This window comes from Rhinatrema bivittatum, chromosome 2 (assembly GCF_901001135.1).
Source record: "Rhinatrema bivittatum chromosome 2, aRhiBiv1.1, whole genome shotgun sequence".
Classification (NCBI taxonomy): Eukaryota; Metazoa; Chordata; class Amphibia; order Gymnophiona; family Rhinatrematidae; genus Rhinatrema; species Rhinatrema bivittatum.
In genome coordinates this window covers 748094859-749248291 of record NC_042616.1, presented here as the reverse complement: position 1 = coordinate 749248291, position 1153433 = coordinate 748094859, and the positions used below count along the sequence as shown (strand labels likewise).

The 1153433-nt window shown below is 42.7% G+C and overlaps 1 protein-coding gene across 3 annotated transcripts; it reads left to right on the top strand.

Annotated features, from left to right (window-relative positions):
- Positions 1-623087: 623087 nt before the first annotated feature.
- Positions 623088-1127404, top strand: TRPS1 (transcriptional repressor GATA binding 1). Of its 3 annotated transcripts, XM_029591917.1 has the most exons (7): positions 623881-624298; positions 681174-682102; positions 760864-761993; positions 779475-780075; positions 1095227-1095349; positions 1121784-1122147; positions 1122463-1127404. In XM_029591917.1, exons 1-7 carry the CDS (start codon positions 624289-624291, stop codon positions 1122843-1122845), a joined length of 3540 nt encoding a protein of 1179 aa, XP_029447777.1. In that variant the 5' UTR covers positions 623881-624288; the 3' UTR covers positions 1122846-1127404. The 3 variants fall into 3 exon arrangements, with proteins under 3 accessions (XP_029447776.1, XP_029447777.1, XP_029447775.1); XM_029591916.1 differs by lacking the exon at positions 623881-624298 and adding an exon at positions 623088-623558 and having other exon boundaries at positions 1121784-1127404; XM_029591915.1 differs by having other exon boundaries at positions 1121784-1127404.
- The last annotated feature ends 26029 nt before the right edge of the window (positions 1127405-1153433 follow it).

The following is a 1153433-nucleotide window of genomic DNA, read 5'->3' as shown; positions in this document are numbered from 1 at the left end:
TTTGGTTTTCAGCAAGGCTTTTGATATGGGCCCACATAGGAGGCTCATATGGGCCCACATAGGAGGCTCATAAATAAAATTTGTCGTTTTGTGGGTGACACTAAGATCTGCAACAGAGTGGGCAAACTTGAAGAAGTGGAAAAAAGCTCAAAAAGTGGTCAAATGTTTGTCAGCTGGGATTCAATGCAAAGAGTCCAGTGTCATGCATTTGGTAATGGCAATCCAAAGGAGTTGTAAATATTGGGGGATGAAAGACTGATATGCACATACTGAAAGATGATATGAAGGCGATGAAGCAATGTAACAAGGCCAGAGGGATGCTGGATTGAATCAAAAGAAGCACAACCAGCAGGAAGAAGGTGGTGAGAATGCCACTGTCAGATACTTGATGAGGCCTCACCTGGAAAAATGTTTTGAGCATTTTAGCTCATTTCTAAAAGCTTTTGATGCAAAAGACAAGGGCTACAGAAGTGCAGCACCCACATCCAAAACCATATTCTTCCATAATTACTGCTTCTGAAGTAATGGAGGCAGAATTTGTTAAAATTGATTCAGAAGAAGAATCTTTTCCTGGGTTCCCTGAATCACAGGATATTAAACAGCTAGTGGCTACAGAGCATTTGTTGCCTCTACTCAATAGCATTTTAGACTCCAGAAAAGACCAAACTTCAAACACGAACAGTCAGCTTTCGCCTAATGATATCATATTAAAATAAGATCAGGCCTCCTCCAGGGATTTACTCTGGCTTTTCCCTGCTTAGGCCTTTTACCAATTTTGTTGGTGCCCTTTGCCCCTCATTTGTTGACCTAGGGTGTTCTTGCCACACTGGGTGGCTGCTTTGCATCTCTTATAATGCCATTCTTTCACTTGCTTTTGCCCTCTGTCACTGCCTCGAGGATTTTTCCACCTTTTGTAGCTTTGTTCCCCATTTATAGTGCCTAGAGCTATTCATGCCATACTTGGTACTGTTTTGTGCTTTTCATATAGCCTTGGGGTGACCTGACCAGCCTTGCTGCTGTTTTGCTGCTCTGAAGTTGCCTTAGAGAACTCCTGCCACTGTAACATTTTACACCTTTGCAGGTCCATGGGCTCTTCATGCCACCTTTGGTGCCACATTGACTTAGTCGTGATGCTTTTGCATGCCTTCACTTTTCTGAAGATGTATGTCTTGTCTACCAGTTTCATTAGAAATAATTAGAATATCCCAATTTGGGAGTACAACATAGGTTGCATTGCTTTCCTCATTAACTATAATGTTAAACAAATGAATAAATAAAACAAACAAATGACATTTTTTCTATTGAAACAAATGGAGATGCCCTTCAAAAGAAATGAATGAACCAAAAATGAACATTTTTCTTCTGCACATCCCTATCAAGGATTACCATAGAGTTTAAACTGCCTTGCTCTCTTTTTGCATATCCACAGTACCTCTGTCTTTTATGACTTTATTTTCAATTTATTTTGGCACAGCCCATTGGAGATCTTCCACAGGCATTCATTTAGGTTGGCATTTGATCTGTCTGGGTCTGGATTACGTGGAACTAGTAGCTATATATCATTAGCATAATGTAGAAAATAACATGAAAACTAGACCTGTTTTCAGAACCTGCAATATAAATATTATTCTAAATAATCATCTGTGATAACAGAGTGATATTTATAATCAAAGTTTTGTAGCATCCATGAATTAAACATAATCCATGCAAAATATGCATTAAAAAAAATGTTGGGAGAAGGCATAGTGGTGGTAAGAAACTTGTCTGCTTTTCCCATACTTTGGTGACATGGCTTACTATGTGATTTTGATATTTTTGACAAGATACTAGAATAGTTTATGTATTGACTTCTACAGCCCACAAAAACTGATTTTTCTTTGTGGTGGCCAGCTCCTGTTCTGCAGTTTCCCCAAACTGATAGGTTCTCACTCAACTAGACTGAGTACTTCCAAAAAAAAAAAAGAAAATGTTTGTGTATCATTTACCATACTGTATGCTCCTATGAAAAGAATTAGAGCTCAACCCAGCATTGCTATCCAGATCTTTCTGTGGCTTATTACCACAATTTATTTCAAAGCCCAAATATTATCTGTGACTTACACTGAATCCTAGAAATCTCACTGTGATGATTCACTAATAGTTGCCTTAGTCTCTGCGCAGAAATTGGTACCCCAGAACTGAATGTCAAGGTCTGGTTTGGATCTGGGTAGGCTAAAAGGGGGGGGGGGGGGGGAAGGAAGATCGCTGCACTAGAGAACTACATTTCCCAGTGGCTCTTGCTCTCTAACCTGTGGAGAGTTTCATCTGGGAGGAACCTGCATTGAGTGGAAGCACTAAGCCCACATAGATTGACTATTAACTGTATAAAGGCAGAGACTTTTGGCAGACAGACAGAGGGAGAGACAGAGGAGGAGGAACCCAGCTGGACACAGCCAACCCTGTGAAAGAAAGCAGCTTTCTCACCATGGAAGAAGACTCAGATGAGAAGTTCCCAGAGACTGGACTTTCCACACAGTGTGGCTTTTGAATTAAGTGAAGTTTTTCTTTTGTCATACAGCCTAAGAAGGACACTGATATAAACTACTAACTTGAAAATGAAATGAAAAGTTTTGAAGAGTTGTATGAAGTAAGCCACACAAGTGTGAAGAACAAGACAGAGCTTAGTAAGTCTGTATCCTGTTCTGACGTGTGCTGTGCTGATCACTATCCAAACTGTGCTTCTGCACCAGGGGACTCTAATGTTTTCAAAAGAAGTAAAGAGAATGCATGTAGTAACAGCTTACTCTTTGTGACATGCCAAGAGTAAGCCGTTCCTCAGTTTATAGACTGCAGTTGTGAATTGCACAGAAGTAGTATGTTTTAGGGATGTGAATCGGGCTTCAGACGATTGAAAATATCGTCGATATTTTCAAAATCGTCAGAAATTGGGGGCTCCCCCAGAACTATAGGAAAACCCCCACGATATTGATCGTGGGGGTTCCCTTATTGTTTTTGGGGAGGGCGGGAAAAACGGCACACAAAAATAACCCCTAAACCCACCCCGACCTTTTAAAACTAACCCCTTAGCTTCCCCCACCCTCCCGACGCCACCAAAAACTTTTTACAGGTACCTGGTGGTCCAGTGGGGGTCCCGGGAGTGATCTCCTGTTCCTGGGAGCGATCTCCCGCTCCAGGCCATCCTCTCGCTCCCGGGCCGTCGGCTGCCACTAATCAAAATGGCGCCGATGGCCCTTTGTCCTTACCATGTGACAGGGTATCCGTGCCATTGGCCGGAACCTGTCACATGGTAGGAGCACTGTATGGCCAGTGCCATTTTGTACTCCTACCATGTGACAGGGGCTGAATAATGGCACCGGTAGCCCCTGTGACATAGTAAGGGCAAAGGCTATCGGCGCCATTTTGATTACTGGCAGCCGATGGCCCGAGTGCAGGAGATCGCTCCTGGACGCCCGCTGGACCACCAGGGGCTTTTGGCAAGTCTTGGGGGACCCTCCTGACCCCCACAAGACTTGTCAAAAGTCCAGCAGGGGTACGGGAGCGACCTCCTGCACTCGGACCGTCGGCTGCCAGTAATCAAAATGGCACCGATAGCCTTTGCCCTTACTATGTCACAGGTGCTACCGGTGCCATTGGTCAGCCCCTATCACATGGTAGGAGCACAAGATGGCGCCGGCCATCCAGTGCTCCTACCATGTGACAGGGTCCGGCCAATGGCACGGGTACCCTGTCACATGGTAAGGGCAAAGGGCCATCGGCACCATTTTGATTAGTGGCAGCTGACGGCCCGGGAGCGGGAGGACAGCCCGGAGTGGGAGATCACTCCTGGGACCCCCACTGGACCACCAGGTACCTGTAAAAGGTTTTTGGGGGTGGTCGGGAGGGTGGGGGAAGCTAAGGGGTTAGTTTTAAAGGGTCGGGGTGGGTTTTTTGTTTATCAGCTCGGGCGCAGCCGATAAAACCATGATCGGGCCCGATGCCAAAAAAACCACATGTGAATCGGAACCGGAATCCGAACCGATTCCGGTTCCGATTCACATCTCTAGAATGTTTTATGTCTAAATTTACAAAGCTGAATTTGTGATATATGCATAGCATGGGGAAGAAAGACATTGAGCTCAGGTGCTGCCCTGTATCCCCCCCCCCCCCCAATAAATATTCAACAACCTGTTGGCTTTAAAATAGGCCGCAGTTTAATAATCAACTAACCTGAGCCCTTACATCAACTTTAACAATAAACTCCCCTCCCCAAAATGCCCTCCTTCCCCCACCCTTTCCTTGACCTCCACCACCTTAAACCCCAAAGGTGGAGTTACCCTCCCCCCTTTCCACCTGCTCCACCTCGTACCAGCGAGAGCAAGCTCTACCGTGGACCTTAGCCCCACAGTTCTCCGGTCCTCCCATGTAGCAGCCCCTCCAACTACACAGGGTACTCCCCCTCCTCCACCAAGCAACTCCCCCACCCCATCATTACAACATAACATCATTACAACATTACAACATAACAAGAAAGGGATCTAGGTGTCATAGTGGATAACACATTGAAATCGTCGGTTCAGTGTGCTGCGGCAATCAAAAAAGCAAACAGAATGTTGGGAATTATTAGAAAAGGAATGATGAATAAAACGGAAAATGTCATAATGCCTCTGTATCGCTCCATGGTGAGACCGCACCTTGAATACTGTGTACAATTCTGGTCGCCGCATCTCAAAAAAGATATAATTGCGATGGAGAAGGTACAGAGAAGGGCTACCAAAATGATAAGGGGAATGGAACAACTCCCCTATGAGGAAAGACTAAAGAGGTTAGGACTTTTCAGCTTGGAGAAGAGACGACTGAGGGGGGATATGATAGAGGTGTTTAAAATCATGAGAGGTCTAGAATGGGTAGATGTGAATCGGTTATTTACTCTTTGGGATAGTAGAAGGACTAGGGGACACTCCATGAAGTTAGCATGGGGCACATTTAAAACTAATCGGAGAAAGTTCTTTTTTACTCAACGCACAATTAAACTCTGGAATTTGTTGCCAGAGAATGTGGTTCGTGCAGTTAGTATAGCTGTGTTTAAAAAAGGATTGGATAAGTTCTTGGAGGAGAAGTCCATTACCTGCTATTAAGTTCACTTAGAGAATAGCCACTGCCATTAGCAATGGTTACATGGAATAGACTTAGTTTTTGGGTACTTGCCAGGTTCTTATGGCCTGGATTGGCCACTGTTGGAAACAGGATGCTGGGCTTGATGGACCCTTGGTCTGACCCAGTATGGCATTTTCTTATGTTCTTATGTTCTTATGGCTCGGGTTGACCGCCACAAACAAGCCGAGTATCGGCTTGTTACCCCATTGCGGCCTTTAATGCCTGCTACCTATCTCCTTCTCCAAGTCTTCCTGTAGCGTGTTGTTGAAAAGATCCATCCCTATCTCCAAGAGATGGACTCCATCCCCACTAAATAAGCCCGCTTCCACTTCCCAAGCCCATGGATGCTGTACCCAAAAATCTCCCTCCCAACCCATCCACTTCCTCATCTGTCTGTTTAGTTTCTTGACACCTGTGTTCCAAATTGTGTCCACTTTGTTCTTCAACCGGACAATAATGTCCGACCACCCTATCTTCACCTGGGGCCACCTGACCATGATCTACGCCAAATCCTTCTTTATGCATGTCAACAGGGTTCGACACGTTTTGTATCCGACATCATTACCCCTTAAGTGAATCAAAAGAATATCTGGAATACCCTACATTTCAATCCTTTCGGTTAGAAATGGCAGCAGCTCGTCCCACTGCATGCCTCGTTGGCAAAACCAGGCCAACTGCCATCCCAATTGCTCCAGTTCCAAGTCCTCCCCATATGGACGTTTTAAGGCTCTTCTTTGGGCTCTGTGAATAAACAAATGGCCCACGATCCAGGCACATCCGTTCCCGCACCTCCGCCCCAAATGTTCTGAAATGAAAAACATACGCATTAGTGAAACCATTCTTTCTTACCCACCCCCCGCCCCTACTTACCCCCCCCCATTCGAATGTACTCCCGAAACGCCCTGGATTTCCATCTCCCAATGCTTTGAATTCCTTCATCTGGCAGCCCTGCCTCCGCCGCTGACATCGCTACTCCAATCCTGAAGGAATGTGAATTATACTGTTGAGCATCCCTGCCATCCAAACTAACAACCCTATGTAACACCTGCGCAAACTGATAACTTGTCAGCGCCAAATAATCTGCATATACTAGGAAAGAACCATTGATGGCCGGCCGGATCCGTGAATATAATAATGCTGTGTATACCGGGCAGGCCACTGCATTCGCAGCTGGTACCAGGGTAATAAAAATACCTTTCCCTAATTGATCTGTTTTTGATTTCGGAATAAACAGCGTTACCATCTGCTCCTTAATCTGAACACAATGCAGCATAATTCCCTTGTCTTTTGTACTCCTACTGGACTGAGCTATTAGCTCGCTGACTCTCATGGCACCAATAAAGGCCCACAAAAAAGCCACTTGAAATAGCACCACTTCAAACCATGACCAGCAAACCTGCGTTAACAGTGCGGAAAATCAATTCAAGGCATGATATCTAATAGGCAGCCTTTGATCCCTATGTCTGCCTACCCTTTTTTGCCAACCCCCCCAAAACCTTACGCAATCGAAAGCTGTGCATGGGATTGCCTCTTCCCTTCATTTTTTTGAAAAAATGTGAAGCCCGCCAATTGCACTCTTACAGTGGCCACGGAATAACCGGCTTGCTTTTCTACAGTGTAAAACCCATCAACCAATTGTCCAGCACTGCTCCCCCAGCCCACCCCCAAAACTGCAGATAGTTCACTAATGCTGCGTTTCCTTTTAAGTACGTATTCCATGTGTTTGGGCCAACTGAGTCCTGTATTAACTCCCATTCATCTTCGTAATTTATATCCTGAAACTGATCACCGTCCGTCCTGTGCCTGTAAACCCTGTAATCTTGCATAAAAGAAATCATCAAATGCGTACATGTTCACTTGCTCACCTACCTCCTTGCTAATTTAATTTTTTTTTTAACTTATGTGCTGCACCCCTTCCCCTTACGGTGCTCTGCATCTTGGCCCTTGTTACTTACTCCCCTCCCTTGTCTTTTATTGTCCTTGTTGCTGCCACCCTGTTCCTCCTGCTATCCCTCCTTCCCCTGCCCCATTCCACATCCCTGTGATCATGCTAAGGTTTCAGGCCCCTTGTGATTAATTTAGCGTTAACCTGTGAGCACTTTGTGCTAGGATGGGCGCCGTTACACGCTGCGCAAGCATGCCTAAACTTACACTCAGGAAACAGGCAAGTGGCACTATTGAATCTCCAACAATCATCACTGTTTGCCCGCTTTTGAATCTCTGACTATCGGGCTACCGCTCCCTGTCCCTTTGTCAACCCAGGAGCTACCTGCCGTCCCTCCCGTTGGTCCCGCTGATCCTCCCGCTGATCCTCCCGATGTCCCCACCCCTAACTTTCCTTGCCTAGCACTCTTATTAGTCATCTGTGTGAGCCAAAGGTTAATGTCCTGCATGCCCCAGGACATGAATCTATTGCCTGCCATTTTTTCCCTGAATCTTTCATCATAGTTGAGCCAAGCCCAACCTTCGTAATCCTTAAACGTTCCCAAGATACTATTGCAGTATGCTAATAAAGCCCCATGTTGTTCTGGCCTGTAATGCCCTACTACACTAGCTAAACGAAGGAAGCCCCTCATCCATTTTAGTATGTTCTTAGGTACTTTGGCCACTGGCTCCCTCTCACTCTTGCATTTGCTGCCTTTTCTGTGTCACCTCTTGCTATCCCTCCTACCATCCAGTAACTGAAAAATGTTAACGTATCTACGCTGTTTGATTCTGCTTTGTAGTTTCCCTGGCACCCCTTCCCACAATTCTGTTAGAGATGCCAAAGCTGGGTGACCCATATCCTGATCTGGTCCTAAACTACTCGCGCTCTCTAATCTGGCTTTTGAACTGGAGTCCATAAAGGACTCTGCCGAGGAACTGCTACCCGTGGAACTTGATGAAGTATCCCTCTTGCGTTTAGCCTTGCCTTTATTTCTTATCATCTGATCTCCTTTCCTCTCTTTTCCTTCTTCCGCTCCAAGAATCCTGCTCCCGGCCGCTTCTCCTCCAGCTCTCTTGACATCCTGGCAGCGGCCTTTCAATTCCGGTGTATCCCATTTGCCTCCCCCGCCATTCATCACCTCTTGACGTACCAGGATACTCTTCAGCCATGGAACCTGAAACAACAAAGACACTGGCCGCAGTGTCCGTCCCTGAGACCCTTTGCTGCTCTTCTCCATACTGCTCTGAGCTCTGCCTCCTTTCACCTTCAGGTATTCCATAAAATTCCCTGCCCGCTTTGCTTCTAGTCTCCTCCAGCCTCTGCCCTACTGCCATGGAAGACCCTCTTCCACTCATGGACCATGCAGGCCACCCCTTCAAAATCCCGAGCTCCTGAAATGTGACTGGATGACTGAACCTGGATACCCTGAGAAAAGCTCCTGGACGCTCTACCCACCTCCCTTTCCCTTTGCATCCGGCCACACTCACCGCACACATGTTCTATCTCAGCTCCCAGTCAGGTGTCTCCTCTGCTGGACCTCTTCTCTGCTCCTTCCCTGCCTCTGCTCTGTCCTCTTCCTTCCTCTCGGGTCTCTGAGCTCTCGTCGCCTCCCTTCTGCCACTCTCTCCTCCCTCCGCTACACTGGCAAGACGTCTCGCAGCCGCTCCTGTTCCTCACTGCTCGGCCCTCTTCCTCACAGCTCCTCCGCTCTTGACCAGACCCCCTATCTGTTGCGCCCGCTCCATAAGCACTTTGTGAGGCAGATCGCTGCTCCCAGCCGATTCCCTGCTGCGCCTCATCCCGCTGGGCCTGGAAATGACTGGATTGGGCCCTGCCGGCGACTCACTTTCGGACCCTGGGGCATGGATGGACAGATCTAGGGGGAGGATGGCCCTATCTTCCGGTGCCTGGTTGATATCCAGACCCACTCCTGTACCAGCTTCCGGGCCACTTCCCCCCGAGCTGGCCACGTACCTTCCTTCCTTTGATGCTCCGGGTGCGGGGGGGGGGGGGGGCGGACTGTCTCTTACCCCAGTTGGCCTAACAAATCTCGCTGCCACCGCGCCCCGACTGACCCGTTTCCTGATTGCCCTCCCGGTGGTTCCTGACCTGCCCTCTGGCACCGCTCCTCCTCATGATCGCCGCCGCTATACTTAAATCATCCCTTGTTTCACCGGCTCCTGAAGGACACAAAATTCAAGCGCTCCTTTCTCCATTCACTCTCTCTGCAACTGCTGCCTGCTGGCCCTGACGTCACATAACTACAACCAGTCAGTGCTTCTTATTTGAATTTCCTGCAACTTCTTGCTCCTACTCCCCACTCCCTTTCCTTTCCTCTGTTCGCTCTTCCCACCTTGCCTTACTTAAACTTCCCTTCCCCCATTCCTCCTAGCAGTCATTACTTCACACGCTTTTCCCATGTTATGGCCACCGCGCTGTAAACCCAGCATGGCTTGCTTGAAGTAAAAAGACCTTTCTTAATTAGTAAGCTGTATGTGTGCGCTGCACAAGCGTAAACTCTCTCCTCCTAATTAGCCAGCAAGTATGTTAAGCCTCAGAGAAGGAAAGTCTCTCTCTAAATAACTAACTATAGGGTCATTTAGTAAGCATTTTTCCCATAGAGAGAAAATGGGAGAAAAGCCTTAGTAAATCCAGCCCTATGTCTGGAAATTACAGAGGGGTAAGCTGGCCCCTGATGAATAAACCAAAGGATTAAAATGGATTGAAGTTAACTCATTCCAGTAATCATGAATTTGGCATTACAATCCAGTACTAGATATGCAGAGTGGGCACTGCTTCTAGTTAATTGTTATTAGTTATTTCAATGAAATTGTTTGCTCTCAGAGGAGCAAATAACATACTGTATTAGATAGTTTCCCAGTACTGCCTATATTAGAGAAAGCAGCTAGGAGCAAGACCAGGAGATTTAAGGCTGCTGTTTGTGAAGAAAGCCTGATCAATCTGGCCTGTTTGGGCAGAAATGGCAACTGCTTTATTTGAACCTAAGAGCTTTGACTGTGATTTGTTATGGAAGAATTGTAATTCTACAGGTGCCTGAATGGAGATGGTACCAGTGAAGTTTAATAATAAAAGTAACTAAAGGAATGCCTCTGTTTCGTGGATTTTTTTCTTTTGGGACATTTAGAGATAGTCTTAGTCCTGAGAGCCTGAACATCTAGTTGGGAAGATGAACTAAGGAAGTGTTACAGTGAACCCAGTTGGAAGAGAGGCTCAGAAGTGACATCTCCAGGATTCCTGTGGAAGAAGGGATCATCAGTGATATCTCAAGGAGCCTTGTCCCAGCTCAGTGCACCTAGGAGCCTTAATCCTGGGATGCAGGAAAGATGGGACACACATAAGTCACCATTGCAATGCCTTGATTTTATTGACTTGTACTGTGCCCAGGGTTAATCTGCATCCAAGCCCAAAATAGTTGCAGCTTCAGTCCAAGATACCAGTATGCCACAAGGCTCATGCCTCATTACATTCACACACACACCCATCCTAAATGACCTGAGACCTACTTACACGATGAGGTTTCTCTATTGTTTGGCACTGTTTTCCCTATAGATATGCAACATAAGCTTGATCTTTACGTTGTGATTTTCATTCTGTTGATGCTGTTGTGTTTATCCCATTGCTACTCTTTCTTAGGGCATTATTTTATGAATATACTTGCACTGTATTTGTTATTATTGTTTGAAAACATTCAATACAAAATTCAAGCATTCATAGAAAAGTTAATATTGCTTCTTACAAGGAAACATCATAATGCAATCGACCATCATACCACTTGTACATGTGGAGCTAAATTTCTGCTTTCGAAATATATAATGGATCATATGTAATCATCAGCCCCTGATTCTTTTTTAATCATTTTTAAATTTACTATGCACGTATAAAAGCAAAACGATTACTTTTCTTATGTTTCCTTGTAACTCAACTAAGTCCAGCAGTAGTTCTTGAATCACAGAACCTCCAGAAGCAGAAATTTAGCTCCATACGCATAACAAGCAATATTAACCTTTCTATGAATGCTTGAATTTAGTATTGCATACTGGGTGCATTCATACGTCTGTTAATCTGATAATTTTCAAAACATTCAATGACAACAGCTGACTTTAAAGGCTTCATTAAGTATAGGCCATATCTCAGGAAGGATAAATAGGTGGGCCTGAGCCGACTGGCCCAGAGCCCACCCATAAGCGAAGCACCACCCCCACCCCACCGAAGGACGGCGGCCCGAGAGAAAACGGGGGAGGTGAGGCACGCGGCGACACAGGCGACGGCACATGAATGGACTCCCCCCCCCCTGCACATGAGCGTGAAGACGTGGTGCTAGGCTGCACCCCCCCTCCCCCCGATGTTGGCGCACGGAGGGAGCATCGAAGATGCGGGCTGATGATGTCATCGACCCTTTAAAGGGCCACGACGTAGGCCAGGAACCCCCCTTTTTTTGACCAGCACCCGCTGACAAAATCCCACCCACCCACCCCCAAAAAATAAGTCCACGAATAAGTGGAGAATTTTAAAGAGCGAACGCGCAAAGAAAAGAATAACACTGTGTATTATGTTAAGCAGGCAATAGGATGAGGTGTACATTCTTATAAAAAGTTAATATATACAGCAGATAGCATACTTATGTTAGTTAGTACAATTCAAATGCTATTCTTTGCTGGGGGCTAATGTCGCAGCTGAGAGGGAGAGGGCGGTTACCCGGGCCGGTTGGGCATATTGCAAGTGGTGCCGGTGACATCACAGGATGGCGTGGTAGCCGATCAGTGCCTTGGGCGACGCAAAAGGCTGGGGGCGCAGAATGCGCTGATGGTCGGGGCCCCCTTGCTTGAGGACACGGCAGGGGGCCCATGGAGTAAAAGCTGTCTTGCTTGGTCCCTACGGCGGGCAGCAGTGGAGACATCATACCGGCTCGGGTACACCAGGGATGTTTTTGCTGATGTGTTAAATAAAAGCTGCGGCCTTATTATATCAATGACAGTTTCTGAGTTTTCCATGTGTACAAAGTGAATGCTTAATTGTATAAGGGGCAGTAAAGGGCCAGAAGGTAGGGACGACGGCCAGGTGGGTAAGGTGGCAGCTGCTAGTGTTAAGAAAGGGTAGAGGTGGGCTAGAGAACAGCAACCAAAATGGTGTGGTGTCTGCTCCATAAGCCATATGAGCTGAGACTTAAGAATATGTTTGAGACATTTAAGGGGGTTATTTTCTAAAGCTGGCTACTATGCAGGCTGAAACTCTTAAGGAGTTGCCTAGAGCAATTTATACATCAGTAGGTGAACAGTTGGTGGTGGATATGATAACAATTGTTCATATGCAATATAATCAACTGAGCAGTATCTTCATTTGAGCTAGGTAAGGAGTACATTAGATAATAATCCCAAATCCTAACGGTTATTTGAAAGCTGTCTGTATTTACCATCGGAAAGAAATCAAATGGGTATGGCATGCCTTCATTTGGTGCCCTAGCTAGAAAGATATGCAATGACAGTCCTGTTATTCATATTATTTAACAAGTACATTTATGCAGAGAAGTAAACACAGAGCAAATATTGGAAATATGGAAGTTCAAAAAAAGTTATGTTTCTAAACATTATTGCAATCATCAAGACTTGAACACTTCTAACTGTCCATGCATTCACCTGTTATAAGAATTCAGTCCCTCAAATTCTTGCATACTATAATGAAACTGATCATGTGCTATGTAATTCTCAATAGAGGCTAGCCTGAAAGCTTGCATAAATGAGTTGTATTTAATTTTCCTGAGATACATAGGGCCTGTGAGCTGCATATTTTTAAAATAGGATGCTGTTTAGTTTTTATTTTTATTGAAGTTACAAACTTGGGTGGATTGAGCCCACACTCCTTACATCTAGAATATCAAAATTTATAGCAAACAAGCAACTATTTTTTCATTTATATATTTATTATATAATTTCAAAGAATACATTATTGTTTAGAAAAGTGACCATATCGAGAAATAATACACTGAACCATAATCATTTCTATGGAAACAATATATATCCCCTTGCCTCAAATGTCTTTAAAATTGTTTAAGGGACAGAACAATCATTTGAAATTAAGAAGAAAAAATGTTAATGAACTACATGAAGGAAAAAAGAGTAGCATATACTCTTACAACACAATATCTAACTATTATTGCGGAGAGAAAATGGTGGTTACCTCTTAGGAAATTTTAAAAAAAGCTTCCATCAGTAGTACCTAGGGGTGTGCATTCGTTTCCTACTTATTTGTAATCCACAACGTATAGGGCCATATTGGTTGTATTTGTGGGGAAGCGAAACGTATCACGATTCCCCATGAATACAACGAATCTTTGCCGAATTATTCGGCCATCTAAAGGAGACAATTTAAACAAACCCCCCCCCCCCTCCTGACCCCCAAATTTGCCAAAAGTCCCTTGTGGTCCAGTGGCGGTCCGGGAGTGATCTCCTGCACTCTGGCTGTCGGCTGCCACTAATCAAAATGGTGCCGATAGCCTTTGCCCTCACTATGTCACAGGGGCTAGCGGTGTCTTTGGTCAGCCCCTGTCACATGGTAGGAGCACAAGATGGCGCCGGGAAATGAATAAGAATTAACGCATGTACGTATCGGGGGCCCCCCTTGCCGAATGCAATGTAAGTAGTATAATGGGTACACGATCAATCAAACTGATTGACAGGTGAGATAAGGATGACAGCAGCCAATCAGCGTTCACTTCCGGTCTAAGCCCCGCCCACGCCCCGCCCACTCCCCATAGAAGTGAATGGGGGCGTAGCCACCCCCCTCCCGCCCTCTACCACGCCCCCAACCACACCCCTTCCGCCACAGGCCCCACCCCTTCCGCAGCCAATCAGCGTTCACTTCCGGTCTAAGCCCCGCCCACTCCCCATAGAAGTGAATGGGGGCGTAGCCACGCCCCCTCCCGCCTCATCCCGCCCCTCCCACGCCCCCAGGCCCCACCCCTTCTGCCACAGGCCCCACCCCTTCTGCCCCGGCCCCACCCCTTCCGCCCCTGGTCCCCGCCCCAGACCCCGCCCAGACCCCATCGATGCTCCTCCACTCCCAATAGAAGTGAATGGGGAGCCCCTCCCACCCCCAAACCGCCCCCCCATGATGTCACGGATGACCCCGCCCACACCCCAACCCCAAGCCACACCCCCCTGTGACGTAGCGGATATGACATCACCGGAAGTCCACCCCACACCGCCCCCCAAAAACACACCCCCTAAAACGTCATCAGAAAGGGTCCTGTCGCTTTTTTAATGATGTCAGTATTAATGGACTCTGGCTGTTTTTGATGATTTCACCGGAAGTACAATACAAAAGTCCCGTAATATGCGCTCCTAGAACCTCCTGATGCCTTTTTAATGATGTCGGAGCCGGTAGTATGCTTTTAGGAGGCAGGAAAACTGCAGGAAATATGCTTTTTTTCTAGCCACTCTGTTTTTAAAAAAACACATAATACAAGCTGTTAGGAGGCAGAAAAACAGTGGCTCGTTCTGTTGACAAGGATTTGGTTTTTTTAAAACAAGTGATTGAAGCTACCGGTGGTGAATTGCATGAACTGCAGGATCAAACTTTGCAAAAGACAGGTTTTTTTTTTTTTTTTCCAAAAGACTAGGGACCGGGTAGTATTATGGGTACGCTGTCACTCAAACCCCCAAGCCAAACCCCCAGTGATGTCACCAGAAGCCCAAGCCCACCCCTCCAAGCCCTTGCTGTAGCTAGGCATGCCCCAATAAAAAAAAGTTACCAGAGAGCAGGCAGGAAGCCGTGACTCATTCTGTACACAGAGACAGGGAGAATCCAACAACACCCCTTCCCTCCGCCCCTCTCTCTAGATAGCATGCCTCAACCGCCCTTCCCCCAGACCTAAATCTGAGCAGAGGATAATTGAAAGCAGTGGGGGGTGTAGGTTTGCAATGGTGAAACACAAGGCTTTAGTTTTGTTTTAAAAAAAACAGACTTCTGTATTTTACAGCCATATAAAAAAACAAGAATGCACCAGCGGATCTTAAAGAAAATTTATAATGAGCCAGGAAATACCGGCAGTTTTGGCGGTATAACACCTCTTTTGCAGGCAGCTAAAGCATGTATGCCGTCTGTGACCAAGAAACAAGTGATTGATTGGCTTACAGAACAAGATGCTTATTCTTTACACAAACCTGCTAGGGTACGATTTAAAAGAAATAAAACCATAGTGTCTGATGTGGATGCGCAATGGCAATCAGATTTGGTTGATATGACAGCCTTGTCTGGTTATAACAGAGGCTACAAATACATTTTGACGGTGATAGATGTTTTGTCAAAATACGCATGGGCTGTGACCCTAAAAACAAAAACAGGTCGTGAAGTGGCAGAGGCCTTTGAAAATATATTTAAAGGTGGTCGTGTTCCCAACAAAATACAAACAGACAGAGGTAAAGAGTTTTTAAACAGATCTGTGAAGAGTTTGTTAAAATACAGGGGCATTCAGCATTTTGTGACCAACAACGATGTTAAGGCAGCAGTTGTGGAGAGATTTAACAGGACTTTAAAATCCAAAATGTGGCGATACTTTACAGCACGCAACACTTTTCGCTATGAAGATGTGCTTCCGGCTTTTATGAACAGTTACAATCGCAGTTTTCACAGAACAATACAGGCCCGCCCCATCGATGTAACAACCTCAAACTCACTGCGGTTCTGGAAAGTAATCTACGGCAATAACAACAAACATGAAACTGCTAAGCCTTTTTTAAAAAAGGGGGATCATGTTAGACTGTCAAAAACTAAAGGGAAATTTGAAAAAGGTTATGAACAAACATGGACAGATGAGATATTTATAATAACTGACGTCCTAAGCAGGGGACAGAAAACAGTGTACAAGATACAAGATTATGGTGAGGAAACCATTCAAGGTTCTTTTTATCCTGAAGAATTACAGAAAGTCAGCCCTCAACAGGACAGAATATACCGCGTTGATAAGGTTCTAAAGGTAAAAGGGAGAGGTAAGAACAAGCAGTGCTTTGTGAAATGGCGAGGATGGCCTGAAAAATTTAACAGCTGGATAAAAGCATCAGAGATTCAAAACATTTGATTTGAAAAGGCCTTGTCTCATAAAAAGAAAAAAAATGAATGAAGGGGGATTTTACGTAACGCTGCCTAGTAACGCCTCTGTGAGAATATTTCCACAAAACAACAGCTCTAATTTCACCACACAATTAGCTAGACCTTTGGACCTACAGGGCCCGTGGGAAGTGGGTCTGGTGGAAATACAGTATCCGAACACATGGGATAATATTAAAGAAGACCATAAATATGTTGTCACCACGAGTGAAGGAAGCACGGAGCATCACTTTGTTGTACGAAGAGGGTATTATGCAACCGTTCAAAACCTGACGGATCAAATGAACCACGACATGAACAGTCTCCTCAAACCCATGGCACCACGAATCATCTATGACCCCAATATCCGAAGAATCAAATTAAAGTCAGAGGACAAAGCAGTAATTTCCGCAGGGGGTGACTTAGCGACCATTTTGGGGCTAGAAGCTAAAACGAATACGAACCGCTCGCTATTTCCAACGGATATCACAGGAGGGTTTAATACCCTATACCTGTATACGGATATCGTAGAGCACCAGTTGGTGGGAGATCATTTTGTGCAGCTACTTCGCTGTGTCCCCGCTAAAGGAGGTAAGGACGAGTTTATCACCTTCACTTATGATAAACCGCATTATGTTCCTGTGAACAAGCAGCACATAGACACCATAACATTTGAAATAAAGACGGACCAGAACCAACACGTCTCATTTCGCTATGGGAAAGTGATCCTTAAGCTACACCTGCGACCCCGGAAAACTATTTTTTAAAATGGTTGTGGTTAAAGACTATGGGGACCCTGGCGCATACAGAAATTACTATGCAGCACAGGCCGGTGAAGGCCTTTCGGGGTTTTACGGCGCTCCGGTCATGTACGGGGCTGGGATAGGCGGAATGTTTCGTAGTCTCTTTAGAAAAGCAATGCCTCTTTTGAGAAGGGGTTTTGAGATTGTTAAACCTCATGTGAAAAGTGCAGCAAAAAACATCGCCAAAGATGTTATGGGCCGTGTCACAACGGCGGTTCTGCATAAAATGAACAATAACACAGAGCAGGAGGGGTCAGGATTAGTGGTTATTAGAAGAGCTGTTAAAAAAAAGAGAACCAATCATCAGGGGCCTCCTGAACCTTTTAAAACAAAGAAGACCAAGCGTGTCAAGTCTCAAAAGACTAAACGCAAGGGTAAGAAGAGAAACCTCTCCGCCAAGAAGCAAGATATATTCTAAAAACTATGGCTTTTGTACATCAGGGGTCTGAAGAATGTTTGAAATCAGAACTGGATCTGTTTCAACTGGCCCCCACACAAACCAGCATAGAAAAAAAGTGTTTATGTGGAGATTCCGCCATTATCTGCCTTGTCAGAAACAGCCCCTTTAGATTTTTATATAGCCGGACATGGCGAGGATTACCTGGATTTGAACAACACGTTGCTGTACCTGACCTGCAAAATCGTGAACGAAGATGGGTCCGATCTTGATGTAGGGGCCAAAGTAGCTCTCGTGAACTATCCAATAGCCTCTATTTTTAGCCAGCTGGATGTCACTCTCGGAGACAGACTCATTAGTCAGAGCAACAACTGTTACCCTTACAGAGCCCTCATAGAGCTGCTTCTCAATTACGGCGAGGGTCCTCTCAAAACACAGTTTACAAGCGGCCTATTTTATAAAGACACAGCCGGAAACCATGAAGTGAGAGACGTGGGATCCCGTAATAAAGGTTTTACCGAAAGAGCTGTTTTTACAGCCAGCCATAAAGTAGAGCTTCTGGGACATTTACATAGCGATCTGTTTTTTCAAGAAAAGCTGCTCATAAATGGCGTGGATGTGAAAATTAAACTAACGCGGAACAAAGATATGTTCTGCTTAATGAGCGGAGATGCCAACGAGAGGTACAAACTCCTTATTTTATCTGCAGCCCTCTTTGTAAGGAGAGTGAAAGTGTCCCCGGGAGTGCGTTTGGGGCATGCAGAAGCGCTGCTGAGAGCTAATGTCAAGTACGCCGTGGACCGTGTAAGTCTGAAAGTCTTTAGCATACCGGCTGGCGCCCGTGTGACTAACCAGGAAAACCTCTTTTTGGGACAATTACCCAAAATTATCGTATTGGGCTTTGTGGATAATGACGCTTTCAGCGGTAATTACTCTAAAAACCCCTTCAATTTTAAGCATTACGATATTAACTTTGCTGCGCTGTATGTGGATGGTGAGCAAGTCCCAGGGAAACCTCTCCAGCCGGATTTCGATAATGGCTGTTGTATCAGAGAATACATGCAGCTGGTTCAAGCAACGGGTAAACATTTGAAAGACAGTGCTCTCTTGATTGATCGTCAAGAGTTTTACCAAGGTTATACCTTGCTGGCCTTTGACCTATCACCCGACCAAGAGTGCACGGACCACTACTCTTTGATTAAAACCGGTAATCTGCGGGCTGAAATCCGTTTTGCCATCGCTTTGCCACACACGGTGAATATGATTGTGTATGGTGTCTTTGACAACGTGATAGAAATTAACCACAGAAGGAACGTCCTTTTTGATTATCTATGATGATGAACACCGTACAGATCTACCGTATTTTAAAGAAGGATCCGTATGTTACAAAATCTTTTGTAGACGTCCTACCCAGTGACTGGCTGTCTGATGTACAAATAGAAAGGAAACCTGCAAGCTTGGTGGTAAATACCCACCCCCACGACCTTCCTGGAGAACACTGGCTAGCAATATACGTGACTGAAAACGGCACAGGAGAATTTTTTGATTCCTAACAGTATTATGAACTTTTTCAATAAACATTGTGAGGATGTTTTATACAGCAGCAAACAACTGCAACACCCTGTATCTACAACCTGCGGTAACCACTGTGTGTTTTTCCTACATCAACGCTGTAAAGGGCTGTCTTTTGAAAATATTTTAAAACTGTATTCCGAAGAACCATTGCAAAATGACAAAATGGTTTTACAATTTGTAAAAAACAACAAACAGAGAACATGTTGTATGTCTAAATCTTTTCGCTGTCTGTTTCATACCCCCCAGGTGTGTGTACTGTACCAAGAATATTGTACTAATCCTAAATAAAAACAATCTCTCTTGAGAGTTTTTGAAAAACAAACCAAACGTCTATAGTCTATATTTTTAAAAAGCCTTTTTTTTAATTTGAAAGATATAATTACACCTTCAACCATCTGTTTGTGTCAAGTACTTTACGTCTTTTACGGGGTAGGGGGTCTTTGCACTTTACAGTCTTTGTGTACATTTCAGCAGTTGTCGCTGAAGGATTTTCCTTGAGCTGTACCAGCAGATCCCTGTTGGCCGGATTACCCATGACGGTGGAGGGCATGTTTAATTCTGCCAGGGTTTGCATGAACTCTCCCCAACCTTTGGGTATCCTCCGATGTGAAAGAGCACGGGTCTGCGTAGCTCCACGAATCAGGTCTAATAGGTTAGAGCCACTTACAGGTCTTCCCTTGTATACAAAAGTCCCATTACTCTCCCAGGATGCAATGTCCTTATTCTTTGACAGTTTATTGAGCAGTATTTCTGCATTTTTTCTACGGTGCATGCTGATGCTGTTTAACACTTCCTGCAGGATGGGGTCTGGGGGGCTTTTGTGCTCTAGAAATGCAGAGGTTGCTGTATCATCCTGTGGGGGTAGATACAGATTTATTCTTTCTTTTTCCATTTCTCCGTGTCTGTTAAGCACCAGATAGCGCTGTAGCACTTCTGAATAGCGTTTGGCTTTCTCATATTCAGACATACCAGAAGTTTGAAGTATACCTTTCATTTCTTCATCGAGTCTTTGAACAGCTGTGGTTCTAATATTTTCCTCATGAACTGAAGGGCTTCTCAAACGGTCAAGTTGTTGACTAGACACTAAATACATTTTTTCTGTGTGCTGCATTAGTATTTTAGCTCAAAAGCCCCGTGATGAGTGGTAGCGCGAATCCTAGCAGAGGCCCGATAAACCCCCCTGACTGTTTGACCAGCTTCTTTTTTTTCTTAAGTGTTATTCTTTTATCACCCAAAATCCTTATGGTTTGACGTTTCCTTTTCAAGATGTTTATCTGCTGTTGTGATAAAGGAACATTACCTCTCAGAGTGTTTAGTGCGATCTCCGCTATGGCCCCCACTAAATCGTTAGAAGCGGCCTTTAGGATAGCTTTTCTCTGTTGCGGAGAGGCTTGAACTAAAAGTTTTAAAAGGGCTAGGTTCCGCTTTAAGCGAGCAGACATGATCTCTGGGACACACACAAAACAAATATGTGGGGGAGAATATATATTCACTTCTTTTTATGGAGGGGTTGTGTTTTTTCACAATATACCGTGGTCCATTCTGGTGGAAAGATGTTTGTCCTCAATCTGTAACGCTCAGGGGTCGTAGCATTTAAATCCACGATGAGATATCCATATGGCTTTCTGGTGGCATCCTCAAAGGCTTCTAAAAAGAAGCGTGACTTACCGGGGTACATCTGTCTGGCTAAAATAGCGATTTGCAACTTGTCTCTAGGATTCTTAAAGAGCACCATATATTTGGTATTTAAGGCTATAGTTCTGCTTGTTTTGCCTTGACAGAAGACATTTTGTACAATATATATAATACTCAGATTTCTGTGATGCACGTATTGTGTGAAGGCTTTCTCGATTTCATCACTTTTACAAGCAGAAGCCATCAAATCGTCTATAATAACCATATTTATTTTATTGGTTGGAAACAGTTGATCATCATTAAAAGTATCAGGCAAAGAATCCATAAAGGTAATAAAAGGATATTTACACAGCATTTCTTTATACAAAGGTTGCCAGCAACTATAACACCATACAATATTATCAGGCATGTCAGTCAACACACGTCCAGCGTGATCTAGCAGGTTTTTAACAAAGAAGCTTTTGCCGCTATTTGACGGTCCGGCTAAAATACACGAAAATGGGTGCCTCCAGCGCACATCCACAAATTCAGTATCCATAAGGCAGCGTGTTAAAACCCTCTTTTATCACCCTTTTATCGTATACGACCCTTTGTGTTTTCTTAAGTAGGCCGGTCTCTATCGCCCAGGTCTTTTTGTTTCTAATGATCCCAGATTGTTGTACCTGTATCTTTTTAGGACTCTTGTCCACGGCGTCAGTTTTATAGTCAAAGACGAGGTCTTTCAAATTAGTGAAATTGATCTTTTTACAATTTTCTACATTTAACGTAAACCCCTTCACTTTCATACAGGTCTTTCCGCTGGATAGTTTGTAGCCATATGTTTTGGGGCCAGCCGATACAAACTCTGTGATATGCTCGTCTGCGGGTATCTCGCTTGTCAACTGTCCTAAATAATCTCCCAAAGGGGGATCGCTGGCACCCTCACGACTCACAAAAATCACAGAGTCTGTATCGTGGTACAGACAACGTTCTTGCAAACTGTCAAGCAGTTTGTACAGTTCTAAACGAGCATAAGCAGTTGTGAAACAGGCAATGAAGATGTTTGTATTACCTGACAATATGCTGCGGTCTTTTGAATGCTTCCATGTCACACAGGCTGTTTCATCATCAATAAAATCGCATGATGAAACATCATATTCGGGTGAAAACAAATACTTATACAGATCGTCAGGATCTCTCACAATACTTGTAACAGGTAGGTTTGTTCTTTGGCCAAACTTCCCCCACAAAGAGTTTAAGAAAAGCTTGGCAATTTGACGCTTTGCGGGGTTTATACTAACCTGTTCAGGCCTTAAAACTACACCTTCTTTTTTGTAAAAATCAGATATATACATGTTTTGTTTTTCTACATCGGTACACCACTGAGGGTAACCAGAGGCCTCCTGTTTTTGACGGAGATGCATTTTTATGTATTCAGAAAACAGGCTGACAGATTTACATTCAAAGTGCCATATTTCACATATTTCAGCAACCACATACCCTTTTGCAACAGCCTCATTCATCTCCACAGTGCACCAAGTCCCTACGAGGGCTCTCTCCTCATCCGTGTGGTTGCACATATCCTGCAGACTGTTGTCAGCGCATGTGCGGCACAGTGGGAACATGAGCTTACCACTCACACGGACCGGTAATACTGGGAAAAAGATCTTTCGTGGTGGATACACTTTGGCTTTAACAAGACCAAAATAGTCTGAGAGGGGACCAAAGCTGTCATAAATGATTTGCGGGTGGCCAACAGGGTATTCCTTGGTTTTATTGACAAAGGGGTAGAGGCTGGTAAAATCATAGTAATGTATTTTTTCATCAGCCCTGGCTTTATAGTACAAACATGTAGCATTGGTTCTACCACCAAAGAGGGCATCTCTGGGTACTAGCTGCTGCGGCAGGCCTGATTTAACCAGAAAGTCTGCACAACCCCTGATATTTTCTTTCACCATTCTCTTCCATTCGTGTTCCCACAAGCTTATGACCTTAAACCCTCTTCTTTTCAGGAAATCTGCTTTGATTTGTGTTTTGTAATTGAGAAAACCAAAGGTTGTAGCCGTTAAGGGGTTCTGGTCTTTATCGTTATAACAGCTCGGACAACCGTGGAAAAAACAGCCGTTAAATTCAAAAGCTGTTTGTACCCCATCAATAAGTGCATAACCGTCAAGAAAATAGGGACCCACCTGCTTTTCACCCCCCTTTAGAGCATGGGTGATCTGTATTTGCTCTGTGGCCTCTGTATACATCAGCCACTGTATAGAGGGTGTTGAATATCTCTTTGTGTGTCTGTGATAGTTGTCTGGAGGGACGAGTGCCACGGTCTTGGGTTCTAAGAACATAAACCTGTACATAGCCATGCACACAGATGCCAGTGTTATATATTGGAAGGGGTCTATACACCTTTTCACAGTTTTAGATCCACCATCCTGCTCTACAACCACATCTCTCTCTGTCAAAGCCATGATTTCATTTCTGTATAAGACACAAGCTTGCCTCAGAATGTTCACATCCTGTTGGCAATAATAGACCAGCTCCTTTTGTAAATCAAAGGTGTTATTTTGATTGTCCCTGTACCATTTTAAAAACTCCTCTCTTTCTCCAGACATCATATACCCATCTCCATAATACTCAACACCCTGGTGTTAAAAAAATGCGGGAAATAACCCTTACAGCCTTGAAACCCCAGGGCTTGCGGAAGCTTGCTAAGCTTCATGGGCAGGAAATTTAAAGAGTCTTTAAACCGTATACCCAGGGGTTCTATCGTGATTTCTAAGAGCTTAGCACCCTGAGCTAACAAGCGCACATCCATCTTTTCCTTTAGCAGCTCTCTAACTACAAAATAACCATCATAGCCTTTAGAATTATGCGCTATGAAGGTGTATCCTTTGAACTTTTTGTCACAAAAAATCTTAACAAACTTAGAAATACTCTCAAGACCTTTGAACTCCCAGTTTCTTGTGTTGTTTAAATCTGTTGCATATATATAATTTGGAACATGAAAGCCTGTTTCCTGAACACATTCACAATCATAAAATATATATTTTTCAGATATTTGTGCATGATCAATAGGGGGCATAAAACACAAATGCTTGTCGCCAGCGATCAAGGGCTCAGAACAAAGCTTACATTGTCTGACCCGACATTTATGTTTTTTATCAACATACGATTCACATTTTTCACACAGTATTTTAAGCAAACACTCAACTTCTTTTTTTAAAGCCAGAACCGTATGCCTTTCTAAACACTCTTGAGAACGACAATACAGCCTGCATTTCGGACATCTCTGTTGTACCCCAATATTGTCTACACACATTGCTGTTAAACAGAGACGGCACCATAATGTACAATTATGATCGTGACTATATGGTTTCTGGCAAAAATGACAGAAGTTTCGCTCCCCATAGAGCTTTTTTACATCTAAGATTCCATAAAAATGGTCATCATGTAGCAATATAAATACAGTTTTCTGGAATTCAGGTCTGTCCTTTGTCTTAAAACACCCCCATTCTTTTGTATAAAGCACAACTCTTATGTTTATACCCAAATGTTGTTCAAATGTTGAGACATCATCTAGCATGACCTTTTTATGTTCTGACCACCCTAGCTCTGTGTGCAGTTTTTTAGCACGGTCTAATAGCTCTGCATCTGTAAGCTTTGTTGGTGACATGAGTGCTGTAACGCTCCCTGCAAAACATAGTTTATTATCTGTGTTATTCAAGTCTATTAAATGCCTTCTCTTTTTATGTATGATTTGACTGTACAGAATAGACCTTAAAACCCTTCGTGACCCGCCCCCCCTGTTCCTTATAACAAGAATGACTATGCGGAATGTCTCACCAAACTGTATCTCTCTATAACTCTGCAGGAGTTTACTAACTTGATCTAAGAAATCATCAGCGTTCAAATCCTGAGGGTTTAACTTTCCCGAATACAAAGAATTATGAAAACCTGTAGAATGTAAATGAATCTGTATATAATCATGGGGGGACACGTTATGGCTTATTTCATTTAGAACATGCTGTATGCCTTGTCTCACAACATTTTGCGCATCTATGAAAGAATCTATTCTATCTAAATTAATAAAACGAAATTCCTCTGAATAAAGCACGCCATTAAATTTTTCTAAATCACGGTTCCACCTTCTCACAAATTGCACAAAATTAACCGGTTCATTTTCTACAGCTGCATTTTCAGAGGTCTCTGGTATACAATTATTTACCAACCCCCCTGAAACATTGTCATCGTTACAATTATCTAAGAACATGCTTTCACATTCTTTCTCTACTTCCACCCTGTGCACAGGTCTGTTGCTGTCTCTCTCATCTTTTCTTTCGGAAATAGGCTTTTTTGCAGTCTTTTCACGGTCTAAAATTAAAAATAATAATAATAATTAACATGGGTGGGCTCATACTTTTTTTTTTGCAATATTTTAAGAAGAATTTTTCTTAAACTATAACAGTATAGATTCTTACTTTTTTGTTTATCTCTCGGTTTTTTGTACGGTCTTTCGTCAGATTTCTTTGGCATATGCTGCTCATGGTCTGTTATGTAAAAAAAACAAAAAATGGTAATACCTTTTCTTTTACACAGTTGTGAACTAATTGTTGTTTTACCCGTACAGATATAAAAAAATACTTCTTACCTTCAACTGCATCTTCAGACTCCTTTCTCTTTCTTTTGGAAATAGTTTTGTTTGCACTATTTTCACATTCTAAAAATTACAAAATAAAATAAAAAACACAGGGTCACACACACTTTTGATGTCTTTGTAAATAGATCTCTGCTTCGTTGACTGTTATGAAGGAAAAAAAGAGAGACATTTGGGGGGTCATAGACATTAAGGAAAACCTATTTCTCACCATTATTTGTATTGCTGTCAGAAATGCCTTGTTGGTCTTTTTTCTCTAAGGCATTACTGCAGCCAGGCTGTTCTTCTTCTATGTTCAAATGTGTGTCTGATTTTGCAATATTTTCCTGTTCTAATGATAAAACAGACAAACACTGTTTTTACTACTGTTTTTTTAAAAATCATATCTAAAAATATACATTAAAACTATTAACTCACCTTTTAATTTTCTTTGTTTTCTACGTTTAGTAAGTGACATTTTATTAATAAACACAGGCTTCTGCCTTTCTTTGTTTGAAGAATCCATTTCTGTTTCAAACTCCAGACTGCTGAATCTTTTCTGGTCACCGGCTATACCCTTTTATCACCAGCATTAGGTGGGCGTAACCACCAACAAACCTCAAAACCTGTGTATTGAAACAAAAAAAAAAAAAAGCTACCTGGCCTCTCTGTCATGTGATGGACATCTTATAGAATAAGATTGTTCTCTTGCTTGGGTTATCATTTACAGGGCTTTTTGTATGTATTATCAACATCTCTTTAGATCTGAAGCCCATTCACAAAACTATAGTATGTTGAACCTTTTTTTTTTTTTTTTTTTTTGTGATTTAATGTTTGCTGACCATTGTTTTTCCCTGATTAGATTATGTGTCCCAGACAACTATCCACACCTACCTCATTACAATATACATCCCCCCTTTTGTTCATGAAAGGTAGTGTGTTACCAGCGCCCTCTTAGGTCTTGGGGCACTTTACAAAAAAAAATTGGTCTCTCTTGAATGTCTTGTCATTCTGGTCTTTTTTTTTCCCTTCCAAATATTGTCTCATTCTGATTAGATTAACCATTTACAGATCTTGGATCCAGACAACTTCCCCCCCCCACACATACACACATAGCTCATAGCAATATACATTCCTTAGTTAATGAAATAGTTGCTGTATCAAACATTTTACAGCCTGTGCATTGATATCAAAGAGACTTAATAAAACCATAAGATATCCCCCCTAAAAACTTCCATATCACCTTAAAGCACAATTGACACATTTTGTTAATTCTGATATATTTATTAGTTGTTTTTATTAACTAATTTATACACATGGCAAAATTTGTTAAAATATTACAAAGTATTTCATTGTCAATACATACTTCTGAAATACAGACAAGAAAAAAACAAAGACTGCTTTATTATACATTTTTAAAAAAGGACTGGTGTTTTCTACCATAGATGATGGCATTTATATATTTTATCATTAAAATCTCATCTGTAGGTTTAAGCAAACTGTTTAGTTTTTGAACAGGATTTTCAGCAGTTTTCACACTGTGTATAAGATATATGATCAGATTCATATCGTCATTATTTAGGCTTAATACACCTCGTTTATATGCAGCTAATACCACAAGATTCAAAACACGTTCTAGGCACAACCTGTTACAAGCGGTCCTTAATTGTTCCTGTGTGTCAGAGGCAGTCCAATAAACGCAACTATGATCATCCTGACTCGGATCGTCGAGAACACAGCCTTCGCAATTTTCATACCGTATGCCAGACAGACATTTTTTAAGAATACTATAGACAGCCACCCTTACGATTGATCTAAATGTTGTTTTTCGAAAAACTCCATGCACCGGCGGTGGTTTTGGGAATCCTATATAGCTCCACCAGCTGAAATCGTGCACATCTTCAGGATTGTTGTTTTTTTTTTGATCACATGTATCTGGTTCTTTGATACTTGGACAGAAGCAGCAAATACAGTTCATTTTGATACCTGTTGTGTCTCCATATTCTTCTGTTTGTAAAGATCCTTCATTTTCCTATAAAACATAATGTAAAACATTAAATTAAAACCTCTTCTAAACAAACTCTCTATTATAGATAGCTCCCAAACACGCCACCCCTAAAATGCATCATTAGAAGGAAAGAGATTTTTTCTTACCTTACACTCAAGCTTTTCCAACAAATAATCTGCTTCGGCATCCAGAGCAGCTTTGTGCAGCTCTAAATCTTCAGAATCTAAAGCATTTTCATTGATCAAGTTTGGATCCTGCGAATCAAAAAGCTTTTGCCCCAACGGAAGTTCATCAAATCTGGGTCAGTGCTTCCTCCTTCTTCTTCTGCCCTCCGCTTTCGTTTATGGCTCCTCTTTAGTTTTGGCTGTTGAACGATTTTCATTTCAAGACGCTTAGGTGTTTCATATACGGCCATTTTCAGGAACAATTACAACAACTCTGCTTGAAGATTGTTCTCACGTGATCACTATCACATGCTTACTTCTATATCCGGTCTTGCAAGTTTGGGCGTGTCTAACAGAGAGGGGAGGAGGGAAGGGTTGTGGGGGAGAATACAGAAGTCTGTTTTTTTTAAAACAAAACTCCACATCAGACACTATGGTTTTATTTCTTTTAAATCGTACCCTAGCAGGTTTGTGTAAAGAATAAGCATCTTGTTCTGTAAGCCAATCAATCACTTGTTTCTTGGTCACAGACGGCATACATGCTTTAGCTGCCTGCAAAAGAGGTGTTATACCGCCAAAACTGCCGGTATTTCCTGGCTCATTATAAATTTCTTTAAGATCCGCTGGTGCATTCTTGTTTTTTTATATGGCTGTAACCCCTCCGCAATATCGCTTACAAAGATATTGAACCAAATCAGTCCCAAGCTTAAGGGTAGTAGCAACTGCTGCTCCATGCAGACTACTCCCAAGCATAAATGTAAACTTTAGATATAATAGAAAAGTTACCCTATTTCGTCATTTCCATTCTCTAGCCAGCAGGGAGCTTCTGTATCATTCACTACCCTTTCCATGATGGCATATTTCCTGACATTGTTCATGAATCTTCATCTTCAGTCATGAAAACTCTTTTTCCATTTTCGGTCTAACCCTTTGGAACACTCTTTCACTGCCTCTAAGTCTTCTGCATGACGCTAAATTGTTTAGAAAGCAATTACAAAAAGTTCTTGCTTGCATAGTCATTTCAGTAACCCTTTATCTGCTCTCTTTTTCTATGTTACTATGTTATGTTATTGAATTCAATGCTCTTTTTTTATTCTTTAATGTATGTTTATATATACTCTGCCCCAGACTCCTTTGGAGGGGCGGGTAAGAAATGTTATTAAATAAATAAAATAAAATAAATGCCTCTGACTTATTATTTCATCCTACATGGTAATACTCCAGACAATATAATATATATGGCCATTGAGAAAGGGTAGATTTTAAAATATTGTGCACGTGCATCCATGAGCGCGCGCTACCTGGCATGCTCACATGGACACGTGATTTTATAATATGTGCGTGCTGCAAATTTGCACAGCGAAGCATTGGGGCCTTCCCCAGTTCCCTCCCAGTCCGCTTCAATTAAGGAATGGACTGGGAGGGAACTTTCCAAACACTAGCCTAATCTCCCGTCCCCTATTCTGCCCTCCCCCATCCCTATCCTAAATCTCCCCAAATTCTTTATCCTACCTTTTTGCTCCTGCTTCTGAGCAGGAGCAAGTTGTGCACGCCGGCGCGTGATCCTTTGGCACAGTGGCAAATGAACACTGTTCCGAATGCCTCTAGCCCTGCCCCGCCCCCAGACCACCCTGCCGCACCTTTCGGACCACCCCTTTCGCTAACCCCAATACATGCGTCCCAGGGGTTTACGCACGTGGCCGGGCCCTTTGAAAATTGGCCCCGTGTGTGTAAGGCCCGGCCACGTGCGTAAACCCCCGGGTTTTATGCATGTGATATAAAATCTGGCCCTTAATGTATATTTGATGCATGCAGAAATTGATAACCAATGCAAATCTTTCAGAATAGGTGTGAAATATTTTTGCATAGCAGTTTCAGGGATTAGACAGGCAATAGAGTTTTGGATAAAAAAACAATTTTCAGCAATATTTGGCTAACAAAGCTGGAAAACGTTTGGACAGCGAAAGAGCTGAGGTAAATTTATCTGGATAAGCTTATCTCTGTGTGAGATCAACGTTAGCTAAAAGGTATGTACAGATCAGCAACTCAAGGCAGTGGAGGGGTGGGAGTCAATCTGTTTAAGTCTGCCTGCTCCCAAGCAACAGCAGGCCTCATCACTGTCTGCTCTTGAGCAGTGGGGAATCTCAATCCTCCACACCTCCATGCCATCTCCACAGTTGTTACACAGCAGCTGACAAGGTGTTTTAGCAGGCTGAAAGTAGACAGAGGTGCATAATCATTAGGCTGGCTAGTGAACAAGTGATGCGGCTCCAGTTAGCAGCAGAATCTCCTCCCTATAATCAGCAGGATTAAAGTACCACCTAATCTATGCCCCCAAAACATATGCAGCTACATAAAGCGGTTTCTCTGTAGGCCTAATCCGCCTGTGTGACCTTATGGTAGAGTAAGTCTCAAGTGATGCAGCTTTATGTGGCAGGCTCATTGTCTAGTTTCCAGGATATCTTCTACAGATAAGTGAGTAAATAGGCCTCAGTGTAGAAAAAAAGAACATCAAATATGGGACCCCCAACCAATTAATCTGATGAACATGAAAGTACCTAGCATGATGGCGCCATTTGCCCTCCCCCTTCCGAACATCCCTGTTTTCTCAAAAAAGGTTTACATCATCTAAATCCCCATCCTCCCCACCCCCCCACCCCCAAACACCACAGCCTCCATGGCAGTGAAACTCTTCCAACCAGGCATACTTCCCAATACCAAAACAAATAGGCCCACTCTAGATACTGGGTGGGAGAGCCTCAGATGCCAGAGAGGGGGGAAGTTGTACACTACTGGCAAATATCTACTCATGCAGAAAATTAGCACAGTATATCTGAGTTCTCATGCTGCCAGTTTATTACCCCTCCCCCCCCCCCCCCACACACACACCCCACCCTCGACTGAATGAATAAAGAGTATCAAGCTACAATAGAATGTTTGGTTACAAGCTTTTGGGTGCTTGCCAGGTTCTTGTGGCCTGGATTGGCCACTGTTGGAAACAGGATGATGGGCTTGATGGACCCTTGGTCTGACCCAGTATGGCATGTTCTTATGTTCTTATGTTCTTATGTGTGAGGCCACACTCTCCCCGCCTACACATTAGCAATAGCTGAGCATCCATCATAAAGAGTGGATGCACAGGTTTGCTTGTGTCAAAAGCCAGTGATTATTAATTGGGTGCACACACAATGCATGCTCTGGGGTATGCATTGGTGTGATGATAAAAATAACTATGAGCCCAACATCACCCTCAGACACAGATATAGACAGAGGCTAACACAGCACGTCACTTACCCAGACACACACATCGGTTAGGGCATTGTTGTTTACAGACCACTTCCAGCACTTTGGTTACCTATTGAGGCCCAAATTTGCTGTTCCTGGCCTGTTCATCATCAAACATCAAGGATGTCTATGCCAAGCTTGACCCTACCTGGTCAGAATCATTACTCCTCACAAAAGATTATGTTCATCTGGATGCCTGACAGACATCTGTCAGAAGCACATAGGCTCACAGATTTGTTCTTCTTAAAGACATGCCCCAAAATGCCAGTCTTTCTATATAACAACACAGAACTGATGAGTGACGGTTTATCAGCACATCTGCTTTGGTCTCAGTATCTACTAAGTAAAAAATGATCAAACACCACAGGGCATCACAGCCTATAGGACAGCAGCTCCATTATGTTGGCCACAAGACATGACAGCCATATGCACAAGTAAGGGCCTCAAACCTGAAAAGCCATGAAAGGTCCCTAGTCTGCTTGGAAAATGATCATTTTGCAAGCTTGTCTTCCCTGGAGTCGTCAGCCTATGTGCTTTAAGGGTGGCCACAGATAGAATAAGGACTGTAACTGCTACTAGCAATCATAACAAACTATTCTGCAAAATTTCTATTTATGTACATAAATCAGGACAACATGACTAGCCCTGGACTTGACAGGCAAAGAGCCTTGCTGCACCCTGACATCTCCATATTTCCCAATCGCTACCTGCGACATACCAGGCTAGGTTAATAGTTTCTAACACAGCTTTGCCTTGGGATCAATAGGGTGAATCTTTTGTTATATGACATGTGGATGATGTTATTATCATCACTAAATTAACTCTGATCTATGCATGTCATAAGAGACTTTCAACAACATGTGAAGGCATGGCACCTTATATAGAAACATAGAAACATAGAAATGACGGCAGAAGAAGACCAAACGGCCCATCCAGTCTGCCCAGCAAGCTACGCACTTTATCCATTTTTTTATTTCCCTTTTTCTCTCTCCCACCTGTTACTATTGGCTTCCAGTACCCCCCAGCCCTAATTCCCCTCCACCCCACCACCAATGTAGAGAGCAGTGCCATATCTGCATCCAAGTGAACATCCAGCTCAATTAGGGGTAGCAACCGCTGTAACGAGCAGGCCACACCCCTGCCCCATACTCTTACCCACCCCTGTTTTTTTTTGTTGTTTATTTATGTATTTATTTTTTTGGAGATGGCAGCCCTCCATCCTTCCGCTCCGTGAAGGTGGAACACCAACCACCGGCATCCCGCTCCGTGAATGCCTCTGTGGCTACTGCCGCTCCGTGCAGTGTTTTGCTGCCTCCTCTTTATTCACGCCCTCTAGACTTGATGGATCCACAGTGTTTATCCCACGCCCCTTTGAAGTCCTTCACAGTTTTAGACTTCACCACTTCCTCCAGAAGGGCATTCCAGGCATCCACCACCCTTTCCGTGAAGAAATACTTCCTGACATTGGTTCTTAGTCTTCCTCCCTGGAGCCTCAGCTCGTGACCTCTGGTTCTGCTGATTTTTTTCTAATGGAAAAGGTTTGTCGTTGTCTTTGGATCATTAAAGTTTTTCAAGTATCTGAAAGTCTGAATCATATCACCCCTGCTCCTCCTTTCCTCCAGGGAGTACATATTTAGATTCTTCAATCTCTCCTCGTATGTCATCCGATGAAGACCCTCTACCTTCCTGGTCGCCCTTCTCTGTACCGCTTCCATCTTGTCCTTGTCTCTTTGTAGATACGGTCTCCAGAACTGAACATAGTACTCCAGGTGAGGCCTCACCAAGGACCTGTACAAGGGGATAATCACTTCCCTTTTCTTACTCAATATTCCTCTCTCTATGCAGCCCAGCATTCTTCTGGCTTTTGCTATCGCCTTGTCGCATTGTTTCGCAGACTTCATATCATTAGACACTACCACCCCAAGGTCTCTCTCCTGCTCCGTGCACATCAGCCTTCCCCCCCCCATCAAATACAGTTCATTCGGATTTCCACTCCCCAAATGCATGACTTTGCACTTCTTGGCATTGAATCTCAGCTGCCATATCTTCGAACACTCTTCCAGTTTCCTTAAATCCCATCTCATTCTCTCCACTCCTTCCGGCATGTCCACTCTGTTACAGATCTTAGTGTCATCCACAAAAAGACAAACCTTACCTTCTATTCCATCCGCAATGTCGCTCACAAAGATATTGAACAGGACCGGTCCCAACACCGATCCTTGCGGTACAAGCCTTCAGATAGTCAGACCAGCATCCTTGTTTAGCCTCTCTGAGCAGCTAACATAACCAACTAGCAGTCCAAAGGCCAAGGACCCCACCATCTGTACATGAGAGTTGACTGTTTGCTTATCTAGGTGTAACAGGGCTCAGCTTTGCATGGTCATGTGTAACACCTATGAGATATGCTAGCTTGCAATGACCTGTGAGAAGTTTGGGATTGCCATGATATTTGACATGTGCTTCTAAAAAGGCTGAAATGAAGGCCTGCTATTTAAGCACTCCGATATCAGCACTGCCTCAGAAACTGCTGAGGTGGTGCTGTGTTTTTACAGTCCCATGTGACACTATGCCTTTGAAGTACATGTGGATATATTCATATGCACATGAATGTCAGCTAGGGAATATTAGGGATGTGAATCGTGTCCTCGATCGTCTTAACGATCGATTTCGGCTGGGAGGGGGAGGGAATCGTATTGTTGCCGTTTGGGGGGGTAAAATATCGTGAAAAATCGTTAAAAATCGTGAAAAATCGAAAAATCGAAAAATCGAAAAACCGGCACATTAAAACCCCCTAAAACCCACCCCCGACCCTTTAAATTAAATCCCCCACCCTCCCGAACCCCCCCCCAAATAACTTAAATAACCTGCGGGTCCAGCGGCGGTCCGGAACGGCAGCGGTCCGGAACGGGCTCCTGCTCTGAATCTTGTCGTCTTCAGCCGGCGCCATTTTCCAAAATGGCGCCGAAAAATGGCGGCGGCCATAGACGAAAAAGATTGGACGGCAGGAGGTCCTTCCGGACCCCCGCTGGACTTTTGGCAAGTCTCGTGGGGGTCAGGAGGCCCCCCACAAGCTGGCCAAAAGTTCCTGGAGGTCCAGCGGGGGTCAGGGAGCGATTTCCCGCCGCGAATCGTTTTCGTACGGAAAATGGCGCCGGCAGGAGATCGACTGCAGGAGGTCGTTCAGCGAGGCGCCGGAACCCTCGCTGAACGACCTCCTGCAGTCGATCTCCTGCCGGCGCCATTTTCCGTACGAAAACGATTCGCGGCGGGAAATCGCTCCCTGACCCCCGCTGGACCTCCAGGAACTTTTGGCCAGCTTGTGGGGGGCCTCCTGACCCCCACGAGACTTGCCAAAAGTCCAGCGGGGGTCCGGAAGGACCTCCTGCCGTCCAATCTTTTTCGTCTATGGCCGCCGCCATTTTTCGGCGCCATTTTGGAAAATGGCGCCGGCTGAAGACGACAAGATTCAGAGCAGGAGCCCGTTCCGGACCGCTGCCGTTCCGGACCGCCGCTGGACCCGCAGGTTATTTAAGTTATTTGGGGGGGGGTTCGGGAGGGTGGGGGATTTAATTTAAAGGGTCGGGGGTGGGTTTTAGGGGGTTTTAGTGTGCCGGCTCACGATTCTAACGATTTATAACGATAAATCGTTAGAATCTGTATTGTATTGTGTTCCATAACGGTTTAAGACGATATTAAAATTATCGGACGATAATTTTAATCGTCCTAAAACGATTCACATCCCTAGGGAATATGGCTGTAATATGTCAAGCCTGTGACTGATGATTGTAACTGTCAACTTGTAGCTTCAGGCTGTGCCTTTAAGCAGCTGAAGCACTTGTGATTTATATGAATTCTAGAGAACTTGCCTCTATGTCTTAGCCCTGCTGGAGTTCCATCATACCTACCAACAATCTCACCAACATATGAGGACTAAGACATGGTCAAAGGTTTAGCTGAGGCAAGCAGAAGGTGCAAGCTAGGGCAAGCTATGTACATTGTGTACATAGCTTGCCCTAGCTACCTCTCTTTGATGTAAAGTTTATTTTGTATCTACTTTGACTACTACTGTCTATTGCACCTATTGTTCCATTATCATGATAACTAGGTCTAAGTGGTTTCTGTTATATACTGAACCAGACAGAGGACCTGTAAGTAAAAGAAATACAGAGATGAGACCAGCTTAAAACACTCAGATGGGCTGTCTTCCATGGAAGGGAAAGGACTAGATGATGACTAACAGGCAAAGTAGCATTGATTGAGACTTTGCCAAAGCTGGTTGCCAGTCCATGTGGTCACCCCAGCATCTACAAGGAAACATGGAGGATCCTCAGGTAGATATGTAGCATCAGTCTACTGGGATGCCATACCATAGAGCCAGATTATGGAATACACAGCAGAACAGAATAATCTCAGCGACTCTGGGTGGGGCATACATTAAAGCTCCCCACATTTTCTCCAAACAATGAAATTCACTTTTAAGAACTCTGAAGATGCGTTCTATGATACAGCAGGTAGAATATAAGGCCTCATTGAACATAGTCTCTGCTGGCATGTCCAGAAGCCAGATCCTTTAACCATAGCCAGAATCTCTTGTGTCAGAGAGAGAACGACAGCATCACTCACATCCCTGTGACTTAGTTATCTTGTACCCAATCCACCTCATGCTATAGACACTAGAAGCAAAGTTCTAGCTTGATGTGAGGCATATCAAACTATTTACAAACTCTTAGGCCATGCTGCCTTTTATGGGAACACTATAATTATGATATACACTTTGTTATTCTGTGTCAGGTCTTCATGAATGGAAACATGCAACTGGGGTACATACAAAATATGTGCATGTGATTCACATGAAAGCAATTTCTACCCGGTTCAAGCACTCCTGTAACACTGAAGCTGTATATAACAGCTGCCACACGTGTCATTGCAAAAAGACATCAACCTTGTGGTATGATTGTTTATGTCCCTGGCTATCTGCAGTATGTCCTCCAGAGATTTACACATTTGAGAACTTAAGAACATAACAAGTTGCCATACTGGGTCAGACCAAGGTCCATCAAGCCCAACATCCTGTTTCCAACAGTGGCCAATCCAGGTTACAATTATCTGGCAAGTACCCAAACACTAAGTAGATCCCATGCTACTAATGCCAGAAATAGCAGTGGCTATTCCCTAAATCAACTTGATTAATAGCAGTTAATTGACCCATTGAATAGGATTGTCTCAAAAGGCTACTCCAACAGCTTCCATTGAACTTGTCTACCTCTGTGATGGTGAATACAAACCATGGCTGACACCCTAGCTGTCAGAGCCAAAGCGCTGCAGACAGGATACTGACATTGGCATGCCTGACCTGGGAGTCCCTGCACTGTGAGCCTAAAAATGTTTGGGTAGACAAGTGACTTTTCAACAGCTCCTAGAGAGAGGATTTGAACTGCCATTTGTTTTAAGCTGACTAGTTGAAAGTATTTAGTGTTAGGTCATATAAACTGACCTTTGTAGGAACACATAACATTAGTAAGCCTCTACAGCATGAAGAGAGAAAGCTGGGCCCTGACACTATGACTGGTTCACTAACCATGCAAGCCACTTGTCATGTAACTAATGCAGTCATATCCCTGACAGCCCCCCCCCCCCATGTCAGTGCCATTTGCTATAAGCTCATAGCCGGAGAAGGACTATAGAAAGAAGCATCACTCTTACCTATCATCACTTTAGAGGTTGTCTTCAAATTTTTCAAATAGGCCAGATTGCCTAAGCATAAAGGAATTGTGTGCAGCTCCCGTATACCTGGTGACCATGTCGAGGATGGAGAGTTGAGCATCACAGACCACTTGCACATTGATAAAGAGGAAGAGTTTTCTGTTGTGGTAGATCTCCTCCCTGCCATGGGGTGGGATGATGGCTATGTGAGTGAATTCAATAGCTCCCAGAACATTTTGAATAGCATAAAAACCTCTCTTCAAGTCCAGGAAGTCTCGTCTTTCATGAAGGAATGTGACTATGTACAGCTGCTTTGACCTGCCCCAGACAACAGGAAAGAAATGTTTGGGTCATTCCCCTGATGACCCTGACTGTTGTTTGGAAGGAGCCAGATGCCATAAATTGCAGGATGCACAATAGTTTGGTAAGGCCTGGTATACTGCAGCACCTTTTTGTGAATGGATACAGATCCACTCTGAGTTCTTGATATAATTCCATGATAAACTAAGATCACAGGCAATACCTCATAACCATATGTTCCTCTGGCATCTCCAGCAATGTGGTTCATGAATGAAAGTTTTACTCCCTGTACTGCCTGCATGCCCTCCTATGTGGCAAGCCTTGCCATGGGCCAAGGTACTCCACAATAGGGCTTACAGCTCTGGATCCAGTGTAGATACTTCTCTGGATGGTGTTTGAACCTCCCTTGCCAGTTGTAGTTGTACTTATTGTAGTTGAGCAGCCTGAAGCAGCCAGTATCCCACTACTAATATGCTTCCCCCTAGCAATGTAGCTTTCAGAAGCCAAGGCAGGTAAAAAAAAGCTGGTTTTATTGGGCCTCATTTTATCCTGCATGAAAATAGCTGCAATAGTAGCCACGATCCGTGATAACGGCCGCTGTGGCTCAATAAAAAAAATTTTTTCACTCTACCACAAATGTTTTATTTCCCTCTTTAAATCCCGCATTATTATGCATTTTTAAATGCAAAAATGCAGTAGGAGTCCCTCATTTGCATAATTTTCTATCTTTTGCATATTCATTATCCTAGTTACATGCTAATGTGTGGCGCAATAAACATTGCATGTCTGTCACGTTTTAGACCCCATTCATCATGCCATAAGTCCCTAATGCGGCTTGATGAATGATCCTATTAGCTTGTATTTCTTTTCTGAACTATAAAATCAATATATTTTCTGACATATGAACTACAGCGAGGAAGAAAATGCAATTTTTGTTAATGTAACCTAAGTTCTTGCCGCGTGGAGCCCATTTTTGTTACTTTTTCCTAATAAGTTTATTGTAATCTATCAATTTTTGATATATCTTTTATGATCCACCTCATTTGTCAACACTTCTGAGCAATAAGATCTTTTCAACTGCTATGTCTGCCCTATTTCCAAAGGGCCTGTGGTTGATGCTCCATAATATCCTGCATAATGATTAGTTTCCAAAACTTGATGCCATTTATCTCTACTTAATTCCCTATGTTTATTAGTTTTGATCTCCTATCCTATAAACTAGACCTCCCTCCAAAGTTGTGAGCTAATAGTATAGGACTTATACTGGGTTTCTTTTTTCATTTATGATAACTCATTTCATCTTGTTATGTTGTATAACAATGCCTTTGCAGAAATAACGGATGAGCAGTGTATTGCATGGATATAATTTTGAAATGAATAAATATAACATAAAAAAACTGACATTCATTTTTAACTGCGAGCAGATGGTAAACTGAAGTCCTACTATTGAAATACCATCTTAGCATTCATGCCTTTTAAAAAGTTTGGAGTTTACATCAGACTTTCTCTGGGAAATAATGGGAGATTAGTAAGTCTGAAGATAGATCATCGACTCTTCTCTCCCTTTTCCTCAAATGACTTCCTTTTTTCTCTTCTGATTCTTGTTATGGAAACCATTATGATAGTCTTCACTGCCTGGCTGAACAAAACCACTCAAAAATAAAGCCTACACCAGAATCTACATTGATTTTTTTCTGATTTACATCAATTAATTTTGATTTATAATGTTTTTTTTATTATGTTATTAAAATCAAAACACACATAGAATCCCATTTAATGTCTGCTCTGATTCAAAAGAAATGAAAGCACAGCCTTTATGGAATGATGGAGCAGTGCTTTAATGTCCAGCCATGTGGTTTCTTCAAGGAAAACTAATGAGTTAAAGATGAAATTCCTCTTCATGTTTCCATCTCATTGCAAGCAATTCTGCCCAAGAAAGGGGGTTCTTTGCAAGTAAATCTCCTAATTTTTTATCCTAATATTATAAGCCACAGAATACTTTGCATCCTTTGTGTACAGATGTTTTTAGTTCTTGGCCATGTCAGTCAAGGAAAATGTAAACAACACACCTAAAGAACACAAAACCCATCTACTGAGATTTATTAAATACTGTGGAAACCAGGCAGGCTGCAGATTTGGAAAACAGTCCCGGAAAACAAACATTTTACCCACGCAGTTTGGCCTGTAGAGCTACTCAGTTTTGGCTCCCTTTGCTGGTATGAAACCACAGTGATCTGCTTCAAGCAAGCAGCAGTTTAACGTCGCATATATTTTCAGTTATCAAAGTTGCAAGATGTAAGGAATTCATTCTTGAAAGGAGATTTGCCATAGAAGTTTTTTTGTACAATGCAGCTTTCGGTCAGAAACTAGGAAGTTGGTTGTGTAAACATAAGTTTCAAGAAATGTGTTTTAATTGTAAAACCCCGATGGAGGTATATTGAAAACCATATAAGTCTTTTCTGGACCCTGGGATTTTAATTTTTTGCATTTCAGGTTCAAAACTTTCTACAGAATTGCTGATGTCAAGAAGAGAAATTTGCTGAAGGGTTACGCCTTAGGTTTGTCTATCTTCATGTCAGACTGCCATTTGAAATAAAAGAGCATGAAACGCATCATTACTAAAGGAAGAGTTGGAAAATAATGCTATAATAGGTCTGACTTAATATTACTTAAAGTCCTTGTAAAAATGTTCTATGCAAGAAAAGGTTTTGTGTAAGAGGCAGGCTAAATATCTGCTTAAAGTGAAATCCTATTTCTCTTCCACTTGCTGAGTGACTCATGAAATTACTTTATGTGCTGATAAGGAACCCCTGATCCTTAAGGGCCACACATCAGTTATTTATTTATTAGGATGTGCATTCGTTTGCGACAAAATAGGAAATAGAGACGATATTTTGTATTTCGTCGTGGTTCGGGAGGGCGCCAAAATGATAAGAAAACCCATGAAATTTCATGTGGTTTACTTATCGTATTTCAGGGGGAGAAAGGGCACATTAAAAGAAAAAACCCAAACCCTCCCCAACCCTTCAAATTTAATTAATTGCAACCCCCACCCTCCTGACCCCCCAAGACTTGCCAGCCCCCCCCCCCCCCAAGACTTACCAAAAGTCCCTGGTGGTCCAGCAGGGTCCCATGAGTGATCTCCCCCTCTCGGGCCATCAGCTGCCACTAATCAAAATGGCACCAATGGCCCTCTGCCCTTACCATGTGACAGGGGCAATCGGTGCCATTGGTCGGCCCCTGTCACATGGTAGGAGCAATGGATGGCCCACGCCATTTTTTAAGATGGTGCCAGCCATTCATTGCTCCTACCATGACAGAGGCTGGCCAATGGGATTGATAGCCCCTGTCACATGGTAAGGGCAAAGGGCCATCGGCGCCATTTTGATTACTGGCGGCCGATGGCCTGAGAGTGAGAGATCACTCCCGGGACCCCCGCTGGAGCACCAGGGACTTTCGGTAAATCTTGGGGGGTCAGTCGGGCAAGTCTTGGGGGGTCAGGAGGGTGGGGGGGTTTGCAATTAATTAAATTTGAAGGGTTGGGGTGGGTTTAGGATTTTGGGTTTTTTTTAAACCCCCATCTGCCCCCCTGGGTTTTGGGCTTTGTTTCAGGGGCCAGATGAAATAAAATCAGCCTGAATCACAGGAAAATAAAATTTCCTGCGGCGGGCTGATAACGAAGGCCAAACCAAAAGGTTCGGCCAAATCACATCTCTATTATTTATATACATGTACAAAATGTAAATACCACTAGGGATGTGAATCGTGTGATCGATCGTCTTAACGATTGATTTTGGCTGGGGGAGGAGAGAAATCTGATCGTCATGGGTTTTTTTGTAAAAAAAATCGTAAAACATCATAAATCGGGGGAGGGCGGGAAAACCGGCACACCAAAACAACCCTAAAACCCACCCCGACCCTTTAAAACAAATCCCTCACCCTCCCTCACCCCCCCCAAAATGTTTTAAATTACCTGGGGTCCAGTAGGGGGTCCCGGCGCAATCTCCCGCTCTTGGGCCACGGCTGCGTTAATAGAAATGGCACCGGTGGCCCTTTGCCCTTACCATATGACAGGGCAAAGGTAGTGCCGGCACCATTTTGGTTCCTGTCACCCGACGTCACGAGTGCAGGAGGTCTCTCCCGGACCCCCGCTGGACCCTCAGGGACTTTTGGCCAGCTTGGGGGGGCCTCCTGACCCCACAAGACTTGCCAAAAGTCCAGCGGGGGTCCGGGAGAGACCTCCTGCACTCGCGCCGTATTGCCAATATTCAAAATGGCGCCGGCGCTACTTTTGCCCTCACTATGTCATATGGGTCGTATGACATAGTGAGGGCAAGCTGGCCAAAAGTCCCTGGGGATCCAGCGGGGGTCTGGGAGCGATCTCCTGCACTCGTGACGTCGGGTGACAGGAACCAAAATGGCGCCGGCACGACCTTTGCCCTGTCATATGGTAAGGGCAAAGGGCCACCGGTGCCATTTCTATTAACGCAGCCGTGGCCCGAGAGCGGGAGATCGTGCCGGGACCCCCTACTGGACCCCAGGTAATTTAAAACATTTTGGGGGGGTGAGGGAGGGTGAGGGATTTGTTTTAAAGGGTCGGGGTGGGTTTTAGGGTTGTTTTGGTGTGCAGGTTTTCCCGCCCTCCCCCTCCCCCGATTTACAATTTTTTGACGATAAATCGGGGGAATTGCTATTGTATCGCGGCTCTAACGATTTTTGACGATTTAAAATATATCTGACGATTGTTTTAAATCATCAAAAAACGATTCACATCCCTATATACCACAGATCGAAATTGCTATGCGGTACACAGTTGGGTTTTTAGGACATCCTTAAGGAATATGCATGAGATAGCTTTGCTTACAATTGAGATATTGTGTATACACAACTCTATCACATTTATATTCATCAGGCAAAATTTGACTGGTGTGCAACCCTGAATGATTGGAGGTTTCTTAAACATATAGAAACATAGAAATGACGGCAGAAGAAGACCAAACGGCCCATCCAGTCTGCCCAGCAAGCTTCACATTTTTTTCTCATACTTATCTGTTTCTCTTAGCTCTTTGGTTCTATTTCCCTTCCACCCCCACCATTAATGTAGAGAGCAGTGATGGAGCTGCAACCAAGTGAAATATCAAGCTTGATTAGTTATGGGTAGTAGGGGAAGTAACCGCCGCAATAAGCAAGCTACACCCATCCTTATTTGTTTTACCCAGACTGTGTTATTCAGCCCTTATTGGTTGTTTTTCTTCTCCCCTGCCGTTGAAGCAGGGAGCTATGCTGGATATGCGTGTAGTATCAGTTTTTCTTCTCCCCTGCCGTTGAAGCAGAGAGCTATGCTGGATATGCGTGAAGTATCAGTTTTTCTTCTCCCCTGCCGTTGAAGCAGGATATGCATTGAAAGTGAAGTATCAGGCTTATTTGGTTTGGGGTAGTAACCGCCGTAAAAAGCCAGCTACTCCCCGCTTTGTGAGTGCGAATCCTTTTTTCTTCTCCCCTGCTGTTGAAGCAGAGAGCTATGCTGGATATGAGTGAAGTATCAGTTTTTCTTCTCCCCTGCCGTTGAAGCAGAGAGCTATGCTGGATATGCGTGAAGTATCAGTTTTTCTTCTCCCCTGCTGTTGAAGCAGGGAGCTATGCTGGATATGCGTGAAGTATCAGTTTTTCTTCTCCCCTGCTGTTGAAGCAGAGAGCTATGCTGGATATGCGTGAAGTATCAGTTTTTCTTCTCCCCTGCCGTTGAAGCAGAGAGCTATGCTGGATATGCGTGAAGTATCAGTTTTTCTTCTCCCCTGCCGTTGAAGCAGAGAGCTATGCTGGATATGCATTGAAAGTGAAGTATCAGGCTTATTTGGTTTGGGGTATATATACCAGAACTAAGCATTTTTCCTCAGAAAACTTTTAGCAGAATGTTCCTGAACCTGTCCTGGTGACCCCATATTCCCCATAGGTTTTCAGGATGCCAATAATACATATGCATGAGATCAATTTTTATGTACTTGATCTCCAATGCATGAAAAGTTATCTCCTGAATTCTTAGTTTGGATATCCTGAAAAAAACTCACAGGCTGCAGGGTCCCAAGGACAAGTTTGGAAAATCCTGCTTTAGTACACTGACCATAGAGATAGAGCATTAGAGGAATGGACCTGATAATACTACTTTCAGAAACTGTAGAGAGAAACAATGAGTTTTCTTATGAGTTAGCCAATGATTTCCTGTCATCATAGATAAGCTGATCCAGTTCTGATTTTGACCTACTGTGTGCATGGAAATATAGAGTAAGAATATGACTTGATGCATGTAGTGAGGTAAAAATAAGTACAGGCTATTTATTGAATTACTTTTAGGAATTGCTACTTCAATACTCTTGCACATATTATAAATACACTATAACATTTATCACATCAAAAACTCCAATTAACCAATGTGTATTTACACAAATTCCATAACAGACATAAAAACAAAAATGATAACAAACCAAAGCCAACTGAAATGGAGTTTAACCAGGGCAGCTGTGATTAGCCCAGCATGTGTGGAGAAAAGGGGAATACACCTTATATTCAAATGGAGCACACACTCAAAGAAGACACCCAACATTGAAAATGAGTGGAATATTATATGATCACTACTTCATTAGGAACTAATAACCAACTAACCATGTGCCCAAACTTTAGTAATATGTATAACCCAATTCCAGTCCCCACCTCCAGATCTATAAAAAGGGTAAATATTGGAAGAAGAGCTGTCTTATCAGGAAACAGACCCCTTTCTGTCTAACTGACCCCTGGGAGCAAGAAAGGCCATTTTTTTTTTATGAGGAACCAATAAGCATATATTACCGGGTAGACTGCCCCAAGCAAGGAGGGCTTCCAGCCCTCTTAGCCATCATACAACCATACTGTGGGTTGCCAGTCTGCTGGTTAACCAGGGATAGGCCAGCTCAGACACAAGAAAACCCCCAGCTCTACCTAGACATTTCTAGATCCATGTAGGTCATTCTCAGCCTTGAATAACTCCCCTTCCATTGCTTGGGTATCCTACCTGTGTGGTCTGCAGTTTGTTTGCTCAGGCCAGCAATACCTAGAATCCGCAACTAAGCTGCCTGCTGAATATTCTACTTAAGATGTGGAGATACAAATCTTTACCATATCGAACATGTGAACTCTGTCTGGTCGAAACAGCTCCACATACGAAGAGGTCAATATTCAAATGTATTTAACTAGACAACTTTCAAGATATCCAAATAAATGCTAAGTTTTGAATATAATCAACTCTTAGCCAATAATTGTTTTCTGAATAAGTCATTATCCAAATAAAATTTATCTGGATAAGTGAGAATAGTTTTAGGGGTATACCTGAGGAGATGTGTTAGCTGAATAATTTATTTGGCTAACCCTGATATATGGAGTTGGCTAAATAAGTGATTCGCTTACTCAAGGCATGGCCAACAAAACATAAGAACATAAAATTTGCAATCCTGGGTCAGACCAAAGGTCCATCAAGACCAGTATCCTGTTTTCAAATAGTACCTGGTAAGATACCAAAAAGTCAATAGTTTTTATGCTGCTTATTCCAGGAATAAACAATGCAGTTCTCCAAATTCACCTTTATAATGGTTTTTGGACTTTTCCTCCAGGAACTTGTCCAAGCCATTTTTAAACCCTGCTACACTAACAGCTTTTACCATCCTCTGGCAATGAATTCAAGAGCTTAATTATGCAATGAGTAACAAAATATTTTCTCGTCTTTATTTTAAATCTAGTACTTAATAACTTCATTGCAAGCTTCTAATCTTTGTACTTTTTGAAAGACTAAACAATCAATTTGATTTCTCCTATTCCAGTCAGCTCATTATTTTATAGACCTCTATCATATCTTCCCTCAGCCATCTCTTCTCCAAGCTGAAGAGCCCTAACCTCTTTAGCCTTTCCTCATAGAGGAATCATTCCATCCCTGTTATCATTTTGGTCTTCCTTCTCTGTACTTTTTCTAATTCTGCTATATCTTTTTTTTATTTTTGAGATATAGTGACCAAAATTGCATACAATACTCTAGATGTGGTCATACCATGGAGTGATACAGATGCAATATGAAATTCTCTGTTTTATTCTCCATTCCTTTCCTAATAATTTCTAGCATTCTATTTGCTTTCATGGCTGCTATAGCACACGGAGCAGAAGATTGCAACATATTTTGCATGATGATGCCTAGATGCTTTTCCTGAGTGATGACTCCTAATGTGGAACCTTGCATCATGTACCTATATTTTAAATTGTTTTTCACTATGTGCCTCACTTTGCATTTATCAACATTAAATGTCGTCTGTCATTTATGTGTTCAATCTCCTAGCCTTGCAAGGTCCTTTGCAATTTCTTACAATTCTCTTGTTAATTAATCATTTTGAATAATTTTGTGTCAGCTGCAAATTGTATTCCCCCCATTCATTGTTCCCATTTCCAGATCATTTATAAACATTGTTTAAAAAAAAGTATGGTTCCAGAACAGATTCCTGGAGTATTACACTATTCACCTTTCTCCATTGAGAAAATTGACCATTTAGCTCTGTTTTCTATCTTTCAACAAGTTCCCAAACCACAATGGGACATTTTCTCCTATTCCATGACTTTTTAACTTCATCAGAAGTCTCTCATTAGGGACTTTGTCAAACATTTTGTGGAAAACCAGATATACTACATTAATTGGCTCACCTTCATTCACATTTTTATCTATAGCATCAAAAAATTGTAGCAATTAGTAAGGCAAGACTTCCCTTGGCTAAATCCATACTGGTTTTGTCCCGTTAAACTATGATAATCTACATGTTTAGTCATTTTTGTTCTTTATGATAGTTTCTACCATTTTGCCCAGCACTGACATCAGACTCACTGGTCTGCAATTTCCTGGATCTCCTCTTGAACTCTTTTAAAAAAATAGGCAATATGTTTGCAACACTCCAATCTTCAGGTATCATAGATGATTCTAAAAATAGTTAACAAATTACTAATAGTATATCTGAAATTTCATTTTCAGTTCTTTCAATACTCTGGTATGTATAACATCTGGTCCAGGTGATTTATTACTCTTTAGATTGTCAAGTTGCCTTAGTATATCTTCCAGGTTTATTGAGATTTGTTTCATTTCCTCTGAATCGCCACCTTTAAATATCCTTTTTGGCATGGGTATTTTCCTTATATCTTCCTCAGTAAAGACTGAAGCAAATAATTAATTTAGTCTTCCATAAGTGCCCCTTTTATCCCTTGCTCACCTAATGGTCCAACAAACTATTGCATGCCCCGTCCGTGCCCGGCCCGTGCACAGGCCTGCTCACCTCTCTGGCTCCTCTGCAGGTCACGGGTCGGCCACCCCAGCGGCAGCTGCGAGCTCCTCCAGGCCTCGGAGTTCCACGGCGGGGGTCCCCAGGCCTTCTACTGCGCACCAGGCCTCACGCCAGAGTTCAGTGTCCCCAGTGGCCTCTTATAGGGCCAGGGGCGGGTCCAAGCTTCACAGCGTGCCCTGATTGAATGCAGTACAAGAGGAAGTGCTTGCCTGCACTTCTTTGCCTTGGCATCGGGTCGGCACTGTATGAGTACTAGTTTGCCTCCACGTTCACAGTCTTGTTCCAGTCTTGTTGCAGCCTTGTTCCAGCCTTGTTCCAGTGTTCTACTGTTCCAGCCTTGTCCCACGTCCTTCTGTGCCAGTGTCTGTCTGTCCTGTCTCCCCAGGTAGTACCCTTGGAATGTCTCTCTGGTACTGACCTCGGCCTGCTCCTTGACCTTTCTGTTTGCTGCCTGGATCCTGACCTCTCCCTGGCTTGTGACCTCATCTGACCTCTGGAACCTGACCCCTGCTTCGTTGACTACTCCTCGGACTGATCCTCGGCTTCTGTCCCCAGCTGCCATTGACCACGTCTCCTGATTCTGGCTTGTCCATTGCTTTGTCATCGCTTATGCTGTACTGGCCTTCCTTACTCCTCCAGACCTACAGCCTAGAGTCCGACCATGCTCCCTTGCTGCTCATGGGCATGTCTCTGTAATACCTCTCTGGGAGACCCTGCGAGGCCCACCTAAGTCCAAGTGGCCTGGGTCCCTACGGGCTCCACCCGGGGGGAGGGGGGGAGACCACAGGTTCCAGTGGTGAAGCTTATCCTAGCCTCTGTCTCCTCCTGTGCTCTGCCCCCTGGGGGCAGGTCCTTCCTGGTCCCTATCAGGGAGCGATTCTCCACTGCTCCAGGACTAGGGTCCACCTTCAAGTGCAACAGGTTGACAAGGCCATGGACTCGGCGGAGTCTCCCGCCTCCAGGACCCTACTGGGTTTGGCCGCCACAGTTCAAGAATATCGCAGAGCTTTGGAATCGCTAGACTCTTCAGTGGAAGAGCTTCATTCCCAGCTGCGAGATATAGCTCTGGCCAATCCCGTGGGCTTATCGGCCTCTATGCTACCCAAAGCATCATTGTTGCTCCCTGCACCTCCTCGATACAACAGGGACCCACGCTCCTGTCGTGGATTCCTCAATCAGTGCTTCATGCAATTTGCACTGCAACCCTCCTTGTTCCTGAAGGAAACCACTAAAGTGACCTTCATCCTTTCCCGTCTGGAAGGGAAAGCTCTTGCATGGGCCTCTCCATTATGGGAATGCTCTAATCCCATGCTTTCCAAGCTATCCGAGTTTGTTGCTCTCTTCAAGCAGACCTTCGGAGACCCAGGCCACCAAGCTGTAGCCGGCCATATACTCCACCTCTGTCAAGGGTCACGGACCCTCTCTCAGTATACGGTGGAGTTCAGGACCCTGGCTACTGAGCTCGGGTGGCAAGAAGATTGTCTGCAAGCCATCTTCCTAGATGGACTCTCCAGCGCTCTCAATCTCTAGAGGACCTGATTTTCCTTACCGAGAAGATTGACCATTGTCTCCGGCAAAGGCGCCTAGAAGTAAAGGCTTCCAGCTCTCCTACACCGCATCCCATGTGTGTCCAGAGTCCTCCAGCCAAGACTCCATCAGCACCACCTCCTCCCGTGGTGGAACCTATGGAGGTAAACCGTTGGTGACTGTCTCAGACCGAACGTCTCCGTCGGTGGAAGGAGGGTCTTTGCCTTTACTGTGGCACTTCTAGACATCTTCGGCAGTCCTGTCTGGTCCATCCAGAAAACTGCAATGCCTGAGCCTGGCAGGGGTCCCGAGCTTAGGCGCTACTGTCACTGGCCCCCAACTCCTGCCTCCAGTCTCTCTGGGCATCGAGGCCCACTCCTTCGCCACCACTGCTCTTGACGATACTGGAGCAAGTGGCAACTTCATCATGGATGATCGTTATTTCATTTAGACCTTGGTAATCGATACAGGGATGTAGGGTACTGTCCTTCTTCCCCACGAAGAAAAAGCCTGCGCCAGCTAGCGACTTTGATGGTTGGATAAAGCCCTTCTGGAGATTTTCTTCAATGTATTCCGACATTGCCTTATTCTCAAGAGCTGAGAGAGGGTACACCCTACCCTTCGGAGGCTCAGAGTTGGGCTTCAGTCTTATGGCACAGTTATAGGGCCTATGTAGAGTAAGAATATCAGCTGCTTCTTTGGAGAATACATCCCCGAAAGATGCGTATTGGGGTGGCAGTCCTGGCATCGCTGGAGTCGTAGGCTTGCATATGATAGGCAAAATCTCCTTAAGGCACCTCCCATGACATTCTGGGCTCCATCATGAGAGATCCAGAGATGCCCAGTCAAATTGGGTTTGGTGTATTTGCAGCCAGGGTAACCCCAGGACGATAGGGTATATAGCCTTTTCCAGTACAAAGAAAGAGATTGTTTCCATATGGAGCATTCTGGTACGAAGTGTAACTGGTTCAGTTTCTCAAGCTACGTTGCCCGGTAAGGGCTCCCCGTGAATGGATGATAACAGTAGTGGATCTTTTAATTTGATGAGAGGGATCCTCAAGTATTCCACTAAACTTCTGAGAATGAAATTACCTCCAGCCCCTGAGTCCACCAGGGCATGAGTCTGAACCGTGAATGGTCCATAGGTCAAGGAGACTGGGAGAGAGAGTGGAGGATAGGACGTGGTAAGGCCCAAGAATAGTCCTTCATCATGGCCGGGCTGACCACAGTACATGCACAGGCCACGTTTCTTCTGAAATCTTCTCTCCTTGGAGGTCAAGTGCCACGACCAAGTTGCATTGGTTCATCTTTATTGGCAGCAGCAGTTACAGGAACCATCCAAGGTGCAGTGGTAGTACTAGCCTGTTTTAACCCAGGTAACACCCTAGGCCGGAGTTCCTTCACCTTGTCTCGGAGCTGGTGATCAATCCGAGTAGCCATGGCTATTAATTCATCCAGCAAGTCAGGTGTCTGGCGAGCGGCCAGCTCATCCTTTAAGCAGGTACCCAGGCCTCTGCAGAAGAGAGTCTTGAGACAATTGGGGTCCCAGCTAGTTCTGCTGCAAGAGTCTACAAGATTGCTGACTCCTCCGTCTCCAGGAGCCCGCTATACAGAGCTTTCTCTACAGATTGCTCGGCGCGCTCAAGGGCATATTTTCTCAGATTACGCACGTAGCCTTTGAAAATCTGACCCTATATGTTTCCATGATTTCTCCTATCTCTGAAATCAGGCTCATCTATCAATAGTTTTCTGGATTACTCACTGAGCCCTTTTTAAATATCACAGTTACATTTACTGCCCTCCAGTCTTCAGGTATGATTTTAATGATAGGTTGCAAATTATTTATTTATTTATTTATTTGTTGGTTTTTATATACCAACATTCATCGGAACATCATGCCGGTTTACATTGTAACAAATTAACAAGAGAGTGAAATACAATAAACAGGGATGGGGAAGGGGGGAGCAGCAATGAAGGAGGAGAGAGGACAGCAGTAGGAAGGATAGGGAAAGAGAGAAATTTGATAGGAACATTTGAAGAATATAAATTAACAATAGACTATATATGTACAGGTGGGCTGGTAGGTACTAGACCATTGATGGCAGTGAAAGGGAGAGGTGGGGGGGGAGGGAGGGACAGGGTAGGATAAGCTTAGAGTGGAGGAGGGGAACTTATAACACAGTATTTAGGAGTCTTTGCTTGGGGGAAGAAACACTGTATTTTTGAGTCTTTGCTTGGGGGGAAGAATAGGGGAGAAAGAGGAGAGGCAGATAGGAGGAGGGGAGAGTGAGTGGGCTAAAGGGTTAGAGTGCAAGCTAAGTTTGGTCAACATCTGGATACGCTAATGTAAAGAGCCAGGTTTTGAGCCCTTTTTTAAATTTACTCAGGTTAGGTTCTAGACGGAGGGCCATGGGTAGGGTGTTCCATAGGGAAGGGCCGGCAATGGAGAAAGCCCTTTCTCTGGTTGAGGTGTGGTCAGCAGTTTTTAGGGAGGGGGTGTATAGAGTTCCAGCAAGGTTGGATCTGGAGGGGCGGGTTGATGATCGGAAAAGTGGTGCATTCTCGAGCCAAGTGTGATTTTGATTGTACAATAGATTGTGGAGAATGGTGAGTGTTTTGTATTTTATGCGGGAGGCTATGGGTAACCATAGTGGAGGTTTTTTTGGATAGGGGTAATGTGAACAGATTTACTTGTGTTTGTGAGGATTCTGGCCATGGCATTCTGTAATAGTTGGAGGGGTTTGATAGTGGAGAGAGGGAGGCCCAGAAATAAAGAATTGCAATAATCCAGTTTAGTTAAGATAGTTGCCTGTAGGACTGTGCGGAGGTCTTGGGTATATAGCAGGGGTTTAAGTTTCTTTAGGATGTGCAAGTTGAAAAAACCTGTTTTTATGGTATTGTGGATGTGGGATTTGAAATTTAAATGTTGGTCAAGATAGACACCGAGATCTCTCACATTGCAGGTGAATGCGTCGGGTGGAGGGTTGGTGTTGCTTAAGGCAGGGAGTGAGCGAGCTGGGGGATTGGAGATTGTGAGGAGCTCCGTTTTTGTTTCATTTAAAGCGAGATGTAGGTTTGAGAGGAGGGTGCTGATTGAAGTAAGGCAATAATCCCAAAACTGTAATGTTTTGGGGAGGGATTCTTGAAGCGGGATGAGGATTTGAACGTCATCAGCATACATGAGCATACATGAAGAACTTTAGGCCGAGATCAGAGAGGAGATAGCAGTTTGTCAATCTGCCCTATTGCAATCTGCCCTATTGCATCTTCCAGGTTCACCATGATTTAGTTACATTCCTCTAAATCATCACTCTTGAAAACCTTTTCCAGAATGGGTATCTCCTCAACATCTTCATTAGTAAACTCTAAGGCAAATAATTCATTTAGAGGTCAATGTAATAAGACCTGTAGTGAAATCAGTGCTAGTTGTCTAAGCAAAAACAAGTGCCTCCAAGGGATGTAGTAAGGAACATGTATGCAAATGAAATGCGTGCAGAAAATCTGTGTAAAAGTGAATCCCATGCAAAAATGCATGCTCATGGCCCTATGTAATAAACTGCACAGAACAAAATGCAGTTGAGCCTTCTGATCCTCTACTACTGCAAGGGGTACTGGTTTCTACAACCTGGGTTGTGGAGTTTGAAGCCTGGATTACTCACTGTGACCTCTAGAGTCCTCTCCCATGGGATGCTGGGAGCAGTATGCAGATACGCCTTCTGGCTATCCTCTTCTACTGGTTAAAGTTCTCATCTGCTTTTTTCTTTTTCTGCTAAGACTGGGACTTGTCAGAAAGATACCTGAAGTGTTCACTTTTTGCAACCTCCATCTTTGGAGCTTCCAGTGGTAAAATATTGGGAATCTCAATGCCTCCTGAAGTATTCAATGACCAAACTGGATTCTAGTGTTAGAAGCCACAGAGCTACCCCATTGATACTGACCAAAAAAGTCTCTTAGTCTGCCAGGTGCTCATGAATATACATGGTTACCCTCATCCAATGATGGTTTGTCCTGACACTCACCATTACTAGGGTTAGCCTGCACAAAAATGTTTTCTCCATAGGGATAACTCAACATATGAATGCTAAACTCCCATAGAGTGACTACATGTGTTTCAAGGTTCCTTTGCTATCCAGACGTATCTCCCAGACTAAAGAGGATAACTTGTCCAGCTTGCCAGAAGAAAGTATTAAGATCATCTGCATTAAGTTGTGTTCTATACCCAGGATGTTAGGGCAGTAACAGGGCCCTCTAATTTGTCAAAGGCAAAAGGCACACCAAATTGGCAAACCAGTATCTGGAATATTAGTAAGAGTACTTGAGAGATTGAAAGAACATTATCCAGACCAATGAACAGGATGTTGTACAAAAAATGAATAATATTTTGCATTCCCATACAGTTTCCAAATAACTTACAATTTATTCAATCAAAGCAACATTGTTTTAAATCTCAAAAAATCTTAATATTAAAAAATAAATCACACTTATAGAAACATAGAAACATAGAAACATAGAAATGACGGCAGAAGAAGACCGAATGGCCCATCCAGTCTGCCCAGCAAGCCTCACACATTTTTTCTCTCATTCTTATCTGTTACTCTTAGCTCCTTGTTCTATTCCCCTTCCACCCCCACCATTAATGTAGAGAGCAGTGATGGAGCTGCATGCAAGTGAAATATCTAGCTTGATTAGTTAGGGGTAGTAGGGGCAGTAACCGCCGCGATAAGCAAGCTACACCCATGCTTATTTGTTTTACCTAGACTATGTTGTACAGCTCTTGTTGGTTTTTTTTTTTTTTTTTTCTTCTCCCCTGCTGTAGAAGCAGAGAGCCATGCTGGATATGCATTGAAAGTGAAGTATCAGGCACATTTGGTTGGGGTAGTAACCGCCGTAACAAGCCAGCTACTCCTCGCTTTGTGATTGCGAATCCTTTTTTTTCTTCACCCCTGTCGTTGAAGCTATGCAGGATATGCGTGAAGCATCAGGTTTTTTGTTTGTTTTTTTCCCCCTGCCCTTGAAGCAGAGAGCTATGCTGGAAATGCGTGATGTATCAGTCTTTCTCCCATGCCGATGCAGGAGAGAACCATGCTGGATATGCATGGAAAGTGAAGTATCAGGCACATTTGGTTTGGGGTAGTAACCGCCGTAACAAGCCAGCTACTCCCCGCGTTTTGAGTGCGAACCCTTTTTCTTCTCCTTTGCCGTTGTAGCAGAGAGCTCTGCTGGATGTGTGAAGTATCAGTTATTCTTCTCCCCTGTCATTGAAGCAGAGAGCTATGCTGTATATGCATTGAAAGTGAAGTATCAGGCATATTTGGTTTGGGGTCTAATTACTAGGGATGTGCAGAAGGATGTGCAGAAGGAAAAAATGTGTTGCTATTCGGTATTCATTTCACTGGGACCCAAATTCATTGCATTCGTTTCATAGGGGAGAAAACCAATTCGTTGATATGTTTTATTCGTTTTCCGATTTCACATTAAAGTCAATGGGGGAAGTATTTGCAGCCCATTTTTGGCTGCAGAATTGGAGTTTTCTTATCAGTTCTGATGAAACTTCTGGGGAGCTATCATCAGAATGAGAAAAGAGATCCAAGGTATTTATACTGTGGCAAAGTGGCACCAAAGTGGCATGAATAGCCTAAGGCACTTTAAAGGGGCAAAGGGGTACCAGGAGGAGTGGCAAGAGTATTTTAAAAGAGGTGCAAAGCAACAGCAACAGTGTCAAAAACACACCATAGCTTCAAAAGATAGCACCGATAACAGATGCATGAACCCTTGAAGGCAGCATGTCAGGCAAAGTGGCAAGACAAGTGGCATCAACAACCTACAGCACAATGAAGGGGGAACATAGCAAGCAGAAAGACCAGCACCAACACACTGAGGAACCATGATAGTGGCAAGAACACCTCAGGGAGTTGAGTGAGTCATCTGGTGTATGGCAGCAAGGCAGACTGGCAGAAAGCTGATAGGGGCAAGACAGGCTGGCAGAGCAGAGATAGTCTGGTCCCTGTGATTTTGATAGGGGCAAGACAGGCTGGCCCCGGGGAGAGTTCCCTTTCCTTTGAGCAGGAAAGGGCTCCCTAGAATGGGTTCGCCCCTAGAGTGGAGCATGAGCCTTCAAAGAATAGAGACATGGAGGAGGTCTTACTGTGAACAGTGGTTTAACATGGGTCAACAGATACTAAGAGATAGGCTGGCCAGCTACCTCATGGGAGAGTTCCTTTTCCTTTGAGAAGGAAAGGGCTCCAGGGTGGTCAGGTACAGCATTAGAGGTCAAACCCTTTTAGGGACGTAAGGCCTGGGCGGACAGGCACAGTATTTGAGCATAGAGGTCAAACCCACGTAGGGACAAAATTCCTGGACGGACAGGCACAGCATTTGAGAATAGAGGTCAAGTCCACATAGGGACATAAGGCCTGGATGGACAGGTACAGCAATCAAGGATAGAGGTCAAGCCCACGTGGGGACATAAGGCTTGTATGGACAGGCACAGAAATTGAGGAAAGAGGTCAAGCCCAAGTAGCTACCTTTGCCCTCACTATGTGACATATGAGGGCAAACGCTAGCGCCGGCGCCATTTTGAATACTGGCAATACGGCCCGCATGCAGGAGGTCACTCCCGGACTCCCGCTGGACTTTTGGAAAGTCTTGTGGGGGTCAAGAGTCGTCCCCCCCCAAGCTGGCCAAAAGTCCCTGGGGGTCCAGCGGGTGTCCGGGAGCGATCTCCTGCACTCGTGCCGTTGGGTGCCAGGAACCAAAATGGCGCCGATAGCCTTGCCCATACTATGTCACAGGGGCTACTGGTGCCATTGGTCAGCCCCTGTCACATGGTAGGAGCACAAGATGGCTCCGGCCATCCAGTGCTCCTACCATGCGACAGGATCCGGCCAATGGCACGGATATCCTGTCACAAGGTAAGGGCAACGGACGGCCTGGTAGCCGGAGGACGGCCCGAAGCGGGAGATCGCTCCTGGGACCCCCACTGGACCGCCAGGTACCTGTAAAAAGGTTTTGGGGGGGTCGGGAGAGTGGGGGAAGCTAAGGGGGTTACTTTTAAAGAGTCGGAGTGGGTTTTTTGTTTATCGGCTGGGCAGCCGATAAACAAAACACAAACGGGCCCGATGGGAAAAAACCCACATGTGAATCTGAACCGGAATCCGAACCGATTCCGGTTCCGATTCACATCTCTAGCCATTAATGGACTTCTCCTCCAAGAACTTATCCAAGAACTTATCCAAGAACTTATCCAAACTTATCCAAACCTAACAAAAAAATAAGTCAAGTGCTGCCTGTGTTATAGCATGCATGTGAAGTAATAATAATCCATTATTGAATGGGATAACTGCAGAAGCATTCACCCTAATCTTAGAGTGCGAAAAAAAGTTTGACGCCTAGTATTGATTTTTAGGGTTGGGACCCTAAGGGCCTTATTTTCTAAGGACTTATCACACGCGATACGGCTATATCACGCACAATAATATTGCACACAGTGCTAACAGCTGTTATCGTGGTCTGCGAATGCAAATTTTAAATTTAGTATTCAGGGGGTGGAGCTGGGGCGGGACAAATGTAAAGTAGGGTGGACTTACCGCAAACTGCGAAATGGCTGCGCTGTTAGCGCGGCTCCTAATGCGGCCAATAACCACACCTTTTTCAATTGTGATAGGCTGTATCGCTGCACGTAGCGCACACCGCGATATTATCGCAGTGAGCGAAAATGAATATAACCAATCCCCACACACCTACAAAGCTATTCCTACCCAATAAAAGTATTGCAGCAAAGTTAACTATTTGGGAATATTATTTAGTATGTTTGTGTGTTTGTGCTTTTAATAGTCAGAAAGGCAATGAATAAACAAGTTAGACTGCATTTTTAAATAGTCAGTCAATAAGGTAGCTAGTAAGCAGTAGGTAGTGTGTTTATTTTTAAAAGTCTGCAGAACTGATTGCTCTGCAGACTTTTAAAGAACTGAGTGTTTGTATTAAAAAAAAACAACACAACCCCCCCCCCCCCCAAAAAAAAAAAAAAGTAGCCAGAAGCTAGAAATACTAGGAGCAGTGTATACCTAAGTAAAAAGGTTGAAAAGTTCAGCTCAGTTACTCACCTTGGAAAGGTGTTGAGGTAGTGTGATTGGGTTTGAATAGGTACCAACATTTGTTAATCAAGAGGGCAGTGAGTCACTCTGGCTGACTAACTGAAGTTAGACTGTTTGTATTTCCCACCCCTAGCTTATCCTTTAATTTATAGGCAGGTGCCACTTCCACAAAAAAAACAAAAACAAAAAAACATCAACAAAAACTTTATTGAGAATTCGATAAGACCCCGGTAGGCCACTACCAGGCATATAGTGAATTCACTAATACATTTAAAGGACATTAGACACATTCCTACTCCCACAGCAACCTAAAACTTAACTAGGAACTGATCAAAATTGAGATGAAGGCAGCAGTCCAGCAGCAAGAGGGGGCTTCCCAGTCTTTTGCATCGAGTATCACATGTATAACTTTTTACCCACCGGTGAGAAGTTGTACATGTGCATGCGATGTAAAGAGCTCCTGGCTCTCAGAGCATGAGTCTGATCTCTGGAGGCTAGAGTGGCAAACCTGTAGGAGCTGAGGCAGACAGAGAAGTATATAGATGAGACCTTCAGGGACATAGTAGCCATGTCCCAACTTCAGACTGGCAGCCCTGGTGCTGCCTTGGAGGAAGAAGGTCTCATGATGGCAGAGCATCAACTGGGTGCAGCAGGAAAGGATCCTGTAGCAAGGACCTGCTCTACAGGTGATGCATTGTCCTTTCGCACTGAGGATATCTCCCCAAGGCCTTCTGCCCAGGAGGAAAGGGTTAGGTTGGCCATCATAGTTGGTGATTCGATTATTAGGAATGTAGATAGCTGGGTGGCTGGTGGGCGTGAGGATCGCCTGGTAACATACCTACCTGGTGCGAAGGTGGCGGACCTCGCGCATCACCTAGATAGGATTTTAGACAGTGCTGGGGAGGAGCCGATTGTCGTGGTACATGTGGGCACCAACGACATAGGAAAATGTGGGAGGGAGGTTCTGGAAGCCAAATTTAGACTCTTAGGTAGAAGGCTTAAATCCAGACCCTCCAGGGTCGCATTCTCTGAAATGCTCCCAGTTCCACACGCAGGTCACCAGAGGCAGGCAGAGCTCCGGAGTCTCAATGCATGGATGAGATGATGGTGCAAAGAAGAGGGATTCAGTTTTGTTAGGAACTGGGGAACCTTTTGGGGAAGGGGGAGTCTCTTCCGAAGGGATGGGCTCCACCTTTACCAGGGTGGAAGCATACTGCTGGCGCTAACCTTTAAAAAGGAGATAGAGCAGCTTTTAAACTAGAAAAAAGGGGAAAGCCAACAGTCGCTCAGCAGCGCATGGTTCGGAGAGAGGTTTATTCAAAGGATACTAATGATGCATTAGAATTAGGGCATCCTGACAGTGAGGTTCCAATAATAAGAAAAGTAGTCAAGTGCCTGTAACTAAAAACTCACCTGAGCTAAAAAATTCTAACTTATCCCTATCAAATAAAAAGCAGAATGAAAATACAAACAAAAACAAACTTTGAAATGTTTGTATGCTAATGCCAGAAGTCTAAGAAGTAAGATGGGAGAATTAGAATGTATAGCAGTGAATGATGACCTAGACTTAATTGGCATCTCAGAGACATGGTAGAAAGAGGATAACCAATGGGACAGTGCTATACCGGGGTACAAATTATATCACAATGACAGAGAGGAGCACCCGGGAGGCGGTGTGGTGCTTTATGTCCGGGATGGCATAGAGTCCAACAGGATAAACATTAGAGATGTGAATCGTGTCCTCGATCGTCTTAACGATCGATTTCGGCTGGGAGGGGGAGGGAATCGTATTGTTGCCGTTTGGGTGTGTAAACTATCGTGAAAATCGTTAAAATCGTGAGCCGACACACTAAAACCCCCTAAAACCTACCCCTGACCCTTTAAATTAAATCCCCCACCCTCCCGAACCCCCCCCCAAATGCTTTAAATTACCTGGGGATCCAGCGGTGGTCCAGAACGGCGGCGGTCCGGAACGGCCCCCTCAATTGAATCCTGTTGTCTTCAGCCGGCGCCATTTTGCAAAATGGCCGCCGGAGAATGGCGGTGGCCATAGACAAAAATGATTCGACGCAGGAGGTCGTTCCGGACCCCCGCTGGACTTTTGGCAAGTCTTATGGGGGTCAGGAGGCCCCCCCAAGCTGGCCAAAAGTTTCTGGGAGTCCAGCGGGGTTCAGGAAGCGATTTCTTGCCACGAATTGTTTTCCGTACGGAAAATGGCGCCGGCAGGAGATCGACTGCAGGAGGTCGTTCAGCGACATTTTGCAAAATGGCGCCGGCTGAAGACAACAGGATTCAATTGAGGGGGCCGTTCCGGACCGCCGCCGTTCTGGACCACCGCTGGATCCCCAGGTAATTTAAAGCATTTGGGGGGGGGGGGGGGTTCGGGAGGGTGGGGGATTTAATTTAATGGGTCGGGGTGGGTTTTAGGGGGTTTTAGTGTGCCGGTTTTCCTGCCCTCCCCCTTCCCCCGATTTACGATTTTTTAACGATAAATCGGGGGAATTGGTATTGTATCGTGGCCCTAACGATTTTTGACGATTTAAAATATATCGGACGATATTTTAAATCGTCAAAAAACGATTCACATCCCTAATAAACATCCTGCATGAGACTAAATACAAAATTGAATCTTTATGGGTAGAAATCCCTTGTGTGTCAGGGAAGACAATGGCGCTATTTTCCGTACGGAAAACGATTCGCGGCAAGAAATCGCTTCCTGAACCTCGCTGGACTCCCAGAAACTTTTGGCCAGCTTGGGGGGGCCTCCTGACCCCCACAAGACTTGCCAAAAGTCCAGCGGGGGTCCGGAACGACCTCCTGCGTCGAATCGTTTTTGTCTATGGCCACCGCCATTTTGCGGCGGCCATTTTGCAAAATGGCGCCGGCTGAAGACAACAGGATTCAATTGAGGGGGCCGTTCCGGACCGCCGCCGTTCTGGACCACCGCTGGATCCCCAGGTAATTTAAAGCATTTGGGGGGGGGGGGGTTCGGGAGGGTGGAGGATTTAATTTAAAGGGTCGGGGGTGGGTTTTAGGGGGTTTTAGTGTGCCGGTTTTCCTGCCCTCCCCCTTCCCCCGATTTACGATTTTTTAACGATAAATCGGGGGAATTGGTATTGTATCGTGGCCCTAACGATTTTTGACGATTTAAAATATATCGGACGATATTTTAAATCGTCAAAAAACGATTCACATCCCTAATAAACATCCTGCATGAGACTAAATACAAAATTGAATCTTTATGGGTAGAAATCCCTTGTGTGTCAGGGAAGACAATAGTGATAGGAGTATACTACCATCCACCAGGTCAAGATGCTGAGACGGACAGTGAAATGCTAAGAGAAATTAGGGAAGCTAACCAAATTGCTAGTGCGGTAATAATGGGAGACTTCAACTACCCCAATATTGACTGGGTAAATGTATCATCGGGACACGCTAGAGAGATAACATTCCTGGATAGAATAAATGATAGCTTTATGGAGCAATTGGTTCAGGAACCGACGAGAGAGGGAGCAATTTTAGATCTAATTCTCAGTGGAACACAGGACTTGGTGAGAGGGGTAACGGTGGAGGGGCCACTTGGCAATAGTGATCATAATATGATCAAATTTGTTTTAATGACTGGAAGAGGAACACTGTGCAAATCCATGGCTCTCGTGCTAATCTTTCAAAAGGGAAACTTTGATAAAATGAGAGAAATTGTTAGAAAAAAACTGAAAGGAGCAGCTACAAGAGTAAAAAATGTCCAAGAGGCGTGGTCATTGTTAAAAAATACCATTCTAGAAGCACAGTCCAGATGTATTCCACACATTAAGAAAGATGGAAAGAAGGCAAAACGATTACCGGCATTGTTAAAAGGGGAGGTGAAAGAAGCTATTTTAGCCAAAAGATCTTCATTCAAAAATTGGAAGAAGGATCCAACAGAAGAAAATAGGATAAAACTTAAACATTGGCAAGTTAAATGTAAGACATTGATAAGACAAGCTAAGAGAGAATTTGAAAAGAAATTGGCCGTAGAGGCAAAAACTCACAGTAAAAACTTTTTAAAATATATCCGAAGCAGAAAGCCTGTGAGGGAGTCAGTTGGACCGTTAGATGATCGAGGGGTTTAAGGGGCACTTATAGAAGATAAGGCCATTGAGGAAAGATTAAATGATTTCCTTGCTTCGGTGTTTACTGAAGAGGATGTTGGGGAGGTACCCGTACTGGAGAAGGTTTTCATGGGTAATGTTTCAGATGGACTGAATTAAATCACAGTGAACCTAGAAGAAGTGGTAGACCTGATTGACAAACTGAAGAGTAGTAAATCACCTGGACCGGATGGTATACACCCCAGAGTTTTGAAGGAACTAAAAAATGAAATTTCAGACCTATTAGTAAAAATTTGTAACCTATCATTGAAATCATCCATTGTACCTGAAGACTGGAGGATAGCAAATGTAACCCCTATATTTAAAAAGGGCTCCAGGGGCCATCCGGGAAACTACAGAACGGTTAGCCTGACTTCAGTGCCAGGAAAAATAGGGGAAAGTGTTCTAAACATCAAAATCACAGAACATATGGAAAGACATGGTTTAATGGAACAAAGTCAGCATGGCTTTACCCAAGGCAAGTCTTGCCTCACAAATCTGCTTCACTTTTTTGAAGGAGTTAATAAACATGTGGATAAAGGTGAATCAGTAGATGTAGTATACTTGGATTTTCAGAAGGCATTTGACAAAGTTCCTCATGAGAGGCTTCTCGGAAAAGTAAAAAGTCATGCGATAGGTGGCGATGTCCTTTCGTGGATTGCAAACTGGCTAAAAGACAGGAAACAGAGAATAGGATTAAATGGACAATTTTCTCAGTGGAAGGGAGTGGGCAGTGGAGTGCCTCAGGGATGTGTATTGGGACCCTTACTTTTCAATATATTTATAAATGATCTGGAAAGAAATACGACGAGTTAGATAATCAGATTTGCAGATGACACAAAATTGTTCAGAGTAGTTAAATCACAAGCAGATTGTGATAAATTGCAGGAAGACCTTGTGAGACTGGAAAATTGGGCATCCCAATGGCAGATGAAATTTAATGTAGATAAGTGCAAGGTGATGCATATAGGGAAAAATAACCCATGCTATAGTTAAACAATGTTGGGTTCCATATTAGGTGCTACAACCCAAGAAAGAGATCTAGGCGTCATAGGGGGTAATTTTCAAAGGGAATTGCATGCATAAGTGTATCTATTGTAGCAATTTTCAAAAGCCATTTACTTGAATAAAGTGCACTTACGTGAGCAAATCCTATGGACAATTCATGGCATATATTGTAGCAATTTTCAAAAGCCCACTTACACGAGTAAAGTGCATTTACTTGAGTAAAATCCAGTTTTAAGTGAGTAAATGCTTTTTAAAATCAGGCCCATAGTGGATAACACATTGAAATCTTCAGTTCAGTGTGCTGCAGCAGTCAAAAAAGCAAACAGAATGTTGGGAATTATTAGAAAGGGAATGGTGAATAAAACGGAAAATATCATAATGCCTCTCAATCGCTCCTTGGTGAGACCGCACCTTGAATACTGTGTACAATTCTGGTCGCCGCATCTCAAAAAAGATATAATTGTGATGGAGTAGGTACAGAGAAGGGCTACCAAAATGATAAGGGGAATGGAACAGCTCCTCTATGAGGAAAGACTAAAGAGGTTAGGACTTTTCAGCTTGGAGAAGAGACGGCTGAGGGGGGATATGATAGAGGTGTTTAAAATCATGAGAGGTCTAGAACGGGTAGATGTGAATCAGTTATTAACTCTTTCGGATAATAGAAAGACTAGGGGGCATTCCATGAAGTTAGCATGTGGCACATTTAAAACTAATCGGAGAAAGTTCTTTTTTACTCAACGCACAATTAAATTCTGGAATTTGTTGCCAGAGGATGTGGTTAGTGCAGTTAGTATAGCTGTGTTTAAAAAAGGATTGGATAAGTTCTTGGAGGAGAAGTCCATTACCTGCTATTAAGTTCACTTAGAGAATAGCTACTGCCATTAGCAACGGTAACATGGAATAGACTTAGTTTTTGGGTACTTGCCAGGTTCTTATGGCCTGGATTGGCCACTGTTGGAAACAGGATGCTGGGCTTGATGGACCCTTGGTTTGACCCAGTATGGCATGTTCTTATGTTCTTAATAAAAAGGCTTGTTCTTAGTGGGTCTATGTTCCCAACACCATCTACACATTCCCAGTGTATAGGGCAGGCTCACTCCATGGCTAAGGAGGCCCAAGGCAGACGCCAGGACGTGGGTCAACGTCGCCGCAAGTACAGGTAGCGGATCTATCTTCCATGAACCTCAATGCTGGGTATGCCAGTGGACGTTGTGATCACCAGGTATCTCCTCAGCTCTCATACCATCCTGCAAATTTATGAAGACATACGATGTGCTCTTGACCCTCGAACCAGAAAAAGCCGTGCTGTCCCCGGCCTCACCAAACTCTTGGCCTCCCTGCACTTCATAGCAAGTGGCTCCTTCCAATTCACAGTAGCTGTTGTGGGTGGAATGTCACAGAGCACCTTTTAACAGTGTCTGGACCAGGTCATTGAAGCATTTATAGCCCACATGCCTCGATACATAGGTTTTCCACACAACAGACAGGACCTGATGGACCTCAAGCATGGTTTCTATGCCATTTCCCGCTTTCCGAATGTCATTGGAGCTATTGACTGCACTCATGTGGCCATCATTCCACCCCGTCAGATTGAGGCAGCCTACCGCAACAGAAAGCAGTTCCACTCCGTCAACGTGCAAGTGGTGTGTGATACTGGAATGTGGATCATCTCAGTGATGTCCAGGTTTCCGGGATCAGCGCACGATTCCTTCATACTCAGGCAATCATCTCTGTTTCGCAAATTCGAAGCTGGCCTGTACAGTAATGGTTGGCTTGTAAGTAAGAAAAATGTTTCCATACATCGACCATATTTGCAATGTTTATCTCTGGAATGGCACACAAATGTGATGTATTCGCCTGTCCGGATGGAGTGATATGTCCGCATCACAACAGGCCTCAGTGGTTCATAGTGTAACCTTAAGTGGCGGAATGGCTCTTGCACCCAACCAGTTGCTATGGGCTGCCAAGCACCAGGTTCACACCAGCCACAGTATGGCCTGTATGTGGCATGGCTTGCTCACTTCACTTCACTAGTGGACATATATATAGTGGACCTATACATATTAGGTATAGCCATGGTTAATGGCATTGTCAAAGGTGATTCTACAACAGTGATGTAAGGGCAGCTCACTTCCACAGGTGTTTCTGAGGTCATGACGTTCATGATATTTCTCATGATCACTTCTAGTCAGCTGTGCACATTCAGGGGCAGGCAGATTACACCATGTATGTTATTGGGAATGCGTACCTCATAAAAGGTTAAGTTGAGCAGATATATCCGTACACAATGACTAGAGTGCATGATGCATGCGATCCAAACACAGGTATCGTATTTTCTGGCGTATAAGACGAGTTTTTAACCCCTGAAAATCTTCTCAAAAATCGGGGGTCGTCTTATATGCCGGGGGTCGTCTTATAGGGCAAATAATTACCGTATATTTTGCTCCATAAGACGCACTTTTTTCCCCCAATCAGTGGCAGTCAGTGGCAGCCAGCTTCGCCACCACCTTATACAGACACACTTTTAAGGAAGGCATGGGACAGAACCTTGCCCCAGCAGGGCAGTTCAGGCACAGACGGGTTAGGACATAGTTTAATGTGCAGACCTATTTTTGAGTCTGCTACTTGCATGACTTGCTAAGTCTGTCCACCCAACAACTGTTTGGGGGTGGTGCTCTAAATCTGAGGGTATAGCCCATAACAGGGTGCCTAAGGGCTGGCTCTAGGCACTGCTGAGGTGCTCTATGTGTGTTACTTAAGAACATAAGAACATAAGAAATTGTCATGCGGGGTCAGACCAAGGGTCCATCAAGCCCAGCATCCTGTTTCCAACAGAGGCCAAAACCAGGCCACAAGAACCTGGCAATTACCCAAACATTAAGAAGATCCCATGCTACTGATGCAATTAATAGCAGTGGCTATTCCCTAAGTAAAATTGATTAATAGCCATTAATGGACTTCTCCTCCAAGAACTTATCCAAACCTTTTTTGAACCCAGCTACACCAGCTACACCAACTGCACTAACCACATCCTCTGGCAACAAATTCCAGAGCTTTATTGTGCGTTGAGTGAAAAAGAATTTTCTCCGATTAGTCTTAAATGTGCTACTTGCTAATTTCATGGAATGCCCCCTAGTCCTTCTATTATTCGAAAGTGAAAATAACCAAGTCACATCTACTCGTTCAAGATCTCTCATGATCTTAAAGACCTCTATCATATCCCCCCTCAGCCGTCTCTTCTCCAAGCTGAACAGCCCTAATCTCTTCAGCCTATCCTCATAGGGAAGCTGTTCCATCCCCTTTATCATTTTGGTTACCCTTCTCTGTACCTTCTCCATCGCAACTATATCTTTTTTGAGATGCGGCGACCAGAATTGTACACAGTATTCAAGGTGTGGTCTCACCATGGAGCGATATAGAGGCATTATGAAATTTTCCGTTCTATTAACCATTCCCTTCTTAATAATTCCTAACATTCTATTTGCTTTTTTGACTGCTGCAGCACACTGAGCTGACGATTTTAAAGTATTATCCACTATGATGCCTAGATCTTTTTCCTGGGTGGTAGCTCCTAATATAGAACCTAACATCGTGTAACTACAGCAACGGTTATTTTTCCCTATATGCAACACCTTGCACTTGTCCACATTAAATTTCATCTGCCATTTGGATGCCCAATCTTCAAGTCTTGCAAGGTCCTCCTGCAATGTATCACAGTCTGCTTGTGATTTAAGTACTCTAAATAATTTTGTATCATCTGCAAATTTGATAACCTCACTCGTCGTATTCCTTTCCAGATCATTTATATATATATTGAAAAGCACCGGTCCAAGTACAGATCCCTGAGGCACTCCACTGTTTATCCTTTTCCACTGAGAAAATTGACCATTTAATCCTACTCTCTGTTTCCTGTCTTTTAACCAGCTTGTAATCCACGAAAGGACATCGCCTCCTATCCCATGACTTTTTAGTTTACGTAGAAGCCTCTCATGAGGGACTTTGTCAAATGCCTTCTGAAAATCCAAATACACTACATCTACCGGTTCACCTTTATCCACATGTTTATTAACCCCTTCAAAAAAATGAAGCAGATTTGTTAGGCATTAATTAATTCAGTGGCATTGGATTAAGCACGTGCTACATACTGACATCCCACCAAGGATGAAAGTACTGTATACACTTGTCCTCATGAGACACAACACACTCACAGGCCTCACCAGATTTGCTAACACCTTACAACATTTTTACCTGTAATGGGCCTTATCTCTGTCAGTCCCTAATGCCATCACTGTCACATGCATATAGGTGCTTCATTTACGGCCATTAGGACTAATGAACCCTACATACTTCACTCATTCCTTATTTGTGACCCATCAATATCATTGTCATGTGCATCTTGCAGCAACACTAATGACCCTTCGGTCTGAAAGTGGTATCAGTGAGGGTCTAGGCAGCACAGCCTCAATACACAGCAGGGAACACATACCAGCCCTACAACATCCTGATGCCTCATGATTGGGTGCGTGAGAAAAAAAAGCATCTGGTGCTGCACAAACTTATCTGAAGGTCCCTAATCACTGTAGCATCCCACATCCACACAACTCTCGGGTCATTGCAGCTGGCCAAAAGGAGAGCCATCTATGTTGTTGCATGCACATGGTTATGCTGGCTGTATGCTGCTAAAAGGAATCTTTGTGAAGGAAAGGAGATGCATGTACAGTTAGCTCTCCCACACTGCTATAGCAGTACGTAGCCCTCAGTGCTGTCATGGGGACAATAATACTGTGTATCAGCCTCCATAACCACATGTAGTACAGACATGAAACATCAGTGACAGTTTGTACAGTGCCTGCTCCCATGACTCGGTGGTTGTGTTTCACACACACCCTTCACTGGCCTCCCTCTAACTGAATATGCATGTACATGTATTCAGACCTACATATTCATGGATTACCACTTGAAAATAATCGCTGCTTACATCATGTATTTGGATGTGACTGTGAATGTGAAACCAGTGATGTGGAGGTCAATGGGCAGCCTGGCATAGCTGTCAAACAGGGCAGTTGGGGCTTCAAAGGCTGCAGCCACCATTTATCCTGTTTATGAATGCCAATCCCGAGGTGCTCATGTGCACATTGTGATATTGTACATGTCTATGGTATGTGAATATTAGTACAGTATGTTACGCCTTGGCCATCATGTCCCCACTAACAGTATGAACTGTTTAGTGAGAGTACAACTACTGATGGAACAGCAGCAGAGCTCAGGCTTGGTGTCCACACCTTGCATCCCAGGCGTACCAGACACCGGTTTCATGCCAGATATGGGACACATTATCTGATGGAGTTAGTGAACAACACAGTGCACATGTGAAGCAAGAAAATAGCCACCTGGCCATGCATGCTCATGGTACGATCACAGACATAGGCCGTTTGACTGTTCATGATATAGATGTCCCCTGTTGGGACACCCAGCCACCATTTAATGGAGGCCTTACACGCTCCTGTCATAACATGTCACTTGTTGAAACTATCAGCAGTGTTGTCTTCACTGAGCTGCCACATGGGAGTACACACCCACATGTCACTTTTTCCGGCCAAAAGGTGATGGGCTGACTGTTAGCAGCCACCTTGCAGAAAGACTTTCACCAGCAGCACAACTGATCTGCCAGGCTGCCAAAGGGAGGTTGCATGCATGTGTACAGTGCTCTATTGAGTGATTGATGGCCATTACTGAGGAGTGAGCCCTCACAAGTGGACTGACAGGTGGATGTGACAGTGATGCAGTCCCCATCAATGTGGTGTCAGCTGCCCTTCAAATGTCTATAAGGGGCAGAAAGTAGCAGCCTGCAATCTAGACAAACATGGAGATGTGTGCACATTGGGGCGGATTTTAAGAGCCCTGCTCGCGTAAATCCGCCCGGATTTACGCGAGCAGGGCCCTGCGCGCCGGTAAACCTATTTTACATAGGCCTACCGGCGCGCGCAGACCCCGGGACTCGCGTACGTCCCGGGGTTTTCGGAGGGGGGCGTGTCGGGGGGCGGGCCCGGTCGTCGCGGCGTTTCGGGGGCGTGTCGGAAGCGTTTTGGGGGCGGGTACGGGGGCGTGGCTACGGCCCGGGGCGGTCCGGGGGCGTGGCCGCGCCCTCCGTACCCGCCCCCAGGCCGCGGCCCGGCGCGCAGGAGGCCCGCTGGCGCGCGGGGATTTACGTCTCCCTCCGGGAGGCGTAAATCCCCCGACAAAGGTAAAGGGGGGGTGTAGACAGGGCCGGGTGGGTGGGTTAGGTAGGGGAAGGGAGGGTAAGGTGAGGGGAGGGCAAAGGAAAGTTCCCTCCGAGGCCGCTCCGATTTCGGAGCAGCCTTGGAGGGAACGGGGGGAGGCAGCGCGGCTCGGCGCGCGCAGGCTATACAAAATCGATAGCCTTGCGCGCGCCGATCCAGGATTTTAGTGGCTACGCGCGGCTCCGCGCGTATCTACTAAAATCCAGCGTACTTTTGCTTGAGTCTGATGCGCAAGCAAAAGTAGGCTGATCGCGCTTCTTTTAAAATCTACCCCATTGCCAATGAGGCTGTCAGGACTGTAACAGAGTGCCTGCTCACCCAGGCCCTCAGCAGATGGCCTGTGCAACCGCCCACAAAAGGGTCAGAGTGCCACAAGCCACAGATCTGGGTGTGGCTGGTGGCACGTAACCCACTGCAGTTGGTTCAATAGGACAGAAAGCATGCTGTGTAATGTGGAAGCTTCCAGTGAGCCAACACACAGTCATTCACGCTCCTCCAAAGTCCATTATAACCGTGTTGGCTCTACCAACCCCATCATCATAGCTGCCTTACTGCAGAGTATGATGACAAACTAATGTCCACGGATAATCCACCAAGAATCACAGATAATCACACAGCCTTCTAGCACAGGTCCTGATGTCCAAATAAAGGACTTCCATACTCATATGTGAATGTGTCCCTGGAGCATAAGGCTTTGCCTGATCGCGCATTACCCATGTGTCATCCATATGGAGGTGGCATAACACAAGAGGAGGCTGCACAGGGTGGAATGTATGGATGAAGGGAGCCAGCTATTCGGCTATGCAGGTGAAGAGGTACATTGTTGTACAGCCCACTCCCTGTTCCTAAAAATGTGTAGTACTCCTGTGTGGCAGCAAACAAGTGGTGGTATAGGATGAATAGGTGATCAATGAGCGGGAACGATGAATGTGTGCTAGGTGTCTGGATAGAGGGGTACCAGCCTCTCAGCACACACCATGTGGACAACATATTCCAAAGCTCTTTGGAACACCTGCACGTGGATGGGTGTCAGTGATCATCCAGTAGCTGACACACATAACTGTACAGCAACAGCTGCTTCCACGCTTGCCACTTGCAGTGATGAGGATGACAGGGGTTCAGACAGGGTGCCAAACTAATGTCTTGCACAATATTGGACCCATTTATGGGTGAAAAGGTATGTTGGATTAACTGCACTGTCACCCTCATACTGTACAGTACAATGGTAGGCTGGCCTGGAAGGTGAACAGTTGGGATGATGTTAGCTCTGCACTGTGACCAGACCCCAATCTCCACCTAGTCCGCCCACAATATATCGGAGGCCATCCCACCCAGCTTCTGTAAATGCCACAGGTCGGTGTGTGTCTCAGCTATTATAACAACTATGTTGCTGGCCACAGCACCAGCCAATACAAAGATGGCATATTGGGGTACAGGTGGTACCTAGCCTCTGCCTAACACACCCTTTCTCTGCACCTACCGCTCTCAGGTTAGCTCCTCAACTATGATACCATGCCGATTTACACATAGAGCCTTTATGTACTATACCATATAAGGGTGCACCCTACTGCTAGCAGGCCACATGCCTGCACCCAGAGATGGCCTCCACAAGGGGATATCAGGAAGGCCAAACTAGGCATGAGCCCTTGGCATTCTAGGCTACAGTGTGATAATAACTGCCACTTAGCCAAGCACATGTGCATCCTTAATTGTGCACCATGCAGCGACACAGTTATGTGGTCCAGGAGCTCCATTAGCTGGATGCGCATACGTTAAAGAGGCAGAACGATACATGCTGTATTCTTGGACATCAAAAATGCAAGAGATTCAGCTCGAAAAGACAAAGCAAGGGAATGCTTCTTAAATCTCTAGGGAAACCTCATATAGTGCCACTAAGGGCTACAACCTGTTATGCACAGCTCTAGAAGCGCTAGGGCTTTTTAATCATTGGAATCCCAGAGAAAATGATTCTTTGAAAAGCTATCATATGCATAGGTGCAAAAATCCCACTTGGGACCTTGTAATTTTTGAGTTACCTGTCCTGTAGAATTACAGTGAGACCATGCCGGGTTATTTCACAGAATATCTCATGCAATCTGCACACAGTCCACTTGGGACCTTGTAATTTTTGTGTTACCAGTCCTGTAGAATTACAGTGAGACCATGCCAGGTTATTTCACAGAATATCTCATGCAATCTGCACGCAGTCCGACATTGCAATGTTTCGGGAGATCCTTCTTCAGGGAAACAAGAACTGCTAGATGCCGGCAGATGCGACTGATATGTGACCTATGGTAGAAGTGACAAACAACCCTTTCAAAAGATGGACCACATCTTTATCACTTACAGGCAAACAAAGATGTCAGGACACCTACTTGATTTAATGCAGGACGGTCAATGTGTTGGCTTGGCCATGAATTGAAACATGCTAAAGTGAAAAGTAACCAATTAATAGATTAACACCGAGAGAGTTGCAAAGTTCTATACATAAGGCTTAAAATTCAAAGAGTCCAGGGCTTACGTGCGCAATGAAAATCTGCTGCATCCGATGTGTTTATCATTGACAGAGTACTGCTGCTGAACCCAGCATGGTCTCACTGGTAACTCAAAAATTACAAGGTCCCAAGTGGGCTTTTTGCACCTATGCATATGATAGCTTTTCAAAGAATCATTTTCTCTGGGATTCCAATGATTAAAAAGCCCTAGCACTTCTAGAGCTGTGCATAACAGGTTGTAGCCCTTAGTGGCACTATATGAGGTTTCCCTAGAGATTTAACAAACATTCCCTTGCTTTGTCTTTTCGAGCTGAATCTCTTGTATTTTTTATATTTAAATATTTTCAGCGATACTGGATTTCTTATTTTTTGGTATTCTTGGACATGGCAACCTGTCCTTCCTGAGGTGGAATGTGTCAGGGTACCAAGCTGTGTCTATGGGGCCGACAAACAGCAATCCAGTGTTCAGTGTTGCACCTGGACTGTGAAGTACTACATACACAGGCCACACAGTGGGCTGGACATCTAGGCAACACTTACAGCATGTATTTATTTATTTATTTATTTATTTATTTATTTATTTAAATAATTTATATACCGGAGGTTCCTGTATAATATACATATCACCCCGGTTCACAAAGAACAGTAACAATCGCTACAAATAGCGGTTTACATAGAACAGAATAAAAAAGAAGTTTTACATTGAACAAAAACTAAGTAAACAAGTTTTTACATTGAAGTCAGCATGTGTAAATTTCTGATTGAAAAAAAGGAAGAAAATAATAGATCTGAATAACTCGTTGTGGGCTTGAAAAGACTTTTCTTCGAGTTCTTGGCTCTAGGGGAAAGCTTATTTGAAAAGCCAAGTCTTAAGTTTCCCTTTAAATGTAGAGTGGCATGGTTCCAAACGAAGGTCTGGAGGGAGCGAGTTCCAAAGTGAAGGGCCCGCTGTGGATAATGCACGTTTCCTCAGAACGGATTTCGCCGGTTGTGTGATTAGTCTGTTCTTTTTTTTTTTTTTTTAATTTTTATTTATGCAGTTTAAAAAGATTTTGACAGCAAATAAACATGTCAATTACAAGGCAATTTATGTATATAATTGATCAAATTGATCAGTACGCAAGACAAATAATTTAAAGGAAAATTCTTTATACATTGCCAGTTATAAGGAAAAGGAAGGCCCCAATTCAATTAATCTGGAGCATAAGTAAGCAAAATTACTTAAGGAATAGGTGCGTTTAAATGCAATTACAAATATATAAACCAATGACCAACCTGGTGAAAGTTCATTTTTTAACTCTTGAGTCTATAAATTTTTTGAGTTCCAATGGTTCTAAAAATACGTATCGCTCATTTAGATGTTTAACGATGCATTTACAGGGGAAATAAACTGTCATCTGGGCTCCCAGTTGCTTAACATCTGGACCCATCTGAAGAAAGTTTTTCCTCCTTATCTGTGTATTTTTTGTAATGTCTGGGTACATCCAAATTTTCCCATTAAGATATAGCTTTTCCCGGTTTCTTAGGAATAATTTTAACACATTATCCCTATCTTCTATCTTTTGAAACTTCACACATAAGGTACTTCTTGACTCAATTTGATTTTCCATTGATTCTTCAATAAAGTCTGTAAGATTTACTAAAGGATGGGTCTGATTTAACACATCACAGTTTTCTTGTTTTTTTGAAACAATATAAAAGATTTTTTCTAAAGAGGGCATATTCTCAGAGGTAATTAATAAATTTTCAATCAAAAATCTCTTAAATTGTTCCAAAGGAGATATTAGTTTAACTGAGGGGAAATTTAATATTCTCAGATTTTTATAACGAGAATTATTTTCAAGTACCTCTAACCTTCTAGAGTTAGAGGTTTCTCCTTTTATCAGCCCTAGTTGTACTTCCTGAATCTGAACTAATTGTTTCTCTAAAATCTCACATTTCTCAGCATTTTTCTTAACTTTTTCTTCTACAATTTTCCCTTGTGTTTGTACTTCAGATTTTTTCACTTCTAGATTTTTCATAGATGATTTTAAATCCATTAAAACCTCCCATATATTTTCAAGTGTAACACCACAATTTTCCTTAAATTGAGGATTTCTTTTCTTAATGACACTTTCACCAGGTTGTGAGTAGTTACCAAGCCCTACCCCTCCTTTAGCGCCTTTAGTTGTTGATGTAGAGGGATCTAAAGATATAGATCTTCCTTCGTTGCTCTCCTCTACTACTACCAACGAAGTATCTTTGGAATTTCCTCCTATATTCACTCCATTTCCAAGTCCCTCCCCGAGAATGGGCATTGAGTCCACATCTTTGGTAGGACTCAACCCCTCTGAACCTGGATTGAGTGAAAACTTAGGCGGTTCTGGAGTCAAAGGTGCTCCGGGGCTTAAAGAAGTCTGAAATTGTTCCTGAGATAATGGTAGCTGCTCCTGCTCCATATCTAGTTCGGATGCACCCGGAGTATCTGCATTTAATGTTCTGAGAAAGTTTTCAATTAGCGGTTGGGAGGAAGCTAGATTGGGAACAGTCGGGGTCTCTGAACGCAATCTTCCCTTCCTCTTAGTATGAGGCATACTTTAATAAGGCTATATCCTTCTCAGACGTCACCTTAATTTAATAATATAGAGACCTTCAGTGAGGGACAGAGAGTGTTAGAACTTTTGAAGGGGAAATTAAATATTACAACTTACTTAATATTCATTACTTCTTCTTCATTTACTTTCACTCTCCGATTTCAGTCTTTAAAGTAACCCGGAAAAGTGGCTTCGACCGCGCGCCGAGGGGGGGTCCGGTTTTAGCACTACCGGCCCCTCCCCTTGATGACGTCAGGCACAGGAACCAGGAAGTAGCTGACAAACCTCCACGGAGAGAAAAGTAAGCAGAAATCAGCAGGAATCTTTCAGCTGCGAAGGGCAAAGCTCTTTCAGCCCTTCACACTCTGTTCACACTCTCCGTCCCCGAATACTTGCCGAGGGGGGGTCCGGTTTAGCACTACCGGCCCCTCCCCTTGATGACGTCAGGCACAGGAACCAGGAAGTAGCTGACAAACCTCCACGGAGAGAAAAGTAAGCAGAAATCAGCAGGAATCTTTCAGCTGCGAAGGGCAAAGCTCTTTCAGCCCTTCACACTCTGTTCACACTCTCCGTCCCCGAATACTTGCCAAGGGGGGGTCCGGTTTAGCACTACTGGCCCCTCCCCTTGATGACGTCAGGCACAGGAACCAGGAAGTAGCTGACAAACCTCCACGGAGAGAAAAGTAAGCAGAAATCAGCAGGAATCTTTCAGCTGCGAAGGGCAAAGCTCTTTCAGCTGCGAAGGGCAAAGCTCTTTCAGCCCTTCACACTCTGTTCACACTCTCCGTCCCCCGTGTGATTAGTCTGTTCTGATAGGCGCTTCTGGTTGGTTTCACAGATGTGTGTAATTGAATTTGAAATGTTAGGTTGAGAGGTGCGATGTTGTGTAAGGCCTTATGTATCATCATTAAAGACTTGAACTGGATCCTGTATTTAATCGGAAGCCAATGGAGATGGTGGAGAATTGGAGTGATATGATCTCTCTTTTTGGCATTTGATAGAATTCTTGCAGAGGCGTTCAGGACCATCTGAAGTGGTTTGATGGTGCATGCTGGTAGGCCTAGGAGGAGAGAGTTATAGTAATCCAGTTTTGGGAGTATGATGGCTTGTAAAACCATGCGGAAGTCTCTGTATAGGAGGAGAGGTTTGAGTTTCTTTAATGTTTGAAGTTTAAAGAAACATTCTTTTGTTGTGGTGTTGACGAATTTGTTGAGACTGAGTCTGTTGTCTATGATGACTCCCAGGTCTCTAACTTGTTGCGTGGTGGAGAGCCCTGCGGTGTCAGGATGTTGATTAGTGTTAGAATGTGAGGAGGGGGTATAGTTTTCCGGTGTTATAATGAGGATTTCAGTTTTGTTTTTGTTTAGAACCAAGTTGAGGCTGGTGAGTAGATTGTTGATAGCTGACAGACATTTATTCCAGAATGATATGGCTTTGTGTATGGAATCTTCTATAGGGATGAGGATTTGAATATCATCTGCATATAGGTAATGTCTTAGCTTAAGGTTAGTGAGAAGTTGACAGAGTGGGAGTAGATAAATATTGAAGAGAGTCGGGGAGAGGGATGATCCTTGTGGTACCCCCCTTTTGGATTCGATGGTGTGGGACTCTTTGTTATTTATCTTGACCTTGTATGTTCTGTTCTCCAAAAACGATTTGAACCAGTTAAAAGCTACTCCTGTAATGCCGATGTCTATTAGGCGTTGCAGGAGGCATGAGTGGTTAACGGTATCAAACGCTGATGAAAGATCCAGGAGAGCGAGGAGGCAAGGTTGGCCCTTTTCTAGGTTGAAAATGATAGTGTCTGATAGTGATGTTAATAATGATTCGGTATTCATAGACTTACGAAAGCCAAATTGGTTTGAGGTGAGGATATTGTTTTCGTCAAGATATTCTGTAAGTTGTTTGTTTACAACTTTCTCCATAACTTTGGCAATCAACGGGAGGTTTGCTATGGGTCTAAAGTTAGCTGGGTCTGAGGTGGGTAAGTTGGGTTTTTTGAGGAGCGGCTTGAGCATGGCTAACTTGAGTTGGTTCGGGACATGACCTTGAGTGAAGGAGCAGTTAATAATGTCTGCTAAAGGTTTGGCTATGGTGTTGGTGATCAGACTCAGTTTGTTGGTTGGAATATGGTCTGATGGATGGGAGGATGGTTTTATCTTCTTGAGAATATTCTCAATTTCTAGAGTGGATGTGAGCTCAAAAGTGTTGAGCACTGTTAGTGAAGTGTTGGGTTGTTTGACATTTGGGTGCGATGGTTGTTGATCTGTTGGGAGTGGTGGTTGTTGAGCGGTTGAGTGAGGTGTTTGAGTGGGTGATCGCGAAGATTGGGGGGTGAGGTTGATTACGTGTTTTGGATGTGTAGATGGTCCCTTGAGGGGGGCTAGGAGTGAAGTGATTTTGTTGTCGAAGAAGTCTGCCAGTTCGTTCGCTTTATTGAGTGCTTGATTGTCTGGAATGGTAGGTGCCGGGGGTTTTGTGAGGGTTGATACATAGGAGAAAAGAGCTCTTGAATAAAAAATGAGGTGGTGGATTTTTTTGGAGAAGAATATTCTCTTTGTTGTGTTGATGTTGTTTCTGTATGAGTTAAGGCATGATTTGTAGATGAGGAGGGTGATTGAAGATGGGTTTTTTCGCCAATTTTGTTCCTTGCATCTCAACTCGTGTTTGTGATTTTTTAGCTCCGGTGTGAACCAGGGTCTCCTGTTGTCTTTGTTTGGATTGATAGATTTAGTTGTCATGGGGCAAATTTGATCTGCAACCTTTTTAGTGATGTTGGTCCATGATGAAGTTGCTGAGTTTACGTCGGATAGGTCTAGGTGCTCAAGTTCCTTGGCTAGGTGTTCACCGAGTTGGTCTCCTGAGCACTGTTTCCTAAGCGATATAGTTATTGGTTGTATGCCAAGAGGTATGCCAAGAGGTAGAAGGCTCTGAGATGCTGGATGTCCAATTGCCAGGTTCTTATGGCCTAGATTGGCCACTGTTGGAAACAGGATGCTGGGCTTGATGGACCCTTGGTCTGACCCAGTATGGCATTTTCTTATGTTCTTATGTTCTTAATTATAGTGGCAGACTATCTGTCAAGGACTGTGTCCTCCATGGCCGCACAAACCTACTCATAAAGGAGTATAGAAGTGTGGGCCACACGGTGATACATATAGCTTCAGACGTTGCGACTATGGCAATGCGTGAGAGCCTATATGTGGCCATGACCCCTTTAGCTTGCTGCCCAACTATGTATTCCACAGGAGCTGCAGGACAGTGGTTATCCCAGTCAGTGCTAACTGAGCTGTGTGCAACAATAGAGGGAATATGGACTAGATATGGCCCTACATCTCCTTCCAACTCAGATAGATGCACCCATATCCCTCACTTGGGAGGGTATGCATCCCATTCACATGATGTCCCTCAAGAAAGTCTTGCAGGAACAGGAGCTTCAAGATGGAGCATGTAGAAGAACAGGGGTGAAGTGGGTATATTATGTGATAGTGTCATAGGTCATACAGTGTGTGCAAACACTAATATTCCGCTGATAATGATGTGTGAGCAACATTCGTTACCTGTAACCTTTTGAACAGCAGACCTGTAGGGAGGAAAGTCCACTGGGGTTCTGCAGCATGTAACTGTATGTTGTTGTGTTAATAGTAATTAATGTATACCTAATATTTAACAACACAGATACTTGTCAGTGGACTGTACTGGATTTCCAAACAACATGCACTATCAACAATGTTATTAACCATGGATAGTGGCTTGTATATCAATGTCTGGCGATGTAATATTTTTGAAGAGAATGTAGGACTGTGTACTATACATTGTTGCCCTTCAGACAGTGTTCACATGTTGGACATTATAAAGGGTACATGCACACACCACAGCTGGGAGACGCCACCGGAGGGATGCGTGTCACAACGGATGGTGACCAAATCTTGCAACATTTGGCCTTTTCTGGAGGAATGGCTGTGTGTCTGATAACATAATATTATGTATGGTCTGGCCATCCCATTAATATACTGGTAGTTAACACTGACTGCACACCAGCAGTCACCACTTCTATGTGCACATGGACACCAGATAGACACTCTTAAGGCCTGTTGAACATTCCTTACACAGGTTGCACCATGTAAACGGGTATGACACATTAGCATTATTATATTAACCTCTCCTTACGACTAGCAACAGCCTTGTAACCTGTCCGCTGACAGTCTGTGCAACTGTGTTAATAAACGGCATGCAGATAGCTACATAACCATTCCCATGCATCACCTTTCAGTGGCCCACAACCTTAAGGCTAAGACAGTAACTATATGAATCCTTCCCTGCCACACAAGGAATCCATGTACAAGCTGGCATGTGGTGTATGTACAGTGATATGTCAGTATGCACAGGGTACATGCTTAGCTTGTGTAGATGAGAATGGCTACACACTATTGTATGCCTATAGCACAAGGACATTGAGTGTATGCATGATCCACCACTATAATGGATGACCTGCATGGCACCAGAAGTTGGTAATCTGCCTGTCAGTCACCCAGAGTTGGTGGAAGGCATCTTCCGTTTACCAGCACATGTGAGAGACCAATATAGGAAGCAAACTCGGTTTGTACCCTAGCATAGGTTTGGCTCACATACGTGGCTTTTGTCAGGCTGAGATAGCTGTAATACTGAACACTGTTTCTGTATCTGTTTAGAGTCCTCACCACCAACAGTGGCTGAAATGAGCACTGCAATTAGAATAGACTGCTGCCCACCCCTTCCCCTTTCCTCACAGATCTTAACAACATGCATACATCAGAACGCTCCCTGACTGTGCATTGATTGTACTGAGGGACAGTACCTTTTCTACTGTGAGGAACATGTCATGTACTCCCATTATGTTTATACTGCAGGGTCCTCCTTAGCACCCTCCTTGTACAGGAACCTAACTGTAAGGTATGTCAATGGCAGGTGCAGACATTGCTGTACTGAATCTCAGACAGGGGGCCTTTAGGAAGCTCTGCATTGGTCCAACGTGCTACCTAAGGGGTGTGATGCAGCATGCTAGGTGTGGTGGGTGTAAACCAAGGGCACAACAGGAACATAAAAAGGACACAAAAGGTGGTAGGTTAAACAGGATATTTATTCCTGACAAGATTGTGCAGGGTATTGTGATTTATTAGATCAGCAGTTTAACCATACATTAGAAGTTCATAGGTAGTCATTATCTGCAAGTACTAGATAACTGATTGCTCCCAAATGGGCTAATTCTGTGCAACATCACATATCGTTGGATGTAACTCCCACATAAAGAGTATACTGCACACACATATGCAGGTAGTGGGTGTTATCTGTATTGGCAAAGCATGATTAGCTAGGAACAGAGAAACAGGAAGTGGCACCCCAATAGCTCAGATACTGCAAAATAAAGATTACTGCTGGACAGTATACAATGTGTAGATATGCATAGGGCCCAGGCGGTCCATGTTGAAAGATTGCACTGAAAGGGGAGAGCCTGAGAGGCCTGCCAGCAGAATGAAAGTCCAGGCAGCAGACAAGGTAGTATACAGTTCAGCATGTAGGCAGCAGGGGAACACATCAAGGGTGTGGCAACTGTGGTGAAGGACCAGGACGAGACAGCAGCAGCATGGCAACAGCGGTGAAGGACCAGGATGAGTCAGCAGCAGCATGGCAACAGCGGTGAAGGACCAGGATGAGACAGCAGCAGCATGGCAGCAGGAGGAGAACCAGGACGAGACAGCAGCGGCATGGCAACAGCAGTGAAGAACCAGGACGAGACAGCAGGAGGAGGCCCAGGACGAGACAGCAGCGGCATGGCAACAGCAGTGAAGAACCAGGACGAGACAGCAGCAGCATGGCAGCAGGAGGAGGCCCAGGATGAGACAGCAGCAGCATGGCAGTAGGAGGAGGCCCAGGACGAGTCAACAGCGGCATTGCAACAGCAATAAAGGCCCAGGATGAGACAGCAGCGGCATGGCAGCAGGAGGAGGCCCAGGACGAGACAGCAGCGGCATGGCAACAGCAGTGAAGGCCCAGGACGAGAAAGCAGCAGCATGGCAGCAGAAGGAGGCCCAAGACGAGACATCCCAAGTGGCAGTTAGAGCCTTGGCGCACAGAAGGCACCCCACAGCACACAGCAGAGTAGTGCAGCAGATGCAGATTTATTTTATTTATTTATTTATTTATTTATTTATTTATTTATGTAAAGCTTTTTTATACTGAGTTTCGTGAAACAAATCAAATCAAATCGGTTTACAGGGAACAAAGACCTTAACAATAACAATACATATTAAACCATAACTAGAAGGAGTAAAAGTTACAATAAAACAGGGGAATACAACTGGGAGGTGGAAAAGTAGAGGGGACGAATGCGATAACTAATTACAGATATGTATGTGGTGGGAACTTGGGAGGCCTAAGTTTAATCTGTGTCATGGCTATGCTATAGCAATGTTAGTCTAGGATCAGGGGAAGGCAGAGTGGCGCAGCGGATGAAGATGGCCCAGCGAATGCAGATGGCCCAGCTCACCAGAAGAGTGGGAGGTGGCACCTCATCTGCTTTGGATCATGCATCGTCTTCCATCTCGATGGCACAGCAACTCTGAGTGGAGCAGGCGATGATGCTGTTACTTCCATCTCGATGGCACAGCAACTCTGCGTGGAGCAGGCGATGATGTTGTTACTTCCATCTCAACGGCACAACAACTCTACGGGATGGCCATCCCAATGGTGGTTATGAGATTCTGACCTGGCCAGTTTAGGCTTTCTTGTATTCCCCTCAGGGCCCTTTGCCATGTCATGCGGGTCCTGTGGGAGGTGGCATCGTCTTGGGGGGATACCCCCTGCGGTCTCGGGACCTTGAGGGACTGCTTTGGGGTGTAGATGTTGTTGAGGAAATTGACTGCTGGTCTGGCATCCGCTGCAAGATTTGTAGCATTATGGTGTTAAGTGTGCCAATCACTGCAGTCATGCTGGTGGATGTCTGGGTGGATGCTGCCGTGTGGAGCTGGAGGTGGTGGGTTAGCTGTGTTAGGGATCTCCTTATGCCATGCAGTTCCATCCGCAATTGCTCTGCCTGCGTGCCAGTCATAGGTTCCTGGGGCGGTAGGGAGGGTGGGGCTGGTGTTGCTGGTTCTGGTGCTGGTGGTGGTGGGGGGGGGGTTCTGGTGCTGGTAGATGTGGATGTAGTATTGGTATTGGTACCACAAGTGGAGGGCTGTGTGGTGACATTACTGGGGTTAGCTGGGTGAGCGTCATGGGAGGACCTATTTCCAGACTGAGTGGGCTGCTTGCCTGCGGAGCAGTGGTGGAGCCCTCCCACTCCAGACTGCCGAGGGCAGCTGACAAGTTGAGGGGGCTGCCTTCAAGTGCTGTCATGGGGCCCACCTCTTCCTCGTCATCTGACCACTGCATCATGGCATCCATTTAGAAGGGCCTGGTGAACATTGGTGGCTGCCTTGTCCCAGGTGGATCACGACTGGCGCCTGGGCCTTCCCACCTGTCTCCTGGACTCTACTGCTTGGGACCAGCGTGCTCTGTGGAAACAGGGGGGAAAAAGGATAGAAAGCATCATTACCATAGCATTTTGTTGCATTCCAGTAGCATGACACAGGGACACATTTTCATTGACCAACATGTCAGGCTGCTTATAAAGTTATGTTGTTTCTCTGTACCTAATGGCCTGTGGCCTGAGAGGTGGGTGGGGGGGGGGGGGGGGGGGGGGGGGGGGGAGGAGGGCAAGACTGGTCAGGAGAGCACATGGGGAACTTAAACACAAAGCAGTTCTAAGCATTTGGGTTACACCCACACTGCTAGTCTCAGTCTGTGGCCTGGGGGATGGGGGATTGGGGGAGGGTCAAGACTGGTCAGGAGAGCACATGGGGAACTTAAACACAAAACAGTTCTAAGCATTGTGTATGAGCCTTGAACAGGACAGCTAAGGACTTGTGGGGGGTACAGGCCAACTTACCATCTTCGAGGTAGGATGTGTCAAGGCGTGGATCCAACCCCTCAAACATGTCTGGTCCCAGCCGCTGCATTAGGCGCCTCTCCATGTCAGTGAACCTTATTGGGCAAGGGGCCCTTCCTCCAGTCTCACGCAGATACTCATTTCTCTCTGCTATCTTGCCCTTCAGCTGGGCCTTGATGTCCGATAATGGTGGGCCACTTGCTCCCGGTGCGCTGGATCCCACTCTGATGCCTGATGTCCACTGCAATGCTGGCCCATAGCTGTGCCTTGGCTGCCTTAGAGGTCTTCACTGAGAGGTTGCCAACCAGATGGACATAATGGTGGAGGACTCCTTCAATGAGCCGATTGTTGTCCTCCGGGCTGAAGGGATAGCATGCTGCCTCACCCCTACCTGGCTGCTTGATTGGGGTGCCACTTCCGGAGGGGTCTCCTCCCTACTCTCACTCTACAACCTACATGATTCCCCACTCCTTTCCTCCCCCCCACCTCACCCTGCGCTTCCGGCTCCCTTCCCCTCTGGCCTGGCTGCCTAACCCTACCTCCTTCCACCATTCTTTCCTGCCTCACCCTTTCCCCCACCCCCACCCTCCTATCACTTCCCTCCTGCCTATCTCTCCCACTAGCCCTGTCCCTGCTCCTACTCCTCATACCCCTACCACTAGGTCCCTCTTCCTCCCTCCCCCTCTCCCTCTTCCTCCCTCTACTCTCAACTCCCCTCTTCTGTCCTCTCCTCCCACTCCTGTCACGCTCCATCCTCTACCACACTCCTCCACACCACTACCACACTCCTCCTCATCACCACAACCACCACCACACTTCTCCTCCTCCTCCACACCACCACCACCACACTTCTCCTCCTCCTCCTCCTCACCACCACCACCACACTCCTCCTCCTCCACACAGATAAGAACAAACAAGTAACAAACCACCTTTCACTCCAACAGATATGACAAACGACACAGGTTAAGGGAAACAGATGAAAACACAGAAGATACGACTCCGCACTCAGTAATCAATATATCTAAACCACCAACACCTCCTAAGCCACAAACCTACCTCCACTACAAAACTCCTTCCAAACCCTCAAAGGAGGAGGGGCAGGAAATGACCTTTTATACATGTCACATTATCGCGGTATGCGGTATTTTTAAAAAAAAATTTCGCTTACTGCGAAAACATCGCGAATCACAGTGTTTTCTTTTCGCAAAGTGCGATTGCAGTGCGAATTGCGAAAACATCGCAGATCACGAAAAATTCGCAGCTATGCGGAAAGTACTTCATTTGCATGGAAACGCCCCTTTTACTAACGCATGTGTTAGCCATGCGTTAACCATGCGATATTGGTAAATCCAGGCCTAAATTTGGGGAATATGCTGCTAAAGACTTTAAAGACTCCTAATTTTGACTGAAAAGGTTTTAGGTTAGGTTTTTAGGCTTAGACACCTAGGTGAAGCATTGAGCATTTTTTCAAATGAACCCCTAGGTAAATTGAGTCCTGAGTGAGCATACCATCTATGAATACAGATTTTCTTGCTTTTAAGTATGGGATCATGAAAAAAATGTTACTTATTAATTATAGAAGCATAGATTTTAAAGAGTTGGAATTCACAGCCTGATGCAGAAACATGATGCTGCAAATCAAATGGACAGATAGTATTGCATGATTTCAAGAAAGATGCACCCCCAAGCAGTGATCTCTCAGAAGGCAACCTGACCTCAATAATTTGAAGCCTTTGAAAGATCATTCCCCTCTAGCAAAGTAGAATCTCTGTGGTGATTTGAAACATGCATTTTTAATTACAGGAAGATAGAGTGTACAGTACACATGAAATAAAAGCGTAACCATGGCTAAATGTCTACACAGATGCATTGATGTGGAATGCCCCACTGGTTTAGGTTGCTTCAAGTCACAGTAACTTAAGCAGCTTACCAAATATATGATAATTCATCGTCTTCTTAGGTTTTTCAAGTAGTTGTAGAAGTGTATTACTGTAGGCCCAGTAATAATGTATAGTAAGCATACTAAATTCATAAAGAAATGAGAAATGAATGAATGCTATACTATAGGTCTACATTGTGAAAGGTTAGGCTGTTTTTCCTTTTTTTTTTTTTTCTGTCATACTTTTTAAGCTACCTTAATGAGGCACTCTTCTAGAACTAATTGTATGATATTATCATAGCAATTATACTATGTATGGGGATTTATAGTACAGTGCTGCTTATAAATGACTCTGGTGTATTCTCATAATGTAGAGTCAAATACTTTTCGTCACCAAGACATTCCAAGTATATCCATAGAAGCATGGACACACAGCATGACTGCATTTATGAAACAAGCATGATTGATGTCTTCTTTCAATATGCCTTTGTTTGTTGGTTTAGTTTAGGCATTTTACCAGGGCCAGCATTTCCATTAGACAAACTAGGTGGCCACCTAAAGCACCGGGTGGCAAAATCCTGCCAGTGTCATGTCTAGAGGGGGATCGTACCACAGCCAATACCATCAAAGAAGCCACTGCCACCAATAGTTAAGTTGGGGTAGAGAGGATGAATGACCAAATGTTTGCCTAGAGCACTGAATTATTACAGCCAAACACTAGGGAAGTGAGAATTTGGGAATGGTAGTGATCCCATATACACAACTGAGCATTTTCTGATGGCTGGACATTAATTACAAATGATGCATTCAATGAAAGATTATGTCATTTGAAGTGTTTTTTAATTTAATTTAGAATTCATTAAAGACAGAAAATTCACAGCACATTGACTAGACGTTTGTCATTTACCTAGAGAAGAAGTAAACATCAGGCAGTAATAGTGCAGGCTTTCTCACACTACTTTGCTAATGTTCTTCAACTCTGCTCCGAAGGCTAAGTCAGTTTCCCTGATGATTTACACTTTGACCTCACTGCTTAAAATATCAGTAGATACAATTTGTGATGATGGTCTTAATTATGTAAATACTGCTCAAGAATGGACATAGACTATTATAAGAAGTCTAGACTAACAGCTATTTCTATTTTTCCCTAACTGGAAGCCAAGGGAGATTTTAAAAACCTATGCTTCGGTACTGATTTATGAAGCACAGTGGAAACAATTTCCTTTCAAACCCAAAATATGGCAATAAACTTAAATTTCTGTTTCAACACTTTCACCTAAGTCCAATTTTCTTTTAAATGATTTGGTGTTGTAGCTATGACTGTCTCTACCGGCAAAATGTTCCATAATTTTACCACTGTGAATATAGAGCAATGGTTCTCAAGACACAAACAGCCATTCGGGGTTTCAGAATATCCACAATGATTATGAATGAGATAGATTTGCATGCATGGCCTCCATTGTATGTAAATCTGTCTCATACATATTAATTGTGCATATCCAGAAAACCAAACTGATTAGGTGTATCTCAAGGACGGGGTTGAGAATCACAGGAATAGAATACTTTTCTGTGAAGGTAGTAAAATCTCATGTCCCTTTGCCTTAGCCAGAGGTTGCTAATCAATATCTCATGAGCCACATGTGGCTCTTTGGAGCACAAACTGAATTAAGAACATAAGAACATAAGAATATGCCATACTGGGTCAGACCAAGGGTCCATCAAGCCCAGCATCCTGTTTCCAACAGTGGCCAATCCAGGCCATAAGAACCTGGCAAATACCCAAAAACTAAGCCTATTCCATGTTACCATTGCTAGTAATAGCAGTGGCTATTTTCAAAGTCAACTTAATTAATTTTATTGCCAGTTCTAAGTCAACTTAATTAATTTTATTGCCAGTTGTGTTATCTGTTTATGAGGGATGTGCATTCATTTTAAATGAATTTGGGAAACACAACGATTAATGTCCAATAGATAGAGGGACCCTTGAATTAAACAAATTATATTAGTTTAATTTGATTCAAATCTCCCATTGGTCCTTCTCCTAGGCTCAAGGCAGGGGCATCTCCTAGGTCATAGGCCAAGGCCCAAAGAAGGGCTACAGCCTATGCCTATCACACCAGTGCCTCTGCCTAGGATTAGGCCTAGGCCATGCTGGATGCACGAGTGAAATACCTGGGTCTTGACCAAGACTTAAGCATAGGCTCAAGCCCCCCAGAAATATTTTGCCAGGAGAAATTTCCCGCCCCTCACTTATCTGATCTGTTGGAGATCCGATACCATAACCAGGCCAGGTCCCAACACTGGACCTCACACTAGACCAAGGCCTGGGCCCAGCCTAGAAGACAGGGTCCAGTTCAGAGGCTGTGTCACAATGCCTGAACCTCAGCCCAAGATACGATTCAATGGCAGGGCCTGGTCCAGAGGCCAGGTCTTGATGCCTGGGTCTCAGCCTCGGCCTTGGCCAAGGCCTGCGTCCAGGCCTGATATCAGGGCCTGGTTCAAAGGCAGGGTCCCAATGCTTAGGCCTTGGCCTAAACCCAGGCATGATGTCAGGGCCCAGTCCAGAGGCCACATCCCAATGCCTAAGCCTTGGCCTTGGTCTGGAAGCAAGATTCCAATGGCTGGGCCTTAGCATAGGCCAGAGCCTGGACCCAGGCCTGACCCCAGGGCCCAACTCAAAGATTGGGTCTTGATGCCTGGGCCTCAACCTAGGCCAGAGCCAGGGTCCAGGTCTGCCGCCAGGACCTGGTCCAGAGGCTGGATTCTGATACCTGGCCCTCAGCCCAGGCCCAGGCCTGATGCCAGTGCCTGGCCTTGTGTCCAGGTCTCGATGCCTGGCCTCAGCCCAGGGTCAGAACAAGGCATAGAGGCCGGAGTACTGGCCTCTTTTTTCACACCAGAGTAAATTAACTCTGGTGCATCCTCCTCAGTGGAGGGTGTCATTTTGATGTACAGTAAATTAATTAACTTGATTAATTAAATTAATGTCAAGTCTCTGCCTCCAATATGGGAAAAAAAACACTCCCAGGTCCACTCCAGCAACCCATACCCTGAGCCTTCTTATCTAATTTTCTCCACTAGCACTGCAAATACAAGTGGTGCTTGTAGACTGAGGCAGGCATCATTTTAAATTTCTTCTGTGCAAAATGGTACTGGCCTAGGCCTGGCTCAGACCAGGGCTCTGTCTGTTTGGAGAAGAAATTAATAATGGTGTTGGTTGCATTCTGCCAGCACCATTTATAATAGCTGCACAGGCAGGGAAGAAGCAACCAGGGATCACACAAAACCCATGAAGACTTAGGACTAAGCAATAGGGTCTGCTTGGCTAGATGGAGCAGAAGAAGGTCCAGGAATTTAACTTTTGTTTTCATTTTATTGCAGTGCCAGGGTTTGGCCTAAGATTTTGAAATGAAACAAAGGGAAAAAAAAGAAAGTTAATTCATTTTTTTCTTCCATTTCATTTTTAAAATAAAATGAGAAATTGTTAAAATCTCCCATTTTGTTTCAAATGAATGCACATCTTTATTTAAAGAGAAAAAAATATAACTTTTAGCATACCATATTGAAATTTAACAAAAAAAAGTCAAAGTTATAGAACTGGTTCTAAGAAAATGTTAAAATTGATGTCTGCTATGTTCATGCTTTGGCACAAATATCTGCTTCACTGAAATTTCTTAATTAAAAAAATCAGATTGGTAGTCAAAAGACTTTATGACATAAGATTCCATTTTTGGGAGCAAGAGAAACAGTGAGATACTGGATTTTATTATATAGGATTTATAGATAATAATTCATTTAGTACTGCATGAATGTGATACGTTTTTCATTTTTGGGAGAGAAGGGGCCTAGGATATACGTGGCACATGGATATTTCAATACTACTTCTCTTTCATGGTAACATCATTTGCCTTAAACAGTTGACATCATCATACACTACATTTAAAGATAGTACATTCTTGGCTATGAGCTGTTCTTTCTAACTTTCTCTGTATAGCTTTATCTCTCATACAAACCATAATTCCTTAATTTACTTGTGACACCTTCTTCTTTCAATCTTTTTTCTTAATTAAGCAACCATTTTAGGTAAATCTATCTCAGTTCCCAACCCTCTTTCAATTTTGCCTATTCTTTTTTAATTCCTATAACAATCCCTGTTCCAATAATCTCATTTCAGATTTCCATTCCACCTCAGTTCTTGTTTAATCAGTTCATGAGGTATTACAGGTGGATTCTGTTATGAGGGGAAGCAGATAGTCATAAAAACAATTCAACACTGATTTAGAAAATAAAAATATTTTTGACTTACAGAATTAGATTTACTACATGATTGTGTTTTTTTAAAAATATATAGTTTAATATTAATATACAGTTCTAAGAATGCAGTATATTACTTGATAAACAAAGTAGTCAAGTTAGAGAAAACACAAATACAAGAAAAACTGTTAAAGGGAGAACATAAGAAAAGAAAAAAAATAACAAAAGAAAGCTCTGCTCAAAATTCCAAAATTTAAAGAAAGCAGAGAAATCATTTAAACTGAGGAAAATAGGTTTCACAAATACTCAAGAAAAAGAGGACACAAAATCTGGAATAAAAAACAATGCGCCTTAAAATACATCAGAAGAAGATGTAGGTTACCCTTCTTGTCCTGCGTCTATCTCACAGACAGCTACTGGAGGGAATTCCTGAATCAGGGTATTACTTAAGAAGCATGCCAATAGTGAGAGATCAACATAGATATACGACGGCAGAAAAAGGCCATACCACTTATCAAGTATGTCCATCTACAGCAACTGCTCAGCTCTATAATCCCTACTTTGCCCTCGGAGATCCCTTGTGCTTATCCTCTGCTGTTTTGAATAAAGTTACTCTTTTTATCTCCACCACCACTACTGGAAGGCTGTTCCATACATCCATTACCTTTTAGGTAAATATATATTTCCTTAGATTACTTCAGAGTCTTTTCACCCTCATCTCAAGACCCCTTTCCAGAGCCTCCTTTCTGTTGAAATAGGCCTGCCTCCTGTGCATTCATACCTTAGATGTACTGAAATGTCTCTATCATATTTCCCATTTCCTGCATTCTCTCTAGGGTGTTTATTTTTAGATCTTTAAGTCTGTCTCCATATGCTTTAAATAAAAAAATCACTGACCATTTTAGTAGCTGCCCTCTGGACAGACTCCATCTAGTTTATATCATTTTGAAGGTGCACCCTCTAGAATTGCACATGGTATTCAAAATGAGGTCCCACCAGGGACTTATATGGATCAATATTTGGCATTACGTTGTTTTATGTAACCCCCTCTCTGGTGGAGGGTCCCTGATACAGGGGCTACATCAATGTCCCAGGGCTGTGAGATCCTCGGACGATCTTCTGGACCTTCTTCATTCTCAAACAACAGAAGTCATCCCTGGGGGATGGAGTTCTCTGGTGGGGAGGATACCTGAGCCTCTGGGGCCTTAGGTGCTGTGGAGGGGAAACCAGGCTACACAGTTACTCTTACTCTGTTCAATACCTACAGTGAGGGGGAGTGCTGATCCAAAAGAGCACACTTGAATAACTTCTTAAGGTCCAAGGTTGGTATTCATATAAAAAAAAGTTTACTTAAGCTTGAAAAATAATATCCAGACACTGATTTAAAAAATAATGAATAAAATGAGGAAAATACAAATCAAGAAAAAATAGGTTTCTCAGTCCATAATGCCTAATTTGATGACACTCCTGCTCTTAAGTGTGTCCTGATCCAAAATGCCTTCCTCAATAAGGGTAAGCTCTCCTCCAGTTCCAACATTCACCAGGGATGATGGAAAAACTTTCCAGAGCTTCAAAAACAGATTGCATCTCCAAATAACATGCCAAAACTCTCAAAAACCTGAATCTATCTTCTCACTTGCTCTTAAATAGGCACAAGATGCAAAAACAGAGATACAGCTCTTCCTTCAAAAGAATTCCTTCCTCTCAGATAGGAGCTAATTCAAAATATCAAAAATCCTCTCTTTCAAAATCCTCAGAATAATCTTACTTCCAAAAACTGTTCAGATGATTAGACATTGGGGACCTGTTCAAAAATCTCCTCTTATCTGGGAGATCCTGGGATGATCTAACCTTCTCACTTCTGCAGCTTCGCCCTCCCTCTCAGTGTCTCCTTCCCTCTGACTACTACATGTGTTCAGTGGTAGTTTATACCCCTAAGATCTATCCCAAAAAATGATGGCCCAAAATCTGGAGAGGTGCAGAATATGCAAAAGGCCTACATACCAAAATCCCAAGATGACCATTGGGAAAATATTTTTGTGGGTTCCAAACCCTGCTACATTTACAAGACATTTACAAGAACATTTCAAAAATAATATTGCCCTATTCCGAATAACTTTTGGACACAAAAGTAGACATTGATGTCTTTTTCCTTTGTGTGGCTCTCACCACATCAGGATAAAGCCAAACTTTAGACTGGCAAGCAAAAAGAATAACATCAATAGCAAGTCTCTTTCTGACTCTGATACAAAATTCACTATCAAGGTCTCAGGATTAGCCTGGAATTCAGTAGAACTTTCCATAAACAAACTGTTAAATCCTCACTATCAGATGAGATTTGAGATTTTCCAGCTATTCTCCAATTTTTAACTCTTTCTTAAGTGGATGCAGATAGAAAACCATGCATAATGACTGCATAGCTTCAAGTTTTATCTTCAAAACTTTAAAAGATATCTTATTAACATTTCAGAAGAGGAATTATCTTCAGACTTAGAAAAGCTTAATAATCATAAATTCATCAACTTAGTTATATTTTTACAACTTTCCAGCTTATTATGAAGTTAAATGTTATATTTAATTTAAAAAAAAAAAAAAAAAGATTTCTTCTACTGAAATTTGTTAATGTTGGCCTCCAAAATGTCCACCCTTTTGTTGAAGCCTGAAATTCCCACTACCTGATCTGAAACCTTAGAAGTAAGTGACAGCAACTGAATTCTAAAAGCTGGGAATATTTCCCTGTCAGGACCTCAATAGTCAACCAGATGGACTGTCAGCTAAATACCTTTTACTTCTTCAGATGAAATACTAAGGGTCCTAACTCTTATATTCTTCTGCTGCAAAATGAAAACATATCTATTCTGCTGTATCAGACTCCTACATCTTGCCAAATCCACCTGTCACTGCTCAGTTAGATTCAACAATTGATTTTCACACGCCAATGGCATTATCAGAGAATGACTGTTCATGTGTGACAACAATGAAAGCTATCATAGCAGGGCCTGTTGGCATCATCCATGCTCAATGATGTCTCTATGGCAAGAGAGATCTGCAGCTCTTCTTCCCCTACTTCAGTTGCCAATGGCCCTACTTCAGAGGGTTGAAGCAATGCAGCCCCACAAAGGACAACAAGATCAATGGGAACAAATACCTGTCAGATCCAGGGCTGGCTGCAAAAATCGTCATCATTGGTTCAGGTAAGAACTAAAACTGATTTGGAAGACATTTTAGGTCAAACAGTAAGCATTCTCTGCCTGCTAGAACATGAGCTTTGATTGTGATTTTTGTATATTCAGCAAGTAACTTCAAAATAGAAAAGTGTAAGGGCTGTTTGGATTGTCTATCCTTATGGGAACAGTTAATGCATGTCTCTGTTGTACCAGAAACTAGTTTACTTTTTCTATTTCTTTTTATTTTGTTTTTAAAGGCAACTAAAATCTTTTTGAGATAATTAATAGTCTTGGGTTCAGGTGGCTTTTCGCTAGCTGTGTCAATTGCTTGAATGATTTTTTTTCAGCAGACTTAGCTGTAGCCATTAGGGCTCTAATCAGAACATAGATTTTCACACCAAAAGCTGCAAGCAGCACGGAACAGTATTTTTTCATGCAATCTCAACCACAAATAGTAATATAATATTGTGCTAATCTCTCCATATGATGATAGAAGCCTCTGTCTACCTGGAATTTAGGACCCACAGAAGTCACTGCTTCTCTAATTATTAGTCAATACTGTTGCATTATATCCTAAGCATGACTTTCCATGTGTTCTGTGCTTCAAGAACAAAACAAAATAAAATATAATGACAAAGAAAAGACAATCAGGACATGTAACTGCTTCAGTACAAATTATTATTGTAGTGTTTACTTCTAAAATATTGATTTTTTTTTTTTTTTTTTTAAATAAAGGTGAACTATTTCTTATAATCCAAGAAGGAGTTCAGAAATGAATTAAAAGAAACTTCTCTTAAGAATACATATTGGCATTATATGAATGAATAATTTGTCAACTTACATAGCAGACAAACTGTATCCTTCAGCCTAGATAGCTTACAAGTGAGGCGGGTCCTAGAGTACATGGGCATTTATTATAGTTGCTAGGATTTGCATCCAGACCTAGATCTCAGGGTCACCATGCATATTAACCTGATAGAAAAAAAAAATCTATGCAGATTTATCTGATGAATAGTTATTGTTAATATTCTGAAAACCATACTGATTTTTAGCATAAAGTTACCTGTTTGGGACCTTCTAGCGACCACAAAAATAATTCTATTTAAAAACAGAAATCTGAAGACAATTATGAAAGGAGATCTTCTTTCTAGAAGCCAATTCAACAGGAGATTTGTTTCCTGTTCAGGCTGCTTGATAGGCAAACTGTTCCAGAAATGGATCTACTATATGCCATATGGAAAACTAAGTAGTATAGCATTAGTGGATACTTTTTTATATTGATCTAATAAGAGATGTCACAAATGCAAAGAATGCTGCTCAGGAACCAGAATATTGGAGCAATTTTCCAACCATCCTCATTGGGACAAAGTCAATGCAAAATGACTCATGAAATTTGCATTGAAGCTCGCCAAAGATAAAAAAAAACCCCCACCCATGGTCTTTTGCACCTGCTTATTCTGCAGGTAATGTTTTCATAGAAAATAATGCACGTAACATTGATACACCTAAAAACGCCCCCAGGAATTCCAAAACACAACTCCAGGACCTAAACAAATTCTCAGGAATGTCACCTCTAAATATGGCTAAAATTATACTTGTTGAACGACAATATGCAGAGTTTTAGCCCATCAATCTTAGTTTACATTCATAAATCACTCTGAAAATTGTCCTCCCCATGCTCATGAAAAGAACCAGAGTTGCCAACCTTCACATTGAAGAGAAATCATGAGTCCCATGCTCCTGGTGCATAGAGTTGACCACATAACATGGAATCCATGCACCAGTGACTCCCTCCCCCTTCCTTTCTCATCTGATGTTCCATCAGTGCAAAGTATTCCAACTTATTTGGAGCAGTGGTGAAATCATAAGAAAGGGACACGGGGCCTATACAGCTGCATAAATGGCAGCCCATCCCTCAGTTTGGCCTCTTCTATGAGCAACAAAGAAAGCAAACACAGCACAGCAGCTTACCTACAAATCTTTCTTGCAATCTCCCTGCCATGCTATCAGACCACTGAAGAATATAAAATGAAAAACTAGTCACTTTGATGTCAGGGTCAAATAAGCCAATAACACAAATGGCAACATCCTTGATCATCACAAAAATAATGGCTCCCTTCCTCAAATTCACATGAAATAACTAGCAAAAAGAACTTGAGGAAGAACTGCAAATTTGCAGAATTTTATATTCATAAGTCTCTATGCAAAGAGATTTCAAAAACCAACAGGGAATAGTATCAGAGTAATTAGTGCTTCCAGTCTCATGGGCTCTTGCCCTTATAGGGCTACAACCCCTCTCTTGTATTAGCACTATCTGGTCACGTCACTTACCACTTCCCATATGGTATTTTTTAATTTTTTATTATATGTATTAACCCTATTTTGCCCTCTTTTTATGTGCAAAAAGCCTCCCGTTAAAATTTTTTCCCATTTAAAACACACACTTCACCTTACCATTAAAGTCATATACTAACTTGTCTTATCTCTTGTGGTATAATCACCTTTCTTATTGTTATATCACCGTTTAATGTAACTAAGAACTTATCTCTAATGTCAGATCATAATCGCCTTTCTCGCTGTTATTTTCCAATTCGCCCGCCCGACATTGACAATGTTTTGGCGCTCTCCCTGCGCCTGCTTCAGGGGCACTGAACTACATTCCTACAAGAAGAAAACAATTTTGATTATACTTTTCTTAATTTTGCTCAATTTTTTATATAACTAACACAGCGGGACTTATGATTTAGCTCGACCTGACCTCTCGACTTCATCATTCATTCAAATATGGAGCTCAGACGCTTCCTTTCTCCTTCTACCGGACGTCTGCTATATATAACTCCGTAAGGGATGTTGGGTTGTCCTATCAGCCTCTCCCTACAGGTATACCGACCAATCCACTTCCTTATTGAGCCCTGCTGGGGCTACTGTGTTCAACTTAAAAATCCATCTCTGTTCACGCTGCAATAGACAGAGATTTAAATCCCCTCCATGCTCATATCGCTCCACACTCTCCAAAACTGTGCACCGCAAGCTGTCAAAATTATGAGCTTTATCCACACGGGGCGGATTTTAAAAGGCCTGCGCGCGTAAATCCGGAAGGATTTACGCGCACAGGGCCCTCGTGCGCCGGCGTGCCTATTTTGCATAGGCCGCCGGCGCGCGTAAAGCCCTGGGATGCGCGTAAGTCCCGGGGCTTTCGAAAAGGGGCGGGAGGGGGCGTGTCCGGGGGCGTTCCCGAAACGACGCGGCATTTCGGGGGCGTGCCGTGGCGTTTCGGGGCGGGCTCGAGGGCGTGGTTGAGGCCTCCAGACTAGCCCCCGGGACCGGAGGACGGAGCGGGGCTGCCAGCCGGTGCGCGCAAAGTTACGCCTGCTTTCAGCAGGCGTAACTTTGCCGACAAAGGTAGGGGGGTTTAGATAGGGCCAGGGGGGTGGGTTAGGTAGGGGAAGGGAGGGCGAAGGAAAGTTCCCTCCACGGCCGCTCCGAAATCGGAGCAGCCTCGGATGGAACAGGCAGCACGCGCTGGGCTCGGCGCGTGCAGGTTGCACAAATGTGCACCCCCTTGCGCGCGCCGACCCCGGATTTTATAAGTTACGCGCGGCTACGCGTGTATCTTATAAAATCCAGCATACTTTTGTTCGCGCCTGGTGCGCGAACAAAAGTACGCGATCGCGTATTTTTTAAAGATCTACCCCACAATGTTGTACTAATGGAGCTTCTAATTTGTTACGTTTCAGTGCACTTTTGTGTTCTATTAAACAGGTCTTTAATAATCTTGTCAACGGCACCAAATTACATAGACAACATTGCTGGAAATACAAGATGCCTTTACAACTGGTTTAAACCTTTTCAATTTTTCCAATGGTAAATTGATGTTTGAATGGGCTAATGGACACATAGCACATGACCCACATGGAGAATGTCCCTCTCCTCCCATGATTCTCTTAACTGATGCCTTAAAATGTGATTTAACCACTTGATCTTTAATGTTGGTGCCTCTTTTAAAAGCTATCAGGGGCTGTGCCTCAAAAACCGCATGAACTTGTAAAACATTCCAGTGGCACCTGATGCTGCGTACCACCTTATTCACTCCCAGAGAATATGGTAAGACACATGTCAAACGCTTTGCAGACTCTTTCTGTTTGGGTATGAGTAATTGTTCCCTATGATTCCATCTTGCACGCTTATACGCTTTTCTTACAACAGCTACTGGGTAACCTTTATCTACAAATCTCTGGCTCATCTCTCTTGCTCTCTCTTTATATTCTATAGAAATTTTTATGTCTAGAAATGAGACGGAGGTTTTATCAAAGATATATGTAAACTGCAAAGCTTGTTCACGGGTATTCAACCACTCTACAAACTCCTTAAAGAGGACCTCAGTCCCTCGCCACACTATGAAGATGTCGTCAATGAATCGGCGCCACACCAAGATATTGTTTTTATATGGAGAGGTCTCTATCCATCATGACTCAAAATGCCCTACATAGAGGCTAGCGACACTCGGGGCCATCGTGACCCCCATCGCCGTTCCTCCTACCTGTTGATAATAGGTATTGTCAAATAGAAAAAATTTTTTCTTTAAAACTAACCTTGCTAGCTCTACAACAAAAGTACCTGGTGGTCGGATCAATGCTGCTTGCGTTGTTAATCATGTTTGAATCACCTCTAGAGCGGCATCTTGAGGTATATTCGTATATAAAGACACAATGTCAATTGTATCGGCTGCGTATCCCGCAATTGTATCCCGCTCTCAGGCCATCGGCTGTGTTAATAAAAATGGCGCCGATGGCCCTTTGCCCTTACTCTGTGACAGGGAAAAGGTAGCGCCGGCGCCATTTTGAATACTGGCAATATGGCCCGAGTGCAGGAGGTCACTCCCGGACCCCCGCTGGACTTTTGGCAAGTCTTTTGGGGGTCAGGAGGCCCCCCAAGCTGGCCAAAAGTCCCTGGGGGTCCAGCGGGGGTCCGGGAGCGATCTCCTGCACTCAGGCCGTATTGCCAATATTCAAAATGGCACCAGCACTACCTTTGCCCTGTCACAGGGTAAGGGCAAAGAGCCATCGGCGCCATTTTTATTAACGTAGCCGATGGCCTGAGAGCGGGAGATCACTCCCCACGCTCCCGCTGGACCACCAGGTAATTTTAAAACCTTTTTTGGGGGTTCGGGAGGGTGTTTTGATTACAAGGGGCGTACAATCTCGTACACATCTAGCCTGAAGACATTTGGAAGACCACTTTAAACACCAGGGATGGCCACTACAAGTACAGAATGATGCCTTTTGACCTTTGTAATGCCCCTGCGGTCTTTCAATGCTTGTTGAATGAGATCCTCCGAGATCTACTTTATTCATTTGTAGTCGTATATTTAGATGACATCCTGATCTTCTCAAAAGACCTGAAGTCTCATCGCACTCACGTCAGGACAGTTCTTCAACGCCTCAGAGAGAATAATTTCTATGCAAAACTGGAAATGTGAATTTTGGAAAAAAACCATCTGCCCTTCCTAGGACATATCATTTCCGATCGAGGACTTACTATTGATCCTGAAAAACTTCAAGGGATTTGCAACTGGCCCCAGCCAGTAGGCCTCCGCGCCTTACAAAGATTCCTCAGATTCACAAATAACTATAGAAGTTTTATCACTAACTATTCCACATTAGCAGCCCCACTCACAGCTATGACTAGAAAAGGAACCAATCTCCGGGTATGGAGTCCCAAGGCTCAAGCTGCATTTCATGCATTAAAAGAGGCTTTCTGTTCCGGTCCCTGTCTGCGACATCCAGACCCAAACCGCCCATTCGTCATTGAGGTCAATGCATATGCCATCGGAGCCAGGGCGGTGTTGAGTCAGTACTTCTCCAAGGTTACATTGGTACCATGCTCCTTGTATTCCCACAAATTTTCACCAGTGGAGCAAAATTACACAATTGGAGATCATGAATTTCTCGCTGTCAAGCTAGCCCTCCAAGGTGGCGTCCATGGTTGGAAAGAGCACAACACAGGTTTACCATATTCACAGATCATAAAAATCTTGAACATCTAAAAGAAGCACAATTATTGAACCCAAGACAAGCCCGATGGGCATTGTTCTTCAAACGATTCAATTTTGAGCTAGAACCCTCAAGATGCTGAGGAGGTTCTACTGGTGGCTCAGTATGGTAAAAGATTCATGCAACTATGTTGATTCTTGTCCTATATGTGCTCAACATAAGCCCCCAACTGATTGACCATGGGGACTTCTCCAACCACTTCCAGCACCCACCAAACCCTGGTCTAGTATATCAACTGATTTCATTACTGACCTACCTCCATCTCAAGATAACACCGTCATCTGGGACATCATTAACCACTTCTCTAAGATGGGTCATTTTATTCCTCTCTGCAGCCTTCCATCAGCTCCAGAACTCACCAAGTTGTTCCTGAAATACATCTTTTGCTTGCATGGTCTACCCAAGGAAATCATTTCAGACCAAGGGCCGCAATTTGCTGCTAAGTATTGGTGATCATTATGCTAAAAATTCAACATCACCCTGAACTTCACTTTGGCCTACCACCCTCAGGCAAACAGCCAAGCAGAGAGAAACAACCGGATGCTGAAGACCTTCCTAGGGTCGTATGCAAATGACCAGCAGGATAACTGGGCAGACCTGTTACCCTGGGCCAAGTTATCATACAACACACACATTGCTGCTGCCACCGATGTCTCTATTTTTTCCGTGGTGTTTGGCAGCCAACTACACTTGCCTCTGCCTGTGCCTCTCTCCATGCCTTCACCAGCAGCTCAGTTCACGGCACATACCATTCAACTCGAATGGAACCAAGTCAAAGAGCGACTAGCTCAGGCCACTGAACAGTCCAAGAGAGTAGCAGATACTCACCGACAGTCGCCCCACTCTTCTGACCAGGGCAGAAGCTATGGTTGAGCCCCAAACATATCAGGTTGCGATTACCCTCTCAGCACCTGGCACATAAATTCATTGGGCCATTCTCAATTCTTCGCTGTGTCAGAGCAGTAATGTACCAACTTCAGCTACCAAGATCCATGGGTATCCACAATACCTTTCATGTTTCCTTATTGAAGCCTCTCGTACTGTCATGGCCAATTCGCAGGACTCCTTCTCCTCCTCAAGTCTCCACAGAACCAGAAGAAACCTTACAGATATGAGAGGTCCTAGATGTCCGCAAGAGACATGGCCATTGGGAATATCTCTTGGCGTGGGAAGGCTTTGGGCCTGAGGAGAACTCGTGTGAGCCCTCCCACCACATCTATGACAAACAACTCCTCCAGGACGTCCATCGAGACCACCCTGACAAACCAAGGCTGGTAAGGTGGAGGCCTAGAAGGGAGGGTACTGTTGCGCTTCCCAGCTACGTACCCTCCGCAGCCGGGCCTGCTCACCTTGCTACACCTTCTACCAGCTCTGTGCATGTCCCCTCCACAGCCACTCCCAGCTCGCAGTGTCCCCGGTTCCCCTGTGCTCCCACTCCGGACCAGGCCTCACGGTGGGGCTTGGCATCCTCCGTGGCATTGGCCCCAACCCTAGGCACGTGCAACGGATCGCCCAGCCTCTTAAAGGGCCAGGGGCGGAACCCAGCTCTGCGGCGCACCCTGATTGATCACTGCTTAAAAGGAAGTGGTCTGACCCCACTTCCTTGCATTGGCAGTTGGGTCGATCACGTTGTGATAGATAGTTTGCCTTCCTGTTCCAGTGTCTTGTTCCAGTCTTCTGTTCCAGTGTCTTGTTCCAGTCTTCTGTCCCAGCGTCTTGTTCCAGTCTCCTGTTCCAGTGTCCTCCTGTTCCAGCGTCCTCCTGTTCCAGCGTCCTTCTGTTCCTACGTCTACACAGGTAGTACCATTCAGAGTGTCTTCTCAGTACTGACCTCTGCCTGTTACTTTGACTACATTGATCGCCACCTGGATTTGACCTTTGCCTGTTTCCTTGACCACATCTGAATGCTGACTGGAACTGACCTTTGCCTTTCCATTGACCATGTCTACATGCTGTCTGGAACCGACCTCTGCCTGGTCACTGACCATGTCTGACTACTGCCTGGAACCTGACCTTTGCCTGACTGACCATCCTCAGACTGACCACTGGTATTGACCCATCCTTTGGCTGACCACGCTATCCTTGACTCTGGCCTTGATCCTTGCTCTTCATTCAGAGACTCTGTTCTGGCCTTCTCTGGCTCCTGAACCCCCCTGACCTGAACATCGACCATGCACCCTTGTTCGTGGTGGGCACACTTTTGAACTTTACCTCTCAGAGATCCTGTGAGGTCAACCTAAGACCAGGCGGCCCAGGTAACCAAGGGCTCAACCTGAGGGAACCCCGGGTTGCTATTGGTGAAGCTCCAGCTAGCTTCTGTCTCCTCCTGTGCTCCACCTCCTGGTGGCAGACGCTCTCTGGGTCCGACCAGGGAGGCTACCAATCCTGCACCAGGCCAATGGTCCACCTCCCGGTGCATCAATATCCACAGCTGGATTCCTGTGAGGGAGTCAGTTGAACCGTTAGGTGATTGAGGGGTTAAAGGGACATAGTGGAAAGATTAAAATAATTCTTTGTTTTGGTATTTACTGTAAAGGATGTTGGAGAAATAGCTGTACTAGAAATGATATTTAATGGTGATGATTTGGAAGAACTGAAACAAATCACAGTGAACATGGATGATGTAATAGAGCAGATTGACAAACTAAACAATAGTAAATCACCATGACCAGATGGTTTACACTCCAGTACCCTGAAAAAAAATAAAAATGAAATTGAATATCTATTACTAGTAAGTTGTAACATATTATTAAAAATGTTTATTGAACCTGAAGAATGGAGGGTGGCCAATATGATTATTATCTTTAAAAAGGGCTCCAGTGGTGATCTAGAAAACTATAGACTGATGAGCCTAAAAATCCCAGAAACTATTCTAAAGAATAAAATCACAGAACATATAAAAAGGCATGGTTTAAAGTGACACAGTCAACATGGATTTAACCAAGTAAGTCTTGCCTTACCAATCTGCTACATTTTTTTAAGGGCATCAATAAACATATAGATAATGGTGATCCAGTGGATATAATGTATTTGGATTTTCAGAAGGCATTTGACAAAGTTCCCCATGAGAGATTCCTGTGAAAAATAAAAGGTCATGGGATAGGAGGAAATGTCCTATTATGGATTGTAAACTGGTTAAAAGATAGGAAATAGAGAGTAGAACTAAATGGTAATTTTTCTCAGTGAAGAAAGGTAAGCAGTGGAGCGTCTCAGGGTTCTGTACTAGGGCCAGTGCTTTTTTAATATATTTATAAATGACACAAAAAAGGGAATGATGAATGGGGTGATATAATCTGCAGATGGCACAAAAGTATTCCAAGTAGTGAAATCACAAATACATTGTGAGAAATTGCAGGAAGACCTTGTGAGATTGGGAAATTGGTCATCCAAAGGCAGATGAAATTTAATTTGAACAAAGAGCAAAGTGATGCACATAGGGAGAAGTAACCCATACTGTAGTTACTTGCTCTGTTAGTTTCCATATTAGGAGTTACAATCCAGAAAAGGATCTGGGCACCATTGTGGACAATACCTTTTAAACTATTGGCTCAATGTGTGCTAGTAGTCAAAAAAGTAAACAGAATGTTAAGAATTATTAAGAAAGGAATGGAGAATAAAAGTGAGAATATCTTAATACTCTGTAATTCTCCATGGCAAGATCACACCTAGAGTTCAGTATGCAATTCTGGTCTCTGTGACAAGATCACACCTAGAGTTCAGTATGCAATTCTGGTCTCTGCATCTCAAAAAAGATATATCTGAACTGGAAAAGGTCAAGAGAATGGCAAACAAAATGATAAAGGGGATGGAACAGCTACCCTATGAAGAAAGGTTAAGGAGGTTAGGGCTGTTCAGCTTGCTGGTGGGACAGCTGAGGGGAGATATGATAGAGGTCAATAAAAACATGAGTGGAATAGAACAGGAAAATATGAATTATTTATTCCTTTAAATAATATGAAAACTAGGGGACACTCCATGAAGTTAGTGTGAAGCACATTTAAAACAAATCAGAGAAAATTCTTTTTAATTCAGTGCACAATTAAGCTCTGGAATTTATTGCCAGAGCTTAAGATAAAGGCAGCTAGCTTAGCTGGGTTTAAAAAAATGTTTTGACAAATGGAATGATATTGCTTCTTGAAATCCTGTTTTGAGACAGCAAAGCAGAAACTAAAATCTGGTACAGAAAAAATTCTAGCACATGGAGCTTTTAGATTTCTTAGGAATTGGGGAATATTTTGGAGGGAAGAAGGAGCCTATTTCAAAAGTATGGGCTCCAATTTGACCAGAAGGAATCCAACTGTTAGCCTTAACAATTAAAAGTAATAATCAAAGAGTTAGCAGGATAAGTTGTGCTACCCTGATCCGCCCACTATCTTCCTTATCTGGCTAATTGGCAGCCACTTAAGTATTCAGATTTTCAGCAACTGCCATTTAGCCAGATAAGTTGTTACTTATCCAGCTAAATAGCATTGAATATCGGCTTCAAAGCAACTATCTGCAGCCTTTACATGTTTTGAGACTGGCTTGCAGATGTTCTAATCATGTTTGAGTCTAAAAGCAAACGGAAATAAATGATATGCTCAACTATTATAGGGAGCTGTATGGGAGAAGAAATGTTAAAAGACGTTGTGTTTGGTGTATTTCTTGCTATAGATAGCAGGCCAATGAAATTTCTAGAAGAAAAACAAGGATAAAAGAGGATAACACCATAGATGAGATAATGGTGATCCACAGAAAGAGGCAGATGAAAAGAAGGATGACATGATAGAAGATGTAAGATCATCACAGCTTAGGAACTGGTATATTTACAAAAGAAAAATATATATATTTGTTTTAGATACTGCTTACCTGGTTTTTTTCTATGGGACGACATCTCCTAGTTTATAATAGATGTCAATGGAAAACAGGTTTCCACAAGTTTTTAATAAATCAAAATTCTACATATTGAAACCCATCTCTTACATCTATTGAAAAATTGCTGTACTTTAGACTTCTGGCATTTATATATAGTAGAGATGTGAATCGGAACCGGAATCGGTTTGGATTCCGGTTCCGATTCACATGTGGGGGTTTATTCATCGGGCCCGATCGCGGTTTTATCGGCTGCGCCCGAGCCGATAAACAAAAAACCCACCCCGACCCTTTAAAACTAATCCCTTTGCTTCCCCCACCCTCCCGACCCCCCCAAAAACATTTTACAGGTACCTGGTGGTCCAGTGGGGGTCCCGGGAGCGATTTCCTGCTCTCTGGCCATCGGCTGCCACTAATAAAAATGGCGCCGATGGCCTTTGCCCTTACCATGTGACAGGGTATCCGTGCCATTGGCCGGCCCCTGTCACATGGAGGGAGCACTGGATGGCCGGCGCCATCTTTAAAAATGGCATGGGCCATCCAGTGCTCCTACCATGTGACAGGGGCCGGCCAATGGCACGGATACCCTGTCACATGGTAAGGGCAAAGGGCCATCGGCGCCATTTTGATTAGTGGCAGCCGACGGCCTGGGAGCGGGAGATCTCTCCCGGGACCCCCACTGGACCACCAGGTACCTGTAAAATGTTTTGGAGGGGAGGATGGGAGGGTGGGGGAAGCAAAGAGATTAGTTTTAAAGGGTCGGTGTGGGTTTAGGGGTTATTTTTATGTGCCGTTTTTCCTGCCCTCCCCCAAAACGATAAGAGAACCCCCACGATCAATATCGTGGGGTTTTCCTATCGTTTCGGGGGAGCTCCCGATTTCTGACGATTTTGAAAATATCGACGATATTTTCAATCGTCCGAAGCCTGATTCACATCCCTAATATATACACATCTAAATGTATTCTTTTTATTCCTATTCACTGCCTACTTATTGGCGCTAGGTTCAGGTAATTTGGAATCATGTATACATGTATATTTTTCTGATCTTTATTTAAATCCAAAACATCCTCTAAACAGGCATATTCCAATTGGAAAATACCATACTCGAAAGCATGTTCCCCAGAGCAAATGTCCACTTTCCCCCAAAGTCTAGTTTAAAAGTGCTCCATCAACATTTAAGAGATCAATGATGCTACTGCCTCTGGGGCTTGCAGCATGTTGCACGTTATACCTGCAGTACTGCAAGCTAATTTATGAAGGGGAGGTACTCGCAGAGTTGCTCTTTGGAATTGAGGGCCAGTGTGCACAATGCAAGTATAAAGTATCTGTATAGGGGAGCCGCAAAATACGTGCCATAAAGTATGCACGGAGACCAGAATATGCAATCTTTTTGTATACTTTGCCTTCCTTAGTCTGTTCCTTTTTCTTTTCTATGGAAGTAAAGGTATATATATTGTTCACAGCATGTGTTGTTTTTTTTTTTATCCACACTTGGTGAGGTGGGGGTGGGGTGGAAATTACCAAAAAGTAATTTTACATTGGTAAACACATTTACTTTTAATTGTTAAGGCTAACAGTTGGATTCCATTCTGGTTAAAGTGGAGCCCAAACGTTTGGAATAGGCTCCTCCTTTCCCCCCCCCCAAAAGTGTTCCCCAGTTCTTAACAAATCTAAAAGCTCTGTGTGCCAGACTTTTTTCTGTACCAGATTTTAGTCTCTGCTTTGTTGTATGAGAACAGGATTTCAAGAAGCAATATCATTCCATTTGTTTACTTAAAGTGATGCTACTGAATAGTTAGTGCCAAAACTGCTCAACTGACCTGTTTCTAAGATCCTGATGAAACAAACATAATCATATAATGATAAAACGCTTTGTTTGCATAGGGAAAGATGTTTGCCTTCATCTAAGTTTCCTTTCATATTGTAAATGATCTTACTGCTTTCTCAGCAGTTAATTTTAATTAGATATAACAGTAAATCTTTGCACGGCACTACAAAGTAGAGCAAAACATTTCAAAGCACATGGGGGCAATTTTCAAACTCTCTGTGCTGGTACAAAGTCTGTGGGTATTTTTTTTACTTTTCAAAGACAAAGTAAGCATTTAGTTTTCACTTAGAAACTTGTTGCAGGCAGGAAGTCCCTGCAGATATTTGCACCTGCTTTTTTGTGCAGGTAAATTTTCATTGGAAAAATTACACACAGAGAGGTTTCTCTAACAGTTTGAGTTTCACTTCCCCACGTGGAAGATTCAGATGGTGCACGCTGCCTAGGGCCTTTAGTACAAGCTGCATATATATCAAGGATACTTTAAAGCAGGGGCAGCAAATTCCGGTCCTCGGGGGCCACAAACAGGCCAGGTTTTCAGGATAACCACATTGAATATGCATGAGATAGTTCTGCATACATTGGAGGCAGAGCACGCAGATCTATCACATGAATATTCATTGTTGATATCCCGAAAACCTGGCCTGTTTGTAGCTCTCCAGGACTGGAGTTCGCCACCCCTGCTTTACATGGAGCCCATGAGTGGCAGAGCTTGTCACTTGGCTATGAATGCGCCAGGAAGGAATACTTTTAATGGCTGAGGGTCTTACTACGCGTGTCATTGAACTGTACTGCATAATACACTATGTAGTTACTTTTGCAGCCTGAATGTAAAGTGGAGAAATATACACTTTAGATAGATTTTCTTTTTATAGTTGATTGAAATATGAATATATATGGAAGCTGAATGAATGGACAGTAGCTAAGGTTGAAACCTGATCGGCACTGCTGCTCTCAAGTTTCTAACTGGTGCTAATTCATCCTCTGTTTGTGTCTGTTAGTATATGTCCAAAATATCCAGGAGTTTAATATAAAAATGGAGTCAGTTTTCAGCTGCAGGAGAATTCATCTGGAGAAGCTTCATGGAAGGAAATGTTCTATACTCTGATCAGCAGAAAATCAAAATCTCAAAGCACTCGCAAGTCAAGTTACATTAAAATGAACCCACAATGACACATAAAATGCAGAACTCAAAATGGTGAAACCTTCAAACATCTGAAGGCACTCAAATGTCTTTATATAAACATCACCCATCACCGGTTCCTGAACTCACCACTGTGGATACAGAAACTTAACAGACTGGTAATTTCATCGAGCATCATGGGGGCACACATGTGAGGCACAACTGGCTATGCTTGGATTGTGTGGAATTGTTTTGCAAAGATGGGGTGCATCTCTAGGATATGGGACAGGACCTTTTCTTGAATGCCTTAAGGTGTGGCCATTCACAGTGGGGTAGATTTTATAAATTTGTGCGAGCGCATACTTTTGTTCGCGCACCAGGCGCGAACAAAAGTACGCTGGATTTTATAAGATACCTGCGTAGCCACGCGTATCTTATAAAATCCGGGGTCGGTGCGCGCAAGGGGGTGCACATTTGTGCAACTTGCGAGCCAGGCTTGAGGGGGTCATCATTTGGAGGCAGCAGTCCACTACCCTTTGATATGCTAGGGGGCTGTCCGCCACCAGGGCCTTTAGCCCCAGAGTGGCAGCAGATCGGATACCCCCTTCGATTAGGCAGTCATCTTGCTTGGATGAGGTGGGTGACTGGGAACACCCAGGGCTAATATCTCTAGGTAAGACACTGCTTTGCTTGGCTGTGGCAGGCTCATAAGGAGTGCTAGATAGACCAATGTTAGGGCGCGAGTACATATATTGTTATATGCTTATTATTCAATAAAGCTGAGGTCAATTTTTCCCAGAATTGCTCTTTAGTGATTTTTGGAAGTGTGTGAATGAAGACTACAGTCAGAACCCCCTCATTTTGTGATAACTGATTGCAGCTACCCGGGTTAAGGCGCTAGACCTGTGCTGGATGCTGCCAATAACCTGGCACCATGCCTAGAGTGAGTGGGGGGGAGTGATGCTGGAACATAGGCCAGGAAGCATTGCAAGGCATGCCACACTCTGGCAGTGGCATCATTCTAGTGCACACATTTCGGTGGTGGCATGTGGTGATGACATCAACAACACAATGATGTCACCTGCTGGCATGAGCATTCTCCATTGAGTGCTGGGACCTCATTGATGGTAGCGGCCAGGAGTGAAGGGGAGGGTCCAGGCACTTTGGGGGGCATTTCTGACTATATTTTAATGGCCCATTGGGCAAGTTGAAGCTGGGGAACCTTCCTGGCGGTGGAGGCAGCAGTGCGGGCAGGTAACTAGGTGGCATGGGCTGGGTCAGACTCTTTCTGCTCCTGTTCCCTACCTTGCTGCCTTCTCTGTGAATCCACCCATCCACTCTAAGGGGTAGATTTTAAAAGAAGCGCGATCAGCCTACTTTTGCTTGCGCATCAGACTCAAGCAAAAGTACGCTGGATTTTAGTAGATACGCGCGGAGCCGCGCGTATCCACTAAAATCCTGGATCGGCGCACGCAAGGCTATCGATTTTGTATAGCCTGCGCGCGCCGAGCCGCGCTGCCTCCCCCCGTTCCCTCCAAGGCCGCTCCGAAATCGGAGCGGCCTTGGAGGGAACTTTCCTTTGCCCTCCCCTCACCTTCCCCTCCCTTCCCCTACCTAACCCACCCGCCCGGCCCTGTCTACACCCCCCCGGCCCTGTCTACCCCCCCCCCCTTACCTTTGTCGGGGGATTTACGCCTCCCGGAGGGAGACGTAAATCCCCGTGCGCCAGCGGGCCTGCTGCGCGCCGGGCCGCGACCTGGGGGCGGGTACGGAGGGCACGGCCATGCCCCCGGGCCATAGCCACGCCCCGTACCCGCCCCCAAAACGCTGCCGACACGCCCCCGGAACGCCGCGACGACCGGGCCCGCCCCCCGACACGCCCCCCTCCGAGAACCCCGGGACTTACGCGAGTCCCGGGGCTCTGCGCGCGCCGGGAGGCCTATGTAAAATAGGCTTCCCGGCGCGCAGGGCCCTGCTCGCCTAAATCCGCCCGGTTTTGGGCGGATTTAGGCGAGCAGGGCTCTGAAAATCTACCCCTAAATGTTAGTGGTTCCAACTGTTAGTCAGACTTTGCTGTTAGTATGAGTTGGGTTTTTATACTGTACCTAATTCACAGTCAGTGGGAGTTCACAAGCCAGGAGTGAGAGTCACCATTTGGAAGCATGTTGTCCACCACTAGAGTGGCAGCAGAATGGAATCCCCCTTCGGTTGGGCAGTCACCTTGTTTGGGTGAGGCGGGTGACTGGGAACGCCCAGGAGTAATACCTCCCAGTAAGACAGGGCCTTGCTTGGCTGTGGCAAGTCCCAGGTGTGGAGGTGACAGACTGCCTGCCACAAGGGGTGCTAGATAGACCCCTGTTGGGGCTTGGGTACATAGGTATTGTTGTATGTTTATCATTCAATAAACAGCAGTCAATTTTGCCCACATTTGGTCTTTGTGGTTTTTGAACTGTGTGACTGCCATCATCCCCTCACTTTTCACGACAACTGGTCATGGCTACCCGGGTTAAGGATCTTCACTATCATTTGCATTTTTCCAAAGAACATACAACACACATTAATTTCATTTCATTATTATACTTCTTAAATGTCCGTTCCCTACATTAGGCAATGAACAACAAAACTTCAAAATTATAACAATGATAACAAGCATATTGAAAACTCCCAACTCTCTTCTAATTGTTTTCTATTGTTCCAAATTTTATAGTGGGATAAAAGCTGGCTTTCCCCAGCAAAACTATGGGAGAGGCTTTCCTTTTGCCTTCCACTTAAGGCCTCATTTTCAAAAGCATTTACATGCTTAAAACTGGGTTTTACATGTGTAAATGCACATTACCCATTTAAGTGGGCTTTTGAAAATTGCTACAATATAAGCCACTGAATTGTCAATAGGTTTTACCTATTAAGTGCACTTAATGCATGTAAATGGCTTTTGAAAAGTGCTGCAATATTAGGTTACATTTACATGCTTAACTCCTTTGGAAATTCACTTGATACTGTGTTACAAATCAAAGCTAGCAGTTACTGATCAGCATACGTTTAGGAACCAATTACAACGTCATTATCCTATGATACCCCACAGGAAGTCATATGCAAACATAGGCTAGGCATTTTATTCTGAGTCGCAACAACTTCCATAAATGTATATGATAGAACATGTCATATATCAATTTGGCAGGCTATCACCTATGATATAACTTCAAATTTGTCAAAAGGATTCTGGTTTGCCTTATAGCACTAACATACTGTAAGTAACTTTGGGAAAATTGCAATAAGCATCAAGTGGTAAAGAAATCTTTAGAAAATTCAAGACATAAACTTCTGTTCTTTTTTTCATGAAATCTAATCAAACAAAACATTGCAAATTACATCCAATTACTAAGTCAAGTGGAAAGGTTTTAAAAAATATTTAGTTCAACAAAATGTTATAGATATTTGCATGGTATATGTGACCCCATCAATTATTGTTTTCTACTTTTCCTTTTCAGCCCTCCTCTAGTTTCATACTTCCATGATCATCCTTGGTATCCTCTCTTCCTCTATCTCAAGAGAAGAATGCATGTTGCAGTGAGGCTCTATGAATTAAAGGGCAAGGTATAGATATCTTTGATGATGCATGTGGCACTGCCACTGCAATAGCACATTTAATTTATATATTGACATAGCTGAGTGACATTCAAGCCAAGTGGCTATTGGTCATGTTAATGTTACATCTATTGTACTTACACAAACATCTCTTAAAAGGAGGCCATTATCTTGGTACAATCAATTTTGAAGAGTCAATCATATACTGCTGCACAAGTGCAGTTTTTGACCAATTTAATACGTGTAGCTTTAACAACATTTTTGTTTTACATTTAATGGACAATATTTTCAGCAAATAAAAGGGAAGCAATGGGTGCTATAATGGCCCTTCCCATAGCTTTATTACTTTTTGTCCAATTTGGAAAATCAGTATGCATATATCAAAATTGTGGCCAGTTATTAGATTGTGAAAATAAATCATAGATGACAATTTTTTTATCCAGATGGATTCTTTTGAGCAATTATATTTGTTTGTTGATTGGTTGAATGCACGGGATCAAAGTTTGCCATCTAATTTGCAAGTAGATTCAGAGAAATACAGTTTCTGAATATTTCCATAGAGAAAACATTGTGTGGCATTACAAAGTCAATTTACAGAAAAGCTACAGATGGAATTAATTTATTTTGATATGATAGTTATCCCTTTAAGCCAGTCCAGAAAATATTATAGTAGGCCAGTTTTTACATTTAAGAAGATTCATTCTATAATGCATTGGATGAATATAAAAAAAAACAGTCTCAAGGATATGTCTTGTAGGTTCTGCAGAGAGGTTACCCTTTCCAAACAGGAAGGAAAGCTTTTAAGCATGCATTATACGCCGAGGGGCGGATTTTCAGAGCCCTGCTCGCGTAAATCCGCCCAAAACCGGGCGGATTTACGCGAGCAGGGCCCTGCGCGCCGGGAAGCCTATTTTACATAGGCCTCCCGGCGCGCGCAGAGCCCCGGGACTCGCGTAAGTCCCGGGGTTCTCGGAGGGGGGCATGTCGGGGGCCGGGCCCGGTCGTCGCGGCGTTCCGGGGGCGTGTCGGCAGCGTTTTGGGGGCGGGTACGGGGGCGTGGCTACGGCCCGGGGGCGTGGCCGCGCCCTCCGTACCCGCCCCCAGGTCGCGGCCCGGCGCGCAGCAGGCCCGCTGGCGCGCGGGGATTTACGTCTCCCTCCGGGAGGCGTAAATCCCCCGACAAAGGTAAGGGGGGGGGGGTGTAGACAGGGCCGGGTGGGTGGATTAGGTAGGGGAAGGGAGGGTAAGGTGAGAGGAGGGCAAAGGAAAGTTCCCTCCGAGGCTGCTCCGATTTCGGAGCGGCCTTGGAGGGAACGGGGGGAGGCAGCGCGGCTCGGCGCGCGCAGGCTATACAAAATCGATAGCCTTGCGCGCGCCGATCCAGGATTTTAGTGGATACGCGCGGCTCCGCGCGTATCTACTAAAATCCAGCGTACTTTTGCTTGAGTCTGATGCGCAAGCAAAAGTAGGCTGATCGCGCTTCTTTTAAAATCTACCCCAGATTGTATTTGTTCCATTTGGCACCTAAAGAGTAATCAGTGAGGTTCAAATGTATATAACATTTTTCCACACAAGCAAACATGGTACATAACATTTTTTATATTAGCTCCAAAAACCACCAACATTTATTTATTTATTTACTTATTTATTTATTTATTTATTTAGAGTCTTTTTTATACCGAAGTATAGCTGAGTGCCTTCACCCTGGTTTACAGATAAAACAACATCATACATGCAAGTACAACTAAGTGGTAGTTAACATCTCGGCAAAGGCAGAGTATAACATATTTGCAGAAAAACAATTTACAAATCATTTTAGGTGATTCTTAGTAAGGAAGGTATGAGATATAAAATAAAGGTTAAGGTTATTCAGATTAGTCTGTGAATATCTTCAAAATATCACATATACTCATAATGATAATTAAAGAGACCTTCATAGAATCGAGATTCAACGCAAATTAAATTGATAACTGTGCTCATAGTTTTAACGGTTTGTCTCAAAGTTCAGTTCAGTCAATTCAATATGGTTTTTAGAAAATGTCTTTATATGTAAAAATGAAGTATTTATCAAGCAAATCTTCCAAGGCACTGTCCAAATATCCTAACCTGACCCAGGTGCCTTGTTTCATGGATGGACTGCTTCAGGGGTGTGCTCTTTGGCATGCTCTCATAACTGTTCGTGTGCTTTTCTCTTAAACAGGATTCATGTAGAGAAAAAGAGAGATGCACACGCAAGTTGGGCTAGCGTGCGCTGAGCAGATTTTAAATGCCTCCAGGTAATAATGATATACTTGTACTTGCTGTCACATGCATAAAAGAAAAGTTTAAAAAGGGGATGGGGCTTCAAGTGTGGTCTGGGTGGGGCACGGGTGTTCCTGCATTCAAACTTGAAATTTGCACATAAATGACATGCACTGGCATGCGCCTGGGTCCCCTGCTACATAACTACTTCTGCTGTAGGTGACGTGTAAATTGTAAAACAAAACATTTTAGAAAGATCAGCGTGGCTAACAGGGGAGAAGGTAGGCTATTAAATTGGGGGGGGGTGGGGGGTTGGAAGTCCTATTCCTTAGCTGGATGAACTGGGAATGAACTGGGAAAACTGGTAATGTGTCGGTGCGTGTGTCTTTTAAAATCCTCCACTTTCGCATTAGAAGTAGCATTTGTGTGCAATAGGCGCGCGTCCACTTAAAATTACATGCACATGTGTGCACAGGCTATTTTATAAAGTGTGCATATATGCGTGTGTTATAAAATTACCATGTCCCTGGGTATGGGCTGATGAACGCAAACACATGTGATGCTGCCCTGAATCTGGGGGAAGCTGTCCGCACACCAGTTTAAAAGTTAGCAATAACGAAATCTTATGTGCGAGACACAGCGCACATGTTGGGCAAATTACACCAGGTGACGGAGGTCACAGATCATAGGATATTGGTTTCAATGGATGTAGACCTCATATCAGTTCTGTAGTCAAGGGGGGTCTTTTTAAAGTTAGATCTACTTCGGAAACTGAAACCTGGTTTTTCTGTCACTCATACTGACTGGCCTTGACTGTTGTATCTTGAACTGCCTGCATTTTCTTTGAAGGCATTGCAAACTGTCCAAAATGCCACAACCAGGATTTTAAATGGCTCCTACTTGAGAGATTATATTACTCCAGTTTGGCTGCTTTGTGCAACTTCCAAGTTAAGTTGAAGGGCTTAACATTGGTTCATAAAGTGTTAAGTTGTAATACCCCTCTCTGTTTAAATGCTTTCCTAAACATCTATAAACCTGCTCATAATTTGAGGTCTGCAGGACATTATTTGCTTGATGTACCGTCTATGCATAAAGCTCACCTAGGAGAGACGTGACAGACTTTTTTCTGTTGCTGGTCCATTATTTTGGAATTTTCTACCTGACAATTTGACAGCCTGAACAAAGTCTTTAAAATTTTCACAAGAAATTGAAGGCATTACTGTTTACACAGGCGTATGGTAATATCTCAATGTAAATTATGATCTCTGATGCTTCCTGCTGAGCAAAATGTTGTAGGTTTTTTTTCCCTTTTTGGTGTCAGGCTAGTGTTAGTAATTACTTTGTTTGATCTGCACACTCCTGACTGAATAATTTTATGTACCGTGTAGTATTTTCCCTCGTCTTTTGATTTTATTCTGAACGTGTATTTGTAAACTGCCTAGAACAGTTGAGATAGATGATTTTTTTTTAAATAAATGCATATAACAAATGTAGTACTGTAAAATAACCGTCAATCACCATTCACCACAATCTCACATACAGCATGATCCTATGTTCAGAAATGCTTAAAATATGCTAGATATTATTTCCATACTAATGAGACAGAGAATATTATTTTACAGGATATAAGATTATAAATAATAATAATGGGAATGGTAAAGAACTATCAGTGTTCACATTGTCAAATAGGCTAAAATGTCCTTTCCTTAAAAAAGATATAATCCAGCATGATCATAGGGAAAGTGACACTTTGCAGGTCATAGACTGAGGGATGAACAGGGCCACCGATCCAGGATTTCTTAGGTTTATTGCTCTGTAACAATTATGTCGATTGTCAGTCTCTTGTTTATATATCCAATGGACTATTATTGACATACATGAAAATTTCATAGGCTGCAATTTTTTATTTTTAAAGCTTGCATGAAACAAATTATCAGTAGACTTATAGAAGAGATATTCAAATCTTTGTCATTTCCTACTGAGTGGAATAATGGGTGTGCACACAAAGGCTGGGTTTAAGAAGCTTTGTTTTGGGTGCTTGTCAGCAGTCTCTCTTGATACAGTTCTCGGAGAGCGCTTGTTAACTGACTCAAACTTACATGCATATATGTAGGCCCTAGAAGAAACTGAAGGATTTATCCAGTCTAGAAAATGCGGCTGGTTCACTGAAAAAATGTTTTCATGTCTTTGCAGTCTGAATTTGATAAATGTGAATAATGATATCTTCACCTATTATTTTTAATTGTTTCCTTTTGACATTTTTATGGTAAATTCTATCCCATTTCAATTATTCAAAAAAAAAAAAAAAAAAAGAACTGAATAAATATTTTGACTTACCTCAGGCAATTGTTCTAATTCACAGGCAATTTTCTAAATTGTTTGAAAAATATTGCTGTCGTTCTAACGTGAAAGAAAGCAAGATCTGCACATGTAGCTTGATACCGTTCAGACTTCTTTGAAAATTCATGCTGATGTATTAATATGCAATACTTATAATAGACAGGACATAATACCTTTCTGGTGAAACTGAAAACCAGAAAGAAATTGATTTATTTTTTTCCTTCGTTTGTTTTTGCTTTTAGAATTAAAGGAAAAAGTTATGTAAAATGCTGGTTAGTTAGCAGAATGCTACCTTTCAGGGTATTCCTGAATAATGGCTGGGTTAGTAGATGATGATGGTACTTTTCAGAACTTTGTCGCATTGGATTACAATGGGTTGAAGAAGGAGATGGTTTGTGGTGGCCACCTTTAAAAGACTACAGTAGTACATGGCAGCTACAAAAACAAACCATGTTTTTGACCAAAGTGAAGTGATCCTGTGACTGAAATCTTACAAAAGAAATGATGACTTATGGCACGCTATCAGTGCCATAAGTCACATTTGCCATATGGTACCTCAGTACCATATAGCATGACATAATGCCAGAAAATCAAAATCATTTTCTTTTATATTGCCATAGATATGACATACAGTACGTAATGTCTGAAGAGAACTCAGTGAAAAATGTTTAAGCAATTCATGCATAGTTCTCTTTATAGTGAAATATTATTTATATTTTGTTGATCTTTGTATAATTATGTGATGTAGTTAGATGGAGGGCTTATTAATGTTTTGCTTTACGCTGTATATGATATACTTTGGTTAACTTATTTTGATCTCCATTTTGAGGCCTTTTTGATTTAATGTAGGTTAGCAAAAATACATAAATAAATTACAATAAACATCCATACATTCCTGTGATATTAATTTCATGCTATAAATCAGACATTTTGTGCATATACAATTATTTGATAGCTTTATGTGAATAATTTATTAATAATGCACATCAGCCTTTTTCCTTGCACACATATAAAACAAAATTTCCTGCACCGAAAAAAAATCAATGTTCAACCTATCATATATGTATCAAAGTGTGTGGGGAAAAAAGTCATCCTGAAAATAAAAATATCAGAAATGTAGCAAGTTTTTTTTATGTTTTTCTTGTATTTGATTTTATTTCAGGCATTTCAAAGTGGATTACACACAAATTTTTTGCAAAAATCCTGTTTTATTTATTTCTTGAATAAATCTCAAAGAATTGTATTGTAACTTTGGAGCATTTTTCATAAGAATTTATTAGTATTCTTCAGAATTCACTGTTTTTCTAGACATTATAGAGATGAGACTTTGTTATTGTGGCAGTTTTATCATGGATACAGCTGATAATGACACCAACAAATGATTGAACTAGCAGATTTCAAAATTGTAAGCAATAAGACCATCTTCAAGGCTCCAACATTTGTAACTGTTCAGTCCATCAGAAGCATTAATTTTCTCATCTTGATTGAAAATACAAGCACTTAAAGAACGATTCAGTAAGACGAGACTATTCCAGAGGTGCAAACAGTAGGAATGCACATTTGTTTGAAATAAATATGGTTTTTATAACAAAATTATTTTTGTTTCAATGGAGCAAACCCAACCCATAGATTCATCAAAATGCTATAAATTCTGCATTGTTAGGCGAATTGTGCTACAATAGTGCTTCACATAGGTATTTTATTGCAATGTGTGATAAATTTATTGTACCTGTGATGGATTGGGGGGAGAGAGAGAGAGAGAGAGAGAGAGAGAGAACCTCTTTATGAGGCTCTCATATGTCAACTACTTGTATCACTATAGGAGGGCCATCTAGTAACTCGTGCTGAGGTTTTGGTTGTGGTCTAGGGTTTGGGGGCCATATTTACATTCACAGTGAGACACACGAACAGCACAGTACTGATCAGTGAATATTTGATGTGTTTTGGCATGAGGAAAGGTACGCAAAGATGAGATTTCTACAATGTTCTCTTACCCTAGCTTGATGGTACCCAGGTAGAGAGAGCATCAAGCTAGAGTGAGAGAACATTTTGGAAATCTCATCTTTGTGTACCTTTCCTTCTTCCAAAACACATCAGATCTTCACGGATCTGTACTGTGCTGTTTGTACGTCTCACTGTGAATGTAAACCTGGCACCAAAACTCTAGACCACCACCAAAACCTCACCTCAAGTTACTAACTGGCCTTCATACAGTGATTTAAATAGTTGAGCACTATGTATACCACCCCAGAGGCAACAGAGCTTTAACACCAGGAAAAAAAGGTGTAGTTATTTCCAGCATGATAATATACATTTATGCTATTGCACACAGTATTAAAGGCCCCTCATTTTCATAAACTCTTCCCCTTTGACTAAAATTTAAAAATTTGCATTTGCATTACGCAATGCAATGAATAATGCAGGCATTATGGCATTATCGTGAGTGTTAGGGCACTAACCCCAGCGATAACAGCCTAACACATTTTGATGCAAATCAGCAGTGCCTCCTAAAAAAACAAAAATTTTCATTTGCATTTGTTTTCAGTGGTTTGTGCACATTTCATAGTGCATGCAGTAAAAGCACTTTGTGCATTCACATTGGAACTTGTACATGCAAAGAGCCCAAATTTGAAACCACTGGTGCACAATTTGTATGTGTAAGTGGATGCGTGGCGATGCAAGTATTTTATAAACTGTATGGCAAGCACTGTACTATTATTTTGCATGTAAAATAAGTGTGCCTAGGAATAAAAACTGGTTAGAGAAAGTGAGTGTTTACTTGGTTTGGAAGTATATATACTGCATAGATGCTGCTAGCAGAGGAGTCACAATGCTGTTGTCTTTAAATGTCTAGATTTACATCTAGTTAAATTTCATAGTCATCATGGTTTATTGCAAAATGTCCAGGAGTCTGGTAATGCAGTGCCGTATTTATTATTTGACACTGTTTGATGTTTGGAATGTTCAGAAGTGACCGGTTTGTAAACTCACATAGCATTTTTTAATGTTTTCCAAAATTGTTCTTCCACTGTGTCCTTTCAGAGACTCAGGCAAATAGCTCACTTTTTTATATTTTTATTGTTAGGAACACGGAGGATATTGAATTGCATTTTTGTGCAAAACCATGGTTGTTTAAGTATCTATATATCTATAAATAAGGATCTTTCATTGTGTTGATGCAACGTAATATGTTCAAACTATTTATAACACTCCTGAAGCAGAAATGATCCATTTCAAAACACTGAGCCTGTGTCAGGGATTTTACACCACCAACAGTGCAGTGCATCACTAAATCTTCATGGTTAGTTTGTGAAACAGCACAATGTCTCTGCAAATAAGTACATAAGAACATAAGAAATTGCCATGCTGGGTCAGACCAAGGGTCCATCAAGTCCAGCATCCTGTTTCCAACAGAGGCCAAAACCAGGCCACAAGAATCTGGCAATTACCCAAACACTAAGAAGATCCCATGCTACTGATGCCAGAAATAGCAGGGGCCATTCCTTAAGTCAACTTGATTAATAGCCATTAATGGACTTCTCCTCCAAGAACTTATCCAAACCTTTTTTGAACCCAGATACACTAACTGCACTAACCACATCCTCTGGCAACAAATTCCAGAGCTTTATTGTGCGTTGAGTGAAAAAGAATTTTCTCCGATTAGTCTTAAACGTGCTACTTGCTAATTTCATGGAATGCCCCCTAGTCCTTCTATTATTCGAAAGTGAAAATAACCAAGTCACATCTACTCGTTCAAGACCTCTCATGATCTTAAAGACCTCTATCATATCCCCCCTCAGCCATCTCTTCTCCAAGCTGAACAGCCCTAACCTCTTCAGCCTTTCCTCATAGGGAAGCTGTTCCATCCCCTTTATCGTTTTGGTTGCCCTTCTTTGTACCTTCTCCATCGCAACTATATCTTTTTTGAGATGCGGCGACCAGAATTGTACACAGCATTCAAGGTGTGGTCTCACCATGGAGCGATATAGAGGCATTATGTCATTTTCCGTTCTATTAACCATTCCCTTCTTAATAATTCCTAACATTCTATTTGCTTTTTTGACTGCTGCAGCACACTGAGCCGAGGATTTTAAAGTATTATCCACTATGATGCCTAGATCTTTTTCTTGGGTGGTAGCTCCTAATATGGAACCTAACATTGTGTAACTACAGCAAGGGTTATTTTTCCCTATATGCAACACATTGCACTTGTCCACATTAAATTTCATCTGCCATTTGGATGCCCAATCTTCAAGTCTTGCAAGGTCATCCTGTAATGTATCACAGTCTGCTTGTGATTTAACTACTCTGAATAATTTTGTATCATCTGCAAATTTGATAACCTCACTCGTCGTATTCCTTTCCAGATCATTTATATATATATATATTGAAAAGCACCGGTCCAAGTACAGATCCCTGAGGCACTCCACTGTTTACCCTTTTCCACTGAGAAAATTGACCATTTAATCCTACTCTCTGTTTCCTGTCTTTTAACCAGCTTTAATCCACGAAAGGACATCGCCTCCTATCCTATAACTTTTTAGTTTTTGTAGAAGCCGCTCATGAGGGACTTTGTCAAATGCCTTCTGAAAATCCAAATACACTACATCTACCGGTTCACCTTTATCCACATGTTTATTAACCCCTTCAAAAAAATGAAGCAGATTTGTTAGGCAAGACTTCCCTTGGGTAAATCCATGTTGACTATGTTCCATTAAATCATGTCTTTCTATATGCTCTACGATTTTTAACTTTATATATAATTGAAAAACAAAAGACACTTTATTCTTCCACCAATAGTGATTTTATTTGCATCAAAAAGTATATGCAAAAAACAAAAGACTTATGGCCTATGATTATAATTACATGCCACTGGCACAAGACATAGGACACATTGAATGTGTGCAGTCCATGGCATAAATGTTGATGGTCTATGACACAAATAGTGTGTATACATTGAATGATTCTTTTAGTTTAGTACACACATACTTCCAATGCAAGTAAACACACACTTTATCTAACCATTTTTTAAACATATGCAGGCATATTTTAAGCACAAAATAATTGTAACACTGCACAAACTTACTTGGAGACAGGACTGCTTGGAGACAGGACCCAGGTATTTTATAAAGTATGTGCGAATACTTGGAATCACTAGTTCACCTAATCCTTCTTCAGCTTTTCCTAGACTTTCTAGACTTCATCCTGAATCCCTACCAGATCTCCCACTCAAAAACTGCAGATAACAGACAAGTCCAACTTCTCTTACATGGAAACATAGAAATGGTCCATCCAGTCTGCCCAGCAAGCTTCCCATGGTAGCTTGCTGTCACGCAGTGCAGGTTACCCCATGTATCCGTCAGTGCTGCTTGACATAATTTGCTTATGGAGTTGGCCGTAGAAGCAGTCCTGTGTTTTCTCCTCAGTGTCTGTGTATTGGACCTCAGACTGTATAGAAGTCATGGCTCATGTTGGTTGTCTCTGAATCCAAAATTCCTCTTTCCCTCCACCCCCCATCCCCCTCCGTCAAAGCACAAAGCGATGTTGCAAGTTGCATCAAAAGCATCAAGGCTTATTGGTTAAGGGTAGTAATCCCATGCCTTCTGATAAGGGTAGTATCTGCTGCTCTGTGCAGGTTACCTCCATGCTTATCAGTTCCCCAGACCATAAAAGTCAGGGCCCTCGTTGGTTGCTTTCTGAATCCAATTCTGCTTTTCCCCCAGCCATTGAAACAAAGAGCAATGTTGGAGTTGCATCAAAAGTATCAAGGCTTATTGGTTAAGGGTAGTAACTGCCGCACCAGCAAGTTACCCCCATGCATGCTTTCTTCCTTTCCTTTAGAACTTTCTGTAGAAGCAGTCAGTTAGCAAATGCAAACATGTATGAACATGTTTCGTAAGAATACATGTATATCTTTACAAATTAGCAATTACTACATTTAGTTTTAAAACCCACTCTGGAATGCAACTGGACTGCCCTTTTTTTTTCCCCCAGAAACTCGTACATGTGAAACCAAAAATATGCACATACTCTTAACATTAAAAAAACAGCATATATGCACATGTATGTCACTTAAGCCCATATATGCTATTTTTACATCAGAAACCCCCTTTGAAAATTACCTCCAAATTAGCAATTTATGTACACAGCTTCCAATATGCATGTGTAAAGTGCTTTTTTTGTGTGCAAAATTGTATAGACCCTAAAAATTTAAAAAGAAAAAAGAAAGCAAAATGAAAATAAACAAAAATCTCCACTGAACCAAAACAAAACAAAATATTTTGGTCTACACTTGTCTGCACGTCCCTAAAGATTAGCAACACAAGGTTCTACTACTCTCCGAGACTTTGTGAAGTAACACACAACCTTGCATATACCACAGTAGGCAGATATGCAGCAAACCTACCAAATAGTTCTAACTTCCAGAACTCAAGCAACAACACCCTTATTTACATAAAGGCAGCACTACAAATATTAGGCAAGTGCTAAAACACCAATATTCTCCCTATTGGGAGGTACAGATTGGAAAACAAAACAAGCTATACTGAATAGATCCCTACACAGAAACCGCATGCTAGCAGAATACCTTACTTTGTTCATCCATAAACTCTAATTAAATATTACAACAATTACTACAAATGTGAAATAGAAACAAGCAGACAGAAAAACAGAAATAAAAATTCCAAGAAGCCAGACTGTATATAGTGCAGCAGTGGGGAAAATAGAAACAGAAATGCATTTCCTTCTATACTGCACAAAATACTCTGATATGAGATACCCAGTTCTAAAGCTGATAAAGGAAACAGAGACTTTCTTAAAATAAAATGAGCAGGAAAAAATGTATGAACCTGGGGAAACAAAATAAACAGAAGCTATAGTAGCAAGGTGTGCTGTAGCCTGTCTCCAAGTGAGCAATATTGTGAGACCAATTTTCAGAGGTTTTTATACAGGTAAACTCCTGTGTTTCTGCATAAAACAGCCTTTCAAAAATTAATCTTTCCCCTCAGTACAAGTAAAAGCACTCAAGTTTGTTTCCAGAGAGAAGCAAGGCCTCCCAACCAACACTGTGCTGTAAAAGGCTGCTTACATATCTCTGGGAACCTTACCACCCCCTATAGCACATGGTGTCCTACTGATAGGAGCACTTCCCATTGCTGCCACCTCTTCCAGAAACTGAAAACCCTCTAACATTTTCTATTGTGCTGTACATCACATCCTGGAGCACACCAGCTTATAGCTTGACACTTTTTGCTTTGTTCACACATACTAGTAGATTGGATGAGGAAGAAGAGGATGAGGAAGAGCACCTGGCCCCCTCCTGCTGGAGCAGCAGCCACCACTACCACTACCTGATGACCCTATAGTGGCAGAGCAGCCACTGCCCCCTCTCCCCCCCCCCCCCCCCACATGGGAGGCTTCAGGCCTATACCGCCATCCATCCCTTTTCCCTTCCTAGTAGGCCCTCTTCTCTATTTGGCCCCAGGACCTCTGGGAATAGGGCCTGTGGCTGTTCAGCCTTTACTAGCTGATGGAAGCAAGCAGCTCACTGGACAGCTTCCCCCAAATTCAGGGCAGCACCCCATGGCTGAAGAGACAGGCTTTGTGGAAGTGACACCCATTCCTAACCTATAATTATAAGCTCAAGCAGTTATAGAGGTAGCTGTCCAGAGGGTGGCTTGCGTGCTGGCATTGGGAGGCTGGTGGAGGCAGAGCCGTAGCTAGCCTATGGCCAGTATGGCCATGGCCATAGGTGCAAATCACCATGAAGTGCCACTCAATGTGGCTTACAAGTTGCCTTTCCTTCTCCTGATAAAACATTGGTTTTCAAGAGCTCTGCCATTTCAGTAGAGAAAGTAGCAGACAAAATTGCAGGTCTACAGCAGGACAACCACAACCTGAAGGAAGTGTTGCAGGAGGAAACACAGAGTATTCATCAGGAGATCCAGGGCCTCGGCAGAATACTACATGAGGAACAGTAGTACATGAACACAGTCTGCTGCAGTGGATACCACCCTGCCAACCATAGCCTGTATGGAATGCTCCATGGCAGACACTGGACCCCTGTATGCTGCCTCCCCTAGCATTTGCAGAACCACCACCCTAGATTGCTCCATTGCCTGCTGCTGTTCCACCAGTCAAATAGGAGGCTTCTCTAGTGGATCCACCATCATCAATGATGGAGCCTTACCCTCCTGCACCAATGCTGCCTCCAGCCACAACTCTACCATCACACAGGAAGTCTCCTCCCTCTTCTTGTGATACTGCTGCTGCTAAAGAGTAGAGGTATACCACAGCTGGAGGGCCTTCATCCTCTGTGTCCCTCCCCCCGCCCCCCATGAAATCTCTCAGGAGCTACTCAACAATCCATAACTCTCTTGCAGTTTTGACCCCCTGCCACTGCTCTCAATGCCTGTGCCCTCCAAAGGCACTGTGAGTAGTGACTGGATACCATTGCAAAGGAGCACCAAATTAGGCTAGTTCAAAGCATTGGAGGCTCTCCCAAAAAGAGATGACAGCTGTAGGAAGCATTCATTTATTGTTTTCTATGTACAAATTTCACTTAGCATTGTAAATAAATGCATCTTCTCAGTTGAAAATGTCTTTGAATCATTGTTCCTTTCCTCTACAGCCTTCTGTGAGCCTGGTGATGTATATCCTGCAAATCCTCAGTGCTCAGACCCTATGCCTCGTCCTTCTTCTCCTCAAGAGGATCATCTAGTCCCTCAAGAGGAGGCAGTCCTCTGGTTTTGGTGATGTTATAAAGCATACAGCAAGCTAGAAAGATCTCATAGACCTTGATGGGGTTGTAGAGAATATATCTCTGAGATCTGTCCAGAAGGTGGAAATGTGATTTCAGTAGGCCAAAGCTTTTCTTGATGACTTCCCTGGTCTGCTGGTGGATCATGTTTTAGTGCACATCTGCTCAGTATGAGGTATGCCATGTGATCTTGAGTCTCATTTTGAGTAGATATCCTTTATCGCCTGTAAATAAGAAAGAGAAGAGCTGAGTGAGATATCCTATGGTGGTTGACAGCAGGCTTGTTTCCAGGTAGAGGCGGATGTGGGCCTCCTGGGCCTAAGTGATAAGTCCATCTAGATATCAGGTAGAGAAAAAGAACAGAGGTGTCTTGCTAATTGTGGTCGTAGCAAGAGTAGGATACCTACCTAGAAGCCATTCCTGGTGTGACCTTCCTAGAAGCGGTCATGAATTCCTGAATGTGAAAGGATTCAAACATTGTGATGGTACTACATCCATGATGATCTCCATGTCATTGCAGAGTTCCTGAAAATTCAGGAAGTGGAAGCAGTAGGACGTCTCGTTGGTCACTGGTACTCTTATGGGAGTACAATTGGCAACCCCCAAAACCAAGGGGATGCATGCAATTTGGTAGAAATCAGTCAAAATGTTCTATTGTTGCTGACTTTTCCAGTCAAAAGATATATAGTAATGTTTTTTCCTAAGAAAAGCAGCCAGAAAATGGCTTATTCCAGCTTTGACCCCTAGAGATATTTGAAACATTCCAAAGCCAAAAAGATCTTGGCTGTAGTGACCTTGAGATGTATTGGAAAGGCATGGCCTCTCTGAATGGAAGGGCACAGAGAAAGTTTGATACTCATGCATAGCTCTCTGCTTCAATGGCAGGGTAGAAAGTCTGATACTACGTGCATATCCAGCATAGCTCTCTGCTTCAACGGTAGGGGAGAAAGTCTGATACTACGTGCATATCCAGCATAGCTCTCTGCTTCAATGGCAGGGGAGAAAGTCTGATACTACATGCATATCCAGCATAGCTCTCTGCTTCAACGGCAGGGGAGAAAGTCTGATACTACATGCATATCCAGCATAGCTCTCTGCTTCAACGGCAGGGGAGAAAGTCTGATACTACGTGCATATCCAGCATAGCTCTCTGCTTCAACGGCAGGGGGAATGAAGAAAAGTGGATCTATATACAGACAACAACCAACAGGGACTGAGTCGCATGGTCTGGGTAGACAAATGGGCAAGGGTGTAGCTTGCTTATTGCGGCAGTTATTACCCCTAACTAATTAAGCTAGATATTACACTTAGATGCAGCTCCAACACTGCTCTTTGCATTAATGGTGGGGGTGGAAGGGAAACAGAACCAAAGGGTTACTAAGAGCCAAGAGTAACAGATAAGTATGAGAAAAAAGAAAATAAGAGTGTGAAGCTTGCTGGGCAGACTAAATGGGCCATTTGGTCTTCTTCTGCCGTCATTTCTATGTTTCTATGTTTCTATGACTATTCATCAGGAGATCCAGGGCCTCGGCAGAATACTACATGAGGAACAGTAGTTCCTCATGTAGTATTCTGCATGGTTTTCTTGTTAAACCTGAAACGGTACAAGACTGCCTCCTCAGAGAGATCCAAAAACTGTTTCCTGGTCCTGCATACTCTCTGTATGGGCTACCTTTTCCTCCTCCTCCTCCTCCTCTATTCTTTCTCTCTTCTCAACCATTGTCTATCCATAAGTATCCATTAGTTAATTGTCATTTTGGAATTTATTTCTCCTGCCATCCCCCCTGCAGTATAGTAACAGAGTAACAAAGCAATGTCAGCAGAAAAAGATCAAAAAGGCTCATCCAGTCTGCCCAGCAAGCTTCTTTGGTAGTATTGCTGCGCTGTGCAGGTTACCCTCATGTATGCCCCAGTCACATTCACTCACTCCCCCCATATTCCCAGTGGCACTCATTCACCCCCCCCCCCAAGTGGGACACCCACACACCCACAAACACACAAACACACACCTACACAAACAGCAACCCTCTCTAGAATGCGGTGCCATTCACTGACAGGTTCCCTTAAAGAAAACCAATGAACCTTTATCTGGCTGACAGCAATGTAGACAAAATTAAAGGTTACAGGCCAAAGCACTCTTCTGGGAAAGGACAATGATTTCCCTTAGTGCCCCACAACCCTACCTCCTGTGCCTCTCCTTCTAGCCTGCTGCAATGCCCACTCCCTGGGAGAAGCCAGCTGCCAAACACCAAGCTGAGAAAGAGAATGCGAGTTTGAAACTGGCTCATAAAACAGCTTTAAGAAAAGTACACGCTGGCGTGTACATTCTTTGTGAAACAGCAAAGTATGCACAAAGTAGCGAGCTGCACCCTGACACAACTCAAGCATGCCCACGTTTTTTGTGTGTACATTTGCCAACAAATTATAAAATTGGTTATGAGCGCCAACACTGCACATATGCATGTTTATGCCGAGTTCACATTTGTTAGCCATTTGAAAATGTACTCAATTTTGTATAAATATTTATCCTATGAAAAATTATTTGTCTGCACAGAAAGAGAATAATTATCACAGAAAGGGCTATTATGCAGAATGAGGGCACTTTCTTATATGGTAAGTGCTGCTTCTACTAATCATGAGCATCCACCACCCCAAAGAAAAACGAAATCAGTTGTCATGGGGCTGCAGGCTGTGCTCCAGGTGCACCCCCGCAGAGCACTGCAGGACCACAGGGCTGGACTGATGCCAGTGTTTTGCCTTTCCAGCCCCCTCCCTCACAGGTTGAGCCCTTGGGTTCTGGGAGCCAGTAGGGCTTGTCTCTGAACATCATGATATGGGCTAGAGTCCCGGACACGGCCAGGATTAGAGGCATGCTGGGATTAGAACAGGTACTAGGTGAGTTAGACTGGAATTGGTGCAGGGCAGACTGGTCTGGGGTTGGTGCAGGGCAGGCTGGACTGGAGCTGGTGCATTACAGACTGGACTGAAACTGGTGCAATGTAGGCTGGGCTTCAAGTGATGCAAGGCTGGCTGGGCTGAAGAGGGACAGTAAACTGGGCTGGGCAGGGAGTTGACAAGGGCTGAGTAGGACTAACGCAGGACAAAACATGGATGGGTGGACAAGACAGGACAAAGAACACAGAAGGCCTGAAGACCATGAGTCAGAAGCCCGGAGGCTGCAAAACAGAAAGCCTGGAGGCTGCTAAGCAAGACAGAGACCCGAAGGCCTTAAGGTAAGGTAAGGCAGAAAGCCTGGAGGCCGCAAAGCAAGGCACAGATACAAGGTAAAGCTGCCCAGGTCAGACAGCAGAGGTGACTCAATGAAGAGGCACTGCGGTATTGGACAGGCTAGGTTAGAGAGGGCTGGGGCTGAGACATCGGGTAAAGAAAGAGGAGGTAACAGGCAAGGTAGAATGCAGGGCCTGCTAAAAACTGAACCCCTTGGCACAAAGAGTCTGCACAGCAGGCAAAACCGTGACATCAGTTTTCTTAGTGTTTTTGTTCAGTTTTCAGGACTTCGGCAGACTTTTAGCAACATTCAAAAATTTCCAGAAATTGAATGCCTCCAGTTTATCCAGCTAAATAGTTAGATGGATAAAACTTAGATAGGTAACCCAGAAGCATTCTGTGGGTATTCCAGGGGCATAGATAAGTTAACTGGCTAAGTATTCAACATTATCCGGCTAACATAGCCTAGATTTACTAAGCCGCGTTATGTGTTAAGCGCTGTTTATCCTGCGATATCACTATAATCACAGCTATATTGCGAGATATCATATTGCGTAGGTTTTTTTTTTTTACAAACATATCATTATCCTATGGAAATTAGCTACTTTGTATGCCTTTCATTCATAACATTTCCTAATGCAGATAAATTCAACAGCAATTCAAAGCCAATAAAATAATGTGGCTGACTTTGAAAAGAGGTGTAATTATTTGTCCCAGGAGGCCTGTTAGAGAGACAGACCTCCAAATAACAATACTCCCCCAAAATACACAAATGTCATCTGGGGGTTTTAATGGACCCTGCTCAACCTGGGGCCTCCTATCAAGGCAGCCCTTCAGTTAAAAAAAAAAGTTGTAGAAATTGAATGGTGATGCCTGGCCTCCCCCACCCAAACTCCTTTCATTAACATAAACCTTTCTGCCCCAACCAAAGACCCATCTCCCACTGTAGAATGTCCCTCTGGTTTCCCCCAAATTCCCCTCCCCTGGACCTCTCCTTCCAAAAAAAAAAAAAAGAAATTGCTGGTGTTAAGGACAGGCCTCCCTCCCCTTCTCTTGCCTTAAAATAATTCCCTGGTGGTCTAAGGGCCCCCGTGGACACTGTCCCCCACCCCCTGAACCCCCCGCATACCTTAAAATGAATTATTGCTAGTGCAGCGGGGACTCACACAATTTCTAAATCTTTTTTATTGCAGGGGCCACTTCAACAGGCATTCCAGGTTGGGTGAGGTCTACCAAAAGCCCTAAGTGAAAATTTGTGCATCTTTGGCCTCGGGACCTTTAATGCGATTGTGGCCTAGCCACCTGTATAGGCACCATTTTGCTGCACAATTTTTTGTTGTTTTTCCCATAGTAAAAAATCATGCGGTGAGACTGGTGAAATGTTTGTCCAGGAAGGGCAAACTATCATGGGATCAACCCTCCCCCCCCCTCCCCCCAATGACATGATAAAATATCATGGCTTAGTAAATCTCCCCCTTAGCTGGATAACTTCCAGATAGCTGGGTATATTTAGAAGTGGGCCTGTGTCTCTGAAAATCTGATGTAATTTTGCTGAATACGTTTATCCGGCTAATTTATCCACTCTATATTCAGCTGCTTAATGACTTCAGTACATTCATATGTTTACAAGTATTTGTAAACATTCAAAGATGCAAATCCTCCCCTATCCAAACAATCAAAACAATATCAGCATGAGAAGTTTCAGTCTTGATCTTTACCTTATTAATTATTTCCTAATCCATCAATTACTAAGGTCTACAAAAACATGTCCTCAAGTTTTGTTATGTTCACCCCAAAATTGCTTCATTGTTCCCAGTTCATATGCAGCTTCACTTTCAGTAAGTCACAGCTTCAATTGTCTCTTAGTTTTGCTCACATACAATAATTCAGGGAAAATGAAATATAGCACAGATAATGTTAGACACCAGTGATCTTCCATAAGATAGGTTTTTCAAACTGGAATAAAAATACTAATGTGAAATGTGTTACTTTTTCTAGCTTAACCATGTGTATAAGGCTGTTAGTGGTAAACTTAGCATACTGTAAAAGTGAAACTTGAGAAGATCTAGTGACATTTTCAAAAGCATTTCTGCCCATAAATGTGCATAAAATTTGAAAATTGTCCCAGGATTTGTAAGAATAAAAGTATGTGCAAACCTAATTTTGCACATACTTTTATGCATACATGACAGTGGCATTCTTGGGGGCAAAGCTGGGGCATTTACACAGATATATTTAATTTTAAAAAGTATGGGGCAGATTTTAAAAGCCCTGTGTGCGTAAATCCGGCTGGATTTACGCGCGCAGGGGGGTTACGCACGCCGAGCCTATTTTGCATTGGCCCGGTGACGTGCGCAAGCCCCTGGACGTGCGTATGTCCCAGGGCTTTGAAAAAAGGGGTGGGACCGAGGCCTCCGGCACAGCGGTCGTGCCGGGGGATCACGCACCGGCAGCTGGCCGGTGTGCACAAGTTACAAGTTATACAAATTACAAAATAAAGGTGTGTGGGGGGGGGGATTTAGGTAGGGCTGGGGGGCAGGTTAGATAAGGGAAGGGAGGGGAAGGTGGGGGGGAACGGAAGGAAAGTTCCCTCGGAGGCCGCTCCGATTTCCCCGTTCGGCTTTCCCCGTCCCTTGGAGGGAATGGGGAAAGCCGTCGGGGCTCCCCTAGGGCTTGGCGCACGCAAGGTGCACAAGTGTGCATCCCCTTGCACGCGCCAACCCTGGATTTTATAACATGTGCGCGGCTGCACCGCATGTTATAAAATCGGGCTTATATTTTTGAGTGCCAGGTGGCGCACACAAATCTACGCCCGTACGTAGCTATTAAAATCCGGCCCTATATGCATAAATGTATGTATTCATATTTATACTTGCTTCCAAGCCGGCATGCTGCACAGGTTTGCACTTAATACCTGCTTTTTTCAAAGTGGACTTATACACAGAAGTCTGCTCTGAAAATTCAGACTAATGTCTACATGCATAAGCTACATGTGGACATCAGCCCTGAATGGTTTGTTATAAAAGTATTCTCTTTGATTAATAATTGAAGTACAGAAGAATTAATATATATGTTATATACTTTGTCTGCTATTTGCATAATCTGCATGATTAACATTTTTATAAAGACTGATTTTAATAAGTTGTCCCCATCCTCCAAATGCAGAAAATAACAGGAAAACTTTCAGAAATCATCCTGATGTTCTTTTAAAAAGGATCCAGGCCGCCATGTGATCCCATCTTCAAGGAAAAACTGTACTGTAAATCACATTTTTTTTTCTGCAGATTTCTACTATCACTGCAAGAGAAGTCATTTTAGGGATCTTCATCATGATTATCAAAGGAATATATTTTAGTGCAATACAGATGGAAAGCTATTATTACCTTATAATTTGGTAAAAAAATCAAATACAAAGCAAGGTAAGTCAGAAGCACATTTACTCTACTATGATAAGAAAAGGAGCCAGCTGCCACTATTCAAGGGAAAACCTACCACACAACAAAACAGAGCAGCAACCTAATATCATGTGAATTAGTACAAGTGAGCTAATGTGTTAGGATGCTAGAGATAACCTGTATAATGAAGAGGGGAATCTAATACACTTGGAAGTGGAATAGAATGCAATGTCCCTCGGTATCTCTGGGATTTAATCACTTATTAAGTGAAAAGAATTCTTGCTATGCTTATGGAGTACTCAACACCACAACAAGTTAACATGTGATTAAATGTTAATATACTGATAATATAAAAGCAATCTGATATGATGTGAAGAGAAAACACACAGCTGCTATTAGTCCAAGCACAAAATACCATTATCCTTCTACAAGAATAGGCTCAAAAATATTTATTTGCACTTCAAAAAATAAAAGAAAGAAAGACAAAGAAAACAATTAATTTGCACCATTTTGGGGGTGGGGAGATATTTATAATGATATTTAACTGTACCCCTTAAAAAAATACCCCTGAAAATATTCTTACGGAGAACAAAGCTTACTACACATCAAATATAAAAAACTCGGACATCAACCAAGTAGGTATGAAATTACTACCTGATGCTGGGGTAAACAGTAATTAGAGGCTCTTTTCATCAGTGCATTACATAATTTGAAACCATTTTACTAGTATTTTCTGTGTTAGACTGACCACATAATAAGCAAGTAGATGAATAAATCCTTTAATAACGAATAGACAATATCCTACCATGACTGATGAAAAATAAGACGCAGACTTCTAAGGATATACAGTCATTTGAAATAAAAATGGAAAAAGAGATGAATGAGACCATTTTTGTTTTGCATCAAACAAAACAAATTCAACTGCCAAAACCCCAAAAAATGTTGTTACGATTTCTTTTTGGCCAATAGTGCAGACAGGTGGCAAACAGGGACAGGAGCTTTCAAACCGGCGCGCAGGTGCACATGTGCACACATTCATTGGTACGCACCCAGGGACGCAAAGACCCGTGTGCCGGTGTCATTGCCACTTTTCTCAGTTCATTTCCAGTTTACTGAGGAATAGAATAGGATTTACAACCCCCACTAATTTAATAGCCTCTCTTCTCTCCTATTAGTCCCAACCCTTAAAATCCCACTGATCTGTGTTTCTTGATTTTATAGCTTGAACATCATCCATAGCAAAAGTAAAGTTACGCAGCTGGGGACCCCGGTGCACGTCTAGGCGCATAAGTATTTACCTGCTAATTTCAAGATAAAATCCAGGAACACCCTCGTCCCACCCCTTTTTTTGAACATTTTATTTGTGCACACAGCAGCAGGTACACGTGTATCCACCAGGTGGCTTTTAAAATTCGCTCAGTGTGTGCCGGCCTGACTTGTGCACATATCTCCCTTATTTCGTGTGCACCAGGCTTTTAAAATGTACCTTCATGTGCACAATTTGCAAACTGTACCACAGTTTTCAGACTTGTGTACTATTTCAAATTGTGTGAACTATAACAGTAACTTTAAAAATGGTGCACAGGCAAATATGTGCTGACAGACAGACGATTTTATGTTATAAAATAGCTGCATCCATGGGCACGAGCCAACGCTCAATTTTCAGTGGATGTGTGCCTGAGCGTGCAAATGCCACTTCTACAGTGGAAGGGGGAGAATTTTAAAAGATACGCATACTGACACCATTGCCAGTTTTCCCAATTCATTCCTAGTTCGCCTAGATGAGGGATAGGACTTCCACCCTCCACCTAGTTTATTAGCCTCCCTTCCCCCCTGTTAACCCTGACCTTTAAAATCCCACTGATCAGTCTACATTTTTTTGTTCTCTAACTTACACATCATCCAAAGCAGAAGTAAAGTTACAGAGCAGTTTCACTCATAAATGGTAAACATTCAAAGTGGCTCATGGACGCACATGTGCGCGCGTTCGTCGACCATTGCCCAGGGACACGGTCATTTTATAGCATGTGCATGTATATGCATGCATGTTATAAAATAGCCTTACCGCACGCACATGTGAGTGCAATTTTAAGTGGACGCACACTTATACGTGCAAATGCTGCTTCTACTGCATAAGTAGGGGGGGGGGGGGATTTTAAAAGGCACGTGCGCTGACACCATTATCAGTTTTCTGAGTTCATTCCCAGTTCACCCAGGTAAGGAGTAGGAATTCCATATCCCCCTAGTTTAATAGCCTCCCTTCTCCCCTGTTAGACCCAACCTTTAAAACCCTGCTGATCTGCCTAGAATGTTTTATTTTACAGCTTACGCGTCATCCAGAGCAGAAGTAAAGATTCACGGCAGGAGACCCAGGCTCATACCATTTACATGTTTACATGCAAATTTCAAGTTTGAATCCAGGACAGCCCATGCCCCACCCCTTTTTGAGCTTTTTAAATTTAGGCACAAGGCAGCAAGTTCGCACATATCTGGGCAGCTTTTAAAACCCGCTCGCTGCGTGCCAGCCCAACTTGTACACATATCTCCTGGTTTTGGCACACACCAGGCTTTTAAAATTCACCTTATAGAGAATCTAGATAGGTTTGAGGCTTATACATATGTTTTATTTAACAAGTATGCATGTTAATGTTCTGCTGAGAGCAGCAGAGGATTCCCGATGAAGAACGGCCCGGGGATTCGCTGCCCAGGCCGGCCCAGGAGATACCACATGGTCTGCCAAGCGTGGCTCTGTCAAGGCCGCGCTCGGCAGACCACGTGACTAGTGTGGCCGGCCCACCGGGGGATGCCCGATCCCCCGATAGGCCAATCCGCCCCTGGCTGAGAGAAGGAAGAAGGATAATGCTTGTTGGGGAAGGGCTAAGTGCAGAGTGCAGAGGTCAGCCTGGAGGGGGCAGAGAATGCTGGAAGTCAAAAGAGTGCTGAGGTTGGCTTTTGGGTGAAGAATGCTGCAACTGGGCTGAAGAGGGCAGAGAGTTCTGGGGTTGGGCTGAGATTGCTTGAGAGGGAGAAAAGTATGGAGAGAGCACATATCCATGACACATGTTTCAGCTCCTGCAAATTCTTGGTATGATTGATATGATCAGCCTGAGAGAGAATTTTGCTCAGGTTTTTACCTCCCGCTCTGGACTCATCCAGGACTTTGATGGCATTTTTATCATCTTGCTTGCTCATGGGGAGAAAATGCAAGGGGAGGACCAATTCCTTCTCAATCATAATCTATTTAAAATAATTAATTTCCACGCTGATCAATGTTAATAAACCCGTTATTCGAGCCGATACAGTAAAAGTCACGGGAGAGCGGGTGAATGCCCGCTCTTCCGGCGCACGCACAGGCCACTCTCCTGTGCGCGCGATTCACTAAATTAATTTATTTAAATTAGGGCCCATGGCAAAAAGAGGCGCTAGGGACACTAGCGCGTCCCTAGCGCCTCTTTTCAGACAGGAGCGGCGGCTGTCAGCGGGTTTGACAGCCACCGCTCAATTTTGCCGGCGTCGGTTTTCGAGCCCGCTGACAGCCAAGGGTTCGGAAACCGAACACCGGCAAAATTGAGTGTCCGGTTTTCAACCCGTGAGCCGCGGGCCTATTTCAATTTTTTTTTCTTTTTTTTTTTACTTTTTTAAACATTCGGGACCTCAGACTTAATATCGCCATGATATTAAGTTGGAGGGTGCACAGAAAAGCAGTTTTTACTGTTTTTCTGTGCAGTTTCCCGGTGCCCGGAGAAATTAGCGCCTACCTTTGCATGTTGCGGGCGCTATTAGGTTTGGGGGGGGGGGGTTGGATGTGCTATTACCCCTTACTGAATAAAGGGTAAAGCTAGCACGTCGAAAACACACGTCCATATGCTGGCTAACAGTGCGCTCCGTTGGAGCGCACTGTACTGTATCAGCCTGATTGTACTGTATCAGCCTGATTGTGATAAAGGTGAAAAAAACACAAGAATGTCATTGCTGATAGAGAGGTTAATACTACACCCAGTAACTGTTCTGTTGATCATATGAAGGAAGTGAAGATCCTGAAGAACCAAGAGATAAATCAGATAAAATGTGAAATAAAGATACAGAAACAGTCCCAATTATATTGGACATCATGAGCTTGATTAAGAAGACTTTCCAAGCATACCTTAATATGAATTCCAGAATGAGGCTCTTTTAGGCAGAATATAAGGATTAAGAATTGAGTGTCCGGTTTTCAACCCGTGAGCCACCTGCCTATTTCGATTTTTTTTTCTTTTTTTTTTTACTGTTACTGAATTATTGTTTATTGTAAACCGAGGTGATGTTTTTAACGTGCCGCGGTATATATAAAAAAAAAAAAATCACTAAATAAATAAATAAATAAGAAGGCATCAGCAGTAAATTTGAGATATTAAAATCATTTTCAACATATCCTAAATTAAAATGAGGTTCATTCCTGACAAGTTTTGTACAAACCCTAACCCTAACCCAAACCCATTTGTAGATGCTGCCCCAGGAGAAAGCATTTAATTGCCATGGTGGGCAGCTCCTTGATTTGGGGCAGTAGATCATCCATGTTGTACTAATCCTCCATCTATATGTTGCCCAAGTAAACAAAGTACACTTTCACCAGCTTATTAAGGATGGCTACCATCACTGAGTTTCATGCCATGATGTCTTTTTCTAGAACATTCTTTCCTCTGAAAAAGGTTTGTTGTTCGTGTATTCATACATACTTTTGAGGTATTTAAATGTCTCTATCATAATTGATGTCTCCCCTCTCCACTAGATTATACATACCACATTTGGCAGCTTCCTTCATGTTTACAAACTCTCACCTTTCTTACAAAGAAAATTTGATTTTCATAATATGTACAGTTTTTGAGGGACTCCGCCACTGTCAGCAGACTGGGAATTCTATAAATATGCTGAAAGAAATAACAAGAAACACATGTTGACTACCGCAGTCAGCATGTTCATGCAGATGTTACAAAAAAAATGACAGCAGGAGGATTCCACAGTTTATTTATTTAAAATAATCTATATTCTACCCTACTCAGACAAATAATTCAGAGTGGATTACAATTTAAAACACAAAAAGCTAAATTCCTCATATACATAGCAAACAGGAACATAAATCATAAACTAAAGTTGATAAACCTGAAATCAATATAACTAAAGGCTTAGGTAAAATAAAATGACTTCCTAAAAGCACAGTAATCATCAATTTCACACATAGCAGTGGGTACAGCATTCCACAAAATAGAACCAATTATAGACAAAGTTCACTGCTGGGTTGAAATGAAATGAACATCAGCAGGGAAAGGAGCTACTAGGAACTTCTTATCTGCAGTCCTCAGTATGTGAACAGGATTGTAGGGCAACAAAATATCTTTTAAATACCGAGGCCCCTCACCCCTCAAAGCCTTGTAAATGAATGAGGCCACATTGAAATTGTCCCTATACATCAAGGGTAGCCAGTGAAGCTCAACTAATTGTGGGGTGATGTGCTCCTTTCCTTATAAGGCTTCCCAGTCATTAATCTGGCAGCAGCATTTTGCATCAGCTGAAGGGCATGGAGGCAATTTTTGGTAGACCGACATTAAGCACATTACAGTACTCCATTACACTCAGGGCAATGGCCTATATGATAGTTTGAAAGTCAGGAACAGAAAAATGTATTTCAGTCTACGTATTATGTAGGCATATTCAGGGTTAAAAAATGTGTTTAGGTTCATTCACTCATGTCATAGGTAGCAGTTGTTTGCTGGGTTCATTTCAAACAACAGAAATTTTGTTTCATCATTATATTCATTTATTTGTTTCTTTGACATTGAAGTCAATGGGAGAAACAATGTAGCCTATTTTGGGCTCCCAAATTGTGATTTTCTAATAATTTCTTGTTAGGGAGTTTGCAATCTGTTAGGAGTTAGCAGTCTGATAGGGAGTTAGCAATCTGTAGTTATTTAGGAGAGTTGTGGGTGGATCCTTGGACCAGTGGCAGATATCCACGCCCCCAGGGGAAGATCGGGAGAGGGATCACCGGTCAGGCTCAGAGTTAGGAGACAGACACACACTAGTTCTTTTATTAGACAATATACTGAACCACCAGAGGTGGCAGTAGTGAGCTGGAATGCCTGGCTGGGTTGTAGTCCCTCAGATACTGGAACAGCGATCCCTGGAGGCTGAGCTGGAGAGAAACTGAAATATAGTGAGTAGGCAGGTTATGCAGAGTTCATGTACCGAAGCTGATGGAACTCTTACACAATGTCTCATAGAAGCCCAGGAGCTGGAATGTATAGGCCCTCAAGGAGTGAGTACCTGGTTCCAGGGAAAGCTCTGAGAGAGCGATGGTAACTCACTGATGTAGTGGGCAGTGATGACTTCCAGGCAGAAGAGAATACGGAGCAAGTCTGGGAATGAGGACCCTCAAGGAGCGAGTACCGGTTCCAGACTGTCACCTGAAAAACAAAGGAGAGAGCGAGGCCTCCGAGGAGCGGGTACCCCTGGTAAGTACGAGGAGGCAGAGTAGCTTAGGTAGAGTAACCCGAACCCTTGCTAATAGGGATGTGAATCGTTTTAGGACGATTAAAATTATCGTCCGATAATTTTAATATCGTCTTAAACCGTTATGGAACACAATACAATACAGATTCTAACGATTTATCGTTATAAATCGTTAGAATCGTGAGCCGGCACACTAAAACCCCCTAAAACCCCACCCCCGACCCTTTAAATTAAATCCCCCCCCCCCCCGAACCCCCCCCCCCCCAATAACTTAAATAACCTGCGGGTCCAGCAGCGGTCCGGAACGGCAGCGGTCCGGAACGGGCTCCTGCTCCTGAATCTTGTCGTCTTCAGCCGGCGCCATTTTCCAAAATGGCACCGAAAAATGGCGGCGGCCATAGACGAAAAAGATTGGACGGCAGGAGGTCCTTCCGGACCCCCGCTGGACTTTTGGCAAGTCTCGTGGGGGTCAGGAGGCCCCCCACAAGCTGGCCAAAAGTTCCTGGAGGTCCAGCGGGGGTCAGGGAGCGATTTCCCGCCGCGAATCGTTTTCGTACGGAAAATGGCGCCGGCAGGAGATCGACTGCAGGAGGTCGTTCAGCGAGGGTTCCGGCGCCTCGCTGAACGACCTCCTGCAGTCGATCTCCTGCCGGCGCCATTTTCCGTACGAAAACGATTCGCGGCGGGAAATCGCTCCCTGACCCCCGCTGGACCTCCAGGAACTTTTGGCCAGCTTGTGGGGGGCCTCCTGACCCCCACGAGACTTGCCAAAAGTCCAGCGGGGGTCCGGAAGGACCTCCTGCCGTCCAATCTTTTTCGTCTATGGCTGCCGCCATTTTTCGGCGCCATTTTGGAAAATGGCGCCGGCTGAAGACGACAAGATTCAGGAGCAGGAGCCCGTTCCGGACCGCCGCTGGACCCGCAGGTTATTTAAGTTATTTGGGGGGGGTTCGGGAGGGTGGGGGATTTAATTTAAAGGGTCGGGGGTGGGTTTTAGGGGGTTTTAATGTGCCGGTTTTTTGATTTTTCGATTTTTCGATTTTTAACGATTTTTAACGATTTTTCACGATATTTTACCCCCCCCAAACGGCAACAATACGATTCCCTCCCCCTCCCAGCCGAAATCGATCGTTAAGACGATCGAGGACACGATTCACATCCCTACTTGCTAACACAATCTGTTAGCAAACTCTAAGACCTTATATATCCGTCGTGGGTGACTTCATCTCAGGGGAACGCCCCTGAGGTTCGCGCCATCACCGGTACTTCAGTCAGGGCCGTGCTGCGCGTGCACCCCTAGGCCTCCAGGAAACATGGTGGGTTGCAGAGTCAATCCAGTCCGGGGATGCCGGAGGACTTCGGCAGAAGGACCTTGCGGCAGCCAATCTTCCTGCAGGCGAAGAGGGAGGCGCCAAAGGTAAGGAGAGCGGAAAGAGGGCATCGGATACTGACGGACACAACTGTCGGCTTTCCCCCATGTTCTAGTTTAACATCTGTTCTATCTCCTTTTTAAAGGTTAGTGCCAGAAGCCTGGCTTCACTCCAATTAAGATGGAGCCCATCCTTTTGGAATAAGTTTCCCCTTCCCCAAAATGCTGTCCAGTTCCTAAGAAAGCTAAAGTCCTCATTCCTCCACCATTCTTTCATCCACGCATTGAGAATCTGGAGCTCTGCATGTCTCTGGGATCCTATACATGGAAGAGAAAGCAGTGTCAAGGAATACTACTTTGGAGGTTCTGGATCTCAAATTTCTACCTAAAAGCCTAAATTTGTCTTCTAGAACCTCCTTTCCACACCTTCCTATGTCATTTGTACTCACCTATACAATGACAACCAGCTCCTCTTCGGTATTGTCTAAAATCCTATCTAGGTGTGTAAGGAGGTTTAGGGGTGCAGGGATTTGTCTGCTACCAGACACTGCCAGCTGCCCTCCCACCTTACTTGTCGGGGAAAAGACAACATGTATTCTCCTCAGAAATAGACTTTTATTTATCAGATTTCACAGGACTTAGAATTTAGAAAATAACAATTCCTATCTCTAACACCCTGGCCACTAAACACTAAGTTTCCCTAAAGAAAGTTCTGTATGATGGGTGGTAACAAAACATCATCATAAATGTGAAGGAATCATAAAATACATTGTGTATATTACAAGTCTCTTTAATGAATGTTTACAAAAACTTTAAAAATAGCTAGTTCAAAATCACTCAAGATACAATGAAATACATAGGGTGTATCTACAATACTCAGACATGTACATTCTTAAAATCACATATTCACACACAAGAGGTTTCCAAACTGGCTAAGTAACAAGTGTATCACCCAAACAGACACAATTACCATATACATCTATGCATTACAATATATCATTCATATTGAAACCACATGTTATTTATTCACTGTTACAATGTTGTTAATAACTAATCAACACAGGTCCTAGAGAGTAAAAAGTGTGGTTGAGATTTTTAGTATCTTGAATAAATGCCTAAACAATGTCCATTCAAAACCAAAAAGGAAATGTGTGAATCTTTGATGAATGTTCTTGTTCATAAAAATAAATATGCTCAATATAATTCTAATAAAGTTACTGATGCAAATGCTGTGTTCTTGTTTAATTTTTTTGTTTTGTGAACAAATCTCTATATCTGTTGTGCTTCCCCCCACGGTCGGAGCCATGGGAGGCCGCTTACCTCTGCAGCTGGGACTGCCACCATTCCCATGTGGTCTGGGCCACTGCTGCTCTCCCTTCATCTTCCTGCCTCCGCGGCAGGAGCCACCGATGTCCTCGGCATTCCGCGGCCCAGGAGGGCCCCATCCCTGGCCTCCAGCTCTTTTCAGCAGCCGGACTCTGCTACTCCATGATGGGGCCTGCCCTGAGGCCCAACTTCCTCCTGCTTCGACTCAGCCTCGTTAGCGGCAGGGACACCACTGTCCAGGGTCCTGCCCAGCTTCCTCTAGGGGTGGGCCCGCCGCGCCTCACCAGATTTAAAGGGCCAGCCAGGTGTGGTCCACCCAAACTCCTCCCAGGGAGTTGCCTTCTTCCAGACCTACAAAAGGGCCCTTCAGTCATTTAGTCCTTTCTTTGGCAAGAGGCTTAGTCCTCCCTAGGACTCCTCGTTTCCACTTCCTGGCATCTCTGATCTTCATCTATGTATCTTTCTGATGTTCCATTCTAGTCCTGATGTTCCATTCCAGTCCTGATATACCGCCCCGGTCCTGATGCTCCAGGTCTTGAACAACCCGTGCCTCTGGAGATTCCTTTTTTTTAATCCAAGTTCCAAGATCCACATTTTATCTGCTCCTGAATCCAGTCCTGACTCCAGAGGATCCGAAGGGTTACTTCTCTCCTATGATCTGAAATTTCCTGAGCCTGTCCCGTTCCTCACGTGGTCTGCAACCAGTGTTCCGGTTGTGTAGGGTGTGCCAGGGACAGTGTGGTCCGCGACCAGCCTCTGGGCTGTGTAGGATGCCTGAGGGCCTTGCTCGCCCCCTATGTGTCTATGCCCAAGTCTTCACGTCTGTTCCAAGTCTTGAAGGACTTTCCATGCCTACTCCAAGTCTTCAAGGACTTTCCCCGTCTGCTTCAAGTCTTCAAGGGTTTTCCTGACTTTCCTCATCTGTTCCAGTCTCCCAGACTTGGACTGGTTTCACCTCAAGGGCATACACTCTCCTCATCCTGCGCTGGAGAGCTCCCAGTTGCACTCCGTCCCATCGCAGTGCAACAATATCAACATGAATCAGATGAATCTTCACAGTCTACGTCAAAAGGATCCTAGAAATATATTGGATGAGTCCCAACAAAGAAAATTCTCTTTGTTTCACTTTATCCAGATTTTCTCAGGGGATGTATTCAAAGGGCTTTATCCATTTAAAATTGCTTGCACATGTGTGCATGATCAGGCTATTTTATAATATGCGTGCATATATGCACAAATTGTTGCAGTCTGGGAAGCTGCGGTCCAGGTGTGAACACTTGAGCCGAACTACCCTGGTGTAGAGTAGGTCGGGAGGCGGAGCCACAGGCACAGGTCTTCACCCAGGAACCAGGAACCCCCCAGGAGGAGCCCATAGGGTCCTAGAACCTTGGGACTTAGGAGCACAGTAACAGTCTCTATAGAGAAGGCCTGGGCAAGCGTAACCCACAGAGTCCAGCAGCAAGGAGCAGGAAGGCCCAGCGAGAGCGGGGCAGCCAGATAGAGTCCGTAGCCTATTGAACAAAGCAGTTAGTGAGCAGGCCCGGGGTCTGTAGTAAGCCGTGGAGCGGAGCAGACAGATAACAGGAACAGAGTCTGTAGTGTACCGTAGACTGTGACCAGCTGAAGGCAGGGCTGGAGTCAGTGGCGTGCAATAGGGCCGGACCGGGCAGTGAGTAGAATGGAGACGAACCCGAGTCAGGCTGGCAGCCAGTAGTAGCAGTCTCAGGTGCAGGCAAAGGTCGGAGGCTGGCGGCAAGCAGGAGCGGAGTCGGGCATAAGCTGAAGTCAATGGCGGGCTGCAGGCAGAAGCGGAGTCAGGAATAGGGATGTGCAGAGCAAAATTTTATGTTCATATTTTTTATGTCCGAAAGGGGGTCCCACTTGCGGCCAATATGGACATAAAAAAAATCCAATGAGTTGGGTATATGTACATATGTGCAAAAAAAAAAATTTAAACCCCCTCACACTCCTTAATCCCCCCCCCCAGACTTACCCACAACTCCCTGGTGATCGAGCGAGGAGTGAGGACATCATTCTGCAATCCTTGGCGAGAAGCATGTGACGTCGGTGGCACGTCGAGTGACGCGGCGTCACGTGATTCCCGGCTCGTTCGCGCCGGACGGCTCGTTCGGCCCAAAAAGAACTTTTGGCCAGCTTGGGGGGGCCTCCTGACCCCCCCAAGCTGGCCAAAAGTTCTTTTTGGGCCGAACGAGCCGTCCGGCGCGAACTCGCCGGGAATCACGTGGCGCCGCGTCACTCAGACGCGACGTCACGTGATTCCCGGCAAGTTCGCGCCGGACGGCTCGTTCGGCCCAAAAAGAACTTTTGGCCAGCTTGGGGGGGGCCTCCTGACCCCCTCAAGCTGGCCAAAAGTTCTTTTTGGGCCGAACGAGCCGTCCGGCGCGAACGAGCCGGGAATCACGTGACGCCGGCGTCACTCGACGTGCCGCCGACGTCACATGCTTCTCGCCAAGGATTGCAGAAATGGCGTCCTCACTCCTCGCTCCATCACCAGGGAGTTGTGGTAAGTCGGGGGGGGGATTAAGGAGGGTGAGGGGGTTATATTTTTATTTTGGCTCAACAATCGCGATTTCCCACATATCGAACATATCTATGTTCGATATGTGGGAAATCCGATCGTTTATGTCGAATCAATTTTTTAAGTAAAAAAAAAATATGAGTTGCGTTTTACTAATGCGGTCAATCCGAATGCACACCCCTAGTCAGGAACAAGCTGAGGTCACTGGCAGGCGGCAGGCAGAAACGGAGTCAGGAACAAGCTGAGGTCAATGGCAGGTGGCAGGCAGAAGTGGAATCAGGAACAAGCTGAGGTCAATGGCAGGCGGCAGGCAGAAGCGGAGTCAGGAACAAACTGAGGTCAACCGGAATGTAGAACAGCAGAAGCGCAACTAAGAACTACTAACAGTAGCGACCCTCGTTGCAAGGCAATGAGAAGGCAGACGAACGCCGGTTAAATCGGGCTTGGGGCGTGGCGTAGTTAACCCAGGCGGGGCCAGACTTCCGGTGACCGTGCGTCCATAATGCGCGTCCTCGCGCGCACGCGTGGCAGCAGCGAGATGACCCAGCAATGGCGGACGCCCCGAAGACCCAGCGGAGCCGCGGGAGCGGCGTTCCCCCCATCGGAGGTGAGCCCTGAGCACAGCAGATAGCGGGGAAGCGGTGGAGACCGCAACACAAATGTTATAAAATGGCCACATCCCTGGGCATGGGCCAACGAATGCATGCACATGTGTGCCTGTGAGCCAGTATGAAAGTTACCATCATAGTACAGGAAACCTGAGTAGTACTCTGTCAGCTTCCACTTTCTCCCTACCTTTTATTCCCCCATTAATGGCACAGGCCATAGCTTCAGCCCATCAAAATAGACCTCATTATAAATTTAAGTCACATAATATCTTGCAGAGCCCATAGACCACATGGCCACAGATCCATTGGCATAATGGGTACAAAAGGCTACATTCTGTCCATACCTTGCCAGGGTGACCTCTACTGTCTACCAACCAGTGGGCCTACTGAAAAGGTATTCTCAATGGCATGGCACATTGTGAGTCCACATTGTTCAAGGCTAGTGCCAGAGTTGATAAAAAAAATTGGTCTTCCTTAAATGTCAGACTTTCTCAAAAGTCCCCTGAATCTGGAGCCCCAAAAAAATCAATGTTGAAGCCCAGGGATTACAACTGTGAACCCTTTCTAGAGCCTGCATAAAGCAAGCTAAGTATAAATTTGATGGCCCTGTTTGGCTCCTTTCATTTTCTGCTTCTGTGAGCTCTGTTGAAGTTACAAGTTTCATGTTATGGATTAAATTGTTTACCTTTTGTACATTTTGGAACTGTCATGTAACAAGTTCATGTGCAAATCTGAAAATTCTAAAATAAAATCTACAATCTCTTAAATTGCTATTTTGAAAAATCTACAAATGATTGGCAGCTGATGAAATGTAGTGAATTGCTCAGGCCTGTAAGTTATGTACATAATTTCTGTACACAGGGACAGGGCAACAAGAACACTTCGATTCAGCAAAAGATTTTAAAATATAATTTATTCAGCTGTTTATAAGAAAGTCCAAGACAAGTGTTCTGGGAGATGCAATATAAATGCCCTCTATTAGTAATAACTTGCATCTCAGTGAATCTCTGACATGCCCTGACTTATATAATCAAAATACAACATTCCCGAAGCTTCCAGAATGAATGACGTGACTGCCCAAAGACTTCTTTACAAAGATACCTTATGCTGTTGTCATGACAATCTAGCATGTATAGGAAATGCTTGTGATGACACCCCCCATTCAATTGTAAAAATCATTCTATACTAGTCTTCCCTGAAACCACCCTTCCATGATAAAAGTTCCTGTATCACCTTGGCTTTGATGCACTGTATTCTCTTCTGTTCTTCTTTTGTTATTCTTTGTTGTATAAACAAATCGCAGTCTGGGTCTTAAATAGGAGTTAGGCCTGAATTCCATTTCTTGGCACCAGGATTTAATTAAAACTGTCACCTCACAGGATCTTCTTTTCAACTGGTTTCCATCCGTTGAAACCATGCATCTGCAAGACAAAAGCTTGCATCCTGGCTTCATGCAAACTAAGTTTTCCTGTATTGTGGTGCAAACAGTCATTAATGCCTTTCTGTGCAGAGCTTACAAGTTTCCCAAATCTTCTATATCCTTCGAATCTGTGATAGTCAGAAAGTCTCTCAGAGTTCATTCACCTCTGACAGGCCACAGTACAGCAGAGGCATCTGGGAATTTTTGGTTGTCTGCTCGGCCTATTCTTCAGTTAGCTAAGGCTTCACTTTTATGATAGCAACTTTAGAATCAATTTTTTATTTCTATTGTTGAGAAATGTCTATAAAATGTCTCTCCATTGCTTGGTTTGTGGGAGAGGTTGCACTTCTATTAATATTATTTCTTCCTTAAATTAAACCTTTCATTCTTAGGTTTGCCAGAACTTCCATGCGAGTAGCATAGGACTGGTGGAAGCACTAGGTGAATGATGCAGTCCCCTAGAGCGGTACAGTTTTGGAGGTGGCAGTGGTAGGACTGGACCAGGCCAGCAGTGATTAGGGTCCAAACCTTGCCGTAGAAACAAAAGCTTGCCAATGTGCTCCTTGTTGCTTCCTCTATCTTCCTTGCTCTGCCAGCTCTCTCCCATGGTGGCGGTGGCTTTCAGTGGCTTCTGCAACCCAGCTTCTCTTCACAATTGTTATGGTTTTGTAAGAATGTGAATCCTGGACTAAGATGAGAGATGTCTCCACCCACAGGGAGGAACCCTGTGAACCTCACCGTTGGTGGGTGTGGTCTTCAGCGATGTAGGACACCAGGAATGTGCAGCAGGGATGGATACGTTCGATTCAGTATTCGTATTCGTCAGGACCCAAATCTGTTTCATCCATTTTCAGGGGTCCCCGATTCATCCATTAGTTACGTATGGTATTCGTTTCCCATTAAAGTAAAAAAAAAAACCCCATCCCAACCCTTTAAATTTAATTAACTACAACCCCCCACCCTCATGACCCCCCCCCCCCCCAAGAGTTGCCAAAAGTCCATGGTGGTCCAGCGGGGGTCCTGAAGCGATCTCCTGTACTCGGGCCACCAGTATTCAAAATGGCGCCAAAAGCCTTTTTCCTTACTAGGTCACAGGGGCTACCAGTGCCATTGGTCAGCTCCTGTCACATGGTAGGAGCACAAGATGGCACCGGCTGTCCATTGCTCCTACCATGTGACAGGGGCTGACCAATGGCACCGGTAGCTCCTGTGACATAGTAAGGGCAAAGGCTATTGGCGCCAATTTGAATACCGGCAGCCAACGGCCCGAGTGCAGGAGATCACTCCAGGTACCCCGCTGGACCACCAGGGACTTTTGGCAAGTCTTGGGGGGGTCAGGAGGGTGGGGGTTTTATTTGTTAGTAATACGTTGCATTCGTGGGAGTTCGCCATACGTTTCAGAACCCCACAAATGCAATGAATAGGGACTTTTATGTTGTGGATTGTGCATTTATTAAAAAAAAAAAAAGCACATCCCTATAGGACACAGCTGTGATAGAGACTTTATTAAGAAAAAAGACAAGGCATAGCCCGCGGAGCGGGAGATGCAAATAAATACAGTTCTTGAGCAATAGGGTATACCCAGGGTGATACTGCTGATGTAAAGATCTCGTAGTGGCCCGCAGTGTGGGGTACACCAGGAGATTCCTTCAGACAGGTGGAGATTACCTCAGAAGTGCAGATCTGGTAGTGGCCTGCAGTGCGCAGTACGTAGAGAATGACTGTACTGGAGTTGAAGATGTTGATATAGTTTGAGATGCAGGAACCCGGAAGTGGATCTTGTAGTAGATGTGTAAATACCCTGCAGCTCAGGATATGCTGGAACAATAACTACTGAAGAGGAACGGTAGTGGCCTGAGGCACAGGGTACACTATAGGGAACTTCAGTAAGACTGGTATTGTAGAAGACTTGTAGAAGGTACGCACGAGAGGAAGTTCCAGGAGAGAGTCCCGAGAAGTGGGTCAGATTAGTCCAAGGCAGGAAGGCCCTCCGAGGAGTGGATAGCCAGGAACATGGAAGGGCCCCTGAGGAGTGGGTACCCAGAGTGTCTGAACACCAGGAGAGGACACTAGAACTGGAGATCCAAGAATGGAGTGGATTCAGCAACAAGAGAACTCCTTGCTAACTTGTAGAAGCACAGGGCCAGTCAGCTTAAGTACAGCAGCGAGTTGATGTCATTCGGAGGGGATGCCCCCAAGGTTTCCTCCATGACATGTACAAAGGAGGCCCTAGAGCGCACGCACCTTAGGTGATTCCGGAAACAAGATGGTAGTCGGCAGCACCCACGCCGTCCTGGGAATGCCGGGGAGGTCAGCGGTGGTTGGCGGAGGCTGCCATTCGTCCTAGGATTGACAGTGCAAGGAAAAAAGAGGAGAGCATGAGAGGTCGCAGCCGTCTGCGACTGACGGGCATAACAACAATTTCCAAGGAGCACGTTTGGTTGGAATCATAGAATAATAACATAAGTTTTATTTCCAAATCTATGTGCATTATTTTCCAGAGAGATTTTACCTGCCAAAAAAGTGGGACAAAAAAAACTGAGGATACTGTGTACCCATGGCAATCTTCTATTAGAAAGAACATGCATACCTTTGTAAATTAGCTACAAGGTTCATGAGTACAAAATATACATGGACTTTGTACTGAGGAAGAAAAGTTTTGAAAATTTCCCCCCTTATGACCGAGCTTCTCAAACCTGCCCTGGTGACTCTTCATTCATGAGATAAATTTGAATACACTAGGTTTCCAGTGTATTCAGATTTAACTCATACATATTCAGTGTGGATTTTCTGAAAACCCAAATGGCTGTGGATCATCAGGGCAGTCTTGGAATACATGTGGACAAAGCCAACCAGAGAAAACAGAATAAAGCTTCTCCAGAAAAAAACAGAATGAATTTCTTAAGGCTGCTGAAAGGCAAGTGATTAAAGTAGGAGTTTCCCCATTCCCCCTCCCACTCTTTTGTAAACCAGAAAACCAGCTGAACTGGGGCCTTAGGCTATAAACTGAATGTTTGTTTAGAACAGTGTCTACACTGAAAAAAAGAGTCAAAAACAGTTTATGTTTGTTTTCGCTCTAGTTGGAGTTAGTATTTTGTTTCTCAATTTTGAACTTGGTTTTTAAAAAAAAAAAATTCATATGTGCTTGTCCTCCAAACCACTTGTAAATAGATTTGTAAACAATTAAACTATGCATCATCACCTGCACTTTTCACTAAAAGTAAGCTATTCTCCTGTCTTTCTACTGGCTCAAGTGACCTAATCAAAGAGGTTCTATAGAGAACACAAGAAGCTTTTACCAAAACGTCTAAACAGATTCTCCCCAAGCTCACATGATTGAAAAAGAAAACTAATCAAATCCAAGTAGTCAGGCATGCAAGTAGTACTTTACTTTTTAAAATGAATATAATCCACCAATCACATGGAACAATTCAAAGTTCCTATCAAAGCATCAGTGGAGTAGACTCTTTGACTATGGAGCCTATTATCTCAGTTGCTTAACTAGATGGGCTAGACTACTGCATTTGCTATTTTGGACTATCCCCCCAGGATTTGAAAATCCTGCATCCATGTTATGACTAGCTCTTGGTTACTATAGCTTTAAAACAGGGTATTCAGATGCTAGTCCCCTGTACTTCAGTTGAAGGATGTCACCAAGAAGCCACCTCTTTTGTTTCATATTCAAAACAATTGACTCTGAAAGAATCTTCTAATAGTGGGGTGAACTAAAATTAATATCAAAACAACTATTCTTAATGCCAAACAAAAACAGATGCTTGAATTCTCAATAAAATAAAACATTTTTCACTACCAAGTAAGATAGTTTCACTGATCTGAATCAGTTCTGCTTCAACTAATCTGGAATGATAATTGTTTGATAACTGCTTGACATATTACTGTTCAATCTGCCAAACTGTGTTTTATTAGAATAATTCTGCACTTATATGTCTGTCTACACATAATTAACAGAAGAGTTGTAGATGTATTGTGACAGTTATGACAAGTCACAAGGCATCACCAACACATTTCAGTCAAGCTGCAGAATATCCTAGCTGTCTCACAGTGAAATATTATAGTCTTTTAAAAATCTACAATACTTTGTATGCCCTTTATAGTTTCTTTGTATCATTTCCTGCTTTTATAATAGAGAGATCTGTATGAAATATGTGTTATTGAGCAAGGATATGATGGCAAGATTTGGATTTTGTTATGAATATTTTAAATAACATCTTGGTCAATTAGACATTCGTATGAAGTGTATATTTTGTCACAGTCCATTGACGAAGGGAAACCATTTATAGCTTTTGTCTATCTACTTGCATATACACATGACATTTCATTTAATTTAAATCTGAGCTAACTGCTTTCTGGGGTGGGGATGGGGGTATCATCTGATGCCTTAAAGACGTGAGAAGGAGCTTTACTTAGCTCAGGCTGTTGCCTCATGCAAAAGCCTTCTTTTGGTTTCTTGGACTGCTTGGTTTGGGGAACAAAATATCAAGAGAAGCAGCTGAATGTTCAATATCAGCATCAATGGTTAATCAGGATAAATGATCAAAGCAGGCAAAAAAGCTGTGTAAGAGAAACCAGTTACATGCAAATACTATAGTAATCTTTGGATGAGGGGGAAGTAATGGCGGACTCAACATTATGTCCAGTAATGATATATGTGATAAGGAATGTGTTAAGCAACTTGGCAACAAAAATCCAAATTAGATTAGACATTGAATTAGAAACAATGGTAGACAAAGTCACTCAATTTTTCTCCACTCTTGGCAAAGCAGTGGCAAGAGCTGTCAAAATTGGAAGAGCGGGCTGGTGAATTTGAACATGCCTTAATGATGGTGAGTCAGAAGATTGAAGTTCTTGAGTGGTACTAAAAACATCTCATGGAAAAAAACAATGACCTTGAAAACTAATATATAATTTAAGAACTGTAAACTTACCAGAAAAAAAATGAAAGTTCAAATCTGGTACAATTCTTTTCTGAATGATCATCACCGGCTCTCTACGACGATAGAGCTCACAGAGTCCTTGTCTTTACTCCTATGTTTAATGGAAGACGGAGCACAATAATAATCTGTGTTCACAATTTCAGATTGAAATTTCAGATTGAAGTTCTTGAGTGGTACTAAAAACATCTCGTGGAAAAAAAACAATGACCTTGAAAACTAATATATAATTTAAGAACTGTAAACTTACCAGAAAAAAAATGAAAGTTCAAATCTAGTACAATTGTTTTCTGAATGATCATCACCGGCTCTCTACGACGATAGAGCTCAGAGTCCTTGTCTTTACTCCTATGTTTAATGGAAGACTGAGCACAATAATAATCTGTGTTCACAATTTCAGTGAAATAATATGAATAATGGAGGCCACCAGCAAGCAGGGAGAGTTGAAACAAAAAAAAATTCTAGATTGTATATCTTCCAAGATTTTGGCAAATATAAAGATTCAAAAATGCTGAAAAGAACCGAGGAAGTTAATGACAGCAACATACAGATGACAGATAAAGACCAAAATGGACCATCCAGTTTGACAAGTTCAGGGAACTTCCTTACTCCCCTGCCTAACCTTCCTTCCCTTTCCCCTCTCCACTCTGACCCCTAAATCTAGCCTAGCTAACCCTTTTTTTTTTTTTTTGTAACTTACCAGTAAGTTACACATGCTGGCTGGCTGCGAGCACATGCTTCCCCAGGGCATGCTTCCCCAGGGCGGAGGCTGGCCATGGTCCTGGCCAGCCTCCGCCCCGCCCTGCCCCTCCCCATCCAGACCATGCCTCCCTGCCCGCCCCTTTTTCAAGTCCCGGCACTTGTGCGCATATCAGCACTTATGCGCGTGGTTGGGCCCTTTTGAAAATGCGCACGGCACACTCTGGGCCTGACCACATGCGCAAATGTCGATTTTTATGCAGACGGCCATTTTAAAATGTGGTCTTAAATTTCCATATGCAACTCTACTCCCTTCTCCCTCATGTCATTTCTACCACTGTCCTCCACATCCATCCCAAGGAAACCAAAAATTAAATCCAAGTTTGTCCAAGCATGCTATCCTGTAGCCCACAAAACTAAGGATTTTCCAGGAAGGGAGGACACAGATATTCAACACACTTCATGAGGCAAACAATATGCTAAAATTCTCAGGTCTTCTGAAAAAGACTGCTACAGATGACTCTGGATCCTGGTTAAGTCTAAATGGTGCTGAGCATCTTGCTTGATTGTGAATTGTTTTTTATTGCTCTTTCCTCCAATAATTCTCCAATAATTCCTCCAATAATTCCTCCAATAATTCTTTTGTTAATATGTGAACCGGTATGATGTCCCCACTAATACCGGTATATAAAAGTTTCTAAATAAATAAATAAATAATTTAAATGCTGTATTTTGTTTATATATAACACATGGTAACTAGAAATAGCCAATGGCAGATAGCAGTTGTCTCTTTTATTCAATATAATGAGACCCCTTTATTCAGTAAAATGAGATCAGTTTTTATGTTTTCATTTTTTTATTTTATAGACCGTGATGTGATTTTATTCTAGGAGTTTATCTTTTCTTTTTATTTCTCTTTTTGTGGTTTAATTCCTATCAATATTTTCTATAATTGGAGTTGTGTTGTACATATAATGACTGATTGAAGATCTGGCATTGGCTAGAATGGGTGTTTTTTGTGTTAACAATGGTACTACTATGCCACAAAACTATAAACGGAGAAATGTTGGTCTCTTAATTAATATGTAATGGGCAGCTGCAATAAGAAAAGCAAGCTAAAAATCCATTACAGAAATCATCTGTGGAATAAAGCTATGGTGAATCTATTTTTGCAAGTAATTTGAGTGCTTTTGCTGTACAAATAGCTATGGTTGGGGGTGTATTTGTTCACTGTGAGATAATTGGCCATAGTCTCATGTGAGCTTGTGGATATTATTATTATTTATTAATGTTGATGAATCACATTTCTTACATATGTCTATCAATGTAATGTACATAATCAAAACACACATACCACACATTAAAGCTAATTATGATTTAAAACAAATTAAAATTCAGGATCATAAAACTAAAATTAAAATTAAAAGTTGAGATCTTAAAACAATGAGAAGATAAAATTTAAAAAAAATCAGAAACAAACAATAATAATTATAATCCTCTCTCCATCTGCTGGTAGGACCTAAGTGCCTCATCAGAGGATTGGATTAATATCTTCAACTGCCGATTTTCTATTCTGGATGCGGGCCTCGGCCCCCGGAGAGACCCGCAGTACCCTTCCCCCCTTGGCTGATGAAGCGGCCATAATCACATCATCAGCAATACTAAGGGGCCTGACCCTTAGTTTTGCCCCTAAGTGTTGCTCCTGTTTTAGCAATTATTGCATAAATTTCTAAAACTTCATTATCTTCTGACTTTTAAATATCTTGATTCCGTATAATCATTTCTTTTCACAGCCTGGGATAATCTACTCATACGTTAGCATCATGAATAACAATCAAATAAACCCTATTATTAGCCTTTCTAGACCAGCTCCTAAATTTAAAAATGTGCAATGGAAATCAACCTACAGACCGAGATTGCTTACTATTGTTCCTCTGATCATTAACTTAACGATTATAGGACTATCAGTGTTGTCATTGTTATTAATTAATGCTCAATCACTAGTAAAAAAAAATGCCAGTTTTTACCAATATCCTACTGGATAACAAACCAGATATTTGTGGTGTTAGAGAGACTTGGTTCAAGAAATCAGATACTGTTTTGATAAATCAACTGCCAAAAAATCTATATGACATTTATTCCATCCCCAGAACTAATAAAAGAGGAGGATTATTGCTTATGATTAAAAAAGAACTTAACCTCACCCTACAAACAGTTGATATCCCATTCCATTTTGAGATTGGTTTACTAAAATCAAAATGCTTACAAATTTGTAGGGGTGTACATTTGTTTGCAACATACTGGCAATCCGCAACGTATATGCCATATTTGTTGTATTCGTGGGGGTCACAAAATGTATGGTGAACCCCCATGAATACAACGTATCACTAATGAATAAACCCCCACCCTCCTGACCCCCACAAGACTTGCCAAAAGTCCCTGGTGGTCCAGCGGGAGTCCTGGAGCAATTTCCTGCACTCGGGCCGTCGGCTGCCGGTATTCAAAATGGTGCCGATAGCCTTTGCCCTTACTATGTCACAGGGGCTACCGGTGCCATTGATTAGCCCCTATCACATGGTAGGAGCAATGGATGGCTGGTGCCATCTTGTGCTCCTACCATGTGACAGGGGCTGACCGATGGCATAGTATTATCCTGTAGGGGTGTGCATTCGGATTGACCGCATTAGTAAAACGCAACTCATATTTTTTTTTTACTTAAAAAATTGATTCGACATAAACGATCGGATTTCCCACATATCGAACATAGATATGTTCGATATGTGGGAAATCGCGATTGTTGAGCCAAAATAAAAATATAAACCCCCTCACCCTCCTTAATCCCCCCCCCCCCGACTTACCACAACTCCCTGGTGATGGAGCGAGGAGTGAGGACGCCATTTCTGCAATCCTTGGCGAGAAGCATGTGACGTCGGCGGCACGTCGAGTGACGCCGGCGTCACGTGATTCCCGGCTCGTTCGCGCCGGACGGCTCGTTCGGCCCAAAAAGAACTTTTGGCCAGCTTGGGGGGGCCTCCTGACCCCCCCAAGCTGGCCAAAAGTTCTTTTTGGGCCGAACGAGCCGTCCGGCGCGAACGAGCCGGGAATCACGTGGCGCCGCGTCACTCAGACGCGACGTCACGTGATTCCCGGCAAGTTCGCGCCGGACGGCTCGTTCGGCGCGAACAAGCCGGGAATCACGTGACGCCGACGTCACGTGATTCCCGGCAAGTTCGCGCCGGACGGGCTCGTTCGGCCCAAAAAGAACTTTTGGCCAGCTTGAGGGGGTCAGGAGGCCCCCCCCAAGCTGGCCAAAAGTTCTTTTTGGGCCGAACGAGCCGTCCGGCGCGAACTTGCCGGGAATCACGTGACGTCGCGTCTGAGTGACGCGGCGCCACGTGATTCCCGGCTCGTTCGCGCCGGACGGCTCGTTCGGCCCAAAAAGAACTTTTGGCCAGCTTGGGGGGGTCAGGAGGCCCCCCCAAGCTGGCCAAAAGTTCTTTTTGGGCCGAACGAGCCGTCCGGCGCGAACGAGCCGGGAATCACGTGACGCCGCGTCACTCGACGTGCCACCGACGTCACATGCTTCTCGCCAAGGATTGCAGAAATGACGTCCTCACTCCTCGCTCGATCACCAGGGAGTTGTGGTAAGTCTGGGGGGGGGATTAAGGAGGGTGAGGGGGTTTAATTTTTTTTTTTGCACATATGTACATATACCCAACTCATTGGATTTTTTTTATGTCCATATTGGCCGCAAGTGGGACCCCCTTTCGGACATAAAAAATATGAACATAAAATTTTGCTCTGCACATCCCTATTATCCTGGACTGGTCCCAGTACAGGAACCCAAGCACCAAGGAATGAGGATTGACTGAAGGTGCTTGAGCAGAGAAAAGTTGGAGACTTAGGAGTCCAAGTCCAAAGGATAGGGACAGAGGTGTCACTGTCAAACTTATATGAAAGCTGACAGCAATTGGAAGGTGTAGCAAGCAATGTGGAACTCTGGACACAAAGGGGTCTATAGCATAGTCATTTGTAGCAATGGTCAAGGCACAGAGAAGGCAGGCGTGATCAGACGAAGCAGTGGGCAAGGCACGGAGAAGGCATGCATGGTCAGGCATAGCAGTGGTCAAGGCATAGAGAAGGCAGGTATGGTTGGACGTAGTAGTGGTCAAGGCATGGAGAAGGCAGGCAAGGTCAGACGTAGCAGTGGTCAAAGCACAGAGAAGGCAGGTAAGATCAGATGTAGCAGTGGTCAAGGCACGGAGAAGGCAGGCAAGGTCAGATGTAGCAGAGGTCAGGCTTGGAGAAGGCAGGCAAGGTCGTATGTAGCAGAAGTCGGCACCAGGAGGTCAGTCTATGTACAGACGAGACGAACGAGGATACACGAACTTGGAGACACTCAGGAACACAGATTAAGGAACACGGATGCAACGAGTACTCAGAACCAAACAGGAACCGAGGAGACCTGTTGCAAAGGCAAAGCTTAAGTGCGAGGCCTGAGCGCTTATACGCTGAAGGATCTGACTTACGCATCTGGTTCCGCGGCCAGTTCCCGCTGCGAGCCCATTAAAAGGTTTACTGATGTGCGCGTGAGTGCCTAGGGAGGGTTGCAGCGCTGCTGGTGGCGTCTCTCCGCGAACCCTGCAGAGAGGGCCGACGGATGGAGGTATCCTGGCTGAAAGACCCGGGAAGTGGAGCAGGGCTGGAGGCGCTGGCGGGAGCCCGAGGACAGAGCAGGCGACCTACTGCCCCAAGCGACAGGGAGCTGGAGCTTGGGAGTTGTTTAGAAAGGTGAGAGAGCCACACCGCGGGGCTGCCGCAAGTGGCAAGTGTAACATAGGCAATGGTGAAACGTATCTATTAGTAATGTTTGATATATCCCCAGCATTTGACACAGTTAATCATGACACCCTTCTTGACAGATTAAGAGAAATCGGTTTAACAGACATCACAATTTGGAGTTTGAATCATCTTTGGCAAACAGATCATACAAAGTTAAAATAAATGATAATGAATCAGAACAAATAACTATTGTGTATGGCGTATCCCAGGGATCTTCATTATCCTCAGCACTGTTTAATATATATATATGTTTCCATTATGTAAGCTTTTAGCAGGTCTTGGATTAACTCATTTTATCTATGCAGACGATGTGCAAATTTTAATTCCAATCACAAGCTCCATCGATTCTGCCCTAAGACACTGGGAAATTTAGCATACCACAATAACCCGATTATTAGCACAAATGAGCTTATCTCTTAACTCATACAAAATAGAGCTTCTGATAATATGCCACAAATTAAATAAACAAATGAAAGTAGAAGTAAATAAAGTATCTAATAGGTATGCCATCTCACACAAAGTTAAAGATCTTGGCATCCTGCTTGATAGCGAACTAAATTTAAAATGTGATTAAATAATATAATTAAAGATGGCTATTTTAAATGAAATGTTTTAAAAAGATTATGACCCCTGCTTCATAAACAAGAATTTAGAACCGTTCTTCAAGCACTCATTTTTTCAAAAATCGACTACTTCAATGTATTACTATTAGTCCTACATGCTTCATCCACCAGACCGCTCCAACTTCTTCAGATGTCAGCTGACAGAATTCTAACCTACACTAGGAAATCTGAACATATAACTCCTATTCTAAAAGAATTACATTGGCTTCCAATCACACATTGTATCCAGTTTAAAACCTTATCTTTATTCCATAAGACCCTGTACAAGGACAAAGTTGAATTGCTCATGGCTGCCTTACATTTTCATATCCCTCAAAGAACCTCAAGATCAGCAAGTAATGGGACATTACCGATTCCATCTCCTAAATCAGCACATCTTAACTCTGTTAGAGAAAGAGCTCTATCCATCGCTGGGCCCCAGTTGTGGAACTCTTTACCTCAAAACTTAAGACTTGAACCTAACACTAGAACATTTAAGAAGGGAGTCAAAACTTGGCTCTTTCAACCAGCATTCTCTTAAACTCTATAGTTCAAGTTTCTGGATTTAGTAATTTATTTTATTGTTTTAAATGTTCTTTTATAGAATTGTATTTATTTTTATAATTTTCAGATGTCTGTGGCATCTCTATGTATTTTATGAATCTCTATGTATTTTATGATTTTAAGATGATAATTTTGTAATTTATTGTATTTAAATGTGATTTGATATTTACTGTAAACCGACGTGATGTTTCCTATGAACATCGGTATATAAAAATGAATAAATTAATTAATTAATGTTGAGAGGAATGTAGAGTGCATGTAGGCAAGTATGGGATAAGAAGATTGGCTATTGTGGGATCAAAATTTTCTTACCAAAAATTATTTTTGCTGCTAATTTCTGTACTATTTGAAGTCTGTAAATTTTATTAGAACATAAGCCGTGTAATATGGAATACCAAACATTAAAATAGTCTAATCAGCATTTATGAGAGAGATGGATCAATAAGATGCAAAGTCATTGGGGGTCCTTCCCTTTTTTGTGAATCAAAGTAATAAGCACATCCCTCAAAGATCCGGTAAAGCCACCAGTTATACTCATACCATCAAATAAAACCTTGAGCAAACCCACTAGCCTAATATACATTGTAAAAGTTGACATTGAAAACCATATGGGCCTGGACTCTTCTCAAAGGTAAGGCAGAAATGGTGGCATGGATTTCAGAAGTAGCAATAGGGCCTGATAGCTGAGAGGCCTCCTCTGGAGATAAAGTAGGAAGAGATAAATTATTAAAAAAATAATCGATGGAGACCTCAGTGGCTGTTTCCGTCACCAAGTAAAAACTCAAAAAATGGTCTTGAAAGACTCTATTAATTAGGGATGTGAATCGTTTTCCATATCGTCTTAACGATAGAAATCGTGTGGCAGGGCAAGAAAATCGTCTTAGGCACGATTTTTTAGTTAAAAAATCGTTAAAAATCGTTTTTTCCGATTAGTGCGCACTAACTCGAGTTAGTGCGCACTAACTGGGAGTTAGTGCGCACTAACTGAAAATGATACAATTTGACACTTTTCAGGTCAGTTAAGGTCAGTTTAGGAATGAATATGTATTCCTATTGGCTGCCCTCTTATTTATTCATGTTACCAAGTTTCCTACTGACAGTATATGGGGGATGGGAAATGGAAACAGTTGGTAGCTTGACAAAACAAGTAATGTGATCAGTCAATGTGACTAGAACTTGTGCCCTAACCCTGATACCAGGGGTATTGTGATCTTCCTGCACACAGTGCCCTATCCCTATTAATACCAGGAGTGTTGTGATCTTCCTGCACACAGTGCCCTATCCCTAATACCAGGGGTGTTGTGATCTTCCTGCACACAGTGCCCTATTCCTGATACTGGGGGTGTTGTGATCTTTCCTGCACACAGTGCCCTATTCCTGATACCGGGGGTGTTGTGATCTTCTTGCACACATCCCGATATCAGGGAATAGGGCACTGCATGCAGGAAGATTCACAACACTCCTGGTATTAATAGGGATAGGGCACTGCATGCAGGAAGATCACAACACTCCTGGTATTAATAGGGATAGGGCACTGCATGCAGGAAGATCACAACACCCCTGGTATCAGGGATAAGGCACTGTGTGCAGGAAGATCACAATACCCCGGAGGAGTGAGGGTCAGGCAGCTCCCCCCTGTCTGTGAAGCCAGCCTCTCACTAGTAATGCAGGGAGGGAGCTGTCTCAGACTTCACCATCCTCCCCCCCCCCCTTACCCACACACCATTCACTAGCTGGGACATGGGGGAAGTCAGGAGTGAGGTCAGGCAGCTCCCCCCTGTCTGTGAAGCCAGCCTCTCACTAGTAATGCAGGGAGGGAGCTGTCTCAGACTTCACCATCCACCCCCCCCCCCTCACCCACACACCATTCACTAGCTGGGACATGGGGGAAGTCAGGAGTGAGGGACAGGCAGCTCCCCCTGTCTGTGAAGCCAGCCTCTCACTAGTAATGCAGGGAGGGAGCTGTCTCAGACTTCACCATCCTCCCCCCCCCCCTCACCACACACCATTCACTAGCTGGGACATGGGGGAAGTCAGGAGTGAGGGTCAGGCAGCTCCCCCCTGTCTGTGAAGCCAGCCTCTCACTAGTAATGCAGGGAGGGAGCTGTCTCAGACTTCACCATCCTCCCCCCCCCCCCTCACCCACACACCATTCAACTAGCTGGGACATGGGGGAAGTCAGGAGTGAGGGTCAAGCAGCTCCCCCCTGTCTGTGAAGCCAGCCTCTCACTAGTAATGCAGGGAGGGAGCTGTCTCAGACTTCACCATCCACCCCCCCCCCTCACCCACACACCATTCACTAGCTGGGACATGGGGGAAGTCAGGAGTGAGGGACAGGCAGCTCCCCCCTGTCTGTGAAGCAGCCTCTCACTAGTAATGCAGGGAGGGAGCTGTCTCAGACTTCACCATCCTCCCCCCCCCCCCCTCACCCCACACACCATTCACTAGCTGGGACATGGGGGAAGTCAGGAGTGAGGGTCAGGCAGCTGCCCCCCTGTCTGTGAAGCCAGCCTCTCACTAGTAATGCAGGGAGGGAGCTGTCTCAGACTTCACCATCCTCCCCCCCCCCTCACCCACACACCATTCACTAGCTGGGACATGGGGGAAGTCAGGAGTGAGGGTCAGGCAGCTCCCCCCTGTCTGTGAAGCCAGCCTCTCACTAGTAATGCAGGGAGGGAGCTGTCTCAGACGTTCACCATCCTCCCCCCCCCCCCTCCCCCACACACCATTCACTAGCTGGGACATGGGGGAAGTCAGGAGTGAGGGTCAGGCAGCTCCCCCCTGTCTGTGAAGCCAGCCTCTCACTAGTAATGCAGGGAGGGAGCTGTCTCAGACTTCACCATCCTCCCCCCCCCCCCTCACCCACACACCATTCACTAGCTGGGACATGGGGGGAAGTCAGGAGTGAGGGTCAGGCAGCTCCCCCCTGTCTGTGAAGCCAGCCTCTCACTAGTAATGCAGGGAGGGAGCTGTCTCAGACTTCACCATCCTCCCCCCCCCCCCTCACCCACACACCATTCACTAGCTGGGACATGGGGGAAGTCAGGAGTGAGGGTCAGGCAGCTCCCCCCTGTCTGTGAAGCCAGCCTCTCACTAGTAATGCAGGGAGGGAGCTGTCTCAGACTTCACCATCCTCCCCCCCCCCCTCACCCACACACCATTCACTAGCTGGGACATGGGGGAAGTCAGGAGTGAGGGTCAGGCAGCTCCCCCCTGTCTGCAAAGCCAGCCTCTCACTAGTAATGCAGGGAGGGAGCTGTCTCAGACTTCACCATCCCCCCCCCCCCCCCCTCACCCACACACCATTCACTAGCTGGGACATGGGGGAAGTCAGGAGTGAGGGTCAGGCAGCTCCCCCCTGTCTGTGAAGCCAGCCTCTCACTAGTAATGCAGGGAGGGAGCTGTCTCAGACTTCACCATCCTCCCCCCCCCCCCTCACCCACACACCATTCACTAGCTGGGACATGGGGGAAGTCAGGAGTGAGGGTCAGGCAGCTCCCCCTGTCTGTGAAGCCAGCCTCTCACTAGTAATGCAGGGAGGGAGCTGTCTCAGACTGGTATCAGGGTTAGGGCACTGTGTGCAGGAAGATCCACAACACTCCTGGTATTAATAGGGATAGGGCCACTGTAAGAGATGACTGTAGTAGATTGAATAAAGATCTGATGTTTCTGCTCTCCTCACACCAAACAAAAACAACACACAAGCAGAGAAGCCCTTCTTACAAAGCTGAGCTAGTGAGTTAAGTAGGAGGAAAAGTAAACATACTGGTGCCAGTGTGGCTACTTAAAAAATACACTTACCAACAATCAATTACATATATTTGAACTGTGTACAGTTCCAGCCAGGACCCCCTTTCTAAAATGCACAGTGATTGGCAAATTCAACATGCACTAGCATTTCAGGTGCCTGCTAACAAAAATAATAAACAAACAAGTTCTAGTCACGTGAGTGCTGATCATTACATTACTTTTTTTGTCAAGCTTCCAACTGTTTCCATTTCACATCCCCCCAACCATATTGGTAACATCAATAGATAAGAGCACAGCCAGCCAATAGGAATACATACATACATATTCATTCCTAAGTGACCTTTACTGACCTGGGAAGTGTGAACACTTTGTTTCATTTTCTGTTGGTGTTCGTTAGTTTCCAGTTCCATTTCCCATCCCCCCAACCATCACCTCAGTGGTAACCTTGGTAACATCAATAGATAAGAGGGCAGCCAGCCAATAGGAACACATATTCATTCCTAACTGACCTTCAGTGACCTGGAAAGTGTTTATTTGTATCATTTTCAGTTAGTGCGCACTAAATCGAGTTAGTGCGCACTAACGGGGAGTTAGTGCGCACTAACTCGAGTTAGTGCGCACTAACACGATTTAACGATTTTTAACGATAAATCGTTAGAATTTCTATTGTATCGTGTTCTATAACGATTTAAGACGATATAAACATTATCGGACGATAATTTTAATCGTTGAAAAACGATTCACATCCCTACTATTAATATCCCCAGGAGTATGATTTAGGTTCCCCAATCTGTCTCTCGCACTACATATTACCATTGCCTGCTAGAGATGTGCAATCGTTTATCACGAATTAGGCAATTACAAAGAAATTGTCTAATTCGTCCTGGTTCGGGGACCCCGAAACCCGAAAAGGATTTTCCCCGAACTTCGGGGAAACTTCGTTTTTCCGGTTTGTGCGGGGGAGAGGGGCACTTTTTTTTTTTTTTTTTTTTTAAATTAAAACCACCCCAAACATTAAATATAATAACACCCCCTCCCCCATCCGATCCCTCCCCCTCCCCAAGACTTACCAACATCCCTGGTGGTCCAGCGGGGTCCCCCTGGGTGCCATTTGACCCTCCGTGGTGTGCCCAGTGTGCTAGTGCCTGCTAGCCATGCTCAAAATGGTGCCGAATAGCCTCTGAACTACTATGTCACAGGGGCTACCGGCGCCATTGGTCAGCCCCTGTCACATGGTAGGAGAACCGACCAATGGCGCCGAAAGCCCCTGTGACATAGTATGGGCAAAGGCTATCGGCGCCATTTTGATTATTGGCAGCCGACGACGACATCACTCCCAGACCCCCGCCGGACCCCCAGGGATTATTGGCAAGCCTTGGGGGGGTCAGGAGGCCCCCCCAAGCTGGCCAAAAAGCTTGCCATAATCCCTGGGGGTCCGGCGGGGGTCCGGGAGCGATGTCGTCGTCGGCTGCCAATAATCAAAATGGCGCCGATAGCCTTTGCCCATACTATGTCACAGGGGCTTTCGGCGCCATTGGTCGGTTCTCCTACCATGTGACAGGGGCTGACCAATGGCGTCGGTAGCCCCTGTGACATAGTAGTTCAGAGGCTATTCGGCACCATTTTGAGCATGGCTAGCACTAGCACACTGGGCACACCACGGAGGGTCAAATGGCACCCGGGGGGGACCCCGCTGGACCACCAGGGATGTTGGTAAGTCTGGGGGAGGGGGAGGGATCGGGATGGGGAGGGGGTGTATGTAATGTACTAAATTAATTTAAATGCGTGGGGTGGGTTTTTTTTTTTAGCTTTGTTTTCCCGCGTTGTTTTTTGGCCCGGTTTCGGTTTTCCCCGTTTAGTTTTTTTTTTTTTTTTCAAAAAAACTAAACGGGGAAAACCGAACTTTACCATGAAGTATCCGAGTCAAAAACGACCCGGTAGCAAAACACGAAGCACATCTCTATGCCTGCATAAATTTCTTCACTAATCTCACCAACACCTTTCCAGTTTTATTACCAAATTCTTATAGTTTTGTCTCCCATACCTAAACATTTTATCTGATAAACTTGTAAGCTTTGAAGTTGGCTTGAGCCAGATTAAGGGCCCTATATGTTTTACTAGTCCTGTGCAAATTATGCTGGCCTTCTAATACATTAATTTCCTAATCAGATCAGATTGTTTTTTGCTCCCTCAACTGTTTGTGGTAGCTGGTGAATGTAATAATTTCCCCCTGTAATACCACTTTAATGGCTTCCCATCTCAAACCCAGATCATAGAAATCTGCAGGGTGAAACATTTTCATCTGCCACCATTACTTCCTATGGCAGACCCTCCCACCACCAATCTGATAGGGTTATGATCTGACAAGCATCCTGGTAGGATATCACAATATAGAAAGGCTCGTGTTGCCCCAAAAATAATTCTGCTATACGAATTATGTCTAGGTGAATAATAAGTGAAATTTCTACCACTGGGATTATGTTCCCTCCCAAAATCCTTAAGATAAAAAAAGTCAGGATATCACAAACTTCTGAAACCAGTAGGGAAGTACCCACTGCACTAGATCTATCCAGTTCTGGTGTATTTATATGCTTTTTTAAATCACAGATAATGGGTACCCCCCTCTTCAAAAACTGTTGTGTGAGAATATTAGCTGGTCTATTAAATTTCTGTAAATTTGTGCAAGCGTAGCAAATGCAAAAAAATTGACTAACTGAATGTCCTGTTTTTAAAGATCTCTGATGATGGCTTTGAAATTTTAGTAAATTGTTTCTATCTGTATCTTTTCTAAAGACAATAGAATAAAAGATTCCCTGTATTATCTGAACTTGCACATCCACGTCAAGCAAGAGAGGTGGGGGAATGTGTCTGGTTGGGCAGGAGGGAGGGGTATCATGGGTAGAAGCTTAGAAAAAATACACATACTGTATATTTGCAAGGGATGTGCATTTGTTTGTAACAAATGTGAAAAATGCAATGTATGTGTTATGCTCAGGCTTGTGAACCCTTGGCCGATGGGAGGATGGAACCTTTCGGAGGATCCGTAGGTTCTCTCGTCAGGTGGCGAGGCAGAGCAGAAGACGGGACCAGTTGACCCTTGGCACTGAGGACTGAGACGACTGCGGAGGCCGACGAAGAGACAGGAAGAGGAGCTGTGTCTTCACCACTGGAAGTCTGTGATCCCCTCAGGAGGAGCCCATTGGGACCCAGACCGCTGGGACTTAGGTGGACCTTTGAGAGGTCAGGGTGTCGGTGCAAGGGCTGACTGAAGCTTTGCCCTGGAAGCCCGCGGTCCCCCGGGAGGAGCCCATAGGGACCCGGGCCGTTGGGACTTAGGCGGGCCCTTGGAGACGGTAGTCCAGAAGGAGTCCTGGGTCGAGTGCCAGAGGGTCGTCGCTCACCAGTCCGAGGTCACACACCAAAGGATCACCACTTGCCAGTCAGAAGTCACACACCAGAGAATCACCGCTTGCCAATCCGAAGTCGAGCACCAGAGAATCACCGTAAGCCAATCCAAAGTCAGGAACCGGGAACACCAAGACGAAACAGGAACAGGATCCAAAGCTCAAGGAACTCACCGATGCAAGCAGACTAGACAGCGCTGGAGGACGTTGCCAAGTCACTGAATGAGCAGAGGAAGCTTCCCTTTATACTTCCCCTGCCTAGGCTGATCAGGAACAGGTGAAGCCAGTTAAAGGGATTAAGTCCCTTTAAAACTGTAGAGGAGGCGCGGCCTCGCGCCTAAGGATGGCGGCGGCCATCTTGGATTCCCTCCCGCGGAGGAGAGATGTCGCTGGACGCCGCGAGGGGGGAGCAGGACGGCTCCCCCTGCAGTGAGCAGCCCCAGAGGCCTCGCGGGAGTGACGGCCTGAATCAGAGCCATCCCTCGGGGCTCCCGCGGTGAGGGTATGCTGCGGGCACGGTAGAGGACCGTGGCCGTGGCGCGCCACGGCCACGGAACACAACAGTATGAGGCCATTTTTAGTTCATTCAAAATGAAATGAATCAAAAAAGTTTCCTACTAAAATTTCCCAAAATTTTCAGGTTATTTTGTATTTGTTGCATTGTAAAAAAGAGCCTCCCACAGAGCCAGGCCTCAGCATTGATACCCAGTCTAGTTCTATTACCAAAGTCTAGGTCTTGGCCCAAAGCCAGAGTCTTTTTCCCAAGCCCATTGCTGAGACCTTGGCCTAGGCCCAATGTCGGGGCCTGACATAGAGGCTTAGTCCTTTTGCCAAGGCTTAAATCTAGGTACAATGCTGAGACATGGCTCTGAGGCTCGGTCCTATTTCCTAGTCTGACCAGAAGGCCTGTTCTTATCGCCAAAGCCTAGCCCTTTACCAGGGCCCAGTCTTATCCTGTCATCTAGGCCTGGGCCTGACAGGCCTGGCATGGAACTCTGTCCCGTTGCTAAGGCCTAGGTCTATATCCAATGCTGGGGCCAGGCATTGAGGCCTGGACTCATTGATGAAGTCTAGAACTGGTGTCAGAGCCTGACCCGGATGCCTGGTGCCATTGCAAAGGCCTAGGCCCAATGCCATTGTCTCCAAAGGCTAGCCTAGGTTTATGCCTGGACCAGAGACCGTGTCCTATCACTGATGCCTAGGCATAGGACTGATGCTGGAGCCTGGCCTAGAGGCCTCATCTCATCACTAATGCCTAGGCCTCCTAATATTTTCTTTTGTCCACGAATTTCAAAAAATTATGCTATCCTCTTGAGAGAAGCACCACAGTGATGTCACTCTGGTATGTCCTCCAAGTGGACAATGTCATTTTTTGAAGATCACAGACAGAAAAGACATCAGGAGGCATGGACCTGGGCTTCTGGGCAGGACCCAAACATTGGGCCTAGGCCTCATGATGGGGCCAGGCATTGGCATTACAACTGGGCCTCTGCATTTGGAACAGGTCTGAGGTGTGGCGCCAAGGCCTGGTCTCAGCCCTGAGGCTCAGCATCAAATATAGGGCCTCAGAGCAGGGATATGGCCTTGGAGATACACCTTGCCACTAGGGCCAGGCATCAGGACTGGGTCTCAATACTGGGGCCTGGTCTGGACCATTTTTTGACCTGGGTCTACCCAGTCATGGCCACTGCATACCTGTTTTTTTGTTTGTTTGTGTTTTAATGGTCATGTGGTTTTTTTCTTTTAGGGTTTTTTTTAACTGATCCATTTTTTTTTCAGATTCACAAAAAATTAAACAAAAAAAAAACATTAAATGAACTAAACTTAGATGAAAAAAAAATAGAAACTAAAAACCAAACAACCTGTTGCGCGCCCCGTCCACGCCCAGCCCGCGCACTGGCCTGCTTATCTCACTAGCTCCTCTGCAGGTCACAGGTCGGCCTCCCCAGCAGCAACCACGAGCTCCTCCAGGCCTCGGCGTCCTGCGGTGGCGGTCGCCAGGCATTCCACTGCACACCAGGTCTCACGCTGGAGTTCGGCGTCTCCAGTGCCATTGGCCATGACCCTACGTGTGTGTGCGCGCGGACCACCCAGTCTTTTTTAGGGCTAGGGGCGGGTCCTATCTCTGCGGTGCGCCCTGATTGAACGTACAATATAAGGAAGTCCCTGCCTGCAGTTCCTTACCTTGGCAATCGGGTCGGCACTGTAAGTGTACTAGTTTGCCTCCGCGTTCACAGTCTTGTTCCAGTCTTGTTCCAGTCTTGTTCTAGCCTTGTTCCAGCATCCTACTGTTCCAGCATCCTACTGTTCCAGCCTTGTCCAGCGTCCTTCTGTTTCAGCATCTATCTGTCCTGTCTCCCCAGGTAGTACCCTCAGACTGTCTCTCTGGTACTGACAATTGACAATTCTGCTTGATTCCTGGATCCTGACCTCTGCCTGCCTTGTGACCTTGTCTGACCTCTGGAACCTGACCCCTGCTTCGTTGACTACTCCTCGGACTGATCCTCAAATTCTGACCCCAGCTGTCATTGACCATGTCTCCTGATTCTGGCTTTGTCCCTTGCGTTCACCTACGCTGTACTGGTCTTCTTTGCTCCTCCAGACCTACAGTCTAGTGTCCGACCTCGCTCCCTTGCTGCCTACAGCCTAGTGTCCGACTGCACTCCTTGCTGCCAGGTCCTTAAGGCCTGGATTGGCCACTGTTGGAAACAGGATGCTGGGCTTGATGGACCCTTGGTCTGACCCAGTATGGCATGTTCTTATGTTCTTATGTTCTTATGCTCATGGGTACGCCTCTCTACAACCTCTACAGGACACCCAGCGAGGCCCACCTAAGTCCAAATGGCCCGGGTCCCTATGGGCTCCACCCGGGGGGGGGGGGGGGGGCGTGGGCTTCCAGTGGTGAAGGTCATCCTAGCCTCTGTCTCCTTCTGTGCTCTGCCCTTTGGGGGCAGGTGCTTCCTGGTCCCTACCAGGGAGCCGTTCTCCACTGCTCCAGGACAAAGGTCCACCTCCAAGCGCAACAAGTTGCCAAGGCCATGGACTTGGCGGAGTCTCCCGCCTCCAGGGCCCTATCAGGTTTGGCTGCCATGGTCCAAGAACATCACAGGGCTTTGGAATCACTGGTGAAAGAGCTTCATTCCCAGCTGCGAGATATAGCTCTGGCCAATCCCGTGGACCTATCCACCTTTATGCTATCCAAAGCATCGTTGACGCTCCCTGAACCTCCTCGATACAACGGGGACCCACACTCCTTTTGTGGCTTCCTCAATCAGTGCTTCATGCAATTTGCACTGCAACCCTCTTTGTTTTTGAAGGAAACCACTAAAGTGACCATCATCCTTTCCCGCCTAGAAGGGAAGGCTCTGGCAAGGGCCTCTCCATTATGGGAACATTCTGATCTCATGCTTTCCAAGCTATCTGAGTTTGTTGCTCTCTTCAAGCGGACTTTTGGAGACCCAGGCCACCAAGCTGTAGCCAGCCATAATCTACTTCACCTCCGTCAAGGGTCATGGACCCTCTCTGAGTATATGGTGGAGTTCAGGACCCTGGCTACTGAGCTCCGGTGGCACCTTGAATACTGTGTACAATTCTGGTCGCCGCATCACAAAAAAGATATAATTGCGATGGAGAAGGTACCGAGAAGGGTGACCAAAATGATAAGGGGAATGGAACAGCTCCCCTATGAGGAAAGGCTAAAGAGGTTAGGACTTTTCAGCTTTGAAAAGAGACGGCTGAGGAGGGATATGATAGAGGTGTTTAAAATCATGAGAGGTCAAGAACGGGTAGATGTGAATCGGTTATTTACTCTTTCGGATAATGGAAAGACTAGGGGGCACTCCATGAAGTTAGCATGTGGTACATTTAAAACTAATCTGAGAAAGTTCATTTTTACTCAACGCACAATTAAACTCTGGAATTTGTTGCCAGAGGATGTGGTTAGTGCAGTTAGTATAGCTGTGTTTAAAAAAGGATTGGATAAGTTCTTGGAGGAAAAGTCCATTACCTGCTATTAATTAAGTTGACTTAGAAAATAGCAAATGCTATTACTAGCAACGGTAACATGGAATAGACTTAGTTTTTGGGTACAATCCAGGTTCTTATGGCCTGGATTGGCCACTGTTGGAAACAGGATGCTGGGCTTGATGGACCCTTGGTCTGACCCAGTATGGCATGTTCTTATGTTCTTCTTATGTTCCTAAGAAGATTGTCTGCAAGCCATCTTCCTAGATGGACTCTCCAGCACTCTCAAAGATGAGATCTCCATCCGTGAGACTCCCATGTATCTAGAGGACCTGATTTCCCTCACCGGGAAGATTGACCATTGTCTCCACCAAAGGCACCTAAAGATAAAGGCTTCCCACTCTGCTACACCACATCCCACATGTGTCCAGAGTCCTCCAGCCAAGACTCCATCACCTCCACCTCCTCCCGTGGTGGAACCTATGGAGGTGAACTGTGGGCAACTGTCTCCAACTGAATATCTCCGTTGGAGGGACGAGGGTCTTTGCCTTTACTGTGGTGCTTCCGAACATCTTCGGCAGTCCTGTCCTGTCCGTCCAGAAAACTGGAGCCCGGGGGTCCGTCCAGAAAACTGAGCCCGGCAAGAATCCCAAGCTTAGACACTACTGTCACTGGCCCCCACTCCTAATTTCAGTCTCTCTCTGGGCATCGAGGCCCACTCCTTCGCCACCACTGCTCTTGTCGATACAGGAGCAAATGGCAGCTTCATCATGGATGACATTGTCAAGCTTCTGAACATTCCTCTTCAGCCATTAGTTGTTAGCCTCCGCATCGCCTCCATTCAAGAAGAAAATCTTCCAGGGCTCATCACCCATTGTACAGTGGCTGTCCTTCTTACCATGGGCACTCTCCACAAGGAGGAGATGTCCTTCTATGTGTTAAAATTTTCTACACATCCAGTCATCCTGTGGCTGCCCTGGCTCCAGGTCCATGAACCCCAGTTCGATTGGCATTCCCTGAAGTTGGTGCAATAGGATTCCAAATGCCAGAAGACATGTCTACATCAAGTATCTCCAGCAGTCTCTGTCTTGAAATCTACCACCCTATCTGGTTTGCCTACCCAGTATGTTGAGTTTGAAGACGTCTTCTCAAAGCAGAAGGTGGACACTGCCTCTGCTATGCAGGTTGAATTTCTCCATAGAGCTTCTTCCGGGCACAATGCCTCCCAAGGACAGAACTTATCCATTGTCTCATCCAGAAACCCTAGCCATGTCTGAGTATGTCAAAGAGAACTTAGAAAAAGGGTTCATCCGTTCTTCTGATTCTCCCGCTGGAGCGGGCTTTTTCTTCGTCAAGAAAAATGACGGCAGTTTACGCCCTTGTATTGACTACAGAGGGCTCAACGCCATAACCCGCAAAGACCAGTACCCCCTGCCCCATATCAGTGAGCTGTTTGACCTCCTTCAAGGGGCACGGATCTTCACCAAATTGGATCTGAGGGGTGCGTACAATCTGGTATGCATCCAACCTGAAGATATCTGGAAAACTGCATTCAACATGAGGGATGGTCACTAAGAATATACTGTGATGCCCTTTGGGCTATGCAATGCCTCAGCGGTCTTTCAACGCCTTATGAACGAAATCCTCCGAGACCTCTTGTACTCATTTGTAGTCGTATATCTTGACGACATCCTGATCTTTTCCAAAGACCTTGAATCCCATCGAGATCATGTTTGGATCATCCTCCAATGTCTAAGAGAAAATCACCTTTATGCCAAGTTAGAAAAGTGCCTCTTTGAGCAAAATCGCTTAACCTTCCTAGGTTACATCATATCTGATCGCGGTTTCTCCATGGATCCAAATAAAGTCCAGGGGATCCGAGAGTGGCCCCAGCCAGTAGGCCTACGGGCCTTACAACATTTCCTTGGCTTTACTAATTATTACAGGAGCTTCATTGCCAATTATTCTACCCTAGCTGCTCTGCTCACCGCCATGACCAAGAAAGGGGATAACACTCCTGTGTGGACACCCAAAGCACAAGCCGCCTTTCAGATGCTAAAAGAAGCATTCTGTTCTGGTCCTTGTTTTCAGCATCCAGACCCAAGATGCCCATTCATTGTTGAAGTTGATGCCTCTGCCATTGGAGCAGGAGCCGACTTAAGTCAGTTTTCTCCAAAGGGTAAATTGATACCTTGTTCATTCTACTCACGCAAGTTTTCTCCTACAGAGCAGCACTACACCGTTGGTGACCGAGAACTTCTAGCTGTCAAGTTGGCACTCCAAGAGTGGCGCCCCTGGTTGGAAGGGGTGCAACATAAATTTACCATTTTCACCGACCATAAGAATCTTGAGCACCTTAAAGAAGCTCAACTCTTGAATCCTAGACAAGTCCAATGGGTGCTCTTCTTTGAACGGTTCAATTTTGTTCTATGTTATTGCCCAGCTTCCAAGAACCTCTGTGCTGATGCACTATCAAGATCCTTCAAACCAGAGGATGTTCCTGATGTTCCCAGACACATCATAGATCCTGCCTGCATATCCTTTGCCGTGACCACTTAGTTCCAGTTGGGAAAACTGTCATTCCACGTAGATTACGTGGACGAGTTCTGAAATGGGCCCATTATTCCAAGTTGGCAGGACACCCGGGTCGTACCAGGACCCTAGAGATGTTGCGGACATATTACTGGTGGCCCAACATGGTGCAAGACTCTTGTAACTATGTAGATTCATGTCCCATCTGCGCCCATCCGAAGCCACCTGCCGGACGGCCTTGGGGCCTACTCCAACCACTTCCAACACCTTCCGAGCCATGGTCCAGCATCTCAACGGACTTCATCACGGACCTGCCTCCGTCCTATAGCAATATCATAATCTGGGTCATCATCGAAAATGGGTCACTTCATTCCCTTGCTGGGCCTCTCATCGGCCCCAGAACTAGCCAAGTTGTTCCTGAAACACATTTTCTGTCTCCATGGACTCCCAAAGGAAATCATATCCGATCGAGGACCACAGTTTGCTGCCAGGTATTGGCGCTTTCTATGCAAAAAATTTTAACATTGCCTTGAATTTCACATCGGCCTATCACCCACAGGCCAATGGTCAAGCTGAAAGGACCAACCGGACCTTGAAAATATTCATTCATTCCTACGTGAATGACCAGCAGGACAACTGGTCTGATCTGTTACCCTGGGATGAGCTGTTGCATAATACCCACGTTGCTGCTGCCACCGAAGTATCTCTGTCCTCCGTGGTATTCGGACGATAACCTCGGCTGCCACTTCCAGTTCCTCTGACTGTTCCTTCTCCAGTTGCACAATTCATGGCCCACATCATTCGCCAGGTGTGGAATCAAGTCAAAGAATGCCTTACCTAGGCTGCTGAGTACTCCAAATGCACTTCTGATGCCCATAGATGTCCTGCTCCACTCTTCTGTCCTGGTCAGAATGTGTGATTAAGCACCCGACACATAAGGTTGAGGCTCCCTTTCTCATCGCCTGGCTCCCAAGTACATTAGCCTGTTTCCAGTGCTTTGATGAGTGGGATCAGTGTCTTATCAACTTCAGCTACCTCGTGCCATGGGCATCCACAACATATTCCATGGCTCTCTGTTGAAGCCTTTGGTCTTCTCCTGGCCCTCTCGTAGAGATCATTCACCTCTGCGGATCTCTACCGAATCAGATTCATCACTCCAGGTAAGAGAGGTCCTCGACGTCCATCGGCGTAGAGGCAGATGGGAATACCTCTTAGCCTGGGAGGGTTATGGGGCCGATGAGAACACATGGGAACCATCCCACAATATTCTTGATAAAGAGCTCCTCAGGACTTTCCACAGGACCTATACTGAAAATCCACTGCGGCATAGAGGGAGGCCTAGACGGGGGGGGGGGGGTACTGTTGAGCGCTCCATCCATGCCCAGCCCGAGCACGGGCCTGCTCACCTCTCTAGCTCCTCTGCAGGTCATGGGTCGGCCTCCCCAGCGGTAGCTACGAGCTCCTCCAGGCCTCGGCGTTCCACGACAGCAGTCGCCGGGCCTTCCACTGCACACCAGGCCTCATGCCGGAGTTCGGCATCCCCAGTGGCATTGGCCACACCCCTACACACGAGCACAGACCGCCCGGCCTCTTGTAGAGCCAAAGGTGGGTCCTCGCTCTGCGGCACACCCTGATTGAACGTACGATATAAGTAAGTCCCTGCCTGCACTTCCTTACCTTGGCAATCGGGTTGGCACTGTAAGTGTACTAGTTTGCCTCTGTGTTCACAGTCTTGTTCCTGTCTTGTTCCAGTCTTGTTCCAGTGTCCTACTGTTCCAGCCTTGTCCAGCGTCCTTCTGTTCCAGCGTCCTTCTGTTCCAGCGACTGTCTGTCCTGCCTCCCCAGGTAGTATTCTCGAACTGTCTCTCTGGTACTGACCTCAGCCTGCTCTTTGACCATTCTGTTCGCTGCCTGAATCCTGACCTCTCCAGGAGACCCTGCGAGGCCCACCAAAGTCCAAGTGGCCCGGGTCCCTACGGGCTCCACCCGGGGGGACCATGGGATTCCAGTGGTGAAGCTCATCCTAGCCTCTGTCTCCTCCTGTGCTCCACCCCCTGGGGGCAGGTGCTTCCTGGTCCCTACCAGGGAGCAGTTCTCCACTGCTCCAGGATAAGTGTCCACCTCCAAGCACAACACACCCCAAAATTTGGGGGCTGCACGTCCTTAATATTTGCAACAGCTGAAAAGATGGTACAAATCTACATGAATAAATTAAGTACATACATTTTGAAAATGATATGTATGAACATAGTTATGTCCCTTGCCCTTCCCCTATACCATAATACCCATTTTTTAACAGGGCAAGATATAGCTTTCTTGTGTAAGTATAGAACAATGCTTGCCATTCAAAGAAATCTAGATGGCTAACTTGATAACTGGGTAGATTCTTTTGACAATTGTCTTCTCTATGTAAAATTAAAAAACTACATCAGAAATAATTGTAACAATGTTATCCTTTAAAATACACTGGATTCTATTTTTCAAAGTAAGCAAAACAGATACATTGCCAAGTAAATTGACTGAGATGCCCACTTATTTCACCATTCGAGACATCTGATCCTGGAGGCAAATTCTTCAGGCTATGCTCCTCCATTGATTGGGAGAGGTTGAGGGAGACATTTAGTTGGCTGGGAGATCCTAGGGGTTCCAACATAACTAATGCGCGAGCAGCCTATGGCTGCTCCTGCTGCTGCTCCTCCTCCTCCTCAACACTGACCTGCATCTGGGTATCCATGGCATAAGGCTTTTCAAAACCTGGTGGTGGCTGGCTGGCCCATGGCCCTTGCTGGCTGGTCCCTGGGGCATCCTGTCTGGGACCGGTTGTTTGCTGGGTGAGAGCTGTAGAATTAAAACAAGCACAAAAGGAGGGCAGAGTAGACAGCGCACACATATAGATAAACAGCAGAAAAATAATTGTGGCAAAAATTATACTGAGCAATAACAGTTAACAATCAGATTTTTTATTTTGCATATGCACACATCAATTGTGTACAATATTCAATTCCACAGTAAATAATAATGTATAAGCGAAGGACCCCAACACGGCCGAGTTTCACATCAGGGCTGTGTCAGGGGGACCAGAATATTGTTAAATCTATAATGACAAAACCATTATTCAGTTATTGTGCAGGTAGGCGAACACAAAAGTACAAATATAAATATAACTTCAACTGAAAAAGAGAGGGGAACCAGGACAAAATATATGGATTATGAAAGAAGCAAACCATACAAAACAATAGAGAACAAGAGACAAGAAGTGACAAAGCAGGTAGAAAAGGTTTGAAAGAAAAAATGAAAATTAAAAGAAAAATGAAAAGAAAAGAAAACATTCAATTTAAATTAAAAAAATGTAGAAAGAAAACTCAAATTTAGGCCTGGATTTATCAAAATGCACTAAATATTGCATGTGATAGGAAAAGGGAGGAGGGAGGGAAGGGGAGAGAGAGAGAGAGAGAGCGCACCTAGCCATAATGCCCTCACACTAGATAGGTATTTATATCCCTATGGGAGGCCCACCTAGTAATGCGAGCTGAGGTTTAGGTATTAGTGTAGGGGTTATGGGTCACTTTGACATTCAAAGTGAGACGTACGAACAGAACAGTGCTCTCTTGTGAAGATTTGATGACCTTCGGAGTGAGAAAAGGTTATCAAATCTTCACAAGCGAGCACTGTTCTGTTCATACGTCTCACTTTGAATGTCAAAATGGCCCCAAACCCCTACACTAATACCTAAACCCTAAACCTCACCTCGAGTTATTAGGTGGTTCTCTTATAGAGATATAAATACCTATCTAGTATGAGTGCATCATGGCTAGTCTCTCTCTCTCTTTCTCTCTCTCTCTCTCAGAGTGTCAGCAGCCATGCCTTTTTCTTTCAGCATCAGAGGTGTACTTTACTTCTTTGCATTGTGAGCATCTGATGACAAATGATTTGTACACCTGTTGCTGCCTGCCCTTTTAGAGGTGAGATGAATTTACTGGCTGGCATTGCGGCTCTTGTGGTGTCCAGCCGCTCATCCATTCTCTTGAATACATTCGGCCCCAGCCTAACGGGAGTTAGCACGCACTAATCCGAAAAACGATTTTCACAAAAATTCGGGGGAAAAAGTGTTCATTTTTTGTTTTAACCAATATATAACGAATTAAGAAATATCGTACGATATTTCAATTCGTTATAAAAACGATTCACATCCCTAGTGATGACTATAGGACATGGGGCTCTTCCTCATGTCATTCGTCGGTGGTTGTTTTGGGCCACCACCTTGGCTTTAAGCTGTGCCTTTATATCTCTGTACAGGTGGGTGACCTGCTCCCCACTTTTTGGTATGCTGCTGCTCCTAGTGATGGCCTGGGCTAGGTTTTGCCAGATCTGGGCCTTGACTGCCTTTGATTTTGCCACCCGGTTGCCTAACAGTGTAGTTTTCCAGGATTCCTGCAATGATCATTTCATTCTCCATGATGCTGAACTTAATGGCATGGAAACGAACTCGTCTTGCTGCTTGGCTGCCAAATGGGGGGCCACTTTCTCTTTCAGAGAGGTATCCTCCCTGTCCTCACTATCCGTCCTGCTTAAATTGTCCCCTCCCTTCCTCCTTCCCCCTCCTGGCCCTGCCTTGCCAAGTCCCTTCCCCTTCCCCTCTGCCTATCTGTAGCCTGGCTTACTCCTCCTTCCATGCTTGCCTGCCTATCCCCTTCCCCCACCCACCTCCTCCTATCCCTTCCATGCTTCCTTCTATCCCTTCCATGCCTCTCTTTGCTCCTGTCCCTACTCTTTCTCTTCCATCCCCTAACACTCCTGTCCTTGGCCTCCTGCCTCATATCCTCCCTCCTCCCTCTCATGCCTCTCCTCTCCTCTCTACCTATGCCTCTAACACTCCATCTTCTCTACCTTCTTCATGCCTCCGCACACCTCCACAAGCCACTCTTCCAACACTACTGCCTTCACACACCACTCCTCTACACAACATCTCCTTCACACATTACCTCCTCCACACACCTCCTCCTCCACACACCTCCTCCTCCACACACTACTCCTCCACACACCGCCTTCGCCACTCCTTCACATACCTCCTCACTCCATTACAGAAAAAGACAATTGGACAAACTTCACAAACAAACCCAAACTTTCACACACACACACACACACACACACACACACACACACACACACACACACACACACACAGACTAAAGACAAAAGTAAAGGTTATTGAACGGAGGCACAGAAAATCACAGGCAGCACATTCAGCAATCACAATTATCAACTATATCCTATCACCACAACAACTAACCTCCTCTCCTCTAAACTATGTCTTCAGACACCTTCAAAGAGACAGCTGCAGAAGGCTGTATATATATAACCTACACGCAAAAATAATTGAGAGCAGAAAATTAATCAGTCCAAATCTTCATAAGTTGTACGTGTTCAATATTTATTTATAAAGTAATTCAAGGAGCTCTAGTGAAAAATACAAGTTTTCCATCAGATCCCCTAACACGGACCGTGTTTCGCTGGAAACTGCGTCAGGAGGGAATGAGTACAGTGTGTAATTTCAACCACTTCACTTAGGTCCAATTTGATTTAAATGGAGAGCCTCTCCATTAAATCAAATTGGACCTAAGTGAAGTGGTTGAAATTATATACTGTACTCAGTCCCTCCCGACGCAAACTTCCAGCGAAACACGGGTCCTGATGGAAAACTTGTATTTTTTCACTAGAGCTTATGGAGTAGCCGCCTTGAATTACTTTATAAATAAATATTGAACACGTACAACTTATGAAGATTTGAAACTGATTAATTTTCTGCTCTCAATTATTTTTGCGTGTTGATCAACATTTGATGAGCAGACATCCTCCTCTTTTGTATTGGATATATTATAACCTGCCAAAAATAACACGCTGCATGATGATGTAATGCACAATGCGGTGTGTGTTGATGCAACACCGCATGCGACAACATTTTGCTTCATGCAAAATGTGTTCCCTCTGGCAGCTATTTGTTCCCTCTGGCAGCACATGCCCCGTTATTATCATGGGGTACTATTTTTGCTATGCTTATACCAAAATGATGAATCTAGCTGTTAGATTTATTAGTTGTGGGGCAAATGTCAAATGTCTGCAGGTAGCTGCAAAGTCATTGGTATTTTTCCCCATGGACTTTCTACTCATTTTCAAAGGGAAAATATGTGCCTAGGGAAAACTTGTCTGCAGAGATCTGCACTTGCTGTTTCTGCAGGTACGTTTTCTCTTCAAAGTAATGCGAGTAGCTTTGAAAATGCCAAACCTGCACAAGTCAATACATTCCTCACCCTATCCCACCCCGGGAATGCCTCCTCTCAGTGCAGCTAATAGAAATGTAATGTGCAGCGACATATGTACTTTTACCTGCAGGGAGGGTGGGAATTTTTTGAAAAGTCCTTTTACTTGGGTATATAACTATTTCCCTACTGGGGAATAATTTTGTATCAGTCTGCATAAACTGTAATCAAATGCACACGAAAGTTACACAAGTTTCCCAAGGGGAAAGTATGGACATACTTTCCCTTTGAAAATTATTCTGCTGAAATTACCCCCCCACACAATTGCACCTGCTAATTTGTGTGCCAATTTTTCCTTTTTCAGGAAAATGCACACACTTTTGAAAATCTCAAAAATCCTCCCCAACTCTGCAGCCGGGAATGCCACTCTGCTCACTGCAGGGAAAACTCATTTGTACACAGCTATACTGGCATAATTATGTACACATATTGGGTAGGTTAGCTTTACAACAGACCTTTTCCATAGATAAAACAATGTTTACCCACACAGGTTTTCTTTGAAAAATTACCTTCCACTGTTTAACAAATCTCATATCCAAACACTGATTACAAGGCATATTTGATGTGCAAAAGGAAACTCTTCGACTGTTTTAAAAGGGAAGTCCTCCATTTCCAGCAGTGACAGGACCATTGGATAAAGGCCAATCTCAGAACCTGCTGAAGCAGTTAAGAATTAGGTCATGGCAAACAATATCATCAGACAAACTCACAAAAACAAACCAGTATTGTCTAACGTCAATCAAAGTACCTAAACTGGAAGAAGAAGCGATGGCCTTTGCCCTATAATCTTTTAGAAAGTGACTTGATCTTCAAGCTGTTTATTTGTACAGAGCCTAGATACCCATCTGCCACATCAAAAATGCTGTTTACTGGTGCAATTCACAGGGTCTGCCATGTCAGGTAGTGAAAAGTCCTTTGTATACCAATGGGAGTTTTAGAAAAGTCAATCCATTAGACAACTGGCATGTGGACAAGATGATTGATTATATAACTGCCACAACCCAGTATCTCATTTTCTCTAGTAACTTCAGCAGAAATACCATAGCTGAAAAAAACAGCAGAGGTACTTTATTGTTGATACTATTTTATTTTTCTAAATTTCTAACAGTATACTTAACCTTCTCAAGTACAAATATAAATGTCAATACAGGAATTCACCACATGCTTCGCGTAAATCTTTCACTAGTTGAGATGGCTGTATCATGCTTGTCCAGCAGTGGAAGAGAGATGAGTAATCAAGCAACTTGTGAGCGCAAAAAAATGAAATCTGGGGTCTAGGGTAGAAAGAAAATAGACCTTTTTGGGCCTCATGCTTTATAAGAGCTGCAGATGAGTGTCAGCATTAGCTAAACTATAACTATAAAATTTGAGCTTGAGCTTAAAAGTTAGGGTTGTTCAGCCAAAACATTTTTATTTGTCTCCCTTCTTTTTTATTTCATTTTGATTGCTTTGAGTGAACATACAGGGCCTGATTAATCAAGGTATTTTCGCATAGACAATAGCATGGGAGAAAAGCCTGCTACTGCCTATTTACATGAGGTAGTGCAAATGTTCATTTTTGCTCATGTGCTTTCCTTGGCTGGGCTGGCCTCTCTAGGTGAGTGGAGACAGACATGTCAGGGGACAGACTGGGACCTACTGGGAGAGGCAGGGAGAGGTATATAGCGACATAACACCTGGCTTGCAGATATTGACTCATGGATTAAAAGGGTAATGCTGATGTAATCAGATATTCAGGTGTAGACTGCTGCTTAATGAAATGATAGGGATGAGACAGGAATAAGGAGGTTTACCAAGGAGGCTAGGAGAATGAGTTGCACCTACAGTTAGTGAAGAGGATACTCATTTTTGAGAGTCCCTTTTCAAGATTATGATTATAATAGCTGCATGGGTATTCAGATCAATACGGCTGAGAAGAGAAAGAGAGAGGAGGAGAAGAATGTGCAGGAGGAGAAGGTATCCCTTACAAAGAGTTTACAGGATTAGGACACAATTTCTGGATCTCTCAGAGAAGGAAGTCATGCACAGGCCCAGATTCAACAAGGCTTACAGTACCTATGCCAACTGTTAGAGCCATAACTATAACCTACCACCCAAAGGGGCCTTGCCTTGCCAGTACACATCAAGGTCATGTTACGATCCCGGGCTGTGCTCCGGTCCCCCTTCCTACCTCTGAGCCACTCCGAACAGCTGCGGCGTCTTTGAGGCCTGCTCAGGCCTGGCTGGCTCCTGCTCGAGGCATTCCCTTTGCGAGGGAGATGCCGCCGACATTCTCCAGCGGGCTCCACCCCTATAGGCGCGCTCATGCGCAGAGGCTTCAAGTTTAAAGGGACCAGCGTGGGAAACATGACTCCGCCCCCTGGGAGCATGTCAGACGCCAGCAGAGATTTAAACCCTGCAGCCAAGCTTACACCTTGCCTTGCAATGAGGTTCCCTCTTAGAGGTTAGTAGTTGCTGTCTTCATTCTTGATCCTGCGTATCCCTGGTCCCTGCTCTACCCTTGTTCCTGCTCCAGCCCATCCTTGCTTGCTCCTGTTCCTGGCTCCTGACTTTGGTTCATCTCCTGGCTCTGGCTTTGGCTCGTCTTCCTGGCTCCTGACTTTGGTTTGTCCTCTGGTATCCTGCTTGCTGCCTGTCTTGACCCCTGGTTCGTCTTCGGTCTCTGCTGTCTGTCGCCTGCCCTGACTCCTGGTTTGTTCCACGTCCTGCTTCTCTGCTGCCCATCTTGATCCAGACTGCTCCACGTTCACTCCATCTGGGAGACCTTGCCTAAGTCCAAGCGGCTCAGGTCCTCATGGGCTCCTCCTGAGGGGACCTTGGGCTTCCAGTGGTGAAGTTCCTGTTGGTCTCCTGGCTCCAACCATTCCTCCGCTTCACAACTTCAGGACAACTCTTCGAATACTCATCTTCAGGAGACCACACATAAGTCCAAGCAGCTCAGATCCTCAAGGGCTCCTCCCGGGAGAATCTCGGGCTTCCAGTGGTGAAGATTCGGTGGGTCTCCTGACTTGATCCGCATCTCGGCTACGACCTCCGGGGTGGGCCTGCTCACAGAGCACTTTCATCATTCCTAGCCGGCTCAAGGGTCCATGAAAGCAACAGTTTGCAAGGCCATGGACACGGTGAACCTTGCCCGCCTTCAGGCCATTCCTGGTGTCATTCAGCGGTTACAACAGCAGCAACGCTGCTTAGATGTTCTGACGGTGACAGTAGAGAGACCTGCAAAACATTTGGATTCTACGCCCTGGTAGCACCCCCTGCTTCCATTCCGATGCCAAGCCCTGGACCTGCGGCTTCCACACAGCTGCCAGCTCCGCCCAGGTACTCGGGTGAAGCCAAACAGTGCCGTGGGTTCCTTAACCAATGTTACGTACGGTTTACAATACTGCCAACCCAGTTTCCATCGGATCTGGTGAAGACCAGCTATATCATTTCCTTGTTGGAAGGGAAGACTCTGGCCTGGGCCTCGCCATTATGGGAACATAATGATCCTATGCTGGGAAACTTGCAACAATTTGTGTCTACATTTAGACAAATCTTTGATGAGCCAGCTCGCAAATCTACGGCGGTTGCTGAGTTGTTGCGGCTACGCCAGGGCTGTTGTTCGCTTGCCAAGTACGAGGTCGAATTCCGCACATTGGCAACCAAGCTAGGCTAGAGGCAGGACAGTCTCCATGGTATATTCTTGGAAGGATTGTCCTCACGTCTTAAGGATGAGCTAGCGGCAAGAGACCTTCCTGATGACTTAGACAGCATGATAGACCTGGCAGGAAGGGTCGACCGCTGACTCCAACAACGCTTCCGAGAAGGGAGATCGGTTCAAAGACCAGTTAACCTAGCACCCACATTCTTTTGACCTATGTATTTTTCCTCTACTTCTTTGGGCAGCCAAGGGGTGGAGCCTAATCAGTTGGGGCGAAGCCCTCTTTCTCAGGAGGAACAGAGATGTCGATGCTCGCTAGGCCTCTGTTTATACTGTGGGAATAAGGGGTACTTCCTAGCCCAATGTGGTGAACAGCCGGAAAATGCCAGGACCTAGTTGTCATCAGGGAGCTGACCCTAGGTAGTACCAATCCCGCTCCTCAATGTACCGTACTGGTTACCCTCGAATACCCCGGTGGTTCCTTCACCACATTGGTTTTCCTTGACTCTGGAGCCGGAAGAAACTTCATTCTCGCTGACCTCGTTCGGCAATTAAAGCTTGCCATACTACCTCATTTCCCACCACTCCGAATCTCTTCAATTCACGGAACTCCCCTCCCAGGGAACATCTCTATCAGCACTAAGCCTCTAACTCTCTGTACTGGCCTCCTGCACACTGAAGAAATGTCATTCCTTGTACTAGAGAAGGCTATGCATCCTATTGTCCTGGGTTTACCTTGGTTCCAGAAACACTCTCCAGTTATCTACTGGGACACCCTCCAAATTGCATCCTGGAGCCCATCCTGTTTTGCCTCCTGCTTGGCCACTGTTAAGCGCCCCCGTGTTCCACTTCTGACCACATCCCTGTATATACCCAAACCCTATCTGGACTACATGGATGTCTTCTCTAAAGAAAAGGCCAAACTCCTCCCAGAACATCGGGCCTTTGATTGCGCCATAGACTTGCTGCCGGGAACCACACCTCCCAGGGGACATGTATACCCCTTATCGCTTCCGGAAACCCGAGCTATGTCCAGCTACATCCAAGAAAACCTAGATCATGGCTTCATCCGACCTTCCACATCTCCCGCTGGAGCCGGATTCTTTTTCGTGGCGAAGAAAGATGGGTCACTCAGACCCTGTATCAACTAACGTGGCCTCAACGCCATCACACAATGTGACAGATATCCATTGCCACTGATTCCAGAACTCTTGGATCGGCTACAGGGAGCCAAGATTTTCACCAAACTTGACCTCCGGGGTGCATACAACCTCGTAAGAATATGTTCTGGTGATGAATGGAAAACTGCATTCAATACTCGAGACGGGCACTATGAGTACCTGGTCATGCCATTTGGCTTATGCAATGCCCTGCGATTTCCAAACCTAATGAATGAAGTCTTAAGAGATATGCTACATACTTCCGTCATCGTATATTTAGATGATGTATTGATTTACTCTAAAGACCTCGCTATGCATCGCTTACACGTGCGAGGAATGTTACAAAAACTTTGAGACAACCGTCTCTTTGCCAAGTTGGAAAAATGCCAGTTTGAAAAGGAATCCCTGCCCTTCCTTGGCTACATTATGTCTTCTACAGGTTTCCACATAGATCCAGACAAAGTGGCAGCCATCAACGATTGGCCTCGGCCAGTGGGGGTTAAAGCTCTTCAACGCTTCCTTGGGTTCACCAGCTTTTACCGTCAGTTTATTCCACACTACTCTCAGATGGTGGCTCCACTCACCGCTCTTACCAAGAAGGGAGCAGATGCCAGGAACTGGTCCCCGGCAGCACTACTAGCCTTCCAGGAGTTGAATGGAGCCTTCCTTCAAGATACATGTTTACACCATCCAGATCCACAGTTCATTGTGGAAGTAGACACGTCTGACCTTGTGGTAGGGCTGTCCTTAGCCAAAATCTAATAAAGGTAAATCCTTACCATGTTCCTATTTCTCTCGGAAGTTCTCACCAGCTGAGAAGAATTACGGTATAGGGGACAAGGAGCTATTAGCCATTACGTTGGCATTCGAAGAATGGTGCCAGTGGCTGGAAGGGGCCCAACACACTACTACTGTCTATATGGACCACAAGAATCTAGAGTTTTTGTGTTGAGCTCAACGCCTCAATCCACGGCAAGCTCGATGGTCCCTATTATTCAGTCACTTCGACTTTTCTCTCCACTACAGACCAGCTTCTAAGAACATATGGGCAGATGATTTATCCCGCACTACTGAGACAGAGGATGCTCTCAGCCCCCCTCAATACATCCTAGACCCAGCTAAAGTCCTCATTGCGGCTTCTGAGCCTGTTCCTCTGGGGAAAACCGTGGTGCCAGTTTACCTCAGGAGGAAAGTTTTGTCATGGGCTCATGATGTTACGGCTATGGCTGCTGTGCAACCGCCTCACCACCAGGAGTCCCTCTAGAGCTGGATCTCCTGACAGGCCCAGTCCATCTCCCTTCTCCTCTCTATGTTCTGGGCTGTCCCTTATAACCCTGCCTGACAGTTCCCTCAGTGCTTCGGCATCGAGCTCGCCTGGGCTCCCTGCTCTAGCCTTCCTTGCTTGCTGTGCATTTGGTCCCTGGACCTTCCCTTGCCTTGCGCGGCCTTCGGGCCTTATTCCTTGCCTTGCCTTGCCTTGCGCGGCCTTCGGGCCTTATTCCTTGCCTTGCCTTGCCTTGCCTTGCGCGGCCTTCGGGCCTTATTCCTTGCCTTGCCTTGCCTTGTGTGGCCTACAGGCCTTCTGTGTGTGTGTGGCCTATGGGCCTTCTGACCTGCCTTGCTCTGCTTACGGTGTGTGGCCTACGGGCCTTCGGTGTGTGTGTGTGGCCTATGGGCCTTCTCTGCCTTGCCTTGCTTACGGTGTGTGGCCTACGGGCCTTCTGTGTGTGTGTGTGGCCTACGGGCCTTCTCTGCCTTGCCCTGCTTACGGTGTGTGGCCTACGGGCCTTCTGTGTGTGTGTGGCCTACGGGCCTTCTCTGCCTTGCCTTGCTTACGGTGTGTGGCCTACGGGCCTTCTGTGTGTGTGTGTGTGTGTGGCCTACGTGCCTTCTCTGCCTTGCCCTGCTTACGGTGTGTGGCCTACGGGCCTTCTGTGTGTGTGTGGCCTACGGGCCTTCTGACCTGCCTTGCCCTGCTTACTGTGTGTGGCCTACGGGCCTTCTGTGTGTGTGTGGCCTACGGGCCTTCTGACCTGCCTTGCCCTGCTTATTGTGTGTGGCCTACGAGCCTTCTGTGTGTGTGTGGCCTACGGGCCTTCTGACCTGCCTTGCCCTGACCCAGCCTGAACCCAGACACTGCTACTTGCTGCCTGCCCTGACCCAGCCTGGAACCAGACACTGTTTCTAGCCATTCCTGTCTCTCTCCACCTGGAGCCACCCTGCTGGGTGGTGTTCACGACTCCTGACCGGAGCCCAAGCGTAACACATGACTCCTTGACTGCAGGACATCCTGGAACAGCCCGTACGCTGGAACTTCTAACCAGATGTGCAACTGTATTTCAGTTCTTGTCCTACTTGCGCTAGACAAAAACCCTTTCCTGGTAACCCCTGGGGGCTTCTCCGACCATTACCCATTCCAACGGAACCATGGACCCACCTGTTTACTGACTTCATAGTAGAGATCTATCACCTTTGGAAGGGAAGACCGTAATATGGGTTACAGTTGTTAGATTTTCCAAGATGGCCCACTTCGTGCCTCTATCCAAATTGCCCATGGCCCTTGAACTGGCTGGACTGTCACTCCATATTGCCTCTGACTGAGGGGCACAGTTCACGGCCAAGTACTGGAGGGCATTGTGTAAAATGTTTGGGGTCCAATTGGACTTTACTACGGCCTTTCACCCACAAGGCAACGACCAAGCGGAATGCACTAATCGAACCCTGAAAGCGTTTCTCCGAGCTTTTGTACGAGACAAGCAAGACAACTGGGTGACCTCACTGCCCTGGGCCTAATTCTCATATAAAAAACATCGCCATTCAGCCACCAGTCTGCCCCCTTCCAATTGGTTTACGGGAAACAACTCATGCCTCCTCTGCCTCTGACTCTGACTGTACCATCTCTGGTGGCGCATCTAACAGCCCGACAGTTACGCAATCTTTAGCGATCCACTCAGAAGAAGTTACGACAGACTGCTGGTACCACAAAGAAATATGCAGACAGACTGCGACGCCCTCTCCTGAATTTGTCCCTGGCAATAAGGTATGGTTGAGCATCAAGAACATTCGATTGCAGATTCCCTCCATGCACCTGGCCCCTAGGTACATCGACCCGTTTGTCGTAACGGAGCGAGTAGGCACTGTTTCATACCGTCTATATCTTCCGTCCACACTAAAGATTCATAACGTTTTCCATGTGTCCTTACTCAAGCCTTTGGTCTTGTCAGTCTTCCAGTACAAGTCTACTGAACCCACCAAACCGGCAGCTGAACAGGACATCATCTATCAAGTAAAGGATGTATTAGATGTACGTTTCCATTATAGAAGATGGGAGTACCTTCTCTCCTGGGAAGGGTATGGTACTGAGGAGAATATTTGGGAACTAGCCTCCAACATTCTAAATAAGACCCTTCTTCGCCAGTTCCACTTAGACCATCCTGCAAAGCCAAAGCCCCCAGGAAGAGGGCATAAGAGGGGGGGTACTGATACGATCCCGGGCCACGCTCCGGTCCCTCTTCCTATCTCTGAGCCGCTCCAAACAGCCACGGTGTCTTTGAGGCCTGCTCAAGCCTGGCTCCTGCTCACAGTGTTCCCTCTGCGAGAGAGACTCCACCGACGTTCTTCGGCGGGCCCCACCCCTCTAGGTGCGTGCGCGCACAGGGGCTTCAAGTTTAAAGGGACCAGTGCGGGAAACATCGCTCCTCCCCCGAGAAGCACGTCAGACATCGGCAGAGATTTAAACCCTGCAGCCAAGCTTACACCTCTCTCACTCTCTACCCAGCACACCCAACCCTCTCAGTTGCATGCATTGGGTTGGGGATCTGCCCTTTCACTCCACTCCCTGGCTGGCAGGGTTTCTATCTGGTTTATTTGGGGATTCCAGAGATTTCTCATTGTCAGAAGCCTCTGAGGCCCCTGGGTGTTGCTTGGGGAGAGGGCATGGTGACCCACTCCCTAGAGGGATCAGCAGAGGGAAGACCTGCCCCACTGCGAGCTTTCTAGGAAGCAGAGGAATGGTGGGGAGCCACTGCAGCATCTTCTCGTTATTCAAACATGTTTTTGGTAATACAGTTTGATTAGAAGACCTGAGAGTAAGACTTTGGATATTCCTTCTTCCTTTCCCGACAGAGAAACATTGACAGCTGTGTGCTCCAGTGTATCCTTTGCCAGCTTGTGATAATAGAGAGAGAGAGATTGTGAGACACATTGGAGAACTGTCAGTAAGATCTATATTTATTTACACTTACAGGCCTATGCGGAAAGGTGCATTCAGCTAAACACACTTTTCTGCATGCACTTCAACACACATTCTCTGTGGGCGAAAGTTAATGGCAATGCAGCAAGGATTTTTACACACAGAAAACGGATTTCCAAACTGCAGTACTGCTTAGCACTCTCACAGGGAAATCTCATATCAATGAGGGAATTACCCCATGTTGCAGAGAGACTACATCTGGGCAGTGGATCTTATTTTGCACTTGGAAGTTAACCCCTGGTTACAGCTGACGTTAAGTTTGCAGCGCTGTTCTAAAAAGAGTAATAAATGTAACAGAAACATGAAAAATAGTCTAACACAGTGCAGGCAGCTGCCCCCCATTTCCCCAGATAATAACTGACTTCTCCGAGTAACTTCCAGCAGCCACCACTTACACCAGCAGTTCTCAACCGGTGTGTCGCGACACACCAGTGTGTCACCAAGCACCGGCAGGTGTGTCGCTGCTCTCAGTGTTCCACTGCCCCGCTTGTGCTTCCCTTCTCCCTAGGGGCGGGGCTGAAGAACGAAGAGATGCTGTGCGCCGCTGCCGGTGGGGCCGAGGAACGAAGAGACGCTGTGCGCTGCTGCTTGCGGCTGAAGAGCGGAGAGACCCTGTGCACCGTGGGAGGCAGATGGAGAGACGTTGCACGCTGTCGGAGGTCAGGCCAGAGGCGGCTGAGAAGCAGAGGCCAGGCTTATTGGGCCAAACAATGAGAAGAGGCCCCATGTGAGCTTGTGTATGTGTGGTAGAATGGGTGCCTGAGTGCGTGAGTGGCAGCTTTGTGTGTGTGTGTTGGAATGCATGCCTGGGTGCGTGAGAGGCAGCTTTGTGTGCCTGTGGTAGAATGGGTGCCTGGGTGCATGAGTGAGAGCTTGTGTGTGTGCCTGTGGTAGAATGGGTGCCTCGGTGTATGAGTGGGAGCTTTGTGTGCCTGTGGTAGAATGGGTGCCTGGGTGCATGAGTGAGAGCTTGTGTGCCTGTGGTAGAATGGGTGCCTGGGTGCATGAGTGAGAGTTTGTGTGTGTGTGTGTATTAGAATGCATGCCTGGGTGCGTGACAGGCAGCTTTGTGTGTGTGTGGTAGAATGGGTGCCTGGGTGCTTGAGTGAGAGCTTGTGTGCTTGTGGTAGAATGGGTGCCTGGGTGCATGAGTCAGAGCTTATGCGTGTGTGGTACAATGGGTGCATGAGTGGCAGTGTGTGTGGTTGTAAGTGACAGAGTATGTGTGAGCTTGTATGTAAGTGACAGAGCACTGTGTGACTGAGAGAGACTGGTCAGGGAGGTGACTGGTGGGTGTGTGAGAGACAGAGACTGGGCAGGGAGGTGAATGGTGAGTGTATGAGGAAGAGATACTAGTTAGGGAAGTTACTGGTCTGTGTGAGACAGAGACTGGTTGTGACAGGTTGTGGGCCCTAAGGAAGAGGACTGTGAGGACAGAGCTTCAGCAGCCACTGCTGCTTCTGGTGAGTGCTATTGGCCTGCAAGGGAAAGGAGTAGGAGAGTTGCTGGAGAGGGAAAGTAAAGGCAGCTGTTTAAGTTTATTTTTCTTGATTGACTGCCATTTTAATTATTGGATATTATGTGATGTGTCTGCTGTTTTGAAATATTTTATTGATATTTAGACAATTTTTAATAATTTTTATAAGTTTTGAATTGTTGGATGTTATTCTGATCATCATCTGTTTTGTAACATTTATTAGTATAGTTTTACAATTATTTCTAAGTGGGTATCTATAGCAGCTTGGCTTGCTCTGTTTTCCCAATAGGAGGTGTTTAGGGCCTGGTTAAATATATTCAGAAGGAGGGGTATTGTGCTTGCCAGTAAAGAGAGTTTGTTTTGCTTTTACTGAGATATCATCAGATCCAGAATATCTTTTTTTGTATGGTGAGCTGTACGGGTATTGCCTTAGTTCTGCTCTGCACCCATTTTTGGGGGTCGATGGGGTTCCTGAGGATGCAAAATGTATATTAACATTTAGCTCCATGACGGTCACATGTTCAGTGTGTCATGCATGTGAGAACCCTCTGTCAGGTGTGTCCCAGCTGAAAAAAGCTTGAGAACCACTGACTTACATAGATACCTGTCAGTGATGGCTCCACCCTCTTCCCTAGCGAAAATGGCCATTGCACCTTTGCCAAATGCACAGTGTACGATTTCTTACCATTTATAAACTCTGGATGCATTAGCATATCATTAGCTTACTGCTTCAGGAGTTTACCCTAAATAATCTTGGTGTTACAAAATGTGCAGTGAAACCTGTGCTCTTTTTATTAGCGTCAAAAGTATTGCATCAGCCTGTTGGGAGTATTAACCTCTGGGAAATACCAAGGAATTGAGACTCTCAGTGCAGAGGTACTGTTAGCATTGGAGGGTTTTTCTGTGCAAACAAGTTAAACCCTGGCAACCTGTGAAACACGATTAACAAAGGCCTGCCAAAGAAAGGAGACACACTCACAGTTGCCAAAATAAAACATATTTTAAAAAGCGTGTATTTTGTAAAACTGTTTAAAAACTATTTACAGCAGAAAAATAGAAAATAAAATAAATATGACAGGGATGGGAAAAAAACTAGGGACCAAAACTATTTACAAAAACAGAAAAAGGGGCTAGGGCAATAGGGAAGCCAGTGACCACAGATTTAGGGGCCTCGGTGAAAAAAGCCCGTGCCATATTGCCACTAGGCCTCGGCTAGACACCGGACGCTTTTGGGAGAGACCCCCCGCCCCCAAAGGCAGCTTCCAACACCCTCAGCCGCTTGTCCATTAGCCGTGTGGCCTGAGCAAACTGCTGGTGAGAAACAGGCTCAGCGCCTGGAACGGGTACTCCACACTCTGAGCCTGATTCTCCAGCCAGGCCAGCAGCTGAATGGAGGAAGAAGCTGAGAGTGAGGGGGTCCTCCCTCAGCCAGCAAAGGTTGGCCAGTCTGGGTCTCAGCATCCCTGCTACCCTGGTGCAAAAGGGGAGGAGGCCCTACTTGAAGGGGGAGTGTGCTGTGCCCCGGGGTGCAAGGGGTTGGACCCCATCGCTGGCGCCTCTCCTGCTGGCAGTAGGGGTGGGGAGGAGCAGCCTGCTCTTCCCCAGGAATGCAGATGCATCAGCAGGGCTGGGTCATCACTAGTGGCCTGCTCCATGACTATTCCTTCTCGACAACGTGCTCCTCCTTCTCCTTCTCCTCCTCCATTTCCTCCGGCGACGTGTTGTCATCGGTGAAGAAAACAGCAATAGTGTGTCGTGTGCTTTCATTCTGTTAGAGGGCATTGCTTTAGTTGGGGACGTGCACAGCAAGGGTAAATCTAATAAGTATGAGGCTATGACATCCCATATGTGGTGTCTAACTTCAGAGATACATCTTTGGACATTGAAACATTGAGAATACCTATTTCAGTTGGCTGCTGTTTGATGCTGCCTTGCGTGTGCAATGGTCTGTGTGTTAGACTCTGTGACAGGGTTTGAACTGATGGGTAGTGGTCTAAATAGCAAGGCTTCTAGGCCATCAGGCTGTGCATACCAGTTGTGTTGGATAAGGTCCAAATCATTTGCATGCAATGAAATGTCTGTGTGTTTTTGAAGAACCAGAAGGTATTCCAGCTACTCCAGATATGAACACCTCATGACAGCACTGCTTTTGACCCTGAAAGCATTTTTGATGTTTGTGTGTGTATGTGTGTGAATGTGGATTTTGGTAAGCTGAAAACAGAGGCAGAGTCAAGCAGAGCAGTAGATCCCTGCGTGTGTGCTGACAGAAACAGAACCTATACAGACTATGTGGATATGCCTAGAGAGGAACTTACGTCCAGCCCGCTGAGCACCCAGTGGGTACAACCACCTCTTCTTGTGTAGGTGCAGCCACCAGGCCTTCGGTCTTCAGGTCCTCGATCTATAGGAAGGAACAGGATGAAAAAGATGAGTGTTTACTATAGCTGTAACAAGGACTTCCGTAATGGTATGTCATCATGTATCCTACTGATGTCTGAAGTTGGTAGCATGTTGTTTGGCACTCCATTACAGTGAAATTATATAGAGAGTCCAATAGACGTTAATGCAAGCAATAATATGTCAAAGCAAAGGAGCATTCAAAGCAAAGTATAAACAGTAAAGGTAGTGATGATGACACTTCAAACACAGACTGCTACAGGTCATATTTAATCATTGGTCCTGGATGAGCATACATTTTTTTTAGAGCTTTTCTTTTATGCAAGAAAAAAAATTGCTTCCCTTTAGAAGTTAGATGCAGCAGCAGTAGTGAATGTTATGTTGTGTTGCACACAACCGTTTGCAAAGGTTGAGGGAAATTGTTCTTCATGGGTCCCTCCCAATGCAGCCCCTACAGCAAAGCACGGCCATGTTGCGGGACTGTACCTTTGATACTCCTTTGAAGTTTAATATATTAAACTGTTGTTCTGAGAAACCCTTTGGATCACAGTTACTCCATTTCACTTGCATTAGTATTACTGACTAGCTTAACACCCTGCTCTCTACTATATGCTCTTTTATGTGATCTATATTTACTCCATATTTTAGACAATTCTTGCACCCTTGTACATTCCCCACATGCAAAACTTATTCAACTCCTGCCGCTACTGCCCCCCCCCCCCCACAGGTACTCCCTACTTACCTCCTGCCCCTACTGGCCCCCCCATGCACCACTTACCCCAATTACCCCACATAATTAAAATTCATCTGCAGCTCCTTCCAGGCCTGCCTGCTTCTCTGCAGGTTGTGCCTCGCACCAGCATGCATGCAGAAAAAGCCTTTTTTTTCATTGGCTACCACCAGGGACGCCAAGCGGGCGACATCCTTGGTGGTAAAATTAGGCTGGCGTGCTGGTGGAGGCATGTTTTGTTGCAGGAGACCCAGAAAGAACAGGAAGTTCTGCCCTCACAGAAGTGTGCATAGGTGAGCATCTACACATATATGCACAGATCTATGCACATACTTGTGTGCACAGCTGTATATGTGCACCCACATGGACATGCATATTTTAAAGTTACCATCTTAATGAATCAGGCAGTAAATTTTTAGTGCATATTAAAACCCATTTAGTGAACGTTAACATGATTTAATGAGCACTAAATGGATTTAGTGCATTTTGATTGTTTTAGCATAACAAAAAAAAGGCAAATTTTAAAAGCCCTATACATGCAAATGCTTGGAAGTATACACAGAAATCAGACTGACATACCTGAATAAGTTTTTTAAAAGCATGTGAGTAGGGGAGAGGAGAGAGTAAGAACTGTGCAGTGGCTATTACCTGGATCTGAGATTTCTCCAACTGCATTGCTTAACCCAAGGGTCAGGACTTGGTCCCGGCACCGAAGGAGAAGTCACCGCCCATTCTAACATCACTAGCAAGCGACCAGAAGCTATTTAAACGGCCCTCTTTGTGGCACGCAGCAGCCGCTGGCGCACCGCCCAAGCCGCGTGTGCCTAAGTGGTGCACGGCTTTGTTGGAACTTTTTGGGTTTAAGCATACAATTTGAGAAGAAAGTGCCAATAAGTGAGTACAGTTTATTTTCTCTCTACCCTCTTCCCCCATCTTCAGGAGAATTAAGCTAATCTTTCATGATAAGAGAGATAAAAAGTCATATCTTGGTGGACTTTCTTATTATCTGAGATATCAATCTCAATGCCGCACACTAAAATGGCTTCGACCCCCCCTTCCAACCACTTCGCAACCCCAGATATCATCTTTTTTTCCAACATCGGCCAATATAGTGTTGCGTTCGTGCCTGTTCTCACCCTCGCTTCTGTTCCTGAATATACTCAAGACTCTCTGTTGCATAGAAGCCATTACAGATATCTACAATTGTGAGTGTATCATCTACTACTGGTTATGTATCCAGCATACCCTGTCTACTCACTACCTATAGTCTCTCTCTACAGCTCAGCAACCCAGAGACCACACTTCCAGTATCTGAGGGACTTCAGCCCTGCTGGGCACATCGGCTCACTACTGCCACCTCTGGTGGTTCTACTTTCTGTCAAATAAAGAACTATCTTTTTTTTTTTCTAATTTTATTTTTATTGATTTCAAACAAATAACATTGAACCAATGTATACAGAAAAAATCAGAAAAGAATATTTCTCAAAAATTCAACGAAATATATAGTTGTTACAAAGAATAAACATATTTATCTGAATATTATAGGCATACTTCGGAGGACATTAGATTAGAGCAGATAACGTTAACAAAGAAATAAGAAAGTAACTGCATAATCGTTTACATCTTACTTAATGTCCAACTCCTTCTTGAGGATTCTCAGGAGTATGAGTCTAAATACTGTCTCAGCTGGCCCTATTCAGTAAAGATATATCTATTATTTTGAAAAACAATTATATACCTACAAGGGAATCTCAAATAGAACTTAGCACCTCTAGTGATAACTTCATTTTTCATCTGTTGGAAAACTCTCCTTTTTTCCTGCATTTTTCTAGTAATGTCAGAGAATATCCTGATTTGCTTCCCATAAAATAGATATTGCTGTTTGCGAAAATATAATTGAAGGATCATATCCCTATCTGCTTGCTGCACAAATGTTACCAGAAGTGTAACTCGCCTTTCAATTATTGTTTCAAAAGACTTCTCAATTATATCCGAAAGATTATCCGAGGATTTCTCCTCCTATTCCCTTGTATCCTGTTTAAAGGGAAGATATATCATTTTAGAGATCACAGGTAATGATGTTTCTGTAAAGCCAAGTATATTTATCAGGAAACTCTTAAAAAGATCTTTAAGCTGGTATCTATCTTGTCTTGGGAAAGTTAAGAATTCTTAGGTTAGTTTTTCTCAGTTCATTTTCAAAAAGATCTATTTTCTTTGCCATGCTCATATCTGATTTAATCAGATTACTCTGAACTTCTTTGACTTCTTTTACTTCGGATTCAATCGAGTTTACTTTGAACTATCTGTGTTTGTCTCCATACTCCAGCCTAGCCGGTGGTCCCTCTCAGGATATCCTCTTGGGGGTGCTGTCATCTGCCATTGGCCTAGGGATTCACCAATTTACCTCAAGTGTTCATTCCTTACACTACTAGAGTGGTAGGACTGCCACTCTGTGGGAAGCCAACCCACCACAGATCATTAACTCCGCCTACGGAGTATTACAATTGTTAGCTCTTCCCCTTGGCAGGGTGATCCATAACAAATTGCTAACTCCCTGGCGGACTTATAACAGATTGCCAATGCCTCCCTGTGGCGGGATGATTTATTACAGATTCTAACTCCGCCCCTGGGGAGCCGTTTCTATAGATTGCTACTCCGAGCAGCAAGGATTGACAACAAATTGTTAACTCCTCCCTCTTCAGGAGGAGCTCAATAAAACATTGCTAATTCCGAGCAGCAGAGATATAACATATAGGTCCTGAGGAAAGTGCTGCTGTGGTAATCACTCCTGAGCGAGAAGTGGATCCACTAGCCGAAACCATCTCATTAAGCCCCGGGGCACCTTGCACTAGGGGTGTGCATTCATTCCTTATGAATTGGGAATCCACAACGTATAGGGCCTTATTCGTTGTATTCGTGGGGAAGCGAAATATATCGCGATTCCCCACGAATACAACAAATCTTGACGAATAATTTGGCCACCTAAAGGACCCAATTTAAACAAACCCCCCCCCCCACCCTCCTGACCCCCCCCAAGACTTACCAAAACTCCCTGGTGGTCCAGCGGGGGGTCTGGGTGGCCATCGGCACCATCTTATGCTCTACCATGTGACAGGGGCTGACCAATGGCACCGGTAGCCCCTGTGACATAGTAAGGGCAAAGGCTATCGGCACCATTTTGATTACTGGCTGCCGATGGCCCGAGTGCAGGAGATCACTCCCGGACCCCCACTGGACCACCAGGGACTTTTGGCAAGTCTTGGGGTCCCTACTGACCCCCACAAGACTTGCCAAAAGTCCAGCAGGGGTCCGGGAGCGACCTCCTGCACTTCATAGCCTTTGCCAGTATTCAAAATGGCTATCGATAGCCTTTGCCAGTATTCAAAATGGTGCCAATAGCCTTTGCCCTCACTATGTCACAGGGAGCCGACTGTTGCCATTGGTCAGCCCCTGCCACATGGTAGGAGCACAAGATGGCGCTGATGGCCATGTGACAAGATGGCCATGTGACAAGATGGCGCCATTGCCCCTATGACATAGTGAGGGCAAAGGCTATTGGTGCCATGTTGAATACTGGCAAAGGCTATCGATAGCCATTTTGAATACTGGGAAAGGCTATGGAGTCCAGGAGGTCGCTCCCGGACCCACGCTGGACTTTTGGCAAGTCTTGTGGGGGTCAGGAGGGTCCCCCAAGACTTGCCAAAAGTCCCTGGTGGTCCAGCAGGAGTCTGGGAGCGATCTCCTGCACGCGGGCCATTGGCTGCCACTAATCAAAATGGCACTGATAGCCTTTGCCCTTACTATGTCTCAGGTGCTACCGGTGCCATTGGTCAGCCCTTGTCACATGGTAGGAGCACAAGATGGCACCAATGGCCATGTGACAGGGGCTGACCAATGGCACCAGTAGCCCCTGTGACATAGTAGGTCAAAGGCTATTGGCGCCATTTTGAAACCGGCATCGAGGGTGTGAGTTCAGGGGATGGCTCCCGTACCCCCGCTGGACCAGCAGGGAGTTTTGCTATGTCTTGGGGGGGGGGGTCAGGAGGGTGGGGGGTTGTAGTTAATTTAATTTTAGCAGGGAAACAAAGAGGAATCAACGTATCAACATATTAGGGCGCCATATGGCCGAATGCAATGTATCTGCCCCCCCCACCGACAAATCTGAATCCCGAATGCAATGTATGGCATCCCTCTGCACATCCCTACCTTGCACTCCCTCCCCACCTGCTATAACAAAGAATGAAATGATGTTTGAAGAGGTCCCAGATGAAAGGAATCCCCTATCTCAACAAGGAATGGAGAGTGGTGCTCATGCTGTGGGGGGATTGGAGGACAGTAGACCTGAGCTGCAGGTTATTTTACCCTCTAAACCAAGTGAAATCACAATGGAGACTTTGTGGTCTGTAATCAAATTTCTAGAACTTGCAATAATGAATTTAACATTACAGTCTTCTAATTTTCAGCAGAAAGCATTAGATATGGAAAATGCTACCTCCTTATGGAATGGTAAAATCTTAAAACATGAAGAGAGGCTAGGTGGAAAACTTCAGAAATATTTTATTAAATCTGATGTAATCCATACAAAAAAGTTGGAATATATATAAAATAATTTGAGATATTTAAATCTGAGTGTCTTAAATGTTCCCTCTCAGAAAATAACATCTGCAAAGGATATGTTCACAGAATATTTAAAAGATGTTTTGAAAATGTCTAGTCAAGCGATACCTATATTTGCAAAAATCTATTATATTCCATTAAAAGAAGTGAAAGAAAACCAATTAGGCAAGATACAGCCACAAACTTCTTTAAATTTGACTGACATCTTAGAAACTTCGATACATACTGAAATATTAATGAGAACTACATTACATGTATCATTTGTATTTCAAACTGAAAGGGATGTCGTGTTAAGACTATTCATAAGACATCGCACTGAGAAATTCCATGGGCAACAGATCTGGATTTATCCAGGTCTGGTGAGAGCAACCCAATTAAGAAGAAAAGAATTTCTGAGGTTGAAACCTGAAATTTTAGTAAAGGGAGCAAGATTTTTTCTAAGGTATCCTTGCAAATATGAGATAAATTATAAGAATCACAAATATGTCTTTTTTGAGACACCCTCGCTACAGACCTTTCTGGATTCTCACCCCATTGACACAGCTACTGGTTAGGAGCAAACAAAAGTTTTTGGCTGATATCTCTCTTTAGTGAAAATTTGTCTTTCAATTTTATTTTTTCTTTAAATGGATATCGCTCAATTTATTTAATAGCTTAATTCACCTGAATTGCCTTGAGACTATACAAAAAGAAAATTTAGTATATTTCTTGAACAATTATTCCCCCAAATTTTTTATGTTCTTATCTGTATTTGTATACAAACAAACTTGAAGGTATTGTAGTTTGAAATGCATAAATACAATTTTAAAAAAAAAGCATGTGAGTATACTCTTATCTCCTGGTACATGTAAAAAGGTCGTTTGCAAAAATGGGCGTGGCATAGGCATGGTCTGGGCATGGGATGAATGTTCCTAGATTTCCCAATGAAATCTACACATAAGTATTTACACACACAAGTACATGCCGGGGGTCCCCTACCACATAAATTTACTTCTGCTATTGATGGCATGTAAGTAATGAAACAAAAAAAACTAAAAGGGTTAGTGGGGTTTAAAGAATTGGAGGTAACGAGATAAAATGTGGGCTAGTTAACTAGGGGGGTTAGGATGACCTATCTTTTACCTGGGTAAACTGGAGATGAACTGGCGACAAACTGGTAAATGCATCAGAGAATGTGTCTACTAAAATCCCCCCCCCCCCCCACTAAAACAGTAAAGGCGGCATTTGCATGCACATGCAAGCATCCATATAAAATTGTGTGCACATGTACATACATCCAGCCTAATTTAAACCATGTGTGCATATACTCGTGTATGTTACAAAATGTCCACGTCCATTGGCGCGAGCCGGCATATTCGCATACATGTATGCCCTGACGGCTGTTAAGAAGTTATTGTCTCCGCATGCAAGAAAAGAATTAAATGAAACAAATGAGAGCACATCTCTATTGAAAGGTTAGAACTTGTTTGCAGGTGTCTGCAAGTTTGTTAAAAAGAGTAACAAGAAGTAGATTCAGGATCCATCAATGGGAAAAAATACAGCAACTGCAGTAATTAAAAGTTGATTCTGGAAGCATTTTTACATTTATTTATGTATTTATTTGTTCAGTTTTATATACCATCATTCGGTGCAGCCATCATAACGGTTTACAGAAATCAAACAAAGAATATACAATGAAAACATAGTTGCATAAATTAACAGTGAGCGAGATGAAGGGAAGGGGGAGAGGTTGGTGGTGAAAAAGGGAGGACAAGGAAATAAAGGGAAAAGGAGGAAGGTAATAGTCTTGGTATTTATTCATCTTTGGAATGGACTTCTAGCGTTGTTAATTATAAGTTCATATTGCTGCTACAATGGCTGATGCCAGATGTTAATTCAGTATCTCTCTTGCATGGGTCTGGTTGGTAGTATTGATTGAAGTTATATTGTTGAATTAAATCATTAATGTAGACTTTGTGAAAAAGGAAAGTCTTAAGATCCTTCTTGAATGTTTTTATATTAGTTTGAGTTCTTAAATAAGGTGGTAATGAGTTCCATTTTTTAGGACAGGCAATGGAGAATGCTCTATTTCTTGTTGTTGATAGATGGGCATCTTTGATGGGAGGAATTAATAGACGAGAGGTGTTATTTGATCGAAGATTCCTATTGTTATTCTGTGGAGTGATTTTCAAGCTTGTGTGCTGCAGCAGTAAAAAAAGCAGACAGAATGTTGGGAATTATTAGAAAGGGAATGGCGAATAAAATGGAAAATGTCATAATGCCTCTGTTTCGCTCCATGGTGAGACCACACATTGAATACTGTGTACAATTCTGGTTGCTGCATCTGAAAAAAGATATAGTTGCGATGGAGAGGTACAGAGAAGGGCAACCAAAATGATAAAGGGAATGGAATGGCTCCCTTATGAGGAAAGACTAAAGAGGTTAGGACTTTTCAGCTAGGAAAAGAGACGGCTGAGGGGGGATACGATAGAGATGTTTAAAATCACAAGAGGTCTAGAACAGGTAAATGTGAATCGGTTATTTACTCTTTTGGATACTAGAAAGACTAGGGGGCATTCCATGAAGTTAGCATGGGGCACATTTATAGATGGGCCTGGGCCGCACGGCACTGAGCGCATCCTTAACGGATGCGTGGCCAATGCGGAGGATTGGGTGGGGGGGGGGCAAAAAAGAGAGACATTGCCAGAAAACCCCCAGAACCCCTCCTACCTGTGTCAGCGATCGCGCAAAGGGAGAAGCGGTGTCAAAGCCCAGACTCGGGGCTCGGACATCATCGATGTGCACCGGCAGATGACGCAAGTGGCCTTTTAAAGGGCCACGGCAAACACAAAGCAATCCTTTAGGATCCCACTTCAGCACATGTTCCTTTCACCATTAGTCATCATCCCTAAAAAAGAAAAAGACTAATATAGACTAATACAGAATATATCATACCCTCCAGGGCACTCGGTGAATGATCAAATACCACAGGAGGAATGCACAGTCCAATATGCATCCTTTCATAGAGCACTAGTGCTAGTATGCAACTGTGGAAAGGTGCCCTAATTGCAAAAGCCAATATCGAATCTGCTTTCCGCTTACTTCCGGTGCACCCTGAAAGTTTTCCTTTGTTGGGTTTCAAATTCAAAGATCAATACTTCTTCGATAAATGCATGCCCATGGGATGTGGAGTCTCATGTGAATACTTTGAACTATTTAGCTCATTCTTACATTGGGTTACGGTAAAGCATACAGAATCTGACAACATCATTTATTACTTGGACGACCAGAGAATCAAACTCCTGCTTAGAAAGAATGTAGTGTGGACACCAGAGAAGCTAACGATAAGCATACAAAAATCCAAGACATACCAAGAAGGAAGAGGGACTATGTTGTCACTTAACAGAGTTCCAGGGTGTTTCACCTGTCCCTTACGCAACATGAGGGAGTGTCTGGTGATATGACCACAGGTGGGAGGGTACCTGCTGATACACGTGGATTATACTCCGCTTATCAGATCCCAATTCTCTGCCGTACTTAAAGCATCAGTAACAGCAATAAAATGCGACGTGACGAAATTCACCACCCACTCATTCAGAATCGGGGCAGCCACAAGTGCGGCTCAGGCGGGGCTCAAAACGGCTACAATAAAGAAAATTGGCTGTTGGCGGTCTAAGGCGGTTAATACTTATGTACGACTAGACAGAACGAACACGGCTAACAAGAATTCTTAATTTTATCTTACAGATGCCAACAAGTACAGAATATAGCATGGATCATTGGGCACTCCTACATAAGATAGACGGCTAAGAGAGTACACCGATGGCCATATCGACAACATTTGGGTATGGCACCAAAAGGTTGGGCTGTCACATGGATTGGAAAGCCCGGCATGCAGTGGGAAGAATTATTGCCCTTTTTATGGTGCCTAAGGCATGAAAGGGCAGCTCCAGATGTGATAATCCCTTTACAGATGTAATTATCCTTTACAAATCTTTACTCCCCACCGTTCCTCTTTTTTCTTTCTCCCAGTTATTTTACCCCTGTTTTTTGTAACTGCTTCCCCTTGCACAAGTTTAGTTCTATTGTTCTATGCACCCCTTGTTTCTATGTAAACCAGCATGATATGACTTGTTCATGAATGCCGGTATATAAAAAACCTAAATAAATAAATAATAAATAATAAATAAATATTGCATCTGGGGGGCAATGACTTATGTTCATGGACATGTAAGTGCTTGATAAAGAACGTGAAAAGTGATTTGGCCCAGATAATAGAGCTATACCCGAAGGCCGTGGTATGCTGGTTCGATATCATACAGAGGCCAAAGTGGTTAGGTTCAAATTTATTGGGTCATGGGAGAAAGAAAGTTAATTGCCAAATTGGAATATGGATACAAAAGATGGGTGGACAACAAATTAGGCACCGATGGATGGACGATATGTCCTCTGGGTTGTTCAGGCATGACAGTATTCACTTGTCAGAGATAGGATATGACATATTAAAATTAAAATAAAATTAAAATTTTATTTTAATTAAAATTAAATTAAAATTAAAATAAATAAATTTTATTTTAATAACAAATGAAAATAAAAATAAAAATAAATAAATATTCAATAATTCCCTACAAGATGCCATTGAGGCACAAGACCTTAAGATTAAAAGGCCGCAGCTTAGATGTTAATGGGGGGGACATGAGGCAAGGGTCCTCCCTACCTCAAGTCTTGGCAGGTACCTGGGCCGGTTGGGCTGTATTACAAGTGGTGCTGGTGACATCACATGATGGCGGGGTAGCCGTCAGCCCTGGGAGGCATAAGGCAAAGGTGCCTAAGGGCATGGCCTCCTTGCTCGGGAACACGGCAGGGGGTTCCACTGCGTAGGACTGCCTTGCTTGGTTCCTGTGGCGGGCAGCAGCGAGGAACATACCACCGGCTCGGGTAACCAGAGAATTATTATGTTTGTGTTTTAAATAAAAGCTGCGGCCACTTTTTACCAAAACAGAATACATGTGGGCTCTTATTAGCAGCGAGGAAAAATTGGATTGTTAGGATAAGAAAAGGATAAAGTGAAAGGGACGACAAATGAAGTGGCATCTGCTATCGTTAATAGATGGGCCTGGGCCGCATGGCACTGAGCGCATCCTTAATGGACACGTGCCTGATGCAGTGGCCCGAGGGGGGGGGGGCAAAGGGGGAAGGAGGGGGTTGGGGGGGCAAAAAAGAGAGATGTTGCAAAAAAAACCCCAGACTCCCTCTTACCTGTGTCGGCGATCGCGCAAAGGGAGAAGTGGCAGATGACGCAAGCGGTCCTTTAAAGGGCCGTGGCAAACACAAAGCGATCCTTTAGGATCGCGCTGCAACCAAAGAAGCCCACCTACCCACCCTAGGAACAGTCAAAAATGTGGTAATACTATGATACTTGCACGATAAGCGATACTATTGAAACAGTGCGACTATGTTAGCACAGTTGAATGTATAACAATGCTTAGGGGTTTTTGTCGCAGCTGAGAGGGGGGCAGGTACTCGGGCTGGTTGGACCATATTACAAGTGGTGCTGGTGACATCACATGACGGCGGGGTAGCCATCAGCGCCGGGAGGTGTAAGGCGAAAGTGCCTAAGGGCATGGCCTCCTTGCTCGGGAACACGGTGGGGGGTTCCACTGCGTAGGACTGCCTTGATTGGTTCCTGCGGCGGGCAGCAGCAAGGAACATACCACCGGCTCGGGTATCCAGAGAATTATTATGTTTGTATTTTAAATAAAAGCTGTGGCCACTTTTTACCAAAACAGAATACGTGCGGGCTCTTATTAGCGGTGGCTAAAAATTGGATTGTTAGAATAAGAAAAGGATAAAGCGAAAGGGACGACAAATGAAGTGGCATCTGTTATCGGTAAAAACTAATCGGAGAAAGTCTTTTTCACTCAATGCACAATTAAACTCTGGAAATTGTTGCCAGAGGATGTGGTTAGTGCAGTTAGTGTAGCTGTGTTTAAAAAAGGATTGGATAAGTTCTTAGAGGAGAAATCCATTACCTGCTATTAATTAAGTTGACTTAGAAAATAGCCACTGCTAGCCTATTACTAGCGACAGTAACATGGAACAGACTTAGTTTTTGGGTACTTGCCAGGTTCTTATGGCCTGGATTGGCCACTGTTGGAAACAGGATGCTGGGCTTGATGGACGCTTGATCTGAGCCAATATGGTATGTTCTTATGTTCTTAACATTTTTGCTCTCTACAATTTTCTCAGGGTTGTGATCCCAATGCTTTTTAATGTTATAATGTTTACACAATCTCTAGTGGATGAGCTGTGCCACATTATTGTGCCATTTCTGTACACAGGCCTTCTCACATCAACACTTGACATCCAGCAACAAGGTATGTAACCATTTCTAGTTATGTTTTATAGAATATGCATATGCTGGTTATGAACCATCTTGCTTCAATTATTAATCCCATCTCCAGATCTATGCTCACCTCTCATTAACCATTCCTGGCTCAGATTTTGATCCACACTGGGTTTCTGAAGAAATTCTCTTTATTTTCCACCATTTATTTATTTATTTATTAAGTTTTCTGCACCATCACTAAGACGTACCATCATAACAGTTTATAATGCATAAAAGTGAGAAAATTACAAATATAATTCAGATACAAATTTTTAAATAAATTACATTTTAAAATAGCTACAATTTAGATCAGATATTAGGACCTAAAATATATCAATATAATCAAGTAAAACTGCTAAAACAAAATATCTGTAACTTAAAATACTAAAGTAGATATTAATATTGCACATAAAAAGGCCTTAAAAGCATAAAATAAGTAATAAAAGGACATAAAATAGATAATAAAAAGATCTCTTCTTTACTCCTTATATGCCATACCGAATAGCCAGGTTTTAAGATCATGTTTAAACCTTTTAAAATGTGTTTCTAGCCTCAACTCCTGTGTTTCAGAGTTTTGGTCTTGCTAGAGATACCGCTCTTTCCTGCTCTTTATACTTTTGTCAATTGATTTTTCTGCTGGTCAGATTCTTTAAAGAGAATTTGCCCTTTCTCTTTTTGCAAATTCTGTTGCTTTTTATCCACCATGAGCTGATAAATTCTCATTTATTCCTTCTACTCACTGAAACAGTCATCCAAGCTCTATTTAAAAATGTATATACTAATAAATTATAAATTTAAAAAAAATGTATATACTGTACCATAAGCAAAACTATCAGAGTGGTTTACAATAAAAACATCCGTAAAAATATAAAAGCAAACAAATAAAAAACAATCATCCTCTTTATTTATTTTATTTATCCAAGCGTATATTCCACATCTCCAAATATTTGTTCAAGGTGGATTCATTGCTAAACCCTTTAAGCTTAAGGATAGAGACTGATTTTAGCTGTTTACTTGCATACCTCAGCAGTTGCTGAATATTAAGTTCTGTTAATGTTGTTAGATATGCTCGAAGGCCTATAATAGCAGTTCTAAATGTATAATCTATTTCTCTAAGACCCATACTACCTTCAGCTCTTGGAATGTACAATCTCTGCATTTACAGATTCTTATAAATTGCTTAATGTGCACCCAACTGTTTAAGACCTTTATTGGGCCAGAAACGTTCCAAAACTATAGGAGAGAGCAGAAATTGTAAGTTGAATGATAACTTGCATCTTAATTCATGTTGTTGAAACACTTTTCATAATTAATTTCAGTTTTTTTTCTCAGATATTTGTATATGCCTTCTTGTTCAAGTTCTTTTATGCTGCACTCCTCAGTCCGAAAGTTATTTTCAGTTTTACTTCATTACATTTTCTGAAAGTCACCTTAACACACCTTAACATACCAAAAAACAGTTAAAGCAAAATAGTAGTTGCTTCATAATGGTAAATGATTATATCTAAATGGTAAACAGCTGATATAATGGCGATTATCATGTTATATGATACCAGAGGCTGCAATTAGGTTTGAAAGCCCTTTGATAGTTTATTGGATGTTTTGCTCAATAGGGGAGAATTTGCAAGGCTTGTATTTGTTTCTAGTCTATATAAATAAAAATGTAAGTGTTCGTTTGTGCAAAATCTTAAATCTCCGAAAGTTCTTCACTGATTGCTTTGAAAGTTTGATACAGTATTGCATTCGAATACACATGTGTTTTTATATACCTATATTATATAGATGTCACACCTGTGACAGGTAAAAACATGATTTTTTGGAAAAACAGCGCCATCTGTTGGACGTACAAGCAACACACGCTGTCTACAATATAAATGGGTTCTGACCAACGGCCTGCAAATGCACAGTAGAGAGCAGCTCTACCGCACATGTGCGGACCATTGAGCTCTGCGCTACATGCTGGGTGTCACAGAGGGGAGGAGGAAAGGGCAGACGAGTCGCCACTCCAAGAAATGGCTCATCCAGTTCCTCCCCTACTGGGGAAGGGGGGAGGGAGTAGGGACTGCCGGACAGTTACACACAGGAGGAGGAAAGGGTAGAAGAGTCGCTGAGTCAGTCCGTTCACTGCCGGGGAAGGGGGGGAGGGAGTTGGGACGGCCGGAGCAGAGCAAATGCAGTAGAAAGCGGCTGTGAAGAGATCACTAGCAGCTGCAGCCTGCAGCAGCCAAAGCGCAAAGAGCTGAATAGAGAACAGCTCGTCCTCTTCCCCCACCCCCTGAGTCCTGCAGATAAGGAGAAGCCAAGTAAATATCCCACAACTGCGGGGGGGGGGGGGGGGGAGGGGGAAGGCAGTGCTATCGACCCGCCCATGGGTCTCAGCTGCCACAGGAAGAGTTTACATGGGCATCGCTCCACCCCCACTCCCAGGAAAGCACTGTGATGTAAGTGAAAACCAGAGCCCTGCTCCCTCCTCCCTCTCAAGCCCCTGATCAGATTTCTTAAAGGCACAGGTCTCCCAGAAAGAGCAAAGTAAGCTAGGCAATGTGTCCCAAATCTGTTGCAGTGCCTGCTGCCTGCCCTTTGTGAAGGGGGGGCAGGAGTGTTTTCCTCACTATCCCAGACACAACTGGCATGGGAACTTTTCAAGCTCTTGCGAGTGCAGAGCAAAGACTTAGGTGGGGAGGGGACAAAAATCCCGCCCGTTTTAACTGTGTGAGAGAGAAGTGTGGTAATGTGCGCTGAAGGTGAGTGTGAGTGCCAGAGAGAGAGGAAGCTATGTGAAGGATTGTGTATGTTTGTGAGAGGGATTGGGCATGCGTGTGTGAGGGACAGAGGGAGAGTATATGTGCAAGAGAGAGAGAGAGAGACAAAGCCTATGTAGGAGGCTGTATGAGACAGAGATTCTCTACCCCCCCCCCCCAGCTCTCCACTTATAGGTTACAGTGGAAGGGGTTCAGTGTAGAGGGGAACTGGAGAGCAAAGGAGTTGGGGCCTGTAAGGATAGAGTGAAAGGGGTCTGAGCCTGTCCCTCCACCACCGGGGAAGGGGGGAGGGAGTTGGGATGGCAGGACCATTACGCCTCGCGAGATCCCTCTCGGCCACCGCTGCAGCTCCTACCACCGCCGCCGCCTCTGGCTCTTCGTAGTACTGGGGGAAGGGAGGAGTGGAGCAGAGCAAAGACATAGGAGGAGAGGGGACAAAAATCTCGCCCATTTTAACGGGCTTAACGGCTTGGTCTACATATTTTACAATTCCATTTCAATGTTTCCGATTGCATTGTTAAATTGAATTTTCATAGATTTCGATTTATTTTCATTGTGATTTAATTATTTCATGTGACATTGCGTTGGAATTGAGCTGTGTCGTTTACCATACCGTTCATTTAGTGAGCATAGTTTATGTTTTTTCTTTTTTCATTGTTTTTCATTTCTAGAATTATGCGGTTTACATCTAGACATGGATTGCTTCTCACATGGACAATTATATGTTGCGTGTTCTAGAGTCGGCAAACCAGACAATCTCTATATCTGCACAGACAATGGAACAACAAAAAATATTGTATACCCACAAGCATTGTGAAATTAACCATATTCGAAACGTGCACCTTCTCTTTTCTTTCTTTTCCATTTAACCAGACTGAGCCACAGCAACGCGTGGCCGGGTACAGCTAGTTTAAAATAAGAATGATGACAAGGAATCTCCCTGAAATATTGCTTGATCTTGATATTATCAATGACATATTGTCCATCTTCATAATTCAGGTGCAAAATAGTCTTCCACAATTTCATAATAAGCTTGATGCATTCAATACATTTCAAAGCAACATTATCCAAGTGGGTTACTTTACTATCAAACACTTTTTTTTTTAATAGTCTATCCATGCTACACTGAAGTTTGGAGCTGTCATACAGTTGGCCATGAAGGCTTTATTCAGCATCAATTGGTCCTTGGTCCCATATGCCCCTCTGATTTTGCCCTTTTTTTCCTCCTACCATGATGTTATAAAAATGTATATGATCATGTATTCTATCTGAATCTAGTGCAGGGAAAAGCTTGTGCACTGTAGGTAAGCATGGTGTTATTTTGGTTATCTGGTAACTGATTTTTGCAGTATGCCAGATCTTGATATAAAGATATTAATTGCTTGAACCAAAAATTGGGCATTCCATGGGGGCCAGGGTGGTTTTAATTTAAGGCTTTTTTTTTTTTTTTTACCAAGAATTCCACTCTCTCATTGTTACTTCAGGCCATGCCATAGTTTTGATATCTATCTATTCCATATTCTCTGCTATACTGAGTAATCATGCTGCTTCTCTATTATACTCTACAGGATCCTCATATAAAGTTCTCTAAAACATTCTGATTCAGCTTTAGTCTGTGTTTTTTAACTGCACTAATGGTCTTCCCCATTTCCCTATAGAATTACTTTGGGTTCTAAATCTTTTATTTGTATATCTTCCTTTTCTGTTGTCCTCGTGTCTCCTCAGCTTTGGTGCTTCTGCAGCTATATCAGTTTATTATTGGAACATATACATTGAAGATCTTCCTCTGTTTATGCAGCATATTTTAGCTTGAGGTTTTGAACTTTTCACATTATATTTTTATGTCCTCACCCTTTTAGGGTACCAGTCTTTCAATGACATCTCCACACACAATCATTTTATATATTCATATACACATTTTTATCCAAGGAGGGTTGTTATTCTCTTTAGCCTCTAGCTTTGTATTATTATTGATGGGACTCGTTCATTCTATGTGAATGGTTCAGTGTTCAGAAAAGCTGAGAAGGTGGCCCCCTTCCCCCATGGGAGGGGTTACAAATTCAATAATATAGTACCAGCCCTTAGGCAATTCTGGCAATCTGTGGTCATGCTGCAGATTTATAAATCAAGAGGCAAAAGATTTTTAGATTTTCCTTAGAATTCATAGAAGTTTGCATCATGATACAACAGTTTCATTGCATATTTCAAACTGTCAAAATTCAGTAAAATCTGCATTGTTTAACCCATAGACACTATAATTCATCTTTTGTTATTTTGAATGTAAAATTCTAATTGACATGCAATTTAATTTGTGTAAGTGGGATAAAAGCTACCATAGCAGGAGGAAGTGATGTCACCACCTCTGATGGCTGCCTAAAAAGGTTGGTTTAAAGAAACCAGTATAATCTCAGTCTCCATCATACCAGACACAGAGATATCTAGGAAAAAGTCCACTAAAGATAGCACTTTGACACCTGCCCAAAATAAAAAAATACCCCTGAAGGATTGTTTTGGCTCTGGATGAATTAGGCCCTTGAACAAGCTGTTCGGTCAGCAAGCATGGTGGAGACCAAATCTGAAGGGGCATCCAGAGAAGAAAATGACCCCACAGAAGCAAGTGAAGCTTTAATTAGAGAAGATATGAAACAAGGCTATAAGAAATTAAAGCTGACCTATGTTCAGTTAGAAGAAACATCTTAGCACCTTCCCAGAGATGAGGGGACACATGGCAGAGCTGGGAAATAAGATGAAAGATGCTGAAGTGAAAATGGATGAGCAGCATTCAGTAAAGTTTTCAGCTCTACAATAAAAACTAAATGAACTGGAAAATCTGAGCGAGGAACTGCAGCTGAAAGATGTCCTCAAAGGCAGCCACAAAGAAATAACCTCCAAATCAAATGAGTGCCTGAAACCTTGGAATATTCCTGTGCCTTGCAAACTATACAAAAGATCATTCTTCAGATTTTGTATGCAGATGACTCAGAAATAAAAGATATTGCTATACAAACTGAAAGCACACACAAAACCTTTGCAGCACCACTGTATAAGAAACCAAGATGTTTAATTGTTTGCCTACCCACATTTGTGTACAAAGCAATGTGACAAAGTACTGACTAAAAGCCAGAAGGATTTTGAACTGCATAGAGAGAGGCATAACCAGCAGGAAAAAGGAGGTGATAATGCTCCTGTACAGGGCTTTGAAGAGACCTCACCTTCAGTTCTGGAGACCGTATCTCAAAAAGGATAGGCACAGGATGGAAGCAGTCCAAAGAAAGATGACCACAATTGTATAGGGGCTGTCTGATTGAAAACCATATAAGATGAAATTGAAAGACCTGAATATGTATACCCTGGATGAGAGAAGAGACAAGACAGGGGAGATATGATACAGAATTTTAAATACCTTAAATGTATAAATGATGCACAAGAATCAAACCTTTACTGATGCAAAGGCAACTGTAGAGCTGGAGGTCAGGATTTGAAATTCCAATGGGATAGACTCAGGAACAATATCAGGAAATATTTCTTCACAGAAAGGGTTTACATGGAATGCCCTCCTGGAAGAGGTGGTGAAGACAAAAACAGTAATGGAATTCAAAAGGGCATAGGATAAACACAGAGGATCCCAAATGGCTAAAGGATTGAAATGAAGAAACGGGGTAACATGTTGCTAACTTTAGATATAACATTTCTGAATGGAGATACCCTGTAGGAATGTGCATTCATTTGAAATGAATGGGTAAAATACAAATGAATGAGTCCATTTTTTGTTTCATTTGCAGTCCCCTGAAATGAATGGAGAGTTGCCAATGAATTTAAATTAAAATACGTGTCTCTTTTGTTTATGTTTCCTAAACAACTGTAATCTGTCTGACATCATAGCCTTCTGGGTGCCAAGTTAGGACAAGATGTCAAGGAGAGCAAATGAGGGACAAATCAGCTTATAGCTGCCTTCTGAATCAAGTAACGCTGTCGTCTTCCCACCGAAAGGTCTGAGCATCTGCAAGAAACTCTCTGTTTGTTCTCTGGAAGTTGGAAGAGAAGTATCTTCTCCAGAAGCTCTCTCGGAGATGGAAAAAAAAGCTTTAACACAGGCTTTATCACGATAAAGGGATTTTTCTGATCTTATCTGCTGCAGTAGTCTATCATTCACTGTGAGAGAAACATAGAGGCAGTAGCTCTACTTTCTCTGTTCACTAAAAGTAGGGTAGGAGTGGAGTGGACATTGAAGCAGTGCTAGTGATTTTATTCTCTCTGTCATAGCACAGTACAGTGCAATGAGAGACAGATTGAAGTGAAGAAGAGCTTTGCCAGGATGCCAGCCTTCTAGGAGATGTGTTTAACATTTTGTTTGTGTGTGTGTGGAAAAGGAGTCATCAGCAGTGCGCACACCTACCCTGTATAAATGCCTGTGTGTGTGTATGAGAGATGTTTTTGCACACACTAGACTGGTACTATGAGTGGTAGTACAGTATTAATAAATGTCCTTGTGTTATCAAATCTCTCCATAGTATTTTCTGCACAGCTAGCTTAACCTAGCAGTAGCAAAAAGAAAAAAAGACAGTCCTGCCTCTAACGAAAAAGAAACTCTTTTACCCACAGAATGCCAGCAATGAAAACCAGCTCAAGCTAGAAGAAATTTTAAATTGGAGAGCATGTGCCACAGCCTCCTATTTCTACAAAAGTGGGAGAGCCATCCAAGACTATCATTAGAAGGGCAGGAGCATGTACAAGGCAAACGAAGTGCAACAGCCAAAACCTGTAGCACAGTCCTCTGTGGTTGGTCAGGTCCAGCCAGCTTTTCTGCTGCTCTGTGCAAATAATTACTGTGCACTTCACACCCCTACCTCTTGCACACCCACACGATTCATTCACTCTCTTTCCTGGGCCCACCAAGAAATGGCCCAGCTCTCTCCAGCTATTTAAACTTTAAAAAATACCCCACCTTGATGCCCCTCATGTGATCTAGGCAAACCTTATAGCCTTGCCCCCCCCCCCCCCCCACCCTTCTCCAAACACACAATAAATAATTATGCATTTATAATAACAGATTTTACATGAAAAAGAGCATTCAAAGTACAGTCTTCTGAAGTAAACAATATCACAACTTGCACATCAGTGTTTCCCAACCTTTTCAGGCACAAGGTGTACTTACATTAACAAAAATATTGTGGCACACCAGCCTCCATATAGCAGGCTGTGCCGACAAAGACAGAACTCATATGGCCAAAAGAAGAGCTAGGGAAGTATTGAAAGCACCACCAGCCTCTCTTCCAAATTTTTAAACAAAGGAAGAGCGGGGGTGAAGACACACATGAATCCATCACAATGCACCAGCTGCTGCAGAAGGGAGAAGTTGGTATGGTGTGGGCAGCCGGCTCTATTAATTATCTTGGCTGCCATGTGTGGCTGCCAAAGCTCCTTCGCCATTACTACCACTCACAACACTCATAGTAAGTCAAATACAGTGCTCAGTGCATGTTCTCTCAGGCTCACTCAGCCTCGGGATGAGACAGAGGATTGAATAATTCAAAGATGGGGAAAATGAAGAGGGGCTGTGTGCACTGTGCAAGGTCCAACTATCTAAGTTTTGCATGCTACCCATTAATTGCCACACTCTAGGGTTCATGCTGCAGCTAGGAAGAAGAGGTAAGCAGGATTTCACATGTTCTCAGAAAGGAGTTCCAAAAGTTTAAAAGCCACTGCTGTTGTTTCGTATTGCTGAAAGATACAAAGAGCAAAGCACAAGTGCTGGCCTGGATCTGAGCATCAGGCAGTGGTGACTTTCCTCCAGAAAGACATATGGAGCCCATATGATATTAGGCCTATTGCAACCCATGCTCATGTGGGCTTGACCCTTAGAAAGCCATAAATAAACTGAATTACAAATATGATACAGTAAATCTCCCATTCAAAAACAGCCTTAATCGCCAGCACTCAAACAGTAACAACCCTACCTATGAAAAAGCAGCACTGCAAATATTATACCAGGCCCTAAAACACCAATGCACCTCCTATTAGGAAAACAGAAGATACCAGGCTGCTATAGATCCTTACAAGGAAGCTACATACTTGAAGAATACCTCACTTCAGTCACACTTGCAGAAAACAGACCCTCACCAAATACCGAATAAAGTGACCTTAAAGTATAACCAGAAACATGCAGAGAAACTGACTGGAAATTGCAACAAGTCAGATTCTATTTGCAGTGCAACAATGGAAAAACAGAAATATTATTATTCTTCATAAATCATCAAACAATAAAATCAAGCAATACAAAACTTCAATCATAACAGGAAAATTATACTCATTAAAAGAATAAATATTTCAAAACAATGGATGAACAGAATAGCAAAATATTCCAAACGCCAATAAAATATTTCAAAATAGCAGAGAAAAACACCATGCATAATTTAAACAAATCAGGATAAAAAGACATTCTTCTCCAAAACTGGGAATATTTGATTTCCAGATGCCGTAAGATTGTTGAGGATTGGGAATGAGGGAGAGGAGGGGGGAGAAGGGCATACAAACTTTATCCACTCTCTTAGATACCCTCTCCCTCTTCTTCATCTCTCTTTCACACACACATACACACACACACACACACACACATATACACACATTCTCTTTCTACGTACTCCCAACCACTCTCCCTTTCTCCTCCCATACCCTTTCCCCCACCCTCTCCTCCCATCCTCACCCACCCACTTTCTCCCCACCTTCTCTCTATCACCCACTCACTCTCTCTCCTCCACATCCAATCCCCTATCTACCCAATCTCTCCCCATACCCTCTTCCCAAACATCCACTCTATCTCCCCCACCCCACCACCCCACCACCCCATCCCTCCATGCACACTACACATTTTTCTCCCTCACACCCTCTACCACAATCTTTCTCTACCAATATACCACCTACCCTCTTTCCATCCCACACATCTCCCTCCTCCTACCCCACTCTCTCCATCCCATACCATCTCCCTACTCCTACTCCCCTCTTCTCTCTTATACACTATCTTTCTATTACTCCTTTCAGGGTCTCCACCTTGACCATCACAAGGGTGCTTTGTTTGCTTCTGATACCAGCTTGATGGGCTTTGCTGGTGACCATGGGGCCTTTTTGTTTTCTTCAGCTGATCAGTGGGATGGTTTGTTTGGAGGCCACTGGGATTCTGTTTTCTTCAGCCACCAGTGGGATGTGCTCCACTGGTGGCCACCAGACCATTGCCTTCAACCGCCAGCAATATGGGCTCAGCTTGTGGACTGTCAGGCTTCTTCTGTTTCCTCAGACACCAGCAGAATAGGCCCCAATGGCAGTCACCAAGCCTTTCCATTTCCTTGGCCACCAGCAACATGGGCTCAATGGTAGCCTGTTAGGTCTTCTTGTTTGAATGGGGGGGGGGGGGTGTCAATGAATTCCCCCCGCATTCAAACTCCTTCCTTATTCATAGCATGGGTGGTGGTAGCAGGAGTTGCATTTAAGAATCATCATTGTGACCATGGAGTGACTCTCATGGTAAAATTAGCCAGATTGTCTCTAATGCAGCAGGAGATAAAATGATCTTAAACATGACTCCTGCTGCTGGCTGCTGGGGTAGAGAAAGAAGTAAATTTTTTAAAAAGATTATGGAGCTCTCCCTCTCTGGCTCTACCCCAGGGGTGTGCCACAACATGCAATTACACGGGTTGCACACTGTTAGTGCCCGGCCTGTGGTTACTGCTTCTCAGGCAATGGAGGCAGTATTTTCAACAACTGTTTCTGAGAAATAATCTTCTTTGGGATTATCTGAATCAGAAATTAAGTTGCTAGTAGATGAAAATTTTAGTCAGTAGTGTCTTAACCTCCAGTGAGTTGATGAGGGAGATAGATGATACTGATGGTGTTGAAACTGATCCCTATGAAGAACAGGCAATGCAAGTAGAGAGTGTGATTGATATACCTGGCCTCTCACAGTCCATCTTCAACCTAAACTAAAGTGCCAGCATCAGCCCCCAAGAATGCAGAGAAGAGATCGTGCAAGACATCTCTAATCTATGGTCACTTTAAAGTGATCAAAGACCCATGTTTTGCTCAGTGTATTTACTTCAGGCAGGCCATCAGTCAAAGGTAGATACTGGGCATCTGAAAAATGCAGATATGCACCAACAGCTGAGAAGTTGAATCCACTAGTAATGGCCTCAGGTGAGGATGGCAGTACTAGCCTGGGATCCCTTCTACCATTCAATACAAAATTCAGAGGAAAGGGATTAAAAAGGAGATCCCACAGCCCCTTTCACCAATCACATGGCAGGCCATCAGCCCCCTGCCATGCATCTGCAGCAGCATCCCACCATGTCATTGTTACAGAGCAGGAGGCAGGTAGGATTGAAAGTAGTAATGAGTTGCATTAGGAAAATGATTGCCCTGGATGGCCAGCCTCTGCAGGTAGTGGAGAATGTGGGCTTTAAGCATCTGCTGCATGTGTTAGCCCCCAAGTACAGGACCGCATTCAACAGGAAGGTTATCCCCACCATATAGAACCAGTGCTGTTGTTGAATACAGGTACAGCTATCTAAGGAAGAAGGGAATAGTATGCATTTTACCAGCAATATCTGGACAAATGTGAATGCAACACATGCTTACCTCTCCCTGATTGCACACTGCTGGGACCTGGATGAGGCAGAGGTGGGCAGCAACTCTAACAGAGACTGAGCAGCAGGATGCAGGTGAGCTGTGTGTTGCACACCTAGGCCATAGATACCACGTATCTTGCACAATAAGAAAGATGCTGGAGAACTGGTAGTTAGACAGGAAAGGCAGGAGTTTTCAGGCAGGTTTCTTTGTGAACCACAGTGGTGAAAATATGACAAAAGCAATGGAAGATGGGGGCTTTTGGAGAATGCATTGTTTTGCACACTTGCTGCACCAGGGCAGTGAGGGAGCTAGGGCTGAGGCCCAAAGCCTACAGGAATGATGTACTTTTATTTTTAATGATATCAACAACATTGCTTATTTCATTTTATTATGAGGTCCATATTCAGCTAACTTTAGGATAGGTCAGCGGCACAAGCAGATACGCTGGATAAGTTATCCAGCTAATTCAGAATATAGAAAGTCAGATAACTTATCCCTGCTAATTCTACACTTCACTGGATCACCTCCTGCCAACCCACCAGAATGCCCCTGAATAATCTGCTAAATTCTAACCAGATAACTAGTTAGTTGGATAAGTGGCTAAAAATGCCAGTTTTGCCATTTAGATGGATAATTTTTAAGTTATCCAACTAAATGGCTTTTGAATAAGGACCTCCCATGAAACAATAAAAAAAAATCATGAACATTTCTTTTTTTTTATTTTTCATTTATTACACACTATTTTAATTTAGTGCACACTATTTGAGTTAGTGTACACTATTGCAACTCAAATAGCACTTACTAACTCAAATAGTCTACATTAAATAAAAAATAGTGAACAGAAAATGAAAAAATAAAAAAAAACATAAGAAAACTTGAAACAAAAGGGGAAAGACTAAACAAAACAAAATGAACTGAAAAATTATCCATGCATACCCCTATAGGAATCAATACCTAAAGGATCTGATATAGAGGTTCAGGAAAATAGTGGAGCATTTCCATCAAAGCTTAAAGTGGGACATTTTATCTATGTAGGTTTAAAATTGGACATAGTAGGGAAATGTTGTTAGTCTCAGTTTCAGATTTTCTCTTTTGCTAGATGCCAAAAAGGCAGTAAGAGCTTTGTTTTAAGATATGTCCCCAGTTTTTGATATGGTGAATTATGAGCTTTTAGTTTGTCACTAAGCTGAGCCGGGAGTTAGTGGGCAAATATATTCTTGTTTCTGTTCTTATTTATCAGAGAGAATATTCATTCAAAAATTGGAAGAAGGATCCCTCAGAAGAAAATAGGATAAATCATAAGCAGGCAAGTTAAATGAAAGACATTGATAAGACAGGCTAAGACAGAATTTGAAAAGAAGTTGGCCGTAGAGGCAAAAACTCATAATAAAAGTTTTTTTAAATGTATCTGAAGCATAAAGACTGTGAGGGAGTCAGTTGGACTGTAAAGATGATCAAGGGGTTAAAGGGGCACTTAGAAAAGAAAAGATAAGGCCATCATGGAAAGACTAAAAAAATTCTTTGCTTCGTTTACTGAAGAGGATGTTGTGGAGATGTCTGTTCTGGAGATGTTTTTTGGGTGATGATTCTGATGAAATGAATCAAATCTAAGTGATCTTGAAGATGTGGTAGGCCAGATTGACAAACTGAAGAGTAGGGATGTGCGAAGCCCGAACCTATCGAACCTATCGAACCTATCGGTTCGGGCTTCATTTTCAGACCGCCGCAGGAAATTTCATATTTCTCTTGGTTCGGGCCTTTAAAATTTTGGGAGTCCCAAATTTTGTTTTAGTGCGCACTAACAGGGTTAGTGTGTGCTAACATTTTTTTGTTGGCACGCACTAAACCTGAAAACAAATTTTTCCAGAAATTTTGGGAAAAATTCCTTCGGGTTTCGGGCTCCCTGAACCAGGACAAATGCACATCCCTACTGAAGAGTAGTTAATCACCTGGACTGGATGGCAAACACCTAATTCTGAAAGAACTAAAAAAATGAAATTTCAGACCTATTTCAATTAATTTGTAACCTATCATTAAAATCATCCATTGTATCTGAAGGCTAGGAGGAGGCCAATGTAACCCCCAAATTTAAACAAGGCTCCATAGGTGATCCAGGAAATTATAGCCTGGTCATCTTCACTTCAGTACCAGGAAAAATTGTGGAAATTGTTATAAAGAATAAAATCATAAAACATTTAGATAGATATGGTTTACTGGACACAGCCAGCATAGATTTACCAAGGGAAGTCTTGCCTTTCAAATCTCCTACCTTTTCTTGAAGGGCTGAATAAAAATGTGGATAAAGGTGTATTGGTAGATGTGGAGTATTTGGATTTCCAGAAGGTGTTAGATGAAGTCCCCCATGAGAGGCTTCTCAAAAAACTAAAAAGTCATGGGATAGGAGTCGATATCCTTTTTTGGACTGCAAACTGGTTGAAAGACAGGAAACAGAGAGAAGGATTAAATGGTTTGTTTTCACAGTGGAAAAAGGTAAACAGTGGAGTGCCTCAGGGATCTGTACTTGGACCGGTGCTGTTTAATATATTTATTAATGACCTGGAAAGGGGTACAATGAGTGAGGTAATCAAACTTGTGGATGACACAAAATTATGCAGAGTAGTTACATCTCAAGCAGATTTTCATAAATTGCAGGAGGACCTCGTGAGACTGGAAGATTGGGCTTCCAAATGCAGATGAAATTTAATGTGGACAAATGCAAAGTGATGCATATTAGGGATGTGAATCGGGCTTCGGATGATTGAAAATATCGTCAATATTTTCAAAATCGTCAGAAATCAGGGGCTCCCCCAAAACGATAGGAAAACCCCACGATATTGATCATGGGGGTTCCCTTATCATTTTGGGGGAGGGCAGGAAAAACGGCACACAAAAATAACCCCTAAACCCACCCCGACCCTTTAAAAGTAACCCCTTAGCTTCACCCACCCTCCCGACCCCCCAAAAAACATTTTACAGGTACCTGGTGGTCCAGTGCTCCTACCATGTGACAGGGGCTGACCAATGGCACCGGTAGCCCCTGTGACATAGTAAGGGCAAAGGCCATCGGCGCTATTTTGATTACTGGCAGCCGATGGCCCGAGTGCAGGAGATCACTCCCGGACCCCCACTGGACCACCAGGGCTTTTGGCAAGCCTTGGGGGACCCTCCTGACCCCAACAAGACTTGCCAAAAGTCCAGCGGGTGTCCGGGAGCAATCCTCTGCACTCGGACCGTCGGCTGCCAGTATTCAAAATGGTGCCGATAGCCTTTGCCCTTACTATGTCACAGGGGCTACTGATGCCATTGGTCAGCCCCTGTCACATGGTAGGAGCACAACATGGAGCCAGCCATCCAGTGCTCCTACCATGTGACAGGATCCGGCCAATGGCATGGATACCCTGTCACATGGTAAGGGCAAAGGGCCATTGGCGCCATTTTGATTAGTGGCAGCCGACGGCCCAGGAGCGGGAGGACAGCTCGGAGCGGGAGATCACGGGAGATCGCTCCCTGGACCCCCACTGGACCACCAGATACCTGTAAAATGTTTTTGGGGGGATCGGGAGGGTGGGGAAGCTAAGGGGTTACTTTTAAAGGGTCGGGTGGGTTTTTTGTTTATCGGCTCGGGCGCAACCGATAAACAAAACCACAATCGGGCCCGATTGAAAAATACCCACATGTGAATCGGAACCGGAATCCGAACCGATTCCGGTTCCGATTCACATCTCTAATGCATATAGGGAAAAATAACCCTTGCTGTAGTTACACAATGTTAGTTTCCATCCTAGGGGTTACCACCCAGGAAAGAGTGGTATGACTAGGCATCATAATGGATAATACATTGAAATTGTCAGCTCAGTGTGCTGTGGGGGGCAAAAAAGCAACAGAATGTTAGGAATTGTTGGAAACAGGATGCTGGGCTTGATAGACCCTTGGTCTGATCCAGTATGGCATATTTTATATTCTTTATGTTCTTATGTTCTAAGTGGAGAATGCGCAGGATAGCTTAAGTTGGTAACAGCTGACAGCTGATGTTCCAAAAGAAAGTACACTCTCAGCGTCACTTTTTAATATATATTTGTCTCTTTCATATCGAATATTGGATCAGATGGTACCAAGATATATGCTGATGATATTCAGCTGTTTTTTCATCTAGTAGTGGATTTTAGTACTAAAACACAGAAGTAATTGTTGAATATACCGACTCAGATTACAGCTAGTCAGTATTTAATGTAAAGAAGACTGAGGCCAAATTAATTACCAAAACTCTGGGTGCTAGTTCCCATCCCAGAAAAATTTTGATGGCACACTGATTCCTTTTGCAAATAAAATATGCAATCTAGGTTTTATAATGGAATGAACTTTGGCATTTGTAGCACACTTGAATAAAGTTTTAAGGACAAGTTTTTATAAATTATGGCTTTTACTACATATCAGTTTTGTTTTTTGTTTTTTTACTGATTACTGATTTTAGAATAATTGTGCAAGCATTTCAATTGAGAACAGTGGACTACTGTAATACCCTCTTAAAAGGTTTGCCTAAGTACCAGTTATGGGCATTTCAAGTACTGCTGCAGCAGCCCAAATGCTTTTGCGAGTCAAATTAAAGGATCATGTGACACCTTTGTTACAAAGATTGCATTGGTTAGTGGCATAGCAGGGAATTAGATTTAAAATTGTATTATTAGTTTAAGAAAATAAAGGAAGTTGGTCCATCATACTTGAATGCTCTACTGTGTAGCTATGAGCCTAAATGTTCATTTTACTCTGAGGCTGATTGTTTACTACCTCTAACCATGCCAAAAGATACAAATCATTTTGACACATGTAGACAAGCATTCTCTATTATTGGTCCTTAGCAATGGAATGTACTTCCATGGTATTTGAGATTAATAGCTGATGTGAAAACCTTTTGCAAACCATTGAAGGTATATTTGTTTACAGAGGCATTCCCTGATAAATGATATACTGTACTTCCCCCTGTTTAAATTTTATGGATGAATAATGTGTCTTTATGTTTACTGTTTTACATATTATGTGTTTTGATATTTATGTTCATTTATGTAACGCTTAGTTCAATGTATTTAGAATTAGTGGTTTATAAATTGTATCAAATAAATAAGAATGCAGGATGCCACTTAAGCTTCTGATTCAAGATGTTGGCACCCACTGCAATTCCACCTATCTGATGCTGCAGAAGTTAATGGAGCAGTAGACAATACTTAATGATCTGTCACTGGAAACAGCAATTTATTTATTTATTTATTTATTTAACATTTTTCTATACCGACCTTCATGGTTAAATACCATATCAGGACGGTTTACATCGAACAGGGGTAAAATAACTAGATAAAGGAAGAAAAACAAAGTTACATTACAACGAGGACTGTGAACTTGGAAGCTTAGGAAGCTAGAAGAGAAATATAAAGTTAAGTTAAAGGGAGAGAAACAAATTCCGGACTAGAGGTAGTCCAGACTAGAGATAGTCCACATGTTAGAGTCGGTATCCATGCTGTCAAGGTATTCAGAGGAGGGGAGGATCCATTAATCATGGGTAGATAACGCCTAATGTGTATCCCAGGGTTCTGGGAAGGCTTGGCGGAACAGCCACGTTTTGAGTTTTTTCTTAAAAGTTAGCAGGCAAGGTTCCAGCCTAAGTTCTGCAGGGAGGTTGTTCCAGATGGCTGGGCCTGCTGTCGAAAATGCTCGGTCCCTGGATGCGATGAGTCGTGTGGCTTTGGTTGGAGGGGCTTGTAGCGTTCCTTTGGATATTTCTCTCATTGGCCTGTTAGAAGTATGGAGTTTTAATGGAATTTCAAGGTCGAGATAAAGGAGATTATAGATGAATTTGTGTATTAATGTTAAAGATTTGTGAAGGACTCTGTAATTGACTGGTAACCAGTGTAGATTTCGGAGGATGGGTGTAATATGATCATTCCGGTTGGTGCTTGTCAGGATTCTAGCTGCAGCATTCTGTATCATCTGGAGAGGCCTGATGGATGAGTTGGGTAATCCTGTGAAGAGCGCGCTGCAGTAGTCTATTTTGGCAAAAATCAATGATTGAAGAACTGTCCTAAAGTCGTGGAAATATAAAAGGGGTTTGAGTCTTTTTAATACCTGTAGTCTGAAGAAGCAATCTTTGGTTATAGTGTTAATCATACTCTTTAGGTTAAGACGGTTATCAAGTATAACCCCAAGGTCTCTAACTTGAGTATGAGAGAGGGCGTGGTTATGTTGGGCCTGTGACTGATAGTTATCTTGGAAGGCGGAAATGAGGAGGAGTTCGGTCTTTTTAGCATTGAGGACCAAATTTAAACTGTTGAGGAGATTAGTGATAGAATGTAGGCAGTTGTTCCAGATCGAGAGTGATTTGGTGATGGATTCCGTTATGGGGATCAGGATCTGCACATCATCCGCGTAAATGTAGTGAATAAGGTTGAGGCTTGTTAATAGTTGGCATAGGGGGAGGAGGTAGATATTAAAAAGGGTGGGGGACAGGGAGGATCCTTGAGGTACTCCAAGTGATGAATTTGTTGGTGGTGATTCTTTATTATTTATTCTGACCTTGAAACTTCTATCGCTAAGGAAAGACTTGAACCAGTTGTAGACTTGTCCTGAGATGCCTATATCTAATAGACGATTCAGGAGGATGGCGTGGTTGACGGTATCGAACGCCGCTGATATGTCTAAAAGGATTAGAAGAAAAGAATGTCCTTTGTCTAGTCCCATAATAATATGGTCAGTTAGGGAGATGAGCAAGGTTTCTGTGCTGCGTGATTTGCGGAAACCATATTGTGAAGGATATAGAATATTGTAATCTTCTAAATATTCTGATAGCTGGGTGTTAACCACCTTTTCTGTGAGTTTGGCTAAGAATGGAAGATTCGATATAGGGCGGAAATTAGCTAGTTCACTAGGGTCTAAGTTGTGTTTCTTAAGGAGGGGTTTGAGAGAGGCGTTTTTTAGGATGTTTGGGTACAGTCCTTGGGTTAAGCAGCAGTTTATGATGTTGGCCAGTGGTCCGGATATAGTGTTTGGTATGAGTAGAAGTAGCTTGGTTGGTAGGTTGTCTGTGGGATGGCTGGATGGTTTCTGCTTCTTGAGAATGGATTCGATCTCTTTAGATGAAGTTAATTCGAAGTTTTCTAATTTGGCTTCCTTAAGCATATGGGTATTGGTAAATGAAACGAGGGTGTTGGTATTGGGTGGGAGGAGGGAGATCGTGTTTGATATCTTCTGCTGAAAGAATATGGCTAGCTCATTTGCCTTGGATTGAGCTTGTTTGTCTGGGATCGGTGGTGGTAGTGACTTTGTAATTTGAGACACATATGAGAAGAGAGCCTTTGCATCATATTGGAAGTCATGGATTTTATTTGCGTAAAAAACTTTTTTAGCTTTTAAAATTGATGACCTGTAATAATGTAAGGTTCCTCTGTATGATGAAAGCGTGGAGGGGGAAGGGGCTTTACGCCATATGTTTTCTTTGTGACGTAGTTCTTGTTTTAACTGTTTGAGTTCCTGGGTGAACCAAGGTTGATTTCCTTTTTTTGTGGGGTTAATTCTTTTCGAGATAGATGGGCAGAGCTTATTTGCTACATCTTCTGTGATCTTGTGCCAGGAGAGCACTGCTGTGTTGGGGTTGGATAGATCTATATTTTTGAGATCCTTAGTGAGCTGTTCATTGAGTGTCTCGGAAGCACATGATTTCCTAAAGTGAATGGAGGAGAGGTGTTGGGTGTTGGGTGTCTGTTTATTTGAAGTGAGGGTGGTTGTTATCAGATAGTGGTCTGACCAGGGGATGGGGGTACAAGCCGGATCCTTGGTGATGGAGAAATTAGAGTTGATAAAGATAAGGTCCAAGGTATGTCCTGCGTTATGTGTGGTTCTCCCCCTGGGACATCATGATTGGGTAGTAAGGATACAAATCCTGAAGACCTTCAAAGATACCATGAAGGATCTGAGTTCCAAATGCACCACTCTCGGTTGGGCCATCCCTATAATAAATATTTTGGGTTTCTATGAGCAAGAGAAAATGGAAGCAGAGGCATTGCAACTTGTGTAATTCTCACAATAGCAGGATTCCACAAGCAGGTGCAAATGAGACTGAAACCTCTAATGCAATAGAATATATAAATGCTAGCCACACCTTGAAATTCATAGGTGAAAGGGTATCTCACCTTCCAGTCCTAGTGTATCACCTACATGAAGGAGATTCTAGTAGGTAGGGCATATAATCAAGATCACCAGAAACAGAGGCACAGTAGGTATGTAAAGCAGGAAATACTGGCCACACCATACAGTTGAGCAGGCATGAGCATCACCCTGTCAGCTGCCACTTTCTTACCCACTTCATAACACCAAATCTACATTGTACCCCCAGAACCATCTCTTATGACACAGGCCTTAGCTAAAGCTACTGGCAAGAGACACTTGGCCTAAGGAGATCCCATGATAAATTTCTGTGACATGCTATATAAAAGAGCCATAGAAGACACAGTCACAGATGCACTGACATATTTGGTACACAAATCCATCATCTGGCTTGACTTGACCAAAATGACTTAGCATTATCATTCCTGCCCATGAGGCAACATGCCTAATAACTATGTCTTCTCAATGGCAGGGTACATTGTGAGTCCTCATCTTTCAAGGGTGGCATAAGACTTGGTGTACAAGTTGGTCTTTTTGAAAATCAATATGCCTTTACTGGACTTTCCAGATTTTCCATATGAGTGGCTGCCACACTTCCTTTCTGCCATGTCCTTTACACTATACCATGGAGTCTTACTGCAAAGCTATCTATCTGCCATGCCCTAGATGTATCACCTTAGGGATCTTGCTACCAATATGCCTAACTGCCATGCCCTTGATATAACTCCTTGAGGGTTTTGGTAACACTGTGTTGCTTGCTATTTGGATCTCATCCTAGTTCTCCCCACCCTTGTTTCTTTCTTGGTTATACTGGACTGTTTTGTCCCCAAAATAGAAATGAGAAAAAATAAAAAATATATATGTTTCTTCTCCCATTCTACCTCTTTTCTGCTTCTCCATCTTAGTATTCTGTTCTATCCCTTTACAATTCCAGCATACTTCACCTACCCTGCTTTTTTCTTGGTTATTCTGAGATGTTTTGTTCCCAAAAAAAATGTGAAAAAAGAAAAAAAATATATATATTTCTGAATATATTCTACATCTTAGGAGTTTTGACACCTTTATAATGCTTGCAATTACCCACACACTACACCTTTCATTCATTTTATTTATTAAAACTTAATATCCAGCTTGATCAAACATGTTACCCACATGGTAGTATAATAAAAATACAATCATAATTACCAAAAGTATCAGATATAAAACAACATAACAACAATGCAAAAAAAATCATAAAGCATTAAAACAGAAAAACAAAAGCATATTTAGACTACCAAAGGCAACAGATGCCTGCTGAGAGTCTAATAATGCTTTATTAAAGAGTCAGGACTTCATAGTGTTTCTGAATTTCAAATAGTCCAGAACTGAATGAATATTAGATGCTAAAGCATTCCATAATGATAGAGCCTAAAATCTAAATGAAGATTCCGTTGTGGAGTCTAACTGAATAACAGATGCAGAAGAAATATGAAGCAAACCAACTTGAGTGGAAAGTAATATCCATAAAGGAGTATAAGGAATTAACAATTTAGAAAAATAAGCAAGTAAATCAGAAGAGAGAGAAGGAGAAACAATACAATGCACTTTGAATCAAATTCTGTAAATAACAGGCAGCCAATGTAACAGTTTTAAAGCTGGGGATATATGATCATGTTTATGCAGGCCTAAAATCAACCTGGCATCAGTATTCTACACCAACTGCAGGTACTTTTACTGAATATTAGAGACTCCTAACAACAGAGAATTACAGTAATCAATCTTAAAGATCACAAAAACATGAACTATTGATTTCAAATCTTTTATTTCCAAGAAAGGATAAAGTTTTCTAATTTATCTGAATGAGAGAAAAGATTTCTGAACTGCAGAGGAAATACAATCGGTCATGGCAAGAGAAGAATCTAAGTGTACCCCAAAGATATTACTGTAGACCTCAAAGGAATGTGTTCCTAGCACGAAAGGTGCCTAAGTAAGAGGAAAAGACTTAGAGCCAAACCACAGCACCTCAGATTTTGAAGGACTGACTTGCAATCTATGAGCTATAGGCCAAGTAACAACCCTATATTAACAAGTATTAAAGGAAGATAAATCAATGACATTTTTCTAATTAAAAAAGGCTATAATCTATAGTCCACATAAAATGAAGGACAAAAACCCATGTCCTGAATCAAAATCACCAGAGGAGAGACAAAAATATTAAACAGTAATGGAGGCAAAATGGATCCCTGTGGGACTCCAAATGGAAGTTTAATCTCACTAGAAATTCAATCATCCCAATCCACCTGAAAAGAACACTCTGAGAGAAAAGCTTGTTGCTGAATTATTGTTTATTGTAAACCGAGGTGATGTTTTCAACGTGCCGCGGTATATAAAAATTTATAAATACATAAATAAATAAATAAAAAGAAGAAATCCAGTTCAGGACCTTGTCTGCAATGCCAATTTCACACAGTCTTAAAGAAAATAACTGATGGTTGACGATATCAAAAACAGCACTCATATTCTGAAAAACACTGTTAACACAATTTTTGATGTTTCAAAATTGACTCTAAAATCATTAATCAAGGAAAGAAGAATGTTTCCATACTATGTGCCCACTGAAAACTTGACTGACAGGGATGAAGAGCATTTGACTTGCAGACCAAGTCACTCAACTGATTGAAAAGTACCTTCTCAACTAATCTTCAGAAAATGGGAAGCTAAGACACTAGCCTATAATTTGACACTTCTGTAGGATCTGATGTTCTTTTTTTAATAATAGGAAAACCATTGCCTTTTTCAACTGATGAGGGAAAATACCTGTAGTTAATGATGAGTTTATAATGGCTGCTAATGGAGCTTCCAAATCCAAAACTGGGGTTTAAATCAGTTTGGAAGGAAAAAAATTTAATGTAGAAGTGGTTAAACAAATCAGTTTTAAAAGAAAATTCATCCCAACTATAGAGCAGCAGAGTCAGAAACTTGTTGTACTTCTGAAGTCTGGTCTATCCCACAAGATCACTCTTGAAATTTATTATCAATTTTTCCAATTTATCAAAAAAGTACATTGCAAATTTCTCAGCAGTGCAAGAAATAAAATTTGGAGGGCAGGGAGAGAATTGATAAGCCATGCTAGAAACTAACTGGAATAATTGTCTTGAATGACAATCAGCAGATGCCAATCTTTTATAAATACACTTTTTTTTTTTTTTTGCTATTAAGATGGTCTGTTGATAAGCCTTATTTGCTTCTTCCACTTTTTTTTTAAATTTAAGATTGATTGACCCTTCCTTCATAGGTGAACCGGTCTTTTCAACAATCTAAGACCAGAGTGATACCATGGTTGACTGAACTGAGAACCATGCTTAGTGATCAATGGGACAATTTTGTCAATTGCCTCAAGTATCGTCATGTTCCACCAATCCACTTATTCAATAAGACAAATAGAATCAAAATCATCATGTAATGGCTCGAATTCCATAGCTAGAGACTCCATATATTATAAAACTATTTATTACTAAACAAAGAAGATTTTTAAAAGGCAAATGATAGACGTCTATAAAATCAAAATTGTAATAGAACAAGTAAATATAAATTGGTTATTTTTTTTAAATAGAAAGACTAGGGGACACTCCATGAAATTAGTAAGTAGCACATTGAAAACAAATCAAAGAAAAATCTTTTTCACTCTACCAAAATTACGCTCTGGAATTCATTGCTGGAAGATGTGGTTAAGGAAGATAGTGGAGCAGGGTTTAAAAAAGGTTTGTCCAAGTTCTTGAAGGAGAAGTCCATAAACTGTTATTAGTCAAATTGACTTAGGAAATAGCCACTTCTTATTATCAATGTAATTCCCCCTTAACTGCTTACCTCGTGAAGCATTCCTGGGTACAGAACTGACCTGGCGGGAGCCTCCTCAATGGCAGATTCCATCAGTCCCAACATTCTTGGTGCCTGGTGCCTCCACCTGGGGAAGAAGGTGTTAGTGTGTGGGATTTCCCTCCCTTCACCCCAGGAAAACAAATGGGATTGTGAACAAGGCTGGCTATACAGGTTTATTAAACTATATAAGTATGTACATTTCTACATGACTATGTACAACACTAATATGATATCAAACAGTACAGTTATCTACTCATGGTTAGCAATCTCAAGATAGCAAGAACATTTAATTGTCGTTTGGGTTATTGGCCCCACAGTATACTACCATATAGAATAGATGGGACCTCTTGCATTCCTGTTTAATCAAGTATTATTATTATCATCTTCCTGTTTATCCCAAGTCTCACACATGAAGAAAAATGCAACTGGGCCAGTGGGCAGTTGGGGGGGGTTCATTGTAGCTAAACTGCTTCCCTCTCCCCATGCTGCTTCCACTCTGCTGAAAGGTCTGTGTCAACACTGGGGTCCACACCCTCCTGGGGACCAGACTCCACCTCCTGGTATTTCACTGGGGTCCATGCCCTCCTGGGGGACCCAACTCTGTCTCCTGGAATGCTGCTTGGCTCCATATCCTCCTGGGAGACCACTCGATCTGCCACTGGGGTCCATGCCTCCTGGAGTACCACTTGACCTGCTGTTGGGATCCATACCTTCTTTGGGACTGTTAGATCTCTTGCTGGGGTCCATGCCTTCTTGGAGATTGCTTGATCTTCCACTGGCATCCCTTGCTCAAGGGGGGACCCAAAGTCATCTCCTAATCTGCTGCTGTGGTCTCTGCCCTCTTGGGCGACTGCTCCACCTCCTGCTGGCATCCACACATTCCTGGGAGACCACTTGATCTACCACTGGGGCCCATGCCCTCTTGGAGGACATGACTCCACTTCCTGGAATACTGCTTGGGTCCACACCCTCCTGGGGACCACTGAATCTCCTTTTGGGGTCCATACCTTCTTACTCAAGGGGACCCAAAGTCACCTCTTAATCTGCCACTGGGGTCCCCCCACCTCCAGATCTTCTGCTGTCCATCTCCACTAGGCACATGGTTTGTTTAACATTTAGTGACTCAGGCCTTCCAGTCTCAGCTTTTAGTGATTTTAGCTCTGCTAAGCTCATGGCCAGTCATTCACTGTTAGCCAGCCTGAATGGGTTACTTTCTCTCAGCCAAAAAGGCCAAGTCCCAGGAAGGACCATGGGAAGAGAATGTATGCAAACCCTTCAATCCTGTCTTGCTCTTCTTTCTCTGGTGTCTGACCCTGAATGGATCACGTTCTCTCAACCAAAAGGCCAAGAACCAGGCAGGACCATGAGAAGATAATGTTTGCATCCTCTTTCATCCTGTCTGGCTTTTTCTTTTTTTTGCTGTCCGAGAACTGGGCACCCAAGGGTCTGACTCTCCTTGTTAGTCAGAGTGAGAATCTGTTTGCTTCCTACTGTTTTTTAGTACATTTTCCTCACAAATCTCTCTCTCATTTGGAATTCTCCAATGTAGAACTTTTCCAGTCATAATTACAAATGATTTTAAAGTTATATTTCACTACAAGGTACCAACAGTAGTCCAGGGGGCTGTGACATGCAAATTTCCTACCTGAGTCTCTGACTCATCTATTCAATAGTCATTTAAGCAGCTTCACATTAAGAGGTCTGGCAACCTTTTCAACCTCATTCTGTGTTCCCAGGCTGATAGCTCATGTTACATAGCTGCAGTGTCCTCTTTTTTTTTATCTGCTATAGTTCACTTAAATGGTAGCATGCTCTTTACCCCTCTCTCCCTTTGGAGTGGGGGTTTCACCATCATTTGTAGCATGGGATTTATTTAATGTTTGGGTACTTACCTGGATTGTCCACATTTGGAAAGAGGATACTGGGCTTGATGGACCCTCTTCTGATCCAGTATGATCAGAAGAGGGTCTATCAAGTATGGCAAGTCTTATGTTCTTAATTAAGTTATTTTCCAGCTAAAATCTGCTTCAGAGCAGGTCTAAAGTTATCCAGCCTTGTATGGCTGGATAACCTGTGACTTAAATTTATTTATTTATTTATTTTGCATTTTTATATACCGACATTCTTGTATCAGATACAAATCATACCAGTTTACATTAAAAACAGAGTATGCAGGAAAATAGGTTTCCTAAGTCAAATACATTGAACATATTTAATAAACAAGGGATTACTAAACACTATGAAAAAGGTTAATTAACAAAGGAAAACTTAAGGGAATTAAAATAAGCGTAGCACAAAGGATTGCACGAAGGGGTGCACAAAGGGGAGTGCCCCTTTGGCGCACCCCTTCGGCGCGCGACGCACGGCGCGCAACGCCTGGTGGAATGTGGCCGTTTACCGGCTCGCAGCTGAGCGTGATGACGTCAGGGGGGGCGGGTCTCTTCATCCCTGAGTTCACAGCATTCTCAGTTTCAGTGCGAAGTGTTTTTTCAATTTTTTTGGTCTTTTTGGTCTCTTTTTCTCTCAGCGATTGCCCCTAAATGTGCCCGGTACTGGTGGAATGTGGCCGTTTACAAGATATCCGGTTATGTGGTGCTCCTATATTAAGCGCTCCCTAAAAAAAAACAGGCCTCCTGGCCCAATTCCTACCCCCCACCATTAATTTTTAAAATCCATGCTGCCAGATCTTTTCCCAACTCCTTCTAAAATGAAAAGACCTGTAATAATGCTGCCAGCTTTCCCCTAAGAAAAAAAAAATTGGTTCCTCACTCACCTATGTTACCCACCTATTACTCCCCACACATGACCTCAATCACCATCCCATTTGCAGGTCCTGCACTGTAGTAGGATGTGATACCCGTTGCTTCCAGCATCATTTTGAACAGGAACTTGTATTTATTTTTTTTATTCTCTGGAGAGGACTGGTGCATTATTATGGGTCCTTTAATTTTAGAGGGGTTTTTTTTTAGGGGGGGGCCTGGCCGCAGAGATTTTAAAGATTAATGCTGGTAGGGAGTGGGAATCAGGCCAGGAAGCCCACATTTTTTAAACTATAGGAGCACCATTTAACTGAATATCTTTTGAAGATATCCAGTAAATGCAAATTTATCTATATTCAAAAAAGACTGTTTTTTTATTTTATCTGACTGGACATATTCAAAATCTGTCTGATTAGGTTTAAAGTTATCCAGCTATAGTTAGCCAGATAATTTTAATCAGGGATACTCAGTGTGACATTTATCCCACTGAATATCCAAGACAAGTCATCCGGCTAACTGTAGTTGGATAACTTGTCTACTTGCTGGCTTATTGAATATTGGCCTCATAGTAAATGATGGCAGATAAAGACCCAAATAGTCCACCCAGTCTTCCCAGCAATGCTTGGGTGATAACTACCATTCTGTGCAGGTTATCCCCAATGCCTTCTGTTAAGGTTGGTAATGCTATAATGGCCCGCTCTTCTAGGAACAGGAGAGTAGATGTGGTGTCTAGGGTGGAACGGAGCTTGGAGAGGCAAGGTGGATGGGAGCCACTGTCCTCTGCCTGAAGTAGCCGTCATTCCCTGTGGATTGAGCCCTTAGGTACAGAGGCTGCCAGGACTTTGCCAGAACTAGGAAGGACCAAAGACCAGGAAAAGGGAAAGAGGCAGGAGTGTAGCCAAGGACCAGGATTGGAGAAGGAACCAGGAATTACAGGAACATGGGCAGGCAACAATATATCATGGAAAAATTCTGTTGGACCAGCAAAAGTGAAACACTTTTTATCACGATCAGAGAGAGATAGTTTGCCGCTTTTAGACTGTATTTTTCTCATCACATCGAATTCCTTGGAGAGCGTTTTTAAAAAAATACCACTGCGGTGCAGGATATTACAATCAGTCAGAGACCATTTGATGCATAATCAGATTTTTCAACCCGGATACTCAGAAATCCCAAAATGATAAAGCTGAGCCCCTGATGCAGCCCTAATATAAAAGGGCGAAACTCGGCCTGAATCGGGTTTGTTTAAAGTTTGTTGTCTCTGTCCAATAAAGAATCCAGATCGGACATTTGACTTCTAATTCCATATTGTTGCCTCCACGGCTTGGTTAGATAGCCTTCCTTGCTGTTTCATCATGGTCAAGAGTCAGGTAATGGTCTAAGACAGGCTGAATTCAATCATAAATGAGAATCAGGCAGTGGTCAGTGGCAGGTGGAGTTCAGTTGTAGTCAAGGGTCAAGCAGGCCGAAGTCATAACCAGCGATCCGTCTGAGGGAAGGAGGGATGGATAGGCAGGCTGGGAACTGAGGAACTATACAGGCAAGCATGAGGAGACACTGAAGGTGAAATTCTTCTAAGCACAAAAGAAGTCTGGGATCTGAAGATGATTATATTCGATGACTTTAATGTGGCCAAAAAGATGGATAAAGCGATGTCAAAATCAAGAAACATTTTTGGCTACATAGGGAGAGAAATGGGTAGCAGAAAAAAGGAGGTGATATTGCCCCTGACTAGGTCCCTGTTGAGACCTCATTTGAAATATTGTGTACAATTTTGGAAACCATACCTTCAAAAGGATATAAACCAGTTTGAGTCAGTCCAGAGGGTGTCTACTAAAATAGTCAGTGGTCTTTGTTCTAAAGGATATGGGGATAGACATAAAGATCTAAACATGTATATCCTAGAGAAAAGGATAGGGGAGATATGATAAAGACATTTAAATACCTCCAAGGTTTCCAGGCACTGGAGGCAGGCCACTTTCAAAGCAATGAAGGCTCTAAAACGAGGAGTCATGGGATAAGGATGAAAAGGGGTATATATGTAGGAAATATTTCTTTACAGAGAAGATAGTGGATACACAGATCGGCCTACCAGTGGAGATGGTGGAAACAAAATTCAAGAAAGTATGGGATGAACACACAGGATCTCCAAGGGAGTGATGGTAATTGTAAAGCTAAAATAGTTGCATGGATGGGCAGACTAGATAAACCATACCTTATTTTGCTGTCATCATATTTCTATGTTTCTGTAAGGTATCTGGATAAATTGTTTAGGAAGAAGGCAAATGCATGGTATTTTAGAAAGGCTTATGGGTAACATTTTTATTTTGTTGTTTTTTTAATGTTTTTATGTTATTTATGTTTATATTAATATTTTAATTTTTATATATTTTATGAATGAAGTTCTGGAATCTGCACTGGAGATATTTTAATGGAATATGCAGAATATAACATTGTATAAATAAATAACTGCCTACTTTTTAATATCACCAGCACTTATCTGTCTATATGTATATCTATATTAGTCATTATCCAGCTAAAATTTAGATGGATAATGTAGGGATGTTTGTACTGCGGAGGAGCGGGGCATCTGCTCGCTCATTGCCCAGTGTAGAAAATCCTGGGCCTAGGTCAAGTCGGGGGACTTTCCCTAGGCCTAACTTCTCCTGCTCCCTTGCTTACATTACCAGTCACCATTGTTGGCGAAAGGCACGACTTCCACACTCTGGCTCTAGTCGACTCCAGCTCGGGAAATAACTTCATTGTCAAATGACTGGTCCAGCACCTGAAGATTCCTACAGGTCTCGCTCTTATGCCACTTGTACTTTCCTCCATCTCGGGCAAACCCCTGCCGGGGAGGGTCACCCATACCACTGTATCCATCACCTTGTGCACCAGTGCTCTGCATGAGGAAAACATCACCTTTCACATCTTGGATCGTGCCATCCACTCCATAGTCCTCGGTTTGCCCTGGCTCCGGAAACACTCCCCTCAGTTTGACTCGACCTCCATGCAGCTGTCACAGTGGGGACCCTCATGCCACAACTCTTGCCTGAAGACACCGTACACTCAGCCTTGTTTCTCCATGGCCCTGGCTCCAGCCAGTCTACCAGCCCACTACGCCTCCTATGCGGATGTCTTTTCTAAACAAGGGGCGGATGTCTTTCCACCCCATCCTCCATATGACTGCACCATCAATCTCCTGCCCAAGCAGAATCTCCTCATGGGCACATATATCCTCTCTCACTTATGGAGACCAAAGCCATGATGGACTCCATGCAGGAGAATTTAGCTAAAGGATTCATCAGCCGGTCTACATCCTCTACTGGAGCAGGCTTCTTTTTTGTGGCTAAAAAGGTTGGGTCTCTGTGACCCTGCATAGACTACAGGGGAGAGAATGCCATCACTATAAGGGATCGCTATCCCTTGCCGCTCATCTCGGAATTGTTTGACTGCTTGAAAGGAGCCAGAATCTTCTCGAAACTTGACCTCCGCGGGGCCTACAACCTGATTCGTATCCGGGAGGGCGACAAGTGGAAGACAACATTCAACACTCGTGATGGGCACTATGAGTACCTTGTAATGCCGTTTGACTTGTGCAATGCCCCCACCATTTTTCAAAACATGATGTACAAGATCTTCTGCAATCTTTTATTTAGTTGTGTGGTGATCTACTTAGATGATATCCTCGTTTTCTCCAAGGATCTACAAACCCACCACCAAGATGTCATTCGAGTACTTCAACATCTCCGAGACAACCGGCTGTTTGTCAAACTTGAAAAATGTACCTTTGAGGTGGAGAGTTTGCCTTGGCTACATTGTCTCCCGACGTGGTTTCCAGTTGGACCCAGAGAAACTCAAAAGCATCCTGAACTGGCATCAATCTGTCAGCCTGTGGGCCCTGCAGTGCTTCCTAGGTTTTGCAAATTATTACCGTACTTTTGTCTATAACTGCAAAACTAGTAACTCCTCTCACCGCCCTGACTCGTAAGGCAGCGAACCCGAAACTGTGGCCCGCCTCGGCCATGTCGGCCTTCCAGTGTCTAAAATCCAGCTTTCCTCAAGAACCTTGTCTTTGGCATCCCAATCCATCATGGCCTTTCGTAATCGAAGTAGATGCCTCTTCAATAGGTAGTAGGGGCAGTATTGAGTCAGCATTCTTCGACATACACTCTTCACACATGTTCCTTCTATTCCAAACAATTTTCTTCTGCGGAACGCAATTACGGGCTTGGCGTCAAGGAGCTCCTGGTGGTAAAACTCACTTTCGAGTAATGGCGGCCTTGGCTCGTGGGGGCACAACATCCCATCACTGTATACATGGACCATAAAAACTTAGAGTATCTACATCAAGCTCAGCGATTGAATCCCTGTCAGGCCTGCTGGGCCCTCTTTTTTGCCCGCTTCAACTTCTGTCTGCGGTACCGGCCCACTGCCAAAATTCTCAAGGCAAATGCCCTCTCTCATTCCTTTGACCCAGAGGATGTGGAGGCGCCTCCTCGCCATATAATCGACCCAGCTCAGGTTATGCTCTCCACGACAACCACTGTTCCTTTGGGGAAGACGGTCCTGCAATAGGCCCATGACATCCGCACCGTAGGCCATCCTGGGAGAGCTCGTACCCTGGCTTCCGTACAACGCTTCTACTGGTGGCCCACGATCAGACGCAACATCAGCAACTATGGGGATTCTTGCCTGGTCTGCACTCAGCAAAAACCTCTCGCAGGCTGACCCTGGGGTCTACTACAACCCCTACCACTGCCCACGGATCCCTGGTTGCACATCACCATGGATTTTGTAGTAGGCCTTCCACCCTCTGATGGCAAAACAGTCATCTGGACGATAGTGGACCAGTTTTCTAAAATGGCACACATTGTCGCCTTGCCTACTCTTTTCTCCGCTCCGCAGTTGGCGCGGCTTTTTGTCCAGCATGTCCACAGCCTTTCACCCGCAAGCTAATGGGCAAACGGAGAGGACCCATCGAACCCTTAAACATTTCCTTCGCAGTTAGGTCAATGCCCGACAGAACGATTGTGCATCCTTCCTGCTCTGGGCGGAATTCACCTTGAATTCTCACATCTCCTCAGCCCCCAAGACGTCCCTTTTTCACCTTGTATATGTCAACAGCCTCTTCCTCTGCTGCCAGTACCATTGACGGTACCATCCCCAGCGGCTCAGCTAAAAGCCCAGGAGCTACACCTTCTTTGGAAAGATACCCAATGGCTTCTACAAGAGGCCAGTTGCAGAGCCAAGAAGGTGATGGATGCCCAATGAAGACCAGCCCCTCAATTCAGGCCAGATGAAAAGGTCTGGCTCAGCACTCAACATATCCGCTTTAAACATCTGTCCATGTGCCTAGTTCCATGATATATTGGACCATTCCCAGTCCTGCGACGCTTGGGACATGCCTCCATCACTCAAATCCATAACTCCTTTCACGTCTCATTCCTAAAACCCTTAGTGCTTTCCTGGCTCACCAGTAAACAAACTGAACCACGACCTGTAGCCTCAGATGATGACGCCACCTACCAAGTTCGTGATGTACTGGATATAAGGAAGTGAGGTCGAAGGTGGGAATAACTTCTCACTTAGGAGGGTTTTGGCCCAGAGAACTCCTGGGAACCTGCCAGCAACATCCTAGATAAGAGTCTACTTCTACAATTCTATGCTTCTCATCCCAAGAAGCCAAAACCCCCTGGAGGGGGGCCTAGGAGGAGGTACTGTTGTACTCATGGACTGGGCCGGACCCTCCTCCAGCGCCGTTCTCTGAGGTCGGAGAGGCTCCGTCGCTGCTGGCACCGGCGCAGGGCCTCTGGAATGCAGGATGCCGCCGGCGCCACCCCCAGCTGATCTCTGCCTTAAGTGCGCGCATGTGCCTTCAGCAAAAATGTAAAGGGCCCGCGGCAGGAAGACGCCGCTAACCCTTCCCACTGATATCAGGGCTCTGCCCTTTAAAAACCCGCAGCCGATGTCCCTCTGGCGACTTGACAACAAGTCTGCTCTTGGTGTCCTTTGTGGTGCCGTGCTTGTTCCAGCATTCCTGTTCCTATCTTCCCTGTGCCAGTTCCTGTCTTCCTAGTGCCTGTTCCTGCCTTCCAGCCTTGTTCCAGCTCCTGCTACTTCTCCCTCAGATGGATTCCCCTGGCTTTGACTGCAGATTGGACCTCACACTTCTTGCTCACCGCCTGCCCTGGACTCCGGATTGGATCTCACGCTTCTTGCTTGCTGCCTGCCCTGGATTTTTGGACCGGACCTCACGCCTCTTGCTTGCTGCCTGCCCAGGATTCGGATCATCACTCATCGAAACTTCATCACAGGGGCCTACCTAAGTCCTGCTGGCCCCCGGAACCCAAGGGCTCAACCTGCGGGGATTGGAGTTGGTAGTGGTGAAGCCTCAACCAGCTGGCCCCGGTTGTCTGCCAGCCTCGCCTCCTGACATTGGAAACCTGTGGTTGGTCTTCCTCCCAGGTGGCATCAATCCCAACTCAGACCAAGGGTCCACAACCTAGGTTGAGGTTACAACAGTGGGAGGGAAGGTGGAGGGTTCAAACTGCAGCTGCCTGTTCAATAGATTTTTCTTACTGTGATGGAGAGAGGGCAGAACAGTTATCATAATGGAGGATGCAGTGGGAAGAGTTCAGGGGTCTTTGGGGTGGGGGAGGAGCATATGATTGGGCATAAGGTCCTCATGAGATCTTTGTTATTTATGGTAACCACTGATTAACAGGCAATATTCTTTGACTATCACCAATTAAGTTAAAGTTATCTGAGCAAACCTATCCAGATGTTTGCAACTAGCTGCTGATAGTCAAATCTAACTGGTTAGATTGCAAAGTTATCCAGATAGGCTTAACATAGAAATGATGGCAGAAGAAGACCAAACGGCCCATCCAGTCTGCCCAGCAAGCTTCACACTTTTTTTTTCTCTCTCTCATACTTATCTGTTACTCTTGGCTCTTAGTAACCTTTTGGTTCTTCCACCCCCACCATTAATGCAGAGAGCAGTGGAGCTGCATCTAAGTGAAATATCTAGCTTAATTAGTTAGGGGTAGTAACAGCTGCAATAAGAAAGCTACACCCATGCTTATTTGTTAACCCAGAGTATGTGATAACATTATTCCTGGATATTCAGCAGGATTTTTATCCTATTGATTATCCGGGTTAACTTATTTAGCCATTGGAGGCTTCTTTGAATATTGGCCTCTGAGTGTTTGGAGCAACAGAGTGGATGAGTTCTATCAGTCACATGCAACAACCAAGCTAAATAAGTAATCCAGTTGCCTGCAACATGCTGATTTCTCCCTTTTTCTGCCCTTATCTATAGTGGGGATCTGGGCCATTGTGATGAGTTCATGAGTGTCTCCACCCCTTCTTGCCCTTTGTTTTAAAATCTGGAAGAGAAACAGGTGGATCCTTTAGTGCTTCTTAGCTTTTCTTTTGGCCATATGAGTCCTCTCCCATGTCTTTACTGCTTGCTCCATGGAGGCTGGTGTGTCACACAACATTTTTGTTAGAATAGGGGGTGCCTTGGGCTTGAAAGTGTTGGGAAGCAAAGATTTAGACCACACTAATGTGAATAGCAGTTGCATGTTGAAATCCATTACTAGGCAACCTACAATGACTCTTCCCATTAATATTTCTTGCTTTTCTGTTGATTTTGTGGCCATTCATTGTCAGTGCCCCTTCTCCCTGTAGACGCTGTCATTTCTGAATAGGTATGGCGTATGGCGATGAGAAAATACATTAAGCTTTTTGCTAGTTAATACATTATGTATGCCTTGATGGAGCACTTTCACAGATTTCAATGTCCTCCCTCTCTTTTCCATGGCATACACATTCATAAAAATTACAGGCTTCCACAGGAACATATTCAGGACATGACCAGTTCAGTTTATTCAAACAGCCTGTATAATTTGAAGCAGAAAGAAACAGTTGATTTTTCTATAATACAAATCCCTCTTGTCAGCAAAGGCAGAGTTTCACAGAAGAATTACGCAGAGGGGAACATTATTAATTCAGCTCAAACACAGCAGGTTTGAATTGTTTGGTGTTGACAGTCAATGCTTGCACTTCATTATGCATCACCTGTGCTCTATGAGTTCCATTTTCAAAAAGTTTAACTGACAAACTTAAAGTGATAGCTTGTTAAACCCCTGTTTTTATAGATTTGCTGCCCACAGACTAGCTAAATTTAATTGCATAAATGCACAATGCAAGCTAATTTAGCTGGTCAAAAAAAAGAGGCAGCTCCAGGGGTTATTGATGATTTTCACTGCTAACTGGCCAAATTCAGGTGGGCAACCACAGTCGCATGAATAGCTGCCCTAAATCTTTTCCTTGATTAAATTTAGTCAAATTTTCAGCCGAAAATCTAGTCGGTTAGGTTCAGTGGAAAATTCACCTAAAGATAAATGGCTAAAATTAGCCAATTATCTTATCAGCTCAGTGGTTCTTTGAAAATTAGCCCCTTTGTGACTGAACATTAACTTTTTAAACTGGGCTTTAAGAATTGCTTCATGCAGACATGAACACAAGTTTAAAAAAGTCCTATGGCTATCCATCTACTCTCTGGCATAAAATCTCCTTTTGTTTCTCCTTCAAAACCTTCATATAATGAGATCTGGAAGTTATAAAAAGGGCATAGTCACTGTAGATAGCATTCACTGGTGATGGTAAGGTTACATGTGGTTGGATTTTCCTTTTTACAGAAAGTGCAGGTTTCAGAAATCCAGTTGTTTGTTTTCCAGTTCAACATATTATAAGCTGTTGGGAGCAGGCTGGGGCCACAGCATTGGACATGGCATACCATATTGTTCAAGGATTTGGAAGCGATTGTAAGGAGTTTGTGTAGAGTATGTTGGTCACAGTTTGAGGTTACGCTGTTTGGGACAGTATTCATTCTCACATTTTTTGGAGGATTGTGAGTTGGTAAGTTGGTTGTGATATTGGCCTCTAGACCTGGGCTATTGGGTTTACTATGGGAGATTTTTTAGATGCACGATGGGTTATAATTTTATGTATTCATCATTTTGAGGTGGGCCAGAGGGGTATGGGTCAGGTGATTATGCAATATTTATTTATTTATTTATTTTAAAATGTTTATATACCGCTTTTACAAACAAAGTTTAGTCAAAACGGTGTATAATATATCAGTAAAAAAACCCTCAAAATATAAAGTAAAACTCAATTAAAAATTATAAAAAATATAATAATATAAATAAACAAACTTAAAACAAAACCATAATTATTAAAAAATGAATAATAATAATACTAATCTGGTGCCATATGATTAATGTATGGAGAGTAACTGGTTGATTATTATATTATATTGATTATTATATAGAATGGCAGATAGAATGGTATATCTGGGGGACCAAGTTCAGTCATTTGAAGATATATGTCCAGCAGGTGGCAAGTTGATAATGAGTCTCTGTTTATTCATTATCAGTTTATCAGGGTCCTTAAGAAGGTGATTCAGATTTTAGGTGGGAATGAGAGTGACTACAGAACACACTCATTCAGAACTGGAGCTGCTACCAGTGACGCTCAGACTAGGTTATCTGAAACTGTGATTCAGCACATTGGGCAGTGGCATTCAGAGACTTTCATAGGGTATGTGCAGCCTGAGGATGGGATATAATTGCAAGCTGACAAATTACATATGCTGATTTTGTTTTATTTCTGGTTTCTGGGAAGAACTAGTTGAGAAAGGGTGTGTCTAGGTCATGGGTCACTCATGTATCAACTGGGCTTTTCAATGATATTTGAATCACCCTTATGCTAAGCATCTGGGCTTGGCAGCCTATAATATGTGAGTGATGTTCAGTGACCCCCTAGCTGAGATGAGGTTGAAGCTACCAACCAAGGAGACCTCCTGTAGGTCCTTGTCATCGAAGATGGGTATGCTCAGTGTGGAGACCCAACTGGACCTTCACCAATACCAGCCCTAGGTCCCCACAGGTTGAGCCCAGGTACCGGGGCCAGTTGGACTTAGGTGCGGTCCTCCAGAAGACAATGAATCCCATGACATCAGCAGGTGGAGTCAGGCATTCCATAGGGCAGGGGCAGGTGGCAAGCAGAAGAACCGGAGAACAGGCAGATGGTCAAGGCAGGCAGCAAGCAGGAAGAACCAAAGAACAGTTGGATGGTCAGGGCAGATGGCAGTCAAGACAGAATCCAGAAATGTACCTGTTGCTCCTGTCATTCGCAGGTGGCTGTGACCTCTCATGCTCACCCCTTTTTTCCACTGCATCGTCAATCATTGGGAGAATGGCAGCCTCCGCCAAGCAACGCCAACTTCCCTGGTGTCCCGGGGACAGCATGGGCGCTACTGACCACAATCTTACTTCTGGCATCACTTAGACACACACGCACAGGGCCTGCTTATGAATACGTCATGGTGGGAACCTCAGGGGCATCCCCTCCTGATGATGTCAACACTGCTAGTGTACTTATACTGACTGGCCCATTGCTAAGAAGAGTTAGCAAGGTATTCTCTTGCTTGTTAAATCCATTCTAACTTGGATCTTCTGTTCCAGACTCTCCTCCTGGCTCTGAGTACCCACTCCTCAGGGGCTCTTCCGCATCGTGGCTATCCACTCCTCGGGGGACCTCCTGCCTGGGACTTCCTGACCTGCTCCTCAGGTATTTCTGCTGGGATTTCCTTGTGTGAGTACATTTTCCAACTTCTAACAACTGAACTGAAGATTTCAAGGCGTACCCCGTTCCTCGGGCCACTACAGTTCTTCAGTAGAGATGTGAATCATTTTCCATATCGTCTTAACGATAGAAATCGTGTGGCAGGAGAAGAAAATCGTGTTTGGCACGATTATTTCGTTGAAAAATCGTTAAAAATCGTTTTTTCCGATTAGTGCGCACTAACTCCCCGTTAGTGCGCACTAACTCGAGTTAGTGCGCACTAACTCAAAATGATACAAATAGACACTTTCCAGGTCACTGAAGGTCAGTTAGGAATGAATATGTGTTCCTATTGGCTGGCAGCCCTCTTATCTATTGATGTTACCAAGGTTACCACTGAGGTGATGGTTGGGGGGATGGGAAATGGAACTGGAAACTCATGAACATCAGCAGAAAATGAAACAAAGTGTTCACACTTCCCAGGTCAGTAAAGGTCACTTAGGAATGAATATGTATTCCTATTGGCTGGCTGTGCTCTTATCTATTGATGTTACCAAGGTTACCACTGAGGTAATGGTTGGGGGGACGTGAAATGGAAACAGTTGGAAGCTTGACATGTGATGATCAGCACTCACGTGACTAGAACTTCTTTGTTTATTATTTTTGTTAGCAGACACGTGCATGTTGAATTTGCCAATCACTGTGCATTTTAGAAAGGTGGTCCTGGCTGGAACTGTACACAGTTCAAATATATGTAATTCATTGTTGGTAAGTGTATTTCTTAAGTAGCCACACTGGCACAAGTATGTTTACTTTTCCTCCTACTTAACTCACTAGCTCAGCTTTGTAAGAAGGGCTTCTCTGCTTGAGTGAGGATCAGGCAGCTCCCCCCTGTCTGTGAAGCCAGCCTCTCACTAGTAATGCAGGGAGGGAGCTGTCTCAGACTTCACCATCTTCCCCCCCCCCCCCTCACCCACACACCATTCACTAGCTGGGACATGGGGGAAGTCAGGAGTGAGGGTCAGGCAGCTCCCCCCTGTCTGTGAAGCCAGCCTCTCACTAGTAATGCAGGGAGGGAGCTGTCTCAGACTTCACCATCCTCCCCCCCCCTCACCCACACACCATTCACTAGCTGGGACATGGGGGAAGTCAGGAGTGAGGGTCAGGCAGCTCCCCCCTGTCTGTGAAGCCAGCCTCTCACTAGTAATGCAGGGAGGGAGCTGTCTCAGACTTCACCATCCTCCCCCCCCCCCCTCACCCACACACCATTCACTAGCTGGGACATGGGGGAAGTCAGGACTGAGGGTCAGGCAGCTCCCCCCTGTCTGTGAAGCCAGCCTCTCACTAGTAATGCAGGGAGGGAGCTGTCTCAGACTTCACCATCCTCCTCCCCCCCCCCCCTCACCCACACACCATTCACTAGCTGGGACATGGGGGAAGTCAGGAGTGAGGGTCAGGCAGCTCCCCCCTGTCTGTGAAGCCAGCCTCTCACTAGTAATGCAGGGAGGGAGCTGTCTCAGACTTCACCATCCTCCCCCCCCCCCCCTCACCCACACACCATTCACTAGCTGGGACATGGGGGAAGTCAGGACTGAGGGTCAGGCAGCTCCCCCCTGTCTGTGAAGCCAGCCTCTCACTAGTAATGCAGGGAGGGAGCTGTCTCAGACTTCACCATCCTCCCCCCCCCCCCTCACCCACACACAATTCACTAGCTGGGACATGGGGGAAGTCAGGAGTGAGGGTCAGGCAGCTCCCCCCTGTCTGTGAAGCCAGCCTCTCACTAGTAATGCAGGGAGGGAGCTGTCTCAGACTTCACCATCCTCCCCCCCCCCCTCACCCACACACCATTCACTAGCTGGGACATGGGGGAAGTCAGGAGTGAGGGTCAGGCAGGCCCCCCCCTGTCTGTGAAGCCAGCCTCTCACTAGTAATGCAGGGAGGGAGCTGTCTCAGACTTCACCATCCTCCTCCCCCCCCTCACCCACACACCATTCACTAGCTGGGACATGGGGGAAGTCAGGAGTGAGGGTCAGGCAGCTCCCCCCTGTCTGTGAAGCCAGCCTCTCACTAGTAATGCAGGGAGGGAGATGTCTCAGACTTCACCATCCTCCCCCCCCCCCCTCACCCACACACCATTCACTAGCTGGGACATGGGGGAAGTCAGGAGTGAGGGTCAGGCAGCTCCCCCCTGTCTGTGAAGCCAGCCTCTCACTAGTAATGCAGGGAGGGAGCTGTCTCAGACTTCACCATCCTCCCCCCCCCCCTCACCCACACACCATTCACTAGCTGGGACATGGGGGAAGTCAGGAGTGAGGGTCAGGCAGCTCCCCACTGTCTGTGAAGCCAGCCTCTCACTAGTAATGCAGGGAGGGAGCTGTCTCAGACTAGTATCAGGGTTAGGGCACTGTGTGCAGGAAGATCACAACACTCCTGGTATTAATAGGGATAGGGCACTGTAAGAGATGACTGTAGTAGATTGAATAAAGATCTGATGTTTCTGCTCTCCTCACACCAAACAAAAACAACACACAAGCAGAGAAGCCCTTCTTACAAAGCTGAGCTAGTGAGTTAAGTAGGAGGAAAAGTAAACATACTTGTGCCAGTGTGGCTACTTAAAAAATACACTTACCAACAATCAATTACATATATTTGAACTGTGTACAGTTCCAGCCAGGACCACCTTTCTAAAATGCACAGTGATTGGCAAATTCAACATGCACTAGCATTTCAGGTGCCTGCTAACAAAAATAATAAACAAACAAGTTCTAGTCACGTGAGTGCTGATCATTACATTACTTTTTTTGTCAAGCTTCCAACTGTTTCCATTTCACATCCCCCCAACCATTACCTCAGTGTTAGCCTTGGTAACATCAATAGATAAGAGCACAGCCAGCCAATAGGAATACATACATACATATTCATTCCTAAGTGACCTTTACTGACCTGGGAAGTGTGAACACTTTGTTTCATTTTCTGTTGGTGTTCGTTAGTTTCCAGTTCCATTTCCCATCCCCCCAACCATCACCTCAGTGGTAACCTTGGTAACATCAATAGATAAGAGGGCAGCCAGCCAATAGGAACACATATTCATTCCTAACTGACCTTCAGTAACCTGGAAAGTGTTTATTTGTATCATTTTCAGTTAGTGCGCACTAAATCGAGTTAGTGCGCACTAACTCCCGTTAGTGCGCACTAACACGATTTAACGATTTTTAACGATAAATCATTAGAATTTCTATTGTATCGTGTTCTATAACGATTTAAGACGATATTAACATTATCGGACGATAATTTTAATCGTTGAAAAACGATTCACATCCCTATTCTTCAGTGTGTCTAAGCTACTCTATCTGTGCCTCAGGATACTTCACCATCTATACAAGGTCTACGGCCTGGTTCCTGTATCTCCAACCTCTGCTTCCTTGGCATCTATAGAACAGCTTGCTCGGCATATCCCGCGCTGCGGGCCACTACCAGATCTGCACACAGAGGTATTTCATCAGCCTGCAGGTATCCATGGGGATACCCTGCAGTGCGGACCACCACCAGACCTTGGTATCTACATCATCATCCTGACCACTGTATTTGCTCAAAGACTGTGTTTATTACATTTCTCTCTCCTCGGGTTATGTACAATGTTGTCTCCATAATAAAGTCTCTCTCACAGCTGTGTCCTATGTCGCTGAGACCACACCCACTGACGGTGAGGCCCATGGGGCTCCTCCCTGTGGAAGGAAACACATCTCACCTCGGCCCGGGGTTCACCAATTCATCAAAACCATAACAGTACCGAGGTCAGAATCCAAGTGAGCAGTCACGGAGGAGCAGAGTGGGGAACAGGAACAGGAGGCAAGGCAGGAACTGGAGCACATGGAGCAGGACCAAGAACATATGGGGCAGGAGCAGGAACAGGCAGGACCAAGAACACATGGAGCAGGAACAGGAACAGGCAGGACCAGAAACACGCAGAGCAACCAGGAACTCTTATCCAGAGTGGGACCTGTTGCTGAGGAAAAGAATTGATGATCAGGCAGGGTTTAAATAGCCTCTAGCCTGACGTCATCAGTCGGGACCACAGGAAGTTTTCACGCTGCTGGCCCTTTAAATAGCAGTGTGCCTAGCGCAGTGATGGCTAACCTATGACATGCGTGTCAGAGGTGACACGCCGAGCCGTTTTTGCTGACACGCGTAGTGTTTCGGGACTATCGAATTTTTTTTTTTTTAATTGGCTGCGCCGAGCCTTTTTTTTTTTTATCGGCTGCGCCAACCCTTTAAAATTAGTTTTTATAGTATCCCCCCAATGCCCCGGGCGCATGCGGCGCAGCGACAGGCCCACATCACCACAGCCCAAAGAAAAAGATCTCGTTTAAACGCGCTGATGCTCCTCCTCCTTCCTGTGCGGCCCCGGAAGTAAACGTTGCGGAGCCGCGTGGGCAGGAAGAAGAGAAGCATCAGCGCGTGCAGACGAGGAGCATCGCTTGCGCTTACGGGCCGCCGCGAATCCCAAGTCGCAGCGGCCCGAGAAGAGGAAGAAGCCCGGTAGCAGGGCCGCTGCAGAGCCCATCCTGCAGCGACCCGCGAAGAGGAGGCCGAGAGGTGAGAGACAGGCTGAGGGTCTGTAGAGGGTGGGTGGGTGGGTGTGTGTGTGTGCGTGCGCGCGTGTATGAGATGAGTTGAGAGATTGTGTGTGAGGACCTGAATGTTTGCAGAGACTGCATGTGCTTGAGTAAGACAGCATGTGGGAGTGAGAGAGAGCCTTTGTGTGTGTGAGTCAGACAGCATGTGCCAGTGAGAGCCTGTGTGTATGAATGATTGTATGAGAGAGAGCATGTGCCAGTGAGAGCCTGTGTGCATGAATGATTGTATGAGAGAGAGCATGTGCCAGTGAGAGCCTGTGTGCATGAATGATTGTATGAGAGAGAGCATGTGCCAGTGAGAGCCTGTGTGTATGAATGATTGTATGAGAGAGAGCGTGTGCCAGTGAGAGCCTGTGTGTATGAATGATTGTATGAGAGAGAGCGTGTGCCAGTGAGAGACTGTGTGTATGAATGATTGTATGAGAGAGAGCGTGTGCCAGTGAGAGCCTGTGTGTATGAATGATTGTATGAGAGAGAGCGTGTGCCAGTGAGAGCCTGTGTGTATGAATGATTGTATGAGAGAGAGCGTGTGCCAGTGAGAGCCTGTGTGTATGAATGATTGTATGAGAGAGAGCATGTGCATTGAGAGCCTGTGTGTATGAATGATTGTATGAGAGAGAGCAAGTGCATTGAGAGCCTGTGTGTATGAATGATTGTATGAGAGAGAGCATGTGACAGTGAGAGCCTGTGTGTGAGAGAGAGAAATGCATGTGAGAATGAGAACCTGACTGTGTGTTTGAGGGAAGAAGATGAAGAGAAAAGAAACAGAAAAAAAGACAATATAAAAGGAATTGGCAAAAAAAAAAAAAAAGAAAGAAAGGGAAGGTGGAAAAAAAAAAGCCTGTGACCAACCAATTAGAAAACACAGATCAGACAGCAAAGGTAAAAAAAAAAATTCTTTTTAGTGATTGGCACATGTAATCTTTGGGAATGTGCAAGAATAGCAACATCCCCAGTAGTCATGTGGCAGCAGTGACAGTGGCAGCAGAGGAATGAGAGAGGTTCTGAGGTTGCTGGCAAAAGAGAGGGGGGTCTGCCTTCAGTGTGTGCATGTGTATGAATGGGACTCTGCCTGGGGGTGTATGTGTGTGAATGCATGGGTGCCTGCCTGGGGTCTGTGTGTGTGAGAATGAATTGGTGCCTGCCTGGAGGATGGAGCGGGAGTGGTGTGAAAATGACTGGGAGCCTGCTTGTGTGTGTGTGTGTATGTGAGGGAGCCAGTGAGTGTGAGAGCATGAGTGTGTATGAGAAAATCCAGGGGAGTAAGAGTTTGGGTGGAGGGGGAGAGAGTGCTTTAATTGAAGATTTAGCCGATGAAATTCAGCAACAAAAAAGTCACTAAGCAGGTAAGGTAAAGAATTATTTGTTTTTGCTTTATTAATAAATACAGTACATATTAAAATTATAACTTTGTTATTAATTAGAGCTACAAATATCACAATTATGGATTTTTCTAGAAGTGACACACCACCCGAGTTATGCTCGGTTTTTTTATGAATTTTGACACACTGAGCTCAAAAGGTTGGCCATCACTGGCCTAGAGGGACTTGTGGCAGGGCTGGCGTCAGCAGAGCCACATGAGGCCGGAGACATGAAGAACGGAGTGAGGTGGCGCGGGAACGACTGTGGAGCAATGCGGCCAGAGTCAGGGCAGGAGTGGGCATCCTGCTGCCTAAGGTGAAGGACACCAACCATGGACCTCTGAGGGCGGCAACCACTACACTACCGCCTCCTCAATGCTCCCTCCCCAGGGGTTCTGTTTTTTTGTGGTGAGTCAAGTGGAATTGCCTGAGAAGGCTCTTTTCCAAGACATTGGAAGCCGGCTCCCATGAGTTTTCTTCTGGGCCAAAACCCTCCCAGGAAAGTAAGTATTCCCACTTCCCATTTCACCTGGTAGATCTGATCATCCTTGGAGCACAGGTTTTGTGACTCTGGATATTTCTGGTGGGGCATGACAGGACTAGAAGTTTCATTAGAGAGACATGAAAAGAATTGTGGATTCTTAAAGAGGAGGCAGCAAAGCCGGCGCTACCTTTGCCCTCACTATGTCATACGACCCGTATGACATAGTGAGGGCAAAAGTAGGGCCGGCGCCATTTTAAATATTGGCAATACGGCGCGAGTGCAGGAGGTCGCTCCCGGACCCGCACTGGACTTTTGGCAAGTCTTGTAGGGGTCAGGAGGCCCCCCCAAGCTGGTCAAAAGTCCCTGGGGGTCCAGCGGGGGTCCGGGAGCAATCTCCTGCATTCGTGACATCGGGTGACAGGAACCAAAATGGCGCCAGTGCTACCTTTTCCCTGTCATATGGTAAGGGCAAAGGGCCACCGGCACCATTTCTATTAACGCAGCCGTGGCCCGAGAGCGGGAGATCGCAGGAGATCGCGCCGGGACCCCCCCCCCCACTGGACCCCAGGTAATTTAAAACATTTTGGGGGGGTTCGGGAGGGTGGGGGATTTGTTTTAAAGGGTCTGGGTTGGTTTTAGGGTTGTTTTGGTGTGCCGGTTTTCCCGCCCTCCCCCGATTTACGATTTTTACGATTTAAAAAAAACAAAACAAAAACATGACGATCAGATTTCCCTCACCCCCCCAGCCAAAATTGATCGTTAAGACGATCGATCACACGATTCACATCCCTACTACTTGCTAACTTCATGGAATGCCCCCTAGTCCTTCTATTATTCGAAAGTATAAATAACCAATTCACATCTACTCATTCAAGATCTCTCATGATCTTAAACACCTCTATCATATCCCCCCTCAGCCATCTCTTCTCCAAGCTGAACAGCCTTAACCTCTTCAGCCTTTCCTCATAAGGGAGCTGTTCCATTCCCTTTATCATTTTGGTTACCCTTCTCTGTACCTTCTCCATCGCAACTATATTTTTTTTGAGATGCGGCGAACAGAATTGTACACAGAATTCAAGGTGCAGTCTCACCATGGAGTGATATAGAAGCATTATGACATTTTCCGTTTTATTAACCATTTCCTTCCTAATAATTTCTAACATTCTGTTTGCTTTTTTGACTGCTGCAGCACACTGAGCCACCAATTTTAAAGTATTATCCACTATGATGCCTAGATCTTTTTCCTGGGTGGTAGCTCCTAATATGGAACCTAACATTGTGTAACTACAGCAAGGGTTATTTTTCCCTATATGCAACACCTTGCACTTGTCCACATTAAATTTCATCTGCCATTTGGATGCCCAATCTTTCAGTCTTGCAAGAGCCTCATTAATGTATCACAATCTGCTTGTGATTTAACTACTATGAAAAATCTTGTATCATCCACAAATTTGATAACCTCACGCATCGTATTCCTTTCCAGATCATTTATATATATATATATTGAAAAGCACCTGTCCAAGTACAGATCCCTGAAGCACTCCACTGTTTACCCTTTTCCACTGAGAAAATTGACCATTTAATCCTACTCTGTTTCCTGACTTTTAACCAGTTTGTAATCCACGAAAGGACATCACTTCCTTTCCCATGACTTTTTCGTTTTCTTAGAAGTCTCTCATGAGGGACTTTGTCAAATGCCTTCTGAAAATCCAAATATACTGCATCTACCGGTTCACCTTTATCCACATTTTTATTAACCCCTTCAAAAAAATAAGCAGATTTGTTAGACAAGAATTCCCTTGGGTAAATCCATGTTGACTTTGTTCCATTAAACCATGTCCTTCTATATGCTCTACGATTTTGATCTTGAGAATAGTTTCCACTATTTTTCCGGCACTGAAGTCAGGATCTCTGGTCTATAGTTACCCGGATTGCCCCTGGAGCCTTTTTTTAAATATTGGGGTTACATTGGCCACCCTCCAGTCTTCAGGTACAATGGATGATTTTAATGATAGGTTACATATTTTAACTAATAGATCAGAAATTTCATTTTTGAGTTCCTTAAGTACCCTAGGATGCATACCATCTGGTCCAGGTGATTTGCTACTCTTTAGTTTGTCAATCTGGCCTACTACATCTTCCAGGTTCACAGTGATTTCGTTCAGATCGTCTGACTCATCACCCCTGAAAACCAACTCCGGAACTGATATCTCCCCAACATCCTCATTAGTAAACACGGAAGCAAAGAATTCATTTAGTATTTCTGCAGGGCCTTATCTTCCCTAAGAGCCCCTTTAAACCCTCGGTCATCTAATGGTCCAACCGACTCCCTCACAGGTTTCTTGCTTCGGATATATTTAAAATCCAGTGTTCCGGAGGAGACCGAAGGAGATATTGCCTTGGGGAAGGAGAGGGTGAGACTTGCTGGCCCTTCCAGCTATCAATTTACCTGCAGTTGTTTTTCGCTTTGACGAGGAGGGTGAGGTTTGCCTGGACTGCCCGGCCCCCCCCCCAACCCCCCCACCCCCGAGAGATCCGAAGTTCCCACCCTGCATGCTGACGTCATCCAGGGGAGACTGGCCCGAGCATAAAGGCCAGCCCCCTGCGGCGCATCGATGCCACCGGCTCATCGCCGAAGCCGCATGTGCCAAAGGGGTGCGCGCGGCTTTGTTGGAGGACTTCAAGTAATTTCTCATTTAAGTTATATTATAACTTCATTCTGAAATGCGAATTGTGAGTAATATAATTTTCTTTTCTCCTTTGTTAATCTCCTTCATTCTAGAGGTGAAAATTAAATAAATAAGGATAAGAGAAGAAGAGAAGAAGAAGCAGTGATTGAATTTGTGATAACACAGTTCCAAAATAATGCCTCATACAAAAAGAAAGGCCAGGATTAGGGAGGTAACAACCTCCTCTCCAAATCCTGTGCGTACTCAATCACAAATTCCATACTTCTTCTCACCAGCATCTTTAATGGAACCAGTGGAGATGGCCGCTGAGGAAAATGTCACAGAGCGGGTGACAGATCCTCTGGCCGAGGCATCCTTTACTCCCGGAGCCCCTAAGACTCCTCCCCCACCACAATTAAATTCTTCTGACCATTCTATTAATGACTAGAGATGTGAATCGTGTCATCGATCATCTTAACGATCAATTTTGGCTGGGGGGGGGGGAGAGAATCAGATCGTTGCGGTTTTAGGTTTGTAAATATCGTTTAAATCATGTTTTAGTGTGCCGGGAAAACCGGCACACTAAAACAACCCTAAAACCCACCCCGACCCTTTAAAATAAATAAATCCCCCACCCTCCCGAACCCCCCCAAAATGTCTTAAATTAATTGGGGTCCAGGGGGGGGGGGGTCCCGGTGTGATCTTTTACTCTCGGGCCTCCGGTGCATTGTAGAAATGGCGCCGGCGCTACCTTTGCCCTGTCATATGACAGGATACAATACTTCTGGCAATTAATCTAATATATCACACAACAATAGTATTCAACAATAAATAGTGACATATAAATATATATTTTTCTCAATCTTTATTGGTAACAAAAAAATATATATAAAAACCCTTAAACAACTTTATTCTAAATATACCCCGGATCACCACATTTACCCCGGATCACCACATTTAAAAATACACCAATACCATGTTCTCACATACCATCCATTCAACACACTCACACAACAACCTATATAAAAAAATTTTTTAAACAAACAATTCCTTAGAATTCACATGAGCTGGTTCATATCTTCTATAAGCAGAAAGAGTCCAATTCCACCAAAATTTTTCTTCTTCGTTCCCAAAAACGTCAGATACTTCAATATATCCTTTTATCCTCTCTCTTATCCTCTCGACATGTTTCGCCTCTTGTCAGGCTTCTTCAGGAGAGCTTGTGTAAAGTCTCCTGCTGCTTATATTTTAATCTTCAATCGGTATCCAAAGGAATCAATTTTCTACAAACATTTCACAAATTTAATTAATATGTTATAAAGAATTTCTTTAAATATAACATTTTACAAAATATACTAAAATATTTCATCATTAGCTATATTACCTGAACGTCCTAGCTAATCTCTCCTGGACGTACAGCAGATATCCCCGACTCTTTTTTCACCATTTAAATACATCTTACTTCACCTAGAGACAAGTAATTTAAGAGACTTTAACCTTTCCAAACCCCAAAGAGAAAATTCCACACATACTTAGACTATATAAGAGGATCCTACCTTTTCTTAATTTCAGCAAAAACACCATGACCAAGCCTTCAGAAAACGTCCAAACCGAGTGAGTCAGCGGAAGTGTGACTTACCACATCCTCCAAACTTTTAAAGTCCATCGAACCAATCACAACAGAGAATGTCTCCACACTCCACCCCTCAAACACCCGCGAAAATCAAACCTATCAACACAATGGTTTGTTTCCACACAACAATTCTCAAAATTCAGAGACACGCCACCCAATCAATTTTATCATTTAATCCCTTTGGCCACATAGTTCCCAAAGAGAAGATCCAACGCTGCTCCGTTTGTAATAATTTCTTATTCAAATTACCTCCACGTCTACTACAGATCTCCTGCAAAACAAAAAAACGAAGCTCTTCTACCAAATGCTGTTGTTCCCGCCAATGTTTTACCAAAGGTGCCGTCTCCACTCCATTTCTAATCCTGCTACAGTGTTCGAGTATACGAAGTCTAATTACTCTTGATGTCTTTCCGACATAAAAAAGCCCACAAGGGCACTGTATTATGTAAACCACTGACCGTGTCTGACATGTTGTAAAATCTCGTAAAAAATACGGTTTTCCCGAAACCGGGTGAATGAAGGATTGAAGTGATAAAGATAATTTACATACACTACATCTTGAACAAGGAAAGTGACCAGCTTCACACCTATCTTCTTTCTTTTCAACACCAATATCCGAGTGTACCAATATATCTTTAAGATTCCTCGATCTTCTAAACGAAAAAAGCGGAGGATCCATCATTCCTGTAAACCCACTTACAAGATGCCAGTGATCTTTAATCACTTGTATCAAATCCCCTACTCTATTTGAATAGGGTAACACACAAACTAACGAAGGTGTCTTATGTTCTCTTTTAGGGTCCAGTAACAAATCCCTATTCATGTATCGGGCTCTTTTGTATGCCCGATGAATTATACGTTTAGGATACCCCCTTTTATCAAACCTTTCCTGTAAATCTTTCGCATGAGTCTTGAATGTAGTAATATCGGAACAAATCCTCCTAATCCTAAAGAATTGCCCAACTGGGATATTTTCCCTAATATGCCTCGGATGAAAACTACTAAAATGTAATAACCCATTCCTGTCTATTTCCTTCCGATACAGCTCAGTTACTAATATCCCATCCTTTTTACCCACTTTCATATCTAAAAAGGAAACCCATTGTGTCTGAATGTCACAGGTAAATTTAAGATTGATATCTTGAGTATTCAAATATTGAAAAAAATTATTAAATTCACTCTCAGTTCCAGACCAAACAATAAAGATATCATCGATGTATCGACACCATAACCTTACCTGTTTGTACCATTGTGAAGAGTAAACAAATTGTTCCTCAAAAGATGTCACGTACAAACAAGCAAGGTCAGGCGCCATTGTGGCACCCATAGCGGTTCCATGGACCTGTTGATAAAAATCATCCTGAAACAAAAAATAATTCTGAGTAAGTGCAATGGTAGCTAACTCAACCAAAAAATGCGTCGGAACCCGCTTATCAATCCTTGTATCCAAAACCTTCTCTATTAACTGAATTGTCGCCCTCTGGGGAATATTTGAATACAAAGATTCAACATCCATCGATATTAACAAAGTGGACTCCGATATATCAGGAAGACTTCTCAATACCGTTATCAAATGAGAAGAATCTCTTATATATGATCTAGCCATAGAGACAAAAGGTCTTAAAAAATGATCTACATAGATCGATAAAGGTTCCAACACAGAGCCGATTCCGGCCACTATAGGTCTTCCTGGGGGGGATTGCAAAGATTTGTGCACCTTTGGCAATATATAAAAGACAGGAATTTGGGGGTTCCGATTAACCAAAAACGCTGCTTCTTTTATTGTTACCCATCCCACACTAAGTGCTTCTGTAATCACCTCAGCGATCTGAGAGGCCAATGTTACAGTCGGATCAATTTCCAATCGTCTATAGAATTTTTTATCCCCCAATTGTCGATGTACTTCTTGAATATACTGTTGTCTATCTAAAATTACCAAAGAGCCCCCTTTGTCAGCAGGTTTAAACACCAAATTTGAATCTTGACTCAATTTAACCAATGCCTCATACTCTTTTTTCTGCAAATTCCAAAAAGGAAATCGTTGTTCCGCCTCTTTTTGTTTCAAGTCTCGCTCTACTACCTCCTCAAACGCTACCATCAATGGGTGAACTGGACCTGGCGGTATCCAAACCGATGGATTTTTAACAATTGAACTATCAATATTTAAATTCTCTTGTCCCTGGAAAAATATCTTTAATTTCATCAATCTAAAAAATTTTTGTAAAGCCAATCGGGTTTCAAAAAAATCATATCTCGGAGTCGGTGAGAAAGACAACCCTCGATTCAAAACTTGTAATTCCAATGGGATATTAGTAACTGAGCTGTATCGGAAGGAAATAGACAGGAATGGGTTATTACATTTTAGTAGTTTTCATCCGAGGCATATTAGGGAAAATATCCCAGTTGGGCAATTCTTTAGGATTAGGAGGATTTGTTCCGATATTACTACATTCAAGACTCATGCGAAAGATTTACAGGAAAGGTTTGATAAAAGGGGGTATCCTAAACGTATAATTCATCGGGCATACAAAAGAGCCCAATACATGAATAGGGATTTGTTACTGGACCCTAAAAGAGAACATAAGACACCTTCGTTAGTTTGTGTGTTACCCTATTCAAATAGAGTAGGGGATTTGATACAAGTGATTAAAGATCACTGGCATCTTGTAAGTGGGTTTACAGGAATGATGGATCCTCCGCTTTTTTCGTTTAGAAGATCGAGGAATCTTAAAGATATATTGGTACACTCGGATATTGGTGTTGAAAAGAAAGAAGATAGGTGTGAAGCTGGTCACTTTCCTTGTTCAAGATGTAGTGTATGTAAATTATCTTTATCACTTCAATCCTTCATTCACCCGGTTTCGGGAAAACCGTATTTTTTACGAAATTTTACAACATGTCAGACACGGTCAGTGGTTTACATAATACAGTGCCCTTGTGGGCTTTTTTATGTCGGAAAGACATCAAGAGTAATTAGACTTCGTATACTCGAACACTGTAGCAGGATTAGAAATGGAGTGGAGACGGCACCTTTGGTAAAACATTGGCGGGAACAACAGCATTTGGTAGAAGAGCTTCGTTTTTTTGTTTTGCAGGAGATCTGTAGTAGACGTGGAGGTAATTTGAATAAGAAATTATTACAAACGGAGCAGCGTTGGATCTTCTCTTTGGGAACTATGTGGCCAAAGGGATTAAATGATAAATTGATTGGGTGGCGTGTCTCTGAATTTGAGAATTGTTGTGTGGAAACAAACCATTGTGTTGATAGGTTTGATTTTCGCGGGTGTTTGAGGGGTGGAGTGTGGAGACATTCTCTGTTGTGATTGGTTCGATGGACTTTAAAAGTTTGGAGGATGTGGTAAGTCACACTTCCGCTGACTCACTCGGTTTGGACGTTTTCTGAAGGCTTGGTCATGGCGTTTTTGCTGAAATTAAGAAAAGGTAGGATCCTCTTATATAGTCTAAGTATGTGTGGAATTTTCTCTTTGGGGTTTGGAAAGGTTAAAGTCTCTTAAATTACTTGTCTCTAGGTGAAGTAAGATGTATTTAAATGGTGAAAAAAAGAGTCGGGGATATCTGCTGTACGTCCAGGAGAGATTAGCTAGGACGTTCAGGTAATATAGCTAATGATGAAATATTTTAGTATATTTTGTAAAATGTTATATTTAAAGAAATTCTTTATAACATATTAATTAAATTTGTGAAATGTTTGTAGAAAATTGATTCCTTTGGATACCGATTGAAGATTAAAATATAAGCAGCAGGAGACTTTACACAAGCTCTCCTGAAGAAGCCTGACAAGAGGCGAAACATGTCGAGAGGATAAGAGAGAGGATAAAAGGATATATTGAAGTATCTGACGTTTTTGGGAACGAAGAAGAAAAATTTTGGTGGAATTGGACTCTTTCTGCTTATAGAAGATATGAACCAGCTCATGTGAATTCTAAGGAATTGTTTGTTTAAAATTTTTTTTTATATAGGTTGTTGTGTGAGTGTGTTGAATGGATGGTATGTGAGAACATGGTATTGGTGTATTTTTAAATGTGGTGATCCGGGGTAAATGTGGTGATCCGGGGTATATTTAGAATAAAGTTGTTTAAGGGTTTTTATATATATATTTTTTGTTACCAATAAAGATTGAGAAAAATATATATTTATATGTCACTATTTATTGTTGAATACTATTGTTGTGTGATATATTAGATTAATTGCCAGAAGTATTGTATCTTGTAGATAGAAGATGGCATTTCAGGTTGATTCAGTATTTAGCTATTCAGATGCGATCCTTGACTCTATATTACAAAGTACTCCTCTATTTGATCAAAAAGCAGATGCAATTAGTGAGGCTCAATGGTCGGATCTCTCTCAGTTGAAAAAACGTTTTGTTCGATCTCATATGCACTCTTCCACCTTGGTGGAATATTTAAGAATTAAGAGAATTCCACGAGGGTTACGGTTATATAAAGAGCCTCATTTATTTTCGGATGACAAAGAATTTGTGGCGAAGTGAAACTCTATTTTGAATAAGTGTGCAATGGATCTTATGATTTTGATAGTGGAAACTACTCAGAAATTATTAGTTGAAACTCAGAGAGAGATCGATACATTGAGCGTCGCTTTAAAGGAAAATGTGCCTCAGGAGAGGTTTGAGGAGAAACTGAGTGAATTAAATCAGGAGATTAGTAATATGCGTGAGAAAATAAAGGAGACTAAACTTACCAAATTCCAAAGAGATGAAAACGATTACACCCAGGGTTATGTATACCCATGGTGTAATAAGAATCGGATTAGATATAAGAGATCCTCCAACTTTGAGCATTCATCTTCATCGAGTGAGTCTTCAGGAGAAGAAGGTAAACGTGTGACTTTTTTAGATCAAAGTTCAAAGCCAAAACAGGGGGCGGATCGGCGGGGGGGACGAGGGGGTCGCCCTCCGCGGAATCGCAGTCCTGTAGGTCTACGGGAACGCAATCAACAGAGTTGAATAATTTAGTTATTAATTTGTCTTCTAGAGAACTTACCACATTGGAATTACAAGTTTTGAATCGAGGGTTGTCTTTCTCACCGACTCCGAGATATGATTTTTTTGAAACCCGATTGGCTTTACAAAAATTTTTTAGATTGATGAAATTAAAGATATTTTTCCAGGGACAAGAGAATTTAAATATTGATAGTTCAATTGTTAAAAATCCATCGGTTTGGATACCGCCGGGTCCAGTTCACCCATTGATGGTAGCGTTTGAGGAGGTAGTAGAGCGAGCCTTGAAACAAAAAGAGGCGGAACAACGATTTCCTTTTTGGAATTTGCAGAAAAAAGAGTATGAGGCATTGGTTAAATTGAGTCAAGATTCAAATTTGGTGTTTAAACCTGCTGACAAAGGGGGCTCTTTGGTAATTTTAGATAGACAACAGACACCTCAGGATTCACCACCTCACCGCAAGTCAGAGATCTGGGTGTTATACTAGACGACAGATTCAGCCTCAATAAATTCATCAACAATACCACTAAAGAATGCTTCTTTAAATTACAAGTCTTAAAGAAACTAAAGCCACTTCTTCGCTACAGAGATTTCCGCACAGTGCTCCAAGCCATCATTCTCCCGAAACTAGACTATTGTAATTCGCTTCTGCTGGGACTTCCCGCCTGCTCCACCAAACCCCTCCAGATGGTACTAAATGCCACAGCAAGAATTCTCACCAACGCCAAAAAAAAAGACCACATCACCCCGATCCTCCAGCACCTTCATTGGCTTCCCATTAAATACAGGATACAGTTCAAAAGCAGCATGATGATGCATAAGGCCCTTCATAGCATATCCCCACTCAACTTAACCTTCAAGCTGCAACTACATACTTCCGATAAACCAACTAGAAGAGCATACCAAAACAGATTGATTACCCAACCCGCAAAATCCTCCCTGAGAAAACGCGCTCTATCAACGGCGGGCCCGTCCCTCTGGAATTCCCTTCCACCAGACCTCCGCCTTGAGCCGTGCCATTCTACTTTTAAGGCAAAACTAAAGACTTGGCTCTTCCTGCAAGCATTCCCAGAGAGCTAAGATCCAAAACTAAACAATCCCTGTCCTTTTGTTCTAATGTATTTATCCTTATGCTTTATTTATCCAAGATTATAAATTGCCTTATTTATATGTTTATAGTTGAACCAGCTAGTTTGTTTTTTTTCTTTTTACTTAGACCAAATTTTTCTGTTTTCTGTTCCAAGATTTGTTCCATGTAAACTGCCACCCGGCAGTAGTTATTACTGTTAATTGTGAACCGGAGTGATATGTATTGTATACAGGAACTCCGGTATACAAAAACCATAAATAAATAAATAAATAAATATATTCAAGAAGTACATCGACAATTGGGGGATAAAAAATTCTATAGACGATTGGAAATTGATCCGACTGTAACATTGGCCTCTCAGATCGCTGAGGTGATTACAGAAGCACTTAGTGTGGGATGGGTAACAATAAAAGAAGCAGCGTTTTTGGCTAATCGGAACCCCCAAATTCCTGTCTTTTATATATTGCCAAAGGTGCACAAATCTTTGCAATCCCCCCCAGGAAGACCTATAGTGGCCGGAATCGGCTCTGTGTTGGAACCTTTATCGATCTATGTAGATCATTTTTTAAGACCTTTTGTCTCTATGGCTAGATCATATATAAGAGATTCTTCTCATTTGATAACGGTATTGAGAAGTCTTCCTGATATATCGGAGTCCACTTTGTTAATATCGATGGATGTTGAATCTTTGTATTCAAATATTCCCCAGAGGGCGACAATTCAGTTAATAGAGAAGGTTTTGGATACAAGGATTGATAAGCGGGTTCCGACGCATTTTTTGGTTGAGTTAGCTACCATTGCACTTACTCAGAATTATTTTTTGTTTCAGGATGATTTTTATCAACAGGTCCATGGAACCATTATGGGTGCCACAATGGCGCCTGACCTTGCTTGTTTGTACGTGACATCTTTTGAGGAACAGTTTGTTTACTCTTCACAATGGTTCAAACAGGTAAGGTTATGGTGTCGATACATCGATGATATCTTTATTGTTTGGTCTGGAACTGAGAGTGAATTTAATAATTTTTTTCAATATTTGAATACTCAAGATATCAATCTTAAATTTACCTGTGACATTCAGACACAATGGGTTTCCTTTTTAGATATGAAAGTGGGTAAAAAGGATGGGATATTAGTAACTGAGCTCTATTGGAAGGAAATAGACAGGAATGGGTTATTACATTTTAGTAGTTTTCATCCGAGGCATATTAGGGAAAATATCCCAGTTGGGCAATTCTTTAGGATTAGGAGGATTTGTTCCGATATTACTACATTCAAGACTCATGCGAAAGATTTACAGGAAAGGTTTGATAAAAGGGGGTATCCTAAACGTATAATTCATCGGGCATACAAAAGAGCCCGATACATGAATAGGGATTTGTTACTGGACCCTAAAAGAGAACATAAGACACCTTCGTTAGTTTGTGTGTTACCCTATTCAAATAGAGTAGGGGATTTGATACAAGTGATTAAAGATCACTGGCATCTTGTAAGTGGGTTTACAGGAATGATGGATCCTCCGCTTTTTTCGTTTAGAAGATCGAGGAATCTTAAAGATATATTGGTACACTCGGATATTGGTGTTGAAAAGAAAGAAGATAGGTGTGAAGCTGGTCACTTTCCTTGTTCAAGATGTAGTGTATGTAAATTATCTTTATCACTTCAATCCTTCATTCACCCGGTTTCGGGAAAACCGTATTTTTTACGAGATTTTACAACATGTCAGACACGGTCAGTGGTTTACATAATACAGTGCCCTTGTGGGCTTTTTTATGTCGGAAAGACATCAAGAGTAATTAGACTTCGTATACTCGAACACTGTAGCAGGATTAGAAATGGAGTGGAGACGGCACCTTTGGTAAAACATTGGCGGGAACAACAGCATTTGGTAGAAGAGCTTCGTTTTTTTGTTTTGCAGGAGATCTGTAGTAGACGTGGAGGTAATTTGAATAAGAAATTATTACAAACGGAGCAGCGTTGGATCTTCTCTTTGGGAACTATGTGGCCAAAGGGATTAAATGATAAAATTGATTGGGTGGCGTGTCTCTGAATTTTGAGAATTGTTGTGTGGAAACAAACCATTGTGTTGATAGGTTTGATTTTCGCGGGTGTTTGAGGGGTGGAGTGTGGAGACATTCTCTGTTGTGATTGGTTCGATGGACTTTAAAAGTTTGGAGGATGTGGTAAGTCACACTTCCGCTGACTCACTCGGTTTGGACGTTTTCTGAAGGCTTGGTCATGGCGTTTTTGCTGAAATTAAGAAAAGGTAGGATCCTCTTATATAGTCTAAGTATGTGTGGAATTTTCTCTTTGGGGTTTGGAAAGGTTAAAGTCTCTTAAATTACTTGTCTCTAGGTGAAGTAAGATGTATTTAAATGGTGAAAAAAGAGTCGGGGATATCTGCTGTACGTCCAGGAGAGATTAGCTAGGACGTTCAGGTAATATAGCTAATGATGAAATATTTTAGTATATTTTGTAAAATGTTATATTTAAAGAAATTCTTTATAACATATTAATTAAATTTGTGAAATGTTTGTAGAAAATTGATTCCTTTGGATACCGATTGAAGATTAAAATATAAGCAGCAGGAGACTTTACACAAGCTCTCCTGAAGAAGCCTGACAAGAGGCGAAACATGTCGAGAGGATAAGAGAGAGGATAAAAGGATATATTGAAGTATCTGACGTTTTTGGGAACGAAGAAGAAAAATTTTGGTGGAATTGGACTCCTTCTGCTTATAGAAGATATGAACCAGCTCATGTGAATTCTAAGGAATTGTTTGTTTAAAAAAATTTTTTATATAGGTTGTTGTGTGAGTGTGTTGAATGGATGGTATGTGAGAACATGGTATTGGTGTATTTTTAAATGTGGTGATCCGGGGTAAATGTGGTGATCCGGGGTATATTTAGAATAAAGTTGTTTAAGGGTTTTTATATATATTTTTTTGTTACCAATAAAGATTGAGAAAAATATATATTTATATGTCACTATTTATTGTTGAATACTGTCATATGACAGGGCAAAGGTAGCGCCGGGCCATTTTGTTTTTTGTCCCCCGACGTCAGGAGCTTAGGAGGACGCTCCCGGACCCCCGATAGACCCCCAGGGACTTTTGGCCAGCTTGGGGGGGCCTCCTGACCCCCACAAGACTTGCCAAAAGTCCAGCGGGGGTCCGGAGCGACCTCCTGCAGTCGAATCATGTTGCCGTACGGCCAGTGCCATTTTGCACAACACCAAGTGAGGCCTCACCATGGACCTATACAAAAGCATTATCACCTCCTTTATCTTACTGGTTATTCCTCTCTCTATGCAACTCACATCCTTCTGGCTTTAGCATAGGAGGCTCATGAATAAAATGAGAAGCTTGGGAGAGGGCACCAAGGTGGTGGAGTGGATTATAAACTGGTTGATTGACAGGAAAGAGCAAGTGATGGTAAATGGAACCTACACTAAAGAAAGAACAGTGTTAACTGGACTGGTACAAGGATTGGTTTTGGGAATGGTTCTTTTCAATATCTTTGTGAGCAACAGTGAAGGGATAGAAGGTAAGGTTTGTCTATTTGTGAATGATAATAAGATTTGCAACAGAGTTGACATGGCTGAAGGAGTAGAGAGAATGAAAAGTGATTTAAGAAAGCTTGAAGAGTGGTCAAAGATTTGGCAGCTGTGATTCAGGGTCAAGAAGTGTTGCATTTGTGCCTGTTCTTCGCCCTCGCTCCACCCTCTCTACCTCTGTGGCGACTCCCTCTGGGTCTGATGGACGTCGTCACGGCTGCCACGGCGTCTCCATGCTGCTTCTCCCCAGTGTCCCCGGACCGGCTCAACGCTGCGGATCCTCCATGTTCCTGATGATGTAGAGCGTGAGCGTGTGCTCCGAAGTATGTACCAGCAAGGGTGTGAACCTCAGGGGCGTCCCCCTGTATTGATGTCATCCGCTTCCAAGATAAAAGGTCTTCACTTGCGCTTACGAGTTGAGTTAGCAAGGATTGATTGAGGGGATTCATCTGGACCTGCTTCTCTCTACGCTGCTCTGCCTCCTCGGACTTACCAGGGGTACCCGCTCCTTGGGGCCTTGCTCTCCTTTCTTGATTTCAGATTGCAGACAGGAACTGGTACTCGCTCCTCGAGGGCCTATGTTCCTGAACACTCAGAAGATTCTCTATTGCCTGGAAGCGATCGCAGATACAGACATTGTGAGTTACTATTTCAGATTACAGATAGGAACCAGTACTCTCTCCTCAAAGGTCCAAGTTCCTAAACATTCTGAAGAGTCTCTACTGTCTAGAAGCTATCGCAGACACAGACATTTGTGAATTACTATTTCAGATTGCATATAGGAACCGGTACTCACCTCGAGGGCTCATGTTCCTGAATACACTGAAGATTCTCTACTGCCTGGAAGCCATTACTGAAACAGACAATTGTGAGTTGCCATCTCTCTCTCAGAGCTTTCCTGGGAACCAGGTACTCACTCCTCGAGGGCCTAACTCTTTCCAGCTACTGAGCCTTCTTAAGAATTTATGTGAGTGTGTCATCTACTATTGGCTATGTCTACTCACTATCTATAGTGTCTCTACAGCTCAGCAACCCTGGGATCGCAGTTCCAGCATCTGAGGGACTTCAACCCTGCCAGCCCAAGGATTCACCAATTTACATTAGAGTGCTCAATCCTCCCACTTCAGGAGCTGAGCACAACAGACTGCTACTCTCATTTGCTTGCTCCTCTCATCAGCATAGCAGATCCATACAGATTGCTAACTCCTCCCCTCTGGAGGAACATATTATAACAGATTGCTAACTCCGCAATCTAACTAACATCAGATTCTAACAAGAAGTGGACAGTCATGTATTTTGGGGTGCAGAAATCCAAAAAAGCTGTATATAATGGAGGGTGAAACACTATTGTGTATGGACCAGGAGAGGGACCTTGGGGTAATAGTGTCTGGTGATCTGAAGGTGTTGCGCACGGGGGTGGACCCTTGTCCTGGGAGAGTGGCGACACACCTCCGGATAGGGATCAGAAGCCAACTGCCCCCAGAGGGCGGAGCACTGGAGGAGACAGAGGCTAGGATGATCTTCACCATTAGAAGCCTGAGGTCCCCTCGGGAGGAGCCCGTAGGGACCTGGGCCACTTGGACTTAGGTAGGCCTCGCAGGGTCTTCTGGGAGAGTGGAAGAGCGTCATGCCCACAGACACAGGGCGAGCGTGATTGGGTTCAAGACTGGAGGTCTGATGGAGCAAGGAGAACCAGAATAGCATAGGCGATGATAAGGCAAGAAACAGAGCCAGAATCTAGGAATGAAGTCAGGCGAGCAAGGTCAAAGTCCAAAGGTCAGTCTGAGGGATGGTCAATGAATTAGAGGTCAGATACTGGAGGTCAGACGAGGTCACTGGCAGGCCAAAGTCAAAAGGCAGGCGGCAGGCATGTGGGCAGGTGAAGGAACAAGCTGAGGTCTTGAGGTAGGCAGCAGGCAGACAAGTAGGTCAAGGAGCAGGCTGAGGTCTTGATGCAGGTGACAGGCAGGCAGACAGACAGGTCAAGGAACAAGCTGAGGTCTTGAGACAGGCGGCAGGCAGGCGAGCAGGTCTAGGGACAGGCTGAGGTCTTGAGGCAGGCGGCAGGCAGGCAGGTCAAGGAACAGGCTGAGGTCTTAAGGTAGGCGGCAGGCAGGCCGACAGGTCAAGGAACAGGCTTGAGTTCAGTACCAGAAAGTCAGTTGGAGATACTACCTGGGAAGACGTACAGACGAACACAGGAACAAGACGAGTAGGAACTAGGATGCAAGAATAAGGCAGGAACAGGACTGGAGCAGGACTGTTCCCAGACTCGTTCCCCTGGAACGAGTCTGGGACCAAGACAAGAGCAGGAACAAACGCAGAGGCAATCTAGCAAACACACCGGCCCGATTGCCAAGGCAAGGAAGTACAGACATGAGCTTCCTTATATCAGGGAATCAATCAGGGTGCGCCACGGAGCTAAGACCCGCCCTTGGCCCTACAAAAGCCTGAACAGTATGCGCGCGCGTGCAGGGGCGTGGCCAACATTGCTGAGGGTGTCGGATCTCGGCGTGAGGCCTAGGACACAGTGGAAGGCCCGGTGACCGCCACCGCGGGATGCCGGGGCCTAGAGGAGCTAGCAACTACCGCCAGGGAGGTCGGCCTGGGACCTGCCGTGGAACCTTGAAGGTGAGCAAGCCAATGAGCGGGACAGCCACGGACAGGGTGCATAACAGAAGGCAGAGATTAATTGGTTAAAACCTTCATTTATGGTGGTTGTCCCAAGCACAGGTTAATTCTCATGTATAAACTTGTGTGTCCTTAAGTTGAACAAGTCAGTTTCCTTCCTGTGTTAACAGAGGTTGTATGTACTGTTATCCTGTAGCAGTGGTAGTACTGTGCGGTTGCTGATCATGCTGCTAGACCCCCACCTGTTGGGATGTGATAGGAGAGGTCTTGTGTGTTGCAGTGATATGCTGGTGCAGCTTCGGAAACCAGAGTTGACTGTTGGCAGTTTGCTGCTGGGACATGTTTGGAGCTGCCTAGAGGCTTTGGGTAGGTGAGAGGGTTCATTGGCTTTTTGGACATTAACGTTAACATTGTGCTCTGAGCTTGTGTTCTGTTCAAGTTTGTAGCTAAATAAATTGTGGCCTTATGTAAATCCATATGCTGTGTATTGAATGCTTGTTGAGGGCTTAGAGAGTAGGTGAGAAGCTGAGTGCCTTGTATGTCCATGTTATCTTTCATGAAGCAATTTTCAAACTGTCTTTGGATGCTTTTACCCATGGACTATGCACCAGTTTTCAAGGTATGCACATACTTTTGCTTTGAGACTTGCCATGGGTACAAACTATCTGCAGACATTTGCATATGTTATTTGTATGGGCACTTTTTCAAGGAAAATGATGCACATAGAATTGAAAGTGCAATCTATGCATGTTATTTTCCAACCAAATCCTAAACAAGTGCTTGGACATGCCTCCTCTAAATGTGGATTAAAGTAAGAGCATTATCTCTAACATGCATATTTTCTGCCACATTATAATAGAGCATTTTTCAGACAGCCAGTTTACATACATAAATTACTATTTACCTATATAAATGGCTTTGAAAATTGCTTTCTTAAACTTCTGATTCCCTCAAATAGAATAGAAAACAATCCTTATTTTTGCCTTGACATAACAGAGCTTTGTGTAACGAAAGAGTTGAATGAAGAAAATGATTGCATGATCAGCAAAAATCCAAACAATTCATTTCAGCTTTCAACACATAACCCACTAAATGCACAAATACATTGAAAACTTTGATGAGGTTACAGCATACTGCTAGCTGCAGTCCTTTACCCAGCAAAATGTCCTTTTATAAAATTGCCCACTTGATATGTAGGCAAATAAGACTTGATAACACTCTTTGTTACCTACATTAATGAGTAGTGTTCTGGAGGGATGGAGTCTGGGCAGGGTTTTTATTAATGCTTATTCTTTTTATTTTGAATGTTAAATTTTCAAAGTAGTTTCGAGCATAAAAATAGCATGTACGAAAGTGTCTATCTTTCCCTCCCTCCCACCACAATCCCACTCATTCCTAGCTCATACTTCGATTTATAGGCAAGAGACACTTACTTTTACATTAAAAATCAATCAGGCTTTTATCTAAAACATAGGATTGCCCCAGCCCTTATCAAGAGTTTAATTATCCCCTTACAGGTTACTACCAAATTAATAGTAACTATATCAATAAATTCAAAGGACTCTAATTTACAGATTCCTACTCGCATAGTAACCTAAACATAAGTAAGAACGCAACAAAATTAGGTTGAAGGTAGCAATTCAACAGTAAGAGGGGGGCCTTCCAGTCTTTTGCCCTGAGTGTTACATGAATCATATTTTACTTGCCAGTGAGAGGATGTATACACCCGGTGCAAAGAGATCCTGGCTGTCAGAGAATGAGTCCAATCTCTGAAGACTTGAGTGACAGAACTGGATGAATTGAGGCAAACAGAGAGGTATATAGAGAAGATCCTCAGGGAATTAGTAGACAAGTCCTAACTCCAGTCAAGCAGCTTCCTAAGATGAGGAAGATATCCTGGTCAGAGAGCATCGCACCTGATAAAGCAGGAAGTGATTCTGTAAAAAGGAACTGCTCTCCAGGTGATGCATTATCCTCTCGCATTGAGGATGAGTTTCCCAGGGCTACTGCCCAGGAGGAAAGGGCTTGGTTTGGCCATCATAGTTGGTGATTGTATTATTATATATGTAGATAGCTGGGTAGCTGATGGCCATGAGGATCCCCTAGATAGGATTTTAAACAGTACTGGGGAGGAACCATCTGTCGTGGTACATGTGGGCACCAACGACATAGGAAAATGTGGGAGAGAGATTCTGGAAGCAAAATTTAGACTTTTAGGTTCAAAGCTGAAATCCAGAACCTCCAGGGTAGCCTTCTCTGAAATGCTCCCTGTTCTATGTGCAGCCCCCAGAAGCAGGCACTGGAGTCTCCATACATGGATAAGATGATGGTGCAGGGAAGAGTAATTCCATTTTATAAGGAACTAGGCAACCTTTTGGGGAAGAGGGAAGTCTTTTCCAAAAGAACAGACTCCACCTTAATCAGGATGGAACTAGGCTGCTGATGCTAACCTTTAAAAAAGGAGATAGAGCAGCTTTAAAACTAAAACAAGGGAGAAAACCAACAGTTATTCAGCAGCACATGGTTTGAAAGGAGGTATCTTTGAAGGATACTAATGAAACTAGAGAATTAGGGCATCCCAATAGAGAGGATCCAAAAAAAGCAAAAGTACTCCATGTGCCTATAAGTAAAGAAACACCTGAGGTAAAAGATTGCAAATTGTCCCTGTCAACTGAAAAGCCTATAAGAATCACCTGCGCTAAAAGATTCCAAATTATCCCTGTCAACTGAAAAGTAGGTTGTTAATACAAACAAAAAATAAATTTTGTAATGTCTGTATGCCAATAACAAAGTCTAAGAAGTAAGATAAGAGAGTTAGAGTGAATAGCAGCGAATGATGAGATAAACATAATTGGCATCTCAAAGACCTGATGGAAGGAGAATAATCCATGAGACAGTGCTATCCAGGTTACAAAGTGGAAAAAAAGAGTCTAAAGGTGTCCCAGGACGGGGTTCAGGAATACGCTCGGTAGTTGCTCTTTTGTAAGAGATATACACATATGTATTACTGAACGTATTCATATTTTTTACTCCTGCTAATTGACTGGCAGAAAGTGGGCTTGTCTGCTGCTTGCAGATTTGGAGTGGAAGGTCTAGGTGGGGGTTCTGGGTTTGCTTTGGGTTCAGTGTAAAGTGCTAGAGGGTAATAAGTGAATTGGAAATGGACTGAGTGAAGTGGCAGATATGTTAACAATATCAAAATGATATATTTGGATACTTTATAAAACCCTCTGAGGAGAGCATATTTGGGCTGCACGCAAGCAACACAAATTTTAAAAGCCGTGAAGTATGCCATACATAGATTTGCACATATCAAGAATAAGGGGGTGTAAAAGGGGTGGGGGATGAATGGAGAATGGGTGTTCCAAGGTGGAGCCAAGACTTATGGTCACAACTCCAAATTTAAAAAAGCTGACTATAGCTTCCATCCACGTGTTATCCACGTAGCTTTACTGCTGGTCCTGATGAGGAGCAAGTCTAGAGATCTCAAGTGTTAGGGCTTTCAGCACAGCATGAAGATTCGGGGTCAAATGGGGCCTTACAGGATGAAGAACTAGAGGGATCTTGAAGACCTCAATGTCAACTGGACAACTGGAAGACTAATTGGAAAAACTGTTTTTTTCCCTTACGCGAGCATGTTTTAAAATTTGCCTCTATACGCCCATAAAAGCCTCTAAAGCTCTAGAGTGAAATATGTGTGGGACATTTACTCGAGCTGCCTCTTAAGATTATGCACATACATACACATGGCAAGGGGATTTTAAATGATACACTTGTACTTGTACGCATGATAAAAGATTGCAACATATTTCCGTTCACACACTGATTTGCCCATTTATGGGCGCACGTGCGTTCCTTTTAAAATTTGCCAGTCTGTTATTATGCTATGTGTTATATTTTTTACTCACCTAGGATATAGCCCATTTGTTTAGATAATAGGTAGAGAAAGTATGTATTTTCTTGCATTGGAAGTATTTGTGTGTACTGAAACATATATGCACACTTTTAGAGCAGAACTACGTGTTTTTTTTAATAAACTGTACAGATCCCACTACAGTTTAGAAAATATTAGCATAAATCTCTGTGTGTCCACTCACACATGAAAATGTATCATAGATAGGTTTAAAAGTTAAGCTCCCTGTGCATATATTTTCATGGCAAAACTATCCACACCAAATAGTAGGTATAATTGTGTGCAGGTACTTTTGCAGGGATAATTCTCAAAGGAAACTTATGTATGATCACCCACAGCAACCCCAAAACCACAGCCTCATTCAAGCCAAGTTCCAGCTTCAAATCACTCCACGGAAATCAAACAACCACATCATCGAATTCACCAAACCATGCTCCAGCGACGACCTTGCTGATCTACTACCTGAAGCCTTAAAGACCCTCAAGAAAAATGACGACAACTCTGCTACAAACTCCTGGATCTCCATCAACGCGGGTATAGCCAAATCACTATGCCCCTCAGTAAGAAAAGTAATCAAAACCTCCACGATGCAAAAATCTCCTTGGTACACCCCAGAGCTAAAAAACTCTAAGCGAACCCTAGGACAAACAGAAAAACTGTGGAGAAGAACCCCAATGCCAGATCTGAAAGACAAATACAGAATGCTACTTCATAAATACACAGCAGATCTCAACACAGCAAAGCGCAACTTCTATACAACAAAAATACATGAATACCAATTCACCCCCAGGACACTTTTCTCCTACGTCAAAGACCTAACCAAACCAACCCAGAATGATTCAACCCTGAACACCGCCACCATCTCCAGCGAAAAGCTAGCCCACGTCTTCAAAGACAAGGTCAACAACATCATCGCCAAGATCCCCCCCCAATCCACACTGACACAACAGAAATTCTCCTGCTCAACTCCAAGTGGTCACAATTCATCCCTGTCGCATCAACAGAAATAGAACCCATCATCAAAAACAACCTGCACATAACATCCTACAAACTTTTCAGCACTGAAACCCTCCTTCTTACACTCACCGATAAAATCCTCAGAGGGCACGACCAAGGCCAATCATACGTCCTGATACTCCTTGACATATCCGCCGCCTTCGACACCATCAACCACCGAACACTCCTCACCAGACTTAAAGAAATTGGACTATGAGACACTACAATTAAATGGTTTGAATCATATCTCACAAACAGATCCTACAACAAAAAGATAAACACATCAGAATCCTCCCAAATACCACTTACACACAGTGTCCCACAAGGATCTTCCCTATCCTCAACCCTATTCAACATATACCCCCTCCCACTCTGCAGATTCCTCTCAGAATCGGACCTCATTTATTTTGTATACGCAGACAACATACAAATATTACTCCCCATAAACAGATCCATCGAATACATCCTAGACAGATGGAACCAACTCAGCACAAATATAACTCAACTGCTATCACAATTATCACTCTGCCTCAACCAAAACAAGACTGAAATCCTACATATCTCCAATGATTGCCCCTCTACACCCCTCAGCAACAACACCCCTAAAAACATAGGGGTACAACTTACACCATCTACAAAAAACCTGGGAGTGACTATCAACAACGAACTCAACCTCAAGCACCACATCTCCAATATGATCAAAGATGGATTCTTCAAACTGCAAACACTAAAAAGCTCAAACCCCTTCTTCACGCTCAAGATTTTTGAACAGTTCTACAATCAATAATCTTTTCAAAACTCGACTACTGCAATACAATACTCCTTGGCCTCCCCGAAACCACCATCAGACCTCTTCAGGTACTACAAAACGCCGCTGCCAGGACCATCACAAACATAAAAAAATGCAACCACATCACACCCACACTAAAAGAACTTCACTGGCTTCCCATCAGCCAAAGAATTCAATACAAAACCCTCACCCTCATCCACAAAAAAAACAACAACAACGAGATGAACTGGTTAAACACTGCCATACTCCCATACTCCACATAAAGAAACCTCAGGTCCTCAGACACTGGCCTCCTCTCCATTCCCAAATCCAAAATAGCGCACCTCACCTCCACCCGCAAACGAGCCATATCCGTGGTGGGCCCCACACTTTGGAACTCCCTCCCGCCCCTTCTCAGAAATGAACCTTCCATCCAAGTATTCAAAAAACAACTCAAAACATGGCTATTCAGAAAAGCCTTCCCGCCAGATACTTAGCCCCCCTCCCGGGTTCAAGCTGACTCTAAAATGAAACCCCCTAACCCCCTAACCCCTAACCCCCCTCCCAGTGAAACCCCCCTACAGCCCCCATATTTATTTGTTCCTCCCCACCCTCATCATCCCCCCTCCCCCTTCACCCCTCACCCCCTCTCCCCCTCCCCCTAGCCACTTATCATAAGCTTCCCCTAATACTCCTACCCCCAGTTAACCTCCCTAAGACTCTATCTAAATCCTTATCTAAAACTTATCTTCCCAAGCAATGTTGTTATGTTACAATAGAAATGTTTCTCTCTAGCTCTTATACAAGATACCTCGTTACAATGTAAAATGTTATTATATAAATATATTATAAATGTTACAATATATATGCAGCTCTTATACAAGTTAGCATGTTACAATGTAAAATAAGCAGATCTTGCCTTATTCGTTCAGTTATATGTGAACCGATGTGATATCTTGATTGAATGTTGGTATATAAAAGCAAATAAATAAATAAATAAATAAAATGTAAGATCACTTTGAAAATTGCTGAAACTTATCATGTAAAAGCCCGTAAATTTATGCAGGCTGTTACATAATTCCCTCTTAATGTTTAGTAGTACTACAGGAATGATAAGTAGTAATAGAAGTAGTTGTAAATAAAGTAGTAGTAGTAGTAGTAATAGCAGTGGTAGTAATAGGAATAAAGAAGTAATAGTAGTATATTTTGTACAGCACTTTGAATGTTAATATCAACTCATTATTTATATCAAAATAAATGCATAAATAAAATAGCTGCAACATATCAACCATATTTACTTGTGAAAAGCACAGAAGCTGAAATAGCACATAGTCCAGGAAGGATCAATGAACCATTGCAAATAGGGGAAATCAGTCCTCTTAAATCACATTATTTATTTATTTAATTCTTTTTATCCTTATCATTTTTATCATTATCCTGATTTCTTAGACTTCTCATCAATCTGAAAATCCCAAGGATGCAAAGATAAGACAATACTATGTCACACACATTCAATTAAAGAATGAGCTTTGTCCCCACTTGCAGTCAGACATCAGGTCTGGATAGACAATCTCTATATTTCACTACCAAATAATGCTGAATTCTGACTTCTGTTACTACAGTGGGCCCTTGGGTTACGAACTTAATTGGTTCCAGAGGGCTGGTTGAAACCCAAGTTGGTTGTAAGTCAAGACTATTTTTTCCATAGGAAACAATGGGAAAACCAATAATGTGTTCTGAACCTTCGAAATGCACCTTTGCCTAAACATTTCTATCATAAAAAATGGTTGTATAAGGTCGTTAATTACCAGAAACACCAATACTTCCCTAGTGCACTCACCAAAAGGTTATAAAATGTGCTTAGCCTACCAGAAACAACAATTCAAGTTCATTTTCCTATTTATTTATTTATTTATTTATTCATTTATTTATTTATTTAAACGTTGACATCTTTGGTTTTCAGGAAGGGAAGAAGGGGAAGCAAACAGCATCGGGGGACGAAATGGAAGGTGGTTATTGTTCAGAAGGAGAATCCCATTCCATAAGAACATCTGGAATCTGGCTCTCTGGTGTCCTTTCTTTCCTTGGGGGAGTCTGTAGCTCACTAAGACCTGCTTCTGGCTCACTTGGTCTCAACCTTTTCTCAATTAAAAATTAGTCTAAGGTTGTCTGTTTCTGTCTTTTTTTCAACACTGTCCTGTAGTATGACATGACATTATCATTAAGCAAGTGAATGCAATGATTGGCTTTTCCTCTGTCTGGGTGGCCTCCAGAAACTGTTCTGTACCTTGCCAGCTGAGTGCTGTCCCCCACTGCTGTTCACCGATGCTGCCCCCGATGCTGTTCATCGATGCTGTCCCCGATGCTGTTCACCGATGCTGCCCCCGCTGCTGTTCACCGATGCTGCCTCTGATGCTGTTGTTTGCATTTCCGTGCTGGTTCTGCCCACGTGCAACACTAGCCATCCAATCTCTGTTTAAATCCCACCTTCCAAGACCAAAAAAATGAAATAGGCAGCAACAACCAATCCGGAAAAAAAATCAAAACTGCTCGCACGTGGCACATGGGTCGTAACCCGAAATCTGGTCTTAATTCAAAACCGAAAATTGTGTTCATAACTCAAAATTTGTTCGCAACCCAAAACCTTGAATGTTGGTCGTAACCCAATTTGATTGTAACCCGAGCTGTTCGTAACCCAAGGGCCCAATGTAGTTTGTAATTTGGATTTTCTGTCATGGGTTAAATAAAAATTAGCAACTTAGCACTCATTCATTGTCTTTTGATCACATGTGAAGCTTTCATTTTTCCCCCCTGACTGCCTACACAAATTTGTAATGCAAAAATACATTTTAGAAAATTAATATTTTAAAAGTGGAATTTGTAGAAGAAATAAAGGATTTGAAGGCAATTTTGCTTCATTGGTCTTAATGAACTGAAAGCTGCAATTTTTCCTGTTATGCTAATTACAAATGCCTCTAGCTACGCCTCTTTACTATAACCATTATATATGAACTGACACATGCAAAACAAGTACGGAAAGTATGCAGCAACATGGCTTCAGGAATACTTTCCAACATAGAAATGTATTAAGGGTCGGGATGGAGTTTAAAATGTGACTGTGGACTTGTTTATGGCATTTGGGGGGAATGGATTGTGTAGGGAAGGAGTATGTGGCATGGGGTATATATGGGGATGGATGGGATGGTGTGCGGGGATGTCTAAGAATGTGCATGGATAGGTAGGTTTGCGTGGTAGACGTGTGTGTTCAGGGATATGGAGAAGTGAGGAATTTAGGGCTGTGTGTAATATGTGTGTATGGGGAGGGTATCTGAGAGACTAGTTGCATGGGTATGTGTGTGTGTGTGCTTGGGTAGGTAAGAGGTTGTGTGGGTGTTTGTTAGGGGTGTGCATTCGGATTGACCGCATTAGTAAAACGCAACTCATATTTTTTTTTTACTTAAAAAATTGATTCGACATAAACGATCGGATTTCCCACATATCGAACATAGATATGTTCGATATGTGGGAAATCGCGATTGTTGAGCCAAAATAAAAATATAAACCCCCTCACCCTCCTTAATCCCCCCCCCCCCCCGACTTACCACAACTCCCTGGTGATGGAGCGAGGAGTGAGGACGCCATTTCTGCAATCCTTGGCGAGAAGCATGTGACGTCGGCGGCACGTCGAGTGACGCCGGCGTCACGTGATTCCCGGCTCGTTCGCGCCGGACGGCTCGTTCGGCCCAAAAAGAACTTTTGGCCAGCTTGAGGGGGTCAGGAGGCCCCCCCAAGCTGGCCAAAAGTTCTTTTTGGGCCGAACGAGCCGTCCGGCGCGAACTCGCCGGGAATCACATGACGTCGCGTCTGAGTGACGCGGCGCCACGTGATTCCCGGCGAGTTCGCGCCGGACGGCTCGTTCGGCCCAAAAAGAACTTTTGGCCAGCTTGGGGGGGCCTCCTGACCCCCTCAAGCTGGCCAAAAGTTCTTTTTGGGCCGAACGAGCCGTCCGGCGCGAACGAGCCGGGAATCACGTGACGCCGGCGTCACTCGACGTGCCGCCGACGTCACATGCTTCTCGCCAAGGATTGCAGAAATGGCGTCCTCACTCCTCGCTCCATCACCAGGGAGTTGTGGTAAGTCGGGTGAGGGGGTTTATATTTTTATTTTGGCTCAACAATCGCGATTTCCCACATGACGCCGCGTCACTCGACGTGCCACCGACGTCACATGCTTCTCGCCAAGGATTGCAGAAATGACGTCCTCACTCCTCGCTCGATCACCAGGGAGTTGTGGTAAGTCTGGGGGGGGGATTAAGGAGGGTGAGGGGGTTTAAATTTTTTTTTTGCACATATGTACATATACCCAACTCATTGGATTTTTTTTATGTCCATATTGGCCGCAAGTGGGACCCCCTTTCGGACATAAAAAATATGAACATAAAATTTTGCTCTGCACATCCCTAGTGTTTGTGGAGGGGTTGTGTGTGGATGTATTTTTTGAAGGGTATGCCTATGTATCTATAGGTTGTGAGAGATTATGTTTGGGTGTTTGTGGGTTGGAGGTGGGAACTGTGTGTAAGCTGGATGTGTATGGAGGGTTTGTGTCTGGATGTCCGAGGCATATGGATATGTAAGTAAATGTGAGGGGAATAAGTGGGTATCTGTAGGTATCAGGGTTGGAGATGGAAGTGTGTGTTTGAGTAGGCTTGTGTCAGGGGTTCTGTGGGGGCTTAATGTGTGCCAGTGTTGTGTGTGCAAGGGAGTTGGGTTTTGAGGGATATGGCTGTATTTGTATAGGTGTGGGAGTGTGGTTGTTGGTAAGTGTTGGTGTGGATGTGGATGTGGGCATGAATATGTGTGTACTTGGATGTGTGGGGAGGAGAATTGAGAAGCTGTGTTAATTATTTTCTCTGTCTCTGTAGGGAGAGTGTAAGTGTGAGGGTGTAGGTTAGGGATGTGCAGACAAAAAGTTTATGTTCATAAGTCCATAAGTCGAAGATGAGGGTCAATTTCGGTCAATATGGACATATGTAGAATTCCATAAGTTGAGGCTATGTCCATACGTGCACCGGTTCCCTAAATAAAAATTTAAACCCCTCACCCTCCTTAATCCCCCCCCAAGACTTACCAAAACTCCCTGGTGGTCCAGCGGGGAGTTAGGAAGCCATTCCTGTATTCCTTTGCGAGGAGGCTTTGTTGGTTTATTTGCGAGGATCATTGTTGGTTTATTTGCACTGCAAATAAAGTGCACCAAGAGAAAAAAGCAGGTACCCAAAGATTCCGTAGGAGCAAGATACCCAGAGGGTAGTGAGGAATCCAAGCGAACAGCTTAGAAGCGGTCAGAGTAGCAAAACCGAAGTCCTTGCTAACTCGTTGAATTGGAGCGGCGCAGAGGTTTAAATACCCAGAGGTACTGACATCATGCGGTGGGGCCGCCTCCGAGGTTCCCGCCATGACGTATTCAAAAACATAGGCAGCGTGCGCGCGCGTGCCCTAGGAGTCCTCAGGAAGAAGCATGGCAGACGGGTCGCCCATGCTGGCTCGGAGACACCAAGGGTTTTGGCAAACAGCAGCGGAGGCAGCCATCCTTCCAAGGGAGGAGGAAAAGGGTAGAAGAGAGGTGAGGCAGAGCGGTTGCAGCCATCTGCGACCGACGGACATAACAGTTTTTAGCTCACATTTAAATCTCTTTCTATCTGGTATCAAATGTAATATCTCAGGTAGTGAATTTCAGAGTTTTGGCCATTTTATAGAAAACATACAATCTATTACTTCTGAAAGATGTGTGCTGCATATTGTGGGAAAAGTCAATAGTACTTTATTTTGATATCTTAGAGTTTGCTAAGGTGTGCATGGTTGTAAAGTCACTCCTAACATACAGGTGTTACTGGAGTGGATGATTTTGAATATTAGTGTTAATACTTTAAAATAGATTTGAGACTGTACTGGTAGCCAGTGCAGTGAAATCAGCAAGGGTGTGATGTGATTAAATTTCCTAGTTCCTAACAAGAGTTGTGCTGATGCGTTTTGTAGTAATTGTAATGGTTTTAGGGAAGACTGAGTAATAAGGAGTTACAGTATTCCAGGTTTGAGAAAATTATTGTTTGCTGGACTGTATGGAAGTCCTTGAAAGTCAGTAAAGGTTTTAACTGATATAATATATGTAGTTTGGCATATCCTGTATTCATTAGTTTATTGACGTGCTTTTCCATGGTAATATTCTCATCTAGCTGGATACCTAAATCTTGTACTTGATTTGAGGGAGTAATTTGAAAATTACCCAGGTCTAGAGCTGGTGATTTAACTATCGTAGCATTTCTACTTAACCAAACGATTTCAGTCTTTTTGGGGTTTAATGTTAGTTTAGGTTGTGATAGTTCCTGCTGTATTGCTTTCATATATGTTGAAAGTCTTGATACTGTATTTTCAAATGATTTCAAGAATGGGAATGTCATCAGCATAAAAGAAGAAAGTAATTCCTAAATCCGCTAGTAGTTTACACAGTGGGAACATATAAATCTTGAAAAGTCTTGTTGAGAGGGCTGAATCTTTTTTTTTTTTTTTAATTTAAATTTTTATTGAATTATTACTTCGAATACATCAAAAATAACATAAGAAATCCAGGGAAACATCACAACATAAATTGCATACATTGCATAAATTACAAATAGTTAAGATTATCTAGCCCACATCAAGGAGGAGAAAGAGAAGCAGGTTAATCGTGCTCATTTATCTATTCTGCAACCTAACTTAGAAACAGCACATTTCAATTATGAATCAGAGTTTTATCCCTTAAGAAACGTTCCAAATGTAAAGGATCCATGAATATAAACTTATTATTTTGAAACATTATCTGGCATTTACATGGGAACTTCAAGAAAAAATTTGCCCCTATATCCAGAGCACGTTGCTTATATACCAAAAATTGTTTTCTTCGAGCCTGAGTAGCTCGTGACACGTCTGGAAAGACCTGGATCTTTTGACCACAAAAGTTTATATCTTTCACATGAAAATATTTAGAGAAAAATTGATCCTTCTCCTGTTTTAGGGAGAATTGTATATGTATAAGCAAAATTGCTCTGGATAAAATATTGTCCATAGAGTCCTCCAAAAAGGTCGAGACCCCAGGGCTTTCCAAAGTATCTGTACCACCTGGTTGACCTGTCAGTATTTTCCTCTTAGGTATATAATATATTTTAGAAATCGTTGGGATTTTCTCTGTTTCATATGATAATATCTCTACAGCATATTTTTTGTATAATTCATAAGAAGACATTAACCTTGAAATAGGAAAATTAAGTAACCTAAGATTAAAAGAACGCACTTCATTTTCAAGTATTTCTATCCTATTATGCTGTATAATATTATCTTTTATAAATGATAAATTTGAAGCCTGCAAATTAGAGACCAATGGATTCAAGTTCCCCACTGCTAGTTCAATTTTACTTGTTCTACTTTCCAAATCTACAAACTTCTCTCTCGTCTCTATGGAGAAAGTATGTATCCTGGAAATGGAACTAGATAATTTCTTATCGATTTTAACATTTAATCTCCATATGTCTAATAATGAGACATTCACTGGCTCTATTTCTGTGTTTTCTTCTTCATTAACTGATTCAAAAATCACAGCTGGGCATTCGATTTTCTTAATACTAGCAGTGATCCCATTATCCATATTACTCGCTATTACATCTATAGAAGCCCCTGGTGCATTTTCCCCCAAAGGAATAATAGGGGGAATACTTACAGAGGGTTCTATAATAACATTGACTTCATTTATACATTCTCTTGGCTGGTCTGGGGGTTGCGAGGACCGGGGACTTAAAGTAACTCCCAACTGGGAGCTACCTTCCAAATTGTCCCTAACCATGGACTCACCAATATGAATCAAATGGGAGTCCATGGGTCCTATCCTTCTTTGTGTAGGAGTCACTGGGGATGAGGTATAATTCTTTGATTTTCGCTTTCTTCCCATACTAATAAGGAAAAGAAAAAAATACCTAGGGGCGCGCCCCTTTGGCGCGCGGCTTTGGCTGCGCGCCAGCGGCTGCGCGCTGCAGGGGCCTTGATTTTATACAGTCCGTCGGGGCGCCTCCCAATGACGTCACGGAGTCTCCACCCACTAGGTCCGAGCCTCTTACCCCACGCTTTCAGGAGTAGTTGTTCACCTCTTAAGCTAAACAGCACTGAAACGGGGCTCTCCAGGCATTGTAACCGCTTCCTCCTCTCCTCCGAGAGGGCTGAATCTTGAGTGACATCTGTATCATTGTGGAAAATATCAGATGTATGAGTGCCCAGTTTGACTTGGAATGTTCTCCTAGATAGAAAGGAGGAGAATCATCTATGAACACTAACATTGATCCCAATGTTGCTCAGTTGATGGTCTACTGTGTCAAAGGCAACTGTTAAGTCGATTAGTACTAGGAAATATGATTGGACAGTATCAAATACTCGTAAAACTGAATCTGTTAAGGATATCAGTAAAGTTTTAGTTGATCGATGTTTCCTAAATCCAAAAGAATATCATGTTCTTCCAAATGATTCACAAGTTGCAATAACACAGCTTTTTCCAGTACTTTTGACATAAAAGATAAGTTGGATTTGGGCCTAAAGTTGTTCCAGTCATCAATTCTGCCGGTTTGTTTTTCAGAATTGGCTTTATTACAGCTTGCTTTAACCAATTTGGTACAATTCCTTCTGAGAGGAAGAGATTAATTAAGGTTGTGATTGTTGGAGTGATAACACTGAGTACATATTTCAAGGAACTGGTTGGAATTGGATCATGAGGATGAATAGCAGGATTAATTCTGGTTATGATTTGACTAACTTCAAATTTAGATACTATGTCGAACATGGACCATTTAGCCAGGTGATGTGTATCTTCAGATGCTTTTGTTAGTGCAGTTAGTGTAGCTGGGTTTAAAAAAGATTTGATAAGCTCTTGGAGGAGAAGACCATTAACTGCTTTTAATTAAGTTGTCTTAGAGAGAATAGCCACTGCTATTACTTGCATCAGTAGCATGGAATCTACTTGGGGGTAGATTTTAAGATGTGTGAGCACACATCCATGTGCGTATGCTACCCGGCGCGCATACATGGACGCCTGATTTTATAACATGCACGCGCAGGTGCACTCATGTTATAAAATTGTGGGTCAGCGCATGCAAGGGGGTACATATTAGTGCAAATTGCACGCGCCAACGCCTGCAGCCTTACCCTGTTCCCTCCCAGGCCGCTCCAATTTAGGTTTGGCATGGAAGGGAACTTCCCTACCCCCTAATCTATCCTTCCTACCCCTTCCCTAACCTTTCCATCCCTTAGCCCTAACCTAGGCCCCCCCAAAATGTTTTCTTACCTCTTGCACCTGCCTCGGAGCAGATGCAGGTTGCATGCACCGGCACCCTGCTGGCACACAGTCCCCTGGCACAGCAGCAAATAGCCACTGTGCCAGGGGCCTCTAGCCTCGCCCGCACCCGGACCACCCTGCCCCGCCCCCGCCCTGGCCCCTCCCTGCCCCTTTCTCAAAGCCCCAGGACTTACACGTGTCCTGGGGCTTTACATGCATGGTTTGGCCTTTTAAAATAGGCCCAGCACGCGTAAAGCCTCCTACGGGCGTAAATCCCATGGATTTATGTGCGTAGGCCTTTTAAAATCCAGGCCTTAGTATTTTGGCACTTGCCAGGTACTTGTAGCCTGGATTAGCCACTGTTGGGAAACAGCATGCTGGGCTTGATGAACCCTTGGTCTGACTCAGTATGGCAATTTCTTATGTTATGTTGGGGAACAGGTAGGTAGTTGATTTTTTAACCTATTGATTTTGTCTAGAAAGGATATGGCATATTCATTACAGGCAGTCTTTGAGAAGTTACAGTTTCTCAGGATGGATGAAGTTGGATCTCTAATTAAGTTTTTAAAATATGAAAGAGCAATTTAAAATTGAATCTTGCCCCGTGAATCTGTTTAGCACAGTAGTCTTTTTTGCTTTATTGGTTAGTGTTAGGTATTTTGTAAGGAGGGATTTATTTTTTATTTATTTTTATTTATTTAGCATTTTTATATACCGATATTCAAGTAACATAGTTACCAATCACGTCGGTTTACATTCCAACAATAACCATGACATAAGGATGTCTTACATTAAACCAGGGTAATCAAACTTGGATACAAAAGAATTTTTTCCTAGGGATTCAGAGGATGGGCCTTTCCACCATTGTTTCTCTAGTTTTCTAAGGTTCTGTTTTGTGCATCGTAATTCTTCAATGTACCACAGCTTCATGTGTTTAGAGGTATTCCTTTCTTTGTTAATAATTTTCATCTGTACAGAGCTGAGGTTTTCAGCTATGTCATTCACAATCTGATCCCAGGATTCAAATGCCGTGGCAGCATTTTCTTGATTTAGTTCACAAAGCTTATTTTCTTTTGATTCAGCAAGTACCTTAGGGGCGGATTTTCAGAGCCCTGCTCGCCGGTGAGCCTATTTTACATAGGCTCACCGGCGCGCGCAGACCCCGGGACTCGCGTAAGTCCCGGGGTTCTCCGAGGGGGGCGTGTCGGGGCGTGTCGGGGGGCGGGCCCAAACCGCACGGCGTTTAGGGGGCGTGCCGGGAGCGTTTCGGGGGCGGACCCGGAGGCGTGGTTACGGCCCGGGGCGGCCCGGGGGCGTGTCCACGCCCTCCGGACCCGCCCCCAGGTCGCGTCCCGGCGTACAGGAGGCCCGCTGACGCGCGGGGATTTACGCCTCCCGGAGGGAGGCGTAAATCCCCCGACAAAGGTAAGGGGGGGGCTTAGACAGGGCCGGGTGGGTGGGTTAGGTAGGGGAAGGGAGGGGAAGGTGAGGGGAGGGCAAAAGGAAGTTCCCTCCGAGGCCGCTCCGATTTCGGAGCGGCCTCGGAGGGAACGGGGGAAGGCTGTGTGGCTCGGCGCACGCCGGCTATACAGAATTGATAGCCTTGCGCGCGCCGATCCAGGATTTTAGTGGATACGCGCGGCTCCGCGCGTATCTACTAAAATCCAGCGTACTTTTGCTTGCGCCTGATGCGCCAGCAAAAGTAGGCCTATTCGCATAGTTTGAAAATCTACCCCTTAGTGTCTATCATTTTCCTGAAGGTAAAGGTATGGTAATCAGACCAGGGCAATATAGTGGGAGAAGTATTTATTAGGCAATTACTGTTATTAGCAAAAATTAGGTCTTGAATATGTCCCACTATATGAGTGGCTTTAGAAACAAATTGAGACCATCCCAAGGCTTCCATTGTCTCTAGAAATATTTTTACAAACTCCAGTTCTTAGAGCTTTATCTACATGGATATTAAAGTCTCCTACAATTAAGGTAGAATCTGGAGATAGAAACACTTTAGTGAATAGTTCAATGATTGGGGAGCAGTCTTTTGTAGAGTACCTAGAGGGCAATAGGCCAGATGTAAGTTTAGTTGTGGAGATTTTAGAATTGACACTTCATATAGAGGATTAATCTCTGTACTAGAGTACTAGCTTAAGCAATTTTTTTTTACTATTTATTACTAAGCTCCCACCTTTTCGTTTAGGTCTAGGAAAATGAAATATCTCATAATCAGGATGGGAAATTTGGTTTAAGAGTACATTGTCTTTGTCATTCAGTCATGTTTCAGATATGCAAAAAATGGTGGGATTTAAATCCTCTAGCCTTTTTTTTGCCAGAGACTTAATGTTTAAAAGGAATAGAATAAACATTAGGTAGGAAGAGGTAGCAGAAGAGTTATTACTTATCATAGGGAAAATCAAATTTGTGTTCCTTCTTTGCTTCTTTCTTTGGACACTCCTTAACTTTCATATAGACCCTGTCCTAGCACAGTCTCAGTGATGGATAATAGGGATGTGAATCGTTTTTTGACGATTTAAAATATCGTCCGATATATTTTAAATCGTCAAAAATCGTTAGGGCCACGATACAATACCAATTCCCCCGATTTATCATCAAAAAATCGTAAATCGGGGGAAGGGGGAGGGCAGGAAAACCGGTACACTAAAACACCCTAAAACCCACCCCCGACCCTTTAAATTAAATCCCCCACCCTCCCGAACCCCCCCCCCCAAATGCCTTAAATTACCTGGGGGTCCAGCGGCGGTCTGGAACGGTCTCCTGCAATTGAATCGTGTTGTCTTCAGCCGGCGCCATTCTGCGCCGCCATTTTGCAAAATGGCGGCGCAAAATGGCGGTGGCCATAGACCAACACGATTCGACTGCAGGAGGTCGTTCCGGACCCCCGCTGGACTTTTGGCAAGTCTTGTGGGGGTCAGGAGGCCCCCCCAAGCTGGCCAAAAGTCCCTGGGGGTCCAGCGGGGGTCCGGGAGCGATTTCCTGCCGCGAATTGTTTTCCGTACGGAAAATGGCGCAGAATGACGGCGCAGAATGGCGCCGGCTGAAGACAACATGATTCAATTGCAGGAGACCATTCCGGACCGCCGCTGGACCCCCAGGTAATTTAAGGCATTTGGGGGGGGTTCGGGAGGGTGGGGGATTTAATTTAAAGGGTCGGGGTGGGTTTTAGGGTGTTTTAGTGTGCCGGTTTTCCTGCCCTCCCCCTTCCCCCAATTTAGCTACGGACCGCCGCTGGACCCCCAGGTAATTTAAGGCATTTGGGGGGGGGTTCGGGAGGGTGGGGGATTTAATTTAAAGGGTCGGGGGTGGGTTTTAGGGGGTTTTAGTGTGCCGGTTCACGATTTTAACGATTTTCACGATACTCTAAACACCCAAATGGCGACGATACGATTCCCTCCCCCTCCCAGCCGAAATCGATCATTAAGACGATCGAGGACACGATTCACATCTCTAATATCTGATCCATCATTTTGTCAATTACACACAGGGTGTGTAATGTGTAGGCACTTTGGGACAGTACAAAGGGGTGCACAAAAGGGCAAGCTCCTTTGTTGTGCTCCTTCGTGCACGCACCAAGGGCGCACACCTCACGGCGCAGGCACTTTTGGCATCACCACCAGTCTTTATTGGGCCCTGCGGCTTCCCTGCACCCTCTGTTGGAGTTGGTGGGAGGGAGGTGGGTGGGCTTCAAGTGGAGATAGTCTTCCCAATGCCAGCTTCTCCCTGCTAGTGTCGTGGGGAGGGCTCACCTGCTGCAACGTCGGGGTCATCGCCATTCCAAGATGCCTGGCTGGTGAAGGAGCCCATCCTTCTAGGGCTCGGTCAGAGGAGGGGGCTTCAGCATCACTGCCGGTCTTTACTGGGCCCTGCAGCTTCCCTGCACTCTCTGCTGGAGTCAGTGGGTGGGTGATGGGAGGGCTGTGGATGGAGGTAGTCTTCCCGGAGCCGGCTTCTTACAGCTAGTGCCGGGGGCGTGCTCACCTGCCACGATGTCAGTACCGTCGCTTTTCCCTGTTGCCCGGGAGGTGAAGGAGGCCATCTGTCTGGGGCTCGGTCAGAGGAGGGGGGCCTTTGGCATCGCCGTAGCTCTTTATCGGGCCCTGCAGCTTCCCTGTACCTTCTGCTAGATTTCTATCAGTTGCCTCATCATTACTCAATCATGATGCCCCAGGAGGCTGACAGAATATTTTGTGCAGTTTTGGTCATCATATCTCAAAAAACATATAGCAGAATTAGAAAAAGTTTAGAGGAGAATTAACAAAATGATAAAATGGATGGAACAATTCCCCTATGAGGAAAGGATAAATAGATTAGGGCTTTTCAGTTTGGAGAAGGACAGCTGAGGGGAGATATGACAGAGGTCTATAAAATAATGAGTGAAATGGAACGGGTGAATACAAATCAGTTGTTTACTTTTTCAAAAAGTACAAAGGCTAGGGGACATGAAATTAAGTTACTAAGCAGTACATTTAAAAAAAGTTGGAGAAAATATTCTTTTACTTAAAGCATAAATAATGTGTTGCCAGTGTAACTGGATTTAAAAAAGGTTTGGTTAAGTTCTTGGAGGAAATGTCTATAAACCATTATTAAGATGGAATTGGGAAAATCTGCTTATCTCTGGAACCGGCTGCATGGAATCTATTTACCTATTGGGATCCTGACGGTTACTTGTGATTTAGATTGGCCACTATTAAAAATGGAATACGGGGCTTGATGGATCTATGGTTTGACCCAGTTTAGCAAATCTTATATTCTTATGTTATGTTCTAAGCTACACTGTACACATTGTTACATATTATAAAATTTTAATTTGTGGTTCCAAAAATAACTTGTTTTCAGTTTTAGTTTTTTACATTTTCTATTTACCAGTGATTCCCATGGAGTTATATGAAGAATTAGAAAACTATGTTTAATTTAATTTAATTTGGGATTTCTATTCCACTTTTCATGGCTTGACAGTCACTTCAAAGCAGATTACAGTATAATTAAATTCTGTTACAAAACATTAGAATACAGTTACATACATTTCATGTTAAGTCAAGTTGCATATCATTAAATCCAGCTTCAAGCAATATATGTAGGTTTATGGTGTGATAGCTGGTTAAGGTGGATAGCATAAGGCACAGTTTTATGTTGATTATTATGGAATACAGAATTTCATCATATTAGACTCTAATTTTCACAGTGTACGGAGGTAATTTTCTCATTTATTAGATGATAAAGTCCAGATAATACTCTGGTTAACAAAGATTCAGATCTTGCTCTAGTTGTCAGAAAATTCAGACTTTACACTAGTTGTCATGGCTTTAAGCAGTATAAGTCTGTTGATTAAAGAGCCATGTTTTAATTGGCATCAAAAGTGTGCAAATATGGGGTAGCAAGTTCCATAGGTCTGGTGCTGCACCTTTGAATGTGCTGGATCTTGTTTGCTGTTTGTTTTGGGTTTTTTGGTTGTTTTTTTTTCAATTGTAGTGTTTAAGGAGCTGCATGGACAGTTGCTGGTTTTGACTTGAGCACAGATTTTTATGAGTGTGGTATTCCTTTACATTTATTGGTCAGATGAAAGGGGCCAGTGTTCTTCAGTGCCTTGAGTGTTAGGGATAGGATTTTAAATTTGACACAAAGGGCTATTAGAAGCCAGTATAGGGTGTTTAAGATGGGCGATGCTTTTATAGATGTCATTGCACTAATCCAAGCAGTATAAGTCTATTGATTAAAGAGCCATGCTTTTAATTGGGTGTTTGTTTTGGGGTTTTTAGGACAGTGTCGTTTTTAGGACAGTTGGTTGTTGGAAGGGTCATTATTGCTTTCTTATTCAGAAATGCCAGAATATTTTCTTTGGTTCAGCTGACATTTAATTGTCCTTGTTCAGTGCAGAATCAAGGATGATTCCTAGGCTTTTCATTTAATGTTATGGGATTAAAGTCAGATCATCTATGATATGGTTTCAGTGATTTTCTTATCCAAAGGACTTCTAAATTATCTCTGTTATTCTCAGTCAGTTGTTGATTATTCATTTTTTTTATGACTCCAGGCTTGGTTGAGGTGTCCTGCTGCTCTTTCCCAGAAGTCCAATGTTTGAGAAGCTGGAGACATTATTGCTGCCTTTGCTGCTGCTATCTTGCTGCTCAGCACTGCCTGCCTGTTTGCCTGTCTGCTTTGCTATTGCTCCACTCGCTCTGACAAGCCTCTGGTTCAAGTTGCCCTGTTCTCTCCCTTCAGGTTGGTTGCCTGGATCGCCCTGCTGCTGCTGCCCCATGACAACGGGTTGCCCACCCCCTTGTTGACGTTGTGAAGGGGTCCTTTTAAAACACAAGCTGCTCTCAAGAAATTTCTTGTATTAACCGCAGACCTAATCTGTTTTACAGAATCTTGGCCATCAGATATGGTTCTTTTGAACTATCTTTAGCTCCCTGATTATGAGGTTTTTTCCAGGCTTTGTATGAATAAAAGAGGAGAGGATTAATAATTGTTGCCAAAACATCATTGCAATTAGCTTTGATGCCGGCAAAGGATATTTCCTCCTTGGAAACATTCTTCCTGATGTTGGCTGTGAATTGGGGTGTGTTTCTAGTAAACTGCCCTCCAAATAGTCTAGGATCTAATCCTTTAATGTGCATCGATAGGCTGTTGGCCTGTAAAGCAGATTTAAAAAATGTTATCAGGAGATTTTAACCTCCATGTGGATATCCAACTGTTGTCCACAAATGTATAGACTTCCTCAGTTCCCCAAATTGTGAACTGACTGACACATAAGCAAGGTTACACTCTGGACTTAATGCTGTGCTTAATTCTTGGGTATCAGTTGATGCTAGTACATGTGCATGGGTTGATGTCCCCAGGTCTGATCATCTCTTAGTAATCTGCGCTATTAGACAACCCTAACTACTTTTCCACAGCCATGTCTAGTCAAAATTCTAAGGTGACCCCCAATTGACATCGACCAGTTACACAGCTGGTGGGTACCGGGCCTTCAAAAGTTACCATCATTTATTTATTTATTTATTTAATATCTTTTATATACCGACGAACGTTGGGAACATCTCATCCAACTAGTAAACATCTCATTCCAACTAGTAAACAATTTAACTAAACCTTGCACTCCATCCATACCAGACATAGACAACCAGACAAAATGTGAAGAACTAGCCCTATTCTTCCACAATAAAATCAGCAATATCATGTCACGCTTCCCCCCCAAGCAAACATCCATAGATACTACACAACACCAATCTAATACTAATCTTTCATCATTTGACACCACCTCATCCCTAGAAATAGAATCTATCCTTAATAAAATCAGACCCTCTACACACCCTACAGATACCATTCCCACAAAACACCTCCTCACCATCCCCGGCATCATCGCCAAACCTATCTCAAACATTATAAACAAGTCTATTGAACTTGGCAGTATCCCTAAAAACCTCAAGCATGCTATTGTGAAACCTATACTGAAGAAGCCATCCCTTGACCCCTCTGATCTCACCAATTTCCGTCCTATTTCCAACCTCCCACTTATCACAAAAGTTCTTCAGAAAGCTATAAACAAACAGCTATCAGACTACTTGGATGAAAACAATATTCTCGCCCCCTCACAGTTTGGCTTTCGCAAACATCATAGCACAGAGACCTTACTCATTTCACTCTCCGACCAAATATTGAAAGGTCTTGACAAAGGTCATTCACACATACTCATTCTCCTAGACATATCCGCTGCATTTGACACCATAAAGCATCAAATCCTATTAGAACGTCTCAGCAGCATTGGTATCTCAGGCCTGGCTCTACAATGGTTCCACTCATATCTAGCTGAAAGACAATTTAGCGTACAAATGGGAAACTCCACCTCCAAGCCCCACAACCTCTCTCAAGGAGTACCACAAGGTTCATCGCTATCGTCCACACTGTTCAATATATATCTCCTTACCCCAAAACACATCACATACACCACAGAAACCTCATCCCTATCATGGCCACACCACTCACCCAAATACTAGGCCTCACCACATTTACCATACTCCTAATCAATGCCCAATCCATCATCAAAAAAACCCCCCTCATCAATGACATTCTACTAGACGATAACCCCGACATCCTAGCCATCACAGAAACTTGGCTAAAGGACACAGACACAACACTACTTAACCAACTCCCACTCGAAAAATATGACATTTTCTCCATACCACGACTTAAGAAACGAGGAGGAGGCCTCCTCCTCGCATCCAAAAAGAGTTTTAAACTCACCAGGAAACCCATCCCCACACCCCCCAGACTCGAAATCAGCACCTTTCTCTCGCACAACCTACAAATCTGCCTAGTGTATGCCCCACCAGGCCTCCTCGAGGCTAACCCCTCCCCCCTAATTGAATACATTTCCAAAAACATAAACATACAAATGCCAGCAATCATCCTTGGAGACTTCAATCTCCATGTAGATAATGTCCCCACATCTCCTGCCTGCGACTCCCTACTAACAGCATTAGACGCCCTCGGTTTCTCACAAACTATCACCCAACCTACTCACAAAGCAGGCCACACCCTCGATCTCTTATTCACCAACTCACAGATCCAAACCAACACCCCCTCTTGTACACCCATCCCCTGGTCCGACCACTATCGCATCGATGTGACATGCTCTGTTATTAAAACCCATCAGCCCACTCAAGGTAAAAAAGTCATACAGTTCAGACGTAACTGTAAACATGACTGGCCTTGAGGAAATATGGCACTCCTCTTTGCTGAGTGCTTTGGACACCCTAGGCCCAATCAGAGCCACCACCATAAGACATGGTAATTGCACCCTATGGTTCTCAGCAGATTTGAATACCAAAAAATGTGAAACATGGAAAGTGGAATGCTCCTGATAAAAACATAAATCAGTTGCCACACTATCATTGTACCAGGACAAACTGATTGCTTATAGGATTGGCTGCGTACATGGTTTTCAACTCACATCTGTAGTGCAGCCTCATGCTCCCATGTTTTTCAGAATTGTGCATTCCCTGACCCACTCCCCAACTCAGTTTTTTGGGCTCCACAAATGAGTCATGTGAAGAAATTGCTGCCTTCTTCCTTTGGAAGACCACTAAAATAGTGGATGCCATACCGGCCTCTATACCCCAGCAATTAACAATGTAGTCATTGCTCCAGCCATAACTAACAGGGTCTAGTATAATTTTTCCCTTATGATGGCCTCCGAAATATGTTACATATTATCCCCAGTAAAGGATACCTACTGTGCTTTTGACACATGTTCTACAACTTTAATCTTACAGCCTGAGCTAAGTGCATTTATCGCCAGGCTTGTAAATGCTTCACTTGCTGAGGGCAATGTCCCTGCTGTCCTGAAAGGGGCCTCAATTTGACCCATTAAAAAAAAATACTAATTTAAACCCTTCAAAACTCATGAGCTATCACCTGATTTCTATTCAGCCGCTCCTAACTAAGCTAATGAAAAATGTTGTGCTTGACCAGTTACAAGAATATATTAAGGACAATATTCTTCTAGATGATGGCCAATTTGGTTTTAGACCACTGTACAATACTGAATCACTGTTACTGTCATCCTTTGATGCAATTCTCAGAGGATATGACAGAGGTATAAAAGTTTCTTTTGGATCTTTTAGGTATTTCCTCTGCATTCAATACTTCAGATCACTCTATTCTGTTGGGTTGCCTTAAGACACTGGGAATCTCTTTTGTATTACTTGCCTGGTTTGCTTCTTTCCTTGCTGGTCAATCCTTTTGTGTTAGGATAGGCAATGCAGTCTTTAGTGCTCATGCTCTTTTACTGAGGGTCTTCAGGGTTCTGCACTGTCTGTCAATCTCCTTAATATTTATTTGTCTCCACTCTGTGCTGTGTTCAGCCAATGACAGTTTCTCGACTGTGTCCTAATGAGTTTGCAGTTTACTTTTGGTTGCCATATAATGTTTTAAAGATACTCTATTGGGTGAGCACCATTTAGAAGGTCCAGCAGAGTAAAGTATGTCTTGTGTGCTAGGTGAAATCTTTAATACCCGTGATATTAGACAAAGAAACAAAGGGTCATTTCCCATTGGGAGCAGAATTTGAGACTTATAGGAAAACTTGCCCATAGATTATCCCTCCTTATTAATGTTTAAACTGGATAAAAAGAAGGAAAATGCAATAAAACGTCCTTCACATCAACAAACAGGTGCCATTAATCCTGCTGAATTTCTTAAAGAAGTGTTAGGTGAAATGTTCCTGAACATATACTATCGAGATTCTCTTGAAAATAATACCATTTTAAGATTATCATTTCATTTTCTGTTTACATAAAAAAAAACCCTTGAAGAAGCTGTTTAACAGTGAAACTGTGGCCTTTATAATATTAACATGATTGTATTTCTAGTAACAAATATGTTTTTAATTGTTGCATGGAGAGGTATGTGTGTAGTTTGATGGTTAGGTTTGTATGGTTTATGATTGTGGAAGAGTTTTTATGTTGTGTAAATTCATAGATTCCCAATAGAAAAGGTGTAAGGCACATGTGTAGGGATTATTTACAGAATTGTAATTGTGTCTGTAAAAATTGTAGGTATGTAAAACAATGATAGTTTTTTGAAAAAATAATAATAAAAGTGTTTTCTACTTGCTCAGGTTTGTGTCCCCTTAAACTATCTCAAGATACAGTTTGTAATCCCATTTTCTACAACCAATGAAATTGCCTTTGACAAGATGACTTTCTGTCTGACTAAGGTGAGGAGCTGGCTATCGCTCAACAAATGGGCACTAAATGTTAAAAAATCAGCGATTGCATTTATGGCATGGAATGAGATGTCTGACTTGCCACCGCTTATTGGTTTGAAGGCATATCCATCCCCATATCTCAATAGGCTAGGAACTTGGGCGTCCTTGTTGACTCCTCACTCTCATTACATTCTCATTTTAATTCCTTAATTCAATCCTCAAATTACAAATTGTGAATGGTATTCTCAATTAAACCTTTTCCAATCCTGTTGAGTTTAGTACTATAACTCAAGCATTAATCATCTCCCCATTATATAGAAACATAGAAACATAGAAATGACGGCAGAAGAAGACCAAACGGACCATCCAGTCTGCCCAGCAAGCTTTCACACTTTTTTTTTCTCATACTTATCTAATACTCTTGGCCCTTAGTAGTAACCTTTTGGTTCTAGTTACTTGCTGGAGCTGCATCTAAGTGAAGTGTCTAGCTTAATTGGTTAGGGGTAGTAACTGCTGCAATAAGCAAGCTACAATACTGCAATAGCTTGTTTTTGGATTACAGCCTGTTCAGTTACAGATAAATTTTAAAATGCCATCGCACATAAAAAAATGGGAGATATGTGTGTGGCATTTTGAAAGGGCTGCAGTCATGTGTGTATCTCCTGGTACACACATGGTCCAGTGGAGGCTAGGTGTAGGGTTTGGGCAGGGCATGGGTAGGCCTTGAGCTGGTGGGGGCAGCAACATTAGGTACTGACCAGGTGAAGCGCACACCGGCAGCCGGCCAGCCTGCCCAAATTACTGCTGCTTGGGACAGTAGGCAAGTAAAGAAACAAAAAGAAAAAAAATAGCATAATTAGAGAAGTTTTAGGGGTTGGGGAGGATAGGGGAAAAGTTAGGCAGGGTAGGTAGGGGGCTAAGGAAGTTCCCTTCCAGTCCACTTGTTTATTGGAGTGGATTGGGAGGGAACTGAGAAAAGGCCCTATTACGTTCTGCACACATTTAGTAAAATCCTCACCCTCCTTCTGCAAGAGAGTTAGCACTTGCGTGCGTCAATATAAAATCATGTGTGCGCGGGTAACAGACTTTATAACATTGGTGTGTCAGCACGCGCATGTTATAAAATCAGCACATTTATGTGCATATGGGTTTGAAAATTCACCTTTTAGGTCTTTACAACTAATCCAAAACTCGGCTGCTCATCAAGTATCTGGTATGGGGCTGCATGAGCATATATCCCTAGTTTTGTTTAAGCTGCATTGGGTTCCTATCACTTTTTGAGTGAGGTTTAAAATTATCCACCTGGTTTTCAAAGCAATTAACAAATTGATCCCTTGCTTCTGCTGTTCAGAGGTACCAACTGATATGCCAGCTACATTCAGCGTCTCAAAACTTTCTGGAGGTGCCACCACCACTCAGATTAACTAAACTTTTGACAATTCTGGGGAAGAATGTTTAACACAGCAGCTCCAGTGCTTTGGAAAGAGCTACCTGAGGGGTTAACAGCAGAAACTGATTTATTCCAGTTCAGGAACTTTTAAAGTTGTTCCCCTGCTCTTCCTTGCCTTCCAAATTCTGGCCCACTAACTTATGTAATATTTACAACAAGGTTGTAGAGAAATGGAAGAAATGATAATGTTTTTAATGCTTGGCTCTGTTTATGGTAGTTTTAAAATTCAGTTTCTTTTTCTATGTAACCATCTCATTATAATCCACTAAGACTTGTAGAATAGCTGAAGCAAAAAGACTGCGTGGAATAGTAGCCTAGTGGCTGAAGCAATGGGCTCTCAACCAGAGAAACCAGCATTCAATCCCTACTCAGGGACTACTAAAGGCACACTTACCTGCTGGCAAAAATAAATGTGGTGAATAACCTTTGAACCCACAATCTAGTGGGAGCATGGAGTGGTTCACATGTCTGAAAGGAATCAGTAAGTTTTGCTTGGGAAATTTTGTTTTTAACATATTGGGGTGAAGATAACTATTGGGGAATATTATTTAGTGTGTTTGTGTGTTTGTGCTTTTAATAGTCAGTAAGGCAAAGAATAAACAGAAGTTAGACTGTATTTTTAAATAGTCAGTCAGTAACACAGCCAATAAGCAGAAGTTAGTGTGTTTGTATATTAAAAAAAAAAAAAAGGTAGCCAGAAGCTAGAAATAAGCTAGGAGCAGTGTATACCTAAGTAAAAAGGTTGAAAAGTTCAGTTACCAACCTTGGAAAAGTGTTAAGGTAGTCTGATTTGGTTTGATTACTTACCAACATTTGTTAATCAAGAAAGCAGTGAGTCACTCTGGCTGACTAACTGAAGTGTTAAGGTTGTGTGATTGATTTGATTAAGTACTATCATTTGTTAATCAGAACAGCAGTGAGTCACTCAGGACAACTAACTGTAGTGTAAATCTCCAAAGGGATTGTTTTGCACTAATTTACCTTAGAACTACAATATATATTGCAGGGGAAGAGCTCAGTAACACACAATCCAGTGGGATCACTCAGAGGAAAAGATCACCTTGCTGGTGGCTGAGAGGAATCAGTAAGTTTTGCTTGGGAATTTTTTTTTAAGTATTGGGGTGACGTTAACTATTGGGGAATATTATTTTGTGTGGTTGTGCTTTTAGTAGTCAGTAAGGCAGTGAATAAACAGAAGTTAGACTGTTTGTATTAGAAGAAGGATCCAACAGAAGAAAATAGGATAATGCATAAGCATTGGCAAGTTAAATGTAAGACATTGATAAGACAGGCTAAGAGAGAATTTGAAAATAAGTTGGCCATAGAGGTAAAAACTCACAGTAAAAACTTTTAAAAATATATCTGAAGCAGAAAACCTGTGAGGGAGTCAGTTGGACCATTTATGATCGAGGGGTTAAAGTGGCACTTAGAAAAGATAAGGCCATCATGGAAAGATTAAACAATTTCTTTGCTTTAGTGTTTACTAAAGTGGATGTTGGGGAGATACTCGTTCCGGAGAAGTTTTTCATGGGTAATGATTCAGATGGACTGAACCGAATCACGGTGAACCTAGAAGATGTGGTAGGCCTGATTGACAAACTGAAGAGTAGTAAATCACCTGCACTGGATGGTATATACCCCAGGGTTCTAAAGGAACACATGGACGCACACACACATGTCTTAAAATCCACCCCATATAGCCTGTCACTGACGGGTAAAAAATCATGCAGAAGACCCTCTCTTGCTGTTGGATTGCTACCTTCATCTTAATTTTATTGAGATCTTAGTTAAGTTTAGGTTGATAAAGGAGCAGGAATGTGTAATTAAGAGACCTTTAAATTTATTGGTATATTCACTATTAATCTGATAATGACCTGCAATGGGATAATTAAATTCTTGATAAGACCAGGGTCAATCCTGTGTTTTGGATAAAAGGCTGATTGCTTTTTGATATGAAACACTCTCCTGCCTATAAATCAAAGGATGAGCTAGTGTTGGTGGAAAGGGATGGGAAGTAGGGAAAAACAAACACACACAAAATAAGGGCCAGATTTATTAAGGCTTTTCTCCCATTTTGTGTCTATGGGAAAAACCCTTAGTGAATCTGTTACGCCGAGGATGGAAGGGACCACTAGGGGATGCTCCCCAGCATGGGACAAGATATGTGTGCCCCTGCGGCGAGATGATCTATGTCTGGGAACTGGAGAACCGGGGTTCTCTTACCGAACCAGCATGCCCAGGTGAGACCATCAACACATTGATGGTCTCTGAATGCTCCTCCGACTGTCCAAACCCTTTCGGACTGCCGCTGGGTAACAGCAAGAGCGGAAGGCTGGACAGAGGTCAAAGGTGGATGGAGACATCTGGCACAAGACAAGACTTAGACGTAGGAAGACGAAGACTCAGGCATTGAGGTAGACGAAGACTCAGGCGTTGAGGTAGACAAAGACATATCAGGGAGTCAGATGAGATGATGACTGGCACAAAAGACAAGTCTAAAACTGAAAGAGCATTGCCACGCCAGGTGCCCTACACAGTGAAGCCTGGCTGGTCAAGTGTTGAGGAAGAACTTGGAAGGAGTGCTGCTACGCCACGCGCCCTACACACCCCAGCTGAGATGGTGATGGGCCACGTTAGAGGTGAAGCAGACAAGCTGACATCGACTCAAATATAAGAGTTCAAGATGGCAAAAGGTACTAACGAAGACAAGTGCAGAAGGTGAAGATCCATCTTGGACTGGGCACTGGCACCCAGCGTGACAATGCCTCTGACTGATCCGGGGTTGGACGGAGGACGGACTGGTCACCCAAGATAGAGAAATTGGAACATCCACAACAAGACATCAGGACAGGCTAAAGCATCAGGCCTCCAGGCACTGACAACGGACACAAGGGATCCTTGGCCCTGATGAGAAGATATCTGTCTGAGCGCTCTACACACCTCTGCTGGGGTGGTCGCGGACCACACAGGAGGACAACAGGCCTTGGAAGACTCAGGATGAGATGACAGGCAGGTAAGTCCCACAGGTGCCCTACACAGCCCAGCCAGGCTGGTCGCAGACCACACTGGAAGGACTTCAGCAACAGGACGATGAGGAATCTTTGAGTCCGATGGATGAAATCTCTCACCAGCATCCTACACACCCCAGCTGGGGTGGTCGTAGACCACTGGACCGCTTCGCGCCCTACCAACCAAGCCGGGCTGGTCGCAGACCACGCAGGGATGGGAACCGGAGCCTCAAGAGACCTCAGGAAGAAGACCTCAGATGGATCAGGGAGACAGGAACACAGCACAGCAGGATAGATCAGGAACATGGTGAAGACATGAAGGTGAAGACATTACGAGAATGGATTGGAGAACAAGAGGAGACGAGACAAGAGACCAGGAACAATGATGAAGACACGGGATCCCACATGGAACAGAGTGCCTAGGAGGAGATGCAGACATGGAGTCCAAAGGAGGACTAACTCCTTGCAAAGGCAACTTGGGAATGAAGCCAGGCCCTTTTTATAGGGCTGAAGAGGTGGATCCAGGAAGTGATATCATCTGAATGGATCAGGGTCCATTCCCTCACTGGCCCTTTAAATCAAGGAGGGAGGCATGACCCCACACCTAAGGAAGGGAAGTAGAGAGCTTGCAGGACCCTGGACAATGGCCCTGCAGACACTAATGCTGAGAAGCAGAAGCTGGGCCTCTGCACAGGCCCCAATGTCAGTGGCATCGTCCCTGCCGCCCGAGAAGGAACAAGGGCGGCTTCTTTCCAGAGGAGAGCAGGGATTGCAGCCTCCAGGCTGTGAAGAAAATGGCAGTATCCTGCCATGGAAGGCAGGCCTCCAGGCCTGCTAGGGACGGCATGGGCAGCAGCTCCATGCCGCGCAGAAGGGCCCTGAAGTCCGCGGCTCCTGACGCGGTGAAGGAGAAGTCGGCAGCGGCCTCCTGTCTCCTAGGAGGACCCCGATGCGGCTGCAGCCGCGCGGCCCGCTGGCAGCCCGGGCTGTGAGGTAAGAGGCTTCCCGGGGCTCCAGCCATGGGAGGATTTGCAGCAGCACACCCCACCTCAAAGGGAGTCCGCTCTCTTCTGTCGGGAGGTCAAGAACAAGGCACAGGACTTCTTAGGACAAAGATGGTGCAGGCGCCTCATGCAGGTTGTGGAAGAAAAAACCCTGGTAAAAAAAATTCTTGAGGCCAAGGAAGGAAAGTCCAGAAACAAGACCCAGGACAAGGTTGTACCACCGGGCACATGGCCTTGCAACCTGTTGTACTGAGGATGGAAGGGAGCGCTAGGGGGCACTCCCCAGCACAGGACAAGATGTGTGTGCCCCTGCAGCGAGACAGTCCATGTCTGGGAACTGGAGAACCGGGGTCCTCTTACCGAACCTGCACACCCAGGTTAGACCATAAATGCAATGATGGTCTCTGAATGGTCCTCCAATGGTTCCAAGCCCTTTCGGACTGCCGCTGGGTAATGGCAAGGGTGGCAGGGTGGACAGTGGTCAATGGCGGATGGAGACATCTGACACAGGATAAGACTGAGACGTAGGAAGATGAAGACTCAGGCGTTGAGGTAGACGAAGACATATCAGGGAGTCAGACGAGATGATGACTAGGCACAAAAGACAAGGCTAAAACTGAAATAGCGTTGCCATACCATGCAACCTACATAGCCAATCCTGGCTGGTCAGGCATTGAGGAAGAACTTGAAAGGAGTGCTGCTACGCCACGCACCCTACATACCCCAGTGGGGATGGTAGCGGACCACATTAGAGGCGAAGCAGACAAGCTAACATCGACTCAAATACAAGAGTTCAAGATGACAAAAAGTACTGATGAAGACAAGTGCAGAAGGTGAAGATCCATCTTGGACTGGGTCCCAGCACCCGGTGTGACGACACCTCTGACAGGTCCGGGGTTGGACAGAGGATGGACTGGTCACCCAAGACAGAGACATTGGAACATCCACAACAAGACATCAGGACAGGCTAAAACGTCAGGCCTCCAGGCACTGATGATGGACACGAGTGATCCTTGGCCCTGATGAGAAGATATCCACCTGAGCGCCCTACACACCCCAGCTGGGGTGGTTGCGGACCACACAGGAGGACAACAGACCTTGGAAGACTCAGGATGAGACGACAGGCAGGCAAGCCCCACAGGCGTCCTACACAGCCCAGCCGGGCTGGTCGCGGATCACACTGGAAGGACTTCAGACAACAGGGCACACTGGAAGGACTTCAGACAACAGGACGATGAGGAATCTTTGAGTCTGATGGATGGAATCTCCCACCAGCGCCCTACACCACCCAGCCGGGGCGGTCGCGGACCACTGGACCACTGTGCGCCCTACCAACCCAGACGGACTAGTCACGGACTATGCTGGGATGGGAACCAGAGCCTCAGGAGACTTCAGGACGAAGACTTCAAAAGAATCAGGGAGACAGGAACACGGCACAGCAGGACAGATCAGGAACACGGTGAAGACATGAAGGCAAAGACATCACGAGAATGGATTGGAGAACAAGAGGAGATGAGACGAGAGACCAGGAACAATGACGAAGACACGGGATCCCACATGGAACAGAGTGCCTAGAAGGAGAAGCAGACATGGAGTCCAAAGGAGGACTAACTCCTTGCAAAGGCAACTTGGGAATGAAGCCAGGCCCGTTTTATAGGGCTGAAGAGGTGGATCCAGGAAGTGATGTCATCTGGATGGATCAGGGGCCACTCCCTCACTGGCCCTTTAAATCATGGAGGGAGGCACGGCCCCATGCCTAAGGAAGGGAAGTAGAGAGTCTGCAGGACCCTGGACAGCAGTCCTGCAGACGATCATGCTGAGAAGCAGAAACTGGGCCTCTGCGCAGGCCCCGACGTCAGCAACGGCATCCCTGCTGTCCAAGAAGGAACAAGGGTGGCTTCCTGCTGGAGGAGAGTGGGGATTGCGGCCTCCAAGACGCGAGGAAGATGGCAGTGTCCTGCTGTGGAGGGCAGGCCTCCAGGCTTGCTAGGGACGACGTGGGCAATGGATCCATGCCGCGCGAAAGGGCCCTGAAGTCTGCGGCTCCTGCCGCGGTGAAGGAGAAGTCAGCAGCAGCCTCCTGCCTCATAGGAGGACCCCAACGCGGCTCCAGCCATGCCAGCCCACTGTCGGCCCACCGGAGGATTCGCAACAGAATCAGGTTCTAAGCTTTTTCCTACCTTTTGACTAGCTTTTTAAAACAAGCACATAAACTAAGCTTTTTCCTATCCTTTGACTAGTTTGTTTTTTTTAAACAAACCCTAACACACACTAAAGAATATACCTCAATAGTTCACCTCTTCCCAAAACTTTTTAAGTTAATAAATTTACCAAATTAATACTTTACCAATCTTCTTCAGCCACCAGCAAGATTATCCTCTCCTCTCAGTGCTCCCACTGGTCACGTGGTATGTACTCTGGACAGAATCACTGTAACTTAACCCAGGATGTGTTTACACTTTCCATTGTTTTGGTAAAATAGAAGAATGGTCTTGCACACAGGAGCTATAGACAGTTCTTAGCTATTTCTCCAAATATGTTGATCTTGGTTTTTACAATAGAATCAAGATTTTGTAGTATTCCATCTTGGTTATTTATTTATTTATTTATTTTTTATATACCAACATTCAAACATGGGTATCACATCGGTTTACATGAGAACTTGAGTGATAATGTGACAGCGGTCATATTATCTTTACATTGTAACATTGTAACATTTTGAAAATTACATTTGTGAAAAGTTTAACAATATTATCATTTTACCATGACTTGTCATTAACATGGTTAGCATGATTTGACACAGAAGATAACAGTAGCTGTTTTCAACCTGTAAAATTGTCTGAAATCTTGTACTTGTTTTACATGCAATACATAATTTCAGCAGAACCGACTAACTGCAACAACTTTTCTTTTCTTCATAGGGCAAAATCAATGAACCAAACTGAAACAACCAGTGCTATTTCAATCTGTAACAAGCTATGAGAAAGAAAGGTAACAAAACCATCTGCTCTCAAAAAATCACTGGCTACACATTCTTATGAAGAATGCCATTTTTAAAGGGATAGTATCACTTTGTCCACAAAAGATCAATGCATTTGTTCTTTTACATTAGATTTTCTAGACTTTCTTCCTGTATGTGTATGCTGTTTATGTTTTAATTTGTTTTATTTTAAACCCGTGAACAATGTAAGTAGTTGGGTATGTATTTAATGTTGAAATTTTATGATTGTAATCATGTAATCTGCATTGTACAGTTCTTGGAAATATAGGAACATATAATATTTTACAATTAAATAAATAAATAAATAAATAAATAAATAAATATGTCTCTTTCCTTCTTCATCATCCTTTTTTTTCATATATAGAGTAGGTAAATTTCTAAAAACTCTTTTACCTGTGTAAATGGCTATTTACTGTGATAAAATGACTTTTTGAAAATCAACTATCCTGTTTGAGAGTAAAAGTATGTGTTGTGCTACAATGTGTGTACTTTTCCCAGCATTACATTGACGATGTTCCTGGGGTGATATTAGGTCAGGAGAGAAAAAAGCATGTGTAGTTTTGATATTCAAAAGTATGTATGCTATTTTGGTTGGAAAGCACAGCAAAAGGAGGTACAAATCTTTGGGAGTAATTTTTCCTTCAGCAATTTTTAACGAGAAAATACATATCTTATTTATCTTTGAAATCCAATGCAAAATCCACATTGAAAAGTATTAGCAGTCTTTCAATTGCCTGCACAGTTTTGAAAACTACCCCCACAGTGTACAAATGCATACATATTCTTATGCTCATAGCTATCATTCCTATTTGCACACGGCAAGTCTCAAAGGAATCTCTGGATGTGTTGCACAGTAAATCATACATTTATAACAAACACATAGAAAGCAATAATAAAAGCCCGTTGCATTCGTGGGGGTTCGCCATACGTTTTGGAACCCCACAAATGCATCGAATACAGACCTATACATTGCGGATTGCGCATATGTTCAAAACAAATGCACATCCCTAGAGAGCAAGAAGGCTGGGAGCAGGAACGCTGAAAACAGGAATGCTAGAAACAGAAATGCTGGAAACAGGAATGCAGCTTGAAGAGAGCAAAGAGACTTGTTGCCAAGGCAAGCTCTGACTGTCAGAGCTCGCCTTATATAAGGAGGAGCTGGAAATGTCATCAGGAGGGGTCGCAGGAGGATTTCCCGCCACGGGCACTTTAAATCTGTATAGATGCCACGCGCATGCATGCCTAGGAGGGCACTCAGCCCGAAGGGAAGGCAGCATCCCTGGGAGAGCCGCTTGCAGCATGGCAGTGAGTTGGAGGCTACTCAGTCCAGAAGGGCCCAATGTACCGGCGAGGGAGCAGGAAGACAGCTGAGGGGTGTAAGAATGGTGGCAGCTAGGCGGCGCAATTAGAGAACCCAGGGCCGCTAGACTGGCCCAGGGTCAGGAGGTGAGAGCAGCCAACCACTGGCTCCTGCAGTTGGCAATCATAACAGGTTTTTTGTCTACATGTGTTGGGAATGAAGTGAATGGGGTATTTGCCCTTACCAATGACTTTGTTTGGGAGTTTGTGCTGATGAGTGGCACATTTTGTTGGGTGAAGGGCTGAGATGTAGGGGAATGGAAGCGATAGGAAACTCATGTAAAATCAAAAGGGAGCATTGGGAGCTAGCTTATGGGTCGTCTCCGGTACTGGCATGTGGTGAGTGATAGGAAGAAGCTGGTAGATCCTAGTGTGTGGTACTGATGAAGATATTTCTGGTGACGAGTGGTCACAGTGGATTTGTGGTGGAGAAAGGTGTTGAGTTGATCATTTGGAAATCTTGACTCACTTCTCATGGTCTCTTGTTCTGTAGTGGTTCTTTCATGGGTGTTGAGAAGAGGACTGGAAGTTTAACTTTTCTTCTAGGCAAATTGGTAGAGTTGATAATATTAATAATAAATACAATTGCAGTAAGTATACAGGCAAATATGTTATGCTTGTGAAAGTTCAGCATTGTTTCTATAAAGGTAAGTCTTATCTCATTATCCTGTTAGAGTTATTTGAGGTTCTCAACAAACAAATGGGTAAGGAGAATGCTTAATTCTAAAGCTTTTGAAATTCTTAGTGTATTATGGCTTTCATCAAAGGCTCTTAATTAAACAAAGCTATCATATCTGAATTTTTTGCTCTTCTGAAATTTCAGAAAATTAAACCCTTAGACCCAAAATGTGCTATTTCAAAACTATTCAATCAGACTAACAGGCTTTTGGATTTCTTTGCATTATTTTTTACTGAAATCCTAAGTTTAATCTATATATGTAATTCACTTAGTAGTGACTGCAGAAGAGGACTAGAAGGCTCATCTACATACTTCTCCCCAACAGCCCCAGCAGAGGACTCCAGAGAACACTGTAAGCTGTCTAGGCTTCAGCTTCCATAGCCCCGTACTGTTTTAGCAGCAGTTAACTAAAAGGCTCATTTGCATACTTTTCCTGTAGAGGACTCCAGGGGACATTGAGAGTCCTAGGTTCCAGCTTTTACAGTCTCTACTCTCTTTCTAGCAGCAGAGGACCAGAAGGTGCATTTGTATACTTCTCCAAGCAACCCCATCATAGGACTCCAGAGGACACCACAAGCTGTCTAAGCTTCAAATTTTACAGCCCCCACAATCTTTCTAGCAGCAGAAGATCAAAAGGCTCAAACTATATGCTTCTCCCAGCAGCCCCAGCAGATAACTCTAGAGGACACTGTGAGCCACCTAGGCTTCATCTCCCACAGCCCAGCTTCCAAATACCCACTTTTTTCCAGCAGCAGAGGATTTGGAGACATGCACCAATATATCCCTTCCTATAAACTTTCAACAGATTTATTTATTTGATACAATAACAGGGAATTAGTTTTAAGCAAGAGTCAATGAGGTATGTAACCATATAGTTATAAGTAGATTAATTGTAGTTTTTGGGGTATCACTGACATACAAATATAAAATAAACCAACAGTCAAAAGTACTTTAGAATATTTTGAATATCCCTTCTCCCTTAGAAATTTTAAATTGCTAATAGCAGTAGTCCAGCAATGAGATGGGGGCTATCCAGTCTCTTGCACTGAGAGCCACATGTTTGATTATCTACCAGTTGGTGAGATGTTGTATGTGTGAACTCAGTACAAAGAGCTCTTAGCCCTCAGAAAATGAGCCCAATATCTGAAGACTAGAGGGCTGACAATTGGATGGTGATGGGCAGGCTGTGCTGGAGCTGGAGGGAGGGGCTTGTACTGGTGGCAGGTTGTTGTTGTGAATCAACTGGCAGGACAGGCCCGTGAGCAGCTCACTCATCGTCTGACTTCCAAGACACTGCCAGCTCTCAATGCTGGTGGGTGCCACTTCTCTCTTCTTGTGCAGCCTTGGGCCACTGCCACCACCACCGGGCCCCTTCAGGCCCTTCTGCGGCAAGAGAGATGCCACTGGTCCATGTGGTGGAGAGACACTTCTGCCATTGGTCTTCTTGTGGCCTGGCTTGCCATCAACCTCAGCGCACCCCAGTGTCTCCTTAGGCACACATATGCACCTCAGGTCCAGCTTTAAAGGGACCATGGAGGGAAAAGCCCAACAGCCCCTTATGATATCCTTCCTGCAGCCCTATAAAAGGGCTCTTCAATCTTTGCTCCTGGCCTTCACAAGGATCTTGTGATCCAGAGGTCTTCTGTGTCCTGTCTTCATCGTTGGAAATTCTCAATGCCTTCATTACAGTGATGTTCACGGTCTCTTGTCATGTTCCTGGTTCCTATGTCTTCTGAGTTCTGGTCAGGTCTTCACCTTGTTCCAGAATCCAAGACTTCATCTTATTCCTGGTTTCAGCCTTCATCCTGTCTAGAGTCTTCAGAGTCTTCATTGCTGGTTCAAGTTTTCGGAAGTCCTTTCTTGGTTTTAAAATATGAGTCTGAGTCCAAGTTCCTGTCCCTTGTCTTCAGAGTTTTTGTTCCAGCTTTCATTGGTCCAAGTTTGAGACCAGTGCCTATGCCATTGCTGTCATGGTCTGCGACCAGCCCACAGGCTGGGTAGGGCAAGTAGCAGCGCCAGACTCCCTTCATCTTGTTCCAAGACCAGATCCTTCATCTTGTTTCCAAGTCCTTGTCTTTTTTCCGTCCAGAGTCTTTGTCTTTCTTCCAAGTCTTCAGATTCAATCCAAGCCTTCGGCACACCTTGTCTTGAGTCCTCAGCCTTTGTCAGTCCTTATGCACAAACTGCTTCCATGCGGCAGTCTGAAAAGACTTTTGAGTGGCCAGAGGTATACCCCAGAAACCAGCATAGTATTGCTAGGTCTTAGTTCCTGGTACATGTTGGATGTCCGGATGTTCCTACATCAAGCCAAGTGTGTTCCTGTTTCCAAGCCAAGAGTATTCCTGTTTCAGCCAGCCCATGCCTGGATGTATTCATTCACCAGCGGCGTGGACCATGGCTAGCCGCTGGGTTCTGCAGGTCGCATCGTCGGCACAGGGGTTCACACTCTCAAGTGCCACTCGCACTCACAACAACTGTGCTGGGGCTGGGGGAGTGCAGGCTATACAGAGTCTGCTGGAGGGAAAGGCAGGCTATGCTGGGGCTGGAAGGGAAAGGGAAGGCTGCTGGGGTTGGAGGGGGGTGGACCTCTGGGGAATCCCATGGGTGGTTTTGCTCTAGCTAGGGCTAGGAAGGGTAGCCTGGGCTGGTGCTAAGGTAGGAGGATGGCAGGCTGTCTGCACGTAGGGCTGCAAATGGGGGGGGGGGGAGGGGGTGTAGGGCAGGCTGTGATGCAACTAAGTAGGCTATACCAGGGTTCAAAGTTATAAAGCAGATTGTGCTGGGGTTGGGGGAGGGCAATTCATAGGGCTTCCAGGAAATTTCCATGGGTGTCAGTTAGTCCTAATGATATACAATCTGTAACTATTCTGTTTGCATGTAAAATTGCATACACATATAATAACCTGATGGTGTTCTATTCCAAAATCTCTGAAGCTTAAAATCAAATTATTTTTCTATATATGCATCTGAAGGAGAAGAGCTTGAATACATTTGAGGCAGAAAATTCTCCTTAACATAAATAAAACAAAATGTACAGAGTTGTTGTGCCATCTAGGCACAAAAGATTTTTAGAACTCAGAATTATCTTTGACACTTACCTGTTTTATTTTTATAATCTGATTTACTTTGTTGACAAAATTTCATGCATTGTAAAATACTATAAAACTCTACATCTAAATGAGCTTGCAGGTGTTTTCTCGCATAAAATGAACAGTAGCATATATTATGGATGCCTAAGTTCATAAAACTTCAAGGCAACCATGGTAATAAAGGAAGATTTTGCAAGGTCAGAACTATTATTTGCTAAGATTTATTTACAACTTGAAACATTTCTCTCTTCTTGGTAAACTTGACTTCTTTAAAAGATTCAAGAACAAACACCCGCTACCTTTTCAAAGGGACATTTTTCTCAAATACTATGATTTTCTTGATTTTTCTAGTACAACTGTTGCGCTTCCCGGCTACGTACGCTCCGCGGCCGGGCCTGCTCACTTCTTTCGGTCATCCATGAGCACAGGCCTCCCTTCCGCTGTCGGTCCCGGCCGTCCCCGTCGCTCTCCTCTGCCCACTGCGGCTCCGGCAGCATCGCAGGCCTCACAGTGGAACTCCCACCAGGGCTCCGTGTCCAGAATCTCCTCGGCCACGCGCGGCCAGCATCACGACATTTAAAGGGCCAAGCACGGGAAACCAGGGCCTGACTCTCCCCGATGACGAATCCAACCCTCTGTATAGAAAGCAGGGCTCTGACCCATGATCCCTGCCTTGGCAATCGGGTCGATCACGTTGTGATAGATAGTTTGCCTTCCTGTTCCAGTGTCTTGTTCTGTTCCAATGTCCTGTTCCAGTCTCCTGTTCCAGCGTCCTCCTGTTCCAGTGTCCTTCTGTTCCAGCGTCCTCCTGTTCCTTCGTCTCCCCAGGTAGTACCATTCAGACTGTCTTCTCGGTACTGACCTCTGCCTGTTACGTTGACTACGTTTGATCGCCGCCTGGATTTGACCTTTGCCTGTTTCCTCGATCACGTCTGAACACTGCCTGGAACTGACCTCTGCTTGTCCATTGACTACGTCTGCATGCTGCCTGGAACTGACCTCTGCCTGTCCACTGACCACTTCTGCATGCTGCCTGGAACCTGACCTTTGCCTGACTGACCATCCACGGACTGACAACTGGTATTCACCCCTGCTTTGGCTGACCACACTATCCTTGACTCTGGCCTTGATCCTCGCTCTTCATTCAGAGACTCTGTTCTGGCCTTCTCTGGCTCCTGGACTTCCTGTCCTGAACATCGACTGTGCACCCTTTTCTCAAATCTGATCGTGGTGGGAACACCCCTGAAATTTATCTCTCAGAGATTCTGCAAGGCCCACCTAAGACCAGGCGGCCCGGGTAACCAAGGGCTCAACCTGAGGGAACCCCGGGTTGTTATTGGTGAAGCTCCAGCTAGCCTCTGTCTCCTCCTGGTGGCAGGTGCTTTCTGGTTCCGACCAGGGAGCCTAAAAATCCTGCACCAGGCCAAGGGTCCACCTCCCGGCGCAACAAGTTGTCAAGGCCATGGACTCGGTGGAGTCTCCCATCATATGGACCATCCAGGGTCTGGCCTATCCAAGAGCAACGTCGAGCCCTAGAGACTCTAGCATCTTCAGTAGAAGAGCTCCGCTCTCAATTGCAGGATGCAGTAATGGCTTATCCCGTGGGCCTAACTTCTACCCTGCTACCGAGGGCATCACTGGCTCTGCCAGCGCCTCCTTATTTCAATGGGGATCCACACTTCTGCCAAGGCTTCCTCAACCAGTGCTTTATGCAGTTCTCCCTTCAGCCTTCACTGTTCCTGAAGGAATCCACCAAGATCACCTTCATCCTCTCATGCCTTGAGGGGAAGGCCCTGGCATGGGCTTCTCCACTGTGGGAATGTTCTGATCCTATCCTCACCCAACTGTCCCAGTTCATTGCCGCCTTTAAATGAACCTTCAAAGACCCTGGTCGTCAGGCGGTTGCGGGCCATCATCTTCTCCACCTCCGTCAAGGCTCATGATCCCACTCTGAGTTTACGGTGGAATTCCGCACGTTGGCCACAGAACTGGGCTGGCCAGAGGACTGTCCTCAGGCATTCTATCTAGAAGGCCTGTCTCCCGCTCTCAAAGATGAGCTCGCTGTCCTTGAGATTCCCATATCTCTAGAGGACCTGATTTCCCTCGCTGGGAGAATCAACCATCGCCTCCGGCAATGGCACCAAGAAGTGAAAGCACCCCGACCTCCTGCTCAAGCCCAGCATGTGCCCTAAGCCCTCAGTTGAAGGCTCTACTGGCACCACCTCCATCCACAGAAGAACCTGTGCAAGTTAACCATGGGCATTTGTCTCCCAAAGAGCATCTTCAGCACAAGAAGCAAGGTCTCTGCTTATACTGCGGTGCCTCTGAACACCTGCGACAGTCTTGTCCGGCTTGCCTGGAAAAATTCAAAGCCTAAGCCTGGCGGGGGTCCCGAGCTTGGGCGCTACAGTCTCTGGCCCCCAATTTTTTACTTCCAATCTCCCTCTCCATGGAATCCCGTTCTTTCATCATCACTGCTCTTATTGACACTGGAGCAAGTGGAAGTTTCATCATGGATGACATCGTCAACTTCCTGAAGATTCCCCTGCAACCACTAGAGGTGCCTCTAGGGGTCCTCAATGCCAGAAACACTGCCTGAAGCAAGTGCCCCAGCAGTTACCATCTTGAAGACTACAACTCTCACCGGTCTATCTGCCCAGTACACTGACTCTGAGGACGTCTTCTCGAAGCAAAAAGCTGATACACTGCCTCCATTCTGAAAGTTTAATTGCCCTATCAAACTTCTGCCGGGCACCACACTTCCCAAAGGCAGGATATATCCACTCTCACTTCCTGAGACTCAAGCCATGTCCGAGTATATCAAAGAGAATCTAGAGAAAGGGTTCATCAGACCTTCTGACTCTCCTGCAGGAGCGGGCTTCTTCGTCATCAAAAAAAAGGATGGAGGATTACACCCATGTATCGACCTTCGTGGGCTTAATGCCATCACATGCAAGGATCACTATCCGTTGCCCCTAATCAGTGAATTGTTTGATCGCCTGCAAGGGGCCCAGATCTTCATGAAGCTGGATCTACGAGGGGCATACAATCTCATAAGCATCCAGCCTGAGGACATTTGGAAGACCACTTTCAACACCAGGGATGGCCACTACAAGTACATAGTGATGCCTTTTGGCCTGTGTAATGCCCCTGTGGTCTTTCAACGCTTGATGAATAAGATCCTCTGAGACCTACTTTATTCATTTGTAGTTGTATATTAAGATGACATCCTGATCTTCTCAAAGGACCTGAAGTCCCATCACACTCACATTAGGACAGTTCTTCAATGCCTCAGAGAGAATCATCTCTATGCGAAACTGGAGAAGTGCATCTTTGAACAAAACCATCTGCCCTTCCTGGGATATATCATCTCCGACTGAGGATTTACTATGGATCCTGAAAAGCTTCAAGGGATTCGCGAATGGCCCCAGCCAGTAGGCCTCTGTGCCTTACAAAGTTTCCTCAGATTCACAAATTACTATAGAAGTTTCATAGCTAACTATTCCACCTTAGCTGCCCCACTCATGGCTATAACTAGAAAATGAACCAATCTCCGGGTTTGGGGTCCCAAGGCTCAAGCTGCATTCCATGCATTAAAAGAGGCTTTCTGTTCCGGTCCCTGTCTGCGACATCCAGACCCAAACCGACCAATCGTCATTGAGGTCGATGCATCCGCCATTGGAGCTGGGGCAGTGTTGAGTCAGTACTCCTCCAAAGGTACATTGGAACCATGCTCCTTCTATTCCCACAAATTTTCACCAGCGGAGCAAAATTACACGATTAGAGATTGTGAACTTGTTGTCAAGCTAGCACTCCAAGAGTGGCATCCATGGTTGGAAGGAGCACAACACAAGTTTACCATATTCACAGATCATAAAAATTTTGAACATCTAAAAGAAGCACAAATATTGAACCCAAGACAAGCCCGATGGGCGTTGTTCTTTGAACAATTCAATTTCGAGCTGCGCTACCAGCCTGCATCGAAGAACCTCCGTGCAGATGCGCTCTCTCGTTCCCTCGAACCAGAGGACACACCAAACTCCTCAAGACACATAATCGATCCAGCCTGTGTGTCTCTCATGGTTACCACCATGGTGCCCGCCAGAAATACAGTCGTCCCACACCGACTACGTGAGGGTGTACTCCGCTGCGCCCATGACTCAAAGCTAGCCGGACATCCTGGCCGAGCTAGAACCCTCGAGATGCTGAGGAGGTTCTTCTGGGGGCCCAGCATGGTAAAAGATTCACGCAACTATGTTGATTCATGTCCTATTTGTGCTCAACAGAAGCCCCCAACTGGTCGACCATGGGGACTTCTCCAACTGCTTCCAGCACCCACCGAACCCTGGTCAAATATATCAACTGATTTCATTACTGATCTACCTCCATCTCAATATAACACCGTCACTTGGGTCATCATTGACTGCTTCTCTAAGGTGGGTCATTTTATCCCTCTGCGGAGCCTTCCATCAGCTCCAGAACTATCCATGTTATTCCTGAAACACGTCTTCCGCTTGCATGGCCTACCGAAAGAAATAATTTCAGACCAAGGTCCACAATTTGCCGCTAAGTATTGGTGATCCCTATGTAAAAAGTTAAACATCACCCTGAAATTTACATCAGCCTACCACCCTCAGGCAAATGGCCAAGCGAAAGAACCAACCGTATGCTGAAGATGTTCCTACGGTCATATGTGAATGACTAGCAGGATAACTGGGCTGACCTGTTACCGTGGGCCAAGTTGTCACACAACACGCACATTGCCGCTGCCACCGATGTCTCTCCATTCTCCATGGTGTTTGGCCACCAACCACGCTTGCCTCTGCCAGTGCCTCTCCTTCACCAGTGGTTCAGTTCTCAGCACAAACCATCCAAAGCGTATGGAACCAAGTTAAAGAGTATCTAGCTCAGGCTGAAAACGGTCCAAGAATTTAAGCGGGGTCCCCCGACAATGTCAGCACAGCGACTAAAAGTTGAAGAACCCCCGTTTCTAATTGCCTGTCCCTCCTGACGCAGCTGGGTTTGGCGAAACACGGGTCTATGTCGAGGGACTCCGCTTAAATTCTGTGTCTGTCTAAGCAATGGAGTAGCCGATGTAAAAATAAAAATAAATCTTTGATGAAATGAATCTGAAGTTGAGGGGACTTATTGAATTACCTGCACTTCCCTCTGCTGGTGTTGAATAATTGAAGTGCAGGCTCCTGCTCCTGCATTGTGTTGTGGAGTTCCACAGTCTCACCAGGCCCGCAGTGCAGGGTGATCTAGAGTCTATGGAGAGAGAGATGAGACAAAGCAAAGACAGAACTGGCGCGGCAGTACTCACTCTGATGCTGGTAGTTGCAGTAGGAGAGAGCCCCGAGGAGCAGAGATCTTGGACGTGCAAGGCCCCGAGGACCGGGTACTTTAGGTGTCCTTGTTGGTAGCAGATACCCCGAAGGGTAGAGAGGAGCGAGGCAAGGCCCCCGAGGAGTGGGTGCCTTAGGCATCCTTGTTGGTAGCAGATTATCCTGGAGGGAAGAGAGGAGCGGGTACCTAAGTCGCCCTGGAGCAAGCGTACACAGAGCAGGAGCATCTAGTAGCGAGGAGAGATCAGCATGGAGGATTCCTTGCTAACTCATAGCTGGATTTGTGAATTGGTTTTAAATGTCCTGAGCTAGTGACGTCATGCGGTGAGGACACCCCCGAGGTTCCTGCCATGACACATGTAAAGGACGAGACAGTGCGCGTGCACGTGCCCTAGGTAATCCCAGGAGAAAGATGGAAAACGCAATTACCCATGCCAGACTGGGGATGCCGGAGGGGTCATCGTAGAAAGGCGAAGGCAGCCATCTTCCCAAGATGAACTGAGTTAGGCAGAAAAAAGGTAAGCAACAGAGGGCGCAGCCATCTGCGACTGAAGGGCGCAATAGTACCCCCTTCCAAGGGCCACCCCCAGAGGGCTTCGGCTTACAAGGATGAGACTGATGGAAGCGACGGAGCATGTCTTTATCCAGGATATTGGCCATGGCCTCCCAGGAATTCTACTCCGGTCCGTATCCTTTCCATGAGATAAGGTACTCCCATCACTTACTCTCTTGTGTACATCCAGGATGTCATCAACCGTATATGCAATATCTTCTTCTGCATCAAGCAGCGTGGGTTCCGAAGCTTTGCTGGATAATTCAGACAGTACGAGAGGTTTCAATAGGGCCACATGAAAGGCATTATGAATTTTCATGGATGGTGGTAGCTTCAGATTGTAATTCAAGTTCCAAAGGTATCGGAGAACCGCAAAAAGTCCGATGTACCGCGGAGCAAAACGTGCTGATGGCAGCTTTTAGCACAGGTACTTTGTACTAAGCCATACTTTATCCCCAGGTTGAAATTGAGGAGCCTTCCTGTGGTGAGCATCGTAAGTCTTCTTGGCTCTTTCCCCCACCTTGAGGAGTAGTTATTTAGTCTGTTTCCACAATTGTTGTAATTCCATTGCAGTGGCTTGTGCTGCTGGAGATGTCACGGAGAGTGGTAGAGGTAATGGAGGTAATGGTTGGTGGCCATATACCACTTGAAAGGATGTTGTTCCCGTGGCTGCAGCTGGATGTGAGTTTAGGGCGAATTCAGCCCAAGGAAGTAATTCTGCCCAGTCACTTTGTCTGGTATTCACATATGAGCGTAAGAATTGTTTGAGCATCTGATTCATTCGCTCTGTTTGGCAAGTGGACTGCGGGTGATAGGCCGAGGTCAGATCCAACGCAATAAGAAGAACATAAGAACATGCCATACTGGGTCAGACCAAGGGTCCATCAAACCCAGCATCCTGTTTCCAACAGTGGCCAATCCAGGCCATAAGAACCTGGCAAGTACCCAAAAACTAAGTTTATTCCATGTTACCATTGCTAGTAATAGCGGTGGTTATTATCTAAGTCAACTTAATTAATAGCAGGTAATGGACTTCTCCTCCAAGAACTTATCCAATCCTTTTTTAAACACAGCTATACTAACTGCACGAACCACATCTTCTGGCAACAAATTCCAGAGTTTAATTCTGCGTTGAGTGAAAAAGAACTTTCTCCAATTAGTTTTAAATGTGCCACATGCCACCTAGTCCTTCTATTATCCGAAAGAGTAAATAACCGATTCAGCTTTACCCGTTCTAGACCTCTCATGATTTTAAGTGCCTCTATCATATCCCCCATCAGCCATCTCTTCTCCAAGCTGAAAAGGCCTAACCTCTTTAGTCTTTCCTCATAGGGGAGCTGTTCCATTCCCTTTATCATTTTGGTCACCCTTCTCTTACCTTCTCCATCGCAATTATATATTTTTTGAGATGTGGCGACCAGAATTGTACACAGCATGCAAGGTACGATCTCACCTTGGAGCGATACAGAGGCATTATGACATTTTCCGTTTTATTCACCATTCCATTTCTAATAATTCCCAACATTCTGCTTGATTTTTTGACTGCTGCAGCACACTGAACTGATGATTTCAATGTGCTATCCACTATGACGCCTAGATCTCCTTCTTGGGTAGTAGCACCTAATATGGAACCTAACATTGTGTAACTATAGCAGGGGTTATTTTTCCCTATATGCATCACCTTGCACTTGTCCACATTAAATTTCATCTGCCATTTTGATGCCCAATTTTCCAGCCTCACAAGGTCTTCCTGCAATTTATCACAATCTGCTTGTGATTTAACTACTCTGAACAATTTTGTATCAACTGCAAATTTGATTACCTCACTCGAAGTATTTCTTTCCAGATCATTTATAAATATATTGAAAAGTAAGGGTCCCAATACAGATCCCTGAGGCAATCCACTGCCCACTCCCTTCCACTGAGAAAATTATCCATTTAATCCTACTCTCTGTTTCCTGTCTTTTAGCCAGTTTGTAATCCACGAAAGGACATCGCCACCTATCCCATGACTTTTTATTTTTCCTAGAAGCCTCTCATGAGGAACTTTGTCAAATGCCTTCTGAAAATCCAAGTACACTACATCTACAGGTTCACCTTTATCCACATGATTACTAACTCCTTCAAAATGTCAAACTTCCAACACAGAGCTCTCCAGAAGTTTGCGGTAAACTGGACATCTCTATCAGGCAGAATGTGTTTGGGCATGCCGTGGAGGCGAAAGATGTGCTTCACAAATAATTTATCCAGTTCTGCAGCAGATGGAAGTCCTGGCAGGGCCACAAAATGTGCCATTTTTGAAAACCGATCAATGGTCATCCAGATCGTATTGTTTTCGGCAGAAGGGGGTAAGTCCATTACAAAGTCGGTCGCGATGTGTGTCCAAGGTTCCTCTGGTACAGGCAGAGGTTGGAGAAGACCCCAGGACGTCCGGCAGGAGGTTTTTGTCTAGCGTAGGAAGCCACATAGGATTGGACATCAGTTTTCATGGTAGGCCACAAATAGAAACGTTGGAGCATGGCCAATGTATGTTCTTGCCTGGGATGGCCGGCCAGACGGGAATCATGTGCTCACTTTAGTAATTTCTTCCTCATTCCTAGTAGCACCACTGTTTTCCCAGCAGGGATGGTGTGCGAGGCCGCTAAGACCACCTTCTCCGGACTGATGATGTGACTAGGTTCATCGGGTTCGGACACCATAGAGAAGGAGCGTGAAAGAGCGTCTGCTCTGACATTCTTCTCAGCAGGACGGTATTTCAGTAAAAAGTCAAAGCGATTGAAAAACAATGACCATCTCGCTTGCTGGTGATTAAGGCATTGAGCATATTGTAGATATTCCAAATTTTTATGATTGGTATACACCGTTATTTGGTGCTGTGCACCCTCCAGCCATGGACGCCATTCTTCAAAAGCCAATTTTATAGCTAGTAATTCTTTGTCTCCAATTCTATAATTTTTCTCAGTGGGCGAGAATCATCGTGAGAAGAAAGAGCAGGGATGGAGGACATGGGTATCACTATATTGGCTTAGTACTTCTCCCACGCCAACATCGGAGGCGTTGACTTCGACGACGAAAGGATGCTAAGGATTGAGATGGCAAAGACAAGGCTTAGTTTGGAAGGCTTCTTTGAGAGTTTGGAAGGATGCAACACAGCAGACCATCGAGATAGATCAGCTCCTTTTCTGGTCATGGCCATGAGTGGTGCTGTTAGAGTAGAGTAGTGCTTGATGAAGGTATGGCAATAGTTTGTGAAGCCGAGGAAATGGTGTAAGGCTTTTAAGCCAGTGGGTTGAGGCAGCTTTTGAGGGTCCATCTGGAAACCATTCTTGGAAATGACGTACCCCAGAAATGGCACTGACTCCTGATGAAAAGCACACTTCTTGAGTTTCGCATAAAGGCGATTGTCACATAGCCTTTGTAGTACCTTTATCACATCAGCTTGGTAAGTCTGGAGGTCCTGAGAGAAAATCAGGATGTAATCTAAATATACCACCACACACTGGTACAGTAAGTCTCGCAGAATATCATACCTCTGTAATAGATACTGGGGCAAAGAGATCCATCTTTCTTTCCAACAAAAAAGAACCCTGTGCCAGCTGTGGACTTAGAAGGTCTAATAAACCCCTTTTGCAGGTTGTCTTGGATATAGGCCGACATGGCTGCAGTCTCTGTTATTGAGAGAGGGTATATTTTATTTATTTATTTATTATTTGTATATACTGACATTCAATCTCAATTGAGATATCACACCGGTTTACATTCAGGTACTGTAGGTATTTTTCTATCCCCAGAGGGCTTACAATCTAACTTTTGTACCTGAGACAAAGGAGGGTAAAGTGACTTGCCCAAGGTCACAAGGAGTGACAGCAGGACTTGAACCCTGGTCTCCTGGTTCATAGTCCACTGCTCTAACCACTAGGCTATTCCTCCTCCTTCCCTTGGGAAGCTCCAAATTAGGCTTGAGATTTATCACACAATCAAAGGTCCTTTGCGGAAGTAACACATCTGCTGCTTGTTTGGAGAAGATGTCCATGAAAGGACGCATATTGTGGAGGTAGACCAGGTAAGGAGGGTGTTGTCGTCATGCAGGGCAGCGGTGAAACTTTTGCCAGACAGTGATCATGACAGCCAGGACCCCACTCAGAGAGCTCCATGGTGGTCCAATTGAACTGAGGTGTGTGTTCCTGTAGCCATGGTAGGCCAAGTACCACGGGGTGAATAGCCTTCTCTAGGAGCAAGAAAGAAATGTTCTCAATGTGCAAGGCACCAGTGTGAAGGCATATGGGCTGCATAGTAAGCAATACCTCCCCTGGAAGTGGTTCTCCATGTATAGAAGACAGCAGTAGAGGGGTAGCTATGGGTGTCGTAGGAATTCGTAGATGGTCTCCAATTCTTTTTAGCATAAAGTTCCCTCCTGCACCTGAGTCTACGAGTGCGAGTGTAGAGAATTCAAGGCCTCTGAAGATGAGAGAGACAGGGAGAGATAATGGAGGAGAAGGTGCAGTTAGACCTAGGAGGAGTCCTCTAGCAGATCCTAGGTCTGGCCTTTTCCTGGACAGATAGGGCAGGTCTGGACAGCATGGCCGGATTGGCCGCAGTACATACAGAGACCTGAGCGTCTGCAAAAATGTCTCTCTTTAGAAGTCAGGTGACTGTGTCCTAGTGCATAGGTTCCTCTTCTTCTTCACTGGGCACAGAAGATTTGGCTGAAGTCATGTGCATGGCTCGAGGGCGATTACCTCCCGTAGGGTGCTTCTTGTGACACTTGACTTCTTTAGTCCGGTCACGTATCCGGTGATCAATTCTCCCAGCTAGATCAATGAGAGAATCCAGAGTGACAGGCAAGTCACGAGCTGCTAGTTCATGTTTTCTACAAGTGTTGAGGCCCTCTAAAAATATAGCATGTAGACATCCCAAATCCCAATGAAGTTCAGAAGCTAGTGTCTTGAATTCAATAACGTAGTCTGGTAAAGGCTTGCTTCCTTGTTGAAGGCGAAGAAGAGTAGACCATGCGATGGTCTGACATGCTGGATCATAAAAGATGAATTTGAACAAACTCAAGAAGTCAGTCAGATCATTCAAAACAGGGTCGCTGCATTCCCAGAGAGGTGAAGCCTAGGCCAGGGCTCTTCCATCGAGTAGCGATAGGATATACATAGTCTTGGAAACCGCATTGGGAAGTAGTTCGGTTGTAATGAAAAGTGCATACAACACTGGTTAATAAAACCCCTGCACATCTGGGCATCACCAGAGAAGTGTGTAGGAGCTGTAGTGGTACAGTGGTGTGAACTGCAACCACCTGAGGAGAAGAATCTTTCTCCGAGGCCGTCAGCATATTCAGTCGGGCATTCAACTGGTTGAAAGCAACAGCTAGTATCTCCAGAGATTTCTGTTGCTCTGTAATCCACTGGACCAGGCCGGGAATGGCCTTGCCCGGCTGCGAGGTGTGCCAGGTCCATGGAGTTAGCAATCTGTTGTACTTTGACATTGAAGCGTGGGCCCTTGGTCGATGTAAGAGATGACACCTCCCATAGGACGGGGCCCTGTGGGGACTAGCAGCGATAGGCTAGCTCTAGGCAGAGATGGACACAGAGATATATCTTTATTGTACTGCAGCATAGATGGTAACCTGAGGATCGGGTGAGGATTCCAGCTAGGAGATGAAAACCAGATGATACTGTTCCTTCTGTATGTAACAGAGTGGAATGGCAGTTCCACAGTCTCACCAGGCCCACGGTGCAAGGTGATATGGAGTCTATGGAGAGAGAGATGCAAAGCAAAGACAGAACTGGTGCGGCAGTACTCACTCTGATGCTGGTAGTTGCAGTAGGAGAGAGCCCCGAGGAGAGGAGGTCTTGGACGTGCAAGGCCTCGAGAACCAGGTACTTTAGGCGTCCTTGTTGGTAGCAAATACTCCGAAGGGTAGAGAGAATCGAGGCAAGGCCCTGAGGAGCATGTGCCTTAGGCATCCTTGTTGGTAGCAGATTACCCCGGAGGGAAAAGAGGAGCGGGTACCTAAGTCACCCTGGAGCAAGCGTACACAGAGTGGAAGTGTCTAGTAGTGAGGAGAGATCAGCATGGAGGATTCCTTGCTAATTCGTAGCTGGATTTGTGAATTGGGTTTAAATGTCCTGAGCTTGTGACGTCATGCGGTGGGGACACACCCGAGGTTCCCGCTATGACGCACGTAAAGGACGGGGCTGCGCGTGCGTGCCCTAGGTAATCCCAGGAGAAAGATAGCAAACGCAGTCACCCGTGCTGGACTAGGGATGCCAGAGGGGTTGGCATAGAGAGACGGAGGCAACCATCTTCCCAAGATGACCGGAGTTAGGCAGGAAAAAGGTAAGCTACAGAGGCCGCAGCTGTCTGTGACCGACGGGTGCAACACCAGCTTCCTTCTGTTCCAGCATCCTCCTGTTCCTTCGACTCCCTAGGTAGTACTATTCGAACTGTCTTCTCGGTACTGACCTCTGCCTGTTACTTTGACTACGTTTGATCGCCGCCTGATTTGACCTTTGCCTGTTTCCTTGATCACATCCTAATGCTGCCTGGAACTGACCTCTGCTTGTCCATTGACCACATCTGCACGCTGCCTAGAACTGACCTCTGCCTGTCCACTGACCACTTCTGCACGCTGTCTGGAATTGACCTCTGCCTGACCACCAACCACATCTGGCCACCGCCTGGAACCTGACCTTTGCCTGACTGACCATCCATGGACTGACCACTGGTATTGACCCCGGCTTTGGCTGACTACGTTATCCTTGACTCTGGCCTTGATCCTCGCTCTTCATTCAGAGACTCTGTTTTATTTATTTCTTTATTTATTTGTCGTGTTTTGTATACTGTCATTCTGTTTTGCCATCTCTGGCTCCTGGACTTCCTGACCTGAACATCGACCATGCACCCTTGTTCATAGTGGGCACACCCTGAACTTTATCTCTCAGAGATCCTTTGAGGCCCACTTAAGACCAGGCTGCCCGGGTAACCAAGGGCTCAACCTGAGGGAACCCTGAGTTGCTATTGGTGAAGCACCAGCTAGCCTCTGTCTCCTCCTGTGCTCTGCCTCCTGGTGACAGACGCTCTCTGCTTCCGACCAGGGAGCCTACCAATCCTGCACCAGGCCAAGGATCCACCTCCCAGCGCAACACAACACATCACACAGTGCTAAATAATAGGTGTTGTCATATGCTCTGTGCTCTGAACATAGATGCCATTCTGTAGGCATTTTTGCTTATGCTTTTAGTATCATTACTCTGAAAATAATTTTGCCTCAAACTCAAAATTGTTGCAATGTGGTATTTTTGCCTGTCTAAGAACTTACAATGATTTTACACAGAGGGTTAATTTCTTTTGTCAGCTTTGTGTTTCACCAAGTTTTGCAAATTATTAATTAACATAAGGGACCATAGGAAAGGAAAATATTTAAAAGCATAATTCCTTAACTGGGGCAGCTGAGACCACCCTGGATATAATATAACACAAATAACCATAGCACTCAAGAATAGATGTAATGGCCACAGCCATTTATTAGATTCCCTAACAATGCGATCTAATTGAGTGCTGAGTACTGCTAGCTAGGGGTGTGCATTCGTTTTGAACTTAAATGTAAAACGCAACTTATTTTTTTTTTAACTTAAAAAAGTGATGAGGCGTAAACGATCGGATTTCCAACTTATTCAACATAGCTATGTTGAATACGTTGGAAATCGCGATTGTTGATCTAAATAAAAATTTAAACCCCTCACCCTCCTTAATCCCTGCCCCCCCAAGACTTACCAAAACTCCCCAAGCTGGCCAAAAGTTCCGTGAGAGTCCGGGAGCGGACGCGCGGGGAATCATGTGACGTCCGCGTCACTCCAATGTGACGCCGACGTCACGTGGTCCATCGCGGTTCCGCTCCCGGACCCCTCGTTGGACCCAAACGGCACTTTTGGCCAGCTTGGGGGGGGTCAGGAGGCCAGCTTGGGGGGGTCAGGAGGCCCCCCCAAGCTGGCCAAAAGTTCCTTTTGGGCCCAACGAGGGTCCGGGAGCAGACCCGAGGGGAATCACGTGACGCCGACCTCACGTGCTCCTTGCAAAGGAGTTCAGAAATGGCGTCCTGACCCCGCTGGACCACCAGGGAGTTTTGGTAAGTCTTGGGGGGGGGGGGGGATTAAGGCGGGTGAGGGGTTTAAATTTTTATTTGCACATATGGACATAGACTCAACTTATGGAATTCTCCATATGTCCATATTGACCGCAAATGACCCCCCCTTTCGACTTATGGACTTATGAACTTAAACTTTTGGTCTGCACATCCCTACTGCTAGCCTGCCTATGTCCCTTGCAGGGTAGAAGCCAACCACCATGTGCCTTCACCTCCGCCCTAGCAGATCTCTCCAAGGTCTAGCATCCCCACGAGCCATACTTGATGTCAATGTCTAGGAAAGGCCCTTGCTAAGCTGCCACACAGCAAGCCTACTGGGACCTTCCCACTATTCAATCATCTGTGGACAGTGGCCCAAGCCACCATTTGGTAGGCACCCTCCCTGCTAACTGCCTCCACCTAGAGCTCTGGACTCAGCCAGCCATGGTGCAACGAGGATAACAAATTCAGTGTAACATTGCTAACTAACAAAACTCCACCTACCTAGCAGCTAGGCAGGATGGGTGGGTAAGATCAAATTGGGGCCACTGGGGAAGAGGAAGTAAAGCAGTCACCAGCAGGACTTTAAACCTCCTGCCAGCCTCCCCCCACCTGACATCACTGTGTATGCAATGTCCTCTGGCCGATCGGATGACCCGGCACTAAGTTGTGTCCCGATGATGACATCATACTTGGTGCCCTGCCAACCAGGAGACAAAGCGTCACTGCAGCACCTGGACATTGCCAGCAAATAGACCCAATCCTGATGGCCTACATGCATTTGATGACATGTTTGCCTCCCCCATGCTCCCCAATTGCCCTCACCCTCTGGTCCGGTAAGTATCCTACAGTGGAGAGGCCTCTCAGCCTGGTGCCTCAGGTGCCTGTAATCAACAGCACCCGCTCATTCGTGCTGGGGCCCGCTCCTTAATGCAGAAATACTATCAAATGATAATAAAGAAACATCTGCTAGCAATTTGGAAAAATGAAGTTATTAGTATTTCTTCTTTTCATAGTTACTCATGCTATTTTGGATGCAAGGAATCTGATGTTGCTATGTTGGTTGTCCTCAGCAAGAAATACAGGCACCGCCCTGATCTGAAATCTGAATGCACAAAGAACAGCTGAAGTGTTGCCTCAAAAAGGGAGGTGTGGTCAAAAATATGGTCAAAGGTAGGTATATATTCCAAACAAATATAAAACTTCAAGAAAGAAAGTATTTTTTGAATGTAAAATTAAATAAGCTAGTATTAAACTTTATAGACAGTAGGTTAAAGTCAATAAACAGCCTTTTTGGATATTTTGTACATCCTAGGTGGTACTGCTTGCTAAAAATATAATGCCAAGATTTGCAGAGTATTATAAAGAGAATTTTATATAGTACACAATGCCTGAAATCCAAACATGCTACCAATCCCTTTATAATTTAATATGTGAATGCAATATGTAAGAAAACTACATGGAGCTACCTTTGAAGTGGAATGCCTGACAGCATGCTTCTAATGCCTATAGAAGGCAAATGGGAACGATGTTATTATAATAATTATCTAATTACAGATGGGTAAAGTGAGTCACCAGGAGATAAAAGGGTTTGCACAAAGTTGTACAGAAAAGCCAGTGGCAAAGGGGGTATAAGTTCATGTGCCAGGATTTATCTGACTCATAGCTCAATTCTTCTGTAGACCACACCTCATCCATATATAAAAACAAAGATTTAAAAAAATCATGATGTTCACAAACATTTTGAACTGGTTAGAATCTGGAGATTATCTGAGACAAACTGAAGAACGTACAGAGCTCTTAATCTGTGAAACTACCGGCAAATCACAAACAGGTTTATTTTCACAGTCCAGTGATTGGAATCGCAACTACAAAACAAAAATGGAGAAGGAAGAGAAAGTCAGCTGGAGTGGTATGTATAGAGAAGAGGGGAAGAAGAGGACAACATATTTGCCATATCTTTCATACATGGGGGTATGGGGGGGCAAAAGGCCACTATAGTCCGAGCAGTTGTAGAAGGAGAGTAAAGGTTTGAGGATTATGTTTCTGTAAAAGCAAGAAGCACACAGATTTATATTCCATATTTTATAGGTACCAGATCACTATATCCTAAAATTTCCAAATATTGTCTATTAAAGCATTAAAAACTCCATCTGAAAAATACAAAATCAAAATGACAAAAATAGAACCCCCCCCCCCTCCCCACCACCACACACACACACACACACACACACATATCCACCATAAAAATCAAAATGCATTTCATAGGAATTTGATACTAACCATCAAACTCCTGTGAAGTGGTCAGAGTTGTTGGATTTTCATAAACTTCTAACTCAACCTGAATTGCATCACATGACCTTGACAGAATATTGAAAACACTGTATACCTCATGGTTTGAGAATTTATAATGGCCCTAGACTATATTTTGATTAATCTGAAGGAGTTTCTATATGGAACACAATTCTAAATGTGTTCCTTAGATTTAATGGTGTTATTATTAAGATCATAAGTTAACACATTGTTGAATTAAAGGATCAGATAAAAGAACATCTTTGGGGTAGATATTCAAACATTACTTAGCCAGATAAATTAGATTTATCCAGCTAAGTGGCTACCGCTGAATATCTTGCTGTACCACATAGCTGGATAAGTGATTTATCCGACTAAATAGTTAGCCATATAGTCAGTGGGTGGACAATAGGCTTAACTGGGTGGCACTACTTATCCAGCTAACTTACCCTAGATTTCTCAAAATAATATAAATAAAGCGGAAATATCGCATAGGTAATTTCCGCTAGGCACGATCATGTCTGCACTATTTTTTGCTTCATGCACTGACTAATACACTGCAGGTGCATTATCAGGAAAAAGTTTTTATCACATATGCCATTTGTGAGAGAGAAAGAGAGAGAGAGAGAGAGAGAGAGAGCACCTTTACAAATATGTTACTATGGAACTCTATTTATATTATAAATAGAGGTCGGGAACCTATGGCTCGCGAGCCAGATGTGGCTCTTTTGATGGCTGCATCTGGCTCGCAGACAAATCTTTAATAAAAAAGTAAAAATCTTAACAAAACCCCCCACCCTCCAGATGCCCCCCAAGACTCCAAAATTAATTTACTACAACCCCCCACCCTCCTGACCCCCCCAAGACCTGCCAAAAGTCCCTGGACGTCCAGCGGGGGTCCAGGAGCAGTCCGGAAGTGATTTCCTGGACTTGGGCTGTCGGCTGCCAGTAGTCAAAATGGCGCCGATGGCCCTTTGCCCTCACTATGTCACTGGGGTCGACCAATGGCGGCGGTACCCCCTGTGACATAGTAAGGGCAAAGGGCCGTTGGCTGCCAGTAATCAAAATGGCATTATAACTTTTATAACACTGTAAGAAGGGGCACTTTCAACTCAGGTTTGGGGGGTGATTTTACATACACAGTAGGAGGTACAACAGAAAAGTACATATCACTGAAGATTTTCTGCCATTTCAATTGATGAAAGTTACAAGAAGATTTGATTTGTACAATGCACTCTGCATAGCATCAAACAAGCTAGGTAGAGGGTGCAACAAGCTAGGAGGAGAGTGCAACAAGTTAGGTAGAGAGTGTAAATTATAAATCAACTCCTCTTGTAACTTTCATCAATTGAAATGGCAGAAAATCTTCAGTGGTATGTACTTTTCTGTTGTACCTCCTTCTGTGTATATAAAATCACCCCCAAAACTACCTCCCCAAACTCCACCCCAAGGTAAAAGTGCCCCCTCTTACAGTGGTATAAATATAGAGTGCCATATTGACCCCTCTGCAAAATTTCTCTCTCTCTCTCTCATGCTAAAAACCTTTTCTTGGTAGTAAGACACAGCTATCAAGATCACACTGCACAGAAAAAAGGTGTAGTTATTTTTGGCACTAAAACCCACGATTATGTGCATTATTCTATCATATTTGATGTTAAGAGTTGCTCATTACCATTAACTCTGCCCAAACTCCTCCCACTTGCATAGCAAATGTCACATTTGCATACTAATGCGTGTTGTAATATTTATCGTGTGCGTTAGGACCTTAATACTAGTGTTAAGGCCCTAATGCGATATGATAAATGACCCTGTTAGTTGGATAAGTAGTGATATTGAGCCTTATGTGGTTAAGATAACTGGATAAGTTAGATGTGGCCCATAATAGGTCTAAACTTAAGTGGTTAAAACTTAACCAACTAAGCAGCGATTTATTTGGGGATATTCAACTATATCCCATGTCCATATCCATAGATGAATATCCCATGTAAGTTAGCTGGATAAGTCTATCCGATGAACTTAGATCTCTGGCTATTCTTTGACTATGTATCATCTTAATGTTTTAGAACAACAATGAGGTCAATATTCAAAAGCCATTTAGACAAATACCTGAAAAGGTATTTGTCTAAATGACTAAACAGTCATATTTAAAGACTTATCCAACTAATTGTTAGCCAGATAATGAGTTATCCAGTTAGAATTTAGCTGGATAAGTCGGGGGCATGCTGGGGGTAGACTGGTGGCATTTTGGGGAAGAGTTAACCAGCTAACTCTGATATTTGGAGTTAGCCGGTTAACTTATGCAGCTAACTCCACTCCTCCCCAAAATGTTTGATATTCAGAGTTAGCCAGTTAACCTATGCAGCTAACTCTAGTCCTGCTGCTGACCTGTCCTAAAGTTATCTGGATAAACATATCCGGCTAACTTTAAGAAAGCCAGGTAATTTCAGTGGCGCAACCATGCCACTGAATATGCTCTGATATTTAGCTGGATAAGTTTATCCAACTAACTATCCAAGCCTCTCAGCAGCTAAACATTGCTCCCAATATGAACCTTCACTTTATTCTGCTTAATATGAATTCATTAAGATTTATTCAGATATGAATTAAAACAGCTGAAAATTAAAAAACGTCAAAGGGATGAATCTAATTATCAGCAGGGCTTCATCTCCCTTTGGTTACATAAGAAAGCTAAAAACTCTAATAAGCATGTCTCCTGTGAGCTGTCTTCAGAGCATTCATCAATTGAGGAAGATGTACCTAAGATTTCTACTGATCAGGCACCCATTGAAAAGTTTTCAGTAGAGCCACCTTTTTTAGGCTGAGGCAGTTGTGCTCAGCCTTGTTATCAAGGTTGGGACCGTGTTAGGTCAACATCATTTATTAAAGAGAAGTCTTCCTATTGACCCTTCAATTAAATATGACCCCTTTAATTTATGAGTTACTTTATACCATTTTTTTCAGGCTTTATGTTTAAAAATCTTTTTTTCAGATTCCAGTGGAAATATCGATCCCTCAATTGTGAAGACTCCTGGGTTGAAGACCCGCATGTTTGTATCTTTCATAAACTGGTCTTTAATGATTTACAATTATTGGAACAGAAACATCATAAGAAATGTTATAATTTGCCAAAAAGATGAATTTGAGGTGACTCATATAATCTGTAGGAATTTTCACTGTGTGGCAAAACTCACAGATAAGAGGGCACTGTAGTTGTTATTCCTACATCTCAATATACATGGGAGGCACTAAGACAATTTTGTGATAATACTTATTAAAAATCCTTGGGTAAGGATCTCCCTACCTCTTTTGTAAGTGATATTGAGCACACATTAGATGATGGCAGGGATCAAGGATATCTTACTTCTCATGAATATACATTTTTTAAAAATTAGAACACCCAAAGATTCACAAATTGCTGAGTGATGCACTTGGTCACCCTATACTTGTTGCGCACTTGTTGCGCACTTCAAGCCGGGGCCTTGCCTGGGGCTGCGGATGCCGGGTGCTCTCGCGACCCGGCCACCATCTTGCCGGCATGGCAGGAGTCATGCTGGGCCTTCTCGATGCGGCAGGAATCCACCGACACTGCTGTCTGGCTCCGCGGCCTGGAGGCCACATCCCCAGACTGTTCTTCACGGTTGGAGCCGCTCTCCCTTCTCCTTCAACCGGCAGGAGAGCCACCTTGTGCGTCAGGGCCTGTTTCCTCAGTTCAGCCCTGCTCCGTCTCCTCAGCGGCAGCATGGCTGCTGTCCAGGGTCCTGCCCCTTTCTCCTTAGGGGTGGGCCCACGGCTTCTCCTCTGATTTAAAGGGCCAGCTCAGGTGCGGCCCTGATGGAGCTCCTCCCAGGGTGTTGCCTCTTCTGCCTACTTAAGGACTCTTTGTTCATTCACTCGCCTTGGCAAGGGATCAGTCTCCCTAGGACCTCTCTGTCTTGTTCCTGCTTGGCTTCCTTGATGTCCTTGTATCTTGATCCTGTTGATATCTGCAGTATCCTGATGTTCTGCTCCTGATGTTCCAGTTCTGATGTTCCGGTCCTGATGTTCTAGTCCTGATGTTCCAGTCCTGATGTTCCAGTCTGATGACCCAGGTTCCGAGAAACCCATGCCTCTGGAGGTTCCTGTTTTTATTGTTGGGTTCCGGCTCTCAAGTTCTCCTGTTCCGACCTCAGAAGATCCAAGGGGTTGCTCAGTCTTCCTTGTGTCTTGTCCTGAGCATGCCCACTGCCCTCGTGGTCCACGACCAGCCTTCTGGCAGTGTATGGCACTTGGAGGACAGTGTGGTCCGTGACCAGCCTACGGGCTGTGTAGGGTGCCTGAGGGTCTATGCTCGCTCGGCTCATCTCGTCTGTTCCAAGTTCCAAGACCTCGTCTTGTCTGTTTCAAGTTCCAAGACCTTGTCTCGTCTGTTCAAAGACCCAAGACCTTGTCTCTCTGTTCCAAGTTCCAAGGTCTCGCCTCGTCTGTTCCAAGGCCTTCAGCTATCCTGACTTCTATCCTGCCTGCCGCTAGGGGTGTGCATTCGTTTTGAACTTATATGTAAAAGGCTACTTTTTTTTTTTTTAACTTAAAAAAGTGATGAGGCGAAAACGATCGGATTTCCAACTTATTCAACATAGCTATGTTGAATACGTTGGAAATCACGATCGTTGATCCTAAATAAAAATTTAAACCCCTCACCCTCCTTAATCCCCCCTAAGACTTACCAAAACTCCCTGGTGGTCCAGCGGGGAGTCAGGAAGCCATTCCTCTATTCCTTTGCGAGGAGCACGTGACATCCGCGTCACGTCGGAGTGACACGGCCATCACGTGGTCCACCGCGGTTCCGCTCCCGGACCCCTCATTGGACACAAACGGAACTTTTGGCCAGCTTGGGGGGGCCTCCTGACCTCCCCAAGCTGGCCAAAAGTTCCGTTTGTGTCCAACGAGGGGTCCGGGAGCGGAACCGCGGTGGACCACGTGACGGCCGCTTCACTCCGACGTGACGCGGATGTCACGTGCTCCATTCCCTTTATCATTTGTGTCACCCTTCTCTGTACCTTTTCTAATTCTGCTATATCTTTTTTGAAATGTGGTGACCTGAACTTCACACAATTCTCAAGATGAGGTCACACCATGGAGCGATACAGAGGCTTTATCATATTCTCTGTTCCTTTCCTAATAATCCCTAGCATTCTATTTGCTATCTTGGCTTCTGCTGCATACTGAGCAGAAGATTTCAACATAATTTTAACAATGATATCTAGATCCTTTTCCTGAGTGGTGACTCCTAATGTGGAACTTTGCATTGTGTAGCCATAATTTGGGTTACTCTTCCCTAAGTGAACTTGTCCACATTAAGTTTCATTTGCCATTTGCATGCCCATTCTCCCAGTTTTGCAATGATTGCTGATAAAGTCCAAAGGTCCATCCAGCTGCCCATCAAGTTGCTTTTGCTAGTAACTGCTGCTCCATGCAGGTAACCTCCATGCCTACTGTTAAGGTTAGTAACTGCTGCTCTATGCAGGTTACCCCCATGCAGATGAGTTACTCCTAAAGTTAATATAGGTTAACTCATTTTTTCATTTCCCTCCTCTAGCCTGTAAGGATCCACAGTGCTTATCCCATGCCCTTTTTAATTCCATTATCAATTTGTCTTTACCACCTCCTCTGGGAGGCCATTCCAGGATTCCACCCCCTCTCTGTGAAGAAATATGTTCTCATGGTTCTCAGTTGATCCCCTTGGAGATTCATATTTTGATCCCTAGCTCTTCAGTTTTCTTTCCAACAGAATACATTTGATGTCTGTGCATTATTAAAGCCTTTCAGGTACCTAAAGATCTTTAGCATATCTCCCCTGTATCTCCTCTCCTCCAAGGTATACATATTGAGATCCTTAAGTCTTTCCTCATAGGTCTTCCAATACAAACCCCAAAACATTTTGGTTGTCCTTGTCTGGACCACCTCCATCCTGTCTCTATCCTTTTGTAGATAGGGTATCCAGAACTGAACATAGTACTCCAAGTGAGGCATCACCAAAGTCCTGTACATAGGTATTATCTCCTCTTTTTTTTTTTTTCCTGCTGGTTGTTCCTCTCTATCTGTGCAGCTCACTATCACTCTGGCTTTAATCTCACTGCCTTGTCACATTGCTTTGATGCCTTCAGCTCTCCAGACACTATTGTTGTGAATGCCACCACAGGCCAGGCCCACAAATGCTTCACTCACCACAATGCCCCCATTCCCTGCTCTTGGCTTGGCCTTGGAGATCAGCAGACATCAAAACTATCTCTTCTTCCTGTGCGACCTCTCCATTTGGGTCGACGCCACTGTCTCCATGTGGTCTTGAAGTGCCACTGACATGTCGCTCCTGAACAGCACCACCTTAGGCGTGCACGCGTGCTTCAGCCAGAGATTTAAAGGGATTGCAGAGGGAAAAGCCCTGCAGTCCCTCCTAATGATGTCATCCTGCCAGGCCTTAAAAGGGGACCTTCTTCAGTCTAGTGTTGCCTTCCAAGGAGTTGCTTCATCCCTGGAGTTCCATTTCCAGCTCTTCATGCCAGGAGTTGTCGGAGTTTCTGTTCTTTATCTTTGCTTCTTCAAGGTCTTCATGTTATTTGTTTGGAGCTCCACCATGTTCCATGTTCCTGGTTTTTTGTCATTCCCATGTCTTCGTTCCTGGTCTCATCTTGTTGGTTTCTGAGTCCTGGTTCACGTCCTGTCTAGAGTCTTCATTGCTGGTTCAAGCCTTCAGAAGTCCTTCGTAGTTTTTAAAGCCTGAGTCTGAGTTCCTGAATCTGAGTTCCTGAGTCCAGTCCCTGGTCTTCAGAATCTTATTCCAGCTTCTGACTTGTTCCTGAGCCCAGTGCCTGCACTGCTATTGTCGTGGTCTGTGGCCAACCTTCAGGTTGTGTAGAGCAAGCAGCAGTTCAGGGCTCTCCCAGAGCTTCTTCATGTTTCCAAGTCTTCAATGCCTTCGTATCATCCAAGTCTTCAGAGTCATCTTCACTCTTCACCTTTATCTGTCCTGATGCACAAGATGTTCCCAAGTGGAAAGTCTGAAAGGCCTTTCAGAGTGGCCAGAGGGCTATCCCAGAGACCAGCATTGCATTGCTGGGTCTCACTCCTGGTGCTTACAGGTTCAGCAAGGCCCTTGAGTGTTCCAGATTCCAAGTCTTCACCTTGTCCTGATTCCTAGTCCTCAGTCATGCTTCAGCCCAGATTGTGCCCGGATATGCTTGCCTGCCAGCAGTATGGACCATGGCCAGCCCTCGGGTTGTGCAGGTCACGCCACGGCACAGAGGCTGGCAAGTACGTTCCATGCTCTGACCACAACAATTATCACCCCAAGGTCCTTTTCACTGTCCATGCACATATTTCGCCCCTAGTTCATATGTTTCAATTGGATTACTGCACCTCAAGTGCATGATTATGCACTTCTGTTCCTTGAAACCTAGTTTCCAAAACTTTGACCGCTCTTCAAGCTTTGTTAAATCATTTTTTCATTCTCTCTTCTCCTTCAGACATGTCCATTCTGTTTCAGATCTTAGTATCATCTGTAAAAAGACAATCATTTCCCTATAACCCCTCTGCAATATCACTCATGAATGCATTGAACAGAACCGGTTCTAAAATCAATCCTTGATGGGCTCCATTTAACACTGTTCTCTTTTCAGATTAGGTTCCATTTACCATTACCTGATGTCTCCTGTCAGTCAATCAGTTTGTAATTCATTCCACTGTATGGGCACCCATTCCTAAGCTTCTCATTGTATTTACGAGACTCCTATGTGGGACTGTACCAAAACCTTTGCTAAAATACAAATAAACCACTTTGAGTGCTCTTCCTTAATGTAATTCTCTAGTAACCCAATCAAAATAATCAATCAGATTTGTTTGACAGGACCTTCCTCTGGTACAACCATGTTGTCAATCAGTTCCCTAGAATGTAGATAGTTCACTATTCTATCTTTCAGAAGAATCCCAGTTAATTTTTCCACAACTGTGATAAGGATAACTGACCCATAGTTTCCAGCCTCCTCCCTGCTCCCACCTTTGTGAAACAGGACCATAATTGATCTTCTCCAATCTTGTGGCACTACTCCTTTTTCCAGGGGTCTATTGAACAGGTGTTTCAGTGAACCCACCAGCACATCTCTGAGCTTCCTTAGTATCTGGGATGTACTTCATCCAGCCCTATAGTCTTGTCCACTTTCAGTTTTCCTAGATCTTCCCATACATTCTCTTCTATAAACGGAATTGCATCGACCCCACTCTCCAGGATTTCTTTTAGAATTTGTTTAATAGTTCTGCTATTTCTTTCTCTCCCTCCACTCATTGCTCCTTGTCTCCTTTCCTCTCGCATTGATATATCTGAAAACGTTTTGTCTCCTTGCTTGACCTCTTTGGCAATCCTTTTTTCTGCTTGATTTTTTGCTTTCCTGATTTCTTTCCTCATCTCCTTCAACATCACCAGATATTCTTCCAGTTCTCCTCTTTTAGGGATCTCTTGTATTTCTTAAACGCTGATCCTGTCTACCCATCCACAAAAGTGTCCAGCTCTACAATCCCTACTATTCCCTCAGAGATCCCATGTACTTGTACCATGCTTTCTGAAATTCCTAATCTGTCCTTGTCTCAATCATCTCTACTGGGAAGCTGTTCCATGAATTCACCACCTTTTCCAAAAAGAAATACTTCCAAAGATTATGCCTCAGTCTACCCCTTCTCACCCTCATCCTATGACTCCTCTTTCCAGAGTCTCTATTCCATTGAAAGAGACCTGCCTTCTGTGCATTGATACCTTGAAGGTATTTAAATATCTCTATCCTATATCCCCTATCCCACCTTTCCTCTAATGTATACATATTCCAATCTTTAAGATTGTCCCCATATCCTGTTGTGGGAGTCTCAGTTTAGTGGACCCTTGGGCCGACCTGCTGGAGACTGGGAATAGATGGTCAATGTCTCTAAAGAATAGCAGGCCGGGAGGCAGATGTACAGGCGGGACGTAGATGCTCTTCACCCTGGAAGCTGGTACTCCCCTGGGAGGAGCCCGTAGGAGCCCAACCGCTGGGACTTAGGTGGCTTCACCCTTGGAAGCCGAAGCCCCCCTGGGAGGAGCCCATAGGGACCCGGCCGCTGGGACTTAGGTGGGTCGTGGATAAGGACAGGTAACTGGAACCAGAGTAAGACAGTTGTAATACTGTAACTGGGTTCGGGTTCTGGAACCAGGCAGGAACTGTAGCAGGACTCAGGTACTGGAACCAGGCACGAACTGTAGCAAGACTCGGGTCCTGGAACCAGGCAGGAACAGTAGCAAGACTCAGGTACTGGAACCAGGCAGGAACAGTAGCAAGACTCGGGTACTGGAACCAGGCAGGAACTGTAGCAAGACTCGGGTACTGGAACCAGGCAGGAACTGAAGCAGGTACACAGGAACCTAGCAGGTACTGTAGCAGGCAGGCAGGAACCAAGCAGGTACTGTAGCAGGAACAGAGCGACGATGCCAAGCGAGTCACTCCAGGGCACAGTGCAACAGGAAACCGGGAAGCTAACCCGTTGCAAGGCAAGGACTGGATGGCTGCGGCCGGTTTATCAAGGCCACGGCGTCTGACGTCAGGAACTGGGCGGAGTCACCACTGGCGGGAAACGGGCTAGAAAGGCGCCCAAGTGGCGCGCGCGCGCACCTAGGAGCAGGGCATCCTCAGGCACCTTCTTGGCGGTGCAGCCCCAGCGGGGACGCTGCCAAACAGGCCGCAAGCCAGGGCTCTGGAGGCGGGAGCATGTCCAGGAACAAGGAGGTAAGGGCCTGGTCGCGGGGCTCGCGGCCAGGACCGCAACATATGCTTGCTTTACAACAAAGACCACTTTCCATTTTAGTAGCCATTGATAGACTGATTCCATCCTGTGTATATCCTTTTGAATGTGTGCTCTCCAGAACTGTACACAGTATTCCAAATGAAGTCTCACCCATAGCCTGTACCAGTCCCTTGAGCTTTTGAAGCCAAAATGAATGAATTTGCATTTTTTTAGCATTAAATCATAGCTGTCTGACTCTAAACCATTCTTCAAGCATTGCTGGATCCCTTCTTATGTTTTCCACACCAAGTTCCTTTAAAGCCCTTGGATATAACCCATCTGATTATTATGTGTAGCTGTGCATGTCTAATAGAACTACTGAAATAAATAACTCTGTAATGAGACTACTAAAATGATATAGGGCTTGCAAAACAAACTTTGCAAAGAAAAGTTTAATGTCATCAAAATGTTCATGCTAGAGTAAAAAAAGGAAAAGAGCCTTTGATAATCAGTTAAAACTGATAAACCTTGATGCAATACCATTCCCTCAACCCACCCCTCCTCCCACCTGTGATGTGAACATCACAGCTTTTAGTTTTAACTGATGAACATTCCCAGGAGGTAAGGTTACCAACCTACTTCTCGTCCCCCCCCCCCCCCCGCACACCCATGCACACACCTCTGAATCCCACAACCTCCCTTGCTCTGCAGATACTTTCTGTTGCAGGTGAACCAGTTTGAGGCTTGATCATGATGAGAGCAGTAGCAACAGTAGAAAAATGCTCTGAAGGTATATGAACTGGATACTGAGCTAGTGTGTGCCCTGTTTCCAGGCCCCACCTCCTATACAGAAACCAGTAGGGAGCAAGGGCACTTCTGGGCACACTGACTCGATCCCTAGCGGATGTCTTCAGAAATTGCTATATTGCTGCTGTCACCACTGCCACAATCAGGTCTTGGACTGGCCCCAGCTGCAATAGAAAAGTTCTCCTAGGTGTTGGGGCTATGCTTGGGAAAAGAAGAGGAGGAGTTTGGGGACCATTCTGGGGGAAAGAATAATGGGGCCTTTGTGGGGGAGGGGATGAAAGTGTGTGGGGACTGTGTAGAAACAGAAGAGGTACAGGGGCAGCCCTGAGAGTTGACGTGCTGGATCTGTGAGAGAGAGTGTTTAACTGAGAGGAAAAGACAGCTGGGACTGTAGGGGGATGAATTAGTGGGGGCTATTCAAAGATGATCACTAAAATGGATAATGGCCTACATTACAAGTCATACATTGAAGGAGCCAAATTTGTGATCTCTAAAAGAGAGAAAGGGAATGGCCAGTCTGAACAGACCAATCGGTCCTTGAAACATTTCCTCTGGGCTTATGTCAACAACCGACAGGATGATTGGGTGACTTTACTTCCCTGGGCAGAGTTCTCCCACGGTTCTCATCCCTGCATTGCTACGAGGGCCTCTCTATTCCAATTAGTCTATGGCAGTGAGCCACTTTCTCCTCTACCGCTTCTGTTAATGGTCCCTTCTCTGGCAGCTCAAATGACAGCGGAAGAGATGCTTCAGAAAGTGTGTCTAAAAGCCAAAAGATTTGCTGACCTCCATCGCAGACCTGCTCCCCAGTTTAAACGAGGAAAGAAAGCATGGCTCAACACCCATCATATCCAGCTCAGAGTTCCAATGGTGCGGCTTGCTCCCCATTATGGGCCAGATCTTAAAATCTATGCCTGATTTTATAACATTCGCACGCTGCCAAGCGCATGTTATAAAATCCGGGCTCGGCGTGTGCAAGGGGGTACACACATGTGCACCTTGCACACGCCGAGCCCGAGGGGAGCCCCAATGGCTTTCCCTGTTCCCTCCAAGGCCGCTCAGAAATCGGAACGGCCTCGGAGGGAACTTTTTTTTTGGCCACCCCCAACCTTCCCCTCCCTTCCCCTGTCTAACCCACCCCCCAGCCATAACTAAATCATCCCCCCTAACTTTATTTCAAAAGTTACACCTGCCCGAAGCAGGCATAACTTGCGTGTGCCGGCTCGCCATCCCATAATCCCCGCTGTGCCAGGTGATTCGGCCCTGCCCAGGACCGCCCCCGAACCGCCACCATGCCCCTGGACCCGCCCCCGGACCGCCCCTGACTCCCTGGACCACCGCCAAGCCCCGGACCCGCCCCCTTCCCACCCCTTTTTCGAAGCCCCAGAACATACGCATGTCCCGGGGCTTGCGTGCGCTGCCGAGCCTATGCCCGTGCCATCCATTGCTCCTACCATCTGACAGGGGCCTGCCAATGGCATGGATACCCTGTCAAATGCTAAGGGCAAAGGGCCATCGGCGCCATTTTGATTAGTGGCAGTCGATGGCCCGAGATCGGGAGATCGCTCCCGGGACCCCCGCTGGACCACCAGGTACTTTAAAAATTTGGGGGGGGGGGAGTCGGGAGGGTGGGGGATGTGAAAGAATTAAATTTAAAGGGTCAGGGTGGTTTTTTTTTCATCACGACACAGCCGATTAAAACGGGTAAGAATCATGGGAACGAAGATTTCCTGCAGTTTTTACCCGAACTCGATACCGGAAACAAGTCCGGTACCGATTCACATCCCTAATATTGGACCATTTTCTGTGCTCTGTCAACTGGGACAGTAATATATCAACTCCAACTGCCCACTTCTTTAAAGATTCATAACTCGTTCAACATCTCTCTTCTGAAATCCTGGTACTCTCCTGGCCCTCTCGGAAGACTCCGGAACCACAGAAAATAACCTCGGAGAGTGATACCACATACCAGGTGCATGACGTTTTGGTTGTGAGAAGACGTGGCTGAAGATGGAAGTACATACTCTCTTAGGAAGGATGTGGCCCAGAGGAGAATACCTGGGAGCCAGCCTCCAACATTTTAGATAAGAACCTGATCAAGCAGTTGAATGCCTCTCCCCCCAGGAAGCCAAAACCCTCAGGAGGGGGGGCTTAGAGGAGGGGGTACTGTTATGCTTTCCAGTTCCGGCCTCGCTCACCCAATGCCATACCAGGGTGATCAGGCCAGCCCCTGGCCTCCTAATTACAGCAGGGAGGCGTCACCATTACCACCACTGACTCTGCGGCCCTGAGCCACCAGACGTGGCCACAGGATCCCGCCTCTTCTCAATTGGAACACCAGTGACACTGCCACACCTTCTCATGGCTTGTGCCACCAGTCCAACACCACTGACTTCCTCCACCAAGTATCCTCCTAGGCATGCGTGCACCTCTTCTCATCATTTAAAGGGCCCGCGATGGGAAAGTACCCGTGGCCTTCCCTGATGACATCACCACCGGAAGACTATTTAAGGCTGGAAGCAGGATCCAGTCTTTGCCTTGGAAATAGGTATCCTCCTCACTCCTGTAAAGTGGATTGCTATCCTGAGTTCCTGAGTTCCTTCCTTCGTTCCTTGGACTGATCTTGGCCATGACCCTTGCCTGAAAACTTGACCACTAGTTACGCTGCTTTTCATGACCATTGCCTGGAATCTTGACCATGAGCTACACCGCCTGCCACATCCCATGCCTAGATCCTGAATTTTGGACCTACACAATGGAATTCTCTTCCACCAGACCTCCGGCTTGAACACTGCCCTGTCACATTTAAGAAAAGACTCAAAACCTGGCTGTTCAAGCAGGCCTTTGCTTAAATCAGATGAATTAAATCAGTTCATTCACTAGTAGGCCATTGTCTCTTACCTGCCCTCTCTCTATATTGTCGAACGCTATATGTCCATCCAAAGTCCCATCCCCAAGATTCCTTTGCCAATTTCCTCTGTCTCAAACCTAAGCTTCACCCTACTAGCATTTTTACATAGTTTTATGAGTTATACCCTCTGTTTGTTCATCAGTTTTCATGATCCGAGTTCTGTATTCCTTTGTTCAATGTAATTTGCACTCTAAGAGGCACTGTTTTCTGTTACAATGTAAACCGCATTGATTTGTAACTTCTTACAAGAAATTCGGTATATAAAACTGTTAATTAATTAAATAAATAAATAAATAAATAAATAAATAAATACATTTGAGCATCACTGCCTTATTTGACCAGTACCTGCACCATGGTGTCTTCTCTTCCTTCTGGACATCCATCTCCTCAGAGGCCCCACATGAGTCCAGCTGGCCCTGGCACCCGAGGGCTCAACCTAAGGGGAACATGGGCTGGTAGTGGTGAAGCTCCAGCAGAGTCTCTGCTTTCCATCAACCTCGCCTACCTACAGTGAGTACCCTGGTGCTCTGCGCAACCACTAGAGCACCAGGGAAGATTTAGTAATTTGGGGGGTCAGGAGGATAGGCAATGGTGGGATGTCTCCTGGAAGGTATATTTTAACAAGGGGGGGGGCGCTGGTATTTGGGCTGGGCCTGTGACTGGGATATTTAAATAAATTTTACTTTCATTGGGGAAACAGCCATCTCCAAGTTTGGGGCTCCTTAATTGGAGCTGACTGGGAGGGAACTGGGGAAGGCCCCGATGCATTGTCATGCGTAATTGCAAAAGTAGATTCCCCCCACCCCCTTGCACACTATTCCAGCATTTTATATCATGCTGGGTAGCTCGCGAACATAGACACACACGCGTAGGTTTTGAAAATCTACCCCTTAATGCCTACTGTTGCTAATTTGTATGTAGATCAGTTTGAGAGATTATTCTTGTACTCATCATGTTGAAGGAAACAGCCTTATGGAGGAAATTCATTGATGATGTGTTATTATTTTGGTTGGGAACTGAATAACTGCAAGGGTTTCATTTCTGATTGAATCTTCTGGATTATAATTTGAAGTTCATCATTTTCTGGGATGATAAGCAGATTTCCTTTCTGGATATGACCATATTTAAAAGTGAGCATAATGTTAAAAGAAGAGTTTTGTAAAACCTATTGATAAAATAATGTCTTGTAATATCAAAGTTGCTGTTCATGGGCCTTATATAACAAGGGTCTTCCTATTGACCAATTTTTAAGGATTAGATGGATATGTACTGATCTGACAGAATTTACAGGCCGATACTAGAGATGTGAATCGTGTCCTCGATCGTCTTAACGATCGATTTCGGCTGGGAGGGGGAGGGAATCGTATTGTTGCCGTTTGGGGGGGTAAAATATCGTGATATATCGTTAAAATCGTTAAAACCCGCTAAAACCCACCCCCGACCCTTTAAATTAAATCCCCCCCCCTCCCGACCCCCCCCCCCAAATGACTTAAATTACCTGGTGGTCCAGCGGCGGTCCGGAACGGCAGCGGTCCAGAACGGGCTCCTGCTACTGAATCTTGTTGTCTTCGGCCGGCGCCATTTTCCAAAATGGCGCCGAAAAATGGCGGCGGCCATAGACCAACAGGATTCGACGGCAGGAGGTCCTTCCGGACCCCCGCTGGACTTTTGGCAAGTCTTGTGGGGGTCAGGAGGCCCCCCCCAAGCTGGCCAAAAGTTCCTGGAGGTCCAGCGGGGGTCAGGGAGCGATTTCCCGCCGCGAATCGTTTTCCGTACGGAAAATGGCGCCGGCAGGAGATCGACTGCAGGAGGTCGTTCAGCGAGGGTTCCGGCGCCTCGCTGAACGACCTCCTGCAGTCGATCTCCTGCCGGCGCCATTTTCCATACGGAAAATGGCGCCGGCCATACGCTTATGGCCGGCGCCATTTTCCGTACGGAAAACGATTTGCGGCGGGAAATCGCTCCCTGACCCCCGCTGGACCTCCAGGAACTTTTGGCCAGCTTGGGGGGGCCTCCTGACCCCCACAAGACTTGCCAAAAGTCCAGCGGGGGTCCGGAAGGACCTCCTGCCGTCGAATCCTGTTGGTCTATGGCCGCTGCCATTTTTCGGCGCCATTTTGGAAAATGGCGCCGGCCGAAGACAACAAGATTCAGTAGCAGGAGCCCGTTCCGGACCGCTGCCGTTCCGGACCCCCAGGTAATTTAAGACATTTGGGGGGGGGGGTTCGGGAGGGTGGGGGATTGAAGGAGGTAGGATTTGGCAAGGAAATGTTTAAGTTATTTAGGGGGGGTTCGGGAGGGTGGGGGATTTAATTTAAAGGGTCGGGGATGGGTTTTAGCGGGTTTTAGTGTGCCGGCTCACGATTCTAACGATTTATAACGATAAATCGTTAGAATCTCTATTGTATTGTGTTCCATAACGGTTTAAGACGATATTAAAATTATCGGACGATAATTTTAATCGTCCTAAAACGATTCACATCCCTAGCCGATACAGTAAAGTCCGCGGGAGAGCGGACGAACGCCTGCTCTCCCGGCGCGCGCACCGGCAAAAGGCCGGTGCGCGCGATTCTGTATTTAAATTAGGTGACGCGGTAAAAACAGGGAAAAGGAGGCGCTAGGGACACTAGCGCGTCCCTAGTGCCTCCTTTTTGACAGGAGCGGCGGCTGTCAGCAGTTTTGATAGCCAACGCTCAATTTTGCCGGCGTCGGTTCTCGAGCCCGCTGACAGCCACGGGCTCGGAAACCGGATGCCGGCAAAATTGAGCGTCCGGTTTTCGGCCCGACAGCCGCGGGCCGAATTCAAATTTTATTTATTTATTTATTTTACTTTTTTTACTTTTCGGGACCTCCGACTTAATATCGCTATGATATTAAGTCGGAGGGTGTACAGAAAAGCAGTTTTTACTGCTTTTCTGTGCACTTTTCTCGGCGCCAGAAGAAATTAGCTCCGACCTTTGGGTCGGCGCTAAATTCTGAAAGTAAAATGTGCTGCTTGGCTGCACATTTTATTTTCTGTATCCTGCGTGCATACCTAATAGGGCCCTCAACATGCATTTGCATGTTGAGGGCACTATTAGGTGTCGCGGGTTGGACGCGCGTTTTCCTCCCCTTACTGAATAAGGGGTAAGGGAAAACGCACATCCAAGAGCAGGCTAACAGTGCGCTCCGTCAGAGCGCACTGTACTGTATCGGCCTGTCTAGTAGCAGTCTAAGATTTTAAAGTGTAAATTAATAGAGTGTGGTTACCCAGCGCATGTCCTAAAGCTATGTGCTATTTGAATAGAGGGTTGCTTTTACAATATCAAACAAAGAAGGTTTATAGAACAATTAACATACATTTTTCAATTTTCCTACAAAACACATGAAATACAGTGCATCATATACAAGCACTGGCATGTTTTGAAATTGAACTCAGTGTTTACAAAGATTTGCCATGTATAGCGTTTACACAAGCCAAAAACTTGAGAGATTAATTCGTGAATTCAACCTTGCCTATTCAACAAAGTCAAGTTTATCCTCAATCTATGGGGCAGTATGCTTGTGGCAAGTGTTCGTTTTGCACCCAGAACATAAAAGGGACTGAATGGGAACACCCAATCACTGGAGAACTGTTTTGCTTATCTCATTTAACTACGTGCACATCTAAGAATGTTGTGTATGTGAATGTTTGTCCTTATCTACTGTTGTATGTGGGATGGATTAAAAGATCAATAAAAGTAAGTCTAACAGAACATCAAAACTGACAAAAAAATCTGTGGCTAGAAGTTCCATTAGCCTCTCACAGGCCGATACAGTATGGATGCGTAAAAAAAAGTGCGGCAGTGCCGGGCGCCTGCGCATTTGATGCGCGCACATTTTGGTTCACGCTCGATTCAGTATTCAAATTGAACGCAAATCCAAGCAGCGGCAAACGAGCGTCCAAAGCATGCCTATGAAGTGGTAGGCATTCGCAATCCATTTTACTGTATAGTGCGGTATACAGCACCTATACAGTATCCATGGTGCGCTGGTACCTGTCATTTCAAATGTCATTTCAAATGTCATTCCACCAGGTAAGTGGATGGTTCTTTTCTTCAGACCCCGCATGGACACCGGGGCCGCTGCCCTGAGCATCCAGATGTCCTCTTGCTCGGAGGCCACCCCCAACCTTCCAAGTCCGGGCGCCTGGACATCCAAGATCAGGGCTTACATTCATGGACGTTCCCGCCTCTAGCCGGGCGTCCATGATTGGATGGATGTGGATTCTCTGGTGTACATAGTTTTACTAGCAGCACATATAAATTGTTTAACAGTACATACATGGATCTGCAACACTGTGGATTCTCAAGTTTGTATTCTTAAATGAGCCCTGCGTTCTTAGTTAAGCTTTTACTATTCATACATTTTTATTTATTTATTTAGTTATTATTTTGCTATACCGGCTTTCATGACAGGAATCACATCAAACCGGTTTACATTTAACAATGTGTGTAAGGTAGAGAGAACTTGAACCACAGTAACAAGCGTATGGTTAGGAGAGTGAAACAGTTACAATAAAACAGGGAAGTAAATAACTGGGATCTGGAAAAGAAAAAAGGGGGGAGATAACTGAACAGCAAAATCGCTACCCTGTAAATAAATGAGTTATGCGTTCTTATTTAAGCGTTTGTCTCCGCTGGATGCCTAGCAGACACCGGAAGGCGTCCGTAGAGGTGTCCATGTCTCCGCTGGACCCCTGGAGCTTCAGGACGCCTAGAAGATGCCGGAGGAAGGCCTGGTGCGGCTCCCATCTGTCCGGCATCCGTAGAGGCGTCCATGTCCGGAGCCTCAGAGAAGCCCAGAGATGGATGGTACAGTTGAACACATACCTCCTCCAGTCTTGCTGCTGGGTTCTCTGGTCTTGCTGCTGGGTTCTCCGGTTGGCTAGGTTCTCCTTGCTGCTGGGCTCTCCTGTTGGCCTCTCCAATCTGCCTTGTAGAATTCACTTGCCGAGCATTTCGAGCATTTCTCATTCTGCTTCTCAACCGAATGAAAAAGATCGCCAGAGCCATATGCGTGTTATCCATGACGCTGTCCAGTCCGAAGTTGACTGAACACTACACTAACGCCAGGGTCAGGGTAGGCGGTAAATATTGAGATTAAAGACGCGGTAAATAAGCTGGATAAAACACGATAATTTGGGCGCACGTTACTGTATCGGGGGAATAGCTAATCCGATCATTAACATATATACATGCGGTGGGCGGAAATGGATACGCGTCTTTTTCGGCAAGCGCTAAGGACGCGTAAAAGCCAATACTGAATCGCGGGTCCATCTTACGTGCTCAAAACGCGCGTCCAAAGCGGGTTAAAAAATGGGCAACCACGGCCGCGCTTTACTGTATCGGCCTGTCAATGTGTACAATGCTTGCATTCATTTGAGTAATTGCAGTGGTCTGTGATAGAACATATGCAAAAACATTGGCAGGGAGGTGATATTCAGAAGATTTTGAATTTTAGAGAAAAATATTGGATTTTTGTTTAATTGTTTATTATATGTTGAATAGTATTTTGAATTATGTAAGGTCACCTGTAAATCGCCTAGTGCTAAAGCGCAAGTAATGAATACATTTTAATAAAGATAAAGAAAACTGAACAGCCCTTTGGGATTAATAGAGAATTGGAATGGAATTCTTTGCTCTGCTGATGTGAGCTGCAAGAATGCAATGGCAGGCAGTTCAGTCAAAAGGTATTCGTTTAGAAATGCATGAGTAGACAAGAGGTGCCTCTTTTTTAAGCTGGAATTAGGTTTCTACCACAGGAGACCTGTACTCCTGAAGCAGAAATCTGAAACATGGAACCGTGTCAAGTGCTGTCTTGGATCCTTTTAAATAAGGGCAGAGACTTTCTAAGAGTGTGTTATAAATTTCATTAGATTTAACTTTATATAAGAATTTTATCCTACGTTGTGGGATAAAATATTTTAAAAAACAAGGGACTATGATTAAAAAGTGAAGCGGTTTTCTCAGAATGGTGTGTTCTCAGAGTTTTTCCAAGAATGATATCCCTCTTAAATTGATCCAAATTTAAAAAATTAGGTCTAGTTATTTTTTGGTTGATTTTATATCTTTGTAAATAGCAAGAGGAAATATATTTCTATTTCTTTTTCACCTGTTGTGCACTGCATATAGAGTTTGGCTTTTCAGAATATCTATGTATAATTTCTGTTCCCTTATTCTGTGTGTAGTAAGGGATCTGTCTGTTTGTTACTTGTGTGACAGAGATTAGATATTTTGCTAGAATTTCTTTTCTATGTAAGGATCTACAGCAGTTGAACTTGTCTGTTTTCCAAATAGAACATGCACAGGGTAGTCTAATGCAGTGCTTTTAAACCCAGTCCTTCGGACACACCTTTCTACCCAGGTTTTCAGGATATCCACAATGAATATGCATGAGATAAATTTGCAAACAATGGACTGGTTAGGTGTGTCTCAAGGACTGGGTTGAGAACCACTGTTCTAATGGCCTGTGTAATATTAGCAATCCTGCTTTTCATTCACTTTTTGCTGTGGCACTCCTAGGAGTTAGAGCTGATGAAGTATAGCAGGTTTCCTGTATAGGTTTTAAAAGTGTTTTTTACAGGTTTTGTGTTATTTTCAAAGTTTTTGTTGCAGTTATTGAGGTGACTTCAGAATTTGTATTTGATGTACATTGTACTTCATCTGTGAAGACATAATTGTGTAATTCTGTCTTTGTACATGTTTTATAGAGCAATAAAAAGAAAGTTTAAAAATCTCTGTTGGATTGTTTATCTGACTTCCATGTTAATATAAATTGATCTAGTTCTGTTATGTTTGAGAAATAATAGTCTGTGAAACAGTAAAATTGTAGGGGGGACAGTGATGTTTTGGTGATAAAAGAACATGTCAATTTTAACTATGTTGTTGCCAGCCAAGAGCAAACACTTAGAATTGGTGGGCTATATATTCAGTAACATAAAAAATAAAAATACATGTACATATCGCAGGTGTTTTTTACCCTCAAGAGTTGGGAACCCTAGGCACATCTTTGCGCAGAAGGGATGTGCATTCATTTAAAATTAATGGGTAATCTGAACCAAAATGGTTCATTTTAGGTACATTTTCAAAGGAATTATGCATATAAAATTAGCATATACATGCGTAAGTAGCTTGTATTCACGTACATGCTACTTTATAAACATCAAAAGTATGTGTGTATTTTTTATTTCCTGCACACATTTGACTGTGCAAAAAAGGGGTGTTCTATGGGCATTTCAGGGCAGAGTAAAGAGTACAAGAGGAGCAGCCTAATGGTTAGAGCAGTAAGCTATGACTCAGGGAAGCCAACGTTCAATTCCCACTGCTTCTCCTTGAGACTTTGCATCTTGAGCCTTCAACCCTTATTATCTCAGGTACAAGCTCAGATTGGGGGCTCTCTGGGGACAGGGAAATAGCCACAGTACCTCACTATAATCCACTTTGAAGTGTCTGAAAGGCAGAATTTAACTACATGCTTAAAGGTGAATTTTCAAAATGCTCCACAGGTAAAAATTAGCACGTACTCACATATTCCATATTTTATAAAAGCACACTTGTATTTTTACTTTCGCATGCACATACACGCATGTAAAACAGGGGCAGTCTAGTGGTGTTCCAGGGTGGGGGCCAACGCTTAGGCACATAAGTTGCTATTTTAGAAGACATTCAAATACATTTTCCAATTTATTTGTGTATTTTTACAACTGCTAATTATCTGGCATAAGTCATATTGTGTTTATTGTATAGTATTGACTGGATGGGTCTGGGTTTACTGTGTGAGAGTTCAGGCTAAAGAACCAAGAAGTTCCAATGACTTGGGGAAGGATTATGCAAACTCCTGGACTAATTGGTAAAACAGGTAATTTTCTTAATGTGCATATGTTTTAAAATTGGCTAACGTACGCTCATAAATCAGGACCCACTCGAGTAAGTCCTATTTACTTTCATGCGTAAAATATTTGCATATATATCTTTTTTAAAAAGATAGAAAAATGATGCTTACTCAATCCATTGATAGATATGCTTCAATGCATTGTATGTATTTATGAATAAGCCTACATACATGCATATATTGTAGGGTACAGATAACCAGGACATCTGAAATTGGTCCACACCACCCCCCACCCCACAAACTAGAGATATCCAACACTCAAAAATCATCAATAACCATTGTTTTAATTTGGAATAATATGGCTGCAGCTTTATTACAAATTACAAAATAACAATAAACTTGGTGCTGAGCCACAAGTCACAAACCCCCTCCTCTCCTATCTTCCCATGGGTCCTGCATCTGCCCGGATTCCGGGGTAGCAATCCAGGTAGACAATCGCTGTGCATGATCAGGGCCATTCCTATGGCCGATTTCTGGCCCAGCATGAGCATTCCTGCAGAGGCAGCTCTCTCCCAAGTCCTGCCATGCATTGCAAGTCCTCGTCCTCTGCTGCCCAAACCGAAAACCTCCTAGGCCTCTCATGCTGAATGAGACTTATTACGTAGTGGCCACCAGGGTCATCCCCCCTTTTCTTTTCACCAGAGGCTCAGACACCCGCCACGACAATTTTTAAATACAAAAATATCAGTCCAATTATAATTCAACTAACTTAACATCACAAACCTCATACTAAACAACAAGAACACCGAGAGGAGAGGATCACCTTGCTGGTGGCTGAAAGGAATCAGTAAGTTTTTGCTTGGGACATTGTCTTTTTTAAAAGTATTGGGGCAAAGTTAACTATTTGGGAATATTATTTAATGTGTTTGTGCTTTTAATAGTCAGAAAGGCAGTGAATAAACAACTTAGACTGTTTGTATTTTTAAATAGTCAGTCAAAAAGTTAGCTAGTAAGCAGTAGGTATTGTGTTTATTTTTAAAAGTCTGCAGAACTGAGAGTTCTGCAGACTTTTAAAGAACTGAGTGTTTGTATTTAATACAAACTGAGTGTTTGTATTGAAAAAAAAAACGACACACAAAAATAAACCCAAAAAGTAGCCAGAAGCTAGAAATAATCTAGGAGCAGTGTATACCTAAGTAAAAAGGTTGAATAGTTCAGCTCAGTTACTCTCCTTGGAAAGGTGTTGAGGTAGTGTGATTGGGTTTGACTAGGTACCAACATTTGTTAATCAAGAGAGCAGTGAGTCACTCTGGCTGACTAACTGAAGTTAGACTGTTTGGATTTCCCAACCCTCCCACCCCTTGCCCTCCCACCCCTAGCTCATCCCTTAATACAGGAACACCGGTATATAAAAATCTATAAATAAATAAATAAATAAATAAATAAATAGTGAATTCACTAATACATTTAAAGGACGTTAGACACATTCCTACTCCCATAGCAACATAAAACTTAACTAGGAACTGATCAAAATTGAGTTGAAGGCAGCAGTCCAGCAGCAAGAGGGGGTTTCCCAGTCTTTTGCATAGAGTGTCACATGTATGATTTTTTACCCACCGGTGAGAAGTTGTACATGTGCATGCGATGCAAAGAGATCCTGGCTCTCAGAGAACGAGTTTGATCTCTGGAGGCTAGAGTGGCAGACCTGGAGGAGCTGAGGCAAACAGAGAGCTATATAGATGAGACCTTCAGGGACATAGTAGTCAAGTCCCAACTTCAGACTGGCAGCCCTGGTGCTGCCTTGGAGGAAGAAGGTCTCATGATGGGAGAGCATCAGCCAGGTGCAGCAGGAAAGGATCCTGAGCAAGGACCTGCTCTCCAGGTGATGCATTGTCCTTTCACACTGAGGATATCTCCCCAAGGCCTACTGCCCAGGAGGGAAGGGTTAGGTCGGCCGTCATAGTTGGTGATTCGATTATTAGAAATGTAGATAGCTGGGTGGCTGGTGGGCATGAGGATCGCCTGGTAACATGCCTACCTGGTGCGAAGGTGGCGGACCTCATGCATCACCTAGATAGGATTTTAGGCAGTGCTGGGGAGGAGCCGGCTGTTTTGGTACATGTGGGCACCAACGACATAGGAAAATGTGGGAGGGAGGTTCTGGAAGCCAAATTTAGGCTCTTAGGTAGAAAGCTTAAATCCAGAACCTCCATGGTGGCATTCTCTGAAATGCTCCCTGTTCCACGCGCAGGTCACCAGAGGCAGGCAGAGCTCCGGAGTCTCAATGCGTGGATGAGACGATGGTGCAAGGAAGAGGAATTCAGTTTTGTTAGGAACTGGGGAAACTTTTGGGGAAGGTTTGGAGAGAGGTATCTTCAAAGGATACTAATGATGCATTAGAATTAGGGAATCCCAACAGTGAGGTTCCAATAATTAGAAAAATAGTCCAAGTGCCTGTAACTAAAAACTCACCCGAGCTAAAAAAAATTCTAACTTATCCCTATCAATTAAAAAGCAGAATGAAAATACAAACAAAAAACAAACTTTGAAATGTTTGTATGATAATGCCAGAAGTCTAAGAAGTAAGATGGGAGAATTAGAATGTATAGCAGTGAATGATGACATAGACTTAATTGGCATCTCAGAGACATGGTGGAAAGAAGATAACCAATGGGACAGTGCTATACAGGGGTACAAATTATATCGCAATGACAGAGAGGAGCACCCAGGAGGAGGTGTGGCGCTTTATGTCCGGGATGGCATAGAGTCCAACAGGATAAACATCCTGCATGAGACTAAATACAAAATTGAATCTTTATGGGTCGAAAAATCCCTTGTATGTCAGGGAAGACTATAGTGATAGGAGTATACTACCGTCCACCTGGTCAAGATGGTGAGACGGACAGTGAAATGCTAAGTGAAATTAGGGAATCTAACCAAATTGGTAGTGCAGTAATAATGGGAGACTTCAATTACCAGAAAATACACAGAAGCAAGCCTTGCACTAAGCAAGTATCCAAATATAACGTGCAAGGAAAAAGTTTCAGTTCCACCACAAGATATAATAGAAATTTTTCAGTTTTAAAACTGAAAAATTTCTATTATATCTTGTGGTGGAACTGAAACTTTTTCCTTGCACGTTATATTTGGAGACTTCAATTACCCCAATATTGACTGGGTAAATGTATCATCGGGACATGCTAGAGAGATAATGTTCCTGGATGGAATAAATGATAGCTTTATGGAGCAATTGGTTCATGAACCAAAGAGAGAGGGAGTGATTTTAGATCTAATTCTCAGTGGAGCACAGGACTTAGTGAGAGAGGTAACGGTGGTGGGGCCCCTTGGCAATAGTGATCATAATATGATCAAATTTGATTTAATGACTAGAAGAGGAACAGTGTGCAAATCCAAGGCTCTCGTGCTAAACTTTCAAAAGGTAAACTTTGATAAAATGAGAAAAATTGTTAGAAAAAAACTGAAAGGAGTAACTACAAAAGTAAAAAATGTCCAAGCGGCGTGGTCATTGTTAAAAAATACCATTCTAGAAGCACAGTATAGGTTTTATTCCACACATTAAGAAAGGTGGAAAGAAGGCAAAACGATTACCGGCATGGTTAAAAGGGGAGGTGAAAGAAGCTATTTTAGCCAAAAGATCTTCATTCAAAAATTGGAAGAAGGATCCAACAGAAGAAAATGGGATAAAGCATAAACATTGGCAAGTTAAATATAAGACATTGATAAGACAGGCTAAGAGAGAATTTGAAAAGAAGTTGGCTTTGAAAGGCAAAAAATCACAGTAAAAACTTTTTTAAATATATCTGAAGCAGAAAGCCTGTGAGGGAGTCAGTTGGACCATTAGATGATCGAGGGGTTAAAGGGGCACTTAGGGAAGATAAGGCCATCATGGAAAGATTAAATGATTTCTTTGCTTCGGTGTTTACTGAAGAGGATGTTGGGGAGGTACCCGTAATGGAGGTTTTTATGGGTAATGATTCAGATGGACTGAATCAAATCACGGTGAACCTAGAAGATGTGGTAGACCTGATTGACAAATTGAAGAGTAGTAAATCACCTGGACTGGATGGTATACACCCCAGAGTTCTGAAGGAACTAAAAAATGATATTTCAGAACTATTAGTAAAAATTAGTAACCAATCATTAAAATCATCCATTGTACCTGAAGACTGGAGGATAGCAAATGTAACCCCAATATTTAAAAGGGCTCCAGGGGCGATCCGGGAAACTACAGACTGGTTAGCCTCACTTCAGTGCCAGGAAAAATAGTGGAAAGTGTTCTAAACATCAAAATCACAGAACATATAGAAAGGCATGGTTTAATGGAACAAAGTCAGCATGGCTTTACCCAAGGCAAGTCTTGCCTCACAAGTCTGCTTCACTTTTTTGAAGGAGTTAATAAACATGTGGATAAAGGTGAGCCGGTAGATGTAGTATATTTGGATTTTCAGAAGGCGTTTGACAAAGTTCCTCATGAGATGCTTCTAGGAAAAGTAAAAAGTCATGGGATAGGTGGCGTTGTCCTTTTGTGGATTGCAAACTGACTAAAAGACAGGAAACAGAGAGTAGGATTAAATGGACAATTTTCTCAATGGAAGGGAGTGAACAGTGGAGTGCCTCAGGGATCTGTATTGGGACCCTTACTTTTCAATATATTTATAAATGATCTGGAAAGAAATACGACGAGTGAGATAATCAAATTTGCAGATGACACAAAATTGTTCAGAGTAGTTAAATCACAAACAGATAAATTGCAGGAAGACCTTGTGAGACTGGAAAATTGGGCATCCAATTGGCAGATGAAATTTAATGTGGATAAGTACAAGGTGATACATATAGGGAAAAATAACCCATGCTATAATTACACAATGTTGGGTTCCATATTAGGTGCTACAACCCAAGAAAGAGATCTAGGCGTCATAGTGGATAACACATTGAAATCGTTGGTTGAGTGTGCTGCGGCAGTCAAAAAATCAAACAGAATGTTGGGAATTATTGGAAAGGGAATGGTGAATAAAACGGAAAATATCATATTGCCTCTGTATCGCTCCATGGTGAGACCGCACCTTGAATACTGTGTACAATTCTGGTCGCAGCATCTCAAAAAAATATCATTGCGATGGAGAAGGTACAGAGAAGGGCTACCAAAATGGTAAGGGGGTTGGAACAGCTCCCCTATGAGGAAAGGCTAAAGAGGTTAGGACTTTTCAGCTTGGAGAAGAGACGGCTGAGGGGGGATATGATAGAGATGTTTAAAATCATGATAGGTCTAGAACAGGTAGATGTGAATCGGTTATTTACTGTTTCGTATAGTAGAAAGACTAGGGGGCACTCCATGAAGTTAGCATGGGGCAAATTTAAAACTAATCGGAGAAAGTTCTTTTTTACTCAACACACAATTAAACTCTGGAATTTGTTGTCAGAGGATGTGGTTAGTGCAGTTAGTATAGCTGGGTTTAAAAAAGGATTGGATAAGTTCTTGGAGGAAAAGTCCATTATCTGCTATTAATATGATAATTATGGCCTCTGGTTTCTTAACTTTCTTAAATTTCTGACTTTTCTTGTTTTGTTATAAACTTTTAGTTAAGTTATGTAAAGAATTAGGGATTATAATTACATGATGTATTTTTTTTTCAACCTTTTACTATATTTTATTTAATAATTATGTTTTTATTTTATTATCATTATTTTTGTCTTCTTATACTTTGAAGTTGTGAACCGTTTTGGTCAGACGCCTTCTGTGAAAATCGGTATATAAAATGTTTTAAATAAATAAATTAAATAAATAAATAAATAAGTTCACTTAGAGAATAGCCACTGCCATTAGCAATGGTAACATGGAATAGACTTAGTTTTTGGGTACTTGCCAGGTTCTTATGGCCTGGATTGGCCACTGTTAGAAACAGGATGCTGGGCTTGATGGACCCTTGGTCTGACCCAGTATGGCATTTTCTTATGTTCTTATGTTCTTAAGATGGACTTGGAAGTAGGTTGAGAGAGCAGCAGTTATTGGCAGGTTGGCGATCCAAAGGGGAGAGGACCGGAAAGCCTCACTCCTTTAAGAGTGGCAGAGCCTCCCCTCTCCCCCCCAAGGTCGCCAGCCAATCCCAGCAGACACAGGAGACAGCCAGCCCCACACATAAGCAGGCAGACGCGCGATGTTGGGCAGGATGAAACTTCTGTACAGCCATGTAGCATGATGAGACACCCTCCAAAAAGCAGCAACGCTGCCACATGGCTGAGAGGCAATGAGCACTGGGAGTTGGGCAGTAGGACCGCCATCCTCCCACCAACGAGACCCAGTCTGATCGCACCTCCAGCTGGGATCTGGACCATGAAGGTGGTGAGTATGCGCCAGCCAGGGAGTGGGAGGGGGTAAGTTGCTGACAGCTGGGCATGGATGGGGGGTGGAGCAACCTGGACTCCAGTTATCAGAAACATCCAGGCATTATGGGTACCGTGGCTGCTTCTTAACTGGGACATCTGTGATTGATCCACCTCCCAACCTGCAAATCATTTGACACTCAAAAATCACTAATAATCATTGTTTCAGTTTGGAATAATGTAACCGCAGCTTTATTACAAATAGCAAAATAACAATAAACATGGTGTTGAGCCTGAAGTCACAAATACCCTCCTCCCCCTTCCCCTCATGTGTCCTGTATCTGCCTGGATTCCACGGGTAGCTATCTGGGCCGACAGTTGCCGTGCCCAACCATGGCCACTCCCATGGCCATTTTCTCACCCAGTGTCAGCATTCCTGCAAAGGCAGCTCTCTCCCAAGGCTTGCAATGCATCACAAGGCCTTGTTCTCTACTGCCCTATCAGGGAACCACTCAGGCCTGCCATTCTGAATGAGATTCATCATGTAGTGGCTACCAGGACCAACCCCCCTTTTCGTTCCCCCAAGATAAGGTTCTTCCCCAGGTGGGCATGAACCAACTTGGGGAAGAGACAAGCCCCCAAATTAACTTAATGCAGCCAAACCTAACAGATTCCCAAAAAAACCTTGCAAATAGCATTAAGGATTAAAACCATTCCCATCTTTTTCGAACAGCTCCACCCAGGACACTATAGCCCATTTGTGGTACACCCATAGCCCACAAAAGTCACTGCTTTATCCACTTGGTTGTTGATCCTGGCAACTCCCCTCATCCACAATCTGGAGTGCCTGAACTTGAAACTGGATATAACTTCAGACCATACCAACTTGGTGTGCGGGATCCAGGACAATAAGAATGCCAGGTCGCATATCATTGTTTTCAGCAGGTAATGGCATGTGGAGACATGGCCCACATCATTTCCTCCAAGATGTATCACTATGATGTCTGAGTAATCTAATGAGTACATCACTTCCGCTAACCTCTTCCAGAGATAGGGTACCAGCTAGAGCCAATTCATGCCAGGCCTGCTCAACCACCTCACTTTCTGATGGGCCTTGCTATTCACTCCATGTCCTTGGAACCTTCAACACAGATCCATCCCCTCCACTCCACAAATGAAAGAATGCCCCAAAAGCCATACCATACCTAGCTACCCAAGTACACCTGCAATGGAATAAACACAAACAATTATTGGGGAGTATAGGAAACGTCCGGTGAATTGTCCTCATGCCTAATGTATGAAATATAGGCAGCTGAAGGCCAATGCCCGTCACTGAGTCATCCTGACCGGTATCCCCAAGGTACCGCTCTGCTGGCCGCACTGATTTGGAAGGAATGGTTTCCATACAAATTAGCTTGCTGACCAAACGCCTCCAGTGCCCACTTAAAAACAGCCATGAACTAGAAGCGGCTAAGAGGATACAAGACCTAACGTACGAGAAAATGATGACCTCAGTGATATTAGCCACAGTACATGCTGACAGTCCAGGCACCCCAGTGAGGGAAAGGCACTAACCCCTCCCATTCTAGTCAGTCTTGGAATGCTAGATTACCAGGCTCAATGAATAACCAGCAATTGATACCGCTGAAAGGGCCATACCACTAGCCTCACCAATTTTAGAGGTGCACACCACTAGTTCCCTAATCTCAAGGCTGTAAAGAAGGCAACAATAAATGCAGACCCTAAAAAGGTAGTTTCATGAGGCAAAGCCGCTATACTTAGAAGTGCCTGCCACAGCTGGGCTAGAAGGGTATGAGTAATTGGATGGCATTCATCTATGCGGGAAGCCTCTTCCCGCAGCCATTATCCTTTTCAACAGGAAGAATGTTGCTGGGTTAGGCCAATTCCTGGCCTTGGCATATAAAACTAGGTCAGCTAAGTTGGATTTGACACTACCTCTAGGCATACCGGCCTTCTTAGCTGCAAGGATGTACTATACCAACAAGGGGTCAGATATGAAACCCCTGTTCCAACCTCTACCAGTTAAGAAGGAGGTCACCACTTCAAATCCTCATGTATACGTTCTCCAGGTAGCAGAGGCAATGGACCATCACAGCATGTCCCATGCCTCCTCAATCCAAAATTCCACAGATGCTCTGGTACAGGCTACCCTCTCTGACTGGCCTCTGGCACCAATTCCCAAAACTGGGACCACAAAATGAGAGAGAATCAGCAATCTCGTTATTCACCTCGGGTATGTGACGTGCTCTAGCAGAAATGTTTAGATGTAAACAAATAAAACAAATTCTTAGAGCAACTCTGCCCCAAATGGACATCTTTCTGACTGGCCATTGATAGCCTCAGTGACCGCAGCATTGTCAATAGAACGTAAACTGCCGCCCCAAATGTGTAAGGCTAATATGATGGGGAAAAATTCCAGGAAAGAGATGCCCCATGTGATCCCATGTTTGGCCCAATCAGGGGGCCACTTGGCAGCACACCAGGCCTCATGAAAATATACCCCAAACCCAATTGCCCCAGCTGCATCTGAAAAAAAGCTTCAAGGCATCACTGGAGACCAGAGGAGGCAGCCATACTACCGTACCATTAAAACCCTCAAGGAAATGTGACCAAATGACCAGATCCTCTCCAACTGCCCTACTAACTTTATGCAGTATGGTCCCTCTGCACACTGCTGGTGGACAGGATGAGGTGCCTAAGAAAAATGTGCCCCATGGGAATAACTTTGGTGGCGAACGCCAAACTGTCAATAAGCAATCATAACTCTTTGAGGGTGACTTTAGGCCTCTGAATGACATTCTCTAGCAAAGCGGACAGAGTCACCACCTTGTCCTGAGGTACACAAGACACCATCAGCTTGGAGTCCATCTTGATGCCCAGAAAGGTAATGATTGCAAATGGAGGCTAGGATTTATCCACAGCAAGCAGAATCCTGAACTTGCCAGCAACCTCTTGGAAGAGCTTGAAAAGCTGGGAACTGAGTGGGGATCCACCTCGGCCAACAAAGAGGAAACCATCAAGATTGTGAATGATGTTGTCCACTCCAGTGCGCTGCACAACCATCCAATTCAGGAGCTTGCTAAACATTTCAAAGTAGGAGCCCGAGATGAAGCTGCCCATTGACATATACATGTTGAAATAATAACCACCTTCAAAGTGAAACCCCAGTAGTGGAATGCAGTCTGGGTGAACTAGCAAAAGACAAAGCACAGACTCTATATACCCCTTCACCAAAAGTGTGCCACAGTTGCAACTCCTCAACAGTTCCAAGGCGCTTTTGAGCGAGGCATAGTGAACAGTGTATTCATCCTGAGGGTTGAATGAATTCAATGAGTTATCCTCTGGGTAAGATAGGTTGTTTGTCAACCTACACTTGCCTAGCTCCTTCTGAAGGACAATTGCCTGCAGAGAAACTGCCATGGAAGGGAAGGGTCTAGATTGAAACAGACCATTAGCTCATCCCACCAGCACATCCCTCTGCAATTTGTCTCTCACAATGGTTGCCAGATGGCAAGTCAACCTGGAGTTAGGTGGATCTGGGCCATTACCAAGGCCACTATAGAGATTCTGAAGTCATCCTGGAAACCTCCTAACAAGAGTTCAGCAGCTCGGGCCTATGGATATCTGGAAAGCCATGCTTCCATGACCTCCCAGCAAACCTGGATTGGGACCCTCAAGACGAGTAGCAAGCTACTTTCCAGCTCAGTTACCTCCATTCCTCAGGCACTTGACAAATGGGTAGGGGGCTGTGCCCCTGTGTTTGAAGTAGCAGTCAGTGAAGAAGCAGTTATTACAGTAGTTTAGCCAATAGACATTCCCTCTGCCTGCTGAATGCCACTGACCTATCCTTGAAAAAGGCGCATATCCTGCTTTCCTTCATGGGCCTTGAAATCATATACCTGCCTGTACAGATGCATGAGTGTTGGTGTCCTGTGTCCTCCATGTGACCTTGGGATTAAGGGCCATTTTTTTCTCTGGGTGCTTCATTGTAGTTCAACCATGGAAACCTTCATATTGTTTGTTAGCACCCAGGATTGCATCCATGTATTTATTTATCTTTTATTTTGAACTTTTTTATACCGACATTCATGTAAAAAATACATATCACATCGGTTTACAATGAAACAACTTATTGGAGAAAAACATTACATAGAACAAGGGTTACATCGAACTGGGACCCAGGAAGTTAAATACAAACTGGTAACATATAATTTAAATAATGTACAAGCGTTAAATGACACCACCTTCTGTGATGAACTCAGAATTACTTAGCGGTAGGGGAAGGATTAGGATCTAGTGTGCGAGGGGAAGGGGAATTTATTATGGTAGATTAGCAAAAAAAAAAGATTACATCAGGTGAGGAAGAACTAGTAGGTTAACAAGATGATTACAACAGGAGACTAAGAGACTGCTGGTTCTCTAATAAGATGTCCTAAAATTATTAACGTGAATATTGTATATCACTTTAAATTGATGTTCAATATCACCTTAAATTAATAAATGTTGATATATTTTATTATTCCATATCAAACCACATAGATATTATTATATCATTTTTAACATCACTAATAGACAGCAATTTAATACATAATTTCAAACAGCACCATATTCAACAGTACATGTACATTAATACATATCACCCCTCAACATAGACATATATCATCACACTATAAATTATAATGACTTTAATAATGAATTTTAGTAATGATTTTAACATATACCTAGTCCGGACATGTACTGGAACTGAGCACCATAGCCACTACCCTAACCCCCTAATCACACATACTCACATTCACTCATCATTCATTCACTTAAAAACTGCCTACCCCATTAAAATATCCCTATACCCTTTAAATAATTTTATTCAGTATCATCTAATGATTTACTTCAATTTGTTTCAATTACTGGGCAATACTCTCCATATATTCCATAGGGATTTATCTAATCAGAACCAAATAGTTTGTTCAATGCAACAGTGCTTCCAAATGATCACCCATTTCAATACTGCTCAGTTTTTCACAAACAAAGTTTCTTACACTGTTCACCCGAATCTTCATCCAAGTACCGTACTTTTCAGACTATAAGGCGCACATAAAATCCTACGATTTTCTCAGAAATCGGAAGTGCGCCTTTTAATCCGGTGCGCCTTATATATGAATTCTTCTGCTGCCACTCCTTTTATATTGTCTTTTTTTCTGTTTATTTTCTCTCCATCTTCTTCCCTCAAACACACAGGTTCTCATTCTCACATGCATTTCTCTCACACACACACACACTGGCTCTCACTGTCACATGCTGTGTCTCATACAATCATTCATACACTCAGTCTCTCACTCCCACATGCTGTCTTGCTCAAGCACAGGCTCTCGCTCACCTCTAGGCCTCCTCTTTGCGGGTCGCTGCAGGATGGGCTCTGCAGTGGCCCTGCTACCGGGCCTCTTCTTCTTCTCGGGCCGCTGCCACTTGAGATTCGCGGCGGGCCGTAAACGCAAGTGCTGCTCCACTTCTGCACGCGCTGATGCTTCCCCTCCTTCCTGCCCACGCGGCTCCGGCAACGTTTACTTCCGGGGACGCACAGGCAGGAAGGAGGAGGAGCATCAGCGCGTTTAAACGCGATCTTTTTCTTGGCCTTGCCGATCTGCCTGTCGCTGCGCCCGAGGGCATTGGGGGGATAATAAAAAAGTACCATAGTTTTAAAGGGCGCAACCGATTAAAAAAAGGCTCTGAGCCATGCAGGCAGAGCCTTAGACCCGGCGCCCGGGGCGGCCGCCCACCCCTGTATTTATTTGCAGTTACAACTTAACAAGTTGAGAGTTATTGTGAAAGAGTTGAATAAAGTTTGCCCTACGGTCTGAGCTTTGTTTCATTTAATGCGCTGCGCCTTATAATCCGGTGCGCCTTACAGTCCGAAAAATACGGTACTTGTAAATTATTTAAAGAGTATAGGGATATTTTAATGGGGTAGGCAGTTTTTAAGTGAATGAGTGATGAGTGAATGTGAGTATGTGATTTTCATAATAAAGAAAATAAAAAATAAATGTTTCCTCCTATCTAAAATAAAGAGGAAAGTTGCTCATCTCCTGCACTGCCAGTATGCAAAATGAGCTGCACCCCTCTCCCTCCATGTACTCTGCAGCTCTGCCCCCTCCCCCCACCCCTCTCTCTCTCTGTATGGAAATTGAGCTCTGCCTATTGCCCAATCCACTATCTTCTACCACATATGGAAATTGATCTCTTATCGTCATTCTGGCTATACTCTCCAGCTCTGCCCCATCTCCCTTTCAATTGTCCAATTGCCTTTCTACTACCACACAATACACCCGAACTCAGGATGCACTCTCAATTTACAGTATGTACAATATTTCCCCATCCTTGGATGAGCTTTTAATACTACTGGTAGTAAGACATAAATGGGAATTACAGGGGCAAATGGGAGACCGACTGGACCTCTGAACAGAAATAAATAAATTCAGAGTAGGCTTCAGGGAGATTATTAAAGACTACATATTTAGGAAGGTAAATAGCCATTTGTGGCAAGACTGGATGCCCAATAATGGACTGATACTAGGCAGACTCTGCCTTTGGTGTGCTTCCAATATCTTTTATAAGCCCATCTGAGTAACTTTTAGAGAGCTTGAAAACATAGGGGCGGATTTTAAAAGGCGCGCGAATAGCCTACTTTTGTTTGCGCTCCAGGCGCAAACAAAAGTACGCTGGATTTTAGTAGATACACGCGGAGCCGCGCGTATCTGCTAAAAACCTGGATCGGCGCGCGCAAGGCTATCGATTTTGTATAGCCGGCGCGCGCCGAGCCGCGCAGCCTACCCCCGTTCCCTCCAAGGCCGCTCCGAAATCGGAGCGGCCTTGGAGGGAATCCTCTAACGCCCTCCCCTCACCTTCCCCTCCCTTCCTCTACCTAACCCACCCCCCCGGCCCTGTCTACACCCCCCCCTTACCTTTCTCCGGGGATTTACGCCTCCCGGAGGAAGAAGTAAATCCCCGCGCGCGAGCGGGCCTCCTGCGCGCCGGGCCGCGACCTGGGGGCGGGTACGGAGGGCGTGGCCACGCCCCCGGACCGCCCCGGGCCGTAGCCACGCCCCTGTACCTGCCCCCAAAACGCTGCCGACACGCCCCCGAAACACCGCGACGGCCGGGCCCGCCCCCGACACGCCCCCCGACACGCCCCCCTCGGCGAACCCCGGGACTTACGCGAGTCCCGGGGCTCTGCGCGCGCCGGGAGGCCTATGTAAAATAGGCTTCCCGGCGCGCAGGGCCCTGCTCGCGTAAATCCGCCCGGTTTTGGGCGGATTTACGCGAGCAGGGCTCTGAAAATCCGCCCCAAACTGAATAGCTTCTGAATATCTCTTTTTAGAGCACATATACATTTTTAGAGCACATATTATTGGATGTTTTTAACTTGTTTCCTCAGTCTTCTTGATGGAAAGCCTTGAAGAATAGAATTTGATCATTTTTGTGCAGCATGCCACAATTAGCTTTTTAAAAAGAAAACTTTTCTTTTGAGAATAGAAACATCTCTCTGGAATGTGTCATACAATCAAAAATCCAATAGTCATGTTGACGTAGTCTTTAGCCTGAATGCTGCACTGTCATAAAACAAACAAATAAACAAAATCTATCAAAGCACCTCTTAGTCTTCCAAAAGTCAATAAACAATTATACTGTGCTGTCAAGTCAATGAAGTCACAGAGATTACCATTGCAAACCCTGGCAAATCTGCAGGACCATTGACAACTTCTGGCAGTTGGCAGTGGTCCTGCAGATTTGCCAGGGCTTTTATTGGTGACCCTCTGTGACTTCATTGACTTGACATTTCTCCTGCCAATTGCCACCATAAGCAACGTCACAATCACTGTTTAATGCTATGCAGCCTGGGAATACTATCCTGGCTATTATTCTGGAGAAAGATTGGAGGGACAAGTCTCAAAATGAAGTATGAGTCAATTCAAATGAAGCGGTAATTTTCAAAATGATTTATAGACATAAATCCTGGTTTTATGCACATAAATCACCTTTCGAAAAGTGCTCAGGGGGTTGCATGCATAAAAGTGCATGCATGAGCAATTTTGAATGGCTTTTATGCCCCCTACAAAGAGGCATACTGGGAGGATGGAGTTGGAGCAGGGACAGGACTTGCAGGCACACTTTTGATTTTTGAAAGTATACAAATAAATGTGCATGCCCAAATTTATGCCTGCTCCAGAGCAGTGAAGTGTAGGAAGTGCATACCATATAATGTATGTTGGCTCTGGTTAATCGCACACCACAGATTTTCAAAGCATATTTATGTGCATAAATCCGCTCTGAAAATTATGGCTAAAGTCAACCATTAAAAAGAACCCGTAGACTTTAGCCTATGTGGGCCGTTTGAAAATGACCCTCTAAACGATCTGTGACCCTCTTGCCTATTCATACATGATATAATCTATTTGTCTGCAGTCCCACCCAAGTGATTTGCATACTTCATGAATTGCAATTCCTGGATTGCTTAGGGAAATTCATATGGCTACATTTTTCTGTACTGCTGATTTACGGCTGGTCACTGGGGGAATCTTTTGCATATTCAGAAGTTGCTGCAGATAGTGCTAATGCTTCTGCAGAGCTTTTGGTTGCATCACGGTGAATGGGCAAACTCAGTGCCCATAGTTTGGTTTAGTAATTTTGCTCTTGATATTCCTCATATCTTTCTTGTTTCTTTTTAGTATCTTTAGTCTGAGAGATGGTAATTTCTTCTACTTCCACTGCGCCTTTTGCCAATCTACTACTAGTAATGTTGTTCTGTCAGTGCTGCATCCTGCTGGTTATTGTCATTGTCTGCTCTTGAAGCTGCAGACATTGTACATCTTCTGCAGTCACAAATAAATCAAATGTATGTTATTAATGGTGTTTGCAGGGATTAAGACAAGTTTAATGACAGTACACTTAAAAAGAGAAGAGAATTATAAAAAAAATATATAGCTAAAAGTATTGGTTTGCAAATATCTGACAGGGATGAGTTGCATCACTAGCTCCTTAAAAATGGTGAAAAAGTGATTGGATGACTCATTTTCATGACATTGGCATCATCTGGTACATTTGTGTCACTAATAACTGTCCTGCCTGATTAATATACAGTGTCTGTGTGGCTACACCCATTTCCTAATGATGTTGATAAAAGTTTAATTACAAAGTTTGGGTATAATGGTATTGATTGGTATATTCATACCACTGCTGGATGACCTGCTAGGTTATATGTTCACCTTCAATGAGTAACTGGCTCATTGATAATAAATAAAACACCTGCATTCATACATTTTGACCCATAAGAGTAACAGCCACATGGGAAAGACATTTAACACAGAGGATTCACGCTCATGCTCCTCCTTGAATTTAGTATATAGGTAACCTGATGTAAAAAAAAATGCAAAAGAGGGATGCCACATTGTCAAAAAGAACTACAAAATGAATGTGACATGTAGCCCATCAGGAAGCCTTCTCCATCACAGGAGAGATCCTGAAATCATTCTAGGTGGGGAGACTGCCTGGGTTGCTTCTCTAGAGCAGGGGTTCTCAAACCAGTCCTAAGCAAGCAATGGAAGTAGTGAATGCAAATCTATCTTGTACATATTCATTATGGGTATCCTGAAAACCTGACTGGCTAGGTGTGTCCCAAGGACTGCTTTGAGAACAACTGCTCTAGGTGTGTGACACCACTACAGAAAAAAACATTGGGGTCCATTCAGCTGCTGAGCAGCTAGTTAAGTTAGCTGTATACACCTATCTGGATAAATTAACCAGGAAATTCAGTGGTGCAGCAGCACCGCTGAATATACATAGCCATATAGGTGTATCTGGCTAACTTTAGACCAGCCCTACAGCACAGCTGGAGTTAGCTGGTTAGGTTAACTGATAACTGCACTCCTTCCATGAACATTATCTGGCTAGAATATAGCCGATTAAACTTTTAAAATAGCAGCTTAGCCATTTAGATGGATAATTTTTCAGTTATCCGTCTAAATGGCTATTAAATATCTACCCCTTTGTCTTTTCAGGTTAATTGAAATTTTAATGTATCATATTCATAATAACCACTAGATTGCAGTCTCCCTTGATTATACAGCTGCAGTAAGGCTTGCATAATTTGGCCTTTACTTTCTAATTGGCCAATTGTAGCCAAATTGTCGGGGAAGACTGCAAACCCTTTCTAAAACAGGGGTAGCAGTAAACAGCACATTTCCCTACTTCTTCCCGCCTGCCCACCCCAGAAGAAAAACATTTGTGGCAATGGACAGTGCAATCTACTCTCTCCTCCATCCCCTCCATATCCCCTCACTCACTGGCTCCTTTCATTTCCAACAAGAGGAGGTCAGCAGCCTTGAAATCCTCTGGCACCTCCTCCCTGCTTCCCTCTCTGGCCTGAATGGCCCACTTTGAACAACATGATTCAAAGCATGATGCTGAAATCCCAGCAGGGGAGGAAGGAGGATACGACGGAGAAGGAACAAGGTTGCTATCCTCCTCCTGTTTGGAAATAATAGGAGCTGGTGAGTGAGAGGATACGGAAGGGGCACTGAGGGAGTGAACATGGAATTGCTGGAGCGGTGGGGTAAATGACAAGAATGAGGATCGCTGTGGGGGTAGGGAGTTAATGAACTGGGGAAAGTGAAGGATTCATGGGGTGGGGAAGGGTGTAAACCAGAGTGAGGGGTTTGTTAGGGGGAAGCAGGTGAGTTAAGGGTTTGAAGGCGGAATGAACTGGGATAAGTGAGGAGTTGATGGAGTTGACAGAGAGGATGAACCTATGTGAGTGGCTTGTGGGGGATGAGGGAGTGAACCCATTGAGTAAAGGGTTTGTGGGAAGGAGGAAGGGAGCCAGGGTGAGTGAGGGACTTGTGGAGAGGGAATAAACCAGAATGAATGAGGTGGAGGGAAGAACTAGGGTGACTGAGGGGTTTTGGGGAAGAGGGAGAAAGTGAAAGAGGGAGTGTGAGGATATTAAGTGGGTTTGGAAGGGGGCATGAGGGAAAAAAGATGGAGTGTGAATGGGGAAAATTCTGTGGATTCCTTCAATCACTCCCACCCCAATCTTCTCTCCTTCTCTCCTTCACTCCCATCTCTATTCTTGTCTCTTTCTTCCTTTTCTTCTTCATCCTAATCTTCCCTCCTTCTCTTTCACTCCTGATCCCTATTCCCACCCCTCCCTCCTGTCCTCTCCTCACATCCCTTATTCTCCCTGAATCTCCCATCCTTTTGTCCCTTTCTTTCTGTCCTCCTCCATCCCTTACCTCTCTACTCCTTCTGCCTAAGTTTCCTTTTTCATTATCCTCCTCTGCAATTGCCTTTCTTCCCATTTCCAGACCCTTTCACTTCCTTCCTCCCCAGTCACAATCACTAGAAACCCCTTTTCTGTAATAAAACACCAAATAAATTAACTGGGCACAAAAATGTCAGAAAAGAACATTTTTTAAATGAAGTAAAAACGTACATTGTTTAAATTGCAAATATATGCAAATTTGATTCATAATTGCCACAGGTTTTTGAAACATTTGCCAAAGAATTTGACAACTCTTGCTGTAGAATCTTGAAAAATCTGCCACAGGAAACTGGGGGCTGTGGTTATGGTGAACTTGGGGAGAGGTAAGTACTAGGGATGTGCAGAGCAAAATTTTATGTTCATATTTTTTATGTCCGAAAGGGGGTCCCACTTGCGGCCAATATGGACATAAAAAAAATCCAATGAGTTGGGTATATGTACATATGTGCAAAAAAAAAATTTAAACCCCCTCACCCTCCTTAATCCCCCCCCCCCAGACTTACCACAACTCCCTGGTGATCGAGCGAGGAGTGAGGACGTCATTTCTGCAATCCTTGGCGAGAAGCATGTGACGTCGGTGGCACGTCGAGTGACGCGGCGTCACGTGATTCCCGGCTCGTTCGCGCCGGACGGCTCATTCGGCCCAAAAAGAACTTTTGGCCAGCTTGGGGGGGCCTCCTGACCCCCTCAAGCTGGCCAAAAGTTCTTTTTGGGCCGAACGAGCCGTCCGGCGCGAACTTGCCGGGAATCACGTGACGTCGCGTCTGAGTGACGCGGCGCCACGTGATTCCCGGCGAGTTCGCGCCGGACGGCTCGTTCGGCCCAAAAAGAACTTTTGGCCAGCTTGGGGGGGTCAGGAGGCCCCCCCAAGCTGGCCAAAAGTTCTTTTTGGGCCGAACGAGCCGTCCGGCGCGAACGAGCCGGGAATCACGTGACGCCGGCGTCACTCGATGTGCCGCCGACGTCACATACTTCTCGCCAAGGATTGCAGAAATGGCGTCCTCACTCCTCGCTCCATCACCAGGGAGTTGTGGTAAGTCGGGGGGGGGGATTAAGGAGGGTGAGGGGGTTTATATTTTTATTTTGGCTCAACAATCACGATTTCCCACATATCGAACATATCTATGTTCGATATGTGGGAAATCCGATCGTTTATGTCGAATCAATTTTTTAAGTAAAAAAAAAATATGAGTTGCGTTTTACTAATGCGGTCAATCCGAATGCACACCCCTAGTAAGTACCCTGTGCCATAGTGAATAAGTATTTCAAGGTTAAAGATATGTAGTCCTTTAGGAAGGTTAGAAAACTAGATCATGTAGAGGGAGTGTTGTCTCTCATTATAAAAAGGGAAACTTAAGATTTTGGTGGGGATTTGAGAGGAGTAGTCATCATGGATTAGGAGACATTGGAGGGAACTCCAGGGAGAGGGTTCAGTATGAGGCTGCCTCTAGTGAGAGGGTCCTGCAGGGATTTTCCCCTTCTAGGGGAAAACCTGAGGCAATAGACAGTCCTCCCTGGGAAAGCAGCCAAGGAGTAGTGTGTCTTCTAAAAGTGAGAAAACAGGGACATGACCTGAGTCTCAAAGATGGAAGTGGAGTTCTGGAAAGAAGCCTTGGATGAGAGAAGAGAGCTGGAGTAAAGAAACTCTTGTGAGAGACGGGACACTAGAAGTTCATGACTTTTGACTGGATGACATCTGGGAGAAAAAAAGATTTGTGATCCTTGGAGAAGAGTTACTAATCTAACAAGTAGTGAGTACATAAGAACATAAGATTTGCCATATTGGGTCAGACCAAAGATCCTTCAGCCCAGTGCTTGCAACAGTGGCCAATCCTGGTCACAAGTATCTGGCAGGATGCCAAAAGATCAATAGATTCCATGCTGCTTATCCAAGAGATAAGCAGTGGATTTTCCAAAGTTCACCTTGAAATGTTTGGTGCTGTGTATGTGGATGATGAGATCCATGGTCTCTCATAGAGAATGGACACTATTGGATGGCAAAAAAAATTATTAGAATGTGAAAATTCTATGTTACTGATAGTTTTATGAGCTGTTGGTTGGAGGAGGAAAGAGAAGATGAATGTGAATTATTCTTCTTTTTATAAGGGGACAACTGTTTTCATGGGTAATGATTCAGGTGGACTGAACCAAATCACAGTGAACCTAGAAGATGTGGTAGGCCTGATTGACAAACTGAAGAGTAGTATATCACCTGGACCAGATGGTATACACCCCAGGATTCTGAAGGAACTCAAAAATGAAATTTCAGACCACATTAAAATCATCCACTATACATGAAGACTGGAGGGTGGCTAATATAACCCCAATATTTCAAAAGGGCTCCAGGGGCAATCCGGAAACTACAGACCAGTTAGTCTGACATCAATGCCAGGAAAAATAGTGGAAAGTGTTCTAAATATCAAAATCACAGAACATATAGAAAGACATGATTTAATGAAACAAAGTCATCTCGGCTTTACCCAAGGCAAGACTTGCCTCACAAATCTGCTTCACTTTTTTGAAGGAGTTAACAAACATGTAGATAAAGGTAAACCTGTAGATGTAGTGTATTTGGATTTTCAGAAGACGTTTGTAAAAGTTCCTCATGAGAGTCTTCTAGGAAAAGTAAAAAGTCATGGAATAGGTGGTGATGTCCTTTTGTGGATTACAAACTGGCTAAAAGACAGGAAACAGAGAGTAGGATTAAATGGACAATTTTCTCAGTGGAAGGGAGTGAGCAGTGGAGTGCCTCAGGGATCTGTATTTGGACCCATACTTTTCAATACATTTATAAATGATCTGGAAAGAAATACAATGAGTGAGGTAATCAAATTTGCAGATGATACAAAATTGTTCAGAGTAGTTAAATCACAAGCAGATTGTGATAAACTGCAGGAAGACATTGTGAGACTAGAAAATTGGGCATCCAAATGGCAGATGAAATTTAATATGGATAAGTGCAAGGTGATGCATATAGGGAAAAATAACCCAAGCTATAGTTACTCAATATTAGGTTCCATTTGTGCGTGCAACCCGGTGCACACAAATGTTCGCCCGATGCATATAGGGAAAAATAACCCATGTTATAGTTACACAGTGTTAGGTTCCATATTAGGAGCTACCACCCAAGAAAGAGATCTAGGTGTCATAGTGGATAACACATTGAAATCATCGGTTCAGTGTGCTGCGGCAGTCAAAAAAACAAACAGAATGTTGGGAATTATTAGAAAGGGAATGGTGAATAAAACGGAAAATGTCATAATTCCTCTGTTTCGCTCCATGGTGAGACCGCACCTTGAATAGTGTGTATAATTCTGGTCGCCACATCTCAAAAAAGATATAGTTGTGTTGGAGAAGGTACAGAGAAGGGCGACCAAAATGATAAAGGGAGTGGAACAGCTCCCTTATGAGGAAAGACTAAAGAGGTTAGGACTTTTCAGCTTGGAAAAGAGACGGCTGAAGGGGGATATGATAGAGATGTTTAAAATCATGAGAGGTCTAGAATGGGATAATGTGAATCAGTTATTTACTCTTTCAGATAATAGAAAGACTAAGGGGCACTCCTTGAAATTAGCACGTGGCACATTTAAAACTAATTGGAGAAAGTTCTTTTTCACTTAACGCACAATTAAATTCTGGAATTTGTTTCCAGAGGATGTGGTTAGTGCAGATACAGGCCGATACAGTACAGTGCGCTCCAGTAGAGCGCACTGTTAACCAGCATTTGGACACACGTTTTCGATATGCTAGCTTTACCCCTTATTCCGTAAGGGGTAATAGCGTGTCGAAAACGCGCATCCAACGCCCCCGAGACTAATAGCGCCCGCAACATGCAAATGCATGTTGATGGCCCTGTTAGTCATTCCTGCGCGATACAGTAAGTAAAATGTGCAGCCAAGCTTCATATTTTACTTTAAGAAATTAGTGCCTACCCAAAGGTAAAAGTAAAAACTGTTTTTCTGTGCACCCTCCGACTTAATATCATGGTGATATTAAGTTGTAGGCCCCAAAAGTTAAAAAAAGTTAAAAATTTTAAAAAGAAAAATGTAAAATGGGCCCGCGGCTTGAAAACCGGACGCTCAATTTTGCCGGTGTCCGGTTTCCGAACCCGTGGCTGTCAGCGGGTTTGAGAACCCTCGCCGGCAAAATTGAGCGTTGGCTGTCAAACTCGCTGACAGCTGCCGCTTCCGTCAAAACAGAGGCGCTAGGGATGCGCTAGTGTCCCTAGCACCTGTTTTTACCGCGGGCCCTAATTTAAGTAAATTAAGTTACTGAATCGCGCGCACACTGCTATTACTAGCAACAGTAGCATGGAATAGACTTAGTTTTTGGGTACTTGCCAGGTTCTTATGGCCTGGATTGGCCACTGTTGGAAACAGGATGCTGGGCTTGATGGACCCTTGGTCTGACCCAGTATGGCATGTTCTTATGTTCTTAAATGCATGTAAAACCGTGCGTTCAGCTGAGCACGTTACATTGCATCGGCCTTTTTGTCTGTCATGCTTAAAGGTAATGGAATACTATTAATGCTCTTTTAGATGAAGTCTGGAAAACAGTCCAAATAATAATAAAAGCCAGTTTCCCCTGCCTTCCCCTCAAAAGAAGCCTGCCTGTAACCTTGGGCAGCCTGCACCTAAAGAGGAGCAGGGCACTTACAACAGGGGCATGTGGTTGTCCAAAGGGCTGTTATAATGGCCCAATCCCCCTTAGTGGGAGGTTGCCAGAAGGCCTGTTATAATTGCCCCAATGGTCTGTTATAGCTACCCCACAGGCAGCTTTACTCTAAGGGGTAAAGAATGGGGAAGTCAGCCGCCTCTCTGCGACAGTGTTATTGGAAAGCAACAGCTACAAGAAGCCCAGTGCTGGGATGTTGCTGGATGTCTTCTTATCTGTAATTCTCAATACACTTTTGCATCAAGCATGTCTTGTAATAATGCTGCACTGAGGCTCTCCTTAACAATATTTAAAATATTTTTTCTTTTTAATTAATTTATTTATCTCATTCCATTCAGAGAGATCCACTTTTAATATAGACAGAGGCATCATTCCCACATCTTTCTTGATTTCTCTGTATCTATTTTTGCTTTTTAGAGTGTTTGTGTCTAAATCAGCATATAATAAGTAGATGGTGAATAGCAAAAGGGTGGTATCCCTGTCTACAGTTTGATTTCTGTTTGGACCAAACCCTTTAAATCAACCCAGCCCACAGAAGCAAGAGGCCAAGCCCTTGACATGGTGCATATTAAACTAGGGAGAAGTCGTGAGATTCTGATGGGGGCCTCATTTTCAACTGTAAAAAAAAAAAAAAAGCATCAGTCAATGCAATAATTCTAGACCTGCTACTGGCACTAGCACTGGCAATGGAAATAGAGCACGCTTTCTGTTTCTGATCTACTACAAATGTTATTTCATCTGTAATGAATTTATCTTTTTCGACCCTTTCCTCGCACAATCCCTCTAAACAGGGCCGGATCACCATAACTAGACTGAGAGGAAGATCATCATTTTGGAATGACTAGTTCTTTCACGTGCTATGTCAAAAGTTCCAGCGATAAGTAATTAATATGCACAGCAACTTTTGGCAGACTCTATAACATTATCTAATGGCAATAAGAAATAAAACATAGATGCAAATAGCCTTCATGTTCTATTGTAGAACAATGACATGCTCACTTTCATGCATTTAACCTAACAGAGATCATGGGGAAAAAATGCACAGTTTAACTAATATATACTTATACATTTCTCAAAAAATTGCTTAACATATTTTAAAAGAACAATATACCTTTGTGTAGCTTAACTTGGTTGGGATATGTATTTTTATCAAACAATCCTGGATGCACAGATTTGCAGCCACTAAAATGTTTTTACCATGTTTGAAAGGAGCCGCTAGTCTGCATTAAACACAAAAGATTGTTCCAAGACCTGGCATGCCTTCAAAACTTCAAAGCACTTCAGATCAAATCAGTCACAAACTTAATTTCATGCCCAACATTAAAAGATCAGAAACAGGATAGTGAGGCCTGCCCAATAAACTTAAGCATGCATATTAAGGACCTCTTGTGCACACTAAAAATAGCAAACACATTAAAAGGATAGTAGAAAACAGTGCAAGCAAACAAAACTTAGCATGCTCATCCATCACATTATTTATTCAATTTCTATTGTGAGTATATGCCAAAACTTGGGGGTTATTTTTGATTCGTCATTGTCACTATATGTTCATATTCAGAGAGTTGTAAATAATTCATTCTTTTGATCCTCTTTTGATCCCCCTGATTTGAGAGCAGTAGTACAGGCTGTGGTGCTGACTCCTTTGACTACTGCAAAGTTGTGTTGTTGGGTTTTCCAAAATCAACAGTAATGTCATTGCAGTTAGTCCAGAATGCAGTAGCTCACTTGATTATAGGGATTTCAATTACAGACTATGTGTCACCAACCTTGATGCATTTGCACTGGTTACCAATCCAGTGGAGAATTAAATTTAAGAAGCTGATATTAATCTATAAAGCACTGAATGGGTTGGTACCAGAATGCTTTTCTGCATTATTCAGATATATCATTAATCTAGAGTGTTGTACTCTTCGTATAAAATTTTTTTGAAAGAGCCATCTGTTAAAGATATTTGTCGCAAATCAGACAGGGTATACCGTATGCTTAGACTCTCAGGACCAATACTGTAGAATGCTTAACCAGAGAAGTTTAAGAATGAAGTAGTATTTTTGTGATTTAGGCAGCAGCTAAAAGCACATTTGCTTATACAAGCAGATAATTAATATGATATGACAATCTGCTTACACCACTCAGTGGATCTTTGGTTTCGTGATTTTTTTTTCTTTAACAAGAGGAAGATTTTCCATACATTGCAATTGTGCCATTTTGTTTTTGGATTTTAATATATTTTGGATATTGTATTAATTGTATTTATGGTATGTTATATGATTTTATATCTGTTGTGTTTATGTATGTTTAATTTGTAAACAATCAAGAGTATTGGTTGTATGGGTATAAATTGTTTTACAATAAATAAATAATGAAAGCTCACTAATTAGATGCTATTTAATATGTGATAGAACCTGGTATTAATGTTACATGAGGCTGTTATTTACAGGCTTCCTCATCTTTGGAGTAAGCTTCCTCATTTTTTGAATCGATTGGGATAGTACAATCCTAGCCAAAACTGTTGCGCCTGGAGGTGGACCCTTGTCCTGAGGCAGTGAGGAGCTGCTCCCTGGTCGGGTTCAGGAAGCACCTGCCACCAGGAGGCGGCGCACAGGAGGAGACAGAGGCTAGCTGGAGCTTCACCACTGGAAGCCCGAGGTCCCCCCCAGTGGAGCCCTTGGGGACCTGGGTGGCTTGGACTTAGGTGGGCCTCGCAGGGTCTCCTGGATAAGAAGTGCCCACCAGGATCAAGGGTGCACAGTCGATGTCAAGACTGGAGACTTGTGGTATCAAGGAAGACCACAACAGTGTCTACAATGATAAGGCTAGGAACAGGGCCAGGCTCAAGGAAGCGTGGACAGTGATAGCAGGGGTCAAGTTCCAAAGGTCAGTCCGAGAGTAGTCAGCCAAAGCAGGGCTCAGGTTCTAGAGAACAGACGTGGTCAAGGAGGCAGCAAGGTAAGAATCAGGGCAGCGATCAGCATAGTCAAGAGCAGGCAGAGGTCAGTACCAGAGAGTCATTCCAAGAGGTACTACCTGAGGGAAGACAGGAACAGACAGATGCTGGAACAGGAGGGCGCTGGAACAGGAAGGTGCTGGAATAGATGGACGCTGGAACAGAAGGGCGCTGGAACAAGACTGGAACAAGCGATGAGATACTGAGGCAAACTAGAACATACACTGTGTTGACCCAATTGCCAAGGCAAGGAAGTGAGGCAGGAACTTCCTGATATACTGTGCTCAACCAGGGCGCACCAGGGAGCCTGGATCCGCCCATGGCCCTTTAAGGGGCCAGGCGTTCCATGAGCGTGCGCCTAGGGGCGGGGCCAATGCCATGGAGGATGCCAAGCCCCTCGTGAGGCCTAGTGCATTGAGGAAGGCCCGGCAACCACCGCCTCGAGGCCTTGAGGAGCTAGCTGCAGCAGCGGGAGAGGCCGACCCAGGACCTGCCGAGGAGTTGGGAAGGTGAGTAGGCCCGTGCGCGGGCTGAGCGCGGATGGGGCGTGCAACAGTACCGCCCTTCGAGGCCTCCCTCTACACAGGCGAGGTTTCTCAGGGTGAGCCCTGTGGAAGGCCCTGAGGAGCTCCTTGTCGAGGATATTGTGCAGGGTTCCCAGGAGTTCTCCTCAGCCCCATACCCCTCCCAAGCAAGAAGGTACTCCTAGTGTCCTCGACGCTGACAGACGTCAAGGACCTCCCTTACCTGGAGTGTGTTGTCAGGTTCTGTAGAGACCTGTGGAAGTGGAGGATCTCTGTGGGAAGGCCAGGAGAGCATGAGTGGTTTTAACAAGACGTGGAACGTGTTATGGATGCCCATCGCACAAGGTAATTGTAGCTGGTATCAAACAACTCCCACTCTTTGGAGGACCAGAAATAGGCCAATATATTTTGGTGCCAGGCGATGTGAGGGAAGTCGCAACCTTATATGTCGGGTGCTTAGCCACACCTTCTGGCCTGGATGGAAGAGTGGAGCGGGACGTCTGTGGGCATCGGAAGTACGTTTGGAACGTTCAGCGGCTTGGTTGAGGCATTCTTTGACTTGGTTCCACACCTGACGAATGGTGTGAGCCATAAACTGAGTGGCTGGTGATGGGTCGGAGAGAGGTACTGGTAGTGGTAAACATGGTTGTCGACCAAACACCACGGTAAATGGTGATACATCGGTGGCAGCAGTGACGTGCGTGTTATGTGACAACTCTGCCCACGGAAGTAGGTCAAACCACTTGTCCTGCTGTTTGTTTACATAGGAGAGAAGGAAAGTCTAGAGTCCAATTGGTTCTCTCTGCTTGGCCGTTGGCCTGGGGGTGATAGGCCGATGTGAAATTCAAAGTTATGTTGAACTTTTTACGCAAGGAGCGCCAGTACTTCCAGCAAATTGTGGTCTTCGGTCCGAGATGATCTCTTTGGGAAGGCCATGGAGACGAAAAACGTGCTTGAGGAACAATTTGGCCAACTCTGGAGCTGAAGGAAGGCCATGCAGGGGAATGAAGTGACCCATTTTGGAAAAACAATTAATGATGACCTAGATCATGGTATTATTATGTGATGATGGAAGATCCGTGATGAAATCCATCGATATGCTTGACCAAGGTTCTGTGGGAGCTGGAAGTGGTTGGACAAGACCCCATGGTCATCCTGTTGGAGGTTTATGTTGGGCACAGATGGGACATGAGTCAACATAATTGCGGGAGTCTTGTACCATATTGGGCCACCAATAATGTCTCCTCAACATCTCAAGGGTTCTTGTGCAGCCCAGATGCTTAGCCAACTTAGAGTCGTGGGCCCACTTAAGAACCCACTCACATAGTCTTCGTGGAACAACAGTATTTCCAGCAGGGACCGTAGTGGTCACTGCAAGAGTTACATATGCAGGTTCAATGATATGTCTTGGGACATCGGGAACGTCTTCTGGTTCGAATGATCTGGAGAGCGTATCTGCGTGGAGATTCTTCAAAGCCGGACGGTAGCGCAGTTCAAAGTTGAATCTCTCAAAAAACAGCACCCATCAGGCTTGTCTTGGGTTCAGGAGTTGTGCTTCTTTTAGATGCTCAAGGTTTTTGTGGTTGGTAAAGAAAGTACATTTCTGTTGCGCCCCTTTCAACCAGGGGTGCCACTCTTGGAGGGCCAACTTGACCGCTAGGAGTTCTCGGTCCCCAACTGTATAATTCTGTTCAGTGGGTGAGAACTTGTATGAATAGAATGAACATGGTACCAATGTACCCTTGGGAGGAAATTGGCTTAAGACCTCAAGCACTCTGATAGCGGATGCGTTGACTTCTACGACGAAGGGACGTCTTGGGTCTGGGTGTTGCAGGCATGGGCTGGAACAGAGGTTTCTTTTAATGTATGGAAGGTGGCTTGGGCTTTGAGAGTCCAGACATGGGTGATGGCTCCTTTCTTTGTCATGGAGGTGAGCAGAGCGCTAGGGTAGAGTAGTTCGCAATAAAGTTTCTATAATAAGAACATAAGAACATAAGAAATTGCCATGCTGGGTCAGACCAAGGGTCCATCAAGCCCAGCATCCTGTTTCCATCAGAGGCCAAACCAGGCCACAAGAACCTGGCAATTACCCAAACACTAAGAAAATCCCATGCCACTGATGCAATTAATAGCAGTGGCTATTCCCTAAGTAAATTTGATTAATAGCCGTTAATGGACTTCTCCTCCAAGAACGTATCCAAACCTTTTTTGAACCCAGCTATACTAACTGCACTAACCACATCCTCTGGCAACAAATTCCAGAGCTTTATTGTGCATTGAGTGAAAAAGAATTTTCTCCGATTAGTCTTAAATGTGCTACTTGCTAACTTAATGGAATGCCCCCTAGTCCTTCTATTATAAAAAAGTGTAAATAACGGATTAACATCTACTCGTTCAAGACCTCTCATGATCATTTTGGTTGCCCTTCTCTGTACCTTCTCCATCGTGACTATATGTTTTTTGAGATATGGCGACCAGAATTGTACACAATATTCCAGATGTGGTCTCACCATGGAGCGATATAGAGGCATTATGACATTTTCTGTTTTATTAACCATTCCCTTCTGTTGCGTTCGTGCCTGCTCTTGCCCTCACTCCACCCTCTCTACCTCTGAGGCGACTCCCTTCGGGTCTGATGGATAGTTGCTGCCACAGCTTCTCCTCGCCATTCTTCCCGGAGTCCCCGGGCTGGCCTGAGGCAGAGGATTTGCGATGTTCATGATGACCTAGGGTGCGCGTGCGCTATGAAGTTTGTACCAGCAAGGGCGTGAACCTTGGGGGCATCCCCCCATAGTGACGTCATCCACTTCCAACATAAAAGGACTTTGCTTACGCTTACGAATCGAGTTAGCAAGGGATTGATTGCGGGGATCATCTCGACCCGCTTCATTCTCCACTGCTCTACCTCTTCGAACTGACCAGGGGTACTCGCTCCTCGGGGTCCCCACTCTCTCTTCTTGTTTTCAGATTGCTAGGACGGGATCCGGTACTCGCGCCTTGAGGGCCTATGTCCCTGAAAGCTCAGAAGACTCCCTATTGCATGGAAGCGATTGCAGACGTGAACATTGAGTTTCTATTCCAGTTACAGATAGGAACCGGTACTCGCTCCTTGAGGGCCCATGTTCCTAGAACTCTGAAGATTCTCTTCTGTCTAAGACGCTATCGCAGGTACCAAGATCGTGAGTTATTATTACAGATTACAGATAGGAATTGATACTCGCTCCTTAAGGGCCCTTGTTCCTAAAACCCTCCGTATACTCTCTTTTATTTCAGAAGCTATTTCATATACAGAGATTGTGAGTTCTTATTTCAGTTTGCATACAGGAACCAGTATTCGCCTAGAGGCTTCTATTCCTGAATATACTAACTATTCTCTATTGCCTAAGAAACCATTACAGAGATAGATAACTGTGAATTACCATCGATCTCAGAGCTGTCTCTGGAACCAGGTACTCGCTCCTCGAGGGCCTAACTCTCTCCAGCTACTGAGCCTTCTTATTAATCTATGTGAGTGTATCATCTACTTCTGGTTATGTATCCAGCATACCCTGTCTACTCACTATCTATTATTTATTTATTTATTTATTTAAATTCTTTTAATATACCGATGCTCAAGACCAGGTCTTATCGTACCGGTTTACAATGAACTAGGGGGAAAAAACCAGTTAACAATGGAAGCAAGAAATTACATTATAACAGGGAATGTGGAACTTGGTTGTTAGAGAAAAGGATAGGTTAAACAATTTCTAACTGGAGAAACATTATTAGAGGTGTGAATCGTGTAATCGATCGTCTTAACGATCGATTTTGGCTGGGGGGAGGGAAATCTGATCGTCGAGGGTTTTTTTTTCTAAAAATCGTTAAAAATCGTAAATCGGGGGAGGGCGGGAAAACCGGCACACCAAAAAAACCCTAAAACCCACCCGAACCTTTAAAACAAATCCCCCACCCTCCCGAACCCCCCCCCCCCAAATGTTTTAAATTACCTGGGGTCCAGTGGGGGGGTCCCAACGCGATCTCCTCCCGCTCCCTGGCCACCGCTGTGTTGAGAAATGACGCCGGTGGCCCTTTGCCCTTATCATGTTTCCTGGCTCCCAACATCACGCGTGCGGGAGATCGCCCCCGGACCCCCACTGGACCCCCAGGGACTTTTGGCCAGCTTGGGGGGGGGGCTCCTGACCCCCACAAGACTTGCCAAAAGTCCAGCGGGGGTCCGGGAGCGACCTCCTGCACGCGGGCCGTATTGCCAATCTTCAAAATGGAGCCGGCGCTACCTTTGCCCTCACTATGTCATACGGGCGACCCTTCCTCAGGAACTGTATCATAACCAATTGCTACTTCTTAGCAGAAACCATACATATGGCCAACACTTCCCTTCAGGGGAGCTCTCGGTATATCAGGTTGCCACTCTGTGCAGAGACCAATAACAGGTACTAACTCCTCCCCTCTGGAAGAACAGATCTTATATGGTTGCTGACCTCTCCCCTCTGGGGAGCAACTCTATAACAGTTGCCAACAGACTGCTAACCCTAGCAGAGTCGCTAACAGATTGCTAGCTCCTCCCCTTTGGGGGAGCAAAGCTCAACAGGATTGCTAACTCCTCACAGAGATTCCTAATAGACTGCTAACTCCTCCCCTAGGGAGGAGCAGCCCTAACAGTTTGCTAACTCCACAGTCTAACTCTTAACAGATTGCTAACTCTGAGCAGCAAACCATAACACCTTCCTAATAATTCCTAACATTATGTTTGCTTTTTTGACTGCTGCAGCACACTGAACCGATGATTTTAAAATATTATCCACTATGATGCCTAGATCTTTTTCCTGGGTGGTAGTTCCTAATATGGAACCTAACATCGTGTAACTACAGCAAGGGTTACTTTTCCCTATATGCAGCACCTTGCACTTGTCCACATTAAATTTCATCTGCCATTTGGATGCCCAATCTTCCAGTCTTGCAAGGTCCTCCTGTAATGTATCACAATCCGCTTGTGATTTAACTACTCTGAATAATTTTGTATCATCCGCAAATTTGATAACCTCACTCATCGTATTCCTTTGCAGATCATTTATATATATATTGAAAATCACCGGTCCATGTACAGATCCCTGAGGCATTCCACTGATCCCTGAGGTACTCCACTGTTCGTGAAACCAAGGAAGTGTTGCAATGTGCGGAGGCCAACTGATTGAGGCCAGTCTCAAATGCCTTGAAGTTTCTCTGGGTCCATGGAGAATCCTCGATCGGAGATGATATACCCTAGGAAGGGTAAGCAGTTTTGTTTGAAGATACATTTCTCCAATTTGTCATAGAGATGGTTCTCTCTCAGGTGTTGAAGTACGTTCTTGACATGATCACGATGTGATTCCGGGTCCTTAGAGAATATCAAGATGTTGGCCAGGTATACAACTATAAAGAAGTAGAGGAGATCTTGGAGAATCTCGTTCATGAGACGTTGAAAGACAGCAGGGGCATTACATAGGCCGAAGGGCATCACGATGTATTCGTAGTGAACATCCCTAGTGTTGAATGCGGTCTTCCAAATATCTTCCGGTTGGATACGTACAAGATTGTATGCACCCCTCAGATCCAACTTGGTAAATATTCGAGCCCCTTGGAGCAGTCAAATAGCTCGCTGATAAGGGGCAATGAGTATCTGTCTTTGCAGTTTAAGGTGTTAAGCCCTTCATAGTCAATACAAGGTCGTAGCCCTCCGTCCTTTTTTTGATGAAGAAAAACCCCACTCCGGTGGGAGAGTCAGAGGGTCTAATGAACCCTGTTTCTAGGTTTTCTTTAATATACATGGCTAGGGTTTCTGGACGAGACAAAGGATATGTTCTGCCCTTTGGAGGCATTGTGCCCGGCAGAAGCTCTATAGGGTAATTCATTTTGCAAAGTGGAGGTAATGTGTCGGCCTTTTGCTTCGAGAAGACGTCCTCGAACTCGGGGTACTGGGCTGGCAGCCCGGTAAGGGTGGTGGTCTTTAGGACGGTTACCATTGGAGATACTTGGCGTAGACAGGTCTTCTGGCATTTAGGATAACATTGTACTAATTGCAATGAATGCCAATCAAATTGAGGTCCGTGGCTCTGGAGCCAGGGCAGCCCCAGGACAACTGGATGGGTAGAACACTTTAATACATAAAAGGACATCTCCTCTTCGTGTAGAGTGCCCATGATGAGGCGGATGGCCACCGTTTGGTGGGTGATGAGTCCAAGAAGGTGTTCTCCTTGGATGGATGAAATACAAAGGGCTATCTCTAGGAGTTGTAGAGGAATGTTCAGGAGCTTGATGATGTCGTCCATAATGAAGCTGCCACTCGCCCCTGTATTGACAAGGGCAGTGGTGGTGAAGGAGTTAGACTCAATGCTAAGCGAGACTGGAAGTAGAAGTTGGGGGCCGGTGTCAGTAGCGCCCAAGCTCGGGACCACTGCCGGGCTCAGGCGTTGCAGTTTCCTGGTTGGACCGGGCAAGACTGCAAAAGATGTCCAGAAGCACCACAGTAAAGGCAGAGACCCTCCTTTCTCCGACGAAGATGCTTGGTTGGAGACAGTCACCCACGGTTAACCTGCATAGGTTCCTCAACAGGAGGTGGTGGAGCCGATGAATCCTTAGAGGGAGGGCTTTTGGCACGCGTTGGTCGTGGAGTAGGAGTTCGAGAGGCCTTTACTTCTAGGCGCTTCTGCCGGAGTCTGTGGTCGATCCTCCCGGTGAGGGAGATCAGGTCTTCTAGAGACTTGGGAGTCTCACGGACGGCGAGTTCATCTTTGACAGCACTGGAGAGACCATCTAGGAAGATGGCTTGCAGACATTCCTCTTGCCACCCGAGCTTGGTAGCCAGGGTCCTGAATTCCAGCGTGTACTCGGAGAGAGTTTTCTACCCTTGATGGAGGTGGAGGAGGTTATGACTGGCTATGGCTTGACGGCTCTGGTCTCCGAAGGTCTGCTTGAAGACAGTGACAAACTCTGATAACTGGGAGAGCATGGGATCAGAGCGTTCCCACAATGGAGAAGCCCATGCTAGAGCTTTCCCTCCAAGCAGGAAAGGATGAAGGTTACCTTTGTAGTTTCCTTCAGGAACAAAGAGGGTTGCAGTGCGAATTGCATGAAGCACTGATTAAGGAAGCCTCGACAGAAACGTGGGTCCCTGTTGAACTGAGGAGGTGCTGGAAGAGCCTATGATGCTCTGGGAAGCAGAGAAGCCGACAGGCCCACGGGGTTGGCCAGAGCTGTATCTTGCAGCTGGGAATGAAGCTCTTCAACTGAAGAGGCCAGTGATACCAAGGCTTGTTGATGTTCTTGGACAGTTGCTGCCAAACCTGGTAGGGCCTGGGAAGTGGTGGACTCCGCCGAGTCCATGGCCTTGGCAACCTGTTGCGCCTCGAGGTGGACCCTTGTCCTCAGGCAGTGAGAAGCGGCTCCTGGGTCGGGCCCAGGAAACACCTGCCACCAGGAGGCGGAGCACAGGAGGAGACAGAGGCTAGCTGGAGCTTCACCACTGGAAGCCTGAGGTCCTCCCGGGTGGAGCCTTTTGGGACCCGGACCGCTTGGACTTAGGTGGGCCTTGCAGGGTCTCCCCGATAGGAAGTAGAGAGGTGTGCCCACCAGGATCAAGGGTGCATGGTCGATGTCAAGACTGGAGACTTGTGGAATCAAGGAAGGCCAGAACAGTGTCTGCGATGGCAAGGCTAGGAGCAGGGCCAGGCTCAAGGAAGTGTGGTCAGTGATAGCAGAGGTCAAGTTCCAAAGGTCAGTCCGCGAGTAGTCAGCCAAAGCAGAGGTCAAGTTCCAAAGGTCAGTCCGAGAGTAGTCAGCCAAAGCAGCGGTCAGGTTCCAGAGATCACATGTTGTCAAGGAGGCAAGCAAGGTCAGAATATGGGCAGCAGTCAGTGTAGTCAAGAACAGGCAGAGGTCAGTACCAGAGAGTCAGTCCAAGAGGTACTACCTGAGGGAAGACAGGAACAGACATATACTGGAATAGGAGGATGCTGGAACAGAAGGACACTGGAACAAAAGGACACTGGAACAAGACTGGAACAAACGATGAGACAATGAGGCAAACTAGAACACACACGGTGTTGACCCAATTGCCAAGGCAAGGAAGTGCAAGGGCACGCCACGGAGCCTGGATCCGCCCCTGGCCCTTTAAGGGGCCAGGCGGTCCGCGTGCACGCACCTAGGGAGGACACCGAGCCCCATCGTGAGACCTGGTGCGTTGAGAAAGGCCCGGTGACCGCCACCGAGGGACTCCGAGGCCTCAAGGAGCTAGCTGCAGCCACGAGAGAGGCCAACCCAGGACCTGCTGAGGAGTTGGGAAGGTGAGCAGGCCCATGCTCAGGCCGAGCATGGATGGGGCCCACAACAGAAACTTGAGGTCTAGATAGTCCTTCAATAAAGGCATTGCACCAACTGTGCTTAAAGATTAGAGCATTTTTAATGGCAGTGCCACAATTATGGAATAACTTTCCATTGAAAATAAGACCTGAATCTGATTTATTTTCATTCAGGAAAAATGTGAAGGTCTGTTTCAGGATCTTGGGCTTTTATTAAGGTGATAGAAGGGAAGTGTGATAGATAGGTTGGGTGGGAAACTTTTATTTTACCTTCTTTGGAAAAGGCTCAGTATTATGCAGGTTATGTAGATTTTATAACTTTATGCTATTTATTTTGTGATGATGTAATTTTATTATTTTAATTATTTCTGTTTTATCATTTTATTGTTAGTTGTTTATTTGTTATATATTGCTTTGCACAATCTTTAATCTGGAAGGTAGTTTATAAATAATTGTAAATAAACAAAATAAAAAATAATATAACATGATCAATCCAAACTGAGCATACTGAGTCCTCTTTTTCTCTTGATTCCTGCTGCTGGCTTTCCAGGGATATACAAGGAAAAATTTCTGGGCAGATTCAGAGCAATTATAGCATTGACAAAAGCAAACAGGGTCAAAACTAATAAAAAAGTGACAGCAAACATGGCAGTTTGCAATGCCTCTGGATCTGAGGAGGAGAATGTCCTAGTTCCTAGAAAGAAGTGAATTTTAATCTTTGTGTTTCTATTATTCCTGGCTGCCTTTTCTTAGGAAGGGAATGAATATGAATTTTTGTCTCTTGTTCTGGGTGTTGGTGACTGTGCTCCATTGAATGCTCTGAGTGTTGTAGGGAGAATTCTTGCAAGTGCCTTAATGTGGGGCATGGTGACATAGCCCAAAAAAGCATAATTGCCAGTTCCTTAGCAACCAATTTATGAACAGGGGATAATAAACAGAGCAGTTTGGAAGGCATTTGGTCTGAGGAATGAGCAGGCCCTTGTTCCTAGAAAGAAGTGAGTTAATTTGAATCTTGGCTTTGATTCTGTTGTTTTTTATCCTTTTTCCAGGGAAGTGAGTGCTTTCGTCTAAAAATGATATTTTATTTGTTGATTGAACATCCATCCATTTTACAGCATTCAATAAATATAATGACATGACATCATAAAATATTACAATAAATTTGTATTTCTATTTGTATTCTTTGAATACTACAAGTTACATTGTGAGGCAGTTTTCAGTCCTGTGTAACAAAATAAATCTCAGCCATATTAGGACTATTGGTTAATACTTGGGTGCATCATATACTGTATAATGGCCTATTTATTAAACTATGGTAGCCTCACACATTAATCTCATATTAGAATGTGTTTAAAAGCACTATGCACGTTCTAATTAATGATAATGAGGAAAATGCACACAGATCACAGATGCCTGCATTCTTATTCTAATTAACTCATTAAAAATGTACAATTGGGCAAATATGATTTCAAAATAATGTGGACTATTTTAATGCACAAATATTCATTAATGCAGCTGTATGACTTTAGAGATGAAGCTATCATTTTTTTTCTTACTGCCCATGTAAATTTACATTTTAATACATGTACTTAAGTTATGAACTTCATTAAAATGCAGTATTCAACTATTTCAGTTTAGTGCAGTGATTCCCAAACTTGTCTTGCAGGAATCCCTGCCAGTCAGGTTTCCAGGATTTGCACAATAAATATGCATGAGGTAAATTTGCATGCAATGAAGGCAGTGCATGCAGATGTCTCTCATGAGTATTCATTGTGAATATCCTGAAGATCCAACTAACTGGGGGATCCCCCTGGACAGATTTGGAAACCACTGGTTTAGTGAATATCACATTAAAATATGCATGGTCAACAAACTCATTGGATGGGCAGCATCCATACTGCAGTCCCTCCACACAGATATTACTGAGACAATCTTGCAGAATTATTTGCAAACAAATTTGTTAAGCTCAGAGCAGAACTCAACATTATCAGCAAGATCCTCCCAGCTAAGCCTAATCACTCATGCCCTCTCCTCCTTTTTCTCCTTGTCTCTTGATGAAATGGACTCCATCCTGACAGACCGCAAGCCTACTACTTCTCCCAAAGACCCTTGTCTTGCCTTGCTCATCCAACAGGCCAAAGCTGGACTGCTGTCTCACATTCAGACCATCATGAACACTTCACTGATGGAAGGTCACGTACCCAAACCTCTTAAGCAGGCAGTAGTTAGACTCACTCTGAAAAAACTAAACCTGGACCCAGGAGAACTCAGTAACTACAGACTGATCTTCAATCTCCTTTTCCTCAGTAAACTCATCAAAAAATCAGTCCAATGAGAAGAAATGGAGCTCCTTCACACCACTAACAAATTGGACACACTTGAGTCAGGCTTTAGACCTTAAGACAGCACTGATACAGCCATAATCTGCCTGGTAGATGACTTGCTTCTATACCTAGACTGAGATAAACGAACAGTCCTAGTGTTACTGGATCTCTCGGCAGCATTCGACATTGTTGACCATGAGATCCTCATATTCCAGCTGTCAGAACTAGGAATCTCTGGTACAGTCCTTGCCAGGTTCAAATCCTTCCTCCAGAACTGTACTCAAACTATGTTCTTAGGCCAGGCCTCCTCCCACCCCCACCCCCTTCCATGTGGAGTACCTCAAGGCTATAAGCTGTCACCCACTCTGTTCAATATTTACTTGGCCCCACTGGGCAAGCTAATCAGGGCTTGCAATATCCCTTTCCACATCTATGCAGACAACATTCAAAAAACTCTGTCCCTGAATGATGGCTCTTATCAAACCATCCAAAACCTGAATACCTGCCAAATGAGGATCTCAGTCTGGCTACACATCAACAAGTTAAAACTTAATTCTAAAACAACAAATGTACACAGATGTGGGTTTCAACCTAGACTTCAAGCTTATTATGGAACTAAGATATGTTCAGTTACCAAAGCCACCTTCTTCCACCTATGCCAGCTTCAGTATTTCCACCTATCTTTGATGCCTCTGCTTACACCACCATCATAGCGGCTTATGTCCTAACTAGACTATTGCAATTCCCTATAAAATGGTCTCCCCCAAAAATTAAGCCACTGCTAGCAGCTCATCCAGAACGCTGTAGCATGGACCCTGCTTAATAGGGGTGTGAATTCTGTGGCGACCGCCCGTATGACATAGTGAGGGCAAAGGTAGCGCCGGCGCCATTTTGAAGATTGGTAATACGGCCCGCGTGCAGGAGGTCGCTCCCGGACCCCTGCTGGACTTTTGGCAAGTCTTGTGGGGGTCAGGAGGCCCCCCCTCAAGCTGGCCAAAAGTCCCTGGGGGTCCAGCGGGGGTCCGGGGGTGATCTCCTGCACGCATGACGTCGGGAGCCAGGAACCAAAATGGTGCCGGCGCTACCTTTGCCCTGTCACATGATAAGGGCAAAGGGCCGTCGGCGCCATTTCTCTTAACGCAGTCGTGGCCAGAGAGCGGGAGATCGCGCCGGGACACCCCCCCCCCCCCCCCCCCACTGGACCCCAGGTAATTTAAAACATTTTGGGGGGGTTCGGGAGGGTGGGAGATTTGTTTTATAGGTTCGGGGTGGGTTTTAGGGTTTTTTTGGTGCGCCGGTTTTCCCACGCCCTATTTAACGATACAATACAAATGCCCCTGACGATAAATCGGGGGCATTTGTATTGTATCATGCACTCTAACGATTTTGGATGATTTTAAAATTATCTGACGATAATTTTAATCGTTCAAAAACGATTCACATCCCTGCTGCTTAATGCCAGTAAGTTTGATCCATGGTTGCCGATTGCTCACCACTCCAACTTTAAAGTTCTGGTCCTAGCCTATAAAGCATTCAAAGATCTGGTTCCAACCTGTGTGACCAATCAAATCTTTATTGTTTCAGTCCTAGCCCTTTGGAATTCCCTATCATTGCACATTAGATGATCCCCAGACCTCCTGACCTACAGAAAAGAATTGAAAACCTGGCTGTTCATTGAAGCTGTCAGCCCCCGAATATGGTATGTTATCCCAACCATTCCTGACCCAGGCCCCTATTCTTATGAGGCTGTTGCCCTGTTCTCATATTGCTGTTCTGTTGCAAGAATGCTCACTTCTGTCATAGAACTAAATATACAAATCATTATACCAAATCACGAGACCTATGAAATATTATTATAGTTTTACTGATCATTCAATTTGTTGTGGGAGTCTCAGTTTAGTGGACCCTTGGGCTGACCTGCTAGAGACTAGGACGAGATAGACAATGTCTCTGATGAACAGCGGGCCGGGAGGCAGATGATCAGGCGGGACGTAGACGCTCTTCATCCTGGAAGCTGGTACTCCCCCAGGAGGAGCCCATAGGGGCCCAGCAGCTGGGACTTAGGCGGGCTGTGGATCAGGACAGGTAACTGGAACCAGACTAGGACAGTAGCAATACTGTAACTGGGTACGGGTTCTGGAACCAGGCAGGAACTGTGGCAAGACTCGGGTACTGGAACCAGGCAGGAACTGTAGCAGGACTCGGGTACTGGAACCAGGCAGGAACTGTAGCAGGCAGGCAGGAACCAAGCAGGTACTGTAGCAAGCAAGCAGGAACCAAGCAGGTACTGTAGCGAGCAGGCAGGAACCAAGCAGGTACTGTAGCAGGAACGGAGCGATGTAGCCAAGTGGGTCACTCCGGGACACAACGCAACAGGAAACCAGAATGCTAACCCTTTGCAAGGCAAGGGCTGGATGGCCACGGCTGGCTTATCAAGGCCACGGCGTCTGACGTCAAGAATTGGGCGGAGTCTGTACTGGTGGGAAACAGGCTACAAAGGCGCCCAAGTGGCTCGCGTGTGCGCCTAAGAACAGGGCATCCATCGGAACCTTCACGGCAGCGCTGCCCCAGCAGGGACGCCGCCAAACATGCCACAAGCCAGGACTCTGGAGGAGGGAGCAGGTCCAGGAATCAAGAGGTAAGGTCCTGGCCACGGTGCTCACGGCCAGGACCGCAACAGTACTTCCCCTCTTACGCCCCCTCTTAGCCGGTCCGGGTTTACTGGGGTGGTCCAAATGTAACTGCCGCAATAAGTCCTTGTCGAGGATATTATGGGCCGGCTCCCAAGAGTTGTCCTCGGGTCCGCAACCCTCCCAGGCAAGCAAGTATTCCCATCAGCGTTGATAAAACTGGACATCCAATACTTCACGTACTTGATACGTAACCTCGTCTGGTACTGAAGGGTCCGAGGATTCAGGAGCCCTGGAGTGGTATCTGGACAACACAAGAGGCTTCAACAATGACACGTGGAACACATCATGTATGCACATGGAGGAGGGTAGGCATAGACGGTATGAGACCGCTCCCACTCGTTCGGCGATTCGGAAAGGCCCACAGAATTTTGGGGCTAATCTTCGAGAGGGAATACGTATCTGTAGATTTCTGGAGCTAAGCTAGACACGGTCTCCTGGGAGGAAGATAGGTGCTGGTTGATGATGCCTATCCATCCACTTCTTGGCAGACAGGGCGGCTTTACGGATCTTTTCCTGAGTAGATTTCCATAAGGTACGGAGCTGGCGAGCTGAGAGTTGCACTGCCGGGAGTGCACTGGGTTCAGGCGAAAGTAGGGGCGGACGAAGTTGCTTTCCATAAACAATGAGGAACGGGGAGCTTCCCGTAGCAGCATGCGTGTGATTATTATATGAGAACTCTGCCCAAGGGAATAGCTTGGCCCAATTATCTTGTCGTTCGTTCACAAAGGCATGGAGAAATGCCTTCAGGGTTCAATTGGTTTGTTCCGTTTGTCCATTGCTCTGAGAATGGAATGCAGACGAAAGACTAAGTTGCACATTAAAGCACTTACATAGGGCTTTCCAATAGCGGGCTGTAAACTGTGGTCCTCGATCGGAGACGATATCCTGCGGAAGGCCGTGAAGTCTAAATATGTGCTGAGCGAACAGACCAGCTAGGTCAGGGGCAGAAGGAAGTTTTGGCAAGGGAACGAAGTGTGCCATCTTGGAAAATCAGTCCACGGTTACCCAGATGACCGAATTACCTCCTGAGACAGGAAGATCCATGACAAAATCAGTGGAGATATGTGTCCAAGGCTCCACCGGGATGGGCAATGGTTGCAACAAGCCCCTAGGCTTCCCGAGGAGCGGTTTTTGAACAGCACAAATAGGGCATGAGCCCACAAAAGCTTGGACGTCTTGTCTCACCGTTGGCCACCAGTAGAAACGGTTTAAGAAATCTAACTTCCCTTTCCAACCAGCATGGCCCCCAGTGAGGGAGTCATGGGCCCAAGCGAGGACTGCTCTCCTGGAGCGTCACGGAACGACAGTCTTCTCTTGGGAGGACACCAAGGTTGCAGCAAGGCTGACTTTTTCAGGGTCTAAGACATGCTGAGGTGTATCCGGGGTTTCTTTGACCTCAGAAGAGCGTGAGAGCGCGTCAGCTCGAACATTCTTAGAGCCGGGTCGGTAACGTAAGGTAAAGTCAAACCGATCAAAAAACAGTGACCATCAAGCTTGTCTTGGATTCAGGCATTGGGCTTGCTTCAAGAATGCTAGGTTTTTGTGATCGGTGTAAATCGTGACCGGGTGGTTGGCTCCCTCCAACCACTGTCTCCATTCTTCCAGGGCAAGTTTCACGGCTAGCAACTCTTTGTCACCTACACAATAGTTGCTCTCAGCCAGGGAGAATTTCTTTGAGAAATAAGAACAGGGCAACAGCTGTCCAGAATCAGAGTACTGGCTCCGTACGGCCCCCACGGCCACATTGGAGGCATCAACCTCCACCACGAAGGGCTTGCTGGGATCCGGATGATGAAGGCAGGTATCCAGTAAAAAGGCTTCCTTGACGGCCTCAAAAGCTTGGCAGGCAGAGGGAGGCCAATCCACCGCGTTAGCCCCCTTTCGGGTGAGGGCAGTTAACGGAGCCACAATATGAGAGTACTTGGGGATAAAGTGACGGTAGAAATTAGCAAAGCTGAGGAAGCGTTGCAATGCTTTAAGACCCCTGGGCCAATTCTTAATAGCCGCCACTTTCTCAGGATCCACTAGAAAGCCTGCTGCAGAGACTATGTAGCCTAGGAATGGCAGGGAGGTCTTCTCAAAACTGCACTTTTCCAGTTTTGCGTATAGGCCATGCTCCCTAAGTATCTGGAGCACTTGGCGGACATGTTGATGATGTGATGGCAGGTCCTGGGAGTAGATTAACACGTCATTGAGGTAAACAATTACACAGGTGTTCAGAAGGACCCGCAACACCTCATTCATCAGGTGCTGGAACACCGCCGGGGTATTACATAAGCCAAAAGGCATCATGAGGTACTCGTAATGCCCGTCTCAGGTATTAAACGCGGTTTTCCACACATCTCTGGGACGGATTCTGACCACATTATAGGCTCCTCGTAAGTCCAACTTTGTGAAAATTTTCGCTCCTTGACGCCGATCAAGGACTCTGGGATTAACGGGAGTGGGTAGCGGTCTCGCTTGGTAATCGAATTTAGGCCTCGATAGTCTATACACGGCCTCAGTGAGCCGTCTTTCATGCTGACAAAAAAGAAGCCCGCCCCTGCAGGCGACTTGGACGGACGGATAAACCCCTTGGCCAAATTCTCTGCAACGTACTCGGACATGGCCCGGGTCTCAGGTATGGATAAGGGATAAACCCTTCCTCGAGGGGGCATGGTACCAGGTAGCAAGTCAATAGCACAGTCATACAGACGATGCTGCGGAAGGATCTCTGCCTTGGTCTTGGAGAATACATTGGTGAAGTCCTCATAAGGTGCAGGAGGACCCATAGCCGAGTGCAACAATGGACGTGAGGGGGTCCTAGGCACCTTCATACAATTAGCTAGGCAAAAGGGACTCCATTTAACAATCTGTAGCGTATCCCACTGAATCGTGGGTGAGTGTTTCTGTAACCACGGCAACCCTAGCACCACAGGGTGGACAGCCTTATCCAACACTAGGAAGGTTATCTCCTCCGAATGGATCGCCCCGGTGCGGACCGTAATGGGTGCCATGGACAGCTGGACAGGACCAGGAAGGAGCGTCCCCTGGATCGAGGTAATTCATAATGGGACCTCCCGTCTATGCATAGGGATTTGCAACTGGGAGACTAAGTTGTGCAGGATGAAATTACCTCCGGCTCCAGAGTCCAGGAATGCCATCGTCTCAAAAGAGCCTCCGGGGTATTCCAGAGTAACAGGAACAGTGCATTGAGGAGCTGTAGCACAGCCTAGGAGGAGTTCCTCCCGACCTCCTAGGTGTTGGCATTTTCCGCACGCTCTTGGCAGCGTGCCAGGAAGTGACCCTTCTGGCTACAATATAAACACAACTTCAAGGAACGGCGACGTTGTCTTTCTTCAAGAGAAAGCGGGGCCCGTCCCAGCTGCATGGGTTCGCTGGTGGGGACGTCTGGGCAAGAGCTCTTAGGAGAGGGCGCAGATCTCGGCCCACAAGCCAGACTATGACGAGAAGAGCGCTGCTCCTTGGCCCATTGTTGTAGGCGGCGGTCGATGCGAGCAGCCATCTCGATCAAGGCATGGAGGTCTTCCAGCAAATCTCGAGCCACAATCTCATACTTAATGCGACTGGAGAGGCCTTCGAGGAAGATGGCCTTAAGACTACCATCCTGCCAACCTACTTCCTGGGCTAAAGTCCGAAACTCTATTGCATAGTCTGCCAAGGAGCGAGTCCCCTGACGAAGTTGCAGCAGATCAGACGTAGCCATGGCTACTCGGGCGGGCTCATCAAAGGCCTGGCGAAAGTTCGTGATGAACAATTGTAAATCCGTTAGTGAAAACTCATTGTTTTCCCAAAGGGGAGAAGCCCATATCAAGGCTTTCCCATCGAGCAAGGACAAGATGTATGCCACTTTCACCGCATCCGAGGGAAACTGCCGAGGCAACAGGGAGAACCGTACAAAACACTGGTTCAGGAAGCCGCAGCAGGTCCTTAAATCACCAGTGTAGCGGGAGGGTGCTGGCAACTGAGTCACAGAAGAGCTGTGACCCTCGGGGGTCCTGCCAGAGGAAGGCAAGGACTCCAGGCACGAGGATAGCCGTTCCACTGTGGCTGCCAAATTGCAATGCAGCTCTGGTGCTGTAGCATCTGCCGGGCCATCCCGGACAGATCCGAGGGAGCGGGCGCATCCGCCGAGTCCATGGCCTTGCAATCTGTTGTGGGAGTCTCAGTTTAGTGGACCCTTGGGCCGACCTGCTGGAGACTAGGACGAGATGGACAATGTCTCTGATGAACAGCGGGCCGGGAGGCAGATAGTCAGGCGGGATGTAGACGCTCTTCACCCTGGAAGCTGGTACTCCTCCGGGAGGAGCCTGTAGGAGCCCAACACTGGGACTTAGGTGGCTTCACCCTTGGAAGCCGAAGTACCCCCGGGAGGAGCCCGTAGGGGCCTGGCCGCTGGGACTTAGGCGGGCTGTGGATCAGGACAGGTAACTGGAACCAGACTAGGACAGTAGCAATACTGTAACTGGGTACAGGGTCTGGAACCAGGCAGGAACTGTAGCAAGACTCGATTACTGGAACCAGGCAGGAACTGTAGCAGGACTCAGGTACTGGGACCAGGCAGGAAACAAGCAGATACTGTAGCAAGCAGGCAGGAACCAAGTGGGTACTGTAGTGAGCAAGCAGGAACCAAGCAGGTACTGTAGCGAGCAGGCAGGAACCAAGCAGGTACTGTAGCAGGAACGGAGCGACGTAGCCAAGTGGGTCACTCCGGGGCACAACGCAACAGGAAACCAGAATGCTAACCAGTTGCAAGACAAGGGCTGAATGGCCACGGCCGGCTTATCAAGGCCACGGCGTCTGATGTCAAGAATTGGGCGGAGTCTGTACTTGGCGGGAAACGGGCTACAAAGGCGCCTAAGTGGCACGCGCGTGCGCCTAGGAACAGGGCGTCCACCGGAACCTTCACGGCGGTGCTGCCCCAGCGGGGACGCCGCCAAACAGGCCACAAGCCAGGACTCCGGAGGCAGAAGCAGGTCCAGGAATCAAGAGGTAAGGGCCTGGCCGCGGTGCTTCTGGCCAGGACCACAACAAAATTGCTATATTTATTTATAAACACAGCATCAGAAAAAAAGATGTGTAAATAAAGTGTACATCCACCGACTCTCCCCACGAATGGGCCTCAAGCAATATCAGCACTCAACACCTTAAGAATTGTCACTCATTTGCCAGTTCATTCACCTCCATAAATACCATATATTGCTTAAATTTAAACATAAATCTCTTTCCCTTACATACTAAACATTTTCATTATTATTTATCTTAAAGTTTGATCCCAAAGGTCCCACTATGCTGAACAATCCACATGATCATATATTTTACTATTTCCCTTTGATTTCCTGACATGAGCTCACGTTTCGGCGGGTAAATGCTGCCTGCTTCAGAGGTTAATGATCTACAGAAAAAACAAATTCAGACATAATACACGACTAACCTCCAAAATCCTAAAATAAACCGGGATACTATCTTTCATCAAGCTCACACAAAAACCAAAAAACCCACCTAAATCACTGCAGAAACCTATCTCAATCCATTCATCTCTCAAATGGCAAAACGCTCAAACTGCACCATATACACAAATCCTTCTTTTAAACACAGACACTGCCAATCAAACTCAGAATGTCAAACAATATGACCCTATGTCAGACCTATGTCATTGTCACCCCTCCAACCATTGGTCAATAACATGTCTCCCACACTATTTCTAGCTTTGTTCTTTGTGGATTAATACCTTGTCTATATCACCTCCATATGCACCAACTTCAATCACTTCCAATACCGCAAAGATAAAGACAGCAAAAATATGGCCCATCTCGAGACAATGTCCAACTAACAGTGCCTCCATTCTACCATTTTTTTAACTACTTTATCATTTTCATTTCACATATAAAAGGAAACAATTCAGATCCATTAATATACTGTTAAAAAACCAAAAAAAGGAAAAATAGAGTATTTAAGAAATCTTCTTAAATATGTATATCTGAAAACAAGAAAACCTTGACAAATCATTCAATTAGAAAAACTGAGGCTGAGTTAAGGAGATACAAATTGTAAATCATCATAGAAAGCTTTACATAATCAACTGGCAGTATTCTATACGCCCAACTTTAGCTACTCACTAATTGGTGAACATTTAGAAGAGATGGTTCTGCAATAGGCAGTGTTGACGAGGCAATAGGCTTCCACAAACTGTTGCATCTGATCTATTTGATAGAAACATAAGTATGTTCTCCCTTCTTAATCTCACATCTACATGGATAACGCAGAAAGAAAGTGAATCCTAGTGAAATAATCTGTTGCCTCAAGGCCAAAAATTCTCTTCGTCTTGTTCTAGTAATTGGCGCTAAATCTGGGTACATTTTAACCGCTTGCCCATGAAACATCATTGGAAACTTCTTAAAGTATGTTTTCATTATACTGTTTATATCTTGAGTTGTTATAAACAATACAATCAATGTATTCCTGTGTATGACATCTAAATTTGTATCTTCTAAAAAGTTAGTTAAATTTGCAGGAACTGAGGATTTTTGAGATAAGAAATAACAAGTATTAATTGGAAGAATTTATTCCTCTGAATATAATAATATTTCTCTAAAATATCTTTTTAGAGAAATATAAGGAATTTCTCCCAGGACCTGCGGAAAATTAGTTATCCTGATATTTAGATGTTGTACATGGTTCTCTAATAATTCTAAACATCGTGCGTTAGCAATCTGATCCTTGATTACACAAACATTAACTTTCTGCAAAGACTGTATATTCCTTTCATTCTCGTTTACTTTACGTAAAGTCTCATTATTTTTATTTTGAACAGTTAATAATTTCCCTTGAAATTCTGATGATACAACATCGATCTTCCCTTCCAATCTAGCCACAGCTGTACTCAAACCATTCACTGCTTCCCATATCACTTCAAGTGTTACCTTTCCAGCCAAAGGTGGAGTATGCAGAAGGTCTTCTACTTTATGGAATGACGATCCCTCCTGTCCTGTTACCACTTCCCCTTCCTTGGGTGGTAACAGGGCCACGCCATTATCCATACTGCATTGAGCTGGAGGTGGGCGGCTATCTGGGCTGAGGGACGCTTCGTCTTGGGAGCCACCCAATTCTCCATTTTTTGTGGCTCCAACAGATTCCTCAGCTCCCCGATTTTTCAGTTGTGTCAAGAACTTATTTATTTCAAGCTGAGTTAGTAGAAGATGTAGGCGCTGAGGGAAACACCCTAATCTTCCCCTTCCTCTTCGCAGGCATATTCAAATGAAATTCTTTCAAAGTTCTTGAACTACTATCTCGCTGCTCCTTATTTCGGGGAAAGTTTAAAAAAATAAAGAGAAATTCTGACAACTAATAAAGACTAATTCAGATTAAGTCAGACAAAGTCACGCACGACTTGGCGACGCGCCGGTGGCAGCGCCACGCCACAGGAGCACGCCTTTTATCCAGTTCTTCCGGTGACTCCCTCTGACATCAGGACCAGCATTTCCCAGGGTGAATTTCTCAGGTAAATCACTTTTAATCCCTTGCGCAAGAACAAATGAAATGTCTCTCATCGACAGCCTCTAAGGGATCGCCGCAGGAGTGCACCTTTTATCCAGTTCTTATGGCGCCTCCCTCTGACGTCAAGACCAGCGTTTCCCAGGGCGAATTTCTCAGGTAAATCACTTTTAATCCCTTGCGCAAGAACAAATGAAATGTCTCTCACTGACAGCCTCTCCATTCTACCATTTTTAATAGTGCTCTGATGCTCTACCATCCTCATCTGCACTGAAGACATAGTCTTACCAAGGTAATTCAAAGAGCAAGTACACCATATAATATGTCCAAATCCCTTTGTAGGTCATATTGTAAACCTCTTCAATCTATAACTACATAATTTTGCAAGCGGTAAAGCATTCCCACTAAATAATTGAGCACATACTGAACAGCTCATGCAATAGTAATTAACTATCTGTTCCCCTTTGGACAAATAATAAGAACATTAGAACATAAGACATTTCCATGCTGGGTCAGACCAAGGGTCCATCAAGCCCAGCATCCTGTTTCCAGCAGAGGCCAAACTAGGCCACAAGAACCTGGCAATTACCCAAACACTAAGAAGATACCATGCTACTGATGCAATTAATTAATGATACCCCACCTTCCTGAAATTCAGACTGGACAACCACGTCCCTGATATTATGCACTCTCATGAATGCAAATATTGTTGCTTCCAGAAAATGGGAATACAGACCAAAGGTTCTCCAATGCTGTTTTATAATGCAATGAACTCTGTAAACATGCGGGGAATACGCAGAACACATACTGTCCATGAAGAAACATCACGAGGTCTTGGTGTCAACAAGAGGTCCAGGTTTATCCACCGGGCTCTCTTGTATGCATGTTTCACCACTGTTAAAGGGTAACCTTTATTCCCCATTTTCAGGAAACACCCCTATTTCCAGATTGTGATGCGGGTTTTATCGATGACATTCTGGTTTTGTGGAGAGGCACATATGAAACTTTCAGTATGTTTATGGAGTAGTTAAACCAATGCAATAAAATTTGAAATTTATTTACATATTTAGGGATAGATTTTCAAAATGTACACATGCGTGTCCATGTGCGCACGCTACCCAGCACACACACATGGATGCACAATTTTATAACAGGTGCGCGTGGCGCGCACATATGTTATAAAATGCCAGGGGGGATCTAATTTTCCAAACTCGCATGGCGACACATCAGGGCTTTTCCCATTTCCCTCCCAGTCTGCTCTAATTAAAGAAAGGACTGGGAGGGAAATTCCCAACCCCCTACCCTAACCTCCCTTCCCCTTCCCCTATCCTACCCTATCCCTATCCTTATCCTAGCTACCTCAAATTGTTAAATTTTACCTTTGGCTCCTGGCCGCTGTGGCGAGCGCCTCTAGCCCTGCCCCACCCCGACCCCCAGACCACCCCACCCCGCCCAGAAAACACCCCCCAGCCTGCCCCTTTCAGGAAGGCCCACGCTTATGCGCGTACCGGCCTTTACATGTGTGGCCAGGCCAGGCTTTTTTGAAAATAGGTTTGGCGCGCACTAGGCACAGTCACGCATGTAAAGGCCGGATTTTATGCGTGTGGCCTTCTGAAAATCTGGCCTTTAGTATCATAAGTGTTTCTTACCTTGACATACAAATTACATTGGAGCAGGATGGATTCCACTTCTTGATTTTTAAGATTCTGACAGATTGAAACACATTATTCCACTATCAAAGTTATCATTTACAGTATTTACTAGACAATCTGCCAGTGAGTCAATTCTTTCAATTAAGGAGGTTGTGCTCAACTTTAAGAGAATTTAAAAGATGGGCAAAAGAAATGTGGGTTTCTTTTATGAATAGAGGTTACAAAATTATTCAGAGTAGTTAAATCACAAGTGGATTGTGATAAATTGCAGGAGGACCTTGTGAGACTAGAAAATCGGGCATCCAAATGGCAGAAGAAATTTAATGTGGATAAGTGCAAGGTGATGCATATAGGGAAAAATAACCCATGCTATAGCTACACGATGTTAGGTTCCATATTAGGAGCTACCATCCAGGAAAGAGATCTTGTTATGCTCCGTGGCCGCAGGCATCTGCGGCCTCTGTTGCTCATCTCTTTTCTTGCTACTCTGGCTCCGTTGGGCGAACTCGCGGCCTCTGCCACCTTTGGCCGGCCTTCTGACCTCCGTTCCTGGGCCCATCTGTGCAGCATGGATGCCACCAACCACCATCTTACCCTCGGGATTCCCTAGGCATGCGCGCTCACCAACCTGCCTTAACCAAGTCATGGCGGGAACCTCGGGGGCGTCCCCATCAGATGACATCACTCATCTTCAGTATTTAAACTCGCCAGCCCAGACAGCCGATGACTTGGCAACGAGTTCATCTTGCTGAAGCCACCTACTCTCGCTTCAGTGCTTGTTCTGGTTCCTGCGTCTGTGGTGTGAGACTATCGTGTACCCACTCCTCAGGGGCCCCCTTCTTCTCTCGGCTATCCGCTCCTCGGAGGGCCTTCATCCGGACTCCTGTCTGCCTCACTCCCCAAGGCTTTCTACGGAAGTACCTCCTTCTCTTCAGTCTCTGTGAGTAAGCATGATGTGATATCTGCATGGGAATCCTCTCCGGTGTACCCCGTTCTGCGGACCATTGCCGTGATATCGCTAGAGGAGCCTCTCTGGGTCTACCCAGCTCTGCGGACCCAAGCCATGATATCACTAGAGGAACCCTCGCGGGTGTACCTCACTCTGCAGACCACTGCCATGACCTCCCATCAAGGAACCCTCCTGTGTACCATCTCTAGGACCCCGTGTAACTTCAGTGACTGTAACTACCGCTCGGCACTCCCACCCCTCGGGTAGTGCTGCATCTATTGCCTGACTACAGTATCCAAGCTGAGTCTGTAGAAGTATCCGAGATGAGTCTCTCATCCCACAGCTGAGACTCTGCCTCCCGATGGTGAGGCTCAGTGGGCCTGTTCCCCTGCGCGATACCACCTCTCACATTGGCTAAAGGGCCCACACACTTACATATCCCAACAGATCTAGGTGTCATAGTGGATAATACATTGAAATCGTCGGCTCAGTGTGCTACAGCAGTCAAAAAAGCAAACAGAATGCTAGGAATTATTAGGAAGGGAATGGTGAATAAAACGGAAAATGTCAAAATGCCTCTGTATCGCTCCATGGTGAGACTGCACCTTGAATACTGTGTACAATTCTGGTCGCCACAACTCAAAAAAGATATAGTTATAATGGAGAAGGTACAGAGAAGGTTGACCAAAATTATAAATGGGATGCAACAGCTCCCCTATGAGGAAAGACTAAAGAGGTTAGGACTGTTCAGCTTGAAGAAGAGATGGCTAAGGGGGGATATGTTAGAATGTTTAAAATCATGAGAGGTCTAGAATGGGTAAATGTGAATCAGTTATTTACTCTTTCGGATAATAGAAGGACTAGGGGGCACTCCATGAAGTTAGCATGTAGCACATTTAAAACTATTTAGAGAAAGTTCTTTTTTACTCAACGCACAATTAAACTCTGGAATTTGTTGCCAGGGGATATGGTTAGTGCAGTTAATGTAGCTGGGTTTAAAAAAGGTTTGGATAAGTTCTTGGAGGAGAAGTCCATTACCTGCTATTAATCAAGTTGACTTAGAAAATAGCCACTGCTATTATTAACATCAGTAGCATGGGATAGACTTAGTTTTTGGGTACTTGCCAGGTACTTATAGCCTGGATTGGCCACTGTTGGAAACAGGATGGTAGGCTTGATGGATCCTTGGTCTGACCCAGTATGGCATGTTCTTATGTTCTTATCCGGTGGATAAATCAGGACCTCTTGTGGACACCAAGACCTCGTGAAGTTTCCTCACAGACAATATGTGTCCTGCCAAATTCCCCACATAATTACAAAAGTAGGATGTATGTATATGGTGCAGTTTGAGCATTTTACCATTTGGGAGATGAATGTTTTGAGATAGGCTTCTGTAGTGCATTAAGTGGGTTTTTAGTTTTGGGTGAGAGTGTGTGCTTGATAAAAGATAGTGTTGCAGTGAATTTAAGGATTTTGGAGGTTAGTCAAGTATTATGTTTGTATTTTTTTTTCTGCATATCATTAACCTCTGAAGCAGGTGGCATTTGTCCGCCGAAACTTGAGCTCATGTTGTAAATGAAATGAAATTTAAAAATATATTATCATGTGGATTGTTCACACATAGTGGGACCTTTGGAATTGAACTTTAAGATAAGTAATGAAAATGTTTAGTCTATAGGGGAAAGGGATTCATGTTTAAATTTAAGTAATAAATGGTATTTAGGGAGGTGATTGAACTGGCAAATGAGTGACAATTCTTAAGGTGTTGGGAGTTGGGTGCTGATACTGCTTGAGGCCCATTGTGTGGCGAGAGGCTGTGGATGTAAATTTTATTCACATACCTTTTTTCTGATGCCATGCTCATAAATAAAAATAGCAATTGAGTGATCAGTAAAATTATAACGTTTTATAGACCTCATGATTTGGTATAATGATTTGTGTGTGAAGAGGTCGCTGTTGGATTACAGATAAAATGGAAATAAACATAAAATTAATTGAAAGAAAGCCAACATAGTGGGCCATAGATCTGTGTACTGTAGTACAGGAGGCTCAAAAGTGAAGCTCCTGTCTAACAGAGCTGTGAGAACCCAATAATTTGCAGTAAGGCCTTGTATATGAGCATCGGATGATGGCGACATGTCAGTAGCACAAGAGTGACTTTGAGGGAATAGTCTCAAAGGAAACTTTCCTTCCAACCATCATCTGATGAGGCAAACCACAGCTGCTGGGGTAGACTATCATGTGGTGGGCAAGAAAGGGGAAAAACAAACAATAAAGTAATTGTATATATATATATATATATATATATATATATATATATTTACATATTTATATTCTGCTTGTTCAGGCATTTCAAAGTAGATTATTTTCAGGTACTGTAGGTATTTCTGTACCTGTTGCTGTTTTCCCTGTTCAATTGTGTTGTGCTGTAAATACTCAATCGAGCCTCTTCAATGTAGTCTTTATTGATGATAAGTAAAGATATATCTTATATTGCTCTTTGGACTTTGGCATAGCTCACTGTTATTGTTACTATTTGACTCTTTTGTAACAGGTGAAAGAGCATGTAACAAATAAATGACGATGATGATGACGACGACATTAAAATAGTACATCAATGCATGGTTTCAGCACTGTTTAGTAAATAGACCTGATAGTTTGATAAGATCATTTAAAGATTCTTCTCTGGGCTCTATTCTCTTTTCTCTCTTTCCTCGGCATTTTTATCTCTCCCCCCCCCCCCCCCCTCATAGTTTTCAGTACCATTTTAATGCTGATGACTCACAGATCGTGGTGCAATTTTTCTTAACCAGAAATTTCACCACAAATCCAGTCCCAAATTTCAGGCTTCTTCTCTGACATCCCTAACTGCATGTCCTTCCCCAGCTTTATACTTAACATAGCCAACACAGAACTTCTTGTTTTTCCACCGAAATCCTCTTCCTCTCTTCTGTCTCTGTATATCATACACAATAAATTAATTGGGTAGAGATAATATATATATATTCATATTCTTCTTTTTCAGGTACATCAAAATAGATTGCATTCAAATACAGTAGGTATTTCCCTATGCCCACAGTGCTTATAATCTAAACTTGTACCGAAGGCAACGTAGAATGAAATAACTCACCCAAGATTACAAGAAGTGGTAGTAAGATTTGAATCTCTGGCTTCCTTGGTTCATAACCTCTAGGCTACTCCTCCATGAAAGCGTTATGTTTGAACTTTAAAGATGAATGTCTCTGCACATTGAGTTAAAACTGCGATTTGGTTTATAAAATGTGACATTGGATTAAGATGGCCACCATTTACAGTCATAGAGTCATAGTGAAGACAAAGTAAGTGAATCCAGCATAGAAGAATGAGTTATTGTGCATGTCATGCTGCTCTCATGAAACATCAGTGTTCATCATCCAATGTAAAGAAAGATAGTGGGGAAGTTGCATCATCACATTTCCCATATAAGTAACATTGGATGTCATGTGAAAAGCACAAAGCTAGGATGTGGTGCTAAGAGACACAAAGGTCTCTTAGCACCACTGAAGAATTAAGAGATGCATTTATTTCAGCTAAAACTGGACTTTGCCACTGGTAACCTTGTATTTGCTATTCCATTCTTGGACTGCAAACCATTTACACAGATCATAGTGATTTGAGATGTGAGGTAACAACAGGTGTCACATCTCAAATCAAAAACAAGCTCTGGTGCTGCAAAACATCTACAAAATATGGTGAACCAGCAGGATAACCCTACTCTGTACCATATTCATGGGTAACTTTGGTTAGGAATACACAATATGAGTGCTGGAACTGCCATATGCATCAGCAATGGCTCCCCACTATGCTACAATATGAGGTATGTTAGAGAAAATTGTGAAGAATTACCAGAGGAAGTTGTACCACCAAGCACTTACAGATCCCTGTTTGAGCATATCACTCTAGCTGGAGATATAATAGCAGCTAGAGAGTACTTCCTATGTAAAGCCTCTGTATCATTGGGAAGCAGGAGTTTGTACAGCAAACATGAAAGAGAGCGAGTTAGTCCCAAGGAGTGCCAGCAAAGCCATTCCCCAGTGTGTATGAACCAGCTGTTTCCATGACAGGGGAAACTGATAGAATGTCACTGTGACTGTTCAGTGTTGTACCATCAGAAGAAACTTCAGTTGCGGAAATGTGCAAGTTTGGGCCCTGACCTGAGCCTCATGGCAAGGCTAGGTCACTGTCCTCTCTTTATCAATATGACCAACCTCTGTAGAACCCCATGAGGCTGGCAGCAAATTTGCAGATAATACAAAATTATTCAGATCAGAGTTGTTAAATCACAAGCAGATTGTAATAATTTGCAGGAGAACCTTGTGAGACTAGAAGACTGGACATTCAAATGGCAGATTAAATGTAATGTGGACAAGGTCAAAGTGAAAAGTGAAAAATAACCTATGTTGTTGTTACACGATATTAGATTCTATATTAAGAGTTATCAACCAGTATAAAGAAGTAGGAATTATAGTGCACAACACATTCAAATTGTCAACTCAGTGTACTGCAGAGATCAGTTCTGGTTGCCTCATCTCAAAAAAGATATAGTTGCGTTGGAGAAGGTAAAGAGAAGGGCAACCAAAATGATAAAGGGGATGGAACAGCTCCCCTATGAGGAAAGACTGAAGAGGTTAGGGCTATTCAGCTTGGAGAAGAAACGGCTGAGGGGGGATATGATAGAGGTCTTTAAGATCATGAGAGGTCTTGAATGAGTAGTTGTGAATCAGTTATTTACACTTTCAAATAATAGAAAGACTAGGGGGCATCCCATGCAATTAGCAAGTAACACATTTAAGACTAATCAGAGAAAATTCTTTTTCACTCAACGCACAATTAAGCTCTGGAATTTGTTGCCAGAGGATGTGGTTAGTGCAGTTAGTGTAGCTGGGTTCAAAAAAGGTTTGGATAAGTTCTTGAAGGAGAAGTCCATTAACTGCTATTAATCAAGTTTACTAAGGGAATAGCCACTGCTATTAATTGCTAGAGATGTGAATCGTGTCCTCGATCGTCTTAACGATCGATTTCGGCAGGGAGGGGGAGGGAATCGTATTGTCGCCGTTTGGGTTTTTAAAATATCGTTAAAATTGTTAAAATCGTGAACCGGCACACTAAAACACCCTAAAACCCACCCCGACCCTTTAAAATAAATCCCCCACCCTCCCGAACCCCCCCAAAATGCCTTAAATTACCTGGGGGTCCAGCGGGGGTCCGGAACGACCTCCTGCAATCGAATCGTGTTGTCTTCAGCCGGCGCCATTTTGCGCCGCCATTTTGCAAAATGGCGGCGCAAAATGGCGGCCGTAGACAACACGATTTGACTGCAAAATGGCCAGCACCAAAATGGCCAGCGCCAAAATGGCCAGCGCCATTTTGCGCCGCCATTTTGCAAAATGGCGGCGCAAAATGGCGCCAGCTGAAGACAACACGATTCGATTGCAGGAGGTTGTTCCGGACCCCCGCTGGACCCCCAGGTAATTTAAGGCATTTTGGGGGGGTTCGGGAAGGTGGGGGATTTATTTTAAAGGGTAGGGGTGGGTTTTAGGGTGTTTTAGTTTGCCGGTTTTCCCGCCCTCCCCCTTCCCCTCCCCCTTCCCCCAATTTACGATTTTTTGACGATAAATCGGGGGAATTGTTATTGTATCGTGGCTCTAATGATTTTTGACGATTTAAAATATATCGGACGATATTTTAAATCGTCAAAAAACGATTCACATCCCTATTAATTGCATCAGTAGCATGGGATCTTCTTAGTGTTTGGGTAATTGTCAGGTTCTTGTTGCCTGGTTTGGCCTCTGTTGGAAACAGGATGCTGGGCTTGATGGACCCTTGGTCTGACCCAGCATGGCAATTTCTTATGTTCTTATGTTCTTAAAAAGGAAACAGAATGTTTTAAATTATTAGGAAAGGAATGGTGAATAAAATAGAGAATGTCATAATGCCTCTGTATTACTCTATGGTGAGACAGCACTTTGAGTACAATATGCAGTTATGGCCATTGCATCTCAAAAAAGATATAGTTGTACTGGAAAAGGTATAGAGAAGGGCGATGAAAATGATAAAGGGGATGAAATGGCTCTCCTATGAGAAAAGGCTAAAGAGGTTAGGGCTGTTCAGCTTGGAGAAGAGATGGCTGAGGGGGGATATGATAGAGGTGTTTAAAATCATGAGAGGATTAGAAACGGGTAAATGTGAATTGGTTATTTACTCTTTCAGAAAATAGAAGGACTAGGGGGTACTCCATGAAGTTAGCAGTAGCATATTTAAAACAAATCAGAGAAAATTATTTTTCACTCAATACACAATTAAGCTCTGTAACTTATTGCCAAAGGATATGGTAATGGCAATTAGTATAGCTGGTTTAAAAACAGTGTGGACAAGTTATTGGAGAAGAAGACCATAAACGATAATAATCAAGTTGACTTGGAAAATAGCCACTGCTTATTACCGGAATTAGTAGCATGGGATTTATTTAATGTTTGGGTACTTGCAGGTACTTGTATCCTAGATTGGCCACTGTTGGAAACAGGTTGCTTGGGTTGATGGACCCTCGGTTAGACCCAATGTGACAACTTCTTATGTTCTTACTTTTGCAGCTACCATGATCACTGGGAAGGGGCTGAACTCAGATGGAGAAGCTAGGAGCATCAGCTCTTGTAATTTAACCTGGGACAGTATACAGTGGATATTTGAACTACAGAGATGGAAACAAGTGACTCGATCCCTGGAGTCTGTCATCAATAAAAGCAACCTGAGTCCTCGGAAGGATTCACTTATGCTGGCTCCAACTTTGAAAATTTCCAGGATTGTTTGTACCTCACTAAGGAGCCAGACTATGAGGCCTTATCATCTGGTTTTAGTGAGGGAAGCCATGGTATGGTTGTGGACCCTGGATCGTAGTGAGAGTTATCTCCACCCACAAGGAGGAGCCCTGTGGGGACTCACCACAATAGACGTGGCCTCAGCTGAGACGGACACAGATAGTAACGAGACTTTATTAGACTGGAACGTAGGTAAAGTATCCACTGAGTGGGAAGGAAGACACATTCCAGAGTAGTAAGGTTGCTCAAAGATGATATCCCTGGTAGTGGCCCACGGAGCGGGGTATGCCAGGGAACTTCTCTTCCAGAAGATACACTTCTCAGGGTAGATACGGTAGTGGCCTGCAGCGCGGGGTATGCCGAGAATCAGCACTGGCTTTGTTAAGAGAAGTGCAGGAGGACAGCAGAGCTGGGTAGATGAAGGTACTCACTCTGAAGTGTAGAAGATGGCTTGCTGAGGCGAGCACGGTAGTGGCCTGAGACACAGGGTACACCGGAGGTTCCATCAGCAAGATAGATGGTAGCAAACATGAAGGGTACTCACAAGGCTGAATGAGGCTGGGTCCCAATCAAGAGTAGATGGATTCTCCAGGTAGGAAGGCCCTCCGAGTGGCGGATAGCCGGAAAGTGACAAGGTCCCTGAGGAAAGGGTACCTATAGTATCCAAGTCCCAGAGTTCAGGAACAGTTCAGAGTAGCGAATAACGAAGCGTCTCCAAGTGGAGTGGAATTCAGCAGGAAGGAAGTCCTTGCTAACTCATAGGAAGCATAGGCCGGATAGCTTAAATACACTGTCGGGTGACGTCATGCTGAGGGGACACCCCTGAGGTTCCCGCCATGACGTGTATAAAAGAGGGCCTGGTGTGCGCGTATGTGCCCTAGGTAATCCCCGATTCAAGATGGCAGATGGGATCGCCCACTCCGAACCGGGGATGCCGGGGAAGGTGGCGTTTGCAAGCAGAGGCTACCATTCTTCCAAGACTCGCTGCTGCAGGGAAAAGAGAGGTGAGCAGCAGAGGTCACAGCCATCTACGACCGACGGGCGCAACACAGATTTTCCAGAAGTTCCTGACATGGATACTCCCTATATCAAAAAATGGGAAAAGTAAGCTGTTATGCTCACCAGCTGTGGCCGCCCGCAGCCGGCTCAAATCACATCATGTCATGTTTGGCTCTCCACTCCCGGTGCGCTCACGGCGGTGGCCAGCCACTGCCGCCGCGTTCCTCCTGACTCCCTGTGCTCCACGTGGTGGCTGGGATGCTGCTGACTAGAGTTCCAACTTTGGGCCTCCCTAGGTGCGCACTCATGCCATCTGTCCTCCCTTTAAAGGGCCAATGGCAGGATATGTGATGACATCACAGGCCCAGGATATTTAAGGATCACCTCCAGTCAGCACTAACTGACTTGGTAAGGAGTTCCCTGGTTCCGTCCTGGTGCTTGCTCCAGTACTTTGGACCTGTTTTTCCTGCTCTATGGATCCCCGTGCCTCACGTCAGTATCCTGCCTCTGCGTTTCCTGCTCCTCAGTGCCTGGCTCAGTGCTACCTCAGCTGGGACTCTGTCTCCACGCTTCCTGCTCCTCGGGGCCTGGCTCAGCGCTACCTCACCTGGGACTCTGTCTCCGTGCTTCCCACTCCTCAGGGTCTGGCTCAGCGCTACCACACCTGGACCCTGTCTCGCGCTTCCTGCTCCTCGAGGCCTGGCGCAGCACTTCTACATCAGAGATCCTATTCCAGTGCTTTCACTCATCAAGACCTGGCTCAGCACTGCAACATTACTGGACTGTGTCTCTGTGTCCCCGCTCCTCGGGGCACCTCTCAGCACTTCTACATTGCAAGGGCCTGCTATTGTGCTGCCATGTCTCAGGCATCTCTTCTGCGTTACTTCTCTACTCATACCTGCTACAGATGATCCTCCGCTCTAGCCCTGCTTCAGCCTATCAGAGCACAAGCCTCTACTCCTGCACCTCCTCTCCTCAGGGTCACTCCCACATGGTCCTGCTCCATTATCCTCGGAACTGCAGTGGCCTGTCACCCCTTGAGGCCTTCTCTCCCTCTCCCTCCAAGAGTATCTAGGTCTTGGACTATACCTAACCTTACTGACACTCTCTGCCTCCAGCTGCTTACTCTCTCTGGGACCAGCCACACAGAGGTGCACCTAAGAACAGCCAGCCCCAGCATCCAAGGGCTCAACCTGTGGGGAACTAGGGCCAGTACTGGTGAAGCTCCTGTTTGCCTCTGTTGCCAACCAGCCTCGCCTCCGAACGGTGGGGACCTGCAGGGCCCAACCCCTCAGGTAGCATTAACCCCACCTCGGGCCAAGGGTCTACAAATCTTAATGTAAGCCCTAGAATTTCCAGTGGAAAGTGGATCAAGATGGCCTCTTTACCAGAAGTAGATCTATCCTCTATGCTACTTCTAGAATCATGGAAAACCAGACATTAAGTGAGTCTAGATAATCTTCCAGAGGGCAGAGCTCTGACCCTTTTGTCCCAAGCAGACTACCTTGTAGTAAAGAAGGTCCTGCAATTTTTTGGTGTACAGTATCACTATGTGCTTTTGAACATTTTGAACTTTGTGGAGAAATGGAAAGATGACTGCTTTGTGAGCATATCGAGGAAAAGCTGATAAAAAAAAACCAGCCTAAGCAAACTATACTAAAAACCATCCAATGTTCCAGAAGAAATGAAAGAGAACAAAAATATTCATAAGCACTATGTCATGTATGTGTTGCCCATATGTTACTGAAGGGAGTTATGGAGAGAGCCAATGAGTGAACTATACCCAGAAGAGTTATAGTGCTGATTGACTTTAAGGGGTGGTATTTATTTATACTCTGCCTTTTGGCATTTCAAAGTGTGTTACATTGAAGTACTGAAGGTATTTCCCTATCCCCAGATGGCTTATAATCTAAGTTTATATCTGCGGCACTAAAAGGTAAAGTGACTTATCCAAGGTCACAAGGAGTTGCTGAGGGATTTGAACTGCATTTTCCCTAGTGCACAGACAGCTGATCTAATCACTGAACTACTCCTCCATGCTTAACTATTTAACATCCTTTCTGTTCCCCATATAGGACATTGCATGGGATGCAGTGTGAGGTTGTTGCAGATGTGGACCATTAGGCCAAGGGGGAGTTGACGCAACCCACAGGGAGGAGCTCTGCAGGCGGAGCTGACTGCAGGCGGAGCTGACTGAAGCAGAAGCCCAACTGGAGCTTCATCAATACCAGCCCACGTTCCCCTTAGGTTGAGCCCTTAGGTGCCAGGGCTGTCTGTTCTTAGGTATGGACCTCTGTGGAGGTAAAGATCTGTCAAAATGAAATCATTCTAGGCCAGCACGAAGAAAGAAGCAAAGTTGGACAAGTAGTGGTTGTGTCAGGCAGCAATTGCCAGGGTCAGTTTAGGCTGTGGTCAGAGGCTGGCAGCGTTCTGGCAGTGTTGTGGTCTAGGCAATGGTTGGGGGAAATGGAGTACAAACAGAAGTGGAAACATGCTGTGGTCAGAGGCAAGAAGAAGTCAAGCAGTGTTTAGGTCCAAACCAAAGTCAAAGCCAAGAGTCCAATCTGGAACCACAGGAGAAGGACAAGACACTGAAGATAGGTGAAGAGGAGACTGACCACGAAGATAAGAAGACAGAAGATAAAGCAGGCTGCCAGGGGCCAGGACTGGAATATAGGAGCTCAGGAAGACACACAGTGAAGACAGGAACCAGGAAGGCAGGATAAGGAACCAAGAATCAGGGACAGAAAGGCAAAGCACTATTCCAATGGAGTTGACATATTGCCGAGGCATTGAGAGGTGTCCTGGCCAGCTTTAAATAGTGGAGTCCCTATGACGTCGTCAGGCAGTGCCAGCCATGGCTTCCCTCCACTTTTGCTTTAAAGGGAACAGGATCAGTGCACATACATGCCTAGGAGGGCCCGGAACAGAAGCGATGGAGGTTAGCTGAGCACAGAGGTCTGCTGCACCGATGAGGAAGAGCCACTTTAGAGGTCCCTGGAGTGGGAAAGTCTTGCAGCTCATGGCAGGCTGAAGCCAGTGAATTGGAGGTCTCCCCCGGCATCTGCAGGAACTGGCTTAGGTCCAGGGCTCGAGGTAAGAGAGGCGGTCTGTGGGTCGGGCCCAAGTCTACTGAATACAACAGTACTCCCTCCCTTAAACTCCCCCAAGGCTTTATGTTTCTTGGGGTGAGTGGTATGGAATTCTCTCAGGAGGCTTTTATCCTAGTTATTGGAGGCAAGTTCCCATGTGTTTTCTCCAGACCATATCCTTCCCAAGAGATGGGATACTCCCAATGTTTGCCGCATCATCTGACATTCAAGATCTCTTTGACCTGATAAGTAGTGTTCTCTTCAGAGTAGATCTCTTGAGGCTCTGGAGGTCTCCAGGAGGGTCAGGAGGGAACTAGGGGTTTCAGCAGTGAAACGTCAAAAAATGTTATGGGCTCTCAACGAAGCGGGCAACCGTAGCTAGTATGTTATTGGACCCAGTTGTCGGATAACAGGGAATGGCCCAATGTACCAAGGAGGAAGCCTCATGGGGGGCACTTGGAGGCTGATATGGCATGTATTCAACCATACCTTTTTGCCTGGTTTAAATTGAGGAGTGGACCTCCGATGAACATCAGTGAACCTCTTAGCCTTTAGGGTCACTCTTTAGAGCATCTCATGAGTGCGAGTCCAAAGGTCTTGGAGCTCTTAGGTAGTCAGCTGGACCACCGGTGATGGGATGGTTAAAGGAAGAGGTATAGGGGGTAGGGGGTTGCCTTCCAAAGACTATTTGGAAGAATGAGGAGTCTGTGACCATGCAGGAGTGTGAGTTGTTAGAAAACTCTGCCCAGGGCAGGAGAGGCACCCAGTTATTCTGTCATTCATTTGTGTTCATTCTCAAAAATGTCTTAAGGGTACAGTTGGTCCACTTGGATTGTCCATTTCTCTGGGAGTGGTATGCTGTTGTGAAGTCCAGAGAAACACCGAGCTTCCTACACAACAAGCACCAATATCTGGCTGTGAATTGAGTTCCTCGATCAGAAATGATGTGTTTAGGTATACCATGCAGACGGAACATGTGGTGCATGAACAGGTGGGCCAATTCAGGTGCTAAGGGAAGTTTGGGAAGTAGAATGAAGTGAGATATCTTAGAGAAATGGTCAACCATGACCCAAATAGTGTAGCCATTAGAGAGAGGGAGGTCCACTATGAAATCAGTGGACAAATAGGTCCTGGGTTCCTTGGGGGCTGGCAATGAATATAACAGCCCCCAGGGTCATTCTGACAAGATTTTCTGCTGCGTGCAGGTGGATCAGGAGTCCATGTAAGCTCAGATATCTTGTAACATCTGTGGCTACCAATAATACTGTTGAAGAAGGGAGAGAATTTGAGACCAGCTAGGGTGATCTAGGACATGGGAGTCATGGGTCCATCTTAGTACTTTTTCTGTGAGTCTTTGTGGAATGGCTATCTTTCCTGGTGGGACAGTCATGGTGGTGGCCAGGAAGATCCTAGCCAGGTCAGTAATGTGCCTGAGATGTTCCTCGGTGTCCTCCATCTAAAAGGAGTGGAAAAATGCATCTGCCTAGGCATTCTTGAGTGCAGGCCAAAATCTCAGCTTGAAATAGAAACGGGCAAAAAAGATGGACCAATGGGCCTGTCTAGGTTTAAATGTTGTAGTCTGATAGAGATACTCCAAATTTTTATGATCACTGTATATAGTTATACAGTGTTGTGCATCCTCTAACCATTGGCACCATTCCTCCAGCGCTAGCTTGATCGTGATGAGCTCTCTAACACTGATCCCATAATTGTGTTCAGCCAGAGAGAATTTCTTCGAAATAAAGGAGCATGGGTAGTGAATACCCTTGGAGGAGTGCTGGCTGAAGACAGCCCCTACTCCCATGGAGGAGGCTCACACCTCAATGATGTGGCATGTAGGGTCTGGGTGTTGGAAGCATGGTTTCCACAGAAAGGCATATTTCAGGTTTCAGAAAACCGTTACGGCTTCAGATGGTCAGAGCATGGCATTAGCCTATTTCATGTGAGGAGCGGTGATCTTGGAGTAGTTAGTGATGAAATGTCTGTAGTAGTTGACAAAGCCAAGGAACCTTTGTTAGGTTGGGACCACTCTTTAATACTTTTGAGCTTGTTCGGGTCAATGCTGAAGCTGTTACTGGAGACAATTTACCTTAAGAAGATAAGACTCTCTTTTTCAAAAATACACTTTTCCAGTTTGGCATATAACTGGCTGTGACAGAGAAACTGGACAAATGTCTTGGCAATGCAAAGCAAGATCCTTGGAAAAGATGAGGTTGTCATCAAGGTACACCACAACACAGACATAAAGAACATTTCTGAAGATTTCATTCATCATTTTCTGGAATACTACCTGGACATTAGATAGTCCAAAGGGCATCACGAGATATTTATAATGCCCATCTTGCGTATTGAACGCTGTTATCCATTCATCATCAGTGTCAATTCAGATTAGGTTGTATTCCCCATGGAGGTCCAGATTGGTGAATATCTTTGCTCCTTGCAGATGATCAAATAGTTCTGCAATTAAAGGCAGAGATTAACAGACTTTTTTGGTAATTGTATTTAAGCCCCGGTAGTCAATACAGGGGCAAAGTGACCCATCCTTCTTGGGAATGAAGAAGAAGCCCGCACTGGCAGATGAATCCCCTTTCGATGTTTTCTCAGATGAACTCAGACATCACATTTGTTTCTAGGAGTGACAGTGAGTATACCCTACTGTGAGGGAGATTAACACCGTGCAACAGCTCAATTTCACAATCGTACTTCCTGTGAGGAGGTAGAGACGCGACCTTTTTCTTACAGAAAACATCTGCAAATTCAGCATATTGTGGAGGGACACCCAGTGAGGAGAATGCCACAGGAAGACATTGGGAATTCCCCACTCTCTTTAAGCATGAAGTGTGACAGTTGGGGCCCTACATGGAGAGCTGCATGGAAGCACAATCAAACTGAGGTGAATGTTTTGGAGCCAGGTTAGCCCTAGGACCATGGGGTGAATGGATTTGTCGAGAATATGGAATATGATGCGTTCTATGTGAAGGGTACCTGTCCATAATGTTACGGAGATGTAGTGAGGGTGATCCTACTGGGTATCAGGTTTCCATGGATGGAGAAAATCACTAGTGGAACATCCCGAGTGGCAGTTGGTATCTAGAGGTGGTCCACTAGGCCTTCATTAGCAAGATCCTGCCGGCACCAGAGTCCACAAGAACCAGAGTGGAGAAACTCTGATCGCCTATGGAGATTGTTAAAGAGAGGGTCAGTTGGGAGCCAGAGCCGTGAAGCTTAGGGTCAGCCCCCCACTGGACTCTAGGTTCAGAAGTTTCCCGGTCTGATTGGACACTGGGCTATACAATGCCCTGAGCCACCACAATAGAGCCATAGCCCAGACTGATGATGTGAAAAGCATTCATTCAAGGAGAGAGGCATCCTTGTCCCAGCTGCATAGGTTTCTTGGTGTGAACCACAGGAAGTGGGTGCGAGCTAGGTGCATATGGTGGCCATGGGAAGTGGGGAGATGATGTAATGACCCTTTTGGGAGGCATTAGCTCCTTGGCTCGCTCCTGGAGATGGTGATTGATTCTGCCAGTCAACTCAATGAGACCTTCCAAAGACCCTGGGAGGTCATGAGCTGCCAGCTCGTCTTCTATACAGTATAAGAGTCCTTTGAGGAAGATGGGGTTTAGACAATCCTCACTCCAACTGAGTTCAATAGCCAGAGTTTGGAACTCTATTGTATGTATAGTCCATTAGGGGCCATTTCCCCTGGCATAGGTAAGGGAGATCTGTGCTCGATGTAGCCTGGGATTTGAAGACTGCGACCAATTGCTGAAGATCTCCAAGGATCGGGTCAGCTAGTTCCCAGAGTGGTGATGCCCATGCCAGGGCCTTGCCATTGAGGTGGGAGAGAATGAAATCATTGCAGGCCAGCACAAAGAAGAAAGTGGACAAGCAGAGATTGGGGCAGGCAGCAATTGCCAGAGTCAGATTCAGGCTGTGGTCAGAGGCAGGCAGTGTTTTGGCAGTGTTATGATCCAGGCAATGGTTGGGGCAGGTGGAGTGCAATCAGAAGCAGAAGCAAGCCATGGTCAGAGGCAGATGGAGGTCCAAACCAAAATCAAAGCCCGGAGTCCAATCCAAAGAGACAAAGAAGGAGGGACAAGGAACCACAGGAGAAGGATGAGACACTGAAGACAGATGAAGAGGGGACTGACCACGAAGGTGAGAAGGCAGAAGACAAACCAGACTGCCAAGGGCCAGGACTGGGACACAGGAGCTCAAAAAGACACACAGCAGAGACAGGAACCAAGAAGCGAGGATCAAGGCCCAGGAATCAGGAATCAGGAATGCAGAGGCAAATCAGTACTCTAACAGAATCAACCTATTGAGGAGATGTCCTGGCAGGCTTTAAATAGCGGAGTCCTTGTGACATCATCAGACAATAATGGCCATGACTGCCTGTCACTGGCCCTTTAAGGGCAAAAGGATTGGTGCACCATCACACCTAGGAGGGTCCAGAACAGAGCAGGCAGAGGTTGGCTGAATGCAGCAGTCTTCCACGTCTCGAGGAAGAGCTACTTCAGAGGTCTCTGGAGCAGAAAAGGCCAGCAGTTCGCAGCAGGTTGAAGCCAGTGAGTTGGGGGGGCTCTCCCCCAGTGTTTGTGGTAATTGGCTTGGGTCCTGGCTGGAGGTAAGAGCATCAGTCCATGGGATGGACCTGTGGAGCACCAAACACAACAGAGGTTATTCATTCATTAGGGATGTATGGAAAATAATTGGGTTTCTATTATTTCAGGAATGGTGAGAGAATTCCACCAATTTTGCTCTAAGATAGTTTTTCAATAACTGTGCAGTGAGAGTACACTGGGAGTAGATATTGATAACAGCTGAGCATTGTCTGGTGCATTCCACCAATGGAGGCCTAGCAACAGGAGTTATGGAGTTATTCCTCTGCTCCATTTTTCATTTGTTTGGAGTCCCACTTGGGAGATAGTTGGCACAGAACAGAAGGTATTGAAGCCTACATTACTTCACATGTTATGTATTGCAAGTGATAGCAATTCCTTAGTGAGATCAGGAAAGAAGGCTTGCTAGAAGGGATTTTTGCAAGTTCTCATTAAAACGGACTATAATTTTTTTTAATTTTTCACAGATGCTTGCCTTATGTATGGTCTTATGTGATTTGTTTATTAAAAACTTTGCTTTTATTTAGGATGTATTTTAACGACCATCATGATGTGGGTTACCATTTATTACAGAAATGGGTTTTCTTGTGCTATCCATATGTGCCACTTGTTTGGTTTTTTTTTTTAGTTATATAATTTTGTAGACTTTGTAAAGTAAAATTAGGACTGTTTCTCAAATTTATAAAAACCTGTGGTAGAGTGTAGAGACCTCTCTGAGTCTCTACTAAGAGAATTGTCCTATTGTTAGTAAGGGGAGACAGAAGTAGAACCTTGCTTGTTTTAGCTCCCATATGTGGGAGTTTGAAATTGTGGCATACAGGGAGTAGAAAATCTAGAGCCACCATTTTAGTATATGGATTTTGAGTTAGCCACTGCAGGAAGCAAGATGTCACTAGGCCTGCTCTTGCTTTTGTTGTGTTCTTAGAGAAAGAATCTTTGGGCTTCAAGGAATGAATTCTAGGTATGGACTGGAGTAAATGGTGCTTTTTTCCCTTTTTGAAGAATGTCAATCTTGCCCTTTTGATTTGGGGCAAAGGAAATTTTGTCCACATCCTCCTGTTTAAATGTTATTTTTGCCATCTGTCTGGGTCCCTTAGGTACCAAGAACTCAGGGAAATGACATCATAAGGAGTTGTAGCTAACTTTGCCCAGGACCATTAGAATACTAATGCACATTTTGATACCCTCAAGGCCATGCCTTAAGAGCCCTAGTGTTATGAGTAACACCTCTTCCAATATAAGCAATCTCCCTGGGATGTGTCAAGACCCCCCACTGGCACCCCATGAGGCAGTCAAATTAAGTAATAAAAGTTTTTAAGTGAATGAATGCCCTGGTTGGAGACTCTGCTCACCAAATCCCTCCCCTTTTGTAAGACACTTCCCTTCCAGATCACCCCCTAATGTAACAGGGGCTATAGTAGATAGAGATGTGAATCGGAACCGGAATCTGATCGGTTCCGGTTCCGATCCAAATCTTAAAATTTTTATCGCCCAGCCAGATTTGAGTTCTGATTATCGGCTGCGCCCGATCCGATAATCAAAACACCCTCCCGAACCCCCAAAAAAGGTTTTAAAATTACCTGGTGGTCCAGCGGGAGCGCGGGGAGCGATCAACGGCTCTCAGGCCATCGGCTGCGTTAATAAAATGGCGCTGATGGCAGTTTGCCCTTACCCTGTGACAGGGCAAAGGTAGCACCGGCGCCATTTTGAATATTGGCAATACGGCCTGAGTGCAGGAAATCACTCCCGGACCCCCGCTGGACCCCCAGGGACTTTTGGCCAGCTTGGCGGGGCCTCCTGACCCCTACAAGACTCGGCCCCTATGACAGTGAGGGCAAAGGTAGCGCCGGCGCCATTTTGAATACTGGCAATACGGCCCGAGTGCAGGAGGTCGCTCCCAGACCCCCGCTGGACTTTTGGCAAGTCTTGTGGGGGTCAGGAGGCCCCCTCAAGCTGGCCAAAAGTCCCTGGGGGTCCAGCAGGGGTCCGGGAGCGATCTCCTGCACTCAGGCCGTATTGCCAATATTCAAAATGGCGCCGGCGCTACCTTTGCCCTGTCACAGGGTAAGGGCAAAGGGCCATCAGCGCCATTTTTATTAACGCAACCGATGGCCCGAGAGCTGGAGATCGCGCCCCCGCTGGACCACCAGGTAATTTTAAAAGGTTTTGGGGGGGGTCAAGGGGGTCATTTTAAAGGGTCGGGTGGTTTTTTTTTTTATCGGGCCATCGGCGCCATTTATATTAGTGGAAGTCAAAATGGCGCCGATGGCCCGAGAGCGGGAGATCTCGCCGGGACCCCCCCACTGGATCACCAGGTAATTTAAAACATTTGGGGGGGGGGGGTTCGGGAGGGTGGGGGATTTGTTTTAAAGGGTCGGGGTGGGTTTAGGGGTTGTTTTGGTGTGCCGGTTTTCCCGCCCTCCCCTCTCCCCGATTTACGATTTTTCACGATAAATCGGGAGAATTTCTATTGTATCGCGACTCTAACAATTTTTGACGATTTAAAAAATATCTGACGATTTTTTTAAATCGTCAAAAAACGATTCACATCCCTAATAGTAGGTCCTTGGCCAGCTGGTACTATTTATAAAAATGGTGGCACAGAGTCTGGAGCTGAAGGATATGCTTAAAGCCTCCACTGGGCCACAAATGATGTTATTGTAAGGATTAGGAAGGTTTGTTACAAATGAGGAAGGGTTTGGGAAGGGGGGGAGTGACTCCACCTGAGGTCTTCATTCAATTAAAACCTTTTATTGCCTACTTCACTCAACTCATGAAGCAGTGGTGGGTTTTGACAAGGGGTCTTTAGACACTGTGAGGGCTACTAGGGAAGGATTATTCAGGCTGCTATGGATCTTTAAGAAGATAGTGGCCCTGGGCTGTGGGTTTGCCAATGGCAGCATTCTTTGAAGATACTAAACTGCAATATTTTTCCCTGCAGTATTTTACCACAGGGTCTACTAAGCTGTTGTATGTGGAAAATGCCCCCCCCCCCCCCCCCCCCTTAGATTGTAAGCTTTCTGGAAATAGAAAAATACCGACTGCACCAAATAACTACCAAATTTTGCTATTTGTTAAACTTCATGATAACCCTTCGTTAGACTTTGTACATTATCTTTATGATAATGTGGATAAAGGTGAACCAGTAGATGTAGTATACTTGGATTTTCAGAAGGCGTTTGACAAAGTTCCTCATGAGATGCTTCTAGGAAAAGTAAAAAGTCATGGGACAGGTGGCGATGTCCTTTTGTGGATTGCAAACTGGCTAAAAGACAGGAAACAGAGAGTAGGATGAAATGGACAATTTTCTCAGTGAAAGGGAGTGGGCAGTGGAGTGCCTCAGGGATCTGTATTGGGACCCTTACTTTTCAATATATTTATAAATGATCTGGAAAGAAATACGACGAGTGAGATAATCAAATTTGCAGATGATACAAAATTGTTCAGAGTAGTTAAATCACAAGCAGATTGTGATAAATTGTAGGAAGACCTTGTGAGACTGGAAAATTGGGCATCAAAATGGCAGATGAAATTTAATGTGGATAAGTGCAAGGTGATGCATATAGGGAAAAATAACCCATGCTATAATTGCACAATGTTGGGTTCCATATTAGGTGCTACAACCCAAGAAAGAGATCTAGGCGTCATAGTGGATAACACATTGAAATCATCAGTTCAGTGTGCTGCGGCAGTCAAAAAAGAAAACAGAATGTTGGGAATTATTAGAAAGTGAATGGTGAATAAAACGGAAAATGTCATAATGCCTCTGTATCACTCCATGGTGAGACCGCACCTTCAATACTGTGTACAATTCTGGTCGCCGCATCTCAAAAAAGATGTAATTGCAATGGAGAAGGTACAGAGAAGGGCTACCAAAATGATAAGGGGAATGGAACAGCTCCCTTATAAGGAAAGACTAAAGAGGTTAGGACTTTTCAGCTTGGAGAAGAGACGGCTGAGGGGGGATATGATAAAGGTGTTTAAAATCATGAGAGGTCTAGAACGGGTAGATGTGAATCGGATATTTACTCTTTCGGATAATAGAAAGACTAGAGGGGCACTTCATGAAGTTAGCATGTGGCACATTTAAAACTAATCGGAGAAGTTCTTTTTTACTCAACACACAATTAAACTCTGGAATTTGTTGGCAGAGGATGTGGTTAGTTCAGTTAGTATAGCTGTGTTTAAAAAAGGATTGGATAAGTTCTTGGAGGAGAAGTCCATTACCTGCTATTAATTAAGTTGACTTAGAAAATAGCCACTGCTATTATTAGCATCGGTAACATGGAATAGACTTAGTTTTTGGGTACTTGCCAGGTTCTTATGGCCTGGTTTGGCCACTGTAGGAAACAGGATGCTGGGCTTGATGGACCCTTGGTCTGACCCAGTATGGCATGTTCTTATGTTCTTATGATAAGATAATCACAGATTTAAGAATAGTGAATGTATAGCTTTCTATTTCTATTTTCTTTTTAATCTTCTAAAGATTTGTTTCATTAGTATATATTCAAGAAATGTCTTTAATTGCAAGAATCATAATTTACATATTCCTTTTATAATGATTCAGAGGAACTGAAACAGATCTCAGTGAAACTAAAGGATGCACAAGGACAAATTGTGATTGTTCTAGGAGATTTCAACATGCACGTTGATGCATTTCCCTTCTCTTTTCAATCTACTCTTTTGGTAGAAATTTTTTCATCGCTGGGATGGTTTCAATTGATTCAATCAGCCAATCATATATGCTTGATCATAATTTATATTTAGTATTTGTCAATGTATTCCTTCATGTCTAGTTCATACTCAGTTTCTATGTTGGATGTTCCCTCTTTTGATCATTCTTTGATCAGTTTCATTATTAATAGTAAATTTTTACATTTATCCTCGAGTGATTCTCAGCTGTCTTTACCTCATTATGATAATAGGTATCATTGTGTGGTGATATACAGCCATTGTCACTCTGCCTTATATTTAATCATAGGTCAGTCCATGATTTGATAACCAAATTCTTTTTTGATTTTTTTGTGCTTCTGTGCTTCTCTCACCCGTGTAATTAAAATGATATTTATTTATGTTATTTATTTAAATAATTTATATACCGGAGGTTCCTGTATAATATACATATCACCCCGGTTCACAAAGAACAGTAACTATCGCTACATATAGCGGTTTACATAGAACAGAATAAAAAAAGAAGTTTTTACATTGAACAAAACTAAGTAAGCAAGTTTTTACATTGAACAAATTAATCGAAGTAAGCAAATAGTGTATGATATTTAACCGTTAATAAACATGCAGTTAATAAATCAATGAATAACATGGAAAATATGAAGTCAATATGAGTATATGTATGTAGTATGTATGAAGTCAGCATGTGTAAATTTCTGATTGAAAAAAGGAAGAAAATAATAGATCTGAATAAATCATTGTGGGCTTGCAAAGACTTTTCTTCGTGTTCTTGGCTCTAGGGGAAAGCTTGTTTGAACAGCCAAGTCTTAAGTTTCTTTTTAAATGTAGAGTGGCATGGTTCCAAACGAAGGTTTGGAGGGAGCGAGTTCCAAAGTGAAGGGCCTGCTGTGGATAATGCACATTTCCTCAGAACGGATTTCGCCGGTTGTGTGATTAGTCTGTTCTGATAGGCGCTTCTGGTTGGTTTCACGGATGTGTGTAATTGAATTTGAAATGTTAGGTTGAGAGGTGCGATGTTGTGTAAGGCCTTATGTATCATCATTAAAGACTTGAACTGGATCCTGTATTTAATCGGAAGCCAGTGGAGATGGTGGAGAATTGGGGTGATATGATCTCTTTTTTTGGCATTTGATAGAATTCTTGCAAAGGCGTTCAGGACCATCTGAAGTGGTTTGATGGTGCATGCTGGTAGGCCTAGGAGGAGAGAGTTACAGTAATCCAGCTTTGGGAGTATGATGGCTTGTAAAACCATGCGGAAGTCTCTGTATAGGAGGAGAGGTTTGAGTTTCTTTAATGTTTGAAGTTTAAAGAAACATTCTTTTGTTGTGTTGTTGACGAATTTGTTGAGACTGAGTCTGCTGTCTAAGATGACTCCCAGGTCTCTAACTTGTTGCGTGGTGGAGAGCCCTGCGGTGTCCGGATGTTGGTTAGTGTTAGAATGTGGGGAGGGGGTATAGTTTTCCGGTGCTATAATGAGGATTTCAGTTTTGTTTTTGTTTAGAACCAAGTTGAGGCTGGTGAGTAGATTGTTGATAGCTGACAGACATTTATTCCAGTATGATATGGCTTTGTGTAGGGAATCTTCTATAGGGATGAGGATTTGAATATCATCCGCGTATAGGTAATGTCTTAGCTTAAGGTTAGTAAGAAGTTGACAGAGTGGGAGCAGATAAATATTGAAAAGAGTCGGGGAGAGGGATGATCCTTGTGGTACCCCCCTTTTGGATTTGATGGTGTGGGATTCTTTGTTATCATGTTATACACTATATATTTCTCCAGATATCAGTATACATAATTAAATACACTTATCTTCATATCGCCATTCATCATCATTGTACGTTTTTTCCTTTGCTGTCAACCAACCATGATCTTCATGCCCCAACTTTCAAGCAATGTGGAGATTTAGCAGATTGCTTCTTCATGCCCGACACTGTACAATGTTTCGGACTCTCACATGTCCTTCCTCAAGGGCGTTATCTGCGTTATTCAAGCGGCATGGCATTTCTCAGCATCTTCTCCTATCTTTCTCTCCAGAGTCGGGCATAAAGAAGCAATGTGCTAAATCTCCACATTGCTTGAAAGTTGGGCATGAAGATCATGGTTGGTTGACAGCAAAGGAAAAACATACAATGATGATGAATGGCGACATGAAGATAAGTGTATTTAATTATGTATACTGATATCTGGAGAAATAATATATAGTGTATAACATGATATCATTTTAATTACACGGGTGAGAGAAGCACAGAAGCACAAAAAATCAAAAAAGAATTTGGTTATCAAATCATGGACTGACCTATGATTAAATATAAGGCAGATTGACAATGGCTGTATATCACCACACAATGATGCCTATTATGATGGTCAATAACAATAGCGTCTAAGGATTTGTGAAGATAAGGAAGGGGGTCGTTGTTAGTTGAATTAATTATTGCTAGACCTTTTCCACCATATAACTTGGTTGTTCTGAGCGCAGTAATAGTGATTTTACCTCATCATGGCCATACTGACAGCACAGTTCATAAGTCTTATTTCTCCATTACTTTCTAATTTCTCCATGGATAGTCTTCACATAGCTGTATCTCTTTGGGATGCCACTCAGCTTTCTGGCTCCTCTCAAAATATCCAGTGCAAAGAAATTTCAAACCTTAACCCTGGCTGACTCCAGCTCAGTCATCTAGGCTATCTTTATGGAAATGTGAGCATAGCTGGTGTAAACATTGATCCCCAGAACTCATATTTACTTATTTACTTTTAGATCTTTATTGGCCACATATCAACCACAAATCTTGGAGGCTAAAAAGAATTTTTATGCCAAACAGATATGAGACATTCACTATAATCTCAAGGCATTATTCTCTCTAGCACAAAAACTAGTTCTTCTGCTATTAATTCTAGCAAACCTTTCTTATGCTCTTTAATCTCAAAATAGAAAATAATAGAATAGAATATTTTCCACATTCCCATGTGGCATACTGAACCTCCCATTGCCATGATTCCATCTTGGAGCTCTTTTTCCAACCTTTCAAGTTGCAAAGTTAATTAAATCATTGCCAATATGAACAATGTTGTGTGTCCATCTAGTAATTGATCTATTGACCTTTTCAAAGTAGCAAGGGATTCTCTTTCTCCTATAATTGCCACCATTATTAATGTGTCCTTAGAGAAAGGATCTCTTTCTGTCTGCTTTAAAAAAGTTGCGTCCTGTATTGAAAAAAGCCACAGATAGCACAGATCTGAATAATTATGTTGGAGTGGAGGAGTAGCCTAGTGGTTAGAGCAGTGGGCTATGAACCAGGAGACCAGGGTCAAGTCCCACTGTCGTGCCTTGTGATCCTGGGCAAGCCACTTTACCATCTATTGCCTCAGGTACAAACTTAGATTCTGAGCCCTCTGGGCATAGGGAAATACCTACAGTACCTGAATATAATCCACTTTGAAGCGCTGCAAAAAGTGGACTATAAATAAATCTCTAATTATAGACCCATTTCATCTTTGTCTTTTGTTTCCAAAGTCCTTGAGTCTGTCATTCTGCAACAACTTAACTGATCACATAGAGAAATATAAGCTGCTTGACCTTTACCAATTTGGATTTAGGCATGCAATGAGTACTGAACTTTCATTGCTTTCACTTACTGACACCTTAAGAAGAGATATAGACAGTGGCCATCAATACATTCTTGTTCCCCTTGATCTCGCTTCAGCTTTTGACACTGTCGATCATGCCATACTCTTGTACTGATTATAAGAGTGTGATATGACTGGCGTAGTCTTAAACTGGTTCATTTCTTACCTTCGAAATCGTTCTCAGAAGATCAAAATTAAAAATGAATTTTCATCATCTTCATCTATCAAAACTGAAGTCCCACAGGGCTCATCCCTTTCCTCAGTATTATTTAACTTGTACCTTGCTCCCATTTGTAAAATCCTTGTCAGTCTCGGTGATTACTATGAAATCTACACTGATCATATTCAGTTTGTAATTCATCTACTTACTTCTTGGCAAAACACTCTTGAACACTTAAAAATTTACATGTCAACCATTAAAACATGGCTTCACTACAATAAATTATCTCTCAATATGGCAAAAATGGAACTTCTTTCAATTCACAGTGCCCACTCTGCCTTTCCGTATTCATCAGTTAGCATAGATAATCATGTTTTTTCCATCCAAAAGTGTGGGAAAAGTCTAAGGGTGATGTTAGATAGTAATCTTTCATTTCGTCTCCATATGAAAACAGTCATTAGGTTTGAGTTCTTTAAACTATGAGTTGTCTCCGATCTAAAGAAAATTCTACATTAATCTGATTTCCACACCATTGTATGGGCATCTATTTTTTCCACTTATTGATTATTGTAATAGCCTCTACCTAGGGATAACATATGTTTCTTCACAGCCATTACAGCTTCTGCTTAATTCTTCATCGTGCCTTATTTCCGGAATTAAATAACATGATCACATTACTCCCATCCTAATGTATCTTCACTGGCTTCCTATATGGCAGTGAATCAAATATAAATTTGGGATGATTGTGCTCAAATTGATTAATACTGAATCATGTCCATGGTCTAATGCCCTCGTTAAACTATATCAGCCATTTTGACAGTTGAGATTCTCGCAGACAGGCTTGCTTGATGTCCTCTCAGAAAAGTCTGCTCAGCTCTATGTAACCAGAGAATGTGCCTGTACTGTGGTGGCCTCAGTTTTGTGGAACTCTTTTTTTATCAGATTTACAGTTGTGCAATTGCCTTAAGACTTTGAGAGGGCTGCTAAAGACCTTTTAATATAGTTAGGCTTACTTGTAAACACAAATTCTTCAGCTTACAAATGCTCTCCAAGAACTGTTTATACATTAGAGATACTCAATAGTTGCAGGACTCCTTCTTACTGGTTAATTAAGTGTCAGGAACTCAATTAGCCAGTATTTGTTTTAACTAATCTTTGTGTATTTGTTAAATCTGAATTTGAATGTTTTTATTGTACATCACTTAGGCCATCTTATGTTAAGAAGTTAACAAATTTTAATAAATGTAAATTGAGTACTGAAAGAAATGTAAAATGAAATTCAGACCTAGCATTAAACTATCATTAAAATCAGCTACGGTACCTGAAATTGGAGGGTGGCTGATATAACCCCATTTTTTAAAAAGAGTTCTGGGGTGATCTGGAATCTACAGACTGGTGGATCTGATGTCAATGCCAGGAAAATTGGTTGAAACTATTCTAAACAACAAAATTACTGAACATATAGATATTAGATAGACATATTTTAATAGGACAAAGTCAACATTATTTAGCCAAGGAAAGTCTTGGCTCACCAATTTTTTGAAGGCGTGAATAATCGTGGATAAAAGTAAGCCAATTAATGTAGTATATCTGAATTTTCAGAAAGCATTTGACAAAGTATCTCATGAGAAATTCTTGAGGAAATTAAAAAGTCATGGGAGGCAATGTTCTATTGTGGATTGATAACTGGTTAAAAGATAGAAAACAGAGATTACTGCTAAATGGTCAATTTTCTCAATGGAGAAAAGTGAATAGTGGCATGCTACATAGCTCTGTACTAGGACTGCCTGCTTTTTAAAATATTCATAAAAAACCTAGAGATGGGAACAACAAATGAGGTGATCAAATTTGCTGATGATACAAAATTATTGAATGTTGTTAAATCACAAGAGGATTGTGAAATATTGAAAGAGGACCTCACAAGACTGAGAGACTGGGCATCCAAATGACAGATGATATTTAATGTGGACAAGTGCAAAGTGATGCATGTAGGGAAGAACAACACAAATTATAGCTACACAATGCAAGGTTCCACATTGGGAGTTACCACCCAGGAAAGGGATTTAGGTGACATTGTGGATAATATGTTGAAATCCTTTGCTCAGTGTGTGGCAGCAGCCAAGAAAGCAAATAGAATGTTAGGAATTATTAGGAAAGGAAGAGATAATAAAACAGAGAGTATCATAAGGCCTCTGTATCATTCCATGATGCAACCACATTTTGAATACTATGTGCAGTTCTGGTCACCACATCTCAAAAAAGATATAGCAGAATAACAAAAAGTATAGAGAAGACAACCAAAATGATAAGGGGAATGGAATGACTTCCCCTGTGAGGAAAGGCTAAAAAGGTTCTTCAGTTTCTAGAAGAGACAACTGAGAGGCGATTTGATAGACGTCTATAAAATAATGAGTGGAGTGGAACAGGTAAAGGCGAATCAGTTGTTTATTCTTTCAAAAAGTACAAGGAGAAATTTAATGAAGTACTAGGTGATATATTTAAGACAAATAGGAAAAAATGTTCTTTTATTCAATGCATAATTACATTTTGGAATCTGTTGCTGGGGGATATTGTGAAAGCAGTTAGTCGGCCCGGTTTAAAAAAGGGTTAGACAAGTTACTGAAAGAAAAGTCCATAAACCATTATTAAGATGGATTTGGTGAAATTGACTGCTTATCCTGGGATCAGCGGCTTGGAATCTATTGACTTTTTGGGATCATGCCAGATACTTGCCTCTGTCAGAAAAGGTAGGGATGTGCATTCTTTTAAAATGAATGGCCTATCTATGATGAATATACCATATTTGTTTGATTCGTATGAGCAAGTCCCATGAATGAAACATATGTCATTCGTTTCATTTGTTTATGTTTCCCCTTGAAAAGCATTGGCTGCATTAAAACAATAGTCTCTAAGGCTGGTCAGATCATGTGGGAGTTTCCATAGCAACCAGCCCTCATGCTTATGACTCATGTGTGAGGTCAGAGGAGAACTGGAATCTGTTGTCAAGGAAACCAGACTGATAAAACAAGGGATCATATCAGAAGAAAGGATTTTTCTAAATCAGTGAATCACTGAATTTTCCATCCTTTGTGTTGCAATCCCTGACTGTTTCAGCTTGCAGTTAGATTCTATCTCTCACTAGTAGAGGATATATCCTGCTTTGCTGTTGTCTTAGCATTCTGTATTACTACAATCTTCTGTATCAACAGTGCTTTGGTTCAAGATTAGAAACATTCAATCTTGTTCTAATCCTGTTAGCTGTTAGCTGCTGTCACACTGTGTTAACCTTTTAGGTACCAACATTCCACAAGTGGAACATTTTTTCATACACTTTTAATTACTTGCAAATTTTTTATACCATATTTATACCATATTTGGGTCTAGTTAACTAAAGGAGCATCAGAAAATAATTCCTTCAATGAGCAGGATCTAAAAGGTTAATTTATACCAGTTTATATATATATATATATTTTTTTATTTTTTTTTTTACATCTCACTGCTGTCACTGCCACTGACTTAGAGGAAGGTTAGTGTTCTCTAGCATTCCCTGCTGTAGCTGTAAGAGGCCTCAATGGTTAGGATTGGCATAAACCAGGCTGATAAAAGATAAATTATTCTTAAGTGTTGGTTTTGGTAGAAGAGGCAGAGGATCTCAGTGGAGTCATGCCCCAGTGGTGTTTACCACTGAAGCATTATTTTATTTATTTATTTGCAGTTTTTATATACCGACATTTGTTTAGTAACCTCACATCGGTTCACAGTTAACAGAAACATTGCAGCTGTGCCAACTAGAACGAACATGTGCAACAGTGCTTTACAATAAACAATAAACATTTACAATAAACAATAAACTTTACAATAAACTTGCTAATGAACATATGCAATAGTGCTTTACAATAAACTTGATAAGCGGGGGGAGGAGAGGGGAGAGAACAGTGGAACAAAGAAAGGGAAAAATAAAATAGTGGTACAAAGCAAATTGTTATCTCACTGAATTTATAAGTCTATAAATAAATAGAATGAATTTTATAAAACACAATTGGAAAAGAGAAAAGCTGGGTATGAGAGAAAGAAATAGGATGGAAGTCTTATATACAATTGATATACAATCGATACGAATAATTGCCAACAAAAAGTTAGGTGTGGTGAGAAAGAAAAAGGGGATGTACATTTAAGTAAATTAGTGGGCAAGGCTGTAGGAGTAAGGGAGAGAGGAGAGCATAAGGGTTAAGTAGAAGCCTGTAGGAAAAGCCATGTTTTCAGTTTTTGCTTAAATTTTATTGGGCATGTTTCTTGCCGTAACTCCGGTGTCATATTGTTCCAACAGTTCGGTCCAGCTATGGTTATCGCACGCATGACTCCCCTGTCTCCACCTGCCTGCTTTGCCTCAACAGCTGTTTGGGGTGAAGCAGGCAGGGGAAGGCAGGAGAGTCATCCTCTTCCTAAACTTTGAGGTGTTCTTCCTCATCTTACTGCTTCTTTGCTTCACTTACCTTGCATTAGAGAACTCCTGCCAATCGCGTAATCCTCGTACCCCTTTGCAAAGCCTTAGGCTACTTTATGCCACTTTTTTGATGCCACTACCATTTTTCTAAAGTACTGCATGACTCTTTCACCCTTTTGATGATTTCTTCTCCCAAGTTACATTACAATGGATATAAAATTCACTATTCTAGAGCCTATTATAGACTGTAATAATTCTCCCATATGTTTTAATGGAAAACAAATGAAACGAATAAACTAATTTTTTTTTGTTTTGAAACTAATGAAACAAATATGGGTCCCAACGAAATGAATGAATGAACTGAAACACATTTCTTTGGTTTGCACATCCCTAGAAAAAGGATACTGGGCTTGATGGACATTTGGTCTGACCCAGTTTGGCAAATCTTATGTTCTTATGTGATTCTAAGGTTAGATGAATTGTATTTTTTCTTTAGGTATGCTGATAGTCTATTATTTTACCAATAATTTAATCAGTTATTTAAGTAACATTTTTCACTATATTCCATTGCATATTATTGATTGATAAACCAAAAGCATGTCTAACAACTGTTAATTTACAGTAAGTGGACTTTATTAAAGTATGCAAGTGTTATAGTACTCTTTTGACTGAAATACAGTTTGTCTAGACAGAAGGATTTACCCAAGAATCCCTGCACAGTCACTCTAGTGAGAATTGAAAGATACTTTGAATGACACCTGTTTTTAACTAGACAGAATTTATTAGAGCTTTGATTATAGTTGCAAGTAACTGGATGCACCTTTAGGAATAAGAAGGATAAGAAAGAAATTCTGCCTGTAGAATAAATAAAAAGAAAGTAGCAATGTTGAAACCATAAACCAAAGGGATTATAAAGTCTCTGATTGCTAAAGGCTATTGACACAATATTCAAAGAATATTAAATCAAAACTTATTGACTACATTTATAGTGTTAGTTCCTTGCCAATCATCAGATTATAATTCAAATGTAAACAAATGTATGCAAACCTGAGTAGAGGTGGAAGATTATTGTTGCCTATAGGATAGCAAACCAAATGATGAGGGCTTTAAATTAGAAACATCAGGGAATAATGGCAAAAGACAAAGAAAGAGACTCAGCAAACAATGAAATCACATAAATAAGGAGATACACAAAAATCTATGTGGAAATACTGAAGCAGTAGGGAAGTGAAAGTCATCAAAATTACTGGATGGGATTTGGAAGATTGGAAATTTTGATAGTAGGATGCAGGTCAGGTAATGGTGATAGATTGGTCCAGTTCTTGCATCAGCAAGATAGAAAAAATGAATAGATTAATTCATTGTTGGAGAATAAAAACCTAAAAGTCATCTGCATAATAATGAAAGACATGAAACAGAAGGTTGTATGATAATGAATCAGTTAAAGTGAAAAGGAAGGAATAAATAAGAAACAAGTGAGGGAGTTAGAAAAAATGAACTTAGAAAGTCTGTCTAACAAAATCATTGCTCTAGAAGCCACTATGGTGGAAAAACATTTTAAGTGGGTGCATGCATGTGCATGCAAATCCCACTTCTACTGCACAAATTGAGGAATTTTAAGAGGCATGTGCCCACACATTCCTAGTTTACCAGTTCATCCACCAGTTTACCCACTTAGCAGATAACCCTCCCTGGTTTGATAGTCTACACTTCCCTCAGTTACCTTAGATTCTTTAAACCCCTCAGAAATGACTCGATCCTTCTAGTTTTTAACTTACACCTCATCCAGAGCAGAAGTAAAGTTACACGTAGGGGACCTCAGTGTGTGCCGGAAGGCACAAGTATTTACGCACACATCTCTGATTCGTGCCCCAAAACATCCACACCATGCCCAGACTATGCCCATGCCCCATCCCATCCTGAAAACTTTGGAGATGTACGTATTATGGGAGAAGTGCGTGTATCTGGATAGCTTTTACAATCTGCTCAGCGCATCAAGTCCTACTTATTCACTTTATATAGATGTGATTCTACCACCAGGATTGAGTTTATGGTGCTAGGTGTGTGTTTGGACTAGAGTGTACTGGGGGAGCGTGGCACTGACTAATTAAGTTCCTGCGGCAATAGACATTCCAATTTTACAACCTCTTCAGTTGGCTCATCACAGAGATGGCTGTGGAATCTGATGTCCACATTTTTGTCTACCAGTCCCCCACACAGATTTTCGGTGGAATCGTCCTCTTGGATATGCTGGACCTCAACTTGGTTGACAACATATCCATTAAAATTTCCAATCAAGTCCAGCCATATCAAATCCACCATCAAATTTTCATTTTATAAACTTCGATTACTCAAACACATCAAGCCATTACTTGATCCAACTCTTTTACACACAGTACATCAATCCCTGATTCTAATTGGGCTAGACTACTGCAATGCTCTCTATTTAGGTCTATCTCAATCTGCTCTATGACTTCTTCAACTCACACAAATTGCTGCAGCACGGCTTCTTTCTAACTACAATCTACATGGTCACATATCCCCAGTTCTCTTTCACTTACACTGGCTCCCAATTAAATGGTTCATTCAATACAAAACCCTAACAATATTACACAACCTTATCTATAACAACAATATCTCATGGCTATCTGCAACCTTACATCTATACACCGCCCCCCCCCCCCCCCACCTCAAACCTCAGATCAGAAAATCAACTTCTAATACAAGTCCCATTACCTAAATCAACCAGACTGAGTATGACATGGGAATATGCTTTATTTATTTATTTATTTATTTAAAGTTTTTACTATACCGACATTCGTTGGATACATCACATCAGTTTACATTGAAACATAACAATAGCAGCATTGCTTTATAGTGGAACCCAGATTGAAAACAATGAACAATAGATAAAGTTCAAAGGGGGGGGGAAGACCAGGGGGAACTGGGAGGGCAATTATAGATGTTGGAATTAAATTAACTATAAATAGAGATCATAACTTATTTACAAAATTTATACTTATTAATATGTCAGGGAGGTTGCTATGTGGGGTTGAAGTGGTGGGCTAGGGGGGGATCGGAAGGGATGGAGGAGGGGGGCTTTCTCAGTTGCAGGCCCAATCTTATAGAACACTCGACCTCCTGACCTCAGATTACTCTCCAACACTAAAGACTTCAAAAAAGCACTAAAACACTACCTTTTCAGATTAGCTTTCCCAAATCTATGTGAGATGTCTGTTTCCTAATTTAGTTTTATTCATTTTATATGTTTTATTATCTTGAGTTTATGTTGTATTGTATTTAATTTATTCCTATAATTTATTTTACATTCTTTTATCAATGCCCCTTTGTAACCCGCCCTGAACATCAGAGGGGACAGAAAACAAATACTTTTAAATAACTAACTAACTAACTAACTAACTAACCTAACATTGTGTAGCTACAGCATGGGTTATTTTTCCCTATGTGCATCCCCTTGCACTTGTCCACATTAAATTTCATCTGCCATTTGTATGCCCAATCTTCCAGTCTTGCAAGGACCTCCTGCAATTTCTCACAATGTGCTTGTGATTAACTACTCTGAATAATTTTGTATCATCTGCAAATTTGATTACCTCACTCATCGTTTTCTTTTCCAGATCATGTATAAATATATTGAAAAGCACTGGTCCAAATACAGATCCCCGAGGCACTCCACTGTTTACCCTTTTCTACTGTTCTCCCTGTCTTAACAGTTAAGTGAGAAGGAGTACAGATCCAGCAAGTACAGATCCCTGAGGCACTCTACGGTTTACACTTTTCCACTGTTCTCCCTGTCTTAACAATTAAGTGAGAAGGAGAATTGCATTGTAGTGGGCTGTCTCCATCAGGTCAACTTCACCATCTGCATGATCAACTGAGAGGAGCCCACACAAAAGATGGAAAGGATGTCTCTAAATCAATAGGACATTCTCCCCATCATTTTATGTGCCCAGTTATGGAGTTACAAACCTAATAATCAAAACAATGAATGAAACTAACCCATTAAACATCATTCATAAAAAATCATTCACAGACTATAAGGCTGGCTTTCAACTTTGTTCTAAAATGTAAAAGATTCTCATTGTCTCTGAATTGGAGCTCCAATGCCATTCCACATTAGGGATGTGAATCGTTTTAGGACGATTAAAATTATCGTCCGATAATTTTAATATCGTCTTAAACCGTTATGGAACACAATACAATACAGATTCTAACGATTTATCGTTATAAATCGTTAGAATCGTGAGCCGGCACATTAAAACCCCCTAAAACCCACCCCCGACCCTTTAAATTAAATCCCCCACCCTCCCGAACCCCCCCCCAAATAACTTAAATAACCTGCGGGTCCAGCAGCGGTCCGGAACGGCAGCGGTCCGGAACGGGCTCCTGCTCCTGCATCTTGTCGTCTTCAGCCGGCGCCATTTTCCAAAATGGCGCCGAAAAATGGCGGCGGCCATAGACGAAAAAGATTGGACGGCAGGAGGTCCTTCCGGACCCCCGCTGGACTTTTGGCAAGTCTCGTGGGGGTCAGGAGGCCCCCCACAAGCTGGCCAAAAGTTCCTGGAGGTCCAGCGGGGGTCAGGGAGCGATTTCCCGCCGCGAATCGTTTTCGTACGGAAAATGGCGCCGGCAGGAGATCGACTGCAGGAGGTCATTCAGCGAGGCGCCGGAACCCTCGCTGAACGACCTCCTGCAGTCGATCTCCTGCCGGCGCCATTTTCCGTACGGAAAACGATTCGCGGCGGGAAATCGCTCCCTGACCCCCGCTGGACCTCCAGGAACTTTTGGCCAGCTTGTGGGGGGCCTCCTGACCCCCACGAGACTTGCCAAAAGTCCAGCGGGGGTCCGGAAGGACCTCCTGCCGTCCAATCTTTTTCGTCTATGGCCGCCGCCATTTTCGGCGCCATTTTGGAAAATGGCGCCGGCTGAAGACGACAAGATGCAGGAGCAGGAGCCCGTTCCGGACCGCTGCCGTTCCGGACCGCCGTTGGACCCGCAGGTTATTTAAGTTATTTGGGGGGGGGTTCGGGAGGGTGGGGGATTTAATTTAAAGGGTCGGGGGTGGGTTTTAGGGGGTTTTAGTGTGCCGGTTTTTCGATTTTTCGATTTTTAACGATTTTTAACGATTTTTCACGATATTTTACCCCCCCAAACGGCAACAATACGATTCCCTCCCCCTCCCAGCCGAAATCGATCGTTAAGACGATCGAGGACACGATTCACATCCCTATTCCACATGCCTGGATCAGCTATGGAGAATGATCTGTTCCTTGTCCTCTGCAATCTAAAATGTTTATAATAAGGTATTGCTAATAATTTCTGATTCATGAAATAAAGAGAATGGTGATTTGTGATTAATTCAATGTGCTCAGTAATAATTTTCTGCACCTTCTAGGTAGGACAGTGTCAAAAGGTTTACATAAATGCAAGTATAATATTTCCTGCACATACCCTGATATCACTCCTTGGTCAAATAAATTGATCAGATTTGTTTGACATTGATCTCTCCATGGCAAAATCAACTGCTTACAACTGTACAAGTTAAAAATATAAAGAAATTAAAAAAATATGCTCCATTAAATCTTGCAACTGCTGGATTCAAGGTGCTTTGATATTCTTTCCTTTATTAATGATTCCATTAATTTACTCATTTCTGAGATCAGGCTAAGTAATTTGTAGTTATCAACCCCCCTTTTTATATCCACTTTTCTGAAGAAAGATAACATCTGCCTATAGTGTTTCAGAAATCAGGACCAAGGCTCAAAACTGAACTAAACACATATATTAAGACACGTCATGGAACTTACAATTAGTGATGTTGCTCTTATGCTTTCTTTTTTTTTTAAATTTATTCTTTATTGAATTTTTACATAATTTACAAAGAGAAGTTTGCTCAGAAATTTTGTAACATATTTCTCATCACATAAGCTTTAACAGAGGCAACTTCCATTTTTAGACCACAACTTATTTCAGGTAAAAAGAGGGGAGGATAAACAGAAATCATGGGAGTATAATGAAGAAAAATATAAAGATTCTTATCTCAATGAAATAGCTTAACATGCTACCTAACATTTAACCTCTTTTCCATCAGCCTGAGTAAAATTTTAACCCGGTTCCTCATTAGGAGAGGAGGTTATAAAGGCCCTCTTTCTAGAGTCAATAAATACCCTAAGCTGTTCCGGGGCATAAAATATATACACAACACGATTCAAGGTAACAACCCCTTTGCATGGGTATCTTAGAAGAAACTTAGCCCCTATTGTATTTAATTCCTGTCTCATAGATAGAAAGGCTTTCCTCCTCTCTTGTGTTATCTTCGATTAGTCTGGGAATATTTAGATCTTTTGACCCATGAAACTTTCACTCATATGTTGAAAATAGAATTTCATAAACAAGCTAATATCAGTTTCAGTAATTAAAGAAACCAGTAAAGTCGCTCTCTCGTAAATTTCTGTGGATGATTCCAGAATCTCAGTCAAATTACTTAAATCAAATTGTGGTTGGTTACCTTCCCTATTTCTATTAAATGGGAGGAAATAGACTTTATTTAAAGATGGAATCTGATCCGATGGTATTCTTAATATTTCTATTATATATCTCCTCAAAGTCATTTGGGGTTGTTCCCCAATTACTTTTGGGAAATTCAAGAGTCTTAAGTTCAGTCTCCTCAGTCTATTTTCAATAAGTTCCACTCTTCTGTTGGTTGCTTGCTTATCCAGAATTAAAGCTTGGCAAACATTCTGTGTCAATTTTACTGTTGTTTGTAATTCTATAATCTTGCTTGTGTTTTCATCAATCTTATCGTGTTCCTGGGACACTTTGTCCAACTTCTCAGACATCAAATTTAACTGCCTCACCAGCCCTTGAAATCGTGGGCCATATGAGGCTACCAACTCCCATAGGGATTCTAGAGTCACTGAGCCCGGTCTAACAACGTCTATTACCACCGGTCTGCCCTGGGCCCCCAAAGGATCTCCTTCTGCCACAGTTTCTCCAGATTCCACTCGAGACCATTCACCGCCTCCACCGAGGCCTGGCAGATTCAGGGACCCTGCGCTCAGCGATTCTGACCTTCCCCGTTCCTCTGGTGTTCCCACATCTCTCCTCACCACTTCCGCTCCCTCTGGTTTGTTCACTGGACTCACCGGCTCTGTGTTCAAATCCGCGGTCGGTGGTGATGAAAATGAACCTGGAGCAGTCGGTGTCCTCAGGTCGGGGGGCTCAAAGTTGTTTCCCCAGGCGCCAGCAATGCTCCCAACGCCGCCTCATCAGCGGGGAATTTAGCCACCCCTCCAGGGTAAATGGCAGTAAGTTCGGGGATCGTTGTTTGCCCGGGAAGTGTGGGAGGTAAAGAAGGAAAGACCCACACACATCCTTTTCTCTTCAAAGGCATTATTTGGAAGCAAAACCAAAGTCTATCCGAGGAAACTCACAGGCACTCCGAGCCACCACGTCTAGCGTGCTGCCATCTTGACTCCTCCCTCTTCTTATGCTTTCTTAGTCTGCCTGTTTGTAGTTTCTGGCAGCTTACACAGAAACATAGAAATGACGGTAGAAGAAGACCAATAGGCCCTTCCAGACTGCCCAGCAAGCTTTCACACTTATTTTCTCATACTTATCTGTTACTCCGACCACTGATTTCAAGGCCCTTATTGGTAGCTTTTTAATTCTAATTTCCTTCCACCCCCGCCATTGATACAGAGAGCAGTGTTGGAGCTGTATCAAAGTGAAGTATAAGGCTTAATGATGAAGGTAATAACAATCATAGCGAGCAAGTTAGCCTGATGTTTATATGCTCATATGGCTCAGATCAATGCCTTGTTAGATGTTGGCTGGATGTAAATCCTATTTCTTCATTCCCCCTGCCGTTGAAGCAGTGAGCTGAGCTGGATATGTATTCAAAGTGAAGTATCAGGTTTAATTTGTTAGGGGTAGTAACCGCCACAATAAGCAAGCTACTCCGATGCTTCTTTGTTTACCCAGACTGTGCAATGCAGTCCTTTGTTGTTGTTTGAATATAAATCCTCTTTTCTTCATTCTCCTGCCTTTGAAGCAGTGAGCTGTGCTGGATATGCTTTCCAAGTAAAGTAACAGGCTTAAATTGGTTCGGGGTAGTAACCACCGCAACAAGCAAGCTACTTCTTTTGTTTTTTGTTGTCTGAATGTAAATCCTCTTTTCTTCATTTTCCCTGCCATTGAAGCAGAGATTTATGCTGGATATGCATTGAAAGTGAAGTACTCTTCCCAAAACCTGGTGTGGTGGAACTCTTCCCAAAACCTGGTGTGGAACATAAGCAGTACTGAACTAATGGGAAGCATAAACAAATTTTGGTCAGAACTTGTTGCAGTTCTGGCCACGAGCACTGCGGCCAAGCCCTTACCTCCGGGCTCCCGGACCTGCTTGGTTCCTGCCTGCCTGCTACAGTGCCTGCTTGGTTCCTGAATCCTGCTACAGTTCTTGCCTGGTTCCAGTACCCGAATCCTGATACATTTCCTGCCTGGTTCCATTACCCGAATCCTGCTACAGTTCCTGCCTGGTTCCAGAACCCGAGCCCAGTTACAGTATTGCTACTCTCCTAGTCTGGTTCCAGTTACCTGTCCTGATCCACAACCTGCCTAAGTCCCAGCAGCCGGGCCCCTACGGGCTCCTCCCGGCGGGGCTTCGGCTTCCAAGGGTGAAGCCACCTAAGAACCAGCAGTTGGGCTCCTACGGGCTCCTTCCGGGGGAGTACCAGCTTCCAGGGTAAAGAGCATCTACATCCTGCCTGAACATCTGCCTCCCGGCCTGCTAATCATTAGAGACATTGACCACCTTTCCCAGTCTCCAGCAGGTCAGCCCAAGGGTCCACTAAACAGAGACTCCCATAACAAGAACTATTGGGTAAAGCCAAGGCAAGTCTTGCCTAAGAAATCTGCTTCACTTTTTTGAAGGAGTTAATAAACATGTAGATAAAGGTGAACCGGTATATGTAGTATTTTTGGATTTTCAGAAGGCGTTTGACAAAGTTCCTCATGAGAGGCTTCTAGGAAAAGTAAAAAATCATGGTATAGGTGGCGATGTCCTTTTGTGGATTACAAACTGGCTAATAGACAGGAAATAGAGAGTAGGATTAATTGGACACTTTTCTCAGTGGAAGGGAGTGGGCAGTGGAGTGCCTCAGGGATCTGTATTGGGACCTGTACTTTTCAATATATTTATAAATGATCTGGAAAGAAATACGACAAGTGAGGTAATCAGATTTGCAGATGATACAAAATTGTTCAGAGTAGTTAAATCACAAGCAGATTGTGATAAATGCAGGAAGGCCTTCTGAGACTGGAAAATTGGGCATCCAAATGGCAGATGAAATTTAATGTGGATAAGTGCAAGGTGATGCATATAGGGAAAATTAACCCATTATAGTTACACAATATCAGGTTCCATATTAGGAGCTACCACCCAAGAAAGAGATCTAGACATCATAGTGGATAACACATTGAAATCATCGGTTCAGTGTGTTGTGGCAGTCAAAAAAGCAAACAGAATGTTGGGAATTATTAGAAAGAGAATGGTGAATAAAACGGAAAATGTCATAATGCCTCTGTATCGCTCCATGGTGAGACTGCACCTTGAATACTGTGTAAATTCTGATCGCCACATCTCAAAAAATATATAGTTGCAATGGAGAAGGTACAGAGAAGGGCAACCAAAATGATAAAGGGAATGGAACAGCTCCCCTATGAGAAAAGACTAAAGAGGTTAGGACTTTTCAGCTTGGAGAAGAGATGGCTGAGGGGGGATATGATAGAGGTGTTTAAAATCATGATAGGTCTAGAATGGGTTAATGTGAATTAGTTATTTATTCTTTTGGATAATAGAAAGACTCCATAAAGTTAGCATAACTCCATAAAGTTAGCATGTGGCACATTTAAAATTAATCGGAGAAAGTTCTTTTTCACTCAACGCACAAACTCAGGAATTTGTTACCAGAGAATGTGGTTAGTGCAGTTAGTATAGCTGTGTTTAAAAAAGGATTGGATAAGTTCTTGGAGGTCCATTACCTGCAATTAATTAAGTTGACTTAGAAAATAGCCACTGCTATTACTAGCAATGGTAGCATGGAACAGACTTAGTTTTTGGGAACTTGCCGTGTTCTTATGGCCTGGATTGGCCACTGTTGGAAACAGGTTGCTGAGCTTGATGGACCCTTGGTCTGACCGAGTATGGCATTTTTTATGTTCTTATGTCTCTCAAAGGCATTATATCCTTTCTAGACCTTCAGTTAGTACTATATGGACTCACTCTGGTCTGCTCTCAAGGTTTGGAAAACTCTATTTCTTCTCTAGTTCAAGTTGCCTCTATTTTTGCTTGCCGATTTCAAGTCCTTGAAGTTGAATCTGTTTCTCATTCTTAGAAAATATTAACTTTGGATCAGCAAGTTTCTTTCTTACAGCAAGTCCAAGATTTACTGGTTAAATCAGATTTCTAATTCCAGGAAATTGGAAAATATTGAAAATTCTATCCGCTATTTAAATATGCAGATTTTGAACATTTCTCAGTCAAATTTGATTTCACCTATTGATATGGTTAAAAGATGTATTACTGAGGTTCTTAAATATTCTTGAAGTTGTAATGCCTACCTTTGCTAAGATATATATGACAAAATCATTGGACTTAAATCCATCTGAGTCTGCTCGAGAGCCGGACTTGGACTTGTCTCAATTTTTGGAATCATCTATGGATACAGAGACTTCTAAACATGGAACTCTTTTTCTATCTTTTGTTTTTTCATCAGATCATGATTTGGTCTTAAAATCTTTTTTCTGACATGGCCAATCTCTTTGTTTTGGGCAGCATGTATGGATCTTCCCTGATATCCCTAGATCCAATCAAGAACACCGGAAAAACATTTCTTATTAAGCAACCTGACGTTTTGGCTCTAGGTGCTAAGTTTACCTTACGGTTTCCCTGTCAATGTGTTACTACTCACTTAGGAGCCAAACATATATTTTTTGATCCTGAACATTAACGTTCGTATTTAGAGGTCCATCCCTTGGCTATTTCTACATGACACCTGGTTAACGGCAATTATATTGTGATCCAGATGCAGCCTCTCTTTCCTTGATCTTTTCTTTCTTCTTTATGTTTTACTCTTTTAATTTTATTTTATCTTGGACTCTCCCCCCTCCCCCCCCCCCATATTGCCTTAATATTACATTTGAAGTGAATTGTTTTAATACATTTCTTTTTCTTCTTCTTCTTCTTTTTTCTGTTATGCATAGCACTGCAATTTATTGCCTCTCATGTATATTACTGCAAGTTTGTATACTTGTCTTGTTTTTTTACATTTTCAGTAAATATAAAGTTTAAAAAAAAAAAAGACATTATATCCATCCTTTTCTTTAAATAAAATGAAATGATACAACCAGCATATATCTTAAACAGATAGGAATAGCCTAAGAAATGAAAACATGGGTAAATGAGGTTTAATAACATTTGATGTATCACCCAATATCAGAAGCATTGGAGCGGCTTACAATAAATAACACAGTCTGTCCTGGGGACCCCACAATCAAATGGATTTTCAGAATAGCTATATATAGTACTGGATCTCCAAAATATGCTCATTTATCTCAACCATAGTCGTTGTGGATATCCTATTGTAACTACATCTACAGGTGACGACTTAACACTGATGGGGGCTACAAAAGAATTTGTATCCTTTGGGTCACTTCTATTCCAAACTTTCTCACAAAGGTCTCGAGCCCCAGAGCTGGGTTCTTTTACTGAGGGCAGGGGAGGGAAAAGGAGATTTCTCCTTCATGACTCTGAGTGGCAGAGGTGACACTGTTGCTTGCACCTCTGAGAAATATGCCTTCTCTTCTCTCAGATGGATGTGAGTGCCAACAAACAATGCAAGAGACTCAGATGGAGAATCCAAAATTAACTTTCCTGATAGGGATTTGTTGAAAAATCAGTAGCTCAGTTCTCAGTTTTCAAATGGCTTTTACAGTTTTTCGTTTCAATCTGTGCATGGATCTATTTCTGTACCAGGACAAGGGACACACTCACCCTTCAGGGCTTGGATATCTGAGATTCCCCAGTGAAGAGGGGATTCTATTTTGGGCAGAAAACCCCACCCTCCGAATTGGCAAGAAAAATGACAACACAGTCTTACACAAATGTTCTCTTGACCTAACCAAACAAGGAATGGACTGGGAAAGCAGCTTCAAGAACTGCAGGCTAGAGTGCCTACGCCCCAAAGGAAGGTCCAAAATCAAACGAGGCAAAACTCCTGACTCCTCCTAACACAAAATGTAAGCTGCACTGCCCCACTCTCTAAGGGAGAGAGTTGCCATTATTCCCTCACAAGGGGGTGGCCATCCTAGAACCCTCAAAAAGGAGGGGTTGTAATGAATGGTACTTCCTCTAATCATTAGCATGCACTCTTCCTCTTCCTAGCTAAAAAAGTTAAACTTGGGCCTTAATGGTAAAGAACCCCAAAGGGTTATTACACTACAAACCTGACTATATGTGAGGTCCCCAGAACAGATTCAGGAAGCCATGATTTAGCAGCTTATGCACTAAAACTGAGAACATAAGAACATAAGAAAATGCCATACTGGGTCAGACCAAGGGTCCATCAAGCCCAGCATCCTGTTTCCAACAGTGGCCAATCCAGGCCATAAGAACCTGGCAAGTACCCAAAAACTAAGTCTATTTCATGTTACCATTGCTAATGACAGTGGCTATTCTCTAAGGGGCGGATTTTCAGAGCCCTGCTCGCGTAAATCCGCCCAAAACCGGGCGGATTCACGCGAGCAGGGCCCTGCGCGCCGGGAAGCCTATTTTACATAGGCCTCCCGGCGCGCGCAGAGCCCCGGGACTCGCGTAAGTCCCGGGGTTCTCCGAGGGGGGCGTGTCGGGGGCGTGTCGGGGAGCGGGCCCGGTCGTCGCGGCGTTTCGGGGGCGTGTCGGCAGCGTTTTGGGGGCGGGTACGGGGGCGTGGCTATGGCCCGGGGCGGTCTGGGGGCGTGGCCGCGCCCTCCGTACCCGCCCCCAGGTCGCGGCCCGGCGCACAGTAAGCCCGCTGGCGCGCGGGGATTTACGCCTCCTTCTGGGAGGCGTAAATCCCCCGACAAAGGTAAGGGGGGGGTTTAGACAGGGCCGGGCGGGTGGGTTAGGTAGGGGAAGGGAGGGGAAGGTGAGGGGAGGGCAAAGGAAAGTTCCCTCCGAGGCCGCTCCGATTTCGGAGCAGCCTTGGAGGGAACGGGGGTAGGCTGCGCGGCTCGGCGCACGCCGGCTATACAAAATCCATAGCCTTGCGTGCGCCGATCCAGGATTTTAGCAGATACGCGCGGCTCCGCACGTATCTACTAAAATCCAGCGTACTTTTGTTTGCGCCTGGAGCGCAAACAAAAGTAGGCTATTCGCGCGCCTTTTAAAATCCGCCCCCATGTGAACTTAATAGCAGGTAATGGTCTTCTCCTCCAAGAACTTATCCAATCCTTTTTTAAACACAGCTATACTAACTGAACTAACCACATCCTCTGGCAACAAATTCCAGAGTTTAATTGTGCGTTGAGTAAAAAAGAACTTTCTCAGATTAGTTTTAAATGTGTCCCATGCTAACTTCATGGAGTGCCCCCTAGTCTTTCTACTATCCGAAAGAGTAAATAACCGATTCACATCTACCTGTTCTAGACCTCTCATGATTTTATTCAAGGTGCGGTCTCACCATGGAGCAATACAGAGGCATTATGACATTTTCCGTTTTATTCACCATTCCCTTTCTAATAATTCCCAACATTCTGTTTGCTTTTTTGACTGCCGCAGCACACTGTACCGACGATTTCAATGTGTTATCCACTATGACACCTAGATCTCTTTCTTGGGTTGTAGCACCTAATATGGAACCCAACATTGTGTAATTATAGCATGGGTTATTTTTCCCTATATGCATCACCTTGCACTTATCCACATTAAATTTCATCTGCCATTTGGATGCCCAATTTTCCAGTCTCACAATGTCTTCCTGCAATACAGGACAGAGTCAAGCCCACTTAGGGACATAAGGCCTGGACGAACAGGCACAGCAGTCGAGAACAGAGGTCAAGCCCATCTAGGGACATAAGGCCTAGGTGAACAGGCACAACAGTCGAGGTCCAACCCTTGAAGGGACATAAGGCCTGGACAGACAGGCACAGCAATTTTTTTTAATTTATTTATATTCCGCATTTCACACTTTTCTAGCACTTCATAGTGGATTACACTCAGGTACTGTAGGTATTTCCCTATCCCCAGAGGGCTTACAATCTAACTCAAACCCTTGTAGGGACATAAGGCCTCGACAGACAGGCACAGAATTCGAGGACAGAGGTGAATCCTACCTAGGGTCATAAGTCCTGGATAAACAGGCACAGCAGTCGAGGACAGAGGTAAATCCCACCTAGGGACATAAGGCCTGGATGAACAGGCACAACAGTCGAAAACAGAGGTCAAGCCCACCTAGGGGAATAAGGCCTGGATGAACAGACACAGCAATCGAGGACAGAGTCAATCCCACCTAGGGACATAAATCCTGGACGGACAGGCACAGCAATTAAGATCAAACCCTTGTAGGAACATAAGGCCTGGACGAACAGGCACAGAAATACAGGACAGAGTCAATCCCACCTATGGACATAAGGCCTGGATGGAGAGGCACAGCAGTCGAGGACATAGGTCAAGCTCATGTATGGACATAAGGCCTGGATGAACAGGCACAGCAATACAGGACAGAGTCATTCCACCTAGGGACATAAGGCCTGGACGGACAGGCACAGCAGTCTAGGACAGAGGTCAAGCCTACCTAGAGACATAAGGCCTGGACGAACAGGCACAGCAATCGAGGTCAAACCCTAGTAGGGACATAAGGCCTGGACGAACAGACACAGCAATCGAGGACAGAGTCGATCCCACCTAGGGACATAAGGGCTGGATGAACAGGCACAGCAGTCGTGGACACAGGCCAAGCCCACGTATGGATATAACGCCTGGACGGACAGGCACAGCAATAGAGGATTTCCTTTGTGCAGGTATGTTGTGGTTTGACCTGTCACTTCTTCCTAAACTGGTTCACTGCCAGAAGAAAATGGCATCTTTTTCATTTCTGAAAGATGATTCAACAGAGGATGCTTTTATAGCAATGGAGTCTGCCATTTGTGAAGCAAGAACTGAGCTGGAGATTATTTTTGAATACCCAGAAGCTATTGACTGTACTTATACACTTTAGCTGATGACAAAGGAACATGAAGAGCTCTCAGAAATAAGAAAAGCGCTACTCAAGTCAAAATCTACAATATCAACCTAAGTTGACTTTGTGGTTTACACAGTGCCTCTGTAAACAATGGGAACACAGAGGTTGAACTAGAGTGCAACTACCACCAGTTTTCAATAGTACTTGAAAAATTACTGTTGGGAAGGTCATGAAAAATATTAAGCATATGAAATATGCAAGGTCCAAACATCTTAAGTCAGCTTATGTTCTTACATTCCAAATGTGGACGGTCAGGCACAGCGTTAGAGGTCAGGCCCTTGAAGGGACATACAGCCTGGACAGTGGACGGTCAGGCACAGCGTTTCAGGTCAGGCTCTTGTAGGGACATACGGCCTGGACAGTGGACAGTCAGGCACAGTGTTTCAAGTCAGGTACATGTGCTGCAGTGCTTATATTATCTGGAGCATAGGAGGCAATTAGAGCTGCTACAAGGCTTTCTATTGCTTTTATTCATCTTGCCATTCACAGGGAAAATTTGGAAACCCAAGCAAAGGCAGGTTTACTTTCAAAAACACTAGCATTTCCGTCAACTCTGGTGCCAGCCTTGAGCAGTGAGGGCTCATGATATCCCCTGTCTTTGAAAAGACACGTTCACTGGGCACACTGGTTGGTGGACATGACAGATATCGCTGAACCACTTTGGCTAGGTGTGGCCAGACAATGGACTTATGTGCCCAATATGCCAGCAGATCTGTCTGCATGTTCTCTGTCAGCTCTGAGAGATACCGTGTCACTGACAGCTGTGCTGGTGTCTTCTTTGCTTGGGTGGACTGAGAGTCACTCATGCCAGCTGCTTCCTCTCTCGCCCGTCGCACAACAGATGAATCTTTATGGGCAACATGCCTTTGGCGTTCTGAAGTGGAGGAGGAGGTACTATCTGTTGCTGACAGAGTGCTGCATCTGCTTGGGCTAGCACAACTCTCTGAAGTGCCCGCTGTTTCCACCTCTGCTTCACACCTAATCTGTCTCTGCCTATGGCGCTCCTGTTCACGGACTTTTGCTAACAGCAGGTCCTTCACCAATAAAAGACCATCGTACTGTAGGGCGAGTTTCCCTTTTACACAGGGATCACAGACTGTGGCGAGCATGTATGTGTTCAGTTCTGTAAAAGACCTTAATCTCTCTTCCACATGCTGCTGCAAAACATCCAGACAATGCAGTACCTCAACTGTCATTCCCTCTTCCTGTTTAAAGGCCTCCAAATGTTCATCCAGGAAATTAACTATAGGGATGATGTCATCCAAGGTGGCACTTCTGGAACTTAGCTCCTCCGTGACATCCTTGAAGGGCTGCAGGATTTTTACCAACTGACTCATGACTAACCAATCATGATGCCCTAGGGGATTCTGCACACCTATGTCCATTGTACCAGAAAGTTCATGAAGGGGTGTCTGCAGCTCCACTAACCTCTCGAGCATCATAATAGTGGAATTCCACCGGGTGGCAATGTCTTGAATGAGATACTTGTGAGGCATCTCTAAATCAGTCTGCTTTTGTCGGAGAACCTGCCCCGCCTTCACACTTCTGTGGAAGTGCGCTGCTATGTTCCTGCACTTCTGTATTAACCTATGCAGGTATTCATTCTCTTTGTCATTGGAATCCAACCCCAGAGCTGACTTCACTACCAGGTGCAGAGTGTGGGCAAAACATCGGATGTTCTTAAAGTGCCCGTCGATTATTGCCTTAACCATGTTTTCACCATTGTCTGTGACAAAGAACCCTGCCTGAGGATTCCTGTCTCGCTGATATAATTGCCAGCCCTCCAGCATCTGTCTGATGCATGCTAGAATATTGGCTGCGGTATGGGCCTGGTCCGTCAGGTGGGTGTGCAGTAAAGCCCACCTCCACCCTGATACTTGTTCAGTAATAGAGCTGCTGCCTGCCCCTGCCTCAGCCATGTCCCACCAGTGTGCTGTCAGGGAGAGGTAAGAGTGTGCAGCATTCATGGAGGTCCAGATATCGCAGGTAAAATGCACTCTCCCTCTGCCTTAGATAGCAACGCTTGCATGTGACTGCGACACTGCTTGTACAGGCTGGGGATGACCTTTCTGCTAAATGTGGTTCTAGAGGGGACTTTGTAATTTTGAACTACGCCCTTCAGAAAAGGCTTGAAACCCACATTCTGCATTAACTGCAAGAGATGATCATCAAAGGCAATCATTTCCCCAGTGCTCCTAGTTACAGCTATTGAGGCTGCCTGCCTCCTACCCCTGGATAGCATTACTGCACTCCACCCCATTTCCTCCACGGAACGTTGTCGCTTCTGTCACATGTCAGGGGGGGTGCTGGCTTGCCACCTGACTGCTAGAAGGGGATGAGGGCGTGGGCTGACTCTGCTGCTTTTGAACCACTTTACGCTGCTTGGAAGGGGTCCCCTGACTGGTACTGCCAACATACTTAGATGGCAGTACTCTTGTTGGGTGTTGCCTCTTCATATGATGTGTCATGACAAAATTAGATAGATGTCCCATTTGCTTGCCTCTGCTAATATCCCTGCCACAGTAATTACACAGAGCAAAACGCGGGTCATCCGTCACTTTAAAATGGCTCCAGATCGCAGATGTCTTTCGTGATCCTCCTTTCTCTAAAGCCTTGGGGGTGGATGCTGGCACTGGAGCTGAAGTAGTGGGTGCACCCTGAGAAGCAATGCCAGGGGCCTTAGTCACCCTCTGTGTCTGTGCTGACTGCTCTTCCTCCTCCTCATTAGTTTCATCTCTCCCCTGCTGCAATGAAGTGGAGGCTAAGACAGGACTAACTGATCCTCCTAAAGCTTCGTCAGCTATTACTTCTTCCGTTTCTGATGAGAATCCCACACAAGATGATTCTTCATCTGAATCAGAAGCAAACAGTGACTGCTGCTTTTGGGTGTCACCATTTTGTCTGGCATGACTCATCCTCCCCTTCCCTCACCTCCAAAACTACAGGGTCAGAAACAGGTGGTGGCGATGGCAATGCATCATGGTCAGATTTCATTTTGTTCTGGATGGAACTGCCTGCCCCTCCAAAGAGTTTAGATTGCGACAGGTCCCTTTTTAACTTTAATGGGGGAGTGGCACTAGTGCCTTTTGAAGTGCCTCCTCTGCCAGTCCCAATCACTCGACTACATCTAGCTTTCCTTAACATTATGGATTTAATCAGGGCCGGTGCAAGGGGATTTGGCGCCCTAGGCGAGCCTTCTTCCTTGCGCCCCCCCCCCCCGGTCTCGGCCCCCGACTCCTACCTCATTCTCAATCACGCCCGCTGACTGGGGTTTTCTGGGTCGCGAGCAGATTGGGCACTGCTTGCGGCCCGCCAAATCTCCACTCCTCTTTGCCACCACTTGCGGCCCCATATGGCTCGCACCCAGTGGCGCACCAAGGGTCTCCAGCGCCCAGGGGCCAATGCATTTGTGTGCCACAGAAAATCAGTGGCATCTCTAGACAGAAGAATTTGTTTTGGGTGGGTGGGGAGCCAAAATGACATTTCTTCATCACACCCACCTCTATAGCATGGATCCTGCTTTAAAATTGGTTATAAAAAAAAGTGTTGTTAAAAAAAGTCCAAAGGGTCCTCTGCATTATTTTAAAAAGCTGGCCAGTTTCACACTTCTAGTAAAACTACTATAAAATTATTTGATAGCCTCATTCAACTAATTCTATATGATTATGAGAATGAAGTCTGGAATATATAGGAAGGGACAGAATGTCAGTACAAATCCTGCACCTCCAGTTCTGTATCTCTGTGCATCCACTGAAATTCCCCCAAACAATGGAGCTTGGATGTTTCCCTTACAGCTCATCATACTAAAAGATATTTTCAAATTCTGGTGTCACCTCACAGTAACAGCAGCACAAACACCTTCCACTGCCAGACACATTGTGAACTAACATAAAGCACCGCAAAAGAGACACCCAAAATCTATACTGCAATCCCATCATAACATAACAGTAATAACACCAAGGATTCAAACAATAATAACCCTACCTGTGAAAAAGCAAGGGTAAATATTACACTGGGTCCTGGGATAACAATACACCACCTACTGAGGAAACAAAACAAACCCGATTGCTATAGATCCCTATACAGACACTACATGCTAGCAGAATCTCTCATCGTGGTCACACACACAGAGCAGAGACAGACCCTCACCAAATACAGAATACAAAATAAAGGAGCACAAATTAGACAAAAACTGGAATGGAAACCCCAAGAAGCCAGACTCTGTGTATTAATAATGGAAAAACAGAACCACCATTCCTCATAAAACAAATAAAATCAAGAAACAAAGCATCAGTTATAATAGTAAAACCATACTAATAAAATATTTTAAAACTACTGATAAATAGAATTTCTATTAATTAAAATCATATGCATTTTTTACAATTTCCCAAACACCAATAAAATATTTCAAAACAGTACATATATCAAATAACACACAATAATTAAAATTAATAAGGATTTTAAAAAGCCCCTGCTGTCCATACATGGGAGCTCTTGATTTCCAGTCACCCTGATATTGTCGAGGATTAGGAGGTTATCCTCTCTCTCTCACACATACTCACATGTCCATTCTCTCTCACACATACACTGTCACATACATACACATTCATGCTCTTATACCCAACCATAACCTCTCGCTCTCACAGACACTGACACACTCAGGCTCTAAGGCACTCTCTCCCCCTCCACACACACCCCCACACAAACTCTTACTCCCCTGGATTTTCTCATACACACTCATGCTCTCACTCTCACTGGCTCCCTCACATACACACAAACACACACTCCCAGGCAAGCTCCCACTCGTTCTCATACACACACACACACACAGGCAAGCTCCTAGTCATTCTCACACTGAACCCCAGGCAGGCTCCCATTCATTTTCACACCACTCCCTCCCCATCCCCCAGGCATGCACACATTCATTCTCACACACACAGACCCCCAGGCAGGCACCAATTTATTCTCACACACACCCATACACCACAAACAGGCAGGCACCTATTCTCACACATACAAACCCCAGGAAGACACCCATACATTCTCATTCACAGACACACCCTCAGGCAGGCACCCATGCATTCACACACATACACCCCCAGGCAGACTCCCATTCATACACATGCACACACTAAAGGCAGAGACCCCCTCTCTTTCTTTTGCCAGCAACCTCAGAGCCTCTCTCATTCTTCTGCTGCCACTGTCACTGCCGCTGTATGGCTATTGCGGAGGTGCTGATTGCTGCTATTGGCACTGAAGCCCATTCTGCTGCCTCCTCTGTGCAGGCCCCATGGGCTTCCAGTTCCTCTATGCTGATCTCGTACATTGTGAGAGCCGCATAGAGAAAGTGCTACTCTTGCACATTCCCAAAGATTACATGTTCCAATCAGTAAAAAGTAATTTATTTCTTTTTACATTTGCTGTCTGATCTTAGTTTTCTAATCGGTTGGTCACAGGCTTTTTTTTTCCACCTTCCCTTTCTTATTTTTTTGCCAATTCCTTTTATAACATATTTATTTTCTCTCCATCTGTCTGCTTCCCTCAAACACACAGTCAGGTTCTCATTCTCACATGCTTTCTCTCTCTCACATACACAGGCACTCATTCTCACATGCTGTCCCTCATACAATCATTTATACACAGTCTCTCTCTTGCACATGCTGTCTAACTCTCACTCCCACATGCTGTCTTGCTCAAGCACAGGTTCTCACTGTCACATGCTCTCTCTCATACAATCATTCCTACACACAGGCTCTCACTGTCACATGCTGACTCACACACACAGGCTCTCTCTCACTCCCACATGCTGTCCTGCTCAAGCACAGGCTCTCACTTTCACATGCTCTCTCTCATACAATCATTCCTACACACGGGCTCTCACTGTCACATGCTGACTCACACACACACACACACACACACACACAGGCTCTCTCTCACTCCCACATGCTGTCTTGCTCAAGCACAGGCTCTCACTACCACATGCTGTCTCTCACACACACAAAGGCTCTCCCATGCTGTCTCTGCAAACATTCAGGTCTTCACTCCCACACACACACACAGTCTCTCAACTCATCTCATACACGCACACATACACACTGTACAAACCCTCAGTCTCTCTCTCTCACCTCTGGGCCTCCTCTTCACGGGCCACTGCAGGATGGGCTCTGCAGTGGCCCCGGTCTTCTCGAGCCGCGCTGATCCTCTTCTGAACGTGGCAGATGCTCCTCCTCCTTCCGGCACGCGGCTGATGCTCCTCCTCTTTCCTGCCCGCGTGGCTCCGGCAACATTTTTCTTCCGGGGCCGCGCGGGCAGGAAGGAGGAGAAGTTCCTGCATTGGCTGATGCTCCTCCTCCTCCTTCCTGCCCGCGCGGCTCCGGCAACATTTTTCTTCCGGGGCCGCGCGGGCAGGAAGGAGGAGAAGTTCCTGCATTGGCTGATGCTCCTCCTCCTTGCTTCTCCTCCTTCCTGCCCGCGCGGCTCTGGCAACATTTTTCTTCCGGGGCCGCGCGGGCAGGAAGGAGGAGGAGCACCAGCATGTTTAGATGCGACTGTACCACGGCCCTGCGATCTTCTTGCTGTGTATATCTGCCATTGGGATGACGTCCACCGGCGGCCATTGGCCATCAGCGGCTCGGCGCCCCCTAATGCTCAGCGCCCTAGGTGATCGCCTAGTTCGCCTAGTGCTTCCGCCGGCCCTGGATTTAATGTCACTTAGAGATGTGAATCGTGTGCCCGATCGTCTTAACGATCGGGTTCGGCTGGAGGGAGAAAAAAATCTGATCGCTGGAGATGTGAATCGGAATCGGTTCCGATTCACATCGTTAATTTTTTTTTAGTGAGGCCCGACCCTTTAAAATTGACCCCTTACCTTCCCCCCCCCCGAACCCCCTCCCCCCAAAACTTTTTACGAGTACCTGGTGGTCCAGTGGGGGTGTGGGGACCGATCTACCGCTCTTGGGCCATCGGCGCCATTTTGACTGCCACTCAAAAATGGCGCCGATGGCCTGATTAAAAAAAAAAAACAGCCGACCCTTTAAAGATGACCCCTTAACTTCTCCCACCCTCCCGATCCCCCCAAAACATTTTTAAATTACCTGGTGCTCTAGCGGTGGTCCCGGGAGTGATCTCCCAGTCTCGGGCCGTCAGCTGCCACTCTTAAAGATGGCGCCGATGGCCCTTTGCCCTTACCATGTGACAGGAAATCCGTGCCATTGGCCGGCCCCTGTCACATGGTAGGAGCACTGGCTGGACCACCAGGTACTCTTAAAAAGTTTTGGGGGGGTTCGGGGGGTGGGGGAAGGTAAGGGATTAGTTTTATAGGATCGGGGTGGGTTTAGGGGTTGTTTTGGTGTGCCGGTTTTCCCGCCCTCCCCCCAAATAACTCCCGTTAGTGGACACTAACGGGAGTAACGATTTTTCACAATAAACCGTGAAAATTTCTATTGTATCGCGCACTGTACCAATTTTTGACAATTTAAAAAATATCGGACGATTTTTTTAAATCGTCAAAAAATGATTCACATCCCTAATGTCACTGCCTAGTGCCTACTGGCTGCCCACTGTCACAGTGCCTTGCTATGCAATAATGTAATGTGTGTGGTGTGCACACACACGCAGCTTGCGTGTATTTATTTATTTATTTGCTTTTGTATACCGACATTCGTAGGGGTACATCACATCGGTTCACATTGTAACAGAGGAAATAGTATGATGGGTCGTACTATTTTTACATTGTAACATTAATTTTTTTAATTAAACCTTGTAACATTTATGCTTTGTGCATAGGAACATTGTAACATTGTAACATGGATTAAATTATACATTGTAACATATATACATATATATATTCCTAAGGTAGGTGGGGGACGGAAGGGTTGGCGTAGAGAGAAAAGTTTCAGGATGGGGGGGGGGGGGCATTAGCAGAAGGACAGGAGGGCCAAGTTGGGAGGGCCAAAGATATTGGGTGAGGGAGGGAGGGAGGAGTGGGGTGGAGGAAGGGGGCGGATGGGCTGGGTATCAGGTGGGCAGGAGTGGAATAAGAGGGGGCAGGGGAGTGACTGCGGGAGGAGTGGGTACAGGGGCATGTACCAGGGCGGGCAAGTGCCCGGGGGGGGGGGGGGTAGGGAAAGGGAGTTAGGTAGGGAGTTGGTAGGCTTTCTGGAAGAGCCAAGTTTTCAGTTGCTTTTTGAATGTTTGGGGGGAGGGTTCCAATCTGAGGTGGAAAGGAAGCTGGTTCCAGAGGGAAGGACCGGCTACAGAGAAGGAGCGTTGTCTGGTGGAGGTCAGGTGGGCAAGTTTTGTATGTGGTATGCTAATGAGGCCTGTGTTTTGGGAATGCAGGTTTCTTTGGTTATGTTGTGGTTTGGGAGGGTCTTTGGACCATTTGATATTTTGGTTGTTGATGGTTTTGTGTAGTATGGTAAGGGTTTTGTATTGAGATCTGTATGTTATGGGGAGCCAGTGTAGTTCTTTTAGAATTGGGGTGATGTGGGAGGTACGGTTGGTGTTCATGATGGTTCTGGCTGCGGCATTTTGAAGAAGCTGAAGAGGTTTAGTGGTGGAGGCTGGCAGTCCGAGGAAGAGGGAGTTGCAGTAGTCCAACTTGGATAGTATGAGGGTTTGAATTACTGTGCGGTAGTCATGGTGGAATAGCAGAGGTTTGAGTTTTTTGAGGATTTTCAGTTTGTAAAAACCTTCTTTGATTGCCGAGTTGATTTGTTTTTTCATGTTGAGGTTTGAGTCGAGGTAGATGCCAAGGTCTCTGACCTCCTTGGTGAGTGTGGTGTGAGGCTGGCTGGAAGGGTTGACTTTGCTGCTTTTGGTTGTGCTTTTGTTAGATATGTAGAGGAATTCGGTTTTTTTGTGGTTGAGTGTGAGGGATATCTGCATGAGGAGATTTGATATTTGGGTGGAGAGGGAATTCCAGAAGGCGATGGTGTTAGGTAGGCTTTCTTTGATGGGGAGAAGAATCTGGACTTCGTCTGCGTAGATGAAGAAAGTGAGGTCCAGGGTGGAGAGCAGTTTACAGAGAGGGAGCATGTATATGTTGAAAAGGGTAGATGAGAGGGATGATCCTTGTGGGACTCCATGAGGGAGAGGATATTGTTCTGACTCGTTGTTGTTGAGGTGAACTTTGTAGGATCTGTTTGATAGGTAAGATCGAAACCAGTTGAGGGTTGTTTCGCTTAGGCCAATCTCCATCAGGCGTGCCATCAGTATGCTATGATTTACAGTATTGAAGGCCACGGAGATGTACAGTAATATGAGAAGGTACGATTGACCTGCATCCAATCCTCTTAATGCTGTGTCTGTGAGAGATAGGAGGAGGGTCTCGGTGCTGAGGGATTTTCTGAAGCCATGTTGGTTGGGATAAAGGATGTTATGATTTTCAAGGTGTTCAGATAGTTGGAGGTTGACGTGTTTCTCTATGATCTTGGATATGAAAGAGAGGTTTGAGATAGGTCTGTAGTTGGTGAGGTCGGAGGGGTCGAGATGTGTTTTTTTTTTAGAATTGGTTTGATAATGGCGCATTTCAGGGCTTCTGGGAATATGCCTTGATCGAGTGAGGTATTTATGATGTTCGCAATGGGTTTGGTGATGGAGTCAGGAATCAGTTTGAGGGACTTGACTGGGATTGAGTCGATGGGGTGTGATGCAGGGTTGATTTTCTGGATGATCTTTTTTACTTCTGTTGAGGCGATGAGATCAAAGTTGGACCAGGTGGCGGGTGTTTCGTTGATTGCGTTGGGCTTGTATTCTGTTGTGTGAATGTTGGGATTTATGAGTTTGCTGACTTTGTCAGAGAAGAATCGGGCGAGATCTTCACAGGTTTTTGTGGTGCTGTCTGTTGAAGGGGCGAGAAGGGGGGGTAGCGTCAGTTTGGTGACGAAGTCGAAGAGGGTTCTGGGGTTATGCTGGTGTTGATGAATTTTCTTTCCAAAGAATTCATGTTTGGCTTTGTCGGTGTCGGTTCGGTAGATGTAGAGGTGCGTTCTGTATCTGTCGAGATGGGGGGAGGTGGGGTGTCTTCTCCAGGTTTTTTCCGCTTGCCGGAGTAGTTTTTTAGTGTTTTTCAGTTCAGAGGTATACCATGGAGATTTGTAGGAGTTGCTGTTGGGAATTGCTTTGGTAATGAGGGGGCATTTTGTTCTGGCAATTTTTGCGTTGATGTCAATCCAGGAATTGATGGCCGTGTTTGGATCTCTGAGGTCTAGAGAGGTTAGAGCATTAGGGAGGTCTTCTGCTAGGATGTCGCTGGGGCACGGCTTTTGGAAGCTGATGTATTTTTTGGAGTTATGTGGAGAGGGGGGTAGGGTTTTGAGGTGAAGGTTGGTCTGGATGAGACAGTGGTCAGACCAGGGAATGCTGGTGGTGGTGGTAGGGCAATTGGATGTTGAAATTTTGTTGTTGATAAAAATTAAATCGAGGATGTGTCCTGATTTTTGAGTCGGGGAATGAATGATTTGCTTGAAATCCATCGCATTCATGGTGTCGAGGAGGAGTTGGCATTGTGGTTGTAGGGGGGAGGAGTCCATGTGGAGGTTGAAATCTCCTAGTATTATTGCTGGGAAGTCCAGGTTGATTTGCGAGGTGATAATTTCGATGAGGGAGGTGAGGTGTTGTCCTAGGCAGTTTGGGGGGGCATATAGTAGGAGGATTTGGAGGTGTTTGGATTTAAACAGGCCTATTTCTAGGGGAGGTGGAGGGGGTAATGGGGATGCAAGTGAGGTTAAGCTCCTTTCGTGCTATGAGGAGAAGACCACCTCCTTTTTTATTTGGTCTATGGAGTGGGTAGATGTTGTAGGTTGCGTGAGGGAGTTGGTTGATTAGGGCTGTGTCTGAGTTTTTGAGCCATGTTTCGGTGATGCATAAGATGTCTGGGTGATTGTCTGTTAGGAGATTGTGTATGATGGGGATTTTTTTAGAGATGGATTGTGCATTGATGAGAAGTAGGGTTATTATGGATAGGGTGGTGGGATGGAAATTGCGGGAGGTAGGGATTGTCCTGAGGCGTCTGTGGTGTGATGGGGGGGTAGAGTCTGTTGCGGGGGAGACAGTTGCAAAAGGGGGGCGATGGGTTGTTTCGGGTGTGCATGGTGTGGCAGGTATCAGTGGCTTTGGGGGGTGGGCTGAGGAGGGAGGGGGAGGTAATGGAAGTCTAGAGTAGAGGGAGGGGAGGCTAGAGCAGGAGGGGTCGGGGTGTTGGTGGGGCTGCTGTACTAGGGATACTTTGATGCAGCAAACACGGGGGAGCTAGTGCAAGTGGAGGTGTGGGAGAGGGAGGCTGGCTGTATGGAGGGAGAGGACGGCAATGGGGCGGCACAAAGGGGCGCACTAAGGGGCCTGCCCCTTAGTTGTGCTCCTTTGGCGCGGGGCGCAAGGCGCGCGGCGCCAGCGGTAGGGCTTAATTTAAAGGGCCTACCGGTGCACCGCTGACGTCGCAGGAGACTGGGCGGGCCTCGGGGCGGGCCTCGGGGACGTCCGGGTGGCAGTCTGGGGTGGCTTGTCGTGGTGGGCCTCCAGGGACCCCGATAGGTCACCGCCGCCGATCGCGGTAGAGGCGGAGGTGGAGGAGCTGTACCGGCCACGTGGCGAGGAAGAGGACGGCGCCAGCGGTAGGGCTTAATTTAAAGGGCCTACCGGTGCACCGCTGACGTCGCAGGAGACTGGGCGGGCCTCGGGGCGGGCCTCGGGGACGTCCGGGTGGCAGTCTGGGGTGGCTTGTCGTGGTGGGCCTCCAGGGACCCCGATGGGTCACCGCCGCCGATCGCGGTAGAGGCGGAGGTGGAGGAGCTGTGCCGGCCACGTGGCGAGGAAGAGGACGGCGCCAGCGGTAGGGCTTAATTTAAAGGGCCTACCGACGCACCGCTGACGTCGCAGGAGACTGGGCGGGCCTCGGGGCGGGCCTCGGGGACGTCCGGGTGGCGGTCTGGGGCGGCTTGTCGTGGTGGGCCTCCAGGGACCCCGATGGGTCACACAAAAGAGGCAGACTGGGGATTTCACTGCACAGACTGTCCCATTAATTAAGTTCAGTCTGTTAAACTGCCCACTGCCCACTTTCACACGGGCAGATTTTAAATGCCTTGCTCGCGTAAATCCGCCCGGATTTACGCAAGCAGGGCCCTCGCGCGCTGGCGCGCCTATTTTGCATAGGCCGCCGGTGCGCGCAGAGCCCCGGGACGCGCGTAAGTCCCGGGGTTTTTTTTAAGGGGGCGTGCCGGGGGTGTGTCGGGGGCGGGGCCGAATGACGCTGCGTTTCGGGGGCGGGACCGGGGGCGTGGCGCCGGCCCGGGGGTGTGGTCGAGGCCTCCGGACCAGCCCCCGGGTCGGATGACGGCGTGCCAGCAGTCCGCTGGCGCACGTAGATTTACGTCTGCTTCTAGCAGGCGTAAATCGAGGGACAAAGGTAAGGGGGGGGGGTTAGATAGAGCTGAGGGAGTGGGTTAGGGAGGGGAAGGGAGGGGAAGGTGAGGGGAGAGCGAAAGAAAGTTCCCTCCGAGGCCGTTCCGATTTTGGAGCGGCCTCGGAGGGAACGGAGGCAGGCTGCACGGCTCAGCGCGCACAGGCTGCCCTACATCGGCAGCCTTGCGTGCGCCGATCTAGGATTTTAAAAGATACGCACGGCTATGCGCGTATCTTATAAAATCCAGCGTACTTTTCTTTGCGCCTGCTGCGTGAACAAAAGTACGCGATCGCGCTCTTTTTTAAAATCTACCCCACAGTGCCTTGCTATGCACTAATGTAACGTGTGTGGTGTGCACACACACACAGCTTGCGTGTAAGCACAAAAGAGGCAGACTGGGGATTTCACTGCACAGACTGTCCCAATAATAAAGTTCAGTCTGTTAAACTGCCCACTGCCCACTTTCACAGTGTCTTGTTATGCACTAATGTAACGTGTGTGGTGTGCACACAAACACAGCTTGCGTGTAAGCACAAAAGAGGCAGACTGGGAATTTCACTGCACAGACTGTCCCAATAATAAGGTTCAGTCTGTTAAACGGCCCACTGTCAAAGTGCCTTGCTATGCACTAATGTAACGTGAGTGGTGTGCACACATACACAGCTTGCATGTAAGCACAAAAGAGGCAGACTGGGGATTTCACTGCACAGACCATCCCAATAATAAAGTTCAGTCTGCTATCTGCCAGCCCATTGAAGCCCAGTGCACAGAGAGACTGAGTTGAATTATACAAACTCAGTTTAACAAAGCTGGAATTGTTGGCACAACAGGAAAATCGATGAAATATATTTTCTAATGGAAATTCTAGCAAACTAGCTAAAATTGGAATATATCTCTTACAGCCACAACACCCAAATGGTGCTTGCTTGCAGCCTAGCCCAGAGGGTGAATTTGAATTAAACAAAATGGCACTGCTAGCAGCTTCTCTCCCTGGCACAGAGAGACCGTCTCAGATCACCTAAATAAACTGCTGAAAAAACAAACAGGGCTATTTTGCACTGTAGCAAAATAAAGAAATATCTTTTCCTCTTAAGTAACTAGCCTACCTAGCAATTGAATAGAGATTTGTGAACTCAGACTAGCTCAGATTGCAGCCACCTTCCACAGAGACCACCTCCCCAGACCACCCCTGCAAAGAAAGTGTGTGGCACGCCGAGTGCTTAAGTATATATAGTGCTGGGTCATCAGGAAAATCGTCACTGAACACTGAATGACAGCACGATTGGCTGCATTCAGTGCATTTCACAAAATGTTATCGCTGATACGCTGCATTCCGGTATCCGTACCAACCTGTCTGACCCACTCTGACAGGGCTGTGAGATCACTGATGACTCACAGGAAAGGGCTGGTTTTTGGCTCTGGATACACCCAAATGGCGTCCTCCGATTGCAAATGGCAGTGAAGTAAAGCGCGCGTGCGCCGTGCGCCATGCAATGGATAAAACGGATGATACGATATATTCGTGTGGAGTCGCGATACGTTTCGCTTCCCCACGAATAGAACGAATAATAACATATACGTTAGGGATGTGAATCGTGTCCTCGATCGTCTTAACGATCGATTTCGGCTGGGAGGGGGAGGGAATCGTATTGTTGCCGTTTGGGGGGGTAAAATATCGTGAAAAATCGTGAAAAATCGTTAAAAAATCGAAAAATCGAAAAATCGAAAAACCGGCACATTAAAACCCCCTAAAACCCACCCCCGACCCTTTAAATTAAATCCCCCACCCTCCCGAACCCCCCCCCCCAAATAACTTAAATAACCTGCGGGTCCAGCGGCGGTCCGGAACGGCAGCGGTCCGGAACGGGCTCCTGCTCCTGCATCTTGTCATCTTCGGCCGGCGCCATTTTCCAAAATGGCGCCGAAAAATGGCGGCGGCCATAGACGAAAAAGATTGGATGGCAGGAGGTCCTTCCGGATCCCCGCTGGACTTTTGGCAAGTCTCGTGGGGGTCAGGAGGCCCCCCACAAGCTGGCCAAAAGTTCCTGGAGGTCCAGCGGGGGTCAGGGAGCGATTTCCCGCCGCGAATCGTTTTCGTACGGAAAATGGCGCCGGCCATACGCGTATGGCCGGCGCCATTTTCCGTATGGAAAATGGCGCCGGCAGGAGATCGACTGCAGGAGGTCGTTCAGCGAGGCGCCGGAACCCTCGCTGAACGACCTCCTGCAGTCGATCTCCTGCCGGCGCCATTTTCCGTACGAAAACGATTCGCGGCAGGAAATCTCTCCCTGACCCCCGCTGGACCTCCAGGAACTTTTGGCCAGCTTGTGGGGGGCCTCCTGACCCCCACGAGACTTGCCAAAAGTCCAGCGGCGGTCCGGAAGGACCTCCTGCCGTCCAATCTTTTTCGTCTATGGCCGCCGCCATTTTTCGGCGCCATTTTGGAAAATGGCGCCGGCCGAAGACGACAAGATGCAGGAGCAGGAGCCCGTTCCGGACCGCTGCCGTTCCGGACCGCCGCTGGACCCGCAGGTTATTTAAGTTATTTGGGGGGGGTTCGGGAGGGTGGGGGATTTAATTTAAAGGGTCGGGGGTGGGTTTTAGGGGGTTTTAGTGTGCCGGCTCACGATTCTAACGATTTATAACGATAAATCGTTAGAATCTGTATTGTATTGTGTTCCATAACGGTTTAAGACGATATTAAAATTATCGGACGATAATTTTAATCGTCCTAAAACGATTCACATCCCTAATATACGTTGCGGATTACCAATACATCGAAAATGAATGCACACCCCTAGGGTTTACTGGTAACCTGGCAGGATGGTCGGGTTACACTTAGATTTAAATCCATCCACCACTACCACTTATCTTGGTAGTGGGGCCTATGTGCCTATTTTTTTTAGCCCATAAAAATCCAGTCAATTTTCAAACACAAGATACTCAGATACGTTGTGTTTGAATAATGGCTTGTTATGCAGCTAAAAGTTGGCACATACACTTACACTGTCTGTCTAAAACAATGGTGTACTTATATACATCTTTAAACTTTGATAATCATGTGTAGTTTTCTCCCCAACCAAGTTATACATGTACTTTTAGCTGACTGTAAATCCAATTAGGTGGAATTCAGCCATTCCACCAGCATAGCTTCCATTTTAACCTGCATAGTTCCCAACCAAGGTTTTGAGAATTTGACCCCACTATTTTATCATTTTTTTTTTCAAAATAATTTTTATAGGTAACAGAGGAAACAGCCTCTGTTCAGCAGACTATCATAGATTTCTCATTTGTGGGTGAGTGTAGCCACAAAATTAAATCCTGGCTTTTTCAAGCCTTTTATTATTGCATTGTCATCATCATGCTCATAGTAGCAAAAATGTGTTAAATAAGCTATCAACTCTTCTGTCTGATCTTAGGCCTGGATTCATTATTCATCACTGAATGATGAATCCAATGAAAATGGGGGGCGGGGGGGGGGCAAAGGGGGGGGGGCAGGCCTGCAAAAGCCCGCAGCCTTCGCACAACTGCAGAGTGCCAGTTGCCGGCTTTCGCACCAAATATGCCACCATAGAAACATAGAAACATAGAAATGACGGCAGAAGAAGACCAAATGGCCCATCCAGTCTGCCCATCCAGTCTGCCCACCACCATGAAAGGTGGTGCTATTCAGCGCGCTACTGCTGACAATAGCATTGGCAACGTTATCGCCAGCAGCGAAGCCACCACCAACTCCGCCCACTCCCCACGCCAACTCCTCCCCTCCCCCTAATTTGCATGCTATCGCACACGAAAAGGGCCTTTTCGCATGCAATAGAGGCTTATCGCACGTGATACAGCCGTATCGCGTGCGATAAGCCTTTGATAAATGAACCCATTATTTAGTTAAACCTAGGATCAGACAATTACAAAAGCATGAGGTGGTACAATACTATATCAGCAATTCATGCTGAAAATTCTTTCATCAGTCTACAAACTGAACATCTTTTATTACAGAAAAGCACAGCTCTCTTCCTCTGTGCCAATATATCTTACACTGTAGGGGCTAGATATTTTTTTTTTCTTTATTTAGTCATAACTTTAATCACAGCACAAAAGTCAATATTCTGCTGTCAAAAGTGAGCTTGCATTTGAAGACTAGGAAGGGAACTTAACCAAATAGCAACGTGCACAGGGAATTGAATTTGCATCTAATTCACTAAGCACACATGTTTACATGACCTTTACAAAAGAAATTAAAACAGTTTCATGAGTATCTGCAGGCAGTCAAAAAGCTCAACTACTTTGTAAAAGAAAGTTGCAATCTGAAGAACAGTTTTAAGTTGTATAGTTTTAATGTAATTTGCCATAGAATGTTTTTTATGTACTTCATCACTGTGAGTCCAAACTTATTGTGTTGCGTTATATAAGTGCTATTTATATTTACACAAAGCTATGGTAGAAGGAATATTAATTAATATATATATATATATATATATATATATACACAATCGTGGCCCTGTTTGTAAATATGTGACCTAAATTGATGATTATGTTATAAAAATGAGGCTGACATTCAGTGTTACTTATCCAGATAAGTTTGTACTGGCTATGTAGCACCGTTTCAATATTGGCTGCATTCAGCAGCCACTACATATCCAGATAACTTTTTGTCCAGCTAAAATGTTATCTAGATAAGTGAAAAGTGGGACAGGGCGTTCTGGGGCAGAGCTACTTATCTAGCAAGCTTAGCCAAATAAGCTAGACCTGCTATTCAACTGGTCTAAGATTAACTGGGTAAACTTGTCTAACTATTAAATAGGCAAGCACGCCCCTGAATAACTCTGCCAAGTTAGCTGGCTAACTTGTGCAGCCAGATAGTGACTGAATATAGACCCCAAAATCATTAAATTACTCAAATTCAAGTCTTCTTGGCACTCAGTACAAATCTACAATTAAAGCCTGGATAAGTATGTAAATATATGCTGAATAAAACACTGCTTTATTTGGTATATGAAAACCATTTGTGATGTTTTAGGGGGGGAAACTGAGAGGTCTCTTGCTTAATAATACTAAAAAGGGCAGAATTTTTGCTGGAAACTTGGGTAGCTTCCTGGAAAGATGTCAGTGGTGTTTATGCATCAGAGGACAGCAACCGCACTGTGTTAGAAGCATTATTTCAGTTCTAGATGAATATTTCATCTAGTGCTAAAATAAAAAGGATATGTGCTTTGTTCTATCCAAGTGCATTCCCAAAGAGATTTGGTCAGAGGCTGATGCTATAAAAGCGCTGGACTGGCTGCTAAACTTTAGAGCAAAATTTGCTAGGAAAAAAGATTTCTCTTGGAAAAGTCAAACAGGAAAGAAATCTACCAAAATTTACTAAAGTAGTAAGTTTTTTGAGACCAGCTTCAAACTTTGAAAAAAATATATATATATATTCAAAACAAAGCAAGTTTTCCCCGATTCCCAACAGCAGTAAAGAAAAATTTAGGGCCTGATATTCAGCGTCACATAGCCGGTTAAGTGGCACCTTTTAAACATCTGAGCACAGTCAGCGGCTGCTATTCTGCTGTTCTAAAGTTAGCCACATAAACGTATCTGGTTAACTATAAGATAGCGGAGTATGTTCAATGGTATGGCAATGCTATTGAATATCATGCCCAAGTTAGCCAGATAAGGGTTTTGGGCTAATTGTGCAGCCTGATAGCAGCTCTCAGCCCAGTAGTTCTGCTTCTTTCTTTGAGGCCTACCAGACTAATCCAGATGCATTTAGCTACCAGGTTATCAGTGCCTTGTGCACAGCCTCACCTTTCTTTTGCCCACTGAAAAGGATGAACAAATGATCTGACTTTCTAAAACTGTTTATAACCTTACCGTAGCACAATAGGATTCTTTGCAAAATTGGTAGATGAAGCTCTTGACTGTTCTCTGCTATATCTGTTTTCATAAACATAGAAAGAGAGACTACCTAATTTGCATGTGAAGAGGACACCACCTAAGACAAAAAGGTTGGAACTGTGCATATTAATACTCCTGCATCTTAAAAGGACAGAAAGGGAACTCCACATGTTAGGGTCCATAATTCTGAAATGAGCCTTGACAATCGCTACCAAGAAGACTACCTTTAGAGTAAGATCTTTGACTGAAGTACTCCTCAGAAGCTCAAAGACAGCCACACACAGTTCCTGAAGGACCAAGTTGAAGGACCAAGTGGAGATCCCACTGAGGTATGGTTGTCCTTACAGGAGAGCAGAGATGCTTCACTCCCCTCAGAAAACACGGATTGAAGGCTGCCTGCTGCACAAGCCTCTGTAATAGGTGATAGCCACTACCTGAACTCTAAGGGAATTCAACATCAAGCCCTTCTGAGGGACATCCTGCAGAAAGAAGAAGACCAGCAGAACTGGAGCCTTAAAGGGAGACACTTCCCTCCCAGAACACCACAACTCAAAAATCCTCTACACCTGAAATGGAGTGGCCATGACCTCTTTTGAGTAACTTCTTTTCCTTAACCTTCTCCTCTCAGTAGCCCAGCCATAAGGCAAAATAGATAAAGATGTCCTACATCCATGCTCTTTGACCCTAAGCCTAACAGATCTGTAAATCAAAGAAGTCTCAGTCAATCTAGGGACAACAGGATCATCAAGCCTGGGCAAGCCCCAACATTTGAAGTACTATGCCTATGAGAGAAAAAAGTGGAAACACATAATGCAGACTATAATGATGCCAAGTATGAGATAAGGCATCTAGACCTATGGACCCTGGCTCACTTCTTTCAACTGAAGAAATAACCATCTTGGCATTCCTTGGAATCACAATGAGATCCATGATAGGTTTTCCCCTATCTGTGAACAGAGAGAAAGCTGAACTCGCCAACTCTTACTCACCTGGGACATGTGTATGTCAACGCAAATAATCTATATGATCATTCTCTACTTCTGCAATGTTGGCCACAGAAAGATCCTGAAAATATCTCTTGGCCTACATAAGAAAGAGACCCATTTTCAGGGATACCTTAAGACTCCTGGTACACCATGAAATTGTTGGAAAAGACCTGAACTGCCTGTCTACCAGCAACAATTCAAGTAGGTCTTTTTTGACCCTCATTTCCAAGTGGTTGATCAAATTTGCAGATGATACAAAATTATTCAGAATAGTAAAATCACAAGCAAATTGTGATAAATTCCTGGAAGACCTTGCAAGACTGGAAGATTGAGCATACAAATGTCAGATTAAATTTAATGTGGCAAGTGTAAGGTGATGCAGCATATAGGGAAAAATAATCTGCTTATGTCCTGTACCAGTGCCCTTGGACAATCTGATCCTGACAGTGCACTTCCCAGTCACTCAGACTAGCATCTGTCATTACTGAAATCCAAGTCCATCAAGCCCAGTATCTTGTTTCCAACAATGGTCAATCCAAGTCACAAGTACCTGGCAAGTACCCAAACATTAAATAAATCTCAAGCTACTATTGCTTATTAATTAATAGCAGTTTATAGATTTTTCCTACAGGAACTTATCTAAACCTTTTATAAACCCAGTTACACTAACAGCTGTAACCACATCCTTTGGCAATGAATTCCAGAGCTTAACTATGTGCTGAGTGAAAAAGAATTGTCTTTGATTTGTTTTAAATAAGCTACTTGCTAACTTCATGGAGTGCCCTCTAGTCCATCTATTATCTGAGAGAGTAAATAATCGATTTACATTAACTTTTTCAAGTTCTTTCATGATTTTGTAGGCCTCTATCATATTCCACCTCAGTCATCTCTTCTCCAAACTGAACAGACCTAACTTCCTTAGCCTAACCTCATAGGGCAGCCATTCCATGCCACTTATCATTTTGGTCGCCCTTCTCTGCACTCTCTCCAGTGCAACTATATCTTTTTTGAGATGTGGTGACCAGAATTGCACACAGTATTCATGTCTCACCATGGAGCGATACAGAAGCATTATGAAATCCATCGTTTTATTTGCCATTCCCTTCTTAATAATTCCTAACATTTTGCTTGTTTTTTTTTTTTTAACTCCACAGCACACTAAGCCGACAGTTTCAATGTATTATTCACCTTGATGCCTAGATCTTTTTCCTGGGTGGTAGTTCCTAATAGGGAACCTAACTGTGTAACTACAGCATGGGTTATTTTTCCCTATATGCATCATCTTGCACTTGTCTACATTAAATTTCATCTGACATTTGAATGCTCAATCTGGCGTCTTGCAAGGTCCTCCTGCAATTTATCACAATTCACTTGTGATTTAACTACTCAGAATAATTTTGTATCATCTGCAAATTTGATTACCTCACTCATCATATTCCTTTCCAGATCATTTATAAATATATTGAAAAGCACCAGCCCCTGAGGCACTCCACTGATTACCCTTTTCCATTGAGAAAATTTACCATTTAATCCTACTCTCTGTTTCCTGTCTTTTAATCAGTTCATAATCCACAAAAGGATATCATCTCTTATTCCATGACTTTTAGTTTTCTTAGAAGCCTTTCATGAGGGACTTTGTCAAACACATTCTGAAAATCCAAATACACTACATCTACCATTTCACATTTATCCACGTTTATTAACCTCTTTCAAAAAAAAAAAAGAAGGCTTTGCCCCCCTGAGTATCAAAATGGGTCCCTAGATATTACAGGGGTTGGGACCAAATTAGCTTCCTTTTGACAATAATTATCACCCAACCAAAGTCCTGAAGATGGTGGACACTCGATGACTTTGCATGGATTAACAAATCATTGAGTTAGAGGTGAACCAAGTTGACTTTGTAAATTGCCATCCTGTGGTAGAGATTCCTTCCTGCTGTTAAAATTATTATACCAGTGTAGTCACTAGGTTGTTAGCTAGAATCTTACAATGTTGCATAGATGACAGTTATAATGTCTTCCACCCTGTTAGGTCTCCCAAAGAGTATCAGAATAGAGGTCGAAAACTGTTGTGATCCTGCATGTGAGCCGTGGGTAGTCCCCCACTTACTTTCCTTGAATGCGGCCAGCTAGGCCGCTGCCGATGCCGTCCCTCATTGATGACCGAGCAACGACGCTCCTGGCTCCCCCGCAGTCCTAGTGCTGCTGCCGGGATTTCCTTCATCGCGGCATGGTGCCACAGCTGCAGCTCGCTCCTCTCTCTTCGTGGCAGGGCTGCCGCCGCCAATGCCACTGTCCTCCGGGCCTTCCATGCGGCAGGGACACCACCGTTGCAGTCTTCTCTTCCGGGCGTCCCCATTGGTGCGGGCACGTGCCTCAGCATAGCTTTTAAAGGACCAGTGGCGGGAAAAGCCCCGCGGCCCTCTGAAGAGATGTCATCAACCTGCTTCACTTCTGTCCTATAAAAGGGTTCTTCGTCTCTCCCTCAATGCCTTTGCAAGGAGCCAGTCTGCTCCTGGATGTCCCAGTTCACCGATCCAGGAGGCATCTGAGGTCCATCACTTCTTCAAGGTCCTGTGTTTCTCGTTGGAGCTCCTTTGTCTTCATCTGTGGTTCCGTTCCTGAAAATCTTGATGTTCCATGTCCTGGTGTTCCAGATGTCCTGTTGTTCTGTGGTTCTGTTCCTCAAAGACCTGATGTTCCATGTCCTGATGTTCCAGATGTTCCATACGTTCCGTCTTACTGATGTCTTGGTCCTGATGCTCTTGTCTTCACTTCTGCAACCAGTTTCCAGGTTCCTTGTGCCCACATTTCCTGGTGTGCCATTTCGTGGTCCGTGACCTGCTCCGGGGAAGCTGTATAGGGCGCTTCATGGTACAAGACCTTCCTCTCATCTGCAGTGCAAGCCTCCTGGAGACTTCTGCTTTTAATGCCTTGCTTCTGAGTATCTTATTCCCGGTCTACAGAGTCCCCTTGTGCCTGCTCCGTCCATGCCTAAGACTCTGCCAGAACCTGCTCCTCTTCAACGTGGTCCACGACCGGTGCAGGCCTCTAATTAATCTTCGTCATGTTCCAGTCTCAACTTCCATTACCTTGTCTGGAGTCTGCTTCACCTTCAGCCTGGTCCGCAACCAGCCATGGGCGGCTGTGTAGGGCACGCTGTGATGCAGTTCTCACCCAATACTTTCATCTGACTCCTGAATCCTTGCCTGAAACTTCTGAGTAACCTGCAACCTTTTCCAAGTCTTCTGAACAACCTGAATCCTTGTCTGAGTCTTCTGAGAATCCAAGTCTTCATTTGAGTCTCCTGAGTATCCCAGTCTGAGTCTGAGTCTTCTTATCCAAGTCTCCATCTGAGTATCCAGAGAGACTTCGCGTTCCTGCCCTCAGCCTCCATCTGGCCTCACGCACTCGTCGTTCCCAAGTGGCAGGTCCGAAAGGGCTTTCAAGTGGCTGGAGGGCTACTCTTGTGACCAGCATTGCATTGCTGGGTCACACTGTTGCGTGTAGGTCCAGTGGAGGCCGGGCCCAGCCTTGTTCCTGTTCTGGATTCCCTCACTTGTCTTCAGTCCAGCCTTGCTCCTGTTCTGCCCATGCTCAGGCATGCCTCGCCTGCCTCAGCATTTCTTCGGAGTTCCTCTGGGGTCAAGCCGTGGCCCAAGAACACACTCTCACCTTGGAAGTGGAACCGCTCCCTAGTGCTTCCCAATAAAAACCAAACCCACCCAACAAATTATCCCAGGTGAAGAGGGGAGGCAAGGATCAAGTGAAACAAATCCCTTAAAATGTTTCAAAATGTAACAATGTTTATTTTAATACAATTTGCAGCAACGTCTTAGTTATCAAAAAAATGTTAAATAATATGTTTTCGTTATTCTTAGACTGAAGTTCAAGATTACATCAGGATTCTTCATGGACATCCATATTCCATATTCTACTATGTAATATCAAATAAGTATTAGCATATATACACAATAACTTGTTTCATTTTAACTTTTTTCTGTAACGCACTGTATTTGTTAAACAGATCTGTATGTCGTGGTGGTGTGTACACACTTAACTTATATGTTCTGTTTTTATTCTTGCTTGCTGATCTTGGGATTTGCTGCTGGGGTGCGTTGGATGTCTTCTTTCTACCGGCTCTGTTCTTTGTTCCTCGGCACCTACTGCCTAACACTTTACAAAACCAATAAAGAAGTTTGACTCCCTTTCACTGAATTGTCTTCCGGTAACTAAATGTGTTCCCTAGGCCTAGAGTGTAATGTCCTTGATAGTTTATTGAACTGTTCACACTAACTAATAAAATAATAGATAATTGATCAGCCCTATCTATGGTGGTATTTTTAATAGGGTATTTTTTAAGTCAAATATCTCACTTAAATTGTTCTCTTTTCTTTATATTTCACTCTGCTGCTAGGGTGTATATTCTTTTTCAATTGGAGGAATTTACTTTCTTTGTGAGTACACCTGTTCCAAAGCTATATCTTTGGAAGTGAGCAGAAAACTTTTCTCCCTTTGAGCTCTCTCTTCTTTGCATATAGTTGAGAAGTCTCCACAATATAAATGTATATTCTGTATAGCTGGCTCAGGGTTTTGATTTTAGCATTAGACTCTTCCCTGTTATCAAATTTCAGGGAGTCTTATGTATAATTGAGGTGTACCCTTCACACTCTCAAACAATATCTGACACTCACACCCTTTACTTATCAATGCTGATAATAATCTCTGCGGGTCAACTGGTTTACAGTTAAATTTAACTATTTCTAAACCTTTCCTTGATTTTCCCTATTTAAATGAAAATTCAAATAATTTACGGTATATTCACCTTACACTCATTCATGAGTGTTTCTTATTATTCCTGCCAGTTCTTATTATTATCTGAGCACTTTAAATGCACACACAGCTCAGTTCTGGCTAATTCTAAACTAACTTTTCCTTACCTCAGCTGCCCTATATCGCTGCTCTGTGATGTCACTGGGATTTACTTTGAATTAAGTTGCTTAGGTGTTCCCCTATAAAACTAGTGACAGCCCTTCTTAACCCCTGATGGAAATTAGGTAGGTCATATGGAAATTTTCTATAACTTGTGTTTGCTTAAAATGGTATTAGTTAATTTTACAACAATTAGTGCTCTTACCATTCTTACAGGCCAATGCAAAATAATGTGCTCGTCTGAGCACAAGGCTTTACATGTACTTGGATGCACGTTTTGCAATAAGAAGATTAACACATCCAAAATGCACATCCTAACTAGCACGTAGCTAATAATACTCATCATATGTAAATTCATGTTGATAAGGCTTTTAGCTATTACTCCCCCCCACTGCAAAAAAAAAAAAAAATGTGCACCCAACGAGCATGTTTTTACTTTCAAAAATTAACACCTGCCCCAGAGCAGGCATTAATTCTTGAGGAGCCCCTAAAGTGGTGATATTAAGTTGGAGGAATAAAAAAAGGAGTAAAAGAAAAAAAAATGTAATAAAAATGTCATCTGCGGTCAGGTTAGGAAAATGGACGCTCAATTAAGAAGCATCCATTTTCCTAACCTGTGGCTGTGCACAGGTTAATAAAAAAGACGCTCATAAAATTGAGCATCCGTTTTCCTAACGCTCACTGACAGCCACCTCTCCTGGGCGCCCAATGCCGAGGGGGCACTAGGGGTGCACAGTTTCCCCAGCACCTCATTTTAACCATGGCAGCCCATTTAACTATGAAATCGGGCACCTGGGAGAGGTAGATTGGCATGCATTAGGAGAGCGGGTGCTCAATTATAAGCGCCCGTTTTCTGCACACCAATATTGCATCGGCATTTTAGTGAGACTAAGTTGACCAGTTTATTTGTTGCTAATGAAGCTGTCACTATATATCCCCTAGATGCAGCTTCACAATTTCTCCAGTTTACATGGCGGTCCTAGTTTTCATGGGTTGTATTTTACTGGTCCACTAGTTTCGGGGGTGGATGGCCACTACCAATGTTCATTTTTCTTTAATCTTTTTAATGTTTAATTGTTTACAGAATTATTTTTAGAATGGCAATAATGTTTCCCATACTCAGCTAACTATTTACAGGTTGTTACTGGTTATAGAAATCATTTTTCAGCTTATAGTAGACTTTTATAATTATCCTAGAAAATTAGCAGTTTTATTCTCCAAACGCTGTCTGGCCCAGGGTTCTTATGGATGCCATCAAAATTCCTTATTGTCTGGATATTTTAAGTGGTTTTTATTGTCTAAAATGAGCAATGTTCCCTTCAGGATAAATTCCCACTTTAAATGTGGCTTATGAGCTGGGGAGGTGAAGTCGATCAGGTGGCTAGATTCTCCTTATCTGACCACCACTTTTATTTCTTTTAAATTTTAATTAGCTTCTTCCATTTTCATTAAAATTTGTGGCCCCCTCTCATTGCAGGAATCCCACTGACATCATCACTGACTTCAACAGAGTGGCCCAGTGGTGTCTCCTCAGCATCAGGGCTTCCCACAGGCCCCGATGCCAGTTTTCTCATTTTTTTAAAATCAAAACCATGGTGATGCAATATGTCTTTACGACAGGAGGAGGAGGCCACCAGCACCAGCAGTGATTGATAAAACAGTTCTGCTTCTCTCCTGGCTCCAGCAGCAAGAAGGCTCGATTCCTGGCAGGCTAAGATGGTGCCCCCCTTCTCCCATTGTGATTTCTGGCCCAGTGGCAGCAGTGAACAGACACCCCACCACTCTTCCGCAGATGCCCATTCCTTCGTCCACCGCAGCCATCTCTGCCACCACCTGGGGCTTCCTCCTCACCATTTACCACATTGAGGGGGCTAGAGTTGCCCGATGCCTGCCCGACACCACTGACTCATCACGGCCCCCATCTCCAGCCGCTCCAGTGGCTCTTCCTTCACTGTGCCTTCTCTACATTGGCTCCTCCCTCTGAATCAATATTTTTATTTTTTTTTCTGAAGGCTCCTGCCTCCTTCTGCTGCCATTTTCCCTTGATGCAGCCTCTCACCTGATTATAGTTGCCCCCCCCTTCAGTGTTGCAACCACCTTCGCATCTTGTTGCAAATGTGGGGATGCAGTCGCTTGATCTAGAGGGATGTGAGCCCTTGGACCATGACACGGCTCAGGGAGGAGCCCCAAGTCACACACCGTGGGAGGTGAGAGTGTCCAAGCATGGGCAGGAGCTGGAACAAGGCTGGACAAGGATTGAGTCATGGAACATCAAAGAACTGGAACAAGGCAGGCTCAGACCTCCACTGGACTTGCATGCACAGGTGAGACCCAACAATGCAATGCTGGTGTCAAGAGTGGCCCTCCAGCCACTCGGTAGCCGTTCCAGACCCGCCCCTTGGGAACGATGAGTGCATGAGGCCAGACAGAGGCTGAGGGCAGGAACATGATGAGACATGGAATGGAGGAACTTGGAAGACTCAGACGAGGATTCGAGGAACTTGGAAGACTCAGATGAAGACTTGAGGAACTTGGAAGACTCAGACGAGGATTTGAGGAACTTGGAAAGCTCAGACAAGGATTTGAGGAACTTGGAAGACTCAGACGAGGATTCGAGGAACTTGGAAGATGAGATGAAGACTTGAGCTGGAAACATGATGAAGATTCAGGAGAGGCCTGCACCAAGGCACGCCCTACATAGCCACCTATGGCTGGTCACGGACCATGCTGAAGCAGAACAGGCTCTGGCTTGAGTCTAGGGCATGGACGGAAGCAGGAACAAGGAACTCCGAAGACCTGGAACAGGATTCAAGACTCAGGATTCAGGGTTCAGGAACAGACCTCAACATTAAAAGCAAGGGCCTTCCGGAGACTGGTGCTGCAGATATGAAGAGGCCTTGTGCCACAAAGCGCCTTACACAGCCCCCCATGGGCTGGTCACGGACCACTTCAGTGGCATGCCAGGAAAGGTGGATGAGCAGGAAACCTGGAAACAGGATGAAGAGCCAAAGAGGGGAACATCTGGTCCAGGACTGGAACATGGATCACCAGGAACATGGAATACCAGGAACATGGAACATCAGAAACACAGAACAGGCAACAAAGGAGCGCAGATGAGGAACAAGACTAGGAACATCAGGAACACCCAACAAAGAAGACCAGGAACATCAGGAAAATCCAACAAAGAGCCATCTAAACACAAGGAGACCATGGAGGACCTTGACCGGAGAGAGTCCGCAGGCAACTGTGAAGATCCGATGCGAAAGCTCTGAGGAGAGAAAGCTGAGCCCTTTTATAGGGCTATAGAAGCGACGAGGTGATGACATCATCAGTTGGGGCCACGTGGATTTTCCCAGCATTGGCCCTTTAAATATCCAGAAGAGGTGCGTGCATGCCTAAGCAGGACCCAGAGACAGGCAGGAGTGGAGCGGCAGCATCGGCGGAGTTCTTACCTCGAGGAGGTGAAGTGTAGCGGCAACGGCACTCCTGCCGAGGGGAGGCAGCGTTCCGGCAATGGCTCCATGCCACAAAGAATGCCCTTCCTGCCATGGTGGCAGCGGTGGCTCCACACCATGAAAGGAATCCGCGGCAGTGGCCACAATGGAGGAAGAAAGGTGGTTGGGCACCGGCCTGACCAGTGTGGCAGGCAACAGAGAGATGAGAGGGGCTGCTCGCGGGTTGGGCCCAATGGGCAGCAATCATAACAGCACCCTCCCCTCAAAGCCTCCCTCTTCACCTCTTCTCTTTGGCTGAAGACAAGAAGGCATATCTTCTATACCAGCTGGGGAACTTGGGGGTCCAAACACAGGATCTCAAGATGCTTGGAATGAGATGAAGCAATGAGGCATTGAGATATACTGGAGACATGATGAAGACAATTATAATTAGACTTGACAAGAATGACCCAACTGCAGAAGGCACTGAAGGAAGAGTAGCAACTTGGAGAATCATTTTAGTTTTAAGCTCTCACTTGATTGTAAATTAAATATGGCATATTACCATTAATCCTAGTAGGATAGTTAGAGCACCATTGCTTGATCTTATAGCTGGAAGTGTTGACATGTGTAAATTGGACTGCTATGTGGTATTGACAAAGTAAGCTCTGATGACTGAAAGGATGTAGATCAGAAGCAATATCTTAGAGAAAAAGTCAATTCCAAGGCACTTAATTGAAGTGAAAGTGGAAGTGCGGAGCAGAGTAAGGTTGAAGTCTCCGATAGAAATGACAATGGTACTCACAACATTATTGTTTGATGTAGTAGCTGGGAATGTTGTACCAGAATAGAGGAGTAGTAAGCTGGTGTAACTAGAGACAGGTGGATCTTGAATAGGCTAAATGTCTGGAAACAGGACCAACTAAGAAGATGATACTGAAGGCAACAGGTTGAACTTGAAGAAATTCCATTATATCCTTTGGCAGCAGATGATGCATGAAGTTGAATCGGTAGCTGGCTGGGCACAGGATTACCAACAACAGGTTCTGGAGAGTAGGTTCATATCCAACTGAGTGATTTCTAGATGAGAACTCGGTAGAAGATGAAACTTGTTCATACGTTAGAAGATCATAAGATGATACAAGCACAGACTTCGGATTGAACCAGAGAAAAGGGGTGTAGAAGTCAAAAACTTTCCTTGGTGGAGACTGTTGTCCAGGGGATAGATGTCAACATTGCATCTTACTTAAAAGTGTAGAAGGTGAGATGTTCGTCTCTAGAAACCAGGGTATTCCAAAAGGATGGTATTAGCAATGTGCAAACTACAGTCCATGAGGACTGGGAGTAGATCTTCTCAATGAGGCAACAACATAGGCTGAAACTGGATGGACTTGGTTTAATGCACTCCAGCTAGAGGCTAGTGTTCTTTTGGTTATTGTAGTGTGACAGCACCAAACTTGAATTTAAAAATCATCTCCACAGAAGGACTAGCAAGAATAGATTCCCATAAGTTGGTTAGCATGGCCACGGGGCTGGCATGGCCAGCAACTCAAGTTGTAGAAGGGGATGACTGAAGCAATTTCGGGACAGAGAAATGCTTCTTTCCATCCATTAAGCCATCAGTGGAAATAGGATTGCCAACAGAGTAACTGGAGAACAGATTGAAGGCACTTAGCCAAGCCTCTTTAGTCCCACAACATATATAGATGATAAGACTCTTTTGGAGGACAATCCAACCTGCGAAGGAGTAGTTCCAAGATGGGAATTGAGGAAGTCCACTTAAGGAGAACAATGTTGGCAGCAGAAAGTCCATTAAGTGAGGACCAAAGGATATAAACTGACTGGATGGAGGAAGTAAGACGAGGTCCCGGATTTCCATGGAGGGCTCAGAGGGATAGACCAAAATCTCCAGCAGATGAGAACATGGGAGAACATTAACTGAAGAGTGATGATGACGTTCATCCTTGAAGATTAGAGATGACTTTATTCATGCAAAGAAGCAATGGGAAATATTGGCAGAAGTCCCCAGAAATAGAAATTGGAGCTCTAGAACTCATCATGAATTTCAGTTCATAGGTCGAGTGATAAGTATTGAAAGTACACAGGAGCCTGGATGAATTCTGGAAGGAGAGTGATGCAGACAAGGGTTGCAGAAAACCAGATCTTGGGTGCAGGCGCCTCCTGCTGGTTGTGAAAGAACCCAATAAACCTGGAATAGCTGAGAAATTGGGAAGTGGATGCAGGCGCCCCCTGCAGGTCAAGGGCTGCTGATGAAAAAGCCAGCAATAGCATCTAAAGCGGAGGCGGATATTCTTGTGGATTTTTAGAAGGAGCCTCTCCGCACAAGATGAACAAGCGGTGGATTCTTGCAGTAATCCCAACAATGGCAGTAATCCCACCATTCACATCTGTTGCCTTTACCAACTGGGTAAAGGCAACAGATGTGAATGGTGACCCAGTGAAGAGCACCGTGAAGTTTACCACTGCAGGTGAACTGAAGACTTGCAGCAGAGGTAAAAGAAAAAGTGTAACGCAGAGATGAAGTTGAAGCTGAAAGAGCGGACCCAGGCCTTGGGTGCAGGCGCCTCCTGCAGGTCGGATGGGCCAAGGCTCCAGGAACAAACTGAAGAGCTTGAGAAACCTGGGTGCAGGTGCCTCCTACAGGTTGTAAAAGGTATTCCCAGGCACAATAACAGGTGCTCCAGAAGGAGTGGATGATTGAAGGACAATGCAGACGCCTCCTGTGGGTCATGAAAAATAAAAAATCCAGACACAAATTGAAAACATTCTTGACAACAATCAGAAGAAAGAAATCCGGGGAAATTTGGGCAGAAATTCTTACAAGGAGCAAGGTATCAAAGGAGTCCAGAGAAAACATGAGCCCACCACAGGAACACACCCACCAAGCTCATGGCCTTTGCATCCTGTTGCGACCACCTTCACATCCTGTTGCGACTGCCTTCACATCATGTTGCGAACATGGGAGTGTGATTGCTTGCTCTAGAGCAGGGGTGGGCAATTCCGGTCCTCAAGGGCTGCAAACCAGTCAGGTTTTCAGGATATCCTTAATGAATATGCATGAGAGAGACCTGCATACACACTGCCTCAGTTGTATGAAAATCTATTTCATGCATATTCATTAGGGGTATCCTGAAAACCCGACTGGTTTGCAGCCCTCGAGAACCGGACTTGCCCACCTCTGCTCTAGAGGGATGTGAGCCCTTGGACCACGGCATGGCTCAGGGAGGAGCGCCAAGACACACACCATGGGAGGTGAGAGTGTCCAAGCACGGGCAGGAGCTGGAACAAGGCTGGATAAGGATCGAGACATGGAACATTGAGGAACTGGAACAAGGCAGGCTCAGACCTCCACTGGAACTGCATGCATAGGTGAGACCCAGCAATGCAATGCTGGTCTCAAAAGTGGCCCTCCGATGACTCGGTAGCCCTTCCGGACCCGCTGCTTGGGAACAATGAGTGCGTAAGGCCAGACGGAGGCCGAGGGCAGGAACATGATGAGACATGAGTGCAAGAAGACTCAGACGAAGACTCAAGGAACTTGGAAGACTCAGACAAGAATTGAGGAACTTGGAAGACACAAATGAGGATTTGAGGAACTTGGAAGACTCAAGGATTCGAGGAACTTGGAAAACTCAGACGAGGATTTGAGGAACTTGGAACACTCAGGTGAGGATTCAGGATTCAGGCACTAGTACAGGGTGAGTACTGCACTGCAGAGTGCCCTACACAGCCACCCATGGCTGGTCGCAGACCACGCCAGAAGCGAAGCAGACTCCAAATGATGAAATGAAGACTTGAGCTGGAAACATGATGAAGATTCAGGAAAGGTCTGCACTGAGGCACGCCCTACACAGCGACCCGTGGCTGGTCACGGAACACGCTGAAGCGGAGCAGGCTCTGGATTGAGTCTAGGGCATGGAACCAGGAACATGATTCAAGACTCAGGATTCAGGGTTCAGGAACAGACCTCAACATTAAAAGCAAGGGCCTTCTGGAGACTGGTGCTGCAGATGTGAAGATGCCTTGTACCACGAAGCGCCCTACATAGCCCCTCATGGGCTGGTCATGGACCACAACGGTGGCACGCCAGGAAAGGTGGACAAACAGGAAACCTGGAAGCAAGATGAAGAGCCGAAGATGGAACATCTGGTCCAGGACTGGAACATGGAACACCAGGAACATGGAACATCAGGAACACGGAACAGTAAATGAAGGAATGCAGACGAGGAACAAGACTAGGAACATCAGGAACATCCAACGAAGAAGAGCGGGAACATCAAACGAAGAACCATCTAAACACAAGGAGAACATGGAGGACCTTGACCAGAGAGAGACCACAGGCAATTGTGAAGATCTGATGTGAAGGCTCCAAGAAGAGGAAGCTATAGGGTTTATAGCTTTATAGGGCTATAGAAGTGATGAGGCAATAACATCATCAGTTGGGGCCGTGGGGATTTAACCACTGCTGGCCCTTTAAATATCCAGAATAGGCGCGCGCGCATGCCTAAGCAAGGCTCAGGTACAGGCAGGAATGGAGCAGCAGCATCGGCGGCGTTTCTGCCACGAGGAGGTGGAGCATAGCAGTGACAGCACTCCTGCCATGGGAGGCAGTGTTCTGGCATCGGCTCCATGCCGCTAAGAATGATGACTCCGGCAGCCCTTCCTGCCACAGATGGCGGCGGTGGCTCCACGCCATGGAGGGAAGCTATGGTGGTGGCTGCAATGGAGGAGGAAAAGCAGTCAGGCACCAGCCCAACCGGCGTGGCTCGCAATAGAAAGGTGAGAGAGAATGCTCGCAGGTTGGGCCCCATGAATGGCAACCGTAACATTCAGCCAACATTGCGAGTCTGCTATTATGGCCCAGATCACCCCGGCGCAGTTCCTGTCTTCACAAATCATGACAAGGACATGGCACTACTTCTCTTCTCTATTGTAGCACCCAGTCACTCCACAGGCCTCCCTACTCTCGCTTCTCATGGTCCCTCTCTGCATTGCCCTCTGGCTGCCTCTAGAGCCTGCTCCAACCTGCCAGCCCAGCCCCAAAGTCCTGGTACCCAGGTACTTGTTCATTTTTTATTATTATTATTACTTAACTATTTACACCTTCCTTGCAAAGTGGTTACTCCACCATGACTATAATCTTGAAGAAAGTCCATAGGGCCATGGCTAGACCAAAAGGAAGATCCTGAAATTGAAAGACCACAAACCTTAGGAACCACTGATGGTCTAGAGAGTTTCCATGTGAATATGAGGCACCTATATTGCCCCATTGACCTATTCCAGGTCTAAAATGGGGCACAAAGTTCCATCCTTTTTCTGATGATTCTTATTACTTTATGGTTTTATTTTTTGTACACGTGAATTTGTGTGTTCCTGATTTATTGGTCATGAAAATTATTTGTTATACTACAGATTTTAATTGGATGTTTTTCTATTTAAATTTGTAAACCACTTTGTACATTATTCTTTGAGAAAGATGGTCTAGAAATGTTTAACTAAATAAACCATGAAATAGACTACCTTCCAAAGCCCCATTCCTCCTTTAATATCTGAACTACCACAGCTAACTGGAGAAGTCAATTTAGGATGGACTTTACAGCCTGTCTCTTACTTGCTGAGTGGCAAGGTTACATATTGAAGGCATCTGAAATATGGAGCAAAAATTCTAATGAACCTTCTCTTATGGTGCCCAGGACCCTCTGGTTGTTGCAACTAGCTTAAGCAGGTCCTAGTTATCTAGCTTCAGCAGGCTATGGCTTGCAGAACTAGGGCATCAACCCCAAAAGACTGCTTGAGAATGACTTCAATCTTCATTTCATGTGAATCTTTAAGGGCTGTGTCATGCTCCACCACAATGAAGATCTTACAGGTGATACCAGCACATCTATCTTAGAGAATTTAAGCCTCTCCTTCTCCTCAATGGCATAGTCTACCCATCACTGTTCCATGTTAAGTCCAGACTCTGGAGTTCCCAGTTCCACTAAAATCAGATTCTTAACTGTATGATGAAAAGGAAAGGTCTCCATAGGCTTCTGTATCCCTTCCAGAATTAAATCCCCTTTCACTGTCTTAGTGTTTTCTGCCAGTTCCTCTGTTATGTCCAAGGCCTCCAGCACCTGCAGGATCATCAACCGAAAGGCGTCCACTGAAAAAATCAAAACAAGGAAATACAAAATAACTAGGAACAGAAAAAACACAAAGGCAAGGAAAAACCAGACAGGTACACCAAACAAACAGAATACACAGGCCCGAAATTAAATTAAATAAGATAAGCGGACACATGTTTTTTGTATTGTTATGTTAAATTTGTGTTAGGTTTTAAAATTGTAAACCATTGCAATATTTTATTGAATAATGGTATATAAATAAACTAACTTGTAACTTGTAGCTGTTCTCTGTTGAAAAATCAGACCACAAGGAATCATCTCTCACTCCTGCTAGCAACTCTCCCTCTTCCATGACCTCTTCTCTGGAATCACTATACCAGTCTTCCTTGTCTCCAGAGCTTACTCAACTCCACTCTAAACCAAAGAGCATCAAATACAGGTCCTGCAACCCCTTCAACTCCCATCTGTACAGAATCACTTTAAGAATGGAGAAAGGAAGGGATGGGCAGGAGATGATGAAGGAGTCCCTTGCCTTGTGCAAAATGCCTTGGGAGCTTGCCAATCTATTTACCCCTTAGAATCCTGCCAGGTACTTGTGACCTGGCTTGACCACTGTTGTAAATGGGATACTGAGCTTGATGGACCCTGGTCTGACTCAGTATGGGAAATCTTATGTTTTTATGCCTAAGAACTATGAACTCTGGGGGAAATGCATGTAGGTATGCTCACTGTAGGACTGGCCCTCAACTAATCCCCTTCCCCCCCCCCCTTCCTGTGAGTGCCTGACCTCCAAATCCACATTGTGTCTCCCTAGAACTAGCAGCCTGCAAGGTGGCCATGGGCCCAGCTGCTACCTGCAGACCCCCACCTCCCCTAAGGGGCCTAAGGATGAACCAGCAACTGAAAATGCACCCAATGCCATGGGAACCCCCTGGACATACCTTCTGTGGGTATGGAACCTTCCCCTGCAATTTCACTCGTCTTTAGTGAATAGGTTCAACAAAGGCAGGATGCTGCAGAAGTGCTGTGGCAGCACCCACAAACTGCATAGTGCGTCCCATGCTCAGCCAGTGCCTGTCTTGGCTGTAAATCTGGAGCACTAAATCAGGCCCAACCAGTTGTGCGATCGCAGGAAACCAGCCACTCAGTCCATACCCCTCCTCAAAGCTTCTTACAGTGCTGGTCCCATTCCTGCTTTCTTCTATTTCTTCCTTTTTTTTAGACTTTACACACAGATGACAACTAAGACTCTTAAAACCAGTCAGGCACTACCTGGTCATTCAGTCTTACATTTATTTTATTTTTTTAAACTAAAGAGGGGAAAGGATTTTTTACTTCGCTGGTTATTAAACCCCTGAGCTGTTAGGGGAATGCCAATAAGAGGTCACAAAACCCCTTGCTCTGCCCTACTCCAAACTAGGGGAAAAAATAGATCTATCCCACCCCTGCCCAGACAAATCTAGACCTAGTTCCAATGCTGCCCAGATATATATGTTTATCATCTGCTTACTGGCAGGAAAAAGTACCATTTAGCCATCTTTATGAGGTTCATGCTGAAAGTGGTTTGTCCGACTTAGCTGGGGTTTTAAATTTCATGTCTACTTGACCATTTCCAAGTTATCCAACTAAAGGTGCAAATTATAAGCATTTTTTCCATAAACACAAAATGGGAGAAAACCTTTAGTAATTGACCCCCAAGGTTGTCAACTGGCTCCAGATTTTCAGGACAGGTTGATCCAGATTTGGTTTTACCTCATTGCATGCTGGGATTTATTCTGATTTTCCAATTGCATTCCCTAAGAAAAGCAAGATTATACCTACCTGCATACAAGTGAGTAAAAGTGGGACTGGATCTACCTCCTCTGAAAATCTGGAGCCAGTTGGCAACCCTATATTCAGCTAAGTTGACTATGTACATCGCTAATATGATGTCAAACAGCACACTTATCTACTTGTGGTTAATAGTCTCAGGCCACACAATTAGATACATTTTTACAAGATAGCAAGAACATTTAATATTTGGCAATTTGGGGTTGCTGGCCCCCACATAGACTAGAAGGGACCTCTGGAGTTCCCACTTAAGTAATTATCCTCCCCTTTTTCTCCCAAGTCTCACCCATGTGGAAACTTGTAATTGGGCTGGTGGGCAGTGTAGGCGTGCATCTAAACTGCTATCATCTCCTTCGTGCTGCTTCTGCTCTGCTGAAAGGTCTGTGACAATGCTGGGGTTCACGCCATCCTGGGGACCTGACTCCACTTTCCAGGCTGGTACTGGGGTCTACACCATCCTGGGGGATGCAACACCTCTTGGAATGCTTCTGTGGTTCATGCCCTCCTGGGAACCCAACTGTTTCTAAGGGCCTGCACTGGTGTCCCTACCCTTCTGGGGGGCTTCTCAATCTGCTTATGGGGTCCATACCCTCCTTGGGGATGTAGCATCACCTCCCAATCTTCTTCTGGGGTCCTCTTCCTCCTGGAGGACCACTCAATCTGCCACTGGGGTCCCCTTGCTCAACAGGGACCGAGGATCACCTCCCGATCTGCCACTGGGGTCCCCTTGCCCCTGGGAGACCACTCCACCTCTGAATCTGGGGCTGTCCTTCAGATCTTCTCCCTTAGTAGGAGGGTTTTCCCTGGCTTAGGTTTACAGCTCTGCTAAGCTCATAGCCAGTTATTCACTACCTCACCTGGATGGGTCACCTTCTCTTCAGCCAAAAGGTCAAGACCCTGGAAGGACCATGAGAAGAGAATTTGTGCACACCCTTCCATCCTCCCTGGCCTTTTCTTTCTGTTATCTGAGAGCTGAGTACCCAAGGGTCTGACTCCCCTTGTTAGTCAGGGTGAGAATCTGTTTGCTTCCCAGGACTGTTTCTCACTAGAGATGAGCTTCATTTTTCTGGCTCGGGTCGGGTTTCAGTTCAGGTGCTTCATGGAAAAACTCATTTTCCCACGGATCGTTTTTCAGCAAAAACAAAGCTGGAACCCGAACCCGAAATAGGAAAAACGAATTAAAATAAAATCAGAATCAGAAAAAAAACCACCCCAACCCTTCACATTTACTGTATTACAACCCTCCCACCATCCCGATCCCTCCCCAAGACTTACTAAAAGCCCTGGTGGTCCAGCGGGTTTCCGCGAGCAATCTCTCCCTCAGGGCCGTTGGCTGTCAGGGCTGCTATGAATCAAAATGGCGCCAATGGCCCTTTGCCCTTACGATGTCACAGAGGCTACCGGTGTCATTGGTCGGCCCCTGTCACATGGTAGGAGCAATGGATGGCTGGCGCCATCTTGTGCTCCTACCATGTGACAGGGGCCGGCCAATGGCATCGGTAGTCCCTGTGACATAGTAAGCACAAAGGCTGTCGGTGCCATTCTGAATACACAAACCCCACGGGGTCTCAACAAACCCACGGGGTCTCAACGATTCAGTTGAATGGGCTTCATTGATATAGCCGATTGGCATGTCAGCTAGTGTTAATTAGGTTATTAATTGGTTCCTTCCTACACACAAGCAGGTATAAAACTGGACCTGAATAATGGCGGATCCAGCTGTCAGATAAAGCTGCAGCCAAGTAGCAGTATAGTTTGTTCGGCAGATTTGGGAACTGTACGTATACTATGGAAAGCAGCTCTTTGTTTCTTACAACTTTTTAGAAACTTTAACCATGCATGTCATCTTTTCTAGAAATGGCAAACCGTGGCCCCTGAAGAAGCTGACAGAAACACGAGCCGTGTCGGGCCAGCGTCCAGCCTGTTATCCCTGCTGCACTGCTACGATAAGTGTACCCTTACTGCTTTAATGAAAAATTTCTAAAAAATTTTCTAAAAAAATGCTAAAAATTAATGCAACGAAGCGTTATGAAACGTTATGAAAATTCTAAAGACACCTATAGAGAAACCGATGATTTAATCTCAGTGACGGTCTTGAAAAATTGACTGCACAAATATATTGATGGCACACAGGGCTATTGAAGACACAGCCCGCCATCTTCTTTGAGGTTTCTCTAAAGTTCAACATTAGACTACATGGTATCAGCAAAAACATTTTTGCAATTATGATGTTGTTTTGAATTTTATGATCTAAGAATACATCATACTTATACAGTCTTACATTCTAAGTGTTAAATATTCTGAATACTGGCAGCCAATGGCCCAATTGCAGGAGATCACTCCAGGACCCCCGCTGGACCACCAGGGACTTTTGGCAAGTTGAAATTGCCTAATTCGTGATAAACGAATGCACATCTCTATTTCTCACTACATTTTTCTCAAAAATCCCTCTATCATTCAGAGTTCTCCAATGTAGGACTTTTCCAGTCATAATTCTTTAATTTAGGATCTTGTTATTCTTTGATTTAAAGTGATATTTCACTGCAAGTTATCAACAGTAGTCCAGGGGGCTGTGACATGCAAATCTTCTACCTGAGTCTCTGACACATCTATTCAATGGTAATTTAAGCACCTTCACAATAAGAGGTCTGGCAATCTTTTCAATTTCATTCCAGGTTTCCTGGACTGGTGGCTCATGTTACATCGCTGCATTGTCCTTTTTCTCTGCTGCAGTTCACTTAAATGGCAGCATGCTCTTTATTTGATTTATATTATGCCTTTAAAACAATTCAAGTGGATTACATTCAGGTACTGTAGATATTTCCTTGCCCAGAGGACTCACAATTTAACTGGGTGATGAATCAAGCTACAGTAGTGCTGTAATGCACATTAAATAGCATATATCACACAATAGAATGCTATTGCAGCGATATCACATGATAAACATTATATTATGCAGGCTCCCATCCATGTTGCCTCCCCTTTTGCAAATATCTTCTTTGCAAGCAATTTGCATTCATGAATAATGGAAATACATGCCAACGTGGTCATTAATAGGTAATTTGATGTTAATATTTTATTGCAGCCAACCGAGAAAGTGGTTAGCTGCAATAAAATAACACCTTTTCAAAAAGAGGCTCCCATGTTACATTAAAAGGGCCTGAAACCGACAAAAATGTGCCATGGCTGAAAGATAAGTTGAACAGGAGTCAGGCACCCCCTCACCCTACACCCCCTCCCTCAATCTCCGAATCTTAAAGAAAAGCTATTTTTTTCCTATTTTGTATTTAACCAGCTATATTTTGAATATAACCAGTTAAGATTAAGGTTATCCAGGTTTATGTCAGATATATTAAAATGTAGACAATTAGGTTTACAGTTAACCAGGTAAGCTTACTCAGATAATTTTAAGCAAGTATATTCATTGGAAGATTTGCCCTGCTGAATATCTGTCACAAATTAACTGGCTAACTTTAGCCTGAAAACTTGTCTGCCCACCAGCATACTGAAAATTAACTTGAATTTGTTGCCTAGATGGTGTTTGTTCTGAGATGTTAGCAACCAACACATACATGCCCTGCAACCCAAAATGTATTAGTTACAGGGGATCTTTTATCTGGGAGAGTTTCTATGAATGATTTGGATTTCAGCAATGATCAGTTTCTAATACCAAGGACAACGTGGACAGCAGCAGCCAGAATGATGTTAATGATAGCAATGATGTTCATATTGTTCACTGGACTGTGGCAGATGGCAAAATGATTTTCTTCTGATTTATAATCCAACCCCCCTGCCCTGATAATGACTTGCTTAGAAGGTGGATTTTCCCCTCACACCATTTCTTTGATAGTTTTCAAGTCTGGTTAAAGATTTTCCCCATAGAAACAGAATGAAAGAAAACCCTTGAGAAACCATGGCCACTGTGTAGGAATAAATTGTAAGTACCCAGTACTGGAGCAGTCCCAGTTAACAGCTTCCTTTAAATTTAAAGAAGTCCTCATTTAATCTTTGTCTTAATTTGCTTTGTTCAAAGGTTAACAATGAATGCCGATAGATTATTTTTTACTCCTTCCATGCATTTACTTTATTAATTCCACAAGTCCTGATTTAGTCATCTTTGTTGAAGGAGGATTAAATTGTGAAACTTTTCATAAAAATAATCTTTCCCCACAACAATCACTGAATCATGATATGACTCATCATTGCTGGGGTGGGACTGGAAAAATCAAAATGAATCATCAGTCACAAGTCTGTCGCTTCAAGGATCACAAAACTATAGATCGTCCCTTCTTTAATGTTGATATTTTGGAATAAGGCAATTTCATTAGAATCCAAACAAAACATTTGTCAGGTAACTGTAGATTTAATTAACATGATATGATGCTGTCAATCAAATGTTATGATATGCTTATCAAAACTATTATATAAGCATCTTTGTCACACTTCCTGTATTTCCAAAATGGAAAATGAGCTTGCGGAGAACTTTTAAAGAATGGTAAACGTCTGAGCTTGCAGAGAGATTTTATGATAGCCTAATGGAAAATAAAATGAAAAAATGCTAATAGTAATATATATTTAGGGGCGGATTTTAAAACGAGCGCGAACAGCCTACTTTTGTTTGCGCTCCAGGCGCAAACAAAAGTACGCTGGATTTTAGTAGATACGCGCGGAGCCGCGCGTATCCACTAAGGGGCGGATTTTCAGAGCCCTGCTCGCGTAAATCCGCCCAAAACCGGGCGGATTTACGCGAGCAGGGCCCTGCGCGCCGGGAAGCCTATTTTACATAGGCCTCCCGGCGCGCGCAGAGCCCCGGGACTCGCGTAAGTCCCGGGGTTCTCGGAGGGGGGGCGTGTCGGGGGCGTGTCGGGGGGCGGGCCCGGTCGTCGCGGCATTTCGGGGGCGTGTCGGCAGCGTTTTGGGGGCGGGTACGGGGGCGTGGCTACGGCCCGGGGGCGTGGCCGCGCCCTCCGTACCCGCCCCCAGGTCACGGCCCGGCGCGCAGGAGGCCCGCTGGCGCGCGGGGATTTATGCCTCCCTCTGGGAGGGTAAATCCCCCGACAAAGGTAAGGGGGGGGTTTAGACAGGGCCGGGCGGGTGGGTTAGGTAGGGGAAGGGAGGGGAAGGTGAGGGGAGGGCAAAGGAAAGTTCCCTCCGAGGCCGCTCCGATTTCGGAGCGGCCTTGGAGGGAACGGGGTAGGCTGCGCGGCTCGGCGCGCGCCGGCTATACAAAATTCATAGCCTTGCGCGCGCCGATCCAGGATTTTAGTGGCTACGCGCGGCTCCGTGCGTATCTACTAAAATCAGGCGTACTTTTGCTTCAGTCTGATGCGCAAGCAAAAGTAGGCCTATTCGCGCTTTTTGAAAATCTACCCCAAAAATCCTGGATCGGCGCGCGCAAGGCTATGAATTTTGTATAGCCGGCGCGCGCCGAGCCGCACAGCCTACCCCGTTCCCTCCAAGGCCGCTCCGAAATCGGAGCGGCCTCGGAGGGAACTTTCCTTTGCCCTCCCCTCACCTTCCCCTCCCTTCCCCTATCTAACCCACCCGCCCGGCCCTGTCTAAACCCCCCCCTTACGTTTGTCGGGGGATTTACGCCTCCCGGAGGGAGGCGTAAATCCCCGCGCGCCAGCGGGCCTCCTGCGCGCCGGGCCGCGACCTGGGGGCAGGTACGGAGGGCGCGGCCACGCCCCCGGGCCGTAGCCACGCCCCCGTACCCGCCCCCAAAACGCTGCCGACACGCCCCCGAAACGCCGCGACGACCGGGCCCGCCCCCGACACGCCCCCGACACGCCCCCCTCTGAGAACCCCGGGACTTACGCGAGTCCCGGGGCTCTGCGCGCGCCGGGAGGCCTATGTAAAATAGGCTTCCCGGCGCGCAGGGCCCTGCTCGCGTAAATCCGCCCGGTTTTGGGCGGATTTACGCGAGCAGGGCTCTGAAAATCCGCCCCTTAGAGTTTATTATTTTAAATTCAAATTATTACAATTAATCTAATAAATCTACCATAGTAGTACAGTAATAAAATGGTGTCAAAGTGTATGTTTTTCTGAGCACTAGATTTAAATATTGCCAATCTGGTTTGTCTGCAGTATCATACATGAGATAAGAAGGAATGCCATATAGAGATATCAATGTCAAGTTTTATTCCCTTGACTCAGAGCGGTTTTGAAGCATGGACCCATGTTGGGAATTTTTTAGATAAGTTTACTGAGAAGATATTTTTAGACATTTTCAGACATTGCTAAGATCATTGCATAGTTAATTTTAAATGCAACCAAAGAGCAACCAAAATGATAAAGGGGATGAAATGAGTCCCCAACGGAGAAAGATTATAGAAAACTCCAGCCTGGAGAAGAGATGGCTAAGGGGAGATGATAGAGGCCTATAAAATTACGAGTGGAGGGGAACAAGCGCTAGATTTTTTATTCTTTCAAAAAGTACAAAGACTAAGGGATACACAATGAAGTTGCTAAGTTGTGCATTTAAAACTAATAAGAAAAAATATTTTTTTATTTAATGCATAAATTAAGCTCTGGAATTCATTGCAAGAGGATGTGGTGAAAGCTATTAATGTAGTTTCATTTAAAAATGGTTTGGGCAAGTTCCTGAAGGAAAAGTCCATAAACCAATATTAAGGTAGGTTTGCAGAAATCTAGTTCTTACCCCTGGCATAACCAGCATGGAATCTATCTACCCCTTGGGATCCTGCCAGGTACTTGTGACCTGGATTGGCTACTGTTAGAAATAGGATACTGGATTTGATGGACCTTTGGTCTGACCCAGTATGGAAAGTCTTATGTTCAATTAATAAAATACTTTTAAAACACTGTTATCTCTGGACCAATGATTAGAGTGAAAAATGGCTTGACATCCAATTGACAATCCATTTAGGATGGTCCAAAAATATTTTCTATAAGAATAAATTTTATTTTAATTTTAATTGGTTGTGTAGCATTTCAAGGACTGTGATTTATAAGGTTACATATGATATGGAAATGGTTTGGGGTTTTTTTGCTTTTTTTTTATTATTTCACTTTGGATATTGGACTAATAGGGAGCCTTTCTTTCAAACATATCTGAGATATGGCATCTATGTATGTAAGTAGACATGTGGAGATTTATGCTAATATTTTATTGAAGCTACACAGGTGAAATAATACTGCATAGGTCTGATCTGAAAGTAAGGTGTATATTTCAATATGTATGAATATTTCCCATGTCAAAAACACATACTTTATCTACGTATTTTATAAACATATGTGCGCATATTTTAGGTGTGGGAAAAATATAACATGACTTGTAATAACCTCAATTTATACTCAGAGGTAGATATTTTATAAAGTACACTCCAATACCATTTTGATAATATTTACTTGCACACATACTTAAAATCACCAATTCACCCAGTCCTTCTCCAGTTCACCTAGATCCTCTAGCATTTCACCCTGAACCTCCACCAGTTCATCCAGTCCTCTCATCCAAAAATTGCGACCAGCAGAGAAGTCTGATTTCACTAGTGCCATTCAATGCGCAGGTGTAAAAGTGAACAAATAAGTTGGGTAATGTATACATGTATATCTCTTAGCAAATAACTACCACCACATGTATTTTTGAATCCTACCCCAGAATGCCCCTGATCTGCTCCTTTTTTCTGCTGATAAAATGTGCACATGAAATGGAAAATATACATGTCCTCGATGTTTTTGAAATAGAATATCCACACATCCAAGGAGGTGCAAAAAATTAAGTAAGGTCCAATTGAATTATAAATCCAATGATTTTATTTTAGTTTTTCAAAACCGGCAACTCCATTGCTCATTTGTCAAAATACAGTTCTCATTAGGGTCCCCCGACATGGACCCATGTTTCGTTAAACAGGCTGCGTCGGGAGGGATAACAATTTCAATAACTTTTAAATGACAGAGCAGTCTAACATTTCATACAGCAAGGAAAGTGCTATATGAAATGTTAGACTGCGCTGTCATTTATTGAAATTGTTATCCCTCCCGACGCAGCCTGTTCGGCGAAACACGGGTCCGTTTTGGGGGACCCTAATGAGAACTGTATTTTGACAAATGAGCAATGGAGTTGCCGGTTTTATAAATTGAATTGGACCTTACTTAATTTTTTGCACCTCCTTGGATGTGTGGATATTGAATTGCTGGAGTGCAATTTTCTTCGCTCCAATTTTCTTGTGTTATGAAATAGAATATCCATAAGTAATGCTACTTATGCACATATATGCTAGTTTTCCACATGAAACCCTTTTTAAAATGTATTCTAGAGGGATAGATATTCAAAGCGCATTCAGCGGAATCAGCACTATTTAGCCAGATAAGCGGGGTTTGTACAGCTGCTGAATATGTGCCTATGTTCAGCGACCACTGCTTAGCCATATACGGTAAGTCTCTTATATGGCTACATTTAATCACACAAAGACTGAGCACGTACTGGCTGATCAGGGGCGGAGCAAATTAGCCATATAATTTATACGGCTAACTACTGATATTTGGATTTAGCTGGATAAGTTTACATCTAAGTTTAGATGTCCCATAGAGCAGGTCTAAACTCAGATGGGTAGACTTCTCCAATGAACAGCACATATATTCATTAGCTTTGCCATGTTACTGAAAATATATCGTAACTTAGCAGGATTAGTTCTAACTGGCTAGATTACTTGCATGGCCAGCTTTGAATATCTACCCCTATAGTGTTTTGTATTGAACTTTAAGTTGCCATATCAATGATTCTTCTGGTTCCCAACATATGTTCACTAATCTTCACTAATAACTGGGATGATGACTCTTCATTCAGGCTTCCTCTCAATGTCTTCTTTTCCTTGTCTTCAAAATCTCCCACTCCTCTTTTATATCCTCTTGTTATCCTTTTCCAGGAGTGACAGTGATATATCAGAAGAGTCTTAACCCCTCTAAAGGCTGGTAATGCAGTCTCTATGTTACGGGCCCCAGAGACCGGGAAACCCACCTGGGCAGCAGCACAGGACTGCAAGGCAGGACTTGAAGCAAGATAAGGGCCAGTGTTCCGCCTAGCCAGCCCTCTCTCCTGCAGTTTGAGCCCTTGGGTTCTGGAGGCCAGTAGATCTATGCTGCGTTAGTTCCTTTTAGTGGTGAGTCCACACAGGTAAGACTGGCTGGAGACAATGCTTGTGCAAGGGTGGACTGGCTTGGAAGGCAGGACAAGGCAGGCAGGCTTGGTAGGCAGGATAAAAATTCAAGCTGGATATTAAACAGGACCTGGAACTAGACAAGGACAGGACTCTGGTACATGTAAAACTGGTGACTGGGACAGACAAGGCAGACTGGGCAGGACTCTGGAACAAACAAGGCAGGAGCAACAAGGCAGACTATGGTAGGACTTAGACAAGGCAGACAATAGAAACACAGAACAAAGAACACAGAAGCCCGAATGCAGCAAGGCTTGGAACAGGCAGAGTAGGCCCAAAGGCCTCAAGGCAGGATACAAGAAAGAACAGGCCAGAGGGCCTCAAGGCAAGACAAGGCAGCAGGTCTAAAGGCCACAAAGCAAGGCAAGAGAAGGCAGAAGGCCTGTAGGCTACAAGATAAGGCAAGAACAAGGGTCAGGTCAAGGAGCCAGAAGTGACACCATGAGAAGACAAGGCTACTATGGCAAGATAGGTTTACATAGGGCTGGAACTTTGGTATGGCAAGGACAGAGAGAAGGAACCAGACAAGGCTAAGATGAGGCATACTGAGGGCCTCTTATAGTGGAGAGGCATCATGAAGGTAGGCTAAGGCTGTACAACAGGTGTTCCTAAAACTCTACTTTCAACTCTATTCATTTCTATGCCTCTGACCAGCAGTACCTTTGTAATCACATATGTATTTCTAATCTCCAACTCTGGCTTTCTTCATATGTCTGTTTCCTTCATATATGTACTAATGCCTATGGGGCGGATTTTCAGAGCCCTGCTCGCGTAAATCCGCCCAAAACCGGGCGGATTTACGCGAGCAGGGCCCTGCGCGCCGGTGAGCCTATTTTACATAGGCTCACCGGCGCGCGCAGAACACCGGGACTCGCGTAAGTCCCGGGGTTTTCGGAGTGGGCGTGTCGTGAGGCGTGTCGGGGGGCGGGGCCGGATCGCGCGGCGTTGCGGGGGCGTGTCGGCAGCATTTTGGGGGCGGGTACGGGGGCATGGCTACGGCCCGGGGGCGTGGCCGCGCCCTCCGTACCCGCCCCCAGGTCGCGGCCCGGCGCGCAGGAGGCCCGCTGGCGCGCGGGGATTTACGCCTCCCTCCGGGAGGCGTAAATCCCCCGACAAAGGTAGGATGGGGGTTTAGACAGGGCCGGGCGGGGGGGTTAGGTAGGGGAAGGGAGGGGAAGGTGAGGGGAGGGCAAAGGAAAGTTCCCTTCTAGGCCGCTCCGATTTCGGAGCGGCCTAGGAGGGAACGGGGGTAGGCTGCGCGGCTCGGCGCGCGCAGGCTATACGAAATCGATAGCCTTGCGCGCGCCGATCCAGGATTTTAGCCGATACGCGCGACTACGCGCGTATCTACTAAAATCCAGCGTACTTTTGTTTGCGCCTGGAGCGCAAACAAAAGTAGGCTGTTCGCGCTCGTCTGAAAATCTACCCCTATGTGTATGTCTGGAGAAAATCCTATTTCTATGCTGTTCCTTCTACAAATTTCTCCTCATTTATTTCAAAACTAATCTTAAAATTCCGTAATAATATCTCTCTAATCTATACCAATACATTCAAGTTATTTTCTTGTTTGTCTTATATTATACTTACTTAAACCATTCCTACTCATCTTGTTTTCTCTGTTACTGCCAGGTATTTAGTTGACTAGATTCAAGCCTTTATAAATAAGGTTGGTGTCATCCTTCAAGCACCTATTGTATATATCACCACATTTCACTTTTCCCCTGTCCTCTCTGAAACTTCTCCCTATCAATTGAATTCCTTAAGATAAATTACAGCAATTATTTTTCTGTTTTTCTTAGGCCATATTGCTTCTCTTTTATTTCATATTTTTTCAATTATCATCCCTACTTTTGCCTATCTCTTCAAATTCTCTGTCTACTCCTTTAGTCCATTGCCTAATCAAATTCAAATTTCTCCCCTTTGCTTTCACGGTCTTCCATGCTTCTGTTGCTCTATACATTTCATTTCTCATTTCACCCACTTTCTGTACTTTGCATTCAGCACAAACTTCTTTTCGAGGAGTGTGCATCCCAAACATTTTCATTTTGGCTTTTTTTGTTTGTTTGTTTTCGGAGTGGGGGGTGTGAGGGTTATTTGAATTTCAGTTTGTTTAATGTTTATTTTGATTTGATTCATTTAATTTGGTTCATTTCCTAACTGAAAAAACATTAAGGGACCAATATTTAGCCCCTGTGACATAGTAAGGGCAAAGGCTATCGGCGCCATTTTGAATACTGGCAGCCGACGGTCCGAGTGCAGGAGGTCGCTCCTGGACCCCCGCTGGACTTTTGGCAAGTCTTGTGGGGGTCAGGAGGGTCCCCCAAGACTTGACAAAAGCCCCTGGTGGTCCTGCGGGAGTCCGGGAGTGATCTCCTGCACTCGGGCCATCGGCTGCCAGTAATTAAAATGGCACCGATAGCCTTTGCCCTTACTATGTCACAGGAGCTACCGGTGCCATTGGTCAGCCCCTGTCACATGGTAGGAGTACAAGATGGCGCTGGCGCCGGCCATCCTGCCATCCAGTGCTCCTACCATGTGACAGGGTCCGGCCATTGGCACGGATACTCTGTCACATGGTAGGGGCAAAGGGCCATCGGTGCCAATTTGATTAGTGGCAGCCAACGGCCCGGGAGCGGGAGGACGGCCCAGAGTGGGAGATTGCTCCCCGGACCCCCACTGGACCACCAGGTACGTGTAAAACATTTTTGGGGGTGTCGGGAGGGTGGGGGAAGCTAAGGGGTTAGTTTTAAAGGGTCGGGGTGGGTTCAGGGATTATTTTTGTGTGCCATTTTTTCTGCCCTCCCCCAAAATGATAAGGGAACCCCCACAATCAATATCGTGGGGTTTTCCTATCGTTTTGGGGGAGCCCCCGATTTCTGATGATTTTGAAAATATCGATGATAATTTTCAATCGTCCGAAGCCCGATTCACATCCCTAGTAGATGGACAGATTGAGAGAAGTTGTACTCACTCTCTGTAGCTGATAGGTAGTGTTTCAGCAGGTTGAAGAATTGGTAGCAGGCACCAGGATAGACACAGAGGCCCTCGAGGAGCGAGTACCTGGATTCAGGATAGGCACCTGTAAATAAGCAAAGGGCTCCCGAGGAGCGGGTAACCAGGTTAGTAGAACCCTGGAGAGTGAAGGTGGCTTACAGTAGAGTAGAAGCAGCAGAGCAGCTTCAGACTGGAGCGAATCCAATCTATTGCTAACTCAGCGAGAGTCAGCAAATGGGCAACCTTTTGAATACGGAAGTAGTGACGTCACTCGAGGGGGACGCCCCCGAGGTTCACGCCAACACTGCTACAAGACGTGAGGCGCGAGCACACGTGTGCCCTAGGAGGCCTCAGGTCAACATGGCGGGACGCCGCGCCAGAGCTGCTCTGGGGAAGCCAGAGGGTACGGCAAGGAGACGCTATGGACGCCATTCTCCCAAGGCTGGTGGAGAAGGCTGAAATAGAGGTGAGGCATGTCGGGCGAAGCCGTCTGAGACCGACGGACACAACAGTACCCCCCTTCAAAGGGTCTCCTCCAGACCCCCTACCTGGTCTTGGTTTCCGAGGATGTGCACGATGATACTGGTTCAGCATCTCCTTGTCCAGGAAGTTGGACATAGGTTACCACAAGTTATTTTCTGGTCCAAAGCCCTCCCATGTCAGGAGGTATTCCCATACTCTGCCTCTCTTCTGTACATCAAGTATAGTGTCTACTTTGAACTCGAGGTCCTCTTCTGTATCAACAGGAGGGGGATGTGGTGTCTTGGTGCTGAATTTGTTGAGTATGAGCGGTTTCAGAAAAGAGACGTGAAACGCGTAATGGATCTTCATTGCTGGCGGAAGTTTGAGACTGTAGGAGAGATTGCTCAGACATCGGAGGATGGGGAATGGTCAGACATAGCGTGGAGCGAAGCAAGCAGATGGCAACTTCAATCTGAGGTGCTTCTTAGACAATCAGTCCTTATCACCAGGCTTAAGTTCAGGAGCCTTGCCGTGATGCATGTCATAGTCTCGTTTTGCTCGAATTCCAGCTTTGATGAACATCTCCTTTGTCTTCTTCCAAAGATGTTGAATTTCATCGGCAGTGGCTTGAGCTGCCGGGGACAACACTGAAAGCGGAAGTGGAAAAGGTGGTGAAGGTAGTCATCCATATATCACTTTGAATGGTGTTGATCCAGTAGATGTTGCTGAGAGTGATAGTGAACTTCTTGCAAGGAGCCTTCCAGAATGTGGCTGTGAATTGTTCACCTCTGTCTGAGACTATGTGCTTGGATATTCCGTGAAGACAGAATATGTGGCTGATGAAGAGCTTTGCAAGTTCACTGGCAGATGGTAAGCCAGGAAGCGCCACAAAGTGAGTCATTTTTGAGAATCTGTCCACCGTTACCCAGATAGTGTTGTTGCCCCCGGAGAGGGGTAAGTCCACCACGAAGTCCATGGCAATGTGAGTCCAGGGCTCATCCGGTATGGGTAAAGGTTGTAGTTGGCCCCAAGGAAAACCGGGCGGAGGTTTTTGTCTGGCACAGTTGGTACAGGCTGCTACATAAGCGAAGGTGTCTTCTCTCATCGATGGCCACCAGTACAATTTTTGCAGCTTTGCCAGGGTTCTCCTTTGACCGGGATGTCCAGCCAATTTAGAGTCATGAGCCCAAGCTAATACTTTCTGCTGGAGGTTGGCAGGCACAATCGTCTTGCCTGCTGATACAGGGTGAGTGGCTGAAAGAATGACTCTCTCAGGTTCAATGATGTGTTGCAGAGCATCAGGCACATCTTCAGATAGGAATGAGTGAGATAGGGCAACCACTCTGATGTTTTTATCTCCAGGTCAGTACTTTAAGATGAAATCAAACCTGTTAAAGAACAGGGACCACCTTGCCTGTCTATGGTTGAGGCGCTGGGCGTGACGAAGGTATTCTAGGTTTTTATGGTCAGTAAAAACCGTTATCTGGTGTTGAGCACCCTCGAGCCAGGGTCTCCACTCTTCAAACGCCATCTTTAGCGCCAACAGTTCTTTATCTCTGATTCCATAGTTCCTCTCAGCCGGTGTGAATCGTCTGGAGAAGAAGGAACATGGCCGCAGGATCTTGGAGTCACTGGATTGACTTAATACAGCCCCTATGCCAAAATCAGAGGCATCCACCTTGACAATAAAGTAGCATGTAGGATCCGGATAATGGAGACATGGCTTGCTGGAGAAAGCATCCTTCAGCTTTTGGAAAGCGGTGACAGCCTCCATAGACCAATTAGCAACATTAGCACCTTTCTTTGTCAGATCTATTAAAGGCACAGTTAGTGAGGAGTAATTTTTAATGAAGTTCTATAGTAATTTGTGAATCCCAGAAACCTTCTGAGAGCCTTTAGACCAGTAGGTTGGGACCATTTCTGAATGCTCTCCAGCTTTTGTGGGTCCATCTGGAACCCCTTGTTAGACACGATGTACCCAAGGAAAGGTACAGACTCTTTGTGGAATTCGCATTTGGACAGCTAAGCATATAGACGGTTCTCCCGCAGTCTTTGTAACACTCTCTTGACATCCATGATGTGAGTATTCAGATCTTGAGAAAAGATCAGGATTATGTCCAAATAGACAACAATACATTGGTAGAGTAGGTCACACAGGATGTCGTTCATCATGTTTTGGAAGACAGCTGGGGCATTGCATAAGCCAAAGGGCATTACCAAATACTCAAAGTGTCCGTCCCTGGTGTTAAAAGCTGTCTTCCATTCGTCCCCTGAACGAATGCGGACAAGCTTATATGTTCCTTTAAGATCCAGCTTGGAAAAGATCTTATCCCCTTGTAAGCGGTCAAACAGCTCAGAGATAAGTGGTAAGGGATAACGATATTTGACCGTGATCTTGTTTAGACCATGATAATCAATGCATGGACGTAGGGTTTTGGCCTTCTTCCCCACAAAGAAAAACCCTGCTTCACCCGGTAAGGGATCCCCATGGTTAGAGGATAACAGAAGCGGAGGCTTCATAGTCTGTTATGAACCCTCCTGTAGCTGGGATACTGGAGGCTCCTTACCTCTTCCTGGAGGCCGCGCCAAGCAGGGCCTCGCCTGCAAACTGTCCAGGATTTGCTCCAGGGCCTGGGAGGCCTCGATGTCCATGGGGCCTGCCTGAGGCTGCTTGTGTTTGCATGGACTTCCTGGTTTGAGCCACGCCCTTCCCTAGGGGCCGGCCCGCAGCACTTTTCCGTAGTTATTGGGCCAGCTAGGTGGGGGCCTGCCAAACTCCTCCCAGGGAGTCGCCGGTCTGCAGCCCTATAAAAGGACTTCAGCTTCAGTCTGTCTTGGCCTTGCATCATGGTGACTTCCCTCTGGAGGCTCCTGCCTGCCAGAGCCTTGTAAGGTTGTCTGTTCTTCGTGGAGCTCCACGTCTTGTCTGCTTTTATACTACGTCTTCGCGTCTTGATGTTTTGCCTGAGGTCCCTGACCATGTCCTGATGTTCCGCCATGATCCTCCTTATCCTGATATGTCCGCCTGCCAGGATGTTCTTCCCTGCGTCTTCGTCTGGTGCTCTCAAGCCTTCTGTTCCTGTAAGCCGGTGCTCTCGGATGGTGTATGCCCGAGAATGAGGTGGCTTGCAGGTGGGAAGTGTCCCTGTGCTCCTGAGCCTCCGTTCCTGCCAGCCTTGGGGGAAGCTTCGGATGACACCGGCTCCGTCATTGGAGTTCCTTCTTGCCTGGATCTTCCCTGCGCTGTTTCGCTCTCCTCGTGGTCCATGGTCAGCCTGCAAGGGCTGTGTAGGGCGCGCAGTGGGACAGGGTGGTCCGCGACTCAGTCCCACGGGTGGCCTGAGTTGGGCACCCTGAGAGACAGTGCCAATGTCCATGCCTTATGTGTGCTTGTTTGGATGTCAAGTTTCTCGTCCGTGATGCTGTTGCATCAACCCTGCTGTTGTCAAGTTCCTCGTCCGTGATGCCGTTGCATCAACCCTGCTGTTGTCAAGTGTCTTGTCTGCGATACCGCCGCATCGACCATAGACCTGTCTTCGTGTCAAAGCCTCCGTCTGCCCTCAACCTCAGGCCAGGCCTGCTGCTCCATGCTGCTCCCAGCAGGTCCGAAAGGGCTCGGAATGGTCAGAGGACCATTCAACTTCCAACATCCTCGGATGTTGGCCTTGGGAGCTTGCCGGCCTGGCAGAGGGTCAGACCGTCAGCCTTGAGGAGCCACCGTCAACCCTTGGCTCGGCCCTGAAGGTCTGGATCGGGCTGAGGCCCATGGGCACACTAAACACCCCCGTTCTCAACATAGTCGTAGTGGGGATTCGCAAATGTTCCCCTATACGTCTCAGTATAAAATTCCCTCCTGCCCTGGAGTCCACTAGGGCAAGAGTCTGGAACTCAAATGGTCCATTTATCAAGGATACTGGCAGAGAGAGTGGAGGAGAAGGATCAGTTAGACCTAAGAAGAGTCCTCCCACAGGACTTAGGTCTGCTCATTTCCCGGACAGATAGGGCGTGTTTGTACTGCATGACCTGCTTGACCACAATACATGCAGAGGCCTAATCTCCGCATTCTTCTCTCCTTAGAAGTCAGGTGACTACGGCCCAGTTGCATAGGTTCTTCTTCGCCAGCAACCGCTTTAGACTGAATAGGCTTAGGTAAAGTCTTGACTCGGATTTCTCCCTGGCTAGGCCTCTTGGAACCTATAACCTCTTGAACCTTATCCTGAAGCCGTTAGTCAATTCTTGTAGCTAACTTCATCAGGTCCTCCAAGGTCTCAGGCATTTCTCGAGCTGCCAATTCATCTTTCAGTCAGGAGTTCAGGCATTCAAAGAAAAGGGTCTTCAGGCATCTTGAGTCCCAGTTCAACTCTGAAGCCAAAGTCTTAAACTCTATGGCGAAGTCTAGTAAAGGTTTATTACCTTGCTGTAGATAAACCAATGTGGGTCCTGTGATTGTATACCTGGTAGTGTCATCAAATACAGATTTGAACAGTTCCAAAAACCCAGCAAGGTCCTTAAGGATGGAGTCATCCTGCTCCCACAGTGGAGAAGCCCAAGTTAGTGCTCTTCCGTCCAGATAAGACAGGATATACGTAGTCTTGGCATAGGCTGTGGGAAAATTATTAGGTTGAAGTGCAAAATGCATACAGCATTGGTTGAGGAATCCCCTGCATCTTCAAGCCTCTCCAGAGAAGCGAATAGGAGCGGAAAGGGGTACAACTCTTTTAACTGTCACTTCTGGTGGTGTTTCTTCTTTACCTGAGGTAGTAGACGTATTCATCTATGAATGCAGTAGATTAAAGCCCACAGTCAAGCTATCCAGTGAGTTCTGTTGTTCAACAATGCGCTGGGCCAGGCCTGGAATGGTCTGCAATGCGGTGAGCTGAGCCAAATCCATGGAGTTAGCAATCTGTTATGATATCGAGGTGTTTGGTGGATTCTCAGGGGCAACAGTGATGGTATCTCCTACGGGGAGGAGCCCCGTGGGGAACTGAAGCACCGGGCTAGACTCAGATGCACAAACACAGAGATTCTATCTTTTATTATACAGCTACTGTAGTCCACCAGAGGTGGCAGTAGAGAGTAGTAGTAGTCTGTGATCCTTGGCGTAGGAGTCCCATCCCACAATAGTGGTGTAAGGCCCCGATGCAGATGTCCAGTAAGGCACTGTAGGAGAGACAGACTGAGAGAAGTTGTACTCACTCTCTGTAGCTGATAGGTAGTGTTCCAGCAGGTTGAAGAATTGGTAGCAGGAACCAGGATAGACACACAGGCCCTCAAGGAGCGAGTACCTGGATTCAGGATAGGCACCTGTAAATAAGCAAAGGGCACCTGTAAATAAGCAAAGGGCCCCCAAGGAGTGGGTACCCAGGTTAGTATAACCCCGGAGGTTGAAGGTGGCTTCCAGCAGAGTAGAAGCAGCAGAGCAGCTTCAGACCGGAGCGAATCCAATCTGTTGCTAACTCATAAGAACATAAGAAATTGCCTTGCTGGGTCAGACCAAGGATCCATTAAGCCCAGCATCCTGTTTCCAACAGAGGCCAAACCAGGCCACAAGAACCTGGCAATTATCCAAACACTAAGAAAATCTCATGCTACTGATGCAATTAATAGCAGTGGCTATTCCCTAAGTAAACTTGATTAATAGCCGTTAATGGACTTCTCCTCCAAGAACTTATCCAAACCTTTTTGAATCCAGCTACACTAACTGCACTAACCACACCCTCTGGCAACAAATTCCAGAGCTTTATTGTGCGTTGAGTGAAAAGGAATTTTCTCCGATTAGTCTTAAATGTGCTACTTGCTAACTTCATGGAATGCCCCCTAGTCCTTCTATTATTCGAAAGTGTAAATAACCGAGTCACATCTACTCATTCAAGACCTCTCATGATCTTAAAGACCTCTATCATATCCCCCCTCCGCCATCTCTTCTCCAAGCTGAACAACCCTAATCTCTTCAGCCTTTCCTCATAGAGGAGCTGTTCCATCCCCTTTATCATTTTGGTTGCCCTTCTCTGTAGGGCGAGAGTCAGCAAATAGGCAACCTTTTGAATATGGAAGAGGTGATGTCACTCAAGGGGGACGCCCCGAGGTTCGCGCCAACACTGCTATAAGACATGAGGCGCACACGCGCCATAGGAGGCCTCAGGTCAACATGGCAGGACGCCGCAACAGAGCTACTCTGGGAAAGCTGGAGGTTACAGCAAGGAGACGCTACGGACACCATTCTCCTGAGGCTGGTGGAGAAGGCTAAAATAGAGGTGAGGCATGATGAGCAAAGCTGTCTGAGACCGGAAGCAACATTGCCCAGCTCCTCATTTCTGTCTTGTCCCCAGCTTTGTTTGTCATCTCATTGTTCCAATCCTGTCCCCTGTCCATCTGTTCCAATCCATGTCTCATGTGCCCTGGTCCTTGTTGCTCCTGTCCCTTCCTCTCTGATGATTTCTTGGTTCTGATCCCAGCTTGTATTTGACACTTTCTGATCTCTGCCTGCCTTGACCCCTGCCTGGATTTGACACTGTCTGATCTCACCTAGTTCAGACTCTGCCTGGATTCTGACATCACTCTACTGCTGCATTCCCTAACCCCAGGCTTGCTTCTGGATGCTGCCTGTCCACTCAATGGGACTTTGTCTATGTGTCCTGCCAGCCCCAGAACCCAAGTTGTAGATATTTTTCCATGGGAGTATCATCAGGATGCTAACAAACATCCCAATGCTCCAGTGCTAATATTTATGTTTAAACTATTTTATTGGCATATTCTACATCAGTGGGAGTACTGAGAGGAGAGGATCACCTTGCTGGTGGCTGAATGGAATCAGTAAGTTTTGCTTGGGAATTTTGGTTTTTTTTAATATTGGGGTGAAGTAAACTATTGGGATATATTATTTTGTGTGTTTGTGTGTTTGTGCTTTTAATAGTCAGTAAGGCAGCGAATAAACAGAAGTTAGAGCGTGGTGTTTTTTTTTGTTTGTTTTTTTTTAAATAGTCAGTAAGGCAACTAATAAGCAAAAGTTAGTGTTTGTATATTAAAAAAAAAATAAAGGTAGCCAGAAGCTAGAAATAAGCAGTGTATTCCTAAGAAAAAAGGTTGAAAAGTTCAGTTACTCACCTTGGAAGGTGTTAAGGTAGTGAGATTTGGTTTGATTAGGTACCAACATTTGTTAATCAAGAGAGCAGTGAGTCACTCAGGCTGACTAACTGAAGTGTTATGGTTGTGTGATTGATTTGATTAGATACCATCATTTGTTAATCAGAACAGCAGTGAGTCACTCAGGACAACTAACTGTAGTGTAAATCTCCAAAGAGATTGTTTTGCACTAATTTACCTTAGAAGCACAATATATATTGCAAAGGAAGAGCTCAGTAATCCACAATCCAGTGGGAGCACTGAGAGGAGAGGATCACCTTGCTGGTGGCCCAAAGGAATCAGTAAGTTTTGCTTGGGAATTTATTTTATTTTATTTTTTTTAAATTATTGGGCCAAAGTAAACTATTGGGGTATATGATTTAGTGTGTTTGTTTGTTTATGCTTTTAATAGTCAGTAAGGCAGTGAATAAACAGAAGTTAGAGTCTAGAATGGGTAAATGTGAATCGGTTATTTACTTTTTTGGATAACAGAAGGACTAGGGGGCATTCCATGAAGTTAGTATGTGGCACATTTAAAACTAATCGGAGAAGGTTCTTTTTCACTCAACGTGCAATTAAACTCTGAAATTTGTTGCTAGGGGATGTGGTTAGTGTACTTAGTGTAGCTGGGTTTAAAAAAGGATTGGATAAGTTCTTGGAGGAGAAGTCCATTAGCTGCTATTAATTAAGTTGACTTAGAAAACAGCCACTGATATTACTAGCAACAGTAACATGGGATAGACTTAGTTTTTGGATACTTGCCAGGTTCTTATGGTCTGGAATGGCCATTGTTGGAGACAGGATGCTTGGCTTGATAGACCCTTGGTCTGATCCAATATGGCATGTTCTTATGTTCTTATGTTAAAAACTTGCCATCCATTTTCCAGCATAGCCCAAGAAAAAGAAACTTAAACATCAAACATGAAACAAAATACTCCATTACAGGAGTACTCCGGTATGGAAAATGGATCCAAATTAAAAACAAAAAACAAAGCAGGAAACAGCATAAGTACTAGAGATGTGAATCGGAACCGGAATCGGTTCTGATTCCGGTTCTGATTCAAATCGTGTTTTTTTTTTCATCCGGCCCGATCACGGTTTTGTTTATCGGCTGCGCCCGAGCCGATAAACAAAAAACCCACCCCGACTAATTCGTCTTGCACATGTCATCCTGAAGCTCCCTGAAGAAGGAGTTTTCTTACTCCAAAACCCTGCAGAGTCGGAGAATTACCTTCAGGACTGCAGCACAAAGAGATAAGTGCACAGTTTATAAATCTTTACGTGTGCACTATCCTATGATAACTACATTGAATGGCCGATGATTAAGTTGGGTATTGTGCTCTAAGGCCATATCTCAAGGGACAGTTGCACCATAAATACCAGGTCACTGTGCCAGAAAAGGCTTTACTGAAACAGCCACTGACACAGTAGACACTATATGATGGTCATTCACATCTTTAATGTATGATGTTACAAGAGTCATTTCAGCAGAATTTTTATTCTATTGAAAAAATTTGAAAAGCAGAATATATAAATCTAAGTCCATAAGCAAAGCACATCAAGTAGCACTGTGTAAATTTTCAAAATGCTCATCACCCAGTAAAAATGTTGGTAACAGTAAATGTTTATGGGTTATCATAAGGCTTGGGAATAATTGCACAGAGTGGCAGTTACTACCCTTAAGAAAAACATGGTGGTAAACTACACGTAGCAGCAGTTACTACTCTTAACATTAGATGGGGTAACCTGCACAGAGTGGCAGTTACTACCCTTAATAGTAACATGAGGGTAACCTGCCTGGAGTAGCAGTTACTAGAACTGAGCATTCGGGAGAAGCAAAATAGAAAATGAGACAAAATTTCCTATTTCATTTTGGATCATTTTGAAAACCTATTAATAAAAAAAAAGTCACAGATCAGGCCTAGGCCTAGGCCCATAGCTGGAGCCTCACCTAGGGAGTAGGCCAAGACCCAAAGCAAGGGTCCCAGCCTACATCGCAGTGTGATTCCAGCATTTTGGTCTAGACTCAAAGCCTGGGCCTTGCCTATGCATAGGCAATAGCCTGCAAAGGGGCCATGTCATATGCCTGAGTGCAATGCTGGAGTCTCGGCTTAGGCCTTGGCCCAATGCCGAGACTTAGGCCAAGACCCAAGCAAAGGCCCAGACCCAGGACATTTCCCAATGACTGCCCCCCCCCCCCCCCCCCCCCGTACTTAACAAATCCGTAAACTGCGTCCTAGCCCAATCCAGACAGTTGACCTATTGCTTTCCTGGTTTCTTTAATCATCTCCTTCAGTTTCACCAAGTATTCTTCCCTGTGTTTCTCTTTTTGGGATCCTTTCTACTTCCTGAATGCACTTCTTTTTTTTCAGTCATCTCCTTTAAAATCCAAATCAGTTTTTCTCCACCTACATTTGTTTACTTTTCTAACATACAGATTTGTTGCCTTTGTAATAGCTTCTTTTAATTTTGCCTACTGTTCTACCTCAACCATTTTCTCCTAGTCTTCTAGTTCTTCCTCCAGGTACATTATCCATTTTTTCAAACACTGTATTTTTGAAATTCAGAACTCAGGTCTTTATGTGACTTCTCTGTATCTTATTTACAATATCAACCATACTATCTGATGATCACTGGTGCTCAGGTGTGCACCTGTCCGGACATTAGAGATATTATCCCCATTAGTGGACACTAGGTCAAGAATCACATCCTCCCTCTTGGGTTTCACTACCATTTGTTTGAGCAGAGCCCCTTGAAGGGCATCCACTATCTCTCTACTTCTTGCAGATTCTGCAGAAAGGATACTCCAATCCACATCCGGCAGATTAAAATCTCCAACAATCAACACTTCTCCCTTCTTTCCCACCTTTTGGATGTCTTTTACCAGATCTCAATCCAGGTCTTCAATTTGGGTTGGATGCCTGTAGACCATGCCAGTGGAAATGGAAGAACCAACATCTTGTTTTAGGATAGCCATTAAAGCTTCCTCCCTACCCCACGTCTCTTGCATTTTGGTTGCATTGAGATTGTTTTTGACACAAAGAAGTGCTACTACTCACTCTTTTCTGTCCTTTCAGTCCTTCCTTAACAAGTTATAGCCCGAGATGGTCGTATTCCAGTCATGGGTCTCCATGAACCATGTCTCTGTATTGGCAACAATGTCCAAGTTCACCTCCAGCATGAGGGTCTGCAGATCTGGGATTTTCTTGCCCAGGCTACGAGCATTTGTGGTCATAACTTTCCAGCTTTCCTCCCTTGATTTGTTTATCTTCATAGTCATCTTTTCTGCTCCTTTGCTGAAGAGTGGAACATAGAGCTGATTGATTTTGTTATCTATTCTCACTTCCTGTATTGCTTGGAGGTGTAGAATTCCAATTTCTTTGGGCACCTTCTGCCACCCCCATCCTGTAGTTTAAATACCTGATGATGTATGACCAGAATTTCTCACTTAGGATCTTTCTTCCTGCCACTGTCATTTGACAATCATCCTTATTGCTGCTAGTTTTTTGCTGCACTGTGTGAAAAATTACTGTGCTGTCTCCCCCTCCCCGATTCATTCAGTGCCTGGCCCAGCCTATCAAATAATAGGAATGTGAATCGTTTTTGAACGATTAAAATTATCGTCAGATAATTTTAAAATCGTCCAAAATCGTTAGAGTGCACGATACAATACAAATGCCCCCGATTTATCGTCAGGGGCATTTGTATTGTATCGTTAAATAGGGCGCGGGAAAACCGGCACACCAAAAAAACCCTAAAACCCACCCCGAACCTTTAAAACAAATCCCCCATCCTCCCGAACCCCCCCCCCCCAAAAAATGTTTTAAATTACCTGGGGTCCAGTGGGGGAGTCCCGGCGTGATCTCCCTCTCTCTGGCCACGACTTCATTAAGAGAAATGGTGCCGGTGGCCCTTTGCCCTTATCATGTGACAGGGCAAAGGTAGCACCGGCGCCATTTTGGTTCCTGGCTCCCGACGTCACGCGTGCAGGCGATCGCTCCCGGACCCCCGCTGGACCCCCAGGGACTTTTGGCCAGCTTGGGGGGGCCTCCTGAGCCCCACAAGACTTGCCAAAAGTCCAGCGGGGGTCCGAGAGCGACCTCCTGCATGCGGGCCGTATTGCCAATCTTCAAAATGGCGCCGGCGCTACCTTTGCCCTCACTATGACCGTCGCCCGTATGACATAGTGAGGACCCCCGCCGGCGCTACCTTTGCCCTGTCACATGATAAGGGCAAAGGGCCACCGGCGCCATTTCTCTTAACGAAGTCGTGGCCAGAGAGAGGGAGATTGCGCCGGAACCTCCCCACTGGACCCCAGTTAATTTAAAACATTTTGGGGGGGTTCAGGAGGGTGGGGGATTTGTTTTAAAGGTTCGGGGTGGGTTTTAGGGTTTTTTTGATGTGCCGGTTTTCCCGCCCTCCCCCAATTTACGATTTTTAACGATTTTTTTTTTTTTAAAAACACGACGATCAGATATCCCTCCCCCCCAGCCAAAATCGATCGTTAAGACGATCGATCACACGATTCACACCCCTATCAAATAAAGCCCAGCTCAGTCCTGCAATCTATATTTTTTAAAACCAACAAACCCCCACCTGCCTTGAACCCAAGGATAAGGAAGTTTATTATGTACCCCAGGCAAACCTTACAGCTTGCACACACCCCACACACATATATTCAAAAACACACACACACACACACACAGGCACATACTTCCCACCCTTTACAAACACATAATTAAATTATGCATTTAAAACAAATTTTACATGAAAAAGAACATTCAAGAGTACAGTCTTCTGTGGCAAAAACAACACTTATAACATGAATATTATATTTACATGCACTCCTGTGGTGCAACCAGAAAAATCTGCAAAAAAGACAATTGGAGCTCCTATGGAATTAAGCTTTTTGTAATGCGTATTGGATGTGAGCTTAGCCCTCAGAAAACTGTGAACAAACAGAATTACCAATACAATATAGTAAACTTCCCATACCAAAACAACCTTAACCTTATCTGTGGAAAGGCAACCCTGTTCATATTACACCAGGCCCTGAAGCTCAATAAAAGCTCTTATTAGGAAACCAGGCTGCTACAGATCCCTAAACAGAAATTATATGTTAGCAAAATACCTCACCTGTTGCGTCCATCAGTCACAGACAGCTGTGAGCGCTCTGCCTTACCTCTTTCTCTTCCCTTTCTCTATCTCTGGGTAAGATGGCTGTCTCTGGTGCCGAGTGCCACCGGCCTCTGCGTTGTCAAACGAGCATGGGTGTCCCCATCCGCCATGCTCACTCCCATGGCCTCCTAGGGCGCAAGCGCGCACATCTCTGACGCTCAAATACACGTCATGGCGGGAACCTCTGGGGCGGCCCTACTGCATGACGTCAGTACCTCTGGGTGTAATTAGCAGGGATGTGCAGAGCAAAATTTTATGTTCATATTTCTTATGTCCGAAAGGGGGTCCCACTTGCGGCCAATATGGACATAAAAAAAATCCAATGAGTTGGGTATATGTACATATGTGCAAAAAAAAAATTTAAACCCCCTCACCCTCCTTAATCCCCCCCCCCAGACTTACCACAACTCCCTGGTGATGGAGCGAGGAGTGAGGACGCCATTTCTGCAATCCTTGGCGAGAAGCATGTGACGTCGGCGGCACGTTGAGTGACGCCGGCGTCACGTGATTCCCGGCGAGTTCGCGCCGGACGGCTCGTTCGGCCCAAAAAGAACTTTTGGCCAGCTTGGGGGGGTCAGGGCTCCTCGCCCTGGTCAGGAGGCCCCCCCAAGCTGGCCAAAAGTTCTTTTTGGGCCGAACGAGCCGTCCGGCGCGAACTCGCCGGGAATCACGTGACGCCGGCGTCACTCAACGTGCCGCCGACGTCACATGCTTCTCGCCAAGGATTGCAGAAATGGCGTCCTCACTCCTCGCTCCATCACCAGGGAGTTGTGGTAAGTCGGAGGGGGGGGGATTAAGGAGGGTGAGGTGGTTTATATTTTTATTTTGGCTCAACAATCGCGATTTCCCACATATCCAACATATCTATGTTGGATATTTGGGAAATCCGATCGTTTATGTCGAATCAATTTTTTAAGTTAAAAAAAAATATGAGTAGCGTTTTACTAATGCGGTCAATCCGAATGCACACCCCTAGTAATTAGCCTCCGCTTCTGCTACCTAAACGAGTTAGCAAAGACTTCACTTCTCTACTCTGCCTGCTCTAAGCTGCCAGCTTAGATGCTTCTTACCGCTAAGGGCCTCGCTCCAGCAGAAGCTCTAGACACCCGCTCCTCGGGGGTCTCTCACTTCCTACTTCCCTTCGGGGCCTCACTAATCTAGACAACTGCTCCTCGGGGGTCTTGTCTCTTTCTTTCCAGGATATTGATCTGCATTGGGTACTCGTTCCTCGAGGGCCTATCTGCTTTATATCCTGCATCACGGACCTTTGGTCCCACCATTCTACCATTGGAAGACGCCTTCACTCTGTGAGTACCTCTACGAATCGGCGCTCCAACTCCACCCATCAGCCATGGCATTACCTGCTCTGTGGACTCCTGCCTATCGTGAACATCTGGGTGAGACTACACTACTGTGCCTGTTGAGCATATTGGCATCTCGTGGTTCAGTGCTTTACCTTCCAACTTTACCATCTATTACAGCAGTACAATAAAGACTCTATCCATTCTGTGTCTGCTGTGTCAGCCAATCGCAGTGGTTCCCGCACGGGGCCACTCCCCGTGGGCGTGGTCATCTCCATTGTGACCAAGGGTCCACAATGCCTCAAATACAACAGATTGCTAACTCCATGGACTCAGCTCAGCTTGCAGCCCTGCAGGCCATTCCTGGCCTAGCCCAGCAGATTACAGAACAACAAAAGTCTTTGGAGAACCTTGCTACTGCCTTCAATCAGTTACACGCTCAACTGAACTCCTCAGCATCTCCTGTAAAGGAATTGCTGATGCTAGTGGTAACCCTTTAACCACTGTGCCTCTATCTACACCTACCCGCTTCACAGGTGAAGCCAAGATGTGCAGAGGATTCCTCAATCAATGCAGCATGCATTTTACTTTACAGCCTACCCTCTTTCCCGCTGAGGCTTCAAAGACCACCTACATCCTGTCATTCCTCGAAGGATGAGCCCAGGCCTGGGTTTCACTGCTATGGGAACATAAGGACCCTATCCTGAATGATCTATCAGGATTTCTACAACTGTTTAAGTCTGTGTTTGATGACCCGGCTCGCCAAACCATTGCTGGATCCGCCTTGCTTAACCTTCAGCAAGGTAACAAGCTACTTACAGACTTTGCCATTGAATTTAAGACTCTAGCATCCGAACTGCATTGGGAAACTGGATGTCTACGTGCCATATTCATGGAGGGTCTCAACTCTCGCATAAAGGACGAACTAGTGGCTCATGAATTGGCAGAATCCCTTGAGTCTCTGATGAAACTAGCAGGGAGAATTGACTGCCATATCCGTGATCGTACTCAAGAGGCTAAGAGTCCACGAAAGTCTACAGTGGGGGCTAACCATCCAAAACCTGTGCCTACTGCTTCCAGCTCACTGTCTGCACCCCTAGAGGAGGAAGAGCCTATGCAATTAGGCCGAAGCCACTTGACCTCTAAGGAAAGATGTTATCGCAAGCGCATGGGCCTGTGCATGTGCTGTGGCCAATCAGGTCACTCAGTCCCAAACCTGTACCATTTGTCCGGGAAACTGACAGGCCTGGGATCTGCAGGAGGACTTCTCCTGGGCCTTACCTCTCCTACTCCTCCATTATCTTTACCTGTATCCTTGCTTTACAGAGGTCTCGAGTTCCAGACTCTCGCTCTCATTGACTCCGTGTTATGGTTAACGGTATTTGGGTGGATCCTTCTACAAAGTGGCAGCTGACCACATCCACGGGGGGCAGTCCCGTTAGGGACCACAGTGTCAGGCTAAACTCCGGATAGACAAACTCAGATTTGAATCTTTTATTAAACAGTTCATGGAACCACCAGAGGTGGCAGTAGTGAGCTGAGGTGCCCGGCAGGGCTGAAGTCCCTCAGATACTGGAATTGTGGTCTCTAGGTTGCCGAGCTGTAGAGAGAGACTATAGGTAGTGAGTAGACAGGGAATGCAGGATACATAACCAGTAGTAGATGATATACTCACAATTATAGATATCTGTAATGGCTTCTATGCAACAGAGAGTCTTCAGTATATGCAGGAACAGGAGCCCTAGGCGAGTACTGGTTCTTATATGCAGTCTGGAATAAGAACTCACAATATCTGTGTATGAGATAGCTTCTGGAATAGAAGAGAGTCTTTGGAGGGTTTTAGGAACATAGGCCCTCATGGAGCAAGTACCCGTTCCTATCTGCAATCTGTAATAGTAATTCACAAAGTATAGGTACGTGATAGCTTCTGAAATAGAAGAGAGTCTGTGAAGGGTTTAGGAACATGGGCCCTCGTGGAGCAGTACCGGTTCCTATCTGCAATATGAAATAGTAATGTACGAGATATAGGTATAATCACAGCACAAACAGCCCAATCTACTAGAAACCGGGAGTAGCAATACAAACAAAAATAGGGTTTCCAGGTAAGTAATACAATTGATAGACGCCAAGCTCTAATGTTATGTAAAGAAATTATATGTAGGACCACTGCCGAATGGATCTGCTAATCAGTCAGACCCAATATAGGAGAAGTCACATTGCTTTATTAATTTTCTAATCCTAAGTCATGTTTCAAAAAATATTGCCATGGGAAATGACGAAGCCACGCCGGGCTTTCGTTTGAACCAAACCTTGCAACAAATAGTAGCAGTACTTAGCTTCAAAAATGCAGTCCCGACGTGATCACGTTTCGGACCCTCTTGGTCCTGCTTCAGGGGTAAAACTTCTAAATCCTTGATAGTGGAGTCACGATGTAGTTCCCAAAATGGCAAGCAAAACGGCGTTTCCTGTTTAGTCATTCAATGGCGGTCCGCATTAGGACCTGCTGATATAAATGGCGGAAGTGCAGGGTATTTAACCATATCCACCGGATATGACGTCCAACATCTGTCAATCAAAAAATTTTTCGTAAAATTTTTTTCGGAAGAGTAGCAAATCCTCTAACAGGTAGTCTATCAACAGGAGGGAACTCTCCAAGTTTGGCGCTTGATTGGAAGCCAATCCCAATCTCCAAAAAGTGGATAATTTGGCGCTAAATACAAACTCTTTCAACCAGAAATGTTATTAGCACGGCAGCTCATGTAAGAACAGCCCCAAAGCATACAAAACTACTTGCAGACATTTAACGTGGTAAATCGTGCTCAAATCCTTAAGAGATGTCTCAATAAGGGGGGGGGGGGGGGGGAAACTGATCACACAGGTATGCCATAGCTTCTGAGATAGAAGAGAGTTTTTGAAGGGTTTTAGTAACATGGGCCCTCGTGGAGCGCATACCGGTTCCTATCTGTAATCTGCAATAATAACTCACAATCTCCATACCTGCGATAACGTCTTAGACAGAAGAGAGTCTTCAGAGATTAGGAACATAGGCCCTCGTGGAGTGAGTACCGGTTCCTATCTGTAATAGAACTCACAGTGTTCACGTCTGCAATCGCTTCCAGGCAGTAAGGAGTCTTCTGAGCATTCAGGGACGTAGGCCCTCGAGGAGTGAGTACCGGATCCCGTCTTAGCAATCTGAAATCAAGAAGAGAAAGCGGGGCCCCTGAGGAGCGGGTATCCCTTGGTAAGTTGAGGAGGCAGAGCAGCAGTGAGAGAGTTATCCCCCTTGCTAACTCGATTTGTAGTTGCAAGCAAAGACCTTTTAAGTTGGAAGCGGATGACGTCACTACAGGGGGATGCCCCCGAGGTTCACCCCCTTGCCGGTACAAACTCTGGAGCGTGTGTGCACCTTAACATCATCAGGAACATGGCGGATCTGCAGCATCAGGCCAGCCCGGGGATTTCAGGAAGACGCGGTGAGGAGAAGCCACGGCAGCATCTGTCCGTCAGACCCGAAGGGAGTCGCCACAAAGGTAGAGAGGGTGGAGCGAAGGCGAGAACAGGCACAAACGCAACATAAGGGCACTGTGAAAGAAGAATAGTTCTTTAGGAAGCTTCTATAGTAGTTAGTGAACCCCAAAAATCGTCTCAGGGCCTTCAGACTGGTAGGTTGAGACCAATTCTTGATACTCTCTAATTTTTGAGGATCCATCTGGAAGCCTTGTTTTGATACAATATATCAAAAGGCACAGATTCTTTGTGAAACTCTCATTTCAACAATTTGGCATAGAGACGATGTTGTCGAAGTCTCTGTAATACTTTTTTGCCATCTGCTGGATGAGTAGACATATCTTGTGAAAAGATCAAGATGTCATCTAGGTAGACAATGACACATTTGTACAGAACGTCCCGCAGAATGTCGTTCATCATGTTCTGAAACATGGTGGGGGTGTTGCACAGGCCGAAAGGCAAAACCAAATATTTGAAATGGCCATCTCGAGTGTTGAAAGCTGCTTTCCACTCGTCGCCTTCGCGAATGCGAACCAAGTTATAGGCTCCCTTCAGGTCAAGTTTTGAGAATATCTTGGCTCCTTGAAGTTGATCGAAAAGCTCCAAGATCAGAGGTAAAGGGTATCGGTCTTTAATTGTGATCTTGTTCAGACCTCGATAATCAATACAAGGATGCAGTGTGACATCATTCTTCCTGTTGCAACCGTCCCTTCCCAACGGCTGCACTCCTCCTACCTCTCTCCTTTTGTTCCTCCTCTTGCTGTTAATGGACGTCTGGCTGCAGCGGCGTCTTTCTGCTGTCCTCTCTGGCATCCCCGGACTGGCTTGGGCGCTGCCTCCCGCCATTCTCCATCTGTAGCTTAGGGTGCGTGTACCGCGCAGCCCTCGTTCTTATTTCCTACTTGGCGCGAACCTCAGGGGCGTCCCTCTGTGATTACATTACACTGCCTGGATATTTAAAGCCTACACTATTTGCTAGCCTTTGAGTTAGCAAGGAGATTCTTATGGATGGGATTTGCTCTCTGTACCCAGCTACTCTGCCTCCAATCTTTATTGGACTCTTAATGCTAATGGGGTACCCGCTCCTCAGGGGCCTCACTTGCTTTTCAGGTCGCTATCAGGAAATCGGTACTCGCTCCTCGAGGGCCCATGTTCCCTGACTCGCTGCCTGCTTCTACCTTCTCTTCTGCCTGGAAGAATTCTCTATCTTCAACACCAGTGAGTACCACCATCTCCACCTCAGAGATTTCCCTGGAACCAGGTACTCGCTCCTCGAGGGCCTGCCTCCATTCCAGCCCTGGTGCCATCTCCTACGTGGAACTCTGTGTGAGTACATCTTCTACAAGCCTCTCAGCTCTCAGAGATCAGGTACTCGCTCCTCGAGGGCCTCTTCTTCTTATCCTGGGTTCTCCATACAGGGGCTTGTTCATATTCCACTGAACTCATTATTCTCAGTTCTTTCCACTACAGCACTGCTACAGGAGGAGTCACTGTTCCAGCGCCTGAGGGATACTAGCCCAGCCTTCAACTACTCATCACTGCCACCTCTGGTGGCTACACAACATTGTTTAAATGAAGATCAAACTCTCTGTGTTTGTGTGTCCTCAGCTGATCCTGACCTGTGGCCCCTCACGGGACTTCCCCCGTGGGCGTGGTCAGCTGCCACAGTGTCCAAGGGTCCACCCAAACCTCACTAATTATAACACTTCCCCATGAAGAAGAAGCCTGCGCCCACAGGAGACTTAGATGGTCTAATGAAACCCTTTTGCAAATTTTCCTCAATGTACTCCGACATGGCTTTGTTCTCCACCACCGACAAGGGGCAGACACATCCTTTAGGAGGTTCAGCATTGGGTTTCAGTCTTATGGTGCAGTCATAAGTTCTATGTGGCGGAAGGATGTCAGCAGCTTCTTTGGAGAAAACATCATGAAATGATGCATATTGAGGCGGCAGACCTGGCATCACTGGAGTTGTAGGCATACAGAGAATAGGAGTAACCTCCTTTAGGCATTTGCCATGGCATTCTGGGCCCCAACGGGAGAGTTTCAATGTGGCCCGATTGAATTGCGGCATATGCAACTGCAACCAAGTTAACCCCAGAATGATAGGGTGCATGGCCTTCTCCAACACAAAGAAGGAAATTAGTTTGGTGTGGAGAGCTCCGGTGCGGAGGGATACCGGTTCAGTATAACAGGTAACAGCACCCAGTAAAGGCTCCCCGTGTATAGATTATAAGAGTAGTAGAGTCTTCATAGTGGTGAGGGGAATCCTCAAGTGTTCCACTAGACGTTGAAGAATAAAATTACCTCCTGCCCCTGAATCCACACCAGGGCAAGAGTCTGAAACTCCAAAGGTCTGCAGATCAGAGAGACAGGGAGAGAGAGCGGGGAAGAGGGCGTAGTGAGGCCTAAGAAGAGTCCTACCGCAGGACTTAGGCCCGTCCATTTCCCAGACATATCGGGCATGTTTGGACTGCATGACCAGCTTGTCCACAGTTCATGCACAATCCATTCCTCTTCCGAAGACTTCTCTCTTTAGATGTCAGGTGACTGCAACCAAGTTGCATTGGTTCTTCCCCACTGGCAACAGGAGTCAAAGGAACCATCCTGAGTGCAGGCTTAGCATGAACCTCCTTCTGAACAGATCCTTTACAAAGTTTGAGCTCTTGCACCTTATCACGAAGCCGGTGGAAGGGAAAACCAAAAACAGTGCTCTGATCAAGAAGAAAGGATAAAATATACAAAGAAATGCAAAAAGAGCTAAGAAGAATTAATGAAAAAAACCCAAGACAAAAAGCACTCAAAAACTGCTGGATTCCTTCTACTCTAACCGGCCAATGCAGTAATCTGTGCATTAAGGGGTAGATTTTCAAAAACGGCGCGTTCGTGTACTTTTGTTGGCGCTCCAGGCGCAAACAAAAGTACACGGGATTTTAGTAGATACGCGCGTAGCCGCGCATAGCCGCGCGTAGCCGCTAAAATCCTGGATCGGCGCGCGCAAGGCTGCCTATTCCGTGTAGCCGGCGCGCACCGAGCCGCGCAGCCTGCCGCCGTTCCCTCCAAGGCCGCTCCGAAATCAGAGCGGCCTCGGAGGGAATTCGCTAACACCCTCCCCTCACCTTCCCCTCCCTTCCTCTACCTAACCCACTCCCCCGGCCCTGTCTAACCCCCCCCCCCCCTACCTTTGTTGGGGGATTTACACCTCTCAGAGGAAGAAGTAAATCCCCGCGCGCCAGCAGGCCGCTGGCGTGCCTAGACGCGACCCGGGGGCGGTTCCGGAGGGCGTGGCCACGCCCCCGGACCGCCCTGGGCCGAAACCACGCCCCCGGGCCCGCCCCCGAAACGCCGTGTCCCGCCCCGAAAACGGCGCGCCGCTCGGCCCCGCCCCGACACGCCCCCGACATGCCCCCCTCGGAAAACCCCGGGACTTACGCGAGTCCCGGGGCTCTGCGCGCGCCGGTAGGCCTATTGAACATAGGCGCACCATCACGCAGGGCCCTGCTCGCATAAATCCGGGCGGATTTACGCGAGCAGGGCTCTTAAAATCCGCCCCTAAGAAACTGAACTGGACTTCAGTGCAGTTTTAATGCCCAGATTAGAACTGTTTTAACTACCAATGCGGTAAGCGTAGAGACTAAAATTGTGCGTTCAGCACAAGCCAAATGCACATTTAACTCATGGTAGTGGTGGAAGGGGAGCGGGAGGGTGAGAGGGCTTTCAGAAGAATCTGAGGAGATATGGCAACCAGAAGTTTCCAATTCCCAGGGCTCTGGCCTCTAAATGAGCCACACTCTGCTCTGCAGTTCACATTGCCAGGGCCCCTGCATGAACAAAAGGTGTTCTATTTTTTTTGTGCAGCTTCTCAATAGGATCTGATTTACAACCTGGATTGGCCTCTGTTGGAAACTGGATGCTGGGCTTGATGGTCCCTTGGTCTGGCAATTTCTTATGTGTCTGGATTTTTTAGCACTTTTCAGCTTTCCTCTATTGAAAATAACATCCTCCTAATCAGGTACCTCGGTGCTGGGGAGCTCCTTGCTCCAGGAGCCAGTACAACTCCATTCCTTAATGCTGAAAACTTTACTCCACCTCTGACCAAAAATACAATTTCCAGGACTAGGAAAATGGGAGTTATTTCAGTACACCTCTCTGCATCGGGAGTGAATAGGTAAAGCCCTCCTTAGTATGGGATTTCCACGCAAGGCCGCCAAGACAAACACGCTGTTTTATCTACACATTTTACGAGTGTAAAACTTTTTCCTTCTTTGTTCTGGCATTTACTTCTAAGTAAATTGGACTATTTTAACTCATTATATTTGGGTTTATAAAAAAAAAAAAATAAGAGTTTTACAACTAGTTCAACATGCAGCTGTTCAAACATTGTGCAACTTAAAGTGGAAGGAACATTCTTCATTGGTTGCCAGGTTATAAGAGGACACAGTTTAAGATTCTTACATTAATGCATAAAATTGTCTATATGGAAAACTATTGTTTGCTATAATCCACCCAGAGCCTTGCGTTCTTCTAGTCAGAATTATGTCAATGTCCCATCATTGCACCAATATTATATGAGCAAGACAATATTGCTAGATCCCTATTAAGGAATAGTCTGCCACTGGAAACTCGTGAAAAGCAAGATTATATGTCTCATACATATTTCATTTAGGCATTTATTCTGTTAATTGCTTCATATGTACCTGTTCTCTTGTTATTTGTCAAATGCATATTATGCGCAGTTTCATGTTTACTGTAAAATGATGTGATATCCCTGATGAATGTCGGTATATAAAACCCTTAAATAAATAAATAAATAAATAAATAAATAGATATATAAATAAATAACTATATTAAATTTAAGAAGAAAGAAAAGTCCATCTTTTTGGCTCTTGCGTACACTCAGTAATTTTAATGTCTTACTGTTGTTACCAAACATGATTAATAAGAGTTTTAGTTTTAATAACTTATTTTAAATGTATTTTTATTATAAATTTATCACCATGTCTCCTGTATAGTTTTTAATTTATGAATGTAAATCTGTGCTCAGCAATGATCGATGGAAATTGTGGCATGTAAGAATATTTAAATAAATAAAAATAAATAAACCCCTCCCAGAGGTTTAGGGAGTCTCAATAATAATATATGAAAAATGAAAGAGGTTTTAACCCTATAAACTTACAATGAAAGATGGTTAGAAATGGGCAAGGGGAATGAAAGAAATCAGAAATAAACCCCGCAAGAGAGCTTTAGAGGGGAGGGGAAAATGAACCAAGGAGGAGAAAACAAACAGCAAAGAAATGGGTATTCTATCTATTCCTAACTAAAAACTCAAATTTGTTTCTCTAGGTGCACAGAAATGATTAGGGATGTGAATCGTGTCCTCGATCGTCTTAACGATCGATTTCGGCTGGGAGGGGGAGGGAATCGTATTGTTGCCGTTTGGGGGGGTAAAATATCGTGAAAAATCGTGAAAAATCTAAAAATCTAAAAATCGCAAAACCGGCACATTAAAACCCCCTAAAACCCACCCCCGACCCTTTAAATTAAATCCCCCACCCTCCCGAACCCCCCCCAAATGAGTTAAATAACCTGCGGGTCCAGCGGCGGTCCGGAACGGCAGCGGTCCGGAACGGGCTCCTGCTCCTGAATCTTGTTGTCTTCAGCCGGCGCCATTTTCCAAAATGGCGCCGAAAAATGGCGGCGGCCATAGACGAACACGATTGGACGGCAGGAGGTCCTTCCGGACCCCCGCTGGACTTTTGGCAAGTCTCGTGGGGGTCAGGAGGCCCCCCACAAGCTGGCCAAAAGTTCCTGGAGGTCCAGCGGGGGTCAGGGAGCGATTTCCCGCCGCGAATCGTTTTCGTACGGAAAATGGCGCCGGCAGGAGATCGACTGCAGGAGGTCGTTCAGCGAGGGTTCCGGCGCCTCGCTGAACGACCTCCTGCAGTCGATCTCCTGCCGGCGCCATTTTCCGTACGAAAACGATTCGCGGCGGGAAATCGCTCCCTGACCCCCGCTGGACCTCCAGGAACTTTTGGCCAGCTTGTGGGGGGCCTCCTGACCCCCACGAGACTTGCCAAAAGTCCAGCGGGGGTCCGGAAGGACCTCCTGCCGTCCAATCGTGTTCGTCTATGGCCGCCGCCATTTTTCGGCGCCATTTTGGAAAATGGCGCCGGCTGAAGACAACAAGATTCAGGAGCAGGAGCCCGTTCCGGACCGCTGCCGTTCCGGACCGCCGCTGGACCCGCAGGTTATTTAACTCATTTGGGGGGGGTTCGGGAGGGTGGGGGATTTAATTTAAAGGGTCGGGGGTGGGTTTTAGGGGGTTTTAGTGTGCCGGCTCACGATTCTAACGATTTATAACGATAAATCGTTAGAATCTCTATTGTATTGTGTTCCATAATGGTTTAAGACGATATTAAAATTATCGGACGATAATTTTAATCGTCCTAAAACGATTCACATCCCTAGAAATGATATATGTGCATCGACACATGGTAACAGACACAAAAAGATGCTGAATCAACACAAGTTTGAAACATGTGAGTAGAAGGGCCAATTGTCAAGTCTTTAACCCTGGCTATTGCACATTAGCACATCTTTCATATGCATTCATAATTCAGTTATCTTATAGAACATTTTAGCTAAAGTAGAGAGAATATCTCACATTTACTTATTTCATTCTTGGATATGAAATGGCTGTAGAACACATAAACTGTTGCCTTGGAAAGTTTAAATATCAATAGGTGAGCAGTTTATAGGTGGCTATGATAACCCAGGGAAGTTGGGGGAGGGGGAAGAAAGAAGGGGATTGGATGAAAAGCACGTGGGGAATGGAGCTTAAATCACACAAAACAAATATAGCAAATCCTCATCCTCTTAGTATATAAATTTCAAAATCAGTATAATTCTTTTCAGGCATATAGACTGTCCAACTTAATTAAAAATATTCCTGGTACACTCACAGGCAAGTGACGATCTCAGCCACACAGTGGATCTATTCCTTTGGATCTGTTACGTGCGCCGGCCGCAGCAGACCTGCGGCTCGGCCCCCTCGCCTCTTTCAAAGTGATCCAGCATCTGGTCCCTCATCTCCGGTGGCCGTGGGCTGCCAAGCTCCATCCTCGGGCCGCCCCTGGGACCACTGGCTCTGCTGCAGCTCCTGATACTCCATGTTGGGCCTCTCCGCATGACCTGCGAAGAGACGCCGTCCCGACCAGCGCAGCGCCCAGCTAATCTCTCAATAGGGCCCACGTCGGGAACCTGGCCACGGCCCCGGATGATGACGTCGGCAGAGCATCGGTATAAAAGCCCGGGCTCCGCTCTCTCAAATTGCCTTTGTAACAGGTCACCTCGCTAGTTGAGTACTCGTTGCCTCTTCAGTTCCTGGTTCCCGATCCTGATTGCTTTGTTCCTGTTTCTTTGTTCCTGTGTTCCTGTTCCATCATCTCTCCTTCGGATTGCTAACCTGGTTTGACCTCTGCATTGTCTGACTACTCCATTGCCTCTCTCCAGCCCCGGATCTCTGGTTGCCTGACTACTCCATTGCCTCTCTCCAGTCCCAGACCTCTGCATTGCCTGACTACTCCATTGCCTCTCTCCAGCACCAGACCTCTGCATTGCTTGACTACGCCGTTGCTTCTCTCCTGCCCTGGACATCTGCTTTGTCTAACCATCCTTTTGACTCTCTCCTCGTCTAGACCTCAGCCTTGCTTGCCACTACTTCCAGACTGCTGCTAGCCCTGATCCCAGCTTGCTTAAAGACACCTCTTCAGCTTTTGTTCTGGATGTGGGTATTTAGGCTTCGGCCTGCTCTTGCTTGGGTGCCTCTGTCAGACTGTGTTCCTATTGGCGCCCGGGTCTCCAGGTCTTCGCCTCGTCCAGTACAGACTGATACCTACACTAGTTGCTGCCTCTGGGTTGACCTCGATCCACCCATCGACGACCACTGACAGAGGCCACCTAAGTCCAGCTGGCCCCGGCACCCAAAGGCTCAACCCACGGGGAACGAGTGAAGCGCCAGCCGGCCTCCATCCATCAGCCCTCTCTGCCTGCTGATGGTGGGGACCCGTAGGATACCTCCTACGGGTAGTGTCAACTCCACCTCGGCCCAAGGGTCCACCACCAGCACAACAGATTGCAAAGGTCATGGATTCGGCGGAGCCGTGTGCCCTCCAAGCTATTCCTGGCCTGGCCCTAAAGGTACAAGAACAGCAACAGTTTATTGAGGTTCTGGCCTCTTCCCTCGAGTGTCTGCAAACACGGCTAGATGCCATGTCCAGCAACTCGGTTCCAGTGACGGCTTCATCTCTGCCACAGCCGTCTACTTCCTCCTCCAGAGCCTTATTGGCCCTGCCAGCCCCGCCTCATTTCAACGGTGACTCCAAACTGTGCAGAGGGTTTATTAACCAGTACTATATGCAGTTTCCTCTTCAACCCTCCCTCTTTCAAGATGAATTAACCAAGGTCACCTTCATTTTGTCTCGTCTAGAAGGGAAGGCGCTGGTGTGAGCTTCTCCCTTGTGGGAACGATTGGACTCACTCCTACGGGAACTGTCTCAGTTCATGGAAGTGTTCCAGCGAACCTTTGATGATCCTGGGTGGCATGCCGTGGCAAGTACTAGTCTATTACACCTTCGACAAGGCCAAAGAAGCTTCTTCAACTACACCATTAAATTCTGGTCTTTAGAGTCTGAACTCACTTGGCAGGAGGACTGCCTGCGAGCTATCTACCTGGATGGGCTCTCCCCGCAACTAAGAGATGAATTGGCAGCATGAGAGCTCCCTTCCTCTCTCGAGGATCTTATCAATCTAACAGGCTGAATTAACCATCATCTCCAAGAGCGTCACCAGGAGAATTGGATGCCCAAGAAACCCTCTCGGGTCCGTTCCCACTTGCCACCTGCTACCAACTCTACTACTGGTATGAATTCTGCTGTGGCCGAGACCGATGAACCCATGCAGATGGGTCATGGGTGCCTGTCCCCGAAGAGCGCATCCGGCGGAGGCAAATAGGCCTGTGTCTGTACTTTGGAGCACCCGGTCATCAGCCACAGACTTGCCCAGTCCGTCCGTGAAACTTCCCGGCCTAAGTTAAGTTGGGGTCCTGAACTTGGGTGCAACATCCCCGGCACCTCAACTATCCATTCCTGTTACTATAGTCTGGGACTCTCAACCATTTCCTGTCCTTGCTCTGGTGGATTCCGAAGCAGGTGGTAATTTTATCCTTAAAGACCTAGTTCAACTCATGGGTATCAATACCCATCCTTTTGAGACTTCCTTGTGCATTGCTTCAATCTACAGAGAACCATTACCCGGTCGAATCTCCTTATCCACAGAGCCAGTTCGACTTCTTACTGGCGCTCTCCATTCCAAAGAAATTGAACTTTGGTTCTAGAGAAATCCATCCACCCGGTAGTTCTGGGACTACCCTGGCTCCAACGTCACTCTCCTCAATTTGATTGGGGGTCTCTCCAGCTGACAGAATGGGGCCCTGCCTATCACCAGACTTGTCTTCATAGAGTGATGCCCCCACCAGTGTTTCCTCTGGTGACCACTTTTTCAGGCATACCTGCTCCCTACGCAAACTTCAAAGATGTGGTCTCGAAGCAGAAGGCGGACCTCCTACCACCTCTTCAGAAATTTGGTTGTCCCATCGATCTTCTGCCTGGAACCACCCCCCCCCCCCCCCCCCCCCCCCGAGGGCATACCTATCCTCTGTCTCTTCCCAAAACCAAGGCCATGACGGAATACATCCGGGAGAATCTTGCGAAGGGGTTCATTCGCCCCTCTACCTCCCCTGCTGGCTCAGGGTTCTTTTTTGTCACAAAAAAGGACGGATCTTTAAGACCATATATCGATTACCGTGGTCTGAATGTGATCACTCTCAAGGACAAGTAACCTCTGCCCTTGATATCTAAATTGTATGATCGGCTACACGGAGCTTCTATCTTCACCAAGTTAGACTTATGCGGAGCCTATAACTTGGTGCGTTTTCACCCTGAAGACATCTGGAAGACTGCTTTCAACACCAGAGATGGACATTACGAATATTTAGTGATGCCCTTCGGCATTTGTAACGCACCTGCAGTTTTCCAGCAAATGATTAATGAAATCTTCAGGGATCTCTTGTACATCAAAGTTATGGTGTACCTGCATGACATTTTTATCTTCTCCAAGGACCTGGCAATGCACCATACCGATGTTCATACTGTACTTCAACGTCTTCGGGAAAACCATCTGTTTGCGAAATTGGACAAGTGTCTGTTTGAAAAATCCAGTTTGCCCTTCCTAGGGTACATAATCTCCCAACAAGGGTTCTCAATGGATCCTGTGAAACTAAAAGGAATCCAAGACTGGCTACAACCTGAGGGCCTGAAGGCACTTCAACGTTTTCTAGGATTCACAAATTACTACCGCCACTTTATACTGCACTACTCTACATTGGCGGCTCCTCTTACACCTTTAACCCGAAAGGGTCAGGACACCCGAAACTGGACCTCGGAGACTATTTCTGCCTTTTATCGCCTCAAAGAGGCTTTCCTAACAGGATCCTGTGTCCATCATCTGGACTCTAATCGCCCCTTCCTGGTTGAGGTAGACCCCTCTGCAATTGGAGCAGGGATGGTCCTGAACCAATGCTATGCTTCCAGATACATGGTTCCGTGTTCCTTCTACTTGCACAAATTCTCTGCTGCAGAACAAAATTACAGCATTGGAGACCGTGACTTACTCGCCATCAAGCTAGCTTTGGAGGAATGGTGCCCATGGCTAGAGGGCGCTCAACATAAATTTACATTATTCACAGATCATAAAAACCTGGAAGACTTGAGCCAAGCCCAACGTATCAATGCCCATCAAGCTCGATGGACTCTGTTCTTTTCCAGATTTAACTTCGAGCTTCGCTACCGCCCGGCAGAGAAAAATCTCTGGGCAGATGTCCTATCATGTTCATTTGAACCTGAAGACAAACCCGATGAACCAGCTCATATTATTGACCCAGCCTGCATTGGTCTTTCGGCTACTCATCCTGTTTCTACTGGGAAAACTGTGGTGTCCCGTTGACTCCAAGAAAGAGTCCTCAGGTGGGCACATGACTCTAAGTTTGCTGGTCACCCAGGGTGAGCGCGAACCTTAGCACTGCTTCAGCAGTTCTTCTGGTGGCCCACTATAGTCTCTGACGCTAAAGCGTAAGTCGATTCCTGCAGTACCTGTGCTCAACAGAAACCCCCGGTCAGGCGACCTAGGGGTTTACTCCATCCACTTCCAGCTCCCGTGGACACATCTTTCCACGGATTTCATTTGGATTGGCCACCATCTAAAGGCCACACTGTCATATGGGTTACAATTGACAGATTCTCCAAAATGGCCCATTTTGTTCCACTATCAGGCCTACTATCTGCACCCAAATTGGGACACCTGTTCTTTTGACACATCTTCCAACTACACAACTTACCCAAGGACATTGTTTCTGACAGAGGCCCACAATTCATCGCCAGGTATTGGTGCGCCCTTTGTAAAATGTTTGGCATTAACATCAGTTTAACAACAGCATACCATCCTCATGCCAATGGACAAGCTGAGCGTACAAACCGCTCCTTGAAGTCCTTCCTCTGCGCATATATAAACAATCATCAGGACAATTGGTCGGAGCTTCTCCCACAACTCCCACATTGCTGCTGCCACAAGTACATCGCTCTTTTCCATCGTTTACGGGAAACAACCATGACCACCGCTACCCATACCATTGTCGGTGCCTTCTCTTGCTGTGCAAGTCACTGCCGATGCCCTCAAGGCAATTTGGAACTGTTATAAATAGTGAGGTTTGGGTGAATCCTTGGACACTGTGGCAGCTGACCATGCCCATGGGGGGAAGTCTCGTGAGGGGCCACAGGTCAGGCTCAGCTTAGGACTGTTGTAGATCTGCTCCGCCAGAGGGGAGGAGTTGGAAATCTATCATAATTCTACTGCTCGGAGTTAGCAATCTGATTTCGAGCTCCTCCTGTAGGGGGAGGAGATAGCAGTCTGTTATGGATCTCCTGGAGAGGGAAGAGTTAACAATCTGTTATCAATCCCTGCTGCTAGGAGTGGCAATCTGTTATAAGTTCGCCAGGGAGTTAACAATCTGTAATGGATCACCCTGCCAAAGGGAAGAGCTAACAATTATAATACTCCATAGGCGGAGTTAATGATCTGTGGTGGGTTGGCTTCCCACAGAGTGGCAGTTGTGTAATACCGCTCTAGTAGTGAGGTAAATTGGTGAATCCCTGGGCCGATGGCAGATGACAGTGCCCCCAGGAAGATATCCTGAGACGGACCACCGGCTAGGCTGGAGTATGGAGACAAACACAGATCATTCTTTATTAGACAGGAAGTAGAACTACCAGAGGTGGCAGTAGTGAGCTGATGTGCCCGGCAGGGCTGAAGTCCTTCAGATACTGGAATTGCAGTCTCTGTGTTGCTGAGCTGTAGAGAGAGACTATAGGTAGTGAGTAGACAGGGTATGCTGGATACATAACCAGTAGTAGATGATATACTCACAATTGTAGATATCTGTAATGGCTTCTATGCAACAGAGAGTCTTCAGTATATTCAGGAACAGGAGCCGAAGGCGAGTGCTGGTTCCTATATGCAGTCTGGAATGAGAACTCACAATATCTGTGTATGAGATGGCTTATGGAATAGAAGAGAGTCTAGAGAGTTTTAGGAACATGGGCCCTCATGGAGCAAGTACAGGTTCCTATCTGCAATCTATAATAGTAATGCACAAGATATAGGTATATGATAGCTTCTGATGTAGAAGAAAAGATAGCTTCTGATATAGAAGAGAGTTGAGAAGGAATTTAGGAACATGGACCCTCGTGGAGCGAGTACCGGTTCCTATCTGCAATCTACAGTAATGACTCACGATCTCTGTACCTGCGATAACGTCTTAGACAGAAGGGAGTCTTTGGAGATTAGGAACATAGGCCCTCGTGGAGCGAGTTCCGGTTCCTATCTGTAGAACTCACTGTTTTCACGTCTGCGATCGCTTCCAGGTAGTAAGGATTAATCTGAGCATTCAGGGATGTAGGCCCTCGTGGAGTGAGTACCAGATCCAGTCTTAGCAATCTGAAATCAAGAAGAGAGAGCGGGGCCTCCGAGGAGCGGGTACCCCTAGGTGGAGGCAGAGCAGCGGAGAAAGAATTCCCCTTGCTAATTCGATTCGTAGTTGCAAGCAAAGACCTTTTAAGGTGGAAGCGGATGATGTCACTACGGGGGGACGCCCCCGAGGTTCGAGCCCTTGCCGGTACAAACTCTGGAGTGCGCGCGCGCAAACACCCTTACGTAATCAGGAACATGGCGGATCCGCAGCGGCAGGCCAGCCCGGGGATTCCAGGAAGAATGGCGAGGAGAAGCCATGGCAGCATCTGTCCATCAGACCCGAAGGGAGTCGCCACTAAGGTAGAGAGGGTGGAGGAAGGGCGAGAACAGGCACGAACGCAACAAGGACACACAAACACAGAGATTGATCTTTTATTAGACAATGTGGTGAAGCCACCAGAGGTGGCAGTAGTGAGCAACAGAAGTAGCCCGGCTGGGCTAGTATGCCTCAGGTGCTGGAACAGTGACTCCTCTGGTAGCAGTGATGTAGTGGAAAGAACTGAGAATAATGAGTACAGTGGAATATGCACAAAGTCCCAGTATGGAGAACCCCAGGATAGGGAGAGCAGGCCCTCGAGGAGTGAGTATCTGATCCTTGAGAGCTGAGAGGCTTGAAGGTAATGTACTCACACAGCAGTTCCACGTAGGAGATGGCAGGCCCATGTAGGAGATGGCAGGCCTTCGAGGAGCGAGTCCCTGGTTCCAGGGAACAGCTCTGAGGTGAAGATGGTAGTACTCACTGGTGTTGAAGATAGCGAATCCTTCCAGGCAGAAGAGAAGGTAGGAGCAGGCAGCGAGTCAGGGAACATGGGCTCTCGAGGAGCGACTAACGGTTTCCTGATAGCGACCTGAAAAGCAAGTGAAGCCCCCGAGGAGCAGGTACCCCGTTAGCGTTGAGTCCAATGGAAAATTGGAGAGGCAGAGTAGCTGGGTATGAGAGCGAATCCCATCCGTAAGAATTCCCCTTGCTAACTCAAAGGCTAGCAAACATCGTAGGCTTTAAATATCTGGCAGCATGACATCATCATAGGGGGATGCCCCTGAGGTTTGCGCCAAGTAGGAAATAAGAGTGAGGGCCACGCAGCACGCACACCCTAAGGTACCAGCGGAGCATGGCGGGAGGCAGCGCCCAAGCCAGTCCGGAGACGCCAGAGAGGACAGCAGGCAGGCACCACGGCAGCTAGGCATCCATCCATAGCGAGAGGAGGTGCAAAGAGAGAAAGGTAGGCGGAATGAAGCCGTCGGGAATGGACGGTTGCAACAGAAACCAGACAAATCTTCGCTTACACCAAGCCGCTTCCCGGGCCAAGAGATCTGCTGACAGCCATCAACGCTCGGCTCCTGAGTTCCTTCCTAGCCAGAAAGTCTGGTTAAGCACCCATTATATGTGACTCAAGGTATCTTCTCAGAGGTTTGCACCAAGATATATTGGATCTTTTCCAATCATTCGTCGTGTCGGACCAATAACTTACCAACTCCGGCTGCCACCTACATTGGGAATCCACAATACATTTCACGTTTCACTCCTAAAACCTGTGGCCCTATCATGGCCTTCATGAAAGGCTCCTGGACCTCCTCCACTGGCCACGGAGACCAGCCTCACTTATAAGGACCATGAAGTCCTTGATGTCCGCCATAGGGACCACCGGTGGGAATACCTCCTTTCCTGGGAGGGTTACGGCCCTGAAGAAAATTTGTGGGAGCCAGCCTGTAACATCCTGGATAAGAAACTCCTCCCCTACACTTATCCCACCCCATCATAAGCAATTGCACCATTTAACCCCAACCGTGTACTGCTTATATAAATATATTTCCAAAATCTTGTTTAGTATTGGGCAGCCACCTTAACCAGCTCCATCTTCTTTACTACCTAGACAAAACATAACCATAGCAGACAACAACCATTCTGCCCGAACTAAGACAATAAATGGAAAGTTTAAGTCCATATTTCCAGAACATGTCCACCAAATTTTGAATACAGTAAAGTCTCAATAAAAATGAAAAAGAAAACGCATTCACTAGTCCAGAACAAAAAACAATTTTGTTTTGCGCAATATATTATGCACTGTATTCCCTGAAATATCTCTGTTGCTCGAAGTTCACAGTGCTTGTCACATCCTCATATATTATGTCCTGGTTATAAAGAGACTCTGTTCTTTCTGAAAAAATAAAAGATTGGAGATGATATTTGCCTTCCCGCCACAATCACCAAAAAAATAAGTAGCCAGTTATAAAAAAAAAAAGTGCTCAATATAACTCTCCGAGGGATCACAGAGTTCGAGGCACACTAGTTCTCAGTATATGCAGCGCTTCCTGCCAAATCAATAACTATAGCTAGCAGCAGATCATCCGTTAATCTGTGCCATTTTGTTCAATAGTATTACCATTCTGTAAAAATACCTCTACTTCTAGAAATAATCATTTTCATCCATTATCCATGATCCTAAGCTTTGCCAGGTATTGCATTGCATACTGGAATCCTTTTTCTCTTAGTTTATGTTTGACTTCTGCAAAACACTGACGCCATTTTTGCACTGCTGAGAAGTCAGGAAATAAATATATTTGGCTTCTCTGATATCTCAGTTCTGACTTCTTCCTCACTGATTCCAAAATTTTCTGTTTATTGTAGAAATTATGCAACCATTGCCTGGGATCTGCCGTCCGGGCCTGGTTGAGGTGATAATGTACAGTGGGCACTATTTATTTTAACATGGTCCCCCTTCATTGTCAGCCAGTTCTAGCAGCCATTTTGACCCAAAGGAAACAGTGTCTTGGCCCTCCACTGATTCCAGCAAGCCCACAATCCTGATATTATTTCAGCAAATGCAGTTCTCAAGATCTTCAGAACATTCTTCCAAGTTTTTTACTATTTTCTCCAATTTGTTCCATAAGCAGTGTATGCATTTTCTAAATCACAGACCCGAATGTCTATGCCTTCCAACTTGTTTTCTTGTTCTTTCTCTGAAGTGACTAAGGCCTGGATTTATCAAAATGCGGTAAGTACCGCATGCGATAGCAAAAGGGGTGTGTTTTATGCTAATGCATTTATCACAATGTGCACTAATTACCTGTGCGAAGAGCTAAGTTAGTGCAAATTGTGATACCATTTCAGATTCTGCAATAAGGGCCAGACCTGTTGTATTTCCTGCATTCAACCACTGGGGGACCAGTTTTTAATGATCCCAGTCAAGAGAGAGAGAGAGAAAGAGAAAGAGAGAAAGAAAGAAAGAGAGAGAGAGAGAGAGACTGGCCATAATATTGTGGCCCATAGGTAGGTATTTGTATCCCTATGATAGGCCCACCTAGTAACTCGAAGTGGGGATTAGGTAAGAGTGTAGGGGGTTAGGGGCCACTTTGACATTCTACGTGACACCTACGAACAGAACAGTGGTCTCTTGTGAAGATTTGCTGGCCTTCGGAGTGAGGAAACTCACTCCAAGATGAGATTTGGGCAAGGTTCTCTCAACCTAGCTTGATCAAGCTAGGTTGAGAGAACCTTGCCCAAATCTCATCTTGGAGTGAGTTTCCTCACTCCGAAGGCCAGCAAATCTTCACAAGAGACCACTGTTCTGTTCGTAGGTGTCACGTAGAATGTCAAAGTGGCCCCTAACCCCCTACACTCTTACCTAATCCCCACTTTGAGTTACTAGGTGGGCCTATCATAGGGATACAAATACCTACCTATGGGCCACAATATTATGGCCAGTCTCTCTCTCTCTCTCTCTCTCTCTCTCTCTCTCTCTCTCTCTCTCTCTCTCTCTCTCTCTCTCTCTCAAATCCTCTGAAATAAGCCTTACAGGACACATCACAAATGGTGATAAAACCTTACCACATGGTCACAGCTGCTAACACATTTCAAAGAGGTGTAGTTAAAATCTGCATTATGGCTGTGCAATAGCTCTTCACAGAGAGGCTAACCCATCCCAATTTTGGAATTTGCATCACACCATACAATATGGTGCAAAAACACCTTACCGCATTTTGAAAAATTTGTGACTTCTCTACCACTATTAAGAGTTTTGAATCAATAGTTCTTGCCACTTTGTTAGAAAACCCATTGAAATATTTTTTTTAAAGGATCACCTGATGCTGTTATGGTCTGTGGATCTGCGTATTCTTCATCTCTGGAGGATGAATCATTGGCCCTGCCACTGCCTGCATTTTTCTTGGGCAAAGGCATTCTAATCTCAGTCTTTCTTTTCTTAGCTTTATCTGCCCAAAGTGTTGTTATAGACCACTTTGGTAATTCTTTGGCACTCATAATGAAAATTTCTAGCAATTTGGAAGGATATTTATAAAAATGTGAGCTGGAGCTCTGTTGATGGATTGCTTCTGGCGCAGAGCATCACGTGATCCCTCCTATCTGCTGCTTTTGACACTTATCACCATCTACTCCCCATACTCTGTCCTTATTTGGATTTCAAGATTCTGTCCTGTTTCAGTTTTTTCCTTACCTCTCCCATTGCACTTTTAATGTTTCCTCTGGTGGATCCTCCTCCACTGCCATCCCACTGTGTCTCAGGGTTCTGTCCTGGGCTCTCTTCTCTTCTCTAATAACTAATTCTCTTTGTGCTCTGATTTCCTCTCATGGTTTTCAATACCATCTTTATGCTGATGAGTCTCAGATTTATTTCTCTACACCAGAAATTTCATCAGGAATTCAGTGCCAGGTCACAGTCTGCTTGTCTGCCATTGCTGCCTGGATATCCAACCACCACCTTAAACTCAACATGGTCAAGACAGAGCTCATTGTCTCCCATGCACACTTCCTCCTTTTTTCTGTTTGTGTGGATAACACTGTAATCCTCCCAGTCCCCATATAACCTTGGAGTTATCTTTGACTCCTCTCTCTCCTCTACATATATCCAATGCACTGCTAAAGTATGCTCTCTTTCTCTATAACATCACCAAATCACTTAGAAAGATTTTTAACAGATAGGCGATTAACAAATGAGTTTTAAATAAATAAATAAAAATCTATTTCTTCCTTTCTGATTACACTACCAGAACCCTTATCCACGCTCATTGTCATCTACTCCAACTAAGACTATTGCTGTCTGCTCCTCACAGGTCTCCCAATGAGCCATCTCTCTCCAATACAATCAATCCAAAGTTCAGTTATCTTTCGCTAAAATTGTTACATCCATATAACTCCTCTTCTCAAGACACTACATTGGTTCCCTATCCATTCTTACTTATTCAGTATTTCCAACTCCTCTTACTCACCTACAAGAACCTTTACTCTGTAGCTCCTCACTATCTCTCCCCTTCTATCTTTATCTACAGCCCTCCTTATGCACTCGCTTGTCAGGTAAGTCATTCCTATCTATGCCCTTCTCTACCACTAATTCCCAATTCCGTGCTTTCCACCTTGCTGTACCATATGCTTAGAATAGACTTCCTGAGCTTGTGCATCATTCTCCATCTCTTGCCTTATTTACATCCCTTCTAAAAACCCACCTTTTTGAGGTTGTTTTGAAATCTTATCCCCCTTATTTTCCTGCTTGCAGTCTGATTCATTTTTAATCATTTTCTTAATAAATGAAATTCCCAAAATCTCTTTTGCCCTGTATGTTTGTCTTGATTAGTCTGTAAGCCCTACTGAGAAAGGACTGCCTCATATGTTTTTTTTTACAGTGCTGTATATATCAGGTATATCTATACAAGTGTTAAGTAATAGTAGTAGTAGTAGGTATGGCACTTAGGAAAAACATCATTAAAGGACATGCGTGACCGTTTTATGGCCTGTCATAGCCTCCTCTACCTCTTCTGCCTTGTCCTAAAGGAGGATGTGGGTCTGAGTGGAGGAATGACTCTGCAATTGCCAAAATCAGATAATGGAAAGTTTAGGTTTCATTTTAATAAATAAGTGAATCATCTCATTATGGGGGTCATTTATCAAAGTGCTATATGGCGTTTTTGCATGCAAAAAATGCCTTTAACGCATGTGATAATGCCATAATGCATAGTGCGATGCAAATGAGGAAAAGGAGAGGATTTTGGGGTGGGATGGCTTCATAATTTGTGAAGACATATTGCATGGCTTTACACCTTTTTCATTTGTGTAAAGCTGTGTGATAGGGCTTTATCATGCTATTGTTTGTAGTTTTAAGCTCCTGGAGATCCAGCCTAGCTATCAGGGCAAGAGAGAGAGTGTGCCTAGTAGGGATGTGAATCAGGTCCAGAATCGTAGCCGGAATCGGAATCGTACACGAATTGTGGGAAATTTTCATTCCCGCAATTCGTAGTGTTCCGTTTTGTAGCGCTTTAATCAGCTGCATTTTATTTATTTATTTATTTATTGAAATTCTTTTAATATACCGATGCTCAAGACAAAGTCTTATCGTACCGGTTTACAGTATAACAAGGGAAAACTAATAACCAGAAGAAAGAAAGTTACAATGAACAGGGATTACAATACAGTACAACTGAAAGAGGAAGAATTAGTTTAACAAAGTTCTCCTAAGAGTAAAACGAAATGGTACATCATTGATTAGCATGGACAATTAACTGAGTGGTTTAAGCATAACAGTTCCTTTCAATAATAGTTGGAGGAAGAATTTGTCATGGGAAGGCTTGAGAGAACAGCCAGGTTTTCAGTTTCTTTCTAAAGGAGAGCAGACATTGTTCCTGGCGAAGATGCGGGAAGTGTGTTCCATAGCTGCGGTCCTGAGGTGGACATTGCTCGTTTTTGGATGGACTTGTGAATGAAGGATTTATAAGGGGGCACCGGGAGAGTTCCTTTGTGTGCGGATCTAATCGGCCTGTTGGAAGTATGGGGTTCGAGTGGGATTGTGAGTTGGAGTGAGGTATGATGATAGATGGTTTTATGGATGATGGTCAGAGTCTTGAACAGTATTCTATAGTGGATGGGAAGCCAGTGTAGGTTTTTTAGTATAGGTGTGATGTGATCTTTATGTCGAGAATTTGTGAGGATCCTGGCTGCGGCATTTTGCAGCATCTGTAGAGGTTTAGGCGGGAAGGCCGAGCAGTAGCGTGTTGCCGTAGTCGATCTTTGAAAATAGTATGGCTTGGAGGACTGAACGGTAATCTTGAAAGTGTAGGAGAGGTCTTAGCTGCTTTAGAACATGTAGCTTATAGAAGCATTCCTTTGTGGTGTTGTGAATGAATTTTTTGAAGTTCATTCTGGTGTCCAGAATAGCCCCGAGGTCTCTCACTTGAGATGTTGATGGTAAGATTGGGTTGCGGACAAGGGGGTCATTATCATTAGGAGTGATGACGAGGAGTTCAGTTTTGGAAGTATTAAGAACCAGGTTGAGACTAGAGACTAGAGACTGGAGTGAAGGCAGCTGCTCTAGAAGTTTAGGGTGCTGGAGAGGGGGTCCAAGATGGGGATTAAAATCTGTATGTCATCCGCGTAGATAAAGTATGTAAGGTTGAGACTTTCTAGTAGCTGGAATTGAGGTCGCAGATAGATATTAAACAGGGTAGGGGATAAAGAGGAACCCTGGGGAACTCCTTGATTGGAGTGGATGGGGTGGGATTCTTTATCATTTATTCTGACCTTGTAGTGCCAGTTGTTGAGGAAGGATTTGAGCCAGATGAGTGCAGATCCTGTGATACCGATTTCTGCTAGCTGGTTAATGAGGCTTGAATGATTTACTGTATCGAACGCTGCTGAGATGTCGAGAAGAGACAGAAGGTACGATTGGCCTTTGTCAAGACCCATTAGGATTTTGTCTGTTAACGAAAGTGTGATTCCGTGTTTAAGCGTTTCCGAAAACGAATTGAGAGGGGTAAAGAATGTTATGGGAGTCAAGGTAATCTATGAGTCGGTTGTTGACCAGTTTTTCCATTAGCTTGGCAATAAATGGTAAGTTGGCAATGGGGCGGAAGTTTACCGGGTTGGCTGGATCCAGGTTAGGTTTTTTTAATAGTGGTTTTAGAGAAGCTGTTTTTAATACGTCCGGGACAGATCCTTGAGTAAGGGAGCAATTTATAATGTCGGCCAACGGTTTGGCCATGGTGTTAGGGATAGTCAGTAAGAGTTTGGTTGGAATCTGGTCTGTTGGATGTGACGAAGGCTTCATTTTCTTGATTAAAGATTTGATCTCCAGTGAGGATGTGAGTTCGAATGATTCCAGCATCAGTTTATAGGTGGGTAGGGCAGGGTTTAGAGCAGGAGGAGGTTGGATGTTTGATGTGGTTATGGTCGTTAGGGGTGTGCATTCGGATTGACCGCATTAGTAAAACGCAACTCATATTTTTTTTTTACTTAAAAAATTGATTCGACATAAACGATCAGATTTCCCACATATCGAACATAGATATGTTCGATATGTGGGAAATCGCGATTGTTGAGCCAAAATAAAAATATAAACCCCCTCACCCTCCTTAATCCCCCCCCCCCGACTTACCACAACTCCCTGGTGATGGAGCGAGGAGTGAGGACGCCATTTCTGCAATCCTTGGCGAGAAGCATGTGACGTCGGCGGCACGTCGAGTGACGCCGGCGTCACGTGATTCCCGGCTCGTTCGCGCCGGACGGCTCGTTCGGCCCAAAAAGAACTTTTGGCCAGCTTGGGGGGGCCTCCTGACCCCCTCAAGCCCCCCCAAGCTGGCCAAAAGTTCTTTTTGGGCCGAACGAGCCGTCCGGCGCGAACGAGCCGGGAATCACGTGACGCCGCGTCACTCGACGTGCCACCAACGTCACATGCTTCTCGCCAAGGATTGCAGAAATGACGTCCTCACTCCTCGCTCGATCACCAGGGAGTTGTGGTAAGTCTGGGGGGGGGATTAAGGAGGGTGAGGGGGTTTAAATTTTTTTTTTGCACATATGTACATATACCCAACTCATTGGATTTTTTTTATGTCCATATTGGCCGCAAGTGGGACCCCCTTTCGGACATAAAAAATATGAACATAAAATTTTGTTCTGCACATCCCTAATGGTCGTGGTCATATTTGCGAGTAAATTTTGTATCTTGTTATCGAAGAATAAGGCCAGTTCTGTAGATTTGTTTTGGGCTTCTTCTTCTTCTGGGATGATTGGAGGAACAGGGGTAGTGAGGGTTGCGACATATGAGAATAGAGTCTTAGGGTCGTACATAAAGCTATGGATTTTTTTGGTGTAAAAGTCTCTCTTAGAGTGAAGAATGTTGATCCTGTAACGGTTCATAGCAGTTTTATAGACAGCTTAGGAGGTAGGGGAGGGGTCCTTATTCCAGCATTGTTCTTTATGTTGTAACTCTTGTTTGAGCTTTTTCAATTCTAAAGAGAACCAGGGTTTTTTGTTGTGTCTGGCTGGATTGATCTCTTTAGATGCTATGGGGCAAATTTTGTCTGCCACAGAGCAAATGATGCTTAGCCAGGAGGTAATAGCAGAGTCGGCATTGGAGAGATCCAGTTCAGTTAGGTCTTTGGAAAGGCTGGAGCTGAGGACATCCAAGGAGCAAGGTTTTCTGAACTTGATAGTAGATTTAGGGATGACGGGTGTCGTTTTTTTCCTAATTGCTAATTCCGTATAAATCAGCGAGTGATTTGACCAGGGAATGGGAGTACAGGTAGGGGGGGTGGAGGGTGAAATGGATTCATTTATGAATATGAGGTCCAGAGTGTGGCCTGCTTTATGAGTGGGTTTGTTTATGATTTGTTTGAATCCCATGGCCTGAAAAGATGATAGAAGGGCTTCACAATTGGAGGTGGGCGAAGGGGAGTCTACATGGATGTTGAAGTCTCCTAAAATGATGGCTGGGGCATCCGTATTGATGTGTTTAGCTATGGTTTCGATAAGAGGCGAAGGGTCCGATTCTATGATCCCCGGGGGGGCGTATATTAAACAAATTTGTAACTGATTAGATTTGAATAATCCAATTTCTAGTTTAGTCGTCAATTTAAAGGCTTGTTGGGAAAGTCTCATCTCTTTTTTTGTGGCTAGTAGAATTCCTCCCCCTCTTTTTTTAAGTCTAGGTAAAGAGAAGAAGTCGTAGAGTTGTATTGGTAATTGGTTGATTAGAGCAGTATCTGTGTTTTGCAGCCAAGTTTCAGTTAACACACAGATATCAGGTTGGGTATTTAAGAGGTAGTCATTGAGCAAGTGAGATTTTTTTCGAGAGGGATTGGGTGTTGAGAAGAGTAAGGGTGATTAATGAGAGGCCTAGGAATTGGGTTAGAGGAGAGATCATGATGGGAATCAGTGATCTCTTTGAGCATTGAATATTGTGCATGAGAGGTTTGTTTCTGTTAAGGAATGGGAGTGAAATAATGGGGATAGGGTACGTTTGTGTCATGGTGATTTTTGAGTGAATATGGAAGATTTCAGGAGGAGATGGGAGCTAGATGGTGGTTGTTGGTTGAGCTTCGAATTTGCTGGTTGCTGGACGAGATGAGTACTGGATGATTGCAGTTGGAGATGAATGTTGGTTGTATGCTGGAAGAGCTGGAAGCTAAATGATTGCTGGCTGAGGAGAATGCCAGATGATTGCTGGAAGGGATAGGTGCTGGGTGGTTGTTGGCAGAGAAGAGATTTAGGATGATTGCTGGAAACGATGAGAGCTGGGTGATTGCTGGAAGAGATGCTGGATGATTGCTGGATGCTGGATGATTGCTGGAAGAGATGGTTGCTGGGTGGTTGTTGGCAGAGAGGAGATTTAGGATGATTGCTGGAAACGATGAAAGCTGGGAAATTGTAAGGAGTGGTGCGTGCAGGATGGTTGTTGGGAGGGAATAGTGCTAGATGATAGCTGATAGCTGTCTGGGGTGAGTGTTGGTTGGATGCTGGAAGAGAAGGTTGCAAATGGTGGCTAGAAGAGAGAGTTATAATGCTGGATGCCTGGGCAGATCCTGCATGATGGTGCAGCGATATTCTTTCGAGTTAGTAATAGGCTTGGGGGCCCTGTCTAGAGGATCACGCCGGGTCACACTGAATTGTTAGGCCCCTCGGAATGCACTTCATTGGGGGTGGAGCTTTACAGCTATTATCGGCGCCCTCAGATTGGCCTATTGTCTCTCTAGTGTGTGGTTGACTCACCTTTGGTTGGAGGAAAGGTATAAAATAGCTTGAGTTTTCGAATCCATTCAGCTTAAGTAATCGGTGATGCCCTTCGGGGCTGCACGAAGGAGCGCAGCCCTGACCCTCCCAAAACTTTCTTAAAATACCTGGTGGTCCAGCAGGGGTCCCAGGAGTGATCTCCCACTCTCTGCCAGTAAACAAAATGGCGCCAATGGCCCTTTGCCCTTACCATGTGACAGGGGCTACCGGTGCCATTGGTCGGCCCCTGTCACATGGTAGGAACAATGGACGGCTGGCACCATCTTTAAACATGGCGTGGGTCAAAGTTTTGGGGGGGTTGGCAGGGTGGGGGATTCTAAAGAATTATATTTAAAGAATTGGGGTGAGTTGGGGGGGGTTGTGGGGGGGGTTGGATGTGTTCCCTTTCTCCCCTACCCCCAAAACGATAAGAAAACCACACAAACCATTTGTGGGGTTTTCTATCTGTTTCGGGGAGGCTCCAAAATCTGACAAATTTTCAAATATCATACACGATATTTCAAATCATCAGAACAACGATTCACATCCCTAGTGTCTAGCTATAATGCCATCAAGCTAGGTTGAGAGAACATTGCACAAATCTCATCTTTGTGTGAGTTTCCTCTCTCCAAAGGTCATCAAATCTTCACAAGAGAGCACTGTTCTGTTCGTACGTGTCACATTGAATGTCAAAGTGGCTCCTAACCCCTACACTAATACCTAAACCTCACCTCATGTGACTAGGTAGTCCTCACATAGAGGTATAAATACCTACCTAGTAGGGGTGTGCATTCGGATTGACCGCATTAGTAAAACGCAACTCATATTTTTTTTTTACTTAAAAAATTGATTCGACATAAACGATCGGATTTCCCACATATCGAACATAGATATGTTCGATATGTGGGAAATCGCGATTGTTGAGCCAAAATAAAAATATAAACCCCCTCACCCTCCTTAATCCCCCCCCCCCCCGACTTACCACAGCTCCCTGGTGATGGAGCGAGGAGTGAGGACGCCATTTCTGCAATCCTTGGCGAGAAGCATGTGACGTCGGCGGCACGTCGAGTGACGCCGGCGTCACGTGATTCCCGGCTCGTTCGCGCCGGACGGCTCGTTCGGCCCAAAAAGAACTTTTGGCCAGCTTGGGGGGGCCTCCTGACCCCCCCAAGCTGGCCAAAAGTTCTTTTTGGGCCGAACGAGCCGTCCGGCGCGAACTCGCCGGGAATCACGTGGCGCCGCGTCACTCAGACGCAACGTCACGTGATTCCCGGCAAGTTCGCGCCGGACGGCTCGTTCGGCCCAAAAAGAACTTTTGGCCAGCTTGAGGGGGTCAGGAGGCCCCCCCAAGCTGGCCAAAAGTTCTTTTTGGGCCGAACGAGCCGTCCGGCGCGAACGAGCCGGGAATCACGTGACGCCGCGTCACTCGACGTGCCACCGACGTCACATGCTTCTCGCCAAGGATTGCAGAAATGACGTCCTCACTCCTCGCTCGATCACCAGGGAGTTGTGGTAAGTCTGGGGGGGGGATTAAGGAGGGTGAGGGGGTTTAAATTTTTTTTTTGCACATATGTACATATACCCAACTCATTGGATTTTTTTTATGTCCATATTGGCCGCAAGTGGGACCCCCTTTCGGACATAAAAAATATGAACATAAAATTTTGCTCTGCACATCCCTACTACCTAGTATGAGGGCATTATGACTAGGCACTCTCTCTCTCTCGCTCTCTCTCTCTCTCCCGCTCCCTCTCCCAGTGGTTGTAGAAGGGCCCTGATAGCTAGGCTGGATCTCCAGGAGCATAAAATGGTCCCCCTAGTGGTTATATGTAGGATATACAACAATTCTAGCACTTATCACAAAGTGTGAAAAAGTTATCACAGTTTGCACTAATGCCTATGCAAAGCACTAAGATAGCACACTTTGTGATAAACTGCCTATTACCATAAAACACACCCCTTTTCCTATCACATGCAGTATTTAGTGCATTTTGATAAATTCAGGACTATGTTAGTTGTTTTTTCCATATTATGAATGTTTGGATTTTCAAACTCTATATTTAATGGATAATTGTCCAGCTTTCATTTGTGTGCATTGTCTTTGGCAGTGGCTGGGAATGTATAGGTTAATTTAGGATACAGGCAATTACTGAACTGTTGAAGCCCATAAACACAGGATTTTTCAAGGAATCAAAAGAAAGTTGCCTCTGACAGGCATCTTTCATCCTTCCCCCTCAAAAGATTTGCATGCTGAGTTTTGTTTTCTTTCAGAATGCTCCTCTTCAGATTTCAGTTACAGGATCTAGACAATAAGCTGGAATATTTTGTTGGCAACCTCTGATTCTTTGGTAGGCTGTGTAGTCTGTTGCATCGCTTGCCTCTGGGGTGTCACATGATGATGTCTCCAATAGGATTCCTTGGCAAAAGCATTGCTGCATCAATGCTGTAAGGCACAGTAAACATTACTACTACTACTCACTAAGGGGGTCTATTTGCCAAAGTGTGTTAATTTGATAATGTGAGTTAAACACTGAATTTGGCACTTAACACTCATGAGGGGCAAAGGGGAATAGAGGGTCAGCCAGCATCATTCAGAATTTTGGCAGTAGAGGAGCAGGAGTGACTGTAGACCACTCCTGCTCTGGAGACAATGAAGCCACTTATTTGGGAGAAGAGAGGAAGGGGACCTAGGGGATTACCAGGCAGAGGAATTGGTTGGTATGCAAGTGGTCAGGGAAAGGCTATGTTTCCTGGGGGATTGTCTGGTGATGGTGGAGGGAGGAGTAAGGGGGGCGGGGATTAACACTCAGGATTACTTCTTCATGAAAGATGGCAAGCTGGGGAGCTAACATATTCCCACTACAGGTAACACATGTTGCAACTGCTGGTCATATATGTTCATAACTAGAATAATGCAGGATTTTTAGGAGCTTAATGCCCTTTAGCAAACCCCGTGTTCACTTCGGGATACTACTTTGTGTTAAAAGTGTTAACTAATGTTTATTTTAAAGTTCTTTAGAAAATGCTATGTCTTTGTAAACTAGTCTGAGGTAGGTTAGAAAAGGCAGAATATCAAATGACATTTATAGATAAATAAATAAATAAATAAAAGTGTAGGATGTAGGTTGTAGAAGACAGGAGGTTTGCAGTCATTATAGGTGGCCTCTACCTCAGTTTATCTCATGCATGCCCACAACTGAACCTAATGGGACATAGCATTTGATAACAACATTGCATAATAAAACCTGACACCTTACACATTCATAAACAAATCAAGGTAAATCTGGCTTGTGATTTTATTTAATTATATTATGGTGAACACTTTCCTACCAGCTTTAGACTGACCTTGGTTTTTCTGGACTTAACAATTCATACAGATATATTTCATGGAGATTTGTGCAGAAAAGCTCTGAAGGGCAACAATTTATAACCTGCTCATTCATTCGTTTGATTTATATTTGTCTCTATAGTACCCCCCCCCCAAAAAAAAAAAAAAAAAAAAAAAACCTAAAGTAATTCAAGGAATCATTGTTTTCCAAATATATTTTGAATATTATAGTTGTATTCTGCCCTTTTTTCAGTTACAGTGCATCCTACATACAGTCACGATGGGTTAAATTGTTCATTGTGAAAAAGAGACAGGAGAGAGAGAGTTTTCTTGATTTTGTAATTTTGTATTTTCTTTTGGGCTGATACAATAACCCGCCATTGGAAGCGCGTTTTCCCTTACCCCTTATTCAGTAAGGGGCTGAAAACGCGCGTCCAGCCCGCCAAACCTAATAGCGCCCTCAACATGCAAATGCATGTTGATGGCCCTATTAGGTATTCCCGCGCAATTCACAAAGCAAAATGTGCAGCCAAGCCGCACAATTTACTTTCAGAAATTAGCGCCTACCCAAAGGTAGACGCTAATTTTTTCGGGCACCGGGAAAGTGCATAGAAAAGCAGTAAAAACTGCTTTTCTGTGCACCCTCCAACTTAATATCATGGCGATATTAAGTCAGAGGTCCCAAAGGGTAAAAAAAGTAAACAAAAAAGAAAAAAAAATTTTGAAGTCGGCCCACGGCTGTCGGGTCGAAAACCGGATGCTCAATTTTGCCGGCGTCCAGTTTCCGAGCCCATGGCTGTCAGCGGGCTCGAGAACCAACACCGGCAAAATTGAGCGTCGGCGGTCAAACCCACTGACAGCCACCGCTCTGGGCCAAAAGGAGATGCTAGAGACGCGCTAGGGTCCCTAGCACCTCCTTTTGACTGTTTCTACCGCTGGGCTTCATTTAAATACAGAATCACGCGCACAGGCGAGTGGCCTGTGTGCGCGCAGGGAGAACAGGCGTTCGCCCGCGCTCCTGCAATCTTTACTGAATCGGCCTATTTGTAAACACATTACCTTCGCTGTTGAGGTAGTACTAGCAAAAGTTATTTATCTAATTCACTGATTTAAATAACAAATGAATGAATGAGTAATAGACAAACACATGAGTAGACTAGTCATCCAAAGTAGTGTTTTTGATATAAACCACAACTACATTTACACATATTTTTTTCATTTTTATTTGATAATAGATTAAATTCTCTTTCACTTTTACTTCATAGTCACATCTACTACCTATTCAAGATCCTTCTGCTGAGTCACAGACTTTGGACTATTGGATATTCTGCCTTGCACTTTTTACCTAAATTTCCCTTCTGATTGTCAATTCTTTAAAATCTACATATATATTACATTTTTTATTGCATTTACCATCATGCTACAGAAATAAAGTTGTTACAGGGTACTGTCCAAATTTGATAATAAACACCTTATTAAAATCAGCCACAATATATGGCGTCATTTCATCATTACACAGGTCCTGAGGTCCCATAAGAACATAAGAACATGCCATACTGGGTCAGACCAAGGGTCCATCAAGCCCAGCATCCTGTTTTCAACAGTGGCCAATCCAGGTCATAAGAACCTGGCAAGTACCCAAAAATTAAGTCTATTTCATGTTACCGTTGCTAGTAATAGCAGTGGCTATTTTCTAAGTCAACTTAATTAATAGCAGGTTAGGGACTTCTCCTCCAAGAACTTATCCAATCATTTTTTAAACACAGCTATACTAACTGAACTAACCACGTCCTCTGGCAACAAATTCCAGAGTTTAATTGTGCGTTGAGTGAAGAACTTTCTCCGATTAGTTTTAAATGTGCCACATGCTATCTTCATGGAGTGCCCCATAGTCTTTCTATTATCTGAAAGACTAAATAACCGATTCACATCTACCTGTTCTAGACCTTTCATGATTTTAAACACCTCTATCATATCCCCCCTCAGCCATCTCTTCTCCAAGCTGAAAAGTCCTAACCTCTGTAGTCTTTCCTCATAAGGGAGCCATTCTATTCCCCTTATCATTTTGGTCGCCCTTCTCTGTACCTTCTCCATCGCAATTATATCTTTTTTGAGATGCAGCGACCAGTATCTGAATCTGAATCATTACCCATGAACATCTTCTCCAGAATGGGTATCTCCCCAACATTCTCTTCAGTAAACACTGAAGCAAACAAGTTGTTTAATCTTTCCACGATGGCCTTATCTTCTCCATGTGCCCCTTTAACCCCTCGATCATCTAACAGTCCAACTGACTCCCTCACGGGCTTTCTGCTTCAGATATATTTAAAAAGGCTGTTACTGTGAGTTTTTGCCTCTATGGTCATCTTCTTTTCAAATTCTCTCTTAGGTCTGGATTTATCAAAATGCGGTAAGTACCGCATGCGATAGCAAAAGGGGCATGTTTTATGCTAATATAGCATTTATCGCAATTTGCGCTAATTACCTGTGCGAAGAGCTAAGTTAGTACAAATTGCGATACTATTTTCAGATTCTGCAATAAGTGCCAGACCTGTTGTATTTCCTGCATTCAAGCATTACCTGGGTAACATTGTTAATGTTACCCAGGTAGAGAGTCCATCAAGCTAGGTTGAGAGAACCTTGCCCAAATCTCATCTTGGAGTGAGTTTCCTCACTCCAAGGGTCATCAAATCTTCATGAGACCACTGTTCTGTTCGTAGGTGTCACATAGAATGTCAAAGTGGCCCCTAACCCCCTACACTCTTACCTAAACCCCACCTCGAGTTACTAGGTGGGCCTACCATAGGGATACAAATACCTACCTATGGGCCATGATATTATGGCCAGTCTCTCTCTCTCTCTCTCTCTCTCTCTCTCTCTCTCTCTCTCTCTCTCTCTCTCTCTCTCTCTCTCTCTCTCTCTCCCTCAATTCACCTGAAATAGGCCTTACAGGAGACATCAAGGTGTTGTTAAAATCAGCATTATGGCATCACCCTTAATGCATTATCACATTTTGATAAATGACCCCCTTAGTTTGTCTTACATTTAACTTGCCAACGCTAATACTTTATCATATTTTTCTGTTGGACCCTTCTTCCAATTTTTGAAGATCTTTTGGCTAAAATAGACTCTTTTACCTCACCTTTTAACCATGCTGATAATCATTTTGCCTTCCTTCCATCTTTCTTAATGTGTGGAATACATCTGGACTGTGCTTCTAGGATGTCATTTTTTAACAATGTCCACACCTCTTGCACACTTTTTACCTTTGTAGCTATTACTTTCAGTTTTTTTCTAACTATTTTTCTCATTTTATCAAAGTTTCCCTTTTGAATGTTTAACACTAGAGCCATGGATTTGCTTACCTTCCCCATTCCAGTCATTAATTCAAATTTGATCATATTATGATCACTATTGCCAAGTGGCCCAACCACCATTACCTCTTTCACCAAATCCTGTGCTCCACTGAGAATTAGATCTAAAATTGCTCCCTCCACCATGGTTAAGGTAGAGCCCATCCCTTCAGAAAAGACTCCCCCTTCCCCAAAAGGTTCCCCAGTTCCATACAAAACTGAATCCCTCTTCCTTCCACCATTGTCTTCATCCACTCATTAGGGGTTTTGAATCATCAAGCTTCTGCCAACTCTCTGCTGTCAGAATCTATGTAAATATTTAGGCAACACTATAATTAAGCTCACAATGAAGGTACCTAGTTATTATATATCTAGGTACCTTCATTTTCAGTTTTTACTTTATTTTTCCTGGGAATTTTACTGTTAGAACAGAAAAAAAATTGGAAACCTTACTTCCACTGATTTTTCTCCTGTTTATTATAACAAAGTAATTTTTCCCCCTGCTTTTTTTTTTTTTTTTTTTTGCTATAATATTGAAATTCCCAGGGAAAGTAAAATAAAAACTGAAAATAAAGGCCCTATATATAACAAAAACATATATATATATGCTAACTGGCCCTATTCCCCCCAGGACATTAGTCAGTAGGGGGCACAACTTCCCAATACCTAACATGTAGTCTTTTCTATCAAAAGCTCAAGTATTAAGAACTTAAGAAAAGCAATCTCAACATAACAGCCCCACCCTGACCTCAAAATCCAAGGCCCCCTCATCCACCTGGTGCCTGCCCCCACTTTTCCAACCTTCTTATTCTAAGTGAAGCTCACGGTTAATCTAACAAATGACTGAGAAATAACTGTCATCATGTGGAGGAGCAAACTGGAAACCCAGGGTTCAAATCATGATTCTCCCATTGATTGTTCTTGTTACCTTGGGCAAGTCACCTCATACTTTGTTACCTCAGATACAAACTTAGGGTCTTTCTGTGTCTATGGGAAAAGTGAGGCTCTTAGATTAGGAGCTCTCTGGGGACAGGGAAATACATTTAGTACCTGAATGTAATCCACTTTGAAGTGTCTGAAAGGCAAAATATAAATTGAATAAATAAATAAATATGTACTAAGCATTTTTCCCTCCTATTGTACCTGAATGTAACTCACCTTGAGCTACCAACGAAAAGGTGTGAGCTAAATCTATATAAATGTTGAGAAATTATAGATCTTGAATTTGGTGAAGAGTCACTTTACTTTATTTTAAATCCACTTTGTTTTGTTGATTTTTTTGTAATTTGAATTTTTGTTAAAATATGAAAAAATCTCCCAACATACTGATGAACCTCAAGCTGCATAAATCATGGGAACACACTTCATTTAGCAAGCATCAAATACAAGTCCCGAATCCCAATCCAAAACTCAATTCACATGAAAGAGAATACCCATCTCAAAATATTAACTGAAAATCCTGAGTCCTGATCGTGTTTTGAACCAACAGGTCCTGCTTCAGTGGACATATATTCTCAAAACTTCACTCTTTTCCGTCAGCAAGATTTTCACTCCATTCCATCAGCAAAACTATTTCAACTGGCTATTTTTCATCTTTATTCTCTCCCGCGGTCTGATTTCAGACCCGCACATTGAAACCATGGCAACACCACGGAACCTTTTATCCTTCTACCGGAAGTGACGCATCGACACCCACAGTCTTCAACCAGGTCCTGGCCTCTTGCGCAAACAATATTACCAAATAGTTTCCCACAGATAATGCAAGCATACTATGATATTCTTCCAAGCATATTTATAATATTCACATTTACTTCACAGAACAAAAGCTTCCTTAGGATCCATAAGAGGATAAGACCAAATATTTTCTTCAAATCTCGGTTTACAACTAGGTCCGTTTTTACCAACCATGCTGATTTAAGTCTTCCCTCTTGTCCAAATATTTCTCCATCATGAATGAATAAAGTTCATAACCAGGTCCACTCTGCATTAATGTCATATATAAAGCCCTCTGTCAAGTCCAAAATTTGCCGTACACATTTAGGTCACTCAGTTCCGCTCCTTTTTGACATAATAAAAAAGGGGTCTAAACCCTGCGTACTTCACTAGCGAACTTAAATGTATCATTAAAGATGTATAGAAAATCCAATATGTTCCCCTTGTTCCTCAATCAACCCAAAGGCAATGCCCCCGTTCCCTCAAAAAATGTATATATCTAGACAGAATATCATGATTGTACACCCTGATATCAAATCAAGAAATACTAATTTATTTTTTCATTCAAACCTTGAGGGTACACTGACTTTAACGTAAAAATCGAGTAATGTTTCTGTTTGTTAAGACGGGATTGTATGTCACCTCCTCTGGTTTCTCTTCGTAATTGCTCCAAAATTGACCATTGTAAATCAGCAAAACTGTGATTAGCCTGTATACAATGTTCTACTAGGGGGGCTGTAAGTTTCGAGGTCTCAAAACAGCTCCTGTGTTCAATTAGCCTCATTCGAATTTTCCTCTAGGTCCGTCCTACATATATCAAATTGCATGGACATGGATATTGTATCACATATATAACACATTCTGAATCATATGTGCTTAATGTACCCTAATACACTGTGATTTCAGAATTGGGAGATTTCCATTTGTCCCCCCTTAATGTTTGGGCACACATTTCATATTTTCCACAACTGTGATGTCCACCAGATTTTAATTTTTCCCGTGTGGAGTCAAATGAGGATCTGACAACAAGATTCTTGATATTTTGTCCTCTTGAAAATATAAAAACGTTATGAAGTGCCAGTACCTGCCAATGTGATCTTACAATATTAACTACATCATTTGTATGTGCGGAATATTTCAACTCACACGTGAGATTTTGAGTATAAGGTTTCTGTTGATACTGGAGTAACAGAGTTCTGTTAGCAAACAAAGCATGTTTGAAAGCTTTTTTTTATCACAGATTTTGGGTACCCCTTTTGAGCAAATCTTGTACATAAATCTGCTGCTTGTTTTTGAAATTCTTCTTTGCTTGAGCAGATGTTACGTAAACGTAAAAATTGAGATACTGGTAATCCATCTTTTAATTTTCTTGGATGGTAACTAGAATAACGTAGAAAATGGTTAAGATCTGTCTCCTTCCTAAACAAGGTAGTTTCAACAGTACATCCTTCACGTGTGATTAAGATGTCTAGAAAGGCAATAGAATGTTGATGATACTGCGCAGTGAATTGAAGATGGGAATTTTGCTCATTCAACCACTGTAAGAAATCCTGTAAATCTTCTATAGAAGCCGTCCAAATGCAAAGTACACATCCTGTTGCAGTGGGTTCCGCTGCTAGTCTGTAACTTGCATGTTGTTGTTTTTTGTGACCTGCAAATAAAAACAGATTATACACAAATGCAAAGTACATCGTCAATGTACCGTCTCCACAAAAAAACATTTTTGAACCAACTCGATGGATACAGACACTGTTTTTCAAAACTGGCGACATACAAGTTCGCAATAACAGGGGCTACCATTGCGCCCATCGCCACACCCTGTGTTTGTAAGTAAATAGTGTCATCAAATTTGAAAACATTTTTGGATAGGACCAAATTCAAAAGATCTAGAAGAAAACCCGTGGGAAGCTTGTGTGGATGAGGACGAGTCTGTAGAATCTTCTGTACCAACTCAAATGCTTCATTTTGGGGAATGTTTGTATACAAAGATGAGATGTCTAATGTAACAAACCAACAAAGTTCTGGTAGAGCTGGAAGGTCTTGTAGGAGTTGTAACATATGTGAGGTATCTTGTAGGAATGATGGAGCTTACTTAACAAAGGGTTTAAGGAAAAAATCAAGATAGTCAGACAGGGGTTCTACAATCGAGCCCTTTCCCGCAACTATAGGATGCCCCAATGATGTTGAAATGTTTTTATGAATTTTAGGCAATGTGTACAATACAGGATGCATAGGGTGTACAACTTTTAAAGCACAGGCCTCACATGACGTTATAAAGCCTTTTAATAGACCTTCTTCAACTAAATCTTGAATGCATCTTGTAACTCCATGGTGGGATCATCCAACATCACTTGATAGTATTCAGAGTCTCCTAGTTGACAATGTATTTCAGCTACATAATCTGTGGTATCCTGTACCACAATAGCACTGCCCTTGTCGGCGGGTTTTACAATCACATCCTGATTTTCGGCCAGCTGTTTAAGTGCACAGTATTTATTTATTTATTTATTTATTTAAAACTCTTTCATACTGGCATTAGTGGGTACATCATACCGGTTCACATCCGAACCAAAGGTGGAAAATACATAAAACAGGGACTGGGGGTGGGACCGGAGAGAAAAGGGGAGGCCGAAAGATAGCACACAGAGCAACAAATAATATATAAATAACAGGATAAATATTAGAACTATCAATATAAATAAAGGATAACAGTATCAAAACTATATACATGGGTTCAGGTCAAATGGTGATGCAGCTTCAGGTTAATGAGATAGGGAACTAATCTGGGTAAGCCTGTTATAGAGATAGGGAACTGATCTGGGTAAGTTTGTAATGAGATAGGGAACTAATCTGGGTTAGCCTGCTTAAAGAGCCACGTCTTTAATTTCTTTTTGAATTTGGTGGTGCATGGTTTGAGGCAGAGATTTGTAGGTAATGAGTTCCATCATGTGGGGCCAGCAATGGAGATAGCATGATCCCTTGTAGAGGAGAGGTGAGCCTTTTTGAGTGAGGGCACATAGAGGGTTCCTTTGTTGCTTGCTCTGGTGGGGTGGTTGGAGTATGTAAGGCAGAAAGGATCATCGAGCCAATTAGAATTGTGATTGTATATGGATTTATGGATGATGGTGAGGGTTTTATATAGAATATGAGAAGGGATGGGGAGCCAATGGAGGTCTTTAAAGACAGGAGTGATGTGGGCTGATTTACGGGCATTTGTGATGGTCCTTGCTACCGCATTCTGGAGCATGTGGACCGGTTTTATGGTGGAGTAGGGGAGCCCTAGGAGAAGGGAGTTACAGTAATCCATTTTAGAAGATAGAGTGCCTTGGATAACAGTGTGGAAGTCGTGGGTATGGAGTAAGGGTTTTAATTTTTTTAGAACATTGAGCTTGAAGAAGCCCTCTTTGAGGATTGTATTGATGTATTTCTTCAAGTTCAATTGCTGGTCCATGAAAACCCCGAGGTCTCTTACAAATGGTTGTGCAGAGATGGAATTGAATGCTGGGTCGTTTGCCAGGGAGGGTTTAGATGTTGGGAAATGAAGAGCAGTTCCATTTTATTGGTGTTTAGGGCAAGGTGAAGGTTTGAGAGTAAGGTGTTAATGGAGGAAAGACATGTTTCCCAGAACTTTAGGGAATCGGAGATAGAATCATGGACAGGTATGATGATTTGTACATCGTTGGCATATAAGTAGAACTTTAATCCAAGGTCTGAGAGGAGCTGGCAGAGGGGTGTAAGGTAGATATTAAATAGGGTGGAGGAGAGGGAGGAGCCTTGTGGGACCCCATAGTATTGTGTATAAGACCATTCTGGAGAAGAGTTATTTCTATCTCCCATGACCAAATCTTCCAGTTGTGCCACATCTCTCAGAACCAACTGCATAAAAGTTGCAATGACCGGATCAACAGGTCCAGGGGGTACCCATGTAGATCTTGGAGTGATGATAGAACTATCAGAGGAACCAATATTTGAAACATCAAAAAATAGTTTCAGTTGTAGACGTCTGAAGAAACGATAAAGATCAATAAGTATTTGAAATGGATTATATTTACTAAAAGGTATGTATGATAACCTTTCTCCAAGGCAGCATAAGTTTCTTCTGAAAAATTCATCTTAGATAGATTTGGTATCGCTGTTGATTCCGTTGTTGTGCTCTTGTTAGCCGAACTTCCCAATCTGTGGGTCATGTCCATGAGCGTCCTCTGGACGGACGGGATCGAAATACATCTTGAGACTGTCCTAAAAAATGTTGTGGTTTTATCATCATCACTACTGCTGCTAGATTCTTTCAATGAATCTTGGAAAGTGATGTGAGGTCGTTTTGCAGATTCCTTTTTATCTTTCCAAAAGTAAACCTTATAATTCTTGTAGTCATTCTCATCTCTACGGAACTTCTGTATTTTAAATTGTTTTAATTGACTTTTAAATTGTGTAATTGTCTGTTCTAGCTGTTTTTGAGAAGCTTCCACTACCTCTAAACTATTTATTGCCTGTAGGTGTGTCCATATTTCTTCTCTCTTTGTTGCATTCGCTCACAGAAACGGATGTACATTCCACTATCAAAACCATTAAGTCCAGGGAGCACTTATTAAGGATCGATATCCATTTAGCAACAAATTCTGAGTCTTCCTGAAACACTAAAGGACCCTTTTGCATTCTTAAGCCACGCGGAATCATTTGTATGTTTTATATACTCCACCATAGTGGCTTGACGTAACTCTGCACGAGCTAATTTCTTTGAAACTGCCGTCAAATTGGCCCAGGTATTAAATGTCTCATTTTGCTCTCCTGAATCAAATAATGATGATTGTTTCACCACTGCTGCTATCTGTGCATCAGAGAAACTAAGGATATTCTTCCATTCGCCTTCAAAAGTCGCCCTGTGGGCACAATAGTATAATATCAATCACAAACACTGCCCAAAGAACACTACATGTATTCCAGATAACCTTTCAGTGGTAACAGAGACAATGATCAATGGTTTAACTGGTATATCTCTTTTGTCATTTCAAATAGCCATATTTGACATAAATAATATATAATTATATCATCTAGTGTGGGACCCTCACTCACAGAGTTGGTATATCAATTAAACTTGAATTTGTGAAGAGTTACTTTACTTTATTTTAAATCCACTTTGTTTTGTTGATTTTTTTGTAATTTCAATTTTTGTTAAAATATGCAAAAATCTCCCAACATGCTGACAAACTTCAAGCTGCATAAATCATGGGAAACACACTTCATTTAGCAAGCATCAAATACAAGTCCCAAATCCCAATCCAAAACTCAATTCACATCAAAGAGAATATTCATCTCAAAATATTAACTGAAAATCCTGAGTCCCGACACGATCGGTTTACAACTAGGTCCGTTTTTACCAACCTGCTTCAGGGGAAATATATTCTCAAACCTTCACTCTTTTCCAACAGCAAGATTTTCTCTCCATTTCATCAGCAAAATTCTTTCAACTGGCTATTTTTCAACTTTATTCTCTCCCACAGACTGATTTCAGACCCACACATTCAAAACATAACGGCACCACAGAACCTTTTAGCCTTCTACTGGAAGTGACACGTCAACACACACAGTCTTCAACCAGGTCCTGGCCTCTCGAGCAAACAATATTTGCTTGAGAGGCCCACAAGATAATGCAAGCATACTATGATTTTCCTCCAAGAAAATTTAAAATAGTCACACTTATTTCACAGAACAAAAGCTTCCTTAGGATCCATAAGAGGAAAAGATCAAATATTTTCTTCAAATCTCGGTTTACAACTAGGTCCGTTTTTACCAACCAAGCTGATGTCCAAATATTTCTCCATCATGAATAAATAAAGTTTACAACCAGATCCACTCTGCATTAATGTCATATATAAAGTCCTCTGTCACGTCCAAAATTGCCATATGGATGTAGGTCATTCAGTTCCACTCCTTTTTGACATAATAAAAAAAAGGGGACTAAACCCCATGTACTTCACTCGCAAACTTAAATGTATCATTAAAGACATATAGAAAATCCAATATGATCCCCATTTTCCTCAATCGACCCAAAAGCAATGACCCCATCCCCTCAAAAAATGTATATATCTAGACAGAATATCAAGAATACAGAATTATACACCCTGATATCAAATCAAGGAATACCAAATTATTTTTTCATTCAAACCTTGAGGGTACACTGACTTTAAAGTAAAAATCCAGTAATGTTCCCATTTGTATGTCACCTCCTCTGGTTCCTCTCTGTAATTGCTCCAAAACTGACCATTGTAAATGAGCAAAATTATGATTAGCCTGTATACAATGTTGTACCAGGGGGGCTGTATGTTTTGAGGTCTTGATACAGCTCCTGTGTTCAATTAGCCTTGTACGAATTTTCCTCTTGGTCCCCCTACATATATCAAATTGCATGGACATTGTATCACATATATAACACATTCTGAATCACATGTAGTTAATGTACCCTAATACACAAATTTGAGTTTGATTGATATACAAACTCTGGGGGTGAGGGTCCCACACTAGATGATATAATTATATATTATTTATTTCAAATATGGCTATTTGAAATGACATAAGAAATATACCAGTTAAACCATTGATCATTGTCTGTGTTACCACTGAAAGGTTATCTGGAATACACATAGTGTACTTTGGGCAGTGTTTGTGAGAAATTATAGAAGACATGCATTTTGAGTAATATTCTGACATTTAATAAGAACTGTTAAACCAGACGGTCAGCTCTTCTATGCTCTTAGGCTATAAAACTATTTGCAATCCACATTTTATCATTATTCAAGAGAATGCAGAGATAGTAGAGAAATGTGCCATTGCTTCATCTGTAGAACACAGAAGATCAAACAAAATGCAACATATCAATGTATAGCTTGGATAAATATAGTACAGATGTGAACATATATGCATCATCCATCATATAAATATTTAACTACCTTGTTCTTATGTAAAAGTGTTATCTGTTCCATGTAAAGGCCATGCCTAAATGATAGTTACTCTATCATAGTTTTAAGTTATCTGTAAACCGATACGATGTGCAAACGGTTGTCGGTATATAAAAGTTTCAAATAAATAAATAAATAAATAAAAATAATATTCATAGAGAACAAAACAATTCAGAAATGAATATCAGTGGACTCTCTAAATCAGGGATCTCCCAAATCTGCCATCGAGGCCCATAAATCAATTTGTTTTTCAGGATCATGGAAGCTCGACCGGAGCTAGTATCCGGTCGGGCAAGGTAATGTGGGGCCCGGGCCCACCGCAAGTTAGGGGTAGGGAAAGGGGGGGGGGGGGGAGGTGAAAGGGCATGCAACAAGGGGTCAGCGTGCGGGCAGAGAGGGAGGGGGAAAAGGAGGAGACGCCGTAGGGGGCCATGCGATTGGCCACCAGAGCGCATTGCTATGACAACGATCGGCCCTGGTTGGCGCACGGGTGTCACGTGGGGAGCAGGGACGGGAGATCCCAGTCGCGCGTGCCTGCCTAGGGGATTTGCGCGGCGGCGCAGCAGCAAGCGGCAGGGTTTTCGTTCCCGCCCACCCTCCCCATATGTTCACATGGTTGTGTAAAGTTATTGGTTGTCGCAGCGGTGGAGGGCGGTTGGCCCGCAAAATGGCAGCGGCCATAGACCTGCAGGAGGTCCGGAACCCTCGCTGAACGACCTCCTGCAGTCGATCTCCTGCCGGCGCCATTTTCCCTACGGAAAACGATTCGCGGCAGGAGATCGCTCCCAGACGCCCGCTGGACCCCCAGAGACTTTTGGCCAGCTTGGGGGGGCCTCCTGACCCCCACAAGACTTGCCAAAAGTCCAGCGGGGGTCCGGAAGCGACCTCCTGCGGTCGAATCGTGTTGGTCTATGGCCGCCGCCATTTTGCGGCGGCCATTTTGCAAAATGGCGCCGGCTGAAGACAACACGCTTCAACAGCAGGAGCCCGTTTCGGACCGCCGCTGGACCCCAGGGTACTTTAAGGCATTTGGGGGGGGTTCGGGAGGGGGGGATTTAATTTAAAGGGTCGGGGGTGGGTTTTAGGGGGATTTAGTGTGCCGGTTTTCCTGCCCTCCCCCTTCCCCCGATTTAGCTATGGACCGCCGCTGGATCCCAGGGTAATTTAAGGCATTTGGGGGTGGGGGATTTAATTTAAAGGGTCGGGGGTGGGTTTTAGGGGGTTGTAGTGTGCCGGTTCACGATTTTAACGATTTTCACGATATTCTAAACACCCAAACGGCAACGATACAATTCCCTCCCCCTCCCAGCCGAAATCGATCGTTAAGACGATCGAGGACACGATTCACATCTCTATTACATTGTATATTGTCAATGTTGGCTCGGGCCTGTATGTCAATAAAGCTGCGGCCTTATTTCATCCAACTAATGTCTACTGTTAATTATTGAGAGGTGAAAGAATGGGGCGAGCGAGTGTGGTCACGGGTGCTCATATTACCTCAATGAATTTGCATGAGATAAATCTGCGTCTTCTTACCTCCACAGTACACAAGTAGATCTCATGCATATTCATTGAAGAGATCCTGAAAACTAGGCTGGTTTGCAACCCTAGACTTTCTAGGGACCTTCGATCTAAGAAAGTTGGTTGCTGCTGTGTCATCATAAAGAAAAAAGCATAGTATTTAAAAATGATAGGAAAACCAAGTCACACCATGAGTTCAGATGTAAAACTAGCTCTGAAAACATTATTACCCACTAACCCCGCCTAAAGTGCAGGCAGGCAGGCATGTGAAAATAAGTTCCTCTGGATTTTCTCACAGAAGTTCAGACAGTCAATTAAATAGATCCCAAACAAGCTTTACTTATATTTACATAATTAAAGACTGCAGATCTATGCAGATTAATAGTACTGCCTTGCTTGCTACAGATAGCTAGATTAGACACAAATTTATTACAAGCTACTATCTTCACAGTTGCAGTTCCAAACAAACCACAAAGACCTTTCAGAGTCAGACCTTTTGGTGTTTGAGGACATAGGTTTGCAAAGGATAAAGTTTAACAGAAACAGAGATGGCAGAGCTCTGCTGGCATTCTTATGACCTTTAGCTCACTGTGGGACCAGTTTTACTAAGGCTTCCTCCTCCCCTCTCTCCCCACATTCTGTCTCTAGGGAGGAAAGAAGCTTTGTAAATCATGCCCAGCTTGCTTTCCCTTTGTTAGACAGTCTTGCATCCTAGCAGGTAAATCTGTCAGGCTGTTAAAAATGATTGGGAGGTGTCAGTACTACCTCCCCTGCAACTGATTTTGTTCCTGGTTCTTCTTTCATTTTTGCCTAAACTTTTTCTATTTTATGCGATTTGTGGGTTCTTTTAGGGGGGAATGTTCAGACATCCTGCTTCGGTTCACAGTCTGCTGGTACTTTTAGCCATGGACTTTGCACATTCCTTCCCTTTCAAACTTTCTTCAGGTGCAAGGTACCTGTGGATTTTTGCACCTACTTTTAGCAGGAGTAGGTTTTCTCCCGAAAGCAATGCACATAAATTTGAAAATCCAATTGCCACATGTTATTTTCTGATCCCTCCAAACTACCTGCCAGAATGCAACTAAAAGTTTGCATGTTAAGATGCAACGCATGTACTTATAGCCATATTGCCGAACGGTAATATTTAGACAGTCAGTTTGCTCCCATAAATCGTTATGGGTGTTCATAAATGGAATTGAAAATTGTCTTCTCCATAGCGCCGGCATGCAGTTTCCTTTATTTTGGCTTCTCGGTAGCACTCCACATGCTGTTTCCATTGTAGGTGAAAAGAAGTGCATAAGGACACAAAGGAATCTGCAACTGCTATAAGCTGCTGCCGTGTTTTAAGCAAAAGAATGATAAGCTAAATGAGATTTTTCTGGGTACAAAACCAAAATCTATTTCTTAAACAAATGAAGAATCTTTGCCAAATGCATACAAAATAAGTTTCCTATACTGTGCACCCAGGTTCTTCATTTAACTCTCTGGATCAATCAGAGTCTTAAGCTTCTACTCGTGGTGTCATTGCCTTTTGTCAATTCATGATGTCAGTTTCTGGCTCCAAGCACCAAAGTGTTAATAGATTTTCACTGTAATGAGGAAGTTAGGATGAGAACTTAAGCCTGAAGACAACTTGGATACTTAAGTGTTCCTTTTTTCTCTAAGCCCAATTCATAAAAAAAAACAGTTGGCTAGAGATGATACCACAATTTATATTTGTACAAGGTGGAGTTGTTTTTAGGTTTTTTTTCTAATGAGTTTGAAAGAATCCTCTTGGTTCCCTCTGTGTAGCCGTTGCAGAGTAAGAAGTTGGGCTGGCATGCAGACACAGGTAAAAAGCTGATGGGATTTCCCCTCTGTTTGCTAGAAAGGCAAAGGAACATGAGATATTTTAAGATCTAAAACTAATATCATAAGAAAAAATTGGTATCAAATGTGACATTCACAGGGCTGACTGAAGAATGAATTTGCTCATGCTGTCATGAACATCTCTCACAATACTTTCGCCCTTGCCATGTTAAATAATAGTGTATCAAAACATGTTCTCCCTGTTTACTCCAAAGATAATTTTGTGCAGGTTGCTTCCATTTATCAGCATCTATTATGGTAGCTTTCTCTTTCCTTCTATAGCCCTGTTGCTATAATACAAGATACGGGCATAGCAGCAATTCTGATATATTCTAGAACAGTATTTGAGACACACTTAGCCAGTCAGGGTTTCAGGATGTTCACAATGAATATGCATGAGAGATATTTGCATGCACTATCTCCATTGTATGCAGATCTATCTCATGCATATTCATTGTGTAAATCCTGAAATCCTGACCCTGGCTAGGTGCTCTAGAAGAAATTTCATTCTGCTGAATTTCAGAAGACAAATCATAGTGCTACATTTCAGACTTCCTTGGACTCATGAGTTCTATTCCAAACTCCAGATCTTGAGAATATTAGCTTATCTGCTTTGCTTCAAATATAATAAAATACTAATAATATTATTAATGATAGTCATATAGCTCCTCTTCTCCTTTCCTTTTGGGGAACTATGGTACCAGAAATGTGCTGTCAGGTCACGCACACTGGAGAAGGCATCATCTATGTTTTCCAATGTTTGAAACACAAAACAGGAGCTGAATTTGCATAAGCCAGAAACTGTGTTTCTCTCCCAGCTCCTTTCCCCTCTTCCCTCCAAGGACCAACCTGTTCACCAATTGATATTTATGTTTTCCAAAGAAATTCCTTAGGAGTTTGCAGTCTGAATGCTGCTCAGGCATTTCTGATCACAGTATCAGGTACTTGCTCTCCGCTTTCAATAAATTAGTAAAAACAATGATTGAATTATGAATGAATATGAAAGATATGCAATTGGACAATAGCCAGGGTTGAAGCCTTGACAATTGGCGCTAACTGTTCCCAAGTTGTCAACTTGAGCTAATTCATCCCCTCTCTGTTTTTGTTACCATATGCACAAACATTTTTTCAAACTTTTGAAGTAATTGTCTCTGAATTATTAGCATATTTAGTAATGCTTTAAAGGGTTATAAGCAGACCTCTGCTGTGGAACCAGATTTCAAACTTGCCTGTGATTGGTTCATTTCCTTTTATTGACCAAAAGGATAAAGTGAGTTTATGAAGGAGCAGGGAGTTGTCAGTGACAGAAACTGAAGTTCTTCCGTTTACTCAGGAGCTAAGTTGTGGGACTGGCAGATGTGATGCCAATGTGCTGGTAATCAAAACATGGCCTGCGGCAGAAACCCTGTTTGCTGAAGATTCTTAATTCAGTCTGTACACCGACTCAGTCCAGGACCTGCCCTGAGAAGAAACAGGTAATGTTATCTCCCTGAATGTTTGCAGCAACTTTTAACTTTTCACAGCAAATTCTAATCTGCGGTTTCTTGCTATTCTGTCATAATGAAGGAAAATGTAGCATTGCTGGTGATATGGGTCATTAAGTCTGGGAAGAACTGAAAAGGATATTTAGTTCCATAATTATACTATACAAAAATTATTGCAGATCAGGACCTGCATCCCTAATAAAACAGTTTACTAACATTACTGTAGGGCAGCAGCCGGGTTGGTGGCTGAGAAGGACATTTTTAGTTTCCAATATATGTTATTTCAATGATAAACAGATAACAATTTTGAAATAGCTACTGTTGTGTCTGACAGGTGCAAACTTGAATTTCTTAGCCATACCAAGGAGAGCATCATACCCTGTTTTCTTTTTAACCTCTTTCTGCTTTCTCTGTATTTTCCTTAATTTGTCTGTGCACATGGCTAGCTGAATTTATCAGGGATTAGGGCTTGATTCACGAAGCTTTTCTTTTCCCCCAAAGAAACAAAATGGGAGAAAAGTGTAGCAAACAGGGGCTTTAATGTGATGTAACATAATTTGAATGGAAGGCACTAAGTGGAACCAAATTTGTTACCTTTCATTCCTTAGTTGGAAGCTGCCAGTCTTCTAAGACATCATTCTCTTTCTTCAGCTCCATAATCTCATTCTGAGCCTCAATACTAAAACATGGCCAAATTTGCACGTTATTTCACTCACTAAAATCAGTGATAATTCGTGCACATTGTCAGGTAAACTAGAACTACTGGCAATTTTAGCATACAAAATTTGTCCATGCTTGCTATGCAAAATAGCTAATGAGCTGTATAATTATGCAAAGTGGCTCATTATTTATGTTCACATACCTAATTACCATGCACAAAAACTCAAAAATTGGCTTTTCCCATGAAACTTTAATACACTTTGGAAAGGTACAGTAAACCTTTTTAGCTTTAAACTCCACAAGTTTGTGACCTTTGCCATAAAATATTCTCAACAAATGTGATTTGCATAGTTGTTAAATCAGCCATTAATTCTAGCAAAATACCACGTATGGCCCATTCCCATGCGATCTCTGTTATCACTGATTAGTTCACTGCAGAATGCACAAACATCACCTCAAGAAAATCGGGGTCATTTACTCCTCGTTTCATAAGGGAGGCGCCGATAAACGTTAGGCTACTTGCAGCATGTTTTAATGCTATGACTGCATGAAAAAGAGGAATTGCTTGAAGGCAGAATTATCCACACTTAAAAATAATAATAATAGCTGAACCATAGACTTTGTTCCATATTCAAAATATGGAAGGTGTGAGCATGTCTGGAGAGTAATGCAATCTTTTAATAGATTATAAGTTGAAAGAGTAACTGCTGGGATGCAGCAAGGGTGGAGCAGGTTTGAACAGTCGATGATCTGTTTTTGATTTACATGTCTCTACAAAGATTTGTAACTCCTTCATAATACCCTACCGCTCGCTGCGAGACTCAAATTCTCAGTAAGCCATCTTAACGACCAGCTCCGTTCTTGTTGATTATAATAGTACGGTAAATATTCAGAACATGGTGGGGGGTTCTTAAAAATGAACACACTTTGCTTTTAGAGCTGGCGTTTTATAAGAAAAGGCCTTAATACTGACTTGCCTTATTCAGTGAGAAAGCATCGGATTGCAAATACAGTCAGGATGGTAACAGTGAAGGGTGTGGGAGGACTTTGCAAAGCGTCACTAAAATTAATGAGGGCAGAGTGCCTTTAATCATCATTTAAGCTAACAAAAGAAAACGCAAAAGATCCTCCATGACACAAGGAAGGCACTCTTTTCCTGATGCAGCATTATCACATAGTTGCTCCAGAAAATCCCAGGCGAAGGTAAAGGAAATACAGTTTAATGTAACATCTCTTAACTATTTGCAGATGTTTACAGGAAAAAAAAAAAAAGAATAGTGGTATCTTCTGTGCACAAAAAATAAGTGAAAAAAAAACAGGGTTTTTCTATCTTGCCTTCAATGTGTTATCAATTAAATTCTCAAAAAATATTATCTTTCGAATTGCAATGTATCATTCCCGATTTAGGCTGCATGAGGACAACAATCTATTAACCAGAAATCTGTAAATCATCAAAGCAACAAAGGGACATTAAACTTCAATGAGCAGTTTGTTCATGCATGTTTTAATCTAGTTAAAAAAAATGGAAACCATGTTCACGTGGTGAGAATAAACTGTTTGCGTCAAAGGAGCCTTTGAGGTTCGATCCAGTGCGATAGTCAAATGACTGCTGCAAAGCCCCAAAATGTTTTCAAGTGGGTAGACTACTCCTCGGGGACTGAGAGTACGGTGGCATTCCAGCCCTGTCATATGTGGGAACAGGATTTGTGTTATAGGACAAGTTTGCCATTTGAGTAGACTATCGAATGTTTCGCTTTGAAATGTCTCTCCTCGTGAATGGTTTGGCAAGCGAGAAATGTTTTTCATTTTCTATTAATAATTTCTTTTCTTTAAACGTGGATTCTATTGTTTCCTATCATGCATATTATACTTGTGCAAGTTCTTTTTCTATTCTGCAGCTACATCTTAAAGTAATTGTCTGTGTCTCTGCAAAGACTTTTATTATCTTGTTATTATGTTTCCTGTACAGTTCATAAATACGAAATTATTAGATGCTTATCCATTGCTAGGGGTGACAAAAGCTAAACTTTATGGTTGGTTAGAAGTGGCATTCTTTTTAGAGAAAAATAGGGAAAAAATTATTTAAAAGGTGGACACTTAGTTGGGGAAAAAAAAAGTGGGGCATATCAGAAGCTGGTTTCAATTCTGCGCTGCTGTTTACTTGACAGACTGTTTAAAGGAGTCTGTTAGAAATATTTTGAAATGTTGTTCTTTTATCCTACTTTTTTGCAGATGTCACACAATGAGTACAGTATTACATAGCACAGAAAGCAAAACAGGGACACACCATGAAAAAGAGGGTTAAGTAAAATTATATTTTCTGTAAATATAGAGTGAAACATATGTTCAGGTGTCATAAGAAGACTATCCGTGGCATTTGAGCCAAATCTAGCTTACTATAAAGAGAGGTTGGGGTTTTTTGGGGTTTTTTTTTACCTTATTCTTTTTCATGGTTCTGCCCCCTTTCTGGTTTTGTGCCTTTTTTTTTTTTTTTCCTTCAATGGAGGCAGCACCAGGTGAAGTGTCTACAAACAACCAAGTATTGCTTGACATTGTATTGATAGTATCACAATCACTGGATCATTTGTTCTAGAGTTATATGAGAAAAGTTCTCAGACTGTGCCAGAGAGAAAAAGAAGTGAATGAATTGTGAAAATTCAGCTTCTTTGTTAACTCCGTGCAGAAAGTATCACTTCTGGTCCACCAGGACTTCACATAGGTCTGAGTTTTCAGGCTATGCAGGAAAATATTCATCTGATGACATATTTGTAATTATGTGGTCTAACAACAAGGCTAATTTGCATAGCTTAGTTGAGCTGTAATCTAGACCTGTGTTCAGTCCCCAAGTAACAACGCTGAGAACCCATAGTCTTATTTGTTATTCTGGTGTGTTGAATACATTGTGTAGTTTGTGTTCATGTAAAAATAGGTCACCCTAACTAGCAAGGCTGAATGTAACTGTAAGAGTTGTCTCCTTTCTACTTTTACTGTAATTGTATTTATTCTTTAAATTTGACAGAGAGAATATGTATTAACTAATGTAATATTTTGATAATTTTTTGTGGCTAAAAACATATTCTGTGTATTTTTTTTCAAACTCACTTCCCCTCTTGCAAATTTTTCTATCTTGGTCGATAACACTATCATCCTTCCTGCACCCTCAGCTTGTACCCTTTTGACAGTTTTTCTCCTTCTCTGCTCACATTCAAAGCATTGCTAAAATGAGTCCTTTATTTCTATATAATATGACCAAAATCTGCCCATTTCCTTTCTGAACATGCTACCAAAGCACTCTCTCGTCACCTCTTGCGTGGACTACTCAAAGCTTCTTCTCACAGGTCTGCTGCTGAATTATCATTCTCTACTACAGTCTCCCTAAAACTCACCTGTCCAGCATCGTTTTGACCACGTGACCTCTCTCCTCTTGGCTCTCCATTCTCTTCCTATTCGTTTCCACATTACTTCTCATCTATAAGTGTACTCTTTCTGCAGCTCCATGCTACCTCTCCTTTCATCTCACCCAATGTATCTCCTTCTGACCTCTGTCAGATAAGCTGCTTCTGTCTGTGCATTTCTCCTGTTATTGGCAATCTTTAAGCTGTCATTAAGATTAACCATTGTGCCTGGAGGGTGGCCAGGGTAACCCAATTTTTAAAAAGGGCTCCAGAGGTTATCCAGGAAACTATAGACCAGCGGGCCTTACATCAGCGCTGAACAAAATGGTAGAAGCTATTCTGACAAGCAGAATTATCCAGCATATGGATAAGCATAGCATGATAGGGAAGGCCACAACATGGATTTGGCAATTTGCCTTTACTAGTTTATTGCAGGTTGTTTTTTTTAGGGTGTAAATAAACATGTGGATAAGGGAGAGTCGGTCAATATAGTGTATCTGAATTTCAAAAAGAAATTTGACAAAATACCTTATGAGAGACTTCTCATGAAATTAAAAAGTCATAGGATAGGAGGAAATGTCCTATTGTGAATTGATAATTGGTTAAAAGATAGCAAACAGAGTAGGAACAAATGGTCACTTCTCAAAATGAAGCGAGGAGAACCATGGAACCAGTGGGGTTTAAATAATCTAGAAAAGGGAGCAGCAAGCGACGTGATCAAATATACAAATGACAACATTATTCAAAGTTGTTGAAATGTGTGGATTGAGCAGAATTGCCAGAGCATCTTGCAAGACTAGGAGACTGAGCATCTAAATGGAAAATGAAATTTAATATGGAGAATTGCAAAGTGATACACATAGGGATACAAAAGGATCTTGGAGTACTCATATAAAACAAAGTGTGTGGCAGCAACCAGAAAAGCAAACAGAATGTTAGGAATTATTCGAAAAGGAACTGATAAAATAGCTGGGACTACAATAATGCCTCTGTATCAATCCATACTGCAACTGTATGTTGAGTATTGTGTACAGTATTGAGTATTGTGTACAGTCCTGGTTGCCACATCTCACAAAGATACAGCAGTACCAGAAAAAGGGCAGAAAAAGGGGATGGAACAGTTCTTAACCGGATGGAAAGGCTTAACAGCTTAGGGCTCTTCAGCTTGGAGAAAAGATGGTTGATAAGGGATATGACAGAGGTTTACAAAATCATGAGTGATATAGAACAAGTTAAGAGGTAATCATTATTTTACTATCAAACAATGCTAGGACTACAGGACATACCATGAATCTAACTAGTATCATATTTAAATCAAATTTAAAAGAAGTATTTTTCAGTCAACAAAAATGGAAGCTATGGAATTTGTTGCCAGAAAATCAGTCAAGGCTAGTAATATAGCTGAGTTTTAAAAAGTTTAAACACACTTCTGGAGGCTAAATCCTACTTGTACTTCATAGTTTTTTTGAGGTGAGAAATGGGGAATGGACTTTCCAATTAGGATCTGCTGGATTCTACAAGTAGCCATGACTACAATCAGAAACAGGATGCTGCTGGGCTCCATGGACCACTGTCTCAGGATGGCACCTCTTGTGTTCTTTTAATGCTATCTCCAGATTTCACACTTTGTCCTGTGGTATAAATATTGTTATGATCGTGGACCCTTGGGCCGGCTGAGACGGTAGATGTTATACTGTGGGGTACCCACAGGAAGCATTACAGCCGGGGGGCAGCACTGAAGAGACTCTGGAGAAGACCACCACTGGAAGCCCAAGGTCCCCACAGGAGGAGCCCATAGGAACCCGGACCTCTTGGACTTGGGCAAGACCCTATGCAACCAAGGATCTGGGCAGTGGCCGAAGAGGTGGTTGATGAGGACGGCTGGGCCCAGGAGGCTGGAAGAGTCTTCACCCTCGGAAGCCCGCAGCTCCCCCGGGAGGAGCCCGTGAGAGCCCGAGCCACTGGGACAGGAGAATCCTCTGGGCCAGCAAGTACCGGATATCTGAGGTGGTGGAAGAAGCCGAATTCGGAGTCCAGGAACGAAGCCGGGTCAGAAGCCAGAAGTCAGAGAACCAAACCAAAGCCAGGGGCGGAAGCTGAAGACAGAGTCGTGGGACGGAGCCAGGTCGGAAGCCAGAAGTCAGAAGTTAATACCAAAACCAGGGGCGGAAGCTGAAGACATAGTCATGGGACGGAGCCGGGTCAGAAGCCAGAAGAGAAGATCCAAGATCAAAGCTGCAACTAGAGACTCAGAGACTGAGTGAACCTCATTGCAAGGCAAGGTTTAGGCCAAGCTGCAGGGTTTAAATACCCTGCAGCGTCTGACGTCATCCGAGGGTGTCCTCTGGCTTTTCCCGCACTGGCCCCTTTAAATTCTGAGCCCCTGCGTGCAAGCACGCCTAGGGGGCGGGGACAGACGCGACGGGACGCCTCGAGGAGGCCTGCCCAGGCTGAGGCTTGGGCAGGCCGAATCGGGACCGCAGCGGACCGGGCCGGCCTCGAGGTGAGTGGAGGACCTGGGGCATGGCCCGGGGCTGTAACAAATATATTAACATAGCATAAGACAGCAGGTAAAGACCCAATAGTCAATCCAATGAGAAATGAATGAAATAGCTTGTAAAACAAGTTCAATGACTCCTAGTTCAGATCTCCTCAAAAAGCATAGTCAGCCCCAAATATCTACTACATTTTCCTAAAATAATAGCCTAGTTAAGCATCTCTGCAGATGAAAGGCAAAAGATAAATCTAAAAATAAATAAATAAATAATAGCTTCTTTATTTCCTTTTAATTTTTAACATCTGTTTATTCACAGATTGCAGCATAGTTCCATGCCTCTGAGGCACCAGGGTAATGTTAGACGTACAGGGCAGACATATCTAAATACAGTTTAGCATAAACTCTATGCCAGAACCAAACATTCTTCACTCTTTATGAGGTTAGTTTTTAGCAGCAGGCTCTCCAGTCCCCATATTGGGATATTCCTTATCTAGAAGTGTCATCTCTCAGGCTTATCACAGTCTCATCTGATTGGCCTTTGCTACTATTGGAAGCCTCTAATACCTTGGCATACTCTGCCTCCCCAGCAGTCTGCCCCAAAGTGAGTCTCTGCTCTCTTTTAATAAATCCTTAATTAGCCTCATGTGTATTTCCTAATTACTATCACATTCCTCTGAGGTCAGTACCTTCCCCCGATCAGCTTTAGGTTAAGATTCTCTGGGAGAACAAACCCCAGCAGCTTCCTACTTTTTGTTTCTCTTGGGACTACAACTCCCAGCAGCCTCCAGCTCTTTCTTTCTTTCTTTCTTTCATAAAGTGGCATTAATTCTGATGTTTCTTTACAGCATCCTCTGTGTCTATAGACACTGGCTAGCTCCCCATCAAAAGACTGATCACATATCCGCCTCCCCTTTCTAAAAGTATGCTTGAACTCCTAGCAAGAACCACACTCCCCTGTTCCTGAAAAGAAATACCCCTGTCACCTAACACTTGGACCATGATATATTACCCCTAATGAGTTATTTATTTAAAAATATTTTAGCTGAGTTGTATTCACCTTAACAACCCTATTATGCCCTCTTTCTTTTAGTAGTCATCTCAATACTTCCTTTATTTCTACACTCATGGTAATACCAATCATATAGAGCTAAACATCTCATAGTTATACAAGCATTTGCAGAAAATATATTCTTGTCCTAATCCCTCCTTAAAGGCATTCAGAGGAAAGCCTTATAACCAGTAATTTTCCTGCTTCCCTGTTGGAAATCCCAACTCTGCTTCTGGCCACTGCATTTTACAATGGAAATTATGAGGTGAATTTTAAAAGCCCAGTGCATATAAACTGGGGGATGTGCACACCAGTTGGGCTGGCATATGCCAACCAAATTTTAAAAGCTGCCCAGATATGCACATATCTCCCGCTGCATGCACATTTCAAAAGTATTCAAACATGGGTAGAGCATGAATGTGGTCTAGGTGGGGACATGGGTGTTTTGGGCATGGTCTAGGTGGGGACATGGGTGTTTTGGGCATGGTCTAGGTGGGGACATGGGTGTTTTGGGCATGTAAATACTTATGTGCCTGGGCACATAGGTTTACTTCTGCTAAAAAAATAAAAACTAGCTATGACTGATGTGATTTAAGGGTCTCGGGTAACTGGGGGGAGTGAAGGCTATTAAACTAGGGGGGTTTGGAGGACAAAGTATCTTGATGACAAGGTTTTCTTTGTACGACCCACGATGAAAGCTAACAAAACAATTTGAAATCCACTAATCGTGTGGGGAACGCTGTGAATTACAGCGAATTACAGCTGCGACACAGAGTATGAGGACACAGTATGTGAAGAGTGCTGCTTGATTTAAATGTTCTGGATGAAAGAAGGACGAGCAAATTTGATACAAACGAGTACAGCAGGACCTATGGATAAGTGAATCAGTATGTTGAAATAAACATCTTTGCAAGAGAAGTCCCTGAAGAAGCCCTGGAGCACAGGGGGAAACGAGGCTCTCGTCGGACTGTTTTCAAGATTATATTAAAGAAAGACTGGACTGGGTTTGAAAGACCTGTCTAAGACATTGAATAACATTGGATTTAAAATAAGGGAAGGTTTGTTTGAAAAATACACTGATTCGATGTATTGGTCATAAGGCAATAAGTTCAAGGTATTGCACCTAACATTTGAATATGTTAAAGCCTTAATTTTATGGATATACAGAGTACGTTGTAGTATGGATGTGAGTATGGTAATGTGGGGGTAAAGCATGTATGTGTAATATGGAATGAATGAGTGAGAAGTAAAAGAGTTGTGTGCATGGGATGTGTTTTAATGAATATGCTTCACATAGGTCCACTGTAAATGGTTAATAAAGAGTTTATTTCAAATGGATCTAAATATGGTATAATAGTTATTGGATTACCTCCATTTTTTATGATATAATTTCCTGAGGTTTGGAGGATATGCACAATGTTTTTTGCCTGATAGATGACTTGGACAGATGTCCATTGAAAGAACTGGTCCATCCCAATGTAGTTTCCTGAAATACGGCCCACGTTGGAGGACTGGTGAGGAGCCCTTTTAAAGGGCTGAAGATAAGACGCCGGGATGATATCATCAAGCAGGGCCGCAGGGCTTTTCCCACTGAGGGCCCTTCAAATATCGAAGAGAGGCGCAGCCGTGTGCCTAAGAAGAAGCTGGAATCAGGAGGCAGCAGCAGCAGTATCCATGCTGCATGGAAATGCGGCTGGTGGTGGCGCTTCTGCCACGGGACAGAGCAGCATGATAGAGGCTCCCTGCTGCAGGAAAGAAAGCACCAGCGGCAGCTCCGCACAGCGGAGAGAACAGGGCTGGCACTAGGCAGCAGGCTGGGCAAAAGTGTCCCCCTGCCACAAGGAAGATGATGGCATCGGCAGCACCTGGGCCGCGAAGGAAGCAGAGAGGACGGCAGCCTCCAGGCCACCAAAGGACCATGCCAATGGCGGTTCCTGCCATCATGAAGTGGTTATAATGGTGGCCTCTAGGCCACAAAGGAGGATGGCAGTGTCGGCGGCTGAGAGAGGTGAGAGGCTGCTCACGGTTGGGGCAATGGAGATCTAAGGAGCATCCATAGAAGTAAGCACAGAAAAACTATAACGTTGGTCCTCCTTACGATAAGTAAAAACTCTCCCACTCTCTCCTCCGACTTAATGTTTATGCTGCTCTTACTAAATGCTCAGTCTCTGTCAAAAAAAATCCCTCTGATTAATTACCCTGAGAGGATTTAAATCCTACCATCTTTTGTATCTCTGAAAACTGACTGAAAGACAATGATAATCTTTATCTTTATGTTTATTTACGGTATATTTATAAACCGACTAAAACAGAAACTAGGCAGTGTACAGGTAATGCAATTATAAATGAATCTACACAAACACATCACAGAAAATGCATATATGAGACCGGCTCAGTTACAGCTAACACATACAAGTTGTTTGGTTAAAATTCTCAAATCTGATCATATGCTTGCATAAATAGTCATGTTTTCAGCAAGGATTTGAAGGTTTTTAGACTATCAACTAGATGTAAGGCCTCAGGCAATGAATTCCACAAAATTGGAGCCGCCACAGAGAATGCACTTTCTCTGGTGCAGCATAATCTTGCTTGGCGTACTGAAAGCACATCCAAGAGGGCCCTCTGAGAGGATTGTAGTTGACATGTGGGGCAGTACATATGTAAAAGTGCATTGCCCCAAGGTGATATATCAGAAGAGATCAGCTTAAAGGTGATAGTAGCAATTTTATATTTAATCTGTTCTGCCATAGGAAGCCAATGGAGATCTACTAGCACGGGGGAAATGTGGTCGTATCTTTTTAGTCCAGAGGTGAGAAGGGCAGCAGCATTTAGCAATAGCTGAAGAGGTTTAAATGTCATGGCCGGTAGGCCAAGGAGAACGAAGTCACAATAGTCTACCAGTGATATAATTCATGCTTACACAACCATTCTGAAATCTGTAATTTCCAAAAGATGTTTCTGACCACACATCACCCGAAGCTTATAGATGCCAGATTTTAACAGGCTTCTTATATGGGGGTGAAAAGACAGACCGAGGTACTCCTAAACCAAATTTACCATCCTAACTATGATGTATTTCATCTACCTAAAGCTAAATGAAAAGGTGGGAGCTTATTAATAATTAGCAAAAAAAGAGCTTAAGCTTGTACCATACAAAGTGGAGATTAATCCTCCCTATGAGGTGGCAATTCAAAAAGTCACCACAACTAAACATAGGACTGGTCTATGTTCCTCCAGGTATACTACAAAAAGGTTGCTCACCGCTGATTGAATTATTCATCAAGGTGTTTCCATCACCAGAATCTACACTAATTGTAGGAGACTTTAACCTCCAGGTAGACAAAAGACCAAGAACCTTAGCCTGTGAAATGTTTCTAGAAACAATGGAAGTCCAGGGATGGTCATTTGTCTCAAAAATCACTCACAAAGTGAGTCACACTCTAGACCTAATATTTGCAAATACCAGTAATTGCCTAATCAATACATCACACATGATATTGCTGTGGGCTGAGGATCAATTAATAAAGGCAGAAATAGCCTTCACCAACCAAAGCCATAATAATATAAATAATAAGCTTTATTTTACCTTCAAGAAAAAGATAAAGATGGAAGTACTTGCTGAAGCAATAGAAAATAAACTCCATGAATTAAATCAAACCAAGTCCACATCGGCTTTTGATTCCTGGGATAAAATTGTCAATGACATACTGAAAAACTTTCTCCTGTCCAGATAAAGGCTATTAACAAAGAAAAGAATAACTCCAAACATAATAAGCCCTGGTACAATGATGAATTAAGAAGCACTAAACGGAACCTTAGAAAATTAGAGAAACAATGGCGGAAATACCCATTGGCTGACTCCCTAGGAAAATATAAATCTTTTCTTACAAAATACCATACAATAATCAATAAAGGAATAAAAGATTACTATGGTAAGCAGATTCACAGGGTTATATTTAATTCTAAACTGCTCTTTGAGGTTGTTAAAAATTTAATTAAAGACCTAACATCTTCCATCACAAGAAACTACAACTTTACAAAGGCCGCTTGCAATGAATATGCCACCGCATTCTTAGACAAAATCAATGTTATAAACACATTAACACAATTCCCTATCTGTTCTCCAACAAAAGCATCTGAAGACTCTAATGGCATTTTTAAATGGTCCACATTTGACAGAGTATTGACATTTTAAATTAGTCAAGTCATTACTAAAATTAAACCAGCCATACACCCATGTGACCCAATACCAGCCAGTTCATCGAAACAAGTACACGGGTTATAACTCAGACAATCACAACATTAGTTAGCGTGTCTCTCTCAGAAGGAACTGTTCCAAATGGATTAAAACAAACTGTGATACAGCCAGTCCTAAAAAATAAGAATGGTAGAACTGACGATTGGGACAACTATCATCCAATATCCAACTTGTCTTTTCTTTCAAATGTTCTTGAGAAAAAGGTGTTATCCCAGCTTGTAAATCACCTGGAAGATCAAAATATACTCTCCACAAATCAATTTGAATTTAGGAAACATCACTCAACTGATACAATACTCCTCTCATTAATGGACTCAATTTTATGAGGACCTGACACAGATAAATCTTATTGCCTTGTGCTAATTGGCTTAACGCCACATTCGACTCTAACCTGTTATGCCATCAGATGAAAAACATTGGGATCGATGGCAGGGTAATCAGATGGTTCTCTTCATTTCTGTCTAACAGAATATTCCAAATCAAACTAGGCAACCATATATCTGATACTTTCCAGTGTGATACAGGTATCCCTCAAGGCTCAGCCCTCTCAGCAATACTATTCAATATTTACATGCTCCCACTGTATGAATTACTGACAAATCTAGGAATAGCCTTCATCTTGTATGCTGACAACATACAGTTTTACATGCCAATCTCCAGATCATTTGAACATATAGCTTCATTACACTCTACCTTCATGAAAGCAATACAACAAGAATTTTCACAACTTAAATTAATATTAAACCCCAAAAAAGACTGAAATAATTTGGCTAAGTAGAAACTCATTGATAGTTAAACCACCTGCAGTAGACATGAATAATTTTCTAATTAATCCATCAAATCAAGTACGGGATCTAGGTGTACAGCTAGATGAGACCCTCACAATGAAAATGCACATCAGTAAATTAATTAAGACTGGTTACGCTTGAGTTGCGGTACTACAATGGTTGAAACCACTATTGACTTTTGTGGACTTCCGTACTGGATTGCAAACTCTAATCTTCTAAGACCTTGACTACTGTAACTTCTTACTACTAGGACTTCCAGCAAGCCACTTACAATCACTACAGCTATTACAAAATACTGCAGCACGAACCATTAGGAACCAGGAATGCTCACATTATACTCTCACTGATGTCACTGCATTGGTTACCAGTACAATCCAGAATCTACTATAAAGTATTAATGCTAATATTCAACATCATTCATTCCAATAACACTGGCTTGTTAGGAGTGACACTACAACCTTACAATCCTCAGTTAACACCAAGATCTCAAAATAAAGGACTACTGACCATTCCCACAATGCGGAGCACATATCTGTCACAAATAAGAGATCAATCACAACAATATCGGCTCTGAAACTTTGTGTATTCCAAGTACCCCGGTTGTAAACAATGCTTCAAATGATTGGTACACTTGGTATTCTTTAAATCATTACAATGTAGCTACAGTATGTTTGTAGGACCTTTCCTCACAGAGTCAGAGCATTTTCCAGACTCTCTCTCATGGTAATTGGTCCGTTTTACTTTGTATTTTTTCAAGCATTTTTTTGAAATTATTTTTAAAAAACTTTTTTCTCATTTGTGCATTTTTTCATTTTTATCACACACAATTTTCCTACAAACTCAATCCCATGTTCGAAAATCAGTCACTTTTCAAAAATTCATACGTTCATAAACAGTACTTATCTGCACATCCCAACACGATCGCGTTTCGGACCCGCCCTCTTAAGGTCCTGCTTCAGGGGAAAAATATTTAATATTATTCAGTGACACCACACGATCCATCCAAGGAATTTAGTAGCTGTTATTCCATCTTCATAATTTTATATATCCGCGACCCCCGCTGGAATCGACTTTCCTGCCAACTAATCTATCATCTCCAGTCTTGCTTCCCCATTGGTTGTGGTACTGTTTCAACATGTTAATTCAAACATAAATGCCATTTATAACAGATAACAGCATTTCTAAATACTGCTTCTGATTTGTTTGTAAGACTATTAATGTTTTTAATTTCATAACTGTAATATAAAATATTTTTCCTGTGGGACTATAATATAGGACTCTAAATAATGCATCCCTTTAAGATAGTGTGTATTTAAATCAGAAGCAGAAGTAAATTAGTTACACTTCAGTTAAAAGGAAGTTCTAGAACAAGGAATGAGATACATTTGCATATATTAGAGACCCAGTATGTACAAGTTTATCTCATTCATAGTCACTATAGATAACCCAAAAACTTGACTGGCTGGGGGGTCCTAAAGGCAGGATTGAGAAACCCTAATCACAGTATGAGACTCCAATAGGGTAGATTCAGGAGTAATATTTGAAAAATATTTCTCCAAAGAAAGGGTATTAGATTAATGGAATTGCCAGCTAGGGGAGAAGGTAGAAGCAAAATCAGTTACAGAATGCAAGAGGTAAGGGAGTGGAGGAGGTAAGGGAGTAGAGGAGTAGCCTAGTGGTTAGAACAGTGGGCTATGTGCCAGGAGACCAGGCATCAAATCCCACTGTTGCTTCTTGTGACCTTGGGCAAGTCACTTTACCCTCTAATACTTCAGGTACAAACAGATTTTAAGCTCTCTGGGGATAGGAATGTATCTGAATGTAAACTACTTTGAAGTACTGTGGAATATAAAAATTGAACAGGGTTATTTTCCAACTTGTGTTAAGGTGTTTTTGCATGTGAAAAATGCATTGTGTGGTGCTAATTTTTAAAAGGGCAGGAGCTGGGGGCAGGATTTTTGTAAAAGTAGGCTGGCTTTGCACAGTTTTAATGCCAAAAATAACTACACCTTTTTCATTGGTGTTAAGCTATGTGATATGCCTATATTGCAAATAGCAATTTTTTTGGCTAATTGTATTTTAGGCATTTACGCTGAGAGAGAGAAAGAGATTACCTATGAGGCCCTTGTATTAGTTAGCTATTTATATATCTATAGGAGGCCCACCTAGTAACTCGAAGTGAAGTTTAGGAAGTAGTGTAGGGGTTAGGGGCCATTTTTGACATTCAGAGTGAGACGTACGAACAGAACAGTACACTCTTGTGAAGATTTGATGTCCTTTGGAGTGAGGAAACTCCACAATGATGAGATTTGTACAATGTTCTCTCTACCTAGTTTGATGGACTCTCTACCTGGGTAACATCAAGCTAGGTTGAGAGAACATTGCTCCTAAAACAGAACAGCCAGATTTAAGAACTGGGTGAAAATGTGGCAAAAAGAGCCAAAATAACCTATAAGTTAGTTTGCTAGAATAATGTGGACTGTCTACAGGGTAACATCAAGCTAGGTTGAGAGATCATTGTACACATCTCATTGTTGTGTGAGTTTCCTCACTCTGAAGGACATCAAATCTTCACAAGAGTGCACTGTTCTGCTTGTACGTCTCACTCTGCATGTCAAAGTGACCCCACCCCCTAACCCCTACACTACTCCCTAAACCTCACCTCAAGTTACTAGGTGGGCCTCCTATAGAGATATAAATAGCTAACTACTACAAAGGCCTCATAGGTAGGTTTTCTCTCTCTCTCTCTCTCTCTCTCTCATATAAATACATACATATTTTTAAATAATTCTCAGTTTTCTATTGATGATGAGCCATCACCGTGTTCTCTAGTAACACCTCTTTTCCCTTTGTATAGTGCTGTGCATGGATACTATTGTTCCTGCTGCATCTGCTCAAAGTGAATGATATGAGCTTTGAGAATAAAACAAGAGTGAAGCAAAGTGGTGATACCGGTCAGACAGCACTGCCAGTGCAGCAGCTTGAGGGCCTAATTGCAGGACAGGACAAAAATATGCAAGCACATGCAAGCTTGCACAATTTGCAAATGGTACAACTTTTATCCAAAGCTTTAATTTCTTGCAGCTTTTGGGTGAGAAAAATTTCTGCAGAAAACTCTGCAAAACCTTGTCCAAAGCAAAGTGTTACAGGACCCTTGCCCAATTCTTAAATTTAATCCTTTGGGGCAAAAGTCCTGCACTATTTTCTGTGGAATTTTTCTTTTGCCAGAAGATACATGAATTAAAGTCATAGATAAAAGATATCTGATTTCAAGATTGTTCCAGCTCTTTTTGCCACATTTTCACCCAGTTCTTAAATCTGGCTGTTCTGTTTTAGGAGCACTGTGAAACTCAAGGGAAACAGAGAATGGTGAAATGTATTTTTTTAGGAAACAAATTATAATGGTGCTATTTAAATTTTGAAAATGCTCTCAAATTATTTATGGAACTGATTAAACACAGCGAAGATAATTTCAGCTCTATCACATCAGAGATTGTCTTAGCAGATCTTGATGGTAGACACTGTTTTGGTTATTTCTCATGTTGTGCATCTATTATATTGTGTATATAACTTTGGAAGCCACCTAGAGCCATTGGCATTGGCAGGATATAAGTATAAGTAAATAAATAACACAAAATCTTGAACAGTTGTGTTCATTTTTCAGATTTCCTTACTGTTTCATATTGCTAATTTGTATACTGCCTTGTGTAACTTTCAACTGGGAAATCAGTTTATTAATATTTTAATTAAATACATGAATTTTGGCAAAAGATAGTATCATAACAAAAGAGTAAAGCAGAAATTACCCTACATATTCGGCACATTTGGCACTAAGTGGGATGAACACTGGAATTTGAAAATCATGCTGGTCTGACCACCCATAACAATCTCGAATATGCTTTTAGATGGCTAAACATTTATCTGGCTATATCAGGAGCATTCCAAGCTGGAATGGAATTATTCAGCTAACTGGGTCATTTATCATTGTGCATGCATTATCGTGTGCAAGTGGGAGGAGTTAATTGTAATGAGCAGCTTCTTTTTCTGTGTGTTACCAGGAAAAGGTTTTGAGAGAGAGAGAGACTCTGCAGAGAACAATATGTCACTCTACTATTTATACCACTGTAAGAGGGGGCACTTTTAACTCGGAGTGGGGATGGTTTGAGGGGTGCAGTTGTACATATACAGTACAGCAAAGTAGACATCACTGACGATTTTCTGCTGTTTGAATCGATGAAAGGTAGAGAGTGCCTTATACAAATCAACTCCTCTTATACTTTCATCGATTCAAAGAGCAGAAAATCTTCAGTGATGTCAAATTTGCTGTGTATGTAGGACCCCCCCCCCCCCTCCTCCAAAACCTACCTCACTCCTGGTACTGCATCACACATTAAATTTATCACAATTCACACTGAGGAGGGAGAGGGAGAGAGAGGGGGGGGGGGAAGAGAGAGAGACTCTGTATCAAGCTCTCAAATAAGTAAACTATTTCTACCACTGCAAGAGGGGGAACTAGTAACTCAGGGTTAGGTTTTGGTGGTGAATTAGGTTTTGGGGAGCAGTTTTACATGCACAGTCAGCGATATGAACAGCGCAGAACACATCAAATAAGATTTTATGTGATTTGGAATGAAGAAAGGTATACAAAGATGAGATTTGTACATTGTACTCTCGACCTAGCTTGATAGTAGCTAGGGAGAAAGTAGGGATGTGCAGCAGGAACGGATTTGTCCCATTCGGTATTCAGATTCGTCGGGACCCATATCCGTTACATCCGTTCTCGGGGGACCCCGATCCATTCATTAGTTACATTTATATTTGTTTCCCAAAAAAACCCCATCCCAATCCTTTAAATATAATTTACTACAACCCCCCCGACCCCCCCCCCCCAAGACTTGCCAAAAGTCCCTGGTGGTCCAGCGAGTGTCCTGGAGCGATCTCCTGCACTCGGGCTGTCGGTTGCCGGTATTCAAAATGGCGCCGATAACCTTTGCCCTTACTATGTCACAGGGGCTACCGGTGCCATTGGTCGGCCCCTGTCACATGGCAGCCGACAGCCCGAGTGCAGGAGATCACTCCAGGACCCCTGCTGGACCACCAGGGACGTTTGGCAAGTCTTGGGGGGTCAGGAAGGTGGGGGTTTATTCGTTAGTGATACGTTTTATTTGTGGGAGTTCACCATGCGTTTCGTGACCCTCACGAATACAACGAATATGGCATATAAGTTGCGGATTGCCAATACGTTGCAAACGAATGCACACCCCTAGTAGAAAGTACATCAAGCTAGGTCGAAAAGAACATTGCACAAATCTAATCTTTTTATACCTTTCATTACACCAAAGCACATAAAATCTTCACTGATGTCTGTTCGTACCTCTAATTATGCATGTAAAACTGCTCCCCCCCCCCCCCCCAAAACCTAGCCCACCACTAAAACCTCACCCTGAGTTCAGAATGGCCTCTCTTACAGTAGTATAAAAAGTTAACTAATATGTGTGCCTCCCCAGAGTTTTTTTTCCTCTCTCTCTCTCTCTCTCTGACTCCCTTCTCCCCTGGCCAAAAGAGGATTTGCCATATTTATCACAAATCCCAGTTTGGGCATAACACCAGGAAAAAAGGTGTAGTTATTTCCAGCATTAAATCCCCCAATAGCGTACATTACACTATTGCATGCAACATTAAGCACCCCTCATTTTTATAAACTCCTCCCACTTGAGTACATTTTTCAAATTTGCATACGCATCTCTCGATGCATTATTTCTCATATGTGTTATGGCGTTATCTCAGGTGTTAGCACCCTAACGCCTGCAATAAAGCCCTAACGCGATTTGATAAATGACCTTCTAAGTTAAATAAGTTTAGGTTAAACAAAGAGCAGTCCTAAAGGCAATGGATAAACATATATTCAAGTATATTTAGCAGTGCAGCTGAATATCCAGGCTAAGTTAGCCAAATAAATTTTACTGGAAAACTTTGCCATCTTCCCAGCAGCTGAATATGGACTTCACAAAGCCTTATTTAGCAACCATTTTCTTTAATTCCAAGTCTACTAGGAAAACACTTGGTAAATTAAGCTGTTTGTGTATTAACAATAAAATATATATACCAAAATGGTATGGGGCGGATTTTCAAAGGGTTATGCGTGAAAGGGGCGGGGAGTGGGCGGGGCAGGGTGGTCCGGGGGGCGGGGGCAGGACCGGAGCCTCCAGGCACAGAGGCCATTTGCCACTGTGCCTGGGATCGTGGGCCGGCAGTCGGCCAGCGCACTTAACCTACGCCTGCCTGGAGGCTGGCGCAACTTATCAGATAAAGGTAAGGTGGGGTTTAGGTAGGGCTGGGGGGCCGGGTTAGGTAGGGGAAGGTGGTGGGGGCAGAGGGAACAGAGGAAGGCTGCGCGGCTCGGCACACGCAAGGTGCACAAGTGTGCACCCCCTTGTGCACGCCGACCCCGAATTTTATAACATGGGTGAACTGGGAACAAACTTGGAAAATGGCAAATTGTGTCAGTGTGCGTGGCTTTTCAAATCCCCCCACTTCTGCAGTACAATCGGCATTTGACTCATAGACATACTCACTTAAAACTGCATGCACATGTGCACACAAACTATTTTATACCATGTACACACATATGCACTTATATTATAAAATAACTGCATCCATGTGCACAAGCTGGCAATTGCGCACACATGTGTGCCTGTTTAAAAGTTACCAACTTACAGTATCTCTGTTTACAAAATTTCACTACATGGGGAAAGTTTGTTCCCTTCCTGATTGAATAGAAGATATGAATTAATGATCTCATTACCTCCCTGCCATTTGCACATTCCAGTACTCGGCGATATTCAGTTTTAAAACTATTGTGATCACTCAGTTCAGCATGTGCAATTAGCATGGTTGTTAGCACGCACCCTAATGCATGCTCACACAACAATACACTTTAGTGTAAAAAAAAATTTCCAAATAGCTGAAATATGTGAAAAAATGAGTCAACTCCTTGAGATATGTTTTGTGTGCTTTTGGAAAAAAAAAAAAGTGAACTTCAAAACCAACAGGACTCAGACAGGACGTGTGAGTTTCAGATGTATTTCTAAAATATTAATTACTCCATTTTCCAGAACACTTTCTAAAAAAAATATATCTACTTTACATTTAAATGACAGGTCAGATGTACAAATCTCCTGAAATATGATTCCAGTATTATACAGTTTATTCATTCTGTAATAAATCTAACAAATACCAAAATGTAATCAGCAGAAAGACCATTGAGTGACCATAAATCACTGGAAGCTGAGACATTTGCTTTCACAAAGTAAATCGGTATACTTACAGAATTACCTAAAAATCCATAAACCTAATCAAAGTAACCTAGTCATTTTAAAAAAATGAAATAAAGCTTGTCTGTCTCTTTAAGATGGGTTTATAGATACCTTTATGCAGTCCTCACCCACCCAAAAGAATGTAGGTGTGGAGGATTAAAGACTATTTCACCTGGAAGATTAGAGTGAAAGAAAATCTTTAAGCAATAATACTGAAAGAAAGCACGTTTAATGTATTTTCTTTGCAGTGAAAAAAAAAGGTGCATCTCATACAAGTGAAAACCCTGGGAGTACTGCCATCCCCCAGCACTGTAACCAATTATACTATGGAAAGTAACAGCAGAATAATTAGTAAATCTTTATTTTCAACACTTCAAGATGCAATACTTTAAAAGGTGAATTTTCAAAGAGATGCTTATATCTCTTTGAAAATTATATCAATTTGAAATTTTTTGAAAATTATATCAATTTGAATTATATCAATTATATCAATTTGAAATTTTTTGAAAAATTATATCAATTTGAAATCTTTTGAAAATTATATCTTTTTGAAAATTATATCAATAATACTATATGTGGACTTTTGCCCTGTTCGCTGACCATATTGATATATGTTTGTTCCTACTGAATTGATTGTAAAGCCTGTTGCTAAATTTTTGTTCAATGTGAACCAAGGTGATGTTTTGAAACGTGCCGCGGTATTATTTTATAATCCTCAAACATACACACGCAAGTAAAAGTGCATGAATAAATTCACTTGTATGAAAAAGTTGCGGGATAGGGGTGTTCTGAGGCAGGGCCAGCATTTAAGCATATAAGAAGCTGTTTTATAACCTGCGAAAGCAACACATATACAGCTGCTTCCTGCACATATTTACACCTGCTAATTATCTGGTGTAATTCACAATAAAATTCTTTCTAGACAAATAATGACTGGGTGAGGGGTCTAGGTAAGATCACAAGAATTTCACATACTGAATCTGACCGAGGGTCCATCAAGCTCAACAGTGGACAAGCCAGGTTACAAGTACCTGGCAAATACCCAAATATTAAAAGCAGTCAACTTCATTAATAGCAGTTTATGGACTTCTCCTCCAGGAACTTATCTAAACCTTTTTTTAAAACCAGCTACACTAACTACCCTAACCAAATCCTTTGGCAACACATTCCATTTTTGAGCTCTGAATGAAAAAGAACTTTGTCCAATATGTTTTAAATGTGCTACTTGCTAACTTCATGGAGTGTCCCCTAGACCTTCTATTATTTGAAAGAGTAAATAACCGATTCATATTTACCCATTCTAGTCCTCTCATCCCTTTATCATATTCCCTCTCAACCGTTTCTTCTCCAAGCTGAACTATTTATCCTTTCTTCATAGGGGAGCTGTTCCATCCCCTTTATCATTTTGGTCACCCTTCTCTGTTCCATTTCAAGTGCAACTATATCATTTTTTGAGATGTAGTGACCAGAATTTCACACAGTATTCAAGGTGCGGATTCACCATGGAGTAATACAGAGACGTTATGTAATTCTCCATTTTATTCATCATTCTCTACAGAAAGTAAAATGTGCAGTCAAGTCACACATTTTACTTTCAGAAATTAGTGCCAACCCAAAGTTAGGCGTTAATTTCTCTCGGCGCCGGGAAAGTGCACAGAAAAGCAGTAAAAACTGCTTTTCTGTGCACCCTCCGACTTAATATCATGGCGATATTAAGTCAGAGATCCAAAAAGTTAAAAATAATCAAAAAAAAAAAAAGAAATTTAAAATCGGCCCACGGCTCGTGGGTTGAAAACCGGACACTCAATTTTGCTGGTGTCCGTTTCCGAACCCATGGCTGTCAGCGGGTTACATAAGAACATAAGAACATGCCATACTGAGTCAGACCAAGGGTCCATCTAGCCCAGCATCCTGTTTCTACCAGTGGCCAATCCAAGCCATAAGAACCTGGCAAGTACCCAAAAACTTAGTCTATTTCATGTTACCATTGCTAGTAATAGTAGTGGTTATTATCTAAGTCAACTTAATTAATAGCAGGTAATGGACTTCTCCTCCAAGAACTTATCCAATCCTTTTTTAAACACAGCTATACTAACTGCACTAACCACATCTTCTGGCAACAAATTCCAGAGTTTAATTGTGCGTCGAGTGAAAAATAACTTTCTCTGATTAGTTTTAAATGTGCCACATGCTAACTTCATGGAGTGCCCCCTAGTCTTTCTATTATCCGAAAGAGTAAAAAACCGATTCACATCTACCCGTTCTAGACCTCTCATGATTTTAAACACCTCTATCATATCCCTCTTCAGCCATCTCTTCTTCAAGCTGAAAAGTCCTAACCTCTTTAGTCTTTCCTCATAGGGAAGCTGTTCCATTCCCTTTATCATTTTGGTCGCCCTTCTCTGTACCTTCTCCATAGCAATTATATCTTTTTTGAGATGCGGCCACCAGAATTGTACACAGTATTCAAGGTGCGGTCTCACCATGGAGCGATACAGAGGCATTATGACATTTTCCGTTTTATTCACCATTCCCTTTCTAATAATTCCCAACATTCTGTTTGCTTTTTTGACTGCCACAGCACACTGAACTGACGATTTCAATGTGTTATCCACTTTGACGCCTAGATCTCTTTCTTGGGTAGTAGCACCTAATATGGAACCTAACATTGTGTAACTATAGCATGGGTTATTTTTCCCTATATGCATCACCTTGCACTTCTCCACATTAAATTTCATCTGCCATTTTGATGCCCAATTTTCCAGCCTCACAAGGTCTTCCTGCAATTTATCACAATCTGCTTGTGATTTAACTACTCTGAACAATTTTGTATCATCTGCAAATTTGATTACCTCACTTGTCGTATTTCTTTCCAGACCGTTTATAAATATATTGAAAAGTAAAGGTCCCAATATAGATCCCTGAGGCACTCAGGGATCTATATTGGGACCTTTAACTGAAGAGCATACATTGAAGTGGAACCAAAATTGAAATGAAAATGAAAATGTTCTCAACTTTAGAGAGAGGATCATGGTTACTACAGTGGTGGGAGGGGGAGATGGATCAGAGGATCAAGGGTGAGAAGAGGGGGGGAATTTATTAAATGTAAGAGGCTGTGGGTGCTGAAAAGGGGAAAGGTCTAGAGAAGGGACGGAGAACGGGAAAGGGGGGAAGGGTAGAAAATTAAAACAGACTGAGAAATCAATTTGTTGCAAATTAAGATAAGGCGCGGAATGTCCTGACTGCGGGTGGTGGGCCCTGATCAAGGTCAGTACAAGTGTCCTGTTGTGAGAAAGGAGAACGTTCAATCTTTGCGGGGAGAGAACATACGTCCATAAGGGAGTGAGGCTCATTAGACTAGCCAAGATATTTCTAATAGCTCTGTCTTGAAAGGGGGCAACGTTCACCTAATTAAGGAAATGCTTGACTGAATGGCCACGTTTTGAGCTTTTTTTTGAAGGTCAACAGGCATGGTTCTTGACGGAGGTCTGGGGGGAGAGAATTCCATTGTGGGGGACCAGCTGTTGATAGGGCGCATTTCCTTAAAGAGGTCTTTTAGATATGTGAAATTTTGGGGTATATTTAAAATATTTTATATTGTATGTGATATAAAATACATGTGCATGTCCATATAGCTGTTTATATGGGCTCAAGCATGCTTTTTTAAAGTTATTCTCCCTGTATAAAACCCAGTCAACATTAGAATAAAACTGGCATTTATATTAACAGTAGGAATAAAATCACAAACATTTTGTACTAATAGCACAAATGCAGCTTAGTCCCCTACAGTATTCTCCTCCAGTTGGTTTATCTTGTTTGCTTCAGGTATTTATGCATGATGTATCCTGACATACGATGAGGAGGGCAATGTTCAAATCCATTTACATGAGCAAAAAGCAACTTACATGTATATATTGGCTGCCTGAAAATTGCCCTTCCTCAATGTGATTGAAAATCTGTGCATTTAGAGGATACTTTTCCAGGGACAGGTTTAGGTTGGAGGAGGAAAATAAAGTGCACAAAAAGCAGGTGCCAATGTCAACAGATAATTTATGCAGGTGCCCTTTTGCTTTGAAAATTGGGGCAAAATCCAAGGATAAAATGTAACCACCAAGTTTGTCCCAATGAAAGCAGTTTGAAAATTTTTCCACTGAAACTTTTGATTTTTTTTTTGGTTGCACAAAAAAGGCAGACCTAAGACAAATGTGTCGTGTTCAGCTTGGTCTTGGAATTACAGAGCTAAGTGACTTTCTTCCAAGGTCACAAGAGATTCAACAACAGATGCAACCTGTTTCCGACAATTTCTCCTGAATGCTCTAAACATTAGAGCATTCTCCCCTGCCAATGGAAATGAAATTGCACATGAAAGGCCAGCTCTAAGTGTCAGGTAAACGCAGGAGAAACAGAGTGCAGAAAGCCTGCAAACCAGTTTTGAAATGTTGTATGCTGTGCTCAAGATTTTAGAGGGCAATTTTGTAAAGTGATTTAGCTTAAAAGTACAGGCATGTGTAATTTGGGGAGGAAAATAGAAAGTAGATTGCATTTTCAAATCTAGGCACGTTATTTTCCGTGAAAGAAGGACCTGAAGAAAAAGCAGATGCCAATGTCCACGGGCAAATTTCAAAATGAAAGCAGCCATGTCCTTTCTCTTTGAAACCCGGTGCAAAAGGGTAAAATGTATCTGCAGACTTTGGGCCGGATTTTAAGATGTACACACGGGCGTACATTTGTGCGCACAACCCGGCACGCACAAATGTACGCCCGATTTTATAACATGCGCGCGCAGCCGCGCACATGTTATAAAATCCGGGGTCGGCACACGCAAGGAGGTGCGCACACCGAGCCCTAGGGGAGCCCCGATGGCTTTCCCCATTCCCTCCGAGGCTGCTCAGAAAAGGGAGCGGCTTCGGAGGGAACTTTCCTTCTGCCCCCCCCCACCTTCCCCTCCCTTCCCCTCCATAACCCGCCCCCCAGCCCTACCTAAACCCTCCCCCAACATTTGTTTTACAAGTTGCGCCTGCCTCTGGGCAGGCATGGGTTGTGCACGCCGGCCAAGTGCCGGCGAGCGATCCCCCGGCCTAGCAGCCCTACGGAGGCCTCTGGCCATGCCCCCGCCCTGTCCCCACCCCAGATAACCCACACCCCGCCCCTTTTTTCAGGCCCCGGGACATATGTGCGTCCCAGGGCTTTGCGCGCATCGCCGGGCCTATGCAAAATAGGCTCGGCACGCGTAACCCCCATCCGGATTTATGCGCGTAGGGCTTTTAAAATCTGCTCCTTTGTCTTAATGAGGACATTGCCCCCTCAACTTCCTGCAAATTCAAGGATAAATAAGAATTTCACTGAAAAATTCATGCAAATTAAATCTTGTGTAAGAAATTCTTGTGTCTGGAATGGCTAAATTTAACGAAGGAGCAACAATTCCACTGTGTTTTTCAAAAACACTTTGCCCACTTTTAGGAGGAAGGGAATATTCTATGAGGGGGAGAAGGTTGCAAAAGTACTACAGCAGTGATTTAATCCATCTATTCTTCCAAGGAAAGGCATGATAACATTCTGCTAATCTGCACCCGTTAACTTGATACGTGGGGAAAATGTCCACCATGGTCATAGAAGTTACCCTATCAAAAATGACTGGGACTTGATGAGGTTGAGGTCATTTTCAAAAAGGTAATGTTCAAAAGCACTGGAAATCCCATGTACTGCATATGTATGGTTATCATTTTTTCCCCTTGTTTTGGCTTCTAAAAGTTGCAGGACATCAAAGCTTGAGTAAAAGTTATTTCAAAACTGTATAAGAATGAAAAAAACTGATCACAAAAATCTGATTCTAAATACTTGTCCAGCGGAACATTTTAATATCATTTCTGTTTTTCCATTATTTTCAAGGTTTTTAGCTGCTCAGATGCTAGTGTTTGGTGCGATTATACACTCTGTTAATTTTCACGATCACGCCTGACTGTGAAATAACCAACGTGAATAATCAAAAGCCAGTATACTCAAATCACACCATATATTTTTGAGCGATATTTCATAACTAGGCCAGCAAATTGGCTTACAGGCATTTGTACTTAATTTGCCCTACTTTTGCACAGCCTTAAATCTCACCCTACATGTTTGATGAGTCACTTCAAATTTTATAGCATATGTGCATGGAAGCTAACAAGTCATAGTTACATAACAAATCTTATGGTGTATTATTTATCCATGCTACTCAACAAAGTGACATGAGTAAATTATTATAAAATAAAGTATTCTTAGGACAGCTTAGATTTCATATATATCTTTATAAAAATACATTGGTTCTGTCCAGAATAATATAGCAGATAATAGCTGATAAGCACCAGTTTTCTCATCCCATTTGCCATCCATACTTCTGTAGCCAAGAAATATCATGCTTGATTCGCTGCACAATTTAATTTTGTTTCTAAGATATGCATAGAAAAAATTTTCAATTCAGTTTGATTTGTTTGGTTCAGTAATTAGCTTGTTCGGTTTGGAGCCAAAAAATATTTTATTTATTTATTTCATTTGGCCATTTGGCCACTCTTTTTCCATTAAAGTCAATGGGGAAGTAATGTATCCCATTTTGGGCTCTAAAGCGGGGGAGGGGCTTATCCTAGTTCAGAGAAACTTGCTGGTAGACTTCAGCAACAGAGAGAACACTCCAAAGCAGCACCAGTAGTGGAATGAACACCCCTAGTTATTAAGAGAGGGGCAAATCAGCACTAACTGTGACATGAAGCCAGGGAAAAATCTGGAGAAAGTCTGTAGTGTTCCCCTATGTGCAAATCATTCCTCAGACCTGGATATAGGTTAAAAGATCTAATTAAACTATCTAGAGGCTGGAAGTTGGCAATTTACCATCTCCGCATAGGACAAAGCCAGAGGAAATCTCTAGAGGAGGTCTATAGAAGTTTGTGCAAATAGGACCTCAGACTTGGCTATAGGGAAGAAGATTATTTGAACCATTTAGAAGCCAAAAGATGGTGAATTTATTATCCTTAGGAAAGGTGAAGGCAGAGAAAATCTCTAGAGAACATCTGTAGTTGTCTTGATATGCAAATTGGACCTCAGATCTGGATATAGTGGAAAAGGCTAATCATACCATCTAGCAGCCTGAAAATTGTGAAACTACTATCCCTGGGTAGGATGAAGCCAGATGAAATCTATGGAATAGTCCACAGCTGTCTTGTTTGGAACTTGGACTTCAGACCTGCATATAAGGCAAAAGACTAATCAAACCATCTAAAAGATGGTTTGATTAGTCCCTATGCAAAATGAAACCAGAGGAAATCTATGGAGGAGGTGTGTAGTGGTCTTAATGTGCAAATCAGATCTCAGATCAGGGTACAAGGCAAAGGCTAATCAAACCATCTGGAAGTCAGAAGATGGTAAGGTGAAGCCAGAGGTCCACAGCAATTCAGATGTAGTTTCTACGGTAATCTGATATAGTTTCCCTATGGCATCAATAGAAGAAGGGGCTCAGGAGTCAGGTTTGTTTATTTATTTATTTATTTATTGAAGTGTTTTATATACCATCATTCCATGTGAGAATCAATAGTTCATAAAAGTTTACAGGGCACTCATAAATAAATTATGACATTCATAAATAAATGATGAGATAAATAAATGATAAATAGGTTTGACACTCATAGGAAAATGATAGGATACTGAGGTAGGTGTTCATACAGGTAGTAAACTAGGTAAACATTCAGGGACAAGGGAGCACTTCAATGGCAGACCCAATAAAGGAGAACATAACTGGATTTAAGGAGGGTAAAGAGTGTTCAGGACCCATTTAGATTATTTGAGTTAAAGGAGAGTTGGAGGTTTCAGACACATAGTAGGCATTTCTGAATAACCAGGTTTTCAACTCTTTCTTAAATTTCTTATTGTCTGATGTTGTTCGAAGGTCCTCTGGCATGAGTTCCATAGCTTTGGGCCAGCAATTGATATTGCTCTGTCTTTTGTTTGCATTAGATGAGTGTTTTTTATGGTCGGGATTTCTAGAAGGCCTTTGTCTTGGGATATGAGCATTCGTGGGGGAATTTGCAGTTTAAATGTTATTCCCATCAGATCGTTGTTCAGAATAATGTTGTTGAAAATTATTGTAAGTCCTTTGTAAAATATTCTTGACACTACCGGAAGCCAATGCAATGCGATCAGAGTTGGGGGTTATGTGATCATATTTCCTTTTGCAGAGAAATGGCTTGAGTCTGATTGCTCCCGTCCACGTGGCGCCACCGATCTGCCGCTAGACGCGGCTTGCAAGCCCCTTTTCCTCCAGGTCCTGCACCGTGGGCGCCGGCCGAGCAAAGAGGAAGTATCAGGCGCCCGCGGCGAGGTTATGGCTGGCCTCGGTCTCGTGATGAATGCAAGGCCGACAGCCACAGTGACGCGACATCATCGCGCGCTCACTCCGCCCCCTCCCTTCGTTCCTCTGTCCCGGACAAGGAGAAAACGCCGTGGCAGGTAAGGGGAGGTCCCTCTGTGCTTGTGCCATGTTAACGGGGTGGGCCTCCCCGCAATGAGCGCATCAGCCCTTAATAACACCGCACCGCTGTTACAAAAAATGTTTCTTTGAAACACTGACATTGCCAATGTTTCACATATGCTGCATCAGGGCTTTCTGTTTAAGAAAAACAATACTTTTAAAATCTCATCTCACATATATAACTTTAATTCATTAAAAATTAGCATTAATTTTACTCATTTTTTTCAGTTTTTCAGTATATGCCTCCACTTTCTTATTCCAGCGGGCTAAAATCATTACAAACATGGCTGCAGCTTCTCTTATAAACACTCCCAGGTTCTGTAAATTCAATCAATCAGAAACGTCTCCCTTCTATGTTTGCCCGCTCACACTGTCATGTCATCATTATGTTTCATTCTATTGCGGTTCATTCAAATGTGCCTTAACACATATGTATATTCAAATAACGTGGTACTTTGTCAATTCCACACATATTTAACGATGCATGATCATTATAATTATTCGAGATGATGGAATGGGAGGCGTTCTACAGTACAGAACATGTAGGTGCAATATAGGATATGAGAATTAGTTTTAGCCGGGAGGCTGGATACGGTTTGGGGTGTTTTTTTGAATTTGGAACGCGATAGGACGTTTGGATGACGTGTACGTAAGACACGTTAAGAAGGAATGTGTAAGGGGCGTGTCTTTCCGGTAAGGTTTTTTGTGATACGTAGGATACGTCATGATGAGGAGAGAGGTTCAAATAGACGGAAATTACGGAGTTACGCCAGACTCCGTTGTAAAGACGGGAGTTTGGTGTTGGCGTCTGTCGCAGCAAATTTTTTGGGAGTAGGAATAATTATGCTTGTGGATGGCCCGTTAGCACTGTTAAGGTAAGCTTGTAGAGATTGTTGGCAAAGGCTTGTGGAGTATAGCGAGAAGTTGGAGGTATGTTAAGTGGGAAGGTATGATAAGAGTAAGTAATTGGGGGGTAGAAGTTATGATATGCTTGGTAGGGTGATTTAGATGCCGCTGACGTTGAGGATGAATATGAGATGGACATAGATTGAATGCGTTACTATAGGTTAGGCAAGAATAGGTTTGAATTGATACGGGGTTTGTTGAAGTTGGATAAATATGTATAGGATAGTTAGCTGAGTGGTATAACAGGATAACAACATTGGAAGTAAGAAAAGGTTTGCATTTACCTACTCGGTTTATTATTTCATGCAGGAATTGGATTAATGTGAGCAGTTCCTTTTGAGAAACCTATTTGCCTGCAAACGTGTGCTCGCAAGCGAAATATATGTACAGCGGTTAGTGAATAACCGGGGTAATTAAAACTTTTCTGGTTGGTACGTAGTATTACAGGTGAAGGTGCACAGGGTGGTTATCCCCGAGATAAAATAAGTATTTGTTCTAATTGTATGAAATATGTTTTTATGGTTAGTTGAAGGAATGACTGCTTCGTGCAACGTGATATCCACTGAATGATCTTCATGGAATTTATGAAAGCAATTTCATCGTTTGGACGCTGATCAATATATTTCCTGAATATGCAGACACAATATTGATGGGAACAACTCAGCAGTATACTCCTGAAGAAGCCCCCAGGAAGGGGCGAAACGGGTGTCCCGTAGGGTATTAAAACACAGGGTATATTATATAACATTAGTAGACTGAGCAGCATATTTTGAACAATGGAAGATACCATGTATCAGGTTTGATGCTTGAAAGTCTTGAATAACACAATATTATGTTATGTAATAGAATCCGGGTAAAAACGTGCAGATACTTGGTATCGCGTGATAATAACTGATGATAATTGAATGTTTAATGTACTGTACTGGGTATTCATATTGTACATGCATATGTTCTTTTTATTATGGGTATGGTGTGATGGTATGTGTGGTATGGATAGTAGTATGAAGTGTATATTTTAAATGTGGATATGTATTGCACGTAGCACTTGTGGTTAAAATGTATTTTTGATATCATGTTGAAATAAAATATTTATATAATATATTTTGGCTTCAAATTGAGCCGAGTTCCTCTGGGTTAGTAAAGTATTGATTTCATTATAATTATTCGACAGACATTCAACCTCAATTTCCATTTATTTTAAATGATCAAGATTATACTCCTTTAAAGAAAAATCCATTCATCTCTCTACAAATTTATTATTGTGCAAAATAAACAATCTGGTTCAGACTGAAACTCAACACAGAAAAACCAAAATTCCTCATCTATCTTCAATCCCACATTCAGCTTGTAGACCCCTGACACAATTCGATCTAGATGGTACTCTAATCCCAATAACATCAAAAGCACTCAATTTAGAGGTTATACTAGATTTTAATTTATCCATGTCGCACCACATTTCCAATACTGTAAAAAATTCATCCTTTAATCTTCACATGCTGAAACAACTACGCCCATTACTATACCCAAATTAATTTCACACAATTTTACAATTCCTAATCTTTAGCAGCCTCGACTACTGCAATGTGCTACTGTATGGTCTTAATGATAATGCCACCCATCCATTACAGCTAATACAGAACTCAGCCGCTTGGATATTAACTGGCTAATCCTGCAGAGATCATACTACCCCCATCTGTATTCTTTATACTGGTTACCCATTCAATATAGAGTCAGATATAAAATTCTCTCCATTCTACATAACTTAATCTATCATGACAACTCTGCATGGCTAAGCACTCATCTTCGTATATATCAACCGAATAGGAACTTACGCTCAATGCACAAAACTTTCTTACAAGTACCCACAATCAGAATTGCCCAACATGATATCACAAGAAGACGTGCCTGTTCTGTCCTTGGCCCTCAAACCTGGAACGTTATCCTAGATAACCTGAGACAGATCACTAACCACAAAGAGTTTAAAAAGAATTTGAAAATCTTTCTTTTTAAACTCATTTGATACATTCATTAAATCATTCCTCTCCATGACTGTAAGTACAAAACTACTGCCTCAATATTATTTTACCCTATATTACTTCCCTCTCTTTGATTTTAACTTATTTTTTATTATTTCTTTTATTTTAATGTCCTGATTTTCATCTTGTTTGTTAAATTCTTATTTTCTTTTACAGTATATATGTAACTCAAACATGTAAACCGTTTTGATCATCCTCAGATGTAATAACGGTAGATAAATAATTTTAAATAAAAAAATTAATTATTTCTTCCATCTCCTCTCATATCAGGTCTGACATTAGAGATATACGATATTCTCCTTGATGCTATCAATTTGAGTTATCATAAAAACAACAGCTAATTAAATCAAGCTATTCCATTCAATCTTACAATTAAGTCCAATTGGTTCCTCTGACTGCAACCAGTATATCCATTTTTGTTCTTTCAAATTTAACACATGCTCCCTATTACCACCTCTTTTGTTTTGTCTCACTTGGTCTATAGTGAACCAATGTACATCTTCTACCAGATGTTTTTCAACTAAACGATGTTGGACAATGGGTGCATTTTCTCTTTGTTCTGTAAACAACTTTTATGTTTACCTATACGTTGTTTCAATGATCTTTTAGTTTGTCCTACATAAATTTTTGGACATGGGCATAAAATAATATAAATCACAAAATTGGAGGTACATGTGGTAAAATGTTGCAGTTTGTAAATATCTTGGGTAATGGGACATACAAATTCCTTTATCTGCATAGTTTGACTGCAGATAACACAATGTCCACATTTGTAATGGCCCACGATCTTCCTAACAGTCTGAATGGAAGTATCTTCCTTTTTCCATTCTGGTAATGTCGCTGGACATAATGGGGTAGATTTTCAAAAAATACACATGCGCATCCATGTGCATGTGCTACCCGGCGCACACACATGGACGTGTGATTTTATAACCTGCATGCGCCAGCTTGCGCATGTTATAAAATTCCAGATCGGTGCGCACAAGGGGGCGTATAGTTTATCAAATTTGCATGGCGACATATCAGGGTCTTCCCCAGTTCCCTCCCAACTCCCTACCCTAACCTCCCTTCTCCTTTCCCTATCCTACCCTCCTCCTATCCCTATCCTAGCCCCCCATTTTTTTAACTCACCTTTTTCTCCTGCAAAGGAGCAGGAGCAAATTGTGCACGCTGGCACATTGGCAAATGGCCGCTGTACCGGATGCCTCTAGCCCCGCCCCATCCTGCCCCAAGACCAACCCATCCCACCCCCCAGACCGCCCCATTTTAAGGCCCCAGCACGCGTCCCGGGGTTTTCGCGCCTGGCCGGGCCCGTTTGAAAATTGGCCCGGCGTGCGTAAGGCCCAGTCATGCGCATAAACCTCAAGATTTATGCGCGCTGGGATTTTTAAATCTGGCCTAATATTTCTTTCATATTGCTACTACTAGAGTATGCCATCCAAAAATCTATATTCTGTAAACTAGGAATCATTTGCACTGTATGCCAATGCAATCATATACTTCTCACAATTTTCTTAGAAACAGAAGAATAGTTTATCACACAAGTTGGAATTTTTGAACTGTCTTTTTTCTCCATTCCAATCAATAATGCTTTCCTATCATTATACAATGCTCTTTTATATGCATTTCTTATACACTGTGCAGGATAACCTCTTGATTTTAACTGACTCATTAATCCTATCAATTCCCTTTTATTAATTTCCACATTCGAGCAATTTCATCTATACCTCAAAAATTGAGATACCGGTAAACTGTTTTTAAATGGTAATGGATGTGCACTGGTATGATGCAGCGAAGTATTTCTATCAGTGATTTTGTTATAAACACTAGTTGCTGCCTTTCCACTTTTTGTTTTTGTAATCATCACATCTAAAAAAGAAATGCTGGTCCAATCATAACTCAATGTGAATTGTAAATTTTCATCACACATGTTTATCCATCTTCCAAATTGCTTGAGTTCCTCTTCACTTCCTTTCCAAATCACAAAAGTATCATCTATATAACATTTATACAAATACATTTTCTCTATAAACAAGATTGATAAATCTGTGCTTCCTCAAATTTCAAAATGAACATGTTTGCCGATGAGGACACTCATAAATAAATGATGACATTCATAAATAAATGATAAAAAGGTTTGACACTCATAGGAAAATGATAGGATACTGTGTTAGGTATTCATACAGGTAGTAAACTAGGTAAACATTCAGGGAGAAGAGAGCACTTCAACGGCAGACACAATAATGGGAGAAACTAACCAGATATAAGGGGGGTAAAGAGTGTGGGGGTGGGTTCCGGTTCTATTTAGGTTATTTGAGTTAAAGGAGAGTTGGAGGTCTCAGACAGACAGTAGGCATTTCTGAATAGCCAGGTTTTCAACTCTTACTTTTGTAGCTACTCCTTTCAGTTTTTTTCTAACAATTTTTCTCATTTTATCAAAGTTTCCCTTTTGAAAGTTTAGCACGAGAGCCGTGGATTTGCACACTGTTCCTCTTCCAGTCATTAAATCAAATTTGATCATATTATGATCACTATTGCCAAGCAGCCCCACCACCGTTACCTCTCTCACCAAGTCCTGTGCTCCACTGAGAATTAGATCTAAAATTTCTCCCTCTCTCGTTGGTTCCTGAACCAATTGCTCTATAAAGCTATCATTTATTCCATCCAGGAACGTTATCTCTCTAGCGTGTCCCGATGATACATTTACCCAGTCAATATTGGGGTAATTGAAGCCTCCCATTATTACTGCACTACCAATTTGGTTAGCTTACCTAATTTAGCATTTCATTGTCCGTCTCACCATCTTGACCAGGAGGACGGTAGTATACCCCTATCACTATAGTCTTCCCCGACGTACAAGGGATTTCTACCCATAAAGATTCAATTTTGTATTTAGTCTCATGCAGGATGTTTATCCTGTTGGACTCTATGCCATCCCGGACATAAAGCGTCACACCTCCTCCCGGGTGCTCCTCTCTGTCATTGCGATATAATTTGTACCCTGGTATAGCACTGTCCCATTGGTTATCCTCTTTCCACCATGTCTCTGAGATGCCAATTAAGTCTATGTCATCATTCACTGCTAAACATTCTAATTCTCCCATCTTTCTGGTATTAGCATACAAACATTTCAAAGTTTGTTTTTTGTTTGTATTTTCATTCTGCTTTTTAATTGATAGGGATAGGTTAGAATTTTTTAGCTGAGGTGAGTTTTTAGTTACAGGCACTTGGACTATTTCTCTAATTATTGGAACCTCACTGTTGGGATGCCCTAATTCTAATGCATCATTAGTATCCTTTGAAAATACCTCTCTCCGAACCATGCGCTGCTGAGCGACTGTCGGCTTTCCCCTTTGTTCTAGTTTAAAACCTGCTCTATCTCCTTTTTAAAGGTTAGCGCCAGCAGTCTGGTTCCACCCCCTCTACAGGAGCTGAGCATATCAGATAGCTACTCCCTAGCAGATCCATTACAGATTGCTTACTCCGCCCACGGAGCATAACAGTTTGCTAACTCCTCCTTCACAGGAGACGTATTCAACAGATTGCTAACTCCTCCCCTCTGGAGGAGCGATTCATAACAGATTGCTACTCCCATCTGCCTGCTCCACCCTTCAGCATAGCAGGCCTCCTGACCCCCCCAAGCTGGCCAAAAGTTCAGGTCGTGTCCAACGAGGGTCCCGGAGCGAACGCGCGGGGAATCACGTGACGTCCGCGTCACTCCGACGTGACGCCGACGTCACGTGCTCCTCGCAAAAGAATACAGAAATGGCATCCTGACTCCCCGCTCGACCACCAGGGAGTTTTGGTAAGTCTTGGGGGGGGATTAAGGAGGGTGAGGGGTTTAAATTTTTATTTAGGATCAACAATCGCGATTTCCAACGTATTCAACATAGCTATGTTGAATAAGTTGGAAATCCGATCGTTTTCGCCTCATCACTTTTTTAAGTTAAAAAAAAAAAATTATGTTGCGTTTTACATATGCGTTCAAAACGAATGCACACCCCTAATCAGTAATAATTAATATCAAACCTTTACATAATACTACAATACCTTACATTTCACATCATCTGTATAATTCCATACAACAGAAAACATAATATTCTTCAAATTTTTATTGATCTATATTGCACTTAACCCATTTACACAATATGCATGAAATATACACTTTAATCAACCAAGATGGAAAACCTCATCCATCTTGTAGCTGTGGAAATGTCATATTTACATCACATGATATCATACTGTAATCTTCTACACACATATCATATCCCTATACATTTAATATCCCTATATCTTTAATATCCCAAATCCACATTCACACTCATTCATACACATCTCTTTCTTGTTAGCCATATTTTCTCTATCTTCTGGGGTTTTTTTGTTTTTTTGTTTGTTTGACTCTTTCTTTTATATCTAAGGAAAGTTTTATCTCTTCCTTTTATTGACTGTAATCAGAATTCCTCTTTTTGCCAATGTTTTGAATTCTTTACCATTTTTTATGTCATCACCCCAGGGGCGTAGCTACAGGTAGGCCTTAAAGGCCTGCACCCCTTCACCTTTGGATCTGGTCCCCACTCCTAGCAGCAGGGTCACCACATCTGAGTCAGTCCTTTCCAGGTGCAGCAGGTAGAGGACATAGAGGCTTTGGAATCACTGCCAGTCCATGATCCCCTGCACTTTTAAGGAGGTGAACCTGAGCAGGGAAACAATACTGCCCTTGGGTTAGTCCTGTAAAGTTTCAGGCCGTCAAAGTCTGTTTACTTTTTGCAGGAAATAATCATTCTCCTCACAGCATCTTAGAAATTCAGAAATGCCTAGCTTGGGTGGAAGACTTTTTACATAATTGCTCTTCAGCAACTTGAATAAAGTTGCTGCCATAACTACAGAGGGAGAGTGTTAAATAACAGTGAGTCAGTACAAGAAGTGAGTGAAAAGACAGAAGATATTGAGTTTTGCTAGAAATTAAAGGGTTTGGTAGGCTTTGCCAGGAAGACCCATTTAGAAAGGGTTAAGGCATGGTGGTGAGGTGGTGGATTAGCAGTGTGCCCACCTCATATCAACCTTGGGGCCTCCAAAAAAATTTAATTCTATCACCCTAGACTTAGAACATAAGAAGTTGCCATATTGGGTCAGACTGTGGGTCTATCAACTCCAGCATTCTGTTTTCAATAATGGCCAGTCAAGGATAGAAATACCTGGCAAATACCCAAACATTAAAAAGATCCTATGCTATTAATTCATTAATAAGTCAACATTATGCAACATGATTAATAACAATTTATGGACTTCTCCTCCAGGAACTTGTCCAAACCTTTTTTTAAACCAAGCTAAGCTAACTGCCTTAAACACATCCTCTGACAACAAATTCCAGAGCTTAATTATGCATTGAGTGATAAAGCATTGTCTCCAATTTGCTTTAAATGTCATAAGAACATAAGAGCAAGCCATACTGGGTCAGACCAAGGGTCCATCAAGCCCAGCATCCTGTTTCCAACAGTGGCCAATCCAGGCCATAAGAACCTGGCAAGAACCCAAAAACTAAGTCTGTTCCATGTTACCGTTGCTAGTAATAGCAGTGGCTATTTTCTAAGTCAACTTAATTAATAATAGATAATGGACTTCTCCTCCAAGAACTTATCCAATCCTTTTTTAAACACAGCTATACTAACTGCACTAATCACATCCTCTGGCAACAAATTCCAGAGTTTAATTGTGCGTTGAGTGAAAAAGAACTTTCTCTGATTAGTTTTAAATGTGCCACATGCTAACTTCATGGAGTGCCCCCTAGTCTTTCTATTATCCAAAAGAGTAAATAACCGATTCACATCTACCCATTCTAGACCTCTCATGATTTTAAACACCTCTATCATATCCCCCCTCAGCCGTCTCTTCTCCAAGCTGAAAAGTCCTAATCTCTTTAGTCTTTCCTCATAGGGGAGCTGTTCCATTCCCCTTATCATTTTGGTAGCCCTATGTCCTACTTGCTAACTTCATGGAGTGTCCCCTAGTCCTTCTATTATCTGATTTCCTCTATCTCATTTGCTATTTATCCTGCCCTCCACTAAATTGACTATTTTTCCACCAGAACCTCTAAATACATGACTAGAAAATCTCATTTTCCCTTTGACCAAATCTTTTGTCAGGGACAATTACATCTTCTATCATATCATGCACTATTCAATTTGAAATTATGTCTTTCCAAATAATCTTCAAAAAATCTTCTGAAGCATATTTCATATTTTGTGTTTTCTTTACAATAACCTTCCTAAAAGTCTGTTTCACTTCTATATTCTGCTCCTGAGTAGATATACACAGTAGCCTTTTCTTTAAGTCTCAGTTCCTCCTCTTTGATTTGTGTCAGTTTCTCTAATTTATCATTAGAATTCTTTTTGCTAGTTATCATGATTTTTGTCTTCTTCATGGTCAAGCTCAGTCTCTAAGGCCTAGGAGTTGCGCACACATTTTTTGTAGATCTTCATTCTTAGACGTCATTAATACTGTAATGTCAGCATATTGAATGCTCATTAGGCTTACACCATTGATGCTTAATAGAGAAACAGAAAAAAGTGACAGCATAAAAAGTCCACACGGCCTATTTAGTCTGCCCATCAGCCCAAATGATTTAGCTTTACAATTCTCATCACTCCCTCAGAGATCCTGTGTTTATCCCATGCTTACATCTTCCAGTTCGTCCAGAGCTCCCAAGATTTAAGATTCACTATATAGATTGAATAGAACTGGAGAGAGTAGTCTTCCTCGCCTTGCTCTTCTTATTATTTACACATTCTTTGCATTCTCTGCTGAAGCACTTTTACACATTTTATAAATTAGCAACTAAGTTAATTTGACATTTTGGTATATCAGCAATTCAAAGAGAAAACAATCTCCAGAGAGACTTAAGTGGTTAAAAAGTGTTTTACTTTCATTAATCAGCTTTCCTAAAGCCTCAGTGTGGCTAAAAGTGTGTGTGTTGTTCCAGCCCATAAATTGCGCATTATAAAACATCACTCTACCGCATTACTTTAGTCATCACAAATGACCAATTCACTCACTCTTGACTCTTTTATGTCAGAATAGTTGTTTGTGAAAACTGAAATGAAAAGACAGTTGTTTGGTTTTTTTAATGTGAAGTGATGCCGTAAAACACCCCATGTGGCCAAAGAGGAACAAGAATTCCCATATTCTCAGTTGTGCCATACCATGCCTGATGCATACATTTGCATTTCGTATCAGAAATTCAAAATGAGCCCTCAGTTTCAAGGTTATATTCAGTCGTTACATTGTTTTAGCTCCTGCTTATTTACAGCTGTGAGATATTAGATATTTTGAAGGTTTCTCTCTTCAGCACTGTATATTAGTCAATTTGTGATGCAAATAAGGTCATTAAGACATGGCATGATTTAGCTATTTTTTTCCTATAACTGCCATGTAGAGTGTAATTAGGAGGCTGATTTCTTAACACCTGAAAATATCTAAATTTAGGGAAATTTATATAGATAGTAATATATATTTCATATATTTTATAATAAAAGCTCCCAGTTTCCAGCAGCAGATTTTTCAATAATACATGGAAAGAGTTAGCAAATTATGTGGCAGACCTGTGGCTATCATGTGTCAAATTTGCATAATTTTGCATAAAGGTTCACAATTTTATGTAAAAAAATGTCAATTTTTCATTGAAAACGATTAATGTTGTTTTTAAACAATATTTAAATTATGTACAAATATAAAATTTACCAAATACAAAAATCAACAATTTATCAAGTTATGACATATTGAAGATAACTTGTCAAACAACTAGACATATGTGCATTTATGGTGATGCGTAGTTTTACCATAGTAATTTATAACCCGCGCATATCACATATACATGTAATATAAAATATGCATATATTTACTCTGCAACATACGCTTGTTAACTCTTGCACTTTCCTACCTATTTTAAAAATATACTAGATCTTACTTGCATTAAATCCTGATTTATGTGCGTATGTGGACCAATTTTAAAACGTGCGGGTCAAGGAAATTAACCAGTTTACCAGTCTACCAGCTTGCCCAGTGGTTCTTCAGCCTGAACTTCCCCCAATTCACCTAGACCTCCCACCCAATCAGTACCACACAATAAAGACATTCAGTATTACTTTCACCAGATAATTAGCTGTGTTGGATTACATCTTATTATATTTAGATAAGGCATTTCTTTAATAATGGTTTCTCTAGATGTATCATCAGCTTTTGATAGTGTAAATCACAGCACACTTTTGAACAGATTAAGTTCTCTTGGACTTGGCACAGATATTCTCAAATGATTTGAATCTTATGTATTTCATCAAGTTTTTCAAGTTAAAATAGAATGTAAAAGATCAGCTTGGAAGTCCATCACTGCAGGAATCCCACAAGAATCTATTCTATCATTTTAGTAATTTAATCTATATTTGCTTCCTTTGGGACCGATGCAGAAAATCAGTGTGGAAAATGGGTGCTCGGTGTTGAGCGCCTGCTTTCCTAATGTGCGCCCAGCACCTCTCCTGGACCTGAAATTGAATATTTAAATGAGGGGTTGCACTGCCAAGGAGGCACTAGGGACAAATGTGCGCCCCTAGCACCTCCTTGGCAGCGAGCACCCAGGAGAGGTGGCTGTCAGCGGATTAGGAAAATCGACGCTCAATTTTACAAGCGTCTCTTTTCCTAACCTGTGCACAGCCACCTCTCCTGGGCGTGCTATTCCCGTTATTGCATAAGGGGTTGTGGACGTGCGCCAAAACGCGCGTCCAACCTCGAGTTAAACAGTGCACTCAGCTGGGCGCACTGCTTTGCATCAGCCACTTTATGCGTGTTGCTATCATCTTTTGGGATCACATTTAAAGCAAATGCATATGACATTTTTATTTTTATTTTATTTATTATTTTTATTTATTTTTATATACCGACATTCAGATGCTTTTCCAAGTTTCTCTCAGTTTATCTTCTATTATTGAGTTAATGTTAAAATGTCTGAGGTAAATTTTAAGATCCGCTCACATTTGCCAACTCATGCACATGGAAGTTGCAATTTTATAACATACTAGCATATATGCGTGTACATGTACACCTGTTATAAAATTGGCTATATGCGTGTACGTGTGTGCATGGCTTTATATTAATGCAAGCATGTGCACCCAAATGCAGCCTCAATTGCGTAAATGGGAGGGGGACTGTAGTAGATACATGCGCTGAAACAATTACCTGTTTCCCCAGTTCATTCCCAGTTCATCCAAGTAAAGGAGAGGACTTTATAAACCCCCTAGCTAACTTGCCTTCCTTTTGCTCTATTGGCCCTGACTATTAAAACCCCGGTGACTAGCCTAGTTTTTATTTTATTACTTACAGGCCGTCCATAGCAGAAGTAAACGTATGCGGTAGGATACCCTGGATTGCGCTTGTGCACCTAAATACTTACGTCTAGACTTCATGTTACAGACCCACCCATGCCCCGCCCAGACCCTGTCCATGCCCCGCCCATTTTTTCATATTTATGATTTGTACGCATACCAGGAGATGTGCGTGTACTCGCACGGTTTTTTTTTTAAATCTGTATGGCTCATGCTGGGCCGAGACACGCACATATCTCCCGGCTTTGGCATGCGTAGGGCTTTTAAAATCTGCCAGTTTGAGAGCTACTAATAGTTGGCTAAAGGAAAATCATTTGAATCTCAGTTTTAGCAAGAGAGAAGCTTTTCAGAAAAATAATTCTCCTTGTCCCCCTCAGTTGCTTACTCTTACCATGAATGGGGCTCCCCTCACACTTGTTGACACTATAAGAGATTTAGGTGTTATTCTCCACTCCTCTCTGTCGTTTAAACCGCAGCTTGCAGGAGTGATAAAATCCTCTTTTTTAAACTTGGAATGGTAAGCTCATTAAAATATATTCTATCAACCTGGAATTTCAGGTCAGTAGTCCAAGTGGTAATTCTATCCACCAATGACTACTTCAATTCCTTAAATGTCAGTTTACCAAGATATAAATTGCAGGCTTTACAGCTCTTACAAAACACTGCCACTCGACTGATCACAGCATGCTCAGTTCAAGATCATATCAAGCCCATACTCCAAAAGCTGCACTGATTGTCACCCAGCAAGTTAAATTCAAAAGTTATCCCTGGTTTTCAAAGCCCTTCAGGAAGAAGGACCTCTCTGATTTCGGAGTGCCTGATAAAATATGTTGCAGCTCACAACTTACTCCCCATGGATACATCTCTTCTGGTAGAGCCTTCTCATAAACTGGTTCATCTTCAATCTGTTTGCAATTCAGCTTTTTCTGTAGCAGGACCCCACATACTGGAATGAATTACCCCTGCAGCTTCATTCAATATCAGATTATAAATTGTTTAAGAAGAAGCTAAAAACCCATTACTTTTAGCTCTCCTACATATGATTTTGTATCTTATCTTGTATTTGAGGCATTATTTTAATTATAAATGATTGATTGTTACAGTTTTTTTTTTACATATAGTTTACTTATTATTTAATATCAGTTTATTGTTTCCTGTCTGTTTTGTCTATATATTCTGTATCTTGACTGTAAACCACCTAGCATGGTTGTACTTATATGTTGCGGTCCCGGTCGCTAGGCTAGCGACCGGGTCCTTACCTTTCTGCTGCCTCTCCCGGTCTCGCCGCGTTCCGTTGCTCCTGGGGCCTGCAGGGCCGCATGGCAGCGTCTCTCTCCACGTGGAGACGCTGCCGAGGGACGACTCAGACTCCTCCCACTGCCAGGCAACGCGCGCGCGCGAGCAGGGGGCTCTTAAAGGTCCAGCACCCGGAAGTGCTGAACCGCCCCGTTCCTGACGTCAGACGCTGGCCGGCTATTTAAACCAGCGTCTGACTTCCTTGCTTTGCCTTTGCAACGAGGTCACTCTACTGTGTGCTTAGTTGCTTCCCAGCGTTGCTTTCAGCCTTGGTTCCTGCTTGTTCCAGCCGTGCCTTGCTTCCAGCTCCGGTTCCAGCTTGTTCCAGCCGTGCCTTGCTTCCAGCCCTGGTTCCTGCTTGTTCTAGCCGTGCCTTGCTTCCAGCTCCGGTTCCAGCTTGTTCCAGCCGTGCCTTGCTTCCAGCCCTGGTTCCTGCTTGTTCCAGCCGTGCCTTGCTTCCAGCTCCGGTTCCAGCTTGTCCCAGCCGTGCCTTGCTTCCAGGTCAGGTTCTGTTTGGTCCTGCTGTGCCTTGGCTCCAGCTCTGGGCTCTACTTGCTGTCTACATATCCTGACTCCAGCTCCGGTTCCTGATTCTCCTTGTCTTCAGCCAGCCACGAACCTTGGTCTTCTTCACGATTCTCCTTTGTCTTCAGCCAGCCACGAACCTTGGTCTTCTTCACGATTCTCCTTTGTCTTCAGCCAGCCACGAACCTTGGTCTTCTTCACGATTCTCCTTTGTCTTCAGCCAGCCACAGACCTTGGACTCATTCACGATTCTCCTAAGTCCCAGCGACTCGGACCCCTACGGGCTCCTCCTGGGGGGGTCTTGGGTTTCCAGGGTGAAGACGCCATCAGTCCGCTCCAGCTGAGTGCCGCCTCCCGGCTTATTAACTCCTGTGGACGCTGTCCACCTCAGCCGGCCCAAGGGTCCACTATTGACTTTACTCATAACATAACACTTATATATGCAGTATAAAATAAATTTTAAATAAATAAGTAAACACATAGGAGTAAAAATACATGAGCAAGTTCCCAAATGTATGCATGTAAGTGTCTTTTAAAATAGCAACTTATGTGCGTGTTGGACCCACTCCGGAATGCCTCTAGACTGTCCCTTTTTAATGGCCTGAGCTTTTGTGTGTATGAAAGTAAAAATACACACATATTTGCAACTTTTATAAAATACGGAATATGCAAATAATGGCTGCAGACGTGCTGATTATATGTTCATTTTTACATACGTAATTCACCTGTTAAAACTTTTATTTTATTTTGAAGTTAAATAAACCATGCTTTTTGTATTTTTATGAGAAATCCCTTGCCTTCTTTTCAAGTACATGAGCTTATGTAACCTAAAACTTAGAGATATGCATTTGGGAGAAATGAAATAGGAAATATCGATATTTCCTGTTTTGTTTCACTTCACTCTGAAAATGAAATGCTTGAAAATCCGAGGAAATTTTGTTGGTTTTCACATTTTGTTTTGAAATTGCCCCCCTCAGACAGGGAGCTTGGGAGGATCCTGGCCCAGGCGTTTTTGTGGGTTGGAAGGATGGGTGGTGGGGCAGGCAGCCTTGGGAAGCCCTGTATCTCTCTTTTTTATGCATTTTTGGGGTGAAATTTTTTTTTTAATGTTTACTTCATTTTGTAAACTAAAGAAAATAAAATAAACATTAAAATTTGTGAAAAAAAATCCCAATAATGAAATGAAAAAAAGGATTAAAAAATTTTACCCCCTGTCACTCTTTACTAAAAATGTCTTTAGACTTATCAATTTGTCATGCTGTTTATTACTCAGAAAAATATATACACATATATTGGACACATTATAACAAACACAGAAACAGGTTAAATTAAGATACGTTTGCCAGGCATCAACTCTTCTATGTAATGAAATTAATGCCTTCTCTGCCAGCTGTGGGACACCATATCCAGGTCTTTATAGCTGGCCTCAAATGCCAGGTTACCCACATATTCAGATCCAAGAGCCTTTGTATAAAGGTGAAATTCTTCTAAAGGAACATCACTCCATCCAAGAATTATATCAAAATCATCTTTGGTTTGGTTTAAGAGATCTTTGAAGTGCTTTCTCTGTTCACTCCAACTTCACCTCTCAGTTATTTTTCTTAATGTCTTGTATTTAATGGTGGCCAATAGAATGAAGGGTGAAGCTAAAGCTTTCCTATGCTTTCCAGTGAATGTACAGAGGATATTAGTAGCATTCTAGTGCATACCTTATATGTTGTTAAACCAACATTATCAGAATTATTTTTACAATGACTAGTAAGTCTGATATCACAGTCAGCTGTTCTACATTTTAGCATCAAAAGCAGAACTAACTGAACTGCAACATCTGAAATTAAAGGAGAATGTCACATTTTAATTCCATTCATTTTTCATGTAGATAGCATATTTCTGCTAGGCAAGCATTTTCCATCCACTGATTCCATCCATATGCTTAAAAAATATGGAAAATGTAATTTTAGATAGAGATTGGCACATGCCAGCTAACAGTCATTACATATGAATGTAAGAACCAACATACTGGCCAGATGCAATAGTCTATTTGGCTCAGCATCCAGTCACTGATGGTGGCATGCCGATAGTGCTTAGAGGAACTGTATAAGAAAAAGGGCATGAACCAGTCTCTGTCATACCCTTCCAGCCTCTAGCAGTCATGGATTAGGAGGAATGTCCTGTACCCAGGGTATCTCTCACTTTTATGCTTAGCAGCCTCTGACTGATTTTATTTCCCACAAACTTGTCTAACCCCATTCTACTATTGTTTCCCACAATATCCTGTAGCAATAAGTTTCACAAGGTACTGTGTAACGAAGTACATCCACTGATATATTTTAAATCTAATACTTCATGAAGTCATCCAGTGGCTCCTAATTCTGGTATTGTGAGATATTTTGGCAAACATTTACTCCAGTTTTGCTTCTAATGGAAAAAAAATGTTTTATTAATATAAATATCCCCAGTATTTTCAATGGGAAAAAATGTCAGGGCAAAATTGGAACAATTTTTTCACTGAAAAGAAACCAAAGCAAAGCTTTGCTACATTTGCCCCAAGCTCCACAATAACCTGCACCTCACCTTTCATGATTTTATATGCATATCAGACCTGTCTAACATGTGGTCTTCATACTCTGAGGGCTAGATTTTAAAAGCCCTGCACGTCTATTTTGCATAGGTCGCTGGCGCGCGCAAGTCCCGGGGCTTCGTAAAAGGGGCGGGAGGGGGCGTGTCCGGGGTCAGGGGGTGGTCCGGGGCGGGTCCGGGGGCATGGTGGCGTTTCGGGGGCGGGCGGGGAAGGCGGTCCCGAGTCCCCCGGCACTGCGACCTGTGCCGGGGGATGCGAGGCGGTGCACGCAAATTATGCCTGCTTCAACAGGCGTAACTTGCCCAACAAAGGTAGGAGGGGGATTTAGGTAGGGCCGGGGGGTGGGTTAGGTAGGGGAAGGGAGGGGAAGGTGGGGGGACGCGGAAGGAAAGGTTTTGTGCGTGCTGACCCCGGATTTTATAAGATACGCGTGGCTACACGCGTATCTTATAAAATCCAGTGTACTTTTGTTCGCGCCGATTGCGCGAACAAAAGTACGTGAGCGCGTACTTTTTAAAGATTTATCTCTGAGTGAACAGGAAGAAGGAAGGATCACACTAGTGGCTGCTACCTCTTACTCCCAAGTTTCTTAAAATCAAATGCTCTGAGGCCGAAATTTAGCACTACTTAGCTGGATAAATAGGAAGTTATCTGGCTAAGTGGCAACCACTGAATATCTGGCTATGTTTATAAACCACCATTTAGCAGGATAAGTAGGTAGCTGGATATTTTGGGGGGAGGGTAATGGGCAGATCAGGGCAAGGCTACTTATTTGGTTACCTTAACCAGATAAGTGTCGATATATATTCAGTCTTATACAGTTAAGTTCAATACCTGTTCAATAGCAGGTCTAAAGTTAGCTGGATATAACTTATTTGGCTAACTAGAACTTATTTATTTATTTATACAAAGTATTTTATTCCATTCCTTCCACTCAAAGAGTGTTCAATGTGGATTATAACATTTTTATAACAATTTATAAAATACAATTAAAAGAACTTAAAATACATCTTCACAATAACATAAGAACATAGCCATCACTCAAAAGCTTCACTAAACAAAATTGATTTTAGTTGTCTTTGAAAGTCCTTAACATCAGTTAGAGACCTAAGTTGATCTGGAAGAGAATTCCATATAACTGTGGTCACATATGAAAATGTTCTTCTTTGCAAATGGACCACGTTAGTAGCTGGTACTTTTAAAATGCTTTATTTGCTTACCTCAAAATGCGATTGGTTTATACCGTTCCAGCGTTTCCTGTAAAATACTTTTACAATCTGATATCTTGAGCTTAAGTGCCAAGGTGATCAACTTAAATTTAGATCTCTGCTTCAATGTGGGCTGAGTGTGATCACCCGGAGGCAATCCCATCAAGACACGAGCGGCAGCATGCTGAATCAGCTGCAATATTTGTTAGGCAAACCCACATACAGAGAGCTGCAATAATCCAACTGGCCCAAGACTAAAGCTTGAATAGCAGTCCTAAACATTTCATTTGGTAATTTCTTTTTTAATGGTTTAATTAAATTAACTTCAATTGAAAAAAAAGGAAGATTGAGCCACCCGTCGGATCTGTGAATGGAGGGTAAGCTCAGATTCCAAAAGGACACCCAAATTCCTTACCTCAGTTAATATGGGTATTACAATATTTTCAACTATGATAGAAGGCACCACAGACATTAAGGCCAATGGACCCACCCATAGCAATTTTGTTTTTACTAAATTTAACGCTAATCCATTTGTTATTAACCAATACTTTACTCTCATAATACTTTCTTGGAAAAAAGATACAGGGAACCTTCCATCCCTATCGCATGATATATAGATCTGCACAATATCTGCATAAATAAAATATATAACACCTAACTCTTTAAGCAATTTCCCAAATGGTGCAAGAAACGGATTAAGAAGAGAACAGGGCAGAGCCTTGTGGTACTCCCAGATCAACATCATACCAACTCGAGCTAAGCTCCCCAATTTGTACTCTCTGCTTTCACCCATGTAAAGAGGAGCTAAACCATTGCAACACTATGCCAGAAAGCCCATATGCCTCTAATCTGGATAATAAGATAGAATGATTCACAGTGTCAAAGGCAGCTGACACATCAAGTTGTGCCAATGTGCCTGCCCTACCTTGGTTCAGCTGACTCAATAGTGTCCATCAAGCAAGCTAACAACAAGTCAGTGTTATGCCCTCTGTGGAAGCCAAATTGATTTTCATCAAGAAGATTTTTGATCTTCCACATAATCATCTAATTGCATCAACGTGCTCTTTTCAATAATTTTTACCAAAGTTGGCAAATTAGAAATTGGGTGAAAATGTGATAGATCTTAAATGGATTTACCCTCATCCTTTATTTTTGGATTGACAATTGCCATTTTCAATGACTCGGGCATAATTCTTTCAATCAACGGTTGATTCACAATGCATCAGATAGGTTCATAAGTAGACTCCCACAAGGTTATTACAATAATGAATGGACAAGGATCAAGCCTTGAGGAGATAGACTTCAAGTCATAAATTATAGAAGTGATCTTTTTCAAAGATATTGGTCTAAACTCACTCCAAACCCCCTTGAAATTCATATGGGAGTCAACAGTATCAACTGACATCAAACCAGAAACTTGATTGAAAATCTCTGACTGGTTTGAAAATATTATGCCAATTTATTACAGTTAGGGAAATCCAAATTTAATGATAATTGATCTGTCAGTTTCTAAATGGTTGAAAACAGTTTTAACATTTACCTTTAAAATTTTAAAACAACCGTGTATGCAGTTCTCGGCATGGGCACACGTGCGCGCCCAATTTTATATCAGCACGCACATGTGCGAGCGGGTGTTGACTTGCACACACAAGGGAAGGGAATTTTGTAAAAATTGCATGGTGACACGATAGGGCCCTTCTCCAGTTCCCTCCCAGTCCGCTCCAATAAGCTGGGGGCTTGTGCTTCCCCTTTCGTTATGGCTGCAACTAATTTCACCCCATGGCAGTGTTCATGTAAAGCTCCTGACCTGCAGTGTGTGTCCCCTTCTGGAGGGGGGGTCTCCATCACTTGTCTCCCAAGTCCATTGAGAAATAGCTCGTCCTTAGATCAACATAAGAACATAAGAAATTGCCATGCTGGGTCAGACCAAGGGTCCATCAAGACCAGCATCCTGTTTCCAACAGAGGCCAAACCAGGCCACAAGAACCTGGCAATTACCCAAACACTAAGAAGATCCCATGCTACTGATGCAATTAATAGCAGTGGCTATTCCCTAAGTAAACTTGATTAATAGCCATTAATGGACTTCTCCTCCAAGAACTTATCCAAACCTTTTTTGAACCCAGCTACACTAACTGCACTAACCACATCCCCTGGCAACGAACTCCAGAGCTTAATTGTGTGTTGAGTGAAAAATAATTTTCTCCAATTTGTTTTAAATCTGCTATTTGCTAACTTAGGCCTTCTATTATCTGAAAGAGTAAATAACGAATTCACACTTACCCCTTCTAGTCTTCTCATGATTTTATAGACCTCTATCAGTCATCTCTTCTCCAAGCTGAACACCCTAACCTATTTAGCCTTTCCTCATAGGGGAGCCATTCCATGCCCTTTATCATTTTGGTTGTAATTCTTCAGTGCAACTGTATCTTTTTTGAGATGCGGCAACCAGAATTGCACACAGTACTCTAGGTGCAATCTCACTAAGGAACGAAAAAGAGGCATTATAAGATTCTGCAATTAATTCACCATTCCCTTCCTAATAATTCCTAATATTCTGTTTGTTTTTTTGACTGCCACAGCACACCAAGCTGACAATTTCAATATATTATCTACTATGAGTCCTAGATCTTTTTCCTGGGTGGTACCTCCTAATGTGGAACCTAACATAGGGGCTGATGCAATACAGTGTGCTCAGCCGAGCGCACTGTTTAACCAGCAGTTGGATGTGGGTTGTATAGGCATTACCTATTCCCCTTATGCAATAAGGGGAATAGCGCCTCCACAACATGCGTCCAACATGGAGCGAAACTAATATGTATGTGAATGTAAAAAATAAATGTGTGTCTAGGAAGCACATTTTTGCACTCAGAAATTAACGCCTGCCCGGAGCAGGCATTAATTGCTGAGTGCTCACAAAAGTTGTACAGAAAAGCAGAAAAAACTGTTTTTCTGTATATCCTCCTACTTAATATCATTGCGATAATAAGTAGGAGGAACAAATCTTTAAACTAAAAAAAAAGTTAAAAAAACAAAAAGCACCAGCAGTCAGGTTTAGGAAACGGATGCTCAGTTATCAAGCGTCTGTTTCCTCAACCCCTGGCTGTGCGCCATTTAGGAAAATGGACACTGATAAATTCAAGCGTCATTTTACCTAACTGGCAGGTGGCCGACGCTCGTGGGCTCCCATTCTCAAGGAGGTGCTAGGGGTGCGCAAGCGACCCTAGCACCTCCTTGATTACGTGACCCCTAATTTAAATATTGCATGGCGCCCCCAGGAGGGTGCCTGGCGGTGCTTTAGGAAAGCAGGCACTGAGGGGGTAATTTTCAAAGGAGTTACGCACATAAATGTAACTACTATTGTAGCAATTTTCAAAAGCCATTTACTCACGTAAAGTGCACTTATGCGAATAAATCCTATGGACGATTCAATGGCATATATTGTAGCAATTTTCAAAAGCCCACTTACTCGAGTAAAGTGCATTTACATGCGTAAAACCCAGATTTACGCATGTAAATGCTTTTTAAAATCAGACCCTGAGTGTTCAGCGCCGCTTTCAGTGCACATTTATTGCATCAGCCCCATAGTGCAACTACAGCATAGATTATTTTTCCCTATATGCATCACATTGCATTTATCCACATTAAATTTCTGAATAATTTTGTCATCTGCAAATTTGAACACCTCATGCGTATCCCTTTCCAAATCATTTATCAATATATTGAAAAGCACTGGTCCACTCCACTGTTTATCTTTTTCCACTAAGAAAACTAACCATTTAATCCTACACTCTATTCCTGTTTTTTAAGAACATAAGAACATGCCATACTGGGTCAGACCAAGGGTCCATCAAGCCCAGCATCCTGTTTCCAACAGTGGCCAATCCAGGCCATAAGAACCTGGCAAGTACCCAAAAACTAAGTCTATTCCATGTTACCGTTGCTAATAATAGCTGTGGTTATTATATAAGTCAACTTAATTAATAGCAGGTAATGGACTTCTCGTCCAAGAACTTATCCAATCCTTTTTTAAACACAGCTATACTAACTGCACTAACCACATCCTCTGGCAACAAATTCCAGAGTTTAATTGTGCGTTGAGTGAAAAAGAACTTTCTTCGATTAGTTTTAAATGTGCCACATGCTAACTTCATGGAGTGCCCCCTAGTCCTTCTATTATCCGAAAGAGTAAAAAACCAATTCACATCTACCCATTCTAGACCTCTCATGATTTTAAACACCTCTATCTTATCCCCCCTCAGCCGTCTCTTCTCCAAGCTGAAAAGTCCTAACCCCTTTAGTATTTCCTCATAGGGGAGCTGTTCCATTCCCTTTATCATTTTGGTCGCCCTTCTCTATACTTTCTCCATCGCAATTATATCTTTTTTGAGATGCGGCGACCAGAATTGTACACAATATTCAAGGTGCGGTCTCACCATGGAGCGATACAGAGAAATTATGACATTTTCTGTTTTATTCACCATTCCCTTTTTAATAATTCCCAACATTCTGTTTGCTTTTTTGACTGCTGCAGCACACTGAACCGATGATTTCAATGTGTTATCCACTATGACACCTGGATCTCTTTCTTGGGTTGTAGCACCTAATATGGAACCTAACATTGTGTAACTATAGCATGGGTTATTTTTCCCTATATGCATCGGGCGTACATTTGTGTGCACCGGGTTGCACGCACAAATGGAACCTAATATTGAGTAACTATAGCTTGGGTTATTTTTCCCTATATGCATCACCTTGCACTTGTCCACATTAAATTTCATCTGCCATTTAACCAGTTTACAATCCACGAAAGGACATTGCCTCCTATCCCATGACTTTTTGGTTTTCATAGAAGCCTCTCATGAGGGACTTTGTCAAATGCCTTCTGAAAATCCAAATACACCACATCTATCGGTTCACTTTTATCCACGTTTATAAACCTCCTTCAAAAAAACACCTCCACCTCCATCTCCTCTGTCTCTTCATCTAGTTCTAGTAGGACTCCTTCCTTTCCTTCCCATCCCTCCTTCAGGCAAGCTCTCACCCTTCTCCCACCTATCTGGCAATGACATACTGAGGGGAGGGGCAGGGGGGCCAATGCCCCCGGCACATGGCCATAGGGGGTGCTGATGGCCGACATAGCAATGCACATGCAGCTGCCGGTGGACGTCCATCCACCAGCAGCTGAGCAGGGAATCATGTGCTGTCCACTGTTCCCTCTAAGCTGCACGTGTGCTTGGCCCTGCACAGCAGGAAGATCAGCAGGGCCATGGTGCTCATCCCACCACAACCCAAAGAAAAAGTCACCTCCAAACCTCCAAATGCTCCTTATTCTTCCTGCCTGCCCAGCCCCAGAGGAAAAACTTTGCCAGAGCTGTGCGGGCAGGAAGGAAGAGGAGCATTAGCCGCATGCAGAAGAGGAGCAACGTTTGTGGCAGGGCCACTGCAGATCCCACCTCGCCGCTGCCCGAGAAGATCAGGGTAGCCATGGAGCCCAGCCCGTGGCAGCCCGAGAAGAAGAGGACCAGAGGCAAGAGGGAGGCTGAGGCCCTGTCTATGAGAGTGAGTTGAGTGATTGTAGGTGTGTGTGAGAGAAAGTGAGTTGAGAGACTGTGTGTGGGAGTGAGAGCCTGTATGTTTGGAAAGACAGCATGTGAGAGCCTCAGTATGTGTGTGTGAGAGACAGCATGTGAGAGTGAAAACCTGTGTGTGTGTGTGTGACAGACAGCATGTGAAAGCTGTGTGAGTGAGACAGCATGCAAAAGAGAGTGTGTATGTGTATGTGAGAACCTGAGTGCATGTTTGAGCGAGAAAGGGAAGAAAACAGGTGGAAAGAGAAGAAACAAAAAAAAAAAGACCCTGTGAAAGGAATTGGCAAAAGACTAGAAAGGAAAGGTGGGGGGGGGGGGGGGGGGAGCCTGTGACCAACCGATTAGAAAACTAAGATCAGACAGCAAAGGTAAAAAAAAAAGTATTTATTTTTTTAATATTTAGTGATTGGCATATGGGAATGTACAAGAGTAGCACTTTCTCTAAGCTGATCTTGCGATGTTCGAATGGAAGTCTGTCTGTGTGTGTGTGAATGAATGGGTGCCTGCCTAGGGATGTGTGTCTGTGTATGAGAATGAATGGGTGCCTTCCTGGGGTCTGTCTGTGTGAGAATGGGTGCCTGCCTGGGTGTGTGTGTGTGTGTGTGTGTGTGAGAGAGAATGAATGGGAGTCTGCCTGGGGGTCTGTATGTGTGTGAGAATGTCTGGGGGCTTGCCTGGGAGTATGTGTGTGTATGTGAGGTAGCCTGTGAGAGAATGTGTGTGTGTGTGTGTGTGTGTGTGTGTATGTATGAGAATCCAGGGGATTAAGAGCTGGGGGGGAGAGACATAGGGTCTTAGAGCCTGATAGTATGTTTGTGCTTGTGAGAGAGAGGGGTTATAGGTGTGTATAAGAACATATATGTGTGTGAATGTGACAGTGTATGTGTGAGAGAGCGAATGGACATCTGAGAATGTGTGAGAGATAAACCTAACCCTCTAATCCTTGACAATATCAGGGTGACTGGAAATCAAGACTTCCCAGGTATAGACAGCAGGGACTTTTTTTTTTTTTTTTAATTATTGGGTGTTATTTTATATTTATGCTGATTTGAAATAATTTATTGGTGCTTGGGAATTTTTTTAAAAAGTATATGATTTTAATTAATAGAAGTTATTCTATTTGTCATTAGTTTTAAAAATGTTTTTAGTGGTATGGTTTTACTATTATAATTGATGCTTTATGTTTCTTGATTTTATTTGTTTTATGAGGAATGGTGGTTCTGTTTTTCCACTGTTTCACACAGAGTCTGGCTTCTTGGGGTTTCCATTTCAATTTTTTTTTTGTCTGCATATTGCTGGTTCTAATTTGGTGAGGGTCTGTCTCTGCTCTGTGCGTGTGACCAACGTGAGAGATTCTGCTACCGTGTTGCGTCTGTGTAGGGATCTATAGCAATCGGGTTTGTTTTGTTTCCTGGTAGGTAGTGTATTGATATTCTGGGACCCAGTGTAATATTTACCTGTGCTTTTTCACAGGTAGGGTTCTTGTTGTTTGAGTCCTTGGTGTTACTACTGTTACATTATGATAGGTTTGCTGAATGGATTTTGAGTACCTTTTTTGCAGGGTTTTGTATTAGTTCACAACATGTCTGGCAGTGGAAGGTGTTTGTGCTATGAGGTGGCACCAGAATTTGAAAATATTTTTTTGTTTGATGAGCTATAAGGGAAACATCCAAGCTCTATTGTTGGGGGAATTTCTCTGGATGCACTGAGTTACAGAACTGGAGGTGTAGGATTTATATTGACATTCTGTCCCTTCCTGTACACATTCCAGACTTTACTCTCATAGCCATATAGAATTAGTTGAAGGAGGCTATCAAATAATTTTAGTAGTAGTTTTACTAAAAGTGTGAAAATAGCCAGCTTTTTAAAATTTTGCAGAAGACTCTTTGGACTTTTTTATTTTTTTTTATAGCCAATTTTAAAGCAGGGGACTATGGAAGTGGCTGTGATATGAGGAAATGTCATTTTGGCTCCTCCCCCCTCCCAGATTCTTCTGTCTAGAGATACCACTGATTTTCTGTGACCTTAAGCATTAGTACAAGAAGGATTGGTAGGGGCGCTGGAGAGGCATACAGTGCATTAACCCCCAGATGTCAATGCCACTGATGCCCAGGCTCTCTCGTCCTCTGGACAAGGCAAAGTCTGGGAAGTTCCTCCCCCTCTAGAATCCCTGTGCCTTCTGGGAATTGAAGTCCACCTCCTAGTCTGATTTTGTTTACCTACTAGATCTCCTTCCCAGGTTTTCCTTAAATCCCGCCGTCTTTTTTTACTGCTACACAATTTCCTGGACACAATTTGAAACCAGAAGACACTTTCTTGTTTATTTGAGCTAATTTAAGAAGAGAAGCTATTAAGTAAATCTGTGTTGGTGTGGATATACAAAGAGATACATACATACTACGGATAGATAGTTACTATGTGCTGAATTTCATAGCAGCTTGTTATTGACATGAACATTTAATATGGATCTTATCCCAGGATTATTATCATAATCATTGCAAAACAATATCCTTTTCACAACGGTATGGTTTTGCCAACGACATGGATGTGCACACTAATGTTAGTCTTGATTTCAGTGGAAGGCCAGAATATCAGCAAGCCTTTTCTGTCCTTCCCGGAGGCGTAGAAAAGCTTCCACATCTTGAGCCTGGCGCACAGAATCTTGCTAAACTGCTCACTTTCCATGGTAAGCAGGATCCTCACGTCAATGAGGATGTTTAATGTAATATGGTAATCGCCATGGACACAGACACAAACTAGGCTGATGTTCAGTGGTGATGTGGTATCAGTACGGAAATGCATATAGACAAAAAAATGACCCACTAACCATGGAAAACTAGGCAGTTATGTTTCACTTGCTGCACTGGCAGAACAGTCTAAATATGAATCCAAAACCACTGAACTCCGCCAGCCAGAGCAGCAAAAGTGAGCTAATACCCTGACTTTCCTTGGTTAGCCAGATGGTGCCCACATCAATGGAGCATGAGAATGGTAAAACAAAATAATAAAAAGAAAATCTTGGAAATTAATTTGCAAAACCTGCATTACATTAGCATTAGCATTCTAACGTTAATAAGGAAAAGTTATTAAATTTACAGTTTTTGCTACTCCTGGGCACTCAAGGTCATCAACCTTTTAAATGTAGGACTACCAATTGGCTCCATTTCCTCCAGCCACATTGATCGAGTCTTATTTTCACCTTATTAAATTCATGGACATGTGGTTCTAATTCCCCTAGGGAGAAAAAAAAAACCAAAAACCAGGAACTCAGGTCCGTATATCCAGGGTAAAACTAAACCTGGATCTGCCTGCCCTGAAGAAAGTGAATTCAGCTAACCCTACCTATATGATAATTGACACTCCAAATGATTTTACTGACAATTACATGAAATGCAAAAGGTAAGAATTGTTTCCCGTTTCAAATATAACACACCATTGGAATCCCAGGCTCTCCAGGATAAGAAGCAGAAGGGGTAGGAGAATGAAGGAGAGACAGAAGGCGAGAAGAGGCACAGGCTAGGAGAAGTACAAAGAAGAGGCCAACCAGAGAAAGAGGGGGAAGGTACAGAAGGTAAAACATACGGAGGAGGCAAGCGCACACATATGACAAGAGAAAAGGGAGAAATGGGGCATGGGAATGGGAATGGGAATGGAGTCCTCTGATGCATGGTATTTCTACGTGAAAAATAAAAATCTGCACTTTACTCAATTATGGATGGCATCCTTTGCAATAATGTCGATAAACCATTTGTGCTCGCTTTGCTGATGCAACAACAAAGGGAAATGAATTCTGGCAGTGGAGGCCGTATTTCCTGGTTTCAGGTTATTGTCTTAAGATATATGTTGGATTGAGGGTTTCACATATAAAAAGAGCTCACCAATTATAGTAAAGCGGACTTATCACTCTTTTTCTATTACCACTACTTCTCAGCATTTATTATAATGCTGCCAAATGTTCACAGTGCTATGCAGATACACATAAGAGGCAGTCCCTGCTATGTGGAGCTTAAATTATGGCAAAGAAACACAGAAAAAAAAACAGATAAAAGTAATAAGGGAATTATTGGGAAAAACCAGAACAAGGTGAGTTTTGAAGCATAGTTAATTGAAACAAAAGGAACTACTTGACTAAAGTTTCAGGAAATCAAATTTCCACCTTCTCAAAGTTGATGCTGGTGTTAATTACATGAGCACAAGAAACTTCAAGACCTGGCTGAAAAGATGAGAACCTGGTCATTGCCCTTATCTCATCAAGAACAACCAAACCCTGTCTAGGCTGTCATAATGCAGATCTTCATAGCTCAGGACAACAAATATGTTGTCCTGCTTTCAGTCAGGCTACAAAACACAACATTTATACAACGTTATATAGCTTTTATAGTTTCTGCAAAATTATTTTAGAATTATGATGTTTTAAACTAAGCCCAAAGGACCCATTTAAGTTCTGCCTAATTTAAATGTAAATGCAGTCTGCATCTGTTAAAATTTAAGTTCAGGAGAGATGAATGCCAGTATGCTTTATGGAAGCTTGTTTGTTGCCACAAATGGCTTGATAAAAACATCCCCATTACTGCTATGATGAATATTCTTTACCAGGTTAATTATTCTACCAGCTTTATGATATACAGTACTCACAGAAGGGAGGCTTTCCAGATTCACATTGGCCTCTGTTCTGCAAAATTCCTGAGTCAAGCAAATTGTCACATATCTGGAGATTTACTCCTGTAGGAACGTATTTTGCACAGTGCCTAAGCAGTAAGCTTAGGCACTGTGTCTAAATACAGTGAAAATGAAAGCATTTCTGCATTGCATAGGTTGGTAATTTAATAAATCTCTGTTGTAGTCAGCAGCCTGACGTCTTGCCATATTTGATATTTGAGAAAGCACTTTTTCATACTTTATTTACATATGTTCATATGACTGTCATTTCTAATATAGAGGATAAATTTTCAGTACTGTGCATAAGTCAGTAGATAAGCACAAAACTGGGTGCATTTAAAGTAACAACAGTTATTTTCTAAATTGTGCAGTGGGAGCCACATACTTTATAAAATACCATGGATTTCTGCCCCAAAAGTATGCCCATATCTGTGTAATACAGAAAACCACATACTTTTTTCTACCCATTTTATAAATTGCATGCATATATTTTATGTGTATATTAATTGTACCATGTGCACATAATAACCTGGAGTTATATGCCTAGGCATGGATTTATCAAGAATGCACAAACTCCGCTTATGAAAATGCTTGCAACCATGAGTTTGCCAACACCACCACCAGCTCACCCAAACCTCCACTAGTTAACCCAGACCCTCCGGCACTTTATCCTAATCCCCACCATTTAACCCATTCCTCCCACTCAAAAACTGCAGTCAAAAGACGTGTAATTTCACATCCATGACTTAATTAGCAGGTGTAAAAGCATTCGGTAATGAATGCATGTGTATCACGTACAAAATACTAACTTCTGTGCAAAATTCCAAACCCCACCCCTTTTCCAGTTAGGTGCTACTCAGCTAGTATGTACATACTGCAGGCTCTTGCAAAATGCTCTTTAGATGCATTCATGCTACTTTCATTTGTAACTTCCAATTTTAAGGGCATATGTTTTTAAATTTGCCCCAGACATCATCTTTGAGATGTGATGTCTGTAACAGCAATTTTAGCAGTATACATAAGTGAAATATACAGAATATTGCTGAAATAGCTTCATATCTAGATGTGAAAATGTGTGTTCTCTCTTTAATAGCAATGAAAATTGGAAGTCCTAGAACAAAAGGTTATAATATGAAACTCGGGAGGAAGGAAATATTTTTTTACTGAAAAGGTGGTGGATTTATTGAACAGCTTTCTGGGCTTATGATGGAAGCAACAACAGTAATGGAATTCAAGAAATTCTGGGAAAAAAATAGAGGGTCAAAGTTAGTTTTTGGGGTGGCTCAGACCTACCAAATCAGTCTCTTCCTGAGACTGGAAGAGGCCTGAAGAAAGGCATCTGTGGGTCCCATCCCTGCAGCAGCCAAGGAAGGAGAGGGCCACAGTAGGATCCCATTCCCACAGTGGCCAGCAAAAGAGAGGGTGGCTGGAGGACCAGAAGGCCACCACGGAATCCCGTGGCAGCAGAAGACGGAGGGGCTGCCACGGGATTCCATCCCTGTGAAGACTGAAGAAGTAGTTTGACAGTGGCTGAAGAAGAGACTCAGAGTGTGTGTATGAGAGAGAGAGCATTTGACAGCTTGTGTGTGGGGGGCATGAGCATATGAGAGTGAGAGCTTGTCTGTGTGTGTGTATGTGTGTGTGTGTGACAGCATGGGAGAGTGAGAGCCTGTGTATCTGTGTGTGAGAGCATGTGAGAATGAGACCTGCCTTTCTGGCTCCACCCCTCACATGCTTCTGCAGGCAGCTAGTAGGAGGCAGCCAGTGGACCTCTTGCTGCTGCCTTACCACTGGCTCAACATATCATCCTGTTCTCAGCCACTGGGCTCCTCTCATTCTCGCCTGCAGCAAAAAGTAATAATTGAAAAGAAACTAAGTAGCATTGGGGCCTTCCAGACTGACTCTTCCCATATCAAAGAGGGGAGAGTGACACTGAGCATCAACAGGTAGCCCACCAAGACCCCATTCTTGGGGCCCTGCCTGGCTCCCTCTGTCTACCAATCAGGCCTATCCTGTAAAGTGCGGCCGCGTTTACCCTGCTCCTAAGCCGCTTTTTACTCACGTTCCGGCCGCGTTAGCCCTTCCTGCGATCCCGAATCCCCTTTAACCTACTCCTACTGCGTCCTAAATTCCCCGGGCAACCCCTTCCGCCCGCGGCATGTATATTGCATGCAAACGAGCGAATTAGCTCGATATTGCATGCAAACGAGCGAATTAGCTATTCCCTAGCATCCCGTAACCCGCGCCCCGACTATCGCTAGTTTTCCCTGCCATTTTGTCGCGCGTTTAACCTGCAAACTTACCGCCTACCCTGACCCCTGCGGTAGAGGCAGGGGTAAGGGTAGATGGCAAGCTTTCCCCCAGCCCCCGCTCACCTGCCCCAGCCGCGATCATGGGTGCCGGTCTCCGTGGCAGCCCCAGTCCTCTCCCCTGCTCCCGAAGCCAAAAAAAAAAAAAAAAAAGTGAAAAAAACGTTGCAGCCCCCCCTCCGATGTCCGGACTGGGGCTGCCATGGAGACTGCAACGGCAAAGCGACTTTTCGTTTTTTTTTTGCTTCGCCGCTGTCAGTGTGCCCCCTCCTCTCAGAGCAGGGCGCGAAAAGCAGCCTTGTTCCGGGAGGAGGGGGGACACTGACAGCGGCGAAGCAACGGCGAAGACAGCGGCGAAGCAACGGCGAAGCAACTTTTCGTTTTTTTTTTGCTTCGCCGCTGTCAGTGTACCCCCTCCTCTCGGAGCAGGGCGCGAAAAGCAGCCTTGCTCCGGGAGGAGGGGAGACACTGACAGCGGCGAAGCAACGGCGAAGACAGCGGCGAAGCAAAAAAAACCAAAAGCCATCATCAGGAACACATGCGATCGTAGCTCCTCCCGACGAAGATGGCCGCCTGCACGGGGAAAGCGTGCAATTGGCTGCTCAAGACGTGACGTCACGACGTCACGTCTTGAGCGGCCAATTGTACGCTTCCCCCGTGCAGGCGACCATCTTTGTCTTCGTCGGGAGGAGCTACGATCGCATGTGTTCCTGATGATGGCTTCAGAAAAGTAAGTTGGCAGGCGTCCAAAAGCGACTTACTTTTGGGATCTTGACAGATCCCAAAAGTAAGTCGCTTTTGGAAAAAAAAAAAAAATTTTGCTTTTGAAAAAAAAAAACCAAATTGCTTTTGGGTTTTATTTGCTTCGCCGCTGTCTTCGCCGTTGCTTCGCCGCTGTCAGTGTCTCCCCCTCCTCCCGGAGCAAGGCTGCTTTTCGTGCCCTGCTCCGAGAGGAGGGGGCACACTGACAGTGGCGAAGCAAAAAAAACCAAAAGCAAGAAGTAAGTCGCTTTGCCGCTTCACTCTTCCCTCCTCCCGGAGCAGGGCACGAAAAGCAGCCTTGCTCCGGGAGGAGGGAAGAGTGAAGCGGCGAAGCGACTTACTTTTTGCTTTTGGTTTTTTCGCTTCCTGGTATCTGTCATTTCAAATGACATTTGAAATGACAGATACCAGCGTGGCGTGAAGCCTTAGGCCCGCGCACCCAGGATACTGTATAGGCGCGGACGCGGTTTACATTTACATATAATTAGTGTTCAGGATCGAGCGGTAGGTGAGCTGCACTGTGCGGGTGGTAACCGCGGGTGCCGTAGGCACTAACGCAGCTCTTCCTACCGCTCGGTACTGGATAGACCTGAATGTAAGTAAAACCAATTGTATTTCATTTATTCAGAGAGGAGAAGCGTGAGTGAGAGAAAACGTGTGAGTCAATGAATGTGAGAGCACTTGAGTCAGCAAGTGAGAGCATGTGAATCAGTAAGGATGTATGACAGTGAGCATGAGAGAGAGTACATGCGCATGTGAGTGAATGTGTGAGAGTCAATGTGTATGTGTGAGCATGAGTCTGAGCATGTGTGAGGGTAAGAGAATGTGAGTCAGTTTTTGAGTATGAGAGTGTATGATTGAGCATGTGTGTGAGTGCGAGAATGTGTGTGTGAATGTGTGCAGGCATGAGAGTAAGAGTGTGATAGCCTATATATGAATCAGTGAGTGTGTGAGTTAGTAAGTCAGTAAGTCAACCTGTGTATCAGGGAATGTTTGTACATGAGTATATGAGAAAGTGTGTGTGTGCATGCTCCACACCCACCCCTGACTAATCCACAACAATCTCAGAGTGACTAGAATCAAAAGTTCGTAGGTATGAGGTGCAGAAGATTTTTTAAATCCTTTCCTGGTTTTAAGTATTGGGTGCTTTTTGATGTGCCTGCTGTTTTAAAATTGTGTTTAGGAAAGTTTTAAAAATGTGTATGCATTTTTTATTATTGGATGTTCTATTTAGCTGTTTTGAAATATTTATTCTTTTTATTACTATGTTATTATATTATGATCGTTTTATATCTTTTATTTTGTTTGATATTTTATGAGGATTGGTAATGTTTCTATTTTTCCATTGTTGTACTACATACAGAGTCTGGCTTGTTGTGGTTTCCAGTTCAGTATTTGTTGGCATGTTTCTATTTATACTTCATAAACTCCCTATTCTGTATTTGGTGAAGGTCTGTCTATGTTCTGTATGTGGACCAAAGTGAGGTATTCTAATAATGTGTTTCTTTATAGAGATTAATAGCAGCCTAGCTTGTTCTGTTTTCCTAAGAGGAGATGTACTGGTACATCTCCTGTTAGATGTTTGAATGCTGGCAATTTGAGTGCTGGCAATTAATTCTGTCATGGTATAGAAGATTTAATATATTGTAATGGTAATTCAGTTTACTCATGGCTTTCTGAGGTCCAAGCTAATACCCAGTATGCAGTACAATAGGCCTGATACCATATGGGTTCCAAGTGTCTTTTTGCAGAGTTTTTCTGGTAAATATAATGTTGTGATATTTTTACCTCACAAGTCTGTAGTTTAAATGTTCTTTTTCATTTAAAATCTGTTATTATAAATGCATCATTTTTAATTGTGTGTGGGGAAGGCAAGGCTGGGGTATTTGTGCAAGGCTGAAACGTTTGCCTATAACACTTAATACCCTTGCACTAGCCCTGGTTGCACTAACTCCATGTGGGAAAGCAGTATTCCATGAGAGAATGAACAAGTGTGTTTTTGAGAGAGAAGATCAAGTTTATGTTCATGCACCTTCCCCAGTCCACCCTCAGGGTGACTGGAAATCAAAAGATCCCAGGTATGGAGAGCAAGAGATTTTGTAATCCTTACTAGTTTTAATTTTTGGGTATTATTTATTATTTCTGCTGTTTTGAAATATTGTATTGGTGTTATGAGAAATTTATATTGTTTTATAATTATTGGATATTTTATTCATGAGATGTTTTGAAATATTTTCGGCCGAATTTTAAATCGGCCACAGTCGTAAAAAACGGGGCTTATGCGCATGGCTGGGCCTTGCGCGTGCTGCGCACATTTTCAAAGTGACCTGCAACGCATGTAACCCCTGTTATGCGCAGAAATACTGGGCCCAGAGAAAGGGGCTAGGAGGGGCGGGGCTGAAGGCGGCCAGTACAGCAGTCATTTGCTGCTGTGCCGGGGAAGCGCGCGCTGGCAGTCAGCTGGTGCACACAAGTTGCTTCCGCTCCAATGGAGTAGTAAGCAACAAGACAAAAAAAAAAGGAAAGGTAGGAGAAAAGGTTTAGGGGGTGGGGAGGAGAGGAGAGGGGAAGAGGGAGGGAGTCTGGGTAGGGGGGTAGGGAAGTTCCCTCCCAGTCTACTCCTTAATTGGAGCAGACTGGGAGGGAACTTGGGGAGGCCTGATTGTGTCGCCGCTCGTAATCTTATAAAATTTCCACCACCTCCGGTGCGTGCCGCCCGCACATGGACGCACGTGTGCACCTTTTAAAATCTACCCCTTATTCCTTTTATCAGTATGGTTTTACTATTATGATTAATGATTTATACTTTTGATGTTATTGTTTGATGTTTTATGAGGAATGGTAATGTTGCACTGCTTACAGTGTCTGACTTGTTGCCATTTCCGTTCAGTTTTTGTCTGCACATTTCGATTTATGCTTTATGGTACCTTTATTCTAAATTTGTCTCCAACAGTTAACTGATACCTATGATCATAACATAGTAACAAAGTAAATGACAGCAGATAAAGACCAAGTGGTCTACCTAGTCTGCCCAACAAGATGTTTACAGTAGTATCTGCTGCTCCTTGTAGGTTATCCCCATGCTTTCTGTTAGACATAGTAACAACTGCCACTGTGAGTATGAGCAGGTTACCTCTGCACTGAACATTTACCCTCTGTAATCTATGACATTTTAAATATCATCTAAATAAGTTCTTGTATCCATTTTATAAAATTGTTGTTGCAATGTGTTAGAACTCCCAGCCGTAGCCGTCCACGGCTGGCCCCTCCTACCTCCTTCCGCGGCGTCGGGACCACTGCCAGCACCTCAGCAGTGGCAGGGAGGCATCCCTGATTTGGGCTCCTGATCTCCTCCCTCCGGGCAGCCCCGCCTGCCAAGCTCCTGCCACATTCCACAATGGAGGGAACATCCCTCGGCCTCCTTTTCATGGCATCGGGCTGCACACCAGCACTTCCTGCTTCCTCATCGGGTCGTCCTCCTCTTAGGCGTGCGGCCGCGCCCCCTGCATCCATTTAGAGGTCCCTCATCACCAAATCATCTTCAGCTGCACCAGATGATGTCAAGGCTCAGGGAAGTACTTATGGAGGTTTCCTCTTCCTGTTCTTCGACTTGGCAACGAGTCTGCTTGCTTCAGTGAGTTATCTGAGTCTCTGGTGCTCTTGTTCCTGGTTCCTGCCTCTCCATGTCCTGCGCTTGCCTCTCTGAGTCTTGCCCCTTCCTTTCCGAGTCCTGTACCTGTTACCCTCTCTGCAGCTCCTGGACTGACTCTCTGGCTTCTGACCAAGGACTGACGATTGGTGACTCTGGCTTCTGACCTCGGACTGTCAGTTGGCGATTCTCTGGCTTCTGATCCCGGACTGAACTTCGATGAACCTTCCATCTTCTCATGGGCCCACCTAAGTCCAGCCGGCCCTACGCACCCAAGGGCTCAACCCGTGGGGAACGGGGCTGGTATTGGTGAAGCTCCAGTCAGCCCTTGCTTCAGTTCAGCCTCGCCTCCCGATGGTGGGGACCTGTGGGAGTTCCCTTCCTCAGGTAGTGCCAACTCCCCCTCAGGCAAAGGATCCACATCTTCTCAGCCTTCACAACACAATGCTATCAAATGATTTTAAAATAGTTTTGCTGGGTGGCTAGAACTAGCCAGGGCTGTCTTTATTGCATATAGAAGGCCCTTAGGAGTTTTTCTTGGAATGTCTTAAAGCCAATTTGCCAGATACAGTTAATGGCAGGTCAAGATATGCTTAATATCAGGGTAAACTTTGCTTCTTGGTTATTTGGACAAAATCTGAAATTTGTATTGGAAATATTTTGCCTCAATTCTGCTTGTGAGGTGTGATCCAAGGATACATGATTGATAGAAAATGAACAACAATGTCTTTTTATTCTTCAGATGCAGCATATCTGTATCCAGAGAATGCGCATGTCTATATTTCTAAAGTTAGCCCTGCAGTGGTGGGGTGGAATGGGGAGAGAGCTGAGGTGAGGGTGGAGTGATAATTTATGTCAATCTGGAGGGGGGGGGGTGTTCAACCCTCTCTTTCCTCCTTCCAGTCTGACTTCCTTACTCTTTGTCTTCGAGGAGCAAGGATCAGTTGGGGAGGCGCCATCAGTGATTTTCGCACAAGGCACCATTTGCCTTAGAGCCAGCCCTGCAGAGGTTCATTAGTAATGAAAGTTGAAGATCAAATAGAGTAGATTGAATTGAAACATAAAGTAAATTGAGCAGACTGAAAGGACTACCATCATATTCTCTGTTTCTCTTAGGTAAATTTTCTGTAGTGTAACTAATGGAAAAGTTATGGGGTAGATTTTAAAAGGTGTGCTCGCGCGTCCGTATGCATGCGCGCTTTCCGACGTGCACACATGGATGCGCCGATTTTATAACATGTGTGCGCCGGCACGGGCATGTTTTAAATACCATGACTGAGCGCACATGCTTGCGGGATTTTATAATCCATGTACGCATGTGCGGGCGATGTGCGCAGGGAGGGGGCAAATTTTATAAGATTATGTGCGGCAACGCAGCCGGGTCTCCCCGAGTTTCTTCCCAGTCCACTCCAATTAAGGAGCGGACTGGGAGGGAACTTCCCAACTCCCCTACCCATACTCTCTCTTCCCCTCTCCTCTCCTCTCCTCCCCACCCCCTAAACCCTTTCTCCTATCATTCCTTTTTTTTTGTTGTTGCTTACTGCTCTGTTGGAGCAGAAGCAACTTGTACGCGCTGGCCGACTGCCAGCGTGCACTTCCCCGGCACAGCGGCAAATGGCCGCTGTACCGGCTGCCTCTAGCCCCACCCCTCCCCACCCCCTTCTCTGTGCCTGGCACTTCTGAGCAGAACAGGGGTTAAGTGCGTGGCCGGGCCCCTTTGAAAATGCGCTTGGCACGAGCAGGGCACAGCCACACGCGTAACCCCCATTTTTTTAATGCACGTGACGATTTAAAATTTGGCCATGAGCTGCTAATTTTAAGCATGTATAAAACAACTGCTTCAAAAGTTCATGCATAAATTGGAGTTCAAGATCATGAGGCCAATTTTCAGGAAGCCATTTAGTGAACAAATTATCCAACTAAAGCTAGTCTAGCTGAATAATTAGAATCCTATCCGGCTATGTTTAAATATAATCAGTTAGGTTTTTAATGTATGCAGTCTTGTGTGACTGGGTAGCTTGCTCTTTACCAGGTATCTTCAAAAAATATCCAGTTAAGTAACCATCTTTAAAAAAAGAAAATCTACAGTCACAGGCCTCCTGGACAATTCCTATCTCCCACCACAAATGTCTGGCCAGGACCCCACCCCTGCTGGCCAGGACCCCCCCCCCCCCCCCCCCCCCAACCCCTTGAAATGTTAAAAGAAATCAGACATCGGTACAGGCCCAATTCACACTTCCAGTTAACTCCCTTCCCTCCCCACTAATTATAGAAAAAACATATTTCCTCCTCAACCTCCCCCCCCCCAAACCCCTTCAAACACCAACCACTCCCCAAGCCCTCCCACTCACCCAGTACCTGAGTTGGGGGCTCCCTATTTCTCCCCAGGAATAGCATTTCATAGCAATCCCAGGCACTTCCAGCTTGAAGTGGACACTAGCAATAAGGCTGAACATTTGCACTGAAAGTGTACAATAGCAGTGCAAATATTCAGCCCAACACTAAACATTTACACGCTTGCTTCAAATACTAGCACTATAGTGCCTGGAATCACTCTATACTACAATCATGGTCAGAAAAAGTGGGCCTTGATTCAGATACTGGGTGAGTGGGATGGCTTCGAGGAAAAGATGTGAGAAGCTGTGTGCGGAGGGGGTCGAGGAAACAATATTTTTTTACATATTTAATTAGAGGGTCAGGCCGGGCAAATGCTGATATCTGATTTTAACATTTCAAGGGGTTAGAGGGTGTCCTGGCCAGTGCGGGGGGGGGGGGGGGAGGGGAAGAGGAGGTTCAGACATTTGTGGTGGGGGGGGAATGGGACTCATCCAGGAGGCCAGCAATTGTGGGTTGTGTTTTTTTAAGTATGGCCAATTTGTTGTGAGTGCGGGGTGCGGTCACTTGCTCTAGAAGGATGTGAGCCCTTGGACCATGGTGCGGCTCAGGGAGGAGCCCCAAGACACACACCATGGGGGAGGTGAGAGTGTCCAAGTATGGGCTGGAGCTGGAACAAAGCTGGACCAGAATCGAGACGAAGAACTGGAACAAGGCAGACTCAGGCCTCCACTGGACCTGCACGCACAGGTGAGACCCAGTAATGTAATGCTGGCCTCAAGAGTAGCCCTCTGGCCACTCAATAGCCCTTCCAGACCTGCGGCTTGGGAACAATATGTGCATGAGGCCAGATGGAGGCTGAGAGCAGGAGCAAGATGAGATATGGTACTTGGACGAGAATTCGAGGAACTTGGAAGGCTCATACAAAGACTTGGGGAACTTGGAAGCCTCAGATGAAGTTTTGAGGAACTTGGAAGACTCAGACGAGGGTTCAGGATTCAGGCACTAGTACAGGGTGAGTACTGTACTGCAGCACACCCTACACAGCTGCCCATGGCTGGTCACAGACCTCGCCGGAAGCGAAGCAGCCTCCAGATGAGAAGGTGAAGACTTAGAACTGGAAACATAGCGAAGATTCAGGAGAGGACTTCATCGAGGTGCACCCTACACAGCCACTCGTGGCTGATCGCAGACCACGCCGAAGTGGAGCAGGCTTTGTCTTGAGTCTAGGGCATGGATGGAAGCAGGAACAAGGAACTGTGAAAACTGGGAACAGGATTCAAGTCTCAGGATTCAAAGATTCAGAACTCGGATTCAGGAACAGACTTCAACATTAAAAGCAAGGGTCTTCCAGAGACTTGCGCTACAGATGTGAAGACAGGCCTTGTGCCATGAAGCGCCCTATACAGCCCCCCCATGGGCTGGTCATGGGCCATGACGGTGGCACACTAGAAAAGATGGTCGAGCAGGAAACATGGAAGCAGGATGAAGAGCCGGAGATGGGAACATCAGGACTAGGACTGGAACATCAGGAACTCAAAACATTAAGAACAAGGGACATCAGGAACATGGAACATCAGGAACAGCGGAGAGATGACGAAGGAACTCCAATGAAGAACAGGACCAGCATCATTCACAAGAGACCAGGAACATCGAACATGAAGACCATCAAGACGGGTGGAGACCACGGAGAACCTTGATTGTGAAGGAAGCACAGATGACTGTGAGGATCCATACGAAGGCCAATAGGAGAACAACAGAGCCCTTTTATAGGGCTGGAGAAGGCAAGGACTGATGAGATCATCCGTTGGGGCTGTGGGGCTTTTCCCACTGCTGGCCCTTTAAATATCAAGAAAACGCGCTCGCGCGCACCTAGAGAAGCCCAATACAAAGAGGAAATCGGTGTTGGCAGTGCCCCTGCCATGGGAGGATGAAGAGGACAGAGGCTTCCCTGCTGCTCAGGCAGCAGCGACGACGGTGGCTCCTTGCCGCAAGAAGATGCATCCCAGGAGCGGCTTCCATGCCACGAAGAATTATAGCAGCAGCCCCTCCTGCCATGTACAGCGGCGTCAGGGCGGCATAGGCCGCAAAAAAGGAAGAGGCCTGCGGCAGCGTCAGGCCAAAATGATGGAGAAGGCAGTCGGGTGCCAGCCCGACGAGTCCAGGAGGTGAAAGGCTGCTCGCAGGATGGGCTCCGCAAGCAGCATCGTAACACATTTAACCAGATATCTTATGTAGATATCTAGTGAAGTGGCAAGTTACCTGGCCAAACAAGGCCGGATAATTTTAGACCTACTCCAGGCCTGGATTTGTCAATAGGTACACTAGGCCTGTTCCTAGGGTAACAGAAATCTGGTGGGGGTGGCAGCAAGCTAGTTGAAGATTTGCTGCCTTCCAATAAAAATAATATAAATTATACTAACAAATATAGTGTAAAACTACTTTAGTTTCATAATATAATATAAAAGATGGAAATGTTTGCCAATTTGCTTCAGAATTTTTAAATTTTACCACAGACTCTACCCCTGAGCTGCCACAGGAAACTAGGGGGAAACTCGGCAATATTAAATGCCAAACAAAAAAATTTTTTTATTCAATGTACATAAGATTTTTTTAACACATATTCATCCATGCTATGTGTAGACCATTTATGCATCTACAAATTGATTAATTAAAATCTAACAAATACATATTGTACATCATCATTAACCACTCATACTCATATCATTCACACCATTCATTCATAAAATTCTTGTTACATATGCATCCATATAACTTATTACATATTATTCTCCAACAATTATTCACATAAATCCACTAACACAACTCCCTGAATAATAATAATTAATATGTAATAAGTTATATGGATGATATGTAACAAGAATTTTATGAATGAATGATGTGAATGATATGAGTATGAGTGGTTAATGATGATGTACAATATGTATTTGTTAGATTTTAATTAATCAATTTGTAGATGCATAAATGGTCTACACATAGCACGGATGAATATGTGTTAAAAAAATCTTATGTACATTGAATAAAAAAAATGTTTTGTTTGGCATTTAATATTGCCGAGTTTCCCTCTGGTATGTTAGTATAATTTATGTATTAGACAGAGGTTCTGCACGAGTTTTGTGTACCTGTACAGGAAACTAGGGGGACAGTACCTTAGACCTTCTGCCTCATTCTGTCCAACCTTGGGGGGGGTGGGGGGGGCGTGCGGGGGAAGAAGGAGATGACGGGGACGGCAGCACCAACAGTGCCTTGGGTTGCCAAAAAATCCTAAATCTATCACTAATCTGCTCTAAAGCAGGTCTAAGGTTATCCAGCTAACCATTAGCTATGACATAATATGTCACTATATCCAAGTTAAATAGTTATATTATACAGATTATATTACATAATTGTATTAATTACAATGTTAAACTATACTATATTATTTATTATCATTATGTTAAATTGTCATCCAGTTATATTGTTCCATATGTGCCACTGTTCTATGTAAAGCCCCTTATCTCTGTTGGGCAGTTTATCGTTATATGTAAACCGGAGTGGTTTGTAGTCTCTATAAGAACCTCGGTATATAAAAATTAAAAATAAATAAATAAATAAATAAATTAGCAGAATAAATAACTCCTCCCCATGAAACTCTTTTTGTTATTATAGCTGGATAAATGGCCAAATATTTAAAAAGTTGCCATTTAGATGGATAGCTTGTAAGTTATCCATCTAAATAGCTTTTTGACTTCCTGTTTGTTATGTGAATACATATTTGTGCATCAATCTACCAAATGAAAAATTTGACATAAAGTTAAGCAAAAAAATTCATAATATTCTGCAGAAATGCCTATTTAAAAAAAAACCCAAAAACCTCTTTATTTATACTTTAAATATAATACATATACAAGCAAATGCTTGAAAGAGATACAAAGGCTAAGTCAAAAACAACAATAAATAAAAGCCTAACAATCAAGAATTTTAAATTAGCCCTTAAAAAGTCCACAAATTATGGAGCTGTTAAAAGATTCCTGAGGGACATCAAAAAATATGAATAGAAAAAGCAGGAACAAAAATCTTACAGCTGGGAAATAAAAAAAAATCTAAGTTAGCTATTATATTGTCATTTCGGAGTACATGTAGGCAAAACAGTAGTTTCACTAACTATATGAGCTTTCAATTGACATGGGTCAAAAAATACGCATCTATTAGCAATCATAGTAATGGCACATTTAGCAGGACGGCATAATGCAAACTTTCCCCCCCTAAACTAATAACAATTTCACGAAAAGATAAAAAATCTTTCCTTCTCAATTGTGTCTGCCTACATACATCACGGAAAATCCTGACTTTCTGTCCCAAAAACTGGGGGTCCTTGTTACAAAAATATAAAGAAAGAATGGAAGTTTTTGGCAACCTGAGAACTCCAAGTAATTAACAAGGAGGCTCATTCAGATATTGTTTCTCATGGGTGATCTAAAAAAAAAAATCTTGTTAAGTTAAAACTAGAAGAAACAGATAACAAGAACAACTCCAACCTCGCGTTATGGACCAGAAAAGGAGTATTGCCATGAGAGAGAGAGAGAGAGAGAGAGAGAGAGAGAGAGAGAGAGAGAGAGAGAGAGAGAGAGAGAGAGAGAGAGAGAGAGAGAGAGAGAGACTTACTATAGTGCCTATGCCCTACATAGGTATTTCAATCCCTATGGGAGGGCTACCTACTAACTCGGGGTGGGGATTAGGTATGAGCGTCGGGGGTTGGGGGCCACTTTCGCATTCCACATGAGACCTACAGACAGAACAGTGGTCTCTAGTGCAGATTTGCTGGCCGTCGGAGATTTGGCCAACATTCTCTCCACCTAGCATGTTGTTGCCCAGGTAGAGTGTCCATCAAGCTAGGTAGAGAGAACGTTGCCCAAACCACTTCTTGGAGTGAGCGTCCTCACTCCGACAGCCAGCAAATCTGCACTAGAGACCACTGTTCTGTCCGTAGGTCTCATGTGGAATGCGAAAAGTGGCCCCCAACCCCCGACGCTCATACCTAATCCCCACCCCGAGTTAGTAGGTAGCCCTCCCATAGGGATTGAAATACCTATGTAGGGCATAGGCACTATAGTAAGGTTCTCTCTCTCTCTCTCTCTCTCTCTCTCTCTCTCTCTCTCTCTCTCTCTCTCTCCTCTCTCTCTCTCTCCTCTCTCTCTCTTCCCCCCCCCCCCCCCCGGAGCCTGAAACAGGCTGTCTGGGACATTGCGTGCGGCGCTAATGTTTTCGCGAATGGCGAAAACATCGCCGCACACGATGTTTCCCCACAGCACGAAAGAAGCCTCATTTGCATTGGTAACGCCCCCTAATGCGTTACCAATGCGATATTGGAAAATAAGGCCCATAGAAAGGAGAAAATCCGCAGAAATGCCAAGAATCCCTTTCACATACCTCTTAACAAGCTCATTTCCACCAATTAACAAAGAGCGAGGGAATTTTAACAAACGAAGATTCAGGGAACAGAACTTGTTCTCAAGAGTTTCAGTTTTCCTATTAATAGCACTAGTATCTTTTATTACAGCAGCTTGAAACTTCTGAGACGATAAATCATGAGACTCTGAGACTTCTAACCTCTTTATCTGCTAAAGTTGTATGATTAGTTAATATTTGAGTCTGCATAACCTCTATGTTAGAGGAAAAGTCCTAAATTTACTATGCACAGTTTTATCTAGATTCACTATTGCTTGCCAAACATCCTCCAGACTTACTGCGGTGGGTTTTTGAGGCATCAAGGACAGTGACATATCCTGCAAATGATCTGCCACTCCCAAAGTGTGATCCACACTAACTTGCTGACCCAAGGAAGGGACAGATTGTGAAACGTCTTCCCTTGTAACCAGTGCCACAGGTGGAAAACGGTAATCAGGGCTCGACGAAATTTCATCCTCTGACTGGTAAATATCTGAACTTCCGACTGCACCAGCAACAGGAAATCACCTGAGAAAGTGAAATCCAAAGCTTTGGCAAGCATCTGCGGAATAGTTCTTTGGGAAGAAGGATGAGGAGCTAATGAAACACAACATACCCATCCTTTCTGCTTACCCATAGAAAAAAGAGAATGAAAGAATGGAAAAAAATAAAAAAACAGTGAATGCAGAGCCAGGACTCCATGAAGTGCAAACTGGAGAAGACTCCTGATTTAGACTAAAGGAGATCGGCCCCACAGGTGGCAGTAACCCACAACTTTGGTGTTGGGTATCATCTCTTTGCTGATGACATTTTGTTGATTTCCCTCCCCGCTAAAAACAGCAAAAATATTTTGGGCCAAATTTTAAAATGTATGCGCAGGCGTAGATTTGTGCATGCAACCTGGCGCGTACAAATCTTCGCCCGATTTTATAACATGCGTGCGCCGCCGCGCACATGGTATAAAATCTGGGGTTGGCGCGCTCAAGGGGGAGCACCCTTGTGCACCTTGCATGAGCCAAGCACTAGGGGAGCCCCGATGGCTTTCTCTATTCCCTCCGAGGCCGCTCCGAAATCGAAGATGCCTCGGAGGGAAGTTTCCTTCCACCACCCCCCACCTTCCCCTCCCTTCCCCTACCTAACCTGCCCCCCAGCCCTACCTAAACCCCATCCTGACCTTTAATCTTCAAGTTGCGCCAGCCTCCGGGCAGGCTTAGATTGCGCACACCGGCCGATGGCCGGCCTGCGATCCCGGGCACAGCACCAAATGGCCGCTGTTCCTGGAGGCTCCGGTCCCGCCCCCTTTTTCAAGCCCCAGGACATATGCGCATCCCGGGGCTTGCATGCTTCGCTGAGACTATGGGACGCGTGCGCAGGGGCAGGTTTTCGGAGTTACGCATGTAACCCTTTGAAAATCTGCCCCATTGCCTCCTTGACCTCCCCAACACCCCTTCACACAGCCAACTCCCCCCCCCCCCAAAGCCCCAAATTCACCCAGTACCTGAGCAACTATTGAGGTCTGGTCTCACTCAATTGAGATCAGGCTTCAATAGTTTCAAACCTCAATCTTTGTTTGTAGTCAGTTGCTTTGTGGATGAGTCTCACAAGCTTAGGTTAAACCTAGAAAAATCAAAGCTGTTGTGGATAAGTATTCGGAGAGAGTAACTGTTGTTTTTCCCTCAGATTGCAAGGGCTGAATTAAAACCAAAGAGCTTGGGTGCCCAGTTGGATATGACAGAACAGATTTCCTATGTGATGAAATCCACATTTGTAAGCCTTAGGCTGATACGCCAGTTGCGTTCTTTATTGTCTAGAAATGATCTGTTAACAATTGTGCATTGTTTAGTGACAGGCCAAATTGATTACTATAATTCGTTGTACCAGGGTCTTCCAGGGAATAAGCTTAAGCAGTTGCAGCTTTTACAAAATACAGCTGCAAAATTAATAGCTAAGAAAAAGAAAAATGATCATTTCACACCAATCTTTAAGGAATTGCATTGGCTTCCATTTGAACACAAACTAAAATTAAAATTGTTTGGTTTTTAAATATCTCCATTCTTAGAAGCCAAAGTATCTAGCAGATCGGCTCTGTTACTATCATCCATCTAAGAATTTGCATTTGTCCCAGCAGGCACCTCGAGAAGTGCCACGTTTCCCAGATGTGAGATTGATAGGGACAAAGAGTAATAGTTTTCACTGCTTCCCTACCTTTTCAAATCTCTTACCACTCGATATCTTTTTTTTTTAGATGAACTAAAGTAAAGACCTGCTAAAGACCTAGTTGTATAAGAATTGCAATCTGCTGTTGTAGTTCATTCTGAATTAAAGGCAGAAAGTCAAATGTATATAAATAACTAAAATTATATTAAATAAATACATAACTTGAGTAGGCTGTCCAGTGGCTCAGATGCCTAATGCTGTGAACTGCAAGTAGAAGGCACCTGGCCTTTAATCGGGTCTTCCATTCCCTAGCTCAGTTGGGGCAAGGGATGCTGCAGAACCTTTGTTCACACCTTCTGGGGTGGGAGGAGGTCATGGCCATCGCTTAAAGGTGACATCTCGTGGGCAGCTCCAGGACTTATGACAGCAGGATTCTGGAAGCAACCATGTTGAAGAGGTTCTAGTGCATGGCCTTCAGCCCAGGCCTGTCACTCCAATGACCAGAACTGGATATGTTGGGTGAGTGAGGGACATGAAACGGGGGTGGGGGAATCTTGGATACTTACAAATGAAGGCTGAATGCACCAGATCCAAGCCCTGGTTCCGGCTTGAGCTGGAAAGTACAAAGAAGCAGAAGGAAATTGCCAGGACCAAAGAAATCAATGTAATTACATTCAGGCAACGTCTGCCAGCAACTCCTTCTTTTGATTAAGTAAGTCCCACTGAAACTTTAGAAAATTTCCACGTCCCCCCTCTCCCCCCAGCTTCTTCTTTTTGAAGGAGATCGAGTATCTAAGTAAAGCTAGATACTGGCATTTGTGGCTAATTCATTAAGTAAATGATTTATATGTGTGCACACAGTAGAAAGCCTACATTCCCATTAGGGAGGGCCTTTTATCATGTGCTCACTGTGCATATCCAAATCCCTTGGTTTAACTGATCCAAAATACAAGGTTTGGTTCCCATCGGCAATTTTTATAATCCCCCCTACTCCCAACACAAAAGAAACCTCTCCAGATGCAAAACAAATCCCCAACCACCTCAGATACAACAAGGGGTCCAGCAAGAACCCAATCCTGAAGCAACAAAAGGCCCCTTGGAGGCTACAACTGCATCCCACCAACCACCCATCCCACCCTCATGGGTTTTTTAGAACCCAAGTTGCATAATCATCATCTCCAGTGATGTCCCAAGATTTTTGGATGGATGGGCAAACTGGATGGGCCATGCGGTCTTTTTCTGTCATCATGTTTCTATGTTTGTGCCTCTTAGCCCTTTGAGCACTCCCTGTCACCTCCTGCCATTTTTCTTCATCTTGTAGGAGGAAAAGTTGTTGGATCAGTCCTGGGTACAGCAGCAGTGACAGGCAGTGAACATGGGGGCATAATCTAGCACGTACTCACAGGCCCTACCTCCCCTCACACACAAGCTTCCTCAAGAATGCTGAGCTGAGGGGAGATGAGCACCCCCGGGGGTGACCTCACTCATCCCACTCTTCTTCTAGGGATATGCATTAATTTTGAGCGGTTTGTGCATGTACATTTTTTTACTCGCTTTGAAATAGATTTTGTGCATGTAAGCACAAATCTGAAAAAGAATGGAATGACTGGGTATTTCAGAACAATTATGAGAAATTTTCATGTGAACCAAATAATGAATCAAATGAATTTTTTTTCCTACCATCTTTCTTGTGCATTTGGCACAGATGAATCATTAGCAATAGAGCCACTATTTAACACACTTGCTAAAGGTCTTCAAAATGAATACTTAGTGTTAACAGTCCCTAGTAACTTGGTCACTGTGTCTTTTCCACGGCTCTCAAGAGTTTTCACTTAGTAAGTGCTGCAAATAAGATGCCACCTACTGATTCAAAATTGGCTGATATCAAAGTATCACTTTTGTAGGCTCTGTTGGGATGCTTACTAAGGAGTAAGTCCCTGTAGAAGGATCATATAGGGTGGTGTAGTAAGCAAGAAGATCAAGCAGTAGATTCCAGGTATAGACAGGGAAAAAGTACACAGGGACAGCTGCCCACAAAGATCCAGGAGGGCACAGAAGGAAATTTAAGGGGCCACAGAAAAAGATCTGAAAAAACATTTTTCTGTACAATGAATGCAGCAAAAAGAAAGGGGTAGATTTTCAGAGGGTTACGTGCGTAGCCCCCGAAAACCTACCCCAAACCCCCCCTGCGTGCACCGAGCCTATTTTGCATAGGCTTAACATAAGAACATAAGAAATTGCCATGCTGGGTCAGATCAAAGGTCCATCAAGCCCAGCATCCTGTTTCCAACAGAAGCCAAACCAGGCCACAAGAACCTGGCAATTACCCAAACACTAAGAAGATCCCATGCTACTGATGCAATTAATAGCAGTGGCTATTCCCTAAGTCAACTTGATTAATAGCAGTAACACAAGGAGTCAAGACATGCTCCTGGCTCAATCCCCTCATCCCCCCAATAACACACAACACCGTACGTTTTCTTTTGGCATTATAACAGGCTGCAGTTTATTCCCTAACCCGAGCCCTGCCAACTAACATCAACACTTAACAATGAGAACATAACAACCCCCCCTTCACTTCCCCCACCTCCCTCCGAATACTTTACCACTTTGCCCCAGTGGTAAAGCCCCACCCCGTTGCCCTCCCCTTCAAATTTGCCCTGACCTGCTACCAGCATGGGCAAACCTGGCCTCGAGCTTCAGCCCCTTAGCTCACTGGCCATCCCGTGTAGCAGCCCCCCCAAAGTCCCCCGCAAAGTCCCGGGACGCGTGTAAGTCCTGGGGCTTTCTTGGGGGGCATGTCGGGGGCGTGTCGCGACCGGAGCGTCCTCGGGGGCATGTCAGGGGGCAGCGCCGACGCGTCATCCGGGGGCGGGGCTGCGAGCATTGTTCCGGCCTGGAGGCATTCCAGGGGCGTGGCCGCGGCCTCCAGACCAGCCCCCGGACCGGAACATGGCGTGCCGGCAGCCGGCCCAGCGCATGCAAGTTATGCCTGCCTCGAGCAGGCGTAACTTTCGCGACAAAGGTGGTGGGGGGGGTGTAGATAGGGCTGGGGGGTGGGTAGGTAAGGGATGGGAGGGGAAGGTGGGGGGAGGCCAAAAGAAAGTTCCCTCCGAGGCCGCTCCGATTTCGGAGCGGCCTCGGAGGGAACAGAGGCAGGCTGCGTGGCTCGGCGTGTGCAGGCTGCTGATTTTGGGCAGCCTTGCGCGTGCCAACCCCAGATTTTAATGGATATGCGAGGCTACGTGCCTATCTATTGAAATCCCGCGTACTCTTGTTCACGCCTGGTGCGCGAACAAAAGTATGCGTGTGCGCAACTTTATAAAATCTACCCCAAAGTGTACATAGTGCTAATTAGGATTCATTTAAGTTTATATTGCAACATCATCTTGTAATCCTGAATGTTATTGACTCCTAAAGGACTAGAGAATATATACAGGTAATTTTTAAAAGGCTTATGTACGCCGAAGCCAGGAGATACACATACAAGTCCTGCCGGCACACGCCGCGCAGATTTTAAAAAGCTCGAGAGTATGCACATATCTCCCGGTATGCTTACAAGAATTTTTTTACAAAAAAGGACCAGGGCATGAGCAGTGCCTGGGTGGGGGATGGTCATTCCAGATCTATAACCTGAGGTTTCCATCAAGGGTCCATCAAGCCCAGGATGCTGGGCTTGATGGACCCTTGGTCTGACCCAGTATGGCATTTTCTTATGTTCTTATGTTCTCATTTATGAGTACAAGCGTGCGCCGAGGTCCTCTACCGCATCACTTCTGTTATGGACAGCGTGTAAGTTTTAAAATAAAAAAAATCAGGGCTAGTCAGCAGGGTTTGAAGGGTTGGGGCTAATAGGGTAAAAGGGAAGAAGGTTAATTAGGGGAACTAGGAAATCGGGAGCCTTTACCTGAGCAAACCAGGAACGGACTGGGGAAACTAGTATTTGCGTTGGCATGCGAATCTAATAAAATCCTCTCCCTTAGAGCCGACATTTGCACGCACAAGTGCGCATCCATATAAAATTGCATGCGCATGTACAAGAGTATAGCCAAATTTATATTATATGTGCATACACACACATACGTTATATAAGGGCCACGTCCATTCACACGAGCCACCATATGCCCACTGCAGCTGTTTAAACGATACCGTCTCCATACCTTGGGTCTGGGAGGGTCTGCATTTGGGACAGATAGAAAGAAAGACAAGGACACAGGTCAGCCTAGGTTGGGGTTACATTTGCAAAAATTGTTCACTTATAAAACAAATGCAGAAAATGACTACTTTTAGACGAAGCCAATGAAATTGGTGTGCACAGTTCATCAAGTTCATTGCATTCATATTTAGAAACTGCCCATGCCAGGGCCCTAGGTGATCAACAAAAAAGATATATACATAAATTAAAAATATTGAACAAACACAACTTAAGAACAAAAACAGCTGCAAATTACTATAATAAGGCTGCTCAATACCAACACATTCCCAACTGTCATCAGTCCATATTAGCCAGCCATAACAAAAATGCAAAGTGAAATAGGTGCGTTTTTAACATGACCTTAAGAGGTTTTGTATAGCGAGGAAGTGAGCTCCTCAAAACTAGTGTCGCTACAGAAAATGCTCACTCTCTCATTTTTGCTAGCTGGGCATGACATACTGTCTGCCCTTCTAGTAAACCTCTTTTAGAGGAGCGCAACTCGGAAGGCTGGCTTGTAAATTCGAAGGAGGGCATTCACCCAAGGGCATGAATCACATTAGCAGTTTATACACCAGCACAGTCATCCTGAACATCACTCTGAATCGAACTGGTAGCCACTAGACCTCCCTCAAGCCTCATAGCCACAGCACTCTGTAAATTGTGGCTGGCAATCCAATATATAAATACACAGAACAATTGCCTGCACTAATGCACAAAAATCTGCAAGACTCAATAAGGGCTTTAAACTTCTTGTCTGAGAATTTGCACACTTTTAAAAACATATGCAATTTACAGATGGCTCTATTTTTGATATTAGGTCACCGAAGTATGACAGAGATATTTATAATTGCTATAATGCCCTTTTTTAAAATTTTACTCTGCTGCTATTTGTGTGATGTACTTACTAAAATCTTTCCTTGTAGCTATGGCAGAAAGTGCAAAACATATAAAACTCAATGGAAAAATGTTTCATTAGTATTAAGGTCTTGATTTTTCTCTCTGTTTCCAAGTTTAAGAGACTGTAAAAAAAAAAAAAAAAAAAAGGTAAAGCATAAAGAAACATTACGGATAATATTACATTTTTTTCAGTTTAGGCTAGGAGATTTTTTTTTTTAAATTATTTTTTGCTTTAACAAAATATTTTTGGTGATGCAGTCACCATATTAGTTTCATGGATAACAAATTCATAAACTAAAATGAATAAGCCATATGGTTGGTTTGCAATTGATCCTGAATGAAAAATTATTAAAGGGCTTGAGTAGTAAAATGCTTTGGCAGTCTAAAAGGTGCATATTGGTTCCATTAATCATATATGCTTTTGCATCTGAAGTGTATAATTCACATTTTCTTTACTCTGTATCACTGGTAAGTCATTATATATGCATCACAAAAGCATGCGTGTATGATAAAATGTCAAATGATAGTATCTATTTATCTTTCCATTATGGGTGTAGTCAGGCATTTATGCTTCACTGAGACAAACCCAGTGAAAATATTAGGGCAGTACCCACTGATAATTTTGCATACTGTAACAGCAGTTTATGAGGACATGTTGACTAATCCTTCATTTCTATGAAATTCAGAGATGAACAAAAAGGTATGCCCAAGAATAAGTCTCTGCAAGACAGGGACCAAAATCTCCCGAACCAGCACAAATATAATAGTTTTACAGCATAAAAAAAGAATTCCACATTCTGAATAACTGCTAGATTTTCTGAACAAAGGGGCTTATAACCTATTGAACTTAAAATGCAATTCTTACATACAAATTAAATAAAATGCATTCCAAAAGAGATAAAAACAACTCCTAAACAGTTCATAATTCAATACATATTTGTAAAGTAATAAAAAAAAAAAAAAACAACTTTAACCATTAAATAATAGCCTTAGACAAAAGAGTAAATCAGGGATCAGGCCCTTTGTGCCTATGGGAAAAATGTTTAGTACAGGAGACCCTGCGTTCAGTTCAAGTGCTGTGAATTTTGGATACATAGAAAAGTAAGTAGTCTCCTGCACTAGTAACCACTGCGCACTGGTAATCCAAGCCCCAGGACAAATCGTCCTTCTCATTAGGAAAGAGAATACCAGAGAATGAATTCAGTATGTTCTTGGAAAATTCACAGGAACACCTTTGCTATCAGTTCAAACCAGTGCTGCTAACTTGCTAAACATCAAAAGCAGAAACACAACACCATACACACACACACACAATATACACATATTTAAACACACTGGCACACAAAGGCATGCACAGAAAGACACATAAGTCACATGAACATGCACACACACATAAATACATGCTGTCAGAAACATGCACAGTAAAAGGTCTAGGGGAAAAATGAAATAAAAGTAAAATATCTAATGATCACACAGCACAAATGATAATGAGCTGTCTCCAGTGAATGCTCATCTGTTCTTTTCTAATGTAGTTAGAATTTTCTCTACTATGCCAAGCCATTTTTCTATGTAATGTAAATATACATATTTTCTGTAGGAGGGCTTACTAGCAGGAAGCGTATCACCTGCACATAAAGCCATTCTACTTTGTTATCACTCAGGTCTTATTTTCAACAGGAAGATGAGCTGATGCGCCTCCTTGCAGCCTGCTCTTCATTGTTATGTTACATTTTTCGACTGCTTGCCTTATAGTTTAACTCAAACCAGTTTACAAAAAAATGCAATAAGAACATAGTATAATACAATAAATATTCGACAACCTAATATAAGCCATCAAATACCTTCAAACAATTACCATAATACAAAATTCATTGCCAGTCTAAAACTGTAACCTGCTCATTCTACTCTCACCAGAGAAGCCAAGCTACTAGACTAGTTAATCCAGAATTTATAAAATAAAATATATAGTGACCCAACCTATAACATCTTACTGTCTATAACCAGATTACCTCAAAACTGTGACTGAACAAAAATATTTGTTTAGCTGAGCCCTAATAAATTGCAATACCCTTACCTTCTGCTTCTTTCTTCAGACACAACTACCATTATATCATTTCCAGAATCACAGCTAAATTGTTCAGTAGGCCAGGAAAACACTGACAGAGTGATCTTTGCTATTTAAAAAGTATCACACATATAATGGGGGTTGTCTATTCAGTCTGCCAGGTTCTGCAGTACTGACATTTTTAAATCACAGATTTAAAAACTGTGGAAATTTAAGCTACATCAGCATTCCTCTGTTCTAGTGGAGCATATGACCTTCCTTGAAAGTGCATTTTTACAGAAAGCAGTTAAGGTTTATCTGCAATTTGTGTCAATTTTAAGTATGAAACGGGGTTACCTGAGCAATTCAGAAATGCAAACAGCCTGGTAAGATCCCTTCATATGTTATTAATTTCATAAGAAAAACAAAACTTTTTGTTGTAGTATTATTTTAAGTGTCTGTCATGCAAAGCATACATTTAGAAATGTATTATTTCTACTGATGCATAGATTTTAATTTTTTAGTGTGTGTAATCTGAAAACAGCTTGCTCAGGGGGCCCTATGTCATAAGTTGGATGCCTGCATTTCTGTATAGGAAAACATTTATTTATTTATTTGCTTTTATATGCGACATTCATTGGGGTATATCACGTCAGTTTACATGTTAACGCAGAGAATAGAAAGACTAAAGTGTCTTAATATTATTACATTGTAACGGAGGTAACTCAAACAACAAAAATATGATTTTGATGTATATTTTACAGACTCTGGCCAGTGTTGATTAGGGATCCTCCAGTCCAATTCCTGACAAAAAAAAATTGGAAATAAACCTTTCAAGTTACACAGTTACTTTAGAAGGTGTCACTGTACTGAACGTAACTGTAATGGCCATTTCCTGATATTACTTTGTGTGTGGGAGCTCTATAGGGCTATAGACACAGACAGGATATCATATGGTAGTACTGCAAATGTATTATTTATATACCTTGATGAGTGAGCATAACAAAGCCACAAATGAGCTGTAGTATGAACTTTTTCTGTAACACTCTGCATTTGTAGTTCATTCTTACCAGGACATTTTTTCACAAAAGGAACAAACGTTGTGCAAGGGGCATGAAAATATTTTCTATGCAGCACAATCTAGTGCGATACATTACATGGTTATGATATCCTTTTCACACAGAACTTGAATCACAAATTGAGAACAGAAGAGTTAAATGTGTCTCTACCTTAATAAGAGATATCTGGGGATCTCAATCTGTGCTTATGGAAAAAAAAAAAAAACCAACCCAAAAAAAACAATCTTTATTGAAGAAGGCTCTTCGGGCCTCATTTACTAAACATTTTTCTCATAGGCATAGAATGGGAGAAAACCCTTAGTAAATCACACCCTTAATGTCTATGTCCTTGTGCTAGGACTCGCAGTGCCCACTGGTCTAATTAGCCACTTTCCACCCTGGCAGTTACTGTTGAGTGCACATGAACTGTGAAAGTTGCCCATGGTGTCAGACAGAAAGCAAGGCCTTGTCAGGTGATGTCAGCATCCAAAGGAACAAAACCTGAGCTGAACTGTCCTTTCTTGGAAAGTTTTAATGGAGAAGAGATTGAAGTGACTCTAAACAGGCCACTGAACAGGTACGACCTGGAAGCTATGCCTCAAGAAGCACAATAAACCCAGGCAACCCTACATTCTTAATTTAAGGCTTAATAGTAGAGATACTTAAAGGACTTGGTCAAAGTCACTCTATAAGGAACCTGAATAAGAATTTTTAACTTTCTAGCTCTCCTACTAGACTATACCTGGAGAGTGTAGGAATTCCTATACCTTACAATCACTTTCTTTTTTGCACTAGACATGGTAACATAGACAGTAGCATACAAAACATTATGGGACACATATGAAGAGGTTTCTCTGGAGACATTTTTTTTTTTTTACGTCTGGAGTTGGATGTCTTTTTATCATACATTTATTTTCAATTCATCAAACATTTTAGGTTAAAAAATATATTTGAAAAATAAAAAAATGTTCCAAAGATCTCCTGTTTTGAAAGCACTCTGAAATGTAGAAAAGCAAGTTAAAACGCACTGCCCTAATGAAACCTGGATTTCACCAGCCAGAAGTAAATGCTCATAGCTCTGAAATCATTACAGCGACCTGGGTTAGAAAAAGCCCCTTGTAAGTTTCCTGAAAAACAAAATACTGCAAATTGGGTGCTTTTGGTGGCAGGGTAGAGGTGGGTTAAGATACTTTGCAGCAGATGCATGCTAGCAGAGCAGAGGCAGATGACTGGAATGACTTTTTTTTTTTTTTGCTGTTAAGAGGCAAGAAGAGTGAGAGCAAACTGCTACATTTAAGTACTGTATCATGCATGTTCCATCACGTAAAATTGGTGTGATTACAGGCTCTAGTGCTCTGTGTAAATAAGTTAGAAGCTAAAAGGTTGAAATTGTAAAACAAGCATGCTTGCGCTTAACTGCTAATCCCCCTTTGTGTCTGAGTTGAATAAACTACATGAAAAACTAAACTAAATTAAACAGTACAGGTATGAGAAGCATGCCTTCCCATCCTGAGAAGCTACAAGCCCTACACTCTTTTCTCCTCAGTTACCATGTCCTAATATATACCTGCCAGGACAGAAAGCAAAGGAGTTAAACTAAGAGCTGAAGGCTTCTAAAATGTCCCTGACTTTTTCTGTAAGTGGCACAGCACAGCCTGCACGACATTTTCCTCACTGGTTTTCTACATTTTGAAGTCTATTCTGGTCTAGCCTGGAAAATTGGCACTGTAGACTGGACAACCCCAGAAAGTGCAGCTGCATCGGGCACAGGTTTCAAAGCAAGAAGAAGAAGAGACAACAAAGAAAAACAAAGTTGGTTTTAATCTTAAAAGCAAGTGTGCTCGACAAACAGAATGTTATGAACCTTTTTTTTTTTTTTTCAGGCTTCATAATTTCTCCTAATACAACTTAAGCCATGTAAATGTCAAGAGTATAAAAATGAATCAACAAATATTTGAATGAAAACAATATACATAACTTATTTTATATATTAGAAACAACTGTCACATAGCTATGACCTCATGCCCCAGTTGGTTGTTTTGAAATATTCTTGCGAAGATTAAAAAACAAATAAACGAAAATGCAGCAAAGGGCCTTTGAGTCCGAACATGTTGTGTCAATCATGAGCACATGCGGCTTATCGAAAGCATAAGGGAAACATTTTCTTCTGAAATTATTGTAGAAATAAATAAAGTGATTTGCCTGAGCAAAATAAAAGGGCTAATGAAACTATTTGGTGCTTTTATTAAGCTCTCCCCCCGGATATTTTTGTGGTTGCTGTAAATAAATTGATCTGGACAGCAGCTTAATCTGCTTTATTTTAACTCCCAGTACAAAATGTGGCATGCAAGGGACTCTCTTTTGGTGCACAAAATCCACAGCCGCATGTGAGGCGATCAGATCAAAGTTGCCACTAAAAGGATGAAGAAAAAACAAAAGCCTTTTGGCTCTGCCTTTCAAGAAGGTGTCAGTGGAGTGGAACCTTAACCTTTCATCTAGCGGAAGGTTCGGTAGTGCACCCTGCAAAGCTAACTTGCAAAATAGGACTAATTTATTTCACCACACAGGCCTAGTGCTAAAAAAATTGCATACCCTAACCAAAAAAATTTCTACTGGAATACCCACAAATATTGAGGATCAGAAACATATTAATTGTTTATTTTCCCCAATGTGCTGGTGAAGGGAAAAGTTGAAAAGATAACTTGAATTGATGTGACTGGAAAAACACTTGCAGATGACTAAAGCTTTTTCTCCCATTTTGTGCTAGGAACCTTAAGTTTGCTGCACATTCCCATAGCCTGTAGAAATTGGTATGAAAAAAAACTACAAACTGCATATTTTTTCAGTGCCTAGTAACACAACTTTAAAGGTAATTTCACACAAATGTTACAGGTGAATTTTCAAAAGAGTTATGCGTGTAAATGTAACATACTATTGTAGCAATGTTCAAGACATTTACTTGCATCAAGTGCACTTAAGGCGGCTAAAAACCTATTGATAATTCAATGGCATAAAATCCAGTTTTAAGCGTGTAAATCCTTCTAAAAATGTTTGGTACTTCAAAATAGTAGGGATACTGTGCTAAGCAACTGATACCTGGAAAGAATAACTATCGGGTAAGGGAGGAATAGCCTAGTGGTTAGAGCAGTGGGCTAAAAACTAGGAGACCAGTGTTCAAGTCCCACTGTCACTCCTTGTGACCTTGGGCAAGTCACTTTACCCACCATTGCTTTAGGGAAATACCTACAGTATCTGAATGTAAACCCATGTGGTATATAAAAATAATAAATAAGATTCTTTGTACCTTGTCTGCACGGTCCTGATGAAGAGGGTCTGGCTCTAGAACACTACTCTCAAATGTCACCCTTGTACCTTTTATTATTTCTACCTAGTTTTGGTATTGAAAGCAAGCAGTTCTTGGAAATAGCTAATCTAGTACTTCTTTTCCTCGCATGCATTAAAAGAAGACGTATGCCGACCTGCTAATGTTTGTATTGATAACAATATGGTCAGTTCCATCTTTCCGGTAATGTAGGCCGGCTAAGCTCCCTTCCCTCATTTTCTGAATACACACATGTGCTACCTAGGCCTTCCAGCATTCTGGTCTGTCTGAATTATTGCTTTCCTGTTCCTATATTAACTTATCAGAAAAGCCTATTGAGGTACTTAGGGGAAAACTGTAACCAGGATTATAGCATCTGTTCGGAAAGAGGTATATGCTTAACGGATTTGCAGGTTATTTTTTTTAGATTACATGATATATATGTTTACTTTTAACCACAATTTAAGATGACAGACATTTATGCTGCAATCTTAATGATATCTCTGGAGAAGTTAGCTTAACAATCATTCAGATTTTTCATTAATTTGCAAGTTACCTTTAAGAAGGGTGATTTTTACACTCAGGAGGAAGCAAATAGAAAAGCAATTGAATGTGGTTGAAAGTTGTGAGCAGTTTTTGCACACAAGTTTTGCCTGCCTTACTGTGTCTGTTCCTTCAAGGCTCACAAGGTGAAGGCAAGGCAGGGCATTTATAGTTTACAAGTTTCAATTGTGTTGCTAGTTAAAAGGGTTTCCTTTCTGTTACCATACACCCAGTGTATGCTATGAGCTTCTCTGTGAATGACAACGTAGGGAAATGCCTCACTCTGAAACTGGTGTGAAGTCTAAAGACTGAGGCAAGCATGCACTCCTCCTGAAGTACGGCACTGCTTTACAAGCTTTGGCAGAAACTTTTTTTTGTCCTCTATATGGGCACTTGAATACATTTTCTTAGGTTTATGAAGAGAATGTTGGCTCTGCATGAAAAATCACATCCTTTATTTTAATGAAGATCTTTAAATAGGCATCGAGGGGCAGGAAACCCAGGGGCTCGTTTATTAACGCTGCAAAAACTGGACCAGATTTATCAATGAAACCATCGCCTAATACTGAAACACTGGCGCAAAACTGCTGCACTTTTTGCATAGGAGCAAAACTTTAATATTATTGTGCCCTATAATATTGTTAATACTTTAAGGCCCTTAAAAAGGTATTCTTAGATATATCTTATCCTGGTCGATAGTTTACTCATTCTGTTTACTTGCTTCCTGCTGATTACTATTTTGTATCTATTAATTTGAAACAAAATCCTTTTTGGATAATGTGCTATCACAGTATAGTGCCTATGAGTAAAAACCTTTTAACGTGAATTCCGTCGATGATGTTAACCTGAAATCAGAAAGCCTTGCTGGCCGCTCAGGCTGTTGTGCTTTTCTCAACCCCATAGCTCTGCCTATTTTATTAACACGAGAAACCTAGCAGTTGCAAGCTGTTCATTTTATTTTTTTTTCCCAGCCGGATCAGTAGTCGTCCAAAAAAAAAACAACCCACCAACAAATATGCTAAACAGATGATCAAGCCATTCAGAATAAATACATAAATATTTTCTCCCCTCCCCCCCCCTTCTATTTATGTGTTTCTTTTACAAAAAGAAAAAAAGTTGGGGGAAAGCACTGCATGCCTGAAAGCGAACGTGCAACGCCACATGCCAAGAAGCGCCCGGCTTCTCCGATCTCGTCTAAATCCGGCAGCATCGGCCGAGCCCTGCGCTGCCGCTCGGGCAGCTTCAGCCGGGGAGCTGGCGGGCGCACGCCTGGAGGAGGGGGGTGGGGGGGAAGCGGCGGGTCGGAGCAGCAGCAGCAGCCGCCGAACCGGGCCGGGCGGAGCAGAGGCGCCGCGCGGCGCGCAGGGCGTGGGGGGAGGGGGGCGGTGACTGTCTCTTTAAGAGCGCGCGGGCTGGGGTGGCGCTTGCCTCCGCTAAGGCTCCTTTGATATTAATAGTGTTGGTGTCTTGAAACTGACGTAATGCTCGGAGACTGAGGTCCTGACAAGCGATAACATTTCTGATAAAAGCCCCGATCTCCCCGCCGCCATCCCTCCCCCGCCCCCCGCCGGCACCGAGCCGGGCTCTCCTGGTACCGGGACGGCAGCGACCACCCTCCAACCCAGCGACCATCATCCGACCCGGCCCGGCCGGATCCCTCGCTCGAGGCCCCTCCCGCACAAGCTGGGGTGGAGGTGGGGGGGTGCAAAGCAAAGAAGAACCCCCACCCTCGCTCTCAATACTTTTATTCCTCCCCCCCCCCCCCTTTTCCGCCACCGGCACCCAAATACAATCCAGGATCAGCTGCAAACAAGAGAAGACGGTTCATGGCTCAAGGCAAAGCTCCACCATCTTCCAGACTGCTGAGATTACTGCCGATTAATCAACAGGTAAAGGGAGAAAGATCACGTAAGAAAAAGAAAAAATAAAAAAAAACAGGACGGCGGATGCTAAAAATTCAGTTTTACAAAAAAGGAGACGAGATCGGGGGGAGGTGCGTGGGTGTGGGGAGAGGGGGAGTGCAGCTGCTTTTTGTTTTTATTTTTTTGCTGTGTGTATGTGTGCTTTTGCTTTTTTTTCCTCTCGCTCGCTCGCTCGCTCTGTGTTGTTAATTTGGCCGACGTAAATATTGCGGCGTGCGTGGCGCTGCTGAGCGTGCGGGAGCCGCCGCCTGAAATGTGGGGGAGCCGGAGCCCGGGGGGTGAAGGGAAAGTGAGTTTCTCTGCGAGGGGGGGAGGGGGCGAGAAAGCACAGCAAAGGGACTTCTCGGGTTTCACAGCCATTTCCATTCTTGTTGGGTCAAAGGCAGGAGACATGGAAATTGGCTCCTTCAAACTGCAGTAGCCCCTGGATCAGAGGGGTCAAGTTCAGACGCAGAGGGAAAAACAAGGCTTCCCTCCCTTCCCCTCCCCCCCTCTCCTTTCACTCTCTCAAGTAACTTTCAGGCTCTTTCTCTGTGTGACTGAGGGAGCGAGAGCACCCGAGCTGGAAGGCTGCTTTCCAGCCTGGACTCCCTTGCAGACGGATCTCTGCGCCCCCTCCCCCTTCTCCGCCCAGTAGTAGAAACTCCTGGAAGTTGGTGGAGACCATGAGCAGCAGCAGGGGCACGGAGGGACAATCATGAATAGTAGTAAGTCTGCAAAACTTTCTTGTTTTTGAAACGCTTTCGCTCCTTCGGTTCTGGCTAATCGGGGGGGGGGGGGGGGGGGGAGGGAGGGGATCGGGTAGAGAAAGACCATCGTGATGCTGTCCAAAGCCTTTTCAGGGAGCCAACCCCCTCCCCCATTCCTGTAAAGAAAGATAAATTACCCCCCCCCCCTTCCCGCAATTTCCCTCCTAACAAATCAAACTTTCGCTCAAAAGGAAAGTTCTGCTATTAGCAGTGATGTGTGTGATGGCATGGGTTCCGGGAACTTCAGATACTTTTCAGTTTGCCTTTTCCACTGCCCCACTCTCTGACTCAGATGAAAGGGACAAAATGAATGGGGACTTCCTAAGTTGGTGAAAGAATTGCTGAGCATGAAAACTCAAAGGTTATTTCTCTCTCTTCCTGAGCAAGGTGGCCAGTGCATGTCGTTTTGCAGGGCACTGCAGGAGCAGTAGCTGCTCTTCACTCGCTCACAGTGTGAAATGAGTCATTTATTCTCTGTTTCTGATCCTTGGCATTCGATTGGTTTCTTCTGGTGCTCCTGCTAAGTGTGGATGCAGTGAAAGGCAATCCAATTTAACAGCTTTTGCGCTACTGCAAGTTTATGAAGGAAAAAGTTAACAGACGGTATAGGGTGCTGTCGTTTGTTTTCAAGAAGTTTCGGCTTTTCTACTTGGGAAAACATACACATGAACATGTATGTGCATGTATACATAACAAAGCATGCACCTATATATATGGTGTATAAATATTTTGTTTTCTTTAATGGTTTCCCTTAAAGATCCTGCTGCTGTCAGGAACTCAAAACCATGTCTTAAAAGGGAGGGGTGTTGCTGATTGCAAAGCCAACAGCAGAAGTTAAGCCGCACCATTTAGAGCCTGGAAATGTATTTTTAAACCTTTTATAAATACATTGTATAGTAAGGAGATGAGGTCAGGAGGATACAAGTGTAAATGGAGCATTCCAGAGGAGGCTGGGGTGGAAAATATAAATAAATATAAATCACAGACCTGGGCTTCATTACACCAGGCTCAGAAGAGCTACGAAAAAAAAAAAAGCCAGGAAACTCCTAGCCATTCAGTCAGGCTAGTTTTAAAATCCTTCAGCGAAAAGTTAGGGATCAGTGTGGCATCATGTTACTTTCCTGTTGGCTTTCGGAAAAAGTGGAACATCTAGAAAGAGCTGCCAGAGTTAAAAATGTACAGGAGAGAGGACGGAAAGCAAGTGTGGGGAGCCAGCTCCTGACGTGGACAGATTGATGAGAATGAAAAATTTCCTGGGTTCTTGAGGGGATGCTTTCACATCCCATTATTCCTCCTGGGTTTTGAGAAGGCCTTTGGTTTTTATTTCTCTTGTAACTTTCCCTGGTAGCAGCTTTCAAGGAAAGACAGCATAATGGTGAAATTATATTATTATTATTATTTTAAGGCAGTTCTGTGAGTAAGTACAGACCTTGCATAAACAGATGAAGTATTTCCTGAAACCCTCATGGCAACGAGACTGGAAGTGTTACCAATATTTTGGTGAAAGATATGTGTAAATGACTTTCTCTAGATAACCTGGTCAAGCCAAACAAATGGTATATATTCATCCTGGAGAAAGATGAGCCTTTCTGTCTCCTTTGTGAGGTGCAGGCTTATGTGAAAGAGGAGGCTCAGTCTGCTGCTTGCAAATTATATATAGCCTTTACTAGTTTTTCATCCTTTGGCCTAGTAAATACAAATGATGAATTGTGAGTAGCCTGGGACACCCAACTTGTGAAATAGTTTCTGGTTAAACATCTGTGGTCATGGCTGGGTAGGAGTTGGGTGGAAACTATGGCGTGCTGAATAGTGCGATAAGTTAGGATCAACAGCTGCAAATTGGTAGAAAAGGCATTGGTCATGAGCACAAATATGTTCAGATTAAGGTATTCTGCCTGAGTGTAAAATGAAGCTATTCATTCAGGCAGACTGATGACTTTCCAGTCCGTGTTTGTCTTTGCTTAATTTACTTTCCACAGGACTACCAGTGTGGAAGTCTGGGTTTGTATTTTTGGCAGGCTTGCATGCTGTAAATGTAGATGTTGCTTTTCCCCAAATATGACACCTCGAATGTCAAAGCAGAGTTCCTAACTCTAGACAGGTATTCAAAAATAAGAGAGGAAAAAGTTTCTCCTCCTCTTCCTGAATTGTTGAGACTTGGAGTTTTTCAGTAGTGTAAACCTGTGTCTTCCTTGCAGTGGAACCAAAACCTGGAAAATCTGTGAATCTTATTTTAAAAGCCTGTTGACGCCGGAAGAATAAAATAATTGGAGTGTTTCTGCTCCTGGTATGAATATATAGTCATAATTTAAATAAAAAATTAATGATTTTTGATATTATGGTGCCACATGAATTCACCACTCCTAAGTAATTCCGTCAAAGGCATTCTGATGCCATTCATGAGCCTAATCTTAATACCCTGAGTAGCTTCTAGCTAGTTGAGATTGTCTTTTATCTACCTTGTAGATCTGTTTTACTGCATTATAATTGGTTGTCATTGCAGCCTGGTAATTGTCCTGTGTTATTAGCATTGGGAGATTGTAAGGACATGACATGTTCATTTGCCATTTTTAAACTTGTTGTGTCATCACTTAGTTATTGTCACAGAAAAATTGTGCCAGTCATAGGACATGGCCGTCGCTGGACCAGTAGTTCATTAAAAAAAAAAAAATTAAATTGCTGGGGATTTATGTTTACATCTGTAAATGCTGGCAATGAGTGAGCCGGTTATACTGCTTGAATTTTGGCAAAGGTGAGCTTTTTCTGGTTTAGAATTTTGTCTGGATTTCTTGATTTGAGTGACTCCAAGTTATGACTAAAATCTATGTCACAAATGGTTCAGATTTAGAGCCTGGAAGATGCTTTTTTTTTTTTTTTGTATGATTTAATTTCGTTTCATTGAATGTTTGTTATGTACGCTATCATTATGGGCGTTTTCTGATGTGAGCTAGCTCAGATTTGCCTGACCCATCGGGCGGGCGGGCAGGAAGATTTCCTCTTGATCTAAGCAGCTCTCCCACCTAACCTGTGGCTTTTGGCAGCAATTTCAGAGCAGTTCCACTTCAAGAGGATATCTGTCTCTGGGCCATCCCTGCCCTGGTTTGAGGATCCAGGATACAAATTACAAGTTGAGTTGAATCCCGATCGACTTTTTTTTGTTGTGGCGTGTCGGATCGTACTGACTTGGATGCAGTCCAAGCCTTATCAGGTCAGTTTGTTGACTGTAGCTGGAATAATTTTCTAAAGCAAACCTCGCTTATCGGAACTAAGTTGCCCTTTGCCATTCAGGAACACCATTAAAGATGGCACTGATTGGTACCCCTGCATCTAGGGATTGAGAGGTTGAGGAGCCCCGGTAACCTTTCACCTGTTGAGCTTGGACACTCTCTAAAGATTTTGCTACTTCTGATTTGGCAGTGGAAGAATGCTTGGGGTGCTGCTGTCTGTTTTGTTCCTTTTTTTGTAGCTTATTTTATTTATTTTTTAATGTTCACTAATTTTATCTTGTGCTTTTTGTAAACTTTAAAAACTGGTATAGAAAGTTCTGTCTTTTTTTTTTTTTTTTTTTCCCATTCTGGTTTTCTTTGGCAACACTGCATGAATTGATTTTGAGGTGCTGCAAGTTTGGAGCGCAGAGAGTAAGTGATGGATGGTATCCTTGTTTATAAATAAATATATTCCCATGCAGTGTAGAATTTTTTTTTTGTTTTTTTATTAATATTTTCTTGTATTTTTTTTGGGTAGCTTAAAAAATAATTTGAACTTTTGGTCTAATAGTTGAAACCTCTCAAGGATCTTATAATGGCTTTTAATGCTTTTATTATGTAGGACTGGCAATAGCTTATATCTATCACTCTTATTGGCGACTTATTATTTTTTCAAGCTATTCATCACTAATATTCAATCTATTTAATATATCATGGTATTGTTATACTGATTCTCTTTGAAACTACATTCTATACTTCTCAGTAGTTTACTTTTTATTGCTTTACTTCTGCCCTGAAATCACAATAGAGCCCACCAAAACTGAACATCTGGCCAGCTGTATACATACATTCATATGTGGGCCTAAGCAATAGGATCGGGGTATAACAACGAATGGATGAGCTCGCGGGCCATGCTCTTGCCAAGGTCTAACCCATTCTATGTTTGCCACAATTCTTGAAACAGAGGGCCCTTCGTATTTGTGTGCTAATCTAGGGGTTTGTTTTTTTTTTTAAATAGTTTTTCTTTATTTTTGTAACTACAGAATCAACTCGTCTGGTGATCTGCTGGTGAAGCCACATCTGTGTTTGAAATCTAAATATACACAGGCCTTATCAAAACAGAGAAAAATAAACAGCGCCCGGTGCTTTATTCTGCTTTGACTGTATGCAGTAAAAACACAGGCAGTGGCTGAAACGTTACTTGCTTTTTAAATACTTGCACCAGTGGCTAGACGTGTTCCCGGGTGGCTTAATTTATACCGGCAGGAAACTCTCTCTCTCTCCTCCCAGTCCCCCTTGCTCCCTCTGCCACCCCCCTCCCAATTGACAAAATGCCAAAATTAGTTTTGAAGGAACAGGCAGAAGTAATTGGATGCTTTTAACTTTTAATAATGTTTGGGATTTTTTTTTTTTTTTTTGAGATTCATGGTAAATACAAAAACAAAAAAATTGAGAAGGGTTGGGGCATGAAGAAATAAAATCCCTGTCGATGGAGTTATTTTTATTCTTGGTGTGCTTTTTTTTTTTTTTTCCACTCTTATTAAAGTAAAATCTTCCCTGCTGAACCATGCCGGATCACTCCAGTTTCTCTTCTCGGTGGCTGGTGCATTTCAGGTTACGGTAATTTTAAACAGACCTCTGAATTTCTTTCCTTCATTGGCATTCACCTTGGGCCTTCCATTTATAAATATGAGAAACAAATTTTATTTATTTATTTATTTTTGTGTGTGTGTGTGTGTGTGTGTGTGTGTGTGTGTGAAAATGCTGACACACTAATGTTAAAATCTCTCTCTCTCTCTATAAAATCCGGATTAGGAAACTTTGCTTTTCTATAGTCCCATCTGAGAGAATCTCTGTACTTAAGAAAAACTAGTAGAAGATTTATGTTCATGAAGGAATAGCAGAGAACAGGTTTTCAAAGCCCTTGGAGTTCATTTTCAATTGAAAAGATTTAAAAACCTGCACTGCAGTTACCACTGCAAATCTGTACATGTTTAATTTAAACCATTTGTCTTCGGAGAAGGTACAAAGTGAAGATGTGTTTACTTCCTTGCCCATTTTTCCTTAACTTTTTTTTCTCCCTGTTATATGAGGGAATTGACAGGTTTTTTTTTTTTTATTGTAAACCTTTTTTTTTTTCCTCCCGCGAAGCTGTGACTGTGGCACACAAACAGTTCATTCTCCTGCAAAGGACCAAGTTAAGCAACAGACTTCCCAGAAGAGCTGACGTCTGTTCAGCCTCCTATGTTGGCAAGTAGGAAAACTGCTCGAATGCACCGTGTTGGCTTCTGCCAGATTTCCCATCCTCCAGGGGAGGCACTCCACCCAGCAGGAGGGCACCCCACCCTCCGCGGAAGACCTATAATTCAGAAGAAACACTGTTAGAATGTCCGCATGCTCTGGGGTTCGAACCCCGTCTCCTCTGGCTGTAAACGTTAAAGCACCGAAGTTAGCAAAGATTATATTTGGATGGTTCAGCTTGCGCTTAAAACCAAGTGTTTGGGATCTGGCTTTTTTTTTTTTTGTTTGGATTTTATCGAATTCTGGAGGAAGGATTCTTGCACGTTAGAAAGTTTTGAAATTTCCCCTGCTTGCTTGACTAGTTCAGTCATTTTCAGCCTAAATAAATTGAGGATCTCTTGGGCTGACGCTCATCAGAGCCCCATGCCGGGGTCGTGCTGAGAAAAGTATTCTTGCAGCTCAGGCAGCTGAAGGGTGGACATGAGAGATTTTTAAAAAAGCAACCACATTTAAAAAAAAAAGAAGTGTGCATTATATATATATATTTTTTTTTTTTTTTAAAGAGAAAACAAAGTGTGAAAATATAATATGTAAAATAAAGGACACTTTGCTGATTCCTCTTTGGATCTTAATCCAGAGTTAAGAAACAGTCAAGGGACTATTTTGAAAACTCGCGCTAGTAACCTCTCAGGGCATTATATCTAGAGGATGTTATCCTATTTAGTAATGTGGCTTAGAGCGAGCTCATACAGATCTGTTATCACTAGGGGTTTCCTCTGTTTTGTGCCTTCAGTGCTGGGCCTGTAGTTTTCCTTTCTTCAGAGATACCAGATTCCCATTTAATGAAAAGCATGCACCAGAAACCTTCTTTTGCTGAGCGCTTTCTCAGTAAGCAGTCAAGGGCTGTGTTTGCAGCTGATTAAAAGGCTTTCGAGTATTGTCCAGCAAGTATATTTCTAACTTTCCGGATACTTTGAAGAACTGTGATTGTCTTAGTGCAAGAAGTTCCAGTTTGCCGTGTTAACAGATTCCAGACAATAATAATATTTCAGTTGAGTCTAGAGGTTTCTTTCCATAATATTACACATTTAAGAAAATTGATTTTAATTTCATTTTAGTTTTTAAAAGTTTGTGATATTTGCCCTTTTGATCAATAGCCTGCATTAATACTCGGTGCAGGATTCGCTGAACAGAGACTGGAAATGTATCTTTAGGGAGCCCGACTCTGTCCTCCGAAGAGTTCCTGCAATGGCTTTAAATGCCCCAATTCTTCTTCTGAGTGAGTGGAACGGAAAATTAACTGTAAAAAAGTACTTTGCGATTTTAGAATTGTTAATCCTTTAGGTGGCAGGCTAAGAATTTTTGACTTGTCTTAATTGATTTGAGTTGCATGATTTTCTAGAATTCCGTGGGCTGTATTTTCCTCAAACGGGATCAAACCTGGCACATGTCCTTGGAAGACAGGACATGTAGGAACTTGGGATAGGGCTGTGTGGATGCTGTGGCTTTGCTGCTGAGCACTGGGGAGTATGCCAAACTTGCAAATTTCAGTTTGGGTAAAACTGCAAGGCTTGAGCTTCTGCCGAATGTGTCATTTTTCTCCTAGACAGTAACGGGCGGAGTCCACAAAATCTGGCAAAACTCTGCCAAATAGTGTGGCATTTAGCGGAATTCCATTAGATTTTGTTAGAAATGCATTACAAATATCATTCGGTCTTCCCATGCACTTTTGGCAAATTTTCTTAGTGAGATGAACAGGTGGAAGCTGCAGAGTAATCTGTGGTGGCAAAACATGCCTGCATTTTATTATTATTATTATTTTTGCTGCAGTAAAGCATGCACATACCTGATGTGGTGATAACTGTTGAAATAGTCGACGTCCGGTCCTGGTTTGCATTCTACTGTGTTGTGTGTGTGGTTTTTTTTTTTTTTTTTTTCGTTCAAGGCCTACGAAAACACCTCACCTGACAGACTGGCTAATTAAGTGGCATCCAGTTTTCCTTTTATTTGTTTTCCCACAAACAACTTTGTGTTGAGGTTGTGCTACTATTTGGCTGAAGTTGATGGTGAACCGGATCTTTGGTGCAAAAAAAAAAAAAAGGAACATAAAAGCAAACAAGCACTTGAACTGCACCCTCCTGCCCCTCCACAAACAGAGATCACAAATCTTGGACACTTCCCCCTCTGTCACCCCAATTGCATTTGGGGATGCTGATTTCTCTTTAAAAAAAAAAAAGTTTTTTAAAGCTGTTGTGTTGGCTCCTCTCTTGGGCTGTGGTTTCTCTGCGAGATTGACTAGACTGGAACAATACACTTCAGTTTTGCCTGAAACCATCTGAAAAGCATCTCTGCTCCAAGAATTTGCCAGTTCTAGGCTCTTGCGAGGGTGAAGTCTTGACAGTTTCTTTCTGTTATATAATGAACAGCGGCATTGTTTGAACAGAGGTAACACATTTTGATTTGTGTACTTTAGTTTTCGCAGTTGGCACTGGTGCAGCTGTGACGCGAGGGAGGGGGGTGATCTAACAATGTAAATAGTTGAATATGCTGGAAATGTGCAGCATATGTGTAATGTGTTATGTATATACAAAGCCCCAAAGTCTGTTCTTTCGGTAGCTGGGAAGCCCTTGGCCTGGTAGTGTCTCATCTGGAAAAGGAAGAAGATCAGCATCGGAAGAGGAAAAAAAAAAATCTGATATTTGGGTTTTCAGTTAAACTGTACTGGGAAGTACTCTTAAGATGCTTCTAATCTTCCTCTGACTCCTAGCTTGGCGGTAAATCCTAGTGCATTTGTGGTTGGTTTTAATTTGGGGGGGGGGGGAGGGCGGGTGCTTTTATTTGGATGCACTGTGCTATTTCACAGTTTAGAGTTGTACTTGCCAACGTTCTTTCATTTTGAACAGGCTTCTGAAACGGGGCTGTTTTTTTATTTATTTTTTTTCCCGGCAGCAGCATGTGCTGGTACAAAGAAAGGGCATTTTTTTTTTTTTTTAATTTCCCTGCATGCTCGCTTTGCTCTGCTAATGCCCCACCCACAGTACGTGCTGAGGCAATGGTGTTACCATGGCAGGGGGGGAGGCCCTGGCCGTCTCCTTGATTTGTGCTCTCACCCCCAGAGACGGCTCTGACTGCATTTGAAATTTGCCCAAACCACAGGGTCCTTGGACAGGCTCAGCGCTGCCTCCCTGTGGCCTGCCTGCCTTCGAACAGGGCGCTCCCTGAAGGAGGGAGAAGGCAGGCCGGAGGCTTAGGTGGCTCAGAAATTCAGAGGCCTGCGCAGCTTCCGCCGTTCAGGAGAGGTTGGAGAGAAAGGGATGAAGAAAGGAAATGAGGGAGGAAAAGGAGGGAGAGGTGGAGAAGGAGGGATGAGGGAGGAATGTGGTGAAATTGGGGGTGAATGAAAGTTAATGGAGTGGTGGGTGGGATGGAGGAGAAGAAAACAGGGCAGGAACGTGGGATATAGAAGAAAGAGAAGGAGGGTATAGCAGGTGAGTCGTGCGTAGGTGTTAGAATTGGGGAAGGGTGCATGCGTGTGTGAGGTGAGGAGGGATCTGCGTGATAAGCAGGAGTGGTTGGGGGATGGGGAAGTGAAGGATGTGAAGGCTGCATGTGTGAGGGAGCTGGGCTGGGATTGTGGAAGAGTGTGGTAAATACCGTGATCGGACAGCGAGAAGCAAAAATAGAAATAAAACAAAATGACCAGCAAATAAATGGGACCTGTAAGAGAAGAGAAAGGGGGCAGCAGGACAGAAACTTCTAGAACGGGTGGGCAGCGCTGGTTCTCTAAAGCCGCAAGAGAAATATTTGCATACAGTGGCGTTAGTGCATGCCACATCGCTTGGGCATCTTCATTGTGGTGGTCCTGAAAATCGGAGGTTTGCGGCCCACGAGCACCCGAGTTGCCCACCTCTGATCTGGAAAGTCTGAGAGAACAGAATGGGTAAGAGAAAATGAAAATATAGAAATCGGAGGGGAAGGGAAATGGAGAATGATTAAATGAAGAAAAGATTTTTAAAACTGATTGATTGTATGAGCAATGCTACTGTTTATCATTTATACCAAGTAAAACCGCCTTTCGGGAGGAGCTGTTTTATAAATGTGACAATGAAGGATACTGAGAAAAAAAGTACTAGAAAGACACACAGGATGAAGATAAAGAGAAAAAAAAGAGCAAGAAATAGGTTTGAAATGATTGTTACATTAGAGAGTAAATTAGCAGAGCCAGGCCTTGGATTTGTTTGTGTCCTGGCAAGAGAGTCATTTGGGACCCCTTCGAGGTTTGGTTGATCTATAAACAAGCTGAGTATTTATTTATCTATTTATTTTAAATTTCAATTTCACTTCACCCTATACATGAAACAACAATGAAAGTTGTATCCTGAGCCTTTTTAATATTCTTTGGAAGAAATAGCTAAATAGTTAAGGGTTAAAATGCAAAGAGAGCTCTCACCTGGTTTTTCGTGCTCTAATGCCACCACTGGCATGGAATAGGAGGTGGTCTGTCTGCTGGGGCCCCCTTGTTGTGATAGAGCCCATAATATCCAGACAAAAAAAAGTTGGGGGGAAAAAAAAGGAATTTTTATTTTATTTGGTTTTGCGATTCAGCTGTCAGCTTTGGGAAGGTGACGGTGCAGCATCTCTGTGGTCTTTGTACAGGGGGAAAGCATTGTTGTTGCTGTTTTTCCAGTGTTGCACTGCATGCAGTCTGGCTTCTTGGGGTTTCTAGTTCAGTTTTTCTGCACATTTTTTCTTTTTCCAATTTTTTGATGCTTTAAACTGTATTTGGTGAAGGGCTCTCCGTGTTATGTGTATTAAGTATTCTGATAGGGATCTGTAGCAGTCCTGCTTGTTTTGTTTTGCTTTGCTTTCCCAGTAAGAGGTGTTTTGGTGTTCTAGGGACCAGTGTAATATTTATAGTAATGCCTTCTCATGGCCTCCATGACTGGTTTTACGGGGGGAGGAGGGCTACTGTGGGGGCAGAGCCCTGAGTTGTCGAGCTTTTTTCCTTCTTCCACCCTAAGGATGAATACTGGCAGTGCTTTTTTTTTCCCCTAGAAAAAAAGCACTGGAAGGAAGCATATCGCTTAAAGGAAATGTCCTCCTGTACTCTCTGGATGCCTCGTTTAAAGTACATTGCAGGTGGAGGTGGCATATATCATCTTCTGTCTACCAATGAAAGCAGTTATTAGGGTAGAAATAAAATGCAACCAAGAGTGGACAAAAGAAGCCAACATTCTGAAAGGGTCTGATTTACCAAGCCGTCTTTTACTTATCCTGTTTTTTTGCGAGAGAAACTTAGTAAATGTTATAGGAGGAAGAGAGCACATATGAAATAAGAGGGGAGGCCAAACCATTTAATCTCACTTTACTTTAGACCATTCCTTGTGCTGCATGGATAGGAGGAGAGAGAACCAAGAAACTCAACAAGAAGCTATAGCTAATAGCTCAAGCAAGTTCCTATGGGCATCCTACCTTGGAGATGACAGTTTAGTGACATTTTTTTATATACAGCAAGATTAAAAATCCTTCTCTCTGGACATTTGATAACTCTTTGGAGCCTTCCCCCCCCGAAGCAGGCATGGATATGCCAAAACCAGCCGAGGTCTGGTTCTTTTTTTGGTGACGCATTGATGAGATCTGTTTTTGTGGAGTACTCATGATCGGTAAGAGTAAAAATATATGGACTCCTCAATCTAATAATTTCAGAGAGAGACTTTTTTTGGAGTAAAATTTGGAGTTAGGTCTATGATTATGGTATTTGAACTCCTGATAGTGCCTGGCATATGTTTTATAAGGATGCACCCTATGATTATAAGGAGTCCTGCATTTTTTGTTGTTGGTTGTTCTGACTTCACCTGTCCAATGGAAGTTTCTTTTAAAAGAAATTAAAAAAAAAAAAAAAAAAGGTACCAGGTCAGGGTTAGCGGTGCGTTCTGTGTACCTTCCACTCCAGCTCCAGTGGCTAAAAGGAAGCCAATTCAAGAAGGTATTAGGTCGAAGGTAAAAGGTTCAGGTATGGCATCCTTGCGGGTCCCGGTAGAACATCGGCACTGCTCCTCTAAGTCTGAATGAGACTTCAGCACATCACATTTTTGTGTGTGTGATTTTTATTTAGTAATTTTAGCTGCTTAATTTTTTTTGTCAATATTTCTTTATTGTATTTTAAAATAGTTCTATTAATACATCAATAAGCAATCATTGCAAAGTACAAACTGCAACAAACAAATTACAATATGCCAACTGGGCCTCAACATCATCAAACTACCCCCCTCCCCCCCTGAAGTTGTGTGCAGCCGAAGCAAAGAAAGGAGAGAGACTAAAGGGAATCAATCTTCCCCCTCTCCACTTTATTAGCTGCTTAATTTTAAAAAGGGAGATGGCCTTTTAGCATGGTGTTTTTTGAAGGCAGTGAATTTGTGTATATTAAACTTTTTTTTTTCTTCCCCTTACTGACACAGAATGTCATCTCTTTACCCTCGTTCAGCGTTAGCCAAAGTTTCACATTATGAAACAATCTGACAAACTCGGTGCCCTTTATTTCCCCAACTGCTGCCACACAATGGAGGCTGCGTAAATTTCCTGACTTCTTGAAACGGGAGATTGTCAGAGGAAGTTTTGAAGCACCGTGCATTTGCACTTCGGAAACCTTTTATTGGAAAACTTTTTTTAATGCACACATGCCTGCCGGAATGTAAATTTAGTTCTGAATCCACTGCATTTTTTTTTTTTTTTTGTTGCGAAAAGAAGAAAAATTAGCATTCGAATTGTGTCTTCTGAGCGCTTAATGAGAAAGTACTTTTTTTTGTGACTGGAGCGAGTTCTAATTCTGGTCAGGAAACTGAGACTAATGAAAGAGCAGGAGGAGAAATTAAAAGCCGACTTTGTGCTTGTGGCTGCTCTGTGATGTCGTCAGATGCAAAGGGGGGGGGGGGGGAGAAGGCTGCAAAGGCTGGAAAAAGTTTAGAAACCCAGGCAGGAGTCCATTTCCTAGCACTGCTATTAAGCTGTTTACTGCAGCCCCCAGAGCCCTTCGGCGAGAAGCAGACCGTGCACGCGGCCTTTGGTGCCTTTTGGTGTTTGCTTTGGGTCCACTTTCAGAGGGAGAAAATGTGAAGGGTTTTGCAGAGCGACGGGGAAAGCCAAACTTGGTTTTGGTGCTGGAAAGGCAGAGGCTGTCGCGGAAGTCCAAATGTTTTTCCGTGGTCAAATGGAAACGGAGAAATCCAACTCTCATAACTTTATTTGCAGTTGCAATTGGGGAAGGCTAAAAAAAAAAAAAATACAGTGAATGCCACTCCTTTCAATGCCGTACGCTAGCTTCCAAATCTTCTTATTTTTCTGGCAGCTTTTTTTCTTTGCTCATCCTTCAAAATAGCTTCGAAATGTAGCCAGATAAGGCTGGGGATGGCAAATTCTGGGTGTATTTGCCTGCATGTATATGAATATATAATAGATGTAAATTCTGTATTCATAGTATATTGTCCAGATGAAAAATATGGCCTAGTGCAGAAAAATTCTCCATCATATGATGATTTAAATCCCAATTCTAGACAGCCCTTTAGTTATCAAAGATAGGGCATTGTGTAAAATATTCTTCTCAAATATGAGGTCCTGAATGGCGATGCCAGGTACCTTGGGTTTTTCATGCATGTTCCCAAAAGGGAGAAGTAAGGCGTCACCAGCTCTGAAATCAAGGGCAAATGAGATTTGTGACTTCAGCAACTGATTCACCATAGGGTTTTCCCCATTTTGTGCCTTCCGGCCTGCAGCATGTGGTCACCTTACGGCGTTCATGCTCTCCACTGCCCATCTGAACTTCATCAGGCGTGTCTGGCTGTTATGCATTCTTGAAAGGGCTGCCGGGAAGCACTGGTACAGGGTCGATAATTGAAAGCTTTGTTTGCCGCCATCATTTAGTGCGTTTTCAGGAGTTTGGTAAATATATTGCCAGCAGAATTGGATTTGTACTATGCTTAGATCTGATGATTAGGATTATGGGGGGATTACGGGCCTGCCAGCAGAGCCTGGCATGCGCTGAAGAAATGCCCGCAGCAGCCATTGACGGAGCTTGTGTGTATTAGTAGTCTATTCAGCACCAGTATCCAGGGCACCCGGGGAGAGGGCAATTACTTCCCCCAGACTATGCCTATGGCAGCACCTTATTGACTCAGAATGCCTTTCATGCACTGTTTTGGATCGCCCACTTGTGTTAGAAAATTTAGACACGTACAATATATGCAAAGGTGCTTAGACTGGATTGTTCAGGGACAGCAGTTTTATTAGTAGAAAGTACATATAAATGTAAAATAGGCACAAGTAAAAAAACACCAAAAAGTAGTCACTTTAGCATTCATTTCAGTAGGTGACAGGAGATTTACTGCTGGAAAAGTTTCTGTTCTGCATGGCCTTTTCTTTCTTTTATATTTTGCAAACAGTATTAAAAGCTGGATTTTTAACTCTGAGCTATTAGAATAGGAGCTGCCTCTCTCCTCGTGTTGTAAACGCAGAATATGTAGTGTTAAGGACTGTTTTAGCGTAGCCTCCTTTCTGAGCAGCCTTGCATCACAGTCAAACTTTTTTTTTTTTTTTGCAGTTCCAGGGAAAACCGGTGTCACTTTTTTTTTTTTTTTTTTTTTGAGTGATACAGATTTTTCCATTTGGAAATCCATTATCCTGGCGAAGGAAGGAGATATTTTATCAGCATGTTTAGAATCTGGATAGTACTCTGCTGTTTATCACCGTGCTACTTGGTTGCATTTCATAGCGACAGAGCATCAGAGAATCTCTGCGGGTTATGTCACGGTTTTTTTTTTTCTTCCAGCTGTCCTGTGTATCCCCTGGCTAGATCCAGCGGCTGTCGGATGTTTCTGCATAAGTTAGCCCACAGTCTGAGAGGAAAACTTTGTGTCACGCTGCAGCCTGCGCGTTTTCACTACCTTTTTTAAATTTTTTTCCTAGTATTTCCTTAAGGTTTGCAACAGATACTTATTTTTTTTTTTTTCTTAATCCTGTGTTTGCCTGGAAGGGTTGTGGAGGGAAGGGGAATTAATATGCATGCGTCTTACTCTACTCCATATAAAACACAAGGGCAAGAGATTTACTGTTTATTGTTTGCTGTTAAGGCAACCAGCACAATTAAACTTCTGTGAAGAAGCTCATAATTGCTTGCCTGGAATTAAGTCACGGTGTCAACCCAAGAGAATTTTTAAGCTTTGTACATGTCAGATTCCTGGCAAAAAGTTATCAGGTTTTCGGCTTAGTCTGTGTGCTCTCCAAACCCTTACAGGGAGATTTTGGAAAGTATTGGGGTTTTTTTTTTTTTTTAAATGTTTTTTTAAAGCATTTTGACCATGAATGGTACCTGACATCTTTATTGTCATCTTGTTCTAACAAAGAACGTTTTTTTTTTTTTTATGACTACAGACTCTTGAGTCTCTTTGACTACTTTGAGATTGGGGATGTGATGGAATGAGCTGGGTTATCTCTGGAGCTGAGCACCACATAAGGGGGCCACTCTTCTGACTAGGGTGGTCAGTGAATGCACTTTCTTTTTGAACCTTAAAAAAAAAAAAAAAAAATCTGATAGGATCGTATATTTTTGAATATTTTGTTTCTTTGCACTGCGTAATCGGAGTAGTGGATAGTGCAAAAAAAAAGCTAAAGCTGTGAGTAAGGTTAACAAAAAAAAGATTGGTGCCTTTGGACTACCGGCTGTTTGCACCGAACAAACAGGAAAGGGCTTTTTTTTTTTTTTTGTTACCAGCCAAAGGAAATGTGCCAGCTTCAAGTTTACCTTTCTAAATCCGTTCATGGCTGCATGGGCTTAGGGGAAAGTTCTCCCCAGGATTTTTATAAACTCTTTTTTTTTTTTTTTTTTTTTTTCTGAGATTCTCATCCTGCAGCAGTAGCGACAAGAAACTTTCCTTTCTTCAACTCCTCGTTGGTGGCCCTGTGTTTCTGCTGATTTTGCGGCCCTTTAACAGATTTAGCAGCTGGATTGTAAAACGTGTCATATTTTTAAAAAGAATAACTGCACAACTTTTTTTTTTTTCTTTGTCACATGCTGTAAAACATGGGGCTGAATGAGGTCCAGTATAGCAGTTTGCATGTTACACAATTTTCATATGCCAGTTTGAAGTGCTAATTACTCAGAAACCCAGGACTGTGGCTGGCACCAGGACGCCTAACTCTTAGAGTCCTCAATAAGTGGCTCCCATTTTCAGTTTTTGCTCTTCGAGGGATGACAGGTTTTGCCTTCCTTCCATTCTAGCAACACTGGATGGTGTATTTTCTTCCTGTAAACCTTTTAAGAAAAATGAGTCATTTGTAACTAATGCAATGAGGAGAATGGAGTTTGGTACCACCGGGGGAAGGGGGGTGGAAATGCGCCTTTGAATAATAAGCAGAGGTATGGATTGTTTTGTGACTGGATAGCAAATCTAAACTGCATTTATCTCTTTACCTGATCTACTTCGTTTTGTACAACTCGTATTTCTACAACTCAATCTATTTGCGTTTCGGCTCTGGGCGCCTAAGAAAGCCCTAGATATGGAGCCTGCATTATAAGAAATTGTTAAACAGTCACTAGTGCCACAACCAGGATGCTGTCGGTAGCTACACAGATTCCAGGACGATTCTTCCACTGGCGCAATAGATGATGAACACATTTTGAAGACTTTTTAACAATTTCTTTCTTTTATGACCTGGCAGTTTCTTTTTGCTGCTTCTGTGCTTGCAGCCTCAGTCAGAACCGGAACTGAAATCTGGCACCGTGGACCTTCATTTGTAATTACCTAAGGATTTTTCATTTGCCCTACCCCTCAACATAGCTTCTTTGCTCACCGCAGAGAGCACAGTCCTTTGGGTAAGGGTCCTTGCATCAGGTCTCCTTTTGGAACTCTGTAATCACAGGCCCTGAGCCTGACCTGTAGGTGTCTTTCTTGAGCAATGAGCATTATGCCCTCCCCTGGGGCCTGTGAATACCTGCATCCACAGCCTGCGTGGGCAGTGGCAGGCTTGCCCCAGGGATCGGACCAGGAAACAGCCATATATGGCTGAGCTACCAAGCCAGCCTCGAAAAATTTATGGCAGCGAGACCTTAAAAATAATCATGGGAGGCATCAGAACAAAACCTAAACCAAGAACATTTCAGAAGAGAGAGGAATGAATTAACATGCTCCATATTGCAATTGTGATATGGAATTTTTACATGATAAGTTGTTGTGGATATCCTTTCTGTTTAGTTTAAATCCATTTTCACTGTTCAGTGTTGGCTTCCAGAAGGTTTGTGCAAGGCTTCATTTTTAAGTGCATGAACCTGAACAGCATGTGGCACAATTTGCATGTTTAGCATAATTACCATTACTCATTCATAATTATGCTAAACATGTGACTGATTGCAGAACGGAATGCTTATGTGACTAGCTGGTTGGTGGCAACTTGAGCATTTTTTATTGTCTTAAGTTTAAGCTTCAGCGAAGATAAGTTTGATCCCTTTTGCTGTTAAAATTTAAATGATTAATTATATGTTGTGTTTGGGGAGGGAGAATATGGAAGACAACCGGTAAATGCTAGTTGAAAGGGACTTCTGGCAGAATGAGATTATAATACGTGTAGCAGGCCTTTCCTTTCCTTTCCTGTTCTGTCTGCAACGTTTTTGGGATGTTTTAGTTCGTAGCATGACTGCGTTGTTCGTGTGTCCCACTTCATTTTTGGATGCCCAGTGCACCTACACACTGTTCTGCTTCCACTGCAGTTTGAACTATTTCAGCCGTTTGTGAAATTACAAAAGGTTGTGTATCCATGAAGGGAACATCTGAAACCAGAAAGGAAATACTTCAAAACTTTATCAGATTCTCTCTTATTTTATTGGGGAGGTGAACACAGGCAAAGTAAGACATAAATAATCCATCAAACGTAACACTAATCTTTGTCTGAAGTGGCCCAATTTTTCTAATTGTGCTAAACAGAGTAAAATAACTTAGCTTCGGCTATAAACTAATACTGCATTATGTCTTTGGAGAAGAGCAAATATTGCAGTAATGCAGCTAAGTTTGTTAGAAAAAAAAATATATATATTTTTTAATTAGGTTTTATTTTACTTACTCTAGTAAGTTTGCCTTTTCATATATATTAGTTATTTTGCTGTTGAATTCCTAAGCCGATGTGTATACAGTCAACCTGTGTCAGTGACAGATGTGAACTGGAAGGATGCAAAGCTTGAATCCTGCATTCTTCAGAACCTGTTGCTATTCAGTGAGAATCTCACTATTAACAGGTGCAAGATGTATTTTTTTCTCTTACATTGTTCTGGCCAAAGTTGTTTTGAAAGTGTGTTTTCTGGAAAATTCAAAGTTTGGGAGTGCCTTGATTTTCACGGCAAGTAAAGAGGTATGTCCCACGCTAGCAGTGATTTGCTCTTCCTTTTGGCACTTGGGGAAAAGCTTCAAAATTTTCTCAAGTAACATCAAACTACTGTGCTGGAGTGAAGATCGTTCCTTAATGGCCTCGGACATGAAAAAGCAAAAGCCGTAAAAGTGTTGGCAAAATAAAAAGCCCCAATTTATCATGTATACAAGAGCAGTATACTTTGCAGAGAGTGTCTGTACTTGGGAAAAGATTGATGAACGTGAGACATGAACCAAAGCTTTCCTTCAGCTAGGCCTGCAGTACTTGAATGACAATAATTAACACTGGTGATTTTTTTTTTCAGATTTGGAACTGTAAATAATAATAAAAAATGACCTAGTAATGGAATTCCCTGGAGATCCCGACACCCTTTCTCTTAAGAAATGTCATATTGAGTACCAGATGTGTACACTACAGTTAGCAGGAAAAACTGTTTTTCAGATATATATATATATATACACACACACTTTTTTTTTTTTGGTCAGATAGTTTTACTGCCTTTTCGGGTTACAATTCCCTGTTTCCATGTAGGCAGTGAGATAATTCTCGCTTAATATTTTACATAGTAACTTAGTAGAAAAGAACAGAGTGATCCATCCAGGCTACCCAGTTATTCCTGTCCACTCTGCTAAGGATTTATCCCAGCTTGTAAGATATCACACCTTACACGGGACAGTTTTTGTCATCTATCTCCTTTGTACTCTATTCTCCTGGGTAAATGATCCCACAGGATCTCCTATTTAGTTCACCCCAGCACCTCTTCCCATGTCTAACCATAATCTAAATAGCTACCAGAGCCTGAACATCTGGCATCCATAGTTCCCTGAGTAGCCTGCCTGCCACACCAGCTATTCTACTGCCTGCATTTCCTCTAGGACTTCTAACATTTCATATTACCCACTTTGCCGTTTATTTTGACAGTCCCAATTAGGGCTGTCTTTGAAAGGGTGGGGGAGAGCGAACTGGGTTGGTCATCTCAGGCCCCACACTGATATCCAACGGGAACAGTCCACAACGCTGACCACCTGATGCTGTTTCCTCTTTCTCTCTCTCTCTCTCTCCTCCTGGAAGGACTGTTTGCAGCCACGACCTATGGACACTTTAGGTGCCATCAGCCTTGTGTCTGATGGAGAGAGGGAGTGGGATGAATAACACAACTCTTTCCCCCCCCCCCCCCCACACACTCTTCAACCTCTGGGGGGGGGCCTTGCTCAGGCTTATTTTTCCCTAAAACCCTGAGTATTTATCATTGAATCATTTGAGTAGGGCTCTTAAAACATCTACTGCCAGGTTGTGATTTCCGCTCTTTTGTTTTCTGACTATGGAAGGGTCTTTTAAAATGGAGACTTCCCACCTGTCTGCTGCCCTTGACCATTCTTTAGCTCTTGACGGTCCTCGCAGGCCACAAAGGGGGTCAGGTTTTCAGGATACCCCTATTGAATATGCATGAAACAGATTTGCATATAAATTTCTATCTCATGCATATTTTAATAGGGTTATCCTGAAAACCTGACCCCCTTTGTGGCTCTGGAGCACTGTTGGTGAATGTCACTGCTTTAGTTGCTTTGTGTGCTATGAGTATGAGCCTAGACTTCTTAACCCATCCTTTGGGAAAAATCTTTCAGCTTCCTTGTGACTCAAACCTAAATGGGTGGTGGTGATATGAAAATTAGAGATGTGAATCGGAATCGGTTCCGATTCCTATTCACATTGTGAAATTTTTTTCGTGCTGTCCGATCGTTTTTTTTTTTTTTTATCGGCTGTGCCTGAGCCGATAAACAAAAAACCCACCCTGACCCTTTAAAACAGATCCCTTAGCTTCCCCCACCCTCCTGACCCCCCCCCAAATGTTTTACAAGTACTTGGTGGTCCAGTGGGGGTCCCAGGAGTGATCTCTCGCTCTCGGGCCGTCGGCTGCCACTAATAAAAATGGCGCCGATGGCACTTTGCCCTTACCATGTGACAGGGTATCCGTGCCCTTGGCTGGTCCCTGTCACATGGTAGGAGCACTGGATGGCCCGTGCCATTTTTAAAGATGGCGCCGGCCGTCCATTAAACCTGATACTAAACTCAGCTAAAACGGAATTCCTCATCTCTTCGGAAAACAGTAACTCCCCACAAAGTGCTCCAGCTAACACCATTGTTACCCAAGCAAGAGACCTAGGAGTAGTAATAGACAACCACCTGAATTTAAAATCATTCATTAACAACACTACCAAGAACTGCTTCTACAAGCTGCAGGTAATAAAAAGAATAAAACCACTCCTTCACTTTCAAGACTTCAGAACAGTCCTACAAGCCGTAATATTCTCCAAGATAGATTATTGCAACTCTATCTTGCTAGGTCTCCCGTCCTCATCCATCATCAGATACTCCAGAATGCGGCAGCCAGAATCCTGACAAATTCCAGAAGAAGAGACCACATCTCTCCCATTTTACACTGGCTATCGATACATTTTAGAATTCTACACAAGTCCTTCACCATCATCCATAAATCCATTCATACCCAAGCCCTGCTTAACCTCCAAATCCCCCTCAGACTACACACGTCATCCAGACCCATCAGAGAAGCCTACCGAGGTTCCCTACTAGTTCCCCCAACTAAGGCCACACACCATCTAGCACTCAGAGATCGGGTCTTTTCTACAGCGGGACCCTCTCTTTGGAACACCTTACCTCCTGATCTCAGACTGGAACCATGCTTATTAACTTTCAGAAAAAGGCTTAAGACTTGGTTATGTAAACAAGCCTTTCCCGAGTCTAAATGAGTCACTAATAAACTTTGAGACCTTTTTGCACAATGTAAATAATTTCTTCTGTAAAAATACTTCTACTATTGTCTCCTTCCTCCCCCAGTTCCAGCAACCCTGATTTATTGTAACTTTTTTGCTTCCTTTCCACTTGTTAAAGTTTCAAGTTTTTTTGCACGCCCTGTTACCTGTAAACTGGCATGATATGATTGTATCATGAATGCCGGTATAGAAAAGCTCTAAATAAATAAAATAAAAAATAATGTAAAATTACTTTTTTTCAATAATATAAAAAAAATCCATTAATTATTTTTACTTTCTTTGATTTGAAGTTATCTGATCTTTTAATTTAGTGCTAAACCTTGGCACTTTGAGTTGGCTTTTTGGGGCCTTGGTGACTTGCTCACTGTTTCTGTCTTCTGACTTTTGGTGTTTTCTCTCTGACTTATTATTAGAATTGCTGTCTGTCTCAGTGAATATGATTTTTAGTGCATAAGATTATTTATTATATAAGATCCAATGCACTGCATTATTGGGGAAGGAGGGTTAGGTTGGAATTGTAATTAAGGGTTTATTGTGTTTTGTGGTATTGTAATCTCTCTTTAGTTTTATGCATTGTTTTGTTTCTGGGTTGTGCTCCAGTTTTTAATGTTGAAACACTTTCATAGTATGGGCTATATTTTCACACAATACGTCAGATTCTTGTGATTGATCTTAGAGGTTGGCCACCTTTTAGACCAGAGGCAAACAACAATAATAGGTGAAAGTCCAACCATCAAAGATGAACAAACAATAAGAGGAGGAAGGACATACCATATAGTTCAATGTTTTAGTATGTTTAGGCTAGCAAAATATTTAATGCCTCAGCATCAAGCCAGAATTTCATATCAAGAAATCAACCTCTGGGCTCCCCCTGACACGTGCTAATGCATTGATTATTTTGCTTGCCTAAATATACTAAAACACTGAACTATATGGACATTATGAAACTTGGTATGTCCTTCCTCCTTTTATTGATTATTCACCTTTTAGACCAAAAACATTAGCCTGTTGTTGTTTTACTGTGCAAAACAACTCAGCTTCTTTGATTTCTGAAGTGAAATCATACGTTTTCTCCTTCCCAAGCCTAGAGAAGGGGAAGCAGTTGCTGCCTCCTTGGCTTTCTGTCAGCAGGACAGCTGTGAGCAGAAACCTTTGCTGGTCTTTGCATGTAAGGGGAAGTTATTGGATGATATGGCACATGTTGCATATTAAACTTTGTGGTTCTCGCTTTCCCCCCTCTCTCTCTCTCTCTCTTCAACTGCTTTGCAACTGTTAAGCCGGAGAATGTCCACACGGAGCCCTGTGCTCTCACCCGTGTTAAAACAATTCACGTGCATATGTGGTACCTGGCGGGGCCGTTTGGCCTTCTGCAGGCAGCGTGCTGGGCGCGGAGGAAGCCGGCGCTCTTTCCCGCGTGCTCGCTTGCCTCACCGAGGCCTCTGCGTGCCTGCTTTCAAGCGTGGGCAAGGCCGAAGGGGCGCTGCGCCTTCAGTAGAAGAAAACTGGTAGCGTTTCTGCACCTTCCTGATCTCCTCCTCCTCCCCCACCCCTTTTTTTTTTTACATTTTATTATTTTTGCGAGAGGACCGAGGAGAATACAAACAGCCCACGAAACTGATAGGTGTCCTGCTGCGGCTGTGCTGGAAAGGAGCTGCCTGTCTTATCGCAGGAAGCCTTGCGGAAAGCGGTGGCTTTTCTCCCTCCCTCCCCAGTTCCCAGAATGTGTTGATTAACGATTTTTTGTCTCCTAGAAGTGATTACTCAGATGAGACTCTTATTGGAAGGGGAAGTACCAGTCATTACTGATTTGATTTGCAGAAGCTGTATCACCTTTTTATTTTTGTACATTACATGGATTAATTTCTAATAAAGATTAGTTCCAGTCTGAAGTCTATAAAGGGGGGGGGGAGGGGGGACATTTATGCTGGTTCTCTACATTGACACTCAGTTTTTTGAAATACTTTTAACTTGAAGAGTGCAGTGCAACAGAATTTTTTTTTTGAAATAGTTCTGTTGTTTAGTGGCATATTCAGCACATGTTGTGCAAACTTATTGTTCCAGCATACAAAGTCATATTTATTATATGAATAAATCTACATGCTTTCATGTTACTGCTTAAATGTAAAATCCCCACTCATAAATCTTAGATGTGTGATGAAAAGTGGAATAGAAAGTGACTTTGAAACAAGCCGCTTATATCGCGAAACTAATAGTTCTGTTTTCCTTGATCTTTTATTTCATTACTGTCATAAGTTGCATGAGTAATAGGATGACAATGTAGCGATTGGGGCTCTGGAGAAAACTCGTAAAGTGCAGGAGGAATCCTTAGTATCCAGCCTATGGCAAGCTGGATGGGGCAGTGAAACTCGTACTTGGTTCATTTTCCAAACCACAAAACAATTTTATTTTTACATCTTTTTTTTTTTTCCCCCTTATTTAAGTTGCTGCATCCCGGTGCAAGTTCTGTAACTTATACTATGCTTGGAGCTTTTATGTATATCCCAACACGTTGCACCTATTCACGGAGGCCTCAAATCTGTGAAACAGATGTCCGAAATAATTAGTCACAAGAAAAAATATCCATGGGAAGGAATTGACCAGACTGAATTTCTATTTACAGCAGAAGAAAAAGTTCGGCAGGCTGATTATCGCCTGATCTTCGACCATTTGCTTTTCTGAAACTTGCAGAACTGAGGCCTAAAGGTTTTCCCCTCATTCTTTCCGTAAATAAAGCATCCTTATTGAATTTGGTTCAGAGAGGGAACAAAATAGTACAAAAGATTTCCAATATAATGGAGCCTGTGAAACAATACATTCTGATTCATATAGATTTCTTGGATTCTGGTTGTGCAGATTTTGAGAAAAAATAGAATGAAATTTCTAAACTAAAGATGTCAGTTGTCTTTTTTTTTTTTTTTTTTTAAAGTTAGGGCACTTGTGCCATCTACCTTCTGCAAAAATGTATTTGGATATATGTTTATAACTGAACCTATATCTATCTATGTGCATCTGTCTCTCCCAGCCCCCAACCCTCCAAAATTATCACTGGGATAACATGAAGGTACTCGAGTAGGCCTGGAAAACGTTTTCAGGGTTTATAAATAGAAGGCATATTTTGGGGCCAAACACATTATTAAAGTTCTAGAAGGATAGATGCACTAGATTTTGTAGACTCCTATGGCGTTAGCAATGCGTGTCTATCTGTACATTTAGGAGTGAGGAGAACAAACAATTTAGTTTATGTTATAAATCTTTTTTTTTAATTGCTCATGTTTGTTTGCTTTAATTTTATTTTTTGGTTTTTCTCCTTTTTTTAAATGTTTTGTTTTGTTTTTCTTTGCTTTCCTCACTATAGTCCTGTTTCTCAATATTTCCCTCCAGTCTTCTTTCTTCCTCCTATTCCCTCTTTATTTAGTGCATCTATAAGTCTCTTACTGCCAAAGCTCTAGGTGGCAAACAGTATAAAACATTCATAATTGTCATAAACATAAAAAATAAACTTTCCTTGACATATCTGAAAAACAAACACTAAAAAGAAAAATTGCTACAAGAAGAATCCTATTGCATATGAATTTTCAATCATATAAATGCCTACTGACACAAAAAGGTCTCTTTAAGAAGGTTTTTGTACATGTAACCAGATGTAAGGCTTCTGGCAAAGAGTTCCACAAAATTGGCACTTCCATGGAAAAAGCTCTTTCACGAGTCTCTGAAAGCAAACCTTGAGGTGATGAGTTGGTGTGTGTGTGGTGTGTAGCATTGTATTGTTCTATGGGAAGGAATACAGACTGAGCATTCTGGGCATCAACTAATGAGTTTCTATATCATATTCACCATTGGACTGGTATCCAGTTTGGCTCATGTAGAACTGGTTTCTTGAATTCTGTCCTGAGATCAACCTAGTAGCCGAATTTTGCAAGATCAGAGGCTGGCAATCCTATATAGATGAAATTATAATAATCTAATGTTGGTAGGACCAAAGCTTGTACTGCTGATAGGTTAAGTAAGTGCTTGAGCCCATGAAGTAGGAATAGTTTAAAAAAAGCCTGCTTTGACCTCCTTTTTAATTTGCTCATGATGTGTCAAGTTGATTATCAGTTAATATACCCAAGCTTCTAGTGTGAAACATGATCAGAATTTCAGTATTCTTGAACTTGAATGAAAATGGAGTAGATTACTAGATCTCTGCAAAATGATGACCTCCATCTTTGAAAGATTTAGTGCTAGTTTGTTATGAATAAGCTACTGTTTCACAGCTGACAGACAGACTGAGACAATCGAAAACTTCTCAGCCCATGTGGAGGGAACAAAATAAAAAACTGCATGTCTGCATATGGCCTGTATCCTGAACAGAGTTCTGCTAGCAACTCTCAGTTGGGGACATATAGATAAACAATAGCACTGACAAGGCTGAGCCCTGATGGACCCCAAAAAGGTCAAAGCAGGAGACCAGGGTTCGAGTCCTGCTGTCGCTCCTTGTGACCTTGGGCAAGTCACTTTACCCTCCATTGCCTCAGGTACAAAAAACTTAGATTGTTAAGCCCTCTGGGGATAGAGAAATACCTACAGTACCTGAATGTAAACCGGTGTGATATCTCGATTGAGATCGAATGTCGGCATATAAAAATAAATAAATGCTCACGGGATGCCATGCAGAACAGTTGTCGCCCAACTGAACCTGCTGAGGTCTTTCAGGCAAGTAAGACTTGAACCAGTTCAACACTGTGCCAGAAATCCCACAATTCCTCCATAGATAGAGAATTTGATGGTCTACTGTATGAAAAGCAGCTGAAATGTCAAACGGCACTAGTATATTTATTTTATTTATTTATTGAAGGCTTTTATATACCGACTTTCTTGATACAAATCAAATCAACTCTGTTTACATCGAACTAGGCAGTAACTATAAATAACTATAATTAACCATTATATAGTATATACCATCATTCACCATCTAATCCTTTTCTAAACACATCCAAACTGGAAAGAAGATAGATCTTGGTGTTAAATTTTAAATTTGATTCAGAAAATCCCTTATCAAGGACTTGATGGCCTTGAACAAAATCACCTAATTGTTGCAGTACCAAAGATTCAACAACTTTAGAAATGGCGGGAGAGGAAATTGGCCAATAGCTTGAAAAAAACTGAAGGATCTGAACTAGGCATTTATTTTTAGCAAAGGTCATAGAGCAGGCTTTCAGTGAGCTCTGTTTTATCTGGAGAATCTGCTGTTGGTCTAGTTAAATTCTGTAGGTGTGCCAAAAGGCACTCTGGGATTATTGTCCACACTGAAAGTGAAGGGTAAAAATAAATGTCCTAGTTGCACCAGTAAGTATCTTATGTTGACCTAATTGAGCTCTGTAAGCCTGAAGTGCCTCAGGAGTAGGAAGATGCACCAGTACCACTCCTGTCTGTGTCGCCTATACCTTGCTTCACAAAGTTAGGGTGTAAGCCAGCAAGTATTCTCTGCGTAGCGCAGGTTGCATGCTTTCAAGGGAAAAACACTATCAAGTACGACAGTGAGAATGGTGGTAGTCTACATTGGGGTGGGGGGGGGGAAAATACAAATCAACTAAAATGTGAGCTAGCAGTTCCACAAAACTCTCAGCACCAGCATGGCCTTTCTTTAGCATAGGCTTTCTTTTTATAGGCTTTGAGAGATGAATAAGGAAATGGTCATACTAAGGGACCATTTAAATGCTAAAGCCAAGTAGCTTTGTGCACACTACTGAAGAATTTACAAAAACTAAATCAAGGTTATGTTCAAATTTTGTGCATGGCCTCATGGATAATCTGTTCCCAACCTAGGTATGTGTGTGAGAATTCAAAGGGGCATGGATTAAACACTGTGGATCCCTAAAAACTGGAAGATGGAAATGAAGAAAAGAGTGCATATGGGGGGGGGGGGGGATCTTGCTAGTGCGGGAGTTACTACTCTTAATCAATAAGCCTACATACTGTTTTAACAGAGAGCAATGATGGAGTTGCATTAACAGCAGGGGAAAAGGGGAATGGGGATTCAGATAGCAACCAATGAGGGCTCAGACTTTTACAGTCCCTTAGTCTGGAGAAACAAATAAGCATGGGGGTAACTTGCTGGTGCGGCGGTTACTACCCTAATGCAATAAGCCTACATACTGTTAATGCAATTCCACTGTTGCTCTCTGCTTCAACGGCAAGCTGTAACAGGGAATTGGATTCAGACAGTAACCAACGAGAACCCTGACTCTTACAGTTTGGGAACTGATAAGCATAGAGGGGAATCCTGCAGGGTGCGGCAGATACTACCAAAAGAAGTTTGCTGGGCAGATTGGATGCTCCAGTTGGTCCTTTTCTGCTGTCATTTCTATGTTTCTATGTCATGCCAGAGAAGACAGTGGATGGCTATCAACATGTAAATTGAAATCCCTTAAAATGAGCATGTTTAAGTCCATCAGCTTTAGCATGGACTGGTTGCTCAAATATGGTGGAATAATTGGTCTGTAACAAACCTGGGGGATAATAAAGCAAATGCTAAAATCTTTGGAAAGTAAGAGTAACATCTCATAGGGCATTCCAAATTCTCCAACTAAATAAGCCCTCTCCCTCTACCCTGCTCAAGTGACTACGATACTAATGAGTAACCAGGTAGACAATTCAGAATCGTTAGAACAGCATCAGTATCGCCCAACCAGGACTCTGTTACACATAAAAGAGGTTGCTATGATAACAGTAAATCATACATTACTAGAATCTTTTTCTTCAGCGCCTGTGCATTTATCAGAAGGATTATATTGTCGGAGTTAACACTTTTGATAGCCACAGACTGACAGTTAATCGGTATAAAACCAGGTGACTGCACACCGTTCCTATTTACTTGAGGCTTGAGATCTCCATACCTGCCTCTTCCAGAAATCATCGGAATATTGTTTAACTCGTCGCTGCCAGAGTCATCCGAAGATAAGCCAGCTGGCAAAGACTCCTCGCCACTCAGCATGCATGAAGGAGCACACAAAAAAGCTCCTCTGCCTCTGGCATCCTCTGCGGACTCTTCTTCCCTCCATGTTGATGACATCAGTGGGGGGCGGGACTCTGTCTCGGCGATGACAGAGGAGCCAGTGGGCAAGCCATCAAAGGTTTTTTTTTTTTGTTTTTTTTTACTGCTGCTGAGGCTGCTGATAAGGAGTGTCCCGATGTGCTGACAGGACAGGAGAGCAGAACAGGTGGACAACTGATGCAGGAGACAAGGCCAGCGTCCTTCGAGAAAGTCAGACACACACACAACAATTTCCTGGAAGTGGTTAAACTTGTATGACTGATTTTTATTTATTTAGATTTAGCTTACACTTTTTCATTGGTTACTCTTGGGCACATCCTGGGAAATCTCCTTACTGCAGAAGATGATATGATCAAGAAAGGATTAAAACAGGGCGGCCCAAAACCATTTTTACTGGCCCACTGAGGAAGGTTTATTATAACGTTTTAAAATCGTAAATGGCAGCAGGAAAAATAGGGAATGCTAGTGGAGTCTCCAAACTCTGCCAGCCGAAGTCCTGACACGGTTTGAAATGAGAGAAGGGATGGAGGAAAGGAATGGACAAGCATTTGAGTGGGAGAGAATGTGCCACAAACACATCATTCTGCCCCCTCCCTGCCCCCCCCTGCTGAAGAAGTAGGCAGGCAGGTGGTAAGGTTTCTAGGGTTGCAACATCTTAGTAATATTTATACTGCCATCCTATATGTCCTCCCTCACTGGGAACCCTGTCGTCTTCCTCAGCATTTCAAATCACTCTCAAGGGTCAACAACCCACCACTGCCAAACCCCCTGCCTCCCCCTGGCCCTCTTTGTGATTTGAAGTGTCACATGTGACCCTTCATCTAAAAAGTTTGAGGACTCCCTGGATTAAAACTGGAGTAATGTAGGCAGGGGCAGTTGGGCATCCTCTGTGGGCCAAATGGACCTTATCTGCCAACATGTGTGCTATGCTATGGAAATATTGATAATACAGATGCACACACAGGGGTAGCTATTTCTGTTTTAAGATTTTGCAGACTTTGGTAATCTTGACAGATAGTAACCATTGGTTCTATTTGATCTAGTATTGGAATGGATTCTTGTATCAAGTTGTAAATTTCTAATATTTTGGTTTTTCTAAATGTTTCCTTATACCAAGGATGTTTTTGCTTTGCATTAATTTATGGAAAACTTGATAGATGAAATAAAAAACAAAACAAAACATTGGTTCTGGACTATGTTCAAGCAGTCCAAACCTGTGAGGTACCATTCTCTGAGACCAGCAATATTTATTTATTTATTAAACTGGAAGTTGTTAATGACTCTGGTCACTCTTTGAGAAGTAGTAAGCCCACAGGTCCTGGCTGCTCTGTGAGTTAGTAGTACCAGTCCATATTCATTCCAAATTTTGAACCTCAGCTTCAAACAAATAAACTGTCTTTTGTTTCAGTGCCTTCATTATGGTGAGATTTTATGCAGTCTACCTGCTAAAAAAAACAAACCCTGAACTCTTAATTATCCAAATTTTAATATTTTTCCCTAATATATGGTTACAGAATATTTGGAAAATAGAGCAGCACCCATCCTCAGCTTCCAGTAATAGTAGAAGCAGTGGTATCAGGCAGCAATCAAGCTTTTATAGCCATCTGGGTTGGTGGGACCTCTAGGGCAGTGGTTCTCAACCAGTGTGTTGCCACACTTCCCGGTCCCCCGCTGATCCAACTGCTCTCCGGTCCTCCTCCGCCCGGAGGAGGACCGGGCGGAGGAGGACCTTAAAATGCTGTCAGCCCGGGCGGAACGTGGCAGATCAGGTGGCGTCAGCGGCACTGGCATGGGCTCTTCTTCCTGCCCTCCCCCTGCGGCCCGGAAGAGGAAGTGGTGAGCAGCGGGTGCGTGCACGGGAAGAAGAGACCATGTGAGTTTGGTCAGCCTCTGCCATAAGAACAGAAGAGAGACGCGGCCGGAGGAATGAGCAGCGCGGCTCAGAGAAAAAAAGATGAAGAAAGTCAACCCCCGCTGCCCATGGGGCTCCTTTCTCCGCGCGAGGGCTGAAAATGAAGGAGGTTAGGGTTGGGAGGAAGCTATTGCTGCCGCTAGTTCGGGGGGGGGGGGGGGGGAGAGAGTGAATGAGCAAGCAAGCATGTATGTGTGTTTGAGATCCTGTGTGTGTGTTTGTAAGTGAGATAGCATGTATGTGAATGCTTGAGAACCTGTATATGTGAAAGAGAGTATGTCTGTGATTGAGAGCCTGCCTGTGAGAGAGAGAGCATGAATGTAAGTTCACGATTGGGAACCTGTATGTGTAAGTTTGTGATTGAAAACCTGTTTGTGTGAAAGAGTATGTGTGTATGATTGAGATCCTTTGTGTGTGAGAGAAATCATGTGTATGTATGATTAAGAGCCTGTATGTATAAGAGAGAGAGCATGTGTGTATGTGTGTGATTAAGAGCTGGTTTAGGTGAGGGAGCATGTGAGTATGTGATTGAGAGCCTGTGTGTAAATGAGAGAAAGAGACAGCATGTGAGTCTGTGTGTGATTGAAAGCTGGTTTAGGTGAAGGGAGCATGTGAGTATGTGATTGAGAGCCTGTGTGTAAATGAGAGAAAGAGAGACAGCATGTTTGTAAGCAAGTGAATGAGAGACTGTGTGAGAGAAAAAAGTCAGCATGTGTGTGTAAGCGTGAAAAGATAGACAGCATGTGTGTAAATGTGTAATTAAGAGCCTATATAAGTGAGAGAAAAAGCATGTGTATCTGTGAGTGACTGAGAGCCACTGTGAGAGAGAGAGAGAGGAGAAAGTTGCAAGCAAACCATCCCTCCTCCTGCTAAATCAAAACAATCTCAGGAGACCTGGATATCAAACGTTTCCAGGTATGCAGAGCAAAAACATTTTTGTATCCTTATTTTTCATTACTGGGTCTTTGTGTCTGCTATTTTGAAATATTTTATTGGTATCTAGAAATTTTTTTATGAGTTTTTAATTATTGGATATTCCACTCATCAATGTTTTGAAATAAACTGTTCTTTTTGTTAGTATGGTTTTACTGCTACTGATTTTATATTTCTTGATTTGTTTTATAAGGATGGGTGATGTTTCTTTTTTCCTTTGTTACACTGCATACAGAGACTCTGGCTTGTTGCAGTTTCCAATTCAGTTTTTTCTGCATGCTTCTAGTTATGCGTTTTGGTCTCTTTATTCTTTGTTAGGTGAGGGACAGCATGTGATTCAGGTGAGGTTTTCTGCTGGCGTGTAGTTTCTGTGTAGGGCTCTATAGCAGCCTGACTTGGTCCGTTTTCCTAATAGGAGATGTATTGGTGTCTTAAGGCCTGGTGTAATATTTCAGTGTTGCCTTTTCTTAGGTAAGGTGGTTACTGTTTAAGTGCTGGAAATTGGTGATGTTTACTATTTATGTAATTTCTGTTCAGACAGAATATGTATCTTTTTCCTTGTGTCATTTTAAACAATAAAAATAATTACCGGACCTTTACTTTTTATTTCCGCTGTGAATTGTAATGAGCAGTGTGTCACACGTGTGAGCGTAGCCTGTCAGGTGTGTCACGATGGGAAAAAGGTTAAGAAGCATTGCTGTAGGGGGTGATGCAGTACCCGTGCTAAAACGGGAGTGAAATTTTAGCACGGGTTTTGATTAATGTACGTGTAGAAACCAGCATTGCCATGGGATACAACTCGAACAGGAGTAAAAACAAACAAACAAAAAAACCCTGCTGAACAAAATGCTACACTAAAATTTGTGAGTTGACTTGAAAATCTAAATTTAATGAAGAAAAATGCTATAAAAATAAACAAAAGTAGGGAGGGAGGTGCGTGAAGTTGGAAGGATTGTAATCAAAATGGCCTTGCATGCAAGTTCAGTGCTGAACATCTCAACTAGGGCATAGTCTTCCAGGCAAAGTATGCCAAATAAAGTCAAAGAGGTAAGCTCTCAGGGGTGTGCACCTACAGCTGAACAGTAGACACCGGTGCTGCGCAACCCAACTAGGGCATAAGAGTGTGAACTGTATGACCACTCCAGAGAGCTTACCCTTTCATTTCACTTGCCATGCCTTTCCTAAATGGCCTTGTATGCGAGGATGTGCCCACAAGTTGGCATGCATAGCCCCAATCTCACATGCAGTGCCATTTTGGCAAGGTATGTCTAGTAAAATCAAAGCATAAGTTCGGTGAGGCGGGAATCTATAGTATTCTGAACAAAGTGAGCATTTACAGTTAAACTGTATGCTAAAGTTAGGATACACAGCACCAGTGTATTATTATGCTGTAAATGCTTGAGACCTTACACTGTAAATTAAACTCCTGGGTCCAAGGTGGAGTAAACGTTTATTTCTGGTGGCTGAAGTTATTCTGTTGCTGTGCCCAGTGTAGTAGAAGCAGGTAGGTATTACCACACTGGGCACCACAATACAATAACATGGCTATCAGAAAGTTTTACTCCTGCTTTCACCCAGGATTAAAAAAATGTATCTTACACTGTCTTGCCTTTAATGTACCTCACTGCTTTGCTGGGAAATAGCTAATGCCAGAGTCCCTGGTTTCTTGTGGAAGATTCTTTGACAAATGTGCATAATTTTGCATAAAGATTCGCGCATCTATGCAAAAAGTCAATTTTTTTTAAAATCGAAAACCATTCAAATATGGTTGTTTTAAAAAGTAATTACACTATATATAGATAAGTTTGTAATTGATTCCTTAACTTGATAAATTCTTTTTTTACTTGGTTCTTTAACTGTGAAATGTCACTTTTTTGTTTTGAATTGATATGCAGTGTAACCATCCTTTTATACTTTATTGGGAAAGTCCTTGCCTTTCCCAGTAGATGAGCTTCTGTATTCTAAAAGTGCCCTCAGTATTGGCTGTCTATCCTGCTGTGAATCGCTCAGAAGACGTAATTTTCAAAGGAGTTAGGCACCTAAATGTAACATTGTATTGTAGCAATTTCCAAAAGCCATTTGCTTGAGTAAAGTGCATTTACACGTGTAAAACCCAATTTTAAGCGTGCAAATGTTTTTTAAAATCGGGCCCATATAATTGGACTTACAAGATATATATATATAAGGGATTGATTTAGCAGAAGTTGAAACATTCTGACGGCTTTCTCTGCCCACTCCAGCTTCCCCCAGTGCTTCACTTCAGGTCAGGAGGAAGAGGATGGGATGACCAGCAGGAGGTTCTCGGCAGGCTAAGTCAGGACTTACCTATCTATCTGGCCAGCCTCGCAGAGGAAGAAAACTTTGTTTTCCCCAGACCCTCTTGGTTTTAAGTGCCAGCACAGCCACTCTGGAATCTTTACCGCTGACCAATTTCCAGCATTGAGAAAATGTTGGTTAAGTTGACGCACCTTTCTACATTGGGGAGCATTGCTTAATGCCCTTATTTGCATGGGATTTCTATGCAAGAGTGCTATGCAGAACTTCCTTTTAGGGGGTGCACATTTTCTGTGAGGAAAATTCAGCAGTAAGGTTTATGCTCACAAACTGTGCATTCAAGTGCAGGCAAAACTGTGTGTTCGGCTGAACACGCCTCTTTCTGCAATGGCCTGTGAGACTAAAGGCAGACACTTGCAGCATGGTTCAACCAATGTAAGAAGAGGTGTGAAAGCTTTTTCAGAAATGTTGGTTCTGTGGCAGATTGTAAAATATGTGGCTGTAAGCTAATAACTGGGAGAGGCAAGATTCACTTTCTTTTTACCCCCCACATTCCCCCCCTTTCCTTGCTTCACTGAAAAATGACAAACATCCTTATTTGATCAAATAAAGGCCGCAGTTTATTTACCCCAGACCCGAGCCCCATAACTTTATAACAAAGCTAAAACATGACCCCCCCCCCCTTGTAACATCATTCTTAACCTGCCCCCTACCTCGTCTGAGTGGTAGAGCTCCGCCTGTATCCTCCAGACCTCTTACCCCACCTCGTCCGAGCGTGGGTAAGTGATATCGCCTCCGAGCATCGGCCCCCCTCTTGCTCATTGGCCATCTCGTGCAGCAGCCCCCCCTTTTGCATACCTTTTAACAATACAATAAATCAACAACATTTGGGCTCGGGTTTACCACCACCACTGCGACAAATACATATAACCATACACTTTAACAATACCACAACAACCCCCTCTGGGCGGGAGGGAGGGAAAGCTTCTTGCCTGCTGCATCGGCCATTTCCCCGCCAACTGAGGCTCAGTAACGGCTGCTCCCACTGACTCACTTTCCTCGTCCAATCCCTGGTCAGCCTTTAAAATTCCTGTACCCTATTGGCTCCCTACCTAGCCCCCTCCCCCCCTTCCTTTCTAATTCCTCCCCTTTGTTTTTCTTCTCACTAGGGCCTCGCTCTCTTGCCACCCGTTATTTTCGCGGGGTGAGACAAGCTCACCCTGCTTTAACTTATGTGGTTTCTCCCTGATTTTAGCACCGGTCTTTTTACTTCTGGCTTAGGGTATATATTTCAGTTAATCCTGGTATTTAATAGGGTTTTTGACTTACAGAGGAAAAATGTATGTTAAAGCAGGGAGTAAAACCTTGCACTAATGTCTGGGTGCCTTATTACATCAGCCCCCTTAGTTTGGTGTCCATGTGTGTTGCCTGTTCACAGAGCTAACGGAGCAGTACTAATGGGTCAGGTGCAGGTGAGAGAAACCAACCCTAGTCAGGGTGGAGAATGGTCTGAACTGCTTTTTCTTCAGATCTTTGATCACCATTTGGCTGCTTTTATAAGCAGCTTATGAGGGCTCAGCTGCACAATGACTAGGAGAAGGGGTAAAGGGAGACCAGTGGCCCTGTTGGACATTTCCTGGGCTTCCAGTTAGATTCCTCAGAATAATCAACTTGTCAGTTTCTGGGTTTTGTAGCTTCCTGTTATGGTTATTTTGTTTTTCTATTTTTATCCCAATCTGTTATTTCATCAGGCTTTGCACTTGTTTCAGACACCCCATCCCCTGTTGTTAACAATAAATCCATCAGTAACTTTCTCCTCCTTCAGTCTGCGTTTCATCTCACGGTGCTGTACCCGTACTTTACCTGCTGTGATCCAGGTGTGGCGCTCTGCTGAAGGTCTGCACGGCAGCCCTCGATTTACCTAAAGGCCTTCTCTGCTTGGTGTGGCTCAGAAGGGGAAGCTTTACAAGCTGACATCTCCTCAAGAAACACACCAAAGTCAGAAGAGAAAAGTCTTATTTTGGAAGAATTTGTCAACTGAATTATTAAGAAATAATTGCTAGTGATGTGAAGCTCAATATCCTACTTAAAAAAAGAAAAATTAAATGTACTTCATTTGAGATACTGGAAAACTTCTTTTTAATTAATTGGCAATTGAAATTAATTTAGTTTACCTTTTATTACCTTCTCATATTACAGCAAAGTTTGTCTCTCCTGGTTTATGAGAATTTGCACTTTTTGGTGCTGTTGCTTTTAGTCTTTATGTGCAACAACTGTTCAGTGCTCTGCTTTCTGTCATTGTTTTAGTTGGCGCTAACTAGAAGCTTTGATGTAAGGTTTTTTGGCTGACCCCCCTCCCCCCAATCTCCTAAGCCTGCATGGAAAAACCCTGCTCTGGAGGTTTGGTTACTTTTTCTAAACCTCCAGCTTGGGTCCTCCTTAATGAAAGTAATATCCAAGAAAGCTTAAGCTGCAGTTCTTTGAATCCTACGTGATGGACTGTTTCTTTTTGTTTTGAAGTGATAACGACCTACTTCCCTGTACACATCAGCTCTGCAGCGGAGACGTACGAGATCCCAGCCTTGCTTTCTCACTGCTCCCGCCCTCCCCAGTTTCACTTCTCTACAGCCGGCATCTGAGCCTTTTCTTCTCTCATTAAATGGAGCACGCTGCTTTTTCAGCTTTAGTGAAAATGTAGTTATATATATATTTTTTTTTTTTGGGAGGGGGGGGGGGGGGGCTAGCTGTTTCCTTTGGCTCCTTTTGAGTTTCCATCTTGTGAAGGTAACGCTTTATTTTTTACATTCTTACTTTTTGAAAATTCAACAGGATGCATTTTAAATATATTTTCAAGGGTTTTTTTTTTTTTTTCCCCCCGGAAGGACCAAAAATTCCAAGGCATTTTTTTTTCTTCCAAAGCTGGGCTACTGATGGTGGCAGTGCAGTAATTCCAAACGCATGTACGATAATTTGTCATACTGAAAGTCCTCCTATAAAATGAGTAGGCTAACTAAAATTGATCCTGACTTAATTTTTTATTTTCATTCTTTTTAAGCTGTTTATTTCTTATTTTGGTCCCTATTACCAGCTTTATCATTTGACCTTCACTCAAATTATAAATCTCTCTTCCTGCTGGTCTCTTTCCCACAGGAGGGTCTCTGCCAAGTGAGGTAGGCTCAAGGGAGGAAACCTTTAATTGAGCAGGCTGGTAGAGAAGAGGTCTGAAACTATACACACTGAATTAAGGGGGTAATTTTCAAAGGAGTTACGCATGTAAATGTGACATACTATCGTAGCAATTTTCAAAAGCTATTTACTCGAGTAAAGTGCACTTACTTGAGTAAATCCTATGGACAATTCAATGGCATATATTGTAGCAATTTTGAAAAGCCCACTTACTTGAGTAAAGTGTATTTACTCGAGCAAAAACCAGTTTTGCTCGAGTAAATGCTTTTGAAAATCTGGCCCTAAGTTTTTAGTTTTTTTTTTTTTTTCCTTTCCCTTATCTTCTAATCCAGTTTACTATCAAAGTGCTTCCTACACCTATGCTTACTGACAGCCAAAAGGCCAAGCAGTCCCTTTGGGGGTCTGCAATGTATGCAAATCTATCTCATGCATATTCATTATGGTTATCCTGAAAATCCAGTTGGTAAGGTATGCCTCCAGGAGAGAGTTGGGAAATACTGTTTTCAGCCTTTGAGCTTACCAAGATGGGCTTTATAACCATGTTACAAATGCATTGGTGGTATTTGCCATCTTAATGGAGAAAAGGCATACTAGTTAAGAGAACTCGTTGGAAGTATGATTATAGAATTAGCCTTTGAGTCATGACAACAAGAAAGCTCTAAAGAGGAACGTATGATGACGCATACTCTGCTTTTTTTTTTTTTTTTTTGATCTGTGTGTGTTTAGTGTTTGGGATAAAAACTTTCATGGAAAATATGTAAAATGAACATATAATTCGCTGATGGCTTGGACCCAAAAAAATTTATCATCATGTGGCTAGCACTGCCACCACATCAAAATTTGAAGCTTTATTCATCCCAAATGCAAAAAATTCCAAGGAATTGCCAAAAAGTTTTCCTGTTTGTTTTATTTGAGTCATGAATACATTAGTGAATGTAATGTGTTTGAAATGGAAGGCTCTATGGAATATAAAAAGTGATAGAGAAGCAATTTTACTATGAAAACTTTGTACCTCTGGTCTCTGTTCTATATAATTTTTTTTTTCTGGGAGACATAAAATACAGCCTCTCCTGGAAGCACTTAATTTCTTTATATGGAAAAAAATTCATTTTCTTTTTGCACCTAATGTTAGAAAAATGTAACAGTACAGGGATTGCCAATACGATTTAGCACATAAAGGTAGATTATTGTATCTAGACATACTGCATCTGTTAAATGACTGTGACTGGCACATGTTACATTTTGCCAATTTCAGCTTTTTCCAGCTTGTGCCGTATGGTAGTTTTCCAGTTCCTAAATGCCAGATGAGAGAGTGTGAATTGACTGTGTCACATGCTTCATTTTCATTCAGCTTTTGGTTGACAGGATGTTGAGTAGATTCTCAAGTCCTGGTGACCTTGACAGAGAATTAATTTTGCAGTTCATAGCTGGTCCTTTCTTTAGGCCTTATTTTCAAAAGCGTTTCTACTATGCTGTGATTGTGGCAAAATGCAATGACATTTTTTTTTATTTTCTTTGTATGCATGGTTACATTTGTTGTAACTATATTTCTTTTATACACTTCTGGTCGTGGTACCTTGTCAAATTCTGTACTGTTTGTGTGTATCTTAAATATCTACTTGGTTCTTCATGTACTCAGAAGAACCTTTGATAATGAGCAAGGTCCCTGTACTGATGCGCTTCTGAATCAGTATCAGAATGCATTTTACTAGAGCTGCTTAAATGCTTGGCAGAGCATGAGAGCAACTTGGGAAGACAAAATTGTTAAATAATGTCTCCTCCCTTTACAGTTGGCTTGAAACAGGTGATGGGGAATCCTTTTGGTTCCTTACTATGATTTGTTTGTGCTGAGAAATATTTCCCCTTTCTTTTGGGTCACTGACCTCTAAACCTCCATATAGGTGTGTCAGGATGCATGCACTTCATTAGTTCTGTTCTGTAGAGCTCAGAGGCCAGGAATGTATTTTTGCCTCTTTCATGTATCTAATTGCACATTGGAACATAGCAAACTTCTGGCTGTTCGGGTTGAATTGCCTTGTGGCTTATTCTCTCATGGAGTGTTCAATGTCTAGAAGAGCATTTTTGGAATAAAGTGCTGAGAGCTTATCCTACCTGTGCCCATAGCCACAAATCAGCCCTTGGATTATCTCCAGTTGCTTGGCCTCATGGCATCAGCAGTGGACCTAGTTCCATGAGCCAGAGCCCATATGAGCCCATTTTAGCAGACCCTAAGCTGTCCTCATCTGATCTAAAAATATAGACTATGGTAGCAGCCATCAAATGCGCTACATTTCTCAGCAGCTTTATTGGTTAAGCAGAATACCATGAAGTTTCTTGAGTAGACCATGAGTTCGTTTCTGTTGTTGGTACTGATTATTGCGTCTTTTCAAAACCCATTTTTTTTCACTTCTCTTCAATTTTAAAAATGAAAGGCCGACAAAGCTTATACTAGCAGAAGAATGTTGTTTTGGCAACGCTATTTAAATCATTTTCCATGCGTTTCCAAGCCCTGCAGTGGTGGTGGCCATTTACATTAATGAAATAATATCTGTATTCAGATAGTATGCTTCCAACATTTCCTTATTTCAGAGCCTCTAGACTTGTTTTTGTCCTTAATGACATTTCCATTCTGCAAAATGCATCCGTATGAAAAACTAAACAAAGCATTTGTGGTGAATGACTAGGCTGTTCATCTCCTGGGAGAGCGAATGGCTGAGAGAGAGATGGCAGATATTTCACTGCGGTGAGTAATCAATGTGGATTTTTCTCTATAGTAAAATAACAGATTGAAGACTGAGAATAAACATGTATTCATGTAAAGTACAGTTAATACACATTGATATCTGTTTATATAATTGATAGAGCTGTGCATTATAGGTATAGATAGATAGATATATTTGGATGTGGTGATTAAACAAAGTATCCCAGCCTGCTTTCTTATGGAGGCCAGTTTATATTCAGATAAAAATGTGAGCCTGTTTGGACAGATTGATGCATTAAGACTTTTTCTGTGAGATAAGTCTCGCTCTGAGTGTTATTAAAATACTGGATCTTGGCCTTTTGCCCAGTGCCAAGTTAAAACACTTTCCATTATGATGTGAAGGGAATGGCGAAATTTAGAGTTCTGATGGAGGACAGAGAAAAAAACTTAGTTTTTCTTTTGTTGGACACATCCATTCTTTGTGAGTGAAATGTAACATAGATACATTTCTTGGACAAATCAGTATATATATTTTTTTTTTTATTGAGGGAGGGGGAAAACTGGTTTCCGAGACTCTCAGAACAATTTATTGGTCTATTAGTTTAGACTTTTAATTGCTGGAAGTTTATAGCATAGCAGAGATGGGAATAAAAGGCCTGGCAAAAATGTGTTTGACAAAACTAAACTCTGAGTAGAGTTAACAGTGTATATATTGTCTCTGTGGAAAAAAGTCTCTGGATTTATTCTAGTAGTTGGAAGACTACTAATGTGTGCTGTATGCTCTGAAGTATGTGTTTAAGAAAGAAGGGCTTTTCAAATTGATTTGATGTAAATTAAAAAGAGATTTAGTTGTCTTGAGCCGTCTCAAGGAGATTTTGCATTACATCTCAACAGGATTTATGTCCAAAGACATACCTTTTTAAAGTCTGAAAAAATAATCAATATTGTTCTAACAAAATAACTTGGGCAGATTACTATGAAGCCTTTCACTTCTTATTTATAAAGTTTGAAACCTTTTTGGAGGGACTAATTTGATTACCTGTTATTGCCCTCTTAAATAATGAATTTTCAAGTTATATTAAGTAAATCAAGTAAACCATAGGCAAAGAGCAGATGAGGAAGTGAGGCCTCATTTTCTAGCTCTGTGAATAATTAAATTTGCTAAATTTTACCATGTGGCTTAATAAGCAGTCATTCTCCCCTGCACTTTCAGAGATCTTCGTAATGGGTAGGCTTGATGGAGCAAAACTTGAAGTCATCCACAAAACTCAGATAGCTGTTCAAAGAGATGTTTGTTTTATTCATTTATAGACACTAACATCTTAATCCTGTTCACGGATCACAGACACGAGCCATGTTTCGATTAACTGCATCGAGAGGGACCAGATCTCAATATAGTTGATGCTAAATTTTGCTGTAGAGATTGCTTCCCTGAATTTCCGGGGAACAGAGTGGCGCTTCCTTATCAAAGCTATTTGTTGTCAGTAAGCTGTGCTCTGACCGCAGCAATAAGTGGTCAGAACATGGCCCGTGTTGGGGGTCTGTAAATATGATTTATTAAGATATTAGTTTCTATAGACACATCAGTTTAGTTCTGAGCTCTTGGAGGAAGGGGAATACTCTTCTGAGAAGCAAGTGTCCACTATGTTTCAGTCCTTCTGCAGGCAAGAATTAATGGCCTTGGTTAATAATGTATTGGCTGCTCTCAAGATTTCATACCTCCAGTAGAAGAACAGATAGAAGGGGATCCCTTACTGCAGGGATCTATAAATTGTCAAAGGCCTTCCATTTACACCCTACCCTGAAATCGAGTATGTTGGCAGAATGGGACACACCTCAAGGAGAATTAAAGGATGGAAGGCTCAGAGTAAGAACTATCCACCATAATTAATTGATTGAGAATTCTTAGGAGCACATCTCTATGTAGATGCTCTAGTCTTGGCTGTTACCTTAAAAGGACCATCCTAGTCAAAGGTGGAACCTCCCTAAGGGGAATATTCAGGGTAGGAAAATTCAAGACAATCCTTAAGCAGGTTTTTTTCGCCAATGCCTTGGCTTTCAAGGCACTATTTGTGGGGGCTATGGGGCATGAGTAGTAATGCACTGGATGCAATAGCTGCTGGAAATGGAGAGAACGGCAAAAATAGAGTTTAGGTAGTATATTTGACAGACACACTGTATGATGTCCTCCCAGGCAGTGGCCTTGGAAGTAGTTGTGAGAGAGGTTCTGTGGCTCTGAAATTGGGTGGCAGATACAGTGTCCAAAGCCCGCCTCCTTCAGAGGAGGCCTATTGTTTGGGGAGGAGCTGGAAAAGCTTGTAAATGACCCAGGGAAGTCTAAACCCCAGAGACTGCCCAAGGATAGACCCTGAACAGGTGCATGATGACTAAAGCACCAATGTTTCAGAGAGATTCGGGGGGTTTTGAGCAGGCAGGTATCTCTCGCAGCAAACTAAGAAGTCCAAGGACCAGTTTTTCTTATTTTTTTTGAGGGCCAGAAAGGCTATGGGTGCCTTCATCTTAAATACAAACACACAAACTTTTGTTTTTTTGCCTGCCTTTCTGACTTCCTATTTAACCTATTTAATACAAACACACTAAATAATATACCCCAATAGTTTTACTTCTCCCCAATATTTTTAAGTTTTTAAAAAATTTCTCCATGCAGTACTTACTGATTCTTTTCAATCACCAGCAAGGTGATCCTCTCTTCTCAGTACTCCCACTGAATTGTGATTGTTTAAGGAATTCTGCAGTAAGCAGGGAGTCTCCCCATGGAAGACCACATATTTTAGACTAGGGCCTAGCTAAAAGTTTTGCCCTTGATTCCCTAAAGGTGCAGGTGGCTGCAACTGCATGCTATAGGAGCTGAGTCAAAGGTGCACAGGTGGCAGTATACCCAAATGTTGTAAACAGATATGTCCACTATTCAGACACTTAGTTCCTCAGTGTGATCTCAAAATAGTCTTAAGGGCCTTAGTCAAGCCTCCTTTTGAGGCAGTAAAGCAGGCTTCATAAAGGACCTTTCCCTGAAGATGGACTTTCTGCTTGGCAAGGCCCATCTAAGAGCTGCAGCTCTCTCCTTAAATGCAGTGACATTTTGGCCATTGCCATTTTTCTACCAAAGGAGGTATAAGCCTTTCATATTAACCAATCTGTTTCTCTGCCAGTCTTGAATAACAGGGAAAATAAGGAAAAAAATAAATGGTCTACAACTGGCTAGATGTACGCCATATACTGTTGAGCACCTTTAGAAAAACAAAGTATTTGCCAGTGCCCAAAACGGAAGCATCATTCAAATCCACATTAGCCAGGGAATGGTGAATAAAACAAAGAATTTCATAATGCATTTATTTTGCTGAATAGTGAGACCGCACCTTGAAAACTGTGTGCAGTTCTAGTCACCACATCTCAAAAAAGATATAGTTATACTGAAGAAGGTACAGAGAAGGATAGCAATATACAGGAATGGGAGTGGCTAAAGAGGTTTGGCTTGGAGAAGAGATGGCTGTGGGGGTGATATGGTAGAGATCTAAAAAATCATGAGAGGACTAGAATGGGGAGATGTGAATCGATTATTTACTCTTTCAGATAATAGAACACTCTATGGAGTTAGCAAGTAGCACAAATTGCAAAAATTTTTTTTTCACTCTGTGCACAATTAAGCTCTGAATTCAATGCCAGAGGATGTGGTTGGGACAGTTAATGTAGTTGGATTTAAAAAAAGGTTTGCATAAGCTCCTGGAGGAGAAATCCATAAACTGCTATCAATCAAGCTGACTTAGGGGAATAACAATTGCTATTACTGGCACTGGTAGTATGGGATCCATTTAATGTTTGGGTGCTTGCCAGGTAATTGTAACCTGGATTGGCAACTATTGGAAACAGGATACTGGGCTCGATGGACCCTCGGTCTGACCCTATATGGCAACTTCTAAGTTCCGGTAGGCAGGCTCCAGCAGTCCTGCAAGCTCACTTGACGAGGGTGCAAGCAGTCATGGGCCAAAGCATCCTCAATAACTCTGAATGAAATGTGCAGGACTGCAACATGGTCTTTCCTTCACTCCTTCATGAAGTACTACAGGTTGGATGTGCAGGCAAAGGTGGACTCTGCTTTTGGAGTAGGCGTCCTAAGGACAACTTTGCCTTCCTTATGCCCCAACAGGGGGAAATTTAGGTAATTCCAGTATATAATGACTGGTCTAGCAGGATAAGAAGGTTACATTTATTCTTACCTGATAATTTTCTTTCCTTGAGTCCTGCTAGACCAGTCCAGGGCAATGATGATCATGGAAATTATTGGCATGTGAAGTAGCCCTGTAGCTCATTTTGCCAATTTTTACCTTTCCCTTGTCTTAACTCTTGACTCACTTGAAACTGTTTTCAGTACCCAATAATATGGGCAACAAGGACTCGTGGCACCTCTCCCTTAGCTCTCTTTACAAAATACTTAGTCCTAAGAAATAATACAAGAATCAACTGTTTGGAATGTCAAAAGGCTGCAGCTTTATTAACACACAATTCACCAGAGCTACCAAAAGCCAAACACAGTAACCCCCCGCAAGGGTAAATCCGCCTTGCTCCAACAAGATGTTTCCTCCACAGGCCACCAAGCCTGTAACTACCATTAGCATCTGCCACTCGCTGGGACCCTTACCACAGCGCAACAAGGTGTCCCCTCCATGTGACTGAATCCAATCACATGCAAAAACTCAAAGTACACAGCGTCAAGGTAAGGAATCTGCTAGGTGGTGGGTTGATATGACCCCCAAATTAACCATAGCGCTTGTAACTCCATCACAAGGGGGCAGGATAGGTGAAACCTCTCCTAGCCTCCTCCCTCCCCCCCAAAAAAAAAAAATAAAGATGCGGCCTAAACAACCAGTTGAAGGACATACTCCAAGGCCTTCTGAATGGCATTTATTAAATAAATCAGCACCCAACCTAGAAAGGTGCACTCCATCCTTGCCATAGAGGGCAGGACAAACATCCTAGGACCAAGCATGCATAACATGCAAGCTACCATGGGCACCCAAGCAAGCATCAATCTGCCTATTCAGTTTGGCTCTACTGTGACCCCATATATTAGAACCCATACAACAGGCCTTGGAATAATATCCAACCAACACAAAATCATGCCAGGCAACCAAGACATCAAAACAGAAAAGTCTTTTCGAGCTGCATTATTGCCCCCAAGATAGATCAGCAACATTGCTGGAGGTGGCCACTTGGATAATAAGGACCAAACAAACGAGAACATCTGGTCCCAATGCACACCATGTCGAGCCAGACCAAGATGGGGGGCCATAAGGTCGCTTCACAGACCAGTGATGAGCCCAACATGAGTGCCCAACAAGCCAAACACTCTGCTTGCACTGATTTGGACCTGGAAAACAAAGAAAATTAACGCAGCAAACAAACCAAAGAAAAGAACATATTGCCACATTTTATAATTTATTCCTACTCATAGGTAGCAAACGCCCTAGATTTCCAGCAACCAATGCGATGAATCACCCCACTGGACAAATCTGAATCCACTGCTGAGGTGGCCGCCCCTATGCAAAAAGAACGAATCCCATATTTGCAACCTCATAAATCAAGTGCCCACAATATTTTCTGCAACACCAGAGCAAACTGGTATCTGGCGAGAGGGGCGCAATCAGCGTGCACCAAAAAAGGAGTACCCCCAGATGGGCGTACAAACAAGTATGCTCTAACATTAGAGACCGGGCAAGTCGGCAGCCCTGGACCCGCAGACAAAACAAGCCAAGATCCCTTCCCTGCTTGATCTGTCTTAGAATGGTGTATTTTCAGGTGCACTCTGTCACCCTCCATATGAACATTTACAGCCTGCAAAGCAGAATGATCACTACAGGTCTCAGCTCGATCCACCATCTCTAAAGGCCCCAAAAAGGCCAGCTCAAAAGCAGTCCGAAACAAACAAGCTTCGAAAGGAGAAAAACATATATGTCAGGAAAACACTCCCACATCTGCAGCAATATATTATGCATGATGGGCAGCCTACCATCAACAGATGGAGGCAAGCTCCTCAATCATCCGGTCATCAAGTACTTGACCAAGCAACTGTCAGCTGGATTACCCCAACCATGTGTCTTGATAAAGAAAGACAAACCCGAAATATGAGCAGCCACCAATGACCTAGTCAATCCCTGTTCCTTAGAGGAAGGGATTATAGTAGGATAGCAATTCCTCAGAAACAGGACCCCAGGACCAACCACAGGCAAACAAAAATCTCAGCACCTTAGAACACTAACTAATGTAAGAAATCCAAGTCGAAGTTGCCTTCAACGCCCTCAATTTCCATGCTTTGGGATTCTGTAACGCCAAAGGAAATCGGGAATCACTGCCTTCTCTCGATCCACATTTGGTGCCAGCTTTCACAACAGATCCCACTTGGAATGAGAGAGTCAGCAGTTTTATTATCAATCCCAGGGACATGATGAGCCGAAGCCGCCAAATTTAACTGCAAGCAGTGCAAAACAAACTCATGCAATAAATCCACTACTAGAATGCACTTAGCTGACAATTTTATTTATGACCTGAACGACCCCTAAGTTATCGCACCAGAATATTACTTTCTTATCCCGCAGCCTGTCACCCCAAATAACTAAAGCAAACACAACTCTAATATTCTGGGTTGAGCCAGCCGCAACCCAGGCTTCAGGCCATGCAGCAGCACACCAAAACCAATGCCACCGGCAGCATCAGAAAATAACTCCAAATCATGGTTAGAGAGTGCCTTCGCTTTCCAAACCGCACACCATTAGAAAGGTGTCCCAAACCCTCAGATCCACATGGATCCACGGGTGATCCTAATATGGTGGTGCCTTCTTTGAACACCAGACATCACCATAGACAAGCGCCTCAAGAAAACACGACCAGTTGGAATAACCCGACGCGAAATTGAGGCTACCCACCAACTACTGCATTTGTGAAGCGTAACCTTCCTCACCAGCAGTTTCAATTGGTCAGCCTTAGTAGATAGAAAAAGGGACACCATAGCCACTGAATCCAACTTGTTGCCCAAAAATACCAAATGCATAACAGGCCCCTCAGTCTTATCCCCGGCAATGGAAATGCCAAAATTGTGGGCCACACGGAATAAACAATCCAAAATAGAAGCGCAGACTGCAGAGCCAGCCGGCCCCACAAACAAAAAGTCATCCAAATTATGAACAATACCACTAGAACAAGCAACTCGTTCCGTGACCCAATGCACAAAAGAACTAAACAGCTCAAAATTTAAGCACAAGAAACAGAGCAGCCCATAGGCATACATTTGTCAAAATAATACAGGTTTCGAAACTGAAAACCCAACAAAGGGAAATCGGAAGAAGACGGAAGGTGGACTCAATATCAACCTTGGCCATCAAGGCCTCTGGATCACAACGGCGAACCATACAGCAGGAACCATACAGAACCTACAGCAGGCCCAACTATCTGGAACAACATCCCATCCGACCTTAGACTGGAACCCTGCCTCTTATCATTTAGAAAAAAACTCAAGTCCTGGCTTTTCCGCCAGGCCTTCTCAGATCCCTCAGACACACATTAGACGACCGAAAATCCATCATGAACAAAGGATCTCTATACTATCTCCAAGTTCTGAATAAGAGCCTACCCTGACTCTTTAACTGTTGTTGTTGTTATTATCCTAAGCACTATGTTCCTTTAGACCTTTCTTTCTAGCAGTCTTTGCTTCCAAGTTACCACCCTTGTTGAATGTAACTTTGTTCTTCCTGTTTACCTGCGGTTTTGGTTACAGTTCCCCCTTTCGATGTAAACCGATCTGATATGGTCCCAACCATGAAGGTCGGTATAGAAAAAGTGTTAAATAAATAAAATAAATATGAATTGCAGAATCAAAAGAAGCATAACACACAGTACAAAACTCCCTAGAAATGAATCATTGACTGAAGACACCTCCAGAAAAGACAGATTATGAATCACTCTATCTCCCCTGCTCTTTCTTAGGAACCACAGCCAAGGGGAGACAAAATCATCTTAGGAAAGGGGGTTCAAAAAAAGGCCCAGCAATCCTCTCTAAAGAAAGTTCTTCAACCAGCTTCTTATGCACCACCATCTCCAGCTTACCAACCGAAACAGAGTTGGAATCCCCATCCTCCAAATCACCAATAGAGGGGATCCAAAAAATGACAGTGAAACCTGCAACTGTCATTGCAGGTATAAGCAGCCAACCAAGAACCATAACAGAAGCAACAGCAGGAATAGGAGCCCTACCCACACTCAAGTTACTTAGCTCCAGCTGCAGAGCCTGCCTCCCAGGGACATTTAGTAGCAGGGTGGCTGGCGGCACACACTGAGCAGAGGTGCTTGAATTTACTGTTGGGAAAGAGGCAGCCTGACTGGTTAAAATGCGAGCAGACATCAGAAGCTCCAACACCCTGCCCATGAAAGGGCTGGCTGTACTGAAGAGCGCTCACCTGTGCAGTACTCCCTTGCTGCCTCAAAACCAAGGAACCCGCACATACGCCTTATTCGTCTTCTGTTTTAACCAGAGATTCACTTCCTGAATTCCCCAACACATCAACTTATTCCATATCATCTTATGCTGAAAGCGCTCATCATAACTGAGTCAGGCCCAACCTTCATAATCCTTGTGAGCCCCTATAATAGAGATGTGAATCGGAACCGGAATCGGTTCGGATTCCGGTTCCGATTCACATGTGGGTTTTTTTCCATCGGGCCCAATCACAGTTTTGTTTATTGGCTGCGCTTGAGCCGATAAACAAAAAACCCACCCGACCCTTTAAAACTAACCCCTTAGCTTCCCCCACCCTCTCAACCCCCCCAAAAACGTTTTACAGGTACCTGGTGGTCCAGTGGGGGTCCCAGGAGCGATCTCCCACTCCCGGGAGCGATCTCCCGCTCCGGGCCGTCCTCCCACTCCCGGGCCGTCGGCTGCCACTAATCAAAATGGCGCCGATGGCCCTTTGCCCTTAACATGTGACAGAGTATACGTGCCATTGGCCGGACCCTGTCACATGGTAGGAGCACTGGATGGCCGGCGCCATCTTGTGCTCCTACCATGTAACAGGGGCTGACCAATTGCACCTGTAGCCCCTGTGACATAGTAAGGGCAAAGTCTATCGGCGCCATTTTGAATACTGGCAGCCGACGGTCCGAGTGCAGGAGGTCGCTCCTGGACCCCCGCTGGACTTTTGGCAAGTCTTGTGGGGGTCAGGAGGGTCCCCCAAGACTTGCCAAAAGCCCCTGGTGGTCCAGCGGGGGTGCGGGAGCGATCTCCTGCACTTGGGCCATCGGCTGCCAGTAATCAAAATGGCGCCGATAGTCTTTGCCCTTACTATGTCACAGGGGCTACTGGTGCCATTGGTCAGCCCCTGTCACATGGTAGGAGCACAAGATGGCGCCGGCCATCCAGTGCTCCTACCATGTGACAGGGTCCGGCGAATGGCACGGATACCCTGTCACATGGTAAGGGCAAAGGGCCGATGGCCCGGGAGTGGGAGGACGGCCCGGAGCGGGAGATCGCTCCAGAGACCCCCACTGGACCACGAGGTACCTGTAAAAAGTTTTTGGGGGCGTCGGGAGGGTGGGGGAAGCTAAGGGGTTAGTTTTAAAGGGTCGGGGTGAGTTTAGGGGTTATTCTTGTGTGTCGTTTTTCCCGCCCTCCCCTAAAACGATAAGAGAACCCCCACGATCAATATCGTGGGGTTTTCCTATCGTTTTGGTGGAGCCCCTGATTTCTGACGATTTTGAAAATATCGACGATATTTTCAATCGTCCGAAGCCCAATTCACATCCCTACCCTATAATAGTATCAGCATAAGTAAGCAAAGAGCCATATTGAGAAGGATCAAAATGCCCCACCACATTGGCCAACCTGAGAAAGCAACAAACTCAATTCAATATGGTTTTAGGAACTTTCCCTTCTGCACCTGGAAAGCGCTCCCTCTTGCCCTTCTTTTTCTACTTCCGCTTACCCCGCCTACCCACCGATAAGCAAAAGTATATTGATATTTTTTTGATTCTTTATTTTTCTATGCGAGTGGGATACTTCCTCCCACAACTCAGTAAGAGCAACCAAAGCCGGAGACCCTTTGTTGCCCCCTTGGACCGGTTGACTAACCACCCCAGTATTATCCCCTGACAAGGAGGAAGAAGAGGAAGAACTAGAGGAAGAGCTAGAGTCAGAACTACTAGACCTTTAACCTTATCCTCACCCTTGCTATCGTCCCATGCTGCACACCAACCCCCCTTTCACTCAAGACGCCCGATGTGCCCAGGACAGCAGCACCTGCAACAACCCCAGCCGCCGACCCAGAATGCCCCAGAACCCCATCAAAACTGATCATTACATCAGAAGACTGACAATCACCAGCAACCATCCCACTCGACAATGACACAACAGTAACAAGCCCCTGAGTGCTGGAAGAACTAGATACCCCATTACCCACGATAGCCATACAACAACAGAATCCTGCAAAAGAGGAGGCTTCGCAGACTGCTGAACAACAGAATGACTCGCACGAGGGGCATCAAACTCAGACAGAAGACATCACACCTCTGACCTCTGAAAAAACGCTAGTCCAACTCACCGCCGTTTCCTATTTCTTTCTCGAAATCTCAAGCCAGGAAGGCCCAGGACGATTCAGAACTTCTCCTCAAGGGGGACCAAGCTCTCCAGCTGTAAAACAAAATTAGGACCCACAGGAGACCTCGCAACCTGCCCCTCCAGCCATCACTAAACATTGCTAATCAACACCATCAGAAGAACCATGAACCACAAGAATGGGCAGCGGACCCAAAACAGACAGACAGGTACCCCATTCAACCACAGGAAAACACATAAAACCACCAGAAATTCCACGCTCAGTTTTGACCTCCTGCCAACCGAAGCCAGGCCCCAAAAAGTTACCAGTACTCCAAACACTGGACACATCCAAGAAACCAGAGCCCATGCCCCAACTCGAAGGACCAAGGCTAAACTGTGCCCCAGACCCCCTGTGCAGAAAAGACTGCCCCCGAATTGCCCATGGGCACAGGAAAATTCCAGTCCTTCCAGCAGCGGAAATATCCCCAAGAAAAATTCTCCTCTCCCAAACCCCCAACTGAAAAATCACTTGAATGCACAGGGAGAGGAACAGATGCCACAGAAAAAGGCTAACCTGGACAAGAACAGTAGCAGCAACTTGACCCACCGAAATAGATCCCAAAGAACTAGCCAAGGCCACAAACTCACCAGAGTCAACGCCAGCCCACACCCTACAAACAGACACAGCCCCCAGCACGTCAAAAGCTCGCTCCTGAAGGACCCTGAAACCGCAGGCAGGATCAAACACTTACTCATGTGACACAGTAGTAGCAGCGCCGCACGCAGAAAATTCTCCGGCCATCGCAGCCTGCACTGGTGTCAAAGCAGAAGAAACGCTGGACACCACACCAGCGCATGGAAGCAGTCATGGAGTTAAGATGGAGGACACGCTGAAGCAGCAGTGGGAGCTGCGAAACATGGTCATGTTGGTGTTTTTTCTTGGGAGTATTAGTGTTAATACTGACCACGTTTGAAGATAAGTACTCTTGGATTGCTGTGTTTTGAAGAAATTAATAACAAGAGAATTTTTGAATGAATAAATTTGTATGGCAGGTTTGTTTTTTTTTTCCAATGATGGCAGCTTGTCGGCCGTTTGCACCATTAAAAGGTCTGTGACATTTAAGATGTGCTGTCTGAGGTTTTTCCCCTCCAATTATTTTTGTGTATGAGTACAGAGGATTGATTGGATTGAGCAATGTGGTAAATATTACAAAATAAAATAAAGTGATGTTGGTCAGGCTTATGTTTTAACATCATATACTATTTGAGGTAATAAATGTTTTTGCTGAGACAATGGGGGTATATGTAGTGATTTACAGAGATTCTGGGTGGATACATCTCTGAGCCTTTTTTGGAGAAAATGCCTTTGTACAATCCTTGCACTCAAATCACATGCAATATATTAATTCATACTCATCCATCATTAGAACCTGTTCTGATCCATAGATGTCTGTTCGCGGTACAAAATGTTCCAGAGATCTAGCTAACTGCCTAAAATTATCTTTCCACACCACCTGATCAGGCCTCAAAGAATCGCCCTCCCCAGCCGAGCCTGCACAGCTGATCCAGGCCGAGATTTTCCCCAAGCAAGCATGATGCAGCCCAGCCCAAGAGGAACACAGGAGAGCACAATTGCTCCTACCATGTGACAGGGGCCGACCAATGGCACCGGTAGCCCCTGTGACATGGTGCCAATAGCCTTTGCCCTTACTATTTTGATATATGTTTATAAGTATGTGTGTATATATGTGTGTGTGTGTATATATATATATATTGTATAAAAACAAAAGATTTTACCAATACAAGATTGAACAAAGCGGTTTACAATAATATATATATATGTATATAAATATTTTAGTTTTATTGATCCAAATGTTAATTGTATTTTTATTCTAATTGTATTTTTATTTTATTGTATTTTTATCTTTTTATTTTATAGTTTTTATTTTATCTTTATTATTATTGTAAACTGCTTTGTTCAATCTTGTATTGGTAAAACGGTATATAAATATGTTAAAATAAATAAATATATATTGAAATATCTATTTTTTACCTGTACCCGATAGTGTAATAGTCTATTTTCTTGTGCATTGCATTGGTTTGCTAGAAAAGTGATCTAGAAAGTAAATAAACATGATACTGGTCTGTCACAATAGCATTAAAGCCCCGCCATATCTGCATTTTACCTCTTCATTGCCCCAACCAGAGACTTGCTTTCCAGACCTCCTCTAAACATTGTAATCCCAAGCTCTTTGGCTGTCTACAGATCACATGGGAATCTGTTTCAGATTAGGTATACCAGGGGGCAGTAGGAGGAATGAATGCAATGTTTTTGGAAACTATGCTTGAATACAAAACATAAAATGCTGTAGTTTGAAAGCAGAATCTCATTTGCTATTTATTGAGGGTAAGGATTGGTATCTACCAGACAAAATAGAGCCCTAAGAATGAATAAATCTTTGACATGAAGTGTGATAAACAGCTGTGAAATCTAACAGTATAAAGTACTTGTGTGACGAAGGAGGAGGTAATATTGCTTTTGTGTAATAAATGTCAATAAATGACCAGCTGAAACATTTTACCAACACAGGAGTAGTAGTCCACAGAGCAGCATTACTTATATGTCAATATTTTGCATGGGAGCATTCTCGGAAGGAAATATTTTCTACAACTCATCACAAAAGTCGTCATCTTAAAAAAAAAATAAAAAATAAAACTTTGATAAGTCGGAATCTTTTTGGAGCATTTCCTGGAAGCTCCATTGAAGAAATGAAGCTGAAAAAGGTTGGATGTTTCAGCAAATCAACAGTCTGAAACAGACCCCCAAATCAACCATAAAATACTCACAGGAAAGAAAGATGAAGGTTTTGGAATGGCCTTCACAGTTCCTAGACTTGAGTATTATTGAAAATTTGTGGGGAGTGCATGCAAGGAAACCTAAGACTATGTCTAAGCTAGAAGAGTTCTTGAAAGAAGAGCGGGGAAATTTTTTCCAAAATCAAGAATATAAAAACTCTTAGCTGGCTACAAGAAACATGGGAAGTGGTTCTCTCTGCCAAAGAAGGTGTTACAAAGTACTGATGGAAAGGGTGTCCAAACTTTTGCTCGTGCCATATTTACTTTTTTAAAAATTATTTTTAATTCTATTAAAATCTGCCCATTTTAAACATTGAAGAATGTTGTCATGTTTAACTTTGTATCAAGTAGAAGGTGTCAGCTTTTGTCCACTTAAAGTTTTGATTGATTGATTTTTGACCTGGGTGCCCAGATGTTTGCAATTGTATCTAAAATAAGTCTTGTCCTCCCGTTTTACCATATTAGCTATTTTTTTTCTTGCATTTGCATCTTTGCTCTCCTAAGTTCTTTTCTAGCTTCTCTTATGTTTTCCAGATACTCTTGCCTCTCTTCCTCTTTCTGCAGTCTCTTGTAGTTTATGAACGATAACCTTGTTTTCCAAACCACAGCAGCTTTTTTTCCCCCTACTTACTTACCCAGGTTTACTAACCTACCAAAAAGGTTAGTTGCTTTTAATATATCTTCTTTTAGTTTTGCCATCCAGCAGCTGCTTGAGGTACTCCTCCATTTTAACAAAGTTAGTTTTTCTGAAGTCTTGGACTCTCGCCTTTGAATGAACCATCATTGCTTATGCTCTAATACTGAACCACATTATTTGGTGAGCACTGGATCCCAGATTATCCATTTTATATTAGATCCAGTATTACCTCCTGTAATATGTTAATTTACTGGTTGATGGTACAGTTCTTGCAGAACATTCAGGATCTTCTTGCTTTTAGAAGACATCATAGCTGGGATGTCCAACATCTGGAAGATTGAAATCACCTAGCTTTAGCACCTCCTTCTTTTTTTTTTTTTTTTTATAACAGCTTTGTAAATATCCTCCATTAAATCTCTATCCATTTCTTCTGCTTGCAGTGGAGATCTATATATTACACAAATATAAATAGACCTGCAACTGTACCTGTTCTACGCCTGGGTGGCGAGCCTTTTTATTGGCACATATGCTCTTATTTTGAGCAGAATTTCCCTAGAAATTCACTGTAAGAGTGTCCCTTCCACATACACACACCCTCATACAGGCTCCCTCACTCTCTGGCACACACTCGCATCCCCTCATATAGGCTCCCTCTCTGAAACCCACAGTCAAGCATCCCCCGCACTCCCCCTCTTACCAACCAAGCTGTCTATCGCACTCCCCCACACCCCCTCTCCTCTCTCGTACACGCATTCTCTGTCACCGGCATCCCCCCACCCACCCTCTCTTACCTCCCATGCTCTCTGTCACACCCTCCCCACCTCCTTCTAACCAACCATGTTCTCTGTCACCCCCCCTCTCTCACACACACACACTCTCACTGTAACCCCCCCATGCTTTCTCTTACACCCTCTTGCTCTCTCCCACCCTCCCCTCCCCGACACACATTCTCTGTCACCGGCATGCTGCTGGACCCACGCCGTTTGCGGCGAAGATGAAGGCCCGGCACACCGTTCGCGGCACACGGGTGGGGGGGGGGCCTTCCATTTTCGCCTTGAGCATAAAATAGCAGCGGAGACCCCGGCATGCTGCGAACGGAGCGAGTCGCGAGGCACATGCTCCGTTCGCGGCGAAGATGAAAGCCCGGGCACACTGCCTTCCTTTTTCGCCGCGAATGGCACACTGGGCTTTCATCTTCACCATGAAAGGAGTGCGTGCCGCAGGACGTGCTCCATTTGCGGCATGCCAGGGTCTCCTCAGCTATTTTCAGCCTCTCCCGCGATGGCTGCTGCAGAATTCCCCCTGGAGTACCTCTTGTACCCGCTGTTTGAGCCTCCAAGGTGTCCAGGGAGCCGCATGTGCCTCAAGCCTGATATATTATAGCGCCATCTATCGGCGGGCTGGAGAACATACGCGAGCACTGACGGTCACACTACCAAGCCCGATATATTATGGATGTTATGTTCCCTCTGTGCCCCCTCCTTACTCTTATAACCTGCAGCTCTGTTGCTTCAATATTTTTTTATGTAGAGTGCCATGCCTTCTCCCTTTCTTCCTACCCCCTCCTCCCTGAGTAGGTTGTAGCCTGGTACAACTATATCCAACTCATGGTTTTCTGTGTACGGCGTGTCTGTGACAGCCACTACTTTCAAATCTGTCTCTTCCATGGCTGTCTCTAGATCTAGGACTTTTCCCCACTACTATACAAGTGTTTGATATTTTACTTCTCTGAGGGTTTTTACATATCCAAGGTCTTTTTTTTTCCCCACCTATCTGATGCCCTCCTCAGGAAGTTTGCTAATTTATTCAGAAAGACACTTCACCCCTTCTTTGATAGGTGAATACTTGGAATGCCATCTTATGGTCCAGAAGGCTGACACGCTTAGAAAATGTGGCATGAGTATGCAATCAAACTTTAAAAGGCTCTGAGCCTTATTCAAAATGGACTTCTTTTCATTCTTGTCTCAATGAAGCTTCCTTCTTGTCTGAAGGCAAATATCCTACAATGGAACCAGGAACAGGTTTAACCAGAAATCCAGGCAAGTCCCCAAAAATGAAACCTTACAGATGGTAAATTGCCCGCTGGCCAGTAACAACATGGGTGATATCCTTTCAGGTGAAGAAAATATGCAGCTTTCCCTCCCTTTGTCTTGAGCTTGTTATAACCACCCTTCTCCCAGGCTAGTTCAGAAAGCACCGTTTCTTTAGTTTGAGATTATTAAGGCCCAGTCACTAGGGGTTGGTTGCGCCCAAAGAGGCAACACCAAAGGCTTTGACCCTTGGGAAGCAACTGGGGTGGAGGAAGGGTGCAGTGGGTTTGTAGTGATTCTGAAAAGAGCCGTTTTTGCTTATATTAATTGTATAATTGTATTTTAGGATTTTCAATTCAGTGGCTTTATTTTCCCTAGTGAGAGTAAGGAAGGGAACAATGCTAGAACATAGTGTGTGGTTTTTTGGTATATAATTTATTTTCCGTTTTATTTATTGAATTTATATGAATTGCATTTTATGTATTTGTTTATGAATTGTATTTATCATATCTAGGTTGCTTTGGAAGCCTTTTGGGCTAGTAAATTGGTGTATAAATAAAGATAAGGTAAAGATGAATTTTGAGGGGAAGAGTGTTTTTTTAAATTAGGATCTTTCAATAAATCAGATATAAAACAAGATTTTCACTTTTTAAAAATTAGGTAAGCTAGCATTGTAACACAGTTGATATGAAAGTTGGCAAATCTTAATATGCTATTCTGTAGTGTTATAGTCCTTTTTTGCAATATACCCTATTAAGAGGCAAAAATGTTTTAATTCAAAATAAATGTTCTCAGATTTATTGGCATGTTTGTTCCTTTCTATTTGTCTCCTTCTTCTGCCCCTCCATATCTTTGTGTACTCATGTTAGGTCCTGTCAATATTTGAATTGGTCAACAGGAGTAATTGAATTCTTATTCATGCTTAGCATCTGTATTTTGCTTCATAGGATTCAGCTATTGTAAGGAATGCACGTGAAACTAGGACAATGATTTAACTTTATGATTCCATAGCTGTTTAGTCTATTAAGCTCAACTTACCTTTAATATTGTAGGTGACCATGAATTTCTGAAAGCATCTAAAATATTTTTGCTTCCCTAATAATATATTATCTTAATATTCATAGAAATGACTTACTGAAACTGTAGCATATGTTTTGTACTTACATTTAATAATAATTTGAAAGCTTAAGGGACTATATATATTTTTTAAGTCAAAATCTAACTTGCATGATACATATACAAAAACCACATTTTTTATTTTTCAAGGATGGTGGTTATCATAACAAAGTTGAGAACCATTTTCAAAAAACATAATAAAAGCATTTTTTTCCTAGACCAGAAGTCATTAAGATTGTTCAAAATTTTCGGCTTTTACTCTAGACTATTTTCTCTTTTCATTACAGTCAAACACAAATATTGATGCTAAGTGGTTTGGTTTTCTGTCTTAGGCTGTTTGGCATTATAGTTGCTGTGCTAATCAAGTCCTCGAGAGAAGGGTTGAGCAAATACTCATCTTGTAATGACACACAATGGATATATGGATAGCAACTTAAAAAAAAAATCTGTACTTGAGAGAAAACAGGGAAATGGTTGGTACGGAAGCTACTTAACGACGGTATAGAAAAGTCTTAAATAAATAAATAAATAAGATGGATCCCTAAAGTGAGTTAGGTAGGGAAGCAGAAGAGAATGAGGTCTTAGAAGAGAGAAAATAATTCTGCTAAACAGCTAATAAAGAACTTGGAAACCAGTACTGACACACAGGTTTCTCTAGAATACATTGAAAAGGAAATGAAATTAATTTGTTAGTTGTGTGTTTATATAATGAAAAATGTTATTTGTAGAAAGCTTAAAAGAGTGCAGTAGTTGCTGAAGAGTTAATATTTTTACTGAAGTTGGATGGTTGTTACTGTTTTGCTTTACCTTGCCATACACATTCCTCAAATTAAGTTTGATGTGCCATTCACATATATTGTTTATTTAGAAATAATTCCATTAAATTTTTTTTTTCATTATTTTTGTAGATATGGTCCGGAAAAAGAATCCCCCTCTAAGAAACGTTGCTAGTGAAGGTGAGGCACAGGTCCCGGAGTCTGCTGATACAGAAAGTGTGGACTCTGGACGGAACACGGAATTCGCTGTAGATCAGATGCAAGAAAACAATAACCAGGGTGGTGGCATAGAGCTCAACAACATTAAGGATCATTGTATGATTGTCCAAGAAACTTTGGCTAACACTAAAAAAGACTTAAAAAGCTCAACATTGAGTGAAAGAGTTAGCTTCAATTATGAAAGCCACACCAAGGGAGGAAATGTTCCTTCCTTCCCTCATGACGAGGTGACAGACAAAAATATGTTGTCTTTCCCATCTCCAGGTGTTGGGGGAATCTGTGAGCCTGTGAAGTCTCCTTTAAGATCAGACATAGACGACATCCAAGATGTGGTCTGTGCCTCTTCTGTGGACCCTATGGAGACGAGAGAAGAACATCAGATTTCACCAAAGGCTATGGATGACACAGTGCACATGAAAAGTGGTCAAGTGGACCATCAAGGCTCAAGTCCAGCCTCTGTGGCCTCCGAAAACCCACAAGTGCCTTCCGAGGGGGGTGCAGGACTAAATAAATCGAAAGCCGATTTGTCTGGCAGCGATAACCCAGATACAGCTCCCCTGTCACCAGAGCTTCAGGATTTCAAATGCAACATCTGTGGGTATGGTTACTATGGAAATGACCCTACAGATCTGATCAAACACTTCCGCAAATACCACCTCGGATTGCACAACCGTACGAGGCAAGATGCCGAGCTTGATACAAAGATCTTAGCCCTTCACAACATGGTGCAGTTTAGTCAGTCCAAAGAGTTCCCGAAGGTCAATCGGTCAATGCTTACAGGGGTGCTCCAGGACATCAATTCGCAGAGGCCAGTTTTACTAAATGGGACATATGATGTGCAGGTTGGTATTATTTACAGGATCACATATTTATGCAACTGCCGTATTGAATATGAGCAAAAATGAGTGACAAAAAATGTATTGGATAACAGCTGTGCTGGTGTTGTTGTCTGTTTAGGATTATTGTGAGATCTTGTACTTGTTCTTGGGTAGGAAGGGGTGTTGGGTATGAATTGAAAAGGGGATCTTGCTTGCTTAGCTATTCAGGATAAGCAGCATTATCCCACAAGATGTTAAGCTCTATTGTTGGCAGCTGTGATATATCTTGAGCAGAGTGTACAGAAAGAACTGGGCAGACGGGACAGGCCAGATCTTTCTGCTGTCATCTACTGTGTTACTATAATCATGATTCCTGTAAGGCAAGAGACCCAAACAATGGATGCAATGTAAAAAATATAGCTTGCTTTCTATGGTTTTTTTAGTCTAGTATAGTTTCTTTATTGTTGTGTTTAGAACATTTAAATTTTTGAAAGCCTTAATTAAGAAGTGTGCCTGTAGAATGGCTGAATCTGCTTAAGTGGATTTTCAGCCACCTAAAAGTAGATGGGTATTAGCTGCTGTAGAGAGAGGTATTTTTGGGTGGGTGACTAGTTGAGAGGAGAAACCACGCATATATCAAAAATGTAAGTATGTACTTTATGACATCTACTTTACTGAATCTTCAAACAAACTGTGTGGAAGATCAAGATTGGTTTGTGCTGTCTCAAAAGTACATGTGCGCTTTGTCTACTAGGCGGTTTATTGAAAACATATCCATTAATGTTTAAGCCTTGAAGACTTGGATCTTTCTTAAAGTGGTTCATGGAGTAACAGTGGTTGAGTATCACTGAGTTACACTAAGGAAGCTGGGTTCATGGAAGGAAATAAGCTTGGTGCTTAAAGTTTAAAAAAAAAAGGATATTTTTATCCTTAGAAACTTACAATGACTGGTACAGTATGATATATATCTGCTGTTTACTTTTCTCCCACCGTTATAGTGGACTCCAGTCATCATCTTCAATCCTTTTTTTTTTTTGTATCAGTAGGGGCACAAAAATTGATGCAGACTACTTATAATCAATGAGGGTAGAGTGCAGTATAATTGTGATGGTCTTCCTCCCTCTTGTGCTGTTTAAAACTTGTTTCAAATTACTGACACATAAAGGGGTTGAATTAGCATAAGTTTGAAACTTTTGGGAGCAGCAGCACCAACCATCAAGCGTTCAGCCTTGGCTACTGTTCAGTCACATGCATTCATAATTCCAATTATCTTTAAAAAAAATTATCTAAAGTGGAATAAAAAAAAAAATTGAATTATGAATGTACAAGCCGTTAAAACGGGCTACATTAAATTTTTTTTTCAGTCCATTTTCGAACACAGCACGCTTCTACACTTTTTCTCCCTCACTCCCCCTTCCCCTCGTTCACTCACCCCCTTCCCTCCACTCAGTCTTACTCACCCTCTGTCTCCCACTGCCTCCTTCCCCTCACTCTCACCTCCCTCCCCTTCCCTCAGTCACTCCCCATCCTCTCTCAATCCCATCCCCTCTCCCTCAGCTCTCCTCCACTCCCTTTTTCTCTGCTCCACAACTTCTTACCCTTCCACTTATTCACATTCCTCTATCTCTCACATCCCCTCATTCTCCCTCCCTCCCACACACTCTCTCTCTCCCTCCCTCTCACTCACTTTATAACATGCCTGCGCAGCTGCGCGCATTTTATAAAATCCGGGGTCGGTGCGCGCAAGGGAATGCACAGAGCCCTAGGGGAGCCCCGATGGCTTTCCCCGTTCCCTCCGAGGCCGCTCCAAAATCAGTGTGTCCTCGGAAGGAACTTTCCTTCAGCCGCCACCCCAGCCCTACCTAAATCCACCCCCCACCTTTATTTTGAAAGTGCCGGCGAGCAATCCTCCGGCACGGCTGCTGTGCGAGAGGCCTCTGTCCCGCCCCATCCCTTTCACAAAGCCCCGAGACATACCCGCGTCCCGGGGCTTTGCGTGCGTCGCCGGGCCTATGCAAAATAGGCTCGGCGCGCATGACCCTTTTAAAATCTGCCCCACACTGATCTCTTTCAAACTACCGAAAAGGTAAGAAATCAATCAGCTCTTAAGAGGAGCACGTGATTATTTTTATTTCAGCAGTAATGCGGTATTTGTTCTCTTTATAAGGCTGAAATAACTTGAAAATAATTCTTCTCAGCATGAAATGTTCACTGGTTTTGTGTGCGTGCGTGTTAAACTGCTGACTGATAGACTAGCACCATCATTCAATCAAGGTGGCCCCTCCTATACTCTTTAATGTTAATACGTAGTAAGGAAATCGTGCTCAGACTAAGATTCTGAAGCAGTGATCTCCTTTTCAATGTTATGACTATCCTGTGTCAGCAGCAGAAGAATTGATATGAGCCGTTGTGCTCGCAGCAGTTGGAAGTTTAGAAGTTGGTAACAACTTATTCATGCTTTTCACTGAGGGGCTCTTGGGCAAAAGAGATGGAGCTTGTGAGTATTTGCTCTTCAACCCAGAAAGAGACTTGTTCTCCTGAGTTTGAATAATTTTAAAACACCTTAAGTCAGCTCAGTTCAAAGACTGCTTCATACAAGTTGTTCTGCGTCAGTTATCCTAATGCTATGTTAAGGTGATAGGACTGCTCCGTGGAGAAAAAACATTTTTTAAAATTTTGTCCTGTTCTGTATGCATTGCAAAGCATTCCATTTTAAAGCTTTCTAGAAGCTGTGGTTTACATGTTCTTATAGAAACAGAGAACTATGGAAAGCTAGGTATTCCAGAACTGGACAAAAGTGCCCATTTTGAGAACATGGAATTATTTATTGGGAAGACCATAAACAGTGCTGCAACTCTCTGGGGCAATTGGTTGACGGTGCATGGTTTGCTCCGAAACAAGTAATGTAGTTGCTGATCATGTTCAAAGAGAGCCATCAGCTGTATTTTAGCGGTCTGAACTATAACTGCGTGTTTTGTAGGGAAGTGAATAATATTAGAATGGGAAAGAAATCAACCTCTAGACAGAGCACTTTGGAGAATCCAGATGCTCCATTTAATGACAACTTTTGTCAGCTAAAGGAAAAGATGAGAAGGCTCTAAAGACTTTCCCCTAGACTTGGGACCCTTTTATTAACATGTTGCCGCAGTGTGTGAGTATCCACAGAATGTGTACCTTCACAAGTTAGACAGTGGGGTTAGCCCTGGAGAGTGGACTCCAAGTTCAGAATCTTCTTGGTCAGTGAATGATTAGGCTAAGAATTCAGGTAATTTCTGACAGTCCTAAGGAAGCTGCTCTGTTCCTGCAAGAGGACTGGGGCTCCAGGGCTAAGTTGGTGAGATGCAAGTTCTGTTAGGTCATTTGACCCCCACTCTCTTGTTATACTAGCTTGGCCATGCCACATTATACAGTGGTAGTGGAGATTGCTACCAGATAAATGTATTGTAACTGTTAGGTTTGTGCATAATAAAGTTTATGAAACTTGAAGCCAGTTACCATCTAGTCATCAAAAATGACTGAATTAGTTGTTAACTCTTGCATTTAGGCTGCTGCTTAATAATTGAGAAGACAATAGGAGTGAAAAAAAAACCCAACCCCAAAAAGTACAGCGTTTCACTTAGGTTGAGGTGCTTAAATTTAGGCAGGATTTTCAGACAAATTTCCAAATCTAAACTTCCAACTGAAAACATACCTAAATGTTAGGATCCTAAAACTTAAGGCCTTAAATTGAGGCCTGGATTTAAGTGCATAAGTTTGTGCCGAGTGCTGACCTAACTTGGCAATAGCAGCAGCCCACTTTTAGGGACCTGTGTTTGTGTATAATGAAATTAAGTACCTAAATTGAGGTGCCCAACCCAATGCTTTGAAAAGGGGGCCCCAAAACGTATTCGATGTTGGAACACTGTTGTATAAATAGGAAACAGTAGCTGCTGGTAAATTACTGAAATTATGGAAACCTGTGGATATATACGGTATATAAGGGATTTCAGTAACAATGTCATAATGTATCATTTCACTAACTTCTATCTTGTGCTAGAATTTATTGGTGAAATCTCTCTCATTAATGATCCTCAGTATGGAATTTGTGCAGTTCTGGTCATCCTGTCTCAAAACGTTTGTGGAGCTAGAAAAGGTACAGAGAAGGGGAGCCAAAATGATAAAGGGGGAGTGGAACAGCTCACCTATGAAGAAAAGCTAAACAGGTTAGGTTTCTTCATCCTGGAGAAGAGATGGCAGAGAAAAGATATGATAGAGGGTTGTAAAATCGTGAGTGGGGTGGAACAGGTAACAAGGCCATGATTATTTATTCTTTCCAATAGTTCTGGGACCAAGGACACTCCATGAAGCTAATACATAGCATTTTTAAAACAAATTATAGAAAATATTTTTTCGTTCCACACACCATTAAATTGTGGAGTCCGTTGTCAGAGGATGTGGTGAAAGCAGTTGACATAGCTAGGTTTAAAAAGAGTCTTGACAGGTTGCTGGAAGAAGGATCCTTAAACAATTATTAGCCATTTAGACTTGGGAAAACTACTGCTTATCCCTGGTTTTGAGCAAGAACAACTGAACCAATTCTTTGAGATCCTGCAGGATTGTTGTGACCTGGATTGGCAACTGTTGGAGACAGGATGGACCTTGGGTCTGACACAGTATGGCATTTCTTCTGTTTTTGTGTCCGTAAATGAAAGCAACTTGAACTAAAATGAAAACATTGTACAAATGAATTAGTCCAAGTTGTGTGGACATGAAGTTATATAATTGTGTACTCTCTTTAGAGATGCTGCAAGTTCTCATCTTCCATCTATGTAACCTGCCACACAATTAAAGCAATGTATATATATATACCTTGCATTCAGTCAAATGTCATTCCTAGCAATAAGGCATGCTTTCTGCAAAAACACTTGTGGAAATTTCCGCATAATGGGAGTGTTGCATATATTGAAAACACATAGTCCATGTTCTTAATAGCGTTATGCTTTATCATCCTGCATACTTCTCCTATAACACCATCCCAGAAAGCTGTTATTTTACTGAAGGACCATAGACAAAGCACTAGTGTACTTCTGTCTTCCCTACATTAGCCACAGTTACTGGTGCGTGTTAAATTCACTCTGTGTACCCATACTGGGGTTCCATAAATCCAGTTAAGGACTTTCAATTGTATTTCCCATCTTTCTGAATCTGCAAATCTGGTCCCACTTCATTCTGCCACTTCATCAGCAGTGTTTTCAACTGGAATTGTTTCCAGCAACCCTTTATATAAATAATATATTGTTGCATTATCATTTGGGGAGGTTGCCAGATAATGTTCATACTGGTAGACCACAAAGACATCTGGAAATCTGTTCAATAAATCTTGCAAGTAATGCCTTATCTGAAGAAAGGGGGGGAAAAAGAAAAAAGAAATCCTTATTTTCAGTACCAAATTGATCCTTTAGCTGCCAAAAGCTCAGAATAGTTTTCTCCTTCTTTTATTAAATTACCTTATGTTTGAGTCCTAGAAATTTCCATCTGCTAAAGACTTCTGAGAACCTGGGATAAACTCTTAAGTTGTCTTTGATATGTAGAAAAACATAAGTAATACAAGGGGCCTTTAACGTCTGCATCCAGAGATTTCTATGTCCAGTGTGCTGAACCAAACAAAAGACTTCCCCCCGATCCATCTCGGGAAAAACTTGTGCCTTAGCAGGTAATATGAATTTTAAGCTGAGCCAATAGTTTTTCAGTATCTACTGTAGTATAGCATTCAGTGTCCTTCAGCCAGTCATGAATGTGTCTTAGAAGGCATGAACTATTGCAGTGCTTAATATTCGGCAAGGCCAGTCCTCCATCCCAGATTGGCAAGGCAATATTAGTTTATGGAATGCCAGCCTAGGCCTTTTCCCTTTCCACATGAAAAGGCCTTATTAATCCTGAAATTCTCTCTCCTAGAAATTATTAGAGGCAGCGATTGGCGAAAATAAAGTGTATCCATATTGGAAGGATAAGCATGTTAAGGATACTGCAAGATTTTGCCAGCTGGTTGGAGATTTCTCCATACTTTCCATTAAAGGCCTAACGTTTAGTATATAAATCTTTGTCAAATCCAGTAGGATCTTCACTCTATAAGAGTGAAGATCCTACAGCCCATTTTAAAGGGAAATTCTCCACTTAACTCTAGAGCTGTCTTGTCCAGACTAATTTTAAATCTTGAGATCCTGCTGAAGTGATGGAATATTTGCAAGACACGTTGGAGAGACTTCTGTGGATCCTTGAGAAACCGTAAGACACAATTGGCAGTTAAAGCAATTTTAGTTCCACTGCTCCTTCAGGAATGCCTTTCACCTCTTGGGAAATCTGCAGCTTTTTTCATTAGGGGTTCCATATGAAGGGTAAACAGAATTGGTGAAAGCGGGCATTCTTGCTTGGTCCTCTCTGTAAGGGAAATTCCTTGGACATAGCTGCAGTTTTAGCCAATGGTACTATTGGGTTCATATATAAAATATTGACACACTCCAAAAATAGCCTGCTAGTTTGAATCTTTCCAATGTAAACTTTCAGTGTGCCCATGCAATCTGATCAAATGCTGTATTTTCAACTTTGGCTTTAAATATTTTCATGGGAGTCTAGATAGCTCAGTGTGCCAGAAAATAAGAGATTGTGTGAGTAATGCTAGCAGAAAGAGAGACCCTAATCATCCTTGCCCAGAATTGTTCATCTTTTTTAAATTTTTTTCTAAAATTTCACAAAATTTATTCTGAAGATTTATGTATATTTATCTTAGTATGTGTGTGTGTCTCTCTCATATACTCACACACACGCTTCCTCTGTCTCTCAAATAGAAGTAGATTTTAAAAGCATTGCTCGCGCAAAAACAATCACGTATGTGCGAGCAACGTGAATTTTAAGAAGCTGGGAAGTGTGCATGTACATGCATGCATGTATTGTAAATGTTATTACTTTTTTTAAGCTAAAAATTAAATTTAAAGCAGCCAAAATCTGCAAAAGATTTGCAGTCAAAATTAGTTTCTCTCTCTATAAGGGCTCCAGTAGATTTTAACGAGATGAGAGGGGCCGAGTAGGGCTGGCCCTGGGCTCTGTTACATTTTTAGTGGCAGAAATGGGGGTTGATGGGCTTAGAGAGGCCTTGCCAGGGCAGGTACAGGCCCCAGGTTCAGTTGTGGAAGGGAGCTTTCAGGATTGCAGGAGGCCCCATTTTTGTTTTTGATGGGTTTTTTTTTTTTCAACTTATTTTGTTTGCAGATTAATGTGTTTTTTTTTTTTTGTTTTTTTTTTTGGGGGGGGGGGGTGTTTTGCAATAAATCCAACAGAGAACAACATTAAATGAACCAGAAAAAAAATGAACTAAATCAAACATTTTGGGACTACACATCCCTTATCTATATTTTTAAATGCAGGATTTCTAGCTCTTCCTACCATCCTCCCTCACACCAGACCTCTCTTGCCCTCCTGTCGAAAATGCAACCAGTTTCCTCTGCTTCTGGCCTAATGGCTGCAGTGCCGCTTTCTGCCCTGCCATGGCTCTGACGTGATCTGATGCTTCTCCCTCAGAGGTGGCCCAACTCGTTACAGTGGGCTTGGTACATTGTGACCTCATGGCTCGCTGGAGCACAGTCTGGCCCAGTGCCGCTGCTGTGGTTCCTACATGTCACTGCTGCATTATCCGATGTTTCCCTCTCCGCAGCTGTAGGCCCGGCACAGTTATAACTTTTCTGGGACTTCTCTCCAGAGTGCTCCAGCCCCGTTGAGCCAAATGTCACATGTACATGCATGTTTCCCAACGCCTACATGTTTTTGTGGTGGCAAAAACATTAGGCATTATATATAAGCATTTTGTTTAGTATAGATTAAAAAATAATTTAGATATTTAATAAAAACATTAACATTCTTTGACCAAATAGATCTTAAAATGTAGTTAAAGTAATAGTGTTCTCAAATTGTAATTAATAGTTGTTTCAATATACCCATATGTCTTAGTTAACCAGGGAAACTGGATTAAGTTAAATTCCTTGATTTTTAACTGGCTCCCCGACTCTGATTTGTTTTTTTTTTTTTTTATTTATCAATGTTTTTAACCCACTAAATCAGAACAAGTCTAAATCAGAAGGTATTCTTGACTTCATACCTTGGTATGTTGGAAGACCTTTCCTAGTAAAGCTGAAGAATAGTTTTGTTTTGTTTTTTAAATATAATCAAGGCATGAAATTTCTGTTCACCAATGTTGACTGGATATTCAAATCTCGTGAACGAGTCTCCAGAGCTGCTCTCGTGCTGGAGCTCCAGCAGAAGTCAAAGGAAGTCAAAACTCCCTTCTGATTTTTCTAGGAGACAGGGAGTCAGGGAAATGCTTTTCTCAAGGGCCACAACTCCTTACCTCCTCTCATGGCTTATTGGTTGCCATCACGCGTGCTCAGCCTCCAGTTAGACCCCCAGGAGGAGGTGGCAGCAGCAGCACCACCAGATAGGAGAAATGCTTCTGCCTCCCAACGCCTACGAACAACTTGTGCTTAAGCGCCCTGGCTTCCCCTTGCTAAACAGTGCGAGAGTGATGAGAGAGCGGGGAAGACCAGGGCAGGGAGCGAAGAGCTGGAAAGAGAGCAAAACAGAGGGAAGAGTGAGCTATAGACCAAAAGGACAGCCACAGAGATGAAGGGAGGAGAGGGGAACAAGGGTGCTGCATAGCTGGGACTTAGCACAGAGGAGAGAGCTAGAGGCACACCAGCAGCTGTAAGGTATCGAAGAGATGCTGTAAAGGAGATAAGTAGGAAGAAAAGGAAGCAAGGCATTCAGAAACCTACTCCATGACATAGGCACCAAAAATTACCTCTTGTGCAGATCGGTGCCACCACTTTCATCTTACCCTCTGGACAACTTGTCATGTGTGCCAGGAAATGAATACAATTTCCCTTCCTCTCCCCTTATTCCTTCAGCTAATCTCAGGTAGAGAACGTCTACCCTGTTCTTGATTAGCATGGCTGGGCCTGAATTTCACAGCCTGTGCATATCTGTCTGAAATGTAAACAGACAGAAATGTAAACTCCATTTAGAGGGCATTGTGCTGCCAGAGAAAGGTTTAGACGTCACATTGAAACCAGAAAGTGGGATTTACAAGCTGTCTTCCGAGACCGATTTCGTGTCTGGGTAAAAGTCATCGATTAAGTCTGTGCCGGTTGTCTCTGTATTTGTAATACTTGATCGTATCACAAACTTTTAAATGATGATACCGGTGGGCTGACTTTTTTTTTCCTGCAAGTGTAGATTTCAGATCTATGGCTTGGAGTTCCAGTGATACAAATTATGAGAGCCTCTTGTTTTTAGCCAGGTAAACTGGAACTGCCAAAAGTGTCCCTGGGCTACTGTAGTGCATGTAGTTTTGGCCAAGTTTTAAAAAAGAGTCAGGGGAGTAAAACAGCATGAGCACGTGGGATTTTGAAAAGTACTCCCGAACAGCATTTGCAGCATGAGCTTAAGATGAGCTACAAAGTACCTACATCTTTTGCATCTTCGTGGGCTATAGAGAGTTGCCCTCCTCTGTGCTGGAGCGGCAGACAGAGCCCAAGATATCCCGACTGCAAGGAGACCTGCTTTGAACTCGGGCTGTAATCATGTGGGTAGTAATGGGAACTTTTTTGTTTTACTGCAGGCATGAAAATTCTGCAGTGACATTTACAAGGCTGGTATTGACTATTGCAGAACTATTGGAATTGCTTACAAGCACCAAATTAAAAGATATGCAAACATGGAGGATGCTTTTATTTATTTATTTTTTTTGTTTGTTTTTAAAAACAGATGTTTCTGAACTCACAATCTCCTATGGGAAGTGATTACAGGGTTCATTTACAGGAAAACTACCAAGCAAAAATGTCTGTCCGTCTCTCCCTTTAAAGCCGCTGGCAATTTGTGGCATTCCATGGGCATGCTGCAGGTTGCCAAGGCAACATATTGTCAGTGCTGGTGCCACAGAGGGTTGCCACATCTACTGGAGGCAACCCTTTTACAGTGCCTGGATTGGCTAGTAGCTTGAGGTAGCTGGTACGGTGGCAGTGGTTTGCTTTATTTTCTTCTTGTGTGTTTTGACTCTTTGAAACAACAAATACATCACATTACATACACAAAAGAAAAATGTAGGTAAATGTGCGTTGTGAAATAGCAATGTTCTTTTGAAGACCAGGAAGCCTTTGAAACTAAATCACGCTATAAAATTTTAGCCTGAAACCTGGTAAACGTTTTCCGTTAGGTTGAACTGGAACTTTACTTACTATGCAATGGATTTTACTAAAAGCATGGTAAAACTTGTACTGAATAGCATAATAAGAAGGATATTTACAAAAAGAAAAGTTGTATCTGTGCCAACTGCCAGGAAAGTGACTGAAAGTGAAATGACTGATTTTAGTAGGGAGATTTTCACCTCCCATAACTATCATGTCAATCTTTAACCCCCCCCCCCCCCCCACTGCAGACTCCAGTTGCACTGTACAAATGAGCCCTCCCCCCAAGAGAACATCAGAAGCCATTTCTGAGGCTACCTCCACTCTCTCTTCCCAGGTTCCTCCCCCCCCCCCCGCAAGAATGCTGAAGCCCCTTCTGGTGGCTACTCAAGTCCTACCCGCCTATCATTCCATAATGTCTCCTTTTTCTTTTCCCAGTAGGTGAAACTGCAGAACTCTCCTATCTGCAGAGCGATCAAACTTTGCCTTCTGTTTCATGATAGCCTGCATTATTCTAAGTCATTCTGACATTGTCAGCTGTACAGCTAACAAACACCTTTGCCTGCAAACCCTGCCATCTCTTTGCCAAACTCAACTGCCTCCTCAGATTATCTCTGACTTCTGTCTTTTCACTGTCTGCCCAGTCTAGGTAACGACACGCAAAATCAGAGGTACTCGGCAAATGTATTTGCCACTCATCTTTTATTATACAAAATATAACTATATCTACCATATAACCTTTTATGCAGACCACATTGCACGCATCATACATTCATTACCCTTCACTCATATCAATCACACCAATCATACACATCTTTCATCAAGCAATACCCATGTTAAAATATTGGTCTTATTCTCAATATCACGCAATTCTTTAGATACAAAATCTCAAACAATTAATATATGCCATGTACAATTGCCATTTTACATAGTAACGTTGTGATTAATTCATTATCTTCATGCTGTACATTCATCCGATGAGAGCCTCGTTTCACCCTGAAGTACAGGGTTTCTTCAGGGACCTGTAATACTCAATTGTTTCTTCATATATCAACTTCAAGTTGATATATATGATATATCAACAAAAGTTTTGTGGTACAAAGTAGTCTACTATGTAACAACGATGTCTGCAAAAATAGATATCAACCTATTATCAAATCTCTTGTCCAATTAGATCACCACACCTAATATTGTGCTCAAAATATTTGTGAACCACCACCATCAAAATCACTTCTACACTGGGCTTATAATGATCATACTTCTCCATCAAATTGAATACTACATAAAGTTTCTTGATACTTTGCCGGGTTTCAGCCTAATTTTAGATTTTTTTATCCTTCCATCTGAAACAAACATATATAATCGCCAAAATTAATGTCAAATACCACGTATCACAATCAGTGTTTTAAACATATTTTACATACTATAAAATCAACCCTGCCCAATAATCTTACTCGCATAGCCTAACTATTCATTGTTTAACTGTCCTCCCTAAACTTCTTATATCGTATATACACACACAGTCTATATTAACAACTTGTTAAACTCATGTCATGAATGGACCAGGTACTCACTCAATAAACTGGCAGCGCGTCCTCTATCTGACAACTCCCTTCAGCGTGACATGTCTAATTCACCTCCTCCTATAGTCTATTTAAATGCCTGCTCACCAATCGCAGCCTATTGTGAGGACCCACGCCACACCGATTGCATCCGGTGACAAAGAGATTTGAATAAATGTTTTTACTCACTTATGACTTTGTGCACTACAAATCTTCTATCCAATTGTGAAGACCCACATCATATTGATTATGTACAAAGGCAAGGACATTTGAATGAATTTTATTACTCACTTGTAACTTAATCCACTACAATCCCACTGCCTGGACTCAATTAGAATCATAAACCTGTCACTACCTAGCCTCGTTTAAAATTCTCCAACATAATCTCACCATCGATAAAACCCATTACACCTCTGTTGCTCAGTTAAACTGTATCCTCTATGAATATTTCTCCAACACAGACTAAATCCCACTTATATGTATCATAAAAGGCATCCCATTCCACTGCTTCGCTGAGACCTCCCGGAGATACTGTGTTCCACTGATATATTTATCTTTGCTCTGTTCTTCTTAATATTTTATTAACCTCCCCTTGTTGCCGGGTATGGCACTGTTGAATAACAAAAAACCTCAGTTATTCGACATTGTGTTGGGTATTTTGCCAATAAGCGACTAAAGGTGCTCCTGTTCTTTCTGTTCTTCACCTGCTTTTGTGCTCAATTATTCGTTGTCTAATTTGTCTTTTAGTGTGACCTATATATAATAGGCCACAAGGGCATGCAATAGCATATATGAGCATACTTGAACTGCAGGTAAATTTACCCTTAATCACAAACGGATACTTCCTACCAGAAGCTTTAAATGTTTTTACCGTAAGCACGTTACTGTAAACGGAAAAGGCTCCACATTTATATTGGCCCCACATCCCATCATCTACTTGTGGCTCTCTCTGTGTTAACATTGATCTTAAATTGGTGCCTTTTCTCATTGTAAAAATGGGGGGTTCTTCAAACCCTGGTAAAGATTTTAGTATGACTTGTTTTATGGTGCTGAACGTAGATCAAAATGGGAGCGTACATATAGGTCTCGTAATCTGATTGCGAGGGGTTAGCAATAATAAATTTTGCCTATTTGCACATAAGGCTCTCTTCTATGCTTGTTTTATACATCTCTTAGGATACCCTCTCTCTGCAAACTTATTCATTAATGTGTTTGCACATTTTTTATACTCATCAATGGATGAGCAAATGCGTCTGTAACGGAGGAACTGACTTACGGCTTTACTTAAGTTTAAGTTTTTTGGGATGAAAACTTTGGACATGTAGGGTCGTGTTTCTATCAGTGGGTTTTACGTAAATCAACGTAAATATTTTCCCATTCTGTAATTGTACATTGATGTCTAGATAAGGTAACTGTGTGAAACTGGATTGTAGGGTAAAGATCAAATTAGGATCACAGGAATTCATGTATTGTCCAAATTTATCCAACTCGCTGTTATCACCTTTCCATATCCAAAATAAATAGTTTATGTATATCTTATAAAAATCAACTTGTTGGAAAAATTTGGACATGTATAAATATTTTTCTTCATACATACCCACGTATAAGCAGGCTACTGATGGTGCAAGGGGCGACCGCATGGGGATTCCTTTGATCTGCTTAAACAATTTATCTTGAAATTGAAAATAAAATTGTGATATCACTATCTCAGATATCTGTGTGATGACGATTTTTCTACGACCTTTAATATCTAATTTAATTAGGGACTTTTCTATTATATCAAGTGCCTCCTTCTGGGGAATGTTAGTATAGAGTGACGTAAAGTCAGCTGTTACCAATCTGCTACCATCTAATACATTTTCCAAATCTTCAATCATGGCAATAAACTCAGTTGAATCTCTAATATAAGATGTAATGTCCTTAACTAGGGGTTGAAGTATGTTGTCTATAAATTTTGCCGCTGCCTCGAAGACCAAACCCCTACCAGACACTATGGGTCTGTCTGGTGGTTTGATTAGAGATTTGTGAATTTTAGGTGCAAAATAGATGTATAGTGTGTTGAATGAATCTACCTGCAGGAACCTCTTCTCTTTTTGTGTAATACTGCCCTCTTGCTTTGCCTTGTCTAAAATGTCATTAATGAATGCCATAATATCGTAACCTGGATCCTTCTCAATGTTTTCATAGAACATGGGATTATTTAATTGGGACCATGCTTCTGCATCATAATTCACTGTGTCCATGATTACTAAGGCACCCCTTTATCTGCACCCTTGATTACTATCTCTGTATCCTCACATAATCGTTGTATAGCTATTTTTTCTTCTTTAGAAATATTAAATTTAATCCACTCATATTGTGATTCAACAGAATCCACATCCTGCGTAACCAAAGATTCAAACGCAACAATAAGAGGGTTGGGAGGTTCTCTGGGCATCCACCCCATAGATTTTACCAGTTTATTACCAACATGTTTATCTTGTTGGGGACCAAAGAAATCTTTCAATCTTAATCTCCTAAAGAACTTATATAGCTCCATACGTGTCATGAAGTTGTCATGTTTCTTAGATGGGATGAATGACAATCCCTTATTCAACACATTCAATGTATTACTCAAAAACTGTTTAGAAGATAGGTTCACCACATTACTAGAATGCTTAATTTGGGAACTGGAACAATCACTCTTATGATTATCTACGAAAATTTTTCTAGTCTTAAAGTTCTGTTCACCTCTAGCTCCTCTACCTCTATTTACAAAAGCATCTTTATTTGAATGATGTTCCTCATATTTGTGTTCCTCTGGCATGTTAAAGTGGACCTGACTAGTGTTTTCTTTCTCTTTAATGTTCTTATTTTCGTCAGAAGAATCATCTGACGAAGATGAGAAATCACCCTTACCCCTATATCTTTTGTTTTGCTTAATTTGCATCCAGGGGTACATATAGCCGGTAATGTAATCTTTCTCATCACGATGGAACTTGCTAAGTTTGATTTTCTTAATATCATTACGATATGTATCTAATTGCTTTTGATGCTCAGTGAGTTGTAAATCAAATGCCTCCATAGAGAAATTTGACACTATTTCAAGTGATTCACTCTCTATTTCTTTATGAATATCCTCCATTTGATTTTTTATTGTGGAGACTATTAATACCATAAGATCGTGACTGCATTTGTTTAATATAGCATTCCAACAACTCACAAAGGTATTATCAGTTGCAAATAGAGGAGGTTCTTTAAATATTCTCAGTCCTCTAGGTATTCTTTTTACGTGGCAATACTCAGCCAAAGTCGCAGCATGCAGTTCCATACGTATAACTTTTCTCTTGGCTTTAATGAAAGTATTCCAATCTCCTTCACTTGCTGTAATGGATGTCTCAAATCTTAAACCTGCCAAAATTTCTGCTGACGCCTGGTCCATATAACTATGCATGTTGTCCATATTCAAACTGTATCTATGAGCATATGTAATATTAAACAATACGTTTATGTCTACTTTGTCTGTTGTGGACCCTTGGTCTGGAGGGTACTCACCGAGGAGTGATACTGATGAACTCTTCTCCGGAAGGTGGAGCAGAATAGCCTGAGGGAGAGTATAGACAAACGGTCAGTAAGCAGAGTCCGGATCCAGGCAAGGTCAAAGCAGGCGGCGGTCAAGGCAGAGTCCAGTTCCAGGCAGGGTCAGGCAGGCGGCAGGCAAAGCAGAACTCCAGTAGCAGCTAAGCAAGGACCTCGTTGCAAAGGCATCTGAGGCTTCCCAGGGAGAAGTTTAAATCTCCCTGGGCGTTGACGTCATCATCCGGGGACGGCCAGACTTTCCCGCTGCGGCCCCTTTAAGGGGCGGATCCTGCCGTGCTCTCCCCGACACTGCTTGTCGTGGCGCCGGGAGGGACGCGCTGCAGCCCACACGATCCGCGGCAACTAGATGTAGGGGATCCTGGCCAGGGACTACCTCGGCCATGGATCGCAACACTATGCATACAAGGGTAACCTCACAAGGTCAAAAAAATACATGAATATCCTCTAAAAACTGAATGCGTGCAATGTGGTCTGCATAAAAGGTTATACGGTAGATAAAAGTTATAGTTAAAGTTTAGTATAATAAAAGATGAGTGGCATATAAATTTGCCGAGTACCTCTGATTTTGTGTGTAGGATTATTTAGTTTTCAGAGGATATGCATGTATTTTCAGACTATGTGCCTGACATCTTCCATGAAATGATTCACAAGATTTAATTGTGAATTCTCCACTAGGCTGCCTTTGCCTGCATTTCATTCACTTCCCCTTCTTTTGATACCTGCCAGCCTCTCCTTTTTTTTCTGAAATCACAGGGGAGAAAATGTTCCTATCTTCTGTCCTCTTCCAAACTAATTTCTTCTTCCTCTGACCCCATTTCCATCTAGCTTCTCAGCTCTAGCTCCCTGTGATCATCTCATCCAATATATCTTCAGTCAATCACTTTCCCTCTTCCTTCAAGCATACTCTGATCACACTATGCCTCAAAAAAAATCTTCACTAGACTCTACCTGTCCTGCTAAACTATTGCCTTATCTTCCTCCTCCCTTTCCCTTTCAGACTACTCAAATATGCTGTTCACTGCCTCTGTCTTGACTTTTTATTATCTCAAGCCATTCTAGATCCACTCCCAACTGAATTATACCCTCCACATTCCTCAGAATTTTGCCAAAATCTCCAGTGACCTATTCATGGCCAAGGACCAAGGGCCTTCATTCAATCATCCATTCTCCTTGACCTATCTGCTGCTTTAGACACTATTAATCACCATCTTTCCTGCTCTATCTTGGTTTCCTTCCTATCCTTTCCTATCATACTTTTTGTTGTATACTTTCCTGATTTTTTCACTGCTATTCCACTATCAGTCTGTGTGCCTCAAGGCTTTGACTTAGATTGTCTTCTCTATTCACTCTACAGTTGTTCCCATGGTGCTCTAATATCTTTTCATGGCTTTCAGTACCATGTATATGCTGATGATGCCAAGATCTACCTTACTACATAAGAAATTTCACCAAGAATCCAGTCCCAAATCTCAATATGCTTGTCTGACATCACTGCTTGAATGTCTCACCACCACCAACACAAAACTTCTTGTCTTCCTGCTCCTCCTCCCTCCAAATCCTATCCTTTCTTCCCTCTGTTTTCTGTCTCTGAATGGCATTCTCAACTTCCCAATCCTCTCAGTCTGTAACTTTGGAATCATCTTCGATGCCTCTCTCACTTGCTACACACATCTAAAACATTGCCAAATCGTGTCATTTCTTCCTTTATAACATCACTAAAATCCACCCCTTTTTTTTTTTTCTGAGCATGTTACCAAAACACTCATTCATACTCTATTTACTTCCTGCTTAGACTACTGCATGGTTGGTCAACTTTTGTCCTCAAGAGACATAAACAGGTCTGGTTTTCAGGTTATCCACAATAAATGTGCATGAGCTACACTTTGCATACAACGGTGGCAGTATATACAGATCTATCTTGTGCATATTCATTGTGGATATCCTGAAAAACAGACCTGTTTGTGACTCTTAGGCACCAGAGTTGGCCACCCCTGGACTATTGCAGCCTGCTCTTCATGGATCTCCCATGATCCATCTTTCTTCACTGTAATGTATTTAAAATTCAGCATCACTATGACCTTGTGTCCTCTCTTCTCAAATAACTACATTGACTCCCTATCTGCTTCCGCATACTGTTTAGACCTTTTACTTGCCTATAAATGCCGCCCGCCAACCCTGCTGAGGTTCGATCCCATCCCCGGGACTCAACGTTGTCGGTGGAAGGCACCCGCAGTTTGTGGAGGGAGAAGCCTCAGCCTTATGTCAGAGCTTAGGGCTTACAGGAGTGGTTTCTGCTGGAGCTGCTTCCCAGCAGATCTGTGAGAGCATTGCTGACTATCCACCTATTCGGCTAACAGAGCTGGTAAGGCCTCAGTCATTTAGTCTGGAATCGATCTGGGATGCTATCCATGTTTTGAATTCAACTATTTCAATACAAGTAAACCTCATTTCTAATACAGTTCAAGATTTAGACAAAAGGTTAAAAACTGTTGAGAAAGAAGTTGGTGAACATAAAGTGGTCTTGGAATCTCTTAAATTTAATGTTGAGAGTTCCACTCTTACTCAGCAAGCGCTAATTAAGGAAAATCAATCCCTTCAGGTTAAACTGGAGAATATTGAGAATCAAATACACGCAAAAAATTTGCGTTGTATTACCTTTCCGAAAATTACTCTCACGTCACCCAAAGATATCTGGAGGAGGTACTTTCAAGAAATATTAAAAATTCCAAAAGCTGTGCTTCCAATAATTTCCAAGATTTATTACACACCCCAGTTAAAGAAGAGGCCATTGCAGAATAGCAACATGCAAGTCCTCCTACCCACTGAGACACCTGAGATAGATATTTTGGCAGATTTGGAGCAGTCAGATGAAAACTTGGCTACGCCTTCAACATTGTTACATTCTTGCTTGACTCTGATAGGGAATGGATATTCAAAAAATATTTTGCACATCAAACTGAGCTTTTTCTGAACTGTAAAGTTCAAATGTTTCCTGACCTTTCGAGACAAACTCAGAGGAGAAGATGCCAGTTTTTGTTATTAAAACCTTGTTCTTGAGATAGTATCGCTATTTGTGTTAAAATTTCCTTGTAAATGCTTGATTAAGCATCACGGTATTTCCTACTTGTTTTTCCATCTGTCTCAACTAACAGCTTTTCTTACTAATAAAGAGTTCAGTTTAGCTCTTCTGGTATATGAGCTCCATGTAGCTGTAACCTGACCTCTAACAGTATACTGACCCATTATCATTACTACCTCATGTTGTTATATTTTGATTTCCTCTTGAATTATGTAAATCTTGGATCACTTATTGTGGGCTTATAAGATATGTGGTACTAGATATCTGTGAAATTTGTATTCTTTTTCAGTTTTCTGATAATAGTGTATTACCACATGTATTGCCTTTCAAGTTTTAATGCTTGATATTATATTGTAAAATTCATAAATAGGTAGTAGTAGGTAAGATGGATATACAGTTGCTCCTAGGGAAGGAAGGCTCCTCCTGAATAGTAGGTATCTGGTTGCTGCCACCATGAAAGAAGAAATAGAGGTAGAAATGGCAGGTTGTAGAGAAAAGCTCTACCACAGAAGTATAGTAAAATTGCATGCATGGATGAGATGGGTCAACACGAGGAAGCTGAAGGAACTAGATTTCAGAAACTTGTGCCTATTTATATCTGGCAATATATTATAAATTATGAGGAAAACAAATCAGGAAGCAGTGTAATTTCACAGAGTGGAACAAAAGTAATCCAGATAGCATAAAAACATGGAAGTAACTAGGTGATTTTGAGCTGAAGTCATATATAGGCCTTCTCACTTTGAGTGGCTTGACCCATGGACACCACAAAACCCTGAAAGAATTGTGGTGTCCACACATAGGGCATTCTTGTTTTTATGTCACAGTAAGTCTGGATTGATTCCAACAAATAGCTGGGTATATGCTTTATGATAATAAAGTTATGTGGGAGGATAGGAGAGAATTGGACAAATATTCTACCTTCAAAGTGTGGGCACTTTAGAAAATGAACAACTGGTAGCTTTCAGGGGTCGTCCCTTTAAGATAGTATTTGCCCAGCAAACTCTCAAAATATGACATCAAAGCTTTGTGATGCTGTGATACAGCAATATTGTATCCCCTGACTGGGGATATCTATTTGGGCAAACAAGTTGGAGAAATACAGACAAACCGTCATGTTGTACCAGGCCCAGACACGCTTTGTACAAATCAGGAAGGAATGTTGTGGGTGATACTTTTTTTTTTTAACAAGCACACCTAAGTATTTATTTATTTATTTAGTGGTTTTTATATACCGATAACCGTTTACAAGGAACATTGAGATTCTAACATATAGAATGTAAAAAAGTAAAAAAATAACCTGACCTATCAGGGCACCATTAAGAGAAACTAGGCTGACATTCCAAATGGAATGCAGTCTGATCCTAAAGGAGAGAAATTCTGAGTTATCTTTGCTTTTGATGTGGACCTCACTTTAATTTTATGTATGCTTTGGAAGTCTAAAGCAGTAATATTGCTATCAATAATGCACAATAATACGACAGTAGTTGGTGAGGAAAGAAAACACGTTTTATGGACTGTAATAAAATCAAAGTTGGGGTAGACCTCTTGGATCTCTTAGTACATATGGTACTTACAAACGCAAAGCAAACAAGTGGTCAATGACAATATTTGTCAGTTTATTGTTGGTGCAATTGCCAGCTGTGTTTGGATGAGAAATCATCCTGCTTGGAACAGCAGATTACCTTGAGATAGAGGGCCACTGTTCCGTACTCAGCTGGGAGTACAATTGGTCAATAGACTGATCAGACAAAGACTACAAAATGATGATGATCTTATCTGGTTCATCAGATCTGCATTGATTTTCGCTGGGCTACAAAATTCCAGTATCCACTACTGTACTTGCTGAGGGGAAAAGGGGCCCACTGTGCTGTCTATCCCAGAGCACGAAGATCTTGTAAGAAGGTTTGTGTGTGGAGAGTACATAACTACCATAAAGCTATGTTCTGATTGTGTTCCCAGGAACAGTTAGTGTTGATGTGTGTATCTTGTTACTTAAGATTTCTTTCTGAGTTCATTCCTGAGAAAAAGTTTTGGTTTCTTTAGTTTATAATAAAAATGAAAAATGTTCTCATGGGTGACTGGTTGTTTTTTTTTTTATTATTATTAAATATATATAAACTTTAATGTTGACAAAATAAATCCTGTTTGTCCAGAGGTACTTTGTCCTATTTAGTAGGTATTTGGGTTTGATTTCAAAGGAACCCCCAGAATTGTGCTGATATTGTTTTATTGTCCACCAAACAGTACTGATGGTTTTCTTTTCATGACTGGCAGTAATGGTCAACTTGACAAAAGTACTATAAATATGCAGGTTTAAAAAGTTAGTCAGTTCCCTTAACCCCTGCCCTTTATATCACTTTTCCTGGTTAGACGTCTAGAATTGCCTACTATTCAAGAATAATAGATTTTTCTTACACTATTCCATTTATTTTTTGTTCTAGAGATGTTGTTTGGTAACTAGGATCCATCTTTCCATTTCTCAACTCCCATTCTAAAAATGACTTCGAACTAGAAGTCCCATCTGGATAATGTTTTCTTTATTTCATAAATTAGCTTCTCAAAGTCATATATGAACCCTACCATTTGAATCAAATCAATCAGAGGTTAACGGATTATTCCATTTTTTTGTTAGTAAACTTTTAGCAGCTATTAATATATGATTCAGTGAAACAAAAATACCCTTCTGACTTTTCAAATGGACTTGTACCTTCAAGAGATCCTGACCAGATTAATTGGCAGTTGGTGACTCATTGTTTGTTTAGAATAATACTGCTGCCCAGAAATCCTGAAACTCTCAGCATTGCCTCCATATGTGGTACAGTGTTTCCCTATCACCACAAGCTCTGCCTTGTTAATCCTAATTTTGTTTTATTTTTTTTTTTTTTTATTGTGCTGGAGTACTGTACCATTTATAGATTCATTTAGATTCTATCTTTTGTGCATTTGTATTGATTAGGAAACTTTTGGGAAGGGAAACTCAAAGATTCCTAACAACTCGAGACAGATATCATTTGTTTACAATCTCTTTACTGAGAATTTTTGAGATGGCTCTGGGTTTCCCCACAGCAGAGTTAAGGGAAGGGTATGAACTGAAATTTGTATTAGTCATTTTTCTGGTCTTTAGAATAGTTGCAGCGATGAAAATTGTAATGTAAATGGAAAAATTCTCTAATGCTACATTTTATCATTTTGGTGAACAAATGTTTATACAATAGGTAATTTCCCAAGTGTGTAGATATGACAGATGGTGGTGAATCTGTTTTAAAACTACAGTTGCCCTGGTGTATATATATATTCAGTTGGTATTTATTTATTTTATTTATTTAATATCTTTTATATACCGACGAAAGTTGGGAACATCTCGTCGGTTTACAGAGAACAGAACTTAGCAACAGGCTTTACAATTTTCACATGATTATAAGAGGAACAGTAATAACAATAACATACATATTTGTTATCGGAAAGCTTTTTCATTCCAATCTATGTTAGTTAAATACCTATTTATTTATTATCACGTTTCTGTCTGATCCATGGTTCCAAATAAGGCTGGTATCACTCGGCATTACTTTGAAGCTTTGCAAATAAGACCCCTTGTGCTTTAAAGAACCATTTTATGTGACTAAGGTGTACCCACCTTAAGATGAGTTAATTCATCAGGAGTCATATTATTGTAAAGGCTGTCGAGCCCTTGTAAAGTTACACACCTCCTCCAAAATTAAAAATAATTCAAATTTGTAATGTCAACCAGTCCTACATACAGTATGTTTCTTGTCCAAACTATAGAAATCGTTCTCTTAATTATGTCAAGAAACACTTTCAATACAGTTGTGAAATTAGTTCTGCATAATATATTTTATACAGACAAACATTCACAGATGGTGTTGGCTAAGCCTACATCTAACACACCTGAAACTCAATGACTTTATCTTGTTTTTTTCACGAAATTTACGCAGCAGTACTCTTTCTTACTCTGATTAAATATTGTTTTATACTGTATGACCTGTTTTCTTCGACTTTTTCAATGTTTTTGTTGCGTTTTTAGTTAACACGATTCCCGTTTATATCGTTCGCTATATGTAATGAGTTGTTCAACTGTAAACCGGAGTGAAGGCAGAGCGCTATACTTCGGTATATAAAAATCTGTCAATAAATAAATAAATATTTTCATAGTAGTTGTTTCCTTTACTGGTAGCAACTTTTATAGTTGCTTTCCAGTAGCTAGGTAGAACACATAAGTAAAGATCTGAGCACAGATTGGAAAGAATAATTAATACCATAAGTTTGAAAATGTTAAAAACTGGGAGATTTCCAATTTGTAGACTCAGTGTTGATGGTTTAAGTGTTGAATACTAGTGAAAAGACGATTGAATACTAATTGTAGAAGTAGGCGATATTGAACAAAGTTGAAAGGTTAGAAAAAGGTGAAGGTAATCCTCTGCTGATTTAAAAGGATAGGAAAAATGATACAATGTTTCAGAATATTTGGGGAAAAAAATAAGCTATACTTGTAGCATTCTCTTTGCAACATTTTATAATCTTCTGTGGTTTTCCTCTTCAACTTTTGGGGGCAATAATTATCAAATTTAGTTTTAATTGTGGGTGCGCTTGAATGTATTGAAAAATGTTTTTTGATTATTGTATTCTGAAATATGCTGTTTTATGATTTTTATGTGATTTGTTTATTTTTAGATTGTTGTTTTGTTTTATTGTATATTACTTTGGGTCTGCAGGGGAATGTGACTTAGAAATGCAACAAATAAATCAATTGATGATTTATAAAGTCACAGAAACCTTGATTATAATGAAAGCTGAAATTTCCCCTCCAAAATAGTGTGTTGTTTTTTTTTTGGCAGAACATTGCTTAAATAAAAAGATGCTTTTACAGTGGCTTTTTGCAGCTGCTGTTGTGCTTCACTGCAAGTGACATCCTTGACAAAGGCTGACCCCCACCAGCTAAGGGGGGTCAGGAAATCCTTCCCTGTAATTAGCTGTAAAGCCAGCCTTGGTCAAGTCTGCTCACTCTTCCTATGCAGCACAGTGTTGGCTGCATTAGCTGAGCAATTTGACTGCCTCTCCTCTCTTCTTATCTGCTTATACTCAGCAGTGAGAATCTGAAAGTTTAAAGGAAGGATGGGGAAGCAAGAGGGTGAGGGGGAAGAGGTTGAGTGGACCTGAGAAATCTCCCTAGGTGGCCCCCAGTAAGATCTCTATCCTTACCCAGGATAGTTTTTGTCAATTTCCTCATTTGTAGTGGACCATCTAGGGCAGATGAGAATACCAAATCTCTCCCGCCCCCCCCCCCCCTCTCTCTGAGTTTATACCCAGCACCTCTCCCTTTCCATGTCTAACCAGAAAGTAACCTCCGTAACTACCTGCACTAGCATGGCCGTTTCCTGAAAATCCAGCCTCTTCGATCCCCTCTGCAGTCTGGCAGACCTGACAGGACAGTGGCCAAGTAACTGGCATTATATCGCAAAGTAAACTTTTATTTCTCGTTACTCACTCCCGAGGTCATTGATAGCTTTCTCAAGTCTACCTGTCTAATAATATTTTATGAACTTTTCCGCCAGGAGCTTGTCCAAAGCTTTTTTTTAAACCCTTCTATGCTAGCTGACTTGCCAACATCCACTGGCAACAGATTCCACGGCTTGAATGGAAGTTGAGCGAAAAATTACTTTCTAACGTTCCTTTAAATCCTATTAGCTATGTTTCATGTACTGTCCCCTTGTTTTCGTATTGTATTTATTTACCCATTCCACCCTACTCATGATTTTATAGTCTTCTGTCATCCTAGGGGACTTATTCTAACTCCTTTAGCGTTTTTTGTCACCCTCTGTTCCAGTCGTCTTTGTTGAATTGTTCGAATAGGGCACTTTAAGCACTTGAACAAATGCTGCTCAGTCCTGCTTCATTCTAAATTCTAACCAACTTTGAGACCAGGTAGCATCAAACCCAAATCAAGCTGCATTGGCCGGGTTTAAAATAACTGGAGATGTAACCAAGTGTGACTTAGCCTCTTGGTTAAGGAGCACATACTGTTAACAGTAGGATACCTTGCAGCAGAATGAATTTCCTTCATTTAGTTGTCAATTTTTAATTAACTGAACTTCACCATTGCAACATATAATTAATGGTTTATCAGTTATGTGGTGTCGTTTTTAATTTCATTGCGTGTGTTTTGTTTGGCGTTTATATATTTTGCCTGTGTCGCAATGCCTGGAACTGGTCTTACCTTTTCATGCATGGCTTGCTTCAAACTGATAGATATGTTCCCTGTCTGAAAGGAACTCCTGTTAAGCAGAAGTGAGTAAGTGTAAGTGTTCCATGGGAGAATGTACTTATTTGTGGTGCCTGATGCGAAACAATAAAAACAGCATAGCAATTACAGAAGATATCTCTGCTCACGCCGTCTGTTCAGTTGCCTTTGCTGACTAATATTACTGCAGGCCTTTCTCCTTACCAAGGCCCTCTAGGCCAGATTTCAGTTTTGGGGTTAGAAGTAAGGCAGCGAACGTACAAAAAGTATAAAAATTTCAGCCAAGTTTGGTTAGTACAATTTCTGGTATCCAAGCTTTCCCTTTCTATAAGGTACCCCATATTAAATCCTTGGCTAAGAGATGCACTGTTTCAAAATTTGTGCTGGCTGATTGGGCTTGTTTGTAACTTTTCCTAAAACTTGGTTCTCGCGCTATCTTTCTTGAATTCGGTCATTATTTTTGTAAGCTATACCCCAGGTACCCAGCATCTTCTCTGATATTTTCTCAGAGCTTCACTCCCTTTGTTGTCATTTAATGACCCCGCTGCCTTTTTCTGTGGAAAATGTTTCAATTTTTTTGTTTGTTTTTGAATTTCTAGTCTGGCTTTCTGAAAAGCTGAAAGTTGATTACACAATCGAATAAAAGCACACATTAATTAAATCTCAAAATTACAAATTGTGTATGTTCTAGACTTGGGATCTTATTCTTTATTATTTCCAGGGTGCATTGTGAAGACAGTTTATAATGATTAAACATATGAGAATCATTTGTACAATTAGTCAAATCCTCTAAAAGAAAACTCATTCATGCAAAAGTTTGCATATGATCTCAGGAGGCCAAAGGATAACTTGTTAAAAAAAAAAAAAAATTCTCATTTTCAGGCAGTATAAGTAATATATCACGTCATGTAAATTGGCTTTTTGACCTAATACACAACAATCAAAGCTGTTTCAGGGCTGCTTTAACCATGTAAGGTACCCATTTTATCTTTTCCCAGTTTGGTTTTGGATTTTAGATTTAATTACTTGCCTTTCCAAATCCAACTTCAAGGCAAGCTGCAATCTGGTGCAATAGTTTCCTGCCCCAGAGAGCTTACAATTCAAGGGAGTCATTTACTAAGCTGCAGTAACATACCGACTTTAAAACTACTGCAACAACTTGGGTATGTAAATGAGTTGATTTGCAAGCAGATCAGTTCATGAAGAGGGTAATACCATAAAAAAAAATCAAATGATATGATTTGTCTTAGTTTGCAAGCTGCGTTTTTTGCTGAAAGTTAACTCATTTCAAAAGCCATAGCTAACTTTCCCCTGCAGAACTGTGATGCTGCCGCACGTCTCGATGCTCTTAGGGGTCGTTCTTTAAATGGGCTGAATCAAGTGGCCCCCCAAATCTCCCCTTCCCTCGTGCTGGAGCATTAAAATCCCTCTGGGTTTAGTAAGATCCCATCTTCCACACTCCATAATCTCCCCTGACCCTCCTCCTGACCACTTACTTAAAATCTCTGGAGATCCAGCAGAGGATTATCTTCACCTTTTTCTAACCTTTCAACTTTGTTCAATATCGCCTACTTCTACAATTAGTATTCAATCATCTCTTCACTAGTAATAAACACTTAAACCATCAACACTGAGTCTACAAATTGGAAATCTCCCAGTTTTTAACATTTTCAAACTTATGGTATTAATTATTCTTTCCAATCTGTGCTCAGATCTTTACTTATGTGTTCTACCTAGCTACTGGAAAGCAACTATAAAAGTTGCTACCAGTAAAGAAAACTACTATGAAAATATTTATTTATTTATTTATTTATTTATTTATTTAGAGATTTTTTTTCTGGAGGTCCGGCCAGTCTCGGGCACACTTTTACCCCATCATATGATAGAGGCAAAGATGCTTTTGAGGCCATTGGGTTCCATTTTTAAAATGGCACTGCTGGACCCGGAAGTGTAGGGAGCACTGAGGGCACAGCTGGGTCACCAGGGATTTTAAGGAGGAGGTGACAAAAAGCATACATGGTTTGAGATTAGGGGGTAGAGCTGGGTCCCGCACTTTGGGTTATTTTTCTCGCTTCAGAGTGCAGCAGGGTAGGTGGGAGGGAGGATCTTACTTAGACCCCCCCCCATCGATTTGTACACTCCAGCCAGAGGGATCAGGGAGCTGTGCACACCCCTTTACAATATGGCAGTTCCAGGATGAGGGGCGGAGCCACCTTGCCACAGTATCTTTCTCTGGAGTATTCCACTGCTGGGAAAAATACCCCAGGATTCACTTAACCTGCAGGACTGAGCAAAGAGACAAAAATACAATATTAGACCACTTCAGACATGTACAAGTGGCAAGCAAGCAAAAACAAAAATATTCAGAACAAAACATGGGAATACAAGAAAATGTGGCAAAAAAAAAAAAAAAATCCTAGTGACAAAGCAGCTGCCCCCCCTACCCACTTCCCTTCCATCATGACCCATGAATCCAGACACTAAGAACATAAGAAATTGCCATGCTAGGTCAGACCAAGGATCCATCAAGCTACATCCTGTCTTCAACAGTGGCCAATCCAGGCCATAAGAACCTGGCAAGTACCCAAAAACTAAGTCTATTCCATGTTACCGTTGCTATTAATAGCAGTGGCTATTTTCTAAGTGAACTTAATTAATAGCAGGTAATGGACTTCTCCTCCAAGAACTTATCCAAACCTTTTTTAAACCCAGCTATACTAACTGCACTAACCACATCCTCTGGCAACAAATTCCAGAATTTAATTGTGCGTTGAGTAAAAAAGAACTTTCTCTGATTAGTTTTAAATGTGCCCCATGCTAACTTCATGGAGTGCCCCCTAGTCTTTCTATTATCTGAAAGAGTAAATAATCGATTCACATCTACTAGATGTCACTCTTAAGCGATGACCACAACTCCCTCCTGCCAAGGGCTGTGAACCTGTCTACTGCATCCTCAGCCAGTCTGGGGAGAGCAAGAGCCCTTTCATGGTGGGGGTGGGGGGAATTGAATCAGGGGCCTTCCACATGGCTCCACACAGCGCTGCCACAGAGCCCACAGGCCAGCCCTGGTCCACGTTTTCTCTCTCTCTGTATAAGTCTCTTAATATTTTGTTTTTCTTTTGTAGTTTATTACCTTGTGCTCTAGAATTTTATAGGTATGTAGGAAAAGCCTTTATAAATAGCAAGACTGCCTGAGATGTATTTATTATATATGAAAGTATAATAATCTCTGAGCCTCAGTCTTATTAATAGAGCATCTTGCCGTCTTGTGACACACTCCATCCTGTCAGACTGCAGATGGAAATCGAATATATGATTTATATAAAATGACTGCTTGTGAAGAATTATATCTGTGTCTGAAATTATTTTTAATTGGCATGCGGTGTAATATGAATACCTGCCCATCTTTCCTTCAGCTTCAGTTTGTTGGCTCTGGAGATATTTGAGAGAAGCTGATGCTTGTGATTATAGACAGAAGAAAATATTTTATTCTTCTGTTTTTGTTTTTTTTAAACAATCTTTCTTCATCATTATATTGTTTGATTACTGATTTGTGAAGTTGGATGTAAGTGTAATCCCATTTCAAATGATCAGTTAGGTGGTAAAGTTCAATATTGAGTAACGTAACAATACCATTCTGTGTATTCTGGCAGCGCTAAAGAATTCTTAGGTTTTAGGTTTGGGGGCCACTTCTGGGGGCCAAATGAAGTCTATGTCCAGGATTGACTTATCTGTGCCTTTGTATTGCACTCTTTGGGTCTTGACAGTTGTGTGTGGATCAGGTCATGTGTACTGATTTAGACGATTTCAGCATATGCATAGGCTTGTAATACCTAAGCAGCCAACTCAACGTGTTCAAGTCATCTTTCTTTTAATAGATATTTTCATTTGTCGATGAGCCTGAATGTAGCTAAATGACGTGTAATAAGTATACCAAATATATAAAATAGAAACCGAGAATAAAATGGTGTAAGCAATCCTTTTTGATTGGCTGATTAGGTCATTTCTGGCCCAACACTTAGATTCAATGCTGATTTGAGGTTCTACAAATAACACAAGACTTCCTTGCATTCATTGCACATCTCTCTAATTGGTGCATGTTGTGAAAGTAATGAGCATTGGCCTTGTTAGCTCATTGAAAATTAAAATTTTATTTGATTTTGTCCATTGACTGTGATATCGTCTTCCTTCGGTTTTTAAGGTGTGAAAACGCGTCTGATTCAAATCAAAAACGGTTTTTGCATGAGTTAGCATTGTCTAGAGTGAAATCTCTTTGCTGCTTTTACTGATGAACTTTGCACCGGAGCAAAACTGGAACAAATGTTTGTGATGTCAGTCCACCAGTGTTTCTCAGAATATTACAAATGGGGAAACAAGGCACCTTATTTTCAGGATGTTCAAACCAAAAAGAAATAAAAAAAAAAACCCCATATACTTTCATTTCCTTCCCACAAACCTTGTTTTGTTGATTTCTCTGTTTATTTATAGCAAAGTTTATGCTCGGTTAGAAGGAGCTGGGCACTTTTCCTGCACAACGCGCTCGGAAATAAAACAGATGCATGAGCTATCTCAGTTTGAACTAATAGAACTAGAAATAAAACAGCTGATCCTAGACTATGCTGTCTGCTAAGATGTGGCAGAAAAATACCGGGGATGTCGGGAATGCAAAAAGCAATAGGAAACCGATGTTAACTTAGTTAGCTCTCTGCTGTCTCCTCTCTGACCAGTAGTTTTCTTGTAAAATCGGAAACAAACATGGTCATATGGACTGTCCAAGGCTTTCAGAGAAACTAATGGCTCTGAAGATTTTTTTTTTTTTTTTTAACCATGCAAACTTTCTCAGACTGAACTAAGAACAGCAAATGAAAATGGGCTTCTCTGCCAAACCACTTGCACATAACACCAGATGTTGTTGCAGAACACGTTGGACGATATGTAGCTGATTTAATATTTCCATGCTTCTCAGTAAATAAGGAGCAGTTGCACTACGCTGTTAAGTAGAAAAGCAGACAAAATTTCCTTTGCATCTCCCCCTTCCCCACACGTTTATGTCCATGGCGATGGCATTTATTTAAAGCTTTGGAGCTCCTGTAGACTGGGTGTGGAGTTGTTTGCTAATAATAGCCCCCGCTTCATGGCCATTTTGTTGGCATTTTTATGTATTGTTTTTTGGACAGAAGACGAGAGACTGAAAATATGCTGAATTGCGAGAACATGAAAGTGTGTAGGAGCAAATTCAAGCAAGCTCATTTAAATTCTGGAATGCATTGCATAACTCTGGAAGGAACTTGAGGCAAGATGAAGGCTCAGTTTGACAGAAATGCATTGATCACAGTGCAGTTAACAAACCCCTAGTCTAGCTAAAGCTGAGATGACAGTTAGTGATAGATCCTGGGTGTTTTGATATAGCGGAAAGGGAATATGATCTGGCTGAACGAGCTTAATAACAGATTGTAGGCGAGAGTGTTATCGGTGATGGTATATTAAAGCCATGACGAGGAAGAAATAGAATTCATGATCTCAAAATCTTGCATGAGAATTCCACTTAAAAGCATGTTTCCATTGGGTTAATACTTGAGATTACCAGCATTGTGCATGTACAGTAGGTGAGTGTTTATCAATCAGAAATAAGCATGTCTGATTTGTCTTCAGTAAATCTTCAGATGTTTCTGAGCTGTGGTTCACTGTTTATTTGGGTCAATACTTTTGATGTGTTTACTCTTGTTCTCGGAGAGATTTTAGACACGTTAAGATCAGCCTGCACCTGGGTAAGAAGTATTCTTTTGAAGAGTTTAAGGCTGTTCTGTGCACACAAATCAAAATGGGTTTGAGGAATAGGAGTGAAGGTGCATGTCCCATAGGTTGCGGATAGGGACCTTCAAAGGAGCTGTCTTCATACTCCTGTGCATCCTGATCGGTCAAAGTGGACGAGAACAAGCTGCGTAATCTGTAAAACAGATTGCAGAGAACACATTTTGAAACAAACCACTGCTTTTTGCCATGACCGAGAAACAGTGTTCTGTTTTTCAACATTGGGTTCATTCGTCTGGTGCAAGTTCTGTTAACCTTTCTGGTTCTTTCATCTATTCTGCATGGCTATGTCTTGAGTAATACTGTAGCTGTTGGGTGCTTTTGTACATGCTGTTTGTTTTTCTGATGTGTCCTGTATATGAGAGAGCAGTTTTCTCACACGTTTGAGCCCATGGCGCCCCTATATTAACAAAAATGTTGTGTGGTACACCAGCATCCACAAAGGCGGCAGTGCGGGCATGGAGAGGGACTCGTATGGCCAGAAGAAAAGCTCAGGAAACATTGCTGGCTCCAGAGCCTCTCTTCAAATTTTAAAACAAAGGACGAGAAGAGGTTACTCATGAACCTGCCACAAAAAACCAGCTCCCTCTATATGTAAGTACAGGAGGTGCGGTCGGGAGGCTTGGTTAGTTTACCTTGGCAGCTGCATGTGGCTGCCAGTGCTCCTCCACTGCTGCAAACACACAGAATGGGTCGTATCCAGTGCTCACTCAGCCTGGGCATAAGTCAGAGGCTGGAGGGACTCTTGGGAACAGGCTCAGGAGGTTCTGTGTGCACAAAGTGGAGCCCAGCTATCTGTGGCCAGCATACTGCCCCTTAATTACCACGCTTTGGGGCGCATGCTGTCGCCAGGAAGAAGCAGCATGCATGATGACCCGATCCTGTTGTCTTGTTTCTTTGAGGTACTGAGAGCAGAGCTCTGGTGCTTGTCTAGATCTGAGCATCAGGCAGTGGAGACTTTTTCCATGATACAGCTCTGATGGCACATCAGTGTACTAGGTTGCACTGGTTGGGAAATCATGAGGTAATTAGGATACAGTGAACCTAACTCTACCCAACTCTATTATATAAATTCTTGCTGAGGATCTTATTAATGCTCTTTACTGCATGTTGTTAATATTCCTTTTTTTTTTTAAATTTAGCATATTTTAAACATTTTATTACATGGGCTCCTTTTTTCCCTATTTTGTCGACATTACTCTACACCTTGCTATCACAACTGGGTGCATAGGTCACTGAGAGCCTGGTTGCTAATAGAATTTCAGATGCAGATTTGACCAATAGAATTGCATTCCACAGTTCCTTCTGAATTTGTCTGACTGTTCATTTGACATCCTAACCTGCTTTTTGTTCTCTTTTCCAAACTTTAGAAAATCTGGTTCAGTTTTACAGTTGTACGTGCGAGTGGTTTAAAGGTGAGGTATCTACTGAACAGGACATACTGCTAACCAAAGTAAAATATACCAGACAGAAGCTAGAGGCAGTGCTAATGTATTTGATTGTACTCTGCTTTGAACGATTTGTTTTAAATCGGGGAAGTGTTTTATAAATTTAAGTAAATAAATACATTGTTAAAGAAAACAGCTTAATGAATGCAGATGATTATGAGGAGTTGGAGCAGGTGGAGAACAGAAATAAGATCCCTTTAACTTTTTTTTTTTTTAAATTTAAACATATATAGGGGTAGATTTTAAAAAGCCTATGTGCACCGGGCCTATTTTAGACAGGCTCGGCGACGCGTGTATGTCCCGGGGCTTCGAAAAAGGGGAGGGGGCGGGGCGATCCAGGGGCGGAACGGGGCCAGAGGCTGCCGGTGCGCGCAATGAGTGCCTGCCCAGAGGCAGGCACAACAGGTAAAATAAAGGTCGGGGGGGGGGGGGGGGGGGGGGGGGGTTAGGATAGGGCTAGGGGGCGGGAGGGTAAGGGGAAGGGAGGTTAGGTTAGGGGGTTGGGAAGTTCCCTCCCAGGCCACTCCGAAATTGGAGTGGCCTGGGAGGGAACGGGGAAAGGCCGCGGGCATCGGCGCACACATGTTATAAAATCGGGCGTCCATGTGTGCGCGCAACCTTTTTTAAAATCTACCCCATAGTTTAGGAAGGCAGGAGATGGTTTGTGCTTTGTAAAAGTTTATAGCGCTGGATAACTTACAGGTATACTATGCATGTCATTACGATGCAGTGGCAGGTGAGGCATCATAAATCTGTATGTAACGCTGGTCTGCTACAAAAAGAGTGAGCAGTGTAATATGCAGAAAATGTGTGGTGTTTGAGGTGACTTTTCTCCTATGGGAAATCCTGAGATCTGAGTTATTGGAGCTGGGAAGGTTATCTGTTGGTTGGAGAGTGTTCCTGCCACCCCCGACAGTCAGACTGGCTCAGCTCCTTTGGGCAGGGTTTTTGGAGGATGCATTACCCTGGTTAAGAGTTTGGATGGGGCTCCCTCCGAGTCACCAAGCCAGGACAAGGAGGTAGCTGTGACCCATTCCCATTACCACTTCTGGGAGTGCTTGAACAGCGTTTTAAATGAATTATTTTTCCTGTTGGAGCACACCCAATGTAGTGGACAGTGAATTTGTGGCGGTGTTTGTGTGCGTGGCCTCTGCTCAGTTTGGCCTTGCAGGTTGGCCTCCCCCCCAGCCTACGACCCAGGAGATTATTTCCCCCTTCTTGGGAAAGTGGTCCCAGTGCTCCCCAAGGCTGCGAAGGTGACCCCAGATGGAACAGGGGTTACAGGCATTTTACATAGACTGGTCAACCGAAAGAGAGAACCAAAGGGAGTATCTCTGTGGAGATACTACTATTCATAGTTCAGACCAGGGCTGGGGAAACTTTTTTTTTTTTTTTTTTAAACAGAACATTACTGGCTCTTCTGCAGGTTAGTCCTCAGGCTGTGCTAAGCAAAAAATAACTTCTCCCACCAGATCCAGCCTGAGGATTAACATGCTGGGTCTGTTCCTTCTCCTGCCTCTTCTGCCCAGGACCGTGCCTGGTCCTTACCTAGGAAAATCCGCTGCTCACAGAGGAGGCCTATTTTAAAGTGGACTTTTTTTTTTTTTTTTTTTACAGTCACTCCCTACCACATCTCCTACCCCCGACTGCTCCTCGTCACTGCTGCCACATCTTTCCCCCTCCCCCTCATTTGATTAAGGCAGGCTGATCCAGCACCTTGGCATTGGTGTCTCAGTTTTCAGGCCGCAGAAGCAAAAGCCCCAAATTCAGTGACCTCTGAGCCTGAGCGCGCTCACGGATTCTGCCACAGTACCCCCTTCCCCGCACCGCTTCCTTCCGCCTGGGCTTAATGTTGCCTAAGAAATCCAAGCAAGGGACCAGGGAGCAGTGAGCTGATAGTGGGCTCGGGATCAGAGGCCCCACATTGAATTTGTATACTTTTTCTGCCAGAGCCACCATCAAAGCTGCCTCCGCTCCAGTAATAGCATTTGTTTGTTTTTTTTCTTTTTTTTTGGGGGGGGGGGGGGGAGCCATTGCCTGCCCGCCCACACTCTACCCATGCCTATGGGATTGGGGTCCCAAAACCAGGCAAGAAGACATCTGGGAGCCTGGCGGTGGTGCTGTGTTTTCTGCTAGGCTGCAGCTAAGAGAGAAGACTCTCCCTGCCAGGCCTCCTTCCTGCTGACCCTGCAATCAACTGAATTTATTTATTTATTTTTTAATCACAGTGAATCCTATTGTCTGACCTAGGATAATATGAAGTGTTGGGGACAGCCTTCTCCTTTCTGCCTGAGAGGCAGTGAGGGTGAGGTTGAGATGGGCAAACTGAGGGCACCACAGGTAAAAGCACATGGGGGGGTCATTGGGGGGCCAGAAGAAAGGCGGATGGGGGCTAGTTTTGGCTCACAAGCTGTAGTTTCCACACCTTTTGGTAAAGATTTTGCTAAATTTTCATTTTACACTGAAATGACCTAAGATAAATTTAAAAGGTTTTGATGATTTACAAAGTTGAAGCAAATTGGGAGGATCTCAAGGCTTAGATATCTGGTTGCTTTGACACATCCTGACCTAAACCTACAGGTTTTTCAAACCTGTATTTGACTAGCAGAAAATTGTAAGACAAAAAGCATTTTTCCTGGAGCTAGCCCGAAGATGGCAAGCAAATAACTAAGGAACATATGCACTTATTCTTGGGAGTAATTTTTGCTTTACTTTTTGCTGTAGTGAAATGATAAAAATGCCAGTATCCCTAGTCCATAATTAGCCAATATGTGATGGTTAAAACTTTCATGGTAGTAAAATCTCTGGTTAGTAGGAGTTTGATTCAAACCTTGCTGGTTAGCAGAAATTTCATGCACACATAAGATTAAAGTACTAAAAAAAGGCATATTGGTCAACTCCATAACAAGGTTTCAGCTGAGCCTTAAACAATTTTTTTCTCCTATTTTCGCCCATCAGAAAAAACCCTTAGATTAACCAGAATCTAAGGGTGTTTGTGAATGTAAAACCAGAATCTTTTGTGTTTGTGAATGTAAAACTTTCATGCGATCCAAGACTTACAGTCAATTTTTTTTCTCTTTCTAGTAGATAAAGTCCTCAGCAAGCAGATAAGCAATATCAGAAAAATTTGTAGCATAAGAATTGGCAAGTCGCCTGAATAATTTGGCAACTATTGATATGTCTGTTTTTCCTTGTGAAAACAGTTTACTCTTGAAATGTCCACTGGAGTGAGAGAGGCCGTGCTTTAGGCATGTGGAATATTTAATAGTTTAAATGTATACAATTTTTTCTACGTTACCATGAGAATTAAATTGTAAGGGAGAGTGGCTTACAGAGATTACCTAGAAAGGCAAACACAGATGTACACTCTGAATAGCCATGAGGTTATCACTTAGTATCACTGCTGAAAGCAAACTTTTTTTTTTTGGTCAATTTTTTATGGTATTCTTTATTTTCTAGTAATATTCCTAGAAAAGAGATTTTTTTTTTTAAATAACAGAGCATGTCAGCATAATTAATTTGATTTTTTTTTTAATTTACTAAGGAAATTAAATTGGATATCTGCTGGATGTTTCCTGCAGATCTATGTTTCCCAGCCTAGGAGGTGTACCTCGCCTATGGGGAATGTCCGCTGACAATGAGGCACAGCAAAGCCTCGATTTCAGGAGCTTAAGTATCATTTCTTTCATTTCTCCTGAGCTGCAGGACTCACAGTGCAAGTAAGCATAGAGACTGATGGGCTAACTTGAGAAACATTTGTGCACTATTTGCAAAATTGCATGCACTATTTATCTGCTGGGACCTATACGCAAATAAGTCTGGCAGAGCAATAGATCAGACAGAAGGACACTTTGCCGAACTTTTAAACTACACCTCATTGAGGTGTAATTTAAAGGTTTTTGCAAAATCTGCTTTGGAAAGGAAATTTTGCACTTTGACTATGCGCTAAAAGTTTAATAAACTATTTTGCATACTTTTGCATTGTAACAATTCGTTAACTATGAGTAAAATTTAAAAAAAATATATTGGAAAACTGCACAAAATGTAACTGTTTGTGAAGCTGAGAAATTTAGCAAAATCTGCTTCGTCTACTGAAATGGCAAATAGTGCGTGTGATTGCAGATAACACTTGATTTGCCGATTTTGTGTGTGAAGTTGGCTTTAGCACATTGACCTCTTAGTTGTATTGCACATGGAATATGTATGCTTTTAGTTCCTGTGACAGCTCCTCCTAGTGCTTCTTTTTTGAACAGGACCAGAAATGTGCACGGTCTTACATTTTAATCTGCGGCGCTCCTGCTACTCTTTTCCTTCAGTCCCCTCTCTCCTTCCCTCCTCTCCCGACTCCCTATTCTTTACTGCTGGTTCCTCTTCCCACATTTTGACTGTGCCTGTCTCAGCTGAGTACCTTTTTGGATGTGGCCCCAGAAGGTCCATTCTATTCCCGCCATGCTGACTGGCTTTCTCCACTAAGGGGGAAAGGTGGGCAACTACAGATGACATGTGACGAAACGGCTTAGTGCCAGGTCCTGTGATGGGGAAGGGGAGGAAGGAATGAGAGGGAAACAGGCAGGAGGGGAGACTTTGGGGATGCACGGATGGAGGGTTAGGGAATGAAGGGAGGGAGGTGGAGAAATTTTAAGCAATGGATGGGAAGAAGGTGAACAAGATTGCCAATGGCCTGCAAAAAAAAAAAAATTCTTGTCATTAAAATTATCTCAGGAAATTCATGATTTCCTTAATGTCAGTTGTCATAAAAGGTTGACAAAAATATATTTGTCGCTATTTAGAAAGAAATTTGGGGTGCACAGCAGGAAGAGAGATACATTTTCCCCAGTGACTAGTCTACAAGAGATTTTTAAACCCATACTAACATTTATTTAAAATTTGTTTTTTTTTTTATATTCCTTAAAATCCAAAACAAATGTTCAATGCAAATCACAACCATACATTCATAAAATATTTACAGTCTTATACAGGCAAGGAAAAACTCATTACAATTACACCTATCACTTTATAAATGTTTATTTAAATGTGGTCTTACTTGCTTTTCTAAAACTCAAAATATCAGACTCCACTCATGACCCTATAGGAAGGGAGTTCCATAATAATGGCAATTCTACAGGCTGCATCCCCAAAAGGACAGTGATAGGGTAGTGAAGGTCAGAGGAGGTCCAAAATGGTGTGGCACCTACACCACAATCCTATGAAATGAGACTCGAGGACCTAGAGAAAGTTGGGAGATAAGCAAAGAGATATGTTAAAAATGTTTAATGTATGAAGTTGTTCATTGTACACCGGAGTGAAGGCTCCTCGCTATACTTCGGTATAAAAAAGAATCTAAATAAAATAAATATTTCAGTACCTCAGAGGGTATTGATGATGCTCAGGAGGAAACCACAATCTAAGAGCAATCCTCAGAGGAGTCTCTTTTTATCCTTTTTATTTGCCATGCTGAACCAAAAAACATGAATAGATGTATTCCTGCCCAAAGTGGAAGGGTCTTGGAAAGTCTCTCCCATGGCTATACAGTTCCCATTTTAGTCCTATGAGAGTGATTTTCAAACTTCTTGCACTCTCCTAGAAATGCATTCACTCTCTGTAGCTCCTCATTAACTATCTTCGCTCTTCTGGTCTATTTCCCCACAATCAAAGCCCTGGGACTCGCATAAGTCCTGGGGCTTTGTAAAAGGGGCGGGAGGGGGCGTATCCGGGGTCAGGGGCGGTCTGTGGGTCCAGGGGCGTGATGACGATTCGGGGGCGGGCCGGGAGGGAGGTCCCGAGTCCCCCGGCACTGCGGCCTGTGCCGGGGGATGCCGAGGCGGCGCGCACAAGTTTTGCCTGCCTCAAGCAGGCATAACTTGTACAGCAAAGGTAGGGGGGGATTTAGGTAGGGCTGGGGGGTGGGTTAGATATGGGAAGGGAGGGGAAGGTGGGGGGATGCAGAAGGAAAGTTCCCTCCGATTTCGGAGCGGCCTCGGAGAGAATGGAGGCAGGCTGTGCGGCTCGGCGCATGCAGCTGCCGATTTTGCACAGCCTTGTGTGTGCCGACCCCGGATTTTATATGATACGCGTGGCTACGTGCGTATCTTATAAAATCTGGTGTACTTTTGTTTGCGCAGGTTGCGCGAACAAAAGTACGCGTGCACGTACCTTTTAAAGATCTACCTCAGCATCATACAAACTGTTGCAATCAAGAGTATCACAAAAAAAAAGGGAAAACAATGTGAATACTTAGAAGAGTTGCCCACTTATAACGTTGTGAGTTTAATCATAGAATTATTGTATTGTTTTTATATATTTTTTGATTTTGAAGTTACTATGTTTTACATTTCAATGTGAATTTTTTATATATATATGATGAATGAACCGCATCAGCAAGCCAGGCAGCATATCTCCTGTGGCTACGGAGATCGTTCGGTCTTTTCAGTCATTTGTGGTGCATTCTATTTGCGGTCCATTCTTAAGATGAAACTTCTCAAATTTGCAGTAATATAAACCATATCAAATTAAATTAAATAGGCTCGCTGTACAAACATGCGTTTAAAAACTCGAGTGACGGATGTTCAATTCAAGACACGCTGAAATTCCAAGATCTCAGCAGGAATTCAGTGGGCTCAACAATGGCCGAAGATTCGCTAGTAAGTTTCTTCAGGAGCCAAAACTTCTCGAAATTCAAATGTGTCAGAAGACAAACAATGTCTATATTAAATCTGACTCTCACAAGAAACAGGTACAATACTTCTCCAGAGCCTGTGATCAAAATCTTCTAATACATTTTCCAGGTATTGGCTCCTGAAGAAGCTTGCTAGCGAATGCTCTGTACCCGCTCCATGCTGAGACCACACCTTGAATTCTATGTACAATTCTGGTCGCCGCATCTCAAAAAAGATATAGTTGCGATGGAGAAGTCTGAGGGGGGATATGATAGAGGTCTTTAAGATCATGAGAGGTCTTGAAAGAGTAGATGTGAATCGGTTATTTACACTTTCAAATAATAGAAGGACTAGGGGGCATTCCATGAAGTTAGCAAGTAGCACATTTAAGACTAATCGCAGAAAATTCTTTTTCACTTAGCGCACAATTAAGCTCTGGAATTTGTTAGTAGAGGATTTGTTTAGTGTAGCTGGGTTCAAAAAAGGTTTGGATAAGTTCTTGGAGGAGGAGAAATCCATTAACTGCTATTGATCAAGTTTACTTTGGGAATAGCCACTGCTATTAATTGCATCAGTAGCATGGGATCTTCTTAGTGTTTGGGTAATTGCCAGGTTCTTGTGGCCTTGTTTGGCAGGTTCTTGTGGCCCAGCATGGCAGTTTCTTATGTTTTTATGTTCTTAGTATGTGGTTTCATCTGTTGCAGTTCCTTCCAATGGAGAACCAAATGTAAGGAGAAAAAAGGCAAATGAGATAGGATGCTATACAGATATAAAAGAATGCAAGAAAAGCAAAGCAAGCATTGAAGGAGAATATTCAGCTCCACAACCAAATGGGCCTTCAGTCCCATTCCAAGATCAGGCCCAATGCATGCATGCATCCATTGATAGTGGATCTGGACCATAGGACTCGGCCTCTTTAGAAAGGTAGCTTTATAATCTGTCTACACTAAAAATAAATAAATAAAAATAACATGGAACAAAAGGAGAAAAAAGCAAAGCAGAATGGAAATGGTTATATACAAATTCACATGACCAAAGATTAAAGATGGAAAACTAGACTCAACAGATGATAAACAAATTAACAGAGACAGGGTAGGCTGAAGCCACATCTGGAATAACATTCATTCTGCAGGCAAAGAGCACATGCTTTCCCTTTGCACGAAAATCCATGGTTCAAATCCTACTGATGCTCCTTGTGACCCTAGGCAAGTCAATTTGCCCTCTGTTGTCTTAGGTGCAAACTTAAAGCCTCATTTACCAAGCATTGTTCCTATAGACCCAGAATGGGAGAAAAGCCTTAGTAAGTCAGGTCCTTAGATTGTAAGCTCTCTGGGGTCAGGGAAAAGACCTACAGTACCTGACAGTAACTCGCCGTGAGCTACCTGTGGGGTAATCCATGTCTGAATACTAAGAATCTTCCAGCAGTGGAGGTTCCCTGGAAGGGCAGAGGTGCCCTAGTGTGGCCTTGTACCTTGTAATATTGGGAGCTTTCTGGCAAAAGATGGGGGCTGTGCCTGCTAAACATGCTCAGTTTGGTTTATATTGTTTGGTGTGTGGTGAGGCCAAGCTTTTTTTTTTTTTTCCTTTGAATTTTTCAAGTTTTTGTGCAAGTTGCTGAAAACGAATAACCTGAAACACCTTCTGAATTTTCAGAGTGAGTCAAGTTTCATTCAGTTCATAACAAACCAGAAACAGACTCTTTTGTCATGTTTTACCTACTTGCTTAGAACAAAAGCACATCCATACTAACCAGAGCGCAGCATTTGCCACGCCAGAATACCAAACAGGCAGCCCAGCTGAAAGCATGGTTTTTGTCACAGTCCTAGTTTTTGTCACAGTCCTAGCTGTTAGCTGGACCCCCACTCGCATGCAAAGGAAAATTATTCAGGGCATGCTATAGACTTCTGGACCTTCTGTCCCCTTGGGCTCTTTCGACACCATTGGGGATATCCAGAAGTCCCTAAACGTTACACAAACCGTTATGAGACCTGACAGGAGGGACCTCCAGGAGCAGTCTTTGCTGTCTCAGTCCTGGTCTGGGATACCATCTGCTGCGGCGATGGCCATTCTTTATACTTCAGCATTTGGTTGGTTCATGTGACACAGCTAAACTATATCCTGTGTTCATTTGTCACACTGAATAGTGACCTTAAGAAAAGGGGGAGGAAGAGTGCAGACATGGAAAAGGTTGTATGCTTTACATTTCTTTATTTTTGGGAAGGGGAATGGATGCATGTTTTGCTTTTTAAGTTCTGCAGGTTTGCATGCTTTCTATTTTCCTAAACAATTGGTGTGCCCTGTTCTTTCCCCCACATTGCCATGTTTTAAAAGATATTAGTTGAGATAGTGCTATAAACCTGCTCTGCTCAGTTCCTCTAATCCGGTTCCAGATGATGATATTGACACGATGACTTTGAAAATTTGAAAAGTAAAAATGAACTTCATGGATCTTGTAACTGTTGCTGATAATATCGTTTGTGCTGAGAGTGGGGGGATTGGCCTAAAATCCCATGTGAAGGATTTATTTCCGGTTAGGCCTTTCCTCAGCAATTTGAAACTCTGGATATATACATAATATATATATATATTTTTTTTTTTTTTGTTAATATTTCGTTATTGTATTTTAAAATAGTTCTCACCAATACTTTAGTGAGCAAACATCGCATAATACATAATGCAACAAACAAATTACAATATGCCAACTGGCCCACAACATCTGCAAACTTCCCCCCTCCCCCCCCTGAAATTGCGTGCAGCCGTAACAGAGAAAGGAGAGGCTAGAAGGAATCAATCTTCCCCCTCTCCTCTTTATCTCTTAGGTTTTCAGCAGAGTTCCGATAGTTATAGTCTGTACTCTTTAGAATTATGTCCCTTTGTTCTTGTGGAAGTGACCACCAGACTAATAAGGCTCCGGGACCAGACGGGCTAAGTGCAGACTATTATAAATGTCTTTTAACATAATATATATTTTTTTCATTTTTGGGAAGGAGCCTGGCAGTTTTATCTTTCTCTTTTCCAGCTCAATCAAAATCGGGGCTGTTCTCTAGCACCGTAAACTTTTAGTCACAACTCTCCAGGGATTTTTTTTCCCTCTATATTTTTTTTTTTAAATTAATACTTTTATTAACTTTCAATATAATAACATTATCACAGTAGCAGTATGAATACAGCATATAGAATACATCCCCAATTCCCCCCTCCCTCCCCACCCCCACCTAGGTGGGGGAGCTCAATTTGGTCTATAACAGAAATCCCCAGAACAAATGACATATTCTAAGTCACTCCCCCAAGTACACTCCTACCCCATGTAGATGATGTCTTGACTCCACTCCACCCCCAAATCTCCAGAAACCTCTAAACTCATAGTCTAATCACAAGTTACATACGAGAAATATATTCCACAAATGGTTTCCAAGCTGCTCGAAAAGAGGCCATTCTCCCGTATTTAGCAGCTGTTAAAGAAGCCAGGCGAAAGTATAAATGTAATTTATCGACGATCTCCGATATCCTCGGTACCTGGTCGGTTTTCCACCGAACTGCTATCAGTGTGCGAGCGGCTATAAAGGTATGCGAACAAAAACGCTGCTGAGTTTTAGAAAAGGTATCTGGGAACACATGCAGCAAGGCCATCATGGCGGTCGCCTGGAGAGACACCCGGAGCAGGTCACTTAGCCAGGCAAATAAAAGATCCCAAAAACTTTGAATTATTGGACAGTCCCACCATATATGGAAATATGTACCTCTATTTCCACATTTGCGCCAGCAGGTATCTGCCGCACTCGGATATATCTTGTGGACTTTATCTGGGGTGAGATACCATCTGTATATCATTTTATAACAATTTTCACGTAATCCCGCGGAAATAGAACACTTCCTAGCAAAATATAATATGGCCTCCCAAAATTGCGGTTGTAATTGTTCTCCCAGATCCAAAGCCCACTGTTTCTCAAAGGTGCTAACTGCCTGACTCGCTGGCGAAAGTGCTTGATATATTTTAGAGATGGGACCTTTTAGTCGATCACTATTTTGCACTAAGGACTCAAACAGCGAGCGACTGGGTCGTAATTCTTTGGCATGGCGTAAGGACTGAATGAAATGATCTACTTGAGCATACGCCAAGAAGTCTTGTGACCGAAAGGGAGAAATATCCATTAGGCCCTGCATGGATAAGAGCGACCCCTGGGACATCAGTTGGCCTACCGTAGTGAGACCCGCCTTCCTCCAAGCCGCCACCTGGGTGATGTGTCTGTTATAAAGGAGAGAGGTTTGATAAAAGAATTTGTAGTCCCCAACTACTTGCCGCCTACTCTGCCTCCAAATGTTCAGGGTCACCTGTAGGGACCAAGTTATGTCCCCAACAGACCGCCATGAGCCCCTGGGTTGCCAAAATATGGCCCTCAAAGCCATAGGACCCAACAAAGCTTGTTCAATCGCCACCCATTGCTTGACTTCCAGGTTACGGTGTATATCCAGTACCGCCCGTAATTGAGCTGCCCTATAGTACCGTAGAAGATTAGGGACCCCCAAGCCCCCCTGTGACCTAGGACTATATAAAACCTGACGCGCTATTCGAGGAGGGCGTCTACGCCAAATAAAATCAAATATCCATTTTTGCCAGCGTCGGATCAGAGGCGTGGAGATCCCCACTGGAAGGACAGAAAACAAATAAAGAAATTTGGGCAATATTGTCATTTTGGTGATAGCTATTCTTCCCAACCAGGAGAACGTACGTCTGTTCCATCGGCTCATATCTGTCGTTAAGGTATCTAGTAACGGTGTATAATTTAAGTGAAACAGATCTGTGAGCCTAGCTGTTAAGTACACCCCCAGATACTTTATCTGAGCTTTTGCCCATTTATACGGAAACTGGCTGCGGATAGTCTGCTGTTCTTCTGGACTCAAGGTCACATTGAGGAGCTCAGACTTTGAGAAGTTCACTTTTAGACCCGCAACTTTGCCGAATTCTTGGAGTTCCCGGGTGACCCCCTCCAGGGATGATATGGGGTTAGTTAAAGTTAATAGAATATCATCCGCGAACAAAGATGCCTTGTATTCTTCTGGCCCCAGGCAGACTCCTTGGATATCCCTAGCACCTCGGATTCGGGTAACTAAGGGCTCAAGATACAATGCAAAGAGCAACGGAGACAAAGGGCACCCCTGTCTGGTGCCCCTTCTGATAGGGAAGGCTGCACCGTACCCGCCATTCACTTTAACCCGTGCCGCAGGATTGCTATATAACTGATGTAACCATTGCAGAAAGAAAGGCCCAAAGTCCATATGTTGTAGGGTGGCAAAGAGGAAGGGCCAATGCACTAAATCGAAGGCTTTTTCAGCGTCTAAGGACAAAAGTACCGCTGGGATTTGAGTTTTCTTGGCCCACCATATGAGATCAATAACTTTCCTGAGGTTGTCTGCCGCCATGCGCTGTGGTATAAATCCTACTTGATCGGTGTGCACTAACTGCGCTAAAAACCTATTGAGTCGCTGAGCCAGGACGCGTGCCAATATTTTAAGATCCAGATTAATTAATGATATGGGTCTATAAGAGCCACATTGAGTCGGGTCTCGCCCAGGTTTTGGAATAACAGTAATACCAGCTATGTTGTTGTGGGGTCCTATGCCTTTTCCCTCCCGAAGGTTATTAAAATACCGGGCTAAAGGTTCTACCACCGAAGATGCACATTTTTTATAGTATACCCCAGAAAGCCCGTCCAACCCAGGGGCTTTACCCGATTTCAGAGATTGGATCACCGACTCTATTTCAGTAGGCTGAATAGGTGCGTCCAGGCTCAGTTGCTGCTCCAATGTCAATCTTGGCAACTCTAACTCGTGCAAATATGCATTTATATCCGTTGATTGAATGGAACCCTCAGACTGATACAGGCTCTGAAAGAACTCAGTAAAAGTATTACGGATTCCCGACGAGGCGGTAAGAATCCCTCCTGTTGAGTTTTTGATTTTAGGAATAGTATTTTGAGCGATCTTCGCCCGAAGTTGGCATGCTAAATAACGGCCTGCCTTGTTTCCACCTTCATAGTATTTTTGTCGTAAAGAATCTAAAGCGTAAAGGATCCGCTTATTATCTAACTGAGCTAGTTCATCTTTAAGAGCCAGTATCTTCTGATAGCAGTGCTTAGAATGCGTTTTCATATGGATCTGAGATAGAGCTGAAATTTGGTTAAGCAAATCTAAGCGCGCCCCCTGTTCCTGGCGTTTGCATGCCGTTGCCCTAGCGATCAGAATCCCTCTGGCCACCGCTTTGGAGCATTCCCATATAGTAACAGGTGATACCTCCCCACTTGAATTTAAATGAAAATATTCCTGCATCTGATCAGTCAGCCGCTGAGCAAAAACTGTGTCCTGCAGTAGGGATTCATTTAACATCCAAAACCGACTGCCCTGATCTCCATCCGCTAAATCCATGTCCAACGTGATGGGGGCGTGATCTGACCAAGTAATGGCCTCTATCTCTGAGCCCCCAACCTGATTCCCCAGTAACTTATCAATCAAGAAATAATCTATGCGTGAGTAACTATCGTGAGGTGCAGAATAAAAAGTGTATGATCGAGACCTGGGGTATCGGCTCCGCCAAATATCTACTAGATTCCAGTCTGTGATAAAATTTCGCACTGCCCTTCTACTAGACCCCATAGTCTGAGAATGTGATTTAGAGGAATCCAGATCAGGCCGAATTGAGATATTAAGGTCGCCTCCCAAAATAATTGGTCCGCTTGCATGCTCGGCCACGGCTCTGTGGAGGTCTTTCCAAAAGGGCCCAGCGTCCTTAGTGGGGGCATACACCGACACGAGTGTAAGTTTCGTCGAACCAATTTGGATATTTAAAATAAGGTATCTCCCGTGCGGGTCAGCAGCATGTGACAGATGCTCGAATACCAAGTGTTTTGAAATCAAGATACCTGTTCCTGTGTATTTAGCATCTGAGCCCCGAGCTGCCAAAAAGGAGTGTGGGAATTCTTTAAACTGCAGCAGCCGCTCATGTTTACGCTTCAAATGGGTTTCTTGAATGAATGCAACATCTGCTTTATGATGTAATAACTCGCTGCGGAGGAGAAAACGCTTTCTGGGAGTATTTAAGCCTTTAACATTAATTGATATCACTCTAACCATTATCAAGCAGAAAAACGACTATCGCTGTGAGTGCTTGTGGAGTGTCGTGGAGTAGTTCAAATATGCCTTGGGTTTTTTCTGGGTAACCGTAATACATCATCACATCGATTTGGTGTGCAAAGGTGAATCGGGACCTGCCAATGAGAAAAAAATTAGATAGACTTTGGAGCTCCCCCACCCCCCACGCCTTCACCAAAAGGGATTCGCTCATCAGTTTCAGCGAATCCAACCCCTGGGGGGGGCCCCTCAGGCACACCGCTGGCGAAACTCAACTCCATCCCCATCCCTCCTCCCCCACCCTCACTGACCCAATCATAGCGGAAGATAATGCAACATGTTCCAGTCTCAAACCTATCTACCAACACACTAAGAAAATAACCAAAGTCATCAGCACTAAACATCCTATTATGAAGAAACCTGGAAAATGTAGACTAAATATGAAGTCCATTTTGCAGTATAGTCTCATTTAAGCTGTAGTCCACAAGTAGAACAAGGACTCGCTCCTTCAGCCCTTCTCGGGAACAAGGGGTCTGGTACCCTCTGCTTGTCTGCGCAGTCGTCCACGTCCTGGACCCTGTCGTCTCCACCGCAGGTTTGCATCGGAGGGCATCTGGGCCTCAGGGCGAGAAGTAGCAGCAAAATCAAAGCGGATGCCAGCTTGTGTGAAGCAGTCGGCCGCTTCTGCTAAGGTTTTGACCTTGTAGGATATGCCTTGATGTTGGAAAATCAGCGCAAAAGGGAAAGCCCATCTGTAGCGGATTTCTTCTCGGCGGAGTACCGACGTCGCCTCTCGTAGTAAGAACCGCTTTTGCAATGTAGCTGGCGCCAGGTCGTTATAGATGGTAATATCCTGATTATTCCACTTCCTGTGCGGATGGGCTCGTGCCAATTTCACAATCTGCTCTTTTTGTTGAAAGTGGAGAAACTTAATGATAATGTCCCTAGGCTGATTGTTTCGCTTGGGCCCCAACGCTCGATGTGCTCTTTCCAAATCCACCCGTGGGAGACCGCCGGGCTCCTCTGAGTTGCCAAAACTATTCCAAAGATCTTGGCACACATTAATCGCCGTCTGCATACTATCAGCATATCGCTCTTCTTCCGGTACTCCTCGAATGCGAATGTTGGACCTCCGAGAGCGATTTTCCAAATCTTCTACCTTATCGCCCATCGCTTCTAGTTCTGCAGCGAGTTGCTTTGTTTGTGTGGCCATAGCCTCCAACTGCTCGCTATGGCCATCCGCCCTCCCATCCAGGTCGTCCACACGCACACCCAGCGAGGCGATGTCTTCTTTCATATTTTCCATGCTTGCCAAGATTTCTGCTTTATGATTTCGCATTTCCGACCTCAATTCAATAAACCAGCCTCGCATCTCGTCTCTGGTAGGAAAGTTAAGGGAGGTACCCTCCGAGGGGTTCTCCAAGGTCTCCGTACTCCTCCCCACTGCCTCCTCCCCATCAATGCCAAGTCCTTGAATTGTAGTTGGAGCTATCAGATTTGCAATCACAGGTTCGTCTGCGGCTTTGCTAAATGCAAATTGCTTTAAGTCTGCTACTTTCCTGCGGACCGCCATTACGCCCCCTTATTACTTGAGGAAAATTTTATGGAGGCACGGTAGACTGATGACAGCTGTTAGTAGGAACGTCGCTCAGAAAAATTCACTGGAAGTTGCTTAATAGGAATATTTCCACGGATTCAGTGGGGCATGTTGAAAGAATAAATTGAGAAGGGGACATAATCAGTCTCGAGATTGCTGTCGCGCAGCTGCGGCCATCAGGGCCCCCCCCCACAGAATGTCGCTTAAAGATGCATAGGAACACTGAGCTGTCTGGCCTGACCCTCCGACTTTTCCAACCGCCTGAGCTGAAAGACACAAATGGTCAATGAAGCCGCGTCTATCCCCCTCTGCCACTTGTTTGTCAGGCTATAAGGTAAACCAGGGGATGATTGGCCCCAGGAATGGGCAGAGGTGCGCTCTTATTTCTCCGGGTTAGTCGTTCAAAGGCGAATCCCAACTCTCGCCCGGGGGTTTGCAATAAATATGTCTATTAGAGGTTAAGACACAGTCCGGGCTATGGGTGGGTGTCGCTAATGCTTCCGATCTTGAGTGCTCGCTAATTTGGAGCTCACCGCAATGGAGGCTGCACAGGGACCCTCTAAAGCTCCGACCAAGGGTTCCCTTTTCCCCTGAACAATGCAGCAGTTCGATTACATGGACGGACTGTCCCTGGTCTGTGACCACGTGGCGGCTCGGGCTAAGAAAATGGCTGCCCCAATAGACTGCCAGCGCTAAAACTGTTCTGATTGCTGGAATTGCACCGCAGCTCTCCACACCCCGCAGCTATTCCGGTGCAAGCTGGCCGCCTCCTCCTCGGGTCGATTGAGTTCTACTGCGGAGAACGTTAGTAATTTCTTATTTATTTGTTTTTTTGTAAAAGTTTAGCGCTCGTGTTCCTGTCTCCGATAGTCGTCAGTCAGACGCTCTGCTGGCTCCGGGGGGGGGGGGGGGGGGGGGTTTCAACACTAGCGGCGATGTAAAACTGCTCCCCCCTGGACCGATGCCCACGCTAAGCCTCTAGTGTTCCGGTTGCCTCTTACCCCCTGCCGCGGTAAGCGAAAAGAGCTGGGGGGAACTGTCAGCCACTTACTGAGCTTAGCTGAAGGGAGGGGGGATGGGCCCAATACACTCTCCCGGCGCCCGGCCACTTGATTCCCTCGCTGAGCTGCTCAAAGTAAGAGTCCTTGCGGGGCACTCCGTCTACTGCCCTCGATCTCCCCTCTGGTTATTTCCCCCACTGCACATTATAAATTGGGTGGGGGGAAGCTTTTTTCCTTTTTTCTCTTTTTTTTTTTTTTTTTTTTGAGGCTGGGCTGCGAAATCCTCCGTTTCCCGCCCCCGATTAGCTTATTCAAGATGGCGGGTGCAACAACCGGTGATCCCGATTATTTTTGCTGCCCCAAGATACCTCGTTCGCCACTGTACAAGTCCGCTTCGGGCAGATTACTCGGCCCTTGCCCCTCAGCTGCAATTTCGCCGATGGTCCCCAGCGTGGGCAGGGATTTCGCGGGGTATTAAGGCAAAATGAGGCACTGGCAACCCGGAGCTCCAGAATTAAGCCGCCATCACCGAGCGCGGCAAACAGCGCCCCCCTTCCCTCTATATTTTTAATCTACTTCCAAATCATCTGGTCCATGGATCACAGTGACAGTCCTCAGCTAGTGGACGTGAAGCAATTCTCCTTCAAGAGCCCCGCACGAATAGGCCCTAAATATGGCCTTTAGTTGTCGCTGTTCCATGATGGTTTGGATCCCTTTCCTCGGGGGCTGTGAACGCTGCCTCTGCAGCATTCCCAGCTGGCCTGGGAAGTTATGACTATTTTTGTTTGCCTGAGAAAGTAAATGCCTTTTTTTGATGGAAATTCTTTTCAGTGTCACAGTTGGGAAAGTATAAACCCCCTAAATAACCATTTCCCCTTGATTTTACATATTAACCTTTTTGGGGTAATTTTCCCAAATGTGTCAAGTGTTGGGGGGCTGTTTCTTAGAGAACAGTGGAGGCACAAAGTAAACCCGGATTAAAGACAGCCTTTGAATCTAGCTCTTGTTATAAGGTAAGATCTAATCAAGATAATTGTGCACGTTTATTTCTCTGGCTCGTGCACCTCAAGATGCAACTGACCTTTCATCTCATGTCTGTAGTGGGAAAGTGATTATCACTGAAGGTCAAGCATTCAACCTTTCCACATCTTTCTCTGTGCATTGCTTTCTGTCTTCTGTTGTTTCTTCAATCCTCATTTATTCTCAAAATCATTGTTGCATGACCAACATTGGGCCTTCAGCTGTATGATCAGAAAGACCTCACGTGTTTTTACATTATGAGTCTAAAATATGGTTCTGAGAGCATCCTAAGACATCCTAGGGACCAAATGGAGCAGAAGTAACCTGGGAATTTGAGCTTTCTCTCCACTAATGCATATTATCTTTCTCTCTTTGTTAGTCCAGATCCAGTCTATGAAAGAACAAGCGAGAAACAACTTTAGAATCAGTTCAACTTCCATCAGTAAATGTGCAATGTGAATGTTTTCATTACCTTCTAGAGCCCCAATCAAAGAACAAAATGTGCTGGCCATTGCAGTTTTTATGGTTCAGTATCTTTATTTTTGTTACATATTGAGAGCCTAATACATAGAAAAGGTGCATAAGATCTCAACAGTTTCAATAAAGGAAGCTTTCCGTAATTGTTTGGAAAAAGACAAAGGGTCTAAGTATTGTAGGTAGCAGAAAAAAAATGAAGCTGCAAAAGAACCCTCTTCTCACTCCGTTCCACAAGGGAATTAAACTAGACTCAAACAGGGCTTTTTTCCAGGGAGCACCAGCACTTTGTTAATCCATCTGCTTGATTTAAAAAAAAAAAAAAAAAAAAGCATCCTGCATGGGAGTGCCGGCACCTTTTTTCCCCCCTAAAAGATAGACCACCAAATAACTGTTAGATGATAAAGCAAGAGTAATCCCATTAAAAAAAATTTCATTTAGAATAGTTGAGAAATGACTCTAATCTTTTAAGAAAGAAAAAAGACAAACTCTTCCAAAATAGTTTGTTTCCCTGAGCGCGTCATAGAGGATAATTTCCTTTTTGAATATGCATTTTAGGGTCTCAGTTGCCCCCTTTTATTCTCTATTTCTAATTTGTCTGCGGGTTGTAGTGACATTGAAGGTAATTATCTCTCTCAAATATTCGGTCATTAGGCAGGTTGCATGATTGTACTCCTGCTCTCCCTAATCCATAGCTTGGGTTGTCCCTAGGTGTTTATCCTCCCCAAAGGATGCATGACAGAACAGATCTCAGCCTGTATGCCTGTGACAAAAGGTGCTCAGAATGAATGAGAAAGGAAGCATGCCCGATCAGTATTGTCTTCAGGGATTTTGTTCAGCAAGTTTTTTTTTGTTTTTTGTTTGTTTAAATATCTTTATTGACAACAACCACAATAATATAGAATGTTCCATGAAAAACATAATTATACTAACACACAAAATCGGCAGTAATGCAAGCAGACAGGTACTGGTCTTAGCAACCCCCATTTTCTCTCCCCTGCTAATCCCCCCCCAATATATATGAGTCAGAGATCTACGCAAAATAGGTCAGACATCATTCTCTGGTACATCTGAGCTCTGCTTTAAATCCTAATGACCCTCACACCTTTCCACCCCATATTCCCCTCCTCCTCCTCCCAACTCCCCAGTTGACATGATCAATAGACTGGATGAAGCGAAGTCAGATCTCTTTACAAAGCATTCAAAGTTAGACTCCTAGCTTTACTGGAGAGACATTGAATATACTGCTGAAACTAAGGGGGTGGGGGATACAGTGGGTTCTCAGGTGCTTGAGATAGCTAAGAAATGAACACTAGTAATACTGTGTTTTATAGGCAACAGGAACCTTTCTGTGTTTATGCCGTGGGAGGGACCGAAGAAAGTATACTTACTGTTATGGCTCATGGGAAAGGATTTCTGTAAGATGTAACTGAGGTTTTGTCATTTATTTGCAAACTGGGCCCCCCAGCTGATCATGCATGCTGTCCTCAGAAGACTGGAATAGTCAATTAAATGATGAATAAAGCAGCTAAAATTGTATAAGGAACTCTGATTTAAACAGAACTCAGATATCTGAAGATGTCAAAAAATGTGAAGATGTCTATGTGAAGTAAACACTGTCTTTTCTGAGACACGGATAAAATTGTAATGTAAATTATAATTATTACCAGCATAAGGGCCCATTAAAAATCAGGGAAGGAAAAGAAATTTACGCATGTACAGCCATTCAACCAACCTTCTCCCACCCTGGGAATGCCCCTTTTCCTTGGGCAGAAAGTTACCTCTATTTGCCCTATTGGGTGGAAGACAGTACACAATTAGACCAAAAGCTGGGTAATAAGTTCTTTTTGCTTATCCATGTGTAATATGTAGAAAATTGTCCTCTTTTATGTGACCCATGAGAAAATCATTTTAATTGTATTTCGTGGTCAGGTAAGATTCTTAAAGGACATTTTTTTGTGGGATGCCAAGAGGCAAGCTTAAAAGAAAATCAATCATTAAATCTCTTGATAAGGCAAGGTAAATTGTGACCAACACGCAAATGTAGGAAATTTTATATATATGTACATATGTAAACATATATATATACACATATATATATATACAGAGAGAGAAGAGAGTGTGTATGCAGGGGCGGATTGGCCTGTTGTGGGATTGGGTATGCCTCAGTGGGCTGGTCCAGCTGCTCATGTGGTCTCCCATAGCTCCTGCCCTGCCTAACTTGTCAACTGCCGGACTCCAGGCACCAGTTGTTTGCGTGCTGCGGGAGCTGGGGACACTTTCTGCTAGCGCTGCCTTACAATTTTGCACCATGCCCATTCCCTGCAGACATGCTGCAAAATTGTAAGGCAGCACCGGTGGAAACTGTCCCTGGCTCCTGTAGCCTGCAAACAAGCAATAGAAGAAGATACCTAGAAAAGCCGTCAGCACCAATCCTCCCACCCACAGCTGAAAAAAGGCCCAATGTGGCCACAGATACTTCCGCTCTTACCAGTGAGCAAAAAAAAAAAAAAAACAAACTCCAACAGAGCCACTGGCAAAAACCTTCCCACCTGCAGCAGAAGAAAGGAACCAGCGGGGCTGAAGAGGAGGCTTAATGGGACTGGGACGGCATACCCCTCCCACCAGGATGCTAACTATAAAGGACCTGCGGGGCCGCTGACACTGTCACTCTCGCCTGCAGTTAAAGAGACATCTCGGAGCTGGCACACCCCTCTCAGCAGTTGCTTAATACAAAGGCCCCAGCACATACCCTGGGGCCTGCAGAATAAGAGGAGGTCTGGTTTTTGAGAGAGCTAGTGAATGAGTGTGTGTATGAGGAGGAGAGAGCAAGTGATAGAGTGAAAGAGAAGAAAAGTCAATGTGTGTGTGTGTGTGTGTGTGTGTGTGTGTGTGTGTATTTGTATGTATATGAAAGGAAGAGAGCCAGGGAGTGTATGTGTGTATGTAAAGGGGAAACAGCCAGTGTGTATGTAAAGGGGAAACAGCCAGTGTGTGTGTAAAGGGGAAACAGCCAGTGTGTGTATGTATGTACATGAGGGGAGAGAGCCAGTGAATGTATGTGTATGTATAAGAGAAGAAGAGTCAGTGAGTGTTAGTGTGTCTGTGTATGAGGGGGAGAGCGATCCAGTGAGTTTATGTGCATGAAAGAGATTTGAGAGTGAACATCTACAGCATGATTGTGTTTGAGAGAATGAACATACTTGTAACAGAAGTTAGTTTGTTCACCCTCTTCCTCCTCTAGTAATCCATGACAATTTCAGGGTGACTGGAATTCAAAAGGTTCCCAGATATGGATGGCAGAAATGTTTTTTTCATCCCTATTAGTTTTTAATTATTGGGTAGCATTTGATGTCTGCTGTTTTGAAATATTTTGCTATTTTTGGTAAAGTTTTTTAAACATTTTGAACTTTTTAAACTATTGGATGTTTTAAATGTCAACTATTTAGAAATATTCTTTTTATTAGTATGGTTTACTTTATTATATGTATTTTTTTTTCTATTCTTGATTTTGTTTGGTTTATGAGGAATGGAAATGTTTCTGTTTTTCCATTGCTGCAGTGCATATAGAATTTGGCAGTTTCTAATTCAGTTTTTGCACATTATTATTCTGTGTTAGACCCTCATCAATTTGTATTCTGAATGTGTGATCAAGGTGCTAGCAAGTAGTTTCTGTATATGGACCTTTAGTAGCCTGCTTGTTGTATTTCCTTATGGGAGGTGAATTTGTGTTTTATGGGCTGATGTTATATTTCCAGTTTTGCCTTTTTACAGGTAGGGTGTTACTGTTTGAATCTGGCAGTTAGTAGGTTAACGTATGGCAGGAGTACTCTTTTTTTTTTTTTTTTGCAGGATTTTGGCTTGTATAATGTTCTGGTAGTGGAGGGAATTGTTGCTGTTACTGAGGTGACATCAGCATTTGAGTATTTATTTTTGCCTGGTGAGTGGTAAAGGGAAATGTCCTAGTTTTTGCCTCTTTTTCTGTCTCTGGGATTAAGCCTGTCAGCTCAAGCTGCCACCTGCTCTATTACTGAAAATAGAAAATGTACTCAAACTAGTAGGTTTCTCCTAGGACAAGCAGGATGGTAGTCCTCACAGATAGGTGACATCAGATAGAGCCTGGCACGGAAAACTTTTGTCAAAGTTTCTAGAACTTTGACTGGCATACTGAGCATGCCCAGCATGCCACTAACCTTGCATCCATGCGAGGTCCCCCTTCAGTCTCTCTTTTTCCGTGAAGTAGATGCCTTGTGGTTCTGGATTTGTGCTCTTTAGTAGTTTTTCTTCAAGTGTTCCTGGTCGTTTTTGACCTTTTGTGAGTCTGGTCCCTCTTCTCCAGTCTGTGCCCGAACAGAGGTGTGGTAGGTGTCTGTTTGTTTTTTTTTCTTTCCCTTCATTGCGGTCAGTTCCCGGCATGTCGCTCCTCCATGGGCACCGGCCATCAACCTCTCGCCAGCTGTTTTTCAGAGGTGTCCGGTTTTCTACTACTGATTTTCATGAGGTCTGTATCCTTTGCCTGGGAATGTTGCACGACATCCATGGGTGCCATCTGTGTGATCAGATGACCCCCAAAGGCCATCATGCCCAACTGGATAAGGTGGAAAAGCTTTTTGGGCCCAAAAAGTCTGATCCATCTTCTCTGGCGTCGGAGGCGTCAACATCTAGAGGCTGAGGGGAACCGTTAGATATGCCGTCGCTTTCCTCTTCCCCAGCGGGCCTGTCTTTTGAGAGAGGAGCTGGAGATAGACTGTCCCTGGCATTGTCACACTCAAAGACTTTTGGATCTTCAGCCTCCTCAGTGCCGGGGAAAGACCAGGCTGGGCACCTCTGCAAACACCTTCCCCGGTCGCTGTTGATGCTCAGTCCCAGGACTGGTGAGGTATCGGCGACCACTGTGCCACCACAGAAGCAACCCCATGGGGAAAGAGGCATCATCCTCTATCAGACCCGGGAGTCTTAGGCATTCCCCATTGATAACTGTGCTGGTCACCGAGCTTCCTCTGGGTTCCAAGGAGGCTCTGGTAATGCCGCCTCCTCCTCCTTCTTCCGTCCTAACTTCACTGGCTTTCAGGAGGAGTTGGACTGCAGGGTTCAGATGGCGGTTCTCCAAGCCCTGCGGGGTATTGAACCGCCACTATCACCGGTCATTATGCCGTGCCAGAGCCTGCACAGACTCTTGGTGCCCCTGCTAGAGCAACTGGATGTCCTTTTAGGTGTCCTTCCGACGCAACCGGTGTTGGGAGGACCATCAGTTCCTCTGCGGCCTCCGATGCCCCCCTCTGGAGCGATACTCTGAGTGGTTATGCCTCTAGAGGTAAGACAAACTGTTTCAGCGTTCATATGCTTTTTTGAACAAATAGGTCTTTAAAGCTTTCAATAAAATTTGGACTCTTTCACATTTCTTCTTTCTTTCTGGAGAGAATTCTAGAGGGAAGGGCTTCTGGTTTCAACGATGTACACTGCTCTAGGAAATGGGATATCTAATAGAGTTTGGCCAGATGATTGAAGAGCTGTAGAGGGAGTATGAATATTCATAATTGCTATAAACCATAGTGAATATACATTGTTAATCAGTGAATGCATATTGAATATGGAAGGGAATTGGAAGCTAGTGCAGAGCTTGTAAAATTGGAATGTTCTGGTCATGAAAGAGGGCTCCTGTTAGTAGCCTTGCAGCAGTGTTTTGGGTAATTTGAAGGGGGCGTAACATATGTGCAGGAAGACCTATCAAAAGAGAATTAGAGTAATCAATACCAGAAAAAAGAATTGCAGGATAGTGCGGAAGTCATTGAAATCAAGTAACTGCTTCAGGTGACATAATAATCTGAGCTTGGAGAATGAGATTTGTGTTACAGCAGTTAGATGATTGATCCTGTACTTTCCATGACCAATAAGAATCCCAAGGTTACTTGTACTTCTAGATATTCTAATTTAATAAATTTTTTAAGGTAATTTCTTTGGGAATATCAGCCACTGGAAATCGGGATTGTATCATGATTTTGACTTTAAGTTTAGTGGAAGTTTTATTTTGATTGAACCAAGTTTGAATGGAAGAGAGGCAGTGTATGAGAAATTCTTCAGATATATTCCAAGATTTTTACACGGAAAGAAAACTGGATATCATTGGTATAGAGTTTGTCGTGCACCCCAAGGCCAGCTAATAGACAACATAAGGGAATCAAACAGATATTAAATAGGGCAGCAGACAGTGCAAAGCCTTGGGGTACACCAGAGTTAAGGAAACCCAAGATGTGTGTAAACACACTTTAATTTGTTGGAATCTGTTTGATAAAAAGGAAGTAAACCAGGATAATAAGGTCAAAGATAGTCCTATATTTCTGTTTTTTATTCAGTAATTTTGTTATTTAAGTGGTCAAGAAATGTTTGTGTATATATATGGTAACTTTTAAACAGCCATTTGCGCATACGTGTACGCATGTATGGCGGCTTGAGCGAATGGGCGCGGCCATTTTATAACACATGCGTATATGAAATAAAATCGACTGGCCACATTGTACATGTATGCTCAATTTTGTATGGGTATGCGCTTGTGCGCACAAATGCCAGATCTACCACATAAGTGAGAGGATTTTTTGTTTTTATATATATGTGCTGATGCAATTACCAGTTTCCCAGTTCTCCTAGGTATAGGCTTCCAACCTCCTAACCTCCCTCCCCAGTTAACCTTCCTCCCTTTTACCCTATTAACCCCAACCCTTCAAACCCCCCTGTGTAGCCCTGATTTTTTATATTTTAAAACTTGCACGCCATCCATAGCAGAAATAAAGTTATGCGGAAGTGACCCCGGCGCGCGTTTGTACGTGTAAATGCTTGCGCGCACACATTTCAACTGGCCTTCCTGGCACGCCCACGTCCCACCCTTGCTTTGCACAGACCACGTCCCGCCCCACCCCCTTTTTGCTCGTATTCGGGCGTTTCTTAAAAGCCGTGCGGTGCACGCCGGCCCAAGTCAGGCGTGTATCTCGTGGCTTGGGTGCGCGTAGGGCTTTTAAAATTCACCTTAAACTGTATACATTTCGTTGTGTGCCCACGTGCAATAGTATATCCATGGGTCAGTATGAATAAAAATCCCCTGGCTGATATTTTTCCAAAATCCGCCCCGTGTGGTATTTTTAAAATAGAGAGAAATCTAGTAAATGTGTATATAGCATCGACCTATATAGGTTAATAATAGTTCATGTACATTTTTTTTTTTTTTTACAGATAGCTATGTTAAGAGAGGTTTTGTTTTTGACTGTCAGTGTACAGAATCCGGATATGAGGCATAAAGAACTAACCAACTTCAACCCTAGAGCTTCCTCACGATTAACAGTACTCATCTTTGATTATTTAGACGTTGATTATTTAAATAAATGCTGAGCAGTGTGTTCAGTATTGTGTGCTTTTTCACTGACACTTGTACTCCCACTTTTTATTCAGCTCCCAGTACATCAATCTTTGCAATATGTTTTTCTTTTGTATATAAAATTCTTGCTACTTAAATGCTCAAATCCCTATGCTTATCTTCATAGCTTGATTGCTGATTATTTTTGACTGGAACATCAGGGGCGGGAGAGAAATGCTGGTTTATAGTACATATTAAAAGTAAAACAATGGAGCAGTTACATATGTCAGTTGTATGGATAGCTGATCAGTTACGCAATGTTTTTCCAGAGCACACATGAATCTACTAAGAATTGAACGTTTCCACAGATTAAGGAAAAGTTAATTTCAAGATGCAGGTGCCTGAATAGGAAAATTGATTTTTTTTTTCTTTTTTTTACCTAATTCACTGTTTTCCCATCCTTTTCATTCCCCCTTCTTGGATACAGTTTTCCCTCATCTGTTAACATAATTAGATTTGTATGTGTTTCATAAATCTAAAACTCGCATGAAGGGCAAAACATCTGAAATATGACAAATTCAGAAATCGAGGGAAATGTGGCATGTATTATAAATGTAACCATCAAAAGATGTTAGATAAAATATACACGTGGGATTCAAGGGCTATGCCATTCAATTTTGGCAGCCACTTGAAATGTGGCAGTCAAGCCACAGGCGATAAGGCATTAGAGATTAAAATGTGACGTGATATGAAGTGCAAATCTGTGAGATGCCACATGGAAGTTCCCAGATTGCATATAACTTTTATTCCTGGGCAAATTGCCACATACTATGTGTTTATAGCTATAGCCAGAAGTTTGATTTTCAAGTCAATACTTTTTTTTTTTGTAATCTTTTAAGCACTTTTCATATGATGGCTAAATTAATCCTGAGGCCTCCAATGATGCAACCACCCTAATTAATCTTCCTCCCTTTTACCCTGTGGGCCCCGACCCTTAATACCTCACTGACTAGCCCTGAACTTTTTTTTTTAATTTTAAAACTTATAGGCAATCCATAGCAAAAGTAAAGCTTCAAAGTAGGGGGGACCCCAGCGAGCACCTGTGCACGTTGGAACTGGGTGAACTGGGAATGGACTGGGGAAACTGGTAATTGTCGGCACGCATATCTAAAAAAAAATCCCCCACTTATGCTGTACAGCTTGCATTTGTATGCACAAGCGTACAGCCACACAAAATTGCGTTTACATATACATGCGGACAGGCGATTTGTATATCATACGCGAACTGCAGTACATTTTGGGCCAGATTTTATAAGATACGCGCGTAGCCGCACGTATCTTATAAAATCCGGGGTCGGCGCGCGGAAGGGGGTGCAAATTTGTGCAACTTGCGCGCGCCGAACAGGCAGCGCGCGCCGAGCCCGGCGCGCGCTGCCTGTTCCTTCCTAAGCCGCTCCGAAATCGGAGCGGCCTCGGAGGGAACTTTCTTTCCACCCCCCCCCCGGCCCTATCCACCCCCCCCTACCTTTGTTGGCAGATTTACGCCTGCTTTCAGTAGGCGTAAATCTGCGCGCACCAACAGGCTGGCGCACCATCACCCGACCCGGGGGCTGGTCCGGAGGCCTCGACCACGCCCCTGGGCCGGCGCCATGCCCCCTCCCCGCCCCTTTTATGAAGCCCTGGGACTTACGCGCGCCGCCGAGCCTATGCAAAAAGGCTCGGCTCGCGCAGAGGGGGGTTGGGGTAGGTTTTCGGGGGGTACGCGTGTATCTTACGCGCATACCCCTTTGAAAATCTACCCCTTTATATAGACACTTTATACACAGTCGTTCCATGTATCGATCACAACAGTTTAGAAAGTGACATTCAGAATTAAAACTCAACAAACAAAGATTGGTTATAGAGGTGGTAATGACAGCCAGGTATTAATATCTGTCAAGTGAAATATTCTAGTAGATATTAGCAATTGATCTTGTACATTTATTTTATTTATTTGCAGTTTTTTATATACCGACATTTGTTTAGTAACCTCACATCGGTTAAGGCAAAGTGTACGGGTAATTAAAATAATAGTTCACACATTTTAGTCAGTGGGTTGTTATGAGAATCGTCCATTCTCTTGTTTTATTTATTTTCATGATTCAATTATCTTTTGTCCTTGACTTTGTGGCTCTGTATGTTCTGATGTTTTTAAGTTAAATTATAAGCATTTTTGAAAAGTTATGTTTTTAATTTGCATTTAAATCTTTGTATTTGGTAAAATCCATAACGTCTCAGGCAAAGCATTCCAGAGCTTTGGACCTGCTATGGAAAACATGTGATCTATATATTTGCTGCAGCATTTTGTAAAAGTTGTAGTGGTTTTAGATGTCTTGCTGGACGACCTAGTAGTAAGGAATTACAGTAGTCAAGGTTTGAGAAGATTAGAGTTCATTTGGGTATGATATATGAAACTACCACCTTCCGCTCTAAATAAAATTTTCAGAGGGGTTTCCCATAGTGAAGTAAAAACAAAATTTACCACATTTTACATTTGTTACACCATGTTAGGCATAGATATGTAGGTTTCGAATGTGGTGTTTAATTTACTGATGCAAATTTCATTGTGAGGTTCTTATTTGTTTGTACTCTTAAATCCCATACTTTATTTGAGGGATTAATTTGAAAATTACCCAGGTCTAGGACAGGTGGTTTAACTATCGATGTGTTTCTACTCAGCCAAATGTTTTCAGTCTTTTTAGGGTTTAGTGTCATTTTAACCTTTTAGATCCTGCTCATTGAAAGAATTATTTCCTGATGCCCCTTTTTACATACCTTAGTTAACTGGATCCAAATATGGTATAAATATGGTATTAAAAAATTTGCAAGTAATTAAAAGTATATGAAAAAATGTTCCACTTGTAGAATGTTGGTACCTAAAAGGTTAAGTTGCGATAGTTCTTGTTGTATTGCTTTAATGTAGGTAGAGAGTATTGAAGCTGTATTTTAGAATGATCTGGAGAGTGGGATGTAAAACCGTATGTTGTCAGAATACAATAAGAAGGTTATACCTAGATTCATCAGTAATTTACACAATGGGTGCATGTAAATGTTGAATAGTGTTGCTGAGAGGGCTGAGTCTTGAGGGACTCTAGAAAGTGTCAGATATGTGGTTGCCTAGTTTGATTTGGGATATTATGTAAGAAAGAAATGAGGAGAACCAACTGAGAACCCTGTCGTTGATCCCAATATTTCTCATATGATTCATCAGCGACAAGCCCTCGTAAAACAGAATTCGTTACTGAGAGGAGTAATGTCTCAGTTGAATGATGTTTCCTAAATTCAAATGGATTTGGGAAGAGAATATTTTGATCTTTGAGGTGATGTACAAGTTGGGATAACACTGGTTTCTCAAGAATTTTTGCTAGAAACAGCAAGTTGGCTATTGGATGATAGTTGTCCCAATCGTCAGTTCTACCAGTCTTATTTTTTAGGATTGGCTTTATTACTGCTTGTTTTAATCCATGTAGTACGATTCCTTCTGATAGTGAATGATTAATTAAGGTGGTGACTGTCTGAGTGATAACATGGTTTCCTTCTTTCAAGGAACTGGCTGGAATTGGGTCATGTGGGTGAATCGCAGGTTTAATTTTAGCATTTATTTGACTAATTTCCAGTATCGATACTCTGTTGAATGTTGACCACTTAACCATGCTCTTTGGGTCTTCAGGTGCTTTTGTTGGAGAATAGATAGGGGATTGTTTTTTCAATTTATAGATTTTGTCTAAGAATGCTGTGGCATATTCATTGCAAGAGGCCTTTGTGAGGTTGTAGACTTTGTGAGGATGTTGGGTCTTTAAATGTTTAACAACCTGAAAGAGCAGTTTAGAATTGAATATAACCGTGTAAATGTGTTTAGCGTAGTATTTTATTTATTTATTTGTTTTTTTTTTTTGCTTTATTGGGTAGTGTACAGTATTTTGTTAGGAAAGATTTATTTCTAGGGGTTCAGCAGGTGGTTGTTTCTGCCATTGTTTCTGTAACTTTCTAAGGATCATTTTAGTGCTTCTTAATTCATCATTGTACCAGAGTTTCTTATGTTTGGAGTTATTCCTTTCTTTAATAGTTTTTGTCTGGACAGGGCTAAGGTTTTCAGCTATGTCATTGACTATCTTATTCCAGGAGTCAAATGCCAATGTGGACTTCGATTGATTTATTTCATGGAGCTTATTTTCTATAGCTTCAGCAAGTACTTCCATCTCTATCTTTATGGATTTGGATGGTGATGGCTATTTCTGCTTTTATTAATTGGTGATCAGACCAGGGTAGTATCATGTGTGAAGTATTGATTAGGCAATTACTTGAATTAGTGAATATTATGCCTAGAGTGTGTACTGCTTTGAGTGGCTTTTGAGATGAATTGTGATCATCTCAGGGCTTCCATTGCTTCTAAGAACATTTCACAAGCTACGGTTCTCAGTGTTTTGTCTGCTTGGAGGTTAAAGTCTCGTATAATTAGGGGTAGATTTTAAGACCTGCGCGGGGGCTTACATGTGCTCACGTTACCCGGTGCGCACATATGTATGCCCAATTTTATAACATGTGCGTCCATGTTATAAAATTGGGGGTCGTCGCGCACAAGAGGGGTGCACAGTTGTCTGCCTTGCCCGCGCTGAGCTTGTTTCGAGCCATACTGAGCTACACTGCCTTATGCCGTTCCCTCCCAGGCCGCTCCAAAGTCGGAGGGAACTCCCCTGCCCCCTCAGCACTAAGCTAAACACCCCCCCCCCCAAAAAAAAATTGTTTTACCCTGTTGTGCCTGCCGGCTGACTGCCGGCGTGCGATCCCCTGGCACAGTGGCAAATGGCCGCTGTGCCAGTAGACTCTGACCCTATCCAGCCCCGGGACTTAGATGCGCATAGCCGGGCCTTTTTAAAATAGGCCCGGCGTGCGTATCCTTTTGAAAATCCAGCCCTTAATGTCTATTCTGGTGATGGAAACACTTTAGTGAATTATTCAACCAGTGGTGAGCAGTCTTTTTGAAGTAAATCTGGAGGACAGTAGACCAGACCTAAGTTTAGCTGAGGGGATTTTAAAATATGGTGGGTTTATCCTATTGTACAGGATACTAGCTTAAGTTTATTTTATTTTTTTTTTCAGATTATTAATAAACTCCCAATTTTTGGTTTATGTCTAGGAAAGTGAAATATCTCTCATAGGGTAGAAAATTTGGTTTAGGAGTACATTATCTTTGTCAGTCAGCCAGGTTTCAGAGATGCAGAAAATAGTGGACTTAAATCTTCTGACAAGTTATTAATCAAGGGGATTTTTTTTTTTTTTTACATAGACTGAACATTTAATAGAAGCAGAGTAAACATTAGACAGGACGAGATAGTGAAAGCATTGTTACTTAATGTTGGGGAGACAGTTTGTGGACCTTCTTTGCTTCTTACTTGCGGCACTCCTTAGATCTCCATTCAGGCCTATCCTAGTAATGGTTCAATGATGCACTTCTGTTCCATGATTATAGTTTGCAATCCAGGGATCAGTGAATTTATGCACTTCGGGTGCGTACAAAGGGGCAAGCTCCTTTGTTGTGCTCTTTCGTGCGTGCACCAAGGGTATGCACCTCACGGCGCAAGCACCTTCAGTGTTGCCGCCGTGGTTTGTGTGTGCCAGTGTGCAGGCAAGGGGTGGGACAGGCTCCTTGGCGCCAGCGGCTCTCTTCTATTTCCTTGTTCTGGGAGGGTGCCTTCAGCGAGTCCCTTGCACTGCCCCCGGTGCCAGTTGCTGTGCGGCTCGGTCAGGTCTTCCTTCCCTCCACTTTTTGTGTGCTGGTGGGCAGGCAGTGGGCGGGCTAGGGGCGGGTACAGGCTCATCAGCACCAGCAGCTCCTTGTCTCGGGGGGGGGGCGTGCCTTCAGCCCATGCCTTACACTGTTCCCCAGTGCCGGTTGCTGTTCCCCGGTGCTCGGTTGGGCCTTCCTTTCTTCCCTCCACCTTCGGTATGGGTATCCTCCCATTAACCTCTTCTGTAAATACCTCAGGGAGTAAGTTGTTTGTTATTCGTTGTCCGGATCAAGAAAAGTATCCTGAGTCTTATGTTCCAGTTCCATGTCTCATCTAGTTCCTGCCCTTATCTTCCGCCTGGCCTCAAGCACTCGTCGTTCCCAAGCGGCGGCTCCGGAACGGCTATCGAGTAGATGGAGGGCTACTCTCGAGACCAGCATTGCGTTACTGGGTCTCATTGGTGCGTGTAGGCCCAGTGGAGCCTGAGCCTGCCTTGTTCCAGTTCCAGACGTTCCTTGCCTTGTCTTCAGTCCAACCTTGCTCCTGCTCCGCCCATGCTTGTACTTGCTCACCTCTCGTGGTGTGTCTTGGGGCTCCTCCCTGAGCTGCGCCATGATTCAAGTGCTCACTATCTCCCAGGAGCAGGCAACCATGCCTCCGCATCCCTCAACAGGACCCGAAGGCCCGCGCTCGCAACACCTAGCCAGTCCCCATCCAAAATCCGCTTTCATAGATATTTTCTAAATCAGGTTATTTGCATGCATGTTAGTGTTCCCACTAGTGAACCGATGGTGATGAGAATGCACATATAAATTGTTGTTATGTTAAGGGCTTGAATGGAATACTTCATCTGGTTTGATAGGAGAGGCATTGGCAAATGTGCACAAATGATTTAGAGAATTGAATAATATATTCACGACTTCCCTCTTCCACCTAAGTCTTCCTCTCCCACCCTGTAATATCAGAACCATCATCTTTGTGAAACTGTATTACAGGAATGAAAGCTAGCTGTACAATTGTGTGGCATCTCTGAAATGACAATAATGCCATCATTCTCAAGCTTCTGCTTTTGTCGCTACTTCAAAACCCAATCTGTTATGGCCGGTTTCTTAACTTTGGCAACCAAAAAGGAGATAAAAGTTTGAGGTGCAAACTTTCATCAGTGGCAAGATTAAAATTTAGTAAAAATCATAACTTTTGGCTCCTCGGCTGTAGAACAGAACATGTTTTTCTGACATTTAGAAAAGTAATTAAAAATAAACAGCTGGGATTATTGTTACTCATGCTTCATTCTTGATGCCCAAAGGATGCCTTAAAATATGAGTCTATAAATTCTAAAAGGACTCTTAAGAATAATGGATGTATTTAATCATTAGAACCACTTAAGGCAAAATGTTTTGGCTCATTTTGTAAGAGTAAAAAGAAAAGGGAAAAACAAAGCATAAACAGCCAAAGGGAAAATAGAAAATCCCTTACAACTAAATGAATCATAGGATGCAATATGTATATATAAAGTAATTTTTTACCATTTTCCACCATGCCCTCTCTAATGCTGAGCTGTAATATTGTTTGGGATAAATAATTTTCCCTGCTTGTGTATGCGGAGAGATATTCTGACATTCCTTATTAGCGTGTTGTTAATTAATTTAACCATGGAGAAAAATTCTGATTATTTTGCAGTTGGAATTGCTATGAACAAAAGCCTGAAGCTTTGCAATGCTTTAGCAACTTGCCTCCTTTGAGAATGGTATTCAGCTGTTCATACTGTGTGTTTCCAATTATAATAGTCAGTCACATGGTTACATAACAAAACTAAATTCCATTAAATTCAGACTTAAAGAAAATGTCTGCATTTGATGTTCTAGATCAGCGGTTTTTACGCCAGCCTCCCTAGCCAGTCTGGTTTTCAGAATATCCACAATCAAGATTCACAATATAAATCAGTATGGAAATCTCTCATACATATCGATTGTAGATATCCTGAAAGCCAGACTAGCTGGAGGATACTCTAGGAATGCTTGAGAAAAGCAGGTAACAACCTGTAACTTCAGGAAAGCAGTCCCAGTGCATTTATACTAATCTAAAGCCCTCATTTCAGTGTACTCTGTGGAACTTAGAAACACTTCCTTTAGTCGTTTGAAAACATTCTATATCCATTTTCAATGGGGATGAAAGTTAATTAAGAAATTAAGTTGGATATGACACAGTTTATGTAAGAGTGGAACTAGCAAAACTGAAAATGGACAAAGCCATGGGTCCAGATGGGATGCATTCTTGAATATTAAAGGAACTCAGAGGTTCTAGTAGATTCACTGAAAAACCTGCTCAGTATATCGCTGGAGATGGGTGTCATTCCAATGGACTGGAGAAGGGCAGATATAGTTCCTCTTTATAAAAGCGATACCAGAGAGGCAGGTTAATCTTACATCTGAACTGGGAAGATTTGGAGATTCTACTGAAGGAAAGGAAAGTGGATTAAAGAGAGCATGGTTTACCAGAGACTGATTGTGTCAGAAATCCAGATTGATTGCTTCAATTGGGTGACCAAGGAATTAGATCAAGAACAGGTGCTAGATGTAATTTAGTTGGATTTCAGCAAAGCTTCTGATACTGTCCCAGTCAATAGACTCATGAATAAACTGAGCAGCCTGGGGGTAGGTCCAAAGACAGAGGACTGGATTTCAAACTGGTTGAGTGATAGATGACACAAGGTGGTAGTAAACTCATTCTGAGGAGAGAGTGGTGAGTAGTGGAGTGCCTTAGAGATTGGTCCTGGGGCTGGGTCTGTTCAGTATTTTTGTGAGTTATTCTGCAGTTCCCTGTACATACCCAGATTTGTCCAGGCTCCTGGGTTTTGCTTCCCCTCCAGCAGATGGAGACAGAGAAAGTTTTACTGACACTGCCACATAAGCTGAGTTACCACCTGCAGTCCCTCAGTATTTCTCTGTCTCCAGCAGATGGTGGAGGTGCAAGTCTCATTTACCCTTCTGGCCGGACAGGGCTGACACCCGGGGGATCCAGGTCATTCGCCCTGAGGGACCAGCGGAGCCTCAAGCCATCTACAGGGAAGTGCTTTAGCGTTTGTGCTTTGCTTCATTTGTGTCCTGTCTAAAGTTGTTTTTTTTTTAAACAGACACAAGAAGATTAGGAAAAGCAGCCTAAGAGCGGCTGTGAGATGGCATGGCTCCCGTTCTGAGGTGGCTGTTCCTTAGTTTGGCTCCTGCACTTCCTGTTCCGGCGCCTTGCTCCCCTGCCTACCCGGCAAAGTTTTCTCTCTCTCTCCCCACCTGGCTCCATTTCTGCGATGCTGTGTGGGGCAGCCTAGTCCATCCTTACCTGGATGACTGACTGATCCGGTCGAATTCAGAAGTCCTTTGCCTACAAAAAAGATATTCTGGTTCTGGTGTCATCTCAGTAACAGCAACTCAAACTCCTTCTACTTCCAGGCTCAATAGTCCTACTTATGAAAAGACAGCAGCCCTACTTATGAAAAGACAGATGCATGTCCTCTTGAGAAAACACAACAAATAAGACTGATACAAACGCTTACATGCTAGTAACAGGCACAGAACCGACCTAACATACTCCCAGGATCTGTAGTAATGCACATAAACTAATCTGCACACAGTTACACCTGTATTATGGAGTGCACTCAAACAGGAGCAACCCTATCTATGAAAAGGCAACACTACAAATATTAAATCAGGCCTTAAAAACCAATACACCTCTTAGTAGGAAAACAGAACTAGCAAGCAGCTATAGATCCCCACACAGAAATAATTGTAAAACTATACTAATAAGCAGAATAAATGTTTCAAAACAGCTATGAACAGAATAACATCCAACAATTAAAAACTCATAAAAACTATTACAAATTCTCCAAACACCAATAAAATATTTAAAAAAAAACAGACACATCACATAATATTAAATAATTAAAATGGCAGGCAATCAAGAAAAATAAACTTAAAAAGCCACCTTTACTTACCCCCTCCAGCAGCTCTTCTACTCCTCTTCCATGCAGGCCGTAGCACACAGCAGAAGCAGCAGTAGAGGCTAAGCTCTGTACTCATGGTCCTCTTCTTTAGGGCCCATGTCTCTCACACACCATACCAATCATGCCCCCATGACCAGTTTATGTCTCTCACACACCAATCATCTCCCAAACAGTCTTTGACACACACACCAGTCACCTTCTTGAACAGTTTCTCTCATGCCATACACACACACAGGCTTCTCACTCTCATAAGCACTTTCTCTGTCTCACACATACTCACCAGTCTCTCACTCCCATGCTTGTTCTCTCCACATGTATAGGCTTCTCATTCCCATAATCACTTTCTTACTCTCTCACACACACCAGTCACCTGATCTCTCTCATGCAAACACACACACACACACACACACACACAGGCTTTCTACTCCCATGTTCTCTTTCAGATATACACGCTTCTCACTCCCATGCTGTTTCTCACTCCCATGCTCACTCTTCACATGTACAGGCTTCTCAATCCCATAATCTCTCTCTCTCTCACTCACTCACTCACACACACACACACACACACACACACACACCCACACCTGATCTCTCTCATGCATACACACACAGGCTTCCCACTCCCATGTTCTCTTTCAGATATTGTTACACACACACACAGACACCAGTCTCTTTCTCATTTCCATGCTTGCTCTCCACGTGCACATTCCCTTTCTCTCACATTCACACACATCAGTCTCTTTCTCTCACACACACCGTCACCTTACCAACCAGTCTCTCTCTCATGCATGCATACACACACAAGCTTCCCACTCCCATGCTCTCTCTCACATAATCAGGCTTCTCACTCCCATGTTTTCTTTCACACACACACCCCCACAACACCAGGCTTCTTACTCCCATGCTTTCTCACATACCCAGATTTCTCACTTCCATGCTTTTTCTCTCTCTCTCACACACACATCAGTCACCTCCCTGACTAATGTCTCACATACACATCAGTCATCTCCCTGAGCAGTCACTTTCATTGTCTCTAACATATACACACACATCAGCTCTCTGACCAGTTTCTCTCAATCACACACATGCTCTCAATCAAATACATTCTCTCACTTACACACAGGTTCTCAATCACACACACATTCTCTCACTTACACATAGGTTGGCTGGCTGCTTCTCTCTTTCTCTCATTCACTTCCTCTCCCCCCCCCACCCACGAGCACAAATGGTAGCTGCAGCAGCCGCCTCCTCCAGCCCCTGCAGGCCAAGAAAGAAGAATCCCATCGGCCGCGGGAGGCTCATGCTGCTGTCTCCTTTCCCGATTAACGGCTGCTTCGATTGCTTGGGGGCTGATGCCGCTGCTGCAACGTTTCCATGCAGTACGGCTCTTTCTCCTTCCTGCGCACCGCACTGTGTATCACTTCCTGTTCGGGTCACGGGGGGGGTGGGGTGGGGGGAGGGGCAGGTGCGGGAAGAAGAAAAGGCCAGCCGCAAGTGCCACAGCTTCTTCTAGCACCGCTGCCGTTCCCACTGGGCTTGAACGAGCTGATATCCCAGCGGCAATTGCAGCAGGGAAGGAAGAGCAGCGGGAGAGACCAGGAACACGCGACACACCTGCCGGTGCTTGGCGACACACTGGTTGGGAAGTGCTGCTCTAAAGTATACAAGAGTCTGGACGGTTTTTGAGACCTGGTGTACCAGTCAATGAGTGGATCCTAGGCAAGCCGCGGTGGGGCATATTTTGGCCTTTCTCCAAGGTGGTTTGGTTAAGGAGCTATCCTTCAATTCTCTCTGGGTCCAAGTTGGTGATGTTAGGATATCTGTGAGGTATGGTTCATGGAATTGCTCTTTCGGCTCATCCAGATATGGTGCGTTTTCTTCGGGAGTGAAGCATTTACGCCCTCCGGTCCAACAGCTGGGTCCTTCCTGGAGCTTGAAAATGGTCTTAAACAGTATGTACGCGCCTCTGTACGCACCTCTGAGGTGTGCGATTGTGAAGGACCTCACATTGAAGGTGGTTTTCTTGGAGGCTATCTCTTCAGCTATTTGGATTTCCGAGCTTCAGGTTTTATCTTGCAGGGAGCCCTTTTTGAGAATCTCTGAGGACGGGGTGTCCTTGTGGACAGTTAATTCCTTTTTACCTAAGGTGCTGTTGTCTTTTCACTTATATCAATTGGTAGAGCTCCCATCCTTTTTAACTTTGGATCCCTCGGAGCTGTGTTTTAAGACTTAAGATGTTTAGATATGAAGAGCACCTTGATGTAGTACTTGGAGGTCACCAACAGTTTCCGCTTGTCAGATCATCTTTTTGTTCTGTGGAGTGGTGCCAAAAAGGGGCATAAAGCATCAAAAGCTACCATTGTGCGGTGGTTGAAGGAAGCTATTAGTTCGGTGTATATCTGTTAATGGCACCCGGTTCTGGATGGACTTCAGGCGCATTCTACTCATTCTCAGTCTGCTTCCTGGGCCGAGTGTCAGCTGGTTTCTCCGCAGGAGATCTACAGAGTGGTAACTTGGAAGTCTATGCACACTTTCACCAGGTATTATCGTTTGGATGTCCAGGCTCCAGAGGCAAGGGGCTTTGATGAAAGTGTGCCACCCTGTTTAGGGAAGCTTTGGTACATCCCAGGAATCTGGACTGATCTGGGTACTTATAGGGAAAGGCAAATTGGTTCTTACCTGCAAATTTTCATTCCTATAGTACTGCTCGATCTGTTTATACTTTCTGTTTGCTCTCTGAAGAATGGCAGAGGTTCTGTTAGTCCGACACAATTTTTCTGGTATGGGTGCAGTTTTGGTTATAAGGTTTTTTTCCTTCTCCCCTGCTTCTTTTGAGGGAGTTTGGTTTGGTTGCTTGCATTTCTGGCTTGGGTACTGATTAATACTGAGGGACTGCAGGTGGCACCTCAGCTTAAGTGTCAGTAAAACGTTCTCTGTCTCCATCTGCTGGAGGGGAGGCAAAACCCAGGCATCTGGACTGATCTGTGGTACTACTGGAGCGAAAATTAGCAAGTAAGAACCAATTTTCCTCTAACACTAAAAATCTACAACAAAGCAGAGGACCCCTGAAGCAGTAACCAAAAGGAGAAGTGATCAATAAAGCTTGAGTCGTTTTGCTGAATGCTTAGTAGCTGAAATTCAGTGCAATAAAATTGCAAAATCATGTATTTGGCGTGTAGAAATCCAAAGGAGTATGTATAAGAACATAAGAAGAACATAAGAACATAAGAAAATGCCATACTGGGTCAGACGAAGGGTCCATCAAGCCCAGCATCCTGTTTCCAACAGTGGCCAATCCAGGCCATAAGAACCTGGCAAGTACCCAAAAACTAAGTCTATTCCATGTAACCATTGCTAATGGCAGTGGCTATTCTCTAAGTGAATAGATGGTGGGGGTATATGTATAGATACCTGGGGGTGATAGTGTCTGATGATCTCAGAGTAGCGAAATAGGGTAACAAGAATGTGGCTCGAAGAGGAAGAATGCTGGAATGCATAGAAAGAAGCATAACCAGCAGAAAAAAAGAAAGTGATCATTGGTAAGGCGTCACCTGTTCAGTTCCGGCGACACGTGAAAAAGGATATGGAGGCTAGAAGCAGTTAAGAGAATGACAACTAAAATGCTGTTGTGCCTGCATCAGGAGAGGGGAGGGGGCAGGAGGAAAGTAGAATACAGCCTTTTAAACATCTGAAAGGTATTAGTAATGCACAGAATTCAAGGCAACCTTTTTTTCAATGGAAAGTAAGTTCTGGAACTAGGGGGCATAATGATGAAGTTGCAAGGGCATAGATTCCCAGCCAACATCAGAAAATATTTTTTCATGGAAAGGGTGGAAGATACCTGGAATGGCTTCCCAATGGAGATGATGGAGACAAAAATGGTATCTGAATTTAATAGGCCTGGAATTAACACACACGACCCCCAGGATGGCAATTAAGTACTAGTGTAACATGTATAGAGAGGCAGTTAAAATCCTAAACAGAAGGCCTGGGGGTAGCCTGAATAGAGCAGTAGTTAAAACCCTAAAAAATCTGCTGGATAGAATGGATGGGGCCTTTTATGTCTTTTTGTGCTGTCAATCACTATGTTGCTATGGTTCTAATGAGTGTGAGTGTTTATGTATGACAATTTATGTTCACTGCTGCTCTCCTGGTAATATGTTAATTATAAATGTGAGCTATTTGTTTATACCAACAATGCAAAGGTCAAAATTAATTTCTGATTTACATTCTGCCTTTTTGTAATTTGTCTGCTAATTCATAGTGGATTACCTTTAGGTACCTTCCCCATAGGGCTTACACCTGAAGGACCTAGTTTTTCGTAGACACAGCATGGGAGAAAAGCCTTAATAAATCAAGCCCTAAGTTTGCATCAAAGGCAATGAAAGGTGTAGTGACTTGCTCAAGCTCACATGGCGTGTCTGTGGGAGAAGTGGGATCTGAACCCTGGATTCCCTGGTTCCCAGCTTGCTGCTCTAACCACTAGGCAGCTACTCTTTACCCAAATTAGTATGTTTTTTCAGTTAGGTCTAAATCTTCCCCCTTTTTAAGATGAGAAATGTATGAACATTAAAAATGAGTTTGCAGATTAGTTTGGTTAAATCCACTAACATTTAGAGGGGTTTTCTGCAAATACAAATGCAGATGTGTCCAAATTAAAGGTCTGTAGATGGCAGATCTGATGCAGAGTCCAAGGAAACCTGTACCATATCGAGTTGCATTTTTCCATGAACACTGCTGCCCCATCCCCCAAAATACCCCAGTTGATTTAGAAATGGTTTGAAAATCTAGCTGATTCAGGGTTTTTGTCAATTTTTATTGAAATTAAAAAAATAAATAAATAATGCATCATGTTTAATCCCTGAGGCCATATCTCAAATATAGATTCAGGTGGTAAACTTCCCATAATGTCTAAGTGCTTAAAACCTGAGGATTTCCTGAACAGGAGTTGGGGGAAGATTACTTTCAAGGCCCAGTTCCAAGTTATTGCATACAGCAGTGATGATATTAGTACTGTTAAGTCAATTAATGTAGTCTTCTTCCTGATGTTTCTCCCATCCCATTGGTATAGGACACGTTTTAGGTCTTTCCTCCCAGTGTAGATGAAATCTATTTCTTGCAGAGTAATTTATCTCCTCTCTCCCATGCTGTTTTCTCCACATAGTACCTGAAGGGCACCAGTTTTTCTCCTCTTCTCTGTTTTATTATCAGAATGATACTCCTGTTACTCCTGTTGTCAAAAGATCTCCAGTAGATATTCTTGGGTCCATCCAAATTCCCTTCTCCCTTTTCTCATTCTTCCCCTCTGGATGCTTCTCAGGGAAGCAACCTCTTTGATGTTAGAGCAGCATAGAAAATACTTAGAGTCCCTAGTTCAGGGGGTGGCCACTTCCAGACCTCGAGATCCACAAACAGGCCTGGTTTTCAGGATACCCATAGTGAATATGCAGGACCCATTGTGTGCAAATCTGTCTCATGCATATTCATTGTGGATATCCTGAAAACCTGGCCTGTTTGTGGCTCTCGAGGACCAGAGTTGGCCAACCCTGCCCTAGTTAATGGGTATTCAGAACTAAAATAGTCAATTAAAACATAGAAAAAGAGAGTAAGGAGGGTGTAAAGAGGCATTAAACTTAAAAAGACAAATCAGGGGACAGCCATGGTAAGCTGCCTCTGGAAAGTAAAACTGAAAATCAGCACCCTAAAAAGGTCAGAGTATTTATATCAGAAGAACTTACACTTAGGGTTGCCAACTGACTGCAGATTTTCAGGCAGGCTGATCCAGTCCTGGTTTTACCCCATTGCATTCTGGGACTTATTCTGATTTACCTATAGCATTCCTTCGTAAAATCAAGATTATAAATCTTGCAGCTATTAAAAGTTGGGCATTTAGTGAGACCCTCCTCCCTGTATGGACTCTGACCAGTCATCAATTTTCCCTAACAAAAATGTCTGAGGGTAAAGGAGAGACACCTCTTTTTATAACTGGGCACTCACCATATTTTATATTTTTAATTTTTATATACCGGAATTCCTGTATGCAATACAAATCAATCCGGTTTACATGTAACGAGAAGGTTGCCCTGGTCTGGGAGGTTAGACCGGGGTTTTTTTTTACATAGAACATTGAAACAATAACAATCAACCATTGAACATTATTACAAGGAACATAGAAAGTAATAATAATATTTAACCAAATAACAAATAACCTTATTCGTGTATTGAAAAGTATGTGTGTGTTCACCTTTTTTTCAAGCAACTTTAGTAGCGTATATGGTCTACAGTAAGCGGTTATATGAAGGTGAATAAAGACTGTTAAATAGACATCCGAATAAGCAAGTACGAGAATGAAATTAACCATATAGCTGGTTCAGTTTTAATTTCAAATATTTGGCATATTTGTTCTGATTGGCAGAATAGAAAAATTGATTTGTAAATTTTCTAAAAGTTTAATTACCACATGGCCCTGTAGAAGATGAGTAGCACAATTAGAACTGAAATGCCCACATCTGCCGTTAATCCCTGCAAAACGTCTTCACCTCCATATTAGCATTAAAGTTCTGGTAACAAATAGTACGGTGCCATTATTTACTTAGATCCGCGAAAGTAGGACTTTGAAATTAGGGGGAGCTTTAAAAATAAACGTATTTCACCTCGGGAGCAAAACTGAATTCCAGAGAGAAAAATGAGCATTTTCTTCTATTCATTCCAAGGGCTCCCGCAGAATACTTAATCACGGCTGCTCCCATCACATAATGTTCTTGCTGGATGTCAGTGAAAATGCATCGTGCTGGGGCAGAAAACAAATAAAATGAGAGAATTCAACAATATTTTCTCTTCCCGTCTTTGCTTATTCAACAGTACATGACACCAATGCTTTCTCATCAGGCATGATTTGTCGTTAATCTTGCACAAAGGAAAACTTGAAGTGACGGGACCAGGGATTTGTTTTCTAAGGTATTTCGGTGGCTGGATAAAAATAAACAAAAACATTATGTTGCCTCATTGTTCAGATTTTTATGTCCTGGCCTGAGCCCTGGAATCTTTTTTTTCAAGACAATTGCGAGTGTCGCTAGCAAAACCTTTTTTTTTTTTTTTTTTTTTTTTTTTTTTAATTTTAAAATTGGCAACTCATCTGAGGGTTTAAAGGAGGATCATTCTGATTCAATTCTTGAGGAGGTATTGGTGTTGAAATGTTTCCGATAGCTCTTCCTTCTTAGCTGCTCTTGACGTTACGCAGCCAAGGAAGTTGAAATGCAACTGGAGAGATTCCCCCATGCAGGCTGATCTGGCCACTTCTAAAGTGTTAATACTGAGCGAACAGCGAAAGGAGTAACTTGGGAAAGGAGAGTAAAGGTAGACAGAGGGCCTAGCTATAACGACGTGCACGCCTTTTGCTGCAAAATTGCTTGAAAATATAACAAATAAAACAGGACAGAAAGGAAGGGGACTCAAGGATAAAGGAGCAAGCTGATATTTTCAAGACTCTCCCTCTGTTCCTTACTGGTTATTCAGAATTGGTTTCTGGTCCTCACCGAGCAACTCATTTAACACCGTACAAGCGCAAATGTCAGTGGAAAGGATTTGTATCAAAATATTACATTTATTGCTGTTTCCTTTTTTATTTAAATATCCGTATTTAGATTTGTTATTTAGCTGGTCACTTAAGTTTGTGCATAATTAGAGCTAGTGGCTTTATGGTTCATTTGCGTCCTTTTATTTGAAATAATCAGACTCTGGGTGTTTTCACATGACTTTTTCCTCTTGATTATCTTTTTCTAGTTGTTTGTGCCTAAATATTTGGTTACAAGAACCAATACATCAACTTTCTACATGTAATCAGGGATGGAGATTTTTAGTTTTCCTTTTTAAAAAAAAATTTTCATAATAAAAAAAACAAGTGTAGATGAAATTGAAAGTGACCTTTAATCAGTATTTATCAACACATTAACAGCCCCGTCCTCCAGGGGTGGTGATATCTGCATCCTGTTGGTCTTGACATTGGCAGCTATGGGAAAAGTAGGTGTCCTCTACTTTAAAATCAGTGTCTCCCATTTTGCTTTTGGCAAACTCTTTGGGGAAAATAGGATGGGTCTCTGTTGTCTCTTCGAGCAGCACCAATTCATTTTCATGCTTTGCTAAGGGGCAAATGATACCACCCTTCAAATTTGCCTTTGTCCCTTAGCACTGACTCTCTTCTTGGCTTATCCTAGGAAATCACTTTTATTTATACTGGCGTTCCATCACTGGACTCATGCCAGGACTGTCCTGTTTTAAGGCAACGTGTGAGTTTTTAAAACATGCTGCTAACATGGCGTAGATGAGATGTTTGCTATTAATCATTTGAGGGTAAATTAAGTAGCACTCCCATTAGGATATCATCCGACAGCAAATATTGCCTACCCAAAGAATCTGCAGCCTTTAAGAGCTCCTTCATGGTTCCTTTAGAGAGATCAGCCATAAAGAATCAGCTAGGAAGGGTCAAACATCAGGCATCAGAGGTCCGATATCTTGTTTTAGGTTCAGGCATCAGCTGTTGGGGATCAGATATCATCTCTGAAGGTTTGTGTTTCACTGTCACTAATCCATCATTCATGATGATTTGGAGAATGGAGGAGCTACCAAAATTGGCTACATTCACTTTTCTTGCAAAATTGAAATGTTTTAGACATATTGCAGCTTTTGTGTTGGGTGGTGCTATTCACCAGCAAGGGGAATGAGAGGCAAAATAAACCACACAAAAAGACAGAAACAGACAAAAGTGGTCAAAATGACAACCCCCTCCCCCCACACCTTTTAATAATTCCCCCCCCAAAAAAAACAAAAACAAAACTAAACAAAACCAATAACATTGGTACTGTTGATGAAATATATATATAAAAAAATCTATCAAAGGACTCAAAGGAAAAAATAGCAATGTAGTGAGCAAACAAAATGTGAAATCATTTTTCAAAACCCTGATTTGACCTTGTTTTAGTGGAAAATGGGTAAGAAAATAATTGTCAAAACTAATATCTAGGATAGTTCTTGTCATTTTATAGTTGAATCTCTTCAGGAAGCAAGACTGCAGTACATGTATAGGCAGACAATGGTGCACAGCTTCAGGGCCCATCAAAACGTGCTGCGGACAGTGCAGACTTTTCTGTCCATTTGCAGACAGATTGCAGCAGGGTTTTTCATGTCCCCAGATTCGGGAAACCCAGAGAGTAGCAGAGGTGCATGGTGCACGCCTCTGGGGTGGATGCAGCAGAGTAGCTGCAGCTTTGCCACCCCTTCTTTCTGTTTCAGCTTTACATACATACAGCTTTATGTATTCCATGTCATTTTGAGATATAGTCAGCATGCTGGCTGTTTGAATATCCTTCACCTAGTTCGGATCCCCTATGACTTAGCACAGTTTCTCTGTTTTCACTAGCTAAATGTGGATTACATCTTCAGGACTGGTTTTGTTTCCTGATGGTTATTTTTTTCTAAAGTTGGGGGTTTGCTGAAACATAGCCATGTTGGGGTTTTTGTTTTTTTTAATGTAGCTTTTTTCTTTTTTTTTTTTACTTGTCTTGTTTTTCCACAATGTTGATGATGTTGCTTTAAAATTGTGATTGCTCACCAAACAACTTTTTTACCTGGGACTGCTTGGATTTTAAGTTGTTAGCTGGTTGTTTGCTGGTTGCAAAGAAAACATTTAAGAAAAAAGCAAGAACAACTTTGTGATAGCAAGTAAAGGGGTTGAAACACGTCTAGTCTGAATCTTAAAATATGTCCCTTCTTGTGCATTATATTTTTGAGAACTTCTTTTAATATGAGTATTTTGTGAATCACTCGATGTGCTTTTATATAGGGCTGAAGACTAACTATGCTTTTTGCTTAATCTATCACAAGTAATCTTGAAAAACAATCACATTTGAGAAGAAATGTTTTTCTGTAGTAACATAGTGAATGGTGGCAGATAAAGTCCAATGGTACCAACCAGTCTGCCTGGGTATTTATTGTCTTCTCCAGTTCTCTACCACTTTGGGTAGGTGAGCAGATAAAATCCCATATTTTTACAATTACGCCTTTTGTGTAGCTGTAGCACTTCTGTACCCTGTAATCTATCTAGCACAGCTGGAATGCAGAGTATAATGCTGCTGTGCAGATGAGCACAGCTGTTTTGGGACCAAGCAGAGCAACATGCTGTAGGTGTTAAAAAGTGTTTAAAACTCTAGGGAAGAGTCAAGTAGATTTCCACACCTCGGAAATAATGTGCTGTCCGCATGAAAGGAGAAATCTTCTCATGACATACTTTACTGGGGGGGAAAAAAAAGAAACCTTTGAGGCAGATTGAGTGTGTCTTTGCACCCCTCCCTTCTCTCTGTGACATCACAATGCAGATGTGGTTCGCCCATGGGAGGAGTAGGAGAGGCTGCTATGACAACTGTGATTTTAATGATGTGTGCTATGGTAACCCTTGTTTCCTTCTTGCTGTCAGTGTAATTTTGTCATTAAGAACAGTTACTGTTTTATTTTTGTAATGATGATGGTGGTGTGGGGTTGCGTGAGGTTATGTTGTTAAAGAGGCTTTAACATTTTTTTAACGTCTTCCTTTCTCTTGGGCGTTTTCTTTGAATGGGAATAATGCATAAAACCAGTGAAAATGGACAGACTGGCTCAACCCTTCTTTTTCAAGTGTGCTGGGTTGGGGGTACTCTTTTTTTTTTTTTTTTTTTTTTTTTTTTAAGATGAAAGGCAAGACCAGATATCCCAGACTCTTAGGGCTTGTTTCATTACGGCTTTTCTTCTAATACTTAAGGAATCAAGCCCTTAACCTTGATAGTTTAATCTTATCTTTTCTCCATTTTTCCTTTACCACGTGGGGAAGAAGGATATATGGCAATATAGGAGCCCATGCTGTTCCTGATGGCCGGAGGGAAGTCTCCTTCAGGACTAACCTGTACCATCACTTATTGGCCAGCGGGGGTCACTGCAGAAACAGCAGCTGCTGTTTTCCTTCTGCCGGGCGCTCAAATGTGTCACTTGTAGCGCAATTTGATATTATTTTAGCAGTCCAGCAGCGTATAAGGCTGACTTTTTAAAAGGGCAGGCGTGCATAAATGGGCTTTTGGACATTGCCCGGGGAAACAATTCACGCTTCATGCTAGGGGCAGAGTGGGGGCAGGGAAACCATTTGCATCCAGTCTTTCTGATTTTCGAAAGTATACACGAAAGGTCACACTCACACGTACGCCTGCTCCCAAGCAGGCGTACGTGTTTACATGCATTGCCCAGGATTCTGCACGTTCTCTAATTTCTACATGCAGACTTCAGCCCAACATGGGCTCTTCTAAAATTAACCTCTCAAAGCCCTAATGCCAAGCCCTAAAGCTTCCCCAAAAGGAAGACTAACTTAATTCACAAGAGAATGATTCAGGACTGAAGCTTTTTCTCTAAGCACTTGAATTTCTTTTCACATCTTCATACTATCAAATTTCATTTAACTCCATTTATATATTTTGCTTTTATTCTGTAAAATATTTTACAAATGATGAATTGATGACATTATTTTTGTATGTGATATACTGCATTACAGAAATACATTTATATTGAGTACCTTTATAATCAAGTAGAACTTCATATAATTGTATCTTCATTATAATCATTATCATTACCTTAATAAGTGAATTGAAATAGACCTGATTTCCTAACTCCTAGGTCCTGTTTCTAGTCACCAGAAGCAAATAGCAGCACTGGCACAGATTCCATTTTATACTTTGCTAGTTGTACTCTGAAGATGTCAAATTATTTTTTTTTTTATTCTGTTATGAGTTTATTACATCATTAACATTGTTCATACCTTTCTCTCTCCATTTCTCTTAGGTTATCTTAGGTGGAACCTTCATTGGCATTGGACGCAAAACTCCAGATTGCCAAGGCAACACCAAATACTTCCGCTGCAAATTCTGCAACTTTACCTACATGGGCAATTCGTCAACTGAACTGGAGCAACACTTTTTACAGACGCACCCAAACAAAATGAAAACGTCCCTTCCCGCCTCTGATTCTGGTAAACCCGGTGAGAAAAATTCCAGTAAGTCCAGCCCAACCCCTCGCTCCTGTGATTCTGCAGATATGGGGAAGTGGCAGGACAAAATCACTGTCAAAGCAGCAGATGAGACACCAGTGGGATACGCTGTGCCCATCAAACCAATTGATTCTTCTCGGCAAAATGGCACAGAGGGTACCAACTACTATTGGTGTAAATTTTGTAGTTTCAGCTGTGAATCATCCAGTACGTTCAAATTGCTCGAACACCATAGCAAGCAGCATGGGGTCGGCCAGTCAGGAGGCAGTAGTCCAGATTCAGATGACAAGCTGTCTAAGGGGTTGGTCAATAATCAAAATGATCCCATCAAAAATGCTGATGGAGAGATCACAGTAAAAACAGAAAAGGGCTCTAGCTTGGCAAAAAAGAAAGACTTCTCCAGCAAAGCAGCAGACGATAACATGATGACCAGCTACAACTGTCAGTTTTGTGACTATAGGTACTCAAAGAATCATGGCCCTGAAGTCATAGTGGTGGCACCACTGTTGCGCCATTATCAGCAGTTACACAATATTCATAAATGCACCATTAAGCACTGTCAGTTCTGTCCTCGAGGCCTCTGCACCCCAGAAAAGCACCTCGGAGAAATTACATACCCGTTTGCTTGCAGAAAAGGCAGTTGTTCCCATTGTGCTCTCTTGCTGGTGCACTTGTCTCCTGGAGTAACAGGAAGTCCAAGAGTCAAACACCAGTGCGATCAGTGCTCGTTCTCCTCTCCTGATGTAGATGTTCTTCTCCTCCATTATGGGAATACACATGAAGCCCAGGTGTCGGATGTCAAACAGGAAGTGAATCACTTGCTGGTGACTGAGGGACAAGGATCTGTCCAGGAGAACAAGGAACACTCATGTACCAAATGTGACTTTGTTACCCAGGTGGAGGAAGAGATTTCACGACACTACAGGTAAGGTAGAAGGGGTGAAAATTATCCAGCAGCATGACAAATCTGGAAGAAAATAGTTGAGCTGCTTATTTTTTGAATATTTGTATAGTTTCCTAAAAGTTTTGGTGTGGTCAGGTGTTTTATGCTTAAGCCCTTACAGATGAATTTTCAAGGTGAGTTGTGCGTGCAAGTGTAACATACTACCTTAGCAACCAGAAGAAGACGGATCAGTAAAAAAAAGATTATTTATCTCAGTACATAGGCCATTTTTTACTGATCCGTCGTCTTCTGGTTGCTACATTGCAAAATTGGATTGCCATACTATCTTAGCAATTTTCAAAAGCCATTTATGCATGTAACATACTCTTACACTTGAATAATCTATGGACAATTCAATGGCATATTTTGTAGCAATTTTCAAAGGCCCACTTACATGGGTATAGTGCATTTACACTTGTAAAACCCAGATTTATGCATGGAAATCCTTTTTAAAATTACCCCCTTTGAGTGTATTTAATGTTTGTAACTAGTCATGTTCCTATCTTCCGTGTTAATAAGAAAGTAGGCAAGCTTTTTAAGTGAAAAGCCACATGTGATATTTCAAATAGTTAAGAGGGCTTGGGAATGGAGAATCCACTGGAGTTTCCGCTCGCTCTTCTCACTCAGTCCCTTTTCCTCTTCTCTCCGCCTTGCCCTCCTCCTCACGCCTTCTTCCTTTCAGTCACCCACCTTCCTATCCTATCCTTCTTATCCGCATTACCTTTGCCTCGTCTTTCTCATTTCCTTCCCTTCTGTTTTCTCTCCTCTCCTATTTCACTCTTCCCTTTCCTCTCCCTTCCCTTCGTTCTCATTCACTCCCTTACTGTCCTGCTCCCACCCCCACTTATGCTGCCGGGTCTGGCCTGGTGGAACTCTTCACTGATGTGGATGTAGTGTTTTTTCTGTTGGTTGGGCCAACCCTCCCTGCTAAGGGCATGCATGTTTGGTGTGATCCGGTAGCTCTTCTCCTGCTGGCAGAGCCTGGCCTTCCCACCAGAGGCCCCTTTCCTATACACGGGCTTGGCAGCTTTTCTCCCATTTGTGTGGACTGGGAAACTCCACCAGCCTTTCTGGTTCCCATGCGCCTAGAAAAATAACAAAAACCTTCTTCCAGATTCCAGAGCCAGCTAGGTGAATGACAAGCATGAAGAGCCAGAAAAGCAGGTTCTGAGAGTCAGGTTAGGCCCATGGACCACAATTTGGGGGCCCTGAATTTCATTACATTTTCAAATTTGTATTCTGCCTTTTCAGAGATGAATCCATACAAAGTGACAACTCTAAAATAATAAAACAGTACACAAACAATAAAACATATTCTCTGATATAAATGTAATACATTTTATTTTGTATTAACTGTATGCAGATTAGAATCTTTCACCAAAAAATCCATAGACTTGAAAAAACGAACATGCTGATCAAATAAAAGATGATAGTGGCCTCCTCCACCTGCCTGATCAGCCATGTTTTTAATTGGCACCTGAACAATGCAGAATCCTGTGTCCCCCTTCAAAAACAGCAGAGCAACATTCAACCAAACAGGGGCAACTCCAGTGAAGGGGGTTCTGCCTCTAGTTCTTATCAGATGCAATATGCTAACCCTCGATCACTAATCCTTCCACTCTGGTTCAGATGCAATATGTTAACCCTCGATCACTAATCCTTCCATGCTTTACTCTGGTTCAGTAGGGGTCTCTTAGTAAATTTCTCTTTGTAATATTTTCCATTCTGTACGCCAACTGTGGGTGGGCTAAATTAAAACCATTCTCTGTTTTTCTTTCATAATGGGAGCAGCCACTCGTGTCTCTTCTTGATGCTACTTGGGGAGCACAGGGAATGGGAGCCCATGTAAAGTGTGTTCTGGTTGGTGTGTATTGTCACTGTGCATGTAGGAGTATCTTATACAGGTAAAGCTTAATGCAATTCTTAGCCAGAGAGGAATGAATTGGTTTAAGAAGCCCTTTCCGCCATCCCATGAAACCTCTCTCCAGTATACAAAGTGAGGGCTGCTGCTGCTGCAGATAATTACCCTGAACAATGAGAGTGAAAACCAAAAAGTGAAACAAAGCTGACTTTCAAAGGATTCTTGTTTGGAAGTTGAGTCTGTGATGTCAACGCTAGAATGTTCAATTTGTAAACTCCGTTGAAAAAAATCGGCATGCACAGAGCCTTTGAACTGGGTTGTTTAAGACTTTGCCAATTTGTTACACCTAAACGACAGAAGCAGTAAGAGTTGGAGAATAAAGTGAATCCTATTCTTGAAAGGCTTTTAAGAAGCTCTACGGCATACAGTGAGCTACAGTACACACATGTTCAAAAAGTAATTTTGTTTTATTGATTTGATTTGTTTTTTTATCTATAATAAATCTTTTTTTTTTTTTCACTAATAAAACAAGATATTTTTGGGTGGTTAAACTCCAAGAAATTGTAGGCATTCCTAGTTATTGAGTAGTATTGGACACCTTAGTTAATTTTTACTGGATGCTGATATTCTGTTGACGCAAATAAGAAGATAGAGCAACATTGCCCAGGTCACAGTTTGTCCATTTTCAAACCTGAGACTTTTCATAAGAACTTGGGTATTGATCTGAGCTGGTAGTGTTAGCACTGCTAGTAGTGAAACCTCAGCTTTAAACTGCTGTAGGCATTTACTGTCCTCATTTTGCACTGGTGATGCCAAAATAAACGCCAGCTGAAAATGGGCTACCTGAGTAAGCCATGGCGACCTCAGTCACAGTAAAATAATTTGAGGTTTGAAAATGTGCTGATGGGAGATGGGTGTTCATTTTCCATATTGGTCAATAAACTGTTCTTGAAAGCCAGACAGGTGGCAAATAACATGTGATGGGAGCAGGGACCTCCCCTAGAAAGTCTAGGGGACACTCCATGAAGTTAGCATGGGGCACATTTAAAACTAATCGGAGAAAGTTCTTTTTTACTCAACACACAATTAAACTCTGGAATTTGTTGCCAGAGGATGTGGTTAGTGCAGTTAGTATAGCTGTGTTTAAAAAAGGATTGGATAAGTTCTTGGAGTAGAAGTCCATTACCTGCTATTAAGTTCACTTAGAAAATAGCCACAGCCATTAGCAATGGTAACATAGAATAGACTAAGTTTTTGGGTACTTGCCAGGTTCTTATGACCTGGATTGGCCACTGTTGGAAACAGGATGCTGGGCTTGATGGACCCTTGGTCTGACCCAGTATGGCATTTTCTTATGTTCTTATGTTCTTACCTTCGTTTTTAGTTTTTAAGTTGTTCCTGGGAATTTCAATGTTACAAAAACAAAAGAATTGGTGAAATAAGACTTTTTCTCTGATTTTTCTCTGCTGTATTAAAACAGTCATTTTTGCACTCATCTTTTATTTTTTGTTAGAACATTGAAGTTCCTAGGAAAAAAACCACAAAAACCTTAAAAACGAAGGTCCCTTAGATGTAAGACATCTGGAGGGTAGAGGATTGATTTTTATCAAAGTTGTGCTCATAGTAAAAGAAAATGATCACATTTGCATCAGCAGATCCAGAATGTTAGTGGATAAATTTAGAGCAAGCTTTTTATACTGCAGCATGCTTTTTATTTTTATTAAATTTAAACATTTGAAAATTGATTTTTGTCTGTGCCTCTCTTGCCAGTTTATCTTTGGATAGAGCCATCTGTCATGAGTTCAGACCCAAGGAGCTTTGCCTTGCAATGCCTGCCTCATAACACAGCAGAAAAGCAATGTTTTTTACTCTGTCATTTCTAGATCTAACTAACTGAATCTAAAAGAACTTGATTAATATTTTTTGCATTGTGTGGTCCCAAAGAAGAAAGATGCACTTCTTTTTTTTTTTTTCTTTTCCTCGCATTTATTTTTCTTGACAATCACTTCCAAGTTAGTTTTATTGAATTTCCAGGTAACAAATTGCACTGCGCTGGAATTTAGTAGCCTGTAATATGCTTGCTATGTCGTCGGGAAAACAAATCTAAACCAGTTCCCATACATTTCCTGTTTGCTCATCTGTCTTCTTTTTCTGCAAATGGCTAGCTCAACAGTTTCTGCAGAATTCTCAGCGTGCACACAGTTGTAGACCACAGATTTAAAGGGAAAAGCTCTTGTGGTGGCAGTGTCGCATACACCTTTTGATAAGGAGTGTCATGTCAGTCTAACTGATCAAACGTCTGCTGGGCCAGGGGTAGGCAGCCGTGCTCTCTAGAAAGGAAAATAGGTCAGGTTGTTAGGGTATCCATGATCAGTGTTTGTCGGGTAGAGTTTTACCCATTTAGCCCAGTTAATTTGCAGAGGTTGGGTGTTGTGAAAAGCAGGCCTACTAGTGGATTTTGCGGCCTGGGGTCACCTGCCGCCGAGCCATGCTGAAATATCCCGCTGCAGGTACAAAACATTACATAGAAACATAGAAACATAGAAATGACGGCAGAAGAAGACCGAATGGCCCATCCAGTCTGCCCAGCAAGCCTCACACATTTTTTCTCTCATACTTATCTGTTTCTCTTAGCTCTTGGTTCTTTTTCCCTTCCACCCCCACCATTAATGTAGAGAGCAGTGATGGAGCTGCATCCAAGTGAAATGTCTAGCTTGACTAGTTAGGGGTAGTAGGGGTGGTAACCGCCGCAATAAGCAAGCTACACCCATGCTTATTTGTTTTACCCAGACTATGTTATACAGCCCTTATTGGTTGTTTTTCTTTTTCCCTGCCGTTGAAGCAGAGAGCCATGCTGGATGTGCATTGAAAGTGAAGCATCAGGCACATTTGGTTTGGGGTAGTAACCGCCGTAACAAGCCAGCTACTCCCCGCTTTGTGAGTGCGAACCCTTTTTTCCATTTCCTCTTGCTGTTGAAGCTTAGAGCGATGTTGGAGTCACAGTAACCATCTGTATGTTTATTGAATAAGGGTATTGTCTCCAGGCAGTAGCCATCATTCTGGCGAGTCACCCTCTCTTCATTGGCGGCCTCTTGACTTTATGGATCCACAGTGTTTATCCCATGCCCCTTTGAAGTCCTTCACAGTTCTGGTCTTCACCACATCCTCCGGAAGGGCATTCCAGGCATCCACCATCCTCTCCATGAAGAAATTACGGGGGCGCAATATGAGTTCTTTTAACACCGTGCACTTTAGGGAGTTTTCAGAGAGACTTGGAAAATCAGTTCATGCGCCAAAAGCGCCCAGGCATTCTTCTTCTGTTGTTTGTGGGGATGAAATATCACAAATACACCTTGAAAGCCACCTAAACGCATGCTAGTTTCCTCCTCTAACTGCTCCCAGGAAAGCCACTCCATGGCTAAAAGAATTTGTCCTAGTGAACCTCTGCGCATTTCAGCCACATTGGAGGAGGGTCGTTTTCAGTTAACCCATTTTTCTTGGATAAATAAATATTTACCTGAGTAAATGCCTTTTGAATATTGCCCTCGCCAATATTAAATGCATAGAATATAATGTAATCTCAAGACCAAAAGGCCCATTTAGTTTGCTAATTTTCCCTCCCAGATGCAGTACCATAGACCTGGCTTTAACTTCTATGCTCTTCCCATGTTTTACATATTTTCTTGAATTCTGATATTTATTTTATTATTTATTTATTTTAGTTTTTTCTATACCGGCATTCGTGAGAGTATCACATCATGCCGGTTTACAATAAACAAGGGTGTGATGAAAGGTATAGTGAACGAAGTAAATAACAGGTGCTGAACAGTTACAGTTACAATAAAACAGGGATAAGTACAACTTGGAGCAGAGAAGTGATAGGAAAATTAACATAATATATTAACCAACTTTGACGAGGTACATTTACAAAGATTTGACGAGGTACATTAACAAGAGATTATGGTATTTGCTAGGTATTGTCCATCTGAACTTATTGTAGATTTTTTACGTGGAGGTAGTGCTAAGAAGTAATGGTTTTCTGCATATGGGTAGTTATTGGAAGATGGTTAGAGGTGAGTTATATTGTTTTTACCTCCACCTTAAGACCATAAGAAATTTCCATGCTGGGTCAGACCAGGGGTCCATCAAGCCCAGCATCCTGTTTCCAACAGAGGCCAAACCAGGCCACAAGTACCTGGGAATTACCCAAACACCAAGAAGATCCTATGCTACTGATGCAATTAATAGCAGTGGCTATTCCCTAAGTAAACTTGATTAATAGTAATTAATGGACTTCTCCAAGAACTTATCTAAACCTTTTTTAAACCCAGCTACACTAACTGCACTAACCACATCCTCTGGCAACAAATTCCAGAGTTTAATTGTGCGTTGAGTGAAAAAGAACTTTATCCGATTAGTTTTAAGTGTGCTACATGCTAACTTCATGGAGTACCCTCTAGTCCTTCTATTATTCGAAAGTGTAAATAACCAATTCACATCTACCCGTTCTAGACCTCTCATGATTTTAAACACCTCTACCATATCCCCCCTCAGCCGCCTCTTCTCAAGCTGAACAGCCCTAACCTCTTCAGCCTTTCCTCATAGGGAAGCTGTTCCATCCCCTTTATCATTTTGGTTGCCCTTCTCTGTACCTTCTCCATCAGACCTATATCTTTTTTGAGATGCACCTTCTCCATTGGGAGGCTGTTCCAGGCAACCAGCACATTAAAAGAGAGCAGACCTATGCCAAAAAATGACTTTCTGCAATTTGCGAGACTTATTTCAAGTGCCGTGCTCTCCCCTGTTCCCATCCTCTTTCTGGGTCTATCAGAGTGTGTGGGATCCATGACAGAACCTCATAGTTAGTTCGAAAACTGCCAGGAAGGCTTCAGAGTTCCTACTTTCTATATTTCCCAGAAATGTTGCAAAAATGGAGCACGGCAGCCGGCCCGACGCGTGCAAAGTTACGCCTGCTTCCAACAGGCGTAACTTTGCCGACAAAGGTGGGGGGGGTTAGATAGGGCCGGGAGGGGGGGGGGTTAGGTAAGGGAAGGTGCGGGGGGAGGTAAGGGAAGGTGCGGGGGGATGGAAGGAAAGTTCCCTCCGAGGCCGCTCTGATTTCGGAGCGGCCTCAGAGGGAATGGAGGCAGGCTGCACGGCTCGGCACGCGCAGGCTGCCGATTTTGGGGGCAGCCTTGCGTGCGCCGACCCCGGATTTTAATGGATACGCGCGGCTACGCACGTATCTATTAAAATCCCGCGTACTCAGATTTATAAAATCTGCCCCTATGTAGACAAGTTCAGCTGGCTTCTTTTTAAATTTTGTAGTGTGCAAAGACTTATTCCAATTACAAGCATAGCTGCAGTTGTAGAAAGTAGCATAGTCAAACTTAGTTTGGGCTTGAGCCATCTGTTTATAAAAGAAAAATGTTGGTAGTCCACAATCAATCCCAGGTTTTCTCATGCCTGTGAAATCTACTTTTCAACCGATGAAGCTGAATGCAGAGTTGGTGATTTATAAAGCTGTATTTAATGACCTACGTAAGTAGCTGCAATGGACATACGGTTTGCATCAGAATGCTGACTAGTAGGTGTAGTTCCACAGTGTGTAACCTCTGTCCTTAGAGGGACAGAAAACATTTATCTACATAAAATATATATCACCATTAGGCGCTGTAAAAATACACACGTACAAACAGCACAACACACATTATACCAATGTACATGTAACAGGATAGATATTGATGCCACTTCACCTATGGTTTGGTGTCACTGCTGCTCCTGCTCTGTGCTTAGAAACAGCGAAACAGAACGTGACGGCCCATCCAACCTTTTCATCCACATCTCCTGATCAGTTTTATAGTGCTCGTTATAACCGAGTCCTGTAAATGTTATGAGGGATGTTTACGGGGGCCAACTAAGCAACGCACATGAACTCCTGGCAAAAATAATTATGAATAAACAAACTGTCTGCATGGGTGTAATGAAAAGAAAAAGATCATTTTATTTACCTAAAATAAGGAACCAGTCCTGTTAGGATGAGAGTGTTCTCATAATCCTCTCACTCTCGAGAAAAGAGGAAGGAGAGCTTGAACAACCTGTTAAAGAAGCAGGAGCTGCTTTATGGTACTACAATAGGTCTATTCTCCTTTTGCAAGGAGGAAAGACGTTTAGCTCGGCAGAGCTGGTAAAGAGGGGCATGGGGAGAGTCAAAGGGAGTTAGGGAAGAGGTCAGAAAAAGATGGGACGTGGAGACTAACGATGCCAGAAATTTCAGCAAAATTCAGCAAAGAAATGCAAGAGGAAAGAGAAAAGGATACAAGAGAAAATAAAAATAAATAAAAACAAAAAGAGAGCGAGTGAAACTAGAGAAATGATTGAAAATGGGTCTAGAATAATGAGTCCCTTTTGAAGAAAACCTTGACAAGTTAGGGCTCTTCAGCTTGACACAGAGTAGATAATAATAGATGAGTTTATAAAATGCGCAGTGGTGTGGAGCAACTTTAAAAGGGCAGGATTATTTACGCTTTTAAGTAACACAAGGACTAGGAGACATGCCGTGAAATTAACCAGATGCAGGTATACAATTATGGGGTAGATTTTCAAAGGGGTACGCGCGTACCCCTTTGAAAATCTACCCCAAACCCCCCCTGCGCGCGCCGAGCCTATTTTGCATAGGCTTGGCGGCGTGCGCAAGTCCCGGGGCTTTGCAAAGGGGGCATGCCGGGGGCGTGTCGGGTGGGCAGGACTAATGGCGGGGCGGGAAGCGTGTCGGGGGTGTGACGCCGGCCCGGGGCATGGTCGAGGCCTCCGGACCAGCTCCCGGGTCGGGTGATGGCATGCCAGCAGCCCGCTGGTGCGCGCAGATTTACACCTGCTTTCGGCAGGCGTAAATCTGTCAACTAAGGTGGGGGGGTTTAGATAGGGCCTGGGGGTTAGGTAGGGGAAGGGAAGGTGAGGGGAGGCGGAAGGAAAGTTCCCTCCGAGGCCGCTCCGATTTCGGAGCGGCCTCGGAGGGAAGAGGCAGCGCGCGCTGGGCTCGGCGTGCGCAGGTTGCACAAATGTGCAACCTGCGCACGCCGACCCCGGATATTATAAGATACGCGCGGCTACGCGCGCATGTTATAAAATCCAGCGTACTTTTGTTCGCGCCTGGTGCACGAACAGAAGTATGCGCGTGCGTAAATTTATAAAATCTACCCCTATATTTGTAAACCCCCTTTCCTCGGGTTTTACTTTCAGAGCCAGAGAGGGACGTGCGGGCCACTGCTGCAGCCCTGGGAGCTCACCAGTTGGGAAAGAACTGCCACTATGAGCAAAGTCCAATGTCCACACAGATATTGGTTCCAAAATGAATTTTTTTTTTTTTTTGTAAATCCAAGCATAGACAGCAGAGGAATAGTAAAGTTTTAAATTGAATAGCTGGATGCAGTCCCACAAGAAAAAAAACCAAAAAACCAGATTCAGTAATTTATCACTTTTCTCGGAGCAGGAGGATTCCTCCTCACACTCCACCTTAACCCCAAGGCCGTCTTAGACAATTCTTGCACTGGAGCTTGCTCAGACAAGGATTTACCACTTAATTTGAAAGGGTTATCCTCCTCCTAGTAGACTATCAAAACCCTTTCCCTCAGCTTAGAATCTTTCCTGTTCCTTGCTTCAGAAATCTCTGGATGCTTCACCAGCCCTGTCTCTTCACAGGAGACACCCAACAGATGCCTGGGGGGCATCTTATATAACCCCAACCCATTCCCCGAGGAGGGGAATGCACCTCCCAAATTACCTCATCTTTTACAGCACCAAACTCTCTCTTCCCCCTCCTTACAGAAGATGCTTGCAGAGGGCAAGAGTTCTGCATCTTACCCAGAACTCCCTGATCTTCGGGTGAACCCTGGACAGCTTTAGTGACCCTTGGGGAGGGTTACAATTTCAAGAAAGCATTTCTTCAGGCACTGTAAAATTGAGCCTATGGAATTTTTTGCTGGAGGAGGTAGTTGAGGCAGGTAGCATGGCTGGGTTTAAAAAGGCTTGAAGATGTTTCTGGTGGGACAGGTCAGTTAACAACTACTAATCAGGTGGACTTGGGCATCGCCTGTTACTGCTGAAAGGGAGCAACAGGGAATGGATCTTCCCATTGGGTACTTGTTCCAAGCCACCCAGATCGGACCATTGGTTTCACCCAGTATGGTATTTTGTTTTTCTAAGAAAGAATGTAAAATGGAGGAATCAGCTTAAATCAAAATTTGTGGAAACTTTTTTTTTTTTTTTTTTTTTTACAAACAGGTAAGTCAATGCATCAAACACAAAACTGCACAGAAAAATGCTGTACAAGAAATGTGAATGAGACATACTGCACTATATAAATACGAACCTTCATTTTCAGTTTTAACCAATTTTCACCTATATATTTTTCCAAACATGATAGTTTATTTAAACAGATATTCACTGAGGGATAAATACAGCATTTCAAGACCTCCAGCCACTGCTGGGAGCCAGTGAGAGCCAAAGTCCAGGCTGCAAAAGCGCTCATGCTCACCTTCCTGATTAACTTGTATTCATTGTGGTTAAATAGGTGTGCATTCAGAAACTTTAATCCCATGAAGAAGACTAAAAGTGAAAGACCAGGAACTTCCGAGGAATTGCTGCTATGAACCTCCACATATCAAAAATAGATATCCAAAGAAAATCTGAATGTAAAATTTCTGACTTAAAAAAGGGTGGTTGTGTTGCTTTAATGAAAAACAATTAGATAACATTTGAGATGGTAGGAAAATGTTGAGTGAGACTGATGTTGCAAACCCCTCTGGCCATCACTGCTTTGCTTCTGATGCTCTTATGTACAGTGCACATTTATTTATTTATTTATTTATTTATAGTTTTTATAAACCGACGTTCCTGTATAAAATACATATCACACCGGTGTACAGTGAAATAAAACTGTCGCCACGTGGGCGGCTTACATTATAACAAATAACATTTTAAATAACATTTTAAATAACATTATATATGACATTTTAAATAACATTATAAATACATTTAACATTTTAACATTTGTGCTAGCTTCACTTAAGAGGTTATCCCTTCCAGCGGTAATAGGTTGTATTTTTACTGTTTGTCAGTCTGTTCCCTTCCACATGCTATAGGGATGCATAGTGCAGAGATTTTTTAACTAGCTGCCTTTTTGCGTTTAAGTCTTTAATAAAAAAAAAAAAAATAAATAAAATAAATTATGGAGCATCAGTTTATTGCAGCTGTTGTAATTACTTAGATCTGTGTTTCTGAAAGAAACTAATTTTAAAAAAGACTGGTTCTCTAAATTAGTGATAGTGTTCTGTATCAGGCTCCAGGGAGTATCTAAATGATAGTGGATGTATGGATAAGATTTCCAGTAGAGCTTGGGGGCAGGGAGGGTAAAAATAATAATGGAACTCAAATTGTGAGACAAGCATGGGAAATTCTTAGCATTGGGGAAGTGAGATTAAAACCGGATATCAAGTCAGGGTGTGCAGTATTGTAGTAGACATGAAATGGGACAGGCCACAGAGATGCAATATTAATATTTTTTTTTTGCCCTTTTAAGTTTTTTGTAGTGGGCGCTACTAAATCAAGTTGATTTATTTGCTGTATTTATTTTTTTTTATCCAGAAGATTCATTCTGCTTCTTTGTATTTCTGGATCATTCAGAACCAGGTACTGAGTTCTGGTGCCATGAGCCTTCATTTGCACCTACTTTGGGAATTTTTTAATTTTTTTTTTTTATTAACTCTCTCCCCCACCCCCAACATAAATAGAAAGGCCAGGGACCATGCACCAGCTCTTCTTCCAGAACCCTGAAATCATGGTATCTGAATCCAGCCACTAGGTGTCAGCCTTATGCAATGACCACAGCTTGCTTCTCCCCAGCCCTCTTTGGCATCTCTCATCAACCCAGACAACAGAAGAGTTGACTGGGATATTGAACTGTCACTGGGCCAGGCCCTCGGATTTCTAATTTGGTTCTTGCTCCTTAAATTTTCCTAGAGATTGAGTGTGCAGTTGCAGTCATGAGTGGGGTTAGAATAACAGAGTGGGCAAGCTGATGGTAGCTACCAGTTGTCTTATGCAGTGTTTCTGAGGTTTTCTGGAAATACGACCTATCCAGACTGGTTTTCAGCATATCCACAATGAATATGCACTGCACTGCCTTCCATGGCTGCTGAGGGACTGGCTAGAGAAACACTACTGTAAAGAACCACTTTGTCTTTTAGCTAAGTGTGCAAGAGGGTGTAGAGATTATGGGTAGGAATTGTTGGTTTCCATGTCCAAATATGCTGAGCCCAACTGACAGCTGCTGCTACAGTATAACATTGAGCCCAGTATTCAAACACTGCTTAGCCAGATAAGTCAGTGGCGGCCGCCAAATATTTGGCTATGTTAGCTGGATAAATCACTTTACCGGCTAAGTATATAGCGGGATAAGTTATGGGCATGCAGAGGGAGGATCAGGGCTGCTCAACTTATCCAGCTAACTTACCACATCATTCTTCAAAATGCGTTATGGCACTAACTGCTATGAGGACATGAAATGGGAGACTTTTTAAAAATGAAAGTCAGTAAGGAATATGTAATGATAGGTAGAGCTGTTCAAAATATCTTCAAATAGCCGTTTATTTGTAAAACTTCAGCTGGAGACAGTTTATAAATAGGGACTGCACCATTTATAAACTGTCTGTTATGATTTTGTTTGCTGTGCAGAATCGTTCCCTGTTTCTGACTACTATGCTGCCTCCCCACCTGCAGAGGCCTCCAGTGAGCTCTGTTCAGAGTTATCAGAACCATCTCCTTCATGGCCTCTTGACTCAGCCTGTCTTGCAATCTCCACTCCACCAGGAGTCCTCAGTGAGCTTAGCCTCCAGCCTTGCAAAGCTTCTCACTGATGGCATCACACCCAAACTCCCACCCTGTGTAACCCAGCACTGCCATTCTAGCCTTGTCTTCTCATGGAGTCACCCTTGGCTCTTTAACCTAGCTGGTGTTCCTTGCCATTCCTTGTGGCCTCTGGGCCTTCTTGCTCCTTGCCTTGTGGCCTATCTAGACTTTGCCTTGCCGCCTTTAGGTCTTCTTGCTCCCTGCTCCTTGTTTTATGGTCCTTGGAGCTTCTCCTACCTTGCACCTTGCCCTGTGGCTTGGCGGCCTGCTTTCACTTCTTACCTTACTCTGTGGCCTACCCTTTTCCTTGCTTTGCCCTGTGGCCTTCGGGCATGATCATTCCTTGCTTCTTGCTTTGTGGCCTGCTCGGTGTGGCAGATACTACCATAAGAAGCTTGCTGGGCAGACTGGATGGACTGTTTCGTCCTTTTCTGCTGTCATTACTATGTTACAAGAGCACCTCACCATGCACACATTAGAATCCTAGGATTTTACCCCTTCTGAATGCCTGAATATTTTCCTCTGTTTTCCTTCTATCTCTTTTTTTTTTTTTTTTTAAAGAGTTCATTTCTCCTGGTCTCATCCTGTAGAGGGACAGACCCACCAAGCATCCTCTCCAAGGCGGGATACAAGTTCAGCTGTGTGCTAAGGGTGACTCTCCAATCCAATGTCACATGAACACAGGAGTTTCATTTACTCAAATAACCCCTCCCAATGGGGGAATACCACTCTTTAAACACCTACACTGTACTGACTTCCCAATAGAGGCGCAGGGTCTGTTTGCATCTCCTGACCCACAGTGCTAGTAGTGGCCTAGCAAGCTTAATGAGGCCACTGATGCCATAAAGGAAAAGGAGATGTCCTGCTAGTAAGGAGCTGATTTTGGCATCCCTTTGTACCATCATCTATCTGCTGTCTCAGAAGTGCACTACAGCAGTGCACGTTGGTTCGCCACTGCAGCTTCTGAGCACACATTTGGCCTCCTGGAAACCCACTTCTGTGACATGAATCGATTTTCAAGCTTTCTGCTGCTACCATCTGCAATGCCCATGAGAACTCCATCCTCTCTTTACTTTGACATCCTCCCTAACTCGTATTCTTTATCCTGGTATAGAGTTGAGCTGTGTGAGTGTTCTTGTGCACATATTTAAAGAAGGCAGCCTGGTGACTAGTGAGTAAGCATTTTTAGCTTCTTACATTTAGTTTAATGGTTCTCATCCTTTACAACATGAACACCTCTGTTCCTTTCAATAACGTAGGCTATCAACACCAGCTAAAGCATTTTTTAAAATAAAGTTATAATAATGTACTTCTTTTTATTTTGGTAGCAATTAAGATTTCCCTGCTTTCTGGTGCTTTTCTCTTTCATGTCTCCTTTGGTGGCAGTAGGTCAGGAGTCTTCTCTGACCATTTTTTCCTTCTCAAGCAGATGGAGATTGTGGATGAGGTGACCTGCTGTAGTTCTTGCCTACTCAACAAATAGGTTAGGGGAACAGATGCTGGGAGACTCTGAGGGGGGTGGATGACAGCAGCTGTACTCATTTCTAGCTCTTCTTTGTCTTGAGTGGATGGAATTAGGGATCGATGCCAGCATCCATTTAGTGCTCTTGTTCTTCTCTCCTGCACCAGCAGGTAGGTTGGGGGAATGGATGGTGGTGGATGTCTTGGGTGGGAGAGGTTGGGGAATGGATGCCAGCATTTCTACTGCCTTCTGGTTCTTCTGTCTCAACTGGGGGATATAGTGGTAGAATAGTGATGGCCTGCTTTGCAGCTCTTCTTGCTGTATTGAACGTATCGGGAAGGGTGGACAGCAATGGCCCAGCTCCAACTCTTTTCTGTGTCTCAGGTGGCAGGGGTGGTGATGTGTTAGCACTCCCTATTTCCAAAAGTACAGGGTCTGCCTCTGTTCTTCACTCCAATTCTCTCAAGGGGTCCTTAGGCTACTCAGTGGGTCAGATATACACTTGCCTTCTTCTGCTTGATTATAAACTGGTTCACAAGTGGCTCAGCATTTATTTTCAGTAGTACATTGCTTCCTGTGGTGCTGGCTTTGTCTTGCACCCCCACCCTCTGGGATTGCATCTCTCGGGTACTGCCTTATTTCTGGCAGATTTCACGGTTGGCACATTTCCAGGTTACTTACTCCCTCTGCCCAGTGCTGGATGGGGGTAGTGTCAAATGAGCAACTCTATCCAAAAAAAGGGGATAATGAGGCTTATACATGTTGTAATGAAGCAGTGCAGAAAGGGTTTATTCATAGAACACAGAAAATGATAAAGACTGCAAGGCCCATTTCCCTAACCTGTTTGAACTTTGACATTACCTTCAGCTCCCCCACAAAAAGGGAGCTTCTGTGCTTGTCCTGGACTTTCATGTCTGTCTGTATTTGTTTTAACCTGTACACCACTTTGGGTGGCTCTTCAGTTGGGGAAGGGATATAGCAATGTTTTAAATAAATAACAAACTTTGTTTTGTTTTTTTTTGCGCCTCTATAGCGTCCCCTCTGAGGCTGTTGCATGCATCCACCACTTTCTGTGGAGAAATAGTTTCTAAGATTACTCCTAAGCATACCCATCCCCCCATTCTCAGATCTCTTCTAGAACTTCCTTTTCACTGGATAGAAATACTTCCCTCGTGGTCTTTTATATTTTCAGGTATTTCATTGTTTCTGTCCTATTCCTCCTTCCCCCAGTACTCCTGAGCCTTATCTATCAGAGAATGGGCATATTCTAATTTGCCCATATTGGACAATATTTATCTGTTGGAGAGTCACCTCATTTGAGTGAATTGAACCCTCTGTACATTTCCTTTATTTAACTTTAATTTGTGCTGACTGTTCTGATCAACCTTGTAATGATTATTTTTCATATTTTCCCCCTTGCCTTAAGTCTCCCATCAATGGGTATCTTATTCTGCCTAACCTACTGTTTTCCCACATGCCACTAATGCATTACTGAATGTGCATTCACACTAGAATACAGTCTCCTTCAAGTGTGAATACAAACTGTAGTGTTTGTATTCACACTTGAAGGAGATTGGCGCACAAGTCCCTCATTAACCTATAGTAACCTAGAGAAGTAGCTTCACACATCTGGATTAGTACTGAATTAAATGTGAATTAATGACATTTTAGAGTCAATTGCAATACAAAGTGTGAATGAACTCAGAAGGAAATAAATCCATGTTAATTTCTGATGTGAATAGAATAGTGAGTAAGCAACTCGTACACACTAAGACCAAGTTAACTCTGGATTTATTTAACATTTTTATATACCGAAATTCATGTAGCAAAGTTACATAATATTTTAAAAAGTATCCCCTTTCACTATCGCACAGAGAACGCAGCTTTCAAAATTGTGGTGCACAATTTGTATGCAGAAGTGGATGCACAGAGATTTATGCAACTATTTTACAAACTGTGCAATGGGTGCAGAGTATTTCTGCCCTGAAAGTATGCATGCATGTTGTAGTAAATGTATATATATATTTCTTTATCTGTGTTATAAACATACATGTGTGTATATTAGGTACATAAACATGTCCTTTATTTATTTAATCCTGATTTAAATGTGAAGGCAGGCGTTTTATAAAGCATGTGCGTATACCGTTCTGAAAATACTTTCTTGCTCACTTATTTGGACTTGGCAATTTGCTGATACTCTCACCAATGCACCCAGACCCTCTAGTGCTTCACCATGATCCCCCCCAGCAGTTCACCCAGACTTCTCACCCAAAACCTGCAGACAAAGGACAAGTCCGATTTTCAATTGCACAAGTCAAGTAACAGGAGTAAACATGTTCAGACAAGTTCAGTAACGTATGCGTGTATATCTAGTACAAAAAAAAAGAGCAACTACTGCATGTACCTCTGAACCCTGCCCCCAGTACACACACACACACTCTTTGAGGTTTACAAAATAGCGTAGACACATGTAAGTGCTACTTGCATGTGCGTATGCTAATTTTACACGCAAAGCCCTTTTGAAAATTCAGTCCATGACTTATAGTTGATGTTTTATAATGCTCCTTTAACAGTGATAGATATGAGAACACAATTTAGTGTGGAATTATGTGCATTCTCTATGCTTTTGAAGATAAGGAAAGACTCTGTAAAGCAGCCTTTCCACGCTCTACATAGCAGAGGAAACTGTGCTCCTTTTTAGGATTTCCCCCCCCCATAAAAACTCTGTTACACTCATCAGTCCAAGTCCACTTTCAAATTGGTCACTTTATGCCATCCATTAGTGCAGCATTTTAAAATTAATGACCTTGTTTAAGTGTAATTTTACAGTGGATAGCTTCTCATTATAGAGGCTACAGCACAATGAAATTCACACAGGATTCAATCAGAGTGGTAGTAAGAGAGACCCACGTATTGTTAGTGAGGTTACGTAAACTGCCCTGCAACCAGAATTATCAGATTCTGGTTCAAGCAGCGTTCCAGCTAATGAGAGTCGGCAAACCAGTTATTCCAGTGTTTATTGGCGGCGTATTAATTTACATGTTAACCATAACCTAACAAAGGGAGAAATATGCTTTCCTTATCTTGCATTCCTTGCCTGGTTTCACTTAGGGTTTCAGATTTCATGTTTCCATGTTTTGAGTTACAAAAAGGTATGAAAGTAACATAGCCACGTATAAAATCATTTGTTTTGTCATTGTCATTGTCTTTTTTTTTTTTTTTTTTTTTTTAGGAGGGTGCACAACTGCTACAAATGCCGACAGTGCAGTTTTACAGCTGCTGATACCCAGGCTTTACTGGAACACTTCAACACTGTGCATTGCCAGGAGGCCGATGTCACTACGGCTAACGGAGGGGACAGCCATGGCGTGCCTGCGGTGAAGGAGGAGTCCAAAGCTGACCTGAAGGTGTACAGCCTGGTTCATCCAGACTCCAAGACGGTCAATGTTGTGTGCGAAGGCGCGGTGAAGAAGGAGAAGGTGGAAGAAAAAGAGGGCGCGAAGGAGAAAGACTGGGCTGATGGCTCTGGCGATGACCTTCACAGTGTTCCCTGGAGAGGATCAGAGATTTTGAGGGGGAGCCCGTCTTACACACAAGTGGGCTTGGGGCTCCTGACCACAGTGTCGGTCAGCCAAGATCAGCCAAAGCCATCCAGGGACAGTCCAAACGTGGAGGCGGCCCACCTAGTGCGGCCTGTGTACGGCATGGCTGTGGAGCCGAAGGGGTTCTTGCAGGGGGTGCCAGGAGGAGGGGAAAAGCTTGGATCACTCACGTCGCAATATCCTGCATCGGGAGATGCTAAATCAAAGGACGAGTCCCAGTCACTTCTACGGGTAGGAATTTTTATTTGTAATCATTATGTCTTGTGTTCATTTGAGAAGAGAAATTCATTTTGGAATATTATAGTTTGCTGCTGGAGCAGAGACTCCAGGTCGGTTGGTGGTGTCAGATGAAGCCTGCAGAGTAGAATTAATTGTGAAAACTTTGCAAGCTTGTGAATACTCTGCCCCAGACTTGCATAATGTGGCCTTTCTTAGCTATGATTTGAATTTCATGTAACCTTCCTGGTGATTGTGCAAGATGAGGAAACATTTGGAAGAGGGAAGTAACAGAGCCTCTGAATGCTACACATTTATTACATTGAACTATCCTTATGCTCTTTAAAGTGTAATTTGTGTGTCGGCGCATATTTAATATGCAAGTTATCCAATGATATGAGTTAAGACTGTAAAACGTCCTTGCAGTGGGACTGGAGAAACGTAACACTTTTTGAAACATAGGATTCCAGCAAAACTGCTGCACTTGTTTGTGAAAGGAAATGCACCAAAGAAAAGGGAAGTTACCGGGGACCAGGATCTGAAAGAAGAAATTTGTTGGATGCTTTCCCTGTTCTCTGTGAGAATCTTTATTGCACCAAAAAATGGTTTGTGACTGGAGCTTTCTTTGTATTCCTAAGTGCATTTGTGGGTCCTTACCCCTGGATCTCTTCAGAGTTCCCAAGATCGCAGAGAGGAAGCTATTTTTCTCTGTCATCTGGGAGAGGCAGGTCTGTTCTGTTTCTCTGGGTAATTTCTACATGTAACAGCTAGAAATGCATCAGCGTTTGAAATTGCTTCTAAATAGTGACTTTGAATCTCTGGATATACAGATTTAAGATCAGAAGCCACTTACACATGGGAAATGGATATATTTATGTAGAAGCTGATGACCTATGCTTTAGCAATGCAGAATTTGAAGTCTCTCTTAATTCTTGGTTTGGGGAGAAGGGAAGAAAGGGTAGAAAACAAACTAAATCCTAATGAGATAAAGTAACAAAACCAAAGCCCTGGTTATTTAAGATCCGAGTTGCTGATGCTGCCAGTCCGATCGGAGACTGTGACGCACTGGAGCTTGACAGCAAGCAATGACTGCACTGGAAGGGGGGGGGGGGGGGGGGGAGGGAGGCAGTGAAGTGCAGTGCAGCATCAGGGCCTCAGTTAAGCTCCGGAGGGAAGGATGCTACACTATTATTTCTTTCCGGAGCATTGGCATGAAGAAGTAACTTAAAAAAAAAAATGTAGTCTTCAATATTTCTTGAGAACTGGGAATGTTCACATTGTTTTGACTTGATGAGCCTTCATCCAGGTTTTTCTGTTTTTAACTGTTTAGTGTTGTATCAGATATCATCTAAAGCGGTGCTTCCCAGCCCTCTCTTGGAGGCACCCCTTAGCCAGTTGAATTTTCAGGCTTTCCATAATGAATATGCGTGTCAGAGATTTACATATCCTGGGACTGCAATATGTGCAAAGCTATCATGCATATTCATTATGGATACCCTGAAAACCCAACTGGATACTTGGACCTCCAGGAGAGGATTGAGAAACACTGATCTAAAGGAGTTCATTGGGTCAGCTTTCCAAATTCTTACATTTCAACCCAGTGAACAGAAAGAGGTTTGACTATTTTACGCTGTTGCTATAATTATGGATGTATGTTTTATTTATTTTGGGGGTGGGGGAGGAAGTAACCACAATATCGATCTGAAACTATTGCACCATCACCTGCGTATTTCCCGTTGGGAAGGGTTTCCTTTTGATTGCATGAAACTGAGCTCAGATATTGGCAAGAAAATAGTTTTGGTCCCGATTTCCATTTCCTCCTGCATAATCCCCTCTTCTTCTCCCCCCCCCCCAAAAAGAAAATAAAATAAAAAGCTTTACCCTAATGAGATAACCATGAGCTCTTCTATATATAACTGATAGGCAATTTCTCAAGGCTGTGTCACAAAACTATAGATCTGTAGCTTCCAGAAGCAGCTGATGATGGAAATGTTGTGGGGTTTTTTTTTTTTTTAACAGCTGCTTTAAGTTTGAGCAGGAAGGCAAAAGGAGCAATCATTTGCGCTTTGCAGTAATTTGCGCTTTGCAGTAATGGAAAGAATAAAAAATGCATTTTGAAAATTGTAAAAAAAAACATATGAAAATGAACTGTCTAGTAACCGGAGATGTTAGATTTCTTGTGTTAAAGCTTTTTTTCCTTTTTTTAAAATTCTTTATTTTTCAATTTTTTAACAATTATACCAGGAAAAAACTCCTTACAGGAAATCAATGTCCTAACAAAGTATAATATTCTCAGATATACATATTTAACATCATATTTATTTTTTTCCTTTTTTATCCATTGGCCTGTGGTTTATGATAGTGATTTTAGATAATAGTCACAGGATATACTCGTGAAAAGTGAAAACCATGTTGTTATGGCGTCCCATGCAACCTGAGAAGTTTTGGGATAACAAGGGATTTGGGAATGAGCGTTCTGCTGTAGCAGGATTGGTGTGGCTGGCACCAGCCCATCATAAGAATAGCCGTGCAGTCCGTACACAGGCAGGATTGGTTAAGAAACTAGAGCCGTTCCGTTCCTTATTTGCCACTTTGGAATGTCGGTGCCTAGTGTCCTGTGTACTTAAGGCCAAAATTAGTTCCTAAGTTTTTATATCGACACAGCGTGAAGATGATATTAACAGCATCACCCATTTCTTTCAGTAACCAGATAAAATAAACTGTTATATAAGCTTGCAATTATAGAACCTTGAGACAGGATGTAGGTTTTCTTAAGCAAATCATGGGCCTCAACGTTTTGTTTTTTTGTCAGCCTTCACATATGGCAAACATTATCTTTAGAAATTGCTGATAAATGTTCTCTCTTTATTCTAAAGCATACTGTAGTCATTTAAGATGGGTTCTGCTGCCCTACAGACCCAGTCCTACTTTATTCTGTATGGTAAGTGGAAAGGAGTATCGTTTTAACTCCTTAAAAGTGAAATTTGTTTAAAGAGCACCAACTAATGAGTTGTATATGGGTGATGTCTTCCTTAGACTAACATTTAAAAGTACAAGGGTTTGGATGTGCTAAGTTCCCTTCCCTTTTCAGTTGTACGTACAGTGGTTGGTTCAGTAGGTGTTATTGGGGGGGGATGGCACAGTTTTGGAATGGTAAAGCTATGTGACATATCCCATGGATATCTCTTCCCCACGGACCTCACACCACATTAAAGGACAAGTTAGTCGCCTGCTTTCCCAGTGGAAAGCGCCATGGGTACCAAAGGACCCCTGGAATTCTGCCCCTTCTTTCTAGGTTGGGTACATTTTGTATGGAAAATAAGTCTGGATTCAAAAAGATTTGTCCAGCTTAGGTCTGGGACTCGACCGGGGAAACCTTGGGATTTAATATCCCCCCCCCCCCCCCCCATTGACATGCTTAAGTTATTAACCAGTAAAAATTTAGCTGAATAAAGAAAAGATGGCGTGCTGGGGCATTTTGGGGGCAGGGTTTAAACCTAGCTGGGAAAATAGAACCATGGTGAAGACCAGTCCAAAATTATCCAGACGGCTTAGAATTTAACCAGCGATGTTTAGTGGATAACCAGTTAAGCCAAACGAAATAAGGCCTCTGATCCTGCACCTCTCCAAAAGAATTTAAAGAAATGTTGCAAGCCATAGCGGCCTGATGTCCCCCCCCCCCCAAATATTTAAAAGTAAAGAATGGCTGTACAGCATTGCTGTTAGAACAACACTGGAGGAAGCCTTTGGGAGTGCAGCAGAGACGCTATCGGCATCTGGTATGGCCTGGGGGCTTGGGGTAGGAGGGTGAAGGTAAGGCTTCCAATAGGGGAAAAGGGAGTCCAGAGCCGTTCTTTTAATTTAAATATCTTAGGGGGGGCCATTGAGCTACTAAGACCTTCAACATTTTAAAATTCCTGGGAGGGGGTGGAGGGCTTTTTTGTGTGTTTGTTCCTTTGGCTTAACTGGGTATGTACTCAATATAGCTGGAAGATTTCTAAGTTCCCCAGATTTCTTTCTTTCTTTCTTTCTTTATATATATATATATATATCTCGATTGAGATATCACACTGGTTTACATTCAGGTTCTGTAGGTATTTATCCCCAGAGGGCTTACAATCTAAGTTTTTGTACCTGAGGCAATTTTAGCCAAAGATATTCGGCCCCTTGGCCAAAGTTACTTGAGGAAAGTTGTCTGGGTAACTTTCGTGGCGTATATTTCAGCTGAGATTGTGCCTGCTGAATATCTGTGACAGATTCTCCGGTTAACTTTAGCTGGATAGCTTGTCCACTCCCCGGCTTATTGTCTATGGACTTTAATGCGCAGAGACTTGAAAATACAATGGGTTAGATTTTAGAAAAGTACGCCCATGTGTACTTTTGTTCGCGCACCTGGCGCAAACAAAAGTATGCCGGATTTTATAAGATACACGTGTACCCCTAGGCAGGCGTAACTCGCGCGCGCCGGTCAGCCCGGGAGTGATTTTGGAGGCCTCGGCCACGACCCCGAAACGCCCCCAGCCTGGAACCACGCCCCCCCCAGATCGTCCCGATCGTCGTGCTGCCTCCGACACGCCCCCCCCCCTAGCAAAGCTCCGGGACTTACGCACGTCCCGGGGCTTGCGCGCGCTGCCGAGTCTATGCAAAATAGGCCCGGTGCGCGCGGGTGGGGGGGGGGTTTAAAGGGCTACGCACATAACTTATGCACGTAACCCTTTTAAAATCTACCCCAATCTGTTTATTTTCTCATCCTGCCCAAACCATGCCCCCAGGAAGTATACCCCCCTAATACAGGTAAAAGTATGTTTGTTGTGAAACAGATGGGCGTTCAGCTTTCAGAAAATCCATAGTGCTATTTGCCCGTGTAATAGACTTCAAAAATGGTCCTTTGAATATATAATGAACACATTTTAGTTTTTTAAATTTTGCAGCATGAACATGTTTATGTATTTTTCCCGCAAGTGCTTGCCTTTGCTAATGTTCATGTCTCCACATTTAAGTAATTCTGTCAAGCAATTAGAATACGCCAAAACATGAGCATGCCCTTCTCTCTTTATGCTTTCCAATTTTTTTCCCAGGCAACATAATCTTTTTAAAAGATGCGTATATCTACTTCACTTTTTCTCCCCTAACGGACTGCCGGTCTGTTCTCTGACGGAAACTACTGTTAAGATATTCTCTAACGTATTGTAGTTTGCATTTCATTCATTTAAAAATACGAGGTTTGTGAGATCTCAAGCCAGCATCCACCGCTGACAGAGCTACTTCCTTTTATCTTCGATAACACTTATTGGCTCCTCTTTCCAACAGACATAGTTCTTTTTTTTTTTTTTTTCTTTTGCTCAGCAATTTCCTCTGCTCCTTTTGGCTCCTAGCCCAACTGCAACCGTGCCCCTGCAGGGGCTTACAGCACCCCAACACCTTTATTTGCAACTACAAGGGTTTCATCCCACTTCCCTCCTATTTAGCGCAGCCAGCACAGGGACAGTTTTTTCCCTGTAGTCGTAGGCCACTGCTCCTATCATATCCCCGCGTGGGCGGGCCTTCAGCCCAGCCACTGGAGGTCACTGTTGTGCAGTGCTGCTGTGACTGCTGCCTCCTCAGCATTCCTATCTGCTCTGTGTACTAGGAGCTGGGCTCCGGTATGAAATCCAAATCTAGAAGGCCCAGCCCACGGAGTACCTGGGCTGGGCCTCAAAAATAATTATTTTAGTTCTGTAAGATGATAGCCCTGCTCACCCTCACCTTAGCCTTGCTAAGTATCCTTTCCTAGATGCCGTTTGAATGGATTGACCTATGTGTATCAGGAAGGGCAGCAGATACTCACACTGTGTTAAGAGATATTTCAGGAAGTATCTGTTGTCAAGGCCATTCATGCCCATTTGCTTTCTTTAATTAACTCCGAGCATTGCAGCTGTGTGCAGCAGTAAGCGCCATGTACCCAGCTACAGTGCTCTGAGTTAATGAACAGTTGGGTTGTGACATTTTTATTTGAGACAAACACATATCAGAGGTAAAATACAGTTCCCAATGTATATGATAATTATAACTATAGAAAGGAATCCTTCTTTAATACAAAACAATAGAAAAAAGATGAATAACATTTTATTAAGACTTCAATGTACAGCATCACATGCACATATAATTGAAAAAATCAATATAAAGATAGATTGCATGTAAATTCACATAGGGTTACATCATAAAAAATTTATAAAAATAAAATTACATCATCCCTATATTCACTCACACTCCTTAAGCATTCACACTCATTCATAAAATAACTCACTAGGTTAAAAGTGTGTGGGGGGCATATAATAACTCAAATATTATTCAAACATTTCTAGATTTGACAGGAATTATTGTTATTTGGGTATAATAAAGGACTGAGAGCCAATGGGAAGTCTGATGTCCCACAGCTGACATCGCGGAAGTGAAGATTTATTCAAGTAGCGGTTTTTGGATTAACGATTGGAGAAACATCTGACAGAGGGCGAGTTTATTTGATCCACCTGAAGAAGCCATATTGGCGAAGCAGCCAGGCCTGTTGTTGGGGCATATTGTAGACTGTTACTAGCCACTTTAGAAGTGATAGCAGGGAGCTTGTGGTGACATTTTAAATTTTTGCAAAAGTGTTATTGTAGGTTATATAGTTAGTTATTTTATAAATGAGTGTGAATGGTATGGAGTGTGAGTGAATATAAGGATGTTGTAATTATTCCTCAATTAGGAATTTTTTATAGATATTGTGTGATGTGTATTTACACGTATTTTGATTTTTTTTTTTTCAATTATATGTTAATGCAGTGTTTACATTGAATTCTTAATAAAATGTTATTCATGCTTTTTCTATTGTTTTGGATTAAGTAAAGATTCCTTTCTATAGTTTTACATTTTTTAGAAGAGAACCTAGCCACTTAATATGATACTTGAAGAATTTTTAATTTGTATTTTTAAAATATGGCTCTGAAAGATTTAAAAACTGGGAGAGAAGTTAGAAGAACACCAACAAAATAGGTAGAGAAAGTACCATTTCAGAAAGCTTCTAGGACTGCTACACTCCCTTCTCTGCTTTCTGCTATGATTTAGAAGTTTATTGAAAAAGATGCCATTTGAATACAAAATGTAAAAAGCTCAATTATTCTTAATTTCATTTCCCCCCCACAATGTTTGTGAAATCTACTGCAAGGGAATCAAGGCTTTTGTAGGTCATTTTTTAAAATTAGGCACACAAGTAATAATATTATTTTAAAAGACCTACATTGGCTTCCAGTTAATTTTAGAATTGTTCACAAATTCCTCACCATTATTCATAAAAACATCCACCACCAGACTCCACTAGACCTACTACACCCTCTCAAACTACACTCTTCAGCTAGACCTTTGAGAGATGCCTATAAGGGATCCCTTCATGTTCCCCCAATCAAATTGGTACAAAGATTATCAATCAGGGACCGGGCCTTTTCAACAGCAGGCCCCACCATTTGGAATACACTACCCCCAGACCTCCGACAGGAAACCTGCCTCATAAATTTTAAAAAGAAACTGAAGACTTGGCTTTTCGGTAGAGCCTTTCCTGTCTCCTAGACTATATCCTACTAAGATATTTCTCAATCAGCTGTACTTCAATAACTAGCAGAATGTCATATAATCATGTTATAATGCTAGAGTTATTCTCCTGAGGTTGGCTTCAAGCCCCTTCTCTCTGTTATATCTCTCTACTTTGATTATCTGTCTCTTCATTTCCAATTCCTAGTTACTCTCCCTTGTTATAATGTAACTTTTTACCTTCTGCTCACAATCTGTCTCCTCTTTTGAGGTTTGACTAGTTACTGTTAATGTACTATCGTTCTATGTAAACCGAGTTGATTTGATCTGTATCAAGAAAATCGGTATATAAAATCCCTAAATAAATAAATAAATAAGTACCATAGGAACTGAAATAGATGGTGCTGTGGAATTATATAAGATATCTCTTTTTACAGAACAGTAAGGCAAACCCATAATAGTCCCTTCCCACCCAAAAAAAACCCAATGAATCAAAAATAGTCCCATCACTTTTTAAGGGCCTTTAATGTCCTGTATCCCAAATAATCATGTTGGCCTTGGGACCGCAAATATGATTTGTTCGATGTTAGTATGCCTCCATTTCAAGAGCTAAATTTTGCAATATGTGAAATAAGTATCCTTTGCACATTCAGCTGCCTGCAATGTAGAATTATTTTGTATTATGAACCTCTGTGATGCAGAGATTGAAAGATATCCATATTCAGGATGTTACCATACACTGATAAATAAAGCATATGGTAACATCCTGAATTTGGATATCTTTCAATCTCTGCATTGAGAGCAGGTGATTGACTATATTAAAAGCTGTGTTCGTGTCTACGAATATCTTGTGTGCATCTTTGCCATTGTCAACGTTAAGCCTAACCTTGTTCAATAAGACAACCAATGCATATTCAGTTTTATGGGCATTAAAAAAGTCAAATTGTCTCAGATGACAAGATTATCTTGAAAATAAGAAAGTTGGTCAAACACAAGTTTTTCCAACACCTTTGGACATAAATGGGAGATTTGACACTAGTCTAAAATTATATAGGAGGTAATTTCAAAAGGAGTTAGACATGTAGATGTAACATACTATTGTAACAATTTTCAAAAGTCATTTATGCACATAAAGTGCCCTTTCACGTGTATAAACTATGGATAATTCAAAGGCATATATTGTAGTAATTTTTGAAAGCCCACTTACATGGGAAAAATATATTTACACATGTAAAATACAGTTTTGTGTGTGTAAATTCTTTTTTAAAATTACCCACTAAGATTTCATGGATCCTAGAGACTCTTACCTTCAGATAGGATGAACAGTTGCTAATTTTAAAATTTCAGTAACATATCGTTGTTTGAAGCCAGTATTTGCCATCATCATTATGTAATCAACCAAGTCCAAGTCCAGCTGTTTCACCAGCTTAGAAGATATAAAGTCAAGAGGGGGATATGCTAGAATTCATCTGACTTAGATTTACTGAAATTTGAGAGATTGTTCCATATTGGCACCATCAGATGACATCATCCACTCATAATGGCTAATTTATCCTGCTATCTATAGGGAGCCCAGTTTACATGTGAGCAAACTTGCTAATCTTTACAATACTGTAGCATTTGTTCAGATGTATTTCTTTACAATTTTCATATAATTTTTTTCATAAGCTTTAGGGCACATATTAATGAAATTACAGTATGCTTTGTTATTCATGATATTTTACATTAGAATAATCAGAAAATATGAATATATCAACTGAGGATTATTTTGGACCATGGTAGTTAGAAGAAGGGCAATTATATGGTCAAACCACCTCGTCTATTGGAACCATACACGCTCGTAGTAAAATGTATTACTTGAAGCTAGAGCCTGGATTTTAAAAGGGCTACGCACATACATTTCGGGGTTTACACGCATGACTGGGCCTTGCGCACGCTACACACATTTTACAACAGGCCCGGCCACGCACATAACCCTGGTACAAGCAGAGGTGCTGGCTGAGGGTAAAGTGGGGGGTGTGGTCTGGGTAGGCCAAGACAGCACCATTAGATGTTGTCCTGGGGAGGCGCAGAATACTTCGGTTCTGGAGGAGCAGTAAGTAGGAAAATTAAATTTGGGGATAGTTAGGGTAGGTTAAGGGGGGCGGGGAGGAGGGGGAAGAGAGAGGAAGGATAGGGGGAGGAACGTTCTCTCTGTCCACTCCTTATTTGGAGCAGACTGGGAGGGAACTGGGGGAGGCCTGATTGTGTTGCGCATATTTTGCTAAAATCCCCCCTCTCTCCTTCCCCCTCCCCCCCATGCACTAAGCTGGCCACCTGCCTGCACATGCATGTGCGGACATCTGGCGCACATTTGCACTGGACCCATATTTTATAACAAGCGAGCTCAGATGTGCGCATGTTATAAAATCGGCACATCCAACTGCACGTGCCTGCGGGTCTTAAAATCAAACCCTAAGGGTGAAAAGCACATTTAACTAATATGCTGTGGTACATGTGGGCACCAACGACATAGGAAAGTGTGGGAGAGAGGTTCTGGAAGCCAAATTTAGGATTTTAGGTAGGAAGCTGAAATCCAGAACCCCCAGGGTGGCATTCTCTGAAATGCTTCCTGTTCCTCAGGCAGAGCTCCAGAGTTTCAATGCATGGATGAGACGATGGTGCAGGGAAGAGGGATTCAGCTTTGTAAGGAACTTTTAGGGAAAGGGGAGACTTTTCCGAAAGGATGGGCTCCGCCTTAACCAGAGTGGAACCAAGCTGCTGGCACTAACTTTCAAAAAGGAGATAGAGCAGCTTTTAAACTAGAACAAGGGGGAAAACTGACAGTTACTCAGCAATGCATGGTTCGGAGAAATGTATCCTTGAAGGATACTAATGAAACAGGAGAGTTAGGGCATCCCAACAGAGAGGTTCCATTAAAAGCATACATAGTCCATGTGCCTATATGTAAAAAATCACCGAAGCTAATAATATCCGAATTATCCCTAACAACTGCAAAGCAAGTTGTTAATACAAACAAAAAACACACTTTGAAATGTCTGTATGCCGATGCCAGAAGTCTAAGAAGTAAGATGGGCGGGTTAGAGTGTATAACAGCAAATGATGAGATTGACCTAATTGGCATCACAGAGACTTGGTTGAAGGATGGATAACCAATGGGACAGTGCTACATCAGGGTACAAATTATATCACAATAATAGGGAGGATCAACTTGGTGGGGGTGTGGCACTTTATGTCTGGGAGGGAATTGAGTCCAACAGGATAAAGATCATACAAGAGACTAAATGCTCAGTAGAATCTATATGGGTAGAAATCCCATATGTGTTGGGTAAGAGTATAGTGATAGGAGTATACTACCGTCCACCTGGACAAAATGGTCAGACAGTTGATGAAATGCTAAGAGAAATCAGGGAAGCTAACCAATTTGGCAGTGCAGTAATAATGGGAGATTTCAATTACCCCAATATTGACTGGGTAAATGTAACATCAGGACTTGCTAGAGACATAAAGTTCCTGGATGTAATAAATGACTGCTTCATGGTTCAGTTGGTTAAGGAACCAAAAAGAGAGAGAGCTATTTTAGATTTAATTCTTAGTGGAACGCAGGATTTGATGAGAGAGGGTAACGGTGGTGGGGCCACAATGCAACAGTGATCATAGCATGATCAAATTTAAACTAATAATAGGAAGGGGGACAATAAGTAAATCTGCAGCTCTAATACTAAACTTTCAAAAGGGAAACTTTGATAAAATGAGGAAAATGGTTAGAAAAAAACTGAAAGGTGCAGCTGCAAAGGTTAAAAGTGTTCAATAGGCATGGACATTGTTTAAAAATACAATCCTAGAGGTACAGTCCATATGTATTCCACACATTAAGAAAGGTGGGACGGAAGGCAAAACAATTACCGTCATGGTTAAAAGGTGAGGAAAAAGAAGCTATTTTAGCCAAAAAAACATCCTTCAAAAATTGGAAGAAGGATCCATCTGAAGAAAATAGGATAAAACATAAGCATTGTCACGTTAAGTGCAAAACATTGATAAGACAGGCGAAGAAAGAATTTGAAATGAAGTTGGCCATAGAGGTAAAAACTCATAATAAAAACTTTTTAAAATATATCCGAAGCAAGAAACCTGTGAGGGAGTCGTTTGGACCATTAGATGACAGAGGGGTTAAAGGGGCTTTAACCCCTTAAAAGGCCATTGCAGAAAGTTAAATTAATTCTTTGCTTCCATGTTTACTAATGAGGATGTTGGGGAGATACCAGTTCCGGAGATGGTTTTCAGGGGTGATGAGTCAGACAAACTGAAAGAAATCACTGTGAACCTGGAAGATGTAGTAGGCCAGATTGATTAACTAAAGAGTAGCAAATCACCTGGTCTGGATGGTATGCATCCTAGGGGTTCTGAAGGAACTCAAAAATGAAATTTCTGATCTATTAGTTAAAATTTGTAACCTATCATTAAAATCATCCATTGTACCTAAAGACTGGAGGGTGGCCAATGTAACCCCAATATTTAAAAAAGGCTCCATGAGCGATCCGCGTAACTATAGACCAGTGAGCCTGATTTCAGTGCCGGGAAAAATAGTGGAAACTATTCTCAAGATCAAAATCGTAGAGCATATAGAAAGGCATGGTTTAATGGTACACAGTCAACATGGATTTACCCAAGGGAAGTCTTGCCTAACAAATCTGCTTCATTTTTTGGTTAATAAACATGTGGATAAAGGTGATCTGGTAGATGTAGTGTATTTGTCAAATGCTTTCTGAAAATCCAAAGTCCCTCATGAGAGGCTTCTAAGAAAACTAAAAAGTCATGGGATAGGATGTGTTGTCCTTTCGTGGATTACAAACTGTTTAGAAGACAGGAATCAGAGAGTAGGATTAAATGGTCAATTTTCTCAGTGGAAAAGGGTAAACAGTGGAGTGCCTCAGGTATCTGTACTTGGACCGGTGCTTTTCAATATGTATATAAATTATCTGGAAAGGAATATGACGAGTGAGGATATCAAATTTGCAGATGATACAAAATTATTCAGAGTAGTTAAAACACAAGCGGATTGTGATACATTACAGGAGGACTTTGCAAGACTGGAAGATTGGGCATCCAAATGGCAGATAAAATTTAATATGGACAAGTGCAAGGTGATGCATATAGGGAAAAATAACCCTTGCTGTAGTTACACGATGTTAGGTTCCATATTAGGAGCTACCACCCAGGAAAAAGATCTAGGAGTCATAGTGGCTCAGTAGGCTGCAGCAGTCAAAAAAGCAAACCGTGTTAGGAATTATTAGGAAGGGAATGGTTAGTAAAACATAAAATGTCATAATGCCTCTATATCGCTCCATGGTGAGACTGCACCTTGAATACTGTTTACAGTTCTGGTCGCCGCATCTCAAAAAAGATATACCGTATTTTTCGCTCCATAAGACGCACTTTTTTCCCCCAAAAGTGGGGGGGAAATGTCTATACGTCTTATGGAGCAAATATTAAAAAACAACAAACAAAAAAAAAAAACCTAACTACCACCAATGTTTTTTTTTTTTTTTTTGGTCCCCATTCCCTATCCCAACCCTTTAAATTTAATTAACTACAACCCCCCCTCCTGCCCCAGTGCTCCTACCATGTGACAGGGGCCGACCAATGGCACCGGTAGCCCCTGTGACATAGTAAGGGCAAAGGCTATTGGCGCCATTTTGAATACTGGCAGCCAACGGCCCGTGTGCAGGAGATCGCTCCTGACCCCCGCTGGACCACCAGGGACTTTTGGCAAGTCTTGGGGGTGGTCAGGAGGGTGGGGGGTTGTAGTTAATTAAATTTAAAGGGTTGGGATGGGGAATGGGGACAAAAAAAAACCCCTATTTTGTGCCCTTCCCTAATTTGCTCCATAAGACACACAGATGCTCGGGAACAGAGCCGGTTTAGCACACCATTTTTTATTTTTATTTTTATTTTTCTGCTCTGAATCCTAGGTGCGTCTTATGGTCAGGTGCATCTTATGGAACGAAAAATATGGTAGTTGCGATGGAGAAGGTACAGAGAAGGGCAACCAAAATGATAAAGGGGATGGAACAGCTCCCCTATGAGGAAAGGCTGAAGAGTTAGGGTTGTTCAGCTTGGAGAAGAGACAGCTGAGGGGGGATATGATAGAGGTCTTTAAGATCATGAGAGGTCTTGAACGATTAGATGTGAATCAGTTATTTACACTTTCTTATAATAGAAGGACTAGGGGGCATTCCATGAAGTTAGCAAGTAGCACATTTAAGACTAATCGGAGAAAATTCTTTTCCACTCAACGTAAAATAAAGTTCTGGAATTTGTTGCCAGAGGATGTAGTTAGTGCAGTAGTGTAGCTGGGCTCAAAAAAGGCTTGGATAAGTTCTTGGAGGAGAAATCCATTAACAGCTATTAATCAAGTTTACTTAGGGCATAACCACTGCTATTAATTGCTTCAGTTCCATGGGATCTTCTTAGTGTTTGGGTAATTGCCAGGTTCTTTTGGCCTGGTTTGGCCTTTATTGGAAACAGGATGCTGAGCTTGATGGACCCTTGGTCTGACTCAGCATGGCAATTTCTTATATTCTTATGTTCTTATAAACACTAATATCATTATTTAGGTGTGTAATAATATGCAATCATGAGGTGGATAGATAATACATCAAAACCTTGAGGAAAAGGTGAATCAGATTTTAGAACAAAGAGTGAGAGACATCTGATTTTAAATCTTTTGACCTATTTTGTAAACAGCAAGGCGGGTTGTTGTTAAGTTCAATCGTGTGATATAAGTGAAGAGCTGGAGATAAACTACATTTATAGCCTTTGTTTTGCTATTGACCCAATAGTTGGTAAAAGTCAAACAGAATCAAACCTAGCCATGAAGAAGAGCAAACAGTTGACTTGGTTAGATATACCATGTCACATTTAACTAATTTTTAAAGTCTCAACTAGTAGTTCACATGCTAGAAGTGCTTAGCAAAACCAGAATTCATTCAGTAGTCCTGTTAAAATAGTCCTTTCAAACCAAACAGCACTCCAAACCATAAACTTGTCTAGTATTATCGAGAGATAGAGGTGGCTAAGTTCCATTATATGTACTAAAATTTCTTTAGTTTTCATTACTGGAGTATCAAAATCTGAACAAAGGAGGTACTTACAGTCTGCTTGAAATGCAGTAAATATATATGTATGTGTGGCGAGGGAATGACAAATTTTCTTTTCTTAAGCATTTTCTACAAGGCTACAAAACGTCATTATGTGAGTAGTAATAGCATGGCAGAGAGAACACTCGAACAGAACACGAGAAATTAGAGTTCTAACCTGAGAGCAATATTTTTAATTAATATATCCAGCAATAGTATTTGCTTTGTTAATGTATCTTTTTCTTTTTTTTTATATGACTAGACAACATACATTGATATTGCAAATAAAAATAATAAAAAAAAAAACTTCCAGTGCTTTTTTTTCTGCTATTTTTCCCATCTCAAAACAGTTTTAAAATGAAATTGAATCTGCACTTTGCATTCATCCTTTTTAACACTTTTTAATAATAAAAAAAAGTATTATAGTCTGTGGTATTTCATTGCCAGTGTTCAAAATGTATTATTTTCAGTGAAATGATGGCCAGATGGTACCGCAAAACCTACTTTGGAAGTTTTAAATCCCGAATAAAACAGATTGCCTGCAAGCAAGACCTTCCCTTCTTATAGATATTTGTGATGCAAGAAGCTGCGGTTAGATTTCTCCAGATGTATTGTGCAAACGCATCTGTCCCTTAGGCTTTCGGGCCTGGTTACTAATAGATATAATAGATACCTTGTTCAGCAGATTGATATCATGACTGATCACAATTGGTCTTTCCTGTTCTTGGAGCGCGTAGTTAAAACAGCAGTGAACTTGAAGAGAACCAGATGCTGCGAGCACGACAGCCATACGTATTTCAAAGCAGTAAAAATGCAAAGGGCAATCAGTCTGAAACTTTGTATAGACGTTTTACAGAGGAGTTAATATGCTTGATTGATGAAGGGCCGCTGTCTTGTGTTTAGAGGAACCCAGGCGGCAAAGAAGTGGGTATAAAATTCCTGTTTGCCCAGCGACCCCTGGCTTTTATGGTAAAGATATAGTGCAGTTGCTGTATTAGTTCACACAGATATGTAGAAATAGTTTCCATGATCCTGTTTCTATGTATGGTAAAGATTAAGGATGAGCTGGGGTTTAAGCAGAGCTTACGCTGGTTTTTGCTGATGGTTCTGCTTAGACTTTAGAGGCTGATTTGCCAAGGCTTTTCTCCCCTTCTGTGTCTGTGGGAGGATATCTTGGTGAATTTGCTCCTTATTAAAAAGCCATTCCCTGCAATAAAGCGACCTCAGTATGTTGCATTCTGTTTTCCAAAAGTCAATGGAAGAATGATTTTTTTCTGAAAATATGGCCTAGTTATTTTATTTATTGTAAAATAATTTGTGAGAGCATAATATATTGTAGTACATGTTTGCATGATGCAGATGAATCTATTATAGGGTCAACTATTTTTTTTTGTAATTTTGAAATATTGTGAACTACACTAAACCAAAATTTAGTGGTCTAATAAACTGTCATGTTCTGTAATAAAATAAGGAACAGCTTTGTGAGTGTTGGAATTGCCTGAGAATGTGGGTGCTGCTGGCAGGAAAGAAAGACTATGGAAACAATGACCGTTCAAGCCGTGTTTTATACAAATTCTGATATATGATAAGTGAAATGTGTTTTCCCTCCCATAAGGTCTTTGGGAAAAGTCAGGGAAGATGTGATATAGAATTGGTTGCTCAGGGTGACCCTGGGTAGTTAGTAAGGTCAGCCCGGAGTGCTGTTTTTGGCAGTATTGGGTAAAAGGATGCATTCATTTGTTGGACTAGGCATTTTGATTCTTATTGCCCCCTTGTGATGACAGAATCATTAATGCTGAATAACAAAGGCCATTCACTGTGCTTGCTAAATAAATAGAATACATTTAGAGAAATATATATGAGGGGGAAAAACATGCTGACACGATCAGATTTCTGAGCTGAAAAAATACTCATGCTTTGTTGCATCCTGATGAAAGCAGTGCAGTAAAATTATACCCAGATGGGCCGAATATAAACTTAGGAAAGCAGCATCCTTTGGTGCGGGCCTTTTGAAATATTTACCAATCTTTTCCCTCAAGCAGATGCATTGTAATCTTTGGTGTGGAAAATACGTGTTTATTTCCTGGTTTTGACCTCCTAGAGCTCCAGTGCCCTGAGGCGCATGACGACAGAGGAGGTTAGCTTTATTTGTGGGATATCAGTTAAAAGGAACATGTTAAACAGCAGTGCCTCTTAAAGATACGTTTTTTTCCCTCTTCCGGAAGTTTCCTCACCCTTTTTTGCATTTGTTTGCCCTGCTTTTTTTTTTTAAATTACAAAGCAATAAACTCCCCAAATCATTTACCCCTGTTCTAAAACAAACCAACATGGTTCAGGAGGAGGAGGACACGTCCTATGATATTTGATGCTGGTCATTTTTTTTCTGTATGTATTTTTGCAGTAGCAATCAAGCAAACTGTATTGCACCTATGGTATTCTTTCTCCACCTTCAATTCCCTGCCCCGATGTTTCATGCATCTTTCTCACTTTTTAGCTAACTCTGGGCTGATATGTGACTTGGGTACAGCTGGTTTCAACAGCTAACGCTGTTGAAACCAGCGTTAGCTCTTTTTTTTTTTTGTACTGCCCAGTTATGCCTCCATTGCTTGTGCAAGGGCAGTTTGGCAAGTTTTTGTGAGCAAGGAATGCCCCTGTCAGGTCTCCAGTTCATACAGAGGGAATCCAGTCCAAGTTTCACCTGCCTCTCATTGTTCAGTCCTCCCAACCTCAGCACTGTGAATGGAGAGCTAGCCTGATAACTAGCCTCGGGGCTCATGGGAGTGAAATGCCCAGCATAAGGATACCAGGGGAGTAAGGTCTGAGGATTTTTGGGATAGCACAGCTATTTTGAAAAAAGTTAAAAGGTAACTAAATGTACCTGTACTTGTGCCATGGGATAGGGGAAGGCTGGTGAGCACAGGAAGAAGGTTTGTGAGGAGTTTAAAGTAACACACTTTTTGAGATGTCGCCAGAGTAGGGATTTGTTCTCTGGGGACAAAGGGTTTTTGAAGAAAAAAAAAGGATGGAGAAGATGGGTGTGTGTATAGACAAGGGCAGGATGCCTTTCAAGCTGTACCCATCTATAAGAAAAAAAAAAGATCTTAGAGCATCCAGCCTCCAGTTTAAAGGGAAACAGCTGAAGAAAGTAAAATATCAGTACTAGTGTGTTGATGAGAAAATTTAAAGGGGCACAACAGGTTTTTGACTGAAAGTGACCCCTGGTTCGCAGTAGGGGGGGGACATGATAGTTAATTGTAAAGACTTAGACAGGAACGAAGTAAATTTTACCTGTCCTTAATAGAGGGAAGAGTGGAAGAATTGTGGAAGTGAATTTGTATTCTTCCCCTTAATAAATTCAAAATTGGGAATATTTGCATACCCTTTTATTTTGTCTAGTTAACTAACCATCTCAGCTTGCGGAAGATTTTCGGTGCCAGGGAGTTAGGCTCAATTTTTGATTTGGTATAGCCAGGGAGTAGGTAATCCTGAAGGAGAGGCAGACACCCACTGCCATATACTTGCTGCTAAGAGACCCCCTGCACCCATGCATCTAACCGAATTAAGAACCCAGAAATAATTATGCATACAACATCTGAGGAGATGCACACTAGGCCTGGCTAGACTGCAAAAAGATAACAAAAACTAATAGACATATACATATCTCAAAGGTTTCTGTATACGAAGAGCCTGTAAAGAGAGAGAATACAAAAGTCATTTTCTTAAACACAAGTTTGGACGTACTCACACGGGGCTGGATTTTAAAAGCCCTACACTTGCCTGGCCTATTTTTTATAGGCCCGGCGCGCGTCTTAAGTCTTGGGGGCTTCGAAAAAAGGGCAGCGAGGGGGCGGGGTCAGAGGCCTCTGGCACAGCGGCCATTTGCCACTGTGTCGGAGGATTGCGTGCCAGGATGCTGCCAGCGTGCGCAACTTGTGCCTGCCCGGAGCAGGTGCAAAAGGTAAGTTAAAGGAATTTGGGGGGGGTGGTTAGGATAGGGGAGGGGGCAGGAGGGTTAAGGGAAGGGGTGGGAAGGTTAGATTAGGGGGAAGGGAACAGGGGAAGGCCACAGGCGTCGGTGCGCATAAGGTGCACTAGTGTGCACCCTCTTGCATGTGCTGACCCCTGAGTTTAAAACATGCGTGCACTTGCGTGTGCATATTATAAAATTGGGCATCCATGTGTGCGTGCCGGGTAGCGCGCACACATGGATTCCCGTGCATACCTTTGAAAATTTATCCCACAGAGTAAAGAAAAAGGACATCCCAAAGCAATACTGATCTGAATCTGGTGGCCATGGTCTAAGGTGCTATAATAAAAAGAATATAATTATTTATAGCGGTTCAAGGTATTTTGAATTAAAAAAGTTTAAATTGTTTGAGATTTCTAATTGTTTAAGCATATGTAAGAGTTTATATAATACCTTTTCTCAAAGTATCATTTAAAGAGAAATATTTGTTGAAAGAGTTCAAGATTTGTTATTGTTTACTGCCAGACAATTAAAAAAAAACAAACCAATATAAATATATTTTTCCTACTAAATTAAAAATTGTAAGTTTTATCACAAAGAATCACTAATTGCAGAGGTTTCCTGTTGGACCAACATCTGCCAACAGGATGTATCCTCCTAAATTGTATCCCTGCTTTTCCTCCCTCCCCCTGGGAGATAGACTGGGGGGTCACACTTAGCCAGGCAGGAACGAAGGTTTTTCAGAGGTGCCACCTCGAGAGAACACGAGTCCCAATCTACCTTTGCACTTCCGTCCTTGACCTAAGACACCCATGTAAATGGGATGCCATTCTTGAGGTGGTTTACAAAGCTTTGAACCTCAGACCCCCAGAGAATAAATAATGATAGAAATCCAAATGCAAAAGGAGATTGCAGTGTGCATCTGTATAGCTTTTAAAGCACGGCAGAAACTTCCTCATTCAAGGCAAGCGGTATGTTCCTGTCTGCCCTCTTTCTTTATTCCCTTATCTTTCATTCTTTCCTAGCCAAGTACTCAGTTCTGCACTTGCAACAGTGCTTAAAAAAATGACTAACTTTCTTTTCCTGTTCAGAAATAATTTATGTAGCATGATTAACAGAATACTTCTCTGAGGAATAGGCCTGAAGGGCATTGTTTACTGAAGTACTCCTCACATCCAGTAAAAATGACCCTACATGTAACTAACTGTCTGCATCTGAGCTTTTGAAGGTGACTCTAACTTTATCTATCCCTTCTCTCACAAATAACAATAAAACAAGGTAAAAAAGATCTTTGTAACACAGATTGGGTCATGGATTTCCTTGTTGATACTGGGAAAAGAGTTAGATGGCATTAAGGATTTTCAAACAAGAGAATTTTTAATAAATATGAACGGTAGATAGGATGGCACAGATTTACCCAAATGCGCAGAGCAGTGATGTTGATATGAAGGCAGCTTGTTAGCAAAAGGGTTTAGCTTGCAGTACCAATTCTGTTAGTTCCTTGTTTTCCCATTCCACATCCATGTGAACAGACTTTGAAAATTGTGGCCTGATAGCATTTTTTTTTCCTTCGGATTGATTTATCTTTGAGCTTTATGAAGATTATTTGTCGGATTCTATACCTGTCAAAGTTTGTTTTGCCAATTGTTATTCCTCTAATATGGGATGGTTGGATCTTTTTACTTAGTCACCACTATACATTGACATTTGAAGGCTAAGCCAAGGCTGGCAGGCATTTAAAATTCTGAACTATTGTTAAAAATGAATTCAATCTCTTTTTTTTGTGTTTTAGCAGTTTGAATTTTTGGGCAGTGTTAATGGCATTTTCATGATTCTGCTTCTTTCCTTGCTTTGGAATTGGGTTTATATATTTTCTATTCTACATGTTATCATGATTCTGACTAAAATGTCTGTAGATGAGTTTAAAGTACAGTACATTTGCAACATTAATAGGCATTATGCCTTAGCAAAAGAGTAATACAGAAATCTGGGCTGGTAAAAAGCCTCTCCATATGGAAGTGATTTAAATAGCAAGACCAGGATATTTGCATCATTAATATAATAAAATAATACATAAAAATGCATGTGTGTATTTATCTCTGATTCTCTATGAAATGTATGTATAATATAAAATATTATTGTTCAATGAGTTGAACACTAGGTAAAATAGTTTAGTAAGAATTTATAACAGCTTTTGAAGCCAACCCATTCAAGTTTGCCCTGACTCCCTAAAACTCTAATTGGGACCCCCTTTAGCATGATTTGGTTGATGTTAAAGGTGAAGTATGGACTTCAGTTTTATATTAAAAACTAGTAATCTTAAAGTACTTCAAGGTTAATATTCAATAGGCAAACATTTGTTTTTGGCGGATAAAGAAGATCTAGACGAAGAGATCATAATATGCTCCGAAGGAAGTGTCCTCTTTAGTAACCTTATTTATTTATTTAGGAAATATGTACAAAGAGAGTGGTGGATGTATAGAACAGCCTTCCAGTGGAAGTGGTGGAGACAAAAACAGTTAACAAAATTGAGGAAAGAATAACAAAAGTGAAAGAGATCCCTGTTTGCTAAGAAGTGAGGGAAACTAAGGTCTATGGTATTTTAGCAGGAAATAAATTAGGCAGACAAGTTTTATATTTGTCTGCCATTTTATTTATTTATTTATTTATTTATTTATTTATTTAACACTTTTCTATACCGACCTTCATGAATAAATTCAATCAAATCTGTTTACATGTAACAAGGGGTAGAACCTAATCAACCATTTAACAAGAAGCGAAAGTTACATATAACAAGGAGGTAGTAACTTGGGGGGCTAAGTTAGCCAGAGACAAAGGACATCAAAACTGAATAAACTAAATAACGAAACAAAGAAACAGAGGCAAAATATCAAGCCTAAACTAGGCGGGGCGCCTAGTCAGGTAAGCGGAGTCCTGTCTGGTAGAAAATGGATGGTTTTGAAAGTTAAGGGAAGGCTTGGAGGAAGAGCCAGGTCTGTTTCTATAGTAAATTAAACAACATAAATATCTCAAATTGCTGTGTCTACTTCAAATAACTTAATCCTTTTAGTATATGGTTGACCATCATAATAGGCATCATAAGAATGGCTCTTGCATTTAGATACCATCCATCAGGTCAACATTGTTCATATGCCCATTATACAAAATTAATTTTTCGAGTATTTTTTGGTGCCAGTAAAATACAAAATGTAGTAATAGCACATCTTTATAATATTCTTTCAAAGAATGTTGCATTTTAGTCTATAAGCACTTCTGTTACCTAATGTCCATGCCTGACTCGGGTCTGTGTTTCAAACTGGCCTTCACGTTCTTCCTCGGGGATGTTTGTCTTTCATCTCAGAATCTTCAACATGGCATATAATAAAAAAAAAACCTATGTAAACATTTAAATATCTTACCGGTCTAAGATATCTTACAGGTCTCAGAAGATAGCATTTTCCATAGAATGCTAGAGCTCTAGGACAATGGATCATCTCCATGTGAAATGGAACGTTGGGAGAGTCAGAAGGAATATGAGAGAATACTTTTTTTGGACTGAGTAGACACCTGGAACAGATGTATGGCAGAGGCAAAACCATGATCAAACTCGATTATATTTGATACAGATCCAAAGGGACCTTAGAGTTAAGGGATGGAGAAGGCCATAGATTAAGACCTGTGACAGCACTAAGGAGCAGAATGGGAGGACTAAGTTGTTCTTATCTCTCAGCATCATCTGTATTTATATGTTCACTTTATTCATTGCTTTTTCTTGGTCAGGTCAGATGTTTGTCGTGGGTAATACAAGCATTATCCAGTTCCTCACTTTACTTCTACCAGATGTATCATTTTGAGCCGCAATACCCATGCATAAGTAAATTGCTTGCTTATTAATGGTTTAATGAAGATGCAGTGAGAGTGCTTGCAATTGAAAACAAATACTAAATAGTTCCCAAATACCTGTAACTTTCATTATGCTAGTGTTGAGTAGCTTGGAACTCTTCTGTATGTCATATATCAGTACCTAAGAGTGAGGGACTGTGATCTAAGCTGTGACTTTTTTTGTCTGTTCATGTTATTTCAGCATGTATTACAGATCTTTATTCCAAGCAAAGTTATTGTCTAGTTACTTTCTGATATGACGTACCTTAAACTATTTCTCACCTCTTGCAGCTCTCTGTCCACAACAGGGTATCTGAGGCTATGATCTATGGGCTTGAAATGAAAAGCCTGTCTGAATGCTTCCTTAAACAGATACAAAAATTCAACTTTATCTTCTAAAGGCTGTATTATACTAAAAAGTGAGTTTAAAAACCGGTGCACATATGCGCTTGTATGTCGGCCCACGTCCAAGGATGCAGCCATTTTATGGCATATGCGCAGAAATGCGGCTTCTGCTGTAAAAGTGGGGGGATTTTAAAATGGGCGTGTGCCGATGCCATTGCCACTAAAACCCTTTCATTCCCAGTTTGCCCAGTTAAGAGAGAGGTCTTCCCCCCCCCCCCCCCCAGTTAGCCATGACCCTTAAAACCCTGCAGATCTGCCTATTTTTCTTTATTTTTTAACTTACATGCCATCCATAGCAGACGTAAAGTAAGGCGGCAGGGTCCTCAGCTGGATCATGTTTATGCGCATGTCTCGGGTTCACGCTCCAAAATGCCCACTCCCACGCCCTGCCCTTTTTTGAAAATGTCCATGATATGCATGCTCCTGGAGATTCACGTGTATCTCGGCAACTATTAAAATCTGCTTGGCGCACTTGAGCCTGACATATTCGCACATCCCCCTAATTAATTTCTATTTTGCACTTGTTAGGCTTTAAAATTCACCTTTAAGGATTTCCACTTACTGAGTGGCAAAAATCATGGTTTTAGGAGTTCAGCACTTAATATGGTGTGTTAGACCCAAGCATCAGGCCTTGTCTGTGATAAAGCCTTTAACAGCTAATGGAGATTTATAGAGACTTTTCCTTGGGCTATGCTAGGATGCCTCTTCAGAGAAGCCTGCTAACATAGCTTTCTGGATCTGGGGCACACAACTTTCATTTTTAAGGTAACCTTTCCTCTGAATGATGGATAAAATAGCGCTGAAAAATAGCTGAAAATAGCTGAAAAATAGCTGAAAAAAAAGAGAAGCCAAACTAAAGAAAACTTCTGTGTTCCTGAAAGAGGACATTGTTACTTAAGGAGAGGAGTTAAGATTACTGGAACTATAATTCTGTTTGATTTCTGCATCTACCTGAACTGTCACTATCATCATGTTTGATCCTGAAAATTCTGCAGTAAACAATTATTTGGAGCACAACTTGGGTCTGGAGAGTGGTTTGATTATGTGGAGAGTTCTCAGTCTGGGACTGGCCCTGAACGTTATCCTGTCCCCAGCTCACAGTCCCGAAGATCTATTTCTCCACCTCGGAACTGTAATTCCCCAAGGCTGGGAAGGTGGATCCCTGACGAACAAGGGGTTATATATACACACATCCACAGTCTACATGTGTGTGAATCCAATCCCCCCTTCAGGATCCTCACATCTCCTCTTGAAATGTCCTGGAAATTTCTGGTGGACAGACACCAAAATCAAATGTTATTAGGGACAAAGACACACAGATTGCCACTGTTGAAAAACTGGATGGGAATCAATGTCTTTTGTTTAAATTCAGTATTTTCAGTAATTTTTAGCTCACTTTCCAAAGGGAATGAAGGCTGTGTGTCTTTGTCCCTAATAACATTTGATTTTGGTGTCTGTCCACCAGAAATTTCCAGGACATTTCAAGAGGAGATGTGAGGATCCTGAAGGGGGGATTGGATTCACACACATGTAGACTGTGGATGTGTGTATATATAACCCCTTGTTCGTCAGGGATCCACCTTCCCAGCCTTGGGGAATTACAGTTCCGAGGTGGAGAAATAGATCTTCGGGACTGTGAGCTGGGGACAGGATAACGTTCAGGGCCAGTCCCAGACTGAGAACTCTCCACATAATCAAACCACTCTCCAGACCCAAGTTGTGCTCCAAATAATTGTTTACTGCAGAATTTTCAGGATCAAACATGATGATAGTGACAGTTCAGGTAGATGCAGAAATCAAACAGAATTATAGTTCCAGTAATCTTAACTCCTCTCCTTAAGTAACAATGTCCTCTTTCAGGAACACAGAAGTTTTCTTTAGTTTGGCTTCTCTTTTTTTTCCTCAAATTTTGTACCTCCTAGCCTGGTCTTCCCTTTGGTTTTCTCAGCAAAATAGTTACTCACAAGAATGTCTTGTTCAGCTCAAGCAAAAACCCTTCTGGTGCAGCATCAGGATCCTCTGAGCCCCAAAACAGGATCCCTCTGACACTGTTTGGCTTCCTGGTCCAGAAAAGTTCCTGCCTCCGTTAAGCACAGATTTTATCTTTAGAATTCCAAATTCCAGGCTATATTGTGCAATCTATTTCTTTTCCTCTGCTTTCAAACCTCTAGGGAGTTTTTAGGGAAAATTCCTGCATGGCCATGTTTCGCCTGCTGGCTTCTTCGGGAGGGACAGAATCAATTTTTTTTTTTTAGAGTGTGGGTATCATGTCAGGTGATTAAAACAGGCGTTTAAACAAACATTTTACATCAGCTGGAATCTGCTCGTTGTCCAGCACCCGAGAGAGATCTCTACCAGGTTGACATGCTTTCTCGTCACAGCTCTGTCCCTCCCGAAGAAGCCGGCAGGCAAAACATGGCCGTCTTGGGAAACTTAGTTGCTTTAAACCTCTTTGCTATTGGAAAGTTTTGAAGGCTTTTCGAGCTCCCTGTTTAAGGATATATGTTTATGTGGAAAATATTCATTGCTTATGGAGCATCTTGTTTAAAGAACTTATGAATATTAAATTCATTAGTTGGATACTCCATTCTCACACTTCTTTCATGATATTTTGATACTATTAGCATGACTACATTTATATCCACTTTTGGACCTTACCATTAAATGTATGTCATGATTTTAAATCTTATTGGCTACAGCATGTCATATCAGCAGTGGAAGGTAGTAATTTGCTCAAAGTCACAAAGTATGACCTTGTAAGAAACTGGATTTGAGCCATGATCCCCCTTGCTCCCAGCCCATTATTCTCACCTCTAGATCTATAATCTACTACTTCAAAAACAATGATAAAATGAGTGTAAAAGTGTAACGAATGTTTTACTGTACCTGGATGTAACTTGCCTTGAGCTACAATGAAAAGGCGTGAACTAAATACACTAAATAAAAATATTGGGGAAAAAAAAGCTAGCTTGGTGGTTCAGTGATAAGGGGAGTCGGTCATCGTGCCATGGTGACAAATATTGGCTGGATTTCTGGCCCATGGTTTCAGGGTTCTGAAATGTGCCCTGGTGCATGGCCACTGGCAGGGTACTGTTGCAGTAATGACCAAATTTAAGTAAGTTGGGAGGGGCTAAAAAATGGGTCGGGGTGATCCTGAAATAGTTGGAAATGAAGGATCTTGTGGCAGATCCCTACCCACTTTTTGACAGGAAGGAAACTGCTAGGGTTAAAAAAAAGATTAGGTTTCTTGCCGATTACAGAGTTTGTTTTTACAGTTGTTCAAAAAAGTTTTTAGAAAATATTGCTAAAAATCTTAAAGTACTGCTGTTATAAGTGTACTGATATCTGTTTCCAAAAATAGCTTTATAAGCTTTAATTTCCTCTATAATTATGTTTCAAACAATTCCTTTTATGCTCATAGGACTATATTTTTTAAATCATAGTTCATTTTTGTTCTTGCTTTCTAATAGTTAAAATTGTTGGTGTAGATTATTTGAATAGCTACAGCTATAAAAACAGTCAGATTTGACCTATTCAGGAAGGATCATAGGACAAACGATAACATATTTGTTAAATTTGACCACTCCATTTTAAAAGCATATAAGCTAAAGATTTATTTGTGCGTTTTTTTCATAATCTTTAACAGTGAGACAACAGATGTAAAATGCATACGAAATGTTCCATTTTTGTCTTACACAGAACAGCGCTTATGGAGTAAAATGTTGCATTAGTTAGAAAAAGATTGATTACTTGGAGGCTGTGATATTGTTTATTGAATGAATCAAAGGGAATTGCATATTCTTGGGCATTTAGAACTCTTGCAGGGGGAGGTAGAGTTTGGATTTGGGCACATTTGTTTCCTATGTTCACAAGGACAGCACTCAGCAAGTCAGCATCAGGCAGACATTGAATGCATGGAAAATGGTCAGACATTTAGCAAAAGGTAAAATGTGTGTGTATATAAATAGGGTGATCGGTAAGGATGCATCTAATAAATTGGCTGGTTCATACTCAAAATGTTGGTCTGGGTAACCTTTCAGGTAACCGGACAAAACCTAAGATTATAATATTTTTCTTGGGTAACCGGGTTACTCATTACCTGCATAAAATGTAGTTGGCTAAGAAAAGGCAGTGTTTGAGAAGTTCCAGAGGCATTGAGCACTGATAAATAAGCAGAAAAATACCTGTCCTAAAGTTACCTGGATAATGTTATCTGTGTAACTTCATCCGGGCATATTCAGTGGAACACTTAACCCAGGTGTGTGCCACTGAATATCCAGGTAACTTTATTGCTCACTGGACCCATTGAATGCAAGGTGTCTCACAAGACCTAATACAGGAAATAGAACTTCTTTTGACCTAGCTGTTTCCTCCTGGTCCTTTTGTATTTCCAGCTCAATGGAAAACCAAGGCTGGAATCTGGCTCAATAAGCCATCAATCATGGCTACCTGTGATTAGACCAGTCATTGTAGTGATGGTCTTGGGCTAAAGGCCAAACACCATCTCTTCTCCTAGAGCCCTGCAATTCTGGGCCCTGAATCTGGCCATTAGGTGTCACACTTGAGCAATGACCGTGATGATGCAGCATCCCCAGCCTCAGCTATTCTGGGGAGTAGAAAATTAAATTGTTAGCTTACCACTCCAGCTCCATCCAGGGCTGTGAAGAATTCAGGATGTTCTCATAGTGGTTTATTAAACACTATTTATTGTAGAATCCCACAAATAGATTGTGTTCGGTTCCCATGTTTGCCTATCTTATAAGTTAAAGAATAATTTTATTATTAATACTATTAGAGACAGATACCTCACAGGTATTTTTCAGTGTAAATAGGGTCATGGAATGAGATGGAACGTGAATGAACTCAGAAGTAGCATAAGAAAATATTAGTTAATAGGTAAGTTGGTAGATGCATGAGAGAGGCTATCAATGGAGTAGTTGGGGAACAGAGAGAGCCTGGGATAAGCAGAGTAGATCCTTAGTTAAGGGAAAATGAAGGTAAAGCCAGAGTCAAGTATAGTTTGTAGTATTGCAACAGGAAGGGAATATGGACAGATCAGATATACATTCCAGTCTTTATCTGCCATCATATTGTATGTTTCTCGGTCAAGTCAGATAGGGCATAGTTTCTCCTGACAGTCTTGGCGTTTCTCTTTACCCAGTCTGTTTTTCAAGATATCCACAATGAATATGCGTTAGAGATTTGCATGAAATGTATTCTTTGCAGGCAGACCTACCTCATACATATTCATTCTGGATATGCTGAAAACCATATGGGTTAGGGGGTTCTTCAGTGTTTTTGGACCACCAGGGCTGGCTTGGGAAATACTGAGATTATGGATTGGCCAGACTTGGAGAAGCACAGTAGCAGAGTCGAGTTTGAGTTAACATAAGAACATGCCATACTGGGTCAGACCAAGGGTCCATCAAGCCCAGCATCCTGTTTCTAACAGAGGCCAAACCAGGTCACAAGAACCTGGCAATTACCCAAACACCAAGAAGATCCCATGCTACTGATGCAATTAATAGCAGTGGCTATTCCCTAAGTAAATTTGAATAATAGCCGTTAATGGACTTCTCCTCCAAGAACTTATCCAAACCTTTTTTGAACCCAGCTACACTAACTGCACTAACCACATCCTCTGGCAACAAATTCCAGAGTTTAACTGAGTGAAAAATAACTTTCTCTGATTAGTTTTAAATGTGCCACATGTTAACTTCATGGAGTGCCCCCTAGTCCTTCTATTATCCAGAAAAGTAAATAACCGATTTACATTTACCTGTTCTATACCTCTCATGATTTTAAAGACCTCACAGGTAACCATAGGCAGTGCCACAGCAGCACCCTCTTTGGCATCCTAGGCAGTTACCTATGCCTAAATCCAGACCTGCACAGTAGTCATTTTTGAAGAAGAGACATTTATGATTTTGAAAGCTCATTTATTATACCGTCATTGACTAAGTCTTATGTATGTTCAGTTAAAAATGTAAAGACCAAAGAAACAGGGGACACTAGAAAATTTCACAAGAGTGTGTGTCAAGTGTTGTGTTGCCAGAGCTCTTAAAATAAAGAATAAAATGCATATAATACAACCATTTTTTCTAATAAGGCTATTAGACAATGCTGGCTACCCGTAGGGTTATAGGCCATATGCTTGTTAATCCTCTACCCCTGATCATTCAAATTTTTATATGTTTTATTTTTATTTTAAAGTAATTCTGTTAGAACCTTCAAAGAGGAAAAATAGCAGTCTCTGTCGGTGAAAGAATAAAAAATACTTCCTTTCTGAATTCTCAGGTTGCAATAAGACAGCTGCTGTTATGGTACAATGGCAGCAAGTTACATCAGTTGGTGTTACCGACCCCTGCATTTCCCACTGTAGCCTTTTCTGCTGCTGCCTCCATTGTCAATGAAGGAACTGGAGCTCCCAAAGTTGTTTGAAATTTCACAGTCCTAGCTGCTAAAACCACCTTCCATGTTGACGCGGTCAGATGCCAAGATGGCTGTTATCTGAGGAAACCAAGCCTCAGCAGCTGGGGAAAGGCCCGGAGCTCTCTGCTCTTCTTCTGTTCAAGTCCCTGAATTAACCTGCGTTGTTCCACCTTCGGTTTTGCCTCACTCACGCAGGGCCCTGCCTCAGTTACCATCTGCTGAACTCCCCTCTGTGGCTTATTTGGATCATCTTACTGGTACTATGGAAGATGAGCATTCACTTAGTTTGTTTTAAAGATAACAAAGGTATTTTAAAAGTGCAAGGATATGATTGAAGAGGTTTCCTAACCAAGTGGGAGTTCATGTATTTCTTTGACTGCTTCAAATCTAGTTTTGAGCCTTCGCTACTTTTTTGAATCTCTACAAACCAGGCTCTTAGCAGCTGTCGAAAGTGATCCTACAACGTTCCAATTTTAATTAGCAGCCATCTATAATTATGGGCATTGATAAGAAAACATAAAAATATGAGCACTGCCCTAACTTGTAACTACTGATATGTATCTAATACAAACCGACAGTTGTCAGTGATAGGACACAAATCAAAAGTTATTATTTTGGTTTTAGCAGTATGAAAATTATCCTTCAAATGGAAAGTTGAAGCCTTGTCATGGCTGGTTTCCTTTAAAATCACTTGTTCACATTTAATGCAGCCAAAATGGGCATTTTTATGTTGCAGCATTAATGAATGCATTTTTTTAAATTGAAGGAGCCATTTTAGCTGGTTTCTTAAAATCTCGGCATGCCAGTTGTTTTGGGACTCCCTTGTGTCTGCTTTTTGGTCTTATTCCTGTGTCTTCCCTTTCACCCCTAGCTGCTGCATCGCTGCTGTGTGTCCTAATTTTAGCAGATTTTCTTTCCTAAGTCTAACTGATCGCATTTGACGTGTATCAGGGTGATGTCTGCAAGGGATTCTGATGATGATCAGCACAATAGTACCCGGATTACTTCGATTCCTGAACCTGGGTCTGGCTAAGTAGGAGAAACACCTTAAATGCTAATATCGCTTGAGGAATGAAATGAAAAAAAAATTGTAACTTTTCTCCCAAGTTCTGTAACTATAAAGAATGTTTCCTTTTTATCCCCCACTTTGCCTGGGGAAGTGGGAAAAGAAGAAAAAATATTTTCCTGGCTTGTATGTTGACTTGGATTCTGACAAATGGTTTTAAAACAAACATTTACACAATCTGAGATTATGACCTTTTTTTTTTTTTTTTTAAATAGAAAACAGCTGGAGAGGCTATCGTACACTGTGCTTAGTTATATCTCTTTCCCATCCTGACCTGATCTGCTTTGTCCTGGTCTTTGTGAACCAGAATGCACCCAATCCACTCGTTTTAAGTGCAGAATTTCCAACACTCTTTGCTCAGTGCTTGCCTCTCGGTTGCTGGGTTTCCTGCACATGTTCACCCTTCTTGCTCAGGCTCGTCGGTGAAGCAAGGATTCCTGGGGCTTTGGTCCCGAGTCCAGCTCCAAGATGCAGTGGCATTAGTAGAATAACTGCTCTGTTGGGGTCTAGCTCCAAGAGGCAAGTGTTTGTGCAGTAAATTTTATCAGATGAATGAGCTTGGCTCTAAGGTTACCTTCTTGGCAGAGGTGGAAGGAACAAAAGAGCCCCCTTTCCAAATACAATAGGCATTTGCCCAGTAATGTTTACTGGTTGGAGGCCAGATGTTCTTATCAGCTCTCTTGCCTTTAAGCATAAGTATTCTTTTGATGTGTAGGATTCTTTTGTTCTCCCAGGGAGGCAACTTCTTATCTCTTGAAAAGGAGCAGCATGCTCTGCTTAACTGGTTGTGTATCCCTTCATGTTTGTGCAGCACATCTTAGAAAACAATGGCTCAGGCCTGGGCCTACTTAGTGCGCTGTGTTGGGGGATCCTGACTCCTGCATGGGGCAGAAAAATGAACCTAACATTTATTAAACAAGTGCCTCTGTCTGTAAATAAGGTCAGAATATAGTGGTCAGTGATATTGAAATAGTAAAGAAGGCATCGCCAGGTCCACGTTTTTGAAAGCAATTGTAAACATTCTGTTCCTTTTGTTCCGGAAGCTAATAGAATTTATAGAAGCAGGATTTTCTTGGCATATGCTTGGCTTCTGTCTTTCTATTGATGGATCAACTGTGCCTTGTGACATACTCTGTGTGTGCGAGCCTCGAGAATCTTTCTTGATCGCACATCTCCTAGCCATGAAGTGGTTTGTTAGTGATAGCTGAGAGAGAACAGTTACCTGGATGTGCAAGGCCAGAGCCAGTTGAATAAGAAAGAAACGAACAAGGCAAAAATGTATCCAGAACCCCTGGCTTAGGCTTATTTCTTTGTTTTTTTTGCCTGGCAGTTTCCTTGCGCTCAAAAACAGACTCCTGGACTATGGTACCCATGAGCTTTCAATAGTACCTGGAATTTTTTTCCCCCATTTTCTAACTCCTTCCAGTCTTTACAGCAATAGTGCTTTGCCAAGGGCCACAAAATGTGCCTCCTCCTGGATCAGGTCTCTTCACTATTTTAGTATCCTTAGCTATTTTTGTTGCTTCGTGCTCGATATCTTTTTCTGGGTTACTGATGTGTATGCATAACGCCATTCTGCTAGTGATTGGGGGTGCTGTTGGATGCTGTTGAGCACTAACAAAACTTGGCACAGCTCTGGTAATTCTTCTGGTTGGGGTTGGGGGCCTGGGGGTGGCTATTACTCCAGAGCCTTTGAGAATCAGAAATAACAATCAGTCAAAGCTGACGTCATCCGACCGAGTGGGGTTCCAGTCAGGCAAAGGTTTACTGCTGCAAAGTGTAAAATTGGTTGATTTAGTAAAATGTCTTAGTCTTCCAGAATTACGTTCCAGAATAAAACAATCGCATATGAAAGTTCCTGGGATCCTTCTGACCATCCCTTACTTGCTAGACTTCCGTAGGAACAAACATAGGATTTTCTGTAACTTCTGCATGTTCTTCCTTTGCGGCTGCAATAGCTGTAGCACTGCACAGTGATGCTCCTCTCCTCCAACTGGGATGGTGGTTCTTCTCTGGTTTGCAATTTCACTGTTATCAGAAATGTAGACTGGAAAAGATGAGGCCCTTGTCCTCTCCTCTTTTCTTGTAAGCAGGCCTGAATGCCAACTGCCCCCATCTCCTCCACGCAGGCTCCAACAGCAGGTCCTTAAAGATTCTAGTTTGGACCCTTCTGTGTAGCATTGAAAACCCTTCCCATTTTGTTTTGGGTTTTGTAAAGATTCTGACATTGATTCCTCCCCTCTCTTCCCCCCTCCCCCTTGCAGGTAAAATGTCTGCTCTTAGCACGCCTCGACTGTAGGTAGAGAACCCAGAAGTCCTTGTGTACAGATTGCAGTGCTGCGCCTAGAATCCACTCAGGTTTCTCCACCCAACGGAAATCTTTCACCATCACCATTTGTTTCATTTACGGCACCAATGATCAAATCAGTTACAGACTTTTTTTTGCCAACATTGCTGCTTCTTTTTTTTTTTTCAATTGTCAACAGCACAGTACATGAAATGCTTGGTGAACATCTAGGTGAATATCTTCAGCTTTTCTGCCATACAGTGATTTTGAATGTGTGTTTAAAAAAAAAAAAAAGATTAGCTTGCCCGAATGAATATTTAGGGTTTGTTTTTTTTTCCTCTTACAGCTGCTTCCTCGCCCCTTTTGGGTTGAAGGTGCCATTTTTCATTCTTTTTTCCAACCTCTACTCCCACTACGTGTCTGGCCCTGCCATCACAGTGACAGCCCTGTGACTGAGAAGCCCGGACCATGGTTCCCTCCAGGAGCCAGCACACTTGCACTCTTGAACTAGCCAGTAGGGATCACTATTGCATGATGGTTGGGACTTTCCCTGCAGTAGCTATGAACCTGAATTTATATTGTCTGTTCTGTTATTCCAAATTGTTCTGATTAACTCTGATAATTCATCCTGTGTCTGTCTTGATATTGCTCAGTTGTTTCCAGAAAATCTTGGGGTGTCTCTCTTTGTGGAGTGGAGTTAGGGAGTTTTTAATTTTGTGGCATGGTATTACTTCTGTTAATTTCTAGTGTTATAGCAGTCTCCTATCCCTTAATAAAATCATTTAATATCTATTTATTGAAAAATTATTGAATTAATTAATATTTCGGGGGGGGGGGGAATGTAGCACCCCCTTTATTTTCAGGGTAAAAAAAAAAAAAAAGAGAAAATGTTTTCATTCATTAAATAGTTTGCTCTATATACCTTTCTAAACTTCTTAGACTATAGAATTTGGATAATGGGAAATACTGATTTTAGCCCTTCCTGTTTGCACAATATTGACCACATAATGGGGTCATCATTAAATAGGGATGGTCACTTTATGGGAGCAATTACATTAAGAATCAGTTTCTTTTGGATCATTCCCATGGGATATCAAAAGAAAACTGAATATAACTTTTGTCCCGTATAATTTTTCAAAATCTGATTTAAGATAAGCTGTAATGCACATCCTGAGTAAAATGAAATATTATTAAGTTATTGATAGTTTTTAAGCCTCTAATTTGCTATAGATCCATCTATTTTTTAATTAGCTGTGTCTGAAAGACATTCATGACATCAATCAGAATGCAATTCCATTACTTGTGATGGCATTTATGACATAACCATCATGGACCAATCAGAGCCAATTTATAAGGCATATTTTTTCCTAGGAGTTCAGGAAAAATACTGGAAAAAGGGGGGGGGGGGGGGTTTGAAACAATATATAGTGAAGGTTTGGACAAAATATGCTAAAAACCCCAGGTACGCATGGCCATCACTGCCCACTTGACTCCTCTTGGTTTAACCTTCATACTTGGCCAGTGTCAAACCTCTGTGCTGTCCGTGAGCATTTTCACAATCGGTGGGCCAGCACTTCCTGAGTGCGCTGATCTCATGATTTGTGAAAAAAAAGAAGTCAGGAAGTGATGTTCCTTGCCTTTTGAAACTGTTCCTGAATGATACAGAGCTTTAAAGCTGCCAAATAGAGAGGGCTGAATGTGAATGAAGGGGGCACCCCCTCCTCTCCCCCCTGGCACGGCAGCGTTGCTAATAGGGATGTTGCTGCTTTTTTTGGCCCTTGGCCAAAATAAAGTTTGCTGACCCCCCCTGATCTTAGTAGAGTAGACTATTTAATTTGCATGTGACTAATAGTTTCAAGTCAGTTCATTGAAATGATCAGCCCATAGGAGGGGCAGAGAAAGATAGTACAAGATCTTGTAAGGAAGACTGAGAAAATTTGAGTGCTGAACCTCGACACACTTTCTCTGCTTGCACAATAAAAAAAAAAAAAAGGTGGTGGTCTGATTCAGTAAGTTAGTGGTTTACTAACACATCAGGAGTTTTAAATAAAAGCACACTAACCTGAAAAGATACCTTGTCTGCACACAAATGGTGTTTTCAGAGCAGAAATTTCGAGTGAGGACCCCACACCATGAACTTCAGGTTCCATCCATAGACAGCCACCAGCCCCAGACACCTTACTCCACTTTTAACTCAGGAGTTAAAGTTCCAGAATTAAGAAAATCTGCATTAAACCTGCTCTCTGGGGAGGAGCAGTAGCTAATGCCTCCAGAAACCTGGGATTTGCATGGAGGAGCACTAATTTGACCGACATCGGTGGGCAGGCTTTTGTGCCCTGCTGAAATCCGGAGTGAATTGTGCCCAAAGATGTGCGTATTATGGTGGCCAGTGTAATAAGGTGCGCCGGGCAGAGCACACGGTTTTTCCTGCAATTGTATGCACGTGTCTTGCACTCGAGCTTTATTACCCGTTCATCGAGGAGTTGTGCGCACAACAGTGGGGGTACAGTTCTGCACTCTCCCATGAAACACGACGGCAATGAAGGCATTAGCTAGAGCCTCCAGTGCAGAGCGGTGCGGAGGCTTAACTCATGATCTTTAGGCTGAAAATTTGACTGCCAGTCAGCCGTGGAGCAGAGTTTCCAGCGCTCATGTCCGTGTTTGGGGCCGATTGGCAGCCGGGGCTGCTCTGTCCGGCTGTGCTACTTCCTTTTCTTTTCTTTTCCTTTCCTTTTTGTAAGGAGCTTGTGTTCGGTGACACTGGAGTAGGGAAGGTAGAAAAAGACTGTTTATTCCTTTCTGACTGCTTTTTTGCAAGAAAAGAAAGCAAAGAAAAAAATAAATCCCTTAAAAGAGAAGAGAGTAAACAAGAGGCTTGGAAAGAGCAAAAGGAAATAAGAGATGCACTTGGGCAGAGCAGGGGAAGCGGCGAGGAGAGAGTTGCAGCTCAGTCATGGCGCCCACTTCATAGGGATTTCTAGCTCCGGGGAGAGCCGCCGCCCCTTGCTCGGGACTGTTGCTAGTGCTCAAGTGATTCTCTGCCTGGAGCTGCTGCAGCGCCAGGCCCGAATCTCCGTGCCCTCCAAACCCGGGGACAGGAGTGCCCAGCCCTGCTCCCCGTGCTGACTGGGGAGCTCTCAACACTTGGCGCAGCGTCCAATGCCAGTGACCCCCCTCCCTCGCCCTACATGGAGGCTGGAGGGCAGAGGGGTGGGGGCTCATATGCCCTGGAGTCTCAGTGGTAAAGGAGGGAGGAAGAAGCAGCTTGCCCTTGCTCCAAGCCAGCCAGCGCAGTCTCTGAAATTCACCATCTCGGAGTCTTGTGATTGCATTAAGGACTGCAGACTTTCATGTACGTGAAACATGATTTTGGGGGCATAAATCCTGAGAACTAGGGATTTCTTCCCCTCCCCCCTCAGTTAAAATTTAAATGACAAAAAAAACAACAAACAAACAAACCGTGCGCTCAGTTTCGGCACACAGTTCACCACCCACCTTATTTCATCAGTCTCTGCTCTGAAGATTTATTTGAAATGCACTTAAAGCAAGAGGTCCAGCAAAATATATTTTTTAAATAATTAAGTTGTTAATTAATCATTGTGAATCCACTTTGGATTGTGATTTCTGGTGGGAAATTAGTGTCTCTAACTTTTGAAGTTCCTGTTTAGCCACTAGGATACATCTTAGTTGGCTCTGATCCCCTGGAATCCCAGGGGAACACAGACAGGCTGTATAGTGGACTTTGTAAATGACTCTTTTAAAGAGGTTTTGGCTTGAATAAAAGATGCCCAAGTTTTCAAAAACATGTATTAATAGATAGGACAACAAAGATAAAGTTGGAAATAAGATCCAAAGAGAGAGAGACGGTCAGGAGTTGATATTTTGTCTTGATAATGCTGCCACTTGAGGGAATGTGTGTGTGTGTATATATCTCTTTTTTTTTTTTTAGAGATTTTTTCTTTCCAAAAAAGCAAGCAATTCACTCTCCTCACTAAAATTTTAGTTGAGCTGTGTTTTGAGGTTTAAAATTCTGAAAACCTCTAGGAACAAGGCTGTGAAATGAAGTAATCTGGAGCCTTGAGTCTCTGAAGGTGCTAGTTGTCAAATGCTAAGAGAGGCTGGCTCTCCTCCAGTCTGTGCACAGGAGGCCTCCAAGGAGAGACCCGAGTGCTGCAGGAAGTGATATTTATGGCTTAATTAGGGGAGTGCTCTCTTCTTAGCCTGTAATAAACCAATGTCTCTCCTTTGTGTTGGGAGCACTACCTAATGTCTTCTTTCAGTTTTTTTGTAATTAATGTGTTTTTTCTTTAATTTACAAGACATGAGAATCTTGATTTATGAACGTATAGAATATTTTGACTTGCTCTGATTCTGTCACACCTTGACTTAACTGTAATTTTATTTTGATTGAATCTTCTGAAGCCTCTGGAGGAAATCTAAGTACTACTGCCCATCTCTTGTCTGTGCATGGCACAGAGATCATATAATGCATGCTGTGGAGAATTTATATTGGTTTTCTCTAAGATTTAGGACCCATTTGAAATGACTGTTTTTTTTAGTTTTTAAAGTTTTACACAACATGGGCCCAGATTACTTGAAATCTGAACTGAATCACCTTCTCGGGGCAGTCTCTTTAAAATCGCAGCCTCTAGAGATGTAAAAAAAGAAAAGTACTTGGAAGCAGTTTTTTTTCTTGTCATGGGTCCTGCTTTATGGCATCCCTTCCCCCACCCTTTATTTGCATCTAATGGAGGGACCTGCCTTGTTTTCCAAAGGCTTTGAAGTCTTTTCTCTTTGTAGCTGTTTTTGTAAGACCTAAATAGCAGCTTCCTACTTTACATCTCCATGAGGTTCTCATGCTCGTTCTTAATTTTTAGTGTGAAGTAAATATATTTATTTTATTTACTTACTTTTTTGTTTAGTTTGTTTTAATTTCATGAGTGTCTTGTGTAGCATCAAATGCCACAAGTCATATGGGGAGCAGTAAAAGTGAACAGACTGAGGGCAGTATAGTTGCATCAAGATAAAAGGAATGGAATGAGACACAATATGCACAACAGTCCAACTTGCTATCTAATTTTTAATTGATACAATAAGCAGTATTTAGTTTTCCATTTAAAATCTTCCCTTTCCAGAAAAGCCGAGAGTGGAGAGTATCAAAATAATAATGCAACAAATTAACTGCATTAATTAAATTAAATCAGAATAAACTATAAATCGGTAATAACATTACATAACTCACAACTAATGAAATTGATAAAATATGCACATTTACCTGGAATTATTCCCCAAAAAGGTATTTTCAGATCTTTTCTTTTCAATATTACCTGCTTTTTGTTGTGTAGCAGTAGAAGATTGGATCCTCTTTTAATTACTTTCTATTAGATTGGGCATGGAAGAAGTTTAATGAACGTTACACGAGGAAATTAGGCTGACTTCTTGCCTACAATAACTGAATTCAAGAAATGGGATCTCTGAAGGAGTGGTAGGGTTGGGAACTGAGTGGATGGGCAGACGATAGGCCACATGGTTGTCTTCTACCTATGGGGGCGGATGCAGAAAGGTACGTTCAGTGGAACGCACCTTTTAGCCTGCATTTGCGTGTGCCTTTTCTGCAGGCAAAACTTACTCTCGATGCAGGAAGGAGGTTTGCGCCCACATCAAGGAGAGTAATACTAGGCGCATTCACATCGAAATCCCATGCAAATTGTAGAGACAGCTCACCCTGCCCTACGTTAAAATGTGCACTTGGTCTGTCTCGAGTACATGTTTTGTATGTATTTTTAACTCCCAACGTATTAGCACATCATTAGCTTATTACAAAGTGAATTAGAAAGAAATAAATTGCCTGAGTATGAAAAATGTACACTGGAAACCAGCGCACAGTTTTTTAATGCTCAGATTATTGCATCGGCCCTTTCATGTTTCTGTGTTTCTGCATTGCATTTTGACAAGGAAACTGCATGCGCTTCTGTGCAGTTCAGCAGTTTTGCCCCTGACCTGTTTGTCCCTTCGGCTTCCTAAACTTTGTGCTCCATCTCATTGATGGGCTGATGATTATACCTGTCTCTCAGGTAATAACATTGGGAGTAAAATTTGATTCATTTTTAAATCTTGAATCTCAAGTCGCTGTAGTGGCAGAGAACACTTACCTGAAACTTAGGTTGATGATGCAGCGGTGTACTTTTCTTGGACTAATGTGTGAATTTGTTATTCCATAAATTGCTTATTGTAGTTCTCTGGGTAGAGTCTACCTAGTAAGACTACTTTCAAAATATTGCGTTAAGATTCGTCAGGTTGCTCGAGGAGCTAGTGTTGTCTCGTTGGTTCCATAAGTTACACTGGCTATCTTATCTGTTTCAGCCAGGCCCAATTTTTAAACTCTCTCACATTCTGCGGGGGAAAATGTCCACCATACCTCAGAGGTAATCATGTCTAGATTTCATGCAATTTAGTGGTCGTGTCTGAGATATGGGGGGCATTTTCCAGAGAGGTTCTGAAATTGTGGAATAGTCTCCCTTTCGGAGATCTGGGGAAAAAACCCAACCTACTGGCATTCACAAAAAAGCTCAGAACCTGAGTCTCTCTAACTTGTTTTAATTTTAGGCTGAGTGGGATTGGGTGGCTATAATACAAGCGCATGTTCTTTGAATAATGTACATAAATGATTTATTTTTGCTGGCTACTTTGAAGATTTGGTGCTGTGTGTTTCTCTCTCCTTAACCTCATCTATTCCATAGCATCATTCTATCTTTTTTTTTTTTTTTTTTTTAGAAAACATGTACAATGTAATATCGATAGCCCTTTGTCAATACTTCATAAATAAATAAGAACTGTCATGTTTCAAACCAGTTACTACTAATGCTTTATATTCCTCTCCATACACATTCAGATTCATTTTCAGTAATCCAGAGTTGAAAGCAGGTGGCCTACTGGTTAGAATAATGGGCTACAGACCAGGAGCCCTGAGTTCATGTCCTCCTGCTTCTCCCTCTGTCTTTTGAGCAAGTCTGCTGTTAGTTTAATTTATAGGAGCACAACAGTTAGAGGTAAGCAGTTTTGCTTTCTGTGACCTGTGTTGTGATTGTGACTGTATGTATTAAATATGAAATATAATGCATGAATTTGAAACTCTAATCCTCTTAGAATAACTTGATGTTGACATAGGCAGAATATAGGAAATGTTTTAAATTAAATTAAGCTCCAAGTGTATTTGGGAGCTCATTGAACATGTATATAATTTGTATGTAAAGTGCCTTAACTTAGGCTGCTATTTAAATGCCAAAATAACAACTAGATATTGCATCTTCTGAGGGATCAAGGCAGTGGTATGAGTTTAAATGTTAAAATGTGAATATATAACTACAATATGTTTAATGCACAATAAAACACAGTTTCTTAAGCCTGTACAGAAGTCAAATATTCAGTATGCAGTTTCATCTTCTGCCTTCAAACAGTGACAATATTTTAAAATAGGGGAAGGATATAGTTTTATTTTACTGTCATTTAATTTCTTAAACAATGTAGTGTTCTGGTTAGGTTTCCTACTTTTTAAACATTGGAAAAACTTTTAAACATGCCAATTTGAATCCCATAGAAATGAATGGAAGTAGTGCTCTGAATATAGAGTTTATTTCTCTTTCAGCTAGGATTAAATGTATTTGGGTTTGAGGGGACAACTGGAAGTGAATAAATGAAACATAAGATATAACTACAGAAGGGCTGTAATGCCCATCCAGTTTGCCCAGTTAGCCTTCTTGTTGAAATTTACCATAAACCTTGGTTGTTCTCTGAATTAAGCCTGGCAGAGCTCTGAGTTTGCCACCTCCGACTCTGGAGTGGCTTGAATAGTCTAGCTCTCGCTGTGGAGCCAAGAAACCCTCAGCTCCAGCTCCAGACTGCTCCAGGAACCCTAGATCCAGAGCTGCACCAGCTCCGGCAGCTTTTACCAGGCGCCACCTCCAGAGCCAGAGGGTAAAAAATATGAAAATAAAACTGTAAGAAGCTTAACATTTTCTAACTGATGTCAGATCATAAATATTCCAAGATAATTAAGCATTTGAATGAGAGAAGATGATACTTAAAAGCCATTTATTAAATCTATTTGTTTCATTTGTATATCTAAAAATTCAACAACTGTAGGTATAATAAATAGGGTTGGGAAAGTGATACATTTGTCTTTTAAACAATTAACTGCCATAAAAATTACATTTGTATGATATTAATTGCAGACTGAGATTATATTATCAATTCTAGAATCAGGAAAAGGAAGGCATAAAAAAGATACATTAATAAAAATGATCTTTCCCAAATAGTTGGAATAAAGTTTGATTGATTTATGAAATTGAATTACTTACCTCATATTTTTACTTTCAGTAAGCTTTTATCAGTGTTTTAAGGTAGCAGAGAGTGGAGTATCTCCGGAAATTTAGCTCCAGCTCTAGGCTCTAGAGCCTTGCTCCATTCTAATTCCTGCTGAGTTCTGGTTCCAGCTCTGGAGCATAATTAAAAAGAAAAAAAAAAATCAGAGCCCCTGCTATTGCTTCTCTGGATTTCATTCTACTTTTTTGTAAGTAGGGATCCTCTGTATTCCATTTTTTTTTTTTTAGTTTGCTGTTTTCGCTTCTATTACCTCCACTGGGAAGTTGTCCTGTGTATTCAAAACTCTTTAATTTATGTGTATGGACAAATAGGCTTTCATGTCCATGTTTATTGAGGGCATTGAAAGCTGGATCCTCTTGCACACCTGAAATATCTTTTTTAAATTTAAGCCATGGCACGTATCTATATTTCTAGCAAATATCTTGTTGTATGATAATTGGAGTTTAGCAATATTTGACACTTCAGCTGTTTGCCTTCAAAAGGCACAAAAAGATTTTAGTTGAATCAAGCCTTAGGTAGTTTATGTGAATTGACTAATATACGTAATAATGTGTGACTTTAAATGTTGGATTTTTTTTTATATTATGTGTCCAAGCTAAAATGTTGCGAAGAGAATGTTTTTACTTCTTTTAAATTTGGGATATCCTCCAGAGAGTGTCCATGATTACAGCCTTAACATCAGTAGTATGATTGCCTTATTTATTTAGCCATTTTATATACTGTTGTTCCATATAAAGATCACAACATGACGTGCATATTATACATCGACAGGTACATTGACTTAATGAGTCAAACATACAATTTAAAAATGACACATACATATTTATTTATTTATTTATTTTTAACTTTTATATACTGACATTCCTGTATAAAATACAAATCACACCGGTTTACAATAAAAACATAACTTCGCCTGTGAGCGTTACATAGAACAATCAACAAATCAAACATACTTGGGATAAAGTATTTAGTTCAGGAGATAGTTTCTTAATGACTTTGTCTTTGAGGGTGCATGCTCTGTGTTCAGGATATTTTAAGTTAGGTTTTAGGCATTTTGAAATAACCTTTTTAGGTCATGATTGACTTCCTTTGTTTCTGGAATCAGTCTTAGATACTAGAGAGTTCCATAGCATTGAGTCTGCTGTTGAGAACATGCGGTCCCTTATTTTTGTTAGGTGAGTATTCTGTAATGATGGCACAGCTAGTACAGTGTTTTGAGATCTTAATGATCTCTGTGACCTGTATGACTGTAGAGCTACATCTGCCAAACCAGAGTTATTATAGAATGGATGGTGCAGGTAGCCAATGAAGTCCTATCAGTGAATGCATTATGTGATCGAATTTCCTTGAACCTGTTAAAAGTCTATTTGTGGCATTTTGTAGAAGACAGTTGGGATCTCAGAGTAGAAGTGAATTACAGTAGTCTAAGTTTGAGAAGTTGATGATCTGCAGGACCTTGTGGAAGTCTGCATGAGTCAGCAATGGATTGAGTCTATGTGATAAGTGCAGTTTGGCATATCCTGATTTGATTAATTTATTTACATGCTTTTCCATTGATAGGTTCCCATCAATCTGTTTACCTAAGTCCCATACTTGGTCTGAGGGTGTGATGTTGAAGTTACCCATGTCAAGAGTTTGAGGAGTCGTTAGTTAATATTGTTGTTATAACCCTAACAACACAAGGATAGGGTGGCTAGAGGTTTCAGACAATGGCCTTACTTGGGGGGCTGATGCAGAACCGTGAGCTGTGGCTAACGCACGACTTAATATGCGATTGGACGTGCATTTTGGACGTGTGTCCATAACCCCCGATGCAATATGGAGATTAGCACATCCAAACTGCCGCGTTGCTAACAGTGCTCATCGCATATAAATTCCATGACAGTGAGGTTATTAGCTAATACCCGCCATGCAAAAAGTTTCCTGCTTGACCAATACGCCCATTGCAATGCATAAAGGGCTAGCGTAAAGGTATGCTGCACTCAAAGGCTCATTGATAAAAACAAAAAATCCTGCTTTCTGTGATTCCTCCTATTAGTGTCATCGCGATACTAAGTAGGTGGAACCAAAGAATGCAGATTCCGGTTAAAAATAAATGTCTAGTGTAAAAAAAAATAAATAATTCTGGGTGCCTAATATAAACGCACAAGATACACAGTCCAGGCCAAGTATCCTGTATGAGTATATTGCACCGGTAGAGGGAGAAAATGGGTGCTTGTTTTGAGCATCCGTTTTCCCAACCCGCACTGACGGCCACCTCTCCTGTGCGCCTGATGCCAAGGAGGTGCTAGGTGCGCACGGTTTTCCCTAGCGCCTCCTTTTCAATGCAACCCTTCATCAAAATATTGCATCGCGCGCCCAGGAGAGGTGGCTGGATGTGTTAGGATTGAGCGCCCATTTTCTACACACAGATATTGCATTAGCCTCTTGTGAGTGTTGTCTGGGTTATTACAAAGCTCATTTTTTTCAGTAAAGGAGGGTGTTGGATTAAGCAGGATTTGTAAGAGTTAAAGGGGAGGAAAGAGAGCCGGGAATAATTTACTGATGGAGGTGGTGGAGGCTAGCACTGAAATGTAATCTAAATATGCTTGGAACAGTACAGAGGGCAGTGGTAGGAAAAGATCTGGTAAAGGGTATGGGTGGTGGAGCTGTTGGTTTAAGTATGGGAGTTTTTGTCATCCACCCAAAGTGGTAGAGAATCAGAGGAAGACAACTGAGCAGATTGGGTGGTTCAGTTGATCTTTATCTGCCGTTATTTTCTATGTTACTATGTCAGCATTCTTAGCAAGAGCAACAGTCCATCTTAGAGGACCCATTCCTAGCACTTTTCATTCCAAATAGAAACGGAGACAGATTTCTTAAACATGATTTGACTATTGTACCTTTGAAGTTAAATTATTCTGCTAATAGGGTATGTAGAGTCATGAAGCATGTAATACAAAGACACCTGAGAACAATACTGGGTCAGAACAAGGGCCATTGAGCTCAATATCCTGTCTCCAATTTGGGTCATAAGTTTCCTACAGATCCCCAATAGTTGATTGTTTCTTGTATCTTACTCTCTGGGGTAAGTGCCAGCTTTCCCAGACTAATAACTGTTTATGGACTTTTCCTTCAGGAACTTGTCCAAACCTTTTGAACCTCACTATGTTAATTGCCTTGGACCAGGGAGCGCGATCGGGAAAAGGGGCTGCCATGGCGAGGGCTAGCCGCTGCAGCTGATCGCTGACCTCAGGACCACGTGAGACACCACAGTGACATGAGGTTTTGCTTCTGCCCCCAACAGTCTCCATGATGTACACTTGGAGGGGGGCGGGAGAGGCAAATGGCAGTAGCCAGGCAGCTGAAATCTGCAAAGGAATCAGAGAGAGCTCTCAGTGCATTTTTCTCTCCCTTTCATCGGTAAGGCATGGAGGAATTTTCTGCTTTAGATCAGGCTGTAAAATAAGGAAACATCCTTTACCCCCAGCAGTGTCAGCTACCGCTAAATTCTTTTTCACTCAACGCACAACAAAGCTCAGGAATTTGTTGCCAGAGGATGTGGTTAGTGCAGTTAGTGTAGCTGGGTGCAAAAAAGGTTTGGATAAGTTCTTGGAGGAGAAGTCCATTAATGACATTGGCTATTAATCAATTTTACTTAGGGAATAGCCACTGCTATTAATTGCATCAATAGCATGGGATCTTCTTAGTGTTTGGGTAATTGCCAGGTTCTTGTGGCTTGGATTGGCCACTGTTGGAAACAGGATGCTGGGCTTGATGGACCCTTGGTCTGACCCAGCATGGCAATTTCTTATGTTCTTATGTTCTTAACTGTGAATAAATGCAAGGCTGCATGAAATTGTAGTGTGGTGCTCAGGATTTGCTGCTGTTCAGTTCTGGCTCTGTGCTCTGGACACTGCTGCTCAATTCTGTCTCCCACCCACCTTCCTGATGCTGCTATTCCATTCTGTCTACTGCCTTCCCCTGACTGCTCGACTCCATCTCCTGCTGCCACTTTAATCTGTATCTCCTCCCTATTAGCCCTCCCTCCCTCCCTCCTTCCCTCTCTCCTTCCCTCTCTCCCTCCCTCCTTCCCTCTCTACCATGTCTGCTCTCTCTCCTGGCAATTGTATTACTCTGGTTTCTAGCATGGATTTTTGTCTTTCGCTCATGTTGGCTATTTTTTTTTTTTTATAAAACTCAGGGCACATTTGCGTTCTGCTAGTTTACTGCATCCCATGGTAACTTGTTTTCTTATGAGGTGAGTAAAAGAAACAAAATTGCTAAAAATGTGTTTGGATTTTTTGGACCTGTTTACTGCATCAGCCACTTGGGCAGGTACTTTTCCAGGTACTTCCCAGAATGTAAGGTGTAAAATGGCAATTCTTGAGGACCTCAAACCTGACTGGTTTTCAAGATAGCTTTAATGAATATGCATGAGATGAATGTGCATGCACTGCCTCAACTGCATTCATTTACATTGCATGCATATTCATTAGGGATATCCTGAAATGCAGACTGGTTTATGGCCCACAAAGATTGCAGTTTGATGGCCCAGTGAATCGCCTACCTCAAAGGATTAGTCTGATTTGTAGTTGGCCAAGGACTTAGTAGGAATGAAATTTCATATACTAAGTTCTGCAAAGTCAACAGTTGGGATATAGGGCTTTTAAAGTCTAATAATTCACAATTATTAGACTTGGCATCAGAGCTGTGTATAAGAGGAATTTAAAACATTTAAGAAATGTATTTTCTGCAGCTCAGCCATTGGTTTACTGCTTCATGCAGCATTTTGTCTTTTTTTTATTATCAATTTGGTTCCTTTTCTGCCCTTTACTCACACTGGGCAGACTTCTAAAATAAAGCAATTAGGCAGGGGTTAGCCTTTTGAGCAGGGAGTGGAAGAAATCTTGCCTGACCAGGTTTTCATACAGAAACCTGAGTTAAGCTGCCTTGCCCTCTGTGATAAATATGGGGCGAAAAAAAAAATGTAAGTATCTTACGACGAACATTCCCCTTATTGCTGACGTCTGTGAGCGTGGTGGCTGTTCTGAAAATGTTTGCATGGCAAACCTGGATGCTTGAGAAACATGTTTAGTAATTGCATGAAAGAGCTGGGCATCTCATTCATAGAATGAGCGCTCGGCTTGTTCAGGCTGGTATGCTTAAATTATATCTCTTTGATCATGCTCTTTGCCTTAGGTGATCAGCAACCTTTAAAGTAATTCCTAGCCAACTACTAGAAGAAAAAAAAACCACTCCAGCCCACGAGAGCCTTGGTGAAAGGCCCCAGTGTCTTAGAAAGGTAGATAAGGTATGCAGTCTGTTCTTTTACATACCTCTCCCCCCTTTCTCTTTTTAGAGAGAGTTATATCCTTTTATTATTAATGGAAATATGTTACCATGTTGCCCTGGGCATCATGCTTTAAATAACCTCCTCCAGACTTTCACACAGCACAACCCAGGGTAACCGAGTTGGCTTTTTTGAGTTCTCACAGCTCTACAAGTTGAATTTCAGCTCTGTGTCCCAGTTTCTTTGTCGCCGGCCTACCCTAATCGATCGTTGGAGTCCTGCACGATAGCCACACCCGCAACCATATCTAAGCCACTAGGGCTAATCGTTGCTGCTTTGCTCAAGAATAAACTCTCTTAACAGGGGCTCTAAATGAATAGAGGAACATCGGACAAAAATGTGGGAACAAAGTGCAAATGGTGACCCATCCCCCCCCCCCCCCCCCCCCACCGCGGCCTTCTGGGACTGCGGCCTGCTGCAGCGGGGGGCTCCACTCGATAATGGAGGCTTTGACTTCGGAGTGAAACGGTCCCTAGCCTTTGTCTAAGGCCAGAAATAAATCAAGGAGGAAGTAACACGTGAGCAGTGCATGTCCTTTAGTGTCCTCCCTGCCTAACGCATTCCTATTTCTTCAGAGCCCTTTGTGGGAATTCTATTCTGTTCTGAAGCCGCTCAATAATATTGTAGTCAGTTCGTAAAAAAAAACGTGACCAGTAGGACACTTACTTTGTATAATTAGCTTTTTGAATAACTCCATGTCAAATTCTCTGATTTTTTTCAGGAATCTGAAGGTAATGCATTTTACAGCTCTTGTGTCAACAGCACGCGTTAATTACTTTTTTGTCAATTTTTCTGCCGCCTGTGTAATTTTTAATCTACATTTGTCATTCTTATGTCTTATAATCGAAAATATTTACAAAGAAAAGAATAACTTTAAACTATTTTATAGCCTATTATATGTTGATGTAATATTTGATTGTTCATGTCCAGGAGGCAAAGCAAACTGTAAAAGGCAAGAAAATACTTTAGCTTTTGAAGATGGCATGAATATTTTGAATGTATATGCTTTAAATAAAAATAGAATGTTATAAATCAGGGACAAATTCCAAAGGTTGAAAGAGGACCAGAAATCCATCAAACTCTGTGCTGGCCTAGCTATATAATCCAGAAGAAGATGAGATTTTGTGCTTTCTACATCCATACACAGTTTTGTGGCATAGTGAAACTAATCTCTTTCTGACCTCAAATACGGTGATCAGCTGACATTTGTGGATCAGCTCTTTTCCTTAGCAGTGGAGGAGTAACCTAGAGGTTGAAGCAGCAGATTGTGAACCAGGATTCAAATTCCACTGCTGCTGCTCCTTGTGACCTTGGGCAAATCACTTTACCCTGAAGAAAAAACTTAAAGTTGAATTTTAAAAGCCTGATACGTGCATTAATTAGGGGATGCGCAAATATATTGGGCTCGTGCGCGCTGAGTGGATTTTAAAAGCTGCCCGGATATGCCGTGTGTACATCTCGGAAGTTTTCAACAAGGGGCAAGGCATGGGTATTTGGTTGTGAAGCTGAGATGTGTGCGTACATTAATATACAGTCTGGCACGCTCTGAGGCCCCTTGCTGCGTAACTTTACTTTCTGCTATGGTTGCCATGTAAGTTATAAAATAAAGATTAATAGACAGATCTGTGGGGGTTTTAAGGGCCAGGCCTAAAAGAAGGGAGTGAAGGCTATGAAACCAGGGGAGTTTGAAAGACTTAACAGGACGAACTAGGACAAACTGGTAAAACTGGAAATGGCGTTGGCGCAGCCCACTTTTAAAATCCGATTTAAGTGGTAGAAGTGGCATTTGCGTGTACTTGCGCGAGCCCACTTAAAATCGGGTGCACATGAGCATGTGGCCAGGCTATTTTATAACTTGCATGCATATTTCTTCAGAGCCCTTTATAAAACGGTTATAAAAAAGTTATAAAACGGGCGCGGGCTGAAACGTGTGCACATGTCCCCGCATGCCGGTTTGATTGTAAGCCCTCTGGGGATAGGGAAATACCTACAGTACCCGAATGTAGCCCACTCTGAAGTGGCGAAAAGCAGAATATAAAAGTATAAATGTATTCCTAGTTTAACTACACCATTCTTCTCCCCTTTATATACTACTGGCTTGTCCAGTTTTTTGCTGAACAGTTTGTGATTATTCTTTTTCCCTATAGATTGGAACGCTAGAAGATTCCTTTTTTTTTTTTTTTGTTTTGTTTTTGTTTTGTTTTATTTATGCCCATGAAAGAGCAATTTTTTTGCCTCCCCAAAAAATAATGTAGTGAACTAAATATATTGGAGAGAATCATACATGAATAGAGTGCCACAAGTGCCACTGCAGTGCCAGCACAAAAATATATTCCCAAATACTGCACTAGCCTCTCTTTTTAACAGCGACGCCATTAACTTACTCAACACAGAGGTTAGTCTAACTGGCCTCTACTTCCCAGCCTCTTCCTCGCATCCACTTTTGTGAAGAGGAACTGCCTCCTCCTGTCTACACTCTTCTGTAACTAACCCTGGCTCTAAAGAAACATTGAGCTGCCAGAAGTGTTTAACTACTTTTAGTTTAGATATCTGCTCACAGTCTTCTGAAAATCGTTTACTTCCAATCCTATTTGTGTCATTTTCTGTAGTCCTACTGCTGGCCTTTTCTCGGCGAACAGATTTTTTTTTTTTTTATGTAATTCTGCATTTTCAGCCTCTGCAGATGGCACACTTTCACTTTGGAGTCTCACCGTGCCGCTTTTGCCCTTCCTGTGTGAAATTTTTTTTTAACATTGAAGCTCTGTGTGGTATCTCTTGTGCATTTTCCTCAGCTTGATCCAAAAATAACTGTGCTCGTTTACTTTATGTATTTATATTCTAATAAAAACAGAAATTATTTTCATGTAAAAATAACACATTGCAGACCTTAGGGTTTTTAGCCCAAATGATTACAGTATGTCAGGATATGGAATTTAAAAAAAGTGAAGGATTATAATCTGGTAACAGACTGCATAGTGCTTTTTCCATAAAAAAAAAATTAAAAAAGACCCATCAAGTCCATTTTTCATCCGCTTCAATTTTGACACGTCAATTTTGACATGATAAACTAACCACGTCTGTGGTTAGTTTATCATGTCTAGGTATTCACTGATTTTTAGCGAATACTGTATTAATACGTCTTTTCACGAAAAGCACTGCTTTCCATAATTTCTTTAATTTTATAATAAAATTTATTTGAGCCTAAAACCTGGGTGCAGAGAGAACAAAGATAAATGATAAATCCTTTGTGAATCAGGCGTTGCTTGTTTGCATCTAAATTCAATTTTGGATGACTAAAAACTTAGTTTTCACCCTTTAGTGAGTTAAGTATTTTGAAAAGGAGTTTCCAGTGCCTCAGTTGAAAATCTGCCAGTTTTGTAAATAGAATTGTGAACGAGGACTAGGGGTAACTACATTGCAGCTGTTCTCTTCAACTGCAGTGCCATTCCTTCACTTAACAACTTAGTTTAGATTGTAGTTGGTGATTATCTGTTAGGGTTGAGTGGGCATCTTTACATAGCACTTTTCACTTTTGATGCTGTAGCTGTGTCTCTCATTTTCCATCTACCACCATGCATTCTCTTACCTAGTTTGATATTCAAAGTACATGCCTATCTCTGATCATGGCATTACTTTATGCTTTAGCTTTCTTGGTTGCTGCTATATTAAATCATATTATTATACATTCTGCCACATCTGTTATTGAGAGGAGGTGAGGCGGGGACCAGGTTCTGGATGTGGTATTGGGGTGAGGCTTTATATGTTAAAAAAAAAGAACAAGGGGGATACAGAGTTTGAAGGGTTATGTTTTATAAATGATTTTTCTAGCTTGTCAGGATGGGTTTATTTTTAAGGCCATAATTTATGGTTTTTCAAGGAGCCTCTTGATATATCGAATTCAAGGCTTAAGAATGCAGGTGTAATGAGAGGTACATGCACTCCTTCATGAGTAATGTGTGATGGTGGGATGGAGAATACAAACTGTTTTTAGCCAGAAAATGGCATATAAATGATAAATAAGGTGTTCAGGTAAATAGCCCAGTTATTTGTTGCAGAGTATCTGTACATATTATCGCTGTTAATGATGCCCAGATAGACTAGCTGTTCAGTTTCAAATATAATCAAGGCTTTCCTATAATAATTTTTCACACAATTTACTGCACTTGACCATCTGAAAGTTATTAAACTGTTAACATAGAGTTTTTCAAGGAGCCGCTTGATAGAATTCAAGGCTTAAGAATGCAGGTGTAATGAGAGGGGCAAACTGAATTGACATAAGTTTTCAAAATTAGTCTTGCGTTTTAATCCCTCTTTTATCCCTACATTAGCCTCCAATAAATTCTTCTTGGTGTTGCTGAAATCCAGGGCCATTTGGTTACTCATTCTTAAGGAGAAACTGTGTAGCCAGCGGGTTTGGCTTTAGCTTACTTATTTGCTCTAAGGAATTCTGTAAACTGTTATCAATGGAAAATTGACCCAGAGTCTGGTGGCACCTTTTAGACTTACCAATTTATTGAACTTTTGAGGGCAAGATTTCATTTCTGTCAGATGCATGAAGTGTTGGGTACATGCACCCCTTCATGAGTAATGTGTAGATGGTGAGATGGAGAATACAAACTAGAGAGAGGACCTTAAAGAGGGCAGAGCAGTGTGGTATACTCTGCTTTCTTGTAGGCTTCCTTCTCACTGTAGATGTACACCCACATCCTCAGTTACACTCCCTGCATCTGCCATAGTGGACTCTTGGCCTTGAAAGCTCATGCATGCATCAATAAAAAATTTAATCTATAAAGGTCATATTTGCTGGAAGTTATTATTGATGTAGAACTCAATAATGTACACATCTCGCTGTCTTGAAAAATCATGCCGAGCTCCTAAATGTTGTTTGTGTTTTATTTTTATTTACAACCTGATTTTGAAAAGTTGATAAAAGTAATTTGGAATCTTTCATATTTGTTTATTTCTACCTGAGCTATTTCAGCCCTTATCACAAATGTTCTGTAGGGATATTCTACCTTCCTTGGCATGCCAATATCCAAAGATAAATTCCTCTGTGTCACTTGGTCCTGAACCATTATTGACTTTTGCTATGATTTAGTTTAAAAGCTGCTTTATCTCCTTTTTTTAAATAATTCTTCTAAATTAATTTTTTAATTTTTGTAATGAGAAGAGCTCCACCTTAACCCTGGTTAAGTGGAGCCCTTCTCATTACAATAGGCTCCCTCTTCTCCAAGATGTTCCCCAGTTCCTGTCAAATTTAAAGCCATCTTCCTGCTCCATTGTCTCAGCCATTTATTGTGACTCTGGAGCTTAGCCTGCATTTGGGCTTCTATACATGGAACAAGTGGCATTTCTATGACATTTTGGATTTCAGTTTCCTACCAAAAAATCTAAATTTTGCTTCCAGAACTTCTCGCATGCAACTTTCTATATTGTTGGTACCCATATGTACCATAACAACCAGATCTTCTCTAGTGCACACTAAACCCCTAGCCAGATCAAAGCTCCATCATTCAACTCTACCACATACATTTCTTGGCACTGGGTAACGTGTGTTCTTTGTATATCTTTGCTTAAATTATTTTAATATAAAATCTTTTTCAAAGAGTGAATGAGGAGACTTTGAACTTTTAAACTGCACACTCAAGATTTACGTAGGACAAAAGAAGGAATGGGGTAAAGAACTGAAAAATAATGCAAGGATATGTGCACCATACATGAAAGGTGAGATGGGGAGATATGAAAGATGTTTAAATATGTCAAAGGGTTCCGTGCAAAAAGAGTTCTAGAACAAGGAGCCATGAGATAAAGGTGAAACGGGGTTTACGGGAGTAATCTTTGTGGTGGATGCATGGAACGGCCTCCTAGGGGAGATAGTGGAGGTAAAAACTGTAAGTGAATTCAAGAAAGCATGGGCTAAATGCAAAGGATCTCTGAGGAATTGATGGGAATAGTAAGGCTAGATATATTAGATGGCTGGGCAGACTAGATGGGCTCTATGGTCTTTTTCTGCTGTCACATTTCTAACCGTTTAAATGAAGTAAAAGCTCCATTGTTCCGCATTCATGAGAAATAGGACTGTTGGTAATCCAAGGGCCCTCTGCTTCCTGTATCAGCCCCTCTTCTCCCCTCCCGGGTAACCTCATTCAGGGAACAGGCCAGGGGAGAGGGGAGGGGGTAAAGGAGAAAAGCTTCTCTGCTTACTTTTGAATCTCCTGTTATTTTTCTCCACTTGAAGGTGTTGCCTGGGCAAGATGCCAGAGTCCACTGGATGGTAAACTGCTGGCTAATGAAACTTTATTTGTATTTCTTCTTAAAACTGAAAAGAAAATATAGACTTGCAGCTATTGTTTCAAAGTGACTTTTTTCTCTTCTGTGTCTGTGTAGTAAAACTTATCAAAGTATTGGCTTTATGAAATAGTATTGCAGGGAAAAAGCCCAAAGAAAGAAAAAAAAAAAAAGGGTACTGAAGGCACGTATGTAAGGCTGCAAGCCATTCAGGTTATACCTGTCTCATCATTATGCTGTATCATAAAAAATAAATTGATGTCAGAAATGGGAACCTCATTGCCAAAGCTATTGCAGTCAGGAAATGTACTGACAATCACCAAGGACCAGGGCTTTCATTCATGTCACCTCAGGAGACAGTTACAGTATGACACTGAATATCCTTAAGAGGCTCACTTACAGATGAGCCATGCATAGGGTATGTGCACAGTTATTCACACTGATTATAACATTAAAATAAAATAAAAATAAAAGTGGCTGTAACGACCTGATTGAAGGATGAGGCCTGCATTCACATTTATATGTCATTTTTTTTTTTTTTTTGTTTGGGGGCCTATGCCTTAGGTAAATATTGCATGTTTCAGAACTGTTCAAGCTAAATAGTTTGCTGTGTATTTTCAGATTGCTTTTGCTTAGTTTTCTGATGTACAATCCTTTCAAAGCGTGAGCTTTAAATTTGTCGTACATGCAAAAAAAAAATATATATATATATATATATACACAAATGTTATCCCAGTCAAAAAAAAAAAATCACTTTTTTTTTTCTTTGACTGGAAAGTTTCTCCTGCTGCTTTTGGCCCTCCAGTTCAATCAGAACCAGGTCTGGGACCCGGCACCATGTGCCTGCTACCTAGGAATTTTTCCCCCCTATTTAATTTCCTCGCTCCCCGCCAACATATACTTAGCCTGGTCACTGCAGTGATGGCACTGGGCCAGTGGTCGTGCACCAGTTCCTCTTCCATTACCCTGAAATCGTGGTCCTGGAACCCATCACTAGGCCTTCTCCTTGAGCAATAACCACAGCATCTCTAGCTTACCTGGGGATCGAACCAGGGACTTTCTGCGTGGCAGGGTGCATCATTGCTACAACCACGGGGCTGGCCTACTATTTTCTTTAAGCCCTGCACAAACCATTTTTTTTCAGTTTCTCTTGCTCTTTCTGTTTTGTGTGTGAAAAATAAAACAGTGGTTGGTTTGTTGGCCTTCATAAGGAAAACAACGTTCTGTAGCAGAAAATGCTACTCTTGGACCTGTATTCTGGTAGATTTTAGGCTTCGCGCTTGACAGATCATTTATTTATTTATTTATTTATTTATTTAACAGTTTTATATACCGAAATTCTTGTAAGAGGTTACAAATCAATTCGGTTTACAATGTAACAGTAACGGTGCCTCAGAGAGTGCAATTACATTGAACAAGGGAATGTAAACTAGGATCATGAAACTGATGTACAAAACCAGGGTATATCTCAAAGCTATATTAAAACCAAGGGTATAACTCAAAACTATATTACCAGGCTGGTAGGGTAATGATCAGGTTTGAGACCGAGGTATTGGCAAAAGAACTTGGGATTGGGACTTAAGATGGACAAATTGTGATCGTCTATATCGAGAGAAGGCTGGAAAAAAGTCAATGTGTACTATTAGTGAGTGAACTGATTGATTTCAACAGGCATCTTATTTAAGCAAAGGCCTGCTTGAACAGCCAGGTTTTGAGTATTTTCTTAAAAGTGACCGGGCAATTTTCAAGCCGGAGGTCTGGCGGAAGAGAGTTCCACTGTGTTGGTCCAGACGATGAGATGGCTCTCTTTCTTAATGTGGTTTTTAATGTGGGGACTTGGAGGGTGTCTTTATATGCTGCTCTTATCGGCCTGGATGGTAAGCATGGTCGAAGAGGGATCAAGCTCTAGAGGGGTGATGTTGAAGAGAGCTTTGTGTGTAATTGTAAGAGCTTTGTACAAGATCATACCGATGTTTGTATGTTACGGTGTGTTCGTATTCTTCCTCTTCCCGCCCCCCCCCCCTCCCCCCTCCCCCCCGCGCTCTAATAACTCGGAAATTGCTCAGATAGTGCTTCAGAAATTTGGGGGTACGAAGAGACTTCAAGGGGTTTGTGACTTTTAAATTGTTTGGAAGGTATGGAAGTAATTATACAGGAAGCTTTGCAGCAAACAAATGCATGATTGGCACATTGATTGGGCAGATGAAGTGGATGAGAGAGCCATTTGCATGATTGAATGCCTACCTGAACCTTAGTAAGCATGTAATCAAGACATGATACAGACTGTGTCTCATATCTAGCTACAACCACAACTTACTGTATGTTGTAAGCCACCTGGTTCAGTAGCAACCAACTGTACCTGATGGTAATTTGCTTTGAGCTTGGGTTTCAAAAGTTGAATAATGAATTCTAAAATCTTAAGTGGAGCAAAACAGAACTGAAGCTGTGTAAAAAAAATATTTACAGCCTGGCCTTTGCATAGGGCCTTCTACTCTGACCTTGACCTATGCAAGGCCGAGGCGTCTGGACCAGACCTCAAAGTCTGGCCTTTGCGTAGGGCCTAGGCTGTGGTTTTGGTGACCTACTGCAGCCTAGAGCTACACAAAGCTTCATCCTGGGCTTCAGCCTGAGCCTAGGCCTCACCAGTGAATTCCCCTGAGAACTGGGAAAGTCGGGACTGAGGAGGATTGTGGCCCCGGCGTTTTTCTGGGTGGGAGAGATGGTTGAGGACGGTAGGCCTTAGGATGCTCTGTTTCATTTTTAAAATAGTTTTTGGGATTTTGTTTTTTTTTATGCCTATTTTGGTTTTGTAAACTAAAAAAAAAATGGAAGAAAACATTAAATGAAACAAGATTTATGGAACTAAATCCCCAATAATGAAATAAAAAAATTAAAATTGTTTCCCTATATATCTTTATCTCCCAGTAAGTTAGCTAGATAAGTGGCTGTACCCCCCAAGATCCCTGTCCCACCCTTCCCTTATCCGGCTAACTTTTTAGCCAGATAAAAAGTTAACTGGCTTAAGTGGCTGCTGCTGAACAGTGCCACTTAGCTGACTAAGTCCGAGCTTATCTGGCTAAGTGGTGTTGAATAGCGTGTCCTTTGTTCCTTCTTCTCTGTTCCTACATCCAGATAGCTTCTCTTGTTGTAAGCTGTGACAAGATGGTTATTCTATTACTACTGTATTGATCAATCTAATTAGCCAATTCATAATTAGGGACCTTTGTTTTCAGTTTTTTACATTTTCCCTGAGATTTTAAAAGTTATAACAAAAAAAAAAAATCAGTAGAAAAATGTCTCTTCCAATAATTTTTCTCCTGTTTGACATTTTTCCACAGATTTATTTTTTTTGTTATAACCTTGGAATTCCCGGGAAGAATAAAATAAAAGGTCCCTACTCATAATGTAAAGTTAATTAATGCAGAGAAAATATAATCTGTGATCATTTTCGGAGACCATGGGGTAGATTTTCAGAGCCCTGCTCGCCTAAATCCGCCCAAAACCGGGCGGATTTAGGCGAGCAGGGCCCTGCGCGCCGGGAAGCCTATTTTACATAGGCCTCCCGGCGCGCGCAGAGCCCCGGGACTCGCGTAAGTCCCGGGGTTCTCGGAGGGGGGCGTGTCGGGGGCGTGTCGGGGGGGGCGGGCCCGGTCGTCGCGGCGTTCCGGGGGCGTGTCGGCAGCGTTTTGGGGGCGGGTACGGGGCGTGGCTACGGCCCGGGGGCGTGGCCGCGCCCTCCGTACCCGCCCCCAGGTCGCGGCCCGGCGCGCAGCAGGCCCGCTGGCGCGCGGGGATTTACGTCTCCCTCCGGGAGGCGTAAATCCCCCGACAAAGGTAAGGGGGGAATGTAGACAGGGCCGGGCGGGTGGGTTAGGTAGGGGAAGGGAGGGGAAGGTGAGGGGAGGGCAAAGGAAAGTTCCCTCCAAGGCCGCTCCGATTTCGGAGCGGCCTTGGAGGGAACGGGGGGAGGTAGCGCGGCTCGGCGCGCGCAGGCTATACAAAATCGATAGCCTTGCGCGCGCCGATCCAGGATTTTAGTGGATACGCGCGGCTCCGCGCGTATCTACTAAAATCCAGCGTACTTTTGTTTGCGCCTGGAGCGCAAACAAAAGTAGGCTGTTCGCGCTCGTCTGAAAATCTACCCCCATGTGCATAGTTGGAAAATTCTGCGGCAAAGTTGGGAAACACTGGCGATGTTATCAAAATGATGCATAGTTTGCACTGGGAGCCCTATGAGCTGATATTTAAATATGTATCCCCTAGAAAAGAGATGATAGGCAAAATTTCTGCAAAAATGTTTTAAAAAAAATACACGAGAGGCACTGGAAGAAGGGTCCTATACTAAGAGGTCACAGTATGTGGCTGCAAGGAGTTTAGGGACTGGAGTTAACATAAAGAACCATTTCTTCATGAAGTGCATACTTCAGACAGCCTCCCAGTGGGCATGGTAGAGGAAAAACAGTTTCAGAATTCAGAAAGCATGGGATGAGCACAGAAGCTATTTAATTGCAGGAACATGAAGGTGGTAATAGATTTTGTATGGTTTGCAGTATTGCAACAGGAATGGGAAATGTGCAGACGTAGATGTTCATTGTGGCCTTTTATTTACCATCATATTTTTTATATGAATAGTTTACAATACTGCTGCATGTTTAAAATGTAAAAATTGCAGCATGGCATTATATTTATCCATTTGATTTCCTTTTTGTAGGCTCTTAGAGTGTAAAAGAAACTTATCTAGTAATATCAAATGCAGTCTTGCATTTATCAGCCAGGACTGTTTTTCAGGATATCCACCATGAGCATTTTGTCAGGCATATTTGCATACATATGATCTAATAAAGCCGATTTGTATAGCTCGTTTGCCCTGCAAACCAGACCTGTTTGTGGTTCTCGAGGAGTGAAGTTCAGAACCACTGAGTTAGATAACTTATCACACTGAACAAATGTTTAATAAGCTGTACTGTAGGTCTGTGATAGATTTCTGGTATAGGATCAGAAGATTTCCATGCTGGGAAATCCCTGATTGGAAAGCAAGTTGTGGCCCTCTGGGCTGTTGGAGTGTGTGAAATCCTCATTTTGTTTTATCAACAGAAAAGTTTGGACGTGGTCCTGGTTTGGAGCTGAAGAAGTAAAAGCTAACTGTGAATGTTGTTTCACGAGAATGACATTCTCCAGCAAGTAATTTCCCAGGAAACTAAGCAGGACTTCTCAGTGGCTTGGACACCATGGGGTCACTGTAATAAGACCAGCAGCAAAACAGGTGCTAGTTATGAGTGCGGGTTTTGATCACCGCGTGCAACTGAAGATGCTGCTTCCGCGGGATATAAAAACGTAAAGGGGTAGATTTTATAAATTTGCGCACACGTGTACTTTTGTTCACGCACCAGGCGCAAACAAGAGTACGTGGGATTTCAATAGATACGCGCGTAGCCATTAAAATCCGGGGTCGGCGCGCACAAGGCTGCCCAAAATCGGAGCGGCCTTGGAGGGAACTTTCTTTCGGCCTCCCCCCACCTTCCCTTCCCTTCCCCTACTTAACCCACCCCCCCGGCCCTATCTACACACCCCCTACCTTTGTTGAACAAGTTACGCCTGCTCAAGCCAGGTGTAACTTTGCGCGCGTGCCATGTTCCGGTCCAGGGGCTGGTCCGGAGGCCGCGGCCACGCCCCCGGAATGCTCCCGGATAATGTGCCGGCCGTGACATGCCCCCGATGATGCGCCGTCGCGTCACGCCCCCGACATGCCCCCCCCAGGAAAGCCCCGGGACTTACACGGGTCCCGGGGCTTTGCGCGCGCCAGAAGCCTATGCAAGATAGGCTCGGCGCACGCAGGGGGGGTTTTTGGGGTAGGTTTTCGGGGGTTACGCACATAGGGGTAGATCTTAAAAAAATACGCGATCGCGTACTTTTGTTTGCGCACCAGGCGCAAACAAAAGTACGCTGGATTTTATAAGATACGCGCATAGCTTATAAAATCTGGGGTCGGGGCGTGCAAGGGGGTGCACATTTGTGCAACCTGCACGCGCCAAGCCCAGCGCGCGCAGCCTGTTCCCTCCGAGGCCGCTCCGATTTCGGAGCGGCCTCGGAGGGAACTTTTCTTCTCCCTCTCCCCACCTTCCCCTCCCTTCCCCTACCTAACCCCCCCCCCCTACCTTTGTCGGCAAAGTTACGCCTGCTCAAGGCAGGCGTAACTTTGCGCGCGCCGGCCGGCAGCCCCGCTCCGTGTTCCGATCCCAGGGGCTGGTCCGGAGGCCTCAACCACGCCCCAGGGCTGGCACCACGCCCCCGGGCCCACCCCCGAAACGCCGCGGCACGCCCCGAAACGCCCCTGACACGCCCCCTTCCCGCCCCTTTTCCAAAGCCCCAGGATTTACACGCGCCGGTGGCTTATGCAAAATAGGCACGCGTAAGTCCTGGGGCTTTGGAAAATAGGCGCAGGCCTTTTAAAATCTGCCCCATAACCCTCTGAAAATCTACCCCAAATTATGCAAATGATTTACACGCTAGAAATCCGCGCACATACGGAAAAATGCATGTACCTAAGCACAGTAAGGGCCGATGTAATAAGTGGCCGCATCCACGCTCATAACCTGCGCCGATCATCCGCGCATAAAAGCGAACGAACGGGTCTCCCTATTAAGTGAAAGTATGACCCTGGAAAGTATTTTTAATATTTCAAATAACTGTGCTGCAAAAAACATGGCAAATATTTTCAAGGATGCTGATTCACACTGGCAGAGCAGCAAGATTGGGCACCAATCTGGATGCTTCGGGTGTGACATAGGCACTTAGCCCTGAGCGGATATGGATGCTCTGAAGTGCATAGTTGGATATGGATGTGCATAGCGGATATGGATGTGCATAGTTGGATATGGATGCTCTGAAGTGCATAGTTGGTCAAAAATCTATACGATTGGGCGCCCAGGATGGCGCCTACCTATTCTTGCCACTCAGGCGCTGAGCTAGGCGCTCTTCCAGCTGTGTATCTGGCCACTCGGGCAATGAGCTAGGTGCTCAGCTGGTTGCAACATCTGGCCGCTCAGACGTCAAGAAAAGCATCCAGGGAAGCACCTACCTAAGCAGGCCATTCCGATGCCCAGAAAAGGACCTAGCTAAGCTGGCGGCCACAAATCCACGGCAGCTTCAGCGCACCTTATTATATTGGCCCCCCATATATGTTAAATGTAACATTTTTGGAAAGAGCTCCAAACATTTAACCTGCCGATTCAAAATGACACTATGTACCTTGTTGTATTTAATGACACAAGGGTCGCAAGGTAAACTGTAACTGATACCCATGTTTATCTTTTTTGACATTGTTAAATTAGCAGCCCCTCAGACCTCCAGTGGAGCAGTGCAACCCGCGTAATTGAACGTGTCACTGGGGAGTATGCTTGGTTAAGCTGATTCCCATTATGTTGACTTGTCAGGAACCAGTAATTAAAGCTGAAGAGGAGGCTCATTAGCATCTATAAAACGGTTCAGCCAGTGAGAGAGAGAGAGAGTCCTTGAGACGCACCTGCTGAAGAATGGCTTGCGTTGCCGGCTGCTATACTGGAGACACGTTTTCCTCCACAGCACAGCTAGACAAATGTGATTATTATGGATGACATCTATCCCTTTCCTTTTCGGTCAGAGAAATATTTTTGCCACTGAAGATGAGGGTTTTTTTTTTTTTCAAGGCACATTCAGTTTTTAATGTAGTAACGTGTGCATTTTTTAAACATACTGCAAGATTTTAGCAAATGATGGTTACTTGTTTCACAGTTTAAAACAATCTGTAAAACTGAACTATAGTATCTTACTAGAGTTATCACAATATTGGTGGTATTTGTTCTTCTGAACTTTCCAGTCGGGTACAGATATCACATTTTAGCGGTCACTCTGCTGTTAATACATTTTAGCGTTCTGCTTAATATGACTTTTTTTTTTCCATCTTGCGTCGACACTTTGTATAATCCACGGATAGTAGAGAATTTTACTGCCTTCATTTATAAATACAATGGCAGGATTACACACAGCTGTGTCGGGAAGAAAACTGTTATTTCCCATATTTGAGGATATTATCTTGATCTGTGGAAATGGAGCTGATTAATTTTTAATTGCAGAAATTACCTATCTGGATATATATCAGTGCTAACTTACAAGTCAGCAATTTTTGGTGAATAAAAAGCAAGTACTATGTGCATAAATCTTTTCCTATCTATTTCTCAGTATAATGAGCAATTATACAGGCTGCATTTTTCATTAAGTGCCCTATTAGAAGGAAAGGCAATAAAACATAACAAGAATTCTCTAAATATTAGATACTTCCTTGAATAACGTGGAACAACAATGAAAACAGTTCTTGCAAGTACTGAGGAAAGTAAGGCGTTCAGCGTGGAAAACCCACGGTGGGGAAATTTTTCAAAACTGTGGATTGTTGCATCGTCTGCGGTGACTTTTGGCGGCTGGCTTTGTATCACTTTTCAAAGGAAAAGTACGCATATAATTTTTCCTTTGGCAGGTTTCAAAGGGAAACCTGCGGGTTCGTTTTTTGACCTAAACAATGCATATACTTTAAAAAAAATGCCAGACTATGCATGTTGCTTCCCCTCACCAAACCCTGGCTTGGGAATGCCTCCAGGAGCATGCTGGGAAAAGTGCGCATGTCACGGAGCAACACACATTCTTTTATCTGCACTCGGGCTAGGCAGTTTTTCAACAGCCTATTTACCTGGGTAAATGGCTTTTGAAAGTTGCCCTCTTTCGGGCCGATTCAGTAAAAGTCGCGAGCGAGCGCTCGCTCTCCTGTGCGTGCAATTCAGGAGGGAAGAAAATGCAAATTAGGGCCTGCAGTAAAAAGAGGCGCTAGGGACAGTATCGCGGCTGTCAGCGGGTTTGACAGCCGGCGCTCAATTTTTTCGGCGTCGGTTCTCGAGCCTGCTGCCAGCCACGGGTTTGAAAAACGGATGCCGGCTAAATTGAGCGTCTGTCTTTTAACCCGCGGGCTGCCGGCCGATTTAAAATTTTTTTTTTTTTTAATTTTTAATTTTAATTTTTTTTTTAATTTTGGGGCCTCCGGCTTAATATCACTATGATTTTCCCACTGCCGGCAGAAATTAATGCCAGCCTTTGGATAGGTGTTAATTTCTGAAAGTAAAATGTGCAGCTTGGCTGCACATTTTATTTTCTGTATCGCGCGGGAATAACTAATAGGGCCATCAACATGCATTTGCATGTTGCGGGAGCTATTAGTTTCGAGGGGGTTGGATGGCGTTTTCGACACGCTATTACCCCTTACTGTATAAGGGGTAAAGCTGGCGCGTCAAACACACTTCCAAACCCAGGCTAATGTTTATTAGCAAGTCACAAGCCACTAATTAGGAACCAATTGACCACACTATGATGCAACATATACTGACTGAATCAGTAGTCATTATTGTGTGTACACTGATTTGATTCTAAATTACCTATATGGGGCCTTACTAAAATGGGACTTTTTTCATTTCTGTGCCTAAGGAAAAAAATCTTTATTAAATAAATCCCATAGATAGCCTAAAGTGACACCACATTAATATTGCATTGATTCTGTAAATGAGGGTGAACGAGAGTGCACATTGCACTGTTCATATTGGAAAGGCACAGAATTGCCTCTTTAGATTATTATAGGAAGTTAGTCACATTGATACTTGCTGCTCTTTAATCTAGATATATTGTCAATTAATTTTTTTCATAAATTCCCTTCTGTTTTATCTTCAATCTGCATGGGAACAAATAAAGATAAGTACATCATTTGGCATATTGATGCAGCATGATAGCATAAACTATTGCACAATAGAAGAAACAGATGTTACTTTTACATTTTCAAATTATAATCTCCCCAGAGTATTTATTTATTTGTTTCCTTCAAAATGTCTGACAAAGGGATATTAGACATCCAAAATGGATTTTTTTAACTTAGTATGCCTCAAATGTGAGCTGTAAGTATATTTTTCTATCATTTACCCTATGATAAGCGCCTTAATGGTTTTTTTTTAAATATTTTATGTGCAAACAAAATGCCTGATTGAAGAAACTCCTGAAATAGTCTTTTGTAAATATCAAGATCTGTTATTAATCTAATAAATCACCTATAAATATCAGGGAGGTCCATATTCAGCGAAGGAGCGGCTAGTTAAGTTGGGCGGCTATAGCTATTAGGCTAACTTAACAGGGATGTTCAGCGTTGCGACCACGCCACTGAATATCCCTGGCTGACTTAAAGTTAGGGTAATCTATGGACTAAAACATCATTTTGTGCTGAAGATAGCATGTACCTAGATAAAGCTAACATAACTGATCTCAGCGGGATGATCGTGCTTTCTTATAAGAAGGGAGAATCTATGGAGCCTTGAGAAAGAAGGGAGCATTTAGCAGATTATGGGGCCTCATTTTCTAAAGTATCGCAGGCCTGCGATACTTTAGGGAATGAGGGGTGGGGGGCCGAAACGGGGGGCGGGCCTGCGCTAGCCGGCAGCGATCGCACCGTCGCGGTGCAATCACTTCCAGTTTCGCACCCAATAGCGCCACCATAGAAGGTGTAGCTATTGGGCGTGAACTCGGACGCGAAAAGGGCCTTACCTTTTCGTCGTCCGCGACGTTGGCCCTGGTGACGCCCCGACTCCTCCTCTTCCGAGGCTGACTCCGCCCCCATTTTGGTATCGCACGCGATAAGGGACTTTTCGCATGCGAAACGTCCTTTATCGCGTGCAATCCAGATGGAAAATGAGGCCCATAGTGATTATAAGTAGCGGATAAATATTGGAAACATCATTATGATATAACTGGGATATCTATGCTTATGGTTTTTAAGGATTAGTATGGATGACTGTGTATTGTGTTGAGTGGGGTAATGAATGAATGATTATGTATGGAGTGATTTTAGATGATACTCTTTCATATGTATAGCACATGTCGTACATTATTTATATTACACGTCGTACATTTTCTTTGCAAGATGTTTGTAATAAACTAAAGAGTTTATATATTATCTGTTTTAAAGTGTATTGTTAAATGGTAAAGATTTTTTAATATATAGAAATAGTTGTATGCATTCCTTTTGGATTGCTACATTGTATATATAGAGAATTCACAATTGTTTTCCTTTAATTCTATTACACTAGGATTGATTTACCTCCTTTTGCATTTCACTGACTTTTAAGCATATGACAAATTTATGAGATATATAACGCTTGCTGATGAAGTATTATGATGATATTTGTGTGTTGTATGAAAGTAAACAAGATAGTTGTACTCAAGTGAGTGTCCCATATGTTGGTGGGAAGCTCACATGCATGATAAGTTCAGTGGAAATTAGCAGGAGGAAGGACACCTGGGCAGCACCACCTTAGACTGCAAGATCTGTGGAAGATGGGAAAGAGTTCAGGTTAAAATAGAAATGGAAAGGCTACTGGATACGTCATTGTAGGTGCTAATTTGCAGACCATGCATTCTGTTGTCTTATTAAAATTAAGATGGTTGTTCTTTTTATTTCAGTGTCTTGGGTTGAGGAAATTGATTTTGTGAGTGTTGAAAGCACCTGTTGTATATTAACTGAAATCATAGGGGCAGATTTTAAAGACGCGCGCGCGGGACCCGACGCGCATACACGGACGCGCGTATTTTATAACATGCGCGCGTGGCTGCGCGGGTTATAAAATACGAGCAGCGCGCGGGGGGGGGTAGAGATTTGCCATTTCCGCACGACGATGCATTGAGGCCTTCCCCAGTTCCCTACCCCCCATATCCTAACCTCCCTTCTCCTTCCCCTCTGCACCCCACCCCCTAAACCCTTTCTTCTACCTGTCTTATTTTTTTTTTTTTGTTGCTTATTGCGCGCGCCTTCCGATCTTTCCCCGGTACAGCGGCAAATGGCCGCTGTACCAGCTGCTCCCCGCCCCTTGGACCCCCCCTTTAACTGGGCCCGGCACTTTGGCGCATAACAGGGGGGTTATGTGCGTGGCCGGGCCCCTTTGAAGATGTGTGCGGCCACGCACATAACCCCCTTTTTTTGTACGCGGGGGGGGGGGGAGGGGGATTTAAAATTTGGCTGATAGGGTATGGTCAGTAATAAACTAAAGATCATGAAGTTAAATAAAGAGGTCGGGGAATTTGCAAGTAAATCCTATTTTATAAACGTGTACATTGATGAGCTGATGAAGCTTGTCATACAGGAACCACTTAGCCATGAAGAACCCTGGCCCTGCCCTTGCCCCCACATATTTCAAGGTCAAGATAATTTTTATGCTAAAGATAAATTATAACGAACATTTCAAGTGAATTATCTTAATGTATATTATCAATTAGCTTGTGAAGGATATTAGTTTAAAATGGAGATGATCTTCCATCCAGTGTCAGATTTAAGTTGCATGAGCCTATGGGGGGGGGGGGGGGGGGGGGGACATTTCCGCAATCTTCCCTGCCCAAGTACTTTCCTGTTATAACATTCCCCCTCACATTTATGTTACTGTGCTTGCCCCCTGCAACAACAAATACAGAAAATTCAGCACAGGGCCTCCCGCTGACTGGTCCTCTGCCGTGGGTGGCATCGGTCTAGGATTTAGGCATGCATTAGCAGCAACTACGCTCTGACTCCTATAAAAAATGTGCCACTGGGGCTAGATGCCCAAATCCAGGCCTCCCTATCAACAGAAAATTGTAAAAGCACACTCCCATGCACGTTTTCTGTCAATTTTACGTAGAACTCCTCCTGCCTGTCTCTGATTCAAGTTCCCAAGAGTTTCTTGGTGGTTCTTCCGCTCCCCGACTCACACAAGTTTATAAATTCCTGGCTTGTTCTCTTTGAGCTTCCAGCCTTCACGTCTGCTTAGCAGCAGCAGGTTCTGAAGCTGTCCGGACTTTTCTGGGATTAAGCGCTGTTCTGTTTCACCTGTAACCCTGCCATTCCAGTGCCAAGCTCTCAGAGTCTCTCTAAGAACTCAGCATGTGTGCACCGTGAATCCAAGCCACTCAGGCTGTTATGTGATAGCTGAGACTCTCTCACAGCTTCCCTAGGGACTGAGAGTAATGCTTCTACAGCACTGGTTCCCAGCACAGCTGGTTCTAGGTCCAATTTGTCATGGCACACAGTCACCTTCCTTTCCCTTCTCAACCTAACCCCCCCCCCCCCCCCCCCCCACCACCATCATCACCTCCTCCCTTCACACTCCTAACATCCCCAGTTTGTTTGTTTTTTCCTTTTGCTTTCCTCCCTCTCTTCCCCCTGACTCCTGACATCTCACCGTTACTTCCCTTTCCTTTATGTGCCCTATGGCATCACTTCCCTCCCTCCCCACCCCCACCCTTCTAGCATCACCAACTTTCTTTCCCTTCCTCCTACCCTGGCATCACCACCATTCATTCCTTTCTAGCCCGCCCCCTGGCATCCCTAACTCCGTCCCTTCCCTTCTTGTCTACCATACTCCTCTGGCATCACCATCTTCCTTTCTCTTTCTTCCTTCTATCTCCCTGACATCACCTTCCTCCCCCCACGAATCAATATTGCCTCCAGCCAGCAAGGGGAATTGGGTGAGCAGCACTTCTTACCTACTGCTACTGCTGACTCCTCTGCCGATTTGCCTTCTGAAGTTGGAACCATACAGGGCCCCATGGTCTTTCAAGGCTTGGCTGGTCCTGTGCACTTCTAACTTCAGATGGGTAAATAGAAAAAAAAAATAGTTTAAAAAATGTCCCGTCCCCCCTCCCCGATGTGGGTGTTATGGGCTGTCCCAATGTTCATTTTTTCTTCATAGCCACATTGAGAAAGGCAGAAACAGCAGGAGTCCTGAAGGCCGCCGTTTGCGGCAAACCGAGGGAGGAGCGAGAGAGCAGGAACAATGAAAGCAATTCTGTTCAGCCGACTGTGGGCACAAAGCGGGAGATGACTGGTTATGGCGACTCCATCGCAAACAGACATAAAGCCAGATCGTGACACTGCTGAAAGCTTAGAGGGGAGGGAGTGTGGGAAGGAGAGAGTCAGCAGGAAGTGCTGGGGCACATTTTAGTCGGCTCCTGCTGCTGAAGTGAGGTCGGGAGGGGGGGGGAGGGGGAGAAGAAGGGCAGAATCGCAAAGACTCATGTACCTGGCAGCAGCTGCTGAGACCCAACCCTGTCTTCTCTCTGGAGGAAATTTGTGGCACCTCTGGTATTTCCCCGTATCAATTCACTTGGATCCTCTGCCCTGCAGCATCCTGATCCCATGATAACCTGCTGAGAAGCCAGCCGGCAGGTAATGGATTGAACCTGTGCCTCTCATATGACAACGTAGCAGCACCGGGCTAGCTCAGAGTCCCAATGGTTATTGATGATAGATAGGAGGTTTTGGAAGTCAACTTTTTTTTTTTTTTTATAACTTTATCCTCCAGGAACATAATTAATTCAGTAGTAATCCAGACTTTTACAGATGATTATTTTAGAATAGGAAGTCAAAATTAAGATGCTGTACCACCATAAAAATCAGAGCTAACAGAGTCATTCTTTAAAATGCAAAGCGCCGTTATTGCACACTCGATAATGGGCGCGTTGTGGCGGTAAACTTTTAATTAGGGGAGGGGTTTGAGCAGGGTTGGGGAAAAATGTTTTCCGGTACTGCTGCAGGCGATAATGTTTTAGACATCCATCCCCGGCAGTAGAGCCGGAAATAGCACCACCTTTTACAGTGGCGCTATGGGGGCGATAGTGTGCGCCGCGCCCCAACTGTGGCAGGTGAAAACTCACCGCCGTGATGTGGCCGGGTGCACACTATCTCCTCCACCCCTTTTCTGGGTGCGGCTTATCATTCTGCTATATTTATAGCGGAATGATGAATCTAGGCCAAAGCTTGGTTACTATTTAAAACTGACTTTCATTCCTTTACTTGAAGCACTTTTGATAAAATAAGGTCCGATATGCTAAGGGCCACTAAGTATTGAAAACTGCAAAATCAGAGGCTTTATTTTAGTAATTCACCTGAAATAGAAACTTGAGATTGATATACCAAAGTTTATTTAATGTTTTACTTGCAATGTGAAATATTTTAATGAACTTTACTTTTGCTGGGATCATTGTATTGAGCGTATGTTGTAAACCGTTGCGATGGAATCCAAGTGACGGTATATAAGATCCAATCAATAAATAAATAAATAAAGCTGTATTAATGTTTTTGAATAGGGGTAAACTCTACAGAGTGGCAGTTATAACTGTGAACACTTTGCTATGCAGACTAGATGAACTTTTTTCATCTTTATCTTCTCTATCATTTGCTATGTTTCTATGTTAATCCCTCATGAAGTCTGTTCATTACCCCATGGAAGAGCCATTTAATTAGTGAGGAGAAAGAGAGGATGTGAGCCCATATATCAATGTAAATGGACTTCAATAGGGAGTGAGGCATAAGAGTTACAGAGAAATCCAGGGGTAGTCTCAGGCAGTACTGATTACTTTCAGTACATGTACTACTGTTTTGATTTCCTTAAGAAAATGACATCTCTACATGCAATGAGCCAAAATAGAACTTGCTTAGACTTTCCTTTATAATATAAAACTACCTGGAAAGTGTAGGGGTTGGTAATGGGCAGAATGCACACAACTAACACTATGGTCCACTCAAGGCTGAGATGGATGAGAAAAGAGTCTTGAATTCTTTAATAGTACTTGCAAATCCAGTTATCAGATCACATTCTAGTAGGCTGGTGAAGGTACATTTGTTTGTATCATTTCTCACCTTTCCCTTCCTTCTTTTAGAGTACATTTTTATCTCCTTCAGTCTATGGGGCTGTTATATTAAGGTTTGGTGGTGATCTCATTCATGTCAACATATGCTAAATTGGGAAATATAACTCACTGTTCTGTTTGCAAAATTTTGGTGTAATTTATTTACTGTTTGATTGCTTTTTATTTAGCTATTGGGAATATTGCCACAATATGTGCAAAAAGTTTGTAAATCTGCTCATTACTTATGTTTGCATAGCTAAATAATGCAGGTTAAAATGTGCAAATGTCAATATAAGCAGGTTGTGGGATCATATAACAATATAAATGAAAAATTAAACTACTTTAAAATGTCTGCAGATACCAGAAATATAAAAAAATAACACTGGACTGTTAGAATGTCTGTGCTAAAGGAAAATATAGACATAATGGGCAACTGACACCTAATAAAAGGATAACCAATAGGGCATTGAGATGCCAGGATAGAAATTATATTGACATGAAAAGGCAGATTAAATTGGCGGCACTATATATTAAAGATGGCATACAGACAAGTAGGATAAAAGTTTAGCAGGAAACAAACAGAACTCTGGATTCCTTATGGAGAACATTTCCAAAAGTAAAAGGGAAATGTATATTAGTGGGGATATATTATTGCCCGACTTGCCAGGATGGGGAAACAGACTGTAAAATGCTAACTGAGATTAGATTGTCCATTAAAATGGGCAATACAATGATAATGAGAGACTTCAGTTACCAGAGTACTGATTGGGTAAATGACACATTAGGACATACAAGGGAAGTAAAGTTCCTAGATGCAGTAGTTGGTCTCAAACCAAAACTCAACGAGAGGCGATATAAAATTAGATCTTGTTCCCAGTGGCACACAGGATTTGGTGAAAGATATAAAGGTGGTGGATTCACTTGGCAGCAGTGATTATATTGGAGTGGAGGAGTAGCTTAATGGTTAGAGCAGTGGGCTATGAACCAGGAGACCAGCGTTCAAGTCCCACTGTTGCTCCTTGTGACCTTGGGCAAGTCACTTTACCCTCCATTGCCTCAGGTACAAACTTAGATTGTAAGCCCTCTGGGGATAGGGAAATACTGCAGTACCTGAATGCAATCCGCTTTGAAGTGCTGAAAAAGTGCGAAAAGTGGAATATAAAAATCTAAATAAATATTGTAATACAGTGTGACATAATCACTGGTTGGTGAATATAAGGAAAACAACTGCAGTAGCATTTAACTATAAAAAGGGAGATTGATACAATGAGGACGTTTGTTAGAAAGAAACTGAAAGGAGCAATCCAGAAGGTTAAAAACTTGCAGGAGGTGTGGTCGCTCTTTATATTTACCATCCTTGAGGCCCAGATAAAATTTATTCCATACATTAAAAGAGGCCAGCGTTGTTTATTAGTGAGGTGAAATAAGCAATTAAAGCCAAAAAGGCATCATTTGAAAAAGGGAAAGCAGACTCAAATGAGGAAAGTAGGAAAGAGCATAAGTAGTAGCACGTTAGAATTAAAAAAGTAATCAAGCAGGCTAAGAGAGAATTTGAAAAGAAATTTGCTACAGAGGTAAAAACAAGTAGTAAAAACTTTTTCAAATACAGGGAGTGAGTTTGGCCACTAGATGACCAAGGGGGTAAAAGAGTAGTCAGGGAGGACAAGACAATAGCTGAAAAAATAAAGTATTTGCCTTTGTCTTTACTGAGGAGGATGTTGGGGTCAAACCCCACAGAAACATTTTTTGTTGACTCTGAGAGACTAGATGGAATCTAACTAGTTATGTGACCCCAGTAGTTGTCATCCAACTTCTTAGAGGGACAAGAGGTGTTCAGCTACATGAGATAGAGGAAACTATTTTAGACTTAGTGCTTAGTGAAACACAGGATTTAGTGTGAGAGGTAACAGTGTTGGAGCCAATAGGCAATAGTGATCACAACATTATCAAATTTGACTTATTAACTGGAGGGAGCGTAAAAAAGAAATCTACTGCAACAGCATTTAACTTTCAAAATGAGGCAAATGGAGGAAAAAACTGAAGGGAGCAACTGCAAAGATTAAGAATTTAGCTCTTTGTTTAAAATACTATCTTGGAAGCCTAGACCAGATGTATTCATGAATTAAAAAATGTGGAACAAAAGCTAAATGACTACCAGTATGGTTAAAAGGTGAGGTGAGAGAGGCTATAATATCTAAAAGAACATTTTTTCAAGAAATGGAAAAGTGATCTGAATGAAGAAAACAGGAAATGACATAAGCACTGATAAATCAGATGCAAAGCATTGATAAGGAAGGCAAAGAGAGAATGTGAAAAGAAGTTTGCCATGGAAGCAAAAATTCATTATAAAAACTTTCAGATACATTTGAGGTAAAAAGCCTGCAAGAGAATCAGTTGGTCCATTAGATGATCAAGAGGTAAAAGGGGCACTTAGGGATGACAAAGCCATAGCAGAGAGACTAAATGAATTCTTTGCTTCAATATTCACTGAGGGAAGATGAAAGAGATATACCCATGCCAGAAATGATATTCAAAGGAGATGATTCAGAAGAACTAAAACCAATCTCAGTGAACTTGGAAGATGTACTTGGGCAAAATGTCCTAGGGCTGAAAGAATTGAGAAACGAAATTGCGGACCTGTTATTGTAAACTTGTAAACTATGAGTAACATCATCTATGGTACCTGAAGACTGGAGGGTTGCCAGTGTAGCGCCAACTTTTAAAGAGGGATAAAGGGGTGATCACTGTAGACCAGTGAGTCTGATTTCTGAGCCAGGCAAAGCAGTAGAAACTATCATAACGAACAAAATTGCTGAACATATAGATAGATAAGCATATTTTAATGGACCAAGCCAACATGGATTTAGCCAAGTTAAGTCTTGCCTCACAAATTTGCTACATTTTTTTGCGTGCATAAATAAACATGCGGATAAAGGTGAGCCAATTGATATAGTGAATCTGGCAACGCGCATAAAGCCCCGGGACGCGTGTAAGTCCCCGGGCTTGCAAAAAGGGGCGACCTGGGGGTGGGGCGGTCCAGAGGTGGAGGGCGGGGCCAGAGGCACCAGGCACAGTGGCCATTTGCTGCTTTGCTTGGGATCGCGCGCAACTTACTTCTTTGCTTGGCCGGCATGCGCAACTTACTTCTGCCCCAGGGCTGAAGTAAGTTTTGGAATAAAAGAAAAAAAAAAAGATAGGGGGAAAAGGGCGGGGGAGGTAAGGGAAGGTGGGCTGAGGGGTAGGGAACGGGGGAAGGCAGCACGTGCTGACACCTGATTTTATAACTTGTGTGCACCTGCACGCGCAAGTTATAAATACGGGCATACCTGTGTGCGCGTCGGGTAGCGTGTGCGTGCCGGGTAGCGTGCGCGCATGTACGCCCGCGTGCATCCTTTTAAAATATACCCCAAAGTACTTTGACTCTTGCATTATTTAAAATTGTTTTTGGTATAAATGTTTTTAAGGTCTGAAGAAGGGTTTTCAGACTTGTGATGAGTGCTGTCCCTGAGAGCTTTGCTCTTTACTTGAATGGAAAAAAAAAGTTGAGTGAAGATTTTTATTTATACTTCCTTTGCTTTTGTTAGAGGAATAACTTTTAAAGTAGACTTATGTCTGTAAATGTGCTTTGAAAATTAGTGTAATTTATGTGGGATGTTTGACAATAACCCTCAATATGTAGTCATGTGTATGCTGTTTTGATTTCCAAAATATGCATGATTTAGTTTTTTGGATTTTCAAGAAAGTAAATTAACTTACAGACTAAGGGGTGTTTTTTTTTTTTTTTTTTTAAAGAGTACACATGTAAAAAAAATAGCATATATGCACATAAGTAGCTTGCACTCGTACTTTTTTTTAATAAACATCAAACATAATGGGCCAAATTTTAAAATCTACGTCTGATTTTATAACATGCGCACGCATGCTATAAAATCCAGGGTCGGCGTGCGCAAGGGGGTGCACAATTGTGCAACTTGCGCGCGCCGAGCTGCGCAGCCTTTCCTCCGTTCCCTCCGAGGCCGCTCCGAAATCGGAGAGGCCTCAGAGGGAACAGTCATTCCGCCCCCCCCCAACCTTCCCCTCCCTTCCCCTTTCTAACCCGCCCCCAGCCCTACCTAAAACCCCCTCTTACCTTTAACTTTTAAGTTGCGCCGGCCTCCGGGCAGGCATAGGTTGCGTGCGCTGGCGATGGCCGGCCCACGATCCCAGGCACAGCGGCAAATGGCCGCTGAGCCTGGAGGCTCCGGGCTCGCCCCGCCCCGCACACTCCCCGCCCCCTTTTTCAAGCCTTGGGCCATATGCGTGTCCCGGGGCTTGCGCGCGCAGGTGGTTTTTAAAAGGATTACGCGCGTAACCCTTTTAAAATCTGCCCCATTGTGCTTATTTTAGCTTTTGCATGCACATCTACATGTGTAATAAAGAGGAGATCTGGGGCATTCCAGAGTGTGGCCAAGACTTATAAGGTTCTATTTTATAAAGTGAGCACATGTGGTGACTTCTTCACACGTTTTTACACCTGCTAATTATCTTGCACAATTGATATCAAACAGGTCTGTTGTCAGTTATTGGAGGAATGGGAAGTCTGGGTGAACTGTGGGGGAGATAAGGCTGAAGAACTCTAAGGGTCTGGAGAAGGACTGAGTGAACTGGTAGAGGATTTGGAACAGTGATAATTTCAATTACGTGTGCAAGTATTAAAATATACCTACCTAACCACGTAAATCAGGGTTTTATGCAAGTAAGCCCATTTTTCGCACGTAAAATATATATGCATACATTTATAAAATAGGTAAGAAACATGCAGATGTTCAATACATTGAAATATGCTTTTTCAGTTAATTGCACTTTCATGCATAAGTTTATGTATGTGTATGTTTGGTGGGAGATGCATATTTTATAATCCATGTATACCCCCATATCCGCAAGTTATACAGTTCTATTGTAGGTCTCCTCAAAGCCATATGTGAGCATCCTAGTGGTTAGAGCAACTGGCTTTGAACCAGGGAGACCAAGGTTCAAATCCCACTACTGCTCCTTGTGACTTTGGGCAAGTCACTTTACCCTCCATTGCCTCAGGTACAAACTTACGGGCCAATTCAGTAAAGTCAGAAAAGTTTTTACTGCTTTTCTGTGCACTTTCCTGGTGCCCAAAGAAATTAGCGCTTACCTTTGGGTAGGCGCTAATTTCTGAAAGCAAAATGTGTGGCTTGGCTGCTCATTTTGTTTTCTGAATCGCGCAGGAATACCTAATAGGGCCATCAACATGCATTTGCATGTTGCAGGCGCTATTAGGTTCGGGGGATTGGACGGGCATTTTTGGCCCCTTACTGAATAAGGGGTAAGGGAAAACGTGCGTCCAATGGTGGGTTAACAGTGCGCTCCGTTGGAGCGCACTGTACTGTATTGGCCCGTTAGATTGTGAGCCCCCTGGGAGCAGAGAAATAACTACTGTACCTGAATGTAATCCACTTTGAAGAGCTGAAAAGTGGAATATAAAAATCAAATAAATAAATATATGGGGCCTTGTGGAGTTGTTTGAAAGTTACCTTTTTAGACTCTAAGCTTTTAACTTCCCTAAAGAATTCTGCCTCTAGGATTTTGTGGCCAATAGATATGCATCAATTGGTTAGATCTGAAGAAAATTTCCCTTTTATTTTTATATTAGAAGTATTCATTCTCAGTGAAATCATGTGCAGGGGGTGTCTGCATTGCATATATTGTAATGAATGATGTTTGTCTATAAATATATGTATTTTTACTTTCTTTGGTTTTTATACACAGAAAACTGTTGTACTGTAAAAAGTAATATTTTCACTCTTCTTATTCTTCATGGGAGGAACTGCTTCTTTCAGATCAGCATCTTGTTATTTGAACTTGTATCCAGTTTACTTCCTGCCAGTCATCCTACAGCTTAAGTAGCTGTGGTACTGAATAGCCCTGCTACTTTAGCTTAATTGCTTATCTATTCATATCCTATTTCCAGAGAGAGAAAATATATAGTGTAGACAAACAGTTTTACTGCTAAAATAAAGATGATTGAACTGATTGGCCAGGAGACAGTGATTTGCTCAAGATCTCATCAAGTTCAAGTGGTAGGGACAGTGTCTCTTAGATTCTCCATTTTGTTTGTGCACTGAGACCTCTTGACCGATTATTCGAGAACCAATGATCTTTCTTTAATTATAGAGAGCTCTGTGTTTGTCAAATGATTTTTAGTTGACGGTAGAGTTCACAACACTTTTCTTCTTCGCTTTCAGATCTTGGAGAGTTCTAAAGGGTTTGAATTGTAGCTGTTTCAGAATATGAAATGCCATTTGTCATTGTAAACTACCCCAGGGACTTGAGGAGTGAAAGGAAAGAAAAGGGATTCATATTGATGGCAGCATGGTTTGCCTTCAAAATAGCATTTTGGCCATGTACTGAGAGATACAATCAAAATAATTATTAAACATTGTAAGATTAAATATTAAAAGTCAAAACAGACCTGAGGAAGGTACTGAAGCAGATGTGGTGCTATCTTCTTCAGAAAGATAATACTGTGTAGATCAGTAATGTCAAGGCACATTAATTCCCACTGTTGGCATGATATCAGACATTCTCCAACTAGGCCGGAATACTTAAAAGAATCAGTGCCAAGTTTATTCTTTATGTAATCCAGAAAGTCTCATTTTGCTTGAGGCAAATTACTGAGCTGAAAGAATCATCGTTTCTTTGTGTGTTTTTTTCCCCCAACAGATCATGAATTGTCTTATCTTTCTTTTATTAGTTTCATTGTGTGTTGTACTTTATTAGATTGAGGTGAGCTACAGAAGAGCAAGACTAGAAGGGATTTGCAGATGTCATGAAATGGAGCCCTCATGTTGTTCTTTCTCCGCAACAGAATTGTCCAGATGTGCTGTGTAGTTAGCATGACTGAATTTCAGAGAAAATGCTTAGCAAGTGCATTGGAGATGTGTTTGTGTTAGTAGCCAATTGTCCAGTATAAACTGTAAGAAATCCTACTTCAAGGTGAAAGTGAACTAAATGCAAATGTAAACTGTTTTATTCAAGGCAGTATTTTTCTGAACAACCAATTTATGTAGTATATTAGCCCCCTCCATTCTGGTCCTGGTCCTGGAGTGCCACTAGCGGTTCTGTTTTTCAGGATGTCCACAGTGAATATATATGAGGTATATTTGCATGCACTGTCTCCATTGTATGCAAATATATCTCAGTCACTTGCATTGTGGACGTCCTGAAAACCCAGACCTGTTTGTGATACTTTAGGATCAGAAATGCCTAGCCCTGCAGTATAGGGCCCATACCCAGAGCACACACTTTATTTAAAAGTCGCCTTTGTGGAATGGTAATGTAGGGAATTCTAAGAATGTCTGTAGCCTGAAGGATACTGCCCGATTGCCCCTCCCCTTTCTTCTCACTCTCTTTCTGGGGATACTGGAAAGGCTTTGGGAACTTACCACTTATTACCTTGTACACGATCTGAGAAGCCACGAATAGACAAGCATATACGGTATTTCAGAATCAGACCTTTAATTTTAGGCGCGTCAGACCTACTGCTCAGAATATACATAACTTATGTCTCTTAAATAAGAAACTTGTACTACAATCCTTAACACAGCATGTACTTATAATGATTAAAGCTTAGCATATTATAGGTGACTACAGATCAGATAACCTTGAGTTGCTTAGAATGTTATTAATAAACTTAGCTAAATATCCCCATAACTTAGACAATTAGTATTAGTCTTACAACTGATGATGCCTTTGTGCTACCGGGAGAGAAGCTGCAGTTCCCAGAGGCTGTCTGTGCTGAGGGAACATGGTTTAAAGGCTCCGGTTGCCTGCTGAGCTAAGAGCAGGGGTAGTTCTATCATGAGGCAGGGGGGAGGTGGTGGCCTCAGGTGGCAGAATTTTAGAGCGGCAAAAAGTGCCCCCTCCAAAATACCTTTACCATAGTCGTCGCCTCACCCTGCCTCCAAATTCAACATTGGATCAGGCAGGGGTAAACCAAATCCTTGCTCCATCTGCTCAGTGGCAACCCAGGCAGCAGGAGTTGCATTTTTCCCGACATCATCTCCTGCTGCCGCCAGACCCATGGCAGCAGAAGATGACATTGGGAGAAACGCAACTCATTATCTCCTGCTGCCCCGGGGCGATTTGCGTTTCTCCCGACGTCATCTCCTGCTGCCACGGGTCTCACAGCAGCAGAAGATGACATCAGGAAAAAGGCGAATCCTGCTGCCCGTAACTGCTTGGGTGTGGGTGGGTGACTGAATTGGGTGCCTGCCTGGGTGTGTGTGTGTGAGAATGAATTAGTGCCTGCTTGGGGTCTGTGTATGTGTGTGAGAATGAATGAATGTGTGCATTTTAGTGGATAATACTTTAAAATCATCGGCTCAGTGTGCTGCAGCAGTCAAAAAATCAAATAGAATGTTAAGAATTATTAGGAAGGGAATGGTTAATAGAATGGAAAATGTCATAATGCCTCTGTATTGCTCCATGGTGAGACCGCACCTTGAATACTGTGTACAATTCTGGTCGCCGCATCTCAAAAAAGATATAGTTGCGATGGAGAAGGTACAGAGAAGGGCAACCAAATGATAAAGGGGGATGGAACAGCTCCCCTATGAGGAAAGGCTGAAGAGATTAGGGCTGTTCAGCTTGGAGAAGAGGCGGCTGAGGGGGGGAATATGATAGAGGTCTTTAAGATCATGAGAGGTCTTGAACGAGTAGATGTGACTCGGTTATTTACACTTTTGAATAATAGAAGGACTAGGGGGCATTCCATGAAGTTAGCAAGTAGCACATTTAAGACTAATCGGAGAAAATTCTCTCACTCAACGCACAATAAAGCTCTGGAATTTGTTGCCAGAGAATGTGGTTAGTGTAGTTAGTGTAGCTGGGTTCAAAAAAGGTTTGGATAAGTTCTTGGAGGAGAAGTCCATTAATGGCTATTAATCAATTTTACTTATGGCTTAGCCACTGCTATTAATTGCATCAGTAGCATGGGATCTTCTTAGTGTTTGGGTATTTGCCAGGTTCTTGTGGCCTGATTTTGGCCTCTGTTGGAAACAGGATGCTGGGCTTGATGGACCCTTGGTCTGACCCAGCATGGCAATTTCTTATGTTCTTATGCCTGGAGGGTGGGGGGGAAGCAGTTGAGAATGAATGGGAGCTTGCCTGGGTGTATGGGTGTATGTGTGGGAGCCAGTAAGAGCGTGTGTGTGTATGAGAGAATCCAGGGGAGTAAGAGCTTGTGAGTGGCGGGTGGGAGGAGACAGAGGATCTTAGAGCCTGAGAGTAGTGTCAGTGGATGTGTATAAGAGTGAGTATGTGTGTTTATCTGACATTGTATGTGTGAGAGGGGAGTGGGGGACAGGGGTTGTGGGGGCGGAGAGGGAATTGGTGGGGGTGCCATCTCAACCCTCGCCTCAGGCACCAGATTGCTTTGAGCTGCCCCTGGCTAAGAGAACTTGTCAAATCCCTGGAGAAGAAAAAGATAGGTTTGACTTAGACTCCTAGGTAGCAGTCAGTGCCAGTCCAAGGGTATTAGGTGCCCTGGGCAAATCTTCTGCCGTGCGCCTGCTCTCCCCCCCCCCCCCCCAGTCCAGGCTCCAGCCCCAGCCCCGACCTCATTCACTCAGACAGGCCTCCTTGTCTTATACACACTGAGGGTCTTTGTCTCATTCACACATGCACCCTTACACAGGGTCCCTCCCTCCCTCTCTCTCATTAACACCATTGTTCTCTTGTACACACACAATCCCTCTCACTTATATACACAAACAAGAAGTGCCACTCGTGGCCTGCTGACACTCTACTTCTCTCAGCCGCAAGTGGGACAGACTCCACTCGCAGCCCACCACGTCTCTACTCCTCTCAGCTGTGAGTGGGATGGCCTCCGCTCATGGCCCCACATGGCTGCTCTTTGCCGCCGCCGCAATGGTTGGTTCCCTAGGCAACCGCCTAGTTCGACTATTGGGACGTGCCGGCCTTAGTAGCAGTTCAGGTAAAGAGTGTGAGCGATGTCTTTGGTTTTTTTCCCCTACTGCAACTCTAGTGCCAGCATCAGAATCCAAAGATATAGAGAGAGGATCGCGGAAGATATCCTGTTCAGGTGGCATTTTAAAGTGAAGGAATACTTACATTTTGCCCAGTGTATTCACTGCAGAAAGAATGAGTCGAGGGAAGCAAGTGGCGCATCTTACAATTGCTGGCATGCAGCAACGCCTGGAGAAAGCAGCACCTGTTAGCACTGGCATCAGAGGAGGTGAGAGTACTAGCCTAGGGACCTCTTCAACCACTTTAAGTAAAAGCCAGAAGAAAGAGGTTGAAGAGGGGGAAGACCTTTCCCTGATCCCCATGGGTCTCTTCCAGCAATCAGGTGGCAGGCAAGCAGTTCCCACCCATGTGTCCAAAGTGGCAACCCACCATAGAGAAAATGGAGTGGTGGTCCATAGCACTGTCCTGGGGCAAGAGGCAAGCAGCATCTAAAATAGTAATGAGGAGCATCATGGAAATGATTGTCCTTCATGTCCAAATCCCAGTGGAAATAATGGTCTTTTAAGTGTCTACTGCACGTGTTATCCTCCGATTACTAAATCCTCTCTAGGACTGCATTTAGAAGGAAACTTATCTCCACTCTCTACAGTGCTGTGTCACATGCAGGTGCAGTTGGCTAAGGCAGAGGGAAGTAGCGTGCACTTCATCAGTAATATCTGGATCAGCTGCAAACACTAGACATGCTTATCTCTTCCTGATCAATGAAAAACCCCAAAGGAAATAGCTGAAAAGTATGAAACAATCACAAAATATTGAATTCAGCTATGAAAAAGAAGAGCTCCTATTAAGGAGTCTTACGACCATCATAAATGCCTCTAAAAGTTTTCGGCTTATATGTACAGCCCTTATAGCTCTGGGCTTGACTAATCATTGGTCGCAAGAGGTCCTGGTATTCTCCATCCGGAGCTATAACATAAGATAAGGCACTGTATATATAACTGCTAATACGTGCACTTAACTTAAATCCACAGTCAGCATGTGTAATCCTGAAGACTATCCTCCAACACGGCAGTGTTTCGGAGTGCAATACTCCTTCTTCAGGGAGCTTCAGGAACCGCAGGTTAATTAATGCATAATGTGTCACTGTTGTGGTCAGTTCGTCCCGTGGCTGACCACGGGACGAAACGCTAGCAGACAATACTTTGTCGCACAATGCTTTTTCTCGCTCCCCTCAGCCCAGAATGTGGTATTGCCCCTCGGACGGTCAAAATCCCACTGGTTCTGGAATTTTTACAGGACAACTTCAATAAAAGGATGGCCCTGAACTCCTTGAAGGTCCAGGTAGCGGCGCTCTCCTCTTTCAGGGGTGAGGTGAACGGAACTGCCTGTCAGCACATTCAGACATGATCCGTTTTCTGAAAGGAGTAAAACATCTCCAGCCACCCCTATGGTGGCTGGTCCCCTTGTGGAATCTTAATCTGGTTTTGGCAGGGCCCTACTTTCGGCTGCTGCTCAGGCTTTCCTTGCACTTATTAACCCTGAAAACAGTGTTCCTGGAGTGATGTACTCGGCTCATCGCATCTCTGAACTACAGGCATTGTTGTCAGGAAACTTACCTCCGGATCACCCCAGGAATGCTACAACTTCATACCGTTCCATCCGTCTTTCCCAAGGTAGTCTCGAACTTTGATTTGAATCAATCCATTTCGTTGCCATCCCTAGATAGGCACAAGGACACCGAAGAATATTGCCTCCTCTGCCATTTAAACATCAGTAGACTTTTGATGCGTCCACAACTCCCTATGATGCGGCCAGGCTCCTTTCCTTTTACGTGGGCACATGGGAAACTGAAATACTTAGAGGTTTGGAGCCCAAGAGAGTTGGATAAGTCCTATGAGTTCAATATATGTGAAATCTTGGCTACTTTGGGGCGACAGGTGCAGGCTTGGTAGTCTCTTCCCCTCACTTTCTCAGGGCGCACCCTAAAGCACAAGGGAGGGTTGGGCCTGCCTGACGTCTGAGCTTACAACGTTGCCTGTCAGCTCTGTTTTATTGGGGAATGGATTCTTGATGAATATACCTATTGCGAAGAAGGGATGTTAACCCGTATGACTCTGCCCTGGTCTCCTTTATATGTAGTCCAGGCCCCTGCGGCCAAGGTACAATCACTAACTATTCCCAAATGTTTTTTCTATCCATGCCGTAAGGCCTGGCGATGGCTATGTCGTCTCTACCGACTGCCAGGCTCATTCTCGTTGTTTACCCCATTGGTGGGTAATTGTGATTTTCAGCCTGGTATCGGCACAAGTAGCATATTCCAGACCTGGGCTCGTCGTGGCCTTATGTATGCCTTCCACTATTTTGAAGAAAACGCCCCTCACATGCTACAATATGCGACTATGGTTGAAAATAACAAGTTGCCACTCAAGGTTTTCTTTGCTTACCTCCAAGCTCGCCACTATCTGCAGGCTTTTCACTGGCAACCAGAGGAGTTTTTACGAGAAACTGACTTCTCTAAAACTCTGTTCGAATGTGCGTACTCCCATAATTCTATCAAAGGATGGAGTTGACTGATTAAAAGAGTGTTGCTGACTTCTCATTATAAACGGCTGAAGGACTGTGGTTTACGAGATCTGCAATTTCGGATTATCCATCATACCATTTGAGACAGACTATTTGTTTGATCTTCATGGTGGAAGGAGACAGGGCGAACCAGCTTCATGGTCTACCATAGCTCGCTGGATCAAGGAGATGGTTACAGGAGCCTATGTAGCGGCAGGAAAGCTATTACCTTTTCAGGTTAAAGTTCATTCCACTAAGGCTCAGGCAGTATCCTGGGAGGAAGCTAGACCACTGTCTCCCATCAACATCTGCCAAGCAGTGACATGGTCCTCCTTACACACCTATTCCAGGTTCTATCGACTGGACGTTCAGGCCCAAGAGAACGCAGCCTTTGTGAGGGTGGTGCTAACCAGACCGCGTGCAGCCTCTCACCCTGATCAGGAGTAGCTTTTGTATGTCCCATTGGTCTTGAGTCCATCTGTCTACACTAAGGAAAACAAAATGATCAGGTAAGTAATTTCTCCATTTTTTGCTTATATTTTGTCTCCAGAAAAAAACAATATGAAAAAGAAATACAGGTTTCTTCTTTCACTTACACCTTTTTTGTTCTTTGCTTTCTTCTACTCCTCTATAACCCTAGCCTAGTTCTTTGACCCTATTTCTTTATTGGTTATACTAGGGTGCTTTGTCCCTAGGAAAAAAAAATTATGAAAGTAAAAATATAAAAAAAATACAAGTTTCTTCTCCCATCCCATCTCTTTTCTGGTTCTCTGTCTTACTGTTTTGTTGTACATTTCTAGGATCCCAGCCTAGTTTTCCCACCCTACTTTTTTCTTGGTTATACTGGGGCATATTGTCCCCAGTATCCCTCAGTCAAAAGGAAGATATGCAGGCTTAATAGAAAAGATGCACAGGAGCGACATGTTACATGTTTTGAATATGGTAAAGGTTTCAGAAAGAAGATAGAACTAATGTAGCACTAGAAAATCAACAAAGGGAAAGAAACTTTGTTCAGCTACAGAATATGAGAAAAGCTTTTTTGATAAAGCAAACCTCAAAAATTACTAGGAAAGCTCACTGATGAGAGACCATTGTCATGTTCTGATTGTGACTAAAGTTTAAATTGGAAAGCAAATTTTACAAGAAACCCACAATTCTACCCACCAGCAAGATCAAGTTTAATAAAAGTTTGTCATGAAATGATACTGTTGAATGTTCATTCCCTTGAATTAAATCTGACAAGTGGCAAGTACTTAAACAGAAATGCAAGTACTTAAACAGAAATGCAGCCTCTCTGCCTTGCTGCTGTACCCTGTATCCTACACATCAGGAGACTTTCTTCTACTCAGCATTGCTGCCATATACAGACTTTGCACTTTAAGGGTCTTGTTGTCACTTGCATTTAAACCCCAGATTCTATATCTTGCAGTATTCTTGCAACTGTAGGGGGGGCTGCGTCAAACCTCTTATGGTGCCTTGGTGTGTTGTCTTCTTGCTTTGTTTTATCCCTCAGTTTGTGGCTTGGGCTTTTTCCTGTCACCTTTTCTGCTTTGTTCCTCCATCTTGGTGCCATAGGATGTTGATGCCACTCTTGGTGCCACTTTATTTTATTTATCTACTTCATCGTATGCTCCAAGCTTTTAATAAAATTCAGTGTGGATTACAATAATACATACATAAGTCACATAAAAATACATAATGCATACAGCATAACATAAAAATCATAAAATACATTTAAAAAAATTGACCACGTGTGCTGCATTTGAGGGTTCATGACTTTGTGCCTTTTTTTGAAGCCTTAGGGAGGTGTTTTTTCTTTTGCTGCTTTTTTGCTCTTCAGACGATTCCTTGGAAAGTTCCTGCCACAGCTGATACCCCTTTGCCCTTTTACTGTGCCTTAGACTATGCTACTTTTGATGCCACTTTGCCACTGTCTAGGTACCTTTTAATTATTTTACCCCTTAGAAAACCCCAATTTTGGAGCCTCAGATAGGTGCAGTGCTTCCCTCTTTGACTTTATTGCTAAACATTTGAACAAATAAAACACATTTAATTTTTTTTGTTTTAAATTGAGTTGAATGAAGGTGCTCTATGAAATTAATGAACAAACCAAAATGAAAATTTTTCTCTGCACATCCTTATTGCCAAGTTGCACAGAAGAACAAAGTCTGGAGGAGGGGGTGGAAAAGGATTGAGCAGGAGAGAGAAAGGAGAGAGCATAAATCCAAATAAGCAAACCTTTCCACGAACACTACCAAAAATAACAACCAAAAATAAATAACAGATATTTTTGTTCTCTATCTCTCCTAAATACTTTAGCTGGTGCCCATTTTTAAATATTTTTTGCCCTTGTCATTAAATGAAAAATACAAATATTTAAAGGTCAGGATACAATTTATATTTGTTTACCAGGTAGAAATAAAAATTAATTTTGTTTATGAAAATAGATACTACATACATAAACAGTAAAGTAATGATAGTTATTAGTTAATTCTAGAAACAAGAGAATGCTTAAAATGAACATGCCAGAACATTTTTGTGTCTCATTGACTGATGTGTACACATCCCACTCCTTTTAAAATTCAAGGAAGCTGATTTGAATTGTAAATTGGAACCCTATTCATGCTGAAGCCTTATTGTGTGGTATGACAAATTATAAATGGGATATTGGCTCCGCTTCCTTTTTTTTTTTGCATTTCACTGCTACTTTCTTATGTTATTATCATTCAGCTGTTTGCAGAAGCTCTATAGTGGCTGGTACTTGATAGGGAAAGTACATTAAATTGCATTTTTGGCTGAAGTAGGACTCTGTGATTTGTTGACCTGTGACTTCTATTGATTTTAATTCAGTACAGTTGCTACTAGTTTTCTGGCTTGTTGCGTGTGGACTTTGGAAGTTCTGGCACATTGTGTGCTTGACAGCCTGTTTCATACATATTACATTACTAGTTTGCTAAATTGTGTGTAGAAAATCTTATGAATGGGTGACTGAAGGAGGTAGCTTTTAAGATACATTGACGCTTTAACCTCTTCATCTTGGAAATGTTTCTTGCTGTACTAAGAGAACTTACTAAGTTTGATGTCAGGAAAATGATAAAATTGAAGTTACTTAAGAAAAAGGAGTGTCCATGAACATAGTTCTGATTGTTGTCATGTTATGATATAGAAGTGTAACCTTAAGAATGAAAGTAGTCAATAGCAAGATAGCTAAAGAGGTGGTGATATTTCTTTTTATTGCACTTGAGTTGAGGACCAGTTGTTATAAGATATTGGCAAGAACTTTCAAGTCAAGGAATATATTATATATTATGAACTACAAGCTGCTGATATGTGTGCCTGTGAATTTGCCCAATAGAGAATTGGCAAATACAGTGAGAGTGGCGCAAACTGACCAGATCAGCTGTTACTTTTTGCTAGTTGTGTACTTTTTGTTTTTCATCAGTTCAGCTTTTTGTATCTTGACAGGATACATAGGGGTAGATTTTAATACGTGCGCGCGGTTCCATGTGTGCTCACATGAGCGCCGGCTTTTATAAACCGCACACGCAAGGGGGAGTATACTTTTGCGAAGTCCATACGGTGATGCAATTGGCAGTTCACCAGTTCCCTCCCAGTCCGCTCCAATTAAGGAGGGGACTAGGAGGGAACTTCCTTAACCCCCTTCCTAACCTTCCTTCCCTCCTCCTCCCCACCCCTTAAACCTATCCTACCTTACCCCCTTTTTTTTTTTTTAATTTTGCTACTTGCTGCTCCTCTGGAGCAGAAGTAATTTGCGTGTGCTGGCTGGCTGCCGCGCTTCCCCAGGACAGCGGCTATGTTTCAAGAAAGAAGAATCAACATTTTAATAACAATTGATGGATGTTTTCCATATTTTGGGGAAATGCATGGATGTCCTTTAACATAACTGACTGAAATCTACCTGGTTCAAGTGTAACTCAAGCTACTTTGTACATCAAAACATCCTGAGATTGCTTGAGCCACCCTAATTCCTTTCCTGTGCTTTATATAATGCTCTTTTTTGTTTTAGCTGTCTAGTTGGAGTGGGAGGCAACTGCAACTTCAGAGTGGTAGAGAGCAGATATTTGTTAGTGAAAGATTGTTCCTCATTGGGCATTGCTGCTGATAAGGAAGTGAAGGTACGGCAAGGGAAAGAAGACATTCAGTTTATGCATTTTTACATACATGCCAACTGTTCTTAACTTTGGTGTAATATTATTTTTAGCTTCCTTCTAATCATGGCAGTGTTTCTTTCTGCAGGAGTGAAATATATATATTTTCCTTTTCTATTTTCTTCTTTCCTTCCCATGGAGCAGGGCTCCATAACATGATTTTGATCATTTTTAAAGAAGTCAGTGTTGTGACTGAATTCTGAACAAGCATTTTTGGGTTGTTGTTTTTTTTAACCAGTAGTTTTGAGCTGATATCACAGTGTTGTGCGCACTCTGGAATAGTGAGGGTGCTGCACAGTGTAATGAAGCTGATAATATATTATGCAGTGAGCTGGTGCTGGCCCAAATGCTTGCTTAAGAAGGTTTACTTCTTTTCCCCAAAATATACAGGTCTTCTGCACTGTGTGTTCTTTTAACACATGATATGAGTATTCCTCTCCACTAACAGGTCGATACTGTAAGACCGCGGGAGAGCGGACGAACGCCCGCTCTCCCGGCGCGCGCACCAGCCCTTCGCCGGTGCAGGCGATTCATTATTTAAATGAGGTGACGCGGGAAAAACGGGGAAAAGGAGGCGCTAGGGACACTAGCGCGTCCCTAGCGCCTCCTTTTTGTCAGGAGCGGCGGCTGTCAGCGGGTTTGACAGCCGACGCTCAATTTTGCTGGCGTTGGTTCTCGAGCCCGCTGACAGCCACGGGCTCGGAAACCGGACGCCGGCAAAATTGAGCGTCCGGTTTTCGGCCCGACAGCCGCGGGCCTATTTCAAATTTTTTTTTTTTTTACTTTTTTTTACTTTTGGGGACCTCCGACTTAATATCGCCATGATATTAAGTCGGAGGGTGCACAGAAAAGCAGTTTTTACTGCTTTTCTGTGCACTTTCCTGGCACCGGAAGAAATTAGCGCCGACCCAAAGGTCGGCGCTAATTTCTTAGAGTAAAATGTGCGGCTTGGCTGCACATTTTACTTACTGGATCCCGCGCGCATACCTAATAGGGCCCTCAACATGCATTTGCATGTTGAGGGCGCTATTAGGTGCCGCGGGTGGGCCGCGTGTTTTCCTCCCCTTACTGAATAAGGGGTAAGGGAAAACACGCGTCCAGAGCAGGGTGACAGTGCGCTCCAACGGAGCACACTTTACTGTATCGACCTGTAAGGTAGCTAAATATTTTTCTGCTGAGATTTTTTCTAAGCCCTGATTTTGAGCAACTCAAGTCATTTTGTAGATTTTTTTAAAGTTCTGGTGGTCTTTCTTAAGCATCCATTTCCAGTCTGTTTTGAGCAAAAGCAAAGGGATTTAGTAGAATTTGTTTAGCTTTATTTTTTTTCAGCAAAGAATAGCAGAATAGTGTCAGACAAATTTTAAGCTACAAATATAATTAGTTTTATTTTTCTATGGAAGGGCTTTCAAATACATTGCAAGAAAGTTAAATAAGGACAGAATTATATCTACATGGACTAATTTCAACACATGAACCTCGCTCCATGACTTGTGTTTCTTTTTTGTTAGTTTATTCATTTTATAATTCTGCATAAGACAAAAACATGCCTGAAAGAAATGCAAATTTTTAACAAATGACTAAAGCAAAGCAAAAAATTATCAGGACATCAATCCTTATCCTGCAAAGATCCTTAAAATGTTAAGGCGACCCCCAGCGAGAAGAAGAAATAAAGAAGCATTTGTTCTCTGATAATTGTGTAATCAACAGGCTGTGAGGTTTAATTGCTGTGGGGCTTGAACCGGGAATGATCTAAGTCCCCTGGTCAACAGACTGAGAAGAGCAAAGCACTAGGGAGAATAGTTTCAGTGATGACCTCTAAAACCACATCCCTGGATTGCTTGGAGAACCTGTAAGAAAGAAGTTTACTAAGAACAAGGAAGCCTTTTTATCAACTAGAAGACTTCCCAGCTTCTTTGCTCTGGAACTTTGTTCTTATAGTATGAGCCTAGGACTCAACCTGCTTGCCTATGACTCAAACCTGTCTTGCATCTGGATCTAGACTTCTAACCGGTTCACTCCAATAAATCTCTCTTCTGGACTGGAGCTATTGGTTCATTGGTGCCAAAATCAAGCTGAGCACTTGCCTTTGCTACTTGTAATCTGGAAATAAATCTCTACATTTTTACCTGACTAGCTTGTCTATCTATCTTGTAGGTATATTACGAAGAAGACCTTACATAGACAAACACATTGGGGCAGATTTTAAATACTTACGCGAGCATGTACTTTTGTTCGCGCAGCAGGCGCGAACAAAAGTATGCTGGATTTTATAAGATACGCGCATAGCCGCGCGTATCTTATAAAATCCGGGGTCGGCGCGCGCAAGGGGGTGCACATTTGTGCACATTTGTGCAACCTGCGCGCGCCGAGCCCAGCGAACGCTGCCTGTTCCCTCCGAGGCCGCTCCAATTTCAGAGCGGCCTCGGAGGGAACTTTCCTTTACCCTCCCCCCACCTTCCCCTCCCTTCCCCTACCTAACCCACCCCCCCGGCCCTATCTAAACCCCCCCTTACCTTTGTCGGCAAAGTTACGCCTGCTGAACTTTGCCGACGTAACTTTGTGCGCGTCGGCCGGCTGCCCCGCTCCGTGGTCCGGTCCCGGGGGCTGTTCCGGAAGCCGTGGCCATGCCCCTGGGCCGAAACCACGCCCTCGTCGCTGCCCCCTAAACGCTGCGTCATCCCGCCATGCCCCCACCACGCCCCCGACAGGAAGCCCCGGGACTGTGCGTCCCGGGGCTCTGCGCGCACCGGCAGCCTATGCAAAATAGGCGCGCCGGCGCGCAGTGGTTTTAAAATCCGCCCCATTGTGTTTTTAAAATCCGCCCCATTGTGTTTTATAGTCAGTAGAATATTATTTCAGGCTAGTAGAAGAAATATCTAAAATCAGGTTTGAGCCAGAGAAATAATTTTTGTGTGTACAATGAAACTTTCAATTGGTCCATGCTAAAGAATATTATATATAATAGCATGATAATTTAGGATATAATTAGCAGGGAGTCATAATGAGAAGCTTGGATCTATATGTATAATCTTCTGTTTAATCTTGACAAATGTTTTTCCTGTAAATGTGGGTGGGATTAGAAATATCCAGGAACAACATTAATACTTTAAGATGAAGATTAGGGTCAATCTAATATATAAATTGGCAAACTCAAGCTGTGGAGCATTTGCATCAGTGCTAATGACATTAGCAGTCATAATTGTGTACTTAGTTAATGAGCACTGCTTAACAGCATGGGCCAAAAGTAACCTTACTTGACTAGTTGATGTCCAGCTGAACACTGTTATGATAATTCTTTGGGCACAATATTATAGGTGAGGTTTCATCAATGAACTGCACGGGTACATTATTACCTCTTTTGTTGGTTAAACCTATCACTTTGCACCCTAGCATTCCTCTAACTCTGGCCACCACCTTATCACACTATTGAGATCATCGAACTTTATCGCTCCTGAGGTTTCTATCCTGGCTTGTGTATATTAGTATCGCAACTCCCCCTCCCCCCCAGTATACACCTGCCTTGGGTATCTGTACCCCGGACGAATGAGTCGTTTTTAGTTTATTTTGCCCGGGAACTCCAGTGTTAGGACAAAAAAAAAATCACTGGAGAAATAATTTTTCCACAGACTTGTCTTATGTGGGACATCTTTTGTTGTAACATTAAAATTCCCAGGTAAAATAAAATAAAAACCAAAAATGAAGGCCTCTAATGATTCTATACTAATGCCAAGCATTTGACTTTCCTTGAGATTTCTTTAATCACTTCTCATTCTCACTACTACTTTAAATTTGCCCATTATTTCAGGTCTTGGTGTCGTCTGCAAAAAGGCAGATGTTGCCCTTTAACCCTTCTACAATATCACTCATGAAGATCTCTGAGGCACTACGTTGATGACCTTTCCTTGAAGAAAATTGTTTCCCACTGCCCTCTGTAATCTATTTCTCAATTAATTTCTAAACCAGTTTGCCACCTTGGTTCTTACCCTCCGGATTGCTCAGATTTATAAGCCTCCTATATGGGACAGTGATAAAAATGTCCCTGAAATCTAAGCAAACTATATTCAGCACATTCCCTGGATTTAATTCTCCTGTTACCCAATCAAAGAAAGTGATCATATTAGTTCTGCACAGTCTTAATTTTATAAAAGAATGCTATTTTACTGTCTTTTCCTTCCGTAGATTTTCCATTAACTTTTCACTAAGTAGGTCAGAGTAACTGGCCTGTTATTTCCAACCTCCACTCTGTTACCACTTTCATGAAGAGAGAAAAACATCCCCATTTTCTTGTACCGCAGGATCGCTTCTGTCTTCAAAGATATACTGAACACATTTTTAAGCGAACCTGCCAGGATCTTTGTGAGCTCCCTTTGTCTTAGGATGTGTCCTATCCAGCCACATAACTTTCTCTACTTTCATTCTGGTACTTGCACACAAATCTCCTTTTCTGTAAATGGTGTACTCCTGCCAAAAATTGGCAGGCCTTTTTCAATAGTTGAGTGACTGTTGCAGGGCTATGTGTTTATTTTGGCTTAGATGTTTATAGTTTTTGGTTTTGTAATTAATTTTTGTGAACTCACTTAGGCCATTCTTGAGTGAGAGTAGGATTCAGTCAGATTGGAGATTATTACTTTTTTTTTTGTAATTATTTTGGGGTAGATTTTCAAATATTCGCACGGGCGTACATGTGCGCACGCTACCTGGAGTGCACATATGTACGCTCGATTTTATAACATGCACACACATGTTATGAAATCAGTATCGATGCGCGCAAGGGGGTGCACAAATGTGCACCCTGCGCGTGCCGACGCCCGCAGGCTTCCTCCATTCTTTCCCAGGCCATGCCGAAATTGGATTTACGTACGTAGGGCTTTGAAAATCAGCCCCATTATGTATAGAGATCCCTTGGGTTTCCACTAGATGGCCCTAGCTCCAAGCCCATGGTTAGCCATCTAGAGGGCTAACCATTCCACACAGCACCTCCCCCCAGAGGCTTGCTAGAATGGATAGCCCTTAGTCCATGAAGGGGGTGGAGGGTTAGGCATGAGGAGAGTGAGGCAATGTAGATTTGTTTTGGGTGAGCCCTCCAAGTTTAGCCTCTACTGTCTAGATAAGGAATTGAGATACTTCCTTGTGATAGAGAAGGGAGGGAAGAGGAAGAGAGGGACATTTTTTTACTTTTTTTTTTCTCCTAAGTTTTTGGAAATGTGTGTTTTGGAGACCTGTTCTCTGGGAGGCAGAAATCCCCTCTTCAGAAGTGCACTTGTTACACCTGTTGGTCGCAGGCGGCTGCGACCTCTCATGCTCACCTCTTTTTTTTCCCCACTCCATCTAGTCTGGGAAGAATGGCGGTGTCTGCCAGTTTCACGACGACCTCTCCGGCGTCCCCAGGCCAATGTGGGCACTGCTGGCCGCCATCTTGGCGTGCGCACACAAGGGCCTTATTTGAATACGTCATGGCAGGAACCTCGGGGGCGTCTCCACCCGATGACGTCAACCCACTAGCGTATTTAATCGAACCAGCCCTTTCCTTCATCGAGTTAGCAAGGAGTTATGTCTTGCTGTGCTCTGCTCATTCAAGGACTTCCTGTTCCTGATTCAGCTTTGGCATTTGGACCCTCGGAGTACCCGCTCCTCGGGGGCTCCCCGACGTTCCTGGCTATCCGCTCCTTGGAGGGCCTTCCTGCCTGTCTGCTGCTGGATCTGCTTCTCAGATCTACCCTTCTCCAGTAACCACCAGTTGTGAGTACTTCTACAGACATCTTCATTTCTGCACTACACTGAGTCTACGTGGCATACCCCGATCCTTGGGCCAGTACCGCCTATCTTCAGTGAGAGCCTTTCATTCTTCCTGCTCTACGGTAATCCTACTCACCATCTTCACAGAACCACTTCCGGGTTTGGCATTGCTACATATAACAACTGTACAGAATTCCTTGGCATACCCTGCTCCGCAGGCCACTTCCAGCTCTGTATCCTGAGGTGCCTGCTTTCGCCAGAGGGGATCCATGGAGTACCCTGTCCCATGGGCCAATACCGGATCTTCTCCACTGTGTCTCATTCTGGATGATACCCATCGCCCAGGACAGTACTTCCATATTGCTAATACTGTGGACTTTGCTTTCCTTCCTATATAATAGTCTCCTTCAGCTGTGTGCCATGCCACTGAGACCACGCCTGCTGATGGTGAGGCTCACAGGGCTCCACCCTGTGGGTGGAGTCATCGCTCATCTCAGCCCAGGGGTTCACATTCTCCCTTAAATATAACAGCACTTTACCCCTTCAAGAAATGCAGAATTGAAAGATTAAATATTGTTTGCCATCAACTTGGGAAGGAAGTATTTTTTCTTTCTGCCACTTTCTTACCCAGACCTGAAATTAAAAACTGTTTCCAGAAAAGGCCTTTTCCTTCAGGAAGGTCTGCCAGCAGTTTTGGGCAGAAATTCAAGAAGAGAAAAATATCTGGAGAGCCCCAAAGGAGTTTCCACCCTGGGACACTGGACACAGATGGAGTTCGCAAGTGACGATGGATTGTCAGGTACTGTGGGGAAAGGGGCCCTCCACCTCTAGGACAACCCCAGCCCACTTGGGACATTGGTCTGTTTCCATTCTGGAAGATAACCAAGTTCCAAGCCCCTGCCCTGAGGAGAACATCTACAGAGGTAGAGCCATTATTAATCTACACTCCTGCACAGATAAACCTGGATGTATCTGGGCATTTTTTACTCTTATGGATTTGCTTATAATTCAAACACCTATCCAGTGACTCCAGCCTGCTTTGTAAATGTACCTGTCTCGAAGAGCTATGGAAACACACACACACACACTGGAATTCCCATGTGCCCTGGACCTAGAAGGCTGTCCTTCCCCCCCCCCCCCTCCCCCCAACAGAAAGGATCCGCCCCTTGGGACACGAAGAGGGGGAAATTATTTAATGGCCCTTTAGGAATTCAACTTATCCTAAAAAAAAAAAAAAAAGTTAAATAGGATCGTGCTTTGAAAATTGTATTTTTACTTTTATAGTTTTAGATCAATGATTGTTGTTCTTCCATTTTTACGTATTTGATTACTCTGTAAACCATTTTGTGTTGAACCTTGGTTTAAATGAGGCGGTATGTAGGTATAACTTAAAATCTCTTCTTTAGTAAATGCTGAGCAAAAGTATTAGGTAGTTTTGCTTTCTGACAAGGTCGTCCTTTTCTGCTGCCAATCTTACAGTGCCATGGCTTCCTTTTACTGATCCCCCACCAACAGTCTTGTTGCTGCACTTCTCTGATTTAGCTGTCTTTTCTTCCACTCTCCTCTCCACTTTACTGTCCTACCTTCCCTGCTTCGTTCAGCCTTACCATATATTCTTCTTTGTGTTCCTTGTTCTGAGCCCCTTGTACTTTTTGCCGTGGCTCGCTTACGTTTTCAGCCTTATATTTTAGAATATCATGCCAGTCTCTCTTTTCTGTAAGCTTGCTTTTTTTTTTTTTTCTGCTTTTCTAAAGTTAAGAATGCTTTCTCTTATGCTATGGGGTAGATTTTCAGACGAGCGCGAATAGCCTACTTTTGTTTGCGCTCCAGGCGCAAACAAAAGTACGCTGGATTTTAGTAGATACGCGCGTAGTCGCGCGTATCGGCTAAAATCCTGGATCGGCGCGCGCAAGGCTATCGATTTTGTATAGCCTGCGAGCGCCGAGCCGCGCAGCCTACCCCCGTTCCCTCCTAGGCCGCTCCGAAATCGGAGCGGCCTAGAAGGGAACTTTCCTTTGCCCTCCCCTCACCTTCCCCTCCCTTCCCCTACCTAACCCACCCGCCCGGCCCTGTCTAAACCCCCATCCTACCTTTGTCGGGGGATTTACGCCTCCCTCCGGGAGGCGTAAATCCCCGCGCGCCAGCGGGCCTCCTGTGCGCCGGGCCGCGACCTGGGGGCGGGTACGGAGGGCGCGGCCACGCCCCCGGGCCGTAGCCACGCCCCCGTACCCGCCCCCAAAACGCTGCCGACACGCCCCCGCAACGCCGCGCGCTCCGGCCCCGCCCCCGACACGCCTCCCGACACGCCCACTCCGAAAACCCCGGGACTTACGCGAGTCCTGGGGTTCTGCGCGCGCCGGTGAGCCTATGTAAAATAGGCTCACCGGCGCGCAGGGCCCTGCTCGCGTAAATCCGCCCGGTTTTGGGCGGATTTACGCGAGCAGGGCTCTGAAAATCCGCCCCTATGGGTTTAGCTCACTTTTCCACTTTTTAACGAGCTTCCAACTCTGGCAGCCCCTTCTTGATGTATTCTCCCATTTTAGCAAAGCTGGTAGTTCCGTTGTCTGGTTCTTTGACATTTGTATGGTCCCTCTTAGTTTTTGCTCTTATCTTAAAACATATATGGGAAGGGAGAGGTACAGAGTGTGAACTCTTTGTTTATCTGCCCAAGATGGTTGTCATCTAGTATACATCCTTAGTAGTATAAGAAGGTATAACAGGATAGACTGAATTGATTGCTTGATCCTTTTCTGTCATCTACTGTGTCACTATGTGCAGGTCGGCTCATTTAAGTATCCCCTGTTGTGCATTTCTGGGCTGGATAATGCACTGAATTTGTGTTTTAAATTTTTATCTTGGTGGTAAGGCATTTACTACATGGTAAAACATTCTTGGCTTGATAAATGACCCCTTAAATATCAGGAGGGAGAGAATGAAGAAATTGATTGTAGCTAGGAAGCTGACTTGAGGAGAAGAGCTGAAAACCAGTGATCCTGCTATGATCCCTATCCTTTTCCTATATGCATTTCTAAAACTTGACTAATTTAATTTTAGGTTTTAAATTCAGCTTAGTGTAAAGTTCATTTCAGAAGACATTCACAACCAGTTACCTTTGATCTATGTAAAGAGAATATACTTAGCACATATGCAGAATATAATTAACTGTAAATTATTTGGAAAATACTTGCTGATAATTAGGGTAATATTTTAACATCATGAGTAACTAATGAGATAGCTATTCATATAAATTATACCAATTTTCAAAGTGAAATGATGCACACAATACTCAACCATTCTTTGTAGGGCATAACGCGCATATGACTTTACGCCTACACATTTTAAAATCACAAGCATTCACATAAATCTAAACTCTGACCCCCAGAGTACCTTTTTCTTGTGCACATAAACACATGCAAAATTAGGTCACGTGCATACTTTTAAGTGTGCAAACCCCTCGCGATTTAATAATGAGCCTGCACAAGTTTGAAACTTTTGTGAGTAGCAGTGACAATAGTCAAGGCTTTAGCTGTGGCTACTGAGTATGGTGCTGAATTTCTAACACTAATTCCTAAAGGATTGCATCTGAACTTGTGTGTAGCTCTGGGTAGAAAAAAATGAATGGCTGCTCAATTTTAATTCCTTGTGCTGTGTGATGTACCTAGCCACAGAATTTGGGTTTTCTATCAAAATGATTGTTCTGAAACCCAGTGATGGGCTATTCTGCACTCGTCTTCTCTATTGCACAAAGTTTAGACACTAAAGAATAACTTGCAAGGGACAGTGTGAATATATTTTTAAAAAACTGCAGAAATGTAAAAAAAAAAAAAAAAGCCTGGAGTTTTTAATGCATGAACATTCGAGTTTCCAATCTTATGCTTTGAGGTCCTTAAAAGTAATAGCTCTGACCTGTTTGTGTTTAGCTTAGATACTGTACAGATGACAGAGAAAGACAGTTTAAAAAATGCACATTTGAAAGTCTTAAAACAGAATCTTTGGGGGGAAAATGACTGAGGTTCATGTTTGGTACCGATGTATCTTTGTGGAAAGTTTTCAGAGCCCTTTAAATGTAGTTTAGTGTACACGTGCCATGACTGTTAATAGGTATTTTTTGTACCAGCTGTCAATGTGTTTGCTTCATTTTTCAAATTACTACCAACTTTAGATTTCAATTTGAATGAAATATTTCTCCATGTGTTGTAAGCAAATACCTTATATAATTTTAGATTAATTCCTGTGGGCAAAGAGTTGATTTTAAATGCTTTAAAAACTAACTTTTCAAGTTAGTGATTTATATGGTTAATTATAAACAACCAGGCTTGTAATTAAATGTTGCCATTTTGGGTGGAATTAATTTCACTCATCACCAGTGTCTCTCTGTCTTCAGACTTTGAAAGATGATGGGAAATCACATGATGAAAAGTTAAACTTGTCAAGTATAAATTTAGATGCAAAGTCAGGAATATCAAATACCATGAGCAATAATTATCACCACCTGGAACTAATTGAAACAGTGGAATTTTGAAAGTTCTCCATCCTCTAGATAAGGAGTTTTTAACCTCTTCAGGCACATATAACTTTATATATTCTGTCTTATTGTTCGTTCCTACTGTTAAAGAGGTTATATCCCAGCATTAGTTGCTAAATGTCGATATTAAATGAGCCACAAATGATGAAGGGAATTTGGGGCAGTTCCTTCTACGTGTACATAGTTTATATTTAAATAAGTCAAGCAGCACTTTGGGACACATACGTCCAATTATGCATGGCATAAACAAGATATGCTCTGAATATTAGGGGCCAAATTTTAAAAGCGTTGCTCGCCTTAAAAGGCCCATATACAGAAGTATGTGGGCTGTTCGTGAGCAATGCAGATTTTAAAAGCAGCTAATTACGTGCGTATATGCACGTGCGTGATCCGAAAAGGGGCAGAGCTGGGCCAACAGCTACGCAGCTGAATCCTTGTTTTAAAAAAAGGAGGCCGCAGCGTGTGACAGCTTGCTAGCTGTGTAAATTCACTCCTGCTCCTGATGAGGTGAAAGACTGCAGAAATGGCTTTTTAGGCAACAGGGTGAGGGATCCAGGTCAGTTGGGGGTTGTGCAGGCTGAAGAACCAGATGGTTGACTGGGCAGACGTGGTAAAAATGGGAATTTCCTTCGTATGGATAAGTTTTAAAATCCAGTGACCAGTAGGCTTTAAAGCTGACAGAATCCTAAGGAAGATACATGAAGAACGTTTGCTTGAGTAATGGCTTGAAATTAGGAGCAGGTATACACACGGTAGGGATATTTTAAATATTGTCTGCTCATGCACCAATATGTGCGTTTATGGGCGCCCATGCACTTGTTTTAAAGTTACCGTCTAAGGTTGTACTGGGAGGCTTTACGTTTTTGGTACAAGAAGTTACCAGTAATGGGATTATAATGGCCAAAGGCATAATAAATGGCAGCCATTGTTTTCCCACTGTAAATCATGTTTGAAAATGAAGGTATGACATTTGCCTGTGAGCATGAAATTCCCAGTCTGTATGCAGTTTGATAGCACTTGCTTTCACTTATAAAGCCTCTTGTTTGTATCTCTTCTCTGCACTTGCTGTCTTTTGATGATGATGATCCCCATTTGTATACAACTGGATTAGGATTTTGGATTCAGTTACTTGCATTTCCAAACCTGTGCTCAAAACAGCTTGCAGTTCAAGTACATATAGGTAGGTCCCTGCCCAGGAGAGCATGTACAATCTTAGGGGCCGATGTAATAAGACGTGAATAAAAAGTGTGCACTGAACTTTAGCGCACAGTTGCTCTAACCCCCCCCCCCCCCCCCCCCCCCCCTTACCTCCAGTATAGTAAGCTAATGGGATGCCGGTACATCAGGAGTTTAAAAAGTATGCTAACCTGATAACCCAAGATATGGTCTCATTAGCTTAATGTGATACAATATAATATATACCGATGTAATTTGGTGATATAATATAATAATTTGGTGATACAATTTGTGATACAATATAATATATAGCGATGTAATTTGGTGATGTAATATAGTTCCGGGTAATCTACCCACTTATTTTCTCTCTCTAGCTCTTCCTATCTTTCCTTCCTCTTCCCGGTTCCTCTGAAACCCCTGTTAGATGTAACTTTTATTTTTCCGGTCCTTCACTTAAGTTGTTACCCCTGTTGAATGTAAACCGATGTGATATTCATTTGAATGTCGGTATATAAAAGTTATAAATAAATAAATAAATAAATAAAGTGCACACACAACTTGCATACAAAGGCTTATCGTACATAAAAAAAAAATATATGTATGCACACAAATCATGTTTTCTGCGTATAAAACACAATTAATGCACAGATCGGGTTTTCTACCCATAAATCCCTGTGCAGAGGGACTCCAGGTTGAGCCACATTGAGTTACTCTGACCATAGGAAATTTACTCCACTTTTGATCAGGGGTTAAATTGTGAGCATTCAGAAAACATGGGCTAGGCCATGGGGGGTAATAGCTAATGTCATTATCCTTGGGGTTTGCGTGAAAGAGCACTAATTTGTGCACACAATGCCAGTGCATGGTTTACACACTTTTTTTTTTTTTTTTTTTGTGCACAAAACTCCTTGGTAAATTGGGAGTAAAGTTCTTTACCCTAAAATGTACGCATAACTCTCACTAGCACATGCTTACAGCATGGCTAACCTTATACTAGGCGCCAAGTTGGTGTCTGGATCTTGCCCTAGGCTACCAGGAGCATCAGTTTGAAATATGAGATTTGGATCCTGGCTTCCCTGGTTCGGAGCCTACTGCCCTAGCCACCAGGCCCGCTCCTCTGTTTCTTTCTTCCTCTACTTAATATATTTCCTTAGGTAGATTTAGCTGCCTTCTGAATTTCTGGACCTGAATATCTGTTCCAAGTTTAAAACATTTATTACATGCTTATAGTAACTTTCTAAAATCTCTGTAGAAATCTGTTTTCATTGAGGCAGACACAATTCCTCAAACAGGCCAGTGGAGCTGGAAATTGCATCAATTAATGAAAGACTAGCGCCATTGCACTGTGGATTACAGTCCTGAGATGTAATCGGGTTGACTCTAGCGACTCGACTCAACTGAAGCGCTCTCCTTCTGGCGTGCACTGATTCATTTTATAAACCTTGGTGCATTAACATTAGACATTTTTATTTTACCAGTTCTAAAAATTATTCCCCGGGTTATCTCAGGAAGAGGGTTTTACTATATAAGAAAAAATGTAAAAAAAAAAAAAAGCAAAATTGGGGTGGGAGAAAAAGTCAATATAGGAAATCGTATGTCTTACATTTAAGACACAGAAAATGGTAAAAATCAGTGTTGGTTTGGGAGAGTTGGAGCAGGATGGAAAAACATACATTTTCCTGGAAGAGAAAATGTGGCATACAGATCATTACTGGATTATGGAAATAATTCATAAAAGGTGTTTCTACCTCTTTGCCAGTGGCAAATAAGAAACCATTGACTGGTGGAAAAGATCCTGCTTATTATCCTGTTTTGGTCGCATTAAGGAAGACCAGATAAAAATGTTGAAGAGAATATTTATAAACACAGAGAAAATGGGTATGCTACAGCATAGATAAATTTAGGGAATATTAATCCAGATGTGACCGACCAGAGTTTTGGCCAGTTTCATCTAGGATCCTGATGAAAGCTGGATGAATGTCACTTGTGGGCTCTTCAGCCATAATACAGGTCTTTGACTGAGTGGCCTTGAGTTGCTTATTAGTTGGATTGTTTCTGAAAATTGTAAATGACAAATTTGGTCCTCATGCTAGCAAAGCTATGACCTGGATGTGTATGGAGCTTTCTGTTTTTTTCTTTTACAAACCATAATTTTACTATATAAATGTGCAGGGAAAAAAAGCAAGGAACATTTTTTTTTATCTCTTATTGGTGTCTATTCTAATATAATCTAATCTTGCATTTATATCCCAGAGAACCACCCAGAGCAGCTTACTATAAGCAAAAAGATAATTTCTCAGATAGAAATTACAAATTAAATATATATTAAAATACAATTCATAAAGCATGTACAGTTTAAAAAAACTCATTACAAAGCAATAAATATCACAACATCCACATTCTAATCTCACTAGAACTAAAGCAAAAATAGCAGAATAGCATAACCTGATTAATTACAGAAACCTTAAACTTTTCATCCAAGATATAACCCAAGATAACTCTAGCCCATCCAGCCTGTTTAATCCCTCCCCCACTATAAACAATCTTTTCTCCAAAAAATCACACCCTTCCAATGAAGCAACATCACTAGGGCCTAGTTTCTCCCAATCCACTCACAAAGGGCAACTCTCTTTGGTTCTCTCCTTCAAAGGTGTCTTGCCCTCACAGCAGGTCAGCTTGTAAAGTTTGCCTGCAATGACGTAAGCCGGAGGAGGAGGAGTCAAGGGTCCCCTGCATCGCCCGGCATAGCAATTGCAGGGGAAAATGCAGGCATTCTTGGCAAGGAGGGAGCAGAGTGCAATGCATCAGCATTACTGATGGCAGTAACTCCAACCCAGATGGGATCTTTAATCCACCACCTACCCTAGACACAAAAATCAAGGGCCTCCATGGTCTAACACTGACCATCCTCTTACCCCAACCCTGATTTAAAAAGGACACTACCCCAGGAGGAGGCAGGAATCCCTCTTTATCCTCAACTCAAGACCAAATACCCAAGGTTGGCAGCTGCAACCTCCTAAGAGTCCATCTGTGATATAATTGACCCCTCTACCCCTTTTCCCCGGCCAGGTAAATCCTTGCCTTCTCTATCTATTGATGTCGAGTTCATTCTGGGGTCAGAAGAAATCTGAGCTGGTTTTTACCTCACCGAATCCAAAATGGAAAACCTCACTTGGTCACATGTGAAGTTACCTGGCTTTATTTTCCATTTGGAGTTGTTGGGGCAGAAGGGATGTCTGTTCCTGCTTCTCTTGGCACCTACAGATGGGACAGGCTGAGAGGCTTCCCTGTCTGGAGATAGTGGTGGTTGATTAGGCTAAGGACAATCCTCTGCTGGTGAGCCTAGGAAGAGTGGGAATTACTACCTCTGCTTTAGTTGTGTGGTGTGGGTTTGAAGGAGCTTCTACTTGTGTTCGGCAGGGGAGATTGCAGCCCACATCGGGCCTTGCAGTAACCCATGGATTGGATTGGCCCAAATTGTGTTACCGTATGAGATTGGTGCATTTGCACATGTCACGATTCATTAAAAAAAAAAAACTTTGTTAGTCTGGGTTACCATGGACTTTGCACACTAAAGTGTGCTAAACAAAGCAAGTGTTCAATATTGGCATGACGCTTGTTTAGAGTTCATCCAGATTAGTAAATAGTCCTCTATGTGACTTATTTTAAAATAGTGACGCTTTAATCCTGGATGATTTCTAAAGGGTGCTTTAACGTGTTTTCATTCTCCAAACAAATCTCTACTTCTAAGAGAGAAAAAAAGCGAGATTGTAATGTGAAGTGATATGAAGCATGTGTGGAAAATGTTCTCATTTGCCCCATGCGGAGAATACTTAAAAACTGCAATTTTAGTTCAGAAGGGAGTGCATCTGCTTTTCTTATTTAAAAATAATTATGGCATTTTTGAGCAACAGTATTATCAAATTTAGAAGCTTCTATTTTTAGATCTAGGATAATCTTTCATATTTATTTTCTGTAGAAGCAAATGATCTGTGCAGCTTTTGCGTGTCTTTCGTCCTCGTTCAACCAGCAGACTTGCATGGGAAGGAAAGTGAGAGGGAGGGAGAAAGACACATTGTGGCCTGATGGAGAAGAATGGAAACTGTAAATGATACCATAAGAGATCACTTTTTTCCTTTGTGTGTGTTTTTTACATTTTTCTCTCATGTTTAGCTACCTTATTAAACTTTTGCTGTAAACTCTATGCTTATGCATGTTCATTTTGGAAGTAAAGTGCTGAGGGTGTGGCCCCTACTTTGTTTTAAGCTCTTATGTTTCCCATTTTAGACCCCTCCTCCTCCTCAGAGTATTCCTGGGCAAACCCGAGTTTCTTTTCTAGCTGAGTGCAGGAGGGTAAGTCTCCCTAGAGATTCTTCTAACTGCAGAGGTTGCCATTCTGATCACATTGACCTTCCTTAACGCATCACATCCGGGCATGCCCAAGCCCCTCCATCCTGTCCGCAGAGGGGACCTTGAAGTGACATTCTTAAAAGTTAATGTTCCTTTTTATATTGAGTTCAGAGCATGTATATTCTGTGTCTGGAAATGATTTTATGGTGTCACTAAGTATTGAAGTGCTTTAAGCAGCTCCCAGCCGGAGAATACTTTGTATTCATTGGCTCTGACTGTCTCATATTGAATTTTGGTGTCACAAATGACATGAAACACTGCATGAACCATAGAAATCCCAAATCATGGAACTGATGCAAGAAACTGAGCATTAAAACTGTGCATTGAAATTCAGCTCACAGTTTCTTAACACACAAGTTAATTTTTTTTTTAAACTCCTGATGCAGTAAGCTAATAGCATGCTAATGTATCGAAAGTTAGAAAATGTGTAAGCAAAACATGATTTATTAGCACAAAAAAACTGTGTTCTGTGCATAGTTAGGAGCAGAGCGTTGGGGGCACCTCAAAAGTTCTGCTCCTAACTTCTGCATTGTTAAATTGAGTGCCGGGATTTGTACTTTGGATTTGTACACAGAAAATATGCTTTGTTTATTGAAAAACTGTTTTTAGCGCAGAAAGCTTTTTTTTTTTTTTTGTGCACATAAATCATATTTTATTTGTGGAAAATGTGCCTTTTGTGCACATAGGGGTAGATTTTCAAACCGCGCGATTTGGCGTACTTTTGCTGGCGCATCAGGCGCAAGCAAAAGTACGCGGGATTTTAGTAGATACGCGCGTAGCCACTAAAATCCTGGATCGGCGCGCGCAAGGCTATCGATTCCGTATAGCCGGCGTGCGCCGAGCCGCGCAGCCTACCCCCGTTCCCTCCGAGGCCGCTCCGATTTCGGAGCGGCCTCGGAGGGAACTTTCTTTTGCCCTCCCCTCACCTTCCCCTCCCTTCCCCTACCTAACCCACCCGCCTGGCCCTGTCTAAACCCCCCCTTACCTTTGTCGGGGGATTTACGCCTCCCGGAGGGAGACGTAAATCCCCGCGTGCCAGCGGGCCGCTAGCGCGCTGGGACGTGTCCTGGGGGCGGGCCCGGAGGGCGCGGCCACGCCCCCGGGCCCGCCCCCGGAACGCTCCCGACACGCCCCGAAAACGCCGCACGGTTCGGGCCCGCCCCCGACACGCCCCCCTCAGAAAACCCCGGGACTTACGCGAGTCCCGGGGCTCTCCGCGCGCCGGTGAGCCTATGTAAAATAGGCTCACCGGCGCGCAGGGCCCTGCTCGCCTAAATCCGCCCAGATTTGGGCGGATTTAGGCGAGCAGGGCTCTTAAAATCCGCCCCATAGTGGGGTAGATTTTATAAATTTACGCGCGCGCATACTTTTGTTCGTGCGCCAGGCGTGAACAAAAGTATGCTGGATTTTATAAGATACGCGCGTAGCTTATAAAATCCAGGGTCGGCGCACGCAAGGGGGTGCACATTTGTGCAACCTGCGCGTGCCGAGCCCGGCGTGTGCTGCCTGTTCCCTCCAAGGCCGCTCCAAAATCAGAGCGGCCTCGGAGGGAACTTTCCTTCCACTTCCCCTCACCTTCCCCTCCCTTGCCCTACCTAACCGACCCCCCCCCCCCGGCCCTATCTAACCCTCCCCCCTCCCTTTGTTGGCAGATTTACACCTGCCAAAAGCAGGTGTAAATATGCGCGCGCCATCACGCGACCCGGGAGCTGGTCCGGAGGCCTCGACCGCGCCCCCAGGCCGGCATCACGCCCCCGACATGCCTCCCACCCTGCCCCGAAATTCGTGCCGCCCACCCGACACGCCCCAGACATGCCCCCTTTGAAAAGCCCTGGGACTTACGCGCATCCAGGGGCTTGTGCGCGCCGCCGAGCCTATGCAAAATAGGCTCGGCGCGCGCAGGGGGGGGGGGTTTGGGGTAGGTTTTTGGGGGGGTACGCGCGTATCCCTTTGAAAACCTACCCCAGTGTGTTTTCGGCGCATAAAATCCTCGTTGTATGTCTCGGCGTTGGAACTCCAGATACTGCCCATTAGCCCTGGAAACTGTACTGCACCTAGGAGTAGGAGTTAAATATCAGTGCGAGAAAACAGGAGGTAAGCCTGCACGCCTCTCTGCATTGGAGACTAATAGCTAATGCCTTCATTAGCATGGGATTTGCACGAGAGGGCGCTAAGGAATGCGCACAAGAAAATGTGCACACGGCTGGAAGTTAACCTGTGCACTCTTCTGAGTATCCCTTCATTTATCAGCCTGCATGTGAGAGAATTTGTGGCATTGTTCCAACGGGCTGTTTCCAGGCACTGAAGAATTGCAGAGTGCAGCAGAAATCATGTACAAATGAATGACTTAGATGGTGAGTTGCTGTTTGGTCATTTGAAATATTGCATAACGCAAGGAGAGGTTGACTTTTTTTTTTTTTTTTAATTAACTACTACTTAGTTTTAAGTATAGGTCAGCTACATCCTGATTTTGTTAATCATAATAAATGCTTGAAATTTCAAAACTATTTTCAGCAACATTTGAGAATACATGTTTTTTTATTTTATTCAAATATTTTATTCTCTTATGGATTATGTATGAATCAGGCTTCATTGATAGGTCCTTGTATTGGCAAAGCACAAATGCAATAATACCTAGATATCCTAACAGAAACAAAGGCACTCAGGAAGCAGAGGCTATCAGGCAGGCTATACAGCCCTAGTCAGTTGCAGCAGGTAGGTGGTGACTAGGTATTATCCAGTTTTCCAATATATTATGCAATGTCATTATTGCATAATATACTGCTTTATATTGCATACCATACTGCTTTATATTTTCTGGCAATGTCATCTTTCTGTTCATTTGAATTCTGACCTGAAGGGGAGAGAGCATTACCTCTCTAAAGCTAGACTTGAAATCTTAGTCCAATAAAAAAGGTTTATCGTATTATCCAGAAAGGCCATAGGAATCTAGGAGGTCAGATGTTTGGGTAACAACCATGGTAGCTATTTAGATTATTATAAAGCTTTGTAGTTAGACATAGAAAGGGTGAAGTGCTGGGTGTGAACTAAATAGAGCATTTTGCACACTTGTCAACCCAAGAGAGTGACAAACCAAGGAGGAAGACAACCAAAACTGTGTTGGATAAGGAATGATATCTTATAAGCAGTCACTCTCTATGGGTGGAAGATGGTTTATATACTTGGCAGTGTGGCCAGGATTGATTACACAGACTGGATAGGCCAGTTGGTCATCTTCTGCAATCATTTGCTATATTACAATGAATCAGCCATGGTTTTTCATGGTTTCATGTTAGGTACACATAGGGCCCATATTAGACTCGAGCTCAGCCATCATGTACCTCATAGCTGGTAGATAAACTTGTTACAAACTGAAATCAGCAAATAGTACATGTTGTTTGCAATAGCAATCACTTTTTGCCATTCTAGTGTGTTTACACTGTATTTGATTATTTTGATGATGTATGTTTTTGTGACTTTTTTTTTTGTTTGTTTTGTTGTATTGATATGGTAATATTATGGATTTGTTTTTACTGCTGCATTCTACCTTGAACTCTGATATTCTGGATAAAAACGGAACATAATATAATGATCCCTATCGATAGCAGGACCTTCACTCTGGAACAGCTTACCGCCTCAACTCAGACTGGATCCCATGACTCAATCCTTCAAAAACAAAAATCTCAAAACATGGCTCTTTAAAAAAGCATTCCCAACAGTGCCCTAAGTCCACTCCCACCAGCAGTAAGAACATAAGAACATGCTGTACTGGGTCAGACCAATGATCCATCAAGCCCAGCACCCTGTTTCCAACAGTGGCCAATCCAGGCCATAAGAACCTGGCAAGTACCCAAAAAGTAAGTATATTTCATGTTACCGTTGCTAGTAATAGCAGTGGCTATTTTCTAAGTCAACTTAATTAATAGCAGGTAATGGACTTCTCCTCCAAGAACTTATCCAATCCTTTTTTAAACACAGCTATACTAACTGAACAAACCACGTCCTCTGGCTCAAATTCCAGAGTTTAATTGTGCATTTAGTGAAGAAGAACTTTCTCCGATTAGTTTTAAATGTGCCACATGCTAACTTCACAGAGTGCCCCCTAGTTTTTCTATTATCTGAAAGACTAAATAACTGATTCACATCTACCCGTTCTAGACCTCTCATGATTTTAAAGACCTCTATCATATCTCCCCTCATCCGTCTCTTCTCCATGCTGAAAAGTCCTAACCTCTTTAGTCTTTCCTCATAGGGGAGATGTTCCATTCCCCTTATCATTTTGGTCGCCCTTCTCCATACCTTCTCCATCACAATTATATATTTTTTGAGATGCGGCGACCGGAATTGTACACAGTATTTAAGGTGGAGTCTCACCATAGAGTGATGCAGAGGCATTATGACATTTTCTGTTTTATTCACCATTCCCTTCCTAATAATTCCCAACATTCTGTTTGCTTTTTTGACCACCACAGCACACTGAGCCGATTTCAATGTGTTATCCAGTATGACGCCTAGATCTCTTTCTTGGGTAGTAGCACCTAATATGGAACATAACATTGTGTAACTATAGCATGGGTTATTTTTCCCTATATGCATCACCTTGCACTTATCCACATTAACTTTCATCAGCCATTTGGATGCCCAATTTTCCAGTCTCCCAAGGTCTTCCTGCAATTTATTAGAGATGTGCATCGTTTTTTGTGTTCGTGTCGTTCTTTGTTTTTCGGCCGCCATGGAAATTGTCGTTTTTTTTCGGTTCGGGTCTTTTTTTTCGCGAAAAATCGATTTTTAGTTAGTGCGCGCTAACTCCCCGTTAGTGCGCGCTAACTCCTGTTAGCGCGCACTAACAAAAACCGTTAGATTTTGTTATTTTTTGTTACTTTTTGTTAGTTTTTGTTAGTGCGCACTAATTGGAAAAACAAATTTTTGCGAAAAAACAGGAAAATCCTGATTTTTTTCAGGCTCCCTGAAACATGCCGAATTGGACAATTTCGTAGCAATTTTCCAATTCGGCAAAAACGAATGCACATCTCTACAATTTATCACAATCTGCTTGTGATTTAACTACTCTGAACAATTTTGTGTCATCTGCAAATTTGATTATCTCACTCGTCATATTTCTTTCCAGATCATTTATAAATATATTGAAAAGTAAGGGTCCCAATACAGATCCCTGAGGCACTCCACTGCCCACTCCCACTGAGAAAATTGCCCATTTAATCCTACTCTCTGTTTCCTGTCTTTTAGCCAGTTTGCAATCCATGAAAGGACATTGCCACCTACCCCATGACTTATTACTTTTCCTAGAAGCCTCTCATGAGGAACTTTGTCAAACGCCTTCTGAAAATCCAAGTATACTATATCTACCGGTTCACCTTTATCCACATGTTTATTAATTCCTTCAAAAAGTGAAGCAGATTTGTGAAGCAAGACTTGCCCTGGGTAAAGCCATGCTGACTTTGTTCCATTAAAACCACCTCAAATCCCCCCCCCCCCAACTAAGTGGTCCACTCTATTTTATCCTGCATTGCACAGCTAAATTCTTATATTCTAGGTCACTCTACAAATGTTACACTGTTAAATTACTGCTGACCATTCTATTTTATTTTGCGTTATTTAGTTAAATTCTATGTTAATATACAAATGTTACACTGTTACCCCACAGTTGACCCTTTCTCATAGTTACTCATGTCCTCCTAATTTACATTGTTACAAATGAATCGAAGTTACTACGTAAAATGTTACTAATAACACCAAGTTAAAGTTCAAAATATAAAATGTTAGAATGTAAAATGTTACTAATGACACCAAATTAAATGTTAGTTAAAATGTTACCAATGACACCAAGTTAAAATGTTAGAAATGATATGAAGTTACAATGTAAAGTAAGTAGCATAATTCTTACTGGAACTGTGCTACACTGTAAACCTTTGTGATATGCCCGATTGAACAACGGTACATAAAAACAAATACATAAATAAATAAATTTAGATTAGTTTCAAAGTGGCCTTTGCAAAATTTCTCCCCTTCAAAATTTTGCACATAGTTTTATGCTTGCAAAATTTAACTAGAATTAGTTAATATGGTGCTCTGATGCAAAGTTTTGCAAAGCAAAATTGGGGAAATTTACTTCATAATGCTTTTTACACAAAGAAATTAATCATACTTCCCTGAAAAACGTTGCAGCAAATCTTTCCATTCCATTTTCCTCCAGGTCTCATTTGAATGTAAATCCTGGTAGGAAAATAGTCTGCAAAATTTGGCACAACTTAGTGCATGGCCCCCTCTTCCTCCCCATGTCATTTATATATTATGGATCAATGCCCATTGAGATTATTGGCCTGTAAGTGTACCCTTGGGGTGTAATGGCATCATAAATCATCACTGTAGCACGGTAGTTCTATCCTTTTTTCTGTTGGGATACACCGGACGTATAGTTCTGACATGCGTGGCATGCTGAACACATGACTGCATGGGTCTAGAAATAAACATACAATCTACATTCACAGGAGCCCTCTGACCCCAACAGTGGGTATAGAGCAGAACTAGAACATTCCCAGTACAACTCACCATACAAAAAAGATGTATTCTGGTGTCAGTCAGTAACAGCAACACAAACTCTCCTACTACCAGGTGCAATAGCCCTTCTTATGAAAAGATAGCAGTTCACCACCCGTGCTGTTCTTTGAGAAAACAAAACAAATAAGAGTTATACAAATGCCTACATGCTAGTAAAATACCTCACCTTGGTCACACACACAGAACTAACCTTCACCAAGTTCAGAAAGACCACAAATTACAAATATGGAGACAGATACTGGAATGGAAACCCAAAAAAGCCACTCTGTAAGCAGTGCAAACCTGAAGAAATAGAAACAGAAATATAGCTCTTAACATACTCCCAGAATCTGCAGTAATGCACACAAACTAATCCGTACAAAGTTACACCTGTATTACTGAACACCCTCAAACAGTAACAACCCAACCTATGAAATGGCAACACTACAAACAACAACACAGCACTACAGACCCTAAACACTAGTGCACCTCTTACAAGGAAAACAGAACAAGCCAAGCTGCTATGGATCCCTGCATAGAAACTACAAGCTTACAGCATACCTCACCTCAGTCATACATGCAGAACACAGACAGACCCTCACCAAATACAGAATAAAGAGACCATAAAGCTAATGTTTGGTTTTCCATTGTTGCACTGCATACAGAGTTTGGCTTCTTGCTATTTCAAGTTCAGTTTTTGTCTGCAACATTTCTATTTGTGCATTCCTCAAGATGTTTAAAATAATTGTAAACAAATATGGAGACAGATACTAATAAAGAGAATACATGTTTCAAAACAACTGAAACAGAATAATATCCAGTAATTACAAACACACAAAAATGATTAAAAATTCTCCAAACACTAATAAAAATATTTCATAATAGCAGACACATCACATAACACCCAATAATAAAATGGCAATCAAGAAAAACAAACTTAAAAAGCCACGTTAACTAACCCTCTTCAGAAACTTTTTCCTTTCCCTTGCAGGCCAGTAGCATACACGTAGAAACAGCAGGGGCTGCTGAAGCTCTGTGCTCATGGTCCTCTTCCTTAGGGCCCAAGACCAGTCTCTTACACACACACACTCACACTCTCACACACACTCACACTCTCACACACACACACACACACACACACACACACACACGTCACCTCCCTGACCAGTCTCTCTCTCTCTGTCACCTCCCTGATCACTCTCTTACATGCACACCAGTCACGTCCCTTACCAATCTGTCTCTCGCACACACACAGTCACCATCCTGACAAGTCTCTCTCTCTCCCACGCACACCAGTCACCTCTCTGATCAGTTTCTCTTTCAGTCACTGACATGCACTCTCTGTCTTACTTACATACATATGATCTCTCTCACTTAAACACAACCTCTCAATCACACACATGCCTGCTTGCTTGCATTTTCACTCACTCCCCCTCCCCCCAGAACACTGGGAGGTCAGCAGCCTCCTCCTCCAGCTACACGTCCCAAAAAATAATCACATTGGCTGTGGGGATTACACTGTGAATCATCAGCTTCTTTTCTCTGTGCCCATGCTGCTCCTTGGGCTGATGAATGCAGCATGGCCTTTTCTTCTTCCTGTGAGCCCTGCTGAACATCACTTCCTCTTCTGGGGGCGTGGAGAGCGGGAAGAAGAAAAGGCCATGCTGCAGTGCCAACTCCCACTAATAATGGTGCCATTCCCGTCCGGGCTTCAGCATGCTGACTGCCCAGATGGCAACAGTAGCAGTGCAAGGATATCTGTACTCAGTCTCTTACTGGAGGTGAAGAGAAGAGCAGCCGGGTCAGCTGGAGTGTGCAACAAACCTGCCAGTGCTTGGCGGCACACTGAGAATCGCTGCTGTAGCAGATCAAGCATCCCGTTTTGCATTCATAATTTCTCAAATTTACTGGCTGATGCAGCAATCTGGGCATTAAAACACTGTGTGTTCCATTTCAATGCAGGTTTAATGCTCAGATAAAAAATATTTTAACCCCCTATGCGTCAGGAGTTAAAAAAAAAACAAAAGCAGATTGCCTGTAAATTGTATGTTTGGCTTAGGCTGAACACACATTGTAATTCGAAGGGAGGGGGGGGGGTGTCCCTAACAAGCAGATCATCTGGCACTTAAAACCCTTTAACAAAAAAAAAAAAGGGGGAGGGGTGGAAATAGTTAAGTCAATACTCATCCATGAACATTTTTTATCTGCGTAAGTGGTCGTAGTCACAACTTAGCTGGGTAAGTGCTGATGTATCTGGGTAAGTGGCGGCAGCTGCCACTACTTGCCTAGATAAGTCACTACTTTAAAACTTTTTTATAAAAACGTTTTTGCCTCTTTTTTTTTTTTTTAGGGGTTTTCCAGTGAGCAGCCCTGGAAATTTAACTCTAGCTCTGGCCTAGGAGTTAAATTTCCAGTGCTAAGAAAGGTGCACCAGGCAAATGCAAACTCTCTGCATCAGGAAATATTTGCATGGGATTTACCTGCAAGGGCGTTAAGCAGTAGTCCCGTTTAGTACGCACATTTTCTGTACGTACAGCAGCTGTAAGTTTTATGCACAGAAAATGTGCATTCAGATGCAGGCAGAAAGATGCCCTTGACTGAACACACCTTTCTGCATTGGCCTGCAAGTGAATTCGACCCTGTAGCACAGTGTTTCCCAATCCTTGCCTGGAGGCACACCTAACCAGGTTTTCAGGATATCTGTAATGAATATGCATGAGAAAGATTTGCATACACACATTTATGTCATGCATATTCATTATGGCGATCTTGAAAACTTGACCAGTTAGATGTGCTTCCAGGAGAGGAGAAGGCTCTTATTCAGTGGAGGCATGTGTCATGTTGCATAGTTTACAGATGAAGCTTGTGTTTTTATTACAGAATCTTGATCTTAGTTCAGATTTTAATTCACGCATTAAGTATTTGTAAAGATTGTAGAGGCCGGTGCTGTTAAAGTATGTACTATAATTATGGGGGAATCCTTTTATTTTCCAGAAATAATGTAGGATCAAAGACAGATAAGCTACTACATTTCTCAAAAGTAAGAATTAATCTGCAACTATGAATTATTACTTCTCAATATTGTTAATTGCAGATAGTCTTGATACCTTTTTTTGATCCATTAGACATTATTTGTTTTTGGTGCACAAAGCATATTAAAATTAGCATATGTACTTTAATGAGAGAAATATCACCAATTTATTTCTTAAAAATATTTGTATTTTGCCTGACACACTGCGTATAAAATTGGGAGGAAAACATTTTCTTTAAACTTGTACATTCACAGAGTGAACTAGTTGCTCATTCTTGAAACAAAGGGCCTTTTCCTTTAATTTAGACTTTATTTTCCACCTTTCGTGGTTGGTTTGCTGCTTCAAGGTGGATTACATAATGAATGATTAAGGGCAAATGGAGCATTACATTAAATTGCATTACGGGCCCATTTGCCTGCATTGTGGTGTATTGGTACAGTAGATGAAAACAATAACTTATTTTTAACTCGGCAATTAATTATATCCAGCGTCCATGATCCGATTTGAAGGCATTACTTTATAGATGATTTAGTGTTTGTTTATATTTAGCAAGCATAATGGACGGTTTTGAAGGTGTTTCTTTGTGGCCTTATTTTAGACGTTTACACATCTGACTTTGAAGCATTTCTGAAAAGTGGACAGCCATGCGAAGCAGGCTGCCTATGTTTCTCTACTGTTTGTGTTTAAAATAAAATTAGCAATAAATAAAAATTGTAGTTCAGATTTATACGACCTGAGTCCTGGAGAAAATGTTAACTTGTTCTGAAAGACTTTATTGGCCTAGTGTCAAAATGTTGAGATGGTGTAGTACATGAGCTTTTGAGACCACACAGGTCCCTTCCTCCAGTCTTGAAAGCTTGTCCATTACTATTCTCTACTTAGAGGCTGTATCATGGATCCACTTCCTTTTCTTGAAGAAATGTTTATTACAGATTCCACCTTCTTTCAGCCTCATACCATAACCCTTGTTCTTACAATTCTTTTCTATTCAATAGTACTTGCCTCTTGTATATTATATACAAACCTGTGTTGGGTATAGAGTTATATTGCTTTGAAAAGAAATGTTTAAAAAATGAGGCATATAACTGTTTAATAAATAGTGAGATTTTTTTTTTTAAATGAATCAGAAACAACTAGGAATTATTTAATGCCTAACACCCATCCACTCACCAACCTGCCAGTGAGCTCTCTGATCTGGGCTCTATATTCATTCCTAGGCTTAAAATGCAAGCAATGGCTGGGTAGGGCCATGGACTGATTATACGTACTGAGGGCTGCCCGATTACATCTTGACAGGAAGAGCGGGGAGAGAGCTCTAGAATTTCTGATGCCACCATCTCCTTTTCTTTCCCCTGACTGAGGAAAAAAGTCTGAAAAAGAAATGTTTGGAATTGCATCAAAGAACACGTTTTATGACTTTATGACCTGGATGTGTTAAATAAAGAGTGTTGTTTTATTTATTATTTTATTTTAACATTTTTCTATACCGTCGTATGGTGGGGACAGTCACAACGGTTTATATTAAGGCACATAAAAATAATGCTAAAGTATTTTAAGTTACATAGGTGCCGTTAAGGATCGGTAACATAGTTTGCAATAATATTAATAGGTAAGTGTAATAAATCAATGTCCAATTCACCTTGTATTGGTTTAGGCTACGATATTACCTTTATCATTGTACTTTTACCTTTTACTGCTGAGCTTAAAAATGAAACTTAAGCTAAATAAAATCATACACATATTGATGTTGGTTATGTGCTTGTTGTTCACCTGTTTGTTTGTACCTGCTTTCCCCTGGGTACTATTCTCCTTTCTCTTTCTGATAAGCCAATTTAAAGAGCCATGTTTTTAAATTTTTTCTAAAGGTTTTGTTGTTACTTTGTAGTCTTAACTCCAATGGCATGGTGTTCCATAGTACGGGTCCTGCCAAGGATAATGCTCTCTCTCTTACCTGTGTAAGCCTTGCTGTTTTGATTGATAGAATGGTGAGGAGTGCTTTGTTGGCTGATCTCAGGTTTCTATTTGGGACGTGTACGCGAAGGGCTGTGTTCAGCCAATCTGCTTTTTCATTATGTATTAATTTGTGTATGGTGCTTGATGTTTTGTACTGAATTCTTTGTTCAATGGGTAGCCAGTGTAATTCCGCCAGGGTTTCTGTGATGTGATCTCTTTTGCTTTTGCCGGTTAAGATTCTAGCGGCTGTGTTTTGCAATATTTGTAGCGGTCTTAATGAAGTGTATGGTAAGCCTAGTAGGAGGGCATTACAGTAATCAGTATTTGCAAAAATTAGCGCTTGTAGTACTGATTGGAATTTGGCGGTTGTTAGAAGAGGTTTAAGTCTTCTAAGCACCATGATTTTAGCATAACCTTCCTTTACTTTTAAAGATATGTGTTGTTTTAAGCTCAGTTCTGTGTCAATTATTACCCCTAGGTTCCGTACTTTGTCAGCTAACTCTATTTTTTGGTTGTTGTTGAGTATTATTGGATTTTTAATGATCTGCGTGTTTTTCCGTTCTAAATGTATAAATTCTGTTTTCTCAATATTAATTACTAGCTCCATTTGGTTTAGTAGTTGTTTGATGATCTCTAGGTAGATATTCACTATTTTTAATGTTTTTTCAATAGTGTCATCAATGGGTAGTATTAATTGGATATCGTCAGCATATATATAATGAGTGATGCCCAGAACAGCCAGTAGGTGACATAGTGGTAAGAGATATATGTTGAAGAGTATGGCCGATAGGGCTGAACCCTGTGGTACTCCTGTTTGAAGGTTTATTTTTTCTGACATAACGTCTTTGATTTGCACTTGAAAATATCTGTTGCTTAGATACGATCTAAACCATTTGATAGTTTTGTTACTTAGTCCTATTTCATCTAGTCTATTTAAAAGTATGACATGATTTACGGTATCAAAGGCTGCTGAGAGGTCTAGCATCACAAGGTTTGAAAAGAAATGTTCAGCTTGGAGAAGAGACGGCTGAGGGGGATATTATAGAAATCTACAAAATCATGAAAGGACTTGAATGGGTAAATGTTAAATTGGTTATTTACTCTTTCAATAATACAAGTACAAGGAGGCACTCCATGAAGTTAGCAAGTAGTTCATCTAAAACAAATCATAGAAAATTCTTTTTCACTCTGTGCATAACTAAGCTATGGAATTCATTGCCAGAGGATGTGGTTACGACAGTTAGTGTAGCTGGGTTTAAAAAAGGTTTGGATAAGTTCCTAGAGCAGAAGTCTATAAACTGCTATTAATCAATAACGTTTAGTAGCCTGCAATCTATTCATTTAATGTTTGTGTACTTGTAACTTGTTTGGTCACCGCTGGACACAGGATAATAGGCTTGATGGACCCTTGGTCTGACCCAGATTGGCATTTGTGTTCCAGGTGTTTGGGTGTTTTTCAGTTACTCTTTGGGGGTGGGGCCAGTGTATCTGTCTGTGTGAGGGAGGCTTGGTGGGGAAGGCATTTTGGGCTGTGGTTACATAAGCTGGGAAGGGGGCGGTATAGATGGGGGTACTCTTTCTCTCAGCCCTCAATCTCAACTCTCTACTTTCTATCACTCCCCTATTCTTCTTTTTCTTCCTTTGTGTGTGTGGGGGGGGGGGAAGGGGGAGGGAGCAGGTGCTATAGGTGGGGTGTTTGGGTGTGGAGATGTGGGAAGTTGGGACTGCATGTGCAAGTGTCGGGGGGGGGGGCACTCTTTCCCCCTTTCACTCTTTATTTGATTTTTATATTCTGCTTTTTCAGGCACTTGAAAACAGATTACATTCAGGTACTGTTAGTATTTCTCTTTCCCCTGAGCTTACAGTCAGTTTCTACCTGAGGCAGTCGGAGATGAAATGACTTGTCTAAGACCAGAAACAGCATCAGTGGGATTTGAGCCCTGGTTTGCTGCCCACTGCTCTAACCTTTGTCAATCTCCTTCATTGCTCCTCTCACTATTAGCTGACGTTTCTATATTGCTTATCTTTTGCCTTTTAAGCAATACTCATTTTCTTGGTCTTTCAAGCCACGTTCATTTTCAGGGCCTAAGTACTCAGAGTGCACTAAGGGCCGGATTTTAAAAGGCTTACGCGTGTAAGTCCCGGGGCTTTACAAAAGAGGTGGGGCTGGTGGCCTCCGACAGAGCCGCCATTGCTTCTGTGTCTGAGGATCGCATGCCAGCAGCCTGCTGGCGCACGCAACTTGTACCCGCCCAGAGGCAGGCGATTTCGGAGCGGCCTGGGAGGAACGAGGGGAAGGCAGCGCGGCTTGGCCCGCGCAAGGTGCATAATTGTGCACCCCCTTGCGCGCGCGCATGTTATAAAATCGGGCATACATGTGTGCGCGCACATGTAGGCCGCACGCACTTCTTTTAAAATCTATCCCTAAGATTTTAGCACACATTTTTGTTAACAGTGCATATTAAAATAAAGTTTGCATTCCATGTATATGCTACATGATATAAATAACACATTTGTGTTATGAAAATGACATTAACCTGAACTAGGCATAGTTGGGTCTTTGCATTTAGTCTCTAGTTCGCATACACTAACCAACCTAAAGTGAAAGGGCCAGTTAGCATGAGAGAACCCCCATTCCTCTCTGTCTTCAGTTACCCCCAGACTTCTGCTGATTGACTCTCTTCCCTCCATGTTGAGCCAGCAGGAGGAGAGCCTCACTTCCTACCAACGTGGCTTTTGGCAATGATCTGTTGCCATCTAGTGATGCTGCAAACTTTGCACCATGCCTGTGGTTTAAAGTCTGTGGTGGAGCTAGATGGTACCAGATGATTACTAGAAGCCAAACTGGCATTGGGTAAGACTTCTTCTAGTGTGACTTTTTTTTTTTTTTTTTTTAGCAAAAGGTACCTTGACCCATCTTGGATGGGTTCTACTTCTTTTGGGGTTGGTGTGCTGGGTACTAAGGCACGGAATGACTGAGATAAAATGCAAGACCCGACAGCTGATAGCCTGGTGCATGGCCCTGCCCTGAGGATCTGGATTGATTTTCAGATGATTAAAAAAAAATAAATAATGCTGAAATGCCAGGAAGATGTTCCTGGCGTTTGGAAGGCTTGGAGGTCAAGATGTGATGTATGATTCTGGTGGACGACCTGTAAGCTCTTAAACCATTGTGCACCCAGACTGCATGCAAGGACTAGATTTAAGCTTTGTCCCAACCATGTATATAGCCTGAATCTAAGTTACCTGTTCCTTTATACTTGCACTACATGTAAGTTATGCCTTATTTATGTTGCAGCCTAGGGTACAAATAAACCAGCTTTGAGGCACTATTCTCAGACTAGCTTAATATTGCAGGAGATTTTAACCAGATAGGGGGAAAGGGGGTTTGTAGAGGTTGTCACGAAACAAAGCACTGGAGGGGCTGTTCAGCCCCAAACAGTGAAATGGGTGTATTGTACTTCCAGAAGACATGGAGAGAACCTGCCCAGAGAGGCACTTGCATATCTTACTCACCTTGCAGAGCTGTCTGGATGTGCTACTTTGGCCTTTTTATACATCTCTCAGGAAGGTGGAAGAGGTGTGTCCAGGGCTAGATGCTTCTGTGGCAGGGTCGGATACACGGTGGAGGAGCATGGTATTTGTTCACTACTTTCATTTGTTTCTGTGTGGACAATTATAAGTGTGCACCACTTTCATAGCTTTTGTACTGATGATGTGGTATATAAATGTGCTAAATAAATATGTTGGTTGAGGGCATGCCCTGGACACAGTCTGTCCCCATTTGTATGCTGCGAGCACGCCAAATCGGTAAAATAGCTGTTAACTACAGCCCTTGATAGAAGCTAAAAATATGCTTGAAATTAAACCCTTGATATTGGGACATGAATGCATTGCATGCCAATGCCTAATGAGGTTAGTAACAAGCTGTTTAAATGTTTAACCTACATCGGTATGTTAAAACCGTAGGCACCTGCATATGCACTATAGTGCAGGGCTTGCCCTGCATTAGTGCATTAATTAGTATCCATGCTAATGGTAGTAAGCACATACATTACGTGTAATGTTTTTAGTACATAGACCCCATTTTTTTTTTTTTTTTGTGTGTGTCATGTCTAAGAAACACTTTTTATCCTTTAAGTTGGGTGTGCTTAGTAAAATTGCTAATAATTATGTTGTAATTGCTAATTATTTTGCCTATTTCAACATACAAAGAAGATCAGCTTTTTAAAACATACTGTGGTCAATAGTCAGACTGCTGATCAATTATTTTCCCCTGCCAACAACATGAATTGTATGTGTGCAACTCATGGCATGTACAAAAAAGTGGCGGCAATGAAAGTATTCTGGGGACGGTTCTAAACTTTAGTCGGGGAGCACAAATATTGAGTTCTGACAAAACTTACATGCATAATTCTGGTCAGAAAAATTGCATTCCTAATATTTTATGAGAGTAGTGGTACTTGTGCAACTTTATTTGCATAGATTCTCTTGACAGTCTTATCTGGGTAAGTCCTGCTGAATCTAATAAAAATATATCTGCTTAATGCTCCCCGGATATATTTTATGCTTGCTAGCTTTCTGAATATTGACCACTTAATTCTTTTGGAGGTAGAGCAGAAAATTATGCTTTACAATGGAGCACCAAAGCCTCTTTCCTCATCTGGCAATTTCTTATTGAGTTAAGGTATAGTGGATTGAATCATCGAGATATTGTCACTTTTCCTTTATCTCTGTTTTGGCTTTGATAACTGGCAAAGTGACTAAGAATAATTGAGTAGATTTTAAGAGGGCCACGCGTGCGCCCATAAGCACAAGGATACCAGTGTAAAGATGATCTTCATGCCCTTATGTGTGCAGCTCTGCACACATATCTTATGTGCGCTGGGAGGAGAGAGAGAGGCTCAGTCTGGTATTCTGTATGTGATGAAAATTCTAACAAGAGGGGTTGATTTGTATACCGCAGTCTCTGCTAGCTGCATTGTACACATTTTCATCACTTATAAAGTCTAAAATTCTTTAATGATGTCAATTTTGCAATGGATACCTCTGAATGTGTCTGTAACACCATCCCCCAACCCACCTCCCGAAAACTCACCCCGAATCAAAGTGCCCCCTTACAATGGTCCATTTATCGAGTATCAGACCGAGCCTTATAAAGTTGCGCTCTCTCTTTTTCTCTCTCTCTCTCCTACCGAGGAGCTGTAGCAAAGTGGCGCCATTTTTGTGCACACAAGTCTTTTAAAAGCTACTTCAGTGTGGGTATCCTAACATATGTTAAGAACATAAGAAGTGCCAAACTGGAGCAGACCAAGGGTCCATTATGCTCGGCTGTCTGACTGACAATGCAAGTCTGGGTGACATGGATGTGCCCGTCGGATCCCACATAGGAAAGCCCATTCTGTGTTGCTGACTCCCTGAAGTGGGAGGCTATCCCAGCTAGATAAAATTAAAAAAAATGACAATTAGCAATATTTTGGTCTCTCGTTCTGCGCATGGAAACCAATGGAATCTGAGATTGTCAGTCGATGTAAGGCAGAGGAGTGGAAACAGAGGAGTGCAAACTTTGGATGTTGCCTATGTGTAACTGACTCATGCCTTTAGCAATTTAACAAATAAGCACTGCTGTTTCATCTCCACATAAAAAAAAACCAACCCCTAAATCTAATTTTTTTTAAAAGCTTTAAATCAAATGAGTTCAGTAATCGCAGTTGACACTGCACAGTAGTCTCCATTCTAAAACATCTTTTTGTAATTTGGTATGTCAGAAGACGTCTACAGGTTAGCCAAAATGGAGAATGGATCCCTGTGATTAGTGTTAAAGGCAAGGGAAATGTTTTCTGGGAAATGTATGTAGTTAGCAGTTGAACTTACAATTTAATTCTAGAACAAGGAAAAAGGCTTTTCTCTGTGTCCCACTCAGTAGTCTAAACATCTCTGTCTTTTGAATTTACGATATCTGCAGTGCCAACAATATGCTTGGCAAATTGCAAAAATTAAAGAATGTATAACCAGAGTGTGTTTTTTTTGTTTTTTTTAAGTATAGGAAGAGTAATGGAGAGCAACAGCACCCAGGCCATCTGATTTCTTTTCATGTGTATATAGGAGGGGATGCAGCCTCAGTTCTGCTATCCTGTTACATTACATCATAAACTTGGCCTTTGTCTGGATAATGCAAACGTAATTTTCCTAACAGTTGCTGCTTTAGCCTGATACACATGGGGTTTCTTTTACCTCTGAAACCCTAAATGCATTTGATGTTTTCAATAATGTGTTTACTTTTTCTGTACGTTCTACTATTTTTGTACTCCATACTTTTCTTTGGCAACTATTGTATAACCACGTAGGTTAGTTTTGGTCTTTGCATGTGAATAAACACAATGCAGGTGTCAGCAACTCCCCCACAGCAGTAACTGACTCTGGCAAGGAAAAACGTGTGACTGGGCAGCTTTGCATCCTGCTGCTGAGAGCCAGGAGCAAAGCCTCAAGGAGGTAACTTTCTGGTCCTGGTCCTGGCCCTGCCTTACATCAGCAGCACCTGCTGCCCTCTGCTCTCACTTTCAGCAACAGGAGGGGGGGGGGGCACAAATAGAGTGGGATGTGCGCTCCAGGACCTGTCCCATCAGGAGGTGCAATTCTAGATCCTGTCTCAGTATCGCCTTCCAAATCACCCTTTAATCCTGCTCAGAGCAGGAAGGACGAGGAGGCTGCCTTAGAGAACTATGAAAGAAGGACAGCTGTGAGAGAGGGAGATAGGAATGGGTCGAGGGCGAAGCCTCTGGGGGTGCCCCAAGAGCCACTGGGAGCTAGCTAGATAATGCAATAGAAGAACTGGTTTAGGATTGTTGTCACATATGGGGTTCCGCTCCTGGGGAGCTAAATTGGTCCCAGGGCTTGCAAGGAACATGGAAATTGTTCTTAGCAACTTGGTTATTGAGCCATGCTGGTGGGACCAGAGGGAGAGTTTCTTTAAACACTTGACAAGAAAGGAAGGATTGAGGATGTGGATCCTGAGTGCTTTGCTCTGCCTCTGCCTACAACCAGAGAACTGTAAATTATTACTGTGCCTAAGTTGAGTGCCTTTCCTGTGGGGCATGGCACCGCTATGCCATTGTTTCCTTTGTCAAGTAAAGTAAAATCTGGAACCTGAAGAGCCTAAAGTTGTAGTTTACTGATGCTCTTAATCCTGACAGTGGGAGTTAGAGGGGCTTTGAGAGACAAACAGTGAGATAGTGGGAAATGAGACAGATGGTAAGAGCGAGAGCTGTGTAAGAGAAATACAAGCGGAGAGAGACACAGACAGTGAGAGAGGGAGGGCTCTGTAAATGTATCATGTCCATTGAAAGACTGTTGCTCGTAGTTTTCCTTGAACTGGATTGATAATCTTACCAAAGTTACAGCCATAGGAAGTTAACTTAGATTTTATAGTAGGTATAGCCATCATGATCCAATTGTGGTAGAGCACCATCCTATGGGAGTTTAGCAAAGAAATATTTGTGCTCTCTATATAATTTTAATGAGGACCACAGAGATGAACTAATTTAAACTTGGTCCAAAAATAAGTTTTGGAGCTAATTTTTCCTTGACAGTGAAGTGATTAATTGTGTAGATGAGCATCACGCGTCAATTTTTGTGTTAATTCAATTACTTTTTTCTGTGATATTGGGTGTCAGAAATATCCTGTGCACTGTTTGCTCTCAGTTCGTCTTTGACAGGACTGATACTACACAGAAGACTCCCAGCCCACCCACAGTAGAGGGCATTCCCCAATCTCCACGGCATGGAATACTCTCCTCAAGTTAAAGATGCACCCTCCTTGAATCAGACGTCCTCCCAGACACAGAAACCTCTCCAGCTCCCTAAATTCCCCGGGGACTGCTTGCTGTACTGGGAGGATCCATCGCCATCTTAGATAGGAGCCCTCCTGCTCACGGCATTCCTGTTTAACACAGATTCCAATGGATGAGCCGGGCTGCCTTGTGTCTTTCTGTATACAGGCGACATCCAGCAATGAGTGCTGTTCTGTTTTACAGAATCTGCGATATTCCATTTTACCATTGTTTTCTATGCTTGTAATGAACCATCTTGTCTGTAATCCACTGTCCTATAATACAGTTATCCATCTCTGTTCTCTAGGTTTAAGTTCACCTGCTCTTAGCCACTGCTGTGTCAAATTTTGATCTCCATGGGATTGCTGAAGTAACTGTTTATATTTCCTACTGTAGTTGTGCTTCTACTAATTATCTGTCTCTTTAAAGAAATCTTTCTCTTGCTTTGCAGATTTTTGCTGCTTCTTTCCCCTTGAGTGCTGGTGGATTCTCTCACATTTCTTCTATGTGATGAAACAGTTGAGACCAGCGCTGCTTATTCGCTTTTCCCTTTCATCACTTTATGGGCTTTTGGGTCTGTTGATGCCATTATGTATGCCTGAAGGCCTTTGATGGTAGCTCTGTATTATCTATTTCTATAAGATCCGTATTTCCCTCAGCTCTAGGGATATGCGGTCTCGGCATACACTGGTTTCTGTAGACTCCTGATGTTCATGGAGGAGCTTTCTTGTTTTTTACCTCCAAATTTTGAAGAACTTTATGGGGCCAGTTTACTATTCCAAAACTGTATCAGAGTGCAGGGATTGCAAGCTGTTTAATAGCGAGTATCTTATTCCGTGCTGATAAAACATTTTTCAGTATCAGTTTCAGTCTCCTGTGATATTCTTTACTGATCTTTTCTGTCAGTAATTTTTGCAAAATCTTTCCATTTTTTCGAACTCCTAATTGTTTTTATATGTACATTCCTGTTCCAATCCCTTTATATTGCAATCTTCAGTCGGGGAGATGTTTTCAGTTTTGCTTAGCCTCCTGTAAGGAAGGTCACCTTTGCATGTTTGTCCAAATCAAATGTCATCCTGATGTCATCTGAGAAATTCTTCACTACTTAAGAGCTGTTCTGGTAATTGACCATCATAGGAGCTGCAAAGCTTCAAGTTCTTTACAAACCGTAGGTAACTACATCCATTGAGTATGGAATTAATGCAGACAAAACAGGAGTGGTGACAGACTGTTTCTCTGAAATATTCCTTGCTGGATCTTAAAGTTAGGGCTGACAACTTGGTCAGATGGAATGTAGTTGGCCACATTTTCAATGTGACCTTAATATACTCGAACAGTGCATGGTTCACTTTGTACATTTCAAGACAATCTTATTATCCAAGAGTTTGGGATAAAAATCTAAAGCTTTCTTTGTCAATTCATTATATACTTGAGGTTTTGACTATTTATACTAAATGCCCTTAATGACTTTATTCACCATCAACCAGTCTTTAATGCCATATACTCCTCTTCTTACCTTTTTGTTTTGACACCAAAATTCTAATAGACTCAATCTGATCTTCATCTATTGTAGTGAACAGTTTATAGTTTTCAGGCAGGCAAATTATCGATCACTAGTTTTTTGGGGATCTCCTCTTGGATGGGAGGAATGTTCTTTCTTCCTGTTAGTCATTGTGGCGCTTACTCCAGATGTCTGATCAGTTGGTTTTTTGCAGTTAGTTTGGTCTCTGTGGAGGAAGGCTACATGTTTGAGCCAAAAGTTGGGTGCTCCATGAGGGTCGAGGCACTTCCAGTATGGAGCCTTTATTTTAACCTGGCTTCCGGTTCAGTTGGAACCAAGTTCGTAGTTTTGATGCTTGCATTTTCTGTGTTCTGTTGTATGCTGGGCAGCACATACATTTTCCCGAACCTGCTCTGTTGCTTCTTTCGTTGGTGGTAATTTAGCAGCACCATTTTCCACAGTTCCCTGCTTTGGGATCTCCTTGAATATATTATTTTGATGCCTCTCTTTTCAGTTTTTTTTTTTCATATCTTTGCATTTTTTGTGCTGCTGCTGTTTTCAGTTAATTATTGGAGGATATGAATTTAAGGTCTTCCGTTCATGCAGCATATTTGAGCTTCATGTCTTTGGTCCTTTGAGGTATGCATCTATCAGTACCATGCAGTGATTTGATTTCCCCTTTCATACATTTTTTTCCATGAAGGTATAATCTTTCTCATGTTCTTCCTTTGTCCTTGTTAGGATTTTTCAGTAATTATTTTTGCTGCACAATATTATTTATGATTCTGTTATGGGGGTTTATGATTGCCATGCAGGGTGAAAAGGGAAGTGAGGGATTTGTTGTGGGAGGAAGGAGGATGCCCCAGATGGGGGCTGCTTCTTGTCATGAGAGGGAAGAATTCATATCGCTAACTGACCTGTTAACTTCGGATTGGGTAGCACTAGGGATTTCAAATCAAAGCTGCATTCACAGTAATTTTGAGGGGGGTTACCAATTATGTCAGTATTGTGGGCATGCTGCTGTGGTCAAAATTTCATGTTTTGGTGCATAGCATATTAAGTAGAGATTTTGTGTGCTCATTGTTGCCAGGTTCTTATGGCCTGGATTGGCCACTGATGGAAACAGGATGCTGGGCTTGATGGACCCTTGGTCTGACCCAGTATGGCATGTACTTATGGTCTTACTAAAAACATTTTGGTCTGAGTTATATTGTATAGCACTCATAATTGTAACCAAGAAAGCAAAGACCAGGAGAATGCAAACAGAACATGTCTTTCCATTGCAAGTAACAGAGGACTTTACCCAAAATACAGAAATGAAACACCACAGTGCTCAAACACACACAGAGAGGGGAACATACTGGAGCAGATGCCTTGGAAGGTTCAGATTGGTCTGAAATGCACACAAATAAAGAAAATACTTTATTAGTAGTCTGGATCCATCATGGATAGAGCAGAGTATTCACGAAAAGAAAAAAACGCTCACTCTAGCAGCACAATTTGGACCCACATGTAGACCCTCTCCTTCTTATCATGAAAGACAAGCGATGAGATATGCCAGACTTAGCAGATCAGGCACTGTCCTCATTTGTTTAAATCCCAGAGGACCAGCTGAAGGATGGCCATTAGGGGTGGCAGAGCTGGTGACTGGGGTGGATTATTTTGCATGCTCTGTCAGGCAATGCATATGATCGTATAATGTCTGTGTACGGGCCCACATTACCAGCATTTAAAAGGGTCCCCATGTGTTTGTGCTGTCTAAGCATCCCTGCCAGGGATCCTGGATTTTAATTTTTTGTGACTCTTAAGCAGCAGGTTTTTTGAGATGGGGCATGAAGAGCGAGTGACAGCCTTCACTCTGTAGCTTGCACTTGTATCCATGAAGATTTGGTGATTTATGCCTTGCTAATGTATCCTTGCTAATTTGTGTGACAACAGTGCTGGGATTGAAGATGGCAGAGCGTATGCGCAGAAAAGTTCTTTGCTAGTGTCCTGTGACTGCTGTCATAGAAATGCAGGAGTCAGATTGATAAAGATTGATAAAGATTATGTAGATAGGGGGGGGAAATTATTTTTCTTAAATGTGGAAACATGCTGATGTTATATGACAGCTGTTCCAGATGTACTATAAGGTCAGGCAGGTTCCATACCTGCCTGGCCGCTGTAATATGGTGCCAGGCACTCCTGGCAAGCCGAAGGTTAAAGTGGGCTGGGGAATGGGAGCTGATGCCAATATCCGTTGGCCCGTGCAGCAAATAGATCAGGGGAGGGGGGAGTTGGAGGTTTGTTTCAAACCTCCTGTTTCTGGGGAACCCATTGGTTCCTCCTTGTCAGGGGTAGTTGGGAGTGGGAGGAGTTGAGGGAGGGTTGTTGTGACCGGCGGGCATTCTCTACTTGCCTGCTGTCGTGCCTGGATGCTGCAACCCGCCCCTAATTTTTGGTTGATGTTACTGTTCGGGGGTTTAGGCTTTGTCGCAGCTTCGGGGGGGGGGGGGGGGGGGAAGCGGGTAGCCCGAGCCACTTGGGGGATTATGCGGTGGTTAAAAGTGTCTGACTTGATAGGGGTCAGGTCAGTGATTCCTGACAGAACAACTGGGTGCAGTTGTTGATGGTACGACTCCTTGCTGGGGCGGTGGCGGGGGTGTCCATGATGGGACTACATACTGGCTGGTATAGCCTCTGCGTGCCCATCTTGCTGGTTGGTGGTGGATGGGCGGGGGAGAGGGAATCTGTTGTTACCATGAACTGGCTCGGGCTCTGGGATGTTGTTGTTAAAAGCTGCGGCCTGTTTGATCCCCCAACCTGGTGTTGTGTGTATTCATTTGTTGTAAAGGGTCGGGCGTGAGCAGTCCTGGCTTCAGTCCTGGCTACCCATATTATGCAACTTGTTAAGGCATTGGGTTGCTGGAGTGCATATGTTTTTGAAGGGGGTTGGAAAGGGGGTAATTGCAATAACCATTTTTCTGTTTCTGAGAGCATGCTCGGGGTTCTCCCCTGGAATCCTGTGGATCCAGGTGGAATTACTATTTGGAAGTGTGGGGAAGCATTTAAAAATGTGTTTTCCCCTTAGTTTGGGTTTGCATCACCATATTGAGCTTACGGAGGTGATTTCTCTGTCTTTTTCTGTAGGGGACCGGCATAGCCCCAAAAAGTTTGTGTGTGCACAAAGGGATAATCGGGCTCATTCAGCTCACTGGGAAATGAGACAGCTGATGCATTCCTTGGCCTGGAGCATGAAATGCCTGAAATCTTTCCTTATCTATTTGCTGTTGCCCTATTCACCACTATTAATCCTTCTGCTCTGCCTTTGCTACAGCTTTGAATCATCTGGTTTTATTTAAGAGGGCTTTTAGAGGATTTAAAAGAACAAATGTTGGTCTTCCCAAATGGCTTTTCACCTCCGCTTCCTTTCCAGCCTCAAACTGGGTAAACCAGCTCCATTGTGTGCTGTTGGTAAAGAAGATGACACCTCATTGATTTTTTTGATGGTAGATGGCTGGCCATGAACACTAAGCCACTTGTGAATTCCATGCATGCGAATCTTCATGATGGTGAAGTATGGTAATAAAATGATGAACTTTGCTGGTGGGTTGTGATACCTTTTTGAAGGTGCAACAAAAAAATATGCTATAGGCCCTTGGCCTTTAGAGAACTCACAGGTGCTACCTTCAGCTTGCAAAACTCCAGCAGAGATTAAACTTTGTCATCCATCTCTCTGTTGGTTCTCCCTTACTTAGCATTAGCACTTGCAGCAAACAGCTTCCCTTCTTGGCCGAGCACTCAGTTCTGCTTTTGAAATAGACTCAGGCTGGAGTTTTTTGTTTTTTTTTAATTTTATGACTGAATTGGTATAACTGCAGCACTGGTTTTGAAACATTCAGGCACTTTAAATTTGTATGATTATGAGGTAGATATGAAACTAGGCTAAAACATCTCTGAATGAAGTTGTGTTCACATATATTTGTATAGTACGCTATTATTTAGACTTTGACAGCCACAAATAGTGTTAAATACTAATAATGCCACTAGAACAAACTGACTGGGAATGTCTTTCCTGGTTAATTTTACTGCCAGCTTGGTTTTCTAAAGATTATTCCTTTGTCTCCTTGAGGTGCCTTAGAGCTTCAGCTCTCCTAAATTTGGGGCTAATGTAATAAGGTGCACTCAGCTGGGCAAACAGTTTGAATCACAGTTGTACCCATGTTTTTTTTGTGTGCATGTTGGTTTGTTTTGTGCGCAAACTTTTCTGCTGATGCAGGCAAAGAGTTTTGTGCAAAAATCTGCATCTTCTTTAGCGCTCTCGCATGGAAATCCTATGCTAATGAATTACTCCTTAATGCAAAGAGGTGCACGAGCTTAATTCCTGTTCTAATGCTGGAAATTTAACTCCTGGTCGGAGTTTTAATGAAACAAGCTCACTTATCTCTGACAGGAGTTTGCTTTCCAAACCAGTGAATTAATCATCTCGGGTGGGTTTAAAAAGATGTTTTATGAGCCCAAAGCGCATCACCACTGCCCTGGGCTTAGCTGCTGGTTCTGTCCGTCCTCCTGCTGGATTGTACCCTCCTTTTACCAGAACCAGACCGGGCCCTGAACTTCCTCCTTCCGCTGGCGGCAGGGGTGGGAGGCTGCTTGGGGATGCAGTTGCAGTTTTTTTTTTCTCATGTCACTGGGGACTGAGGGAGAGGGGAGGATGGAGCCATGGCACTGGCAAACAAGCACAAGGGGCCTGATTTTCAAAAGCATTTACATGCGTAAAACTGGGTTTTACGCATGTAAATGCACTTTACTCGAGTAAGTGGGCTTTTGAAAATTGCTACAATATATGCCATTGAATCGTCCATGGGATTTATTCGCATAAGTGCACTTTACGTGAGTAAATGGCTTTTGAAAATTGCTACAATAGTAGTTACATTTATGCGCGTAACTCCTTTGAAAATTACCCCCAAGGTGTTGGCATGGAGCTGCTGCTTAAAAAAAGGTGGATTTTTTTTTTTAATTTCTTAATTGTTAAGCTGTGTTTTAAGGATGCTACAAAAGTAATCAGGAATTTCAAGGAATTTTTTTTTTTTTTTTTTTTAAACATACAAGAGACTTCTTTCCACCCCCTTCCCCTAGTTAAAATGTGCACTTAGCCTAGTTCATCTTTTAGTCACACTTAAAAGCTTATCCAGAAATGTATTAAGTAATATTAAATTATATTAATATATATTTGCTAACCTAGTGTTTCCTATTAAAATGATCAGAATTAGATTATTTTGCAGTAAAATAAAGACAAGCTGTTTCAGGCATTGCAAAGCCAACAGATAAAAATTCTATTGGGAACTAGTAAGAGTAAGGTAAGAAACCAGGGAGTGCAGGCATCCTGCATTTACATGGTTGTATTCAGTTTGAACCATTGTAGAGAGATACAGTGTGAAGTGTGATGCAGTATAACCTGGCCAGGGGCAGAAACAGCATGGACATAGAAAAGCAGAAGCGGGCAGTACCAAACCGGCCCACCGGAGGGCGCTGAGAAAAGTAGCAAAGACTACACTTCCCAGGTTCCCTGAACCGACACCTGACCCCTGGCTGGAGAGGGAGCAGGAACAGGTGGAGGAAATAGGGACTGATCCCTATGACTCAGCAGAGTCTATGTAAGCTGAGGAAGAGGGCGTGCCACCGTAGAGGAGCTGGCCACAAAAGCCCGGCTCCTCAGAGTCTCTGGAGGAGGAGATGGAGGCAAGCTGGGGAGAGGAAAGCTCCAGCTGTTCCTCTATGGAGGTGGAATAACCAGGAGGTTGGGGGATGGTAAATCCTGGGTTTATACAAGGATGTTTAAGAAAGGTTGGAAGGAAATTATGGTTTAAATGCTGTTTAACTCTGAGCTTGCTAAGGAGAACCTAAGCAGTTAGGCTTGGGGTTTGTAAAGCCAACCAGGCATTATTGCAGGGCTACAGGACTACATTAAACCCTTTTTGTGATAAAGACCTTTTTCTCTGTGTACTGTTTGGGAGTGCCAGGACTAGGCCTGGCACTCTGACTAGAGGCCGGGAGGAGTCCATAGCAGCGCTGTGCATGAGCTGTACAAGTGGACGGGACGTGGTATATGAGCGAAGCCGGAGGCCTGAAGCCCAGCAAAGCCCCACAGCGTGCTGAGCGGATGGGCGTGATCGTGACAAAAGAAAACAAGCACCAAAGAGTAAAAATTATCAGAAAAAGTCATATAGATTTTGATGAAAGATAGCTTACTCTAGTAGTATCCTGGATCCATTCAGAGAAAACAGTAGCAAAAAAGTCTTAATAATGATTCTGTACAGGTTATTGCTGAGACCCTGTTAATACCTCTCTATGCATGCTTGCACCCCTCCGGTGACTTTCTTAATACACTTTATCACACTAGTTCACTAGATTGAGATAATTAGGCATAGTCACACTGAGGTCTCTTTTTCATATCAATCAGTTTAAGAATATAAGGACATACGATATGCCATTCTGGGTCAGACTAAGGGTCCATCAAGCCCGATATCCTGTTTCCAACCGTGGCCAATCCAAGTCACAAGTATCTGGCAATTACCCAAACATTAAATAAATCACAAGCTACTATTGCTTATTAATTAATAGCAGTTTATGGATTTTTTTCTCTAGGAACTTATCCAAACCTTTTTTTAAACCCAAACTAATTGCTGTAACCATATCCTCTGGCAATGAATTCCAGAGCTTAACTATGCGTTTAGAGCAAAAGAATTTTCTTTATTTTAAATGAACTACTTGCTAACTTCATGGCATGTACCCTAGTCCTGTTATCTGAGAGAGTAAATAACCGGTTTACATTAACTTGTTCAAGTCCTTTCATGATTTTGTAGACGTCTATCAAATCCCCCCCCTCAGTCGTCTCTACTGCAAACTGAATAGCCCCAACTTCCTTAGCCTTTCCTCATAGGGCAGCCATTACGTGCCCCTCATTTTGGTTGCCCTTCTCTTCACTTTCTCCAGTGCAACTATATCCTTTATGAGATGGGGCAATCAGAATTGCACACAGTATTCAAGATGCTTCTCACCATGGAGCGATAGAGGCATTATGACATCCATCGTTTTATTTGCCATTCCCTTCCTAATAATTCCTAACATTGTTTGCTTTTTTGATTGCCATAGCACACTGAGTTGATAATTTCAGTGTATTATCCACTATGACACATAGATCTCTTTCCTGGGTGGTAGGTTCTGTCTTAGGAGTTAACATTGTATAGCTACAGCAAGGGTTATTTTTCCCTATATACATTCACTTTGTACTTGTCCATGTTAAATTTCATCTGGCATTTGATCAAGAATACCTATTAAACTTAATGGATGCCCTGCCAAATTGCCCTCCTTGCCCATTTTGGGGGCAGACACTGCATCAGGAGGTACTAATAAGGAAGCTCTCCACCCTCTCAATGGCCAGAGCAGTGGAACCTGTACCACCAAGGCAAAGAGGGGAGGGATATTCTACTCCTGGTACTTCCTGATTCCAAAGAGAACAGGGGAACTCCGTCCCATCCTAGACCTGAGGGCCTTGAGCAAGTTTTTAAAAAGAGAAAAGTTCAAGATGGTTTCCCTGGGCACCTTGATTCCCCTCTTGCAAAAAAGGGGATTGGCTATGCTCCCTCGATTTGAAGCACATGTACACTAACATCGAGAACCTCCCAAGTCTCAGGAAGTATCTGATTTGTGGTGGAAAAACAGCACTTCTAGTACAGAGTGTTGCCATTCAGGCTAATGTTGGGGCCCACGTGTCTTCACAAAATGCCCGGCTATGGTTGGGATGCATCTCCGCAGATTGGGAGTGCATGTTTTCCTTTATCTGTACGATTAGCTGGTCAAGAGCACATCTCAGGCAGGAGCCACTCTGTCCATCCACGTGACCATTTGGCTGTTGGAGTCACTAGGGTTTGTCATCATGATATGATACAGACCTTCAGATACTTGAAAGGTTTTAATGATCCATGGCCGTAAACAAACCTTTTCCATTGGAAACAATTTAGTAGAACTAGGAGTCATGATTTGAAACTCCAGGGAGGAAGACTTAGAACCAATGTCAGGAAATATTTCTTCACTGAGAGAGGGTGGTGGATGCCTGGAATGCCCTTCCGGAGCAAGTGGTGAAGACTAAAACTGTGAAGGATTTCAAAGGGGCATGGGATAAACACTGTGCATCCCTAAAAGGCTAGAGGATGGGAATAAATAAAAAAGCTAAACCGGCACAGAGCGGCGGTTACTACCCTTCAGAGAAACATGGGGGTAACCTGCACGGAGCAGCGGTTACTACCTTGCGAAGCTTGATGGGCAGACTGGATGGACCATTTTGGTCTTTTTTTGCCATCATTACTATGTTTACTATGTTTCTATCTACCCGAAGTCCCATCTCAGCCCATCACCTCAACCTATCCTGCTTGTCCTAGGAGAAAGCAGAGTTGCTTACCTGTAACAGGTGTTCTTTAGGACAGCAGGGTGTTAATCCTCACAAAACCTGCTTGCCACCCCACTGAGTTGGGTTTCTCCTTAAATTTTTATTTAATTCTTTGTAATAAGCTAAAGAGGGACCCCCATGTGGATGTGTGTATATATAGGGCATGCTGAGCATGCTCAGGGTGCCCAGTCAAAGTTCCAGAAACTGACATAAGTTTTCCATGCTGGGCTCCATCCGATGATGTCATCCATGTGTGAGGATTAACATCCTGCTGTGCTAGGAGAACACCTGTCACAGGTAAGCAACTCTGCTGTCAGTGTGTGTGTGTTTTAATATTCCCCCTCTTGCACGGTAGAAGAGGGATTTGCGTGCACAAGTATGCACAGTCAGGCTGTTTTATAACGTATGCATATACGCACGTGTATTATAAAATAGCTGCGTCCCTGGGCAGGAGCTGGCAAACGCTTGCAATGGTGTGCCTGTGTGTCGCTTTGAAAGTTAGTCTTTTAATGTTGCTCTTTTTGCCTTCATTTTTCAGTCAATTTTTGGGGGGACCAAATCAGTTTCCTTTTCTTCTTAACTCTTACTTTTCTTACAAAAGTATTTGTTGCCCATGTTATAGCTCCTTTTATTTTAGCTCACTGTTTTCCACCTTATCTAACTCTTTTTCCAGCCTGTCAGCTTCTGCTCAAGGTACTTCCCCTTTTTAGCAAAGTCAATATTTTTGAAATCCCCCCACCCCTCTACCAGTGAAAATTATATTCTGTAAGTGTACCCACTTGAGTCATAAATCCAACAAACATATAGCTCCTTGCCTTGCTCTATACACATTTAATCAAATCTTGTCATTTTGTCATTGTATTGATTGTGTCACTCCCTTTGCTGGCTTAATTGGAAATTTATTCTTTTAAGGTTGTTGCTGATACAAATATGATTAATTGAATTTTTAAAAATAAATAAAAATAATATCCTTTTAAGATCACACAGAAAACCTCATAAATATGCTGATCATATTGAAATCCCTCTAACGTACAGTTGCATTTGCGCTGCATCAGTCTGGAATGTATACAATGTAAAGCAGTAGCAATATTTTGAATACCTGCTGATCTAAGAGAGCAGTGAGAAATATTTATTGAAATGGTAATAAGAACTTTGAAGGATAATCCAGGTTTGTGAGCTATATATTTAAAAAAAAAAACATGGGCAAATTCATGTTCACTCCTTTTGGTTTTCGAAACTAAAATCTTGCGCACTCATTTTTACTTTGGTAAATAAAAATTGTTTTCAGTGTAAAGGTTTTTCAGTGCTGTTTTTAATCTTTGGTCAGGTTAAGAGCTAAATTTGTATTTAAGGAAGCAACAGAGTTAAAAATTCTCTGCAACCGAAGACTGCAAAGCTGATAGAGTACAGGCTAATTGTTTTGTAAAAGTAATTTTCTTTGTGAGAAAGTATTGCTCAGATAATTAATTCTTTGTTTAAAGTTTTTCGGGCCTGCAGCTTCCTTCTGTTCCATTTCGTTTCCAGCTCAGTCAGAATCAGAGCTGGGATCTGGCTACCTGAACCTTTGTTTGCCCCTGCAAAGGATTTTCCCTCTGATTAACTTCCTTCCCAACTCAGCTAGCCCAATAATTTTGGCAACATTCCCTAGCCCAAGGCTTCTTATGGAATCCTTCAGCATGACTAGGACTCTCTCTCCCACTGGGAGTACTAGCCAGAGTACTCCCAGCCCTGGCTGATTTGAGGTATGGAAATCCTGACCAAGAATTGAACAGAAGGCAGAACAGCAGTCACCTCCACCATATTTTACTGCCATTGCTGTTCTGCACAGAGTTGATATAATACTTGCAATTCAATACCGATGTACACATTAAGTGCAAATCTGCCGTGACTCAAAATACTCATCTAGAGACTAATAATTAATCTGGCAAAAAAGTGAATCCCAACATTACCCTTGATAAAAGCCCCTGAAGCAGACTGGTGCGAAACTCGGACATATAAGGCAATTGGTCTGTCTCACTTTCTATTTGCCTTCTGGCTTTGACAGACCACCTTCTGGTCTGTTTTGCAAGAATTGAACAGGCCATGCTGTGAAGATAGTGGTAGTGTTGGCAACTGAGCCATCGGGATGGCTCCAATAATCTGTTTGTTTTTTTTTCATGAAAATGTATTTAGTATTCTGACAAGTCTTGTGCACATTTTATTTAAAGAGTTCACAGTACAGAGCATATGAACATAGCAATGACCCCAAACCATTCTGAATGGGAATCCTAATTATTGTGATACTGTATTTTGTAGTTCTCATGTTAAAATTATGGGGGGGGGGAAACGGACCGCCAAAAAAAGTTGTAAAAAAATACGCTAGTTTACACGCCAGTTTGCTTGCCGTTGTGGGAATTTAAGAAGCCTTTATACGAGGGATTTCGTAGAATTGACCCCTGAAGCAGGACCTTGGCAGTCTGAAACGTGATCACGTCGGGATTTCAACCTTTTTATCCCGGTTTTGAAGCTAAGTACTGCAATCTCTTGCGCATGATTCTTTATTTAAACAAAAGCTTTTTTGGTGGCTTTGTTTTGAACGTTATCTTCCCGTGGCAAAATATTTTTTGAGAGACTTCTAAATTATTAAATAAAGTAAAGTGACCTCTCCTATGCTGGGTCTGATTGCTATACAGATCCCGTTGGTAGCGGTCCTACAGAATTGACTCTTATAATATTGGTATATGGCGTAATAGATTTTGAATAATTTACCCGAAGCATTTTATTTATAGCCATTTCTCAGTATGGAGTGAAGGAGTAGTCTGGTGATTAGAGCAGTGAGTTACAAACCAGGGAGGCCTGGGTTAAAATCCCACTGCTGATTCTTGTGACCTTGGCCAAGTCTCTTTACCGTCCATTGCTTCAGGTACAAACTCAGGGACCAATGCAATAAAGTGTGCCCAGCCTAGAACCCAGGTTTACACATGGTTGGATGCAAGGTTTGGACATGCTAGACTAACACTTATTGCAAAACATGCACACTCAAACAAATGTGTAGCCGATAGCGCCCATCACATGTAAATTCTATGTAGATGAGGCTAACAGCTGTTATTCCCTGATGCAGAAAATTGCTGGGTGGCCAACGCACACGTTTTAATGCAGCAAATTTAACTCCTGCCCTGGAGGTGTAGTGTAAAGTCAGTCTGCATGAGAAATTTAAAAATATGGTCCTTTGTGGTTCCTCCTACTTAGATTTTGTTGTGACAGTCAAAGTTCCTGCTTGCGGTGTTGAAAAATATACGTATATTGACTTGATTTAAACAAAAAAAAAAATTCTTCTGGACGCACAATTTAGACGTCCATAGCGAGGGGCATTTAGCTATGGGCACCTTCAGTAACCTCTGCAAAGTCGGCCTGAAGAAACGGGATAAAAATGGGTACAAGTATTGAGCACCCATTGCAATTGTGGGCGCATAATACACTTGAGCGCTAAAGACACACAATTCTTCCCTAGCACGTTTTTTTTTTTTTTTTTTAGACAGCCCCTCATTTAAATACTGCATCAGGCACCCAGGGGATGTGGCTACCTGCGCATGAAGAAAATGAGCTTCTGTTTTCAATGCATGTCTCATTGCATCGGCCCTCCAAATTGTGAGCCCTCTGGGAAATACCTACAGTACCTGAATGCTTTAAGCTGTTGAAAAGTGAAATAGAAATCAATTTTAAATATATGTTAGTCTTGGATTCTGAGCTGTTATCTCAAGTTAATGGTAGATGTTCAAACTGGCATCTTCAAAATTTTAAACATGCATTCTTGGGGGAATTCTATGCAATTACGCAATGCAGAATTCCATACCTACATGATATTTGTACTTAATGCACAATATTTGGTTGGGTTGGAAGCAACTTGAAACATATCCAGTAAGCTGGAAGGGGAGGGAGGTGTATGCATCAGCCACAGTGGTAGAAGAAGAAAGGTGGTGTTTCCAAGCATGAGGTTATGGGGTTTTCTTTTTCTTATTTTTAAACTCTGCCTGCTGCCACTTCTTGATGGGGGCAGGTTTAGGTGCTTCCTTCCCCCCCCCCCCCCCCCCACCCCACACACACACATACACTCTCTGGTGGCAAGAGCTGACCAGGCTGATATTTCCCCACCACTCCTTTGCCTTCTGACTCATGCTTCAACCTATCTGCTGGCAGTTTCCTGATTCCATGGAGGTGCTGCTGTTGACTGGTCAGGAGGCTTGACTGCTTGGAGGTTTGTGGTAGGTTTTTTTTTTTTCTTTTTTTTTTTAAACTTTTCCTGGAGAACAGGGAGTGGAAGAGAGTTGAATCAGGGAGGTAGAAAAAGCTGGGAGCGGAGTGGGTTTGAACTTGGGAGGAGGAAAGAGAGCTGAGAAGGGTTGAGCCTAGGAAAGTGAAAGAGAGGAAAAATAACCCTTGCTGTAGTTGCACAATGTTAAGTTCCATATTAGCAGCTACCATCCAGGAAAGAGATCTAGGCATCATAGTGGATAATACATTGAAATTGTCAGCTCAGTGTGCTGCGCCAGTCGAAAAAGCAAACAGAATGTGAGGAATTATTAGGAAGGGAAGGGTAAATAAAACGGAAAATGTCATAATGCCTCTGTTTCGCTCCATGGTGAGACCGCACCTTGAGTACCGTGTACAATTCTGGTCGCCGCATCTCAAAAAATATTTAATTGCACTGGAGAAGATACAGAGAAGCCCGACCAAAATGATAAAGAGGATGGAACAGATCCACTATGAGGAAAGGCTAAAGAGGTTAGGGATGTTCAGCTTGGAGAAGAGACGGCTGAGGGGAGATATGATAGAGGTCTTTAAAATCAAGAGACATCTATAATGGGTAGATGTGAATCTGTTATTCACTCTTTCAGTTAACAGAAGGCCGGGGGACACTCCATGAAGTTAGCAAGTAGCACATTTAAAACTAATCGGAGTAAATTATTTTTCACTCAACGTATAATAAAGCTCTGGAATCTGTTGCCAGAAGATGTGGTTAGTGCAGTTAATGTAGCTGGGTTTAAAAAAGGTTTGGATAAATTCTTGGAGAAGTCCATTAACTGCTATTAATCATGATGACTTAGGGAATAGCCACTGCTATTACTGGCATCAGTAGTATGGGATCCTCTTAGTGTTTGGGTACTTGTGAGGTACTTGTAGCCTGGATTGGCCACTATTGGAAACAAGATGCAAAACAGTTTTACTTATTTTTGTCCAGAATTCCCCCAGGAGCATGCATGTTTATATACAGGCCAATACAGTAAAGCGCGGCTGCGATTACCCCGTTTCTAACCCGCTTTGTACCCGCAATTTGGCCGCGTAAGTCCAACCTGCGATTCACTATCCCTTTTAACCCATCCTTACCACTTCTTTAAATCAACGAGTAACCCTTTCCACCCGCGGCATGTATATGATATGTAAACGCTCCGATTAGCTATTCCCTCCTACACAGTAATGTTCACCCCGACTATCGCCTTTTTAACCTTCAGTTTAGCCCCGCGTCTTTAACTTGCTAAATTATCGCCTACCCTTACCCCTGCGTTAGAGGGTAGGCGGTAAAGTTTGCCCGTGAAATTTCACGGGCAAACTTTCCCCCAGCCCCCGCTCACCTGCCCTGGCTGCGTCCATGGGTGCAGGTCTCCCGTACGGGCCCGCGCTGACAGGGACATTGACTCACAAATCTCCCTTCACTTTCTCTTTCAGCATGCCTTCTCCCGCTTTGGCTCACAACCCTTCAGTCTCTCTTCCAGCATTCCTTCTTCCGCTTTGGCTCATGTTGTCCCTTCATTTTGTCTTTCAGCATTCCTTCTCCCGCTTTAGCAGCCCGGTGCGGATCGGGCGCTCTCCGCGAGGCGGCTTCCAGCAGCCCCCGCCGGCGAAGATGCATGAACGCACATCTGTACACCAATTTGGGCGCTCAAGGCACCTTCGCTAGCTTGAGCGCCCAAATGGGACGTACAGGCGGTGTGAGCTCATCATGCCAAAAAGATTGCACCGGCAGGCATCCGAAAGATTGGCAGAGCGGCGGAGCCAGGGCCGGAGAGGGGTGTGCGTGGGAGGGGGCGGGGCGGTGGCTCCCCTACCTTTCCTGCATGCAGGGCAGCTCCGGCTCGCCTGCCTGCCTGCCTTCCTCCGTTCCGCCGCTCACTGCCTCCCCAGTGCCATCTTGCAGCTTGTGACATCACTCCTGACCCTTGAGTGCCCAAACGCCGGTGAAGGTGCATGAATGCACATCCAATTTGGGCGCGCAAGCAGCGAAGGAACATGAGCGAACGCCGTGACCTTGGAGGTCCATCCGGTCGCTCTTTTAGAACGTCTAACCAACATAGGCATTAAAGGATCTGCACTTAGCTGGTTCAAGTCCTTCTTATTCAACAGGTTCTTTAAAGTTAGGATAAACAATAAAGAATCTCAACCCATCCTCTCCGACCAGGGAGTCCCCCAAGGATCCTCGCTATCTCCCTCGCTCTTCAACATTTACCTGCTCCCGCTCAGTCAATTACTCACAAATTTAAAGTTAACCCACTACCTCTATGCAGGCGACGTTCCAATACTCATCCTGATCACAGAATCCCTTCAAAAAACCATGACCCACTGGAATGACTGCCTTCAGTCAATTAAGCGCCTACTCTCCTGCCTTAACCTAGTCCTAAACTCCAACCTAGTCCTAAACTCCAACAAAACGGAGATGCTCATCATCTCTCAAGACCACAATCTCACCCTCTTCAACCCACCAAGCTCTTCCCAACCTTCATCACTAAAACCTAACCTATCACCGTTCATTAGGGACTTAGGAACCTGGCTGGACAATCAGCTAAACCTAAAAAAATTCATAAACAACACAACAAAGGAGTGCTTTTACAAACTACAAGTCCTTAAAAAAAACTCAAACCACTCCTTCACTTCAATGACTTTCGACTGGTGCTACAATCCATCATTCTATCTAAGATCGATTATTGCAACTTCCTCTTGCTCGGACTCCCCGCCAACACCATTAAACCTCTACAGATGGTACAAAACGCCGCTGCCAGAATCCTCACCAGCTCCAATAGAAGAGAACACATCACCCCCATCCTTCGTTCCCTACATGGGCTACCCATCAAATACAGGATCCTCTTTAAGGTTCTCACAATTATACATAAAGCGACGCACAACCTCTCTCCTCTCTATTTAAGCATTCAATTGAAACAACACACTTCTTCCAGACCCATCAGAAGCGCATACAGAGGCACTCTGTTTGCCCCTCCGGCGAAAACAGCTCTAAGGAAGTGGGCCCTATCGAGTCGTAGGTCCCCCCGGACCTACGACTTGAACCATGCCCCTCGGCTTTCCTGGACACCTAACCTTGGCCTAGGCTTATTTTCAGTTCCGGTGGCCCAGGTTTAATAGCAGTCCTGTCCGGCCCGCACTGTTCTCTCACTTATCACCATCCTGGGTTTAACAAAAGTCTTATTAGCTCTTCATGTACATTCACCCATTGTAATTGTGCATAATCTAATCCAATTTTCATCACCTTTTCTAGTACATGATACATGGTTCTTTTTGATTGTATATATTCTCCCATCAAGTTTTCTGCCCCGGTCCCCAGAACGTATCATATCATAGACTTTGTAGCCAAATTTATATCATAAGTTAAGTATCATATCTTAAGATCTTATCATAGACTGTCTCTGTTTTAAGTTCCTTGTAGCAGTTTTTGCATTCACTTGTTTTTTGTGCTAGCTGTATCAGTTCTTGTATTTACTTGTTTTATGTACTGCCTGTGAGCGAAGTTGTAGTTTTTTGTAAACCGGAGTGATCTGTATCCCATATAGGAACCTCTGTATATAAAAGTTAAAAATAAATAAATAAATCTGATAGTTATATTTAATGAAATTAGTCAAGCACAATATTCCATGGTCTAACCTTCACCAACTCCATCTTAATAGCTGCAGTACTAATAGAGCACAAATAATTTCCTGGGATGAAAAAAGAATTGTGAATGCTCAATATATTCAGTGGCATAGAACATTACACTGTCAATTCAGATTTTAATTTAATATTTCAGGTTGTCTCAAATTAATAAGCGTTTTCTATGAATACATTTTTTTTTAAAACACTGATCTTTCAGATCTCATTTTGATTTAAAATAACTTATTTAGCTGTAGGGCACAGTTGAGCACATTAGTGATAATAAAATGCAAGATCTGCTTTAATCAGTGTTTTGTTTGAGAGAATTTACCTCTTGTCTTGAGGATTTATAAATCGGCATGGTAGCTAAATATGTGCACATTGTAGTCACAAACCTTTTCTGTTTACACATGACAAGAGAATTTTAATAAGAGTGCTTGTTACTCTAAAAACTATTTATAACAAGGTCAGTGTATTAAAAAATGATTTATAGCATACATAAGGAACTTGGAAATTTCCACATAAATTGAACAATGTGAAATGCACTCCATATTACATTACCTCCTGAGAAATATTGAACACATGTAGAGCTCAAAAAAACAAATTAAATGTTTCTTTTCCTTATTTTAAGTGTAGGTAAAGTTAATTACATTCTTTGCAGTGTCCGTTCTTACTAACCTCCCTATAGTACCTGTCCTAGGATTTTGCTTGTTTTGTGTTTGAAGTATGTGTCACATCATTATACAGTATACTTTATTTTTGATAACGTGCATTTTGTACTATTATGATATATTCACTTTGGGTTTGTAATGTTGGTATGTTCTCAGAACCTCCAATTAAAAAAAATATATATTTCCAGTGTGGGTATGTTACCAACATTCTCCTGCAGAAAGGCCTTGCAAGAGTGGATAACTGAGCATTTAAATCGCAGATGAAATTGAAAGAAGATAAGTACAAAGTGATGCACATAGAGAAAATAAAGCCCTAATTTTAGATAAACCATGCTTAATTCCACAATAGGAGTAACTATCCAGGAAAAGGATCTGGGAATCATTGTGGACAGTAAACTGAAATACTCAGTCAAAAAAGCAAACAGAATGCTATGACTGATTCAGAAAGGAATGGAGAATAAAACTAAGAGCCTCTGTATAGATCTATGGTGCAACCGAATCTTGAGTACTACATTCAATTCTGGACATACCCATTTAAAAATGATAAAGTAGAATTAGAAAAGGTATGGAAAAAGACAACAAAAATGATATAGAGGATGGAATTGGGTGCCTTATTAAGAAAAGCTATATAGATTAGGGTTCTTCAACATGGAGAAGAGATGACAGAGGCGATATGATAGATTCATAAAATTATGAGTGGGATAGAACAGGTAAATAGAGAATGGTTATTTACAATTTGAAATACTAGAATTAGGGGATGCTCCTTGAAACTAACAGGTAGTGAATTGAAAATAATTGGAGAAAGTATTTTTTCACTCAAAGCACAATCAAGCTGCATAATCTGTTGCCAGGGGATGTGGTTATGGCAAAGAGTATAAGGGTTTGGACAAGCTCCTGGAGGAAGTGTCCATAAACAATTATTCACCTGGTGACTCTGGAATCTCACATGCTGGGAGTGAGCAACAAGAAGTTAAATTTCCTTTTTGGGAGGAGTCACTTTTGGAGAAAGGATGTTGGTTAGAAGGGCCTTTCGTCTGACCCAGCAATGCACTTTATTCTTATTTTCTCTCAGGTGATAACACAAGACCTGTACACCAACCTCCATTTTTTTTTTTTTAATTACCTATATATCATCATTTTTACTTAAAACCACCTATTCTGGCAATGCCCAAGGCAAACTTAAAATAATTAAATAGAATGAAAATCACGATAATAAAACATTGTTACATACTGGTGTGTGGTAAAGCTTTGGGTATCCTGTCAACACGATCCCCGTGGAGATATAGGTTCATCGTCCCAAATTTTCAAATTCAGTGCCACACTTGAACGTAAAGCAATCATATAGTATAATTGTCAAATTGTCCAACAGGGTGTAATACAGAACCCAACAAACTTATCAGGAAACTCATAAGTATAGAACTTGTAAGCAGAAAACTTATAAACCGGAGGCCTAGAGAGAACCAGTAAAGGTGGCTATCACAACAGAAAGAAAGAATGTTTGGCCTGACCTTATCATGTTCCCTGTAGGTACTAGAACTCTCCTTATTTTCTTCTTACATTCCCTTGCCTCCCCTCCCACCCAGATCCAGTTGGCTGGCATGTCTCCGTCAAGGTGTCTATTTCTTCCCAAACCCGTATATTGCTGAGGATCGAGCTTATAGCAGAACAACCATATGAATAAAATACAAATAAATAATTACAAATGATTGAGGACCTCAGATGACTGATTTTTTTTAAAGGGCTCCAGGGGTGATCCAGGAAACTGCAGATCAGTGAGTCTGTTAGTGCCAAGCAAAATGGTAGAGGCTATTTAAAAAAAAAAAAAAAATTACTGATCATGACCACATGGCTTAATGAGGAAGAGTCAACATGATTTTAGTAAAGGGAAGACTTCCAGGCAAGTGGGTATGAATTAGCATTTACACATGGGTGCAGACATGGACACAGATCTCAGAGCTCGGTAAAGAATTTCACCTTATGAACCTCTCGATCTTTCATCTGAGCTACCACATGGATGTGGCCCAACCTTTCTATCATGTTTTCAACTTTTTAGAGCCTTGTGCCCTCTGCTCTCCCTTTTGCCACTGTTTCAGCAGCCCCCCAGAAAGAACTTTTAAGTTCTTCAAAAAGAAGTAAAGAGAAAAAAGAAGAAAATGGAAAAATCCAAGGCCAAGATGCTGTCTGTTAAAGGCTTCAAAGCTGTTTGCTACCACTGCCTGGGTCTGGATCCATGACTCTTCCAGCTGTGTTCGGATGTTCTCCATGTTAAAATGAAAGATAAAAGCCCTAAGCCTCAAGGCAAGGATGGGCTATGGAACCACTCCTTATTTACTAGTGAGGTGCTGTTAAGACTCCTAATGCAGGGAGTCAAGTTAGGATTCCTTATTTTGATACTATAAGCTTGGAAATGCTCTACCTCCTATGGTGCTAGTTCTTTATCCAAGGGACACCCCTCATGATTTGGAAGAGGATGGAGTGGACTCTACTCCTGAGTTTTTTCCAAATATATCCATGACAGAAGAGTGGAAGTCTCTTCCTCAGTCATTCTCATCCTCTTTGGGTTGTAACTTAGTGGCTCCCCCCATGGTTGGTAGAGGACAAAGATACTACAGGAATTCTTTCAGATCCCCTTTCAGACTTGCTGCAGCATACTTCTCCTCTGGAGGATCCTCTCCTACTTCAAGTTTTTGGGTAAGCTGGCTAATATGTCTGCCTAGTATCAGGAAGCATAAGGACTTTAAGGAAGGATGTCTTTGGGCTTCTTCAGTTTCTTCAGTTGCTTTCAGATTCTGTGGTTCATAAGCAACTTAAGGAGCTCCAGGTGAGATGTGGCAGTCACTGACATTGTACCTTCAGTTGACCACAAACTGGATCTAAACTCAATGGTCTAACCTTTAACTACTTTTAGGGTCATCCAATTATCATACCACTTTGTAGTGGTGATGATGACTTCACCACTCCAACTTGTCTTCTAGGAAGGATACAAAGGTGTTGGACACATTTGGGGGAAAAATGTCTTCCAGGGATCCATACTGAGTTGCCTGGATTGTGGCTCCCCAACTGTAAACTTTATCTGGTCTTCCAAAATGGTGATTTTAAACAGTCTCTATGCCTTACAGACTTTGATCCCTCATAGTTCTCCTTTTAGTTTTCTTCAGGCTAATATATATTGAAATGGTTTTATGGGTTTTTTTTTCTCTTTAGTGATTAGCTTAAATTTGATTGCATTATGATCACTGTTGCCAAAAAGTGAAATGAAATCAAGAGCCTAGATGTTAATGGGATTAAAAAGATATATAACTTTTAGTAAACTATTTTATTTATTCCACTTCCTTTATGATCATGATATAAGAGGCACATAATCTGGTTTCAGTTTCAGTGTAATGGAGGCTCCAATGAGGATATGCTAACAAGCCACGTCCCAATAATTTCAAAAGCTACTTTATAAGTTTGTTTTTAAAAGTTTAATGAATTTGGTGCTCATGAAAGTCTCCAACACTGACAGCACTGGAAATTGAAGCACTCCATTTATCAGTACAGCAGGGTTCAACAATGACAGTGCAAGTTTCCCCATATTGCCCTGCCTATATGCCTCTACTGTTCTCTTGAGGAACTACATTTAAGTGTGAAAGACTAATTTACTTTCCATGTCTGTGCAGTCTTTGGGTTGTTTGCTGGTGCCTTTTAGTACCAAACTCTGATGGTGTGGGTTGTTTTTTTTTAAATCTGATATGGATACCTATCTGCTTGGAACTGGACTTTTACCATTAATTCATTTTACATGGCTTTACCTTTTTAAGTTCCTGCTGAATAAATTTGAATTGGTGACTTGGGTGGTTCAAAAGTGGATCTTTTCACCTTCAAGTTCCCTCATCCCTGCACTTCTGTATTCGTGCTCGAGTGGTATAGATAGGTAACTGCTAGGAAATCCCCCTCCCCATGCAGAATATTGTTCTAATCTAAAATACTTCATAATGCTAAGTTCTTAAACTCTTTTCTTACACCTGTAACCCTCTTATCGAAGGGGTTTTTATTCTTCAGAGCACACAAAATAATTTTTCTTTAGGGACTCTCTCTCTACCACTTACCCAAACTCAGTGCTGATAAACCCAGGGGTGAGTCTCTTCTATGCTTGTGGTCCAGGTGGATTTTTTTTTACCAGTGTGTAGCTAATTAATGTGGTGCTGATGCTTTTCTAGGACAGATTTCGCAGGACACAGGTCTGGGTATTCAAATAATAACCTTTACTGATCTCCTCAAAAGGATAATCAATGACCCATTTCAACAAATAATATTACAGATCGGTGTCCTGTTCTTTCTGTGTTAAGTGTTGACAATTCAGGTTCCTGGGATCCCTAATTTCTCCTGAACTGAGTGTCAGCATCCCAGACTCTTGGGAAATCCTACTCTGTGAGAGAGATCCCTTTAGAGGCTTTACACAGTCCTCCTATCTGAATTGCAGTAGACTTCAAACAATTCCCCAGCCTGTGCCTGTTTTCCTAGGAGAAGATCCCGTGGAGGGTTTTCAAGATTATTCTTCTTTCACCTGATACATTTATATGAATTGTCAGTGGGACAGGCCTGAAATGGAACTTTGGGTCTGTGCGAATGCAGCTCCAACTGTAAAAGGAGTAGGAGTGGCAAACAAAACCTCCTCAACCAAAATCTGGATCAAAGTTCTTAACAGCAAAACAGTTCCAATCTGAAGCAAACTCTCTGTAACTCTCGGGAGTGCCTGGCAGGGATTCCCCTTAGCAATAAAAACACACCTAGTGAGGGATATCGGTTTCAGTTAGGCAAGAACCAAAACAAAGCTCCTTCCTCTTCAGGAGCTGAACCAAAAACCGTACCTACTTCTCCTCTCATCCCCTCAGGATGCCTAGAGGAAGAGCTGTAAAGTGGCATTCCTTGTAGATGATTCATGGACTACTTAGGGACATTAGTGGCCATCCCATAGGGGTTGCCGCATCACTTTTAATATTCAACAGATAGGATGCTTTTTTTCTTCAGCACTGCATGAGAAATTAGCAGAATTATCTAAAACTGATAGAACAAAATGACAACTACATTCTGAGTTTATTCAACTACATTCTGAGTTTATTAGTAGAGCGAAGAGAAATAGCCTTGAGCAGGAGTTTGCTTTTCAGACACGGGATTAACTGGGAACACCAGTGTCAAAGCTGAGGCATATGACTTAATGGTAAAGGATTTTTAATCCTGCCAAAAACCTTTCTGAACAAAATTGACAGCTAGGGGACATTGTCATCTAAGAAAGTTTAATTCTATGGTTGGGCCCAAGAGACATGGTCCCGAAAATCTCTCTTGTTTTACACAGTAGTTGAGAATTTATGACTTAGGAGGAACGGATTGATAGTTGTTGGAGAAAACCTGAATTAGACAGAGATGACCTGAAGTAAAAGAGGTGATCAATCATTTTTTGAGATTGCTGCTGTGAATTAAGAGTATGAAAAAGTCCAGCATGAGCTGTCAGTGAATACTAAAAAATGGAAAGGTATATTAGTTTTTTTCTTTTTTAGGTAAATGTATAAAAATTGAAAATATTGAAAATTGTACATTATGTAATTATGGAAATATTTGAAAACTGATACAGAAAAAGGATATGAATGGAAATATAAATTAGAAAAAAGCTTATCCAGATTTTGAGATCATAAACCAAATCCTGACAGAGAGCAAGAGGGACAGACTTATGTCTCTCTAAAATTAGATTGTCCTTTACTCTATCATGAGCTTTCATTGTATTTTGTCCTCTAGGATAGAGAGACAAATTACAGGGAGCAGTGGCTGCAGTGTTTGGGTTCAATGACCTATTGTGGGTACAAATTACAAGGATGGCAGAATGTGAGTCTAAAAACATAGAAATGAACGCAGAAAAGGACCAAATGGTCCATCCAGTCTACCCAGCAAGCTTATGGAAGTATTTGCTGTGCAGGCCCATGCTTAACAGATTCCCAGACCATAGAAATTGGGAGCCCTTGTTGGTTGCTGTCTGAATCAATTCCTTTCTTCCTCTGCTGTTCAAGCAGGGAGCAATGGTGGAGTTGCATGAACAGTATGAAGGCTTATTGGTTGGTTAAGGATACCACACTAGCAAGTTTCCCCCATGCACTCATTTCTTCATTTCCATCCTGTATGTAGTCTTTAGGGATCCACAGTATTTATCCCATGCCCCTTTGAATTCTTTCATTATTTTTGCTTTCACCAAGTCCTCCAAAAGGGCATTCCAGGCATCCATCACCCTCTCCGTGAAGAAGGGAGTAAATCCCAGGGAATGCTTAGTGATAATATTTGGATATGAAAACTTTATTCTGAGGGCATGTCATAGGGAACTAGAACATAAGATTTATCATGCTGAGTCAGACCAAAAGACCTTTACGCCTATTACCTGTTTCTAACAATGGCCAATCCAGGTCACAGGTAGGATCCCAAAAGGTAGCTAGATTCCATTCTGCTTTTCCTAGAGATAAGCAGTGGGTTTCCCAATGTCCACCTTAATGATTTTTGGATTTTAATTCCAAGAACATGTCCAAACCATTTTTAAACCCAGTTATGCTAACAGCTTGCTCCTCATCCTCTGGCAATGAATGAGTTTAATTATGCATTGATTAAAAAAATATTTTCTCCTATTTGTCATAAATGTGTTACCTAGCAACTTCATTTTTGAAATGGTAAACAACCGATGCACATTTAACCGTTCCATTCCACTCATTATTTTATAGACCTCTTTCATATCTCCCCTCAGCCTATCTTCTCTAAACTGAAGAGCCCTAACCTCTTAAGCCTTTCCTCATAGGGGAGTTGTTCCATCCCCCTTATTTTGGTCACCCTTCTCTGTACCTTTCCTAATTCCATTATATCTTTTTTGAGATGCAGTGACCAGAATCATACACAATACTCAAGGTGCAGTCTCACCTTGAAGTGATACAGAATCATTATGAAACTGTTTTATTCTCTATTCCTTTTGTAATAAATGCTAGCATCCTGTTTGTTTTCTTGGCTGCTGCCACACACTGAGCAGAGAATTTCAAATGTTGTCCATGAAACCCCAGTTAGGGGCACATGAAATAAGAGGTCTGATACAGGGGTTTTGATGGTACCATCTCTATGGGTTAAAGAAACCCACAATAATCAGGTGGATCAGTGCTTCTTAACCAATCAGGTTTTCAAGATATGCATCAGTACATGCTTTCATTGTGGCCGATGCAAATAAAAGCGCGGGAAGCGGGCGCTGAAAAGTCAGCGCACGCTTTCTTAATGTGCGCATTACTATATGGGGGACGCCATATATATTACAATTGGGCGGTCACATTAGCAAGGAGGCGCTAGGGTCGCTTGCGCGACCTTAGCGCCTCCTTGCTAACGTGACCCCGCGGTTACTGGCGGACTGCCGGTAATGAAAACTGACGCCGAGCATATCGGCGTCTGTCTTCAATGCAGCCAGCTGAGGGGTTTTTTTTTTTTTTAAACTTTTAAAAGCAGTTTTTTCTGCTTTTCTGTACTTCTTTTCAATGCGCTCAGCTATTAACGCCTGCTCCAGGCAGGCGTTAATAGCTGAGCAATAAATGTGCATCTGAGCTGCACATTTTTTTTGCATTGGAGTGAATGAGTAAGCCTCATTCACATGCATTTGCATGTGATAAGCGCTATTCCATTCACTCCACGTCGGATGCGCGTTAGATAGGTGCTAATTCCCCTTTTGGATCAGGGGGTGGATTAGCACCTATTTAACCCACGTCCCAGTGCAGGTTATACAGTGCGCTCGGCCCCATTGTATGCAAATATATCTCATGCATATTCATTGTGAATATCCTAAAAATCTGACTGGCTAGGTGTGTCACAAGGGCTGGGTTGAGAAACACCGAGGTAGATGGTGAACTGGACCTAGCTTATGGCAGTCTTTTCTATAACTGAACAGGAAAATTACCAAACTCAATCTTTTCCCCTCTGTGACCATCAGACTGCAACCCTGCACAGAATCGTCAGTCTCCTCTTTTGCCATTCATTAACAGACCCTGGGATTTCTTGATCAGAGTCTGAGAATGTCTTGTGCGTTATAATTATCAAAAATGTTTATTCTTTTGGCTCCAGGGGTGGCTCAAGTACATACTGGTGAACCTGATGTCAGTTCCAGGTAAAATGGTTGAAGCTATTGCTGTGAATAAAATTACTAAACATATTGATAAATATGGTTTAATGGTCTTCATCCTTTGTTTGTGGCTAAGCCCTCCGTAAAGTTTTCTTGAAGAAAGAAAATGGAGCGAGCTGGATTACTGGGAGCAGCAGTTCAGAGTGTTTGTTTAGCATCTATGGCGCCCATCCACTTCTGAAAAGGTAAATACTGCAGTGCAACTCAACCCATATCAGGCTCCCCCCCCCCCCCCCCCCCCCCCCCCCCCCAATGTCTATGGCTCATGCACCTGGCCTGCATCTGATTACCCATTAAAACAAAAAACCTCCCTGCAGGAATGAACTGTGGCTGGAGGTGTGCTGCCTGCAGAGCCCACTGCGTTCCTAGCATGGTGGACTCATTCCGCTCCACATGTGATGCTGATACGTGGCTTCCTCTAATGGAATCAATCTTGAGCCTTCCATTTGTGTAGGGTAAGGGTAGCAGGTGTTCGTGGGCATGGCAGGGGATTACACTGGTGTAATCCCCTGCCATGGAAACTGTAATCCCCTGCCATGGAAACTGACTACGGTGACAGGGGATGTAGTCAGTTTTCATGGCAGGGGATTACAGTCAATTTCCCCATTGCAAGCCATCTTCCATCTCACACTCTGAGACTTCTGCTTCAGCAGGAAAGGACCTCTGGCCTTGTTTCTTGAGAGGGATGACATCTGGGAGTTTCCTAGGGATATGGTTACCTCCTCCCAGGGTGTATTTTCCACAGAGTTTGTAGAGATTATGTTCCAGGCCTTTTACACTATGCAAAGGGTTAGAGAAAGCAGTATATCAACAAATTCAGAGCTCGGTATGGGTTCCATGCCTGCTTTATTGTGGTCAAGGGTAGATTTAGGTGACTTGAATTTCCTGGCTGCTCACACCTCTTCTGAATTCTCTAGGGAATCAGGCATGAATAACCAGTTAGATTTGGATGATTCATTTGACTCCCTAGAGGAAGGGGAGTGCTCTTCCAAGGGTGAGAACTTCTCAGTCTGCTCTCATTATTCAAGTTGTTACCTCTGCAAGCCTCCAAATGTCTTTCTTCTCCATAAAGTCATGAAGTACATGGTGTAGGACAGATCATTTTGCCCTGTTTTGGACTAGAAAGGGGTCAACAAATGTCCCCAGTTTCCTCATTTCAGCACGGAGGCTCTTTATCTTCATGCCATAATGGTGGCAGTAAGGAGAATGGAGTTCCTTTCATCTTTGGACCTGGTAGAGGTTTATTTTCATAAACTCATTTGATACAATCACTACTGATTTCTCAGACAATTCTGCTTCAAGGCTCTGCTGTTTTGGACTTGCTACAGCCCCAAGGATGATGGTCATAGTTGTAATAGCCCTGCCAGAAAAGGCATCTCAGTGCATCCTTTTCTAGATAATTAGCTCATCAGGGGCAAATCATTGCAAGACAGCCAGTTGGTATCCTCCAGAGTTATCCAGGTCTTGGACCTTCTAGGTTGGGTGGTAAACTATTCAGAGGTAGGCTAACCCCCTCCTTACAGGTGAAATTTCAAAGGAGCTACTTGCATAAATGTAACATACTAACGTAGCAATTTTCAAAAGTCATTTATGCGAGTAAAGTGCACTTATGTGAGTAAATCCTATGGACAATTCAATGGCATATATTATTGCAATTTTCAAAACCCAAGTACATGGGTAAAGTGCATTTACATATCTAAACCATTTTTAAGCGTGTAATTGCTTTTAAAAATCAGGCCCTTAAGAGTTCTTGAGAGCCCAGATAGATACAAAAATTGGAGATGGCTTCCTAATGTAAAAATGGGTTGACAAAATGGGGTGCAAGTGCAGGATTTTCAGTATGAAGGGCCACCCATCGTGTAAGACTATCTCCATTTTTTTTAGTTTATGGCAGCCCCCTTGAATGTAATTCCATGGGGCAGTGCTCCATAATTTTTAATGATATTTTGAGTGTTTGGTGTAACCTGCCTAGTATTTTAGATAGGATATACATTTTTAAATAAATACATTTTCTGCAACTTTCTTTTAAATGGCAGTAGCAATATCTAGTTGCTCCTGCCCAGGTCCAGATGCTTCATCTAGAGAATGTGCCGATGTGACATTTTGGCGCCTTCCACTGGTGCATCTGATTCCATTTCTATAGCCATAGAAATTGGTCCTGGCTGCCAAGGAGGAAGGGATTGAAGTAATGTCACTTTGGCATCATCCTCCAGTTGTACTGTGCCATTTTCTGCATTCCCAGACCCAGGACTGGGCATTGCTCCTGCCCTTTTAAAGGGAGGATTCAGGCAGAAGGGGCTGGAGTGGAAGGGTCCTGGTGGTTTTAGACAGACAGGGAGAGGGTCTTGATCCCATACCTAGGCATCAGAGCCAGGCCCAGGAAAGGTTTTGGCCAGGACATCCCAGCCAGGGCCGCTGGATGCTCTTTTTTTTTTTAATATTTTATAAATAGGACATTACTAGAAACTTTTGGGGCATTTTCATAGGATATTTATAATTTCTTCCATTCAGAGCAAACAAAAATATTGCCCTATAAATTGCATATTTGGCATTTATGAAAACAAATGCTCATCCCTATGAGGCGACATCATGAGCAGAATCCTTTGCAGTGGGTCCAGAAGATATCTAAATAGCTCTCTAGTCGTCCTTGCATTGTTTTGTTAAACATCATAGACTGGATGTACAAGTCAAGGCAGATGCTATGTTTGTGGAATGCATTGTCAGAACAGCCCTGTCTTCCTTCCACCTGGACTATTTTAAGCTTGGGTTAATTCCTACTTGTCTGGACTGGTCTAGCAGGATGATAAGGAAGGAGAAATGTAGTCATGCTGTTAATGTCCTTTCCTGGAGTCCTGCTAGATCAGTCCAGGACCCACTTGGGAATTCAGCAACTGTCCATACTTATTTCTCTCCTGCCTATCTTTGTAAGACATGGGGAATATAGCTGCCATTTTAGGGAGGGAGCTGGATACACTCTGTGTCATCTGTTCAGCTTCTTCCTCCTACCTCTCTCTTCCTGTCTAAGAGATTGGTAGAGGTTCCTTCCTCTTGAGTAGGGTAAGAGGCTTTCACCATTGCTTTCACAAAAGATCACTGGTAAGAGCCCAGACTCTTTATCCAGTAATGATGATAGTAAGAAAAAATTGTGTCTTAGAGGGTGGAGTAAAATTCACTTGTCTGTACTGGTCTAGCAGGACTCAAGGAAAGGACATTAAAAGTATGACTAAATTTCCTTTTTTTGTATTAGAAATACATGAAAGTTCTTATTTTCTACTACTTTTGGTGCAAAAAAGAAGGTCCATTTCATAAAGAGCTGTTCCTGAGAAGCATTCTGAACCCTTAGTAAGCCAATGGCTGTCTGACAATACCACGTAGTCATTTAGTCAGTATATTAGTGTTCATAGTCCATTTAGGAGTTTCATACCCTCCCTCCCTCCCCCAGCAAGACCCATAGTCATGGAATGAAAGTGATTTATGCATTCTTATATAAGTTGCTCCTCAATCTGTTTGCTTGTTCAATGGTTAAAATCCCCAAAGAAAGGTCTAGCTCAAATTAGGACTGGCATGGATTATCTGTCAACTTTACAAAATAATTTAAAAGTCACTGAGTTGACAGAAATATTGCCAGACTGTTTTATAGGTTTTGTACTGCACAGAGCTTTCTGTTTTGAAGAGAGATGTGGTGGGCTGTGGTGCTGTTGTAGAGAATTAAAGTTGCATGTAGATAAATAGTTTCTCTCATTGCCTCACTGCAAACGAACATCTGGGCTCCATATTGATTCCATGTGTAAAAATGAGATCAGCCCAGATAATGACCAGAATCAATCATACTTCAGCATAGTAGTAACATATACCGGTACTGATTTGTTGGACAACTAGAATTGGCAACATCTTGCATAATTTGGCACCATAGCTTAGGCTGTTTTCGGACTCTACCCAGTTAATGTGAACCCCAAAACATTTTGAAAAGTAGGTGTGACTAGGCTTTCTCCATTTTGCACCAGCTGTAATTGTTTTCAACATTTAGACATCCAAGTGAGCTTGGAACTTGTTCACTTTACATAGAAAGACATGAATTCTTTGATCCATACAATATTTTCCAGCTCAGCCTTGGAGCTATTTACTGAGGAGATTTATTTGCAGACAGACAGTAGAGCAGTTCTTCATGAATGGAAATGAATTCATTTTTATGAGATGTTGGCTCAAGTTTCTATTTTAAAAAAATACAACTAGGAAAATAGAAAATATCTTACCTGCTACTGCTGGCTTTGTGAGACTTCCTACATGGCACTCCACACTATGGTGTTTTCATGCATAGCCCAGTAGGGGGAGGCAGAGAAGTTTCATAGGCTGTTATATGTAAAGAACAGACTTTTTTATTTTGTGAGGTTATAAAAGAACATGCTCTATTTTATTCTAACAAAATGAGCTTTTCTCCAGCAATAACAATTTTATTTTGAATGGGTGGGCTAAGCCAGAATAGCCTGTAAAGAATCACCAAAGTAGGCTTCTAGAACTGAATTCTAGTAATCCTGTTGGTCTGGGAGTAAACTAGAGACAGTCTAGGGTTTGATATTTTTAAAGGAAAACAAAAGAAATGGCATGCATTACCTTCCATGACCATAAGAATAAAATAAATGCCATACTGGGTAGAGCAAAGTTCCAACAAGAACAACATCCTGTCCTGTTAAAGCCCCATAGAATAGGTCTAAACCTTCTTGCTCATAATCAGGGAAAAGCAATGGCTTTTCCTAAGTCTTCATGACTAATAATGGTTTATGGAATTTTCCTCTAAGAACTTGTCTAAACCCTTTTTTTAAAATAATATCTTTATTTAGCCATACAAGTTTATCAATATGAACACATCCAAACCCTTTTTAAACCCATCTAAGTTAAATGCTTTAACCACATCCTCTGTCAGCAAATTTAAAATTTAAAATCCACATTTTAATTGTTCACAGAATTGAAAAAAGTTTTCTCCAATTTTGTTTTAAATGTGCTATCTACTAGCTTCAAGGAGTATCCCCTAATCTTAATATTATTTGAAAGGGTAAATGGCTATTCTCTGTTTACTAGTTCCACCCACTCAAGATTTTATAGATCTCTATTATATCTCCTCTCAGCCATCTTTTCCCCCAGTTTGAAGAGCTCTAACCTATTTAGCCTTTCCTCATAGGGAAACCATTCCATCCTTTCTATCATTTTGGTCACCTTTCACTGCACGTCTCCTAGTTCCACTATACCTTTTTCCAGATGGGACCATCGGAACTACGTACAGTCACAAAATGGATCAATACAGATCTTTTTTTATTTTCTATTCCTTCCCTACTAATACTTAATATTCTGTTTTTTCTATTTTGACTTCCACCACCACGCACTGGGCTGAGGATTTCAAAGAATTGTCCACAGTGACTCCAAGATCCTTTTCCTAGGTGGCGATATCTAATATGGTACCAAGCAGTGTTTACCTAAAATATGATTCTTCTTCCCTATGCATATCACTTTGCACTTGCCCATGTTGAATTTCATCTGCCATTTAAAAATCCAATCTGCCAGTCTTTCGAGGGACTCTTTCAAGTCCTCATTATTGGCTTATGATTTGATTACTTTGAATAATTTTGTGTCATCTGCAAATGTGATCACTTCATTCATTGCTCCATTTTTCCAAATAATGATTAAAACTATTAAAAAGCACAATCCCAGTACAGATTCCTAGGGAACATCACTATTTGCCTTTCTCTATTGAGAGAAATAGGGCTTCTTCAATTGCAGAACTATTTGAATATTCACCTTTGTTTTGTTTTAAAAAGCAACTTAAAGCAATGCTTTTAGGCAGGTATTTAGGGATACTTTTATTTACTTTACTTTTATTAAAATGTATTGTTTACACCAAAAGCACTAAGTAATATAGAGAAGAACATACATAATATAAAGTATACCATTACAACATAATAAAATTCCACTGTAAATCCTTAGTACCAGCTTCTTGAACATCATCCTGGCTCATAAGATAGTAACAGAAACTTTCTGCATAGAATGTTAGTCTAAAGAGGAATGATTTTAACATGGATTTGTCTTCTCGTGTTCCATCTGTCAAGGGGGCTTCTGGAAGAGAGCTGACAAATTGGGGGCCTCAACTGAAAAAGCATAGTTTCTTGTTTCCGCTAGGTGGGCTTGCCTTGAGGATGGTATAGCTAGAAGGCCCTTTTGTGAGGATACTATTTAAGAACATAAGACTTGCCATACTGGGTCAGACCAAAGGTCCATCAAGCCCAGTATCCTGTTTCCAACAGTGGCCAAGCCAGGTCACAAGTACCTGGCAGGATCCCAAGGAGTAGATAAATATTCGGGCACGGAGAGAGGAGGAGAGCGAGAGAGAGCACCTCTGGGGAGGCACACAGATTAGCCAACTTTTTATACCACTGTAAGAGGGGCCATTCTGAACTTGGGGTGAAGTTTTGGTGGTGGCCTAGCTTTTGGGGGACAGTTTTACATGCACAGTCAGAGATACGAATAGCATAGTAGGCGTCAGTGAAGATTTTTGTAATCCAAGGCTTCCTGCTTGCTCCCTTCCCCACCCACATTTGTTAACTTCCCACCCTTCCAATCCACTATTACAGTGGTTTTCAACCTTTTTTCGGTTGGGACACACCTGACAGATGGTTCTCATATGCATGACCCACTGCTCATTGCAATCTTCCGTGGAAATAAAAAATGACACAAGGGAAAAATAAGAGTACCTTTTCTGAACATAAAGGGGTAGATTTTCAAATAGCGCGAACTGGCCTACTTTTGCTGGCGCATCAGGCGCAAGCAAAAGTAAGCTGGATTTTAGTAGATACGCGCGGAGCCGCGCGTATCTGCTAAAAACCTGGATCAGCGCGCGCAAGGCTATTGATTTTGTATAGCCGGCGCGTGCCGAGCCGCGCAGCCTACCCCCATTCCCTCCGAGGCCGCTCCGAAATCGGAGCGGCCTCGGAGGGAACTTCCTTTTGCCCTCCCCTCACCTTCCCCTCCTTTCCCCTACCTAACCCACCCACCCGGCCCTGTCTAAGCCCCCCCCTTACCTTTGTCGGGGGATTTACGCCTCCCGGAGGGAGGCGTAAATCCCCGCGCGCCAGCGGGCCTCTTGCGCGCCGGGACGCGACCTGGGGGCGGGTACGGAGGGTGCGGCCACGCCCCCGGACCACCCCGGGCCGTAGCCACGCCCCCGAACCCACCCCCAAAACGCTGCCGACACGTCCCGAAAACGCCGCTGCACTCGGTCCCGCCCCCGACACGCCCCCCCTCCGAAAACCCCGGGACTTACGCGAGTCCCGGGGCTCTGCGTGCGCCGGTAGGCCTATGTAAAATAGGCTCACCGGCGCGCAGGGCCCTGCTCGCCTAAATCCGCCCAGATTTGGGCGGATTTAGGCGAGCAGGGCTCTGAAAATCCGCCCCAAATTATATAAATAGTAAACTCCCCATACCAGAACAGCACCAGCTTCCAGTACTCAAACAGTAACGACCTTACCTAAGAAAAGGCATCACTGAAAATATTGCACCAGGCCTTAAAACTCCAATACTTCTGTTAGGAAAATGGAACAAGCCAGGCTGCCAAAGAGCCCTACCCAGGAACTACATGCACCTCAGTCACATATGCAGACCCTCACCTAACCAAAAATAGAGACCATAAAGCATAACTAGAAACATGCAGTCAAATATTGAACTGGAAACCGCAACAAGAACAGATTATTTCAAAACAGCTGATAAATGGAATATCCAATAATTGAAAACTCATATAAAAAATTTCTAGACACCAATAAAATATTTCAATACAGCAGACTCAAAGACCCAATAATTAAAAATAATAAGGATTAAAAATGTTGATTTCCAGGTGCCCTGAGATTGTTGTGAATTAGAAGGGGTGGGGGGGTTGTTTGTAAATTTCTCCTTTCTCTCAGTCACATACATGCTCACTCTCACTTACATAGGCTTTCAATCACACAATTACACATGCTTACATAGGCTCTCCACAGTTAACACGCATGCTTTCTCTTTCTCTCTCTTATACAAACAGGCTCTTAATACATACACATGCTCTCACTTACACATACAGGTTCTCAATCACACACTTACATATATGCTGTCACTCACACACACACTCACTAAACTCATTCTCCCTCTCCCCACTGAACTACAGGCAGCAACATTCTCTTCCAGCCCTCATGGCCTCGAGAAAGGAGTTTCATCAGCCACGAGGAAAGACTTTGCTCTTTGCTTTGCTCTGGGCCGAGGCTGCTGCTCTTCCTTGGGCCGACTCTGCAGAGACTAATTAGGGTCCCGCTGCACTTCACTTTGCGGGGGCAGAAAGAAGAGACCATAGTGCTGCATTCCAGAGGAAGAGTTCCATTTCGCTGGAGCAGGAGGAGCAGCGGGGGACCAGGAAGTGAGGCGACACACCGGTTGAGAACCAAAGCACTAGTAACCCTGCAGGGAACGAGGTAACCTCTTACCTGTTCCCAGCACTTCCAGCTATATGAAAAGCGTGTATCCCCTTAACCTTTCAGATTCATATGCTAAGACTTGGAGATTTTGTTTAGTAAATTGAAAGATGTATCCCTTGTATCTGGAACTTTGATCCCTCTTTTTTGGGTTTGTAAAACAATTGATTAATGTGCCTTAATTTTATATGTGACTCTGTGAAAATTCATGTACCTTTCCATTTATTTTAGCTCTGATTTGTTAAGTTTCATTTTTCTTTATCCCTGTTTTTAACAGTGATATACCCCATCATCCTTTATTTGCTTTACATCTAGATACTGTTTGTAAATACGTATGTCAGGGCTTTCCAAGCCTGTATGGGGGACCCCACAACCAGTCAGGATTTCAAGATATCCACAATGAATATACATGAGATAAATTTGCATGGACTGAGTTTCCATGATTTGCAAATTTCTCATGCATATTCATTGTGGATATCCTGAAAATCCAATTGCTGTGGGGTTCCCAGGACAGATTTGGGAAGCACTGACCTATGACTTTGTTGCAGTATTCTTTCTTATGTGCTGTTTTCTTATAGTAGATTGGTCTTTATATATAAACAATTAACTTGAAAAAAAAGAGAAGTTTTATTTGCTTTTTTTGACTACATATAGGCATCAATTGCAAATAACTTAGGAGTTCCGTAGGGGCTTAGGAATTTTCTAAAGCACATATCATGTTGTGGAAGTAATTTGAAAGGTCTGCAAATCATGGCAATCAAACTGGAAAATGACTATGATGTGGCAGACGAATTCCAATAGACCAAAACTAAAGTAGATAACAGGAAGTCTTGCCGCACAAATCTCTTGCATTTTTGTGAAGGGGTGAATAAATGTGGACATAGGTGAACCGGTAGATGACTAAAAAGTTATGGGATAGGAGGTGATATCCTTTTGTGGATTTGCAAACTGGTTAAAAGACAAGAAACAGAGTAGGATTAAATGATCTGTTTTCAAAGTGGAGTGCCGCAGGAGATTTGTACTAGGACCTGTGCTTTTTAATATATTTATAAATGATCAGGACAAGGGCATGATGAGTGAGGTGATCAAATTTGTGGATGACACAAAATTATGCAGAGTAGTTAATCTGAAGCGGATTTTGATAAATTACAGGAGGACTTTGCAAGACTGGAAGATTGGGCATCCAAATGGAAATGAAATTTATCATGGACATGTGCAAGATGATGCATACAGGGAAAAATAAGCCTTGCTATAGTTACACAATGTTAGGTTCTATCTTAGGAGTTAACACCCAAGAAAGAGATCTAGGTGTCATAGTGGATAACACATTGAAATCGTTGGCTCAGTGTGCTGTGGTGGTCAAAAAAGCAAACAATGTTAGGAATTATTAGGAAGGGAATGATGAATAAAACAGAAAATGTCATAATGCCTCTGTATCGCTCCATAGTGAGACTGCATCTTGAATACTGAGTGCTGTTCTGGTCGCCCATCTCAAAAAAGATATAGTTACACTGGAGAAAATACAGAGAACGGTGACCAAAATGATAAAGGAGATGGAATGGCTCTCCTATGAGAAAAGGCTAAAGAGGTTAGGGTGGTTCAGCTTGGAGAAGAAATGGCTGAGGGAGGGTATGATAGAGGTCTATAAAGTCATGAAAGGAGTTGAACAGGTTAATAATATAAATCTGTTATTTATTCTTTCGGATAATACAAGGACTAGGTAGAACTCCATGAAGTTAGCAAATAGCTCATTTAAAACAAGTTGGAGAAAATTCTGTTTCACTCAGCTCATAGTTAAGGTCTGGAATTCATTGCCAGAGGATATGGTTACGGCAGTTAGTGTAACTGGGTTTAAAAAAAGGTCTGAATAAGTTCCTAGAGGAAAAATGAATAAACTGCTAATAATTTATAAGCAACTGTAGCATGAGATCTATTTAATGTTTGGGTACTTGCCAAGTACTTGTGACTTGGATTGGCCACTGTTGGAAACAGAATGCTGGGCTTGATGGATCCTTCGTCTGACCCTGTATGGATTATTTTATGTTATGCTCTAGCAGGAGTTCTGGGGAGTGGCTCCTGGCCTCAGGAACATGGATGCAATGACAAGACAGTGGAAGGATTTATTAAAATAGCAGCAAAAAAACCCAAACCCTGTGTAATTGTGAATGAAAGCTCATGGTGCCAGAATCCAAGCACTGGCTCCAACTGAGCTGGAAGAAAAGGGAGGAAAGACAAACTCCACGGACAAGAAAAAAGCAGCAAGATTTGTTTTAAACAGAGAAATCAATAAATACAGTACCTATAAAGGATTTCAGAAATAAATGGATCAATTTGTGAATTATTAAATTTCCTCAAATAATGCATTTAAATACACTTAATTATTAACTTGGAATAAGAAAGCTTATTTTAGTTCAAACCTTGAAAATAAAATCTCATATCTGTGGATGAATAAATTACACACGCTAGACATCACACATTCTAGACATATCACAGTGTACTCCTTTCTCTGTAATTTTTGCCAGAACTGGAAAAGGTAGTTTGGTTTCAAATCTCTTCATATAAAAATCTCACTCCAGTCATTGCCAGGAAATGAAAGTATATAATACAGTGGAACAGTTTTAAAGTTTAAGGCAAATAAATAGATTCCTATTTGAATGTAAAGTAATATAAAAAATTCACAAACCAGATTATGTAACAACAAATTCATAGTAGTATAAGAACATAAGATATCCCCTACTGGGTCAGACCAAGGGTCCATTATGCCCAGTAATCTGTGTCTAACAGTGGCCAACCAAGTCACAAGATTTTTTAAACCCAGTTACACTAACTAGATTTGCTAGTAATGTACATAAGGGTAGCAAATAAATGTTGAATAGAGTAACTGAGAGTGCTGAGCCCTGGGGAACTCCTTTATCTATTGGGAAGGTGTCAAAAATTTGATTGCCCATCTTGACTTGAAATGTCCTATCTTCTAGGAATGAAGAGAACAATTTGTTCACCTTTCCATCAATTCCTGTTTTTCTCATCTGATTGCGCAGTAAGGTATGGTCAACTGTGTTGAAGGCTGCTGTTAGATCAAGTAGTACCAGAATATGGAATTCTTTGTTATGAAACCTCTGCAGTATTTCTGCTGAGCTGCGACGTGGTCCTCCTTACACACTTTTCCCAGATTTTATTGTCTGGATGTACAGGCCCAGGAGGATGCAGCCTTTGCACGTGTGGTGTTTTATCAGCGAAAAACCTCCCATCCTGTTGGGGAGTAGCTTTGGTACATCCCATTGGTCCTGAGTCCATCTGTCTACATGCTAGGAAATGGAGAAATTATTTATCTGATAATTTCATTTTCCTTAGTGTAGACAGATGTACTCAGCTTCCCGCCCTCGGCTGCTTCATGAGTGTGTCAATAGGCCTCCTGTGGGGCTCTGGGTCCCAAGGGATTACTGGTAAGTGTTCATCCAGTCTCTAGCTTGGGGTACCTAGAATCTTATTGATTTCAGTGTTTATGGTTGGTTGAGTTAAGTTCTGGTTACCTGTTTTTAATCAAGTTTTTTGCTAGTCAGTCCACAGTTGCCTTTGAGGAAAATACTGGCGGGCTGGTGTCTGCTTGCTCCATCTCCCATCTGCTGGTAGAGGAGCATAAACCCATTGGTCCTGAGACTGTCTACACTAAGGAAAACAAAATTATCAGGTAAGTAATTTCTTCATTTGCTCATATTTTTAAATCCTGAGAGCTCCTGTAGGTTGTCATCTCTTTGAAGACCTTCAATTAAATTATTGTGCTAGTCGTAGAAATCCTCCATTGAACTCTTTATCAGTACCTCACCTCATTACTTAGTATTGCCTCTATTCGGTTAATATCACATAACATATCTAAAACATCTAACACACCTGATACTTAACCTTACCTTATTAGATTTACAATGTCACCCCTAAGACTATGACACCAAACGTTTTAAGCTAGACTGTTCGAAAAAACCTATTGATCTTTTCCCAGAGTTACCCTCCCCTTTTACCTGGTTGGCTCACTGACATACCCTGTTAAATGTTACTATTAATTGTAACAAGTATTTTCTGACTCAGTTACTATTAAATGCTTACTGTTTAAATGTAATTGGTTGTTGTATATGTAAACCGGGGTGAAGGCATCTAGCTATACCTCGGTATAAAAAAACCTTTAAATAAATAAATATTTTGGAGGGATGGAGAAAAATCAAGAATATTATCTCCTGTTCTCTCTGCTTGGGTTTTCATAACTTGTTATATTCTAATATAAAACATTAAGAAATGGCACAGAATCAATGAGGAATAAAAGTTCTTGATCTTGCATGTTGAAAGGTTTATTTTTTTATGACGACACAATGGTTATCTCCAACTTTGAAGGTCAGGGTGATGTGTGCTGTCTTTCAGTACAAAAGGAAATACCTCCTATAGGTACGAGGCAAGGGCAAGGATGGACTGTAAGTAAGTTTAGGGGTGCAAGGACCTTTCTGCTACAGGACACTTCCTGTTCCCCTCCCACTTTACTTCATGATCTTAAGTTCAGGAACAAACATGTTCTCCTCAGAATTAGACTTTTATTTATCAGTAATGATGGGTTTTAGCATTTAAAAGATATAATTCCTGTCTTTAACATTCTGGCCACTAATCACCAGTTTACCCTAAAGAAAGTTATGTACCATGGGTGGTTTCACACATGTCATAAACCTTAACTTGCCTAATATATTAATACTTGTGGCTAACTTACCCTTGGTCCCAATTTCAAGTAATTTCCCTATTTACCTCTGAAGCAGGCTCTGGGTGGAGGTCTGTAGAATGTGGGCAGGGGAAGAGGCTTGCTTCCTGGTCTGGTTCTGGCCGAGCTGCACAGTGGTCCGAGAAGGAGACTTGCTTCTGGGTCTGGTACTGGCAGAGCTACCAGACTGCTCTTTATTCCTCACTGCATCAGACCACGTGCCACCGTCTTTACCTTAAGTATGGCGTCTCTTCTCTCTGGTCTCCTGGCCACACCTAGTCTTCTCCCTCCTCGATAGCAGGGAGTGCTAGGCTGCTTTGAGTTCACTTCTACTGTACTTTATTTACCCTGTCTTATACTTTCCAGCTGATAAATATGCATAAGCTCATGCATAAGCATGTAGTGAGTGGAGGGTCTTTGCCGCATTGCAGGTGTTTTCCCCTCTCCTCTTTTCTTTGGGGAGTGGGGGGTCCTGCAACGTCTGGACTAAGGCTGTATGCTGCATCAGTGTTTTCTCAGTTTCAGAATCTTCCCCTTTCATCCAAGGGTGGGGGTCCCTCTGACCACTGGACTTCCCTTGGCTGGTTCATGACTTCTGTTTATGAGCTTAAGTTGCTGTATTGTCCCTCTGCCTTGGTTTTATTTACACAGATTACAAACAGGCAGATCTGGATAGTATTTTTCAGTTCTGGTTAAAGTTTTCATCTGGGCAAAGTTTTTTTTCTTTAGCAGTGACAGTGTTTTGACCTGTCAGTATATTTGTCTGTATATTTCATGGCTATTATGATTCATATGAGGTGTTTTCAGTGGTAGAACATGGGATATCTACATACATTTCATGTGATGAAATAATGCTGGGACATTCCAGTATCCCTTAAGCCATCTGTCTTGCAGTTAAGTGAGATCATTTTCACATGCCTTGATACATGTATTGCCAGATGTTTTAAAGCATGGAAGAAAGGCATACAGATCATTATAGTCCTCAACCATTGTTTTGCAGTATATAACCTATTCAGAATGGATAATTTTAATGGAGTCGGCCCAAAAATTACTATATGTAGATGATAACAAACTGAGCACTGAAAAGCTTTATAAAGCACATTGTTATGGAGAATGTAAGAATTAGGTAAAATATATTATTTTGCCAATATTCTGATTGATTTCTGCTGAAAATGTGCAGCAAATATTGCAGATGCTCTAAATTATGCTAATAATCACTTCCCTCCCTCATCTTCTTTCCTTTGTTTGTCCTTAAATAGTTAACGGTATTAAATGCATTACTGATGATGATTTCATCAGAGTTATTTGAAAAACTCCTGCTCAGTTAAAAAAGCATTACTTCAACTTTCTAACATACTAACGTTTATGGAAAAATCTATGCCAGGGGTGGTCAGCTCCGGTACTTGAGAGCCACAAACAGGCCTGATTTTCAGATATCTGCAGTGAAATATGCATGGCCTCCCTCCATTGTATGCAAATCTGTCTCCTGCATATTTATTGTGGATATCCTGAAAACCTGGCCTGTTTGTAGATTTCAAGGGCCGGAGTTGGCCACCCCTGATCTATGGTAATGAGGTGGCAATTCCATTTCTTGAAGTATAACCGGTTTTATCTTCCTGACAGTCTAAGATCTAAAAAAAAAATTACTCAGGCTAACTAAAGCAATAAGAACAGCCAAATACTGAAGAATGTCCTCTTTGTCTTCCCTTTTGTAAAAGAAAGAAAGCATGCAGTAAATTAGTGCTGATTCTAATACATTTTTGTTATCGAGAATGTAGTTTGCATGTACTTTAGGGATCCTGTACACTGTAATAAATTATTTCTTTGTTTCCAGTCTGTTCTGTTACATTCTTGAAAGTGTAAGGGCTATTTTTAGCATGACCTGTCTTGCCATTACTTTTTTAATGACCATACCCCAGTGAGAAAGGTTCATAATACACGGTATGGGTGTGATTCCCATGGTTTGGATACAAATTCTTTTGTATCCACAACGTTCAAAACTGCTTTCTTATCCTTTTTTTGTGTTCAGCTTTTTTGTAGTTAGTAGGATAGGGACCAGAATACACTGGATTCAGAACCAGAACTGGGATTGGACTTGAGGTTTGAGGTCCAGTAGAAAATCTAGGCTAATAACATTTACTCATTTTGCCTTCTAATTTTTTTTTTTGCTATCTTTCATGAAACCTTAATTCTCATTTCACACTCCTGGCTAGTATTTTATGCTACTCGGTGTTTTTTTTAAAACTCCTATTTGAGAGATTTTTGTATCTTAAATGCACAAAGTTTGATGCCTATTTTTGGAGTTTGCAAGATTAAAAAGGAAAGAAAATTTGTAAGATGCCTATGATCGGACAGGAAAATATCTTTTTTAACATGTCATAATTTAATTTTTATTTTTTATGTAAATTTGAACTTTTAGTGTAAAGGATAGTCATACATAATCATTACTTGTTGCTGTACTCATTTCTATGGTTAGCCCATTGTTTGGCAGGTCTGGTCATCATTCACACCTCCTAAATACTTGGACCTGATGACCTCCGAGTAGTCATACCTGTACTGTACATTCCCAGGAGATTACATGGTGTACTGAGGAATGCAGAGCTATCAAGATGTTAGTAGACTGACTGAGAGCTGGATCAGTTGGATCTCCTTTCCCATTAGTATGCTGATACTAAAAGAATGCCAGTTCTTTGATTGTGAAACATCTTGAAATGGAGGGAGAGGTTAGTTCACAGGTGCAGGAAATTGGGATTCAAATGTAATTTCATTCTTTATACTTCAGTGCCATGAAAAACCATAGGAAATCTCTCTCTCAACATAGTAAATAATCACCCATTGAAATTGTTCAGAGTTGTGAAATGCTAGTTTAATCTGGATTGTCAGCTCTGAAACAAAATAGTCATCAGAATGGTCTTCATTATTCTTTGTTAAAAAGATTGGTGACATGCATGCATGACAATGTTATTTAATCTGTAACAGCTAGAATATTATAAATATGAAATAAGCTACCCGACACAGGGCCTGGTGTAATATTTCACCTGTGTAGCCTAGTATTAATATTTATTTATTTATTTATTTTGAACTTTTTTATACCGACATTCATGTGAAAATACATATCAAATCAGTTTACAGTGAAACAACTAATTGGGAAAACATTACATAGAACAGGGGTTACATCGAACAGGGGCCCAGGAAGTTAATTACAAACTGGTAACATACAATTTAACTAACATACAAAAAATGAAACAAGTGGAATGGAAAATCCTGGGTGATCTGACTAAAATTTCAGGACTGTACCTGCAAGAGTTATCGGAGGAGCAGATGCAGCAGCTCTTCCAGGCCTGGTTGGGGTTGGAGGAAGAAATGCTGCTGGGTCTGGCATGGCCCCTTATGGGCTCAGGGAAGGAGAAGTTACTGTCGCCCATCACAGCCCTTGCCAAGCTGCTAGGCCCAAGGGAAGAAGAAATGGTGCTGGGTCTAGCATGGTCCCTTATGGTCTCAGGGGAGGGAGCTGCTGGTGTGGTCTGGCATGTCTGCTGACTGGCTGCTGGGCCCCGGTTAGGAGGACAAGCTGTTAGGCTGCCAGAGGCAGAAATACTAACTGGTTAAGTGGCTAGGTGAAATGCAAGACAGGTTAGAGTAGGAAGCAATGAAAAGCAAAAAAAATAAATGAAAAATAATCCTACTAAAAATGAAACAAAAAAAATGGTAATTGAGCCAAAAGAAGCAACAAAATAGTGTAAGCAAAAAATAAATATAAATATTTTTATAGAATTTTTTTTCCATATATAGAATATATTTTTCCAGTGTCTGATTTTTCAAAATATGTTTCCATCTGTGAATATAAAGTATTAAAAAAAATAATAATAATGCTATCGGTCACGAGCTCTTACAAATAGTTCTCCGCATGCTGATATCAAATTGACCTGCTTGTCAGAGTTCAGCACTTACTATCTATTTTCTTACTACTCAGTATTGATTTTGCACTGTGGGGCAAGCCCAAGTAGCTGAAACATGATAGGTCAGGTCACAGTCCACATCCTCAATTGCATAATGTTCTTTGCGGTCTACAAATATCTGCTTTTTGTTTGATTGAACAGCTAGTCATGAATTAAAAATCATTTTTTTTAAATGTATTATAGAAGTGCTGTACCTTTTCCATGCTTACCTTTTATAAGTTGTACTTATTCTATTCTATTTGATATATAACTAATAACATACATAGTATTCCATCGAATACTATTTTTGACATATCAGGGTCCATATTCAGAAGTATTTAGTCGGAAATGTGGTAGTTATCCAGCTTAATGAATATTTGCCACTTATCCAGATAATTTCTAGCCAGATAACTTTTTATCAGGCTAAAATTTGGCCAAAGTCAGGCATGCCGTGGGCGTAACTGCGAGGAGCTGAGTTAACCAGATAATTTATCCGGCTAACTCTGGTACGCACATATGCCTGTCTTAAAGTTAGTCAGATAAACTCATCCAGCTAACTTTAAGAAAGCTGGATATATTCAGCCTCTGAATTTATAGGCTAAGTTTATCCAGCTAACTTGTCGAGCCACAGAACAGCTGAATATGGACCTCATCACAAATAAATGTTCCCCCTGCCCCCAACTCTAGCTGGCTGCTGCAGCGGCTCACTGGGGAGATCGTGGGCAAGCAACCTCTAGGGATTCTTCCCATATGGGGCAAGAATGAATCTTTCAAGGTGCTCAGGGGTTTTCTTCTCTTCTGGAACTCTTCTCCAAACCAGTCCAGCAAGGCACAACAAAAATACCCACCAACTACAATAGATGTTGCCCAAAAAATAAAATTCTCTACTGGTCACTGATTGCAGGACACAAAATCTACAGGCAGTACTTAGTGCATCATTCAGTACCGAAAATAAACAAACTCTGATTCAGACAGTAATAAAAGTTGCACACCCTGGGCCAGAAACTCCATGGGTCAGGGCTGTCTCTCTTGGATACAGCTTATACAGCTTTTTCTTTCTCTCTTAATTTCTTTCAAATTCTTACAAGCAAATGAACCTCAGGCTCAGTTCTTGTCCATCAGCAAATCTTAGGACTTTCCCTTGTCAGGCAGTTTTCCTTTTGAACTCAAACAACAGGAAATCAGCTTTTTACAACCTTGAAAGCAATTCTAATACAGTAGATAACTTTTTATCTAAATACCAATTATTTAAAAGTTCCCAGTATCTGGGAAAAAATCATGGTCCCTGGGCTGTATTCTATTTTGTGGAAAAGTTTATTTTTTTTTATAGAATTTATGTACCAAGTAGACATCATAACCCAGGACTTCCCCGCTTTGCTCACAAGCTGTTTATGCCCAGACACAGCTGTGGGAGATTAGTGCACACAGCTTTCTACTTTGTGTTAGTATGTTAATAGAAGTGTGTGTGTGTGTTGTACGTTACCATAGTTCTTTGGGACAGATACCATGACAAACCAGACTGGACTCGCTGAATGAGTATTCAAAATAAAGTTTACTGTGATTGATTTTAGAAGAATCAAAGGGAGCAAATAAAACATCCAGTTACATCCAGGTTCTTTATCCTTATGGGAGCCCAGGTTTAAGTTGTCCCCCTCTGTAGAAGTGTCCTTATGTACTCAAGCTTGGAACTGTTATATCATCTATGGTATGGTATGAATATATCTCCCAAGGTGGCGGGGGTATCTTAGTGTAGCAGAGAATATAGCAATAAAAGAAGCCACTTCTAACTTATATAGAAGTGTAGATTTATTCTGATTATGAAATTTAGAAAAATTATTAATGTTTTGGACATCAGATAATGTATTGTTAAACTTGATAATGGATGACAAGAAGTAAACAAGCCTTGTCTTAATTACAGTTTACATAATGCATACTGTTTAAGTAGCTTCTCTCATAATATTGTATAGGGATCTTTAAGGGCAAAATAGATGTAATGTGGTACAATTCTAAATTCTTCTCTTTCATCTCTGCATTGACGCTTATTGTGAATCATTCTGATGGGCCAAATCAGGAGCGTAAATGCGGAGACAGACTGAATATTCAGAGTTGTCTTCTTCCTTCGATATTCTCTTTGTCTCCGTTGATAAAAGTTCGACAGCACTTTTTATAACGTTTAGATGCCTTGAGAATACAGTTGAGAACATGTCTTTGTGAGCTGGTGTATGTTCAAATTCTTTCTCATAAAAGAACTTCATATACAACATTCTTTGTGAATAGTAAGGTGATATGATGCTGACCAAATACAGTCATGACTATTTTGTGGCAATTAGCATCGAATATCCATCTGTAGTATTTTTACCACAGTCTCCTATATGCATTTCTCTTCTTTTGACTTTAGCATATTGCCTGCTGTTCAGATTCTCATCAGCCTTCTGCATATTACTGTTTGTTGTCTTATATTTAAAGAAATGCAGAAACTTCAATCAAAGTCTTCATTTTTTTTTGTTATTAAACAGTCATTTTCGGTATTTGCGGTGTCAGTGCAGCAAACAAAATTAAGAGTCAATTGCTACTTCATCACTCTACACTAACCAGGGCGGGTGTCCCCTTCCCCACAGTACGTGATGTCCAGAGGGCGCTTACGAACTTTGCCTGCTTGTGTTCTGTTGGAGGTATCCGGATATTTTTCAGTCCTCTTCATACCAAAACTTGTAGACCATCCAGGAGGAAAGGTCTTCTCTGGAAACAGTTCTCAAAGCTTCCAACTCTAGGTAATGAAGTGGGCACTTAGATGAGAAAACACAGTCTTGACAAAACAATGATAGATCTTTCAACTGCTGGTCTCTGCAACTGCCTTTTAATAGGGGCAAAGGGGTATATAGATTCCTCCTGCAGTTCTGGAGAGGGGATTTCTACCGCCCAGGAAGCACGGGACTAGAATACAAAAATCTTCACAAAAATGTAGCAAAAGGACAAAAGCTTTCTCTCTACTTCTCTCTTCCCTCCAGTCTGTAACCAAGACCTGGCAGGGCAGTGTCTCTCCCTTCCTTATTCAAGCTGGAGGCCTAAACTTTGAGAGCACATTGTATCCCTCAAAAACCAAATCGAATCTGCCTCCCACTCCAATCTGCTTAATCCCCCCCTCATGGACTAAACTCACACAAAGATGAGATTTGTACAATGTTCTCTCACTGGGTAACATCAACTAGGGTGAGAGAACATTGTACAAATCTCATCTTTGTGTGAGTTTCCTCACTCCGAAGGACAACAAATCTTCACAGGAGTATACTGTTCTGTTCATATGTCACACTTTGCATGTAAAAGAGGCCCCTAACCGCGACACTTCTCTCTAAACCTCACCTAAAGTTACTGGGTAGGCCTCCTATAATAGCATAAATAGCTGCTTACTATGATGCCACCTCCAGAGTGTCTCTCTCTCTCTCCCCCACCCCCTTCTTGAAAAAGATGTAGTTATTTTCGGCGTTAAAACTGTGATATCATGCGTTATGGCTTTGCAAAGTGTGAAGCCAGCCCATTTTCAGAAATCCCGTACTCCAGTTTTACATGCAGAGTGAGACATACGAACAGCACAGTATATCTTGGTGAAGATTAGAGGTCATTTGGAGTGAGGAAAGTCTCACAAAGATGATATTTCTACTATGTTCTCTCACCCTAGCTTGAGTACCCTGTTATAGAATCCATCAAATGTTGTCTAATCTTCACCAAGGTATACTGTGCTGTTTGTATGTCTCACTCTGCATGTAAAACTGGCCCCTAAACCCTAAATGACCACCAGCACCTCACCTCGAGCTATTAGCTGGCCCTCCAATAGAGATCTAAATAGTTGAATACTGTGAAGGCCTCCCCAGAGGCTTTGTCTCTCCACTCCACTCCACTCCTCTCCCCTCTCCCCTGAAGCCTAGAAATGGCCAAAATGCAATTTGCAATCTTTAGCACAAATTGTGTTATAGCCATTTTGCTTAATTCCAAGAAAAGAGGTATAGTTATTTCTGGCATTAAAATCATATGATAGCATAATGCATTCAATCCTATTCTGAAGACAGAAGAGTAATAAGTGGAGCTCAGTTCTGTTCAATATCTTTCTGAGCAATATTGCAGAGAAATTCGAAGGTAAGTTTTGTTTTTTTTGTCTTTTTGCAAATGATACTAAGATCTGTAACAGAGCTGGACATACCTGAAGAAGTAGAAAGAATGAGATATGCCCTAGAAAAACTGGAGAAGTTGTTGAAGGTTTGGCAGTTGGTATTCAGTGTCAAGATATATAAAGTCATATATTTGGGGTACAGCAATCCAAATGAGTTATGTGTTGGGAAATGAAAGACTTATTTATGCAAACTGGGAGAGAGACCTCGAGGTGAGAATATCCAATATTGGCAATGTTTATGAATATTATTGCTTGTTTAATCGCATGGTCAGATATGGATTTACTAAAAATAACTCTAGCAGAAGTGTTCTGTCCCAGTTGAAGACATCTGAGTTGAGTTGTGAAGAGACCATGTAGAAGAGCATTGCAATAGTCAAGTCAAGGTAGTACAAGAGAATGAGTTAAGGTTTTAAGATAAGAACTGTCCAGATAAGATCGAAGACAACTTGTCAAAGTGGTGGCTAAGGACAGAGGGATGCCTGGCTGCATTGAAAGAGGCATAACTAGCAGGAAAAAGGAAGTTATAATGCCACCGTACAGATCATTGGTGAGGCTTCATCTGGAATAATATGTTCAGTTCTGGAGTCCTCATCTCAAAAAAGGTAAGGACAGAATGGAAACGTTCCAAAGGAAGGTTTCCAAAATGATATGGAGTCTGTATAGTAAGACATATGAAATGAGACTGAAGAACCTTAATATGTATTTGCTGGAAGAGAGAAGATGCAGGGAATATATGAACCTTCAAATACCTGAAAGGAATTAACGATGTGCAAAAATGAAATATTTTCCAATGGAAAGGAAGCTGCAGAACTAGGAGTCACGAATGAAACTGAGGGCAAGACTTAAAAATAAGGTTAGGAAATATTTCTTTATGGAAAGGGTGGAGGATGCATGGAATTACCTCCCGGAGAGAGTGGTGAAAACAAAAACAATAGAATTCAAAAGGTCGTAAGACAAACACAGATGATCCCTGCTGACTAGAAAATGGAAATTAACAAATGGGGTAAGTTTACTATTGCACCTAAAATTTACATTTGGGGGTAGCCTGCACAGGGTAAATTATAGAAATAAGATTTGCTGTGACTCTTAAAAATATAATTACAAATATTTTTTTAAAACTTCCAACTTGCTGGGCAAACTTGATAAACCATTTGGGTCTTTATCTGCTATCATTCACTATGTTAGACCATCCAAAAACTGTTACGCTTGGGCTGAGTTCAGGGGTAGTGAACACCACCCAAAGGGGTGGCTCCAGGTGGAGAGAGACAGGGATGGCTGGAAACCGTGGCTGGGTCAGGGCAGACAGCAAGAAGCAGTGTCTGGGTCTAGGCTGGGTCAGGGCAGGCGGCAGAGCAAGGCAGGTCAGAAGGCCCGTAGGCCACACACACACAGACGGCCCGTAGGCCAGACACCGTAAGCGGGGCAAGGCAGGTCAGAAGGCCCGTAGGCCACACACCGTGAGCGGGGCAAGGCAGGCCAGAAGGCCCGTAGGCCACAACCACACAGAAGGCCCGTAGGCCACACACCTGTAAGCGGGGCAAGGCAGGTCAGAAGGCCCGTAGGCCACACACACACACAGAAGGCCCGTAGGCCACACACCGTAAGCGGGGCAAGGCAGGTCAGTAGGCCCGTAGGCCACACACACACACAGAAGGCCCGTAGGCCACACACCGTAAGCGGGGCAAGGCAGGTCAGTAGGCCCGTGGGCCACACACACACACAGACAATAGAGCAGAGGGCCCGTAGGACCGCATGCACAGTAAGCAAGGCAGGGCAGGGCAGAAGGTCCGAAGACCATACACAGCACAAGGTAGAAGGCCCGAAGGCCGCGCAGGGCAAGGCAAGACAAGACAAGGTAGAAGGCCCGAAGGCCGCGCAAGGCAAGGCAAGGCAAGACCGAAGGCCCGAAGGCCACCAAGACTAGGCTAGACAAGACAAGGTAGAAGGCCCGAAGGCCGCGCAAGGCAAGGCAAGGTAGAAGGCCTGGAGGCCGCGCAAGGCAAGGCAAGACAGAAGGCCGCGCAAGGCAAGACAGAAGGCCCGAAGGCAAGGCAAGGCAAGACAGAAGGCCCGAAGGCAGGGCAAGGCAAGGCAAGACAGAAGGCCCGAAGGCAGGGCAAGGCAAGGCAAGACAGAAGGCCCAAAGGCCACACAAGGCAAGGCAAGACAGAAGGCCCAAAGGCCGCGCAAGGCAAGGCAAGACAGAAGGCCGCGCAAGGCAAGACAGAAGGCCCGAAGGCAAGGCAAGGCAAGACAGAAGGCCCAAAGGCCACACAAGGCAAGGCAAGACAGAGAAGGCCCAAAGGCCGCGCAAGGCAAGGCAAGACAGAAGGCCGCGCAAGGCAAGACAGAAGGCCCGAAGGCAGGGCAAGGCAAGGCAAGACAGAAGGCCCAAAGGCCACACAAGGCAAGGCAAGACAGAAGGCCCAAAGGCCACGCAAGGCAAGGCAAGACAGAAGGCCCGAAGGCAGGGCAAGACAAGGTAGAAGGCCCGAAGGCCATGCAAGGCAAGGCAAGGCAAGACAGAAGGCCCAAAGGCCGCGCAAGGCAAGACAGAAGGCCCGAAGGCCACGCAAGGCAGGCTAGAGCAGGGAGCCCAGGTGAGCTCGATGCCGAAGCACCGAGGCAACTGTCAGGCAGGGTTATAAGGGCACACCCAGAGCATAGAGTGGACAGAGGAGATGGACTGGGCCTGTCAGGAAAGCCAGCTCTAGAGGGGCCCCTGGTGGTGAGGCGGTTGCACAGCAGCCACAGCCGTAACAAAAACAAACACATTGGGGCCAATTTTAAGTTACGCGCGCGGGGTACATTGTACGCGCTACCGCGCACATGTTATAAAATCTGGGGTCGGCGTGCGCAAGGGGGTGCACACTTGTGCACCTTACGCGCGCCAAGCCCTAGGAGAGGCCCGATGGCTTTCCCCGTTCCCTCCAAGGCCGCTCTGAAATCGGAGCGGCCTTGGCGGGAACTTTTTTTTTTTGGTGGCCCCCCCCCCCCCCCACCTTGTCCTACCTACTTTATTTCGTCGAGTTATGCCTGCCTGCCAGCTGCCTGCATGCCATGCCCTGGCACAAACCACTGTGCCGGAGCAATCGGCCCCGCCCCCGGACCGCCGCCACGCCCCCTGACTGCCCCTTTTTTGAAGCCCCAGGACATACGCTCATCCCGGGGCTTGCGCGCGCCGCCGAGCCTATGCAAAATAGGCTCGGTGCATGCAGGGGGGTAGGCTTTCGGGGGTTACGCGTGTATCTTGCGCGTGTAACCCTTTGAAAAAATACCCCATTGTTTGTCCATATTATATATGAATTTCAAATTTATGCTACTGCTGTTAGGAAAACCAACCCCCCCCCCCAAAAAAAAAAGAGAACCAGGTGCCATTTCAAATTATAAAGATGACATGGATGAATTGCAACCAGTAGACCAAAAACGAGAAGTATAAGCAACTGAATTCTCAAAATTAGAAACATACGTGCACACTATGGCTGGTGCTTATAAAAGACACCATGAAATTCAAATGCCTTTGTCTCCAAATCCACCTGGAGAGGGGTAGGAACCCGCACTGGTAAACTTTGAGTGGGATTATAAATGTAATCGAATAAGGTGGATCTTCTGTTAAGCAAGCTTATTGACCTCTTTCTCTCCCGTAGGCTACCTAGTCCATTATAAAAGTATCATATTATGTTTTTATCTCATTGGATATGTGTTTTAATAGAATACACCTGTTTGTTGTACTTTTGGCTGAAGGAGGAAGGGGAAACAAAGAAGTTTAGCTTTGTGACACAGAAGTATAACTCTTTTATTTTTCGCTTTCATAACCAACTTCCTCAAAAAAAAAAAAAAAAAAAAAAGCAAGCCATGAAATGCTTTTCTGCTTGTTTATTTCTCAAAACAAATCTGTTGAACGTTATCCTTCTCTATGTATGAACGAGTAACAAATGAGTATTTCCTGGCCCTTTGTCACTGCATTCCCCCTCGTCCATCTCGAGGACGTTGACTTCTCTACTCACTGTTCACAAATCAGTTAAGAACTATGCAAGTTGTTGCAAGTTTCAGGCATTAGTATTAGCCCGATAGTATTATGCTATTTTTTAATGAATGCCTGTTTTCTATTCTTTACCCTGTTTCCTTTGGAAAGAGGCCCATGAAACAAAGTATTAAGAAAACATACTGCTGCCCTGGAATGTGTATATTAGCTGCAGATTATTTCCTATTAGCAGATTAGCTGTAAGGCTATTGGCGCAGGAAGGTCTTTCAGAGTATTTTGTTTTGTAAGTGATTCAAGCCATGGGAGAGAACTGCCACCATGATTGGAAAGAAGAATTGGCTACTGTTGCCATGGACACTGGAGTTCACAGTTTCATTGTTAACACTAGTGCTGCAGAATGAGATGCCACAGCACGAGTTCTGGCTTTGTTAAAGAATACATAGGCAAAAAAAAAATATATATATATGAGTATGCACATTTTAGCTCAGAGTCCCACATAAAATATGTGCAAAATAGATCCTGTATGTAGAGTTTAGCATTCAGTTTAGAACCTAGCATATGCTTAAAAAAAAAAAAAGTTAATTTATGCAATAAGAAATATTGCTTGATGATTAATATAAAATTCTGTTCGAACTTGGTCATGCTTTTGTTTCAGTTTTCAGTAAGTGATGACTTTACAGTTATTGTAATGCAAATTAAGCATACTTACTGTAAATAAATACATAGGATATCTGAGTTAGGCTATATTCTTTCTTGCATATTACATGCCCCCACTAAACTAACAGGTCGGGTAAGATAAGCAGACCAACTGTTTGATTGACAGACCTCATCACATCATTAGGATTATAATATTTTTTGTGTGCACTAGATTGTATACTTTAGTTTAGAGCAACTTTTCTTATGATCATTATTTGGAAACTCTCCAGAGAAAAGTGGTCCCTGAGCTGAATTTCCTTTCCTATAACAACTTTTTATCCAAAATGGAGGGACCCCTTGTGGCCCAACTTGACATCCATAGGGCCCAGCTCCATACTTTTCTAAATAAAATACGCTGTCCCTGGCCTTTGCCTCTTATGCAGTTTACTGTCTCATTTCATTTGGTTTAACTGCACATGCACCATACATTAATTAATGCAAGTTGCATTAAGTTTCAAACCAGATAATATTAATGTATGGAGTGCCAAATGTTTCAGTTGAGCCAATGTAAACTATGCAGGAAGGAGAGAAAGCAGAAGCAGTAGGATAGGAAAGCATTGGGCTTGCCACACTGGGCTACGGGAGCACAACAGAGTCCAGTTGAGGTCATTTTGGACCCTAAAGGGGAATACCTATTATCTAGAAAAATCCATTATCTAGATTAGTCCATAGTTTTTGACCATTCCAGATAAAAAGGTACTTTAATGTATTTCAAACTGAGTTGAAAATAATGCACAGAGAGCTCCTCCTCACATGCCTCCTGCTTTAGGATAGTGTGTGTTCAAGATCAAGCTGAGTTGACCAATCATATCTGATTGGAAATTTCCCTCTACATGATGTAGAATGTATGCACATTAGATAGTTCTGATTATGATCAAATTTAACTAAGGTTTTTGTTTTTTTTCTTTACTGGAATCATGTTTCAAAATCTTTTAACAAAATAAACATATTAATTGTAAAGTGGCTTTTTTGATTTTCCTTCCTCTATAGTGATGGCTTGATATGGTTGGCAGAGTAGACAAAGATTATTCAGCAAGATATCAAAACCAGAAAATTATTTCTTTAATATATAAATTTTACAAATGTATGCAATTTAAGTTGAATATTATTTCTCATTTTTGTGTCTGAAAGTTTGTTTCAGGCACACTAAATTGTGTAGTAGCTCTTCATTAAGGCACAATAATTTTAAATGCTTGGCTTTCTGATAGTTTACAAAACTTCACACTTACTCATCTGAAGTAAATAGAGCAAAGGTCAACCAGCCTATCCAGAAACCACCTATCTATGTAGACCACAATTAAGCTACCTGACAGACACATTACTACCCTATATTTGTCCTTTGGTTTTCCAAGAAGCTCATTTTAGATTTTTTCAGTATATTCTGTTTATTTTATAAACAGTCTCAAATTCTGTCCCATCAGTTGTCAAGTCACTTCCCATTTATGTGGATTCTGGCAGAACAAACCACTTGTGGGGAAGTAACATAGTATTGACAGCAGATAAAGTCCAAATGCTCATGGTAGTAACTGCCACTTCTTGCAGTTAGCCCCATGCTTTCTGTTAAGGGTAGTTCCCTATGCCTTCTGTTAAGGTTAATTACTGCCATTCATGCAGGTTACCCCCGTACCACCTCTTTTTTCATTTCCAATATCTAGCATCTAGGGATCTGCAGGGTTTATCCCATGCCCTTTTGAAATGATTTACTATTGTCATCCTCACCACCTCTTCCAGGACAGCATGCCAGGTATCCTTCACACTCTCCAGAAGAAATATTTTCTGATGTTCTGTCCCCCATAGAGTTTCCTTATCATGTACCTTATCCAACCACATGGCCTTTGTATCCCCTAGTTCTACAGTTTACTTTCCAACAGAAAAGGCTTTAAGTTTGTGCATCATTAATATCTGAAGGTCTGTATCATATCTCCCCTGCACTTCCTCTCCTCCTGGGTATATATATTCAGATCCTTCAGCCTCTCCTTCTAAGTCTTCTGATACACATCCCATACCATTTTGGTCATCTTTCTCTGGACAACTTCTATCCTGTCTCTATCCCTTTTGAGATACGGTCTTCAGAACTGAACACACTACTCCAGGTGAGACCTCAGTAAGGGAACTGTACAAGGACATTATTACCTCCATTTTCCTACTGGTTATCCTTCTCTATGCAGCTTAGCATCCTTCTGGCTTTAGCTATTGCTTTGCCACATTACTTTGCTGCCTTCAGATCACCAAATACTATTAAAACTGGCATAATCGTAAAAATCCTAAAGAAAACAGTGTTATCCCAACAAGAAAACCACCTAGAAGACAATAATATTCTATAATCTAAATCAAATTGGATTCAGAAAATTCATTCAACAGAAACTTTACTCATTTCTTTAACAGACCCTGTGCTACAGGGGTTTGACAATGATGAATCTTGTATCCTGGTACTACTTGATTTAATGGCAGCCTTTGACACTGTGCATCATACCCTGCTATGCTAATAGCTGAGAAAAAAGGAATTGACGGAAATGTAATGAAATGGTTCTCTTCCTTCCTATCAGATAGGTCAGGCATGGAAACTTCAGTCCTCGAGGGCCGCAAACAGGCCAGGTTTTCAGGATATCCACAATGAGCACGCATGAGAAAGATTTGCATCCAATGGAGGCAATACATGCAGATCTTTCTCATGCATATTCATTGTGGATATCCTGAAAACTTGGACTGTTTGCGGCCCTCAAGGACTGGAGTTCACCATTCCTGAGATAGGTCATTCCAAGTCAGAATGGGCAATTGCATATCTGACACCTTCACAATTGATACAGGTGTTCCTCAGGGTTCAGCACTCTCGGCAACACTATTCAACATTTATATGCTGCCTCTATGTACAGTACTAATGGAACTAGGAATCAACTTCTTCTTATATGCAGATGGCATTCAATTCTATATCCAATTCAACAAATCACTTGAAAAAACTGGATCAACTCTATCTCCATACATGAAGGCAATTTAACAAGAACTATCCCAGCTAATACTAACACTAAACAGAAAAAAAACCAAAACTGAAATCATATGGTTAAGGAGAAACTCCTCTATAATCAAATCACCACCCCTAGACCTGAGTAATTTTAACATTACACCTTCAGATCAAGTGTGGGACCTGTTCCCAGGATCGTAGGCCGGCCAACGGCCGGCACGCGCAACCTACGCCTGCCCAGAGGCAGGCGCATCTTCTAAGTTAATGGTAAGGGGGCGGGGAAGGGAGGGGAAAGTGGGGGTGGGAACAGAGGAAGGCTGCGCATCTGCACACGCATGTTATAAAAATTGGGCATAGATTTGTGTGCGCACAAATCTACGCCCGCGCATAAATCTTAAAATCCGGCCCAAACTTATTAAAACAGGATACTCCAAGCTGAGAATATTACATCGCCTGAAACCATTACTAACGTTGCAGGACTTTCAGTGAAAGAACACATAAAGGGGTGGATTTTAAAAGGGTTACACGCGTAATATACTATCCTTTCCTTCAGTAGAGGCTCCATTAATTTTCCCATCACTGAGGTGAGGCTAACCAGCCTGTAGTTTTCAATTCTCTCTGCTACCACTTTTGTGACATAGGGACCACAACTACTCTTCTCCCATCTTGTAGCACCATTCCTGTTTTCAAGTATCTATTGAATTGTTCTTTCAGAGGACTCACCAGCACATCTGAGCTCCCTTATTATCCTGAGATGTACCTTATCCAACCACATGGCCTTGTCCACTTTCAGTTTTCCTAGCTCTTCCCATACATTCTCTTCTGTAAATAGGGTTGCATCTTTCCTACTTCCATCGATGATCTTGTCAACCAGCAACAGACCTTTTCCAGGATCTTCTTTAGTGAACACTGAGCTGAAGTATTTGTTTAATATTTGAAATGTTTCTTCATCTTTCTTTACACATTGCTCCTTGTCATCTTTTTCCTTTCTCTATTATTCATAAAAATGTTTCATCACCTTTCTCTACATCTTTGGTTATCTTTTCTTCAGTTTGACCTTTCGCTTTTCTGATTTCTTTCCTCGTCTCTCTCAGCTTCACCAGGAATTCTTCCCTGTGTTTCTCTGTTTTGGATCCTTTGTACGTCTTTTTGCCTTTTTTTTTTTTTTCAGCCACATTGATCTACCAGAGATTGAAGTCTTTTTTGTACCTTTTAACTAGACCCTCCGGTTAGCACACAAGGATCACAAGGATTTTAACTAGAACCTCCGGTTAGCACACAAGGATCACAAGGATTGTCATAGAAATGGTACACTTTGTACTCTAAATAGAGTTGTTATACTTTTCAGGATTCTCTTAGTTCATCAATAATTTGAGGTCAAACTTGAACTAGGGAAATTCCAGTCTGGTTTGAGTTCAACAGTATGAATAGATTTTCCCCTTCCAACTTCAGTGCTTATACCTCTGTACCTTGTGTGAGGGTGCAAGAGGGATAGCTTTTGGCATTCTCATTGGATGGGATGTGTTGCAGTGGAAAGGAGAGGGCTTGCAATGTCAGGAAAGGAGAGTGTGAGGTTAGGAGTTCTGGGTTGGATGAAAGCGGGGTGATGGAAGAGAGAGTACATTTTCTTAAAAATAATTTTGTCTAACCAGTTACATGCACCTTTTTATTTTTTTCCCAGAATTTTCATTAACTTTTTTAAAAGAAGTTTTAAAATCTATATTTTTCTTTTCTACTAAAATTCTGTGTGACAAGCCACCTCATCACTTTTAATCAAAAATAGATCACATGAATAGACCAGTCACTAAGTAACTAAATTTTCTGAAATTCATGCATATGGATGAAGGTGGTTAGCCTACTTGACAGAGTCTAATTCACCAGAACTGCTCATTTTCCAACCTACTTTAAAATTCTCTTCGCCCCAATGGTATGTTTAATGAACTTTAGATCTCTGTAAGAATATTACTGATTTTTTATAGATCTCTTTCTAAGAAACAGTATCACAAAGACAAACTACTACAACAACTATAAGAAGGACCAGAACAAACCAGAAGACACCCCTGCCAATTTCCCCTAGGGATGTGAGCCAGTTTACCAGCTGTTCCCAAAAGGTAGACCAGTGGTTGGTCATACTTGGGGACAGACACCGTTGCTTTGGCGTGGGTAACCGAATCCATCATTAATTCAGAATTATCATCTACGAAAACACAATATTGTCCTTTTACAATAACACATACTCCGCCTTGGGATAATAACAGATAATTATTCGGTTCTGCATATGGCTGTGATAATTCATTAATAGCTTAGTTAAAAACATACTCATACTCATAAACCATAACTTCTAAAACGGCTTATAAGCGTTGTATTTTTGTACCATACATTGAAAAAGGAATCCCTGTAACTAATGGAATGACACCTGTAATGGCTAACCCTACATTTTGGCCTTCAGTAAGTAGGGAGGTTTTGTTAGAATTAAGGAAATCTAATGACTGTTGCAATTCTCTCTTCAAATAGGAATAATTAGAGTAAACATTTGGCATTACAGACAAATTTGGATAATGTGGGTGTAGGATAAAACACTTGCACTGAAACAAATGCCAGTCCACCCTGTGGGGAAGTGCTCGGTATGCTTTATATCCATATACAAAATAATGTCCTTGTAGGGCTACCAAAGCACCTGGGTGAGTCCCTGCACAGCAGAGTGAAGGAAGTCAGTTTGAGCCTCAGTTTGAGGCTCTTACAAGGTCCTTGGCACTCTTCCCCCTGAAAATGGACACTAGCATTTCCAGGTTAAAGCATAAGCGTTAACCTGTTAAACTAATCGTATCACTTTATATTTATTCTACCTGCCTTCATCTTCCTTCCAGCTTGTTTTAAGCTTCCAAGTTTATTCTATTCCTTGTTGATTGTAACTTTGACTTATTCCTTTTTCCATTGTTATCTATTGTTTACCAGAATTGTTACCTCAGTTTACCCTTGTTAAATATAAACCGATCCGATATGGTTATTTACCATGAAGGTCGGTATATAAAACTGTTAAATAAATAAATAAGTCAGAAAAATAAAAACAAGAAATAAGGGAGAAAGAATTATACATCCCTCTTGAACCTTGAAAATGATCAGACCAGCTTCCATAAATAAAGATAGAGGAGAACATATCAAGCAATCATTTAGCTGACTCAGCAAGTAAATGCACATAGGACTAGAAAATGCTACAAAACGCTTGGAATGTAGGGACTAATAAAAACTGCCTTAATTCAGACTGCATCATTAATTTGAAAATCTAAATAATGGCATCTGCAAATAGGGACCTAACTAGATATTGACTAGTATATCATAAAAATATTTTTGTTATGAGAATAAGTTATCATTTGTCAAGTAAGGGTACATTGACTCATAAAAGCAAGGAAAACAGCATCTAGGTAAGACCACCCCTCCATAGATCAAGACAAACATAAAGAGAAAATCAGGCAAGAAGTGTGAATATTTCAGTTCATAAAATGAAGGGTGCAAGAATGCTTCTGTGGGAAAGGATGGGATGATTTCTGAAATCAATGACACATGGCATATACAGTTCTCCCAGTATGGTTCATTTCTGACATCGAAGCATAGCCTCTTAATTCATTATTAAGTGAGATGTGTTTGTTATGGATCAAAACCTAATATAAAAGCAAAACAAATTCAAATTAATGATTGAGAAGATTCCATCCTGGCCATAAATCCCTGCATCTAGTAATCCCTACATATATACTATTACTATAATATTCCCACTTTATTATTAGGTAGCATGCAATAGTCAGAACCACAAACAACTTAAAGTGTTCAGATATTACATAGAAACATATATTTCACTGAACTGAAACATAAATTCATTCATTGCATTCTTCAGGTGTTGTGACACACAAATAACACAAAAGACAAACATGGATATATGCTTATTAAAAATTTAGTTGGGATTAAATGACTATTGAGATGTGTATTATGTGTAGTTTGATGTAGCCAGATAGTGGAGAAAACGTTTCTTTTACCTTCCTCTAATCTTTTTAACAGGGCTGCCAGGTACTAAGTCCCCCAGATGCCTAAAATGTGATCCTCACCACTAGATCCAGGTGGTGGGGGGCAAGCTTATGTGGCTTGCTGATTTGCATAATGAGTCTGTGGGGCTTATGACATTCAGTCCAATTCATTTTTCAAATCACACAAAAAAAGGAAACAACTTTATTCCAACTTAATATTTTCCTATACTAATGCTCTTGTTATATGTACCAAGAAATAATGAAAATTAATAGAAGGTATCTGTTTTAAACTTTTAAAAACATTTCTAGATGCTGCATTTTTCAGGGTAAGGACCCAGCTTCAAATTGGAGATTAACAATATTCTTGTTTCATTATGTTCTACTGGAGAATGGAGGCTTAGGGGTAGATTTTTTAAAAAAGCGCGTTCGCGTACTTTTGTTTGCACACCAGGCGCAAACAAAAGTTCGCTGGATTTTATAAGATACGCGCGTAGCCTCTAAAATCCTGGATCGGCGCGCGCAAGGTTGCCGATTTTGGGCAGCCGGCGCGCGCCGAGCCGCGCAGCCTGCCTACATTCCCCTCCCTTCCTCTACCTAACCCACCCCCCCGGCCCTATCTAAACCCCCCCCACCTTTATCCATGGATTTACGCCTCCTGAGACCCGACCCGGGGGCGGTTCCGCAGGGTGCGGCCACGCCCCTGGAACGCCCCGGCCCGAAACCACGCCCCCGGGCCCGCCTCCGAAACGCCACGTCCTGCCCCCAAAACGCCAATAACAAAGCTGTGGGGAGCGGAGCTCAGGTCTCAGGCAGCCATCTCCTCCGGTGACGTCACTTCCTCCCCCTTCTCAACCATTTTTTGTTGCCCTGTAGTGAATATGAGAAGGGTCTGTTGTTCAGAGTGCAGGTTTTGCAGTGTCCTGTCAGTTTCAATCTGGACAACTCATAAGGATGTTTCAAGGGGTTCTCTATGGAGTGGCAGTGAAGAAGCAGAAATATACTAAGAAGCATAATAAGGTTGAACTGATCAGACCTGTAGAAATAGCGAAGGCTGTAGGAATGCAATGGTATGTCAAAGGTTAGCATTGTTTTGCTTTTGCATTCCTGGCTGAACTTATAAACAACCATATGACTTATACAATATTAGCATATATGAAATAAAATAATTGTAAAATGTTATGCTTACAAAGAAGTTAACCCTTTGATGAGCAGGTTTGGGGGAGGTAAAGAATATAACCTATTGCATAATCAAAGAACTCTCAGGTTATGTATTACCTTACTTTGCGTTAAGGTATCTTACTAATATAAAAAATTTCTCTTTACTGTTAGTGTTCAGTATTTATACTTATAGTGGGAAGTGCCTACAACTCCTCCACCTGTTACTAACAGCACTACATGACCAGCAAGCAGTATCATTTGGTCTTGCATTGGACTCTTTTTTTTTTTTTTTTCTAGTGGAAGTTCACATCCAGGGAAAGAAAGTCCTGTGGCCTGTACAGACCCTTTAAAAATGCTTTAATAATTGTATTTACTGGTTGCTGAACTTGGGATCAGAGTTCCCTGACCACAGTATTGAGATCACTTCTAGGTTAGGACAGTGAATTCCAACTTCCTATTACTCTAGCATTTATAAGCTAACGGCATGAATTTTAGACTCATCTAGTCAATACCTGTGGTGGGTGAGATTTCTTTTCCCCACACCCTTGTAAAAATGTATTTATTATGATTTATTAACTACATTTTTTAAGAGATTCATTCAAGGCGGTATACAGCAAGTTAAATTAAGTACATAGGGTGTACCAAGTTGGCGAACCTTATAGTCTCACAATTAGCTATAAGCAGGTTATAGAAAGTCAGTTATAAGTGCACAGAGTAAGGTATAAACACACAGAAATTTAGTGACTTTGAGGGCAGGCAATGATAATCGGAGAATACATACAGTAAATACACAGAATGTTAAATATAAACACACAAAATAGTGAGAGAAAAATAGGCAAGACATACATATACAGTTGTATGTAAAAGTTTAGGCACTCCTGTAAAATTGTTTCAGTGAATTTCGAGGTGAATAGAAGGTGACACAACCTCAAATAGTACAAAGTTAAACACAAGTGTGTGGCAAATCTTTTACAAGAGTTCCCTGACACGGTCCCGTGTTTTGCCGGATGCTGCATCGGGACCGTGTCGGGGGACTCTTGTAAAAGTAACTTTTGGAATTGAACGCAGTGGAGTTGCCGCAATAAAATTATACAATTCACTTTATATGCCTCGAGTTTGGAATTCCTTGATTGGGACTTGAACTTTGTTGGTCTGCACTTTTTCTGTTGGGTAATTGAAATCTCCCATTATTATTGTACTGCCAAATTGTTTTGCTTCCCTGATTTCTTTTAGCATTTCATCATCTGTCTGATCATTTTGTCCAGGTGGACGGTAGTATACTCCTATCACTATACTCTTACCCAACACACATGGGATTTCTACCCATATAGATTCTACTGAGCATTTAGTCTCTTGTAAGATCTTTATCCTGTTGGACTCTATACCCTCCCGGACATAAAGTGCCACACCCCCACCAAGTTGATCCTCCCTATCATTCCGATATAATTTGTACCCTGATATAGCACTGTCCCATTGGTTATCCTCCTTCCACCAAGTCTCTGTGATGCCAATTAAGTCAGTCTCATCATTTGCTGCTACACACTCTAACTCTCCCATCTTACTTCTTAGACTTCTGGCATTGGCATACAGACATTTCAAAGTGTGGTTTTTGCTTGTTTTAACAACCTGCTTTTCAGTTGTTTGGAATAATTCGGAACTCATTAGCTTTGGTGATTTTTTACATATAGGCATATGAACTATGTTTGCATTTAATGGAACCTCTCTGTTGGGATGCCCTAACTCTCCTGTTTCATTAGTATGTTTCTAGGATACATTTCTCCAAACCATGCACTGCTGAGTGACTGTCTGCTTTCCCCCTTCTAGTTTAAAAGCTGCTCTATCTCCTTTTTGAAAGTTAGTGCCAGCAGCTTGGTTCCACTCTGGTTAAGGTGGAGCCCATCCTTTCGGAAAAGTCTTCCCTTTCCCCAAAATATAACCAACATTCGCACAAGGACTGATTTACTTTGAGATTCTGGCATGCTGTACCTATGGGAAAAATCTTTGATAAATTTGTGTCCAACATGATTCAGAATTGATTTCTACCATAGGCAGAGAATGGGAAAATAAAGTTTATATGTGTTTTGACTTAAAAAATTCACTGCACAATACTTTTCATGTAGTTTTAAGAACAAACTATCCCTCAGAGATGTGAAGAATAACCAGCAGCTTCTATTTCTCCCTCATAAAGCTACTGAAAAATTATTAGGGCTCATAACAGAGAAATGTTTACAGCCATATACCACAGAAAGGACTAACCCGAGTTTAGTATATCTGCTCTGTCTAACTCAAAAGATCCCCAAAGCATTTCTGAGTAAAGACACAGATCTTCAGTATATGGAGCTACTGGAGAAAAACCAGCTCACTATAGTAATTATTATAAACAATCTCCTAGAGAAGATGGAAAATCAATATGTATGCACAAACAAAAGGGTTTCATGGAAAATGTTAGACAACTGAGCCTCCTTTCATTACAGAGTGATGAAGCCTCTTGCTTTGTATGAATGATTTTCTCGCACTGTTCCCTGGCATAGAAACTGAAAATGAAAACACGAAAACTAGTGTTCAAGTACAGGAACTGTACTTCCATATAAAGAAGAAATTAACATATAATGTTTTTTAAAGCCAAATATAAGGTTTCTTTTTGTGCAGTAGCAACCTTTTTTTTTATATTTGATGGGGAATGGGAAAAACTGCAAAGAGGTGGGATTTGAAAATATTGTACTCTTGATTTGATTCTGGGTAACACTTATTGTAAATATTACATATGCAGTTACTCTAGAGACATTCTTATGGAAAAATGTGCATTTGTGGATACTATACAGTTGATATTTATCTGGTATGGTATTTGTTAATATGTATGTGTTAGCCCATGCAAGATGAGCATTGTTTCACATTGCCCATATTAAATTTTCGTCCTAGTTTCATTAACATTTAAACATTTAAAGTAAGAATAAATATCTAACACGTTGCTATAATGCAAACTGTGGAAATTTTATTAGATTTGATTGACTTAAATCCTGTTGTGGGAGATCGGCTTTGCTGTTGTGACGTGATAGTGGATAATAGTGGATAATAAATTGAAATAGTGGATAAAAGTGGATAAAACATTGAAATTGTCATCTCAGCATGCTGTGGCGATTAAAAAAGCAAACAGAATGTTAAGAATTATTAGGAAGGGAATGGTAAATAAAACGGAAAATGTCATAATGCCTCTATCGCTCCATGGTTATGCCACACTTTGAATACTATGTGCAACTCTGGTCACTGCATCTCAAAAAGGATATAGCTGCCCTGGAGAAAGTGCAGAGAAGGGTGACCAAAATAAGGGGCATGGACCGACTGCTCTTTGAGGAAAGGCTAAAGAAGTTAAGGTTGTTCAGTTTGGAGAAGAGACGACTGAGGAGGGGGTATGATAAAAGTCTACCAAATAATGAAAGGACATGAACAAGTTAATGTAAATCGCTTATTTACTCTGTCAAATAATAGAAGGACCAGGGGGCACTCCATGAAGTTAGCAAGTAGTTCATTTAAAACAAATTGAAGAACATTCTTTTTCAATCAGCGCATAGTGAAGCTCTGGAATTCATTGCCAGAGGATGTGGTAAAGCATTATTTGTAACTGTTTTTAAAAAAGGTTTGCTCCTAGAAGAAAAATCCGTAAACTGCTAATACGATAATTAATAAGCTTGTGATTTATCTAATGTTTGGGTACTTGCCAGTGACTTGGATTGGCCACTGTTGGAAACAGGATACTATGGTTGATGGACCATTGGTCTGACCCAGTATGGCATATCTTATGTTCGTATTTCTATGATTCTAAGGGGTCAGATATATTTTATGGTATTATGACTTGTATTTTATAGTTTTAGGAGGGATTTAGGGGGGACAGATCTTCTTACAACATATAGATTTATGATTACGATGCTTAGATTTTCTGTGATAATGTTTTAATGGTCTCGTTATTTGGCTAATAAAGCTTATATTTTAATTTGTATTCGTTTTTAACCCACTTACATTTTAAATAGCGTGATGTAAATGGAACTAAATAAATGTGTTTTCTAAGCGATGTACTGTTTCCTTTGCTATCACAATTCAAGGAAGGAAAAGTTCTGTAAGAAACAACTTATGTAGAGATTTTAGTATCACTTTGCATTGTTATTAACTTGCGCCTTTTAGCGGATATTGGTTCTGCAAGACTTTGTGGCTTTACCACATGCTATCTAATAACTACCAATTCCGTTTTTTTGCCATTTTTAGTCTTTGCAAAAGTCCTCTTCTGATGGAAGAGCCATTGCCCTTCAGAGCACGGATAATGACTTTATGATATAATAAGAACACACCAGATATTTATTTTATTTGCACGGTTTTTATATACCGGTGTTTAGTTGGAGTACTATCACATTGGTTTACAATTTATACAATTTAAAATTCATAGTACATACATCGATATGATAAATAATATCCTATATAAAATTTTCAGATTACAAAGTAAATAAGATCAAAGTAACATACATAAATATCTAAACTCTAATTGACACTTACAGCTTCTTCACTGAGATATCTCAGAATATATTCTCTGCGTATACTTAGCTTGTACTATTAGTGAACGCCTGATTGAAGAGCCAGGTTTTCAGTGTTTTTCTAAATGCCTTTAAGGCCTGGATTTATCAAAAAGCGATAAGTATCTCTCAGCCTAGCTTGATGGACTCTCTACCTGTGTAACATCAAGCTAGGTGGAGAGAACATTGCCCAAATCTCATCTTTGGGTGAGTTTCCTCTATCCGTAGCTCATCAAATCTTCACAAGAGACCACTGTCCTGTTCGTACATCTCACGTTGAATGTCAAAGTGGCCCCTAACCCCCTATACTAATACTTAAACCTCACCTCGAGTTATTAGGTGGGCCACCCATAGGGATACAAATTCCTATCTAGGGAGAGGACATTATGGCTTGTCTCTCTCGCTCTCTCTCTCTCGTAACGCACGCTATCGCACGGCTTAATGCTAATGAAAAAGGTGTAGTTAAAATCAGCATTAAGTCTGTGCGATAGCACTTCGCAGACTGGCAAACCCAGCCAACCCCTAACTCCTCCTCTTTTTCAAATATGGTGCTATCGCATACGTTAATGGGGCTTTTCACATGCGATAAGCCCTTAACACATGCGAAAACGCCTTAGTGCATTTTGATAAATTAGGCTCTAACCTTATTTGTTCTGGAAGGGAGTTCAAGAGCTTAGGCCCAGCTAGTGATAGGGCTGTGACTCTAACAGAAGTTAGTTTGGCTGATGTTAGCGATGGGATGGATAGGAGCACTTTGTTTGTTGACCTTAAGTTGCGTTGTGGTGTGTGTAATTGTATAGTTGTGTTTAACCATTCAACCTGTTTTACATATTATAGCTTTGTGAAGTATGCATAAAGTTTTATATTGTATCCTTTGTTCTATGGGTAACCAATGTAGATTTATTAATATGTTCTGCTTAGCAGCTGATAGTAAATGATTTTTTTTGTTGTTGCTGTTTTAAATGAAGAATGAAGACTACAGTTTACGTCTATCCATGGTTTTCAAATTCCCAAGGACATTTTTATTTAGATATTATGGGGTTAAAACCCTTTATGCGGCACTGGCAATTCCCATATTACAACAGAATGTATGTGTTATATCCCTCTGGTGGAAAATATGCCCAGATGTGAAGAGGTGACTACAATAAATAATGGAGGACATAAGAAAAGGAAATCAAAGCCACTTACAGGCTTATGATCTTTTAATTAAAACTTGCTTGAGCGCAGCCTATTGAAATTAATTCCAGTCTTCTAAACGAGCAGTGAAAGTGATTTTGTTTCCTTTCTAATATACCCTTATTGTCTGAGTACAAATATAGATAGCAATAAAACTATTGATTTCTAGGAACTGTACTACTAACAGAAAATTGCAGAGTTGCCAGCATTTGAATAGAAATGTAGGGTTGTAATAAAGTATCAAGCTGAACAGGTTAAGTGTGGTGGTCTGGATAATATAGAATATTTTAATCACAATGCCAGTTTACCTCTTTTTTTAACTTCTTGAATTGTGTTCAAGAAAATGCTAAAAGAAACTAGAGAGTAAGGAGGGAATTTATTATTTTTAATGTGGACCTTTTTACTAGAAGAAAATGAAAATTAATGTATGTATGCTAACTGCTGTAACCACACTTGACTTTATCTAGGGACCTTAATTTTCAGTTTTTATTTTAAAAAGATATTTACCTGGAAAAACAAGTCATTTTTCCACTTATTTCACCCATTTTCGTTTTTGTTTTGCACTGCTAATCATTCAGCTCAAGCAGGTATTGAATCAAGAATGGAAAAACCTTGTCTAAATTCCAACAGTGTTTTATTCCAACAGGTAATCAACACGTATAACATACTGGTGGAGTCTTGAGGGGGAGGGAAGAAGAGAGGTTGATAGCAGGTTTATAAAGCCCGGACTCCAGAGTTGTCATAGCTGTTGTAGGAATTGTACTGGAGATTTAAATACAGTTATTGTACTTAAATCTCCAGTACAAGTGTCCAGAATCAGTGTCTTAAATCTCCAGTACAAGTGTCCAGAATCAGTGCGGCTGAAAACATGTAACCATAAAGGGCCAAAAACAACAAGACTTCTAGGGCATCACCCTAGCTTATAAGCTATACATAACCAACAAATCTGCTCACAGTTAATGGGGATAGAACATACACGGAGAAAATAAATAAAAGCTGCAAGTGAAAGGCTTTGAATATATTAGTAAATATATGATGGCAGATAAGGATTATTAGACCCTTCTCCTCTGCCCAGTTTTGTGTGTGCCAGTTCTCCCAGGACATAATTGAAACTCAAGCTTTTCTCTTCTTCCTACTTTGCTGGTCAACAATTGTAACATGAAAAATAAATATCTAATTGCAGCAGATGAATAGAAATCCCACAAAAAAAATAGTGTGCCCCAGGTCAATTTATTTGGCCTGGGCTTATATGATCTTTTTTAATAATTAGAGGAAGTAATTAACAAAATATATAAACAGAGTTTCAGGGGATATTTTAATACACAGTTGTTTCTGCATAAAAATATGATAATGGAAACAGACCAAGTATAAAATCACTTTTTTTAGGTATCAACTAGGATCTATGACATTTGCAAGAGGAAGCAATTGGGCAGACGTGAGATAGGTCTAATAATCCTTATCTTCCATCATATATACACACACATAGATATAGATATATCTGTGTATATACCCTTTCTCCTGAAACCCAGTTATGCAAGTTTTTATGCCATATTCACTAGCAGCCACCTCAAATAAACTCTGGTTAGAGATAAAGAGTTATTAATTTACTTTTGAGAAGCTGTTTTGTTCAGTCATCGGATATCTGTAACATGAGTTTAGGTCTTGCAAATTATAAGCCTACCCAAAAAACTCACACCTCTTTTGATATATGGATTACAGGTTTGGTCTTTCCCTTTATTGTATTGTGCTCTCAATTCTGTAGTCATTTTTTTTCCAATTTCCAAGATTTCAGAAACTTAGATATGAAAGAAATTGCCATTCCCTATATTATATTCTTTAGAGCATGCCACAATGTTTAACACCTCTCTATTATCATATGCCTTGTCTTCTAATTTCCTTATCCTGTTAGGCCAGTGGGTTTTACTCTGCCCCACAGCTAATAGAGACAGAGGACATGGCTTTTTCTCGCTTATCATCACTGAATAAAGGTACAGCCTGGATCCTTGCCAGTAGCCTCGGTTTCTAGAAGGTGATGGATCTGGAGTTTCCCTCTTGAGCTGTAGTACCTAAATGTGAGTGTAATGGCTTTGGGGGACTCATTGTTGTGATTAAATGATTCAGGGCTCTGGACCAAAGCTTTCTCTTTCGTCCAGAGACCATGAGTCACCTAATTATGACAGTGAGTCTCCTAATAACACCTAATTTTCCATCTTCATGGTCCAAAAACAGACTGGAAACCAGGACTTTCAAGCTAGCCTTGGGTACAGTTCCTTCCATTAGTGAATGCCACAGCAATTGTATTGATGTACTCAGTATACTAGATTGGCCCAGGAGACAAATCTGTTACTCTAGTGGGCAGCAAAATTTGGCTTATCTTTCCACGGTTGACATTGTAGGAGTCAAAAATGTCCAGGCTGACTTTCTTAGCAGAAACATTCTGGATCCTGGAAAATGAGAATTAGTTTCCAATTAGTTTCCTTTATGGCCCATTGGCAAGAATTCCAAAGTTAATGGGTTCTTCATTCTTCAGAAATAATAGCATCCAGTGGGATAAATACCTTGATTCTTCTATGACCAAAGGACTGGTTTCTTTGTCTTCTTGCCTTGGCCTCTCATGAGCAGGACTATGAAAAGGATAGAGGTTCACTTGTCCATAGTGATACTAGTAGCTCTGGATTAGCCAAGACCACCTTGGTATGTGAACCTGGTAAGACTGCAGCAGGCCTGCTGACAGGTGCTAGAGGTGCTCCGTGCTCATTCCACGAAGAGCCGAGCATTGTGGTAGGAATTCTGTCCAGTCACTAAGCAGCCGCCTGTTCATTCTTGCATTCTTTTGTTAAACACAGTCTGGACTTACAAGTCAAGGCAAATCTGCATTTGGGGCAGAACAGTATTGTCTTCCACCCACCCAGACTAGTCTAGGCTTAAATAATTCTCACTTGTCTGGCCTGATCTAGCAGGATGATAAGGAAGGGAAAATGCAGGCATTCATGTTAATTTTTTTTCTTGAGTCCAGTCTAGGACCCACACAGGAACACAGAGAGACTGTACATATGTATTTCATTCTCTCTCTCTCTCTCTTTGCTTATCATTTGGAAGGCATAAGGATTGTATTCCTCCATAAGGATACTCCATGTCATCTGTTCTGCTTCCTTTTCCTTATCTCTCTCCTCCTGCCTAGGTTATACTGATGGAGGTTTTATTCTCCTGGCAAAAGTAACGGTACTATTGGTTTATGGGCTTGCTCCATTGCTTTCACAGAAGGTTACTGGCAAGGATCCCACTGCGCATTTCCCTCCAGTGTTGAAATTATGTAGAAAAAGGTGTGTCCTCTGTCTCTAACAGCTGGGGGGTGTGGGAGTATGGAGTAAAACTCACTTGTCTGGACTGGTCTAATAGGACTCAAGGATAGGAAATTAACTAGTATAACTAAATTTCTCTATAGCCTGTTCATTTTCTGTGTAGAAAGCATTATCTTTCAAAAGGACATTATTATAGTTCGACTTAGTAGAGGTTTGGAGTCATAAAGATGTAGATGTAATAGGCCTGTTACACAGTGACTGGCTCTAGATGAAATCATAGTCTCAAGTATGATCACTTTGCCAGAGTTGGAACTATAAGCCTATGAGTAACAGATGTATAATCAACTTTGGTAGGGCGTAGTTCTTGCCATATATCCACCAGGAAAAAGTATGACAACATACCTCTTTGTGTCCACTTGATGTTACTTTCTGTTCAGGACATTGATCTTGATCTGTCTTAAGATAAGCAAGAAATCTCCAAGTATTTAGAACATTTTATTTTTTAATACTCATTCTGTCAAGAATTTATTTTGAAGTTTTTAGAGGCATATGTTTACTCTCCTTTGATTCAAGATGTTGGAATCATCCACAATTTATTTGCTGACTTTTATTTTACATTATTAAAGAAGTATTAGATAGAGACTGACAAAAGTTCTCTAGGAGCATCAGAATTATGGAGCTTTACTTTGAATAATCAGATCTGATAAAGCATTTTTCAGGGGACATATATTCATAAGTTTATGATCATAAGGGACTGTTGGTCTGTTTGCATAAAGTAAAGAAATTAAATTTAAGATATCCACTCAAGTCTATAAAAAGGCTTCATAGATTTATGAAGAAGGGATCCTATATTTAGCATGTTTAGAGTATATTGCTAGGAAAGATGAGCATTTTAAATTATATTGCATGTTTAGACAGTGCTATAGATAGGTACCTATTTGGCACACACATCATATGTGTCAGAATACTGGAAGTGCATATGTCTAGTATGAAACATGGATAACAGTGCAAGGCTGAAAAGCAGTCTTTGGGCTGTGATAATCTCTGCACTGATCAGCTTGATATATTGTGTATGTAAAGCACTTCTATATTATGTGAGTTAAAATTGCTTCAGAAATTTCTTGTGCATATTAGTTATGTTGCTTGCTTGGTACCTTTAGTTTCTTCTTACCTTTACAGTCCTCCCACTTTTTTCCTGTACTCTATTGTTTTGGCCTTTCATATGACCATTCAACTCACTGTGAAAAAAATATTGCTGCTAAAATGTTCATAATCTAAGTACAGTATTTTGTAAGCCATATTTAGATGCAAGGTAAATGTACACACTTGTAGGCATATTAATACTGTGTCATGTTTGTTGTACCTGTGTCACTAATGTTAAGTATTCATTATATACTTGCATTGACTTATCTCTGTTGACCTTGTTAGTCCTGGGGAAATTCTGTGCTTTTTCGGAGTGCAGAATTTGCGCAGAATTCCACTCTTGCATAGAATTACTTTTTTTACACAGTAGTTTAAGCTGCCTGGCAGGCCGCAAGCAGAGCCTATACCCTTCACAGCCAAAGTGGAAAGAGACCCGGTGGGCTGCGAGCATAGCCCATCCCATTTGCAGCTTGAAGACTAGGAAAGCACCGGTGTGCCGCAAGCGGAGTTCATCCCGTTCCCTGCCAAAGTTGAGGAAGGCCCAGGTGGGCCACGAGCGGAGCTCATCCCACTCATGGCTGAAGACAAGGGAGGTGCTGGTGGATCGCGAGCAGGTCGTGGCTGAGAAGTAGCATTGGCATGGCATGTTAAGTGTTAGTGTGCATGTGCAGAATGACAGGCACAGGAGGGTGTGTGAGAGATTTGGAGCCTTTGTGTCTGAGTAATGGTATGTGTGAGTGAGGAATTTTGTGAGGGTGTGTGAGAGAGAGCCCATGTGCAGGGGTGTTTGTGTGTGCAAGAGAGAGAAGGAGCCTGCGTGAGTACATATTTGCCAGAGAGAGATGGAGCCTATGTAAGGGGAGAGGGGTATATACAATAAAGAAAGGGAGTCTTTGTGAGTGTGTGTGTGTGTGTTTTGGCAAGGGAGAAGGGAGCCTGTGTGAGTGGGTAGCGTGTGTGCATAAGAGAGAGGGAGTCTGTTTGAGGGTGTGTGAGTGAAGGACAGAAGGAGCCTATGTGAGGAAGGTATGTGCCCAAGAGAGCCGGTATGAAGGGGTGTGTGCGAGAGACGGACAGAGGAAACCTGTTTAAGGGTTGTGTGTGAAAGAGGGGAGGGTGCTTGTGTGAAGTGTGCATGTTTGCGCGTGATAGAAGGAGCCTGTGTGAAAGGCTATATGAGAGAGTGGTCAAATTCTAAGAGAAGAGGGCTGGAGGGTGGAGGTTAGAGGGAAGGGGTTGAGCCTGGAGGGGCGGGGGAGAGATAGTGGAGAATGGAGAAGTTAGAGCCTGAGAAGGCAGAGTGAAAGAGGTCTGGCCAAGGGGTCTGTATTGCATGTTAAGTTATTTCTGCAGACTGTGCTCTATATTGTGTTATTTTGACCAATATAAAGTTTGCAGAATTTTAAAATTTTGTGTGCAGAATTTTAAAAGTTTGTGCGCAGAATTCCCCCAGGAGTACCTTGTACAGCATTGTATCGGACTATGTATTTATTATCATTTTCTTTGATGCTGGGTAAAGTAAGACATTTTAGTCTATAGTTTATAATTTTTAAATATCTTCTTTTTCTAACATAGACCTCTTTTTGATAGTAAGAAGCACCAGTTTTGACCTGTCATGATAATAGTGTGTTTTACCCTTTGGATTTGTTATGCACCTCGGCTGCGCTAAGGCCACTGCCGGGCCTGCTCACCTCTACTAAGTCCGGGAGTCCCAGTCCCTCCTCGCTGGCTACCGCAGCGAGTCACCTGCTCCCCAGATGCCCGGTGCCCACGTCTCCGGCTCCCCAGATGCCCGGCGCCCACGTCTCCGGCTCCTTCCAGCTCCCAGGCCTCACAGCGTGGCTCGCATCAGGGCTCTGCGGCCTCAGCCTCCTCAGCCCTGCCCCTAGGCGCGCGCTCGCACAATAGGCCAACCTTTAAAGGCGCCGTGGTGGGAAACCGCTCCGCGGCATCCGTCAATGACATCACCTGAGCCCTACATATAAGGCAGGGCTCAGCCTCTCACTCTTTGCCTTGGCAAATGGATCGTCACCTCGAGTGAAGCTAGTTGCCGTCCTTGTTCCTGGTCTTGTTCCAGTGTTCCTGCATTCCTTGTTCCTGCATTCCGGTGTTCCTGTGCCTGTTCCAGTGTTCCAGCATCTGTTCCTGAGTTCCTTCGTTCCTGAGTCTTGTTCCACGTTCCGCTACCCAGGTAGTATCTCCTCGGACTCTTACTCGGTACTGACCTCGGCCTGCCTCTGACCTCACTTGGACAGATTACCTGGAACCTCTGCTTGCCTTTAACCACGTTTGGACTGATTCTGGGAACTGACCCTTGCTTTGGCAGGAGATCGACTGCAGGAGGTCGTTCAGCGGTGGTCCAGAACCCCCGCTGAACTACCTCCTGCAGTCGATCTCCTGCCGGCGCCATTTTCCGTACGGAAAATGATTCGCGGCAGGAGATCGCTCCCGGACCCCTGCTGGACCCCCAGGGACTTTTGGCCAGCTTGGGGGGGCCTCCTGACCCCCACAAGACTTGCCAAAAGTCCAGCGGTGGTCCGGAACGACCTCCTGCAGTCGAATCGTGTTGGTCTATGGCCGCCGCCATTTTGCGGCCGCCATTTTGCAAAATGGTGCCGGCTGAAGACAACACAATTCAATTGCAGGAGCCCGTTCCGGACCGCCACTGGACCCCCAGGTAATTTAAGGCATTTGGGGGGGGGTTCGGGAGGGTGGGGGATTTAATTTAAAGGGTCGGGGGTGGGTTTTAGGGGGTTTTAGTGTGCCGGCTCACGATTTTAACGATTTTCACGATATTTTAAACACCCAAACGGCAACAATACGATTCCCTCCCCCTCCCAGCCGAAATCGATCGTTAAGACGATCGAGGACACGATTCACATCTCTAGCGCCTAGTGGTCTGGCTTGAGGAAGGCCGCAGACAGCATCAAGGCAAGTGGACCTGGTGGTCGCAGGAGGAGCAAAGAGAGTGTCTGAATTGAGCGCAAGGGTCAAAGCCAGGGTATCCATCTGAGGGTGGTCAGCCAAAGCAAGGGTCAGTTCCCGGAATCAGTCCAAACGTGGTTAAAGGCAAGCAGAGGTTCCAGGTAATCTGTCCAAGTGAGGTCAGAGGCAGGCCGAGGTCAGTACCGGACCGCCGCTGGACCCCCAGGTAATTTAAGGCATTTGGGGGGGGGGGGGTTCGGGAGGGTGGGGGATTTAATTTAAAGGGTCGGGGGTGGGTTTTAGGGGGTTTTAGTGTGCCGGTTTTCCTGCCATTGGTTTAGGGCAAGTAAGTAAGTTCCTGCCCTCCCCCTTCCCCCGATTTACGATTTTTTAACGATAAATCGGGGGAATTGGTATTGTATCGTGGCCCTAACGATTTTTGACGATTTTAAATATATCGGACGATATTTTAAATCGTCAAAAAAACAATTCACATCCCTACTAGGCGCTGCCTACCCTGCCCAGAGGACCTTCAGTTCCTGCCTCGTACATGTGGTCTCCGGTACTCTCTGTTCCGGTCTAGCTTGCATGTTCTCCGACAGCCGCGCACCTCTCTTCTCTTGGTGTACACACCTCTCCGTCATCTCTCCAGGAGACTCCCAGGTGGTCTGGGAATCCAAGGGCTCAACCCGCAGAGCCCCCGGACCGTTATTGGTGAAGTTCCTCCTCGTGTGCTTCGCCTCCTGGCGGCAGGCTCCTTCTGGGATCCCTCAGAGGGCCGTACCAATCCTTCGCCAGGCCAAGGGTCCACTTCCAGCGCAACAGGATGTAATGTTAAGATAGTCTTAATCTTTTGGGATTAAAGAATTAAAAGAAGGGGGGAAAAACTTATTTTGCTTTCTTATGAAAAAAGAAAATAAGGTAAAGCTTTCTTTTAAATCCAAAAGACTAAATACAATGACATGAAAGAGCTGGGGTAAATAATAGTTCCTGATCACCAATCTTTTTTTGTCATATATAATGCAAACTGTTCCATGCACTGGTTTCTGTAGTGTTGATACAATACCACAGTCAGCTGCTGACTGTGCTTCATCTACAGCACTGGGGGGGGCGGGGGGGTGTTTTTTTAAAATATTGTATGGAAGAGTCTGGCTTTCATGAATAGAAGAATCCAGTACACTCTGACTTCTTCAATCTGGGTAGATTTCTAAATGTCAGCATTTCTGATTGCACTTTTAAAAATGCATGGAGCTCTGTCCCTTTGCCTGCACTCTTTCTGCTCCTATTTTTCCCCAGGGATGGAAGCCAGAGTTAAGAAGAAACCTTCATGCAATCAGTAATTTCTGGAAGCCTTACAAGCAGCAACCATGTCAAATCCAGGATTTCTGAAATGTTCTAAATAGGATGCAGTTGGCACTTGCTTGAAAATCAAATAAAAGATGCAGCCATTTCTGTAATATGTCAACATGTTTCATGCTTGTGCAGGTGGAAAGGATTCTCCTGTTTGATGTTTTTATTTCTTTATTAACTTAGATTTAGCAAATGTGCATTGCAAGCATTTATATATGTGCTCAGATAATTTCTTTCATCTGTCACATCTGCATAATGGATGGGAAAAGTGCATTTAGCTGTCCTATTGGAACAGATTCTTGGTGTGGGATGAAATTAAACCTTTATTTAGTGTGACAGCTCTAGTTATCACATAATTTAGGCTGGTTGTGGACTTCAGAAGGAGATTATCTGAGAAACAGCAGCAGCTACAGATGCCTTTGAGGATTTTCAGTTTTCAGATGAAGGTTTTGAGAAGTATATATGGAGAGTATCTGCTTAACATGACTTAACATGCTTCTAATTAAAGAAGAATGCAGCAAGTTGAAGGAAGACCAGCATAAAGCATGAGAATTTATTATTTATATAGCAGGGGGTAGGTCAGAGTGCGCACTCACTGGGGCAGGGCTTTGCCTACAGGGTGGCAACAGTCTAGGCTTTGTGGCGTTGGCGCTCATGGTGACATCAATGGTGAGCCAACAGTACGTCGATGCATGCCGTCATTACCACGCCATGATGTGATCACAACAATGCCTGGAGCAAGCACTCATCTTGGGCCTATGGGGGGAGAGTCCCACATTACATGGGGCGATCAGGGAAGAACTGAGCCAAAGGTAGGTTTGGGGAGGAACCAGTTGAGGTTGGGGGCGGCCCCAAGGCAACCAATTGGGCTGTTTGAATCCATGGGGTTGGGTGGAAGTATGGTCCCTGCAGCACGGAGGAGCTGAGCCCAGGACTCAGAGACACTAAGTCGTCCCTTTTGCCCCTACTTCTCCACACTGTTGCTGCTTCGTCCCTCCCACCCACCCAGCACTATTGGCAAGCAGTTAGTGTTCAGTGTTATGAAGTCACCTCTGTCATTATGTGCTTCTTGTTTTGTTGCAGCTGGGGGCAGGATACCTGCCCGGTACATTTGCAGCTATTCTGCTAGGCATTGTCTGCTGTCAGTTCTGGATAGCTCCGGAGTGGCAGCAGATCAGATGTCCCCAATCGATTGGGCAATCACTCTGTTTGTATGCAGCAGGTATCCCGGTATGACTATAGTGAGGAAGGATGAGGCTTTGCTTGCCAGCGGTGAGCCTGAGGAGATGTACTGCCTGCCGGGTGATGCCTGGCTGGGATAATATCTGTTATGGTTCAGTTTCTATTGTATTGCTGTTCCCACAATAAAGTTGTGGCCAATTTCACACCAATTTGTCCACCTCTGTTGTTGAGTTTGGGTATTGATTGCGTGCAACTTACCCTTCACCTTTGCAATGAGCTGGTTATGGCTACCCAGGTTAGTGTATTCCACAGTCTCTACAATGCATTCAATGCGGATAGAAGGCATCCATTCATAATGAAAACACAAAACAATGTCCCCAAAATCTTATAACATTACATCTTAAAACTCTTTAAAATATTAAAAGCAGTATGCTTTCTAAATAACCTATCTGATAAAGCACATAAATCTGTAGGAACAATGCCCTACAGAGTACCGTCTGCAGTTTACAATCTTGTGCAGCTGGTATGCAAAGCAAATTTTGTTCCTAGGATCTAAGTGCCCTTACAGGGGAATATCTCCTAATTATGCTAGTTGGTGCACATGGGGCATAAGTATTTAATAACTTAAACTATCACAATTTTTTACTAATTTCTTCAACTTTCTTCTTCATTCCATTAAAACTGGTTGTATACACAGTGCTCATTTACAATTATTTCTAGAGTAGATTGTCTCCTCGAAGCCACTTAAGGAATTACACCAGTTATTGCACAAATTATGTGATGTAGTTGGTTCCTTTAACTTAAAATGAGTACTAGGCTCCTATTTGTTAAAAAATGTCTCTCGGTCCAATACTCGGCTGACCATTAATACTCACTGTATAATTTGTCAATTGATATAACACCAAAAAATGACTGGACCATGAAAATTGCAAGGTACAATAGCAAGTAGTACAGCCAGTCCACTTCATATATTGAAACAAAAGATGTACTGTATTCCCAGCTCTGTGTGTTTGAATCTGAATCTGTTGTACAAACTCTGACATAGACATGTGGGCTAAAATTTAATTTGCCTGTTTCAGTAGTTTATTTATTTTAAGTCTTTTCTATACCGTCATTAAGGTGGGTACCGTCACAACGGTATCAACAGTATCAACATGTACTTTGAAGTCTCCTACAACTAGCAATTTATCATATTGCAAATATATAGCCATGAAATGCTCTCATAAACTTGTGATGCAGGATGTTGTCCCTTCTGGTGGTGAATATACCTAACAAACCAGGACCTTACCAGTGTTAACATAGCTTGCATAGGAGGTTGAAGATCACAGTGCTTATTGATAATAATCATCTATAGATTACTAATAATGCCCCTACACCTGTTTTCCTGAGCCTTCTGCATATAACAGAGTTCTGGTGGACTTAATTGATTCAGTAATACAGAGTCATGCTCACAATGTCATGATTCAGTAATTATTCTCAGTAATTATATCTTTAATACAATATTCCTTAGCCATCTCTGATCTTACTTTCATATATCCTATATTCAAGTTATTTCCAATTTTTCATTCTCATCCACTTTATCAGCCTTGTCAAGTGGAACCAATAATCTATTCCCTAGCCTTCTTAATTTTCTTTTACCCATCCCAGCATATCTACCTGACCTATAGCAACCAGATTACTACATGCCATTTTTATAAGCTGAGATGCATACAACATCAATAACATTTAAAACATAAATTCTCCATGATATGCTATCAATTTTACTTTTAATTTACTTACACATTTAATAGGTTCTACTCCCTGGCTCACAACCCACGACTCATAAGTCTCACTAAGGAGTCCACATAGGGGCAGATCCTTTGGGTGGGCCCTTAGTGAGTCCTAGTATTGGAGTATTATGAGTCCTAGTATTGGAGTTTCAGGATGGGCTTATTTACAATGGTTACACGTTCATGGTCCTCCAAGTAAGTGGGGTAGGGAAGGGGGTGAGTCGGGTAGGGAGTAGGGTAGGTATGGTGGTTGTGTGTGGTTTGATTGTGGATGGTGGCCTACAGTGGGGGTGGGTAGTGAAAGGGTGGGAGTAGGTTATTTTCCACACCAAAAAACAAATTAATGAGGGTACATGCTGCCACAAATTTTGGTGCTAATGGCACGATCCATGTTCGTATTTTTATTGTATATATGTACCTGTTTATTGGTGGACGCTGTTCCTTTGTTATTAATAAACATTATTTTGACAAAAAAAAGAAAGGAGACCCACAAATGCAAGACAAATAAATTTATCGCTTCAAGACAATACCATAATTAAACCAACTGATAATGCCAGAGACCTCGGAATAATTATTGATACTGAATTTAACTTTAAGAAACACATATCAAATAAACTAAGAGAGAGTTACAGTAAACTCTTGACTCTCAGACTAAAGCCTCTATTAATTCAGAGTTACTTTAGAACAGTTCTATAGTTACTAATTTTTTCCAGTACCGATTACTGCAATTCACTCTTGCTCAGCTTGCCGTCTTCTACAATCCTTCTGTTACAAGTGTTGCAAAATGCAGCAACCAGGGTTCTAACAGGAAGCAAAAAAAGTGATCACATAACACCAACTTTGAAAAGCCTGCATTGGCTCCCAATAAAATATCTTATTCAATTCAAAGTACTTTATATACTACACAAACTGATATATGGTGACCAAACAGATTGGTTAAACGCGGCAATTCGGTTGCATAAACCACAAAGAAGTTTAAGATCTGCAAACACAAAGGCCTGCTGGCCATCCCATCTGTAAATTCTGCCATTTGAACCAAGTAAAGGAAAGAACCATTTCATTAGCTGGGCTCAAACTGTGGAATACACTATGAAGAGAAGCTCACCATCCTTACTGTGAAGCATGGAGGTGAATCTGTGCTGGTTTGTTTTTTTTTTTTTTTGGAGAGGGTGGGAAGAGCTACAATGGCATAGAGAATTTAATCAAAATTGATGGCAGGATAAATTCAACATCATATCAGAAAATATTGGAGGAGTATTTGCATTCATCAGCCAGGAAGCTGCACATGGGGCACACTTGGACTTTCCAACATGACAATGATCCTAAACATAAGGCCAAGTCAATTCTTCAGTGGGTGCAGCAGAAAAAAGTGAAGGTTCTGATGGCCATCACAGTCTCCTTTCCTCAACAATCATTGAGCCACTGTGGGGAGAGCTCAAACATGCGGTTCATGCTAGACAACCAAATAATTTTTGCCAAGAAGAATGGGCAGCTTTACCAGCCTCATTCACAACAAAATTCTGCAAGCCGTCATTGATGCAAAAAGGGACAATACATGATATTAAGAACTAAGGATATGTAAACTTTTGAACAGGGCCATTTTATTGTTTCCTGCTGTGGTTTGTTTAATGATTGTGCATAATAGTTTACTGTATATACTCATGTATATATTGAAAAATTTTACCTTACCCCCCAAAACTGGTCCTCATAATTGCGGTTGTCTTATCCACGGATCAATCCACATAATACTGGTACGACGGCACTTGCACATCTGCAGGCACGTTCTCTCCTCTCCGAAGCCAGTGTCACATGGTTCAAAACATGCCACTGGGTCCCCGCAGGGGAGGAGGGAGGACACACCTGAGTGACCACAAGTTCATCGTCATCCTCATAGCAGCAGCGAGCATTTGACTTAATGAATCCGGAGGAGTTGTGGGGAAGAAGCTGTCCTATCGCTACACTGGGAGACTGCGGGGGAGGAGGAAAGATGTTCCTGAGCAAATGCAAGTGCCATTGTTGTCCAGATAGCGGGTGATTTGGGGAATCGGGAGGGGGGAAGGAGTCAAACAGGAGGGGGTGGCCATAGGGGAGGGAGGAAAGGATTCATACAGTATGGATATTTCTTAAATAATGTTTGTTCTGCTATTAAAAAAATAAATAAAAGCAGGTTTCTTACGTTGTTGGTTTTTCTTGGAATGATTTCACCATTTCATAAGCCCCCTAGGTTTTGGCCTTGACAGATAATTCTTGATTTTAGTGCTCAAAAAAATACCCTTGACTTATACATGAGATCAACTTATACATGAGTATATACAGTAATTTGAAAACTTTAAAAATAACAGACGTGTTTTGTCTGATCACTCAAGTTTTCTTAAAATGCTACACGTTACAAATTCTGCCAGGGATATGTAAACTTGTGAGCACAACAATATTTCTAAACTTCTGATATTCCTACTTTTCCTAAGGGTAGTTTCAAGGCAGATTAAATAGTATCAAGGCATTGTGAACATAAGAAATAGATGCATACAAGTATGTTTTAAATCCATTTTTTAATTGTTGTATTTGTCTTTTGTTAATATTTCTTTTGTTACTTTTATATATGTTTTTATTGTAAGTTGTCAAGAGCCATGGAATGGTGGCATATAAATACTTGAAAATAAATAAATGATATCCACATATGAAGTGGCTTGCAAATAAATAAGAAGTAAATTACATTAAATAGAAATAAGGACATGAGAGCAGTGGGGTAGAAACTGCATATACGTTTTGAAGAAATAAGCTAACACAGTTTGAGATACTAAATTGAGGTAGCTAGGAATTTGGTGAACCTTGAGGAAATCTTGGTTGGAAAGAATTTATTGGGTAAGTTGTAGAGGATGAGTGTCTGCTGTGGAGTCTAGGAGAAAGCCTGGCTAAGCTTTGATGTGTTTTTTTGTTCTGGAAGATTAGATAATAGGTTTTCAGGCACAGCGTTTGAGGTAACTTATTTCGTATTTTAGAGCCAGATCTGCTGAGTGTGCAAAGTCTTGTGCATGTCAGTCTGAGCCTTTCAACAGGCTCCTTTATCCTCTGTTCTACTGACTTCAAAGTTTCCTTGTGGGAGTTTAAGAGATCAGAATTTGGGAAAGAGATTCAAGAGCAGAAAAAGACCAGTTGTCCCATCCAGTCTGCCCAGTTATTCCTGTCCATACTACAAGCATATAGCTCCACTGTCAGGTGTAGAAATGTTGTAGCTTCTTAACCAAGTATGATTTTAAAAGCTTTCTCATTGTTCTCTACTCTTCTAGATGATCATACTAGATCCCATACATAGTCCATCTCTCTCCAAGACCTAAAGTCTTACCACCAAGCTTTCTAATAATATGACAGCTATGAAAACTAGTGGGATTGTTGCTTGAACATCCAGCCTCCTAATTCTTCATGGTATTTCTAGATAGTGCCTGGCCATTACTAACCTTTTGGCACTACCTGGTTGGTCTCTGCATAGATGCTAGTACTAACCTGTCTACTACACCAAAGCATGCAATATTACTAGGTTGTGCTTTATTTTTCCACTTTTTCTTTTGTCCTTACCATATTCCTGTTTGTACCACTGTTATAGAATATGACAATGGAGAAGGACCATAAGACACATCTAGTGTACCCTTTCCCCCATATATACAACTCAGCTGATTTCAGTCTTTCATTTCTTCACCGCTATAGAACCTAGATGTCTATCCTATACTTTTAAAATTCTAATCCAGTTTTTGTCTCCTCCACTTCCACTGAATGTGGATTCCATTGATCCATTTTTTGTTGATAAACATAGAATGCCGTCTCTAAAAAAAAAATAAAAATTCTAAATTCAACACAAGCACAAATATAGGGGCAATTTTCAAAGCTATATGGGCATGTGAATGGTCCATGAGTACTTTTCACCAATTTTGAAAGAAAGTGTCTCTAATTTCAGTTTTGAAAATTGTCAGTGGATATTTATTGCACCTGCTTTTTCTACATCTAAAACTTCACAGATTGTTGCCTCCCTAGATTTACCAGCACCCTCAACACTGATTACTAACAGCCAATAAGAGAAAAATTGTTTTATTATAAGATATCTTATAAGGAGCATTGCTTACCAAGCATTGTAGAGTAACAGCTAGCTCAGCTATTCTGAGCCGTTACACTCTGTTAAATATGTCACCACCTCTAAACTTACACTAATGGGTTAGTTGATTTATATAACATTTTCCAACTGGTTGGCATTATGGGCCAGATTTTATAACATGCGCGCGGGTATAGATTTGTTCGCGCAACCTGGCACAAACAAATCTACGCCCGATTTTATAACATGCGTGCGCTGCCGCATACTTTATCATTTCACAGCCTTGACTATGTTTATAAGTCTGATTAGTGCAATCTCATTATGCTATATTTATGCTGCTTTTATCTTTCTATTTCATCGCCATCAAACTAGCCTAGCTTCATAGAAAATTCTCTCAATACACCCTAACATTCCCTCCTTTGTTACATATAGTATGACAATATATGTTCCAAGCTCCAATACAACTGGTCTCCATTCCATTTCTTAGGTTGGTCCCATGCAGGATGAGCCCATGGAGCAGTTGATTAGGCTAGAACTATGAAGGGTGGAGGCTCTGGGCTAGTCTCATTTAAGATCTGGAATTCTTTTTCTTCTGGGGGAGGGGGAAGTAAGATAATAAGTCTAAAAGCTTCTTTTCTGAGTAGAGATCAGAAAGTTCAGTAGCAACAGGAGATGAGATCAATGCCATGTAGAAACCATAAAACTGGTGGCAGACTTATGGTAGAGACTTATTACACATTGATAGTCAAGGCATAAGACAAAGAAAATAAATGTAACTGCAATAATAATTATGCATATCAGTTTCATTCCTAAACATTCAGACCTAGGTTATCCCAGTCCTATTTTCATTGGATAGGCTGCAATTTGTGGAATGTGTAGAGAACGTACTGCAAATGGCAAATTTAAAAAGGTTCACGGGAACTAAGGCAATTAAAGCAGTTTAAAGCCTTGGGCCATCAGAATAAAAGTGATAGTCTTATTTCAGGTGGGCCTGTTCCTTGGCCCTTCACACACACATGTCAGCACTTGACATAGGAAGTTGTACTAGGATATATTAACATTAAGAAACATTTGTAGTTCTGAATTCAAAGTGGTCGCCCCTAGGAGGGAAGGGATCAGGAAATGGCCAATTGTCTTTTGTCTGTACTGCATGCAATTAGTAAAGTTCAAAGAAGTGTGCTGTTAGATTAACATAAGTGTTTGTAGGAAGTGGATAGGCCTCCAGTACTAGTTCACAACAAGATCATGATTTCTGTAAGATGTCTCTGGCTAGGGACTGTATTTCTGTTTGTAAACTCTCAATCCCATTAGTAATTTCATTTTGTATGGCAGCTCTAGGTCAGCTACACCTAATTGAGGAATCGGGGCTCTCACAAAACTGTGGAATCCTATGGGTCTTTCAGCAAGAGGACTAGCATTGCCTGCCGTGCAATATTCCACCCAGGTGGAGTAAAATATCACAGCTCCATAAATCCCCCCCTAAGTTTGTGAGCTATAACAAAATAGTGTCATGTATGACTGACATAAGAAATAACCAAAAATCTGCATAATTCAAAGGTATTTTAGATTCCTTTATTTGTATAATTAGTATCCACAATATATATTTTTTTTTTTTTACCAATTATCTTAGTTATACTGCATTCCCTAGAAAAGTCTCTAGAATAATTTCCACAAGCAATTATGTTGTATGTTAGTTCGTTTATAGTTGCCAGTGACTTTCTTCAGGAGAACCAATTTTTCCAAGTTACTCTTTAGAAATTAATGGCGTGTTAGGAGGTATATAGGCAGTCAATAGTTAACTGCAAATATTCTGGGAAATGAAACATTGAGTAAATCATACTAATAGAAATGTAATCTTAAACAGTGTTAGCATTTCAAATCAGGAAATGTTTGAAATGTTTGTCTAATGGTATATGGCAATGGTGGCCCACCTCTAGTCCTCATGAGATACAAATGGATCTGGTTTTTAAGATGTCCACAAAACAAAACAAAAATCTACCTCCATTGTATGTAAATGTAGCTCAAACATATTCCTTCCTTGTGAGCAACACTCAGCTGTTCATAGAAAACTATTGCTAAACTAATTGGTGGTGGACAATACCCAGGACTCATCCACCAACACCATGGAATAGACTTAGTTTTTGGGTACTTGCCAGGTTCTTATGGCCTGGATTGGCCACTGTTGGAAACAGGATGCTGGGCTTGATGGACCCTTGGTCTGACCCAGTATGGCATATTCTTATGTTTTTCTTATGTTGATAATTTGGATCACTTATCCATTTTATTGCCAGCAAGGCAACACTGAAATGTATGTGGTCACTATTGGGGAATCTGGCATTTGTATACTAGAAGATTTTGATGAGCTATGTATTCCTGCGTCACCTGACTTTGTCCACAGTGAGTATGTCCCAGTATCATTACTGCAGCCAAGTAGGTAGTGTTCTAGCAGTTGTTCTTATAAAGATTTAACAATGCATCTATATGGTTGCGCTTCCATCCCACCCCATATCCAACACTGACTTTGAGCTATTCTCTAATATTTCTTATTTTGGATTTGATATGCATGGTGTTCAGATAAATGGTCACAAGAATGGAGTGAGGGCAGCATGACTTAAAGCATCACATTCCTGGAATTGTCCTCCATCATGGCTACGTTGCACCTTTGAGGGACCCTCTGAACAAACAAAATGGCAATTTAGCAGGAGTTAAGGTAATTAACTACCAATCAAATGTGCTTTGGTAGCAGAACTCTTGAGAGTTTGTATTGAGCTGCCTGAGACAGAACCTTACAGCAAGATCCTAGCACATGGCAGTGTGCACGGTGGTCGTGTGGGGGTATATTTTATATTATGTCATAGAACACGCAGAAACAAATAATGCAAAACAAAACTTAGTTTACTAAATGTTGTAAATATATGGATAATAAATCTGCAAAGTAATATTAACATTAAATACAATATCACAGTAAACTGTTCATAAATCAATACAGGTAAATAGGAGACAGACAGAAATAAAGATAGAACATTATGGGTCGGATTTTCAAAAGGTTATGCGTGCCGGGCCTAAAGCCCTGGGACGTTCGTAAGTCCCGGGGCTTGCAAAAAGGGGAGGGGGTGCGGTGTGGGTGGTCCAGGGCGGTCTGGGGGCAGGGTCAGTGGCTCCTGGCACAGCTGCCATTTGCTGCTGTGTCAGATATTGTGTGCCAGCAATTGGCCGGCAGGCGCAAAACGTAAAACAAATATTTTGGGGGGTTAGAGTAGGGCTGGGGGGGGAAAGGTTAAGGGAAGAGGGAGGGAAGGTCAGGTTAGGGGGAAGGGAAGTTCCCTCCCAGGTCGCTTCAATTTTGGAGCGGGCTAAGAGGGAAAGGGGGAAGGCTGTGAGGCTCGGCGCGCAAAAGGTGCACAATTCTGCACTCCCTTGCGCACGCCGACCCTGGATTTTATAACTTGTGCGCGCGCCTGCGCGCACAAGTTATAAAATCAGCTGTACATGTGCGCGCGCTGGGTATCGCACACGCATGTACGCCTGCGCGCAACCTTTTAAAATCTACCCCTATGTATTATTTTAGAATAATAAAGAACAAAAGAACAAGCACCTCCCTCATATAAGCCAGCATTCATAGGAAATCCAGAGGACTTTTACAGGCCTGGACATTCTGGAAAAGAACCAGCTATTCACTCTCTGTTCTTCTCTGTTCATCTAATTAGAATAAGCAAACGCTATGCTTTATATATCTCTCTGCAAGTTAGGATATTCAAAGGCATTTCTGTACCAGTCCTTTGATCTCCCATTTGGTAAAAAACACCAATTTTTTTAACTTATCAGTTCATTGGTCTTACAATTTGATCTTCCCAGGTGATAAAAAATACCAAATGTCGTAGTCTTTGATGTCCCCAGAGATACCGGATGTTCCTTGGGGGCTATCCCAGCTCTTTTTCAGCTCATTATTGCCAGAATGTCTCAGGATTGCAGGGAACAAATAGTGATAGTATCATGCCTTTGAACAGTCCCTGCACTCGAATCACATGCACTATATTGATTCATAGCTGTCTGTTCATGGTACAAAGTCTTCTGGAGATCTAGCTGTCTAAAATTATCTTTCCTTAGCCAGTAGTCTGTAAAGAGAGAGCTGACTCCTTTTTGTAAGTGGCCTTTGTTCTGGAAGCTTGCATCAGAAGTCAGTGAAGTCAGGCATCCAATTTTAGCATACATTGGTAGTTTGTAGTATGGCAACATTGACACTGTTGCATTGACCCATCACCTCATCGATATAGAAGACTTATGCCAGAGTGACACAGTGACAATCTTCCTTAATAGCAGAGCTGGAAGAGAGTCTTGATCCTGGCATAGATGGTGGTGGAATATATTCTAGATGCCAAACAGAAATGTTCCAAGAGCTTTGTTCATGCATCTGACCAGGCTCATATTCCTTGTGAAAGGGTAAAATTTGGATATACTTGGTATCCTGTTTCATGGCAGGATGGGTGTGTGAAGAGGTGGCCACTGTAAATTCCCCATAGGGAAGTAATCCATAAACTGCTAACCATATTGTGGAACACCCTACCTGATGTGGTGGCTTCAGTATTCAAAGTCATGCTGTCCCAAGCTTCCTTTCCCACTTAGAAATGACAAAGGTAGAGTTAGGGTAGCAGTTCCACTAGTGACTCACTCCAGAGTAGTGAGAGGTTAACCTTATACATCTAGCCTTCTAAGACAGACCAAATGGGTAAAGACCAGTTTCTGTCTTTGGCAGCCTTTCCTGGTTTGATTAGCTGTCCAGCCCAAAACATTAAAGCTTAAATGGCAGGTCAGAAGGGGTCACCACTAGCAGGTTCCAGTTTTCTGCTGTATTCAAGTGGATCCTGGAGGCTGAGGGACTTCAGAGCAATTTCTATAATGCCTATTTATTCAGTATTATTGGCAGTGTCCAGTGCCACTACATTGATTGGGCTGTGCAATGTATGTGCAGGTGGCACATACATCCTACATCAAAAGAGAGGATGGCATACCGGGCTGCACAACATGTTAATTATTCTTCTTTCTTTTATCTCTTTTTAACAATTTCAGAAAATAGATTACTGCATTGATTCATCTGTATTGCGCGAGACCCTTTCATTTTCTGGGCAGAAAAGGCAATAAGATTTGGTATGTTCCCCAAGGGATATAGTCCACAACTAAAGGGCTAGCAGCCTTGCTAAAGCATAGCAGGTGGCTGAAGCAGCCCCAGGCATAGATCATTATGCTATGTGAGGTGGACCTTGGAAACACTACTAGGAGACAGGGAAGGCCTTGCTCTTTGAAGTGGGCCTCGAAGCATCTCTTGGTAGTTTTGCTTTGCTGGATGGCACCTTTTCAAAGATAAATGGACAAGAAGAAGGTGGGAAGGTAGATAGAGGGGAAGGTTCAGAACACCAGAATTAGATTCCTTTGGTAGATAATCTAATAAAAGCCTGCTATTTTATTATTATTTTTTCGATTTGCTTCACGGGTCGGCACTCACTTTCACTCAGCAATCCCCTGTGCTCCGTATCCCTCTCTTTTGACTGACATTTTCACACAGATGATGACTCAATTTAATATTTGCTCTCGTGATTTATATTTTTGGTTCATATCTTTTATTGTGACATTTGCTGAGGTTTATTATATTCTTCTCTTCACCATTTTCTGACCAGTGCTCTTGCACCACTATAAGTTGGTCTTTATATTCCTACCTGATTGCTTTTATATTTTTCTACGAGAACCAAGCCTTTCTCTCTAGCCTACTTTAGAACTCCTATTTTGGGGGGAGTAAGTTGTGTTTCTTATTACTTTTTTTCTCTATTTCCCACCTATTCTGTGCTTAATTTTTCTTCTCTATGATTTTTCAGATTTCATGCTCAAACTACTATTTTCCTCGTCTCTTTTCTGAGTATTCTACTTCTTGTAGATGAGTTCACTTAAAAAAAAAGTTTTTTGAAGGCTTGATACCCCTCTTGTGTCTGTAAATACATTTGGAGTTATACAATATTTTTCAAATATAAGCTTACCTCTATATAATAATTATTACAATTATTTTTTCACTATATAAACATTTTACCTTATATATGTCTGTGTATGGATGATTTTAATTTTCTTCTTACTGTTAGAAACAGGATGCTGTTGGAAACAGGATGCTGGGCTTGATGGACCCTTGGTCTGACCCAGTATGGCATATTCTTATGTTCTTATCCTGTCTATATGAATATACTTATATGTATTTTATATATATATATATATATTTGGTTATTTCTAGTCATTTATATCAATGTTTCTGTCTTCGCTAGGCTCCCTCCTGACGCAGTCTTTTCGAAACACGGCCTGTGTTGGGGGACTGTGAAATTACTTACATGAATATCTATGGCTGGATACTGACAGCTTGAACGTTCTTTGCTTAAAAAATAAATTAAACTTTGAACTGTGTGGACATTTTTTTTTAACTTTCCACATCTTTCTTTTTCTTATTGCTCTCAGATTATCTAATAAAGCCATGACTATTTGTATCCAGAAAGGGGTTTTCGAGAATGATTTGTGTCTGATATTCATTCCTCCTTAAGAGAGGTACCAGAGAGTCCAGGGACCACTGTAGCCTCTGTTAATAAATATAAAATGAATCTAATTATCAGCCTTATCTAGCAGATGACCTGATATATTACATAGGTTTCCCATTAACCCACAATGGGAAAAAAACCTTTAGTACATCTGTCAGAGTGTCTTGTACTCTCACTGTGAACTTAACCAAATCCTCTGAACATAAAGTTAGGAAGAAACTGCATATTCCATCATGCTGTTGTAAGCCACAAGAACTTAAATATTAATGAAACTTTCAGGAGTAACATATAAAATATACTGCCCCGTTGTGCTTGGAAATGGCAGGCTTTTTATGGTAGCTGTCTTAAAAGCAGGATAATAGGAAACTGAGTCAGTAAATAGTAATTAATACACTTCAGAACTGAGCTTTTTTATTGTGTTAGATGCTAATTAAGTATGATAGATAGCAGTGATTGAGAGGACTATCATGCATTTGGTCAGCATAAGCAAAAGGTTAGATGATACCTCAGTTGCCTTACAAGAAAGTGATGCCCTCTGTATATTACACAGTGTTTCAAAACTATACTTGCATTGCATAGTCATTTTTAAAACTGTTTAAGCAGCTGCCCTTCAATTCCCTTCTTGTCCTTTGATAAATAAAGCTCTGGGTCTCATTTGGTCTATACTGGCTAATTTAAATGAAATCAAATTACCTTTCCAGAGAAGGTAAATTGTGACTATTCTGCACATGCCTATTTCTTTAGGTGAATTATTTATTTATGTATGTATTTATTTATTTAACTCTTTTCTATACCGACCTTCATAGTCATAACCATATCAGATCGGTTTACACAGATCAAGGGGGTATAACTTTAACAAATCATTAACAACACGGAGCAAAGCTACAATCAACAGGGTGGAATAACTTGGAGGCTAGGATAGCTGGAAAAAAAAAGGATAGGGGGAGGTGGTTAACAAAGAACAATTGAGATTAAGAATTAGGAGATTAAACGTATTAGATACTTAGTAGGAGGTTCCTAGTTGCATAGTTAGAGAGAAACTGCTTCAGGTGTGCCAAAAAAATGATTTGGCAACAATCTTTTTACATCATAAAAGCTAAGATTTTCTTTTGTATAATTTTGAAATATTGACTGTACTCATTGGGCCTAATTTTCGAAAGGATTTAAGAGGGTGAAATGGCTTTTTAAAATTGTCTAGGAGCGGAAGAGATGGGCAGGGAAATCCATTTACATGCGTACTTTCAATTTTCAGAAGTACACACGTTAATGTACGCGCACACATTTACATCTGCCCCAGAGCAGGTATAAATGTAAGCACATAAGTCTGCCTTAATTTTCAAAATAGGCTTGAATTAAAATAAATAAGCTTTAAAACTAAAATGTAGAATACTTGCCAGTTGCATTGCATGAATGACTTTTTGCAATCGACTTTAAATTGGTAGGCAGTTAAAATTAGCAGAGCCATCGTCTTTCTCGAGAATGTTTGAAAAGGAGAACTCCTTCCACTAAACCATTCTCAAGATGAATCTGAATAAGCCTTTGCACTTTTTTTTTTTTTTGCTGAACCTCCTCATATCTCGCTGGAGGCCTCACGCTTACAAGAGCGAATTACGAGTCCAGCATAAACAGCTGGAGAATGGATTCAAAGGAGGAGAATTAAAAAAAAAAAAAGGGTGACTGACTGTCATAAAAGATGCATACTCCTTACTTCCAAAAAGTGTGAAACTATAATAAATTATAGAACAGAAATGAAAGGAGGCCTTCACAAAAGGCCAACAGAGTTAAAAGGAGTCGGGCTTCTTGCACAAAAAAATCACAAAGAGAGAAAGCCATTCGGTAAAGGTACCTTCTGAAAGCGCAGAAGCATTCAAGAAATGTGGCATATGATTGAGCCATTTCGATTTGATTGTCAAGCACTTAGTGTGTGAAAGAAGGTAAATCAAAAGAAGAAAAGGGGAGGGAATAAAAAGGAAGAGAGCAGCGGATGAATAGTCAGAGATTTCTGAAGAAATAGGTCACGGGGTGTTTGGGGAAAAAATAAAAAAAAATCCAGCCAGCACTTTTTCTAGTATCTCAAAAGATATTTGTGAAGCAATCTTTGAAACATTTAGTTTTCCTCGATATAAGAAATTCAAGGATTCAGTCTTTGCATCAAAAATAGGAAATACATTCCTGCAGCACAATATGCAAAATAAAACTCCAGCTCACCTCTGGCTCCTTCTACCCTTTATACAATAATCAAGGGGTAACCCAGTTGTTTTACGCTGGTGTTGCATGTGCACTTTAATTTGTCTACCATCTATCTGCTAAAACTTTAGCTTTGTTTTGTGAAATGATAATCTGCTGCCATTGCTGTACATCACCCACATCTTTCTAATCTTTATCCCATTTAGTAAATAAGTAAAGTGCATTTAGTGCCTGAGAAATTGAAAGTGAATGGCCCTTGGCTGAGAGCAGTGAATGAGATGAAACAAAGGGACTTTTTCACCAAGTCAAACCTGTCTTGGAGTTTTATACTAATAAATAGGTGACCAGTATTTTGAACTCGTATGGTGTAAATCATCCTTAACTGAGAGATACTGCAGAGGTTTTGAAACAGATTTATGTGACTTCATATTAAATAGTCTGTAATATACTGTGTGCAGAAAATGTTGTATTGGAAACATTACATAATACCAGCTTATGAAAGAAGATGCCTAATCATTTAATTATCCTTCTAACATCATGGTATTTGGAAGAAAATCATATTGGTGCATAAAAGGAGTATAGGGTGTCAGAAAGGAATGTGAGTTGGACTTAACTGTAAGGATTGTGCAGTGTTAAATTGAATGTTTTCTGTATGTTTTCTGCATTTTGGTTTACAGTTTACATTTGACAGTTTTATATATATATAACATATTTATCCAAATGGCAGATGAAATTTAATGTGGACAAGTGCAAGGTATTGCATATAGGGAAAAATAACTCTTGCTGTAGTTACATGATGTTAAGTTCCATATTAGGAGCTACCACCCAGGAAAAAGATCTAGGCATCATAGTGGATAATACTTTAAAACCGTCGGCTCAGGGTGCTGCAGCAGTCAAAAAACAAACAGAATGTTAGGAATTATTAAGAAGGGAATGGTTAATAGAACGGAAAATGTCATAATGCCTCTGTATCGCTCCATGGTGAGACCGCACGTAGAATACTGTGTACAATTCTGGTCGCCGCATCTCAAAAAAGATACAGTTGCGATGGAGAAGGTACAGAGAAGGGCAACCAAAATGATAAATGGGATGGAACAGCTTCCCCATGAGGAAAGGCTGAAGAGGTTAGGGCTGCTCAGCTTGGAGAAGAGACGGCTGAGGGGGGATATGATAGAGGTCTTTAAATTCATGAGAGGTCTTGAACGAATAGATGTGAATCTGTTATTTACACTTTCGAATAATAGAAGGACTAGGGGGCATTCCATGAAGTTAGCAAGTAGCACATTTAAGACTAATTGGAGAAAATTATTTTTCACTCAACGCACAATAAAGCTCTGGAATTTGTTGCCCGGGGATGTGGTTAGTGCAGTTAGTGTAGCTGGGTTCAAAAAAGGTTTGGATAAGTTCTTGGACGAGAAGTCCATTAATGGCTATTAATCAAGTTTTCTTAGGGAAGAGCCACTGCTATTAATTGCATCAGTTCCATGGGATCTTCTTAGTGTTTGGGTAATTGCCAGATTCTTGTGGCCTGGTTTGGCCTCTGTTGGAAACAGAATGCTGGGCTTGTTGGACCCTTGGTCTGACCCAGCATGGCAATTTCTTATGTTCTTATTTGATATCTATCAAATTACATATCTTAATAAATTTATATCAAACAAATTTAGAGAAACAGAAGAGAATTGTTGAGTTAAGATACAGAATCTTACATGACTTTTCTAGCTGTAATGAAAGTAACAGCTTACCAGTCAACCATTACATCAGAAGAAGTGCCCTAAGTGTTATGAAATACTCAAGCATTGCAACTTTTTTGAATTATGTTGTTCCAAAAAAAGGTATCACAACCAAAGGTATTAACGGCAAAGACTAGTTTTCTCTAGGTTTCTCCAAGGTTTACTAGAACTTGTGTATGAATTATGGAATGCTATGTTGTTTCAATGGAAAGGAGGCTCTAGCATGAGGGAACATGGGATGAGATTGAAAGGGGGTAGACTCATGAGTAATCCTAGGAAACATTTCTTTACAGAGAGGGTGGTGGATGCATGGAACAGCCTCCCAGTGGAGGTGATAGAGACAAAATCAGGATCTGAATTCAAGAAAGCATGGTATAAATGCAGGGGATCTCTAAGGAAGTGATAGGAATTATAATGCTAACTTGGGTGGATGGGCAGACTGGAGGGCCATATGGTCTGTTTCTGCCATTATGTTTCTAAAAACATGTAAGCCAATAGACAGCAGGCTTTTGAAAAGTAATTTCAGTATTCACCATTTTTATGCTCTGTAAAAGGCAATTTCTGAGCATTCCAAATAACAAAAATGTATCCCCAAAACAAAATCAAAATGAGTGGATATCAAACAACATAAAAAATTAATCCTGCTCAACAATATTTTTATTAAGCATATGTTAGACCTTCATACTAGGAATCATCATTTTCACTGTCTTCAGCCTTATATATGATCATTGATCTATAAAATGTCCCACTGTTTTTATTATTTCTTGCAAATGTTCTACTGTATGTTCTCTTGTTTTTGTTTTTTTTTTGTTTGTTTGTTTTTTTTTGAGGGCCTCGCATGCGCCTCTCCCTGGGGGTGCTGTAATGGCCGAGCTGAGCTTGAGGGATGGCGTTTGCAGGAAATGTGAATATTAATGGCTGCGGCATGCGCACCCTGATATCAACTGCCAGTTAAAGGCAGGTTTCTGCATACATTGACCTTGTTACTGTTCTCTATGTGCGCTCTCTCCCCATCACCAAAGGTTAAAAATGTAGCATGACTGACTTTTAAAACTTGGGCTTGAAGCAGAATGGTCTCTTGCAAGGGATTACTATCCAGCGATGGCGTTCTTTTGACATAACCAACTCTGCATGAGATAAGTTTCTGGATTATTTTCTATTTGGATACTGTGAGTGATTTTAAGTGCAAGAGATAAAAATGTAAAAATATAGGGATAGATTTTCAAACCTGCGTGCATTACCCGACGCTCAAACATGGATGCCTGATTTTATAACATGCACCCTAGTGCACCTTGTGCGCACCGAAGCCCGCAGCCTTCCCCCATCCCTTCCCCCTAAATGAATCTTCCCTCCCCTTCCTCTAACCTTTCCACCCCCTAGCTCTTTTCTAACCCCCCCGCCCCTCCGACCTCTATCTTCTCTTTTGCACCCGCCGGCAACCTGCCGGCATGCAATCCTCTGACACAGCAGCAAATGGCCACTGTGCCGGAGGCTTCTGGCCCTGCCCCACACCCGGACCACCCCTTTTTTAAAGCCCCTGGACTTAGACACGTCCCAGGGCTTTACACGCGTCACCGGGCCTTTATAAAATAGGCCCGGCACGCGCAACCCACTCTACGCATGAAAATCCACTGGATTTATGCACGTAGAGCTTTTAAAATCAGGCCCTTAGTGGGACTTTCGCAAGAAATAATAAATACAGTGGGCCATTTTATAGACAGATGATTTATATATAAGGCTGAAGACAGTGAAAATGTTTAAGAACATCACTCTGATGATGCCTAGTATGAAGATCTGCTTAATAAAAATACTGTTGAGGAAGATTAATTTTTGATAATGTCTGAGCATTAACATTAGAGTACTGTGCAATATTTGACTCCTTATACTCCTTGCCCTTTATTCATAATTTGCCTCATTAAAAGTTAGGATTTGTATTTTTTTAATTCAGTACTTAATCTATCTCAGTCACAAATGCCCATCTGCTGCATACTGTCAGCATGCACCTAGCCAGACCTGTCAGGAGATGACACCGGATGCTAATATTTGTGGTTATTTAGGTTACTACAAAGCCTTGTAGTTAGACAAGAGAATGGAAGGATGAACTAAGTGGGGGATCATTTATGCTCATCTGCCAATATTGGCAGCTCATAAAGGAGGGAAATTGACAGAACTGTCTCATATGAGGAGCGAAATCTTCCAAGTAAGTGGTCGTGCACTATGGCTGGCAGCTAGGCTATATATCTGAAGTGTGGTACAGGTGACAGATATGATGGGCCAAATGGTCTTTTTCTGCCATCATCTACTATATCGCATCTAGTGTCTGCAGAGAGCATATTGTCTTGGCACAGAAAAATAAAGAATTTTGTTTTCCTTTGATAGTAAAAGATTTATGTAGGGATGTGCAAACAGTGACAGAATGGTACAGCCCTCATTTGACTTGCTCCACTATGCATTTGAAACAGATTCCAATCTGGATTGAATCATAATGGAATCTAGTCTGGTGTTTGTACTTTAAAGATGCATCTGTAGTATACCCTGCCTTTCTGAAACATCTCTCGTTTCTGCGCAGACCTGCAGAAAGAGAGACAAAGATATGTTATACTAGAATCATAATATGAAATCTAGGGTAAGCAATAATAAAGAGAATATTTGGTTTTCCATTTTCATTAGCCCTGTCTAAACTTGGTGGAAAAGTATTTTGAAGAAATTGCAAAGTTATAGAAGAGCAGAATTGACCGTCCCAAGATCTGCTGGGGGGGGGGGGGGGGGAGATGGGGGAGAAAGCTGATGTTTTACTTCTCAACCACAGGGTGGCTTTGGGAATTGAAAGGATAGGGAGAGACTGCATGGAACCCAAATGCAAATTCAGTGATCTCACCTCTGAGGAGCGGGACTGGCTCTCAGGGTTATAATAGGGAGCTCTGGGAACACCTCATTTTTCCCTGCCAAGGTTCCTGCTGAGCCAAGAGGACCCCTGAAGCAGACCCATGAGACCTTGACTTAGTGATAACTCAATTTCTTGAACACATATAGTAACGCCTCATGTAAAGCCAGCATATAAGCCAGGACACTATAGTCAGGGTACAGACAATGATTTGATAACTGGACTGAAATTTTAAATGCTCCATAATTTTTAAATAAATGTATTTTCCCACAAGGCACAATACACCACACCAGCTTCAGAACATATTTATAAAAGAAGAACAGGCTTATATGTATGTTATTTATTGGTATAAGCAGTCTCCGTCTTCATGGCACACCTTAGCACAGTGTTTCTTAACCTGGTTCTCAGGTCAGATTTTTTTTTTCAGGATCTCCAAAATGAAAATGTTTATTGTAGATTTCCATGCAGTTGCCTCTGTTATATGCCGATATATTACATGCATATTAATTGTGAGTATCCAGAAAACCAGAATGGCTAGAGAGGTCCTGAGGTCTGGGATTGAGGTCACTGCTTTAGTGGAATATTCTTGACACATGCAAATATGACTTTAACTTTAGTTGAGTCTGCCTATAAAATTATGCCACAATACATATGATCTGTTTGCACAGGAAAATATGATAATGGGCAATTTTAAAAAATGCTCAATCTTTATTAAATATGATCCAGTTAAAGTAAGATTAAACATATAATAGCATTCTTTACTGGTCATGCTATATTACCAAGAAGGTATAATTGAACTCCTAAAAAGTTATCTGAAAGTAAGAGTTCATGCTTAGCATCTTTGAAAAAAGAAGCTTTATAACATTTTAAACTTGATAATGTACTTCTTAAAATTGCAGAGCTTTGCAGTATAAAATAGATCTCTGTACAGATAGCAGTGTTACCCGTTGGACTGAAGAGGAGAATGATGTTATATTTTGAATTTTTGTTTAGCAATCCTGGCTGTCATCAGTGCCTCCAGCGTGTGAAAGTTAGACAGATCTGAAAGTATGCGTGGAGAATTGAGAGAGAACTTAAAACTCAAAGCAAGAGTGAAATGCTCATCTACTCATACATAACCAATCTCAAGAAGAGACTAATGTAAAACCGGTTTTAGACAGTGTACGTTTTTTTCATGAATGGGTTATAAAACAGCGCACCCAGAAAGAAGGAAAGGAAAGGCGAGGTAAGAAATTTCACAAAGACAAAGTGGAAGAACAAAAGGGGGAAATCTTCTAAGGGATCTTTCCTGGTAAACAAGTGTTTACTCAAGGGAAAAAAAAATCCTTTGAAAATTTTCTCCCTCCGCCCCCTCCCCCCCCCAATCCAGGGAAAAAGGGAAGCGACAGGGGTGGGGCTAGAGCAGGCCGGTCTGTTTCAAATCCCTGAGTGTTTTTCTAGGTATGGAGGAGGTGGGGTGAAAACATTTCCCGTGGTGCCAGTCGCTGGGGGATTTTCCGACGTACCGCAGCCATTTAAAAAAAAAAAAAAAAGTGCCTTCATAATTAGTAATCGAGATCAAAACTCTTGTAAATATCCTTTCTGAAGATTAAAACATTCGTTTTCGCCATCATCAAATGGGAATTCAGAAGTGTGAAAACAAGGCAAAAGGCATCCTTTCAGTCAAGAGAGAGGGACCTGCTATTAGTGATCTTCTCTGAAGCTGAGGCAAAAATGTTGCTGTCTGAGGAAACTAAGATGTTTAGTTTCTTTTAAGGGAACACCAAATACCAAAAGGGCTTCGTTCCCAGGACCTGGAAAGGAAACCAGATCAAGGTTACTTCTAGAAGGCTGGTGCTAGTTATGCTTAGCCAAGCCAATTAATAACCCACAACAGGGGAACTGTAATGTTGTTAGTTTGCAGTTGCCTAGTACTAGAGGCAGTGCATTAAGAAACTGCTGTATTAGATTTTACCATTCATACAGATCTCTGAAAGCTGTTTTGAAAAAAAAACAAAAAACTAGTGGTTTTCATTTCCCTTAGAATTTGTTTTAAATTAATACAGATTCTGATTTTCAATCTGAACTTGTAGACACTGGAATACATGTAACCACAGATTGGCAGCTACAATAGCAAGGCAAGTACAATATGCAGTTTGAACGATGTGTGCGCCTTCCCTTAGTTTGCATGGCTGATCGTGTACTAAAATTCTGGTTCTTCAACTACAGACGAGTCCAGAATTGCTTGATCAAAAATGTAGTTCCCATTAGATTATCTCTTCTTGACAGTGAGTCTGCTTGCTTTGATCTATACTTACCTAATTATGTTAATCAGCATGACTCAAACTGAAATATCACATATGTTGGCATTGTAGGAAAATGTCTTACATTACATTGATTAATATTTAAAGTAAAGAGTCTTTCCACATTGTAATCATTATTGCATATTTTAAGTTTCAATATAGTATTTCATTCATTTGAAACAGCAGTGGTCTGATGTATAATGTTGCCAAACTAATGTAAGTCTCCTTTTACCCCTTGCTAATCCACTTTTTTAGTCATCATACAACCTCAACAGAAGTTATTTTTCATGGATAATGTTGAAAAACAAAGCTTTTTTTTTCCAAATAACATTTTAAAATGCACTCTAATTACTGAGAATGGATTGTATTTTTGTCATTGCAAAGCCCACAGGCATTCAGTTATAGGTCCATCGTGCTCTAGGTCTGTGACAATCAGAACGCTTCCATCTGTCTCGGTACACACTTTAACACCACAAGATTCCCATGGAAATATGTTCAGCCAGCAGGTGTATATAAAAGTTACTTCTGTACCTCTGTGGTGGTACTGCTGTATTTGAACTCGATGAACGTAGCACCACTGCATTGCAAGTTGTAGGGCTCTGATTCATGTCTGCCAGAACATCACATATGCTGTAACACAGCAAAAAGATGCTGTATTAGCTATGTAGTGCTTATTCAACATTGTTTTGTTATTTGGGATTAATGTCTCCATCTTAAACATGGATTGAGACATAGAATATGATGGGGGGAGAGGGGGTAAGAAGTAAAAGGCCTCACGTAGTCTGTTCGATTTCCTACCTGTTAACAAATCCATAGATCTTAGTTGATCTCTGTCTTTTGCTTCACGTCTTGAAACTAACGTGTTTTTTTGAATTCTCTAACTGATTTTGCCTCTATCATCTTCTCAGGGATAATATAGCAGAGTACTTGTGTATGGCCAGGCAATAGCACATTCATAATTTGGTAGTATGTGAATGAATAGAGCATCCCTTCCTTCTGCTAGAACTGAGATGGCCATTGAGCAAGGCCTAGTGCCATTTAGCCTCTCTGTTAATGTTACAGTGAAAATGGTGGCAGGACTTTGGATGAAAGCATCTTAGATCACCTACTAGTCGGCACAAGGTCCCCAATATTGTCTGAAATCAGATCAACTGTTCTAGTCAAGAGTTGATAGCAACAAGGCCACATAGCGAGTGCAGGAGGACAGCTTCTACCTGCCCCAGTTGTCATTCCAAGGGTGGGTCACTGAAGCAGGATTTCAGAAGCCCAATGAGAGCAGTGACTGACTGGGGGGGAGGGCATGAGGCTTAGAAACTAACTTTCAAACTTATTCTTGGAAGTGGATTTGCATGCATAAGTGGATGCATAGAGATTCATCCTACTATTTAATAATCTGTGCAGTGGGTTGCTGCACGGTTTATAAAATACTGCAGTGTTCTGCTCTGTAAGTATGTGTGTGTTTCATTACGTGCAAATATTTACAATGCAATAAAATCACTTACTTTCTCTGCCTATTTTATAAACATATGCATGTATAGTTTATATACAAAAAAAATATGTACACAAAAACTCAGATTTGTTTTACCAGATGTAGCCTCTTTGAAAATGTACTTATTATTGTGTAAAGCATGGAGCATGTTATTTTAGGGATGTGCTGTGGTGATGGAGTGAAAGTACAGCAGCAGGGATGAGGAGCAGGATGCTGCAAGTTGAACTTGGCACATAGGCGAACTGAACATGATGCTTGCAGGATAGCAAAATTCACTGTTTTACCTGGTTGGTCAGGCCTATAAGAAAAACAGAATCAAAACAATGAAATTGATGACATGAAATATTTATTCTCTTAGATCATGAAAACTGAGGTTAACTAGAAAAAGGACTGCAATTATTACCAATGAGTTAGACCATTTCAGTTTTGATATAGCAGCTTTGAAAGAAACTAGACTGCAGGAGCAGGGACATATTCATTAGAAAACTCATTCCGTATTTTGATCTGAGGGAGACCCTGCTAAGAGAAGAGAAGCAGAAGTAGTATTTACCATCAGCAACAATCTTGTCAACGTGCAAACTTCACTACCAAAGAAATATGAGACCGATTATCATCGCAAAAAAAGTCCAGCATATTGGTTATCCTTATGAAGCAACAGGAAGTTTATGCTCCTATGATGTCACATACAAATGAGGTTATATAAAAGCTTTATTTTTCTCTTACCAGCACTGTCAATGCCATTCCATCAGTTGACTGTTCTCATCTTAGGTGACTTATATGCAAGAGTTTGCTGTGATTTTAAAACTTATGGTCCAGCCTTTGACAAATGCAATGAAAATGGAGAATTGCTGAGTGTTTCCATGCAGCAGCTTATCACCAGTGGATGATAGTGAGGTTTAATATTAGCACACAAGAAATGAAGATTCACTCCAAGGCGAGGGCCCTAGACTTCAGAAAAACTAGCTTTCTCAAAATGGGGAGCTAACTGAAGGAGTCGTTCACTGGATGGGAAAACCATGGAAGTAGAAGGGTAGTGGACAAAACTAAAATGAGATATAAGGGCAACTAATCTTTTTGTTAGGAAAGCAAAGGGAAGAGGAAAAAGAGACCGGTATGGTTTTCTAAAATAGTAGCTGAAAAGGTTTTCATAAACTAGAAGAGATTGCAGAAAGAGGAAGATAGGTGACAATATCTGGAAAAATTAAGAGAAGCTGAGAAAGTAGTCAGGAATGTAAAAATTTAAATAGAAGAAAAAATAGCACAAACTGTAAAAGCAAGGCTGTTTTTTAGATATGTTAGTGATAGAAGGAATTTCAAAAGTGCCATTGTGAGAATCAAAAGGTGAAAGGGAGGCATATATAGACATTGCTTAGGTAAAAGTAGAATTGCTTAGCAAATATTTCTGTTTGTTGTTCACTGTGGAAGGGCCAGGAGCAGAACCACATAAAACAAATTCAAATAAGAATGGAAGTGAGGTAAACCTCAATTGATTTTCAGAAAAGTGTATTCTTGAGGAGCTAACTAAGCTTAAAATAGATAAGATGATGGGGCCAGATGGGATACATCCGAAGGTACTAAGGGAACTTAGAGATGTCCTGATTGCTCTGCTATCTGTCCTTATCAATGCTTCTTTAGACTCTGGAATAGCTCTGGAGAACTGGAAAAGGGCAGATGTGCTTCCTAGCCATACAAGTAGAAGTAAGGAGGAGACTGGGAAATGCAGACCTGTTAGTCTGTCCTCTATAGTGAGCAAACTAATGGAATCTCTGCTAAAACAGAGGATAGAGCAATATTTGGAGTCCAATGGATTGCAAAATCCGAAGCAGCATTGCTTTACCAGAGGTAAATCTTTTCAGATGAATCTGATCAATTTCTTTGATTGGGTGATCAGAGAGTTGGATCAAAGGAAAGCACTAGAATTGGTGTACTTGGATTTCAGCAAGGCCTTTGACTTGATTCCACACAGAAAACGTATGAATAAATTATGCGCTATTGGTGTGGATCTTAGAGTTAGACTAGGTTCGAAACTGGCTGGGTGGGAGGCAACAAAGAATAGTGGTAAATTCAGTTTTGGTAAATTAAGTTTTCTCTGAAGGAGAGATTGTTACTAGTGGTGTGCCTCAAGCATCAGTCCTTGGATCGGTACTTTTCAACATTTTTGTGAGCAATACAATAGAAAGGATATCTGGAAAGGTTTGGGTTTTTTGTCCATGATACCAAAATCTGTAACAGAAGACTGATTTAGTTTGCCTTTTTATTTTGTTTTACTATATTTTATTTACTTTTGACTGTTTACATTGATATGTTAGTTTTACCTTAATTTATTTTACATCACAATAATATACCTAAAATTTGTGAATAATCAAGTACCGAATAAACACTACCATAAACATACGGAAGTTGCATATCACATTCAATCAGCATCTAGAGCATTTGGAGGGTTACTGAAACAGCTTTGTTATCAGTACAGCATCACTAGAGCAACTAAGATTTATTTATCGAGTTTTAGATACCGTCATTTGGTTTCGCCATCACAACAGTTTACAAAGTTTCGATGTTTAATATTCATATGCTTGTTAACATAGTTATCTTAGTCGTTATAAACATAGTTTGATTGTTAAATTGTACAGGTTAAATTATGTGCTTTATATTGGTTTTGTATGTTTATATGGGCCGGTAGGGAGGGAAGTTGCAGCATAGAGTCGTAGGGTGTTTTGGTAGGCTTTGGTGAACATCCAAGTTTTTAGTTCCTATTTGAAGGTTTTTAAATTTTGTTGTGTTCTCAGTTCAGTTGGGAGGGAGTTCCATAGTTCAGGGCTTCCTAGGGTTATGGCTCTCTTCCAAGTTGAGATAAGTTTGTGACGAGCAGGTGGAGTTTTTAATAGACCTTTGTTAGCTATACGGAGATTTTGGTTTGGTGAGTGGAGTTTTATGGATGCCCTTAGCCAATTTGTTTGTTTTTCATATATTATTTTGTGTATTGTGGATAGTATTTTGCAGTCTATCCTGTATTTTATTGGGAGCCAGTGTAGTGAAATGAGAGTTAGAGTAATGTGATCGTATTTTTTAGTTCCTGTGAGTATTCTGGCGGCTGTATTTTGAAGGATTTGGAGAGGTTGGATGGTGGTGAGAGGTAAGTTGAATGGCAGGGAGTTGCAGTAATCCAGGTTGGAGAAGATGAGTAGTTGGAGGGACTGTTCTAAAGTCGTTGGGGGAAATTATTCCATAGAAATAATCAACACGAGCGATGCATTTAAAAAAGATAACAAACTTGGAACAGAGACACCCACAGTGGGTTTGGGGAATTAAGTGGCAAAATTTATTTTCATGCTCTGAGGTTTAATAAAAGTAGAAATCCCCGTTTTTGAGTTGCTTATGTACTGTAACAGCTGAAAGGGACAGGCCATACGCTGAGCATTGGATCCTATATGGGGATCTTAAGGAAGGGAAACATGTCAGAGGAGGTCAAAAACTGCATAATAAGGAAGTTTTGAAAAGGAACTAAAGAAAGTAAATAGCATTGAGAAATGGGAAGAAGTTGCTTTAGATATAGAGATCTGTGGTGATTGAAGCAACATTAGCTAAAGTCTAAGAAATATCATTGTGGCTTGCTCTTTAATGCTGCTACTACTTTGGTTTTGCATCTAAGCCTCCTTTCTTTTTGTCATATTTTATTTCTTGTGTCAGTCTTTCTGGAAGAAAATGTGTGCATTCATTCATTTTTAGACATATCTTTCCATGCGTTTACTTTTGAAATGTTCATTCTTTTTTTTAAGCATGTATAGAAACACTATAGTTTCCTTTGCTTAATAATGGTGGAAGTAGCTAAATAAAAATAGCTTTTAAAATGTCTGTGCTGCAATTTTCTCAAGAATGAAAGTGGAGCTCTTTTTTTAAAATTTGTATTCAAATTTTACACACTATAAATACCTTAGTAAGAAATCAAGAAAAAAATTACATTTGATAGCAATCATATGTTTAGAAACCTCATTATTTAAGCAAAATGTATTATTCCGAAGTCCACCAATAATGGATCCAAGAAAGAAAATCCCTGAGGCAGGAATGAAAATAGGAAGAAAGAAATCTAATAACTAGAAGACTCATTTTAACCTGGGCAATGTAAACAAAGTTCCAAATGCTATTCACATTACCAAAAACCATGGTCTCGCATATCATCCTCCCTCTGTGCAGCTGGTTTCTTCTCATTTAAGACAAATCTCAATTGTAAGGGCTAAAAAAAATAAATAAAATAAAGTACCTGACAACTTAAACATTTACAAGGAAAACATAATATGAAAGTAACACATAATATGAAATTAACACCAAGTGAAATTACCTTTTGACACATTGCCAGAAAGGATTTTCTCTGGTCTTGAGTTAATTTACACAGATCTGAAAACCCCATATTTACCCTAAGAAAAAGTCTGAATGTGGAAGCAGAATGCTATTCTGATCTTGAGGGAATAAAAATTTTGTCCTGTTTGTCTCCTCCACAGAGGAACCCTTCAATGAGCCGGGTTAATCCCAAATTGTGCACAGACAAGTTGCCATCCCCTGACCCCAGTCTCTGGGACTGAGGTTTCCTTCAGGAAGGCAAGAAAAAAAAAGCCTTGCTCTCAGTGGAGTAGCTTCTCTAGATATACCCAGAACCTCCTGCGGCACCTTCTAAAAAGTAAAAGTTGGAGAGGTTCCAAAATTGAGTTCAGGCATCTGGTGGTGTTTTCAAAAGAAGTTTACAATGCACCTTGGCTTTATCTTGAATCAACTCCAACTCTACAGAAGATACCTAACACAAATGATGTTCCAGACCACTAACTCTCTAAAACTGGTCTCTGAAGCTATCTCCTAGGCCTGTTCTCAGGATATCACATGTATATTCCTGGTACTAAGAGCCAAAGATCACATAGCCTTTTTCACTGAAATCAAAGTTTTCCTGACAGACTCAAGAGTTATCACATGGATTTTTTTTGGCAGCAGAAGAGGACTGGAAAGCTCATCTGCAACCCTCACCCAGCAGCCCCAGGGAGAGGGCTCCAGAGGTCACCATGGATTATCCAGTCTTTAGTCTTCACGGCCCCATCTTCCAGAGGCCTTGCATTACTTTCAGCAGAAGGGGACTGGATCACGTGCAGTTAAGATCTCCTTACTATAAATTTACTAATGATTTAATTAATTCAAAACAAGAGTCAATAAGGTAGGTAAGTAAGTAGTTATAAGTAGATTAATTGCAGTGTTTTGAAGGTCATTAAGGGACAAATATAAAATAAATCAATAGTCTTATAAGTACTTTGATTAACCTTATATCCCTACTCCCTTAGAAATTTTAATTTGATAACAAATCAACCAAAGTAAGATGTAGATAGTTGTCGAGCGAGAGAGAGGCTATCCACTTTGCACTGTGTGCCAAATGTGTGATTATTTCCCAGTTGGCAAGAGTTAGTATGTGTGTACTAGGTGAAAAGAGCTCCTAGCTCTCAGCGAACAAGTCCAATATCTGGAGGCTAGAGGGCAGACCTGGAGAAGGTAAGGGAGCCAGAGAGGTATACAGAGGAGACCTTCAGGGACCCAGAGCAGACCCACCTCCAGTCTGGCAGTCCCTGTGCTTGCTTGGAGGAGAATGATAACCTAAAAGGAGAGCATCACCTTGGAGAGGCAGGAAGCAGTCCTGAAGCTAGAACCTGCCCTCAAGACGATTTAGTATCCTCTCGCACTGTGGATATGTCCACAGGGGCACGTGCCCAGGAGGGAAGGGTTAGGGGAGCCATTGTAATTGGTGATTAGATTATTAGGAATGTAAATAGGAGGGTGGTTGGTGGAACCGATGATCATTTAGTAATTTGCCTGACTGGTGCAAATGTGGCAGACATCACGTGCTGCACAGGATTGTAGTTAGTACTGGGGAGGAGCTAGCAGTCTTGGTATATGTGGGTACCAATGACATAGGAACGTGCAGGAGGGAGGTTTCTAGAATCTAAATTTAGGATTTTAAGTAGAAAGTTGAAATCCAGAGCCTATAGGGTAGCATTCTCAGAAATGCTCCCCATTCCACTTACAGGATACGAGAGTTGGGCAGAGCTCCAGAGTCTCAATGCATGGATGAGATGATGGTATAAGAGAGGTTTTTAGAATTGTTAGGAACTGGGTATCATTTTGGGAAAGGAAGGCTGGGCTCTACCTTATTATTGTAATTCATTGTTTCTAGGTTTACCTCTCTTTACTAAGAAAGCCTCACAGGTTCTGCAGAACTCTGCAGCTAAAATCCTTATTGGAACTAGCCACTAACTCTCCATTGGCTTCCTATGATTTGGTAAATTAAATACAAAATTGCTATGTTGATTCATTTTTTGTTAGTCGATAACAAATTAGCCCCATTGATCAGTGTTATCCACATTTATATTCCAACTCGGACATTGTGTTTGGCAAAAATTAAATTTTCTGAAAATTCATATCAAGCAGTCTAATTGGTGGATTCAAGAGTGTGCGTTTTCAGTTGCTGGTCCCTCATTTTGGAATACTCTGCCTTTACAATTGTGTTAGTGAGCAGATACCATTCTTTTCAAGGAAGCTTTAAAAACCTTTCTATTTAATGCAGTTTTTGATGGTGATGGAATTTAGCCTAGTCTGTTTTAGCCGTTAGCCATCTGGAAGTTTGATTGAGCTAATATTGTTGAGGATACTTTTGGCACTTTGAGCAGCTGTTATGTTTGTTTTATTTTCTTTTAATATGGTATTTGTATTTTATTTATAATTTTACTATTTAATACAAATGTTTTATATAATAGTTTTATTTTGATGAGTATATGTATCTTGATGATTTTGTGTGGGTTTTTTTTGTTTGTAGACCACTGTGATCTTTTGGAATAAATAAATAAATAAATACTTTAACCACAGTGCAAGGCTGCTGGCTCTAACCTTGGAAAAGGAGATACCGCAGCTTTTAAACAATATGATGGGGGAAAGCTGACAGTCACTTAGAAGCACATGGTTCAAATGATGTATCTTTGAAGGATGCTAACAGAAAAGAGAAATTAGGGCATCACAGTAGAAAGGTTATAATAAATGCTAAAGTGGATTATGTGCTTTTAAGTAAAGAACATACAGCAGAAAGATTCCAGATTACCTTTGTGACCTGTTACGCAAGTTATTAATACAAACAAAAAACATTCTTTAAAATGTATACAAAATATAAAAATATAATGGGAGAATTTGAATGTATAGCACTGAATGAAGAGTTACATATAATTGGCCTCTCAGAGACCTGTGGAAGGAGGATAGCCAATGGGACACTGTGATACCAGGGTACAAATTAAATCAAAATGATAGAATGAATCAAATTGGTGCAGAGGTGGCACTATATATTGAAGAGGGCATGGAGTCAAACAGGATAAAAGTTCTGCAGGAAACAAAATGTAGTATTGAATATAGAAATTCCAAGTGAAAAGGGGAATAAAATAACAATGGGTATGTATTGCCATCTACCTAGCCAGAATAAATGGCAATGAAATTCTAAAAACTTGGGAAAACTAACAAAATCAGCAGCACAGTAATAATGGCTGATTTCAATTACCCCAGTATTGACTGGGTGAACGTCAGAACAATACTTCCTAGAGAGAAAGTTCATAGATGAAATAAAGAAACTGGTACAAGCACCAAGAGGGAAAATTATTTTAGACCTATGGGAACACAGGATTTGGGGCGAGAGGTAATGGTATTGGAGCAACTTAGCAATAGTGATTACTACACGATCAAATCTAAATAACAGGTGGGAGGGCACTAAAGAAATGTACTGTGATAGCATTTAACTTTCAAAGGAGTTACTTTGATAAAATGAGGAAAATGGGTGGTGGAAGCCTGGAATGCCCTTCCGGAGCAAGTGGTGAAGACTATAACTGTGAAGGATTTCAAAGAGGCATGGGATAAACACTGTGGGTCCCTAAAAGGCTAGAGATTGGGAATAAATAAAAAAAGCTTAACCGGCACGGAGCGGCAGTAACTACCCTTAAGAGAAACAAGGGGGTAACCTGCACGGAGCGGCAGTTACTACCCTTAAGAGAAGCATGGGGGTAACCTGCACGGAGCAGCAGTGACTGCCTTGGGAAGCTTGCTGGGCAGACGAGATGGAGCATTTTGGTCTTTTTCTGCCGTCATTACTAGGTTACTATGATACAATGTGTGTGGTAGCTAGCAGTATGATTAGTTGTCCTTCAGCTGTAAAAAGGTGAAGGCTTTAAGCAGAGAAGAGGCCCGGTAGGAAGCGGCAAGCATTGATCAGCTCTCAAGAAGAGCAGAGTTTGGGACTTAGCTGAATAGGATGGAAGGCTCTGAGGATGAGACAGAAGTTGCCAGAGAACCCAAATATTAAGCTAAGTGAATTTTTTGTTTTTGTTTGCTATGCTTGTTAAGGAACCTGGAAAGATTTCACTGTTAGCTTGAGAGAGGAATTGTCTTTAATTATCAGTCATACTATGAACTGACTATTCTGAGAGTCAGAAAGGAGGATTTAGCACTGGAGCAGTGTAAAGAGGTATGTAGTTAACAAGCAGTGCTGTTGAATATCTTAAAAGTAAAACTCTATCAAGAACAAGAAGCTATAGCTGAAAATTACATCAGAGTAAAACTTTCCTAAAATTATCTAGGGGAACTTTGAAGTGAAAGAAAGTAAAAGTTCTGCCTATTTCTCTAGCACAGCATTTAAACTGTAGATGAATCAGATTTCAACTGGTAACAAATGAAGTAATCAAGGTACATACAATTTCCCCAAGTGAAGGAAAGCTGTGGATGTGGAACTTATACTGGGATAGCTGTCTGATGAGAATAGACTTGTTAGCTAAGAGTAATCACCAAGTAATTCATGCCTCAATTAAGGGGACTACCTAGGAGGAACAGCTGGGTAAGTGGATGTGCTATTTTGTTTAAGAATGTATGAACTGAGGACCAGTAGCCTGGATGGAGGAAAAAGTTGCGACTACTGGGGCCGATGCAAGTGCGCTCAGCCAAGTGCACTGATTAACTGGCAGTCGGTTGAATAAGCACTAATGAATCACCTAATGCAATAAATGGGATTAACGCCTATTCAATGCGCGTCCGAGGCGGAGTGAGTCTAATAACGCCTGGAGCAGGCGTTAATTGCTTAGTGCTCCTTAAACCAGTACAGAAAAGCAGAAAAAACTGCTTTTCTGTACTGCCTCCTACTTAATATTGGTGCAATATTAAGTAGGAGGAAAAACAAACCTAAATAAAGTTAAATGATAGAAAAAAAAAAAAAACCACTGGTAGTCAGGTGCAGGAAACAGATGCTCAAATGTCAAGCGTCTGTTTCCTGAACCCCCTGGCTGTGTGGCGTTTAGGAAAATAGACGCCGGTAAACTTGACGTCTGTTTTCCTAACCGGACCACCGACACCAATCGGGTTTGCGTTAGCAAGGAGGCGCTAGGGGCGCACAAGCAACCCTATTGCCTCCTTACTAATGTGACCCCCTAATTTAAATATTGCATGGTGCCCCCTTGGGGGCACCTGGGGCGCATTAAGAAAGCGGACGCCAACTGTTCAGCGCCCGCTTTCTGCGCATATTTATTGCATCAGCCCCACTGTGTTTGAATCCAAACATGTGAACTGTGATTGCACTGAAAAATAGATTGCACCCTGGAAGGATGAGACTGTGAATTTTCACTATTAAACCCCCTCTCTGTTTAAACTTGTGAAAGTTGAGAATTGGTACAGAGGCTGGCATTTTCAGTGTTAATAATCTGGTGCCTGAGACGGGGAACACCTAAATATCTTGAACCGCAAACTAGAGGGATTAAAATTCCCATGGGCTAGAGCTCTTTCTAGGCTGCAGTCACATTGGAGAGGAGAGCAGCATTCTGTTTCTAACAGTGGCCAATCTAGGTCACAAGTACAATGTCGGATCCCAAGGGGTAGATGGATACCAGGCTGATTATTCCAGGGATAAGAAGTGGATTTCTGCAACTCCACTTTAATAATGGTTTATGGGACTTTTCCTCAAGAAATTTGTCCAAACCTTTTTTAAACACCTCTATACTAATAGATTTCATCACATCCTCTGGCAACAAATTCCATAAGAACATGCCATACTGGGTCAGACCAAGGGTCCATCAAGCCCAGCATCCTGTTTCCAACAGTGGCCAATCCAGGCCACAAGATCCTGGCAAGTACCCGAAAACCAAGTCTATTCCATGTTACTGTTGCTAGTAATAGCAGTGGCTATTTTCTAAGGGCCAGTTTTTTAAATCTCTGTACCTTCTCCATCGCAATTATATCTTTTTTGAAATGCGGCAACCAGAATTGTACACAGTATGCAAGGTGCTTAAAATTTCAGAGCTTAATTATGCATTGAAAAAAAAAAACCTAGAGGAAAACCTCAATAAGAGGCCCTGACCTAGTTTGGCAGAGACTGTGGGATAACCACAGAGAACGCTCAGTCTCAAGACCCTGCAAGAACTGTACAGATAAAGGAAGCAGGATAGGAGCAGCTCAAACCCAGTCAGAAAAGGGCTATGGGTGCTAACCTGTGGGCTTAATCTGGAGGAGAATCTGAGTCTTTTCCTACAATCCAGAAGAGGGTGCTGTAGCTGCTGGAAGGTAATACATTTGACCAGAGGGCCTATCCATGGGAGGAGCAAATGACAGTGTCAGGCCAGTGAACCAGATCAGACATAAGGTGAGACCCACTTAAACTGCTTGTGAGACTACTGATCTCTTATTTGTGGTACAGAGCAGTTGATACTGAAGATAGGCAGTACAACCACGCAGCCGGTGAGCCAAGACGTACCCCCAGGATTCTGCTTCCACATAGAGAGACTAAATGAATTCTTTGCTTCGATGCTCACTGAGAAAGAAGTAAGAGAGAGACACATGCCAGAAATAATATTTAAAGGTGACAATTCAGAGAACCTGAACCAAATCTTAGTGTACTTGAAAGATGTAATAGAGCGAATTGACAAGCCTTAGAGTAGCAAATGATTTGGACCAGATAGTATACATTCCAGAGTGCAGAAAGAACTGAAAAATGAAATTGTTGACTTGCTATTGGTCATTTCTAAACTATTATTAAAATAGTCCATGGTGCCTGAAGACTGGAGGGTTATCAATATAACACCAAGTTTTAAAAAGGGATCGCGAGGTGATCCAGGTAACTACAGACCAGTGAGTCTGACGTCTGTACCAGGCAAATGGCAGAAACTATCATGAAGAACAAAATTAATGAACAAATAAATAAGCATAGTTTAATGGGACAAAGCCAACATGGATTTAGCCAAGGGAAGTCTTGGCTCACCAATCTGCTACATTTTTTGGAGGGTGTAAATAAACATGTGGATAAAGGTGAGCCAGTTGATATAGTGTATCTAGATTTCCAGAAAGCATTTGACAAAGTCCTTCATGAGAGATTTCTTAGGAAGGTAAAAAGTGATAGGATAGGGGCAGTGGCCTAACATGGTTTGGAAACTGGTTAAAAGATAAAGAAAACAGAATAAGGTTAAATGGTAAATGTTCTCAATGGAGAAAAGTGAATACTGGAGTGCCTTACTACTTATTAGTATATTTATGAATGACTTGGAAATGGGAACAAATAAGGTGATATCCTATATTTTTTTTGAAGGAGTGAATAAACATGGACAAAAGTGAACTGGTAGATGTGGTGTATTTGGATTTTCAGAAGGTGTTCAACAAAGTCCCGCATGAAAGGCTTCTAAGAAAACTTAAAAAGTCATGGGATAGGAGGCAATGTCCTGTGGATTGCAAGCTGGTTAAAAGACAGAGAGTAGGATTAAATGGTAAGTTTTTGCAGTGGAGTGCCTCAGGGATCTGTACTTGGACTGGTGCTTTTTAATATATTTATAAATGACTGGAAAGGGGTACGACGAGTGAGGTGATCAAATTTGCAGATGACACAAAATTAGGCAGGTAGTTAAATCTCAAGTGGATCGTGATGAATTGCAGGAGGACCTTGCGAGATTGGAAGATTGGGCTTCCAAATGGCAGATGAAATTATATGGGGACAAGTGCATGGTGATACATATAGGGAAAAATAACCCTTGCTGTAGTTACACAAAGTTAGGTTCTATCTTAGGACTTACCACCCAGGAAAGAAATCTAGTCATCATAGTGGATAATCCATTGAAATTGTCAGCTCAGTGTGCTGTGGCGATGAAAAAAGCAAACAAAATGTTAGGACTTATTAGAAAGGGAATGGCAAATAAAACAAAATAATGCCTCTGTATCGCTCTATGGTGAGTCCGCACCTTGAAGACTCTGTGCAATTCTGGTCACCGCATCTCAAAAAGGATATAGCTGCACTGGAGAAAATGCAGAGAAAGGCGATCAAAATTTATTTTTATTTATTTTATTTATTTAAACATTTTTATATACCGGCATTCGTTGTGGACATCATGTCGGTTTACAATAAACAGGTTAAGATTGGAAAATTACATTGTAACAGGGAAGTCAAACTGGGGTGGGGGGTAACGACAGGAAGCTAAGAAAAGATAGTGCAAACAAGAACAAAACAAGGTTACTCAGGTAGAATATAACTCAGGTGGAATATAACTCAGGTGGAAAATAAGGGGCATGGAACGGCTATCCTATGAGGAAAAGTTAAAGAAGTTAGTGCTGTTCAGTTTGAAGAAGAGATGACTAGGGGGGGGGGGGATAAGATAGAAGTTTACAAAATTATGAAAAGACTTGAACAAGTTAATGTAAATTGGTTGTTACTCTCTCAGATAATAGAAGGACCAGGGGGCACTCCATGAAGTTAGCAAGTAACTCATTTAAAACAAATTAAAGAAAATTATTTTTCACTGTGAGCATAGTTAAGCTCTGGAATTCATTGCCAGAGGATGTGGTTACAGCATTTAGTGTAACTGGGTTTGAAAAAGGTTTGGATATGTTCCTAGAGGAAAAATCCATAAACTGCTATTAAGGTACTTAATATGCAACAGTAGCTTGTGATTTATCTAATGTTTGGGTACTTGCCAGGTACTTGTGACTTGGATTGGACACCTTTGGAAACAGGATACTGGGCTTGATGGACCTTGGACTGACCCAGTATGGCATATTCTATGTTCTTATGTTCTAAATTTGCTGATGACACAAAATTATTAAAAGTTGTAAATCACAAGAGGATTGTGAGAAATTGCAGGAGGACCTTGCAAAATTGGGAAATTAGGCATGCAAATGGAAAATTAAATTTAATGTGGACAAGTGATGTACTTAGGGAAAAGTAATCTGAATTATAGCTACACAATTCAAGGTTCCACATTATCACATCACCATTCAGGAAAAAGATCTAGACAGTGTCATTGATAATGCATTGGCATTTTCTGCTCAGTGTGCAGCAGCAGCCAAGAAAGTAAACAGAATGCTAGGAATTATTAGGAAAGGAGTGGAGAATAAAACAGAGAATATCATAATGCTGTGGTGTGACCTCATCTAGAGTATTGTGTGAGGTCCTGATCACCACAATTCAAAAAAGATATAGCAGAATTAGAAAAGATACAGAGAAGGGCGACCAAAATGATAAAATGATTCCCCTATGAGGAAAGGCTAAAGAGGTTAACACTCCTCAGCCTTGAAAATAGACAGCTGATGGGAGATGTGATAGAGATCTATAAAATGAGTAGAATGGAATAAGTAAACATTAATTGGTTGTTTAGAATGAAGACTAGGGGATATGCAATGAAATTACTAAGTTGTACATTTAAAACTACAAAGAGAAAATATATTTTTATTACACCCATAATTTAATTTCTGGAATTCATTGCCAGAGGATATGATGAAACTTGTTACTGTAGCTGCATTTTAAAAAAATGTTTCCCAAGCTCCTGGAGGAAAAGTCCAGAAATCCCTTGCTTATCCCTGGGATAAGCAGTTTGGAATTTATCTACTCTTTGGGATCCTGCCAGGTACTTGTGAGCTGGATTGGCCACTGTTGGAAACAGGATACTGGGGTTGATTGACCTTTGTTCTGTCCCAGTATGGCAAATCTTATGAACTCTTTTAGCTAAGTTAACCAGTGCTGACACTATTAGGGGGGGACTGGACTAAAATGTTAGCCTCATCGAAGAACCAGCGGACAATTTGACTCTAGTTACCCCACCTATAGTCCCAGCAGCCACCACCTCAGGCTGGAGATCCTCTCTACCCTCCTCCATGGATTGTTCTCATGGCTCCCTCGGTGAATGCTAAAACATCCCTTTCTGGAGAAGCTAATGAACCGCCAGACAATGCTGCTATCACCCCGCTGGTGGAAAGTACCAGAGCCTCCACATTCAACTGGCCAGCCCCCTCCTGCACACCACGTACAACAGAACTCAAGAATGGAGAAACAGATCAGTCTGCCAAAGCTCCATAATTGTCTGCCACAGTTGACCAGACTAAGGTTGGGGGTGCTGAGTGACACCTGCAAATTTTCCACTTGCACTTCACCATAATTCCCAAAAGTAAAAGTTAAAAAGGAAAAAAAAAAAGAAAGCATGCTAAAACTTGGGGCTGGAAGAAGAGCACTGAGCATAACCACCTCCAATTCTGCCAACTTGAAGCTTATCAAAAAGAAAAAAGTGGAGGATATTAATTATTTTCATCTAACTGCTGATTGATATTTTTATTTTTTGAAATAATGCTCCTTTATTGTAATGAAATTGTGGACATATGCTATAAGTTATAGCTATGGACCTGTACAATATTCATAATGACTATTTCTTTTATTTAATCTATTGGAACCATGCAGTTATCTGAAACCACAGAAATAATTGTGAGCAGCAGACTATAATGTTAGCAATTCTCATCCCTTGACTTGCCTGTGATTTCACCTGTGACATTGTTTATGAAAATACAAAAGATGCCTCCAGTTTCTACAGTGGGCCTGCTGTTCCTGTTTCATCAATTTTTGATTATGCTATGTTGGTAGCATGTTGCATTTGTTAGTGTTATCCCCTGAAAAGCAAAATAGATTATCTCTAAGTAATTGAAGCAGTGGGAGATTGTAGAATGTGTGTTGGCAGGAAACTGAACAAGTCTAGTTCAGGTCACTGATCAATAGTACTTTCCAAAACCAGATTGTGGTTCTCTTTTCAATATAGCAAAGACATTCTGTTGGCAAAATCCAATTTAATAAATGTGGAATACCAGCTAGTAATCATATTTTTATTTTTTTCTAATATTTAGCAAGCTTCAAAATGTACCAAATGGTGGCATTGTCCATAGATAAACTTAAACATAAGATAGGATATAAAGATGGAGGAAGCTCTAAGGAAATATTACTTTACTACTTGAATGGTGAATACCTAGAATAGTCTACTTGCAGAGGTCGGTAACAACCAAAACTGTGACAAAATGTAAGCATACTTGAGACTGTTGCAGTGGGTAATGTTAATGGTAGGGTAAAATAGTGGGATAACTGGATGTTTATTTAGGTATAGAAATAAGTATACTCCAATATCCAGAATAGCCGAGAGCCAGTGGCGGTGGCAAGGCCAACTGGCACAGAGTGGCAGCAGTGCTTTCCTGGGTTTCTTGGGTATAATGAGAAGATGTGGCAGGTTAACTAGCATAGATGGCAAGATGACTTAGCTGAGGGCAAAATGGATACAAATTGATCAGTACAACTTGAACATTTAACAACTGGTATATCTCCTGTGAACCAAATTTAAAAAATATATATTTATTAGCTTGCAGTTGCATAATATCAAGCAAAAACTTGAAAGGACAATATAACAGAGATATGCCTAATTAAAGAAAACAAAATCCAAATAAGAAAAATTACAAACATAGCATTATAATCCAAGTCTCCTACTAACGGGATTCCAATAACCAATGCTACCTAAGATTAATCTTAAAAAAGAAGAAAAAATTGCACAAGAAAGGTTCCAAAATCCAGAGTTATGAATCTAATTAAGGGCATAACATTATGCCAATCCTATAACAGTTGATTCAGCCAACAAGAATCAGATCTTTCTTAGTGTCTGGAAATGTAGTGAGTTGGGAAGGATCAAAAATACATAGTTACTAGACTGAAATTTAACAATACACTTAAAGTGGTAAGAATAAAGCCCCTATCTGCAAAACTGCTGGGTGCGTCAACATAAACTGTTTGTCTTTTGGGTACTCTTGGATACACTGGAGAATATTCTAACATTGCAATTCAAAAATGAAACATTTTTAAATTTAAAAAAAAAAGTTGTAATAGGAGAGAGTGAGAGAGACGGTCAGGAGATTCAAACTTGCCGTTCCAGCTGAGGAAACTCTGGGGCAAGCGGTGGTCTAGCAGCCTGACGGTAATTCAATCAGCTGAGCCTCCAGTGACATCAGAGGGCGGACCTGGAGAGAAACAGGAAGCCCTACAAAATCGGGCCGTGTGCGGCGAAATCCTGAGAGAGAGAGAGACGGTGCAGGAGATTCAAACTTGCCATTCCAGCTGAGGAAACTCCGGGGCGAGCGGTGGTCTAGCAGCCTGACGGTAATTCAATCAGCTGAGCCTCCAGTGACGTCAGAGGGCGGACCTGTAGAGAAACAGGAAGCCCTACAAAATCGGGCCGTGTGCGGCGCGCAGCAGCCGCTGGCACGTCACCAAAGCCGCACGCGCCTAACGGGCACGCGCAATTAGGCTTTGCCTGGATTTCTCCTGGGGCCTATCGACCTGGAAATAAACTTTTAAGGTACTGTTTTCCTTTTCTCCTCCTGACCTCTCACGGACTATCATTGCGTGATATTAATTTACCAATACATAGACAAGATAAGGAGTGACCTCAGTGTAAATTGTTTCTTATATTAAATATGCCCCCCAAAAGGAAAGGCAAGGTGAGGGTGTTTCCTTCCCTCCCTTTACCCTCTCCTATACAATCTGAGAGTACTCACTTCTTGACTTCCCCTGAATTTGATAGGGTAGGTACCGAGGAGCCTGGTGTGCTAGACAGTCGGGGAGGACTGTCTATGCCGACAGAGGAGGCCTCCCTCAGTCCTCATGTAGGACTGCCACCTGCGCAGAGAAACGGGGAAGGGAGTAAAGGAGAAGCTCCTGTTCAGGTCATCTGTCCTAGCCCGGATGTGGGAATATTGGTAACCCGCAATATAGGCTTGGATATCCAGGCAGCACTGGGTGTTCAAGGAGCAGAAGGAGGAACAACAACCCTACTGTCTCCTTATCAAGAGAGTCAACTGACCAACGGATCACCCCCTATCCCGCCCGTACGACCTGCAGTGGTCACTTTAGACAACTTATGGGAGATGATGGCTGGAGTGTTTGAAAAGATTAAAGGGTTAGAAGCTAAAGTGGATGGGATAACCACTGGAAATCAAAAAGAATTTTATTAAACTCAAAAACAAATTAAAGATTCATTAGAGAGAATAAAGATACTTGAAGTAAACGAAAAGAAACATCAAGAATTCCACATAGCAGTGGTCAAAGATAGAGATAATGTTACACGTAGGATTGAAAATTTGGAAAATAATGCTAAACGTTTAAATTTAAGGCTTTTGAATTTTCCAAGAATAATTGGTGAAGGTCCCTTAATTTCTTTAAAAAAGTTTCTTGCTGAAAATCTTGCTGTTGAAGATCAATCTGTTACCATAACTAATTGTTATTTCCTTCCTAAACCTAGAAATGAAGTTTTGCAAAGATCTGAACAAATGTTTCAAGGGGATCTAACAAATTTCTTAGAGGATTCTAGTGCTCAGGTCATTGATCGGGGCACTTTGCTGGCAACGTTTGCTTCTGTAAATGACATCAGTCAAGTTATGAAAAGGTATTTCAGCAAATACCTCATCAATTACCAGGGGAAAATGATTAAAGTTTTTCCAGATTTATCCGCATCCACCCAAGTTAGGCGGAAAGCCTTTTTAGGATTTCGCCAAGATGTTATTGCGATAGGTTTTTCCTTCGCTTTGAGATTTCCTTGTAAATGTTTAATTAAAAAGCAAGATGAAATATATATTTTCTTTACTCCCGACCATTTAAAAAGTTTTCTAGATCAGAAAAAATTAACAACTTCATCTCCCTTGCCTAAAGATTAAAATAAACTAGAGAATAGCAGGGTTATGTATTGTTTTTTTCTTTTTTTTATTTGATGTTGTTTCCTATAATATCTCCCCAAAATTGCGGATATCGCGCAACTCTCTCATGCTGTCTTGAAATGATAATTGAGTTAGACTGTGTAATATATTAATCTTCAATGATTCTTGTTTATAATGGTCCAGATTTCCATAATGTCAAACCAAAGTGTTTTTGTGAATTTCTGTAAATCAATGTTATGTGATTTATTGAAAAAAGTTATAAATAAATAATTAAAAAAAAAAAAGTTGTAATAATTCCCTATCTGAGTTCAGAGCTAAAGAGACCAACAAGGCAGCGAATGAAACAGGCTCTTCTTTGTATCTTTCCAGGAAACCTGCTAAATTTAAGAAATCCATTTCTTGACCAGGAGCCCGAGATTGAGCCTCAATTTCTTCATTTTTAAATTGTGGTACATAGTAATCTAGAGATAGGCAGAATATTCTGTTCTGGAATTTTCAAACGCTCTCTAAGAAATCTTTCAAATAACTCCACTGGTGTACCAGAGAGAAGTCTTCTCCAAAGATGCAGTTTCCCTGGAAATACCAATATTATCCTTAATGACTAGTTAAATTCTTTTGTTCCCCGAGACTATTTTCTACTTTTTCCAAGTATGATTTATGAAATGTAAACTCAGTCTTATGTTCTGCCATTATACAATCAATTTTCAAGGAAACTTGAAACATTTGAGTAGCCAGAGATTGCCCCACGGCCACTAGGGCCTTCCAAAGATACTCCATACTAAAATGTTTAGGACCAAGTAAAGTGAAGATTTCAGTTGAAACAATATCTTGCAAATGTGTAGCTCGAGTAGAGCCTTTAGACCTCAGACTGTGCACCATATCTCCAAAACAATTCTCTGATTCCCAGGCTTGCAAAACCACCGTCAACTATACAAACCACGACAGCTACATCGCTGGATAGGGACTGCCATATCCTTGGGGCTCAAAGTTGCATCATAGCCAGGGATGTCTGCAGGACTGCAGGCGTCAACAGAATGATCCAAAGGCTGCTCACTGGGGTCCACATTTTGAGCCTCCAGCTTGACTGCAAAATGATAAATAGGATCTGAAATGGAGGGGCTCCTAGAATCAAAGGGGAAGGCCTGAGCTCCACCCTGGCGTTTCATCATAAGAACATCAGATATGCCGTACTGGGTCCATCAGGCCCAATATCCTGTACCCAACAGTGGCCAATCCAAGTCACAAGCACTTGGCAAATAACCAAACATTAAATAGATCCCATACTAATGCCGGCAACAAGCAGTGGCTATTCCCTATTGATTAATAGCAGTTTATGGACTTCTCCATGAACTTATCCAAACCTTTTTTTTTTTAATCATTTTAACAATATACAGCAAGACAATTCTCACTTTTTGAAAAAAAAATGCAATAATACAAATAAAGCAAAATAATTCAAACTAATTACCAAAAGCCATGCATTTTCCTTTTAAGTAACATAAAGAACTAGGGGGTGTAAACAAGGAGAGATATTGCAAGAAAAAAAAATTGCTTGTAATAAGCTTATCGTGTTTTAGAGAAGGCTATCTTATACAAGCCTTTCTGACCTAGCATTATCAATGGAGGTGATAATAACCCTCCTTGCACTAATAAACAATTTCAACTGCTCAGGAAAGAAAAATACATAGCATTCTGTTGTGGACTTAACAACACACTTGCAAGGGTATCTCAAGATAAAAGAGAATCCCATAGATACTAACTGAGCTCTCAAAGCTAGGAATTCTCTCCTCCTATCTTGCGTGGTTCATGCGAAGTCAGGATATGTGGGGATCTGTGAGCCAAGAAAGGAAACTTCAATAGACCTAAAATACCTTTTCATGACTTCGCTCACATCATTTTCTGTTATAAGCGAACCCATTAGTGTTGCACGTTCATAGAACTCAGCCGTGGAATCCTCCAGGAACTGAATCAGATTTTCCATAATTTCTGTTCGATTTTGAATGGCAGCTCTATCCTTGGCAGAAATAGGTAGAAAAAAAGCTTGTTTATAAAAGGAGTTTCTCCTTCCTCAGACTTTAAAATCTCCAGAAAATATTTTTTTTAACATAATATTAGGAGGTGCTCCCACAATTTTAGGAAAATTTAAGAAACGTAGATTTAAATGTCCAAACCTTTTTAAAACCTAGCTACACTAATTGCCTTAACCACATCCTCTGGTAATGAATTCCAGAGTTTAATTGTGTGTTGAGTGAAAAAGAACTTTGTCCAATTTGTTTTAAATGTGCTACTGTCTAAATTCATGGTGTGCCCCCTTAGGCCTGGATTTTCTAAGGTCGCAGACCTTAGAAAATTAAGTGGTAATGGGGGCGGGGTGGCGAAGCGGGGGGGCGGGCCTGTGAAAGCTGGCAGAGATCGCACCTCCGCGGTGCAAACGCTGCCGGCTTTCGTACCCAATAGCGCCATCGAAAAAGGTGGTGCTGTTGGGCGCGAAACTGGAGGCGAAAAGGGTCCTTACCTTTTCGCCGTCAGCAGTGTCTTCACGGCATATGCCCCGGTGCTGCCCTGACTCCTCCCCTTCCGGTGCGGACGCCGCCCAGAACCCGCCCCAATTTAGCTATCGCATGTGAAAAGGGACTTTTCATGTGCGATCCGCATAGAAAATGACCTCCTTAGTCCTGTATTATTTGAAAGAATAAATAATAAATTCACATTTACCTGTTCAAGTCCTTTCATAATTTTATAGACCTCTATCATATCCCCCCTCAGCCGTCTCTTCTCGAAGCTGAACAGCCCTAATCTCTTTAGCCTTTCCTCACTGGGGAGCTGTTCCATCCCCTTTATCATTTTGGTCACCGTTCTCTGAACTTTCTCCAGTGCAACTATATCTTTTTTGAGATACGACGACCAGAATTGTATACAGTATTCAAGGTGTGGTCTCACCATGGAGCGATACAGAGGCCTTAACATCCTCCATTTTGTCATTTACTTGCTAATAATTCCTAACATTGTTTGCTTTTTTGACTACCATAGCACACCCAGCCGACGATTTTGCTATGATGCCCAGATCTTTTTCTTGGATGGTGTAGCGAATGCAGTCCGTCTGCGGCAGCAGGAAACGTTTTTGGAATGCCACAGGACTTGACTAACTTGTTTTGCGTGCAATATATTTACAGTGCTCCAAAAGTGCATATTAGATAGACAGATAGCATACGGATATCCCGTGAGGTCCCTCCAGCTCCTCTGAGTCCTCCTCTAGCTTTCCTTGCCTGGGTTCTTAGGGTAGGGTTAAGGAAACCTCCCTTCACCCAGAATACCTTATGGCATTCTGCCTTAAGGAGGTCTGGGTTAGATACCTGAACCGGGTTCCTTAAGGTAGAATGAGGGAATTGTCTCTGCACTCTGTCAGAGATGGTAGTTCCTAATATGGAGCCTAACATTGTGTAACTCCATATGAGTTATTTTTCCATATATGCATCACCTTGCACATATCCACATTATATTTCATTTGCTATATGGACACCCAGTCTTCCAGTCTCACAAGGTCCTCCTGCATTTTATCAGAATGCGCTTGTGATTTAACTACTCAGAATAATTTTCTGTCTCCAAATTTGATCACCTTAAGAAATCAGGAGCCAGCTAGAGAGAACCCTTCACCGTGCCGCCATCTTAGAATCCCTTGCCACATTGTGTGCGTACTTTTTTGCTGCGCAATTAGATGAGCTGTTTGATATAATTTGGCATCTCATTACCTCAGCATAATTTTGAGAACTAATTTATATGCTTTAAAAGCACTGTTAATATGCATAAACTAGATTGCACATGTGAACAGTGCTATTTTATTTTTTTTAGACCTGGCAGTTTCCTCCTTGTCCTTTGTACTTCCAGTTGCAACCAGGGCAAGAATATGGCACCATGATCTTTCATTTTTAACTTTCCTATTTTATATCCTCCTCCCTTCCCCCATCAACGTTCTAATCTGATCATTGCAGCAACTCTCTTGGCCCAGGAGGCTCTGCCGCTGGGGCTCCTTCCAGAATGCTGCAATTATGAGCCCTGAATCTGGTGTTACCCTTATGCAATGAGCATAACTCCCCTCTGGCAACCCCCCACACACATACCAGGGGCTATAAATGCTGCCTTTGCAGCATCCCCTGCCACCTTGGGGAGTGGAAGACTCAGGGATAGAAGTGGAGATCTCTGCATGGCAGCATGCAGCACTGCCACCAAGCCACTGGACTGACCTTTATAGTGTTTTGAAACCATTGACACACTAGTATATTGGCCTCTTTGTGTCAGGTCAGGATGCAAACTTTAAGAAATGTCATTTGTGCTGTACAAAAAGTAAGTACATGTAAGACAATGAACTTCTCTTACAAAAAGAGAGGCTGTCATTTAACCAATTCTATTGAACTTCTGGGAAACAATTCAATTACAACAAACACTGACCTTAAGAAGATTAGAGCAGCTGGAAGTCACTTATGCTCTTTCTAGTGCATTGATGAAGGTAAAAACCTTGTTCCTGAGATAGTGAGAGAGACTACAACAAAACCAAAGATGAATCTAGATTCCTGTGGGAGAAGAAGACTAGCTCACTAGCAATGTTTGTCTTTGCTAGTAAAGATAATAGATACTCACATTAACTGTATTCTGAGACTAGCTGAAGTATATCTGATAACACCTTTTAGGAAGTTCCTCAGCAGGAAAACCTTTTCTTTAAAAAAATAAAAAAAAATAAAATAAAAACCAAGAGTATGTTGGAGACAAAAGCAGCCTTGCAGAAGTTGGTGAATAAAGTTGGTTCTTTATCTTGCAAAACCTGTTCACATGTTGAAAAAAAAATCTCTGATATTGACAAGTGTGTATGTTGTTTTCTAATGTTCTTCTTTGTACATATATTTTTTTCTTGAAACTTACCTGTGTGGGTGCATGTGTGTTATATATTTATTTTTTCTTGCTTATAATGAAAATTGAGTCTACTAAGCAGCAATTTCTGCAGTTGCGATACCGAAGCAGATGATATGTATGCTTCTCAATAAAAGAACATGCACTGTCTGACTTTTTAATGAGAAGGGAGAAGGCTTGGTGCATTACGTAATCTGAGTTCTGCCCTCTTCCTATGCACATCTCGGCTGCTTCCCTCTCTGCATCACAGCAGCCTTTTCCTTCTGCTCCGCTCTGGAAGTAGCAGGACTTTTTTTCCCCCACCACTTACAGCTAGACATTCTTAAATGAATTTCAGACGGAAGAAAGTGACTCCAATGGTAGGGAAGTCCATGTTGGGATACATTTTCCTTTTAAAGTGTCATTTGTCAGGGCAGTATGATGTGGAACTCATGGTGGAGCTAAATTCTCATCATTCAGCTCCAGGAGTTCATTATATACATATCTAAGCACAGAACAATGAATCCTAGTGGTGGGCTCCCACTGTGAGTGGTAGGCCTTAGGCCATAGCAGGAGAATATTACTGTGGGTTGGGCTTGGGAATGAATTGGATAAAAGGAGGAAACAATCTCATGAAGGAGATGAGAAAGAAAAAAATAATAATTTATTAGTTATAATGAACTTATGCTTAGGTCTAAGATTGAAATCTACTTAGGATATTTATTTAAAACAATTTCTATTCTGCCTGTACCAGATATTATTCGTATAATATTGTCAAAGTAGAGGCCATTGCACAGTGTGGATGTTTTAATAATCTGTACTTCCCTATTTTTTATTGTGGTTTGTGTATTTAGACCTATAGCTTGGGATTCTGCTGAGAAATTCATGAACTATATTGTCAGCGGGAAGAGCCTCATTACTCAATTTTTTTGATAAAGTGCCTAATTTATGTTTGCAGGGACAGATGTGGCTTTAATAATTTGAAACACTTTCATTTTTTTCAGATTAAACCTTCTTTGATTGTGTTGTGCTTGCTGTATACACTTAACTCTACATGTTAAAAGCTATACTCTAATAGATCGCATATTGTTTGACTTTATTCTTGTGATCTGACAAGCTTCATTATGTAATAAACTAGTTTAAATAAATCTTAAAGACATAAAAGTGTTCCTGACAGTAAGAAAAAATGTAAAGCACACAAATGATATATTGGTTAGATGTTCCAGACAGTCAAAAGCTTTTTTTTATGCAGATCTTTGAACATGTGTTTTGAATGAAGCTGAAAGGCATTTTCCAGTAACCAGTGTTGTATTACAGAATGAATAAAGTAAAACAGAAGGAAAACATGTTTCAACATTTTATTCAGTATTGTCACACATTGTTACACATTTCCAGCTGGAAGTAAATGTGACATTTTGTAATGCTGATTCTTCAAACCTTACCTTTTTTTTTTTTTTTTTTTTTTAAACATCATAACATATTACATACGAGAGAGTAATTCCTTGGTGGGATGAGACCAAAACATAAGCATGTTGCTACAAATGCATCCTGTTAAGTAGTTTAAGTTCACAGTCATCCATACCAATAGAGTACAGGAATTTGTTTTCAAATGTGGAATATTCAAGAACAATGATCAGTTTTCTATATACTAAATTATCAAAATGATGCATTGCCAGCCTTTAGCCTCATGAGCAGGAGGAGCACTGGAGCACATGCAAACAATTTGGTTATTTTATGCACCAGAAAGGAACAATAATCTAAACTATGAAACTGTGCTGGAATTTTTGGAGGAAGGGAAGATAAGATGAGAGAGAGAGAGAGAGATAGTGTATTTTATTGCTAGATGAATATTACCTTTACATTCAGTAGTAGCAATGAAAAATACAGTCTGAGTTCAATGGAAGACAGAAGACAGACAATTCATTATGGAGGCTTATCACTTAAAAAGTAATGTTACTATGTGTTTTTTCTTGAAAAAATATTTATTATAAGATTTGGAAAAATGTAGTAGAAATTTAGTCTATTAGATTGTGCAGCTTTTTTATTGGCACAGCAGAGGGGTGGGGGGATTGTATCATGTTTGTCCGCACCAAACCTGGCTGTTAAAAACACATTTCAAGCGCGTCTCCGTGGTTCTACTGTCAAACCGAGTATGTGCTGTGACAGCTCAGAATTGAGCGAAACTCGACCTAAGTCGGGAATTTATCTCAATAAAGTTCACTTGGTGTTAACCGTTCCTCTCCGTTTGGTCGCTACTTGCAATATTGGATCGGTTTCCGGTTTGTTTCTTTGGACCTTCCATTGAGAATACCTATTCGCTAAGCATGCTGGTTGGTGGGTAGGATTGGAAGTGCTGGACAACCTTGGAGAGATTTTGCTGAATACAGACTTTTGTGCCCAGTATGCCAATGAGTATGGGTTTATGATCTTGATGGCTCTCCAATGTATCACATGACTACAGTTTGTGTAGTAGTCTTCTTTGCTGGATACTGATTTCTGTTGCCAGCCGCTGAAGTTATGGCCTGCAGCAGGAGATCCTGTTTTGTGGTGGGCTCGGGAAGAGGCAAATAAAGGTGGAGGAGGAAGTGTCAGCTTTTGGAGTACTGCTGACTATACTTGATGAAGAGTCCACTTTTTCTTCTACTGCCCCTAATGCTCCCATTCTTGTAATCTAGCTTCTCCTTCCAGTAAGTCAGATTGTTGAACTGGAGGGCAATAATTCCATTTACACAAGAATTACACAGAGTGGCCAATGTATGAGAATCCAGCTGGGTGAGAGGTTTGAATTAATTTTGCAGTTTCAGCTGTAAAGAATCCACAAACATGAATATTTTTGCTGTCAGTCCCTGTTCTTGCCAGAAACAAGGTATGACCTCACCCAGGGTGACTGTTATTGAACTCAGAACCTCTGTGACATCCTTGAATTGCTGTAGGACTCCAAAAGGAATTATTAATACGGCATCTGTGTATCTAGCTAGACCTGTTAATGTGACCTGTGGGGAAAATTGTGCAGTGGACCATATTCACATAAATAGCATTCTCACTGATGAGATCCAATTGACAGCTCAATCCAGATACAATCCCCCCCACCCCTCCGCTGTGCCAAACAAGAAGTCAGTGGGTTAAAGAAGCTGCATAATCTAATAGGCTGTAATTTCTAATGACAGGAAACATCAGGAGTCCACATAATTCTCAACTGGCACCAAAGTTGATGGAAAAGTTGGTCAGTCTTCCTCTGCTTGGTTTCCCTAAATTTCCATTCTATTGGCAGGAAGGCTAAGTGCACAGCAACACCAAACCAAAGCCCACTTTTTGGTCTCAGTGCTTTACTGTGTTTTTGCTTGTTAGCACTCTTGATGCCACTGCCAGCCCTGCTCCTCCAGTCCCACCTCTCACCTGGTTATACTAGAGTGTTTTGCCCCTCCCAGCAAAAGAAAAATAAATAAATAAAAACTTTATCCTCGCATGCCCTTCTCTGGATACTTTGGGATCTTGGTGCCATGTTACTGTTGCTGCTTTTTTATGCAGTCTGTTCCTCATGCCCTGCTTCCTGTCAGGTTCCATTCCTTGCTGTGTTAGACCACTCCCCTTGCTGTCTCACTGCATTTTGACCCTTGCTGTGGTGTTGATACTTTTCTTGCTCCCTTATTCCTCACTCTATGCCTTGGAGCAGGTGTTCTAACCCAGTCCTCGAAAAACACCTAGCGAGTTGGGTTTTTAGGATATCCACAATGAATATCAGGTAGATTTGAATGCACTGCTTCCACTGTACGAAAATTTACCTCATGCTTATTTATTATGGCTATTCTGAGGACAGAGTTGAGAGCCACTGCCTTGAAGTATACTCACTCAATATTTTATGGTGTGGCATTGATGCCACTGTTGCTTACTGTATGCCTTAGGAGGGTTCATGTCACTGTTTGTGCCACTTCCATCTGGGTATCTTGTGGTCTTCGTGCCACTGTTGTTGGCACCCTTTGCCTGACTTTTGGTGCCTTGGGATCTTCTTGTTACTGAGAGAAGGGAGCAAAGCAGCAGAAATAGTATCTTGAGGTTTTAATGTTACTGTTTATGCCCATTGTTCTTCTTTTGGTGCCTTGTATTCATGCCACTGTTGTTGCCTTGGGTTGTTGATGCTGTTGTTGGTGCCACCCTTCCCCACTCTTCCAAGTAGATTTTCAAAGGGCTATGCATGTAAATTTAGGGGTTTACGCGCGCATTTTACAAAGAGCCTGCCACACGCATAAACCCCAGTATGCACAGAAATGCCAGCCGAGGGAAAAGGGGTGGCCCAGGAGCGTGGTCTGGGTGGAGAGGGGCCAGGTGGGCCGTGACAGCACCATTAGCCCTTTGTCCTGGCTGGCTGCCGGCGCACATAGATTACTTCTGTTCCAGAGGAGCAGTAAGTCTTAAAATAAAAAAAATTAAGGATAGTTAGGGTAGGTTTAGGGGGAGGGGAATAGGGAGAAAGGACTGGGGGAGGCCCGATTGCATCACCACGCATTGCTTTGTAAAATTCCTCCCCCCCCCCCCTGCACATAGGAATTGCAGGCCGCCCGCCCGCCCCTGCAAATGTGGCCATTGGATTTTATAACATAATCGCATCCATGTGCGTGTGCTGGGAACCGCGCGCTCCTTTTAAAATCGACCCCTTAGTGTCTTTGAGTTCTTTTGCCTCTCCTGCTGGTGCCTGCCTGCAAGTTTCATTATACGTGGATGGAAATTCCCAGTGTTAGAGTCCAAATTAGGATGTATTGCTTCCCATTGATTGTAATGTAAAAGAATGAAACATAAATTAATGAACTCGAAAGCAGATATAAAAGAAATGAATTTAAAAAATAGCAACGAAATAAAACCAATAAACCAAACCAAAAATGATTTTCAATTCACACACCTACTGATAACTGATGCCTAATTTCAGATTCTTTTAAGACTCGCAGCCAAACCAAAATGCCAAGAGACTGACACAAAACAAATATGAAATAATGAAGCCTATTCATGTATGCATTATAGACTTCTTTAATCATTTTTTCCTACTTCTAGTGTAAAATCAGTTCCAAAAGAAAGTAAAGCATATCAGTACTAAAGAAGCTGTCTTGATTAATAGTCTCACATCATGATTTAAGTTTAATTTTGTTGTCTTCTTCATGGTAGTGTCTAAGGTACTCTAAATAAGTACAATAAATACTGTGCTTAAACTTTCTAGATTGAGATTTTGTGTATTGTTGTATATAATTTGCTCCATTTGTGTATTGGTAACTATCATGCTCAGTACATTTAATGATTGACTACATTTATTTAGAGTCATTAATCTTAATGGAAAAAAAAAATCAATAAATGATTTTCAGCCTATTTGTTGCATCTGTAAATGTGACTAAAATTACTTGTGGATTAATTCTCATATCTATGTTGAGGGAGAGTTAATTTTAGACAGTCAACATCTGCATATACCTGGTTCAGAAAATTGTCCTCAAAAGTAGCAGGATTGAACAGAAGTCTAAGAGCAAACAAAACTCAAAAACACTGTAGAAGAGATGAAACATAAAGGCAAATGTTATACACAGACAGTTGGAAACGGGCTAAAAGAGTATCCTTGAGAAAGAGTTGTAGATTGATAGATGGGGTATGGCAATTTTGTAAAAACATTCTAATTTACACATAGGCAAGGTCATTTTCAAAGGCATTTCCATAAGTAAAACGGTGCATTACCCACAGAAATGGCTCGTTATAGAATTCCCTGCTCACTATGCAGGTAAACGTGTACTGGAATATTCTGCAGGCGTGTAAGTCTATCCATATTGAGCAAAGGCATTTCTGGGGCTAGAACTAGGGGAGGGGTTTGTACTTGTGCGACTAATATTGGATCTTCAAAAGTGTGCATGGAATCTTTCCCCAAAATGTCCTGTGTAAGTTAGCCGATGTCATTGTGTGCAGGTAGTTGTCAGGGGATACATTTGCAAAGCGAACAAAGGAACGTAAGTATTTATTTTTTAAAAATTGCTGTAACTTGTTTGCATATTTTCCAGTTTTCTTATATGTGCTATTTCAAATTTATTGCTGCATTTGCTTCCCATTTCACTTCATATCAAATTTAAGGACCTATCAATCACATTCAAGGCACTGAAAAGCATTGGTCCCGCAGTCCCATCCCTTAAAAACAATCCAACTGAAAAAAAAAAAAAACAAACCCGTGGAATACAGTTCCATACAAGGAATGCATCACTGCCTGGGTTTTACCCAACAGGTAAAACCCATTACCTGCTACCCATTATCCAGATAAACATTGAACCCTAATAATAACCTAATCTACCTCATTGTAATATAACACATTTAATGTAACACACTGTAGTTATCTGCCGTGAAATGGATGAACAGCTGCAAAAAGCAGAATTGAAATGTTAAATTAAATTGCCTTTTTTCCTGTCATTTTTTTTATGGGCACTTAAACTATTATATAAAGACTAGCGTTTCTTTGAGCAAACATTGAGTGTTCTTCCAGGAACCACTACATACGTCTCTTTCCTTATTTTTAGCACTTTAAACACTACTGTCAAATTGGAATGGAACAATATAATAGGTAATCTCTTACTAAGCAGATGTGATTGATGTGCAGAGTCCACTGTTTCCAGTGTGGATCATGACTTCACAAAGACACCCTTGGCACTCACAGTCAAATCAACACAGCTTGAAATGGTTCTATTAAAAGTTAATGCAACATCCTTTTTAAATAACATGTCATTCATAAATGGCATTAGCATAGTTCATAATGATGGCTCAGTGGATAACAGTTTTCTGACTATTCTTTACTGAGAAGAGGGGCTTTCATAACTAAATCATGACTTTACCACAGATAAGTCTTAAGCGTACTTTCCTTCCTTGGTGATCAGTGTAAAATATTGCATGAGGTTATACAATGAAAAAAACAAAACAAAAAATGCTCTGACAATGTTTATTTTAAAACAAAAATATCATAGGATCTGGCTTAGTGGCAAAGGTCCCAAATTTGATTCTGTATCATGTTTTTTTTATCCCTGGGATGACCATGGATGAGTTTTCACAGTCCTTGGGGAGAGAGTCTTGGCCATCGCTCAGTGGTGACCAGACTTTTGAGACCAAATTAGTTGGCTTCTGGAGGGTACTGTAGTTTGGGGTTCCTGGCCAAGGACTATTACTGTGATTATCACTTTGTAATTTTGAATGTTTTGTTCACAGTTTTGTGCAGTTTAGCTAAAGGCCAGCATTGTGCCAGGAAAAATAGTGGAAAGTGTGCTAAAGATCAAAATCACAGAACATATAGAAAGACATGGTTTAATGGAACAAAGTCAGCATGGCTTTATCCAAGGCAAGTCTTGCCTCACAAATCTGCTTCACTTTTTTGAAGGGGTTAATAAACATGTAGATAATGGTGAACCGGTAGATGTAGTGTATCTGGATTTTCAGAAGGCATTTGACAAAGTTCCTCATGAGAGGCTTCTAGGAAAAGTAAAAACTCATGGTGGCATTGTCCTTTCGAGGATTACAAACTGGTTAAAAGACAGGAAACAGAGTGTAGAATTAAATGGACAATTTTTTCAGTGGAGGGGAGTGGATAGTGGAGTGCCTCAGGGATCTGTACTGGGACACATGCTTTTCAATATATTTATAAATGATCTGGAAAGGAATACGAAGAGTGAGGTAATCAAATTTGCAGATGATATAAAATTTATTCAGAGTAGTTAAATCACAAGCAGATTGTGAGACTGGAAAATTGGGCATCCAAATGGCAGATGAAATTTAATGTGGATATCTCATGCATATAGGGAAAAATAACCCATGCTATAGTAACACAATGTTAGGTTCCATATTAGGAGCTACCACCCAGGAAAGAGATCTAGGCGTCATAGTGAATAATAGATTGAAATTGTCTGCTCAGTGTACTGTGGCAGTCAAAAAAGCAAACAGAATGTTAGGAATTATTAGGATTGGAACCACACCAGGAATACTGTGTACAATTCTGGTCACCGCATCTCAGAAAAGATATAGTTGCAATGGAGAAGGTACAGAGAAGGGTGACAAAAATGATAAAGGGGATGGAACAGCTCCCCTATGAGGAAAGGCTAGAGAGATTAGGACTGTTCAGCTTGAAGAAGAGACGGCCTAGGGGGAATATGATAGAGGTGTTTAAAATCATGAGAGGTCCAGAACGGGTAAATGTGAATCCGGTTATTTACTCTTTCGAATAAAAGGACTAGGGGGCACCCCATGAAGTTAGCATGTAGGACATTTAAAACTAATCTGAGAGAGTTCTTTTTCACTCAATGCACAATTAAACTCTAGAATTTGTTGCCAGAGGATGTGGTTACTGCAGTTAGTGTAGCTGGTAGTGTAGCTGGGTTTAAAAATGGTTTGGATAACTTCTGGGAAGAGAAATCCATTACCTGCTATTAATCAAGTTAACTTAGAAAATAGCCACTGCTATTACTAGCATCAGGAGCATGAGATATTCTTAGAGGCCTGGATTGGCCACTGTTGGAAACAGGATGCAGGGCTTGATGGACCCTAGGTCTGATCCACTATGGCATGTTCTTATGTACTTATGTTCTTAAAAGAATCATAGAATAAACAAATTCCTTCTTAAGCTGGAAGTGCAAAGGAGCAAGAGGTAACAGCTGGATAAAAAATACTTATTCTCTTTGGAAACTCTGTGCAACCTTATTGTACTTTTTATAAATTAGTTATAATCTCTTCCCTGTGCATAGTTAAATCTTGGGGTTTATTTTAGCACTATTTCTGGAAACAAAATCATTTTCACATTTTTAATTAGTTCTGGGGCAATTATATCATGACTGAGCCCCTCGCTGATCCAAGAATCACCCCACGTCCCTCCCCCCCCCCCCCCCCCATATCTTATGGGTAGGAAACTCCTTCCCCCTTCCTTTTTGCTTTCACTTACCTGATCTATGGATGGTGACCCAGGAGAGAGGTGAAGGCAGTGGAAGGAGAAGTCTGGCTGGACAAACAATCTAGGGGTGACTGTGAGGAGCGGGCACATCATTAGGAACTGTTGATGCAGTTGCCTACCCAAAGACTCAATGGTTTGGCTGCTGTTAACTTTGCTTCCTGATTTGGGATTTCTTTGAGTAGTCAAGGTTTTTATATTGATGAGGTGATTGAAAAGGGTTGATGTTGCTTTCTCACAGCTAAGGCAGGGTTTTAAACATGTCAATCCCCAGATATTGTTCTAGGAACATGTCCCTTATCTGTTAGAACTGGCTGCAAGTGTACTAGGAATTCGGAGTGACACCACCATAGAGTAAATGGTCTTCTGGAAATCCAGCAATGATTTAAGGTATCTTTTCACACTAGTGATACCCCAGGTTGGACAAACTGAGCCAGAGGGTACAGTTATCTCTCAAAAGAATTCAAATTGAAGGTGAAAAGGGACTATGCTCGATGTTTTATTTTGCCCTACTATATTATATTTGTATCTTCGTATTCGTGGTCTTAAAACATATCTCTTTGACATATCACTTTTATTTTACTAATCTCCTTTCACGAGTCCATTCTTCACTTGTGTGGGCAACTAGCTACATTAATGAGGATTAATGCATCTGGATTGCTCCATTTCAAAATTACACCATAACTACTAGGCGTTTTAAGCCAGACCAGTGACTGCTGGCTCTGAGAGCTCTGAAATGGATATAGACTCTGTTGTGTATGTACAGTTTTGATATGTCTTACCCTGCCTTCTGGTACTTTTTTTCTACCTCACCAGCTAGTCCCTCCCCCACTTCTTATTCACCTCCTCCCCCCCCCCCCAGTCTCCTGCCAGGTTTATGTATTATGTGCCATTATTTCTAGTGTGCATTATCTTCAGCTGCACCATCCACCACATTCAAGACTCTCATTCCTTTCTGTGCATTCATTGTAGGGTCTGCTGGAGTCTCTTTAAGGTCACATGGTGTTCTGGGGCTAATTTTGATATCAATACAAAGTGTACAGATTCCTAGAACTCTGTATTCCTAGAACTCTGTGCATGGGGGTAATCTGCATGGAACGGCAGTTAGTAATCTTAACCAGAAGGCATGGGTGATTACTACCCTTAACCAATTAGCCTTGATGTTTTAGACACAACTGCAACATAGCTCTCTGTTTTATTGGAGGGACAGAAATAAAAAAGAGTATTGGATTCTGAAATCAGCAAACCCTGCATTCCAACATTTACAGTCTGAGGTACTAATATGCAGACATTGGGGATAACGCTTCTATGGCCAGCCAAAAGCAAAGAACATTAAAGCATCATTGTCTGAATTATCAGGAAGCTGCTCACCATGTAAAAATGTTGCAGTACTTTTGTTATGGATTTGGATTATGGATTGTTGCAAGGTCTGCATGGGGGTAACCTGCATGGAGCGGCAGTTACTGCCCTTGGTGGACACTTGGGGTTAGCCTGCACAGAGCAGCCATTGCTGCCCTGGGAAGCTTGCTGGGCAGACTGGATGGATCGTTTGGTCTTTTTCTGCCAACAATACTATGTTACTATGGGGTAGATTTTCAAAGGGTTATGCATGTGATATACGCGCGTAACCCCTGAAAACCTACCCCTGCGCGCGCCGAGCCTATTTTGCATAGGCTCGACAGCATGCGGAAGCCCCAAGATGCACGTATGTCCCGGGGCTTTCAAAAATGGGTGTACATTTGTGCCGGGTAGCATGCAGAAATGTACCCCGCACAGGTAACATTAAAAATCTGCCCCTATGTGAGCATTAAGTGCTTAAAAAGGTGAATTTTTATCCACACAGCTTTTAATCTAGTGGATAGGTCATCATGGCTGGATTGTTTTCAGATTAAATATTGGACCAATGTTGAGTTTTCAAGACCATTCTTCAGATGAAATCTGCAAATTGTTTTTTAAATATATATTGCATCTTCTTTATAAAAATCTCTTACAAAAAATCAGTTGTGGGGGAAAAAAGTGAAGTCAACCTTGTAAAACAATTAAGTAATAGTCAAATACACAGAAAAGGTTTGTAAGCCTACATAGAGTACTTAGATGTTATCTTTTCAATAGCTTTTAACATTTTACAGTTGTGACCTTCTTCTTCAAATCATTCAGCTTTTGAGTTTTTCTCCTTTTTGGGCCTGTGTACAAAGTGTGCTGAACTGAGCAAGTTATCTGACATAGTTAATTCAACAAGAGAATTTGTACAGCTTATGCTTTCATCAAAATTTCAAACTACTGCTTTTCTGTAGTGGAGCACTTTATCTTTATAACAAATGGGTTGCAGTCAACAAATCTGTGTGCTACACAGCCGATTTGTGATAGTAGCTGTAGCAAATGATATTTGTCCCTTGCTAAACTCAAAATTGCATTATCTGGCATCAGTCTAAAAAAAAAAAAAGGAGACACTTTTAAAATTGTTCATTTCTTGATTTGGATACATGAAAACAAATGGTGGAAAACAAAAAGTGAAAATGTTACCTTGCACTGTAAGTATATTCTTTCTCACGCTCTCATATAGAAGTATGTCCATCTTTATGCAGTTGCAGAGTTCTCTCTGTATCTGTCAGCATTAGCTATGTCCCTTTATTTTAGATCAGGTTCACTTTTTCTTTGCAATTTTTTCTTTCTTTTTTTTTTTTTTTTACCTTTATTGATAAGTTGCTTCACTTTATACCTTTCTGTCCCTCTCTTGCTAAGGACTTCTAACCTTTGTTTTCTTTTGTTTTTATTCCACTTCCCTCTAAGTATGCCAAATACTCTAATGCAAAATACAGCAGTGTGCAGCTGTTTTCATATTTGTGGTGCAGCTCTGCAGCCCGTCAGTAGGAGTTATCATGTGATTAGTCGTCATGCTCTGTGATCATTTGTGATTGGTACTTTAGCGTTATTGCCAGTCCCTGGCAATCCTGTGAATCTGTACTGGAATTCTCTCTGAGTTTTTCCATTTGCCAGAGGAGAGAGTTAATCATTGAGGTGTTATATCCCTCTCTCTTTAAGTTTTGGACAAAAAATGGACCAAAGTAGTGCTGAAAGTCTGCAAGGCAGTTGGCTTGCACAGTTTTGATATGGCACAAGTTTTTTTTCTGCAACTTCCGGAAGGGAAAAATTCACAATGGTGCAAACAAAAGCTTCTGCAAAATGTACTATGACTTTTGGCCTAAAGTGCAGAGTTTATGATTTGGGCAAAACTTCCCAGCTTTTTGAAAAATTTTGTTTTCCCATTTTGTTCTCTAAAATTTTGTGTGGCTTAGATGCCACTAGATGGCACACTAATCCTGTACCTTAGAAGGGCTATTCTTGCAGTGGACTTACGTTTAATGTTGAAAAGTTAACAGTTCATTTGCCCTGTTATAAAACATGGAAGGTTCTGGTTAGAAGAGTTCATCCAGATCTATGAGAGTGGGATGGCTAGTAGAAGACATGTAGATAGCCCTTCCCATAGGAGTTTGTCTGAGGGAACAATAAATGACTTACTGCTTGAAGTTTACTCAGTTGTCAATAGATAAACGTCTCAAGCTTTAGAAAAATACAATACAACCAAACTCCCATGGGAAGGGCTATCTACATGTCTTCTACTAACCATCCCATTCTCATGGACTATGCTGAGTTATCTCAAAAAGGTATCAGTAAAGCCTCCATTTAAAAAAAACAAACCCTCTTTTGCTTCCTTTTTTAGCTAAAGTTATAGCGAATGCAGTTTTATCTCTATAGAATGAGCTTTTAGAGGAGAATGAAATTTTAGACCAATATCAATTTGGTTTTAGACAGTTTTTTTTTTTGTATAGAAACTCTTATTGACTAGCATTGACATAGTGAGGAGTTTTGATCAAGGAGTAAGCTATGTAATGGCTTTATTGGATGTAGCCGCAGCTTTTGACACCCTAAACCACGGAATTATGTTACATCAACTGACCCAAATAGGAATCTCAGGGACTCTCTTCTAATCCTGTCATTTTTTTAATAGCTTGTCTTTTTTTATCTGAATGACAGCAGTGCATGTCAATTGCTTCTGCTTGCTCAGATTTCTATATCATGCATAGTAGGGTACCACAAGGTTCTGTACTTTTTGCTATATTGTTCAATATTTATATGACACCATTGTGTACATTGTTATCAGGTCTGGGAGTCTACTACAAGTTGTATGCTGGTGATGTTCAATTCATCATTCCTAAACTTTCTTACTGGCATACTACAGAATCTACTCTCCATTTGTCCATAGAGCATGGTTATCTCACAATCAGTTAGCATTAAATTTGGAGAAGTCAGAGATCATTACTTTAGAGAGATTTCCTGATCCCACGGTGCCAATGGTTTTTAATGTTGACATCTCTTTGTCAGTCTTAAGAGAGGTTTGGAATTTGTGGGTTATTCTGCACTCTGAGCTTACAGTGAAGCCCAGTGCTTCAGTTGTTACATATTTTTTACAAGATCAATAGTGAAAGCATTTTTTAAATTACATTTATTACAGAGATTGAAGCCTTTATTATCAGCAGAAGATTTTTATTCAGTATTTCAGGCATTGGTCCTGGGTGGGCTTGACTATTGCAACTCCTTTCTGCTATGTATTTCTGCTTCTATTTTAAGAACTGTACAAATTATTCAAAATGCCGCAGCAAGGCTTCTCACAGGTAAGATGGATTTTCAACACACAACTCCAGTATTGAATGGAGGGTAAAATATAAAGTGGCCATTAATCCATAAATTAACATGGTGAATGATCAAGTCACTTCATGGATCGGTGTTTACTTCAAGTGAATGTCCCATCACGTGCTCTATATTCAGCTGGTAGAGGATTACTTGAGATTCCTTTATTCAAACTGGTTCAGTTGATGGAGGCCTGGGACTGTGTGTTTTCTATTTCAGGCCTGGCACTTTGGAATACACTCCCAGAATAGCTGCATCTGTTGTCACATACAAAGCAGTTTAAGAAAGTTTTGAAAACTTATTTTCCAGAAGGCTTTTGGGATCGGGTAACTTTATTGTTATTTATAATTTTTTTTGTATCATTATTAGTTTTTTTTTTTATGGGCTTTTATTGTTTTGGTTTTTATGTTCAATGAGTATTTTTATTATGTATATGGAATCTGCTATGGGAAATGAAATATGCATAATATAATTTTTGTTTTTTATAAATAGTGGTATGAGTATAGTACAGTATAAAAAGATTGTGCGCACATGGACAATGGGCTAGTTGTCTGAGGAAGGGAATCGGAGGCTGGAGGAGCCAAGCCAGGGAAAGAAGTGTTACATCTGATGCTCCCCCAGGAGTATATCTGAGCAGTGCAGTGTGAGAGAGAGTTGACAAAGGAGTGCCTAGGTGCTTCCTACAACTCTAAGGGGTAGATTTTAAAACCCCTGCGCGCCTATTTTGCATAGGCCGCCGGCGCACGCAAGTCCCGGGGCTTCGTAAAAGGGGCGGGAGGGGGCGTGTCTGGGGCATGTCCGGAGCAGGGGGCGGTCCGGGGCGGGTCCGGGGGCGTGGTGACAGTTCAGGGGCGGGCCGGGAGGGCGGTCCCGAGTCCCCCAGCACTGCGGCCTGCGCCGGGGGATGCCGGGGCGGCACGCGCAAGCAGGCGTAACTTGCCCAACAAAGGTAAGGGAGGGATTTAGGTAGGGCTGGGGGGTGGGGTAGATAGGGGAAGGGAGGGGAAGGTGGGGGGATGCGTAAGGAAAGTTCCCTCCGAGGCCGCTCCGATTTCGGAGCGGCCTCGGAGGGAACGGAGGCAGGCTGCGTGGCTCGGCGCGCGCAGGCTGCCGATTTTGCGCAGCCTTGCGCGCGCCGACCCCGGATTTTATAAGATACGCGCGGCTACGCACAGCTACACGCGTATCTTATAAAATCTGGTGTACTTTTGTTCGCGCGCGCGTATGTTTTTAAAATCTACCTCTATGGTTAACAGGAGGGAAAAAAAGAATGATCATACAGTTGTGCCAGAGTGAGAAGATATTTGGAGTCTGGAAGTTGTACAAAGGAACTGTGATAGGGAGGCCAGCTGGACCTAGGGAAAAAGATGTACTGGCTAGTTATTTCACTGCAGAGCTCCAACGGGCAGGAAGTGCCCAGCCCCTGGAGCTGTTCCTGAAGTGGAATGCCTGGATTTTCAGCTGCTTCGGAAGTGTGAGTTCAGTTTGGAGTAATTTGTGTGCAAGAGGAGAAATACATCTAGGACCTGCCCAGGGTTCAAGAGGATGTCGGGGTAGGAAGACTGAGAGAGATCGCCCCAAGGAGAGAGCTGGGAAAAAAAGATCTTGAGGCGTGGAAGATTTGGGATCTGATCTATGGAATTAGCACTTTTTATTTCATTTTATTTATTTATAAAAATGTATAATCCACAGATCTAGGTGAGGGGCAACATACATACATAATAGTAGGACAAATGCAAGCAAATACATTACAGCAGTAACTTATGTTAACTGGGGACTCCTGTCTTTTTTTCTGAGAATGGACTGCGATTCAAGAAAATGTTTTACCTATTGTTGTTTTTCCTATTTCAAATATTTTTGGAGCACAGTTGCTTGAATGGGCTGGAGGTCCTGAGCCCAGTTTAGCCTTACAGGGAAGCCTGTGCCCCGAGTCAGTGTGCTCTTCAGGGAGAGCTGCCACGATGCTCCCCAGGAAAAGAGGGGTAACATTTGTAAAGGAAAACTTCGGAATGAAATCTTTGGGCAGAAATTACACTATTTCGAAATTGCACAATCAAACAAATTTGACAGATAGTTGCCCTTTTACTGGCTCAAACTTAAATCTGGCCCTTAGACCTTTTGTTCTCTTACCACATTTGGTGTTTGGGTGTCATTTCTCCCAGCCTACCACCATCACCATTTCTTTGTCTCCTGAAATGACTCTGTAGTATAGATTTTGCTGTAGGTCTGTGAGAGAGATCAGTAAAATAATGAGCAGAATGGAATGAGTCAAGGCAAATCAGTTGTTTACTCCTTTCAAAAAGTACAAAAGCTTAGGGGAGTTCCTAAATAGTTCATTTAAAATAGGAGAAAATATAATTTTTTTTACTCAGGACATTATAACGGTGGACTGAGGGGAAATCCACTGCTTACTCCAGGGATAAGCAGCACGGAATCTCTCTTACTACCTTTTGGGAACCTGCCAGGTACTTGTGACCTGGATTGGCCACGGTTAGAAAGAAGATACTCCAGCTTGATGGACCCTTGGTCTGACCCAGTATGGCAAATCTTACGTTCTTACTCTTCTGCATAAGCTTTTTTTTTTTTTTTTTTTTTTTTAACTGAACTTACTTTTCACACTTTCCTCTTCATGTTGCTTTTAGCAATGATATTATCTAGTTTTAGATTATTTTGCTACTTCTAATGAAAACAGTAGAGAGAGGTATTTCTTGATACTATGGAAACTTTTAGTACCATTGGCATAGTTTAAATAGCCTCAGCTTGGTGATAGATTCATTGGTGAGGAACCTCATTTTCCAAAGGAATTACATACTATGTATTCATTTCAGACTCCCATAATTTGGAATATGTCCAAAATTTACTTGAGCAGAATCTTGTCCAACATTTATATGGTGTATTAGAGCAAAACAGCTGCTCTGCAGATGGCTTTATATGCATCAGCAAATTCAGGTACATTCATTATGTAAACAGACTTCATTATGATGTAGATGGTAATATATAGTAGAACCACTGCTGTTTACTCTATCAGAGGTGAAGAGTTCTGGATTTGACAGGCAGAAAAATATCTGGTTTTCAGGGTCTCCAAAATGAACCTAGTTCTTTATAAGACATGCTTTAATGTCTCCAGTGAATATTACTACTAGATACCCTGGCAATCAGTGTTTACAGTTTGGATCTAAACCATTTCAATGCCACAGTCATCTCGGTTGAAAGGTCATCGTATTTCCTTAAACTTATTAGAAAAATTGTATTTAAAACATTTTACATTTCTAGTTATTTTATTTGGACAATTGAAAGTACAAATTTTTGTTTTCTTCTCTTCTACAATAATAATGAATACATGGTGGCTAGTGAGGTAATCTGCCCATAGTCATTTGTATCCTGGCATTGGAGCGACTGGTCATCTGCCCCAGCCCCCCTCCCCGAGGGCCCATGGCCTCCCTGACCCCCTCCATCCTGTGTTTCAGAGTTGAACATAAATCAGTTTGGATTGTCCCATGTCTCGGGGCGAGTGGGAGGGGCAGCCTGATGTTCACCTGCTATGGCCTATTTTTCCCCTCCCTGTTATATATGTTAATTCTTTGTACAGCTATGTTGCAATGGCAGTATCCCGAGCTCTGGATCAGGGGGTGATCTCACTGTTAAGTGGGGGGTAACAACTTAAAGTTGAATGAGACTGTGGTTCATGGGCCGAGAGGCCCGGTTTAGCTGTTGTCTATTGGTCAGTGAGGGCAATGACCATCCAACTCAGGACCTCTACCATTGGGTGGTGACAGGGAAGCCCTGGCAGGTGGCCGGATGAGCTGGTTGTTGTGGGAGGCCAGTGATGGTGATAAGCTGTTGCCACCGGGCGGTGGTAGGACGGCTTCCACTATGTTTGGAATCGAGTTAATGTTTTTTAAATTTGTGTTGTGACTCGAGTTTATGATGTGTGGACTGATGGATAATCAACTGTGGCCTTGGTTTCTCTCCACCCTCATTTATATGAGATTCATTGGAGTAGGGGGGTGGGGGAGGTGGACAAGTGACGAGTTGTCCCAACTGCCCAGGTTAATGGAGTTTTATACTGCAGTCTGGTGAAATGTTGCAGGTAAAAGTGACATTAGTTACCTTAGTTTCTTCAAATGTGACAAACATTTATGCTGTATCTGTGCCCAGGAAAACGCCACCGTGCCTTCTCATTTATTTAAATTCTTTTCTGGTGAGTATGCGAAGGCCTTCATGCTTGGAACACTCTTTTTACATCTTCTTCTGCAAAACCATGTAAGGCTGCTTCCTTTGCAGAAAGCAGAGTTTAAACATTATCTCATCAAAGGGAAATATGCCATTGTCTAGAAACAGTCTTAGATCTTGTCGTAGTAAATCAATTACTGAACAGAATTAATTTATTGTACTGTTTCTTCCAAAGGAGAGACTCCCATTTCCTCTTTAGAAATGTAAAAAAAAAAGGTTGTTGTGGGGGGGGGGGGGTTGTTTGATTTTGTGAAAAGGTACTGGTAAAGTGATAACATCTGGCTGGCGCAAATTGCTGCCAGCTAAAGAATGGTTTCCTCTCAGTGGGCCTGACCGAAGGCTGATGTTGTGCAGATGTGCAGCCAGGCCTGACTGTAAAAGTTATAAACATTGTCATAACATTGTTCAGCTTCTCTAGTATTTCCTGTCTTCTGCTTAGCACTTTATTACTAAGTCTGGCCAGCTGCCAAGTACAGTGCAAGGGAGTTAGGGCCTCCTGGCTTGAAATGTAAAACCAGCCCAGAATTCAGAGAGTTTAATTTGATAGGCAAACTCTGATAACTGGCACTTGTTAAAATAATACCCCCTTACAATTCTGGTTTGATTTGCCTAGCTTTAAACGAGCCCAGGAAGAATGAGGGAAAAGGCTCACTTTTTTCATATTTGCCATTCGGGGTCTTAGATTTAAATAGAGGATTAGATTTTGAGTGAGGAACAGCTGATTCAGAAGCTGGAGAGCTTACAGAAAACTTGTGTTCATTTCCTGTATTATTAGATGCAGTTCCCCAGGCAGAGAATAGGACTTTCTTTCAACACTTTTGAGCACGATCTTTCTCTTGGCTCCTTTTCAAGTTAGGAAGGCCACATGAGGCCTGTTGCCTATATATCATAATGAAATGGCGAGGTGAAAACAAATGAATGATACAATACCCTCCCAGCTTTTTTTTTTTTTTTTTTCAAAGCACTGCTTGGCCAGGGCTGAGCAGAACATTATGGGAGCTCCAGCCTGCAGACTTGTTAACCCCAATTTTTTCCTGTAACGTGTGCATGATTGATTGTCAGTTTTGGACCACAGGCTGTGGTTAAGATTACATCAATCAGGAAGCAGGAACTCTTGAGAGACTTTCCTTAAATGGTGTAGTGTTCATTGATGAAAGTGGCTGTTTTGTGCTCTCTGGTTCTTTTATGTGTTGATCAGTTCCATTCCTGCTTTGCATGCTGTCTCATTTCAGCGGGCTTATCTTAACTTATTATTATTATTTTTTTTTCATTTGAAGAGCAATGTGTTAACATTTCAAATATTTAAAGATGGATCTTACTGCTTTCCATAGATGGTTGAGGGTACTGGCTTTGAATGTTTAATCAACAGGAGAATACTCCCAGATCACAGTCATTGTCGCGCACACCAGTCCAAAGCATAGTCTGCATAATGTGGACATCAACACAAATAATAGACACCTGGCTATTCTTGACTGGAAGCCAATTCACTCTCAGTACTGCAATCTAGTCACTACTAAGTTAACCATTGACTTTTTCTCATATACAGTACAGTAAGAAACACTAAACTCTACATGAATCTCTGTGTTCTTTTATTCTACATCTAAATTTTCATAACTATTTTGGTCTTCAGAATGGTTCTCTAGAAGCATACCTTAATGCTGTTGCCCTAAGAAATATATGGCCAAAGACAGAAGTATTCAGCGTTTTCTGTTTGGAAAGACAGGGAGAAGGGAGGCTTCTAAATCATTAACCAGTTTCTAGTGTTTGCTTTGTTTCATTCCAGTCTACTGGTGTATTTTGAAACCCATGAGTAATGTTAGCTAGGCTTAGTAAAGCAGCTAAGTGAAAGTAGTACACATTAGAGCTTTTTCAGAGTCAAAGTTCAGAGTTTTCTGCAGGGTAGATTCCAAAGCTCAGATTCCAAAGCTGCAGGGTAGATTCCAAAGCTCAGCGTTTTCTGCAGGGTAGATTCCATGATAAGGCACATGGAAATCTGCCACAGCTCTTATTCCCCAGGCTCTGGTTAGGCCCTCTGAGCCCCTCAGGATCCCACCCATAGAGCATACTCTCCTTAAGGCATTTAAGGGGGACAATAGAGGCACTGCCTCACAGCCAGCTTTATGTAAAAAAAAAAAAAAAAAAAAAAAGCCAGTTTTACCTGCATAGATCTGCTTTGAATATGGACTTCTCAGTGTTTAAGGAGAAATACAGCCTGTAAAGACTTTACATATTGTGCTCCTTTCCTTGCATTACTAGAAGTTGCAGATAGTTGGAGCTTCTTTTTCAATTACTGGACTTTTTTAAACTAAGAAGAACTTGCTTTGGAAGCCAGTATATAAGCATTACCTTTTTAAAAACACCGTTAGCATGCACAAGCGAGATTTATACTCAATAACAGTGCTGTTAACAGACATAAATTCGCTTGCAATGATTTTAGCTTGAATTTCTGTGCTAATGATGTAATGAGATGCAAAACTATGCGGTATAGCTCATTAGTTAGCACATAGAAAAAGTATGCACACAAACTTCTGCACAAACACATTAATGCAAAAACAAGATGTAGTTTCAGGTTTCGCATATGGTGAATGCTTAAGTTGTTGATGCCCCAGAAAATGTGCTGCTGCCATGTGACTCAAAAGCAAATTAAGCACATGTTAATTATGTAAACGAGAAGGATAATCAGCTTCTAAGCTCATAACCTCCTATGCACTAAAGTGCATTAACTTTCTAAGGGCTGTGTAATTGTGAGAAAATTAATGAGGCCAGGACGGGGCAAGTGATGGGGAAAAGGTTAGCATGCCAGTCTTGCATCACAAGGTCAGGCTTGTTGGTATCCCACCCCCCCCAAAAAAAAAAAAAAAAAGGCCATCTCTTGATTGATCTCCTGCCTTTGTGAAGTCCACAGAGATCCCAACACTCCTGCTGCTCCCCCCAGTACCGCAAGGCTGCCCAGAGCTCCTGGACTCCTACCTGACCCCAAGGTTTCCCTGTTCCTTTATGCCTCTTTGCCAAGGAGAAGGAGTGCTGCTTGCCTCCTCGTGTCCTCCCCAGTATTGCTGAAATCATCCCAGCTCCCTGGCACCTTGTTCTTTGTCCACGTGCAAGTCAAAAGTGTGAAGCAGTGGTGAGGTGGGCACTATTTTGATAAGGATGGAAAAATCAGTAGGAGGTTAGCAGCCTTCCTCTTGCTGGGGTCAGGGGAAAGGGTTCAGGGAGCTTTGGGGGTGAGCAGGTTTGTAAGAGACAGCCCGTGTTTCAGAGGTATGGGCAGGGCAGAGATAGGAAGAGAAGCAAGTTACTGTGTTTATACACAACATTTCCCTCCAGGCCAAAAATGGCATAAAAAACAATAGCTTTGCTAAGTACTACAGGACATCGAGTTAACATAAAGGAAAGCACTGCAAATCCATCTGTGTTGCAGTATCCTGGGCAGCCACCCATCTCATCCACCCTTTCCGATGAACCTGCCTAGAAAGTTAAAAACTATTTTAAAAAATATATAAAATAATCTAAAACTCTCCAAAAACCTTTTTTTTTCCTTTAGGATTTCCACCTTACCAGGTCAGTCAAACAGGCTGATCCAGCCCCCCCCCCCCCCCCCCCAAATAGCATGCATGGAGTTGTGGTTCTGATTTTCTTCAGGAAGCCAACTGCAAAATCAGAATTGTATTTCTATGCATGCTTTCAGTTGGAGGGAGGGGAGAGGGTGAGGATCAACCTGTTTGATTGACCTGGGAAGGTGACAGTCTTATCATTCAGCTGTCTTTCTGGCAGGCCTCCCAGCTGGCCAGCCCTAGTCTGCATCCTCATGCCTTCTGCCAGCCCAAGGGGCCGAAGCAATATTAAACGCGGAAAGTGGGGGCCGACTATAAACAAATTAGGGGGTCGCGCCGCGGCTGCCGGTTACGAAAACCTTCATAACTCGGCGGTCTGCCGAGGTTTTTTTTGTTTTTTTTACTTAAGAAGTATAGAAAAGCAGTTTTTTTTCCTGCTTTTCTGTACTTCTTTTACATGCGCTCAGCTATTAACGGATGCTCCAGGCAGGCGTTAATATCTGAGAGCTAAATGTGCGTCTGAGACGCGCACTTTTTCTTAGAATGCGGAGTGACTGAGTAATAGCCTCATTCGCATGCATTTGCAGGTGATGAGCGCTATCGCATTCACTCCGCGTCGGACACGTGTTAAATAGGCGCTAATCCCCCTGTTGCATTAGGGGGTGGATTAGCACCCATTTAACCCGCGTCTGAGTGCGGGTTATACTGTGCACTCGGCTGAGCGCACTGTATTGCATCAGCCCCCTAGTTTGTAGCTATTAGTATCCCTCTCTGTCAGCTGCCATGCTCTGCTTAGCTTCATAGATTGTAAGCTCTTTGTGGCAGGGACTTATCATGCCTGAATGCTTAAAACGATTTTCAAGTGTTACCTGCATCTAGCAGCGCTAAAATAAGATGGTTATTGGGTCTCTCCCTGCCTCTCCCCTTATTCTTTGCCCAACTTCTTAGGTTGTAAGCTCTTTTGGGCAGGGACTTTTCCCCTACGCTCTGCCCACATGGTCCAGCATCTCTCTCCTCCCATTCCCTGACTTGAGTAGTAAAGCTACAAAGAAACAGATGAAAGTTTAATAAATTAAATGATTTCCTTCCCTCCCTCCCCCCCTTAATCCTCCCTAGTGCCGAGTCCTCCTCCCAGTGGAGATTCCCAGGTCAGCAAAATGCTCCCTGAGGGGGCCGATGCAATAAGGATGCATTCAGCAGAGCACACAGTTTTGCCTGCATTTGTGCGCACAGTTTTTGTGCTCAAATGTTACTCCCAATGCAGCAAGGAGTTTTGCGTACACCAAATGCATGCGTAGAACTGCGCGTCCCACTTAGCTTCCTAGCATGGAAATCCTATTAACTATTGCCCCCAGTGCGGAGAGGGGTGCTGGCTTGACATAAGTTTTCTTAACGCTAGAAATTTTACTTCTGGTCAGTTTTTGGGCCGAAGCTGAAATTCCGACCCTGGGAGCTATAATCGGGATTTATGCGCAGAAAACATTTTTCTGCGCATAAATCATATTTTACGTGCACACATCATGTTTTGGGCACGTACGTTTTAGAATGTACGTTCAGCCTGTGCTGAGTACCCATTTTAGCTAAAGTTTGTGCACACATTTTCCCATCTGTGCACTTTTTTTTTTTTTTAAGTTCCTGGTGCATTAGCATACCATTAGCTTACTACTTCACCGCAATTAAAAGAAAAATGTTTAACCTTTATGTTTTGAAACTCTGTGTTGAATTTGTTATTGCATATGCCCCTCAGTCTCTCCTTTGGTGGCTCTTGCCTCAGCACAATACAGTGGCTCCCTGTTTTTTTTCGGCTGATGCTTAGAAGTTGTAACATACAGAGCCGTATGTCTCTACCAGGCCTCAGGAACACACCTCAGAACTTTTCAGGTTTCATTACCTCGAGATACACGGCGGGTATGGAGGAGAGCCCAACTTTCTCTGTCTCTCTCTTCCCCTCCCCCCTTTCAGGAATAATCCCAGCACTCTCCCCCATCCCCATGCTGACCCAGCACTGTTAGCCTTCCCTGCCCTCACTGGGCATCTCATTCTTATTTATTTGTAGATTGTTTTATACCGCCTGTATTGGAGAACCATACTAAGCGGTTAACAAACAAAAATGTTAAGCATTACAAAGCAAAGGTAAACAGTCAATCAAGTCAGGTTACAAACATGACATCCATGCTAACAGAAGAATAAACACAGGGAATGTAAGTGAAAGACAACTGAAAAAAAAAAATTAGCAATGTAGAGTATTCTGAAGGAAATGCCTGCTAATAGAGAGAGTCTGGAGCGAATGGTTTGTAGCCGACAATCAATAATTCATTATCAGCTGATCTCAGAGAGCACTGAAGAGCATATCTAACCAATTTATTGGTCAGGTAGGCTGGGCCATCAGAGTGAAGGGCTTTGTGAACCAAGGTTATCAATTTGAACTGAGTCCTGTACTAGGTAGGGAGCCAATGTGATTGCCCGAGGACAGGTGAAATATGTTCTCTGACTGGATGGGAGATAATTAAATGTGCCTGCTGCATTCTGTAGTAGCTGTACTATGGCAGCCCAACAGTAGTCTAAGGTAGACAAGATGAGCACCTGGACTATAGTTCTAAAGTTGGAGATATTTCAACGGGCGAAGAACTCTAAGCTTAAAGAAGGCAGATCTCAGCTTAAAGAAGGCTCTCAGCTGAGGCTTAAGGCTAAAGACACAGTCAAAAACAAGTGGCTGACCATCCACGATGATGATAGGTAAGTCTGAGGGAGATGGTAGTCTACTTAACCACAACTTTTGTCTTTGCGAGGTTCAGAGTTAGACTATTTTGCTTAAGCCACTGCTTTGCAGCTGAAATGCAATTAGCTATGCTTTCGGACACAGCAGTTACAGAAGCAGTGATGGAAAACACTAACTGAATGTCGTCTGCATAAATTTTAAACCCATCCACAAATGGAGAAATGATGGTGCGTAACGTTATAAGTTGAATAACATCGAAGATAGGGGAGAGCCCTGTGGGACTCCTCTCGCTAACTATTTCCAATATGAAGTGAACTGACCCGATTTATTATGAAATTGATACGGAGTCAGATCAGAACCAAGAAAGGAAAACCCCAGTAAAGCTAAAGGACTGCAAGCCACTCTAAAGATTAGGATGTGCCACACAGTCAAAGGCAGCAAAGATGTCCTGCGAGATCAAACTTAAAGAATTACCCTGGTCAAAATATTGCAAGATGCAGCCAGATAAAGCAGCAGTGACGTTTCCGTACCTGAAAGCCAGATCGATTAGGATGTAAAACATGATTATCCTGAACAAACAAGGTACACTGTACCGGGACGAGTTTTTCCGAATGTTTAGCGAAGGTGGAAAGGTTAGAAATGGTCCTATAATGTCTAACAGATGAATGAAGCAGCCAGATTTAGCCGCCTTTAATATTGAGGTCGCCACGGCTTATTGCATTCTTGCTCTGATGCGATAAAGTATGCAAGGTACGCACATTTTGTGTGGACAGCTGTACTCCCCATTTAAAAAAGAAGTTTGCACGCAGAACTGAGCGTACACATTAAGGCAACTCCAGGCATACCCCATGTAAATGAATAGAAATAAAGGTTAACACAATGTAATACATTTCTTGACTAGCTTTCAAGAGCTAAAACTCTCCTCTTCAGGTCTGAATTTGAATGATCAAAAGATATTATATGAAATATAAAATAGGTGGCTGCCATAAATGACCCATAAAATAAATTCCAGTAATAGGGTGCAGGGGAAGTGCTTTAAAGCCCTTATGGCTTAATTCAACTTTTTTTTTTTTTTTTTTTTTTTTACACTGAAAATGTAACTCCTGGTTCAGAGATGTAATTAAAGTTAGTGCTCAATTCCAGGGCTAGTGCTTGTCGATGGCGTGGTCCCGGCGCAGTAGCCCTGGACTCGGGCCTCCCAGTTTGAGGACGGACTACTGCAGCTAGAAATCCCAAGTCCAGGACCTCACTGCACAGCACCAGAGAATAACAATATCCCTAGGAATACCAATTAATTGTTAATCCCTAACTGACCCGGGAATTAAATTACCAAGCCTACAAATACTGGATTAAGCATTGGGGAACCCCAAGCCAGAGACCCAGAATTATTGCATGTGCATTTGTCTGATAGTTGTAATCTATTTGGGAAAGGCTCTTCTAATAGCACCAGGACAGAAACTTGATTGGACCTTGCACCAGGACCTGCAAATTGACCTTGACATTGTTCTCCCTGCAATTTTATCTTTGTGCTGTTATCACTGGCTTATAATTTTTTTCCCTTTGGCATCACTTTGACAACATTTGTAAATATTATCATGCCAATAACGTTCACGGACCCGGTCTGCTCCAGACACTTTCGCCCCCCTCCCTGCATGCTACCTGGGAAGGGGGTAGGGCGGAAGGAGGAAGCAGAAGGCTTTTCTCAGCTCTCTGAGTGGCTCTTGTTAATGAAATATGAGTGCGCAATGCGTGCCGAATTTCACTGCACGTTATTTTTCTCCACATGCTTAAAATGTTTTACTCCTGAATGCTAATAGCATACAAAAATGTGCACAAAGGTAAAAATGTGTCTAAAAAATGAATAACATGCACCAACCATGTTTCATGCACAGAGAACATGTTTCAGGAACATAAACCATGCCATGAGAACATAAGCCAACAGAAAAGGCATTTGACAGGCATAAAATGTTGCATTTGCCACTGACTATCGCTATGTCAACTTTCTTGGAAAGGCACTTATAGTAGCCCAGTTGTCAGCATTGCGCAGCGTTCGCTCTATGTACAGCCGACTATCGCTGACACCTCACGCTTGTCCGGATTCATCTTGGGGCATAAGAGCTGAAAACAGCTGGCAGCAGAACTGTTGGCCAGGCAGGGAGCAGTATGACAGCAGTGTGGCAGGAAGGATGGGGAGCCTTGTGCACTGAAATGCAAGCATGAGGCGATAACATTAGCCAGTTGTGGCACGATGGCAACAATCGTATCTTGTGCTTTAGCAACTATTTCTCATTTTTTTCCCCCCATGATAGAACAGAGTCACCCTGTTCCCTATTTCAGCCGCTGCCCTTTTGTCTGGCAGGGTGAAGAGAAGAGGTGATGTGATTGGAGTGGACAGGGCAGAGCAGCTCTGCCCCCTAACCATGCCCATCTCCTCCTGTTGTGTCCTGTCCTCCCCTTCCAGACAACCTGCAGAGAACAGGAGGGGAGGGGAACCAGGGTGTCTCTAGAGACACCCACTAACCAGAAAGTCAACGGGGGAGGGGAAGGGAGAGAACCAAATGAAATAAAATAAGACATTTTCTCTCATTTCCTATTTTGTTTCTCCTGTACGCCCATCCCTACTAATGGCCCTATACCCATGAGGTATGCATGTCCTTTACTTCTTGCTTTATTTGCATATTATTAACATTAGCTGTTAATGTGTGTGATAAACAGTGCATTAAAGGCCAATGCTAGCGCATTGGTCCTTTTGTTTTTAAAACTTTGAGATCAAAATGCTATAGCCATCCCTTCGCTTTCTGCCAGTGCTGTGATGTCAAGCTGTCGTTTCCTCTGCAGCATTCATTAACGTACGGCTGGTGCTTGAAGCGCTGGCGTTTAACTGCAGTAATGTTCTCAGCGCCTTGTTATATAGAATAAGTGAAAAGTCTTTTTGTTCCTTCTAAAGATTATCATAACTGTTCTGCCTAGTCGGTGTGCTTTTATCAGATTTTAGAAACATTTAAAATGGCAGCTGTGATACAGAAGAAATAGATTACAGATTACAGAAAATCTAATCTCTCTGGGTGTGCAAGTCACTTTCTGGCTTCACTCCACAATCGGAGCAGTTGTTATATAGACTTAATAGGTGGGTGCAAGAAGCAGATTTTAAAAATGATTTGTTTGGCATTCAGGGCCAAATGTACTAAAGGGTTTTTCACATTTTGTGTTGATGTGAAAAAAGCTTAGTACATCTGGCTCTTAAAGATTGTGTAAGAAGCTGCAGAAAGCACAGATGCAAGGGCTCATTGTATGTGAACCATAGACTTCAGTGCTTTACTGTAGTATGCTTAGCATACTATGGATAAATTTAATTTTTTTTCTCTTTCATTAGATAGAATATTTCTGATTTCTTCAGTTATTTCTTTGTGGTCATGGTGGAGATAAAAAGCATTTTAACATGTGCTATACAGAAGCCACCCATTACTTGTCTGCAAGTCCTGTACTGACCCTCTGGTTTGTTTAGTAAAGCCGTCTCACTGGGGTTCAGGCATTAATTTTGCAGGGCTTTGTTTGACTGAGTGCATTCAACAGCTAATCCATGTTTACCAGTATTCTGTGAATACCAGGAAGCAGGTATGTGTCAGCCTCACCTTATATCTGATTCTCTTCATCCCCTGCAGGTTATTACAGAAGTGGCTATATTGCAAAGGATAAGGGAAAAGATAATGAAATTGCCAAATCTTGGGATGAGGCCAGCCGCCGGGTGGAATAGCAGCAGCTTTTTGCTGTCAGGATCAACATTACTCAGACAGTTGTAGGAAGCTGTGATGCCTCTGGATTTGATTTCAATGAGAGATTTGTTTAGGATTTCTAATAATGCTCGTGTGTGTATGTGTGTGTGTGTGTGTGTGTGTGTGTGCATGTGCACAAGCGCCTTGCTTTGTAAGTATTGGACTTCAGGGTATTTTTCACTGACACCGTATGACCTGATCCCCTACTGCAAAATTCCTTTCTCACTTTTTCATCACTTTTGAGATCTGCAAAAAAGTCTGAAGATTATCTGGCATTAACATCTATCTATCTATCTATATATGTATAGTTCAGTTGATATATTTGGACATTTTTAGATCCATTAAGTGGCTTGTGATTGGCCATTGGAGCACTTAATGTGTGATATGAACAAAGCCAATGTTTAAAAAAAAAAAAAAAAAAGGTGTAAAAGAAAAATTGTTTAATCAGGAAGTATAAGTGTATCATTAGTGTTTGTGATAATTACAGTTACTTGGTATATTATTGAACACGAATATTTTTGTTGGAATGTCCATATTTATGTTGATTATATATAAATATGGACATTGACTTTGTTCATATCACATATTAAGTGCTCCAATGGCCAATCACAAGTCACGTAATGGATCTAAAAAATGTTTAAATATCAATTGAACTATTGTTAAACATAGTTTAAGATGTCTCCAGCATTTTGTTGAGTTTACTGGCCCTGAGCCAAATGCTAAGCACGTGCGGCAGGGCAGTACAATACAGGTCCCTGCCTCATGCGCATGTATTTGTGTGAGGCTTGGGCATGGACAATGAGTGCTATTGAATTGCAACACTGGCTCTCCACACACATAAACAGAGAGGCACTCACAATCTGTAGCTGTCCACTGCTACCAGAAAGTAAAAATAATGAAGGAAACCAGAGGAAACAGTTTATAGGTGCTGCCAAACTTGTTTAACTGCAGCAGTTGTGCTTTTCCGCACCGTATGTTTCAGGGTAAAACTTAAGGACCTTCCTGAGACTGACAATAACCTAGGAGGACCCGTGTTTTGAGTCAGCGAATGGGAGCTCAGCAGAGATCCAGGAAGTAAATCAAGGGGAGCCCAGCCAATGGAAAGGCAGATGAGGATAAAAGACAGGTTGGGTTTGGTTTTATACCTGTCTTAGCCAGAGACAGGAGCTTCACAGAGACACAAGGAAGGACAGTGTCCCAGGGAAAGGATCCAGCGAGAGAGAGAGTGCAGTCTGAGGACAGAGAAGCTTGCTAGTTTACAGAGATCTGGAGAGCTAAGGAAAAGAGAGAACCAATCAGAAAAGGAACAGTGTTTCCAAAGTCCTGTCAGAGCGGTTTCAGGCTGCTGGGAGGATTCCCCCTTCCCTGCCCCCCCCCCCCCCCCCCCATCCCCGGTCGTCATCCTTTTCACAACACCCAGGAGCCACAGGGGTTCCAAAGAAGGTTGCCAAGGTCTCTGGTTGCAGGAGCTGTGTCTGGGCTATCCTCCACAGACAGTCAGTACCCATAAAATCAAATATTAACTTTCTCAGGAGCAATACACACAGTGGGTGTCTCTCTCTCTTGTCTGTGAGCCTGTATTAAAACATCAATTCTGACAAGAGGAGTTTATTTGTACACATAGTGTCTGCTAGCTGCATTGTACAAATCAACTCTTTTCCATTGATAGTTGGGGCCCGTGTAGTTTGGTACAAAGTGTTGATAAACCACCACCTCAAGAGTTCTGCTTTATTTTGGTATGGGTTGAATTCCCTTATCGGATAAATTCCAGTTCCTTACTCAACTTGCCCAAACAGGCTGGGACTCCACCAGCACTGTAGTGGGACTTTGACCACCTGAATTGGTTTATTCTCAAGCAGTGTATCTCTGGAAACTTATCTGATGAGAGCCAGGCTAACAGTTACTGTGGCTATGTAGTCATCACTTATAAGGTCAAAAATTATCTAATGATGTGAATTTTACAGTGGATACCTCTGAATGTGTCTATAACAGCCTCTCCTAAACCCACCTCCCGAAAACTCTCCCCGAATCAAATTGCCCCCTTACAATGGTACATTTATAGAGTATCAGATTGAGTCTTAAAAGAGTATGTGTGTGTGTGTGTGTGTCTCTTTCTCTCTTCCCTGGACTCCTGTGCCTAACAAGTTGCTGTAGCAAAGTGGTGCACAAATGTTTTGCGTGCCAGCTGAGGAAACTTTCAATTTGCATAGCTCCCGTGCGGTCTGCCTACGTGTATATGTGGCCATTTTTGCGCACACAATTCTTTTAAAATCTACCTCTGTGTTTACAATAGTGGTATTTTTCTTTGCTGTACCCTGTTCCCAAGATTGGGATGCAAATGAAATTTGTGGAAAATCAAGCCCCTGAAAATGAAATAAAAAACGAAAAGAACATTTTTTTTTCTTCCCACCCCTATTCATTTCACCCCATCATGGGCTTCTTCAGGGGATGCATCACAGATTATATAGCACATGGATTCCACTGGAGCCTTCTTATTTTGCTTGCACTTTTAAAGATCAGTGTCTTGCCTTAGTACAGCATTCTCATTTGTAGTTACTTTGTCATGACAGTAACCACATAATAGTGACTAACATTTTCACCACAGTGAATGAAAAATTTTAGTAAGGAGTATGAACTTTTTTGGATAATTAGGAGACTCAAGCGTCAATTTTAAAGTGTGCACGCAAAGGGGGGATTTTATTTTGAAGCACATGGTGATGTGATTTGGCCTTCCATTTCCCTCCCAGTCCACTCCAATAAAGGAGCTCCCTGGGAGGGAGCTTAATTTCAGATGGCTGCCAAGAGCAGGAGAGCAAGAGCAATTTCACACCCGATAAGTGCTTTTTCCTCAATATATTCTTTTTTGTTATGAACCATTTCTGTTTTAGTTAAAGTAAATTCACTACTCAGAGGTAATAAAAATCCTAGGTTGCTAAATTCCCTAAATTAACGATGATGTCATAATATGACAATTATTAGAAATGCCATCCCACCATATACCACCTGTATGTAAGGTGTACTTTCTTCTCAGCTAAGGAGGGGGAAATTAACCCACTGGTTTCTCTGGACAGTCTGGAAGCTACTGTACTCTTTGACAGATCACAGGTGGAAGTCATTGGTAAAAAAAAAACCCACTTTGATTGTAACATTGGTCTTAGAGATGGATCATGATCTAGGCTTCAAACTTTATTTCCCGAAGCATTCCAAGATGTTTTGTGAACAGAGTGTGTGTGTTTTTTCTGACTTGTCCAGAACTGCCTAGAAGACTAGGAGGAAGTTTGCATTATTAAAAAGCCTGGTTTTTCAGATTGGCGCTACTTACTTTTTAAAGTCTGCATGAAAATGGGTGATATCCTTTCAAGATAAGTATGTTTTCTAAGGTCCTTTACAGCTGCAACATTTTCTTAAGGTTAAGATACCTAGGTAAAATTATGATGTGTAGGTTTCTGTACTTATGATTTCCATCGTGTATCATTAACAGTTGGCTAGGTTAGCATTTTGGAGAAGGAAGATATTAATGATTTGGGAACTTCTTCCTATATAATTACACCAACTGTTATGATCATGAGCAAACTTGCATACTTCTCCAGTAATACTTATGAAGTCTTCTTTCAAGTTTTATACCAGTATACCCACAGTGTGACTATAGCATCCAAGGCAAGAATGGAATTGGAGAAGTACTGTACATATCTTTGAAAAAAGAGGCATGTGATTGTAATAAAAGGTCTGCATGTCTTACTCAAAAATTAGAAAAAAAAAGTTAAAACATATTAGGACAAAAGAGAGATGAGAAAAGAAAAAGCAAAAACAATAGCATCAAGAAAACTTTTATTTTTTTTAAGATTCTAGTGAGCATTATTTATTTATGTATTTATTTATTTAAAAACTTTTCTATACCGTTGCTAAGTTAAATACTATTGCAACGGTTTACATGTAAGTACATATTTAATGTAGGTGAAAGTATACTAATAGTACATTCTAACAGGTGCCGTCAAAGGTTCGGTTACAATAAATCATTAGACATAGTCATTTAGCGAAGTAGTTCAAGACCAATTGTACCAAGGTACGTACATGGGTAGTTTTATCACACATAGTATTATAGTTATGCTTATTGTGTAGAGTTCATATACTAATCTACTGTAAAGTCCTAAGTACTGTGTGTCAGTGCTTTTCTGACTTTTCCTGAATAATTTCTCTCTATTCTCTCATCTCTTTGTAAAATGCTTGTTAAAAAGCCATGTTTTTAAACTTTTCTTGAATGCCTTGAGATCACTTTGTAGTCTGATCTCTGGAGGCATTGTGTTCCAGATTATGGGTCCTGCTAGTGATAGGGCTCTTTCTCTCACTTGGTTCAGTCTTGCTGTTTTAACTGATGGAATGGTTAAGAGTGCTTTATTTGCTGATCGGAGGTTTCTGTGTGGAGTGTGTACCCATAATGCTGTGTTTAACCACTCTGATTTCTCATCATAAATTAGTTTGTGAATGATAACATAGGGTTTTGTATTTAATTCTGTGTTCAATTGGTAGCCAATGTAACTCTGCTAGGGTTTCAGTTATATGGTCCCCCCTCCTTTTCCGGTTAGTATTCTAGCTGCTGATTTCTGAAGTATTTGCAGTGGTCTTAATGTCGTATTAGGTAGTCCTAGCATAAGGGCATTGCAGTAGTCCATGCTGGAGAAAATTACTGCCTGTAGTATTGTTCGGAAGTCATTTTGAGTTAGTAGGGTTTAAGTTTTCTGAGTACCATGAGCTTTGCATAACCTTCCTTTACTTTTAGTGATATGTGTTGTTTCAGATTGATTTCGGGGTCTATAATTATTCCCAGGTTACGTACTTTTCCAGCTAGTTCAATTTTCTGGTTGTCTTTGAGTATTATTGAGGTTTGACTGATTTCAGAATGTTTTCGTTCTAAGTGTAGAAATTCTGTTTTATCAATATTTATTACAAGTTCCATTTGTGTCAGTAGTTGTTTTATGATGCTTAGGTACATGTTGGCTAGGTTTAATGTTTTTTCTAAAGTGTCCTCTATGGGTAGAATTAGTTGAATGTTGTCGGCGAAAATGTAGTGTATAATTCCTAGTCCTGCAAGTAAGTGGCATAATGGCAGCATGTATATGTTAAAAAGGGTCACAGATAGGGCTGATCCCTGTAGAACTCCTGTTTTGAGATTAATTTTTTTCTGATAATGTGTTGTTGATCTGAACTTGGAAAAACCTGTTTTTTAGATATGAACTAAACCAATTTAATGTTAGGCCATGTAATCCGATTTCTTCTAGTCTATTTAGTAGTATTTTATGGTTTAGTACTACTATAATGTTCTTATAATATCAGTATGCAAAGCCTGGGTACCAGACTCAAGCTTACACTTGCTCCCTAGGTTGGCCAGGGTTGGGAGTGTCCTCCGTGCCTTGGAGGAAAGAAGTAAAGCTGCTTGCCAAGCTCCTTTCATCTTCAGGCAAGGGTTCCTGCAGAGCCTGCCTGTGGTCACTGCTCGGTAAGGAAGAGTAGGAGAGAGTTATATACTCTGCTTCAGTAGCAGGGACCCCTAGTTCTTTGCTCTCTGATCAAGGAGGATTTACACCTTGGCACTCTTTTTTTAGATGTGCTTCCCAGTTGGCCATTTGAATATTGTTTCATTATATACAGAGCTAATTCTTTCTGGCACTTACAGATGGACAGAGAAACATTATTTTACAATATGTCAGTAGTTCTCAGTCTTGAAAACTGTTCCCTTTCGCTGCAGGAATTTAGGAATGTGAAAACTAGCTTGAGTCCAATTCATATTGGACAGGATTCAGCCTCTTTAAAGATGAGCAGAATCCAAAGACTTCACGGAGTTCTGCAAAACATTGGTTAGTCATTTCTTTTGCTTCAGGTCCTTGAAAAATCCACAGAAGTTCATCAGAGGTCAGTAGAAATCTGTGGCAAAAAAAAGTGTACAGATCTACAGTGGCGTTCCTCCAGTTTTATTTTTCTATCTATCCCCCTTTGTTATGCACAAACTCTAGCACATTGAATATATTGCTGGTGGTAGCATAACCAAGATTCACTATGAAGACCAGATTAGCCCTAATTTATAAGAACTCCTCTCGCTCCCAGTTATATGGTGAGTAAAATTAAAAATTATAATTCTAACCTTTGAAATTGTAAATGATCTGGCGGACCCTGTATACCTGAATTCATGTATTCAGAAAGAGAAATCCTCACAAAGTCTGTGATCAACTGCAAAAACTCAGCTGGTGTACCCAAGTCTCAAAGCGAGAAAGCTAGTAGAGATTAGAAATGAAGGCCTTTCTAGGATTGTTTCTGTATTATATGGAATGCTTTATTAAGGGAGAGTGGTGAAGATGGATCACTGCTGTCCTTTCAAGAGACTGTCAAATGTTGGCTTTCCAAGCAAGCTTTCTCTCAGCTCTAATTTCTTTGGGATTAGTGGTTATCTGAGTGTTATAGTGGTATAACTTTGATTGCTTAGTTGTTCAGAAGCTATGATGTTGAGTTCATTTTGTAGTTGGCCTAATTTATTTTATAATTTATTTTTCATAATTCCCTTACAGTTTTATATCTCAATTCTCATTTTGAAGCTACTTGCAGCCATTTGAACAAATACTTCTATAGCACCATCTTTGACTAACTGCACAGTTGTTCTGTTAAATGCTTTGATTAGCACTGTGGATTTAATTTATACATGTGGGTTTTTTTCTCTGTGGACAAGCAGGGTCAAACTTAGCCACACAATTGGGCTGTATTCCAAGGAGCTTGGAAGATGCATTTTGCTGCTTTCTTTCTGCCAAACAGGTTTTTTCGTTCTTTGTTTTCTAAGTGAAATCCTTTTCAGAGTTTTTCATTTCCTAATTTAAAAAAAGCACCAAAATCTTATGAGGAAGAAAGCCTTTTCAGTTATGTGCCAAGTGTCGCCACATGATGGCTTCTTCAGATCTCCATGCTAATTGCATTTCATACCTTGAAACCTCTTGATATGACAAATTGTAAGACATTTACGGATGTCCCTGAGAGCCCCAAAGTATAGAAGGTACAAACTCGAGTGTGACATTTCTCTTCCCAGCAGAAAGAGAACCAAAACCTCAAAAAAAAAAAAAGTGTCTTTGAGGCACCAAGCCTGCATTTATTCATCTTTTTTGTTATCTTCTTGGGGGAAGGAGACTATCCCCCGCTCAGTACACAAATCTAAGCACCATGCACATATTTCAGCATCCATCTTGGTGCAGAAATTGGTGCCCTAAACGTCGGTGCAGGAATCCTGTTGGTGCTGAAAAAAAATCAGCACATGGTGATAGTTTACCAATTTTGGTGCTAAAATTGAATATCTTTCATAGTTGTACCACTTAACTTTTTTTTTAAAAATTGTATTTATAGCTTTCAAAGAATCATTCAAGCACGCATTTGAAACTTGAAATAGAGTGCCTTGCATAAGCAAAAGGAAAAATAAATATTAAAAATAAAACCTCAACAAAGCTCAGACCTCAAATTAGTCCATTATACATTGGAATCCTAGAAAGAAAAACACCATGGTGGGGATGGCAATTAAAGAAATATATAAAAGCAGACCTAGCCTCTTCCTAATCCATCCAGGTTGCCAGCTTCTAGGAATCTAAAAAGGAAGGCAGTTGGAAAGGCTAAAAAAAAAAAAAGGATAAATAACTTGCTGAAATATAAGTATACACTTGGGGGTACATTTTAAAAGACAGTGCGCACGCGTACTTTTGTTAGCGCATCAGGCGCAAACAAAAGTACGCTGGATTTTATAAGATACGCGCGTAGCCGCGCGTATCTTATAAAATCCGGGGTTGGCGCGCGCAACGGGGTGCACATTTGTGCAACTTCCGCGTGCCGAGCCCTGCGCGCGCTGCCCGTTCCCTTCCACCACCACCCGCATCTTCCCCCCCCTTCCCCTACCTAACCCCCCCCCCGGCCCTATCTAGACCCCCCCCCCCACACACACCTTTATCCGAAAAGTTACTACTGCCTTCGGGCAGTAGTAACTTACACGCGCTGGCACGGCAGGCCCCGACACAGGCCGCTGTGTTGGGGCATTCGGCCATGCCCCCTGATCCAACACCATGCCCCCCTGGCCGAGCCCCCAACCACCCCTTTTTGTAAGCCCCGGGACTTGCGCGCGCCGCCGAGCCTATGCAAAATAGACTCGGCGCACGCAGGGGGCTTTTAAAAGGGTTACGCGCATACCTTATGCGCGTAACCCTTTTAAAATCCGGCGCTTGCTGCCTGCTGCATTTTAAGAAACATTCCCGATTTTTCTTACGTAAATCTGGATACACCTCTATCTTCCCCGCCCAGAAACTGTGTCCTTATTTAAAAAATATAAATGGAAAATAAAATCTTTATCCTGGTCAAAAACAAGAGAAACCAGCAATGTTGCTCTCTCCATCTCTTTGTCCCCTGATCTGGCCAGATAAGCAGTTAAGCCCAAGATGTTGAAAGGCGCTTTTCCACTAGCCGGGCATCTTTCCGCTCCACAATTCTACCTCTTGGTAGACAGTAGATTTTAGTAACAGGGGTTCTAGCATGTTCAGAAAACTTGAGAACTTCCTCTAAATATTTTTTGGAGAAACCATCTGAAACTTAGGAAAGTTTATACATCTCAAATGAATATGTCTCGTAAAGTTCTCAAAATTTTCCAACTTCCCACTAGTAGACAGCTTATCCTGGATTACCACATTCTGAATCTTGACGAGCTGATTTATGTTTCCCAAAACACAGGTTAATTCCTGGATCTGGGCTGCTGCACTGGCTTCTTGCATGTGAAAAAACTCTTGCATTTGAGATATTACAGGAGCAAAAGAAGAAATAGCCTGGTGAAGAGCAGCAACTGCGGACCATATAACAAACCATGTTCTAACAAAGCAGAACAATCACTTCATACCTTGTGTTGTAGAAGGGCTCGGCTGTTTTACATGGAAGGAATTAAATCCTATGGAAAACCTTCTCAACACTGTTTTTTTATGACCCAAATAAGCAAGGGTTGCCAATTAAAAACAAACCTTTTCTACCTAGATTTTGAACTGTAAGCATGCAGCTATAACTCTGCAGGTAAAAGAAAAATTGACCAGGTATGAGCTACTGCTACTTCTGTAGTGCATCTGCACTTTGCCTGCATTCAGGAAATTTGCAAAGCAGAACCTCGTCATCCATTTATCGAACATTATTGTCTAGAGCAGCGGTTCTCAACCGGTGTGTCGCAACACTAGTGTGTCACAAAGCATCGGTAGGTGTGTTGCGCACACACTGCTCTTCCCCCCCCCCCCCCCCCCTTTCACCTCAGTGAGACAAACACTGCTGCCTTTCCTGCCCGGGCTATCAGCATATTCAAACCCTGAGGAGAACGTCAGCAGTGTTTGTGGAAGCCGGCAACAGGAACGTGGCCTTTTCTTCTTCCCGCCCCTGCATGCATGCTGCTGCAGAAATTGCATCCCAAGGCTCTCCCGGGCCCCGCTACACTCAGCAGTTTGCCTGTGCTGAGATCATCGCGGCACAGAGCAGTCAGCTGAGAATGTGGCCGCCGGGATTTCCTGCTGCGTGGCTGTTGGGGAAAGCGGTCCATCAGCTGCCCGGACATGGAGATGAAGATCGATGCTGGCTGGCCACTTTGCCAGGGGCAGCAGGAGTTATGGTGCTGCTGTCTCCCCCCACCCCCCTTTGGCCTGGCTCTTTCCTCCCCTTCTCTCACCAGCGTAACACCAGCAAGAAAGCATAAAAATAATAATAAACTACAAAAAATAATAAAAGGCTGGGGTGGGGAGAAGAAAAAGCATAGAATTACATTTTAGGCTGACTGCTCTGTGCCGTGATAGCAGCACAAGCAATCAGCTGAGTGCTGCCTTCTTATCACTGCGGAGCAGGGAGGTCATTACTGCTGCAGTTTCTAGCCTGTCAGGACTTTGCTTTTAATAGCAGAATACCGGCTACCTTGTGCTGTAGCTGCCATGTGTGGTGGGGGTGAGTGAGTGAGAGAGTGAGTCAGCATGTGTGAAAGTGTATAAGAGAATGTGTGTATAAGTAAGAGCGAAAACATGTGAGAGTAAGATACTGCTCAGGAAAGTCACTGGTGTGTGTGTGTGTGTGTGTGTGTGTGTGAAAGAGAAAAGGATTGGTCAGGGATGTGACCGGGGTGAGAGAGAGAGATTGGTCAGGGAGGTGACTGGTGTGTGTGTGAGAGAAAGAGAGATTGATCAGGGAGGTGACGTGTGTGAGAGAGAGAAAGAGAGATTGGTCAGGGAGATGGTGTGTGTGAGAGAGAAAATGTGTGTGTGTGTGTGTGTGTGAGTGTGTGTGTGTGAAAAAGACTATGTCATGGGCCCTAAGGAAGAAGAACGTGAGGACAGAGCTTCAGCAGCCGTTGCTGCTTCTGGTATGTGCTATTGGCCTACAAGGGAAAGAAGTAGGAGAGTTACTGTAAAGGTGGCTTTTTAAGTTTATCTTTCTTGATTGCCATTTTAATTATTGGGTGTTATGTGATGTGTCTGCTGTTAGAGAATTTTTAAAAATTTTGAAAATGTTTAATGATTGGATGTTATTCCATTTATCAGTTTTGAAACTTTTATTATATTCTGGTTTTAGAATTATTTTTTATTTCTTGAGGAATGTATAAATAGAAATGTGGAGACAAAAACTGAACTGGAAACAGCAAGAAGCCAAACTCTATATGCAGTGCAAAAACAAAAACATTAGCTTTATGGTCACTTTATTCTGTATTTGGTGAGGGTCTGTCTGTGTTCTGCATGTGTGACTCAGCTAAGGGATTTCTGTAAGCTTGTAGTTTCTTGGTAGGGATCTATAGCAGCTTTGCTTGTTATGTTTTCCTAATAGGAGGTGTATTGGTGTTTAGGGCCTGGTGTAATTTTTGCAGTGCTGCCTTTTCATAGGTAGGGTTATTACTGTTTGAGTTCCATAATGCAGGTGTAACTTTGTGAGCATTAGTTTGTGTACATTATTGCAGATCCTGGAAGTGTTTTAGGTGCTATATTTCTGTTTTGCATAGAATACAGAGTGGCTTTTTTGGGTTTCCATTCCAGTTTCTGTTTCCATATTTGTAATTTGTAGTCTTTCTGTACTTGGTGAAGGTCGATTCTATGTGTGTGACCGAGGTGAAGTATTTTACTAACATATAGGCCTTTGTATCAATATTATTTGTTGTGTTTTCTCAATAGAACATGCATTGGTGGTAAATTACTGTTTTTTTCATAAGGAGGGCTATTGCACCTGGTAGGAGAGAGTGTTTATGTTGCTGTTACTGAGATGACACCAGAAATATCTTTTTTGTATGGTAAATTGAACGGGGAATGTCCTAATTCTGTTCTGTAGCCATTGTTGGGGGTCAGGGTGGATCCTGTAGATACAGAGTATATGTTTACATTTAGCCCCGTGAGGATCATGTGTTCAGTGTGTCACGCACACGAGAACCATCTGTCAGGTGTGTCACGATAGAAAAAAGATTGAGAACCACTAGTCTAGAGGAAGACTGTCACGGGCAGTACCTTAAAAAATCTTTTTAACTAAATGCTTCAACTCGCTCTCCTTCCTCTTTTCAAATTGATTGCATGTTTCAGCCTTCTTCAAATTAGCAATTTTGCATCGATAACCCTCAGCTAGAGAGTCCCCATTGTGTTGCTGACTTTGTTCCTGTTTGTCCATGGAGAAAGCAGATTTCCTTATCTGTAAAAGGCATTCTTGGTACACAGCAGATTAAATCATCTACCCACCCTCCTCCCTATAGAAGCTTGTTAGTGAAAAGACTGAGGAGACTCGTGCAGGGTAGCTGCATTTGAATTCCCGGGCGTGCTCAGAAAGACTTCATTTTTCTGAGTTCTGAAAGATCACTTGCCTGTTGGTGCTGTCAGATGGACACCCATTTGTATGCCTGGTTTGGCCTGCTGTCTACAAAGAGCATCTATTTTAGGAAAGCAACTTTTCTTTTTCTTTTTTTTTTTTTGCCAGTTGATAGATCTTTCTATGAATCAGTCCCTTATAATGAAATGTTTGAAATGCTCTTAGACTGTTGTCTTTCCTTTTGGCTTATGAGAGTAAATGGCCAATGTACCTAAATAAATCAAATGTATGTTAATAATTGCAAACCGCCCCACCTAATATTTCCATGTTGATGATAAGCATCATTTTTAATATATCTTGCAATAGCTGCCATTAAATCGCAGCCAAAGGAAATTCAGTATTTTGTCAAGAATTTGCAGGGATTTACTTCCTGCTGGACAATGCCTTTGCTATCAGTTTTCAGCAACAGCCCATTCCTGTCCAAAATGGCCTAGAAAATCCTGGGTCTTCCATGTGTTGCTCGTTTGGCTGTCAGCTGTCTGACTGACAGAAAAACCATGAAGTTATGACTATCGGCATCTCTTATGGCCTGGTAATGAGGCTAATTAAAAGCGATGAGAGCTGATCTAAATTTGTGAAGGCAAATATCCATGAAACTATTGTCATGCTTTATCCTTTTTTTTTCAAATCTGTTTGTCTATTTATGGCATCAGGGTTTAAAATAAGGAAGGATGGACATTTTTCCAATTATGAAACACTTAGAAAACTTAGGCAAAACCCAAGTATATCTTGAATAATAAAACATTAAATTGTGGAACTTAAAAAAATATTTCTTATCCTGTACCTCCCTATAGTACATATACTTGCTTCATTTGAGCTTACCTGAATTAAAGGAATTGCTTTGTTTTTATTTAATTTAATAGCCTATGTATTCTGGCAAATACTCCAGGCAGGTTACATTTAAAATAACAATAGAATAAAACAGTGATATATATATATATATGCAGAAGAACAAGTCTTGGCGAGGCATGGGCGGGCTGGGATAGCACCATAAGCCATTGTCCCGCTGAAGCGTGCACAGGCAGCCAACTGGCCCGTGTAACCTGTTACTGCTCCGGAGAGCAGGTAAGAAATAAAACAAACAAAAAAAAAGTTAGTTAGAGGGGTTTTATGGGTCAGGGTTAGATAGGGGTTTTAGTAAGTTCTCTCCCAGTCTGCTCCTTTATTGGAGCGGACTGGGAGACCATAGCTAGGACGAAACTACTGCTCTCTTAAAAGAATATTTCTGCCCACCTCAGGTTTGCTAAAGAATATCTGGTTGACCCACAAGACTTCTGGAATAATATTCCCTGGACAGATGAATCAAAATTGAACTTTTCAGCCACACTAACACATAGTTCATTTGGTTAAAAAGCAAACACTGCCAAAGTAAGAAATCATCCAGCAAGCATGGTGATAGAGGTATCATGATGTGTGGCTGCTTTGATACATCAAGACCTGAATGACTTACCATCATTTATGGAATCATGAAATCTGTGTTTTGTTTTTTAAACAATTACTCCTACTACTTATCACTTCTGTAGTGGGGTTTGACATATGCAACGCTCTTAAAAAATAAATGAGACAGTCCTTGCTCGGTAGAGCTTACAGTTTAATGAAGAGAAATATTTTGGACAAAAGGAGAAAAATCAGGGGATAAGTATTAAAAGGAGCCTCAAAAAGGTGGATTTGTAGGCTAGATTTAAAAAAATGCAAAAGAGGGAGCATGACATACCATCTCAGGATGTCTATTCCAAGCATACGGTGCAGTCAGGTAGAAATCACAGAGGTTGGAATTGGCAATAGAGAAGAAGGACATAGATAGGAGTGACTTGCCTGATGAATAAAATGTCCCAGGAGAGAGGTAGTGAGGAGCTATAGAGTGAAGTGGAGCTTGAATATATGTGGAAATAAATAGAGAGCCAGTGTAGTGACTTGAGAAGAGAGGGGTTATTTGTGTGTAGTGACTTAGTGAAATTTAAATCATACAGATGGATTTTGAATAGATTGAAATAGAGAGAGAGAGATGGTTCACTGGAAGACCTGTTAAGAGCAAGTTGGAGTGGTCTATGCTTGAGGTAATGAGAGATTTATATATGGGTTCTGGTAATATATTCAGAAAAAAAAGATTGATTTTGATAATATGGAGAAACGACACATGGATATGAGTAGAGGAGAGAGGACTCAGAGATGACCTCGAGGTTGTAGGCTAAGGGGACTATAAGGATTAGTGTTGTCCACAGAAAGGAAGAAGAGGGAAAGTGAGTTTGGGGGGAAAGATAAGGAGCTCTGTCTTGACCATGTTGAGTTTAAAGTGGAGGTGGCTGGAGAAGAAATTTTGAGTTTTATCGGAAAATTGTAGAGAATATCATGCTATCCATCCATAAGCTGAAGTTGAGCCAAAAGTATGTCATGCAGCAAGAAAATGACCCTAAACAGCGTGGCTTGAGAAGAAATTTTGGGCTTTGGTTTGGCCGAGTCAGTCTTGACCTATTGAAATGTTCCAGCAAGACTTGAAGTAAGCCGTTCATACATGGAGGCTTTCCAGTGCAAGCATTCAAACCGTTCTGGAGGAAAGAATGGGCCAACATTTCTCAAGAGTGATGTGAGAAAATGATCAATAGTAACAGGAGACATTTAAATGAAGATATTCAAGTAGGTGCCACCATTTACTGAATAAAGGATTTACATAAATTTTTTTGTACAAGAATACTTATTGAATATTTTTGAATAAATAATCAAAATATATATTTTTTTGTCTGTTATTCAATTAGATTATCTTTCTTTGTTTTTAGAGTTTAGGATCTATTCATAAACTGAGTATAAATTGTGCTAAAATACTTGCCATCCTGGAGGGTTCACTAATATATTTTTGGCACTGTATGTCATAAAGGAAGGATGAATTCAGTTCCACATATTGATCATTCTGCACTTGACCTTGAGCATGATGCTCAGTAATCCCCCAAAGTTAGACTTGGTCAAGTATCCTCTCAGCCTTCATCACCAACCTTTCTGTCAATGCAAATCCTCCTTAATTTTAAAATTGTCAGAAAAATATTTGGCAAGTTCTTTGCATATCTCTTTAGATGAGGAAATCCCTGCTCTTTGACCCCTTAAAAAAAAATTGCATTTGCTTTGTGCGATAGTACAATTACCATATGCGTTATGATGTTAACACATGCGTTAATGTGTTACCGAGTGCAGTAATGCCATAATGCATTTATTTTGATGAATGATCCTGTTAGATATGTTCCCTGTTTATGTTCTCTTTTGGATCCTCTCAACTTCTATAGATGCACATTTTTGTTGTTTCTAAGCTTGATTACTATAACTGTCTTCTCTTAGGCGTCCCCTACTATCAATTTGTGTCCAGAATACTGCTACAAGAGCAATTTATGGACTCGGAAGTATTTGTTCATATGATCCCTGCTTTACATCAGTTGCATTGTTTACCATTCCTGTCAGAATTAGTTTAAAATACTCTGCTTAAACTTTTGTGCAGTTTAGTGTAGTATAGTTCCCTTCTTATCTCTCCAAATTTCTGACTCTTTATTCCACAGCTCTTCATTTATCCTACAAAAGATTAGTTACATCTTCCCCTCCCTCAGTTATTAATTTTAATTCCTCTAGGGAGCCCTCCTTCAGTTATCAGGCTCTAGTTCCTTGGATCTCCCCTCTGAAATCCATGCAGAACAAAATTATCAAAAATGTAGGTAGACATTAAAAACCTAGTTTTCCCCAAGCATTTAATGATTCTTATTAACATCATTATGTATGATGTTTCCTTTCAGTGTTGATAAATTCTACCAGCTTATTTGTCTGTTTATTCTGTTTTTTATTTTTTTATTGTATTTTGTTTTTGTTGTTTTTGATTGTGTTTGTGATTTTATGATTTATATGCTAATTTTATGATATATTTTTAAAACTTATTCGTTTCCAGTTGTATCATTGCCTGGATAACATTTTTTATAGGCAGGGTATAAAATATTAAAGGAAAAACTTTCATATGGGAGTACTTCCATATGGGCAAATAGTGTTCTCTTACTGGTGCAGCCTTTTCAAATGCTTTGTATACTCTTCATTCTAGCAGCTAAACATATCCTCAGATTATTTTCCATCTAATATTGTAGCTGTATTTTAAAAATAAATAATAAACCTGAAAAGGAAAGTATATCTGATGCATACAAGTAAATGTGACTTATTAAAGACTGAAGAAATTAGTTTGTGATACTTGATGTAATATATATGGTATGTACTAGGTCTCTATTAAGAAGACTGAACCATTACAGTAGTTAGAGGAAAAGTATACAAATTGGTCTTCCCCATATAGGTTCCTTTGTTGGTTGCTTCCTGTTTCTATAAAAGGAGATGTATCTAGAGAGGGTGTAGATTTTTTTGTTTAGTTTTAGAAGGAGAAGGAGCTTTATTTGTTCTTTTTCTTCCCTTTATATTAATTTCATTTTTTGGAAATAGACTTCCTTTTAAGGACTTCTGAGATGTTTTTCTGCTGCAGGAGGAGAGATTTTTCTTTGATTAGTATATTCAGTTAAGAAAGTTTCCATTCACCCATCCTTCTGTTTTGCTAGTGGAGGGCTAGTCCTAAATTTGAGTTTCCCATTGATTCTCTCCCTCCGAGGCATTCAATGACTCATCAGAGATTAAGTAGGAAAAAGTGATACCCATCCAGTTTGTGGGAGGAGAAGAGGAGTAGAAAGTAAGAAGAGTGACATCCCACCGGTGATGATCGCCTATGCATATCATCCAGATATTCAAGGAGAAGGAGGGGAGAGGTCATTAGAGGAAAGTGAAGCTGTGTTTCAAGATGTATGGCCAATTGGGAAAGTAAGTTTGGACCGACTGCCCTCCAGTATTGCCAGCCTTTAGAGGAAGCTTCAAAACTGTTTTAAATTGTGAGGGACTAATAAATAAAATAGCAAACCTCAGTCACAGATTTATCTGGCTTAAAGTTATAAAAAATTCATTTACCAAAAGAATTCATATGAAATAACTGGACTTATTTTGTGTACCATCAATTCAGTAAAAGTTATGTTGGTACCAAGTACTAGAGACTCCAGCATCCCTAGTACTTGCTAGGTTATTGCTTATACTAAATTGACTTGCCTACATTTTTCATTTTAAAAGTTACACGCTCTCCATAGCAGAAAAATGTACGTGGGGGGACACTGTCACGTGCAAGGACGCGTATATATTTATGCACATATTTCTTGGCCAGGCTCCGACACGCCCTGCTCAGAAAACACCCATGCTCCACTTCTTTTCAAAAACCTTTTATTTGTGCGTGCAAGCAGGAGGTACGCGCATTCTCGGGGTCCTTTTAAAATCCACTCGGCGCAGGCTGGCCCGGCTTGTGCACATATCTCCTGGTCTGGCGCGTGCAGGGCTTTTAAAATTATCCCAGAAGGGTTTTTCCCATAGACACAAAATGGGAGAAAAGCCTTAATAAAGGTATTGAGGTTTTAAAGATTGGGGCTAATGGGGAGGAAGAGAGGTTATTAAATTTGGGGGGGGGGGGGTGTTGCAAGTCCTATCCCTAAAGTGGGTGAACTGGACATGAACTTGGAAAATGGCAAATAGCATCGCCGCGCATCCCTTGTAAAATTCACTTACTTGGTGGATGCAGGATTTGCGCACACGTACGCACGTGTACGCGGGTCCAGCCTATTTTACAACAAGCACTCATAAGCGCGAATATGTTATAAAATAGACATGTCTCTGGACACGGGTCGACGAATACGCTCATATGGGCACGCCTGTTTTAAGTTACCGTCCCTGTGAGTCTTAAAATGTACTCTGCTCTCTTGCAGTTCATTGTCTCCCCGTCATGTTTTATATATATATATATGTACATTTAATGTGACAATCCTTGAACCATAAAATAGCTACACAGTTTTAATAACGAAGCCCGGGACTAAAATCGTATCACTTAATCGTACTGGAATGTCATGCAGTTTTGATTGTAGCTCTGGTGTACCAAATAGAATCTCATTTCTGTGGCGTGGTCTGTTGTAGTTATCTTTGATTTGTTTTTATTTTTTTTTAAGTGATTTTAAGGCCCAAGTTAGAGAGTAGCATTCATGTGTACTGTATGTGGCCTTTCTACATGGACAGATGCTGCAGAAAAATATGTGGGTGTCCAGGCAGTGTGGGCAGAAATGATTTATTGCAGAATTGAACAAGAGCTTCACTTTTTAAGTGGCTCATATTGTTTTCTTCAGATACAATGCAATTCTTCAAATTGTTTGCCAAGCATTGGGTAGCTGCTAGTGTTGCCTCACTTGCAGTTTGTATGCATTGTTTAAAGGCTGCCAAAAGTAGGTAAATTAAACCAAGATAATGTATCCTTACATTTTAGCAGTTCTCAGAAGTTTGCTTGTGATGAAAGTTTCAATGAGTGTCACATAATCTGGGGGCTCAAAAAACAATTCTAATACCATCCTATGTAGTAATCTTTTCAGATGTCAGTTCTCTACTTCTACTTATAGACCAGATAGCCAGCTGCCCACTGGGTCTCTCTCTCTCTCTCTCGCACTTCCCTTCTTGTCTAGAACCTCTGCAGGCCATGGCTGTCAGTTTGTTCACAGTCACTTCCGATCCTAGTTGGCGCTGGCTGTTGCCATCATTCCATCATCTGATATATATTTTATGAAAAAGCTCATTTATTAATTTTTTTGCTAGACTGTTCCATAGATTTGATCGGCCTATGAACATATTTTCTGATGTTGGTTTTGTTCTCTGTAAGGCGAAATGTTTGTGTTTAGCTGGGAGATCTGCTTAGTGCAGAGGAGGCAAAAAAAAAAAAAGAATGATGAGGACACAGGACAGCTAGTAGGCAGGATGGCTGTGCAGAACGGTTGACGTCTACTAATGTAAAACAAACTGTAAGCTTAAATCTCTGAATTTAGTCTTCCACTGCCCAAGTCAGCTAGGACCAGGAAGGAATTGTGGGCTTTGTTTCAAGGTGGGCACTTAGTGGTCAGATTCGGGACCCATGCTGGCAGGAGTCCAAGAGGAGCTCTGGTGCACGGACCCTGGCTGAACTACTGGCGCTTTAGTGGCCAGATTAAGGATGTTGAGGAGGTTATAAAAATAGGGATAAAACACCCGGGTAGCTGCAAATGAAGACCCATGGCATCAGGATCTCAGCCCTGGTTCTGATTGAACTGGAGACCCAAAAGGAGCAGGAAAAAACTATTGAGTTAAATATCACCTCCCCACCCCCACCGCCGCCCAAAAAATAGCAATTCATATTTCATTCTGCCTTGACAACCAATACTGCATTTCAATGTATTTGCTCATGTTCTTTCAGATTGTTGATGTCATGTGCCAGACGTTATGTAGTTGTACAGAAACAGAAGTACTTGTATGTCTGAAAAGGATTAAGTGACCAAACAGTTTGGCCTGTTAAATCTTTTCTGATGATTAGCGTTCAGCCATCTAAATTAAGCAGTAAAAGAATGTGCAATGATGAAATGAGGAAGAAGCTAAAAAAGTTCAAAAGTGGGACAGATCTGGTGGCTCGCTGGTAAAGCTTTGTGGAGGGGAACTGGGTTGGATTCCAATGGTCGTGTCTTTGCGCTCTGGACCGGATGGGACTGTGAATGCTGCAAGGAGTAGCACATGCACAATCTTCAGCAGTAAGGCTCGTATGCAGTTACAGGACCAAGTGCACAATATATTGTGTTATAGAACGATCATTGAGGTTCATGTTTGTCTATGCCATTTCACCACTCACAGCAATGCTTGTTCCGTAAATCGATATAGGAGACAACCTATATTGCCCATTAGTGCTCCATAATAAGTGGACTAGCCCTTGTCATGTGGAAGTGATAAGTCACGGGGGGAGGGGGGGTGTGTGTCAAATAAGGCACTGATTTCTGAGATGCCTATTTTTCCCTGCAGTTGAAACATTTCAGTGATTGCCCCTTCTCTATAATAATTGGAAGGTTGGGATGCAGGGCAATTAAAGTCTTGAGCAAAAAGCGTCATGAAGATAGAATCTGATGACTGCATGCATCAACAATTGTAACCAGATGTTATGCAGAAGCCATAAAAGTTTTTAAAGATCATTATTTTTTATTATAAAGTAAAAATATTGTAAGTAAACCTGTCAGCAGGAGTGAGACTAATACCCTGTATTTGATTAAATAATAGCCCATATAACATTCAGTGTGGTCCAAAGTTAGCAAAGAATGAAATAGGAAATCTTATTTTAAGCCTGAACACATTTTGTTGAAAGAAAAGGGGAAAGAAAGCAGATAAATGTATTTATTTTGCTACTATAACAGTATCCATCAAATGCTATGCTATCTATGAATCCCCGGATCCTGTTTCACATGCTGGTTTTGTCCTTAGCCAAGTATAGGACTGACTTTTCGCCCTTTGTATTTGAAAATGATCTGGTTTTGAAAATAGAAAGCGGGTCCATTAATACATTGAAAGAGGTATATTATTGTGTTATTGAAAACAGTGAAAGTCTACTGTCTTATATTTTCTACTGTAAAATAGCCCAGAGGTTGATTAATAGAGCATTTGCTTTTCAGAATTGTTCTTTTTTAATCCTCTGTGGTCAAGTTTTCCATGCTGCCAGAAGCACCAATTTCTTGTTCAAGATCATATTGATTTCCCGTAAAAGAAGATCTAAGATGGCTGAGAGATTGATATTTTTTTTTGGTCCTGTACCCTTGATTTATTTGCTTGTAAAGAATAATGTGTTCTTTCTTTTGATTTTATCCGGTTTGAAAAGAAGGGTACAATTAAGATTTACTTTTCAGAAGATTTGCCTCCAGAGGAAGTTCTGTTGAAATTCTTTTACCATGACTCGTCACCAAGGATTTGGTTTTGGTATTTTCATCAAATTGCTGGGCATCAGGCTCAGCAGCTGACTGGACCCTATGAGCTGTGGAAGGGTGGGTAACAAATCTTTAAAAGAAATAAATGCTCCGCGTTTCTCTAGCCTGCTAAAAATCCGGGGCAGCCTCTACTGGTTCCTTCTGCAGTCCCTGCAGAGAACCTTCATTGATGGAGCACGGGGTTTGTTCAGGGAGGCTATTGATCATTGCAGAATAAACTTTGTAGTTAGAGATGCTGTGGCTTATAGCAGTGGCGCCCGAAGTAGAAGGTGGATCAGCAGACTCTTTGCTCGGTGCCCCTTCCCATGCCCAGGACTAATGAATCTGTTGTGGTGTTGGTGCCAGTTGCAGGTACTGCAGTGGGGGTAGCATAGTTCTAAGGCACTGAGCAGCCCATCACCGTGTGTGCCTGAGAGGGTGGAGGCAGCCATGGTCATAGCAGCGGCAGCTTTGTCAAGCCCGACCAAAAGAACGACCCAAACCGAATTTTGAGACTGAAATGACTGGAGCTGTAGGGTTAGATTCACTGGCAGACAAATGGAGAATCATGACTATCATTGGGTTAAATAACATGAATTCAGCAGGTAGTAGAACCAGAAAAAGACATCTCGAATAACAGTTAAAAAACTGATAAAATGGTTTGCAAGTAGTTTGAGGCCACTCGTTTTAAGACAGCAAGGCATTTATGGGAAGTAAAAAAGAAAAGAATGTGGAAAATGAGCCTGTGAGAGCGATACGTTTTCCCAAATAGAAAATCATTTTTGAGCTACAGCTGTCCAGTGATATTTATTGGAAAGCGAATTATATCCCTAAACATGTAGGGCTTTATTTATTGTTTTCTTAGATATTCATGGAAATGTCATTGACCTTGGAAGTAAATTTTCATTCAGATTTCTTTGTGAAATGCAAGATTGTCTGTTGGGGGCAGCCTTACATTTTTTAATGATCCAGCTCAAGTCAACTCCACCAAGTTAATAAAGGAGCTAAAGTTAAGGCTCATTGCTTCCTCTTTGTCAGAGTCTTCAGCAAAGTATTTTTGGATATTTTTTTTCTTTAAGTATAATTGGCTGCTTTGGCTTTTTTAATTTGCTTGATGGCTGTTTTAGCCTGCTTTCAATTTTCTTACCTGCCCTACCTTCATATTCTCTTATACACGCGCATTTCATTGACGAGGATAGGATTTCTCATTTCCATAAATTATTTTCTCTTGCTTTCTGGGAATAGTTTGGAGCTTCTGTTATTTCTGAGTTTTGAAGAGAAATCTACTAGAATTAGGGTAAATTTAATTCTTTTTCAGAGTAGGTACAGTAACGTTTTTTTTTCCTTAGCTCTGAGGTGGGGCTATGCCAAAACCCTGTAAGTATGCAGTTTGCAGCCTACCCTGCTTCTATTTCTTATGTTGAGGCCGATCCCTGATGGGGATGATGGGAATTTCGGGTGTGCCTGTTTAGTGAAAATGTTGCAGGTATTTGGTCTTTTTTTCTCTAATTGATAGAAGTGAATAGAGGATGAGGGGAATAGTACAGGCAATATCTGTGGCTCTGCAGTATTCAGACTGACTTTGCAGAAGATTTGAAGTTGTCCTGTCCATGCTCAGCTGTCTGGCTTAAAGATGAAAATTTGCCAGACCAAAGGCTGAGCTTCAGGTCATTGAAAAAATAGTCTAGGGACCACTCTAGATACCACAGGCACAGAGGCCTCAAAAAAAAAAAAAAAAAAAAAGGGAAAGTGAGTCTAGTGACTTAGCAGCAGTGCATGAGGTCCTTTTTTCAGTCCCTAAGTTGGGTCTTCTGGTGTTCACAGCTTCCGTTTGCAAGGTTATGGAAGAAGCCAAGTTGATTAGCCCCCAGGCTCAGGACCATACCTGCAATGACCAGTCTAGGTATGTTAGAGATGGGGAGATATAAAATAAGGGGGAAATCCAGAGGTGTCTGCAAACGGAGGCTCATGGTGCCAGAATCCAGTCCAAGAACTGACGGAGTTGGAAGTTCAGAGAAGCAGGAGGAAATTGCCCAGTTAATATAAAACAATGAACATCCCTCTGACTGTGAACACAGGTACATGCAGGGTCCTGCTACTCTACAGAAACGGGGATTAAAGCTGATACGGAAGTCTGCCATAGTAAGGACCTTACAAGAGATTGCAAAGGAAAGACAAAGTCTGATAACAGACCCCATAATTGAAGGGTCGAGAATCAGGGAAGGGGAGAGGCAGGTCATTTGTCTTCCTAGTGCCTCAGCCTGCAGGGATGGACAGAAAGAGAAATAAGTATCAGTTTATACTTACCTCCAGGCAGATAATAGGTCTGCAGAAATCTGCAGTCAGTTTAAGGAGTTGGGGAAGGATAGCAAACAGCTGAATGTCTGACATTTGAAAAGCTACCTGCCTACAACCGGGGCCTAGAAAAAATTGTGTCCACTGAGCAATTTAATTCATGGCTACAAAAGGTGATTTAGGATCTATTGATGACTAGGGATGGACCTAGGAAGATAATCTTTAAAGATAGGATGATTTCCATCCATGAAAGAAGGGCACTCTCTTCCTTAGCCACTATTTCATAACCTGTTTAGACAGGCATTTAAATGAAACCAGGACAAGTTAATATTACTTAGTGAAAATGAATATTTGTGGTTTTGCTGGAAGAGTCTCTTTGACTCTCCCCCATGAGTAACTCCAACAGACTAGGCTAATATAAACTTCCATTCCACTGGTGAATATTGTGTGAATAACCCAGCAGGGTGTGCAACCTGTGCCGTGGCCTCTCGAGTGCATAAAATGTTTATCTAGAACATTTATTTCAGTTGGATCCCTTCGATATCCCAGTGTGAAAAACTGCAGTTTGCTTTCTAGTGGCTGAAAAAAAAAAAAAGGCAGTCGGATAAGATTTGCACCAGTGTGTTTCCTAGTGAGAAAACTCTAAGCTTATTGATTAACTATCAGACCTGCAAATTGTAAATTTTGTTTTTTATTTCGACCTGCCACTGCTGGCGAAGTGTCAGCCAGGATGATTCAGACAGGTGATAAACAGAGAGAGAAAGAAGAACATAAAAGTCAAAGAAAACAACAGGAGAACTTGGCATTCAGTGTGGAGAAAACCCTAAATCAACATCCTGAGAGCAACAGTAGATATGGCTAAACTGTCCCACAGTTAATTCAATTGAAGCCTTTAAAAAAAAAAAACCAACAACTCAAAGCCTGCAGTATCTATGATAGTTTTAAAAAAAAAAATATGATTAGTTGACTAGTCAGCGGCTACTTTGTATGGAACTGATGGAACAATTCATGCATTAAGTGCCTTACGCCTGGAACAGGGAGTGACGCACCAGTAGATAGCAGCTATCCTGTTGGATGTGATATAGTGTGATGGACAAAGCACAGGCCTGTAAGAAAGCCGGCCTCCTGCCGCGGTCAGTCTCTGCCCAAGCAGAAGCAGTGCATTACCTTTTTTTTTTTAGCTGCTACATCCAAGGCAGTGAGACAAATAGAAGTTACGTTGAAAGAAAACAATTGGCTCTTTCTTCTCCAGCAGCTGCAGCAAGTCGAGTCCTGGACGTGCAGAGGCAGGAATTGGCAGCACGAGGTGTATGTTCCTTTTTGCAGATGGCAAATGCAGACAAGTTTGTAGCTGAAAAGGGAAGTTGGTGTAGGTGAGCTTTTCGTTCCCCATTTGATTGAGGCTGAAGTATTTTTCCTGTGGTTGGAATATTATGCCATTATTGCTAGGGAAATCCATAGCTAAAAGATGTATTATAAAATAGCGTTTTGAAATCTTTAAAAAAATGTTCGGGTCTGATTTGCCTCCATTTTTACCATGGTAGCGGAATCCATATGTTAACACAAAAGCCTTTAAGTAAGGTTTAAAGAAAACGATTTCTACATCATATGGAAACAGAGAATATGGAGATCTTAAATCATCTCTAGTTAGCAAATTTTGCCTCTGGTCTGCTGTCTGCAATACTAGTGACCCATTTGTTTTTTTTCTTTTTTGCCTGCAAAACCGGATTGAGATCACCGGAACATGCTCACTTTCATAGTGAATGTTAAAGACCAATTGGCCTGCCAGTCTGTTAATATTACTTCTGATTACAGATTACCAGTTGCTTTTTTTTTTTCTGGAAATACTTGTTCTTGCTACCTTAGCTCAGAAACAGGTAAAGAAAGCATGCAGAGACACGGCTTCAGACATGCTTTTCATCATAGATTCGCAGAAGGGTGTGGTGGGATGCACTGTTTTAAATGACAGACAGTTCTCTATATTGCTTATATAAAATGAAACTATATACAAAATGTCATTGTTATACTGTATAGTTTTTATTCTAGTATGCACTATTTGCAATTATGCACATTGAAATGTTAAGTCATCTTAAATTCAAATCAATGGAGGGGGAGCAGTTTCTCTGCCTCTCTGTCCCCATTAGTGCTCTGTCTCTCTACTGTAAATTTTTGTGTTGCCAAAGTTTCAAAGTGAACTGTGAGAGAAGATGCCACCTGGTAACTCAGCAAATGCATATTTTGAATTTCCCAATCCATGATCTTTTTGGGAAGGGGCCTGGCCTTTTGGGAGATGCATAGTTTGTCTGCCATTCCTACTTCATTTTTTTTTTTTTTTTTTGCCAGGGACATGGTAAGTGACAAAAGTATACTTTACATCTACCAATCATGTGGTTGTTTGGTTTCCCTAATTTCCTAAATAGTCTGCTGCTTTTCTTTGGGAGAGATGCTCTTTTGAGAGAGATGGTTACTGTGGTTTCAAATTAGTCATTACATTAATTGATGATTGATTTTTGATTTTGCATCAGTTTTCTAGGCATAGACAGGCAGTCAGTGTCACTGCTCTGTCACTGCTGTTTCTGCCTTGCCTTTAGTGTGAGATGATATTTGTGTCTGTGGCTATTGATTCTTGCAGAAACACACATAGCTAGCTAAGGTGTCTGTGTGTGTATGGGTGCTCTGCCCTTCAGCCAGCATCCCACTGGCCTCAGAATCTACCCTAGTTATATTTCCATGCTAGTGGTGGGGGGGTCATTATTTCACTCCAGGCTACTACTCATCTCACACACTTAAAGAGCAGTACTTCTTGTGTGTGTGTGTGTGTGTGTGTGTGTGTGTGTGTGTGTGTGTGTGAATATGTATATTCTCCTACATTTGTCCTGCCCCTTCCTAAGTGCCTGGGTAGAAATCTCACTCTATCTGTCCTGCTGCTTCCTAAGTACAAGCGGTGAATATATCTCTCCTACATCTGTCATGCTGCAACAAACTCCACCAAGCTCCTAGTTTTTTTGAGACTCATCTCTCAGTTTTCCACATCTCCAGTTGAGCAGAGGATTTACCTGATCTTGAAGAGTGATAGAAGATCACTAAGGACTCAAGTCCTCAAAATTGTGGAATCTGGTTATTGTTTGCATTTCTCCCATCCCCTTGCAACTGTTAGCTTGGGACTCCCCATCATGCCTAAATCAGCCCTGCTTGTCTACAGAAGCAGCAGATTTGCTCTCCAGTGTTTGTCTCCCAGGAAGTGGCACAGGTCTCGGACAATCAGGCTACCAGTGAGGTACCCTTCCTATAAACACCTACACACACACACCCTCACACTGCACATACCCAAAGACACATCTTCACACCCACCGCCACATAAACATCTACAGAACCTCTCTCTGACCCACTCACATGCATCCAAGTACAACTCTGCCACAATCATACAGTCTAAACCTTCCTACATGCCCCCGCACATGCACATTCTCCCAGCATACCCACCCACAGCGACGACACCTCACTGAGAGAAGGAAATTAAATGCAGCATCTCAATTCATCATCCCCCCCACATGCCCCCTTGTACACACACAGATGTATACCTTACTTCAACCAGACTCCCCTGAAATCACACAGCCATGGCCCCAAGAAAGTCCACACCCCATACATCCTCTTAGACACACATCCCTGCTATATATTACCTCTTCATAGATCCCATACACAGACAAACCTAAGGCGGAGCAAACAGTTCAGGCAGCCATCTTGTCTGTGGCGGATGTGCGCCCCTTCCATTATTATTTTTTAATTAAGCAATTGAGATATACCATAAAAATTAAGACAGTTTATGTAACTCTGACTTTCTCTTTATTTTGAAGGCTAAATACAGTAGTGAAGGCATAGAACAGAAGATATCAAGCAGGGTCACATTCCATTAGGGATGTGCATTCATTTGAAACAACTGTCAGTGACTTTGCCTATGTCAATTTTTTCACCACAATAAACTCACAAAAATTCAATAATTGAAAAACCAAGACAGTTCTTGAATTCTTATTAGTTTCCCAATAGGACCAAAAAGTTTCAAAAAATATTTTAATGGGGAAGGTGGTAGTTTCATATTGTATGAGTAGGTACCATCCCAGTTACCATCAAAGCTTGTAATCATTAACTGATCACCATCCTCCAAATAATTTTTGTGTGTAGTTAAACTCCAAAACCTCTTATCATGAAGTGCAAAATCAAACCATGACAAAATTCAAAACCCAATCATTAATTAAAAATGGATGCTACAATAGCACAGTGAAAAACTTAATGTTTTTTTAATTGCATTTAGTAGATTATATTTCTAGAAAGTAATATATTGTGTGTTTTTAGGAACAAAAGAGTTTAAAACTTTGTGCGATATAAATAGAATATCCTCCTCATAGATGTTTTCTATTGTTACTTACACCTCTGGAATAAAAATGATACATGTTTTATTAGGACCAGCACAACATCCACGAGGAGTTTACTCTTTGTTGGTTCATGCTGTTTTATATTTAACATTTATGAGAACAGTATATTTTGTTACCTTCTACAAAATACATCTCAGAGTATGGAATAAAATAAATACATAATTATATTCACAATAAAATTAAAATATGGTGTAGCTAGAAAAACATAACAACCAATATGACAGAATAAAATATAAAAACTAAAACATGACCAGGTATATTTCTGATGGCATGTGCCGGTGCTTAATATTGGTATCTTTATCACCACCCGCTGCTGGGCCGAGTGCCATTCCCCCGCTGCATCCTATCCAAATTGTTCTGCCTAGCCCAAGGAGATGACAACATGTTCTGTGAGCCAGAAGAAGGAAGTAGTGGTGCCTTAGAATCAGCTATGTCCCCTTCCCCCTTCATGTCCTATATCCTTGGTGCCTCTAACCCAATTCCTGCTGATCCTCCTATTACCAGGGCGAGCACTTCTTCTCATGCATGCCCATGCAGCTCAGTCATCAGCTGTATGAGCCATGTGAGGTTCCATAGATATTTCAAACTTCATTTGTTTGAACTGCATTGGCCTCAGTCAAGACGGAAAGAGTGAAGTGATGCCAGCCACAGCAGTAGGAGGATCAGCCAGGGATAGGTTAGAGGTGCCAATGGGTTGGGACACCAAGGGTAAGGAAGATAAGAGTACAATTGGCAAGTTATCAAATGTGAAAAAAAAATAACGTGACTGGTTTCCCATGAAAGAGGCCCTTTTCTGTCACTTAAAAAAATCCCTGAAAAGGATTCTCGGTATGGGAAATTATTTGACTTCTGCTCAAACGCCAGTCTAAATTGTGGAAATTGTTGGGGAATATGGAAATAATGTGGGATAGCAGAAGTCATAGAGTGTACTGCTGATTGTCTGTGGAAGGTGTGGTATTAAAATGGGGTACCTAAAATGTGAGAGGGCCGTGCACCAGAATGAGCAGAGTGCTGTTCTCTTAGGAGGGTCAAGAAAGGAATGTAGGTCAAGCAGATGGTATAGTGCCACCCGGGCAGAAGCAAGTAGAGTGGATAGAAGGCTTGGGCTTAAGAGAATCCCCTCTATGATGCCTCCAACTGCTATCTCCCCTGCTCAGATCTCACACCAGAAAAATGGGGCTCACTCTGGTGTTAACCAGCAGCCAGAGCATATAACCATAGAGAGAGCGAAAACACTGATCAGATCTGGTATAATTATACAGTGAGTTTGTGATGAAGAATGGTTAATGGCCTGTGAAAGAATGTTCTGCATTAAGAAGGATGGGGAGAAAAGTCCCTTAGAGGGAGTTTTTCATCCAGAGTAAAAGGACCGATTTAGGATTTGACAGGAGTAGTGGGGAGGCACCTGGGGATGCCTCTCTTTAGAGAGGACCATGCAGGGGCTTCTCCCACCTCAAGATGAAAGATCGGAGGCAGAGTAGGTGTTTCTCCTCAAGAGGAAGCATCCACTGGACCCAACCTGAGTTCCAAAGGTGGAGGAGAGTTAGAGGAAGTGTCAGAAGGGTGAGAGCTGGGGACACTGGAGAACACTTATGCTTAGATGGGGCGGAAGAAACTTCTGAAGAGTTACAGAGTTTCCAGTAAGAATGGAGAGAATTACTAAGTGCCCAGTGACTGAGTATTGAAAAACTTAAGGTGGGAGAAACTGATGTTAAGACTTTGAGAAGCATAGTCTATCAAGAGAGAGGCAAAATGGTGTTTGGAGTGTGTGGGGAGTTGTTTCTACATAAGAACATAAGGAATTGCCATGCTGGGTCAGACCAAGGGTCCATCAAGCCCAGCATCCTGTTTCCAACAGAGGCCAAAACCAGGCCACAAGAACCTGGCAAGTACCCAAACACTAAGAAGATCCCATGCAACTGATGCAATTAATAGCAGTGGCTATTCCCTTAGTAAAATTGATTAATAGCCATTAATGGACTTCTCCTCCAAGAACTTATCCAAACCTTTTTTGGACCCAGCTACACTAACTGCACTAACCACATCCTCTGACAACAAATTCCAGAGCTTTATTGTGCGTTGAGTGAAAAAGAATTTTCTCCGATTAGTCTTAAATGTGCTACTTGCTAACTTCATTGAATGCCCCCTAGTCCTTCTATTATTCGAAAGTGAAAATAACCGAGTCACATCTACTCGTTCAAGACCTCTCATGATCTTAAAGACCTCTATCATATCCCCCCTCAGCCATCTCTTCTCCAAGCTGAACAGCCCTAATCTCTTCAGCCTTTCCTCATAGGGAAGCTGTTCCATCCCCTTTATCATTTTGGTTGCCCTTCTCTGTACCTTCTCCATCGCAACTAAATCTTTTTTGAGATGCAGCGACCAGAATTGTACACAGTATTCAAGGTGTGGTCTTACCATGGAGCGATATAGAGGCATTATGACATTTTCCGTTCTATTAACCATTCCCTTCCTAATAATTCCTAACATTCTAATTGCTTTTTGTGACTGCCGCAGCACACTGAGCTGACAATTTTAAAGTATTATCCACTATGATGCCTAGATCTTTTTACTGGGTGGTAGCTCCTAATATGGAACCTAACATCGTGTAACTATAGCAACGGTTATTTTTCCCTGTATGCAACACCTTGCACTTGTCCACATTAAATTTCATCTGCCATTTGGAGAGAAGAGTGGGGAAATGTATTTGCAAGAAGTGATTCAAATTCAGGGGAAGTTGTACTGTATATAATTACAAAGAAAACAGTAGTTGATCTTTCTGTCTTGTTTGTAACCTCCACAGCCTAGCTGTGCAAGGCTGTGTACCCTGATCTAATCAGTTTTTTCTCTCCTTCTATGGTTATATGCTCTGGCTGCTGGTAACAACAGTGAGCCCCATTTTTCTGGTGGGAGATCTGAGCAGAGAGCAGTTAGGAGAAGTCATAGAGGGGATTCTCTTAAGCCCAAGCCTTCTATCCATTGTCCTTACTTCTGAGTCCGTGTCCACTCTACCATCTGCATGACCTACATTTCTTTCTGAATCCTCCTAAGAGACCAGCACTCTGTTCACTCAGGTGCCCGACCCGCTCACATTTTAGGAACCCCATCCAGGAGGGGTCATGAATAAAATAAAGGGATTCAAATTGGGGGGAAGAGTGAATACTTGGGGATTAGGGGGAGAGCAGGGGTACATGGGAATTGTTGGAAGGGTGCTGGGTTGGGGAGAGAGTAGGAATTCTGCAATCTGGGGACTCAAGGATTGCTAGAGAGCGAATTGGAGGAGACCTTTGTTTCCAAGATTGGGAAATGAGGAAAACTCTGGGGAAAGGAAGGGTGCTGGGAGAGTGGGGAAATAGAGAGGAGGTGGCAGACCAGGAATTTGGGGATGGGGAAAGCAGGTTTCAAAGACTTGAAAAGGAATTTGTGAGGAACGGTGGGGACTCAGTAGTTGGATAATACACAATCTTATTTATAATAACCATAACTCATGGCTATCTGCTACTTTGCAGAAACCTCAGGTCCAAAAATCAATTTCTACTACAAGTGCCATCACCAAAGTCAACCAGGCTGAACATGACACAAGAGCGTGCCTTCTCAATTGCAGGCCCAATTTTATGGAACACATTACCTCCCAGTCTTAGATTACTCTCCAACACTGAACAATTCAAGAAGGCACTGAAACAGACTAGCTTTCCCAAATCTTTGTGGTTTGATTACCCTCCAAGACTATTATTCTTCTATTTATATGTTTTAATGAGTTGTTGTATTATTTTAATTTGTTTTTATATTTTGATTTACTTTTAACAATTATGTATGTTCCTTTGTAACTCGGCCCGAACATTGGAAGGTGCCGGATATGAATACTTTAAAATAAATAAATATGTTTAGGTTTGTTATATGTGCTGGAGATTAGGAGTCAGGATATGAAATGGGTGAAAGAGAAGGGTCTAAAATATGAGGAAGAGTCAAGAAGGTGCTGTGAATGACCTGGAGGACTGGGGAAAAGGTGAGAGATGGCGGTAAAGGATGGTAGTCAATGTTCCCTCTACTTTTTGAAAGATTATGTGCATAAACAAGTTTTGTGCATTATGAGCCAATATAATACAAATAATATTAGGATTTTTTATGTGCACTGGGGTAGATTTTCAAAGCGTTACGTGCGTAAGATATGTGCGTAACCCCCGAAAACCTACCCCTGCACGTGCCGAGCCTATTTTGCATAGGCTTGGCGGCGCGCACAAGCCCTGGAACGCACGTATGACCCGGGGCTTTTGAAAATGGGTGGATTGGGGGCGGGGCCGGGGGCGTGTCGGCGATCCAGAGGCAGGGCTGAGTTGTGGAGGCGGGGCCGGAGGCGTGTCAGCGATCCAGAGGCAGGGCCGAGTTGTGGAGGCGGGGCCGGGGGCGTTCCTAAGTCCTCCGGCACTGGGACGTTCCTAAGTCCTCCGGCACAGCGGCTGTGCTGGAGGTTCGCGCGCTGGCCAGAGGCAGGCATAACTCCATCAAATAAGGTAGGGGGGGATTTAGGTAGGGCTGGGGGTGGGTTAGATAGGGGAAGGGAGGGAAAGATACACATGCATATCGGCGTACAAGCAAGGTTACACTGGAATTTTTGTTTTAAAATGCACCATCTACATGTAAGTATGCTCCTAATTTTAAGAGGATACCCAAACACAGCTGGTGCGCATGTAGGGTCTTCCATAGGACCTTGTCGGCTTTTACATGCATTCGTCAGTGAATTTTAAAACATGCTTGCATGAGACACTTTCCAAGTTTTCCAATTAGACCACCAGTTTGTCCCTTTAATAACGAGGTCTTTCAGACCTCTCTAGTCCTTCATCCTGCACGCTTCCCCCCCCCCCCCCCCCGCAAGTTGACCTGGATCCTCATCCTAAAATTTGAAATCCACAGATTTGCTCCTCATCAGGAACAGCAATAAAGTTACACAGATATCTAGCGTATGCGCGCTGCGGACTTCAGTTTTAAAATTCGGAGTTAAGTGCGTACGTCCTGGCCCCGCCCTGGAATGCCCTTGCCCCACTCATTCTCCACCCCTTATTCCTCATGGGCACATATGCACAGATTTTGCGGCTTTTTAAAATCTGTGTTGCTTGCACACAGTCCTGGTATCTATGTGGGCAGTTCTGCAGCGAGCAGTGCTTTTAAAATCGACCCTATTGATTGTGCCATGTGTGTGGGCTTCGAGATCTGCGAGCGTGCACACAGCATAGTGGGAATAGCGATGGGGGTGCTGTGTGAGGGTGAGAGGAAAGGGATGGGTCTGTGATTCGGGTGGAAATGTGGCCGGGGTTTGGTAAAAGAGGGCAGTAAGAGGCAGAAGAAAGAGGCTGGTTGGGATGAGCAACAGATAAGGAGCTGGGCAGGGGAAATTAGTTGAGGACTGGAGGAGGGGTGAGTAAGGAGAATGGAAATGAGACTAGGGAAGGACTGACAGTGGGAAGATGCACTGGGCAGGGGTGAGAGTGGAAGTTGGAAAACTGGTAGATAGGTGAGATCGAGGGCTAGAGGGGGAGGGTGAAATCTGAGTGGATAGAAAAAAAAAAAGAAAAATGAAAAAAAACAGATGAAAGGAAAAGATCAGTGTCAGACTGATGTAGTGGAGGAAGTGCAAAAGACAGGACACATGAAAAGAAATGGAAAATGAAAATACAGACTCTGGAAAAAGAGATAGAAGATTTAAAAAAAAAAAAAAAAGAGGAAAACATTAGTGAGACTGGGACCAGTGCTGCCTGTAGTACCTGAATGTAATCCGCTTTAACGTGCCGAAAAGCGGATTAGAAATCAAACAAATATTAGAAAAATCAGTGATCAAGACATCAAATGTATGCTTTTCTGTTAGGGATGTGAATCGTGTGCCCGATCGTTTTAATGATCGGGTTCGGCTTGGGGGGGGGGGGGGAAATCTGATCGTTAGAGATGTGAATTGGGATCGGTTCCGATTCCAATTCACATCACTAATTTTTTTTTTGTGAGGCCCGCGCCGATAAAAAAAAAAAAAAAAAAAACCCACCCCGGCCCTTTAAAATTACCCCCTTAGCCTCCCCCACTCTCCCGACCCCCCCCCAAAACTGTTTACACATACCTGGTGGTCCAGGGGGGCCGCAGAGAGCGATCTCCCGTTCCCAGGTCAGCTGCGCTAAAAAAATGGCGCCGATGGCCCTTTGCCCTTACCATGTGACAGGGCAAAGGTAGCGCCGGCACCATTTTGATTATTGGCAAAATGGCCTGAGTGCAGGAGATCGCTCCTGGACCCCCGCTGGACCCCCAGGGTCTTTTGGCCAGCTTGGGGGGCCTCCTGACCCCCCCATAAGACTTGCCAAAAGTCCAGCGGGGGTCCGGGAGCGACCTCCTGCACTCGGGCCGTATTACCGGCCCCTATGACATAGTGAGGGCAAAGGTAGCGCCGGCGCCATTTTGAATATTGGCAATACGGCCCGAGTGCAGGAGGTCGCTCCCGGACCCCCGCTGGACTTTTGGCAAGTCTTGTGGGGGTCAGGAGGCCCCCCCCAAGCTGGCCAAAAGTCCCTGGGGGTCCAGCGGGGGTCCAGGAGCGATCTCCTGCACTCAGGCCATATTGCCAATAATCAAAATGGCACCGGCACTACCTTTGCCCTGTCACATGGTAAGGGCAAAGGGCCATCGGCGCCATTTTTTTTTAGCGCAGCTGATGGTCTGGGAACGGGAGATCGCTCCCCGTGGCCCCCCTGGACCACCAGGTATGTGTAATAAGTTTTTTTGGGGGGGTCAGGAGAGTGGGGGAGGCTAAGGGGGTAATTTTAAAGGGTCGGTTGGGGGGTTTTTTATTGGGCCATTGGCGCCATTTATATTAGTGGCAGCCAAAATGGCGCCGATGGCCCGAGAGCGGGAGATCGCGCCGGGACCCCCCCACTGGACCACCAGGTAATTTAAAACATTTTGGGGGGGTTTGGGAGGGTGGGGGATTTGTTTTAAAGGGTCGGGGTGGGTTTAGGGGTTGTTTTAGTGTGCCGGTTTTCCTGCCCTCCCCCGATTTACGATTTTTCACGATAAATCGGGGAAATTTCTATTGTATCTCGACTCTAACGATTTTTGACGATTTAAAAAATATCTGACGATTTTTTTAAATCGTCAAAAAACGATTCACATCCCTATTTTCTGTTTCTCCAGTTTTGCACTGAATGCAGAGTCTGATGTCTCTGTGTTTCCAGTTGAGTTTTTTCTGCACATTGTTGATTTCTGGTCATTTTTTCTGTAATTGATACGGGGCGGTCTGTGTTCTACAGGTGTAACTGAGCTTGTAGTTTCTTTGTAAAGATCTATAGTAGTGCAGCTTGTTCTATTTTCCCAATGGGGAGGTGTTTTGGTGTTCTAGGGACCAGTGTAATATTTGCAACGTAGCCTTTTCATAGGCTCCGTGGAATGCATGGCCCTGATTTCCCTGATATTTCATATTAGAAGCAACACCCTGATTTAGTTAGCTTTATCATGAAGAGAGCAGCCAAATAGGATGACTTTTGGAAAAACTTGAAACATTAACGCTAATCTGAAGGACCAGGGAAGTGGAAGAAGAGGATAATGGTAAAGATCTAAACATTAAAAGGCTATGAAGACTTTTTTGTTCTGTTTGAAAAAGTAAAGTGCCTGCTTGTTTAATTTTTGTTCTAACAAGTAATTCACCAGCTATAATCTTTAAGAGAAGATGTATTCAAGATACAAAGAGCAAATTTAACAGTCGCTAATCATTGCTTCACTGTTTTTAGCCCTATGTTTCATAGAGGATTTGCATAAAATAGGCCACGGTAAGTAAGGAAGACATCTTTGAAAATAAATATCATTGGTGTGGTGTGCATAAGTGCAGGGGTCCCCGAACTTGAAACGAAGGGCTGCATGTGACATTTCAAATAGCAGAGAGGGTCAGGGGAGGGAGGGGGGCGGGTTGCGAGTTGGCAACCCTGAAAACCCTACCACCTGCCTCCCCTCCTTCAGCCTCTGGGAGAGTGAGGGGGGAAGGTGAATGTCAGGAAAATGGACTTGTGGCACATTCTCTCCCATCCACAAATCCCCATACACTCTTGCGTTATTCTTCCCTCCCCTTTGTGACTCCTCTTCTCCACCCCTTTTCCCTCCTCTGCTTTGACTCATGCCTTCACCTGCCTCACTCCTTTTCCTTCCTCCTCTCCCCCTTCTTCTCCTGCCTCTCACCCCCTCTCTACTCTCCCTCATATTCCCTCCTCTGCCCCTGACCCCTCTCCACTTCCTCCCCTTAGCATTTAGCATTTATTAAAAGTTTCTTGTTCACTCTGCTCACAAATAGCAGTCCAAGGTGAATCACAAATAGCATACACATGCATAATAACATTTCAGTATACAACAGAACAATCCGAAAAGACAAGCAGATAAGATACTGCAGCCGACAAAGTCCTGTTTCCTTAAGGGAATGAAAAATATTGCTGATCAGCAATTAATTCATAAATATATCATAATCATCAGAAAGCTGGCTTGCAGTTTCTATTAGCACCGAACAAAAGAAGTGCAGTATGTGAATATTTAGCTAATAGCCTCCTGACCATATGCTAACCTGAATAAAAAGGTTTCCAAGGCCTTTCAGCTGTTCTAATTTGGACTGGAAGCGAGTTCCCTAGACTTGGCACTGCGATTGAAATAGCACATTGTCTAGTAAACTCTAGATGGGCAACTTTGATAGAAGGCCTTTGTTCTCCAGTCTTAGTGGATGGGATAGTTTATATAATCTCAAGATTGTGCTAATCCAGCAGCAAGTGTCCCCATGAATAATCCAGGATATCAATGAGGCCACTTTGTATTGGACTATAGCACAATTTGTATTCCTCTCATCCCATCCACTCTTCTTACTCACTGTCTTCCTACTTCTCCCTTTCCACTCTTTCATCTTCCGTCCGCTCATCCCCCTCTACTCTTCTTTTTCAGTCCCTTTACCTTCTCTCATCCTTCTTGACTCTCTCTTACCTTCCTCTCCCCCTCCTGATTCTCACTCCCCCTCCCTATCCCCTATCTCCCTTTCTCCCTCTCTCCGCTCCTTGCACCCTTTTTCTCCTTTCATAGGGTTTCTCTTGTGCCGGCAGTGATTGGGGACCCTGCCAGCACGCCCTCCTTGCTCCATCATTACATGAAAGTTGCTGGCTTGAGCTCCTATTTCCATCACCTCTACACAAAGCTTTGCTTCGCTGGCAGAGAATGGGGACCCCGCCAGCACTTCTGTGGTGGCTTATGTGGCCACTAAGTGTGCTCTGCAGGCCACAGTCAGGGAAGTGTTTGGGGAGCTGACCAAATTGCTCCGGGGCCAGATGTGGGCCATGGGTTGCAGTTTGAGGACCCCCCTACTATAATATCTGAAATATATTTGTCATTTCTTTAGTTTTGGTTCAAAGAATAATCAAAACATCAATGCCTATTTAATCATCATAGATTGCTTTACCTTTTCATGGACACCTAATTAGCCAAACTACTTGACCAGCTTAAGGTGTGTGTAAGACACATGGGATAGGATGATATTTATTATTATATGTGGTCATCTAAGGATTGATATTCAGAAGATTTATGCGGTCAAAACTGGCTTAAGTCTAACGGGTAAAAAAAAAATTCCTCACTCCACTGGCTAAAATCTGTCAGCACAAAGTCACTGTGCATGCAGACTTAGCTAGACAAAAAAGGGACAGTGGTGGGGTTTTCGGATGTAACCAGTTAGCTCGATAAATCCGTGCTTACCAGCTAAACACAAAGGGCAGCCACATAAATGGTTGCTTTAAATCATTATTCAGTGCAACTTTAGCAGGCTGAGGTTGTAGTCCTGTGTTCTGAAAATAAGCTATCGATTCAATAACAGAGAATATAGCACTGGCAGTGCTAGTTTTCGCATGTGCTAATATTCCTGAAATAGGGACACTAATATGCATTACCTCAGATTCTCTTGTGTGTAAAAGTTTGAGCGGTTCCCTAAATTGTTGGTGAAATAAACTGTAACAGGTGACTTTTGCTTCATTACCTGCTGAATTCAGTAACCTGTCCCTCTGGAATGAGTAAAACAGTGTTGAAGTTACTTATGATGCAGCTTATTTGGTACAGGATGAGTTTCAAACTTTGCAGATGGAAAAAAAAATAAAAACCTTGAAAAGAGGGGGATTTTATAGATGTTAGGACACAGCAACACATAATAAGCTTCAATAAATTTAAATAATGGATGAAAAAATGACTCTGTCATGTCTGAAGTCATTTAGCCTTTTTGTCTGCATAAAAAGTATTTGATTTGCAGGAGTTGGCTTAGGAGGACCTGGACTCTGCTAGAAGCAATGAAGTAATGACCAGAGCTATTGGAAAAGGGCCGGTTAAAAGAAGCCAATTCTGTCCTTTTCAGACTTTTGCCAGATTTGAAGTTTTCTGCATCTTCATGCATTTGCCTGTAATTTGCTGATTTACTTTTTATGTTATTTTTTTGGGGGAAAATTTATGAAGCTTCATAAGTGGAGTGACCATGTAGCTACAGGTATGTGAGAGCAATCTTGCAAGCATGGAACGACAGCCCTGTTTTCCTTCAGTGAACTGTATAGGGAAATCAGAAATACATCTGCATGCCTTCATACAATCAGGATTGGCTCGCCTTGTCACCCTGGACATGCAGCTCTGTGGATTGTTCAGTTAATGGCAATCACTGGGCAAAACAGAAAGCTGAGCAAGGGTTGCTGTTGGAGTCCACGTTCCCCCTTGGGCTTGTGTGCTCAGACTCGCAGACTGACTGGAAAAGGTGGTGTCAGGCCGCCCTCCCTAGTTTGGCACCCAGGGTGGTCACCCTTCTTCTCCACCTCTTGTAAGAACCCTGATTTCTATTCATACTGTATGTATTGGATCAATTTGTAAGCCCTCTTTGACATTATATATTTAGGGAGACTACAACCCTCTGCTGTGCTTTAAAGTAAAGAACATAAAAACCTAGATAAGGATCTCCAGACCAGCTGGTCTGCCTATTCCTGAAATACCACAAAGCCTGCCTAGCCTTACATTTTGCTTTCACCTCCTTGCAGCTAAGTCTCCTCTGTGATTGTTCCCATGAATGTTGTTACTGTTTGGCCTCATCACGACTATGACCCTTTCTGTGCTGAAATATTTCCTTGTTACTCCCAGGTGTTGACCCTCATAGCATAATCTCTTGTTTTTAAACGTCCTTTCCGGTGGGAAATGCATGTTTAAGGTATTGAATGTTACAAATAAATTGATATAAAAATTATAGCTTTAATATAACATTTTCCTGCCAATTTTCTAGTGGTCCTGATAATGATCTACAAAATAAAATGCCTTGTTAAATATCCCTGGTTCTATGATTCACTTGCTAATGAAGTTTTTATCTGTTTAGTCCCACCTGGCATGTTTGTCATTAACGAGGAGTAAAAAAAAAAAAAAAAGAAGAAGTCAAGATAATTAAATGCAACAAACTAATTAATACCTTAATTCAAAATGAATGAACTAAAGAAATCTATAGGAATAGGTTGGGATTAAGTTGGAGTAAATGGTCAGGGCTCCAGTATATTTTATATGTTGGCTAATTTTATTTATGTTCTGCTTTTTGGCACTTCAAAGCATATTACATTCAGTATACTATAGGTGGCTAGTTATTTTATCTTGTTTTTTTTTTGTTATGATAATGCAGTTCTATTTTGGTTGTTGGTTTTTGTTCTTATTGTATTATACATTTCTTTTTGTATTTTATATCATATGTTTTTATTGTAACCAGCCAGGATCGAATTATTTGGACTGGTGGGGCAAAAATATTTGTAAATAAAACCAAATATGATTTTCCCAATTCAGTAGTCAGAATGTGTCGTAGAATGATAGAAATTAGGTAATGATAAATTGGAATACTGTACTAAATCTCTCTTGAACAATAGAAAACAGCTGTGGGTACTGAGTTTTGTGGAACCCTGGAATCCATTGCAGGTCATCATTTACAGTTCTAGTGCTGCAAATATGATATTAAAAGGCATTGAACAAAACTGTAATCCCATAATGAATGAATGCACAATGCTCCCTTCTGATATTAACTTGAGAGAATGGGCACCTTCTTGCTTATTGACAGGCCACTGTGAGAAGTCAGCCAGCAAGATCTTTAGAATGTCATAAGGACCAAAGATCACTTAATTTAATGTATAAAGAAAACAGTAGGGTCATAGAGATCTCATTTTGATGGATAATTCTTTTCCTCTAGTGAAATAATTAACTTTAAAATATATTCAATGAAGCCACTTTTCCCAGCTCTTCTATCTCTTCCTGCATGGGAAGTAATTTCTGCCTTGGGTCATTTATTTGAGTAGTGTTTCTGTCGACAGAATAGGGACTTAAAAAATCTTAGGTAAATCACTTGTATTGAGTTTTTTTTTTTGTTTTTTGTTTTGTTTTGTTTTTTTAAATAACTCCTTAGGAAGAGATTATATCCCTCTGCAAGTCAAGGCAGCTTAGACCTACACATCAAAGGGAAAATGTCTCTCACTGGCCAAATTGCTTTGCTGATGAGATATACAGGGAAAGTAGTGAGTGCAGATCCAGAATCTATAATTTTGTGTATGTAAAGCAACATGCTACAGATCTCATCTTAAAAATTGCCCTTGGATGTCCTGTGTAAAATACATTCTATTTAAAAATATTTCGCAATGAAAATTGATCCAAACAAATGCAAAATTGTAGAATAATTTAATTCATCATGCAAGATACATGCAAAAGAACCCTGTTTAATTGATAACACAGTGCAAAGAATCAACCAGGGAATAATATAGCTGCTACTAAGTTTTTAAGTTGCCTTTTAAGCAGAAATGGTTTTCTTCTCATTCATGCTGACTCTGAAATAGATTTATTTTGTACAGTTTGAACATTGATTCTTGCAAAAATTACTCTATGCTTTCCATGCAGTCTGCATTTGTACTGTGTCAGAACCCTACTGCCTCTAGTACCTTCTCAAACAGGAAAAGGTGAAATATAAAAACATGGGACACTGCATTGAGAACCCAGAGAGAAAATTGACCTAAATGGTCTGGGTCTCTTATCACCCATGCAGCTTTCCAGTTAAACCATTTTAAAAAGCAAAAGCTCCATTATAAAGCTACGTTAAATAGTTATACTGCTTATATAATATATTATATTTCTTTACTTATTACTATTTATTACCAGTTAAACTATTATTTCTTTATTTAGCTCTATGTTAAATTGTCAACCAGTTATACTGTTCCATATGTTCTACTGTTCCATGTAAAGCTCAGCTCTCTGTTGAGCAGTTCTTCGTTTTATGTAAACCGGAGTGATTTGTAGTCCCTACAAGAACTTCGGTATATAAAAATTTAAAAAAAAAATAATAATTTTCTCTAGTATCATCACCTTCAAGAAAAGGTGCTTGAACTCTAGGGGTTTGAATAATCAAGATTTCATACCCATTCTATGCTTATGGGAAACTCCTTTAGCCTATCCTCAGCACTATCTCTGTGGCGCAAACTTCTTAAGCTCATTTCTATTCCTTTTGCTTTGGCACTATGACTGCCATCTTGACTTGTTCCTTGGTATGGAGTTTCTAGTCATGTTTTTGTTCCCTCTTTTCAATAAGTCATTTTTACAATAAACCAAGCATCAACTTAAAATTTATTGTATGCATGTTGTCTTTTTGTTCAGTTCCTCCCTCCCCCCCCCCCCCCTCCCCAAACACAGAAATACAAATATTAGGGTTAAGTTTATAGAGTGACACTTTTTTGAAAATATTGCCCTATACAAACTGACCTCTAGATTTATCAAAATGCTAAAAATACAGCAGAAATAGCACCCCTAATATACAAGGGGGCACGGTTAAGCTAATTTCCCTGCTCCCACATCGGTAATTTCCTGCACTGGTTTTTGCTTCCTGTGTTGATTAATTCACCACAGGCGCATTACTGGGAAAAGGCTTTTATCACACATGCCGTTCGGGGAGGGAGAGAGAGAGCGCCTTTACGTAGATATCAATATGTTGCTCTCTATTTATACAACTGTGACAATTTTAGCTCGGAGGTTAGTTTGGGGGTATGGTGGTTTTACATATATGGTAGGAGGTACGAACAGTAAAGGACACATCACTGAAGATTTTCTGTCAGTTCAACTGATGAAGACTACAAGAGGAGTTGATTTGTAGAGAAGGGGAGGAGGAAATAGCCTAGTGGTTAGAGCAGTGGACTATGAACCAGGAGACCAGGGTTCAAGTCCTGCTGTCACTTCTTGTGACCTTGGGCAAGTCACTTTACCTCCATTAGATTGAAAGCCCTCTGGGGATAGAGAAATACCTACAGTAACTGAATGTAAAGGTATATAAAAAATAATAAATAAAATAAATAAATAGAGAGGTAGAGAGTGCATTGTACAAATGAACTCCTCTTGTACCTTTCATCAATTGAAATGACAGAAAATCTTCAGTGATATCCTTACCTGTTCATGCCTCCTACTATGTATGTAAACCCCCCCCCTCTCTCCCCCCAAACTCCACTCTGAGTTAAAAGTGCCTTCTTACAGTGGTACAGAGACTAACATATCTCTCCCTCTCTCTCTCTCTCTCCTGCCCGAACAGCATATGCGATAAAAACATTTTCCCGGTAATGCACAGCTATCACGGGCACAATGCACAGAAAAAGGCATAGTTAGTTATTTCTGACGTTAAAACGTATTTGCATAGTAACGCGCATTGCCTGTTTACCGCTAGCGTTAAGGCCCTAATGTGAAATGATAAATGACCCTGTGAGCTATGGGGCGGATTTTCAGAGCCCTGCTCGCGTAAATCCGCCCAAAACCGGGCGGATTTACGCGAGCAGGGCCCTGCGCGCCGGGAAGCCTATTTTACATAGGCCTCCCGGCGCGCGCAGAGCCCCGGGACTCGCGTAAGTCCCGGGGTTCTCCGAGGGGGCGTGTCGGGGGCGGGCCCAGTCGTCGCGGCGTTTCGGGGGCGTGTCGGCAGCATTTTGGGGGCGGGTACGGGGGCGTGGCTACGGCCCGGGGCGGTCCGGGGGCGTGGCCGCGCCCTCCGTACCCGCCCCCAGGTCGCGGCCCGGCGCGCAGGAGGCCCGCTCGCGCGCGGGGATTTACGCCTCCCTCCGGGAGGCGTAAATCCCCCGACAAAGGTAAGGGGGGGGGTTTAGACAGGGCCGGGCGGGTGGGTTACGTAGGGGAAGGGAGGGGAAGGTGAGGGGAGGGCAAAGGAAAGTTCCCTCCGAGGCCGCTCCGATTTCGGAGCGGCCTCGGAGGGAACGGGGGTAGGCTGCGCGGCTCGGCGCGCACCGGCTATACAAAATCCATAGCCTTGCGCGCGCCGATCCAGGTTTTTAGCAGATACGCGCGGCTCCGTGCGTATCTACTAAAATCCAGCGTACTTTTGTTTGCGCCTGGAGCGCAAACAAAAGTAGGCTATTCGCGCGCCTTTTAAAATCCGCCCCTATGTGTGCAGCAGTAACAAAATGTAGGTCAAGTGCAGATCATTCATAAGTCCTTCTTTCTGAAGACTAGAGAGAGGGAGCTCATACTGATGACAAATCTGGACTTTATATAGTTTAAAGTAGTGCAACCTGCTGAACTAATGAAAATCATGCTCTTGGTTTAAAAGGGCAATTGTCCGCCTGACTTTGTGCTTACTAAAAACATTTCTCCAATCTTGTTAAATTATTGCACTCATTCTAGGTTTTTATGGCTGTGCAGCTCACCATCTCGCATTTCTTTGTTTCATTCATTTCCCTTGCATTGGTGATTAATGGAGAATGTTGAACGTTAGAGTGAGCGGACATCAGCAAATGCAAGATCATAATTAGTGTAGCTGACGAGAGCCTCTGATAACACTTGCATCTGGATGGAAAAATTACCCTATAGGGAACTGGCTGCTCACCAGATCTTTTTAGTGATACATTGTGAAACACCCGATGAATCAAATGCCCTTTCCATGCCAAAAAAATGCTCCAGTGTTGGAAGCCAAAAGTATGTCTGCAGAAAGCTTTCCATTTGAAATTTATCAGAGTACAATTATAACCATTGTATTCCTTTGGCAGTAGTACTAGTCTGCACTGCAGCCCGAAGTTAAATAAATTGCTTAAATGTGATCAAACCCTGAAATTTGCAACCTATAATGCTGGTAATTTTTAGCTTTTAATGAAATTAGTTTCCGCTCCCTGATAATCCCTTCCCTGATATTCAGTCGGGCTTTGTCGCAGAAGTTTCTCCATTATTAGAAGACAACAGAGTTGAGGGGTTTTGCCTTGTTTTGTTTCAACAGTAAGATAATCCTGTTTCCTGCTTTGAGGCATTTGCAGTGACTAGAAATACATCCAGACTTGTGTTTAAATGAGAAACATTATTAAATAATTAGCCCATAAAAAGAATATAACAATCAATTCTCATATACAGTATGTGTGCATGTCCTGAATTATTACTCGAAGCTGATGGATGCATAATTTAGGCTGATCAAATCAATTTATATGTGGGTGCTAAGTTCTCCTTTTCCTTCCTTGAATGAAAGAAATAAAATTACATAAGTACATAATGCATACATGAAAGGCATCTAGTAATGTTTGCTGGAGCTGTGCAGGCCATGATTTGTAGGAACCACATGTTTGTTAGCAATGTGTGTGAATCCCAGAGTAAAGCAAAGCAAATTTAAACTGCATGACTTTGTCAGTTATTGTGTTTGGTTGTTGGGTTTTTTTTTGTTTTTTTTATATAAAAAGGTTTCTTACCAGATGTTAAGATGAGCTTGAGAGTTCTATTTTGTGTTTTGCTTTTGGAGATAATATTTAAAAAGCAATCTCAAGATTTGAAAATGGAGGAAAACTTGTTGTTATAAGTACAAACCCCTATAGTTCAACAATGTAAGACTGTTACATGTGGACAAAGACTTTGGTGTTTGCACACCTCATCCATCATTGCAGGATTAATTGTAATGAAAATCAGTGGAGCCTCTTAATCACGGTTGAACCTGACCTCCTTATGGTCAGGGTGGTTTTTCTACTGTCAGTGTTGGCAGGCTAATGACGAGACTTCTGTGTTGATTTGTCCTCACTTTACAGACCATGTGACTCACCTCTGACCTGTTTTGTTTCTTTTTTTTTTCTTCTTCTCTGCTGTTTCAGAGGCGTAGAGGCTCTGGTGTATTTTGTGCCAATTGCCTGACCACAAAGACTTCTCTCTGGCGAAAGAACGCAAACGGTGGCTACGTATGCAACGCGTGTGGCCTGTACCAGAAGCTACACTCGGTAAGAAGTATCTGCTCATTTGGGGGTAAGGGAAAGGTTTAAACGGCAGTGTTGACATTGGACAGCTGTAGCCGGGCTCCGGCTCTGCAGCCAGCACCACTCCCTTGCCTGCAGTTCATGTCCTCACAGGGCATTTCAGTGTGGGCCCCCTCCAGGATCCGATGTGATTCATTATGAGAATCAGTGGGCAAACATCTAAAAAAAAATTGCCAATGAGGCATTGAATTTTGTTAGTTGCAAAATCAGGAAGATGGTTTTATTTTTGAGAACTTTACTTTTACGTAACAGTGATACAAGCAGTCATGAAAGCCTTATTTTTGGTAACAGGAGGGTGTGAAATCGGATATATTTTAATGTTTGTGAATAATTGTTGTAAGTCTTTTCTTAGGCTGATTCATCTATTACTACATATCAGCATGTAAATTCTTTTATGTATATCTGGAACATACAGCATGCTTATTGTCTCTGCGAAAAAAAACCCTTTTTTTATATGGGACTTAAACATCCAGCTCTACCTGGTTTGCAGCCACTTTTCAGAGCCGGGAGCTCTCTGGGACTTAACCCAGCATCAGCAGGTTCTGACACCAAGCACAGCTTTGCTCACCACTAGCAGCAGCACCGGAGAGAGTAGTGGGAAGAGGCACTGCCATGCGCCCCACCACATGACCCATATATCTCCCGCACTCCCACACGCACGAGGAGAAGGATGCAGGAGTGCCAGAAAGAACGTCTTTTTCCGCTGCTGCCTCTGATGCTGCTACCCTTTGTGAACAGAAGCTGCAGCAGAAAAAAAAGCTGTCAGGCCGCTGTTTTGTTTTCCTCCAGGGAAGAAGACACTAAATAGAAATCTGGGGATACACAGTAGGAGATGAAAGTGTAAAGATGATGATTTTGGATACCCTTGGAGCCTAAGGCTGTACATGAAGGAATAAAAGACCAGTGCTATTTTTCTGGGAGAAAAACAATCAAGAACTCTCCTATATTTTCTCTGCAACCTCATCCTCTCCTCTACCTGTGATGCTCTCTCATAAACTCTCACACCACATTCCTCTCTCACCCCGTCCTGCCCATCCACCCTCTCTCTCAAACCACCACTTTCACCTGCCTGATCACTTCTCATTTCCCCCTCTTTTTCAGACTGTAATCCCCTTCCTACTCAGTCCTTTCACCCCCTATCATCTGACTTTCAAACCTTTTCTCGTTTTATATCCCTCCCCATTCAGTCCTTTTTCAGCCTCATCCTTCCAGCACAATTCTTTTTCATTCCATCAGCCAATCATCTTTCGCTCAACTTCCCATCATCTCTCTTTTTGAAACCTTCTATCCCCTGCCAGATTCTGTGACAACCCTCTGACCCATTTGGCAGGCAGCATCTACCTGCATCCATCTCCTTTGCTGGTAAGCTTCAGTCTACAGTTTGAATGTGTGTTTAGTTTGCGCTATAAAGGCGCGTATCTTATAAAATCCGGGGTCGGCGCGCGCAAGGGGGTGCACATTTGTGCAACCTGCGCGCGCAGAGCCCAGCTCGCGCTGCCTGTTCCCTCCGAGGCCGCTCCGATTTCGGAGCGGCCTCGGAGGGAACTTTCCTTCACCCCCCCTTACCTTTATCGCACGATTTACGCCTGCGAAAAGCAGACGTAAATCTGCACGCGTCAGCCGGCTGCCCCATCCGTGTTCCGGTCCCGGGGGCTGGTCCGGAGGCCGCGGCCATGCCCCCGGAACGCCCCCGGGCTGAAACTACGCCCGCGTCGCCGCCCCCAAAACGCCGCATCACGCCCCCAAAATGCCACGTCATTCAGCCATGCCCCCAGCACGCCCCCTCCCGCCCCTTTAAAAAAAACCCGGGACTTACGCGCGTCCCGGGACTCTGCGCGCTCTGGCGGCCTATGCAAAATAGGGCCCTGCGCGTGTAAATCTTCCCGGATTTACGCGCGCAGGGCATTTAAAATCCACCCCTAATTGTTTTAGCATACACTAAATATTTTACTGCATGTTAAAATGATTAGTGTGCACTAAAATCTATTTAGTGAATGTTAGCGCAATTTAACATACACTAAATGGGTTTTAGTGTGCTTTAGGGTATGCTAAAATGAAATAGCACAAAATATAACTTTTAAAAAATGAAGAGACAAATGAAAGTTTTTCAGCTGCACACACCTATTGAATGCGTGGTGCAAGTAGGTTTTAAGCGTTCAAACTTCAGAGAGAGGCTGGCAGCAGAGGAGAGACATGAGACTTTCGCCTACTATTACTAACTGGAATGGAAAAAGGAATGGAAAAAGGAGGGAGGACCAAAAGAGGAAGACTGGGGATTGTGTAGAAAGGGGTACAGGATCAGAAGTGGGAAGTAATGCTCTTTCCACAATGGTGCTATCTCACGTTGGTGAGTGAGATGAGCAGTTGCTATACTACTGCCAGTTCAGCAGCTCATAGCGGAGGCATTAGCAATACCGTTAAGAGCATTTCACCAGAAAAAAGGATTGAGATGATTATATATAGACATGACCAGGATCCTGGATAAACTTTTCAGATCATATGGGTTGACAAGGGTTTAAACAAGATGAGGGGGTAGCAGATAGAAGCTGATATAATCTAGCTGTTCCCCTTTTCCTCTCCAGCATGTAAATGAGACTAGTGGAAACATGCTTAAAGCTACTCGTACACAGGGAGGACAAGGGGGCAGGTATGAGGATCTACAGATGGAAGGCATGGGAAGGAGAAATATCTGAAAAGCTCTGTCTAATGCTCATAGTATTGGCAATAAAATAACTGACTTCTGAGCCTTAATGACAGAGGCAGATCTAGATAGTGTTCCTGTCACAGGGATAAGTTCAGAAAGTCCATTGATTGGGATATGGCTCTTCTAGGCTAAGGGCGAAGAATAGCAACTGAAATGCAAAGGGCATGGAGAAAGAGGCTGTGCTATGGGTTATCTTGGAAAGGGGCAGTGATACTTCCATTTATACTGTAGTGATGTACCAACCTTCTGTATAAGCAGAAGAGTTAACTAGAAATCTATTTAAAAAACATATAAGAGAGTGGTGAAGGGGGGAGATGCTGCTGATAGAAGATTTTAATCTGATGGATGTTGTTTAGAATGTACAAACTGCTTGAAACTGCTTATCCTCAGGCAAATAGTAATGGAACCCACCATGAGGGGAAACCTAGAACATGATGACAGAAAAAGACCATACCTTCTGCCCATCCATATTTCCCATTCAGCTTTATAGTCCCTTCCCCTCCCTTAAAGATCCTCTGCTTGTTCCATGTTTTCTTGAATTCTAATATGGTCCTTATCTTCATCACCTCCACCCATTCCATACACCCACCACCCTTTCTGTAAAGAAATATTTCCTTATATTACTCCTGAGTCTATCCCTTTTCACCCTCATTTCATGACCCCTTATCCAGAGCCTACTGAGCATTTGACCCTTGCAGGTATTTAAATATCTCTACCTTATCCCCCTTTTTCCTCATTTCCTCTTCGGTGTACATATTTAGATCTTAAAGCCATTGTACTAACTGCCCTCCAGCTTATATCCTTTTGGAGATGCAGTCACCAGAATTGTGCAGAGTATTTCAAACTAGGTCTCACCAGAGACTTATACTGAGGTTGTACCATCTCCTTTTTCTTGCAAGCTGTTCTTCTCCCTATACATCTGTAGACGGTCCCCACTTTTAGTGCTTTATTCTAGAGTAGGGGGTGCTACGGGTTGGCTTCCCTGCTCTTATTTTTTTACTATCTGGTACCTCCTAGAACTATTTGATTATAGTGTGTGAAGTGGTCAAGGAAATAGTGGTAGAGAGCATCAAGGGCCCCGGAAGAGAAGTCTTCCTCCCCATCCGGAATTGAAACCCAGCCCTTGATGCTCTCTACCACTATTTCCTTGACCACTTCACACACTATAATCAAATAGTTCTAGGAGGTACCAGATAGTAAAAAAATAAGGGCAGGGAAGCCAAAATTACCACCAGAGAAAGAAACCAGGAATCACAAAAGGTCCATTCGTCCCCAGTAAGTCTACACTTGGGTGAAACCTAAAGAAAACACTGTAGTCTGTAGTTGGTGTTCAAATAAAAGATAGTCTTTACTGTAACTTAAAGAAATTTAAGTAGGTTCATCTAATGGTAATTTTCTAAACAAAAAATTAATTGGATCGGGTCCAGCAGCAGTCAGCAGCTTATACTTTTTTCCATTTCAGAAAAAGAGCAAGTTCAAAAAGGATCTGTACCTGAATGTAGTTTGCTTTGAAGTACCTGAAGAAGTGAAATTGAAATCAATAAAATAAAGAAAGAAAGAAAGAAAGCAGAGGAGCCAGGTCAAGATGCCAAAAATAATAAACATACATCCAATGATCAATTAACAAAAAAAAAAAATGTTTTCTCTGTCCGTCCTTACTTTGCTCACTTCTCTTCTTGCTCTTGCACCTTCATCCTGATTGAAAATATCCTCATCAGTGAGAGTGGGATAACTGGAGTAAAGTTCCAGTTCTGCCATGATCTGGTTTGGAAAAAGTATCCCCAAGTAAAATATCCAGCAAGGATTCAAAAAAGTCAAACTCTTCAACTATAATTCAAAATTCAAGTCACTTGAGTTAGTGGCTCAAAAGTCTACATCCTTCTCTTTACCCATTCTGTTAACTAGTTGAATTGCCTTTGGTGAGATCCAGAGGGAATCTCTATCTCTCCAACTACCTTATTTTGAGATCTCTGGGAAATCTCTTGCTCTTTAATCCTCTCTCTATTAAAACCCAGGGAAGGTGTCAGCTCCCCACTTTTCCTCTATCTCCTATCCTGTTGTTTGAGATCCTAAGGGAATCTCTAATCTCCATCCTTCTCTTTAGCTCTTGACCCATTGAAGTACTGGACATATAACATTCTATTTATCCTCAAAAAGCCTATCCCCCCAAAAAGGTGGGGTTATTGCACCCAAAATAAAAAGAGAGGTTAGGAAACCTCTCCAACGAGTAGGCCAACCTTCTACTCTCTCTTTCCAGAACTCTCCTATTCCCTTAGAGTTTTCTTATACACTCAAGAAAACCCCTCCCATAGGGCTGGATTATATAAATGGACTTAATATATTCAATACACACTTTAATCACCATTAAAAAGTTCTAAGTCCTTTCAAAAATTTACTACAAGGCAAAAAAAGTTATTAGTGAAGTCCCTCAGAGATTAGTACCAGTAAATTGGGGTGGCAGGGTTTTAAGTCTCGCATATGTAACCAAAACATGTTATTGAAATTTGACTATAAAGGAATAGGAAGCACCCAAAGCTATCAAACTGTTATATGTAGTTTAATGGCTCTAGTGTAGGGAACTGCAGGTTAGCTCCACAGTTCCTGCGAGAATGGTATGTGTTTAGAAAACTCCCGGGGAAAGCCTGATGTGGACCAGCCTAGAGAACAGGAAATGGTATTCTATGAGTTTCTAGAGATTTGAAATTTAGATTCTAAATTCAAAGAACTGATGTGTGGAAGTCATGAAAAGGGAAACTGTGGTGAGAGGGACCTTGACAGAGGCAGCTGGTGAATGGAAGTCTGCCTAGTAGACAGGTGTAGAAAGTAGGAGAGCTGGAGAGGGAAGTGAAAGTGCCTTCTCTGGAAGTTTTGAAGAATGAGAGAGGATGTTGGGTGTTGGCAGACACTGGGATTGAAAAAACCTATAAGTCCAAGGATAAAGGTGGGGCATGGTTAAATTGAAATGGGACATCATGGAAAGTAGGAGAGAGAGTGTCACATCATGGAAAGTAGGAGAGAAGGTGTCCCAAAGGATAGATTGGTAGGATGAAAAAGGCCTCCTTAAAGTGGTATTGTGGAGGCCAATGGAGAGTAGCTTGCTTGATTTATCCATGTGGGTAGGGGCTAAGTGGAAACTGCTCATGAGGGTGGAGGAGTTTTACAGCATCTATGAAGGAAAACTGTATGGAGCCATAAATACTATAAATGAAGGCTTCTGTTGAGTGCACTAAACCTCAAAAACTGACTGAATGAGGAAGCCTTGTACATAGTTATGATCTATTTGAAGGGTAATCCTGTATTAAGTGAACACATCTCTGATGTATTTTCTGTCCATATAAATACATAATTTTATGGGACTCAGCTATCCTATATAATCAGTACTAAGAAACAGTCACTTCCACTGAGATTTTGTCAACATACTTTACAATCCCTGTGAAATGGACTCAGCTGCCTATGTTAACCCTAAGGACCAGGAAGGTGGGCATTGTACATTATAAATGTTCTCAATCTTGGCCAAAAAGCCAAGACGAGATCATCCTCAGCTCATGTCTCAGACGGTACAGTTGATCTTAACTAAAAAGAAACTGAGGACTAATAAACTGAGTAAATATATCCCATTTATAAGAATTCTATTTTAAATAAAATACCTTCATTTAACAAATGAACTACTGGAATTAGTCTTCATAAAATATACTGTATCAACCTTACTAAGTAGTATAAAATCTTCAAAATCTTTATTTTAGTGGAATATAGTTCTTATAAGAATAACATTTTTACATGCACTCTTCAAAGATGGCAGTAATCTATTTTTTATGGACAGTGACATTAATGTTGATTAACTTAATCTCTGGTCACTTGCCAAGTATTTCATTAAACCCTTTCTAAAGGGAGAACTAGATAAAAATGGCCTGATTTTCAAAAGCATTTACAGTTGTAAAACTGGGTTTTTCATGTGTAAATTTACTTTCACCATGTAAGTGGGCTTTTGAAAATGACTACAATATATGCCATTGAATTGTCCATAGGATTTTCTCACTTAAGTGCACGTTATGAACATAAATGATATTTGAAAATTGGTATAATAGCATGTCACATTTACAAGCGTAACTCCTTTGAAAATTCACCTGCATGTGAGATGCAACTAGCTGGTGATATTTGGCATTCGCTGGTGGGACTGGCAGAAAGGCTGTAACAGAGGAGTGGGCCCTCACTGGTGCTTCTTAGCAGGATTGTGGGGTAGGCTCATGTAGGGGCCTGTGTTTTAAGATTAGGATGGGAGCCTTCACATTGGATTTGGGGGCAGGGGTGATGATCAGCCCCTGGTAGTTCCCCTTTCTCAAGCCTGTCCTGGCATATCGCCTAGCCAGTCTGATTTTCAGGACATCTACAAAGAATATTTATGAGATAGTTTTGTATATATAGTGCCTCCCTCAGATAAAACTGAGCACTGCTGCCAAGGGAAGAAAAAAGTATAACAGAAGAAACCCCACCTGGTCCAGTTAAAGGGGAGGACTGGATGGGTTACCGGAGTTAGATAGAACCAGGGATAGATGAATCTCCAGTCCCCATACTCCAACCCAACTCCCGCCCTTCCCGCCACAAATCCACAGGGTCCCAAGGCAGGGAAAATAAGTGGGTGATCAAATTTGCCGATGACACAAAATTATTCAAAGTTGTTAAATCGTAAGAGGATTGTGAGAAATTGCAAAAGGACATTGCAAAACTGGGAGACTAGGCTTGCAAAATGGCAAATGAAATTTAATGGTGACAAGTGCAAAGTGAAGCACTTAGGGAAGAGTAACCCAAATTATAGCTACACAGTGCAAGGTTCCATATTATGAGTCACCATTCAGGAAAAGGATCTAGGCATCTAACTTGATCATACTTTGAAATCTTCTGCTCAGTGTACTGCAGTAGCAGCCAAGAAAGAAAATAGAATTCTAGGAATTATTAGGAAAGGAATGGAGAATAAAAAAATATTACAATACCTCTGTATCTCTCCATGGTGCAACCTCATCTTGAGTATTGTTTATAGTTCTGGTTGCTACAACTCAGAAAGATATAGCAGAATTAGAGAAGGTACAGAGAAGGGTAACCAAAATGATAAAGGGGATGGAATGATTCCCCTAGGAGGAGAGGCTAAAGAGGTTAGGCCTCTTCAGCTTGGAGAAGAAATGGCTGAGGGGGATATATGATAGCGATCTATAAAATGAGTGGACTGTAATCAGTAAAATTTAATCAGTTGTTTACTCGTTCAAAAGAGTACAAAGATTAGGGGTCACACAATGAAGTTACTAGGTGATACATTTAGAACTAAAAGGAGAAAATAGTTTTTACTCAACACATAATTAAGCTCTGGAATTCTTTGCCAAAGGATATGGTGAAAGCTGTTAGTGTAGCGGCATTTAAAAAACGTTTAGACAAGTTCCTAGAGGAAAAGTCCATAATTAAGATGGAGTTGCAGAAATCCACTTCTTAACTCTGAGAAAAGCTGTATGTAATCAGTCTACCTCTTGGTATCCTGCCAAGTATTTGTGACCTGTCTTGGCCACTGTTGGAAACAGGATACTGGTCTTCATGGATCTTTGATTTCCCCCTTAGTATTGCAAATCTTATGTACTTATTAGATAGATTTGCATGCACTGCCTTCCCTGTATACAGGTCTATCTCATGCATATTCATTCTGAATATCTTGAATACATGACTGCCTAGATGTGCCCCAAGGTTTGGGTTGAAAAGTCACTGCTGTAGCTGCCCATTAACCTCAGCCCAAAGGGGAACGCTAGTGAGTGACAATCCATCTCCTATGTTTCAAGCCATCTCCTTCCTGGCTGAGTGCTGCTTTACTCCTGTCCAAACTCTGCAAAAAGGGAAAGCTCATTGAAGCAGGAACACAAGTTTGGAACCCCATCACACGCATACTATGTCCACTGTATGCAAATCTGTCTCATGCTTATTCATTGAAGATATCCTGAAAACTAAACTGGCTAGAGTGTATTCCAGGACTGGCTGAGAAATACTGTATTAAGGGACAAGAGGAGGTTCATGTGTCACACTTTTGTATTTTGGGGAGAGAGGGATGATGAGATTTTTGGATCAAGGAGAAGGCCCCCATAGACATGGCCTCTCTCCATCTTAAATGTTGGCATGCTGAACTGTTGGAATGCTAAGATTTAACATGTACCTTCATGGTGGTACTAAATGCAACGAGCCAAATTTGGCAGGCCTTTCTGACTCGCATAAAAATTAGCATATACACACACAGATAGCCTCTGCTCGCTTATTCGATATAAAAGTCCAAGATATGTGTATATTTTCATTTTCACACTCTCATATACAAGCATTAAAAAAGGGGGCGGTTTAGGGGCAATGTCAACACTATATGCATACATTTACAAACTTATATATTTATACACCTAATTATCTGACATAAGTGATATTAAATGTGTTAATTGTTTAACTGGATGGGAGGTCTGGGTAAACTGGGAGGAGTTCATGCTGAGGAACCAATGACCTGGAGAAGGACTGAGCAAACTGATGGTTTAATTGGTGGACTGGTCAATTTAATTTATGCACATCTTTTTTTAAATTGGCTGATGCATGTACATCTGGACTTACGTGATTGTCCTATTTTATTTTCGCACATAAAATATACATGCATATAATTTTAAAATAGGTAGGAAAAGTTTCCATGTTCAGTGAATTGATATATGTGGTTTCATTGCATTGCATGTATTTATGCCTAAACCTACATTTCTGCAATTATTGTGAGGTAGATATGTGAATTTTATAAAAACGTATGTACCAGTTGGTGCATAATTTTTGCCTCCCCCACCTAGCGCCCCACTGGATTATCCCACTACTATAATTTTGTACAGTTTTGTAGGCCATTCAGTTTGGAATTTAACAGTATCGTATACATTATTTAAATATATTATTTATGGCCGGAGCGCATAATAGGAAAAAACAATGTCAAATTGACTGTATTAAGTGTATTGCATTTTGTGAGGCACGTGATGCTGGAGCAACCTTTATTACGAAAAAATTGATTGCCGAAAAATTAGGTCGAAGCAAAAGCTGGGCTCAGACGACATGGGGTAAGACTGCTGATGAGTGTTTTATGGAATTTAGTGAGGGTTGACTTCTAAAATTGTCTCAAGAAAGCCAGAAAATTAAAAATTCCAGCAACAAGCAGAAAAAAAAGCTCATTTTAAAAGCCTTTCCTAGTTGTTGATACAATGGGGGAGGCAAGTAACACCCAGTTTTCCTAGCGTGTAGCAGATGGACTCAGGACCAATGGGTATAGTGTACTCCTGATAGCAGTTGGAGAGGGGTCAGATTTCAATCTGACGTCAGCCCTAGTACATATACCCCTGCAGGAAGTGCAGTTTTTCAGTATTTTCCGTCTCTATAGCAGTTCGGGACTCTATGCACGCTAGCACAGCGTTAGAGTAAATTTTACAAAGAAACCCCAAAACAAGAAAAAATCTTACCTCTACAGATGAGCCCTGCTCTCCTGCGGTGACACTCATTGGGTCCCTCCCCCAGTTGAGAATACCTGAGGTGATTTCCGCAATCCCTCGGAGGTAAGCCTTGGTCTGGCAGCCGACACTCGGTGGGGACCTAGCCCCCGACATCGGGTGAGGCTGAGAGGCAGCAGGTGCCACTTCCAGCGCGGCAGTGAAGGTATTCTCCCTCTCCTCCCGCAGCCGGAGACCGCCTGGAACGAGACTGGGAAGCGCCGAGACACGAGTGCTCATTTTCATCGCTCATCTTATTGCATTGGCCCCATAGAAGGAAGACCTGGCCATGGGTAACTGGACACCACATGTCTATGTGCAGACCCTCATTGCGAGCCCATCTTGCCATTCCCTCTTAACCATGAATGCTCTGGTAGGGTTTGGTCAATTCCTTGCTTTTGCAAAGAAGTCCACACCCGCCAGATGGAATCTGTCACTGCTCCTTGAAATCCCCACCTGCTTAGCCTCAAGGATATAATCAGACACCAAGGCTCGGGAATTTGCCTGCCACCACAACCTCTACCAGCTAAAAAGGATATAATGACATCAAATCCACAGGTATATGCTTTCTAGGTTGACTAGGTGATGGAGCGTTGCAGCATATTCCATGCTCTGTTGCTCCAGAGTTTCACAGTTTACTCTGCACAGGTTGCTGTAGTAGATCTGCTTCTAGTGCCAACTTTCAGAAACAGGACCACTTGCAATGAGAGAGAGAGTCAGCAATCTCATTATGAGTTCCAGAAATATGACAAACTCTTGCAGCAATGTTCAGTTGCAAACAGGACAGTACAAACTTCTGAGTAATTTGGCACCTAAGTGGTACTTTGCAGATTGGGTGCTGTATGCATCAACCATGGCTGTGTTGTCACTCAACAACACCAGCTTCTGTTTTTTTAATTTACTGCTCCAAACATGTAGAGCTACCTCGATAGGAAAAACTCTTGGAAGATAATACTCATGGTAAGCCCATGCCGCACCTAGTCGAGAGGCCAAGTAGCTAGCATTATTGTCTTTGGCATGTACTTTCAGGGAGCTTAGTGCATGGCCACTTGGCCTCTGAGAAAAGTCTTAAGTCCTCACTAGAGATTGGAGGCGGCAACCAGACTGGCCATCCATTGAAGTCTTCAAGGAAATGCATCCTCTTCGTGACAGTGGTGATCTCGTGTCACGACCTTGGTAAACAGGATAAGACACCTGAGGAATACCCGACCCATAGATATGACTCTGGTAGCAAATGCTAAACTCCCTATCAGTGAATGCATGCGCCTCAGAGTCATTTGGACATACTGGCCACCTCGCCCACTAAGGAGGCCCTAGCCTTCAGTTTGTCTGGCAGTGTGGACACCATGAGCTTAGAATTGAGCTCAATACCAAGAAATATCAAGACAGTTGAACTTGTCAGCCGCCAATGCTGAATTTCTGAGACCACCTGAAACTGCTGGATCATGCATTCAGTAGTGCCCCCCAAGCCAGCGAATAGAAAATTGTCCAGATAATGGATGATGCTGCCTACTCCAGCCCATTGTGCCACCACCCAGTGCAAGAAAGTGCTAAAGGTCTCAAAGAGAGCACAAGTAATGAAACACCCATAGGCTTGCATCTATCAAAATAGTATGCACCTTCAAAATGAAACCCAAAAAGGTGAAAACAGTCGGGATGAACCGGGAGCACCCTAAAGATAGACTCAATATCTGCCTTTGCCATGAGAGCACCATGACTGTACTCATTGCAGTAGTCTTAGGGAGCAGTCAAAATAAGCATAATGAACTGTATATTCATCCTGAGGGATGAACTCATTTTCTAAGGAAACTTTGGGACAAGTTGTGCCTCCTTTTTTTTGGAATCACCACCATGAGATGAGCATATTGGGAAAGGGCCTGGATTCGATAGGGCCACTTACACGACCCAGCAAGATCTGTGTCCAGCTTGGTTCAGACAATTTCAGTAAGGCGAAGCCTAGACCATGAGTTCAGGGGTCCCGTCGATTGGGAAGTCCCTTATATGAAATTTGGAACCCATCATGAAACCATCCTGCAAGGTACCTGCCACTTGGGGATCCAGGTAGCTTGAAAGCCATGTATTCATGGCTCTACAGCTAACCACCATCTGGACTCTGGGTTGGCTGTTCCTTTCTTAACAAACGGGTAGGGTGTGCCGAACCTAGTGCACATGTGCTTGAAGCGGCAGTCAGCAAGCAAACAGTTACTTCTGTTGAAATACCAACATGCATTAGAATGGATAGCATTCCCTTTGGCTGTGAGCTGGAGCTGACCGAACCCAAAAAGAGGCAGGTGCCCATCTTAGGCTCGTATGTTCTCCCAACAGGTACCTGGCCTGACGTTCGTAAACCACAAGTTTGTGTCTTTTGTCCTCCAAGACACATCAGGATTGCTGGCCATTTTTTTCCTGAGGTGCCTCGGCACACTTAAACTATGTGAAGCCCTCCTATATATTGCTGGTGGGCAGTGCTGGAGAGGAGGCGGCTATCATGGTACATGTGGGCATCAACGACATAGGAAAATTTGGGAGGCAAGTTCTGGAAGCCAAATTTAGGCTCTTAGGTAGAAAGCTGAAATCCAGAATCTCCAGGATTGCATTCTCTGAAATGCTACCTGTTCCATGCACAGGTCCCTAGAGGCAGGCAGAGCTCCAGAGTCTCAATGCATGGATGAGACGATGGTGCAAGGAAGAGGGATTCAGTTTTGTAAGGAACTGGGGAACTTTTGGGGAAGGGGGAGTCTTTTCCGAAGGGATGGGCTTCACCTTAACCAGGGTGGAACCTGGCGCTAAACTTTAAAAAGGAGATAGAGCAGTTTTTAAACTAAAACAAAGGGAAAGCCGACAGTCACTCAGCAGTGCATGGTTCGGAGGGAGGTATCTTCAAAGGATACTAATGATGCATTAGAATTAGGGCATCCAATAATAAGAAAAATAGTCCAAGTGCCTGTAAATAAAAACTCACCTGAGCTAAAAAAAAATTCCAATTTATCCCTATCAATTATAAAGCAGAATGAAAATACAAACAAAAAACACACTTTGAAATGTTTGTATGCTAATGCCAGAAGTCTAAAAAGTAAGATGGGAGAATTAGAATGTATAGCAATGAATGATGACATAGACTTAATTGGCATCTCAGAGTCATGGTGGAAGGAAGATAACCAATGGGTCAGTGCTATACTGGGGTACAAATTATATCGCAATGACAGAGAAGAGCATCTTGGAGGCGGTGTGGCGCTTTATATCCGGGATGGCATAGAGTCCAACAGAATAAAGATCCTGCCTGAGACTAAATACACAATCAAATCTTTATGGGTAGAATTCCCTTGTGTGTTGAGTAAGAGTATAGTGATAGGAGTATACTACCGTCCACTTGGCCAAGATGATGAGACGGACAGTGAAATGCTAAGAGAAATTAGGGAAGGTAATCAAATTGGTAATGCAGTAATAATGGGAGATTTAAATTACCCCAATATTGACTGGCTAAATGTAACACTGGGACTTGCTAGAGAGATAAAGTTCCTGGATGGAATAAGTGGCAGTTTTATGGAGCAATTGGTTCAGGAACCGACGAGAGAGAGGGAGCAATTTTAGATCTAATTCTCAGTGGAGCACAGGATTTGGTGAGAGAGGTAACGGTGGTGGGGCCGCTTGGCAATAGTGATCATGATATGATCAAATTTGAATTGACTGGAAGAGGGACAGTAAGCAAACCCACGTCTCTAGCGCTAAACTTTCAAAAGGGAAACTTTGATAAAATGAGAAAAATAGTTAGAAAATACTGAAAGGAGCAGTTACAAAGGTAAAAAGTGTACAAGAGGCATGGAAATTGTTAAAAATTACCATCCTAGAAGCGTAGTCCAGATGTATTCCACACATTAAGAAAGGTGGAAGGAAGGCAAAATGATTACTGGCATGGTTAAAAGGTGATGTGAAAGAGGCTATTTTAGCCAAAAGATCTTCATTCAAAAATTGGAAGAAGGATCCAACAGAAGAAAATAGGATAAAGCATAAGCGTTGGCAAGTTAAATGTAAGACATTGCTAAGAGAGAATTTGAAAAGAAGTTGGCCGTAGAGGCAAAACCTCTCAGTAAAAACTTTTTGAAATATATGCAAAGCAGAAAGCCTGCGAGGGAGTAAGTTGGACCGTTAGATGATCAAGGGGTTAAAGGGGCACTTAGAGAAGATAAGGCCATCGCAGAAAGATTCAATGATTTCTTTGCTTCGGTGTTTACTGAAGAGAATGTTGGGGAGATACCCATTCTGGAGAAAGTTTTCATGGGTAATGATTCAGATGGACTGAACCAAATCACGGTAAACCTAGAAGATGTGGTAGGCCTGATTGATAAATTGAACTGTAGAAAAATCACCTGGACCGTACGGTATATACCCCCAGGGTTCTGAAGGAACTCAAAAATGAAATTTCATGGGGCCTTGAAGGGAGAGAGAGGGAAGCTCAGTCGGAGCCCTCCAAGCAATTGCGGTAAGCCCTGGTTGAAATCAGCTGCTGCAGCTAGGGCTCCCACAGAGAGACTATCAGCTGGACTGGGGCTTTAAAACCCCGGGTGAAGTGGTGCATTGACGCAGCTGGCGCGATGCCTAAGCCGCACACGCCAAAGGAGCACGGGCGTGGCTTAGACTGGCTTTGACTGCCTTCTGACTGCCATCTGACTGCCGTACTTTTATATTGAATTGTTTTGGGATTTATGGGGCGCAAGAGAAAGGCCAAGATCATCACCTCCTCTCCAGCTACTTTAAGACTCGGTCCGATGGACGCTCATCTAAATAGGCTCAACCCACCAAGAGAGGACTGTGTTAGAGACATGTTAGATGTCTCTTTAAGTCCTGGTGCAGGACCAACACCTACACAGCCCCCAGGACTTACAGAGGAGGGCAATTCCATTGAAAATGAAGCAGCAAATGCGAGTTTTGGAAATGTATGTGAGTCATATGTAAGTTTAGCAGCTTCACAACCCCTGATTCTCCATCAACAGGGAGTAAATGGAAGCCCCTCTGTAAACATAGGTGGCATACAGGCGGCTGCTGTAGATGCTGCCAATGTTACCCTAGGTGACTTGTGGAGAATGCTGCTGAAACTTGATTCCAATGTAACATAAATGAATTCATCCTTTTCAGCTATGGTAGGTAGAAATAGATCTATGATTAAAGATCAGGGGAAAAAATTAATTGAATTGGAATCTAAGGTTAATAGTTTATCATTGAATATCCAGAATGCTCAAAGTGTTGAATCTAATTGTATTTCTGATAATATATTGTTACATAATGAGAGAGAGAATTTGGAGAATTGTCTAAAAGTTAAAAATTTGCGGTTTGTAAATTTTCCTTATACAAGACTTTTGTCTCCTTATGAGATGTTAGTAAAATATCTTAAGGAAAATTTAGCATATAAAGATAATGAGATTCCAATTATTTCTAAGATCTATTATTTTCCTCTCCAATTAAAAGACACTCCTGGGAATCAGGGAGACCTATAATCCCCAGGAGTGTCTTCTTTTTTTGGAAGAATCTATTGATATCATCAAAAGAGCCACTCTTTTTGTATCTTTTTCCTTAGAAAAGGATAAAGAAATCATATTTGAAAAATCTCTAAAAAAAAAAAAAAAAAAAAATAGGGAACTATTATTCTGTGCTTAAAAAATTTATGTTTTTCCAGACGTTTCAAGGGTCACTCCGGTGCGCAGGAAACAGTTTTTGGTTTTGAAAAAGAAAACTATAGAATTGGGTGCGTACAATTCTATAGTTTCGTACTCTTGTTCGCACCAGGCGCGAACAAGAGTACGCGGGATTTCAATAGATACTCGCGTTGTCGCGGGTATCCATTAAAATCCCGGGTCGGCACGCGCAAGGCACTTATGCTTAATTCTCTTTTCTTCTGATGGATCCTTCTTCCAATTTTTGAATGAAGATCTTTTGGCTAAAATAGCCTTTTTCACCTCAATTTTTTGCCATGCTGGCTTGACTTTCCTTCCACCTTTCTTAATGCGAGGAATCATATGGACTGTGCTTCTAGGATGGTATTTTTTTTAACAGTGTCCACGCCTGTTCCATACTTTTTACCTTTGTAGCTGCACCTTTCAATTTTTTAAAAAATATTTTTCTCATTTTATCAGTTTCCCTTTTGAAAGTTTAGTGCTACAGCTGTGGATTTACTTACTGTCCCCATTCCCATCATTAATTCAGATTTGATCATATTATGATCACTATTGCCAAGTGGCCCCCACCACCATTACCTCTCTCACCATATCCTGCACTCCACTGAGAATTAGATCTAAAATTGCTCCCTTTCTCTTCTGTTCCTGATCCAATTGCTCCATAAAACTGTCATTTATCCCATCCAGGAAATGTATCTCTCTAGCATGTCCTGATGTTTCACTTACCCAGTCAATATTAAGGTAATTGAAATCTCCCATTATTACTGCACTACCAATTTGGTTAGTTTCCCTAATTTCTCTTAGCATTTCACTGTCTGTCTCACCATCTTGGCCAGGTGGACAGTAGTATACTCCTATCACTATACTCTTCCCCAACACACAAGGGATTTCTACCAAAAAGATTTGATTGTGCATTTAGTATCATGCAAGATCTTTATCCTGTTGGACTCTATACCATTCTGGACATAAAGCACCACTCTGCCACCAAGATGCTCCTTTCTGTCATTGCGTTATAATTTGTACCCTGGTATAGCACTATCCCATTGGTTATCCTCTTTCCACCATGTCTCTGAGATGCCAAATAAGTCTGTCAACATTTATTTATTTAAAGGATTTTATATACCGCCGTTCGCGTTTACATCACTGCTATACGCTCTAATTCTCCCATCTTACCCCTAGATTCATCAAAATGCTATAATATCTCATGGATGCATGGATAACACTTGCAGTAAGAAAAAGGGGCGTGTTTATGGTAATTTTAGAATTACCGCAGCATTCGCTAATATAGGTAATTGATCGGAGGGTGCAGTAAAATTTTCGCACCATGCTATACTTCTATTTCGCAGCTTGCGAAGTGCCCAGGTAGCTATTACTATGGGGAGAGAGACAGCCTCTTTATAAGGAGTTTATAATAGTCAACTATTTATATCATTGTGGCCTTCCCACCTAATAGCTTGAGGTGAGGTGTTGGTTTAGGGTTTAGGGGCTAGTTTTAGATGCAGAGTGAGATGTACGAACAGCACAGGTCACCTCGGTGAAAATTTACAGTACCTGATTGTAAACCGATGTGACATCCCAGATCAAATGTCTGTATATAAAAATAAATAAATAAATAAATTTGGAGTGTCTCAGAAAGATGAGATTTCTACTATGTTCTCTCGCCCTAGCTTGATGGACTTTATAATAGGGTACTATAAAGCTAAGGAAAGAGAACATAGTAGAAATCTCATCTTTTTGAGACTTTCCTCTCTCCAAATGACTTCAAATCTTCATTCTGCATCTAATACTGGCCCCTAAACCATCACCTCACCTCAAGCTATTAGCTGCCTTCCTATAGTGATATAAATAGTTGAATACTGTGAAAGCCTCCCCAGAGGGTCTCTCTCTGTCTCTCGCCGTTCACGCCATAACACATTTTGATGAATGATCCTATTAGTTCTTATGCTTCTGGCATTAGCATACAAACATTTCAAAGTGTGTTTTTTGTTTGTATTAACATTCTGCTTTTCAGTTGACAGGGATAAATTGGAATCTTTTAACTCAGGTGAGTTTTTAATTATAGGCATTTGGAGTACTTTTTTTTATTATTAGAACCTGTCTAATATTTCATTAGTATCCTTCGAAGATACCGCCCTCCGAACCATGTACTGTTGAGCGACTGTCGGCTTTCCCCTTTGATTTAGTTTAAAATATGCTCTACCTCCTTTTGAAAGGTTAGGCCAGCATCCTGGTTTCACCCTGGTTAAGATGGAGTCCATCCCTTTGGAAGAGACTCCCCCTTCCCCAAAAGGTTCCCCAGTTCCTTACAAAACTGAATCCCTCTTCCTTGCACCATCGTCTCATCCACGCATTGAGACTCCGGAGCTCTGCCTGCCTCTGGGGACCTGCGCATGGAACAGGGAGCATTTCAGAAAACACTACCCTGGAGGATCTGGACTTTAGCTTTCTACCTAATAGCCAAAATTTGGCTTCCAGACCCCCCCCACACACACACACACACACACACACACACATTTTCCTATGACGTTGGTTCCCACATGTAGCACTTTCTAAAATCCTGTCTAGATGACGCATGAGGTCTGCCACCTTCCCACCAGGTAAGCATGTTATCAGGCGATCCTCATGCCCACTAGCCACCCAGCTGTCTACATTCCTAATAATCGAATTCATGATGGTCGACCTAACCCTTCTGTCCTGGGCAGTAGCCCTAGGAGATACATCCTCAGAGCGACAGAACACTACACCACCTGGAGAGCAAGTCCTTGCTACAGGATCATTTCCTGCTGCACCAGGTTGATGCTCTCTGAGCATGAGACCTTCCTCCTCCAAGGCAGCACCAGGGCTGCCAGACTGGAGTTGGGACTTAGCTATGATGTCCTTGAAGATCTCATCTATATACCTGTCTGCCTCATCCCCTTCAGCTCTGCCACTCTAGCCTGCAGAGATGGGGCTCGTTCTCTGAGAGACAGGAGCCCCTTGCATCAGATGTACATGTACAATTTCTCACCGGCGGGTAAAAAAATCATACATGTGACACACTATGCAGAAACCTGGGAGGCCCCTATCTTGCTGCTGGACAGCTGCCCATCTTAAATTTGTTCCTTTCCTAGTTAAGTTTTTGGTTGCTATGGGAGTAGAGCTGCATACAATTAGGGTTCTTTAAATGTATTAATGTATTCACTATATATCTGGCAGTGACCTACAAGAGAATGATTAAGATGTGGGGAATTTCTGAATCTGTTAAAAGGCTGATTCATTTTTTAATTTTTTATATTTTTTATTTTTTTTTTTTTAGTGTGAAAGTGTTACCTGCCTATAATTAAAGGATAAAGCTAGGGGTGGGTGGGAGGATTGGGAAATATAAACACACACACACACTTGTGTTTTTGGCCTGCCTTTCTGTCTATCTATTTAATACGAAACACACAGAACTCCTGGTTTTTGCTTGCCTTCTAACTAGCTATTCAATTCAGACACACAAACAACACTAAATAATATGCCCCAATAGGTTTACTTCTCCCCAGTACTTTTAAGTTTTAAAAATTTCCCAAGCAGTACTTACTAATTATTTTCAGCCACCAGCAAGGTGATCCTCTCCTCTGTGCTCCCACAGTGAGGCCATAAACTACTTTGTAACTCTTTGGAGCAGGGACCCTGACTAGTTCTCCAACCTCCCTTCCTTCCCAGTGTGTAGTTTCTTTTGATTGGGGGAAGAAAAGAATCCTCTCGGGTCCCAGTGCAGGGTGACTAACACTCCTCTTACATTCCTCGGGTGAGGTGATAATTAATGATCCTTGTCTGTACTGGCAGTGCCAAATAAGTCAATGGAGCCCACTGGGTTAGTGTCCAAATAAACCTTTACTGCTGCAAATGGTTGTATAATGGCACAATACCGTTCCACAGCACCACTGAATTAGCTCTTAACAGAATTCTCCTCAATCTGTGCAGGAATGTCTGTTGCCAGTGCCAGGGGAACATACTACCCTCCAGGGTTTTGGAGAAAGTAGATGTCCCCAGGTGGTGCAGGGTGTCTCTTTGATGGCCAGGTCACCCCTCCCAACTGGCTAAAATACCAGGTTACTGTCTCTGCACAGAGAGATAAGCTCTCTCTCGACCCAGAGTTCGTAGGTGCCACCGGATGGATGGCTCCAAGGAAGTTAAGCCTTGCCTTGCCTTTCTGATTCAGCTCTTTCCTTTTGTCGGTTGTGATTTCTAATCAGAGGGATCTGTGAAGCAGGACTCTTTGTGCTTCAGTCAGGAAGACATGGCAGTCAAAACCGCTTCCTGGATTTTGAACTCAGTCTTTTCGAAAACTGAAGATACCACCGGAGTGTACCCTTAGAGCAGGTCACTGACACCCTCTTCCTCATTGAGGGTTTGGTGGGCAGGTCTTCTCTAACCTGCCCAGACCCAGAGTTCCCTGTTACCTGGGCCCAGGAGCTGAACAGGCTCCAGGAAGCCTCCTGACACTTAAAAGGTTAAATTCCAAAAAATGTACCCAGAGGGGAAAATCCAGACCAGCCAGTGTATGGACTGGAAAAGAAAGACCCCTCCCGACCCTGGTCAGAGCTACTAAACAGGGCTTCCTTGGCTCCTCTCTACCTCTGAACTCTTTTCCAAACTCAAAGGACAGCCTCCCGAGCTGTAGCAGGGGCGCGGTTATATATCCTACCCAGGCGAGGGCCATTCCAGACCCCACAGAAGGAGGGGTTTTGTATGAATGGATCCTCCCCACTCTCCATCCTGTACTAACTAACTGACACTGAAAGCCCAGGGCTTAATGGTAACAGAACTGAGTGTCTGTTACTTAAGTAATCATACTTGCTTTTATTCACATTCTTAGGGCTTTGGATGAGAATAGGCTAAAGTCAGCAGAGGGGTAATTGACAATGACAGAATAAGGAAGTTAGTTGAGAAAAGAATGATGAATGTTTGCAGAGGAATCTCTGAAAGTTCAGCAAAGAAAGTAAAATATTTTGCTCTCCCTCTAATTCTAAATAACCTTTTAATAACTCTAGAATAATACAAGCATGCTGCACAATGTTTCCCATGGAATTGAAATTTTAAACAGGGCTTTAAAAGGTAATAGAAGATCAGGTTGTGATGACCTTATTTTTAAACAGGCCGATACAGTACAGTGCGCTGTATTCAGTAAGGGGTAATAGCGCCCGAAAACATGCAGTAAGGGGTAATAGCGCCCGAAACTAATAGCGCCCACAACATGCGAATGCATGTTGATGGCTCTATTAGTTATTCCCACACAATTCAGTAAGCAAAATGTGCAGCCAAGCCACACATTTTACTTTCAGAAATTAGCGCCTACCCAAAGGTAGGCGTTAAATTCTGCCGGCAGAATTTCCCCGGTGCTTTTTGGGACCTCCGACTTAATATCATGGCGATATTAAGTCTGAGGTCCCAAAAGTAAAAAATAATCAAAAATCTAAAAAAAAAAATTAAAATTGGCCCGTGGCTCGCGGGATGAAAACCGGATGCTCAATTTTGCCCGTGTCCGGTTTCCGAACCTGTGGCTGTCAGCGGGTTTGAGAACAGACGCCGGCAAAATTGACCGTCCTCTGTCAAACTCACTGACAGCCGCTGCTCCTGTCCAAAAAGAGGCGCTAGGGACGCGCTAGTGTCCCTAGCCCCTCTTTTTACTGTGGGCCCTAATTTGAATAATTTCTTTTTCTGAATCGCGCACACATGAGAGTGGCCTGTGCGCGCGCTGAGAGAGTGGGCACTTGCCCGCTCTCTCGCAATTGTTACCTGAAAGAAAGCAGCTCAGAGATCTCTTCAGTGTTGGGGCTGTCAGTTACAGGAGGACTGGGATTTTGAACAATCTCTTTTCAAAGTTCTGTTAGAATAGAGTCTACTAGTAAGAACATTCATTTCTCCAGGAGGTCCAATCCAAGTGCTGATCCATAGGATACCCTTTGGATCAAAGAACAGGAGCCATGGAAAATTGCAGATAAATCCTTTGTGTCAAACCCCACTCAACTTACAGGCTTTAAATTAACATGAGAATTAACATGAAAATAAAACAGAGAATAGCATAGGGCCTCTTTATCACTCCATAGTGTGGCTGTGCAGAATTAGAAAAAGTACAGAGAAAGGCAACCAAAATGATAAAGGGGATGGAATAATTCTTCAGTTTGGAGAAGAGATGGCTGAGGGGGAGATATGATAGAGGTCTATAAAGTAATGAGTGGAATGGAACGGGTAAACTTGAATTGGTTGTTTATTCTTTCATAAAGTACAAAGACTAGGGAACATTCAATGAAGTTATATTTAAGACATTTTTACTCAATGCATAATTAAACTCTGGAATTTGTTGCCAGAGGATGTGGTGAAAGATGCTAATGTAGCTGGGATGAAAAAAGGTTTAGACAAATTCCTGGAAGAAAAGTCCATAAAATTGGGGAAATCCACTGCTTGTCCTTAGGATAAGCAGCATGGGGCCTTTTGGAATCCTACCAGGAACTTGTGACCTGGATTGGCCACTGTTAGAAACAGGATACTGGGCTTGATGGTCTGACCCAATAAGGCAAAAAGAATGGTCCCCTTCTTAACAGGTTCATGATAGCAAAGGCTACTATGCAGCCAATCTTAACTGCTGGGGCCTCAGTGCCAACCCACTGTTTGTGTCCCTCTACCACTGTGCACTGGAGGAGGAGCACAAACTATGTCATACATTATAAAGGCATTTCCCCTCTACAAAGAAAGAGTTAGATTAATAACTTCAGTCTCAAATAATGAGGAGTTTATTTCTTGGCTTTGTCAGTCTGCATATACTACTAAGTAAATGATATTAACTTAATAACAGTCCTAGAATTGAATGCACCATTTCAGGTGCTGCTGGAGGGCCACTCCACTTTTGGCCATTGTCCACTGACTATTGGAGGACTTCCAGATTGTTAACATTTAAGGCTGTGAAGGGTGAGGGCCTCCCCACTCGATCTGTCACAGAATGTGGGATTGGTATCTTCCAACCTGAGCATTGTGCTAAGGAGATGGAAAGAGTTTAAGTCCTTTGTGTCAACTTGATGAAAGAAGTTTGTAGAGTAAGAATGAGATTGCACTTCTTTATAAGCCTTGTGCCTATGTCATGGAATCAGCTTCCTTGGAAATTGAGAGAAATGGAAAACTATGGGCTATTTTGAAAAGGCTTCAGATGTATGTTTTGTTTTGTTTTTAAGTCAAATGGTGCAGAACAACTAGAGCGTATGATTGGCTGGTCTTGGGAATGCAGCTGGCGATTTGGGGTGGGAAAGGTTTTCAGAGGGAGCAGCAATGGTGAGGGTTGGTGATTAGGGCAGGTGGAGTATTTTCCAGTTTAACAGGATTGAATTGCTTAGGGAGTATTTATGTTCTTGTATGGTTTTTTGTTTTGTTTTGTTTTTTTAATTTTTGAATGTTTTATGTAATCCGTTTTGAGAGTACTTGAAAAATACAAAATATACATTTGGAATTAAATAACATTAAAAGTTACTCATATAGGACTAGGCACCTGCTTCATATAGGAAAATTGGAATTCTTATTTGTGCACATGCATTGGGAAAAATAGCACTTCCTTAACCTTCTCCATTATGATGTAAAACTATCCAATTGCACTGATTTACCTGAAAAGGTATCTGAATTTTTGGGTACTACAGGATGGGCGGTTGACTCTGAACTGATACATCTTGTCCTTCATGACCGCAAGCTAAAGGTTATCCCTGTATGAAATGTAGAATATGTACCATCTCACATTTTTTGAGGAGCACATTTGGTATTTTATTCCAATATTCTTGCAGTATCTGAAATAAATAAGCAATTAAAGGTCCAGTATGTTCAGCAGTGAAACCATTGACTTTATGTCAATATAACATGAACTTGCGTGTATCCTATTATGCTGAAAAAATGCCCCCACATACTTTTTGAAAGGTTATTATTTGTGATATTTTAAAGGGCATAACCTCTTGCTGTACACGTTATGTCTGTTTTCAGTTTTATAATTTGTTGTAAATAAGATCCTGGTAACCGATTAGCACAGTTGTCTCACAAGCAACATGCTAAGAACATAACTAGTTGGTGAGTCTTCATTTATTACTTGCCTCATGGTTAAAATCAATAAAGGTTACAAGGAAAAAAAAGCAACCTTTTTCTCAGATTTCTATTTTAATAGTTTGGCAAGTCTCCTTCCACGTATTACGTAAAGCTTTCTGTTAATTCTAGATAGAAATACAATATAGAGGATAAGTACATAGATGTAGGTAGATATTTGAAGTTCTAAATGCCAGCTCGGAGCCCCTTGGACAGCCTCTCCCAGAGTCTAGTGTTATGCAGATTGTCTTTCCAAAGCTCGCCATGATATCAAGATGCATTGTATACACACCTAATAGTATTTCCGTTGAATTTAAAGCCTCATATTCTAGGGTCTTGGTTTATCAATGTTTTTCTTTCTTGCTTTGATTCTAGGAGTAATCCTTTCTAACTCAGGCTCCACTTAAGATGAACATGAACACAAATTATTATTGTCCATAAAATAGGCTTATTCATTAGCACTTCATTGAGGATTTTCATTATTGAATTTATTACAGCATTTATTTGAGTTTTCTTTTTTGTTTATACTAAACTTTGTATAAAATGTCATATGCATAGTAAAATATTTACCGCTTTATATTGCACCCCTTCGCAGCTAGACTGCTTTCAGGGGCTATGAGCCACTAGCACTCTTCCCAGCACTCTTCCCTTCATCTGGGATCATTGTTTTCATGACTAAACTATAACACTAAATCAGTGCTTGTATGTCTCCTGTTTTATACTTATAACTAGAAAACCAAAACTTCATTTGTAGATGTAAACTAAGCAGTGAACACTGTGGCTCTGCTTTTTTGTTGGGATGAAAGGTATAAATAGAAATACAGTACTGTAATAAGCAAAATATATTTATTTTACAACATGTGTAGTGCTGTTTAGAAATTTTTAGTCTTAAATATGTAAATTTATGTACTGTTTTGTTACATCTCAGAAATAACATAGGCAGCTTAGATATCCTGTTAGGAATCAGTTCCTATTGATGGCATTCAGTGTTGTAGAAAGTTGTTCCTTTAGTCTTGTGCCTATTGAAATTTCCAACACTGTTCTCGATCCACTACTAAAATTATAAAAGAAACACTTCTGAGCAGTAAGTGAAAAATAACTGAAAAATGAGCGTGCTATAGGGATCTATGTCCTGCTCCAGCATGAGTATGAAAGATATATTGTACTATTTATTGTATCCAGCACACACAGGGAGAACAGTTTTATAACAGCGAGGAATGCCTAAAGTCTGCAAATAGAAAGTTCTCGGAAACTTTATCCCACTTTTTCAAAGCAGACTTGCATATATAAGTCTGCTTTGAAAATTAGTGCTGTGCTCGGAAACCCGGCCACACATAAGTGCACACATTTCCACCTCCTCCAGAGCGGATGTAAATGTGAGCTCTGAAAATCAAAAGTGCATGCATAAATGATTTTCCCACCCCAGCTCCGCCCCTCCAGAGTGCTTCGTATCAAAACGTGTGTGTGAGTTGCATGTATATTTTTACCCACACACCCCATTGGGCAGTTTTCAAAAGCTTATTTATGTGCCTTAGACAGAGTTTTATGTACACAATTGCTTTTCAAAATTTGGCCCAAAATGTTTAAGATATTGAAAACATACATTATGGTATTTCCAGTACCATATTTTTTTGAAATTCATTTCAATAATGACCATACTTACTGGAACTGAAAAACAGTTTTTGTCATGTCAAAATGTGAAGTAATTTATACCATTGTATTAACATTTATAGACCATTCTTAATCAGTAAGTTATTGAATCTCCTCCCTTTCATCTTGCCTGTGGTGGTCTTGCGACACTGCTAAGAATTATTTATCTTTCTAAAATATATTTAGTATTTTTCCTAATATTTGCTTAAGTGCAGGGTGTTTATACACAGCAGAAGAATAATTTTATCTTGAAATGACATGAAAACTTTTGCCTGCTGATGTCTAGTGTTAAGATTTTCAGTGTAAAATTCAATATATGATGCAGAGCAGCAAATTGAAAGATTAAAGTAAAACAAATATCTTCCTAATATATTTGTTGAATTTTGATTAGTCTGTGATTTCAGAATATCCATGTAATACATTCAAACTGCCTTTATATGTTTTAGTTTTAGGGTTTTTAGCCTCCTATTCTCTCCTTTTTCAGACTCAGGCAGAGCCAGTGCTGAGATTCTAGCACAAGGAGCTCTTGATTCACAGCCCAACCTAGGGTGCAGAAAATCTGATATGAAAATCAAACAAAGGAACCCTCTGCATAGCAGCCTGCAGCTCTGCTTCTGAGCTACTGGGCTAGCCATTATAATAGTGGTATTTCCTGAATCTCTTTTATGATGGCTCAAAGTGCCTCTTAACTCATATATAACTAACATATGCATGAAAATTGTTGCTGAGCTAGTTTTAATGGTTTTCTTTTATTTATTTTTATGTACTCCCTGTAGACTCCCAGGCCTTTGAACATCATTAAACAGAACAATGGTGAGCAGATCATTAGAAGACGAACAAGGAAGCGTCTTAACCCAGAGGCACTACAGACTGAGCAGCTAAACAAACAGCACAGGGGCAGCAGTGAGGAACAAGTCAATGGAAGTCCATTAGAGAGAAGGTCAGAGGATCATTCAGCTGAAGGTCTTCAGAGAGAAGTTCAGCAATCTAGCCTAAGTAAATATGAGGCCCAGGCTTCATTGACTAAAAGCCATTCTTCTCAGCAGCCAATATTGGTCAACCAAACTTTGGATATTCACAAAAGGATGCAACCTTTGCACATTCAGATAAAAAGCCCTCAGGAAAGCAGTGGAGATCCAGGTAATTGTTCATCTGTATCTGATGGGAAAGGAAGCTCAGAGAGAGGTAGCCCAATAGAAAAATACATGAGACCTACAAAACACCCTAACTATTCACCACCAGGAAGCCCTATTGAAAAGTATCAATACCCACTTTTTAGACTTCCATTTGTACATAATGACTTCCAGAATGAAGCTGATTGGCTGAGATTCTGGAGTAAATATAAGCTGTCAGTTCCTGGGAATCCACACTACTTGAGTCATGTGCCTGGCCTTCCAAATCCTTGTCAAAATTATGTGCCTTACCCCACTTTTAATCTGCCTCCTCATTTTTCAGCTGTTGGATCGGATAATGACATTCCACTAGATTTGGCAATTAAGCATTCCAGACCTGGGCCAACTACAAATGGTGCCTCCAAGGAGAAGACTAAGGTACCACCAAATGCAAAGGATGAAGGTCCGTTGAATGTAGTAAAACCAGAGAGAGTTGATAGAAGTACTCAAGATGAACTTTCAACAAAATGTGTGCACTGTGGCATTGTTTTTCTGGATGAAGTGATGTATGCTTTGCATATGAGTTGCCATGGTGACAGTGGACCTTTCCAGTGCAGCATATGCCAGCATTTTTGCACGGACAAGTACGACTTCACAACTCACATCCAGAGGGGCCTACACAGGAACATTGCACAAGCTGAAAAGGATGGAAAATCTAAAGAGTAAAACTTTAGCACTTAGCACAATTAAATAGAAATAGGTTTTCTTGATGGAAATTCAGTAGCTTGTAATATCTTATTAAGGCCTGTAAAGCACTTCGTATAGCATGCCTTATCCAATATGAAATCCCTTTTCGTAACACTTTTATATGCTTAGGTTATCACACAAAGAACAAATGAAATGGATTATGGCCAGTGAAATTAAATAGGATAAATATTTAAAACCTGGTAAACTCAGGTTGCAATATCTGTATGCAGTTTATAGATGTGCAAGAATAAGAATTTGTGACAGAATTATCAGGCAATCAATACTTACATGATTGTGTATATGTTTGGTAAGCATATTTGGACATAGTGAAAGATATAAATGAAGGGAAATGATGAAAGAACGTTAGGTGTTCCAAGGTTTAAAGTTACTCTGGAAATTCTTCAAAAATGAATAGCTCATAAAGAAAAAATGAGCTTTAAAATATGATTTCTGGCTTTCTGGCATGCTAGCATGCAATCATTCTTTACCAGTATCTCTTAAACATATAATATTAAAAGGTTAAAGCATTTCATTTAACCTTGAAGAAGCTGAATTTATAAAACATAGAACCTTTCAAAGTGTTTGCCTCTCTGAGTAAATTTCAGACTCACAAAGTTTAGTTTACCTGAATACAATTCATTCTTAATTATAGATCTAAAAAATAAAAACAAATGAAATATAAATATCAGTTAATTCCCCAGATGTGTCTAAACCATTGAGTATTTAATTAGGAGGAATTGTTGCCTTTAAACTTCCCTTGGCAACAGTATCCCCTCGGAAGCATAGACATTTTTCTTTTCCAGATGTGCTGGTTTGTTTTGTTACTACATCTTAAGCAGCTTATTAATAGCCTAAGGATCTGCTGTCTGTTCAGTTATAATGTGTAGAGTATTGAAGTCACTAAGTGAACGTAGCCTGCAGAGATATTTTCTCCAGGATATATTATAGTACATAGTACATTCTGGATAATAGTAGTATGGTCAGATGAAGACATAATGTTATTTTGCCATAGACTAATGGTTGGTATTTTTACCAATCTAATCCATCTGTGGATTTCTATCAGCTTCGGCCAAATAGATGAGTCGTCTTAGAGCTATATTCTCATAACTCATTTAATATGCAAAAGCTTTGTACAGTTTCAATGAAGGGAAAATCTCCTCAGCATGACTGCTCAGGGAAATAGGGCTAAATAAGTATTTAATAATTGGTTAACGGTGCTGTTAGATGAGCCTCCACCTATACTATGTTAGTAGATCTTAACGTCAATAGTTTTCATTATGTTGTTCCTATCAATAAACTATTTTTCCAGGGAGGGGGATGTAGAAGATATTACAAGCTGCTAGATGTGCTGTCAGATTAACTTATTTCATTAAAGAAGTTGGGAGAACAAATAGAAAAAAACCTTATTTTTCTAGTAAATATTAATGTATTGCATTTCAAATAATGGTGCCTGATATTGAATAATTATTTTCTACAGTGTATGTATGCAACAAAGATATTCCATCATGCATTAGGGTCCATTTGGACTCTGCCTCGCTGTTTACATTTGCAAATGTAGCAAACAAGGTAATGAAGCAACTATTTCTATTGCGGTAGGTATCTTTTTTGTGTGTGTGCATTAAAGTTGTAAACGGTAACATGAAATGAATGAATTTGTTCATATAACGGTATAGAAAGCGAGAAGGAAATGAAAATATTTTTATGCCTACTTAGGAAAAAAAAGGGTAGCACTATTCATTCCAAGTACTTTTGTATTCTTAAGCTCTTAACTCACATTGTTATGCTTAAAATGATAAACATATATCCTCTTTGTATTGCTTTGTCTATGTTTCAGCTAAAGCACTTCAGAAATTATTTTAAGAAGTGCTGTGTGGCTGCAGCACTAATATTTGTATTGCATACTGTAATAGCATTGCACTCCATTTTACAATATTACGCAGTTGCTTTATTTTTTTGTTCTTTTGGGATTTTTTTCCTTTTTTTTTGTTTTGTTTTTGTTTTGTGTTTCACAGTGCAGGATCTCCATTTCTCAAGCAAGCGCAGCTCGTTGGGTTTCTGAATGTCTCAGTGAATGAAGTTAAACGCATTTCTCTTCCTTTCATCAGTTTTACGTTTAAAATTATCTGGAAAAAAAAATAAAATCAGGGCTAAATCTTTTGTTTTCTGTGTCAATGGTAAATGTTCTACCTGGTATTGGAAAAGATCCATTCCCCATTGTTCTCTACATGACATATTAAGATGTTCTACAGAATTTAAAGTTTCTAATTGAGGACTTCTCATTCCAAGCCATTTCTGGTAGGTGAAAAGATCAGTTTTAGAAACTGAGCCTGGATTCATTGCCAAAGTAACAGTGAAAAGAATGAGTGTAGTCCTGACACTATTCTGATGTGAGCATTTTTTTTGAGGAAGAATATTATTTTAATGATTATATGCTTGCACAGAATCAATTATGGTTCAGTTAAATAACTCCAAAAGATTAAATATGTATACCTTGAAAATTCCGAGAGGAAACCAAGTTTTAGTTTATGAAAGAATCCGAATACTTTGCTGTAGTTAGGGTTTGGTACTCCATTTTTTTTTAAACCATGTTGGTGCCTTACAGAATCTTTTGGGATGCAAAGAACAAAATATGGTAATCTGAGAAATTAGTTAAAAAAAAAAAAAGGCACCTGTTGCATGAATAGCCTGACAATAGCAGTAAAAAGTTTTATTAATCATAGTGCTATTATGTCTCAAGACACATACAATTTAGCAAAATAGCCCCACAATTGGTATTTTGAAGAATTTTTATCCTAAATACTTGTGCTGCTGTGATTGTTAACCAATTACAGTTCGTTCTTTTTAAACTGGCACAGCAGATTTAGGATTAGAGCCCATGGCTTTCTGAATGAGGTGATTCATTCTGGTTCAAAGCTCTAATTGTTAGCTGTGTTTCTCCACAGACTAGAACTGAAACTGCCAGTTTACATTGTTAGGTGGTTATTTTCAAAGGGATTTATGTGTGTAAAAACCTGGTTATATGTTCATAAATGGGCTTTATACATGTAATACATATAACTGGGCTTTTGAAAATGTCTACTCTGCACACACAACTCCTTTGAAATTTCACTAAATGTTTAAAGGGTTTTACATCTGTAAATTTCTGTCATATAGGCAACAACTATGCACATACATTCTTTTGAAAATTATCTCCTTAGTGGTCAGTTGCACAGTGTGTTTTCCAGTTGAACCAAAGATTAACCAAGGGTTATTTGGAAAAAGAGAGGACAATGTATTTTCTAATGAAAAATAAGAAAAGCCCCATGTTTTCTGTAAACTGGTAAGTGTACTGTAAGATACGTTTCCAACATCATTAATATTGGAATATTAATAGCATGGACCGCCTGAACAATTTGAGCTTCTCCCTAAACATCTCACCTTTATAATATATTTCATAATCTCAACCCAAAAAATAAACACGATACCATGTGAGAATCGAAGTTCACAGCTTTATTGACAGTAAATGCACAGGCTGATACAACTTGATAAACTCACCAGTTTTCCCTAGTAGGCCATCTGCTATGCCCCAGAATATGTCCCAGGCCTACTGGTCCAAACCCCAGCAAGGATTCTATAGTGTATATGACTCTATCCAATCATAGCCAGTCACCTTAGGGCTGACACTACCCTGCAAGTCAACCCCACTCAGGTATTCCATCCCTTTTTTACAAAGTTGTTACAGCAAGACGCAACAGTCGGTACAAACAGTAAAGGGCAGGTGAACTAGTCAGCTAGTTGGCAAAAAAGCAAGAAGCCACAGAACTCCTGTTTATGGTTAAGCCAAAGGGACCTCTCTTTCACTTTCTTCCCCTGCAGCTCTCCATATGGTTCAAACCATGAGGTCTGTCCCTCAGACCTTTCCTTCCTCCTTCCACCACCTGTCCTGGCCATGAGGCCCATCTGCCTCACTAAAACACGGTACTAGAAGTCATGCTAGTAAGTTCTGTTCACTCTTTTGCCTTGCATACATCTCCCGTTAATGATAAAATTACTTTTTATACCGCTAATGAATAAAATGAATCTCTTCTGTGAATGACACCACTGATTAGTGAAAAGATAAACTACTTCACTGGTAAAACAATTCAGTAACACTGTACCCTTGCACATTGCTACTAACTAAATATTGTTTAAAATTTACTAGGAGAGATGCAACATCTTAATATGTCAGTGTATGGTTCATTTTTAGTATTTTAAATGCCAATGCAAACTGTACTTGCACCTATACACACCAGCAGAAAATGTCCTTAATTCAGAATGAATCTGAATTTCTTGTCCTGGTTTAACGCTCCTATGTTGGCCATTCTGTCTTTATAATACATGGAAGGTTTGTTTTTGTTTTGTTTTGTTTTGTTTTTTTGCAGAGGGGTAGGGGAGATGGGATTTCTTAGTGCATGTTCATTTTCTACTCACAAACGGTGTATTTCATGAAAAAAAAATATTCAGGCAGCAAAGATGTCTGTTACTTCTAAACTTGAATAATAAAGTTTTACCACCAGTTATCAGTAAATATTTGGTATTGTGTAAACAATGTGTGTATCTGTCCTCAAAAATATGTTTTAAGAAGGCACTTTAGAACTGTTCTAATTTTCCTTTTTTGTACAATACTCTTGCTTGGATTTTAAAAGCAACTTTTGCAGGTAGGTACCTTAACCTTAGAATTGTTGACTTATGAGTTTTGCAGGAGCTAAGTGAAATACATGTAGGAATGCTTACCCCATTCCTCTCAGCCACTCCCATATTTTTCCTTCTCTTTCTCCTCACTCTGCCCAGCCGCTCGCCCCCTTTTTAGTAGCCACTGTAATCTCCAGCCCTCTCTAGTAACCAAATGTTTCTCTGCTCTCTCGTTCCCTTCCCAGGGTATCATCTTTCTGAGCGACACTGCATCCTTCCTGCGCCTAACAGGCATCCCCCATAAAACAGCAGCTGTAAGACTGCAGAACATCCTTCCCTTTCCCTAGACTTTCTCCGTGCTCTGAGTCCAGATCTCCAGAATTTGCCGTGTGTTTGGGGTCACGTGCAATGGGACCCTTTTCTGCGTGCACACAGTCTTTAGAAGTGGGAGCCTTCAGAAACAGTCAATTATGACTTTAAACTCACCCTCCTAGGAGCTGGAGCTATCAATGCCTTTGTTTTTCCCTCACCTGAGCTCTTCAAGCTGCAAATTCAAACTCACCCTGTGAATTGACAAATGTGGATAAGCAGCAGTGACTGAAAAAAGTACTGGTCCACTTAACACATCCAGATGTCTAGACTCCCTCATTTCCCCAGCCTCTTTCTCTCTTTCCTTATTTTTATGTAGCATCATTTTGTTAACTCAGTTGACCCTTGGCACTACGCTTGAGGCAGCCTACAGAGTGGCACCTATAAAAACAGAAAATAAAAATTAAGTGCCTATGGCAAAATTAGTCTAAAAAATATTGAGCCTCTAGTATTTTGTGTCCCTTTGCTTGCAATTCAAGCTTGTCTTCACCAGATCTGAATTAGTGTGCCGTCAACACCAGCAGTTCGTTATGGGAATTAGACACTGACATGGTTCTATTTTTGATCCTATGAGATAATCAGAAAATCAACAGAGTACATAAACATCCTCAGGCAAAAGGTAAGGATTTTTATGGGTGTGCTATGCAGTTTCATACTGCTCCTTTCAAATGATTTACCAATTTAAATATCATTAACTACTTTTCATGACAATTTTGTTAATAATATGGATTAAATGCTAAGATATAATGTTTACTGCATGACACAAAGCAACAGACATAACAGAGGAACTTTTGTGATGTCAATGACATAGTCTAATATGTAAATAAAAATGATTAAAATATATTTTCATGTGATATAAATAAATCTTCCACAGACAAGCCATTGCTTTGACATTTAACTTACAAATTGAAATTTTGAAATAATCAGATTATCATCTGTTCTGTAAATTCCACTTATTTTACTGTTAGAAAAAAATCTAGTGGCGATATCAGTGTCAGCATAATTACCACTGACAATTCTTAAGACAGAGTTTTTTTTAAAAAAAATATAAATAAAACTGAAAACATTGGCCTACGATTTGATAAGATTTTTATTTAAACTCTCGCCACACACAAAAAGACATGGTATTTTATAACCTGGGCGCACGTGTCTACAGCTCTCTGCACATATGTTACGTGCGGCACTTTGCTACAGCTCCTGGTTAGGCACAGGAGTCTGGTGAGTATGTTGGGGGGGTGGGCGGAGAGAGCCTCTTTATAAGGCTCAGTCTGGTACTCTATATATGGACCATTGTAAGGGGGCATTTTTTTCATTCGGGGTAGGTTTTGGGGAGGTGGGTTGGGGTCGGGGGGTGGGGGGATTGTTACATTCAGAGGTATCCATTGTAAAATTTACATCATTAAAGATTTTGACTTTATAAGTGATGAAAAGGTGTTGATTTGTACAGTGCAAGCTAGCAGAGTCTGCAGTGTACAGATCAACTCCTCTTTGTAGAATTTTCATTACTTATAAGGTAAAAAAAAAAAAAATCTTTAATGATGTGAATTTTACAATGGATACCTCTGAATGTGTCTGTAACAACACACCACTAACCCCAACCCACCTCCCGAAAACTTACCCCGAATGAAATAAAATGCCCCCTTACAATGGTCCATGTATAGAGTATCAGACTGAGCACTATAAAGAGGCTCTCTCTCTATCTCTCTCCAGACTCCTGCACCTAACAGGAAGCTGTAGCAAAGTGCTGTGGCTGTTTTTGCCTATGCAAGGCTTTTAAAATTTACCTTTTAGTTGCTACTTTAGCTGTACTTCATCTTGCAATACATAGGTTATATGTACAATATTATTTATGACCATAATTGAATAAATGTTTTAAAGCTTTATTTAAGCATATTCTATGTTTCTAAACAATGTTCTGTTAAACTAAGATCATAATTTCTCTAACCTCGAAAGTCTGCATCTGTTGTATCATTAGATGTTAAATAGGTGGTCCTTCCATTTATCTTTTATATATACAGGGCTTCTGATAAATACCTAAAAAACTCCACGTCCCCTTGTACTTTCTCATCCACCCTTTGCCTACCCTGGATCCTCCACTTTCTTTTTGTGCATTTTTCATGCTAACAACTCCTAACCTGCTCTAATGGAAATGTTTAATTCAGTCAGAAAAGGTACCCGAAGCTAGTACCTGTGCCGCAAAAACACAGCTAAACCCTGATTTTTGACTCCTCTAAAGAACCTCCTAATGAGCTGGAAAATGAACACCTAAATTTACAATTTATAAACACTTAAAATCAAAGCCATACTTATATATTAACTAGTGGGAGAGCCCCTCAAAACTGATGACCTGAAAATGCATAAAGGTGAATTTATAAAGCACAAGCATGAATTTCAATAGAAACCAGTTATTTTTATTGATCCAGCCCGTTTAGAGAACTTTTTGTTAGATGAAATCAAAAGTGCTGAGTAGCTGCAGTCTTTTTTTCATGCAGCACTCAATATTTAAGAAAATAAGAACGTGCCATACTGGGTCAGACCAAGGGTCCATCAAGCCCAGCATCCTGTTTCCAACAGTGGCCAATCCAGGCCATAAGAACTTGGCAAGTACCCAAAAACTAAGTCTATTCCATGTTACCGTTGCTAGTAATAGCAGTGGCTATTCTCTAATGGGCGGATTTTAAAAGCCCTGCTCGTGTAAATCCACCCGGATTTACGCGAGCAGGGCCTTGCGCGCCGGCGCGCCTATTTTCCATAGGCCGCCGGCGCGCGCAGAGCCCCGGGACGCGCGTAGGTCCCGGGGTTTTTGGAAGGGGGCGTGTCGAGGGGGCGGGACCCGATGACGTGGCGTTTTGGGGCTGGGACCGGGGGCGTGGTTTTGGCCCGTGGCGTTTCGGGGGCGTGGCCGCGCCCTCCGGAACCACCCCCGGATCGAGTCTCGGTGCGCGTGGATTTACATCTCCCTCCGGGAGGCGTAAATCCGTGGATAAAGGTAGGGGGGGGTTAGGTAGGGGAAGGGAGGGGAAGGTGAGGGGAGGGCGAAAGAAAGTTCCCTCCGAGGCCGCTCCGATTTTGGCCCAAAATCGGCACTTTTTCGGCCCAAAATCGGCAGCCTTACGCGCGCCGATCCAGGATTTTAGAAGATACGCATGGCTACGCGCATATCTTATAAAATCCATGCAGCACCTGGTGCGCCTGGTGCGCAAACAAAAGTACGCGAACGCGCTTTTTTTAAAAATCTACCCCTAAGTGAACTTAATTAATAGCAGTTAATGGACTTCTGGTCCAAGAACTTATCCAATCCTTTTTTAAACACAGCAACACTAACTGCACTAACCACATCTTCTGGCAACAAATTCCAGAGTTTAACTGTGCGTTGAGTGAAGAAGAACTTTCTCCGATTAGTTTTAAATGTGCCACATGCTAACTTCATGGAGAGCCCCCTAGTCTTTCTATTATCCGAAAGAGTAAATTACCGATTCACATCTACCCGTTCTAGACCTCTCATGATTTTAGACACCTCTGCTGCCTATTATTTCTCCCCAGTTATGTGGACTTTAGGTTGGGTAATTTGCTGTTTTCTTTCCCTGTATTGAATTTATGGTGTTCATTAGTTGTATGATTCCCATCTTTTCCTGTATTTTTTTTATCATTGTATCAATATGTGAAAATTCAATAATGAAAAAAAAAAAAGCCTGATTAGCGCCAAACCTGGGAGATGCACGCACAAGTCAGGCAATCACGCACTGAGCAGATTTTAAAAGCCACCCGTGTACAAATGAAAAGTTCCAAAAAAAAGTGGTGGCCATTTTGTGGTCTGCTCCCGGCGGTTTTGCTTTCTCTTTTCGCGTCGGCTTCACGGACATCGCCGTCAGTCTAGGGCTTATTGCAGTGGTGTGGAGGCTCTTATCTGGTCAGCGCCTATATTTTCGCTCATCAAGGGTGAGTTTTCGCTGCGTTAAAAATGTTGGAACTACCACGGTGGCTGTACATATTATAACAAATCCCAATTTGGTTAACCTCGAGGGATATAGTGCAAATTAACAAAACGGTGCGCAAATTCCTATGGCATGGACGCAGAGCCCGTATCTCCCTGGACACGTTGCGGTTAGACAAAGCCCACGGGGGACTGGCGTGTCTGAGCTGGAGAGACTACAATTTGGCTTGTATATTACGCCACATTAGAGATTGGCTGCAGGGTACGGGGAAATATACTTGTATCGAGTTTATGAAGCACAGGTGCAGTCCATATAGCCCCATGTCCCTTATTCAAATCCAGGCCTCGCAGATACCGAACCAATGTAAAGGTTTGATCTTGGCATCGGGTCGGCAGGCGTGGCGATTTCTCTGCCATAACAAGTTAAGACTGGGGACATGCTTGACACCTTATATGCCGTTATGTGGTAACCCACAATTTACCCCTCGTATTTCGGGGTCGGTGTTTCAGACTTGGGGGGCTAAGGGTCTGAGAAGTATACATCAGCTATTTGCCCCACAGACAGAGACCTTGTGGAGCTTTACAGAGCTTCAAGAATTATATGACATACCCAAAACTGATTTCTTTGCATACCTGCAAATCAGGCACTATGTAGCTACCATGTTTGGGCTCCAGTATAATAGGGCTCAATGGAACAAGCTAGATAATATCATAAACCCTGGCTACAAGACCAGTCATTCTTGTGCTGCTTTCTCAAGAGCCTTAAACGAAGTGCATGACTCTTCGGCCCTGCTAGCTATACAGAATAAATGGGTAATACATGCCGATGTATACATATCCTTGTCGAACATTGGTAAGCTCTTGGAAAGCTGTTATAAAGTCTCTGAAAATGTAATTCTAAGAGAGATGGGGTTTAAGTTGTTACACTGCATGTATATCTCCCAATGGCAAAGGTATGTGGCTAAATTATCTGACTCCGACCTATGTCTGAAGTGTGAGGCCCACAGGGGTTCCTTTATACACAGTCTGTGGGAATGTGAGCACCTGGGGTTCTTTTGGGAGGAGGGTACTAGGTAGATTGGGAGAGCTTTTGCAAACTCAGATCCCCAGGGACCTCAAATTATGTCTGTTGCGTATGCCGTTGTTGCATATTCTATTGTTGCCAGAGGTGGACCAACCGTTTCTGAATAAAGCCTTGCTCACAGCGGTTCAAACTATTCTGTTCATGTGGATTAAAAAAGAGAGGCCGACAAAGGCACAGTGGCATGCTAGACTGGAAACATTATGCCAATATGAACTCAGGACAGCGCAGACTCAAGGGCCGGCGAAACGGTCGACATGCTTCTCCATCTGGCATAAGCTCTGGTGGTCGCTCCCAGAGTACAAGAGAGCTATTCTTCAAAGGTCGATTACCCACCAATGCCACGAGTCTGTGCGACCTCCACAGGACATGTAGAAGGGGACTTTTGTTCAGGGTTTTCTTCCTACTGCAGGGGAGGGGGTGGGACGGGGAGGGGTTCGGGGATATGGCTTTTTGATGTTACTGATTGATGTGACTAGTACTGTTTTAAATTTTGAAAATTTTAATAAAGATTTAAAAAAAAAAAAGTGGTGGGGCAGGGTATAGGAGTTCCTGGTTTTCACCATTTCACCTTGAAATTTGTACAGAAATGCTTATGCGCGCACTGGGCTTCCCTGCTGCGTAACATTTCTTCTGCTATGGATAGCGTGTAGGTAGTCAAACAAAAACGATGTAGGCAGATCAGCGGGGTTTTAAACATAGGTACTAACGGGGAGAAGGGAGGCTTAAACTAGTGGGGTTTGGAAGTGAACTGGGAATAAACAGGGAAAACTGGTAATGGCTTCCACCTGCATGTCCATTAAAAATCCTACCACTTAGGTGGGAGAAGCAGCATTTGCACACGTAAGCGCGTGGCACGTGTGCAAATGCTAATTTAAAATTGTGCACACGTGCCTGCCATTTCGGTCATGGGTGGTGTCTTTTCCATCAGCTGCTCCACTTCTGCACAGTTTGTTCCTGCCGCTTCAGCTGCCAGGGCTTCTGTTCAGCTCGTGCAGTGCGTCCTTCATTGGTAGCCAGGCTGCTTTGTTGCTGCCACTGTGGCAAGTGTGTACCATGCTGCCCGCCTCCTGTGTCCTTGAATGCTGCCACTGCAACCTCTTCTGTGGCTCATGGGTTCTCGGTTCCCCCATGAGCCATGCTGCACACGACAGCTTCATGCCCTGCTCGTTAGGCCAATGGCTTGGATGTGGATGTGCATGTGCACACCCCAGCCATGTGTGCACACAGGCTAGCGTTGGGCTACGACTGTATGGCACAACCAGCATTAGACTGTGGCTGAATGACAGATGGCCTGTTAAATCAAGGATAGAAAAATATTAAGAAAAATACTTTTCCTATCAGAGGCACTGTTAAAATTGTACCTATTAATTGACTATTGTATCTGTAGTAATTTAAAAAGCAACAGATTTAATATATATAGATGTTGTATTATTAGGGGTCTTATTAAATAAATGTTTGAGATAGGCATAATGGGCTAATGAAACTGAGCAATGGTACAAGTCAGGTTTAAACATTTATAAAATCTTATTTGAACAGGCTGATGGTCCCTTTGCTCTAAAGCAGGGGTGGGCAAGTCCGGTCCTCGAGGGCTGCAAACCAGTCGGGTTTTCAGGATATCCTTAATGAATATGCATGAGAGAGACCAGCATACACACTGCCTCAGTTGTATGCAAATCTATTTCATGCATATTCATTAGGGGTATCCTGAAAACCCGACTTGTTTGCAGCCCTCGAGGACCGGACTTGCCCACCCCTGCTCTAGAGTTTCCTTGCCCAATATATAGTCTGTTATAATAATGGGTTAATCCAACTAATGTTTTGTGAGAACAAGCCATAAGGGGCCCATACTGGCTTTAAGGATACCAAATCATTGGTGCCTTAGCAAATCATATCAATGTGATTTTATTCTGAGTTTATGAAAGGATTGTGCCTGCATGTGCCCTGACAAATTTTAGAATTCACATATAGGCTTTTAGTGGAACCTAATAGGTTAGTCCACTGCTATTATGTATGTACATATGTTGAGGTGCTCTTAATTAGTAGGGAACTAGCAGTTCGCCATGCTGAATGCCTAATTCTGCCTTTCCAAATGCATAAGATTGAGACGTACACTTCAGCGTGACACAAAGTAGGCATGCTTAGTAATCATATCAGTACTTTAATTGAGCCTCCAATAAGCTCAAATAGTACAGTATTTAGTGTGCATGGTGCTCTGGCCGAGTGGGAGGAGCTACATTGTGACAGGTTGTAAGCAGCCTTGTGCAGCAGTGAAAGCTACAAAAAACAGTATCTGCACTATCATGCAATATATAAACAGGTAAATCATTATAGATACTTTTTCTGAATGCAAATGGTCTCATTTTAGTTTTAGGTTATACTCTCACATTGCTGAGAAAAAGTTTGTAAACCTCAAGTAATAATAAGAATCACAAGTTCTTACCATGATACTTTTGTTTGAAACCAGTCTTTTTCTTTTGCAATAAAAATGATATACATTAGACAATTATTTATTTTTGAGTCACAATAAAGTAGAAAGGATCAGTAAGACTAATTCATAATCAGTGTGAAGTTGTAACTGAACCTTTAGTTTCTTTTGCATAATTAATTGCCTAATTAAAATCAGGTGCTTAAATAATTGGGTAACAAGTAATCCATCCTTCAGAGTAAGTCTGCATGACTATGTACAGGCAGCCTGTCCTATATAAAAGGTCCAAAGATTTTGAATTTGCTCTTCACCGTAAAATTTAATTGGAACTCATCATGCCATCATGAAAAGAAAATTCAGAGGACCTACAAAAAGGAGTAGCTGATGGTCATCTGTCTGGACAGTGTTAAAAGACCATTTCTAAATATTTAGGGTTCCAGCCATCTTCTGTCAGTCTACAAATGGAAAAATTGAAGATTAGAGTAACTGTACCCAGGAGTAATCCTGCTGCAAAGATCGCCTCATTAGTAAACTAGAAAATCATCCACGGAGTGACAAAGACTAACATTTTAAGATCTGCAGGATTCTGTCGCTGTCGCTGATAGGAGGATTCATGCATCAACCATCAGAAATAAATGAATAGGAATAGTGTATATGGGAGTATAGCTAGGAAGAAACTGCTGTTCTCCAATAGTATTGCTATCTGCCTTAGGGTCACCAAAGAGTATCTGGATAACCCACACGGCATCGGGAATAATGTTCTGTGGACAGGTAAGTCTTAAATAGAACTTTTTGGTCGCAATAATGCATTTTTTTGTTTTGTAAAAAACAAACACTGCCTTCTAAAGTAAGAACCTAATCCCAACTTTCAAGCACAGTACTAGAGAGATGTTGTGGAGCTGATTTACTGTATCAGGACCTAGAATGTATGGTGAAACCATGAATTCTAATTTATATCGGAAAATGTTTAGAGGAAAATTTCAGTCCATCCGTTCATAAGCTGAAACTGAGCCAAACGTGGGTCATGCAGCAAGGCAACAACCCTAAAAATGTAAATAATGTTATTACCGTGTGGCTGAAGACGAAGATTGTCTTTTGGATTGACCAAATCAAAGTCCCGACCTAAAGCTTATTGAAATGTGGCAAGACCTGATGTAAGCTTTTCATGCAAGAAAGCCCTCAAACGTCACAGAGTTGAAATAATGCTGGGTGGAAGAATGGGCCAAAAGTACTCAAGCAGCGTGAGAAGCTGATCAGTTACAGGAAACATTTAGTTATTGCTGCTCATGGAGCTGCCACCAGTTACTGAATGAAGGTTTCACTTACATTTTCATGCAAATATGTTTATTGTTGAATCGTTTGTTGAACAAATAATCAAAATATATCCTTTTTGTCAGTCTTTTGTTCATTGGGGGGGTATCTTTCTCTCTTATGAGGGTTTACATTAGGATCTAATCATGTTTTGAGCATAAATTATGTGAAAATACAGACCTTTCTAGGGGGCTTCACAAACTCTTTTCTCAGTACTGTATTTTATATTACTAAAATGTGTGAAGACAGATACAGACAGATGGACAAACCTACAGAAACAAATACATGTTTTCATAAGAAATGAAACACAACTCATGAGCAGTAAATACCAGCTGAAAAAGTTTTATTTGGTCATATTTTCACTTTTTTCCAATAGTAAACAAAGGAAGAATAGAAGGTTAAAATATATTTTAAATAAATAAATATTTCATTAAGATAGTCTATGTCAGTGGTTCTCAACCAGGAAAAAGCATAAGTATTGGCAAGTTAAGTGTAAAACACTGATAAGGCAGGCTGAGAGAGAATTTGAAAAGAAGTTGGCTGTAGAGGCAAAAGCTCTTAATAAAATCTTTAAATATATCCCAACCAAGAAACCTGTGAGGGAGTCAGTTGACTGTTAGATGAACGAGGGGTTAAAGGGGCTCTTAGGGAAGATGAGGTCATTGTAGAAAGGCAAAACTAATTCTTTGCTTCTGTTTTTACTAATGAGGATGTTGGGGAGATACCAGTCCTAGAGATGGTTTACAAGGGTGATAAGTCAGATGAACTGAACCAAATCACTATGAACCTGGAGGTTGTAGTAGGCCAGATTGACAAACTAAAGAATAGCAAATAACCTGGATCGGATGATATGCACCCCAGGGTTCAGAAGGAACTCAAAAATGAAATTTCAGATCATTTACTTAAAATTTGTAACCTATAATTAAAATCATCCATTGTACCTGAAGACTGGAGAGTGGCCAATGTAACCCCAATATTTAAAAAGGGAACCAGGAAACTATAGACCAGTGAGACTGACTTCAGTGCCAGGAAAAATAATGGAAACTATTCTAAAGATCAAAATCACAGAGCATATAGAAAGACATGGTTTAATGGAACCCAGCATGAATTTACTCAAGGCAAGACTTGCCTCACAAATCTGCTTCACTTTTTTGATGTGGTTAATAAACGTGGATAAAGGTGAACAGGTAGATGTAGTGTATTTGGATTTTCAGATGGCATGTGACAAAGTCCCTCATGAGAGGCTTCTAAGAAAACTAAAAAGTCATGGAATAGGTGATGTCCTTTTGTGGATTACAAACTGGTTAAAAGACAGGAAACAGTAGGATTAAATGGATTAGCAGTGGAGTGTCTCAGGGAATTTACTTGGACTGGTGCTTTTCAATATATTTATAAATGATCTGGAAAGGAATATGACGAGTGAGGTAATCAAATTTGCAGATAGTACAAAATTATTCAGAGTAGTTAAATCACAAGCAGATTATGATAAATTGCAGGAGGACCTTGCAAGACAGGAAGATTGGGCATCCAAATGTCAGATGAAATTTAATATGGACAAGTGCAAGATGATGCATACAGGTAAGAATAATCCATACTATAGTTACACAATTTTAGGTTCCATATTAGGAGCTACCATCAGGAAAATGATCTACGTGTCATAGAGGATAAGACATTGAAATCATCAGCTCAATGTGCTGTGGCAGACAAAAAGGCCAACTGAATATTAGGAATTATTAGGAAGGGAATAGTGAATAAAATAGAAAATGTCATAATGCCTCTGTATTGCTACATGGTCAGACCACACCTTGAGTACTTTGTACACTTCTGATCACCGCATCTCAAAAAGATATAATTGCAATGGCGAAGGTACAGAGAAGGGTGACCAAAATGATAAAGGGGAAGAGATTAGGGCTGTTCAGCTTGGAGGAGAGATGGCTGAGGGGGGATATGATAGAGGTCTTTAAAATCATGAGAGGTCTAGAAAAGGGTAAATGTGAATCGGTTATTTACTCTTTCGGATAATAGAAGGACTAGGGGCCACTCCATGAAGTTAACAAGTAGCACATTTAAACTAATTGGAGAAAAATATTTTTCTCTTAGGGGCAGATTTTCAAAGCCCTATGCACGCCGGGCCTATTTTCAAAAGGCCCGGCGGTGCACATGTAAGTCCCGTGGCTTGAAAAAAGGGGCGGGATGGGGGAGGTGAGGGGGTGGTGCCTGAGCCTCCAGGCTCAGCGGCCATTTGCCGCTGTGCCCAGCATCGCGGGCCGACCTTCAGCCGGCGCGCGCAACCTACACTTGCCCGGAGGCAGGCACAGCTTATAAAGATTAGGGGGGGGCTTAGGTAGGGCTTGGGGGCAGGTTAGGTAGGGGAAGGAATGGGAAGGTGGGGAGGTGGAAGGAAAGTTCCCTCCCCTTGGAGGGAACGGGGAAAGCCAGCAGGGCCCCCGAAGGGCTCAGTGCACGCAAGGTGCACTATTGTGCACCACTTTGCGTGCCAACCCCAGATTTTATAACATGCGCGCAGCTGTGCGTGCATGTTATAAAATTGGGCATACATTTGTGCATGCCAGATTGTGCACACAAATGTACACCCGCATGTAGGTATTAAAATCTGGCCCGTAATGTACAATTAAGCTCTGGAATTTGTTGCCAGAGGATGTGGTTAGTGTAGCTGGGTTTAAAAAAGGTTTGAATAAGTTCTTGGAGGAGAAGTCCATTAACTGCTATTAATCAAGTTGACATGGGGCAGATTTAAAAAAAGTTCGCACGCATGTACTTTTGTTCGCGCAACTGGCACAAACAAAAGTATGCCGGATTTTAAAAGATACGCACGTAGCCGCGCGTATCTTTTAAAATCTGGGGTCGGCGCGCGCAAGGCTGTGCAAAATTGGAAGCCTGCGTGCGCTGAGCCATGTAGCCTGCCTCGTTCCCTCTGAGGCCGCTCCAAAATCGGAGGGAACGGAGGTCTTCCTGCAATTTATCACAATCTGCTTGTGATTTAACTACTCTGAACAATTTTGTATCATCTGCAAATTTGATTGCCTCACTCGTAGTATTTCTTTCCAGATCATTTATAAATATATTGAAAAGTACAGGTCCCAATACTGATCCCTGAGGCACTCCACTGCCCACTCCCTTCCACTGAGAAAAGTGTCCATTTAATCCTACTCTCTGTAATCCACAAAAGGACATCGCCACCTATCCCATGACTTTTTTTTTCCTAGAAGCCGCTCATGGGGAACTTTGTCAAATGCCTTCTGAAAATCCAAATATACTACGTCTACCAGTTCTCCCTTATCTACATGTTTATTAACTCTTTCAAAAAAGTGAAGCAGATTTGTGAGGCAAGACTTGCCTTGGGTAAAGCCAAGCTGACTTTGTTCTGGTGCAGGGGGTTGATCTACAACAGGAGATAGGTTCTTAATTTTGGGGGTTTGGTCTGCTGAGGGGAAGCATTCTTGTTGGGGGTTGAAATTCCCCTGGTAGCTGGCTCAAAATAAAAAAAAAACCAATTAGCATAGGGGAGTTTGATTTGCACGGTGTGTTTTATTGTACACTTTTTGGGTTTAGAGTTCATGCTGATAGCATGTATGAGCTAGTGGGACATTTTTGCACAACTTTTAGGAGACAGTTTTCAAAAGTACCCAAATTGTTATAAATTTTGCACGTACTTTTCCCCCACAAACTTTGTACCAATTCAAAAAAGAATGCACATGTATACTTCTTTGAAAATTGGTGAAAAGACCATGGGGAAATGTACATGCAGAAATTTGCATCTGTTTTTCTGGAGAAATATTTTCCCTAATAATCGGGCCGATACAGTAAAGTCTGCGGCAGAGCGGGTGAATGCCCGCTCTCCCGGCGTGCGCACCAGCCACTCGCCGGTGCGCGCGATGCAGTATTTAAATTAGGAAGCAATGAAACATAAGAGAGGGAAAAGGATACAAATCCAATATAATGAATATGAAAACGAAAAATTATTACAACAAAAACAACTTTTATGCCAACAGATGACAATATCATAAATGATTGCTTCAAGGTCTCACTCTGCAGCCTCTCGCCGCTCAATGGGCCGCAAGCTGTAATCGGTCAGTGAAGCAGTTTATTGCTTGTAATCATTTATTGTCATCATGCTGCAAGATCATCACTCAATTTTATTTAAACAAAAAAATTTTTAACTTTTAATTTTTAATTAAGAAACTATTATTGTGAACCACTAAGGAAATCTTAAATTATATTCAAAAAATACTATATTTCCCACATTTTAAACTACCCAAAAACCACTATAAAAACCTAGTGTCCATAATGTTGAAGAAACAAATACTTAGCCGCTTGATCTGATATTGCTTCTTTGTTGTTGAGTATTTAAATTAGGTCCAGCGGTAGATCCGGGCAAAAGGAGGCGCTAGGGACACTAGCGCGTCCCTAGCACCTCCTTTTTGACAGGAGCGGCGGCTGTCAACGGGTTTGACAGCCGATGCTCAATTTTGCCGGTGTCGGTTCTCGAGCCCGCTGACAGCCACGGGCTCGGAAACCGGACGCCGGCAAAATTGAGCATCCGGTTTTCGGCCCGACAGCCGCGGGCCAAATTCAAATTTTTATTTTTTTTTACTTTTTTTACTCTTCGGGACCTCCGACTTAATATCGCTATGATATTAAGTCGTAGGGTGGTGCACAGAAAAGCAGTTTGTGAGTGTTACCATCAGTTTCGGTACATGTACTCTGCTTACCCTGCCTACTCACTATATTTCAGTTTCTCTACAGCTCAGCCTCCAGGGATTGCTGTTCCAGCTTCTGAGGGACTGCAGCCCAACCAGGCATTCCAGCTCACTACTGCCACCTCTGGTGGTTCAGTATACTGTCTAATAAAAGAACTTGTGTGTGTCTGTCTCCATACTCTGAGCCTGACCGGTGGTCCTTCTCGGGGTCTTCCCCGGGGGATCCACCCACATCTCTCCTAAATATTACAGATTGCTATCTCCTCAGCAGGCTGTTAACTCCGAACTGAACAGATTGCTAACTCCTATCTGATTGCTCCTCCCATCAGATAACTGTTTCATTACACTTCCTACAATAGATGTTCCTCTCTTTCCTCTCCCGAGGCTTCAACTCGCCAGTCTCTGATGCCTCCGTCCCTGGCCATAACCATGGCCGCTCCAACTTCTACCGAAGCTGGGCTAGGTAACACGATATTTCCGGGGTGAGTGGGTTTTCGCCGTGATCCTGGGCTCAGAGTCGTTTCCAGGGTCAAGGAGGGATGGCTCCTGAGCCATTCCCCCAGCGACCAAGCTCTCTGAAATTGAAGATGCAGTTCCCGCGAAGAAACCGGGGATCGTAGGCTGTTGGGGGTAGACTACAGGTGAGCTGATACTCTCACCTCTTAGCCACCCCTTTCGCTTAGTATGTGGCATAATATTAATTAGGTTTGAAAAAGAAAAACCCAGAAAATTTGACAGCGTTTTTCTCCGGCATCTTAAACGGGTCTATGCCTCAGTGGCCATCTTGCCTCCCTACCCCATATTTTCTGTGTGTAAAACATGATTTATGCACAGAAATATTATTTGTGCATAAACTCTGTTTTATATGCATAAACTCTTCAGCACAAACTCCAGGGTTCAACCCATAGATTAATACTAGCTCCAAAAACTTTATTCCACCTCTCACCAGGAGTTAAATGGTCAACTTTAAGAAAACATGAGATAAGCCTATGCATCTTTTTGCTTTGGTGAGTATAGCTAGTGCTTTCATCAACATGGACTTTGTGCATGTATTTTTACCCATAATTGAGTGCACACTTTTGTGTGCTGAATTTCTTAAATCTGGAGTAAAGTAGGCACAAAACGACATGCTAACATTAGTGCATAGCCAAGTGCAACTTATTACATTATGGCCTATGATAGCATATGCATAAAAAATGTAACAGACATCCAAAACACTTTTTTCAAAGTTTTGTAAGTACACAACTGTATGATTACAAAAATGTGTTAAAATAACTAAATCATATGAGGACAGACTTAAAGATGTAAACATGGGTAGTCTAGGACAGGGGTTGTCAACTCCAGTCCTCAAGAGCCACAAACAGGCCTTCGTTTCAGGCAGTGCATACAAATCTATCTCATGCATATTTGTTATGGATATTCTGTAAACCTGGCCTGTTTGTGGCTAAGAGATAGGGGAGATATGATAGACATTTAAATACCTCAACGGTTTCCATACAGAGGAGGCAAATCTCTTTCAAAGGCTCCAGGGGTGTCGCTATGAATTTCACAGATCCAAGGCTTGGGCCCATAGGTCCTTTTCTCTCTGCTCTCCATGCCACCAGATTGCCCAATTTTCAACAGCACCCAAAACTTCCCAATACCACTGGCATTCCAGCAGACCCACGGATAATCCAAACAGTTCTATATCTGCTGGTTAGTAGGACCGACCAATGTAAAACCCCAATATCAAATATGGGCTATGCAAGGAATTGGTCTGATTTAATCTATTTTTTTAAAATGTTTCATTGCATATAACAAAACACACATGTAACTTAGTAACCCTCAATTTCAAACATGTTTCCAGTGAGTGCAAATCCAGTGTTGATCGGCTATACTTAGCTCATGGTTCCATTTGTGATATGAGCCGTCAAGGATCCTTGTTGAGAGCATTGTCTGCATCAGGGTTTTTTTTTGTTTTTTTTTAGAATTTCCTTAATGCTGCTCACTGGTAGTCAGTCTGGTCAATGTTTGAATTAGGTCTGTAAAACATGGAGGTAACAGAACAGCTTTTAAAATCTCCAGGAAATCACATCATATCAGAGAAACCAATGAAATCCATATGTGTTCTGTATCAAAGAATACCAGTTAATAATGTCATTAAGACCACAAAAATTCAAAACTGTTCCCTTTTATTAAGCAAAGTTTGTAGATTCCCCCCTCTTGGAGGTAATTTAAATTGTTCTAATGCAATCCATTGCAAATCTGTAAAACTATGAGAAAAACTTAAACAATCAGATACCATCAGAGCCGTGATCTTGGCTGTTAATACAGCTTCTATGTTCAATGTCTAACCCTAATCATTCTTTTTGTCCGGCCAATATAAAACAACTGTATGGACACATTACCAAATAAATAACTCAATGGGACAACTGGAACTAGAGCATAGGGTTACTTTCTGATGAAGAATAGGATGTTGCCACTCCGAGCCTGACAATGACAGCGGACACATGTCACAGTTCCCAAACGGTCCACAAGCAACCAAGCATGAGCCAGCATTCAGCATAATGTAAAAACACAACAAATGCTGGATTAGAGTGATACAGTCCAAAAACTCAAATTGGTTTATATGTCCAAAAGTTCTTTATTCAAAAGCGGCAACTCCACTGTATAACATCTGCATAATTTTTCACCAAGGGTCCCCTGACACGGACCCGTGTTTCGCCAGAGGCTGCGTCGGAAGGGGTGCCCAGGAATATTTATTAGAATTCTTAGACGGCATTCACAGGTTCAAGGCAGGGAGGTTTTGGACTGTATCACTCTAATCCAGCATTTGTTGTGTTTTTACAGTTCCCAAACGGAAAATGTCCAGATCTTAAATGTGACCCATCACCACCACTAGGGGACCGAAAATTAGAACGCACAATCATATCCCTAATATTATGTCCCCATGAAAAAGAAATCCTGGGAAGAGTTGAAAACTTCATGCGAGGCCAAGGTCATCCAGGGAGAGGACGTTAACATGTGCAATGGGAAGGTCTGAATACTCGTTCACAGTACCAGCAACATCTACAGTAATTAATCTTACAGATTTTAGTTTTTCAGATGCAACCTTTTCAGCATTGAACATGGGCCTTTCTTTTGTCCCAAGCAGTTATCATAGTCCGTTTTAGTCGGATAGACTTATAACATTTCTTTAGAAGTTTACAGCTACGGTTGTTTTTTAAGGAGATAATAGTCATGATAGTTCTATTATTGTCCCTCAATCTAACTGGATACCACCTGGTCCTATTGACTCTCACATCATTACCTTCATGAAATTAGTTTTCTGGTATTTGTCCCATTTGGAAAGTAGTAAGCAAACGGCACAAGGGTATTTCATGTAAGTGCTCCGTTGAAGGACAACAAGCATTAACATCTTTAGCCAATAACACAAAGGTGTTAGTTAAACCAGTGGATGGGGGGGGGAGGGGCAATTGTTCTCCAACACATGACTGAATATATATGCAGAAAATACAATGCCATTGTCTCTTGAGTTAGGACCCAACTATACATTTACAAACTAACATCTCTGAATTGGTTAAATTGGGGGATTTGAAAGGTTTCTTGACATTGAGAGAAGCCCGTGCTTTGATAGTCAGTGCTCTAGTAGTACCAGTATTTTATACAGTACTTAAAATCCATAAGAGACTGAACAATATCCTAGGTCTCCCTATTGTAGCTAGCCGGGGTTCCAGTTTGGAATCTCTTTCAAATGTTTTGGATTTTTTTCTTAAACCATTTGTTTGGCAGACTAAATCAATTAAACAGGTTACGTCTCATTTTTTGAACTTGCTTCATGATGTTTCAGAGTTTTCTTCAGATTGTATACTGGTCACTCTTGATATAGAGGCATTATATATATTTTTGTAAAGTACTAACTATTTATTATTATATGTGCCTCTTTGAAAACTGTTATGATGGTAAATAACTTAATAATGGTATAGAAAAATTTTTAAATAAATAAATATATACAAACATTCCTCAGGATGAAGCCTTGGCTTTAGTTGGACACATTTTACATTTAAGACCACGTCCCCAGAGGGTCCCTACAGATTTTTTAGTTAGGATGGCCTGATTGGTGCTCTTTAACAACTATTTTATGTTTAATTCCTATTTTTTGCAAATCCAGGGTGTCGCCATGGGGGCTACAATTTCCCCTGATATACTATTTTGTATGTGGCAATTTTGAAGAAAAAATTTTATACACCTCAAGATGGTATCAAAAGATTTTTTATGGTGCCGTTATATGGATGATATTTTTTGCATCTGAACATCAAATGAAGAGGAATTACTGGAAATATTTGATTGGCTTAATAAACAGGATCAGCATTTCGGGCTCACTATTCATTATGACCAGAAATCGGTGGCGTTTTTGGATGTATGATTATGAAGGATGTTCATCATTTTACCACCACTCTATTCAGAAAAAGCACTGAACATAATCAGTATTTATCATATTCCAGTTTTCATCCTAGAAACTAGAGACAGTCTACAGATCAGCAAGTTCCTTCGACTGAGACGCATTTGTTCCTCGGTGGATTAATTTAAAATGCAGTCAAATGATACTTATTTTTGGCTCCTTCAACATGGATACCCCCATTCAGTAATAAAAAGGGCTTACAAAAGAGTATTATTTCTGAATCATTTGCTTCTTTAAACATTTAAAGAGAAATCTATGGAGCCTCGGTTCCCGTGTACTTTGCGGTAAACAGACTGTGCAAAGGATATTGTGAACATTCTATGCACACATTGGCCAGTTTTGGCCTTGCATGAAGTTTTCAACTCTTTTCCCAGGATTTATTTTTCATGGGGACATAATATTAGGGATATGATTGTGCATTCTAATTGTTGGTCCTTTAGTGATGGTGATGGGTCAAATTTAAGATCTGGACATTTTCCATGTGGGAATTGTGATGTCTCCACTGTCACTGTCAGGCTCGGAGTGGCAACATCCTATTCTTTGTCAGAAAGTAACCCTATGCTCTAGTACAAGTTGTTTGTCCCAACGAGTTATTTATTTGGGGGTAGATTTTAAAAGGTGCGTACGGGAGTAGATTTGTTCACGTAACCCGGCGCGAACAAATCTACTCCTTATTTTATAACATGCACACGCTGCCGTGCAAATGTTATAAAATACAGGGTCGGCATGCGCAAAGCTGCGCAAAATTGGCAGCCTGCGCGCGCTGAACCATGCAGCCATCCTCTGTTCCCTCCAGCCCCACCCCCCCACACATTTATTTTACAAGTTACGCCTGCCGGCCGCTGCCAGCACACCATGTTCCAGTCCGGGGACTGGTCCGGAGACCGCAGCCATCCCCAGGAACACCCCCCTCGGCCGGAACCATGCCCATGGCCCTGCCCCCGCAACACCCCCAATTACGCGCCGGCCGCAACATGCCCCTGACATGCCCCCCCAGGAAAGCCCCAGGACTTGCGCGGGTCCTGGGGCTTGCACACACCACCGAGCCTATGCAAGATAGGCTCGGCGCACGCAGGGGGTGGAAGGGGCAGCTTTTCAGGGGTTACGCGCGTAACCCTTTGAAAATCTGCCCCTTGATTATATGTTCATGCAAATTGCTTTATATTGGTTGGACAAAAAGACCGATTACGATTAGACTTATTGTACATAGAATCTGTATTAACACAGCCAGGATCACGACTGTGTTAATACAGATTTGCGATGAATTGTATTAGAGCAATTTCAGTTACCTCCAAAGAGGGAAAATCTACAAACTTTGCTTAATAAAAGGGAATAGTTTGGGATTTTTTATTTAAATACTGTAGCCCCTTGTGATTTTAATGAAATTATTAACTGGTATTCTTTGATATAGAACAGATATGGCTTTCATTGTTTTCTCTATGATGTCATTTCCTGGGGATTTTAAAAGCTTTTCTGTTACCTCCATGTTTTAAAGAACTGATTCACAGATTGACCAGACCGACTACCAGTAAGCATCATTAGGGAAATTCTAAAAAAAAAACCAAAAATCCCACCCTGATGCAGACTTTGCTCGCAACAAGAATCCTTGTTGGGGTGATATCGCAAATGGAACTATGAGCTAAGTATAGCAGATCAATACTGCAATTCAACTCACTGGAAACTTGTTTGAAATAGAGGGTTACTAAGTAACACATGTGTTTTGTTATATGCAATAAAAAATGTAAAAAAAAAAAAAAAGACTAAATCGGACCAATTCCTTGTATAGCCCCTACTATTTGATATTGGGGCTTTACATTGGTTGGTCCTACAAAAATTAAAAAATGTTAGTGTGGTAGGTCGTATATTTACAAACCAGCAGACATAGAACTATTGTTTGTTACCCACTTTTCCACAGACCAGACCTAGAAACCTGGACTGCGGGGTGAAGGGGGTGACATAACCACCTGACTCTCTCCTCAGTTGTGCTGTCTTTGATGCAGAAAACAAATTGGCAGTGAATCATCTGACAAAAAATACAAAACAAAACTGAATTACAATATAGTAAACCTCCTATACCAAAAAAGCACTGACTACCAGAGGTCAAATGGTATAATAGTTTTTATTCTTTCATTCTTTCATTCTTTGATTCATTGTCTATGTCCCACAAAAACAATCTCTCTTGAAAAATATCTTATATCTTGGACATTAAATTCACAATTCAATAATGTGAACCTTTCGTGTTCCTGAACAATAAGGGGATAGATTTTCAAACATACGCGCGCACGTCCATGTGGTGGTGTTCCCGGGGCACGCACATAAAATCAGGTGGCTGCACGTACATGTGCACTAGATTTTACAATCCGTGTGCGCATGTGCGGCAGCGCATGCAAGGGGGTGTCAACTTTTGCAATTTCCACATGGTGACACAATCGGGCCTTCCCCAGTTCCCTATCCTCCTACCTAAACTCCCTCCCTCTTCTCCCCACCCCCCCAAAACCTACCTATCATTTATTTATTTTTTTTGCTTTTGTTTTGTTTTACAACTTCAGGGCTAGAGATGAAGTAAGTTGTGCACGCCGTCCGGCTGCTAGCGCACAAGTCATTGGGGCAGTAGGGATGTGAATCGTTTTAGGACGATTAAAATTATCGTCCGATAATTTTAATATCGTCTTAAACCGTTATGGAACACAATACAATACAGATTCTAATGATTTATCGTTATAAATCGTTAGAATCGTGAGCCGGCACACTAAAACCCCCTAAAACCCACCCCCGACCCTTTAAATTAAATCCCCCACCCTCCCGAACTCCCCCCCAAATAACTTAAATAACCTGCGGGTCCAGCGGCGGTCCGGAACGGCAGCGGTCCGGAACGGGCTCCTGCTCTGAATCTTGTCGTCTTCAGCCGGCGCCATTTTCCAAAATGGCGCCGAAAAATGGCGGCGGCCATAGACGAAAAAGATTGGACGGCAGGAGGTCCTTCCGGACCCCCGCTGGACTTTTGGCAAGTCTCGTGGGGGTCAGGAGGCCCCCCACAAGCTGGCCAAAAGTTCCTGGAGGTCCAGCGGGGGTCAGGGAGCGATTTCCCGCCGCGAATCGTTTTCGTACGGAAAATGGCGCCGGCAGGAGATCGACTGCAGGAGGTCGTTCAGCGAGGGTTCCGGCGCCTCGCTGAACGACCTCCTGCAGTCGATCTCCTGCCGGCGCCATTTTCCGTACGGAAAATGGCGCCGGCCATACGCGTATGGCCGGCGCCATTTTCCGTACGAAAACGATTCGCAGCGGGAAATCGCTCCCTGACCCCCGCTGGACCTCCAGGAACTTTTGGCCAGCTTGTGGGGGGCCTCCTGACCCCCACGAGACTTGCCAAAAGTCCAGCGGGGGTCCGGAAGGACCTCCTGCCGTCCAATCTTTTTCGTCTATGGCCGCCGCCATTTTTCGGCGCCATTTGGAAAATGGCGCCGGCTGAAGACGACAAGATTCAGAGCAGGAGCCCGTTCTGGACCGCTGCCGTTCCGGACCGCCGCTGGACCCGCAGGTTATTTAAGTTATTTGGGGGGGGTTCGGGAGGGTGGGGGATTTAATTTAAAGGGTCGGGGGTGGGTTTTAGGGGGTTTTAATGTGCCGGTTTTTCGATTTTTCGATTTTTCGATTTTTCACGATTTTTAACGATTTTTCACGATATTTTACCCCCCCAAACGGCAACAATACGATTCCCTCCCCCTCCCAGCCGAAATCGATCGTTAAGACGATCGAGGACACGATTCACATCCCTATGGGGCAGCATACAGTGGTGCTATTTTGGCCCTCCCCCCATCTCTTTAAGAGGCCCAGCACCTGTGCGTGTATGGGTTTTATGTGCGTGGCCAGGCCCCTTTGAAAATTTGCATGGCATGTGCAAGCCCCAGCCATGCATGTAAAGCCTGGGTTTTACGCGCATGCCTTTTAAAATCCAGCCTTAAATGTGCTAAAATATAATCATTGGTCACTGTATGGATTCCCACTTTAACCGACATGAGCCAACAGTACTAAATTTTTATATATTTCTTTAGCAAGTAAAACTTTTTTTTGAGAGATGTGCAGAAATACCAGAATTTACCGGGAGAATATTAGGTAACTTTTAAACAATCTAGGGCAAATACATTTCCTGGATATTTTTTAATCATTGTTAGACACAGGGGATGAGGTTGTGATCTTACGTTGTTCTATAAAATTTTTTAAATGTTCTGGAGCAAAAAAGATAAAGGCTTCATTCTGCCTCGAGATTAAACATTTACATGGAAATCTCAAGGCAAAAACAAAGCCTAAAGCTATAACCTCCTGGCGGTAACCTAAAAAGGCTTTCCGCCTTTGTTGTGTGGGAGCTGCTAAATCTGGGAATACCTTAACATCCTTTCCAAAATAATTGACAGGGAATTTGGCAAAATATTTTTTCATAAGAGAATTTATTTCATTTATAGATGAAAAATTTGCCAACAATGTACCCCTGTCAATTACTTGTGCATCAGAATCCTCTAAGAAATTCGTCAAATTTCCTTGAAACATTTGATCGGTTGGTAGTACCACTTGGTTCCTAGATTTTGGCAAAAAGTAACAGTTAATTATTACTGGAGAGTCCTCTAATACAAATCCCAAGCGTTCAATTAAGAACTTTTTAAGGGAAATTAAAGGAGATTCCCCCATTATCCTGGGGAAATTCAGAAATCTCAGGTTTAAACGTTTGGAATTGTTTTCGAGGTTTTCAACTCTCCTTGTTATGCTATCTCTATCTTTCACCATTGCTGTTTGGAAATCCTGATTTTTCTTTTCATTCAATTCCAAACTTTTAATCTTTTCACCAGATTCTTTAATTTGTTTATGAATTTGTAAAACATCTTTTTGATTTCCCACATTCATTGTCTCTACCTTATTTTCCAGACATTTCAGATTATTAAGCACTCCCGCCATCATGTCCCATAAAGTGTCTAACGTGACCACCTCGGGGCGGTTTAATGGGATAGGGGATGTCCTGATGGTCAGTTGGGTCCCCAAAGCCTCCTGGGGGGACAACACTTCTAATCCTCCTACAGCGCCTTCGACATCCACAGCTTCTTTGTAACTACCTACAGAAGCTTCTCCTGATATCCCATTACCATTCCTCTTCGCAGGTGGTAAACCGGTGTTAGGGCTTAAACTGAGGGAGGCCTCCTCTGCAAGGCTTGCCAGTCCTCCCTGACTAGCAAGCACACCAGGCTCTTCGGTTCCTTCCTTTATTTGGCCAGGAAGTATCATGAAGCGGCTTATATCTGGCAGAATTGGAGAGGGTAGGGGTAGAGGGGGAAAAACCCTCACTTTCCCTTTTCTCTTCGGAGGCATTGAGAGACAAGATTTTAGGAAACTTTTTACCAGATAATCCAAATCACTTCACAATCATATTTGCCAATGGTATTTCGCAATGTTCCGGAGAAGGAAGTTAAGTAAGAAACAAATAGTTATCTTTACCTCATTTTGTCAGTGATGTTCCGGTCGAATCCGGCGAAGTCCAGGCGAAGCCAGGCAAAGCCAAGCGCGCGCCCCTTAGGCGCGCGCGGCTTTGGCGACGCGCCTACGTCGACTGCGCGCCGTTAACAGCCCGGTTTTATGGGCCTTCCTGCTTCCTGGCACCGGGTCCGCCCCCTGACGTCAGCAGGCACAGCTGGGGATTTCGTCCGAGAACCGCGAAACTTCCGCCGCAAGTCCCGGGGCTCCTCAGTCACAAGCGGTAATGGCAGATTCTCCTTCACCTCCTTCTGCTCTCTCGCTAATTCGATCTTACAGCCCGGTTTTATGGGCCTTCCTGCTTCCTGGCGCCGGGTCCGCCCCCTGACGTCAGCAGGCACAGCTGGGGATTTCGTCCGAGAACCGCGAAACGTCCGCCGCAAGTCCCGGGGCTCCTCAGTCACAAGCGGTAATAGCAGATTCTCCTTCACCTCCTTCTGCTCTCTCGCTAATTCGATCTTACAGCCCGGTTTTATGGGCCTTCCTGCTTCCTGGCGCCGGGTCCGCCCCCTGACGTCAGCAGGCACAGCTGGGGATTTCGTCCGAGAACCGCGAAACGTCCGCCGCAAGTCCCGGGGCTCCTCAGTCACAAGCGGTAATGGCAGATTCTCCTTCACCTCCTTCTGCTCTCTCCGTAAAACTTTAAATAAGTAGACAGACTTATCTTGTAAATGCTGGGTTTAAAGATCAAGGCAGTAAATTCTGAGTGCCAGTACACACAGACTGACACAGTCTTCCTCTGTGTAACCCTTAACTCCAACCCGACATTGCAATGTTTCAGAAATAAATCCTTCTTCAGGAGTAACTGTTGTATTAACGTTTCCATGTAGCACTGCCTGATTTGTGGTAGCATGCCGGAAATTTCACTAGCAATCAAGTTGAGCTAGAATGCCGCTCAAATGGTTAACAACCCTACCTATGAAAAGACAACACTGCAAATATTACACTTATTAGGAAAATAGAGCAAATTGAGCTGTTATGGATTCCCTACAAGGAAACTAAATGCTAGCAGAATACCTCAGTTCGGTCACACATGCAAAACACCGACAAACCTTCACCAAATACAGAGTAAAGAGACCATAAAGTATAAACAGAAATGTGCAGACACAAACTGAACTGTAAACGACAACTATTGTATGTAGGTCATTAATGGAAGTATCATATCAAACTATAAAATCAAGTAATATAAAACATCACAATATTAAAATTATACTCATAATAAAGAATATATATTTCAAAACAGCTGATGAAAAAAAATCCAATAATTAAAAACTCATAATTTTTTAAAACTTCCCAAACACCAATAAAAAAAAATATCCAAACAGCAGTCAAATCAAATAAGACACAATAATTAAAACAATTAAGGAGGATATGTTCTCCCACTAGCCACACCTGGGAATTTTTGATTTCCAGTCGTGGATTAATGCGGGATTAAATGTGGTGGATTAATGAGGGTATGGGCACATAAACTTACTCCTCACATACATACACTCTCCAACATGCACTCACTTATTTATACAGGCTCTTATTCACTTCTCTCTCCCTCTCCCACACATATGCAAACACACACATGCTGTCTCTCCCATATGTTCTCATATACTCTTGAGTTCCTCTTTAAGAAGCCTTGAGAGAGAAGGGCATAAAGCATGATTAGCTGAATACTGATGCTTTTCAGCAGACATGCTTAAAAGGCAATATACATGCTCAGTAGTTGGAGAAACTATGTGGAAAAAAAATATATATAGGCAGCAGGAGGCTGAACAGACTCCTGGAAGAGGCAGCAAACCTGCATCACCAACAGGATAACAGTAGGCCAGAGCCAGGTAGAAATTCAAGCTCTGGAAACTTTCCTTTCAGTTGAAGTAACGGACTCCTCATATCTGTGAAACCAAAAGAATATTCCTAAAGAAAAAGATTACTTCAGAAACTAGATCCTATCATGGAAGACAAATAACAAAAAGTATGAAGTCTAAGAAAAGGAGCTCAGCAATAAGTCAGTCAATTCTACTTGTTTTTCCTGGTCCAAATAAAAATAAGAAGGGTAATTGTAGAAAAATAATCATTTGCATTCTTTAAATGAATACTTGATTTAATATTTTCATGTTCATGAAACAA

Coding starts and splice junctions, on each gene's coding strand:
- TRPS1 (XM_029591915.1), top strand. Junction 761,994..779,474: donor GAGATTTCACGACACTACAG/GTAAGGTAGAAG, acceptor TTTTTTTTTTAG/GAGGGTGCACAACTGCTACA. Junction 1,095,350..1,121,783: donor TGTACCAGAAGCTACACTCG/GTAAGAAGTATC, acceptor TACTCCCTGTAG/ACTCCCAGGCCTTTGAACAT.